The sequence below is a fragment of the Cydia amplana genome, chromosome 6 (assembly GCF_948474715.1).
Source record: "Cydia amplana chromosome 6, ilCydAmpl1.1, whole genome shotgun sequence".
Lineage (NCBI taxonomy): Eukaryota > Metazoa > Arthropoda > Insecta > Lepidoptera > Tortricidae > Cydia > Cydia amplana.
This window is the reverse complement of record NC_086074.1, coordinates 18,728,017-19,881,449: the sequence shown is the minus strand read 5'-3', so window position 1 is coordinate 19,881,449 and position 1,153,433 is coordinate 18,728,017. Positions and strand designations below refer to the sequence as shown.

Below are 1,153,433 nucleotides of genomic sequence, written 5' to 3'. Positions count from 1 at the left end.
ACCGAATACATTTTAGGTTAGGAGACTACCTGTACCTACCTGGCGGCATCCAGTACAGAGCACACGTTGCGCAGCGCTAACACCTGTCGCAAGTAGTCCGATATGGCTGCCTCTAGCTCCTGGAAGTCGAACTGGTGGGCCAGCCCTAACATGTCCAGGACTGTGTCTTCGCGGAGGTTTGAGAGCCCCATGTGGCCTGAAACAGATCGGTATATATTCTAATTCTAATTTATTAATTATCAACACCCGCTTGGGCAAAAAAATACTTATACTACATTTTTCTTATGTTAGTATTATAACCTCAAAAAGAGTAGAAGATTAGGATTTTTTATTTCATTTCATACGTTTATATTTATTTAATATGGACACCATCAATCCGCACATTCAGTTTGTAAAAGAACAAGCGAGTAGTGAGTGTGAAAGTCAACACCGACATTGGCAAATGATTTGTTCATACTGTGCAAAATTGCAGGGAGTAACAGCCAGGAAGTTTATAAAAAAAAGAAGTGACTATTTCACGTGTCAAAATGCTTGAAAGTTAATAATAATTAAGCATTATGATTCACAAACCTGAGTATACATAGCGAAGCAGTGCCTTGAAGGCCTGAAGTGGTGCTTGTAGCTCTACCTCAGCCTGAAAAATTAAATGAGGTAAGTTGGATGAAAGCATAGTGAGAGAGATGTCAGAGATGCCACCCTTAAAGATATTTTCAGGGTGCCGTATCCAAAGGGAAAAACGGGACCCTATTACTAAGACTCAACTGGCCCTCTGTATATCACCAGTCTGTATCTCATGAACCGTGATAGCTAGACAGTTGAAATTTTACTAATTTTATTAGTTTTTAAATTTTATTTTCAGATTATGTATTTCTATTGCCGCTATAACAACAAATACTAAAAAGTACAGAGCCCTTGGTGAGCGACTCCAACTCGCACTTGTCGGTTATTTCTTTTTTTTATGCAGGAGAATCATAAAACTTAAGGAGTTACCAGTTAATGCTGTTCATACAGATACAGTAAGCTTTACAGTAAGATACAGTAGAATTTCTTTTCACGGTGGGAGGGTGTTTTTAAAATCTTTATTATATTTTTAAGGGGTTTTGTCACACAGTGACTATATTAATTCATAATTGTATTAAACAGATACTCAAATGTTTAAGTATTGCTGGTTAGCACTGACTAGCATGTTATTCTGTTGCGGATTGGCAAAACAATATTTTTGTTTTACCCTAAAGCTTGTCTAGTCATAATCGTCATTACCTGGTTGGCCTCCCTCATGCCGCCGTACAGCAGCGCGCGGAAGTAGTCGCTGCTGGCAGCCAGGATGACCTTGTGGGCGGGGATCCTCTGACCTTCCACGATCAGGGTCACATCCGAGTATTCGGAGGAGAGGCATAGTGAGCCTATGTGTTCAGAGAGATGGCCTGAAAGTGGGAATGATTAATTTATTTGCTTAAAATTGATTACACTAAATAAACGTATATGTGCAAAGAGGAAAGTTGAAAAGAAATATCTGTCTGTGAGTACCTATAACTTGCTCTGTGTAGCTTTTTAAAATCTGCAATTTGTGGATTACGTGGGTAATACAAAATTTACATTTCATTGTTCAGATAATTTCGGCAGCATCCAAAAACCACATTAGTATGATAATTGATAACCATGCACTATTGCTCCCTCAACTGTATACCATACAGAAGCATAATTGAAAAATATGGTACTTGACAAAGAACATACTTAATAGAAAAATATGGTCCTTGACCAAGGTGACCAAATGTCCTGAATTTTTTTTTTTTTTTTTTTTTTAATCTAATTTTTATTGAGGCTTTGAACACTCTAGGTGAACATGTCAGCCTCATGGGTGCTTACATAGTTCCCTACTCAAGGGAGAGATCAATAAAGTGGTATACACTGATTGCTTTGTCAGATAAAGGCTCTGCCAACCAACAATTGATCTGTCCATTGTGCATGGAGCCCAAACTACCAAAAAATCTTTTTCTCAAGTCCGTGTTCCGGACGCACTCCAACAACACGTGATACACGTCATCAGTCTTCTGGCAGTCTAGACACAGTGGTGACGGTTTAACACCCATCGTACACAGAAACTTGTTTGCAGGAATGTGTCCGGACCGGACTCGGAAAGCCGAGACTAACACTTTTCTAGCAAGGTTGGCAGAATCAAACCAGGGTATCCACAAGGGCCTAGCTTGGATTGTTCTGTACCAGATTCCTACACCCCTTGATAAAGCTTTTTCTCCGAAATGGTATTCCCATTTTTGTAAACATCTTTTTTTAATTCTGGGAATTACTTCACTCGAATATGGTATAGAATCTACTACAGAGCCATCCATTACAGCGGTTTTGGCAAGCTTATCTACTGCCTCGTTTCCTGCCAACCCTACGTGGGAAGGAACCCACTGTATTTTGACAACCTTTTCATCACAAATAAACTCATGAATCAACTGGAGAGCTTCATATGCGACAGGCATGCCTCTTTGTCCATAAACACAACTATTAAGGTGTTGAAGTGCACTCTTTGAGTCAGATAATATTACAACTGGAGCATTATCAGCTAGATTCTTTGCATAACACAAAGCTTCTTTAATAGCTACAAGTTCAGCTCGCATAACGCACGCGTCATCATGCAGCTTCCACATGAGTGAAACATTGCACTGAGGATCAAACAGAGCTGCTCCAACACCTTGTACACTCTTCGAACCATCAGTGTATAATTTATAAAATTGGATATACTGCTCAGTAAGCACTCTCAATGTAGAATTTCTCAACGCCTCATTCTGTTGATGCCGCTTAGGGACATCAATATATTCAATGCTATCCAATATACATGACCTGGTGTCGACTGAGGACACCCAAGTGTTCAAAGAGTACATATCCAATTTGTCACAGTGATGCACAGGTAAATCTTTCCATTCATCATAAATGTTAGCTAACAAAGGAAATTTTTTATCAGAAAATAGATTACGCTTAGCCAAAATGCTCTGTAACGCAGAAACAATGGGGCTGTTTGATCTTGATCTTATTCTTAGTAAAAATCTACAACCCAACCAATAACGACGCACAACCAGAGGAGGAATGGAGAGTTCACTTTCCATAGCTATAACAGGAGTGCTGCGTATGAAGCCTCCGCACACACGCAGAGCTCTATTTTGTAAAATATCTAATTTCTTTAAATGAGAAATAGCACAACTTCCATAAATAAAACTACCATAGTCCAGGCGACTTCTTAAGAGAGATATATAGAAGCGCCTGAGATGTTTAGGATGAACTCCCCAAGACCTTCCCGCTAGAACCTTTAAAATATTAATATGTTTGTAATTTCTTTCACACAGCTCTTTTATATGGAGCCCCCATATCAAGGATGAATCCAACCATAATCCTAAATACTTAACTCTACGAACCACCTCGAGAGACTTGCCACTAACAACTATATTAACATTAACATCTTTTCGTGATCTTTTAAAAACACAAACTTTTGATTTATTCTCAGACAGATACAAGCCAACTCTCTCTAGACATCCAATCAAACAGTCAATAGAGAGTTGAAGATCACTAACTGTATCTGAAGTGCGCCCTCTTTCCACAGTTTTATACAACACGAAATCATCGGCATATTGTGAGATACAAATATTATTAATACTATTACCTATTTCCAAGGTTGCGATATTAAATAAAAGAGGAGAAATGGGATCTCCTTGGGCTAATCCTCGGTGTGTATGTCTAATTAAAGGGTTACCTCCACCATTCAGAATAATTCTACAACGCCTATTAGAAAGGAAATTCCATAGATATTTACATATCTTATTACCTATGCTTATGTTTTGTAAAATGTTGATTAATGAGCTAATATTTATGTTATTATATGCATTATCGATGTCAATAAAACAAGCCACAGTAGGTTGTTTTTTACCAAATCCTTGCTGAATATCAGATGTAAGTAAAGCTAAATTATCCAAACAAGACTGACAACGTCTGAAGCCAGTCGATGAGCTGGGAAGGAGACCCCGACTTTCCACAAACCATTCAATTCTCTTCATAAGAATCAAGTGTAGAATTTTACATGGACAAGACATCAAAGAAATCGGACGTAAAGAAGATGGTAAGCCGGGGTCCCTCCCCGGCTTAAGTATAGGAACTATTTGGACATCTCTCCACTGATCCGGAACAACCCCGGTCTGAATTATCAGATTAAATATTTTTAACAGCATTAATTTACCATTGTTTGAAAGATTAAAAATCATAGAGTAAGATATATTATCAACTCCTGGAGAAGTATCCTTCTTTTTTAAACAATTAAGTAATTCAGGGAGAGTAATTGGGATTTCTAACACAGAAGATTGTACACTAGAAAAGGACGGGTCCGGTTCAGCAACACTATCCGGGGTCAACGAGTGAAGCAGACTCCTGGCGTTGTCGGGATCAACTCCAGCACGCCCTCCCGAGGTTCCCTTCATCCATCTTATTTTCCTCCACATGATAGTAGCTGATGACTCATGGTCAATACTCGTACAGAAATCTTTCCACGCTTTCGAGCTAGCCCTTTTTATTAGTTCATTTGCTTTTGACACCCTGGTTTGCCAGCAAGAAAGGTTTGATGGAGTAGGATTACGTCGCACCTTTGCCAGGGCTAGACGTCTTTCTGCTACAGCTTTGGATATTTCTGAATTCCAATAATGTTTAGGTCGAAATTTTGATGCAGGGTCTTCACTTGTTTTGATCCAGGGGATGTGTTTATCAGCTAATGATTGGATGTTTTTCATAAATATATCATAACTAGTTTGAACGTCCACGTCATCACTCACTGAAACATCAAACACTGTATCTGCTTCTTTATTGTACTCTGCCCAGTTAGCCTCTTTATAATTCCTCTTCTTGGTAAACATTTTAGATCGAATATAACCACAGTTCATTTTCACTATCACATGGTCACTACCTAAATTTTCATTACAAGTCTGCCAGCTAACATTGGTAGCAATGTCCGTTGAAGCGAATGAGATGTCAGGTGAAGATGTCTGCAGGCTGCCATTAACCCATTTAATGCGTGTGTGTGAACCATCGTTTAGACACACGAAATCATTTTCAAACATAGCCTTGTACACCGCCTCTCCTCTCCGACCGGATTTACATGACCATAGGGCGTGATGAGCATTCATATCACCTAATATTAGACACTCTAATTTAACAGAACTGAAGATTGAGTCCCAATCATGCTGATTAGTGGTTACGGAGGGAGGGCAATATATCGATATAATATGTTTAAGGCCAGGAATATTAAATATTTCTATAATCATAACTTGCATTTGAGAATTAGTCACATTGTAAGGTCTATGTGAAAATTTTATTGATCTGTGTATGATGGCGCACAGGCCACCATAAGAATCGGACCTGTCTGCTCTTACTACGTTATATCCATTAAATTTAAGAGTAGTTTCAGTAGACAGCCAAGTCTCACTCACAAATGCCATATGGATTTTATCTTGTAGTAATAATAGTTCAAAGTCTCGAGCTTTAGGTTTTAAACTGTTTGCATTCCATTGGTAGATACTTATCAAATCCTTTTTTATTGTGTTACTGTCCATTATTGTAATTTCCAAATAGCTTTAACAACATCTCCATAGTAAAATATTTCTGAACAAAATTCTTAACCTCACTCCAGATAAATTCCATAAATACCTTAATTTTATTTTCAAGATCTCCCTCGCATGACATTGCTTCCTTTATCTTGTCTAAAAACCTATCTATTAAGGACTTTCTTTCTTGACGAGTTCTTCGAGATTGCTGAACGGGGACTACTTCAATTGGAGGACCTGGAGGACGGGTACTTTCTGTTTCGGATGATTCATCGGCACTCATATTATGTTTCTTTCTTCTCCTCGATTCTCGGCGCCTTTTGTCACTTTGCTTTTTATTTTTGCTTGCCATATTTTTAGTTTGAGGTTCACTTTCTTCTAATTCGCTTTCAGGATGCTGTTCTTGGGTATTAAAATTACTAACTGAAGCCCCAACACATATATCTCTATAAGCAGGCTTCGAGGTTTCCCCGGTTGACAATACTGGAGGATTCGGATTCAGTAGCAGAGTTTCTCTCGCCTGGAAGCCACTGCTTACATCAATATTCTGTTTTTTTTCGTCATTAATTTTCTTTAATGCTACTTTATATGTGCAATTATTTTGCCCCATGAATATGCGAATGGATCTCTCTTTTAGAAACGCGGGACATAAACTTTTCATCAAGGATAAATGGTTCCCTTTGCAGTTCACGCATTGGAATTTCTTTGTTTCACAATTTTCATGTTTTTCTCCGCATTTAGGACAGATTTGTACCTTGGATGGACAAAAATTACTGACATGGCCAAATCGCCAACATTTCGAACATTGCGTGACTGGGTACTTATACGATTCTACCGCCATACGACATCCATACGCCTTTACATAATTGGGCATGATTGACCCTCGAAAACAAATACGTACGGTTTCACACTTTACCCACTTACCCTGCTCATCTCTTTTGTTTAAACGTTTGACGGATAAAATCTCTGTATCTGTATCACACACAAAAATTTCTTTTAGGTCCTTTTCATCAACATCAAAATCTATATCTCTGACTACCCCGTAACAGAATGGCAACTCGTTAGTATTTCTACAAATCCACTCATATTTCTTCACAACTTCACTGTCCAAGAAACTGTTTGCGTTAGTATTGGTATTAAATCTGATCAGTAATTTGAAAGGACTCCTATATTTTACTCTTAAGACGCCCTGCACATTATGACTCAACAATATCTTTGCAAATCCCAATTGTTTTGGAAGAACGTTTTTGGAGCTAACTGAAACCTCATAGATAATTTCGTCAAAATCGTCAGACTTCGGTAGAGGACTAGTCGAAGGGGGGGAGGGACGTACATCTCTACGTTTATGCCTATTTACGACCGTAAACCCATCATCATCAACACCTTCCTCCCCCTCTAACCGTCGCTTATCGCCTCGTTGCTCGTCTAGCTCGGGCTCCGCGACGCGTTGTTTACCGACATTCATATCTCCGTCATCCCATTGCAAGTCCATTGCACCTTCTTCTTGAGGAGAGGAGCCCTCGGAGCCCATGATAACCTTCCTAATTGATTCTGGGGACATCTCGGGACCCGAGGCCGGCTGCGGGGCCGACTCCTCACCCGAATCACTCATAATCACAAATTGAGGGTAGATCGACAAAACCACTTATTTGTGTTTACTCGAAGAAACTAATAATTAACTTAGTTTTCCACGTATTATCACTACTAAAGTCATTATAATCAGTTTAAACACACTCCAAATTATAATCCTCTCAGCAAAACACAAAAAAATCGGTATTACAAAAATGTAAACAAAGGAACGCGTCTTAACGTAACCGTTGCGCATGCCAGACTGTCCTGAATTTTACAGGATATCAAAATTTTCAGGCACAAAATTTGACTATGTGTCAAAAATTGTGCATTCCAATTTGGGGCAGTACATGCATTTTTTTTTTATTATGACATTGCTTAAACAATTGAGAATTTGGATCTGGTAACCTTATATTTGACTTACTGATATGTTCAATGTCCCCAACCCGCGTGCTAGGCGTGTTGTTCACAGTCATGTACTGGTGCTGGCTACTCATCTTCTCTCTCTAACCGCCAACTGTTAGAGCTACAAACAAAATAAATTAGGGAATTATTTAGAACTACCAAAATACACCTGATTTTTCATCCTACACTTGGCAACACTCCTCATAGGGTTGCCAGATCAAAAGGCACTATTATCAGGAAAAAATATATTTTTTTCGGGATTTTGAGACTTAAGTCGGGAAAAAACAAAAATCAAATTAAAGTAATTGTATTAAAACAAACGATATTTTACATTATTGGCACTACGTCACCTGCTTTGCCCATAGACATTTTTATAACGCTGACGTGCTCGACACGGGTCGCTCGCTCGCTCGACGGCAGTTCGGAACTTGAAATTATTGTTTTATAACATGCTGTTTTTGGGGACAGTTTGCACTTTGTTGGGAATCGGGAACACATGCTAGAAATCGGGAGAATCCCGCCCAATCCCGACCATCTGGCAACCCTAACTCCTCATGAATATCCCTTTCTGAATGTTTTGGCTTTCAGATTCAGATTTTAGGTAATATGTTGTTCCTATAGTACAACCTTCATTTTATTAAAAATATCTTGTTGATATTATCAGGTTCTCTTATGAAGAACTTTCTTAAGTTAATAAATTACAATTTCTGCACAAATACCTTACATTTAACACCATATTATTATAGTAACATCCTACATGCATATAATGATAATGATGAATAAAATAAATATTATGTGAATTTATTTCTGATAAAAGTATGATTAATACAATACAAACTTTATTTATTTATATCTAAAACCTCTTAGGTTGGTATATATCAATAAGTGGTAAAAACTCAATTAACAATTATCTGATGCACATATTCAAGCAAAAAATACAACAAAAACATTAAGTAAGAAGATTGTATGAATTTGAATTATACATATCAAATGATAATTACCAATAGACCAATGCTATCACAATTCTAACATCAAATGTAGAATAGAAAATTGATAGTTTAGTCATTTACGAGGATATTGCAAAGGTAAGCTTGATAGATGAATAAGTATTAGTGTTTACTATGTAGAAATAGTATTGCACTCACAAATGATGTCACGGTATTCCTTGAAGCTGTTAGAAAGTTTTGCTCCTTTTAACAACAGATTTATTATATTTATGTTTTAACATGCACGGAACACATATATTTATTTCATTTAACTGTAACGAAAACTATTTTCCTCATTACAAAATAATATTGCAGAAAAACGCAAACAGCGCAGTTGACATTCCTGACATTACACAGCTGTTTAAGCAACTGATGGAGGACGATGTGGTTGATGCGGTGATGGCTTTCAACTCAAAGCGTTTTAAAACATTACTCAATCTGCTCTGTTTTTAAGAAAAAAATAATTTACAATAAAAATGTGTTAATAATTTGCATCAATTTATTAATCCGAGTATCAGAAATATAATATCCCAAATTAAGCTGAATAACAAAAACTTTTCATTCTTTTTTTTATTTTTATTTTCTTCTACTACAGCGGGAAAAGGAAAGGCATGGTGGAAATCGGATATCCGGTCATTGATGTACCAAATATTGTAATTTAGTTCTGAGGAATTTATATTTACTAAATAATTGTTGACAATAATTCTAACAATTAAAGTAAAGTTACACTTTAAACTTCAAAAGATCATTTTTCGATACTTCAAGTCTATAAATAGCATAGCAACAACATTGAAACGAACTTTCGGTTATATATTATTTTATTTATTTACAACAATTTATTTAGAACAATCGGGCGCGAAAGCTTCGTCACGGAAATGCCTTCTTGTTATTGGTCAGACATTTTGCAAATACCAACCTAACGAATTAAGTAATTTTGGCTATGTTGTCAGAAATATTACTTCTGAGTCCGGTTAATGCTCAACCCAGGAATGTACAGCCCAATAATTGGCGTCCACTTTTTTGGACGCGAATTATTGGGTTGTACATTATTGCCCTGTCCAAACAGTGGCTTCATATTATTGGCACGGACCAAGCTTGTACACCCTGATAACGCTCAACCCAATAATACACGACCCAATAATACGAATCCATTTAGTGAACGCCGAATATTGGTCGCATATTATTGGCCCGTACCGATAATGCTCGACCTGGGATTGCTCAACCCAGGAATGTACAGCCCAATAATTGGCGTCCACTTTTCGCTGCAAACCACAGACTATAAATATTTGACACATAGAGTGATATTCTAGGGATGGGACGACGGTTTTTAAGTTTACGATTCAATAATGTTGTCATGCGCAAAAAATAAAGCAAATACTGTACTGGTATTATGATGTATTATAGCTGGTCAACCAAGTGTTGTCAGTCAAAAAAGGCGCGAAATTCAAATTTTCTATGGGACGTACCTTCGTACGTAAAAGACCAGGAACTCATAACTAAAAGACCAGGAACTCATAACTCAAAACTTCTGTACAACTCAAAACATTCTGTACCTAGCGTTATTGTTTTTGCTACAAATTAACTTCTCTTCTCTTCTCTATTCTTGCTTTTCTCTTTTCTTACTCCTGTGAATTTCCTTTCCCTTTCGTCCTTGGTGGTGACGTGGCCCTTACGGCCACGTTACCAATCTTCTCCCAACAAGAGCAGTCGCTGGTCACAAGGTCGACCAAACTGCATACTAATTAAAAAAAAAAAAAAAACCTTCGTACGTATACCTTCGCGCCTACATTTTTCAAATTTGCCGCCTTTTTCTACTGTCAAGATCTGGTTGACCAAGTATATAAATTATAGTTTGTCAAAGGACTGTCTCATTTCAAACATAGACAGAGAGAATTATACTGTCTTTGTCTTACACTAGTACTAGCACCCAAAAGAAAAGGATGAGTATAGTTTATAGGATGAGTATTTTTTTGTGGTAACACACTATCGCACCGCCCGCGACCTTGGTGCGTGGCACCCATAAGTGAGAGCGAGAAAGAGATATCTGTCTCTCGCTCTTATTTATGGGTGCGACGCACCAAAGTCGCGTTGCGGTGCGATAGTGTGTTATCACTTTTATGTACTTACAATTTGGTTTGACCAACTATATATTCCTTTGTCATAAGCCCCCTCCACACTCATGCGCGAATCGAGGCGCGAAGCCGCGAACGCGAGTGCGGAGTCGATTTCGCAGAGTGTGGAGGGGGCTTAAGGTGGAAGTTGGTGGAAGGATATTATGGTCTTGTTACGGAGCTCCTGGATGTGGTGGTGCAATTTAGGAGGATGTCGTCGGCGTATTACATGATTGTGGTTCCCATTTTGGTTGTTTTAAGCCCCCTCCAGACTATGTGCGTGAATCGCGGCGGGAAAACGCGAACGCGAGTGTGGAGGGGGCTTTAGAGGCGGTCCAGGTTTTAAGGCCCCAGTACACAATGGGCCATCGCCGGCCACTCCAAGGGACGCAGCCATGCGGTAGAATGAGATAGCAATATCACTTGCTCCCTCTAACGCATAAATGCGTCCCTTGGAGTGGCCGGCGATGGCCCATTGTGTACTAGGGCCTTTACATTATTGGTCCCAGCACTGAGCCAAAGTCGTAACACACTACCGCACCGCACCGATTTTTGCGCGCCCATAAGTGAGACCGAGAAACATATATCTCTTTCTCGCTCTCACATATTGTTGCGGCGCAACGTGGCCTTGGTGCGGTGAGGTAGTGTGTTATGGCTATTATGTTTGCCGGCAAAGATTTCAAGGATAATTATGATAGCCTGGCCGCACAAGCACGGAATTTTCATTCGGTTTCGGTACGGAATATCAGGTGGGAACGGGACGTCCCTCTACAAATGCATAGCGCTGTCTCGCTTGCACATGTAAATTCCTAGGCAAATTAGACTCTCGCGCGAGCCACGAGACGAGCCGCGAGCCGCGCCACGAGACGCGAGTGTAAGCGGTGGGCTCGCGGCTCGTCTCGTGGCTCGCAAGCTCGTCGAGCTAATATAATTTAAACACTAACGGCACGGCATAAGGTTTATAACCGAATGACAAGCCGAACGCGAGTATAAGCGGTGGGCTCGCGTCTCGTGGCGCGGCTCGCGGCTCGTCTCGTGGCTCGCGCGAGAGTCTAATCCGCGTAGTAGGTGTGCGGCCAACCTATAGCCCCCTTCAGACTCCAGAGTATGGAGGTGGCTTAGCAAAGGAAGTAAGCCCCCATTCGCACGGCAGCTTTTTCAACGCGCGTTAAAAAAGCGTTTGAATGACAAAAATGGATACATGTGTATTTATTGACACGACAGCGGTGGCGCTTTTTATCAAGCGTTATTGGATTTTCGACTTTAAGCCTTGGTTGTTAAATCGAATTTAGAGTGCGGACAGATTCAACCGCTTTTTTAACGCGCGTTGAAAAAGCTGCTGTGCGAATGGGGACTAAGGCCATTGGTCTCACGAGCGCTTTTAAAACGCGCGTTAAAAAAGCGTTTTAATGACACAAATGGATACATGTGTATGAAGGATATGGTCTTGTTTCGGAGCTCCTGGATGTGGTGGTGCAATTTAGGAGGATGTCGTCGGCGTATGCATGAATGTGGTTCCCATTTTGCTTGTTTTAAGCCCCATCCAGACTTATGTGCGTGAATCGCGCTGCGAAGCCACGAACGCGAGTGTCGAGGGGGCTTTAGAGGCGTTCCATGATTAGGTACATTCAGATATAGCTGGTCAACCAAATCTTGTCAGTAAAAAAAGGCGCGAAATTCAAATTTTCTATGGGACGATATCCCTTCGCGCCTACATTTTTAAAATTTGCCGCCTTTTTCTACTGTCAAGATCTGGTTGACCAAGTATACATTACATTATTGGTCTCAGCTAGGGTTGCCAGATCAAAAGGCGCTATTATCGGGAAAACATATATTTTTTTCGGGATTTTGAGACTTAAGCCGGGAAAAAGAAAACATTCAAATTAAAGTACCTAATTGTATTAAAAACAACGATATTTTACATTATTGGCACTGCTCTGCCTATAGACGTTATTATAACGCTGACGCGCTCGACACGGGTCGCTCGCTCGCTCGACGAAAGTTTGGAACTTGAAATTATTGTTTTATAACGTGCAGCTGTTTTTCGGGACATTAATTTCCAGTTTGTCGGGAATCGGGAACACATGCTAAAAATCGGGAGAATCCCGCGAAATCCCGACCATGTGGCAACCATAGGCTCCACAGACCTTGCAATAAATCGTACGCGATTTTCAATCCTTTGACGACTGCATTCAATTGATATTTTTGGCGAACCGCGAGTTCTCAGTTCGGGGCGAACTACTAGTATAGCTGGTCAAGCAAATCTTGACAGTAAAAAAAAGCGCGAAATTCAAATTTTCTATGGGACGATATCCCTTCGCGCCTACATTTTTCAAATTTGTCGCCTTTTTCTACTGACAAGATCTGCTTGACCAGCTATAAATGTATTGCTGTATGTTTACTTTCAAGTTTTTTTTTTGTTCTGGTCAATTGCCATATACACTCGTACCGACGGTAAACGGCCTGATAGCTTGACTTTGGTACCATGGGAAAGGGGGCGGTGTTTGGTATGGGACGCTACGTGCGTCAGTACCTTCGCCGCCTCCCATGTCAGCCGTACCTCACGCGTGGCCGGAGCGGCAGCGGAAACAGAAGCGGATGTGAAGCGTCGAAAATATGATCCTCTCTCCCCTGGCTACATAATCGTCCCTTTCGCAGTTGAAACGGCGGGTAGCTGGGGAGCCGATGCGGAGCGCTTCACACGCGACTTAGGACGTCGACTCACACAGAAAGGGGAAGGCCCCCGCTCCGAGTCGTTCTCGTTCCTCGTGCAAAGGCTGTCCGTCCGTGGTAGGGTTGCCAGATGGTCGGGATTTGGCGGGATTCTCCCGATTTTTAGCATGAGTTCCCGATTCCCGACAAAGTGGAAATTAATGTCCCGAAAAACAGCTGCACGTTCTTCTTCTTCTACCTAGCGTTATCCCGGCCTTTGCCAGGGTCCGCTTCCCTACTTGCTTTCCTCCACTTTGCGCGATCCTGGGCGTCATCTCGTGTGAGCCAGTTCACGCTCATATCTGCTTTCACGACATCGAGCCATCACTTTTTTGGTCTGCCCTTGGGTCGGGGGCCGTCAAGGGCTAGTTTAAGGCATATGTTTCCTACGTAGTCAGCTGGCCTGCGACAAACGTGGCCGAACCACCGGAGGCGACATTCTTGGAGCTTCTCTGCTACGTCACGGACTGCGAGGCTGCCGCGGATGTACTCGTTACGGATGCGGTCAGCGCGCGCTGCGCAGCGCACGTTATAAAACAATAATTTCAAGTTCCGAACTGTCGTCGAGCGAGCGAGCGATCCGTGTCGAGCGCATCAGCGTTATAAAAACGTCTATGGGCAGAGCAGTTTACGTAGTGCCAATAATGTAAAATATCGTTGTTTTTAATACAATTTGGCACTTTAATTTGAATGTTTTCTTTTTCCCGAATTAAGTCTCAAAATCCCGAAAAATTTATATTTTTTCCCGATAATAGCGCCTTTCGATCTGGCAACCCTAGTCCGTGGTGATCCATCCAGCGTGGTAATGCTGCGAGCATCATGGGCACCTTTGCACCAGGAACGACTTGAAGCATTTTGTTTTTTTTTTTTTTAATTTATAATTTTTATTTGTAATTTTAGATCTTGCAACTAAAATTTGAACAACTTCCCAGTATCTGATTCAGTTGTAATTCTGGTGCCAATGTAATAATATGCTAGCAGGGTGGTGATCTGATGATGCAGTCCGTAGGCAGCCAAAAAGAAACTCCTCGATGGAAAACACAAACACAACGAGTTAGGCTCATTAGAAAGGTCTTAAGCAAGAAGTACTCGCTAGATAGACATCCAAATAAGAATAAGTACAGTCAGAAATAAAAGTGTGTCACAATTTTTGAAGTGAAAACTTCTTTAGCGGCGCTGGGCACTTTTTGAGGTGGCGAAAAAATGATAAACTCGAGACAGCGTAAGGCGATCACGTGACCGTAAGATTTAGATGGAAACATTTAGATGGCATTTAAATCAATAAAGAAAAACTCAATGACATTACATGGATACGAGGACAATACGAGGATCTCACAGTTACATTCTAACTTTATATCACTCAAATATAATTCAATAAAGCTAGGTACATCTCGATGAAATCGCTAATAAAATGAACTCTAGTACTGGTGAATAAAACTCAAAATATCATGACCAAATATATTTAGATGCGATGTCTGCAAGGTAACTTTACAATTTCTATTCAAATTTTAAACAATTAACGCTACAAATTTGAATTTCGAATTTTAAACAAGCTCACTGACCAGCAATTTCGGAACTAAAGGTTTTCAATAGAAATTATACATACCGTAAAATGGGGTGAGTAGGTTTCGCGGTGAGAGTTGGGTTATGAATGGGGAGAGAAGGTTTGAAAGGGGGGTGAGATGGTTTTTTAAGGCTACTGCCACAAAAACAATGCATTCCAATTTAAATTGGAGCTATAGTAATACTCATAATAAAAAAAAATCGATCCAACAATCTTCCAAAATCACCTTTGTATGAAAACCCAACTCACCCCAAATACGCGGGACTACGGGGTGAGGTGGGTTTTCCTGTTTATCGTCAAAGTTATGAAATGGAACTACCCAAAATAAAATAAAACGAAAATACAAACTTCCGGAACACTTATTATATACACCATTCAGTTTGCATATGTAAAAATAAAATGTTATCGAGGTTTGAATGTCAGTTTGGCACCTACTCACCCCATTTTACGGTAGTGCTGCAGACATTTTGGACTAGTCATTGAGTTTTCACTTCTGTCGGCACTCCCGGAGTGCAACCCGTTGTTGTTTTTTTTTGGCATAATTGTGTTAAAATCCGAAATTCTTTTTCGCCAGTATCTGATCCCAATTGATGATTCCTTCTATATCGAGTGGTTTGGAACAGGGATGTTGCGGATGCCAATTTTTTGACATCCGCGGATGCGGATGCGGATGCGGATTTTTAAAGGCTCACATCCGCGGATGCGGATGCGGATGCGGATGTCAAGATAGTACCATAAAAAACGTCAAATATTACATTTTAGTAATTTTTATTTCAAAAAACCGGCCAAGTGCGAGTCGGACTCGCGCAGTGGCGTAGCTAGAGGATATGGCGCCCGGGGCAGGCACCAAATTTGCGCCCCCCCCCCCCCCCAAACGAAATGAACTAACGAAAGGGTTACTTTTTACTTATTAAAGTTTACTTTTGATTTAGACAAATAAGTGTTTTTTTAGTCCATCGGTGGCTAACAAGCTTACGACTCACCTGATGGTAAGCGGTCACCGCATCCTATGGACGTCTACACTCCAGGGGCGGGTAATGCGCGTTGCCGACCATTTTAAAACTTATACACTTCTTTTTGGAGATCTCCTTAGACTTGAAGATTCAATATCGCTTGTAAGTTTGGGATCGTAGACTATTCATAGCGCGCCTTTGGACTGATTTGAAGGGACCAAGGTGGCATCTAGGTGCTCGTCCTGCCCAAAGGTGACAGCAGTACTCTTTATATGGGATCTGTCCATGGTCGTACGCAGCATTTTTTAAGGGGTGGGGCAGAAGTAGGGGAGGCTGGGGACGTTGTAACAGAGATTCTTAGCTTATGGTCAGAGACCAGGGTGGGACAACTGCCCCACCTTGCCCCACCGTGGGTACGCCTATGGATCTGTCTGCCCCAGAGTAAAGTATCGCCTCCCTTTATTGAGCACACCGAGTTTTTTGGATACGAGCGCAGCCTACCCAGCAAGGTGGCTACGAAATTATTGGACGTCACTGATGGAGATGTCAACACCGAGGCTCCCAATACTCCCTGACATGGGATGGGTTGTGCCTTGAAAAATGAGGTTTTCTTAGCGGTAAACGCGCAAAATTGAGCCTTGGTGGGATTGAATTGGACTAAATTCTCCCGATCCCACACCGAAACTCTGGATACCTCAATACCTGACACAGGTTTTTCACGGCATTCTAGTATCACAGAACGAGATGTTGGCACGGCATGTGTTATACAGGTTGGTCCAAACCTTGCCGTCCAAAATTTTTTTTTAGATTCCTCATGCTGTGGGCTATCAGAATATGTATGTTAGCCGACTTTTCGTAGTTTTCGAATTATGATTTTTATTGTTATTACTTTCAACTTTTGTTGAGAAAATCCGGGGTGAAGCAATTATTTATTAAAAAAAACTATTGAACTTTTTTGAATATTTCTTTTTGTAACATAATCCTTCACAAACGGCGCAGTTGCTAAATAAAAATCAGCATTACATCCTCACTTGGCTGAGTTGGGAAAAAAAGACAAACTTTTACGTTCAAGCATGTCAAGCTTAGATGTTGCCCTTACCTAAATAAATAATAAAAAATACAAGCGATTTCAAAGACTTTTGGTTATTTTAGAAACTGACCCTACGTTTTTTTAAAAGGTCAAAAAACTGATACTTAATAGTCATAATTTGTCAGAGTCGCCGGCCAAAGGAACTGAGGTGGAAAGCTTCCAAATTAGTAATTCATTACAAAAATCCTTTTTTGTTATTTCTACTATTATTTTATGGGGTCACTTCCCCATCGCTATTTCATGTTATCAGTGCAAATACCACGAACAATTATTAGAAGGCATAAAAGCAACGCAAAGCTTCACCCCGGAATTTCTTAACAAAAATTAAAAGTTAAACTCGAAAACTACTAAAAATCGGCTAACATACATGGGGTATATTCTGATAACCAACGACGAGCTAGGATTCTAAAAAAATTTTTTTCACGTCAAGGTTTGGACCACTCTGTATACAGAGTGGCTAAAAAATAACTGCATTTCCGTTGCCAGGGAGGTTTTGGGATTATACTGACCAATTTTTACTTTGAGACCAACCCCAAAGTCGCGAAAAAAAAAATATGACTGTTTCCTACATTTTGGCTGGTCCATTTTCTATGGGAGGTATTTGGCCCATTTTGGCGCCCCCCCTTGGACGGCGCCCGGGGCACGTGCCCCCCCCAGCACCCCCCTAGTTACGCCACTGGACTCGCGTTCCAAGGGTTCCGTACATTAAGTCCCACTCACGCTTGACTGCTCATTTCTAATAGGTTTTTTGGTTAATGACTAAATTACCTAGCAGTCTAGCACATACGCCGATGCTAAGACGTTCCTGTACCGACCTGTTCCACATCCGCATCCGCATTAAATCCGCATCGATTCTATGCGGATGCGGATGCGGATGCGGATGTTGAAAATAATGCGGAAGTTCCGCGGTTGCGGATGCGGATGCGGATATTCGCAACATCCCTGGTTTGGAAATCCAAGGAAAAATTGAACTTCCAAGGTTCACAAAATTTATGCACACCTCCTGAAATTGAGCAAACTCTGATTACACGCATTTATTTTAGGACCAAATGAAGGTATTAAAACGATTTCCAGCTTGCTGAGAATTAATTCCTCAAAATGCTGTTTTAGGTAGGAACACAAATAAACCGTATACTCAGGTATAAATCTATTTGTATTATCTAATATTTTAGTTTTTTTTTTCACTTGCGGAAGCGCCCCCCTGGGCAGCATGAACGCCCCCCAATCGCTTCCGCGACCCTTACCGCCCCCCTGAAACTCTTCAGAGCCCACTGGGGGGCGGTATTGACCACTTTGGGAAACTATGGACTAAGTCAATATTGAGGTAATCAATTTAACTTTAATAACTTTAATAGTTTGTAGCTTTCTAATAGACCCCGAAGGCTAATCCTATTGTCTATTGTTCAGTAAAACCGCACGTGCCTGCCTGCAAAAAAGGGTCCTAGTTATTCTATTTGGCACCTGAGCGCGGGCTAGTCCAACGCTCAAAAAACCAGTGTAGGTGCGCTCTCCGATAACGCGCCTTTGTTACGCATCTCGATGACACATTTTAGACTGGTTCTGTAGCTTTCGACTCGCCGGCACTCAGTAACCGAGGTACCGATTTTTTATGCAGGTGGTTGTGGCACGTGGCACGAGCGGTTTTTCTTAACAATAGACAATAGGATTAGCCTTCGGGGTCTATTAGAAAGCTACAAAATATTATATTATACATTATACATGTAATGTTTTTGATGAGCTCTCATCTCTTTTTGTAGGCAGTCCTTCTTTTCGGGTACTCATACCCATACTATTTATGTATACACTTCATAACTAAACACATCTTCATTCATACTCACATCGTACATCGTAGTTTACCTTTACTTTACCTACTATTTGTAGGAACTGCAACAGTAATTTTGTAATAGCATATATTTATATGGGATTACAAACTTACTTATGCAGTTCTTAGATCTTTAAAACGTGACTGATATAGCAATAGTTTTAGGTTTTCTATGGCTTGATAAGCTGAAAACTACTTTAACTACTTATGTTTAAAATGTGAAGCTTGTGGGTATGCTCGAAGTACCTTAGAATTATGATGATCGTGAGCGAGTGAATCAGTGTCGAAATTAAGGAACTTTGACATACAATAATTCTTAAACTACAAATTCAAATTGAATGTTTTTGAGAATATATCTTAAGCTTGTTAAGCCCTATAGATTACTGAAAATTCAGGGTTCTAGCTTCAGCCATTCAGCCAGCACAAAATTACAGGACGTCGAAAACGGCCTGAAATCCTGAATCGCTTCGAGAAAAGGATGGTACGGCCGTGGCTCTTTGTTTTGCTCGACTTGGCGAGATAACATTTAATTTGGAGAAAATTATTTTTTGTTAATATAAAATATTTTTTCACCTTTTCCAACTGTTAAACAGTATGCAATAATTATAGTAGAAACTTTTTATCGCTGGAATCCAATCTTTACAGTATTTAAAAAAAGGTTTAAATTATAATAGCACAACATAACAGAATAGGATTGTCTGCCTCCGGCTTGCCTTAGCCGGCTGTCCAGAGTGGAGTCGTGAAATCTACGTTCTCGAGGCTACCCTACATGTGAAAACATAAGTGGCAAGTTGGCTACAGGCTACAGGTATGTTTAAAGTCCAGTGACACCTCTCTAGTTCTCTACCCTCAGCCCTCGCACCGGGGCGTTTTTTTGTTGTTGTCCCAAACACTTTTTTTTCAAATTTGGGATTTTTTATGTTATTTCTACTCAGAATCACGAACTCTTTCTATCCTAATAGGAGAAAAAAAGTGTCCCAAAATTTCCATACATTTTTCGATCTTTCCATTACGCGACCACCATACAAAGTCTATGAAAAATGGTGACGGAATGGAAATAAAAACCTTAGGACACTTTTTTTCTCCTATTAGGATAGAAAGAGCTCGTGATTCTGAGTAGAAATAACATAAAAAATCCCAAATTTGAAAAAAAAGTGTTTGGGACAACAAAAAAAAAACGCCCACCCGGTGTTGCGCTTGAGTCAACTTATAGATGTAGCTTAATGTAGGGGCCCACCTTGTACGTGGGGGCGAGTCACCATCTGCCCGAAATAAAATTGTATTACCTATACCATCTTATTAGGCAGGCGTCTAGTTTACAATCCCATAGCATAGCGGTAGCCCAGTAGGCCCAGTAAGTCCATTGCTTTCACCCAATAGCCTAGCTTAGTCCATTTTAGATTCCATCAACTCTCAATAGTCTTTATTAGAGATGCCCCGAATAATGGTTTTGGCCGAATACCGAATATTCGGCCACTCTCTCGGCCGAATACCGAATATTCGGCGACCGAATATTCGGCATGAGATGCGAACATTGTGAGTCACAATATTATGAAAACTGTTCGCCAACAAAGCACAATAACGTTTGCTAAGATATACTTTTTGTAAAACAGGACTAATGAATGTAGGGCTAGAGTCAATGAAATCAGACCCATGATAAAAATAAAATATTTCATAATCAACAAATGCTTAAATAAAGGGTCTTCCTATTTAACAACTTTCCAATAATACTTTTTAAATAATAAATACTTATACCTAAATTTGGTATTTTTTTGTGTAATTTTTCTTTTTAGTTAAGAGGCAAGAGATATTCAGTATTCGGCCGAATAGTAGGCAACATTTGGCCGAATACCAAATATTCGGCAAAAAGGCCGAATACCGAATAGTTACCGAATATTCGTGGCATCTCAGTCTTTATACACCTTGGCGGGTGCTGCTTCCACGTGCGTCCCATGACGGGCAAGGGCAGCATCCACTCGGTGTAGCCCCTACAGTCATTAAAATGTCAAAAGGCAATATGTTGTCTTCGGCTCGGCAAACGCCTCCCACAGGTCCGGAACATCATTGTTTCGTGATAGGAAAGACATATTAATATTAATACTAGAGATGCCCCGAATAGTGGTTTTGGCCGAATACCGAATATTCGGCATGACACAAATGTTTTTTAATCAACAAATGCTCAAAAAAGGGTCTTCGTATTTAACAACTTTCCAAGAACACATTCTAAATATACCTTACCTACATAGTTTTTGGTTATTTTTATTGTGCAATTTTTCTTTTTAAGTAGGTGCAACAGATATTCGATATTCGGCCGAATAGTAGGCAACATTCGGTCGAATACCGAATATTCGGCAAAGTGGCCGAATAGGCCGAATGCCGAATAGTTGCCGAATATTCGTGGCATCAAACTTGCCACTTACCCATTTAACAACACAATACAGTAAATAACTAAGCTAACATAAGCTTTAAAGAATAGTGGCATACGACCACGGCTATCCTCTGAATATCTATAATTTAAAAGATAATAGGTACATAAATATAAAATATTTTCTAAATGCGATTTCAAGATGATTTTTTTTCTTGTTTCATACTTTAAGAGCGCAATTTTTCAGTAGTCGGGTTTTAGTTTCTAAACTTATTTTTGAAGTTTAAATGAAAACTTCTTTAGCGGCGCTGGGCACTTTTTGAGGTGGGGAAAAAATGATAAACTCGAGACAGCGTAAGGCGATTACGTGACCGTAAGGGGCGTAATTTATGGTCATATGGTGGCCACTCATAATTTAAATGGCATTTAAATCAATAAAGAAAAACTCAATGTTATTTGACATTTATGTTGCGGACTCCTTTTCAAGACTCTTTACCTATGTTCAAATAATTTGACGTTGTCATGGCAGTATGTAAATAAACATGTCAATAAAAAAGTGTGATCTTATTTGAGAATGATAATAATATATAATAAATAAATATAATACCTCCGCTAAACGTATGTATCGTGTTACCGGGCGTCGGTAACATAGTGAGGTGAGTTTTCACTTCTATCGGCACTCCCGGAGTGCAACCGTTGCTGCTTGTTTTTATTTAATTCATTTTGGGGTTATGCTTTCGTAAGTTACTATTTGAAGTCAGATTATATTCTTTTTGTGTGAGAACGTCTTGAGTCAGTGGCGGATTAACCTAACAGCAGAAAAAGCATATTCTACGGGCCCCGCGCCTAGAGGGGCCCCGCGTTCGACCCTGACCCCCTGACCAAGCGATTTTGAAATTGATTTGTATGAAAAACAAAAAAAATACACTAAATAACGAAGAGGCGCGTGACTAAATCAAAATCATCTATCGCCTTCAAAAACTTTCGCCATAATCGCGATTCGCTCCTATATTTTTAATGTGAAACTTTTATTCTATCGCCCCAAATTTTTGGACTGTCTATCAGCATGTCGCATTACATAATTACAGCATTAGTAAAATTCTACTTTATTTATCTAATACTTAGAGTTCATAGACTTTAAAATAAGCATAAGATTTTTTGTTTTCGAACATCACGGATACAATACAATACTTACAAATATCACGAAGGCTGATATTTGCTTGTAATATTATACAAAATTTTAAAGCAATTCTTGTATGTATACCTATTTAGTGATTTATATATATTTTTTGAGGATCTCGGAAACGGCTATAACGATTTAGATAAAATTTGCTATATGGGGGTTTTCTGTGGCGAAAAATCGATCTAGTGAGGTCTTATCTCTGGGAAAACGCGCATTTTTGAGTTTTTGTATGTTGTCTGAGCAAAACCCGGTCTCCCAGATATTTAAACTTAAACGGTAACAAACTTTCTTTATTTCTACGGTGAATGGTAAATAGTCATGTCATAATAGGAAGTTAATAGTCAAAAACGACCTTTTGTTTTCCAACGTCACGGTCAACGTCCCAACGGTTGGCTAAAAGAATTTAAAAAATCGGCCAAGAGCATGTCGGGCCATGCTCAGTGTAGGGTTTCGTAGTTACCATTCTGTCAGAATAGGCCAAACAGGAGCTATTAGTAAGTACATAACTACATATCATGTACATTACAAGATTTACAAGCATAAGGGAGTACCTTCGCAGCGCTTTTTGTACGTCTTTTTACTAAGAAGAGGAGATTTTTTACAATAGCTCAAAAACGGCTGGACCGATCATATTCGCTATAGTTTTAATTGACAGTATTTATTATGCTTTTGTTTAACGATTCTTCCATATTTTTTGGAGCCATGGTTCAAAAGTTTATAGGCATATATTTATTTCTTTAAAGGGGCATATATTTATTTCTTTCGGAGCGATTATTTCCGAAAATATTAACCTCATCAAAAAATGGTTTTTGGATACCCTTATTCATTTTGAAAGACCTATCCCACACTATACGATCGAAGCAAAAAAAAAAATTATGGAGGCACCGAAAAATTTTTTTTGTAGTTTTCTAGCACTAACGATCACGGAGCAAAGCCGTGGACAGACATACGGACATGGCGAAACTATAAGGGTTTCTAGGTGACTACGAAACCCTAAAAAAGAATTGAGGAACACAATGGGGCAAGTACGTCTGGATCATCTGTCTGATCTGTCGTTGATGAACATAGAATATGACCTCCTTGAAGAAATTGACACAGACCCCATAATACATCAATTTGCAAATATATAAAATCACGAAAAGTGAATGGCTGACAACCTAGTTTCTTTTATCCTCTTAACCTAAGAAACTAAATGAAACCATCAGGGGGCCCCGTGGACGAATGTGCTACGGGCCCCGCACCAGCTTAATCCGCCCCTGTCTTGAGTGCAGGATCGCAGGTGGGCACCCGGCATTAGAGCGCACCCCGTACCTACGTTGGGCTACGCCCGACTCTTTTAGTATGGATGGAGGCACCATCGGTGCCCGGCATTATAGCGTGCTTCGTACATCGGGCTATGTCCGACGCTTTTGGTACTTTGGGTACCTTCAGTATCCGCCAATGTAGAACAGCCCATACGTCAGGCTACGCCCGACGCATTTAGTATGAGGGCACCTGCATTGTAGTGTGCCACGTACGTCGGGCTGCGCCTGACGCATTTAGTATGAGGGCACCTTCGGTGCCGGGCATTGTAGTGCGCCACGTATGTCGGGCTGCGCCCGACGCATTTAGTATGAGGGTGCCCTGCCGGCAATGCCTTGTTGTGCGCCCGACGCATTTAGTATGAGGGCAACTTCGGTGCCCGGCATTGTAGTACGCCACGTACGTCGGGCTGCGCCCGACGCCTTTGGTATGATGCGGTGCCCGGCATTGTAGTGCGCCACGTACGTCGTTAACAAGCTTTTATTAGGTCGACCTGTATGTAACTAACTATGTAATGAAATCTTGCAAGTTAAATTTGATCCACTTCCCGGTTTCCGATTGAGCTGAAATTTTGCATACACATGTAAGTCGGGTGACAATGCAATATTATGGTACCATCGAGCTGATCTGATGATGGAGACAGGAGGTGGCCATAGGAACTCTGTGATGAAACAACGCAACCTAATTGTGTTAGGGGTTTTTAGAATTGTCTCGATGAGTATTAGTTGTCTGTCGTAAGAAAAGTACAGTCAGCGATAAAAGCTTGTACCAAAAATGAAATTTTTGCCAATAACTTATTTACTTTAGTATGAGGGCACCTTCGGTGCCCGGCATTGTAGTGCGCCACGGACGTTGGGCTGCGCCCGACGCATTTAGTATGAGAGCACCTTCGGTGCCCGGCATTGTAGTGCGCCACAAACGTGGGGCGACGCCCGACACATTTAGTATGAGGTCACCTTCGGTGCCCGGTATTGTAGTGCGCCACGTATGTCGAGCTACGCCCGCAGCATTTATAGAATCCTGAGCGCTAGCGGATCCGAAATTCGTTTTACCCGCAATATTACCTGTTATATCGGGTAGGTACATGCAAGCAAAGCCGGGAGCAAAAGCTTATAATATGTACATATTTGAAATGTGCTAATTACGCTCTTTCAAATGATATATGACACGGCATCATAACCTTAAGGAATACTATCTTTCCCTATCTTAGTTTTTATTTTTATAATAATTGACACTATTGTTTCTTTATTTAATATATATTATAGTTTTTATGTATGTATGTATGTCTAGATGTATGTTTATGGTTATATGTATTTAAGTATGTTTTTCTTTATTAATGTTTTGTGTTGTTTGGTTATATTCAATTCGACTTTTCATATTTTTTATTTGCGCCACCTACCGTATATTCTAATTCTTTTGTCTCCGATACCTTTAGGTTGTCTGGAAGAGATCGCTCTTAAGCGATAAGACCGCCTGTTGTTACCTCTATTGTCTTTGTTTATGTTATTGCACATTTATTGTAAACTACGTGTATGTGAGGTGTGCAATAAAGAGTATTGTATTGTACTTCATTTAATTTTTTTGTTCCTGACTTTATGACCTCTAGAGGGCGCCATGATCAATTTAATGTGACGTTATAAGCCTATAACCAGCGGACAATCAAGACAATTCGAATGACACATCATTTGTCAAGTTATAATGCGTACTTTTGAAGTTATGAGGGAACAGATGAACATACACACATACATACCCACATACATAACGGTCAAAATCATAACCCTCCTTTTGCTTTGCCGTAGTCGGGTAATAACATCATGAAAAAAAAACATGTATTCATAGCATAATTTTTATAAGTGAATAACAAGTAAATTAATAAGTGCATAACCTAATATGTAACAAGTAAATTAATAAGTGCATAGCCTAAAAACAAGTAAATTGATAAGTACATAGCCTAAAATAAAAACAAGTAAATTAATAAGTACATAGGCTAATAACAAGTAAATCCTAATAACAAGTATATTCTACAATATCGAGATACAATTCTATTGGCTATATTCTACAATATCATACAAATAAATTCTATTAGCTATAATATTCGATCTATGCCCATGTTTCCTGGGACGGCACATAGTTGAATATGGGGTAGCCATAGTGATAATTATAATACATTTCATTAATGCTAGTCTTACTAAAATCTACATATGTTTCTAAAAATGTATTATACTTATCGCCAATTAGCAAACACAACATTAAGTTTAGCTTATTAACTATCAGTGTATCCTTAATTTTTTCTAAATTTACTTCTAATCCTAATTGATTAGTTGTTAAGTGAGTAGTCGGTGATGTCAAGTCTGGTGAATAATCAATCATAGACTATGGCTCTTAATTCTAATAACCACTGTTCTAATAACTCACGATCATTGTCTTTGTTTTTCACTTCACTTTTTGTTATAATGTTTTTCAAGTGGTCTTCCCACATGTCATGATTGTTGTCTTTAGTAATGCAGAATCTCTGTGTGTAATGTTTTCTCATTGCTAAATCTACCCTGGCCAATTCTGCGACGTCATCTGCTGGTGCTGGTTGGGTGATCTGCATGTAGTGTAAGCGTTCTTCTATTTGTACCTTCAAATCCTGGAGGTCTGCGATGTACTTGGGCTCTAGTTGTGGCTCTTCTAACTTGCGTGTGATTGATGCGCCTTGAAGTTTTCTGAGTCTTTCTTCGTAGACACGGCGTATCAAGACTGCTCGGTCGTAGAAGTGGTACTGCCGACACGACAACTTGAGCAACTTGTAATGTTCTTCACAATATTTGAATTTCATTGACACATTTTTTACATGGTTTGTCCCAAGTATAGGCTGAACATATCAGTCCCACAAAATTCCCAAAGTTACCATCTTTTCAAATGCCAAAAACTACCTGCAAGTCGTATCAGGTAACAGTTGCAAAGGAAAATGAGTTCCCCTTTCATCCTGAAACTCAAATAACTACTGTACAGATGTGAAGAAATAGGTAACACTAGTCTGGGTTCCAAGTCACTGTGGGATTGATTGATGTTATCGAGGATGCCGACACGTGGCCTAAGGCCTAAGCAGGCCACACTTATGGATCAGAGACTCAGAACAGGGTTCTTGCATCTGTACTGATATGATTGAAGCTCGCCGTGGGTTACGTGATTCTTCCAGACGCCATTGGTTATTCTGATTTCGCTCAGCAAGTAAATGGGCCACGTCTACACTTAGCCGTCTTCGTTCGAGTCACGTCCGTACTTCTGTATTCCTCGATTTCCTCGCAAAAATACATGAAAAATAAAAATTGATACAGAAATTGTAAAGCAACTTAAGCAACAAGTGTCAATACTGTCAATGTCACTGATAGATGTCACTGGAAAAACCGATTATTTTTGAGCTGTCAAGAGCTCATGTCAGAACGTCACTACTAATTTTGACAGCTCCCTTAAAAAAAAGAATGTCTCTGGTTTTTGGCTTCCAATTATTGGGTCGTACATTATTGGGTCGGGCTTTCTCGACCTGTACCAATAATGTTCAGCCCAATAATTGAAAGCCAAGGGACTCAAATTAGTGGACGCGAATTATGGGGTCGTACATTATTGCCCTGTGAAAATAGTGGCTTCGTATTATCGCCCCGGACCAAACTTGCGCGGACCGAGAATGCTCAACCCAGGAATGTACAGCCCAATAATCCGCGTCCATCATGGACGCCAATTATTGGGCTGTACATTCTTGGGTTGAGCATTATTTGGTTGTGTATTAGTGGCTCCCTTACTTCTCACCAGTTGTGTGCCAGGCAGGTAAATATCGTCGCTGTTCTACATTATTTATTTATATTTAATTGTTTTCAATACGATAATGATGTTGTAATAGTTAGAATAATCCTAATAATTGTAGTCTTCACATTGCAAGATTTATTATTGAGTAACAAACTGTCGTTTCAATATTTGGTGAACTTTTCTGAGGAAGGTTGTGGATCTGCAAAAGTAGCAGCACAATTTGATATAGTGCGATACTCGCGAAAGGAAAATTCGTGTTTACGAATAAAGTGTAACAAGTTGTTGGTGTTTATTTATTTTATTGTGCATACTTATACTTTACCAATTTTCACAAATAACTTTGTCGTCACACGTTTTTAGCCTTCGAAGTCGGTGGAGCGTCGAGATGATTTTTCACCTAACAATATTTTATTTTTATGTATGTTGCAGGTCGTCAATAATGAATCGTAAAAGTTAGCCGAACGTCTGTAATGCGTTCGCAAACAATCTCGATGCCGAGAAATGGAGAGACAGCATTGTAATCCACTTCAAAACTTTGACGATTCTAAAAGTGAGATTTTGAAAAAAAGATTACTTAAATCGAGCAGCGCTCCCGCCTGTAACAATCTAGCTCCGACCGGTTCGCAGCACAATGTGCTGCTGAATACTTTGCGCGTGAGTATTGTTATTCTTGTCGAAAAGTGATAAAATAAATCAGTGATGACGTTTGTGACTTAGTGTTTTTATTTGTAGACGCCGATAGCGAGCAGCATGATCGTATCTTCGGTGGGTAGCGGGCAGGGCTCGCTGCCGCTGCAGCACGGGCTGATGACGCACTCGCTGGCGCCGGTGAAGCTGCACCCGAATCCCACGCCGTACCCCCTCCAGCTGTCCACGGTGCACGTCCCGGTACAGATCCCCGGCACGAGCGCCAACATCAACGTGCCCGTCCAGCTCTCTGGACCAAGCAGTAGTGTACCTTTACAAATAGCCCCCGTCAGTCTTCCAATACAAGTGTCCGGGACTACCAGTGTGCCAGTTCAGTTGCCAGCGGGAGACACTATCAATGTACCTCTGCAAATCCCTGGCGCTAGTCAGAACATACAACTTGGGGCTCCGGGTATGCAATCTATGCCAATTTTGCAAAGCTCTAGTCAGCCAATGAGTTCTATTATACATGTGCATATGGGGTCTAATCCTAGGTCTAACAGTATGGATAATGGTAGTGATATGACAGTGACAAGTTCTTCGCAGTTACAAGCTGTAACTTCAGGAGCTCAAGTGCAAATGGGGAACAATTCTACCGTTATGCAGATACCGAGTTCAGTTAATAACTCAATACAGTTAGCGCTTCCTAATTCGGTCGGTTCTGGAACTGTGCAGCTGAGAGGGGCCACGAGGAATGTGCCTCATGTGGTTTACATCCAGACTCCGCAAGGGCTGAAGCCAGTCACAAGCACTGATGTCATCAGCCAAGCCAGCACCAGTGGAAATCCTCCACAGATCATAGTCAGGAGACCTGTAAGTAATTTATTTAATTTTAACTTAACTGTATGGCTATCATACCAGTGTTTTATTCAAGGCAAAGAGAAGTATTATGAATTTATATGTATGCCATAAATAAAATGCCACTGTATTCTTAGAGTAAATATTATTCATGATATTTACCCCAAGAAACTTGATTCATGAAATTCATACCTTTTTCATGCTAGGTATTTGATACATACATAAAATAATTTATAATTAATTTCAAATAAAGCAAAAGTGAAGATAATAGCAGTGTAATTAGAATTAATTAGTTTTAATGAGATAATAAGAAAATTTGCATTTTAAGATACAGATTTTTTGCAAATACACCTATAAAGTTTTTTTTATTAACAAGTTGAAAGTATATTTGACAAATCAGTGACTCAATATATGATTAGATTTAATAATCACATAGGTAACACTTTAAAAAAGATCAGAAATAATAACGGCTAACTACCAATTACTAAATCAAGAACTAAATTAGTATTTTTTTTTGTACTGATAGCAAATTGAACTGACAACTGGTCAACTGCAAGATGGACCATAAAGTCTTTTCCAGGTGTTTTTTTTTAGCTCAATATCATGCATTTAAGTCTCATTCCTTCATTAAATACTGTTTCTTCCATTAGTACTCTGTGTAGCTGTGTGTGTAATCATTCAACTCAACTCTCCTGGCGATACTTATATGTGTAATTACATCCACATAATATGACTATTTTAATCTGATTGGTCCTTTATTTGTGCATTGACCTAAATTAGTCCTCATTATTTCAGGTCACCAGCAACTCCAACATACATTTAATATCAAATGTAAACAACAAACCAAATATTGCGCCAAAAATTGGTCAGGGCAAGACTGTTTTGGCCCCAGCGGCTAACCCACCAATAGTTATCCAGAAACCTAAAAGCAATGAGAAGATGATAGTCCCAGTCACCATTGCCCCCGGGAATGCGGGGAAGCAAGCCATAGCCTACCTCAGCTCAGTCAAGAAACCTAACACTAAAAACATGGCTGATAATCAGTCTATCCTAATCTCAAATAACCAGACAACTGTTAACTCTAACAACCAGAAGCTATTTCTAACTCCGATGACCATGCCAAAAATCCAAAACACAAAGTTTATCCTGCCAGTAACCCTCCCAGCCACTATGGCGTCCAAAGGACCTATCATTAATCTGCAAATAGCTAATGGACAAATACAGAATGATCCTCAAGGCAATATTACTGTCATGAGAGACAGTGCTGGCTTAGAATCAGCAGATATGCCACCGTTACAGCCTCTAGCAAAAATGGGTAATGTCAATGGGAATAGTAAAGAAGCTAATCCGGTTCCACAGAGTCCGAACAAATGTGAAACATACACAATATCCATTCCTGGGTCCCGAGCGGAGCCTACAGATGAACAAGGCACTTATACACTCTCAATACCAGAAACTAACGCTTCTATGAATGATGATATTTACACAGTTTCAATAGCTGATGATGAGGATCAGAGTCGGGAAAAGTCCTTCACTCTAGCCATACCGGAAAAAGGAAAGAGTTTGTTGAATAGGAACATGATAGAAAGGAATGAAGTTGGTTCCCATGTCACGATAGCGGCTCCTGCCATCTTGAGGCGCTCAAACTCCGATAACAGCGAAAGAAAAGCTTCCAACGCTAATTTAAAGAGGCGGATATCGCTCTGCAACGAAAATTTTACCAATAAAAACATGAAATTTACGCCACCGCTGCCAAAACCGGCGGAAAAATCCGAAGAACCTCCAGATTCTGACAATAACGACGATCATCGCGTGCCTTCTCTATTCTGCGACGAAAAGTTAGACAAGGACTTAGATTGCAAAGTCGTTCTCGGCGATTCCGACGAGGAATACAAGGAGAAGAAAGAACTAGAAGCCAAGAGCTTACTGTACTATCAAAAAGATATGAAGAACGAGAGAATGAAAAGGGAGAGCGTGGATAGCGCGTTAGAGGAAGACCCTCCTGGATTATTCTGGAACAACGGAATAGCGCAGCTGCACGGCAGCACGCTACAGTTCCAAACAAATGAATTCGGGCTTATAGATCTCATAGACGGTTCAGATCCTGAAGAATTACCTCTCCCTCCGAGCGCGAAATACCACACGCCTCTAAAACAGCGTTTGGAACGTCCACGTGAAAAGAAACCAACATCCCCCGAGGACCTCTACCGATGTGACGGCTGCGGCTGCCACGGGATGGCAGCAGAGTTCATAACCCCTAACTTCTGCAGTCTCACATGCCAAAGCGATGTACAAAAGGTGACACAAAAGAAGCGAGATCGCGAGCGCGCGGAACTAACTCGCCGGAGGAACAAAATGAAGAAACTCCTCATGAGGAAACAGCATGATGAACCGATGGATGAACCAGCCAAACCTGACGATGAAAAGCTATCCGATGATGTGATAGATGAGAAATATCCATGGATGTGCGGGAAGAACGGTTTTTCTTGGATGCGGTATCTGGACTTCTGTAAAGCGAAGGCGGCGCCGGTGAAGTTGTTTAAGGACCCGTTCCCGTACAACCGGAACGGGTTTAAGGTCGGCATGCGGATGGAGGCGATAGACCCGCAGCGCGCGTCCGTCTGGGCCGTGGTGTCTGTGGCTGAAGTGCAGGTAAGCTATAGTTTTGCGCGTCAATGTTTAAAAAGTAAGAAGCAAAAAAAAACGACGCCGTCGTCGAATAAAGGTCCTAGCAGGGTCTTTTTGTAGAGATGAACTTCTAAATGTCTCAACATAATAATATACTACAAATAACTAGAGTCTGTGCGGATAGAAAAGAGTGTATATGGGACCCAATTCATTCCACGACTCTTCTCTTTCTGAACAAACTCTACATGATTGATTATCCTTTATGGTCTACTCTAGAGCCCACCATCCAGTACGCGGCCTTAGATTGAATTTGTTGCGTTTTAAAATCAAACGAACCTAAACAAATTTTATCTCTATATCTATCAACTCTGTGGCTTTAAAATACCATGATTTTTAGGTTTCCGTACCTCAAAAGGATATAGGGTCACTCGTACGTCTGTCTGTACGACCATTCCCCCCCTTTATCTCAGAAACTACTGGGTCTAAAATTTTGAAAAAAAATTAAAAATAGTTCTTTACCTATAGATGATAGGAAAACCTATTATAAATGTGCAGTCAAGCGTGAGTCGGACTTAATGTACGGTGCCCTTTGAACGCGAGTCCGACTCGCACTTGGCCGGTTTTTTAACTGATTGTTTTCCTCCAGGGCTACCGGCTCCGCCTCCACTTCGACTCGTACCCCGACCTCCACGACTACTGGGTGAACGCGGACTGCGGCGACATGTTCCCGGCCGGCTGGTGCGAGCGCAACCAGCGCGCGCTGCGCCCGCCCGCCGCGCACCAGCCCGGCTTCAGCTGGCCCATGTACCTCAAGCAGCTGCGCGCCGTCGCGGCGCCCCGGCACCTGTTCCCGCACATCACCACCACGGTGAGATATAACGCATCAACTATAGTTTGTAGCTTTCTAGTAGAGCCCGAAGGCTTATCCTATTGTCTATTGTTCAGTAAAACCGCACGTGCTACTTACCTGCAAAAAAGGGTCCTAATTATTCTATTTGGCACCTGAGCGCGGGCTAGTCCAACGCTCAAAAAACCAGTGTAGGTGCGCTCACCGATAACGCGCCTTTGTTACGCATCTCGATGACACATTTTAGACTGGTTCTGTAGCGTTCGACTCGCCGGCACTCAGCAACCGAAGTACCGATTTTTTATGCAGGTGGTTGTGGCACGTGGCACGAGCGGTTTTACTTAACAATAGACAATAGGATTAGCCTTCGGGCTCTATTAGAAAGCTACAAACTATACCACCACACTCGATATCGGGTCAGCTAATTTTGCTTTTTCTGCTAATGTTATGTATTTATGTAGACGCTCACAAATCGCCATAACTTCTACTTGATTGTGGCCTCGATGTCCATTTCGATTTTGTTTACACTGTAAACTACCTACTCATTAAGTGAAATGTAACATTTCTTTTGAGTAAATGAAATCAAAAATCAACTCTAAAAAAACTTTGAGAACAATATTAGTTGTCAATTTTTTTTTCTCTAGCCTATTTTGGTAACAAATTTAGTTGGCAAATTTAGTCTCCTGAAAAAAGAACAGTTTTTCTGTCTTCGGAATTTTACAGTACTAAACTGAAAATCGTAATTAGATTCCAAAAAAAGTAAGACAATGTTGCCACTTTTTACTAGCGCGTTTTGTATTTATTTAAAAATAAGTAAATAAAAGTACTTTTTTTTAATCATAGTAGTAAAATTACCAATAAATAAATTATTTTAGCGTGTTTATTTATAAAAAGGAATTTACTATTTTACAAACAAATAATTGCAGTGGCAACATTGTCTTACTTTTTTTTGGAATTTAATTACGATTTTCAGTATAGCTTGAAACTCATTGCATACTGCATGAGTACATATACTCGTACCTTTGTGTCTGATGAGTGATGGCAGTGATGGCCTACCGCAGATCACTTATTTCGTCTATTTACCTGTCTATCCGCTCGAATATTCAGGAGCAATAGTGAGAGAGATAGCGAAATTTCTACCAACGAAATGTCTTTATGTACCATCGTTCACAATGTTCACTGTTAAATCTTAGACCTTATTGCAATGATATAAGATCTACTAGTGTCAATGCTCTGTACCCTTAAGTATATCTGTGTGACAGTTTCAACCCAAAAACTATTTATTTATATATTATATTTTGTCAACAGACTGTAAAACCCAACGCCTTCCGCATCGGCATGAAGCTCGAGGCCGAGGACCGCAAGAACGACATGGTGTGCGTCGCCACCGTCGCCGACATGCTCGACGCGCGGCTGCTGATCAACTTCGACTCGTGGGACGACATGTACGACGTGTGGCTGGATCCCACGTCGCCGTACATACATCCTGTCGGCTGGGCCGAGGAGAACGACATCTCGCTCACACCTCCTAATTGTGAGTAGGACATGTTAGAGTAGCCGACATGCTCGACGCGCGGCTGCTGATCAACTTCGACTCGTGGGACGACATGTACGACGTGTGGCTGGATCCCACGTCGCCGTACATACATCCTGTCGGCTGGGCCGAGGAGAACGACATCTCGCTCACACCTCCTAATTGTGAGTAGGACATGTTAGAGTAGCCGACATGCTCGACGCGCGGCTGCTGATCAACTTCGACTCGTGGGACGACATGTACGACGTGTGGCTGGATCCCACGTCGCCGTACATACATCCTGTCGGCTGGGCCGAGGAGAACGACATCTCGCTCACACCTCCTAATTGTGAGTAGGACATGTTAGAGTAGCCGACATGCTCGACGCGCGGCTGCTGATCAACTTCGACTCGTGGGACGACATGTACGACGTGTGGCTGGATCCCACGTCGCCGTACATACATCCTGTCGGCTGGGCCGAGGAGAACGACATCTCGCTCACACCTCCTAATTGTGAGTAGGACATGTTAGAGTAGCCGACATGCTCGACGCGCGGCTGCTGATCAACTTCGACTCGTGGGACGACATGTACGACGTGTGGCTGGATCCCACGTCGCCGTACATACATCCTGTCGGCTGGGCCGAGGAGAACGACATCTCGCTCACACCTCCTAATTGTGAGTAGGACATGTTAGAGTAGCCGACATGCTCGACGCGCGGCTGCTGATCAACTTCGACTCGTGGGACGACATGTACGACGTGTGGCTGGATCCCACGTCGCCGTACATACATCCTGTCGGCTGGGCCGAGGAGAACGACATCTCGCTCACACCTCCTAATTGTGAGTAGGACATGTTAGAGTAGCCGACATGCTCGACGCGCGGCTGCTGATCAACTTCGACTCGTGGGACGACATGTACGACGTGTGGCTGGATCCCACGTCGCCGTACATACATCCTGTCGGCTGGGCCGAGGAGAACGACATCTCGCTCACACCTCCTAATTGTGAGTAGGACATGTTAGAGTAGCCGACATGCTCGACGCGCGGCTGCTGATCAACTTCGACTCGTGGGACGACATGTACGACGTGTGGCTGGATCCCACGTCGCCGTACATACATCCTGTCGGCTGGGCCGAGGAGAACGACATCTCGCTCACACCTCCTAATTGTGAGTAGGACATGTTAGAGTAGCCGACATGCTCGACGCGCGGCTGCTGATCAACTTCGACTCGTGGGACGACATGTACGACGTGTGGCTGGATCCCACGTCGCCGTACATACATCCTGTCGGCTGGGCCGAGGAGAACGACATCTCGCTCACACCCCCTAATTGTGAGTATTAAAAAACCGGTTAAATGCTTAAATTAGATAAATAATAACAACACATAAGGTAAAAGTGCTGGTGGCCTAGGGGATATTCATAAATTACGTCATTTCAAATTAGGGGGGGGGGGGGTCTGGACATCGGATGATGGTGGCAAGACGTAGGAGGAAACGGGGTCATTCGAAGCATGATTTTTGGATAATTTTAGGGGGGGGGGTCAAAAATAGATGACGTAATTTATGAACAGTTGTACGAAGTACAAAAGTTGGGAGATTAGTTAAGTTACGTAAATTCTCGTGTCTGCTTCTTTTTGATAATTCAGGAATTTTACAATTATATTGGTTCATTTGGCCATCCCTACTTATTAATACTTTAAGAAATAATTCCTTAATAAAAATAATATTCCTTACTGATTTTGTAAGATTGTATATGGAAATCTACAAAGGTTAATTCCAAGTTTATAACGAATCTTTATTTTATATATGTTAATTGTGCGTTTTAAACTTAAAGTAATAAATAAAACTTGCACGTACATTATTTACTATTCTTACTTAGGAAATACTTTCACTCTTAGCTGGTTCCGCTTACATTGTTATAACGATGTTTAATTCATAACCGAGAATAATTGAATTATTATCCTTGCTCTGAATAACACTAATTATAAAATTACTTCTTTTCAAGTCCAATTGTTTTAACTTTAAATACAAAAAATTCGGGTAATTCCGAAAATAACCCATAATTCCATCAAATTATGATCCATTTCCGAATTATCCTAATACACCTTATGTTATATCTTGTACTACTATCGCTCAAGGTTTTTCTTATCTCTTCATATAAATGTCGCAATGTCATAAGAATCACGAAATATTCAAAGCGTCGGCCATATTCAATAATTTTCAACTTTAAATAGAATGAAAACAAGCACATTAACAATCCTTCGAGTCAATCGAGGACAAAGTCAAAGAAATATATTATCAGTGTTATATGTGAGAAGTCAGTCGGCGGCCGACCGTCGTGGGTGACGGACGCGTCGCGCCAGCCATGTTGTAACGATAAAATACTTGCGATATCGTTCACCGCTCGCTCATGTCATTAAGAAGAGGTAAACAGTGTAAACACACTTCAATACAATATTTAGTTTTGTGTTTTGGATGAAACCTGGATTGTGAATATCATGAGTAAAGTTGAAGCGAAAAATTTATTTGATATGTTAAGTTGATGTAAGAATTATATCTGTTTACAATAAACAGGTGTAATAATGAATTGGATATGTGTATTATAATATTCTTATGATATTACCTTTAATTAAAATGAACCAAAGAACTAGTTTGAAGCATTTATGCTAAAATAATGATTGTGTTGACTTCGTATTAGGACACTGCCAAAATATTATTGTAATGTCATACGGGTTTTACCATGCATTCATGTATGTGTAACTTGAGTCATCATTTACTGGGTAATAATTTCAAATTGTGTAAGACTAAAATTAACACTGCACTCAAATATTTCACTATTGGACTAAGTATGTCATCTTGAATAATAAATATTTTAATATTCAGAACATTTAAGTAATAAGTAGATCTTTTCATTTAGGTATCAAGTTACTAGACTATTTAATTTTGTACAAAAAAAGGAGTTCATAGTTATTTTATAAACTAGTCTCATACCGCAACTTTTGCGTAGAAGTTGTGATGCCGAGCTATCCCTTGTGTCACATGTTTTCCTTCCTCAATAAATGAGTAAACAATTGGTTATTGCAATATTTGGTACATGTAACCGATATGTTTTAAGTGGGATTGCTAGAATTAGACCAAGATAAGTCTGCAGCGATTTTGATAGCCCAGGGTGTGCTAGTCCTATTTTAAACGTCAAACTTAAAACTTTAAAATGTACGAGTATCTCTAATTGAAGACACATTTAAGTTAGCATTAGTCGTTTTATCTCGTTTACTAATGTGTATTTAACTGTCTTCGTGTATATCATAAACGAATAGGTAAATACTAAACCCTTTAAAACGGTGCAAAATATCGTAGCCGTTAGAGGATCACTCGTATATCTCCGAAACTACAGTCTAAAATTTTGAAAAAATATACATATAAAATAGTTCTTTCTTTTCTTTTCTAAAATGTGCAGTCAAGCGTGAGTCGGACTTAATTTAATTTGTTTTTGATCCGACCCCTACGGGTTTTTGAAGTGAAAACTTCTTTAGCGGCGCTGTGCACTTTTTGAGGTGGGAAAAAAATGTTAAACTCGAGACAGCGTAAGACGATCACGTGACCGTAAGATTTAGATGGCCACTCATTTAGATGGCATTTAAATCAACAAAGAAAAACTCAATGGCATTACATGAAAAACTGTTACATGTGATGTCATTGAGTTTTTCTTTATCGATTTAAATGCCATCTACTGAGTTTCGCTCTAACTGGTATTAGTATAACTCGAGTACTAACGGTGATGTGCTTAGGGGTTTCAAGTAATTAAGGCTAACGCTAGATGGCGTTAACCTCAATTATACATAGTGCATTTTGCACTAGTCATTGAGTTTTCACTTCTGTCGGCACTCCCTGAGTGCAGCCCGTTGTTTTTTTTAAGACATTTCATTCACGTTCCACATAAAAAAAATGTTAAAATTTGGGTAATGTACCGGAACCCTTGGAACGCGAGTCCGACTCGCACTTACCGGTTTTTGTATTGTTTCCAGTCTACAAGGACCCGGAGTCGTTCTCGTGGGAGAGCTACCTGGCGGAGACGGGGGCCGCGGCGGCGCCCCCGCGGGCCTTCAAGACGCGCCCGCCGCAGGGCTTCAAGCCCGGCATGAAGCTCGAGGTCGTCGACAAGAGGGTACCTGTGTTCAATTCAACTAACCATAACTCTGTAGCGGCAGAATCTAATAGGGTATTTGACTAGAAAGAAAGAAAATACATTTTTCTACTCCCCTACTTTTATTTGTCATTTAAAGGGTCGTGCACACACCTTTAAACCCCTATCTTATAGTTGTCAAGACAAGTCTTTAGTCTATTCCCCAAAAAAGTATTTGTACATACACGCAGTATCTTTTTGGCACTTTTAAGATACTTCGTGTAATCACCACATAAAAAATATTGTATGAAATACATTGTTGCCAACCTAATTTTAATTGTCATCTCTGACAGATGAGTGAACCATAGTCATGTTTTCTTTTATTTCATTCATTCATTTCCCGCCCGTACATTCTTTGCTACTTCTTGAATGAAAAATATTTGTTAAATTTACAATTTTATTTCAAAGTAAGTGCTTAGTCGTAGAAAAAGTATTGTATGCAACGTTATTTAACTGAGTCAAAAAAATACTCGTGGCGTCTTTATTAACAATTTTCGGCTTCGACTCAAATTGTTACTCACGCCACTCGCCTTTTTTGACCTCTCTTAAACAACGGTTGCATAAAATACTATTATTTAACGCCACAACATATTACATTATTGAAATGAAAACATACAGGCATAAAAAAACATTGGACGCTAAAATAGGACCCCCACTCAGCATAATGCCGCGGCAATCCGTGGCGCTGGTTTTCAGTGGGGACCTGACTTAAAACTATGAGACGGCACATACGCCAACGACACTCAAAAAATAGACATAAAAAGAGTAAGGTACACAGAAATTACTACTACTCAGAATCACTACTAGTCAGATCAGTTTCTTTTTTCGAACTGTCAAAACGATTTTTATACTATGGAATTTATATGAAACACTAGCATGTGACGTCACAATGAAATAACCTACTCTTTATAGTTTTATACGGATTTTAAAATATAAATTGTGTTTAAAAATAACTGCTGTCTACGTTTCTATATTAATCTTCTGGTGCTTTATTTCATGCATGGTGTAGAATAATTTATTTTAAATACTGTCAAATACCCAATTCAAGTGCAAGCCATCATGAGTTTAGCATCAGCACACGTGAGCCGCTGGCGCTGAGAGTGTTAATAAAAATGGCAGTGTGCCATTTATTAGCCTGTTAACATATTCATTGCCACCCAGTCAAACAAGACATCCGCACCAGGCCACAATAATTCCGTCATATAAAGCTGTAGTACCACGATCCCGCCTATCGGGTCGTCCGGCCTGGGAACGAAATCATAAAATACCCGATAGTCGGGTTTTCGGCAATGAATGTACAAACTAGGCGCAAATCATTGTACATTTGCGCCTATTTTGTAGGAAAGTCACCATTTACCATAAAGAAGGAGCTAATATATTTATATTTCAGCCTATATATGTCCCACTGCTGAGCTAATATTCTAGTTTAACCTATATTATGTTTATGTTCCTGCGTATCTTGACTTTTTATGTACATATTTGGTTTATTGTACAGTCGACGATATATACACAGATATATATATAGATATAGAGATATGTTTACACTTTAGCACCTTACTCCTTTGTAATAAGGCGAGAAATATAACATATCTTTGACGTCGACTGTACTATTTTTTTTAACAGGTCCCGTTCCTGATCCGCGTAGCCAGCGTAAGCGAAGTGAAGGGCCACCAGGTCCGCGTCTCGTTCGACGGCTGGCCGGACGAGCTCTCGTATTGGCTGGACGATGACTCGCCTGACATCCACCCGGTCGGCTGGTGCTTGAAGACCGGACACCCACTAGAACCACCACTGAGTAAGTATTGAGTATATGACGGGGCCACTCGCTACGTCGTTCGACCGGCCGGACGAGCTCTCCTATTGGCTGGACGATGACTCGCCTGACATCCACCCGGTCGGCTGGTGCTTGAAGACCGGACACCCACTAGAACCACCACTGAGTAAGTATTGAGTATATGACGGGGCCACTCGCTACGTCGTTCGACCGGCCGGACGAGCTCTCCTATTGGCTGGACGATGACTCGCCTGACATCCACCCGGTCGGCTGGTGCTTGAAGACCGGACACCCACTAGAACCACCACTGAGTAAGTATTGAGTATATGACGGGGCCACTCGCTACGTCGTTCGACCGGCCGGACGAGCTCTCCTATTGGCTGGACGATGACTCGCCTGACATCCACCCGGTCGGCTGGTGCTTGAAGACCGGACACCCACTAGAACCGCCACTGAGTAAGTATTGAGTATATGACGGGGCCACTCGCTACGTCGTTCGACCGGCCGGACGAGCTCTCCTATTGGCTGGACGATGACTCGCCTGACATCCACCCGGTCGGCTGGTGCTTGAAGACCGGACACCCACTAGAACCGCCACTGAGTAAGTATCGAGTATATGACGGGGCCACTCGCTACGTCGTTCGACCGGCCGGACGAGCTCTCCTATTGGCTGGACGATGACTCGCCTGACATCCACCCGGTCGGCTGGTGCTTGAAGACCGGACACCCACTAGAACCGCCACTGAGTAAGTATCGAGTATATGACGGGGCCACTCGCTACGTCGTTCGACCGGCCGGACGAGCTCTCCTATTGGCTGGACGATGACTCGCCTGACATCCACCCGGTCGGCTGGTGCTTGAAGACCGGACACCCACTAGAACCGCCACTGAGTAAGTATCGAGTATATGACGGGGCCACTCGCTACGTCGTTCGACCGGCCGGACGAGCTCTCCTATTGGCTGGACGATGACTCGCCTGACATCCACCCGGTCGGCTGGTGCTTGAAGACCGGACACCCACTAGAACCGCCACTGAGTAAGTATCGAGTATATGACGGGGCCACTCGCTACGTCGTTCGACCGGCCGGACGAGCTCTCCTATTGGCTGGACGATGACTCGCCTGACATCCACCCGGTCGGCTGGTGCTTGAAGACCGGACACCCACTAGAACCGCCACTGAGTAAGTATCGAGTATATGACGGGGCCACTCGCTACGTCGTTCGACCGGCCGGACGAGCTCTCCTATTGGCTGGACGATGACTCGCCTGACATCCACCCGGTCGGCTGGTGCTTGAAGACCGGACACCCACTAGAACCACCACTGAGTAAGTATCGAGTATATGACGGGGCCACTCGATCGTCTTTGATCGTCTGTCAAGTGCTCATGGTGCAACTGGCACTAAATTCCCGAAGCAAGTATTAACGATAGTATATGTTTGCAGCGGCGGAGGAGGCCGTGGTGCTGGGCCCCTGCGGCGTGGGCGGCTGCCGCGGGCTGGGCTCGCTGCGCGGCGGCGCGCACAAGCAGCACGTGGCGGCTTCCGCCTGCCCCTACCGCGCGCCCGCCTCGCCCGCGCCGCCCGACCGCCTCGCTGCTGAGCGACCCACGAGGTATGTATACTGCCGCGGGCTGGGCTCGCTGCGCGGCGGCGCGCACAAGCAGCACGTGGCGGCTTCCGCCTGCTCCTACCGCGCGCCCGCCTCGCCCGCGCCGCCCTACCGCCTCGCTGCTGAGCGACCCACGAGGTATGTATACTGCCGCGGGCTGGGCTCGCTGCGCGGCGGCGCGCACAAGCAGCACGTGGCGGCTTCCGCCTGCTCCTACCGCGCGCCCGCCTCGCCCGCGCCGCCCGACCGCCTCGCTGCTGAGCGACCCACGAGGTATGTATACTGCCGCGGGCTGGGCTCGCTGCGCGGCGGCGCGCACAAGCAGCACGTGGCGGCTTCCGCCTGCTCCTACCGCGCGCCCGCCTCGCCCGCGCCGCCCTACCGCCTCGCTGCTGAGCGACCCACGAGGTATGTATACTGCCGCGGGCTGGGCTCGCTGCGCGGCGGCGCGCACAAGCAGCACGTGGCGGCTTCCGCCTGCTCCTACCGCGCGCCCGCCTCGCCCGCGCCGCCCGACCGCCTCGCTGCTGAGCGACCCACGAGGTATGTATACTGCCGCGGGCTGGGCTCGCTGCGCGGCGGCGCGCACAAGCAGCACGTGGCGGCTTCCGCCTGCTCCTACCGCGCGCCCGCCTCGCCCGCGCCGCCCGACCGCCTCGCTGCTGAGCGACCCACGAGGTATGTATACTGCCGCGGGCTGGGCTCGCTGCGCGGCGGCGCGCACAAGCAGCACGTGGCGGCTTCCGCCTGCTCCTACCGCGCGCCCGCCTCGCCCGCGCCGCCCTACCGCCTCGCTGCTGAGCGACCCACGAGGTATGTATACTGCCGCGGGCTGGGCTCGCTGCGCGGCGGCGCGCACAAGCAGCACGTGGCGGCTTCCGCCTGCTCCTACCGCGCGCCCGCCTCGCCCGCGCCGCCCGACCGCCTCGCTGCTGAGCGACCCACGAGGTATGTATACTGCCGCGGGCTGGGCTCGCTGCGCGGCGGCGCGCACAAGCAGCACGTGGCGGCTTCCGCCTGCTCCTACCGCGCGCCCGCCTCGCCCGCGCCGCCCGACCGCCTCGCTGCTGAGCGACCCACGAGGTATGTATACTGCCGCGGGCTGGGCTCGCTGCGCGGCGGCGCGCACAAGCAGCACGTGGCGGCTTCCGCCTGCTCCTACCGCGCGCCCGCCTCGCCCGCGCCGCCCGACCGCCTCGCTGCTGAGCGACCCACGAGGTATGTATACTGCCGCGGGCTGGGCTCGCTGCGCGGCGGCGCGCACAAGCAGCACGTGGCGGCTTCCGCCTGCTCCTACCGCGCGCCCGCCTCGCCCGCGCCGCCCGACCGCCTCGCTGCTGAGCGACCCACGAGGTATGTATACTGCCGCGGGCTGGGCTCGCTGCGCGGCGGCGCGCACAAGCAGCACGTGGCGGCTTCCGCCTGCTCCTACCGCGCGCCCGCCTCGCCCGCGCCGCCCGACCGCCTCGCTGCTGAGCGACCCACGAGGTATGTATACTGCCGCGGGCTGGGCTCGCTGCGCGGCGGCGCGCACAAGCAGCACGTGGCGGCTTCCGCCTGCTCCTACCGCGCGCCCGCCTCGCCCGCGCCGCCCTACCGCCTCGCTGCTGAGCGACCCACGAGGTATGTATACTGCCGCGGGCTGGGCTCGCTGCGCGGCGGCGCGCACAAGCAGCACGTGGCGGCTTCCGCCTGCTCCTACCGCGCGCCCGCCTCGCCCGCGCCGCCCGACCGCCTCGCTGCTGAGCGACCCACGAGGTATGTATACTGCCGCGGGCTGGGCTCGCTGCGCGGCGGCGCGCACAAGCAGCACGTGGCGGCTTCCGCCTGCTCCTACCGCGCGCCCGCCTCGCCCGCGCCGCCCGACCGCCTCGCTGCTGAGCGACCCACGAGGTATGTATACTGCCGCGGGCTGGGCTCGCTGCGCGGCGGCGCGCACAAGCAGCACGTGGCGGCTTCCGCCTGCTCCTACCGCGCGCCCGCCTCGCCCGCGCCGCCCTACCGCCTCGCTGCTGAGCGACCCACGAGGTATGTATACTGCCGCGGGCTGGGCTCGCTGCGCGGCGGCGCGCACAAGCAGCACGTGGCGGCTTCCGCCTGCTCCTACCGCGCGCCCGCCTCGCCCGCGCCGCCCGACCGCCTCGCTGCTGAGCGACCCACGAGGTATGTATACTGCCGCGGGCTGGGCTCGCTGCGCGGCGGCGCGCACAAGCAGCACGTGGCGGCTTCCGCCTGCTCCTACCGCGCGCCCGCCTCGCCCGCGCCGCCCGACCGCCTCGCTGCTGAGCGACCCACGAGGTATGTATACTGCCGCGGGCTGGGCTCGCTGCGCGGCGGCGCGCACAAGCAGCACGTGGCGGCTTCCGCCTGCTCCTACCGCGCGCCCGCCTCGCCCGCGCCGCCCGACCGCCTCGCTGCTGAGCGACCCACGAGGTATGTATACTGCCGCGGGCTGGGCTCGCTGCGCGGCGGCGCGCACAAGCAGCACGTGGCGGCTTCCGCCTGCTCCTACCGCGCGCCCGCCTCGCCCGCGCCGCCCGACCGCCTCGCTGCTGAGCGACCCACGAGGTATGTATACTGCCGCGGGCTGGGCTCGCTGCGCGGCGGCGCGCACAAGCAGCACGTGGCGGCTTCCGCCTGCTCCTACCGCGCGCCCGCCTCGCCCGCGCCGCCCTACCGCCTCGCTGCTGAGCGACCCACTCTGTCACTTAAACCTAGGCATGTGTAATTGTTCATACTTCCAGCGGGGCTGGCGCACGATTGACGCGACCGTTTCTCGCCGCGAGATAGGCCCCCCGTCCCTCTTTTATTAATACGGTTAGAAAAAGACGGGTAGTCTATCTCGCGGCGATCTGTCGCGCCGATCGTGCGCTAGGCCTCCGGCTCGCCTATATTATTTAGACCTTGGGACTTTTACGGAAACTCAGTCCAAACTTAGGGTTCGGCGGCGATGTATGGCGCGCACATATTATGTGCAAAATCAAGGAATCTTATCCGAAACATCACGCGCCGCGCTCTACAACTCTAGTAATAGATGTAGGCCGAAAAACGTCCGACTTAAAGTGGGACGGGGTTGGCCATATCTGCCGCTTAATTTGCGGGCAAAAATTATTATTGCTAAATTACTACAAACAAATTAATAGAAACCGTTTTAAAACAGACCGACGTATCCATGTCAAGGTTATATCTCGAAACCATGTATTTTTAGGTTCACCTTCAAACGCAACATAATATGAATAATTGGTACTAATTATTGTTCCGTTGCAGGCCCCTCGGTCGGCCTCCGAAAACGGCTGAAACGCTGACTCCTACCAGCGACACGCACACACACAAGGAGAAGTATGTATCAAACAATATTTGTTTTATACCCACTTTAGTATAAGGCGCGATATTTTTTTTAATTTGCCGCCTTTTTCTACTGGCGGAAATGGCTTGCTAAACTATAATAGTAACCACTTTATTAATACCCCACTAATGGCCAATAAAGTGGCCATAAATTCCATTCCCAATGTGTCTATGCAATCTTAATTATTAATTATAGATCATACATTTTGCACATTGCAAATGCATACTGATATAATTTATGTTGGTATTGCGTCATAAAATATAAAAAAATACATAAATTAAACATTATTGTTTTATGAATTAAAGTGTATATTTGTTGCTTATTGATTTGTTTTTGTTTTAGACCCACAAGAGGAAGACCTCCAAAACATAAGAGGGTGGAAGAAGTCTCGAAAGCTGACCCAGTAAGTTTAACATTTTGAAGACATGTTTTAGAAGTTTAGGGTTCCGTACCTCAAAAGGAAAAGCGAAACTTATAGGATTTGTTGTCCGTCCGTCCTTTCATCTCGGGAACGCGTGGAGGTAACGAGTTGGAATTATAACCATATACTCAGGCCTACAGTCCCTAAAAGCTGTGAAAAATTTAAACTTCTAGCTTAACGTAAAAAAAGATACGGTCGTTTATGCCGCAAAAACATATACTTTGACACTCTCGAGGGAATCAAAATTTAGACGGTACTTCCCGTTGACCTAGAACAATGAAATTTGCCAAGTCGTATCATCTTACACTTCAAATACATGGAAAAATTTTAAAACTATAAATTTATAAAAAACAAAGAAATAAAAAAATTAAATTTGTACGGAACCCTCGGTGGGCGAGTCCGACACGCACTTGGTCGGTTTTTTATGTCTTACAATACTCAATTTAAAACCCAAGTGCCCTCAAGTGGGTACAATGAGCGCTAACGGGTTAAGTAACGTCGCAAGTTGTGTTTAAATATAAATATCAGGGGAGGGGACACATATCAACCTAGCCCCAAACTAAGGCTAGGCGACGATATACATATTTATATAGGTAAATACATACTTATATACATAGAAAACACCGATGACTCAGGAACAAATATCTGTGCTTATCACACAAATAAATGCCATTACCGGGATTCGAACCCGAGACCATCGGCTTCACAGGCAAGTTCACTACCCAGTACCCACTATAGTTCGTTTTTTTAGCATTAGAAATAAGGTAAACAATCTTGATGTGTCTTTTAATTGAAAAACACATTTTAAAAATAAGTTACGACAAATATGTAACAATTATGAATCTAATACGATCATTTATATTCTTCTGCTTTCATAAGTAATAGTTTTAGATTTTTAAAAAGCGTTTTTCAATTAAAAGACATGTCAAGATCGCTTACCTTCTTGCAAGTTCTTTCTAATGCTAAAAAAAACGAACTATAGGCCAGATCGGTCGTCATAATAAGGAAGTCGTCGTAAGGTTTTTGATGTTAAAATGTTCCATAAATTCGCAGGCGTCTGACGAGGAATCAATATCGAGCAGTAACGCGGCCAGCAGCCGGCGCTGGCGCGGCCGCCGCCTGCGCTCGCCGCGCGAGCCGCGGGAGCTGCGCGCCGACGTGCACAGGCACATCGCCGCGCTGCAGCTGCCGAGCCGGCCAGATATATGGACGCAGGTGATTATGACGGATCTCATTAGATATTGCCTTTCTTGGGGGTTTTCCACACAGCTGTTGCTAGTCGCATCGCACAGGACGTCTGTGGGATGGTCTAATTGCCGTCATTCTCGGGACGGTGGGGACTGGACGCAGATATGTGATCGTATCGGCGTCATATAATACAGCTCTTTTTGCGTCGGGGGTAAAAATGGGAATGGTCTCTAAAACAAAATATTTACTCTGTTTAATTCTGTTTCTAAAAATAGTCATTTGTAGTTTTTCGTGGGAAGGTACAACACTCCACTGTTTGGGGTCCCACACGCCTGGACTGATTTTTTTTTTAGTGCCTATTAGGGTTTGCAATCCGGATCCGAAATGTATGAAATTATCCAGATCTGGATCCGGATCCTTGGATCTTCCCATACATTTCGGATCCGTCGGGCAAACCCTAGTACCTATGTATTGAATGTTTTGTATTGTATTAATGAGATATTGTTGTGCAGGAGGAGGTGGGCATGCTGGTGTCCGTGGTGGGCGGCGCGGCGGCGGGCGCGGCGGCGCGGCAGGCGAGGCTCGCGGGCCGGGAGCTGCTCATGGCGTCCCGGGAGGAGCTGGTCGCCTGCCTGCACATCCGGCTCGGCCCGGCCGTCAAGGTAACATTACATCTCAAACTTTCAAGTTTTCAACTCGTACTTGTATTAATTAAAAAAAAACATACTTTGTAAATAATTCACCACACTAACTGTTAAAGGCTCTTTTGATTGTTGAAAAACGGATAGCGAAGTTGCATTTTATTCACATGCGAGGCAAAGTAATCGACGGATAGCAAAGTTGCATTTTATTCACATGCGAGGCAAAGTAGTCAAATGAAAAATTTGAATTGTTTTCTTATGTTTGGTGGTCTTCTTCTTCTTCTTGACTATAAATGATGATTTTGATTGATAAAAATTTCATAATATTCATTTGATTTTGTTTGATATCTTACAGTTAATATTTTCTTCAGGTTGGTGTGGTGAAAAATTTTGTGTTTCAGTCGGGAGCAAATTTTGTTTAACCCTCGTGCTTTGAAGTCCTCGCAACGCTCAAAATTCCATTATGTTTCGCTTGCTCGGTTATCAATATTAGCACGAGCAATTAAACAACAACTTGTAAAACAAATAACTATTATTTATTTATTATATCAAAAATAAATATTGACAATCGATTTCGAAATGTGTTTACAGGTGTACGGCGCCGTTCGGCAGTTACGACGCGCGATCACATGAGAAAGACCCTCCGCTTCCTTGCTAATATAAAATCGTCTAAAGTGTCATTCAATAGAACTTGCTAACTATGTAAACAAACCGCCATACTAAAATTGACACTGAATGTCAAATTACTAGTAACTTTTATTTACATAGTTAGCAAGTTCTATTGAATGACACTTTAGCCAAATCGACGCACGCCTGCGCCCTCACGGTAAATCTATTGAAGTGCCAAAATGGACGCTGTGCCGTGACATTTACGCGATACCACACTGATATCCGCACAACGCGCACTCACCCATGTGAATACCTCTTAACTCCTCAATTATCCAGAGATGAAACGTTCACGTGTCGCAGAGACGCCTTGCGAGACACACTCCACAAGGTGTAATTTTTGGTCATACTGAACGAAATTTACTAAAACCAAAGATACATTGATTGAGTAAGATCCGTAAACTCTAGCACAATTTCGTACTTCGAACTTGACAGGTAAACAGTGACCGCAAAACATATGGCTGTTTTATTTATTTGGAAAAAATAAACAAAACAGTTTTAGGGTTAATCGGGTGTTTTTCACCCCCAGGGGGTAACAGAGGGATGAAACTTTGTGCAGGGTATTACCTCTTCAAAAGGCATCGTTTGATTATAGTTTCGACCCAAAAACGCCGGGGGCAATTTTTCAAAGGCTATCCTGCTATACCCTTTACCATACTCAACTGAAACAGAATTGCATTTTTGTTTCGTTAAATTTTCAACCAAATAAAAATCAACTCTATTCCCTGCACTATAGGTTCAGATTTCAGTGGCAAATTTTGGGTTTTTCATTTGTATGGCTGGACCTTAGGAGGCTAAGGGGCAAGGCTTTTTTTTGCAACTTTAGGGACTGGAATAACCTATTTATAGTTTGTCAAAGGACTGTCTCATTTCAAACATAGACAGAGATAATCATACTATCTTTGTCTTACACTAGTACTAGCACCCAAAAGAAAAGGATGAGTATAGTTTTCTTTGTTCTTATATACTGTCTATTTGGTTTGACCAACTATATTTCATTTCATGGTGTATGGCCAAGAGTTGTGTTTGCCAAATGTGTGCATACCTCAAAATGGACTATTAACTGATGAAGTGCTAAGTTATTTGTACTCAAAGAAGTATAAAAGCTGATATTTTGCTTCGATGAAGTAAAATGAAATGTCTCGAAATACAATCTTGTTCTTTTCCAAAGTATTATAGAAAATTACAAAAAACGTGTTTGTTGCTGAACGGGTCTCTATTGTTTCCCATAAAGTTTAAAGTCAGAATGTATTGTTGGTCCGCGTTTTCGTTAGTCATAATTTGGTTTTTCTCAGAAACGCGTAATTTTTCAGGATTGTCATAAAACAAACCTAACCTATCTATAGGATAACCTTACGAAAATCCTGAGAAGTTAACGGTTTCAGAATTATGACTAATGAATATTATGTCAAACAATGGGGTCCGGTTGCTGAACACTTGGAAAATAACATGATTTATGAAACCTATCAAGGGACGATATTGTCTGATATTAATTGTACATACTATGTAAGTTATTAAGAAAGTTCACTTTTATTTTTGTATTTAATAATGGAATTCGAATGGGATAATATTGTTCGTAAAGCTTTGGTCTCCTCCGATAGCGGTGCCGTCATATAGCGGCCGTCTCCATACAAATACTACGACATCCATATTTAGTCGTATTATTTAGTATGGAGACGGCCGCTATATGACGGCACCGCTATCCTAGGAAAACCGATCTTAAGGGTGTTATTCCACCTGTCCAATTTCTTTGTCCAACGTATATTTGCGTCTCATTTTTCTTAGTGAGAGAGTGAGACGCAGTGCACATGACCAAGAAATTGTAAAGGTGGAATAGGTACCAACCTAAGCTTGTTATTGGTAGCGCAAATGGATTAATTGGCTTTAAAAATTAAGGTTGTGAGGTGTATAAGTCTTTACGAAGCATTTGTCTCGTTCTAGCATCTTAAGCTAGAACGGGAGGAATGCGAATAGCGATAACTGCAACCAGGTTAGGACTGCAGCGATCTTGCACTGTGGCCTATCGTTCGTAATAGTCTATATCTATCTCTTTCGCTTGCATTATTCAAACTTTGGAACGAAAGAGATGTAGATAAGTCACTACGAGTAAGTGTGGGTGGCCTTCACTTTGGGGCCTATTTACACATTGATTAGTGGTAAGTGCGAGTTCATACATTTGTCACCAAACGAAAGTAGCAATAAAAAATTAATCAATTTTTACAATTACCGGTCTCAATGTAAGGACCAGCCATACTTACCCGCCAGCCATAATAAACCCCACTAGCACCATCCCTCTAACCCGGGGTTAACCGGTTAAACCGTTAACGCAGTGTCAAATTGTACTGGTAACAATGTTAACTCCAGGTTTAACCGGTTAACTCGGGTTAGTGGGATGGTGCAAGTGGCCTAATCTGTTGGTCCTACTGGATTAAACGAAGTTAAAAACAAAAATGTTCTATAAAAGATGTAATCAACGATTGTTTTTATGAAATTATTAAGAAAATCCATGGGAAGGGAGAGCAAGTTTAATGTTTTAAATTATGAACTTATTATTTTTTATCCTTATACGAAATACTAATGTGCAATTTATGATTTAGGTACGTATGTTCTCAATAGAAATAATGTTTTAGTTGCTGATGGTTTTCTGTTTTAGACTTTCTCACCAGTCAACTGTAGGCTAAATAACGCATGATTTTAGTTATTTTAATAATTTATACTATAGAATATTTCTTAGGTTAAATTTCTGTAAGATGTATTATTTTTGAGCGTATACTATAATCACTGATTTATGTATTTTGTGTTCGTCTGTCTCATGTTTACGCAATATGCGCGTATTAGAAAGGGACGAGCGCTTTACATCGGCGAAAACCTAAACCCCTGATTTAAGACCCACACAAATCCGCCGCCAAAAAGCCGCCTTCATACATTCTGTATTGCGGGGGTTCTCTCTCTCGTATGACTCAGTTTTTTGTGGGATAAACTTTTAATAGTCTGCTCAAAAGTATTGCCTTTTTCTTATATTCAGCTTAATACAACATTCGTATAAGTACTAGTTTGCATACAATAGACAAATCTTAATATTTTATATATATATGAAAGGAGTATATATATTTTGTTCATACTTTCACAATCACAATTTTCCTTTTGGAAATGATGGAGATCGTTTTATATCAATGTAAATAAATTGTCATTAAGTGTAGTCCCTAATATATTCATCCTAAATATTTTTTGGTATTGTCCATTTTTTTATCGATGTCTCAAACCTGTATGTATTTTACACATGCAGTCAAATCTATACTGTATGATTGATGTTTAACAAATGATTGTTGACATTTTGTTAAAACTGTAAAAATTAAATTAGAGTTGCTATTGTACCGGTGGCCATGTACAAAGTTACATTAAATAGTGTAATGTTTTTACAGAAAACAGTGTAGTGTTAAGGAAGGTGCCATTTTCGGTGGCATACGCTATTCTAAACTGTTGTTCAACAATAAAATGTGAAAGAAAAGTGGTGTTTTATTGTATTCACAACTAAATCTAAGTATGCGCTCATTGATAGGTATTGGTAAAGATCGGTTTTCCTAGGATAGCGGTGCCGTCATATAGCGGCCGTCTCCATACTAAATAATACGGCTAAATATGGATGTCGTAGTATTTGTATGGAGACGGCCACTTAAGATCGGTTTTCCTAGGATAGCGGTGCCGTCATATAGCGGCCGTCTCCATACAAATACTACGACAACCATATTTAGCCGTATTATTTAGTATGGTAACGGCACCGCTATCCTAGGAAAACCGATCTTAAGTGGGATTTTCTCCCCGCTACGATATTTGACCGGTGACCACTTTTAGCAAAACAAAAACTTATCTACGTATTCATATATATTTTTGGACTGGCTAGGTTAGACACCAGTCGCTTCCGCTAAAACATTATACCCAAGGCGATATTTACTTTTATTTTAAGCTCAAAGTTGTATAAAATAATGTAATCGCTGACTGCGTCTATTTCAAGTCTAGTGCATGGTCTTTCAAGTTAGAGGTAAAGAACTACCACCAGTACCACCTATTAAGTTAAACGGAACTCCACTGAATAGGGTGAACCGATTCAAATACCTTGGGCATGTGGTAACCTCTGACTTGAAAGATGATGCTGACATTGAAAGGGAGCGGAGAGCGTTGTGTGTTAGAGCGAATATGGTGGCCCGCAGATTTGTTAGTTGCTCCACTGAGGTGAAAAAGACTCTTTTCAGAGCATTCTGTACTACCTTTTACACTGCAAATCTGTGGGCGTGCTATACGCAAAAGCAGTACAACGCACTTCGTATACAATATAACAACGCCTTCAGGGTGCTGATGGGACTACCTCGTTTTTGTAGTGCGTCGGGGATGTTCGCGGAGGCCAGGGTGGACTGTTTCTACACTACAATGAGGAAACGCTGTACATCCCTGGTGCGCAGAGTGCGGGCTAGTTCCAGCGGCATCTTGAGGGCGTTCGCGGAGAGGTTTGACTGCCAGTACCTGAATCACTGTCATATGATTCACGTACTGGTGTCCAAGCCACTCTAAAGCTTTGTGTTAGAATAGGTTATATAGGTAATATAATTGTTATATTTTAATTTATGTTAATGTAATTTAGTTTAGTTTATATTTAATTTTAATGTAATATTATAATGTAATATGATCCTACGTTGGTCGAAATAAATGAATTATTATTATTATTATTATTATTTCTAACAAATGCGGTTGTTAAGATCGGTTTTCCTAGGATAGCGGTGCCGTCATATAGCGGCCGTCTCCATACTAAATAATACGGCTAAATATGGATGTCGTAGTATTTGTATGGAGACGGCCGCTATATGACGGCACCGCTTTCGGAGGAAACCAAAGCTTTACTGTGTGATGGAATAAAGTGGAATCGGCGACCCAATTTTCACATTTGCTTCCACACCACACAATTATACTGAGAATTTAATCGGATTGTGTAACAAATTGTTCCGTCTGGACGGGTCATTAGAAAGAGAGGTAAACAGCGTTTCCAGATTCAGCTGTTTGTAAAACGCGATTTTGAATGTTAACTTGATGACTTTACCTAACGTACATAAACTTCGAAAATTGGCATTTTTGTGATCGCACTTGCTGATTTGATCGGGGAATCAAATTGGCGTTTGCGTCCGCACGGCCTGATTCGATCGGACAATTTCATCATATTGGCGAAAAATCTCGTCTAGACTCCACCACTCCACTCCTCGTCTCATATATATATATTATATAGCCTGACCAGTAATATATGATAATTGTCAAGAGGGCGCTGTTATTCTCATGTATAGGGTGACAATTCAGTGTAGTATGAAAAAATTAGTTCCAGTGAAATTCCGCAACATGGCGCACCCTCAATAGATCCTGGTTCACCTATACTACTCTTTGGACTCCACTTTTCGCCATTCTACCATTTCACACTATTTGAGCCAATTTTATAACTGCTGCTATTTATAAATAGCTAAGATAACCTTGACCTAAATTGCTATCTTGTCTGTGGTTCGACTACACGCTTTTTTTCGTTGTGCGTCAAGCTGTCAAATTTAGTGGGGTCTTCCAACCAGTGTTGCCAACTTGGCATAATGGACGCCAGATCTGGCACTTTTTCACACTCTTTGGCATCCAAATGATCCATTTAGCATCTGGCATAATTTTTAGCATAATTAGTGAATTAAATACAAATACAAATAATTTATTGAGAAAAGTATAGTACAGTGGTTGCTCTTAAAGACTAAGAATTTATAAAGACAAGTGATTTACAAGTGAATTGCGTCCCTAAGCCAAGTTTGAAACCTACTTGGCAGTGTAATTCATGGCACAACCGTCAAAGGAAATTGTATACATACGACGAACCTTAAACTTAACATAACAGACTAACGCACCGCAGTTATTTTTCACATGACATTTCTTCTAAGGTCAGTACGTCTGTAGAGGCCTATAGGAATTATGACGAGTTGGTGTTCGAATCTGTTTTGTGTTATCTTGGTATTTGGTATAGTCATAATTGTCATAAACTTAGTTTACAAACAAAATCTGTTACTTTTTTCACGACCGGTTTGTTATTATTTTTGTCGGTAATAAATACATATAAGTGGAAAAACAAAGACAATGCAATGGCGCCAACAAATTATAAGCAAATGTACCGCTCCGAGTGGGAACGATTGCCTGATTTTAAAGATTGGATACAAGCACAGACAAGACATCCTCTAGACTGAGCATAATAACGCTACCCCCTCTGCCACAAATATACGGTAGTTTTACTCCATCTTCGAGTCAAAGTGACTTTGTGTGACGTCCATGTCTTTGAACGGACCAACCACGGCACGGGACTCGCTCACTTCGTCCCCCGCACCCCAGTATTTTTGGCAGCATCGGTTTCATGAAATAATGGTCTTAACTCCGTCTAGAGGATTCCTAGTCTATGGCTTGACCAAGTATAGCTAACCAAGTCAGTGCAAAGTTAGCTTGGTTTGACTCCATAAAAAATTCAGAAACAGCATTGTTTGATTTATGTGGAAGACACTCATTTTTAGTTACCTATATATTGTTTAGCATTTTTTTAGCACTTTTCCAAATTATTTAGCATAATTCTGGCATAATCTAGACATAAGTCTGGCACTTTTTCAAATTCCGAGTTGGCAACACTGCTTCCAACTCTTCCAGGTTCTTGTTCTTTCATGAAATTAATCGAAGCGGAAGTGAAATAAGAAGTACATAAAAGTTCTACAATTATCGTGCCTTGGTTCTTCACGATCTTGTGTTTGTGTAGCCCAAAACGGAAATAAAATGGCGTTATACTGTGCAAGTAAGTGTTCTTGGCAACAGCGTACCGGGCGACGCTTATATTTTTCACTTCTCTCAAGCGAATTAGATACGTAATAAATGATAAATAATGACTGTTTTTTTACATTTTTTGCAAATTCGCCGCTTGCGCGTTGTATCAAGTATGAGTGTTTTGTGATGTTTGTTGGTTTATAACCTAACTTTCGTTCGTAGTATCGAATGAGGTGCCTGAGGTGCCGGTGGTGTCTCCGTCTTCGGGGTCCGTGTTCGAAAGGCGAATCATCGAGAAGTACATCATAGAAAATGGCGTCGATCCCATCAGTGGCAAGGAGCTGCGAGTTGAAGATCTTATTGAAATCAAAAGTAAACATTAACAATAATTTATAGACTATAGTATTCTCACTGACCTCTACTAAGGTCTAAATCTAAATAGACCATAATCTATCAAAGCACTTAGCTTCTTATAAATCTTCAGTATATTTTTTTAACTATCAAATAGGAGATAGTATGGAACACTCATTTGTTTCTTGCATAAAAAAATATAGCATAAGCATAGTACTTTATTGTAAAAAATCAGACAATACCTACTAAATAAATGTCATATACTAAGAAAAAGTGACCAAGGCCTCCAGTGCCCCAAGATGGAATATTTTCTGAAATAATTTAATTTGTTCTAATACAATACCTACTGTTTAATATCTGTTTAGTAAATGCCTTTTCCATACCTAGCATCCTATAAGAGCATTATAACATTCCTTCCTTCACCCTTCAGTATTAAAAACCTGTAAATTGACACATACTTACTTAAAAACTATGATTATGGTGCTAACAAACTGATGAATAAAAGGAGTATTTCAATCAAGAAGAATCATAGCATTCATTCCTATTACACGAACTAAATATTTATTATATTTAAAACATGAACTAAATATTTTTTTATTTATTTTTTGAGAGACAAACAGTCTTGGCATAAATGAGTGATATGGAACTTATTTCAACATTTAAAAAAACATGTGATTACTTCATAGCCCCTCCGATTGTCAAGCCAAAGCCTCCGAGCGCCACATCTATCCCGGCCACTCTGAAGAGTATGCAAGACGAGTGGGATGCCCTCATGCTGCATGCCTTCACGCAGCGCCAGCAGCTGCAGACCGCTAGACAGGTATGTTGTAATTGTATGTCTGTGACTGATAAGACATGAATGAGAACAGAAACTGTACAAGTAAATTTAAGGATATCTTAAAGTCTGTGTATTGGCAAATTTTGAACCTAATTATTAATACAAGGCTGCCTAAAAATACATTGACAAGGCTTGGAAAGACGCCCGTCATTTTGAAAACAAATCATTACAAAAAGGGTTTTTCCGAGCCTTGTACATTGACAAAGAATTCTTCTTAGGAATATTTTTAGCTCTTACAAATAATTTAAATTTTTTTAACTACAATATTTTTTTAACTAAAAGAAAATGTATTATCTCCAAAAATACTCTTTAGCTTGGATATACAAACGAAACATTTGTTAAACTACAATATTCTATAAGCAATTTTTTTCGGAGCTCAAAAGACGTAGAGTGAGCTCGTTGAAGTCTCCACAACACATGGTGCTCTTCACAACAAATAGCTTAAAAAATGATCTCTAACACATTAATATTTATAGGAGCTGTCTCACGCCCTGTACCAGCACGACGCGGCTTGTCGCGTGATAGCACGTCTTACCAAGGAGGTGACGGCGGCGCGAGAAGCCCTCGCTACGCTCAAGCCGCAGGCCGGCATCACGCAGCAACCTCAACACCCGGTATGTGTATTTTAGACCTTATCTCAACGGTATAAGGCTAAAAGTTGTCATTTTTAGTGATCGCAATTGAAAATGTCTGTATCATGTCATAGAACACTTGTTAGGCTGCTTTAGCCAATAGCATTGGTTCAGTTCTCTGCTCCAATGTCTCCGTTGCATGTCTCCACTTATCTCTGCTCATCTCAACCTCACTAGAAAGACAGCTTTAACCTTTTGACCGCCACGGTTGGCTGTGGCCGTCATCGGAAAGTCTGGCCCCAGACGCCTACAGCCGACAGCTTCGCCAATGCAATAGGGACTTCCGCGAGATTCCGTAAAGTTCAATTTCGCTTGAATAATCGCGATCGCCTGGCGTTCGGGGCACGGCATTCCTTCGCTGTCTGGCGTTCGAAAGATTAATGCTTAAATTCAGAATTGGATGATTTAAGAACTCTGGGAGGATCATTTTGTTATGCCGTTCACATATGTCGATTTGAACATGTAAATGTTTATTATTATTATTATTTATAAAGCAGGCAGGCAGTTGAAATAACTGATAATGCCTGTATCCAGAGTCATCAACAGAGTTTTCCGTGCTGAGTAGAATTTGCGTTGTGCTTATCTAATTTGTTCTTGAACTCATTGACACTTTGGGCCGATACTACGCCTTCTGGGAGTTTGTTCCAAGTTGTCCAAAATGTCAAGCACTTATTCCTTTTTGTCCCATACTTGGTTGACTAATGGCCTAAACGTTTTCAGACGGAGGCCGCAGCGGGCGGCGGCGGCGCCACGCCCTTGGGCATGTCGGCGGAGGTGGTGGCGCGGCTGCAGGAGCGCGCCACGGCGCTCACGCAGGAGCGCAAGCGGCGCGGCCGCACCGTGCCCGAGGGGCTCGTCGGCCCCGACCAGATCCGAGCCTTCCTCACCGTGGCCAGCCATCCTGTAAGTATAATCCTTCAACAAAGTGATTGTGAGCAACATAAAGACCCGTCTCCATATTGCGCGGCAAACTATCGAGCCAACGGCAAACTATCGAACATTGGCTCGATAGTTTGCCGCGCAATATGGAAACTCGATCAGATCGCGTTGGCTCGCGAGCCAACCCGGTATCCATTGCGCGCGGCTGCCTCGCGAGCCAATGTTCGATAGTTTGCCGCGCAATATGGAGACGGGCCTTAACACGCCTTCCAGCAGCGCCAGATAACGCGATGTTGATGTGCCGCGAAAAATGCTCTGCCAATTTAGTGTGTAAATACCGGTTCACACGGTATTTGTCTGTACACTGAACTATTACCTTTTTAGGGTTCCATACCCAAAGGGTAAAAATGGGACCCTATTACTAAGACTCAACTGTCCGTCTGTATGTCTGTCACCAGGCTGTATCTCATGAATCGTGTGATGAGTAAGTTGAAATTTTCACAGATGTTGTACCTATTTCTGTTGCCGCTATAACACATACAACCAAACATGTTTTTTTTTGCCGATTTTTGCGTAATGGTACGGAACCTTTTGTGCGCGAGTCCGACTCGCACTTGGCCGGTTTTTTTTAACATAACTTTTTGCACAGGGCCTCCACTCGGCCAGTGTCCCAGGTATCCTGGCCCTGGACATCAACCCGACGGACCACAGCCGCATCCTGACCGGAGGCAACGACCGCAACGCCACCGTCTTCAACAAGGACACCGAGCAAGTGGTCGCCATCCTCAAGGGACACACCAAGAAGGTGAGGCCTTAACGCTCATGCTGTTGTATTAGAACCTCTACTCCCGGAGGTCTAAAACGACAGGATTTAAACCTTTACCGCAGGGTTCGAAAGGATAATTATCAATGATAGTTATCTGTATAATAACCTAATAAAATTTATAAATAAATACAAAAAACGCCCCAATTATTTTTTACTCTCAAAGAATTCAAAGAAAATAAATATAGCACCATTCATACCTGGGATAATTATCCGATATTTATCGGATGATTATCGCGATAATTATCAAAGACTATAATTATCTGGATAATTTCGAACCCTGCTTTTACCGCATACAATGCTATATATGGCGGATATGATATTCAACTCTATTGAAAGCTATTAAAGTTCAAATTTAAACAAATATTTTTATTACATGCAGTAAGGGGTTAAATTTAGAATCTTTGCCATTTCGGACGCTCTATCGCGTCCGTAAAGTACACTTTTTTGTAGCCAAGGCCGAAACCTAACACCAAGAAGTTAGGCAGACACAAATTTCCACAACCAACCCAGAGAAGTGTGACTTTTTTCATTTCCTCATGATGTTTTTCTTGACCCCTTTAATAATCCATGGCCTTGCATGAGTTTCGAATATGATACTAAGTTGTTTTTTTTGTATGTTTCTCCAGGTCACTCGGGTCATCTACCATCCCGACGAAGACACCGTTATCACGGCCTCGCCTGATCACACCATCCGTGTATGGAATGTGCCGACGTAAGTACACTAGCCTTTTTTAGGGTTCCGTAGCCAAATGGCAAAAAACGGAACCCTTATAGATTCGTCATGTCTGTCTGTCTGTCTGTCTGTCTGTCTGTCTGTCTGTCTGTCTGTCTGTCCGTCTGTCCGTCTGTCTGTCCGTCCGTCCGTATGTCACAGCCACTTTTCTCCGAAACTATAAGAACTATACTGTTGAAACTTGGTAAGTAGATGTATTCTGTGAACCGCATTAAGATTTTCACACAAAAATAGAAAAAAAACAATAAATTTTTGGGGTTCCCCATACTTCGAACTGAAACTCAAAATTTTTTTTTTCATCAAACCCATACGTGTGGGGTATCTATGGATAGGTCTTCAAAAATGATATTGAGGTTTCTAATATCATTTTTTTCTAAACTGAATAGTTTGCGCGAGAGACACTTCCAAAGTGGTAAAATGTGTGTCCCCCCCCTGTAACTTCTAAAATAAGAGAATGATAAAACTAAAAAAAATATATGATGTACATTACCATGTAAACTTCCACCGAAAATTGGTTTGAACGAGATCTAGTAAGTAGTTTTTTTATACGTCATAAATCGCCTAAATACGGAACCCTTCATGGGCGAGTCCGACTCGCACTTGGCCGCTTTTTTTTGGGCTTCAACAGCAATAGAAAAAGTAACACATAGCACAATGAACAGAAAGAAAGCCTTTAAAAAGTCGCTGGATCTCTTGTTTAGCATCATGTGAGCATCAAGTGTGTAAATATTAAAAGCCTAGTGTTGTGACAAGCCTTATTTGAGTCTTAAAGATTAGACTCAAATGTAAAGCAACCACCAAAAGTTCTTAACTTTCCCATCGTCCACATGTATTAACTTTCCCCATCCTTTGCAAAATCAAACCCTTTGTACTAGTAAGATTTCCGCTGATTTCCGTTAGGCAAAGACTTTGCTCAGGGCTAACTCACAACCTAATCTATAAAATTGGTATTATGTGTAAATAGGCTGTCGTCTGTTTGGTTTGTGAAGGCGTTCCTCGCCCGAGACTATCGCACACGCAGCCGGGGTTATTCCCACTAGTTACCACTAAGTTGTTACCAATGGTAACTACTGGGAATTTTTTTCCCACCTTTTACCACTGGTAACTACTGGGAAAAATTATTCCCAGTAGTTACCACCAACTCGGTTTAGTGGTAACTACTGGGAATAACCACCAAAATTTTGTTAGAGTTAAATACTAATAAAATCAGTATAACGTAGTATAGTATAAATATAGAGTCATTTAATATACAATTATAAGTCGATTAGTGTTTTAGTAAACTGCCTTAAACGTGACCAAGAATATTGAAACAGGTTAACCGGTACTAGTACAAGAACTATAAAATATGTAAGATAAATTTAATAATCCATTTAGATTATTTTTCAAGTGATTTTATTAGGTAATTCATAATCACTATATATTTATACTATACTATTTTGATACTGTTTTTATTAGTATTTAACTCTAACAAAATTTTGGTGGTAACTACTGGGAATAAAAATTCCCAGTAGTTACCACTAAACTGAGTTGGTGGTAACTACTGGGAATAATTTTTCCCAGTAGTTACCAGTGGTAAAAGGTGGGAAAAAAATTCCCAGTAGTTACCACTGGTAACAACTTGGTGGTAACTAGTGGGAATAACCCCGCGGCCGCAATACCACGCTACTACCAATAGGCGAGGCATGTTTTTGGTGACATTAAAAAACTAAAATGTCTCATTACTTTTCCAGATCTCAAACAACGGTGATCCTGCGCTCCCACGACGGCCCCGTGACCGGCCTCTCCCTGCACCCCACCGGCGACTACGTGCTGTCCACCTCCACCGACCAGCACTGGGCCTTCTCCGACATACGCACCGGCGCGTTGCTCACCAAGGTACGTAGGCGTCAAAGGTCATATTTAAAGTATTTAATTACACAGACGGGTCTAACGCGATATAATTTCATTGTTTTTACCTTTAATTCCGACGTTTCAGCTGAGTTGCACCAGCTGTGGTCACGGAAAGACCCGCGTTAGACCCGTTTGTGTAATTAAATATGTGTACAAAACGCGAGAGTTTAAAGTGTTATATTTAAAGTATTCTTGTAGATTAAGGGTTCCCATACTGTGTGTTCCTGGGGAGTCGGGAAACGGTATGCTTACTTCGGCAGCTCTATAATATATGTAGAGCTACAACGTACATATCGTCATTTATGATGGGGTCATAAAAATTAAGTCTCAACTCAACACAAAAAAGTTTTGGTATCTCTGTTATGCACACGCAAAATAGAGCAAAAATACGAACTCGCGTGCGTCTATAAGATTACTTGATGTATAGTTTGTAGCTTTCTAGTAGAGCCCGAAGGCTTATCCTATTGTCTATTCATATTATGAAATAAATAAATCTAAAATCTAAATCTATTGTTCAGTAAAACCGCACGTGCTACTTACCTGCAAAAAAGGGTCTTTATTATTCTATTTGGCACCTGAGCGCGGGCTAGTCCAACGCTCAAAAAACCAGTGTAGGTGCGCTCTCCGGTAACGCGCCTTTGTTACGCATCTCGATGACACATTTTAGACTGGTTCTGTAGCGTTCGACTCGCCGGCACTCAGTAACCGAAGTCTGACCGCACACATCGTAACAAAATATTTATCCATAGTTCATTTTGAATCTTATTACAATTTCCATAGGAGTTGTAATTCAATTACCCGGGTAAAGTGAACGAGCGATTTTTTATGCAGGTGGTTATGGCACGTGGCACGAGCGGTTTTACTTAACAATAGACAATAGGATTAGCCATCGGGCTCTATTAGAAAGCTACAAACTATAAATGTAAGTCCTTTGTTGGTAGCACTGTTTATAATTGGTTTGTCGTCAAAATTCTTTATTTTAAGTAACATACAATGTTATGATGCAGGATATGGGGCCTCCCGGTAAGCAAAATAATTCCTGCGTTATGAGTATTATACAGGGTGGATTTTCTTTTTGGGTCAGTGAGGGCAGCTACCAGATCCCGTGCTGCTACGAGAAAACGGTCTAAGAAGACCTCCCCTCGATTTCAAATTAATGAAGATTGGCTTTTACAGATTTTGGAAAAAACATACAGGGTGCGAGAAAAAGGTCATTTTTGACAAACTTTTTTTTTGATGCCAATCGATCCCATTCCTATTAAGGATCAAAAGCTTGTATGGAACCAAAAAAAAATTTCCGGCTAGAAAAGCCACAAATCGAGGAAAACTTTTCCCATACAATTTGTATGAAAATGAAAACATTTATTTTTCACATGCTATTTTTGTATGCCAATCGATTCCATTCCTATCCAGTATCAATAGTTTCTTTGGGGTCAACTTACGGTAATGTACTAAAAAGCCACAAATTAAAGAAAACTTTTTCCATACATTTACTATGGAGAACATGTGAAATTTAATTCACATTTTTCTATCTGGCCAATCAGTCCTGTTACATTTAAGGACCATAATACTGTATGAAGACATTGCTGTAGGACTGATGGGCGAGATAGAAAATTGAGAATAACATTTCACATTTTCCCCATAGTAAATGTATGGAAAAAGTTTTTATTAATTTGTGGCTTTTTAGTACATTACCGTAAGTTGACCCCTAGGAAACTATTGATACTGGATAGGAATGGAATCGATTGGCATACAAAAACAGCATGTGAAAAATAAAAGTTTTCATTTTCATACAAATTGTATGGGAAAAGTTTTCCTCGATTAGTGGCTTTTCTAGCCGGAATTTTTTTTTTGGTTCCATACAAGCTTTTGATCCTTAATAGGAATGGGATCGATTGGCATCAAAAAAAAAGTTTGTCAAAAATGACCTTTTTCTCGCACCCTGTATGTTTTTTCCAAAATCTGTAAAAGCCAATCTTCATTAATTTGAAATCGAGGGAAGGTCTTCTTAGACCGTTTTCTCGTAGCAGCACGGGATCTGGTAGCTGCCCTCACTGACCCAAAAAGAAAATCCACCCTGTATAATGTACGCTTCCCCAGGTGGGCGACTCCTCGGGCGTCAGCCTGACCACAGCCCAGTTCCACCCCGACGGCCTGATCTTCGGCACCGGCACAGAGAACTCCCAGGTCAAGATCTGGGACCTGAAGGAGCAGAGCAACGTCGCCAACTTCCCCGGACACGTCGGCCCCGTCACATCCATCTCATTCTCCGAGAACGGTTACTACTTGGCCACCGCCGCTGAAGATGCCTGTGTGAAACTATGGGATCTGCGTAAGCTTAAGAACTTTAAGACTATACAGCTGGATGAAGGGTATGCTATTAAGGAGTTGTGCTTCGATCAGAGTGGAACTTATCTGGCGGTAGCCGGGTCGGATGTGCGCGTGTACTTGTGTAGGCAGTGGCAGGAGCTGAAGGTGTTCAATGAGCATACGGCGGCCGCGACCGGAGTCAGGTTCGGTCGACACGCGCAGTGCCTGGCGTCTACTAGTATGGATCGTACGCTTAAATTGTACGGTATTGAGTAAGTTTATTGTGGTAAAATTCTGTAGGGTGTTGTTTAGCATTGAAAATTATAGTTGGCGCCATTTTTAGGGTTCCGTACCTCAAAAGGAAAAAACGGAACCCTTATAGGATCATTCGTGCCGTCTGTCTGTCTGTCCGACCATTCCCCCCCTTTATCTCCGAAACTACCGAGTCTAACATTTTGAAAAAAAAAATACACATAATAGTTCATTACCTATAGATGACAGAAAACCTATTAGAAATGTGCAGTCAAGCGTGAGTCGGACTTAATTACTTAGTTTTTGATCCGATCCCTACGGGTTTTTTAAAGACATTTCATTCACGTTCTACATAAAAAAAGATTATTAAAAATTGGGTAATGTACGGAACCCTTGGAACGCGAGTGCGACTCGCACTTGACCGGGTTTTTTTATAGGATAGTCGCAAGGAATTATTGGAAATAGGTAAATTTACCCTGTTATGATATAGTTGCTTTCGTAAAATACAGCTCGATTGGGCAGTATACTACTCAGTCTATCAGATTATTTACTAAAAATGCGACTGCTCCGAGAATACTATATTTTTTTCTGTAATACGACAGCAAAAAGGTTAAATACACGTCTAGAGGACATACTTGCGATTTTCCTCTCCATACAAATTAAATGGTATTCGTTCCACGTAGAGAAGTAATGAGTGACTACTTAGAATAAGATTTATTTAGTTTATGGTTTATTTGCAAATCCATAACATTGATGTCATGAAAGCAAATTTTTGACCAGCCGGTATATTTGGTATAACTTTTATTTTTATATTGTTAGATTTAATATTATTGAGTCAAGCCACCTTCTTGAAATAAAATGCAAAATTGCAAGTTGACGTCGTATTATGAATGTATAAGTTATCCATTTTTGTAATTTCGACTAGGTAGTAAGATGATATAACATATTCTTGGGCACCATGGGATGTTTTGACTGTGGCAAATCTCATATATTATATAGCTAGCGATGAATAAAAGAAATTAAATTGATGTAGATAAAAATAATTTGTAACCTTACTTCGAGGACTTCCTTACTTAAAAAAAGGGGATGATTCTTAACCGCCACAACTATTTTACTCGCAATAGTAAACCTTATCGGAATGACTGTAAGGTCTATCTGTAAAAGTAATCAATTTCAAGTATTTAACTTGATTTTCGTGATTATCATGATAGCGTAAGTATGAAAGTATGACCAAAATGATAGTTGTGTATTTGAAATTAGGAATGCGTTGATCAATTTCTTAAATGTTATAAATATGAATGTAATGTTCACAGTGCATCTCTGTTAATTTCTTTACTCTGTCCTTGAAAATAAATATATTAATTTAAAATAACTGGTATTTTTATTGACAGCAGTTTTAAATGAAAAAGATTCCTTTCAGTGTTTAAGTATTTTTATTTTTATAAATTACATTAAACAATAAAATTTCCTTCCCTTCAAATCTTTAAAATATAATCATTATATACACTTAACATAAACAATATCTAACAAATACAAGTTTCGTGGTCTCTACGCAATTTGATATATATATTTACTTATAGTATCTGACACGTGTTTGATTAGGATACAGATAGTAACAAATATACAGGGTGTTTTTCAAGCCTTACCCGTGTTCTGTTGTGGATTTGTTAGTCTTACAACTCACTATGTAACTAATCATGAAATCAGGTAACAAATGAAGGTTTTTTACGTAAATAAAGCTGATAACATAGTATAAGTGTGAGCTACATCTCTACAACAGCAAAACATCAAATAAACGTAGGAGCGAAAATTACATAACAAAAGCAACTTATTGTCGAGTGAGTATGTGGTCGACTGTACATTTCTGACCACTTGAGGCAAACTATCAGAAAAACACCAACCGTTATTAACAGTTGCAAACATGCATATAAGCATAAAGATACCAAAAAGTTAGTTGAGACACAAAAAAAACTTTGTACAAACAATTTGAATATCAACATAGTGATTTGTATTTTGAATGTCAGTTGATTTGAAAATTCACAATTGCTTGTTACTCTAAACACTGGATATAATGATAAACCACTTATCTGCTATGGACCTAAAGCTAAATTGTTATGCCTTGGTCTCCCTTTGTCGCCATACGCTTCGTACAGCGTATAGAAATGTCCCATACAATGTGACGCTATAAGCAACGTATGGCGCCAATTGGGAACCAAAAGTTTGAAATGGAACTATACAAAGGCCACTGCGTATTTGCCAGTGAAACTGTGTCCCCACGAAATGATTTCTAACGTCTTTCTATATGATCAGGCCGCGTAGCCAACATGCCAATCGCTTACGCTCCGTAGCGATCGAAACGCAACTGTCACTGTCGCACTAATATGGAAGAGTGATAGAGAGACAAAGCGTTTCGATGTCGTAGCGATAGCGATTGTCACCTTGGCTAGGCCGGATGTTAACAAAAAGTTCTGAGGAGTTTTATGAAAATGGTCTGGGGCTAAAGTCTTTGAAAGCGCCCATTATAATTTCAGTCTTCTTCCATAGACCATAAGATCGATTTTTTAATACCAGATCCTCAGATCATTCCGCTCTTTCCAATAAAAAGACAATAACAACTCTACAGAGTGAGGAATGGTTAAATTCATAATTTGCATTGACGGACCCTACATAAAGCGCCATCCAAATGCGATTAAAATTATTTATATAAAAACTAGCATGAAATTAGTTAAACTTGCGTATTTTTACCCATGCGACTTATTTCGGAGAACCGCGTTTTGGGAACGCTGTCAATGCGAACCAGGCCAGGCCTATGGAACTCTCCGCGCGAGCTCGGATTTATACCTACGAATCTCTTCCCGTTCACGGTAGATAAGCAAGCCACTCAAGCCAATTGGTTGCCATACGCGCTCACGCACGCACGTCACCGCGCGCCGCACTGCCAATTTTTACGATAGTTACAAGCTACGTAGGTAGGTACTATTGAATTTCTTTAGACATGTAGTGTTTATTATGACACATTTATCGTCCGATATCGACATTGAAATAGGAAGCAAAGTTTTAAGTTCTTTTGGTAGGTAAAGTATATTTTAGCGACAGTACGTTCTTAACTTTACAGCGGAAAGTACCTACTCTTAGAGAAAGAAAAAAAAAACATGCATTACAATTTTATGTAAAACAATTGTACATAATTGTAGTTTTAGATTTTATGTTAATTCATTCCGCTGTATAAGTAGGTATTTTATTTATCATTTCTAAGCGTCGGCAACCCTAGCGTTGAGCCGGGTTGCGCGGTGCGGCGCGTTGAAGGTCACTCCATTGTATGTATTTGCGTTTTCTTTGAGAGATAAATATCTGTTCGTAAGAACTATTATATAATCTGAGGGCCTACCGCGAACCACGTTCGACGTGTTGCCTCCCTGTCACACTTACGTACGAATTCACAAGTGCGACAGAGAGACAAACACGTCAAACGTGGTTCCGGGTAGGCCCTCTGTGACCAGGCCCCGTAGACAACATGCCAATCGCTAACGCTACGTAGCGAACGAAACGCAACTGTCACTCTAATAATTTATATGGAAGAATGATAGAGAGACACAGCGATTCGATACCGAAGCGCAAGCGATCGTCACCTTGGCTAGGCCGGCAGTTGCGAACTTATAGCGCTTGAAAATGAAGACCTAGGGATCTTCGAAACATATCGCGCGATTGGCGAAAATACGTGATTTTAACTTTATAAATTATTTGTGACATTATCTATGAAAAGTGACCTTATTGTCGATGGCGCTTACGCCATTATTAACGATGCTCCGATATAAATACAATGCCGCGCGACGCTGTGCGACGTAAGCGCCATCGACAATAAGGTCCCTTTTCATAGATAATGCCCCATTTAATGTTAGTAACTCAGTTGAAATTCGATTAAAAACTGGCAGTTTACATAAAGATAAATATTCGTATAGAGATACAGCACAAGAAGTTAAAAAGTGCCCCTTGTGTGAGCACGTATACACAAGTTAACAATTCACATAAACAGCAATTTTTTTAAATGTATAGTGCGGACGATGGTAAACAAGGAACACTTCTTAAGTTGTATTTATTCAGCTTTCATCATGGCTACACGCGTGTGCCAGTTGTCAACTGAGTGCAATATTGGATTGTAAGTAAATTGTACTGAGATGATACCACCACCCGTAGCAAGCGGCGATAAAAATGGCCTTTCAGCATAGTTTTTTACAGTATGATAGGTCAAAGGTATAAACATTAACAATTCACAAGTTGAAACTGTTGAAAGTTTATAAAATAATCTTATTAATTGATTTTTTTACATCAAATCCTTATATACAAGTGAGCTTAAAATATCTGAACATCCAGCTCTAATGACATAGCCGTATTTGCCCAAATATTCAGAGCAAACACAAGTCACGCCGCTAGATAACAAATCAAGTACTGTGTTACTGACAAGGGTTAAACCTACAGAGTCGTGTATAGATATTTGTAAGCATCTTGTTCGCTCAGATGTAATTGGTGACTAATCTGTACAATATCGCTATATCGATATAGATTGTTGGGAGAAAATATAAAACTTGTAGGTCTACTGATTAACTCAGACGGTTGGCGTGAAAGTAAGGTTTGCTTGCGTGCGACTGTTTATAAATTAATATTAATTAAGCAAGTTAAAGTTGACTTCCAATTTTAGTTATGTTTATGCAATATCCATACTATCTCAGCAACCGTTTGAGTTAAGTGGCTTTCGTTGAATTGTCTAGTTCACACAAGCACCGAGGGTTTTCTAATAAATTTACAACTAAATATATAGTACATTAATGCGAATAAATATTTAAAAAAGTTTTCAAAGGTGTTTTTACAGCGTTTTTCTCATAAGCAATGCTATTCTACGAAACGCTTAGAAATTTAAATGTGTAAAAGTTTCCCTGTGACCCATTTACAGGATATTACATATTTATTTAAATTATGACATAAAATAAATCCTGACGAGGAATATATGATCACGCACCATGTTGCGGAATTTCACTGGAACCAATCTTTTCATACTATACTGAACTGTCACCCTATACATGAGAATAACAGCGCCCTCTTGAGAATGATCGTAATAATATATTACTGGTCAGGCTTTAACAGGTTTTTAATCCAACAGCTATACCTCTGTGTAAATTTGATAAACAATTAACAACCTTATTCATATACGCACTACTATGTTCAATTAGTTAATTTATGTTTAGTCTCTTTCTTACAAATACATAAGTTAAGACGAAACAGGAGCTGAGATTTAAATATTTTAGGTAAATATACCCGTCTCGCTAACGGAAGCGGTTCCTAAAACTAGTGCGATAAGGACAAGGCGAAAAATGCTGCGTAAAAATCTCAAAAAAAAACGAGGTTTCGTACTCGACTGTTTCCTCCTCCAAAACTTAACCAATTGTAACCAAATTTGGAAATCTAAATGATTATGAAATTATCTGTGTCGGACCGCTTTGCTTTTTTGGCTAATTGCTATCAGTTTTGAATACCACGCCTCTCATTGCGGCATAGTCAATTAGGCAATTTTGGCCATTTTTGAAGGGCTCTAGCGCCTTAAAAAACAAAAATATCAAAAAAAGCAAAACGGTCCGACATAGATATTGACAATATTAATCTTTGTTGAAAAAATCATTGCTCTAGCTTCAAAACCCACGGAGGAAACAGTCGAGTACGTTTGTATGGAGAAATGACCACTCCTGTTGGCTCTTAAAAAATATAAAATGACAGAAAGACAAACTGCTATTAGCTAATTGGGGCCTGTAGCGCGTTTACGAATAAGGGGGTAAATCTGCACATTCGCAATGTTTTGGGTAAGTGCGCCACGGGACAATTGTGTTTACCATACATAAGCATAAACAAAAGCTTGGATATGCTTCTATGGGCGCACTTACCTTATTTGCTTTTACCGATTTTATTTCGTGAGCATATATATTATTTCGTATGAATCTTATGCTTTTTATAAATTAAAGTTACTTTTATTACCGTGGTTTCAATCCTTCTTATCATATTTTTAAATTAATGGGTGAATCAAATCGTTCTTGGGTCATTCCTTTAAACCCGGATTTTATAAGTAAGTAAGCTCAATAAGGCTCGTGTTGAGTATCAACAAAGATTCTTGATAAAATGACAAATAAATGCCCTTGCCGGGATTCGAACCCAGGACCTCCAGTTTCATATAGGCAAGTTCAAAAACGACAAGGCTAAGAGCCGCCAAATTTTATGGTATTAACCAAACCTTAATAGATCGTGCTACAACCTTTCAACGCACACCTATCGTGTGCGGCGCGTCATTGTAAGCCTTGTTGTAATACACGAAGGTTGATATTGGACTGTAGGCGCCCGCGTCTATTGACGTCTTTGGTGGTCAAAGGGTGCAACTGTGCAACTATATAGTAATTATAGTACCTTGGTTGATGGGACAGAATAACAAGAAATTATTGATCCAGCAGGGTTCGAAATTATCTAGATAATTATAGTCTTTGATAATTATCCAATAAATATCGGATAATTATCCCAGGTATGGATTATTTTCTTTGAATTATTTGATAGTAAAAAATAATGATTTTTATATTTCAGTGTTCAAATTTTAGGTTATTATCAAATCGATAATTATCAGGCATAAAAATAACATTGATAATTATCATTCCGAACCCTGGATTGATCCACCCAAAAACCAATAGAAAAACAATCAAACTGCAATCAGTTTACCTTCGGGACACGAGTGTAACGCGGGTACGTAAGACCCGGACGGGGAGAGGCTCGGTCAGGCGAAGATGAGCCACAGCACGAATAAGATGGCCACCCACAGGAATATCTTCGAGAGGAACTGCTCCTCTTCGTACTGCGCCGTGCCGCGGGGGGCTGCAACACGAATGTTTATATGTCGTCTATTGATACCTTTTTATTAGTCTATAAAAGTGTCCCACTGCTGGGCAAAGGCCTCCCCCACAGAATAACTAATAGTACTACCGTACAGAAAATTCACTCCTTCACAAAAGTCAGATTTAGGTATAAAATTACACCTATATCGCCGCCTGCAAGCAAAATTTAAACTTAAAACCGCGCACGAACCGTGAATCTCCTTTGCGCGCCGCAGTTTTATGACCGAGCTGTGAGTGTCGGCACGGGGTTATCACTTGACAAGTTTTTATACCTAGTCTATATTCGGTAGACTAAAATTACATTTCATAGTATGAACATCATGTGTCATTTCATGATTTCATACTATGAAATGTCATTTTAGTCTACCGAATAAAAAAATAGACTTTATACCCACTGATTTATTATTTTTAAGATAAATATGTAGGAATTACAAACGTTGATTATGTAAACATACATTTTTTATCCGGAGATAGTATGTCTGATTCTCACGGAAGTAAGTTTCGAAGCCATTGTGTATTTTCAATTTTGCGCGAGCGCCACGTGACACGACTATCGTGCACGCCGAGCGGCAGCCCACTGCCATACGCCTGTCCGATGGGCGCGCCGGCCAAATGTACCTAAACTGCGGAGTGACACCCCCCTCTTTCCCGCCATTTATTGGTCCTATCCGATGCACACTTCCGACATTCTTTAGAAAATGTGTCAAGGTCGTCCCGCCATCCCCGTTTTGGTCTTTCTCTATATCTACCTATATCCTATATCTATGTACATACATATATACCTACTTTGAATAATTATGTTTAAACGTTACGTAAGTATTAAGTTTGTATGACGAGCATATGTTGTTACGTAGAGGGAGCTTATTTATTTTATGATTAAAACAGTAAATCTAAGTAGTAAATGTTGTGTTATGTTTAGTATGTAGGAAACTAACTATGAGCGGCGCATTGTATTCTCCAAATATGTACCGAGAAATAAACCTGAGCTCATTATATCAATACACGAATTCTCATATTTACATGGCGACCTTGCCAGGTGTAACACATGAATAAATGAATGAAAGAAGCCGATGCCCCACAAAGTTAGTGTACTACAACATATATACCAGCGTTATGCCTCGGGTCTCCGCAGTTGACATGAACACGCCGAAGGGGAAGGCGCCGATGCCGAAGGACATGTGAAAGGCCTAAAGGGTACTGTAACATACCAGCGCTAGGCCTCGGTTCGCCGAAGTTGAACGTGGACGTGAACACACCGAAGGGGAAGGCGCCGATGCCGAAGGACATGTGAAAGGCCTAAAGGGTACTGTAACATACCAGCGCTAGGCCTCGGTTCGCCGAAGTTGAACGTGGACGTGAACACACCGAAGGGGAAGGCGCCGATGCCGAAGGACATGTGAAAGACCTAAAGGGTACTGTAACATACCAGCGCTAGGCCTCGGGTCGCCGAAGTTGAACGTGGACGTGAACACACCGAAGGGGAAGGCGCCGATGCCGAAGGACATGTGAAAGGCCTAAAGGGTACTGTAACATACCAGCGCTAGGCCTCGGTTCGCCGAAGTTGAACGTGGACGTGAACACACCGAAGGGGAAGGCGCCGATGCCGAAGGACATGTGAAAGGCCTAAAGGGTACTGTAACATACCAGCGCTAGGCCTCGGGTCGCCGAAGTTGAACGTGGACGTGAACACACCGAAGGGGAAGGCGCCGATGCCGAAGGACATGTGAAAGGCCTAAAGGGTACTGTAACATACCAGCGCTAGGCCTCGGGTCGCCGAAGTTGAACGTGGACGTGAACACACCGAAGGGGAAGGCGCCGATGCCGAAGGACATGTGGAAGCCCTCGCCGAAGCCGAAGCCCGGGAAGCCGCTGTTGTTCTCGGGCTCCGTGCGCTGCCCCGCTGGCCGCGGTGGCACCTGGATGCCAAATTATATTTGTAAATTAAATGTGCTCTAAAGATCTGTAAATAAGGTTCATCGCGAGTGCACCGCGACAGTATCTGTTATATTCCTACCCGTCAAATAAAAAATCGTTATTTGTTTTCTTTTAGTACAAACGGTATTTCTTGTATTTGGATTTAGTTATTGTAGAATATTACCATATCAAATTAAAGTACGTTAGTAAATATAAACAATAAATAGGTATTAGTGATACAATACAATACAAATATTCTTTATTGCTCACCAATATGACAAAGAACATGATATACGAATTAAGCATAACTTAAACTATGGTAGACAACAGGCGGTCTTAGCGCTATAAAGGGCGATATCTTCCAGACAACCTTAGGGTAGTGGAGACACGGCAAAAAAAAAACGAGTAGGTAATGATTTTTGAACTAAAACATTATATTTGAACAAACGCGAGAACCTCAAAAAAAGGTCTGACTAGACGAAAACATATGCATCGCGGCTCGTAGTGCTAAGCCAACTGTAATCGTGCAAATGGTGTGGGATAATCATCTTCCTTGCGTTGTCCCGGCATTTTTGCCACGGCTCATGGGAGCCTGGGGTCCTCTTGGCAACTAATCCCAGTAATTGGCGTGGACACTAGTTTTTACGAAAGCGACTGCCATCTGACCTTCCAACCCAGAGGGTAAACTAGGCCCATATTGGGATTAGTCCAAGATTAGTCCGGTTTCCTCACTATGTTTTCCTTCACCGAAAAGCGACTAAGTAAATATCAAATGATATTTCGTACATAAGTTCCGAAAAACTCATTGGTACGAGACGGGGCGAACCACGAAATGGTGTGGGATAATATTATAATATTTTACAAGTAAAAGAGATCTTTGTGATGAAAAGTTGTCCAAGGTTGCTTTAGTCCTCCTCGGCACAAAAAATATAATATATGTTAAAGTCGTGTTTTATTGCTTCTAATCTTTTTTTTTATAATAAATGAATTAAACAGTGTTATCTTTGACTAATTTAAATATTTGTTACAGGTTTAGTAGCGAAACTAACAAGTTATATTTGTTTAGCATATTCAAGTACTTCAACACTTGTATCAACATTTATGTTGTAAGCTTACTCATTAAAAAGAGCAAAAGTTTGAAAGTAAATATGTAAGTATTTTAAAGTCAATTCGGCCATGATTGGAAGGTCTTTGGACAAGGTCTAATTTGCGTAAGGTTATTGCAAATGTCGCACTTATAATTTAGACGTAAACATTATCGGCGTTATTCATAAACGTCTGCTAAGTTAATTAGCTGATGATCAACGTTTGTCCCTCTCTATGGCATAATGATAGATAGGGACTAACGACGATCATCAACTGATTAAGTTAGCAGCCGTTTATGAATAACGCCATATGCATATAATATAATACATTGATTCAACAACAAATCGGCATAGTGCGAGATTGGCTTGCTCCCTAAGGACATGATACAATTTCTTTTTCAGGGTTTTAAAATCTTCCCCCTAAGCTAAAAATGCTTAATTTTTGCCTCCTTAGCCAATAAGCCCCTAGATTTAAGACCCTACAATGCTTACAGTACAGGGTGTGTTCGCGAACCGTACAAGTGTACAGGGCATAACCTGCCTATAGGACATAAGAAGACATAGAGAGTTATCTTTCTAAGTTTGTCATCTATGTTCATTGTTGTACCTTGTTCCTGGGGTCTTCCTGCTTGGTGTTCCCTCGGCCGTAGAGCGGGATGACCTTGTCTCTGCTGATAGCGGCCTTGCATACGGGGCACACTTGCCGGCTCGGCCGCGTTTCAAGCCATTGGTGAAGGCAGGGCCAGCTGCAAAGGCATATTGTTTGAGTACAGATGTGCAAGATACAGAAAGTTTACTAAAAGTTGGAATTGCTTTGGAAATTTGTCATTAAGAAATACAGGAATTTAATGAAAAGTTTGATTTCGTTATGCACATTATTTTTTCCCTGTAAAATAATTTGAAATACTTATTGGAAACTTTCAAACAGCATATCATAAAAGATGACCAACATTGACAGACCAAAAATGTAATAAAAGATATTCAATATACAGTTATATAGTTGGTGTAAATTGAGAAGTAAATTTTGACAGTAATTAATTGACCCTTATATATTTACTAAGCTAAAACCTACAGTTTAACTGATACCCTTAGTGCCATAATATATAAGGGATCAATTCATAACTATAAAAAATATTTCTTACCTTACTCCGACTATAGGTTTATGTATAGAAACAAGTAATGGGTTAATTACTTTAAGAAGTTTTTCTAGTTTTTAAAGTTACTTAATATTCAGTTAGTAAACTTGTCTTTACAAAAGATAATATCTATCAAATAACCTCCTGGTTTGGCCTCAAAGTGAAATAAATTTAACTAAATTTGGCAGAATTAATAATAGTATCAGAATGTAACATTAAATTTAATGTTGTTGTTTGTCTTAATACATTCCATAAATGTAATATAATCAAAACCTAAACCAGTTTATTTCTTTAAATAACCCTATTTATAACAAAAACCAGTTGTTTTTAACTTGCTTATTTAATTTTAGTACCTACTGCAAATGAATACTACTTCAGTTTCAGCAAGTAGTCTGTTCAAAAAGAGGAATCGTGGAATGTATTGGGCCCCATACCTTTTACGATTCTTCTCTTTCCGCACAGACTCTATACGATTACGGTGGTTAATGTTGTATAAACCAATGCATATTCATTAAAGTAAAACTAGACAAAATAACAACAATGCTCATTTGCATATTAGACATGACCTTGTTACAATATCTTTAAGTCTTTAATACGTGTCGAACGTGATCTCAAGACTACGGGGAAGGAAAGCTCACCAGAAGAGATGTCCACACATGGATACGACGGCATCCCGTGCTGTGTCCAGGCAAATGTTGCATTCCAGCATTCGCTCGTCTCGCTTCTCGTCATCTCCTCCCGCGTCGCCGCCCGGCGCCGATGCGCTCGCCTGCGCCTCGCTCGTCTCCGCCATCGCAACCCTCACACGACCGACCACTACACCATCAACCCCGACCTGACGCTTATCACGGACGTCGCTGCTCGTGACGTCCGACTATGATGTGACAATTCTTCTATTATAAAACATCCATATAACTTTCGATGTTCACTTCAGAGGGCTGTTGGCGATCAGCTTCTACTGTGAAATTTTAAGGATGGCCAGCGGAATTTCACAAAAAATTAGGAAAACAAATCACCTCATCCTAACCCGTGGTTCGATGACTTTTGATCTGTCAAAATTGGCTATAGACTATAGACTCGATAGAAAGAGTAATAGATCCACGTATGCATTGTAAAATAAAATATGGAATTAAATTAAACTTATTTGAAGAAATAATGAATTAAAACTGATAGTTTGAATAGTGAGGCTTCCAAATTAAAACAATGCATGTAACAATAATCCACAAAACGTTACAAAACAAATCAATCGATTTCACTTTCCGATTTTTTGACTTTGTTTATGCTGAACTATGATTGGTGAGTCGTTGTCCCTTTCTTATCTAGACCAATCAGAGATCGGCTCTTTTTGACAGTTAAGAGAAAACAAAAATAAAAAATACCTACTACAATGTCTACAATTTTCTTCATGTGAGCTACTCTGCCCCGTTCGATTTCTTGGATTATTAACGAAATTGATCGCGTTTTCTTCTAAAACAATTAATTCAGAGACTTCGTTCTATATATGGTGCATCGTAATCGTCAGATCGTGGTGAACGTGACATATTGGCGACGAATTATGTTGAAAAACAAGTGTGACGTCACAATTTTTATCAGCTGAGGAGTCGGGTAGTGCAAGGAAAGGTCGGAACAAAACAAACAATATGGGAGGCGCCGTGAGCTCGGGCAGGGATAACAGCGAGTTGATCGACAACCTAGTGAGCAGCAACTACATCCGATCACGGGATGTGGAGCGAGTGTTCAGGGCGCTGGACCGCGCGGATTACATGACGCGGGATGCACGGGACCAGGCCTACAAAGACCTGGCGTGGCGGCACGGCCCGCTGCACCTCTCCGCGCCCTGCATCTACAGGTACGCGCCCCTAACGACATCCTCACTAACAAAAGTCAATGTACACATTTGGCCTTTGATAATAATCGCCATTCATAATCACTTGTTTGTCATTTTACGTGAACTCTTTGAATCTTGACCCCTTTGTCCACTGTAGCATCAACAGTTGAAAAGTGGACCTTACGTGCATACAAAATACAGTAAATATTTCCATGTCTTTACACATCGAGATCCTATATTTTCATTTTGTTAAACATATTATAGGTGTTCTATACAAATGCTTGACGGGTGAACTCTTTGCCCGACAGTGAAGTGATGGAAGGCCTGGAGCTGTGCCCGGGGCTGTCGTTCCTGAATGTGGGCTCGGGTACAGGCTACCTCAGCACTCTGGTGGGGTTGATCTTGGGCTCCAGCGGCATCAGCCATGGGGTGGAAGTGCATCCCACGGTGGTTGAATATGCTAATAAAAGGCTCGGACAGTTTATAGAAAACTCTCCAGTACTGGATGAATTTGATTTTTGTGAACCTAAATATTATCAGGGTAAGTCAAATTTGAATTTGTAGTTCTGACTTTTCTTGTTGTAACTGTTAAAACTACCAGTATCCTCTAGCCACCCAGAGGCCTATAAAAAGGTCTCATGTTCCATTCCAATTTGAATCTTTATTTGACAAATCAAAATTGAAGATATGACATCCATATTGCAGCACAGGCAAGTACGTCTCGAAGATCTGATACAGTTTCTCTGAGAGCCGCTTCTGGTCTTCCATCTGAACAGCTAAAGCTTGCAGGTCCCTGTGGTACACTTTGATCATGGATGTGAGGAGGGACTCGCAGTTTTTGAGCACCTAGTCGGGAATGTTGCGGTCGCTGCCTATGGCCTAGGGAAAAAGTTTATATTAGACTAAACACAGATCATTATAGTTTGGTGGCTAGAAAGTATATTTATTGCCTAATTTGCAGAGGTATTTAGATATTTTACATAATATATATCCATTATTAAATATGTATAATAGATTTATTAACTTCAGCTGCCCACAAAACTGCTTACTACTAACTACACTTGCTAAATAAAGACAACACACAAATCGAATTTAAACAAAATTTAAAAAACAACACAAACAAACTTGCTGAGACAATTTGCTATACAATGGAAAAATAATTCTTTTTTATAGGTCTCTGGGAATATAAAAAATTTCTTGAAAATACACAATGTTAGTTGTTTTTTATCATCCAAGTAACTGTTACTTTTTCATGACTAAACTGCTTTGTGTATTTTGTATAGGCAATGGACTGTGCATAGCACCATTGGGAGCACCCTATGACCGTGTCTACTGTGGTGCCGGCTGCCCAGAGGAGTACGAGAATTACTTCAAACAACTCATCAAGGTATGTGAAATTGTGTTGTTGGAAATACTAAAATAAGATTTTGATTGGTCAATCTGCTATCCAACTGACATACATTTATTGCTACAAACCAGACAGATTGGGTAGTTTTTTTTATTATTAGTATCTCGACTGAAGTTTAAAAATTTGGTGCTCTCTAGGTCTCACACTTATAATTTCTAATATTTCATCATTCAAATTTGTCGCACAGTGTAATGGGCAGTTGTTATTGTGCAATAAAACTAGTCACAAGTCACAAACAAATACTTGTTTTTTATCAATAAATGTTTGATTAATTAAAACCTACAATCACGTCATTTAAGTTTACTTAGGATATTTAACTAATGTTGGGGGAATGCCTTGGCTTATGTATGTATTTATTATTGTGCAATAGGCGCAATAATAAGACGTCGAGTTGCGCAAACCAAGCCCGCGAGAACATATAACATATATATCGTGCGTGAGCATCATTAGGACTTGTTATGCTGGTAATGCGTTTATTAAGTGTGTTTGTAAACTATTTAATAACACTGAAACACTCACACACGTGGATATATTTAACTGTACAACTACTTTACTGAAAAAAGCATTCACATGATATAGGTGCATAAATAATACCTAATAAGCATGTATTATTTTTCTAATAATTAAGGTATATATCTTTGCCTGTTTATTTACTTTACATTTTGTAATTTACTTTTCTTTCTAGATGTTAATCACTTAAACTTCATGTAGACAAGCTCACAGCTATTTGTTGAAAGCATTGTAAAAAACATTTTGCATTTCACGAATTTTCTTGTTTTATTTAATCGTGCATTGGCTACGTATTTTTTTTTGATATGTTAATTAAGGAAACTATAGGTCTATTTACTTCTGCTCAATCTATTGATTAATGTTAATGAATGACTGTTTGTTTCTAAAAAAAAAAAAAAAAATTAGGTGTGTCCACATACAACGAGTCATCTCGCGAGGAAATTGCCGCGCGAACTATTATTTTTTTTTTATTATTATTTTTCTCTTAGTTTATTGTTGTATGCACAAATAGCTCTGTTTTACTCTGTAGAAAACAATTTGAATTAACATGATGTTAAAATATTTTCATTAAGGAAACTGTAAGTCTAGTTTTAAGAAAATTTCCAGTGTTATATATAACTATAAAAGACTGTTTGTTTCTTGAATAAATAAATAAATAAATAAACTAGCTCGGTATGTAGAGTCGTGCCTCGCCCGAGGCATAGCAGCCTCAATTTCCGTGTGGAGCCGCCTTTACCATTTGTAAAGTTTGTTAGGCTGCTAAATCAGAGTTTCCAAATATACTTATAATTGTGGCTGCTGGAAACAGTACTTATTAATTAAAATGTTCCAGGTGGGTGGTATCCTAGTGATGCCGCTGAACGACAACCTTGTCCAGGTGAAGAGGGTCGGCGAGTCCGAGTGGACATCGCGCAGCGTCCTCAACGTTTCGTTCGCGACGCTGCGCGTGCCCACCAAGGAGGAGGCGGGGGATCTTATTAGAATGGGTGAGTTATTTTACTCTTCCATAAGTTTACACGTCCATTAGTAAGCAGGTTCGTGTGTCTCTTGAGGCTGAGACGTTGATTTTAGGTGGTGCACGCTTTGTGCCTTAACACATTCAGTGCCGAAAACCCGACTATCGGGTATTTTATGATTTGGTTCCCAGGCCGGATGACCCGATAGTCGGGATCGTGGTACTACAGCTTTATTTGACGATATTTTTGTGGCCTGGCGCGGATGTCTTGTTTGGCTGGGTGGCAATTAATGTGTTAAAAGTTCGCTCTGTTCAGAGAATCTTTGTAGATTAGGTTGTATTCTGGCATGACACTCATATATATATTTTTTCGTAGAAGAACAGTGCCCAGCGCGTCTCCAAACCCTGTGCCGCGGCATGGTCCGCGCGGCGCTGCGCGGCGGCGTGTGGCGGCGCCACCCCGAGCTGCGCGCGCCGCCGCCGCGCCCGCCGCCCGCCAAGAAGCCGTGCCCGAGGCGGATCTGTATACCTATTGAGGATGAAAGTGATGTTGGTAAGTGTCAGCAGTGTTTTTATGTTGCAGAGACTGAAATGAGTTGATTAGATATTTTACTAGTCAAATTTCCAATACAATGACAGATCAGTCTTACAAACTGGGATAATCGAACGGGTATAAAAACCAATAGTCCAAGATTTGGTTCACTATTGAGTAAAGTTCGAAAAGTAATTGAGTAAAGCAGGCAAATATCGGTTTTATACACTAAGTTCAATATTCTAAAGAGTTTTCACAATTAAAACTTTATATTTAGCGATCTTTCACACTATAGACTTTTCTACAGAGGGCCTAAACGCACTACACGACCTGGACCGCAACGGCGGCGCGGGCGAGATGAACGCATTGCTGTCCCTAGTGCTGAGCATGGGCCCGTCCCGTGTGGCCGGTGCCTTACGGTTCGACGCGCCGTCCGACGACACGTCGGACGACAACCCTGATGACTCCACTGACCAAGTAATCTAAAATTGAAATGTATAATTGACAAAACGAAATCATTTGAATTATGTATTGTCACAGTGATTTTACCCCATACCATTGTGCCCTAGTCGCTTTTGGAGTCCACATAAGCGTGATTCTTAAATGTCGATAAATCATGTTACGCTGCGTTCAACGACAGTTGTCTGATGACGGGTGACCAGGACCCCATACTTCAGTGTCTTGTAGAGTACACTTAATTTGATGTATGCTGTTGTAGGAGCCAATAAATAGTCGATCTTGTATAATATTGTATTGTCATTTATCGTAATCAGGATAACTTTAGAATTTTAGTAGACGCATATCATCGAATAATATGTCATGGACGGGTTTCGATACTTGAAGTGGAATATTTGGCGACAAAGCGCCGTCTACTTTCAGGTGGTAAAACGCCTTCACGAATATTTCTCAACTGTGTGTATATTTACTATAGTTTTGTTTCTTTTCGACGGACGTAAGATTCGCAAATAAATAACCATGTAGCTTGCTAGCGTTTTACCCCATATTACAATGCCGTATTCAATAGTAGAGTGTACGTTTCCAGCGAGGGGACGACGCCAGCCCGCCCCGCTCCCCCCCCTCGCCGGGCGGGGGCGGGGGCGGCAGGGGGCGGGGCCGCCCCTGCCGCGGCATGCTCACCTTCGAGCTCCGGGACGAGGAGCGGCCGAGGGCTCCGGCTGATGACGCCGCCCCTGAACCGGGTAAGGTTTACTACCTGTACCGATAGGTTGATATCCTTTTACCGGATTCTACTCGTATATGTTATTGAAGTACTTAGTATAAAGGTACACCTTACTTCGTTGCTGTGCTGATTTTTGTGTTTTTGGGTATAAACATATTTTTTTATTATCATTTGACGTGACGTTACAACGGCGTGGGATCTGGTACCTTTTTGTTTAACAAATTTTACTTTTTTAGGTGACGAAATATTGGTAGGAAATTTTTAAACGAGGTAGGTGTGAATTGAGAAATTTGGGCTATTATCTTTAGTGTAATATGGCAATTAGCCGCTTTACGTGTTTAGCAGTAACGCTATGGATTACTGTGACATAAACGCATATTGCTTGTGTCAGCGCAACCTAACGTGTATATATAGGCAGGCATTTAGAGAATAAACGTTCTTAATGTTCTTACACTATCACATATAAGGTGTTTCACTACCTACTCCGTGCCCCTGCTCGAGACGATATATAATGAGACAAATCTTTTTATTTGATCAGTAAATATTTACCTTTTTACTTTCTACAGTAAAAAAAAATACATTTTACATACGCAGCCGGTGTGTTCTGACCTTTATACTAATTTAAATCCTTTTTTTTTTCTAGCTTCAGAACCAGTCCCATCAGCCAGCAGAACACAGCCCTCAGCAGACACAGCTGACAAAACACTCGACAAAGACAGCACGCCCGAACGCGACACGAGAAGCGATGGCGACACGGACAGGACGCGCGACACGAGAAGCGATGGCGACATGGACAGGACGCGCGACACGACAAGCGATGGCGACATAGACAGGACGCGCGACAGGAGCCAGACGCGCGACAGTAGGACTGAGAGGAGGGACAGGCGCAGGCGGCGCAGGGACGGACACAGCGAGGATGAGCAGGATGAAATGCCCGCTGAGGTCGAGATATACTTGGGAAAGGTGAGCGGAGAAAAACAAAAAGGTATTATATCATACTGCATTTAAAATAAATTATTTTACACCATGGACGAAATAAAGCACCAGATAATCATTAGAAAAACATAGATAGCAGTTATTTTTAAACACAAGTTCTATTTAATAAATCGGATAGAAATATAAAGAGTAGGCGAGTTGACCGTGACGTTTCATACAAATTCCTACCCGTTCCTCTTTTATTAACACAGTTAGAAAGAGAGAGAAGGTGCTGTTAATTAACTAAAATTGTTCAGAACCAATTTGTTTGATTGTTCTCTTTATTACCAGATGGGTGGTGGTGAAGCCACGACGTCCCGGGAGATGGACTGGGACGCGGACGAGGAGGAAGTCGAGGACGACGAACCGGAGGAGGACACCGAGACCGAGCAGGCGAGCCTCGAGGCCGACGGCGAGGCCGAGGCCGGCTCGTCGGCCAGCGCCGACAAGCCGCCGAGGCAGAAGCTAGACAGCGGTGAGTAGTGATACACACCGAGACCGAGCAAGCGAGCCTCGAGGCCGACGGCGAGGCCGAGGCCGGCTCGTCGGCCAGCGCCGACAAGCCGCCGAGGCAGAAGCTAGACAGCGGTGAGTAGTGATACACACCGAGACCGAGCAAGCGAGCCTCGAGGCCGACGGCGAGGCCGAGGCCGGCTCGTCGGCCAGCGCCGACAAGCCGCCGAGGCAGAAGCTAGACAGCGGTGAGTAGTGATACACACCGAGACCGAGCAAGCGAGCCTCGAGGCCGACGGCGAGGCCGAGGCCGGCTCGTCGGCCAGCGCCGACAAGCCGCCGAGGCAGAAGCTAGACAGCGGTGAGTAGTGATACACACCGAGACCGAGCAAGCGAGCCTCGAGGCCGACGGCGAGGCCGAGGCCGGCTCGTCGGCCAGCGCCGACAAGCCGCCGAGGCAGAAGCTAGACAGCGGTGAGTAGTGATACACACCGAGACCGAGCAAGCGAGCCTCGAGGCCGACGGCGAGGCCGAGGCCGGCTCGTCGGCCAGCGCCGACAAGCCGCCGAGGCAGAAGCTAGACAGCGGTGAGTAGTGATACACACCGAGACCGAGCAAGCGAGCCTCGAGGCCGACGGCGAGGCCGAGGCCGGCTCGTCGGCCAGCGCCGACAAGCCGCCGAGGCAGAAGCTAGACAGTGGTGAGTAGTGATACACACTGAGACGGAGCAAGCGAGCCTCGAGGCCGAGGCCGAGAAGCCGCCGAGGCAGAAGCTACACACCGGTGAGCGTTTGTAGTGATACACAAGTGAGACGTGAGGCCTAATAGTAGTGTATTTAATTATTTTTTATTTGCAGGTATAGGTGAAATGACGCCCTCAGCGGATTCCTCCCCGATCAGCACGGGCTACGAGGCCGGCAGCCCGCGCCGCTCCGGTCAGGACTCCGATACCGGCTCCAGGACCGGTGAGTCTATTCTCTAGTCTAACAAACTAAAGATGCGAAGTAAAGACGTCCAAAGAAGATCAATCTTTCGCGACAAAATATTTCACAGTTTACGTTTTTTTTTCTACTGACAACTTGGGTTTGCCAGACTATTTTTCATCTCCTTAGTTAACTTTTCAGGCGGCCTAGACAAGGTGACGATCGCTTGCGCTTCGCCATCGAATCGCTTTGTGTCTCTCTATCACTCTTCCATATTAGTGCGACAGTGACAGTTGCGTTTCGATCGCAACGGAGCGTAAGCGATTCGCACGTTGGCTACGCGGCCAGATGTAAATAACCGGGTAGATAATGGCTTATTAAACTCTAGAAAGTTTAGCTTTCGCATGTGTGTTTTTATCGTGAACTTTAACAACGAAAATTGGTTATTGGTATTGGTTGGTATTCAGCTTTTAATAATACATAGTATTGTTAAAAGCTGAATATTGATACTTAAATAATTTGTGATTGCATAAAGGCTTGGCCAGACACAGAGCGCGACGCAGCGCCGCGTCCGCGCCGCGCGACCGCGGCACATGCTAACAGGTTACCGACGTCAAACAGACTGCGCCCCGCCGGTATCACGCCCCGCTTCTGTCGCGCCCCGCGCCGCGCGGCCCCTTGCGTCCGCGCAGCGCTGCGCCGCGCGGACGCGGCGGGACGCGGCGGGCCGCCGCGTCGCGCTAGGTCACATCAGTCGGATCGGGCGTTAGGCAGCGAGCGGTGGCGCGCGGCCGCGCCGCGTTCGCGCGCGCGATGAGGGCGTGTTGAGAGCGCGGTCCGCGCGCGCCCTGTTTGAACAGTCATCGCGTCGGCATCACGCGGCGCGGACGCGGCGCTGCGTCGCGCTCTGTGTCTGGCCAAGCCTTAAATAATGATGGTCAATATTTGTGTCCTCAATATTTTAAATTAAATATACCTAGAAGCTCAGTCCTCGGCACTGAATGTTTTGATCACTTTCTTTCGTGTAGTTCTATTTCAGTTTATGACCAAAACGTTATTTCGCCAGCAGGCCGCCGCCGCCGCCAAAAGCGGCACTTCACCCGGCGCTCCTCGGGCTCCGGAGACTCCGGCACGTCGGACTCCTCCGCCGGCCGCCGCCACAAGCGCCGCGCCTCCGACGGAGGCGACGCCAGGCGAGTACGACTCTCTATACTCATGAAGAGGAGCGTCAAAGAGTTACCGCTGCCGTATGCGCTTAAAAAGTATGTCAATCTTGGGCGTTGCTTCGAATTTTAGGTCTATTTACTGGAAACATGCTAGGAAAGTTTTCAGCAGCTGTTTTGAGTTAAGTCACTACTAAATACCACATATAAAATACTAAATCAGAGCGATATAACTCGTAAAATTGTTAAGAGCGTATATAGCCTCGTGAAAGTCAGCTGTCGCTCCGGCGACTTTGGCAAAAACGACGCACCTCGGACGGCGGCGACGCGAGGCGCGTACGACTCTATAATTACTCATGAAGAGGAGCGTTAAGGAGTTACGGCTGATGTATGCGCTTAAGAAATATGTCAATCTTGGGCGTTGCTTCGAATTTTAGTTCTATTTACTGGAAACATGCTAGATGCTATGCTAGGAAAGTTTTCAGCAGCTGTTTTGAGTTAAGTCACTACTAAATACCACATACAAAGTACTAAATCAGAGCGATATAACTCGTAAAATTGTTAAGAGCGTATGTAACCTCGTGAAAGTCAACTGCCGCTCCGGCTAGTCCGTTAAGGACTCGTCGACGGGTCGTCGCCACAAACGACGCGTGTCGGGCGGAGGCGACGCGATGCGCGTACGATTCTCTATACTCATGAATAGATCGTTTAAAGAGCTGCGTTTACTCTACGCCCTTAAGAAGTACGTTAATCTTGGCCGTTGCTTCGAATTTTAGGTCTACTGAAAACATGCTCGCAAAGTTCACACCCTCTGTTACTCACTAAAAACAAGTCGCTACTAAAAGAATACCACTATCTTCAGGAAAAGTACTAAGTCAAGAGTTTTTCTCGGGCGATATAACTCGTAAAGTCGTTATGGTATAATGTAGCCTCGTGAAAGTCAGCTGCCGCTCAGGTAGATTATTTCACTCGATCCTGCAATTTTTCAACATCTAAGCAACGATTTATAAAAAATATATAATCGAGTAACTAAACTAGTGTTTAAACAGTAAAATTAACTCAGTAGAGTAATAGTTTTTCGTTAACGCGATCATGTCGCAACTCGAAATGCCTGTATAAAGTTACTGTACTGCTTATATTTCTATTGTGCCAGTACTGGCTGGTTTTTCCGGACGCTCCATACGACATGCGACTTTAAATCATTGTTACAAAGTTTAATTTTGCTTGTACGAAGCGTCTGAAGCTCAATGTTTCGCGGTTGTTACACTGGATGCGATTCGCGCGTCGCTCCATTGTTTGAGCGAGACAACGCTATGCGCGTATTATAGCGACATCCCGTTCGCACATCGGAGCGCAGCGACGTGTGATTTGCATCCAGTATGATACGTAACCGCCTTAGTGTAAGGCCTGAGTGGACGCTCGAGTTGGGCGTGTAGCAGGGCGGGGCGTGCGGCGTGCATGTTAAACAAATGCAAGCGTATAGGAGCGGCCTTAGTGCACGCCGCTCAAATTACTTGTGAGCCCGACGCCACGCTGCACGCCCCGCCGAACGCTCCGCTTCGAGCGTCCACTCAGGCCTTACACTAAGTAATTTATTTTTTGAATTAGCGCTGTATTAGGGCTCATTTAGACGGTGCGAGAACTCGCATGCGAGTTTCATTACATTGCGTCATTTGATCGGTCAGCTGAATTGTTGTAACCTCAATGGTCCCTAATGTAACTAAAATCGTATACGAGTCCGCGCGCCGTCTAAATGAGCCCTAAGTCGTATTAAATTGAACGTTATTTCATAGGGTACAAAGTCTGTTTTTCAAGGCTAACGAAGAAAAATGTTTTAATAATCAAGTAATTGAATTGTGGCCGTTGTAATTATAAGTTTGTATATTATTTATATATTTTGTTTTGTGTCAAATTTCAGTGTAGAGGGAATTGTTTAGTGTAAAGGTCTTTCGAAAGGTGACAAAATGGCAAATGCTAAATAACGTGTTTCAAGATCTGTTTATAGTATTTTCAAACAGCATGGGTACGGTGACATATGTCATCTCCATACAATTTATAATCATCAATCACAAAATCTCGTACAGTCGCTATCAGATATAATGGAGCGGCCAAGGCGCTCACAAATCATGTACTATGATCAAGGCTTTAGAGTGCGTGTTCAGATATTTTCGAGCACCTCGGCCGCTCCTTTATACCTGATGGTGACTGTACTGAGATTAGGCTTGTGCCTGCTCGTTCACTACAGAGAGCGCTCCGCTCTCGGTCAATCGGTCAAACGAACTATGTAGTTCGGTCTTTTAGTTCCTTTAGGCACTTTAGGGAATGAATAGGAATCGGTTTTACACTTGATTTTGTCCCAATCTTTGGTTACTAAATATAATTCAATTTGTACGTTATAATTAGGTCAATATTAAACATTAAAACACGTTAACACAATAAAAAATTAAAATATATATAAAATATTTGATTTTCTTTCAAACTTTTCGGGATTTGGCGTGTCACGTGATTCTTTCATCTCGTTCGCACTTGTGCCAGTGACATTGTGAACCATTTCGTTCCGACCGTTTTCTGTTTCACTCAGTCAAGCGCTCTCCAATCCCACTGAACTAAATGACCTAAAGACCGATTAACCCCTGGAGCGCCCCAGAATTACCGTAGTATGGAACTCCTATACTGGTTACTAGCACACGTGTCTTGTTAGGGCGCTCCACGGGTTAAGAGCGCGCAAAAAGATTTAGTTCCTTTCGGTCCTTCACAGGATTTCATTCTTAACAGTTCTTATAGTTTGTTTTTTTTAGCATTAGAAATAAGGTAAACAATCTTAAAAAGATGTAATCGTCTTTCGGTAGATGTCGCTATACGCCACCCCAAAGGCGTGTGCTTGAGGGAAGGAATGGAAAAATTCGCAAGATTCTGGTAGGCTTCCGTAGCTCAATTGGCAGAGCTAACGCACGGATTGCGGAGGTTGCGGGTTCAAGTCCTGCCGGAAGCGTAATTTTTCCATTTTTTCCTTTAATATAAAATCTTGATGTGTTTTTTAATTGAAAAACACATTTTAAAAATAAGTTACGGCAAATATGTAACAATTATGAATCTAATACGATCATTTATATTCTTCTGCTTTCATAAGTAATAGTTTTTGATTTTTAAAAAGCGTTTTTCAATTAAAAGACATGTCAAGATCGCTTACCTTATTGCAAGTTCTTTCTAATGCTAAAAAAAACGAACTATAGTTCGCGACCGACACAAGCCTGAGATGACATCTGTCGTTGTACCCGTGCTGTTTGGAAAATACGATACTTTTCGCAACGATACAGCATGGTGACGTATAGTTTACGCGCGGTAACTAGGTTGTCAAACGTTAATGTTACGCAGCGCCATCTAGTTCAGCAAATGTTTAAACGATGTTGAATCGCAAGTTTATGTATCAAAATAACTATCATGTGTGTATTGGTGCCATTCAGTACCCGTAGAAAGACCATAAGGCTAACTGTACATCAAATATGCGTGTTTACATAAGCCATAGATTTTCAGTCGTTAAACATATATGGTGTACAGTCCGCGTTCGCCCGCGCGGTGACTGTACATACTTAATATTGCTGTAAATATCAACTCTCAATACTGTCATGTCTCTTGCATGTAATTAAAGAGAATAGATTTTATAGAGAGTTACTGTCATGGTAAATTTGTAGCCACAGTAAATTTACCACCATCTTTTGACAGAAGACTGTTAAACGCCATTTGACTTCAATCCGTATTCTTTCACTGATATGTGTTAATTTGTAAATATTGAAATTAACGCCATCTAACCGAGCATAGGCCAAAGGTTATGGCGCCATCGTTCGAAAAGATTGCACAGTTCGAACAGTTTTAATCTTATGTCAAAAGATGGCGGTAAATTTACTGTGGCTACATATTTTACCGTGACAGTAACTCTCTATAAAATCTCTTTGATGTAATTAAAGGTGAATTGTGGGAAAGAAAACTCCTGTATTTGTGGTATTTTTCGCTGTGTTTAAGTTATCACTTGTAAAGCCTGGAAGTCAATATATCGTTGTGTTGTGTAGCAGGCTTTACAAGTACCTATATTACAGTTGCAAGCTATACTTCGCTCCAATCTCAACTGAGAAAAAAAACCTAATTGTCACCAACGGTAACAGATGGGAATAACTACAATATGACAGTTTTCTTTGCCCATATTTGATCATAATAATTATATCTTCCTGTTATCGCTTTAATTCGATATCACGTATGTAATGAATTGAACTATAGTTCGTTTATTTAGCATTAGAAAAAAGGTAAACAATCTTGACGTGTCTTTTTATTGAAAAACACTTTTGAAAAATAAGTCACGGCAAATATGTAACAATTATGAATCATATACTATTATTTACATTCTTCTGCTTTCATAAGTAATAGTTACTGATTTTTTTAAAGCGTTTTTCAATTAAAAGACACGACAAGATGGCTTATCTTCTTTCTAATGCAAAAAAAAAAACGAACTATATGTATGTATGTGTGTTATTGTTTATAAAGCTTTAATGTTTTCATTGTAAACTGTATCGAAATCGTTTGTGTTTATCTGTCACTTTGATAATTATGTTAGAATGAGACAACATATTTTACAACAACAACAACAGAGGCCTGTTGTTTTATTAATATGGGGTTTTATGTTGCTCTTAATTTAAATGCAGGATTTTGCAACGGAATTTCACAACTACATTGTATTTTTCGCGAAGATATTATTTATTAAGTAGCTATACTATTATTATTCTCATACACCTAAGGAGCTATCTTTTTGCTCTTCACATTATGCGCTCACACCTTAATCATATGTATTAGATAGAGATGCAAGATGATTTAACTTGAGTCACATATTGTATTTGTCACGGGCTAGGCGAAATCTGCTATCCTTTTCTGACCTAATGTACAGAAAGAGATCGAAATGCTTAACCTAAGACGAGGTAGCCAGGCGATTATTATTTGTTTTATATTAATGACATATTTCAAGAAATATTAGTATACCTAGGCCAAATATAGCTAATCAAAGGAATTTTTTGACGGATGTCATTAAATATTACGAATATTAATCGCTTTTCCAGGTCAAATTCAGCACGAATGAGATGCAGCTATATCATGGAATGAAATAGTAGTATTCATTTAATTGTATCAGATAGCTGCGCCTTTGTCTGGTGTGAAAAAGGCCTTTTTAGACTGAATGTGTTATATTATATCGAGGTTTTATACTTATGTCCAAAGAGTTGTTAATAGTAGAAGAGGTGTAAAATGTAAGATAAATTCTAACATCAAATTTGACAGCTGAAGTAGATGTCGCTAAAACTCACGGCAAGATATTGTTTTTAGATTTTACACTTCTTATACCGTCAATAACTTTTTTTATGTCAGCGCGGGAGCGTTAAAATGTTGACTTTATTTCTGTAATTGTAAGGTTTAATAAAAAATAAAAAGTTCCAATTTAATTCTTATCTTTATATTTACCGTATTATATTTTCCTATATATAAATACAAGGTACCTAAGTGAGTATTATCGCGGTGGGTGCCGTATATACTTATGTAAAATATACACTGTGCGAGTTATATCTAGCTTATTTCTAATTAAAACTATTGCAGTCATGTTCAAAGTATTGTCAGATATTTAAAGCGGGGTGGCCTATTTTTTTGTTGAAATGTTTTAGAACCTCTGAATGAGTTTTCCACTATGTCGTAACGACAGATAGTCGTCAGTTAATATACAAGCCATGACGAATACCTCCATAAATGTATAGGCCACGACGCACGACTATCTGTCGTTACGACAAAGTGGGAACGCGGTCTTACCGCTGTTATGTCCACCAAATGTCAAAAACAGGTTAACCATGTAACAGTTTTATGATCATCAACAGCCATCTGGAATAATACGTTGCAGATCGCTGCAACTCGAGCAAATAATATCATGTCAGATATATATTTTTGCGCGCTTTTTGTACAAGATGTTATTGCAAGTTACATTTGGTCCAGTCTTTAAACTTAGCTTTCTAACTGAATAAAATTAGCCTCATGGCATTGTGCATATTTTTTACAACAATCTATCAATCTAAATATAATAATTATCTTACGAACATAACGTTTCACGAATGTACATTTATAAATTAATTTTATACGAGTATGGAGTCCAGAATGAAGATGATGCCATACTAGTTAAAATAAGAATTATTTCTGATTTTTTCAAATATAATAAAAAATATCCAAAAACATATCTAGAAAGGTTTATCTCCTGGACACTTTATATCTATTAAATGTATAAAAATTCCTGACAAATGATGGTCCTACAAGAGCTAATAACATCATATCTGCTGGCCATTTGTACTCGAGAACGGACCGTTCCCGTTCTGCAGATGTTAGCACCACTTGCCAGGACTCATCGCGCTCATCGCCCGCAGCGGCGTATGCGGCTCAGGGTACAAATCATCTGCGGCCGGCGTCTCGCACGAGCTCAACCCCGCGTGTCTCCTGACAGGCCGCGGTGTCGCCCTGCCTCCGTCACTCCGTCTCTCGCGGCCCCATTTGTCACTGGCATGCGTTCTCTTCACTGGCTTCTTACAGTATTCCTCTCCGTTCATATCTGAGGGCGCTCTGCTCGGTGTTTCAGACTCGCTTCCATTCATCAGAGAATGCGCGCTCTTTGCTTTATGCAACGATAAACGTAATGGCTTCCGAGGCGGCGTTGGTCGGCTTTTCACCTCGCTTCTATCATCGTTCTTCTTGTAGTGACTCAACCTTGTGGAGCAGGTTTCAGAGCCGTAGTCGATCCGTGGCGAGCTGCTGTAGATATCACCGTTCGGGTAATCTGATTCCGACTCGAACTCTGAAGACTTAGCGCTCCGGGAATGCAGTTTTGACGTTCTTCTGCTAGATTTGTGCGCGTTCTCTAGAACTTTCCCGTCGATCCTGTGGTACATGTAGTGCCGCTCGGACTCTACATGAACATCTTCAGCGCTATCGTTTTTCTTCAACTTTCTTAACCGTTGCGAGCGCTTTAGCTGTTCAATAATGGATAGCGTCTTTCGCTCCGCCCAGTTGGTCTTTTTAATGCTCTCTTCTATCCTGTCGGCAGCCTTTTTGATCTCATAATGGCGATCAGGCGGCGCGCTCGCACGTGAATTCATCTCCAAATCACTGTCAGAGCGGAAGTGATCTTCTTTAGAACGGTGGAGTTTCTCCGCTTTGAGCCGCTGCTTCTCCATGTGTCTTTGGTTGCGCTCGATCATGCGTATAGCTGCGTCAGTTTCCGTGCTGTAATCAGCTGCGTGGATGCAGTGGTGGGAAAGGGAGTGTCTCATACGGGAGCGTGGTTCCATACTGTGGGCGGAATGCGCGCGGGACGCGGGGGGTGCGGGCGACGCGCGGGGGGAAATCGCAGCGCGACTGGACGCACCAGACGCATTAGACCTCGGTCGCATCAGCGGCAAACTCGCCTCTGCTCCATCAAGCCCTGGTAGTTTAGCAACAATCGCTGTGATGTCTGGACCCTTCTGGAAGACTTGGACTTCAGACTTGGGGCTCTTGGCGTGCGGCTCGGAGCAAATGCTGATGTTGGTAACGTTCTTCTTCGTTTTGTTAACCGTAATGCAGCTGTCGCTGCTGCTAACGGACTGGAGCTGAAAACAGACGTTCAAAGTGTTACAAGTGGAGCACAGACATAGGGCCCGTTTCTCTAAAGCTTGTAACTTCTATTACAAGTGGAAGTCCCTTTCTAACAAAAGCTGTCAAAAAGTGAAATCCGCTTGTATTACAAGTTACAAGCTTTTGAGAAACGGGCCCATTGTCGAACATTAGAACAAGAAACATGGCGGATTTGCATGGCAGTTAGAATTCTAGCCTTATGTCAGTTGGACATAGCAGTGATGGTGCCTCGTTCTGAACGGTATTTACCTGTGGATGCCTCGCCAACAGCTCGGCCACCTGTTCTTCAAGGTACGAGATGCGGTGCGTAAGGCGTGTGTTGTCAGCGCGAAGGCCCTCCTTGGCTTTCTGAGCTTGCTCGGCCGCTGACCGTAACGCGCCGAGCTCGGCACGTAATGATGCTGCTTCGTTCTGAAAAAGATAATTTACCAGATTTAAACAAATGTTGCTAAAGCTTTGGATTCCTCCGAAAACGGTGCCGTCATATGACGGCCGTCATATAGCGGCCGCAAAAGACGGCCTTCTTTACGGTGGCGACATGTGGAAAGTACCACGGCGTCATAACACACCGTCATCCACCAAGGTCAAAGCGGCAAATTTGAAAAATGTAGGCGCGATGGGATAACGTCCCATAGAAAATTTGAATTTCGCGCCTTTTCCAGTAGGAAGATTCAGTAGACAAGATTTGCTTGATCATCTATAATTTACTTGGAGGATGAAATATCATCAGAAGAGGAGAATAATCGTAGTACGGAATCATTTATTCAAATCTCGTGTCATTTATTCAAAATGGCGTCACCGCTATCTAATAAAACGTTCACGAAACTATCGACACCGTCATGACGGCCGTCATCTTACGTTACGTTGACAATCAACGTAACGTAACGCCGTCTAGGCAACCGCGCCATCTTGTTTACATAGACAACGTTCTAGTGACGTCAGTCAACGCTATATAGCGGCCGTAATATGACGGCACCGTTTTCGGAGGAATCCAAAGCTTAAGTAACTGGTTATCAAGAGATCTAGAAGTTGAGTTTCTTTAATGAAGAATACCATTAGCAAATGACTCGCGATAATATTGACATATCAGTATCATGATAATACTTAAATTATAGTCTAATCCGTGATGCCAATGTACGAAATTCAGTGCTTAGCGTTCTTGCTTTAGCTATATACTTAAGCAGTAAAGCAGATCCAACCCCCAGCTCGGAATATTTAAGAGCTTCTCGGGACACAACTTTGGGAACAAATCAAATTATTTTATTAAATATTTTGATTCCATCATGGCGGGGTGGCCAAGGGTTTCAAGGCGTTATAGCCCCGATTGCTAAAGACGCCTGTTCGAATCCGGCCTTCACCATTGGAGGGCTTCGTCACTTTTTCTTTAATGTACGACATCTATTTCAGTTTATAGCTTCTCGGGACTTATACCTGTGTGAAAGTATTGGGAGTAGTCGGAACTGGCGGCGGGCTAGTATTGTTGGTATTGGTATGGTTAGGGCTGACAGGCGGGGAACTGTGCGCGCGCAGCAGCACGAGCCGCGCCGGCGCCGCCGCGCTTGCTGCACGCTGCAGTTCTTCCACGCTGCGACATGACAGGACGTTGGTGCCGTTTACTTCCACCAATCTGTTGAACAAAAAGTATGTTTAGGGACTTTTGATAATTCCATGTATTAAGGAAAATAATAAAAAACCGGCCAAGTTTGAGTCGGACTCGCGCACGGAGGGTTCCGCACCATCAACAAAAAATAGAGCAAAACAGGCAAAAAAAAAACAAGCAAAAAAACGGTCACCCATCCAAGTACTGAACCCCGCCCGACGTTGCTTAACTTCGGTCAAAAATCACGTTTGTTGTATGGGAGCCCCACTTAAATCTTTATTTTATTCTGTTTTTAGTATTTTTTGTTATAGCGGCAACAGAAATACATCATTTGTGAAAATTTTAACTGTCTAGCTATCACGGTTCGTGAGATACAGCCTGGTGACAGACGGACGGACGGACGGACGGACGGACGGACAGCGGAGTCTTAGTAATAGGGTCCCGTTTCTACCCTTTGGTACGGAACCCTAAAAAAGTGCCTGATGGAGTCCGTCTAGCATTCAAAGACTTAGCAGCGACTATTCCAGCTCTAGTAATTATACCTAAACGTCAAAATGTCATAAAAGTTGTATGTGTAAGGTGGCGCTTCCACACTGTTGCTTGCCCAATTGATGCTGAGTTAGCTTAGGCTCTCATGTGATTTTGCCAGAAACACGCCATAAGTATTTTGCCAAAAAAATATTTGTGAAGAATTACCTACTATCCTTTCTTCTGAAATATTTTGGTCTGTGTACTAACTTCCTCTTACACACTTCTCTTTTTTCATACTTACTTTACTCTTTGGTACTATAACTAATAAAATGATAAATTAAAAGAGAAAAACAATAAGAACCTGGCAATCCTGGAAAAATATGAACAGTCACGAAATAACCTGGTATCCCTCGTATGTGTAACGACTTCCAGGCATACTTATAAAGTGTACAGCATACTCAGAGTCAAACAAAAACAATGCATCTTCATTACTGATGGCGTGCTCCCGGCGTTTTTGCCATGAGCGAAATTCTACCGACAACTCGCGTGCGTGTGAAAGAGAGCGTAATAACAACACTAACCATTCGTAGACCTTACATCTTTGGAATAAGACTTAACAACTATCAGGTAGTCAGCTACCATGTGCAGTTGATGCGTGCAAGCTATATGCACGCGTTTGAATTAAGAAACGTACTATCTCCTTATGAGCTGCATAGACGTATAAGACTTTTCTTTTGGCGTGAATGTCTTATCGTTTTATCTAAGTATATCAAGATTACAGACTCCTTTGTGAAAGTTCCTAATCCGGGTCGCATCTAACGCTTGCGTAATGAAGTTTAAATTATCTGCATAAAAATGTAAATTGAGGGTAATAAATACATGATACAGCTGACATAGACTTATGTGATAGTAGACACAGTGCAGAATGTTAAGCCAGTATTTTAACTCTATATATAACTTCATTTTATCATTATGTCCGGAGCAGGTGAGAGAGGGTAACTCTGAAAAACCAACTTGAAAAGTAGAAGGCCCAATGTAACTTATTAATAAAACAATTTTTATAAACGAAATAGATGTCATACACTAAATAAAAACTGACCAAGCCCTCCGGTGGCTGAGGCGCGCCAGAATCGAAATTAACGTCTTCAGCATTACCTATTTAATAAAACAATTTGATTTGTTCCCTAGTTGTATAAAAGACAGTTTTTGTATGGTTATTTAGGGTCCTAGAAATTGACAGTGACATCGTGATGCATCGTGCAGCAGTAACGCTTCTGCATGTCTGCAGTGTGGATGTATTTATCTATTTATGTAGGTATGATATCATCGCCTAGTACATATAGAATATGCTTTGTTTAGTTTGGGACTACCTATGTATGTATATCCTATCATTAGGCCTATCCTGCACTGCGCCGGCGTTGACAGATAGGCCAATTAATAGCGACACTTTTGTTGAGCAACCAACTTAGCATTTAATTGCTGGGAACTGCATGTAGTATGAATTAATCTGTGCTCCAGGGCAAAGGATGGTAATCATTGTTACGTACAGGACTAGGGATTAAGCATCTATCAAAGATGATATGTGTGATTAGTGTGATATAGATGAATGCGATTAAATGCATCAGTAATACGGCCTGTTCCCATTTATTCCTACAATAGATTTTTTAGTACTCTAAAGTGGGAAAATATGGGACAAAAATTCAGGAGTCATCCCCAAGCGTCGATCCTGATTGATTTCACTAACACGCACCTTCCTCCTCCCATTAAGGTGCGCGCGGTGCAAGCATTACCTAATTAATATTGCGAACCGTCAATGACCCGACATGTACTTAAAACAAACTTGCCCTTCCTCGCTACATCTTAGTCTGATCTGATAGCGTGTACAGCCTTATCTTATGCTAAATCAGCAGCTAAACATTTCCCGAACGATCTCACTACTGGAGTCCACTTATCCTATCATCCCACACGAACATTCAATACACCCGGCTCATTACTTGTCCGCAATCGCAATAATTTGTCCAGTAATAACTGACCGTGTGATTGGTCGTGTAGCGGGCGCTAGTTCTCGGGAATCTCGGGTAAACCAATGTAAGACGACCTTTGACCTTCGAAACCTCGGGATAGGTAGGTAACGGAATAGACAGAACTGTCGAAGAATACCGTGTGATTTGATTAACTTGACTAAACTAATTAATGGACAGCTAAACTGTGGAGTGAACTGTCGCCTGCGGTATTTCTGGACCGATATGATCAAACTTTCAAGTAAAATCGTAATGGCCGGAAACACACTTACAACCCCTCTTGTGTTGTGGGTGTCCAAGGGCAACGGTAATCGCTTACCAACGAATAGAATAAAACCTGTCAGGACAAATAGACCCTAGACAAGTAGACCATGCTCCGAGTTCCCTCGCGTCTTTGGTGAGCTTTACGGTAAAGTTTTTCAATCGCCCGTGCTCGTGAAGCGATTGTGATTGTCATGAGCGGCTGAAGGCGCCCGCACATTCAAATGAGACGGCGACAAATGGCACCCCGCCGGCCATCAACTCGTTTACATTGCGTTTACATAATTTACTTATACTGTAATGATATGAAAATTGTAAGGTCTCGTTTTGAATCGACAACTAGAAGTCTTCCTTCCTCCAATAGTTCCAAGATAACAGAATTAAGCACTGACGTGCAGACGGAAAGTTTAAAAATGGCGAAATTATCCACATAGAAAAAGATCACATGCTTCCAACATTTTTGAATGGAGAAGGACGTTTTCTATTTACAAAACTTCCTTTATTTCTTGTGAAATTTTCAAGATATTATATAGGTATACCTAACCTAACCTATCGAGAGATTTTCGAACTTATTAAATGAATGTACCTAGTGAAGAGGAGTAAAGTGACTCACTATCCATACCATACCCTGCACTGAAAGTTGGTGCTAGCGGTAAGTGGTACACGCTGGGGAGGTAATGAGCGAACATTTGATAAGGTCATATATGTATTCCTGATTCCTAATTTGGTGGGATCAAGTGAGTCGAGCTTTAGGGCCGTTCGGTTGAAGCAATGTAGGTACTACCTAACATGTTAGGTACGCACATTAATCGTTATAGACGTAATAGCATAGAGCATTTATACTGCTCTGAACCTTATTCTTTCAATTCAGAAAGACACCAGAAGGGCTATTGCGTGCTCATCTAAACGCAAATCCTGAAACTAAGTTTCTGAATAATTTCAGACAATGGTCAAGCAAAATTAATCAATTTCATTCTGTGACCAGTAAAAAAAGACCCATCAAAAACATAACATGTAAAAAGGTGCAAGTCTCGCAACGCTTCTACTACAAAAAAGTTTTGAGATGCAATGTGAAACCAAGTCGGTTATTTTAATCAGTGCCAGGGGGTGTTAAAACTGTATCAAATATATATCTTTAATTTGTAATACGTATAATGACTTGGCCATCGCACGGCTGCATAATGACATAAGGATAATAGTCAGCTATTAAAAATATTTCTAATTGAACATAACGCTAGCGCTAATTGCAGTTTGAGTATTACACATATGTATTTACGAGTTACGAGTACGGTACGTGTAAAGCATTATGTGCGATTGCCAAGTCATTATATGTATTACAAATTAAAGATATATATTTGATACAGTTTTAACACCCCCTGGCACTGATTAAAATAACCGACTTGGTTTCACATTACATCTCAAAACTTTTTTGTAGTAGAAGCGTTGCGAGACTTGCACCTTTTTACATGTAATGTTTTTGATGGGATCTCATCTCTTTTTGTAGGCAGTCCTTCTTTTCGGGTACTCATACCCATACTATGTATACACATATCATAACTAAACACATCTTCATTCATACTCACATCGTACATCGTAGTATACAGTCGACGTCAAAGATATATTTACAATTGAAAGTTACAAAAAAATCTTTACATTAAAATAAGTTGCCATGTAATGTGACAAGTACTTGTTTACGTGATATATTACAGTTTTATATTTTCACACAATGTGCCCAAAATATGTTTACACTATTTAATCCATGTAGTTTGGCCCTTTTTCTGACGTATGTTCATTTACATGACAAGTTACAGAATAATATTTACACCTAATGTGTCAAATGTGATACACGTCAAGAGCAACATTTCTGTTTTTACGTTTCATGATGCATAAAAACTTTTACGCATTCTGCTACAAAAACATATTTACACAATTCACCTGTTTATTTACTAATTTCTTTATAATTCACCTATTTCATTCTGGCCTACTTTTTATTTATGAAACCTCCTTGCTATAATTTTCTTTACCTTCTTACTTATTTTTATTAATTCATATTAAGAATATTCATATTAGCTTTTGCGTTTGACATGGCGCCGAAAAGGGTTAACTTATAATTCTTCAGTATCTATGCATTTACAAAATAACCGGCCAAGGGCGAGTCGGATTCGTCCATTAAGGGTTCTGTACAATTGGCAAAAAATCACGTTTGTTGTATGGGAGCTCCACTTAAATATTTATTTTATTCTGATTTTAGTATATGTTATTAAACTTAACGGCACAGAAATACATCGTCTGAAAGTTTTAACTATTTGTGAGATAGATGCAGTCTGGTGACAGACAGACAGACGAACGGACAGTAGAGGTTTAGTAATTGGGTCGGTTTTAACCTTTGGGTACGAAACCCTGAAAATCAAAAATACTGAAAATGGTTTAAATGTAAACATCGGAATTACATACTCGACATAGCATTGACGTCATCTAAACGAACGAGACAAACAGACCATTTGACAGTATGGTACTCTTTTCGACGATTGTCATTATTTGAAATTAGAATGCAGCTTTCAAATGTTTGTAAAGATATTTATTTAGCAGGAGGTATAAAACTGTTTATGTATGGTTGATTGTAAATATTACATTAGATCTTTACATGCAATTTAATTTGGTACATTAGGTGTAAATATTATTCTGTAACTTGTCATGTAAACGAACATACGTCATAAAAAGGGGCAAACTACACGGATTAAATAGTGTAAACATATTTTGGGCACATTGTGTGAAAATATAAAACTGTAATATATTACGTAAACAAGTACTTGTCACATTACATGGCAACTTATTTTAATGTAAAGATTTTTTTGTAACTTTCAATTGTAAATATATCTTTGACGTCGACTGTACCTTTACTTTACCTACTATTTGTAGGAACTGCAACAGTAACTTTGTAATAGCATATATTTATATGGGATTACAAACTTACTTATGTGGTTCTTAGATCTTTAAAACGTGACTGCTATTGCAATATTTTTAGGTTTTCTATGGCTGGATAAGCTGAAAACTACTTATGTTTAAAATTTAAAGCTTGTGGGTATACTAGAAGTACCTTAGAATTGTGATGATCGTAGGTGAGTGAGTGAGTGAGTGAGTGTGTCAGTGTCGAAAATAAGGAACTTTGACGTACAATAATTCTTAAACTACAAGTTCAAATTGAATGTTTTTGAGAATATATGTTACGCATGTTAAGCCCTATATATTATATTACTGAAAATTTAGGGTTCTAGCTTCAGCCAGGACAAAATTACAGGACGTCCAAAATGGCCTGAATCGCTTCGAGAAAAGGATGGTACGGCCGCGCCTCTTTGTTTTGCTCGACTTGGCGGGGGCACTACCGTGCCCCCAGAAAATATTGTATACAGAACCATGGATATTCAGACTGAATTCATGCCTGCGTTGGTCTCAAAGCTCGGTATGCGCAAATTGTGCGCATACGCCGAGGTCGATCCCACAATCAGCGCATCGTGATGGTATCGCACATGCTCGGCGCCACATGATTGGCCCGACACACTCAACTTTAAAATGCCACAAGCAATACAAAACCTAACCACTCTTACATCGTTTTAGAACCAGACTGCTCAAGTGCCTATTTTCAACCGATACAAGCTTCAGCGAATCGATAATAGACAGGTTTTTTCGATTGACGTAGGTACATAGTACCTACCTAAGTATGCGTGAAACATAAATTTATCCTGACTAGCTGCATAAGGAGATGGTATTTTCCGCGGTTTACACTTATCACTTGATTAGCATAACTAAATTCCATGAGATAATTGACGTGAATATATCCTTGTATCCGTATGAGTTATTTTCAGTCATGTCAAACTACATATAGCTTAATTTGCTGAACTAAATAAATTCTTTTTCTGATGAACATCTAGAAACAAACCAAAATCTGAAGATTTTAATAGGCATGCACCTACCTACTGCTGAGTGCCTATATACCCTAGTTAAGTAAGTTTGTCTCGTCAAATCATGGATGTTATGTGCAGACGAACAATATCAAACTTGAAAAAACGACTAACCTGTCTCCAACCCTCAGGGTATTATCACGCGACCAATCTATACACAGTCCCGTTCCACGAGGGGCGGCGCCCCAGGCCCCGTCCCTTGCTTCTGCTGCTACCAGCAAGGCGCTGCCGCCGCATTCCCGCAACGTGCTGTAACAAACAAAATATGATGTTAGCCACAAGAATTTTGTAAGTTTAGAATACTTAACATGTGGACGTATTTCTTAGAGAAGGACGCAGAGAAATATCGCTTAGTTAGTATACTGGTATGTCGTGGTTGTGTCTTTCACTGAAAACAAAGTCACCATAGCTTCTGAATATGCATTACTATATACGTGGAAAAGACATCACGGTATCTTAACTCTGACATATCGCACGTCCTAAGTACAGGATCACCTATCCCAGTAGCTGATGATCAGCCGATTCTATAAGTATTTTGCGTGACTTATATATATATATACTTGCTTGCCACGTTCTCAAACAAAAATCCGATGCAACCTTACATGGTACAGTATACATCCTTACATTGTATCTCTCACTTTGAAAATAAACCACATTCACGCGGCGCGTTGAAGGCAAAGTTCTGCCGATATGCAAAAAGAGGAGTCGAAATAATCCGCGTCGGGCACGCTTGGGTGCGCACGTTACCGCGGGGTGTACTACTAACCTATTATACCAATTGATAGGTATAAAACCATGTACCTTCGCCAGAAATAATATATTTAATTTACCATAAAACCACAAAAATACAGTCAAAACGTAAGGTCCAAAATTTACTTATTATACCTACATAATATCTTCGTTTAGCTGGGAGTATTATTTTAATGTAGTTTTCAGTAGTTCTATTCTATGGATAAATATTTTTATGAATGGAAGAAATCCATGGACCATATTTGTAGTACTGGACTATAGTTCGGTGGTTTTACGGTATGCAATCTGTAAAATGTGATATGATCCAATTCAGAAGCGAAAATTTGATAGAAAAACCGACAAATCTAATCCGTTTTTTGGATAGCAAGGATAACAAAACTTTGGTCCGTATTGTTTAAAACTAAGTTTGTTCCAGATGTACTTTACAGCATTTTAGCTTAGATATTATTTATAAAGAAGCCTTGGACATGAAAACAAAAATATTAAAATCAATACCAATCAAATGCTCGAAATTATAAGAGACGGCGCTACCACGTTTTATTGTCGACTGTCTGGCCGAATTGCCGTATCATTTTAGTATAGTAGGTATGTACAATGTACATACTTTTGTACATCTGTGCCAAGGTGTAGATATGTTTAAAGGTGTAGATATGTTTAAAGGTGCATGTATAGTAAGGTCCCTGCAGGCAGGAGTCACGGCTGAGGGCACGCGGAGCACTGACCGCAACTGCCTCCATCATTTCGGTGAATACCAAGGATAATAATAAGTAGGTATTAATGCCAAGACGTAGGCTGTAAAAGAGGGTGGATATAGACGGTTAGTGCATTATCCGTGCCGCACATTTTTGTAATGTCAGCAACTTGGCCGTATTTGCACAAATAGACTGTAGGTATATCTATACGTATAAAAAAAAACTTACGAAATAAGAACAATGAGAGTTCTTAAGCTCTTGTTTGTATATGATAAGAACCCTGACCAAAGTTTTAGTCATCTTTTTGCGTATTTTTCGACAACTTTTCTGCTCTATACTTACAGCACAACCATCAAGGTTTGAACCAACTACATATTTTCGACCACCACAGACGTATGAAGCGTTAAAGTTCCACGGAAAACTAATTCAGTTGTTTACCGTGTCCTCCCGCGACAAATTCCAAATTCAAGCTGATTATTCAATGGTTCTTAAGGCTGTTATGCTTAATGACAATACTGACGCTATGTAGGGCTTCCCATACTTAAAACCGGTCCTAGAGAGCGTTAAATTGCCAAATTTACTCGGAAACAGAAGCGAGGCAATTTCCTCCTCGTTACCATCTCCCGACTGTTAATGTCAATATAATCACCGCTCTCACTGTTACTTGCCTTGTTATGGCACATTGAAAAGGGACGGCCATTTGTGGCTGCAAGCCATTATTTTAACTTTTAGTCTCAGGTACTTTGTCTACTCGGTAGGGACTGATATGGGTACCGTCTTAAAAGTATGTAATTAATAAGTCATTTTTGGTACAAGCTTTTATAGCTGACTGTACTTTTCTTCATGAAGACAATTCTAAAAACCCCAAACACAATTAGGTTGAGTAGTTTTATCACAGAGTACCTATGGCCAACTCCTGTCTCCATTATCAAATTAGCTCGACTGTACCATCATATTGCATTGTCACCCGGTTTACATGTGCATGCAAAGTTTTAGGTTCATTGGAAACCGAGAAATGGGTCAAATTAACTTACATATTTACATACATGGTACAAAATGAATCTCAGTACAGTTTCAGTGAGAATAACAAGCGCATAACGATAAATTCTGCCTATAAATAGTAACCTTTGACAAATAAGCAAAGATCTGACCAAAAGCAATATTACTTGACTTTATTATTAATCTTTGAATCAGGCGATAAAAGTCCCGATAGCTCGCCATTTATTCTTCAAGCCGACATCAACAGTACCGACACGCTTGCTGTATGCTTACGAGAAACAGTCATACGTGAACAGACATATTGGTCACAATCCTCATCAGTCATGAGATGAAGCTATCCCTTCTCATCGCACAGGACAGTCTCCCTACAACGCCGAACACGAAGGTCCCGGCACCTCCGCCTTTGTTCCTCACGCCGCACCGACAGTACCGACACCTTGCATTATATGCTTGTGTGAGTAAATCAAATTATTTCTCTCGATATTATTCCCAACTTGTCCGTGGACACGAACTTAGTTTATTGTCTTTGATATGGTTGAAACTAAATCTTCTTTAAGTGGAGTCCAGACGAGACAATTTTTCGCCATTCTGATGAAATTGTCCGATCGAATCAGGCCGTGCGGACGCAAACGCCAATTTGATTCCCCGATCAAATAAGCAGGTGCGGACACAAAAAATGCCAATTTTCGAAGTTAGTATCTATGGAATGCAAATTGGTGATTAAATTGTATACGTGTAAACTCTAGATGAGATTGGCGCCAATTATTTTCCTGATCAAATCGGCCGATTTGCCCAGCTCCTCTGGATACGGCTTTAGCTTACATACATGGGGCATTTTATTAGTAATTAAATGTGTACCTATTCGGATAAAGTTAATTCGAAAACTTCGAAATGTCGAGTAATTCCAAAAATAACCAATAATTGTTACATAATGGTGTCTACATTTTTTGGAATTACCCGGCATCAGGAGGTTTTCTCTCCCTTTATGGGGTTCTTCAAAAAAAGAGTGTAGTACAGTTTTAAAGGGTTGGCCACACGCATGTGTCGCCCCTGGAGTTGCAGGCGTCCAATCAACGTCCAAACAAGCGGGCTGTAAGCTTGTTTGCCGTCGACGTCTTATAAAAAATTTGAAGTAGTACCTACTCGGAATTACCCAAGTACACCTTATAGTTCAGACGTTATAGGTACCTACACTTTTGCGGTTTATATAGTCTGTAGTATTGTAAGTGTACCTATGAGCACGGTAATCCCTCAGCACTTCCCTATAAGTAGGTTTCATACGCACCGGTGCACTCACGTCCCGTTTATGCGTGGGAATCAATAGCGCTGTGCAGGCAGAAAACTACGTACAATGGAAGTATTTCGAGTCATGGACACGTTTTTTGGGCATTTATATATTTGGTTTCTGGCCAATTCGCACTCGTCAAATATTAGTTAGGTATACTTTAATTCTATTTTAATATACCTAAATGTTTCAAAGCATCTCTTGATATCATCCTACAGCTGGGCACAAGCCTCTACTCGTTGTAAATACAAGAGGGTTTGGGTAAAGTTTCTCCTATAGTGCCTATTATGGATTGTGGGTTTGGGATAATTACCATTGTTACCATTACCTCTGCTGCTAACCGTACAGGCGTACATACTGTCTAAATTGCAAATCAACTGTATCTCTCTCTCTGTGATAAATGTAGGTCAAAAAAATCTAACAATATTCTCAGAGAAATAGCCTAATTAGGTACCTACTTACCACATTCTACCGTTAATAGTGTGTAAATGTACCCTAATGAGCAGATATCGTGCTGATATATCGGCGCGAGCAAAAACGGCAATAAACTCGTAAAGTCGTGTGAAAACTGCGGTTTCGCGTTACATACTTGTAGTCACTAACTATAAGTACCTATTAAAAGAAAAGGGGATATAAGAACAAAACAGCACCCCACATAGCTAAGTTTAATATATATTGCCACCTTATTAAGAACATTTTATCGTTTTGCAGAATCCATTTTAAAAAGGTACTTAAGATATCAATATTTATAATATAAGTAGGTATATCGAGATTAATTTATTATTGAATTGTTCCAACGCTTTTAAGAATTAAGCTGAATATAGGAATAAACATGATATCCGCTATCCCGCGAGCACGCGCAGCCATCTCGCTCACGCTTACACTCAGTGAGAGTGAGATAAAAACCTGAACCCACGGGGCCTTAAAATTAGTAAGTTTCTTCTTACAACTCAATGAGACAAAGCAATCAGAGACCAATCTCTCTTTTTGATCTAAACGTGCAAATCACAAAATTTTGTCCCAACCACCGCTTTGCCCCAACCTCCCCTAAATGTAACCTCAACAGTTGAATTTAAGGTTATGTTTATAATTAAACACTAACGCAACACACGAGCTTGGGAAACAGAAGCTCGTGATTAGTGTGCGAAGGGACCGCGCAAAAACCAACGAGCGCTCGTAACGGTTTCTAATTATCGACACAGTGCTTACGTGGCGCAGTGTAATGATGGCCATCAGTATATTAAATTACGAATAAACCAAAATTATATATTTACTTTATCATCGACATAGAAAGGAAATCTTTACTTACTTACTTCAGAGATGGACGGGCAAGATGGATTCAGGGGTTAATAGATTGAAGATGAAGATTGACGTCTGGTTGACGTAACTGGTGACCGAAGAGCTGGCGGCTACCTCGCACAACGTATCAGCATTGCGATACAGCGAGGAAATGTCGCCAGCATCCTTGGTACAATGCCTCAAGGGCCTATTTTAGATTTAAGCTAGTTTTTAATTTCTTTTAGTAATACACTGTATATATCTTGTTTGTAAATAAATGATTTTTCAACAGATTGAGATAAAAAGGCAAAATGGGATTTTTTTTTGTAAAATAAATAAGGCTTAGGTACATTAATATTTTAAACGCCACAAGTAAACTATTTAAATCTCGGATTTAAATATACTTACAATACAAATACTTAGAAATGTATAATTTCAATACTTATTCTAAATAGGTAACTACACTTTTTATCAAAAATTAATTGAGTAGGCATAGGCACATTCACTCGCCTTACGTGTGGCACAGAATAAGTAATATTATTATTATAGTACGCAGTTACGCACTAAAAAAAAGCGTGTTAATAAAAATTGTACTATACGTTTACGAGCGCCTTACATAGGTTACTGCAGAGTTGTATTATTTTTACTGTGCATAACCCAAGATAATAAACGGCATTTCTTTTTGAAAGCTGAGTCCCTGGCGGATTCATCGGATGCTTTAGCTTCTATACTAATCCGATACCTAGTACCTAATTACATAGAAACTTAGGAGACTCATTAATAGTACATCGTAGTAGAGCTTACTTCGATTTACTTCTAATTGATTGGATAATGGACTTATAAATTACTTTTTTCTAGACCACCCAGAACTGATTTTATAACAATCAAGTCTAGTCTAGTAGGTACTGTGGCCTGTGGGTGACAGAAAAAGTTTTCAATATTCGTTTTCGGTGTTTCTCAAAATGCAACCTAAAAAATTCTATGGATGGCTTATGATCAGACATATATTATTTATGATATATTATATTTTTTTAAATGTATTTCTATCTCGTATTTATTTTCACACTTTATCATAAATGAATACTAGATTGACGTATTATTATAATATATCTATATATATAAATGCAAGTGTCCTGACTGACTGACTGACTGACTGACTGACTGACTGATTCATCAACGCAGAGCCGAAACTACAAAAGCTAGAAAGTTGAAATTTGCACACTAGGTTGCATTTGTAAAGTGTACAAGAGATAAGAAGCGATTTTGAAAAATTCAACCCCTAAGGGGGTTAAAAAGGGGATGAAAGGTTGTATGGGGTTCAAGTTTTAGTTTAAGCTAGAAATTTGAAACTTTGTGAAAATGTATTATATTAAAAAACAAGAAAACTAATTTCAGCGTTTTCGAAAATTCATCCCCCAAGGTGGTGAAAAAGGGGTTGAAAGTTTGTTTGGATATCAAATATTTTTGTGAGTGTGTGACTTTAAACTTTGTATATGGGTATACTATTATAAGACAGGAAAAGTAATTTCAGCGTTTTTGAAAATTCATCCCCTAACAGGGTTAAAAAGGGGTTGAAAGTTTGAATCCATTACAAATGCTTTGAAACTTCTTAGAAAGGCATAATAGCCGATTACAAAAAAAAATAATTGCGACGTTTTAGGAAATTCAACCCCTAAGGGGGTAAAAAAGGGGATGAAACTTTGTCTTGGGGTGCAAATTTTATTTTAAGCTAGGACCTTGAAACTTTGCAAAAAGGTATTAAATTAAAAAACAAGAAAACTAATTTCAGCGTTTTTAAAATATCATCCCCCGAGGTGGTGAAAACGGGGTTGAAAGTTTGTACGGAGATCAAATATTATTGAGAGTGCGGGACTTGAGTCTTTGTATAAAGCCATATTATTAAAACTCAAGAAAATTAATTTCAGCGTTTTTAAAAATTCATTCCTTAAAAGGGTTAAAAAGGGGATGAAAGGTTGTATGGGGTTCAAGATTTATTTTAAGCTAGGAATTTGAAACTTTGTAAAAATGTATTATATTAAAAAATAAGAAAACTAATTTCAGCGTTTTCGAAAACTCATCCCCCAAGGTGGTGAAAAAGGGGTTGAAAGTTTGTATGGAGATCAAATATTTTTGTGAGTGTGGGACGTGAAACTTTGTATATGGGTATGTTATTATAAGACAGTAAAAGTAATTTCAGCGTTTTTGAAAATTCATCCCCTAACAGGGTTAAAAAGGGGTTAAAAGTTTGAATCCATTACAAATGCTTTGAAACTTTTTAGAAAGGCATAATAGCCGATTACAAAAAACAGTAATTGCGACGTTTTAGGAAATTCAACCCCTAAGGGGGTAAAAAAGGGGATGAAACTTTGTCTTGGGGTGCAAATTTTATTTTAAGCTAGGACCTTGAAACTTTGCAAAAAGGTATTAAATTAAAAAACGAGAAAACTAATTTCAGCGTTTTTAAAAATTCATCCCCCGAGGTGGTGAAAAAGGGGTTGAAAGTTTGTACGGAGATCAAATATTATTGAGAGTGCGGGACTTCAATCTTTGTATAAAGCCATATTAATAGATCTCAAGCAAAGTTATTTCAGCGTTTTTAAAAATTCATTCCTTAAAAGGGTTAAAAAGGGGATGAAAGGTTGTATGGGGTTCAAGATTTATTTTAAGCTAGGAATTTGAAACATTGTAAAAATGTATTAAATTAAATAATAAGGAAATTGAATTCAGCGTTTTCGAAAATTCATCCCCCAAGGTGGTGAAAAAAGGGTTGAAAGTTTGTATGGAGATTAAATATTTTTGTGAGTGTGGGACTTGAAACTTTGTATATGGGTATATTATTATAAGACAAGAAAAGTAATTTCAGCGTTTTTAAAAATTCATCCTCTAACAGGGTTAAAAAGAGGTTGAAAGTTTGAATCCATTACAAACGCTTTGAAACTTTTTAGAAAGGCATAATAGCCGATTGCAAAAAAAAGGAATTGCGACGTTTTAGGAAATTCAACTCCTAAGGGGGTAAAAAAGGTGATGAGACTTTGTCTTGGGGTGCAAATTTTATTTTAAGCTAGGACCTTGAAACTTCGCAAAAAGGTATAAAATTAAAAAACAAATAAAACTTATTTCAGTGTTTTTAAAAATTCATCCCCCGAGGTGGTGAAAAAGGGGTTGAAAGTTTGTACGGAGATCAAATATTTTTTAGAGTGCGGGACTTCAATCTTTGTATAAAGCCATATTATTAGATCTCAAGAAAAGTAATTTCAGCGTTTCCAAAAATTCATCCCTTAAAAGGGTTAAAAGGGGTTGAAAGATTGTATGGGGTTCAAGTTTTAGTTTAAGCTAGGAATTTTAAACTTTGTGAAAATGTATTACATTAAAAAACAAGAAAACTAATTTCAGCGTTTTTGAAAATTCATCCCCCAAGGTGGTGAAAAAGGGGTTGAAAGTTTGTATGGAGATCAAATATTTTTGTGAGTGTGGGACTTGAAACTTTGTATATGGGTATATTATTATAAGACAGGAAAAGTAATTTCAGCGTTTTTGAAAATTCATCCCGTAACAGGGTTAAAAAGGGGTTGAAAGTTTGAATCCATTACAAATGCTTTGAAACTTTTTAGAAAGGCATAATAGCCGATTGCAAAAAAAAGGAATTGCGATGTTTTAGGAAATTCAACCCCTAAGAGGGTAAAAAAGGGGATGAAACTTTGTCTTGGGGTGCAAATTTTATTTTAAGCTAGGACCTTGAAACTTCGCAAAAAGGTATGAAATTAAAAACCAACAAAAATAATTTCAGTGTTTTTAAAAATTCATCCCCCGAGGTGGTGAAAAAGGGGTTGAAAGTTTGTACGGAGATCAAATATTTTTTAGAGTGCGGGACTTGAATCTTTGTATAAAGCCATATTATTAGATCTCAAGAAAAGTAATTTCAGCATTTTCAAAAATTCATCCCTTAAAAGGGTTAAAAGAGGGTTGAAAGATTGTACGGGGTTCAAGTTTTAGTTTAAGCTAGGAATTTGTAACTTCGTAAAAAGTTATTTCATTAAAAGAGAAGTTTTTAAAAATTCATCCCCTATAAGGATCCAAAAGGGGTTGAAAGTCTGTATAGGGTTCAAATTTTATTTAAAGCTAGGAACTTGAAACTTAGTAAAAAGGTATTTTATTAAAAAACAAAAAACCCTATTCAGCGATTTTAAAAATTCATCCCCCGAGGAGGTGAAAAAGGGGTTGAAAGTTTGTATGGAGATCAAATATTTTTGATAGTGCGGGACTTAAATCTTTGTATAAAGCCATATTATTAGAACACAAGAAAACTAATTTCAGCGTTTTTAAAAATTCATCCCATAACAGGGTTAAAAAGGGGTAGAAAGATTGTATAGGTTATAATTTTATTTAAAGCTAGGAACTTGAAGCTTTGTAAAAAGGTAAAGGTAAAGAAAACGAATTTCAGAGTCTTTGATAATTCATCTCCCAAGGTGGTGAAGGGGGTCAAAAATTTGTATGGAACCCAAATATTTATTTGAGTGCGGGACTTGAATCGTTGTATAAAGGCATATTATTACAATACAAGAAAAGTAATTTCAGCGTTTTTATAAATTCATCCCCTAAAAGTTTAAACAGGGGTTGAGAGTTGGTAGAGGGTTCAAATTTTATTTAAAGCTAGGAACTTCAAACTTCGTAAATAGGTAGTTAGGTAGTAGGTTTTATTAAATAGTGGACTTGAAAATCTTCTGCGGGTTGAGAGAGATTATATCGAGAACAATTTTATTCAGTTAGGGGCTTGAAACTTCGTAGCCAGGTTGTGAAAGACAAATCTCATGTGTTGTATAATAATTAACAAATGATTAACCGTCCCTACTGCTATCTTTTGCTGCATAATGTTCTAAAGCTAAACTAATGTAGAATGTATAACCACCAATATACAAATCCACGCGTACGAAGTCGCGGGCAACAGCTAGTTTTTCCATAATGAAGGCTAATATGTAACTACAGTAGGTATGTATTAGTGCGTGATGTCTCGCCGTCGCTCAAATTTGCGTGTGCGCAGATGATATTCCAATAGCTTCATGAGCGCAGTGACTAGGGTCCTTAGCTGTAGTAGTGTACTTATGGTGTCCAAGGCACACTACTTTCAATTAAGAATAAGTGAGATAAAAGACCCCATATTCTTCGGATATACTGGCCCAAGAGAAATTCCAATGAAGGTCACCACACAGAAGGGATCTAGACCACATCCTCGCACTATCATGTATTTACGAGAAGTAAAGGTCCACTGATGACTGTTAGAAAGTAGTACCTATCAATCACTAGATCTAGTTTCAATTTAAGTTTTGAAGTGATGAAACGACGGATAACTACATTTTTATTTTTCGATTGGTGTTTGCCAATAAACGATTGGCCCAGGACTTCAAGTATATTATGCGTAGGTAGTAGGATAGCGTTTGAAACAACTCTCGCGTGCCATGCTGATTGCAGACTCCAAGATATTCATAACTGTACCATTATTATTATAACTATATACTTTTATTGGAAATTACGAGTATGACTGCCAATGATAATGACTTACTTATTCATATTATTACTGTCGTTTGAAGATAGGGAGAATGAGTTCTTTAAACGTTTTGTTTTCATTTATTACTAGGTACTAGAGTACTCTATACTACGATAAATCGTTACAACATAAGTACATACATATGTACATCATTTTACAGTAAGTAAGTATTCGTTATTGTGCATCATAAAGTTAAAAAAATTGTACACAGTACATTATTGATCGGTAAGTACAGACTACAGTTAATCTGTCAGAATATTGCTGAATTTATCTGATTAAATCTTATTTCTATTGCCAATATGAGCCTTGTAAATTTTTACGCGATTCACTGTGAAAATACAGCCTTATATGAAATATCCGCAATGTCCAGAACTACTTACTCCCATATCTAACTCGCCAGCAATGTAAAACGTCAAAATTTCAATTTTATCAAGCACAGAATCATATCTCAGCGCACCTTATCGGGTATCGGATACATCAATGATAGATAGGGTTGCTTCTCTGGCTTATAAGGAATTATACCGAAATTCTTCAGTAAGATCGCGGACAAGAAAATTCAAGGATCATGTATTCGTGTTCGCAATATTGATGGATTTTTTTTAGAAACTGTGGTACTAGGCCTAGCCTCCTATTCCAGCTAGAGTTGTAGTCCTTTTAGTCTACTTTTACAAAAGTTTAGTGCTTAAATAAAAACCTTCGATTCTTATGAGCTGGGTACTTTTTTGAGTCTTTTTGAAATAGTGAAGTCATGAAAAGTCATGTAGAATTGTAGACGGACTCTAGGCGGGTTTCGGGGGAAAAGTTTCTAAATAGCAAGTGCAGTGCACCTTCTCAAAATTCCTAAGAGAGGCAGTTCTCGATTCGGTTAAATTTTTCTTTCTTTTTTAATTCTAAATAAATCTGGCAGCCCTGCTGCCATCTGTCGCTGTAGATGTGCACGCGCATGTTTTATGCATCGCTCCGACTCGGGCCCCAAATGTATGCGCATCGATCGGCTATCGCACGCTAGCCCAATGCCTTTTATTTTATTTGATTTATTGCCGCAAAAACGTTGTTGACGACATAGAAGGTATACATCGCCTGAAACAGTAACTTGACTAAGGTAACGGTTTAGAGAGTCAAACTAGCGTTTCTCAGCGTCTGCGCCTAACTAGCGCTATGGAAAATAGTGTCGCTATCGCTACGCAGTTGCGCCAACATTGCGTCGAGCATCAGTAGCCATAGAGTTGACTAGACGCCGACGTTCCGGAGACGCTAGTGGGGGGTGGCCCTAAAAGAGGATGCCGAAGATCGTGGAGATAACGTTATAAAGCAGATACTGGGCCCTTAGTAGCAGCTGAGAACGCAACCGGTATAAGCGAGAGAGGGAATGAGAGAGCAGATAGATAACATAGAGATAATTCACTCCTAAGCCCTTACTAATAGACTTGCACTGACGTGATGTGACACATGGTCATCAACAAAGAATAAGGAGGTACGTCGTCATACATTCATAGGAATTTAAGGATTACGGTAGTACTTCCACATGCCCTCGCTTGAGTTCATCCAGCTAGGACTGACTCTATGCAGTTAGATTACTGACTTCGATTACACTGTTTCAACGGGAATACATCATGCGGCGGCGCTGTACTATCCCCAACACATTTAACTAACCGTTCTAAACCTTATCGCAACGAGTTAAGGACTAACGCTGGTCAGCTCATTGAGTTTCTTTTACTACTGTCTTAGGTACAAAAAGTTTTATTCTCTGTGTAAATCCTTGGCGCTTACGACCTTACGTAACTCGTTGGAAGGTTAGCGCTGGAAGCGCTCGCTGTAATTGCCGGATAAGTTACTGTGAATTGCTTTACGTGTGGAGTTTATATGCTTGTTTCATGATTGATTGCATTATGAACTTTAAAATCTGTGGATTAAGGTCGATTTTTAAGTAGATTAAAAAAAAATGGCCATATGAGACGTAGGATAGGTAGGCAGTTTTTATTCTAATCTTACGCGCGATCAATTCTTCAAACGCGGAAAGATTAGAATAAAAACTGCCGCTACCGGAAAAAGCGACATTGTTTATAAAATGTTTTCTATTTAATTTAAAACGGATAACTTCCAAACGCTTTGGTGAATAAGGCAATTCTTATCTGCTATGAAATCTCAACTGAACATGGGTTTGTAATCGACATTTCACAAGCCTCACAATTCCTATAAAGTTGTAACAATCAAAGCCTAATAATACGCAACGCTGGAAGCGGTTTCCATCTTTTGTCAGTTACCACGGACGCTATTGTTATACACTTTCACTACTTAGTGTAAAGCAAATTCTTACTCTTATTTCGTCCATTCATCTTCTGTCTCATTCCTATCGCTAACTAAGTATAGGTTAGTCGAAAGCTCAGGCAGGGCGCCAAGATGATAATTGTACATCGTACATCGAAAACAAAAACAAAAAATATCGGTAAGCTAAGTTAAGGTTCCTCCACCTGCGCAAGCATTGGGAACATACAGTGGTGAGATGAAATGAAGAGTGTTATGTCAGACTTGGTCATTGGGTGACAAAAACTGTTGATTGACATGATCGGAGTTTTTTTGGTTGTCAAGTGGAACGAGATAATTACCTACCGTGTCTGTTTTTATAAGCTCTTTTTGTTTGTTCATTAATTAAATGGCGACTTTACTTGGTAACTTAAACATTGATCTGATTTAACAAAGTCTATTAAGCACCACTATAAAGGGTGAATCACGCTAGGCCGGGCCGGAGCTTCCGGCACTTCGTTTTCTATGGAAAGCACCACGTGATCACCGATCAGCCGTCATAGAAAATGGTCATGTCGGACGCCTCGGCCCGGGCCCGGCCCGGTCTAGCGTGAGTCATCCTTAAACGTCGTTCATGGGAATTTGTACTATGTGGCTCTATTACGCTAATGTAATACACCACTGCCTTTTAAATGATAACTATCTTTAAGATGATCTATCTTTATAGCCAGGTACAACTTAATACAATGGCTTTTAATGTATACAAAAGTACACTTTTCACAGCGTTTTCACGCTTTTACAACAATTACTAAACATTCCGTAACTTATAATTGGATATCTTACGTATTTGACATCGTTTCTCTCAAAGTTACGTTATGACAGGGATTGATATGTTTACATTATTTATGTGTGAGATTAGTCGTAAAGTTAAATTTATTGTTCAAAAACGAGGAAACTATTTCTTTTCTCAAGAGCGCAATAAAAATACACCCACATAATTATACCTAACAGCCACTACCACATAAGTTTGTACCTAAGCTTTTCAGTCGAGTACCGTGTTTAGACAACGAAGCTTGCTGAGTTGTCTAAGTAAGGTACGAGATTGAAAAGCTTGATTATATCACTATTGTATACAATACTTTTTCTACGCGTCAACAAAAATAATACTTAAAACTATAGTAGAATCATATAGGTAAACAAACCAAAAGTATACAGCTAAGATATGCGAACAGCCGCGATACCTTCATACTCGTACCTCGTACGCGACCCGGCCCCCGCGCCCCGCGCCCCCCGGCCGGTTGGTCAACGACACCTTCTCGTAACTCATGAGGCCCTGGTACTTGCTCCGCGGTAAATTCAATTTTTAGACAGTTTTTTTCTCGGGTTTGGCCACCGTAGCATGAGTAGGTTCAGGTTCATACGGCAACGTCCTGCACATTTTTTCACGTAGGTATTCGATTATAAACGTACAAACAGTCGGGTGTTCACACGGTAGATTTTCATGTGTTTAAAAACCGTTTTCAAACCGAATAGCGACAGTTTACACGCAGTTGTCGCAGTGGGCAGACGTGAGATGGATCCACGCTTCATCGTACTTTTATATTGGTACCGATGGCGACAAAGGTTTAGCCGCCGACAAAACAGAAGGTTTTGGGTACATCCCATAAATAAAGAATCAGTGCGTAATAAAACGTTTGAAAATTTATACGCACAACTTAGGAACGATGAAACAAAGTTTTTCAATTACTTTCGGATGTCCATTGAAAGTTTTGACAATTTATTAAATCGACTGGAAAATTCATCATTACCATTTAAAAAATACGAATATGCGGAGTGCATCAGTACTAAAATGAAATTAGCCATCTGTTTAAGGTGAGTGCACAAATAAAAATACACAGACAGATAATAATTATTTAAGTTTTATTAACGGTTAAATGAGTTTTATTAAGCATAAAAACGTATTCGTATTGAAAATAATCATAATCAATATCGTTGTTGTTAGAATACGTGGATTCAACGGAAGCTTGTTGTATATTATTATTTTGGTATTACTGGGTATAATATCCTCTGCGAATCCCCCTGTAACTTCTAAAATAAGAGAATGATAAAACTAAAAAAAATATATAATGTACATCACCATGCAAACTTCCACCGAAAATTGGTTTGAACGAGATCTAGTTAGTAGTTTTTTTTAATACGTCATAAATCCGCTAAATACGGAACCCTTCATGGGCGAGTCCGACTCGAACTTGGCCGCTTTTTTTTATCAGCTTAGAATATCCGACTTCTGGGTTAAGGCCTGTAATCTCCACAACTCCTGATTGTTATCCTCGCGTTTTAAATGAACCACATTTACTATTGAATACCTACAGTAATGCAACAAGTCCTTACATGAGGATCAGTATTAAGTGTGCAATAAAGGGGGAATAATATAGTTAATTCCTTTTAACCTGATAAATGCGACTACGCCGGATGAAAGATGACTTCTAGTTTGTAATGATGCTACAGGAATACTTTATATGGTAATTTATATAAATACATGAAATATTTTACAAGCTGACACTAATAAACTGAGCAGGATTCAAACGTGCAACTTCCGTTAAAGGACGTGGGTTTGAAACCTTGTTCATACCTATCAATTAATTTGTATTTTGTTTACCCGTAATACTAATTAATTCAATGTAATTTAAACCATTTTCAATTGGATCAAAGTTTCATTTCTTTTGTTTCGTTCGATTTCAAAATGAAATAAAAACAATTATATATAGGTACTGAAGTCCTACACTATTAAACTTATTACTAACTTTAAATGGAAATTTTTATGTATGGTAAAGGAAATGTGAGGTAACATAAAAGTAAACAACGCCTTCACGACCCACAATAAAGTTGAAAATTGCTAAACATCCTGCATAAAACTTTCTACTACTAGACATGATACATGAACCCATAAAATTGCAATATCAATATCAGAAAAAAACAGCTCATTGCATTTTATCCGTTGTTCTCACCCTCTATAGTGACATTTGTGTTTTGTGTTTTGTACAATAAAGAGTTTATACATACATATACATACATACATACATCTTCTAGTGTCATACATAATGTACATATTAACGTTATCGTCTCTTGAATCGTTAATAAAACGACATGTTGACACGATCTGTCGTGTGAAACATGTCTAGCGTCATTTTTATACAAAATGGCATATGAATTATTGTTTTAAAGATACTTACGACCTTTTAGATAGCAAAATTGACCTAGTGGAAAAACTGTTGTTTTTAGATAATTTAGATGAAGATAGTGATTTGCTATGGTAATATTTAGCTCGTCATGTCAAGGCGTGAACCGTTAGGATGGGTTAGAGTTTAGAGTTAAGCTAGGTGTACACAAACATTATATTTGACAGTAGATACAGTACGTACTATATTATGTAGTATAACCCTGTAGTTAGTAGTCAGCGTTGTTAAAGTGACAAAGAAACAAATGGTGGTTTTATATAATAGTAATACATATATGTATATGCCTGTACTGTACCTATTCGCTCAAATGAATTACTGATATCCCAATTAACCAAATTGGTCAGCAAGATAGCCCTTTGTAACCCTTTGTAAGTACTTGCACCTACAAGATCATAAAATATTTACTATTACTAACGTACATCTATTCTGAGGTTGTGCAATAAAGAGGATTTGTATTGTATTGTATTAAATGTAAGTATTTAAATTATAATGTTATGTTTATAACTTCATACATATAATTAAAGTGACTAGTACTAAGCGTTTTTCACAAAGCTAATGTAAATCTAGCCTTAACAATCGAGTAGGTCTACCATTGTGCTTGTTTCTGGGAAGTCTAGTACGGTACTTACCTATGTATTATGAGTGCAGAACCTAGATCGTACGCTCTATAACCTGTGACATGCGCTTGACTACGACGATGTGCAGGAAATTAGATTAAATTTGACAGTCTGTTGCAGTTGTGTCTCTGTGAACATGAGGAAAAAATAGAGTCAAAAATCGCGTTGTTCATCCCTGAAGATACATATACAAGCATTTCTTTAAAAATGCATCCAGGAGGCGTATTCTGATCGGACCTTTATCAGGTTAAGAATTCGATCATATGATCTGTCTGCTGTGTTAAATTGACATTTATTTAACCAAAAACGTCACTATTGATTGACACTGACAGAAAATATCTAATTATACCTACCTATTAAATCTAGTACCTACAAGATAAGATAAGAAAAAGCCTTTTATACGGATCCTGTGACATTCCAGCAAGGCGCCCGCCGCAGATGCCGCGCCGTGGGAAACCGATACCGTCATAAATCAAGCAACAACCACACGTAATAGAGCAATCGAGTAATTGCGGCCGTATTTACGCGCCTTATGTGGCGACGGCTACGATTAGACATGCAAACGACACAACACCTAAATATAGAAAAATATTTAGCTATTTATCTCTAGCAAAAGCAGAAGAGGTACAAAGTCTAAGAAAAAATTGTGCCAGCTGGAGTAGATGACGCTGTGGAACAAAACGATTTTGCCTTCAATCAATAAATATTTTAAACATTCACAATTTTTACACATTATTGTATCCATATCCCGTGGTCTCGGATAAGACCAATTCGAGTCTACGGGGACAATGCCATCCTCGAAAGTTCGAAGATGATTTTAAAGCTTAATTATACGCGATGAAGTCCTGTTTTCTTGAATCATAATCAATTAATTCTTTGTCTCAACCTTAGAAAGGTCTCAAAGTTGATCATGAAGGGCTTAAACTTCTATTTGATTATTCTTATATGAACGGCACAGGTTCCTACGCACCTACATTTAATAATCCAATCCGATTGTGACGAGAAAATTATTAGACCCAATTGACGCACAAGTTTTTTTTAAATTTAGAAATATAGTATGGAACTCCTATACTAGTTACTAGCACACGTGTCTTGTTAGGGCGCTCCACGGGTTAAGTAGTAACGAAAATAATTAATGAGTGGTATTGATCAAAAGCATAATTTAGATATTTTTGAGATCTATGTATAAAGCACGATCAAAAAGAAACGCACAGCACATGTTTTCTTCCACAGAGTGCGATGTTACGCATAATATACCTTATAATCATCACCAGAAAGTAGGAACAAATTGCAAATCGCTGTGGGATCGACTTTCTCCAGTTTTATTGAGGACGTTCCCTAGACAATTCTACACAGAGAAAGACGTAAAAGGCGTGGTCTCTCGGTATATCGCATACATCAGTGCGAACACGAAAGAACAATAGCCGTGTCGTAATAATCGTAACGATTACACACTATTTGGCTATCACCGCATCTTCCTCACTGTAAGTATGGCCATTCAGGCCAGTCCAAAGCATAAGTGAACCAATGCCACTTGAGCTCTTGCTCTGTTTAATAAACCTTTGGAATTTGAATATATTTATACTCGGCATAAACGTTCAATTGGCTTAGTTCAGTAAGTGCGGAGTAACACATCTCGTCAGTTCTGCGGCACGATTTACACGACCCTGATTGTGTTAAGCTTGTGAGATCGTAAATCTAGCCGCTCACAGGGTGTCTAAAAATTGCTAGAACGTCTATGCTGATGCCTGGCAGCTATGGGCCACATTACATAAATAGTTACGGTCAGATGGGATAAGACAACCACTGGGGCAAGAGGTTACACCTGTAGGGCGTCTTCATACTCTTGCCCCGAGTAAAATAAACTATGTTTCTCTTACCCCACATGACCTTAGATCTAACCATGACTGTCAGACTAGTAAAATATTGGGCACACGCAATTTTTACTGTGGCATGAGGTCCTCCGTCGTGCACAGATACATTTACCTACATAAGTCACTGTACACATCATATTTTCAAACGAATTTGATATGAATTCATTTAAAGTGGTCGTAAGGTGGTGCTGAGTTAGCTTAGATGGCAGTGATGGACCTTTCGAACAAAGATGAAAATATTTTTAGCCCCATATTATTAATAAATTAGGTAACAATACAAACGAAAAACAAAACCCATTAGACAACTTTCGAAGTACCTACTCCTTTCTAACAATAAGCCTCACACATCTATTAAGTAAGACGTGTGCTATTTAGATGGATTTATCAATTCCAGAACACTCTGTTCAGCCGCTAACAATATAAATTACGACTATTTCCCAAGAGAACACGGAAACGCCACAATAGTTAATTCACGTTAAAGGAGACGACACAGGCGTAAACACGATAAGCAATCTAGAGTACAGTCACTAGCAGAAGTTTTAAATTTTTTCATCTTTTCTTGGCGACTGAATTAATGATGCTGATGTTACTCATACCTGTAGTAGGTGGCGTCGGCGCGCGCGGCGGCGTCGGCGTGGTCGATCAGCTGCGCCAGCGCGCGTGCTTGCTCGCTTAGCGTCAGTAGTTCTAGCTCTTCGCGCCCCAGTTTGTACTGCAGCTCTGCTTGCTGAATCCGTGTGTCGATGTTGCTGAAATGCATGTAAGTTTAGTAATTTACAAAAGAGACACATACATTTATTTAAAACATAGTTATATGTATATTTTATTAGGGTGCAATTTAACCAAAAGTAGGGAAACGGGTGTCTAATTACAAATATTTAAAGTGCCTTTAAAATACACTATTTATTTGTCATTTAAAACTTACTCAGTAACATGTGTTTTCTCAAGCCGCCGCCTCAACTCCTGTATGTTGGCCCGGCGCGCGTCCAGGTCGGCGCGCACGGCGGCGGCGCGCTCGTCTAACGCGCGCCGTTCCTCCGGCGATAACGCCGTTGGCGTTTCACGCCGACCGCCGGGCGAACCGGGCGCGAGCCGCGCCGCAGCTAGTGACGCGCTTAGCTGCTTCTTTAGACTGTAGAAGATATAATTTAGTATTAAACGTAAATGTAGACAACCTACATGGACATGGGGTATGTTGAGGTCACAGACTAATCGGTCTCATTATGTAGTATATAAAGCTATAACATTAGGTGAACTTTTCGGTTTGGGCTGGTGGAGTGAAAAAGTTCATATGACATTAGCTTGACTATATTAAGACGCTCAACACCACACATAGTTGCAATTTTACGTGTAATTGAAAACTACGTGAAAACTTTTAAACAAAGTGACAGATCTTGTATTTTTTATAATTTTATTATGTAGGTATATATATTTACTCCCATGTGATATTTAATTTACAAATTGCAACGAACATTATTCTCGGCATTTAAAAATCGTTACGTGAATTTCTACGTGCGGTTACCAACTCTTTAGGTGCTTGTTGTACAAATGATAATTCTGTAAAACTTTCTCTAAGGGTTTTATATAAATTATAAATATTATAATACAAGGCAACAATACTGTAGAAATCGTGCGGTATACGGAAAGCACGTTTCGGGCCAGATATGGCCATATTAGGCTGACACTAATTGACTTTTCTCGGGTCTACAGGTACTTAGTGGAAATCTAAGCAAGTCACAACAGAAGCAGGACATTTCGAGGCTTTAAGCATTTTTAGAATATGGTGCTTTCCTAGCTCTCTCCGTAAATTTTGGTAGGTACTTACCCCTCCTCTTGACGTTAAACGTAGAGAGTACCTAAGTGCTCGAATTGCTTGTGGGTTAATCCGTCTTTGGGCGAAATAGAAAAGACGATTGTTTATAGGTAGGTACCTAAATTCTTTTAGACGCCAGAAGGACGCCAAAAGACATCGTGATAAGTTGTATATAATACGGTGCAAAGAACGCTGAAGAAGATTTATGGCGCAAGTCAGCGATAGAAACTTATTTATATGAAAAGTAAACTTTGATACAGTTCTATATACTCACTCACTGTGGCTAATTTCGTCATAGAGGCTATTCCGTCTACAAGCGTTTTCTCGAACAACGAACAAAATTGATAATTTCATTGACAAAGCAGTGATTGCTTTTAGTTTCAGCAATCAAAAGCAGATGGTTTTTTTCCTACGATTGATAATCAAAGAAATATACGCTCGTGGACGGAATAGCCCCTATGACGGAATTAGCCTTAACCTTAGTTAGTTGGCTAAGGATTCATTAGGTTACCTGTTTATAAGCGCATCCTTATCGTTCAGCGCGGTGCGCAGCGCGTCAAGCTCACGGGAGTCGCGTCCGCCCGCGCTGCGCCGGCGACCAGCCAGCGACACTTCGATGCTGGCCATCTGCAACAACAAGACATTTATCTTTTGTCACCCATATTAGCGACAACTCCGTTTGTTATTTGAAGGGCGTTCATTTTACAAATAAATATCGTTGTCTCTTTGGTGTGTATTCTACCAATTCACTGCCTACACATCCTCCTATGCACTATATTAGCGACAAAGCTATCCTAAAGCTAATACAAGCAAAGCCTTCGACATCGGCAGATAAAGTCTTGCACATGATAAATGCCCGCACAGATAAAACATAAAGAGACATTGTGAAGCAGGCAATAGTATACTTTATTGCAATGATAGAAGGATATTACTGAACGCAATTTTATTTGGTGCGGTGTGCTTCGAAAACACCTACGCATTGACCACAATGCCCCATAACCCATAACGCATTGCTAGTACGTGAACACAGAGTATAGTACAGTCACCATCAGATATATCGGAGCAGCCAAGGCGCTCACAAATATCTGAACACGCCTCTATTGTCAGGGCGTTAGCTAGAGTATGACGCCATTTAGATCTTTCAGCTTTGTCTTGTAGCTTTTCTTAGCTTTTAATAGAGTAAAGCGAAATGAATGATGTGCTGTCCGGCACTGGGTAATTTATTTGCACTTATATTAAATGGCGACTCATTGCGGCAAGAATGCAATTAAAGTTTAATATGTTCATTCGGCTATTTATATTTTTTTTTGCTTATTTTAGTCTTGTTTATCACAGTTACAACGCAAAGATGTGTCAAATTTTGTGTTAGGTATTATGTTTAGGATTTGTGAAAACGTATTTCGCAGATTTGACGATGTTAGGAAAATCTCTAATAACTAAATATAAATAATCAACATAAACACTTAATAAGCCTAAGGAAAACCTTGTCGAGTGTAACTACGTATCAAAATTGAAATAGTAAATGCAAATACCCTACTTCGTTTTATGGATAATAATTTGATGAACGTGTTTATGGAGTTGAATTACTGATATAAACATTCTGTTCCGTGAAGCGAGCGCAGCGCTGCAAGACGCTCGTTACGCAAATGATGCGGCCATTTTCTTATTAACAATAACTACACCGTTTTTCCATACATCGAGAAGCAAACTACGAAATTATGGCACCCCTCAGTCTTTATTGCAATGATATAAAGTCGATTATACAGTGTCTACAGATTTACGTATTGGTACAATTTCGTATTTAACTACTTAGAACGCACGAAGTGTAAAAAGAATATGTTTCGTCAGATATAAAAATTTACTGATAGTAACGTTTGTAATGGTAGAAATTTTACATTTATGACATGTCCTCACTTTGTCATTAAAAGTGCCATGTAGCAACACGTTGGTACCTTAATCAATTAAAAGCCGATAAGTATGCTTTCACTTACATTTTGCTAAACATTTTCAATAAAAAACCCGATCGTTCTCAATAACATTAAGCCGGTAATCTGAAGGCATATTTCAACGTCTCAATTAACAGCACAAGCCGTTGTTGCCATCTTACTGCGGAAACACAATCATAGTCATTTTGCAGTACTTTGTTTCCAGGGACTATAAAATATTGCAAAATAAAGTAGCTTTAAATCATAATAGGAAAATATACAGGTTGAATGGTACAATGTTTGCCAAATGAAAATGGCATTTGTTATCTTATCATGCCTAGAAAAAAAAATAGCCTAAGTTTTTATTCACCTCTATACATGTTTTTCGTAAATTACTAATTATTACATTCGTAGAGGTGAAAAAAATACGTAATAAAAATTTTTTTGAAAATCGACGATAGCTAAACTAGAGGATCATTCGTGAAGAAATTTCTAGAGATTATTTTACGAGGTCGAGGGTTAAAAATTGAGCGCCATCAAATAAATTGGATGAATTCCTTCCTTATATTTTCGCATCGCTGCTTATATCTTAAACTTCGCCTTTATCTAACAGGCTTTCACGTGCAGGTCTTCATTGGCAAGAATTCAAAATACTGTTTATAATACTCGTATCTTCATTGTGCTGAAAACAGGCACACGCATTAGTATGCATTCCGCGGTCATAAATATATCATCCCGATGCAGTCCCGTGCGTTACCTTTATTGGGGCTGATTGGGAACCAGTTCTACAGCTATATTCCAATCGTTGACGAGAACCAGTGTAAGAGCTCTCGTTATTATGTGTAAAAATAATACACCCATCGGCAAGAAAAAAAAAAACTAACAAATAAACATGTTAGATTGTAATAACAACCTGGTACATTGTACCTTATGCACTTATAAAATATGGACTACTTTGTTGTGATAGACTACTCGTAGTTGTCATAGCGCTGGTTTTCAGTTCATCCCCATTTACAAAAATTGAAAAATAAGTAAACATAAAATATAAAACCAAGAGATTAAAAAAATATTACGACGGAGCAAGAGGTCATGCTTAAATTGGTTAAGTATCTGAAGAACTCAAATCCATGCACTCGATGTTAATTTCTCGGTCGCGCTACTCGAGCTTGAACAAGAAAATAAAAGCAACAGCTTTATTCAAAAAGTTTATGCAAACAATTTTTATGAGATTTTATTTTCAAAAGTCTTTTGCGAACGGTAAATATCGTATCGATATCGAGTTTGCTGTAAATTCATAAGAGAAGGGATTTATACATATAAATTCATAAGATTTTAGCAGTCTGATGGGTGTGTGTGTGTAGCGAAACACGAAACTTCCGAGTCGATTTTCATGAATTCAAAATAATTATCAATTGAATCGTTTGTATAGTGAGGATAACATATAACTTCTATTTTTGAAACAGGTTCAAGTCGGGAGGAGGTTATATATACAATGAAGAAGTTAGAGACCTCTGAAGTATCTGCGATTGTAGGTGTCACTTTACGTACGTTGTAGCTTACAGGTGCAAGTTTACCTTAACAGTGATATTAATAAGTAAGACACCATGCTTTTATTTCCTAATTAGGTTCCCATTTCCGAGTCAATGTAAGAATGTCAAGGTCTGCTTTGTATTGGAAACAATATGACACTAGTCAGCCCCTGGCAGGCGGTCTAAATAATGCTATTAGTAAATCACCGTGCATTAATCATGATCGCGCATGCGCCCACCAGTTCACCCGCCCACACGTATTTTGAATACGATTTGTAATTTTGTAGGTAACTTGAAAAACTATGTAACCTAAAGGCCGACTCAGATTTAACCATTTGTAATGAGTTTGAACTGGTTTTAATACGAAGACGATGAAGGTCGTGTCAAAACTAGATTAAAACTATCATAAATTGTTAAATCTGAATCGGAGACCTAGGTACATATGTGGATATATACAGCACTTCGCCCAATTAATTTATCTTTTAAATAGCTTAATGATAATAATAACTGAAAAGAAGGAAATAAATTCAGAGGGCCTACCGCGAACATCGACAATATGGTATTTTGCCTCTCTGCGCGGTAGATACGTGGGTTATTAGGCCTCGGTTTTAGTTTTTCCAATTTTGAGCCATGGGGGTCGCGAGGTCATTTTCATTTTCATTTACAGCTCTACAGCTCACAGCATTAGTTTTACTACAGTCTACATAAAACACAATAACAGTAGGTACTTATAGGATAGGCAGAGTTCGATGTTCCAAAGTTCCAACCGAGTAGCTAAGGCCGTCCCATTGTTCAACGTTCTGTTGTTTATGGCATTTCCTCTCTTCGTTAATTAGGCACTAATTAAGCTAAGCGTCCGATGCCCTCGGCACAGTTCATTCATGTACGAACGACGACATGAATGACAATTTTAGGCTTTGTTCCTTTGAAACAAGGTTCAAGAAGGGCCGTTAAGAGTCGCCAGTATATACATATACTACATATATATGTAGTCCTCTTCATCGTTTCACCTTTTCATACAAGCAACATACAGCCTCCGAATTCACCTTTTCATACAATCGAGATTACGCTCTCGAATTTCTCATTCTCATTTTGTAACGAAACGACATTCTGGAAAATAAATAAATGACCATATGTGACCACTTAACTCCTATTTAATTGCAGTCTAACTGTACCATTATTACCAGTATTTAGAGAAAGTGTACCAGAGATTAGTGTCGTGGTAAACGGAACATTCGTTTGTTTTAGATCATTCGTATGGTGGAGATTACAGGCTGCATTGTATGTGATCGGTAAATTGTAGTGCTGGCAGAATTGAGGCCGTGTTCATGACATTTTAATTACAGTTTGTAACGTCTTGATTACAACACAGGGGCTAGCCTAGCCTACAAGCATGGCAAGCATTGATCGAAAACGCAAATCGAAACTTGAATAATACATGGAAATAGTCCGGTGACTTTCCGTAGCATCCGTCATCTCGATGCATTTTTTTTTCCATTTGGCCTTTTATCGATATACGATTGTCCTAGCCAAGATTATTATTTTTTATTTTGGCATGTGAGACATTTTAAGTACATTTTGGGGAATTGTTTCCTAAAAATAAAGTATATCCATTTAATCGTTGTACGATTTTATATGTACGAAGTTCTACAGATCGCTTTATAACAAGCGCCGCGATATCGCAAGCTACAATTAAAATATCTGAACACGCCCCTTATCGGCAAATTGCAGGGTAAAACATAATACCACTTACGCATGTGTAATTGTTGAGTATTGTAATGGTTGAACTTGAATATCTAAAACATAGCGTATGTTTTAGATATTCAAGTACAGTCAGCATCAAAAGCAGCAGATCAAACTAGAATATCTACCATTCCCTAACATCTTAACAAAAATATATATGTCTCTACGTGTACATACATCTATTAGATTGAGACACATATAACTTTCGTGTTTTGAACACATTTTAAATCACAATTATAATCGGGTCTATCGCGAATTTATTTTGTTACCTTTGTTTACTGACGTTTCGACACAGGTTTCACTGGTTGTGGTTGAGACACTTGAGATACATCCCTACTTTTGAACGCCTATTGTAAAGATACTTATATGCGCCAATGGTTCCAAAAAAGTACACGGTCACTTTTCTGAGCTGATGTGTCGAAGGTTCAGATATTGCTGTGATGATTGCCAAACTGCGATAGCTGACGGCATCAGAAGAAGAAGTAAAGACATACTCGTATCTCTTTTTGTAAAAGTAAAGCCCTGGAGGCGGCGAATACTTTTGGCAGTAGGGAGACACTCCTGACTTCGGCCATTCTTGGCTCAGCATTGCTCCGAGCAATTATTAGGGTTGACATAACTTGACATCCTTTTGCGTGCACGACCATATATAAGATAATGACTAGAAATTTGACAACCCTAAATAGCCGAATGGGATAGTGCCATAAATTAGAAACGACCCTGAATCGCTGTCAAACTTCGGTTTTGTAGGAAGTGTAATTTTTGTACGGAGTACTACTACTTATTCTGTCCTGTTGGTACATTGTTTCATCTGCTACTATTGATGCTGACTATACCATCGTCCACTGTTAACTGATACACAAATTTGAAACCTTACTGCAACGACATAAGATCCACCAAAGGTCAGTTCAGAGTATTGCTGTCAGTATGTGCAACGTCTCGAACTGCAAAGGGGCGATTAAAGCCTGGGGCTTGAATTTAATAATAGCTGAATAGTATCGGTATTGGCAGAAGAGTTGAGGTGAATGTTTTACACATAGACGAATTGCAAAAACGGTAATAAGTGAATAAATGATTAAATGTGATTTACGCCGGTTGACTAAGGGGAGAGTCCTGTGCCGGTCAGCAGAATATTATCTGTTTAGGAATGTAGTATTACGATAACACCGGCTGTATATTAAGAACCAGTTAGTATGGAAAATAAAAGTTGAAGTTTACTAAATACATTCTAACAGTAGCGTTTTTAAGGGGCAGAGTAATATAGGTTAAAACCTAACCTATATTACTGTAACCTATATTAACTTAAGAAAATTGTTCAAAATTCTTGCCGATAGCTGCCTAGTATGCCTAGTTCAGACGCTGTTAGAGTATTTTCAGATCGTCTTTAAGCGCTATTAGAGTAGTACGAACAAATGCAGGCGCATTGCGTCGGCTGATCTCATGAATAGCGCGTTGAAGTCGTTCGTACGAATAAGTCGTCAAGATTACGTTTCGAACCCTTTATAGTGTTCGAATAGTGGTCAAATTGATATTTGGGGGATATATATTCTTAACTATTAGTACAAATACGACAAATGTCCGTGACCTCATCCCCGGTACCGACATCTATAAACATGACTTGTAAACATATCTGGGGCTCGTTTTTCAAAAGATTATATCTTGTAATACAAGTGGAAGTCCCTTTCTAACAAAAGCTGTCAAAATGTGACATCCGCTTGTAAAACAAGTTACAAGCTTTTGAGAAACGTGCGCCTGGTCCATCGTAAACGACGGAGCGTGCCGATGTCGACCAGATATGACGGGTCACGAATACAAGCGAAAACACGCAGTAACCAATATAAAATCTTATATCTTTATAATAAGGTACATAATCGGTTAGCTGTGGTACCGACCTTGGCCTCCAGGCTCTCGAGGTTGACGACCCCGCCCGCTTCGAGGGTTTGCTGAAACAAACAAACAATCCTTTATTAACTAACATATAGGTAAACATTTATAATTTCAGTTTGTCTATGGGCATTTTCACTTAAAAGTATACCATTTACTTTTTTTCGAAAATCCATCTACATTTGGGTTATTTTCTACTCAGAATCACGAGGACTATCGATTTAAAAAGAAAAAAAAACATGTCAGGCATTAACGCAATATGTCACACATTTTCACATACATTTTGTATGGACCGTTACAAAACTGACACCCAAAATTTGTATGAAAAACTGGGGACACTTTTTTTCTTTGTCTCATTCAATAGTACTCGTGATTCTGAGTCTAAATAACCCAAAATTTGATAGTTTTTCGAAAATAAGTAACTGGTACCATTTTTTTTTCAAAACCCCCCTATACTACAACGCTCGTTTAATATTATTGGCCATGATTTTGTTTGCATATTATCAAGTCTCTAATACTCAAACTGTGAAAGCTGCATTGCTTATATGTATATCTTATGATAATTAATATTGTTTATCTTTAATGTACACGCAATAAAAATAAATTATAGTATATAATTATAGTATATAAAGTATCAGCAATTTCTTGTATAATTTATAGTAATAAAGCGTGCTGGAATTTCCTGTATAGCTGGTCCTATTAACGGACGTGCTAACAGTGATAGTGCTCTTTTCCGTACGTATTAACCGTTAAGTAATTTATGTTACACGCAAAATTAATTGGCATAAATGTTTAATAGATTATTAAGAGTAATAGTTTATTTGAAAAATCAAAACTACCTAATGCTTAGCGTTTCATCATAGCCTTAAACTTATTTTTTTTTACGTTAAATCATACATATAAGAGGGTTTTTAAAATAAGTTATCGCGTTTAAAATCTCATAAATTTAAATTAACAGTTAAACAAATTAGCCAGTATTACTATAAGTATTTGCCTAATCGCCCTACTTTTGCGGTAAGAGGAACCGGATTCGTCCGGAAGAGAAGTCGTAGAGACTAACACGTGATACTCGGGAAGTCACGTCGTAGATACATCCGTGCACTTAAGAAAGCCATCCCATTTAATGTACACAGTTCTAGTTTCTCAAACGAATGTTGAAATCACAAACAGATTTTGTGTAATCGCTGCATCTATTGCAATCTATTGCAGCATTGCAGCAGCGGGAACGAGAAATGTTACTGTCATTGCTGTCTTCGGGACAGACACTCAAAAGGTCATTATTTACTTAAGTCACTGACTTAATATAAAAGAAATAGACACACAAAGCAGAACAAAAACGTCAAGAAATGTGGATCCCAATGACGTTTCGCACCATTTGCATTGATGATAAAAACGCTTACGTAAATTTTGAGTCAAGATAAATGTTTCGTACAGAAAAGAGCTTAATGTCGTAAGCATTAAGTGTCAAATTTGCAAACATAAGTACCAACACTGTTAAAAAATTTAGTCCGATGGCACTAAACGTAACGTATTTACGTCAAACAACGTCAAACGAGAATAATGAACGAATGGAGTCACTTTGATACACTTTAATATGTATTACTGTACAGGAAAACCAATTGAAGTAATAAATAAAACAAATTGAATTTAATCGGGAGCTCAAATAAAATTAATTCGTGGTTCAAATTCAAACAAATAATTTTTTTATTCGTAAGTATACGTCTTTAAATACTAATTTCCTTGAAATAAATTCTACTTATTAAATAACTGTGTATTTAAGATCTACATTTACTCATAGCACGGGTGCACGGGGACATTTAGGTACTGATTGGATTTTTTTTATAAAGTCTACCTATACTTTATAAAAAAAATCCTGTGGTTGTCACTGTGTTCAGACAGGTTTAGCATTTACAGTTAGTCGATATAAGCCCTTATTGGTGGTGTATATGTCGGAAACAGGGAAATCGGCCGAACACACAAGTGCCGTTTTGCCTTGTTTAAAACTTCATCACCCTTATCTCTTGCTATAATTAAATAGCAGTCCACTTTGCACGTCGCATAGGTTTTCTTGGAAATCTTGAATTTAAACATAATATTATTCCTTATGAATTCCATATAAAAATATAAAAAAATATTGACCTCACATCGACTCATTAGATTTTTGTTCCTTGACATCCCTTCTTTGGTACTAACAAATTAATTTATTCAAAACCATAAAATTACCACCAGATTACATAAATTATGTAATGCTATCCAAAGAACTAACCGAAAGAAATAGATTTCATCCTTTTTCCTTGTTTTATCATTGTAATTTTTACATATTTTAACGGCACATTTCGTAATTGTTGACAACTTCACATTTGAGCGTTTCAAACAAGACTAAACGAAAAAGTAATGCATGATCTGTTTTGACATTACTTTTGTGGGGCCATTTTTGGCGGCTGATTGGGTATCCAGTTCTTTATACTATATCAATGACTTAAGTACGTCGAACGGAAGCCATGGCATCTCCCTGACTAACGCGTCAACAATCAACGGCATTGTTTAGCAAATCGCGTGACCAGACGAGGTAACAATGGAGCATTTGTTGCAGGCGCGTGCGCGTGGTATACTGGACAGTTTGACACTTTCAGCACTAGCTCGATTATGGACATACAACAGCAGAACAGGATTGATGAAAGTGTGTATTTAGACTTTTAGACGAAAGGGGACGAAGTGACCAAGGGCCCGATTCCGATTTTGAACTAGATATCAATTAGACATCACCAAGATATGTCAGTGTCAAACAACTGTCAAAAGTGACGTGTTAGTTTGAAGAAACGTCACTATTGGCACAGACATATCCAATCCATATCGTTTCAATACATAGAAGGTAGGATCCTATAGAAGTGGTATACTCGTGCCTCCGTGAGGGACAAAACATAGGCAATGCGACACTATGATTGGTCGAATTTATTTGTTGCCCACCATACCTAACCATACTATATGCTTACTTCATATACCTAAGATGGACTAATTACCTACCTAACCCTTATATTATACCTAAGAACTGAGGTAAAAAGTAATGAAATAAATGCATTTGTATTTGTATAGTATGTATACATACAAAATTTACGGTGGGGAATAAAAAAAATTGTGAGACTGTGACAAGGACAAACAATAATAGCGCTTTCTCTGCTACTCCTAGTGAAAGATACATAAGACTATCCCGTTCTGTCAGTTAACCCCACCACTCATGTCCTATCCAGTTAAAATACTAGATTCATGTTTCAATATCTTAGTATTTGACGTATCTTAAAGTTCGAATATGGCTGCAATTCTTTATACAAACGTAGTCCCGGTTTTCCTCTCCGGATATTAACATATATTATACTTATAGAAAGCATTTTATCTAACGCCTTAGAAAATATTTTTTCACTTTGACCGATAACCTTTTGCAACGGAATTTATATTCAATCTACTTATTTAATTTTATTCGCATCAATTCTTATCTATTTAATTACCTGAAATAAGATTTCGGTACTTATTAGTTATTACTTATGCTTTTTATTCTCGAATTCATCCTATAAGTGAAACGATGATTGAAAGTTATTGCGGGAGCAGGTATAAGGGAAATTATACTAAGGGAAAGGTGGTACTTAGTTTTTTTACTGTCTTCATAACTAGATAGCCCATATACATAGGCCATAATTTCCTGATTCTAAAGCATCTTCTACTCTACTCTATTCTCGTGGAAATAATGCGGAAATAGCCGCATCCCGTTCGACATCCCACTACGGAGCATTGTGCAAGATCTCAGACGTCAATTAGAGAGAGGAACACAGCAGCATTATGGCGGCGTCTTGTCAAAGACGGTGTCGGGGTGCTCATGTGCCGTCGGAAAATTTCCGAAAGTGCAAAATTTTGGAAACTCCTCATATTTTTAATTATAGAGAGACGACTATAAGGACAGCATATGCGTTGTCAGCATTTCGTGCGCCAGATCCAACGCATGGCTCGTACGCTCCTTTAGTTGCTGCCGACGCCGGCGACTGGCATAATTTCGATATTATACTGATGTCACGATGTAAGTTTGAATTGGTCTCTTGGTGCTAATACTTTGTAAGTCTGAGGCTTCACTCCTAATGCCATGGAGGAAGCCTGCAGCGCGCACGATCATTAACGTGATAAATGGGTGTAGCCATTAAAGACCAGATTCTGTAGTAATTAGTGGAATGAAGACACAACGCTGCAGGGAGCCGGGCAGCCATCTTAGATCAAATGCTACGTAAGTACGGTACCAATTAAAAAAGGAGGATAACACGATGTTTTTGTATGTTTGTTACGCGATTACTCCGCCAATACTGAATAGGTATTGATTTACTTTTTTAAATTAAAAGAACACCATCATCTTTTTGTTGTCCAGGCTTCTTGACATGGGTCATGATAAAGATAAAGATAAAGATAAAAGATAGTTTATTCAAGTAGGCATAATTACAATGCGCTTATGAACGTCAAATAAAGCTAGGTAGACCGGCTCCAACCCTACACCTCTGCCCCGAGAAGATTTAAATCCCCCCTCAATTGGAGGAGGGTATCCCATTATGGGACCGGCAACAAACTCGGCGGGACACATCTTTTCAAAAATAATTACATCTTATAATTAACATGCATTACGAGAAAATAAGGAAAAAAAAAATACAATTTAAATTACTATATGAGAGCTTGAGGTCCTATTTATCGCTCTTGCATATATTCGAGTAATTTAGAGAAGCCAATAGACGAACGAACGAACGAAGTGGGTTGGGTTAGAACCTCAGATGTAGCCTGGCCTTAACTACCTATAGAAGCCACTTTTTACTTTCGGTTTGTACGTAAAGTGAGGTAGGATACCTATTATTTTATATGAGAATACAAACTATTCAGTTTTTACAATCTACAGTACACGTAAAACAGCGCGTTGCATGCGAGTCACGTAGCATTCGCGATCGTAAATGTAATCTGATCATCGCGGCTAATTGCTCGTGCCGATGCCGTCATGATAGCATGGAGCTATGCTGACTGATCTGCTGCGGTACTACTGAGATGAACATGTGGATCTAGCAACTTTATAATAATGATAATGATAAATAAAAGTAAGGTATATTTATATAGTATGCACAAACGAGGAGTGATCTGAGGAATTGTTTGGATTAATCCCTACCGCTTCTTTCCGGATGGTTGTCAGTCCTCACTGATGACTATTTATTATTTGCAAAGCTCGTACTCTTTCATGTAAGTACCCTATTTCAATTATTCAGGTATTGGTAGACACTCACCAGGGAAGCAGACCGCTGCTGCTTGGTGAGGTCGTGGTCGCGGCGGCGCCGATCCTCGCCCGCGTCCGACAGCTGCCCCGACTTGCGCCCGCTGCGTAACAAAACAAAAAAAAATTACAAAATATGTAGTTATTTGTTTTACAAAGAGGCATAGTTGTTCGCTCCCAAGTGAAATATAAAATGTTTCACCACACCAACGAGAGGAAAATACTAACTGTAAAACATTATACAAATCCAAACAGCTACCGAAGAAACAACTAAAAAATCGCAGCAGCGTTTGCCACTCCTGTGGACAAAAAGCAGCTTTTTCATCAGTTACTGACGAATAAAAAGAGCCTTTACAAGCTGATGGGGTAAATTACTTTTCATTTACAATTTGTACCTTCTAACTTAGGTACCTATTCCAATCTCTATTTAAACGGAATTAATATACAAGTCGACCATAACATTAATTTCAAGTATGTATACTCGCAACTAATTGCGCTATTTCGTAAAACTTGCTCAAATAGTAAGTTAAGGAGATACTATCTGCTGTCAATAGAAACTAAAGAATATAGAATTTTCACAACGTTAGCCTTGAGATGGTGCTCGAGTTTCGGCCACAATCCGGGTTTTGTGTTACATTTACTTTCGATCTCTGACAGATAATGTTGTTACATCACAATGTTTAGTTTAAAGTAGCTTAAAGAATTCGCTAAAAAACAATAAAATTTTGTTTATTGACTCATCATATTGGTTCGTGGGCTGTTATAAGACTCTGAGTTGTTATTTTTGCGATGGTGTTTAGTTAAATGAATCTATTGGTGGTCGCAACATCTTTAATAGTAGGTACCTCGTAAGTCTATGTAGTAATAATAGTACATATGGTTTACTGGTGTAGTAAACATATATAACGTTAAGAGATAAATCAGTCAAGGAAGCCTTGACTTTTAAATATTCATAATCAAAACTCTTTTTTATCAGCAAGGAACGTTTTAATTTTTAGAATAATCGTTTTTTCGTTTTCTATTTCCGTTTTTATACACAAAGGAACATTTTTTCATATAAATAGTTATTATAAAATTGACCTTAGCTATGATTCCGATGATATTTTTGTGTGTGTTTTAGCAACGCTGTTAGATCTTAATAATATTTTTAGTTGGGCTATGTTTTTTGATTAAATGCACCGCAAACCCCATAATCTAATCAACAAATTAAAAGTTTTTCATAAGACTCAGGAGCACAATAACTCTTAATCTCGCTGACATCATCATTAACAATTTACTATACTTTGATACCATCGACATTGAGTATCATAACAACGAACCTTGGATAGTTTACCCAGATACCACGATCTGATACGATGGGAACATGTTAACAGATAGATCGATAGCATTCTCTTGAACAAGGAACAATACTGCAATAAAATATTTACACTTATCGGATTGTATCTTTGGTCGGGCAAGTGGGAACATGGTCGTCGTAAAAACTTTGCAGATAGTTTTGTTTTCAAGTTGTTTTTATACTCATGTTATAAAAATGCTAGACAATCTTGACATAGGTACATGGCAAGTTAATAAGGTTGTTTCATAAACATAAATTGTTTGATAGCGGTCTTGAAATCTGAATTAGTTTGGGTTTAGGCAAGCTATTTAATATTTGAATAAGTAATATTCAATTATGTTTAGCAATACCGCTGCCGATAACCATCTTTTGAAGAAAATAAAGCACGTTCCATTTTAATTCCTTTGGTATATATTCAATTAAGCGCTGTGGAAACCCACCGGTGCGCAAGAGGACACTGTGTTAATCCCATGACTTTATCCATATCACCGCGGACCAGTATACACTGATCTTTAATTACGTATAGTTTATTAATTAATTATGTTATACATAGATTCGTTGATAGTGAGAATCTCGTGACACCCGAGAAGGACAAATCTATTTATGTACTTGAATAGACTTTGGCTTACGAGATAACTACCATGTGGGATGTTGACTTAACGATCATTGTCCCGATAGTCGATTCAGTGAATGGTCTCATAGAGAAACGAGTCTCTCTCTACCAACACCTAGAAGGACTCTAGGTGTTGAAGCTAGGTGGCTGGATCAAGGGTCAGATTAAATTTTCGGTTTTTGCGGTATGGTCTCAGGTTCTTTTGTTTGATCAGGGATGAAATCCCAACCGTGGGAGATACCGCAGCGTTTCTCAACGAACTAGTTTATTTTATTATAAGTGATAAACATAATTTTCCAATCATCTTGGTGATTTTACGATGATTATGAAACTCCATAATAAGAGATGATTAACACAGCGGGATAGCTAGTGAATGAAGAACGTGATATGCTCGGATTACATTGGTTTTTTGAAATGATGACAGAGTCTAATATTAAAATTAAATTGATATATGTACTCGTATGATACAGTAAATTGCTACAAACTATTATTAGCTCCATTTAAAATCTGTTCTCATGGGCATGTATTGTTTTCAATACAGTGTTTGTATTTCAATTTACCCAATTCCCACGTAAAAGAAATGGAATATATTATGAATAATATTATTATGTGCCATCAAATTATAGGGTAGTAAATGTTTTCGCTGTTATAGCATAGAGTTTTTCACACCGAGTACCTAATTACTGGTTAGAATTATTTTGTTTATGGTACCTACTACATAGAATATTATTTCCCATGCAGTGGCTCGTACTTCTGTTACTGAATATAACAGACATTAATAAGTCTACACGTCGTTCAAGTTCTTCGACTGATGATGCAGTAATAATGCTGAACTTGCTTGAGTTTGAGCCTTCATCTCCCAGAATTCATGTTTGCAAGCCAAAAAAGCCGCGTAGTTTAAAATTGAGTTTTTCATTTTGTTATAAATTCTTTGATGACTCATTTCTTATCCCCCTACGGCCCCTACTAGCGATAAGTAAGGGGACTTGGAGGTTGTTTTTATGGATACCTTACCTTGAGCTGGCCAGCTTGCGGTGCGCGCGGCGGCCGCCGCTGATCATGGACAGCGTGGACATCACCGCCGACATGGCGCCGTCTCATACGCCCTGCAACAAGATACCTCACATTAACAAAAGCTTTTTACTTTGCCGCCACTGGCAGTGGGCTAGAAATAAAATGTGTACGCTTTATTGTTCGATGCTTTTGCCCGATGTTGCCATCACAGGCGGTTTTTACACACAAGCACAACCACTAAGAACACACAGTTCAACCAGTTGAGATGTGGAGAGAGGTGATGGTCGAGGTGGGTGAGTATCCACAATACAAAGGCCACGTTTCTCAGAGAGGAGGGGGGTCCCATAATGGAACGTCCCTCAGACGTCAAGTTAAATACGACCAAGAAGAACACAACAGCTGAATTGGCCAACTTCATTGAGCCTTAGCTTGTCTTTTATTTTATTTATTTATTTAAACTTTATTGCACGATAAAATTTGTACAAATGGCGGACTTAATGCCTTAAGGCATTCTCTACCAGTCAACCAATGGGTCAAACAGAAAACTTATACTTAGTGCAGGATTGTAGACAAAGAGAAGAAATATGAAACACAAATCAAGTTAAGTATTCTAAACAATATTCTAATTATACACTTACACACATATATATATATATATATATATTCTATATATTCTAATATTACACATATACCTACAAACATGCATAAATACATATATAAATAAATATATTATATTATTATGTACCCAAGTATACAAGTAACATGCGGATCATTTATTTTTAAGCGAGTTAGTGAGGTGTTTACGTAATTTGATTTTAAAAGAAAATTTGCTCTGTGCTTGCCTTAAGGGAAGAGGGAGATCATTCCATAGACGAATAGCCTGAAGGACGAAAGAGTTGGAAATAAAGCCAGTGCGGTGATGGGGAATAGTCAGTTTAAGACTTCGAGATGTACGTAACTCGCAACCGGGACGCGGTGCTACAAAATTAAATTTAGATTTAAGGTAGTCGGGGGCGGCTGGATCAAATAATATAGAATAGAGGGTGCAAAGAATTCTTAGTGACCTACGTTCACGAATGGGAAGCCAGTTCAGTTTGCGGCGGAAGGCCGATACGTGATCGTATTTACGAAGCCCATATGTAAACCTAATACAACTATTCAGTAGCCTGTCTAGTTTGTTGAGTAACTCCTGGCTAATATTAGAGTAACACACATCCGCATAATCAATCACGGGCAACACCAATGCCTGAATAATAAGTGTTTTAGTGCTGACGGGGAGAAAGTGCTTGAACCTATAAAGAGATCTCAGCATGTTGGTAACTTTGCGACAAACGTCAGACACCTGGGAGGTCCAAGTCAAACCACTGTCAACAATAAGACCAAGGTTTTTCACGTCAGACTGAAACGGAACTACATTATTTTCGAATTTAATCGGATCTAAGCGCGTGATGTCAAGTAAGGACAGCAGACGTGGGCTACCCAGTATAATGGCCTGACACTTGTTGGGGTTGACAGAAATCCCAAAATTGCGAGACCATGCAGATATGCTTTCTAGGTCATCATTTATTTCCTGGATCGCTTTATCTAGGGTACCTGGGCTTGCTTGGGCATAAAGTTGCAGATCGTCAGCGTATAGGTGGTGTGAGCACTTAATTCGATCAGTGATTAGGTTTATAAATACAGAGAACAGAAGAGGAGACAAAATACCGCCCTGAGGAACGCCAGAAGAAAGCTCACACCAATCAGAGCTACTATCAGCTCGAATAGCCTGTTGACGATCTTGCAGATAAGAAGCGAACCAATCAGCCACTGATGACGAAATATTCAGATGTTTCAAGGTGGTAAGTAAGAGCTCGTGGTTTACGGCATTAAATGCGTTCGAAAAGTCCACCAGAACAAGCACAGTTAATTGGGAAGACTCCATACCCTGCCTCACATCCTCAATAACCTTCAGTAGTGCAGTAGTCGTGCTATGGCCACAGCGAAAACCGGATTGCACGGGTGAGAGAAGACTGTTATTGAAGATGTGCGAAGACAGTTTCTTATGCACAATCGCCTCTAAGACTTTTGACAGAAATGGCAGTATGGAGATAGGACGAAACTCATTCAGTGCGGTAGGATTAGAGATTTTCGGTAGTGGAATGACGTAAGCATTTCGCCACAAACCAGGAAAGACACCAGAACGCATGGACAAGTTGACAATATGCGTGACAATAGGTAAGATGCATTCCAAGATGTGGACAATCATCACTCTGCTAATTTTATCATTACCAACCGCGTTTGATTTTATTGACATGATTGCCTTACTAACCTCGTCTTCGGTGGCAGGAGAAAAATAAAATTGAAATTTGGATGGACAGGGCAGGGCATTAATGCAAGAAATGCTTTGAGTTTTTGTTGTGTGGTCCAGAGAAGAAGACTTAGCGAAGTGGGAATTGAGCTCATCCAACGAGACAGACGATAGAGAATTTGGTTTGTTGCAAGAATTCCCAATTCCCAGCGTTTTTAGATATTTCCAGGTGTTAGCCGGAGATGACGAGGCAATATTATCAAATACGTGTTTACGCTTGGAAGCTCTCACCATTTGATTACAGCGGTTCCTCGCAACTTTAAACGACGCCCAGTTCTCCTCACATCGGTCACGTTTAAATTTACGAAAAGCTCGATCCCGCCTGGTCATTGCCATCCTAACAGCGCTAGTTATCCACGGCATCTTTTCTGGATTAGTATTCTACTTCTCCAGCTACGAGGCCTACGAGTAATTCACAGCAACTCATTATGAAATAATACGATACGATGGTGTGCAACAGGTCCATAGAAAATAGAGACGCTCCCTGGAGGATTCAAATCAGCTACCTACGCAATCCATTATGACAAAACGTTTGCTCCACTTAGCTTTATTGAGTAATGCCCACTGGAGTCCACATGACATGTAAACAACATCCCAATAATTTTGCAGAGTGAAAATATACGGTGGAACAACCCGAACAACTCAACCAACTTTTGCTAGGTACATACTTAACTAGGGTAAAGCAACTTAATAGGTATGTACCTAGACTTTAGCGCACCCTAAGACACAGCTTACTAAAATGATCGTAAATGAATTGATTCAATACTTTAAAAGCTATAATTACAATTTCTCATATAATAAAGCCATTTCACACGAATGAGTTCGATTCGTGTTAAACTTTTCTCTTTCCATTCACGCGGTAATATATGCTAATGAGGAATGGTGGTGATTATTCAAGAGATATATGTACAACGAAATTATTATGTCAGTTTATTAATGTATGCAATTTTTTGTAATAAAAAAAAAGATCCGAGTTAATAATTATTGCTAAGCTCATAATCATCGGTCATTTGAATTGTATCTTAGAAGCGATTAGTTTTAGAATCACTATTTTATGGTTTTATGTTTTTAAATTGCCATTATAGTGGTTTCATCAGTTTGCTTTTTCAACTTTCTTTTTCCTCCAAATGGAGGAATAGGAATTATCTTAATAGTATGTGTACATGTTTATTTGTTTAATTACAATTTAAAATTGCATTCTTAATTATTCTTTAATTTAGGACCACTGTAACCTTTGTGGCGAAATTGAAATGTCTGCCTTCAAAATAAAAATTTAAGAATAAGTAAAAAATTGGAAATGTAGTATTTATTTTGTCTACCTTTAGAATTAACCAGATATTATCATTATTGACATGTTCTAAAAAAACGTCGTCTAATGACGGCCAAAAGTTCTGTGATAATTCTTTGTACACAAGCTACAATTGAGTAAAATTTACGAACAATAGATTGCCATTTCAGATAATAGGCTTAAATAGTAATTATGTAAGTTACTGTGTCCTTCTCCTTGGCCCACCGCAAAGGTTGTTTGTGGCGAGCCGAAGGGCGTTGCGAGCTCGCCAGGTGGTCTGTAACACCGATAGTAGTAAGGTCCGTAGCATAATGCTAGGTTTACACGAGCTAGGCATTTGTCATTAGTACCATTGTCGACATTGCTAACTGACCGAACATATTGCAACGAGATAAGATATGGCTTGCCAACGGCAACATGCTGAGTGCGTATTCTGTTAGACCAGCGGTTCTCAATCTTTTTTTTTGACGGAACCCTTTTGGAAAGCGAAATACTTGATGGAACCCTACAATAAAACAATAGTTTTTAGAAGTGTATTTTTTTTTATTAAATAAGCATAATTCTAAATTCTTGCGGAACCCCTGCAGGGGTGTCGCGGAACCCCAGGGTTCCGCGGAACACACTTTGAGAATGGCTGTGTTAGACATCTATGTTTTTTCATCTTTAATACCTGATTATTAATAATTTGTATAATAAATGAATTTGTTGTACATACTTACAGAATGTGACGTTTAATAAATAAGGTTTCCTAATAGTGTCTACTGTCTAATGGTCGGTTAAGATTGGTACTTATTATGGTGACACGTATGTTGGTGGTATGCGTCGTATGAGGAAATCAAAAGACTGGCACAAGAAAGAAATGATTGGCGATTACTCCACCGACAAGAGCAAAGCTCTTAAGTTATGATGATGATGATGATGTATGGTATGTTAATGTTATGACCCGATGCCTAACATACTTTAAGGGAGAAATAGCATGATTGTCTACAGTCAAACATCTGGTTTGCTAAACAATGCAACTTCTATACAAAGTAAGGATACTAAACATAAAACCACTAAGTTCGTATAAACCGCGCGTAATGTGTGGTATTGTTTATCACATAATATTATTGTGCGGTCGATGACGGCCATTACAGAGGTATGTCGAACATGTTTGTTAACGAGTTGTTTATGAGGAATTTATCTCAAAATCCTTTTAATGTAACATTACGTAACGTTAATTATAATTAGTGTCACAGTTATGTTTCAATAGTTCAATGAACCTAAAAGATTCATGATACTTACGATTTGACTAACATGGTCAAAAACCTGAACCATTCATCAAAGTTCATCAATGGCTTTAATTTTTACCGCGATGTAGAGTTTCATAATTTCTCAGATGAGAACGCGACGGATAAGACACCGCAGGAAAAAAAATGCAAACACTATCTATTATCGCGTTTTTAGCTAATATTACAGCTATTTCAAGTGGCTGATCATCTTTAAATCTGCAGTGGCCTATCAGATCGCTTGTCATGTTAGTGTGTAGAATGTGGCTACATTTTTGCTACTTCAAATGTTTTTCACTAAGATAAATAAATACGATAGCAATCTACACGCTAAAACAAGTCGTTAATCGCAGATGTCATACTTGAGTGTTGGGGTGATATTTCACGAGTAACCTGTCCACCATTCATGAATGTCTTAGTTTAAGTTAAGGAGTTAACCCTTTGACCGCCGTTAGCATGTATACAAGACAACTATAGAACGATACACTGGCGCCGCTGTCTTGTATACAAGACAAAAATTCAACCGCTCGGTAAATGTGGAAAAAATATCACTTTTTTTACACTCATGTTAATGTTTTAGGTACTTGTTTAAAAAAAAATGCATTTATTGCAGCTATAGAAATCCATTCTTTTATAATAAGGCTCTCAAAAAAATTGCTTCAAATTTCAACGTTTTTCTTGTTCCTCGTCGCCGTTGTCTTGTATACAAGACAGCTAGGGATGGGAATGTTAACTCGATATGAGAATATTCAAAATAAATATCAAATCGCAAATCTTGTTAATGCCAATTGGTGGTAACTAGTAACTAGAATACGTAAAACGAGACGAGAGAGACAGGCATTAACTATAGCTGAATTCAGGGAGCTTCTTCAGCTGTTGATAGTAGAGTCAGACAAGTAAATCTGTCCTTGTGGTTTATTTGCAGAACAAAAGATTCATTTTAAGATGATAATGTAGTGGGGAGTAATACCCTGCAGTGACCGCTTCGCACAAGAATGGTACAGGCGGACGCTAGGACTATATAGTCAGTGTCGCCTAACTATGAGAATGTTATATATTTGAAATTGGCGAAAAATTGTCATGGTAGGGAGGATGTGATACGGGAACTGAGAAGCTCATCTAAGGAACATGTCGAATGTGAAACATGCATTCCCGAACATTTCCGATCCCCACCCTTTTCCAATATCACTCATTGACAATTCAATTAACCCACGTGCATTTTTCCCCAATGCAGTTCCACCACATTTATATTATCGACACACGATGCGCGGATCTAACGTTATGCTTATAAAGTTTACGTACCGACAAGCGCTTACGCCGTTTACCTAGAGACTATTATTACTTAATCCGCGCGGAAACAGTCCTTGTCGGTCTACACTGCGGACAGTCCATGCGCGTCGTTGTCTTGTATAAACGACTTCTTGTACAGCCTAGTGCGGTGATATTACGTCATGAATCGATATTGTTTAGTGGTTGTTTTTAATGATAAAGACCTTTATTTTTAACATTGTCGTGTGTAAAAAATATGTTAATTTTTGACATTTTCGAAATAAAGTAAAGTTGGATAAGAACAAAGCCAAATTGAGAAGATTTTTACCATAAATTGTAAATATCGATATCACTATTTGCAATCCCTAAACTTTTTATTAGTTGTTTACTTAAAATTTGCTCTGGCGTGTGAGTGAGCGTCTTTGCGGACTAGGTCCGGCGGCCAAAAGGTTGCATCTATTCTAGCTTCGCTCGACGCCGTGTTTTACTTAAATAGCTACAAAAATCATACGAAATATTCCTTATATTATACCTACTTATATATTACATATTTGTAATATCTACAAACAAGCAAACAAATATTTCTTAGTTTATAGTTTAAAAACATTTTTATTTACTCGAAGACTCGTATAAATTGTGTGACGCAATCCGATCAGAATTCTGATAGCTTACACCAATTACTATTTTACAACCTTTTCCGAGTTTCGAAAAGTTCATTTCACTTTCACGCTCCCACGGGCTTTTTCGATTTGAATTGAATTAGTGTTCTAATTTAGAACTCTTACTTTATAACCGCGAAACAATTAACAAGTCATTTTTGGACGGGTGAACAATGAGCAATTTTTCTACAATTAAATTAAAGTTGTAAATAATTTGCTAACGAAGCTTAGCACTGTAGGTTGAAACGCGTGGGCAAGTGATAGAACAGAGAATAAATTAACGAATTAACCAATGGACTTTTACTGCGTGGGAATCGAAGGGCCATCCACACGAGAAATCGACGAAGCGCATCGACATTACACGTTGACGTTGACACTCAAAGTTGCGTTTTAAATCATATCAGTCAAACAATGTCCATTGCTGGACAAAGGTTTCCCCAAGGGATCATCACATCACATTGATCAGTCGAACGCATATATGCAGCTCTCTACTCAATCTTGACCAAATCATTGGTCCGAGATACCTTACCAAAGTCCATGCGTTACGACTTTTCATCTTATACATAACTAGCGACCCGCCCCGGCTTCGCACGGGTTAACAAATTATACATAAACCTTCCTCTTGAATCACTCTATCTATTAAAAAAAACCGCATCAAAATCCGTTGCGTTGTTTTAAAGATCTAAGCATACAGACAGACAGACAGACAGCGGGAAGCGACTTTGTTTTATATTATGTAGTGATGATATCTATCAGCATTTTTAAATGATCATTTCTTTGCATTAAGGTAAGGTCATTTACTTACCTACCGTTGACTATAGTGCGTGGTCACTAAGAAAAGAAAATACACTGTTTTACGAGTAAATCAAATAAAACTCCATATTTAATCAAATGGGGGGATGTGAAAACTAGCATTTAATTTTAAATACAACCAACCAACTTGTGACTGCATTCCGCGGCGCGTGCTACACTTGTCATTACAATCGTCATTACATATCATTACGCTCATTACACTACCGTTACGGCCCATTACATGACCGTATATCACCGGTTAAACCATAGGTCAAGGCATCATTATGGAGACCGCAGATCTTTACGGTTACAGTAGGTACCATGTTAATCTTAATTAGGTACCTAAGTAATGACGAAGCCTGATGCGGGATAGCTTTTGTTTGTGTGTATTGACGACGCCTGTTTCTGATTTTTGTCAAGAATAACTATGTACGATCTTATTGCCAATATATATGGTCATTGCGTTAGTTTTAGTCCACTTGACATATTAGCAAATAATTTATTTGATTTTAAGATTTCAATACCAAATTTGTACAGCAATGTAGGTTTATATTCAAATTTCGTCAAGTGGACAAAAACTAGAGCTAGACGAAAACTAACGCACCTACCCTAATATAAAGCAATATTCAATATTTAATAGGTAGCGTGTACATATTTGTGGCACACTAGCACTTTGTCCGTATCGATATATGCCTTGGTTTGAGTTTAATTATACCGTCGAGTCTTATAGCAAAGAACTCCTGATGACATGACTCGACGTAACAGTAGTAGGTACATGTGTAATTACACTAGCGTGATATCGTTGCGATGGTGAACCATCCGCCAATCGGCCATGTCACGAGCTGTTATTAGAGTGCCTCAAACAGAGCCTCAGTGCAAAATGCAAAGCCTCAGGCCGTCACGCGACAGGCTTCACTCTATGTAATAAAGCTGCAAGGTCTGCCATTATCTACGCACTTAATTTATATTGTCTACGGTTATGTAGATGAAAAGATAATAGCACACTGAAATGATCTTAATTATTTAGTCTCTTTTGATAGAATCACCTAGTCATTATTCTTGAGTAGACAATTCTACATGACATATTTAGTTCATGAAAATACCTATGTGAATAAAATGTCATTTCGATCAAACATTTAATTTCGCTGGTGTTTGAAAGTTTGAATGCCCACAATGTATCAAAGGCAAACAAGCATACGTGCCATCTTATAGCAAGCGGTTAACGATTTTGGAAGCTTGGAAGTGGAACATCAGACGAGCTGTCACATGCACGCTGCCACGCTGCTGATTCTACGTAGAGACGTAGAGTTTGCCCTGAAGAAACTTTTTCATTCAAAGTTTTATCTTTAGTTGTATACAATACTAAGAACCTTATGATTTTTATACTTTCCATTCAATGATTCAACTCACTCATTGACAGTTTTTTGCTGCAGTTTTTACTCTAATATCAAATCTACTCTGCTTTTTTACACTGACTCACTGACTTACACGATTTAACTGAATATAAAAAGCTTTAGGTATTCGAGTGCGATTCAAAAGATTGTTCCATAAAAAAATATCTAACTTTGAATCACAATTTTGAAGTATCACCGAGCTTATTGTATGATGTCTCATTTGTCAAATTTATATTTGAACAAACGAGTTTTGCAAAAGTATTATAAATCTACGTATAACCTAACTAACCTAATGGTTTCTACAGGCTTATTATAGAAAAACATGACAAAATGAATTGTCGCGTGAAAAATTAATTTATAACTTCAGTTTTTTTTCGTATCCAGTCACTCTGCGGTGGTCACACTACATTACGTTATCGGCATAAAGAATTTAAAACAAAATATGATCCTATTTTTAGAAATTCCGACGATATCAACTGAGATAATACGCTCTATTATGCACGAGCATGTTATGGGGCTAGGTTCCTTTTTTGGGCATTTCGCCGGCTACATGACTCCGTGCCATCACTGTGTTTACCGTTCGTCTCGCATTATCGCTCCGTGTCCATCACAGATCACTAGCCACCAATAGACGAGGCGTTTAATACGTCTCATGCAGCAACCACATATAACCCATACCACAACTCAAACATATACAACCCATAACGGGTTGTCATAATACAAAGTGAACTTGTTATTGAAATCGGCATGTATATTCGCATATTATGCGCACGCAGGTCGTAAGTTATGTGGATCTAACTAATAGAAGGTTTTGAGACTTCTGTTTCAATTTGTTTTGTGTTAAAATCGTCATGATATAAAATCAACTGCACTGAGAGGCATCATAATTGACTTCAAAAATCGGACAAGTGCGAGTTGGACTCGACCACCGAGGGTTCCGTACTTTTTAGTATTTGTTGTTATAGCGGCAACAGAAATAATACATCATCTGTGAAAATTTGAACTGTCAACAAAATTTCAAAATTACAGATGGACAGACGGACAGTGGAGTCTTAGTAATAGGGTCCCGTTTTTACCCTTTGGGTACGGAACGCTAAAAAGTAACATAAATAATATGAGCATGAAAGTATATCCGAGTGATTTATAGTGGGCGTACCATACAATGCAGATCGCTCCCGCCATCGTCATACATATTAACAACAACGTCATTGAAAATCTCATTCAATTGTTCACGGTGGCTCGCGAAAAACCCCAAATTCAAATGTGATTGTTGTTGAAGTGTTGTATCGTGTGTCTTAATTATTATAATGATAGTTTTGAATATTAAGTAGTTATATATCTCTCTGTATCTAAAATACTATGGTCTGAAATAAACGTTTATTTATGTATTTAATAATGCGGCATGTAACAGCAGAAAATCTATGGTATCCACTAATACGGTCCGCGCTGACCGGTTCATGTTAATCTGTGAACTCCAGTTTGTCCAACAGTTTAGCGGAGCGAGAAACATGCGGTTGTTTGGTGAGTCAATGTTTACTGGGGAACATCAACCAACTCCTCCTTTTTTTGGGAAAACGGGACCCTATTACCAAGACTCCATTGTCCGTCTGTCTGTTTATGTGTCACCAGGCTATATCTCATGAACCGTGATAGCTAGACAGTTGAAATTTTCACAGATGATGTATTTCTGTTGCCGCTATGACAACAAATACTGAAAAGTACGGAACCCTCGGTGGGCGAGTCTGATTCGCACTTGTCCGGTTCCTTTGAAGTAAGCAATTTTCTTGGATGGGTAGAACAATAGGTTAATCAGAGTCAGCCACTCTAATAGGCAAGACATTAAACAGCTTTGTACTGTGAGAAAGTGACCCCAGGAATGAATGCGTTACTTCCAGGAAGCCAGGAACTAACCATGATAAAGACTACCGGCACGGCGCATCAAAGAAAGCTTGAACTAAGGCGGTTTTCACATTGGACGCGGATCCGTACGCCGCACCGATGTGCAAACAAGACGTCGCTATATACGTGCATAACGCTGTCTTAGTCACACACCGGAGCGACGTGCGGATCCGCTGCACTGTGTTAATAAACATTTTATGTACGTTACGATCGTTAATCGTTTTCAATTAAGCAGCCGTCATTTTCACTTCTTGTCTGTTTCCACTTTCATATAATTAACTACGGAACCCTAATTATGTGGAAAAGACGAATAATGTATTCGTTACAAGGGTTTTCTGACAGAAGTTACTGTTAGTAGATGGCAGTTGCAATCCAGTTCCAAACATCCGGCTCGAAGGACCACTTTGCTTAAACAAGTTGCTACCTACTATATTCAGCTAGAATTAGAAAGAGCAAACTTTTTCATAGCACGTCGGTGGCAAACAAGCATACGGCTAACCTGATGGTAAGCAGTCACCGTAGCCAATTAGTATAACTAATAATTTAATTATGTGAACTATTAATAACTTCAGTTGCATTTTTTTAACTACTTATATATATAAATATAGCATGATTTGCTTGAAAAACAATATTTTTTTTACCTAACTATTGTTTATGTTTAATTTTTACCTACTTATAATAGAAGAAAGGCGACGGTAGTAATGATGTATAATCATGTAATTATTTTGCATATTGACTGTCACTGCAAAAAATACGTAATTAGTATAATGATTAATACATTCATATGTAATGAAATAACTATAAACTACACACAAATCGGAAATTATTTACGGGAAATTGCCCATAGACAATTACTAACGGTATGTCAAGCAACACTCTGATTTATCGCTTCCTATCTATAAGGTAGCTTTGTAACGTTCTCTTTGTTAGTATATAATGGCAGGTTTATGAAATATCGATAGTTTCTTTGTATAACTTTACATTTCGCGTCAAATGGTCCCACTCTATGACTGTTCCTTCAAGTCTCATTAATTTTGGCGAAGCTTAAAAATAGACGAAAACTAGAGACCCGCCCCGTCTTCGCACGGTATGGCACGGTTTAATAAATTATACATCTAAACCTTCCTCAAGAATCACTCTATTGATAGGTGAAAACCGCATGAAAATCCGTCCGGTAGTTTTTGAGTTTATCGCGAATATACAAACACAAACAGACAGACGCGGCGGGGGACTTTGTTTTATATAAGGTGTATTGAAAACTATCCGAAACAAGTCGCGCAATTGACTAAAAAGGTGAGTTAAACCAAAAATATATCTTATTTAAACCTAATGTTGTAGAACACAAAAAGAGCGTGTATAGGTAAATCATTTTGGAAACCGGACTCGCTTAGTAGCTTTTGCAGCTGATTGTACAATAATATATTAAAACATCGTAACCGACCAGTTTTAAATTATTTCTCGCCCGTATAGGGTATTTAATGTATTAATCACTTTCATTTCGATAAAAGTAACAAAGCGACAGCGCTTAAAATAATCGCGCGACATTCTACAACATTTATATCGAGACCAAAGGATAATTACGACATTTTAGTTACGATATTGTCAAATATATCTGTCTTACGAGACATTTTGAATAAATTAACGCTTTGCAATAGATAACGGCATCTCAGTTAAAAACACCTGACAGTCGGATAAATGTTACAACTTAAGAAACTTTAACCGGAGTCCATTAAACTTGCGTCATCAGTTCTTAGCCGCCAGATAATCCGAGTGATACATGGTGGTGTAGAAAACCATTTGGCAACGCGCCCATTAGCAGATGCCATCGCCGAATGTACGAAATAACTAAAACTGGAAGCCTATTTGAACTTTAAAAATCCTAACTTGATTTGATACGACACTGGCACGTCTCGCGGTGCAACTCGCGCGCACCGAGAAAATAATTTTATTTATAATTTTAAGAGTTTGCTGCTGCTGTCTTAGAAAAAATATTGTGTGCAAGGGTTTACATAAATAATTAGGCAGGTCTTAAAATTTCCGGGCCTGTCTTTACAAAACTCAACTCCATTTCGTTTTGTCACTTCGGCCCTTGAATTAGAACCCTTATGTACCAGTTGCACAAAATACTATTAAAAGTGGTATTTCAAAAATAATATGGGTCTTCATAGTTCTTTTGTTCATTTGTATTATTTTTATCTTTATTTGACATGTTAATGACATAACAGTTACAAATCATTTACGTTGATATCGACTTTAATGTTAACTTGGTTTATATTCAATTGTTTGGCATGTTTTTTCTTTGTACATGACGATCCTTATTGGGAGATACAATTAATCTTATTATTTTTTTATTTTGAATTTATAATGTATTTTTTGACGATCATGATGAGAAGATAAACATAATTTTGACGAATGTAGCATATTTATAGTGTAATTTTCATCTTGAAGTAAAGAAATCTAAATCTATGTAAAAAATCATAAAAAAAATCGATTTTGAAAGAAAGAAAGTATTATAAATTTATCTATGATTGTTCTAATTATAAAATGGTGGTGCCTCTTTAACTTTGCTCACCCGTTACCATCAAGATGTTCTCTCTTTGACTCCCCAATCCAAGTGAACGAGTCTGCACAACTGTCCGTTTAACTCCCACTTACCCCTACCACTTGCTAACTCAAGTGTTGCCAGGTAAGTCATTAAACATTACCCATTACCCTAATATTAAATTCAGGTATTTTCAGAAAGTTGCCAAGTAAAATTCATATTTGCTTACACTTTTTGATATAATTACCAAAAATCATGACATTCGGCCATCCTACTTCGTGCATGACTCCGGCGCACGAAACTCAATTTAAGGTTGAAAAGAAAATAGCTAAGAAAGCGCCTTTAGAAACACTTATAAAACATTTCTTATACACTGAAATAAATCGTACCTACTCCATGAAATTCCTCTGAGATCGAAATGCTTATTCAGCTTCTTATACCTAGTTGTAAACAATAACATTAAATGTGTAAACTTTGTTTTAAATCAATATGTTTGAGCTCGCGTCTATCATGACATTCGGCCTTCAGTTCTTTCCTTTCTTTATGTTTACTGTCAATTGCATATGTTTAGCTTTATGAGAATTTGACTTGTAGTTAATTATTTACTTGATGTTTACTACGTGTCTTACAAACGCTTAAAACATTTTTCATCATACAGCGATATAAGTTTATGCAATAAATAGATTTTATTCAATGAATTCGATAGTCTTCAAGTAAAATATGATATTGTACCTTTAAAAGTTTAAATTTTAATATTATGAACACAAACTATTTTTTTTATTGTATTTCTCTGAAACAGACCTGACAAATAAATCAGATTTTGGTACCTCTCTAGGAAGAAACTTGGCCTGTTACAATCCCCTTTATGCTTTATAGTATCAACGAGTATGTATGTACTAGGGTACTCTTGAGTGTAAATCCATATTGGTATGTTTATTTCCGAATAGGTACCCAAAAAAAAAACGGGATAAAAACAATTCTCAAACTTACAAAAGCGTAGCTGCTACATTTATAGTAAAAAAAATGTTTTCATTATTTATCGTTTATGATTTTTAACTGTAATACTATTTTCAGCTCGTACGTTACAGGTCTTTAGCTATTGGTGTTACTTAAGATATACATATTTTCTTTATTTTATTAGCATATAACCTTGCTAACCTGTTTCCGAATATTAAACTCAAAGTCGACAGAAACACTTGAGACAGGTTTCAGTAGCAAAACGCAGACTTTATCAATTTTATCATGCATAATTGTAGATTTTTATTTTTGCAAATAATATTAAATAATTGTATAATGTCCAATATTTTGATGCATTTTCTAAATTTCAAAGTCTATTTGACACCCAATATATCTAATAATTTACCAGTTTTTCTTGAAGATTTATTTTATTTCATCTATTGTAACAGAAATAAATCAACTGGTCGGACCAAACGGAAGATTTGCATTTTGTACACACCCTTTTGATATCATTCGTTACAGCAGTCTTCTAAAGATGGCAATTTATCTCTTTTTTTTTTTTAATCAAAGTAAGCTTTCCAAAAAAAAACATGTTTCTTCACACTCTTTCAATATTATTTCTCACAGCAATCATGCAAAGATAGCAGATTTTTCTAATCAATGCAAACATTTCTGACGAAACCAATCTTATTGGTGCAATTGGTTTCTTCTTTCATACTAACTTAATTGATTTTAAGTACCTATCTATAGTGCATATAAAGCCATTTATGGCAATTATAATATTCAACTGTATTGACAGTATTCAAATTCAATTTGAAGTAAACAATTTTATGTGACATACATTTTTTAAGCGTACCGACATATGTTAAGTACCTAATCAATAACCGTTTCAATATTATTTTATTACCTCTGTTAAGATGAACTTCAAAATGTAAGTGTTTCATTAATAAATAAATGAACAAACGACACAATGACACGAAATTAACTTTTTGAAAATAGAACGTAAATAATACAGAAACTAGATATTAAAAGCGGAAATGTGGAAAGTCATGTGATATACCAACTACAACTTATGAAAATTATGAATTTTGAATTACATTTTTTTTTTAATCCTGATCCTGATACGAATGAAACATCACAATCATAACTTTGAATACGAGAGAGATAGGATGGTTTTAATTTTGGATGTCTCGATCATTGATGTATATGTTACCCTATATAACCCTTTCTAGATATGCTAGAACAGTTATTAACAACTACTAATGCTATCCCATCATTTAGATAAACTATTCTTCTAGACACTGTTTTTTAAATCGATTAACAAATCAATAATAATCAAGCAGAGTATGTTTAGAGTTAGACACTGGCATAAATACGACTAATCTCACAATTCGCATAATTTAAAAGCAAATCAGTTACTGAAATCACGCATAGGCAATGAATGTTACCTATTTCATGTCTCTAACCAAAATCTAAGTCAAATACCTAATTCAAGTATTATTTTTTTAATTTACGACTATACATGTACTTTATTATTTCTATGCTTCAAACATATTATTACGTATCTAGAGGCTGTAGCTCTAAACTTCTTCACAAACTCAGCCATTTCTACAATTTCGCTTTTATAACGTGATTTGTAACTGTATATAACCCTAAATATTCTTCATATAGACGTACAGACAACTAAAAATAAAATACCTTTTGACATTGATATCTAATTTACTAGAGCTTTTTTTTCATTTGGATATTCTAAGTTTCAAAAATAAACTCGCATCAAACTTTCAATCATAGAGAAAGTACATTTTTATTTCAAAATATTTCGAGACCGCATGTAACGATACTTAAATACTATTTTGTAAGAGAGGAAATCAAGCCCAACCCCTACATGACACCAAACTCGATCGCACCTTATCGTCATCGAGATCACCACTAATACTTACATCAAGACCTCTGAGTCAATTGCATATAGGTAACTCTCTCAATTTAATAATCCTGCTAGCTATAAAGCTATAATCGTATCAAACTTCACAAAGATCAGAATAACGTTGTATGTATAGGTATTAGGTACCAAAGTTATTGCGGAACAGATACTAAAAAATGTTCCTTATGTTTCCATAGGTAACGCAACTTAAAGAAAAAAAAAAACAACTGCATACAGTATAAACGGGCTGCACCCAGGGAGCGCCAGCAGCGAAAACTCAATGACCAGTGCAAAATGACAATTGTCTCAATTGAGGCCAACGCCATCCAGCGTTATTACGTCTCATCACTTGAAACCTCCAAACACATCGCTGTCAGTACTCGAGCCATACCAGTACCAGCTAGAGGGAAAGTCACCAGATGGCATTCAATTCAAATCAACAAAGAAGAACTCAATGACATTGTAACAGTCCCTCGACCAGGCCACGTGCCCGTCCCACGTTTTACGAATCTTACGTCTTACGCTCTCGCGAGTTTAACATTTTTTTTTTTCATCACAAAAAATGCTCGGCGCCGCCAAAGAAGTTTTTACTTTAAAAATTACATTCATTATCACCACTAATTTTGAAACGACTATTTCGTAATGTTAAAAAAAAATGTTTACTTATAGTTAGTTTTTGAACATTTACTGCTTCATAGTTCATTAAAATGGGTTTGAAATATTTTAACTACCACTCACTTATGGCATGTACATATACTAATTTAATTTATACAATAAGTTATTGCCAATTGCGTTAGTGTGAAAAATTCTAAATCAAACAGTTTTCTGACATCAATCAGTCAACTATAGCTTCAAAAAGATCATTGTATTTAATATTCAACACAGATATTATTTTATTGAATTCATTTCATAGTCAAAATATATTCATTAGAAAAACCCGATGAGGTAAAAACCAACTACTCTTTTCAATCTTCCGCCAATGACAAGAGTTCTCTGGTATAAAAAAAATATTCTCTGACCTTTGTTATAAAGTTAGCACAAATGTGACATTTTAACTAACTCTGTAAATTTTCATTGACCCCATTTCACAATTCATTCAACAATTCTCAGTCACCTTGACCCCTCACTGCTATTTGAGCAGGTCAAAACCAATATCAACTTCCTTTGATGCTTTCAACGTTTCTCGTATCTCGTTTGTTCCACCTCGTACTCCAGCACATGATCATTTTAAAATAAACAAAATTCTTACACTTCCTTCTCAATACATTTAATATGACTTTGCAAAACACGTTAATGAAAACATAACTACATTTCCGTGCAAACAGATCACTCGCACAAGACAGGGATCAAAAAATCAACTCCGAACTCATCCTATTAGACTGACCAAGTCATATGGTTGGTAAAGTTTTACTTGTCATTAACTTCTGTCCTTTTTAAGAGAATTACTCCCATACTGTTCTTAATGTTATTTCAATTTGTTCATTATGTTGAAACTATTTGCAGTATCTCTCATTAACCACGTCGACATTTTAAAAGAGGAATAAGACATTAACATTTACTGCGCAACCCGATCGAAATAATACACGTACTTATCCGTGAAATATTTAAAATACTTGAAATGTAAGTACTCAAACCCTTTTCATGTCTTTACATTACAACCTTCCAGACTCAGTCTTACATAGATTCAAAATGCTTGTTATCACAAAAACACAACAAGAACTACCAGAATATTAATAAAAAAAATCTGTGGAGCTGTCGCTAGTACGACATAAATCCTCTGCACTCTCACGATATCTATGCCTACTTTTTTCCACTATAAACATTTTAACATGATCTGCAATAAATGATCAACATTAGCCTGTCAGATCCACATCAGTTTATTTTTTAACTTTAAATAACGTACACGCGCGCTATACTATGTATTTTACTTGTTCCAAACATCTCTAAATTTTCAAATTTAAATAAAAAGTCATCTTCATCAGACGCATACCCGCGTTACACAAAACGAAACTCCAATAACGCATGCTTAAGTAGTACAAATGACGCACTTTCGTGTCATATAGAACTTAACCTCAATGACGCCCCAACGTCAAAAATTCAGCTTCAATGACGTCTCCACGTCATACAAAACAACATCAATGACGCCACAACGTCACACAAATGACAATGCCATGTCATACAAGTGACGCTTCCACGTCACACAAATGACGCCTCCACGTCACACACAAATGACACCTCCATGTCATACAAATGACGCCTCCACGTCACACAAAAGACGCCTCCACGTCACACAAAAGACGCCTCCACGTCACACAAAAGACGCCTCCACGTCACACAAAAGACGCCTCCACGTCACACAAAAGACGCCTCCACGTCACACAAAAGACGCCTCCACGTCACACAAAAGACGCCTCCACGTCAAACACAAAAGACGCCTCCACGTCACACAAAAGACGCCTCCACGTCACACAAAAGACGCCTCCACGTCACACAAAAGACGCCTCCACGTCACACAAAAGACGCCTCCACGTCACACAAAAGACGCCTCCACGTCACACAAAAGACGCCTCCACGTCACACAAAAGACGCCTCCACGTCACACAAAAGACGCCTCCACGTCACACAAAAGACGCCTCCACGTCACACAAAAGACGCCTTCACGTCAAACACAAATGACACAAGCTGGCCTAGCCAAGGTTACATTCGCTATCGCTTCGACAACGAAACGCTTTGTGTCTCTCTATCACTCTTCCATATTAGTGCGACAGTGACAGTTGCGTTTCGATCGCTACGAAGCGTAAGCGATTGGCATTTTGGCTACGCGGCAAGCTCATATTAACGTCGATTTAAAGTATCAGGATCCCTGTGCTATTGTTATCTTACTAATGTCATATTTATTTCGTAAATGCACTGCATTGCACAATACTACTTATACGGTACTCATTTAAATTAATTGTAATGATTATATTGTATCATAAAATATTATTAGTTTGCATATGACAAAAAAAAATCAAACAGGCTTTAACCGAGAGGAACAAAGTACCGTTGTCACTAAAAATTGCTGGACAAAAACTATAGGTTATAGTTAATCAGTTCAGTTTCAATGAACAAGGCTTATTCCGTCCCAATTAACCGCGATATGCTACACATGTACTATATTTTATGAAATAAATAAGACATAATTCAATAGCACAAATTTCCGATCACTGATCACCAGCACAAGCCCACACATCAATCTGTAATCATAAAACACAAAAAGATCAAAATAATAGGCATTTCAAATATGTACTTATCTACTCATAAATGTATCAATTTTCTTACGACGTTGCAATTTGATGACAATAATTTTGATCATTTATAGTAGATAATAGGTACATATAAAACAATAATCTGTGCTAAATAGCCATTAAATCGACGGGTACATAACTATTAACTTATGAACTCATTCCAAAATCAAAAGTCTGCCGCTTTAATACTAATACAATAATTATAATTTCATTGTAGGTAGATGTCGTAATAGCAACCGACTAAAATAATTGTACCATTCAAATGATATCGAAAATTATGGTTATATTCCAAATACTTTTGCAAAGAACACGTACCTAGATCAGATACTCTAATTACTCATCCATCTAAGAGTATATAATTAAATATATAACTTTTTACCGTTAGCAAAATGTAGGTTACCTACCTTCATTAAAACAAACCAAACTAAACTCAATACTTTTACAATGAATTGACGTAAAATTTTACTTTGTCGCTGATTATACAACTACCACTCATGTATAATAAAACTACCTTATATATTTTTTTTTTAAATATCTTGATAATTTAAAACAACACTACAAAGCAACAATGTAAAGAAAGTCTAAGCTTCTTACAGCTACAAAACTGCATTCGAAACACATAAACTACTCGAGGTTCATAAAATCAATCCATTATGTAGGTACTTAGGTACCTACTATTGAAATAAAATAAAGACAACTTACGTTTTTATTCTACCGATCGAATCTAAAAATCTTATTGTGGGTTAGTGGTACGTTAACACTTCTGAAATATTATAAATTTATCTATGATTGTTCTAATTATAAAATGGTGGTGCCTCTTTAACTTTGCTCACCCGTTACCATCAAGATGTTCTCTCTTTGACTCCCCAATCCAAGTGAACGAGTCTGCACAACTGTCCGTTTAACTCCCACTTACCCCTACCACTTGCTAACTCAAGTGTTGCCAGGTAAGTCATTAAACATTACCCATTACCCTAATATTAAATTCAGGTATTTTCAGAAAGTTGCCAAGTAAAATTCATATTTGCTTACACTTTTTGATATAATTACCAAAAATCATGACAAAAGAAAGAATTTTAAAGACGGAACCAGGCGTGTCTCACTCCGCGATTTCGTCGCTTTGCTACAGGTAGCTAAAAGTACATCCGTTCGGCCCCAATTTTGGGGAAAGTCATAAGCCGCGCGTGGCGCTGTCGCCACCTAGCGGCCATATCTGTGCTGATCGTAACAGACGCGTTTTGTTAGAGAGTGAGTCTTCTGTACTTAGTACTATTATTTATTCTGTGACGGAACTTAGCACAATGTGACCTTTCTTTTAAATAGTTCTTGTTATACTGTGTACAGTAGGTTAGGTAATAAATTCCGTTATCGATGTTGCAATTCATTGAAAATTGGGGTTGGCAAAAGTAGATACACATATATATTATATTATGACCTATACATATTTAAAAAAAAATAGAACGGGGTTTGTTAGACGTTACACATCTAAAGCTATAAGGCTATACCTACGTAAGTAAAGTATTGCGTATGTCCAATTTTACTTTATTCAACCAACCAGTTTTAGTAGTGTCCGACCGAAACATGTTTTTTTGCCGAAACCGAAACCGAAAACGAAGGTTCGGCATTGGCTCTAGTTTCGGCCGAAACCGAAACCGAAACTTTTGCAGATTTATTAAAATCGTTGAATAAATTTATTAAAACGCTTTTATACACATATTAAGACTGCGTCGACCGTCCAGTGGCGCCATCATTAGGGGAATTGTGTTTTCTAATAAACCAATTAATTTCTGTATACATAAATATTGTTGTCCTACTTGTTCCCCAACTGTTGGTCTTTGTCACATAATTTAGTTTCATAGTACGAAATACTATTTCGTATTTTTCGGCCCGGCCGAAAGGTCCGGCCGTTTTTTGGCCGAAACCGAAACTACGGCCGAAACATGGGTTTTTAGCCGAAACTGGCCGAAACCGAAACCGAATCTTCGGTCGGACACTATTTCAAAGTGAATGTATACGTGAAGTATATTTGGTTATGTCCGTTTTATCCAAAAAACTTTCTCAACCACACAAACCAATCAATAACGATTACCTACTTACTTCGGGGACAAGATATTATACTCCATTTCGGCAAGAAAATATGAAAATATAATTATGAGGATATCGGCTATAATTTTGATGAAGTCCAGCCCTAGTAGCACGGTCGCATTTTTATCATTTATCACCATGCCTGTCACGTTCTAACAAGTATGTAAGTGCGAAACCTGCGAAAGTGACGGGCTTAGTGATAGTCGATAAAAATGGAACCGTGCTGAGCCCGCTGGCATGGATTTCGATATAAAAATTGTGTATATAAAGGACAGCGAAACTGGTTCTCAGATTTGTATCGGGTTATTTATAAAGGTATAAAAATAATTATGTACTTTGTATATACCTCTGCAATAACTCTAATAATAAAACTGTATAAGACTAGACAGAGAAAGAGAAACACTAGAAGGGAATTCTCATACTGTTTCTTTTGCTCCCAGCAAAATTAACTATGTTTCTCTTACCTAACATGACGTTACTGATTACCACAATATACATGTTTATAAATGTACCTAGTGTATGTATTTAGTTTTGATTTAAAAATAACATTATTTTATTTTATTATTTTTACCAAAAGATTAAAAATTAATCTTTCATTTTAACCAGTAACCTAGATTTTCACAGTAACACGCCATTGAACCGTAAATACGTTATTTGGTAAAATCAATAATGTTTTTTCTAATCAAAAGTGGACAGCATTTGGCTACGAAGCTCGCACACAAGCAGTCGACATAAACTGCTGTGTCACAAGCAAGATAGCTTTATAATAGTATCCCAAACTGCCGCGTCATGTGCGCGAGATTGATGATCCGACGGCACATGCCGCCTTTCCTCAAGATATTTAATAACAATAGACCTTAGTGCAACAGCGTTTAGAGCTTTTATCCCGTGGCAAACCGAGAAACCGCTACTTAAGTGGCAAAACCTTAATATAATAGCATTTGGAGCTATTATCGGCCAGCTGTTATTGGAAAAAGACGTGATTCTTATTGATTGCGTGAGTGCAAGTTGGTGGCCAACCATTGTAAAGGGGCTTCGAAATTCAAAGTTTATAATACTACAAACTAGGTATTACTAGGTACTAGGTGCTAATGTGGTCTATACAGGCCTATATAGGCCTCACGAACGCTGCTGGCCGCCATTATGAAAAATTTCCAAAAACTGAATAGACAAAAAATCTATATTAGTATCAAACCTCCTCACCAGATTTCATGAGAATCGGACAGCCAGACAGCATTTTTGACCGAGCTGAGTCGGAGACCTTCGCAGGAGCCCCCTTTGCTGGTTCCCCTAACGTCTGAACCACCCGTGCTCGTTAACAATTGGAATGATACATAGTTTTAAAAGGATTTGTGCAACCGTTACGAGAAGAAGCGTGAAGAATAGAGATAAATGTGTTAAGAAACGTTAAAGAAGACCGTTCCTTATCTCTTACGCTTGGCTGCCATGCCGCTAAGAAACGGAGATGGCAACTGTCATGGCCTGGGCCATAATGTTTAGCGGCTTACTGCCACTGATATTAGCGACATTGATAGTTTGAGAGTCGAGGGTTATCTTATTGAAGGATGATAAAATCGATAAATAAAGTTAGAGATATCATCTGTGGCACATTAAATAGAAGTAAAATATAAAATAGATTACGTTTACGACTTACGGTTCGTATGACGACTGGGTTGGCCTAGTGGGTAGTGACCCTGCCTGTGAAGCTGCGGTCCTGGGTTCAAATCCCAGTAAGGGCATTTATTTGTGTGATGAGCACAGATATATTTGTTCCTGTTTCTAAACCAACCGGAAAAGCGTTTTAATAGAGATGCGATTGCAAAATTTCCAATGTTTGTATCATGTTGTTTAGAAGTCCATTCAAGACACGGCAGTGTGGGAGTTCCTTAACAATAAATCCGCGAGAGTCGATCCACACTCTAAATGCAAATTCAAACGCGCCATAACTCGCGTGATGACAGAGCTTTATTAAAAGGGACCTTTAGTTGCTTATAGAAAGTGGGGACATATTCCATTTGTTTACCGACTGATGCGCGTAATCAGAGGAAGGCCTAGGGCTCGTTTATAGAACGATCATCCTCTTCCCAGTATTGTCCCAGCCTTTTGCTAGGGCTCATTCCCAAAAAAGTAAGTTTTAATATGATGTCAAAAGTTTGTAAAGGCTCTCTTTATTCTTCAAAAACTGATTAGAACGTTTAATTTTATCCACAAGAGTGACAAAGTAATTTAATACAATATTTGGGTTGTTTCCTAATGTTGGCTGACGAAATTGACTTTTAGTGATGATTTTGAATGATACCTAATAGCGTTCATTTGGTTTAGATTTATAGTGTTTTGCAGTTATTATTTTCCTCGTGTTGGTGCGGTGTTTGTATTTCGGCAGCAAAATATGTTTAACCCTCGCAACGATCAACATTCCACTTATCAAACCACTCGCTACGTTCGTGGTTCTAATTTGGAATCATTCAATTGCTCGGGTATCAATATTAGCACTAGGGGCTACTTAAACAACAACTTTGCCCCCTTGTAAAAAAATAACTAAATATTGTACATTTTGGTAACATACTCGTACCTATTATGTCATAATTCTAACGAAGTCTGGTTTACTCGTATGTGAGCAGAGTACTCTGTAAGCGAATAGATTAGTAACCCAGATGGACGCCGGAATTATAATAGATGTTGTGTTATGAATGTGAAAGTTCGTTTTATGCTGATGCGATACTAGGATCTTGCCCTGTCGATAGATGCCTTTAAAGGTGTCTTAAACTGTTTAACTGCATATTATACTCTGTCATCGGATCTATCATAGACTACAGGCGCGGCTGGCCTTAAGGAGCGCTTGTGCGGTGCACTCCCATAAATAATCAAAATGTAATTATACCACCTATTTAATATAGCTGGTCAACCAAATCTTGTCAGTAAAAAAAGGCGCGAAATTCAAATTTTCTATGGGACGGTATCCCTTCGCGCCTACATTTTTCAAATTTGCCGCCTTTTTCTACTGTCAAGATCTGGTTGACCAAGTATATATTACTATTTAAGATCTATCGTAAAAAACTCAATACCAATTAAATAATAACCTTTATTCATTATAAGTAAGTAGACAGCTCACCACTACCTACTCGGCGTAATTTCATAGAAATCAAAGGTAACGCGCGAAGCGGAGCGCTTTGGATTGCGCTCCTATGGAAAAAGATTTAGTACATTCGATCAATAGGAAATTCAATAAGAGCGAAAGAGAAGTTTCGACACAGGTCCGCGCGTGAAACAGAACATTTTCTATGAGGGAACAGGCAAAATCGGTGCGGCGCTCCGAGCCCGGTTGACCTTGCGCGCGCATTTCGCGCGCCATGTTGATGTTGTCACTTGTTTCTAAACAGACCTTAGTCAATTTTAAAGGCGGGAATGCAATTTTGGCTTTTTTTTCATTATAAATAATGAAACAAGAGTTTAAACAGCGAAAACACGTAATTTGTTTGTTGTGAGGTGTTTAAAAATTAATTAATTTAACGTGAGAATGTGAAAAAGTTTACAAAATCGACTCGAGTTCAATTATGGACGACCTTGAACTTTCGTAACAATGTTAGTCAAAAACAAAAACTTATATATTTACTATTCAGATAAATATGCAAAAACACCGTGGTTGTGTTGTGTGAATGTGATAAAAGTAACTAGCTTATTATGTTTTTCGTGTTACTTAAAGGTCTTAAAGTATATGTTTTGTGTTTGGCTCGGGCGCGGGCGACGTGCGGTGAGTTTGTTTGGAGCGAAATAAGTAAGTAGGTGTGTTAACAATTTAGTACATCTTTCCATAAAATTTAAATAAAAACATTACATCCATTTGTAAAATGAACTGCAGTTGGCGTCTATCGGTCGTCAAGATATTCGTAATACCGAAAATCTATGAGAGAGTTCAATGACCGGGTGGACGGAAACCGACATCTAGGTACTTTGCGACGGTTAATTGAATGTGTAGGTTTAGTTTTTGTTTTTTATTGTGAGTGAACACCCATAAACACATAGCTACCAGCCGCCGCTGATAGACTATAGTACCAAAAACTCATTTATTATATATGTAATAAGTGGTATAAAACTAAAACTAACTACAATTTAAAATAACTAAAACTAAAAATTCAAAATGCCTATCAAAATTTTGAGCCCTTGGTAGGGTGCCCATCACGCAGGCAGCGTTCCCGCGCTGAATTGCTATGGCCAATCTTTGTGCGAGAAAGCTGCCTGCGCGAGGGTCACCTGTAGCCTCCCTTAGACTATAGTTGGTCAAGCAAATCTTGTCAGTAGAAAAAGGCGGCAAATTTGAAAGAACGTGGGATTTCAACACTACGTTTGTATTGTTTGAAAATCGCGTGTCATTTATATTTTATCTGTGGAACTGTTTTGTTTACATTTCATCGTTGTTCGATGTACACTGCTGCTTGTTTTCGTTTCCTAGGGATACCATACTTTAGTTTGCTTTACATTGCTACTGACATATCCAGGTTAGTTAGTTTTTTTTTTTTAGTTTTAGTTATTTATTACACAAAAGTTACAACTTTTTTGTTAAGGACAAAGCTCCACAAAACTACATTTGTTTGACTGTGGAGTCGCATTATTCTATACTTAAATAAATTGATGTTATAAGTAATAGGCTTACATTCGGAGTTATAATACTAGGTAATGTCAAGAATACTCTATAGGGCAACACATTCCCCTATAGTGTATTCAAGAGATACATTTTAAGACTCTAAGTATATAAGAGGAAGCCTGAAAGTTGCACCCATAACAGAAAAAGTAAGGGCAAACCGCCTAGCCTGGTACGGACATGTGATGCGGAGGGATGAAAGTCATGTGACGAGAAAGGTATTACGAATGAATGTGGAGGGAAGTACAAGGAGAGGAAAACCGAGGAAAAGGTGGATGGACTGTGTGAGAGATGATATGAAACGAACGCAAGTGAATGATGAGATGACGGGTGACAGAGAGGTATGGAAGAGGAAGACATGCTGCGCCGACCCCAAGTAAATGGGACATGGGCAAGAGAATGATGACATTTTAAGACTCTTTTTTAATCTACTTTTTTTGGGTTCTTTTACTATGTCTGCGGGCAAAGTATTCAGTAAATAGGGTAACCGTTTCTTAAGTGTCCTATCGCCATAATAATTATACACCCTAGGTACTTCACATTTGCCCGCCGTTAATGCTCTGGTGTTATGACTATGTTTGACTAGATCCTGTGTTCCTAGGTTGACAGACTATATTAAATTAATAACTGTTTACAGTACCTAATAGGTAAGTAGGTTTATGCCAATCACGAAGTAAATTTTAAAAAATCGATGTAAAACCCGGCCAAGTGCGAGTCGGACTCGCGCACAGAGGGTTCCGCACCATCAACAAAAAATAGAGCAAAACAACCAAAAAAACGGTCACCCATCCAAGTACTGACCCCGCCCGACGTTGCTTAACTTCGGTCAAAAATCACGTTTGTTGTATGGGAGCCCCACTTAAATCTTTATTTTATTCTGTTTTTAGTATTTGTTGTTATATATACATCATCTGTGAAAATTTCAACTGTCTAGCTATCACGGTTCGTGAGATACAGCCTGGTGACAGACGGACGGACGGACGGACGGACAGCGGAGTCTTAGTAATAGGGTCCCGTTTTTACCCTTTGGCTACGGAACCCTAAAAATGGTATACATCATTTGATTTAGTATATATCATTTGATATTTACCAGTCGCTTTTCGGTGAAGGAAAACATCGTGAGGAAACCGGACTAATCCCAATACGGGCCTAGTTTACCCCCTGGGTTGGAAGGTCAGATGGCAGTCGCTTTCGTAAAAAACTAGTGCCCACGCCAATCACTGGGATTAGTTGCCAAGCGGACCCCAGGCTCCCATGAGCCGTGGCAAAATGCCGGGACAACGCGAGGAAGATGATGATTTAAAAAATGGTATACATACGTATAGTTACTCAAAATGTGTTTTATAATCAATTTCCCTCAAACGATTTCGTGCCTACCTTTGGCCGGTAGTCCTTCACGCGGTAGCGGTGCCGACGTGCCGTACGTAATCGATTATTGATTAGTTGCCCATTAATTTTATCAAACTCGTTTTATCGTTTTAGGTTTAAGATGTTATAAATTCGGCGTGAAACGGCGTCTGCCCACTAATATGCGTCGGCAAAGGCCGGCTTCTGTGGCCTGGAGGCTTATTCCTATTGTAATAACAGGAATAGTCTATGAAAATGATCTGGTTTTGTTGTAGATATGATCAGAGTCAAATGTGACGTTTCTGGCTGAAGAAATTTCACATTTGAGACCGACAGATCATAACCATATCAAATCAGGATCAAATTTACAATCTTTTCTTACAATCGGAATAAGCCTCAATCAGTATATATAGGCGACGTAGGCGTGCCATCTGAAGCAAACGCGCTGGAACTCAACCTTTAGCTTTTGATTACATCCAGAAGGAGCCTAGCTGGCAAATTAATCCCAAGGATGGACGAAAGGACCAACCTAGCGGAAACTAGACCTTATTAGAATAGGTATGTCTAGATTCCTGACAATGTCTACCTTCATATTTTTTTGATCTGGTTAAATAGGTACACTATTTTTTGGAAAAGCAGAAGAAGCACAACTGTACACTCATTTCTTTAAAAAATGCATGTACAGTTAATTGCTTTTAATTCAATACTTTATAAAGACCTGTATAACCAAATTAAGTAAGATTGCCTGAAAAACCTTTATTTTACGACCAATTACAGTTTAGTTCGTAATCATGTAATCTGAGAACATAAAGTTGGTCCACGAATACGAGAGGAATGAAAGAAATGGCTCCAAATTAAGAATAAGAATAAGAATAAGAATAATTTATTTATAATTGAGGCGAAACCGGTTCCCGGGCGCGGGCGGCGCAACAAAGTTATTTTTTAACTTTTTGTGTAGATTACCCTTGAACCTGCTGCGTTATAGCATAGTACGAATATGTATAACAGACAACGTATTCTGTTTGGCATGAACTTGGAGATTTGGCTGATATAAGAATGATATTGATTAAATATTCTATACCGGCTTCAAATAAGGAAGTAAACTGTACGTTGTATACTTCTGGTATAGTTAATCGATCAGGATGCGACCAGTTTGTTGCGCATGATTAGTTTCTCGGGCAGATAGCTGGCTAGAAGGAATCGACGTAAAACCGCTGATTATCGACCGTTCCGCACAATAACTGCCAATTTAGGTTTTAAAAACAGTGTGTTTACTAGGCGAGTATTCGCATTGGTAACGCGAACGATAATGTGACTTTTTAGCGAGTCAGTTCGAAGAGATCTACATAGTCGATACATTTTGGAAAAGTACTTTGGAATTACATTTATTAGGTAAGCCTATCTTTCCCTTTAGGTACCTACATTGGGAGCATTTGCAATCTTAAATTTGTCAACATAATTTATCACAATTTATGAAATTTGTCTCCACTTTCGTAACTTGAACTGCTAATGAATGGAATTCGCTCTCGTCTGTATCAGGGATGTTGCGAATATCCGCATCCGCATCCGCAACCGCGGAACCTCCGCATTATTTTCAACATCCGCATCCGCATCGATGCGGATTTAATGCGGATGCGGATGTGGAACAGTTCGGTACAGGAACGTCTTAGCATCGGCGTAAGTGCTAGACTGCTAGGTAATTTAGTCATTGGCCAAAAAAACCTATTAGAAATTAGCAGTCAAGCGTGAGTGGGACTTAATGTACGGAACCCTTGGAACGCCAGTCCGACTCGCACTTGGCCGGTTTTTTGTAATAAAAATTACTAAAATGTAATATTTGACGTTTTTTATGTACCTATCTTGACATCCGCATCCGCAACCGCATCCGCAACATCCCTGGTCTGTATTCCCTGATGAATGCCATTTAGGTCTCTTAAAAGCAAAAATGAGTTCGTAGTTACCTAAGTAGGTAGTTTCAATTTATAGAGCGCAGAGCGCCTTTTAAAATGGTCAGCCTGAAAAATCTCATCACGCGTGTTCGGTCAGTAGTTGGAACAATTTTACTTGACATATGCTTTAACAAGCACGCGAGGTTTTTGTTAGAATTAGAACTCGATAACATGACACTTGACGACACCTTTTCAATGTTGTTTGTAGAATGAATGTTCAGCTAATCTATGATGATGATAATTTGCAATTATTAGTCAAATTCGAAACAAACTAATCTAAATAAACACTTTAGATCGTTGAACCTATGCCGTAACGTAAGTAATCCAAATTATATTTATTAGTAAAACAGTTACGTTATAACTGGGTCAAAAATAATACTGTGTTCATGTCTTTCCTGTAGAAGTGTAGACATACAAAAGAGAAAAATGTACAGTTCGCGCGAACACACTAGTTTTCTCTCCTGTGGGCAATAGTTAACCGCTTGTGGGCATGTAAGTAATGATTTTATCATAGTTCTCTAAATAAAAGGAGAACCTTTTCACGTGGATAAGGATTAAATAAGAAAACTAACCTTTATAGCCCTTAACTCTTGTGTATGTCTACAGGAAAGACGTGAACACAGTATTATTTTTGACCCAACTCCTAGAAAACCAATTGCAAAATGTGTTGAAGGTAAAAGCTCGAATTTTGGAACATTTATTCTTTCAAATGACGCTAATTTCTACTAAGGGAGAAAGGATTTGAAATTCAAGAGGAGTAAAAATTAGATTGGAGGTTTTTAAGAACTTCTACTTGTTACGATACGATACTTGTTACGATATCCCTAAAAGAGCACATATAACACCCTATCTTACTGCCAAAAACACCCTAAATATGGAAAATAGAAGAAACCTGCATTTATCCTTTACACTACGTAAAATTATAGAATTTGAGAAGCCACCTTATCTTTATGAAAAACTTAAGTGGGTAAACGATGGAAACAAGTCAGTGAGAAGTCATAGAAAACATTCCTTGCTTATCCCTAAATATAGGACCAAGTTATTTTGGGGAGGTTTCAAATACGCAGCAACTAAAATTTGGAACGATCTCCCACCACCACTAAGGACTCCTATGCCGTTGCTAAAATTCAAGAAGCTGGCAGAAAGGAGATCCCCCTAACTAACTTACTATACTATTTACTACTTAATATAAATATAACTAATAAAACATATATATAATATATACATAGTACATATTTGGTTCATTAATCAGTCTAAGTCACTCATATACACACGCGCGCACACACACACACACACACACACACACACCAACAGCCGCGCCGTTCGCATATATTATTATTACAATGACCAGTGTAGGTACTGGGTGGGTGTTGTGCATCCTGTATGTAAAGACCGACCTGTCATAAAGGGACCTGTCTGAAAATCAGCGCTGGGTATATATCTAGACATATATCTGGCAAAAGCTGAGATTGGTACCCATTGCCTATACCGATATAAAAATTTTGTGCATGTTTTTGTATAATTGTGAAATGAAGATTGTTTTTCTCGTGTATTTTTTTTTTGTGGTACTTGTGGCAATAAAACATTTTTTATTTTTATTTTTTATTTTTACTTAAGGATGACTCACGCTAGACCAGGCCGGGGCCGGGCCGGAGCTTCCGGCGCTTCGTTTTCTATGGAAACCACCACGTGATCACCGATCAGCCGTCATAGAAAATGACATGTCGGACTCCTCGGCCCGAGAACGGCCCGGTCTAGCGTGAGTCATCCTTTACGCGCACAAAGTCGCAGGCGGAAGCTTATTTAGCCTCCATTCAATTGTAAAGGTTAAACAATAATACACGAGCAATTTAGTAGTGTAATCCTAAATACTAAACATCAGATAGCTGCCAATTAGTTCTTATTAAAGGCCTATCTAGTCCTCAATCAATTAAAGTCCCGCTCACCCTAGCTACCTTTAATTCAATATCGTTAATGAACCACTACGTATTTATACGATAATGATCAAATGTGTTAAACGGGCAGCGGTTTAATTATTTGAACCCAGGACCATATCTACTAACGAGGCTTCACTGGCAAAATTACCACTATTCGCTACCGACTACGACTTAAAAACATAAATCTTTTAATGAGAGAGAGAGAGAAAGATAGAAACGAGTGAAATGCGCAGGCGGGCAATAATATCAGTTTGACGTTAAGTTACAATTTTATAATTCGGCAACAAACGCTCTCTACATTTATTTAGTCAAGCGCGCGTCGAACACAGTTTCACACCCCTAAATGTAACTCGTTGCTTTATAATATGGGGTCCAGGTCAACACAAAATGTAAAAACGCTTAGGTACTGATAGCCATCTTATCGATTACAAAAACGATTCAAATACAAGTTCTAAAAGATGCAAGTAGAAATCGTTTTACGCCCCGCTGCGAAGTTGATCTGCTCTGTGCCGTTAGGTACCATCTTCCAAATTGTTCACTGACAACTTTTAAACCTTATTGCATATAAGGTCTATCGATGGTCAAAAGAGTGTTACTTGTTTAATAAGAAACGCACGGATCCAGGAAATTCTAAATTTACTTGTTTATTGAGGTTAATTCACCGTGTTATGGGCCCTTATATAAAACCATAGAGAAAAAAATACATAGAGTGCTCACTCCATACATCAGTTCAGACTATTAATTTCAGTGTCTACGTCTAGCATCGAGTAGCGGAACTATCAGTACTGCTACTTGACAATAGATGTAGCACCGACCGGAAAGTCTTATCTCAACAGCATAAGACTTTCCGGTCGGTGGCGACATCTATTGTCAAGTAGCAGTACTGATAATTCCGCTACTCGATGCTAGATGCTAATAGTCTTTTTGGTACTAAAACTGATGTATGGAGTGAGCACTCTATGTATTTTTTTCTCTATGATAAAACGTACGATTCTTAGACGCACGAGTAGTCAAGACGCACGAGCGAATGATAACAAAATGAAATCATTTAGATATCAAATTGTACAATGAATTGGCCTTCCACAATCACACAACAAATATAAATACTATGTTCATTACAAAAGATATACAGATAAATAGACCACTTGCTTGACATCAATAATAGTTATGCACTTAAAAATGCAAAGCGTATATTTTATTGACTCAGAGCGGCGGGATCTAAGGCAGCTAGCTGCTAGAGTTTATGAACAATTTAAGCTTTAATCGCCAGATATAAGTTCTACAATTTGCACAAATTATTAGACTTAGTCAAAGATTAAAGACGCCGCTCTTCCACACTACTATATTAACGCATAATATGGCAATGCAAACATCAAACATCAACATTTATTCAGCAAATAGGCCACAAGGGCACTTTTACACGTCAACATGGAATTTACATACAGCAAAAAAAAACACATCAACAATTATAAAATACAACTTTCTAAGCCGCAAATATAAAATCAAACTAAAGTATTACATAGAGATGTATAAAGTCTCTAAATGTCGAATTAAAAAAAAAACGCTATAACAATAGTATTGAAAAAAAAAGAACACAAAGATACAAAACTATAATCTAAAATTATTTAGAGATGTAAATGTCTCTAAGTGTCATCATAACTAAAAGATTACAATATAGAGTAGTTAATAAAATTATCCTTAGAGATGTATAGGGTCTCCAAGAGTCAAAATCCTGTATACCTAATTAAAACATTCATTAAGTAAGAAAATGACAATAAAAATAAAATAGCATACGAGAACCGAATGATGTGTGTCTGTGTCCATGTAATTATCCTCAAAAATAGAGTAACTAAATAGCTCGTGTTAGCTTAAATAGACCAGTCTCCACAAACAGCACCCGTTCACGAGTATGACGCGTATCTCAGCCATCGCCTCTCTCAACCTTCATTCGGGAAAGTGGCGACCCGATCAACAACGCCACCGTAAGCAAAGACTTTTAAGCGAGCATGACATATTCAAGCTGCCGGGCCATATTAATATTTAAATTGTAATAACGTATAACTGTGAGACACAACATTTTGTTCTTGTATGTTACATAAAAAAACGGTAAATCTTCACATAATTACCAAGCTAAATGCCCTATATTGACTTAGAGATGTATAGGTCTCCAAGTGTCGGAATCATTAAAAATATAAGTATGTACAAATAAAATAAAAATAAAATTAAAACTAAAACTTAGAGATGTATAAGGTCTCCAAGTGTCAAAAATTAAAATTAAATTAAGCAATATAAACAATATAATTAATCGAGAACATGATGGTCTCATGTGTCAATTCTACTGGACACTAGCATGATTAATTTACAATGAAAAGAAAAAAAAAGAAAAACAATACATATTTATTTAACTCTTATTATACTATCGAAATCAAGCTGCCTGCTTAAAGGCATCTCTATCATCTATAAAATCATTTACAGTGTAGTACGCCTTACTCAACAAGGAGCGCTTAATGTGTGACTTAAATTTGTTATGTGGTAAATTCGCTATATCAGTGGGAACTTTGTTATAAAACCGTGTACAGTTCCCGACGAAAGACGTACTAACCTTACGGAGGCGGTGGGCGGGCACAGCAAGTTTATGTTTGTTTCTAGTGTTATAGTTATGGATATCACTGTTAAGCTTGAATTCATGGACGTTTTTCCGAACATACATAATATTCTCAAGTATGTATTGAGATGCAAGGGTAAGAATGTTCACTTCTTTGAATTTCTCTCTCAGGGATGCTCGAGCGCCCAGTCCATAGATAGAACGTACAGCTCGTTTTTGCAGCACAAATATTGTCTGAATGTCTGCCGCTTTTCCCCACAACAGAATTCCATACGACATAACACTGTGGAAGTAGCTAAAGTATACCAGCCTGGCCGTCTCTACGTTTGTCAGCTGTCTGATTCGCCTCACTGCATAGGCAGCAGAACTAAGTTTGCCGGCTAGAGTGGCTATATGTGCATGCCACTGCAGTTTTGCGTCTAAAGTGACTCCAAGGAAAACCGTTCGATCTTCGAATTCCAGCGTATCACCTTTTATTTTAATATTGCTGTTGTTTACCTGCTTGACGTTCGGCAGCGTAAATTTGATGCACTTGGTTTTCTTGGCATTCAAAAGTAAGTTATTTGCCGTAAACCAGTCTACTATGGTGGATAGTGCATCGTTAATGTTATCGAAGCTGTTTTCCTTCCTGTCTACTTTAAATATAAGAGAAACACAAAACAACAAGCCCAGAATGATCTGCACAAGCCTAAGGGCCACTCGCACCATCCGACTAACCAGGGCTTGAGGTTAAACCGTTAGCCCAGTGTCAAATTGTAATAGTAACCATGGTAACTCCAGGTTTAACTGGTTAACTTGGGTTAGTGGAATGGTGCAAGTGGCCCTACTCTTAATGTTCACACGAATCTAGCCGCCGCTACACAAACGAAGATAACGCTCTTATTTAAAAACCGGCCAAGTGCGAGTCGGACTCGCGCACGGAGGGTTCCGCACCATCAACAAAAAATAGAGCAAAACAAGCAAAAAAACGGTCACCCATCCAAGTACTGACCCCGCCCGACGTTGCTTAACTTCGGTCAAAAATCACGTTTGTTGTATGGGAGCCCCACTTAAATCTTTATTTTATTCTGTTTTTAGTATTTGTTGTTATAGCGGCAACAGAAATACATCATCTGTGAAAATTTCAACCGTCTAGCTATCACGGTTCGTGAGATACAGCCTGGTGACAGACGGACGGACGGACGGACAGCGGAGTCTTAGTAATAGGGTCCCGTTTTTACCCTTTGGGTACGGAACCCTAAAAACGAAGACATTAGAGCGAGTTGATGTTTCAGATCCAAAACTTTTCTATTTTCTTTGTATAATAATATACAGTGTGAGGCAAGCGAGTTTTAGAAAATCTTTGAATGCAGTTTTCTTTCTTTTTAAAAATAAAGGAATGTCTCCTTTAAGTAAAATGAGCCAGCTTAAAGATTTAAGGTAGTTTCCCTCCAGGGCCCGTCTTACCACACTGTATAGTTGATATAATTATTACGAAACAAAATATATACAGCATCTGAAGACGTTTCTACAATGCTCAGGTTTCCGGTCGTTATCGGTCAAGTGTGAGCGGCCAAGCGTGGCGACAGGTGCGGGCAAGGGATGCTCCGTTTGCTACCATAAACCTTCGCAGTGTTATACCAAAACGTTATTTCTAGTAGAAGAAGTGTTAAGTCTAAGAGAAATTCAATAGCTGGAGTAGATGTCAATGTGCGGCCTCGTACAATATGTGGTAGCTCTGGTTGTCAGCATCGCGTACTTCCGTTGAAGGTCCCCAGTATGGAGCGAAACATGTCGAGCAATCTTCGACATAAAATACGTGAGTTACCCGATTGAATATGTGATAATTATGTAGGTATGTGTCTCGCGTTGCTGTTAGTAGAAACTACATAATAAAAGTAGCACCGGCAGCCTTACAGGTTATTCTTCGGTCCCAAGAGGAAGTGTCGATGTCGGTCTTCGGTGTCGTAGGGCGCAGGGCGCATTCGCGGCGGCGCGTGACGCACTGCCGCGCTCCCACGCGCAATGGAACTTGTACGAATGTAGCTAGTTAGTACAGTATGTTCAAGTCATTTCGATAGTAGGTACCTACCTTATACAAGGATATAAATAAATAATTATTATAGGACATTTTTACACAAATTGACTAAGCCCCACGGTAAGCTCAAGAAAGCTTGTGATGTGGGATATATATGACAACGTAAGATTGTGAACCCGTTAGTTTTTAATCTAACGTAGGTTAGGTTAGGTTAGATTATAATCTCCCTACCGTCAGTTTATAATGTAACTAGCGAGATTATAAAATGACGAGTGTTTACAATTTTACGGTGACATATATATATAGTTTTAGAAAACATGGGCGGCACAAACATCAATCTTCTTGTGCCATTTCTGACATAGATACTTACTCGCACCACATTTCGCTCGAGCGAGTCGTATACCTATTATTATAGTGTAAGCGAGAGGTGGCGAAAGTGATTGCCAAAATGCAGATCAAAATTCAAAATAACATGATTGAATGGTTTGGCAAGTAGGACATATTTCTACACACACAGTACCTATTTCCATAGATTGCCTGAAAGAAATAGCCTTTTTGCGACAAGATTGCCTGTCAATTTCTTCGTTACGTAAGTACATATTTAGATTTTACTTATTGATGCATTCAATAATATTTACTTACTATTATACTAACACAATAAAAACGAGGGTAATTGATGATTATTCACGTAAGACCATTAAACTTCCACCATAATACACTGCCCTTTCTCAGAACTTCAAGTAACGCTAAGTAACGAGTAGGACATACCGACGTGTTCTTTTTCCGCATTAGTGGGCGCTTGTCTCTAGAACTGAACTGCCAATAATTAGATAAATTCCAGAGTCGATCTCGACGCGTGCGGCTGGCAGAAAAGACATTTCCGTCACAGTACACACATTCACGCAGTTAATTAACTGCATCTTATACAGTTAGCTTTATGTTCGAAATAAAAAAATATCATTTCATTTCATTACATTAATAAAGTAAGGACGCTAAGCACGAAGAATTTCTTACATTCACCCGCCATTTTCTATCTCTATCGCACGCACGGAATTATATTGCTGGTGATGGCCATAATGACCAAATATATCGTAACACCCCTTTGACATTTGACATAAATAAGGATGTGTTCCGATATATTTGAACGTAACTATCTACCTACTAGTAAGGGCTCATTTAGATGGCGCGCGAACTCATATACGATTTTAGTTACATTGCGGACCATTTAAGTTACATCAATTCAGCCAACCGATCAAATGACGCAATGTAATGAAACTCGCATGCGAGTTCTCGCACCGTCTAAATGAGCCCTTAAGGCTTGTGAAAAATCTCAGGAAAATACCTACTAAGTACTGAAAATTTAAATGTACCTTTGAATTCTTCACTTTAGTGGACGATTAAATGAATAGGTACTAAAGTCTCCTGTTGTTACAGGCAGTGGCGGCCGGTAGCTATGTATTATGGGTGTTCACTCACAATAAAAAACAAAAACTAAACCTACACATTCAATTAACCGTCGCAAAGTACCTAGATGTCGGTTTCCGTCCACCCGGTCATTGAACTCTCTCATAGATTTTCGGTATTACGAATATCTTGACGACCGATAGACGCCAACTGCAGTTCATTTTACAAATGGATATAATGTTTTTATTTCAATTTTATGAAAAGATGTGCTAAATTGTTAATAACACACCTGTTTCGCTCCAAACAAACTCACCGCACAGCCGCAGCCGTCGCTCGCGCCCGCGCCAAACACAAAACATATACTTAGATAACACGAAAAACAAAATAAGCTAGTTACTTTTATGACATTCACACAACACAACCACGGTGTTTTTGCATATTGATCTGATTTAAAAAATATATAAGTTTTTGTTTTTGACTAACATTGCTACGAAAGTTCAAGGTCGTCCATAATTTAACTCGAGTCGATTTTGTAAACTTTTTCACATTCTCATGTTAAATTCATTAATTTTTAAACACCTCACAACAAACAGATTATGTGCTTTGACTGTTTAAACTCTTGTTTCATTATTTAGAATGAAAAAAAGCCAAAATTGCATTCCCGCACATAATTTAAAATTGACTAAGGTCTGTTTAGAAACACGTGACAACATCAACATGGCGCGCGGGATGCGCGCGCAAGGTCAACCGGGCTCGGCTCGGAGCGCCGCACCGATTTTGCCTCTTCCCTCATAGAAAATCTTCCGTTTCACGTGCGGACCCACAGTGAAACTTCTCTTTCGCTCTTATTGAATTTCCTATTGATCGAATGTACTAAATCTTTTTCCATAGGAGCGCAATCCAAAGCGCTCCGCTTCGCGCGTTACCTTTGATTTCTATGAAATTATAGGAGTACGCCGTGTAGGTAGTGGTGAGCTGTCTATAAACTTATAATGAATAAAGGTTATTATTTAATTGGTATTGAGTTTTTTACGATCGATCTTAAATAGTAATATATTAAATAGGTACCATAATTTCATTTTGATTATATATGGGAGTGCACCGCACAAGCGCACCTTAAGGCGGGCCGCGCCTGGTTACAGGGGCAGAGTAATTACGTTGATGTTGTTGAAGTACTGCTATAAATAATCTGTACTGCGTATCAATATCTGCCAATAATTAGATAAACCCCATTTAAGTCTCGCCACGGCGCGTGCGCATAAGAAAGGACACTTCCGTCAAGTGACATTTCATCACTGGTCAACACAAAAAGGTCCTAACAGCCCTAGAAATGTCAATAACCTAATACCTTCTTGTACAAGCAGTCCCTAAATGGTAGCAGTTCTAAACCAGAAGTTCTAAGTAAGCAATTCACGCTTTTACATAAATTACATTTTAAATTAATTAGCGATACAGGAAAGTGGTAACGTGTAACTGGTACAAATTGAATCCAGTTTTTACAGTAAGGCAAATGTCTAATGAAAACATGGACTTCTATTTACGTATTCCTGATGGAATACAGATTTGCATTTACTCCTAATGAACGGTATTTGCATACTTTGTGGTAGTAAATTACTAGATTATATAATAGCTTTTACATAACAGCTTAGCCATTTAGTATTTACATAATTAAGAATAGCAACTATATCATAATATCGACAGCTAAATCAATCGTAAAGTGTCATAGTTGTTTCTATTAGCAGTCACACACAGCTTTTGAAAAACAGTAACGGTTGCCTAGCTAAAGTAATTACACACATTACACATTATACCTACTTATATTCATCGCCTAAATAGTGTTATACTTTTAGGTTTACAAATTGTATAATATACCTATGTATGGTAGTCTATAAGGTGTTTGTAATATGGGCCTTGATCACTGAGTCAAAATTTGTAAATAACTAGTAGTTCGCCCCGAACTGAGAACTCGCAGTTCGCCAAAAATATCAATTAAATGCAGTCGTCAAAGGATCGAAAACCGCGTACGATTTATTGCAAGGTCTGTGGAGCCCTTAACTGATACTGTATCTGTGGTAAGCCGAAATATTTCCTGTCAAATGTCAAATGCCTATATTATGTTAATTTTATTTTATTTTTAGCTTGCTAATTATTTCAAAATGGTAAATTTAAAAACGATATTATAAAAGTGTAAGCCGAGCACTTTCATTTGATACCAAACGCGACCATACTTTCTTGCAAATAAAATGACCAGAATAGCAAGACACCTCACAAACAGCTTTTTGGCCTTCTAAGCTCTTCTAGCTCAATAACCCCTTGATCGAGCCTGCTCATAATTTAATGACTAAAATATAACGCCCTCGACTACACGTTTACCCAATTTCATTTAAATTAGAACTTTACTTAAGTTATTGTGTATCAAACTATCTTCTGACAGTTCAGCTTAAAAACATCGAAATGCCGGGACGTGCCGCTAGCCAGCCGCGTGTTCAAAGTTGAATGTAAGAACTTCGCTTCGCTTCGCTCGCTTGTTCGATAAGAACTTCGCTTCGCTTCGCTCGCTCGTTCGAATATAATTTATAGCTGGTCAACCAAATCTTGTCAGTAAAAAAAGGCGCGAAATTCAAATTTTCTATTCAAGTATATCCCTTCGCGCCTACATTTTTCAAATTTGACGCCTTTTTCTACTGTCAAGATCTGGTTGACCAAGTATATTAAGCCTCTTTTAAATGTTGTTTAAAAGTTGTGGTACTCTGTACCAGAAGTAAGAGCTCGTGGGCCGGATTTTGAGCAGGCCGTAATTTGGAGACCCTTGGGCTATGTATGAAAATACATAAGACGATTACGTCACTACATACCTACATAAAACGTATAAAATGTGTAAGTTCCAATAATAGCGGATTATTAATTTATGCATTAGATTCAGAACACTAAATAATTAGCACTACAAACCGTAGGGATTAGCAGCATCAAAATAAATTGAATAATTTTATAAACGTTAATAACCTTATTAAATCTAAACTCTTTATGAATTTAATTTATCTTTGTACTGTCGATGTCAAACAATTTTCAACTTTATCTTAATGCAATACTTAAGGCAAAAATTACAAATTGTATGAAGCATGAAGGAGCCGAATATAAATTAGCTCTTGCACCTGGTTGAACATTTCCATACAAATTGAATAAACCTCCGAGACGCTTACCGTCAACAATAATAAGATCCTGATTCATCAAGACGTTTAAAATGATTATTAAATTAAGAGCAATGAGCTCTATTTTGTCTTCTTTATTTTTTTTCTAGCTCTATTAATGTAAACGCCCGAGTGATCGTTAGTGCCACTGCCCCAGTGCATGACATTGTTACCTTTAATAGGGTGGCAGAAGGGTGTCATCTATTAGGCATTCGCATGTCGAGGAATGGGACGTTTACATTACACTTACAGCCCTTCTACTCGACTCATAATAAGCATACGGTTGGTGAGGTATCTAAATGAGCCAAAAAAAGATAGCCGTTTAATATACAAAATGTCTACTCGCTCTATTTTCTTTATATACCTACCAACCAATTATAAACAACGAAACTAGTACTAGACACAGATAATAGGTATACCTATGCTACGTAAAAGTTCATGTCAAATTTTATGAAATTTTAGCATTTCGTTTTAAAAGGAGAGCGTATGTTGGGAGCGTTGAATGGGAGCTATTTTTTGGCCGCGGGCCGGTGATCAATATAGTATTTATTTAAAAAAAACTTACAAAGTTTCACGTATATGTCGAATAACAGCAGTATTCTAAAAAACTCTATGAAACTCGATAATATTAAAAATACACGAGTATCCCGTTTAAAATAATTTTCAGTCAGAGTCAGCACGCGAGGGAAAATCGTTCGGGATTTTTTTTTGTTCGTATTATTATCCGCATTGTGTGTAACTGTCAATCTACCCTCCACCAAACATTTTATGTCATTTTGATTCGCTCGTCGTAATAAACATATCCGTGTCACGTTACATTCACTTCAAAACGCTGTATGTTACATGTATATTTAATGTAGATACGACGTTTTCGAGTTTCGATTGTCAGACAAAAGTCAACTGACAAAGCACCGGTGCGCCCCCGTGTGACAATGACATCAAATTGACGTTTACAGCTTCATATAAATAAAGCAGTGGCAGTGGCAGTAGAGTGTGTGTGCTGGCGCTGGCGAAAAGCGGAAGCGAAGTCAAAACAAAATGGAGGAATATAGGGACGGAAACTGACAATTTGATTGTCTATGGAATTGTCAAATTCCCAACAAAAATAATTAATATTGAGAGCGTCAGTTTTTACCGGCATCAGTTAATTGTAGGTACAATTTGAATCTGACATTAATTAAACATAAGTAATAAGTATTTAGAACCTATATTTAATTTAAGATTTATTTAGGCTTCTTAGATTTAAGTTTTATTTATTCATAACATAGGTAGGTATATTTATTTTATAAGTAATTTGTTTTTTTTTTGTTATTTTGTTAACACTATAAAATAATAAAAAACAGCGGCGTTTAATTAAATTAAATTTCAATAACAGGTTTCCCGCCGATTCTCTTCGCTTGTGCGCGCACAGTGGGATGCCGACCCGATTCCGTTGCTCGATCAACAGCAGAGCCATCTAGAGCACTCACAGCCGACCCCACGCCATTGCCACCCTAACACGACCGGCGCTTACGCCCTTATTGACACTAACCACATAAAAACAACGTATAAAACCAAACACTTGGGACGTAAGCGCAAATTATGTTAGACCTTTTTTACTGTAGCGGAAAATGAGCGCAACAGAACAATGGGAACTACCGGTTCCAAAGGTCTTCTTTAACAAAAGGGCAAACTTAAAGGGGGTTTGTAAAGATTTAAGTCCTTTGGGTTCTGTGTAAATATGATGTAATACCGGCTAACAAAAGATTAGGGGATGATTTTAATGCGAATGTGCAGTGGATTTCAATGGTGTGATGAGTTTATGAAAATAAACATGGCGTTATTGACCGGTGTTAGATAGGGTAGGTAGGGAACTGTTATTTTAATTGGATTTAAGGATTTTAGTTGCACGCAGAACAGATCGGTCTAATAAAATGTACCTAAGTATTCGAGCTAAGTATGTATTGCATTCAGTGAACGGAAATAAAACAATTGCATTGCAGTCAATTGAATTACTCACGTTAAAGACTCTATCGTTACTATTTTATTATGAACTTTTACCAAAAATACGCACTTGAATATCTCATTATCTTGCGACCATAATCTTAAGTCTATATTTACTTAAAAACTCGGTACTTTCCTCATATTAGTGGACAAAACACCGTGGGATTAAACTCCAAATATTTACCCATCTCGTCGGATTACGGTTGTTTTTATGCGGAATTTAAACAAACATAATTGAGTAACTTATTCCAACAACACATTTTAGAAGCCATTTATTCACGCGCTTATCTCACAAACTACCTGTTTTTAAACTAAATTACACCACCAACGGCTCATCTTGAATGCAAATTCGTCCAAAACTGTGACGTATCAAGATTTAGTTACTTTCTATTCAGAACCAGTTTAGTTCCCACAATGAAAGGAGCCATTTGTCTAAAGGGGACTGAACTCGGAAAGGGGTCACAAATACATATTTTGTACACTTATCATTCTAATTTCAAATACGGTTTTGTGTATCTATTAAATTTCAAAACGTTTTTTGCTTGGTCGAATAAGGATGGGCGCATGAACACAGTGTTGTTATGAATCGTTGTTATTTATCTATTTGATGTAACGGAAGACCTCGTTGTCGACACGGTTTTTGGATTTCGCAATTGTTGTTACGTAATTTATTTCAATATGTCAGTCTGGAAATAAATGTTAAAGGTGCTTGTAAAGTCGGATTGTGTTTTATATGACTTTCACACATGCGCTCACTTACCTACTCGTACATTTAAAAAGATGATTTCTTTGACATACGTATTTCAGATTTTTGATATTGCTCATCTTTGAATCTAACTATTATACGAGTATTCTAGATAAAAAGACAAACATTACGGTTGAGTTACAATATTGGTAAAAGAGCAGAATGTTTGGGTTTGGGTAGTAAATTAGCTAGTCGAACTGTTATTTCAGAATCTGAAAAAATATATCTGAAATTAATGGATAAAAAAATATAAAAACACTGACGATACCTACGATGCTACGATACATAAATTTATACGTCTCGAGTCTTTGAAATATTATCAAAACTTTAATTAACGTACTCGAGACTAATGAATAATCTTTAGAGGTATACAAAAAACGCCGTACATTTATGGACTTATTGTTCTTAACACTGAATAAACTGCATTTGTTTTGACGAAGCGGTCTCAAACACTCGGTAATCGGATCTGGACTATTGTGAGAGGTCCTCGAAATGAATGGTCACATGTCAAGAGAAATCTTTACGAAGATATGGCGTTCTTGTAACGAAGAGCTTACCGCGTTCGACGTGTCGCCTCCCTGTCACACTTACGTACGAATTTACAAGTGCGACAGAGATGCAACACGTCGAACGTGATTCAAGATAAGACCCTAGGGTATCGGGTGACCATTATGCAAAAAACAAGCTAATTTCATTTTAAAAAATGCGGCAATTTATAGGGTTCCGTACTAAAAGAAGAAACGCGGAACCGAATAGACTAAGAAGCCCTAACATTAAATTATCAGTTAAAAGGTAAACGGACTACCGCTTTTCCTACATTATGTAAAATATTTTTACACTATTTATTGTACGTATTCGTTTCACATTTTTCGATTTTATACATCAAATTGTGCTAAAAGAGAGGAAAATGAGGCGTTGTAACTTGTATGAAAACGCGATTTAGCGCCGCCGGTCGTCCACTTTCGTCTTAATAGTGTGAAAGATGGTATTATACAATAAAGTTTGAAGAATTCTAAAGATAGGATCTTTAATTTTATGTAAACCCTTATGGCGTTATTCATAAACGGCTGCTAACTTAATCAGTTGATGATCGTCGTTTGTCCCTATCTGTCGTTATGCCATAGAGAGGGACAAACGACAACCATCAGCTGATTATTTAGCAGACGTTTATGAATAAGGTGGTTAGTCTTTGGCATAGCATAGCATACCATCAATGGAACGTCCGCCTAACGCCGAAACTCGCGGTATTTCTCTCTTCCTTATAACACAAAGGATTCGGAATGCAACTTAATATCCAAGCCAATCTATACCCTCCTGTTTAACTAATTAAGTCCAGTTTCGAACAAAATACGTAATTTAATTATACCGGTTGTCTGACTCGATATAATCAAGTTTTTTGATAATTAGGACCCTTGGTGTCTAACGGCTTTTTTGACCCTTTCGTGAAAGGGCGTAAGATGATGGTGTTTGTTAGAGAAATATTCTTTTGTGAAGTGTTCGGTAGCTGAAGGGTTTTTATTTGGGATTAGGCGCTTTTAATGGTGTAATGAAATCATAGGGTTTTTGACTTGAGATTTATGGGTTAGTGTTAGGGCGAGTAGGATTTTTTCTAATTGTGCGCTTAGGTACGTTATATTACAGTGTTATTTTTAGTTTCAAATATCAAATTATCATAAACATAAATTTGATATTTGAAACTACATTTAAAATATAGTAGGCTGATTTAAAGCAATTTAAGTATTAATATTATTAACACATAAATTCGATTACCTTAATAAAATACAAACAAAAATTAGAATACAATTTAGTACTTAAAAAATATCTATCTGGGGCCCGTTTCTCAAAAGCTTGTAACTTGTAATACCAACGGATGTCACTTTTTGACAGCCTTTGTTAGAAAGGGACTAACTTGTATTACAAGCTTACAAGCTTTTGAGAAACGGGCCCCAGATAGTCCTTAACATTACTTATACTAACCTACAATATAATTATTAGGCTATATGTATTATATTTACATATGTATATTGTATTATTATTCTTCGTTTCACCTAAAACAAGAAATACGTATGTACTTATACTCTAGTCTATAGCTACGATAACGCTAATAGACTACGAACAAAACACATAAACGCATGCACTTGAATCAATATTATCAAACATTCTTCACCGAACCACGATCACCTACGCAAATAAATACTTAATAGAACATAAGTATCTTATGTACAAAATATAGGCAACAATTAACTTTACACTTTCAATTTACCTACTGCCGTATTCGAACTTCAAGTGTATTCACAAGAGACGACACGTACTAGATCCATTCTAGATACGTTATAGTTTAGATTTCAACTAGTTCTCTTTTGCAGCGCAATTCGGGCAACCAAGGTCACTTTTACGTTAGATAGAGTTAGATATCTATTAGATGTGGATTGGATCTCTAAGCCATATCTTGTGGAAATCGTTCAAGAGTATCTCCAGAGTCGCGCAAATGTCAAATTTGACAGGTTAGATCTTAAACATATTTCGCTTAAAAAAGATGCGTGTTCGAGACCACTCTCTATGTGAATGTGGTCTGGCGGAGGGTACTCTCGAACACGTATTTTGGGATTGTAATCGTCTCGTTACCCCCTTATATGACATCCTCCCCCCTAAAATTCCCCGTCCGGTTAACATTAATTTCCTCCTTACATTAGTTACCTCCCCTTTTGTGAACGTCTTAGCTAAACACATAAAAAACAATAACTTGTATTTGTAGTAGTTAGTTTTAATAATGTATGTTTGTTTTGTCCTGGTTGTAGGTAGATCTACATTTGATTCTCATCTGAGTGAACTGCGTCGTGGATATTCACCGGCCAATTGTCTTCATAAAGCACGTGCCTTCCTAAACCTTGACGTTGGCGGAATCATCGACAATATCGATGGAGCCATAACACCCAAAGATTGATTGAACATATATCGTTATCGTATTTTGGTGATGCCTAAAAGATATCTAATAGATGTCTATTTCAAAATCAGAATCGGGCCCCTAATAATTTTCATTGAATACTACTTAGTTTACATATTTACCTAACTCTATTTGAGTTAAGTTTGGGCATGTTAAGTCGATATCCTATGAAGTTAACGAAACAAATGATTTCAACAGTTTTTCACGGACAAAAACCAAACGAACCAGATGCGGAAACGTATTGTTTACAAACAATCACTCCAGGAAAGTGGTCGTTCAACCGACGAACAATGGCCGTCATAAGACCACTTATCTGTGAAATATTTCCGATCGCAACCACAATACGTCGTGTCAATGATACACACAATTAAATTATTATTGTGTACACAATAGAACTAATTTGGGATAAAAACGGAATATCTAAGTGAATGAGACTAACTTGGATGGCGTAATGATGTGGCATAATTATAACAATGTGGCATTTTTACAACAAGAGAAAAAACATTGAAGTAGAGAGAAATATTTATAAATGTACATCTTTTATCTCAATTTAAATTATTTTTAAAATTGTTTGTAGAATTGTACGCAATAACTGTGTTATAAACTAACTACATAATATATTAAGGTCGGTTGTACCAAACTGGCTATCATAATTGAAAGCTTCGCTCTAAATTTTATTGTATATTTCTCATACATCACTACTGAGGGACGTTGGTCAGTCCGTCAATTGTTACAATAAACAAAATTTTATTGAGTATATGTGGCTTTCCATCACCGAAGGGTCCTTACGTTTCAAGTGCAACAGGACCATTTTATCTGAAATTCCACCAGAAATTCTGATACACATGAAGCATAGGATACTCTTCTCTGATGAAAAGTAACATATATTTTCTTTTATGAAAAATAAACTGCGACAAAATAGTAAACTTATTAAGGTCTCAAATGTAACAGATACGTTTTTTACATTGTAATAAGTACAGTCACCTGAAATAATATGTTACTATTCGATCGCCGCAAAAATGTGACTCGCTCTTATGGCTCTACAAATAAGATAGTGTCAGATATTTTTGCGGTCTTCGTTGTGTAACATATTATTGCAGGTGACTGTACTCTCACAAATTAAACCAATTACTAAATATTCCAGAATGGACCTACTTTTGAGAAATTCTCATGTGTTGATAACTTGCGCGATCAGTGCAGAACGTATAACAAACCCGACACGGGTAAAACGAGCGCTGCACGCGATCCATTATGGCGCCCGACAAGTTTCAGGAAACATACTCTTTGTTTCCAAACCATTGCCTTGCTTGTTAGCTTTTTGCCGTCTGTCAAAACCAAGAAAGCTGGATCGAAATTACATCTACATATAATTTACTTGAAATGTGTTTGATAACATAGGTTGTTTTGAAGAAACAGTACTTGGGAAACGCATATTGTCTTGCTGAATATACAGTTAGGGCGATAATAGTAGCATGGTATTGTCACGATAATTTAGTGTGCATGAGTGTAAATTAATGTCAGCCACGAAGATTTTTACAAGTAAAGGCATACCAATCATTTTTATTTGTATATTTATCCTGATGTGCCAACTATAATATCTAAGTAGTGAAAATTTCCACAAACAAAAATCTATGAGATTAAAAAATCTCTAGGGAATTTTCTAAAATTAAAACTTCCTCGAATTCTTGTAAAACTTTTAAGGACTGCCGAATACTATTCTTACTTTTTGGAAACAAGATGCAACAATTTTTTGGACTATTGCATAACTGTCTAAGTATATATGTATGCAAGTACTGCGTATCAGATCGTGCGCTTGCGCACGCTATGCGCTTGCGTCGAACTTTTTGCTGCGCGTCATAAGCCCCTCCATCACGCAAGTCTCAAACGGCTCATCATCATATTATTCTGACAGTTACATATGGCCTTTTTCCTCTATGGTGCATAATATAAGGCACGGCGTGTTCCGTGTACGCTAGACTTTTTTGGCTGACACCGTGTGATCGCTCTAAAGTTGTTCTTAGATTAGTGCAAAGTGTGATTAATCTATATATATAAATGCAAGTGTCCTGACTGACTGACTGACTGACTGACTGACTGATTCATCAACGCAGAGCCGAAACTACAAAAGCTAGAAAGTTGAAATTTGCACACTAGGTTGCATTTATAAAGTGTACAAGAGATAAGAAGCGATTTTGAAAAATTCAACCCCTAAGGGGGTTAAAAAGGGGATGAAAGGTTGTATGGGGTACAAGTTTTATTTTAAGCTAGGAATTTAAAACTTTGTAAAAATGTATTATATTAAAAAACAAGAAAACTAATTTCAGCGTTTTTGAAAATTCATCCCCTAAGGTGGTGAAAAAGGGGTTGAAAGTTTGTATGGAGATCAAATATTTTTGTGAGTGTGGGACTTGAAACTTTGTATGTGGGGATATTATTATAAGTCAAGAAAAGTAATTTCAGCGTTTTTGAAAATTCATCCCCTAACAGGGTTAAAAAGGGGTTGAAAGATTGAATCTATTACAAATGCTTTGAAACTTCTTAGAAAGGCATAATAGCCGATTACAAAATAAAGTAATTGCGACGTTTTTGGAAATTCAACCCCTAAGGGGGTTAAAAAGGGGATGAAAGTTCGTCTTGGGGTGCAAATTTAATTTTAAGCTAGGAACTTGAAACTTTGCATATAGATATTAAATTTAAATACAAGAAAACTAATTTCAGCGTTTTTGAAAATTCATCCCCTAAGATGGTGAAAAAAGGGTTGAAAGTTTGTATGGATATCAAACATTTTTTCTAGCGCGGGACTTGAATCTTTGTATTTGGGGATATTATTAAAAGACAAGAAAAGTAATTTCAGCCTTTTGTAAAATTCATCCCCTAACAGGGTTAAAAAGAGGTTGAAAGTTTGTATGTGGTTCAAATTTTATTTTAAGCTAGGTACTTGAAAGTTCGTAAAAAGATATATTATTAAAATACAAGAAAACTAATTTCAGCGTTTTTGAAAATTCATCCCCTAAGGTGGTGAAAAAAGGGTTGAAAGTTTGTATGGATATCAAACATTTTTTCGAGCGCGGGACTGGAATCTTTGTATTTGGGGATATTATTAAAAGACAGGAAAAGTAATTTCAGCGTTTTGTAAAATTCATCCCCTAACAGGGTTAAAAAGAGGTTGAAAGTTTGTATGTGGTTGAAATTTTATTTTAAGCTAGGTACTTGAAAGTTCGTAAAAAGATATATTATTAAAATGCAAGAAAACTAATTTCAGCGTTTTTGAAAGTTCATCCCCTAAGGTGGTGAAAAAAGGGTTGAAAGTTTGTATGGATATCAAACGTTTTTTCGAGCGCGGGACTGGAATCTTTGTATTTGGGGATATTATGAAAAGACAGGAAAGTAATTTCAGCGTTTTGTAAAATTCATCCCCTAACAGGGTTAAAAAGAGGTTGAAAGTTTGTATGTGGTTCAAATTTTATTTTAAGCTAGGTACTTGACAGTTCGTAAAAAGATATATTATTAAAATACAAGAAAAGAAATTTCTGCGTTTTTGAAAATTCATTCCGTAAAGTGGTAAAAAAGGGGTTGAAAGTTTGTATGGATATCAAACATTTTTTCGAACGCGGGACTTGAATCTTTGTATTTGGGGATATTATTAAAAGACAGGAAAAGTAATTTCAGCGTTTTGTAAAATTCATCCCCTAACAGGGTTAAAAAGGGGTTAAAAGTTTGAATCCATAACAAATGCTTTGAAACTTCTTAGAAAGGCATAATAGCCGATTACAAAATAAAGTAATTGCAACGTTTTTGGAAGTTCAAACCCCTAAGGGATTTAAAAAGGGGATGAAAGTTCGTCTTGGGGTGCAAATTTTATTTTAAGGTAGGAACTTGAAAATTTGCAAATAGATATTAAATTTAAACACAAGAAAACTAATTTCAGTGTTTTTGAAAATTCATCCCCTAAGGTGACGAAAAAGGGGTTGAAAGTTTGTATGGATATCAAAAATTTTTTCGAGCGCGGGACTTGAATCTTTGTATTTGGGGATATTATTAGAAGATAATACAAGTAATTTCAGCGTTTTGTAAAATTCATCCCCTAACAGGTTTAAAAAGGGGTTGAAAGTTTGTACAGGGTACAAATTTTATTTTAAGCTAGGAACTTGAAACTTCGTAAAAAGGTATTATAATAAAAGAGAAGAAAACTAATTTCAGCGTTTTGGAAAATTCATCCCTCAAGGTGGTGAAAAAGGGGTTGAAAGTTTGTATGCACATCAAATATTTTTTTGAGTGCGGGACTTGAATCTTTGTACAAGGGCATAATATAAGAATACAAGAAAAGTAATTTCAGCGTTTTTAAAAATTCATCCCTTGAAAGGGTTAAATAGGGGTTGAAAGTTTGTATGGAGATCAAACATTTTTTTTGAGTGCGGGACTTGAATCTTTGTATAAAGGCATATTATTAGAATACAAGAAAAGTGATTTCAGCGTTTTTGAAAATTCATCCCCCAAGGTGGTGAAAAAGGGGTTGAAAGTTTGTATGCACATCAAATATTTTATTGAGTGCGGGATTTGAATCTTCGTATAAGGGCATATTATAAGAATACAAGTGATTTTAGAGTTTTTAAAAATTCATCCCTTAAAAGGTTTAAATAGGGGTTGAAAGTTTGTATGGAGATCAAACATTTTTGTGTGCGGGACTTGAATCTTTGTATAAAGACATATTATTAGAATACAAGAAAAGTAATTTCGGCATTTTTGAAAATTCTTCCCTCAAGTTGGTAAAAAAGGGGTTGAAAATTTGTATGGAGGTCAAACATTTTTTTGAGTGCGGGGCTTTAATCGTTGTATAAAAAAGGCATATTATTATAATACATAATAAGTAATTTCAGCTTTTTTAAAAATTCATCCCCTAAAAGGTTTAAGAAGGGGTTGAAAGTTGGTAGAGAGTTCAAATGTTATTTAAAGCTAGGAACTTCAAACTTCGTAAATAGGTAGTTAGGTAGTAGGTTTTACTAAATAGTGGACTTGAAAATATGCTGGGGGTTGAGAGGGATTATATAGAGAACAATTTTATTCAGTTAGGGGCTTGAAACTTCGTAGCCAGGTTGTGTATAATAATTAACAAATGATTAACTGCAGTCCCTACTGCTATCGTTTTCTGCATAATGTTCTAAGCTAATATAGAATATATAACCACCAATATACAAATCCACGCGTACGAAGTCGCGGGCAACAGCTAGTAGTGTATATTAGCTTAGACACTGACAAAGTATTTCCTACACCCCTAGATTACTACCGTGTCGTTCCATGTAGTGTATTACCTATGTAATCGTACGTTACCTACGTTATTTTCATATACGTTAATAGACTCCGCTGACAAAGTTGGTTCAATTAGCCTCATGCATGACTTCTTTTTATTTATTTATAAATGCATTTGTAAAATGACATAACGGTAACAAACATCCAAATAAAAAATATTTTGTTCAAATAATAAACTTCATGCACGAGGCCTATTCCCGGTAAGTCCATTTATTTGTTTGATGAGCGCGGATAATTCCTGAATTAAGTATGGATGTTTTGTATGTATGTAGGTATTTAAGTAGGTACATATTTATACTGTGAGACTGGATTGAATTGGCTATAAGTTATATTCAATTTTACACAAGATAATTAATGTTGGTAACAATTACATAGTGATTGTCAATCTAAATATTTAATTATGCGAGAAAATTACGAGTATGGAGCTTTTACGGTACCAATCTAATTTATTAGTTGCTACTTAATATAAGACTCACGAGTGCTACTTAAAAACCTTTAGGTACTTCGCATGAATACAACTTGCAAGACTCATAAAGTGCTAGTTTAAACAAAAGGCATATGCAATCGAGAGCTATATTTATGCAAATCTCACCTGCAAGAGGCCAGTCGGCCTGATATTTACGGCTTATGAGCTATCTTATCAGCGGCGATTAATTCCTCGCTACGCCAACTCCGATCTACGGTCTGCAATGAGACTTCCAATACAAAAAGAAGAGTTTTAACTAATGAATATATTCCATTTGTTAAAATAATTGTTTACGTGACAGTCAACATTAACAACATCCAGTAGAACAACGCGCCAAAAGTGTCGATCGCCCTCTAATAGTTATAAAATAAGAGTTTTTTTTATAGTTAAAGTTCATAAAAACTACCACTCTCCTTCAACTGATGCCAACTTTACTAAACCTACTCACTGATTAGTGATATTAAATTGGAATTACATTTAAATTTGATTAGAATAAAGCCCTTGGCCTCAGTCAAATTAAAGATGCGATACGCTTTAATGATAATAGCATGGGATCATTGGCATCGGAATGACTGCGGAGCGCTCAGAGTATAATAGTTAGTATAGTTTATTTTATACCAGCGATTTTTTTTATGGCGCCCTATAATAGTAACTTTAGGTATTTTACATAAAAAGACGTTACTCGCAAGATGGAAGCAAGGCAAATAATGTTATAGTTATAAAAATATAAAAAAAAACCTTTCGTTCATGGTTCACGTTTCTGACAACTTGGTTGAGGGTCGAGACGATACTTATTTATTTTATTAAAAATATCCAAATAATTTAGCAACTAAACAACTTCTAAGAAGTCACACACACACACACACACACACACACAATTACACATTGCTTAATGTATCTACCTAATACATTCATTACCTATTAGATTAGTCTTTAGTGTCTTTACATTATTAATTGTTAATAAGGTTTTTTCTTTTGAATAAATATTATTCTTATTCTTCTAAAAAAAGTACTTAAACCTTAATGTCATCTAACAATATATAAGTAGTCACATAAATAAAATACTGCAATTTATTGTTAATTATATATTTATGTAGGTACGTCTTGGTGATTTAAACCAAGAATGTAAATCAACCTTCTTTTCAAAGATATCAATCAAATCGTAGCGTGATCTAAATCTTGACAAAATAAAGTAACGGACAGTTAATTAAACAAACGACACGCAATGCGCACGCGCTTTCGCGCTCATTTAAATGTTTTATCGCCCATCAATCATGGAGACGAGATCACTATACATAGGTACATTATTTTACACAGGTATTGTTTTTTTGAAAAACTAGAATCGACTTTATTGGGTTTATTTCTACTCAGAACCACGAGGACTATATATTATACTATAAAATAAAAAAACTGAGTACCTCAAAAGGAAAAAAAAAACGGAACCCTTATAGGATCACTCGTACGTCTGTCGGTCTGTCTGTCCGACCATTATCTCCGAAACTACTGGGACTAAATTTTTGAAAAAAATACACAAAATGGTTCTTTGCCTATAGATGACAGAAAAATCTATTAGAAATGTGCATTCAAGCGTGAGTCGGACTTAATGTACGGAACCCTTGAAACGCGAGTGCGATTCGCACTTGGCCGGTTAAAAAAAATCTGAGTTGAAATAACAAAAACATTGTTATACTTTGAAAATCTTCCTCGTGAATCTGAGTTGAAATAACATAAAAATTGTTATATTTGGAAAGGGTTATTTATTGATTCGTGTGGCATTATGAGTTGTTCTACAATTTTATTAAATTAGGGTAGACAGGTACGTTACGGTGCGTCACTGCGATTCCGTGCAGTCACGGTTTTAAAGCAGCAGTGTGGTCGCAACTCGGAAAGTAAGTCTAAGTATCTATTTCCAATTTTAAGCACGACTCCTTTTCTTACTTTAAAATGCTTTCTTTATTTTTTTTAATTCATAGCAAATGAACCACTTGATGGGAAACGGTCGTTTATGGTATATGGAGTTATGTATTCAGAGTCAGAAGTTATTTAAATAATTACACCTATTTACAATCAAGTCAAGTTACAGAGGCTCGTTTTTTCATAGATAAGTACCTAACTTAAATAGGTATCAACGCTGGTACCAATTTAAATATTTACGAGTTTCTAATAATATTGACATATCTACATATAAACAAGGCTTAAATAACTAGTTACATTTACGTAAATGCCTACTTATGTGTTTAAGTTACTATTCTCAACTGATTCTCGTGAAATTTTGTGAGTAGGTTCAGTAGTTAAATATAATTTTTCTATCGTTTCGTTTTTTTGAAAAATGTTGAAAATGGTGGAAAATTTATTATTTTTAAATGGTTTAAGCTTAACGCGAGGTCCAGAACTCACAAAACCACTAGTATAATTATAATTCGAGAATCGTTCATTAAGCTCCTCAGCCCGCGGGTCGCTTGTACAGTCAGCAGCAGAAGTTGCTAAGCGTGCGAGGTGTTCAAAATTAACTTGGCACGCTCTTATTCTCTTAACAATAAAGTCGCGACAAGATCATTTTGAACACTTCCCCCGCTTAGTAACTTCTGCTGCTGAGTGTGCCAGAGAGAAAGTAGCAACTTGATGAATTATATAAAGTGACCGCAGGGTCTGAACCCGCGACCCGTGCGATAGGCCGCGCCGTGAGCGCATGGTTACTTGACCCTACAGACTACGTCGTGGAGACTCCGTTGTACGAATATACATCGCAAAATTCAAAACTTGGTACTAAAATGACAGTGGCCTATTTATTACCCAATTATCCTGCTTTAAATTATACACATTTTGTACTAAAAAGACAAGTATGTAGGTAGATTTTTAATTTTAAGTTTAACAAGCAGAAACGTCTGCGATCGATGCTATTAAGCTTAGAATAAATGTAGATGTGTTAGGGCATTGGCACTATAGTTTTAGTATCGTATCAACACAACAACATAACAACAACAACTGACAACTGGTCTGGCCTAGTGGGTAGTGACAGTGACCCTGCCTGTTAAGCCGCGGTCCTGGGTCCGAATCCTGGTAAGGGCATTTGTTTGTGTGATTAACACAGATATTTGTTCCTGAGTCTTGGGTGTTTTCTATGTATTTATGTATTTGTATATTATATATATCGTTGTCGGAGTACCCACAACACAAGCCTTCTTGAGCTTACTGTGGGACTTAGTCAATCTGTGTAAGCAAGTCCTATATAATATTTATTTATTTTTTTTATATGTGTGATCAGCACAGATATTTGTTCCTGAGTCATGGATGTTTTCTATGTATTTAAGTATTTGTATATAACATATATCATTGTCTGTGTATCGACAACACAGGCCTTCTTCTTGAGCTTATTGTGAGACCTAGACAATTTGTGCAAGAATGTCCCTATAATTTATTTATAACTGTACATTAAAAAGATTGCCTAATTTATAAGTATTTATATATTTTGTAGTCGGATTTTTTTACAAATATATGTAACTTTCAATTTGGATATTGAAACTTATGATCCCTATACTAAAATATGAGAAGTTTCCGAAATGTTCATTTGTGGACTTTTAGCAATTTTAGAAACATTCCGACAGCACATCAGTAGGTTTACTTACTGTACTGCCCTCCTAAGCCAAGTAGCGCTATCTCAAAAACAAATGATTTTGAAAATGGAATTCTCAGCTATAGAAACTAAAGTATAAGTTAGCAATGAATTTTCTTTTGAGATAGCGCTTTTCGGCTTAGCAGGGCAGTGTAAGTGGTCTGCGTTTGAACCGTAGTGGAACTATCAAGCTACAAGTGGTCTGGCTGGTTAGCTCGCCAAGATGCTTTCATGGACATTAGGGCTTCTCCGTTTCCAGTTAAATAAAAACGGGTCTTAACATAAATGTATATAAACAGCGACATATTTTAATAATAATAACCGTTAACAGCTCATCGCGATAATTAATTAACTCTGGTATTAACCGATTAAGATTAATTTAATTGTAGGTTTTTACTTTTTAGGTAGTTTTAGTTTAGTTTGTCTATTTCTTAGTTTAATCTATTTCTGTTAGTTTTTATTTGTTTTAAAATCTAATTTTAACTTATTTTTAAGGTAACATAAAAAAAATAGTTTCTTTTGCCAAAAAGTTTACAAGTTTTTTTAACCTACGACTGCCACACTAGCCTACGCCTGTCTTGTTGAGTCAGATCGAAAACTATACTAAATTGAGTTACATCCTACGCTGAAGTTTTAGTTTTCTAATAAGTACTTATCTAGTACTAATTAATGTATCTATAACGGCTATTGATGTAAGCTTAATATAACTATACTCGTATTTTATTTATACTTAAATACGTAATCTTATTATATTCATTTATTGTTGTAGGTTGTAGAGCTCAAGTCGCGCGGAACCAGTTTTTAGGGTTCCGTACCCAAAGGGTAAAAACGGGACCCTATTACTAAGACTCCGCTGTCCGTCCGTCCGTCCGTCCGTCTGTCACCAGGCTGTATCTCACGAACCGTGATAGCTAGACAGTTGAAAGTTTCACAGATGATATATTTCTGTTGCCGCTATAACAACAAATACAAAAAACAGAATAAAATAAAGATTTAAGTGGGGCTCCCATACAACAAACGTGATTTTTGACCGAAATTAAGCAACGTCGGGCGGGGTCAGTACTTGGATGGGTGACCGTTTTTTTGCTTGTTTTTTTTCCTTGTTTTGCTCTATTTTTTGTTGATGGTGCGGAACCCTCCGTGCGCGAGTCCGACTCGCACTTGGCCGGTTTTTTTTAAATAACAAACAACTAGTTCCGATTTAGATCACGACTGAGTGCTTTAGTACAAGAGTCAGGTAATGCTCTTAAATTATAGGATTACAGCTACGTAAATACGTAACTAGGTTTAAAAATATAATAAAACCAAGAACCAGTGAACTATAATTTGGAAACCCAAAGTATGGGTATAGTATACCTAACTGTATTTTGTTGTATTCCGGCATAGAGTCGTGACAAAAATGGGTATTTTATTCATAAAGGTAAATATTTCTTTATAAATATAATTAAGTACTTAAAGTAGTTCCTGTTGGTAGTCCCGAAAATTATGAAGATGATGTCAATATAATTAATGATTCCCGGATTAACCCGATACTCGGAAATGATTCAGAATTACTCGAATACATCTTAATCTTATGTATTTAAAGCTATAGCAGATAACAGCAAAGTTATATAAGTATAATGGGCGCAATTTATTGATATAAAGATGAAGGCTTTCTCTACCACTAATAAAAAAGATTTATAACATGTATTTATTTACATAGTTATCATATTGTTTTGATATTACTGATTAGCATCAACTCATCTATAATTTAGTTCCCCAGCTAAGAGCACTAATAACTTAGCATCCATTAAAGTTATCCAAGCCCTTGACTTGGGCCCTAGAACTTTACCTGTAAAGCAGTCTAGTCTAAACTTACTTGCAACACGGTTCAGACAGCCTAAAACAGAGATGGTGAACCCATGGCAATCGTGTCAAATAATTTTGTACCTGAGATCAATTTATTTCTGTCGTGCCTAAAACACCAAGTAGGTAGATATGTTTATCAGTGTTTGTGTAAAATAGAGAAAGTAAAAAATAAAACTCGACAACCGTGTGTTATCGTACTTATCGTATAAATCCAATACTTTTCATGTTTTAGGGATAATACCTACTTGCATGTAGGTACGTGTCTCCATACATTCTCAATCTTTTTACACAAATACGGCTAAACAAAAAAAAAATACCATTTCCTAAATGAAAGATTCCTTTGTTTCCTGTGAAAATTCCGTTAACTTTTCCAGCTTTTAAAAAACTTTCCCCAACTTGCCCAGTACTTGTAAAAAGGTTGGCTACCCCTGATCTAGACTAAAGTTCTCCTAACATGGTAGACCAACAGTCTACAACCACCTTCTCGTGTCGTACAGTGTAACAACACTACACTAACCCTTTAACGGTTTGTCTTTATAAACAGAATATTTAAATTGGAACTTTAATTCTTTCGGTATAGATAGATGCGTTTTTGCTTTACATTACAGGTGCCACTGGGTATACAGTGTGTATTTTTTGTAAGCATGATTTTTAACACGCAGACTGGAACGTAACAGTGATATTGATATTACTTTAACGAAATGCAACAGTAGAAAGAGGAAGAAGAAAAAAATTCCGTAACATGAGAAGAAAAGTTGTGTGTCACCCGAAACCAAAGTTCATCATCAATTCATCGATCAAGGCACATCATGCCTTTTGGACCTCTTGCTACACTCATGATTCTAAGATTTTTACGCTTGCTTTAAAATCTTTGTTCTTTATTTATACAAATACATAAATAACTATTTTGCGACTGTATGTATGTCTCTATGACGATACCCACTATTACCTTTACTCTGGATAGTTGCCAAAATACCTAAAAGTACTCAAGTAATAGGTACTGTTAGCAGAAACAAACGAGAAAATTTGCGATAAGTACAACCAGCAATTTTTTTAATTCCTTTTGTTGTTAGTGTTCTCGGGAGCTGAATGTACGTGGTAATTGCTTTATAAGAGTTATTAAGTACCTAAACAATAAAATTTAAAAACGTTTAAATGCCATATGTTAAAAATTTATAAGTACCCGCTATTATCCCAGCTTAAATTTTGTATCATATAAAATAAAATGTAGGTACTTACAAAAACTAAATAAAAAATATCCTCCTCAGTATCCTAAATATACACAAACATAAATCCACATTGTCACAATCACAACACAAATCCCACTAAAATAAAACTGTTAAGTCCAATTGGAAACCATACACGAGTTACGGAAAGTTTAAAACCATAAAAACGCAACGAGACGTACGTTCGTGCGCGGGTACGCGAGAGGACTGAAGTTTCGAGTCGGACTCGACCGTTGGGCCCATTGGTAGAGACGCGCTCTACCGTATTGGGCTTAAGGACGTAAGTCCGGGCGTACTGGTATAATTAATTGGTAATATAAGTAATTGGTAATATAATATAGGTCTACTACCATAACATTTCATATGTGTGTGGTGCTGTGGTGCAGGTGAGCAGAAAAAATGGTTCACGAAAAAATGCAAAAGATTACTAAATATTTGGTCAGGATCCTTATTATAACTGAAGCGGTTGGTAAGCAGTTATTATGGCCAGCTAAGGACTGGTTGAAGGCTTGGCTGCATGAATAATAGAATAGAATAGAAAGAGAGCGTTTATTCGTGACAAAAAAAAACAACAAGTAACACAACAACATAATAGTAACGAAATGGTCCCGACTCAGCATGATGCTAGCCTGGCTAGGCTAGCGCTGGTCTTCCGTCGGGGCCATGATCTTTGAATCATGAAGCTGATTTGTCTTATGTTATTTAAATAAAAACTCAAAATGTAACGTATATAAAGTAGTACTTTTTACTAGAAAATTAACGCGCAACTTCTTTAACAAAAGTCGGAGATAAGTGATAATAAATACGACTGTTAAACACTTGGGCTTCCATACGGGCCCTCGAGCGTTAAGTCTTAAAATTAAATTTTATTAACTGACTAATTATAGTTGAAGAAAACAGTTAGAATCCAGTATAAACTCGTTCTTACTTAATAGGCGGGTCAGCACAGTTCATAATGTATGAGAGCTCTACATGAATTCTCACACTAGAGATTTTTTGAGATGTGATAACCTATGTTGCAAATACTATATTTAAAAAAAAATCTCCACAAAATATGTCACATGGTTTTAATAAATCCAAACTATTATTAAAATAGAAAAAATATATCAAAACATGAATCCGACACTCGAGATTTTTTAATATGCAGTTCTCAAACATATACTCATTATGTATTTATATTTTCTCCCAGCTTGACACCAAAACCAGCTCCCAATAATTTTCTTTATTAAAAATATTTTTTTATATAAAAATAACAACTATGTGTACATAACAATTACATGTTAATTAAGCTCTGTATATTTACTATATCCTACAAAAAAATCTCTCACGTAAATTAATCCATTTAATTACTATTAACCATTTTTGTTTTGAAAATGTTTTCGTTGCTTCGAGAAAATGGACAGTGGGTTTGTTTTTCACTTTCTCAAATCTCTTTCTCATGTTAGTGTAACAACAAAAAATCTCCCACGTATATGTAATATTGTATGGAATAAAACCATTATTAAATCATCCAAGCTATTTAAATTACCCTAAATGGCGGGTACTGATTCACTGTAGAGAACGTTTTATCGACTTCCATATCTCCGTCTCACTTCAATGTTCGCGGCAGACGATTGTTCCGCTTCAACAGCCGAGAGTTCGCGATCCGGTCGACCGTTAATTCTCCCATGACTATCTTACCCAGTTTCATCGGTATGCGTTGCGCGCTTACTGAACACACCTCAGGCCAAGCTCCTATAAAACGCGCAATGCATGCATGCATTGCGGTATCTCCTATACGTCACATATGTCAGCTATGAGGCTATGACATGGCTATGACAGACTGTGGCAGTTAGTTCCAAAGAAGTATACAGACTTGTCTACCCACCATAAAGTTTAGCGTAAAGAGAATATATCACTCCTTAGTGAAAAACCATACGGTTTGTGCGAAGTTGAGCGTTATGTCAATGCTAATAAAGATGATGGTTTGACTTACGGAAATGAATAATATAATATCATTTTATTTTATATTTCCAATTCCCGTTTCATTTACACCCAATATTAAATCTTTTTCCGTAATAAAATGCGTATATAATTACTGTCATCATCTGTATTTATTTTATTTCTTTAACCCCCGTTATTCATAAACGCGCTACAAACCTCAATTAGCTAATAATAGTAATAATCGTTTGTCCTTATCTGTCACTTTAACTTATGTATTTGTAAGTAAGGGATAAACATAATTGAACTAAATCAGGCCCGTAAAGTTTATGAATAAAGTGGTTAATCTTTATTGCACAAAAGAAAAACCTTATAGTACAAGAGGCGGACTTAATGCCATAAGGCATTCTCTACCAGTTAACGATGGCTTGTCCTCCGGCCCATTTGATCGATGACCTCCTTTGATTATTTATTTTTAATGGACGCCAAAATCCAGACAGGAACTTCGATTTTGACATTTACCACAGTAATGCAGTCGGTAGCAATGTCGCGCTTCAAAATTGCTGCAGTCAACTGCATTGCTGTAGAAAACGTGAAAAAGGTCATTCAAAGGGTAATAGGGTTATATACACCGCGGGATTTAATAACCCGAAAGATTTAAACCAACGATTTTAGAGCCTAATTAGAGTATATAAAGTTATATAACACATAGTCCAAAAACCCTTAATTTAAGAGATATTAATTATTTAAAACAAATCACAAGTAAAAAAATCTCAATTCTAACACACCTTTATGCGTGACGTAGCCACCAACTAATTTTACACGCAGACGCACTAACTACATGGTTATTAGCCAGTTTCACTTAATTAAGTTTGATATCCTACAAAAGGTGTCACTACCGAAATTTTGTTCTGTTCTCAATCACGAGAGTACAAACTATTTACCTTTACGATAACTGGCCAGTTTGACGAAAATGACGAAATTGATGTCAATAAAATGACATATTTCATATGTCACACAAGATATGCGCAAGATAACATCTTTAAATTTGATTGACTGTAATAAATAAAATTCATTTAGCGGATATTCACTTTGTGTACGGATTTGGAAACCCGAAGAACTATGTGCTTCCGACACGACGGACCCACTTCAGCCTAGAAGTTCGTAAATTGGCTAGACGAACAATACCCTGAGAGGTGGATTGGCCGTGGAAGCAACGTCCTAACCTGGCCCGCCCGGTCACCCGACTTAACGCCATTGGTTTTTTTCTATGGGGAACTCTGAAAGATAAGGAAGGAATACTCAACACCAGTGAACTCTGGAGAAGAATTATTAATAAAAATTCGAACGGCTTCCGAAGAAATAAAGAACACTTTTGTAAACCTAAATAATGAAATCCGTTTAAAATTAAATCTTTGTGCTGAAAACGGTGGTACACACTTCGAAAACCTAATTCATTAAATTAATAAAAAAGCGTAATTGTTTAACATAGTTGTTTATTTTACTTTACTCAGTATAAATCAACACATCGAGAATTTAAAATACGTACTGATAAGCATGATCGATATTTTAACAAAAGGTCATTCAAGTAATCATCCCTTTCCAGCTGTAGTATGAGTTAAAACAATAAGAGGCATGATTTCTTTCGGATATAATCATGGTTAATGGCTTTGGTTACCTCACTCAAAGGAAAAGATTTTATTGCAAAGTTTCAACAATAATAACTGCACTATACCTACTGTTGTAGTAATTAATAAAGTTTTGATACAATTTGTGGTATTTTGAGGTGCCAATCAATTGAAATAATTTCAACGTAAACATGATCCTAGACATAACCTGACACTTCTTGTCATGGAACACATGTCACTGCATTCGCCGTGCATCGTATGATATCGGAGTGATTCATGAAATGTCATGCTCGCTCTCTGTTTCTCTACTTGAGATTAATTAAACTCGCTCACTCTCTGAATAAAGGTTTGTTCACAAAGAAGCGGTAAATTAATATGATTTAATTTGTACTGTAATAGTAGTTTAATTAAAATATATAATTGGACCCATGTTGATATAACATTATTTACTCGTACTGTCGTCAAAAATACGTGATTTAAATCTTTCGGGTTATTAAATCCCGCGGTGTATAAAATGAAATGATGCATTAATAAAACTTTAGTTAATTAACAATATTATATTAAATCATTAACAACTTTGACAGCACGATCTCTTCGCAGGTAGGTGCTCTACAAGGAGTTTATATTACAACATTATTTCCAAGAAATAATCTCTCATTGTTACGAAAATGTTGGTAGGGTGGCTTTAGGTTACTTTTCGTTCATATCGTCTTGGATATGGGTGAACATGGTGTTAATACACTCAGTATCAATCAACCTGTAAAGATATTGTAGCCTGGCCTTTTCTCGAAAAGTCTTCTAGAAAAAATTACGCTCATGTCGTCTCGGATATGAGTATATTTGGTATCAGTGCATTCAGTATAATATCCTGAACACAAATATATGAGATGACAAGCGCGAAAGTGGTGAGGGTAGTTGCTATGACGCAAAGTTTTTACCATTTTTCTTTTAAACATACCATGTGGGGTACCAAATGAAAGGGCCTTGTAAGTAGATCACAAATATATAACACACTGTAACACTTTTACTACTTAATCCAACAAATTATTTGAAAACGTTCAAAAATTTCACAATGAGTTGAATTCCAACTGCTCTAAATTGACTAAGATAACTTGATCCCAAGTTTCCTTGCAATTATACGTAATCGAGGGCCAGGCTCATACTAGTTCTCATGTCGCGATGCGCTAACGCTAACAAAAACTAAGCGTTACGAATTGCTGACATTTGCTTCTTTTAGTTTTACTCTACTCCTGCTCTACTCAAGCATCGGATGACAGGATCGTTGAAAAGGGACAAACATATCCTTTGACGTTACGTTACTCTTCTCGTGAATTGTCAAATTTTAAAATTCGAAATTAGCTTTGGAATTTGTCCGCGTGGCTATTCGAAGTATAACTTGGTGGACGGTACTTACTAACCAAATAAGCTTGAGATCCAGTATCATAGATAGTTGTAAGACTTCAAGGGTCTATTTATATCTGACTGTGCATCCTGTATTCTAAACGTTTTGTGAATAGATATAAAAATTGACACCTATCATTTTTCACATAAACACAGACACTTTATGCATTGAATTATTAAACCTTAACGCAATGCCATAAGTCATAAGGTATATTTTCCTAATATACCTTGATGCTAATTCGAACTTTGTTATAAAAGATGTCATTTTATATCATTCGCGCGTGCATTTCACTCGTACTAGATGAAATATGTATTGGTGCGAGCGAGACGGTTGGGCGAATGATAACAAAATGATATCTTTTTGACATCTTAAACAAAGTTTGACTTGGCCTCTGTGGAAGCCTGGAAATACAGCATACTTCATTGACTTTTTATGCTGGAAATTGATTTAATAATTGCGAGAAAAATAAGTATGTTATTCTTCAATAACTTGTACACTTACTGTCAAAAAACTAGAAGTGTCCATTAATTGTGTAGAACATTATTTGCTGTTTGTTTCCAATATCATGCTGCTATTCTGCGAATATAGCAGTTCCTCAGGCAGATAAAGTAAACATGATCGAAACAAACACTATTAACCACAATAGTAAACTTTTCTCTCAGTGTGGGATATTCTCGGTCATGAAAAACTTACAAAGTTATTGTTTTTTTCATTAAATCTATAATTAATATTATTGCCGGGAGAAATTCTGACCGTGTAGTCGTGTAAGCTTCATAGCCCATTCTTCAAAAAATCTCTAGTGTGAAATTACTGTTTAGGTAGTATAAAATATAAAATAAAATAAATGTTATTTCTCAAAAACGGGAACAGATATCAAGTTGTTAATTCGCAGCCGGGTATTCAATTTGATATATAATTCACCCGTGTAGAAACATTTGACTGTGCAATTAATGTAACTTTAACTTTATATTGACTCCACTATTAATAAGTTATTTAGCCATTAAGAGAAGCGTAGGAATGAATGCAGTGGGTGCTACCCCTACACAATTAATCAGTGTCTAACTAAAGACTACTTTATCAGCGAATCTCATAGTTTAAATATACTTACACCTCTTGTTTAACGTTAACAGTAATTAGATCAATTAAGTTATATCTAATCTTCCAAAGCTACGTAAACTATTAAAGTTGCAATTATGGTACAACATAATTAAAAGCTCAAGCTTGAAAAGAATTATTGACTATGACATTCTATTTTATTTATTTATGGTTTAAGAATCTATTTCTCCAAAAGAATATTACAATTCACTTACATAGATAAATACAAACAAACATTATATCCATTATTTACAGAGTCCACGAATAGCATAAAATATATTTTAAAACAAAACAATGTATGTATTTATTTTTGTAAGCAAATTTAGGGTTAAAAAAAGTTTAATACCAACGGATAATACATCTACACAATTACATAAGAACAACAGAAATTATAAATCTCATAATAGGAGTACCGACTCAGTTTGTCTGATAACCTTGCCTGTCAACTTATAAGCAGCATTTTCCGCTCGCTGACCATCGCACCTAGTACTTATAGGCACTTAAACATGCCAATAAAGTTATAAATGCTCAGGTTATTGTGCAATACCCAATCAAATCCAAACCCATGTTATATTTAAATGAATATCCCGATTAAACAATGTAATAACTCCTCGCATGTTTCAGTAACAACTACGCAATGTAATGACTAAGCCAATCAAATTCAGAAGGTAATAAATGCGTATAAATGTAATGGATATGTACGGCGTTATGGTTTTGACTATTACAATGCGTTACCGGTTATGATGATAATTACGCATAGAAATCGTGGTGTCAATCAAGAGGGATCGGAAACGGTACACCGCTTCGAACTCAATTAACGGTTCAATCGTTTCAAATTAACTACTTCATATACGTTTGCATTTCTCATTATTATTGGGGTTTACTTGGAATGTAAGATATTTAGTAGAGTCTGTTCGGTAAGAGTCGTGGAATGTATTGGGCCCCATACATTCCATGACTCTTCTCTTTCCGCACAGATTCTACACGGTGTCGCTTTCTATGCGGATTCAGATCAAACGCAGGCCAATAGGTATATACCTAATATTAGATAATATTTAGAGTCCCACAGACCTAGCTGCCGGCGCTGCCGCCGTACAATCGCAGTTCCGCTCTCGTAGATTTATAATATGGATTGTTTGTTTTCGCTACCCCAAGGTTAGCTGGAAGAGATCGCTCTATAGCGATAAGAGATACATTTTTTTACTTAGGATAATCAGTTAATCACTACATAGTATAAAACAAAGTCGCTTCCCGCTGTCTGTCCCTATGTATGCTTAAATCTTTAAAACTACGCAACGGATTTTGATGCGGTTTTTAATAAATAGAGTGATTCAAGAGGAAGGTTTATGTATAATTTGTTAACCTGTGCGAAGCCGGGGCGAGTCGCTAGTAGGTACAAAATAAATCAGCTTCATGCAGCCAAGCCTGCAACCAGTCCGTAGGTGATCATAATATCTTACCAACCTCAGTTAAACGGCAGAGCTATAGTATCGTCTAGATCCGAGCAATTATTGTCATAATTAGAGCCGTCACACTCCCATTGAGCGCCGCCGGCGGAGGCGCAGTTTTTACACCCTCTCACTACGCTTTCGAAGCATTTGGGTTTTAATTATCATTTAACTCGTTAATTTAAAATGATCTTGAGTTCCGGGCAGGGATTTAATATTTATTTATTTTTTGCTTCCGTAAAAACTACGTTGTTTAGGAAATCATTAATATTTTTATTACTGACCTCGTGACCAGTGGATAGGAAATTAGTTAACTTACCCATCAAGATAAAAACGTCTATTTTAAGAAGTGCCTTTTATAGTTGTGTTACATTATTTATAGTCAAAGAATTTGATTTCCGACCCATTTCGTACCTTGTCACAGTGACAATCAATATGAAAGTCGCTAGAGACCTCATACTGTTGCACTGTGAGAAGGTACAAAATCGGTCGAAAATTAAATTCTTTGACTGTACCTACTCGTGCTTCAAAATCTAAGTACCAAGTTATCGACCTTGTGACAACTTGTGTTATAGGTAGACAGACGTAAGGACCAGGGTGCGTAGCCAACATGCGAATCGCTTACGCTTCGTTGTTTAATTATGGCACGTATTTAACCGGTCAACTAATTAATCGAATTTGGGTAGTTCAAAAAAATAGAAATGGCTACTAAAATTAATAGTTTGGCAACAAAAACGGAGCCTTAAAATATATCAATATGAGTCGTATTTTAATGCCGTTACAGCTTTTGATTATTTTTAGGCAGGTACCAAGTATTTATTTGGCAACTGAATTAATATATTGGGGACCATTTATGAGAAGCACATTTTAAAAAGAAAACGGCTATCTATTAATTAAGAAATGAAGTTCTTTTAAAATATTTTGTTTGGTCATTACATGGTCAACCTAACACGCTCCTCCTCGCTTCGCTCGTCGTCGCACCTATCTGTTGACTCTAGCAGAACACAGTGGTAACTATTGAAATTAGTAATTAAAAATTTAAAGATCTAATGGTATAATGGCCATTAGGCGTTTCATGATTAGAAATTTCGAGTATAAGTATACTGACCATTGCGTATTGGTAAATTAATTTGAGGTGTTTTGTGTAAAAAGTGACCAATATTCATTAAATTTAACTGCTTTCGTGTTAAAATACTACCTAGCTGAAACGATATGCTCAGTTATGATTAGTTGATTACTTAGGTGTGAACAACTAGATGACAACTCAATTTTATGATCGCTTTATAATATTAGTTGCCAATTTATTATTTTAGATGCCAACCTATCACTTTAAGTTCCCTATAATTTTTTTAGGTGGCTTGATTTTGCTGCCGGTTTTTTTAATAATATGATGCTTATATTTGAGGCTAAAATATTTTTTGGCGCTAAAATATTAATGCACAGCCAAATTATATTATTATATGCCCAATGAAAGTTCCTGTTTAATATTTTAGTTGCCCGGTTAATAATAAGCCTTTAATTATGTATGGCATTAAAGTTACTGGATTTAATTTAAATATTATCCTAGAGATTGATGTTTGCACTTATTGTATGCAAAAGTTTCGATGTAAGTAGACTAACATAATATAGATGTAAAAGTCTGTAATAAACAAATTTTATTTTTTATTTTATTTTTAACGAGGGTCATTCCTTTCCTGAAAAATGTAGTGCACCCGTAAGTTTAATTTATGCCCAGAAAGAAAACTATATCATTAAACTACTAAGTTAATTGAAATGAAGAACTAAATGGAATAAAACGCTAGATTTTATTGAAATAGACTGGACGATAATTATCCATATGTACGTTACAAAGTATACCTAATCCGTGGACGTGATACGATGCATATCTGATCTACAAGATCTTGAATATTTGCATGTGCATGTCGATAATTTGTTTCTTGTCGAGTACCTAAGTGCTCAAGCCGATCGGATCAAAGCGTGTTCTTAATGAGTGCAAATCGAAATCCGGAAAGAACCAGTGTAATATGACCTGGAGATCTGCGTACAACCTAATCACAGCCACATAGCTCCAAGCGCCAATTTATCAATGAATAGCTGCTAGGTGTCCGGCTCCAGTAATAAAATAACATTAGTAGGTAAGGTAAGGCTCACTACTGCAAATTGTATTGTATACCTAGCTCTAAACCCAGTAGTTCTGGTTCTCTCAAACATCCGACTAACTCGCGTTTTTGAATAAAGTTGTACACGATGCAGTTTCTCCGCGCATTAGACAATTAACTACGGCCAATCGAGGCCATTTGCATGGGACCGTTTACTTTTTGCACGCGTCGGGATGGAGCGAATTGTAGCCATGAAATGAGAACATTATGCGCTGACTATATATTCTGGGTAAGCGCGAAGTGAACTTTGCAACTTAGTAAGTGCATGGACAGTTGGAATTAGTTAATGATCTTCTCACAGCTACACTACCTCTATATACTCTTCTTGTCTCTTTCAGTGACAAGGCAAAGTTATACTTAGTATTACGAGTACATAGTACCTTCAAGCGGTCCGATGTAGAACACTGTATTGTGGTGAAGTTCAGTCAGTATCGAAACACGGTAAGTAAAGTGGAGTCCAGACAAGACAATTATTCGACAATCTGATGAATTTTTCCGATCGAATCAGGCCGTGCCATAGAGAAAAAAATACATAGAGTGCTCACTCCATACATCACTTTTAGTACCAAAAAGACTATTAGCATCTAGCATGGAGTAGCGGAACTATCAGTACTGCTACTTGACAATAGATGTCGCCACCGACCGGAAAGTCTTATGCTGTTGAGATAAGACTTTCCGGTCGGTGCTACATCTATTGTCAAGTAGCAGTACTGATAGTTCCGCTACTCGATGCTAGATGTAGACACTGAAATTAATAGTCTGAACTGATGTATGGAGTGAGCACTCTATGTATTTTTTTCTCTATGGCCGTGCGGACGCAAGCGCCAATTTGATTCCCCGATCAAATCAGCAGGTGCGGACACAAAAATGCCGATTTTCGAAGTTAGTATCTATGGAATGCAAATTGGTGATTAAATTGTGTACATGTGGACGCTAGATGAGATTGGCGCCAATTCTTTTCCTAATCAAATCGGTCGATTTGCCCAGCTCGTCTGGACTCTACTTAAAGAACAGTTTGTAGTTGGTAATAAAACTAAATTTAAAATAAATCCGGAACGTCCGAACCCTTTAGATACAGCGTTTGTGGACAACGGGGTGGTGTTTCCCGTTTACATAAATAGTTTTATTTTATGAGTACCTAACTATTGCCGAAACAATATTATATTGCGGTAAATTGACCACAGCCGGGAAAGGAACAGGACCTACAACTTAGGCAACCACAGACGTTATTGTAACTACTCGAGCAAATAATCAGCCCCGATATGCAAACAACATAATTATCGAGTTACATTCTGGTCGGTAATGGCTCTATTTACTTATAATGTGAGCACGCATGTCGTGAAACGCAGCCTACCTATTGAGGTTTTTAATCAGAGCTCACAGCCGAAAGAAACTGGTTCACAAATTTACCAAATATATATGCTAGTTTTAAGGTATTTATGTATGGGCCACTAGTTGCCTGAAATAAACGATTTCATTCATTCAAAGCATGTAGGTACCATCTTACCTAATACTCCTAAAAGATCGATTGGTATTGGTACCTACCGTATAAGTCATACACAGAAAAAGTGGCACTTCAGTAGCCTCTGTCGGTACCTGAAAGTAAAAAAGCGTGTTAAAAAAGATAAGTAGGTACCTACTGAAGGCCTACCGCTTTCTGGCTCTATATCGCTACTAATCGGTAAGAGTTTTAATAGCTCCTTGTTCATGTTACGACTGAAAGTCAAATTAGTCAGTTTTATAGTTCAATTATTGTTAGGTTACGTTTAATTTAATCGTTTAATCGGAGATTTTTTAAACCTATTTAGTCATACGCGATAAAGTCCCTCTTCACTAACACCATGTAAAATTTTAATCACAGTTAAGTAGGCATAGTTTAATAACACGAATTATGTGTACCATTCGGTGGTGGAACGGTCACGGCGCGCGCGCGCACCCGTGGTTAGAGTATTATACAAATTATAAGAGGTTCGATGCACTCAATTTATTTAATACCTACCATTAAGCGAGGCGCTCTTGTCTACCATCAGATTACCAGTCCATATTGCCCGTATATTATATATCTAACGTTTCTTAGTAAGCCAAGGACAAAAATCGGATGATTGCATTGATAGATGCCATGTCATGGGCAAGTTAGTTTTACTGGGCATTTTCCGTAAGTCGACAACCAATGTGCCTATTTTGCGTGAAAAACGAGGTACGTCTACTCTATGCATGCCATGGGCAAAGTCACTCGAATCGTGGAGAGGTGAGCAGGCGAATCGCCTGGTATGCAAATACCGTCGCCCATGGACACCTGCAGCACCAAAGGGGTTACAAGTGCATTGCCAGCCTTTAGATGGGAGTACCTACGTTTTTTTCTTGAAGGTTTGAATGTCGTATCGGTTTGGAAATACCGTTGACGACAGTTCATTTCATTTCATTTGACATTTTACTACGCGTGCCAAGAAAATACGTGAAAAATACTAGAACCTACTAAAATTGGGTTATTCCCACTAGTTACCACCAAGTTGTTACCAGTGGTAACTACTGGGAATTTTTTTCCCACCTTTTACCACTGGTAACTACTGGGAAAAATTATTCCCACTAGTTACCACCAACTCGGTTTAGTGGTAACTACTGGGAATTTTTATTCCCAGTAGTTACCACCAAAATTTTGTTAGAGTTAAATACTAATAAAAACAGTATAAGCTGTTACCAGTGGTAAAAGGTGGGAAAAAAATTCCCAGTAGTTACCACTGGTAACAGCTTGGTGGTAACTAGTGGGAATAACCCCTAAAATTCATATTCTTACTCAAATACATATGTAAATAAATATAATGGTATTTGTGTTATAAGATTAAGGTACAAAATAAAATGCATTGAAATTATCTTAAACAATACAATTTATTCAGTCTTTCTCTTGCTTTATACGTTTTTTGGCAACATCATACTCTTGCTTATAATCGTAATACCTCTTATGTTTCTCTTCTCTATACTTTTCATGTGAATCATATTTATCTTTATATTTTCGTTCACTATTCCTCGATGGCTTGTAATCCTTGTAGTTTCTTTTTGAATCGCTATATTTATCGCTATTTCTATATTCACTTCCATCTCTGCTTCTGTCTTTAGAAGAGCTTGAATACCTATCTCTGTCATCTCTATGTCTCCTGTCATCTCTGTCTCTCTTGTAATCATCATATTTTTCCCTTTCTCTATACTTGTCTCTTCTTTCGGAATAACGTTCGTCTCTGTAGCTCTCATTAAAACGTGTTTCGTCTCTAGATTTCTCTCTGCGATGATTGTCTTTGGGTTTCTCTCTTGTTTCGTCTCTGAATTTGTCTCGATGGCGCTCGTATTCTCTTGAAGAAATTCGTCTTTTTTCCTTTTCCGTTGCATATGCTTGGTCTGATTCCAAAGGTTCCTTCTTAACCTGTATTTCTTTAAAATCTTTTGGCCTTTCCATGTTGCATTTGTTGATATCAGAGTTGTTTTTAGTGGCAGCACCGAGTGCTTCCGAGTAGTGTTCCATCTGAAATATAAACATTTATTTCGTGGACAGGTACTCATTAAGTATTTCACAAAAAAAAGGCAAATACAACTTTTCTTAACTGACCGTATTACCTATTTGAATAAAGAAAAAGTCAAAGAATTCGCTAGATCGTCTGACACCAGATTAGAATACCAGCCACCTTTACCAACTGAAAACGAAAAACGATCCCTTTATATAATACGCCGTTAGGGTCCACAAAGAGCGAGCAGCATCGCGAAACAAACGGTCCGCCCTCGCGCGGCAGCGTGTACAAGAAAATTTGCCTCGCGAGGAAAGTCCAAGCCAATTTGCTTTGCAAGAGGACGTCCCTCAGTCAGTTTACAGTTATTAGAACATTTGACGAACCATCTCAATCAAGTAGATTGTACCTGTGTGGCGATGACGCTGCGCAGTTCGTCGGAATAGTTGCGCGTTTTGACCGCTCCGCGATATTTGGCGCGCCGGCGCTTCATGTCGCGCAGCTCCGCTATGATCTCCGCACGAGACTTAGGTTTGGTGTTCTGAGTTTCACCGTCTCCACTGCAACAAATATATGAAATCGAAGTGAATTTATGAAGAAATGTGTTTGCTTATGAGGTTCTCAATTATTATCATAACCATTATCAACAATTATGTAGTTTTGTGCAAAAAGGTGATTATTTTTAACCCGTGGAGCGCCCTAACAAGACACGTGTGCTACTAAACTAGTATAGGAGTTCCATACTACGGTAATTCTGGGGCGCTCCACGGGTTAATTTGCACCACTATTAATTCTAAAAACTTCTCTCTAAAGTTATACAGTGTGTTTTAAATTAGCTCATTTGAGGGATTATACAAATTATACAATGTAAATTTTTACTTGACCTAATTAATATACATATTTTAAAGAGATACCAAGAGAGCTACCTAAGTAACGCCAGTTCACTAAGGTCATGGCAGGAGGGTGCTGCGCTGACCACGGCGTCGTGGATGGCGCGGCGCTCATCTGCGCTGTAGGTGTGCTGCAGGCGCTCTAGGGTTAGCGGCTCGCTGGGGTCCCTGCTGCCTCTGCCTTTATTATGTTAAGGAAACTGGGTAATTAGTACACTTAAAAAATAAAAATCACATGATTACCAAAAACATAAGTGAACGATCAGTAGTAAATCAAGAAAGCTTATTGTACTTGTTTGTGAAAAATTTGTCATAGTTAGTGGTTGAGCTCTACGAAACTTATATGAATCTGTTCATACTTAATAAATATATTAATTTGGCCGTATCCCTTGGGTAACTTTTAAAGCAATATGTACACTAATCCGTGTGAAGTAAACTATAAAAGTTGTGGAGTAACTTTAATTTTTAACAAGCAGAAACATCTGCGAGCAATGCTATTAAGCTTAGAATAAATTTAAAAGTGGAAAAATTACTGTCTCGGGTGAGACTACTCATGGCCTCTGGATCGATACTCCAGCGCTCCACTATCTGAGCCACCAAGACCTCATCCATAGCCAGCAAATCTTTCCACCATATAGGTCAAGAAGACCCGAGCGACATCTACCGAAAGAGCGGTACATTTCTTGAACGGCTACCAGAATAAGGCCCACACAAGATAGTCATTTTTTCACTTTTAAATTTATGAAGTAACTATTTAAAAAAGAAATTACAGATTCATAAGTCATTATAAAGGATACATTCAGCGTAAATTTCAGCACCAAATAATGTTTACTGCAAGATAACCATCAATCAGTAAATGTACAGAAAAATATACACTTCTAAAAGAATATTTTATGGTCCTGGTCAGTTTACCTTTTTTGAATGTTGGATCAACTTTAGCCGCATATTCAATAATATTTTGAACATCATTTTTACCTGAAAAATTAACAAACACTTTATAGAATATTAAAACTACCGATACTCATTAAGGATTTTAAAAATATGTCTTCTAATGGTGCAAAAGGTGCACAAACAACTTTTCTCAAGCGTAAATATTGGACCTTACCATGGTGGGCAAGAACTTCGCCTCTTTTTTGCCTTAATTATAAGAAATCAGTAACATGTCTGTGAAAAAAGTTAATGATCATACTTAGTGTAACCAAAGTTTTGGCATTGGCATCAAGTGGTTCAGGCAACAACAGGTCTTCCTTGGAGTAACCCAGGCTTCTTAAATAACATTCCTTCTCATGGGCTTCCATTTTATCTGGTGGTACTCTGTGATTTGTGTCATATTTGCACGAAATCAATGGCGCAGCCTGAAAGTAAAAATGTGGAAAATAAAGTCTGCCTTGTTAAGTTAGACTCATGCTGGAATTTTTAGACTTAAAAGGTAAATAATTATTCTAATTAAGCTGCGAATACCCCGATTAAGTGTTTACGATCCCATTGCAAACTTTGCAGTATCATAGTTACATCATTATCTACTGTTTGTATGTAGGAACTTAGTTCTAAAAGTTCGGTACGGCGTTTGCCGATGTCGATCACAGACAGGCCTGAATTGCACTGCATTTCTTGTCATTAAATTAATGTATTATTAAAACAATGAAAACCTATCCTATCAACAAAATTGGTTTAGTATTTTTAGGTTATGTTTACATTTTTTAAAGTTTTGACAACTAAGCATGACATAGCATCTAGGAGATTTTTGCCAATCCATTAAAGCTGTTCAAGTTATAAGTAAAAACGTGTGATGTGCCTATGAATGTGACAAACTTTCCAAGTTTCCATTCGCCATTCATCGATCACTTCACTTCGCATAAACGTCAATGTCATTGTCTGTCACTGGTCACTTCAGCTCAGTCCCGAGTCCGAGTTAGGGGAGCCACTAATACACAACCAAATAATGCTCAACCCAAGAATGTACAGCCCAATAATTGGCGTCCATGATGGACGCGGATTATTGGGCTGTACATTCCTGGGTTGAGCATTCTCGGTCCGCGCAAGTTTGGTCCGGGGCGATAATACGAAGCCACTATTTTCACAGGGCAATAATGTACGACCCCATAATTCGCGTCCACTAATTTGAGTCCCTTGGCTTTCAATTATTGGGCTGAACATTATTGGTACAGGTCGAGAAAGCCCGACCCAATAATGTACGACCCAATAATTGGAAGCCAAAAACCAGAGACATTCTTTTTTTTAAGGGAGCTGTCAAAATTAGTAGTGACGTACTGACATGAGCTCTTGACAGCTCAAAAATAATCGGTTTTTCCAGTGACATCTATCAGTGACATTGACAGTATTGACACTTGTTGCTTAAGTTGCTTTACAATTTCTGTATCAATTTTTATGTTTCATGTATTTTTGCGAGGAATACAGAAGTACGGACGTGACTCGAACGAAGACGGCTAAGTGTAGACGTGGCCCATTTACTTGCTGAGCGAAATCAGAATAACCAATGGCGTCTGGACTGGAAGAATCACATAACCCACGGCAAGCTTCAATCATATCAGTACAGATGCAAGAACCCTGTTCTGAGTCTCTGATCCATAAGTGTGGCCTGCTTAGGCCTTAGGCCACGTGTCGGCATCCTCGATAACATCAATCAATCCCACAGTGACTTGTTACCTGATACGACTTGCAGGTAGTTTTTGGCATTTGAAAAGATGGTAACTTTGGGAATTTTGTGGGACTGATATGTTCAGCCTATACTTGGGACAAACCATGTAAAAAATATGTGTCAATGAAATTCAAATATTGTGAAGAACATTACAAGTTGCTCAAGTTGTCGTGTCGGCAGTACCACTTCTACGACCGAGCAGTCTTGATACGCCGTGTCTACGAAGAAAGACTCAGAAAACTTCAAGACGCATCAATCACATGCAAGTTAGAAGAGCCACAATTAGAGCCCAAGTACATCGCAGACCTGCAGGATTTGAAGGCACAAATAGAAGAACGCTTACACTACATGCAGATCACCCAACCAGCACCAGCAGATGACGTCGCAGAATTGGCCAGGGTGGAGTTAGCAATGAGAAAACATTACACACAGAGATTCTGCATTACTAAAGACAACAATCATGACATGTGGGAAGACCACTTGAAAAACATTATAACAAAAAGTGAAGTGAAAAACAAAGACAAAGATCGTGAGTTATTAGAACAGTATGCTAAAGAACAGTGGTTATTAGAATTAAGAGCCATAGTCCATGATTATTCACCAGACTTGACATCACCGACTACTCACTTAACAACTAATCAAAATTAGGATTAGAAGTAAATTTAGAAAAAATTAAGGATACACCGATAGTTAATAAGCTAAACTTAATGTCGTGTTTGCCAATTGGCGATAAGTGTAATACATTTTTAGAAACGTATGTAGATTTTAGTAAGACTAGCATTAATGAAATGTATTATAATTATCACTATGGCTACCCCATATTCAACTATGTGCCGTCCCAGGAAACATGGGCATAGATCGAATATATATAGCCAATAGAATTTATTCGTATGATGTTGTAGAATATAGCCAATAGAATTGTATCTCGATATTGTAGAATATACTTGTTATTAGGATTTACTTGTTATTAGCCTATGTACTTATTAATTTATTTGTTTTTAGGCTATGCACTTATTAATTTACTTTTTAGGGTTCCGTAGCCAAATGGCAAAAAACGGAACCCTTATAGATTCGTCATGTCTGTCTGTCTGTCCGTCTGTCCGTCTGTCTGTCCGTCCGTATGTCACAGCCACTTTTCTCCGAAACTATAAGAACTATACTGTTGAAACTTGGTAAGTAGATGTATTCTGTAAACCGCATTAAGATTTTCACACAAAAATAGAAAAAAAACAATAAATTTTTGGGGTTCCCCATACTTCGAACTGAAACTCAAAAATTTTTTTTTCATCAAACCCATACGTGTGGGGTATCTATGGATAGGTCTTCAAAAATGATATTGAGGTTTCTAATATCATTTTTTTCTAAACTGAATAGTTTGCGCGAGAGACACTTCCAAAGTGGTAAAATGTGTGTCCCCCCCCCTGTAACTTCTAAAATAAGAGAATGATAAAACTAAAAAAAATATATGATGTACATTACCATGTAAACTTCCACCGAAAATTGGTTTGAATGAGATCTAGTAAGTAGTTTTTTTTTATACGTCATAAATCGCCTATATACGGAACCCTTCATGGGCGAGTCCGACTCGCACTTGGCCGCTTTTTACATATTAGGTTATGCACTTATTAATTTACTTGTTATTCACTTATAAACGGTGGTGGCCGAGTGGATATGACGCCCGAATTTCAATCCGGAGGTCGCGGGTTCAAATCCTGGCTCGTACCAATGAGTTTTTTGGAACTTATGTACGACATATCAATTTACCACTAGCTTTTCGGTGAAGGAAAACATGCAATACATCTGCGAAGAAATTCAAAGGTGTATGTGAAGTCCCCAATCCGCTTTGGGCTAGCGTGGGGACTATAGCCCGAGCCCTCTCGCGCATGAGAGGAGGCCTGTGCCCAACAGTGGGACGTATAAAGGCTGAATTATTATTTATTATTATCACTTATAAATAAAAATTATGCTATGAATACATGTTTTTTTTTTCATGATGTTATTACCCGACTACGGCAAAGCAAAAGGAGGATTATGATTTTGACCATTATGTATGTGGGTATGTATGTATGTATGTTCATCTGTTCCCTCATAACTTCAAAAGTACGCATTATAACTTGACAAATGATGTGTCATTCGAATTGTCCGCTGGTTATAGGCTTATAACGTCAGGAACAAAAAAATTAAATGAAGTACAATACAATACTCTTTATTGCACACCTCACATACACGTAGTTTACAATAAATGTACAATAACATAAACAAAGACAATAGAGGTAACAACAGGCGGTCTTATCGTTTAAGAGCGATCTCTTCCAGACAACCTTTGGATATCGGAGACAAAATAATTAGAATATACGGTAGGTGGCGCAAATAAAAAATATGAAAAGTCGAATTGAATATAACAAACAACACAAACAAAACATTAATAAAGATAAACATACTTAAATACCTACATACAACCATAAACATACATCTAGACATACATACATACATAAAAACTACAATATATACCTATTAAATAAAGAAACAACAGTGTCAATTATTATAAAAATAAAAACTAAGGTAGGGAAAGATAGTATTCCTTAAGGTTATGATGCCGTGTCATATATTATTTGAAAGAGCGTAATTAGCACATTTCAAATATGTACATATTATAAGCTTCGGGTTTTGGCGCCCTTCGTTGAAGTTTTCAAGCTTATTTTCCACCCCCCCCCCCCCCCCACGCTCGCGTCTTTTAAAACTTTTTTCTCATTTGCCATTTTTGCGCCCCCCTTGCCATCCGGCGCCTAGAGCGGAGCTACCTACCCGATGGTAAAACGAATTTCGGATCCGCTAGCGCTCAGGATTCTATAAATGCTGCGGGCGTAGCTCGACGTACGTGGCGCACTACAATGCCTACTATCTAAATGTGTCGGGCGTCGCCCCACGTTCGTGGCGCACTACAATGCCCTCAGTGGCGGATTTCCCATAAGGCACAGTAGGCACGAGCCTAGGGCGGCGAGATATTAGGGGCGGCAAATTGTGACAAAAAAATCGCTGATGATAACAAGAAATAACTTAAAATTAGGCCAGGCAACGAATTCTCAAGAAAAGGTATAGAGGGAAATGCTTGGAACACTATTTTTGACTTCGTAACTTTGTTTGAACTAGTTAGGAGGTGAACATAATTATTATTATCAAAAGTCCCCAAAAAGAAGAGGGAGGTTTGAAGGTCCTATTTTTCGGTTTTTCGCTTATAACTCGGAAACTATGCGTTCTAACGACTGATCATTGTACAAAATGAAAGCTGATTAAATTTGCTACAAGTTTTATTTAGTACAGTTTTTCGATATCTTGAGGGCCCTCCACAGTTGTGCGCGAATCGCGGCGCGAAGCCGCGAACGCGAGTGTGGCGTCGATTTCACAGATTGTTCACGCCTTCCCGCCTTGTTACCCGTTTTTTGTCGGTTTTTCGGCCAGCGTCAAAGGAGGCGCGAAGCGCGAACTTGCAAGACTCCACAATACAGACTATTTTGGCTCATCAGTTGCAAGATAAATATTAATTCTATTATATATAGCGGCTATATTTTACGGTTTTACAACAAAACAAAATGGAAAAATAGCTACAGCAAGTATGATGCCTTAGATAAATGACAGTTAAACTCGATCAGCTGATGCTTTTCAGCCATCTTGGCCCGAACTAAACTGCGAAATCACCGAGAAGTTTGCGAGTGTGCAGTCATACGTCAACGTTGCGATATGTTCGCTCGGCGAAGTCGCGCCGCGATTCACGCACAATAGTCTGGTCTGGAGGGGGGCTTGTATAGGGCCCTCCACACTCGTGCGCGAATCGCGGCGGGAAGCCGCGAACGCGAGTGTGGAGTCGATTTCGCAGATCTGCTACACTGTTAAAATCTTTCGGGTTCCTTTCCTCGTGAGCACCGTGAATATTATTGATGGAAATTTAATGCAAGACATTAAGACTATAAGACATTCAAGAGCGGCTATCTCAAAAACTAAACAAGATACCTATCGAAAAACTCGACTGTATAAAACTTGTATCAAATTTAATCAGCTTTCATTTTGTATAATGATCATGTCACAACGACGCATAGTATCTAAGATATTATAAGCGAAAGACCGAAAAATGGAACCTTCAAATCAAACCCCCCTACCCCCGCTCAAGGGCTACGGCCGGGGACTTTTGATATTTTCACCTCCTAACGAGAGTAACGAGTCCAAACAAAGTTACTAAGTTAAAAATGTGTCCCAAGCATTTCCCTCTGTACCTTTTCTTTGCCTGACCTAAATGTAGTCAATATGATGGGTGCTGATGCTGAAGGGGCGGCTACAGGGTCTGAGCCTAGGGCGGCAAAGACTGCAAATCCGCCACTGGGTGCCCTTCATACTAAATGCGTCGGGCGTAGTTCGACGTAGGTGGCGAACGACAATACCAGGCACCTCATACTAAATGCGTCGGGCATAGCCCGACGTACGTGTCGCACTACAATGCCGGGCACCGAAGGTGCCCTCATACTAAAATAAATAAGTTTTTGGCAAAAATTTCATTTTTGGTACAAGCTTTTATAGCTGACTGTACTTTTCTTACGACAGACAACTAATACTCATCGAGACAATTCTAATAACCCCTAACACAATTAGGTTGCGTTGTTTCATCACAGAGTTCCTATGGCCACCTCCTGTCTCCATCATCAGATCAGCTCGATGGTACCATAATATTGCATTGTCACCCGACTTACAATGTCAAATAACATTGAGTTTTTCTTTATTGATTTAAAAGCCATTTAAATTATGAGTGGCCACCATAAATTACGGGGCTTACGGTCACGTGATCGCCTTACGCCCCTTACGGTCACGTAATCGCCTTACGCTGTCTCGAGTTTATCATTTTTTTCCCCACCTCAAAAAGTGCCCAGCGCCGCTAAAGAAGTTTTCACTTCAAAAATAAGTTCAAAAACTAAAACCCGACTACTGAAAAATTGCGCTCTTAAAAGTATGAAACAAGAAAAAAATTCATCTCGAAATCGCATTTAGAAAATATTTTATATTTATTATCTTTAAATTATAGATATTCAGAGGATAGCCGTGGTCGTATGCCACTATTCTTTAAACTTTAAAGCTTATGTTACCTTAGTTATTTACTGCATTGTGTTGTTAAATGGGTAAGTGGCAAGTTTGATGCCACGAATATTCGGCAACTATTCGGCATTCGGCCTATTCGGCCACTTTGCCGAATATTCGGTATTCGACCGAATGTTGCCTACTATTCGCCCGAATACCGAATATCTGTTGCACCTACTTAAAAAGAAAAATTGCACAATAAAAATAATCAAAAACTATGTAGGTAAGGTATATTTAGAATGTGTTCTTGGAAAGTTGTTAAATACGAAGACCCTTTTTTGAGCATTTGTTGATTAAAAAATATTTGTGTCATGCCGAATATTCGGTATTCGGCCAAAACCACTATTCGGGGCATCTCTAGTATTAATATTAATATGTCTTTCCTATCACGAAACAATGATGTTCCGGACCTGTGGGAGGCGTTTGCCGAGCCGAAGACAATATATTGCCTTTTGACATTTTAATGCCTGTAGGGGCTACACCGAGTGGATGCTGCCCTTGCCTGTCATGGGACGCACGTGGAAGCAGCACCCGCCAAGGTGTATAAAGACTGAGATGCCACGAATATTCGGCAACTATTCGGTATTCGGCCTATTCGGCCTTTTTGCCGAATATTCGGTATTCGGCCAAATGTTGTCTACTATTCGACCGAATACCGAATATCTCTTGCCTCTAACTAAAAAGAAAAATTACACAAAAAAATACCAAATTTAGGTATAAGTATTTAATATTTAAAAAGTATTATTGGAAAGTTGTTAAATAGGAAGACCCTTTATTTAAGTATTTGTTGATTATGAAATATTTTATTTTTATCATGGGTCTGATTTCATTGACTCTAACCCTACATTCATTAGTCCTGTTTTACAAAAAATATATCTTAGAACGAAACGTTGTGCTTTGTTGGCGAACAGTTTTCATAATATTGTGACTCACAATGTTCGCATCTCATGCCGAATATTCGGTCGCCGAATATTCGGTATTCGGCCGAGAGAGTGGCCGAATATTCGGTATTCGGCCAAAACCATTATTCGGGGCATCTCTAATAAAGACTATTGAGAGTTGATGGAATCTAAAATGGACTAGGCTAGGCTATTGGGTCAAAGCCATGGACTTACTGGGCCTACTGGGCTACCGCTATGCTATGGCATTGTAAACCAGACGCCTGCCTAATAAAATGGTATAGGTAATACAATTTTATTTCGGGCAGATGGTGACTTGCCCCCACGTACAAGGTGAGCCCCCACATTAAGCTACATCTAAGTTGACTCAAGCGCAACACCGGTGCGAGGGCTGAGGGTAGAGAACTAGAGAGGTGTCACTGGACTTTAAACATACCTGTAGCCAACTTGCCACTTATGTTTTCACATCTACCCTCCCCTCGAGAACGTAGATTTCACGACTCCACTCTGGACAGCCGGCTAAGGCAAGCCGGAGGCAGACAATCCTATTCTGTTATGTTGTGCTATTATAATTTAACCCTTTTTTTAAATACTGTAAAGATTGGGGGTGTCATTCTGAATCCCTAACAACGTTTGTCCTAAAGTCACTTGCCCTAACTGGTTTGTCCTAATGGGCACATGCCATAACGATCAATTGTCATAACGATTATTTTCTATAATGTAAGGTTCTGAAAAATGCTTAGGTTTTAGAACTTGCTGCCACAAAAGTGGGTTAGGTTAGGGTTCAACTGCGACCCTCGCAAAAAAGAAAATATGCATAATAACATTAAGATAAGTAATCAATATTAGGATAACCAAAATTAGGGTTTATAGTGTTAGGACAACTGATCATTATGACAAACAATATTAGGGAATGCATCGATAGGAGAAAAGACTTTAGGGATTTAGATATAGATCCAAGATTGGATTCCAGCGATAAAAAGTTTCTACTATAACTATTGCATACTGTTTAACAGTTGGAAAAGGTGAAAAAATATTTTATATTAACAAAAAATAATTTTCTCCAAATTAAATGTTATCTGGGGGCACGGCAGTGACCCCGCCAAGTCGAGCAAAACAAAGAGGCACGGCCGTACCATCCTTCTCGAAGCGATTCAGGATTTCAGGCCATTTTCGACGTCCTGTAATTTTGTGCTGGCTGAATGGCTGAAGCTAGAACCCTAAATTTTCAGTAATCTATAGGGCTTAACATGCTTAAGATATATTCTCAAAAACATTCAATTTGAATTTGTAGTTTAAGAATTATTGTATGTGTCCCTTAATTTCGACACTGATTCACTCACTCACGATCATCATAATTCTAAGGTACTTCTAGCATACCCACAAGCTTCACATTTTAAACATAAGTAGTTTTCAGCTTATCAAGCCATAGAAAACCTAAAAATATTGCCATATCAGTCACGTTTTAAAGATCTAAGAGCTGCATAAGTAAGTTTGTAATCCCATATAAATATATGCTATTACAAAATTACTGTTGCAGTTCCTACAAATAGTAGGTAAAGTAAAGGTACACTACGATGTACGATGTGAGTATGAATGAAGATGTGTTTAGTTATGATATGTGTATACATAGTATGGGAATGAGTACCCGAAAAGAAGGACTGCCTACAAAAAGAGATGAGATCTCATCAAAAACATTACATGTAAAAAGGTGCAAGTCTCGCAACGCTTCTATACTACAAAAAAGTTTAAGATGTAAAATGTGAAACCAAGTCGGTTATTTTAATCAGTGCCAGGGGGTGTTAAAACCGTATCAATAAGATATCTTTAATTTGTAATACATAGAATGACTTGGCAATCGCACATAATGCTTTACTCGTACCGTATACTCACCGTACCGTACACTAAATATGTGTAATGCTCAAACTGCAATTAGCGCTAGCGTTATGTTCAATTAGAATTATTTTTAATAGGCGACGATGATCCTTATGTCATTATGCAGCCGTGCGATGGCCAAGTCATTATACGTATTACAAATTAAAGATATCTTATTGATACGGTTTTAACACCCCCTGGCACTGATTAAAATAACCGACTTGGTTTCACATTACATCTTAAACTTTTTTGTAGTAGAAGCGTTGCGAGACTTGCACCTTTTTACATGTAATGTTTTTGATGATTTGTTTGTTTGTAGGTAATTGTATTGTATTCGTTCACAAAATAATATATCATCAAAATGGAGGCCTGAAAGTTAAATTGATTACCTCAATATTGACTTAGTCCATAGTTTCCCAAAGTGGTCAATACCGCCCCCCAGTGGACGCTGAAGAGTTTCAGGGGGGCGGTAAGGGCCGCGGAAGCGATTGGGGGGCGTTCATGCTGCCCAGGGGGGCGCTTCCGCAAGTGAAAAAAAAAACTAAAATAATATTTAATACAAATAGATTTATACCTGAGTAGGTATACGGTTTATTTGTGTTCCTACCTAAAACAGCATTTTGAGGAATTCATTCTCAACAAGCTGGAAATCGTTTTAATACCTTCATTTGGTCCTAAAATAAATGCGTGTAATCAGAGTTTGCTCAATTCCAGGAGGTGTGCATAAATTTTGTGAACCTTGGAAGTTCAATTTTTCCTTGGATTTCCAAACCGCTCGATGTAGAAGGAATCATCAATTGGGATCAGATACTGGCGAAAAATTATTTCGGATTTTAACACAATTATGCCAAAAAAAACCCAACAACGGGTTGCACTCCGGGAGTGCCGACAGAAGTGAAAACTCAATGACTAGTCCAAAATGTCTGCAGCACTATGTATAATTGACCCATCCTGCATCCTCCTTTCTATTGAAAAACTTTAGTTCCGAAATTGCTGGTCAGTGAGCTTGTTTAAAATTCGAAATACAAATTTGTAGCGTTAATTGTTTAAAATTCGAATAGAAATTGTAAAGTTACCTTGCAGACTTCGCATCTAAATATATTTGGTCATGATATTTTGAGTTTTATTCACCAGTACTAGAGTTCATTTTATTAGCGATTTCATCGAGATGTACCTAGCTTTATTGATGTCGGGAACCCAGTGCACAAACCACGGGTCAAGCCTGATGACGTCACCTAATCTCAAGTGCTGCGCCAGCGCCGGCGCGCGGGCGGTGCCACGGGACAGTTCCTATCGACCCTTGACACGTGTAGACGCATTGATCTCCGATTATTAATTGTGATTACCTAATTAGTGATTCTGATTAGAGATTTGGCAATACAAGGATGTTGTATGTTGTTTATTGACTTTCGTGCAATTTATAGTGTGTCTCAGTTGAATCTAGACTGTTTTACTATCTCGAAGAACCCTAGGACTAATTAGTCATTAGGATGTCCACAAATAGACAATAATCTGATGATCCAGGCCATTCTGCGACATATTTGAGTGATATAAAGTTAGAATGTAACTGTGAGATACTCGTATTTCAGCCCGTACAAGATTAGAACCTTTTCCATGTAATGTCATTGAGTTTTTCTTTATTGATTTAAATGCCATCTAAATGTGGCCATCTAAATCTTACGGTCACGTGATCGCCTTACGCTGTCTCGAGTTTATCATTTTTTCCCCACCTCAAAAAGTGCCCAGCGCCGCTAAAGAAGTTTTCACTTCAAAAATTGTGACACACTTTTATTTCTGACTGTACTTATTCTTATTTGCATGTCTATCTAGCGAGTACTTCTTGCTTGAGACCTTTCTAATGAGCCTAACTCGTTGTGTTTGTGTTTTTCCATCGAGGAGTTCCTTTGGCTGCCTACGGACCAGGCATGTTGCGGATGTAGATTTTTTGACATCCGCGGATGCGGATGCGGATATTTAAAGGCTCACATCCGCGGATGCGGATGCGGATGCGGATGTCAAGATTAGGTACTTAGAAAACGTCAAATATTAAATTTTTAGTATTTTTTTATTTAAAAAAAAACGAAACGTTTAGTATTTGAGCAAGAATATAGGTGCGTTATATTTAATAAACAGTAACTTGGCCGACTTTTCTGGATCTAGACGATTTCGTTATAGGTAATGACGAAATTACCCAGCACTTACGCCGCCGCTAAGACGTTCCTGTACCAACTTGTTCGACATCCGCATCCGCATAAGCTCCGCATCGATTTTATGCGGATGCGGATGCAGATGCGGATGTCGAAAATAATGCGGAAGTTCCGCGGTTGCGGATGCGGATGCGGATGTTCGCAACATCCCTGCTACGGACTGCATCATCAGATCACCACCCTGCTAGCATATTATTGCATTGGCACCGGAATTACAATAGTACTCCAAATTTCAACTGAATCAGATACTGGGAAGTTGTTCAAATTTTAGTTACAACTGTTACAAGATCTAAAATTACAAATAAAAATAAAAATTATAAATTAAAAAAAAGACAAAACGCTTCAAGTCGTTCCTGGTGCAAAGGTGCCCATGATGCTCGCAGCATTACCACGCTGGATGGATCACCACGGACTAGGGTTACCAGATCGAAAGGCGCTATTATCGGGAAAAAATTAAAAAAAATCGGAATTTTGAGACTTAAGGCGGGAAAAAGAAAACATTCAAATTAAAGTACCTAATTGTATTAAAAACAACGATATATTACATTATTGGCACTACGTAAACTGCTCTGCCCATAGACGTTTTTATAACGCTGATGCGCTCGACACGGGTCGCTCGCTCGCTCGGCGACAGTTCGGAATTTGAAATTATTGTTTTATAACGTGCAGCTGTTTTTCGGGACATTAATTTCCACTTTGTCGGGAATCGGGAACACAGGCTAAAAATCGGGAGAATCCCGCCAAATCCCGACCATCTGGCAACCCTACCACGGACCTTTGCACGAGGAACGAGAACGACTCGGGGCCTTCCCCTTTCCGTCTGAGTCGATGTCCGAAGTCGCGTGTGAAGCGCTCCGCATCGGCTCCCCCAGCTACCCGCCGTTTCAACTGCGAAAGGGACGATTATGTAGGCAGGGGAGAGAGGATCATATTTTCGACGCTTCACATGCGCTTGTGTTTCCGCTGCCGCTCCGGCCACGCGTGAGGTACGGCTGACATGGGAGGCGGCGAAGGTACTGACGCACGTAGCGTCCCATACCAAACACCGCCCCCTTTCCCATGGTACCAAAGTCAGGCCATCAGGCCGTTTACCGTCAGTACGAGTGTAAAGTCCGTCAACCAAATCTTGTCAGTAGTAAAAGGCGGCAAATTTGAAAAATCGCGGGTTAGCAACACTGTGTTCAAATAATTCCAAAACGCGTGTCATCTGTGTTTTATCTGTGGAATGTGGATCGTGAATGACAGCCGTCACCTTATTTGTTTTCATTCTGAATCGTTTCTGTTTCAAGAGATATTTCTGCTGTCACCATTAAATACCAATACATTAAATAAGAATAAGCAAAGCTAAGGGGCCTACAATGTACAATCATGCTCGTTGATGGTAAACATTACTGAAACAAACAAACAAACAAATACTGGAAGAACTCTTTCGAACTTTTAAGGTTATGTTCAGTTTTTTTTGTTTTAGGGTTAAAAGGCATAAATAAAATTAAAACGTATGCCTAAATCTATCCAACAAGACCATAAATTGTGTCCTGGAAACCGTCTAATATTTTCAGCAATCAGTTGTGACTATTTACAAAGGTAAACCTTTTAAACAGTATTAAGAGCCTTGATTATATCGCCGTTCTTTCGCAATATCTACCTAATCCATACATGTTTGTTGCAGGATTAAATCTTGCCCAATATAAGGCGTTCGTAGTAGGTAGTATCTCTTCAGACAATACTTACCTATGGCGGTTTATGTACGTGTACAACGCAACCAAGTCGAAAAGTGACCCTTATCTTATTTACCTTTAAATTAAATAAACACCGAAATATCAGTTGTTTTATTTTTAATATGTATATTGTACAATATATACCAATCAAAAAATATACACAGGTATGTCATATTCATCCAGAACAGTACACTAATTTACATTAACAAGTGGCATATTATATTGTAAATAACAAATATATGCACTATCTAATTATCTGCATTTTGATATGATTTTATTTTAGTAAACTTAGAAGACATAGATAGGGAACAAAGAGAATATAAGCGCTACGATAGGTAGTTGTTTTTGATATCTTCAAATTTGTTCATCATTTTGATTAACATTGTTTTAACATCGCTTTTAAATTGTCCGTCCATCGTCCATGTTTCAATTTTTTTCAATAAACCGCGAGTGACAATTTGAATTGACGTACGCAGGGCGCGCTCAGCGGAAAAAAAAAATCTTTTGGTTCGATGTACATTGCTGCTTTTCTTAGCGCAATACTGCTCTTTGAGTGTTGCCCTACTTTAGTTTGCTTTACATTGCTACTGACAAGATTTGGTTGACGGACTATATATGGCAATTGTCCAGAATAAAAAAAAACTTGAAAATAAACATACAGCAATACATATATAGCTGGTCAAGCAGATCTTGTCAGTAGAAAAAGGCGACAATTTGAAAAATGTAGGCGCGAAGGGATATCGTCCCATAGAAAATTTGAATTTCGCGCTTTTTTTTTACTGTCAAGATTTGCTTGACCAGCTATACTACAAAACGTCAAAAAGAAAACAGATTATTATAATATTATACAAAGAAATTATATATATAAAGTTTGATTTTTAAACCAATGGTCGTACTTACTTCTTGTAACTTGTGTGCAAAATTATAATTTGATACTACCAATTGCTTTTCGGTGAAGTAAAATATCAGCCATGAGGAAGACGGAGTAGCCACAATGAGCAATTTTTTTCTCCTCTGGGTTAGATGCCAGTGAAACAGGGAGCGATAGTGAAGAATCTTCTTCAACCTAGCGTTTTCCCGGCCTAGCGCCAGGGTCCGCTTTCCTGCTTAGTCTTCTCCACTTTGCCCAGTGAAGAATGCGGCAAAATAAACATTTTTGTTAGTAGTTATTAATAGACTACTTTTTTATTTGACGCAACAGCAAGCTCATAGCCCCCTATGAGCAAATCTGTTAGGTGCAGGCTTAAGGGCTAATCCAGGGGGAAGCTGAGCGCAGGCGACTAGGTTGCATCTGCTTTTCAACCTATTCTCACTTTTACCTCAGGTCCTTTGATTCTCTTCTTCTTCCGGCCTTGTCCCATTTCTAATTGGGGTCGGCTCTCCTAATCCTCCTTCTCCAGAGATATCGTTTCTGGGTCGTCACTGGATCAAAATTGTTATTGGAGAGATCCTTTTTAATAACTGCATGACATCCATGTATTAGTAAGGAGTCTGCCACGTGGATTTGGTCCCGATATGAGGCCCGATAGGTCTTCTCATGACATGCCGTACCAGCGCAGGCGCGATTCTGTGACTGTCTTGTATTGGCCTGATCTTATAGCTTCCGCAGATGTAGACATTAGGCACTTTATCAAGCATTTCTGCCACATGCACTCTGTTCACCAGCTCAGGTCCTTTGATTAATAAAAATGTGACGTCCCACGGGTAAAGGTACCTTATGGCCGTTGGCGCTTACGCTATTATTAACGCCGCTCCGCCGCCGCGCGCTATTATTATTGCGGCGCTATGCGACGTAAGCGCCAGGTGCCATAAGGTACCTTTTGCCGTGGAACGTCACAAATAATAAATTACGGTAATATCGTAAGAACTAGTGCCTGTGCCATACGCTAAATTGGCCGCTATGCCTGCCTACTTAGTTGTTATTAATGTTGAATTTTTAATAGCATATAAGACATCAGCGGGCGGTGTATATTAAAATAATAATAATAATAATTGAGCCAATGAGCATCTGAGGAGGACTCTGGATGAGGCGATTACGCAGTATCGCTCCACTCCCAACACTAGGCCACGATTACCACGTTTGCCTATGAATAGACGCAATCTAGCGCTAATGGGAGCCCTAAATGCTTTACTAGAGCCATATCTACGGACTAGTAAAGATTTAGATGATACGCACGCGATCATGTATTGCGGAGCCATCGCGGCGTGCCGTGTTGCACGAGTCAAGTTTCCGGACTCTGAACATGCACCTAGGACCGCCGGAGGTGCCCCCGCATGGCAAATACGGATCGAGCGACGTATCAGCTCCTTTAGGACTCTTATCGCAAAGCTGATCTGCTTCAGGGGGGGCAACAATCGCCCCCGAGTAATGCGCTTTGTAAACCAGGCGTTCGCGGGGACGGATATCAGGCCCCGCGACTACATGGCCAACGTTATGGAGCGTATCGACTTTCTAAAGCAGAAAGTCTATGCATGGGCAAACCGTATTCGCCGCTACAGAGAGCGTGTGGATCGATTCCAGCAGAATCGTCTTTTCCAGAGTGACCAAAGGAAGGTGTACCGAAGGTGGGAGGAAACCAACCTTCGTGTGTCCGACATGCAGCCGCCGGATCCTACTGTCATGACTGACTTTTGGCGTAGCATCTGGTCGGTGCCTGTCGGACACACCGAGGGGAGTTGGATGAATGTTGTCGAGCGTGAGTGCGAGTCCATCGAACCTATGGGGGTAGTCACTATCACCCCCGATGACGTAAGTTGTGCCATCCGCACGTCCCAGAACTGGAAAAGTCCTGGGCCGGATGGATTGCACAACTTCTGGCTAAAATGGTTCCGATGCTCGCACTCGTGCTTGGCAGCACAATTTCAACAAGCCCTCGAGCTTGGTTCTCTCCCACCTTCCTTAACAACTGGTGTTACCTTCCTGCTCTATAAGTCCGGTAGTACCACGGAAGCGAAGAATTACAGACCCATCACGTGCTTACCTACACTCTATAAGCTCCTTACATCCATTTTGAGGACAAAAATCAACGCGCACATTGTCGCTAACAATATTTTGGCCCCCGCTCAAAATGGATGTAGGGTTGGGTCCCGTGGTACTAAAGAGCTCCTCCTCATAGACATGACCATTTGCCAACAAATCCGGCGGAACAAGGAGGCCCTCTCAGCCGCTTGGGTTGACTATAAGAAGGCCTATGATTCGGTGCCTCATTCATGGCTGGGGAGGGTCTTAGAGCTGTATAAAGTTGATGCAGCTTTGAGAGCCTTTCTAAGCGCGTGTATGAGGCAGTGGACCACAGTCCTTCGTCAACCAGGAAGCGGAGATGACCGCCCTGGCCCGCAGGATTTCATAAGGATTGAGCGAGGAATATTTCAGGGTGATAGTCTGAGTCCCCTATGGTTCTGCCTAGCTCTGAATCCCCTCAGCACCCTGCTGAAGGATTTGGGACTAGGTTGCCGGCTTCGGAGAGAGGGTGAAGTCATTTCTCACCTTCTGTACATGGATGACCTCAAATTATTTGCACCAAATAACCAAGACCTGAAGGAGCTACTGAAAACCACCGAAGTCTTCAGTAGTGCCATCAACATGGAGTTTGGTGTCGATAAATGTGCGGTTATGCATGTACAGCGGGGGAGGGTTGTAAATTCAACAAATTTACAACCTTCTGAGACAATGTCTTTCAGATCTATCTCTGAATCAGAAACCTATAAATACCTTGGTATGTCACAGTCGTTGGGTTTTGAGGACGAGGGTATTAGACGGTCGGTGAAGGAGCGTTTTTTCAGTCGGCTCACAAAAGTCCTTAACAGTCTTTTGTCAGGAGGCAACAAAGTGCGCGCCTTCAACGCCTGGGTAATGCCCCTACTCACATACTCCTTTGGCATACTAAGGTGGACTCAGACCGAGTTGGATGCCCTGGATCGGAGAGTCCGATCACTGCTCACCGCACATCGCATGCTACACCCACGCTCGTCAGTTATGAGATTGTACATTCCACGGAAATGTGGAGGCCGAGGCTTCCTAAACGCCAAGGATCTCCACAACCGCGAGGTGTAAAATCTCAGGAATTATTTCCTTAACAACGAGTGTGGGATGCATCGTGATGTGGTGGCAGTAGACAGGAACCTCACGCCGCTCTCCTTGGCAAACGAGAACTGGCGCAAACCTGTGGTACTAAGTACTGCGGATCGCAAGGCGGCATGGGAGAGTAAGGTGCTACACGGGCGGTTCTACAAGGCCCTCACGGGACCCGATGTGGACCTGCTCGCGTCGGTGAACTGGTTACGATTCGGGGACCTCTTCGGAGAAACCGAGGGTTTTGCCTGTGCAATTGCGGACGAAGTAATGATGACGAACAACTATCGGAAATATATCCTGAAGGACGGTACGGTCGACATTTGTCGGGCATGCCGCCGTCCCGGAGAGTCACTCAGGCATATCATTTCCGGTTGTTCTCATCTTGCTAACGGCGAGTACTTGCACAGACATAATCTCGTAGCCAGGATTATTCACCAGCAGCTTGCTCTCCTATACGGCCTTGTGGCCCGCGAAGTACCGTACTACAAGTATTCACCTGCGCCAGTTCTCGAGAATGGTCGTGCCACGCTCTATTGGGATCGATCTATCATCACTGACAGGACTATTGTAGCCAATAAGCCTGACATTGTGATAATAGATCGAGCGCAACGCCGGGCCGTGCTCGTTGACATCACCATCCCCCATGATGAGAATCTCGTGAAAGCCGAGAAGGACAAGTCCAGTAAGTACCTAGACTTGGCTCACGAGATAACCGCCATGTTGGATGTTGATTCGACGATCATTGTTCCGATAGTTGTTTCAGCGAACGGTCTAATAGCGAAGAGTCTCGACCAACATCTTGAGAGACTCTCGCTAGGTGGTTGGATCAAGGGCCAGATGCAGAAGGCGGTGATCTTGGACACGGCGCGGATAGTCCGCCGGTTCCTGTCTCTGCAGCCCTGACCACCGGTAGCTTGGGCCTTGCCCCGCTGCTGGCGGCACCCTAGGTTAGGTTTTTTATAATGTGTTTATATGTATTTTGTATTGTTTTTGTAAGTGTTTTTGTATTTTATTTTTATATCCATATTATAAAATAACCTAACCTAAGATCAGAAATACATAAAGTGAATAATAATTTCAGCCTATAAACGTCCCACTGCTGGGCACAGGCCTCCTCTCATACGCGAGAGGGCTTGGGCTGTAGGCCCCACGCTAGCCCCATGCGGATTGGGGACTTCACATACACCTTTGAATTTCTTCGCAGATGTATGCAGGTTTCTTCACACTAGGGTTGCCCGATGGTCGGGATTTGGCGGGATTCTCCCGATTTTTAGCATGTGTTCCCGATTCCCGACAAAGTGGAAATTAATGTCCCGAAAAATAGCTGCACGTTATAAAACAATAATTTCAAGTTCCGAACTGTCGTCGAGCGCGTCAGCGTTATAAAAACGTCTATGGGCAGAGCAGTTTACGTAGTGCCAATAATGTAAAATATCGTTGTTTTTAATACAATTAGGTACTTTAATTTGAATGTTTTCTTTTTCCCGGCTTAAGTCTCAAAATCCCGAAAAATTTATATTTTTTCCCGATAATAGCGCCTTTCGATCTGGCAACCCTAGCTGCACGCCTCTAAAGCCCCCTCGACACTCGCGTTCGTGGCTTCGCATCGCGATTCACGCACATAGTCTAGATGGGGCTTAAAACAACCAAAATGGGAACCACATTCATGCATACGCCGACGACATCCTCCTAAATTGCACCACCACATCCAGGAGCTCCGAAACAAGACCATATCCTTCATAGACATGTATCCATTTGTGTCATTAAAACGCTTTTTTAACGCGCGTTGTAAAAGCGCTCATGAGTATGGGGCCTTAGCCCCCATTCGCACGGCAGCTTTTTCAACGCGCGTTAAAAAAGCGCTTGAATCTGTCCGCACTCTAAATTCGATTTAACAACCAAGGCATAAAGTTTAAAATCCAATAACGCTAGATAAAAAGCGCCACCGCTGTCATGTCAATAAATACACATGTATCCATTTGTGTCATTCAAACGCTTTTTTAACGCGCGTTGAAAAAGCTGCCGTGCGAATAGGGGCTTACTTCTTTTGCTAAGCCACCTCCATACTCTGGAGTCTGGAGGGGGCTATAGCTTGGCCGCACACCCACGGAATTTACATGTGCAAGCGAGACAGCGCTATGCATTTGTAGAGGGACGTCCCGTTCCCACCTGATATTCCGTACGGAAACCGAATGAAAATTCCGTGCTTGTGCGGCCAGGCTATCATATCCTTGAAATCTTTGCCGGAAAACATAATAGCCATAACACACTACCGCACCGCACCAAGGCCACGTTGCGCCGCAACAATATGTGAGAGCGAGAAAGAGATATATGTTTCTCGGTCTCACTTATGGGCGCGCAAAAATCGGTGCGGTGCGGTAGTGTGTTACGACTTGGGCTCAGTGCTGGGACCAATAATGTAAAGGCCCCAGTCATGAATTTATAGCCTGACCAGTAATATATGATGATTGTCAAGAGGGCGCTGTTATTCTCATGTATAGGGTGACAATTCAGTGTAGTATGAAAAAATTAGTTCCAGTGAAATTCCGCAACATGGCGCACCCTCAATAGATCCTGGTTCACCTATAGTATTAAACAAGATTGGGCAAGAGTGGTAGGGATAACTGACAGAACGGGATAGTCTTATGTAACTTTCAGTAGGAGTAGCAGCGAAAGCGCTATTATTGTTTGTCCTTGTCACAGTCTCACATTTTTTTTATTCCCCACCATAATTTAGTTTGGATTATGGTAAGCAACGAATAAATTCGACCAATCATAGCGTCGCATTGCGTATGTTTTGTCCCTCACGGAGGCACGCGTAGACCACTTCTATAGGATGCTACCTGCTATGGCCCCAGTACACAATGGGCCATCGCCGGCCACTCCAAGGGACGCATTTATGCGTTAGAGGGAGCAAGTGATATTGCTATCTCATTCTACCGCATGGCTGCGTCCCTTGGAGTGGCCGGCGATGGCCCATTGTGTACTGGGGCCTTAAAATCTGGACCGCCTCTAAAGCCCCCTCCACACTCCCGTTCGCGTTTTCTCGCCGCGATTCACGCACATTGTCTGGAGGGGGCTTAAAACAACCAAAATGGCAACCACAATCATGCAATACGCCGACGACATCCTCCTAAATTGCACCACCACATCCAGGAGCTCCGTAACAAGACCATAATATCCTTCCACCAACTTCCACCTTAGGCCCCCTACACACTGCGAAATCGACTCCGCACTCGCGTTCGCGGCTTCGCGCCTCGATTCGCGCATGAGTGTGGAGGGGGCTTATGACAAAGAAATATATAGTTGGTCAAACCAAATTGTAAGTACATAAAAGTGATAACACACTATCGCACCGCACCGCAACGCGACGTTGGTGCGTCGCACCCATAAATAAGAGCGAGAGACAGATATCTCTTTCTCGCTCTCACTTATGGGTGCCACGCACCAAGGTCGGGGGCGGTGCGATAGTGTGTTACCACAAAAAAATACTCATCCTATAAACTATACTCATCCTTTTCTTTTGGGTGCTAGTACTAGTGTAGGACAAAGACAGTATGATTCTCTCTATGTTTGAAATGAGACAGTCCTTTGACAAACTATAATTTATATACTTGGTCAACCAGATCTTGACAGTAGAAAAAGGCGGCAAATTTGAAAAATGTAGGCGCGAAGGGATAACGTCCCATAGAAAATTTGAATTTCGCGCCTTTTTTTACTGACAAGATTTGGTTGACAAGCTATAATACATCATAATACCAGTACAGTATTTGCTTTATTTTTTGCGCATGACAACATTATTGAATCGTAAACTTAAAAATCGTCGTCCCAGCCCTAGAATATCACTCTATGTGTCAAATATTTATAGTCTGTGGTTTGCAGCGAAAAGTGGACGCCAATTATTGGGCTGTACATTCCTGGGTTGAGCAATCCCAGGTCGAGCATTATCGGTACGGGCCAATAATATGCGACCAATATTCGGCGTTCACTAAATGGATTCGTATTATTGGGTCGTGTATTATTGGGTTGAGCGTTATCAGGGTGTACAAGCTTGGTCCGTGCCAATAATATGAAGCCACTGTTTGGACAGGGCAATAATGTACAACCCAATAATTCGCGCCCATAAAAGTGGACGCCAATTATTGGGCTGTACATTCCTGGGTTGAGCATTAACCGGACTCCGAGTTAGTAGGTTGAGGGGCAACTCTTAGCTTGCTAGTGTTTAAAACTTATTTATCAGCCGTAATTTAACCGGTGTATATTTCTTCAACTGCAAAAGATACCCTGTCACAATGAAAACACTAGCAGTATTCTGTGCAGTACTCGCATTAGCATCTGCTTACGACCAATCGAACATCGTAGGGGCCAGGATAGAGGTAAACGCCTCCTAATATGTAGTTATTACATGATGCTGTGTATTTGGAGGGGTATTGATGGGTGTTTTTTGCAGACGTGTCGCGGATGCTCGTTGAACAGACTTCCTCAAGTGAAGCAGTTCGTGATGGAAGACGCGCCGCTGTATGAGCATGTAGAAGTGAAGTTCATCACTGGCGCGGCGCCTGAGGTGGTGCTACTTGGTAAGAACGACCACGAGCTGGAGAGGCTGCCACTCTCCCACTTGGATCGCAATGAGTGCAACCAGCTACTTGAGGAAAGAGGGTTCGTAAAGAATCAAAAGAAATCCGAGTTCTAGTTTGTGGTTAGGCCCACGTAGGTGTAAAATGATTGAAGGTCACATAAAAAATGGTTTCATAGTGGATTAATACCCAAATAAATAAAGAAAATAGCTAGATTGTAATATGTGCTGTAAGTTTTACTACATTCCATGTGTGAAAATGGTATATGAAGCAATATTTAATATTATGATGAAAATAGTCTTCTACAATTAGTACAAATGTGTGTTTAGTTTAAATAACTCTGTAAATAAGAGGAATCTTGTCTGCTATTACTACAATTCTTCATTGCCACTGACAAAGCTAGAGTTGTAAAATAATAAACAACTTATCACAAAATTTCAGAGTATTTAATTTATTTGAAAAAAGTATTACATGTTTTCAAAGGGTCAGCAAAGCACATGTAACACCTCTGAAGTTGCAGGTGTCCATAGGCTACAGTGACTGCTTACCATCAGGCGGGCCGTATGCTTTTTTGCCCCTGATGTGGTGTAAAAATAATTGTTTTGTGTAGCCTGCCAATATTCTGGTAATAAATTAGAATTGCTTGAATTGTTGTGGACAAATCTTATCTTATCATGTAACATGACACTATGAGTGTTATGGAGTGCATAGATAAGGCATACAAACAAATGTCCAGACATGTAATTGGAGATTTTTAAATAGTTGTCCTTTGTTTGCTTGAATTATGGTAATGTTACAAATCAACTACATGCATATATTTTTTTAATAGCCAATAGTAGGGACTATCAGATGTATTGATATTAGGGCATATTGCCATTATCAATTAATGATTACCCCCATTAATATATATTAACCATTAATTTATGTATGATTATATAAAGTGTATATTAGTAATCCAAATAAGCTGCCAACTTATGTTAACAACAATATTTTCCTTAAGGAAAACTTTATTTTTGGTACATTTTGCTTGTTTAGTCAATATTTTGGCATGGTTTGTTATAAAACAATTTTCAACCAAGTTTCTTTACAATTCACAATAATCAGTAGGGACTTTATTTTACACCTTTAATTACTAATAACTCTAACTCACAGCAACTTATTTGGGTCACACTAATCGGTATAGCAAGTTACCTTTTTATTGCCCATATAACAAAGTAGTGTATACATATTTTTGGCATTTTGTCCATATCAATATTATTAGACGTGACCATACAGATGTCTCGCTCACTTACCATAATAATTTGTTTTTATTTTAAGCCGTAAAACTATCAACGCAAGTAACGCAACCCTAAACATAAAATTAAGTAGGTACCTGTGTAAATAAATTGATAAGCAAAACCGTGTAAAGTTGTAGGTATGTATTAGAAAATATTCATTTGACGCCATATCTACATTTTTTTAATTTTTATTTGGTATGGGACTTGTCTACAGCCTGTGGGGTCTGCCTGTGACCAGCACCATGCCAGCACGAACGTAATATCACGTTCGAAACGTCAGGACAATTAAGTTCCGTCTCAGTTTAAATTTGTTAAATTGTTCGTTTAAATCAGTGCACTTAGTAAAAAATATATACCTAATTGCTATAAAATTTTCATATTTACCACTCAAATTATCGATGTTTAATACCTTCTCAAGACTTCGTCAACTGATTAATCGAATGGAGAATAATTAAATTGTAAGGTTCCTAGCTATTTGGAAACTATTTTTGACTAACAATACCTCCGGCACACTAAATTGATCATAACCAGCTATCAAGTCTATAAAGACATCTTGAATGTGGTTATTTTTAGTAACGAAGCTATTGTGTTTGTATAGTATCATATGGTGTAGTTAGCTGTAGTCACAGTCCGTGACCCTTATTGCCTACGCAATAGAGTTCAATGAAAAATGTATTGATTTCAGTCATAATGTAGCGTAGCGGATGTTGTGGGAGAGTCAAGGGTCAATCTACTTATACAGTTACTTACCAATCTGATTTAGTTAAACCCGCATCCTCTGCTTGCCCTTAGGTTGAAGTCCGGTACACAAGCAGTGACGGTGATCGGTGACTATATGTCACGTTTTTATCCAAAATGGTACAAAAAAAAACTAAAATGGTACTTATTGTCGGTTGTCAATAAGGCGCATTTTCCAACTTTCAATTTGTAATCCACCTTATCGACAACCGACGATGTTGACCTTTTAGTTGAAAACGTCACATATTACGTAGGTATACATTAACCAAATTGACAGATTCGTTTGTGAAATCTGAAATACACATCTAAAGAATTTACCATTCTCTAATAGCTTATTTAAAAGAGAATATCTGGGTGACCGAGCTTCGCTCGGGAAACCTATAAAAACTCGAAAATGAGCGTTTTCCCAGAGATAAGACCTAGCTAGATCGATTTTTCGCCCCCGAAAATCCCCGTATAGCAAATTTCATCAAAATCGTTAGAGCCGTTTCCGAGATCCCCGAAATATATATATATAAATAAATAAATAAACAAGAATTGCTCGTTTAAAGGTATTAGATAGATATAGGTACGTATGTAGAACAATCGACTGTAGTAGCAGTCGAGCTAGCACATGACTGACGCAACAGTATCTCGCGGCGAGATTAGACTACCGTCCCTCTTTTATTAACATAGAAAAAGACGGGTAGTCTATCCCGCCGCAAGATACTGTCGCGCCAATCATGTGCTAGGCCTACATATACTCTTGATTGCGATATGTAGAATTTGAAATAGTATTCTAAGATGGCAGTCATGGCAGATACAAATGTAGTGCATAATTGTTGTCCTTCCATCACGGACAGGCAGTAAAAAAAACCTATTTATTTCAGACCTTGGTCCATACACTGTTAGTTTTAAACTTAATTTCAGCACACTAAAAGGTTATGTTATTATTAAACACGCTAAAAAGTTATTCTATTATTGTTGTTGTTAGTAAAGGGTTAACAGGGAGTTAAATGAAAGTCCTCATGGTAGATACAGTATATTAGAGTATGACAGATACAGCGGTGCTCAGGTGAGCAGCGTGACGTCGAGATCTTCGTCCCGGCCGTCTTGCAGCGCGCGGCGCAGCACGCGGGCCACCACGTCGCTGAGCGCCTCGCGGGCGCCTTCCTCGAGGAGGGACAGACATTGCTGTAAAAAAACAATGTTTCAGTACATATATCTGAGATTTTAAGAATAACCGGGATAGTACTGTTACTTTTATGCTAATCATAAATGGCCCTTGTCACTCAGTACGATAGTCGATCATAGGGCATTAGATAAAACAGTTCGAAAGGGAGCATCAAACTAGAGAGCTCTGTCTCATTTACTCAAAAGTAGGGTCAAATGCCAATCAAAACGCAATGCAATCAGAGGATCTAATTACATAGAGAGTTTAGAGAGTAATTAGATCCTTGGAGAGGGCAGCACAGACAGACACCCCCTGTTTATTGGAGCAAAGTGTGGAGTTTTCGATGTAGGCCTCAATATGGTAGGTAGACCCTGTAGGTGACGCCAGTGGGGAGACACTCCTCCTTTCGGGCAAACTCGGCTCCATTCGGCTCAGCATTGCTCCTAGCAATTATTAGGGTTGGCACTACTTGACGTCCTTTTGTGTGCACGACCACAGATAAGACTTGAATTTTGACAACCCCAAAATGCCCGAAATGGATAGTGCCATACATTAGAAAGGGATAGCATGTCGTCCCCGAGTCGCTGTCAAACTTCGGTTTTGTATGACACTGTCGTTTCTGTACGGTAGTACTATTATTTATTAAATTATACAACGGGACTTAATCGCGTATCTAAGTTTTAAGATTTACCTCCGACGTTTCGAGGACGGCGTTGTCCCCGTGGTCTCGGAGAAGACTGGCTTAAGTTGACATCAGCATCGTCTAACCGCGCGAGTTTTTCGAACTACCCGCACTTGGTCTTGTTTATCCGCTTGAACGTTTTGCGCACTAGGGATGTCACTCTGTCGACACACAACACTAACGATATTCGATTTATCGACTGTCGATATTCGTTTACGCTTACATTTACTAATGACTGGATTCCATGTGGATGAGATCTTGAAACCCTCGTCCCGATTGAAATTACTATGTTTTTTTATTTATGTATTTTTATTTTAAGTCCCGTTGTATAATTTAATAATGTGTAAAAATCGTGAAAGTTTAAATCAGTACTATTATTTATTCTGTGATAACGTAGAACTTACCTAAGAACCTAGAGGTGTATAAGTAAACACACATACCTTGTGGAAGGTCTCGTCGTTCTGCAGACACAGCACGGCGCGCAGCGCGAGCTCAGCGTTCGCGCGGACATATGTGTTCTTTTCCTTGGTCCCGTTGACTAAGGCCGGCAGTAGCGGCCGCAGCACGTCGGGGCCCCTTGTGCCCCGCAGCGCGCCGGAGCGCCCGAGCATGGTGCTGGCGCGCGCCATCAGCTGCTTTACCTCGTTGTTGCTGTGGTTCATGCTCTGCGCAGACAGAAGAGATTGTTCAACTTAAAGCGGCAACTCAGGCCTATATAATTATTGACTTTATTTTTTATTTATTTTAAGAACTAAAATTGCATTTTATTGAGTCTTATTTAATTGTAGAATGTATCTTCAAATAACTGAAAAAGGTCATTTTTTATAGTTTTTATAGTTTTCGTAAAATGAATGAATTTTTCAACCACTGTATGTGTTACCAATGTTACCATACTCTGACTTCACCTTGACGATCGATACTATAAAACAGGCATCGGATACCGGTATTTTTTGTATGGGAACGGAAACGGTATTTTTTCGTTCTTTGCTAATTACTTCATTTCTAATTGGGCAATCTAATAATACGAAGTCGTAACCTAAAAACACAACCGAGTCCTACATTTCGAGTATAAAATAATTCGAAAAATATGGTTACTTCTAAGTTTTTGCAAAAAACCGGTTCCGATCCCTGCTATAAAATATATCTGGTATTTAGAAACGTTATAGATTTTGAAGGCTATCATAAACATAAGTAAATGCACCACCGAATGTGTTAATAAGACATCCAAAAGATACGATAGGCCATAAATTTGAAGAACACATACGTTTATCGTATAAATTATTATGTATGGACTGTGTTTATTTTAATTAAAGTTTCGATACAACCATGAATGGGTAACGATGTAAACCATAACTTCCTCTCATGTATCATAAATATCTTTCAAGACGTTTGTTGTCATAATAGTTCGCGTTTCCAATAACCTATTAAAAGGAAATACATATAGCTTTTAGTCACGTTAAATTACGAAAATTTTGGACATAAAAATTAAGTAATTATTTAAACTCGTATCAAACACTGAGATTCGCTTTGGGATGTCTCCCCATATGTGTTGGTTACAATAACTCTTGCAGATTCTGAGGACGATCACTGACCAAAAAAAAGTGAAAAATGAGTCAGGTGTTGCTTTGGTAACTTTATATTACTCGCATCAATAACAACTCGCACTTACCCTGACGAACTGTGTGAGTATGACTTGTGGTGGTGCGCGATCATGTTCCAGTAGATTCATCAGGTACCCCATGCGAAGACCGTTGCTATGATAACTTAATATTACTCGCATCAAAAACAACTCGCACTTACCCTGACGAACTGTGTGAGTATGACTTGTGGTGGTGCACGATCATGTTCCAGAAGGTGCTTCATAAGGTACCCCATGCCGCGGAGACCGTTGCATGCGATCGGTACTTTGTCGCTGGCTAGGTATCCTAGGAGGGCCTTTTCTATCTTCTCTTCGAACTGTTCCGTGTAAACTACCTGTGAATATAACGGTGCGTTAATATAGTCATCGATGAAGATGTTTTGATGTGATTGTGATTGTATGACGTTTTGTGAAATACCAGCCTGTGGAGTTGTATACTATGACAACTTCTCTAAGTTAACAAGAGTTATTGGAAAGAGGTAAATGGGCAAAGAGGAAATCGCTTCCTGTATACCTATTAGTTGTATTCCTTCCAGCTAACACATGATGAGATGTTAAACTGGCATAGGGGTCGTCCAGAAATCATGTGATCGTTTTTGGGGTAAGAAAAATATCACGAATGATCACGATGGGGGAGCGATCAGAGAAGATATCACGTGTATTTTTTTTTGCGTTGACCTCTGTCAAAAATAGGTCAAATATGATCACATGATTTCTGGACGACCCCATATAATGAAAAGTAAGACTACGAGTACTACGAACCTCAGGCGTCTCTTTTAATGCGACGAAAAGCGCACAAGACCTCCCATGAGCTAGCATCCAATCCGCTTCCGTGATCGTCGTGTTCCCTCCAGCCAACACATGATGTAGCAACGCCGCATCTCTATGTGTGGGAGGGAGACAGTGCAACAGCGCGCCGAGACAGCCGCCGACCGCGCCGCGGGGCGGGTCGTCAGGGTGGGCCAATAGGGCGGGGCTTGTTAGGGTTGCTAGCACGCTTAGCGCTAGTTGCTCGGACATCTTGTCGCCTCCACCTGAAAATGAATAATAATTTAGTGTTTGGTATAAATATAACTGTGAAAATCATAATCATTTATAAGTATAAAACAAGACGAAAGTGACATTCTCTTCTTTCGCAAAAATCACAATGTTCAGAGGGCCTACCGCGAACCAAGTTCGACGTGTTGGCTCTCTGTCGCACTTGTAAATTCGTACGTAAGTGTGAAAGGGAGGCAACACGTCGAACGTGGTTCGCGGTAGGCCCTCCGGTACGCTCTCACTGCGTTCGAGCGCCAAACCACCTCGACGGAAATGGGTGCCTTTCATCCCTTGGTTAACAATGTACTATAGACATGCATGAAAAATGATTCGCCGTATCAATCAATTTGCATCAAATTAATAAAACAAAGGTATCGGCTACTTTAAACACCTGTAATAATGCTCCTAAGAGCTTGATCCATCCGTTGTCCATCTTTACGAAGGGCGTAATCGTTGACAGCGCGAGGCAAGTTGTTTACCGGACGCGATTGAGTGCCTTTAAGAAGGTATTTAGATCACTCACCTGTAATTATGCTCCTTAGAGCCTGCAGCATAGTTTCTCTAATAGCGGGGTCGTCGGCGTTCTTGATGCCGTTATGCATCTCGACAAAGAGCGGATCGGCGCGTGTATGTATCCGTACTAGTTGTGCGAGCGCGAGGCCGGCCTTGATACGGACTGGGCGCGATTGGTCGTTCAGCGCCTTTAGGAAGGTCGTTTGGAGTTGTGGCAGGAACTGCTTCAGCATGACGCCAACCTAAAAATGGAATAACATTAACATACAAGACCTAATCTTTTTTTTGTTCGCGATGTGTCTAGTGCTTATTTTATGAGTTTTATGACATATAATGCCTGTGATAGTGATGCATGTGTGTGTGTTAGAGTGGGGTCCCATTGTTCCCCATAAAGTTTTAAGTCATATTTAATGTATTGTTTGTCATATTATCGTTAGTTATAAAACTGACTTTCAGGATTTTCGTTAGGTTAGGTTAGGTTTGTTTTATGGCAATCCTGAAAAGTGACGCGTTTCTGAACCAAATCAATTATGACTAACGAAAATGCGGGCAAAAAATACATACTTAAAACTTTTTGAGAAACAATTAGAGACCCGTTTAGAGTACATAATTGTAGGTGGTTTATAGTGAAATAGTGATAGCATACCTTTGAGAGTAACGAAGCCAGCGTCTCGAGTACAGCTGCCTTGACACTGGCATTGAACCTGTCACCCAGGATACGGATCAGGGGTCCAGTGATGTGTACGACGGAGGGCTGTATAGCGGCCGCTGAAGTTAACGTGATGACTTCTCCCAACATGAGCGCGGCAGCCTCCTTGTCCTCGGGTAGACCGTTGAGGATGGACTCGCGGAAGAGCGGCAGGATTGGCGCTATGCCCTGTAAAAAAGCGGGATGTTTTATGGTTTTTATTCGCATTATTCTTAAATTAGCGCCTTGGTAAGCGTTCGAGGCCTGAGGCCTATGTGTGTTGTACCATTAAAACGTTTAAATCTGTCTCATAAAGTGGTGTTTGATTCATAATGTTTTGAACGAAGCCAAACAGATCCACATGATATGAGCGTTCGCTCGCGCCGAATCCAACATTTTCGTAAGCGCTGTGAGCGCCTCCTAAGCCATTTCAAGCACATCTTTGTCTGTTTTAGAGAAGAGTAATATGAGGCTTCGACGTACTTGAGGTATACACAACTGCATAAGTGCACGCACTTTATGAATATAACTCATCCATAAAGTGTGTATGCACTTTTACGTAAGGTGAGAGGACCGCCTCTGAAAGCTTGCATTACTATCTCACTAGAATATTTACCCACCTTTTTTTTACCGGTCGGTTTCGGTGAAGAGTAGAATGAGGCGAGACCGCCTTTTAAGGCCTGCATGTATTATCAAATTAGAATATTTACCTTAGGCAAGCAGAAGCCAGGCAGCAGCTCTCCCTTCAGATCCGACGCGGCATATCTCACAGCCTGCCTTATATCCGCCACATGAGCTATCTGCCTCTCCGCGTCCAACGTCTTAGTTAGCGCCGTGAGCGCCTCCCAGGCCATTTGCAGGACGTCTCGATCAGTTTCAGCGAAGAGTAGGATGTCCTCGGAGTAGATGTACGTAAGGGTAGCGGACTGCCTTTTAAGGCCTGCATGTATTGTCAAACTAGAATATTTACCTTAGGCAAGCAGAAACCAGGCAGCAGCTCTCCCTTCAGATCCGACGCGGCATATCTCACAGCCTGCCTTATATCCGCCACATGAGCTATCTGCCTCTCCGCGTCCAACGTCTTAGTTAGCGCCGTGAGCGCCTCCCAGGCCATTTGCAGGACGTCTCGGTCGGTTTCGGCGAAGAGTAGGATGTCCTCGGAGTAGATGTACGTAAGGGTAGAGGACTGCCTTTTAAGGCCTACTCTACAGTCACACTTGAATATTTACCTTAGGCAAGCAGAAACCAGGCAGCAGCTCTCCCTTCAGATCCGACGCGGCATATCTCACAGCCTGCCTTATATCCGCCACATGAGCTATCTGCCTCTCCGCGTCCAACGTCTTAGTTAGCGCCGTGAGCGCCTCCCAGGCCATTTGCAGGACGTCTCGGTCGGTTTCGGCGAAGAGTAGGATGTCCTCGGAGTAGATGTACGTAAGGGTAGAGGACTGCCTTTTAAGGCCTACTCTACAGTCACACTTGAATATTTACCTTAGGCAAGCAGAAACCAGGCAGCAGCTCTCCCTTCAGATCCGACGCGGCATATCTCACAGCCTGCCTTATATCCGCCACATGAGCTATCTGCCTCTCCGCGTCCAACGTCTTAGTTAGCGCCGTGAGCGCCTCCCAGGCCATTTGCAGGACGTCTCGGTCGGTTTCGGCGAAGAGTAGGATGTCCTCGGAGTAGATGTACGTAAGGGTAGAGGACTGTCTTTTAAGGCCTGCTCTACAGTCACACTTGAATATTTACCTTAGGCAAGCAGAAGCCAGGCAGCAGCTCTCCCTTCAGATCCGACGCGGCATATCTCACAGCCTGCCTTATATCCGCCACATGAGCTATCTGCCTCTCCGCGTCCAACGTCTTAGTTAGCGCCGTGAGCGCCTCCCAGGCCATTTGCAGGACGTCTCGATCAGTTTCAGCGAAGAGTAGGATGAGTCCTCGGAGTAGATGTACGTAAGGGTAGCGGACCGCCTTTTAAGGCCTACTCTACAGTCACACTTGAATATTTACCTTAGGCAAGCAGAAGCCAGGCAGCAGCTCTCCCTTCAGATCCGACGCGGCATATCTCACAGCCTGCCTTATATCCGCCACATGAGCTATCTGCCTCTCCGCGTCCAACGTCTTAGTTAGCGCTGTGAGCGCCTCCCAGGCCATTTGCAGGACGTCTCGATCGATTTCAGCTAAGAGTAGAATGAATCCTGGGAGTAGATGTACGTAAGGCTAGCGGACCGCCTTTTAAAGCCTGCATGTATTGTCAAACTAGAATATTTACCTTGGGTAAGCAGAAACCAGGCAGCAGCTCTCCCTTCAGATCCGACGCGGCATATCTCACAGCCTGCCTTATATCCGCCACATGAGCTATCTGCCTCTCCGCGTCCAACGTCTTAGTTAGCGCCGTGAGCGCCTCCCAGGCCATTTGCAGGACGTCTCGGTCGGTTTCGGCGAAGAGTAGGATGTCCTCGGAGTAGATGTACGTAAGGGTAGAGGACTGCCTTTTAAGGCCTGCTCTACAGTCACACTTGAATATTTACCTTAGGCAAGCAGAAGCCAGGCAGCAGCTCTCCCTTCAGATCCGACGCGGCATATCTCACAGCCTGCCTTATATCCGCCACATGAGCTATCTGCCTCTCCGCGTCCAACGTCTTAGTTAGCGCCGTGAGCGCCTCCCAGGCCATTTGCAGGACGTCTCGGTCGGTTTCAGCGAAGAGTAGAATGAGTCCTCGGAGTAGTTGTACGTAAGGGTCTCCTCTCGGACTGCCTTTTAAAGCCTGCATGTATTGTCAAACTAGAATATTTACCTTGGGTAAGCAGAAACCAGGCAGCAGCTCTCCCTTCAGATCCGACGCGGCATATCTCACAGCCTGCCTTATATCCGCCACATGAGCTATCTGCCTCTCCGCGTCCAACGTCTTAGTTAGCGCCGTGAGCGCCTCCCAGGCCATTTGCAGGACGTCTCGGTCGGTTTCGGCGAAGAGTAGGATGTCCTCGGAGTAGATGTACGTAAGGGTAGAGGACTGCCTTTTAAGGCCTGCTCTACAGTCACACTTGAATATTTACCTTAGGCAAGCAGAAGCCAGGCAGCAGCTCTCCCTTCAGATCCGACGCGGCATATCTCACAGCCTGCCTTATATCCGCCACATGAGCTATCTGCCTCTCCGCGTCCAACGTCTTAGTTAGCGCCGTGAGCGCCTCCCAGGCCATTTGCAGGACGTCTCGGTCGGTTTCAGCGAAGAGTAGAATGAGTCCTCGGAGTAGTTGTACGTAAGGGTCTCCTCTCGGACTGCCTTTTAAAGCCTGCATGTATTGTCAAACTAGAATATTTACCTTGGGTAAGCAGAAACCAGGCAGCAGCTCTCCCTTCAGATCCGACGCGGCATATCTCACAGCCTGCCTTATATCCGCCACATGAGCTATCTGCCTCTCCGCGTCCAACGTCTTAGTTAGCGCCGTGAGCGCCTCCCAGGCCATTTGCAGGACGTCTCGGTCGGTTTCGGCGAAGAGTAGGATGTCCTCGGAGTAGATGTACGTAAGGGTAGAGGACTGCCTTTTAAGGCCTACTCTACAGTCACACTTGAATATTTACCTTCGGTAAGCAGAAACCAGGCAGCAGCTCTCCCTTCAGATCCGACGCGGCATATCTCACAGCCTGCCTTATATCCGCCACATGAGCTATCTGCCTCTCCGCGTCCAACGTCTTAGTTAGCGCCGTGAGCGCCTCCCAGGCCATTTGCAGGACGTCTCGGTCGGTTTCGGCGAAGAGTAGGATGTCCTCGGAGTAGATGTACGTAAGGGTAGAGGACTGCCTTTTAAGGCCTGCTCTACAGTCACACTTGAATATTTACCTTAGGCAAGCAGAAGCCAGGCAGCAGCTCTCCCTTCAGATCCGACGCGGCATATCTCACAGCCTGCCTTATATCCGCCACATGAGCTATCTGCCTCTCCGCGTCCAACGTCTTAGTTAGCGCCGTGAGCGCCTCCCAGGCCATTTGCAGGACGTCTCGGTCGGTTTCAGCTAAGAGTAGAATTAATCCTCGGAGTAGATGTACGTAAGGGTAGCGGACCGCCTTTTAAGGCCTGCATGTATTATCAAATTAGAATATTTACCTTCGGTAAGCAGAAACCAGGCAGCAGCTCTCCCTTCAGATCCGACGCGGCATATCTCACAGCCTGCCTTATATCCGCCACATGAGCTATCTGCCTCTCCGCGTCCAACGTCTTAGTTAGCGCCGTGAGCGCCTCCCAGGCCATTTGCAGGACGTCTCGGTCGGTTTCGGCGAAGAGTAGGATGTCCTCGGAGTAGATGTACGTAAGGGTAGAGGACTGCCTTTTAAGGCCTACTCTACAGTCACACTTGAATATTTACCTTAGGCAAGCAGAAGCCAGGCAGCAGCTCTCCCTTCAGATCCGACGCGGCATATCTCACAGCCTGCCTTATATCCGCCACATGAGCTATCTGCCTCTCCGCGTCCAACGTCTTAGTTAGCGCCGTGAGCGCCTCCCAGGCCATTTGCAGGACGTCTCGGTCGGTTTCGGCGAAGAGTAGGATGTCCTCGGAGTAGATGTACGTAAGGGTAGAGGACTGCCTTTTAAGGCCTGCTCTACAGTCACACTTGAATATTTACCTTAGGCAAGCAGAAGCCAGGCAGCAGCTCTCCCTTCAGATCCGACGCGGCATATCTCACAGCCTGCCTTATATCCGCCACATGAGCTATCTGCCTCTCCGCGTCCAACGTCTTAGTTAGCGCCGTGAGCGCCTCCCAGGCCATTTGCAGGACGTCTCGGTCGGTTTCAGCTAAGAGTAGAATTAATCCTCGGAGTAGATGTACGTAAGGGTAGCGGACCGCCTTTTAAGGCCTGCATGTATTATCAAATTAGAATATTTACCTTCGGTAAGCAGAAACCAGGCAGCAGCTCTCCCTTCAGATCCGACGCGGCATATCTCACAGCCTGCCTTATATCCGCCACATGAGCTATCTGCCTCTCCGCGTCCAACGTCTTAGTTAGCGCCGTGAGCGCCTCCCAGGCCATTTGCAGGACGTCTCGGTCGGTTTCGGCGAAGAGTAGGATGTCCTCGGAGTAGATGTACGTAAGGGTAGAGGACTGCCTTTTAAGGCCTGCTCTACAGTCACACTTGAATATTTACCTTAGGCAAGCAGAAGCCAGGCAGCAGCTCTCCCTTCAGATCCGACGCGGCATATCTCACAGCCTGCCTTATATCCGCCACATGAGCTATCTGCCTCTCCGCGTCCAACGTCTTAGTTAGCGCCGTGAGCGCCTCCCAGGCCATTTGCAGGACGTCTCGGTCGGTTTCAGCTAAGAGTAGAATTAATCCTCGGAGTAGATGTACGTAAGGGTAGCGGACCGCCTTTTAAGGCCTGCATGTATTATCAAATTAGAATATTTACCTTCGGTAAGCAGAAACCAGGCAGCAGCTCTCCCTTCAGATCCGACGCGGCATATCTCACAGCCTGCCTTATATCCGCCACATGAGCTATCTGCCTCTCCGCGTCCAACGTCTTAGTTAGCGCCGTGAGCGCCTCCCAGGCCATTTGCAGGACGTCTCGGTCGGTTTCGGCGAAGAGTAGGATGTCCTCGGAGTAGATGTACGTAAGGGTAGAGGACTGCCTTTTAAGGCCTACTCTACAGTCACACTTGAATATTTACCTTAGGCAAGCAGAAGCCAGGCAGCAGCTCTCCCTTCAGATCCGACGCGGCATATCTCACAGCCTGCCTTATATCCGCCACATGAGCTATCTGCCTCTCCGCGTCCAACGTCTTAGTTAGCGCCGTGAGCGCCTCCCAGGCCATTTGCAGGACGTCTCGGTCGGTTTCAGCTAAGAGTAGAATTAATCCTCGGAGTAGATGTACGTAAGGGTAGCGGACCGCCTTTTAAGGCCTGCATGTATTATCAAATTAGAATATTTACCTTCGGTAAGCAGAAACCAGGCAGCAGCTCTCCCTTCAGATCCGACGCGGCATATCTCACAGCCTGCCTTATATCCGCCACATGAGCTATCTGCCTCTCCGCGTCCAACGTCTTAGTTAGCGCCGTGAGCGCCTCCCAGGCCATTTGCAGGACGTCTCGGTCGGTTTCGGCGAAGAGTAGGATGTCCTCGGAGTAGATGTACGTAAGGGTAGAGGACTGCCTTTTAAGGCCTACTCTACAGTCACACTTGAATATTTACCTTAGGCAAGCAGAAGCCAGGCAGCAGCTCTCCCTTCAGATCCGACGCGGCATATCTCACAGCCTGCCTTATATCCGCCACATGAGCTATCTGCCTCTCCGCGTCCAACGTCTTAGTTAGCGCCGTGAGCGCCTCCCAGGCCATTTGCAGGACGTCTCGGTCGGTTTCGGCGAAGAGTAGGATGTCCTCGGAGTAGATGTACGTAAGGGTAGAGGACTGCCTTTTAAGGCCTACTCTACAGTCACACTTGAATATTTACCTTAGGCAAGCAGAAGCCAGGCAGCAGCTCTCCCTTCAGATCCGACGCGGCATATCTCACAGCCTGCCTTATATCCGCCACATGAGCTATCTGCCTCTCCGCGTCCAACGTCTTAGTTAGCGCCGTGAGCGCCTCCCAGGCCATTTGCAGGACGTCTCGGTCGGTTTCGGCGAAGAGTAGGATGTCCTCGGAGTAGATGTACGTAAGGGTAGAGGACTGCCTTTTAAGGCCTACTCTACAGTCACACTTGAATATTTACCTTAGGCAAGCAGAAGCCAGGCAGCAGCTCTCCCTTCAGATCCGACGCGGCATATCTCACAGCCTGCCTTATATCCGCCACATGAGCTATCTGCCTCTCCGCGTCCAACGTCTTAGTTAGCGCCGTGAGCGCCTCCCAGGCCATTTGCAGGACGTCTCGGTCGGTTTCGGCGAAGAGTAGGATGTCCTCGGAGTAGATGTACGTAAGGGTAGAGGACTGCCTTTTAAGGCCTACTCTACAGTCACACTTGAATATTTACCTTAGGCAAGCAGAAGCCAGGCAGCAGCTCTCCCTTCAGATCCGACGCGGCATATCTCACAGCCTGCCTTATATCCGCCACATGAGCTATCTGCCTCTCCGCGTCCAACGTCTTAGTTAGCGCCGTGAGCGCCTCCCAGGCCATTTGCAGGACGTCTCGGTCGGTTTCGGCGAAGAGTAGGATGTCCTCGGAGTAGATGTACGTAAGGGTAGAGGACTGCCTTTTAAGGCCTACTCTACAGTCACACTTGAATATTTACCTTAGGCAAGCAGAAGCCAGGCAGCAGCTCTCCCTTCAGATCCGACGCGGCATATCTCACAGCCTGCCTTATATCCGCCACATGAGCTATCTGCCTCTCCGCGTCCAACGTCTTAGTTAGCGCCGTGAGCGCCTCCCAGGCCATTTGCAGGACGTCTCGGTCGGTTTCGGCGAAGAGTAGGATGTCCTCGGAGTAGATGTACGTAAGGGTAGAGGACTGCCTTTTAAGGCCTACTCTACAGTCACACTTGAATATTTACCTTAGGCAAGCAGAAGCCAGGCAGCAGCTCTCCCTTCAGATCCGACGCGGCATATCTCACAGCCTGCCTTATATCCGCCACATGAGCTATCTGCCTCTCCGCGTCCAACGTCTTAGTTAGCGCCGTGAGCGCCTCCCAGGCCATTTGCAGGACGTCTCGGTCGGTTTCGGCGAAGAGTAGGATGTCCTCGGAGTAGATGTACGTAAGGGTAGAGGACTGCCTTTTAAGGCCTACTCTACAGTCACACTTGAATATTTACCTTAGGCAAGCAGAAGCCAGGCAGCAGCTCTCCCTTCAGATCCGACGCGGCATATCTCACAGCCTGCCTTATATCCGCCACATGAGCTATCTGCCTCTCCGCGTCCAACGTCTTAGTTAGCGCCGTGAGCGCCTCCCAGGCCATTTGCAGGACGTCTCGGTCGGTTTCGGCGAAGAGTAGGATGTCCTCGGAGTAGATGTACGTAAGGGTAGAGGACTGCCTTTTAAGGCCTACTCTACAGTCACACTTGAATATTTACCTTAGGCAAGCAGAAGCCAGGCAGCAGCTCTCCCTTCAGATCCGACGCGGCATATCTCACAGCCTGCCTTATATCCGCCACATGAGCTATCTGCCTCTCCGCGTCCAACGTCTTAGTTAGCGCCGTGAGCGCCTCCCAGGCCATTTGCAGGACGTCTCGGTCGGTTTCGGCGAAGAGTAGGATGAGGCCTCGGAGTAGTTGAGGTACGTATGGCGTGAGGTCGGCGCGCGTGTGCGTGACGTAGGCGCAGAGGAGCGAGGCGGCGGCGCGCCGCTTGTCGCCCTCGCTGGTGCGGATGGCTTCGAGCAGCATGTCGATTATGCTGCGGAGTGGTTTAGTGAGTTGTAGAAGAAATTTAAGCATCGTTTGAATACGGGCTGGTTGTGGAATAAATGCTTATATTCAGACGTAAATAGATGAGGTAGTATTATTGTTTTAAAGTCTAAAATTAATTTAGAGGAATTGTTTATTCAAATAGATATCTAAATCAAAATTTTGACACAACTTTGGGAACAAATCTAATTATATTATTAAATATATTGATTTGTGTTTTTTGAGTAGTTACACTACTATATATAAATTATGAATTGAAGTAGATGTCATATATTAAAAAAAAACAGATCAAAATTTTCAGTTTAATATGCTAATATTCGACTTAGATCTGAGTTTACGTGAATTGAAAATTTCAGTTATTTACGCAAACGTTAAAAAGTATCGGAGCACTCAGAATTTAAATGAGCAGGTAGTGTCTAAGCGGCTTAGGAAATAAAGATTTAGATTGGGTTTTGATCTTAATTGGAGATCGCTGTTGCTTTGTAGGTTGCGTTATATGAACAGATTAGGAAGACCAAATGTATAAAGTATCAATCTATGGAACTTGCTAACTATGTAAACAAACCACCATATTGAAATGTCTCTGAATGATGAACATACCTCGCAACCGAGCTAGCAAATCTGTAGCAGTTGTACGTCAGGGTTATCACTACTACGCATAAACTAAAGTACAAAAAATATATTTTCTTTGTTTTCAAACACACCAATATTATCAAGCAATAAAAATTCCATGTTAATATTTGAAATAAATGCGAAAAAAAAAACGTGATTTTATAAACAAAATAACAGATACATTGAGACGCATCTAATATTGACATTGACCTGTTAATTTATATTATTTGACAGTAAATTGAACCGGGTTATATCGGAAGAGGGTCAACAAGGTTCTCGATCAATTTTATTAATCTTACATACAATAAAGTTAAAGCAAAATGTTTCATCATAATCGCCAATCCTGACACAAAACTGTCATATGCTACGGTTTTGCTAGCTCCGTTGCGGGGTATGATGATGAATTTACTAGTTAGCAAGTTCTATAGAATGACACTACATTGTATACCGTACGCGGCACGAACAAGGTTATTTATAGCTTACCATCGGACGCCCTGCGCGTCGGTGACGGGCAGCAGCGCGTTCCTGCAGTGGTCGAGCTCTTTGGCCTCGGCGGCGGTGCCTCGCGCGGCGTGCAGCGCGGCCAGCAGCGCGGGCAGCACGCGCGGCAGGTGCCGCGCCAGCGCGCCGCCCGCCGCCGCCGCCAGCGCCGACAGCGCGCGCGTGTCCGCCGCGCCCGAGGTCAGCACGGGCACGAGGTACGGCAGCACGGCGCGGGATTTTATCGCCATCACCTGAACCATAGAGAAATATAGTAAGACAAGAGTGCTCACTCCATACATCGGTTCAGACTATTAATTTCAGTGTCTACATCTAGCATCGAGTAGCGGAACTATCAGTACTGCTACATGACAATAGATGTAGCACCGACCGGAAAGTCTTATCTCAACAGCATAAGACTTTCCGGTCGGTGCTACATCTATTGTCAAGTAGCAGTACTGATAGTTCCGCTACTCGATGCTGATAGTTCCGCTACTCGATGCTAGATGCTAATAGTCTTTTTGGTACTAAAACTAATGTATGGAGTGAGCACTCTATGTATTTTTTTCTCTATGCCTGAACACATGTTTTGTATGTATGTATGTATATACTTTATTGCACATAGAAATAAAAACACGAGAAACATAGTTACAGAGTAAATTAAATGCAACATAGGCGAACTTATCCCTGTATGGGATCTCTTCCAGTTAACCTTTGAGGAAACGAATAAAACAGAACAGAAGTGACGATGAATGACAAACAAAACAATAGTGTACAATCACTAAAGTTAATGAAATGCAAGTTTTGAATACACATTGTTACAAATAATATATATAAACATAAATAGAAATACTTAAATAAATAAAAATAAAGCGTACATATATAAATATAACCTAAATTAAAAATTAAAATGTTTTCATTGTTAACTCATATATTTAGGGTTCCGTACCTCAAAAGGAAAAAACGGAACCCTTTTAAGATCACTCGTGCGTCTGTCTGTCTGCGAAACTACTAGGTCTAAAATTTTGAAAAAATACACAAAATAGTTCTTGATCTTATAGATGACAGGAAAACCTATTAGAAATGTGCGGTCAAGCGTGAGTAGGACTTTATTATTTAGTTTTTGATCCGACCACTACGAGTTTTTAAAGACACTTAATTCACGTTCCACATAAAAAAGCGGCCAAGTGCGAGTCGGACTCGCCCATGAAGGGTTCCGTATTTAGGCGATTTATGACGTATTAAAAAAAAACTACTTGCTAGATCTCGTCCAAACCAATTTTCGGTGGAAGTTTACATGGTAATGTACATCATATATTTTTTTTAGTTTTATCATTCTCTTATTTTAGAAGTTACAGGGGGGGGGGGGGACACACATTTTACCACTTTGGAAGTGTCTCTCGCGCAAACTATTCAGTTTAGAAAAAAAAACCCTAAAAATGATATTAGAAACCTCAATATCATTTTTGAAGACCTATCCATAGATACCCCACACGTATAGGTTTGATGAAAAAAAAAATTTGAGTTTCAGTTCGAAGTATGGGGAACCCCAAAAATTTATTGTTTTTTTTTCTATTTTTGTGTGAAAATCTTAATGCGGTTCACAGAATACATCTACTTACCAAGTTTCAACAGTATAGTTCTTATAGTTTCGGAGAAAAGTGGCTGTGACATACGGACGGACAGACAGACGGACAGACAGACAGACATGACGAATCTATAAGGGTTCCGTTTTTTGCCATTTGGCTACGGAACCCTAAAAATCCATCCATCCATTGGCCTTTGCGTCTATTGCAGACGATTTATGGTGCAAATCGGAGAGACAATGACCTCTCCAGACTTAACACCGCCTGGGACGGAATTAAGGAAACGCAGGGATGCCCAGCACCTGCATTACCTTGGCATTACCCTCTCGGCTTCACTGCCTTAACCCACAGGAAAGACGAGCCAATACGTGTGGAGGCAGGTCGGCTGCAGGAATCTGCCGCTTATTTCAGGTTGGACCCTACTCGCGCCTTACGGTAACTCCATTCCGGGATATAATTTTGGAGTATACTTCTTCTTCTTCCTAGATGGATTGCAAGCCAATAATGTAATGTAATAATGTAATGTCATGTTTTTAATAATGTATAAAAAAATACATTATTAAAAATTGGGTAATGTACGGAACCCTTGGAACGCGTGTCCGACTCGCACTTGGCCTGTTTTTTTTAAATAACACATATTTGATTAAATATACAACGTTTTTTTAATCAATCATTTACGTTTGTCTTTCCGTTGTAGGGACAATCGTTGTTCGAATAATAAAAAAACGAAAATGATAAAAATAAAAACAATATGTACCTGCTTCAAACCGTCTAGGGTGGCCTCCGCGATCGCCGGGTCGGGGTCATTGAGCCCTTCCAACATCTGAGGCAAAATGTCATCTAGTGCCTTATTACCAATCGTCGCGTGTAAGCTAAAAAAAATACAAACAAAATTTAGTTAAACAAACAATTTACAGCGTCGATGCAAACATTTAAGCATATGCGGACGAGCGACAAGCAGGGGTCATTCTTTTTTCAAAACTAACCTGACATCAGTCCTAGCAGCCGCTAGTCGCACTTCTGGTACAGTGGCTTCTGCAGCATCACCGAAAACTATTAGGGCGTCACGTGATGAAGACGCTACAATCTCTCCCAAGCTGCTAAATGGGGGCGTGTATCAAGCAGGATGGCCGAATGTTATTACACTTTTTTTTTTACTAACCTGTCAAAAGTCCTGGCAGCAGCCAATCGCACTTCAGGCAGCGGATCCCTTAGAGCAGTTCTCACAGTAGGCACTAGTCCGTCGGCGAACGATAGTACAGCGTCTCTTGATGTGGAAGCCAAGATTTCTCCTAAGCCGATGCAGACGCCCTGGCGCTGGTCGGCGCGATCGGATTTTAGACCTCGTTCGAGGATGGGTACGATCTCGGGAAGGACGCGTTCACCCAGCTGCAAAAATTCTCATGTAAAATATAGGAGTATATTAATCACTACATAGTATAAAACAAAGTCGCTTCCCGCTGTTTATCTGTCCCTATAGATCTTTAAAACTACGCAACGGATTTTGATGCGTTTTTTATATAGATAGAGTGATTCAAGAGGAAGGTTTATGTATAATTTGTTAACCCGTGCGAAGCCGGGGCGGGTCGCTAGTACGATATAAACGCTATCTCCAGCGTACAATTCGGATGTGTGGAATACTGTGTGTGTAAGGAATGTTTACAAAAACAACATAACTGACTACACTGGTTGACACCTGAAACGATTAACAATGTTCTTAAAAAAGTGTCAACCGCTCTAAGCAGTTATGTTGTTTTTGTAAACATCCCTTCAATTGATGCCCCATCTGCGTCCAGATTTGGGCTTAAATCCTCATTTTAATATCCACACTGGTGTGACTCCCCTGAGTGCATGTGTGGTGATCCTGAGCAGACGACCATATTGTTCTGGAATGTCCTCTCACCAAATTCAAGGGACGGCTTGAAGACCTCGTAAACCTCAATGAAAGGGCCATTGAGTATCTGAAGAGTGCAAACCTCAATCGCTAGATTAATATTCAAATATAACAACTCAAAAATGCGCGTTTTCTCAGAGATAAGACCTAGCTAGATCGATTTTTCGCCCCCTAAAACCGCCATATATAGCAAATTTCATCGAAATCGTTAGAGAGAAGCATTACTGATAGCTTACCTTGCGCACTAGGTCTCCTAAAGTCCTGGCGGCGACCTGACGCTTGTCGTAGCTGGTGGAAGCGAGACAGCCCAGCAGTAACCCGAACAGGGTTGGGAGGACAAAGAAAGCATACCCCACAATCACATGGGGATAGGGGATAATTGCAAGAGAGAGAGAGAGAGAGAGAGAAGCATTACTGTTAGCTTACCTTGCGCACTAGGTCTCCTAAAGTCCTGGCGGCGACCTGACGCTTGTCATAGCTGGTGGAAGCGAGACAGCCCAGCAGTAACCCGAACAGGGTTGGGAGGATCTCACGCAGCGTCTTAGGTGTGTTGGTCACAACCACCTGCGAGAAGTAGAAGGTTAATTTGACAATACTTCTTAAACGTGCAGCAAAAGTGCCGAGTATCATTTTGCTGCCAAACAATATTGCGATACAATTTATTACATATTTGATATTGATTAATTTGTGAATGCGCCAAAGGAAAGTCATCCACATGAAAACATTTTGGAGAACTGTCACATTTTTGTACGGGAGGCGAAAATCTTTATACACCAATGGAGGCCTTTATACACATCTGTAGCTGACACTCCAATCACTAATCTGTCTGCAATGAAAATAACACATAACAGCTTGTTATTAAAGTTCATTTTCAAACTAACCTTCCACACATGCAGCGCCGCCTGCCGCACCATCAAAGCAACATCACTCCTGCCCATGTATAACCCAGCCAACACTCTATTCCTCCTCTCATTGCCCAGCGCCGACATAATCGCCTTATGCGACTGCTCCGTACCGAAGTTATCGTCTTCCGACGCAGTTTCCGTACTCATCTTACCACTAACACCCGATACACGGTATAACAAGTCTCCTAGTAGTTGTACTGAGCTGTATCTGATACGCCAATTGTCGTCGAACAGGCCTTTTTCTAGCTCGGGTAACAGTAAAGTTATAGCACTTTCGGCGTATAGGTTAACAATTCTTTGTCCAGCCTTCAAGGCGGTTTCTCGCACGTATTCGTTCTCGTCGGCTAATGCTTTGAGTATGGGGTTGATGATTTGGCCGATGTAGGGGGTGAATTCGTCGGTGAAGGCGCCGGGCATGTAGATGAACATCATGATGTAGCCGTCTTTCACGTGTGGGGCGATGTCGGTGCGCTCCGCTGTCGCGATTATGTCTGTGGAGGGAAATATAGTTTTAATTTATGGCCACAAATGTGAGCTTATGCACTCAAAATGACTCGTATATTGGATTGGTCATTTTTTGGCTTCAATATGAACACGGCTGTACGACTCGGTGTACGTATACAACATTGAAATAGCAGCGCCAATAAAAAAAAAACATATCACTGCGAAAGCTGCAATAGTGTCATAATACTAGACAAGACATATAAGGACGCTAAACCCCTGCCCGACACCTCTGCGTCCACTGAGCTGGTATCGTGGTTTATCAGCAGTTCCTCGAGGCTGGCATGATCTTGTGCAGGTAAAGTTAGGGCTTTAAAATTAACATGCAACCAATAGCTGGCCACAAGAAAGAAAAAAAAACCATACCACTGCGAAAGTCGCAACTTGTCCCTATAATAGTTTAGATTTGTGTCTGTCCACCAAGCTGGACTCTCAGGTCAGGGTGTGCATCACCCGGCAGCAGTTCCTCTAGCCTGTATACTGACCCGGCATGATCTTGTGCAGCTTGTGGACCCCCAGGCCGGCCACCACCTCGCTGAGCCCCTGCGCGGCGCCGCTGCGGTCCACCGAGCTGGACTCCGAGGTGAGGGTGTGCATCAGCCAAGGCAGGAGTTCCTCTAGCCTGTATACTGACCCGGCATGATCTTGTGCAGCTTGTGGACCCCCAGGCCGGCCACCACCTCGCTGAGCCCCTGCGCGGCGCCGCTGCGGTCCACCGAGCTGGACTCCGAGGTGAGGGTGTGCATCAGCCAAGGCAGGAGTTCCTCTAGCCTGTATACTGACCCGGCATGATCTTGTGCAGCTTGTGGACCCCCAGGCCGGCCACCACCTCGCTGAGCCCCTGCGCGGCGCCGCTGCGGTCCACCGAGCTGGACTCCGAGGTGAGGGTGTGCATCAGCCAAGGCAGGAGTTCCTCTAGCCTGTATACTGACCCGGCATGATCTTGTGCAGCTTGTGGACCCCCAGGCCGGCCACCACCTCGCTGAGCCCCTGCGCGGCGCCGCTGCGGTCCACCGAGCTGGACTCCGAGGTGAGGGTGTGCATCAGCCAAGGCAGGAGTTCCTCTAGCCTGTATACTGACCCGGCATGATCTTGTGCAGCTTGTGGACCCCCAGGCCGGCCACCACCTCGCTGAGCCCCTGCGCGGCGCCGCTGCGGTCCACCGAGCTGGACTCCGAGGTGAGGGTGTGCATCAGCCAAGGGAGGAGTTCCTCGAAACTGCTCTCGCCCATACCCTTCACCATGGCGCCTAGAGCGCGCGCGGATACGGAACGGACCTGAAACATATCGTAGTGTCATTCTATGGAACTTGCTAACTATGTAAACAAGTCACTAGTAAATTCATCATTCAGAGACAATTTCAATATGGCGATTTGTTTACATAGTTAGCAAGTTCCATAGAATGACACTTTGTGATTAGTATCGAAGCTGGATGACGCCCGAAGAGGATATTGCTTGGGATTATCCAGATAAAATATCCTATTTCCCATTTTATAAACATAACACAGCATATAACATTTATGTAAAAATATTTTCAGAGGCTTTCAAATTAAGACTATCAGGCTTTCAGACCAATCGAAAATTGTGCCGAGGACGCAACCTTGGATTTATAGTATAGCGAGAGATTCAAGATCAATATTTCATACAGTTCCTTTAAGCTCCCGCCATTTTTTCTTGCTTATGTGCGTCTATTTATGAAAGTCCGTTGGACGACATGATGAGAGAGCTAGAGCTTAAAACCTTGTTATTGACAATACTGACCTCAGGCACAGGATCCAACAGTGAACTCTTCAACCCAGGTATAATATTAGGCAGATACGGCATCAGATCCTTCTGGTCCGTCAACGAGTACATATTCCCAATGATTTGCGCCGCCATTTTCCTTGTCTCCGTGCTTCGGTCGAGGAACGCTCGTTGGACAACAGGCATGATCAGAGCGAGGGAGGGGGCGTCGATAAAGTGCACGAATTTGGTGTCGAGGAGCGTTTGGAGACAGGCGGAGGTCTTGTTTGAGGGGTCTTGGAGCGCTTGTAGGAGAACCGGTACGATTGCTGTAAGAAAAACGAACAGTAAAGCTTTGGATTCCTGCGAAAACGGTGCCGTAATATGACGGCCGTCATATAGCGGCCGCAAAAGACGGCCGTCTTTACGGTGACGACATGTGGAAAGTACCACGACGTCATAACACAACGTCAGCCACCAAGGTCAAAGCGGCAAATTTGAAAAATGTAGGCGCGAAGGGATAACGTCCCATAGAACATTTGAATTTCGCGCCTTTTTCTACTGACAAGATTTGCTTGACCATCTATAATTTACTTGGAGGATGAAATATCATCAGAAGAGAAAAATAAACGTAGTACGGAATCATTTATTCAAATCTCGTGTCATTTATTCAAAATGGCGTCACCGCTATCTAATAAAACGTTCACGAAACTATCGACACCGTCATGACGGCCGTCATCTTACGTTACGTTGACAATCAACGTAACGTAACGCCGTCTAGGAAACCGCGCCATCTTGTTTACATAGACAACGTTCTAGTGACGTCATTCAACGCTATATAGCGGCCGTCATATTACGGCACTGTTTTCGGAGGAATCCAAAGCTTTAGGGCCACTTGCACCAACCACAGTTAACAGACTGATCAACGTTACGTAGCAGAAATCTAAACTTCCCATACAATAAAATTTAACGGTGACAGACGGTTTGGTGCAACCGATCCTTAGTTGAGTGAGGTTGTTTTATTTTATGACTTGCCCATTCTACTCCCAGTAGGTACCTACTTCGAAAAGTCCCAGTTCCTCCCAGGCGTTTTCGATCGTAATAAAACGCGTGACGCGATATTTCGACTTTGGGAGGCGGAATTATTTTTATGCCGACGCGATGTCCTGGCTGACTACTTTATGCGCGACACCCGTTGTCATGAATAAGTAGCTCTCATAATTAGCTTAAGATGTTACGATTCAAAAGTGCTTGTTGCTAGGCCTACATGAATAAAGTATATTTTGACTTTGACTTTAAGAATAGCTTTGATCAGTCTTAAGAAAACTGCGAATAGACATGAGTTCCGGACTGTGGTAGCCGACATCCGTAGAGGATATATCACCTAAAGAAGAAGTCGTGAAATGATAGATGTAAGCATGATGACAGTTGTTCCGCGTTACCTTGGATCTCAGGGTTCCTGATGACGGACCCGATGACCTTGAGCGCCTCCGCGCCTGCGCCCTGCACTCTCATGTGCGAGTCTGATAACACCTCTATCAGTCTCGGCACGATGGACGGCAAGCATGAGGACAGCTGTTTCGGCGCGCAGTACGCCATAGCGCCGAGGAGTTCGATTGATCCTGCAAATTATAACACATTTAAACAAAAATCTCTGTATTTTATATTAAAGGAAAAAATGGAAAAATTACGCTTCCGGCAGGACTTGAACCCGCAACCTCCGCAATCCGCGCGTTAGCTCTGCCAATTGAGCTACGGAAGCCCACCAGAATCTTGCGAATTTTTCCATTCCTTCCCTCATGCCTACACGCCTTTGGGGTGGCGTATAGCGACATCTACCGAGAGACGATTACATTTTAACGGCACCGAAGTCTCAAGTATTTTTTTCCTTTAATATAAAATTTGGAATATCGCTCGCAGACGTAATCTGCATGTTTAAAAAAAATTAAAAATCTCTGTTTTGATATTTTACTGGAACATCAGTTAGCCGCGACGCGAGCACGACCAGTGAAACCTGTGTCGAAACGTCGGTAAATAAACGTAATAAAATAAATTTCGCGATAGACCCGTCTATAAGTGTGAGTTCATATGTTTTCAAAACGCGAAAGTTTTAAATATTAAATTAAAACAACTTTTAAGGCTGCTCTAATCGTTACACCTTATAAAACAAAGTCCCCCGCCGCGTTTGTCTGTTTGTGTGTATGTATGTTCGTCATAAACTCAATAACTACTGAACGGATTTTCATATAGTTTTCATCTATCAATAGAGTGATTCTTGAGGAAGGTTTAGGTGTATAATTTGTAAAGGTTTTGTGTAACCCGTGCGAAGCCGGGGCGGGACGCTAGAGTAGAGTTTGATAAAACACTACTTACCGGCTTTAGTCCTCCAGTTATCGTCATTCAGCGCTTGCAACAGCGACGGCAACACCAACTTGACACCATGAGCGCTCAGTTTGCTCATGATCAGTTTCGCTGTGTCGTATCGCGAACGTATTGCGAGCTACAGGTTGGGAAGCACATGGACTATGTAAGGCTCGAAGAGGCACCAGAGTTTGACAAAACACTACTTACCGGCTTTAGTCCTCCAGTTATCGTCGTTCAGAGCTTGCAACAGCGACGGTAACACCAACTTCACACCATGAGCGCTCAGTTTGCTCATGATCAGTTTCGCTGTGTCGTCGGCGGCGGCGCGCACATATTGCGAGCTATCGTCGAAGCAGAGCAACAGGTGGGGCAGCACGTGGACTATGTAAGGCTCATAATTACACCAGAGTTTGACAAAACACTACTTACCGGCTTTAGTCCTCCAGTTATCGTCATTCAGCGCTTGCAACAGCGACGGTAACACCAACTTGACACCATGAGCGCTCAGTTTGCTCATGATCAGTTTCGCTGTATCATCGGCGGCGGCACGCACATATTGCGAGCTATCGCCGAAGCAGAGTAACAGGTGGGGTAGTACATGGACTATGTAAGGCTCGAAGAGACGGCCAAGTTTGTAGCAGAGCATTTCGAAGCCGAACAGAGCGCCTGCGGACAAGTTCAAAGTCATTCATGGGTGTCGCAGTTACTGTAGTTAAGCTTAAATTAATACTAGGGCGCGTAAATATGCGATAACTAGTAATCGCGACTACGAAGTTGATTTTAATCCTTGGCGACAAAACATGTTTGTGTCAGGTCTGGAATCTCTTTGTGTGTATGGTGACTGTTTTATGTGTTTGATTGTTATCTTTTTCGATATAGGATGGTAAGTAATGGACATTTATTAATAACTCTTGATAAAGTACCGTAAAATGTGCCTACATTGCACCCCACTGGGTGCCCCAACACTTTTTATATATTAGAACGATATCAAAACCTCAAGTAAGTGTTACAACATGATATAACTACCGTCATATAATAATTTTAAAACTGAAATTGAATGACGAATTTTGGAGCAAATTTTGAAGCAATACTATAAATATGTACAATAGGGTATTTGACTACAGTCAAATCTGCTTCTTTTTTCGAACTGTCAAAACGATTTTGCTACTATGGAATATATATGAAAAACTAGCCTGTGACGCACGATCAAATCACCTACTCTTTATAGTTTTATACGGGTTTTAAAATATAAATTGTGTCTAAACATAACTGCTGTCTACGTTTCTCTATTAAATTAATCTTCTGGTGCTTTATTTCTTGCATGGTGTAAAATAATTTATTTTAAATACAGTCAAATAGTTCAAATACCCTATTATCGTCGCCTACTACTCATAGTACTATGCCTAGGGCCTAGGTCTATGTGTGTAAAATCGTCCCCAAACACTTCACTATTAAACTGTTGAGACGACAACGGTTTAAAGTTAGTTAGTAGTTTACCTAATATCGATGGCTTCATTATTATTTATTTGCACTTAATTCCTACCTTCCCTGTACTTATAATTTTTCTTCTCCTGAATGGCCTCGGTCAGTTTCCCCATCACATCGAGCTGCTTCAGCGAGAGGATGCCGAGACCTTTGATGATGCCGGCGATACCGTATGCTGCTCCCTGCACAAACAAAATAACGTTTTGGCAAACATTTAATTTTTAGGGTTCCGGACCTCAAAAGGGAAAAAACGGAACCTTTATAGGATAACTCGTGCGTCTGTCTGTCTGCCCGACCATTCCCTCCCACCCTTTATCTCCGAAACTATTGAATCTAAAATTTTGAAAAAAATAAAAATACACATACTGTGCTTTTCTTTCCACAAGCTCACATCTCATCAGGCTCAATACTCATCGGGACAACTCTAACAACACCAACTCAATTAGTTTGCTTTGTATTGTCACAGAGCTCCCATTGCCACCTCCTATCTTCATAGAGAACTCATGACTCTGAGTAAAAAATACATAAATATCCCACATAAAAAGTGGTTTAGTCAACTTTTAGTTCTGAAGAGAAAATACACATGAGGAATAGAGCCTGCTGCTTTGATTTGCCTAAAACAAAGCACCAGGCTCTATTCCTCATGGGTCCCATCCTCAGACGGTCTAGCATGAGTTGGAGTCGCGCGCGAGAACGCAACTCATGCTAGACTGCCAGGTCTAATTAATTTAAAATTATCCATTTACATGGTTCAAATTTTTGAAATAACCCAAGCTTACATATCAGGAACGTATTTCACATGTGTGTGTATAACGACAGGCGTTTGTAACAATATCATAAATAAAGTAAAACTTTTCTACGCCTGTCTACAGGCGTGGCTCACTCAGCGATTTAGTCGTGTCGCTACAAGTACATGCGGCCCACACCAATTTTGGTGTCTAGCCATATTAGTTGCCACGCACGGCTACGGAACGGACGCCTTCTCGCGCTTAAGCCACCTAGCGGTCATATCTGTCGTACCAGACGCGTTTTGTTAGAGAGTGAATCTTCTGTACCTAGTACTATTGCTTATTCTGTGCTGTCCATGGAACCCTATTACGAGTAAGTATCAAAGAATTCATCTCGGTACAAAAGCAAGTGGAACATACCTTCCTGTCTCCGTACTTCTCGGCTGTGAGTAGTTGCTTCATGAGTTTGTTCATGATGGCGGGTATCTCTCCCTCGAGTGCGGGCGAGCATACCAGGTGAGGGAGACAGTTGCTCACGGACTCTTGGACCTAAGAACATGGACAGGGGTACAATAATTTTTAATAATAGGTGACTAAACACTGTTTTATTTCAATGCCTTATTCGCTAAATCAAGTACAACATACATATTGTACTTCTTCAAAAACATGTTAAATACAAGATCAGCTACGCATATTGCGAGAGGTATCATGCCCTCTTTCTCTCTAGTTGCACTCCACACAAAATGAGATATTTGCAAATCAACCTACCCCTTTACTAAAGCATTCATCCAAGTGTGAAGTGATCTTTCTTAGCAATAAGTGGTCTCAAAGTACTAAAGTAAAGTAAGTAAATCCTTAACTACTGACTGGATGTAAATAGCGCAATGCACTTGATTTTGTAATACAATAACCACTTAATCATCAAATGAAGCATCATTCAAGCCCAACCAATTTCCACTCAACTTCAAACTCTCACCTCACATGGCGACCCTGCCGCCGCTTGCCTGCCGCTTTGCACCTAAGTTCGCGCTTAAGTTCAAAATCCTCACCTGCTGGCTTGGGGTAGACAGTGCGGCAATGAGCCTCAACGTGATGGGCTTGATTCGTGCATCATCAGGCTCGAGATGGCGCGCCAGCGAGCCGACCAGCAGCACCACACTTTGCCGCACCGCGTCGTAGCCGCCAGACTTTGGAGCCTTGTCCAAGAAGTTTTCGAACACGGGGAGTTGACTGCCGAGCGTTTCCTGTAGACAAACGACATATATCAATATTACTAGTCTTGTGATTTGGATGCGAGTAGTCTGCATTACTGAGTCTGCATTAAATCCTTTGTGTATCAGTATAGAACCCCCCTTAAGAATTTTCAGAAGAATATTTTTTTTCTTCCACTGCGTGATATCTGAGTGTAAGGCCTGAGTGGACGCTCGAGTTGGGCGTGTAGCGGGGCGGGGCGTGCGGCGTACATGTTAAACAAATGCAAGCGTATAGGAGCGGCCTTAGTACACGCTGCTCAAATTACTTGTGAGCCCGACGCCACGCTGCACGCCCTGCCGAACGCTCCGCCTCGAGCGTCCACTCACGCCCACTAAGTGGCTCATTATATTTTCAGTTTTACCCATGTATTGTCAGTCTGTCAATTGTGTCGACAAATGACTATAGTTTTATTTTGATAATGTACACGCTCTTCTCTTCTTTAGTGTAATTAAGGATCCTGACAGAAGCTTTACTCATCTTTTAGCATTTTTTCCGAGAAATATTTTTTTGGCGAAATTACAGCACAACCGAGGTCTGTACCCACGATTTTTGACTACCACACACATATGAAGGGTTCGTACTTTATCCTTTCGGCATGATAAAACCATCTACTTCTTGAGTCTTAGAAAAATGTATCGAAATCTTAACGATTTGTAATATCCACAGAAAATACTAACGTTTTTATCCACATGCTGAAATAGTTTGTTAAATATGTGAGTTTGTTTGTTATGCCTCGTTTTTTTAGCATTAGAAAAATGGTAAACAATCCTGGCGTCTTTTTATTATAGAATAATATTATCTGGTTAATTATTAGACAACTTGATAATTACATTAATTTCGGTATCATGCTCGTGACATCCGTGTCCTAAGATATGATACTGTCAATCAAAGATTTTTTATGTTTGATTATCAGAGAGCGTTATCAACCAATAATGTGAAAACTCATTACTAGAGATTAATTAAGTTCTAACGATTATTTCGGTCAGGGCAAATGGTGAAAAATAAACACAATTCTATGAAGGATTTCAGTTTAATAATAACAACACATATTACAATTAAATTACATAATTAGAAAATTAGTCGTACAGATGCTTTACCTACACCTAAATTATTTATCACATTAATCACAGTCAGAACTTGATATTCATCAATTCCGATCCAACAATAGTAGATTGTGTCACAAGGGAGCAAAATGACATAATTACGGTAAGGCAGTACATTGATCCCTGAGCGTAGTGAGGGATTCAAGTGTTTAACGGCCAAGGTGGAAATAAATTTGCTACCGTCCCGTACCGTACCGTTTTGTACCGTATGAGGTAATCTCCTCATAGGTGATGTGAAAGGTAGTATGTGTCATATAATCCGTTTCCATAGTTTTATTTCCTGAGTAACTATCGCGGTAACTGAAGACAATAAAATTAATGTTTAGTTTAGAATATCATATTCTGAATTCCGACAGCTCGTGGTAAGATCTTCAATGGCAGTCCATGTTTGGAGCGTTTCACCAACCGGTGAGGGTCAAACTCCACGTGCCTTCGTGTGAGCGCGCACGGCTCCACACGGTAACGCTGCAGCAGCTTCATGAGGCACACCTTTGACTGCACTTGCGCGAAACGCATGCCTGGAAACGTGTAGTTGGATTAGTAAGGAGTCGGGTTACTGTTGATGTGGTTTTTTGTTATAATGTTAGAATTTAATTGACAACCGATTTTATACATCAATACAAGCTTTTCTATCTAGTGGATGTATTTGAAGCGATATCGCTGATACTAGCAAATGAAGCTATGTTAGAATTCACAAGTCTAACGATATATAACACTTTAAACTCTCGCGTTTTGTACGCATATTTAATTACACAAACGGGTCTACTGCGATATAATTTAATTGTATTTACCTTAAGTTCAGACGTTTCACCTGAGTTGCACCAGCTGTGTTCACGGAACTTGGCTGAAACGTCGGAATTTAAGGTAAAAACAATGAAGTTACATCGCAGTAGACCCATTAGTGTAATCTAAGGAGATATATTATGATAACGGCTAATGCACCAGAAATGCAGAATCTTAAATAATTAATTATGATAAAAACTCACCTATGCAGTTTCTTGGTCCGAGCCCGAAGGGCAAGTAGGCGCACGGGTGCCTGTCCTTGGAATTTTCCGGTGAGAAACGATCAGGGTTGAACTCTGTGGGGTTGGGCCAATGCTTAGGATCATGGTGTATGCCGCTGACGGAAACTAGAACCCCCATACCCTTCTCAACGGTTACGCCTGTATCCGGGAGTTCCACAGCTCTCAATGCGAGTCGAGGGATGGGGTCGACCACAGGATACATCCGTAGCGTCTCGTTAAACACTTGTTCCAGATAAGTCATGTCTTTAATGCACTCGTAAGTGACTTCTCCGCTATGATTCTTTAGGACCTGGTCGATTTCAGCGACCACGCGGTCCTGTATCTCGGGATTCATGGCTAGTTCGTGTAATAGGAAGCCCATGGCTGTAGCGCTAGTTTCGTAACCAGCCGCGTAGAAGACGAAGGCCTGAGCAGCCATCACATCTTCCGTGATCTGGAGTGTTCTGTCCTTGCCGTCCTTGTATTTTTTCGCGCTGTGTATTTCACCAGCGTTCCTTAACTCTAAAAGTAAGTCCATGAAGTCTTTCCTATCGGAAGCGACTCCGTTGCGATCGCGCAGTATGTCCGTCACAAGTCCGTAAAAGAAATCCTTAATAACTTTCGGCCACAGACACATTCCGAACTTCTTCAAAATGCCGGGATACATCATCTCTAGTTCGATAGCGTAGTTCGTGGAGAAGATGATTCTGTCGAGATCATCGTAAACATTTTCGACGTTGTTTATGTCTATGTCTATGCCGAAGGCGCAGGCACCAATGTTGCTGATCGTGAATTTCTGGACAAGTGTGTGGACGTTCTGTTCAGGAGATTTTTCAACTAACGGGCCGAGATAATCTAGGAACTTGTCGGCGCGCCCTGTCATCAGATAGAGCATGTTTTTGAGTTTTCCTGTCGAGAACACAGGGGATAGCCGAGAGCGTAGTACTCGCCAGTCGTCGCTCTCGGCGTTGAAGAGATTGAAGCCGAGGCCTTTGTTGCTGAAGCTGAAGCCGCGGTCAGAAAAACTGTCGAACTCCCTGATCATGACATGCTTCAGTACATCCAGGTCCTTGACCAAGGCAGTTGGATTCCAGGCGCGGTAGATCCCGACAACTTTGCTGTCAGGATAAGAGTCGTAGAAGTGTTTATATTGTTCCATATAGCTAGTGCGTCTGAGCATCGAGTCTTTTAAGTTTCCGAAAAACGGCACCGGTTTAGGACCATCGACGCCTCGCTTCTCCCAGTAGGAGTAGTTGCGGGTCAGGAGCCCGTAGATGAGAAGAGCACAACCGGCAATTAGAAATGCAACGGCGGCTATGATTTCGAGAGCCATGTTGGCTTGCTTTAGCCGTCAATGAGAATAGATGCAAACAAAAAGCGGTCCTGTTTATGGACAGGCTATCATTAACAACAATTCATTTGAGAGATACTTATATTGCGATAAAAATATCGTATCACTAAAATGAAATGGATGGCACTGATAGCACATATCTTTATCTAACCTAACCTAGCAAAGTTATAGTCTAAAGATATACACATCATATTAAAAATATAATTAATATTTGCAATTATAATTTCTAGCAACGAAAACTAATACCAGACATAGATATGTATAGTTACATGACAAGTTTTATGTAATTTTAATTGACCCCGAAACTACAATTGTACGGCGGCGGATAGTCTATAGACGAAGCTACGAGGGGTGTTCAAAATATTCTCGGTATGAGAATGAAAACAAACAAGTACGAAAAGTTTGATATTTTTATTTTTCAATATACTCCCCCCCTATGTTCATACACTTAAAAGATCGATCAATTATTTTTTTTAATCCCTCGTAAAAATATTTTTTATCTTTCGTGTAAAAATGCTCCTCCACTGCCGCCTTCAATGCTTCATCGTCAGAAAATTTATTTCCACGCAGATCCTTTTTAAGATTGGGGAGCAAAAAGAAGTCGCTGGGGGCTAAGTCCGGACTATACGGTGGGTGAGTAACAGTTTTAAACCCACATTCAACAATAGCCGCCTTGGCAATATGAGCAGTATGGACGGGGGCGTTGTCATGCAGAAGCAGAATACCTTTGGTTAACTTTCCTCGCCTTTTTTCTTTAATTACATCCTTTAATTGACGTAGAATGTTAGCGTAGTACTGTCCTGTGATATTTACACCTTTTTCTTTATAATCGATTAGTAATACTCCTTCACAATCCCAAAATATCGTGGCCATGACCTTGCCAGCTGAAGGGATGACCTTGAACTTCTTGGGATGAGCTGAACCCTTAATGTGCCACTGCATGGACTCTTGTTTACTCTCTGGGTCATAATGATGAACCCAGGTTTCATCTCCAGTAACTATTCTTTGCAGCACCTCATCAGGATTTTCACCGCACAGGTCAATAAAATCGGAACAACAAGCTACACGCATGTCTTTTTGAAGCCGAGTCAGCATTCGCGGAACCCATCTTGCACTTACTTTTGACATATTAAGATGGTCATGTATAATATCATGTACGGTACCAATAGAGAGATTGGTTACTTGTGCTATAGATTTTACCTTCACTCGACCATCTTCCAATATAAGTTTTTCCACTTTATCAATATTTTCTTGTGAAGTAGCTACTACAGGCCGGCCAGGTCTAGGGTCATCTTCAATACTCTCCCTTCCGCGTTTAAACTCGCTTGACCACTTTTGAATGGTAGATAAAGAAGGAGCAGACTCACGGTAAACACAATCCATTTCCTCTTTTATGGTTTTTTGATTTTTACCCTGTTTTGTCAAGAATTTTATCACGCATCGATGTTCTAATTTAGTTAACATTGTCAATTTGCACATGATGTTCATGTTTGTTCAGCAATTGCAGAAAAACAAAAGACCATCTCGGTTCGAATTATACTTTTTTTTAATGTCAATGAATAAACCTTAGCGGCCAGTAACGAAAGAAATTTTAGAAGAGGTCGTAAGATATCAATACCGAGAATATTTTGAACGCCCCTCGTATTCTTAGGGCTCATTTAGACGGCGCGCGATCGTATACGATTTTAGTTACATTGCGGACCATTGAGGTTACATCAATTCGGCCGAGCGATCAAATGATGCAATGTAATGAAACTCGCATGCGATTTCTCGCACCGTCTAAATGAGCCCTTAAGAATAAATGTCTCTCGGTCGGTGGGAGGTACAAAAACGCAAGGTTTGATTTGGTTAGTAAATAAATAACCCATCCGGAAAAAGTATGTAAGTATATTCATGAGTATGTAAGTACATATATACTAACAATAAATTTATACATATATATTTAGGTACTCAGTCATAGATCTCATAATCAAATCAAGATAAAAATATAATAAACAAAATGTATAAATTTAGAAGACCCATCATCATCATCAGTAATATTCAGACCCAAATAAAAAATACTTATTTCTAAACAGAAGTCAACAACACAAATCCGCCTTTGTTTTATTTTCTCAGTCAGTATATCACAGAAAGAGATGCATTTCTATACATATTTTGTGTCAAAATTTTCGACGTAACCTTTATGTCAAATTCAAATATCACCGTTTAACGACCAGGGGCCCGTTTCTCAAAAGCTTGTAACTTGTAATACAAGTGGAAGTCCCTTTCTAACAAAAGCTGTCAAAAAGTGACATCTGCTTGTATTAAAAGTTACAAGCTTTTGAGAAACGGGCCCCAGATTAGCCGCATAATTTAGGTACGTGTATACTTATATATTGCTTTTCCACCCATGATGCCTGTCAATGTCACTGTGCGAGCGTGACAGCAATAGAGATGGCAAGAGGCGGGTCAATGTACGCGAAATCCTCGTGGAAAGCGTCTTTTCTTTAGCTATCACATTTGAAACACTATTTTTTTCTTAGACTACGCTTCATATAGGTACAGTACAGTCATCTGCAATAAAATGTTACTCTTCGAAGGCCGCAAAAATATGTGAAACGCTCTTATGACTCTTCAAATAAGATCGTGTCAGATATTTTTTGCGGCCTTCGTTGTATAACATATTATTGTAGGTGACTGACGGGCGAATGAACTTTTAGACTTTTAAACTTCAATCAAAAATTTCGCTTAAAAATAATCATCATCATTATATAATTTTATGTTACTCGTTAAGACAAGAGATTCGCACTCTGAAAGTCCTAAAATGTAGACCAATACAAAATTGGAAAGGTATCTTCTTGGTAACTCCAAATATATTCTGTTGGTCTAAAAGTTGATTCGCCAATCAATGAATCTTTTCGTATTGTAATAACATTTGTAACTAATTCCCTCTAAAAAGCGTTGCCTGATGCCGCGGCACAACTCTCAAAGGCAGCCCGTGTTTCGATCTCAAGACGAATCGATCGGGATCAAATTCTAGTCGCTTTCGTGTGAGCGCGCACGGCTCCACGCGGTAACGGCGCAGCAGCTTCACGAGGCACACCTTTGACTGCACTTGCGCGAAACGCATGCCTGGAAAGGTGTAGTTGGATTAGTAAGGAGTCGGGTTACTGTTGATGTGGTATTTTTGGGTTTATAGCCGCAATACTAATAAATTAGCTCTAAATACTTGTAGCGCTAGCGATATATTACAAGAATACTTATGGCAGTTAAGCTCAGTGGCGTCTCTATAAGTTCCTATACTATGTAAGGCCCTGTATTTTGCAATAATTGTCGATCCCTCCTGTGCTCACAGGTTTTCGAGTCAGGGATTTCTCTAAGAGTTGGTAATTTGCTCCTCTGCTAAACTATAGTTATGCCACTGGTTAGCCTGATTAGTGAGAAGATATAAGTTGAAAATGAATCTAAGCATCTTTTATACGGAGTTGAAATAAACTCAACTTGTTTTAAGATGGGTTATAAACATTTTATAGTATAGTTAACTCGTTCACATCTTTCCTGTAGACATAGCAAAGTTAAAGGAGAATCAAGGGCTATTTTTTACGCTGTACCCTTACAGGCGGGGTACATTTTTCAGTACTTGAGACTCAAATAAGAAAAACGTGATGTATACGTAATGTACCCGGGTCGTTAACTTCTGTTGTTTTGTCCACAGAAGGGTGCTTGACGCAAATCGATTAGCGTTAGATTCTATAAAGAGTGTTCAAATCTTTACGCAAATAGTAAAAAATAAAATAAAATGGTCTCACTCACCTATACAGTTTCTTGGCCCGAGTCCGAAAGGCAGGAATGCGCAAGGATGTCTATCTTTTGAGTTCTCCGGCAAAAATCGATCAGGGTTGAACTCTGTAGGATTGGGCCAGTGTTTAGGGTCATAGTGGATGCCACTCACGGATACCATGACACCCATGCCCTTCTCTACTATCACCCCAGTGTCAGGGAGTTCCACGCGACCCATCGCGAGCCGAGGGATCGGGTCCACTACTGGATACATCCGAAGTGTCTCATTGAACACCTGTTCCAAGTAGGTCATATCTTTGATGCAGTCGAATGTAACTTTTTCACCGTGCTTCTTGAGAACCTGGTTGACTTCCTCGACAACTCGGTCTTGTATTTCAGGATGCTTGGCTAGTTCGTGTAGTAGAAAGCCCATGGTGGTAGCGCTGGTTTCGTAACCGGCCGCGTAGAAAACAAATGCCTGCGCAGCCATAACGTCATCGGTTATCTGAAGTGTCCTATGCTTGTCATCCTCATGTCGCTTCACTCCATGAATCTCGCCCGCGTTTCTCAGCTCCAACATCAGGTCCATAAAATCTTTCCTGTTGGACGCCTGACCGTTGCGCTCGCGTAATATATCGTTCACAAGTCCGTAAAAGAAGTCCTTGATGGCTTTAGGCCAGAAGGACATGTCGAACTTCTTTAGAATGCCGGGATACATAGTTTCCAATTCGATAGTGTAGTTGGTAGTGAATATGAGATTGTCTAAAGTTTCGAAGACGTTGTCGACGTCGTTTATGTCGATGTCAATGCCGAACGCGCAAGCACCTATGTTGCCGATAGTGAATTTTTGTACTAGGGTGTGGACGTTCTGTTCGGGGGATTTCTCGACAACAGGGCCGAGGAAGTCCAGAAACTTGTCGGCGCGTTCAGTGATCAAGTAGAGCATGTTCCTGAGTTTTCCAGTAGTGAACATGGGGGACAGCCGAGTGCGTAGTACCCGCCAGTCGTCGCTCTCGGCGTTGAAGAGGTTGAAGCCGAGGCCCTTGTTGCTGAAGCTGAAACCGCGGTCTGAGAAGTTGTCGAACTCTCTGATCATCACGTGCTTGAGTACGTCCAAGTCCCTGACCACGATGGTAGGGTGCCAGGCGCGGTAGATCCCGACCACTTTGCTCTCAGGATAGGAGTCGTAAAAATGTTTAAATAGCTCATTGAAGGTAGTGCGTCTCAGTGTCGTGTCTTTTAAGTTACCGAAAACTGGCACCGGTTTAGGACCGGCTATGCCACGCTTCTTCCAATAAGAATAGTTTCGGGTCAAATATAAATAGACAAGTAGAACAAAACCGGCAATGCCGAGTGTAATGGCAGCCGCGATTTCAAGAGCCATGCTTTGCGTGGGGTCGTGAGAGAGGCAATAGATTCCGTCAAAAGCTGCGGATCTATATATTGATAGCGACAATCATTTAATTAGCACTATATTCAACAGATTAATCACGATACAGTCGTCTTTATCACGCGATCAGAAATATTGGTATACGAGTCGCATTTAAAGCCGCGTCTCCACCAAGCGCACGCGCCCGCGAGGCAGCCTCGCGAGCCAAATGCTCGGTCTATGTGGACGTGCCTCGAGGCTGTTCGGGCGCACGTTGGCTCGGCCGAGCGTGCCTCGGGGTCGAGCCGTCCGCTGTCGGTAAATGTGACATGCTCAAAGGTGCCTCAGTGTGCGCTGTTCGTTCGGTGTGGACTGGTGGTGGTTTTGGCTCGCGAGCGCAAATAGTTTTAAATAATCGGTGCTTGTAACATAACATGTTTTCCATCCATTATCACATGGGGTAAATTCCATTTATTCTCAAATTCTTCCGATATAGCTAGCGACTCTTCTTCTGTAGACGGAATGTAAAAAAAAAATACTAGGTATTATTTATTGCATTTATGTTTTTGCTTTGTCCTAACCCAACACATACCTAAGTTACGAAACGCGCGTTTTTTTGTGTAGAAAATGTAGTAAAAATGTGATTTTACTACATTGTGCACTTCACTAGAAATGGGTCCTAAACCAATTCCTTATCATTAAACTAGAAAAGGATGACATTAACAAATAAAGGGACACTGTTTGCTAGTTTCAACTATTCACACGTGAGATATTAACGAACAAAAGAAAAACCGTGGCAGAATAAAACAAAAGCACAAATAAATAACCAGGAAGGAACAACAAAACAATTTGCACAAGCCAGGTCAGTTACCCGGCTAGTAACAACAGATGCACGTGCCCCCATTGTTTCTCAGACAGACCCAATCAACCAGAAACGACTGAGCGACAAAATAGTAATTTTCTCTATAATTTGTGTCGCACTTTTTAACTTTCTCAGACAACAATGAGCACAAATTTTCAAAATCTTCCAGGGACATACGTGTAAAATTATGTACGGTTTCGTCATGTTTAAAATCTTGAAATAATTTATTCCCGTGTTTATTGCGACGGCATAAAGTTTTTTATCCACCAGCGTCTTCGTCTTTTCTTAAAACGTGAGTTTTTCCTCTTTTTTAAACAAGAAGCCACTAGAAAAATAGCACCAGCAGAAATAACCCAACTATCCATCGTGAATTGCCTCGGACTTCTGACGGCTCGGTCTGCCTCGCGAGGCTCGCCTCAGTGTCTCCGAGCGAAACCGCGAGGCTGCCTCGCGAGGCCAGGCTCGCGAGCCACACATCCGAGGCTGCCTCGCGAGCGCGTGCGCTTGGTGGAGACCCGGCTTAAGACGCATGAAGTAAATTATATACCTTGTGCACTCGCATTTGCTTTATTTGACACATGACACTGACAACAGCAATAGAACGTAAAATATCTAGCACATCGAAATTACAAAGGAAGACAATTGCACTGCGAACGTTTACGTTCTACGTCTGTTTTTTTTATGTAGGGTTGGCCGGACCCCACCGTTATGGATCGGTAGTCGTCTAAGTAAATCGATATAAATTTTTCATTTTAGGTCGCAACAATTCAATTCAATTAAATGTTTTATTCATAAAATATACATTTTACACGTCAAAGTTTTAAACATTATTAAATCTAGGTAAATTTTGTTATAAATCATTCATATTACAATAATTATTCCATATTTATAACAAAGCATTATTAGATTTATTATATCCTCTTATTATTATTTATTAACCATATAATTCTAGCTTTATTTAAATCTCAAAAAAATTCATTGAACGTCACAATTCGATACCTCAGTCACGGTGCCATCCAATCGGAATCGCTTGCTGTGACAATCGATTTGGGTTAGTTACATCTCTATATACGTCAGTCATAATGTGTCAAATAATGCAAATAAGAATAATTCCACTTATAGAGATACCTATGCAACACAAGTAGCTCAGTTGGTTAAGAGCGATTGAACGGTTTCCAAAGGTCGCAGGTTCAAGTCCTGACGGTAACGGTGAGCTTTCCATTTTTCCTTTGATATAAAATTTGTAGTATCACTCGCAGACATATTTGCTGGATAAAACAATTGGTTTTAAGGACAATGTGAAAAAATGTGCGATGGTACGGAACCCTCAGGGCTCGCATTAGGTCAGTTATATTTCGCTCAGTACACACGTACGAGTCCGAATCAAGTGCGCATGTATCGAATAATCAGGCATAAATCGATTGATAATAACATCAATAACAATAAGCATATCAGTAATCGCTGCACTTCTACAAACAAAACACGTCCAAACAAAAAACACAAGGACATTTAGTGTAAGGCCTGAGTGGACGCTCGAAGCGGAGCGTTCGGCGGGGCGTGCAGCGTGGCGTCGGGCTCACAAGTAATTTGAGCAGCGTGCACTAAGGCCGCTACTATACGCTTGCATTTGTTTAACATGCACGCCGCACGCCCCGCCCCGCTGCACGCCCAACTCGAGCGTCCACCACTCAGGCCTTACACTTAGGTATGATTTGAACCAAGGACGTTTCATGTAAACACCTACTGTAATGCAACTAATGCATAATGCATGGTGTGCAAAGCACGCAAAGCATGCAAAGCACCAGATAATAATTAGAAAAAAAACATAGATAGCATTTATTTTTAAACACAAGTTCTATAGCTGGTCAACCAAATCTTGTCAGTAAAAAAAGGCGCGATATTCAAATGTTCTATGGGACGATATCCCTTCGCGCCTAAATTTTTCAAATTTTCCGCCTTTTTCTACTGTCAAGATCTGGTTGACCAAGTATATTTAATAAATCGGATATAAATATAAAAAAACGGCCAAGTGCGAGTCGGACTCGCCCATGAAGGGTTCCGTATTTAGGGGATTTATGACATATTAAAAAAAAACTACTTACTAGATCTCGTTCAAACCAATTTTCGGTGGAAGTTTGCATGGTAATGTACATCATATATTTTTTTTAGTTTTATCATTCTCTTATTTTAGAAGTTACAGGGTGGGGGGGGGGGGGGACACACATTTTACCACTTTAGAAGTGTCTCTCGCGCAAACTATTCAGTAAAAAAAAAATATATATTAGAAACCTCAATATCATTTTTGAAGACCTATCCATAGATATCCCACACGTATAGGTTTGATGAAAAAAAAATTTTTGGGTTTCAGTTCTAACTTCTAAGTATGGGGAACCCCCACAATTTATTGTTTTTTTTTTCTATTTTTGTGTGAAAATCTTAATGCGGTTCACAGTATTACATCTACTTACCAAGTTTCAACAGTATAGTTCTTATAGTTTCGGAACAAAGTGGCTGTGACATACGGACGGACGGACGGACGGACGGACGGACAGACGGACAGACGGACAGACAGACAGACAGACAGACAGACGGACAGACATACATGTCGAATCCATAAGGGTTCCGTTTTTTGCCATTTGGCTACGGAACCCTAAAAAGTAGGTGAGTTGACTGTTGAATGTTTTATATAAATTCATTATCAACAAATCGGTTTGATAGGTCTAAAAAAGAAACTGATTTGACTACCCTACCCTACCCTAATACCCTATTATAGATTGGCAATGCAAAGGTTGAGGTTGGCAACAAATTTGGGTGATTTAAAGATAAGGCTTTTGATGGATATAGGTATCTATGACGTCATAACAGGCTTAAATGTTATGCTGCATCAAATTGATATATATCGGCTTTTACGTGATTAATTATGTGACAAAATTTTAGATTGTTTTCTAAGATAACGTAATAATTGTTAGTGTAGATACTCGTATACCGTAGATATTCTCCCATTAAATATAATGATTATGATTTAGTTTGAACCATTTATCTATTTCAAGTAGATTCTATACCAGTCATGCCATGAAACTGGCCTAATCCAGAAATTACAAGACTCCTTGTAAACTCCCAGTTTTAAAATCTATAGCTAGTAAGCCATTTCCGTCAGTAGAAAAGGCGGCAATTTAAAAAAAATTGGCGCGAAGGGTAATTGTCCCATAGAAAATTTGTGTTTCACGCCATTTTCTACTGACAAAGTTGTTTGACCGGCTATAGCACCGAATACAAGAGCTTATACCTAAAGATCAGAATTATACCTAAAGATTTTTATAGAAATAATGAGGGATTGCCAAACTTTCGGATTGATAACGTTGAAATTATATTGGCGCGTATGTGGCCGATAAATTTTACTATGCCTGGAAAAGGGGTTTAATTCTCAAAAAATAACTTATCACAAAGATGTTTAAGCGCTTAATAAACCGTTCGAAAGAGCAAAACTCGTGAAGCGCTTTTCAGCATTTGCATTGTAGGTATAGCTTACTCTTGCATATAACCACAGACAAGACATCCTCTAGACTGAGCATAGTAACGCTACCCCTTCTGCCACTTATATGGGCAGTTTTACTCCATCTTCGAGTCAATCCCGTGCCGTGATTGGTCCGTGTCTTTGAACGGACCAATCACGGCACGGGATTCGCTCACCTCGTCCCCCCGCACCCCCGTATTTTTGGCAGCATCGGTCTCATGAAATAATTGCTCTAAACTCAGTCTAGAGGATTCCTAGTCTATGCATATAACCCATAAAAACCATTCAAAATCATTTTCAATAAAAAGGGTACTTATTGACGGTTGTCAATAAGGCGCTATTTCCATATAGCTTCAATATGTAATCAACCTTATCGACAAGCGACAATGTGGAACCTTTTGATTAAAAATGTCACATATACTCTACCAATTCTGATCACTGCTTATTAAATCGTTGGCTAACTAGATAGATAACCTCGCAAGACCCAGGGCCATAGACTAGGAATCCTCTAGACGGAGTTTAGAGCAATTATTTCATGAAACCAATGCTGCCAAAAATACGGGGGTGCGGGGGGACGAGGTGAGCGTATCCCGTGCCGTGATTGGTCCGTTCAAATACACGGACCAACATAGACTAGGAATCCTCTAGACCAGTGGTTCCTAACCTTTTCAGTCCGATCACCCCTATGACTAATTAGGGAACCTGATTTCACCCCTCCTCCCAATGGTAATAAAAAATAAACGTGTACGTTTGTTGTGTTGTTAAATTAGGTTAGCTTATTACCCCCGTAAAATACCAGTTTTACCCCCAGGGGGGAAATTACCCCCAGGTTAGGAACCACTGCTCTAGACTGAGTTTAGAGCAATTATTTCATGAAACCGATGCTGCCAAAAATACGGAGGTGCGGGGGGACGAGGTGAGCGAATCCCGTGCCGTGATTGGTCCGTTTAAAGACACGGACCAATCACGGCACGGGATTGACTCGAAGATGGAGTAAAACTACCGTATAACTGGCAGAGGGGGTAGCGTTACTATGCTCAGTCTAGAGGATGTCTTGTCTGTGCCCAGGGCAATTTTGGCGCTTTTAAATTTTGAACCTTCTTTTATTTCTATATGTGTTTAAAATTCGTATCTAATTTGTACTTGTACAAGTACACGGGTACTTACGAGGGTATAGATATCGATAAGTAAAAAATAGCGTATATTATCGTAATGTTTAATCGAATCCGTGTTATTGTTTTGATTAGACTAATTTAGTAATGTTGATCAAGATAACAAGGCCAACTACGTGTGGTAGGTACTCAATGACAAATCGTTATTTTTTGTTTACCTATTGACTTAATTTCATAATCAATATTTGATTGATTTCAATCATCTCGACGATAGCAAACAAAATTATTTGTTTACTAGCTTTTGCCCGCAACTTCGTCTGCGTGGAATTAGTAATTTGGGTAGCTTATTTTTACCCAATCTGCTTTTTAACGATTCCCCATACAAACTTCCACCCCCCTTTTCACCCCCTTAAAAGGAGATTTTTGAGATAAAAACTACCCTATGTCCTTCCCCGGACTCAAACTATCTCAATACCAAATTTCAACTAAATCGGTTCAGCGGTTATTGATTGCCCATACAAATTTCCATCCCCCTTTTCACCTTCTTACGGGGTGAGTTCTGAGATAAAAAGTATCCTATGTCCTTCCCCGGGACTCAAACTATCTTCATACCAAATTTCAACTAAATCGGTTCAGCGGTTTAAGCGTGAAGAGGTAACATACAGACAGACACATTTATAATATTACTATGGATTTGTTCATATCATTTTATTGAAATCTTAGGTTCAAGCCTTGTTTGTGCCTAACACAGCGTACTACGCGGACACGAAGCGAAGCAATGCGGCGCGGGGTGAATCAGTCCTTTGATACCTATAGAAGTGTCCTACGTGGACGATCTCGTTGCGAACGTAGGTAACTAAAATCCGCAATGTAACTAAAATTGCATGCGAGTTCGCGCGTTCGTGAGAGCGAAAAAAATACAAAAAGTCGTTAAACAACTTTGTGAAAGGTGCCAGAAAAAGGTTTATTAATTGACTAAGCTTGCCATATAGTTCAACAAACGGTATAGCATTAATCTACTCTGCTCTCACTTAGCTCGATCAATCAAATCAAAATCAAATTTAAATTACACCTTATGTGTATAATTGCATGAATTCTATAGTAATTTAAATTGTATTTTTTTTAATGCATGTTAATTATAAGATGTAATTTTTTTTAAAGATGTGTCCCGCCGAGTTTGTTGCCGGTCCCATATTGGGATACCCTCCTCCAATTGAGGGGGGATTTAAATCTTCTCGGGGCAGAGGTGTAGGGTTGGAGCCGGTTAGCTTTATTTGACGTTCATAAGCGTATTGTAATTATGCCTACTTGAATAAACTATCTTTTTATCTTTATCTCGTCTCCGACCCCCGTTCTACAAAGAACTGCACAGCATCAGGAACATCATGCTCTTAAGTGTGCCCCGAATGTACCGTAACATCAGCAACGTCATGCGCGAGTAAATGTGGCCCTAATGTCAGCAACCGCAAAATCCGCAACCGAATCGCAACCGCAATAACGAAAACCGCATAAAGCGCGATTGGTGAAGAACTGCATAGCATCGGAAACATCATGTGCCCCGATTATAATCAATTGTTTAATGGGTCAATCAACTATTTTTGGTTGTTATTCCGTTCCATCAGAGAGGAGACAATAGTAGCATAGATTGTTAGAAGAACTGCTGTACCATGTTCTACTAACATGCTCAGTAGATGTCCCATTATGGAAAGGTCTTATAACTACCATAAAATGCAAGTTTGGTTCATTTAAATACGAAAAACCTAGAATTTTGAGAGTGACTCAGGAGACCGTGTGACTGGTCGTATGCCTATTACATTAACCTAATTTGTTCATTACAAAACACACAAACTAGAAAGAAATACCTTGAATACTAAAATCCCTTTCAGTCGCGTATTTCATGCATGATTCCAATGAATAATGTCACAATTACAACTTGAAGTGCACGTTTCGTATTTCATCACTTGTGGTTTCATTAAATATATAACCCACTATAAATTTTTTGCTATTTAGATTAATAACTTGCGTAAAATAACCATCACAAGTTGAAACTAACCCAAATATGTGAACTTTTGGCATTAGAATGACAGTGACATTGACAGCGTGACGTTCGGTCGTATTGTAGTCTGAACTCCTAGTACAGAGTTAATACAAACAGTCCAAAACGCCTAAGATTTTAAAACTTCCCGCTATGTTTTGAGTATGTTTGCTACTGGTGAACGTAAAATACTTCCACACAGGAGTGTTTTTCGGAAAGAGACTAAAAATATCCCAAAGTAAAATAATGCTTGCAGGTTCGTGCGTGTAGAGGGGCCATAAAGCGTTCCTTTTTATTATAATATAGTCTACTCAAACTGACTACCCGATTATTGCCTGTGAATGTGTGCGTAGACGTCATTGAGAATATCTCCGTCTTTCTCTAAGACGCAAGCGTGAAAGGGATAGATCTTGGTAGCATCGAACTTTACGACTTTTGACCTCTTCCTCGGTTATGGTAGCCTGGTACTTTTGGTAAACATTTGTCTTAATAAATCACTGGTCGTCGGTTGCATATCGCTAATAGGTACGGGGGCAAATGACCTCTTCCTCAGTCATGGTATCCTGGTACTTTCTGATTAATGTTTGTCTCATTATGTCGCCGTTATGTCGCCATTATGTCGCCGTTATGTCGCCATTGTGTCGCCGTTATGTCGCCAGTATGTCGCCATTATGTCGCCGTTATGTCGCCATTGTGTCGCCATTGTGTCGCCATTATGTCGCCAGTCGCCAGTATGTCGCCAGTATGTCGCCATTATGTCGCCAGTATGTCGCCGTTATGTCGCCATTATGTCGCCAGTATGTCGCCAGTCGCCATTATGTCGCCAGTATGTCGCCGTTATGTCGCCAGTATGTCGCCATTGTGTCGCCAGTATGTCGCCATTGTGTCGCCATTATGTCGCCGTTGTGTCGCCGATATGTCGCCATTATGTCGCCAGTATGTCGCCAGTATGTCGCCGTTATGTCGCCAGTATGTCGCCAGTATGTCGCCAGTATGTCGCCAGTATGTCGCCAGTATGTCGCTATTATGTCGCCGTTATGTCGCCATTATGTCGCCAGTATGTCGCCAGTCGCCATTATGTCGCCAGTATGTCGCAATTGTGTCGCCATTGTGTCGCCAGTATGTCGCTATTGTGTCGCCATTATGTCGCCGTTATGTCGCCGTTGTGTCGCCGTTATGTCGCCATTATGTCGCCATTATGTCGCCATTATGTCGCCAGTATGTCGCCATTATGTCGCCATTATGTCGCCAGTATGTCGCCGTTATGTCGCCATTATGTCGCCAGTATGTCGCCAGTCGCCATTATGTCGCCAGTATGTCGCAATTGTGTCGCCATTGTGTCGCCATTGTGTCGCCAGTATGTCGCTATTGTGTCGCCATTATGTCGCCGTTATGTCGCCGTTATGTCGCCGTTGTGTCGCCATTATGTCGCCATTATGTCGCCATTATGTCGCCATTATGTCGCCATTATGTCGCCAGTATGTCGCCATTATGTCGCCATTATGTCGCCGTTATGTCGCCAGTATGTCGCCATTGTGTCGCCGTTATGTCGCCATTATGTCGCCAGTATGTCGCCATTATGTCGCCGTTATGTCGCCAGTATGTCGCCATTATGTCGCCAGTATGTCGCCATTATGTCGCCATTATGTCGCCGTTATGTCGCCATTATGTCGCCGTTATGTCGCCATTATGTCGCCAGTATGTCGCCGTTATGTCGCCAGTATGTCGCCATTATGTCGCCAGTATGTCGCCAGTAAAAGAGTATAAAAGGCAGGAGCGGACCGCCGGTATTCATTCATTCTTCAACCATCGGCTAGCAGTGACTCTGGTTCTCGGGCGTTTAAATATTCGGTGAGCAAAGTTCCTCTACTACTGTTACTATGTTTGTTTTTGCCGGGAATTATCCTGGTGAATTTAAACGTGGAAATGGTGTCTGTGTTTGGTTTTACGGGGACAATATCGTCGTAAAGCTGATCTTAGACTTTTGTGGAGATTCTTTGTTACCGTGTACGGGATTTAAATATAGTGAAGTTTCCTACGCAGTGTTTTTCTAAGTGCCGCCACGTTATGCAGGGACAATATCGTTGCATAACAGGAACTTGGAAATTGTGTCTGTGTTTGGTTTTGCGGGGACAATATCGTCGTAAAACTGAACTTAGGCTATTGCGGGGATTCTTTGCTACTGTGTGGTGTTATAGTGAAGTTTTCTACACTGTGTTTTCTAAGTGCCGTCACGTTATGCAGGGACAATATCGTTGCATAACAGGAGCTTGGAAGGCGTGTCTGTGTTTGGTTTTATGGGGACAATATCGTCATAAAACTGAACTTAGATAACGGTGTCTAAGGGGATTTCACTTCTGTGTTTAGTTAGTTTAATTTTGTGTGGAGTTTGGTTCGTAAAATAGAACCTAGTTATTTTAGTGTTTTACTATGGGGTCTTTTGCTATATTTTTCAAAACCAGATCATTGTTTGGACTGACTGTTTGTCCGGCTGGGCAGCTCACCCCTTGCGGTGTTAAATGTGAGCTGTCTAGGAGTCTTTTTGCTCCAAGATGAGGGTTATCTTGGCACCTTCTCTTTACCAACATAGAAGGTGAAAAACGTCTCCCTCCTTAGCTCTCCAATGTCCAGCTGTTAGATGAATAATGGGGATGTCACGTGCGCATCATCCGGAGTAATCTGGGCCCATTTGAAATCTACAGTATTTGGAGGCTTCGTATATTAAATATATTTATTTATACCACTTATATACATAATAGGGCCCTGTCTTACCCATGTTGCCACCCTGCCTCTGTGCAACCCGCCATGGGGGGAGACAAGTCCACGAGCTGTTAGGTTGCATTCTCGGAATCGCTCGCCGAACTCTTACAGCTTCTTAGTAGGGATACACTTGCGTATATTCCAAAGTACCAGGTCGATGGTAAGTACTAACTGTGCTTTGGTTATACTAGAGTAGGGACAAGGGTAGGTTTAGGGTAAAATCACACACTAATTATTCGGAATTTAGGGTTCGTTTTAGTCTTGGTCTGTAAAACTGATATATTTCTTCTTTTTAAGGGACTTCAACTACGGTTTCACTATACTAAAATTGTGCGTAAATGGGTATAGGGTTTCAGTTGCTTAAATCTTCCAATATTTTAATTTATTTGGGGAAAATAATTAATGTAAAATCTTATCTCTATTTTTATTTATGAAGTTCTGGTTTTCTGGTGTAAAGACGAGGTACTGAGTATTACAATCATGTTTCTAAGGTATTTACACAATAAAATCATAAATATCAAGTTGGGATTAGGAACACAGTCTATTCGGAGATAGAAAATCGACGACTAGCTGTTTTAGGGAACCTTTGGCAGGCAAGAGTAATCCAAAGGATAATTTGAGTGAAATAATGCTCATCTTGATATTTCAGTCTCATAAAATTTAGTATATAGTTTAACAAATAAACTTAGTACTTCGTTCATACTTCTAAAAAACTAGAAATACAGTTTATATTTTAGTTCTGGGGAATGGAAATGGGATTCGCATCCCTAGCTTTTGAAATAAAAAAGAATAGTAATTTTGATGACTGATGGATACTTTGACACTTCTCTTCATAGTCATCTAGGCACGCATAGGTTCCGAAGTGTTGGTCATAGCCCGTCTGGCTAAAGAGGTAGGGTAGGAGTTCCAATTGACCTTGCTGATTGGACTAGGAGCCCCCAATCCTGCATCGAGCGTATGGGTAGCATATTTCGAATAGAAGCTGGTAGATAATAATATTAAATGCTAGGGTGTAAATGGGCTTACCCCAGGAGTGCTACTCATATGTTATCCCGGAGGCTTAATAGATTGTAGCAGGCTTTTACCAACCCCATTTTTAAACTCATTTTACCAAATATATTTCTTTTATATTCATATTATCATATATGCTGCATTTACCTAAATAACATTATTTGAAGTAAAATATAACAACATTTACATTACAATAATAAATTCTGGTAACTTTCAGTACTATTTCTGTATTTTAATAAATTATTCTAGTAAGTTACTCGTTAACATCATAATAAATGTGCTTCCAATTTCATAATATATTTTTCCCAAAGTCCAGGTAATTGTAAATAAAATCAGAGTCCAAAATTTAGCTGATACTCATTAAAGAACCTAGGGTACCGCGGTTCACTTCGAGGGGTCCTAACGCTAGACTAGACGATCATGACTAAATCACAAGGCCAAATTTCAGGGGTAAATCTAAAAGGGGTGTTTATATTATGGTTAGTTAAGTAAGTAAGTAAGTTAAGTAGGTAGTGGGAGGTGACAACCGTAACCATAGCAACGTGTGACAAGAAAAAGTTGATTAACCCTGATGCACTAACCTTGCCATGTAGTTCAACTACAGCCATAGCAGCATTCAGCATCTCCGCTCGAACCTTCTCGGCCCTGTCGCCGAGTCCGCGTTCGACGAAGTAGCGCATAGCGTCAGAAACATCATGTGCCCGGGCCCTATTGTCAGCAGGGCGAGCTGATTATATAATCAATTGTTTAATGCACTAACCTTGCCATGTAGTTCCACAATAGCCATAGCCGCGTTGAGCATCTCCGCTCGAACCTTCTCGGCCCTGTCGCCGAGTCCGCGTTCGACGAAGAAGCGCATAGCGTCAGAAACATCATGTGCCCGGGCCCTATTGTCAGCAGGGCAAGCTGATTATAATCAATTGTTTAATGCACTAACCTTGCCATGTAGTTCAACAATAGCCATAGCCGCGTTGAGCATCTCCGCTCGAACCTTCTCGGCCTTGTCACCGAGTCCGCGTTCGACGAAGTAGCGCATAGCGTCAGAAACATCATGTGCCCGGGCCCTATTGTCAGCAGGGCGAGCTGATTATATAATCAATTGTTTAATCTGTCAGCTCCCACGGCTCATATATGAGCCAGAACGCTTATGGTGACGTCATATCGTGGGATTTGACAGGTTAATGCACTAACCTTGCCATGTAGTTCAACAATAGCCATAGCCGCGTTGAGCATCTCCGCTCGAACCTTCTCGGCCCTGTCGCCGAGTCCGCGTTCGACGAAGAAGCGCATAGCGTCAGAAACATCATGTGCCCGGGCCCTATTGTCAGCAGGGCGAGCTGATTATAATCAATTGTTTAATGCACTAACCTTGCCATGTAGTTCAACAATAGCCATAGCCGCGTTGAGCATCTCCGCTCGAACCTTCTCGGCCCTGTCGCCGAGTCCGCGTTCGACGATGAAGCGCATGGCGTCAGAAACATCATGTGCCCGGGCCCTATTGTCAGCAGGGCGAGCTGATTATATAATCAATTGTTTAATCTGTCAGCTCCCACGGCTCATATATGAGCCAGAACGCTTATGGTGACGTCATATCGTGGGATTTGACAGGTTAATGCACTAACCTTGCCATGTAGTTCAACAATAGCCATAGCCGCGTTGAGCATCTCCGCTCGAACCTTCTCGGCCCTGTCGCCGAGTCCGCGTTCGACGAAGAAGCGCATAGCGTCAGAAACATCATGTGCCCGGGCCCTATTGTCAGCAGGGCGAGCTGATTATATAATCAATTGTTTAATGCACTAACCTTGCCATGTAGTTCAACAATAGCCATAGCCGCGTTGAGCATCTCCGCTCGAACCTTCTCGGCCCTGTCGCCGAGTCCGCGTTCGACGAAGTAGCGCATAGCGTCAGAAACATCATGTGCCCGGGCCCTATTGTCAGCAGGGCGAGCTGATTATAATCAATTGTTTAATGCACTAACCTTGCCATGTAGTTCAACAATAGCCATAGCCGCGTTGAGCATCTCCGCTCGAACCTTCTCGGCCCTGTCGCCGAGTCCGCGTTCGACGAAGTAGCGCATAGCGTCAGAAACATCATGTGCCCGGGCTTTATTGTCAGCAGGGCGAGCTGATTATAATCAATTGTTTAATGCACTAACCTTGCCATGTAGTTCAACAATAGCCATAGCCGCGTTGAGCATCTCCGCTCGAACCTTCTCGGCCCTGTCGCCGAGTCCGCGTTCGACGAAGAAGCGCATAGCGTCAGAAACATCATGTGCCCGGGCCCTATTGTCAGCAGGGCGAGCTGATTATAATCAATTGTTTAATGCACTAACCTTGCCATGTAGTTCAACAATAGCCATAGCCGCGTTGAGCATCTCCGCTCGAACCTTCTCGGCCCTGTCGCCGAGTCCGCGTTCGACGAAGTAGCGCATAGCGTCAGAAACATCATGTGCCCGGGCCCTATTGTCAGCAGGGCGAGCTGATTATATAATCAATTGTTTAATGCACTAACCTTGCCATGTAGTTCCACAATAGCCATAGCCGCGTTGAGCATCTCCGCTCGAACCTTCTCGGCCCTGTCGCCGAGTCCGCGTCCGACGAAGAAGCGCATAGCGTCAGAAACATCATGTGCCCGGGCCCTATTGTCAGCAGGGCGAGCTGATTATATAATCAATTGTTTAATGCACTAACCTTGCCATGTAGTTCAACAATAGCCATAGCCGCGTTGAGCATCTCCGCTCGAACCTTCTCGGCCCTGTCGCCGAGTCCGCGTTCGACGAAGAAGCGCATAGCGTCAGAAACATCATGTGCCCGGGCCCTATTGTCAGCAGGGCGAGCTGATTATATAATCAATTGTTTAATCTGTCAGCTCCCACGGCTCATATATGAGCCAGAACGCTTATGGTGACGTCATATCGTGGGATTTGACAGGTTAATGCACTAACCTTGCCATGTAGTTCAACAATAGCCATAGCAGCGTTGAGCATCTCCGCTCGAACCTTCTCGGCCCTGTCGCCGAGTCCGCGTTCGACGAAGAAGCGCATGGCGTCCGGGACGTCGTGCGCGCGCAGGTGCGGCGCCAGGGCGAGCAGCGCGAGGCCGACGCCGCGGCGGGCGCCCCACTCGTCCACCGCTTCCTCCACCACGTGACCGAACTGGTCCAGTTTGGCGGGGATCATCTGTCAACATCAATGGGGTTAGTTTAACCATAGAGAAAAAAATACATAGAGTGCTCACTCCATACATCAGTTCAGACTATTAATTTCAGTGTCTACATCTAGCATCGAGTAGCGGAACTATCAGTACTGCTACTTGACAATAGATGTAGCACCGACCGGAAAGTCTTATCTCAACAGCATAAGACTTTCCGGTCGGTGGCTACATCTATTGTCAAGTAGCAGTACTGATAGTTCCGCTACTCGATGCTAGATGCTAATAGTCTTTTTGGTACTAAAACTGATGTATGGAGTGAGCACTCTATGTATTTTTTTCTCTATGGTTTAACGAACACAACCGAAACATGTCGCGCGAGTGACTTAAAACAAGTGGGTCTAAACCGTAAAATTATTCAATGTTAGTATGTCTCACAACAGTTTAAATTCGATTGGGGTAAGTTTAAATTGAATTAAGCGGATTCAAAAAGGGGGAGAGGAAGGGATTTGTTGGAATTTTTGTTAGATTTTTTTTTATGCATGATACCCGTTTTCCCAACGTACTAGGCACAAGACTAAGGTTTGGGATGTGGACTTTACAATTTTTAATTAAGATCTAAAACCCATATAAACACTTTCTGGATTCGTTTCTCGGGTTAGGTTCCCTTTTGATGTTATGTTATTGTTCCCATCATGCTTGTTATCTGACGTGTAAAAGCAACTTTATCACATTCATATTTATAAGTTTCTTAAAAAACTTACCGGTAACTTCTCAGAGTAAATGTCCTGGAGCGCGCGCAACACCTCTGCTCGAGTCATGGGTTCCATCTGGTGTCCTACAACGGAAATGGGGAATTAGCTACATGCATACATTTTTTTGGAGATTTTATTCGATTCTACTTCACAACAGAAAAAAAAATACTAAACCTGCTATAAAAAATTGCGGATTTCACATTTTTGGAATACTTTCATCTGTTATTTATTTATTAACCCACTTATAGGTACCTACTAACAAATTTACCAAACATGTTACGATGGAAAATAAAGGTGGCAACATTTTTAACATTATTCCCCCTCATGGGCCACCAAATTATACCTTATTTATAGCTTTGGTCCTGCAGCAAAATTTTCCGATCTTATGCAAGTGTATGGTTCAGTACCTGTCTCTTTCTCTTTCTGCTCCGATGCTCCGTCCTCTTTTGACGCAGACACACTAACAAGATGAGCTAAGGCAGCGGCGGCGGCACGCTGAACGGGCTCGGCCGGATGTTGGACTTCAACTAATAATAGTGGAAACATTTCTCCTCGAGTGCTCCATTCTTGTGCTTCCGGGACGGCTGCCCATAGCTCTTGGGCTAGTTTCCTGTTAATATAATATCACTTGAATTATCAAAGTTCTAACTGTTCTATTTCCTTCCAATATCGACTCTATGTTCAATCTAACAAGATAGAAAATCTAATGCAAACATGTCAATCATATGCAAGAGCTATACTTCGTTTTTTTAGCATTAGAAAAAAGGTAAACAATGTTGACGTGTCTTTTTATTGAAAAACACTTTTGAAAAATAAGTATCGGCAAATATGTAACAATTATGAATCATATACGATTATTTACATTCTTTTGCATTTCATTCGATTTTCTATAAGTAATAGTTTCTGATTTTTTTTAAAGCGTCATTATTTTTAATTAAAAGACACATCAAGATCGCGTAGTCTTTTTCTAATGCTAAAAAAACGAACTAAAGCCAAGATGTAAGTTGTTTAACTTACTTATTGTCTTCAGCGATGTCAAAAGTGGCGACCAGCAGCCGTTTGCTAATTTCTAGAGCCTGATCCTTGTCCTCAAATAGTGGTGGTAAGCGAGTCGCTATGCGGAGGAGCGTTCTTAACGCTGCGTCACGGACAACCTGCGAAAAGGAATCTTATTAAGATGCTATAAAGCATAGTTTTAAATGTCAGATGTTAATATAAACCTTAGAGATTTTAAAAACGTAGTTGAATTTGAATGCTCACCTCAAGTGGGCTCTGTAAACCTGCCAGTAAACAAACGACATCGTCATGTGTGATCGGTGCTCGTGACGCCATGTCACCAGTTTCTAACAGAGCGACCGTGCACGCCGTTTGGACCCGTCCGCTTGTGCTTCCTGAAATGTATAAAAATTTAAATTTTGACAACAAGGCCATTCGTTAAATAGTGCAGTATCCAGTTATATAATATCGTGTTAAAATATAAGAATTATAGAATGACGTCACGCTCGGTCGGCTTCATTTTGCTAGTCTATCTAGCGCTGCCTTTTAACTAATTTTGATTTTAATAACAGTGTACATTATATGTGACATTTCATAATTACCTTATAAATGATGATGATGATAATGATGACCTTATAAATATGTAGTGCTTGGCGCTTACGCTATTATTAACAATGCTTGAACTAATGCGTGGAACTTTAAAACCGGAATAAAAAAAGTTTTTTTTTCACAGTTCTGGTACTACCATGACGATATTTCTTTCTGATTGTTGTTCTAAGCGTAGTAAATATTAATATAATTATCGATAGCTTACCAACAAGCTCCACTAGCGTCCTAAACATGTGGTCTGTGGGGAAAAGGGCGGGCTGCAGAAGCGGCGAGGCGCCGCGCAACGCCGCGTGCGTGGTCACTATCGCCAGCCCCGCTAGCATCGCTTTCTCATTGGCTCGGATTGCGTTTACTGACATTCCTGAAACAATTGCATAAGATTATAATACAAACAGCACGGTCTTCTTCTGTCGGAGCCATTTTGGGAGGAAAACCAATGAGCGACATTTATATTTTACCGCCTTTGTAATTCAATTAGCATAGAGAAATATAGAAAGGGTGTTAACTCCATACATCAGTTTTCTTACCAATGGTTATTTCGTAGTCGACATCTACCGTCGACTAATACTACTAAAACTATACTGATAAAACTCACCAATTTTGAGGAGCGGGAACACATAACAGAAGCCTGGAGCGTTGAGCGGCTTTCCGAGTTGTTCCTTGGTTCCCACGGTGATCTCGTGTATCAAGTTTATAGTTCGGATTGTCGCCTTGTCCAAGTCTTCGGCCTCCCACGCTGGGTCCAGGTCGCATTGAGGTTTGTGGAGTCTGGAAATGATTTTTTTTTTAAATATGTTACGGCAATGAAACGGCGTCAAAACAAAATAGCGCCAATGAATAAGTGATGGCAAGCCAATCCTGTAGATCACGTTTATAAATAGCTACAGATGATTACATTAAAGCTTTAGATACTTAAAGCGAAGAACTCGCGTAGCGGTGTGGCACCGCTGGGGAACCGACTATAGGAGTAATAATACTAATAATGGTTTGACGATGCCTGGTTTTCCTCATTAAAAGAAAAACGCACGAGGCGCCACGAGCAGACCTCCAACCCGGCGGGGGGGGGGGGGGCGGCACCTGGGGGAGCATACACCTGCCGCGTGTGTGGCCGAGGGATCCTCTCTCGTATAGGGCTTTACAGCCACGAACACAGGTGTCATAACCGGGATACTGCTTAAACATCTGACACAGACGGTAAAGGCATAAAACAGATACAGTACAGAAATCAATCTACATACAAAGTGCGCTCGAGCAACGCACACATAGACACTGCTCACAGACACGATATCTCGGACCGGTTGGGACCAGTCCGAGCGCGAGTGCCATCCGCTTGAGGTACGCGTCTGTGAACTTTTTTGTGCAATAATGGAGAAACAAAAATAAAGTTATTACAACTGTTCAGTGGACGGTTGTTTAAATTCAACATTAAACGGTGAATGGTCGTTTTTTAAGCTACCAGAGGGCCTACCGCGAACCACGTTCGACGTGTTACCTCCCTGTCACACTTACGTATGAATTTACAAGTGCGACGGAGAGGCAACACGTCTAACGTGGTTCGCGGTAGGCCCTCAGTGGTTTACGAGAGGTAAGTTGGTATCTGCTTGTATTTCGATGGTTCGTTTTAACGTTAAACAGACAGTTAGGTAGGTAGGTAAGCACCCCGCCCGGCCACTACTAGATACGAGTGCCACTACCACGATAGTTTTTTGTGCAAAAGTCATAGTTGACAACCCTAGAGCGACCGCCGAGCGTAGGTATGAAAAGTGAAGTACATACATGTGATTGACTTCTGTACTGTATCTGTTTTGTGGTAAAGGCCTACCGGTCGGGCCGGCGCGGCGCCCGTCGGGTATTCAAGGCGCCCAGGAGGGCGGGTATTATGTACACCCACGACGTCCTACCTGACAGTGAGCGCGTGCACTTGTTCCCTGAGCGCGCTCGGCAGCAGCGGCAGCGCGCGGTGCGCGCGCAGGGCCGGCGCGGCGCCCAGCGGCGAGCGCAGCGCGCCTAACAGAGCGGGCACCACGCGCCGCGCGTGCAGACAGATGGCGTGCACGGAACCGGAGCCTACGGCCTCCAGGAGACGGACGGCTATTTCCACTTGGCTGTTTAGCTAAAAAAATACAAGTTAATTTTTTTTTTAATTTATTGAATAATACAAGTTACATGCATGTTAATATTACAGGACCCATCGTGGGCAAAACCTTGAGTACATATTTTGCTCTAGCATCTTCTGGTAAATCATTTAATATTAAAAAAATAAATAATAAATAATAAATATTGGGGGACATCTTACACAGATCAACCTAGCCCCAAACTAAGCAAAGCTTGTACTATGGGTGCTAGGCGACGATATAGATACGTATATAGATAAATAAATACTTATATACATAGAAAACATCCATGAGTCCGGAACAAATATTAGTGTTCATCACACAAATAAATGCCCTTACCGGGATTCGAACCCAGGACCATCGGCTTAGCAGGCAGGGTCACTACCCACTAGGCCAGACCGGTCGCAATTACACGCCTAAGGCGCACTTGCACCATCCCACGAACCCGGGGTTGAGCGGTTAAATCGGTAACCGAGTGTCAAATTGTACTGGTAACCATGGTAACTCCAGGTTTAACCGATTAACCCCGGGTTATTGAAATGGTGCAAGTGGGCCTCAGATAATGCTCGCACAAAGTTTCGAGTATCAAATAGGTACGTGACTCAAATATTATTGTTTACTTAATAGACGTTTTGAAGTAAATCTGAAATACTTTTAGTCTACTTTATTAATAGTCTAGAATCTAGATGTACAGAACTTAAGGACTGGTTAAGAATGTAAGATTTTTTAAGTACTGTTTTTAAAAGATCTCTCATTTTGTACAGAATAAAAAAAAATTGGCACAATATAAAGAAGTGACACTAAATATTTACTTACAGAAGTTAATCTTTCACGTATAGCACTTTCCTTGGCCAGTTGTGCCTTTATAGCCTCCTTCTGTTTCGCCGATAGTGGGGCCTACAAAAGAAAAAGTTCATGAAAAAAAAAACCGGCCAAGTGCGAGTCGGACTCGCGCACGAAGGGTTCCGTACCATTACGTAAAAAACGGCAAAAAAATCACGTTTGTTGTATGGGAGCCTCACTTAAATGTTTGTTTTATTCTGTTTTTAGTATTTGTTGTTATAGCGGTTGCTATAACGGTTCATGAGATACAACCTGGTGAAAGACAGACAGACAGACGGACAGACATACGAACAGCGGAGTCCTAGTAATACACTAACAATACTCTATACTGAGCAAAAATATGTGAACCAGCGGTTAAAACTCTTTTACAAAACTGGACCTTATGTCTTTGCCCTAAGGTTGATATTACCTCTTTGAGCTTGCCTTCCTTCCTGCGTTTGTCCTCCAATTCACGCCGCAGCTGCAGTTCTTCGAGCTGCTCCTTATAGCTGTACGCTTTGCTTTCGCGCTTCAGGTTCATGGCGTTGTTGTCTTCGTTTCTGCAAATATATTACAATGAATACCAATACAATAAGAAAACACACACAAGCAAAGGTAAACAACAGGCGGTCTTATCGCTAAAAAGTGATATCTTCCAGACAATCATATACTATAATATAGGAGAATTCCACAGATTTTTCTACCGTGTCTAGCGAAATGCGACGGAGATTTTTCGTATACTAAATACATTTTTCGTATATTTTTCTCGTAGTAGTAAAATATACAAAAAAAAAACTTTCAGATCGGAAAGTCATCTGAGTTTAGCTACATTATACCGATCTTTCTGTTCACCTTAGCGATTATATAGCGAAAAATAATTGAATTGTGCAAAAGGGAAGCCATCACCGCCGTACCATTACGAAAGAGTCGCCTAACATCATTCCAATTTTCGTCCCGTAGGACTAAGATGGCCGGCTCTTTATCATTTGTCACCAGGGCTGTCACGTTCTAACAAATATGTAAGTGGGAAAGTGACGCATAGCATGACAGGTGATAAAAATGCGACCATGATAGCTGGTCTGCTTTTAGTTATAGTTCGTTTTTTAGCATTAGAAAAAAGGTAAACAATATTGACATGTCTTTTTATTTAAAACCACTTTTGAAAAATAAGTCACGGCAAATATGTAACAATTATGAATCATATACGATTACTAGCGACCCGCTCGGGCTTTGCACGGATTAACAAATTATACATAAACCTTCCTCTTGAATCACTCTATCTATTTAAAAAAAAACCGCATCAAAATCCGTTGCGTAGTTTTAAAGATCTAAGCATACAGACAGACAGACAGACAGCGGGAAGCGACTTTGTTTTATACTATGTAGTGATTTACATTCTTTTGCTTACTGATTTTTAAAAAGCGTTTTTCAATTAAAAGACACGTCAGGATCGCGTAGTCTTTTTCTAATGCAAAAAAAAACGAACTATAACAAGACATCTTAATATTGTCTTCGGTTACCGCGATAGTTACTCGTGAAATAAAACTATTAAAACGGATTATATCGCGTATATTGAATTTATTCTACATCCCGACGTAACGAACCCTTTACAGCGTTCGTGGTCAACGGGTGACTCCCCCGTGCGTGGGGGTGGATTTAGAATAAACGCGTTACGCGAATACGCGATATCATCCGTTTTAATAGTTTTATTTCACAAGAAATTTTGTTGATTCTATTTTTCCCGGGTACGCAGCTCTTGTCATACAGCTCGCCCCCCATGGTCAGATAAGTGAAGTTTTCGTCCTGCTTTTAGTTAACAAGAAACCTTGTTCATTCTATCTTACCCGGGTACGCAGCTCTTGTCATACAGCTCGCCCTCCATGATCAGATAGGTGAAGTTTTCGTCCTGCTTTTAGTTAACAAGAAATCTTGTTCATTCTATCTTACCCGGGTACGCAGCTCTTGTCATACAGCTCGCCCTCCATGGTCAGATAGGTGAAGTTTTCGTCGTGATTTTAGTTTTTCGTCCTGCTTTTAGTTAACAAGAAATGTTGTTCATTCTATCTTACCCGGGTACGCAGCTCTTGTCTTACAGCTCGCCCTCCATGGTCAGATAGGTGAAGTTTTCGTCCTGCTTTTAGTTTTTCGTCCTGCTTTTAGTTAACAAGAAATCTTGTTCATTCTATCTTACCCGGGTACGCAGCTCTTGTCATACAGCTCGCCCCCCATGGTCAGAGAAGTGAAGTTTTCGTCCTGCTTTTAGTTAACAAGAAACCTTGTTCATTCTATCTTACCCGGGTACGCAGCTCTTGTCATACAGCTCGCCCTCCATGGTCAGATAGGTGAAGTTTTCGTCCTGCTTTTAGTTAACAAGAAATCTTGTTCATTCTATCTTACCCGGGTACGCAGCTCTTGTCATACAGCTCGCCCTCCATGGTCAGATAGGTGAAGTTTTCGTCCTGCTTTTAGTTTTTCGTCCTGCTTTTAGTTAACAAGAAATGTTGTTCATTCTATCTTACCCGGGTACGCAGCTCTTGTCTTACAGCTCGCCCTCCATGGTCAGATAGGTGAAGTTTTCGTCCTGCTTTTAGTTTTTCGTCCTGCTTTTAGTTAACAAGAAATGTTGTTCATTCTATCTTACCCGGGTACGCAGCTCTTGTCATACAGCTCGCCCTCCATAGTCAGATAGGTGAAGTACTCGTGTCGGGTCACCCTCAGTAGTGCGGGATCCTGCAGGGCTCTGAGCGCTGTTGAAACCGCCGCGCCAGCCACGTCAGTGCTCCACGATGATAGGGTTGATACCACGTTGGAAAGAGTCTGGGAAGAATGTTGATGGTATAAATACGGCTGAATCCTTCCCAGCTGAGACAGGTGTGCTGCCGAAACCGGGCTGGCAGTATCCAATGAGGATAACCTCTCATTAATAAAAAAGCAAATTTCACGTTATAACAATAATAATAAAGTCGCAAAAATTTAATTTTTGGTACCAGGTTTTCTTTACACAGGCAACTAAGGGGCTATTCATAAATTACGCCATTTCAAATTAGGGAGGGGGGGGGGGGGGTCTGGACATCGGATGATGGTAGCAAGACGTAGGAAGAAACGGGGTCATTCGAAGCATGATTTTTGGGGGGGGTCAAAAATAGATGACGTAATTTATGGACAGCCCCTAATACAACTAAAACACAATTAGTTTGCGTCCTTTTATCACAGAGTTCCCATGGCACCTCTTGTCTTCATCATCAGATCAACTCCATGCTCCATCATAATATGTCATTGGTCATCCGATTTACATATGTACTGACAAACTAACGTATTTTTAGCAAAAAAAAGTTTAAAACACTAACCTCGCTCGGCGTGTATCCGCAAACGTAAGAATTCTTCAGATTATTAGCATAGAGTCCGACCAACGCCTTAGGGTCCAGTTTCAAATATCGAACAGTGCGAGCCCAGGCACGCTTGTTAACGGCCACCGCTAGAGGGTGGTGACTCGCGCGTAACGCGTCGATGGCGAGTAGTTGCGCGTCTTGCTCCGAGTAACCTGCGTGTAAAAGGGGTCAGAGAATAAATAATAGTACTAGGTACAGAAGATTTACTCTCTAACAAAACGCGTCTGTTACGACCGACGCAAGCGCGAGCAGGCGTCCGTTCCGTAGCCTGGACACCAAAATTGGCGTAGGCCGCATGTACTTGTAGCGACGCGACGAAATCGCGGAGTGAGCCACGCCTGACGGGCTACGGATTTAATTTATTTAAGGGTATTCCATCGGTCCAATATCTTGGTAGAATGTGTATTTGCGTCTCACGTTTTGCTTAATGAAAGTGAGACGCAATGCACATTTGACCAACATATTGGACAGATGGAATGTCATCCTAAGTTATAAAACTCTCAGCCAGCTTTGTCAGTAGATAAAGGCGGTAAAGGGTATAGCCGGGTAAGCATGGCCAAACTGCCCTTAGCGAAAAAAACAATTTCCTTTTACTGGATTATTAACCTATGTATATGTAGTGCTTTCACCAAATATTAAGCCTCAAATGCTTCAGATTAAAAAAAAAATGCAAAAAAAGAAAAATCATTTTTATTTTATTACAGCCAAAGTACTAATCCGATTTCTTTGTAATTTGGGTATGTTGTATATACAATTAAGGTCGCTTTCTGAAAAAAATAATATTGAATTATCTCTTAAAATAATAGTAAAAAATTTAGATGAAAATTTTCAGAAAAATAAAAAAAATACATGCGAGATAGCGACAGTTATCAAATTTACATATTTCATGTAGAATTTAATAATGTTTAACATATATTTTTTTCAAAAATTAAAATCTGGATTAATAGTGTTAAAAACTCGAATTTGTAACATCCCATAATACCTTCTCTTCATACAAAATAACTTGTACGTTATACTAGAAAGTTATATTCCCAACGCAATTTGAATTTAGAACGCGACTTATTTCGCTGAGCGCGGACCTTAAACTCCGTGGCTGTATGCGGCTAGGGCGAACGGCATTCAGAGATTTAAAAAGCGGCCAAGTGCGAGTCGGACTCGCCCATGAAGGGTTCCGTATTTAGGCGATTTATGACGTATAAAAAAAAACTACTTACTAGATCTCGTTCAAACCAATTTTCGGTGGAAGTTTACATGGTAATGTACATCATATATTTTTTTTAGTTTTATCATTCTCTTATTTTAGAAGTTACAGGGGGGGGGGGACACACATTTTACCACTTTGGAAGTGTCTCTCGCGCAAACTATTCAGTTTAGAAAAAAATGATATTAGAAACCTCAATATCATTTTTGAAGACCTATCTATAGATACTCCACACGTATGGGTTTGATGAAAAAAAAATTTTTGAGTTTCAGTTCGAACCCCAAAAATTTATTGTTTTTTTTTCTATTTTTGTGTGAAAATCTTAATGCGGTTCACAGAATACATCTACTTACCAAGTTTCAACAGTATAGTTCTTATAGTTTCGGAGAAAAGTGGCTGTGACATACGGACGGACAGACAGACGGACAGACAGACAGACATGACGAATCTATAAGGGTTCCGTTTTTTGCCATTTGGCTACGGAACCCTAAAAAAAGCGCGGGAACAGGAAAATAGGCACGAATTTTATACAGAGCGTTAACGATTGAAAAATGTCTGTTCCTTTGATGAATAAAATACGTCACATTCTAAATTCAAATTCGTAAAGACTGCGTTCACAATATACTTCATTCGTTTATGACTACTTAGCTTTGCTTGTATGAAGAGAGAGTATTATGGGATGTTACAAATTCGAGTTTTTCACACTGTTAATCCCGATTTTAATTTTTGAAAAAAATATATGTTAAACATTATTAAATTCTACATAAAATATGTAAATTTGGTAACTGTCGCTATTTCGCACGTATTTTTTTTATTTTTCTGAAAATTTTCATCTCAATTTTTTACTATTATTTTAAGAGATAATTCAATATTATTTTTTTCAGAAAGCGACCTTAATTGTATATACAACATACCCAAATTACAAAGAAATCGGATTAGTACTTTGGCTGTAATAAAATAAAAATGATTTTTCTTTTTTTGCATTTTTTTTTTAAATCTGAAGCATTTGAGGCTTAATATTTGGTGAAAGCACTACATATACATAGGTTAATAATCCAGTAAAAGGAAATTGTTTTTTACGCTAAGGGCAGTTTGGCCATGCTTACCCGGCTATACCCTTTGATAAATCTCTCTCCCATACCCTCGTGCCGCCCAATGTACATTAGGATGTACACTCAGTTTCGATGGAATGTCAACCTTCATTAATAACAAAGTAGATAGCATTTCATTTGTCTCGTAAAATTTTAGAACAAATTAAATTCAAGCCAATTGAAAATACAACAAGATTCAAACTTCCTTGGCTATAATTTGTGTACGGTGGGCGGCACGATGATACAAATCTTGCTAGTCATCATTTCAAGATTTTTAGAACTGTTATGGTATTGATAAAAGATATGACCGCATAGCAGTGTCACTAGCTCTACAAATTTCAATTTTAAGTTTTATACCATTAACAAAAAATAAACACTATGGTTCAATCTCGATTGCGGCTATATTTAATTAGATTACTGTAATTCACTAGATGCCACTCACCTCTAAACGAACAAAGCGCCTGCACCGCATCCAAAACCATCTTCCCCGTAACATCCGTCCCTTTCTCCTCGGGCGACTTCTCTTTCCCCCCAAACTTCTCCTCCAGCACTTCAGTTAATTTCAACACCAAGTACCTCGCCATTAGCGCCCTGTCTTCTTTAGCTAATAGACTTTTCACCTCTTCTAAAGCGAGTGTACGGACTGATTTAATGGGTGAGAGTAGCATTATGGTTAAGGCGCGGTAGATTGGGGAGTGCTGGTCGGTTGAGATAGTGGGGTAGTGCTCCAATACGGTCCTGCATAGCAGCACCACCTGCATTAGGACTATAAAGGGGTAAATGTTATAGCGGAATTATGTAGCACACTGTACGATTTAATAAAAAACCCTTTGAACGCCAAAGACGTCATCTGACGCGCGCAGCTTCATCCGAATATCAACCTTCGTGCATTCCGATAAGGTTCACGATGACGCGGCACGACAGGCGTGGCGTTCAAAGGGTTAAAAACAACACACAAGCTATCTAAACCTCGTTTCTATATCCGAGACACTAAAAGAACATTTATAAAGCATTTGTACGATCGAAGATTTTACTTGTCACAGTGGCAATCAATATGAAAGTCGTTAGAGACCTATGAGGTCTATTGTCACTGTGATAAGGTACAAAATGGGTCCGAAGATAAATATTTGACTGTACTTCTAAATAGATTGTAGAAAAGATTGCACAGCTTGTATGATGCTTGGAAAATGGCATATGTTGGTGAAAATAATATAATTTAGTTAGAATTTCTAAAATTTTGCAATCAAGTTTAAAAACGATTATTACTAAAAACACATAAGGGTTGTTTTTGAAAGATCTATGAAACTGTTTCACAGCACAGCAGTCTTACGTTTACGAAACTAGACTGAAAAAAGCGGCCAAGTGCGAGTCGGACTCGCCCATGAAGGGTTCCGTATTTAGGCGATTTATGACGTATAAAAAAAAACTACTTACTAGATCTCGTTCAAACCAATTTTCGGTGGAAGTTTACATGGTAATGTACATCATATATTTTTTTTAGTTTTATCATTCTCTTATTTTAGAAGTTACAGGGGGGGGACACACACATTTTACCACTTTGGAAGTGTCTCTCGCGCAAACTATTCAGTTTAGAAAAAAATGATATTAGAAACCTCAATATCATTTTTGAAGACCTATCCATAGATACCCCACACGTATGGGTTTGATGAAAAAAAAATTTTTGAGTTTCAGTTCGAAGTATGGGGAACCCCAAAAATTTATTGTTTTTTTTCTATTTTTGTGTGAAAATCTTAATGCGGTTCACAGAATACATCTACTTACCAAGTTTCAACAGTATAGTTCTTATAGTTTCGGAGAAAAGTGGCTGTGACATACGGACGGACAGACAGACGGACAGACAGACAGACAGACAGACATGACGAATCTATAAGGGTTCCGTTTTTTGCCATTTGGCTACGGAACCCTAAAAACAAGATCAATCTTGATTCAGTGCTTAATGTCAATTATTACCACGTTGGAAAATTAGGTCGATTCATTGTGAGGTCACAGAGTGCGTACTTACTTCGCAGTAACAAATATTTTTGATATTTCGTAAAGAGTAGTGATTTGTTAATTGCCTGGATAAATGTGATACACTCAAAACAAAGTCTGGAGCTTCCAAGTTTACCGTGGAGCTAGGTCTATTAGGGTCACTTGCAACATCCCACTAACGTGGGGTTAACCACTTAAACCTGGAGTTACCATGGTTACCAGTACAATTTGACACTGGGTAAACGGTTTAACCGGTTAACCCCGGATTAGTGGGATGGTGCCAGTGGCGCTTAGTGAAAGACTTTCCAATAACATTATTTAGTATCTTATGATTCTTATGAAGTAATTAAATGTGCTTACCGTCATCGGCGGCGGCGGCGAGCGCCCGATCATGCAGTAGAACGTGTTTGTCCGGGTGTGTGAGCGCTACCCACGATGGTTGTGAAGGCAGTTCACGCGCTGAATCCAGGAGAACTAGGGCCAGCATCGCGCATGCGCCCTCGTGGACTACCGGGTGCTGGAACAATTCATACATCTTGATCTCGGCAGGCGATCCGACGATCGACCACATTATATCACAAAAATTAATTATTCGGAACGAAGTATAGCCAAATAGAAAAAGCGGCCAAGTGCGAGTCGGACTCGCCCATGAAGGGTTCCGTATTTAGGCGATTTATGACGTATAAAAAAAACTACTTACTAGATCTCGTTCAAACCAATTTTCGGTGGAAGTTTACATGGTAATGTACATCATATATTTTTTTTAGTTTTATCATTCTCTTATTTTAGAAGTTATGGGGGGGGGACACACATTTTACCACTTTGGAAGTGTCTCTCGCGCAAACTATTCAGTTTAGAAAAAAATTATATTAGGAACCTCAATATCATTTTTGAAGACCTATCCATAGATACCCCACACGTATGGGTTTGATGAAAAAAAAAATTTTGAGTTTCAGTTCGAAGTATGGGGAACCCCAAAAATTTATGGTTTTTTTTCTATTTTTGTGTGAAAATCTTAATGCGGTTCACAGAATACATCTACTTACCAAGTTTCAACAGTATAGTTCTTATAGTTTCGGAGAAAAGTGGCTGTGACATACGGACGGACAGACAGACGGACAGACAGACGGACAGACAGACATGACGAATCTATAAGGGTTCCGTTTTTTTCCATTTGGCTACGGAACCCTAAAAATGATCTGTTGCGATAATCACTACATTTACTGTTTCATAGAAACTGTTTAGTGCCGTATAATTTAATTAGAGTACGATTTCGTTATCCATGTATGCGGCCGCGCGAGCCAACTGAAATATATACACATCCGTCCCAACTGCGCGCGAACATTCCTTTGCCGCGCGCCGAAACACCGACAATGAATGGTTCGTGGCGAGCCGCGTTCGAGCGAGCGAATGATCGAGTTGGCTCGCGAGCCAGCCCGGTATCGATTGCGCGCGGCTGCCTCGCGAGCCAATGTTCGATAGCTTGCCGCGCGATATGAGACGGGGCTTAAGGGTCTCCGCAAACTAGAGAGTAGAAATGTTGTTGTCTAGAGAGAGTAGAGATGTACTATCACTCTTGCATATTCGAGCGATAAAGAGGCAGATAGCTGAGTTTCGATTTCACGTTTCCCGGTAGGCCCTTTGTAAACAAACCGCCTTGATGTATCAATGTCATATTCAATTGTTTTTTTTTTTAACATGCAGATTACGTCTGCGAGCGATATTCCAAATTTTATATTAAAGGAAAAAATTGAGAAATTACGCTTCCGGCAGGACTTGAACCCGCAACCTCCCCAATCCGTGCGTTAGCTCTGCTAATTGAGCTACGGAAGCCTACCAGAATCTTGCGAATCTTTCCATTCCTTCCCTCATGCATACACACCTCAATTCTTTTTCAATTTTTTCCTTTAATATAAAATTTGGAATATCGCTCGCAGACGTAATCTGCATGTTTAAAAAAATTGATTTAGTACGGGTTAGCACATTGTTACTGGTGAATTCTCAATGCAACTTGAGACTCCAGTGCCGTTTAAAGATGTAGTCGTCTTACGGTAGATGTCGCTATACGCCACCCCAAAAAAAGGTGTGTATGCATGAGGGAAGGAATGGAAAGATTCGCAAGATTCTGGTAGGCTTCCGTAGCTCAATTGGCAGAGCTAACGCACGGATTGCGGAGGTTGCGGGTTCAAGTCCTGCCGGAGGCGTAATTTTTCAAATTTTTCCTTTAATATAAAATTTGCAATGTCATATTACTCATATTTGTCTGTGGAAACTTACTCGTCCGCCTACTGTCGCGTTCTGACCTCACTTTCTTTACCAACATTGAGATATTGTGTACCATTTCACACGTGGACGCTTCAAAAGTCAGGATAGCCGTGTCGGAGAATAGAGTGCATAAACGATTTAAAAAAAAATCTTGGTTTCATAATAAATGTGTGTCTAGGTACCGCATACGAAGCCATATATGGTGGATATGATATTCAACTCTATTGACAGCTATTAAAGTTCAAATTTCAGCAAATATTTTTTAGGGGTTAAAACCGTTTAACTATACCTGTAGCGGTTGTTGAGCGGCCTTAGCGACTGCCTGTACTAGTGGTGGTCGCAGAGCTTGCTCCTGCGCAGGCGAAGCCGCGGCGCAGCGCAGGGCGCGCGACAGTAGGCAGAGGCTGGCTACTCGCACGCCTACTGTCGCGTTCTTGGATGACTGGATTTTCTGAATACAAAAAGTACTGTGTGAAAATACGGTTTTTAGTTTATGATAAACAGAAATTAATAAATTTTACCACACTTAATGCTAATAAATATATTTAATTTAATAAATCAAAGAAGATATGTAAACACAATCAATACAGGTAGGTACCCAAATTTTTTCGGATGTTATCGGTATTGCGTATAAATCAATAGGCTTCTTGCAAATTTAATTTATTTTAAATATTGAAAAAATTAAATACACTAAATAGTTCTTTACCTATAGATGACAGGAATGCCTATTATAAATGAGCAGTCAAGCGTGAGTCGGACTTAATGTACGGAACCCATTGGAACGCGAGTCCGACTCGCACTTGGCTGGTTTTTCTTTATCCTCGCAAGACCCACCATATAAAGTTTTCAAATATTTAATTTGAACCTTATTCTATAAGTAAATTAGAACGAATTTCGTTTGTTTAAAAGGAAAACAATGAAACAAAAGAAATGCTACTTTATTTGGTTCATGTAAGGTTGAAATTAGATTGCACGAATATGTACATTATAATGTACATTTAGGGCCGGTTGCACCAAACTGTTCGTATCGTTAAAGAGTTCGCTAAATTTGTATGTATGAAAAGTTTCATAGTGAAGTGGCGCTGCGCGCCGGTGGACGTTGATCAGTCTGTCAAATGTGGTTGGTGCAACTGGCCTTAAAGCTTTGGTTTCCTCCGAAAGCGGTGCCGTCATATAGCGGCCGTCTCCATACAAATACTACGACATCCATATTTAGCCGTATAATTTAGTATGGAGACGGCCGCTATATGACGGCACCGCTATCCTAGGAAAACCGATCTTTAGTCTCAGGAGGTTAGGACAAGTAGGTACCGTATATAAGTCCAACAGTGGTACAGGCAGCGGCGGCTCGGCGCTCCGCGCCCAGGCCTGTGCGGCATCCAGAGCGGCGACGAGGGTTTTCTCATGGGATTCGCTTTCCAACACGCGCGCTAGACCGGCACATGCTGACTTCAGTAAGGTGCTACGAGTGGCAGCGGGCACGTTGAGTGCTGTTAGGGTAGACACGCCCTGAAAACATTAGGGTATATGACAATTTTTTATGAATGGTATCAGTCGATCAGGTTCGTTTTCAGGATCAAATGTCTGTATGGGACCTATTGTCTTAAAGCAATACAAAAGTCACAAATGATGGTCAAAGTCTGGCACCCGCACTTTACTGACGAAACGCTTCTAGCAAAATGGCAATACATCGTGACGTCACCATGTAACGTTAGAAACCGTTTCGATGTATGAAAAAACAAGGAAATTGCGATTTTGTCGGTGAAATACTGCGTTTATGTATAATATTGTTGCTATACAATAGTTTTTAAATAAAATGTAGGGAATCGAATGGTACCATTATTATTTTTCTATTTGGAAAAAAATATTGGTACCAAAAAATCTAGACACGAGACACGCGGTAGCGTGTCCAGCCAAGTTCAAAGAAAAAGGAACTGGCGACGCAGTAACCGTGTGTAATATTACACGAACCATTTCGAGCTACTTTTGACCCCTTCACAACTTGAAACCTACTTAACCTACACACATGAAATTTGGCACATGTTAAAAATTATACCGAAGTACAAAAAATTTTTTTTTTTAAACTCACGGTCTTGTAATTTTTATCATTCCCATATATTTTTAAAAATTTCAATGTATTGCGATAAATTGCTCATTATCTATCTATTAAACTAGATTTTGTCATAAAATTCAACACAACCCTATTTCGAAATAAGCCATGCAGTGGCATCGCTCTAACCCGTTCCCGTATAAACTACAAGCAAGCTTGAGCTAAGCAAGCGATATCTAACTTACATTGAGCACGGCTATCTTGTCCTCGCTAGAAGTCAGCTTGCCACTAGCCCCATGGTACTCGGCGAAGGCATGTTTGAGCAGGTCTTCAGCCGCTTTAGGGTCTGAACAGCGCTGTGCGAGACGCTCGAGCGCGCATAGGGCTTCGCCGCGCACCCACTCGTCCTTTGAGTGCACATTCACTGGGGAAAGAAAGTAAAAGATTTAATTTTGATATGGACAAATTAAATATATTTTAAGACCACACCACACCACATACTAACCACACGAAACATATGCTATACTGTTCCTGTATTAAGTACCCGTAAGGAAACTATTGTTACATACTAAAGTTTTGGTTTTTATTGTGAATTTCATAATTTAAAAAATATTTAATCTTAATACCATTCCAATTAGTTGACCAAGGGCGGGTTTAAATTCAGCAAGCTGTACCCGCACCTTTCATTACTTACACAATTTGTTGCACAATGTTTAGATAAATACTTACCTACTTACTTCATGTACCTAAGATGGAGTAATTACCTACCTAACCCTTATATTATACCTAAGAACTGATGTAAAAAGTAATGAAATAAATGCATTTGTATTTTTGTATTTGTATTTTAAGACTGTGTCTGAAGCTTCAAATCCCCATGCTTAACTCAATAGGTCGTACTTTTACAGAAAACCGGATCTATATCAGTCATAGCGTTTTGAAACCAGTTAGGTACTTAATCTGTGTAAGATGTCTCCTAATTTTTTTTTTATATGGGTGGATATATTTGAATGTGCACTTACCAATCAAATTCTTCCCAATATCAACTGCTATCCCATCCAAATTCACATTCAGATTAGCAAAGACCTCGCCCACAGCCTCTACGATGGTCTCCGGGCTTCGCAGCATGCCCTTATGAAGAGCTGGTAGCAGTGTTTCATAGATTTCAGAACGGTCTAGTAGGTGGAGCAGGTCGGTGCAGCCTGCGATGTAAGCGGCGTTGGGGCGGGCTTTTACGCTGATCAGGCTTTTGGTGAAGCTTTCTAGCATTTTTGCCTGCGGAAATTGTTTACATACATTTTTTCTAGTAGAATGGATCAGGATCATATAATAGTAAACATTTTTATTTAGGCTGTGGTGTAGCATAAGGGGAGCCTTAGCCGCATATGAAAGTGTCTCTACTATTCTAGAATAATCTGCCATACCTTATGTGGAGCGACAAGTGTGGTGTCCCCAGTAAGCGCGGCGTGGCGGCATAGCGCCGAGAAGGCCACAGTGATGTGTGGGCCGCTTTCCGGCGCTTGAGATAACAGGACCTCAGGCCACTTGGCTAGCTTACTACCAATAGCCAGCCAGGATGTATGCAGCTGTGGAAAGAAGTATTTGTTAAAATTTTGGCGCTTGTGAAAAACTGATTATTTGAACACATTACATTATTTTTTATCTTTGTACTACTAAGTGTAAAACTATAGTGAATGTTACTATAGTTTTAAAAGGTATATAATACATTTTTTTTTCACTGAGAGGTCTGAGACAGTTACCTTGGAGAAAGCCTTTTCATTCTGCCTTTTATCTCCGCCAGCAATGACAACCGCCAGCAGATTAGCCTGAGCCAGTACCAGGGAAGGGTAGTCCACTCCATCCTCTTCTGTGCCTTTCAGCGCCCCTTCCACCAGCACAGTGGACCAGCGCAGTGCGTACAGCCCACTCTGACATGTGCTTTTACTAAAAAATAAAAGGTTTGTGATAAGGTAATTTAAAATTAAACTCATGTTGATGTTTTTGATGATGATATCTGTTATTATTTTTTGTTAGTGTGTAAGGTATTTGTAATATGGGCCTTGTTGCATGATTTAAATTGTAAATAAATAAATGAACCTCCTGACAACTGGGTATCAAAACTTGCTAGTTCAAATGTAACTTTGTAAATTAACAGAAAATTAAAATTTGATTGGGGCCCATGTGTAGGACTCACAAGTATAACTTCCTTAGAGAAAATTATAAATATTCCTGCACTTCGCTATAACATCTTTACTATTTAACCTTGTATCTAACTATAAGCTCAAGGTATAATAAAAGTAGTAAAACTGCTTACTTCTTACAAAATATAATAATGTTATTACATATTTCTTTATTGTTGTAGGTCTTAAGGTCATATAACACAACTTACGATGAAGCAGTATTCCTCAGTTGCTCCGAGACCTCCAGGAGCACAGGCAGCAAGCTTCTCAGAGTCCATTCCCGGTGATTAGAAGCCAGGTAGGCCAGCAAACTCTTCACGTAGGACTGGGACGTGGAATCCCGGTACCGGTGCAGCGTGAGCATGAGCACTCGGCAGACATAGCGGACTGCTGGCTCTGTGATGCCTGATTACCAAGAAATAAGTTACTAATTAATGCATGTCTGTTCAATTGAATAATAATATTAAACACAACTGAACAAATAAACATGAATTGACATTAAAAATGATTCCAGCCACTTGTTGACTAGAGCATAACAACATCCGCGAGCTTAGTGCACGCAAGTTTTTTACATACACTGCGTTAAGTTGCAACTTACATGCTACAAAAATAGAATACTAGATCAATAAGCTCCAGGAACCACAACCTAAAACGTCAATACTTTATGATGTTTTTAAGAAAGTAATTTATGAATATGGTGTTTGAGGATGTTAAGAATGAGGTATGTTGTTTCCACAAACCTTCTGTTGATAAAACATCCTGAATTTCTTTCACTACTTCACGTCGACCCTTCAAACTTGCGGTCTGGATTTTAAAGGATATGTCCTTCAATTTCTTTTGAACCTGTTAACAAAATTATAGTTGAAGAACCGGTGTATTGTATTACTTGATTAATAAGCACATGTAAATTGCAATTACCTCGGAATCTGCCATTTTCTATGCACATTCAGTAAAATCCACACACGTCTTCATGCGGTGAAAATGGGTAGAACTGTCAAATGGTATGGTGTACCACAGACTAACCAAAAAAAAAATTTTAAGTAAAGGTTGTTACACACGGCTTCAATTAATATCGATTGATATCGATATACTTGGTCAAGCAGATCTTGTCAGTAGAAAAAGGCGGCAAATTTGTATCTTTCAGTAGGAGTAGCAGCGAAAGCGCTATTATTGTTTGTCCTTGTCACAGTCTCACTTTTTTTTTTATTCCCCACCATAAATTATACTTGGTCAACCATCTTGACAGTAGAAAAAGGCGGCAAATTTGAAAAATGTAGGCTCGAAGGAATATCGTCCCATAGAAAATTTGAATTTCGCGCCTTTTTTTACTAACAAGATTTGGCTGACCAGCTATATTTGACTAACTTTAATTTTTATTCTGTAATCATAGAAGGTAGGATCCTATAGAAGTGGTATACGCGTGCCTCCGTGAGGGACAAAACATAGGCAATGCGACACTATGATTGGTCGAATTTATTTGTTGCCCACCATAACCCATACTATAGCTATAGCAAGAGCTAGTGTGGCACTGCGGAGCTAGATATTGCTTCTGGCCTGAGAGTTGCCACGCCGAATACGGCGCTATATGTATCGCGCCTGCACGTTTCCGCCACGGCTGACGATGTGGTGGAATATGTTCGCAAGAAGATCCGGTACGAGCTGAAAGTGTTCCAGCTGCGATCGCGCCATTACGTGCACTTCACCTCGTTCGTGGTGCGTGTGCCGCGGCCGCTGCTGGGAACCATCGCGAGCGCGGCATTCTGGCCGCAGGGTGTGGTGTTTCGGCGGTTCCGTGGGAATCTGCAAAATCCTACACCGGAACAGGCGACACAACAGAAAACCATCGTGTCGCCGAAATAAAATATTTTTTAGCTTGAAAGTGGTATCCAGACGGGACTGATCACATCAGTTGATTTGATCAGGAAATTTGCATTCCATAGATGGCATAGATAATTACTATGAAAATTGACATATTTATGTGTCCGCACCTGCTGATTCGATCGGAGAATTTCATAATAATGCGCTTTAAACTTAAACAAACAATAACAGCGCTTTCGCTGCTACTCCTACTGAAAGATATATAAGACTATCCCGTTCGCTCATTTCCTCCACCCATCATGCCTTATCCAGTTAAAATACTAGATTCATGTCTGTAATAATTATACTTGGTCAACCAGATCTTGACAGTAGAAAAAGGCGGCAAATTTGAAAAATGTAGACGCGAAGGGATATCGTCCCATAGAAAATTTGAATTTCGCGCCTTTTTTTACAAGATTTGGTTGACCAGCTACATGAACCTATAGGATCCTACCTTCGATGACCAGAAATAAAATAAAAATAAAAATAAAATAAAATAGAAATTCAAATTTTCTATGGGACGATATTCCTTCGCGCCTACATTTTTCAAATTTGCCACCTTTTTCTACTGTCAAGATCTGGTTGACCAAGTATAGTTATCGTAAATTTCTCACGAAAGTGGAGATGTTATAATACATTACGGCACTAAAATCCATAACACACTACCGCTCCGCTCCAAGGTCACGTGTGGTGCGGTAGTGTGTTGTGGATTAGATTGATAGCGCTGGCAGTGGCAATGTAGAATTTATCAAGCGCCTTTACTTATGACTGGAACAGCCACTAGATTGCGCCTTTTACAAACGGCGTCGTCATTTTACAAACCATTTACAAACGTGAAACATTAGGTGAAACTTTATACAAATTGCCGAAGCCAAATTGTAAAAAGTCCGTATGTTGTAAAATATATGTAAAATACCTTATGTTTTTATGACATATGACAAAATTTTGATTATCAATGTGGAACAGGTACAAAAAGCTGCAGTTTGTCATGTAGATTATAGTGATTATATCAAGTTTCAAAATAAACACTACTTTTAGCCCTCTACCCAGCCGCTAAAGAAATTAATAAAGGTAAATTTTCATCAATTATTTAAATATACTATTTCATTAATATGTGTACATTTTATTGAAATTATATAATAGGTAGGTACTTAATAAGCGTATAATAAGTTATTACCAAAATTTTTGTGCCTTTTTCAATATTTATGAAATAATAAAATTTTGAAATTGCTATAATGAGGAAGGCAACTAATGTATTGTTTAAGGCATTGTCAAAATCCCTACAAAAGGCAGTAAGTACCATCGACGAGAGTGCCATCTACGCTTTTACCGGCCTTCTCCGATAGCAGCAGAGCGATGTTAGAGATCAACCATTTTTAAAATGCACTCCCCTCTTACGAGTAAGCACTTCATTCATTCAGAAATGAAATCAAGATAAAAACTGCAGTTTGGCTTGTTTTTCGGCTCCACTTTTTGGTCGTAGACATTGATTGTAGTCCACGATACCGATTCTTATTTAAGAATTAGTTTTGGTTTTGATCTTGTTTTGATACGACCTTGACGATAGTTCACAGTGATTGGCGTGGTAGTGATTGGCGTGGTGTTGGCGAAACGCACTGGGATCACTGGAAGTCGTGTCATTAGATGTCTAGCTGTCGCTTCTTGGTGCTCTTGAGTGTACTGTGAGTCGTGTTAATACAAGATCACGATAATATCCTAACCACAACAAATTGATACATCAGAATCAGCTACCATTTACTACGTATACTACGTATACATACATACGTATTTTTATTATCTTCTCCAATATTATCACGTTCAAAATAGTTTTCACGGTTCTTTAATAAGTTGTAAACTCCAATTTGTGCACAATATTCGGGTTAAAGGGCCTTTTCCATAAAACCCATACGTGGTTTTACCGTGTCATAAAAATATACGTTATAAACAAAAATAAGTACCTACCTATAGGAATCGAGTATATCTGTAACAAAAAGATGTTATTTAATGAATAAAACTTGTTATAAAAAAATAATCATAAATTAAATTTATTAAAAATATACATATATTTCTATATATATATATATATATATATATATATATAATTGAATAGTAGAGGGCTAAAAGTATACACCAATATTTTTTTTTCCTTAAAAAAATAGACGCCCTTTTAGAGGAGTTCCATTGCTATAGGTATTCAAGAATTTTGGATTTCGCTCCACCATAATTAGTAGCACCGTTTGCAATTTACTTCGGCATTTTGGTGGAATCAGTTCATTTATTTTTACAAGCCTCAACCGCTCGCCACGCTCGTTGTTCACGAAAAGGCTATTTGAAATCTTTCTATGTGTGGTTTCACGTCATCGGCACTAAAATTTCGCCCCTGATCATTAGGAAAAGCATCATTGTCTAAACTGGACAATTTGCTAGGAAATGCTGTTAAGTGAGGAAATTTGACGCGTCACGCCACGCGTGACCGTCACGTTATATAGTCCAGTCAGTGAGGATAATTTCGAGAGAGAGAGTTAGGTTTACTAGTAGGTAGACTATTATTTTCAATGTACGCTAAAAAATTAAAGAACAATAGTCACAAGTATATGTAATACTTAAAAGGAACGGTATGTAGTTGTTGGAAATTAAAGCCTAACAAGATTAACTATAAATGGCTTTCAATCGGAGAAGGTATGCTTCATCTGTAATAAGGACGTTTCTATTAGAATTTCTGTTGAAATTTCAGATGGAAACGTCCTTATTGAGCTTTAGCATAAGGACCATTATCTGTGTGGAAAGCCACATATTTGGCTTTGAGATAATACTTAGTGTCGACGTCGCTACACGCAGCGATTTCTAATGACAATAATGTGCGTGTATAGCAAAGAGTAAAGTAACTATAAAGTGTATAGTCAAATAAAATGTTAGTATCGGTTCATGTCAACGACTGTTTAATTCCAAATATTTAAATTCGAATTCTACGCAATCCTTCGCCCTTTCATTGCAGTAGCAGCTGCTCAACCTACACAATTTATGAACATTATTTAACTTTCGTTTGGCCCTCAGTGGGGTCATTTAAGTATATGTTCGAACACCTTTTTTTCCTCTATTCTAATTGACTGGAGTAACTTCAGATTACCATGAATCGCGTGCACAAAGGCATGCGCGTGCGACGACAGTTTACACAGTGGACGGAACTATTTACAGAAGCTATAGCGGTTATTACATCTATGCGGTCGCCGGGAACTTTTTGTAGGCAGGCCTTTCAACGGAAGCTACCACCAAGTTAGCATCCTAACAGCAGTTTTCTGTTATATTAAAGGAAAACTCAGCCCGACCTCAGACCAAAAATTATTCCATCACTATTTTCATAGACCTTATCTTTCTGTAGGTGTTGATCATTTACCTATTTGTATAAATTTACGAATTTTACCAATGGTAACTCGATACCGGTTAGTTTTGTGAAATTAGGTAGGTACCTAGAGGTTTAAGGTGGGATTATATAGGCATGAAGACCTTCTTGTATTACGTAAGCCGCTTTTAAATTAGTTTAAGCCAGGTAGGTTATTAAGCTAGAGATTTTTAAACGCGCATTCAACTCAATGGACTGTTTTCTAAATCTCCCTTTTGCGAAATCGGATTCAATTCGTTTTCTTGGTATCGAACTGGACCCATACTTAAGGTGGCATGACCACATAAATTATATTGTGAAACGTCTAGGAAGTGCATGTTATTCACTAAAATCGATGGCTAAACTTAGCGATAAGCAAACCCTGAGAACTATATATTATTCATATGTTGAAAGTATAATCAGGTATGGCATTGAAGTATGGGGCAATAGTTCAAGTGCAAATAAAATTCTACTGATGCAAAAAAAATGCATACGTTTGATTGAAGGTTACTTCCCTGAAACGCATAGGCATCTATTTATAAACAACAATATACTTACAGTAACTGCATTATATATATACCAAATCTGTCTATTTGTTTATAAAAATTTAAGCTCATACCAATTCAATAAAGAATGTGAGATATACCCGCTTCGGCGCAATTTAGATCTTGTGCTACCTGAATCACACTTTGCATACTATAAGAAGAGCATCAACCATATCGCAATCAAAATATATAATAGCCTTGACGTAAAAATTAAGGATTCCAGTAATGTTAAGGAGTTCAGTACAAATCTTAGGACATACTTAATAAGTAGACCATTCTATAACTTGGACGAATACTTTGGTAAGATATTTGATGATTAACATAGACCTTGAACACACTCCTTTACTTTAATTTTTAATTGTTTTAGACTGTTATTATTATTATTTGTAGAATTTTCTGATGTCTTGTATTAATCTGTATAACGTCATCAATTTTAATTTTAATTATGTGTTATTTATTATCCATATTTTTGACATGACAATGTTTAAATTGGTCTGATACTGTGTATCCACTACTGCATGGACTCTTCCTTATTTGCAATAAAGATATTGAGTATTGAGTATTGAGTATTGAGTCTGTTCGGAAAGATTTGGCCCCATACATTCCACGACTCTTCTCTTTCCGCACAGACTATTAAAGATCCGTTACTTTTGATGCCGGCTGTACCTACAACATATATCTACCTACCTAAAAACAACAAAGATGTCAGCGTGTGGTTATTGTCACACCGATAATTTTAGACGGTGACTTATCAAGTTATCAGTTTAGAAACTTCAAATATTTTTATCTCGGGATATATATCTGTGTATATACACATACATATGTGGGGTGAGTAGGTAAGGTAACTAACATAACTCCCATCACATACCTACTGTATTTACAAATGCGCTTATCAAGAGATGCTATTGCGAGTAGGTAGATTGCGGGTATATAGGTATTCTGCGATTTCCACGCAAGCGGCAAATAAGATAAATGTGACGATGCGGTGATGTGATAAGCATTTGGAGTAGTGAATCTAGGTCTTATTGCAATACCGTGGTACATATTATATTACCTAAGACAACTAGAATGTAGAGAACATTTTTACAACTAAAACGAAATCGTAATAAAATTAGACCAAGCTAAGTTGGCAGCGAGCAACGAAAACTAGTACCAGATTTGGATATTATATGTTCATGTCAAGATGTCAAGTTTCATTTAATTTAAAGTCGTTTTAAATTTAAAATGATAGCGTAACTTTGATTGCATGGGAGCGGCTTTTTACCGGCGGTTTCGTACTTTCGTGTGACTCAATAAGCGTTTTGTGTTCACTACACCAACACAAATATTTTCACATACGTTATGTTAACACGACATTAATAACAGCTTCTAATCAAACAAAACAATGCCTGTGTTAACAAATCAAGTAATCATACGCATTATTATTACACAACCTAGTGAAAACGTTCGCTATATTTTACAAACTTCTTGGCTGTATGTGCTACCGCTTTCGGCCGGCTTACGTTCCCGCGCAAAAAGTTAAATAGTTTGTGGTACGCGCTGTCTTGAGCGCACGTCGTCTATATTGCGCTTGGCGCGAAAATAATATAACGAATTTCGATATTTAAAAGTTTTCGCAAAGTGTAGCTGTGTTATACGGTGTTAAGTTTCTGGAATATTTTGTGTTTATGAATGGTTTAAAGAGTGTCCACATGTGTGCATGATTATTCGGCAGTGAAATTTACGGTAAGAAAACATTTAAACTGAAATAACTTTTTTGAATAGGTAAATTAAGAAGAGAAGTTAATTTATTTTTGATGATATTAGGTATTTTCAATATTAGGTACCTACATTCAGTAAAACAATTAAAGTTTCAGAATAGAAGTAGGTTAGTATATTGCATAAATTGTATATCAAAGTAGTACAGTGTATTGTACTATGTAGACTAGGGCTTGGAAATGCGGCATAATCTGGATTTCAAGATTTTCAAGCGTTAAAGCGTTTTCACGTTAAGTATCCTATTCGATATCGTATGTGTAGGGGAAACTGGGGAGGGTTGATCACCCCTTTTGTTTTTAGCATACATTTTCTTAACTATTTGTAGTATTGAAAAAATTTATAGACCATACGACTCAGAATTTATCTCTTCATTAATAGTTTGGATTAGAACAGATTTGTGCAATAAATTAGATCATTATTTAATGAAAGCCCATACTGTTGACTTTTACCATGTGTCCCCTATGTAAGGGAGACTTGTTTACCCCTGGTCGGGAGCCTTGATCCTAGGGGGATCAAGTGACCCTGGTTCTTGGGACACATGGTAAACATATTTTTACCATGTCTCCCCATACCAGATTCTCATTGATTATATAACTCGGATCGCTATTAGCAATGCATCTATAATTTGTAAAATACACAGCAAACATATATATATTGCATCTTCCATGCTTTGAAGTTGTATTTCCGGTAATCAGATGTCTAAGCCGAAGGGATCAAGTCTTCCAGATTTGGGGACACTTGGTAAAAAGATTTTAAGTGGTAATGTCATATTTCGAGGGTAGTATCTACATTAATTTATTCACTTTATCTACAGAAAATTAATATATGAAGATATCAAACACATATTAATCCATAATCTTATACTTTTAAAAAACAATGTAATCGTATTATCCATAAAACAACATAAAATAGGGAATCAATTTTTGTACCAAAAAAAAAAACAAAAATCTAAGTTATTAACATAAAATTTCTTGTAACAAGCTAATTTTTTTAAAGTTCTTATGAAGGTATTTTTAGCGTCAGATATCTACAGCAATTTAAATTTTTTTACCCATCACTGGTCGTTATTGTTTAGTATAATAAATAAGTTTAGAAATTTACTGCTCACGTTTCGAGGACGGTGTTTGAGCTGCATAATCCTAAAATCCTTTCTATGGACCGTCGGGGTTCTATAGTACATAAGGTCGGAAAGCCATTGAAATAGCATTTCATCCATAAAAACAAATATCTTCGGTTGAAAACCAAATATCGTTATAAGTGTTTTTTGTCTACTGAGTAACATCCCCTGTGTGTAAAACGTTTAACTTGATAAAAAAGACCAAGTACGGGTAGTTCGTAAAATGTTGATGTCAACTTTAGTCAGTCTTTTCAAAGGCCACAGGGATAATTCCGTTTTCGGAGTCGGTTGTATAATAAAAAATGAATTATACGCCATTAAATTCCGTTTTAATAAACAATAATGAGTCAAAAACCTTGAAAGTTTAAATCAGTGTTTCTCTGGTCGTACTTTCGCGGCATGATTTACTAAAGAAAAGAAAATATTTATGATAGTTCTATGAATCATTTTGTAAGTAAATTTATTACAATGTATACTTGATCGCTTTGGGGGTGACATGATCCCGGAATCATATCTCCCCTGAAGAAAAAGACAAAGTCTCCCCATACATAGTAAGATTATAAAACGTTCCGTACTCGAAACATGTGTTCGCGTATATCAATGTAATCCAAGTTAATCATCACTTCAATAAACAACAAATAAAATAAGCACACTCACTAACATAATTTCCATCTCATATTATAAAATAAATCCAGTTAAAGCTTATCGAAAATTGAATATAGTACGCAGAAAATCTTTCACCGTCCGTCATTTTTGAACCACGGACTTTTCCGATACAGTGCCATGACAGAACGTGAAGTTAGGAACGAATGAATGAGTGTTACCAGCGCAAAAAATTGTATCTCGTTTGGTTTGATTAAAAATGAAGTTTACCAAGTGTCCCCTAGGGATCGACCCTCCCCACCCTCACCTAATATATGACTGAAAATGTCATATTCATAATAATATCACACTAAAATGTGAAATGTATGGCATTCGTGGATTGGCATCATGTTGGCTAAACAGCTATCTATCTAAGCGCACACAGACTGTAGAAATAGAGAGTCTTAACCAGGAAAATGTATTATGTAAGTCTAGATCGCAATACAAAGAGATTAGAACTGGGGTACCTCAACGTAGCGTATTGGGTCCCCTTTTATTTTTGAAGAAGAAGTGGGGAAGACTAGATTCGAACCGGCGTCTTTAGCTAAATATCTGGGCTAACTGTTTGTTGTTCAAAAGATTACGAAGGCGTCAAAACAGAAAAAATGCCCGCAATTTGCGAACTTCGGTATTCGCGGTAGGCCCTCTAATACGGCTGTAGGTAATGCAGCTTACCTATTATTCACCGAGCAAAGTATGGCTAAAAGTTAAAACGTAGATAAACACCATGTATTGTTGATGTCTCCATAACCAATCCGAAGCTAATTTGTCTTTATTTTCCTTCTTGAGCCGTAAAGAAACACTTATCTAACTGTGAAATTAGGCAATACGGAGGAAACCTAGTTCTAAAGACCAGCCAGTGCTAAAATCAGACCAAGCTAACATTAATGACAAATTTAGAATAATTTTAAAAGTGGAAAAAATACTGTCGTGGGTGAGACTTTGCTGGCTATAGATGAGGTCTTGGTGGCTCAGATGGCAGAGCGCTGGAGTATCGATCCAGAGGCCATGAGTTAAAATCTCACCCAAGACAGTAATTTTTCCACTTTTAAAATTATTCTAAGCTTAATAGCATCGCGTTAAAAATTAAAATGTCAAATTTCTATGAAAACGTGACGTTTATAATGACACTTCCTCACTTGGTTCTGTTTAAGTTGGTGTAAAGTTAGTTTAGCTGGACCTACATCTACGTTCGCGATTGCCCACGTAGCCATGACGTGTCTGCAATAAACCTTATCGTTATCAAATTGTTATTTGGCTTGTTTGTTAACACTAGAGAGTTAATTAGAGGGGAATAATCTGAGCAAATCGTGGCGGAAAATATATGTCTGCGTCTATCATTGATTTCTAGCCTAACTCCGATATAGGGATCGGCTACCTATGTAATATTTTTCAAACAGCATGGGTACGGTGACATATGCCATCTCAATATACTATTTTGCGAGATTTTGCGTGTTAAGCACTCGTACCATGAGTCACTGACAGTGTCAAAACTGACATTCACGCTATCGAGAACGTAATTTACTTTCTATACATCTCGTTTGCACAAATATGCGAGTACGAGCGAGATGTATAGACAATAAATTATGTTCTCGACGGCGTTTATGTCAGTGCCAAACTGATGGTAGCCGTATTATGTAGGTCACAACTTATATGGCGATGACATCTGTCACCGTACCCATGCTCTTTGAAAAATACTATACATAGAATAGATGTTGGTACAATCAGCATCAACTAGTGACGGCAAAAGCGGCCAAATATATCGAAACAAAGGTTCCGATATATTTGGCTACTTCGGCCGTTACTATTTATTTGATACTGACTGTAGGTACTAACCCATAGGGTGTAACAGATGTAATCAAAATCGTTGTATCAGTTCTTCATGAACGTCGCCATCATATTCAGTACCGTACAGAGTACAGCGCTCACAGGGATGCTCTGGACGATCAGAGCTCTAGATAGTTTAGATCAGCGGTCGGCAACCTTGTAGCAGCCAAGGGCCACATAGTAGGTAGTTAACGAAGTTGACGCAGGCCGCACATTGTTAATATGTATGACTTTATCAGACATTGTCGTTTGTCAATATTACATACAAAATAGCCAGGAAGGCTTGCGGGCCGCAAGTGACAGGCTCACGGGCCGCAGGTTGCCGACCGCTGGTCTAGATGATAAAGCCGAAGGGCGCCTGATCAGTCGACTGTGTCTTTAAAAACAAAAAAAAACAAGTATTAACTCACATTTATAGACGGGTCTATCGCGTAATTTATTTACTTTTACTTTTAAATATTATAAAAAAAAAATATAAATAAATATATAGTAGTGTTAGTTTGTCAGATTGGTAAAGCCTTGTTTTTTTTATAATATAATAATAATAAATTAATTTATAATTTATTATTATTATATTATAAAAAACAAGGCTTTACAAAGCTGACAAACTAACACCACTATATTTATAAACTAGCGACCCGCCCCGGCTTCGCACGGGTAAATAAATTATACAAAAACCTTCCTCTTGAATCACTCTATCTATTAAAAAAACCGCATCAAAATCCGTTGCGTAGTTTTAAAGATCTAAGCATACAGACAGACAGACAGACAGCGGGAAGCGACTTTGTTTTATACTATGTAGTGATAACAGTATTTTGTTTATGATGCTCATTTGTTTGTGAGCTTCCGCGCTTAGTTCCCACAATTAGACGCATAAAAGTTCACAAGCCTGTTCCAAATAGAAAAAGACTTAAGTAACTCTGTTATCTAACTAAAACTTGTCCTTTTACTATAAATGTTTGAAGACGGAACCTGTGACCGTTAGAGCATGACCCGTAGCAGGTTTAATTGGCCCATTTGCCATTATAATTGTGAATTATTGTGTGAAAATGAAAACAAATTGGCTGGAATATAGATGAGCTCTATCATCCTGGGACGCGGCGTACAAAATTTTGTAGGTACATTCCACGATCTATTTTGAACTTGAATTGTTTGACTAATGGTTCCAGCCCCGAAAGCCAGCGCAGTGTATCTTACGAGTACTTTATTTATGTTTCTGTTGTACAATAATGTATGTTATTTACGCCAAATAAATATTTTCTATTTCTATTTTCTATAAAAACAAAACAATTGCTCCTGGGTCTCAGGAGGATATATTGCTAATTTGCTATTATGGAAATGTAAACATATAGAATATGTACTTTCCATCCATGGTGTATAATTAGTCCATAATTTGGGCTTATTCAGATATATAACTTAAGTAAGTCTTAATTTCTCAAATGTATCAAATCGAATGAAGAACTAAAATTAAATTTTCTGTGGTATTTAGAACCATATATAAATACATATGACTCGTATACGAGAGCAGTGCAATGGAGTTAACAAACATGTTTACAAGTCAACGTTCCAAAAACATATTAACACGCCTCTAAGACACTGACAATAAGATCGTGTAAATATATTTTTGGAACGTTGGCTCGTAAAGATGTTTGTGAACTTCACCGTACACGTGTACGAGTTAAACGTACCGTGCTAAAGACCACAGAATGTAATTTTAAAGAGGATTCATTAGATTTGGTAGTTTGTAATAAATCCAGTGGCCCTGAGCGCGCCCAGCCCATTACCAACACTCATTTGTTAAATGGCCAGTTTTGTTAAGGTTCCCGACGAAACAAAAAACCACATATTAAATATGTGGAGACAATTAAATAAATTTTTTGTATGTTGTATATATATTTGTTTTATTTTATATCATGTCGTGCTGAAATTCTGCTGCAGGCGACTGCATTACTGCAAGAAACGTCAAAGATCATATAAATTTCTCGATAAAATGACCTTTTTGACTGTGCCGTCGCTCTCTCAATGGAGGGACCAATACGCTTGTTTTACCACCTTCTATACTGCTACCGTCAGCCGTGAGGTTGATTTCACTGGGTAAAATATTATGACTACCCTGGCGATTCATACGGTGTGGGGTTAATTGTTTTATGCCTTAAATGCGTGTCGAATTGAGGCGAGAAGGGTTAGCACGCACCGAATTATAAACGATAGAGTGATAGTTAAGTATATACCATATAAAAAACTACACGATTTTAGAAGCACTGATGTGTTAATCTTTTGAACACAAAAACCTTTAAAGAAGTCTCATTTTCAAGTAAGTTTTTCCTAGTTTTTACGAATGATATTGGCAAATGCGCAAATTGTCGGATATTGAGAAAAAAACCATTAAAAAGAATAAATTGTATTAACGTTCAATGCTAAACAGTTCCAATGAGCCTATCGAACACGGCAGTAAATTTTACTGTTCGTACGTTACGTCCGTACGTACATTTGTTGATATTGCATGAAGCAGTTAATCTCAACGAAATCACTTTAATGTGTGATCGATATATCATTTTTTTGTAGGTATAATATAAGAGACCCATCCAAAAACTTTATAAACATCTATGTGAACAATGATCATCTTACTTTGTTTAAAACGGAGTATATTTTAGCTGTTGCGGTTAGTTAATCTCTGTAAAAAATCTTAATTTCCTCGCGTGGCCGTGAGGCTTGACAGTATGTACAGTTCAAATCAATAACTACGAAGACTTTAAAAAGTAGTAGTGCAGGTGTTGCCAAACTTTGAAGACGAAGAGCCAGAGTATTAATTACCAGTAAAAAGCCGCAAATGTTGATTTCAGTGGTCTAAAAATATTAAATGTAGGTAAATTTTTTGTATAGCTGGAAGAGCCACAGAGAGATGCATGTGGCTCGCGAGCCGCAATTTGCCGACCCCTGAGTTAGTGTATAATATTAAATTATACTTTAAAAACTTATTGCAGAAGTTATATAATTTATGTTTCTCTGATTGGTGTTAAATTGGATTTATGTTGCATCACAGATAAAAAGATAAAAAGCGCGTAAAAATAGCTACATTTTTATTTCTGAGGCAAAGTCTAATATGATGTACTTATATACACACAATATTATTATGTCCTATGTTTGTTTTACGGTCGCGCTTCAAAAAGTTTGTGTCTAATTCTCAGATATGCCGAGACACACTTTATGTAACTGTGTACAACTGTACTTAGTGGGATTTTGTTAGCGCGCGGAATTTTAGATGTGGGAAACAATTGCTAATTAATTGAATTTAGGAAGGAAGTAGGTAAATGCTATAACTGTGTCCTTTCTTGTTTTTATGGCACCGTTTATGTAAAATATAAAGATTCGTTTGGATAAGATTTTCCATTGTTGCGATGTATTTACGACTTTTGAATTTCGCAGGAGGTTCTCAATACGTCGGGGTCTACGAGTATGTATTTTAAAATATGATACGATAAAAATATATATACAGTTTATCTGCAGGAATCGTTGAAATTAAATAAACTAATATTATATGATATAGTTTAACATTAGGGCAGTTTATTTAATAAATATCTTTTTAAATATTCTTTAAAATTATGTGTCTATAGCCTTATGTTATGGAATGAAGTATAACTAAAGATGGATTATATTAGCATAAATAGACGCAACACTACGTCACACATTTATGCTGATAAATATATAGAACATGTTTATACGCTCTCTTATTATCAGTTTGTTATCAGAATTAATTTTACACTCTGCGTCACTAAGAAAACAATCCGTTTCCGGAGAAACCCAAATAATTATAATATTGTGTATTTAGCATGACACATGTTTAAAAAATTCATAAGCTTAAAAAAATCATAATAGGTGAAAAGAAAATAATTAATACTTACTGAATATTTTGTTAAATAGTAAAACATGTTTTAATTGGTGTTAAAATGGCAAAAATACTATTAAAAATGAAAAAGTGTAAACCTAAAGGATAATAGATAAAAATACATAACAAAATTAGTTCGAAATGCCATTAAAACTATGTATTTTACGAACATAGTGCATTTCATTAGGTACAATTTGTAAATAAAATGTAATGAATCAAATGGTTAAAAAATTACCATTATTTTAAGTTTGAAAGTTTGAGGTCTTGTTTTTTTTGTTATTTCCATATATTTTTTAAGTGTCAAATTTATTGTGAAATTTGTAAAGTTTCTATCTATTTAACTAGATTTTGTCATAAAATTCAACATATTGTGTCATCTTCCCTATTTAGTTGGTAACAACATCTATTTTAGTATCTTATTTTCCTTTACTGATTTCCTTCGCAGAGGGTGCGATCCACGTTCAGGCTCCTACTTAGTCCAACAGATATCGCTTGCCATCCAGCGCGGTAATGCCGCTAGTATCTTTGGCACTTTTGGGCTGGGTGGGGGTCGGAATGGGGGCGATAAGTAGGTTATTTTATAGTTTAGTGTGCTTTTTTATTTTTTATTTTAAGGTAGTTTTAGTGTTTTTGTTTGTGTTTTTTTTTAATTGTATTATTGTATTTATATTATTGAAATAAAATTAAATTTAGAATTTTACTGATTTTGATTAAGTAATCAACATACCTAGGTATGTTTAAGTTTCGTAACATATTTAATTAATTATTAATACTTTAAACTCGTTATGACATTGTTGTCTACAATTTAGGTATGTATTTCCCTCTATATATCATTTGTTTTCCTGAATCTCGGCTTTCCGACACTAAATATATATAATTAAAGTATTCATTGAATCCCAGTTCTTAGGTCACTCTTTATTTATATTATAATATTGATTTAAAATCCCGTTTATCCACGATTTGCATAAATTAAGTACCTAATAGATACTATCTATACTTAATAATAAACAATCTCCAAACCTAGATCCTCTCGTGTAATTTTTAAAGTCCTGCCTGAAAGTCTATCAAAAGTCCATATTTTGTAATATATCTTGGCATAACTCATTAATAAAATTCCTGCAAATGTTTCTAATAAGCCCTAATTTCGAATTAATTCCCGTGCTCTGTCTTTCTACTGAGAAATCTTCAGACATGTTTCCACCGAGTGGAATTTCGAGAAGATAGTTTGTGGGGTGATACAATATATCACGTATAATTACAACGCTCATAATGAGTGTCTCTTTAAGTATTGACGGAGCATACACTTTTTGCTTTTAAACCAGTCACGCGTGTACATAAATATGCATTTGCTTTTACTTTGTGTTAGGAATTCGTTGGAATTTCATTGTGGGAATTAATTAAGCATGTAAGAGGCTAATTTAAACTTACAGACTTACATTGTGACATCAAAATAATATCAAAATGATGTCAGTCGCGCGCATTTCATTCGTATTATCGATATCATATTAACATTATAAGTTTGTTTGGTATGAAGTCAAACGATTTTATTAAACTATACTTCGTTTTTTTAGCATTAGAAATAAGGTAAGTAAACAATCTTGACGTGACTTTTAATTGAAAAACATATTTTAAAAATAAGTTACGGTAAATATATAACAATTATGAATCTAATACGATCTTTTATAGTCTTCTGCTTTCATAAGTAATAGTTGTTGATTTTTAAAAAGTGTTTTTCAATTAAAAGACATGTCAAAATCGCTTAATACCATCTTTCAAGTTCTTTCTAATGCTAAAAAAAACGAACTTAATGTATGTATGTATGTGTAATGTATGTGTAATGTCTGTTGGTACAGTCGCCATCAGTTACAACAGAGCGGCCGAGGTGCTCAAAAATATCTGAACTGCATGCCTTGACAATATTAGGTGTGTTCAGATATTTGTGAGCGCTTAAGCCGCTCTGATATATCTGATGGCGACTGTAGAAACGCCTATTACGCCCAACGCCTGCAATCGAATGTGCTTCATGGATTTTTACATACCTATAATATGTATCTCTGTGTTTTTACATTTTCCTAAGATTTGAATGGTTAACAACTATTTGGATAGAAAGTAAGAGTACCTACCTACATTACATGCTTGAAAAGTTATACTTTTGGCACTACCCTATCAATATTTATTTACGTGTAGTTAAAGCGGAATACAAAACATCCGTCAGCCCCATTTTTAATCAAAGCTCCCTTCGAGTCTGGTTGTTGCTAAAATGTCAATAAAATCCCGCTGTCTTATCACCTTATTGGCGTGTTGCCCGCGCGTAACCGTTTGCTGTAAAAATTAAACACGCCATCGATTTTTTTGCGTGGCCCGTTTGGTATTTAATTGAAAATAAAATTATTTTCCTCGTGTAGATGTGGTGATTTTTGAAGTGAAAACTTCTTTAGCGGTGCTGTGCACTTTTTGAGGTGGGGAAAAAATGTTAAACTCGAGACAGCGTAAGACGATCACGTGACCGTAAGACGGATCACGTGACCTGATCGAAAAACTGTTACATGTAATGTCATTGAGTTTTTCTTTATTGATGTAAATGGCATCTAGTGAGTTTCCCTCTAACTGGTATTAATATAACTAGAGTACTAACAGTGATGTGCTTAGGGGTTTCAAGTAATTAACGCTAACGCTAGATGGCGTTAACCTCAATTATACATAGTGCATTTTGGACTAGTCATTGAGTTTTCACTTCTGCCAGCACTCCCTGAGTGCAACCCGTTGTTTTTTTCTGTTTCACCCGGTGGCAAAGTTTGTTTGACCCTCGTGCCTTGAAACAGTTGAAACCCTTGTAAGATAACTGTTGTTTACTAGTATTTTTATGTCTTACGGCATTGCCAATAGAACTTTGACACAATACATACCTACACTTATCGTAGATGTGTTGTGGCTTGAATAATAAACATATATGTATTATATCTTAGGTTTTCTGTGTACTTAGGACATAGGTAGAGTGTTGACTCAAATACGTTTCAAGCTTCCCCCCAAGACACAAGTTTGCGCCTTCACCGCTAAGAAAACCCCATTTACTGTGGTCCCACAGTTCCAAGGCACAGCCCTTACCATGTCAGGGAGTATTGGGATCCTTGGTGTCGACATCTCCAGTGACGTCCAATTCCGTAGCCACCTGGAAGGTAAGGCTAAGCTGGCATCGAAAAAACTCGGTGTGCTCAATAAAGCGAGGCGATACTTTACTCCGGGGCAAAGACTGCTGCTTTATAAATCGCAAGTCAGACCCCATATGGAGTACTGCTGTCACCTTTGGGCAGGAGCACCTGGATGCCAGCTTGGACCCTTCGTCTCAATCCAAAGGCGCGCTGTGCGAATCGTCGATGATCCCAAACTCACAAGCGGTATTGAACCTTTAAGTCTGAGGAGAGACCTTGCCTCCTTATGTGTGTTCTACCGCTTGTACAATGGGCTGTGCTCTGAAGAATTGTTTGACATGATGCCAACGGCAGCTTTCTATCACCGCACCGCTCGCCATCGGCAGGGTGTTCATCCACACACCCTAGAACCTAAATGGTCGCGTACTGTGCGGTTTAAGAGGAATTTCCTCCCGCGGACGCTCCGGCTGTGGAATGAGCTCCCTTCCGAGGTTTTCCCGAGGGTCTACGGTATGGGGTTCTTCAAAAAAGGTGTGTACAGGTTTTTAAAAAAAGGTCGGCAACGCGCATGTAACACCTCTGGAGTTGCAGGCGTCCATAGGGTACGGTGACTGCTTACCATCAGGCGGCCCGTATGCTTGTTTGCCACCTATGTGGTATAAAAAAAAAAGCTTTTTCGTAAAGCCGCGTGTGAGCGAATATCAATCAATTATGAATAATTATATAATACATACATCTTAACTCTATGTACCTACACATCGAAAAAAAAAAAAGAAAAGACATCGTTTATTTCGTTCGTACTTGTCCATAAGTAAGTACCTAAGTATTGGCGTGGGGGAGACGCAAGATAACTAAATGACATCATTCAGATATCATTTTGATGTCAGTGTAAGTTCGAATTGGCCTCTTTGTATCATTCAATCGGAGATTCACGCCAACATAAATAAAAGTCAGCGTTGGCGCCTATGATCTATTCTTATCACACGGCAATGCATATCGATAAACTAGTGTATTTTCTAATCAACACAAATATTTACGAGCAATAATTCAATTATATCCTATCATTAATTTTGCTAATATCACTACACCTTATAAAACAAACTCCCTCGCCGCGTCTGTCTGTTTGTGTGTACTCGTATGCATGTTGTGTGGATGCAATGGATTTTCATGCGGTTTTCACCTTCTTTTTTCTTTTTCTTAATTAGTGTTTTGTTTCTGGAAACGCGGTACTATCGGTATACACGTTGTTTCCGGGTGTGTAATTGTTCTAGTCGGGATATGGTGTTTGTGTTTTGTGATTGTGAAGTGTAGTATGTGTGTGTAGTGTGAAGTGATTTGAAAAGGAAGAGAATGAGAAATGAAGGAATAAACAGATGAGTGATTTCGTTTTAAGTGCCGTTGAACAATAGAGTGATTCTTTCGGAAGGTTTAAGTGTGTGATTTCTGATTTGTTAAGGTTTTGCGTAACCCTTGCGAAGCCGGGGCGGGTCGCTAGTGTATAAATAAAGTAATCCATTGGGAAACAGAAGTAGAGTTTTTTTTGCTTTTATTGATGCAATACAATGAAATACAAGTAGGTACAAATACAAAAACTTAATAAAAATACTTAAATTAAAAACTTACAAATTAAAAAATCTCCGAAAAGTCGTGGTTACTCGCTCCTTTTACTACACCTGCACAGATAAAAAAGATATCTTAATTCAAAACTCTCTTGCGCACGGTTGCTTAAAGAAAATAATAAATTGCTTAGTCCAATAAATATGTCTTGAGTTAATAACATCATGATTTTTTAAAGAAGAATAAAAAATATTTAGTTTTATGTTTACACATTTTTAAAGCTAATGGTAGTGATTTGAGTTAAGATATTAATTATTCGCCGCAATAAAAAAAAACGTCTGAGCAAAAGATATTGTACGCTCTTAAAAAACGGTTTTACCTTGAGTAACTCTTCATCAAACCAAAAATATTACCCAATTCCACAGAAGAAGCACATGTGCTTGCTTGTAAATTGTAACTTGTAGCTTTATAAAATAGGCCACTGATGATATGAAAACATTTCAGGAAGTAAGTTTTCATACACGAAGGTATCCAATCTGTGGCTAATATTGTCTATGTATTATATATCAACGAAGTTATGAGAAAACACAATAGTATTACTAACAGGAAGTATATTTCCTAATAAAATTAACGTGCGAACCAGCCTGGGAAACTCTTAAGTTTTATTTAAGTAACTACTATTAAAAACATGTTCACACCAAATTACTTTGCATTGTTGCCTCTATATTATTTGTTATCGCTTCAGGAAGTGAAAGCTCGGAAATACGATAGCACGCTATGAATCTTTCTGCAGTCTATGAATAAGTTTATTAGATATTTGACAATCTTATGTATAATGGTAACGGTTTTCGCACAATTGGAAGAAATTATATCAGTTTTTTCTTTTTTTAATTTATTTTTATTAACAGAATACAATACATAGGTACATTTTTAAACAAAGCATGCCAGCGAAGCTAAATATAAGCATAGGTATTATATCCTCGTAACACCCAGGGCAATTTTGGCGCTTTTGAATTTGGAACTTTCTTTTATTTATATATGAGTTCAAAAGTCGAATTTAATTTGTACTTGTACAAGTATATGGGGAAATACGAGGATATTAATGTTAATGTAGGTTCCGCCATTGACCAAAACGTAGGGACACGTAGGAGCGCCAAGTCGGTATCCAAAGATATTGTGTAAAACAGTGTAAAAAGGGCTCTTTGTAATAAAGGACCAGATTCCTATATCCGTGGGAACAATCCATCGCCAACATGAGTTCTTCGTAGGGCTAAGATGGTCGCCTTTTTATCATCTGTCACCATGCCTGTCACGCTGTCACGTTCTCAAGTATGAAAGTGACGCATGACATGACAGGTGATAAAAATGTGACCATGATATCCGTGCAGTTTCAAAATGACTGACTGACTTTCAAAAGAATTCATTCACAGACATACAATTAAAATAGTACAAAGTTCAATTGGTTGCAAATTGAAGTTTTTGCTTCCACGATTGACGGCAACCCATAATTATAAGTGGACAATGCCAGACACTGATTTCTTGCTTCATTGACAACGTGATTGTTACGAGGCGAAGCTAGGAATTCCGTGAATTCTGAGAAAGATCTAGACTTGATTATAAAGTAGGAACTAAACACTAGGAACCTATATTAAGACCCAACTGTTGTGCCACAGTTACATTTTAGTTGCTTTCGAAAGTAGCTCTTATAAAAAAAAACTTATAAATTCTTCACAATGTCAAATAATTAAAACAAATGCAAATTATGGAAAACAAAAAAAAAAAGCATAGGTACAGTTAAGAAACATAAAAGTAATTGATAATACAGTCGCCATTGGATATATCAGGGTGATCAAAAATATCTGAACATGCACTTTAACGCTTTGATAATATTGTTCAGTTCATTTTAATTGTGAACACCTTGGCCACTCCGATTTATCTGATGGCGACTGTACGAACATTCAGTAACGGTATAGTACGTAGTTAACCTTCTATCAATGAATTTACGAAGCGTAACCACATAAAAAGAACACAAGAAAAACCAATGTCGTTTAAACTATTAAATGTACTGTTCTGCGTTTTATCAACAAACCAGGTTTATACGAATCTAATGACGTATCGCGATTGGATTGTAAATATACCTATGGATTTTTTATTTGATATTAATTAGCGCATTACAATTGGAAGTAGAGTTTTGAGACGCAAATTACCCGCACATACGTATTAGCTGTAAAAAATAAAAGTACCAAAAATATGAGTATAGGTATATAAGGTACACGAATTTATTGTCCATTCATTAAGGTAGCCTGTACATAATTTTGGCATCTGTACGTGTTTGTCATTTGTTTTGAGGAGGCACTTTGTATTTTGTATAAGAATCTGTTCCTATTTCCAACGACTAAAATAGGTTTGTAAAGAAACAACATTTATGACAGAAAACTTATTAAAATTATTATCCTCCTACTAAATGAGACCAGCCTAAGACAATTGATAGCGTTGCGATATATATAACGAATTGCCTTGTTTATCGGCGTAAGTGTCTAGACATAATGCCAGTGATAACTTGATAAGTAAATAATAAAGACTGCTTATATCAATAAAATGTGTTTCTAGTCGTTAGTCTAAGTCGTTTAATTCTAACGCCAAACTATACTCACTATATTAACTAGGTACTTTTAATGAGATAAATATAACGTTTTGTTAGGTACATCTGGACTTTCTGAATTTACAATGGACAAGAAAGGCTAGTTTTTGACACTTGGACATAATATATGTCCCTAAAGGAAGAGCCCCTCGTACTGAATGTATTTATTTAAATACAACTTCAACTTCAACTTCAACATTTATTCAGCAAATAGGCTACAAGGACACTTTTACACGTCAACATTGAATTTACATACAAGCAAAAAAAAAAAAAATACATCAAAAATTATTAAATACAACTACAACTACCAAATCAAACTAACGTAATACAATTACTTAGAGATGTATAAGGTCTCTTAATGTCGAATTACATAAAAAAACTATAATAATAATATTAAAATAAAAACAAAACAGATACATGGAAAAAAAACTAAACTTATTTAGAGGTGTAAATGTCTCTAAGTGTCAGAACTAAAAAATAACATAGTTTATCAAATTATCCTTAGAGGTGTATAGGGTCTCCAAGAGTCAGAATCCTGTATGATTAACACATTACGAGAAAAAAAAACATACGAGAACCGAATGAGGCGTCTCACTGCAATTAAATTAAAAAATAAAGTTACTAAATATATTCGTGTTAGCTTAAACATACCCGTCTCCACAAACAGCACCCGTTCACGAGTACGACGCGTATCTCAGCCATCACACATTTATGCAACACATTTTATTTATATATTTATTTCGTCAAATTTTGAATTCGAACGGCACAATATGTGAAATATAAAACAAGTACAATCAGCAGCAGAAGTTGCTATAGGGCGAGGTGTTCAAAATAACCTTGACGCGTTCTTATTCTCTTAACAATAAAGTGCGTCAAGATTATTTTGAACACCTCGCCCGCATAGCACCTATTGCTGCTGACTGTACCTTACAATGAGGAAATGGTAAGTACACAGTCGAACTTATCGCTTTAAAGTATATCTTCCAGCAATATTGTTCCTCGCTAAGTACTTAGTTCTTAAATCTTATAGTGCTGTCTTCATGATTACTTGGTCTTTGCTAATATAATAACATGCCCATCATGTCTGTAGTATTGACTAGATATAGGTACATATAAATTACCTTCTCTGCAGTATTTGCACTTTACTTGTGGGTTTTCCCATTATATTTTATATATATATATTCCTTATGTTATTTATTTATATGCTGACTCATTTCAGTTATCGGCTTTAAAATATGTACCTATGAAATTTTGCGTTAGCCCGGTCCCTCTTGATGATTGATGACCGGTATCATCTTCCTCGCGTTGCCACGGCTCATGGGAGCCTGATAATTCATAATTCATAATTCATAATTTATTTATTGCATCCATGGTTGTTACATTGGTGTTACATAGTGAAAGTGAGTTTCACATGGACCCTGGTAGGGCACAGCAATAGTCTTAAATCTAAAATCTAAAATCTTAAATCTATGATGGGGTTCGCTTGGCAACTAATCCCAGGAATTGGCGTGGGCAACTAGTTTTTACGAGAGCGACTGCCAACTCACCTTCCTACCCATAAACTAGGCCTTATTGGGATTAGTCCGGTTTCGTCACGATGTTTTCCTTCACCGAGATGATGAGTGCCTTATTGATGACTGGTATAAGTATTAAGTCTAACAGTATGTTTGTTATTTCTAATTATCAAGTGACATTACTGGTTATCTTACGGCACTCACGATCACCTTGCACCAAACAAGGAGCAGCAAACAAGAAGCTGGAGCATTGTCCTATGGAATCTCTTCAACATCCTGTTTATTGTGATGGTTGTTAATGTGTGCGGTTATTCCGATTAATTCGTTAGGTACCTTTCGTTTTATGAATTACTTACATGATTGCTCTTGTTAATCTAATCGATATAATCAGACGTTACTTTGCGGAAATCCGTACATAATAATTAAAAAAGTAGGTAAAAATAAAAGATTGCTAATCCGCGAAATAATAACGTGCTAGTTAATCAGTGCTAATGCTAACCCGTGACCCCAATACCTACTTACTTGCGTTTGCTTAAATGCAGATTTTGTTAATGTAGCTTTGTGTATGTGTACCTTCCCACCGCGAGTAGTTTAATGGAGTCCTTAATCTCAAATTAACAGAAAAATCCGATTTATTAACCAATTATAGGGCCAATTTTCAATATTTATTTTTCATGCCCTTATAATTTTTAAATCACAAATACTAAAATGAACATTGCAGTTTCCAGTAGGTACATTTAAATAGATTCACGAAAGCTGACGCGGATTTTATATGAGATTTTAACAGTTCTGGGGGCCTAAGCCAAGATGACTTACTTTCTTTCTTTTGCAGAGAAACGAAATGAAACGCTATCTGTCTCTATCGCTAAATGGAAGGGTGATAGAGAGACAATAGCGTTTCGTTGCGTTTTTTGCGAAGGATTGTCATTTTGGCTAGACCCCCATACCCAAAATTATGAAAAAAATATTTCAACATTTTGAATGCCTAAAATGCTGTTGTGTACATGGCCTTCCCAGTTTTATACCTAAACACAGTGTGCATTGATAGCGTTCGATAACAGCATACAATGCGCTAACTAAGTCACAACAATGTTAAGTGCGGCTGAAAATGCACTTCCTATGTTTCAACACGGACACTTTGTGGTGAAGTTCTGATAATTGAACGGTCTTTGAAGCCGTTTTCGTGATTATTAGACGTTTACTTTAATAGGACAATTATTCAGCCAAGTGTACAGTCGGGTTCACAAACAACTTTACAGGCTAACGTTCCAAAAGCTTATTTACACGACCTTGTTGTCAGTGTCTTAGAGGCGTGTAAATATTTTTGGAACGTTGGCTTGTACAGATGTTTGTGAACTCGATTGTACAGTGAGCATTAAATAGTCAGGGATGGCCAGAGTTGCCAAATATATATATAGAAACACAATTTTGTTAGGTACCATAGAAATACGGATGATTATATTTCATGACATACAGTCGCCATCAGATATATCGGAGCGACCCAGGTGCTCACAAATATCTGAACACGCCTCTATTGTCAAGGCGTTAGAGTACGTGTTCAGATTTTTTGAACACCTTGGCCGCTCCTATATATCTGTTGGCAACTGTACATATATCATTAGCATTTTAGGGCCATTATCTAAGAGCAAAAATTGGACGTGCAGGCCAAAATCCTTAAGAAAATAAAAGAATAATGAATTCCTAATCAGAACTCACTTATCACTAGGAAACTAGCCACACACGCGATTGTACAACAAGAGATCAAAGTTTGATATTTCTTCGAGTGCTTATTTTGAGTCCTGTGCAAGCGAAAGATTCTATACTAGAATCACTCGCTACGCTCGGGAATTTAATTTAGAATCTTGAGCGTAGTAAGGGACTCAAAAGCGCACGAGATGTAAATAACTTTGATCTCGTGTAGTTCACAAAACTTTTCACCTCAGCAGTGAGAACATATTAGAGAACCCGAAAAATGTATTCCTTCTTCATCACTTACCTATTCACTCATGTTTTCTTAAGATATACTTACCAACAATTAAGTTTTCATCTCAGCAGCTCCAACAAGGGTACTTTGCTACTTAAAAACAGTGAAAAATCGCATTTTGCTCACTGAGTGAGCAAAATCGCATTTTGCTCATTTTGTCTCACTCAGTGAGCAAAATGCGATTTTGCTCACTGTTTTTAAGTAGCAAAGTACCTTTGTTCGAGCTGCTGAGGTGAAAATATAATTGTTGCTGAATAAAGCAATAATAGTGGTTCGAGCATGAAAACATAGCTAGAACTGCCTTATCAACCGTCGATCTCAAGCGATTTAAATAGTACTAGTATTGAATATATGTAAGATTAATAATAAAATTTAAGTTTTCTCAGAAGGAAAATATATATATATATATATATTATATATATAGAAAACATACCTTGCTTTTTACCGATAAGACTGGTCTGTTGTGCTTGCGTTGCTGTATTCATTGTATTGTGTTACTGTATTCAGGTGTGCAATAAAGAGAAATTGTATTGTAAAACAGAAATGAACACGTCCTAAATGCCTATTGTACAAAGACATGGTGTTATTTATTTTTATACATATAAGTAAGTTCTGTAATAGACGTCTAGATAAAGACATAATCTTAAAAAGGCTTAATACTACCTGTTTCCTACATGCTTCTTTAATAAAATATGAGCTATATCCTTTTTTAGTTGAATGCCTAGAGATGTTATTCCCATTTACGACCTTTATACATATTTACCTACGTACCCGACATATATAAATACTCGTCGAGTTTAATAAAGTCACCTTTATCATTGTCAAACTATTCAAATATGTACGCTATGAGTAATCCGAAACTGCCACCTACAATTACTTTGACCTCTATTGCTCAATGCACTCTACCTATGCCCACTGCCTGTAGTGAGATGAATATGTATGCGTATTACGGCCATATTCGAACTTTAAGATACGTCAAATACCTACTAGAGATTGAAACGATATGGAATGGATACGTCAGTGTCAAACAAGTGTCAAAAGTGACGTTTCTTCAAACAAACGCGTCACTTTTGACACTTGTTTGACACTGACATATCCAATCCATATCGTTTCAATCTCTAGTATTTGACGTATCTTAAAGTTCGAATATGGCTGTTAGTTATGCTAAATGCCCGTACGATGGCGTCAACTCATGTAGAAATAATACTGAGTATAGAGATAGAGGTAGTCCCTTTTAGATTCATCATCTTCCTCACATTGTCCCGGCTTTCTGCCACAGCTTATCGAAACCTGAAAGCGCAGCATGGTTCCATTTTTATCGCCTGGCACTATGCCCGTCACTTTCGCACTTATATACTTGTTAGAACGTGATAGGCATGGTGACATGCGATAAAAATGCGATCGTGCCGCCGCCGCTGGAGTCCGCTTAGTAAATAATCCCGAGATTTAGCGTAGGCACTAGTTTTTACCAAACCGAACGCCATGTGACCTACTAGAAGTAGTAACGGGTGAGCGAATAGCAGCGAGTACTTTAGTATAAAAGTTTAGTAATGTGCACGGTACATGACGGTACCCTAATCGTAATCAGTAAGCTATGGAAAAAAACTAGGTACTCACTACATCAAATTCCTTTTAACCCTCGGAGCGCCCTACTGTCACACGTGTGATGGTATTTAGCCTCCTAAGTCCCTGCGTACAAATTTTTGTACACATTCCAAAAAATATTTTGTCCTGGCATTGAGTAACTAAGGGTTCCAAATTCAAAAACAAAACAAATGCTTCTGGGTCTCAGGAGGTTAGTATAGGAGTTCCATACAACGGTAAAATACTGGGGCGCTCCTCGGCTTAAGAACTGCACAATAGTACCAAGAACTATCATTACATGTTGTCAACTATCTACAGAACGTGACTCCTTAGAGCAAACATGGGGTCGCCTGATAAACGCTGTGTTTACTCTGAATTAAGTACCTACCTATTTGATAAACAATTTCGCTACGGTATGAATCATCATAGCAAACAATGCAAACTTATGTAGGTATGCGAGTATAATTTCACTGTCAATTTGCTTAGAATGATAATAATAGTACCTATGTATCTATAATCTGGAATGTTGTCTTGAAAAATATTTAATTTAATTTAAAAAAAACAAGTATCATTTTCGATATTTAATTAACTGCATACTTTGGTTTTAAGTTGCTCAACTCTATGCTCGAAGCAAAATTTATTCTAGTTATGATAGGTAGGTACTTATGATATCTTAGGTATTTATCGGTGTTACGGTATAGTATGATCGGATGAGTTATGATAAAGTGTAAGGGAGTGTTAGAACTCATTTTCTAACTTAGAAAATGAGTTATTAATGGAAGCATCCTTACTTTTTTTTATATACCACGTTGGTGGCAAACAAGCATACTGCCCTGATGGTAAGCAGTTACGTAGCCTATGGACGCTTGGAACTCCAGAGGGGTATTATATTACCTAAACCCTCCTTTGGAAAAACCCCATACTTTAAGAAAACCTCAGCTTATTCCACAGCCGGAGCGTCCATGAAATTTCATTGATCGAAAGTGACTGTACGTTGGAGTAGACTGCGACAGATAGTGACGCTGCCGCATCACATAACCGTAAAACTGAGTAGATGGGTAAGTTAATTGGTGATGAGTTCGTCATTCGCTGCACCCAGCTGACGCGCCTAGGAGAAGGCAATGCCCCTGTAGATAACAGTCAATGATAAAATGAGTCTGAGACATGTATGCGGAGGTGTATTAAGTGTATATCTTTATACCATTAGTGTGTAGTTCTTGTTCTTGTAGTTCTTATACCATTGTCCTAATATGCATTAACCTTTTCGACGCCGTGTTAAACACAAAAGCTGTCACTCGGACGCCACGTCACAGAAGTGTCAAAACTGAAATTGAACTTTATGCATGTGCACGTAGGTTCCTCTGTGGTGTGTGACAGATTAATCCGTCTTTAGCGTTGGATCTGCGGTGCTGATATATCCGTCATTGGCGTCCAAAAGGTTAAATAACATTGCCTAATAATTGGCCGTCCTGTGCTCTTCCGCAAGGTAAATTTAAGGAATAATCCGATATTATTATAATAACCATAAATATAAAATGGTGAAGTGGTACTTAGTAACTGTAAAGTCAACTTTAACCTCACGCGGATGCTATTGACACAGTTGTGTAACTAAATAGTATTGCCGCACGAGCACGCGCGGCGACGAACAGGCCAACTCGAACGTGCACCTGACATCAAACCGATATTTGAATCATATTGGAATCATATCAGTTAGCTGTTATTCGCCCGGGCGTCTCGCTCGCACTAATACATGTACGGACAAGTCAGAGCGAAATGAACGCGCGAATGACGGCTAACTGACATGATAACTTAATACTTACTTACATAAGATGCGACATTTCGCGTTCAAAAAACTTATCGCGGTATTCGGAAAACAAGATCCGTTCTAGACTAGAGAACGATACGATATGTATTATCATGCCGCAATCAGAAAGGGATTAGAAATAACAGATTTCCATACACTTACGTCAAAATCAATATGGATTGACAGCTATCTCAATCCCTTTCTAATCGCGATTCAGTAATACTAGATACGTTGTAGTTTAGATTTCAACTAGTTCTCTTTTGCAGCTCAATTCGGCCAACAAATGTCACTTTTACGTTAAAATATCGTAATAATATCATGTGGAAATCGTTCAAGAGTATCTCCAGAATCGCACAAATGTCAAATTTGATAGGCAAGATCTTAAACATATCGTTGTCGTATCTTGGTGATGTCTAATAGACATCTAACAGATGTCTAGTTCAAAATCCGAATCGGGCCCTTATTCAGCAGCAACTCGCTCCCACCAATAAAAAATAAGTATACGAGCGTTATTAAATCTAGATCAGATTTTTTGATGATCAAGTTTATACAAAATAGAGCTCTCTAAGTGCGCGTGCGCTACAAGATTTTGTAGTTGGTGCTGTGTATACTCTACTATGTACAGATAATTAAATCATGAGATAAATAAATTTTCACAGCGAAAAACTATTACAGTATTTGTATTTCGACGCATTCCAGAGCATATTTATACAATTTAAAACTCTATTCCCTTGACATACGTTCCGTAATAGGAACATAATTAGACATACAGAACACATTTGTCACGATGTGAACGATCTCGGATCGTTTTTGTTCTCGGAACTTCTTGGAATGTGCTGGGAATGCAGTTGATGGTTGACGGATTAGCGATAGACACGCTATAATGTTGCGAAGTTGCGATGCGATGATCTTAACGTCCCACACAATCACATTGGGTTTCTAGCTGCGGTCTAAAAAGCTATCGATTGTGTGATCTGTAATTAGCAAAGGAATGAAATATATGTACGTAATATGTACTCCGATTTATAAGTATCTATCCTATGTCCTCCCTCGAAACTCAAACTATTTCCATACTATTTTAGTCCAAATAAATCGGTTGAGCGGTTTAAGCGTGAAGTGGTAACAGACAGAGCAACTCTCGCATATAGTATTAGGGATAATACGTAGTCTATATAGAATATCTAGAGCCCATGAACGTTGTTTTTATTTAGTGAGAAATCTTTAAGAACTTCGAACAGCAATCGTGAATCCCGAGGCGTGACATTTTTTCAACAATCTTTTGTTTGCTTATCGTCTGTGAGTCAACAGTCGATAAGATAGTGTCAGTTATTCTAATTTAATCATATCTCAATTGCTACTCTGAGAACAAAAAACGTTTATCTAAAATAAAATAAACTTCTTTAGAAACACATACATAGTTTTTTTTATATAAAAAAAATATTGCAATCGATTTCAAATTAGAAGTTTTAACTCTGGGAATCAAATTTTATTTCAACACCTGTTTTTCCATCGGAAACCAATTTAGATTGCAAGATGTCTATTTACAATATGTCTGGAGTTCCATATGTCATCAAAAGTTACAAAAAAACGAAACGACGACTTATGAATACAAGTGTTCTTGATAATACCTACGTTTTGTGTAGTCGACGTAACTTAATAGCTTTTACCTATAATTTTAATTGCTTTATAAGTGTAGGTAGCAACGATTGCTGCTGATTGTTACCTACAGATCGATTGCACTTGATCACGCCATCATTAATCGTTTCATCTGAACTTCTTTATTACCTACTGGGTTTATTTACCTTAATATGTAGGTAAAAACCAGCAGGATTCGAACCCGGGACCTCCTGCTCTATGAAACAGGATTAGTACAGTCACATGTTTTAATTTATGACCCATTTTCGTACCTTGTCACAGTGATAATCAATATGAAAGTCGCTAGAAACCTCATGCTATTGTCACTGTGACAAGGTACAAAAATGCAAAAATGGGTCATAATTTAAAACATGTGACTGTACCTACAGACTAGGCTAGGAGGCTGTTTTTGGACTTATATAGGTACATTCCATCTAGCAATGTTCAAGTTGCAGAATATTTACACAACTTATAAAAAATTCTGGAAAATTGAATGAGAAAATATTCATGCAAGATTCCACTTAGAAAGTTCCCGTTCAGATTAGGGATTATTACTCAATATACCTACTTAACTGTTAACGACTGTTTTATTTAACATTTAGGTACGTCACATTGGCGTCTATGTCAAGAGTCATAGAAATCGAAACTGTAGAAAGGTTTGGCAATAAACTCGCAGAAAAAATAACGAGAACATTACGTGGGAACTTTGCTATTTTTGAAAATTCTCTTCGGCACATTGCTAATTCCATCCTAATACCAAGAAGACTAAAATTAGACCATCTCTGCAGTTTCAAAGGCCCGCATTATCATTGACTAACTCTACTAGGTAGTGCTAATTGAATAACAAAAAGTTCTCTGTTTTTTACAATCTCAGTAGGTACGGAACACTTATACTTAGGTATACTTATAAACAAGTTTAGTACTCTCATCTTATGTCTTGGTTAGCAGACCCTGCACCTATTTTAATCTTTCTGGTTTAGCCCATTGGTTGAATGGTAGAGAATGCCATAAGGTATTAGGTCCGCCATTTGTACTGTGTACAAATAAATAGATGCATTATAATACATGAATATAGTAAGTACCCCTTATGTGTAGTCTTTCTGGATGCCCTTTAAAGGCCATAGTCGGTTTTCCACAGTACCTAAATCGCTCTTGCAATATCATACATGTACATACAGTACCTAACACAGTAAGTGCCCAAACTTACGTACTAAACCTCCATACTAGCTGTATAGAAAAGTGGATACATAAAAGTTATGCCTTTACACTCTTTAGTAGCACCACATTCTTTTCGCATTTCCTAATTGATTCCAATAATTTTTGTCAGTTACCTACGTCAACAAATACCAAGAACAGCTTAATAAAAACGTATATTTCCAATAACTGATGTATGATTGACAGCATTCCTCGGCTCCCGACTGCTTGTAAACAGCCGCTTTTATCCGTCTGTGTATCCGTCTGTCGCTCGTTTGGAGTATGCGCATCCTTTGTACGGTCAACACTAAAAATACCGAATATTCACGTTCCGTATATCTTAAAAATTCGTATTTGGCAAAATTTAATACATTTAGCTAAAAAGTACAAGAAGCGAAAGCCGTTTAAAAAAACTGAGCTTTGTACAATATAATATATAATATGCCATAAAAAATCAATTATACTTATGTAAGTAGTCAACTTCAAAGGCCATAGTCAAATTTCCATAGTAACGTAACGGTCAGAGCGGACTTGAACAGATCAAAGTGAAGGAGTGTCATAATAAAACGTCAAATTTTCATAGAAATTTGACATTAACCATAAAGATAAAGATAAAAGATAAAAAAAGATAAAAAAATTGTTTATTCAAGTAGGCATAATTACAATGCGCTTATGAACGTCAAATAAAGCTAACCGGCTCCAACCCTACACCTCTGCCCCGAGAAGATTTAAATCCTCCCTGAATTGCATGGAGGAGGGTATCTCAATATGGGACCGGCAACAAACTCGGCGGGACACATCTTTTAAAAAAATAATGACATCTTATAATTAATATGCATTACGAGAAAATAAGGAAAAAAAATACTATGATCCTAATCAACATCCTAATTGAGATAGTTTTAGACTTAAGTATATTTTTTAAAGTTTTTTTAATGTGTTGTTTTTCGTTGAAATGAAGCAATTTGCTTCAACTTTTGAAATAATGTACTTCATTTGGATTTGAGTCACTGCCATATGGACAAATACTGGTTATCATTAACAAGTTGCGAAGACTTGTTGTAAATAGGATCTCAATTACATTTGCAACACTTTTAATCAAAATGCCTTTTCCTTATCCGGCTTAAGCCTAACAATGTTTTCTTTTTTACAGGTCTAAACCCAAGGCTCGTCACACCCAGCTGAACTTCAGGCTCGACACACGCGATTATAAACTTTATGCCCACGGGGCAGAGTCGTAAATAGACATGGTCGCAGTCAAAGCGCTGAACTGGCGTTTCGTGCATTGTTTAGTAACGTGAACATGAAAAAGGTAAAGGTTTTGTGATCCTAATTGTTTTTTTAGATATTCGAAATTGGTTAATATTCTATCAGATAGAATCTATTCTAATTAGAAAAAAGTAGTGTCTGAGAAAATTTATAATACCTAGTCCCAATTGACTATACACATACACACACACACACACAAAAACATCACACACACCACAGTCACAGTTTTAGTCGTTTCTACAAGGGCTTGGGCAAGTCCGCAATTACAGAAAAAAAAAAACAATTAAACAATTACAAAAAACTGCACTACTGCCGGCATCTTTCTCTGTCACTCTAATTACGCCTTAATTGATGTCTAATAGAGAGATGCTTGCAATTTGTGAACTTTGATGTTCGCATTAGACCCTCTCTGGGCTCTAAAGTAGAGCATTGCCAATCACGTACTCCGAGTAAGGTCGGACTTTTTAGCACCCATTTTGACAATGGCTTGGGTCTAATTGGTTCACTCGGCCAGCTCCTCTATTAATACCGATAACACCATTATGTATATTACATTCAAATATCTTCTTTCCCGCTCATATAAAAAAGGTTTAGGTCCTGAACCAAGGAATAAAATAGTTTAAAGATCTTTTCGAATTTAAATATAAGTAAGGATCAAGGGCCAAGAACTACTTTCTTGTATCAAATAACAAACTATCCAAACAAAGTCAGTTTTGAATAAAAATGTAGGTATATACCAAAGTAGTAATTTTAGTAGGTAGTAAAATTAATCAGTTGAGACATATCTGGTTCTTGTATCAATTTTTTTTCTGTGCACGCGTAACTAACCAAGTTTATCTAAGAGAGGGACGTAAGTTAAAAATTCAAAAATATTCGATTTTAGCGCTTGCGGAAAGAATCTCAGTCGTGATCGAATATCGCGCGAATATAGTTAATGAATGAATTACGAGAATCACGCGAATTATGAATTCCACGAAATAAATCACGTTTCTGAATAGTGAATAGTAAAATGATGGTGACAACACGTATCGTCTCTCCTTTGTTAAGGTAAACGTACTGGTGCTCGACGCGGTCTCAGTACATGACATCTTGAAACTGAAGTCATTGTCAATAGAGGCGACAGCAGGGTGTCATCTAATGGACATTAGCATGTCGAGCACTAGTACGTTTACCTTACTTGTAGCGAATGAATACAATGTTTGTTTAAATATTGATTCAACTGAATTCTGTCTCGCAGTTAAGTAAGGGAATATTTATGGTAAAGGCATTAACTTTACATTTGAAAGATCATGAATGTTTTTTTTTAAATTACCCTCGAATAACTCATTAAAATAATCGACTTGGTTTCACATTAGATATTTGTATAAAGTCTAAAACATCTTCACGCCTGATTATAAGACACTGACATGAACATTCCTGATGTCGAAAATTTAAAGGGCCATATGTACTGTAAAATGTTGTAGAATACACGTGCGACTCGTGTCGATTTAAAACAATTTTTCGCCACTCGTTGCCTTGCGAATTTCCTACTTTTCGCACTTGTATCGTAATGTACCAACTAATTTTATACATAGAGCACAGCAACTTTCGGAAAATAAGGGTGCAATTAGCTACATGCTTGAATTTTTTGGAAGATTTCAATCCATTATACTCCCCGTGAGATTCAAAATTAAATGTTTCTAATAAACCGGACGATAGAAAAAAATAAGTAATTTTTTTTTACGTTTTTATACTCGAATGTTTACAAAATATTAAAAATAATTGCGGATTCGCATTTTTACATTAATTTCGTGTTGTTGATCATGTTTATTGAAAAAATATTATAAAATATTTTTCATGCATGTAGCTTTATTAGCCAAGTTTGACTCATGCCCGGGCCCGGCACTAGGGTTCCGATACTTCTTTTTTCTATGACGTGATACCTACTTTCTGTAGAAAACTGAGGTGTCGGAACTGAAGTGTGTTTGTAGCGTGAGTCATCCATTATACTGGGTTGCGCATCCTACTGTGATGGTCACTCTATAGGTTTGCTAGGCAACCAACATTATAACAACCTAAAAAGCTCGCAGCTTAATTGCGCCATAACAAACTTTCCGTTTTCCATAATCAAAACAAATTACTGGAATATGTTAAGTGCTTGATTGCAAATATCTGTGCTCGTTAATACGATTAGATAACGCGGGAACATCAAACATTCACCATTTTGTTGTTTCAGATGCCTCCGCCGCATCGGGTCACCGTTTTAGCCATATCCTTCTTAATATGCTTAAGCATAACCTTAGGAGAAGCGAAGAAAGTAACACATACACCCATCTGCACAATAGGTTTTGACTTGGCTTACACAGACTATGAAAAGCCAATCTGCTACCGACTGAAAAGCTCTGAAGCTTTCAAAGACATATTTGAAGACTGCGCGGGAAATCTCTACACATCAGAGCTATACCATAGTCTCAACATCACAAAACCTAACGTAGAACTATGGTCCGGGCACAAGTCCTTATACCCGGGAGGTCCTTTCATAGACTGGTCTTTCTCTCCGTCAATCGGAAAAGTTCTAACCAGTACTTATGACGTGAAGTATAATCCTTCTTTAGGTATAGACGAAGAGCTGTGTGTAGTGATAGATCCTGTCAGCAATTTTACAGCTGTTAGATGCACTGAGAAGCATTATAGATACTGCATGGTAGAACCTTATGAAGATACCTTATCAAAATGCGAAGAACTGACTGATTATTATAGGTTTTGGAGTCCAAAGGCTACTTGCCTGACTCCCGTTACAGTAAGAGGTGGAAAGGTTAGAGCAAGTTGGAGCCAAGCTCAAATATTATGTTCGAAGCGAGGAGGGTCGCTCCTACATCGAGGATGGCGGTATGCCAATAATCCTTTGCTCCATATTAACAAGACAGACTGGACTGATCCTTTGGGCGTAGAGGCGACGGCGGGGGATGAGTTGAGATGGGTTATCGATGAAGATGGTAATGATAAAGTAAGTGTTTTATTTATTTATATGAGCCTAGAGTGTCCCACTGCTGGGCAAAGGCCTCCCTCCTCCTCTTCCACGTATCCCGGTCTTGACCCGCCTCCCACCTCCCACCTCCCACGGGACCGTCGTGGTTGGCCGCGACCCCGGGACGGTCTTGTAGGACCCAATTGGTTGTTGTTTTAGCCCACAAGTCATCTGGTATACACATATTGATAAATAAATCTCTAAGAAACTGCCTCATCTAACTCCATTAGACTGATACCTAATGAAGTTATAATACTTGGGATTGGGCATAGCATATCCACTTTGGCCTAGTTAAAGTGAGGGAATGTACATTAGACATTGAAATTTACTCGAGATATCCTTATTTTATTTTGTGGATTGTGTATTGCCCATTATTATTTCATTGCCTTCATGTCATTTACTTGAATAATATTCATATTTTCAGGTAACAGACTCAGAAAGTCGGAGTTTAGAGGTGGATGAATATATGAGTAACAACTCACTGGTGGCGTTACGAGACAACGCCTGGCATCTAGTCAACAATACTTACACATTCATGGATGTCATCTGCGAGAGGTCAATACATCTGAGGAACGTCAGCTTAAACCTTACTGTTGAAGGGTAAGTTAAACATAACATCTAATACCAATTAGAGATGGGATGAATATTCGGTATTCGGCATATTCGGCAACTTTTCCAATGTCCGTATTTGACCGAATTATTCGGTTTAAGTACCGAATATTTGGCAACCATTTTTATTGTTTGTCTTGTTGCAACACTAAACTGTAAGCTCCTCCAGAACTTTTCAAGTATTTACGTACTCTCTTCCATCTGATCAGGTTACGTTTTCCCGTTGTCATTAAAACACATATGTAGAGTGTGTGCGGAAAGAGAAGAGTCGTGGAATATATTATGGGGCATAATACATTCCACGACTCTTCTCTGTCCGAACTGTTTTGATTAATTGAAAAGTGTAGAAAATTTATTTGGGAGTTCATTGCCTTTTTTGACCGTTTGTTTCTAGAGAATTGCCTGAGAAGCGATTCATCTTTAGCTGCTAATGTAATTGAAGCGTTATCAAATGGTTCATTAAAATGTTATAGATGAACGCCGAATATTAGGTTCGGTAAGATCTGAACCGAACATTCGGCCGAATATTCGTATTCGGTATTAAACTCCATATTCAGCCTATCTCTTATTAGAGAGAAACTGAAGTTAACAGTAAATTACATTTCAAGTAAAATTCGAGGGTATGACTCATTAAGAACACTAAACGATCATTGTTACTTTTCATAGAGGATCGATATTTAGTGAGATCTTTTGTTTGTTGTCAAATAGCTGGTTGGAACGAACCATGAAGGACATTACATAAAAAAATATAACACAACACTACAAATTAATCGTACAATTTCATAAGCCAGAAAAACATTAGAACAGTGATAGTAACAGCACTCCAGTGATACGTTAATCACAATGTCGTGTAGGGTTCAGATTACTTACAGATCGATCACCTGTTATCTCTTTATTACGCTTTCTCCCATGTTGGGGAAATCTGCATGGACATTTATAAATCGCTGTTTACCAGGGTAGCTTTTGTTCTAGTTACAAGAGTACTAGGTACCTACGAAGAATTTCGTACGATGGCACGTCATTTCACGGCAATTACCTATATTGCCGTCTCGCCGATGACGCAGTCGGTCAATGCACACAAGAGTGCTTACATCTTATCAATAGCTTGCCTGTGTGCTAAGAGTAGTAACGGAGCGTTTATATACCTACCACAAATTTTGAGTTCTTTATTATTATTATTTCAGAGACCATGTTGTCCTTTCCGTAAATGACTCAGTCGACGAGTCCAACATCCACTGCTACACCGACGCTATCTTATATTCTCCGACCACCATCAGCAAGATAGCCCTCGACGACAACAAGTACACACTCAAGACCATATCTGACGGCATGTACTGGTGTATTCACAGGGATTCCAGAAATTTCCGGGTGTCCCAGTCCAATAAGGTGATTGCTAAACTAATGATAACGATATACATCTCTAAGGATAATTTGATTAACTACTATATATTGTAATCACAGATATAGGAAGGAAGGAGATCGGGCATGCCCGGCGATTTGTATTGAATACGCCTGTCGCAAGTTCTCGAACACACACAAAGCGCCAGTAATTATAAAGACATCGCACGCACTCACCTAAAGTACGCACACTTGTAGATGGACGCTCCTATTGCACAATACACGCGCATCATTTCAATGTCTGTGTACATGCGAACGACCAGCGAGTCGTGTCATAACGCACGCACACAACGATAATTACGGGAACTGAGCCGGGACACCGTGATATCGATATTTGATCGACTGTCGGAAAAGACTGTGTGTCGATAACTTCATGAACACTATTCAAATATAAATATTCGGAATCATTGTTCTTAATTGCCTATTTATGGAATAAATTTCCTTGTTAAAACAAGACATTTGATTTAAGTAGATATTAGTAGTTTATCAAAAAATAAGGAATGTACAGTTACATAAACTTTACGTAACTGTAAATTATTATGCTTAAATTGCTTAATAATGTACAGTTGCATATATTACTTTATCTACACACATATTAAAAAATGTCATATGATGTGTTCAGAAAAAAGCCATTCGAAATTTGATTGCAATAATAACATCGAATTTTTGATTATTAATTTGTTATAGAGCAATAAAAAACAATAATGTTCTTATCTGTGTTTCTTAAATGCACGTATATTACGTTTAATATTTATAGTCAATTACTGCCCAGTAAAATGAACCCGAGACCTCGTGCACAGTAGGCAGACACTGTAGCAATCTGTGGCATCACTCAAGGAGAGGCTTAAAAAATTGTGGCTTTCCGATACATAAGTAATTCGGTTTTCCTCGATTAGTACTTCTTTAGTTTCCTTTACTTTTCTGGTTCGAGCTCATATCTATTTATTTATGATATATAGTCCGTCAACCAAATCTTGTCAGTAGCAATGTAAAGCAAACTAAAGTAGGGCAACACTCAAAGAGCAGTATTGCGCTAAGAAAAGCAGCAATGTACATCGAACCAACAGTTTTTTTTCCGCTGAGCGCGCCCTGCGTACGTCAATTCAAATTGTCACTCGCGGTTTATTGAAAAAAATTGAAACATGGACGGACAATTTAAAAGCGATGTTAAAACAATGTTAATCAAAATGATGAACAAATTTGAAGATATCAAAAACAACTGCTTATATTCTCTTTGTTCCCTATCTATGTCTTCTAAGTTTACTAAAATAAAATCATATCAAAATGCAGATAATTAGATAGTGCATATATTTGTTATTTACAATATAATATGCCACTTGTTAATGTAAATTAGTGTACTGTTCTGGATGAATATGACATACCTGTGTAATTTTTTTGATTGGTATATATTGTACAATATACATATTAAAAATAAAACAACTGATATTTGGGTGTTTATTTAATTTAAAGGTAAATAAGATAAGGGTCACTTTTCGACTTGGTTGCGTTGTACACGTACATAAACCGCCATAGGTAAGTATTGTCTGAAAAGATACTACCTACTACGAACGCCTTATATTGGGCAAGATTTAATCCTGCAACAAACATGTATGGATTAGGTAGATATTGCGAAAGAACGGCGATATAATCAAGGCTCTTAATACTGTTTAAAAGGTTTACCTTTGTAAATAGTCACAACTGATTGCTGAAAATATTAGACATGTGGGCCTATGGACGGTTTCCAGGACACAATTTATGGTCTTGTTGGATAGATTTAGGTATACGTTTTAATTTTATTTATGCCTTTTAACCCTAAAACAAAAAAACTGAACATAATCTTAAAAGTTCGAAAGAGTTCTTCCAATACTTGTCATAACCTCAATTTTTAGTAATGTTTACCATCAACGCCAACGAGCATGATTGTACATTGTAGGCCCCTTAGCTTTGCTTATTCTTATTTAATGTATTGGTATTTAATGGTGACAGCAGAAATATCTCTTGAAACAGAAACGATTCAGAATGAAAACCAAATGAAAACAAATAAGGTGACGGCTGTCGTTCACGATCCACATTCCACAGATAAAACACAGATGACACGCGTTTTGGAATTATTTGAACACAGTGTTGCTAACCCGCGATTTTTCAAATTTGCCGCCTTTTACTACTGACAAGATTTGGTTGACGGACTTTATATTGAGTATTTATTTATTTTATTTAGGTTATATTTATATGTACTTATACGCTTTATTTTATTTATTTAAGTATTTCTATTTATGTTTATATATATTATTTGTAGCAATGTGTATTCAAAACTTGCATTTCATTAATTTTAGTGATTGTACACTATTGTTTTTGTTTGTCATTCATCGTTACTTTTGTTTATTCGTTTCCTCAAAGGTTAACTGGAAGAGACCCCATACAGGGATAAGTTCGCCTTTGTTGTATTTAATTTACTCTGTAACTATGTTTCTCGTTTTTATTTCCATGTGCAATAAAGTATATACATACATACATACATACATACCATTAGGTAACCAATTACACAAAATTTATACTAAATAATATTATAATAATATATTATATTAAAGACAGTAACCTTGTAAAAGTAATATTGAAATTTTTAAATTATTTTTAGCGTCAACTAACCCTGGGCTGGTTTTATCGATACGTGTTATAGGTGCCGCACAGCACTATCCAAGCGGAGCACATCGCTGCTGCACTATGAGAAAATTTCTCATTGAGTGAATCGTTTTGTACCCAGTTCATTGCGGCGTAAACACTGTACTTTGCAATCATGTTACTTGTACAGCAGCAATGTATAATGAAACATATTAAATGACAAGCAAGTGTAAGCTTACATGGATACAAGTCGGAATATTACGTTGAATTCGTGGTTTTATTTGAAATAAGTAGTGAAACCTATGAAAAGTGATCCCATTGGTCTGGAAATTAATCAAATCACTGCGATGTTTACAAGTAATTATTGCACAACTCGGCATTTTGGTAAAAAACAGAAGTTTTTCGGTGAACAGCGCGCGTGCATACTCGGTAACAACGGACGGCGAACTGGCGGCACTGTATGCTCAATGAGCTAACAACTGCGACACGGCCGCCGGCGGCTTGTCCGCTCTCTAGTATTATATGCTCTGAGATTGTAATCTTTTAGTTATGATGACACTTAGAGACATTTACATCTCTAAATAATTTTAGATTATAGTTTTTGTATCTTTGTGTTTTTTTTTTTCAATACTATTGTTATTGCGTTTTTTGTAATTCGACATTTAGAGGCTTTATACATCTCTATGTTAGTTTGATTTGATATTTGCGGCTTAGTTGTATTTTTAAATTTGCTGTATGTAAATTCCATATTGACGTGTAAAAGTGCCCTTATGGCCTATTTGCTGAATAAATGTTGATATTTGATATTTGATATTTGAATGGTCGTTCGTATAGATATTGAAAAGTGCTGGTGCCAGTACACTACCCTGAGGAAGACCATTTTTAAGGGACCTTCTTTTTCTCCCTTGAAACGATACATATAACCTTTTGTTGCAGAGTAGTTCAGATATAACCTGCTTGAGTTTATAATCTTTTGTAGTTTGATAAAATATAGTTTGGTTACTAGTCTCCTATGTTTATGGCTAATAGGATAGTGTGGACGAACCCAATGTGGACGAACCCTATATCTACATAACAAGTACAACTATATCAAAATAAAGAGCTTTGAAGGAATTATAAGCATGCCATTTGTCACGCTTTTAAATAGGTCTTATTTTAGTGATGCAAGAATTACTAAGTTCATTGCAGCAGTTGTGGTATTAGTTATTAATTAGAAGGCTATAATATTGTATTAATTATTTCTTTGTTTCGTTGTCAGGTCCTCTTCGTCCGCGAGAAACACGTTGAGAACCTCTACGCTATCAAAATACGACTGCGAGGAAGATACAGATTCGAAAACATCGACAAGCAATACAGAATCTGGGAGAGAAAAGTCAAAGAATACATCTACTACAGAACCAAGTATGTCGAAAGATTCGGAGAGATCACCACCACTAATGGCCATGAGGCTGAGGGGCTTCTTCAGAACTACAAAAGATCTACTGGGGATGATTCTGGTGAAGGGTCTTTTAAAGAGACGGATGTTATATACATGGTGAAGATAAAGAGATTGTTTCTGGATGGAAGGACTGTATTGCTCCATGTGCAGTTGAACCCGACAATGAAGGTCGTGCCTCCAGGGTACTGGGAAGGTTTGGAGGTGATGTATATGAGACCGGCGTACTTTTGTTCTGGCGATGGGTTGCCAGGAATTAAACGAGTGGCTTTAGGTAAGATATCATTCTAATAGTAGTTTATGCAACAGTGATATAATAAGGGTTCTTAAAATTCAAGGGTCGAAGTTACAAAACGAGACGTAGTCGAGTTTTGTAAAAAAAGACCCGAGAATTTTAAGAACCAATTATGAGCTGTTGCATACATTACTTTTTCTATGACAGCTGCAGCAAAAAAAAAAAAAAAAAAAAAAAAAAAAAAAAAAAAAAAAAAAAAGTTATTATTAAAAAAAAGAGTTATTATTAAAAAAAAAGAGTTATTATTTAAAAAAAAATTGAGTTGTTATTTAAAAAAAAAAGAGTTATTATTTAAAAAAAAAAAGAGTTATTATTGTAAATGAAAACATACCTCTTTCAATCAAGATGATCGGAACTTGTATCTTTAAAAAAAATAAAGAAGTTGTATTATACTCATAAGATGACTGCTAGCAGTCATCTTATGAGCCTATAGACAAAGCATTCAAATGACATTGCTTTAGATATCACTGTCAGTCATTTAATTGACACATTTAAGTGCTGGAGTAGAAAAAGTAAATTATACAATCGTGATTTAATGACGAGCTTTCCAGTCGATTGCTTGGTTAAAAAAAAATTCACTGTTTAACTAACTGTTATCTCAAATCATATCGAACAATTTATCGGGTACTTCATAGTATGTTTTCTTAGTTCATCGGCTATAGATTAGATCGTCTTTCGATAGGGCTAGCTTTTAAATTGTACTAGATACTTAAACTATCTTTATATCTTGGAATTTACCTACTACGACATGACTAATATTTTTTTTCTACTCCAGCACTTAAATGTGTCAATTAAATGACTGACAGTGATATCTAAAGCAATGTCATTTGAATGCTTTGTCTATAGGCTCATAAGATGACTGCTAGCAGTCATCTTATGAGTATAATACAACTGCTTTATTTTTTTTAAAGATACAAGTTCCGATCATCTTGATTGAAAGAGGTATGTTTTCATTTACAATAATAACTATTTTTTTTTTAAATAATAACTCAATTTTTTTTAAATAATAACTCTTTTTTTTTAATAATAACTCTTTTTTTAATAATAACTCTTTTTTTTAATAATAACTCTTTCTTTTTAATAATAACTCTTTTTTTTTAATAATAACTTTTTTTTTTTTTTTTTTTTTTTTTTTTTTTTGCTGCAGCTGTCATAGAAAAAGTAATGTATGCAACAGCTCATAATTGGTTCTTAAAATTCTCGGGTCTTTTTTTACAAAACTCGACTACGTCTCGTTTTGTAACTTCGACCCTTGAATTTTAAGAACCCTTATTATATCACTGTTGCATAAACTACTATTAACACATCGCTAAAAGGCACGGCACGGTTTATTGGATTTTTCTATAATATGTATAGTCATTTTTACGAATCTATATGGCATTCACGCGGAACATTTGAAAGTTAGGTACATTGTTTATTAAGGGCGGTAAACAAGAATTTACGAAAGAGCTCGTAATTCCTGTACCGCTCGTGGCACACACAATATGTTTCATCACGAAAAAAGGGAAATAAATGAAACTTCCGCCTAATTTCGTACGTACATTACGGACCGTATCGCCTACCAAGTGTGATAAAAAATACATTACCTACCTACAGCACTAGGTCAAAATTTAGCATTTACGGACCGCATCGCCTAATTATGTAATAAATAACACCTTTTACGAGCAAGTGTGATAAAAAATAATATTTGTGTTGCAAACATGAAACTCATCCAATTATAATACTCGCAGCATGGACTTGGTAATTGCGCCAAATTATCTCATTGAGTTCCGAGTATCAAGTTCAGAGCACCAAGGGTCAGACTCGGAGCAAAATTATATTACCTACCTCTACGTAAGAGTGATAGTCTTAAGGTGCAGCAGGTTCAGCCAGCAGAGTTTTTGAAAAAACAGCGCTTTTTGGGTATAAATACGGATACGGTTGCAAAAAAAATTAGCAATCTTGATGATCCATATTTTTTGCCTTTCGCTCGATGGCTCATGAAATAGATCTAAAACTCACCTAACAAATTTGTTAACAATACAAGTATTTGCACAAAAGCTGAAAATAAAAATAAATATACGATTGGTATATTTTTTAATATCTTGGGATCGACCATAGTGGTGAATCGTAATGTGAACCTAAGTATTATGGATTTGCGTAATATAATATTATTAAAAAAAATTAACATATTATAATTGAGCCTAAAAGCAACTTATCATATACCTATACATTGAACCCATGTCGCACCATATTTGAATTAGTTAATTAGTTCGTCCAATACATATTGTGCAATAAAGTAGCTGACAAAGTGAAACATATATGCCACCTTAAGCGCACGTAATCGTGCTCATTCCTTGTTTTGTTTAGTCGTCAATTAAACGCTCTAGATCTTGATTACTATTTATTATACCTACGCCTTAAGTGTGGAGAGATCAGCGCTTAAATCTAATTTGTTTATTTTTAAGAGAGTTGTACAGTCGCCATCAGTAATATCGAAATGGCCAAGGTGTTCACAATATCTGAACACGCACTCTAACGCCCTGACAATAGAGGCATGTTCAGATATTTGTGAGCGCCTTCGCCGCTCCGATATATCTGATGGCGACTGTAGACACATTTGAAATTGGACAATCTAAATAGGGTCTACAGTTGCTACCCTGTACAAAGAAAGTTTTAATTTATGACCCATTTTGTTCCTTGGTATAGTGACAATAGTATGAGGTCTCTAGGGACTTTCATATCGATTGTCACTGTGACAATGACAAGGCACTAAATGGGTCATAAATTAATACTTTCGACCATACTTATTTACGCAATTAAACTTCATTATCTTTAACCCATATTCAGAAAACTGAATATAAGTACCGAAGATACCCTTCAGTTTCCCATATTAGGCCTAATGACTATAGGCACCATTCATATTCTTTTTACAACATTTTTTTGCTTATAACTAATTTTTCATTCTCGCTGTGTTTTAATTACCTTTAGGCAGGCACTTTTGTATTCCGCAGTCAGTTACTTACTACGCATATGATATGTGTATGATCTCATGAAAATATTGACTTTTAAATGAACCTGTGTATCATCATGGTTTACTTTTAAACCTTGGACTCATTTCAAGCCTTGTACTTATAAGTAAAGGACTACTCAAGTACTCAAGTGCGCCGTTGCTCAATCACATAAAGGATGATTCACGCTACAACGGTCCGGGGCGTCCGACACTTCTGTTTTCTATAGAAAGCATCACGTGATCAATCACCTGTCATAGAAAAAGAAATGTCAAAACCCTCGGCCTGGGCGCAGACCGTTCTAGCGTGAGTCATCCTTTATTGTTCATTGGCCGCTTACGATCATTTTGTATATAAAACTATCAGGATAAGAAAAAAACATCAACAATGATGAATGTCTTTTATTACTGTGCGAATATCTATGTATCTGACTGGCTATCATGTAATGTATTGTATAAACCATCGCTCATACGGGGAGTTTTTTCCCCTTCGGCCGTGTACGTAACCGACCTTTCGTAACTGGTAACGAAGGAAGAAAAAATGATCTTTGTACGATACTGGTTTCGAATAAAGATCATTTTTTTCTCGTACGTAATCAGTCACCATCTTTCGAAGGTGGTTCGTAACCAGTTACATAGTAAGAATTAATTTTCTTCATACGATCCTTCGCCTAGACTAAGTAAGGACTAGATTACATAACGAAACTGACTGACTGACTGACATATGAACGCACAGCCCAAACTGCTAGTTCTAGAGATTCCAAATTTGGCACGTAGGTTCCTTATAAGGTCTAGGGGTGCACTAAGAAAGGATGTTTCAAAATTCACCCCCTAAGGGGGTGAAATGGGGGTTCAAAGTTTGTTTGGGGAAAACCTCATTTTTTAGTAGTCTTAGTACGCCGGCGAAGCCGCGGGAAAAAACTAGTTAATTACAAAGAAAGGCTTAATAGATCTATATTATCATTTAATTATAATTTGGTGCACCTAGTACACTAGCAACTGTATAATGAATTAAAATAATTGCTTGGCGCATAATGTAATGATCCGTTTAAGGGCATAATTTAGTATCGTATTCCCGATTTAGGATCAACTCGTCACACCAAAATTTTGTTCTAACCGGTCATACTGCAGAAAGCAATAATATTTGTTTCAACCCGTCACAAGTAAATTTAGTTCTATTAAGTCACATAGGAATTTTGTAGCTATTGATGATTAAAACATTTTGACTCAGTTACGTATGAGGAATAGATAGTCTTTTTTCGTAATTTCAAATAGAAAATTTCTTCTCTCGTAACTATGGTTACGTACGAAGAAAAAATAATCTTTATTCGAAACCAGTATCGTACAAAGATCATTTTTTCTTCCTTCGTTACCAGTTACGAAAGGTCGGTTACGTACACGGCCGAAGGGGTTTTTTCAATCCTTGTGTTTATTATTATGAAGTAGACCAAATAAAAATGAATTCCTTGTTAAAATTTTGCGAGGTGAATCAGGTGTCTCTTTTACTATGGGACCAATCCCCAAAACGCGAAAAATGTTTGGGCTGACATCTGTTCAGACAAAATGTTTGAGGCCATAACTATTTCGTAATTTTGGGTTTTGTGAATTGAAAGATAAGATAAGATTCTTATTGTAAGATTAATTACTTAATTTTAGTCCCTCTGAATTTTCAAAGCACACAGATATTTAAATTCCCATACATCGTTTTCCAGGCCGTTCCGTGATCACCACCGGTTGCCGCAACCACACCTGCACAGGGGACTTCAACACCGGCGTCTCTTTCGTTATCACCGAAGCTGACAACTGCTCTATGCCGTCTGAGACCGTCACCAGCAGGGAGACTAATATTTCTGTCTACATGCCGACGGCTGAACCGAAAACTACTACAGTTGTGAGTATCATTCTAGACCAGTGCACTCGCAAACACATCTGGAAGATGTTGTTTGTCATCATCCAAGCTGATAACTGGTCTACGGCGTCAGAGACCGGCACCAGCAAGGAGACTAATATTACTATCTACATGCCGACGGCTGAGTCAAAAACTACTACACTGTGAGTATCATTCTAGAAAGTGCACTCGCAAACACACCTGCAGGCGTATTATGGCTGGATTTATCCACGTGATAAAACAGCCGTCAGTTCGGTTTAAAATAAAAATAAAACTGCCATAACAAATATTAATATTCGCTTATCAATATTGCTTTGCATGGCAAATTCACTGCCGAAGCATGACAATGCAAGATACATGCTGTTAACAAAATGCCTTTTCTCCTGGAGTGTTTTAGAAAGTTCATTACAAAACCACAAGCGCCGTAGATTTTTGATCAATTTCAAAAGTGGAAATATTCGCTGTTCTCGAGTGAGGTCTTGGTAGCTCAAGGCAATGGGCTATAATGAGCTATTGGATAGCCCCTACACAAAAAGTGTTTTACACATGTATTGCATCGGATTATATGTCTATAAAATATTGCTTCAATAAGATCTGTTATTTCTACAACACTCCTGTGTTATTTTAAGTCTACCATTATCCATCATGCCACTAACACTAACCAAAAAATTATAGCTTAGCGATGGCATGGAGAGAAATCAGGATGACAGTCTCGAATCCACCCAAAACACCCCCTGTACCGAAGAAATCACAACCACGGAACCCACACAACTAACCACGGTCAACACATCATATAGCAATGAAGTGACTACGGAAGAAGTGGCGACGACAGAAAACGTGTCTACGGCAAGGCCTGTTCTTCCAACGTTCTGGCCACGACCACCCCCCACTACAACTGAACCGCCGTCACCTGAACTGACTACTACTACTACTACTACTGCACAGCCTAGACCACCGGTAAGAGAAAAGAGATACATCTTTGCTGGGTGTACTGAAAAATGTTGGTCTAAAGATTCAACACATTAATACGGTACCGGTAAACTGGGTTACTTTGAAACGCAAGGAAAAAATATTGATCATCGATTTTTAAACTACCTATATTAAGGAATTGGTTTCTGAACTCTTTCATCATGTATTTCTGTTAAGGTACCTAGCAAAACAAATTATAAAAAAGCTTGCGTTAAAAACCCAAGTCCCTATTTTTCAAAAATTGATAATCAATATGTTTCCCCACCATTCAAAGAAAGTCCAGTTTACGGTAATGAATCTACAAAATAGCCTAGCTGGCAATACAAATATTTTTTTAAGAGAAGGCAATGAAATAAGTCCATCAATTACAATTTAATTATCCAGGCTAATTAACCTGCTCTGTTGTTTCCTACATTTCATTCATGTTTCCTATATTTCAACTATAATTTAGGATCAAGTATCATTGGAGGTTTTTTTTAATTTTTTTAACATGGGTTGTTTCATTTAATTTTGGTTATCATGTTCTTCATTCGGCTGTATTGCATGATAAAATTGCATGTGAAACATAACCATATCGCTCTGGAAAGCTCATTAAATGTTACTTTATCTCTGCTACCTAATTGATTAAAATGTCGTATCTACTTAAGAATATTTTGGTAAATACTCAGGTGAATAACGACATACTCGCAAAAACTCTTATTGCGAAATTACGTATGCACTAGACTTTCATTGTGCACGCCCTCCCTTTCGCTTTTAGAGAAGGGACTGGGAAAGAACAACGTGACAATTTGCTAACGATGTATTAAGCGTCCTATAAAAACGTTTTTTAAGCATAAATATTATATTTAATAAACGTAGTTTATCTACTGTAATTATTTTTCAATACTTATTTAAAAATAATTGGGGAATTTTTATTTCAATAATATAAAGGTACATACAAAACTTAAGAACTAAAACCCGTTCTGAGCCATGCCGGGTCCAAAGGTTCCCATCACACTTGCAGCGTTACCCCGCTGTATGGCGATGGAGACCTGTTGGACAAGCCATGACTCAGAACGGGGGTCATTCCATTTCATTATCTTTAATTGTAATTTGAATAAATAGGTTTCAAGTTGTGAAGGGGTTAAATGTAGCTCGAAATGGTTTGTGTAATATTACACACGGTTGCTGCGTCGCCATTCCTTTTTCTTTGAATTTGGCTGGACACGCTACCGCGTGTCTAGATAACATACAATCCGCATTTCTAATGCCAAAATGTTTTCTTTACAAATTTCAGGAGGAACAGCTACAGCAAGTGTTGGACGATTTGGAAGCAATGATCAATAATGACACCATTTCCATTATGATGGACACCGCTAGTGACGCTGTTGATCAGGTAATTTCAATTGTCTAGTACTGAAGCACAACTGAAGCTTATCTGTCCTTTGAAATTTGAGGTGCTGTCATTTATTAAAGAGTATATATATAGGAATATATGATATAGGGACCCTAAATAACGACAACAAAAAATAAAAACAATTAGTAAAAGACCAAAACAGTAAAACAAAAAATTAATAAAAAAGACAAAACAAACAAAACAACAAAATATAAATAAGTACCATGTGGGTCACAAAATAATATAGGTGGTTTAATTTTTGTGTCCGGATTTAAATTAAATAGGCATAAAACTCATATTTCTGATCTAAACATAATATTTTCGTTCTACATACTGATTTATACAGAGCCCTCCCCGGTAATAGATATTCACTGGAATTAAAACCGTTAGATATCCGAGCTTAAAACTTGAGTATATTTATATTTCAGGTGGATGCACTCCTGGATATGGAAGATGAATTAGTGATTCCCGGCCAACTACTTCACCTAGTCGATGAACTGGCCGCCAGAGTAGACCTGAATGGTTCTCACCATGCGCAGGCCATCGCCAACAACATCGCCATGCTTATGGCTGACTCGAGTCCGGAGAGTCCGGTGAAAGGACTCAGGATTGCTGCCCAGGGTACTGGGGCTGAGGTGTTCTCTGCTGATGCCTTTGAGATTATTTCCGGTAAGTTCTTTTTGACTCGTTGCCAACAACATCGTCATGCTGACGCGAGTCCGGAGAGTCCAGTGAAGATTGCTGCACAGAGTGGAATGAGGTGTTTAGTGCAGACGTGTTTGAGATTGTTTTAAGTGAGTTTATGCAGAAGCCATTAACTAAGCAAATAAAGCAAACACTCGTAGTCGTAGCAAATTTATTTCTGTCATTTTTGCCGCCAAAACAAAATGGTGGTAAAAAAAGTTGAATACTTCCAAGTTGCTCACACTGTATTAGAGTAATGCTATTTTCTGTTATTTGTCGATCTGTTAATCAAAATGAATGTAAATTTTATTAAATACCTATTGTACTTATGTCCTCAGTATTTGTACACAATATATGTGATTTACATGTTAGACCAAAAAATACTAAGCTATAAGCAGATTCTCTAGAATTGGAACTTGCCCAACTTTGTGTTTTTTCCAAATTACAGAAGAAGTGAACGCCACCCACCTATACGTCGATGAGAGTGAGGCAGTCGTTCACCTTCCAGAATCAGTCGCCAACACATCCCGTCGCATCAGCTTCGTCGTCTTCCGAAACGACCGCGCCTTCATGCCTAGCCATGGGCTCTATTCTGTCAACAGCAGAGTTCTTAGCATCAAGATTGAAGATCTCACCCAGTTTCCTGATGGGGAAGTAAGTTGTCTTGTCTTTATTATCTCTCTGTCTCTCTTCGATCTCTCGTTCTTTTTCCAACTTCGCTTTCTTTTTCTCTTTTTCTTCTCTCTGCTTTCTCTCTTCTTATGACTACACCGTCTTTCTTACTTCCTAAATTTATTTCTCTCCCGCTGTCTTGTTTTTATTTATTCTTATCTAAATACACTATTTTTTGCTCTGACACTTAAATATTCAATGTAAGAAATACATTTATTTTGTTTTCTAATTATTGCTCAATTGTTCATAGTCACTACAATACAAAAAACTTTATAGTTTCCAATTCTCATTTCAGGTAATAGATATCCATCTCCGACCAATAGCAGGCGACCTTGAACGGAACCAAACCCGCAGCTGCGCCTACTGGCACTTCCTCGACGACAACTCCGGCTACTGGTCACAAGATGGCTGCACTTTTATCCCGTCCTCCCAACCCGGCCAACTGGACACCTGCCGCTGCGACCACCTCACCCACTTCGCTGAGGTCCTGGTACCTAAGACTGTCTTCTCAGAGCGAAACGAGGCGGTTTTAGAAGTCCTTTCCATCGTAGGATGTGTTCTGTCTATCTTTGGGTTACTTTGCGTTGGTATAACAGCAGCTATATTTAGATCCTGGAGAAGAGACTTCAGTAACAAGATTTGGTTGCAACTCTGCATTGCAATCTTCATTCTAATAGTCTGTTTCTTAGTTGTAGTGTTCGCCCATTTCGATCATTACGACGTGACATGTTTGTTAGTCGGTGTCTTGTTGCATTATTCCGTTCTAGCATCGTTTTGCTGGATGCTTGTGGCAGCTGTTTTATCATACAGGAGACTGGTTTTAGTTTTTACTAGGGATGCGTCTCATAAGTTGTTGAGAGCTTCGGCATTTTCTTGGGGGACTCCATGCGCAATAGTAGGAATACTTCTTGCCGCTAGTCCACATGCCTATTCAGGTCAGTTTGAGGAGATGTCTCCAAGTTCAAGCTTCTGCTATCCATCCGGACTTGGACTTTGGTTGACGGTTTACGCGCCTATAGCTATCATGTTACTCGCAAACTGGACGCTATTTGTTCTAATAGTTCGTTCCGTGTTTGCTTCTAGAAGGATCCAGAGACACGGCGATTCTAATGAAGCCTTAAGATGCGCTTCGGTTAGCTGTCTCTTGGTCTTCCTGTTTGGTTTACCCTGGATTTTCGGTCTATTTGCTTCAAACATTGTCGCGGCGTATATTTTCACGTTGACTGCAACTTTCCAAGGTTTCGTTCTCTTTATTTTCTTCGTGTTGGGGAATAAAAAGACCAGAGATCTGTGGTTGAACAAGCTGAAAATTAAGCAGACCCAGAAGATACCAGTCACATCGTCGACTTATACCAATAATAAGAGCCAGAACTCTGCCTCGGAGTGGAGGAAAGGACGGTCTACTCCTGCCACTATTGAAGCTAACGCCTCCAAGCCCAGATCTCTCTCTTCTCCTGATGAATCCAGGTTTTCTTGACAGAAATGAGAAATCAAAAAGTTCACAGAAGTTATCTTCAGAGGTCCTTGCCAGTTCGTGTCCTATTTGCGTATCCAAAATTTTCTTTTGGTAACTTTTTTATTTGAAAGTTAACTATAAGATGTATCGTCTCGAAAATTAGCTCGATCGACTTGTATTCGTGTAAATTGTAGATTGTAAGTGACTTCAGTATTTAGTCTTATTTCTTTGACTTTAAGGAATTCGCCTTAAGGAAGTGCGATTGAAACCATTAGCCACTGAAATACAAGTTTGATTTTGTACTAAACAGGGCCATTAACGAAATCAGTTTTTGAATAATTAAGTTTGAGTCCGACCGCGGTGAATTTTTCCAAAGAGACTGCCAAGAGTGTTACTGGACAGGTTACGAGTTCTAATTTCGGCAACAGTTTTTTCTGATTTTCCTTTTAGAAATGATCATAAAATGTGACACGCGTGATTTCATTCACATACAACGACATAATGGATGTACTGTATCTAGTAGAGGTATATATAGAAGTTTTTATCTAGTCTGAAAATGGTTTTAGCTGTTTCATTTTTGTAACTTTCACTTGTTTTACATAAATTTCTTCATTATGCAGCAAAGTGTTACCAAATATTAAACTATAATAATTAGATTTCGTATTAGTTGTTAGGTATTAAGTAAATGCAATTACCTATTCAGTATTTTCATCAACACTAAGGGGAAAAGTTTCTTGTAAATACACATTTTTGTAAACATTAGTTTTAAACTTAAATGTAAGAGAAATGGATTGTACAGACAGAACAAACTATTAGAATATACAGAAATATTTATTGAAACTATAAAGTTAATAGTTAGGTGTAAGAATCGAGGCATTTAATGTTGTAATTGGAATAAAGTTATACCATTTACTTTAATAGTGTTTTATTTATTAAATTCTACCTAATTCTACCTAGTACCCTGCACTGTTGAAGTACTAATACAGATTTTACCGTGACGAATTTTCTCTAAGGGCTCATTTAGACGATGCATGCGAGTTTACCATGGTCCCACCGCACTGTGTTTATTTTCCAAAAACGTTTCCTTCCCAACTTAACTAGACGGAGCTCCACATAAAATACATAGGTTAGAAGTTACTCAAGAAAATAGCCAAAAAATTAACATTCCCCCCTTTTATCTCCGAAACTACTGGGTCTAAAATTTTGAAAAAATACACAATTTAGTTCTTTACCTCTAGCTGACAGGAAAACCTATCAGAAATTTGCAGTCAAGCGTGAGTCGGACTTAATGTATGGAACCCTTGGAACGCGAGTCCGACTCGCACTTGGCCGGTTTTTATACTGTTCCGTGGAATTTTAAGTGAACCCTAACGAGCACTGATTATGTCGACTACGAATGAGATAACACCAGATAACCGACAGTGTACGAAGGTGATAGCAACAAGTGGGTGTGCGAAGAACAAATGATTCATAGTAAGTATTAAGTTAATAACAGTTATTTAATCTGTTAATAGCATAATAATTACTTAAGCAATTTAAAGTAACTTACCGTGTGATGAACTTGTAGGTATTGCATCTTGTTTCGTAAATGTCATTCGAATTGTCGGTATTTGAAAGAGTTAGTGGGTCAGACTCAGTGTGAAAGATGAGTTAAGTAGCAAGTGAATTACCTAAAGTGTATGAAAGGATTTTACTATCAAGTTGTGTTTGGTGTTTGTGCACTTGTGTAGACTGTGTTATATAATAATTTAGGTTTATTTATAAGTATTTTTGAATTCTGTGTTGTATTTCTTGTAAAAAACTGTAAGTGTTACCTATTTGCTTTTAAATTAACTCCTATCAACTGGCGTAGAGTTTTTTAACCGACTGTGATAAAGCCAAAGTAGGCACATGATTTTATGATGTTGATGGATATGTGATTATCTTGTATTTATAGGGTTCCGTACCCAAAGGGTAAAAACGGGACCCTATTATTAAGACTCCGCTGTCCGTCCGTCCGTCCGTCCGTCTGTCACCAGGCTGTATCTCACGAACCGTGATAGCTAGACAGTTGAAATTTTCACAGATGATGTATTTATGTTGCCGCTATAACAACAAATACTAAAAACAGAATAAAATAAAGATTTAAGTGGGGCTCCCATACAACAAACGTGATTTTTGACCGAAGTTAAGCAACGTCGGGCGGGGTCAGTACTTGGATGGGTGACCGTTTTTTTGCTTGTTTGGCTCATTTTTTGTTGATGGTGCGGAACCCTCCGTGCGCGAGTCCGACTCGCACTTGGCCGGTTTTTTGTTTCTGTTGTTCCATTGAGTCTATTTTGATGAATTAGATATCTGTCGATTCGAGTGAAAAATCCTATTTTTAACCGACTTCCAAATCTCAAAGAAGGAGGTTATCAATTCGGTTGTATGTTTTTTTTTTATTTTTTTTATTTTTATTTTTTTTTTATGTTTGTTACTCCATATCTCCGTCATTACTGGACCGATTTTGAAAATTCTTTTTTTGATTGTATGTATATGCATACAGATTGGTCCCGTTTTGGTCAAAACCCAGTCAAATCTTAAAGGCATACATATAGTGATTTTTGTGTTTTTATCAACAAATCAAGCATATACATTCAGAAACGTGACATTTGATGAAGTGGAACTGCTGATGATGATCAGAACAGAACTCTTCAACGACGCATAGTTCACGTTTGGCGATTTGTCCTCTTCGTTATGTTTGTTAAGCAAGTTAAGTTTTTAAGCCACATTTTTGTCAAGCTCGAGTTCTGATGATGGGATCCATGAGGAATCGAGGGAACTCCTCAAATCTTAAAGGCGTGCGTATAGAGATTTTTGTATTTTCATCAGAAAATCAAGCATTTTTATTAAAAACTGTCGCATTTGATGAAATGGAACTGCTGATGATGATCAGAACAGAACTCTTCAACGACCCATAGTTCACGTTTGGCGATTTGTCCTCTTCGTTATGTTTGTTAAGCAAGTTTAGTTTTTAAGCCACATTTCTGTCAAGCTCGAGTTCTGATGATGAGATCCATAAGGAATCGAGGGAACTCCTCAAATCTTAAAGGCATACATATAGTGATTGTTGTGTTTTAATCAACAAATTAAGCATATACATTTAAAAAGTAACATTTGAGGAAGTGTAACTGCTGATGATGACCAGAACGAAACTCTTTAACGACGCATAGCTCGCGTTTGGCGATTTTTCCTTTTCGTTATGTTTGTTAAGCAAGTTAGGTTTTTAAGCCATATTTATGTCAAGCTCAAGTTCTGAACATAACATGGGATCCATGAGAAATCGAGGGAACTCCTCAAATCTTAAAGGCACACGTATAGAATTTTCTGTATTTTCATCATAAAATAAAGCATTAACATTAAAAACTGTCGCATTTGATGAACTGGAACTGCTGATGACATGTTTGGTGATTTCGAATTTCGACTTTGACTTGGACTGGGACCCGGACTCGGATCCAGATCCGGCCTCGTACCCGGATCCGGTTCGGACCCGGACCCGGACCTGGACTCGGACTCGGACCTGGACTAGACCCGGACTCGGACCCGGACTCGGACACAGACCTTGACCCGGAAAACCACTATGATACCTAAACTAAACAAACTACTATGATTACCTACCATAAAATGTAGGTATAAAGTATGATGAGGCCAAACCCCTCCCGCTCAAACCCCCGTACACCGCACCGCATGCGCCGTTAAGTGGGTTAGGTTAGGTTTGAACTGCTATCCTCACAGAACCGAACAAAAGTGGGTTAGGTTAGGTTAGAACTGCGAGCCTAACAGAAACGAAATGCTACAGAAAAGTGGGTGGTTTTACCTCCTTTTCTACATAGCGCACCATCTACAATAATCTTTCACCGGGCCGCATAGAAGTCGGTTTTTTTTTCTTAAAAATTATTTTACTTAATTTCAAAAAGGGAATGTTCAATGAAAACTAAATTAGTTTAAATTTTAAAACATTTTAACTCGTGAAGGTGATGACATAGATTCATCATTTCATTTCAAATAGGTACCTACATTAAAAAGTAGCATATTTTATCCCACTTTATTCTTCAATTAATTTGTGTGATTCAACATTACGCCATGACAATATTGACTATCCAACTCAGACGTTCATACTGGAATAATCGGTTTTCCCCCTTTCATTGGCTACAACAGGATGTACCTAATGTCATATTAGTAATGCATTTTACTACTCCAACAAATATTTAAGCGAGGAGATAACAAGAGAGGTACACTAATGGATCGAATTATCCACTTCAGTTGATCGGTCACTGATAAGTGATAATTAACATTCATCCTATCCATAATACTATAATAATAATATTGTTATAGGTATTGTACCAAATTAACTCTGCACAGACTTTGAAGTAGGTAACATAATGTGGATGTGTCACCATAAACATCATATTCTTAGAAAATAATGATGTTCATTGCAGACTTCAATTTGTTTTTTTCTTAATCAGTGCATACTTCTATAGTTAGTTTTGATGAACTTTTACATAGGTAGGTTTGAGTGTTGATAAATTTCGATAAAATTCAAATTAATTATTGATTTTTCCACGTTTTTTTATTTTCCGCACAGACTCTAGTGAAGTTTCTTGTATTAAATAAGTTTGACATACAAACATATTATTTTACAATTTCAGATACTGTCCAGGAAAATCAGATTCTATTCGGCCACAATGCACTACTCACATCAGCCAAAGAGAAACAAAATTTTCAAATTCCACCAACTTAACACTTTCATAGTTATCTTACATATCATAGTAGCTGTACTCAGTGTAGAAGCTGATGATGGATATCGACCTCACCGGCCACCATGGAAAGGACCACCGCCTTTTAAACCGCCACCACCGCCAGAACCTGTAAAGGGTGGTGACGTTTCTGATGATGCTGTCCATATAGTAGATATGCCTACAACTGAAGTTAATGGAGAGAATAGTTCAATAATTGATACGGAATATAATACAACGCCGAGGGATACAAAAGTGAGTTTCTTATCAGAGGATTTTCAGAAAGATGTGTAGGAATATTTTTTTTTTAAATCAAAACTATTGGGTTATTTCGACTCAGACGGACTCCATACTTGTTGGATCGACACTTTGGGATTATGCACACATTATAATAGCTTGATTTGTTATTGGGGTGTATAATTTACGTAGCAGGTAGCCTGTAAAAAGCAACTCACCCCTCTGTCATCCCTTCTCTCCCCATTTATAACCCAATTGCCCTCGTAATCCCTAGTCACCCCATTTTACGGTCACTTTTTTTTCTGAAAACGTTCATTATGTTTAGAGTTATTTTTCTGACAAATATTTGTAATTCCTTTACCTACTTAATCATATGATCAAATCTATATACTGAATAGTATTAAAATTGACACTATTACTGATAATGCTAGATTTGGTTTAGTAGCTGAAGTAACTATCATCAATTAGTGCAGGGCCAATTAAAAGTTAATTACAGTATTGCTCTTTACTTTGGTGATTTATAAGTAGACAAGGAATTAGTTAATTAACGGTATAATTTATTAAATATATATTTTTACATAAAGAGTTTAGAAAATACTCAATTATTTATTGTTTTTAGAGATAGTCAACCATCAACTTTTGATTAGTCTTTTTTAAGTAGGATGCAAATGGATCAGTCAACCTCCTTGGGGATAACTGCACTGACTGTGACGATGATATCACTGATGATGTGATAAATGAAGTAAACGATCGCGAGAAGGGAGGAAGCATTGATGAAGACTACTTGAATGATTCAGCGATTAAACTAACAGAAATACCTAGAACGGTAAGTGATAACAATATTTTTATTCATAATTAAAGTTTAGCAGGATCAATACATTCAGTATTAGTCAGTAAGAACCAAGAAAATTATACTCATCCCTTTCTTTTGGGTGCTAGTACTAGTGTAAGACAATAAGTAGTAAAGTGTGTAGTGTAAGTGTTTGAAATGAGACAGTCCTGGGCCAACCTATAGCTTTCTAAGTCAATTTTTCTTCTTTCGTATTTGTTTTTGTTTTGACTTCATATTTTTGGCAGAAGAAGCCTATAATCTGTATTTAATAGTGTTTGTATTATTTTACAGCCAGAAGAGAAATTGAGTGAAATGATCGAGGGCCTAGACAAATTATTGAGCAACGAGTCTGCCCTTGTGACCATGAAGGATGTCTCAGATGCTTTTGACCAGGTATTATACCTCGTAATAATAAATAATAATATTTTTTTTTATTTCAGGCCAGTTTGCCCATAGATTTTAGTTACATATTTACAGACTTACATTACTAGTGTTAGTAGATCTTAACCTAGGTCTCACAGTTTCAAAAAATCATCATTTGGGGTCTTGGTACACAGGACGATGAGCAGACGCCCAGTGACTATAAAACGGACAGTCCCATCTCTCAGCTATATCTACCAGCAAGCTGTTGGTGCTACCCCGCAGGCGATACATTTGAGAGGCGATTCTTTTCCTCATTATGACATGAAAATCGTCCAGTCGTGCTTGCGCAAACATGCCTGACGCACTGCAAAAGCGTGGTAGCCCCAACAGCATCCTGAAGCCGTTATTGAACTGGACACGCAGAGCACTGTAAACGCGCTTCGTATAATTGATCCACAGGCTGCACGTGTAGAATGATTGGCAATACGACATGAACAATGTTTTCTTGACCTCCACTGTACAACGCGCAAACCTGCGAATCAACATATTAGCCCTTACTGCCAGTGCCCTGCGTTCCCTTTCAATATCCGCATCGTCCTTTAGCGTCTCGGTAATTACATGTCCCAGGTATTTAAAACTGTTCAAGGCAACACCGCCGAGTGTCACCGGCTCAACTATTGGTAGGGTCTTATTACCAGCTCGAAAGATGAGTATCTCGCTTTTTTTAATATTATAGATGAGCCCGTGAGACTCCGCATACGTGTCACACACCTTCAACAATTTATTCATAGCACTGATCGACGGGCTCAACAGCACCATGTCGTCGGCGTAACTTATGTTGTTTATCATTTTGCCACCGATCGAACAGCCAACCATAGTGCTGCTGAGCTCGACAATCAGCTGATTAACATAAATGTTGAACAGTAGTGGAGATGTAAGTCCCCCTTGCCTGACTCCGCATTGAGCTCTATAACCTTCCGAGACCGACATCCCCCACCTCACAAAGTTATACTGATTGTTGTACCAATATTTTAACAGCCTTATCAGTTCTTGAGGAAGACCCGCCTTCTGCAACTTCTCCCATAGTTATTCATACGACACTAGGTCGAATGCTTTCGAAAGATCGAGAAAAGCAGCGCACACGGGGGTCTTCCTGTCAGTGTAGTACCTGACGGTGTGCTTCAGAACCAAAATAGCACTCTCAGTAGACAGACCCGCACGAAAACCAAATTGTCTATCATCTAACACTGCATGTCTACTGAGGTGACGTTCAAGCACACCGTCAAGAACCTTCGCTGCAATTGTGGCCAAAGAGATTGGCCTATAATTGTTAATGTCAGACACATCGCCGGTTCCATTTTTTATTATCGGTACAACAACCGTTTTCAAAAAACTCGTCTGGCAAGTAGGAGTGTCTCAAACCAAGGGTAAAAAGCATAGCCAACAGCCGATGGATGTGGTGGCCAGCGTGTTGCAGGTGCTCGACGCTTAACCCGTCGTGCCCTGGAGATTTTCCCCGATTCATTTTATTAATTACAGAGGCAACATCCTTAGCTGTAATAAGAACAGGGTGACTCGCAACATCGGCAGCAGCATCAAGTAATATACAGATAATTTTCCTGTTTTGAATGTTGTGTTTACAAATCAATTAAATATTTAAGTACGTAGAGTTTCTTTATCTAAATCAGCGCTTAGTCCTGACTTTTCGGTAGGTAAAAAATTGACTTACTTACGTTTTGGCCTGAAGTTAATCCTATAAATTGACTTTCCAGATGGACGATCTTCTAGCAACAAACGACACGTCTCTAGAATTCCCCTGCACCGTGCTAACCGCCCTCGACTCCCTCGGCGCACGCGCAGATCTCAACGGCTCGGCGGCCGTTGCGACGGCGCGCCATAACGTGGCTGTGGTTATGGCTGATTCTGCGCCTGAGCGGCCTGTTCGAGGGCTCAGGATAGCCGATGGTTTCACTGATGAAGCGTTTCATGTTCTACTGGGTACTGCATCTTACTATTATTACCTAGCCTAAAATCATTGCCTTGGTCTGCCCAGCGTCACATTGTATGGGAATAACATTATTAAAACCTGACGCTATAGATACGAGGAGACCAAGCTAAAAAAAATATTTAGCCTTCCGATCTATGAATTGGGTGGTTATGGGTTAGGTGAGTTAGGGTAAAAGAGTTGTAGATAGATAGAAGTTAGAACTTCATTAACAGGATCCAAAAACCGGACGTAACTTAAGCAAAAAAAGTACCCGTTTTCCATTCGTCGGGATCACTCACTAAGGAACCAGTCGACGTTTATACCGTAAAGTCAAAGGCATTCCTCCTTTATCCACATTAGTCATAGTATTTTGTCACAACTCACAAGAAAACTAACACCGCTTTTGCTAAAAAATAAATCCCCAATTTTTCAGACGAACTGGATCCGACTACTCTCACCGGCGACGATACCGAAGCAGCAGTAAACCTGCCAGCATCTCTGGCGGACTCCTTCCGTCGCGTCAGCTTCGTGGTATTCCGCTCAGATCGCGCGTTTATACGCCATGATCGCGAGCAATATGTCGTCAATAGTAAGATTATCAGTGTCAATGTGGAAAATTTCACGCAGATGGCAGATGGAGAGGTAAGAGCTATGAACACATTGTGTTATTTTAAGTTGCTTCAGTCACATATTATTGAAAAAGTAGTTATTTATAAGGACAAATAAAATAATTGTCAGACTTTATTTTTGTCTCCTTAAATGTTGGGTACAAAAAAGATAAATAAAAATGTAAACAATAAACCTGAGTAGGTATGACTTATTTTGTAATCATTACATCTCACCAAATTATGTTGAACGAAGCATAAATTATATATTAAATTTCATACACCAACATTAACACAAAATTTTAGTTAGTAATTATTAAAATTATTATTTTCAGGTGATAGACATCCATTTAAAACCATCAATATACAAACCGGCCCGGAACATGTCCCGCACCTGTGCCTACTGGCACTTCGCTGAGAACGACACTGGCTACTGGTCACAAGAGGGCTGCACCTTCATCAAGTCCCCAACCGGCTTGCTGGATACCTGTCGCTGTACACATCTCACCCACTTCGCTGAAGTCCTCATCCCGAAAGAAGTTTTTTCAGAAGAACATGAAACTACTTTAGAAATACTTTCCCTAATAGGTTGCTTCTTGTCACTCTTCGGACTGCTAATGATTGTTCTTACTGCTATTATGTTTCGATCGTGGAGAAGCGATTTTAATAACAAGATCTGGATACAATTAACTGTAGCCCTGTTGATAAACGTTATCAGTTTTCTTATTATTGTCTTCTCTAAATTTGAAGATTACAACTCGTTTTGTATGACAGTGGGAATTATTTTGCATTATGCTGTTTTAGCATCGTTTTGTTGGATGTTAGTAGCTGCTGTTATTTCTTATAGAAAATTAGTTTTGATATTCGCGACAGACCCTAGACGAAGATTGTTGAAAGCTTCAGCTTTCTCGTGGTTTTTCCCTTTAATTATAGTTCTTATACTTCTTATTGTAGCGCCACAGTCTTATACAAAAAGATTTGAAGACCATACACCCACAGGAGCATTTTGTTACCCATCAGGCTTAGCTCTGTGGTTGACAGTTTTCGCTCCAATCGCTATAGTAGTGATATCAAATTGGATCCTTTTTACTTTGATACTTCGCTCTGTATTTGGAACAAAAAAGATACAAAAACATGGTGATTCAAGTGAAATGTTTCGACGCGCATCTGTGAGTTGTTTACTAGTATTTCTTTTCGGATTACCTTGGATTTTCGGTTTGTTTGCCTACAATATTGTTGCTGCGTATCTTTTCACACTAACAACAAGTTATCAAGGATTTGTTTTGTTTATATTTTTCATAATAATTAATACTAAAACTCGAGGTATGTGGCTCAATAAGTTACGTATAAAGAAGAAGACTAAGGCACAAGTTAGCTCTTCGTTGATAACAAGTAGAAATGCCCATGTTAGTAATGAACCTGAACAGGCTCCATTTATAGAACCCAACTCATCACGGACTAACGTTACTTCTTTAGTGAGTGATTCAATTGATGGTAAAGCAGTAGGGTATAATGTGGCATCTGGTTCAGCAGTTATTGAAAATTCGCATTATAATAGTAAGGATAGCATAGATTCATTCATTACTGCAAAATCGCACGATAATTTTAGTGAAGATGAAATATTTAAGAGTGTTGAAGGCATATTTGATATGACAGAGAGAGATGATGAAGAAAATAATACAAAACAACAATTAATAACAAAAACTACTTCGAGAAACTCTCTGCATTCTAACAAATCGTTACTGAAATATGAAGAACTGCAAAGAAATGATGAAGATACCAGTAATAAAGATGGTTTAAGCGATAGCTCTAGTGAAAAAGTAGGAAATGACGCGGATTTTATCAGTCCAGAGATAACTGTATACAATGTATCAACGCAAAACGCGTCACTGATAAGCTGATAATTTAATAAACCTGTTAGTTTAAAATAAATGATTTAAAAAAGTAAGGAATGAATGTATTAATATTTCCTAAGTAGAATAAGTACCTACTAAGTATTACTGATTTTTGTCCATACAATTCCGACTCATATTGGAGCCACTGGGAACTAAGAGGTTAAGCATGAAGTTGTGATTTAGAGAATTGATGAAGTTATTATAAAAATATGTTTTACATTATTTATTTTTTTATTACAATATTTCAATAATTATTTTATTCTTTTGACACTACGATCATTCAATTATGAAGTAGGTAAGGCATGTTTACAAATGTATAAGTTGCGGAATGTTTTTCAAAAGTTGGAAAAGTTCTCGGGAATTCACAAGAAATTAAGGAAGTTTCAATTTTGGTAATGTAAAATTTCGTTCTCTATACAAAAATATAAGAATAAAATAATTAAGTAAATATTATATCTACACAGAAAACTTGGCACAGATCAATCAAGCCCCACAGTAAGTTCAATAAGGCTTGTGTGTACTAGACGATGATTTATAGTTCATAATTATAGTTTCCATGTAGAAACAGTTTATATAAATGGAAAACATGCATAGCTCAGGAACAAATGTATGTGATAAACACAAATAAATGCCATGTTTCGTAGCTAGGGCACTAAGTACTGACTAGCCTACGCAAAGAGCATATAATAATATATGTAGGTACCTATAGCCTACGAGGCCCTTAAAAAACAAGAAGAAGAAAAACGTTACAAGTTCCGAATTATTTATTTGGAAAATTATCTGGCAATTTGGAAACTTTTCATCGACACATCGTAAGCATATTGTATATTTTGGGCCTAGTATTGCTATTAAACAAATGTATTTGTATGACTTCCCTTAGAAAATATTAGAAAATGTTTATATATTTATACAATTTCTTGAAATTAGCAAATAACAATGTAAAGCATAATACGTTACAAAGGTGTAGGTAGTCATAATTAGGTACGTCGACCTTTATTTATTATTATAAATGTGTAATAAATATCACACTTACTTAGATAAATCAATAAACCTCATTAACTTCAAAGCTTATCTATTAATTAGTCGACTGCACTGGCCGCTACCCGAGCGGCAACGCGTATAAATAACCCGTTGCCACGACAACCCCCTCGAAACCAGACCAGCTATCATGGTCGCATTTTTATCACCTGTCATGCTATGTGTCACTTTCGCACTTACATATTTGTTAGAACGTGACAGCCATGGTGACAAATGATAAAGAGCCGGCCATCTTAGACCTCCTGCGCTCCGTCGCCTCTTGTTGTTTACGTCGCTATGACATTGACAATATTCCTTCATCAGCGATCAAAGCAACACGTTTGCAAAATTTCGAAAAATGTTCTGGGGACTCAGCCCAGCGCTCGATTTGCAAGAGGAATACTTGAACCATGGAGATAAAAGCGCTTACGAGCTAAATTTCTTAGTGATTGGAGGTTGCGATGCAAGACATCTGATCAAAACCATCGCTCAAGCTTACAGACATGAGCGACGCTACATGAACCTCTTTGTCGTCGACGGGTGCCCCGAGATAGTGGCCAGGCAGTTGCTACTGATGTCTCTAGGTTTGGAGAAAACTACAAGATGTGGTTTACTGGAAAAAACAAGACGGTTTCTCGAAGTGTACGGGAATATGCTGCTTCGCCCACCGACTTCAAGGTACATAATCGCTAAAGCACGTCAACTTGTTGGCATGGTCACCAACCCAGAATTTATGAACTGCATACTACCGTGCATTTCGATCGAGCAAATGAAATATCGTGAACGCGATTACATGGAAAACCTACTCAATTTTTGGACGACAGGCAATACAAACCAATTCAACGCTTGCGAGTTATGGGAGCACCGACTGAGGAATTCCTTGGGACTTAGATATGATAGTAGAGTGGGAGTGTACGATTGGGACTACCACATGCGTTTGAAAGAGATAGCTAGTCAAATCTGTTTCCAAGAGTACAAGCATTTTAGAGAGCACGGGATAGCATTTACATGGCTGGAGACTGAAGTGTGCAGACCAAATGTTACTTTGTCGGCTGGTGTTTATAAATGCGGGGACAGATATCTACATCGAGGATATCTCGGTGACATCGTGGCTTCGCCATACATAGCTTACGGCTTAGACTGTGAAGACAAGGACATGCTAAAATCCTCCCACGGAGTGAACTACAAACGTGCAACTGATGTATCGGAGCGTAACCTCATGCGCATGTTATATGAAGTGGAGAATCGAGAGAAATTCGACGCTAGTGTGATGAACCTGGATAGGCAGAAAGATTTAGGAATGGTGGTGTTAAGCGAGCTGGATGCGAAGATATCACAAGGTGGTCCTGAAGCACCTCTACTCCTCCGTGAAGATCGCGACACGTACATCAACGTGGATTACGCTAAAGTGCACTTTTTGTCTCTCTCCGCTTTGGACCATTACCCTCACAAGCCGCAGTTCCAAGGTCTGTTTCATGGTGTATTTTTAGGGCATAACATGCTGCCTCGGGTGAAGCCAAGTGTATGGTCTATGGCTAGAGACGACGCGGTGGTGATTATGGAGTCGAGGAAATACATGGTGGAGTTGAAACGAGACGACGTGAAGGCGTGCGTAGAGCAGGTGCAGCAGGCCGCCGCGGCGGCTCAGTGCGAAAAGCTCGGCTCTTTTGACCCTGAGAAGGATGCGTTCGCCAAATTTCGTATCAGACGATCTAGTGGCAGTTTTGATCTTGGTAATTAAAGACAGTTATTATAATTAGACTTATATTATTAAGGTAGACAAGATATGGTTTAACTACACATTTTATGTAACGAAATAAACCAATTTATGCTTTTCTTGGACCTTATGGGTGTAATAATAGCTAGTGAAAATTTAACTATCTTCAGTATCTCCACTGAATATCCATCGTGGGTGGGAGTGGCTGTCAAAGAAAGCTATGAAGGTCGATTGAATATGATTGTAAACTAATAACAGCAGTATCTGAACGTTTTTGCAACTATTTAGCTCGTAGCGTTATTATGATAATGTTCTTGTACTTTATCTGTTTCGAATAAAGGATTCAATAAAACAATCAGAAAAATTGTTGTTTCATCTATTTTTTCTTGTTAATAATATGTTACATTCATTTAGTAAATCATATAGCAAATATATTTACAAGGACAAAACCAAACAGAAAATGACGTTTCAACGTTTTTCGTTTAAAATTCGTATTTTTATATTACATAATATCACTTAAGTTTAACATACTAATTATTTAGTTAGGGCGCGGCCTCAGGCTACGCGAACCATTGCAATCGGTACACATTTTGAGCAATTACCTCCATTTTTTAATTTACAATTTATAGTGCAATACATTATACAATGTTAAACTTAATTATCTGTCGCACTGTTAGGGTGGCTATAAGGTGGCAATTTTCGCGACCAAATTTGTGCATTTACAATACGCAGCAGTGTGGATGAAACGATGCCATTTTTCAGAGCTCCTAACTATAACTCTATAAACACTGAAAAATAACATTTCATTTTTTACATAACACGCTCTTACATGCATCTAGCATAACTAGTCACAATTCAAGTATGCCGCGTTCTAAGACAGTTACGGATATGAGTGAGGCTTGGCGTTACTGGCAGCCTAGCCAAGGTGACGATCACTATCGCTTCGCCATCGAATCGCTTTGTGTCTCTCTATCACTCTTCCATATTAGTGTGACAGTGACAGTTGCGTTTCGTTCGCTACGGAGCGTTAGCGATTGGCATGTTGGCTACGGGGCCTGGTTCATTCCCGAGCCGTTGCAATGATTCGCGACGAGCAGAACACTGCCGTGAGCAATGGCGTATCTGGCGCGTCCGCAATTGACGATTAGGCCTACGCGTACAAACTAGTCTGTGCGATTTTCGACTCTATACCGATGTAGCAAGTGCCAAGAGGATCGCACAGACTGGCTTGCAGGTTTATGAACGCGCGCTCGGGACGCCTACTGGATCGCGCACTCGCTTGTACGCTTTGCTGACGTTGAAATATTAGGTAAAGACCGGATTGTAGCTGAAAAAAGATAGGATATTTAAAAAGGACTCCGTCTGGTTAGCGTACATTTCACGTGCGCGGCGCGATGTCAACGGACACGAACTAAGTGGCCATTAGTATTTCTCTGGACACAATAATTGAGCATTTTCTTGTATTTATGAGTAAATGACGTCGACTCACGCCGCGCGGGCGAGTGCAACACCCAGCTACAGAGTATTGCAATAACATCTACCCTGTACGTGTTCATAGTAACTATTTAGACTAACTTAAAGTACAACAAATATTCCGTAAAATATTGTAAATCCGGCGCGGGAAGCGGCGAGCCCAGGAATAAAGGCCGTTGACACGTGCTTAGGTGAAGAGTTGGCTTTCTGTTGTGCATTTGTAAAGCATATTTAAAACAGAGTCTCCAAAATGGCGCCCTGAGTTCGCCGCTCGAGCTCAGCCCGGCGTTCATCGCATCGGAATGATAATAGCCGACACTCCTCGTCTATTATTATAATACTTTACTTGTAGACTACGAGTTATGTCGTGGCCGGGCCACCTAACCTAGCGTAATCGCGAATGAAACGATAACTCTCTAAATTTGTTTACAATAAAATAAACGCGAAACTATAACACATTTTATCGTACATATCTTTCAGGTTAAACTGCATAAATTCGTTTATTTAATACAATAATAATAATAGATATTTCTGATAAAATGGGATAACTTTTATAATTCACATTAAGTTTTAGAATATGCGTACGTTTATTACGTCTAGAATATGTGCACGGTACGAGATCTCTGGTTGTGTTGTTTGTTTATCTAGAATTTTTGTTTAAAGATTCTTACTTTGACAACTTAGACTATGCAAGTTCGGTTGACATGGCTAACGCATGGCGCATAACTAATTTGAGATAAATCAGTAGGTAAACTGGTAATAATGATCCTTATATCTTTCGCGTGGAATGATAAACCCCATGACAGTTAATTTTTAGGTAAGTATACATATGGATTAGCTGTCATGTAAAATGCTAAAAGATTTTTTTTTTGAAGTTTAGCACAATAATTCATTAAGAAAAGTAACACTTAAGTAATAAAAAACGGTAAAAACACATTTATTATTTTATTTTTTAATTAACCAAAGGGAACTTTACTGGAACTGTCATAAGGATCATCATTCGACACGAGAGGTATAATATCTAATGTCACAAATAATAAAGTAGTACAATACATTATTAATGGTAGCATGGATAAGTTGTGGGTAATAAAATACGCATTCCTCATTTTTGTTATTCATCTGTTTTCCCCAATATTACGTATAGCTAACTAAATATATTATATATATTATTACATATTGTTCAAGCACACAATTAGGAAACCATTAAACTTACATTTGGATATTTTAAAATTTCGCGTTTAAGTTTTAGAACATAAAATATAAGTATATTTACGAATCAGCCATGTCAATTTCAACAATAGTGTATAAAAAAGGAATTTGAACTTTGATTTTGATATTGGTGTTATGTTGCTTAGTTTAAAATTCCTTAACCGCGATGTAACAAATGACACAGTGTGAAGTGGGGCGTGTTCGGAGAGGCGTCACACCGACCACGGCATCATGGCGACCCTGCCGTTGCAAGGACTATTTCTTGATACTTACTGGAATGCTGTATGCGCAGGGTTGATAAGAGAGTTTAAACAGTAATGACACCGTGGCGGTGTCACACCGGGTTGACTCCGGGACGGTTGCTCTTCGCCCACTTCGATACTCGACACACGCTGAGCAAGTCTGACAAGCACTCTTCACAACTTATTTAACTTAGACTAACCAAGAAACGCATCGCCATCGGCCAGACGTTGAGCTCGCCTTCTGCATCGAATATCGATATCCTTCAAACTAACACACGTTACATTAAAGCTTCGCTTAATAATAAGTGTTCAATTTGTTAATAGCCTATCTAAATCAAAGCTACTTGAGCTCCGACGGTCGGAAGATCGAACGCGAGCTCCACGTCTCGCGGGACCTCGACACCGCACAGCTCTTATACTACCATAAAACGACGAGCTTACTCTAACTTACGCTTAAGTCTAGCACTCGCGCCCCGCGCCCTAGCCCCGCTACAAACAGAGATAAGAGTTATAAAGCGTATCATATTAATAGAACAAATATAATTATTAAACATTTCAACGTAACAGTTACTCGTACTGCGACAAAAGAGCGCGGCGCGCTTCATTCAACTTACATTCAACAGTTTAATCTAATTTTCCTATAGTCAGTCAATCATAATAAATGTGCATTTAATACTTCATACTTCAGTATATGTACACGATTTTCTAACAATAACTACATACGTATTCACAGCGGAATGGCGCTGCGCTGCGCCTCCTACATTCATTCGCTATTCATTTATTTCATTAGCTACGTGTGAAATATTATTGTGTTCTAACGGTTAACTATTCGTAACGTGATTACCCTAACAGTGCAACATGTTACATCGAATTAGCCTAAGGCGTGCGCGGGGCCGCCGCGGGCGCCTTCGCCGCCCCGCGCCGTGGCGCCTGTGGGGCCCGAGCGCCAGGCGTCTTTGGCATCCGCGAAGTTGGATCCCAGCGCATCCAATATTAGCTACGCCCGGCGCCACGCCGCGGGGCTGGTACGAGAGGTGGCGATTTCTTGAAGATTAAAATAGACACACACGACTTATTCTAATCGGAGGACTGGCAATTCAACAGTTATCTATTTTTACTCCGATTTATTTTGACTATGTACAGCTAGAGCTAGTAATACCAGTGCCACACAAAAAATCTTATATTATAAAGTGAGCTTTCAGAAATTTAAAAACTGTATAGTGTCAATACAATAAGAACTTTTTTTAGAGTAATGCGTTTGTGTTCCTCGTGTGTGGAGCTGGCGAGCTGGCTTATTGACCACTTTTCATTGGTTACTTTATAAAATACGAAAATATAAAATTAATTAATTTTAATTACTTACACTCATACGCCAAATTTGGTGGGTAAGTCTTAAAATATGAATTCGGTGAATATTATTTTATAAACAATAAAAAAACTATACAAGGCTCAACTAAGCAGGAGTCCCATATCATGAACGCCCTTCATAAGTTAATATACTGAAATTTCATTATTGTGGAATTCTAATTGTCCATCAGACATTAGAACTAAAATACGGAATAACGATAGATTACTGGGTCATATTTGACACATACATTTTGCCATTTCACACATCAAATAAGTCTTACTTACTGGCAGTATTGGTTGTAGTAGTATTGCGCCTACTAAATTTCCGTAAAGCTAAACGATATATGCCTAAACTGTGTTTCACGAAACATTCATGAACTTGAACAAATTGTAGTGATTCAACATATCGTCTATTATCGAACTTTTAAAATCTGTACCACCGTTGGCAGTCTGAATACAAAATTCCTTGCGTATCTCGAATAGGTAATGTCGCTCTAACCTACACTCACATTTGGTCATTAATACGCGTCAAAAAGATAACCCTTACCATTTTCTCGAATTTAAATGTTCCGATCAGAGTTTCATATTTTGTTCTGTTCGGTCGATTTATGCTTGCTAGATTTAGTTAATATTATTATGGTAAAGGATAGCAAGCTTTTATCAAATGTGATTTCATAGATTCTGCCCTAATATTAACTCGGATGGAAGTACTTTTCTGAACATTTCAATTCAACAGGGTTATCTCGACGCTAAAACGCTGGGATCGAGCTTCGCGAAATCGCCAACGCTCGGCTCGGCGGGCGGGGCGCCGCGCAGGCGATTACCTCGTACCACTACGTCTAAAAGGTTTAGAATGCGTGCGCGCGGTCACAGCTCGGTGGCGCGGCAGCGGCAGCGCGCGGTCAGTGCTTGTACTCGGGGAAGGAGGACGACGCGGGTGCCGCGGACGGCGCCGCGCCCGGGGCGGCCGGCGGGCGCCGTGTAGTCGCGTCGCTGCTGGAACTGCCGGGGGGCGACGGGAAGTATTCTCTCTCCCTGTCTCGCGCCGCCGCCGGCACCGCGTCTTCACTCGCCCACCGGGCTAACTGTTGTTGAGCTTGAATAAATTCATCACTAGAAAATGATAGAGAAGAGGAACGGAGAGTCGAGGCGTGTGTTGGCTGTGGACGCGGGCTCCGAGGCTCTCGGGTTTTTTGAATTAATTTAAAATTTGAGAACAATGTCATGAAAATTTTGGTAATAGGTTTAACGTATTACTAATTGCATATTATGTAGACCCTGGAGCCCGCGTGATGTCGTGTTTATGATGTGTTAATATGGTGTGTACAATAAATTAGATTTGCAATAACTCTATTAATATCTACTTCATTCTGTAAACTGTATTCATATACATATAATTTAAATTTTAAGGCCAATCGACTCTATGAATTTACGGGGTAAAATTTGAACAATAAAATATTTGAAATGGAAAAAAATCCAAATGCAAAGCTTGAGCGTAGTGTATACGAGTGTAACTCAGTTGTTAAAACTTAGGTTTCCCATAGAATAGATTAGATACTTTATTGTGGTCAGTTTTACTGCTCAATTTTAAGAAAAGAATGTCACTGTGTTTTGGCCACATATTTTTCACTTTTTGAATCCTCTCACAGAGCTTACTAGGTAAAATAAATTCAGCTTCTAAAATGTTTTTACTAGGTTTGTACTTTCTTTACCTATGCTTTGTACTTTAGTCTGTCTTTAACACCTCTCAGGAAACTCCACTGTTATGTTTTAAAATCTATAACTATAAATAGCAGTAAATAGCACCCACCTATCGTATAACAATGATAAGGCATAGGTACCTAAACTTTATTTATGGGAAGCCTAAGTTATCCTAATATCCGATTTTTTATTTGTTGTCAATTTTTTCTGTTAATTTAAAATTGATATAAAATTGATATAAAATTGACATAAATATTAGTTATATTTAGATAAAGTTTAGTCGGTTTGAAGATCTCATTTTCGGCAGATTAAAAATGTTAGTAGGTACGAAATTATCATATATGATTTCATAACTCAGAGGAAAACATCGGCGGTGAAATTGCGATTTTATTGTGAGTGGGCGTGGACTATAATAAAATTCTGTAGAATATAAAACTATTAATAATTTCAGTGTATTGTATTTTTAATGATACAGTAGGCAAACGAGCAGACGAATAGCCTTACGATAAGCGTTTACCGTCGCCCATAGATACCCGCAACACAAGAAGGCTTGTAAATGTGTTGCTGGCTTTTAAGATCAGCACTTACATGCAAGGCAAAGTAGGACGGAATTCTTATATTTATAAAAATCGACAACAAGTAAACAACCGAGTGAAGCGGCAAAGCGCACTCACCTCTCGCTGTCGGGCGCGTCCCTCAGCCGCTCCGCGTCGGCCGTCTCGTAGAGCGCGTCGTCGTCAGGCGGCGCGCGCGCGTGCGGGCTGTGCGGGTGCATGTGGCCCGCGAACAGCGGCGCGTGGTGCCGCCCGCTGCCGCGGAAGCGCGGGTAGCCGAACCGGGACTCCTCCTCGCCGGGGATCCGGCCGCGGCAGCGGTTACTACGATGAGTGAGTACTGATTTACCTTCTTACGAAGTTTCAAATTTCTAGCTTGATATAAAACTTGCACCCCATACAACCTTTCATCCCCTTTAGGGGTTGAATTTTTCAAAATCGTTTCTTATCTCTTGTACACTTTGTAAATGAAACCTAGTGTGCAAATTTCAACTTTCTAGCATTTGTAGTTTCGGCTCTGCGTTGTTGAGTCAGTCGGTCAGTCAGTCGGAACACTTGCATTTATATAGCCCTGTAATGAGTTAAGACTCAAATATTATGTGTAACTTGAAAAGCAGCCAAGTTAAAGTGGGACTGGATTAGTCATGCTAAATGACTCGTGGGCCGAGATAACAATGAGTCAAACCAGGGATCCGGCAGACTTTGTTGGCCATGACGAGATAACTTTGACTCCTTTTTGAAAGACTAGCCACATAATATGTAGCTCAAAACAAAACTGGGATACGTGGAAGAATAGGAGGCTATTAGGGAGGATTGCCCAGTTGTGGGACGAGGCTTGTAAATAATAAATAAAAACTTATCTAAGAAGTGGGTCGTCGGTTTCGTAACGGATGTCTGTTTGAAATTGATTGATACGTATTTTTCTTTAGGTACATGCTAGCTTTTGCTGCACCGTTACCGCAGCAAAAAGTCAAAAAATGCGATGCAACGTATGTTGGCCAATTACCGCAGTGAGCGTGCTAAACTAACATAAATCTAGCTTTAAATAAAGATATTTGATATTTTATTTTTTAGGTATTTGGCGCAGCCGGTAGAATCCGAACGAAAGGGATACTTGTATTGAGTTCATGTGCGAAATATTGTTAGTATTTTAGTACTCTACTCATTAGAGTAGACAGTAAATATTAACGGCGAACAATTATTAATCTCGGCGTATTCGATTTAGTGGCGCCTAAAAAGGATTTTAATTTACAGTGTAATCTACTATAATCTATAGATATATATGTATATACTTTACAAAGTAACATATAGGTATACAATAACAAAAATCCTAAAAAAAAACTAAATAACTTCGCACGTAAAATTAAATGAAAAACTTACGCTGCCACTTCTCCAGGCTCGATCCTATAATGCCTATCAGCCTCAGTCTCCGACATCCTTATATCCTCAGAGCCCGACGGACTCATGTGCCTGCTCGAGTGGTGCTCCAGCTGCCTGATCAAATCTTCCAGATTCCTGATCCTAATGGGCCCACAAGATGGCGCATCGTCCTCCTCTTCTTCGCCGCCTCTCTGTCTTCTGAGTTCCGCTTCGTGGATCTTTTCCGCGCTGGATGCGCGTTCGCGCTTGTATTCATATTCTTGTAGCGCGCGCAGGTCGCCGGAGCCGACAGCGGAGCCACCGGCGCTGGCGCGTTGCGCCGCCGCAGTCTTTAGCGCCACGATGATGCCTTCGTGGTAGCCGTTTAAATCCTGGAAACATGCGTTGTTCATGAGTTTAAAAAAATTCGTATAAATAATCTTATGTTGATTTAATTTCTAAGCGATGCAGTACCGCATTAACTTTTTGCTGATTCCTTTTTTAACCAGCGACAACGGCAAGGCTTAAGGAAGATTAGGTATAATTTTGCTTATAGGTATGTACGTAAACTAGTATCATTCGTTCCTCTGTACCTTCAAAACTACCGAGACAATTTTATCCCACCAAAAACATTTTCGTGTAAAATGTTGCCAAGACGAAACCATAAGGCTCGCACTGACAAAAAGTTATCAGATATCTTGTAGAGCCAAGCTTCTAACTCTACAGGCCCTACCTTCACAGACTCTACACCTTAGTCAAAATATGTGGCTTGACCGCTTCGTCACATGGCTGTAAGGTGAAATATGTACCTATTCACTATTCATTATTTTTTATTATAAAATAGTTCTCGTAATAATGAAACGGCCAAGCCACATATTTTGACTAAGGTGTAGAGTCTGTGAAGGTAGGGCCTGTAGAGTTAGAAGCTTGGCTCTACAAGATATCTGATAACTTTTTGTCAGTGCGAGCCTTATGGTTTCGTCTTGGCAACATTTTACATGAAAATGTTTTTGGTGGGATTTCACATCTTTTTGTAAGTTGCTTATGACAATCTTCTGATTTAAAGGGTTGCGGGTGATTTACTATTAAAAATCCTGAAATATGTACTTGGGGGGCATCTTTTATATACAATCTGCTTTTTACTGATTTCCCATACAAACTTCAACCCCCTTTTTCCCCTAACGCCTTTTTCCACCCCTTTTCACCCTTACGGGGTGATTTTGGGGTTGAAACTATTTTCTATCCTTCCCCATAACAATAACTATCTACATACCAAATTTCAACGAAATCGGTTCCGCGGTTATCGATTTCCCATACAAAATTCCACCCCCCTTTTCACCCCCTTAGGGGCTAATAATTTCAAGTTTTTGAATTGTTTGGTTGTTTGTGGACTAATACTATCTCACATACCAAATTTCAGCTTCCTAGGACTTCAGGAAGTACCCTAGAGGTTTTGATGATCAACAGTGAGTGAATGAGTGAATGAGTCAGTGACGAAATCGGGGTTTTATAGACATTAATAAAATCCAAAGTATAAGAGCTATGCAATTAAATTTTTTTATGCTTAATAAGTCCACTATTGACATCATATCCCGAGAGTTTTGTTTATCTGGTATAATCCAAACCCAAGTTAAGAGGGTTCAAAAAAATGACGAAGCGCTTCGAGAAAAAGTAGGTAGTGCCCTTGCGCTTCGCTTTGCTCGTCTTGGCGGGGGCACTACCGTGCCCCCAGATTCAATGAGGTCTGGTAGGTATAGGTTTTGTGATCCAAGTAATATAAGCCTATATTATATAAAATAAATACACATTAAAGGGCTTATATTAAAACTCAGCAGCATTAGTTGCTAAGACTTTAAAGGTCGGGCGAGTGCCATGACCACAATCAATAAATATTCTCAGTTACCTTAAACTTATACTCCATATCGGCCACCGCCCCAGCCGGTTCCTGGCCATCGGACTGCGAGCCCGCCTCCAGGTGCTCGCTCTGGCTGTCATCCCCCCACTTATCCTTCCCGTCCACTGCCCCGTACGCGTGCTTCTTTAGTATCCCCTTCTCGGGCACCTTGGCCATCGAGTTGGTTTGCACGTCGATGAAAGCGATGTCCTCTTCGCCTGGAATGAGATGGAAAGGAATGAATTAGGTAAATCTAAAACGATGACTCAGTTACACTAGACCGGGTCAGAAGGCAGTTAACCTCCTCTAACTTTTAATCCCCGACCGTTTAATTTTGATGTTTCAAAGAACGTTGAATTCCCATGTCGGAGCAATACGGAACGAAATATTGAGGCATTTTCTGAAAAATAAACGGAAACTACTTTCCGCCTAGGAAACATCGTTGAGAATGCCATTTCGACAGTTGTCTCCCTTTATAAATTCCCCAGATTAAAAAATTATTAGATCTTATACATATTTATGACTTATACATTTGTTTTGAATTACCTGAATGCGTAGGCTCATCCTCACTACCCGAATGAACACGTTTCATTTGTTTATGATCTCTGTAACAGACAAAATATTGCAATGTAACCGACCATCGACAAGCAGAACATATTTCACCATAGCTAATTGCGCAGGGGTCTAAGGATTATGTTCACTCCGCCAAAACCTAGTACTATAGATAGCTATTAAATGAACTGTCATCAATAAAATGAAAGCATGCCCCGATGGTTTGGGCATGTACGATGATGGTGACTGAAGTCTACGCAAATAAAAGCAGGGATCATGATGAAATACTATTCACGCAGCCTAAGACCCATTTTTATTAATTCGCTTAGCGATATTTTGATTAAAAGAAATTAAGATCTTTAATAAGAGATGATGCACCAAAAATATATTAGAACAGAACTTTATCAATGACTGATATGTTGATGTAGTCATGATTATTGATTATGTTGAGATAATAAATGGAATCAATCATGCTAAGTAAAACCGTTTCTAAATTTCGCTGTAGTTTTATTTATTTGATTGGTAGTTTGGATTGGAAGTATTTTCATTATCTTTTAAAGTATTATACTATATTGATTTAACAGAAAACTTGTATACCTCAATTAAATCGATTTGTCAGACTGTCCCATAGATTTTGAGGAGTAGATACTTACGGATATCTACTAGTATTGCCAGGCCCCGACATGTGATTCCCGTGTCTGAAGATTACTCGCTGGGAGTCACCTCGGCTAAAGAGGGCAAAAATTACAGAACTCGTGAAATTGAAGTTTTAAATATTTATCTTAATTTTCAAATACCCCAAAAATGTTTCTCTAAATGTGCCAGAATTAAATTTACTCTTTCGATAGCGTGGGTCACACTCTAGTCTATTCAAAACTTTTTTCGGCACTTGACGACAAGCAGGCCAAGCGCTACATGGCAGTGATGTCTATTCATAATGTGCAAAACCAAACCTTAGGTGGACTAAAATCAAACAAGAATCCAAAATCTAGAGATTGTAAAACAAATTGATCTAAATAAGGATTGGAAAACAAAGCATGTCACTAAACGCCTCACTGTGTGATTGTGCTCTGTCACACTAGGAACACACGGAAAATCCATTACAGCGTTTTCGATCAGCTCTGCAGTTTTCACCAAAGCATTTTGGCACATAAGCGTCTATAATAAAAGCCATGTTTGTGCGCAAGAAAAACTTTGCAGAGCGGTGCGACGCTTTCAAGACTACCTCGCGTCAAGCTTTCGACGTACCTTAGGAGATTTCTGTTCGAGGCCAGACCCGATAAAAAGAGGAAACGAGATTAAAAAAACGGATACAAAATAATGATGATTCTACCAAAGTTTTCAAGAAGAAATCTCTGGTCAAATGGGATTATAATGAAAGTTTTCAACATAATCAGAAGAAACAAATAGAATATTCAACAGAATAAAAGAAGATTACCAAGGAGAAGGGATTACCTGAAGGTATTGTTAAAGGAGTGCATCTTCCCGCCTTCTAAAGAGATGTCTTCCTGTGAGTTGTTGCTGGTGGTGGAGCCGGCGCCGAAACTCTTCGCGATGGGTTTCTTCACGTAAGGCGGGTCGTACTTCGGCAAGCTGGTGCTCTTTTTCCTGATGCGGGCGCGGCGTGGAACGCACACTCAGATCAATCGATTACGTTTACAAGATACTAAGATACAATTACTGACCAAAAGCGAACGGGAGTGAATCTCCGAAGTTCAAATTTTGATTCGAATCGAATACAGGGAGGAACAGGAGTTGATCAGGTCGAAGGTTACGAATAACATCAGAATTGGTCGTATCGATTTTTGTTTGTTTGTGTGTGTATCATGTCCAGTTCCTCGCCGTGTGTCTTTTATTTCTGATATGCGCAAAACTGGTGCTTTTGGATATTTCAAATAACTGAGAATTTTTGAGTTGTATTCAATTAAATTTTTCGTTTCATTCCTCATGGGAATTGATGTTTCATGAAAACAGATATTCAAGAGATTGATCTTAGCTTAGATGTATAGGTTCCTTCCAGTAAAATTAAGACTGAATGAATGGATGAAATGCCTCATGCATGCAAACTTAGTTTTTGAATGTCTTCTTATGAGTTTAAAGATGTTTTGAAACATTTTTACCGGAAACAGCCTATCAGTTCCTTATAGTAACATTAGGCGTTTCTAACTAGATAGACAGCTGCTTGAAAGAAGAATCCGTGCATCGCACATTCGCTTCTCGTGCAAATAGTCATAGATTTTAGTGGTAGTGGTAGTGGTTGGTGACATTGGAGTCGAGCGTTCTATATCTTCACCAAATGTTCTACAGCCCAGCCCGTTTGTTAGTCACACAGACAACTCAATTTGTAGATGTGTTACGCCAAGGAGTAGCTTTGCTGTGATAACATTAGGTAATTAGATAGCGCAGATACGGTGCTGTATATTTTCTGGTTCTTTTACTGTCAAAGACTGCAGTTTGAACAGTATGTGGACCACAAAATATATTGTGCCGTGTAAGCGCCATCCAGTGCTGCCTATTGTCACTTAAGCATTCATTCCTTAACATAACAGGTCTAATTGATTATTTGTCTATGTTAGTGGTTACCGCATGGTACATACCTTGCGTGGCGGTACGATGGTTACCTGCCACGTACCATCCTTCGCAGGGACGTCACGCTTGTGACCAGTCTCTGTAACTGCGGTTGTTTAACACATGAGTGCTATAAATATACGGTTAATGCGGTACTAGGTGACGGTTCTGACATAGGAAGATATAGACGCGATCGCGACCAAGAAAGGAAACGAAAACGAGTCACAGTTCACATAAGCCAATGCATACATCCAAGAGCCCAGAATCTTAAGGGTTTGAGTCGAGAAGGTGTCGCTCGAGTACAACGAGGAAAGCCTTGTCGGCATGCAGCGAGGCGGCCGGACGGCGTGGCCTCGCTCGGCGATGCGTGTGTGTGTGTGTCGCGTGTGTGTGCGCGCGAGTCGGCGCGTGCGCGGGACGGACGCGGTCCGGCCGCCGGCGCGGACACAGAACCACAGATCAAATGCAGTTGTGGCGCGCCGACAGCGGCCGCGGCCGCGCCGCCTCGACGCGCCACCCGCCAACTCTAGCTCTACGACCACAACGTAAACGACATAAAAACTGTCCAAAAACAAAAAAAACCTTGCCGATGTAAAAATCAACAGAAACACCAACGCTAACTTCTAAAATAAACATACAGGTATACGAAGGTGACGATTTAAATTTCTTCTTAAAGACTACCTTTGGTCTGTTTTCTGCTCACTAACCTTAGGCACAGGGAGAAGTTTTTGTGTACTACGACTGACCTGTAGCAGAGAGCGCTCAGGGCAAATACTATGAATACCCCCCCTACCACAGACATTAGCACCGCCACGAGGAACACCGTGTTCGAGCCGTGGTAGTTCTCTGCGCCCAAAGAAAAGGGAGTCAGAACCCGTTCACACAGATACTGTTTACGAGAGCAGTTTTAGCGGACCCATTTTTACTTAGTGACATCAGTGTTACACGTCAGTATTACGGATCCGGCAAGCAATACTGATCCGAAAAAATGTCATAATAGGATAAAATAACTACTTTGTACTTGAAAAAGTTAAGGGTTCCAACAGTGTTACCTAATATCAAAGCTAGTACCAACGGCTCCGCTAAAACGCCCTCCGATCCGTGCGAACGGGCCGGGCCAACGCGTGCCGGGGCGGCGCCGGCGACAACACACGAAACGACACGACAGGACAGGCACGAGCGACAGACAGTGCGACAACACCGAGTTACCGGCCGTTACCTGAAGCAGTACGCCATCCACGCGAACCCCACGAACACTGAGAGCACGACCGCGAGCAACAATATCACCATGTTCATGGTGCTCATCTTATTAGCCGCGTGCTCACCTGGAAAAGGGGTCCCGCGCGTTAGGGCGCCGGCGCCGCCCGAGGCCCTCCGAGCAGTGCTCTCAATTCAACCACACGTTATAATTATTGTTTCGCTGATATTGCGATTTGCTGACAACTAATTGTAAAGCTAAGTAAGTATGTTAATATTTCGTTTCGTGTAGCAGCAGTGCTTGCTGACGTTTCTATTTTAACGCTATACTGGATTAGAAAACGAACAATTTCTATCAGGCTTTGAACATTTTTGTTCATTTTATTTAGACTCAGCAGGTATTCCAAATAGAATGGACAAAAACTTCATATTCGGCTTAAAATATCGTCATTTTTCTAACCCACGCACGCTAAAATCGTGTATTGCGGACACATTCATTTCTAAACGCTATAGTGTCATTTTGTTTGACGTCACGTGATAGCGTCACAACCCGGCTAATTTCCTCTGAGGATAGAACGTAAGTTATGTTTGAATTAACGTGATTTTGGATTTTGAAAGCAGTGCTCGGATTTGTGCGGCCAATTCAAGTTAACAATAAGTTAGTAGGGAGACTATTAACACAATACAAGACACCTGGAATCATAAAAGTTAGTAATACAAATTAAAGTTACTCATGAAATTGAAGATTTCTGTCTTGGAAACATGACTTAGTAATTTTGTAAACAAATGGAATTCAATTCGTAATATAATTGTAACTTGTTTTTGATTGTCATGTTATTTTATGTAGGTATTTGTAGGTTACCAAAACGCAAATATACATAGCATAATTTTCTAATTCTAACATTTTCTATTTATTTAGATAACACAAAAAACACAATATTGCCTGTTAGTAGCTACGAGTACCTTCCTAAACTGAAACAGATGTCATCATCATCACATGTATGAAAGAAAGAGTGACCAAGGCCTCCAGTGCCCTGCATTCGCGGCAGATGCCTAGAGACCCCTTGGCCACCCGGACCACGGCGGGCACGGGCAAATGTTTCTCAAGTACCTATGCAATACTTTAAGGGCTTACGGTACGGTGCCCTCTGCTCAAATCTAAGCTAGTAGGTACATCTATTTCAGCACAAATTAAAATATTTTCAAAAAATAATTTAGTTTGTTTTGTAACAGTACCTTCCTAATCCAATCTATCTTTCAGTATAGCATAGAGGAACGGTGCTATTTGATAGAATAGAGAAGCAACATCCATTAAGTACTCATTGCCCATTTCCTTATGTAATTTTACGTTTATCGTGGTGCTTCCACACTCTTTTTAAGCTCTGCTTTTTCATTCCATATTTTATTATCGCTGAACTGTTATTTTCTTTCAACAGGCAACTATTACTCATTGAGACAATTTTAGAAAACCCAAACACAATTAGGATGCGTTGTTTTATCACCGAGTTCATATGGGTACCTCCTGTCTCCATTAGATCAGCTCCATGTCAACATTAATATTGCCATCCGATTCACATATGTATGCAAAATTTCAGCTCAATCGGAAACCGGGAAGTGGGTTAAATTTAGCTTCCAAGATTGGACCCTCACTAACATACATACATAAGTACTAACAGGGCAAGTTAAATAAAAGCTTGTAAAAACAGAGATTAGACAGTCCGTTCCTCTAAGCTGCACTTCAAGATAGATTCTAACCAAATCCTGACCTAACTTCTGACGTATCTGTAACCGGCATCGACTCACCATACGGTGTTTCCTTCTTGGTCATGTTGTAGGCGGCCTTGGTGGCGTTGTCGGGCACCCAGGCGGTGGGGGTGGGGGGCAGGGCGTCCGGCTGCGAGCAGTCCGGGCCCGTCCAGCCGCGGGTGCAGACGCACTTGTTCGCGTTCGAGCAGATCTGGAATGGAGACGAGGAAGCGTTTAGATGGGGAGTGAAGTTGTTAAAAGATGTATCTTTTATTCTTGCCATTTTACGAGTAAGTGTTACAATTAATACAAAGTACACGTCAGTCAAGTATTTGAAGATCCAAGATCTAAACATAACGGCTGTTCGTCGTGTGTCAAAAAGAGCTAACCGTAAGATGACTAGATGATGAGCTAGACGTAGTGTCGTAATATTTTACGTTCTGTAAAACCATAGCGATCACTAGTTTTGATCAACGATCGGTCGGCCACATCATGAAAACTAACCTAACCATATCATGAAGTGATAAATTCTAAAATGGCATTTCATGAAATGATCAAAATCTATGATCTGGCCACGGCATCAGTACAAGTGTCGTTTTTGGTTTTGTCTGAGTATTTTCGTGAAGTAATACGTGACATAAAATATGATTTTTGAGTTGGTTTTGGACCATAGCTGGAACCAAACACATTTAAAAAATTTTGACAGTAAAATATTATCTTATCTTATCTTGTACGGGTGCAACGGACAATCGGACATGACTTTAAGATGCCTTGGTGGGAGCTTATGGATAGCGGGAGTACGCACTTTTCGTGACACTTTACGTATTATTTTCAAACACAGCTAATATTCCCCTTTATAATGGATAATATAAATCTCATGTTTAACCAAAGGGTATTTGTGTACGCTTTTCACTTCTTTATTAACAGCCAATTACGTTCAATCAGGTATGCTCCGTTCCCCTCGCGAATTAAAACGAAAGTTTTCGCTTAAGCAATTAATATCGGCCCCAATATCCATCATCCGTTCACTTAAATGCTGAACTTTAATCCGTACATGCTAAAGTAGAATTTGTATTGACAAGATTGAATTACATATGAGTTTAGAGAAGTGATCGATGTTTAATACATGAAAAGTTTTCGTATAGGTTGGATTTTCAATTTCCGGCAGCCTGTTTGTTATGTTTCGGGGACAAACAAAGCTGTGAAGAGAAAACATACGAAATATAATGTTAGGGTGCTTTTAGCTTTTATTTACATGCACGGAAACACAGAATTGTGAGCTGGTTTTTTAGGCATCATGATTTATTTTTGTATTCTATCATCTTTTTGTATTTTATTCTTTTGCAAAAACTTTAGGACTTTAAGGGCTTTTTGGTCTCATCGCCGGCTAGGCTAGACCGTTAAAGGATTAAATAAACATTCCGGGAAAACGCTTAGTACATAATATTACGATTAATCACAACTGCTAATTGGAAATAACAAAAGCAGCCAAAAATAAACATTGCTGGTCCGCCAACAGGCGTACCTTATAATAAACGGGCCCTTTCAATTAAACTTTGTTTGACCACTAAAGTTTGAAAGTCCATAGCGATCCGGGCGATAATCCGACAACGATATATTTTCGATCGTCCATTTGACCTATGGAAATTATATTGAAAACGCATTTTTGGAGCAGCGGTGTCCAACGGCGGGGTAAGTCGTACTTCTTCCAAAGTACTCCTTACCTCGGGGTAATGCCTGGGCTAAATCCGCGAAAATCGAAGTTCGCAAATTGCGGGCATTTTTCTCTGTCACTCTAGTTACGCCTTCATTGGAGTAAAAGAGAAAGATCCCCGCAATTCGCGAAAAACGGATTTCGCGGTAGCCCCTCTGCTTTCCACGGAGGCAACGGACTGAGCGGACCGGAGTAGAATGATGGCAAAAGCAGTCTTCTTTTCGCGCAGCAATACAATAGGTACAAATACTCTTTATTGCACACCTCAATAAAAGAAAACAATACAAAAGAAAAAGATAATCATATTCAATTGGTGTTGAATTCTTGTTTCTGAATGGACTGCGGTTATAGACATAATTTAAATGACCCTAGTGACTTTGTCTGTGTCGGGTTGGTATTGATTATCAATTTCGCCTGATCCGGGAGTAATTATAGGTTTTACAATACGCTTTTGTAATTTAGTATGAAGTTCCATCAGGCGGCGGAGCCAAGCTGACAATCGCTATCGCTTCGATAACGAAACTTTATCGATGTCTATTTTTGTATACGATTTTGAACAGTGCGCCAAGCGGGACGTTTTGGAAACTCAAAATCCCATACAAAATGACACTTAACGCAAACGCGTACGCCACGTCACACTATCGAATGAAATTTACACTAGGGGTAGGTGTATAGAACTAGCTACACCTTAACTTTTCTAACACAAAAAGTTAGAGGCTATAAATCCCATTTCGATTCGCAACTCAATTCAAGACCTAAGTTTTCCTAGCACGCCTAACTTAGCTTTTAATATCGAGAATAGAATCTAACTCTATGACATAGGAACTAATCCGCTGACTGAATCGAATCGCATCAGATTAAACTATTACAAATTGAACTAGCGACGCCACAGTGAATAGTTAAAAGACAGTAAGGCAAACAAATTATTGTTAATAGCTTTGAATGAACTCTATTCATAAAACAGTTTTGTTACACTACAAAATACATTAAAATTTAAGGTTACAAAATTAAGTGAAAATAATCTCCTACGACACTGTGATGGTACACTTGACATAGTGTTGTTTGAGTACATTTTTGAGCTGTTTAACCGCTCAGATAATATTGTAATACAAAAAGTATAAATACAAAACAGATTATAGCTGTGTCTCCTATTAAAACTGTATCCGTTTCCCTAACAATAGAGCTATCAAACGCTGTGGCGATGTGGCGAGTATAGGTATCAGACGGTCTAGCATGAGTTGCGTTCTCGCGCGCGACTCCATACATCAAGCGCGACTTTAAGTATGGAGTCGCGCGCGAGAACGCAACTCATGCTAGACCGCCAGGAGGGTTAGCCAAGATGACAATCGTTGATAGAAAACGCCAATAGAAACTCAAATAAGGTATGACCCTACCCCCGACCTCAGCTGAACTGGGAAATGGGCTGGACGAAGAAAGATAGCCCCCCGTACTCATCATCCTCCTAGCATTTGTCTCGTACTGTGACGGGGTCTGCTTTCCTACTTTTCTCCTTCCACTTCGTTCTATCCTGGACATCGGTTTCTGCTAACCCACAGGCCTGGTAAGGCGAAGCTATTAAGGGCTCTGATGCCTACGTTATAGCCCCCAGTACTGTTCTAACATAATTTACTGTGACATAGAATTATGCCGGGGAGAGTTAGGCAATTGATGGCGCGCAAGTTTAGCCAGCTCGTCAAACTATATTACTCAAACTCGAAAGGCCTTAACTATCATGTACGTCCATACAAAGTTCCGTCATTGTTCTATAAACGGGCCGGGAGAATGGTCCTCTCGCAAATGTAGTGGCAAACATGGAATATATTGATCAGGTATTCATATTTTAACAGGATTGGTTGGGACAGAGAGGTGGTCATTTTCAAATGGTTGAAAGCTTGTACAATGGGCTGTGCTCTGAAGAATTGTTTGACATGATGCCAACGGCCGCTTTCTATCACCGCACCGCTTTCCATCGGCAGGGTGTTCATCCACACACCCTAGAACCTAAATGGTCGCGTACTGTGCGGTTTAAGAGAAATTTCCTCCTGCGGACGCTCCGGCTGTGGAATGAGCTCCCTTCCGAGGTTTTCCCGAGGGTCTACAGTACCTATGGGGTTCTTCAAAAAAGAAGTGTACAGGTTTTTAAAAAGGTCGGCAACGCGCATGTAACACCTCTGCAGTTGCAGGCGTCCATAGGCTACGGTGACTGCTTACCATCAGGTGGCCCGTTGTTTGCCACCGATGTGGTATTAAAAAAAATGACACAGGTACTACATTGTCGGCTGTCCATAAGAAACAAAGTATAGAACGTAGAGCATGGTAAGACATAATAAAACACCCTGTACCTGACGGCCTAGCCTAGTCGGCAGTGACTTGCCTACAAAGAAGGAGGTCCCGGGTTCGAATCCTGGTAAGGGCATTTATTTATGAAGAAGAAGAAGAAGAAGAAATACATGTTATGTGTGTTTATTATTGAAACTTTCGCGTTTTGAACACATATCAACTCACATTTACAGACGGGTCTAACGCGAAATTTATTCAATTACCTTTATTTACCGACGTTTCGACACAGGTTTCACTGGTCGTGGTCGCGGCTAACTGACGTAAACGTCGGTAAATAAAGGTAATTGAATAAATTTCGCGTTAGACCCGTTTATAAATGTGAGTTGATATGTATTTATTATTGTGTACGATTTTAAAACTTTGACTGTCGTTTCTGAATTTTGTAGGTATTGCTTTAATGCAATGGGTTCCATATAGACATATGTATAATGATCATCAAAACAAACAGGATTGACTGATACTATTAAAAACTTTTCATCATGCCTATCATCACCACCATGAACTATTTCAGTCCACGTCCTATTAATACGTAATTACGTTTCTTAAATCAGCCTATAGTTCACCTAAGAATATGAAGTATATCTCGTGGTTATCTATATTTAGTTTCTTACATTGTATTAGTCTATTCTATATTATGATCAACACCAACATAATACAAATAAGTTTAAAATAATAAAATTATAAATACAATTGTTATAATAAAAGTTCATTGATAGAGAACTCTTTATTCCAACAACGAATAATATCCAAATATGGTAAATATTTTTTAAATAAAAATGCTCATTAGAATAACTTTACACTCATAAAAATAATACTATTACATTTAAATTTGTGTATTTCATTTTAAATGACGCAAACTTTTGCCCTAGTAGCACGGTCGCATTTTTATCATTTGTCACCATGCCTGTCACGTTCTAACAAGTATGTAAGTGCGAAAGTGACGGGCTTAGTGATAGTCGACAAAAATGGAACCGTGCTGAGCCCGCTGAACACTATTACCTTACTATTACGTGCATATCGCATTTCTGTGCTGATTGTAAAAGTACGTACTACTATATCAAAGGAAGGATGACCTAAAAAGAAATACGGCGCTGCGAATTAGGTCAAGTACTTTTGAAGTAAAACCACGGGATATACTTCTTAGGCTGATTTAAGAAACGTAATTACGTATTAATAGGACGTGGACTGAAATAGTTCATGGTGGTGATGATAGGCATGATGAAAAGTTTTTAATAGTATCAGTCGATCCTGTTTGTTTTGATGATCATTATACATATGTCTATATTATTGTGGAACCCATTGCATTAAAGCAATACCTACAAAATTCAGAAACGACAGTCAAAGTTTTAAAATTGTACACAACGCACAGAAAAACCTTTCACTAAACTATATGTGATCGTGACGTCACGATTACACCAATTCTACAACAATTTAATTCAGCATAAACTTTTTTAGAAATTCTTTATAATCAACCATTTCGAAAATAACATACCTAAGAGAATATGAGTTTTCTACGATATGAAACATTCCACAAAACGTTTGCCTACAAATAGAAGGAATCCTTTATCCATATGCAAATAGGGTCCCTGCAATGCTAAGCCGTACCTACTATGATTCCATCAGCGTAGGATCGTAACAGAATTTGAAGCTCGCAATCGAGTTTGCGACCGAGAGTTGCCCATGCCTGCACATGCTACACGGCTCGGCAAGTCAATTTCGCGCTCACTATTACAAAAAGGTTGACGATATATGCCACGGGAAAAGTTTGAGTTGTACCCTGTAATTTGTGCTTTGACGGAAACCGTTGGTAGCAAGTTGTTGAGAGTTAAAGTTTTAAGGGATGTAAAATGGGGCTTGGAATTCTCCATTTCACGATAGCTACAAAAAACCGGTCAAGTGCGAGTCGGACTCGCGTTCCAAGGGTTCCGTACATTAAACAATTTGTAACAATGTATTTTTTATGTGAAATGTGAGAGTAATGTCTATTAAAAACTCGGAGGGGTCGGATAAAAAACTAAGTAATAAGTCCGATTCACGCTTGACTGCACATTTCTAATAGATTTTCCTGTCATCTATAGCTAAATAACTATTCTGTGTATTTTTTTCATAATTTTAGACCCAGTAGTTTCGGAGATAAGGGGGGGGGGGATGGTAATTTTTTGCCTATTTTGTTAAATAACTTCTAAACTATTTATTTTAAAATTATGAATAAAATATATCTGAGATTCTCACAATGAGCTCTTTCATTTGATATATAACAAGATATAGTTTTCAAAACTTTATTTTTCTATTTCTCATTTACCCCTCCCCCAAATGTAACCCCTTTATTTAAATTTCTATTATTTACTTTATATGTATGTGTTTGGGTTATAGTTACATGTGTGAACCAAATTTCAACTTAATTGATCCAGTAGTTTCGGTGCAAATAGGCTGTGACAGACGGACAGCCAGACACACGAGTGATCCTGGGTTTCGTTTTTTCCTTTTGAGGTACGGAACCCTAAAAATGAATTTGCTTTTGAGTTTTATGTTACTAGCAGATATTTTGTATAATATATGGGTCTTAAGACACGATTTAATTAATGTACCTCTATAGAAAAATACTGATTCTTTTACATTTTAAAAATCATTATTTTTCTATGTTAAAGCTGATTTATTACACCATAAAACTAGTCGCTCTGTGAGCTGTAGATCTTGCGAACCCCCTTGGCTCCGAGCTCGTAAGATCTTTTATAAGATCAAAATAAATTATTGATTATCTTAAAAATTAAGCTAATAAAATTTGCGAAATTAACTTAATTTAAGCTCAGGAATACACCCTTCAAATGAACGGATTTAAAAAAATCACAGTTTATAAAATTATACGGAATTTATACCAAATTCCATTTTCATTAAAACAACGTTAATTAATGATTCATATTATGGTGGTATTTGTTAGGAATTCGGTGTGCGATGCTAATTATCAAACTGTAAGTCCGAGCGGAATTAGGAATTTCAAATTTCAAGTGACGAGAATGAGGCGAGTAACGATTTTTTTAAAGTTTTTTTCGTTAGATTCGGAAAAAAAACTCGTAGATTAGAAGAGCTCCTTATTGCCACAAAATTACGCATTTTTACATTCAATTTTCAAATAGCTTTTGTCCAAAACAATTTTTTCTCTCTATCGCATCAATACATCAATGCGAGCGAGATGGACTGCGATCGAGTCAACCCAGTCGCCAGCGTAAACGTCAAGTGTCAACTCATGGTAGCCCATAGATATACAATAATATAGAGATGAAATGCTCTAATGGAACTTTCAGTTAGGAGTAGCTGAGAAAGCGCTACCTATTATTATTTGTCCTTGTCCCAGTCTCTTTTTATTACTCACCGCAAAAGTATGGTGTATGGTGGGTAACAAATAACCCGACCAAATTACGTAGGTTCTTTTTGATATGTTGTCAGGAATATCAAAACGTGTTTTCAATTTTGTCGCATTGCGTATGTTCTGTCCCTCGTGGGCGCATGCGTATAGAGCATATCTATATACAATACTAGATCTATGTGGTAGCTGTACTGATCGCCTATATTGTCTATAGTCAATTAGTCATCCTAATTTCTCGTAATTTTGTCATTAGCACATCGCTTATGTCCCACGACGTACAAGGAAAAAGGAAGCCGAACTTATAATTAGTGACGTACGGACAGACGTCCCAATTATACACGGGGCGGCAGGCTGCTGGGCCCGGATTATTCCTGATTACGGGGAGGGAATAGTAACGAAGTGGACCTTGTTTACAAATGGGAACAAATCGGAGGGGCGGTACTGTCCGGGTTCGAATGCAAACATTAAACGGGTAAAAAAGGAGCTTTTTTAGGTAGGTTTAGATTTGTATTATAAGAATACAACATTTAGGTATTTTATAATAATTAAAACTTTCGCGTTTTGAACGCATCTAAAATTGTTCATAAACCATGTATGACTGTTTGTTTCTGAATAAATAAATAAAAATATAAAACTCACATTTGTCGACGGGTCTATCACGAATTTATTTTATTACCTTTATTTAAAGATAAAAGATTTTTATTCGTGACGTTCACAAAACATGTACCAACCAGACTTATTTACTTTAATAACCACCGGGAAATAGGGGTAATAAAATAAATTCACGATAAACCCATCTACAAAATGTGAGTTAATATTTTTTTTTACAGGCTAAGGGCTTCCTTATATTCTTCACGTGACTTATACCGTGACTTTTTACTTATTTTTAGCTTTCTTAACACTGTACAGAAACAAAAATACGTCTACGTGTATCAGTTTAATGGAAGTTGTAACATGTCGCATCAAATAATGGACATCAATCGCACGCAACTTCATTACGGAGACGTTTGAAGGCAAAAATTTAATAACACCGGCCTCCGCCGGCACTCAAACTATTAAAAAGCAGAAACTCGCTTTTTGTAACTAAAGTCTTTATAAACTGTAGTGGGGCGGAGGACACGGTAAAATGAGCTTTAGGTTAAAAGAATAAAGTATAAATTTGTCAAGGGGCACTTTTCTAAGAAAAAGGGCTTAATTTCCAGACCAATATATTTAGGACATGTCGAGTCGTGAGAATTGATCATAGCCTTGAAACACTTTATGCCTCCCTTCTCATTACGCTAATCTTGTTCATTATAATTTGAACATGCGTTTGACTTGCCTCTTCTGTATGAGTACATTTATTAGAAAATAAATCTGACGATGGATGTCAAAACTTGACGCTGACGAAATTGTAAATTTATTTATCTCAGTTAAAAAAATAATTAGTCGAGTTAAAGCCGCAATTAACGAAAACATTATTTTAAGAAGCAAAAGAAGACAGACATTTATTGTAAAAACCTTCTACAAACAGTGCCACTTCAGTTACAAAAAAGAGAGAAGAACTTACTCACTAAACACTTAATGGATACAGGGTAATTGTTAAAGTAGATGTTACACAAAAATAGGCAAGTCCACCAGCAAAGTAAAAAATAAAAGAAAAAGGAGTAAGATAACTACTAAAAATAAAATTTTGCGCCGCTATAGTGGTTACAAAAGGACACCACTCAGCATATGCTCTGATATAAATACCACAGCGCTGGTTTTCTGTGGAGCCCCAGGCCGGAGGGTAGCTTAGAACTATTACCTAACGGTAGTGGCAAACATACAATATTGCAAAAAGGAAGCAGAAAAATAAACATAATCATTTGAAAATAAATTTTCTCAACCGTATTCCACCATAGTTTTATTAATGCACCCTTCGCACCCGGTCATCCGACACCCGACGTTACCAGAAGCTTTTAATGAAAAATATTTCGAATCGTAAACAGGGAAATTTCACAATTAAATATTCCATACCATTCGGTATCCGAGAAACGAAAGCGTTAAACAGATTCAGAGGAGTGAAAATACTGGAAAGCCGATGCTGTTTTTATCAATTTGATACGACCTTGGGTCGTGTTATCAGCAGTGATCGTTAATTTTTCAGCAATTGATTAAAAGCATCTGTACGCCCTACTCTAGGTGGAATAGATAATTAGAGTTAATAACAGTAATATTAACCTTAACCAATCCTCTCCCTAGAAAAAATTTGAAGAAAATCCTTTATTTTTACTATGCTGCACCAAAATTGCTGGAAAATTAACGATCACTGGTTATCAGGTGTCTCACGCGCACCAATAAGTGCGAGTGAAAGGCAACTCCTGATTGCATTTCTTCAGCACCAATCAGGGTGAGCCGCTAACGCTGATTGCTGCTCACGATAGTCACGATCAAGGTCGTGTCAAAACAAAATGGGAGCCATATTAAATTGTTAAAACAGAACCATCCTCGGGGATGAGGAAGGTTATGAATGATTAAATCCATTGGCGTTCATATCCAGAACAAAGGCGCTTACGGAATATTCATTTGGGACAGGAATCAACTTAATTCATAAAGTTTTCTGATTCCACTTATTACCGAAAATTTTCGAAAGATTTTCTAAGTGTGGCCGTTAATAAACAAAACTACGTATAGATACCTACCTGCACCTATACATAATATATCATCAAGCAGCATTCGTTCGTTCGTTCAAAAGCAATATTTACCCTGGGTCCTGGGTTCGAAACTCGGTAAGGGCATTCATTTGTGTGATGAGCACAGATATTTTGTTCCTGAGTCTCGGGTGTTTTCTATGTATTTGTACATTATATATATCGTTGTCTAAGTACCTACAACACAAGCCTTCTTGAGCTTACTGTGGGACTTAGTCAGTGTTAAGAATGTCCTATAATATTTATTTATTCATTTTCTTGTGCTTTGAGCGAGGAAGCCACCAAATCACTTGTTCTTGGTGACATCGACCAGCCGTTTGCCTACTTTTCGGTATCTACAGTTTTTATAATAATAGACGATCATTCACTGTTATCATTCAGACGGTTATATATTGTCTTACCCCTTTCCTGGCGCATTCGTTGTTATTATGTCTGCTGGGGCACTTGGTACGTAAATTGTTCAATGTACGATCATTCACTGTTATTATTCAGACGGTCATATTTAGTAGTATCTGGTTGACGTAGACGCGGTTGTCGCCGCACTGGGTGCCGTGACCAGGATTAGTACAGATAGTTAGCTATGGTTGCTCTTTAAAATGAGACTTACCCCTTTCCCGGAGCATTCGTTGTTGTTATGCCCGCTGGGGCACTTGGTGTGGTCGATGTACGGGAAGATGGAGGTGCAAGTCTGGTTGACGCAGACGAGGTTGTCGCCGCACGGGGTGCCGTCGCTCACCAGACCCAGCGGGCTGATTTCAGGATGGTCGGGCAGGCCGGTCGTAGCTCTGAAAGTTTTGTTTAAGAGTTACATTGGTTGATATTGCTCGAACTTGAGTATTTAGGTAAATTATCTTTGGGATATTAATACATATCTTAATATAAGTATTTGGCATGTTACACATTTTTTATACAAACTGAAATACCTATTTTGTGATATAGCCCAACAAGATACCAAAATGCTTCAGCATGAGTCATGTCTTCTAAAGAATGACTTACGCTACAACGGTCCGGGCCAGGGCCAGGACGCCCGACACGTCCGTTTTTTATGAAAGCATCATAAGATCACCGATCACCTGTAATAGAAAAAGAAGTGCCCGAAGCCACGTTCCGGGCCTGGACTGTTGTAGCGTGAGTCATCCTTAAAGAGAGCATTTCGGTCAGAATGTAGGTATAATAGGTACTCACTTGCACTCATATTCAGTGCCCTTGATGGTAATAACAGTCCTTGTGTAGTACTCGTCCATGCCTTGCACCACCGGATACCGGTTGCCTAGTTGACACTGCAGTGAACCACATTTGACGTTCCTGTGTAGAAAAACGACAAGCCATTAGCCAATTGTTCAGTTTAGGTACAGGGGTATGAAGTTATTACAACTGTTTACATGAGAGAGTTATCATAATTAATGGCATAAGTCGTAACTGGTCTAACGCGATTAAATTTCATTATTGTCCCTTTTTTTAACATTTCAGCCAGGTTGCACTTACAAAACAACAAAACGCGAGAGTTTAAAGTATTATATGAAAAAGTTAAGTTTCGAGTCAATAAAAAATGGTTCCTATCCTTCTCTATTAAAAATTACATAATTTTAGACAAAACACCTCGACTTAGTCGCTAGTAACCCTGAGTAAGAAGGTGACGGTCCCATGTTCGAATCCCGGTAAGGGCATTTATTTGTGTGATGAGCACGAATATTTCCTGGCTACCTTACTCAATAAATTAAATATATCGTTGTCTAAGTAAGTACTGCTAACACACATCTTATTGAGCTTATCGTGGGGCTTAAGTCAATATGCGTAATAAGTAGAACGTCCTAAAATGTACCTAATACTTAATCATTTTAATTTATAATAGACTTTTCTGGCTGTAAAAGTGTTCTGCTACAATTGACTATAAAATGCAGAATCACCAATAAATAATCGATCAACTTACTCCATCTCACACTTGATGTATCCATTGCTGTCCTTCCCGCAGTGCCCCGTCACGGCGCCCTTGGAGTTGAACTGCTCGAAGCACTCCTTGTCGGCGCCCGTGGTGCCCGGGCCCCAGATGTTGGCGCATTGCGTTGAGAGGGTGGGGCAGGTGCCCGCGAAGCAGTAGCCCTTGCCTGGGTAAGATGTTGGGTTAGTTAAGTGAAAGAAGAACACAATTATTAGAATGTTAGAATTTAGAATACTTTCATCATCAACACTGTCAAGACAGTGAACAGCCATTTTGACATCAAAATGATATTTAAATGATGTAATTTTGTTCTCTTCACCGCAAAGGCACGCGCGAATAATAACTAAATTACATTTTGATGTCAAGTGTACTTTCGAATTAGCCTCAGTATTGAAAACAAATGTTTCCATATAATTACGAAGTCTGCATATAATTAAGTCAAATAAGCCGTTGACATGTTTTCGTTTAAAACAATGTTAATATGTTTGAGTCTCACGGGAGTTATATAGTTAAAATAATGTGTACCTTCTTCGCATAGTTCTCCATTCTTCCTGTACGCATCAGGGGGACATACACCAGTCAGGCCCGTGCACGTTTCTTCCAGGTCACACTCGTTGGCGGCATCACGGCAAGTCACGCCGCGTGGTTTCAACTGTCCAAAAAATGTAGAATTAATATTGAATAGCTAACGAATACTTGAGTCTGAATAAGTTACACCGTAAAATTAGCCTAATATTATGACTTACGGCGGTTTAAATTCGATTAAAACTCACTTGGCACTGTTCACAACACTCCCCCGAAGCGCACTGCGCTTCCTTGGTCAGCCTGCATGTGATGGGGTCGCAGCAGGGGTTAGTCTTTTGGCACTCGTCGATGGCCCCACAGTCGCACTCTTCACCCTCGTCCAGACGTCCGTTGCCGCATTGGCGGTGGACGATAAGCTGGTGAAAGAGAAAACAATTTGTTTTTGATAATTTGTCCCTCTCTTTCTTTTGAGAATCTCTGCCGGAAAAGAGGCTGCCGCCACGGATAATAACAGATAATTTATCTTGTTGTTAAAATCAGCTGCAGACCAGAAATCTCCCATTGTATTTGTTCATTGACGATAATATCAAGGCTGTTCCATAAATTGAAATCATATTTAGTTTCGAATTCAGAAATGTGGGTTTCGGTTTCATTTACACACCCTGGCAGAAAAAATGCTTAGTATAACGTTACTTTGTTTTACATTATCTTCACTTTTTTTTACAAATAAATAGTCCAATGGCAACCAACCTTGACCCGAAACGTTCCAATGGGAATGGAGAAAAATAAAGCCTCACCAACCGACACAATCATCTCTCGATAAATATGTAAACCTGCCAAATCGAAGCCTGAGTGGGGGCGAAGCATTATCATCGGGCGATATGTAAATTTATTCCAATAAACCACCCGGACGCGCGCTCCTGTTATTATATATTCGCAAACGAAGAGATAATTCTGTACGCCCAGTCTGTATTACCATAACTTTTATTAAAGGAGTGGGCCGCAAGGAGCGCTCAGCGACAAACAATGCCGGCGTACTGATTAATTTTCGTCGCGGAAATTCTGTTTTGCATTTGAACTATGCCGTAATGTTCGAATGGGAACATCGAACTTCGTTTCGTGCAGGTGACAAGCTGATTCTGAACGCGCCTGAACGGAATAAATAAAACAGACACGATTTCATTCGACGTCGAAGTCAATTTGGAAAGTAATTCAAGTCCTTTGATTACGTGTAAATACAAAGAATTTGTTGCGAAGTGTTCGATGACGAGATCTGAATTTCTTTTGATGGTGATAAATTGAACACTGATATTTTATTCGGTTGCGTTTTGGTTGGGTAATTTTTTTTACCGATACTTCTCATCCTTACTAGTCTTACTTATAAATATGCTAAATCAACCTCTCTGAACTTTTTGTCCCTTATTTGTGCTAGCTTAGTGGGCATAGGATACTTATTTATTTATGGAATACATTTCCTACCCTATCCAATAATAAACCCAGTCAAAAATACGAAGTGCGTTCAGTTTTCACCCTGATCTACGCGATATTCCGGATCCTAGATTGTCTGTGCCAAGATACGAGTACACCACGTTTCTCATTAGGCTTGTATAAGAAACACAGAGCCTGGCCTTATTCGGAGCTCATTGATGTAGTCATTCTTCGAGCAGTCTGCAAACTTCTAACACTTCACGTGATCCGACCCTAGATGATTTGAGCCATGATACACGTACCTCATTAGGTTTGTTTAGCAAACACAGCTCCTGGCCTATCCGTAGCTCAACGGTGTACCTAGTCATTCTTCAAGCAGTTGGTTCACGTGATCTTAGCCTTAGTGTAAGGCCTGAATGGACGCTCGAAGCGGAGCGTTCGGCGGGGCGTGCAGCGTGGCATTGGGCTCACTAGTAATTTGAGCAGCGTGCACTAAGGCCGCTCTATACGCTTGCATTTGTTTAACACGCACGCCGCACGCCCCGCCCCGCTGCACGCCCATCTCGAGCGTCCACTCGGGCCTCACACTTAGATGATTTGAGCCATGATGTACATACCTCATTAGGTTTGTTCAGCAGACACAGCCCCTGGCCTATCCGAAGCTCATTGATGTAGTCATTCTTCGAGCAGTCAGAGAACTTATAAGGCTGTACGTGGTCGAGGCCAACGATGGTCTGTGCCATGATGCAGCCGTGCCAGTCCCGGCAGAAGCACTGCTCGCGGCCGTCATCGTGACCCATTCCTGTGAAGGCAAGCGAATAATGACTGAGAGGTGATAAGATAAAAGATAGTTTATTCAAGTAGGCATATTACAATGCGCTTATGAACGTCAAATAAAGCTACACTGGCTACAACTTTACACTTCTGCCTCGAGAAGATTTAAATCGGCTCAATTGGCGGAGGGTATCCCAATATGGCACCGGTAACAAACTCGGCGGGACGCATTTATTCAAAACATTAGATCACATTACGTGGAAGGAAGGAATAATTGATCATCATTTTAATGGTAGTTTAATGTAGTTAAAAATAATAATTCTGCTTGAAATAGGCTCGATTACTGGATTTACTGATAACCGTATAACATAACTGATAACTGATAACCGTATTCCTTATAGTTAGTTGTTGCCGCAGAGGAATAATATATATAGGTACACGTATATCTTATCTTACCAAATGAGACAATATATAAGATACGTGTAAGATATACTCGTATCTTAGAATGGTAACTTTAAACATGGCTACCCCATACTTAGCAAATTAAAAGTCATAAAGGAGCCTTGGTAAAACCTAAATTAATAAACAATGTTAAGGCTTACAACATCTTATAAGTTTGTTACATATAAGGTTACATACATGTAATAGCAACGCGACTCGGGTACGAAGACACTTCACTTACCGATGTTATGTCCGATCATATGCGCCATCGTTCCGGCGAGCAGATGCGGCTCGTATGTGTTGGTGTCGACGGAGATGCCCACGGACTTGGGTGTGCACACCGTATCTGGTACAGAGATGCCGGACTCCCCACCGGGGAATGACAGGCCACTGGAAAAAGAAAAAGATATATCAGGAGACCTATTGACATATAAACGACGTACGTACCAATTTGAGCGTACACTGATCATAGAATGACGTATAAATGTCACCGTAAAATTGTAAACACTCGTCATATTATAATCTCGCTAGTTACATTATAAACTGACGGTAGGGAGATTATAATCTAACCTAACCTAACCTACGTTAGATTATAAACTAACGGGTTCACAATCTTACGGTGTCATAAATAAATAATAGGGGACATCTTACAGAGATCAACCTAGCCCCAAACTAAGCAAAGCTTAAATTGTACTATGGCTGTTAAGCGACTATATACCCACTTATATAGATAAATACATACGTATATACATAGAAAACACCCATGACTTAGGAAAAAATATTTCTGTTTATCACACAAATAAATGCCCTTACCGTATTCAAACCCAGGACGATTGGCTTCACAGGCAGGGTCACTACCAACTAGGCCAGACCGGTTGTCAACTGATATCATTCATTAAGTATCGTTCAATTACGCTCGTATTTGTCCGTACATGTTTTGGCGCGGGCGAGATGCACGTTAACTAAATATAGCGTCCTTAAGATATCATTCTGATGTCAATGTACGTTCGAATTGGCCTGTAGCTAATTTGCCATGGACATAAAATACATGGTGTCAAATTAGGCAGTCCCAAAAATGTTATATCATCCATATGTATGTATTATGTACCTACATCTATTTATTGTATTTTGTTAGCAAGTACCTATACCTACTAAAGTTAAAGATTGGTTATCGTCAATTTAAGGGATAATAACATGTTCAATTAAATTAAGGTATTAAATACAGATTCGGACTAAGAGCCAAAAATATGAATATCTCATCATCATCACCATATGTAACTTAAGAGCTTTGCTCTTGTCGGTGGAGTAATCGCCAATCATTTCATGAATACCTACACAACCTTAAATTTGTACTTATCGTACGAGCGAATGAGAATAAAATAGCATCATTTTGAATTATGATGTCAACTGTAACTTTAAATTGGCCTCGTTGTCTTTCATTAGACTCAACCAACGCATCCAGTCTATACAGAACAGGAGCCATTTGAGAACTGTAAACCCCCGGAGAAATCTTAGACGAGCAATCGAACTTACGACCGAGGTCCGGACTGAATTTATGCTAGGAGCAAACCTGACGAGAATATCTTGAATATCGAACAGGTAACAAGACTGGGGTAAAGTTGTATCTATAACCTATCTTTAGAATATAGATTCGATTGGTAAGTTAGAACATCAGGTCGTATTGTGTGTGGTCTTTGAATATAGAACAGGTAATAAGACTGGGGTAAATTTGTATCTATAATCTATCTTTATATTTAAAAATATTGTGGCCATTTACTACTTTAGTGTATATATAGGTGTACCTCTCGCGTCGAATGATGGTCCTTATGACAGGTAAATCATTTTGATATTTGGAGTAGTTGTCACGTAAAATGCTAATCATTTTTTGGAAGTTTAACTCACAAATTTAGGTATTTAGAAATGTAACATCTAAAGAAGTAAAACATATTTGTTCAACTATTTTTTATATTAAGCCCAACCAAAAGATACTTGCGGTATAGGTACTACAGATTTGACGTCAGAGGTATAGGTTAAGAGAAAAGTAGTGCAACTTTGAAGAGCCGATCGTAAGGGTACCGCACAGGTATCTTCCATTTCAAAACTCATTCAATTGTTATTTAGAATAGCCTTCCTGGATTTTATTTCACAATCTTTGACGATGCCTAATACGGTAGGTACCGCGAAATGTCTGATTCGATATCGTAGAAAGTTGAAACAGGTTCATCTCGTGTGGTGTGGTGTGAAAGCATGACGAATTGAGTCCTAGAACTTCGATTTGATAACCCATTGACGTTTCTGATAAACACGTGAATCTAATAATGATATTATCGAAAATCTGCTTCTTCGTATTTGCAAACACGGCCGTCCTTTTACTTTCAATTAATTAAGGTATATCAGCGTTTTAATGAAACAGAAAATGTACACGTGTAAAATCCCTGCCCAAAAGCCGGCTAGATTATCAACTCCATAGGCCCATTACTCCACCGTTAAGCTGTTTAGCCCACGTCCTTTTTAATAAGGTTCGGCAAATTAAATATGGCCTTTTAATTTTTGATGGAAGTACAGGCTGGCATGAGAGTGTTTTGTTTGGCCCGCGCGAGCCCCGAGGGTGTTATTAGATCCGTTTAGTGGATTCAATGGATGTTTAAAGACCGTATTTGCGCCCGTTTGTTGTCCCTAATTCTTGGAGTCACGGAAAAGATTTGCAGGATTTCTTTGCGAGGATTGGAGTGTCTTTTAATTGTCTGTACCTACGAAGTTCGTGGCAATTTCTGTAAAGAAAATGTTTGTGTAATATTGAGTAATGATTTTTTTTAATATGAATGCACACTATTTTATAGTTTGTCATAAACAACCAAGTGACTTTGAGTAGGAGTCTTACAACAAGCTGTTGGCAGTTGTCAGGCCACGTTGTCTTTAGAGGCAATACCTAATAAATGTCTACTTACAATTTACGTTTGTCTCCGACACAAACTGATGCTCTTGTATTTTACTTTTCACATTTTCACGTAGAAAGAAACTCATTTTAACTCACGAAACTATGCAAGTTATATGAATATTGCAACAATGTACCAGAAAACTACTGCCGAAACAAAGTAAAGATAGAAGTTCCTTACACTTGCCATACAACTCCGAACTTAATTAGCATACAAATACAGACTAAAACTAACAAAGTGCAGCGAACTCTACATGTGAGATCTAGGCATATCATTAGCTCCTGAACTTAAAATAATATAAGCTATATTGTAATGAAATTTGGAACTTAGGCATTTTGTGAGCCGCTACTTAGTATAAAATGTATTTTTATTGGGGCACTCCATACGAGAGAGAGTGTTTTTTCTTAGTCATAAATACATTTTTTATGTTTATCAAGCATCATCTACTTGGATGGAAATAATAACATATCAGTAATTTTATTCAGTATCACGCTATCGGTGCCGATACCTTTTTTAAATTGAACCTATTTACTTCATTTTAACTGCATTATCTTACATTATTTCGTGATGTGCATCTAACTAAGGTTGAGTATATTTCTTTTCTTTTTGTTGTCTGTACTTGTTCGTATATGTTTTGTGATTTTCACGAATAAATTGCCTTTTATCTTTTATCTTTATCTAATTTAACCATTATTTTAACCAAGTCGTTGATTTAACCGTAAGTTTTGTGTAGTATACAAATATTGTAATAATGTATGCTTGACGTTGTAATTGTAACATTTTTACGTTCAAGATGCAACCTCGCAGCGGATGCGGGTTGGGAAGTAAAATATATCTACCCAACATGTAAGCTAGTGCTTTATTACACGAAGCAGACAAGCTCACACACACTTAAATTACGCGATAACTTTAGACAGCGGAACGCAGAATTGACGGCAAATGAACTAACTGCGTACAGTCAGCAACAATAGTTTCTAAGCGGGCGATGTGTCATGATACTCATGATATACAGGAATGATCTTGACGCGACTTTATTGTTAAGAGAATAAGAGCGCGTCATGGTAATTTTGAACACGCCCGCTTAGCAACTTCTGCTACTGACTGTACAATACGATAACGAAGCAAACAATTTTGAACTTGCACAGCGCATGATTTGAGAACAGTATGACTTACGGCGCGATTCGGAAAATGAATAAGAGATTCACTAGATATGAAATAGTAAAGATATGTGACGTTCCACGGCAAAAGGTACCATTGCCCCGGCTGAATATTGGAGCGGCGTTAATAATAGCGTAAGCCGCAGCCGCCATAAGGTACCTTTTGCAGTGGAACGTCACATATTTTTACTACATATTTCATATCTAGTGAATCACTAATTCATTTCCCGAATCGCGCCGCTATACGAAAAGTTAAGAGGGAAGATTCATAGCTTTGCGATCCTAAATAACGGTACTTTTTCTATTAAGCTCCATTTCGGGAGAAAACGGTTTCCACTAACTAAATACTAACAAATCACTTTGGTTATGATGTCGATCGCTTCAGAATAATATAGATATCGCTTTAAAAAAAAAAAGCAAAACGTATAAACCTCCTTTTTAGAGGAGTGGCCAGACATAGCACTAGACAGAGATTTGTGGAGAAATTGGGGGGAGGCCTTTGCCCAGCAGTGGGACACGACAGGCTCCAAATAATAATAAACCTAGTTTTTCATTGTGTCAATAAAATACTTCGGTAAACAATTATGGAGAATGGAAAATCTTAGTCCACGTTCGTCTTAACCTTAACCCACCTATACCTCAGTTAAATTATTCTAATTATTTGGTAACATTTTACATTCCCTAGTTAACATACTGTTTCACAGCTGTTTACATAGACGCCAACTTCACGCGTTGCGATCGAGTATCTTGGTGGCACATATCACAGTCACAGTTATTTCGAATAACTGTCGTACAAAGCTGTGCCTCAGTTAATTAGATGAAAGTTCCAAATTAGAATTGGACAAAGCTAACTAGGTATGCATGGGATTTGCAAAGTGTGGAAATGTCAATATCTATGACAATATGTACGTATGACGTTTATAATGGTACATCCTCAACTTGTTGAAAGCACGGCTATAACCGGGAAAATCAAAGTTCGTCATATGCGTGCATTTTTCTCTGTCACTCTAATTATGTCTTAATGAGAGTAAAAGAGAAAGATCCAGTGCAGATTATTTAGCGCCTCTGTGAAAGTTGAAACTCCAATTAAGCGTTTGGCTTTACTCTCCCTACTTTCAAGGCCACCGGATGCAAGCACGCGTGTTACCCGGTTGTGACATAATAATATAACAACGTCACATCAAACAAAGCACACGCGAAATAAAGCAACAAAGGGGCGTGAGCTCATGAAGAATGGCCGAAGTTTACGACAAGTCATTGTTGTGACGTCACGGGCGGGACTGGGGCGGAAGCACTTGCTTAGCATGGGCAGAAATAGATACTGAAGTATAAATAAGTAAGAGGGTAACGTTTTTAAGAGGGAGCTGGCGCATAATTCTAGTTTTTTTATTGAATTGTTGCTCGTCATAATCAAAACCAAATGCCTCGAAAAAAAATGACACGATATATACAAAATATTTGATAGGGTAGAATCCATTCCTTCATCTAAGAGCACCGACTGTTCGAGCCTTTACTGTTCGAGCTTGATGTTGATCCTCGAAAATTGGATTAAAACATGTCTAGAGCTAATAAAACTAATACCTAAATAGCATAATTTAGATTTAAGGCTATTGCTGTGCCCTACCAGGGTCCATGTGAAACTTACTTTTACTATGTAATACCAAATGTAACAACCATGGATGCAATAATCAATTATGAATTAAACGACTTAACGAGTTATTCACGTATTGTTAATAGTTAATAAAAACAATTTTAAATCCAACTACTGGAACTAAGCAAAAATCGACTTGTACAATGTAGCTCATAGCCAAAAGGGTTATAAAACTTGAAAAACACATTATCGCGTATAAACCTTCAAATCCAGACAATACTACAAACAGCCATGCCGGTATCCATTTAGACAATATACCTCGCGCAGCCACGCCTGCTGCCAGCTCATCAGTTGGTAACTAAAGTCTCAACATTAACAAACTCCAACTAAATCACAACAGGGGTCTATTTAAAAGAGTCGAGGGAGAAGTTCCCTAACAAGTAGCGACAAACGGGCGGAATTATAACAAAGATACCGAGTTCCGAACTTGCTGTTTGATATAGTACCGGGAATTGCTGATTCAGGTGCCGGCGAAGTTGTCAACACTGTTTTGATAATTATTATAAAAGCGTTTTGAAATTGCGTACGATACCTACTTTAGATATCGATGTTTTTTGTCAGTTGCTAGTTTATAATCAGGATATTCATGGTAGTCAATGCAAGATGGAGGCACACCTACATGTTTATTTTGTAAGTTTTCATCCCTGATTTGCCATTTCTCGTTCAAGAATTATAAAGCTACAAAAACTTTTCTAATAGGAACATTGATATCAGTCCCGGTAACAGATCGCCATAAACTCTAACAAGAAAACTCCAAAAATCCCTTCCAATATACCCTCAGAGACCCCCAATATCTATAAAGCAATACAATACCACTATTTGAAAACGAATCCCAAAAACGCAACCTATAACTCTTCTAGAAGAGAAATGACTAAGCTTAAACATAGGATCACACGGTCCAACCGTCTCTCGATTTCTTCAGGTTGCAGAGCGCAAGATCCATCACAGCATTAACCTTAATGGCACCTGCATAAGGTTCAATTTACAACGTGAAACTTGTTGTCCTGAACACATACGTTGAGAAGGAAAAGGTTGTATGTGGATAAGTTTATCCATGTTTGTTGGTCGTTTATCTTCCGAAGTCTGAGAATCGTAAACGTAGAGTTCAGACGGGGGTTAATCAGATTTCGCCGTTTATTTGCAGACTACGCCGGATCGCAGCTCAGCTCTTGTTTGTATTTAGAGTTACACGTGTTTGAATACATCTCAATATTGCAGGCTGCATGCGGGGTTATGTTTGCAAGTCTAATTAAGCGGTTAACGAGACTGATACGGGATTTAATTTACACTAGATTCCGATTTTGTAGCTTTTCGGCGAAGGACACAACATTGATAAACTAATATCAACACGGTCTATAATCTACAAGCACTACTACTACAGCAACTCATACAACTAGGTCCTAAGCAGCAACATGAACCCTGGCCCTCCTTAGGATGTAGTAAATGGGAAAGTACTTAGTTATAATGTTTTTGAAATATAGGATTAGGATAATATTATGATAGGGCGCACAATCACAACCTTGATCTTTAAAACCGGTATTAAAGTCGGTCTGAAGAGTCTTATTGACTTGTTTTGTGTTGCAATGATGCGTAAAGGTCACGGATAGGTAACTGAAAATGTAATTAATATGTATACTTATACATTGTTTTGTTTTAAAGTGGGAGTTAAAACAGTCCGTAAAGTTACAGCTATAAAGACAGGGTATCTTAGTTTCCAACGTTGGCAACGTATTGTTATCTCAAACGTGACTTTATAAAGTCGCCAATTTAAAAGACAATCTCGAATTAACATGAGTTGTCATTTTACGAGATTCAACCCATAACTTTTCATGGCAGCAATCTAGTAGTTGGGACGTGAGACACTTTCGTAGAAAAACAGAAGAATTCATTGTCACATTTATATACGGATTTGTCACACAAAAAATGTCTCCGGATTACCCGATAAGTTTTGGTATCGACTCGTTCCGGGTCGCGAGATGGATGCGACCTGAGGGCCTACCGCGAACCACGTTCGACGTGTTACCTCCCTGTCACACTTACGTACGAATTTACAAGTGCAACAGAGACAGAGAGGCAACACGTCGAACGTGGTTCGCGGTAGGCGCTCTGAACACGCCCATCCAGACCCTCACAATACTACGACAGCGCATCTATCAGGGCAAAGCTATTATTACCAATCGCGTAATAAACTCATTGTTTAGAAGAACCAGTATAAGGACGATTCTTCACCTCGCAGTTTTATTATAGATCTGAATGCCAGACTTTCAATGGTTTCCTTAAGTTGATTCGCTCAGTGAGCAATAGGACTACTCGTAACAGCTCAGGGTAAGGTGCCTCAGCCCGGTATCGACTAAATCGTTCTAAATTATGACGCCACTTCCCCTCAGTGTCGGAAGCTTTTATCGACATCACATATCTAACTCCGAATTTGTGAAAATTAGTGCGATAAGCGTCCTGACAGCGCAGATACACGATAAATTTTCCCCGATTCCCTGCCTAAAGTTTCAAATCATCTAACATTGGAAAGTGGACCTTAATTTACAACTCCCTCAGTTCAAATTGCAGATGCGTCCGCTTCATAATTTGTGGAACTGGCAAAGCTCCTTTCATCTGGCAAGCAGATTCGTTTATCGCCCGAATTAAACTCTACTCGTTTCGTTTTCGAGATTAATTTCGAGCTGTTTAGCGCGAGCTTGGTTCTTGTCTATCTAGCAAATTCTTTGCCTCAAAGTGAAAAGGGTTTGGTAAGCAGATTCGGGGAATAAGGTGTTCGGCGTTAAATAAATTCACGGGCATAACGCAATTTGTTCAAAAGATTTTATCCGCCCGAATGGATAGTGGTTAGATCGACTCGCGTTTAAGGAGCGGATCAGAGGGCAAATTAAATAAAGCGAAGGAATGATATGTCAACGTCGATTATCGTCAGCGACTTTTCCCCCTGCCGTTGAGACAGATTGTGACAGCTGTCAAAACTTGTTTGGTGTTGAAAGACAGAGAGACTTTTTATCTGTCACGATTCATAAGATAAATAATGTAAGGATACTGTTTGGAAGGACTAGTATATACTTATTATCAAGTTTAAGCGCTGTTGCACTCGGTTCAGATGCCACTTGTATTTAAAAGAATATTCCAACCGACGAGTTGTGAAAGTTTGCGAATAACTTTATCAGCACAACGTCATTATCACAGGGAAAAGATTCTAAGTAAACTCGATAAGAATATTTCCTCGTAAGCGCGCCTTCTTCAAGTTCCCTTCAATAACCTCGACATGCGTATAAGTAGTAACCCAGTTGACGGAGTTTGAATAATTTCCAATAGGAATGAAATTGTTTGTTCTGAACTTGGAAGACGAATCAAACGTAATTAATTTTAGTTAGAAACAATTGAGGTAGGTACTCCTGTTAACAGGGAGTAATTTAATTAAAAGAGCCCATGACTCATCTAAAGTTATTTTCGGTGTGTTCTTAACGTAAACAAGTATACTCGTGACACGTGATATAGACACTTTTCTGTTTATTTAATTGTGTAATTTGTACTCGCGTAATAAGTTCTTGTTATCTATTGAGCGTGAGATAATAATATAGTCATTGAACTTGAGTATGGCGTGCGTGATGTGTCATTTGAGTTGCAATAACCAAATACTCCTAATAAAAGTATCATTTATTTCCAGGCTGAACATCTTTTAGACAAATGAAAAACTAAAAACATCATTTTGATGAAACAAATTTAGTTTTCTGCTGCGTCATTAGCTTAGGTGCAGGATTTCGGAAGTTTCCCACCGGAATACGAATTCGATCAGAAGTCCCTACTCGCGATGGTATCCTACAGGGGTCGCAACCCGCGCACCGCAAACTAGGTGAAATAGACATAGTGGCGCGTTCTGTCTTTTGTAGTATATAGACGAACGGTGCAAAGGTGAGTATGTAGTTCTTCTCAACCTTGAAGAGCTTCCACGACGTAAAGTCATAGTTAAGTAAGGCGTCCGTACTGCCCTGCTTAAGTTTTATGTCCTTTATTAAATACATCAACGATGGACTATCTATAGTAAACTTACGTGAGCAGCTGCGTGGTGTCCTTCTCAATCTTGAAGAGCTTTCTCGACGTGTAGTCGTTGAATTTGAGTATGGCGCGCGTGATGTCCTGCTTGCGCTCTATGTCGGCCTGGTCACCGCCCTGCCACGACTCGATGTAGACCAGGGACACCCGCGTGTTTAGGGTCCGGAAATACTGGGGAAGAAAAAATATACTATATTAGGATCTTCTTCCTCGCGCTGTCCCGGCATTTTGCCACGGCTCATAGAGCCTGGGGTCCGCTTGGCAACTAATCCCAGTAATTGGCGTGGGCACTAGTTTTTACGAAAGCGACTGCCATCTCACCTTCCAACCCAGAGGGTAAACTAGGCCCGTATTGGGATTAGTCCGGTTTCCTCACGATGTTTTACTTCACCGAAAAGCGACTGGTATCAAATGATATTTCGTACATAAGTTCCGAAAAACTCATTGGTAGGTACGAGCCGGGGTTCGAACCCGCGACCTCCGAATTGCAAGTCGCCCGCTCTTAACGCTAGGCCACCAGCGCTCTCTCTCTAAATATACTATATTAGGATGTGCTATCAAAATTCATCACCTGTATACCTACATATCAAGTGTGTGCTCGACCAACAACCGCATTTATAAAATACAGAATTGTGTTGTGCAATTAGGAAGTCTTCGTGCTCGAGGATTTTTTTAAATATTTCAACATTTCATTACATTTGCCACTAAACGTGAGTACCAAGTAGCAAATGTGTGTCAATCAAGGGCAGATACCCGTAGACCACACTATAAGTACTTGTATTGATCTTACATCCTAAAACCAGAATCAGAAAATATCCCTATTTATGAAAAATACATCTAAATATGAAAACATGTTTCTAAGGATTCTCGCGGGCTCTAGTTATTATATTACAATACTTATGAATCACAAAGAGAATGTGAAATGAAGTAAACGGTAGGTAGAAAAATTAAGAGAATTAGAACCAAACTATTTCTAATTAAGTGAATAATTAAAAAATAATTAATATTGTCCTTCGCTGCCTGAAACACAGGGAATCCTAGTTCAGGCATTTGTAAACCACTTGTCTCTATAAATTCTTAGTCTTTAAGAACAACCATTGTACTATACTTTTCTCAATAAATTATTTGTATTTCACGACGTTGTTTTCCTAATAAATTACCCGCACGGCCATTATAAAATATATTTTAAAGTTAAGAGTTCATTAAATTCAAGACCGAAATTGCCCTTGATTATTGCTTATCAAAATGATTTGTATCGCTGTCAACAATACCTATATTTAATTTCTTCAAGGAGCTCACTTATATTTTGTTGTCCACTTCTCCATTTCTTTGATCTCCCTACCTTTAATAATTCATTATTATACTCATATTACAATCCCTTTGATGTAGGGAATAATGTATATCTCAATTACCTATACATTTTAATGGCATTGGCACAAAACTTTCTCAGATAACGGGCGAAATTCTGACAGGCAACCCATAATCATACGGAGATAATGTAGAAACTTTAGCACATTTTCGGAACATCTCTAGTCAAATAAGTTGCAATGCGTGGCATTATAGTCTTTATTGTGATTGTAGAAGCAGCTATAAACGTGTATCATGGATGTTTGAAGATCTTTAATGCGGGATTGTGCTGTGGTAGCGGTGCCCGCATCAAATGTTTATGCAAGTTTTGGTATAGATATTATTATATAGCACCTTGTCTTCGAAGATCTGAGCATACGTTACTGTATTTGAAACATGTTCCAAATTTGAAAAAAAAAAAATTACTGTGTAAATGTGCATTGAGATTCTTGAAATTCAGAACAACATAGGTAAATGCTTAGTTCAAACATTAAATTAGGATATTATTTTGTAACAAAAAAATATCCAGTAATGTTAACTTTGGCGTTAAGAGAAAATATAAACAAGCTACATTTTATTCCTCTTTCTTTTACTTTTATTTCAAACATTGGAGAAAAACTAATTATGTACCTGTCATATTACGAAAATATGTCATACATATTAAAATAATAAGTTATACAAGTCACAGTTGTTTGGGTTCTACTGAATAACGTTTGGGTTTTACTCTTATATAAGAAACTAAATAGATTTTTTTCTGATAGAATTTTTATGAAGGACTTATTTTTTGCAAAAGTACCTAACGCTAAGACATTAATTTTAGTCTTAGAGATCCATAAATATAAGACTTCTTGTATTCAATTTTCTCAAAGTTAATTTAAGTTCGGGTTAGGTGCGAAAAACAAACATAATTATAACAATTTTTAAAAGCTCTTTACACTTATAATAAAATTAAATATCTGGAAGACCGAGCTTTGCTCGGAAAAAATAATCAGAGAGAACACCTAGGTAGATCGATTTTTCGCCCCCGAAGACCCCCATATAGCAAATTTCATCGAAATCGTTAGAGCCGTTTCTGAGATCCTCAAAATATATATAGGTACATGTAACTAAATAAATAAATATACAAGAATTGTTCGTTTAAAGGTATAAGATAAGATAAAACATCGGAAAAAATCAAACGAAGGAGCATAGGTAGTTATGGTTAACAATCAATTGTGTAAAAATAATTTTTGCTATATTAATCCAGAGAGGAAAACGAGTACTACGTTTGTATAGATAGATAAACGTACCTGCCCTTTCCCTTAAGGCTATAGTCCAGATAAACTACAGGGGTTTCAAAAAGTGCACAGAATTCGGGAAACGGAACACGCGAAGTCGCCATTAGTCGACAATTCAAGGTATAGACCAGAGACGGAAGGCCTTTGCAAAGATATCTTTATTTCCCTGAGGTCCCAAGGGACTGAGGATTGTGAATAGCCTCCTTTTTAGGGCAACTTCCTTCATCTATTATTACCGTCTACCCTCAACCGACATAATATTTTTTCGATGTGTTTGTCAACTTATGAAGTATATCTTATACCTTTAAACGAGCAATTCTTATATTTTTTTGTTGTATTTATTTTATTTATATATCTTATATATTGAGGATCTCGGAAACGGCTCTAACGATTTCGATTAAATTTTTTATATGGGGGTTTTTGAGGGCGAAAAGTCGATCTAGCTAGGTCTTATCTTTGGGAAAACTCGCATTTTTGAGTTTTATGTTTTCCGAGCAAAGGCCGGCTTCCCAGATATTTTATGTTATATGACATCTCAAGAACTATGTTACGTGCTAAAAGAGTACATATCAAAAGTAAATGTTTTAACTTTTTAACGGTCAATATGAAAAAAAAAACCCGATTCAAGCCTCATCACCTCCTTAAAAACCTTAAAATAAAGGATAAGAAATAAAGAATAAATAAAAAAAGATGTTATATTAAAAAAATAAATGAAGCGTGGCCTATAATAAAGGGTTAACTACGTTAATTCCCAAGGTTAATATCTACTTTCAAATAGAAAATTACTAATTACACAACTAAGTACATCCCTAACTGTAAAATTCACAGTCGAGAGACAGAATGACTGGCGAATTAGCATGCAATTAGCTTTTGCACCGGAGCTTCGGGTCTGATTAACCATGCGGTTTGAGACAGACACATGATTTCCTGGCCTGTCATAACATACGACTGATTCGAAATTCGAACTGTAGAAACAGTCCTATTTCACAGAGTTAGGGATACTTTTTCGTCCCGTTCTGTGATTTACCAACGTCGATATTATGATATTATCTATAAGGTGTATGTATTCGGTTAGTTCCGAAAGAAAAAACACTTTAAAATGTGGCGGACAGTTCCGAAAAGGGACGCTTATTAAAATAGAATATGAGTGATTTAAAATGATCTGCGGGATTACCCAATTTTCGGAATTACCCAAATACATCTTGCCTAATTCAAAAATGTATTAAAGAACAACATAAAGTTTCATCTAAGAACAACATTATTATCACAAAACCTGACCATCTGTGCCATTTTCCAATTAATATCGATGCGAATGAATTACTTCTGTTACATCTAAAATATGATTGTGTTTGTCCTTGACCGCTACTTTGACTTTTGTGTTTACTGAAAAAACGTTAAAAATAAGGGGGTAAAGTAAAACATTTTTAAAAGGGAAGGACCTGGCCCCGTAGACAACATGCCAATCCCTAACGCTCCGTAGCGACCGAAACGCAACTGTCACTGTCACACTAATATGGAAGAGTGATAGAGAGACACAAAGCGATTCGATGGCGAAGCGCAAGCGATCGTTACCTTGGCTAGGCCGCCAGGACCACATGTCCTACATTATGGCAACACTACATACTACACACTAATCTCACAAATCCCCATTTACCACCGTCTGCCTTCATCTAAATTTACATAAAACAATTCATCATGTGCTATTGTTTTAGGTGTGCAAACATCATCCTTACACGTCAAAATAAAATGGTCCTACGTAATGCCGAGCCGGATTAGAATACGTTGGTTTGTCACTGGTGATGTTTTGGATGAATGTACGTTTTAATCCCCTTTTTTAAGGTTTCTGCAGTACGTTTTATAAATAATCCACCATGGGAAAAATTGATTCGTAATAAGGGTTGGTAAAATAACGTATGCTAAAAATACAGCAAGCGAGTGTTAATTTTTACCGCAAGTGCTAATTTTGAGTAGGTATCGAGCAATTCGAGGAGGTAAAGGTCAAAAGATTTTCTCTGATGTTGAATTTTGAATTTAAATTGTGTTCCCAATTTTAAATCTTGAGCGTAAGCCATAGGCTTAAAACCCACGAAGCTTTCCTGCAGCATAAATCAACTTTCATGCCAGTAACAAGCAATAAATTATTTACGGTTAGAGTCTGTGCGGAAAGAGAAGAGTCGTGGATTGTATTGGGCCCCATACACTCCACGACTCTTCTCTTTCCGCACATACTTGCAATGTTTACATAGTAGGTACCTAACAAAGTCAGAAAGACGTAAGGGAAGTTAAATTATTAGGGTTGAAGAATACTTGTCAAAATTTTTAAGGTGGCCTAGCGGTAAGAGCATGCGACTTTCAATCCGGAGGTCGCGGGTTCGAACCCCGGCTCGTAGCAATGAGTTTTTCGGAACTTATGTACGTAATATTTGATATTTACCAGTTGCTTTTCGGTGAAGGAAAACATCGTGAGGAAACCGGACTAATCCCAATAAGGCCTAGTTTCCCCTCTGGGTTGGAAGGTCAGATGGCAGTCGCTTTCGTAAAAACTAGTGCCTACGTCAAATCATGGGATTAGTTGTCAAGCGGACCCCAGGCTCCCATGAGCCGTGGCAAAATGCCGGGATAACGCGAGGAAGAAGAAGACATTGTGACATTTAAAAATTATATCTAACTGATATCAGTCGCCCTTCTTGCTCGCGCCAATACGTGTACGGGCAAGTACAATGTAAGCTTGAATTGGCCTCTATGACTTGATATTAAAAAAATAGGTACAGCGAGTCACAATTTAGATTAAATCAAGATTCCACATGCCCCAAATCTGGCACGAAAAGAGCACTAGAAAAAGCCACTGTCACGGCACTCAAGTGCCAATAACAAGTCAATTGTTCGTGAACAAAGTCCACTCGAAGTCGCAAGGTCGTGGCGCCGCGCCAGCCATCGATCAAGTCTGTAACAACGGTATTAAAGCCTAGGTGACGGGGTTTTTGTGAGGTGGACGGGTATAATGAGGCGTTTGGGAGTTGTCAGTTTCCTCGAGACAGTTGGAGATTTACTGTGTATTTTTATGATATAGGAGGCAAACGAGCAGGAAAATCTTCTGATGGTAAGCAATTACCATCACCCATACTGTTCAGCGGAGGTCTAGTGGGCTGGTTCAGTAGATAGGCGAGGAACAGAAAGCCGAGCCGTCTTGATAGTCACATTTGTATATTTTAGTTTAAAAGCACACTATAAGCACAGAGGGGTTGTAAGTGCGATGCCGGTCTTAAAGATGAAGATATATGCTCTTTTCTTGAAGGTTTGAGGGTCGTGACGGTCCCGAAATACCGCAGGAAGGCAGGTGTATGATAATTTGGTCATTTTATTGCGGTAACATTAAGTAGTCTGAATTCTCGGGCGAGAGCGACGTACATTCGCCATCAGATATATCGGAGCGGCAGAGGTGCTCTAAATATCTGAACACGCACTCGCCTTGACAATAGAGGTGTGTGCAGATATATGTGAACACCTTGGCCGCTTCGATATATCTGATGACGACTGTCCGTGGGGTAGTTTTCAAACACATAAGGTAAACGTCCGAGTGCTTGTCATAATCCCAGTACGTAAATCACGTCTAAGGTTTAGGAGACAGCAGGGTTATCAATTGGGCATTGAATGTCGAGCACTAGCGGCCCGTTTAGAATTTTAAAGGTGACAGTCCATTTCCAACCGCAACTGCACTACTGTTCATTTTACTATGGAAAGTGACAGTAGCAGCGACGCGTTCATTACCAGTAGTGCAGCTGCGGTCAGAACTGGAATGTTACCCTAAGATAGGTACCTACGTCAAATATTACGTCTAGATGCGATATGGATTAGACGAAAAACGTACGTAGGACGTTAACCTTTTGATATTTACTTTTTGCCTTTAATATATTTAGAATAAGTATTTCAACTCAGACTGATTTCTGATGAGGGTCAGAAAGCGATGTTTTTGACACAAACTTTATTAAATTTAGTTCAAACCAGCACGTAAAATTAATTATTAATTTATGAATACTTTAGTAATGTGATCGAAAATTGTAAGAGTTTTTTTATACCACGTCGATGGCACTAAGTCAGTAGGTAGTATATTGGCGACTTGTAAGTATGGCGTCTCGATGTCTGTTGTTTATAGTTTCATATAATGCTCACCAAGTCAGCGATGTTGGCGATCTGTATGGCGTCATGCACCACTTCTGAGCGCGTGCTGCCGTTCCGTCGCTCGAACAACGCTCGGTCGATCACGACGAGCGCCGACTCGATGTACTTCGATGTCTTTCATACGTCGCTCCAACTATAGTTTATATAATACTCACCAAGTCCGCGATGTTGGCGACCTGTATCGCGTCATGCACGACTTCTGAGCGCGTGCTGCCGTTCCGTCGCTCGAACATCGCTCGGTCGATCACGAGCGCCGTCTCGATGTACTTTGTTGTCTCTCGCACGTCTCTTCTGCGTCGCTTCAGCTCCCGAAGACCGGCGTCTTTCCACCACCGCCAGTCGCCCTCCTTTGAGCGGGGCGTTCTTTCTCTGCAATAGAAAAAAAAATAGATTTATAATCTCAATCAGACCTTGGACCCCTATCGCAGCCCGCAGGGCCTACGATCATTGTACTGATTAAATAAGCTACGATTCAGTTACTAGTTCGGTAGTAGTTTTCATTGATTGTTTCATTCATAATAAACTTGAGTAATTTTGAGAGTGAAACCATCATAACCATGCAGAGTAAGCATCATACATTCCATTGTTAGGCATAGGTAGACCTCTTACATAAAAGTTTAGGGCAAAGTCTCCACGTTTAATGCGGATGACTATATTTCATCACAGGTTTTCTCAAAATGTTGTTTGCTATATTGCTAACAATTGCATTTGGTAAATTTATTTATAAATAATTATTGATTCATTGACAAAGTATTAAACAGCGGTTAATTTGAAACGCGCTCTATCCGTTCAGATCTTTTGACTACCCCATGTAGCTCAGCATATTGACATTACCTATTTGAACCTCCAAAACTCCAATGCACACGTTATTATGTATTAATTTTCACTACACTGCCACAGAAAGAGCTATATCTATTTAAAAGTTTATTGCACATATGACTATTTTCTATTGAACTATGGTGCAGGCAAGTTGGGATTGTTCTGTTATGTCAATTGCTTACCCGAACTAACTTTACCATTTTAAATTTGGTCTCCAACCGTTCACGGTAGTTATGTGACGCGAGGTCAGCTAATATTGGTTTGGTCGATAAGAGAGCGAGGATCGGGAATAATGCTAGGAACTATTTACCGACGAAACATCAGTGACTTATTAAAAAAGTTTCGCGTCCTGCCAAACAGTGGGTGTACTGTCGCGGTCATAAATATGTATAGGTACCTACCTACGCTTTTTCATTCGTCATTGGGTGAAAATGAGTATTTTCATAAATGTGTGCTTCCGACGATACATTGATTATGTTGCGTGTCAACATTGCTCTACGTTTTATTATTGTTTTTAGATTAAACAGCATAACCAATAGGTATAGCCGGAATTTTAATAAAAAAAACCCCCGTCCATTGGCCACTTTTAGAATGTTGGCTGTAATTTTATTACTTATTGAAAGGTCTTCAGTTATAAATTACAAAAAAAAAAACATAAAACTGTTAAGTAAATTGTATTCTCTAGCTCGAAAGCTGTCCTTTTAGATATCTATCAAAGAAAATGTATCAGAAAATAGCTTTCTCTGAGATGAAATTTCTATCAAACGATCCATTTTCTACTATATGTCTCGTAAAAGGAGAGTTTTATTTTAACCTTTAGAATATCTAGGTACCTAGAGTATATTCTTCGGGTATGGCGGTGCATTGAAGATGTGTGGTGGTTCGAGAAACGGCCCCCAGTTGAATTTTTTCTTTCTTTTCTAGTGATTATGCCAGAAAAAGTACAAGCTTTAAATTGTTAAATTTTCATTGGCTGGAGACCGAAGACAGTCCCAAATAAAATTTTCAATAATCGTCTTCTCCTTGAGTGCCCGAACAGCAGCGGATTAACTAAAATGTGTTTTTCCTCTGCCCGATGCCACGGCACATTTGTTTAGACAATCTCGTTCGGAAAAAGCAAACCGTCGGGTAATTTCTTCGGCAGATTTAATCCCTTTTGGGACTATTTTTGCCCGAGCGCTCCCGAGGAGCGACGGAGGTACCCGAATCGCGTGAATCGTGGGTATTTTTCAGGGTTGTTATTCCACGGAAGTTCACTGGTTTCTATCATAGATATTAGTGTGACATACATATGACGATACACGTTGAACAGGGAATGTTTTATTATTTCTTAAGTGTGACTGTTTTGATTGTTTGGTGTTAATTATTGCCTGTTATTTTTTGAAATAAATATCTGCCTTAAAACGGATTTAATTCCGAAATATTAAATTATGTGCGAAAACTCTAGCTGCCATGTGGATGACGTTACTTGATAATCAACAAACACATAAAAGACATTCAATTAAAGCAGGATACTGTTTGAAGTGTTAAGGGTTGGATGTTTTTAGTCACGTCATATATTATAATGGCCACGTTCCAAAAACCTTGATTCTAAATACTCTCATCTCCTCTTCCTCATGATCTATTTGAATTTCAATATTAATGCTTTAATTGCATTTATAAAATCATTTGATCTCGATAGACGCACGGAAAACATACGAGTTGTAATATTTTACCTAATCCCACCCGTAAAAACCATATATGATGTCGGATCACGCCTACCCGGGATTACCTGGGGCAAGTGAACGCAATCGACATAACATCCACAAAGTGACGGCAGCCAGAAACATATCCGCCTCTAGCGTTATTTACGTGTAATTGCTGCTTGTAAGTCACTGGGGCATGTACCCCATGGGGTATTTGGGGCTTCCTGTATAGGCTGTGTCTAAAACGCGCTCTGTGATTTTCAACCATTAAAAAGGAAAACGCGTTGTTTACCAAACTTTTAACCTAGAGTCAGACCGAGAAAAGTCTGCAGCGATTTTGATAGCCCACGCAGTGCAAGTGTCATTTTAAACGTCAAACTTCTATGAATTTATGACGTGTAAATAACACTTGCACTGTGTGGGCTATCAAAATCGCTGCAGACTTTTCTTGGTCCAACTCTAACTTCTTGATTTGTTCGATTCTGCGAAAGTTTATTAAATAATCACGTTACTGATTACGTTACTAATCAGTGACGTAGGTAGGTAACTAGAGAAAGGTCTCAAGATTGCTGTTCATATTTTTTAAACCTTGATCTTAAAAAGCGCTACGGGTTTTCAAAAACTCTGCTAGCTGCACGCACTGCACCTTAAAAGAAGAAAAAGGTTTGTAAAACGTTGTCGAAAAAAGTTAAAGCGAAAAAAAGTTGATAAGTGTGCATGGTAAAAATGACTTGCACAATAAAGTTGTTGCACATTTGTGAACGAAGTAAAACCTCATGGTCAAGTTGCAAACCTGTAATTGCAGATCCAAACAAGCAAGTCAAGCAGGATCGTGCGTACTAGTTTTAAAAATAATATAAGTCTATTTTCAAATTTATCCAAAATCAAAGAAAAGGAAACCCACACAATTATCTGTCTGCCGCAGTACATTGTTGAAGTCGAATCGTCACTATCAAGCCTGACTCTGATGGATAAAGAAACACAATATTATATTTCCTCCCCCGAGTTTGCTTTACAAACATGATTTGTGGATACGTTTTCCGCTTTCAAATTACATAACATTTTTTTGTGGCTTTGGGATTATCATTAAAGGGCCCAAGAAGTCTGTATATGTTTCAAAGGTTCAAGTCTAACCCTATATACCTTATTTACTAACATTTTGAATGAAGTAGGTATAGTACCTACTAGGACCCTCTGAGGTTGAAAATATGCATCTTATTCTACTCATCTTGAAAACACGTATTTCGAGGAACGCAAAAAAAAAGGTTTAATTACTGGATTACAGCACCTATTTAAAGTAGTTTCAAAATTAGTAATTAAACTTTTTTTTTGCGTTCCTCTAAATTTGTCCATGAGTAATGAGAATTAGTAATAAATACAATTTACCCGAAACTGTGACATTTTTGAGCGAATTAGTATCGCCATACAGCGAGGAAACGCGGCCAGCCTTCTGGGCACCCTGCCTGTTGACGGCGATTTAGGGCAATTTTTTTATCTGTAGCATAAGTAAGTTAGTGTAGTGTAGTAGGTTTAGTAAGTTTTAATATGTTGATTTTTTAGTTTTGTGTGTTAATAAACGATATCCTCTTTGAGGACAGAAAATAAGATAACGAAAATAATTTGGCCCAACTAAGTAGTAAACCTTTAATTTATATCCGTTTGAATTTTTTATCGTCCCCTCAGACTAAAAATATAACAGATTTGATCTGAATCTCGACCACAATCCGACCTTTCACTAAATATTTGCCAACGTGACCAGCCGGGAGCGAAAGGGCGTCTGATAATCTGTTCTAATTAAGTCTAATTTTAGACTATTTGCTTGTTGGGTGATTTCTGACCATTATTTAGCGGCGCTAAACGTAAAGCTAAATCAGGGATTCTATCTCATTGTTTGATATGGTATTTTGGCTTGTGATTTCAAGTGTTTTTATAAGATCTTGAAGCTGTATGGAAGCTAGATAGTCTTTAATTTTTTGGTTGCTTTGTGATTATAACAAAGATACTTAGTTTGTTGTCTAAAACTTCTTTACGTGAGACTAAACAGTAACGGCAGACTATTTGTAATACTGAATATTTCGACGAAGAATATCTTATGTTTCCTTTTTACAGTGAATAATAATATAATATATCAGAAGCTGGCTTGTATTTCGCTCAGTGCTTATGCATTGCTATCTAGAGGGGCAATGCGGCAAGCCTTCTGTTCTGGGCACCCTACCAAGCGAATATGACTAGCGACAATTTATTTATTTATAAGTTTGTATATGTCTTTACCCACTTGTGTTTCATAAATAAATAAAATAATATAATATATAATTTTAATATTTATAACCTCGAATTTTGCTAGAATGGCTAAAAGCAAGTCTCTCATTATTAAAGGGCACCACGACCTCTCCGATTATCTTTTTTAATGAACCCTACTAAATGACGGGTTCTCATTAACGTTCCGAAATCAAATCATTAGCTTAGAACGACAGTTTCTACGTCAAAGGCGTCATTGTAATGTCCCCAGGGGGCATCAAAGTGAAATGGGAAGGATAAAGCGCTTTCTTATCTAAACGGCTCACTCTCCGATCACCGTATATAATTTTCTCAAATTCCGAATTCGAACTTTATCCTGTTCTTGGAAAGGTTGCTTTTAGGATAATGTAATCATCTGATACGAGGTTGGGGAGTTAAGAGGCCGATCTGCCTGTTAGGCGATCGGTTCGTGGATTGGTTAAAAAGGAGGAATTTAACGTAATGCTGCTGAACTTTGGTTCAAGTTACGGATTGAGAGATGAGGGTTGGATGTTAGAAAAATTCAAGATAGAAATTTCTTCAATAATATTGTGTGGGTTGGTAAAATGGATGTAGATTGCACCTACCTTGAATGATGCGTCATGTTCGGAATTCAACCAATTCATATTATATTTTTATTTGTGACAATGTCAGGAAAATTAAAATCAAAACTCATTTTCGTTAATTATTTGTACCGAATGTGCAGCAAGTTCGAATATTTTTTACTTTTGAAAACAGCTCATTGCTCATTAATGAAACTAGGACCGAAAAGATAATTTTTCATATTCCTTCGGACGGATATAAGATAAAACAATATCGAATTCCGGAGTGTTGATTAAGATTCCAATAAGGGTTCTCTTCTATTACTTTAAGTTTACCAAGTACTATTTCCGTCTTCAAATTCCGCAAATAATTTATTCTTGTATGCCACAGGGTTTATGGACTGATTTACATTTTACTGAATGTTTAACACCTTAATCGTAATGTACATGATGTAACAGTATAATAAATTAAATTAAATATCGACCTCCAACCAGTTTAAATACCGTAAAGCTGGCGAACGAATAAAAAGAATTCAGTAAGTATATTGAAGGCCTTAGGCCCCTTAAGGCCTTTTCATCAGTTCGCGTCGACAAATTGGGTGCGACCGGATGATTTATGGCGAATAACAATTTATTCCTTTCAGGAATACTTATACCACTTATCCTTGCAACTGAAAATCACCTCTATTTCAAGGTAAGTAAGGCTGTTTTAGCTTAAATGGTTTGTAGAGATAGGAGGTTGTGTAAGTGTAGTAGAAAGTGTCGGATTGGCCCGAGCTCGGTCGTAATGACCTGCCGGTTGTATCGCGGATGTGGATTTCTTTTCCTTGACGTTTGATTGGTGATATGAATCGCTAGAATGATTTGTTTCATAAATGGCGCAAGTATTGATGATGATTGGACGATTTGATGGTCGGTGACGGGATACAGTTATTTGCAAGGGGGCAAAGTTGTTGTTTAACTCTTCGTGCTAATATTGATACCAAAAGATTCCAAATTAGAAAAACCGGCCAAGTGCGAGTCGGACTCGCGCACGGAGGGTTACGCACCATCAACAAAAAATAGAGCAAAACAAGCAAAAATACGGTCACCCATCCAAGTACTGACCCCGCCCGACGTTGCTTAACTTCGGTCAAAAATCACGTTTGTTGTATGGGAGCCCCACTTAAATCTTTATATTATTCTGTTTTTAGTATTTGTTGTTATATCGGCAACAGAAATACATCATCTGTGAAAATTTCAACTGTCTAGCTATCATGGTTCGTGAGATACAGCCTGGTGACAGACGGACGGACGGACGGACAGCGGAGTCTTAGTAATAGGGTCCCGTTTTTACCCTTTGGGTACGGAACCCTAAAAAAGGAATCTTGAAACGAGAGAGAGAGAGTCAAGAGCTAAACAAACTTTGCTACCGAGTGAACACAAAATTGTTCACCACACCAACGCAAGTCTGTTAAACATTACAAATCAAATCCAAATGGACGCTATATTTTTCAGGCTTCTAGTTATTATAGCTCGTTGCCCGTCGTCACAGAATCATCATCTTCCTCGCGTTGTCCCTGCATTTTGCCACGGCTTATGGGAGCCTGGGGTCCGCTTGGCAATTAATCCCAGTAATTGGCGTGGGCACTAGTTTTTACGAAAGCGACTGCCATCTGACCTTCCAACCCAGAGGGTAAACTAGGCCCGTATTGGGATTACTCCGGTTTCCTCACGATGTTTTCCTTCACCGAAAACCTACTGGTAAATATGAAATGATATTTCGTACATAAGTTCCGAAAAACTCATTGGTACGAGCCGGGGTTCGAACCCGCGACCTCCGGATTGCAAGTCGCACGCTCTTACCGCTAGGCCACCAGCGCTTCGCACAGATTCGCACAGAATAAATAATAGTATTACCGTCGTATCAAGCCGTGGTACTAAGTAAGGCCCACTTGCATTGCACCGTCCCACTAACCCGGGGTTAAGTGGTTAAACCGTTAACCTAGTGTCATATTATACTGGTAGCCATGGTAACTCTTGGTTTAACCGGTGATACCGAGTTGAACCATTATAGTCTAGTCTAGTGGTTTCAAAGTTGCTAGTTATTTTCTCATGTATTTTTAGGGTTCCGTACCCAAAGGGTAAAAACGGGACCCTATTACTAAGACTCCGCTGTCCGTCTGTCTCCAGGCTGTATCTCACGGACCGTGATAGCTAGACAGTTGAAATTTTCACAGATGATGTATTTCTGTTGCCGCTATACCAACAAATACTAAAAACAGAATAAAATAAAGATTTAAGTGGGGCTCCCATACAACAAACGTGATTTTTGACCGAAGTTAAGCAACGTAGGGCGGGGTCAGTACTTGGATGGGTGACCGTTTTTTTGCTTGTTTTGCTCTATTTTTTGTTGATGGTGCGGAACCCTCCGTGCGCGAGGCGACTCGCACTTGGCCGGTTTTTTTTTGTGTAAAACGTTTTCACTGTTCTGCTACTTACATCTTTTTAATGAAAATACCTATATTCATTTTTGTAGTGTTTATAACTGCCGAGTACGTTTCACAAAGGTACCTTAAACATAGCTATAGGTAAAATTAAATTTAGTTTTTTAAACACTACCCAATTTCAAGTTAAGACTTGAGCGAAATAAAGTTTCATAGAAATCTCGATAAGTTGAAACCAAGAATGAATACGCATAATCACCGTGTACACTGCACTTTTCCTGCAAACGTGAATACTGCACTTTATGTTACAACCCTCTTGCAGTAAAACATAGATTTCCTCCGATAGATCACACATTACTGAGCATTGTGTGCGCGGATGGCGTTTAAAGCAGGCTAGGAGGCAAATTCGGACGTTCACTTGACATCAAATCTATATCTATTCTAATAGATCTCAGTTACTCGTAGTTGAGCGTTTTCCAAAAAAAGTGTACATTTCATTCATGTCTTCAAAATATTGACTACTTGGGCTCATTTTACTCAGAATCACGCCTCATACATGAAAAAATGTGTCCCAAAATTTTGTATGAAAATTTTTTTTTCCAGTGCGTCATGTTCATACAAATAAAAAAAAAATCATACAAGAATGTGACGATCTGGAAAGGAATTTTTTGGACACATTTTTTTATGTATGAGGCGTGAATGTACAAATTATTCTGAGTAAAATGAGCCCAAGAAGTCAATATTTTGAAGACATGAATGAAATGTACACTTTTTTTGGAAAACGCTCAGTTGACATTTGCTTGCGAGCTGTACGTTTTATCTATGGACTGGGCGCTCGAGCATCCCTGAGAGAGAAATTCAAAGAAGTGAACATTCTTACCCTTGCATCTCAATACATACTTGAGAATATTATGTATGTTCGGAAAAACGTCCACGAATTCAAGCTTAACAGTGATATCCATAACCATAACACTAGAAACAAACATAAACTTTCTGTGCCCGCCCACCGCCTCCGTAAGGTTAGTAAGTCTTTCGTCGGGAACTGTACACGTTTTTATAACAAAGTTCCCACTGATATAGCGAATTTACCACTTAACAAATTTAAGTCACACATTAAGCGCTCCTTGTTGAGTAAGGCGTACTACACTGTAAATGATTTTATAGATGATAGAGATGCCTTTAAGCCGGCAGCTTGATTTCGATAGTATAATAAGAGTTAATATGTATTGTTTTTCTTTTCTTTTTTTTCTTTTCATTGCGAATTAATCATGCTAGTGTCCAGTAGAATTGACACATGAGACCATCATGTTCTCGATTAATTAGGTATATTGTTTATATTGCTTAATTTAATTTTAGTTTTTGACACTTGGAGACCTTATACATCTCTTAAGTTTTAATTTTATTTTTAATTTGTTTGTACATATTTATATTTTTAATGATTCTGACACTTGAGAGACCTATACATCTCTTAGTCAATATAGGGCATTTTGCTTAGTAATTATGTGAAGATATACCGTTTTTCATGTAACATACAAGAACAAAATGTTGTGTCTCACAGCTATACGTTATTACAATTTAAATATTAATATGGCCCGGCAGCTTGAATATGTCATGCTCGCTTAAAAGTCTTTGCTTACGGTGGCGTTGTTGATCGGGTCGCCACTTTCCCGAATGAAGGTTGAGAGAGGCGATATACTGAGATACGCGTCATACTCGTGAACGGGTGCTGTTTGTGGAGACTGGTCTATTTAAGCTAACACGAGCTATTATATTTAGTAACTTTATTTTTGAGTATAATTACATGGACACACCTCATTCGGTTCTCGTATGCTATTTTATTTTTACTATCATTTTCTTTAATTTAATGAATGTTTTAATTAGGTATACAGGATTTTGACTCTTGGAGACCCTATACATCTCTAAGGATAATTTGATTAACTACTATATATTGTAATCTTTTAGTTATGATGACACTTAGAGACATTTACATCTCTAAATAATTTTAGATTATAGTTTTTGTATCTTTGTGGTTTTTTTTTTCAATACTATTGTTATTGCGTTTTTTGTAATTCGACATTTAGAGGCTTTATACATCTCTATGTTAGTTTGATTTGATATTTACGGCTTAGTTGTATTTTATAATTATTGATGTGTTTTTTTTGCTGTATGTAAATTCCATATTGACGTGTAAAAGTGCCCTTGTGGCCTATTTGCTGAATAAATGTTGATATTTGATATTGATATTGATACTTGGAATTGTCCGTAGATGTATTAGCGCTAGCGAGACGCACTTGCGAATGATACCTAACCGACATCATAAGGGATACGTTCGCCTTTGTACTGCCTATCCAGTGCCATATATTTGTGTTTTGTATTTTGTACAATAATGAGTTTATTTATACATACATACTTACATTCAGGTATCGTTTTTATGTCAAGTGTACGTTCTAATTGGCCTCCGTAAAACCTTGTTATACATATGCTGTCGCGGGTGGCGTTTGAAGCAGACCGTAGCCTTATTATATGCTGCATCTAGTGGCATTGATCTATGCAGTAAACTTACAACGTTCACGGCATCTCTGAATAAAACCGGACTTTTTGCCTCAAACTTACACTGCATTATTCAAAAGTTGCTGGGACAAGTCCGTGATTTAATATCGTAACTAGTCGAGTTCCAGCGCCATTTTTACGTTTTTTCAAAAACTATTCTGATATAGTGTTTGTTTGCTGAAGTGGAAGCTTCGGATACAAGTTGGGAATTGCTAAATTGTATTAAAAGTTTACTTGCGGCGGACATGCATGATTATTTAATGGAATTTAAAATGAGCGGTTAAGATGCAGGTTTAGAGTATCGGGGGGACATGTTGTGTATATTTTAAAAGGTTGGGTGAAACTTTGTTTCCATACGGGTGTAGTATACTTTACTATTCTAAAGATACCTACCTACACAGTTGTTTATGAAAATATTGTTGTTTTCATATATACTGGGGCTACTTCAGAGTACCTGCTTACCTACAAAATCAAACACAACTACAAATATTGTCGTCATGGTTACATTATTGTCTGTTACGTTAGTGTTAAATTAATAACAGTTTTGTGAAGTCGGTTATTTTTTGTTAATAGTTATTATGTATACTTACACGACAGCTATAGGGTCATCAGCCATCGGCGTCTCGACGAACGAGACATGCTTGGTCCGGCGGCTCTTCGGGCGGTATTCGAGCTTGTTGGCACACCCCTTGTTCGCCTTCGTTCGCGCCTCAAAGATGACATGGGGGTGTTTCTGCTGAAACAAGGCGAAACATAGTGTTAACGGGCGGAAATGGACTCTAAATCTTAGAAGATAAGATTGTTTTTTGATTGTATAAAATAACAAGAAATCCCATTGCAGATGTCCGATTACAACGGACGCGTAGTTCCTGAGGTTCCTGAGAGAGAGACACGGTGGGGTGTTTAGGGTTCCGTACCTTAAATGGGTGAAACAAACAGACACTATGGACCCACGAAAGTGACCATAGGAACTCTGTAATAAAACAACGCGCCCTAATTGTGTTCGGGTTTGTTAGAACTATATCGATGAGTGTTTTGATACCTGTTTAGAAATCAGTCAGCGATAAAAGCTTGTATCAAAAATTAAATTTTCGTCAAAAAATCTTGTTGATTCGATTCTTGACAGAATTGTATGTCCATTTAGTAATGTATGTACCTTAAATCGGTCTAGGCATACTTCACCTTAAGAAACGGCTTCACTGATTTAATTAAACCAGAGACTTGCAACTTTGCAACATTAATGGATAGAGTTGCGCCGAAACTGCAGAACTTCACGCTCATTAATTTTAAAATCCCCCAAAACTATTAAACTGTTCAGAGTGAATAAATCTTTCTTGGATTTCTTTTAAAGTATCAATAACAAAATGAATCTTGTCGACTCTCGATAGAGCTCGGAATCGATTGCTAATTTGCATCTAAGTAAATGATGTCATTTTTTGTCCGTACATGTACTGGCGCGAGGGTGTCAGATCGTCCCCAAATATTTAATTTATTTATTTAAATACCTAATTTACTTTTTAGGGTTCCGTACCCAAAGGGTAAAACAGGACCCTATTATTAAGACTCCTCTGTCCGTCTGTCCATCTGTCTGTCTGTCACCAGGCTGTCTCTCATGGACCGTGATAGCTAGACGGTTGAAATTTTCACAGATAATGTATTTCTGTTGTGCCGCTATAACAACAAATACTAAAAAGTACGGAACCCTCGGTGAGCGAGTCCGACTCGCACTTGTCCGGTTTTTAATCTTGTTTATCCCTCTTATTAGTTAAGGTTTTAAGTAACAAAAATAGGTCGAACCTTTTTTTGCTTGATTAAAGCATGAAACTTGGCACAGTTGTTCCTTATATCAAAATAAGCCGATTAAGATCGGTAGCCCGAGGGACCCCCCGCTTAAGCCCGAGAGAGGGGGGGGTCAAGTAGCGCCCCGCCCGGCTTCATTCTAAAAATTCTAACAGGCCCCGTTTAGCTAATAGGTCATATTTGGTATCAATTACGGATAAATAAATAACGTAGAATTCATTATTGGTATAAAAAATTGCAATTTGTTGAAAATAAAATTAAAAAAACACAAAAAATCTAATTTTTCAAGTGTAATTTTCGTTTTTTATTTATTGTCAAAATTGAACTGCTTGGTTTTTCTACATACAAAAAATATGTCAATAAAGCCTATTTAATGCAGATTTTAAAAACATAACTTTTACTAACCTTTATGAAAAAGAAATTGCATTAAAAAAACATATATCGTCCCGCGCCGGTGAATATCTTGTTACCGACATAGGCATCGATATAGACAACATCCGAAGTACACACTCTGGAGACCGACTAAATGTGTTGTTTATTATTGTAGATCATATATTAAAGATAGAAAGGCGTACATAATATTTGATTAGAAAAAAAATGTGTCGTTCAGTGAAAAAAGGGACCTTGGAAAAATTTATCATAGAGCCTCTCTTTTGTATAGAAGCATAGTTAATTCCAACCACTCCATGGACTCCATGGTCCCTGTTCTCAATGAATAAGAAGTAAACTGTAAGTATTATTTAATCTACTTACTTATTACATTGTAGAATAATTTGCCAGTAACTGGCCGCTTTAATAACTAGCCGCTCTAAACTAAAAATGAATTCTATTCACCTATAAACAGAATTCATTTTAATATAAGGTTCCAAAAACTGGCCAGCTTTCAATAACTGGCCACTGGCTGGCCTAAAATGAATTTTTGGTTTTGGGTGGCCAGTTACTAAAAGTGGCCAGTTACTGGCGAATTACCCTACCACACTTTAATTTTGCGTCTTGTGTCGTAATACGGTTCCTTCCCCAGACACATAAATGCGTACATTTCATCATTCATGTAGTTGCATCGCGTTTTTTATTCCGGTTTGCATTTACTTCTGGTCAGTTTCAAACATATTCTGACCAAAGCAGGTGTCAGACCAGTGTCGAACCCATCGTCTGCTTCTTGCTTCCATTCCCAAGAAGTCTGACGGACTGAGCAAGTTTGACGACGAACTAACGTCTGAACCTAAACATCAACCCCTCGGTACACTGCGCGTAATAGGGCATTTATATGGCTCCCTTTTGTTAGAATTAGGTATACATTATGGAATTTAATAATAAAATAACTTAGCAGTGACTTAATCTCATAGAACAGGTATAACATTATACAACTCTTCATTTCAATATCCCGGTGTAACTTGCCTTCTTCAATATTGCACTTATTACCGATCATATAATAACATTTTAGTATTTTAGGGGAATGCTTTTAGCCACTGCTATTGCTCAATCTTGTAAGAGCTTGAATCCTTGTAGTGGTTTGGTTGAACTCTGAACAGATTCCATGCTTCGAATTCACTTTTTCTCCCCTTTCCACTGAATGCTCGAAACAGGGCTAAGACTTCCGCTCTTTTAGGGTAAATAAAAGATAGTTTACTTAGCTTATAGAATAGATAATTTTATTAGCTTAAAATATAATTCCTTGATCTGGATGCAATGGTGTGTCATGTGATATAATTGTGTTTTCCACTGTGTCAACGTGAGCCCACAATTCCTGTAGTTGGGGAAATATTCGTACGCATGAATCTAGTCTAGCTGCTATGACTACGTTCATGTCTACTGTGCGTATCAATACCTTGCAATGACTGTTTTACAGCATCTGCAACTAGGGCCATCATATTAAATGAATCGGACTTTTCATGGTTCTTGGAGTATTCGGAATCTCACGAGGAACATTACTTGTGACATATTTCTCTACACAATTTCGCGATGGCATAAATAAGGACTTTTAACTCTTCGAAGTTTTGTCAACACAGTGTCTCAAAATAATTTACCTAGTGGTAAAGAAATGAGTTTCACTAAAAGATCAGTGGTTATAAGTGAAGCTTACCGTCATGGTAAATTAAACTCTAATTTATTTCTATCGGGCCCTGAAAAACCAGGAGTCGTGCTCGTATTCCAAGCATTCTCTCGATCGACCTTGTAATACTGTAAGCTTAATAAGACTTGTGATGTGGGTACTACGTGATATATATCATATATATTTGATACATACACTCAAAACATCCATAGGTAATTCAGGAACAAGTATTCACGATAAACAAACAAATAAATGCCTTCTAGAATTTGAACCCGGGTTCCCCATTTAATATAAGGTGTATAAAAGTGAGATCTAAGCATGGACCCTTTTTAGCCTGGCCGATACAAGGATTCAAGCTCCTACAGGATGGAGCAATAGCAGTAAATAAATAGCATTCGCCAAAACTTTATTATACCTTTATATGATGATAGGTGAAATAACCTTGTAAAGCAAAGTACAGTGATACTTACAGATAAAGCCGTTGCTAAATAATTAAAAAATGCCCGAAATAATTCTTTACATGAATCGACTACTGAAATAGAAGCAGCCTTATCAGGATAGGATTATATGTTTGGGGTCAGACTTTAGTTCCTCTTTAAACTTGCTCAGTCCGTCTTCTTGGGAATGAAAGCAAGGAGCAGACGACTGTTTCCAAACTGTTCTGACAACCCTGCTGTGGCCAGAATATGGTTGAAACTGACATATATACGTGAATGACGAAATGTACCCATTCATGTGTCGGGGGAAGGAACTGTATTAATATACAAGACGCACAATTTAAATGTGGTATAATGTAATAAGCAAGTATATTAAAGAATACTTACAGTTTACTTCTTATTAATTGAGAACAGGGACCATGGAGTCCATGGAGTGGTTAACTGGTGATTAACTAAATACGAGTATGCTTCTATACAAACACGAGGCTGGCTGTGATAATTTTTTTAAGGTCCCTTTTTCACTGAACGACACATTAAAAAAAAATTTACGCTTTTCTATCTTTATAATAGAATCTACAACAATAAACAATACATTTAATCGGTCTCCAGAGTGTGCACTTCGGATGTTGTCTATATCAATACCGATGTCGGTAAAAAGATATTCACCGGCGCGAGACGATATAAGTTTTTTTTATGCAATTTCCTTTTAATAAAGGTTTGTAAAAGTTATGTTTTTAAAATCTGCATTAAATAGGCTTTATTGTCATATTTTTTGTATGTAGAAAAACTAAGCAGTTTAATTTTGACAATAAATATAAAACAAAAATTACACTTGAAAAATTAGATTTTTTGTGTTTTTTTATTTTTTTTTTCAACAAATTGCAATTTTTTATACCAGAAATGAATTCTACGTTATTTATTTATCCGAAATTGATACCAAATATGACCTATTAGCTAAGCGGGGCCTGTTAGAATTTTTAGAATGAAGCCGGGCGGGGCGCTACTTGACGCCCCCTCCTCTCGGGCTTAAGCGGGGGGTCCCTCGGGCTACCGATCTTAATCGGCTTATTTTGATATAAGGAACAACTGTGCCAAGTTTCATGCTTTAATCAAGCAAAAAAAGGTCATTTCACTTAACACCCTCACTATATAGCAACAACTATAGCGAACGATCCATAATTTAATCAATTATTACTAAAAAGCTTTATTAAGCGGTACAAAAGCCACATTAATAAGTACTGCTGTTAATCTGTTCGCATTACTTCCAGTCTACGAATCACACAAATTGACGTATTTATTCGCTTAGGTATATATATACAAACGTATAACGTGATAATAAGGTCACTAAGGGTGCCCTCTAGTGATCTAATATAATTGAAATGCCTATTGATAGTTTACTTAATCTTGATATTTAATTAATAGGGTATTTGACTTTTTTTATGAATGGTATCAGTCGATCAGGTTTGTTTTGAGGATTAAATGTCTGTATAGGACCCATTGTCTTAAAGCAATACAAAAGTCACAAATGATGGTCAAAGTCTGGCACCCGCACTTTACTGACAAAACGCTTCAAACAAAATGGCAATACATCGTGACGTCACCATGTAATGTTAGAAGCCGTTTCGAGGTATGAAAACAAGGAAATTGCGATTTTGTCGGTGAAATATTGCGTTTATGTTATATTATTGTTGATATAATATACTATTTTTTTAATAAAATGTAAGGAATCGAATGGTACCATTATTTTTTTCCTATTTGGATTTTTTAAATTTTTCGAAACTTTAGGTCTTGACTGAAAGGTCTTGAAGTTTTTTATTTATTCCCATACCTATATTTTTTAAGTTTCCAATTTATTGTAATATATATTGCTCATTTTCTATCTATTTAACTAGATTTACGGCGCGATTCGGGAAATGAATTAGAGATTCACTAGATATGAAATAGTAAAGATATGTGACGTTCCACGGAAAAAGGTACCTTATGGCGGCTGGCGCTTACGCTATTATTAACGCCGCTCCAATATTCAGCCGGGACAATGGTACCTTTTGCAGTGGAACGTCACATATCTTTACTATTTCATATCTAGTGAATCCCTAAATCATTTCCCGAATCGCGCCGAATTTATAACTAATAAAATTCAACATGTGTCAACAACTCTATTACTGCCAGCGCCTTACTAAAGTGGCTTCACGCCCACGTGTCTCACAATTCTTTAAGGTTGTAAGGACAACACGGCCAACACATTCGATTGGCTACATTGATGGACTGAGCGCGACATGTTCAGGCTTAATGATGCAATAAAATACGTCTTGAACGTGACTTGATAGCCAATGGGGTCCATTCAGCATGTTAGGTGTTACGCAATTCGTATTTTACAACCAGCCAATCTTGAGCTTCGATTTCGTATAGTTTTTTATGAGTGTAGGTGTCAAGTTATGCAGGGTTTTTGAATTGGTGTCCTGCTGTGTTACTTGAACGTGGATGTTAATAAATATCTGGGACAATCTTGTACAAATCGACTTTGTCCCAAACTAAGCTCTGAACTTTTATGGGTTAAGAAAGGATACACTATACGTATTTAGATATTTGGATGGAAGTTTACTGTAATAAGTAGGTTTCTGTTTGGCTCTATAGTTAACTGGTAGAGAATGTCATGAGGCATTAAGTCTGTCATGTGTACCTTTTTGGGTGTACAATAAAGTTTAATACATATTTGCTTATTTAAATTGTAATTATAGATAGTAAATAAGACTGTTTCATTGTTCGAATATTTAGATTTGAAGGTGAGACGTGTTTCATGAATAGATGTAACTTAAGTATAAATATACAGTTAAGTGTATGCTATAACTCAGCTGATTAATTGACATTTTTGTTACAGTATTTAAGTACACAAAAAACAGGCGTTGTTAAGTTACAAATAAGTACCTAATATTTGTTAACACTCTCTTCCGTCAAAACTAGCAAATTAATATGTGCATGCTATCGAAAATAATTACGGACACATTTAAACCTTTCTGACGGATACGGCTTGGATTTAATTCCATGTCGCATCGCACGGATTTTTTCTAAAAAAAACCGCTGCGGTGGCAGCACTGCGCAACATGGCGGGTCGTAATAAAAAATGGCGTCAATTTAGAGGGCAAACGCGGTAAATTGGATATTTTCTCACCGCTGCACCGTACGGGTCACGGTTTTCTGTTTGAGTGTTCAAAACAGGCGGTTGGAAGATATATTTGCTTTGACGTCATAAGAGGCTGTAACTAAACAATAAAGAACCAAAGAGTATTTGCTCATTATAGGTAAGTTAAATAAATATTTCAGTATTACTATATCGTGTCTCTATAATATAATATCATAAAGATGTTAAGGATATTGCTGATGGGGACATTTGAACGATAGTTTAAAATTATTAGGGTCGATAATACTCATAAAATGAGAGATACCGTAAAGAGTAGAGGTTAGATTATTTTACTGCTATCTCTTTCATTTATTAAACGAATTAGAGACCATACGGAACTACTAGTTATGTTCAAATAAAATAGTACAAACAATTACTATCGATTAGTTTCACTCGGCTAAACAAGTTGACTACAATTCGTAAGTACAACATCAATTTATTTAATCGTCCCATAAAAGACGTAGTATTTTAGTGCCTCTAGCAACAGGTAGCAGGTTAAAACAAAGCTATACTCGTACGGAATAAAAATTGAATAACGCTATAAAAGTTTCCGCGCTGTTTGTGCTCTCATTAATATCTGTGGCGCATGAAACGGGACAGTCCTGGCCGATCGATGGCCACCCTACTAGGATCCAACTAGAAGCACTATTCTGATTTTGAAATTTGTTTAACTTTTGTAGTTTTAAAACTTTTACATTTGAAACGACTCGCAGTGCTTTCCCATGCACCAATCTGGGTGAGCGATTGTTGAAGTCATATCATAAAAAAATCAAAGCTTTATTAAATTCTGTTTGACTTAGCTATGTGAGTATTATTATATCTGATCTCTGTATTGTTATGATTTCTGTTTTTAAAAAAATTGTATGTCTATGCATTTCTTTGTGTTTTTTATGTAGGTAAATAAATGATTGAATATGAATATGAAATGATGACATGTAAATACAGCTACAGTATTCTAATTTCTCAGTCGTTATATCGTTTTGACATTGATATTTTATGATTGTGCGCGCATATTTGTGCTTATAGCTTAAATATATGGATATATGGATATACGTTTCTGGTAGAAGAAATGTCACTTCTGACACTGACAGATCACATCCATACCAAATCTAGATCACGTTCATAACCTATTATTACAATCAGAATACACCTCTAGGAGTGTTAGTTGTATACGTTTAAGCTGAAGTTTCGCATTGCTCTCAGCAGTTTGGTTTGTGTGTTCTAGACAGAGCGGTTACCGCAACCGTGAACAGACAGATGTTAATTCGACTTAAGTACCCGTACCACGAGTCACTGACAATGTCAACACCAAATAACGTCTACGTTATTTACTTTCTATTAATCTCGCTCTTACTAAAATGCCAGTACGTGCGAGATACATAGAAAGTAAGCTACGTACACGGTAGCGTTTATGTCAGTGCCATACTGGTGGCAGCTGGCCATGAGGTATTCTCTATCAGTCAACCTTATAGGGCAAAGCAGAAAAGATTGTCCTTTTCATTTACTCGCCAACCTAATTACCCCGTCTTGACAGTGCAACGAGATTGCGGTGTATATCCATATCCATAAATACACCCTGTTATTTAGACAAGCGTCTTCACTTTGATTTTAATAGGCAACCGGGAATGGCAGCCATCTGACGTCATCTGAGATTGGCTGTCGAGACCAGGCGCGGTCAGGAGACTTGGGCCCGATTCGGATCTTGAAATAGACATCTATAAAATATCTTTTAGACATCACCAAGACACGATAACGATATTTTTAGGATCTAACCTGACACATTTGACATTTCCGCGATTCTGGAGATACTCCTAAACGATTTCCACAAGATATGACTTAGAGATCCAATTCACATCTAATAGATATCTAACTCTATCTAACGTAAAAGTGACATTGGCTGCCGAATTGCGCTGTAAAAGAGAACTAGTTGAAATCTAAACTATAACGTATCTATTATTAAATTGTACAACGGGACTTAATCGCGTATCTAAGTTTAATAATGTGTAAAAATCGTGAAAGTTTAAATCAGTGTTATAACGTATCTAGAATGGATCTAGTACATGTCGTCTCTTGTGAATATCTTGAAGTTCGAATACGGCAGTCAATCGATGTAGTTGTGATTATAATTATAGGGGTTACGAGGTTGAAAGTACAGCCAGCAGCGGTAGTCGTTTAGCGAGTGTTGTTCAAAATTATCTAGTTCTTATTCTGTTAACAATAAATTGCTTATAATTGTAGGGGTTACGAGGTTGAAAGTAAAGTCAGCAGCAGTTGTAGTTTAGCGAGTGCTGTTCAAAATTATCTAGTTCTTATTTCTTGAACAATAAAGTTGCGTTCATTTAGAATTTTAGTTAATTAAGCAGTGGTTTAACAAATATGTACTTCGTATTTTATAAAATGAAATATACGTCATATACTAAAGAAAAAGTGATCTCTCCAGTGGCCGGCCTCCCCACAAACCCCACAAATATTTCAATCATTTCTTCCCTAAGGTACGATGTACGATTCCTCTTGAAAGCAGATGACAATAACTTACCAAAAAATGTCGATAAAACCAAATTTGGGATTAGATTTTTTCCATCGTATTTTCACGGAAACGGACGAACGTGTCTTTGCTATTTCAGTTAGTCTCGGTACAAAAAGTACTGACGTTGACTGAAGTAGCATGACAAATACGAACTTTTCCGAGACAATACGATGGAAAACAATTACACCGGGCTTCTTTAGTATAATTTTGCTATGCTAAGATGAAGAGAAAAGGGAAAGAAGTGAAATATTTTAAATTGTATATTACTGAGCTTTTATCTCGCCTCTTATTAAAACACGAAAACACCCTGCAACACTGCAACTATTATTTATTTTATACGACCCATTCAACCGACGGCTATGATTCATATTTTTAATACAATGCCGGTTTAGTTTCATTGGCTCCCTAACGGCACTAACGTTAGCCATCCATGGACCCTAAGCGTATATGAATTTACTTTTATACCCTCTAACCTCGGCACGAATGCGGTGCACCTACGACGATTTATGAAGAAATATTATTCCCTTAATATTGTATTTCGTATAAAACGCCTCTGGTGGATGCTGCCAAAGATATATTTACGAGTCACCTGAGTCTTACTCCGTCCTGTTAGAGTTGACTTTAGGTTGATTCGGGCGTAGTGGAGGCGTGTGAAATACGTAGGATTTTCTGAGGCATTTGAAATTTGTGAGTTTCCCCGTCGCCCGAAACGTTTAAGATTTATTTCGCTGCTTATTGCTATGCTGATTGAAGAGTTATATAAAGTGCGTTGAGTGGACATTGCAGAGTTTTTCTCGTAATATTGGTATATATTTGAGAGCTACGGGGAAGTAATTTTGTTAAAGGTTTTTCTGGTTGTGTTTAAGGCGTTTTTCGTGTAGATAAACCAATTCTAACGACGCTTTTGCGACGACGAGTTGAAACGAAATAGAGCGGAATATCTGTAATAGGTAAATAATACAATCTGCAAGAAATATAAGTCATATTTTTTTTCTATAAATCATATAATTTAATTTTACTTTATGTTTGTGTTCAACTGCATTTAGCCCTATAAGCTGTATAAATCAACAACGCGTATTGACACGTAGTCACAAGCACTATAAAATCCTCTATAAATTAATTATAAATGAAAACAACAAGCGCTGGTGGCCTAGCGGTAAGAGCGTGCGACTTGCAATCCGGAGGTCGCGGGTTCGAACCCTGGATCGTACCAATGAGTTTTTCGGAACTTATGTACGAAATATCATTTGATATTTACCAGTCGCTTTTCGGTGAAGGAAAACATCGTGAGGAAACCGGACTAATCCCAATACGGGCCTAGTTTACCCTCTGGGTTGGAAGGTCAGATGGCAGTCGCTTTCGTAAAAACTAGTGCCCACGCCAATTCCTGGGATTAGTTGCCAAGCGGACCCCAGGCTCCCATGAGCCGTGGCAAAATGCCGGGACAACGCGAGGAAGATCGATCGAAAACAACGGCAGTAGTGGTTTGGATTAAGCGCAATAATAATGCTTGCCACAACAAAGCGTGCAAAAAAAGATGACACGCGAAGCCACGTGACCGCTTTTCAATACAAACGTAATGGTCATTTTCCTCTCTAGATAATAACATTATAGAAAATATTTATACGCATTTTGATGAAAATTAACCACACCTATGCCCCTTCGTTTGAATATGAATTTTTGTATTTTTTTAATTATTACTAGAGATAAGTAACTTTTTAAATGTATGGAATTTAGTTTTCGCTAATGGCTAATACAAAATAAGTTGTATAAAAATATTTTCCATAAAGTCAATGTTAGGGGAGGAATATGTGGGTACGTGTTTGACCACTATCGTCTTAAGTTTATGTCAGAGGGCCTACCGCGAACCACGTTGGACGTGTTATCTCCCTGTCACACTTACGTACGAATTTACAAGTGCAACAGAGAGGCAACACGTCGAACGTGGTTCGCGGTAGGCCCTCAGATGTTTTGCGCCCTTCTATGTGCAAGATATTATTGCAAGCGACTGTACTTGTTTTCATCTCGCTTTGGAGCAGCATCAGGCCAAATGAAACAAGTTGGGTAACAATGTAAGTTTCTGTGATTCCAGTTAACACGTAACGTGGCACAATATCTGCGGGGCAAGTTAGAGCGCCCTGAATACAGGTGCAAGTCTAATTGCCATTAGTTATCTAGTTGTAATTACCAGCTATATATAACTATTTATATAGAAATTAACTAATTTGAGAGTGAGTGCTTGACATACCTATAACACATTCTTTTATGGCGGTATTCATAAACGGCTGCTAACTTAATCAGTTGATGATCGTCGTTTGTCCCTATCTGTCGTTATGCCATAGAGGGACAAACGACGATCATCAGCTGATTAAATTAGCAGACGTTTATGAATAACGCCGATTTTTTTCCAAAAGCAACGTCACTTTATTTAGAACTTTTTATACTACTTACAAAAGGATTAGTTCTCATTGCGGATATTAGATAAATATGGCTAAATTTATTTATTTGAAAATGTTTTTTTTTATGTAAGTAATTTTAATAAAGCATTAAAGTTTTTTTTTATATAAAGTGATTTATAACAAGAATTGAAATTAAAGACATAACTCTGTAACTACGTTAGTTTGTTTACAGCCTGCTCAGGGCCGCATAGTGTAATTTTTTATCCTTATTTCCCAACTAGCGACTCGCCCCGGCTTCGCACGGATTAACAAATTATACATAAACCTTCCTCTTGAATCACTCTATCTACTGAAAACTGAAACCGCATCAAAATCCGTTGCGTAGTTTTAAAGATCTAAGCATACAGACAGACAGACAGACAGCGGGAAGCGACTTTGTTTTATACTATATAGTGATAAGATCTTTTAGTTGAATATGATAGTATCACAATAAGTAAACATTCATAATCTCTATTTCTGGGCTCGGAGATATACAGGGCTTGGAGATATAAGTACTACGAGACTTTTTCCAAACCAGGACAATCGCTTCCCTTAACAAGTTTTAATTGCAAAATTTGAATTTTCAGTCCATTCCTCTTGTTCGCGCGCCCGTGATCGTCCGTGCAACTTCGAATGCAATGTAAGCAAGTGCAGCGAATGAACACTGTGCAATTAACATAACCACTAGTTCGCGAACTAGCTCTGTATTCAAATCGTGTATGGACGTATCATGCGAAATGTGTGACGATTTGATTAATTTCGTCGCGCGAATTGAATCTTACACGAGGTGCTTTAACAAATAGGTATAAAGTCGAACTCAATCTTACATTGTGATATTAAAATGATATTTACATAATATCATTTTAATATCACATCGTGCCTTTCGCTCTATTGAATGATGAGTCCTAGCTATGAACTGGGTGCGTAGCCAACGTGCAATCGTTAACGCTCCGTAGCGAACGAAACGCAACTGTCACTGTCGCACTAGTGGGGAAGAGTGATAAAGAGAGATGACTACGATACGCTACGGAGTATTAACGATTGGAACGTTGGCTACGCGCCCTGGTATGGTATGATAATCGGACACCGTTGCCTATAGACGCTTGCAATGCCAGCTGTGTTGACAGTTGTATGAGTTGTATCATATGTTTCTGAACCAACGAATTTTATTTTTGAAGTCGGTTAAAGAGAGCATTAGATTTCAAACCCGGCCACACTTAGAATACCTACTCGTCAGTTCCAGCAGTTCGCTCCTAAATTACAGACTCGCGAAAATACGGAATTGCAGCATTTGCTGTTCCATGCTGACGGAAACTTGTCATTGCTGGCGAGCGCGAGCGAGTTGAATTCTCTAGAGAACTACTGCAAAGTAACCTCGATATCTTTGAGACAATAGTCGACGACCTTTTCTCCAATACAAAAGTAGTCCCTATTTTTCTCCCTGGATAATGACATAAAAGAAAATATTTTTATACCATTTATCGTAGACTTCGGATTTTAGAGGGCAAAAGTAATTGAGTTAATTCCTATATTGATAAACTCAATTATCGATACTTTTCGCACATAGTACCTTGTGATCGTTCCAAGTTTTGCGTTTTGTTTTGGTGTATACTTCGTAGTCCGTACCCGTCATATCATATATTTATAATATAATAATAATTCAGTCTATATACGTCCCACTGCTGAAAACTCGAACTCGGAACTTATGTATGAAATATCATTTGATATTTACCACTAGCTTTTCGGTGAAGGACTAACATTGTGAGGAAACCTACATAAGTATATCACTGCAGAAATTCAAAGGTGTATGTGAAGTCCCCAATCCGCTTTGTGCTAGCGTGGGGACTATAAATAAATAAAATAAATAAATAAAAATCATTTATTTCAGACTAAAGGTCCATACATGGTTAGTGAACGTTAAAATTAAAATCTTATTACTAGTGTTAGTATGACATAAAATGACTATAGCCCAATCCCTCTCGCGCATGAGGCCTGTGCGTCATATTACATATCATATAGCCGCGGTCCTGGGTTCGAATCCCAGTAAGGGCATTTATTTGTGTGATGAGCACAGAATATTTGTTCCTGAGTCATGGTTGTTTTCTATGTATTTAAGTAGGTATTTGTATATTATATCTATCGTTGTCTGAGTACCCACAACACAAGCCTTCTTGAGCTTACCGTGGGGCTTAGTCAATTTGTGTAAATATGTCCATTAATATTTATTTATTTATTTATTTATATAATTATATAAAATCCAATGTCTGGTGATAAACTTAACACTTAACCATAATAAACCAATAAAGTACATTTAAAACATTATTCATTTATACGAGAGCAGAGTTAAAAGAAGCGAATTCAATAAAAATTCAAGCCAGCCATACATAACGGTCGGTCGGAGTTTAACAAATCGAGTGCAGTTTCTTTAAAGTGCGGCAATTTATGTACTTCCAATGGGACGGTAAAAACAGAAGACAATACTGCAGTCGCTTGAACCGGGGAATCCAGAGAGCGGTTGAGAGTAGGTATATAATTCTTATCTACCTTCTATAGCCTCCTGAGACCCAGAAGCATTTGTTTTGTTTTTGAATTTGGAACCCTTAGTTACTGAATGAAAGTTCAAAATATTCTTTGGAACATGTACAATTTTTTTTACGTAGGGTCTTAGGAGGTTAAATTTATATACTTTTTCTACTCCCGTACCTTTATTTGTCATTTAAAAGGTCGTACACACACCTTTAAACCCCTATGTTATAGTTGTCAAGACAAGTCTTTAGTCTATTCCCCAAAAAAGTATTTGTGCATACACGCAGTATCTTTTTGGTACTTTTACGATACTTCGTGTAATCACCACTTAAAAAATATTGTATGAAATACATTATTGCCAACCTAATTTTAATTGTCATCTCTGACAGATGAGTACCAAGTACATTGCTGCCAATTTACAAAATATTCATTAGGTTCTATAGTAGAAACAATAAAATTGCTTCAGAAGTCAGAAACGCGCATGTGACACCCGTAATATAGCAAGATCCATAGACTACGAACACCGCTTAGCGTTGCTTGTTAGTCTCCATAGGCTACTGTGGCCAAAATCGAGAAAAAAAACTATCCAAAATTGTAATTTAACTAAGAGCAAGTACCAGGGCCTCATGAGTTACAAGAAAGTGTCGCTGACCAACCGGCCGTGGGGCGCGGTTGGCCAAAATCGAGAAAAAAAAACTATCCAAAATTGTAATTGAACTAAGAGCAAGTACCAGGGCCTCATGAGTTACAAGAAGGTGTCGCTGACCAACCAGCCGTCGGGCGCGGGGCGCGGTGGCCGGGTTTGGTTTGTTTACCTACATATATGTCCTATATGATTCCACTTGTTTAAAGTATTATTTTTGTTGAATGAAAAATATTTGTTTTTACAATTTTTTTTTCAAAGTCAGTGCTTGGTCGTAGAAAAAGTATTGTATGCAACGTTGTTTAACTGAGTCAAAAAATACTCGTGGCGTCTTTATTAACAATTTTCGGTTTCGCCTCAAATTGTTACTCACGCCACTCGCCTTTTTTGACCCCTCTTAAACAACGGTTGCATAAAATACTATTATTTTTAGTATTAGAAAAAGACTACACGATCCTGACGTGTTTCTTTATTGAAATGAAGTTTTTGAAAAATAAGTCACAGCAAATAATATGTAACAATTATATTGCACCAATGAACATATTCATTTACATTTTTTTGGTTTCACGAGTCTTCTTCTTCTTCCTAGCCTTATCCCATTTACTTAGGGTCGGCTCTCCTTATATGGCGTTGCCAGGAGCGTCTGTCCTGGGTCGTCTCTGGTGGTATTCTTTTTTCTTTAAGGTTCTTTTTTACAAGACCTATCCATGTTGTTTTGGGCCTCCCGCGACCCCTAGGCTTCTCACTCATCTCTAGCACCTTTCTCGTCATGTGGTCTGGTGGGCGCCTCATGACGTGGCCATACTATCGGAGTCGATTTTCGGTGAGTTTTTCTTCTTTTTGGTTTCACGAGTAATAGTAAAAAAAAAATTAAAGCGTTTTTCATTAAAAATACACATTAAGTCATTAAAAACTAGGTTATATAACAGAATACCATTTTATTTAAAGTTTACACTACATTTTTTATTTATTTAGGAATTGTTATGTGAGTTATGTCATTTCTACTCTGCTCAAACACATGAGTTTTTTTCGGTCCTAAATAGGAGAAAAACAGTCCCAAAATGTCCGTACTTTTTTAAATTCGTCTATTACTAAATGGAAATAAAAATCCTGGGATACTATTTTCTCCTAACTATTAGGATCGCATTGAAAGAGCTCGTGATTATAGAAATAACACAAAAATGTCCAAGTTAATAAAAAGCTTATGAAATAAGCTTTGTACAGTTTGTGTTTAAATTGAAATGTTAAGCAGTTAGAAGTTACGGCACAGTATAAGCATAACACATACTAGCTACTCATTGTACGCCAAAAGTTTGGTGGCTTAAGTCGAAAGTCCTTACACTCCTTATGCATTCTCCATGGGCGGGTCCGGGACTTGCGAGTCCCAAAACTTAATAAATATGTGTGGACACGTAAAATGGCTCTTGTTGTGACCCTTATGATATAGCTCCTGAAGTTACTCGTGTGTGCAAAGTTGAATCTTGTCAAAGTTGCCAATTTACTGCAAGTAAGTTAAGGAGCTCGGCGAATGAAATTACCATAAGTGCTGAAAAAGACAGGAAGTTATGTCTTTACTGTAATATTCCATGTCACCTCGTAGTAACATTTTTGAGGCAAACGAGTACATGAATCATCTAATTGATTTAATAAATAAAGTAAGTATAAAGTAGATAGGATAAGTAGGCATCCAAATAGTATTCTAGTAAAACTTTAACTCCAATAAAATATTTCTACAAACATGTTTTTACAAACGCTAGATTTCACCAATTGAAAATATTTCCAAAGTTTGCGTTCAGAAATTTCGCCAATTCTCATGATTTATCTCTGCAATCGTGAGATAGTAGATGTAATTTAGGGAACACCGGTCTTAGCTGGGCACCTGCGGTTTATTTACGAGTGCCAAATGCATTTTCCCAATGTGAACTACACGTGTGCTAGCTTAGCAACGGAGAGGAAAAGGGACGACTAGTACTCCATACTAACTTTGTCCCTATTTTCCTCTCTGGATAGATTTAAATTTCGGTAAATTGTGATTTTCAACCGTTTTGTGATCCAAAAAAGCGGTAATGATATTTCAAAAACTCCGCTCTCTGTACCTGCGGCACCTTAACTGACATCATAGCCTTCAATTTGTTAATGCATTTGTTTATTTGTCAGTTAACAATAAGAAAGTTGGTAGAAATGGAAATGGATGGGGAACAAAATTTTTAATTAAGAGTTCTCTAAAAGAGGTGAACCATGGAAGTAGACAGCAAAGTGTAGAATAATGCTTAAAAAAGTAAAAATATTGTTTGAAACGTCGTTGTACTGATTAAATGCACGGCTGTTTTGCCGTTTTTAAAATGTGGAATCAGCTTTTATGCAGTAGGTACCTACAGATGTTTTTACTTCGTAAGTTTAATGTTTTGTAAATGCATCATTCTTCTCCGAAAAACATAAAATGTACGTTTACGAATTAATATCTATGTCGTAGTCAGATCGTATAATCCGCCGTATTACATTACGGCTAGCCGTTTTACAAAACAGGGGCGTTTTGAAATACGGCGGTTCGACGATTAGCCGGATTGTCATTGCGATACGTTCTTCAATAAGGCGGCCTACGTTTAGCCGCATCGTATCTACTATTGATTGTAGAGTGACCAGTTCTTTCGGTCGCCTACGTAACCGGAGTTTGACAATGTTTGCAATTTAATTTATTTTTACCATGGTCCCACCGCACTACATGTGTTTCTTTTCCAAAACATTTCCTTCACAACTTAAATAGACGGAGCGGAGGAGGGTTTGCCCTTCGGGCATCTGAAGCTACCTAACGAACCTAACCTACTTACCTACCTACGCTTTCTTCCCCAAAGTGTAATGTTTTCACGGACGTCTCACTAAATCAATAGGTAGGTAGGTTAGGTTCGTTAGGTAGCTTCAGATGCCCGAAGGGCAAACCGCTCAGAAATAGGAGCCCCGCGAAGCGGGGCTCCGTCTAGTTAAGTTGCGAAGGAAATGTTTTTTGAAAAGAAACAGTCCGACGAACTCCAGATTTGATGGACACCCCAGCGTTTTTCATAGTTTGTTGTTGTTATGTCAGGCAGCGCCACGAGTGTTAAAAATGGGAACTAAAAACTGTCAAAACGGCGGCTAATGACTCGCTGTATTACATTACGGCTAGCCGTGTTGAAGAACGTATGGCGCCCAATACATTCCGGCGGATTTTCATTCAGCCGCATTCAATCCGGCTAATCGTCGAACCGCCGCATTTCAAAACGCCCCTGTTTTGTAAAACGGCTAGCCGTAATGTAATACGGCGGATTATACGATCCGACTGCGACATCTATACAATTAAAAGGCAAAAATTTACATATATTGATTGCCATGAATATTACATATTTATAACTATTTCAAGATATTTAATTTATACGTATATGAAATATTTTTATTCGTAAACACAAATGAGACAAATTACATGTAACAAAATTATAGAAATAATAAAATGCCACGAAATGGCTTCGTCTCAGCATGTTGCTGGCGACTTCCAGCGCTGATCTGTCGATGATATAGCTACTTGGCTTAAGGCCAATATGTACCTACCGATTGAAATTATGGACAAAACTTCAAAACCACGCACCATAAAACACCTACGTTCCTTTATCCAAAACCCAAACTCCTTAAATGCATCTCAAAACACCGTTCTCCTACATAAATCAGGCAACGACTCCCGAATATCTTTGACTATTCAAAATCACTTTCCTGCCATTGAAGGCTATATATCTCTGGCAAGGATTACGTTCGAATGTAGACTAAATCACCTTAAAATCTAGGTGGGAACCTTCGTCCGGGGCGAAATGAGGCCAATCCGTCATAGTGACAATGACAAAGCTCAGATCCGAGCAAGTTGGGTTCGGGCGGGATCGGTATCTAGATCGGGATTGGAATCGGAACTTGCGATTGCGATAAAGTTTGGGACTTTTATGGCGGTTAGCCTAAAGGGTGGATGTAGTGTTTAAAAGTGGATTGAGTAGTGGAATAAATTTTGGATATTTTTGTAGAAGCGTCAAATGAAGTAGCTAATATAAAACTAAGCCTGTTTCTTGTAGATCCTACGATAGGACTTTTTTTTTACTGTACATTGATCATAAAAGTAGTGTTTATCAAAAGAAGATAGCAACAATGACTGTATCTACTATTAACTTTGTAGGGATCAGACAATCTTTAAAATTTGTTAACAATTACTTTTTTTCTGAACTAATTGTGTAACAAGAGTATCTGCTTGTCACAAATCTGCGAGCGATACTCCAAATTTTTATTAAGGAAAAAATGGAAAACATTTACGCTTCCGGCAGGACTTGAACCCGCAATCCATACTTTATTTGGTTATTAAAATATTAACGTAAAAAGAAGGCATTCAAATTCTTCTAAGAACAAACAGCAATAAGAAATTTAAAAACTTCTATTAACATAATCCTAATCAAATTTAGCAATAATAAAGCAAAATCATTATTTTACCATTTACGGTTTCAAAGTTATAGTAAACGAAGAGATTTGGCTGAAGGCTGTTATCGAAAGTGTAAAGTACATAAACAAGTTAGCAGTCAGGTCATCCGTCGCCGGAGGCAAGCTATAATCGACCGGGCGCTTTTGGAGGGGTTAGTCGTTAAGCAAGCAACAGTGGTGCCAGGAAGTTGAAAAACCATTAGTTATTTTTAAGGTTTGCTTATAAATCAAACTCAAAACCCAACGTTCCGTAGGTATGAGTATCTTCTTGAAATGTATCAAAAAGGTATCAATAAGGTAGGTACTGCAGGTGTAGTCTTCAAAAGTAGTACTTAGGTAAATGTGAAAAAGGTTTTAGGAGTGGGTTAGGAATGAAGTTGTTCGATAGTACCTACCTATGGTCAGCGGATCAGACTACGTGTCAAGAGCATTGTCTAATAGCTCAACTAAAAGATGTATACAAGATGTGTAAAGATGTATGTAAGATGTGTGTGTGGATGTGTGATATTCGGTTACTATATTCAGACACTTTTGTGTGCGAACTAATGAGATGTACCTCTGTTTGTAAGAGTATAGATGCTGATCGCACGTGTATCCCGTACATAAGCTTAAAGCGAATCACATCTAATTTACCATGACTACGCATATTCACCTGTCATTAGTACTCTCTGTATTCCAGACTAGCGGTAAATCATAATAATTGATCGTGATTTTGGTCACGCACGGCGCGCGGTTTAACCCTATTTCCATAGTGGGTTTATTTCCATAGTACAGGTGCTAAGCCTGCTCTTAACCCCTCGAACGCCACTGTCAAAAATTTGCTACTGGATTAATAACTTTTCAACTTAATTACAGTCCAAATTGTCTGGGACGGATACGGGACAAGGCAGTTGAGGGGTTAATCCATGGGTTGAGCTGGATGCATTATGGGTGTGTTAATTTAATTTTATGGCTTTGGCTATGGTTTAAAAAATTGTGACGCGAAGAATAAGTTAGATATTTAGACAATTTTATTTCAACTATCTAATAATACCTCCGATTTGTGAAAAACAAGAATAATGGGCTTCAGAAGTGCCGACATACAAACTTTAAGTATTTGCAAAGTACCTACTGTGTTCATTTAAGAATAATGAGAACATATTATTATCTTTATTTATTTTTTGTCTCAAGTTAGGTTGTTTATAATATGAATATAAAAGTAAAATATAAAAACACTTACAATACAATAAAAAATACATATAAACACATTATAAAAAACCTAACCTAGGGTGCCGCCAGCAGCGGGGCAAGGCCCAAGCTACCGGTGGTCAGGGCCGCAGAGAGAGGAACCGGCAGACTATCCGCACCGTGTCCAAGATCACCGCCTTCTGCATCTGACCCTTGATCCAACCACCTAGCGAGAGTCTCAAGGTGTTGGTCGAGACTCTTCGCTATTAGACCGTTCACTGAAACGACTATCGGGACAATGATCGTTGAATCAACATCCCACAAGCGGTTATCTCGTGAGTCAAGTCTAGGTAGTTACTGGACTTGTCCTTCTCGGCCTTCACTAGATATGAGAACATTATTATTACATCCATGTAAATACCTGCTTATAACCTAAATATTGCAATGCAACTATAGATAATATTTAGACTAAGATAATGTCCTTCGACTGGCGTAAATGAGCGTTTTCCAAAAAAAGTGTACATTTCATTCATGTCTTCAAAATATTGACTTCTTGGGCTCATTTTACTCAGAATCATTTGTACATTCACGCCTCATACATGAAAAAATGTGTCCCAAAATTTTGTATGAAAAATTTTTTTCCCAGTGCGTCGCGTTCATACAAATAAAAAAAAAATTCATGCAAGAATGTGACAATCAGGAAAGGAAAATTTTTGACACATTTTTTTATGTATGAGGCGTGAATGTACAAATGATTCTGAGTAAAATGAGCCCAAGAAATCAATACTTTGAAGACATGAATGAAATGTACACTTTTTTTGGAAAACGCTCAAATCCAGTATGGTCTATATTTAAACCTACTACAAGGAGATGTCGATAATAGTTAGTCGAGGTTGGAAAAGTTTAATAATTTCAATTTACTTATGATTCCTTTAAAGGTAAATTAGTTTGTTAACACTATTTACTATACGTCTAGTCCAGACTATTTCTGCTCCAGGGTCGTCAACAGATTGCCCTGCTTTATGTACCCAGGGGAGGATGTTAATTACATCGCGTCCCCGGGGCACCGAATAGCCTTCAGATGGCCTTGCCCGCAGGCTACAAATAGCTGAATACCGTTATATCGAATGTAAGTTCAAATATTTCTAAGCGGCATAGGTAAGCAAAACTATTTTAAGGACAATTGTTCCTTTCTAGTTCCATAAAATTGGCTCCATTTTAAGGTAATTTTGAATATTTTTTAAACTGTTCCTTATTTAAGTATTCAGACAAATTGAATATGAAGAAGAACATTTCATATGACATATTTCATCGGTAAATCAACTTTATGAAATGTTGTTTTATATAAAACGAAGCTTTGAATACGGGGCACAATGTACTCATTGTTGGGGGTATTTTTGCTCCTATCTATAGTTCACTTAGAGGTGCAAAGTCACCCCATTGTGCGCCAACTTAAATAGACCCCGCCAACAAAAGAGATTAATTTTATGACTAAAGTAGCAATTCATAAAATATATACAATTTCGTTTATCTGAGTATATAAATAATAATATAAAAATATCATGCTTGGATATACATCATAAACTTTAAGTGATTTTTTTTAAATTGGAGCATAGTTACCCACCAAGGAGCAAAGTAGGACCATTTTCGGGTTTGAATTAAAATTGCATGACAAGTTATTTCTCAAGGTGTTTTTTTGACTTTTTGGTGAACTTCAGCTGATATTACATAACATTTCATTAATACTGTATTAGTATATAATCTTCGATTCCGAATACGCCCGGCCATGATAATTACATGGTGTCCCTTGGGCACCGAATGGCCGCAATAGTTACACCCGCGCCAATCGACACTGTTCGACCGGTGCCACGCTGGGATTTGAGGCAACTTGTTACATTCAAATGTCACATACCATTAAATACAACAATCAACATGTAATCACACTCTGGGAGGTGAAAGTGTATATCACACTGAACAACTTCCATTATAAAATCAACTCTACAATTGCGAAAAAAAAATTGCATGTCCCAAAGAAAACACTGAAAAAACTAACAATTTTTATCACAAGACTTATATCGACCGGGATATGAACCGTGATTACCTTTTGTATTGTTTTCGAGCTCCCGATCCCGGTCGATATAATAATAATAATAATGATGGGTGGGCGGTGATCTTGGACACGGCGCGGATAGTCCGCCGGTTCCTCTCTCTGCAGCCCTGACCACCGGCAGCTTGGGCCTTGCCCCGCTGCTGGCGGCACCCTAGGTTAGGTTTTTTATAATATGTTTATATGTATTTTGTAATGTTTTTGTAAGTGTTTTTGTATTTTATTTTTATATCCATATTATAAAATAACCTAGCCTAAGAGTTCAAATAAATAAAGAGAATATTAATAATAATTTGAGTCTATATACGTCCCACTGCTGGGCACAGGCCTCCTCTCATGCGCGAGAGGGCTCGGGCTATAGTCCCCACGCTAGCCCAATGCGGATTGGGGACTTCACATACACCTTTGAATTTCTTCGCAGATGTATGCAGGTTTCCTCACGATGTTTTCCTTCACCGAAAAGCTAGTGGTATATATCAAATGATATTTCGTACATAAGTTCCGAAAAACTCATTGGTACGAGCCAGGATTTGAACCCGCGACCTCCGGATTGAAAGTCGGGCGTCATGTCGATATAAGTCTAGTGAAACTAACCGTGAATCATTCAAAACTGATAATTTTTATCACAGTTTTGGGGTTTATAATATTGTATATTCACTTTGAAGAATATGGCTAGGGAGTTGAAAATAAGCCTTGTATATTTTCTGGTACTAGATTTATTTAAATAGCCTACAGTCTATTTCTGTTTTCTGTATTAAAATATCCTTTGGCCAGCCCTACAGACAGTCATAATTTAATCACTAGCATGTAGAAACAACTCGACTAACATAATAAAGTGCCGGTTTATTCACTAAAAGGATAATTAGATATATTAAACTATTTAAAATGTCAAGCCAGCGCGGACTCTAGGGGACTTAAATAGCAAGGTATTTACAAAACATTTTGTAACATCGTCGACACTGTCAACAGAACATTTGTAAACCTTAATGCAAGGGCATAAGGTTGCTTTTAGTACTTATGTAAACCTATTCCCCGATATAACATGACTCCGATATTCACAACTAACGTACGTAATCAGGGGTCAGGCTTAAAATGGTCAGATGTCGAAGTGGTTCGTGACCGTTTTTAGTAACGCGGAGTAAGTGTGTTACTTTAATTCAATTGATGTGAAGCAGACGTTTTGGATAATTTGCTTTAGTTATTAGGCACCGTATTCCACATGAAAGTCATGATGGTTTTTTTTTTATAATTAATGGGCTTACTCATGGCCACAGACTAGCTGAGGCGAAGACGTGGCCTACGATGGAGCGAGCCTGCCCAGAAGATGATGATGTGATGTACTTTAAAAAGGTTTTGTTAGTATGAATATTCTATTAAAAATAGTACATAGTATGTTAACACTAAGTTGTATTGTTGTGCTAACCGAACAACAAAGGTAAAAAGTAAAATAATCGAGTCTCTAAAGGCAACCAGAACATTATTAACAGTTATGAATGATTCACGGTTAGTTCCACTGGACTTATACCGACCGGGATATGAACCGTGTAACTGCGTCGAAATATCGGGAGCTCGAAAACAATACAAAACGTAATCACGGTTTACATCCTGGTCGATATAAGTCTAGCAGAACATTATTATGGTAAAAAGAGCTAAAAGGTACAAGGTAGGTAAGTATTAGGTATTCATAATTATGTACAAATTTAGTACAGTACGGTTACCATCAGTTTCTCACTGACATAAATGCCGTCGAGAACGTAATTTACTTTCTATACATCTCGCTCGCACTCGCATATTAGTGCAAACTGGGTGTATAGAAAGTAAATTACGTTCTCGACGGCGTTTATGTCAGTGACAAACTGATGGTAACCGGACTGGTCAATTTCAAATTTTACGTACTTACCTATGGCCCTAATATAGACAATATAGCCCAGCAAGTTTGACAAAGTATGTTATCAACTACATAAATTACATAATCAAATAACAAGCATCAATAAATTTTCAACTCTTTTCACTTATCATACAGTCCAAATTAACTAAACAACCAGTTGAATTTGTTATGAACCCCACTCACAACATCATAGGACCCCGATGGGTTGTTGTAGAAATATTTGAACGGACGAACATGCATGCAAATTATGTAGGACCGAGCTATGTTGGACCGTAAAATGTTATTGTGTTGGGCACCACTAGTATGTATACACCTAATTATGATTCTGAATTTATTTGAATTAATGTAAAATTTAGCATAATTTTAACAATAACAAATATGAGACCAAATGTCGGGAAAGAGGGAAGACCTTTACCCAGGAGTGTAACAGAACGCTATTTAAGGCAATATAAAAAAAATGAATGACCATTTTGACATTATAATACTTAATCACTGTAGGTAAATTAATAGTATCTTATTGTAAGCCTTAAATGGAATTTCAAATACAGAGTTTACCTATAAAAACGAACTCGCTAGCAATGAGATTGTATAAATATAAAATTCATTTATTATCACATTACCAACTGTACCTACTCCTATTAATACCTAAATAAAAAACCTGAATGAACATATTACATCATAAATAATATACCTATATATTACTACCATCTATCATCCCTCCCCCCTCAATTTACTGCACTTAAACATTGGAAAAATCTCTAACACAAGCGTTTTTGACGATTACCTACTTATATTGTTATGAAACAAGCCGCTAAACGAATTTTCGTAGTAGTTGGAAAAAGCCGAAAGCCTCGCAAATTTCTTTATTTTCTCTAATAAAAATCTATAAAGCTCACACAACGAGGTAACTAGCCCAAACTGACACATCCACACACACACAGTCAAGTCTGGCTCGCCGTTAACTAAGACCGGGAAACTATCCGTTTAACTGCACAAATAGTTCTTGCTTGCATTCCGGATTAGAGTTGCCAATGTACGGACACCTATAGTAATGATGTGGCGGGAACAGAGCGGACAGCGAAAGCGATAACGTATGGTACGTTACATACGTATGTACTATCGTTGACACTGAAGGTACACTGTCCATTCGTTAATCTTCTCACAACAATATACGGTCTAACTATGGGCAAATAGTTTCGCTGTTAGTATTCTCTTAACTTTAATCAAATGTGTATTGTAAAAATACGTGTCTACACGTTAAAATTAACAGATACACAATAAACTTTCTTCTTTCTTCGTTCTTGTCTAGTATGTTTAAGAACTAAGTGAGAATTTGATGTTTTAGACTAAATATTCTCATGTCACTTTTATTTTACCTCTCTCATCTCAATACATTAAGGTGAATGTTTTTGTATTTAAGAATTATTATGGCAACGACTGGGACAACGTCCGGCATTGGGGCATCTATTTAGGTATTTATTTATTTAAGCTATATTGCACAAAATATATACAGCAATGTACTAATGGCGGACATAATAAAGCATAGCCAATATGTTTAGATGCTTTTTTCAAGTTGTATCACCATTGCCATCAACACAGTCTCCGGGGGTAGAGGCGGATGCTGGGTCTCATGGCCAGGGGACAACTACCAAGTTTACGGCTCATGACGTTGAGAAAGCCATTAGTTCTATGACAAGGGGGAAGTCCCCGGGTTATGATGGCCTCAGTATTGAGCACCTCCAGCATGCTGGACCGCATCTACCAAGTGTACTGGCCATGCTGTACACTTTTTGCATAAGTCACGCGTTCCTGCCAGATGACCTGATGAGGACTGTGGTGGTGCCAATAGTAAAAAACAAAACCGGTGACATTAGCGACAAAAACAACTATAGGCCAATTTCGCTTGCGACCATAGTAGCCAAAGTGTTTGACAGTGTGCTTAATTCTCATATTGACAAGTATCTAAAGTTACACGACAATCAATTTGGCTTTAGATCGGGTTTGTCGACCGAAAGTGCAATTTTGGGTCTTAAGCATACTGTCAAATACTACACGGACCGACAGACCAATGTATACGCATGCTACCTTGATCTATCGAAAGCATTCGATATGGTTAATTATGACATTCTCTGGCAAAAACTAAAGGACATTAACATGCCACCAGACTTAAGCAAAGTCCTGAAGTACTGGTATCAAAACCAATCGAATGTAGTTAGATGGGCGGGAGCATGTTCGGATGCATACAGGTTGAAGTGTGGAGTAAGGCAGGGTGGATTGACCTCGCCTAAGCTCTTCAACCTGTATGTAAACGCATTGATAGAGGAGCTCAGCAGCACCCGCATCGGGTGCCATATTGATGGAGTATGCGTAAATAACATCAGCTACGCCGACGATATGGTGCTGCTGAGTGCCTCTCCCTGTGGGCTCACTAAGCTTATAGGTATATGTGAACGGTACGCGAATGGTCATGGTTTAAAATACAATGTTAAAAAGAGCGAATGTATGGTCTTTAAGGTTAGAAACAAATGCCCATGCGATATCCCACCTATACAACTATACGGGGAGGCACTCAATGTAGTATCACAATTTAAGTATCTCGGACATATTGTGACATCTGACCTTAAAGACGATACAGACATTGAACGGGAGCGAAGAGCATTGTCAATTAGAGCTAATATGATCGCCCGTAGGTTCGCTAAGTGCTCTAAACAGGTCAAGGTCACTCTATTCAGAGCGTACTGTACTTCTCTATATACTAGCGGCCTGTGGGCGAATTACACAGCAACGCGGTACAATGCTCTTCGGGTACAGTTCAATAACGCTTTCAGGGTGCTGATGGGGCTGCCGCGATTTTGTAGTGCATCAGGGATGTTTGCCGAGGCGCGGGTTGACTGCTTCTACGCGAGCATGCGCAAGCGATGTACATCCCTGGTGCGCCGGATCCGCGTCAGTACCAACAGCATTCTGAAAATGATCTCGGAACGTGTAGACTGTATTTATCTCAACCACGGATGTACTATACACCTAAACCAAAATGTCAGATATGTACACTGATACCTGAGAACTTGTGAGGCGAACTACCTAAGATAGCGCAGAAATTGAAATTAATCGAAGTGACATTATATCAATATTTTGACATTTTTATTTATTTTATTAATTAACATTATTAACTAATTTGTAATTTAATGCTCGAATTTTTATTATAATTTATGCAAGCCGTTATTATCTATTATATTTTGATTTAATTTCATTTCTTTTTAATTTCAATTAATTTATTTATATTTTGCTACAAAATGACATTGTATAGTTTATAGAGCATAATACTAACAATATTTTATAAGGCATAGTCGTAAGTACTAACAAAAAATGATCCCTGATGGTCCTGTAATAAATGAATTTATTATTTATTTATAATGCCACATGGCATTCTCTACCAGTCAACCATGTATATTATACGTTGCATTGTTTTGGGTGAACGTTGGGCGCCAAACTAAATAAACGTTTGCCGCCCATTCCAAAGCGTGCCCTTACCCGAGTCCGGCCTGGCCAAGTTTGACCTAACATTCATTATTAGCGGCTGACCCGGGAACTAAACTAATTAGCACTAAACGAACGCTGAAATAACTTTAGCTTACCGAGAAACTTGTTTTAAGTAACCTTTTAGTGGATGCTGCTGAGCATTCGAATTTAAAATTAAATTAAATAGCTGATACTTAAAATATGTAGTTCGGAACTTATTCTTTTTGCAGTTTAAATTACTGTAGGCATATAAAAAAAACATTTTGGAATGTGTTACATTAAAAAATATGATAGCTTCTAAAATCTACATAAGTGATTTGGCACATTGTTATACCATTTTAGATTGTAGATCAAATTTAAATAAATACCTCTAGCTCTCAGTTGTAAATATAATGATATCATTATAAATCATGTGACAGTAATTAAATTACAGGCAAATCATAATTTAAGAATCCTCTCAAAAGAATAAATAATGTTTAAAGCGAAACAGTTATGAATTTAGCTCATTTTAATCTTAATCACAAAAAGAGCACGAATCTTCCATTCCCACAGTTAATTCTCAAGATAACTGAAGAATCTTAAAACTTTAAACGAAATACTTTCTTTCAACTTTCTTTGAACTTTTAATATTCTGCGTTGTTTTATTATGAACCGGATGCTTGGTAAGTAAGACAAAAGATACACCACACTTTATTATATAACTATCTCATATGCCTTTATTTCACAAAAGATACATTTTATTGCAAATTTAATTTCACATTTTCAATTTACGGCTTTGTTTAGTGAAACTTTGTTGGTCTTTCAGTTCTAATTCCAACTAAGAAACATTGTTTTAACTCAAAAGGTAAACACATCGCAAATTTTATTTAATTTGCACTTATTAAATCATTTGTGATAATGTCGAGTATAAAACCGGGTAAATTGGTCATGTATTAAAAACAACCGATTTAAATTTAAACGACACAATCCAATTTCACATCCGTTGAACTACAATGGAAAAATTGTAAAAACGCGCGGTTGATTGCATAAAGTAAAACCAGCAATATCAATAGAGCCAAGCGTTGTTGCGCATTGCTGCGCTGATATTTTGTAGCAAAACCGCACAGCATTTTTCTATCTTTTCGATCTGCATTCCAAGCAAAATTATGTTTCATTGGCCCCACGTTGGGCGCCACAATTACGAGGGCGACGTAATCTAGTATACAAAAAGGATTCTACGAATTGTATTTTGCTCGCACTAATATATGTGTATGTACAGTTGCCATGTTGCCATCATATATAGAAGCGACCAAGGTGCTCACAAATATCAGACAAAACTGAACACGCCTGTATTATTCAGATATTTTTGAGCATGTTGGCCGCTCCGATATATGGGGCATTATCTACGAAAAGGGACCTTATTGTCGATGGCGCTTACGCCGCACAGCGTCGCACGGCTTTGTATTTATATCGGAGCATCGTTAATATGGCGTAACCGCCATCGACAATAAGGTCCCTTTTCATAGATAACGTCACATATCTGATGGCGACTGTACATGCAAGATGCACTACGTATTACGTCGTTACGATACCTATATTTGTATCAAAATATAGACTAAATATAAAATGACTGTGAGATGCATGTATTCCCTATCTATTTCGTAAAGTTAACCGATCTTTGGCCACACTAAAATATTAAAAAGTAGCTCGGAGACATTGTTGCGCAAATGTGAATGCTTGGCCAGTTCTTTTTACTGAATGCGGCACTGAATAACTTTTAGTTTCTCGTTGAATTCTGTAGTTACAAATAACTCGCCTAAATGGGATAAACTGCTTTCATTTCTGACAAACAAAACAAAAGGAGCTACTTTAAATGCTCGCTGAGCACGCTAAATAGCTAAATGGAACTTAAAATTTTACCAGAAGCGTTTCCAGAAACGTAAAATATAATAAATAATAATAATAATAACATTGCTGTGTCACTTTTTATAGGGGCCCATTTTGAGTGGTCGAGTCACCAACTGCCGGAAGTAAAATTGTATACCATTATTTTTGCAGGTATCCGGTTTTATACCTACTTATCCCATAGCCCAGTATTTAGTCCATCGCCCAATATCCTAGTTCATTCTAGATTCCATCAACTCTCAATTGAAAACTATTTTACTTACTGCAAGTCCGTTACATATTTGCTACCATCAAGTTACAGAATAATAAAAAATGGCGTAATAAACGCTGTAGTCATTTTCACTTCTCCCTCTAATTTACCGGCCTTTATCATCAGTTTTAAGGCCACATTTATCACAATATTTATGAGTTAGCCACGCTTCCTTAAACGTTAAGGGACTCCCGTAATAGACTGTTTTTTAAATTATTAATCTTTTTAAAAAGATAACCGCGAAGATATATGGGTTGGGGTGGGTGTTAGGAGAGGAAATATTGCCGCTTCTTAGACTCATTGAGTTTAGCGCGAGAACAAAAGGGTCTTATTACTTGTATTATTAGCTTGTCGTATGGTTCTCAACTTCTCATAGATGTTTTATAATACGATCAGACAAATCGGTTTGTATCAGTATTTTAAATTAGATTTTCCATCCAGCATCGGGATAAGTTTATTTACTTAATTGTTGTCACTAATTTGAAACCTCACCTTTTAAAATTATATAGGCCCCTACAATTTGTTATCCTATGCCAAAACTATGTCGAGGGAGGTTTTTGTTGATAGAAGTTCCAATCTTATATTAGGCTAGCTATAGTAGGCTATAACCGGTAAAATCGATAGGTAATTACAAAAAAAAGATCTTATATTAGACACATAAAATTATATATATAGGTATCTCTCAAAAAAATGTTTAAACTTAACATTAACACGAAATGTCAATGATTAAGTCAAGTCCATTAGACCTCATCGGTTTATTCAGCGTCGGAAGGGTTGAACACAAAGACCGCATTCACATCTTACGTGAGTCTCGTAATAAATCAGTGGCCGGGGGGTTAATATTTGATCCTCGCCCTCGGGTTAGCGGGTTATGTGGTATATTGAATACAATCCATTTACTATTATTCATATATGTGTGACAATAATAAATAAGGTAACAATGGCGTCGACAATGCATTCTGTTCAAAATGGTAACATGTGTGATTTTTACCACTAAATATTTAGTTATTTTTTGTAGGTATGTAATTCTAAACTAAATTAAGTGATACTTGGTTTAAACTAGTAATTATGGATTGTTTATGCAATAAAATAAATGTCAACAAGTGTATGTTACACACATTTGTAGATTTTCTGCAGCTACTGTTTTTTTTATAAACAAAGTATGTAGAGCTTAAAAGTATGTGTGCTTTAGCTCAAAACTTTTAGAAATATGGTGTCATTTAGTAGAATAAATGATACTTAGTATACATGTAGCGTTTACTAGTGCCATTTGGGGCATGAAATAGAAGGAAGAAAGGGTAAAAACTTATTTCCGCTTATTTTTTAACCAACTAAAATACCTACTCATACCATGCATGTCTATTCAATTGCTTGCTGAACCATATTTGAGGCTAAGAACTTTATCATATCGCTAGTGACATTGGTTGAGATATATAAAACGTGAATGTATTTCAATAAAATACTAGACCTTTTGCGAACCTAAAAGATCCATAAACTACTAATGTAAACTTATCAAGTCAACCCGATACCTGTTGCTAGTATTAATTCCGACCTCGCGATCGCTCGGCTTACGGCCCCAAATTATCACGAGGGAAGAGAAGCCGCACTCAACTGCCTGTAATGAGATATTTTGTTCCCAGTGCTGTAATATTTATTACCGAAGCGGTATTAGTTAAAATTGCCTTACAATTTATTTATTTACTACTAATAACTTACTAACTACTTACTTACTAGGCTGACACGATGACCCAAAATGAGTCTTGGCCTCCAACACAAGAGCACGCCATCGCCACTTTGCTCGGTCCAGAGCAAACTAATAAAATTAAATAACAAATGGAGATGGCGTGACGACTTAAACGCATTCAATCCGGATTGGTGGGAAAATACAAGCGACAGGGTTGAGTAGAGGAAACAAGGAGAGTCTTTGGCCTAGCAGTGGGTCTAAATTAGGCTGCAAAAAAAAAAAAAGATCAAAGAATCGGGCTACGAATAAAAATAAGCTATGTAGGTCTGCGTAACTGTAATGATTATGTGACCCAAGGGGGTTCGCGAGTTCTACAGTTCACAGAACCACTAATGATTAGGTACCTAGATAGTTCCACGTACCTATTCGTCCATCGCATTCTCAATAGTGTTTTTTTTAAACAGTACTTTGAATTCGCGATATATTTAATATCTTACAACTATAATCAAATACATCTTGATCGCAGCTGAACACAAACTTTGGCCATAAACTTCGTTGTCAAAGGGTTACCACCACCTTTCCCTGTTATAATGTATTTGATGGCGACTCTAAATTTAATGTCACAATTAAAGTACAAGTATGCCAATAAAATTAATACCGCTATCGTAATAAACGTTTAATGCATGTATAATAAAACACCAACGTTAAAACAAGGCAAAATCAGATAACATGCTTCAAAACATCCGTATTTTTCCAGTGCCCAAATGAATTCGGTTATCACGACGCCTGACAAATCGAAAATGCACGTGAAAATACGAGTACAGCCGCTAATCCGAACGTCAAATAAATTAGAAAGATATAGCGCGCGCTGCATACGCTGAATCCCATTATTTTGACGCTAAATCGCGATTGTACGAGAAACTTTGTTGTCAAATACCTGATTGAAACATAGACTAGGAATCCTCTAGACGGAGTTTAGAGTAATTATTTCATGAAACCCATGCTGCTTAAATACGGGGGTGCGGGGGGACGAGGTGAGCGAATCCCGTGCCGTGATTGGTCTGTTCAAAGACACGGACTAATCACGGCACGGGATTCTGACACTTTGACTCGAAGATGGAGTCAAACTACCGTATATGTATAATGGCAGAGGGGGTAGCGTTACTATGCTCAGTCTAGAGGATGTCTTGTCTGTGGATTGAAATCATTGCATCGGACATTGATGATATTAGAAGCATAATTTAAACAGAATTGAAGTCAAACTAGATGCCTATATAACACAAAGCAAATTAACTAAGGTATCGTCTACATAAGTATTATGCACCGTTGTATGAATAGGTCAAAAAATTCTCGTGGCGTATTCCTTTACAAATGTTCGACTACGCCTACGGCTCCGGGTCACATTGTAATCGTAATCCACGGCGCTCGCCTTTTTTGCCCCTTCTTATACAACGGTTGCATAAATAGGTACATAATTATGTTATTCCAAGTTGTTGATGTACCAGGTAAACCGTTAAAGTACCTATCGGCCATACTGGCGGAAGTATGATGGGTGCTGATAAGCATGCATAGTTTGTTGGTACGATTTGGAATCGATACACAATGCAGTAAGAATAAGTAGGTATTGTATAGTTGATATAAAGCCTATTTTTTTATTCGGTAGACTAAAATGACACTTCATAGTATGAACATCATTTGTGTCATTTCATACTATGACATGTCATTTTAGGCTACCGAATAAAAAAATAGACTTTAGGTAAGTATATTGTTCATATATTTTACTTCGAATTTTATGAACAGCGAAAAATTATACACTTTTTATCAGGAACGTACGAATATAAATTCAAACCAGAACTTTTCGTTCTAGAACTGCATTTTCAAAACATTATGTCCAGCTTTTCACGAAATAATACTGGTTGCTTAGAATTTATTTTTCTACTTTAAAAGGAGCCAGCGCACACATTTTATTTTCAAACTCCACATATTTTATATTGCTTCAAAGATTGGCACACGTTTAGCGGTCCTTTCACACCTGGCGCTGCATTAGAATCAAAATGCACTTTGCCAGCTTAAATATAAAGTCCCATTTCGTACGGGGCATTAAACGAAGAATCCTTTCATAATTTCTTGCATGCGATATTAAACCCTATTTTGGTGCTAGGAGAGTTTAATACGCTTTGAGTAAGATTCGCGTGAAGGGGTCCTAGTCGCTGTCAATGAAAATGGAATTTCTGTGTTGGGATTGCATTGTCAATTGTGTGGTTTACTTCAAAGATGTGTTTTCTATAAACAATAAACAACCCGTTATGGTATGGGTAACGATGTGTTTGCGCACAAAATGGAGTAGGTGCTTAGGTGAAATGTCTCAGTATTATTAGGAGATATATTAAGGTTGGGTTTGGGCAATATCGTACCTAATGTTGGTTGTTATAACGCAAGGTTTTATCTCATCTAGACGGGTGCTAAGGGTAACATTCCATTTCTGATCGCAGCTGCACTACTGGTACTGAACGCGTCGCTGTCACTGTCAATTTCCATAGTAAAATAAACAGTAGTGCAGCTGCGGTTGGAAATAGACTGTCACCTTAAGATAAAGGGACTAAAACGGTAATGTTCATAATTCGTCCAACAAAATAACTTTTGCTTTTTGCTCGAGCACTTTTCATCACTTTTTGCTTTATGGAGCATATAAGACATAAGCCGATTAAATACCTATACCAAAAGGAGTGTGAGCAGTATCTGTGCCACATAGAAAATCATCAATCAATTGTGTTTTTTTTACGGTTACATTGTTAGCGCGGCATTGATGGGTAATGCCGGCCGCTTGACAGCCTGAAATATTGTCGCCAGTGCGTTATTCTCATAGCATCGCTAGTCAAGCACACATGTCATGTACACATCGGTCGGGCACACGGAGCAAACCTCTTCCTTTCCGACTGTGTCTGAGTGACGTACGTATACGAGAAATACGAGAGTTCTTGCCTTATGACGGTCTTTCCTACCAAAAATGTTATATGCAGGCAAAAGGAATAGAGTGTATTCGCTAGGTGCACGACTGGTGCTGCCGTCATTTTGGCGGACTTTCTACGTTAAATCTTATGGAGTAAAATTAGTTCAAGCGGCTGCCGCTAGTACTAATGGCGGACATTCCATAAGATTACCTGTGTTTGTGACGATCAGCGCCACTTCCCCCTCCACCGACTTCGCACCTTGCCAATAGAGAGTTACTGTCATAAAAAAATAAGGGTCAAAGTAAAATGGCGTACTAATAGTTTTAATCTGCTGTCGAAAAATGACAGTAAATTTACTGTGGCTACATAATTTACTTTGACAATCTGCCTCTATTTCAAATTATCTTTGATGCCGGTCATTGACCTAAATCAAAATTGAAATATTTATGGGCGTTGCAACCCGCCTTATATAAATTCACTGAGACAAACGCTCTGCAGTCTTTAGTTACAGTTGACCCAGAGCAAGCACTCCCCATGCGGTTTTATTTGACTTGGCACTTTGTGCATCTTTGTCCGAGTTGGGAACTGCAGCCAAAATTAATGGCATCCTAGCGTGCTTCAGTTGTCAAATTCCGGGTGGTTTTGGGCGTTATATGCTCGTTGGGAGTTGTCGTTATTATCGTATTAAGAGGGAAGAATAGCTTTGCGATCCTAACGAAATAACGGTACTTTTTCTATGTAGTTCCATTTTGTGGCAAAACGGTTTCCACTAACTAAATCTTAACAAATCACTTTGATTTTGATGTCGATCGCTTCAGCATAATATAATTATAGGTAGGTAGTAACACGATTTATAGTTACTATGAACAAAGTCAAAGTAAAATGATAGTAAGCTGACAAAATGAATAAGTATGATTACTATTTTATAAAATAGATTATGAACTGGTTATAATAATCAGATTTGAATTATGTCTGATCGTCAGGCAGCAATTGTTTTTAGGGTTCCGTACCTCAAAAGGAAAAAAAACGGAACCCTTTTATAGGATCACTGGTGCGTCTGTTTGTATATCTGTCTGTCCGATCATTCCCCTCCCTTTAAACACAAAATAGTTCTTTACCTATAGATGACAGGAAAACCTATTAGAAATGTGCAGTCTAGCGTGAGTTGGACTTATTAACGTAGTTTTTGATCCGACCCCTACGGGTTTTTAGGGTTCCGTAGCCAAATGGCAAAAAACGGAACCCTTATAGATTCGTCATGTCTGTCTGTCTGTCTGTCTGTCCGTCTGTCCGTCTGTCTGTCCGTCCGTATGTCACAGCCACTTTTCTCCGAAACTATAAGAACTATACTGTTGAAACTTGGTAAGTAGATGTATTCTGTGAACCGCATTAAGATTTTCACACAAAAATGAAAAAAAAACAATAAATTTTTGGGGGTCCCCATACTTCGAACTGAAACTCAAAAATTTTTTTTTCATCAAACCCATACGTGTGGGGTATCTATGGATAGGTCTTCAAAAATGATATTGAGGTTTCTAATATCATTTTTTTCTAAACTGAATAGTTTGCGCGAGAGACACTTCCAAAGTGGTAAAATGTGTGTCCCCCCCCCTGTAACTTCTAAAATAAGAGAATGATAAAACTAAAAAAAATATATGATGTACATTACCATGTAAACTTCCACCGAAAATTGGTTTGAACGAGATCTAGTAAGTAGTTTTTTTTAATACGTCATAAATCGCCTAAATACGGAACCCTTCATGGGCGAGTCCGACTCGCACTTGGCCGCTTTTAATTTCATTCACGTTCCTCATAAAAAATACATTGATAAAAATGGGGTAATGCACGGAACACTTGGAACGCGAGTCCGACTCGCACCTGACCGGTTTTTTATCGGTTAGGTCAGCCTGGAGTAAAGTGGTGTTTATTTACTTTGCTACAGTATAATATATAATACAATATTCACATGTTTCGTACGTACAAAACCTGTCATGTGACCTGTCTCCGCTCAGCTGCACTGAGCGAATATAGGTAAATGGAGTGTTTCTATTGGTTCATGACAAACACATCCCTCGCTACGCACCCTCGCACAGATGTTGTGGAAACGCAGCCTAAGGCCTAATATATTTTATGTATTTAGATTAAGTCCGTTACTCAAGGAGGAGATAAAAACTTTTCTCCCAAAGAGCCGTAACCATTTTAACCCAGTATTTTTCAGTGACAAAAACGCAGCTGGGCACACTTAAAAAAAGGCATTAGATGCCAAAATCACTCTATAAATAACCCTAAATCTTCCATAAAGATATCCTAACAAGAATTATAATCCTTCCTGAACGGATCTTTTTACTGCAGCATTAGTGAAAAAAGGACTTATGTAACAAGATTTTCAAAACTGAATTTGGCATTGTTCCTTCAATAGCACATACGGGTTCAGTAGGTATTCGTGAAATGAAGCGGGTACATCCACTATTTATTGGGGCATACTTCAAGTAAATGGGGATTTTGCGTCTTGGTAAACAACGACTTATGTATCTTATTATCACCTTTAAGATACCTTTTCTAGCGGGTAGAGAGAGCGTTGGGTGAAACAGTTTGAATTGTTTATTTTTTACATGTGAAGGGACTAGGGGTTGTGTTTTGAGACTTCCCTGTTTCAAGACAAATGACACTCGATTTATGATCACGCCCGTTCGTTTTGTACTTATTTTTATTGTTTGTAAGGGTTGAGGCTTTTGGGTAGTTAGGGCACAAGTAATACGTATGTAGTTATGATGAATGAATGACGTTTATTGCTAGATCCGTCTAAGGATTTAGTAAAAAGTACACTCGGCAATAAAGGAGCTTGTATTAGGTAAAAGTTATTTTCGTATTAAACTGTCGTGAGTCATATTAACATTAAGCGAATTTTACGGTACCGTAAAACGAGGTGACTTTAGGAAATTTTGGGGATACTTTGATAGTTTTAAAACTACCACTAAATTATCATTATTCATTATTTTCTCGAACTGTTCGTGTAACAAGTTAGATTATTATACATACTTGTTTACCTACTACTAAAAAATCCGAATAAAAATATGTAACGGCTGAAAAACTGAAATATCGAAGTCGCCCCTGCATTTGAAAGTCACCCCGGTTTACGGTACCTATAGTGATCGCTAGTCATGCTGTTAGTGCTTGAAAATGGAAACCTAGGCTCTTCAGAATATTTCGCGCGAATGAATACAAATTATGTTAGCCCCAGTTGCACCAACCATATTTAGCAGACTGATCAACGTCACTCAGCAGTGAAGTATGAAACTTCCCAAGTACTTAATAAAATTTAGCGAACGCTTTATAAATGTGACAGACGGTTCACCAAAAACCGATCTTTTTTAACCCTTTTCTTTTAGTGTCGTTAAAAATGAGCTTGAGATCAATGTTTAATGGGTACCTACAACGTTTTAGAAACTATAAGTACAATTTTTATGACGAATTGTGTAACTAGGTATTAAATAATTCTTCCTTTTCCTAAACATTTCCGCGTCGACGTCGACAGTTTTGACAAATGGCCGCAAATAACTTATAACTTGGGTTGTTATTGTTATTGCAACGTTGACCACAAATCGTATATTTATAAGGTGAAAGCAAATAAAACAAAAGAAAAATTGTGTTTACTCGGCATTTGTCGAAGGAAAGCAATACAATTTGTTAGGTATAGATCTGCTTATTTATAAAACTTAGCAAACCTTTAGCATTAAAATTGTGTGTCTTTCTTGATAAAATATTGTTAACACGGTTGGAATATGATTGGTTTGATGAGCCCCTCATTCATGGGCAGGATTACGAAACTTGACCCGAAAAAAAAAATACATTGAGTTACTAAAATACCATACTTTTTCGTAACTCAAGCAAAGATATTTTTTTAGAAAATACGGTGTAGGTGTAGGTGGGAAAATGGCGCTTATGTTGTACATAATAGGGAACTCTATTTATCTACCAAATAAAATCGAAATCTAATGAAAAAAATCTATTCGATCACAAAATAATAATCGGCCAAAAGGCCATCTTGAGTTTTCTCAATTACATTCTGAAAATATATTCCTAACAATAGGTAATATTCTGGCAACACGAAAGCCACCAGGACACGTGGTCAGTATTTATAGCGTTATGATTGGATAACATTGTTCCAGAGACTTTGAGATGAATGGCTATTGTTTGTTCACACGTGTAAAAACACGAGTTTATCTGCTGTTGGTGAAATTAGTTTTGCTGGAGGGTAAACTCGCGACGTAAGTGTTATGACACTACTTATTAGGGTACCATAGATAGCAGTCCGAATTGAAAATACCCTAATAAAGTAGTATGATAATACCTTTTAACGAGCAATTCTTGTATATTTATTTATTTACTTATATGTATTTATATATATTTTGAGGATCTCGGAAACGGCTCTAACGATTTAGATGAAATTGGCTATATAGGGGTTTTCTGGGGCGAAAAGTCGATCTAGCTAGGTCTTATCTCCGGGGAAACGCGGATTTTTGAGTTTTTAAAGTTTTCTGAGCAAAGCTCGGTATTCCAGATATTTATGTTAATGGCAGCTGATATAGGAAAGCGATCAGTGCAGTCTAATAACTAGGCATCGGAGTTTTTGTCGCATGGTAAGACTAATAGCAAGCTTTGGAGTCGACATTTGCCATAAATGTAAACTCTTATTCATACTCATACTCATTTAATTTATCTTAAAATGCCTTTAGAGCGGTCAGTCGTGTATATTATCTTAGTCAAATTATATAAAAAAATATTTTTCTATTACATTATGAATTCATAACTTCAACTATTTTAACATACAACTATACAAACTACATCGCTGCGAAAGACCTAATGTCATGTAGGTACTGACCGCTGATAAAATTGATTCGACCAAATCACACATCTGATTAATCTTTCCAATTTCTCGTTTAAATAAGAATGAAAGTATAGACGGACACATGTTGAAACGTAAAATATCTTTCAAGTAAACAGCTAATCAATGACAGTAGTGATAGAATTCATTCATAACGTTTTTAATTGCGGAAGGTTATTTTCTTAGGTGACAGTTCCATTCACTTTCGGCTGTTTAAGAGGTTATGAGGTTTAATAAATTAAATTCATATACGTAGTAACTATTTAGTAATCCGTTCTCATGTTAAATAAAATTAATCATGAGTATGAGTATGAATAAGAGTTTACATTTATAGCAAATGTCGACTCCATAGCTTGCTATTAGTCTTACCATGCGACAAAAACTCCGATGCCTACTAATAACTATTAAATTAATAGGTAATTTAAAAAACCCTCCGCAATTTGCTAAAATAATCCATTTTATACCAAAAATATCTAACATCATTTTGAAATAGAGCTGATACTCTCCAAACTGCTAGATCGATTCTTATCAAACATAGCTAAGTACCACCGCAAGAAAACTCGCTTTTACGACAAAACACCACCAGAGCTACAATGCGACAGACAGACAGATAAACATACATATTTTAATCCCTCTTTTTTGCATCGGGGGTTAAAAATATACGTGTTATTACGAACGAACTCCCTGGCCTAGCGCTAATTTGTAAAGGTAAATTTTATTAATTAATTGCCTATTCTACAGCATATTAAAATTACGCGCAGACGTATATTGTTACAGTCAAATTTATTTGCAAACTTGCCCCTAGGGTCGGCTTTTGTTACCCTTCGCGATGTAAATCATTATCAAGGTTGTGGCATATGTTAGGTACGACCTTCAGGTAAATTCGAACGTACAGTGACATCAGAGCGCCTACCGCGAACCACGTTCGACGTGTTGCCTCTCTGTCGCACTTGTAAATTCGTACGTAAGTGTGACAGGGAGGTAACAAGTCCAACGTGGTTCGCGGTAGGCCCTCAGGCGCTCTAGCAGGAGTTGTGTTCTCGCGCGCGACTCCATACATCTTTAGCCTAAGCAAATTAGAAAAAACTGCGGAAATAATTCGTGTAGTTTTGAAAATTAGTACAGGTATACCTTGTGGCGTGCAGATAAACATACTAAAAGTCCTCGAGGGTAGGGGGTGTGCTGAGGGTGTAGGGGGGGACTGAAGATACCTTTTTTCATATTTTTGCTCATATCACGAATATTTGTACAAATAGCATTATAATTACTTCGGACAAAAGTTTTAACATAAAATTTCCTACAAATTTGATTATGTTTATTTTTACTCTACGATCAATACTTTAGGAGCTACAGGCTGTTAAAGTTAAATAAGAGATAAAAAATAGACGATTTAAGGATATGACGATTTTTCGTAATTGTTCATCATAAATAAAAAAAACATTTTAGAGTAAGCAAGCTAAGCGACCTGCTGATCAAATATAAAAAAAAAAATCGGCCAAGAGCATGTCGAGCCATGCTCAGTGTAGGGTTCCGTAGTTACCCGTCTGTCAAAATAGACTATTTGCAAAAACTCAAAAAAAGCTATACAGATTAGGTTCGCTATATTTTTCCTTGAAAGTCTTTATTAAGTTATGTTTTCACAATTTTTTCATATTTTTTGGACCCATGGTTCAAAAGTTAGGGGAACTAAAGTGGAAACCACAACTTTTTTCTTTGAGATCGATTATTCCCGAAAATGTTAAGTTGATTAAAAAATGGTTCTTGAAGACCCTTATTCGTTTTAAAAGATCTATCCAACGACATCCCACACTATAGGGTGGAAGCGAAAAAATTTTTTATCCCCACTTGGAATGTAGGGCAGCCACCATAAAAAAAATATTATTTCTAGTTTTTATTATTAAATTTGGCACAAATATATAAATCAGTTACGCTGACAAAGTCGTAAAATATAAACTAGAAAAAATATTTTTTTAGGGTGGCTCCCCTACATTAAAGTGGGGACGAATTTTTTTTTCGCTTTAACCCTAAAGTGTGGGGTGTCGTTGGATAGGTCTTTTAAAATGAATAAGGGTCTTTAAAGACCACTTTTTGATCAACTTAATATTTTCGGGAATAATCGATCTGAAAGAAAAAAGTTGTGGTTTCCACTTTAGTTCCCCTAACATTTGAACCATGGGTCCAAAAAATATGAAAAAAATCTTGAAAGTAAAACTTAGTAAAAACTTTTAAGGAAAAATATAACGAACCTAATCGGTCTAGCAGTTGTTGAGTTTTTGCAAATAGTCTATTTTGACGGACGGCTAACTACGGAACCCTACACTGAGCGTGGCCCGACATGCTCTTGGCCGGTTTTTTTATAATATATCAGCAGGTCACTTAGCTTGCTTATTCTAAACAATTTTTTTATTTATGATGAACAATTACGAAAAACGACGTTTTCTTAAACCGTTTAATTTTATCTCTTATTTAACTTTAACAGCCTGTATCTCCTAAAGTATTGGTCGTAGAGTAAAAATAAATATAATCAAATTTGTAGGAAATTTTATGTTAAAACTTTTGTCCGAAGTAATTATAATGCTATTCGTACAGATATTCGAGATATGGGCAAAAATATGAATAAAGGTACCTTCAACCCCCCCCCCCCCCCCCTACACCCTCAGCACACCCCCTACCCTCGAGGACTTTTAGTATATTTATCTGGACATCATAAGTTATACCTGTACCAATTTTCAAAACTACACGAATTTTTCCACAGATTGGCCAAATTCGGCTTAATTTTACTTGGCTACTTGCGCGACTTCAATTATGGAGTCGCGCGCGAGAACGTAACTCATGCTAGACCGTCTGAATGATATTTGAATCATGTTATTTAGTTAGCAGGAGATTATATTAATCAAAACTTTAGCATCAATGATATTCATCAATTCTTTAGCCACCTATTGCCTCAATTTGCCCCGTAAAAGATGACTCACTATAGACCGGGCCGTGCCCCGGCCGGAGCTTCGTTTTTTATGGACAGTACAACGTGATCACCGATCAGCCGTAATAGAAAATGACATGTCGAATGCCTCGGCCCGGGCACGGCCAGGTCTAGCGTGAGTCATCCTTAAACCGGGAAAATTTACGATGGTAAAACACATGTGTCCACATTTTAGCGATTGGGGATTTGTTTCTGATTTTACGAGGTTTTATCTCGCCCATCGCAGGCCTAGTTTATGTGGGTCCTGTCACTACGACGCGGTTCTAGTATTCTCTTCGTTTGCGCAAGCGCGGATGAGTCTTAAGTTTTTTTACACCAGTGTTATATGAGCTCGAGAACCGTAACAATTATGAATAATCGGAGAGCTCTATTTTAGTGGTTTGTCTGTATGTTTACCTCGCTTGTTGGCAAGTGAATATAATCCGATTCCGGGTATTTTACGATGACACTAGTCCAATCAATGGAGTTATTGACCCTTAAAATAATTCTTTTAACCGTATTTTCTGCGATGATTTCGAGATAAGGAAGTAGATTATAATTTAACAAGTTGTTAAATTAGAACTACCTGCTTCTTTATTTTGAATGTGCAAGTATCTATCTCCAATCACCTTGACATGCAGCGCCATCTACCGATATCTTCGAACTTGGGGACCTGCCGCGAACACCGAAGTTCGTAAATTTCGAGCATCTTTCTCTTTTACTCCAATCAAGGCGTTATTAGAGTGACAGAGATAGTTGCTCGAAATTTACGACATTCGATTTTCGCTGTTATAGCCATGTCTCGGCAACCGCTTTTACCGAAAATACTTGCATTTCTTCCGCTGAATTAACCGTATTTACGGCCATCCGGCTATTTACGTGGCAATGGCGCGTGCGAGATAAAATTTAACAACTAAACTTTTACGGAGGTTGCAACGTTGGCGCTTTGGAGCTGAGAATGAGTGCGTCTGCATCTTTGTGTATTGCTATGCCACCTTGTTAGTGTTATTTTGTTTTTAACACCCGAAGCAAAAAGGGGGGTGATATACGTTTGACGCCAATGTTTGTCTGTCTGTCTGTGGAATCGTAAGTAGTTCTCAAACGGATGGGATCGATTTCGATGCGGCAATTTATATTCAAGAAATCTTGAAATAATTTAGTATTTTTTTATTATATTGGCTGAGAAACTGTTGATCCCGAGATCTGATCTATCCACAACCAATGTTATTTGGATCCTATTAGTTACTGCTTTATAAAATGGAAGCAGCCATAAGATATTCTATATAACCAGGTTTCTAAAATCTATTTATAAGTTATATAGGCAATGAGTGATAAATAAAACAATATTTATTTCTCCAGCGACCATATTGGCGATTAATCTGCATGTTGCTGTTACATAACTTATACAGTCACCTGCAATAATATGTTACTCTTCGAAGGCCGCAAAATATGTGTTACGCTCATATGGCTCTACAAATATGATCTTGACAGATATTTTTGCAGCCTTCGTTGTGTAACATATTATTGCAGGTACACGGCAAAATCCAAACCCCGTACTTGATAGGCCTATTAATATCATCTGAAAACTCAGCAGGTAAATCATTGGTCGGATGTCTCAGGGCGTATGCATTAATTCAATCCGAGGAGATTTATTGAGGAAATGAGATCCCTGCTTCCGCGCAGGTATACCCTCGGTGTGAGAATGACTTAGTATCACTATTTAAATATGAGAGTTAAGACCTTTTTGACTGGGGTATAAAATATGCTCCAATTTATGAGTTGTTTTGGGACTTGCATATGTAAAGGTTTGGATTTTGCGTATATAACTTTTGGAAAGGGGACGAAATGGGGGAAGTTTATTTAACGTGATAGTGTTTTAAAAAAGTTGTAGCTGGATTTTCAAAACAGTTCATGAGTTTGATCTTGATGCAAAGAGTTTCTTATAAATTAGGTACCTATATACGTAGGTATCCTAAGGCTTTCGGTAAAGGAAAGTAAAAAGAAACCATCATCCAACAAAATTAAAAACAATTGTTTTTAATAAATATCTTTGAAGGTCTGATGCGATATCTCGCTTAGAATTTAAAAATTGGGCCTCATGCGCGCCTTCACGCTTATACTTCATTAGTTAGGGTCGACGGGGGATAAATTATCTGCTGGTAAAAAGGGCCTTATTTCGAAATCAGTCTCAATTTTAAAAGTTTACAATAGGACTTAGGCATTGTTACAAATATCTATATATACTTTTTAGCGCCACCACGTCTATCAATTGAATACCAAGACAATCTAAACGTTCAGTAAATCCTCCGCCTAAACAACAGAATACGTTCCCAAACTTTTCAAGAAAAAATACATCCCACTAACGACCAAGATAGGCCATATGTATTGAGAGGCCATTATGGCCAACCAGGCCATTTCAAGCCATCGCTACCCAAGTAATTGCCCGCTATCTAACTTGTTTTTCTTTTTTAAAAGATTTACGGCCGCAGATATGGTGGGATAGTGCGGTGGCTCGGAATTAAATGAATGGCGAGTAAACATGTAGTTAAAGTTCTGGAGGGCCTTGTTTCGGAGGTAGTTAAAGCTTTGTCTATACCCGTAGCGTCGAATGATGATCCATATGACAGTTCCTTCAAGTAAGGTCAGAGTGGCTAATTCCGTCATGGGGACTATTCCATACACGAGCGTATATTTCTTTGATTTTCAATCGTAGAAAAAAAACATCTGCTTTTGATTGCAGAAACTAAAAACAATCGCGGCTTTGTTGATTAAATTATCAATTTTGTTCGTTGCTCGAGAAAAACGCTAGTAGACGGAATATCCCCTATGACAGAATTAGCCACATTGAACTTATCTTATGTTTGAATAATGTAAGATATATGGTATTAAGAGAATCGTAAAATAAAGTGTGGTTCTCCGGCATAAAAGTTTGGGACCCCTGTTGTAGGAAATTCCCTACCAAGTTCCTATTCACATATTCTATTTATCCAACTCAAGTTACTATTTGTTAACATTCCCATTTGTTCCCAAACGGCAGTGGTAATTATCAAAACAGTATGATAATTTATCCGCATAAGTCGAAACAAGCAACTACGAGAACACTCCTAATCCGAACACTGGCCACGGCTAGTTGTGAAACTAATTTACATTAGCTATATTCGAAGTGTTAACTAGCAGTCAGATTTGAGACAGTACGACGTGCATATTTTAAAGTTAGCATCCTGATTAATAATAGAATAATAGATCGAGGAGTACTTCGTATTATGTTGTGAGCACTTTAATCAACTTAATTTTGTTATATAAACAAAAAATGTTTGTTATTCGGATCTGGCATATTAACTATTAACATCAGTTACCAATTACAATTACTTTACGAAATCTTGATGATTATGTAAGTATATGTCAATATTAAGTAAAATACAAAACTAACTACAAGAAAACCAATCTATATAAATAATATCTAATCTATATGCCCTTGTGATATATCACAAGGGCATAATGTCGTTGGTATATTAGTAACTTCACCTAAGCAAGTTTAAATTGGTCATAAAGGAGCGACTTTGATTTGTTTCATTCAATAAATAAATATGTAATACGGAGCATCACAACAGCTGAAAAGCGTCCATTGCTAGACGTAGGCCTCCCCCAAGTTACCCCTAACTTAGTTTAGTTATGTCATCCGGTTCGCGGTCGCCACACAAGAACCTGCCCAATCGGCCATCGCTATTACGTATACCTACTGTTCATTATCTACCCACTATGCATCCAGTAGGATATTTGAGACCCGTTGTTTGTATTGCTAAGTGGGTAGCAAAGAGCATGCTATGCCGAGCGATATAATGCGATTCAAGCAGGATTATGCTGCGAGCGACGAATTTTATGGATTCACTGCATGAGCTATTCCGCAGAACTGGTATCATAATGTTTTTATTGTGGAGTTAATATTTTGGTTATACGGATTATTGTACGAAATGTATTGTTAATTTTATTTTACGTAGTAGGTATTCTCCCAGGTTTTGCCTGAAAAACCTATTCAAACTTTACAAATTGAACTCCTTTTGAAAGAATTTTAACCCGCTAGACCCTAAAATTACAAAACTAAATAAATACGAATGTGAGTCAACAACAAGGCATTTGATACCACCTAATACATACGTCAATAGACAGAGTGTCCGTATCATTAGATGGCACGTATGCCTCTTTACAACCTCCTTTAGAAATACGTCATGTTTATTACGCAATTACTTACCGCATTATTAAAAATATCTGGGAGACTGAGCTTTGCTCGGAAAACATATAAATACTCGAAAATGCGCGTTTTTCCAGAGATAAAACCCTGCTAGATCGCCCCCGATAACCCCCATATAGCAAATTTCATCGAAATCGTTAGAACCGTTCCCGAGATCCCCAAAATATATATATATATGTCGGAGCGAGACACCAGAAGGACGTATTGCAGTGTTACAGTTCATACGAGGGGCGTTCAAAATATTCTCGGTATTGATATCTTACAACCTCTTCTAAAATTTCTTTCGTTACTGGCCGCTAAGGTTTATTCATTGACATTAAAAAAAAGTATAATTCGAACCGAGATGTTCTTTTGTTTTTCTGCAATTGCTGAACAAACATGAACATCATGTGGGAATTGACAATGTTAACTAAATTAGAACATCGATGCGTGATAAAATTCTTGACAAAACAGGGTAAAAATCAAAAAACCATAAAAGAGGAAATGGATTGTGTTTACCGTGAGTCTGCTCCTTCTTTATCTACCATTCAAAAGTGGTCAAGCGAGTTTAAACGTGGAAGGGAGAGTGTTGAAGACGACCCTAGACCTGGCCGGCCTGTAGTAGCTACTTCACAAGAAAATATTGATAAAGTGGAAAAACTTATATTGGAAGATGGTCGAGTGAAGGTAAAATCTATAGCACAAGTAACCAATCTGTCTATTGGTACCGTACATGATATTATCCATGACCATCTTAATATGTCAAAAGTAAGTGCAAGATGGGTTCCGCGAATGCTGACTCGGCTTCAAAAAGACATGCGTGTAGCTTGTTGTTCCGATTTTATTGACCTGTGCGGTGAAAATCCTGATGAGGTGCTGCAAAGAATAGTTACTGGAGATGAAACCTGGGTTCATCATTATGACCCAGAGAGTAAACAAGAGTCCATGCAGTGGCACATTAAGGGTTCAGCTCATCCCAAGAAGTTCAAGGTCATCCCTTCAGCTGGCAAGGTCATGGCCACGATATTTTGGGATTGTGAAGGAGTATTACTGATCGATTATAAAGAAAAAGGTGTAAATATCACAGGACAGTACTACGCTAACATTCTACGTCAATTAAAGGATGCAATCAAAGAAAAGAGGCGAGGAAAGTTAACCAAAGGTGTTATGCTTCTGCATGACAACGCCCCCGTCCATACTGCTCATATTGCCAAGGCAGCTATTGTTGAATGTGGGTTTGAAACTGTTACTCACCCACCGTATAGTCCGGACTTAGCCCCCAGCGACTTCTTTTTGTTCCCCAATCTTAAAAAGGATCTGCGTGGAAATAAATTTTCCGATGATGAAGCATTGAAGGCGGCAGTGGAGGAGCATTTTTACACCAAAGATAAAAAATATTTTTATGCAGGATTAAAAAAAATAATTGATCGATCTTTTAAGTGTATGAACATAGGGGGGGAGTATATTGAAAAATAAAAATATCAAACTTTTCGTACTTGTTTGTTTTCATTCTCATACCGAGAATATTTTGAATACCCCTCGTAGCTTTAAACGCCTGTATAAAGTCGATTAGCAATGTTTGGCTACTGGCTAAATAATGAAGTTGCGTAGTGAATAACGCCACCATCTATTGGCGTATTATTGAACTAAGATGACAGGTAGAAGGCTTTGGAACGTCAAGAGGTATATCTTGAGTGAACGTAGGCACGAGTGGGCATTTTTGTCGTTATGTTGGTAGACTGGTCAGGCAGGTTTACCAACTTGAATTCGAGGCGGGAGCGGTTGACTCCGCCGCTGGAACTGGCTTCCTTCTTCTTGATCGGACCGCGCTAGAGATCGGACGTTAGCCAAGCTCGTGCCTAATTCGCTACGTTCCTGAAGGCTTACACCTGAAGGATTATTCTGAAAGCTTATAGATTCTCACGTTGTTTAACCGTTTAGCTAAGTGTTTTATTTCAAGTGTTATTTTGATTTCTTATGTGCCATTAGAAGCTTACTTTTGTAAAATAAAGATTTGAACGATTTCATGTGATCTTTTTATTTTAAATTAAATAATTTTGGATCTAAATAGTGATTTTGATCGTTTTGATTATTTAGTACTGAAATATAGTAGGCACTAGTATGGTTAACGGGTCCGAATGTTTATTTCATGCGTTGGTAGCATACTTACTATATTGGCTGTGAAGTAATACATCTAGGTACTACCGCCACGCGCCCACCGCCATTAGGACCATCCTTCTCCGACATATATAAATAAATATACAAAAATTGCTCGTTTAAAAGTATTAGATATATAGATTAGATTAGATACACATTAACAATAAAGCAAACTCGACCAATAAAAACCCAAACGAGAATTACCCAAATGAAGTTGTAAATTACCCTAGGCCGGAAAACAATCAGTCCGGGGTAAAAATTTAAACGGCTCGTTAGCCGCCAACTTTCGGGGGCTTTTGGTGAGTTTCGGGTACGTTCGCCGGTCTATTTAAGTTGAAATCTCGACTTATACAGCCATATTAGAACTTTAAGAAACGTCAAATATAAGATATTGAAACGATATGGACCAGATGTGTCAGTGACAAACAAGTGTCAAAAGTCACGTTTCTTCAAAGAAAAACGTCACTTTTGACACTTGTTTGACAGTGGCATATCCGATCCATATCGTTTAAATATCTTATATTTGACGTATCTTAAAGTTCGAATATGGCTGTATGTACGATATTGGATGTAGGATAACTATATGTTGTCGTTTAGTCAGACCATTTTTTAGTTCACCCGTTTATGCAAAAATAATGTTTTAGTTCAAAATCACTAATGTTTGTCACTAACTTAGTAACTAATGCTAATACCAAAGAGAATAGAGTGTAAAGAGACTTACTGTCATGGTAAGTTATGTAGCCACATTACATTTACTGCCATCTTTCGACAAAAGATTGAAACTTTTGGAACGCCGTTTGACTATGATCCTTATTCTTTCACTGATATCTGTTAAATTAGTTAAATATCAAAAAGTAACGCTACCTACTTCACATTAGGCCAAAGGTATGGCGCCATCGTTCGACACAGTACTAACAGTTTTTATCCTCTGTCGAAAGATGGCAGTAAATTTACTGCGGCTACATTATATACTTTGACAATCCGCCTCTATTTCAAATTCTCTTTGCTAATACTATTGTAGTTTATTTTTACATAGAAATATTCCTTAACTAAATCCAAATACAAGACATTTGGCTGTTTCATAAATGCCATGCAGTTGATGTGATGCCGCCGATTTCTATGGGAAAGCCAAATTTTTCGCGATCTCGGTATTGGTCCCAAAATAAAGGTTGTTCAGTGTGCCCTATAAAGTCACTACTTAGAATAGAATAGAATGGATTTATTTGTATTAATTGTACATCGTCAAATTTAAACATTATTTACAATTAGAAGAAAAATAATTATTCAATTAATGATAAGTACATTTACGGTACCCCATCCCGCCCCACTCCACCCTACAGAAAAAAAAAAAGTCACAAATACAAGTTACGCCATCTGTAACAAATTGTGTGTAATTTTTGTAATGAATTAAATTAGGTTACAAATACAAATGTTAATACAAAATAATTCAAACGCACGTGTAAACGCCACAAAACTTTATCAAGGCGTTAATTACCCTAATCATTTCAACACAGAACCGAATCAACAAATCACACTCGGCGAAGTTAATTCAAATCAAATATTCGTACATTCGGCCCGATCTAATTTCCCGCTCGAATTAAATAGTTTCTCGATTCCGATCAGAGATTCGATTAACGTAACGGTAAACACGAGGTTTAGGTTTACCCCGTGTACGGTCAGCAAGCGAAGACCCTCCGTGAATTACAGGCCAATCGAATGTGCGCTGACATCAAATCGATATTAGAATGATAATATGAATCATATCAACGTGTGGCTACCACCGGTTTGGCACTGACATAAACGCCATCGAGAACGTAATGTAAATTATGTTCTCGATAGCGTATTATATCAGTTTCTACACTGTTATTGACTCATGGACGGATTCACGGTGCTTGGACAAGATGCCACAAAACACCGCAAACGTTTGGGTTTGTTAGAATTGTCTCGATGAGTAATGAGTTGCCTGTTGAAAGAAATATACAGTCAGCAATAAAATTTAGTAAATTTTTGATAAAAATCTTATTAATTTTCAAACGGCACTTAATCTTAATCATTTATGCTAACTTCACAAAGCACTGCATATTTTCTCTACAACCTTTCTACCGATTTACTCTGTAAGGGCATTTATTTGTGTGATGAGCACATATATATTTTGTTCCTGAGTCATGGTTGTTTTCTATGTAGGTATTTAAGTATTTGTATATTATATACATCGGTGTGTCTGAGTACCCACAACACAAGCCTTCTTGAGCGTACCGTGGGACTTAGCCAATTTGTGTAAAAATGTCCTATAATAATATTTATTTCCTTTATTTCTTTTCAACATTATAATAATATTTATTTATTATTTCCCTGCCGACGGTACTATCGCGATGTACGGAGTGTGGAGTTAAAATTTGTTTAGCAAAGTTGTTACGTATTCCGAAATACATCATTTAAATGTGTTTGAAGTTATACTTAATGTATCATACTATCGCCTCCAAATCTAGTAGTTTCGTGAAACTTGACGTACAAATCATGAGTGTTGATACAATTGCGTACGTATTTGCAATTTGAATTTATAGGTAATAAACTTTCCTTCGCTCGCGACTCCAATCGTGAATAAAATTATGAATAGTTTAATTATTATTTTGAATTTGATTATTTACTTTTATGTGAAATAGAAAGGATGTTTATACAACCATTATGAGGAGGCTAACGCAAAATATAAACGCGTTTATTTCATTACTTTTTACAGCTGTGTAAATTGTAACAACTATGTTTATATATTTAATAGTTTATTTATATATTTATTTTCACACAACGCCAACTGGGTTTTCAGGTACTGTACGAATATTGAACACAAGTAGGTACCTATGTCCATTGTTAAATGGCAGCATATATATTTCAGTATCCCATCGGATCTGTCAGCGCGTCATTACGTCGAGTGCAGGCTTAGCGGCCTACGGAACCAATTTATTTAATGTCCGCGCAGATAGGCGTACGCTGACGTACCTACCCGCGGCGGGTTATCTGGCTGGCGATGTGGCGGGATGGACAAAGACATATTGGCAGAAGAGCGGAGCTGGCGGTCGCGAGAAACGCCGTAAAACTGAAAGAGCGACTTGAGATACACAGGAGAAAGGGAGAAAGTTACCAGAGTTCTTCTACCAACCTGTGGTACGATTGTCGCCTGGCTGATGGCACAGAATAACAACAAGAAATACCTAATTGATAAACCCAAATACGTTATTTTAGGTTTTTGAAGAAAGAACGAGAAATTGTCGGAAAGTGGACCCCGAATTTCGGAGGAAATTCTTTTCCTCATCAGCACATCTATTTTCGGCTATATTTTTTTGTTCTTCTTTAAACAGCATTCTACCTTTTCCTATATCTTAAAGAAAAATTAGAACCTGTATGAATGTAGGTACCTATTCATGGCGTCAGAGGTAAATTCTAGGTTAGAATCAGCCTTAAGAGCCGTCGTTAGCAGCTCGCGCCGGCAACTTATAATTGCTCCGAGTCAGTCCCGGCTGTTGCATAACTATCGTAATGGATACCGGGGTAATATCTCTTAGGGTATTGTGTCATCTAATAAATTCCAATCTTAGGAACACCATTGGAACATCACATTCGATTTCATTTTGACATCATTTGTAGTTTTTAAACGTACTTATATTCATGCGTGAAATATGCGCTGTGAGTGTGATAAGGATGACTCACGCCATGGCGTCCGAAATGTCATTTTCTATGACGACTGATCCATGATGCTTTCCATAGAAAACGAAACGTCGGAAGCTTCGGCCCGGCTCCAGCCCGGTCTAGCATGAGTCATCCTATACCTATGATAAGACCAAGTTGAGGTGAAATATAAAGTACGGAAGCAGTTTTTTGAGTCTTCTTTCAGAATCAGTACAGTTTTCACTTCCACTTTATTTTACTGGCTAGTATTATAACTATTTGTATTTCAAAATTAAAATAAGATTACTTTCCCCATTAAACTAATTAAAAACCAAAATCCCGTAACTGTACAACCAATTCGTTCCAGATTTTTTCAGTCTGTAAAAGCCCCAGATCACATACTACTAGATCATTATGACACCTCATGGTAACTGTCCCATACGAATTTAGTAGATCACAACAGTTCATTTCAGCTGCGTTTACATTTGCCACCTGGAATGTTGTGTGAAAAGAAAAAAAACTTTAAAAATATGCGATGTGGCTTGCTTTTTGGTAGAAAAACGCCCAAGAGTGGAGATCGCGCCTCAAACTATACCTCTCGCGTCGAATGTCCCTATCACAGTCAACTTTTATATGGAGTATCTGTCACGTAAAATGTTTGAAAGTTAAGTCTCTTATTAATGAAATGTACAATTTAACTAATAAAAATACTAAACATACTGCAATCAGTTTCTAAATCAAGCCCAACCGAATGAAACTTAAAGGAACTGTCATAGAGAGCATCATTCTACGCGACAGGTATAAACATTTGATAATGCAGCTTCTAATAGGTAATCTGTGGCACAATCCACGTACATCGAAGAGGAAAACTCAACCGAACAAATTTGTGAAAATTGTTGCGGGACCGGGGGATTTACACGCGATGAGTTGCCATGTCTAAAAATAACTATACATTTAGAAACTTATGTCTGGGGAATAGAATTCAAATTTGTTTACATATTTTATATTTAGACTGGATCGTGCAAAGCTAGGTAGATAGCCTGATTCCGAATGTGCCAATATTGACAAAGTTTTATTACATACATTTTCAAATCAGACCGAATTTATTGATAGTACCTACTCTGTAGCTGTACTCTGATTTCGGATAGGTCCTGGATTCAAACCCCGGTTTGCGCTACATAAAAGCGTGAATACTATGGCTTGGCTTATTAATCATCTTATAGAATGAGAGGATATATTATGTGCTCAGTAAAGGGGCCCACTGATTAACAGTCCATCGGACGGTATCGGCCTGTCAGTTGTTCGGAACTGTCAACTTTTTGTTCTAACTGACAGGCCGATACCGTCCGGCGGACTGTTAATCAGTGGGCCCCTTAAGGCTAGCACAGGACTGACGCGACGTTATCTCGCCCGCAAGACAGAGTATCCGTCTTTTTCTAACTGTATTAATTAGGGTTTACTAATGAATGGGCCAAAAACGTTTCCCAAAGTATCACATCCCAAACTATGTTTCCCAAATTATCATTTCCCAAAAAAATGTTTGGCAAAACAACTTATTGCAATTTTTCACTTAGCAATAGTCTTTTTTGGCAAGTTATTGTTTAGCAAATAATTACTTGGTCAAGTTTCAGTTTACCAAGTATTATTTAGTCAAATGTATCATGAAGCATAACTTACATGTCCCAAAATATTACATGGCATACAATTTACATACCAATAGAGGCCGTAGAGGGCCTGCAGTATTTTTATTTTTGCTTTCATTTGAAATACTTTATCATTTTGGTTATGTTTTACGCAAACGGATGTAATTTGTTGAACCATGAACATATCTGCAATAATATTTTAGAATTATATAAGGACCTAAAATAAAAAAACCGGCCAAGTGCGAGTCGGACTCGCGCACGGAGGGTTCCGCACCATCAACAAAAAATAGAGCAAAACAAGCAAAAAAACGGTCACCCATCCAAGTACTGACCCCGCCCGACGTTGCTTAACTTCGGTCAAAAATCACGTTTGTTGTATGGGAGCCCCACTTAAATCTTTATTTTATTCTGTTTATAGTACTTGTTGTTACAGCGGCAACAGAAATACATCATCTGTGAAAATTTCAACTGTCTAGCTATCATGGTTCGTGAGATACAGCCTGGTGATAGACGGACGGACGGACGGGCGGATGAACGGACGGACGGACGGACGGACGGACGGACGGACGGACGGACGGACGGACGGACGGACGGACGGACGGACGGACGGACGGACGGACGGACAGCGGAGTCTTAGTAATAGGGTCCCGTTTTTACCCTTTGGGTACGGAACCCTAAAAATTAAGAAATTAAGATTCGGTAATCAATGGGATTGGCCGGTCAAAGTATTTAGCAGATGGCGCCAGCATAGATTGCTCTGTCAATCCCTAGAATTGTGTCAAATTCTTGTTTTTTATATAGAATTTTATGCCTTAGATGCCAGCCCTTTAAGCCAAATCTCATAGAACTCGACTAGAGAAGGGGCAAGCCCCAGCAAGCTATGATGATGCCATCTATGCAAACCATTGACAGTTGCCAATCCCATTCAGTGCAGTGTAACTGGTAAAGCGGTATCCAGACGGGATGATCAAATCGATCGATTTGATCAGAAATGAAATTGACTTGATTTTGACATTTTGATGATTAAAAATTTAATAAACATAGTAATTTTTTTGGTACTGCATTGTACCTACTATAACTTAATTTATGAAGATTACCCCCAATCTGCATTACACAGAACTGTGATTTTTTGTATTATTTCCAGTCAGAATCACGAGCTCTTTCGACCCTAATACGAGTAAAAAGTGGCCCCAAAATTTCGTACAAATGCACCAAAAACTTGTGGACATTTTTTCTCAGTAAGAATGGAGAAAGCTACTGATCCTGAGTAGAAATATTATATAAATTCAAAATTCTAACAGAACGAATTTAGGTTCAAATTTAAATAGAGATGCCTATTTGCCAAATTTGCGAAGTGACAATTTGAGCAAACATCTTTTTGGAATATAATATTAGCCAATAATAAACGTTTGCTAAATAAGTTTTTGTCCTAATAACATTTGACAAAGTAAAATCATGCCAAATGATAATTTGACCAAATAAGTTATATGCGAAGTGTAACTTTGCTAAAGGTTCCTTTGGGAAATGAAACTATTGCGATAAGTTTGTTGGGAAGTGAAATTTGGCGAAATGTATTTGGGCCAAACGGAAGTACACCATTAATTAGAGAGGTTACGAGTAGTCTATTTCGCGGGCGAGATACTGTCGTGCCACTCCTGTGCTAGCGCTACAGCAGTGGTACGTACATTAAGTAACCTAGAACATAAATTTCAGAAATCAAGACTTATAAAAGACACTAAGCAGAGACCTACAAATATTTACTTACAGGGCAAACCTTTGCATTTATACTTATGGTGAGATAAACTAGTTAAAAGTTTAATATCTTTTAAACTTTTTTTTATATAACCTAGAAAAAGGTCTTGTATTATACAGTCAGCGACCATTTGTACTTATTTTAATCTTTATTTTGATAAATCAAACTTGCAATTGTTTTGACAAGTTTTGATATAGACGATATAAATACAATCACGCGCAACAACAGAATTAATTAAATGAGTGACGTTCGCTGCCGCATTAGTGCCTTGATCGTGACGTTCATTCCATCACTCATTTTATCAAGGAAATTGACAGATACAGAGGCGTCAATAACAACACCCCAGCAGTAATGCAGTTGCAGTTGACATTCGAATTCCAACTTTAAAAAACCGGCCAAGTGCGAGTCGGACTCGCGTTCCAAGGGTTCCGTACATTAAGTCCGACTCACGCTTGACTGCACATTTCTAATAGGTTTTCCTATTATAAGTAAAGAACTATTTTGTGTATTTTTTTCAAAATTTTAGACCCAGTAGTTTCGGAGATAAGGGGGGGGGGGATGGTCATATTTATTGCCTATTTTCTTGAATAACTGCTAAACTATTTATCCTAAAATTATAAAAAAAAAATTTTGAGATTTTTACAATAAGCTCTTTCATTTGATATATAACACGATATAGTTTGGAAAGCTTTATTTTTAAATTTTATGATTTACCCCCCAAAAATGGCCTCCATATTTAAAAATTCATTTATTTACGTTATACGTCCATCTTTGGGCCACAAACTTACATATGTGTGCCAAATTTCAACTTAATTGGTTCAGTAGTTTCGGAGAAAATAGGATGTGACAGACAGACGAGTGATCCTATTAGGGTTCCGTTTTTTCCATTTGAGGTGCGGAACCCTAAAAAGCAAGATCTTCGCCCAGTTTTTTGTCCCAATTTCGTAACAGGTCATTTCAAAATTAAGTCAACCGAAATCGAGCTCCATTAATATCATATAACACAACGAAGGCAATTAACCGATGACAGAACGTCGTCGTTAAAAATATAACGAGTCTACAAATTAGGCATTTTTTCCTGTTAACGAGCCCCCAAAGCTTTTCAGTCACAATGGAAATCACGGATGGCAGCAAAGGGTGGATTGCAGGATTATCCTTTCGCGGCAATTCCGTTGTCAGCTTATTGGGAAGAGTTTTGCCACTTGTTAACTGTTGGTCATTGTTGGCAAGTTTTTTGCGAATTTTATATATTTTTGAGGTTATGGTACAATGTAATCTGAGGTGGTATCTTTGGGTTTAAAAAGCATGATGATTTGATTCGATTTAATATGGCGCGTATTTACTAGCGGTTAGCTAAAGCGGTCGTAGTAACTTTTTAATTTTTTTGAGTCTATTATAATTTAGTTTTCTTCGAACTTTAAAAGCTATGATGATTATATTGTTTGTCAAGAACTAATGTGTTACTTCTTTGGCTCAGATAATTGTGCGCACTTTTAACTCTTTTAAAATTCAACTAGAGTATTTCGTAAAACCTTCTGCTTTTTAAATTTTGAATGGAGAATGTTGCGGCAAGCAAGAAAGTTTATCCAATATCATGGTAGATGGCGCTGCGCTGCACACATCGCGCGTTTTGAGTTTCCTGCGACCTATATAAGCAGCGGCCATTGTCAAGCTTTTCATTTTTTTGTAATATTTTTTACCGAATTAACATGTGTTCGCTTCATTATAATAATATAATTAATTGTGTTGCAAATCGGCGTTTCAGTTCTTATTTTACATAATATGAGTTACTAGAGCATACAGTACGCAAATTGTTAACTTTTATAATATCCGGTCTTCCCGAAAGTTTTTGACCCTCCAGTCGCCATCCGAACGTCACTTTAATCTCATTTTGACAACACTCGCATATCAATTTTCTGACAGTAAGATAAAAGTAGGTACAAAGCTACGGTACATACAAGTGTGAGAAATAATCCGAGTAATGTGAGAACAAATTTAAGTATATTATGCCCCGTTCACATCTATTCTAGTAGTATTTCAAACAATTGTTTCGAGCCTCGAATGCTACTGGAACAGTCACGTACCTGGCATTATATGTAAAGTTCCAATGCTATTTCATTTGTCACCCAGCAGCAACTAGAACGCAGCCTAAAGCCCCGTTTATATAAGGGTTGGATCAAAAATCGATGTGTTATCGCACAAAAGGAGCGGCCGGCGTTATCAGCCACAAATCACGGAGACAATGGACGGTGGCTTATCGCGAAGAAGTCGGCTAGTGAGGGGACAATACGGATGGAAGTGTCGATAACTTTAGATATCTATCGATATCGGTTCCTTGGTCGTTTTTTTAAAGGATTTGTTATGGATATGATCTGTCAGTGTCAAAAGTGACATAATTTTTTTTGTTAACTGTTTATTATAAATGAAAATTATAAGATTCACGGACTGACTTAGCCTAATCTGCAATACATATAATAGATTGTTAGCTAAGTGAGAGGTTTTATTTCTAATTACATCAGGAAGGTAATTTCTTCAGGTACGTCACTTTAGACACTGACATATCATATCCATAACGAATCCAGATCAAATTCATGTTACTACAATCAGAATACGCCTCCCACTCCCAGAGATAAGGGGCCAAATCAATCTGTAGATTCATAAGATTGTATGTAAATTATCAATCGGAAAATATATAATATATCAAAAGAGAATCCTTGTATACTGTTGAACCTAATATTGAGTCGACAAAACACCACATCACTACAGTAACCATCATAGCTTGATCCCTCTCACAATCTGGTTTGCCCCCTCTTTCGCCTGTATTATACGGGAAGGGGGGAGGGGAAGAGTCCTGTAGCTTTGGATGCGCTATCGTTGAATCTAGATAATTGATTGATAAAGATCTAAAGGCGGACAGAGAACGGGTTGGCTGCGGTGTTGTATGTAGCTGGCGATGCTCATATTAGGGTAGCTATAAATAAGGAAAATTCATGCAATAATGTTTTTTTTATTTCAACTTTTTTGCAAATAATTCAATTTTAAAGACGGACTTAATAACACACGGCATTCTCTACCAGTCGACAAGTAAAAATGTCATGACGTTATTTGAATGATAAAATTTTATTCATTTAAAATATTGTTACGGAATGATCACTGCATCGATTACCTAATCCAAAGAACAATGAAAGAAATAATAATGTCATACTGACGACCGGTCTGGCCTAGTGGGTAGTGACCCTGCCTGTGAAGCCGCGGTCCTGGGTTCGAATCCCAGTAAGGGCATTTATTTGTGTGATGTGCACAGATATTTGTTCCTGAGTCATGGTAGTTTTCTATGTATTTAAGTATTTGTATATTATATATATCGTTGTCTGAGTACCCACAACACAAGCTTTCTTGAGCTTACCGTGGGGCTTAGTCAATTTGTGTAATAATGTCCTTTAATATTTATTTATTTATTATTTATTATACAATCAAAATTCAGCGAAGCCGGTCAAAAGTACACATTGTATTTGCTTCAACAATGAAATAACTTGCGACTTTCACTTAAATGTCAGAAAACTTATTAAAATAAATTTAATTACATTATTTTGTCAGCAAAACAAACAATAGAACGACGAAAACTGATACTGATTTGGAAGTTTAAATTGTTTTGTCCATTAATGTTCATTGTAGCTTGATTGAGCAGTGTCCGGTTTCAACAATATCAATCCAAAAGCTTGTTATTGAAATTTATTTGTAAATAGGGATAGTAGTTTGATAATTCACGGCCCAATTCGAACAATGCATATAAGAGATGACTGCGGTACGATACCGATCTGTCAGCATCAAGAGTGACGGTTTTGGTTGAAGAAATGACATTTTTGACACTGGGAGATGGCTATCGTACCGCAATGACCAAGAGATTCTAAGAAAAAGCATTGTTCGAATACGGCCGTCTGTCGTTTACACAAGTAAATAAATGTGACACTTGATGGCTTGAAGGCAAAACTTTTTTTTTGTTGTATTCGTCATTAGCGCCATCATAAAGGTCACTGCCAACTTTAATAGATACCACTTTTTTGCATAATCCCTTCGGTTATGAATCATCATGTATAAGTTTATATGTCATACGAAAATATTTTTTAATACATGATAAATCAGTCTGCCAGCAGCATACCACACCGCGCCCGCAAGCAGGATGAGTTGCCATTCCCAACTATCGATTCAGCCTGACACAGACACACTATTCATTACGCCACGGCTACGAGCCGCGTAGCGAGCTACGAGCTACGAAACTTCGTAGCCGATGTACTGTGGATGAGGAGCTACGAATTCAATATTATACTACCGCGGTATTCGGAAAACAAGATCCGTTCTAGAGAAGAGAACGAAACGATATATTATGTACTAGATACCAACTAGTTTAGATTTCAACTAGATATCTTTTGCAGCTCAATTCGGGCAACCAATGTCACTTTTACGTTAAATTATCGTTTTAAGATCATTTCAAAAACGTTTTGAGATCTAAAAATACGTAACGAGACGTTTTAGACATTGTGAAAATCGTTCAAGAGTATCTCCAGAATCGCGGAAATGTCAAATTTGACAGGCCAGATCTTAAAAATATCGAGGTCGTATCTTGGTAATGTCTAATGGATATCTAATAGATATCTAGTTCAAAATCCGAATAGGGCCCCTAATGTATGATTGAATTCAGATGTGATGTGATTTGCTTAAATAGGAGACGTGTTTTGACTTTAAAATAAGCAGGCATAATAATTAAAAATACTATACTGATTTGATATCAGTTTCATTGCAATTAACTTACAGTTTGTCAAAGGACTGTCTCATTTCAAACATAGACCGAGATAATCATACTATGTTTGTCTTACACTAGTACTAGCACCGAAAAGAAAAGGATGAGTATAGTTTTTTGTTTCTTATTTACTGACAAATGGGTTTGACCAACTATATCTTATAGCGCGTCTAGGCGCGTCTAGGGTCGTCGCGTATTAGGGCGTCTATTAGACTTAATATTACGTTTAAAATAATTTGTATATACGTTTTAATATATTCATTTCCATTGGATTAATCGCAATCTAAAGTAAAACCGGCGGCCATTTCCGTTAAAATTATTGTAGTCACGCGTCCACGGCCACGGATATACTTTACAATGAAAACGTCGTAAGTGTACGACGGTATAATCGTCTTATTATCTTTTACAAGTGAGAGGGTAATTGTAGGGTTGAGTCGCAGTTAGTTACGTAATTTGTCGTGAATGTTACGATATACGATCTACAAGTTCCTTTAGAATGTTGTTGTGCTATATACAGGGTCATTTTTGGACCGTTAGCCATAATATGCGAGGTGATTAGGTAGGTCATACTGAACAACTTTTTCTATGGGACCAACTCCGAAATCCAAAAAAAAATTGGCCTTCCCATAGAAAACGTCGACATCCACTCGACCAAAATGTACGAAACGGCCAACAAAATTTTTGTGATTTCGGAGTTGGTCCCATAGAAAAAGTTGTTCAGTATAGCCTACCTAATCACCTCGCACAATATGGCTAACGGTTCAAAAATGACCCTGTATGTTAGATTAAAATATACTGGTAATAATACAAGGTCAGATTCAGTATACTTATTACTTCACTTACGGCCTGATTAGAACTTTAAGGTACCTACGTCAAAAATTAGCTAAAGATACGATATGGATCAGATATGTCAGTGTCAAAAGTGACGTTTTTGTTTGAAGAAACCTACCTCTCCTGAAGTTCGAATCAGGCCGTTAATTTACTTAATTACTATTATTTATTACGACCTTATATTCAGTTTCTTAGAGGCGTGTTTATATATTTTCAGAACGTTGTCTTGTAAATATGTTTGAGAACTCGTCTTTACATATAAAATAAGAATTACAATGCATCAGAGAGATACGAGCTTGCGATACTTACCAATGTTAACAAAACGGGCGCGCTAACTAAATCCTCCACACACATGAACTTAAATGAACATGTAGGTAGCATGTATGTGTGCGTTCAAATACAGGGTGGCTTTACAAAATGATGAATTTCGTCAGTGTTACTGTTTTACTTTAATTTGTTTTGTTGACCACCATTGTTGGGCTTTTTTATCTAAAGTTGTACACAAAACTTTTAATAATTGTAAATGTTATGTTATTTGTTCTCAGAATCACGAGCTTTCGATTATACTGGAAAAAGAAGTGTCCTAAGCCTTTTATTTCCACGATATCAATAACGGCATGGAAGGAATGAAAAATGTTTTTCAGGAATTACTTAGGACAGTTTTTAATAGGAATTAAGATCGAAAGAGCTCGTGATTCTAAGTAGATACAAAAAAATGATAAGGATGTGTCGGGTCACATTTGTTATTATGAGTGAAAAAAAGTTAGAAATTGCTTGCTATCGATACCGATAAGACTTGAGGCAATATTTGATTAATCACTAGCATTGGTACCTTTTTGTTCCCAAAAAACTAGGCTGATTATCACCCCATTTTTATTTACTTTTATTAGTCGACTATGATGTTAGAAAACAAAAAGTCGTATGTGACTGTAAACTTTCTATTATGATATGACTATTTGCCATTCACCGTAGAATTTATCACCTGTATACTCAAAATCTTAGTCCACATAGAAGTGTGCATAATGTACATATCTCGTATCCGTATATATATTATACAGTGTTAGTATTTTGTCCACAAGCAGATTAAGTACTAAGAGGATCAGTCATGTGTCAGGGAATAAAATATTTGTGAAATTATTTAGTTCTCCTAGCTAGACTTACAGTAATTTGTTACTCGGTTTCTTTGTGGAATTTGCGAGGATTTTAAAATGCGGTGGATGTAGTTTTGAAACGAAAAGCGTTAAGTTTTGTGTCCGTTCAATATTAAAAATAATCTTTTTGTAGTGTTGAAAAGACTGAAGTTATATAACACTTTAAACTCACGCGTTTTGTATACATATTTAATTACACAAACGGGTCTACCGCGATATAATTTCATTGTTTTTACCTTTAATTCCGACGTTTCACCTGAGTTGTACCAGCTCTCACGGAAAGACTCTCCGGAAAGTCTTTCCGTGACCACAGCTGGTGCAACTCAGCTGAAACGTCGGAATTAAAGGTAAAAACAATGAAATTATATCGCGGTAGACTGAAGTTAGTAGGTACTTAATATAGATATAAAGTGAAAAATATTGGATTTTCACATTTTGGAAGATACATCATTATGTTTAGGTTTTCAATGAAAAAACTATTCTACTTTACTTTACTTTAGTTTTAGAGATCGGTCTCACAATACTCGTATAAAAATATTTGTACAAAAGAATAAAGGTAGGAATAAAGATATTATCTTTTACAATTTTTCCCCGATTTACCCCAACAAGGACCCGAACACTTGAGCGGATTGAGCCGAATAGTTGAAATAATCCGGCATACAATTCGATATGACACCTCTTACGTCAGTCGCGGCACTTAATCCAATCAGGGGTCTGTTGTTATCGCACGCATAGCGATGCTCTATGACAAACCAGTAATGTGTGAACCCTGCGCTTTTTAAACCTATGGGAAATTATATTTAAAGTATTACACTACACTTTGTGTGTCATAGTAGGATCGAAAAAGTTCGTGCTCCTGGCCCCGTAGACAACATGCCAATCGCTAACGCTCCGTAGCGAACGAAACGCAAAGACTGTCACTGTCACACTAATATGGAAGAGTGATAGAGAGACCCAAAGCGATTCGATGGCGAAGCGATAGCGATTGTCACATTGGCTAGGTCGTCCGAGTAGAAATAACATAAAAATTCCAAAATTGTACTGTAAAATCACGGACGTTGATTGTCGAGTCATTTAGAGTTTATTTTACATTGGACATTTCATACCGTTAGTATTGACAACCAAATTAGCTTGTGACCAACATGAAAGTCTGTGACCGTACAACTATAAATTAGAGGCAAGAATTAAATAAAGTGGCCCCAATACACACTTTCTTAGAACCGCATTCTATTGAGAGATAATATCACTCGCTCGCTCTCTTACAAACTTGACAACCCTACAAAGACGAAAAGGAACGTCCCGCTGACCACCATCGTGACCGTCGGCTGTTTATATCGATTTTGTTAGATAGTGTACCTACCTTCTGTACGAAATATCATGTAGGACATGAACCCTCTGACCCTGGGCTGGGTCTACAATAAATTAGTTTTATTTTAGGAAAAATATCAATAATTCTACCCCCCCCCCCTGACGTTAAAGCTGGGTCCGCCCTTGTATACCTACTTTGGGAACTAGGTCGAGTTTATTAATTGCACGTCATGTCAAGTTGTTTTCATATTAAATAAGTGGTATTGCAATTTTAAAATTGTATAACCTCCTGGTTTGAATGAGGCGATACGCATTATGCGTCGGAAATAATAGCCCTAGCCCTGTCGACTTGAATAGCGTTTGGAGAATTACTCAGATTCGAGAAATACTCGGGATGATGTCGATTGTTCTCGATATGCAAATCATCGTGGTTTTCATTCGATCCGCTTTACAGAGATTTGAAGGGTGAGATTTCCTTTACCTGCTCATATTCTGAGAGATTATGTAATGTAGAATGGAATAAATACAAGGTTACAGGAAAAGGGATGACCATGGGGTCACCGATTGTGTAAGCATTTTATTGCCAGATTTTGTATGTCAAGTAACATATACTGGAAAGCAATAAATAAAAACACTTTGTAAGAATTTTTCTAGAAGCTAGATAAACTAACCCGTTTTCATTACTCATCCTTGTTTATCAAAATTACAATATTCATTTGTTTACGCAAACAAACATACAAACAGCTTCTCACCCTAAACTCATATGCCGTTTTGATAAATGCAAACCATTAAAAAATGATCATAGGGGGTAGTTTTTACAAATAACACAGTGTTAAGTACATTTTTTTCAATCTCAAAAATAGTTGCAATGCTTTTTCAAAAAAAAGAAATTATACCTAAAAACTTCACGGAATAGAGCCCGTACCATGAGTCACTGACAGTGTCAAAACTGACATTTACGCTATCGAGAACGTAATTTACTTTCTATACATCTCGTTTGCACTAATATGCGAGTACGAGCGAGATGTATAGAAAGTAAATTACGTTCTCGATGGCGTTTAAGTCAGTGCCAAACTGATGGTAGCCGTAGGTACTGGTTTATGGATCTGTTTTCCTTTAATGTTTATATCTTCGTCTGGGTCCCAAAATACAAAGCCATATTGGTCTTACCATTCAACATATTAATTTTGTGTAATATTTATTTCATTACGTTGTTTTCCCATATAACCCAAACCTTCCCAAACCCATGATTAATGTTAGCAAACATGTTGGCACAGTAATTGTTCAACTCACGATTTTAGCGGGTGGCGCTAATGGCTTCGCACCGACAAAAAGACTTTCCTACTTCTTAGATCCTTTCAGCTCTAAAGCGGTAAATTGTTAAGCGAAAAACAAGCAGTGGAAGAAAATATCGTTAAAGCTCTCTAACTTCCTAAGTCCCTGCGTACAAATTTTTGTACATATTCCAAAAAATATTTTGAACTTTCATTGAGTAACTAAGGGTTCCAAATTCAAAAACAAAACAAATGCTTCTGGGTCTCAGGAGGCTAAATACTAGAATCGTAAAACAACGAGGGGATTGTCGGTCGATACGAGAGGTGTGTATGTGTGTGTGTGTGTGTGTGTGTATATGTATGTATGTATGTATGTATGTGTGTGTATTTAAATACCTAGTTAAAATTCATGTCAAATTGTGGTTTATGTGAATAATTTGAATTGTAATTACATGTACGTTTTAATGCTATTTGTGTTTATGTTGTTGAAACGAAATTATTGATGATATTTGCTAATTTTGGTTAGATAAATTGTAACCCTATAATTAGGTCAAGATTTGCTTTAAGTTTATTAGGAAAATATTTAATTTATTCTAAATTTTCACGAGCGGGGGAGTTTTCAGAAAAGAATGTTGGTACAATTTAAAAAAAAAAGTACAACTTCTGAGTTATTACTTATAAAAAAAACTTTCCCCATTTTTTCACACAATTATTTTTTGTGTCAGTTTAGTGACGCCAAAAAACATTTGCTTAAGGCTAGGATCTCTAAGAGTACAAAAAAGCGCCTAATTAAGATATACATCTGGAGCATCGCTTTGTATGGGTGTGAGACGTGGACTATGAGGCAGAAAGATAGGAAACGATTGGAGGCTTTTGAGATGTGGCTATGGAGAAGAATGGAGAGAATAAGTTGGACGGAGAAAAAAACGAACGAGGAAGTGCTGCGAATTGTTGGAGAGAAGAGAAACCTACTGAGGACCATAGAGAATAGACGAGGCAGAATGATAGGTCACTTGATAAGACACGACACTTTCTTTAAAACTATATTAGAAGGCAAAATCGAAGCTAGAAGAAGAAGAGGAAGACCACGAGCAAGCTACACACAACAATTAAAAACAAACGCAAATGTCGTGTCTTACAGGGACCTAAAGAACCTAGCCGAGGACCGCGAAAACTGGCGCATACTCCACCGACAAGAGCCACGCTCTTAAATTATGATGATGATGATGAGTGACAGTCCATACAAAATGAATGTGAATATGCATCACAAACTATCTGACATAACGTACTCGCGAAGAAATTAACAATTGGCCCATAAATTACTAGTACCTAAATGCATCATTTTGACAAGGGGCACATTATACGTGTGTGAGCAGGTTAGCCCTTAAGGCTTGGCTAGTGGTTAATACACTTAAGAGCTTTAAGACACTAACATTATTGGAAAGCGCAATTAACCTAGAGAGGCAGAGGCAGACGGACAAAAACACTAGTCATTATGGTTTCAATATTAATCAGCGTGCGAGTGACTGGCACTTTCAACTGCTTTTAGCCAAGTTGGTTCAGTTGGTACTAAGGTAACTCGATTGGCGTGATGGATCTCGATCGCTAATCACTTAACTTATAGTTTAATGTACTTATCACAGTCGCGAAGGTAATAAGTGGCGGAGGTTTGGTCACTTTTACTTTAGTATTTGATATCTATTTCAGTTTATAGTTGTGTGACGTACTGCATAAAAACAAATCAAAATATTTGTTTAAAAAAATTGATCTGTTCCCATAGTTATAGCAGTGAATGTGTAAATTGTCTGAAATAGATGTTTTTTTAATGTCAGTCATGACTACATGACACCTAGAACTTAGATTAACGACATTGTCAAAACACAAGTCATTTCAAGTGACAACTCTACACAAAATTGGTTTCTGGGTGGAATAAAATTCATTGTATCTATAAATTATTGTTTTGGGATTAAGTTTTCTAAAATCACGTATAATAAATGTTTAAAAATGGAATCTGTTTTTTTTTCTGTCTGAACAGCTGCCTATTGGCAAAAGCTCCCTCTATGAACTTCGCGCTACGGGTATATACATTATATCGACAAAATAATTCCCATAAACGGTATCGTCTTGGGTCGTCCCATTCGTTTTTCGTCAAGTTCTTAAATTAGTCCTATTCTGCTTTCGTCACCCATTCTACATTCGTCACAATCGTCGGTGGCTTTCAATGTAGAATGGGTGACGAAAGCAGAATAGGACTAATTTAAGAACTTGACGAAAAACGAATGGGACGACCCAAGACGATACCCCTTAAACTAGTCGGTGATCTAGAAACCTTAGTAGCATCCATGACGAGAAGTTGTAAGCACCCATATACAGCGGAATTTATCCGAACTCCGATGGGCGTTATCTTCAAGTTGGTAGCATTGGGCGTTATTACACAATCTTACATCGTGTCTTGAGAGGTCTCAGGTGCATAAGTATTGGTCTAGAGTTGCGTACATTTATTACGCAAATGTGGATCATTCTAAATTGGTTTGCCTAAAGTTAGTAAGCATTCAGAATGTATTTGAGAGCCTAAAATGTTTAATCTCGTCTTCAAATGTACTCTGATTGGGTTAAGTGAAAATTGAATTTGGAACTTTTTGTTGCGACTTTTTCAATTTCGGGGACTGGCCGTCTTTTGTTTTCGAAGAAAGAGTTTGAATTAGATGGAATTATTTATTTGAAATGTTTCGTGCAATAGGATTAAGAGGTTCGAAGCGAACATAATGGAAATTAAAGATAAGGAAAATAAATAACATAAGGTTTGTATTCCATTTTTAGGGTTCCGTACCCAAAGGGTAAAAACGGGACCCTATTACTAAGACTCCGCTGTCCGTCCGTCCGTCCGTCCGTCCGTCCGTCTGTCACCAGGCTGTATCTCACGAACCATGATAGCTAGACAGTTGAAATTTTCACAGATTATGTATTTCTGTTGCCGCTATAACAACAAATACTAAAAACAGAATAAAATAAAGATTTAAGTGGGGCTCCCATACAACAAACGTGATTTTTGACCGAATTTTTTTGCTTGTTTTGCTCTATTTTTTGTTAATGGTGCGGAACCCTCCGTGCGCGAGCCCGACTCGCACTTGGCCGGTTTTTATTTAATTACTAGCGACCCGCCCCGGCTTCGCGCGGGCTAACAACTTAATACATAAACCTTCCTCTTGTATCACTCTATATACCTACCTATTACAAACCGAATCAAAATCCGTTGCGTAGTTTTAAAGATCTAAGCATACATAAAGACAGACAGACAGACAGACAGCGGGAAGCGACTTTGTTTTATACTATGTAGTTATAATTTTCTTAATGGCAGTATTATTATTAGAAAAAAGTTAGATTGGTACTTAATAATCCAGATGAGAGTCGTTTTTTTAGGGTTCCGTAGCCAAATGGCAAAAAACGGAACCCTTATAGATTCGTCATGTCTGTCTGTCTGTCTGTCTGTCCGTCTGTCCGTCTGTCCGTCTGTCCGTCTGTCTGTCCGTCCGTATGTCACAGCCACTTTTCTCCGAAACTATAAGACCTATACTGTTGAAACTTGGTAAGTAGATGTATTCTGTGAACCGCATTAAGATTTTCACACAAAAATAGAAAAAAAACAATAAATTTTTGGGGTTCCCCATACTTAGAACTGAAACTCAAAAATTTTTTTTTCATCAAACCCATACGTGTGGGGTATCTATGGATAGGTCTTCAAAAATGATATTGAGGTTCCTAATATCATTTTTTTCTAAACTGAATAGTTTGCGCGAGAGACACTTCCAAAGTGGTAAAATGTGTGTCCCCCCCCCTGTAACTTCTAAAATAAGAGAATGATAAAACTAAAAAAAATATATGATGTTCATTACCATGTAAACTTCCACCGAAAATTTGGTTTGAACGAGATCTAGTAAGTAGTTTTTTTTTATACGTCATAAATCGCCTAAATACGGAACCCTTCATGGGCGAGTCCGACTCGCACTTGGCCGCTTTTTATTAAGTTCCGTTTAGAAAAAAAAAACGAATAGCACTATAGATACCAATCAGTACAAATCACATCGCATGAAAAGTTTGAAAGTTTTTTTTATAGAATTACAGGTGCTGCCACTATGTTTAACGTTGATCAGCTCGTTGAATTTGCATGTTTCAAGTCACCCTAAATGTAAGTTAATAATAAACATATCAATCTACCAAAATCGGTAAAGTTGCTAACTACTTTCGGATTGAACAAAGCGCCATCTATCTTCGAGGAAATATTTACTACACGACAAACAATTAATATATCATAAGCACGTGACATGCTATAAATCTTAGCAACGCTTACTCATACTTTATGTACGGGAAAACGTTAGGTTTTGGGCGCCAACGACTAATATAAATGGAAAGAAAATGTTTAAAAATATACCTACTCAAGTGAATGGAAATGGATACAATACAATATTTAAAACGTTCTTGCTTTGAACATAATAAAATCTAACGGGTATTCTTATCTAGTCGAATCCGTATAAGCTAACTTTGAATAATGAATAACTGCAACTGCATGCAATACATTTGAAATTCAATTTAAATTTTAAAATTATTATATTAAACTAGTAGTAGTAGTATGATATGATATATTATATCGATTTACAGTAGACCATCACTTAGAAATAAATTAATAGTGGAAAAGTTTCACTGTCTTGGGCTAGCGATCCGGTGGTCGTGGGTTCAAGTCCCACCCAAGACAGTAATATTCAACTTTTAATTTGTTTCTAAGCTTAATAGCATCGTTCGCAGACGTTTCTGCTTGAAACGAGTACAAAATTCATGAAGACCATCATTACTATCATATTAAATGAGGTGGTGATATAGTTTCCATATATGTTGGAGCACAATAACCGAGTGGAGAGAAAAATAAGCACATTTTACATAAATAAATGCAAGACGAATGATGCTGCAAGTTGTACGTATTTATTTGCCTATAAATCTCACAATGGCTTCTTGCTCGCAAAATTTCACATACATTTATTTACATTTCCGTGTCATAAATTGGCATTAAGCCGACGAATTACAGCGATTACACTGAATTACAGTTAATTACAGCGTGGCACGAATTGTAATTTCGTTACGCTTCGGTGTAAGCAGGGACTACCTCCATTAGATAGGTATCATTAGCTTTGACACACATTAAATATACTAAAGAAACCGCAAGCTTCAGTTGCAACTACATACATTGTTTTACTAGAAAAACGTCATAAACTGAAACAGATGTCGTAAGTATCACTACATAGTATAAAACAAAGTCGCTTCCCGCTGTCTGTCTGTCCCTATGTATGCTTAGATCTCTACGCAACGAACTTTTGATTTGTTGAACTTTGTCAAACAGGTATTTAGATTTGTTTACCATGAACGTAGTAAAAAAAAACGAAACTTAACCCTCTGCCCCCAGTTACTCCGCATGAAGGCACCCCATGCGTGGTGAGAGTCCTAAATGCTCTATCTAAAGAGTAATTACCGCGTGATCTGTTGTTAGGGACCATGGCAAGTCATTATGGTAATTTAACGTCATATACTTCATTAGAATCCTTGATGGTGTTATCTATATATATAGCCGTCAAAATGTTATTTATGTTTGTTTGGTTGCAATCTATTGGTGAACTAAGTAATACATAAGTATATATTCTGGTATTGATATATGTATGTATGTATGTATGTAAACACTTTATTGTACATAAGACAGGTTAAGATACAATTAAAAGAAAGTATACAACCTAACCGAAATATTAGTGATGATAACCTAATTCGAAAGTTTTTCGATGGCTTAGTCCAAAAAAGAAAAATATTCACGACCTTCAGCCGCATTCATTAAAAAAACTAGTTTAAACCAATATACAACACAAGACATCGTCAAATTTGTTCTTATGTTCAAATTAGTTCTAAAATGCTGGATTCAACTTTCATATTAGTCAAAATACTGTGTGTGTGTTAGTGCTTGAGAAAGGAGACCTAGGCTCTCCGAAACATGTCGGGCGAGTGACTTAAAACAAGTGAGTCTAAACCGTAAAATTATTCAATGTTAGTATATCTCACAACAGTTTAAATTCGATTAGTCAAAATAGTTTTTTTTTAATAAATGCGGCTTAAGAGCGCTCCAACAAGAAAAGTCAAAATAATGCAAAATTGATGATATTCCTCGATGACATTCAGTACTTTAGGGTCATTATTAGAAACAATGAGTACTTATTACGGTAAAAGCGTCTTCTTATCTTTAGGAATTACTTTTTAAATATTAGAAAAAGGATTTATTAAATTAGTAATGATTTTTTTTCTGATGGTCGTTTCCGAAAAACCACGTCTAGTGCTGAATTGTGAGCTCGTATTTGTAAATGTTGAGAAGTTTACTCTGGTAAAGCTGGCTATTTTGTATTACTAATACCCTGTACATTAGGAATTACTTTTGACATTTTTCCTAAATACCTTTGAGAAAGAGAAAATCGAAGAAAAACAAACTCAATTTTCTCTCCGAAACAAGTGTCAATTCCTACGAAATTCTACTTAATATCGAAGTCATTTTCATACTCAAGCAATCTACAGCGTTTGCTTATACTGATGGTATACATTAGTGTTTATGAAATTCTACTATAATTTTTTGGCAATTTTTTGAAAACGACTCTAATATTACCGATGACGCGCGGTCGTGAGCTCAGTGCCGCGGCAGAGCTTGTAGAGGTAGGACGTGTGTCGGTCGGCTCCGCACGTTTTCAACGGCGACGACGAGGTTTTTTATCATTGTGTGCGGCAGGCGCCGTGTAAAATGCTATACTGTGTGCGTGACAGTGCGTGTATACGGCGACTGAGAAACTTTGATCCTAGTACTGTGTATTTGGTTTTATAGTATAGTATGTAACTACCGGACAGCATTAAAGATATTTGAAATGATCTGATATTTTATAGGTACTAAATTAAAAAATGGCTGAATACAAATGCTTTTGATGACATGTCAGAATCAGAATATATAGGTCTGATAATGGAGCTGGGAGGTGGTCACCGGTACCAATCAACCATGCAACTAAACCACTTCGTGTTTCGGCTCGTTTGATTCGTCTCAACAAGATCTTTGACACAAGATAGGATTCAGGGTCTGATGATGGAGCTGGAAGGTGGTCACCGGTACCAGTCAACCACGCAACTAAACCACTTCGTGTTTGGGCTCGTTTGATTCCTCTCAACGAGATCTTTGACACAAGATAGAACTCAGGGTCTGATGATGAAGCTGGAAGGTGGTCAACGGTACCAGTCAACCATGCAACTAAACCACTTCGTGTTTCGGCTCGTTTGATTCGTCTCAACAAGATCTTTGACACAAGATATTACTGAGGGTCTGATGATGGAGCTGGAAGGTTGGCACCGGTACCAGTCAACCACGCAACTAAACCACTTCGTGTTTGGGCTCGTTTTATTCCTCTCAACGAGATCTTTGACACAAGATAGAACTCATGGTCTGACGATGAAGCTGGAACGTGGTCAACGGTACCAGTCAACCATGCACCTAAACCACTTCGTGTTTGGGCTCGTTTGATTCGTCTTAACAAGATCTTTGACACAAGATAGTACTGAGGGTCTGATGATGGAGCTGGAAGGTGGTCACCAGTACCAGTCAACCATGCAACTAAACCACTTCGTGTTTGGGCTCGTTTGATTCCTCTCAACGAGATCTTTGACACAAGATAGAACTCAGGGTCTGATGATGAAGCTGGAAGGTGGTCACCAGTACCAGTCAACCATGCAACTAATCCACTTCGTGTTTGGGCTCGTTTGATTCCTCTCAACGAGATCTTTGACACAAGATAGAACTCAGGGTCTGATAATGAAGCTGGAAGGTGGACAACGGTACCAGTCAACCATGCCACTAAACCACTTCGTGTTTCGGCTCGTTTGATTCGTCTCAACAAGATCTTTGACACAAGATAGGACTCAGGGTCTGATGATGGAGCTGGAAGGTGGTCACCGGTACCAGTCAACCACGCAACTAAACCACTTCGTGTTTGGGCTCGTTTGATTCCTCTCAACGAGATCTTTGACACAAGATAGAACTCAGGGTCTGATGATGAAGCTGGAAGGTGGTCAACGGTACCAGTCAACCATGCAACTAAACCACTTCGTGTTTCGGCTCGTTTGATTCGTCTCAACAAGATCTTTGACACAAGATAGTACTGAGGGTCTGATGATGGAGCTGGAAGGTTGGCACCGGTACCAGTCAACCACGCAACTAAACCACTTCGTGTTTGGGCTCGTTTTATTCCTCTCAACGAGATCTTTGACACAAGATAGAACTCAGGGTCTTACGATGAAGCTGGAACGTGGTCAACGGTACCAGTCAACCATGCACCTAAACCACTTCGTGTTTTGGCTCGTTTGATTCCTCTCAACGAGATCTTTGACACAAGATAGTACTGAGGGTCTGATGATGGAGCTGGAAGGTGGTCACTGGTACCAGTCAATCATGCAACTAAACCACTTCGTGTTTGGGCTCATTTGATTTGTCTCAACAAGATCTTTGACACAACATAGTACTCACAGGGTCTGATGTGCAGCTGGAAGGTTGTCATCCCAGACACGAAGTGGTTTAGTTGCATGGTTGACTGGTACCGGTGACCACCATTCAGCTCCATCATCAGACCCTGAGTATCACCTAGTGTCCAAGATCTTGTTGAGACGAATCAAACGAGCATAAACACGAAGTGGTTTAGTTGCATGGTTGACTGGTACCGGTGACCACCTTCCAGCTCCATCATCAGACCCTGAGTATCACCTAGTGTCAAAGATCTTGTTGAGACGAATCAAACGAGCTCAAACACGAAGTGGTTTAGTTGCATGGTTGACTGGTACCGGTGACCACCTTCCAGCTTCATCATCAGACCCTGAGTCCTATCTTGTGTCAAAGATCTTGTTGAAATGAATAAAACGAGCCCAAACACGAAGTGGTTTAGTTTCATAGTTTACTGGTACCGGTGACCATCTTCCAGCTCCATCATCAGACCCTGAATATCACCTAGTGTCCAAGATCTTGTTGAAACGAATCAAACGAGCTCAAACACGAAGTGGCTTAGTTGCATGGTTGACTGGTACCGGTGACCACCTTCCAGCTCCATCATCAGACCCTGAGTATCACCTAGTGCCAAAGATCTTGTTGAGACGAATCAAACGAGCTCAAACACGAAGTGGTTTAATTGCATAGTTGACTGGTACCAGTGGCCACCTTCCAGCTCCATTATCAGACCCTGAGTGTCACCTAGTGCCAAAGATCTTGTTGAGACGAATCAAACGAGCCTAATCATGTTATTACATGGTTGATTGGTATCCGTGACCACCTTCATCATCATCATCAGGCTTCATCATCAGATGCTTAGTATCAGCTCGTTTCTAAACTTAAGATATAAATTAAAGGTTTTATTATATAGCTAAAATAGTTTCACTATACAACCTATACCATATGCAATGACGAAAAATGAAAATAAGCGAGTACCTAAGTATGTATAATTTGTTTCTAGTAATAATGACCTACATAAGTATGTATATTTGCACTGGATTTAGTATTTTCGTACCAAATAACATTTTTAGGACTTTGATATTAAAGTACAGTTAGTGTTGTTATGATTGATTTCAATATGCTTCACGATCGGATCAAGAATGTTTAATCCATCATTGTAGTGCGACCGAGGGAAAATGCGGTGGAAGGGTTCGGCGACCTGAGATCGCGGGGCCTGCCGCAGCGCGTAAAATACCTAAACTCGCTCATCCCCGAAATGTAATAGCACTCTTAAGGTCGTTTAGGTCCACTTGCGCGCAGGGTTAGCCAACTAACTCGGAGTTACCCGTTTATACAGGGATAAACTGTACTGTTAACCCCGAATTTAAACGGTGCAAGTGGCCCTTAGTGTGCTTGATAACTTGATATGGAATAAGTTCAGCCTTAACGTTTTAGATATTTAATCCACAGAGACAAAATCTCGCGAGGCAGTACCTAAGCAAACCCTTGTTACAAAATCTACAGTCACATGCCTTTTCTCTGACATAATTTGAGCTCGCGCAGGAGGTAAAGATTAGGTTACAATGTGAATTGTTATGATTAAGTTATTTATAGGTAAGTTAACTTTTAGTGTTAATTTTAATTTGTTTGTAGTTGTAGTTAGTATTCGTTTGCTGACTATCACATAAAAAAGGTTTATTTAAATAACTTTATATTTAAGTTAATTTACGCTCTTTTGTGTATTTGTTTTATTATAAGTAGTCTGTATTTATATTATAGTTCGTTTTTTTTAGCATTAGAAAAAGGGTAAACAATCTTGATGTGTCTTTTAATTGAAAAACATGTTTTTCTCCAATATGCTCGGAAATGTTCACCTTATTGTAGCAAAAATAGTACCGGAAGTACTTCTTTATTGTCAAACTCTAATTTAAAAAAATAAAACTATCGCTGTCCTGTTCTAGCGGACGGGAAGTAAAAAAACACTACAGTAATAACTTATTACTGTAGTGTTTTTTACTTTTAAAAAATAAAAAACGCAAACAGCCAATTATTATAGCCGCGGGCCGCGTCTACACGACCCGATCAGCTATCATTTCAAGCTATAGGATAGAGTGAGATAGTAATATAAACGACCTTACATGTCTCGTTCTTACAAGACCGTTGTGTTCGTGTATGATCGTGCGAATACTGCTTAATAAAATCAAAGATTATTTATATTTTTTTTTAAGGATCTCATCCGTGTTCATAAAGCTTATATTGCACAATTATAGTTTGACATAGACAGAGAGAATCATACTATCTTTGTCTTACACCAGTACTAGAACCCAAAAGAAAAGGATGAGTATAGTTATTTTTTTTCTTATTTACTGACAATTTGCTTTGACCAACTATATTTTCAATGAACGAATATTGAATTGTACTGAATTGAATGGCAGAATAAGTTTGTGCCTTTAACTTTTAAAAATAACGAGGGAAATTGTTTTTGACGTTTTTGATGTGAAGTTTCGATTTGAGTGATGCTCGATGCTTAAATAATTATTATTTTACTTTATTTCCTCGCATGTTTTGGAGAAAAGCACTATATATGCCTCGGCAGGAATAGCAATTCGTGGATTCGTCTTCTTTGTCTGACTCCGCTACGCGTCGTCCGGCAAAATCGAAACTCATCCACGAATTGCCCTTTCCCGGCCTCTGCAATAATGTACTATTAAAAATAAGTCACGGCAAATACATATGTAACAATTATGAATCTAATACGATCATTTATATTCTTCTGCTTTCATAAGTATAAGTTACTGATTTTTAAAAAGCGTTTTTCAATTAAAAGACATGTTAAGATCACTTACCTTCTTTCTAATGCTAAAAAAAACGAACTATAGATATCAACGCGTAGTAATTACCTAGGTCTCAGGGTTACCTTACTTTTTAAAATATTTAGTGTTGTGGAAAACTGTGACAAAAAAAAGTGCCAGTACACAAACAATTTCAAAAATATATGTACTCGTCCAAACTGTTTAGTTTTGTTACTAAAAAAATCATACTTAGTATCATTAACAAGACAGTTTTTCAAACACTTTCGTTTTGTAAACACGAAGAAATCATTGAGTTGCATAACCATAATTATACAATTGAATGATTGGCCCAAACGTGGTGTATCTAATTTTGATCTAGGTATGTCGGTATTAAAAAAAACATATTTTTTTTGTTTTGATTACATTACAATGGCAAATCGTACTTATCAAAGTAATGAAAAGCTAAAAAGTTATGTAAACGTCAGTTGTTTACATTTAATTTCTCCAGTGTGAGTGCAGCCCAAGGGTAAGCCTAGGATTATCTCGTCGTGACAAATGTCTTTACCCGTAGACGGACGGACAGACGTCGTGTTTGCTCGTTATATGCATGTATCAAGTATATATGTATATGTACATGTTTGGTATCCCTACGGGCATGATGTGTACCTATGTAGGTAAGTATAAAATGATCTTAATAGTACGAGTACGTTGTTATACTTCAGTTTTTCAAAAAACTTAGGGAAGTTTTAAAATTGCCCGGATTCATATTTTTACAGTTAGACATACTTGAAAGGCTGTTTCATGGAACGAAAATATGGCACCAGATGGCGCTGTTATGATAGGACTTAGGAGTTTTTAATTTAAATTTCGAGTTTTTATATAATAGACCCCGGCCGCGATATTGTGCTCGCTGTATGTGAGGAATTCGTTAAAAGTTAAAACCCAATTTGAACTTAGCATGAATAAAAAAAAACTAATGGAGCTTAATAAAATGAAAGTATCAAATTTCAAGGTCCTACACTGAAATGGCTAGTTGTATGTCAGTTATAAACCAGTAAACAGTTAACCAATTCTGTGTTATACTATTTGAAACCTTATCACAATGACGATAAATACGAAAACCATGAATCCACACCAGAGACCGAGTAAAATCCCCATTCAAACTAAAACAAATTATCATTTCCACAGATAATTCACATTTTTAATCCAACCGTCTTAGTCGTAATATGGACATGGGCCCTCAAACAATAGTCCTTATCTATCCTATGGGCCCCGCAAACAAAAGGAACCATGTATTCCTAACACAAGCAAGTCGACTGCTCAAACTCACCACTGTATTGTGATCTCGAGATACGTGAGAACTATTCACAATTGGAGCTCATTCTCATGATGTTCTAGCGCTTAGTAAGTGTCGGCAATAACAATCCTGGATGTCGGGTAAGATTAATAGCCAATTGTCACCATTGTCTTCTCTATTTTGCCGCCGATTTGAGCGAATTTGAACCATAAGCCCGTACTTATAAGTATTTTGCGGATGAATATGAGGATATGTTAATGTGTACTTAATTCATAACGAATCATTTGATTGTGAGCCTTAATAGGAGTGCTTTAAGATTGAAGAGGATTGATAGGTGTTAGTAAGAGAATTGAGGGTAAATAGGGTAATGTTATATTATTGTATTCAGTTGCTCAAGACAATTTTTGGTACCGTCATTGCTTCCTTTCCAAACTGCTAAAAGCAATGCAAAACAATTAAAATTCCTGCCGCTTCTTTCCGTCATTCACTCTACGCGACAACATTTGCAACTTACTTGAAATAACCCAAATAAAATATTCTCAAAATAAATTGTTTTATTGTTTATCTAAAAAAATGTGCGTAACCTATCATTACATAGTATAAAACAAAGTCGCTTCTCGCTGTCTGTCTGTTCCTATGTATGCTTAGATCTTTAAAATTACGCAACAGATTTTGTTTTGGTTAATAGATAGAGTGATTCAAGGAGAAGGTTTATGTATAATTTGTTAACCCGTGCAAAGCTGGGGCGGGTCGCTAGTATAAAATATTTTTCATCAGTTCTTCAAACGCCAAAATAGCAAAAACCACAGGCTTAATTATTTTCAGCTAGCTCCATAATTATAGTTACTCGTCAGTACCCTTAATCACATAATAATATGCAATTTCAGTACAACACTTAAATTATCATCTGTTGCACTCAATTTAGTACCTAAATGTTATTAACAAACCCGCAGAGGTAATTATAATAACGATTATGTAGTTCAGAACCAGAAGGGTGAAAGTCTGTTTAGGTTTAAACAAGAATATACTCTAATGGCTAGAAACACAGAGATTTCAATGCCATAAGTAAGTTTTGTTAGTATATTGTTTCTATTTCCGAGTCGTCAAAACAAGTAAATTAATTATATGCGGTAATTTTATACGTAACTAGATTATTTTCATCTTTATAAGACTAAATAGAATTATGACCAGTAAGTAGGAAAAATAATTAGGTGGATCAGATGTTTAAAATGATCCGAATTTGGCTGAAAATAAAAGAACTTGCTTCTTCTAAAGATCACTTGAAATACCTGGGGGCCTATCCACTATGACAATCCTACATCGACAAACACTAAACAAAAAGTAATAAAACCGGCCAAGTGCGAGTCGGACTCGCGCACGGAGGGTTCCGCACCATCAACAAAAAATAGAGCAAAAAAAATCGTGTTTGTTGTATGGGAGCCCCCCTTAAATATTTATTTTATTTTATTTTTAGTATTTGTTGTTATAGTGGCAACAGAGATACATCATTTGTGAAAATTTCAACTGTCTAGCTATCACGGTTCATGAGATACAGCCTGGTGACAGACGGACGGACGGACGAACGGACGGACGGACAGCGAAATCTTAGTAAAGGTCCCGTTTTTTACCCTTTGGGTACGGAACCCAAAAAATGTATCGGGATGACAGCTGCAACGAAAAGTCACGTGACTATTTCCATACATTATTTAAGTTGCGATTGGCGTTCTCTATCAACGAGTGTCATCTTGGCTAGGCTTTTTGACCGCTCTGGCTATCTTAGCTATTTCTGCAGCTTAAAACAGCCAGCGGCAAAATACTTTAAGCGAGAAAAGAAATCAAAATTATCACAAGAAAATTTTACTAATACTAGGTAATAAAAGACAGTTTTGATCATATCCACTGAATAACTTTCGGTCCCGACTGTACGCACGTATTTTACTGGCTAACTTAATTAACCCAAAGGCCCATGATATACGGGTTACAGGCGGAAAAATACATTTATAACCCTTTGATTTATAACAGGCCAAGTTAATTAGTTGATATCGGCTTATTCCGGGATTTTAGGCATTTTGGTGGATAGGTAATTAACGAATGGGCACTGCGTTTTGGGAAGACAGTAACGGATGGTAGGCTTTGGTTTAAACTTCAATTTGTTTTTATTCTAGGTTTAATTGATTTATAAAACCTCCATTTAGGGTTTGACTTGCACTTCTGATGAAGTCATATTTATTGTAGATTTTTAAGTATTTCATCAATAATTCTTTGATAAAGAGCATGTTTTTAAAGGTTAAATGGAACGTTAAAAATAGTAGACTCCAAGATTTATTATTTATTGGTATTAAAACACGAAAAATAAAAGAACGGCAAAAACCTTTCGTTCCCTATGTGTTTGACGACGGAGATGCCAGGTCACGAGTAAACTTCTTTGTTGTGAAGTTTCCAAGCTTAATTATTGCGTCGCCCCGATGTAATTAAGCTCGAAGAATAAAACGACAATCTGTCAATCTAAAGCTCTTATTACTGCGGCACTGACCGACAGATCTCCTCTGTAGAACGGATGTATACCTAACGAAAAGTCTCATTCCCGATGTGTATGACGCCAGAAACGCCATTTCAAGTGTAAAACCCTTCAACTATGGAGTTTTACGACATTTTGAAATCCGACTACTAAACGCATTAATTCTAATCTGTGCCGATGTGATTAAGTTCAAAGGAATATCGCTAGTAATTGTAATTATAATAAAGCTCTTATTGCTACGGAACTGACCGAGAGATCTCCTCCGTAGAATGGATGTATAACGAAAGTCTCGTTCCCGATGTGTATGACGCCAGACACGCCGTTGCAAGTGTGGAACGCCGCCGACGCGCCCGGGTAGTCTTTCACTGTGCCGTGGTAGTAGCAGTGCTCGATCTCCTGTGAACAACGAATTTTGTTTTGTGTGAGTGTATGTGTGTTTAGATAAGAAGATTCGTAGAAAAATAGAAGATAATATTTAGACTAGCGGCTGTATTCGAACTTTAAGATACGTCAAATACTAGAGATTGAAACGATATGGATTGGATATGTCAGTGTCAAACAAGTGTCAAAAGTGACGCGTTTGTTTGAAGAAACGTCACTTTTGACACTTGTTTGACACTGACATATCCATTCCATATCGTTTCAATCTCTAGTATTTGACGTATCTTAAAGTTCGAATGTGGCCGAAGGTAACGGATATATCTTTTTGTGGAAAAGAACACTTTACGGTTCGCAACTTATAAATTTGTTCCTTTCATTTTCATACAAAAGTGCGAATGAGAGGGCGCTTTGCTAACTCTTTAAGTTGAATGAGGTATAGATACCTACATCTGGGTGCGTAGACAAGATATATGCCAACCATAAACTATTAGATATTAACCATTGGAATCTTGTCTACGCAGCCTGATCTTGTCAAAATTGAACATTAATGACGTATGTATTGGGCAATCGTTAGGATGATTAAATTCTATCGCACGCGCATAATTATATTGCTGTCCCGTTTGCACAATGCACAATGTCATTAACCGTAAGCATCATCGGCGATGGTACAAAATTTTTCGTGCTTAGCGACCTAACTTCAGGCAGGTCCCAAATGGTTTTTTTTAAAGTGAACTGGATTGACTACTTAATAACAATACGTAATTGAAAATGTTTACTCTTTATTGATAATAAAGACCACAGTACACGCATTTTTATCTGAAAATACTACACTGAAACGAGTCGCGAGCTGCTGTTAACAAAACAGTTCGAGATTGCCTCCAACAGCTCATTAATAAAAAACATCTCACGAATAAACCGAACGATATTACCTCAAAAATATTATCCCTGCAGAATAAAATTCCGATCTGTTTTGTATCTGCTTAATACAAAATCGTCCCTTTATCATTAAACCAGGAGACAAAGCCTCGAATACTCTATATAATAAGACCCTAGATCCATTCATTGGTAATGAAACGGGACAGGGCTACGTTAAAAAATTACGAAATTCAATAAAATATTCTGAGGGCGCAATTTTGCGCTCGGCAAGGTCTAATTTGTCATTCACAAGTATCGTCATTTTACGGAGACGTAATGGCGGGCCAAAGAAAGAGCGGAAAAACAGAATTGAAAGTAAACAAAGTAGTAGCGACGAGTAATATAGCGACTTAAGACGATACGGGAGCTGAGATTTAAATATTTTAGGTAAATATACCCGTCTCGCTAACGGAAGCGGCTCCTAAAACTAGTGCGATAAGGACAAGGCGAAAAACCCTGCATAAAAATCTCAAAAATCGAGGTTTCGTACTCGACTGTTTCCTCCTCCAAAACTTAACCAATCGTAACCAAATTTAGAAATCTAAATGATTATGAAATTATCTGTGTCGGACCGTTTTTTGCTTTTTTGGCTAATTGATATCAGTTTTGAATACCACGCTTCTCATTGCGGCATAGTCAATTAGGCCATTTTGGCCATTTTTGAAGGGCTCTAGCGCCTTAAGAAACAAAAATATCAAAAAAAGCAAAACGGTCCGACACAGATATTGACAATATTAATCTGTGTTGAAAAAACCTTACTCTAGCTTCATAAACCACGGAGGAAACAGTCGAGTACGTTTGTATGGAGAAATTACCACTCCTGTTGCCTCTTAAAATGAAAAGGATGACGGCGACAACGCGAGGGCTTTTTGATGTAAATGTAAGATAATAAGGTTTTATAGTACCTATTGATATAAAACCATCGCTCGAGCTGATTGGTCCACGTGAAATGCACTGTGAGCCGGTCCTTCCCTTTTATTCGGTCGGTCGGTCTCCTTTGCACTTAATGATACTGACACGATGCTGTACTATTAGAATGAGATAAATTTTAAACAATCGTACAGTCAAAATACCACGATTTGCGTATCGACCACGGTCGTGGCATATAGTCGTAATAATTTATTACAATTTATTATTTCCCCTTTTGTGTTCTAAAAATATTTTAGTTATTGTTTTTGAAGAATTGCAAATATTATTGAATTATAAAGAAACTGAGTTTTTTAAACTCATTTGATGACGAAATTTGGCACAATTTAGGCCTGTTATGTACATAATTATATTTTTCATGCTTTGATTCTAGTTTAGTTTCTTTCCGCTGGGTACTTCTGACACTTTTCTAAACCGCCCATTTCCTGGCCTTAGCCTAAAAGCCCGGCTCGCAATTAGGTTGCGTTCTTTTTTTTTCGTTCTGCGGCACCGCCAATTATGGGGAGTGAGCGAATGGCACGAATGAACGAATGAAAGACTAGCCATCGGGCTCGCAAGAAATTGTAAAGGTTTTTCCATTCGTTCCGCTGTAAAGATGAAAAGGATACGGAAAATCGTCAATGATATTTCGGCCATATTTCGGGTTTCTTTGGATTAGGTATCCGTGGTCGTTTTTGTTATCGTATTATTTGGTGATTATCCTTGTTTGAATTTCTAATTAGTATCTATTGTCTAACGTAGCGCACTCCTGTTTTGATAATGATGGTATAAACATCTAAACATACTGTTATTTGTTTTCTTCGCTTGGAAATAGGTTTTTACAAAAGCGCCTTCAGTAACTCAGAAAAAATACTTGAAACTTGTTTGTTCATAATTTTTTTGCATCCAACAATACCAACATTCCTAAGTCGTACGTTTATGTGGAGATTATTGAGACTACTTCTTCCGTAGCTACTTTTCTGTTTACCGCACCTACCTAACATGTAGGTACCCAGTATTTATGTTAATAATATTATTTCAATTTAATACTTTGCTAACCATAGAAAAGGGAATACGAATACCAGTATGTATATACAACAAAATAATGTAGCTAGAGTTTAGAATAATGATGTACGGCATTACACTAACATAACCGATTCATATCGTATCTTTAGCAAATTTTTGACGCATATTAAAGTTCGAACCAGGCCGGTAGCTATATGCACCGCCATATGTTTTATGGTACATAACTGGACTGTCAAATGTTAGCACCTGACAATCAAAAGTTAACGCATATATACTATGTTACAATATTATACAAATAATGGCTTTACCAGTTACAATCGCACGTCCCTCAAAGTACTATAAATATAGCAGAATATTTCTCAAGGCGGTTCGTTTCATATTTTCTCCAGAAAGCTGTGACCAGATAACACGGTAACCATCCACATGGGAACGGACGCGATCACGTGTGAACTGTACGGACGATAACTGGTGTTGTTTTAGATATCAAGCTAAGGGATAACAATTGGGATGATGACTTATGATGCATGTTGAATTTTATAACAAATTCTAGTTAAATAAATAGAATAATACTCGAGTTCAATTTAAACGCAAAGTCAGCTCGCTACTATAACTCTAATTTTAAGTTTCTAATAATATATGTTGTGTACCCTTGTTTCTATTGTATCTCTTATAGTGTCTACTAGCTGTAATTTATATTTACGATAAACCTATGCATGTGCTCAATGTCGCTTTGGAAGTGTCAAAAGTCGCATTGTTAAATCTTAGTGTAAGTTTGTATAGTATAAGTCTGTTTATTTAGTTCCGATCACAATGCTATCCTAAAACTATTGTCACACCTCCTAGTGGGAATTGTCTTAGGATGTAGGCTATATCTACCATTTTGTAATTCTACCTGTAAATATTATTGGCATGTATCTGTTTTTTTCCCCAATAATGAAAATAATAAATAATAGAAAAATAAACAATATATCGAATAATAATTTCTTTCTCGATCTGAAACGGTGTTGATAACAGTTTTAGATCAAGACATTAAAAAACTCAGAATCTGGCTCAAAGGTTTTTAGGTCCTACCAAAAAGATTACCAGTCAGATATTTTTGCGCCCTTCCTTGTGCAAGAATTATTGTAGGTGACTGCACACTTCAGCATCATCATCAATAAACTTGCTATTTTCCATTGAGTAGGTACTAGAAAAAAAAAACTATTCACGTAACTAATTCACACACGCATTCACTTGCGCTGCACGGCTAGCACATGATTACCCGCGGGATAGCTCGCGCCGCGAGAGACGGCAGTCGCCCGTCACAAATTTCTATCTCTATCTGTCAATTCCTCGATTTTGGCAGCATGAGTTCGCACATCGAGAAAAGAGTTCCACGAGAGAGAGCCATCCCGCGCGCGACTTAGCCAATGTGGCCATTTATACATGGAACAAACTTTTCATTCGTGGCAACACTGAATCGGTAAAATAATAATCGGATAAGTAATGAATAGTCAGCCTTAGAAACGGAGCGTCCCTAGTCACGATAACTTTGTCTCTTTCTCGCAGTATGAAGAATAAGAAATAGCAAATATTATTTTTAAGTCGAAAATGTCAGTGTCAATACTGTCAATCAAAATTTGATTCGCTTTGTCGTTACAAGTTGGAATATATTATTATAATTATCTAAAGATTACCTACCTAATCATTAAAATACAACTCCTTACGAATAATTGGCGTTTTGTTAAAAGTTTTGGCTAACAAAATACCATCTTTACGAAGAAGTCAAGTTGTAAGTACTTACGTACACAATTCAATCTTCATAAAGCTCTTTTCCGTTGTCTTTTGCAAAAAAATTACATTCCTTTTAAATCTTATTTACAGACTAAATATCTTATGCTAATCCCCGACATATCTCCCTTATGGCTGGCTAGCCGCTGCATTGCTGGCTTCGAAGATAGATTGAATGACAATCATGCACAAGCCTATCATCAAACACGGAGGTATTCTCTACACCTAAGCATGCTGCTGCTAACCGCAGCCCTCCTGCCATCACGGAGGACATAGAAGGGCTCAAGTTGGGAACCTACTCCGTGCAAGGACAGTCGAGTGTTGATAACACTTCTCAAATAATGTGACTTTTAAATAAATACTACCAAAAACTTTAAATGATTTTATTAGATAGATCTCTCTTTTTGAGATAGGTCTCTCTTTAGCCCTTTTCTACCCTTCGGGTGTAGGCCTCCTTCATTCTTCTCCATTCGTCACGGTTCTGTGCAACCTGGAGCCATCTCATCCCCGCAGCCCTTTTGATGTCGTCTTCCCAACGCATATTGGGTCTACTTGGAGGACGTTCTTCTCCCCATGGTCGCCACTCGAGTATTCTTTTACTCCACGAGTCGGTCTTTCGTGCCATATGACCAGCCCATTCCCACTTCAAACTGGCTACGCGTTTTACAACATCCGTGACCTTGCTCTGCTGTCTCAGCCACTCATTCGTTTTACGGTCTCTCAATGTGATCCCCACCAGTTTTCTCTCTAGCGCCCGCTGGACAACGCTTAGTTTACGTAATATGCCTTTGGTGAAAACCCAGGTTTCAGCTCCATAAGTGAGAACAGGCAGGATACATTGATCAAATATGCGTGCTTTTTGTTCGGCCTTAAGTTTCATTTTGAAGGCAAACTCGAGATTGGAATAGGCTGCCCAGGCTAGCCGTACGCGTCTGTTGATTTCATTGGTTTGGTTATTCTTTCCAGTCACTATCTCTTGTCCCAAATACACGTATTTATCGACCGTTTCGATGGCAGTATGGCAGATAGGTACTCAGATTTAAGTACGATTCGTCGGAGTCGGAGCGCATTTCACATTTTGTATGCCCAAAGCCGGTCGGCTGCTTGCGGATCGGATGGCTCCGGACGGATTCTATCGCTTCTGCCACACATTATGTAAATAGGTACACTGAAAAAGCATTCCGGCGCGGCCCAACTCCAGCCGGTCGGTGGGAATCGTAACTTAAGGATTAGGCTAGTACCAACTCGTACACTACAAAGTAAGTATTACGGCTGTGGTCTTCTGTGAGGTGGAGTTTGAGTTGAGCTGCCAGATTCATTATTTGCATTCTTTGTGGAATGTTGTTTCACAAAATTTCGTCTAAATCGGTTCGGCGGATTAAGCGTCAAGAGGTAACATATAGTCAGCAGCAATAGTTGCTAAGCGGGCGTGGTGTTCAAAATTACCTTGACGCGCTCTTATTCTCTTAACAATAAAGTCGCGTCAAGATCATTTTGAACACCTCGCCCGCTTAGCAACTATTGCTGCTGACTGTACATAGGTACAGATTTACTTTTGCATTTACTTATTATAAGTGAGGTTGATCGCAATATTCAGGTCGGGATTGTGTTGTTTATATCCCACAATGAATGGAAACACCTAAGGAGCGACATAATACAGGTTGTCAACAATAATTGCATGTAAAAATACGCGTGTAAATATAACGGGTTAGCACTGATTGATAGCACGTAATTGTTTCCCGGATTAGCAATGTAATATTTTTGTATCAATTATTTATGTTTCTATTAATTATCCCCCAGTCAATTCGCCACCAAAGGTTTGCTTTGTTGATGTGGTCGTGATCGTACAATCTTAGGCTTAGATTTTTTTCTGTCGGATTTTCGTTTAACTTAAGAGAAGAAACAAGTCATTGTGAAAAAATATAATAATTTTGATATTAATGGCATGATCATGAAACTCAAGATTCAAATTATACTTAAAAAGCGGCCAAGTGCGAGTCGGACTCGCCCATGAAGGGTTCCGTATTTAGGCGATTTATGACGTATAAAAAAAAAACTACTTACCAGATCTCGTTCAAACCAATTTTCGGTGGAAGTTTACATGGTAATGTACATCATATATTTTTTTTAGTTTTATCATTCTCTTATTTTAGAAGTTACAGGGGGGGGGACACACATTTTACCACTTTGGAAGTGTCTCTCGCGCAAACTATTCAGTTTAGAAAAAAATGATATTAGAAACCTCAATATCATTTTTGAAGACCTATCCATAGATACCCCACACGTATGGGTTTGATGAAAAAAAAAATTTTGAGTTTCAGTTCGAAGTATGGGGAACCCCAAAAATTTATTGTTTTTTTTCTATTTTTGTGTGAAAATCTTAATGCGGTTCACAGAATACATCTACTTACCAAGTTTCAACAGTATAGTTCTTATAGTTTCGGAGAAAAGTGGCTGTGACATACGGACGGACAGACAGACGGACAGACGGACAGACGGACAGACAGACAGACAGACAGACAGACAGACGGACAGACGGACAGACAGACAGACAGACAGACAGACAGACAGACAGACAGACATGACGAATATATAAGGGTTCCGTTTTTTGCCATTTGGCTACGGAACCCTAAAAAAAGTGTTGTAGTATGAAATAAATATAAAATATGGAAAATTATCTTTCTTTTAGAACAAAAGTCAACAAAACTTCGACCAAATGCGCTTGTCGCCAAACTCAGTACCGGGAGCAAACCCTAGTCGCGACCCTCTAGCCTCGAAGACAATTTCTCTCATTTTGACGTTCAAACGCGGGACATTTTGTCTCCCATAGTACACTCGTGCTACGATTTTCGAGAGTATCCCGCGTGGAACTGTCAAACGACAAAATTATGTCGCTTTGACATTTGTCCGCGAGACAGCGGGTTGTCGCGCGGCTCTTATGCTACCGATTCGCGAGAGAGCTCTATGTCGCGGCATTTTCTCGCCTGTCGACTGTCGCGCCCATCATGTGCTAGCCGTGCTGGTGACATTAATAAGTGGTTTCCTCCATAGCTTTTAATAGTCGTTTAAAAACTTTAACCATTTTAACGAGACAGGACATAATGATGTTACAGAAGAACACATTCGGGTGATTAATGAGCGCCGAATTGTTGCGACGTAAATTTATAACGTAGAATTTTTCGAGGAATAATGTTATTGCCGGGGACGTTGATTAGTCTGTCGTGGGGAATACTTTTTCGAGAGACTTATAAAAACCTCTCGAAAATTTATAACCTATACGACGAAGAGAAGAGAAATGAAACTTAATTTATTTTTAAAGTGAAATTTTTATTCTATCGCTCCAAATTTTTTGGTCTGCCTATTAGCATGTCGCATTACATAATTACAGCATTAGTAAAATTCTACTTTATTTCTAGTACTTAGAGTTTATAGTCTTTAAAATAAGCATCAATCGGACCAAAACCGTTTATGAACCGTTTAGAAACACCATCATCAGAACTAAATTTATGTCTCACATTGCAATAACACTTCCTCAAAATTCGACCTCACAACTGAGGGAAGGTTGGATTTCCTAGTTCTTTAATATGATACTATTTGTACTCCTTTGATAGGTTTTTCATCTAAATATTGAGGGGTTGTTCACCGGTGCGCGAATGTCGCTTCACTGAATTTCGTTAATATTATATGTACGTATTGGGTTCGGAGAGTGAATAGTTGCTTTGTTACTGTCCAGATACATACTACACTAAAATTGGCGACATTCCCCCAATTACCAATCTGTGTCACATCAAGCGTGCAAAATTAATAAATGTCCGGGAAAAAGTGAAATTACTTTTCATCACTAAGCATTGCCGGGTTTAAAAAAATAAAATAAGCAGTGATATATGAAACTCTGATGTTGTTCTAATCCCTTCACGGGAAATAGGCGACTCAAATGTTTAGGTAGCCGTACAATATATAAAATAGGAAAGATGGGCTTTAATTAAAACTAAAGTAAGTCTGTACTCTCACTCAACTTGCGCGACATATAAGGCCACGGACTGAGCGCACGCGATCGGCGGCGCGACGAGCGGCAAATCAAGGTCATTCGTACAATGCGCTCGGCCAAATGGGACACTATGCTCCAAATAGTAATACAAATAAAGTTTTTTGGAATTTAGAGGATTTTAAGAACTTATAGAGGGAAGTTCTGAATAGCGTCCTGCAGCGGTATCACGGTCGCGTTTTTATCATGGCATACGTCACTTTCGCACTCACATACTTGTTAGAACGTGACAGGCATGGTGACAAATGATAAAGAGCCGGCCATCTTAGCCCTTCTTGAAAGAGAAAGGGACCAATGAAGAATCATACTCCTACTTTACCAAGAGTTGAAAGAACTTACACTGTGAGCAAAAGGAAATAGCTGCAGTGACAAGAGATAATTCTTTTAAATGAAAATAATCTGGTGCTTGTACTTAATACTGGTTCCCCTCAGCGTACGACTCTGCGCCCGTAATACTGTAGGAATATATACGCAGTCATCTCGGTAAGACGACAGTGAGGGTATAATTAGGAACGGACGCTTCAGATGAAAAATGGAGAAGGCTTACAATCTTATAAAAGTAAAGAATCATTCTTTAAACTAATGAAAAATATCACGAGCTTGGATAACATTTAAGCGGTGGACGGTTTATTATGGCAATAAGAGTTAAATCGTAAATTATAATTTTTATGTGCCAGCTTAGTCCGAATTGAAATTTAGGAAATGAGGCAATACTTAAACAATTGTATTATTCTCATTGGCTATTACGACTATCTACCTAAAATGATAAAATGTCTCAGACAATATATCGGTTTATACACTTTACCATTTATCGGATTTTTCATGATGGTCCAATAACTTGTGTTGTTATTTTTACATTAAAAGCAACTTAAAATTATATATTTTTTTAATAAAATGCATGAAAGCTCCGAATTCTATAAAAATAAACGCTTTGGGGGCACTTAATGCGACCTAAAATGTGTATGAAAATTTTGAATAAATTGCATTAAGTATGTATCTATGTTAGTTTATTGTACATAAGTAAACAAGTTTACACAAAACAGAAACAACAGAGTAAACGATGTAAGTATATGTAAAAAGGCGAACTTATCCCTAATACCTAACCTCTCCCAGCTAACTCTCACAGCTCTCTCTCTTCCAGCTAACTTTTGAAAAAATTCTACGCAATCTATCGTCAATGTTTTTATTTTTATTATTTACACAAATTAAACGACTGTTACGTTTTTACGTGCCTTGTGCAAGTTATTACGAGTATTATACTCCATGTTTAATACAAATAAATACATTCATTCACAAAGCCATGTTTCCTCTCGTAGGAATAAGCGAGCCACGCTTGTAATTAAGCTCCGTCCATCTGTTTGTCCGGCAATGCTTAATGTCTGATGCGGGAATAAAGGATGGTCGCTTTACACGATAGAGTTAAACAAATACAACAGTAGAATTAAGCTCTATTTAGACTGTTCAAGAATTTGCATGTAATATTCGATACATACGTGAAATTGATTGAGATATTGAGATTGAGTTATTATCGATAAAATCATAAATAATTTTACACGTCACAAAGCTATAAGCGTACTAGGAGTAAGAATAAGTAGTAAGTATAATGAATTCAGTCGTTCGACTACCTACCACAATGTACTTAACGAAAATTGCATGCAAATTCTTGGACCAGTTAAATGGGATTTATTAATAAGACATGTAAAGTAAAGATGAAGGATTATATAGGATTATGGAGGATTATATCGATTGTCTGTAGATCGCGATTAACTGAGGTCTCTTTGATGGCATAAACAATATTTTTATAATTGTTATGAAGTATAATAAGTGCGATACTAGTTTATATACTTGGGTCATACACTTACTCGTACCTACTTTTTATTGCGACGTCGGTTTTCTATACAATTATGTCTTTATCTACATTGCAAAATAATTATAATTACTTTTCTAAATAATTTCGTTAAATTTTGCTATAAGTAAAAGCGAATGAAATGGATATTTTGTTCACAATTTCTATACAAAACGTACTCATTGTCTGCGTATACATGATATTACCCAAATAAACACGTACATAGCTGAAATCCATGTAAGGTCTTATGTATTTACAGGACAAAAGGAACGTGTTTCGTAAGGCTTTTATACCGATATCAAAAAGGCTGGGAGTCTCGTCTTTTGATGTCATAATTAAAACGTATTGTAGGCGGCACTTAGCCGGCCCTAGAGCTTTGTAATTACATCATGTAGTGGCTGTATAATGACTCTCAATCTGGCTTGACTTGACACAAGCGAATGTAATAAATCACGTATTTTATTTCTTTTCTTAGGAATGATTTTTTTGCCGAAAATATCTGAGATCTTCCAATATGAAGTCTTAACATTCATATAGCCAAGTATATAATTAGAATATTGTTAAGAATAACCTGATTTGTGAATCCTGCACTAAGTAAAATTTTTAGAGAGAGAGAGAGGTAGAGAATGGCTTAAGGCATTAAGTCCGCCATTTGTAAAATGTTTATCGTGCAATAAAGTTAAAAAAAAAAGAAAATTGCCAGCTCAAAAAATATATATTTTAAAGTCTGGTTTAAAAGTCTGAAGCACCCGTAAATGTGGGACAAAATGACTACTAACTGGGCTTCAAGGAAAACAACAAACTGTCACCAATGTAAAGGTACTTAAAAGAAGATGATGGGTGGCCCAGCAGTGGGAAACTAAAATAGACTAACAAAAAAGTGGTTTACCTAATAGTAACAGATTTTAAAGGGCCTTTTTTCAATATTTTGGTTAGTTTTCCCTGGATCAGTTTTATTATTATGCGTATTTAACATATCATACTAACATAAAGATCAAATATGGCTTACTTAATAGGTCAACTAATAAGCAGGTGAGCAGGCTATGCCACCATCAAATAGACAAGCATTCAGACAGACCAGACAACATTTCTGTTAAATATAACCCAGAAGCGTCTATTCCAACAACCATCACAGGGTTATATTTGAAATATCTACAAATCAAACTGTGTAGAGTAAGTATTCCTCAAAGCAGCGTAGGATTGCACATAATTTCGAAATAGGAATAACACGACCACTATCCACCAACAAGCCAGAAGCTACACGTTACATACATTCATTTACGCCGCCATTTTAGAATAGATTCAACAACTGCCTTACTATCAGAGTCACTATAAGTACGCATCGCAAGCTATCCAGTCTAAGCAAGACCTTTACCTTTTTTTATCAACTAGGCGTCATTATAAACAACACATTGGTTGCAGAAATGATGCGCTGGAAAGTGATAGATAACAGCTCAAGACATAGGACTCTTGATACCAAAATATCGTATCTGTCGCGACTCTCAAGTGGCATACTGCTTTTTAGTACACGGTCGGAGTGAATATTCTGACCTAGAATCTTTGTCCTGAACGGAAATTTGAGCCGAAATTTCGTCGATGTTTTAATGTTTTAATGTTTATTTGGGCACAAACGGTACATGTTTCTTATAACTAATGTCTATACATAATTCATAAACCAATACAGTTGCCACCACTTACTAGCTCATTCAAGAATAACAAAATTCGGGATAACTAGATTTTAAAAATTAACAACAACAGTCAAATAAGGACAAGGGCTTAAATTAATGAGATATAACTATTTTTATACATTAAATACGCAATTAAAGTGTAGTTACAGTGTCTTTAATTCGTTTGTTAATTTAAAATCAAAAGTACTTGATGTTTAAATTTAGTCAAGGAGTCATTAAATATATAAATTTTTGAAAAAATATCATTGTTGAATCTACAAGCTCTTATCAGAAAGGAGTTTCATTTGTATTTCTTTTTAGTAAAGGGAATATGGAATAATTTATCACGACGTCGTGTGTTCAAGCGGGGAGTTTTAAAGCAAAGTCTACTTAACAAATAAGGGGAGTCGATGTAAAAACTTCGATTTCTGATTTTTTCTCCTCCAAAATATAAACCAAATGCTTTACGTGGATAGAATAATAAAGAAACACTGTATGTATATACTCCACAAACGAAGCAAGAAGGTATTTCGTTACAGGGGAGATGGTCGTCCTCTTAGCATTGGTTTGCAATCCATCTAGGAGAAGGATACTCCAAAATAAAACCCGGAATGGAGTTTCCGTAAGGCGCGAGTAGGGTCCAACCTGAAATAAGCGGCAGATTCCTGCAGCTGACCTGTCTCCACACGTATTGGCTCTCCTTTCCTGTGGGATAAGACAGTGAAGTCGAGAAGGTAATGCAGGTGCTGGGCATCCCTGCGTTTCCTTAATTTCATCCCAGGCGGTGTATTAGGACATTTCTCCAGTTTTACGCCATAATTCGTCTGCATTAGACGCTAAGGCTAATGATGATGTACATACTCATTATAGAAATCCCAAAATCAAAAAGGTTATGGTGAATTTAGTGACTAAATTCTAAGTGAATTAAGATACAATTTTAATACTTGCTATGAAACTTTAGAGTTTTAGAGTCTCTTTTATAAGCCACTTAGTGTCTCCCTACTATGAGGCCTTTGTTCTCACCTTGACCCCATTGATTAAATTTTTGACCACTCTTTACAGTATGTACCTACTCAAGTCGCTTAGCCATCCCTTTTTAAGGTTCCGTACTACAAAAGAAAAAACTTAACTTATCTTATCACTCGTGCGTCTGTTCGACCTTCCCCCCCTTATCTCCCAAACTACTGGGTCTAAAATTTTGAAAAATGTTTCCCCCGGTAGCTATCTTGTGAAATCCAGGCAGTAGCCATTTTTGGTCATATTTCCGGACGCACGAGGACACACAGACAGCACAGACATATTCAGCTCAGATGTAAACTCTTATTAGAATTTGTGTCAAAAAGTTGTTTGCCCTGCCATAAATCAGATCACAATTTAAGTGGCTCAAAAGAAATTCCAAGGAAACCTCCGTACAAGAGCCGTGCATCAGCCCTTACTAAATTAAACAAGGTGGCGAGAAAATTCAATCCAATCTAAACTTCCTTCAATCCAATTTGAATTTCCTCACCTCTCCCCCGCCCGTGGTTCGGTACGCGGCAATTTATTTCAGACCCTCCCTCGGAAGCGAATACGTCGATTTGTATACTCGGCTCCGATATCAGTGTTGGCAGTTGTTTTTCGGCCCATGAAAAGCACTCCATCTAGTCCATGCAAAGCAGAGAAATTGATGAGAGTCCATTTTTTCTAAATGATCTAATGTTCTCAGTTCTCTTTCTCTTTCAGTAAACAGGTTGACTTTAACCCCTATTTAATTATTTATTTATTGAAATAAAGCATTTACAGCCTTACAGCCAATGCGCTGTAAAATTAAGTACCTAATTAAGTAATAATAGAACTATAGGTAATCAAATTATAAAATAAATTATGAATATTGTATTCGGTTACAGCGATAGCTATTCCAATAAAACTCTCAACTCAGATGACCAAGAGCGCTGTAAAGGGATTGAAAGTCGGGGAGCCGGGATGTAACGATGTAAGAATATTTAAAATTCATTATACGCGATATATTTAATACAAAATCAAGTCTTTGTTTCGTTAACCTTTCCCTGGACTGTTAAGATTTTATGCGAAGCATCTGTTAATATTGTTTAGGGGTGATGTGGCCGTGGGATAAATTTTTTAAAGGTATGTAATGTCCTCTTCATAATACACTTTCGGTTCTACCCTAAAACGGCCCAAGGGACAGTAATCTAATCGGCCCCAATGAAACCTGCAAATACCTTCCAACTTACGGAAAAAACTAGCCTCTTTTTTTTGATATACGAGTATATGAGGCCAAAGAGTAGACGATTTGCCAAAAAAAAAAACACGAATAGTCCGCTCTGTTGAAATAATTCCGGTTTAGCAAATATGAAATGCGACAGTCTACATTAAACCTTTGACGGTCCAGATAAAAACTAAACAAGGTTTAAGCCTCGCAGCCTCTTTAAAGTCCTAAAAATTCTGTATTACGAAAAAATACAAAAATAAGATGTTTGGTGGTCATTTTTGATATGCACTTAAAGGGTTATGTTATAAAAATGTTTTGCTAGATTTTATTTTTTACTAAGGATAATTTTTGTTACTGTATGCTATTTTTGTTACTGGTCTGGTATCAAATTGAACAATTTTAAATAAAAAATATTCGTGAAAAGCACCACTTTGGAAGTGTCTCTCGCGCAAACTATTTAGTTTAGAAAAAAATGATATTAGAAACCTCAATATCATTTTTGAAGACCTATCCATAGATATCCCACACGTATGGGTTTGATGAAAAAAAAAATTTGAGTTTCAGTTCTAAGTATGGAGACCCCCAAAATTTATTGTTTTTTTTCTATTTTTGTGGGAAAATCTTAATGCGGTTCACAGAATACATCTACTTACCAAGTTTCAACAGTATAGTTCTTATAGTTTCGGAAAAAAGTGGCTGTGACATACGGACGGACAGACAGACGGACAGACGGACAGACAGACAGACAGACAGATATGACGAATCCATAAGGGTTCCGTTTTTTGCCATTTGGCTACGGAACCCTAATAAAAACGAGTGCAAGTTATACTAACATACTGAGAAGTTTTCTAAGAAACATTTAGAAACATAACAAATCCAAATGTATTTTATTATAAAGCGTTATAATATAAGTAACACTAAAATAAGACAAAACTCTGTAAAAAAAATGTACAGATATCATAAATAGAAAGACACAAATAATATAATATAATAAATATTATAATGCCACAGAACACAAAAGGGCCACTTTCAATGCAGTACATTTTAATTTATAGGTAAACAATATTTTGAAATCGAGGAAATCACGTCAAACAACAAAATACCCATAATTTAAATTAGACCAAACTCACAACGAAACGCCTTCACCCGACACAATTGCATATTGTTTTTCCAAACGTTTTTATTCTGTATGTTTTCTAAATTGAAAATATTTCTCATTTCATCGTCCAGGATTAAATGGCGATTGGCTTACGCGATTGCACAGATCCCATTTCCCTATCGCAGTACGGGAACCTCAATTTAACACGACGCCGGATCAAATCGGCGAATACGCCGATTCTAAACGCCCTAAAAGCACCCTTATGTTCGACGATATAAGGTAGAAATGGGCTGATAGGATCGCTGTCGCGGAAATGTTACTGATGATGAAAAATTGCAAGGACATTGGTTAATGTCTTAATTTCTTTTGGGAGTTTTTTGCAGGAAATTTCAGGTTTTTGAGTGTCGGGATTAGTCAAGTCAAGACATAAATTATACTGTCACATTAATTATCAATGTAGACACAATATTTTTTCGTAGATATTGCTTTTAATGATGGGGTCGTATGTATAATAAATAAATAAATAAATAAATATTATAGGACATTCTTACACAGATTGACTAAGTCCCACAGTAAGCTCAAGAAGGCTTGTGTTGTGGGTACTCAGACAACGAAATATATAATATACAAATACATAAATACATATAAAACACCCAAGACTCAGGAACAAATATCTGCGTTAATCACACAAATAAATGCCCTTACCAGGATTCGAACCCAGGACCGCGGCTTTTCGTAGAATTATAGCGTAAAGTTCCAATCTCGGGATTCGCAGAACCTTAAAGACACCGGACAAAAAAATGGACAACCGCTGCTGCTGCCGCACTGCAGTTACTTTGAGAATAAAACTTTTAATCTGGACCATCATTTTGTTTGCAAAAAGACTGTGGGCTTGCAATTAAAACCGGCAGACTTAGCCGGTTTAATTAAAGTTGTTGCAATCGATCTGCTCTAAAAGCAGGTAGGGTAAGGTTTAACTTATAGTAGGTGACTTAAGGTAGGTAGCTAGTACAATCAGTAGCAATAGTTGCTAAGCGGGCGAGGTGTTCAAAATGATCTTGACGCGACTTTATTGTTAAGAGAATAAGAGCGCGTCAAGGTAATTTTGAATAGAAAATCTCGGATCTATATCTAAATCCCTAAAGTCTTTTCTCCTATCGATGCATTCCCTAATATTGTTTGTCATAATGATCAGTTGTCCTAACACTAAAAACCCTAATTTTGGTTATCCTAATGTTGATTACTTATCCTAAAGTTATTATGCATATTTTCTTTTTTGCGAGGGTCGCAGTTGAACCCTAACCTAACCCACTTTTGTGGCAGCAAGTTCTAAAACCTAACTATTTTTCAGAACCTTACATTATGGAAAATAGTCGTTATGACAATTGATCGTTATGGCATGTGCTCATTAGGACAAACCAGTTAGGGCAAGTGACTTTAGGACAAACGTTGTTAGGGATTCAGAATGACACCCAAAATCTCGCCCGCTTACCAACTTCTGCTGCTGACTGTACCACTTTTGTTTCGAGTATGTTGTAGCACTTTAGTAAAGGCCATGGCAGGATAAGCTAAGTGAATCTGCCCCCAGCGCGTTTTGGCTTGTAGTTTTTTTCGATGATGTGGCTTTGTATTTGGTAACAAGACTAACAAGTATGCAAAATTTCAGCCCCAAAAGTCTATAGTTTAAAAAAAACGAAATATGATCTTCTTGCAAATTTTTTTTTCTAGCCGGCCGATTTTGACGTGCGTCACGTATAATGTGCATATAGTAAAGACAATGATATGACAGTAATTCTAGGATATATTTCCATACAAAAAAAAATACAATTACTTCAAAAAAAATTTGTTATTACTGTTCACCAAAGCTAGCCTCTTTAATAAGTTACAAAATAAATGCATTTACTTAATTTTATCTGTGGGAGAACAAGGTGTTTTTTTAATTAAATACATCACTACACATTTTCTATAGGTACCCGCTCGTCAAAACTACTCGATTATAAAATCTTTATAGAAACGTGCATACTTATATTGCTTATAATGATGAACACTGGTAACTTATAAAATAAAATTTTTAAAAAATGTCCCTCTGTGCCGGTTATTCACATGAACTTCGAATATTTATTAGATATAAACATTAATTAATAATGGATTACAGGAAAGCAATCCAATTTGTCCAATTATTTAAAAAAAATATATATTTGTTTATAAGTGGTATCAAATTTGGAGGTATCGCTGACGTGACAGTAATATTTTTTTTTGAAAAAAGTTATTGTATTTTTTTTTTCTTTTTTGTATGGCAATATATCCTATAATTAATGTCATATAATTGTCTTTACCTATCTCACTCGTCAATATGGGAGGCATTAAAAGAACAACAAGTAGAGCTCCAGTACATTGATATCTTAAAACAACTCTACAAACATACCACGAGTAGAGTCCAACTGGAAACAATCGGCCCGCCAATACAAATTGAACGTGGCGTAAGGCAAGGCGATCCCATATCACCCAAGATATTCATTGCAGTGCTAGAGTCGATAATTAGCAAGCTGAATTGGTCTGGCCGTGGACTGCCTATAAACGGTAGCTACCTACATCACCTAAGATTCGCAGACGACATCGTCTTGCTTTCAGAACGCTTTTCAGACCTAAAATACATGATACTCACCCTGCAGACTGCCAGTAGAGTGACAGGGCTAGAAATAAATTTCAGCAAATCAAAAATAATGACTACACAACAACCAATGCATATTGGAGATACCGTAATGGAGTACGTTAAAAACTATATATACCTTGGGAAGCAAATCTCATTTGATATGAGAAATAGCGAACATGAAGTTGATAGGAGAATCAAGATCACGTGGAACAAATTCTGGAGCCAAAAAGAAATATTGAAGAGCACAATTCCTATTAAATTTAAAAAGAAAATTATGGACTCATGTTTACTACAATCGCTCACGTACGCCGCGCAAAAACAAAATAATTACATGCCAAAGAAGTATGGAAAGAAGTATGACAAATATTAGAAAAATCCAGTAAATTAAGCACAGCATTATTAGATCCAAAACTAACGTGATTGACGCGCTCAAATACGCAAAAAAACAAAAATGGAGATGGGCAGGACATGTCGCCAGGATGAAGTCCAATAGATGGGCAAAACAAGTAACGACATGGCTAGGACCACCAGGAAAGCGTAACAGCGGCAAACCATACACGCGATGGTCAGACGAGATAGTAAAGGTTGCAGGGACCAACTGGATACAAAAAGCACAGGATAGATCCGACTGGCTTACTCTGGAGGAGGCCTTTACCTGAGAAGGGGTTCTTGCTAAATTCACCTAGTAAAAAAAAAAACAAAATATGTACATAAGTGACCAAACAGTACTAAAAACTGACTATTAGAAAATTAAATAAATTTGTATTGTAGATTTTTTATGTTTGACATTGTAATATGCAAGAAATAAAAGGCTTTTTTATTTTATTTTATTTATTATTTATAATTGTCTTTACTATATGCACATTATACGTAACGCACGTCAAAATCGGCTGCCTAGAAAAAAAATATTGCAAAAAGATCATATTTCGTTTTTTTTTAACTATAAACTTTTGGGGGCTCAAATTTTGCATACTTGTTACCAATACAAAGCCACATCATCGAAAAAAATTACAAGCCAAAACTCGCTGGGGGCAGATTCACTTAGCTTATCCTGCCATGGCCTTTCAATCACTCTCTAGTTCTCTTGGAGGATGAATTTGGGAATAAAATGTTCAATATGGAAATAATTCACTGAATAAAGATCATGTAAAAAGTTGTGCGAGGTCATGCAAAAAGTTAAACGAAAAGTAGATACATCAGCTTAAAAAGTTCCGTTTACTTTCTTTGGCGAAAGATTAGATCTTTCGGTTGCACTCTCTGGAGGCTGGGCGTTTCTTCGGCAACCTAATTAACTGGTTTCGACCCAATCGCGTATATAATCAAATGCAGATTCTCCAAATCTTATCTCAAGCAAACCGAAAAGACCAGCCACAGCGAACCAAAAAGACAATCAACCTAATGAAACTCGCATCTCGATCGTCCCAAACTTGGCTGTAATAATCCCAGTCAAAGCCCATAATCGCGGAGTTATTGAAAAACAATCAGACCAGCGCATCGGCCGTCTTAATCGGGGAGTTCTTAAGCCAAGTTCTGATACGAAAATTTCCACGAAACTCAATTAGGACCTTCTCAACACTTTAATTGTGTTGCTGATGAATTGGCCAAGTTCCATCGACGTCCGGAATGATTGGCCGGAGGACAGGACGACAGGTCTTCAATGAGCGATGGATAAACTTTTAATTATTGGATACGTTTTAGGTTCGGGTGAAGGTTTATGAAAAATTGAATTAAGGTTTGAGTATCAGGTGCCGTTTTAAGTGAAATCTGTTTAAGTTTGGTTTGATCGAGTCAGTTTAAGACATTCATAAAGTTTAAGCAGCCTAAATTGTAAGTTAACCTGCTTTTTTTTAGTGATGATTTATTTCGACGTAAACAATACATGGACAGACAGACAGTAGGAGTTATATAAAAAGTTTATATATATAAGTTAACCTGCTTCCTCAGTCCACGTTTTTAGGCTTTACGTTAATATCCATAATAAAACTCAATCTTAAGACAAGCAAGTATTATATAATCGGTAACTAGTTTGCGAAAGAATAAGGGCACTTTTGACTTGAAGAGTGTACTGCACTATCACGAAATCTTTTACACATTCCAGATTGCAGAACTTCATACAATTTTACAATCAATAATCATAAATTATCGTTGGTACTTTTTCCTAATCTAGGTGTTTTTTTAATGATATAAGGTACTAGGACATTGCGACATAAAAAATCCTTTAAAATATACAAAGTTAGAGTAAGATACTACGCTTGCAAACACAACATCCCGCACTGGAATTGATCTGAAATGTAACCCCATTTTCTGTGACAGTCGGGGGCGAGATTAGCCGATTCTGATCCACACACGGGTTATCTATAAAACTTCAAAGATGCGGGAAGGAGGCAATCTCTTCGGTCCTGTGGCTCGATTTACTGGTTATTGCTTTGATATTTTATATTCGAAGTAACTTATGTTTATTGTGCTTATGTTGTAGAATCGTGTTCAATGTAATTAATAATATATTGACCAAGCGGAGAGGTCTCACTATCAGCATAAATACTTTCGTATGTATGTCCAGATGTTTTCGGATTCAAGTCCTGCCGGATGCGTAACTTTTTCCATTTTTTCCTTTCATATAAAATTCAGATTTTTTTTGATTACCAGGGCGAGGTCTACAGCACTAGTCTATAATATGTTAATTAAGTAATTTATATTTCGCTGACATAGTCTATATTACTCTTTATTTACGTACTTATCTTTTTTTTTTTTTATAAACTGATCGGCGACTGGCTCTAGTCACACCTGATGGAAAGTGAAGACAGAGCCTTAGATGGAGCTCACCGGTTCAGTAATAGCCTATTCACTCTAGCTTTAAAGAGACCGAGGTCATATTTCTCAGGGAATACAGATGACGGGAGCGCATTCCATTCCTTAGCCGTCCTTACCAAAAAAGACGAGGCAAATCGTTTTGTGCGGACAAATGGGATATTAACCACGAACGGGTGCATTCGCTTCCCGTGCCTGGACGTCCGATGATGGAAAGGGGAAGGTGGGATCAGGTCATGCAGCTCTTGTGCGCACTCTCCAGAATGTATCCTATAGAACACCGATAGACATGCGACTCGCCGGCGATGATCGAGGCTCTGTAACTTTGATTTGACAGCTATTATTTTTTCTCCACTCCTTCTATAATAGACTTCTATGATTAGTGTTAAATAGTGTTAGTGTTAAATGATTAGAGGTCACAAATTTGCTTCTTATGTTTAATGGCAAACGTGTGCACTTGTACTAAACACTAATGAATGTGAAAAATACCTTAAAGTAAGTAATTACTTAAATTAACAAAAACTACAAACAAAAGTATGAAACTCTGATATCATTATTAATGGGTTAAGCAATATTTGATATATTCGTCGAACAGAGAAAGCAATGTTTCGATCAAAAGCAACATAGATTACCGATAACTTTTATGGATCTATAGATATTCATCGGTGAAATAATTGATGCAATTATACTTTAACTACAGAATGCCACACTAGTTTCCATAAACAAAACTATCGACGTACAGTAATTGCATAAAAGCTGTCCTAAATGAAAAAAAAAAACATTAAGAGAATACTTGTTTTTATTTTTAGCTACTATTTTTTTCAACCATCGTTCACGTAAAGCTAAAATTGTATAAGTAACCGTCCATTTTCATCGAAAAATATTCAAGTAGCTACTTCATATACAGGGTGATTCAGGAGACGTGAGCAGGATCAAGCCTACGGATACAGTAGGTTATAAACAACTGTTTCGTACCAGTATTTGTGAGATTAACTTTAATTAATTTTATACTGTTTAAAAAAAAATTAATTTACGACAGTCATGGTCACCCTCTTTGTTTTATCCATAACAAGTGCCAAATTGAATGTCATCGGAGTCTGGTTACTTTTGAAAAATCGTATCTCACTCAAGTGTGACATTTTATTTTCTTCATACTCAAAGTACTGTCATAACGGTTAAAAAGGTTTTATCTTTGTTAATAAATATTGTATGGTATCCATGATTGTAGATATTTCAATTTGTCCTTACCAAAAAGTATAACAACAGAAAAAAAAGCGTGATTGTTTTACTTAAATATTGTGGTGAACGATTCTTCTACATGTACTGATTGTGTAGCCTTAGTCATACTGCCGTATTCGAACTTCAAGATATTCACAAGAGACGACACGTACTAGATCCATTCTAGATACGTTATAGTTTAGATTTCAACTAGTTCTCTATTGCAGCGCAATTCGGGCAACCAATGTCACTTTTACGATAGATCGTGTTAGATATCTATTAGATGTGAATTAGATCTCTAAGTAATATCTTGTGGAAATCGTTCAAGAGTATCTCCAGAATCGCGGAAATGTCAAATTTGACAGGTTAGATCTTAAACATATCGTTATCGTATCTTGGCGATGTCTAAAAGATATCTAATAGATGTCTATTACAAAATCCGAATTGGGCCCCTACTCACGTCTAATGAATCATCCTGTATAATATTATAACTAAGAAAATGTGCACTGAATAAAACGATCCAAGTTCGCAGCACGACGGCGAAAACATCCGCCACACTAGAGACTTCACAATACAATGTTGCGAGAAATAAATGTTTTGAAAACGGAGATGAGGACACTTGACTGTAACCGTTTTAACTGAAGCACACTTAACAAGACTGTTAAGTGAACTGGTGGAGATTTCTATTCGAAATAAGTAAAAAATTACATCATTTTTTTTTCGTATCTCGCTACCTATTTTTCCGAGCAGATTTTTTATCTAGTCGCAATACCAGAGACATTTCGCAAAACAATATACCGTAAAATGGGGTGAGTAAGTGCAAAACTGACATTCAAACCTCGATAACATTTTATTTTTACATATGCAAACTGAATGGTGTATATAATAAGTGTTCCGGACGTTTGTATTTTAGTTTTTATTTTATTTTGGGTAGTTCCATTTCATAACTTTGACGATAAACAGGAAATCCCACCTCACACCGTAGTCCCTCGTATTTGGGGTGAGTTGGGTTTTCATACAAAGGTGATTTTGGAAGATTGTTGGATCGATTTTTTTATTATGAGTATTACTATAGATCCATTTTAAATTGGAATACCTACATTGGAATTTGTAGCAGTAGCCTAAAAACACATCTCACCCCCTTTCATCCCTTCTCTCCCCATTCATAACCCAACTCTCCCCGCGAACCCTACTCACCCCATTTTACTGTACGTATATAAATAACGAATTAACTTTTTAGCGTTTCTTATTAGGGTTTAAAGTAGGTATTTAATCTTGCAAACCAATTTGTCAATAGAAAAAGGTGCGAAATTTATAATTTTACTACATATGTAAGTTGGATGGGAAATAATCTTGACGAATGTATATACGGATGTAGAAAAGTGTTTTTGTAGACTTTGATTTCAATTGTTTAGGCATAAAAAAACTTACAATCAATACGAGTACCTATATTGAAATTGGAGTTTAAATTTCAAAAAAGACGATCAGAAACATTTCTATAAAACTCGACGTTAGCACTGCAAATTTCTAATTAAAAGTAGGGATAAATATTTGGAATTTTAACGTATTTGAGTACAAAATAATTATATACTGTCTAATGGAAAATGTATACAAGTAATAACGAGAAGGGTCCTCGTTTAATTTCAATTACTTTACGCTTTTGAACGGTCTCCGTATTAACCGGTATTTTTATTACCTTGTAAATATTAATAAGGGCGTAATTATAATTAATAATGGCAGGCGCGCAGAAAGGTAGGATAAGATGCGAAAATGCTGATCTGAAATAAATGTCAAATACCAAAGGGGTGACAATTCCCCCTTTCAAAGGGGTAAGGCAGGCTCGGGGCAAGAGGAACCGTATGAGAAAAATCCTTCTACGTAAGCATTTTTATTAAGTTTATTATATTAATGCATTAATTTAATTTTTAGTATTACTTATTTAAGTATCTCTAACTGTTCATTTTCCCTACATTTATTTTTGGTCCGTAAAGATTATTGTGTATTCTGTCTATTTTATATTGAATTACATAAATAATATTGTCATCGTTTCGTCACTCTGATTTAGAAAGTTAATTTTAATTTCAATGCAATCACTACACTATTATTCTTACTAACAGTGTCAAGTCCGCCTATGTTCAGTCAATATTTCTTCATTACTCCGATATTGCGAGTTATGCGAACGGAATAGACTACCCTCCTATAAATCCCGCATTATGAAACCTATACGAACACTTGACTAATAAAGTCCTCTACCACCGAACCTCTCTGTTGCATCTAAAATTGTAGGTATTATTTTTTGTAGTAAGTTTAATTTACACATGGACATGCAACTGAACTGAACATATACGCTTAATTTCGACACGAGAGGTATTAAGTTAATACCTCTCGTGTCGAATGATGACCCCTTTGACAATTCATTTATATGAAGTAGCTGCCATGCCAAATATTTGTAGACATTTTTTGTAAATTTAGTAATGTATAATTTAAGTAATAAAAACACGGTAAAAACAGATTTCTTCAATTATTTTTAAAATAAAATTAATCCTAGGGACCATCAAGGAACCAACAAGGAACTATCATAGGGACTATCATTCGACGCGAGCGGTATACAAGCACGACTCTTCTTAATAAATGCTCTATCTACTGGGGAAGTAAGTGATCAACGAATCATTTTGAATTTTATTGCAAACAGCTAGTTCCCTACACGAGTAAATATGCTATGTTATGTTTGAGCTCAGCTAGTTCTTTGTGCAATTTTCTTTACCCCGCCGTGCTGTGCGTATTTACATTTTGCATGAATAATGTTCCACCTTCAAGCACTTACCTGTGCGAATTTCAATATTCTAGATTTCTTTATTCCGATATAACTTCAGAACTTTATATGTAAATTGTTATCTTGTTCTAAAGGGAAGCTTGTGTGGAACACCTACAGTTTTAAAAGAGCAATTTGCAGTATTTTTGAAGGAACAAATTAGGTAAGTCCAGTGGAAGTGCCGAAAAACTTTTATATACTAGGTGGTACTGATTTAAGTAAACGTTCACTATTTTTACACATTATTAAATTGTACCACGGAACTTCAAGCTTCGGTTAGTGTCGTGTGTTGACAGAGTAACATCCCTAGTGGGTATAACGTTCGAGCTGATTTAAACAAGGCCAAGGTAAAGTGCGGATAGTTCGAAAAACTGGCACGGCTAGATGTTGATGTCAAATTTAGCGAGTCTTCTCCGGGACCACGGGGACAACGCCGTCCTCGAAACGTCGGAGGTAAACTTAAATACGCGATTAAGTCCCGTTGTACAATTCTATACAAGGTTCATGCAAAGTTCAGTATTCTTGTAATTCTTGTAAAGTAGCGAAGTGAGGTTATAAAATCTGTACAACCCCACTAACGGCTAGAGGTTTACGCAGACGCTCATAGTATTTTATCTAAACTGCAGTTTTCTTTCCACTTTGCCGGGAAGCAATCTATTTACAGCACTTAATCTCGGTGCAAGAGTTTTGTTGCCCACGATTAAAAGTTTCTGCATAAATCGCACTAGATGGCGCTTTACGATACTGCTATGTGGAGATTCACTCTTGTAAGTATCTCGTGTGGAAGGTAAAAGGTGAAATTGTTCTGAATACTTGCGCATTTACTGTTAGAGTTTAAACTGAATGAAGTTTTGTATAAAAAGTATAATGCAAGTAAAAGGTGGTAGCAAGCACTGAGGAATTTATTAATAGTATTTTATGCAACCGTTGTTTAAGAGAGGTCAAAAAAGGCGAGTGGCGTGAGTAACAATTTGAGGCGAAGCCGAAAATTGTTAATAAAGACGCCACGAGTATTTTTTGACTTAGTTAAACAACGTTGCATACAATACTTTTTCTACGACCAATCACTTACTTTGAAATAAAATTGTAAATTTAACAAATATTTTTCATTCAAGAAGTAGAAAAAATGGAGGGTACGGGCGGGAAAAGAATGAATGTATGAATGAAATTAAAAAAAAAAAACATGTCTATGGTTCACTTATTTGTCAGAGATGACATTTAAAATAAGGTTGGCAACACTGTATTTCATTTAATATTTTTTAAGTGGTCATTACACGAAGTATCGTAAAATCGTAAATTCTTTTTTGGGGAATAGACTAAAGACTTGTCTTGACAACTATAAGGTAGGGTTTTAAAGGTGTGTGCACGGCCCTTTAAATGACAAATAAAAGTACGGGAGTAGAAAACATATATAAAAGACTGATAAGAAGGCATGCTATGTCAAATGTGACAGGGCAATAGAGATAAGTAAAAATATGAAAGATGTGAATACAAATTTATATGGTCTTTTCATGTGTTCACATTTGCAAACCTAAACGAAATTAATAAGTTTTTTTTTTCTTTTGCCCATATGGTTTTCCCATATGTATCCGCCCCACCCCACGTGACGTGACCGCCGCCATACATCCGGGGGAACAAATGGGAATACACCAAAAAGAGCCCTCATTAATTTAGCAAGTGTACACAGAACTTAATATTATGTACTAATATTTACATGAAACTATTCAATAAGGAATCATACATTTTTGTAGGGTCTTGTTATTTATATTAACATGATTAGTTAATAGACTTACTTGTCTTATTTCAGTTTCGACGCCGTTGGACAGGAAGTGTGTTTGTTTCAGGTTTGGTGCTAGCAGTTGCCTGTGGACAAAATAAAAAAAGTTAGTGTTTGAATATATACAGGGTGATTCAGGAGACGTGAGCAGGATCAAGCCCACGCATACAGTAAGTTATAAACAACTGGTTCGTACTAGCATTTGTGAGAACTTTAATTTATTTTACACTGTTTAAAAAAAAGTTGAAAATTTATTTACGACATTTATGGTCACCCTCTTTGTTTTATCCATAACAAGTGCCAAATTGAATGTCATCGGAGTCTGGTTACTTTTTAAAAATCGTATGTCACTCAAGTGTGACATTTTTATTTTCTTCATAGGTACTCAAAGTGCTGTCATAACGGTTAAAAAGGTTTTATCTTTGTTAATTAAATGTTGTAGGGTATCCCTGATTGTAGATAATTAAATTTGTCCTTACCAAAAAATATAACAATGTAGGGTAGGTAGGAGATTTACTCAAACGCCAATGTCAACGATACGTTTATTGACTTATATATAGGTGCATACATTTATCGGGTACATACAAACTGGTTACTTCCTAACTATTTAAATTAAATCGAATAGCAGACGCCAAGGTTGAGCACGCCCACTATCGATGCAAAGAGCCAAGGGACAGTCGGGACCTATCGCCAAGGCACTAGCTAAACCTAGGGAGGTCAGGGAGAAGACTGCAAGTAGCTATCGAACTCCCGACCCATAGAAACTAGCCAAAGGACAGAGGTGTACCTATCGCTAAGGCAGTCGCTAGCTGAAAGTCTGATGCGGCGCGGACTGCGCCTTTTATTCGGTCCAATCGGCGATCGTCGTGCACGCTCGGTGCTCCTCGGTGGCTGGCCGGTGTGACGCAGTACTGTGCGAGCGAGAAAGTATTCGAGCCCGCGCACCGTGAGAATTTGTATTGTTACATTCTCCCCCTCTGGTACTCGATAACGTCCCGTGAGAGTACCAGGATCAGTATTATTACATTCTCCCCCTCTGGTGCTCGATGACGTCCCGTGAGAGTACCAGGATCAGTATTGCTGCATTCTCTCCCTCTGGTGCTCGGTGACGTCCCGTGAGAGTACCAGGAATACCAGGACTTGTGTAGAACGATGTCTCCTTCAGTTTCGCCAAGTCGACTAGTTGGCACTATCGAACAGTACCGCTTGAGAGGGTGTTCGCCAGAACCCTCCCCCTGGAGTGAAGCTGCTCTGATAGCATGCATCAACTGGATTGGTGTTACTGTGGATTCTTCTGATGCTACTTTGACTTCAAATTGTGTTATTACTACCTTCTTTGTGCATGATTCGTCGTTTACCTCCTTATTCATTTTGTACAGCCCCATTTTACACGTAGGGTACTTTAGAAAAATAATGTCGGGTAGGTTTAACTTCTACGTAAAGTATTTACTTGTGGTGAACGATTCTTTTACATTTACTGATTGTGTAGGCTGAGTCCTGCTCACGTCTCATGAATCACCCTGTATATATTATTTTTTTCGCCTATCTCCTGTCACTATGCCCGTCACTTTACACTTACATGTTAGAACGTGATAGGCATGGTGACAAGCGATAAAATGCGACCGTGCTATCGCCGCAGGATTAATCTTTCGAGGATCAAATGTATATATGGGACCCATTGCATTAAAACAATACAAAAGTCAGAAATTATAGTCAGTCTGGCAATTATCTCTAATCTTGAAACACTCCTAACAAAAGGGGGAGTGATCGTGACGTCACTATCACTGACAAGCCGTCTTGAAGTATGGATCTTGACGGTAAAATATTACGTTTTTGTTAGTGTTCGGAAGAAATATCAATTCAAATATATATATTTATTTTTTGTTTATTTCATTAGTCATATATGCCATGAATATAATTCATAGTCGCTTTACAATGTTACAAATGAATATCTAGGAAAAATATATTATATGATATTTTTCTAAAGATCCTAATAAAGCTCAAATCGCAAAAAAAATATATATTAACATTTTACAAAACGTCGGTCGTTTGTAAAATTAAATTTTGGCGAGAGATCCGAAATCCGCTATTACTTAAATTGTGCCAACAAACAGTTTCGTTATAATTTGTTGCCTGCGGAAAGTTTGGGCTTTAGAGCAATTTTCAGCCATTTATCAGCCCTTGAGGCGTATTCAGATGTTTGAAATGTGATATGGATTTGATATTTGATCTGAATTGCACCCATAAGTAAGCGAGATGCACTGAGGTTTCTCTTCTTCTTTGATGTGGCTTCTATATGGTCGTCATATAGAACTAAGTGGCCTGCTATTGTGAAGAGAATCTTCGTGTGCATTTGTGTAAAGGTTTTTTTACAAATAATTGTGGGTTAAATTCCTTGTCAAGGTTTTCCCGACGAACTATAGAATAGGGTTCTTAAAAAAAATTATACGATTCTAACTGGTCGGCAACGTGAAGTTGAAGGCGTCCATATACTATTACCCTTACATGGTCGACAGTAATCTGGTTTGCCATCGACTTGGTATACAAATAAACCACTACCTACTCGACGATCAGTTAACACCTCGGGCGGCAATGAGGTTCATTTCGGAAAATTCGGAATATTCGTCCACCTTAATATTAGACACTATGGATTCGCATCTCTGTAACATGTCTAGAAAGTGAGGATACGCCTTTGTACGCTAACTAAGCTTGATATCTCTATTTGGAGGCAAGCTTTTGAAAATTTATTAGAAAGGGAGATAATTGTATAATGAAATGAATATCAAAATAAAATCATATTCTAAATTCAGAATGCGCTCCTCTGTTCGTTATCCGTGCCACGTCAGTAATATGCTAAAAGGTTTCTAAATCGATCATGCCTTTTCGGTGCTTTCACTATTATTGTTTTATGGGAAGCTAAACCTAGCCTTAGGACAAAAAACGGTTTTTTCAAAGACGTTAAATTGAAAATTTGATTAAAAATTTCTGATTTTTGTTACTCTTGAAGATCAGGATGTTTTGAAAATTAAAACTTTCAACACAATTTTTACAGCCGTTTTGCTTACATTTCAATAAATTGCTTTAGCTATAGGAATTGTTTAAAAATGTATTTAACGAAATATAGTACATAAAGTCGGTATTATAGTGCTTACGATATTTCTCTTGTCAAAACCAGTTTTATCTAAAATTAATAATGGATAACTAGTGAAAACTTACTATGCGAAAACTAGTTTTGACAAGGGTTTTCAGCGAGGCCTTACGGAAAACTAGTTTTAACTAATGAAAACGCTAAAAACGGGTTTGTACGGTAAAATATTATATATTGTCTTTCAGCTGATAAATATGGCATTAGATCGATTTAATCAGTTGCTCAATATTTTAAATTTAGTTGTTTATTTACCACGACTCATTTAGCATCACTAAAGTATTCAATAGACTTGAATTAATACAGCGTTGAATGGCGTCCTCTCACAATGATTCAGTCCTATTACCGCAGATGCAGAGGTTATTATGGAGAATGGGGCCCGAACTAACGCTGTTCTGAAAACAATGGGGTTTAGTAATCATATTCGACAAGCAACCAGCGGTTTTCGGTGGTTCAAGTTGAAGGATTAACGCGGGAAAGTAGGTAGTAACAATTTTACTGCTCGGCTATGACATTGAGCGACTGGCGACGGCGGCAGCGACAACTATAGGTGGGAACGAAAGGTCCGATCGCTGTCTCGCTCTAACCTATGTTTATCGCTGCCGCCGTCGCAAGTCGCTCAATGTCGTGGACGAGCCGTTATAGCCTTTTTTCAACAGTCGATTTCAGTTCAAGATTTGAGTGAGTTAAAGGCGTATTCTGATTTTAATAATAGGACTTGAATTGGATCTGTTGGCGTCAGGGGTGACGTCGTTTGAAGAAATTTCACTTTTGACACTAACAGATCAGATCCATTAATAATCCAGATCTAATTCGGGGTCTGTTATGCAGCAGAATAAGACTAAAAGGCAAACTTCGGTCTTCAATGGCAGGTACTTGGTTGGTATTGGGTCATATTCATCTGACGACATTTAAGGATAACGTTTCATACAAATATTTATTGTTTTATGCCGTGAAGTCAAAAGTGACACTTACACAAAATGTAATGAAATAAGTGGTCTTAAAATTGAAATGGCGTGTAATAATAGGTGGCATATATGTCAACACCATGACGTCTGAGATGCAGTTAATCGATTAATTAATATTATTGGGAAGAAATTATAAAAATGTTAATAGTACCTCTGAAAGTTGTTAACATTTTACGTGTTAAACACGTAATCGTAATCAAAACTAAACAATGTGGCATAATCGCTACCGCACCCGCTTCAGCTTCTGCCTCAAATCAAATAGCTTTAGCTCATTTATAGTGCTTTTAGCGCCCTCTGGCGTGTTCATGAATACATTATGCGTACAAGCCGCTGTAAAACGATCCGTATTAATTACCAGTTAGGGTTGTTATTCGGCTGTGTCTGGATTTGTAAACTTGACGGCTCTCATTGTCTAATGTTGCATGGACGTCATAGTGCGGATCTGTATTTGTGTGATCCTGTTTCAATAGTTATGAGGTTTTTACTGATGTGTGTTCTGAACGTAATGAATACTCATAGCCTGTTTAGTCTACACTTATGTCTGTTTAGTGTATATATGTTACCGTAAAAACCCGTTTTTAGTTTTAACTAGTGAAAATGCGTTTTTCCTAATCAAAACTAGTTTTGACTGAAATTAATTTTGAATAGGTAGTTAGCAAAAAGGCGTTTCCAACAAGGCGGTACGAAAAACTAGTTTTAACTAGGGAAAACGATTTTTACATTCAGCGTAACATAGATTGAATAATCAGTTAATCGTTATCAATACAAAGAAGATAAAAATAAACACTCTTTCGCAAATTCTACATGGAACAATAAACTTGTACTTATAGGTACTTATTGTTACTTAGTGTTATATTCATCTAATCTGCATAAATTGAATGTACAAAAGTTATTACATCTATTTTTCTTTCCATGAAACAATATTTACTAATTATTTAAGACTTTTTCATATTAACATACCGTCCCAAAAACATCCGTCAAACTTATAGCCTCTTATTGGGGCTTAACGAACGTCACATAAGGACTTTGAACAGAAGTAATTCTAATCGCTAACACAAACGAAGGCGCAGATGTTCTAATAATGCATGGTCTTCGATCACAAATAGTTGTTACAGATCCCTAGGGCACCTTTAAATGGTTAAGTCGAGAACTCAAGCCGCCCGGGCTCGCGACAGCAATGGGAACACAAGGAAAGCTTACAAGTTTAAAAGCTACGAACATCCCAATAACTCGCACGTGTGAAACGCCCTAATACTTGTTCGGTTGTTGTTCGTATGTGCTGGCTCTTATAATATATGGAATTTAAATTTTATGAACACAGAACGGAGATTATGTTGTGGAACGTGAATATGGAAGTTGGAGAGATATAGCTTGTGCTGCTAAGCATATGGAACGCTTGTATATATCACGATTTATTAGTATCTTTCTGGGTGAAGTTATGGGTAAAATGAGTGACGAAATAAACATCTTTCGCGGCAGCAATGCGGCGGCAAACGTCACACATTTTATCAGGGAAATCAACAGATGAAGCGGCGGCAGCAACGATGCTGCCACAGTCATGCAGGTGCGGTTGACATCCGAATGTCACCTTTAGGGCACTCTATCCAACAATAGATCACATAGCCTGCCCTCAATCAACGGTCGCCTGCAATTTTGTTCGTCCGTCCACCATATTGAGAAGCTACCTTGCGAGCCGATTGTGTGAGATGCTCAAATGCATCACAATGTAAAGGACAAGGGTTCTATCCACTTTAGATCGATCAAGAGGGTTATTGGCTGTATGTATCGTTTTAGCAAAAGGGACTTCAATATTTCATAAAATAAGGTAGGCTTTCCAATGGAACGCTGTTTTTAATTGCATGTTGCCATGACGTCATTTAACTCGATCAAAGCAGACAATTTTACGCTTCAAGATTGGATGCTCAAAGTGTTTCGGGCAACACAGTCACAGTATAGTAACTAAGTCCAGTTTGACATGACATTAAGAGGATTGTGGACGGCCGCTTCCATACAAACGGAGTCCTCATTTTCCTCATTGGATATTGGAAACATCAAACGAAGGGGCATAGTTCCTTTTCGTCTTAAGAGGATAAGCGAAGGCGATGACCGTTTCGGCTTAAAATGTAGTTTTCCGATTCCTCTCTTTACACAATACAGTAAATATAGTTTTTACAGACGTGATTTTAAGTATCTTATTTTTAGTAGGTTCCTTTTAATTTCGTAAGGCCAACCATACAAATTTGAACTCCGTGTACATTCTATTGCACATAATACGCCATCAAACAGTTGTCAGGGTATTAAAAAGCCCTAAATATTTTCTCTAAGCTTTTACAAACGTTTGTATATTAATTAATCAGTACTGCACATAATCTGTAAACTAGATTAGCCTAATTTCTCACCGTCGCGTATACCATTACGCACGGCCCTCAGATTATTTTCGTAAGAGACTACCTGCTCGGGAATCCATGTTAATTCCACTGCCAGGTCACCACCTAATATGATAATCAACCTATTTCCAATTCAAATACGGAGCTTATAATGAGAGTGTGGAAGGCGTCTGAATAACATTGCTAGGGATGCGCAAAGTGCTGTTTTGTGCTTTAGTGGGTTAATATTGATTGCTTTGGGAAGGAAAGAAAGGCTTTTAGGGCTTATTGGAACTTATTGATTGTTATGACGGTAGTCATTAATATTGACTACGTAATATTTTTATGGCACATGTCCACGTAACATATGTAAGAGCCATCACCGACATATTAGAAAATCGTTTTGAAATTGGAATTGTGTCACTTGAATACGGTAAACAATAGGCTAGAAAACAAGTTTTGTTTATGGTACCTACAGTCAATTAGGCTTGTGTTGAGGATCGAATGTCTATATGACACCTTGACACCAATTGTATTAAGCAGTATAAGTCAGAAACCCCAGTCAAAATCTGAAAATCGTACTTTACACGCGAAACGCCCCTTACTAAACGGTATCGTGACATCACGATCAAGTTATCATTATCATATCAAAGTCGTCTTGAAGTGAGGAAAACAAGAAAATAGCGATTACAATATACAATCTTTTTTTTAATGTAAATAATCGAATGGTACAATTTTTCGGCGGAAAAAGTTCACAATTAATATTTTAGATATTTGGATAATAATACAAAATTCTTGGAATTGTATATTAATTTAGGTACACTTGAGAACAAAATAAGAATTCAGATTGCTAAAGCTTGTGAATTCACCTCGTACATTTAAAATATTAGTCATATTTGGTTTATTATACATTTACGCAATTGATCTCCTTTGATCAATAATACAGCAAAATGAACCAAGTCATTATTTATATTATGTACCTACATATAAATTTATGATGCGAGTAATTTATCATTGCAGGAAGATGATAAATTATCGACACACGAACATCATCACATTCATCACTAAGTGGCTTTTTAATAATAATTGACCGGAAGTTTTTTTCGTTATTTACAAAATAACATCCGATTTCGTAGTAATTATGTACTATCCTTTGTACACCATCACCATGTTTACCGCAATAAAATATTTTAGTTCACTTCAATAATTTAGACTCATACTCGTACACCTTCCCAAAGTGAGCTCCAAAACCCAGCAAGGCCGAAGATCCGAATCATCCTATACATATATGCGCTAGCACGTGAGGCCGAAGGCCTAGGCTAGCTAGCTGCGGAAGTGCAGTGCTAAGCAGAAGTACAACTGCATTACCTTCACCAAATAGAAAGTCACTTCCACCAGTCAGTCACCAAGTGAAAGTTACTGTCATGATAAATTATGTAGCCACAGTACATTTACTGCCATCTCTCGACAGAAGATCAAATCTGTTAGAACGCCATTTGACTTTGATCCTTATTCTTTCACTGATCTAAGTACTCGACATTAGGCCAAAGCATCGAGAAAAAAATACATAGATTGCTCACTCCGTATATCAGTTTTAGTACCAAAAAGACTATTAGCATCTAGCATCGAGTAGCGGAACTATCAGTATTGCTACATCTATTGTCAAGTAGCAGTACTGATAGTTCCGCTACTCGATGCTAGATGTAGACACTGAAATTAATAGTCTAACTGATGTATGGAGTGAGCACTCTTGTCTCTAATATTTCTCTATGGCCAAAGGTATATATGATGGCGCCATCGCTCGAAAAGACTGCCACTATACCTTCGGCCTAGTAGTATTTCAAATTCTCTTTGCCTTTAACCTTTGGAAATAATTTGGCATTTACAGGCTGCATCTTTTTAACATTTCCACGACAAAGTAACATAATTATACCACTTTTCTCTACACGTAGGTTGTAAACAAGAGTGCAGTCTAGAAGCTCGCCACGGGCTTTTAAATGCCACAGTTCTCAGCTGTCATTCTACGCGCTTATACCGAGGCACACTCAAGCACAGAATAATAGACTCGTGCCGACCACAAAATTCTAGCTCATCATCATCTTCCTCACGTTGTCCCGGCATTTCGTCACGGCTCATGGGAGCCTGGGGTCCGCATGGCAACTAATCCCAGGAATTGGCGTAGGCACTAGTTTATACGAAAGCGACTGCCATCTGACCTTCCAACCCAGAGGGTAAACTAGGCCTTATTGATGGCAGGTCAAAGTTAAAGTTTGCATGCTCGTCGAATTACGTTACGGACACATAACGCAATTAAAATTGCATATATTTTATAATTTTTGAGATCCCAAGGTCTCAAATACACTGGTTACTGCAGTGTCGAACTCGCTTACCCTTGGCAAGTGTTGAAAACAGGGTCAGAGCGGAGCGACCCGTATAGTTGGAGTTCAGGCTGACCCAATAATTTAAAAGGATTGTTTTGAACTGAAAAGCCATTAGGCGATAGGCTTTTGTTTGTTAGACTAAAGAGCGTAATCGACTTGAAGTAAAATGCAATGAAGAGCTTTTATTTTCTTTTTCTACTCCAGCACTTAAATGTGTCAATTAAATGACTGACAGTGATATCTAAAGCAATGTCATTTGAATGATTTGTCTATAGGCTCATAAGATGACTGCTAGCAGTCATCTTATGAGTATAATACAACTGCTTTATTTTTTTTAAAGATACAATTTCCGATCATCTTGATTGAAAGAGGTATGTTTTCATTTACAATAATAACTCTTTTTTTTTTAAATAATAACTCAATTTTTTTTTAAATAAGAACTCTTTTTTTTTATAATAACTCTTTTTTTTTAATAATAACTCTTTTTTTTTTTTTAATAATAACTCTTGCTGCAGCTGTCATAGAAAAAGTAATGTATGCAACAGCTCATAATTGGTTCTTAAAATTCTCGGGTCTTTTTTTACAAAACTCGACTACGTCTCGTTTTGTAACTTCGACCCTTGAATTTTAAGAACCCTTATTATATCACTGTTGCATAAACTACTATTAATTAATTTCAAATTGATCGTTTTATTTCTAACACTTAAGCCGTAGTGTTTTGTTTTTCTAGTCTAGAATGGTAAACATCTAAATAAATAAATTACGCAATATGGCCACTGTGTTATTATTATTAAGCTCACCAAATTACACCAAAAAACCTGTCAACTACATATTTCAATAATTTCATAGCCGCGGGCAAAAACTTTCATTATATTTCGCAGTTTTAGAACCCGGGTAAATGGAACCTTGAAAATATCGGCCACTCATTGGCATTCCGGATACGACATCATAGAGATTCCTGGAGTTTCCGGAGACAATGCAAGTTAATTAAATTGTCAATAAAGCTTGCCAGTTGGGTTATTCTATAGAAATACTGCTACTGAGGTGCTGTGGGTTGTCGGGGTAAAGAAAGAAGCAATTTAATTATCATTTTAAGAGACTTGAATTATTCAGGTAGTCACCAGCAATAATAATAAAGGCTTCGTCACACAGGCGCGTTTTCCGGGCGGGGCTTGAGCGGGGCGCGCCGCTTTTACATATAAAACGCTCACGCCCGCTCATGCCCCGCTCACGCCCCGCCCGGAAAACGCGCCTGTGTGACGGAACTTTTATGTTACACTTCGAAGACCTCAAAAATATGTTACGCGCTCTTATTGCGCTACAAATAAGATCGTGTCAGATATTTTTGCGGCCTTCGTTGTGAAACGTATGATTGCTGTCTGTACCAGTTTTTTTTTGAAAAGCGTAAATAGCCTCGCTAGGCTATTAGGCGGTAAGGCGCGCGATATTTAACCGCCAACGCAAAAATAGAGGTGTATTCGTCTCTGTGGCCTCGTAGCTCTCAAACGGATGGACCGATTTCGATGCGGTTTCCGTGAATGCGATTCAAGTTTCCTTGAGTTAAGAATACTTAATACATAGAAAACACCCATGACTCAGGAACTCTGTGATATACACACCAATAAATGCCCTTACCAGGATTCGAAACCGGGACCTCTTGCGTTGTAGGTAAGGGTCACCACCTTTTCACTAATATGTTATAAAATTCGACAATTTGCAACTAAGTTATTCCTTGCTCCACCATTTCTATTCACTCATTGTTAGGTACCTACCCTATTCATAAAACTTTACAGGCCTTATTTAGTTAAATTATATTTTATCCCTTTCTTAAAAATACATAAGTCAAAATGACAGATAAGGACAAACAATTATTAGCTAATTGAGGTTTGTAGCGCTTTTATGAATAATGGGGTTATACTTTTACGATCTAGGTATAAAAGCCAACCGCACCAGTAGGTACCATACAAAGGTGATTTTGGAAGATTGTTGGATCGATTTCCTTTTATTATGCGTGTTACTATTATAGCTCCATTTTAAATTGGAATACATTATTTTTGTAGCAGTAGCCTTAAAATCCCTTCTCACCCCCCTCTCAAACCTTCTCTCCCCATTCATAACCCACCTCTCCCCGCGAAACCTACTCACCCCGTTTTACGGTACCCTACAGACACGCATCAAAGACGAGCCGGTGACGCGTCAAAATGACGCGCCGACGCGTGACGCCCGCTTATAGGTAACGCAGTGACGCAAAACGACGAATTACGCGTTTGATGTTGTAAAATTTGAGTTAGGGACGGATATGTAGGCATTACCGGAGTGTTGGTGGGAATAAACGGCATTGTTTCTTTTTACGCACGTGCTACTGTAAATAATTACTTGCTGAGCTTATATAACGGCGTTGGCTTAGTCTGTAGTGACCTTGATACGAAGCAGGAGGTCTCGGGTTCGAATCCTGGCAAGGACATTTATTTGGTAAGCCATTTGCGATAAATACATTTAGCTTTTAAGTTCCAAAATTAGGTGAATTGTAAAGGTAGTAGGTAAAGTGACCCTCGTTCCAGGTCATTCCTGATGCAGAGGCTGTCTATCGCGATATTCGCGATTCAGCGTGAGCGTGGTGGGCACCTTTGCGTCAAGTTGTTTGACTAAGTTGTGGCCTTGTTAAGTTTAGTTTTAATTTAGTTTATAGTAAATTTTAGTGTATCTTTAATGCAATATTTGTATGATTTCTATTTATTTGTACTCGTATTGTAATTGTAGTCACTTCTATTAAATAATTAATTGGTAAAGTTAGAATGGGTTCATTTGGGGAAACCCGTTTCAATCCCAGGATTTAACCTCAAGACCTCTCCGGATCGGTAGCCACACGCTTCACCGATTGGCTACTGCTTCAATCAATACAATAGGGGGTATTGCTGCAATGTTCAGCCACTACAGTTCAGTAACGTTAGGCCCGATTCGGATTTTGTAATAGACATCTATTATCTTTTAGACATCGCCAATATACGATAATGATATGTTTAAGATCTAATCTAACCTGTCAAATTTGACATTTCCGCGATTCTGGACATACTCTTGAGCGATTTCCACAAGATATTACTTAGAGATCTAATTCACATCTAATAGATATCTAACACGATCTATCATAAAAGTGACATTGGTTGCCCGAATTGCGCTGCAAAAGAGAACTAGTTGAAATCTAAACTATAACGTATCTAGAATGGATCTACATAGTACGTGTATACGAAGTTCGAATACGGCAGTTATACATACTGTTTTAACAAGTTTTTAAAGACAATAAAATCATCAAGACAATAAAATATGTCATTGATGCATCATTAAGGCGGTTTGTTTACAAAGGGTCTACACGAAAATCGAAATTTATCTATCTGCCTCTTTATCGCTTGAATATGCAAGAGTGATATTTTGATTTTCTTGTTTCGCGGTAAGTACACCCTCAGATTGTAATGGTAATGGCGCCCCCTACGCAGGTTCGCATAATACTCCTTATTATTATACACTGTATTACCAATGAATTAATTAAATTTCAATTCCGGACTGAATTTAACGATTGCGGTTTAGTGTTCGAATGATCATTGAACAGTTTAATTTAATAGAAGGTGGTTATGAAAGGTTAATTGTTGTAATCATATTTCCAATTAACTTTTACGAAACACTCTCCACAAGGTATTTTACAAATCTGGGGGCACGGTAGTGCCCCCGCCAAGTCGAGCGCGAAGCAAACACTGCCGTACCATCCTTTACTGGTACCATTTCGCCGCATTTTCAGGCCCCTATTTGAGAACCTCTGGATAAGACCAGAACGCAGAAATTTTCGTCATCCAGTAAGCTATAATCACATACTTAAAATCCAAAATTTCAAGTCTGTAGGTCATTTAGTTCCGAAGTTAAAAGTTTCGCATTTATGACACTCATTCACTCATGATCATCAGACCATTCTGATGAACTAGTACTTCCCATAAACTCAGAGAGCTGAAATTTGGTACAGAGTTAGGGTTTAATGGCCACATAAAGGGAAAACCTAAAAATATTGCAATATCAGTCACGTTTTAAAGATCTAAGAACTGCATAAGTAAGTTTGTAATCCCATATAAATATATGATATTACAAAGTTACTGTTGCAGTTCCTACAAATAGTAGGTAAAGTAAAGGTGACAGTCCATTTCCAACCGCAGCTGCACTACTGTCAATTTTACTATGGAAATTGACAGTAACAGCGGCGCGTTCAGTACCAGTAGTGCAGCTGCGGTCAGAAATGGAATGTTACCCTAAACGTACACTACGATGTACGATGTGAGTATGAATGAAGATATATTTAGTTATAATATGTGTATACATAGTATGGGTATGAGTACCCGAAAAGAAGGACTGCCTACAAAAAGAGATGAGATTCCATCAAAAACATTACATGTAATAAAAAGGCGCAAGTCTCGCTACGCTTTTACTACAAAAAAGTTTTGAGATGTAATGTGAAAGTCGGTTATTTTAATCAGTGCCAGGGGGTGTTAAAATCGTATCAATAAGATATCTTTAATTTGTAATACATATAATGACTTGGCAATCGCACATAATGCTTTACTCGTACCGTACTCGTAAATATGTGTAATGCTCATACTGCAATTAGCGCTAGCGTTATGTTCAATTATAATTATTTATAATAGGTGACGATGATCCTTTTGTCATTATGCAGCCGTGCGATGGCTAAGTCATTATACGTATTACAAATTAAAGATATCTTATTGATACGATTTTAACACCCCCTGGCACTGATTAAAATAACCGACTTGGTTTCACATTACATCTCAAAACTTTTTTGTAGAAAAAGCGTTGCGAGACTTACGCCTTTTTACATGTAATGTTTTTGATGGGATCATTTATTTACATAATAGATATATACAAGGGGTATTACAGTAACTGTACAAATACTAAACTAAATTAATAACTAATCTAAGTCTAAAATAGACCCTTGACGCATTACCAAAGACGCTGGCGGCATTTCCTTGTTGTATCGCAATGCTTATACGTTGTGTGAGAAAGCTGCCAGCTCTTCGGTCACCAATTACGACTACATCAACCAGACGCATTGCAATTTCTGCATATATCGTTGTTTGTGATTATAGTTTGTCAAAGGACTGTCTCATTTCAAACATAGATAGAGAGAATCATACATCCAGAATATGCAAAGCATTTTTAATAAGCTACCGGACCTTGAAGCCTACCTGGAAACAAATCGTAACCAATATCATGCAATAGGCGTATCGGAAACATGGTTGACACAAAAAAAATTGGAATTAGTGCATATAGATAAGTACGTCCTCGCGGCATCATACAGCCGTACTAACTACGCAGGCGGCGGCGTTTGCATATTGTTACGGGAAGAATTGGAATACATGCAACGAACGGATATTATGGACATGTCAATTGAATATGTGATAGAAATAGCTGCAGTAGAATTATATAAGTTAAATGTAATAATAATAGTAATTTACTGGAACACCAGAGAGACCGATATATTTTATAGACAAATAAAACTGCTTTTAGAACTTTTAGTAAAAAAATATAATAAACAAAAAATCATTATCGGGGGCGACTTTAATGTAAACATACTAGAAAATAACAAACACTCGACAACACTCAATAACTTAATGCTACAATATAACTTTTCACAACAAATAAGTGAACCTACTCGTATAACCCAGACTAGTTCAACCTGCCTAGACCTCATTTTTACGATTTTTTCGACAGAAAATGTAAAAACAAATGTACAAAATTTAGGATTCTCGGACCACAAAGCAACTAGTATATGTATACTAGAACCACAAAATTATTACACCACATGGACGATAAACAAAAGGCTATATAATACAGAGAATATAAGATCATTTAAATTAGCACTTCAAAAAATTGACTGGGAAAAAATTATATTAAAAAAACAAACTCTTAATTATAACTATAACATGTTTAATGAAACATTAAAACGTATTTTAGACAGCTGTATACCAATAAAAAAAGTTAAAATATCAAACAAACCGCGAAAAAAATGGCTCACAAAAGGCATCAAAATATCGTGTAAAAATAAAAGGCTACTCCGGATTCTCGCAACATACACCAAAAATCCTATACTTACAAAACATTATAAAGACTACGAAAAAATATTAAAAATAGTAGTTGCCAAGTCTAAAAAACATCAATATATAAATGAAATAAAACAATCTGAAAACGTAACGAAATCTATGTGGCGAATTATTAGAGAACGCACAAACAAAAATGAAAAAAGATACAATCATAATATCGAGTTGTCGATCCGTAATAAACTTACGTCGGATTCGAAACAGGTTGCAAATGCTTTCAACAGTTATTACGTATCGGTGGGGATGGGGACGGCTGGCGGGGATACAGGCACGGCCCCTCCGCGCGGCCGGCCTGTGCTCAACTCAACCACCAATACCATGTATCTGCGCCCGGTGGAGTTAAAAGAAGTAAATTACATAATAAAATCTCTAAAAAATAAACATAGCTTTGGAATCGACGAACTATCACCTGCTTTGATAAAAAAATGTGCCGACGAACTTACTATCCCTTACTATATGCTCATTAACCAATCGTTCGCTGAGGGGACATTCCCGGACCTTTTAAAGACCGCCCTAATAAAACCAATATACAAAAAGAAAGGAGACCGAACTAACCCCAGTAACTATCGACCCATTTCACTACTCCCAACATCATCAAAGATATTCGAAAGAGCCATCTGCAAGCGCCTTTATTCTTTTTGTGAAAAATATCTGATTTTCGATGACAACCAAAATGGATTCCGGAAAAACCGTTCGACCACCTTAGCCGTCTATACATATATGCAGAAAGTACTAGATATACTTAATAGTAAACATTATGCCATTGGAATTCTATTAGACATGTCCAAAGCCTATGACAAAGTTCAATATCAAATACTTCTACAAAAATTATACGGGATCGGCGTGAGAGGAATAACCCATAAATGGTTTACCTCTTATCTAGAAAATCGAATACAATACGTGGAACTACAAAGTATCGATTACAAAACCGGTAGTATAAATTACGTCAAATCTGATGTGCAACACGTACAGAATTCCATCCCTCAAGGAAGTGTCGTCGGATGTTTGCTATTTTTAATTTATATAAACGACCTCCCAAAAATAATAAATCAAAATTGCGTACTATTCGCTGACGATATTTCCGTGCTCACATCATGCCTAAATGACCAAAATCTTAACGAAAATCTAAAAAACATATTGACAAATATAACTCACTGGATGAACGATCATAACTTAGAAATAAATTTTTCAAAGACTAAGTTAATGCAATTTAGGCCCTACCAAAAAACCCCGTTACAAATAGACTTCTCATATAATAACATAAAACTAGAATGCGTTGATAGCTTTACACTTCTTGGCTTGGATATCGACTCCAATATAAATTGGAAAGCGCACGTAAAAAAGATTGCAAATAAAATGTCTAAATTCACCTATGCATTAAGAGAACTAAAAAAAACCACTGACCTAAAATCTGCCCTTGCAGCTTACTACGCGTACGCCTATTCATGGTTAAAATATTCTATCATCCTATGGGGGAATAGCACAGATGCAAACGAGTTGTTTATTCTCCAAAAAACATGCGTAAGAATATTAGCAAATATCTATTGCCCTGACAGTTGCCAACCCTACTTCATAAAATTTAAACTCTTAACCTTAACTTCAATTTATATCTTTGAAATTTGCAAATTTGTACGTAAATACCCCGCTCTATTTAAAAAAATTGCTGACCAACCTAGACGATACGAATCGAGATATAAAAATAACCTTATACAGACAACAAACTCAAATCTGAAACTACATAGCACAAGCCCACAAAATATGGCCATAAAAATTTATAACAATTTACCTAACGAAATAAAAGACATCGAATTGGAAAAAATATTTAATAAAACTTTAAAACAATACTTAATCAAAAAATGTCATTACAGCTTACAGGAGTATTTTAATGAAAATGAGTAAACAGCAAATAAATATTAGGTACGCTGGTCTAACTTCTAAATACCTACTTGCGAGTAAATATAGCTGATCCATTTTACATAATCGTACTTGTTGTGTACCACGGTCTCGGTGCGAAAGAAAAATTTACATACCTACTTATTTGTATAATTCTAGAATATTTACTATTCAACCACCCTGCAATTGATGAAATTATGCTCGAAACGACTAGTATTGTTTACATATCTACCTGATTGCTGCGCCCATCAGGGTTTCATGTGTCATTTGTGTACCTACCTATACTCTTAAGTACTTGGAAAACCTGTAATGTACATGTGAATTGCAATAAATAAATACAAATACAAATACAAATACTATCTTTGTCTTACACTAGTACTAGCACCCAAAAGAAAATGAGTATAGTTTTCCTGGTTCTTACTGACTGACAAATTGGTTTGACCAACTACATATACTAATATTTGACTTTTCGGTTCAATTTCTAGTTATAATAATTCATGAATCTCTCCTGCACCAACATTTATGTCTCTGTTTGACCCAATGGTTGACTGGTAGAGAATGCCTTTTGGCATTAAGTCCGCCATTTGTACATTTTTCTTTCTTTGTGCCAAAAAGTTTAAATGAATAAATAAATATTATAAAAAAAGTGAGTCTACTCTGGCAAACCCAGTTTATAAGTAGAAAAAGGCGCGATATTCATATTTTCTAATGTAACGGAAAAGGTCAGAAATATGTAACCATGGTAACAAGGTTCAAGAAACATTTTGACTGACCCACTACTTGCTCCACTCAACCCAATTAGCTTCTCAATACACATGTAATCACGAACCAACCACAAACACAATTATACAGGGTGTTTGTCGTTGGAGCTAATCTCTGAAACCGACGCCTTGGCTAACCACCCTAAACATAAACTGGGAGCAAATAGCACATGATACTGACATTACTGACCCCGGAGTCTAAGACTCGTAAACATGTGGACCTTATGTGGGTGGAACAAGGTTCAAATTGTATGTTTCTTAGAACAGAATTAATGTTATAAGGTACATCTATAGTTTTGGTACTAGGACACGTTTGAGAGTTTACTTGATGTTGGTACAGAGTAACTTGCATAATAATATTATTGAGCACTGTTCATATTCACTGTTATTTATTATAGACTAGTCCAACGCGTGATATAACGTGGTATAATAAAACATTATATGTATAGGTTACATGCATGCTATGTACTCGTATGTCGAACGCTGTGTCATCGTGTGATAATAGTAGTGTAGTATCCCATACAGGGATAAGTTGTTTGAAGTCTTCGATCGTAGAGAAAAAACCGGCCAAGTGCGAGTCGGACTCGCGCACGGAGGGTTCCGCACCATCAACAAAAAATAGAGTAAAAAAATCGTGTTTGTTGTATGTGAGCCCCCTTAAATATTTATTTTATTTTATTTTTAGTATTTGTTGTTATAGCGGCAACAGAGGTACATCATTTGTGAAAATTTCAACTAACTAGCTATCGCGGTTCATGAGATACAGCCTGGTGACAGACGGACGGACGGACGGACGGACGGACGGACGGACGGACGGACGGACGGACGGACGGACGGACGGACGGACGGACAGCGAAGTCTTAGTAATAGGGTCCCGTTTTTTACCCTTTGGGTACGGAACCCTAAAAACCAACCGACTGGTGTACCTAAAACAAATTATATTCCTTTCTTTGATACGCGCTTCCGCGGTCTTCGATTGGGAAGCTGTTCAGCAAGCTAGAAAGTGTCCGGATGTAAGAACTCCTTCTGGACCACTTGCACCATTCACTAATCCGGGGTTAACCGGTTAAACCTAGAGTTACCAGTACAGTTTGACACTGTGTTAACGGTTTAACTGGTTAACCCCGGGTTAATGCAAGTAGCGCTTAGAATTATACCTTTGAATTTATGTGTAATCATCGTCATAGATATACCTATAGTTTTAACCGCAATCACATTCAGTCGTATGGTTCAGTGAACTGTGTTACTTCCGCGCTGACTGACGTCCCTCTTGACTAGCCCACTTTAAAGTCAAACCAACTGTTATTATCAAATTATCTTTGACTATCTGCTTCCAGATCAAACAAGTATTCTATCAGGTAACTATATAGTACATTATTGCAGAGGCCGGGAAAGGGCAACTCGTGGATGAGTTTCGATTTTGTCGGACGACGCGTAGCGGAGTCCGACAAAGAAGACGAATCCACGAATTGCTATTCCTGCCGAGGCATATATAGTGCTTTTCTCCAAAACATGCGAGGAAATAAAGTAAAATAATAATTATTTAAGCATCGAGCATCACTCAAATCGAAACTTCACATCAAAAACGTCAAAAACAATTTCCCTCGTTATTTTTAAAAGTTAAAGGTACAAACTTATTCTGCCATTCAATTCAGTACCATTCAATATTCGTTCATTGAAAATATAGTTGGTCAAACCAAATTGTCAGTAAATAAGAACAAAAATAACTATACTCATCCTTTTCTTTTGGGTTCTAGTACTGGTGTAAGACAAAGATAGTATGATTCTCTCTGTCTATGTCAAACTATAATTGTGCAATATAAGCTTTATGAACACGGATGAGATCCTTAAAAAAATATATAAATAATCTTTGATTTTATTAAGCAGTATTCGCACGATCATACACGAGCACAACGGTCTTGTAAGAACGAGACATGTAAGGTCGTTTATATTACTATCTCACTCTATCCTATAGCTTGAAATGATAGCTGATCGGGTCGTGTAGACGCGGCCCGCGGCTATAATAATTGGCTGTTTGCGTTTTTTAGTTTTAAAAAGTAAAAAACACTACAGTAATAAGTTATTACTGTAGTGTTTTTTTACTTCCCGTCCGCTAGAACAGGACAGCGATAGTTTTATTTTTTTAAATTAGAGTTTGACAATAAAGAAGTACTTCCGGTACTATTTTTGCTACAATAAGGTGAACATTTCCGAGCATATTGGAGAAAAATTACATTAATTAACGAAATTTCGCTACATACGTTTGCCAGGCTAGATTTACAGGCAAAAGATAATTATGTCAAACAGAACTCCTGGTTACTGACCAGTCAGTAAGAACCAGGAAAACTATACTCATCCTTTTCTTTTGGGTTCGAGTACTAGTGTAAGACAAAGATAGTATGATTATCTCTGTCTGTCTTTGAAATGAGACAGTCCTTTGACAAACGATATACCTATTATTAATATCTGTTACCCAGAACTGAAATGGAAGTGGAAATAAAATTAAACATTAGTAATGTAATGCCAGTTCAGACTTATTTTAATTTAAAACCACCTCATCATTAGCAAAACCGTAACAAACTACCTCAACGGCATCTGCCCGCGTACAATGGAACGCTCCCAGCGCACAAACAAGGTACTACACACGTAGTATCCGAGCGAAATCATAAACTCGCTGCACAAAACACGAATAATAACAGAGTACTCTACAGCGGAAAACGGAACGTACCGAGCACAGACTCAGCAAAAGAACCCAATATTACGTTCCTGCTTTTAATAATGTTAACCATACGCAAACGAGGCAAAAGTAAAAAAAGTGCCATGGACAAAACGAGAAGTTTGAAATTGGAACAGACCGTGTTTTAATTTCGTATGCAATCGTTTGTAGTATAAAACGGTTCGTTAGGGTGTAATCTATTTTTAATTTTGTTGAAGTGTGACATGTTGTTATGCTAATAAGGATTCGGTGAATTTGGGTATTCCTCTTTTCTGCTAATCCACATCCATGTATATTATAATAAGGGAAGCAAACTGTCGTGTAATAATTTCCATAATGAATGGTGAAGTATTTTCGGCGTTGCAGCGTGAAATAGGTCAAACGTTAAAAAATTTGAGGCTTGAAATTATTTTAAAAGCCGCAGCGCTAGTCAGTTTCTATGGGAATGACGTTTTCATATAATTTGCTAGGTATGTATTGCAAGTTAGCTGCCGGGTCGTTAATCACGACAACTTTAGCGGGGCGTGTTCACCACCGACCTAAACAAGACTCAGCCTAATTAATGCAGGGAATTATTATGTTCTACTATGTTTAGAAGCTTCCAGCACGTAAGTTAGAGCTGTTTGTGACGAGGCAATTTCGCTTTTTGTGACGTCACAACCGTCGTAAACAAAAATGGCTTTGTTCGCAAAAAGCTTGTTAATTTTACAGCATCACACGCTTATGATCGTAATCAGCCAATAGGAGTGTTAGAACGTGACGTTGTGTTTTCGCGACCAATCAGAGCTCAGAGATTGTTGGGTATAAAATAAGAGTTCCGCAGAATTTTCTGGGACGGATGGAATGAATGATGCGGACCGCTGACATGTTGAACACGGAATGACCATTAACAATAATGTATGAAATAAAATTAATGGGTGCTCAGGTGAGGTTTTGTGTTGCGTTATGGAACCATACCGCCTTTATTGTGTAACAAGGGCATGTAGGAGTAGTGTGTTGATTTTCCGAACGGCTTTTAATTGCATTAAATTCAATAAATTGCATTATAATGGGCATGCCTGGGAGTCATTTGAGGTTTATGTGGCGCAGTTTGGAGATTAAATTAAAATGCGGGTATTAAATATTTTTCCATCACACAAGCTCGTACCAGCTTCTCTTGATTGTTCAAAAACTGATGAGAAAGTTGCATTTTATCCACAAGAGTTGCAAAGTAATTTGATGTAAATAGCAACTGAATCTGAACGTTGTAGCTTTATTGAAGGGAACAGTTAACCCGTTGCATGTGCAATGCAGAGTATGCCATTTGGTTCAGCAGCCAAAGGCACGCCGTTGACGCATGGCTTCCCTCCATCGGCATCCAGCTAGTTAGAATATCTGCGTTGCAATTGTATTGGTTTAGTAAAGAAACGACGTAAGTAGCAATGAAATTTTCAACTTTAACTCAACAATGTCGTTTTGATGGCCTCCTAGCCTAATCGTGAATCGAGACGAGGGCATTTTGTTTATTTCTGAGATATGGATGTTTTCTATGTAAGTATGTATGTATGTATGTATGTAGGGTCAGTTGTCGAACATTGAAACAGTAGTACACAGTGAAACTTTGCGATATTTCGGAAACTAGGTGTTACCAGCTAGTGCCATCTGTCAAGCAAGGACAGGCTCAGGGTCCCCCAGCACCTCCCCAATACGCGAGCGCGCCTCGGAGAAGGAGCACGTTGCTACGAGCGTTATTGTGAATTCTTACGACAAAAGTAATTTTTTTCATTTATGTTTCGCAATTTTTTACCAAGATATAGAATCGAGTTTCGTGTTATTTAATTTTTTCTTATGTTCTATGTGTATTAAAGTTTATTTGGAGCTAAATATTTTTAAATTTCTTTCACTCTTTGGTGCAGTTTTTTTTAATTATCTATTTATTTATGCTTAAATACTTAGCTTATTTATATATAAATAAGCTAAGTATTTGTGTATAACTATAGTTTGCCAAAGGACTGTCTCATTTCAAACATAGACAGAGAGAATCATACTATCTTTGTCTTACACTAGTACTACCACCCAAAAAAAGATGAGTAGGTATAGTGTTTTTTTGTTTTGTTGAACTATATGTCGTCATCTAGTAGCCACAACACAAGCTTTACTGAGCTTACTAAAGATACAAGAGCCCGTACCATGAGTCACTGACAGTGTCAAAACTGACATATACGCTATCGAGAACGTAATTTCCTTTGTATGCATCTCGCTCGTACTCGCATATTAGTGCGAGCGTTTATGTCAGTGCGAAACTGGTGGTAGCTGCACAGAAGTAGTCATCTGCTAAATGAAGAACTCGTCTGATGTCCATCATCCCATATATGTATTAGTATATTTATTTATATAACATATATGTATGTTTATGTAAGTATATATGTATATTATACAATGTTTGCCTTTGTAATGTATTTGTCAATTGTCTTTACTGGATTGTTCGTTTCTCCTTGCACCATCTTTTAGTGTTTCTGTTTGGCCCTATAGTTGACTGGAAGAGAACGCCTTTTCGCATTAAGTCCGCCATTTGTACATAATTGTATATATTTGTGCAATAAAGTTTAAATAAATAAATAAAAAGGCGTACTTAAGTGTATAGGTTGTTTTAAATACGTTAGGAGAAAATACAGACATCGACCCTTTTACCTAAGCAGCAGAAAATCCATTAAAGCTTTCAGTTTACTCAATAAGTAATTTAAACTTTTGACTATGATTGACAACACAATTACGAGAACCAATTCTTTTCCCGCCATTGTAAAAGCTTTTACCTCACGCGTCTCCAAGTTCACGTCAAGTAAACTGATTGTTACGGTTAACCGTCAAACTAAAATGATTAGCCGAGATGTCAAGTTTGGCATGTCACCCAGGCACCTTAACAACTTAATTTATGTTGAGACTGAGTAAATGTTCGCGCGTTGTTTGTCTTTGTAGTCGATTTATTATGTAGCGCGGTACACCGCCATAATGTGAAGTTAGGTTTAGGTAATTGTCTTTAGACTTGTACTCGTCTCTTGGGGATACGTTTAGATTAAACTGTAATATGTGCCGTATGATTACTCTTAAATTTTTGTTTATTAAGTTACTAAGTAAACTGTGATTCTTCAAATAATTTGCTAAGACTAAATTTTGCTTGGCGCTTCGGTGAAGCCATCCCACCATCCTCAATATTGTTTAAAAATTATATTATATGTACTTATTTTATACTCATACTCATACTCATTCATTATTGGTAATAGGTGATTGCATGTCAACTTACATAGTACAAATAACATAATAAAAACAAAAATTATAAAGTATTCTAAATATTAAAGTTGATTCGCTACTTGCGTAGTTTTATATTTTCATAGAAGTAAGAATCCGAACCTACAACTTTTACAAGCAACTCAACAACGTCAAAACAGGTCAACCACACACAAAGTCTCTTTTAGAACCTCGTATCATTGGTTACTGTTGTTTGATTTTCAATCTTGATTATAATCGGTAAGGTTCAAGTTTGACTGAACACAAATCCTAATACGAACAAGATTTCCTTTCCATATTTCGCAGCCAAGCAACACGGCTGAGTGCTTCAGTCAAAGGTCAAAAGAGTCCTGTAGGGAAAAATGAGAATTTCTATATTAGGTATTTGCAATATGTCGCTTTCTATATAATTTGATTTCACCCAAAATAATTATTGAATCGGACTCACAAAGTAAGTAGAGCAAAAAGTTGCAAAAACCTATTATTATAAAACAGAAACACTTTAAACTAGATACGATCTTCAGCATTAAACATGTCGTCTATTAAGAATTATATGACATAATATGTAATGCTTTGTAAAAATGGCAGCTTTGATTGAATAAGTACTATTAAGTATACAGGGGAGCCCAAAAATACGTTGGCAATGAATTTTTATAAATATATTTCTTAATTACATGTTACTTACGAATGAATGTAACAAAACGTATTATCTTCAAAATATCCTCCTTTAGCTTTGATACAAAAACGCAAACGTTTGTTAAAATGATAAACAACATGCCACAGTAAAAAAATGTCTACTTTATTTAAGCCAATCTGTAGTTGCTTATGCTCTATAAGCATAAAACATATTCATTATCATAGAATTCTATCAACAAACACTGAAACTCATTAACTGAAACAAGGTCTGAAAATGACGTGTTGGTACGTGTACGAGTTGGTTTATCATCCCATCTTATGGCTAAAGCCATTAGCCCATTAATTTCGCAACCGCGACGCCTAAAATGCTTAGACGCAGTTAAGGGTTAATGCTATTATCAAGGTGTTCTGAGAAATTCAAGAACTATAATCTTATTAAATCCACTTGGGTGACTTTCAAAATGAAGATATCACTTAAATACCAGTATAATACCTTCTTAAATTGAACATAGTACTTAAATTAATGTGTCGAGAAGATTTTGCTTGAAGCTAACTTGAATATAAAAAATTAAGGGAGTGTCATTAGAAACGTAATATTTTCATATAAATTTGACTTCAATAATGACATTTCCACACTTAGTCATTGCAAATATCCAAGATTTACCCATTTCATCGCGTTTAGGTCCTTTTTTAGGGTTCCGTACCCAAAGGGTAAAAACGGGACCCTATTACTAAGACTCCGCTGTCCGTCTGTCCGTCCGTCCGTCCGTCCGTCCGTCCGTCCGTCTGTCACCAGGCTGTATCTCACGAACCGTGATAGCTAGACAGTTGAAATTTTCACAGATGATGTATTTCTGTTGCCGCTATAACAACAAATACTAAAAACAGAACAAAATAAAGATTTAAGTGGGGCTCCCATACAACAAACGTGATTTTTGACCGAAGTTAAGCAACGTCGGGCGGGGTCAGTACTTGGATAGGTGACCGTTTTTTTGCTTGTTTTTTTGTTGATGGTGCGGAACCCTCCGTGCGCGAGTCCGACTCGCACTTGGCCGTTTTTTTTTACGAATAAGCGATTCAAGATAATTAAGGTCTAAATAAAATAATATCGAATACTTCCCAGATTTTCCCACCCCCAAAGGATTATTCATCTCGTTTATCGCTGTGCTTATAACATCTGTCACGTTCAGATAAGTGCCTATATATTAAGTAGCACCTTTACCCACTGGGCACTGTGAATTCTTTATTATAACCCACAAACTTAATGTAACATCGGAATAAAAGAAATCGCCTACACGTGTGCGCTAACATCGCTCTGTATTCCCTCAAATTTAACCACATAAACTGGTGATCTATGTTTACATATAGTAGTAACGGTTGTGTAGGTCAAGCTTGTGCTAGTTTTCCTAAAGCGAGTGCTTAGTGAGTGATGGGTACCTACGGGAGGCCAGGTATAATGCCCGCTCGCGGCGGTATTAAATCATGAAAGACAAGACTCTTAGCGCAACGAGCGGCGTATATCACACGCGGCGTGGCGTGACGGTCGGTTGCGTCTGTTCCGTGTGTCGGTTCCACTAACAGTGGATAGGTTTGGTAATGTAAACGGAAAGAAACCGAAAGACGATGAGATGGTTTTAGGAGGCGACAAAAGATATGGCGTGCCTCATGAAACCTGCGACGGAAGAAAATGCCACCGCGCGGGATCTCAATTACTCTGAAGAAATACTACCGTTAAAAATTTTGCATTATCAGATTCCTCGGCAATATCATTAGATTTATACATGATTTTTTCCTATCAAGCCAATCTTTATCCTTTTAAGGTTTTAGTTAGAGCCTGCCCTTGAATATACTTAATCTTTATCCTTTTAAGGTTTTAGTTAGAGCCTGCCCTTGAATATACTTAGTCTAGTTTCGGTCTAGGTGTTATTTGAGTGCCTAACGTTTATTTTACAATCGTCAGCAGTCTGCATATTTTAATGTAATTTAAACTAAGTACTCACAGAGCCTTGGTATCTTGTCTAGTTAAACTCTAAATCTAAACAAACGGTAGGTATACTGTTTCCATCCATCTACTGTGGTTTGTCTAGAAATGTTGCTTGTACTCAGTATAAAATCGAGCCATTAATATCGTTGTGAACTCGCACGCTCGTTCAAGTTGCCAACTCGCTCCCGAGGGAATACTTACTGGAACGTGTTCCAACTTGATAGTTTCGAAAATTGCAAAACGTCACTATCGATAAACTGTTACAATTTGCGGCCCGATTCGAACAATCCTTATAAGATATCACAGCGATACAATACAGTGCCAGTGTCAGTGTCAAAATTGACATTTCTTTAACCAAAAACTTTTGATACTTACTTATCGGTATCGTATCGCCGTGATATCTTTTAAATATTGTTCGAATCGGACCGAAACTGTTACAATGTTTAGCGTCTTCATTTGAGAATAAGTAGTTGTAGAAACTAGTTTTATCTTTTACATCGTCTATTAGCGTTGTTTTCTATTTCCATTCGTTTACACTTTCAGCATTATCAGATTAGAACAAGGCATATAAATGCGAATTTATTTTCAAAGGTGCGTTTTGTTTTAAAGGAATATCGAGAAAATTTATATCTTGCTTGATCATTTCATTGAGAGATATTTTATACTTTCATTATCACATACACAATGAAATGTTTAATATGTATACAGATACAGTAGGTATATTATTTATATAAGTCATATTCGATTCTCACTACCCGTAAAGGCCGTAAAAGTAGCATATTCCCCTTAAACCTCACCGTCCAGGCGCACATCCTATCAAAAAACCTTCCTACACTAATGATTTTACTTTCTCGCTTCCACTACACTTTTGAAAAGTAAAAAAATGTGAAAAAACCTCGTCTCTGGTGGAGCGGCGATGCGTGAAATCGACGAGGGACCCAAAAAGACGCCCGAGGTACCGGATTATTGTAACAATGTTTGAGGACCCACTGCGAGCTCGCTGATTGCGAACTGATGGGATTTGTTGCTATTTTACCGGAATTATGGATCTTAAGACCAACCTTCGGTCGTAATAAGGCCCTTGGATGATTAATGGATGAAACATAAATATGTATAGAAATATAAGAACATGTACAGGAACATGATATAAAAATATCGTATCTTAATCTAAAAACATCAAAACAGGTAGGTACAACAGATATGATACGATTTTTAGAAAATGTATACTAAAAAGTCAGTATTAGGTACTTACATCCAAAATTTTACTGTGAAAAAAAAATTCGTTACGCTCCATGGAGTAAATTGCTTTAAAGAACAATGTTATTAAGTATTACAAGTTTAAACGAATGAACGTGTCTAGAAGAAAACTACCAATCACTAACTTTATTAGCAGACTAAAAATCTAACCTAAGCTCAGAGTTATCGATATAGGCTCACGCTCGTATATCTTACGGAAGTAAATCGAATCTTCTAATCTGAAGAGATCCGATCCTTTCACCTAATGATATTTGGCGCCCAACGTGGGGCCGATACTGCGAAGATTCAAATCGAAATTTCCATCGTGCTATTTCTATCGCTTAGTTCTTTTATAACATGCGTGGGAAAAAGAAAGGGCGAATAATACGAGATTACGTAGTGACCTCCTTTTTTTTGGTATAGTATTTGCTAACGTTGCAAATATCATTTTGTTTTGTACAATATCGGAAAACTTCGTAAAAGCAGTTTTGCGGATAATAAAAAAAGAAAAGCACACAAGCAAGGAACGAGGTTTATTTTCCTGTATTTATTATTCCAAACCTGCACCTTAATGACGTAACGGTTAATTTACGAGAGTCAAATACCTACAATAATAATACGAAGAAGCCAAAATGAATTCATCAAGGACTGGAGATATAGATAACGAATGAAAACGAAAATAAAAGGCACCCAATAAATTTAAAAAAGCAATTATTTTTTTATGATATTACATTATTAGGTAATCATCAGCAATCGCTTTAAAAATAACTTAATTATAAAAAACAACAGGCGGGTACTGGGTTTGAAATACGAAGGAATCGATTGAAAGGTTTCCATTATTCAATGCCAGTGACGGGCGACTGAGCGCTTCCCGCTGCCAATATCACTAAGGCGGCCATCTTGAATAAAAAAAAACTTAATTATAAGGTTGCGTAAATAAATAAAAGGAAAAGCTTGAGGCGAATAATTTTTGCAATATTATTCATGAAAAAACAAGTGCATTTAAAATTGTATTTGTTGATTATGTTACAAAAAAATAACACAATAGGTAGGTACATGTGCTTGAAAAAGTGAGAGAATAAATGTCATTTATCATTTTTGGTAACATGCAATTATTGATCGTAAAAATAACAATAAGTACGTGTAATTATTTCTAACCATCGTGCTTTCATCGATTATGGATTTTTAAGAAAAGTGGTTCTAAAGTTAAGTAATTATAATACCTAGTTATTCAGTACAAATTGTTTATTACATTCCTTTACAAACTCGATTAGTACGAAACTTCATTAATTAAAAGTTGAGATAGATAACAGCCAGGTATCTCTAAACATTTCTCGCCCAGCTATGAAAATATGAACGTAATATTATGTATAATTATGTGGCAGATAGTTTTTAACAATTTACCTACATGTTAAGGAACCGGAAAGACAGTTAGATATTTCCTAGAATGAATTTTAATGTTAAACCAATAAGCTTCACCTATACCGCTGGTGGCGCCACGGCTTGTCCTGAGGCAATCATTTTAATCTAAATTCTAAAGAACATCATTGCCTCGTCTTAATTTTGTGAAAATATTAAAACGTTTATCGTTCAACGAAAAACAAGCTTCATATATGAACCAGCTTGGTCCAGAAACGTTGAAAATAAAGCGAAACTAGTTCGTATCTCGAAGTTTTAGAGGCCGCTAAAAGAAAACGGTCAGGAACTTTTTCCATCGCTTCCACTAGCTGGAGCTTACTACCGATTTTGTTTTTTTTTAGCTTCCAGCTATTTAATCCTAATACAAATTTAAATGAAGCTTTAGCACGGACTCATTAATTACTTAATGTGCTTGCAGCTTCGTGTTCCAGTGGGACGTAAGTGTGCTTATGTTTTGCTTTCTTTCTTTTAGTATGTATAAATCAGTGAAAGCATATAACTGGAAACCGCCTTTGGGAACATTACCGTTCAAATTCTCGGGCCAAATTAGCACACATACACAATTACGCCTACATTTAAATAAGACGATACGTTTACAGAGCCTGTCTCTATTACACTAACGTACACAGCTAAGTGTAGATGAAATGCATATAATGTCAATAACTACCAATCAGCGACATTAATCCGCTAATAACCTTCTTGCTGTACGTACTGGCCGCTGAGAGTTCGCGGTTCATATTTGATTAGAATATGACTTGGACAGGGATAGGTTTATGCCATACATTGAAGAACCAGTCAAATAATTCACGTATAATAATTTAATGCAGATTAAAACATAACTAGTTAAAATGTTGTTATGAAATTAAATGACAGACTAACTCAACATAATTAAATATTCATTGTTGTATAAATGTATTCCGCTATAATAAGTATTTTGTATATTTTATTATCAATCTGTATGGCAGTGTGAAGTCACGTTCAGAGCCCGTACCATGAGTCACTGACAGAGTCAAAACTGACATTTACGCTATCGAGAACGTAATTTACTTTCTATACATCTCGTTTGCACTAATATGCGAGTACGAGCGAGATGTATAGAAAGTAAATTACGTTCTCGACGGCGTTTATGTCAGTGCTAAACTGATGGTAGCCGTACTGGTATAGTCTGTCTGTTTTTCTAAGATCAAGTACGCCATAGTAAATGTATGGCGAACTTGATCTTAGAAATCGGACAGGCTATACAGCCTGCAAAATTTACATGGGTACACGAATCGGGTCAAAAACATTTGAACAGGCGGAGTCACAATAAATCCCCACTTTCAGTTCCAATGGAAATATTTTATTATGTACATAGCCGGTCAAGCAAGTTTGTCAGTAGAAAAAGGCGCAAAATTTTGTATGGGACCATAACCGTTCGCGCGCTTACATTTTCTAAATTTGCCGCTCTTTTCTACTGACGGAAATGGCTTGAGAGAGAACCTACATATATGTGACAGTAGAGAGTGGATTCAAATGATCAACATTTTCAGATAATGTGTGTATTTGTTATATTAATTCAGTGAAAGCGTGATAGAAAAAAATGTATCTACATATAGGAGACCGGGTATGATTATCTCACGGGTTATCTCATGAATAGAACATAATATTCTAGATATCTTGCCAGGCATCCACTCAATTTCATGTCTCTCTAATTGGACAGCTTTTTTCCATAGTTCTCTGCGAATAGCATCTTGTGGGAATCTGAATGGAAAGTAATGTAAAATGACAATACCAAATTTGATTATTAATTTGAAATAACTAGGTAGTTTTTTTATAGTTCCATCTCATGAAATAAAAAAGAAAAATACAAATCTGTAAGAAGGAATTTATTACTACATTTATAATTATATAGAAAACACCTAAACCAAACATAAGTTAATAAAATAGTCTACTTCATTTGGCATAAAACCATCCCTATTATCCTCGCAATTTAAAAAGTCGTATGTTGTTATGAAAGTCGTATGCAGTTATTACGTTTTAGCTTAGCACGATAGTATTGAAAAAATGTCGTCATGTTTATTCCAAATTTTACTGAAGTTATCTGTTTACTACAAGTGAAAAGTGATTCCACTGTCCTTGATATGAACTAAAATAACTTCTGCACCACTTCACGACACATGAAGACATTTACAATTACAAAAAAACGTAGTTTTTATAAACTAATTTAGCCATCCGTCACTGACTGTCATCTCGGACGAACTGAAGTTGCCAATCGAACACTCTGTAAGCACCGCCTACAATCGAATACTTTACGTTGGGTCATAATTGAGCGGACAGAATACTTCCATGGTTTATATGCGTTCACTGGTATAAATAAACAACGAGACCCGCTGATGTGTTGAAAATATGTTCTAAAGTCAGACTGCCGGAATAATGAAGGTACCAGGTAATATTGCGACAGGCAGCGCTTTGGGAATACGTATGAAATCAATGTTGGCGAATTGGCAAGAAACGTAAGCAACCATATTGCTTATTACATATAGGTAGGTATTATAATAATGTAGCTTACAATAATAAAATATGACTGATATTCAGTTAGCAAAGTTTAAACGCGGTGAAAGTATCCTGAAATAGTATAAAATTGTTACCTATCTAATGTTAACTGATTTTGTTTCTGACCTAAAAATTCTAAACAAATCTTTACCTACTTACATTAAGTATTCGAATACGATTCTACGACATAATTTTGTATGTGAAAAAAAAAACAATCAATCTAAGTATATATACATACGTACTTATAATAAAGACGTATTTATTAAGAATATTTTTAACCGGATATGCACGGTTTCCAGGATATTAAAGCCGATTTAATTAATTTAATGTAATAAGGCCCTTAATTAGGCATTTTTATAAAAGTTTGATAATAAACATTTATAAAATCCGAAGAAAAAATCCGCTAACCGAAACTGACAATAATATTTCGCGCATTCAACGAAAATGTCTCACAATTCAATTCTTTCGCGTTGAGTGCTTCATTCTTTTGCATTGAGCACTGGTTCTTTTCAAGCTGACCCTTCGGTGGCAATGCCAATGTTAAGCGATAACTGTGACTGTTATCGATATGCTTTTGCGCTATTGTGTTCAAAATATCGCCGCTGACTGACTTGACTTTATTATTCTTTATTTTTTGGGGTAAACGATGTTTAAGTTAGAATTTATAGATAGATAGCGTTTTTAACTTAATACAGTATATAGATATTAGTAGGCAGAATAATATTATGATCATATTTTTATCTTAATTGGTAACAAGTCTAAATAGGCTAAACGAAATACTTCATTGCTGAATAAAACACCGAAAACATTATGGTCCATTTGATCATTACATCATCATCAGTGCGACGTATTATGCGTAATTGCTGAAGAGTATGTAGGTATTATTGATTAATTAGTTAGTGTTACAAAGAAGTTTTTAATCGCATATTTTCATGACAGAAATCGCATACATACACACTCTAGAAATCATTGAAGCTCGTCAATAAACTTTTTATCAAACGCATCAGTGTTGAGTGACATGGAACAGACAATTTGACAAACATTCGCTGAAGGATTCCATTGGCAGCACAAATGTCGATGATTCCTTTCCACTTGCAGGTGTGGCTGATCGCAATCGGACGTTGGAACCGGGATTAAAGTCTGCGGTTAGCGTGTGGCACAATTGAGCAGTTTGCTACGGTTACCTATATTAGTTACTACATCTAAATAACACCTGACTGGGACATAACCTGGAAATGAAATCATCGAATCATCATTTCAGAGGTTAGAAATAGGACTGAACACAAGAGTCAGTAAGAAAATTTAACTTCAGATCACAATTGCTAATAGTAAAAAGTAAATAAAATATATTTGAAAAGTAAAATTCAATGAAGTCGAAACGTATCACGCTCAACCCGCTTCATAGATAAACAATGAGCCACTTTTAAAGCATGAGAATGGACAAATAATAAGGTTATTAAAACACAGAGCCGTCGATAGCTTTTGACTGGATATGGATCCTAAAACGTTATAGATATTATGTTTAGCTTTAAGTATTATCGAAACCTAGCAACATAAAGCATCTTTTAGTGTAAAAGATGCAACTGGAACATAAGTTACAAAAAAGCGTCTGACATTGTATACGTACTACATAGGGTTTGCACGACGGATCCGAAATGTATGGGAAGATCCGCGGATCCGGATCCAGATCCGGATAATTTCATACATTCCGGATTCGGATTGCAAACCCTAGTACTACACCTTAATACTTTCGGAGTGCCACAAGGTAGTGTTCTAGGCCACACTCTGTAAACCTAGTTTTGTTGTTTGCAAGTTAAACTTGAATATGTGCATTAAACTGAATTTGCACAGCACTTGCGCCACACGAAACACGGTTAACGGTGGCTCCGGATTCAGCGTACCGCTCGGTACAGATAGCGTTGTGGCCTCCATTTGCGGTCTATACAACATTTGAGCGGATTAATAGTTTGACGACCAGGTATAGTTTCCATGTTGATGATTTGTACAACTTATGCTTATTGAATCTAGGTTCTCCACTCCATCAAATATTACCTCTAAATTACCTATATCAAACCATTTGGCCAAATGTACAATTTTAACTATTTTTCCTTATTAAAATCCCGTAACGCTGTTTCCGATTCAATGAACTAAAATAATATTTCACGTAACATTTCATCAGTTTGAGATCCCATATAAATAATTGAAAACAATACATTGGCATCAAACGAAGCGGAGACGAACTAAAGTAATCCCAGATCACGGAATTGAAATTAGCAAAAAGATCGAATGCCTATAACGCGGCAATTATGTTAATTCTGGCGATAAAACGCGATTTTATCTTCTGTCGCGCGATTGAAACGTCAGATTTTATCGCTGCAAAAGTGGAAAATTAAATAAATGACCGCATTTGCATTTAAAGGGGTAGTAATTTCTGTACGCTTACACGATACAATAACCAGAGTTTACTTTTTATTAATATCGGTATCATCGGTTCGGTTGTTTTAATTTCGCTACTTCCTCTTTTATTGTTCATTACTTTCAATGAATACGACAAAAGTTACAACAGAAAAGCTTTCAAAGGCGCTTTCCAGCTTTTTTTGGCAATAAGTATATTCATTTTAAGGAAAGTTTCGTTTGCCTAACAACTTCTACACACATTAAGCTCTAAAACCTGACGAGTAAAATATACCTTTAAATTTTAAATCAGTGATAAACAAAGTAGTTTGATACGTATTGACAAATGAATTTCTAATAGGTACCTAATATAGTATAGTACTTAGTATTAGGTAGTCAGGTAACTACATATTAACAATTACCTATTTTTAATATGTAGTCTGTAAGATTTATCATATTTCGTAAAAATATCCTCTAAGAAAATCAATAGAAGCCTCTAACAAAACGTACACAATTAATTCGTGTTGTTTTGTGAATCCGATATTTATTTATCAAAACATTCCTCTCGGGCGCAAATACAATTTGTTCCGTACGAAACCCGATATCATTAGGTAAACTTTATTAATAAATAACTTAACTACAATTCCTGTTCGATGGAAAATAATGTAGTTCCAAATTTGAAATATGTTCCGTTTCAAAACTAATGAAATACTCTTTGGCTCACGTTTCGTTGCAGATTTCGTTTTAATATTTTAATGAGGATTATATCCATGCAGTTATATTGCTCATATCGCTTGCAGAGTTATATGAAAACAAAGTTATTTCATACCTAGTAGTTTTAAACGATAATTGTATTCAGTTTCAGACGCGAGGTTTACCGTTTTATTTATATAATTGAATATTACATATCGTAAATATTTACTTTCAATAGGTAGGTACTTATTTAATATTATGAAATCAAGTCAGAGTTAGAAATAAGTATTAAAATGCATACAAATATCAACTCCCTAGCAGTTCGTCGCAAACTTTACAAACCCCATAATATTTTAGAATTGAATCCAACCCGACACAAATTTTAGGTTTTTGTACCTACATACTAAGGTTTTTTTTTTCATATGTACTAGTATGAGTAGGGATTATATTTGTGCATTATTATTGTCTATCATCTATTACAATAAAATAATTATGGTCCATTCTATGACTAAGTAAATTAATTGTATAATAATTCAATACATAGGTTTATTATTTAATATATTACCATCTGGAAACATAACGTCTCACCTGTCTACATACTTCGTTCATTCACTCATCCATCATTTTGACGGGGTTTTGTGAAAATACTGAACAAAATGATTGAATGCATTTAATTATTTCGGTCATTAATAAATATTTGCACTAACGAACGCGAGATGATTCAGGATATTTAATACTACATTTGTTTCATTTAATTGTTAATAATATAATATGAATTATGAAGCGAAAAAATATATTTACTACGTTGTGCAACCATCTGAAAAACGTGATTAATTATCTTCATGAAAATGTAAAAATAATTATGTTATTACAATTTTGTTCATTGTAATGGATGAAAAAAGTTACATGTTCAAGTTATTAAGATTGTGATATTAACAAGTAAACTCAATAAAACAAATTTATATGTCTGTTTATGAATATATTATGTAGATACGCAATGGACTGACGGACTGTCAAGGACTGGACTGTAAGCTCAGAAACTTAAATAAAAATTAAAAAGTTCCTTCATAAAAAGGCGAGTGCATTAAACCAACCAACAAAGCAACATTATTCCAAACACAAAATTAAAATAAAATACAAAAAACTGGAGCCTTTGCACAAAAACAAAACAACGCGTAGAGGAAGTTTTGCATAAAAAACACTTAACCCTCAAGCGAGTCATCGATTTCGCGCGCAAACCGCACCGCCACCATTTTGTTTATGCCAGTGACGTCACAGCCCAGGGGACCAGCCCATTGAAAAACAATACAGCTCGATAAACCCTCCCATCCATGTTAATAATCCTACAACGATGTCCTTGGTTTTTTGAGATTCAGAACATTTTCTTTCTTTGAAACTGGCCTTGTGTGTTATGTTTACTTTTTTGTGTGTTATGTTTAAAATGGAGGTTACTGCTCGCAAGTATATTAAGCCAGCTAAGGGTGTGAGGGCCATGCATAGTGGAAAGTTCTGTAGCTTAATACGATATAAAAAGCATACTAACAAAGAGCGTACCTTCCCTGCACTTACGTCATTTTAATAAAAACGGTTATTTAAAGATATGGTTGTCTGTAAAGTCGGTTTACGGACGATAATTATGCGTGGTAACGTCATAAGAAAACATTGATGAAAAATTGCATACTAGAGTCTGTGCGGAAAGAGAAGGGTCGTAGAATGTATTGGATCCCATACATTTCACGACTCTTCTATTTCCGCACAGACTCTACCAATTAATTGCGCACTAGTGACGTTATCTTGGAGATCTGTTCACAACGTTACGATGGAGATATGTCCACAACGTTACCATGGAGATCTATCCACAACGTGACACTTTTTCGTGCATGCTACCGGTGTTCATCGATTTATAAGACGTTATCAAGTAAAAACAAAACTCATTGATAATAATGTCAACCGATCATGTTCAAATCATTTTGTTAAGCATTTTTTATGTCATATTTTAAACACCCGGTTCAAAAGTTTAAACCATTATTAGTCCCGTAATGTTGAAAATATGGTTTGGCGTCAAACAATTACAGCACTGTCAAATATATTATGAATAAAGACTACATAATTTCGAATTACCCATTACGGCCGACCGCTTGCGCCATCACGCCACCGCACAGACGTTTGTCATCCTATAATTTTCCCCCTTGAGCATTCCTTACCAACTTGCCCTTGCGGGCCAAGAATGGCAGGATATCATATAATTCTCGGGGCCTGAAGGAGTAGGTACGCAGGTAATTTACGGTCTTCCTCGGCGGTAATGCCCCAGAACCTACGGGGACGTTGAGGAAATAATAAATAAAGTGGCGTGAAATATTATCACCGGTTTGTGATTTTTTTGGCAGAGAAACTTCACAATGCGTAGTGAGAGCCGTTTGGGGTGATAAAGTGTTATGTTTTTATTCAATTTTAGACACATGGATTTTCTTTTTCCGAAATTTGAATTTCTTTAACTATCTCTGTATACAAATATGTGTATTTGTAAAGGATATTTGAATTAGGCGTAAACGAATCTTTGGAATAAAGCTATTAAAACGGATTGTATCGCGTATATTGAATTTATACTACATCCCGACGTTTGAACCCTTTACAGCGTTCGTGCTTGTGGTCAACTTCTTCAATATACGCGATATAATCCGTTTATAGTTTTATTTCATGAGTAACTATCGCGGTAACCAAAGACAATATTATGTATCTTTGGTTTTAAAATTATTAATATTTCAAGTGTTCAGAAGATCTTAATAATCAGGAAATAAAAAGGAATCAAACGATGCTTAAAGCCTGAAGTTACACTACGTGTCCATTACTCCACATGCAACGGTAACCGGTACAAGTATACGTTAACCGTTTAAAAAATATCTAGAACTTCTTGAATTATGGCTTGGTAGGTAATTAAACTGTCTAATCGTTTCCAATGTTATTATATATTTGTGAATTTTAGCTGCAGCATTTATATTTTCGCTGAGAACCTCTCATTAGCCAAAATCTAAAACATTTAAATTCCCCTCACGCTCTCAACGTTTAAACATACTGTATTATACCTTAACACGTTCGACTACTCTCGACGCAAATCAATTCGGCACTCATTCGATTGTGTCGTACACGACAAAAGCGCCTATTTCCCCCGGCCACGATTTTCCGAGTCGCAGCTCAAATTCTAAGCTGTTCCCAACTCGAGGAATGCAGCTTGAGCGAGAATTGTGTCAATTATTTTTGAGATGGTTGTCTGCTTACAACTGCTCTGTTGAAGGAATATGTACCTACTTATGTAGAAATCATTGTTATTTCATTTTAGATTACTTTTTATACTTAACATTGGCAAACAAGAATGTAGTAAGTCATATGATGCACGCAATCCCCTTAGGTAATTCATGACCATTTAAAAACCTGTGCACGAGACGCACGGGCGACTGACATTTGCGGCGGGCGATTTAAATCTCATTCTGATGTCACAATATAAGTGTGAATTGGCCTGTAAGTAAAAAAACCTGCTTATTTATTTTCAGTTGTGCACCCGTCGTCACGTTTCCCCCGACACTCGCTCCGGAGCGCGACAGGCGGCAACTACATTAAACTGGTGCACAAAGTCACGGCGTATGTGCTGTAAACAAGCTGTGCTTTGTATGCCAATCAAATATTTAGAGTTCCTTCGATGGATTCTTTGATAAATATGGAATTCTAGCTTTTGCTCGCGACTTGGTCTGTGTGGAATTAGTAGTTTGGGCCGCTTATCTTTTATCCAATCTGCTTTTTATTGGATCACCATTAAAAGTTAGATAGAAGATAACTATGACGGCTAGATAAAGTGAAATATCAATAATTCAATTTGAGCCCATGCTTGCATCAATTATCAGGCGATGCACCAATTACCTCACTCCCACACTGCTTACTAAATTACGATTTGACTATCATTAATCATTATATTAGAGTCGTTTTACGATACATTATAGTAAGTACGACTAACCTTACGGTATCTAAAATATTTCAGTACATTGACTAATACGGAACCTGTACAAGCAACGTAGCGCTCTCTAAAACAGAAATTTTATGCTTCTTTTAAAGCCTCGTATGTTTTTCTGCTCTCAGATTCTGTTGCCAGAGAATTTCAACGCTCCGGGGAGCGTCCAATCCGAACGGAAACCACAAAATCTATTACTCTTGAAATATACCTTGTAAGCTTGACAGAGGGTACAATTTTGAACAACAAATTTTTGAGGCCATTGGTTCATGGTTTTTGTGAACAATTCATATTGTGCGGAAGCAAAGCAAGGTTAGGTCGTGTGTACGTATTTGTGGAAATTTGGTAACTATGATTGTTTTTCAAACGTTATTATTACGTACCTACCTACTATGTATAAAGTTAGACACAGTAGGGTGCTTCTTCGACGTTACTGTACCAACCCCGAAATCTCCTCAAATATATAAAGCTGTTCTATCGAAAACGTCGATAGTAGCTCAGGAAAAATGTATAACAAGAACAAACTATTTGGCGATTTTAAGATGGGTCCATAACGTTGTTATGAATGAATGAATGAATGAAATCTTTATTTCAGGCAACTAGTGGCCCATACATAAATACCTAATCATATGAGTATGACCTACTTGTACCTATATTGTTCACACAGAGTAAATATGGCTGGCTACCTTAACATTGTAAAACACTGTTTCATAACAAAGATCCTTTTGACACTTTCAGTGCCAAGCGCCCCATTTCCAATACAAAATTAACCCACCTAGCGGGTTCTTAAAATTAGATATAATTCCCTATTTGAAATTTTTATGTTTAAACTAATGTCTAACGAAACATAATCGAGACAACGCCCCTCAAAACACCACTTTTAACTTAGAGTTATACCAAGACAAGTCTGCAACGATTTTGATAGCACACGCAGTGCAAGTGTTATTTATACGTCATAATTTTAAAGAAGTTTGACGTTTAAAATAACACTTGCACTGGGTGTGCTATCAAAATCGTTACAGACTTTTCTTGGTGTAACTCTAATTATCTGCCTCGCATGTCACTGTCAAATTAGTTGATACCTTTGTGACAGTTAAATACGAAACTTTATTACAAGTGTCTAGAGAAATTAATATTTGAAGGTCCTTCGCAATATAATTTACGTCGATTCATCTCGCAAACGAAAAGACGGATTGGTCCAAATTATAACTCCCGCAACGAAAGCTTTGAAGATGAAACGACGAACAAGTGATGTCCCTTAGATTATTTAACGGTTGAAAACACAACCATGGTAGGTATAAAATCATTCTATTTATTTAAATAGGTACGCTTTGAAAGCAAAATGTTTTGGCAATATGAATAAAATTATATAAGAAAAATAAAAAAGTTAGGTACTCATTTTTTTCAGTCATATATTGAGATAAGGAAATGAATGAGCGTGTGATATTTTTGATAAACAATTTCCTTGTGTTTAGTTCATTTTGAACACCCCTGCCGCTAAACAACATCTGCTGTTCACTGACTGGTCGTGACTAAATGCGCGTAGAAGGCACAAACTGATCATTTATTAAGTAAGTAATTAACATTAAGTACAGCAACATAATTCAAATAGGATTACAAGTACGTACCTAAGAGTGATTCTCAAAATAGTGGCATCTTAACCTGTCATCGAGTTTTTGAATTGAATGTATCTTTATTTGCCCTTTTCCACATGAAACAAAAATGTATCTAGATAAACTAAAACAATGTTTATCGAGGCCAAGTCATTATTTTTATTTAAATTTAATACTTATATTTATAAAAAATAAAGAGTAGCACTTTTCACTGTAACCTGTCTTGTCCAAAAGCATCGCTCTTCCAGTTTTAGTTCTTTAGATTTTATAAGCATTAATTTATGTAAATAAAATATCATGCTATATAATAACATAAACAATACCTTTTAAAATGTACTTTGCACATGCCTTATATAAATTTTTTACAACAATATTCACGCACGAAGTTTGTCCAAGGATATTTTCACAGTTAATCTGTACCAACCTGTACATGCGCGGTATTGCATCTGACTCATACACAGAAAATTTTATTTAGATCATAACTATGGCAAAATATTAGGTAAGCATCAAGCTAACCACCGTAGGGTACCATCATGACCCATGTGTCGTAGTTTCGTAGAGACAAGTGGTTAAAGACAGACATCTGGGGTTTTGTAACGGAATGTTAACTTTAACTTGTCTCGATTATTTTAAGAATTTGGTATGGGGCCTAATGTAATAATATCATTTTAATATTGTATGAACGTTTATTCAACTATGCTAAAAGTGAGACATTCGTATTATTATCCGTTCAAGGGAAAAAATAAAAATGATGTATTTTTCACTGTAACCTGCTTAACTTTAACCTGTGTTTAATGTATAGGTTATTGTAAGTTTTGAAAATAACTTCTTTATTTTTCGTTCCCTTTTAAAAATTCGGGGTACTTGAAGTAGTAAAACATATTTTTTATTCTTAAAAGTAAAATAAAATACAAAATATTTTTTTTCATTAACTTTAACCGGTCGGTGCCACTTTCTTGAGAATCACTCCTAAGTAAAACACAAAAAAACTGCTTTACTTACTACAAATAACTAAATTGTAAATAGATCATTAGGGCCGTCAAAGACAATCTACTCAAAGGTTAACTGGAAAAAATCCCTTAAAGGGATAAGTTCGCCTTTGTACTGCCTATCCTGTGCCATAAATGTATGTTTTGGATTTTGTACAATAAAGAGTTTATACATACATACATACATACATACATACATACATACAATCTGATTGAAAGCAAAAAATAAAATGCAAATATGTCTATTTTTCCTCAATAACTAATAGAAGATGAAGATGACATCATACGGTAAGATGAAACTTGTGAACCGAATAAAAATATCTTGCGCAGATTTAATAAATACCAAGAGGCAATAAATATCGTGTTCCTTGACGAAAAAACAGAGAGCGTTGAGTTACGAGGTTTTTGAACGAATCCATAACACATGTCTCGATATCGATACAGTAAAGCAATTATATCAGTAGGATGTATACAAGTGGTACCTATTTTTTTTTATCCTTTCAAGTGGCGTTCAACCCTGGGTCGGATCGAGAAGCAGTAGAATGGCGGAAATCCAGCATGCTGTATCCGCACCTTTTTCATGAGCATTACACAATCTAGCCCTTATTTAAACCTAAGAACAAACTCTCCTGTAAAAAGTAATGAAATAAACGCATTTGTATTTGTATAAGGGTAAATTTTTGAAGAGGGTGTTTTTTCGACATTTGTATGGCATTTTTTTTGTTTTTGGAAAATTTGATTTATAATCATCGATTTAGGAAGGATTCTTAACAACAAAAAATATACTGTACGAGGCACCACTCTACTTTTTATAGTTTGCTAGATATGGATGTCTGAAAATCGACATTTGTATGGCACTATTTAGCAATTTTTAAGGCGCTTTAGACATGTATATGGCATTTTTTCGACATTGTACGGCAGTATCAAAATGATTATGTCACTATTTATTAATTTTGTGGCATTTGTAAGACCCTGACGACATTTGTATGACACCTTTTCGACATTTGTATGGCACTATGTCGACATTTGTATGCCACAATCGACATCTGTATGGTCAAAATAGCCGTACAAATGTCGCCATACAAATGTCGCCAATAATATTTTTTGGTGAAATTTCTTACACCATATAACCGATTCACTTATTTATTTTACTATATTTGCAACTATTATTATGAAATACACATTTTTATTTCGACTGTGTACCAACATATGAAGCGTCCATACAAATGTCATTGTAGTCGTAGCAAAATATATCGAAAGAGATTATTAGATAAATAAAACTGTTTCCGCGTGCATACTTAATGGTGGAAGATGCCCAACTAACCGCACTATTGCGTCGTAAAGTTAATTTAATCGTTATTCAATAGACAAAGAAGATTTTGGGGGGTATCTTTAAGTCATAACAAAACAAGTGCCGCGCGGGACAACGATAAAAAGGCTTCTCTTGTTTTATTAAATAACGCATTAAATTATCGAAATGACTAAATAAATCCTCTAGAAAATGCTCTTTATAAAAATATAAAGCTATTCATAATACGTTGCCTACATCAAATTTTATGATTTTTTAAATTGGGCAATGCTGCCACTGGGACACGCGAAAAACGGCAAATTTCGCTGTTTTTGGACCTTCAAATGCGATTTTGTCAGAAACAAATAATATTGAAGGTACAGTTGTACATTATTTTTAAAGTTTATAATACACTGAATGAAAATATATACATATCTAGTTGTTTTTAGTCCTATGGACTTCGAGTTTTAGCCGTGGGACAGCAAAAAATGCCTATTTGAAAATTGACCCATAAGAAGTTAAATTATTAGGTAAATGTTTCCCGGCATTTTTTTTTAATGTTTCTAACAGGACATAATTATATTTATATGCATTTTGCAATTTATTTAATTACTGAAAGTATTTACACGCAACACGGTTTGATATTTTTAATTATAAATACCGCGAAGGAATGTCGTAGGCCGTTTAAAAAATATTACAAATCCTAAAAATCCTGCGGCAGAAGATTTTTTATACTGAATATGCTTGTGCCGCATAGTGCCGCACACTGGCGGAATCCCGCCTTTAACCTACTTATTTATTCGTACTGTTTACGCACTGTGTGCTACCATGCACTGTCGAATATTGCGTTCCTGGGGATCATAATATCCCTCCCCAATAACACGGCGTGCATACGGCCTGGAGAGTAATTCTCCGAAGACATCTACAAGGGAAAAACGTCTCAACGACATATCAACTCCATACGCCTTAATTTCATTTTTCCCTGGACGATGTAATAATCTATGGGCTTTTGGCCGATATTTCTATATGTGATAATACATTGTTTTCAGTCGTTTCAGCGGTTTCTGATATATGAAAATGCTGCGAGCACGAGTATGGCCTTCGTCTGGTAGAATTGCAAATAATAGTTTTCCTGTTGTGATACTTTTTTATTTCTTGTAATATTCAAATAAAACATAATATGTGAAGATAGACCTAGAAGTCTTCTAGAAGTCTCTAGAAGTTTATCATTATCACCTACCACCAGTAAATGTCATACGCCTGCTGAGCTGAGTACAAGATTTAATTTGTATTTCTTCAGTTTAACCGCAATGACATTTAGTTCGCAAAAACTGAAAACCCATTTTTAACATTTAAAACTTCCGCGTTTTGAACACATAGGTAATAAAACATATTTTGCTGGGTCTATCATGAATTTAGGTTAGGTATTAGCAAAATGTCATAACAGAAATTTGTGTAGCCATCCGACGAAAAGTGTATGAAAAAAATTGAGGTACACATCACAATTTAAAACCATCCACCACACATCAATAGACCGGCACGCTGAAAATAAAGGTACCTAACAAAATAAATTCGCGATTGACCCTGAATAAATATTTAAAAATGGAAATCTCCTAGGATTTAAAATTGTACTCACGTGTTAAGCTCGAGGTCTAATCTGAACTTGTGGTTGAAAGCTTTGATGAGGAGGGAGGTCCGGTGGAAGTGTTTGCCAGTCTGTAACAAAATAAAAACATCGTTAGTTTCTTCATTAAGGTGCCGTAGGTTCAGAGAGCAAAATATCTCGTGGCCGCTCTCCAACACGATGAACAGACTAAGGGTCGGTTGCACCAAACTGATGCCATCGTTAAAGAGTTCGCAAAATTTTATTGTATGGAAAGTTTCATAGTAAACCGCCGTGGCGCGCCGGCTGACGTTGATCAGTCTGTCAAGTGCGTATAGTGTAACTGGCACTAAGTCCATCACAGGAAATACAGTCAACGATTGCTCCCACTCCACCAAAAAAGGAGCCACATCGCGATGGATCACAAGAGCTGCGCTAGCGCAGAAATCGACCGTGACATGACCACGACCACGTCAATATAGTGCATGACTAAGAAGACCAACCAACATGACCTACAAGCCGTGATGGTCAACCAAATCCTTCGAGGAGCACAAAGGAGAAAAAACACCAACTATACATTGATTGATTAGCAATCTTGAAGTTTTATTCTAACGACTTAATCGATTCGAATTCCGATTTTTCTTTACTTTTGCTCGATAAATAAAATCACAAACATAGGTCTAGAATTTGTATCAACTTATGCACAAAAGTCTAAAGAAAATTGCTTCTTAAAATGTGCATATTTGTTTTTTAGAGAGCAATCGATACATCCATGGAGGTGTACCCAAGTGGGTACAATGGGCGCTAATGGATTAATACAAAATTAACTTGGAGGGCTATTGAAACTTTATACTCTGGTTACGATTTGATAGATTTGATTTGAAGAGTTATGAAACAGTTTAATACACAGATTATAAAGTTTAAATCGGCCCCCATGACTACCGATTGAAACTTATATTACCTATATAAATAATATCGAATTTTATTGATGTATGTAAAAACTTTTTAATTCTGTTGTGGTTTATATATGCATGCTACGTGAAAAAAATAATTTATACAAAATAAACTGAAATAGATTATTTATAATAAAAATAATTTGATTTATTGCCAAGTTATACCAATGAGTAGGTAATAGATTTTTCAAATCAAAATACCGCTCGTCGCGTGCACTGGTAAACAATTATCAGCCATATTTGAACTTTAAGATACGTCAGATACTAGAGATTGAAACGATATGAATTGGATATATCAGTGTCAAACAAGTGTCAAAAGTGACGAGTTTGTTTGAAGAAACGTCACTTTTGGCACTTGTTTGACACTGACATATCCATATTCCATATCGTTTCAATCTCTAGTATTTGACGTATCTTAAAGTTCGAATATGGGCGTTAGTCACAATAATCGCCAGAAAATAATATGAAAGTTTTCATTAGATATTCTTGTACTATACATAAGGGAATAATTTATAACGTATAGTCGCAAATAACAAGAATGTTCAAGGAAAACATTTACCACCGTGCATTTAAAAATGCACGCTCCACCCGCAGGTAAATACGTTAATGAGAGTATACTTAAAACCGTTGTGTGTAGAGGCTTTTATTTGTTTAGTGCACCTCTTTAAGAGTCTAGCTAGGAATACTTAAAGTATACCGTATTAATTAATGTATATGTGGATTAAGTTAATTCCAATGTTTTAAGTACTGTGGCTGGATAAAAATTCAATATGTGGCTAGGGAACGTTTTTGCAATCTAAAAATAATATAATTTTTGACGTATCATAACGTCCAAATCAGGCCGTAAGTCACATAAAATGTAAGATTAATTCTCAATTTTCTGAAAATTACGAATTAATTTGGTTCTTACGTACCAAAATACCCACTTTGTTGCCCCTAATTATGATTACTTCAAACCAATATTTCTATATAGTTACGACTTTATTTTTATTTTATTTTATTTCATTTTGTTATTGTAAGATTTGTTATTAAGACAAGGTTATGATTTTTGATTGTATTAATGCTTGACATCTCATGCGTTGTGAGAGTAGGTACCTACATAGGAAATATTTGTCTGTACTTACACCTGTAAAGGTAGAGTCTTGGTGAGTCCGTGATACATTGTTTCAATAGTAATTACTGGCAATGTAACCATTTTCTCACAAACAATAAAGATTATGATTATTATATTACAGTATTATTATCATTCCTCACTTTTTTGAGGACCCTACTTGGACTAGGACCAAATGCTTAAAAGCTTGAAATATCGCTTCCTCGAATTGAATTGAAGAGATGTTTACAAAAACAACATAACTGACTACACTGGTTGACACCTGAAACGATTAACAATGTTCTTAAAAAAGTATCAACCGCTCTGTTGTTTTTGTAAACATCCCTTCAATTAGTATTACACGCATGAAACGAAGCATTCACCCATCCAAACATAACCATTTCGTGTCACTTTATAAATTGACACTTCACATTTGTGTACCCAGTGGAGCAAAGTAACATACCGTACTGATAACGGTCAAACAAGCCGAATTTGTTTCCAAAAAGGGTCCTACCGCATATTTGCAAAGGACCAAGAAAATAGGTCACTTTATACTCGCCTTTGGGGGTGCGTTCGAGTGAAAATTTTATTTCATTTGACTTACATTTAGGAGCGAGCAAACATAATTACGGCAGTTGACATTGAGGATTGATTTTTGCCGCTTCACTTAGCCCCGTGTTGCGCGGCTGAGCATTTCTGAGGCGCGTTCCGATCGCTAACTCAACACAGGCGAGTAACACTCAGGCTAACCAGTATAGCTGCACTCTTACTTACGTATAGTTTTTACCGCATCACCGATCGCACTATAGTGGTTTTCTTAGGTTGAATCACCCACGATAGCTTTTAGAATACACGCTTGAGTTCAGCCACTGACGGCGCTAAGCGACTTCGAAACGGGAGTTCGTTAAGCATTTTAATTTCCTTTTAAAGATGACAATGTGTTAGGAAAGATTGAGTTTGGAAGTCAAAATAGAAAATGCCATTCATTTGCACAGAGTCAGAATTTATTGAAAATCGCTGCCATGTTATTGAACTACTTATTTGTTTCATACCTGATTGCTACAGAGAAATAGAAAAGGAGTCATATGATTTTTAAGTCTGTGTGTAACATCAAAACTACTGACCAATTTTGGTCAATGAGGTGTCATTTGAATGTGTTTTGTGATTAAGTTAACGTAGGCATTCAACACAACTTAAATAAAAACCGTGTCGGACTCGCCCACCGAGGGTTCCACACGTTTTTAGTATTTGTTGTAATAGCGGCAACAGAAATATATCATCAGTGAAAATTTCAACTGTCTAGCTTTCACTGTTCATGAGATACAGCCTGGTGATAGACAGACAGACATACGGAACAGTGGAGTCGTATTAATAGCTAAAGCTTACTTATTTCTTTATGACATGAGGTTGACTGTATGTCACTTAACTTTTTTTAAACAACTATAGAATCCGCCTCAACACTTCCCTAATTACTTGTACAAAATACGTTATCATATTTCGCCGTACCTATTCCCTCAAAATTAAGCTATAACGACGTCAAAGAAAATAATTTCTTTGATTTATAAATAAGCACATAAATACGGTCCCAGGTTATAACCCCGACGTAATGAGGTAATCCTACACTTACCGGAGACCTTACCTTCTTTGAACGGATCAAAGTAAAAACTCAAAGAAACAAAGGGATGTCGAACTTATTATCAAATGTATGAAAGAACAAGGAAATCGGCAATGTTTAAGCAAAAATGCGCCTTTGAACGCTTGGAATACGGCCTAAAATATATATTCTCTAACAAAATTATGTGAAAATGTTACGAGTGTGACGTTTTTAGAGTGGTTCCGATTGGTTGGATTATTATTATTCTAATGGCTTGAGATTATGAGAAGCGGAATGAACTTTACAAGACCTTTTAGAGAAGTTAAGTGACGCTTTCTGAAGCCGGTTCCAGTGTTACGTTTTTTTTTGTTATTTTGTAACCAATATCACTATATTTGCCGCAGCACCAAGTGGCAAGTCGGGTACCTAATAAAAGTCAGGTACCGAGTACCGACCGTACCTTTTATGCGTCACTACCTGCATTTATTATTTATTTATTAAGAGGCTATCTGGATTGACATTTCTTGCATCAGGTGTAATAATAATAATAGGCCTTGAATTTGTTGCCATATTCGGCGCGATTCGTGAAATGAATTAGAGATTCACTAGATATGAAATAGTAAAGATATGTGACGTTCCACGGCAAAAGGTACCTTATGGCGGCTGGCGCTTACGCTATTATTAATAACGCCGCTCCAATATTCATATTTTTCCGTGGAACGTCACATATCTTTACTATTTCATATCTAGCGAATCTCTAAATCATTTCCCGAATTGCGCCGATTGTCTGTGTTTGAGCGAAGTATTCGACACTGTATGCTGCTTACGTGATTTTTTGTGATTGTATTAAAAAAATTCAGCACCAAATATAATTTAAAATATTAACGTCGAACGAAATCATGTACGTATTATTTGCGATATTCCGTTAAAACGTCTCACGTGATGACACGTAATGCAATCACGAATACCCCCCATTCAGTATGGTGGCGGGTATTCGGTGTCGGATTATGGTACGGCGTTGCAATTTAATAATGCGCCGCCCGAGGCGAGGACGATGCAAATTGTCGATTAAAATGTGTTCCCGGATTTTGTCGTTAAAAGATGAAAGGGAATTATTGAACAACTTTGTAGAACGCTGATTGGCAGACTTGTTGAGTATTCGTCGAATTTTGAGTTTAGAAACGAGACTTCAGTAATAATACCTACTGATAATATGTACATAGTCGCGCCGGGCATATGTGAGCGAATTTAGTATGCAATGTAAAAGCACGGCGTTCAATGTGTTAATCACACATAGTATAAAACAAAGTCGCTTCCCGCTGTCTGTCTGTCTCTATGTATGCTTAGCTCTTTAAAACTACGCAACGGATTTTGATGCGTTTTTTAATAGATAGAGTGATTCAAGAGGAAGGTTTATGTATAATTTGTTAACCCGTGTGTTACCTATATAATATGATCTATATACCTAGTTTTAGTTATTAAGTTGTTTACCTTTCCCAATAGCTTTGTACTTTTATTTACCTTTCCCAATAGCTTTGTACTTTGAAATCCTAATTAGTTTGTTAGTTACTTTATTTACACTTCCCATCTATAATTGTAAACATCATCATGTCTTAATGTGTTATTTATAATTAGTGTTAAGTTATCTTAAATGGTCCTGAGACCAAAATGTATTTACTGTTCTCATGTTTACCCTAATATCCTAATGAGATTTACCTCCCTTATAAGCAGTACTACGTCCCGAATTAAATCAGTCTAGTTTGAAACGTCAAACTGTGTTTTACTCCACGCCACATAACAATTTTGCGAAACCGGGGCGAATCGCTATTTGTCTAATAAAACTTAAGCCAGCGTTTACTAAAAAAACAGCAGTTTATGTCAAAAATACAATGGTAATTTTTTTTTTTTTAAATATCAGTTGTTTTATTTTTAATATGTATATTGTACAATATATACCAATCAAAAAAATTACACAGGTATGTCATATTCATCCAGAACAATACACTAATTTACATTAACAAGTGGCATATTATATTGTAAATAACAAGTGGTAAATTACAAGTGGCTATAACCTCTTACAGGCCAATTCGAACGTACGTACACTGACATCACGATAACTAATGATCCAAGTATCGTTATGATGATGAGGATCATTAGTTATCGTGTGTCTCGCCCTCGCAATAAGTACATGTATGGACAAGAACCAGCGAAATGCACGATAAATAAATAACATGATTCAATAAATTATAATTCTGATGTCATTGTACGTCCGAATTGGCCCGTTAGTCGTCTTAGATAACTGTTTGTTGTTAAAATGGTAATTTCAATGATGAAATTCAGATATGGCAGTCGTGTCTTCATAACAAAATAATAGATAGAACAAAAAACAACAATTTATTTAAAAAAACATCCTCCCTTCGTCAGGCAACTTAAAATTTCACCAAAGATGTCCCAAAACGCTTGTAAAATCATGAACACCGCACTAATTTAGACCTGCGACGATGGTTATTGAATTAGAGACCCTCGTCCCCTGACCCCTAAACGTGTATTGACAGCAACCCTCCTCAGCACCCATAATTATACTGGGCTTCATATTATAGTTCATATCACTACGTATGTCCAGACGTGCCGTTCAAAATTATGACCTTATAGTACTATAAATATGATTTAAATTTAAACAATTAGCTTCTCATATGACTTCTTGGGCTCATTTTACTCAGAATCATTTGTACATTCACGCCTCATTACATGAAAAAATGTGTCCCAAAATCTTGTATGAAAAAATATTTTTCCAGTGCGTCGCGTCACAGATTAATAAATGTCACGTTCACACAAATAAAAAATGATTCATACAAAAATGTGACGATCTGGAAAGGAAATCTTGGAACACATTATTTCATGTATGAGGCGTGAATGTACAAATGATTCTGAGTAAAATGAGCCCAAGAAGTCAATATTTTGAAGACATGAATGAAATGTACATTTTTCTACTCGTCGACTGCAATGCTTGAATTATTTTGGAAAACGCTCAAATACTAATTAATTAATTTCTCAGTAGAACTATTGCCGAAGCACAAAGTCTTTTGTTTCACTGCACGAAGGACTAACAAGACGATATCTCCAAGAAACTCTTTACAAATTGTCCCGATAGTTTCGCTTCAACGCAAAAGGACTAATCTTGGTAAGCAATAGCGGCACTTATGTCGTTTGTGTTATAGGTAGTTTTGTCTCGCTATGTTACTTTGAATTGCTGAAGACGGCGATTGACTAGCTAGTATTTTGAATCGGAGAATTGACTATTTATTAGTACTCGTGCTAGTTATTGTTATCAAGTACATAATATTAGATGTACTTTTGTCGTCTCTTGTGTCATACGTTGCTCTCGCACGTAAATACCTACTATTGGCGTTATTCATAAACGGCTGCTAACTTAATCAGTTGATGATCGTCGTTTGTGCCTCTCGTTATGCCATAGAGAGGGAAAAACGACGATCATCAGCTGATTAACTTAGCAGACGTTTATGAATAACGCCGTAAATTTGTAAAAAAAATACGGCTACGATTACATTTGTATAATAAACACATGGCAATTTCTGGGCTGTGGGCTGATTTATCAATATTACCTACCCATGACACGTTCATTGATTGAAAAAAAGTGTTGCTTAACTAATTAACAACTAAGTTTATTTTACCAACAGTCTAAACATAAGATCTTTGTAAAAAAGCCACGTCGGCACACCAAAACAAAATGAAACAAGTATGTTATATTTCATTTCGTCATTATCTATACCCAAATGCCTCGAATAGAGCGCCCGGAAAATTCCCCCCAAAATTGCCAAATAAACGAAATAAAATTAAGCCCTATAGCGGTTCTCTTTACCAATTTAAGTAATACTATCCAGGGCCGAAATTATTCCTGCGATTGGATTGAGCACATGAAAGGAAAATTATATATATTGGTTCCATTTACTTTCTGAAAGGTTTCACATGCAAAAGTGGGTTTTTGTCCTTATTGTATTAGGGCATTACATTTGGAAATCATGAGGTATATTAGAAATAAACTAGGTAATAACAAGATCGATGGCTAAACGAGAGTTCTGCAAGTCGTCATTTTGTCTCTTTTTATCAATGGGATCATTTTAAATGCTTTTCAGAGATAGTCTAACAGGTCAATTCGAAAGTACACTGACATCAGAATGATATTTGAATCATGTGTGTTATCGTGCATTTCGTTCGTACTTGTCCGTACATGTATAGGCGCGGACGAGATGCACGATATACTTAACTAAATAACATGATTCAATTATAATTCCGATGTCAGTGTAGGTTCGAATTCGCCTATGATAGTCTAAGGCGTCATCTTTTTAAAATATATGATCCGGTTACAGGGTTAATCCATTATATTTCGTGGGTCTTCATTGAAATAGGTATGGGATGAGATTATATTAATTTCACGACCGTACCAAAAAGCACCCGTAAAACAATAACTTAGCTTTCGGCTCCCGGAAAGGATAAAGCGACAATAGAGTCTGTGCGGAAAGAGAAGAGACGTGGAATGTATGGGGCCCAATACAATTCACGACTCTTCTCTTTCCGCACATACTCTAACAAGGCATATATTTCATACAGACATTAGAATTTCCCTCTGTTCGCGACCATTAGTTTTAAAGCTTGTTTTTATTCCATTAAATAAAGTTATGTTCCCGGACAGGCCGAAAAATTGTAACCAGAAAAAAATACAGTATTAAATATAATGATGTTAGATGTAATTTAATGGCTTGATAGACTGCCGTATTCGAACTTCAAGATATTCACAAGAGACGACACGTACTAGATCCATTCTAGAAACGTTATAGTTTAGATTTCAACTAGTTCTCTTTTGCAGCGCAATTCGGGCAACCAATGTCACTTTTACGATAGATCGTGTTAGATATCTATTAGATGTGAATTAGGTCTCTAAGTAATATCTTGTGGAAATCGTTCAAGAGTGTCTTCAGAATCGCGGAAATGTCAAATTTGACAGGTTAGATCTTAAACATATCGTTATCGCATCTTGGCGATGTCTAATAGATGTCTATTACAAAATCCGAATCGGGCCCAGATACACCTTCAATTAAATACCTAATGACGGCTAACGATGTACCTACTTATAAACGTATTAAATTCAAAGTAGAATTAAGATCATGACAAAAAAAAATAGACATTGAAATAGAAAACAAAAATTGTTTCTCTGACATTTTTGAAACTGCTTAAAGATCTAAAAGAAAATAAACTTTTCGTATTCGATTGTACTTCAAGTTATAACTTTTATAGCAGTTGTCTCATTTATCATAGCAACTAAACTTGCTTCGGTTATTAATTTTCTTTTCCACCGTTCACCGGTCCACGAGCTCATTTTCCTATTATCATCCATCAAACTCGCGACATCGTCTGAACAACATACCTCCACACACTTGCCAAACTATTTACTTTCCGCGCAAGGCTGAAAAAAATTACCAGACACTAACCATGTTTCGAAAAGACACATCGCCGGAAAGCGGACACAAATCTCCGCTCAGATTAACACGATGTGTATTTTACACGTAAACAATATAGGTATATTGTCGGGGCCGGGACGGGAGCACACTATTTTATGCGGCAGACGGTGGTTGTTCATTTGTTTTTTGTTTGAACAATTTGAATATGGAACGGTATTCAATCTAAATAGGAATAGGAATAGAATAAAGGCAGGTTTTGTAATAACTAATAACGAGAGAAGGATTCACGGTGTATGTGGTATGTACAGCGTTTATTTTTATGTTCCAATGTTTTCTTTAAAAAGCCGTGCAATGTATTTTAGGGATAAGTGGGCCATTTATTTTTATTCTGTTTTGTGTATATTTTATATAAACCTGTTTATGTGCAATAAAGCGACATACATACATAAGTACATCTTTTTTATGTCTTTTTCTTGCACGTATCCCTATCCTGTGAGGTATCCCGTCAGTGTTTGACAAAGGCGTCAAGCTCGTCCCGCTATCTCTGATTTTAAATAGTCCTATCCTTTAGCATCCTGATACCTATTAAGAGGCCTTCCATTCCACTGTATTTTGCATCTTTATTTTGGTCTTGGCAAGTTTTTATTCGTGGGCGGCTAAAGGTATTGCAATTATGAGGCCCTACCTATTAGAATGTTATACTCAAAATAATACATACACCTGCAAATATAATGGCCATTTTTTCACATTTATCATCTTGACCCTTGATACGTCTGTCGCTAAGTACAAAAATATAAGCGCGAAACTATTTTTGAACAAGGAAACAATCCCCAAAGTGCTCTGTTAGTACAGTTAACGTGACCTCTTACCCACTTCCCCGGAGTACATGCATTAGAACAAGAGCAATTTATTACGTCTAAGTGTACCGGATGTTGCCGACTGTACAATTTAGATTCTATTGTCTCGGAACGAACTCCCGAAGAATTCCTTTCGAGGGAAGGAACTTAGTAAGTTGTTTGTGCTGTCGCGTCGTCGGAAACAAAAAAGAATCGGGTCGATGGGAGAGTCTTTTGTTTTGGACTGTATTGAGAAGTAGGTAAGATTGAGACTTGAATGAGGCGTTTTTGTAGTGCGCTTTAGGGTGAAATTTGTGTACACATTAATAATCTGTGCGCTTCTGAATTGATAACCTAAATATTATTTAGTAAGGCAAAGCATGGGGGAGTGTCTTAGGGTAATGCATCTCTAAATATACTTTTAACCTCCTTGATTCGATAGGAAGTTCCACATTCAATAAAAAATATAGAGAACATGATCAGTTAAGCTGTTTTTTGAGTTACCCATCGCAAAAAGTCTTCCTTTCATAGTAAAAAGACGTACAAAGCGTTGTGAAGGTACTCTCTTTTGCTTGTTATGTAGAGTCTGTGCGGAAAGAGCAGAATTGTGGAATGTGGTAGTATGTAGTAGTAGTAGTAGTAGTAGTAAACTCTTTATTGTACAAAAAGACATATTAAAAATAACATACAAGTAGTGAGAAGTACAAAGGCGAACCTATCCCTATGAGGGATCTCTTCCAGTTAACCTTTGAGTAGATGAGAGGAGAAAGTGAAAAGAGGGTGACGAATGCAGCAAAATATACAACAAGTTACCAAAAAGATAAAGGGTATAAATACATACACAATTTATAGGAAAAACATACATATATTACACAAAAAGGAATGGGGAAAATACACTAAAAATGGAGTATGGGAGCCCTTACATTCTACGACTCTTACTGCCGTATTCCAACTTCAAGGTATTCACAAGAGACGACACGTACTAGATCTATTCTATAGATACGTTATAGTTTAGATTTCAACTAGTTCTCTTTTGCAGCGCAATTCGAGCAACCAATGTCACTTTTACGTTAGATAGAGTTAGATATCTATTAGATGTGAATTGGATCTCTAAGCCATATCGTGTGGAAATCGTTCAAGAGTATCTCCAGAATCGCGCAAATGTCAAATTTGACAGGTTAGATCTTAAACATAACGTTATCGTATCTTGGCGGTGTCTAACAGATGTCTGTTTCAAAATCAGAATCGGGCCGTTAATCTCTTTCCGAACAGACTCTAATAACACCCGTTCAAGGGTTCCGACGTCACGTTCAAATTAACTCCTCCTTCTACATAGTTATAATTAAACATATATATATTTATACAGTCAGCAACCCTATTGGACTTATGTGCTTATTGTGTCTTTTTTCTTTTTCCTTGTTTGTTTTATTTTGTTACTGTGTTTTGCGACAATAAATGACTTTTTTTTTTTTTTTTTCAAGGTCTATTGTGACGGACAGGTACCTGACGGAACCCTGAGTGATCCTTCCGGCCGATTTCGGCCATGGCGACCACTACGACTCCTAGTTTGCTCGGCGCTCGTGCGCCCGAAGATGGCTGACGTAGCCGATCTTCGAGGTGAACTCCCGCGCACATTGAGGGCACGTGAGGACACCAGCCACGTAGTGGTAGTTAATGGGAGCAGGCTGGCGCGTTTTCAGCTCGTCGCGCTTAGCGTCGAGGTCAACTTTACGTTGCTCCTCGAAATCGCGCACTTTGTCCTGCACCAGCCTGCGCCACTCAGGACGCTGTGCTGCCAAACCTTCCCACTGAGAGGGTCCGATGTTGCACCTTTTCATGTGTCGCTTCTGAACATCTTTGTATCGGAGGAGTTGTCCGCCAAGTTTCCGCTTACCCTCCTCTAGTTCAGAATAAAAGATGCGCTTCGCCACTCTCTCTTCCGCCATACGTGATACGTGACCGCACCACCGAAGCTGCCGACGCATTAGGTAAGCCTCTATTCCACCGACCTGGGCTCGTCGCAGAACTTCGGTATTTCGCACTCGGTCAGACCATCTGATGTTCATGATCTTACGCAAGCATTTGAGGTGGAACCGGTCTAAAGTACGAATGTGATGACGGTACACGCACCACGTCTCGGAAGAGTATAAGAGGTTTGGCAGCACGATCGCCATGTAAACAGAAATTTTGGTGGCCAGTTTTAGGTCATGCGGGCAGAAAACCTTGGAACACAGTTTCCCAAACGCTGCAGCTGCAGCACCGATCCTGCTGTTGATCTCAGCGTCAAGGTCACACTTCGAAGTTATAGTGCTCCCCAGATACCGGAATTTGTCGACCTGCTTTATCACGTCCTCACCAAGCTGTACGGCCAGTGTCTCGTGACCATATGAGTCCAAAGACATCACCTCGGTCTTTTTGACACTTATTTTGAGGCCGAACTTGCAGCAGGCTTGGTGAAAAATAGACATCAGCTGTTGCAGGCCATCTGGGGATTCTGCAAGAAAGCATAGGTCGTCAGCATACATGATCTCTGTGATCAATGCATGTGAAACTTTCGTTCGCGCCCTAAATCTGGCCAAGTTAAAAATACTGCCATCGGTACGGAAGCGTATGCGGACACCTTCGGCTACTGTTTGTAAGACTTCCTTGACTACAACTGCAAAGTATAGGGCGAACAGTGTAGGGGCTAGGACACACCCTTGTTTCACCCCACAGGTAACGGAGAAGAAATTTGACTGTTCACCGTCTACGGCGACGCAGCACTGCATGTCGTCATGCAGGAGTCTCAGAAGTCTAACAAACTTCTCCGTGCATCCCGCTTCATGAGTACCAACCAAAGGGCTTCGCGAGGCACACTGTCAAATGCCTTCTCCAGGTCAACAAAACAGAGGTACAACTTACGGCCTTGTTCCCTGCTTTTTTCTTGAAGTTGACGCACGCTGAAGACAGCTTCGCAAGTGCCTCGGTCAGGTCGGAAGCCAAATTGGGTTTCAGGCAGGATTTTTTCTGACAAATCCGTTAAGCGATTTAGCAGTGTTCTGGCAAAGACCTTTCCAGATGCTGTCAAAAGTGAAATACCGCGGTAAGAGTTGCAATCCGATCGGTCACCTTTGTTTTTATAGAGGGCCTGTATGCGAGACACTTTAAAATTATCTGGGACTCGCTCTTCCTCCCACATACGAACAAACAGCTCCCAAATAAATGAATGCAACTCCTCACCACCGTATTTCAACAGCTCACCCGGTATAAGGTCTATGCCGACTGCCCGCTTGTTTTTCTGCTGTCTGATGGCTGTGACAACCTCATCACGCGTCAGGGTCATATATCTTAATCTACCTTCTTAATATACCTAATATCTTCGTCTCGTCTCGTCTTAATCTCTCTCTCTTAATAATCTCGTCTTAATATACCTTAGACGATTACCTGGAATCTAATTGGAACGTACATATTGGCATCAAAATGATATCTAAGTGATCTTCTCACACTTATTCGTACTAGAGCGCGAGCGAGCTCGTTTTGATGTCAAAACAAAATGACATTTTAAAATAATTTTGATGTCAAAATGTAAATATGAATTGGCCTGCTTAATACATAATACGGCTCAGAATAAAACGCCCAACCTATTTTTATGCCAGAACCTCGCTCTCGGCGAGTCAACAATGGCGCGGCCTTGCGTGGTGCCTCTTCTACTAATTAAAAAGATCGCAGTTTCGACCCGTGCACGCCCGGGCAGGGTGGGGAGTGCGTTGGGGTTATTTGGGGAAATTTTAAAATATCTCCCAAAATACTTGCATTCTTTGTCTGTGTAAATGTTAACGTAAAATTGTAAACACTCGTCAGTTTATAATCTCGCTAGTTAAATTATAAACTGACGGTAGGGAGATTATAAACTAACCTAACCTACGTAGATCGTAAACTAATGGGTTCACAATATTACGGTGTTATATATAAATATTTATAGGTATCTAATAACTATTTATATCGTCGTATAGTACCCACAAAACAAGCCTTATTGAGCTTAATGTGGCACTAGGTCGATTGGGGTAAAACTGTTCTATAATATATATTTTTATTAATTTATTTTCAAGGGCGTCATAAGTCCTAAGGAAATTGCATATACTTGGAAAAATCCGACCCATGTCGCCGTGGCCTGGGTGGCCGAGCCGCTAAGGCCCCTGCCGCGATAGCAGAACATACAGGTTCGACAGCCCTGGGCACTGGAGGCCTATTGGTCACTTTTTCTTCGTATATGGTTTTTAAAGGGTCCTCAACGACCATGACACATCTCTAGAGTTGCAGGCGTCCATAGGCTACGGTGACCGCTTACCTTCAGGCGGACCGTATGACTGTTTGCCACCGACGTGGTATAAAAAGATGTGTCATTTATTTCGGTTTATTCATAACTTGTGACGGTCGGAATTACCCTAAAGCACCTTTTCCCTGCACATGGGTTTAGGGACTCACTTAAATCAGGTCCCTGAATTGATTTAAACCTTATTCGGCTAATGTTTTCGGGTAAACTCTTGGGTCTGTTTGAATAGTTTTTTTATGCTTTTTGAAAGGGTTCTAGTAGTGTTTACGTAAATATGTCCTTTAGTATTTATTTTATATGACGTATCCTTCAATACACATTTTGGAACTTGTAAAGTAGCTAAATAATAACATAAGAAATGTATGCTTGTTTGCCAACCTTTTGACCTATAACATACAGTCAGCAGCAGAAATTGCTAAGCGGGCGAGGTGTTCAAAATTACCTTGACGCGCTCTTATTCTCTTAACAATAAAGTCGCGTCACCTAGCTCGCCCGCTTAGCAACTATTGCTGCTGACTGTACATATCAAATTATACAATCTATCAAATATAAAGCTTGCCTGAAAATATTATGGAAACTTTGACAATATCGAGTGCTGTTGGCGCTATAAACACGACAAGTTACGGCTTCTGTTAAGGTTCATAGCGTTCAAATAGTGTCAACAACAAGTCTTAATATTCTGCTCTCCCTCCACGCCTCCGATTTCGCAATTGTTTTATGTACTGTACTAAAAAGTACACTGGCTGCCGTATTCGAACTTCAAGATATTCACAAGAGACGACACGTACTAGATCCTTCTAGATACGTTATAGTTTAGATTTCAACTAGTTCTCTTTTGCAGCGCAATTCGGGCAACCAATGTCACTTTTACGATATATCGAGTTAGATATCTATAAGATGTGAATTAGATCTCTAAGTAATATCTTGTGTAAATCGTTCAAGAGTATCTGCAGAATCGCGGTAATGTCAAATTTGACAGGTTAGATCTTAAAGATATCGTTATCGTAACTTGGCGATGTCTAATAGATATCTATTACAAAATCCGAATCGGGCCCTGGGAGTAATCTCATATCAATATAAAATTAAGAAAACATTTGTGAAGTTTGAATGCCTGTTTATCACTAAGAATTCAATATAAACCGCTACGGGCTACGACGTAGCACATTATTTTTTTTGGATTGAACGAGTTACAGGCGTATTCTCATTTTAATAACAGGATATGAATGAGATCTGGATTAGATATGGATCTAATTCATATCCTATTGTTAAAATTAGAATACGCCGGATAATCTAATAGAGTCGGACCAACCTAACTCTGCATGGCATTCGCAATGAAAAAGTGTTCCAATTGTCACGATTATTGTCAAATTTCTATGAAAATATGACGTTAATTATAACACTCCCTCACTTTTGTCTGTTCAAGTATTCTAAAACTGCTTACTGTACGAGTAAGTATCGTGATACTTACAACACCTAATCCACACAAATGTAGTATTAACGACAGCCACCGCCTCGGCGGTGAAAGCATCCATGAAACCCGTAAAAGAAAAGACGGAAAAATGTTATTTACGACAAGGCTACCTACCAAATCGAATTTTAGTTAAGACAAATACTAATCACTTTTGTGACTAACTTTTATTCGGACGATCGGCGGCTCAACGGAACGAGTATAAAACTTCTAGCGTTCTGCAGTCACACTACGCTTTACGCGGTAAGTCTTAAAGTCGTATTTCGTCTGATTTGGCAGCATTAGCGGGTCTAGTTAAGCAGAACGTTATTCGAGGCGCGTTCGAATTGGGAACAATCGGCGTGAACATTCGATTTCTAGTCGTGTTCGATTCGGCGCTATTCGTTATCGGATTCGATATCTGTCTCTCGAGCGGTTAGTGGGACACGTGCATCGGATCGGAAAATGTTTGCACCAGCATTTTGAGTATTTTGGGGTGGTCTTTAACTGTAGGTAATTAGTTAGGTATTAAAATAAGTATCAACGGTGAGAGCTATGTGAAGGAAATAGTAATATTCTTAGGCTACTATTTTTTTTTTCTAGAGCTCGACTACGATTTGGCACTCTTGTTAGTGACACATTGAACGGCTGCGCGATACTTCACGTAGAAATTGTTAGAGGATTATATTTTCCATTTTGGTGATGACGACAAAACCGAGGACCTAGCCAAGATGATAATCGTTAGTAGAAAACTCCAATCGAAACTTAAATACTGTAGGTATGGAACGTATTTCATAGTTCATACATACGTAGGTATGGTGACGTGACTTTTAGTAGCATCTGACATCTCATACATTTTGTATATTGGTGTTTATGGACGTTCGATTGTCATCGACAGAAAGGAGTCACATAATGTACGTAACTACTTACGTATATAAAGGAAGTCGTAGCTAGTAATTTTTCATTATTATTTAAAAAATATTTGGGCGATATTGTGTGCATTTATGTATGTAGGTAAGTAGCTAATACCTCCGCCAATCGATATTTTTTCAATGGTTATAATCAAAAATCATATCATATTATGATATGATATGTCATATGGTAATGTAAGTCCTATAAACCTATATTATACTTATCGAAACATCGGTTTTCCCTTAAATAATTTTCGAAAGCAATGTAAGTATACCTATGCAAAGAAAGAAGAAAGAGAGCAAACCAACAAATCAAACACAAGTATAACTACTTGGAGCATATTTATAAACAAGTGACAAACGGACCGTTCAAACTGATTTATTATTATTTGTACACCGTACGATGAATTTCGACTCGAACGAGCACGGATCGATAGCCCCGTCCCTATTTCTCTATATTTTTCCAATAAGAACAGAATCATTCGAGCGGACATCGAAGAGAGAATGCTCGAATGCGTTCCCGTGTTTCAACACACCTGCCTCGCTTTCCATTCTGCCCTTTTAAACACCTATGTTCCCGATCTCTTTACTTTACTTGGTAACATGGCTCTTTTCGGTGCCCTTGGCATACACGACGACTGCCATTTAACAAAGAGACTTAAGTAGTTGACGCGTGAGTTGGTTTTTGATTGATTCACGATTTAGATTCCAAATTTTATCGGTCGGAAGATTGTCATGTTCCGCGAGTTTTTCGACGATAATAATATTATTTTTTCTGATTTGAAAGACTAAGTCGGAAAGTAATTTTTTTAAGAGTAGAAAGGGTGTATTTAACCCGTGAAGCGCCCCAGAATTACCGTAGTATGGAACTCCTATACTATGTAGTTACCAGCACACGTGTCTTGGTAGGGCGCTCCACGGGTTAAATGTATAAAGCTGATTTTAATGCGGTTAATTTATTGTAAGCCTACACATTAGGAAGAATTATTTAAAAACATTGAGGTATCTTTTGGCTGTTTTTTTATTATTATTTAATATTTATTGTACTACACGTGATAGTACACAATGGCCGACTTAACGCCATAAGGCATACTCTACCAGTCAACCAATGGGCTAAATCAGAAAGGTTGGTATTTTTTGTGTTTTTATTAAGAAGCACAATTTAAAGATTTTTTTTTAATGAATCGTTTTTTTTTCCACATTAATTGTAATAAACGAGGACTTTTTTGTATCCTTTAGGGACAGCGGTGGAGTGAGTCATAAGATTTCTTTGGCGGGTAAACTTTGATCAAGTTAGGTTTTAAGAAACATTTTTTGTCAAGGTCCAGTTCTGATGATGACGTTCATGAGGAACGGAGGGAACTCTTCAAACCTATCAGTTGCTAGCGGATATGCAATTAGGATATTATTTTATTAGGCTGTCCATCTCAATACAACGCGGCAACGCAGCGAGCGTGATGGGCACCTTTGCGTCAGGGACAGCCCGGGCCGGGTTTTAGTAAGTAGTTATTTTTTATATTTTTAGTTTGTATTTATATTTAAGTTTTTGCAATAAATTTTATTCCTTCCTTTGAAATCGATTTTTATTTTTTTAGTAGGCTACTTTGGCAAAAATTTAGATTGTTTCGTACAGGATTAAAAGGTGGGTTCACTATTCTACACTAAATACTTACTGCTTGCTGAGCACAGGTCTTCCCTCATTTTAAATAGGTACCTACAAGGGAAGCCTTCACGCACTATAAACTAACTAACACAAGAATAAACTATGCAATAAATCTTGTAGAAACTAACAGAACGTGAAATAACGTCGAGTATATTTGTACATGTAAATACGGAAACCTCGTCAGGCGTCGCCAGTCCGTACCCAGCGTAGCTTTATTTAGGTACATTTGCTCTTAAAAATACTGAAGCGTGTATGGTAATGCGATGTAGTACACGAGCGCAGTAAATGCTGTGTGAACAGCAATGCAATATCAGTGTATTTTTTTTAATATGGGATATACAAAGTCGTCTTAGCTAGTTTCCTTTAAGACTTACCTCATATTTAATTTCTAATTATAACTCAATCACTTAACTATTTTATGTCTATTGTTTCAAATTCCATCTACGCGTCTATAAAACAAGCAACAACGGTTGCACTCCGGGAGTGCCGACAGAAGTGAAAACTCACCTCACTATGTTACCGACGCCCGGTAACACGATACATACGTTTAGCGGAGGTATTCTATTTATTTATTATATATTATTATCATTCTCAAATAAGATCACACTTTTTCATTGCCATGTTTATTTATATACTGCCATGACAACGTCAAATTATTTGAACATAGGTAAAGAGTCTTGAAAAGGAGTCTGCAACATAAATGTCAAATAACATTGAGTTTTTCTTTAATGATTTAAATGCCATTTGTAGCGCAGACCTTAGTTCCCACACAGACGTGTAGACACACCTTCATACACACGTCTGTGAACCCTTTAATCTCCATACACTCACCATTCATCACATTCACTCTAACCAATCACTCAATCACCTCGCGTGCGCTATATTGGCAGTCCGATTCCGTTTGCCCTTTCGAGAAGCAACGCACGCGACCTTACGATATTTCCGTGAGTGTTCCCTTCCCATAGTTATTTTGTGTAAATCACAGGACCCTATTGACCATCCCTGGTTATACGTGGCGCCCCACGTTGGGCGTCGCGTGCGTTGCACATTTAAATTATGAGTGGCCACCTTACGGGGCTTACGGTCACGTGATCGCCTTACGCCCCTTACGGTCACGTAATTGCCTTACGCTGTCTCGAGTTTAGCATTTTTCCCCACCTCAAAATGTGCCCAGCAGCATTTGTCATGCAGTCTACAGCATTTTGACCGACACATTGCTGCAAGAAATTTCAACTTCAATGACCACGTCCTGAATTTTTTATTTCCTGCAGCAATGCAAACTGATTGCCCATTGTAATTATGTATCCATATAAGTAAATGTGAAACTACACTAAAATTAAGCAAACCGTCCAGGTTACATGGAACATGCCACCAGAACGGAAACTTGTAACTAAAATTTAGGGTCCGACCTTTATCAATCAACAAATTTGTCTAGCAATTTAGGGTTGGCTTGGGATTTTAATCATTTTTGGGGTTTAGATCTCGCTTCTTCATAAGTCTTTGTACTAAATAAAAGTATTAGTAGACAATTTCTGTAGTGAAATCTAAAACGACGTTTCATAAAAAAAGTTTTTTTGAACTGTATACATATATACCTCCATTTTTAGGGTTCCGTAGCCAAATGGCAAAAAACGGAACCCTTATAGATTCGTCATGTCTGTCTGTCTGTCTGTCCGTCCGTCTGTCCGTCTGTCTGTCCGTCCGTATGTCACAGCCACTTTTTTCCGAAACTATAAGAACTATACTGTTGAAACTTGGTAAGTAGATGTATTATGTGAACCGCATTAAGATTTTCACACAAAAATAGAAAAAAAAACAATAAATTTTGGGGGTTCCCCATACTTAGAACTGAAACTCAAAACTTTTTTCATCAAACTCATACGTGTGGGGTATCTATGGATAGGTCTTCAAAAATGATATTGTGGTTTCTAATATCATTTTTTTCTAAACTGAATAGTTTGCGCGAGAGACACTTCCAAAGTGGTAAAATGTGTGTTCCCCCCCCCCCCCCTGTAACTTCTATTATACTATATTTAAGAGAATGATAAAACTAAGAAAAATATATGATGTACATTACCATGCAAACTTCCACCGAAAATTGGTTTGAACGAGATCTAGTAAGTAGTTTTTTTTTAATTCGTCATAAATTCCCTGAATACGGAACCCTTCATGGGCGAGTCCGACTCGCACTTGGCCGCTTTTTTTAATATTTAAATGCAGATGCCGATTCTTGGTAATTTTGACGCAATAATTCTGCCGAGCGAACTTTATGAAATATCTACTCAGGTATTAATTATTTTTCCAAGAAGGAACAGCGAAAATAAATACAATATTTATGAGACATGAGGACAGGACAAACAGGCACTTAGCCTCTCATCATAAGATTATTCCAGCAATATAGGCCACACGTCGTACTGATGTGAATCTAGGTAATACAAGGGGGGGTTCAAGGCGTAAAGTGGGGGTCGTGGGCAAAACACTGCAAATAATGGGTAGGAATTTGCGAGAATCTTTCCGTTCCTATTGCCGCGTTGAGCACACATAAATATAACTTAGGCTGAGTGAAGGGAGTGCTTCAGCAAGATTACTAGGTACCTACGTGTGCTGTTTTCAATGCGTATATAAGAGCGTCTTTTACGAGATTTAGGCTGTATGTAATGTCGGTTTATTTAAATATGGTGCGTAAGAGCAGAGATGAGAAGATTACCAGTTGGAAATATATTATTTTGTTATATAACACTTTTAGTACGTTACAAATTTACTAATTTAGTACGTTAAGTCTTCTGTGACCACAGCTAGTGCAATCTGGCTGAAACGTCGAAAAAAAGGTAAAAATATTAAATTTAAGTAATCGCGTTATACCCGTTAATGACGTTAATTATATTATTTTGTTTATTTGCTGGGATAATTTTAGTAGCCAACTATATATGACGTAAATAAAAACTTTATTATTTGAACGAAATTTATAATTCAAATGCCATACTGATGTATGTTTTTTGATTTTTGTTCTTTAACCACGATACGATTTAACAATATAAAAATACTAGCTTCTGCTTGCGAATTAGACTACTGATGAATATTGATGATGATGATGATTGAGAAGAACTATGTATTTTATATCCCATCACCCAAAAGAAAACAATAAAAAAGATATAAGTACCTAAAATTGTAACCTACATCATCAGAATTGCCACACAATCGCTACAAAATGGCAATACAAATTCGATTCTATATTGTCGATCTACCATTGTTATGCATTCGACAAAGCTCATTTCCCGTCAAATAACTACAAAATAACACGGGTAATTGTTTCCAACGGCAAAATTGTTTTTTGATTTTCATTAAAGTGTATTTATCCAGTGCTTTGGAGTGGCCGCGGCCGCAATTTAATGAGCGTTAATTTTAAATTCATTAACCATCCCCCGCGGCGGTTAACGGGGAATTAACAGGATATTGGTGTCATGTGTGTTTCACATAGTCTATTCTAGCTCATATATATTAGATGCTTATGTTTTACTTATCACCAGGGGCCCGTTTCTCAAAAGCTTGTAACTTGTAAGAATATGCTGTTCCGTGAATAAATGTTTTTTTTTTTTGTAATACAAGCGGATCTCACTTTTTGTTAGAAAGGACCTGTATTACAAGTTTAAGAAACGGGCCCCAGATATCGTAAAATATATCGTTAGAAAAACACTTTTTACTGCCAAAAATAGTAAACGATCACCAAAATTAAAACTCCATTTGAATGTGAAATTGCAGTGCAGTCGTTACTAAAACAGCTAGAACTATTGTACCATGGCCCACACTGTTAGTGCAGACAGTTCGTAAACCTTATTACAAAAGGCATAATGTCCACCGATGGAAAGTTAAGTTAAGAGTGTCTGTTTGTAATTTTTGACTTAATTTTTGAAGTGAAAACTTTTTTAGCGGCGCTGGGCACTTTTTGAGGTGGGGAAAAAACTATAAACTCGAGACAGCGTAAGGCGATCACGTGATCGTAAGGGGCGTAAGGCGATCACGTGACCGTAAGCCCCGTAAGGTGGCCACTCATAATTTAAATGGCATTTAAATCAATAAAGAAAAACTCAATGTTATTTGACATTTATGTTGCGGACTCCTTTTCAAGACTCTTTACCTATGTTCAAATAATTTGATGTTGTCATGGCAGTATGTAAATAAACATGTCAATGAAAAAGAGTGATCTGATTTGAGAATGATAATAACATATAATAAATAAATAGAATACCTCCGCTAAAAGTATGTATCGTGTTACCGGGCGTCGGTAACATAGTGAGGTGAGTTTTCACTTCTATCGGCACTCCCGAAGTGCAACCGTTGTTGCTTGTTTTTTGGTGTTTAGTATAATTTTTTTTTGGTAAGAGAGCTTAGAGTATCAAAGTATTTTTGATGGTCATAATATTTAACGCCTATTATTAAATTTGTCTAAATCAGTAGGTATGCTTTTCAAGCGATTTTGTTCAAAGTTCTTTGGTGTACGTCGTACACTGCTTACAGCGTCGGGTTGGTCTTCCCCAATATAAATATAAATACAAAATATTAATTTTGCTTTCTCTATTTTCTAAATCCAACGCATTTTACAGTAATTTAAGAGAGACATTTTCATCCATTTTTATTTATGAGTTCGAGTTCATTTAACCTAGCACTGTCGGCAAAGCGGTTTCAATAAAATATAAACAAAAATCGCGAACCACTATTTTTCAAACAAGTTTAAAAACATGTCAATAAACAAATAATAAATCATTATTTAGGACACTATTAAAGGACGCAACCACTGCCGTCTGGCTGGTAATGAAAAGTAGTCTTTATCTTAAAGTTGTTGGGGGTGAATTTGGCTTGAGCTGCAGTTAAGGGTGAGTCGGATAGTTGGACCGAGCTGTCAGCGTGATTTAGCGATGGCGGGGCGAGTGAAAAATGAGCCTCGTAGCGCACAAATCATCGACGCGCCTGCTCCGGTGTCATTCCGATAACTTTGTGTTCACGACCGAATTGTTTTCCTAGGCGAACCACAGTAATCTCTAGTACATTTTAACTTCACCCAAAATGAGACTTGGCCTCCGACACAAGACAGCTTTTCTCGGTCCTGTGCACAGACAAGACATCCTCTAGACTGAGCGTAGTAGCGCTGCCCCCTCTGCCACAAATATACGATAGTATTACTCCATCTTCGAGTCAAAGTGTGTTTGTGTGATGTCCGTATCTTTGAACGGACCAATCACGGCACGAGACTCGCTCACCTCGTCCTCCGCACCTCAGTATTTTTGGCAGCATCGGTTTCATGAAATAATTGCTCTAAACTCCGTCTAGAGGATTCCTAGTCTATGGTCTTGTGCCCAATGCCTGCCTATGCAATGCTATGCTATGTGTGTGCAATGTGTGCCTGTGCTGTGTGTGTGTGTGTAGTCTATGGTCAATTGTTGACTCGAAATTCGCGCAGATCCGCCTCTACCATGTCGCACCAGCGATACCGATGCCCGAGCGATAACCCTACACCGATGCCCGAGAAGTTTTAAATCCCGCCTAAACTGGAGGAGGGTATCCCAATATGGGACCGGCAGGAAACTCGACGGGACATGACAAAACAACACTTAAAAAAATACAATTTACGTAACTTTGCTGAACAGAGTTGTAGGTAACTCTGTTCATATACATATTGTAATATAGTTTCCTAGACATAATACAATGATTTAATCATCGGTTTTGTTACAGTTTCTTGTTTGGACCATGCATGTTTATCTGTCAGGTAGTCTCTGTAATCAGCCTATATAAGTTGGCTGTTGGTTGGTCCTGCGCGGTCGCATTTTTATCTCTTGTCACCATGCCTGTCACGTTCTAATAAGTGCGAAAGTGAGGGGCATAGTGACAGGCGATAAAAATGGAACCGTTCTGCGCCCGCTGGTCCCCCATTCGCCGCCATCATCGCATATCCAATAGGAATACAGAGCCTGGACAGTGACAAACGGAAGGTTATTTAGTGCTAACCGATACAGTTGTAGGTTGTCAGCGGCCATAATTGGTTGCCTTTGGTACCAGTGTGCAACTGTGCAGTGAAGTGCACTTTTGCAGTTCCAAATGGAACAGTGTTTAAAACCACAATTATGACTATAAAATGTGCATACAGTAAAACGCATGTGTTGATTTACGATTGATAGAAATATAAGTTACTTAGATCCGCTTCGTCATATTAAAAAAAGAAGTTGCTAAGTATATTTACAGTGGAATTTTAATTTAACTTATTACAAAAAAACAACCTACATGTATGTTACTCTAAATAGGGTCACTGTGCTCTGTTATTCTTACTAAATATAAACAGCGCTCCATGTCTGCGTTAGTAAATAGAATAAGGAATCGCGACTATGAAGGTTTGCCACGTTACAAGTTTTTTTGGTTTATTTATGCCAATGATTGGTAGGATATAATTAAAAAGCAAGGGACTCGATCCGTCGTCGTAGGCATAGAGAAGAAATAAATTACTAGTGAAGTATTTTAGGATGCACTAGCTATCCAGGCGGTCTAGCATGAGATGCGTTCTCGCGCGCGACTCCATACATCTGGCGTGACTTCAAGTATGGCGTCGCGCGCGAGAACGCAACTCATGCTAGACCGCCAGGAGCTTCTAGAAGGGAGAGAAAGTACAAGACGCGTCCACATACATTAATCTGTCGCCGAGATTTGGTTCTACCCTCTTACATAATTATATGTACTCATATATTACAACTAGAATCAAGGTTTTTACATTAAATACGACCTACTACCGCCCACGGAAGAGTAGGTAAATGCAAAGAAGATATTTAATGAATGTAACTCAGTAAATGAGTTATTCAATCCTTTCCAATACTTTGCCTGAGTTTACATTCCTACGCATTTGTTAAACGTCTTTATTTAGTCTTACAAAAACGATGCAAAATTTCTTCGTCGTTTCTACGACGAATAATATAATAGTAGAAAATATTATATTATTAGATACAAATGAAATTACTTTCTGAACAGGCAGCGCCATAAGCTCTCAATAAAATTTAATATACTCGTACTTGATAAATTCGCTGTGACCCCGGTGGCCGAGAGGCTTAGGCACCTGCCGCGATAGCAGAGGGACGCTGGTTCGATTCCAGCCATGGGCACTCGAGGCCTTGGTCACATTTTCTTCGTACATTACATTTATTTCAGTTTGTAAAATTTATTATGACATATTTTGATAAATATATTTCAAGTAAATAAATCGTTTTATATGACAACATTTTTTTTTTGTTAATTATAATTTATTTATTCAAATTAAACAATGTAAACTAACAAAAATAAATTAAACTAAGAACTAAACAATATAAACTGAAACTACCTAGGTACCTAAAAAGAAAAAGCCTTCAAATAAAAAATTGGCCCCAGGTCTGTGCCGTCCGGTAGTATTAAGTATTAAGTACTCAAGTGCTAATTAGATTAAATGTACACCTTCTACCTACGTAAATACCTACCTACTACCTACCGTATGTGCGGTGAGCTGCAAAAATGTATGGACACATTATGAATGAAATACATTTTATAAAGTGGCCATGCAAGTTTGTAGCTCGGTATACATGCACAATAAAAAAAAACTGAAATTGCTAACCCTACTCAACTCAGACATAATAAACAGTAATACAGTTACCAGAATGCGAATAATCACAATTGTGATTATGAAGCATCTATAAATGTCGTCGTGCCCCTCTAACGGCCTTCAGCTGCCATTAGGCTGACAGAGATGTATGCCAAGTGACATTTGCTTGGAATAGCATTACAGCGGTTTAGGTTAACAAACGTGGCTTTTTGGGTAGGGTTGCCAAAAAAAATTGCCGATATTTTTTTTGTAATGTAAGTATTATGGAACATGTTTCTACACAAATCGTTGTATATTAGCAACGTATATTAGCTATAGCTATGCCCCTTTGTTTGACAAAAAACTAATTCACCGAAATTTAAAAAACATCCTAACTCTTTCAATATTTTTTTATAATGTTAATATCCAGACAGGAAAATGGGGATTACGTTTGTGTTGAGAAGTGCATTTTCACTAAAACTTACACTAAAATTTACAATTAAAAAAACGAGCATAAACATAAATCTACCTCCATTTAATGTTTTGCAATATAATGTTTCAATATAATAAATTATTTACTTCGTAGAAATCACTGCCATAATAATAAATACAGAACATTTTGTCAACATACAGTAGGCGGCCTAGTCAAAATATATGACGACGAGTTTATATTATTTATTTGCTGTCCGTACGCAATTCATCACGAGGGTCAATCGAGGACATCTTTATTTCCAGGAAAATAATATTTTCTTACCGTAATGTTGTCATTTGGTATAGGTACTTGGTTATATTTGTGTGTGATTGTGTACTATGAATGATAATAATATAACAAAAAAATAATGTATTTATGTCAGAATGTGGTGTGTGTAAAAAAGTGGGTGACTTGACCGTGACATTACTTGTTCTGTTTTTATACAAATTCCACAGTGGCCAATAGTTTTGACGGTTTAAAAAAGTATTTGGCAAAATTTTCATTTTTGGTTCAAGCTTTTCATCAAACATCAAACATCAACATTTATTCAGCAAATAGGCCACAAGGGCACTTTTACACGTCAACATGGAATTTACATACAGCAAAAAAAAAAACACGTCATCAATTATAAAATACAACTAAGCCGCAAATATCAAATCAAAGTATTACATAGAGATGTATAGTCTCTAAATGTCGAATTCCAAAAAAATCTATTATAATAGTATTGAAAAAAAAAACAAAGATACAAAAACTATCATCTAAAATTATTTAGAGGTGTAAATGTCTCTAAGTGTCATAACTAAAAGATTACAATAATAATAATAAAATTATCCTTAGAGATGTATAGGGTGTCCAAGAGTCAAAAATTCTGTATACATAATTAAAACATTAATTAAGAGAAAAAATGATAATAAAAATAAATAGCATACGAGAACCGAATGAGGTGTGTCCATGTAATTATCCTCAAAAATTAAAGTTACTAAATATAATAACTCGTGTTAGCTTAAATAGACCAGTCTCCACAAACAGATTTTATCGCTGACTGTACTTTTTTTTTCACAGACAACTAATACTCATCGAGACAATTCTAAAACCCCAAACACAATTAGGTTCCGTTGTTTTATCACAGAGTTCCTATGACTACCTCCTGTCTCCATCATCAGATCAGCTCCATAGTACCATAATATTGCATTGTCACCCGACTTATACACACGTATGCAAATTTTCAGCTTCATTGGAAACCGGGAAGTGGGTCAAATTTAACTTGCAAGATTTGATTACAGACCCACAACGGGACAGGTGAAACTAAATAATAAAAGCTTGTAAAAAAGAAATTGTTTTGACGAGTAGGCATAAGTACCCTGTTCTCGATCTGTGGGTGGGTTTAGTCTCGAGGTCCAACATCCAACATAAACATTTTCTTTTGAGACAACTCGCTTGCGGCTCAGCAAGCGATAGGAAATAACACTTCATCCACGTACCGTACCTACCCCGCTAATTAGAAGACGCCTTTGAGCTCCGACATCGAAGGGTTTTGAGTGACATTCAATCTATTTTAGGGACAAAAATGTAACCATCATTGAGGCGCTGTGTCAATCAATCAATCAATTTCAATCAATCAATTTATTTTGCTATAATAAGGGTTGGTTTACAGGTGTTATTACAATGTTATGTACATTCCTTAATTAGCCATAGCCATATGTACAAATTCAATTGAAACTTAACTAAAAAACTAAATAATAGTTATTATATACCTAAATAATATATATAATATATTACAATATTTATAATTTACATTAATTTAGCAAAAATTTATTCAATTTATGGAATCTGCGTTCTAAAAGCCACTCCCGTTTTTTTTTTATTAAATTGGCTATCGGGCACTTCTTTGAGCTGTCGATAACATGTTTTTTTTTTTAATTTAGCTTTGCGTTTTATTTTTTGTTAGTAGTATAGCAGTTGCACCGCCCACAATCTCTCTGCTTTGCCTTAAGGTTGACTGGTAGAGAATGCTTTGGGCGTTAAGTCCGCCTTTTGTACGATAAGTTTTTCTTTTGTGCAATAAAGTTTAAATAAATAAATATACTTGGGAGCTGTGAAAATGGATTGAGGTGCAATTCTAACTTTTTTCGTTCGTTATAATTATGTGTCAAAATAAGTACTTCTAACTATTGCAGGACAGAAACCTGCCCCATTTAATTTTTAACAAGCAGAAACGTCTGCGAACGATGCTATCAAGCATATATAATACATATATTTCAAAGTGAACAATTAGTGTCTTGGGTGAGAACTGAAGTCACGGCCTCTGGTAGGCAGATGTCGCTAGGGTCCCCTTGACCCATATCGTGGAAAGATTTTCTGGCTATGGATGAGGACTTGGTGGTTCAGATCGCTGGAGTATCGATGAGTTCAAGTCTCATCCAAGACAGTATTTTTTCCACTTTTAAATTTATTCCTGCCCTATTTCTTCAACAACTGGACAGATGCCTACCATCGCCCACACAGTTAACTGTTTGTACAACCAACGATTCTTTGTGATCTTGACCGAGTCGCGTTTTCTAATGTGTGAGAGCGTCGGAAGCCCTTAAGAAGCCCTACCTGCCTTAAAATGATAATGGATGACCGATTCTCCATACAAATTAACATTACAGAAATATTTTTTCACAGTGTTTTGAAAAGTTTTTAACTCTTAATTATAATAATTAAAAAAAACGAAGAGACATATCTTCTTCTGTAATATCCAAAGAGAAAAATTGAGACTAGGTTTTTATGGAGAAGTCACGTGACCTTGTTCTATTCCCATTTCGTCCTAGGGTCATTCTCGCATTTCGTGCAAATCGGTGTTTTCGGACATTTACCAAAAATGTGGTGGCGTTTACGAATATCTGTTAATGCAAGGTTGTAACATAGGGCCTAAAGTATATGTCTCTCCAATGAACAATTCTAAAAAGGTATGTATTTTCTTTATATGTACAATTAACACCCAATTTTTTCATTCATCTCTACATGTAACGCGTGAAGATATAACTTTGACCTACATTTTAACCTTAAGATACTACAAATAGAAAATTCGTTGTTTGTTCAATAAATGACTTATTTAGTTATGTTTTAAATCGTATAATATTAGAAGCTAGAAATAAATAATAAAAACAATACAGCCTTAATAAGTGTATGGTTCAAGTAATTTCTTCATTACCGACGCGAGAAATAGGTAAGCTATATTTTGCTATATAGCGAGGGTATATAGCGCCTACCGCCGATGCAACACATTGTTCGTCAGTCAGTTGGCCGCGTGATCTCGTAGCGGACGCCGGTATGCCGCTGTTAGCGAAAATATATACGATCTCTCGGGTCGGGAAGGAGTGTGGTTCTCGTTAGTCTTCATCGCCATCGCGTGATTTATACATTAAGTAGCAAGTGTACATTATTATAATTATACGTAATGAAGTGTTTTAGTGTCGCCTTTCAGATGGTTTATTCTGCAAAATTAAGGTCTGATGCCAACTGATGTAGGCGACCAAAACTTCATTCATATCGGTTTCATTCACTTCTTTTCCTTCCAATTTTACTGGGGAAGGTAATGAATGACTTAAGAAGGTAATGATAAGATATTCGAGGCAGTGCATTTAATGGAAAGAGGCTTAGTTATTATAAATATTACGTTGTTATAAACATTTAAAACTGTATATGATAATAGGGGAGCCCAACTGGGGAGCCTTTGTAGTCTAAGATGGTCGACCTTCACCGATATGTCTGACGGATGAAACTTACATATTATGAAAGAAAATATGTTCCTGAACATAAATAAATAGGGTTGCTTAAAGAAATATGGTCAAGACTACTTTTAATTATTTTTTGAAAAAAAAAAATTTTTTCTTCAAATTTTACCGATCTGTCTGACAAACGAAATAAGTTCCAATGGAAAGTATACAACTTGTACAATATAAATCAACTAGGTTGCCTATCTTTTTCCGGTCACTATTATGTGGTTATAGGGTTGCTTGTGAAAATTTGGTCACAAATAAGGGTTGCCAGGCTTTTAAATAAAATAAGAAGGGAAGACTTTTAGCGATAACTCATAAACGGCTTAACTTATCAAGTTTGCTTTAATTTTGTTTGAATGAGTTAATAAGTACTATTTTTATGATTTTTTTCATATTTTTTGGATCGATTTTTCAAAAGTTAGAAGGAATAACTGTTTTATGTTCTTTCTAAATTATTATTTCCGAAATGATTCACTTTATCAAATGTTGTTTGCATACCTCTATTTATTTTTAAAGACCTATCCAACGACACCCCACAATATAGGGTTAAAACGATAACAAAATTTACATAGGTACAAAACGCGAATGATTTAAATATATTTTGTTTATGCTAATTTTTGAAAATTTGAAAACTATGTTTTATGTGATATGGTGCGCAGATGATCAAACCGACTTAACAAACACTTGGGGTTGACAATCTCGACTCATAATGATGATAAGTAAATGGTAAATGTACCATCTAGCTTGAACATTATAAGTTGAGATTGTCAACCCCAAGTGTATGTCAAGTCGGTTTGATCATCTCCGCAGTGCTTAAGACACATGTTTTTAATATTGTTGATTTTAATTGGTGTTAATTTTCTTGAAATACAGTTTTTTTATGTTCGATTTCATAAGTTTGTTTCATTACCGTCCACTGATAAAATTACCATCTCGGCCGATTTCATTACCAGCGCGTAGTTCATTACCAGTAGCCTTATTAAATGAAAAGTAATAACGTTACAAAGGTGCCTTTAGCAGAAAAATGTTAATAAATGAATCCACAAATTGACGAAACCCAAAAGTTTACCATTTAAAAGAAAAAATACAAATCGAGAGAATCTCACCGATTTGCACGAAATGAGAGAATGACCCCAGGAATGAAAACGTCTAAAAATCTCTTCTCAAAACGAAGATTCCACATCAACCTCGTTATATCCCACCTTTATCCCACCAAAGCACGGTACTTCAATTTGGTACTGTACAAACACACAGTCCAAACAGGAAACGCAATTTTATTTTCCATTACAATCAATTATGGCGGGCTTTGGGGCCCCCCGCCTTGAAAAACGACGCCACGGGGGCCCAACGCAATTTGGTCGCCTAATTGCTGGGGCTTGCAACCTGGGCATTTGGCAATTATAAGCGGGATTGCCAATCGGCACATGAAGGGTTGCGGGATAGTGCACCTCCTAAGTCCCACAGTCGTTTCTGCTGTTTTTAATTTGGAACTTTCCTTTATCACATTGTAGTTCAAAATTCGATTTGATTCTGTCCTTTTAAAAGGACATTGGGGTTAAGAAGGGTACAAGTTAATTAAATAGATAAGTAATCTGTTTATTGACACGATAAATAGTTTAGCAGCGATACTGCGCGTAAAAAGTGCAGAGTACTAAAATTGAGCCTCGCGAGGCCTGGCGTACAACATTTGGTACATTATAATGAATATGTATGTTGAACTTCTATTAAATAATAGGTTACTATTAGAAGTATTAGAAGGGTCTTAGGAGGCTAGCTTCCTAATATTGTGTAATGGCTCCTCTACACGATGGGCCAGCGCCGGCCACTACAAGGGACGCATTTATGCGTTAGAGGGAGCAAGTGATATTGTTATCTCATTCTACCGCATGCCTGCGTCAGAGGAGACATAATATTGGGCATTGCCAATAGAGGCGCGAGGCGTGTTCAGATATTTGTAAGCACCTGGGCCGCGCCGATATTTTTCATGGTGAATGTAACATATGTCATTGCCTACAAGTATAACACCCACCCTTGACTAAGTCGCACAAAAACAATGTCATCTCGCAAATGTCAAAGAAGCTAAATCAAATACATTTATTTGTACGTCTGTTTACTGAACATCGAATGGAAGTAGGTAGCACTGGTATCTGGCGTCTGATTTCCATCTGGATTGTGCATAGACTACTTCCAATAGAGTCCGCATATTAGAGCGATCCCCAAAATTTTCATTCTACATATTCTTGACTGGAACGCTCAGGTGGCATGAGCTTCCTCTGCTAAAAATGTGGGAGGTGCCGCTCACGCATCGGCCTCCACAGTCATGAAACCCGATGTCTAAACACAAATGCATAAATCGTCTGCAATAGACGCAAAGGTCTGTGATGATGATGGGAAGTTTCATAGTTCTTTGCTGAATGACGTTCAGTCCGTCAATTATGGTTGGTGCAACTATCGCGTGACATGACAAGTGGGGTTGCGCCAGTTACGGCAAAACTATGGTTGACTGGTAGAGAATGCCTTTTGGCATGAATTCCACCATTTGTACATAATTGTATATCTTCGTGCAATAAAGTTTAAACAAAGAAATAAATAAACTAAACTGTTGGATATACTGTCTAGCTATCACGGTTCATGAGATTCAGCCTGGTGACAGACAGACGGACAGTGGAGTAATGGGGTCCCGTTTTTACCCTTTGGGTACGGAACCCTAAAAAGGTGTGCTAATGCTATGTCTAGTATAAGTGATCTATATTAGCGTCTGATTTCCATCTGGACCGTGCCCTCGTTGAACCTACGACCTTGTCTACGAAGACTGAATCTTTCTAGTGATGCAGACTGAGAGATTGTTTATTTGGATAAACTATTATTGAAGCTTTTTCCAATAATTCAGAGTAAAAGAAGCTCTGTTCCTTTTATTTGTGAAGATAGAAAGATAAGTACTGGTACCTATTTTTTTAGTACACGCGCGTTTAAAGAGCGAAACCGCGCGCCAACTAAATCTAGAATCATAAGGCCTATTTAGAGTAATTTCTTGTTATCATATCCAAAAAAAAATTACAACAAGAGATTACTGAATAGGATTGTATGTCAGCGGCCGATTGTAAAGTCCCTGAGTAATTTAAATTGTATTTTTTCCTTATTTATTCGTAATGCATGTTAATTATAAGATGTAATTTTTTGAAAAGATGTGTCCCGCCGAGTTTGTTGCCGGTCCCATATTGGGATACCCTCCTCCAATTGAGGGGGAATTTAAATTTTCTCGGGGCAGAGGTGTAGGGGTTGGAGCCGGTGCTGCTTTATTTGACGTTCATAAGCGCATTGTAATAATATGACTTGAATAAACTAGATTGTATCTTTATCTTTATCTTTATATTATAATGTTTTATTTTTATTTTTATTTATTTATTGTTCAGAACACATACAGTCATGAATAACAAATATAGATAAGATTACAAAATATGTAAAAAAAAAGACCTGGAGGTTCATAATGTAAACATGTAAACATCAACTGATACAAAAGCGTTTTTGCGAAAAGAAACTAAGTAAAACATAGCTAATAATACTAACTAATATACTGATAATTTATGTTATTAACAACAGTTTGGATCTCGTATGTTCTTTTAAAACAGGAAGAGAGTGCATAAATGGATCGATATCACAGAAATAATCATTATAGTTTTTTGATACTCGTTTGAAAAAAGTATGCCTATGATAGTTAGTACGTGCGAAACTCACATTAAACAAATTACGAGGACGTAAGGAGCGATGCGGTACATTAAACATAATATTTTGTAGCAAATTTGGGCAATTGATTTCATTTTTTAAGATTTTGAAGAAGAAAATTGTATCTAAAAAGAGTCTTCTATTACAAAGCGAAATCATATTGAAATGTTTGGCTGACTTGGCTGAGGATTCCAGAGGAGTACCGGTCCTGTAACAAAGTACTCTCAAGAAAACATTTTGTATCCTTTCTAAGCGATTAATATGGACATGGTATTGAGGAGACCAGATCACAGAACCGAACTCAAGAATACTTCTCACGTAAGAAAAAAATAGTATTTTAAGAGTGCAGGGGCGTCTAAAGGGTTTACCCATCCGTAGTATCATACCTAGATTTTTATAGGCTCGGTTACAAATGTTGTCTATATGATTATTGAAATTAAGTTTCGAGTCCAAGGTAATACCTAGGTCTCTAATAGAATTAACACGAGTTATCTGCTTTCCAGCTATAGAATAGGTAAAGTTAATTACATTTTGTTTACGGGAATAAGTTATCACGAAACATTTGTCTAAATTTAAGTACAAATAATTATCGGAACAATATCCATAAAAACTGTCAAGGTCATGTTGTAGGCTATGACAATCTGCTTCAGAAGATATAGCTTTAAAAATCTTTGTATCATCTGCGTAAACAAGGTGTTCGGAGTTTCTGAAGCAGGTTGCCATGTCATTTACATATAAAATGAAAAGGAGAGGGCCAAGGTGGGAGCCTTGTGGCACCCCTGACGGCACCGGAAGAAAACGGGAAGTGTAACCCTTCAGCGCCACAGCCTGGCTCCGATTACTTAGATAGGACTTTATCCATCTCAGGAGGTCGCCGTGAATACCGAGCTTCTCGAGCTTCGTGATTAATTTGGAATGGTTAATTTTATCGAAACATTTAGAGAAGTCGGTATACACGGCGTCCACCTGCCAGCCGGAAGAAATTTTATTTAGAATAAAGTCAGAAAAGTTGAGAAGGTTTGTGTCAACACTGCGACCACGGCAAAAATGTTTTGACGATAGTCACATTAAATCAATAGATTGATTGAATATCAGGACCTAGACAACGATTTTTCACGTTTCAACGTACGAGACAAGGAATTTCACGATCTGCCTGATTTTACGATCGGCCACCGACGTATACAAGTCAGCGCATCCAGCGATCCGTCAACGTCGTCAGGGTTTCTAGGGCATTACACTTGGGGACAATAAAATGGTCCGCGTAACGGTCGCCTCGCGCTCGGTTACATAATGTAATAGACGTATTAGCACGGGTTCCTGTCACGGCTGTTTGCCGCAGGCTTTGGGTTTTAAGCGCAAATACGGGTTTAGGTAAACTTTTACATACCAAAATTCGGAGAGATTGAGATCTATTGAGTGTATTTATTAGAATAAAATAGAATATAATTTATTCGTAAGCACAAACAAACGAGACAATACATAATATAAAAGAAAACAGAAAATAAGATTAAAAGTGCCACTAAATGGCCTCATCTCAGCATGTTTATAAGGGTTAGTCACGTTTTTCGACAATAGATCGACATAATTATAGGGGAGGTAAGGGACCATTGGGCAGTCGGGAGGCTCGGGCACACCCTTGAACTGTCATAGGATCCATCATTCGACGCCATTATTGACAGAGGTGTAATTACCACACTGCAAACTGCAACAATACAAACAACCCACGGATCCACAGAACGTTTCCATTTAAACGTTCCCTTGCCGTTCTAAATCTAAACGAGAATCCGTTCCCGGTACGTTGATACGCCGTTAAAATATTTTCTCTAAACAAACTTTAGAAATACGAGATGGAAGCGGAGAATTACCCGCAAACCGGCATAAAACGTCGAGCGATTTATACATACATATAGTCCACCACAGCGTACTTAGTAGGAATATTTAGAATGTTTTTGGCAATAAATTCATTTTTGGTACAAGCTTTTATCGCTGACTGTATTTTTCTTACCACAGACAACTTAATACTCATCGAGACAATTCTAAAAACCCTAAACACAATTCTGTTGCGTTGTTTTATCACAGAGTTCCTATGGCCACCTCCTGTCACCATCGTCAGATCAGCTCCATGGCACCATAATCTTGCATTGTCACCCGACTTACACATGTATGCACATTTTCAGTTTCATTAGAAACCGGGAAGTGGGTCAAATTTAACCTGCAAGATTTGACCCTACAAATGCAAGTTAAGTAAAAGCTTGTAAAATTAATACCATAATTTTGAATAGAAGCGCTAGTGGATAAAAGATAGAATATATCTCTCTTTTAATGATTAATGATGTCACAAATTGACAAAGGCCCAATTAGGTGCCACCGCAATTTTACAAATAAACATTTCATCCAGCACACCAGGGGTTTCCACAAATCAACAACATTCATCCGCCCAACGCAGGAACGGCAGATAATTTTGTACCATTCATATCGCGATATCGAATGATCGATCCTTATTATTTTATTAGTTATTCCATTACATACAAATCGAGTGAATGGCTTATGTTAGAGCCCTCGAAACGTCATCGTGATACGCGTCATACAGGCCCTATGATTGAATTCCCCCTTTTTAGGGGTCCATCGGTATCATGTAACTAGAATCTCTGGGTCTCTATTGTTTCCTATAAAGTTTTAAGTCATAATGTCTTGTTTGTCAGCATTTTCGTTAGTCATAATTTGGTTTTTCTCAGAAACGCGTAACTTTTCAGGATTGCCATAAAACTAACCAAACCTAACCTATTTATAGGCGAACCTTACGAAAATCCTGAAAAGTTAACGGTTTTAGAATTATGACTAACTAGCGACCCGTCCCGGCTTCACACGAGTTAACAAATTATACATAAACCTACCTCTTAAATCACTCTATCTACTAAAACAATCCGAATCAAAATCCGTTGCGTAGTTTTAAAGATCTAAGCATACATAAGGACAGACAGCGGGAAGCCGCGGGATCCGTCTCTTTATTCTCTTTGTAATTGAAGAATTTGATCTAGGAGTATTTTGTGCATACATTGTTATCATGTCATGTTTGAATTAGCCTGTTACAAAACAATATAAAAGATTGATGACACCCGAACTCCTCAAAAACGCCAAAGTAAGATCTTCAAAACATCAAGTGTCAAAACTTCCCAACTCCTTGTCATCACTACGGAATCCTCCGTTTTTTCCGAAGAGGAAAACGCAGAGGCTGAAATAATTACGGTAAGGTTCGACCTCGATCACGTATAGGGTGTAATTAAGCGGGGGTGGCGGAGGGCACCGGGGCCTTTGTGCGTATGTGTGATGACTTAGTAGTTGGAGGAATCTGTGATAATAATCATTTTTAAAGGATTATTTCTTTATTCATTTAATTTCTTAGATTAGGTTATTTATAATATGAATATAAAAGTAAAATATAAAAATACTTACAAAACAATAAAAATACATATAAACACATTATAAAAAACCTAACCTAGGGTGCCGCCGCCAGCGGGGCAAGGCCCAAGCTGCCGGTGGTCAGGGCCACAGAGAGAGGAACCGGCGGACTATCCGCGCCGTGTCCAAGATGACCGCCTTCTGCATCTGGCCCTTGAGAGTCTCACAAGATGTTGCTCGAGATTCTTCGCTATTAGACCGTTCACTGAAACGACTATCGGGACAATGATCGTCGAATCAACATCCCACATGGCGGTTATCTCGTGAGCCAAGTCTAGGTACTTACTGGACTTGTCCTTCTCGGCCTTCACGAGATTCTCATCATGGGGGATGATGATGTCAACGAGTTGCGATCGATCTATTATCACAATGTCAGGCTTATTGGCTACACTGTGTTCACGCCCAAGACGAAATAATTTTGATACCGTGTGACGTGTGACACATACTGCTTTTCACATCAACTATGAGGAAAATAAAAAAAATATTAGTGTTGACACAATCTGATGCTTAAACAGATTATTTAAGCTAAAACAATAATGTGCAAAAAAAATTAAAAATAGTGTGCTAGAACAGAAAAGTGTTACTTTGATCCCTCCTAGCAGGGAGGAAAAGTGCCACTTTGTCCCTCCTAGCAGGGAAGAAAAAGCTCTTTTCCGAATAGGTGGTGTGAAAAACTAATTTTGACCAAGCTAGGAATTGCTGTGATATTTAAGTAGCTGAAAATCTTTCGAAATGCCGCCCAAGCGAACTTAAATTAGATCCTAAATATATTTAGAGAAGTCTTGCTTTTTGTGAGTATGAGTAGTATACGTAGTTCATAATAAAAAAAGTGTTAAAAATAAGTGTTCATGTAAATAAAAGCTCTTCAATTTCCAAGTGAGAAAACTTTGCAACTTTTCTCACGTTAATGAACTCGCGTAAAACAAGATGAGCGGTTTGTTTAATAAACCTCTACAACGAGTTGTGTTGCTATATTTCTCTTTTAAAATATTCCACCTCCCGAGTAACATCGTAAACGTTCGCTATTTAATAAAGTTGGATCACGTATCTTCGCCTTACATCGACTCTATATTGTCTAATCATGCCCTGTATACACAGCACAAATTTGCATATAACTTTGGTCTATACAGTGTCCCAGAAATTGCTTGCTACGGGGCTTGAGGCGACAGCTTAAACAGCCAGTGTGCGTTCGAATACTAAGCGAATGCCATATTGCTCCCTACAACCCGGCCAAATTCAATAACCGAGCCTGCATCCGCACCACCAACGTATTAGACGACATCGCAAAACGGTCGCGATCTAACGAAATGTGTTTGCTTCTTTGGAGACACATTAATTCGAGCGTATAACTAGTCTCTCCTTATGCGAATATTAAACGGGTGGGCCCGCACGAACAATACTAAGTACTATTCTCTGGGTGTTAAAGTGGAATTTGGTTTGTGATTAGTTGGGAGCAGCTGGGGCGTATGAGGCCAGATGAAGTATGTAGGGTGGCGTATATGTTTGGACGTTGCCAGGTGGGATTTACAACTCGGACGGGTTTTGAATAAAATCTGCGTCATAATTTGATACGAGGTCGTTAAAAGCTTTAAGACCAGTTGTAGTGTTTTGGCAAAGACGTTAATTAGGTACAATAATTACTTACAGTAAGATTTGTACCTACCCTAATGTTAACTGGGACATCAGTTAAAAACGACCGAGCATGTTTATATGCCACTTAAGAGATTTAGTGTTAAGAATACGCATTTGAAGTAAGAGTTTTAAGTAGGTAAGTAAAGTCGTCCGCATATTGTAAATTAAGTAATGTGGATACTTGGCTTAGCTGTGCTTTTGAAACCGAGAAATTTTAACACCACATTTTAATAGGACCAACTGTAAATTTGAATAAAGCGTGTCGGTTTTTGTCGGTTTGTTTTATTGAATGTCTCTCGCGCCTTAAAAATGTCGCAATTTCACAAGAAAAACGCAACACCTGTATTTGGACACGTACCGAGTTTGGTACAGTCGACGTCAAATATAGGTACGTTAACATTTTTGGCCTTATTATAAAGGAGGAAGGTACAGTGCAACATATCTTGACGTCGACTGTACACGGACAAAAACAAAGAGCAATTTTCCCCGACACAGGGGCGCATGTAACCGTTTTACATAGCAAATTGAGATTGCTGGCAACATCGCCTTAATTAAGGGGGATGATTAAAGGGTGGCTATTTACGGCTTTAAATAGGCTACTTCAGTTAAGTAGACTAACTATATTGTATTTTGTCGTTAGTTTAGATAGTGTATGGGTAACACCTCGACCACGAAACCACACAGCAAAAACCTGCTAGCGAAACTGCTAAAAAAGTCAATTATGTCACCAAAATGACTAAGTTTGTAGGATTATAATTATTGCATGTATGTTAGTATGTAAGGTAAACAGATACACACCTCTGGTAAAGGTATGACATGCGTTCCGTAGCCTTCGGGTAAGTATAATTAGTGTAAAACTTACCCTAGCACGTGACCGAGTGCCCTGTTGGTAGTCTGAACCATAGCCGCGTCCCTGAAAGGAAAACAGAAATTAGTTAAAACCGAGGAAGAAAAGAAAAAGTAGATTTAAGTCATTGTAACTAACATTTGTTCAAGCTTATTCATGGAGAAAGCACTTAAAAATATTATACATGTCGTGGCCAAATCATAGATTTTGATCATTTCATGAAATACCATTTTATAATTGATGATTTAATTATAATACTTAGTTATTGGTTACTACATAATAATTGACCACTACAAACAAATCAGAAATAAACAAGCCAATTTGAAGCCTTATTGTTAAGAGTTCCCAATTAAGTTACCGTATGTATAGTGGCCAATAACTAATTAATGCAGTCACCCTATGGTTAGGTTAGATTTGACCTTTTCATAATAACCGTTTGTCTACATTTCAATTTTCGAAAACTTATCTCGAAACGAAACGATTTCCATTCGACAATAAGAGGGTTACATCCGCAATCGTACGTAACCAATAAAAACCAAATCACGGAACACTGCCAACGTAGCTCGAGAACGCCATCAAAACTCAGCTCCCAATAATAATAACCACGAACTTTCTAGAACCGAGCAGTTGAAAATAGTACTATTCTAATCTTAAGCCGATTTACACGGTAAAGTTTTACCACTGAAACTTGGGTTACAAGGAGATGACTGGAGACACAGATTGTATAATTTATAGCAGAGGCGCCACTGAAAAAAAAAGTGGAAATCATCTATCAGTTCGCATTAAGTGTACTCTTTTTACCAGTTTGTACCCTGCAAGCTACAGTGTTAATAAAGAAATAAAACTATAACTTGTAATTAGTTAACCCACCACACTGTGTACTCAAAACAAAATGCCCATGAATAAAATTGGTAATTGGTGAGGCGCTATTAGCGAAGGTTTATTTATTTATTATTTTATTAGTCAAATAAGTAACACAGCATTACAGTAAAACCAAGGCACTGTGAAACTACAAAATAAAATACAAAACAAAGAAACAATACATGGAAACAATACATGAGAATAAAATACAAGTTTTAAACATAGTGACGCGAGACGCGACTGACCCTCTGAAGATCTTCTTATCAGCTTGGTCAAATTGTTTTCGTATGTCCGGATGTTCTCCTCTGCAGGTCGCAATTCTCAACCGATTCCCGTGAAATTTTGAGACCGGGTTCGGCAGTTAGGTAGAATTTTTCTGACGTTTCATTTTTTGGAAACCTTAAGTGCTATGGCACTTAAGACCTTTGTGAGTTCGCTGTGATAATGATTCAACGAAATAAGTCTTTTTAAGGTCGACTACAGCAGCTCACAGAGCCACTAGTATATAAGGGCCACCCCACATCTAGCATCTTTCGAGCGTCGGCGTCTACCGGCGTCTGGTCAGCGCTATGGAAAAAGACGTCGCTGCGCAGTTGCGTCGACGCAACGTCGACGTTGCGTCGAGCAGCGGCCATAGAGTTGTAGACGCCGACGCTCGAAAGACGCTAGATGTGGGGTGGCCCTAAAGTAACATATCTGTAAGTATTCTTTAATCTAAGCCCAAGACGACTTAAAGTTGGGTAACCACATAAACGCTCTGGTAAGCGCCGGTCGTTTCAATTACGGATTAGTGAATTAACTTACCCTCGTCTCATTGCAAGAGTTGGTTACCGTAGCCTAGTTTCTGCATTGGTAAATTTTAGCAAAATTTACTAAGCAGTTAGTCGCGTTAAGGAGTAAAATACTACCTATTTTATAATGAACGCTACATTTAAATTTAATTAACTCTTATACAAATGTTTCTGGCGTTTTAGAAAAAAACATCGCTGATAATAGTATTTTATGCAACCGTTGTTTAAGAGAGGTCAAAAAAGGCGAGTGGCGTGAGTAACAATTTGAGGCGAAGCCGAAAATTGTTAATAAAGTAGCCACGAGTATTTTTTGACTCAGTTAAACAACGTTGCATAAGTACAATACTTTTTCTACGACCAAGCACTTATTTTGAAATAAAATTGTAAATTTAACAAATATTTTTAATTCAATATGTAGCAAAAATGCAGGGTACGGGCGGGAAAAGAATGAATGAATGAATGAAATTAAAAAAAACAGGTCTATGGTTCACTTATTTGTCAGAGATGACATTTAAAATATGGCTGGCAACACTGTATTTCATTCAATATTTTTTAAGTGGTCATTACACGAAGTATCGTAAAATCGCCAAAAAGATACTGCGTGTATGCACAAATTCCTTTTTGGGGAATAGACTAAAGACTTGACTTGACAACTATAAGGTAGGGTTTTAAAGGTGTGTGCACGACCCTTTAAATTATGACAAATAAAAGTACGGGAGTAGAAAAAAACTATAACTTAGTTGTATTATTCGTAGCGGTGCGGTGTATTAAGGGTAACGACAAAAAAAAATATATATTTATACATGTATTCGTGTTTTTCTTTTTATTAAGCAAACTTAAATTTTTTAAGGTTTTTTTTTTTGACTCTGCACTTGCAAATGTAAATTTAGCTTACGTAGTCTAATTTCCGCGTGAATTTTCTCATTTAATTTGCTCTTGATTAAAACGTGTAAAAAATCGATAGAAAACTCCAATTTTGCGTTAGCCCTTCTTAATTGCGTGACGGGTCGCTCTTTTCCGGAACATAAGTTATATAGTTGGTCAAACCAATTAGTGAGTACCTAAATAGGAACAAAAAAATCTATACTCATCGTTTTCTTTTGGTTGCTAGTACTAGTACTGTAATTTATTTCGATTCCTGCAAGCGTTTGACCGCAGCTACATTATTCGAAAAATAGCTTATACAAATACTTTTCGCATGATATACATGACTTGTGTATACACGCTAATTCCGCTGTACAACAAACAATTTTTAGGTTTGAGGATTTTTATAAACTGTAAACTCTAAACCTTTAATTACTTTAGCGTTGGAGTTAGCACAAAAAACATAAACCATTTCTCATATTCATTCTAATGAAATACGCTCTTACTTGTTATATCACGCGTATTATGCAAAATAACTGTTTATGTGAGCAACTTATTTTTTTTTATAGCTCGGTCCCTGCAAGTTGTCTAACGTTGGTGCCATACATTAAAATAATACTATGATTAAGAGCTTTAAAACCACATATGTTTCAACAGTATACATCCATGAGACACTCCCCATACAAAATTGCCCATTCTCCTTTAATTAACTCTTATACAAATGTTTCTGGCATTTAAAAAAAAAAACATCGCTGATAGAAACTATAACTTAGTTGTATTATTCATAGCGGTGTATTAATTAAGGGTCGGGTCGCTCTTTTCCGGAACATACCTACGTTATATAGTTGGTCAAACCAATTAGTGTGTAAATAGGAACAAAAAAAATCTATACTCATCCTTTTCTTTTGGTTGCTAGTATACTAGTGTAAGACAAAGATAGTATGATTCTCTCTGTCTATGTTTGAAATGAGACAGTCCTTTGATTCAGTCAGATTCAGTTTAGATCTTTATTCTAACCCGCCATACTGTTTATTCCGATCATCAAACATCTTGTAAACCTAATAGCGCTTGACATCAGCTTATAACGAAATGCCTCACATACGCCTTTCCGCTCTAAAGCTATGCAAATAATTGGATCATTCTGTGTAGCAGCATGTGTTTCGAGTAGCAATTACTAGCTGCGTACGGTTGGGAACACCCTGCTTATGGTAGACCGCGCACGTTGCTGCTATTAGTTGTGGTACTTCGATTGAAGCTGGGATAGGAATCCTATACGGGACATGGCTATGAATGGCTGCTAACCTTACTAAAGCTAACTAAACCATGATAATGTTGGTAGAGATTACTATTTTAGGAGCGGGTCTCTATTGTTTCCCAAATAGTTTTAAGCCATAATGTATTGTTTGCCCACATTTTCGTTAGTCATAATTGATTTGGTTCAGAAACGCGTCACTTTTCAGGATTGCCATAAAACAAACCTAACATAACCTAACCTATCTACAGGATAACCTAACGAAAATCCTGAAATGTTAACGGTTTCAGTTTTATGACTAATGATAATATGACAAACAATACAGTATGACTTAAAACTTTATGGGAAACAACGGGACCCCCTTAGGGAGCATACGTGTGCTAACTCGGGGCCCGAATACTAGAGTGATGTTTATTCTTAAAGTTTATTATTGTATATATATTTGCTCATTGAATATCCGCTATTACTGTACATAAAGTAGTTCAATGTCTTATAGGTATCGAGCTCCTAAGCTAATAAACTTAGTAAATAAACGTCACTTTAGTTAGTGTGCGTGCCCCGACCTAGCACACGTATGCTTAAATGAATTTGGTTCACAGACTCACCTGTAACCTGTAATGGCGGTATTCATAAACGGCTGCTAACTTAATCAGTTGATAATCGTCGTTTGTCCCTATCTGTCGTTATGCCATAGGGAGGGACAAACGACGATCATCAGCTGATTAACTTAGCACTCGTAACGCCGTAAGGTTCCACACAGTCAAGTTTTTTTTAGGGTTCCGTACCCAAAGGGTAAAAACGGGACCCTATTACTAAGACTCCGCTGTCCGTCCGTCCGTCCGTCCGTCCGTCTGTCACCAGGCTGTATCTCACGAACCGTGATAGCTAGACAGTTGAAATTTTCACAGATGATGTATTTCTGTTGCCGCTATAACAACAAATACTAAAAACAGAATAAAATAAAGATTTAAGTGGGGTTCCCATACAACAAACGTGATTTTTGACCGAAGTTAAGCAACGTCGGGCGGGGTCAGTACTTGGATGGGTGACCGTTTTTTTGCTTGTTTTGCTCTATTTTTTGTTAATGGTGCGGAACCCTACGTGCGCGAGTCCGACTCGCACTTGGCCGGTTTTTTTTATACTAAACAGAATGCTATCCCAAACTTGCGTGTGCTACAAATACATTACGATCAAATCTGACTGCTCCAAAAGTATTTGAGAATTCCTATAAATCTTGATTGGTTTCTGTTACACAGTGAATCGAAGTGAAGTCACGAAGCCGATATATAGAAAGATAAGGAAAGCTCTAAACTGTTTAGAGCTGTGGCAGTTTTGTCGACTGTACTATGCAACTTTTTAGTGTCACTACATTGAAATCGCACGACTTCTTACATTGTGTCAATATATTCTAATGTCGTTCATAAATCCACTACAAGCACCAATTACCTATTAAACTGTCATTTTGTCTTTTGTATTTGAATTTTTTGTTATAAAAAATACATTAGGTACAATTTTATTACATATTTCACATCTTAATGTAAACAGTTAAGAAGTGGAAATTGAACGAAAATAATCATTTTATTTTCCCAAAAGTTATCTCATTTCAAAATATGTAGGTACCATTACCGAAAATCAATCGCAATTTTATTCGCAACGACTTCCAAAATCTAATTAAATTTCAAATTTGACTCTCTTTTTCCTTGTTGCGTGTAATACAAGCGGATGTCACTTTTCGACAGCTTTTGTTAGAAAGGGACTTCCGCTTATATTACAAGTTACAAGCTTTTGAGAAACGGGCCCCTGATGTCCCACACGTAGATATAAACAGCAATATTGCATCATGTACCTAAACCACAGAATAAGTAATAGTATTATCATACAGAACGGACACGCAACGCCCCGCCCCGATTCGGATTACCTCGTCCGCGACAGGCCGCGACATGAATGTGTGCGTAAGTCGCTCTACTGAGAGCATGTCAGGATTCCGTCAGAAACTCAATGACGCGTGTACAGACGTGCCGCGCACACATTTAAACGCAAATCATTTTTGATGTATGGCGTGTCCGCCCTGTGCCTAAATACATTTAGATTCATAATCTAGTATAGTCTGTTTGACCACGCCTGGCGTCGCGTTGATTGCGTCACCGAAACAGATCATCCCCAGAGACAGGAGCCGCCATGTTTTTTTTAGTAAACGTTCAATTTGTTACGAACACAATTTATTTTATTTGGTTATGTCGAATGTACCAAATTGCAATACAATTTAAAAATACTCACAATAGGTACCATTGAAGGTTTTGATTTTTATTTCAAACATTTTTGCTAATCGACGGGGTGTAAAACAAAAAAGGTTAGCTTTGCAACCTGCTTGTTATAATTTACCCGGTACAAATGTCTTTATTTATGTTTTAAAAAGATGTGTGCCGATACCATATTTGGATACCCTCCTCCAATTGAGGGGGGATTTAAATCTTCTCGAGGCAGTGGTGTAGCTGTAGGGTCGGAGCCGGTGTAGCTTTATTTGACGTTCATAAGCGCATTGTAATATGTAATATGCCTATATAAAACAATATAAAACACTATCTTTATATTTATGCTTAGAAAAACTACAAGTATACTTCGTAACCAAAATTATATTTCGACAACAGGAAAACACCAGTCGTTTTTCCTAGTCAAACACACAATTACAGTAACCGTTTCCTTGACAAAGCAATACAATCTTACATCGACGTCCAAACGGTTACATTTCCTCTAAACCTTAGATGTTATTTGAACATTTCCCAATATCACAAACAGATAATCCATAGCGCAATAACTGTAGGTACCCTACTGTTAAGACAAGTGTACATCGGTGGAACGTATGCCTTTGTAATAAGGTCCATCGATGTACAGTTAGGAGTGTTGTTTGTACCTACCGCTAGAAAAACGAAATTTCCCCAACATCAAAAGGAAACGATTTTCATGTAATATCCCGGTGACGCCTTTGTTTTAGACGACGAGCCCCCCTCTCCCCGTGTCAAGAACACACCCAGCAATCTGGCGTAACCAATTAAGGCTTATATTATTGTAGTAATAGAGTTGATTATCGATTGATCCGATGCTGACGTGTTTGCACAAAGAAATTGGCTTTCGTAGGCTTAAACCATTTTTGATTAGGCTGTCTGAAAGTCTATCTCAGATTCCATTTTGATTTTAAACTCGGGATCATATTGGAAGGTTATATAAAATAATAAACCGGCCAAGTTCAATTGTCTAGCTATCGCGGTTCATGAGATACAGCCTAGTGACAGACGGACGGACGGCGAAGTCTTAGTAATAGGGTCCCGTTTTTTACCCTTTGGGTACGGAACCCTAAAAACGAACTGGGCAATCTAGATCTAGTCTTCGATTGGGTTTTTATTTAGGGGTCCTTCATAAAAAAAATTGTTTACTCAGCTATTAAATCTAAAAAAATGTACTAGGTATCTAAACCTTATATAAATTAATTTATTTATAAAGTGACCATGATTTTTACGGTTACTATGCGTCGTTGTTTCTCAGATTGTTAAAGTTACAATTAAGCATCGAATATTATGTGTTCAGAATTTCACTACATAGTATAAAACAAAGTCGCTTCCCGCTGTCTGTCTGTCTGTATGTATGCTTAGATCTTTAAAACTACGCAACGGATTTTGATGCGATTTTTTAAATACATAGAGTTATTCAAGAGGAAGGTGTATGAATAATTTGTTAACCCGTGCGAAGCTGGCGGGTCGCTAGTATTATAGTAATCTTAAAATCTCTAAAGAATTATACCAAAGATGCCGGCAGAAATTCCTCGCTGTTGTTAGGCTAATATACATTCTTTAAATCCACCGACCCCATTGATTTATTTATAAGCACGAATACCAAGCACTCCCAAAACTTTTTAAAACCAAATCAATGCTAATCCGAAGAGAATCCATTCAAAGGGCGTAATTACTTCGATACCTGGGACGATCGAACTTCCAACCAAGTTTAATTGGCTTCTGGATGTTTTGAGAGGAATGCGGGTAGCTCTCACACCACAAGAGGATGGTAAGATTGGTAAGTACGAGTACGTAATGGAGAAACGAGTATGAATGTATTAATAAACCTATAGTACTTAGGGAACAAATAAAATATGGCAGCATGGATAGCCACCAATTATTTTATTAGTGTATTTTTAAAACATTGACTTTGACTTTTCCGTATACATATTTTCGTACAACTAATTTCAGGACTGCTAATTCTTATTGTAAGTATTCTCATGAAGATAGTTGTAATTGTAAATGAAAAGTAGCTCTATGAATTTTTGACATATTTAGAAAGGATCACGTATGATTTTTAAGTGTTAAACGTTTTTAAACGCACTTAAGAATTTGCAAAGCAATTTACTACTACATATTTTACTTATTTTACTAAATTCGCAAACTACACAATAAAACATTAAACAATGCCTACCACGCTACAAGTTTACGAAAACAATACAGTACGGCAATATATAACATGTCACATATAACACTTGGCTAAAACGACTTAACTTTATATAATCTCACCGGTATTTACGCCTTTTAACTATTTTTATGTTAGTAACACGTCACTTGTCCCCTGAGAACTTTGTGCTATTAATCATAGGTAACGTTTTCTTTTTGTTTCGCAGCATTCCGTAAATTACCTCTATTATTATTGTCTGTTAGAGCGATACGAAAATTGTTCTTTTAGGGCCACCCCATATCTAGCGGCTTTCGAGCGTCGGCGTCTCGTCGGCGTCTACAACTCTATGGCCCTGCTCGACGCAACGTCGACGCAACGTCGACGCAACGTCGACGCAACGTCGACGCAACGTCGACGCAACTGCGCAGCGACGTCATTTTCCATAGCGCTGACCGACGCCGACGCCCAAAAGACGCCAGATGTGGGGTGGCCCTTAAAGTACACTGTTTGTAAGATGGGCATTATTATTTTTGGACATTTTGGACATATGTAACGTTTTAAAAATATCTACATTTATATTGTAGCGAACTTTGGAACAGTGCGACATGCAAAACATTATTTTTTATCTAAAGACTATTACCACCGGTCCGTAAATCACAAAAAGGCTTTTGAACAATAATAAGAATACTTTAATTATAAACTACATCAGGTGTATTATCATGGATTGATGACATTACAAACTAATAGTTCCTATTTTATACGTAAAACTAGCACGGGTTAACAAATTATACATAAACCTTCCTCTTGAATTATTCTCATCAAAAAAACCGCATCATAATCCGTTGCGTAGTTTTAAAGATCTAAGCATACATAGGGACAACAGACAGCGGGAAGCAAAAGAATTAAGTAAATTAATTATTAATTAAGCAAGGAGAGAACAGTCTATGCTTTTCCCTTGTCTCTGGCAGGAAGCGATTTTTTTATACTATGTTTTTTATACTTGCAGTTCACAATCAAGCTTATAAAAAGCGGCCAAGTGCGAGTCAGACTCGCCCATGAAGGGTTCCGTATTTAGGGGATTTATGACGTATTAAAAAAAAAACTACTTACTAGATCTCGTTCAAACCAATTTTCGGTGGAAGTTTGCATGGTAATGTACATCATATATTTTTTTTAGTTTTATCATTCTCTTATTTTAGAAGTTACAGGGGGGTGGGGGAGGGGGGGACACACATATTACCACTTTGGAAGTGTCTCTCGCGCAAACTATTCAGTTTAGAAAAAAAATGATATTAGAAACCTCAATATCATTTTTGAAGACCTAACCCTAAAAACGTCACACAAAAACAATTTTGATACAACCTTCCATCACGTACGAGCGTCAAAAACAAAGTTCTCCCTTACGAGCCGTGCGTTGTCCCGCGCTCCCGAGTGGTACATTAATCATTAAACATCGCGTCGGTACCATAGAGAAATATAGTAAGAATAGAGTGCTCACTCCATACATCAGTTTTGGTACCCAAAAAACTATTATTTTCGTAGTCGACATCTAGCATCGAATAGCGGAATTATCAGTACCGCTACTTTATACTAGATGTCTGAGTGAGTCGCGACACACGAAAATTGTATTCAACAACTATTTACAGCTAATATTAAAGCAGAAGGTGTTGCAAGTAAGAGTTCGAGCTAATCCGGTTAGATTATTAGCTGAAAACTGTTGGGCATTGGACTTTTGGGTCGGTGCAACATTTGTAAAGTAGCAGTACTGATAATTCCGCTACTCGATGCTAGATGTCGACTATGAAAGTTTGGTAACAAAGCTGATGTAGGGAGTGAGCACTCTATGTATTTTAATCTCTATGTCGCTACGAACACTTTTACCGAAACTGGTGCCATTACTTTCTAGCCAGAGAACATTACGAGTTTCGCGAACCCGGGACTCGTAGGGAATAAGATAGGTTTATGGTGTTGGTATTGAAATTGCATGCAGAAATTTAAATAACTAAATCTAAAGGAGTATAATATTTAAAACCTTCGCGTTTTGAACACATATTAACTCACATTTATAGACGGGTCTAACGCGAAATTTATTCAATTATCTTTATTTACCGACGTTTCGACACATGTTTCACTGGTCATGGTCGCGGTAATTGAATAAATTTCGCGTTAGACCCGTCTATAAATGTGAGTTAATAAATCTAAGGAGCATTAAGGAACTGAGGATTGAAGATCATGTGCTATAAATCATAGAGTTTTAGGCTAAAACTTTTAGAGTAACCTATAGATATTAGTTTTTCATGCAGGGACGGGGCAATTATACAGCTTTATTGTTATCCATCTCTGACCTAAAGTTTAGTTTATATGCTACGAATAAATGTTTTCTGCTAGAGTTTCTGTTTTGTTTACATATTTATACTACGTGTTAAGCTGCTTAAAGCGTGAGACCTAATAAAGAGATTCAAATTGTATTGTATCAAGACGAAATCACAATACTGAAAGTAAGCATAATAAAATAAATATTTTTTTAACAATACTAATGGCGACAAAAATAAATATATACAAACCAAAATGTTATTTACAACAAAATACAATAACAAAACCTATATTTGCGAGCTATTATGGCAATTTTACATCGACAAAAGCCGAGCAAAAAGAAAAAATGTATCCGGATGATAGACGCTACGGAAAATCATGTGACTATTTTCATGCATTTAAGTTTCGATTAGCGTTTTCTATTTATCAACGATGGTCATCTTGGCGCGACCTTTTGTATGTAATCTCTACAAAGATAAAACACCTATCGCTTTTAACGACGATTTTAGTTTAGAGATACCGATGACAAAAAAAAGAATAAGATTTTCGTCTCGACGTTATACATCGATTCTTACACGTGCCACTCGTTCGTGTTTTTTATTGATTATTTCTTATCTTCATTTCTTATGTAACTTCTTTTTTTCTTCTAAGCGAGAGTTTCTGTGAAGACGATACACGCGTCACTGTCATCCGCGTTGTAAAAGTAAACTCAAGTAATACTTAAAATAACAAGTACCGCACGTAAAAGCGATTAGTTCTGGGGTCTATACTATATCTATACTAGTATATAGTCTATACTAGTCTCGTATGCGTGAAATTACCTTCGATTGAGTATGGTATCAAATGGCTAAGGGCCCGATTCGGATTTTGAACTAGATATCTATTAGACATCACCAAGATACGACAACGATATTTTTAAGATCTATCCTGTCAAATTTGACATTTCCGCGAATCTGGAGATACTCTTGAACGATTTCCACAATGTCTAAAACGTCGCGTTATGTATTTTTAGATCTCAAAACGATTTTAAAACGATCTTACTTCGATAATTTAACGTAAAAGTGTCATTGGTTGCCCGAATTGAGCTGCAAAAGATATCTAATTGCAATATAAACTACCAGGTATCTAGTACATCGTATCGTTCTCTTCTCTAGAACGTATCTAGTTTTCCGAATACCGCGGTCATAATAACCTCCTAAGACCCGTAGTACTTATTAACTTTCTTATTCAGACCCAGCTCCTACAACAATAATTGTGTAGTCATAGCGTACCACGGTCCTACCAGTACCTAGGACTTAATAGAAAACCCATCATTTTGTTTTAAAATTTTGCGCTTATCGAAATTGGCGTGTACGAACTTCTAAAGGACTGTTTTGTTTTGTCTGTGAGGCCTTTAACAAGTTCGTAAAAAAAATCAAAGTGCTGTACAAGGTGCTGTATAAGTACAATAACATTAAAAAAAGTATTTTAAGTACTTGGGTCTGAATGAGTATAAAACAATAGTACTACTGGTAGGACTACGGGCCGTACTGACTACATACTCAATTTTGCGTTGGGCCTTAGGAGGATAAGATAAATCTCACCTTCTGCGCGTTGACCTCTCGCGTGGAAATGCCCATCTTCTCGTGGTGACGCAGCTGAACCGGGTAGATGATCTGGTAGTAGTGGGCACCGATGTTCCGCACTAGCTCCTGGTTCTGTCGGTACTCGCGTAGCAGCCGCTCGACTTCACCTGTGGACAACAAATATGTATTAGGATGAAAACAGTTCTGAATGATTCACGGTTAGTTTCACTAGACTTATATAGACCGGGATATAAACCGTGATTACCTTTAGTATTGTTTTCGAGCTCCCGATATTTCGACGCAGTTTCATGCATCTTGTTCACGGGGTACTGAAGATAGCGGGTGGGTGTCAAACAATACTAAAGGTAACCACGGTTCATATCCCGGTCTATATAAGTCTTTATGTTTTAGGATGATTAAAACCCACAGATTACCTAATGTTTCGAGCTGTATTTGAATGAAACAAGTTTGTAGTCCATTCTTTATGTTTCTTTGAATAACTATTTTTATAATCGTGGCTACTTTGAATGAAACTCGTATCTTGTTCTGCCAATAAAAATAAAAATATGTATATTGCATACAGAGTTACTGCGTTTGAGTAGCAGTGCGAAATACGATATTTTTTTCAAAGTAGTGAACGATATACCTGACGCCATGATTTTTTTATAGATAACAGCGTTGTCTGGAGAAGCGGTCGCCCCCTTTTCTCTTAAAAACAAATTTAGCGTCGAAAAACGCGGTGGTATCTTTAATGGTTAAATTTCTCTTTGTGACGATGATATTACAACCGGTGAATAGGTAAATTGGACGTTACTGTGAATTAATGCGTGAAACATCATAAATAATCCCAATAAAATGTATTTTCTTATTCAGCTGAAAAACAAACGCATAAACCTTTTTCAACTAAGCGTTATCTCAAAAACAATTTCTTGCAACTCCGCATTTCTTAGAAATAAGTTGGCAAGGTCGGAATTATTTAAGACGAAACTTTAAATGAACCACCGATACCTAAACTGAGTCCGAAACATAATTTGTTTGTTTATTGATCTTAACTTCGGAATTATCATAATATTATTCTATTTAGATTTGAGCAGTTTCTCTGATAGTTTTAAGACGTACAGGATTTGTTGGAAGCCCTCGGGCAATATTCAATAGTTGTAATTTAAGCAATATAATATAAACCAGTCAGGAAAACGGAAAAGAACTAGTCTTACTCGTCCTGCCAACACACACACCCATACCCATGTACACATGTACACTTAAACCTTCCTCAAAACTTTCTATTAATACGTGAAAACCGCATGAAAATCCGTTCAGTAGTTTAAGAGTTTATCGCGAACATAGAAACACACAAACAGACTGACGCGGCGGGGGACTTTGTTTTATAAAGTGTAGTGATAACTGAATACTTTCATTGACATTTGACATCACTTTCGCCGCACTTTTGATATTTGACATGCATGCCAATCTGTGTCCGACTATTATCATATCCGTACAGGTGGGCGTGATAAAATCGTTGGGAGTCGTCGAAACTCACGAGTGTGCTCGCATCTGACGGCGATATGTTTCAATCGGCTTAGCGCGTTCAACGCAGCTTATGGTGGCCTGTTGCGGGTGGATAATGCAATTTTTTGATGCGATTGAGGCTAGTAAATACTTTTGACACGTTTCTGACGAAAGTCTTCCCTTTAACAATAAAAACAGTATGCGAAACTGGAGTTTACTTATTAGTAATAACATGACAGTAGTAGACTGTATACAAATAGACGTTTTGAGGTTACTTAGAGCTTTAGGAATGTCACACGAACAATTTATATATATTTCGTCTTTGGAAATCTATAGGTAACATTTTTCTTCTTCTCTAAAACTGTCGCTGTACTAAACAAAATCTCAACAGAGACTTAATTATACCCATTTTTAGGGCTAAGTAAACTTGCAAAACGTATTTATTCTTTAAAAGCTTTTAGGAAAAGTTGTAAAATTACCTACAGTTTAATGAACGTGTTGACATTATTATTTCTAGAAATAAATACCTAATAAATAATAAATAAATATAAGGGGACATCTTACATACATCAACCTAGCCCCAAACTAAGCAAAGCTTGTACTATGGGTGCTAGGCGACGATATACATACTTATAAATATACATAGAGAACACCCATTCTGAAGCACAAATTCATCTTAATATTACTAAGCTACTAAAATTTTTCTTTTAAATTTGTATCACAGAATCACTTACTCAACTTTTGATTTATTTCATATTCAAAGTCGCACTTTTCGACTTCGTTTTCTCTGAATTTGCATTCACAATAAACGTCACCATTAATATCGCGAGTCGTGAACGTGCCACTGTGGAGTAATAAACTTCTTTGTTACAATTGTAGCTTCGACTGTATACTTGAAAATATTTCCAGTATAATATTAAGTTTGGTAAATAAAATTTTATTTTTATTGTTTGTGTTAAGTATTTGATATTTGCGGTTTCTACATTTGTTTGTTTTGATCATCAAATTTTTAGATGTTTGTTGACGAGATGTACCTACTTAATCTGACACGCAATTTTTTTGCGCCAGATTAGTGGTGTGAATTGTCGGTTTCCTAATTATATTTCACCTATACTTAGTTTCAAAATTTCAGCAAAATTTGGCGTATGATAATTAATAGCCATTGTTATAACATTTTTTTTTACATTTAGCCACGGTAATCATACCATACCTCGCAACCGAGCTAGCAAATCTGTAGCAGTTGTACGTCAGGGTTATCACTACTACGTATAAACTAAAGTACAAAAAATATTTTTTCTTTGTTTTCAAACACACCAATATTTTCAAGCAATGATAATTCCATGTTAATATTTGAAAGAAATGCGGAAAAAAATTAATTTTATAAACAAAATAACAGATACATTGAAACGCATCTAATATTGACATTGACCTGTTAATTTATTTTATTTGACAGTAAATTAAACCGGGTTATATCGGAAGAGGGTCAACAAACTTCTCGATCAATTTTACTAATCTTGCATACAATAAAGTTAAAGCAAAATGGTTCATCATAATCGCCAACCCTGACACAAAACTGTCATATGCTACGGTTTTGTTAGCTCCGTTGCGGGGTATGATCGTTACTGATATAAAAGTTAAACAGTGCCATAAACGAGTTCTTCTTATTGCGAAAATATGTCATAAGATCCACTGATGGCCACTTAAGTGTAAGGCCTGAGTGGATGCTCGAAGCGGAGCGTTCGGCGGGGCGTGCAGCGTGGCGTCGGGCTCACAAGGGATTTGAGCAGCGTGCATTAAGGCCGCTCTTATACGCTTGCATTTGTTTAACATTCACGCTGCACGCCCCGCCCCGCTGCACGCCCAACTCGAGCGTCCACTCAGGCCTTACACTAAGAGTGATGCTATTAGTAAGATGGAATCACGGATAACTAGACTGGGCAAATGCCAGTAGTAGACAAATGAAAGAAACAAAATTCCCCGTGACCCCATTCACGTCAAAAACATTCGACAAACGAACGCCGAGCTTAATTAAAAAAGAAATACATCTCAGCCTCGTCAACGCTTGCAGCGAAACACGCGCCGGCCAAAAATCACAAACCCGGCAAATACAAATAGAAGTAGACCTGGTAACAGCGTGCGTCTTGGGAATCTGAATTTGGAAAAAAACCGGCCAAGTGCGAGTCGGACTCGCGCACGGAGGGTTCCGCACCATCAACAAAAATAGAGCAAAACAAGCAAAAAAAACACGGTCACCCATCCAAGTACTGACCCCGCCCGACGTTGCACTTCGGTCAAAAATCACGTTTGTTGTATGGGAGCCCCACTTAAATCTTTATTTTATTCTGTTTTTAGTATTTGTTGTCATAGCGGCAACATAAATACATCATCTGTGAAAATCTCAACTGTCTAGCTATCACGGTTCGTGAGATACAGCCTGGTGATAGACGGACGGACGGATGGACGGACGGACGGACAGCGGAGTCTTAGTAATAGGGTCCCGTTTTTACCCTTTGGGTACGGAACCCTAAAAACGGTTTTTGGTACGGGTCTTCGATTGAAAAATTGTGCCTAGAATTCTTAGTAATTTGGGTTATATTTTGAGTCTTTCTGGAATATTTTTAAGGTGAATTCAAACGTACACTGACATCAGAATGATAATATACCTATGTAGTATTGTTTTCGGTTACCGCGATAGTTACGTAATCATGAAATAAATATTAAAACTGATATATTAAATTTATACTAGGTACATCTCGACGTTTCAAAACCTTTACAGCGTTCGTGGAATCAGTGTAACGGTTTGCTATAAAACCTCGTTTGCGCTCGGCGCTTTGTGCTGGCCGGTTGCAAAAAAACATTACATTTTAAAATTTCCTTCAGGAATCTTGTGAATCTGTCACATGAAAAATATGGTGTAGATTCATTGATTGCTCACATATTTTCGCTAATAATCTTGGATATTTAATGTAGAATTAATACTAACCTTGATTTAAAATAGATCGCAAACTGCCGTTAGTTTTTATTATGCTGTGTACATTTCCCCGGATCGGGTAAGTGTTGTGAATCTCTAATCTAAGTTTCTTATGGGAATAATGTTACGTTGTATTCTTTTATACTGTTAACTAATCTGTTCTTTCCTGACTGCTTCATCCGTGAACACTAAATAAATGCTAAAAGGTTAACTTTCCTGATATTTCTTTCCTTGCGGGCCGGATGACGCAGTCACCGTTGTGTGCATATTCTAATAAGACCAATATTGCTAGGGATCAAGTCTGGGGTTGACTCTGAAAGCCCACTAGCCTGCACTACCCCGGGTTGCGCTATGCGCATGCTCCACAATCTGGAAGGTTTCCATTCCGAGCTGAGGATCCTGGACCACAGTGCGGAGCCTTCTTAGAATACTCTGGACCTGCGACTGCGATGCTTGCTTTGTTCAGCGGAGCCATCTACAACTGCCCGCCTGCGAAGTAGAGTTCCAGGAAAGTGCCTCCCATTAAAGACTTGTTTCATTATTTCATTCTTGCCGGCTCAGTTATAAGGACTCACGGCCCTAGCTAACTTATTGTAATTCTAAATACCTAATATTAATTAACTTTTCTAAATCCAACTTTCATTTCCTTCCTACCTCTTTCCAACTCTAAATGCGACGCTAAACGTCACATCAGAATGATATTTGAATGATGAAAATATTCCTTTTTTTCACTCTTTGAATTGAAGCTCCATAATATATACAAAGAATGTAGGTATATACGTGGTCAAGCTAAATAAAATCGTTTAAAAACTCACACTAACTACAAACAATATCTCCAGTACACCTAATTAAAATGTTTATATTACACGCCACTTGTAATTTTCTCGCCACTCGATATATTTGCGACAGTTCCTGCTACATCAATATTGGGTGTCTCTGAGCAAAATTAATTTAGCATCACTTTGCTCTCGCAATTAATTTTGATTGGCAGGACGAAGAGCCTTTTCATTGAGTTTGCCGGGATATTGGTGTATCATCAAGCGTTGTTGGGTGTAATTGTTTATTCTAATTGTTATTCCTTTGGGAAATAAAAGATATTTTCTTACTTCTTCTTGCGCCATCACGCGGGCAGCGTACAAGCAGGTACCAAGGGCTCAAAATGTGGATTGGCATTTTTAATTTTTAGTTTTAGTTATTTTAATTGTAGTTTTATACCACTAATTATATAATAAATGATTTTATTTACTTTTCTTACTGATAAAACAGATAAGGTGAACCCTTATACCTATAATTTTGACGACCAGTCTAGCCTAGTGGGTTAGTGACCCTGCCTGTGAACCCGATGGCCCTGGGTTCCCCGGTAAGGGCATTTATTTGTGTGATGAACACAAATATTTATACAACAAACGTGTTTCTTGCCATTTTTTGTGTAATGGTACGGAACCATTCGTGCGCGAGTCCGACTCGCACCTGTTAAAATCTGAATGTGCCTGTAGGCCGGTGTGAAATCGGTTAAACAGGGTCGGAAAATGCACGTTTCATAAATGGATTAAAATTCCTTTGTAAACACGACGGGTCCGGGTCGTGCGCCGTGCGGCCGTGACACTTGGAAATGTTGTTCGTTTCCAACGAAATGTGAAGCTATTTTGAGGATGCAGATTCCATTATGTTTAGTGAAAGTTGCTGTTTGAATGATTATATTTCTTGTTTTGTTTATGTAACTAGGTACTACCTAAATAACATAAATATGTTCTATAAGTGACCTACTTTTGTTTTCCTCCAGGTCATTATGTCATAAAACACCTTTTGATGTTAAATTATTTTACTCAAACGATATATGTATTGTTTGTTTCTCTTATGACTACATACGGCGTTTGTAGACCTTAAGTTTATATCCTTTAGTTTTAAAACTCTTAATTCTAATATAAAAGTAACGCGGCTTTTATTTATTGTATTTTTTTATTTATTAGGAATCTTACTAGTCCAGTAAGATTCCAATACCTATATTCCTCAACATAATTTGATTTTAATTGCCTAGATTAGGCTTATAAAATTGAAACTAACAAGACCTAAAAAAAAGAGCTTTTCCTTTCTTAGTGATCACAATAATCTATCCAAATGTCTCACATTCACAGAAAATATTCCAAGCGAAATCAACTAAGGACAGACGCTCATTGTGTTCAGAGGGTCTACCGCGAACTACGTTCAACGTGTTGCCTCCCTGTCACACTTACGTACGAATTTACAAGGGTGACAGAGAGGCAACACGTCGAAAGTGGTTCGCGGTAAGTAGCTTAGCTCGGCTTACAAAAGATGATGCCATGAATACGTTTAAACTAAGAATTAGTCTAATTGGAGATGACCAACGCAACTGTATTAGGCATGCAAATCAAATTAAGGTAAATTTATTTAGAAGTGTTTGTTGCTGTTCGTAATGCTGCGTGTGTGTTGTTGCTGTGGCACTTTACTCTTATTTTGTGTTTTCTTTCATATTATGTATTGTCTGTGCTTACGAATAAATTATATTCTATTCTATCCTATTCTATTCTAATGTGCGTTGGACATTTGGCGTCCAAATTGATAGTCGTATGTTCAAACTTCTACTGATATACCTACGTATTATAGTTTGTAGCTTTCTAATAGAGCCCGACGGCTAATCCTATTGTCTATTGTTAAGTAAAACCGCTCGTGCCACGTGCCACAACCACCTGGATAAAAAATCGTTCGTTCACTTTACCCAGGTAATTGAATTACAACTCCTATGGAAATTGCAATAAGATTCAAAATGGACTAATGGATAATTATTTTGTTAGGATTTGTGTGGTCCGTTCAGCTCAGTAACCGAAATACTGAGTGCCGGCGAGTTGAACGCTACAGAACCAGTCTAAAATGTGTCATCGAGATGTGTAACAAAGGCGCGTTATTGGAGAGCGCACCTACACTGGTTTTTTGAGCGTTGGACTAGCCCGCGCTCAGGTGCCAAATAGAATAATTTAGACCCTTTTTTGCAGGTAAATAGCACGTGCGGTTTTACTTAACAATAAACAATAGGATTAGCCGTCGGGCGCTACTAGAAAGCTACAAACTATACACATAATTACTTTGCTACTCCGAGAAATAATAACGTGTTAGTCAATTAGTCCTCTTTATTGTTTGGACAACCATCTCCATTAAGGATGACTCACATTAGACTGGGCCGACCGGGCCGTGTCCGGGCCAGAGCTTCCTGCGCTTACTTTTCTATGACAGGTGATCACGTGATGCTTTCCATAGAAAACGAAGCGCTGAAAGCTCCCGCCCGGACACGGCCCGGTCTAACGTGAGTCATCCTTTACAAGGGGGTGTCCCCGAACTGAATTTGTCTGCGAGCCTGACTAATCCTATCGTTTGAGTTTCTGTCACAGATCGCGGATTACTAGATGGAGTAAACAAATGACTTGAGGTACTGTGGGTAGACTGCTACCTATGCATGTAAGTAAAATAAATATTCATTCATTCTCACTGCGATCGCGCTTAACTAGCTCGGCAGAAATGAGTGCCTTTCATCCCTTGGTTAACAACCAATTTTCTATTATTGCACCACATACAAAATAAATTCAAAACAGATTTACAATGTAAGTAAATGTAGCAACAGGTGGTTTTAGCATTATTATTTTACAGTGATCTCACCCAGGCCAATGTGAAAGTTACACATCAGAATGATATATTGTTATTTAGTTATCCTGCATCTCACCCCCGCCATACATATACGGACAAGTACGAGCAAAATGCACGATAAAACTAAATAACATTGAACTAGGGAACAAATCTAATTATTTTTTACGAAAATATTTTGATTTGTGTTTTTAAGTACCTACTCACACTACTATACTCGTATATCACTACTATATGTCTAGGTATCTATTTCAGTTTGAATAACATAATTTAAATATCATTCTGGCGTCAGTGTACGTTCGAATTGGCCTAAGCGCTGTCTACGGGCGGTAGTCAATGGTTTCAGCACAAGATTAGGACTTGATCTGACGAACTTTGCAGAACCAACTCAGGGTCTTGAGTGCTTGAAATTGAATATTAAGTCATAGAACATCATCATTTCGGTAAACAGTGACAGCGTCCGCTAGCTGACACGGTTGCCTGAACAGGCCGCGTAGCCAACATACCAATCGCTTACGCTCCGTAGCGATCGAAACACAAATGTCACTGTCGCACTAATTTGGAAGAGTGATAAAGAGACACAAAGCGTTTCCCAAATATAATCCAGTTTCCGTGTGATTTTATATGGCATTTTACTTTGAAAAAACATGTAACAATTCATTATAAAAAATTCAATTACTTATTCGTTAACTTTTACCGGCACAGCTGAAGACAGATGCTTCAGTACAAACCAAGATGAGGTTTTCTAAATAGTCCACGGGAGTCAGTAGCGGCTGCTACGCGCTCCAGTTACGGTCACAATGACTGCGGTATTACCTACACAGCCGATAACGGCAGATGCTTCAGTATCGGTTCTGACGATATTGACGATGTTTTTATATAACAAGTAGTATTTTTCTAGACGTTCGTTTTGGAAAAGTAGTCGTAGTCAACCATTAATTTTCCATTTTGACTTAAGTTTCATAAAAATAGTAATATTTAAGAATTTCGGAGAAGGTGCACATGGCTGACATGGTTAGTAGTTGATATTTTGCTGACCGGCACCAGGTACAAATTAACAAAACAGGACTTTTATCTGGTAACTAATTTGTTTTCCTATGAGTATATCCATCGAACTAAACTAATTTTGTATTGAGCAAAATGAAACCTACCACAATGCTAAAAAAATAAAAGAAAAGTAGAAAAACTCACTGTCTCAGTCATTGTCAGGCCAATTAGACCGTACACTGACGTCAGAACGATACCTATTTCAATCATATTATTTAGTTATCATGCGTCTCATCCGCGCCAATACATGTACGTTATCCGTACAAGCGAAATGCACGATATTTGAATGACATCAGTTAGATGTCACTCTGATATCAATGTACGTTAGAATTGGCCTGTGTGTTTATCAAACTAGTTCATCTGTTTCCATCTGTGTCTGGATTGCGCGCTGCGTTACTCACGCTCTGTTTCTCGTCAGAATCGCGACTCGCTCCGAGCGAGAACGCCTAGTGCCGCACCCGTCGAATGATGCATTGTTCCATTAAACGTAAACGAGACTCCAGGCGGTGTTACCATCGATATACGAGTGCGGGAGAATCGAGTTCTTAAAACTACCAATGAAGTAAGACCTCGAGTTCCATAAGAATTTCTTAATCGCAGGAAGCGCTTATACTGGTCGAGCTTTTAAGTTAAGTGTTTGTGTGTTCGGAATGCGACTCGGGCTTATTTCGAGGTATTCGCTTACTTTAATGGTATTTTTCGTCTTTGTTTACCGTCATGTATAATTTGGGATTGATTTCCATTAATGTTACAGGAACAAACAATAAGCATTGGGAATTTTGGCGCCAAACATAGTCTGTTAAGTGTTAAAGATATCTGATATTCATTCTGAGCTGATAAACGTATGCTTCGTTATGTCTTTGATTACCGCAAAAATTAACTTAAGAAATAAAACAATTTTAACGGGCAATGGCGTTGCTGTGTTAGTTCATTAACCTACCTAACTACTATGTTTATAAAAAAATATCTCCTTGAAATACATATTGAAATAGAGACAATGATTTCATAAAACAAAGAATATATATATATAATATATTTTACGAAATAAGACCAAATACTCAACTGGATGCTAGATACGCAAAGTAAAGAATCATTTTGAATGCTACTAGTGCTACTATTATACACCATTCCAAGAACAAAAATAAATAAAATAATAGCCAACACATAAATTTCCCAGTACAATTTGAACATTCAAAGTGCTTGCAAGTACTATAAAAGACTCTACAAGATACTTCAAGTACCTAAATCTTAGGTTATTCAAGACTTCAGAACTTCAAGGTAGCAAGTAACAACTCTTTGAAAGTGCTCGGATGCCTCAACTGTCAACTTGAGCAATTTAAAATTTCAACTACTAACAATCTGGGAGTGAAGTCAGACGTATCTGTGTCAGAGTTACCGTTTTGAGTGTACTTGTTATTTAGGGTAACAAGCACAATTTGTTAGAATATAATTTGTTTAAAGAATATGAATCCTTCATAAAAAGAACATCCCTTAAGCTCCGTGAAAAATGGTCCAAACCATACTCACAAATTATCAACTGGATCAAAGTCAAAATACAAATATCAATCATCAGAGCGGTCTCTCTAAGAATTAGAGGAACGAGAAGAAGGATAGAAAGATTTGGATCTGAAGACGGCTGTGGAATACCCATTATTGAAGATTAGATTTCTCTTCTTTCTACCGTACAACGGTTTTTAAATACATTTAAAATTGTATTATTTAATGTAATAAATGCGATAAATACATTTGTTTAAAGTGTTTTTTCTAGTGATATTAAAATTAATTAAAATGTCTGTCATGTTTTGTTGGTCAATACTCAATAGTAATTCGGCACATATCGTGTAAACCATTAGTGGATCTTCTTTATGGATATGAAACGCTGTTTACACGAAACAGAGGGGCTACCGCGAAAACCGAATTTCGCGAATTGCGGCATTTTTTTCTCTGTCACTCTAATTACGCCTTCATTGGAGTAGAAGAGAAAGATCCCCGCAGTTTGCGAAATTCGATTTTCGCGGTAGCCCCTCAGAGCTGACGTAGATTTGACGTAGTAACATTAAGGCGTTAGAAGCATTGACTCTCTAATCTAAAGACGGGCCGGCCTTACGGACACTAAGAGTGGTGCTAGTTAAGCGGTGTCACTCACGAATTCGAGCCAATCGTGCAGTCTAACACAACTAGTTGCGACCAATCGCGCGCGTGGTGCGAACTCATCAACCAATCGCGCTGTGGGGCGTTAGACTGCACGATTGGCTCGAATTCGTGTGCCTGACACCACTGTACTATCCCCATTCTTATTGCCCGTCTTTAGATATATATCAATGGTTAGAAGCCTATGATGATATAAATTCAACAATCATTATACATCAATCTGGTGTTAGATTTTAGCAAAGAAATTTAGGAGTTTACGAATGAAAATGGATCTCTGCTGTGATACTTAGTCTAATATTCCTGTTATATTGTATTACGAGTATATGCAGTGTGACCTCACACTAAATACAAAGCAGTGTTAAAATGAGATGAAAAATGAACTGTTAAACCGTTCAGCCCGTAACGAGAGTTGGCGCGGGCGGCGATTGGGCCCAGCGATGGAGCCTGAATTCGTAATGCCGGTTGCACTTTATGAAAAAGGTTTATTTCATTTTATTATTCAATATCGGATCAAAGGGACTGAAAATATCACTTTCAAGCAGAAGATGTGACATATTTTTACAGTATAAAAAGTGTTGCTCATTTTATTTTGGTTCATAAGTCGGAGTTATTGTTAAATAAATGTTTATTATAAGTACCCAAAATAATCCTGGACTGATGTGCTAAATCTTAAAACCCAAGTTGAACACACTGTATGTTGACATCTAACTTTATAATTATAATAATTATTATAATTATAAAGTTCACTGTATGTACTAAGTACCTATATTTGCAAATAAAACATTTTGAATTTGAATTTGAATTTATGTTGTAATTTTTAAATTTTTGATGAAATATTGCCTATATATTATTTTTCTTATTGTGCCATACGACTAAATAAATATAATCTTATAAATATTTATATGCATAAAATACTAAGTAGTATAAAGTGATACTAGTTGTTGTCTTAATTTTTACAAGTTGGCACTAATTTTATCACTACCTAAAAGTAAGACTTGAATAGCCTTCAGGCATCAAGTGTAATAGGTGCCTACTAATTTTTGTGGAATTTAGGAATATTTTTTCGGAAGAACTAGTTTTTATTTAGTATCCACTTCAACGAACGCTTCTGCTATTAGAAACTTTCATTACAATTATTTTAAATTTCTGTGGAGTGGTATAAAAAGTTAATTTTCCTGCTATAAAACAAAACATTATAAATATGTCACTTGACACGAATCAACCGAATCTCTCAACACATCACAGAACGCAAACATCATGATTAAAGTTAACCCCGAAACGCTTCGCTGCTGCACGAAGATATGCAAATAGATATTACCGGTACCACATCGGTAGCAGTATGAATAACACGGTACCGGTATCGCATGCACCCAGGTTAAATGCAGGCTGATGCATAATTCAGTTGTCATCCGCGCGGCGCGAGCGCGTGGAGGGTTGAGTTATGAAAATATGTAGCTAGTGTAATACCGTTGATAAAATCAGAAAATTGAAGAAATTTTTCATCATTAAACAATTTAAATGAAATGTATAGCGTATTCCCGTTTGTATGTGCAACGAGGGGGGTAATTGAAATATTGCAAACGAGAGTCTATAGATTCACAAAAGCCGCAAGTTGGAGCGAATTAGGGACTCGAGTCTGCAATATCCTACCCCCGGAGTTACACACAATGTTTTTCATCACATTTGCGAAGCAAAAAACCTAAATTTTAAGCGAAATTATTCTTAAGTACGGGGACATTTCAGACATTCGTCCGTCACATTGTCATTTTTTGACAGGTTAAGCATCGAAGGCACAGAACCCATCCGGGATTCAGCCATGATTGAAAATTGTGTAAAAATATTTCCGTTAGGCCACCATTCCGTTAACATTTTGGCCCACCTGCCATCCTATGCCTAGCAATAATAATATGACCCGCCCAACTACATTTTGGTTTGGTACTTAATGACGTAACCCACGCCTTGAACCTTAGTGAGGCGTCAAATCTTGACCCTTTATGCCGCTCCAAAAATCCACTTTAGCCACTGGGCGAAATCTCACGCGCCACATGCTTTCACTATGACAAGTGAGAATTGTATTTAAAAGAAAAAAAAAGAAATGCTCTCACTATGACAAGTGAGAATTGTATTTAAAAGAAGAAAAAATGAATTAACGTAGGTAACTTAATTTATTTAATAATGTATATGTAGCTATTTTAATTGTTTAATATAATATATGTGATATTTGAATTAATAATTATTAAAGTTTTTATGTTAGTTTATTATGTTTGTGTTTTTGTAAATTTATTTGTGTTGTATGTAATATGGATACCCTGTCCGAAATAAAAGCATTTTATTTTTTTTTTATAGTTACCTATACAAAATCGTAACACAGGGTAAAAGTTCACGCTTGTAACGCTCCGCAACTCCGTTCTGTTTGTCAAAGACGGAAATTCAAACAAATCCTTTCAAATCATGACACGAGCTCACTCCGCTCCAAATAGTTTTACGCCAAGTTTAGATTAAAGTGTTTCCGAACTGGGAGCTAAGATTTTCTTAATAAACACTTTAGACAACAGCTTGCCTGTCGTCCGCGGTTTTAACTTTTAAATAGAGTGAGTTAAACTAAGTCTTCGCTTTACAAGTTTTACAAGTTTTCCTTTGAAGGTTTGCCGAGTGAAACTTGTGTGTATGGTTTATGGTTTTAGATTGCAAAATGAAGTGGGGAAGCTAAATTTCAAAATTTCAATTTGTATACCTATAAGTATAAGTATTGCGGAAAAGATACTATTAGTACTCACATTTATAGACGGGTCTAACGCGAAATTTATTCACATACCTTTATTTACCGACGTTTCGACACAGGTTTCACTGGTCATGGTCGCGGCTAACTGATGTCCCAGTTAGCCTGGCAGGCAGGCAGTTAGCCGCGACCATGACCAGTGAAATCTGTGTCTAAACGTCGGTAAATAAAGGTATTTGAATAAATTTCGCGTTAGACCCGTCTATAAATGTGAGTTAATATGTGTTCAAAACGCGAATGTTGAAATATTATACTATTCGACCTATGCCGCTGTGGCCCAGGGGCCGTATGGCACTGGTTCGATTCCAGCCTGGGGCACTGGAGGCCTTGGTCACTTTTTCTTAGTATATAACATTTATTTAAAGTTTATAATTATACTATTAGTACTAATGACATTGCTGTAGCCCAGTAGGTATTTATATTAATTCCATCGCTTTCACCCAATAACCTAGTTCATTTTAGGTTCCATCAACTCAATAATCAAGTCCTTATATTTGAATTGAAATGAATTGAATAAATAAAATAAAATAAATAAAAATAATATACAGTTTAAAAATCATGTAGATAGTAACAACGTTTTTAAGTAGCCAGTTAAATTTTCATATTAAGGGGACGGTATATGACGTTTTCGATTTAGAGCTCACTTTGTGCAATCAATTTGTTCAAGAAATGTTTAATAACTGCATTAAATTATACGTAAATTTGTTCACGAAGAAGCCGTGTACCGGCTCTTCACGGCATAATATTTTTTATTTGCTGTAATTCTCTACAAATCGACACTAAAAGTATCCAAAAATCAAAATATGGAGTTCCGTTTGAGCAACACGCATTACAGTTTTGCCTTTAACAGTAATTGAGTTGTTGTGTGATTTTGAAAGCTAGATAACTAAACTAACAAATTATTATCTACTTATATTTTTACTCACAAATACAACACAGAAATTCAATCCCAAATGTAAACTTTCGTACAATTTCCATACATTGACGACATCACTCAAAATTCTTCTTCGAGTCAGATGGCCGCTGGCCTTGGATCGAAGCAGACGTGTACTTCGTCGTAGCTCGTTTTTGACATTATTTAGACATTTCATCATATACGCATACGAAAATGTATACCAGTAGATAAATTGTATTTCAAAAAATAGGGTAAATTAATTTATTTAAAATTTGATTTGTTGTTATTTACAGGTCGTAACGATCGAAAACAGCAGTAAACTATCCTAAAACAATACGATTACAATTGAATTTAAGTAACTTGTTCCTTCAAAACCCGCTTAAAATGAAAAAAGTTTAAAGACTCGTTTTACTGATTGGGATTGATTTTCATTATGCTGGTATCAATTTTGCGTCATTAAAAAAAAGTATATGACTTCTGTACGTCAATGACATTTGATGTCAATTGTAATCTTGTATTTACGTTAGAGAATATTATATATTCATTTAAATATTACTTACCTATTAATACGAAGTGTAATTCGTTTAATACCTGAAAGTCTTAGTGTCTACACCTACTTTGTTGCCGTTCGTTCCGTCTATATGTGTGCGATTACGTGCTGTTCTCAATAATCAAGAAACAAGCCATAATCTTCAAGAATACTCGTAAAATAACAGCAAGACCAGCATTTAGTACTAACTAGTTTTTGCGGATTTGGAGACAAGAGATGAAGCTTACAGGCTAATACCGCTGCGGTCTGGTTATTGTTATGTGTATATATCGAGTATTATATAAATTTACTATAAAATAACAATGTTTTATTTCAATGACATTATGTGCGTAGGTATGTATGTTTCGGTGATTATAAGAATTTTGTCCACACAATAATTGTGCAAAGCAGAGACTGCATCATGCTTTCTTTACGGTATAAGCGGTATGGTACCGTTATTATTTATCAATACCGGTTCGTTTTGAAGGTAAAACTATACCGGTTGAAATACAAAGTACGGTACCGGTATAAAATTACAGCAGGGACAACCATTTTTATAGGTGTACAGTCAGCTGCAGAGAAAAGGTACGACCAGATAGATAATTGTATGCAGGGGTGGTACCTTTTCTCTGCAGCTAGCTCTACCTAAACTATCATTGACCGAGCGTTGGCGAAGGTCTCCGTTTCAACTTGGGCAAAAATGCTTTCGTATGTCCGAATTCTTCTCCTTTGCATATCACATTTCTCAACTGATTCTCGTGAAAATTCGGTAGTCCGATATAATTATTCGGTTTCTTTTTTTTTTGAACAATTTAAAATAGGCAGAAATTGTCATAAAGGACTTAAGCGCCAGTAGGGTCTGTGACACTTAAGACCACTGCGATTATTAGATACTTACTGGCCCCTATTTCACCACGACCACGGTGACAGGTGCGACAGTTGTCGACATCACTGTTGCTGACGTCACAGGCCTCCATAGGCTACGGTAACCGCTTACCATCGGACGGGCGATGTGCTTGTTTGCCACCAACATTTTAATAAATAAATAAACTCCATTATATTGCCACTAAAAAATTCTTATTTTGCGAAGCTAATGACAATTGTCACAAGAAACACGGCAACTGTATCGAAAGTGCGACACAGAACTCATTTCCTGTCAAGACTTACCGAAAATTCTTTGAAAAATCTTGTGATAATTGTCACAAGATTTTTTTGCGAGAGAAATGTCTGTTTTATCCGATATAATAAAGTTTTTTTTAATAATAGGTACAATGACGGTGGCAAACACGAATACGGCCCGCCCGATGGTAAGCGGTAACTGTATTATTAAATTGTACAACGGGACTTAATCGCGTATCTAAGTTTTAAGATTTACCTCCGACGTTTCGAGGACGGCGTTGTCCCCGTGGTCTCGGAGAAGACTGGCTTAAGTTGACATCAGCATCTTCTAACCGCGCGAGTTTTTCGAACTACCCGCACTTGGTCTTGTTTATCCGCTTGAACGTTTTGCGGTTCCGTTGTACAATTTAATAATGTGTAAAAATCGTGAAAGTTTAAATCAGTGTTAGCGGTAACTGTAGTCCATGGATGCCTATGGCGTCAATAACAGTGATGTTTTTGTCGTACCTGTCACCGTGGTGAAATAGGGGCCAGATTACGCCGCGCCGCGTGGAACGTGAGGTGCATTGGCGTAAATGCATACCATTCACTCAAGGAAAATAATCTCCCTTATAAGATCACTCGTGTGTCTGCCATTTTGTTAAAGCCAATTTTCACCGTAACTACTGGACTAGTTCAATTGAAATTTAGTACACATATGTCAAGTAAGGAAGTAGTAAGTCGGTGATCCGAAGATGAGTGACGTAAATAAATGAACTTTTAACTTTGCGGCGATTTTTGGTATCATGTGACATATCAGATATAATACATAATTATAAGTAGGTGAGCAAGAATGTACCATAACCTAACTCAGAATTGTATTATATAAATACATATACAAAAAATAGTTCAACGCCAAAAGATTAATGGAAGACCTATGTCCTATAATAGGTGAGTTGGTCTTAAACAAAAAATATGCAATAAAAATGTGTAACTATGGAACCCATAGTGAATCCTACTCGTACATGATCGGTTTTTATATTATGTACCTATAAGATATTTTCTACTTTATACTTTATAAGTGTACCTACATAATATTTACTTATAAGCAGTTGTCACGTAAAATATTTGTAGATTTTTTGGAAGTATGTGTCACATCATCATCATCTTCCTCGCGTTGTCCCGGCATTTTGACACGGCTCATGGAAGCCTGGGGTCCGCTTGGCAATTAATCCCATAAATTGGCGTGGGCACTAATTTTTATGAAAGCGACTGCCATCTGACCTTCCAACCCATAGGGGGTAAACTAGGCTCTTATTGGGATTAGTCCGGTTTTCTCACGATGTTTTCCTTCACCGAAAAGCGACTGGTAAATATCAAATGATATTTCGTACATAAGTTCCGAAAAACTCATTGGTACGAGCCGGAATTGCAATTCGCACGCTCTTACCGCTAGGCCTCTAGCGATTTTTTTGAAGTATGTATAGCACAAAAAATATTTAGAAATGTAACATTTAAGGTAGGTAATTAAAATACGGTATAAACATTATTGGAGAAGACTTGGAGGAAGTGTCATAGGGATCTACATTCGATGCGTGGAAAACAAGTTCTTTTGTCTAATTATAATCCATCGGCAATCACGCGAGCGCATAAAACGAAAATCATTTTTTTTTCACTCCCTAAAACTCCCTTAACCTAATAACAGTAAAACAAAAAATAAAATATAGAGGGTTACCAACCAGCCAAAGAATTATAAGTAGATATATGCACTTATCCCAACGCACCTCACGTTCTACTCTGCACGGGGTTCATTGCCGCTCCTACCGCCGTAAGTAACTATCAACACCTACATTATCAAGGCTACGATCGAAGATAATCGCTTCAGCACTGAAATAATACCGGTGAAATACCGGTATAATATTTTTTATTTTAATTGTATTAATTTAATAGTGAAACAAAAGGCGAATATACCACATAAAAGTCAATCGGTAAAGATATTAGGGGTACATTAGCCAACACTGTTTCCATATATTTTCAAATTTTATTTTGTCCGCCTTAATTAAATTTTGCACCCTGCCGGAACTTTATTTATTTAAATTCTCATTTAATTGATTTTGAGCCTTATGAAAAGTCGTATAGAGTAGTAAATAAAATTTTTCTCAAAAATGGACGGCAAAGTCGACGTTGCCGGTTAACAAATAGGTCGCGAAGTGCGTAGTTTATGGTCATTCAAAAAATTAAAAAGTTAAAAACATTGCAGTCTCGATTTCGGGACTGCAATGTCGCATACAAATTCCATTATTTAACGAGTTCCAAACTTTTTAAAACTTCAAATGGCCATATCAAATGAATGCATCGGTCCCTTAAACAGCCAAACAGATGATCAGCACTTATTATTATAAAGCCTCTAACAGACTATCGCACCGCACCGCGACCTTGGAGCGTCGCACCCATAAGTGAGAGCGAGAAAGAGATATCTGTTTCTCGCTCTCACTTATGGGTGCGACGCTCCAAGGTCGCGGTGCGGTGCGATAGTCTGTTACAGGCTTAATGTTGGTACCGCGACTATTTAGGTGTCTCAAATAGGTTGGCGTATTTTCACTTCTTTTTTTTTTTAAAGGCGGCAAGCAAATTTTTTTAATGGTTGTATTTTTTTCTGTGAAAATTAATGGAAAATTAGAACGTTGCTTCTGTAAGTTCTGTAAAATATTTCTATTTCTTGCACCATTTTTGAGAAAAGCACTATATATGACTCTGCTGGAAGGCTACTTGCTGGCTTCGGATTCAATTAAACGGACTCCCAAGGTCGTCCGTTTAAAACGAATCCTCAGCCTGCAAGTAGCTACTTCCGAACCTCGACAATAATGTACTATTACATCTGACTTAATAACATCTGGTTTTATTCGGTTTAACTTTAGAAAACGCGTATCTCGACAAAGCCATAATGTAGAAAATTGTCAACAACCAAATGAATTATTAGAATTTAAATACGTCACGTGTGACATGAACAGACAAGGAAAGCAAGATTAAATGTATTGTTTCTCTTTCTTCTTTCAATGGAACGCTTTTCCTAAAAGGAGGCCACTAAACTCAAAACGCTATCTTAAAAAAAAACTTGATGGGTCAGTGACCTGTCCCAGTAAAGTGAGGTAGTGTGCGTGAAGTGCGCTTGTGTGTGAAATGGGGTAAATTGACAGAATCTGAAAATTTACCCACCTCTACCGTCACCTTAAACTCAAGAACCACTAGCTTATGCAACGATTATTTGATTAGGTATGTAATTGTAATTTATTTGCACAAATCCAAAAAGAAGTGAATTTCTGTTGTAAATGTTTCGCCGCAGTATTCGTTTTGTATGAAAACCAAAAAAAATCGCGATCATTCCATACATTTTTAAGTTTTTCTAAATGGCTTTGTTTTTGTTATAAAGCAAATTACGCCTTAAAGCAGCAGCAGCACATTTTGCACGAAACATTATCAACACGCGTCCCTTTTAAATATCTAGAATTTTAAAAAACTTTGCCAATTTGAACGATGTTATCCTAATAACTCTTTTGTCTCCTGTCACATATGCTCTTTTAATTATACACTGTCAGTCAATTAAATTGAACAGGTAATTTGCGAGTTCACGGGTGTACACGTCCGGACAAAGGTGTCAGTGAGCTGTGCATATCGGCACATTATACCATGCCTCGTGTGTTAATATGAAATAACTATAGGCAGTTTTGATGGCACTTCTTGTAATTTAATACTTTATTTGTATGTTTTTTGGTCATGCACTATAGAGCAGATAATTTGTAGGAGTTATAGTGAGAAATTAATATTAAATTTAAAAAAACAAGTCTTTCAAAATGGAAGCTTTTTTTACTCAACGCGTGAGTCTCACAATTCAGTGAGCAAATACTACTTACATCTTTAATACCATTACGCAGACGCCATTATAAGATTAATTAAATTCTAAAATGTTTGCATTTTCTTTAGAGCTTTGTTTTATTATATTCATTAAGATGTAAGAGTCTAACATGTAACATAGCCACAATTACATTCCAAAGGAGATATTTAATAGAAAGAAGATATATTATCTATTGTCAACTTTGTAATTCAACATAGCATCTTCGGTTACTCCTCACACTGAAAAAACTAATTAACCGAAGTCATTCAGTAATTAACAAAAATAAACAATAAAATTTTCTCAATATCCTAAAACCGATTTGGTAACCAGCATTCCTAAGTCACATTTTTTTGTGGAAGTAGTAACAAAATACTTTGTTAAGTACTGTTGTGCAAACATTTCCCTCAGTGCAACATAATTTCTAAGAAGACAAAACCATCATACTATTCCACTAAGAGACAAGACCTAATTTAAGTCCTCATACGTGTATGTACAACACGGCCGACCAACTCTAATGCCGTGAATGTGAAAGAGTATTTAAGAACGAGTTTGGGCTGGCCAGCAACATAACAGCTCATAAGAGGAACCCTTGATCGCGGAGGATGCCTTGATCGAAATCGATGTGGAGGGCTACATTTATATACTATTTCACTAAAACTGACAACCATAGCACACTACGATGAGTTCGTCACTTTCCACCATCCACATTAAACCCCAATACAATAGGTTTTGTTGTTGAATTTTGATGAACGCCATTATTAATGATATCACGCGGGATAAAGGACAACGGGAATTAATTAACGAGCTTAGTCTTAAAACAAAACAGACTATCTACATAGGATTAACATGTTAGTTGATACCTTCTTCTTCTAGGCTTTAAACTAAAAAGCCTGACGCCATAAGAAACGCATGGCTATAATACCGTATTGTTCAAAACTAAGTTTAAATAAAAGTGTAAATGCATGTGAAATGTAAGGCTGTTACTTCTTTTTGATTTTGTAAAGAGTTTTAGCGAAGGTCTAGGTATTAATTACGTTGCTAAATGGAGTATCGGACGCAAGGTGTTGGACTTGCAAAAGTTGTGTTAGCGGTTAAGTTTTATTATACTTAAAAATTGCTAAACAATACTTAGAATGTTGAAATTAAATTAAATTAATTAAGTTAAATTAGGGTGTTGAAAAATTAATTTTTTTAAATTAATATGTACCTAATACAAAGCTAAACCTACCTGTAAGTATAATAACAAACAAGAAACTACAACTCAATAAGTGCACCTACGTCTTATTAAAATAATATGTATTCAAACATATGTCATTTTATTTTATTACTGGACACTACTGTACCGTTATTTTCGCCCCTCAAGCTTCGCTTATTTATAATACATCCACAACGCGGCACAAACTATTTCCAACATCGTTACATAAAAGTATTAAAATATACGTGACAGGAACACACGCGCGACATGAAAAACCGTCGTCGTGTCCCGCCCGGACGTGACACGACCCGGCCGTGTAGCGATGTATGCATGCACTGGAAGATCAGTGCTGTTGGTGGAAACTGGCCTTAAATGTTAAAGGATAAATAGTGGAAGTTTTTAAGTCATATTAAGTACCTAACTTTTACTATAGGACCAACTACAAATTGGCCAAAAAAAAGTTGGCTGTATTATTTTTGGATGATCAGATATTTAAAAAATTCTTAAACAGTAGGTACACATTTATATAAGATGTCTGGTGGACACCAAAACCAGAATGAGTAGGATGTATTTTATTTCGATGTTTTCTATGGAACATCAAACATTGTATCCGCGATTTTGATTGGTCATGTAGGTAGTGAAAGAGTTGAAAAAACATGATGTGATGTAATTGACTAAAATTTATGAAAACGTTGACATTCCTTATGGTCAGCGATTATCAAAAACACAGTTAAGAATTGATAAGTTTTACAGAATTGTTCAAATAGTGATATCCTGATAGGTTAACATAACCGTCATAAACGAGACAATTGGTTAAGAAAATCTGAACCTAATGTAGTATGTACCTACAATAGTAGTTTATGCAACAGTGATATAATAAGGGTTCTTAAAATTCAAGGGTCGAAGTTACAAAACGAGACGTAGTCGAGTTTTGTAAAAAAAGACCCGAGAATTTTAAGAACCAATTATGAGCTGTTGCATACATTACTTTTTCTATGACAGCTGCAGCAAAAAAAAAAAAAAAAAGAGTTATCATTAAAAAAAAAGAGTTATTATTAAAAAAAAAGAAAAAAAAAAGAGTTATTATTAAAAAAAAAGAGTTATTATTAAAAAAAAAGAGTTATTATTTAAAAAAAATTGAGTTATTATTTAAAAAAAAAAAGAGTTATTATTGTAAATGAAAACATACCTCTTTCAATCAAGATGATCGGAACTTGTATCTTTAAAAAAAATAAAGCAGTTGTATTATACTCATAAGATGACTGCTAGCAGTCATCTTATGAGCCTATAGACAAATCATTCAAATGACATTGCTTTAGATATCACTGTCAGTCATTTAATTGACACATTTAAGTGCTGGAGTAGAAAAAAGATTTAATATTATATTTTACCAACATTTTAAACCAAAAAAAATTTACTTAGTAACCAACCTCACTCATTAAATTACTTCTGTAATTAATAACCCGAAACAAAAGCGAGATTTACGCCGAAACTTTGACACCGCAATACAAAACTCAAATTCAGCGTAAAGTCGGCGTAAAAACCGTTAATCCTGCCGAGTTGAAAAGTAAACAGCCTTGTTCTAGCCAGCAATAAAGAATGCTCATCGTAAAATACTCGGGTTATTAGCTCATTACTTGAGAACGCAATAAAATTGTGCGTTAAAAGTGTTGCTGGAAAAACTTGAGTTTAAGATGGAGATCAAAGTGTTTTAGTGGAACTAAATTGTACTTCTTTGTCTTTTTTCTGCGGCTGTGGTTTTACGAGCGCTAAAGCGAAGTTTTACTCATTGAGATGGGTTCCATAGTCCTTCCATAAGACTGTAATAATTTTATTTTATGATGAAGAAAATATTAAATGAACATTTTTTTCATAGATCGCGTACCCATAGTTATACCTCGTAGAACACATTGTTGATTTTATGAATTAAATTTTCGTAACCACAAATATTTCAAAAAGTTTTAAAGGCAGACAAAGCCCACCGAAATTATTGTAGAATATGTACTTACATGAATTTTTAACTTTATTAATAAAATTAGTTTTTCTTTAAACTATTAAGTAATTTACAAAACACAACACCGGAAAAAAGTCAATACGGATAATTCCTGACGAATAAAAAGGCGCTTTTTGACGAAGACGATCATTGATTTATATATTTAACACCTGATTTTTAATTCTCTTACTATTTATGTACAGTCAGCAAAACGATTAGCTCAGCACCCCTGCATACAAATTTGTATGCCAACTAAAAGGCAGCAAAATGTAAGCCAAAGATTCCACGATGCACCCTTCCTTTGTTAACTATAATGGATCCAATGCACATCAAAGACTTAAAAATAATACGTGCATTAAAATCTTAACTACAGCGGTATTATTCTGAATAACTACTAAGCAAATTTGAGTTAGGGTCGAGCAAGTCGGGACACTAATCGTTTTTTTTTTTACAATTATGGCCTGGTTGTCCTTTAAATATTACCCACCGGTTAAATATTACGGGGTTTTTGCTGTTTGTGTCTTGTATGTTTCGTATCGAAACTAATAAACCGATTTGTGTAAATTAGATGATTCGTTTATATGCAAACATTTAGAAAATGTCCAGCCAGGCCGCGTAACCAACATGCCAATCGCTTACGCTCCGTAGCGATCGAAACGCAACTGTCACTGTCGCACTAATATGGGAGAGTGATAGATAGACACAAAGCATTCCGTTGTCGTAGCGATAGCCACCTTGGCTAGGCCGGCAGCTCTATGATGTGACCGTGACGTTCTACTTCTATCACATAATCAAAAGCCACGTATGTTACTCAAAATAAAAAGCGAAACCATCATATCCCTACAGTACCCTACTTAAGTACAGTATAGTAACCAGGAAGGGGTCGCATTCAGCCCTTTCACGTGAAACAAAGTGAATGGTCAAGGGCCAGGCGCTCTACAGCCCCTTTGTGCGCCCTCGTGATATATGCCGCTGCGCACTAATAAAAGGGCAGGTTCTGCTAGGGCTATCAAATTCATGGCGTTATGCTTTGCGTGAAATTCTCGGAAAAATAAGTTGTGTATTTATTTAAGTTTGCATATTGAATATACCTTTAAGGTTCAGCAGGTGACTATAAACTTTAGATGAGAGCCCTTATAGATTCGCCATGTCCGTTTGTATATGTGGCCCGTTTGTATGTATAATATTTATTTATTTTCAGATCGGATCGAGCTACCAGATCTCCTTGGCAAATTTCTGAACTATGGATTAGCTAATACTTGTTTCTACTTTTATTTTTGTTTTATAAATCTGGAATTTTATATTCCAAAAAAATCAAAGAAAATGAAATATCTCTTAACGTAAAATACACTGGAACGTCATCGCATTCTTCTGCACTTTACATTTTGTACAAACGGCCATTCGGACAGCGCTTTAAAACGAATCACCTATAACTGCAGAACTCGTTTCCTGAGTGCCTTATGACAATAATATTTCACCTTCCACCACCACGAAGAGCCATATTGGCAAATTTATTTCCCCAGGCTACGTGTGGGCGCAAGGCTTCCACGATAATCGTAAGCCGAAATCGTTTATTAATCCCATAAATTTGAGGCATAAAATTTTACGCCGTTATGTCGTGGCTTATCTGCGGATTGTGAGCTGATAGTACAATTATATGCATGTGCGTTAGTGTAAGGCCGGAGTGGACGCTCGAGTTGGGCGTGCAGCGGGGCGGGGCGTGCGGCGTGCATGTTAAACAAATGCAAACGTATAGTAGCGGCCTTAGTGCACGCTGCTCAAATCCCTTGGGAGCTCGACGCCACGCTGCACGCCCCGCCGAACGCTCCGCTTCGAGCGTCCACTCAGCCCTAGTAGCACGATCGCATTTTTATCGTTTATCACCATGCTTGTCACGTTCTAACAAGTATGTAAGTGCGAAAGTGACGGGCATAGTGATAGTCGATAAAAATGGAACCGTGCTGAGCCTGCTGGCCTTACACTTACCTAGAAGTTACCTAAGATATCGCAGAATAGAAAATAAATCTTTAATCGAAATTAAACTTTCGTGAGACATATTTTAAACTATTTAGACGACAACGGTTTCACTCACTTAGATTTTTTTTTTGTCGCTATTGTCGACATGTTTCGCGCCATTCGGGGGTCCTTCCTCAGGCTTCTTCAGGGCTCAAAACATGTCACCAATAGCGGCTAAAAAAATCTAAGTGAGTGAAACCGTTGTTGTCTAAACAGTTTAAAAAATCTTTAGTTTAAAAAAATTGAATTAAATAGCGCTTTTGTTCGGAAATATACCCGAGCTGAACATATAATACCTATTTGGTAGCGGAAAAAAATCCGTAACAGTATTTTTAAGATACATGAAGGTACTTATATTTCCCATGCCGGTTTTATATCACTAAAAATATCAAAAGCAAACTTTCTGTGTTCTCCGGGTAAAAAATTCAAACCAGCGTTTTCAATTTATAAGTTTTAGAGTAAGTAATTGAGGACTTTTGATTATAAAAAAGTATCATAATCTTTCTTTAATTATCGTATAAATTAAAATAACTTAGTAAGTACATCCGGACTTTTTTAACAGTTTACCAATTATTCTATACTTCCGACATTTTGAATGTAAATTGCGTACCTATTCCCGTTTCATGAATTCCAATATTTTGTTTTGAAACCAGTATTGAGAGTGAATCCATTTAAATTCCAAATGTGTATAAAAAATTATTACTTATACTATATTGGTGTTCAAGCTTGGATGTCTTGAGTATTAAATAAAAATCGCAGATACTTAAAAAGCTTCTAATTCTGGTTCCACAGAGGTACTTAAGATTACATTGTATGAAAATATATTTTGCGAGTGTGACGCGCACATGAGCGTGTATCTCAGAGCCTAATGGTTCGCTAGGCGTCTATAGAGACGGCGGGGGGCGCGGCTGATGGGCCAACTGGTTTAGTGGCGTACGGTCCCCGCTTCCCCTTCGTTGGTAGGAGCCGCAACATCCTGGGGGCCCTTGGAGGCGTCAGCCTTCAAGGCTTCATGAGTGTCGTCCAGCAGTGGGCAGAGGTACTTCACACCTCGTTTATAAGTGCCCGTTACTGTGGCAACTTCGGCCACTCGCGAAATCCCGTCGGCGCCAGGAAACAATTTGGCGATTCGTCCAAGCCGCCAGTGTAGGGGAGCAGTATTCTCTTCCTTGATGAGGACCAGGTCACCCAGTTGAAGATCTCGTCCTGGAACACGCCACTTCGTCCGTTGTTGGAGCTCGCAGACGTATTCCAATTGCCATCGCCACCAGAAGTGCTGTCTTAATGCCTCGAGCCTCTGAAACCTATCTAAACGGTTTGGGTTTATATCCGCGAGGTGGGGCGACGGCAACGAAGTGAGCGCGCGGCCGATGATGAAGTGACCTGGGGTTAAGGGTTGGAAATCGTTTGGTGAGGACGACAAAGGACATAAAGGACGACTGTTAAGGATAGATTCTACCTGACTAAAGAGAGTTGCCAATTCTTCATAGGTTAAATGAGCGTTACCTAATATACGATTGAGGTGAAATTTTGCCGATTTGACTCCTGCTTCCCACAAACCACCAAAGTGAGGAGCATATGCCGGTTGGAATTTAAATTGTATTCCCTCATTTGCTGCAAAATTGCAAACCGTGTCTGAGTTTGAAGTAAGGTAATCGCTAATTTCCTTGGCCGCTCCTACAAAATTACGTCCATTATCGCAGAATATTTCGCGAGGTCGCCCTCTACGAGAGATAAAACGTCGCAGTGAAAGTATGAACGAATCCGTCGACAGCGTGCTTACTGCCTCTAAATGCAAACATTTGTACCGGAAACAAACAAATATAGCTAAATAGCACTTTGTTATTTTGCAACCTCTGCCATGCCTGTCCGTAATCATAAAGGGCCCAGCGAAGTCTACGCCGACACTAATGAAAGGGAAATCAGGCGTTACGCGCTGAGAAGGCAGAGCGCCCATCAAAGGAGCAGAAGTGTTGCCAGCTGCACGGCGACAGGTCACGCATTGCTGCGATACGGTACGCGCAAGCGTGCGCCCCGATACGGGCCATACCGTCTCGCGAACGGCGGCTAGAAGCAGCTGAGGAGGAGCGTGCAGGAGACGGATGTGTTCCTGTTGAAACAGCAATCTAGTCAATCTATGTTTAGAGTGTAACAGCATTGGGTGGCGTTTGTCAAATGGATAAAACGACGAGGACAGACGTACACCAACTCTGAGAAGCTTGTCGTCTTCATCGTAAAATGGGTTCAATGATAAAATAGGGCTTTTAGGGCCTAGAGGTTGCTTGTCACGCAACAAATTCAATTCAAGGGGGAAACTAGCCTGTTGTGACAAAGCGACCAGTTTTTTAAACGAAACCTCGAGCTCCTCAGGTTGTAGCACACCCGTAGTTTTATTGGATGAAGGGCGGCAGTTATGCGCAAACCTAAGCATATAAGCTACCGCACGTTGTAAATGTGTAAGTTTCGAATATCGATCGAAATCAATAACATTGGTTTTTTGCGAGTCGTCAGTAATCGCGACGTTAACCTTTAGCTCGGGTAAATCGAGTTCCGAGTTTGCGGAAAACTGAGGCCAGTTATTTTGTGGCTCGTATAAGAAAGATGGCCCGGTCCACCACATGTGCAAATCAGGTAAGCGACGCGCTTCGACCCCTCTAGATGGGTAGTCAGCCGGATTTAACGCGGTTGGAACGTGACGAAACTCACTGCCATCGGTGAGTTCTAAAATATGAGCCACGCGATTGGCAACAAACGTTTTTAATTTGGTTTGATTAGTTTTAAGCCATGCGATTACAATTGACGAGTCAGTCCAATAAAATTTCTGCGCAATCTGGCAGCGCAACGTCTTAGAAACAGCTGACGCGAGCTGCGCGCCTAGAAGGCAAGCGCATAATTCCAATCGCGGAATAGTCGTAGCCTGGACCGGCGCGACCTTGGCCTTGGCGCACAGCAACCTGACTACAACATCGCCCTTCTCATTAGTGGACTTTAAATAAATACAGGCCGCGTATGCAACTGAGCTTGCATCACAAAAGACGTGCATCTCGATATGCGTCGGCGAGTCGCAAAGTACATTACGAGGTATTTGGAGCGAAGTTAAAGACGCTAACCCGTTAACAAAGTCCTGCCAAGACTCGTTTATGTAACTCGGCACGGGAACATCCCAGTCGATTTTTTCAATCCATAATTTTTGAATTAAAACCTTAGGTATAATCGTCAGCAAACACAAGAGGCCTAGGGGATCAAATATTTTACACGAGTCCGATAAAATTGAACGTTTCGTAGGGTGGCCGTCCTTGGCAGAGTATTGAGTAGGAAAATGAATGACATCTGCCTCAGAGTCCCAGCCCACTCCTAGCGTGTGCGACGACGAGCTAATGATCAAGCTGCCTTTATTTTCACCTACACTATCGTTTTGTGAGTCATGCAAAATTGACGGTAAATTTGTGCGATATTTGCGCAAGGGAAAACAACCAGCTGCCAGCGCACGCTCAACCGACTCTTTAATATAACGCAATTTCTCCTCTGTGTCTGATCCCGTTAATAAATCGTCAACTAAAAAATCATTTTGAATGATGGTCTTAATTTTTTCATCTGCACATTCCTCGCCCAACTGCCACAAACAGCGTGTACTCAAAAAACTAGCACTTGAAAATCCGTAAGTGACCGTGTTAAGCCTTAAAGTTTTTAAAGGCTCGTTCTCATTGGAGCGCCAGAGGATTAATTGTAAATCGCGGTCGCATTCCTGAACCAGGACCTGCCGATACATCTTAGCGACATCCCCAGTTAAAACATATTTGTAAGTACGAAACCTCAGAAGAATGTTAAACAACGAATCTTGGATCGTCGGCCCAACCATCTGTAGGTCGTTTATAGAATAGCCAGACGTAGTGGGGGCACTGCCATTGAAAACGACCCTTAATTTTGTAGATTCGCTGGAGGGCTTTTGCACAGAATGATGTGACACAAAAAAAGAAGGATCCGGAATGTCAGAATCGGACACAGAGAGATGGCCTAATTCGGCATATTCATTTATAAATTGCTGGTAAGCTGTTTTCAAATCAGGGTTGCGTTTGAATCGTTTCTCTAATGCAAAGAACCGTTTTTTAGCATATCGATACGAATCCCCTAAACAATCGGGTTCCGTAACTAATGGCAAACGCACGTGAAACCTACCGTTATCGTCACGATAAGTGTGAGTGACAAAGTGTTGCTCACATTCCGCCTCTAAATCGGTAAACGGTTGACTAGGTTGGGGCACCTGCTCCAGCTGCCAGAATTTGGTAAGCGAGTCGTCGAGATTATCACTGGTGTACAAGTGATTGCATTGTAAAGAGGAATTGAACGACTTATCGTTCAACATTGAAAATGCATTGTACTTACTGACCACTAACCAACCTAGTTTCGATTTGCGCAAAACAAGCGAATCGTGCCCTATATCAATTTGCTGGCCTTCAACCAGACTCCAAAAAACGTCACCGCCAAGTAAAATATCTACAGGTCCGGGCTGATTAAAATTAGGATCAGCGAGCGTTTTATTACGTGGCCACTGGACGCTCGACACATCGACATACTCTAGTGGCAAAGTGCTATTAATTACAGGCAGCGCTAAACATGCGATATCGAATTTAGATTTTTTATCATGTTTAGACCGAATTTGCACAAAGCAGCGCTCCGGATTACTAGATATAGGAACGTCGGACAATCCGAAAAGCTTGGAATTACTGGGCAGCGGTGCGAGTTGCAATTTCTGTTTAAAACTGCTTGTAACAATAGAAGGCATGCTTCCGCAATCTAAAAACGCGCGCGCTGTTACATAATCATTAATAGCCGGGCTATATATGTCTATGTACGCGGTAGGCAAGAGTATTTGATTTGAGCGCGACACGGTCACATTCGACGACAGCCCGAGCTCGGGCTCCGAACGCGGCGGAGGCGCATCTACGGGCGCAGCGGCAACCTGAGGAGTCTCCCTATGCAACAAAGTATTATGGCGCTTCTTACAAGTGTGACACGGAGCTACTCTGCAGCGATGAGAAGTGTGCCCCTTCCGCAAACAGTTGAGACAAAGGCGTAACCTTGACGCTCCGGAGATCCGGTCTTCAACTGGCAGGGACAGGAATGACGAGCAATCGTAAATCCGGTGCTCGCCGCTGCAGAACACACAGGCAGGAGGAGAGGTCGAGGCCGAAGCAGCAGGAGTGGCTGAAACCGCAAAACATTTGGTGCTAGACTTCTCGCGTTTATTATGAGGCGAGGCAATAGGTTCGCGTTTATTATTATTATTAGTGATAGGCTTATCAGATTTATTACGCTGAACCGATTCCAAAACATCCGCACGTCCCTTTAAAAAGCGATTAAAATCGGCCAATGACGGCATATCATCATTTGAAAATGAATTACTTTTAAATTCCTCCCATTTTAAACTCATATTACTATCAAGTTTATTCGCGACCATATGTATAAGAAGCGTGTCCCACTTATCAGTGGGCTGGCCCAACGTATTTAAAGCCCGTAGGTTTTTGGACACATGATCCACTAAATAGCGCAAGGACTTTGCCGATTCGCGACCAATCTGTTGTAAGTTAAACAATGAGTTTAAATGGTTGCTAATCAGCTGTTTTTTGTTGTCATATCTCTCGCAGAGTAGACGCCATGCCTCAGCGTAATTATTGTCCGACACTTCTAAATTACTTATCACCTGAGCCGCTTCACCGTCCAAATAAGAATTTAGATAGTGAAATTTGTGAATCGGCTTGATGTGGTCGGAACTGTGAATGAGTGAATCAAATGTGTCTCTAAATTCGAGCCACTTAAAATACGAACCATCGAAACTAGCGATTTTAATCACAGGCAAACGAAAATTTAAACCGTTGCATACATTGTCATGACCACAGTTACTTTGAACTTCAGACTTTACGCTGGCGAAATCAGATCTTTCGGCTATCTTATCAATAATTTTCTGCGCCGTTGCAATAAGAGAAATAAAATCATTTTCCATCTCTTCTCTTATGTCAATTTCGGACTGCATATCAGATGTAGTCGCAATTTCTATTTGAGTTTGGATCTGGTCGAATTGTGTGAACATATTACGAAAACGATCCAACTTCAACGAAAGTTCGTCTACATCTTTCGAGGAAATATTTTCCTGAGCATTCAATTCCACAATGTAATTTTTAAATTTAGTAATACGCCCCTTAATGGACGTTCTAGTAGGAATCAACGTAGCCATTATATGAAAAAGATCCGATTTCAATTAAAAAACAGCGAATGAGGAAATGAGAAATCAAAAATAAAATATTGGAATAAATACGTAAATTTTTCCGGCCTATGTTCACAGTCACAGTGGTTGGCTCGGTCGGCAACAGTGCTATGCGGAATGCAGGAGTCAGCGGAAAACGCACCGCAGCTGCAGCTGAGTAGTGGCTGTTGCCGGGAGCGATGCGACCGGTTCTTATCTGTAACACGGTGAACACTTGTGTTACTATGGAATGCAATGGAATTTTTTGCGTTGAGATTTAACTGTGCGTAATTAGTAAAATCGCTAGACAGTATTCTATATAGCACAAAGTGGGAGTATGCTTTATGAAATAACGGAATGTTTAAATTAAGTTGAAGAAATTAACTAATAAGAATGTCACTCAAATAAGCGTTCTGTTCTTTAATAGTTTTAAGTTCTTAAATTGTCGTGAAAGACTATAGGTTTTAAGTTTGGCTATAAAGCAGCGATCAGATTATTTCACTGACACTAGCTATTAAATGAGGATACGTGCTAAAAAATGTTTACGTCACTAGTGCAATAAAATGGCATACAATTAAACTTAAGCACGGCAAAGGGTGAAGACGGCAAAGCTAAATAGTCAAGTAGGTGGAGGATAGTACGAGCAGAAAAATAGGAAATATGAAGGAATGGTGCACTTCCCTTGCTAAACCTTGGCTGCGGCGGCGTAGTTCTGACCGGCGGCGGGCTTGAAGTAAGGGTGTCTGCAGCTTCCAAAATGGCGTCGTAAATCTCCGAATATATCTCTGTACAGTGCAACTGGCGTCGTGGATAGGTACACTCCGATAGGCGTCGTAAGTTCAGAATGCTGCGTTGACGCCGGGATGTCCAATTTCTGCCACGTTGTAGCTGTCGTGACCTTTGCTCTCTTCACACGTAGAAATTCCGTTCGACTCGGGCAGAAGCAATCGTTGCGTATTAATCACGTCGGGGTCACCATGTTCAAGCTTGGATGTCTTGAGTATTAAATAAAAATCGCAGATACTTAAAAAGCTTCTAATTCTGGTTCCACAGAGGTACTTAAGATTACATTGTATGAAAATATATTTTGCGAGTGTGACGCGCACATGAGCGTGTATCTCAGAGCCTAATGGTTCGCTAGGCGTCTATAGAGACGGCGGGGGGCGCGGCTGATGGGCCAACTGGTTTAGTGGCGTACGGTCCCCGCTTCCCCTTCGTTGGTAGGAGCCGCAACATTGGCATTATTCTATAGAACCAGTGGTAAAATGGTATAAAACTAAAAGTATTAAGAAATCTTTCGAATACCTATTTCAAGTCTGATTGGCTAGACGATCGTAAACGGTAAAACTAATAAGTTCGCGAGTGAATTGGAGTTTCTAAGTCTTCCCAACCTTAGAAACAGAATGACCTAAGTCCACGTGAATGTTTACGTCATTGTTATTGTACAGTCGCCATCAAATATATCGGAGCGGCCAAGATGTTCACAATATCTGAACACGCACTCTAACGCCCTGACAATAGAGGTGTGTTCAGATATTTGTGAGCGCCTTAGCCGCTCCGATATGTCTGACGGCGACTGTAGATGGGTACTAAAATTTAATACTAGTTTAACCGAGATTATTGTTCATTGATTGTTAAGTCCGGTTTTAGTGCTAGTTTGTTTTGTTCGGTATTTTATGTCGCTGATATGAAGCGAAAAGTAAGAAACTAACAAATTTTGTAAAAACGTGTGTACCTCTGTCTGTTTTACCTACTCTTAAGTGCACTTGTAAGAAATTTTGTGTAGGTACCTAAGCTGCTAGAATCAATTTTTTTTTATAGTATTTTGTGCAACAGGTACTTATGTACATAATAAGGGGTCTTCAAATTTTAAACAGGACGTAGTTTTGTGTGTGAAAACAGGTCCGAAAATTTTAAGAACTAGTTATGTACCGAATGTACCGATCCTTATTCTTATTCCACGAAAACGGTAACTTTTTCATCTAGTTTTTAACAAAATTCTTTATTTATGCAATGTCTACGTGTAAGACAAAGTATTGGCGTATTTTGCATGCGATTCGCTTACAAAATATAGATAGATAGATAGAATACTCTTTATTGGCACACCTCAGTAAAAAGATACAAAAGAAAAGAACAATTGATTAAATGTATATAGGCAGACAACAGGCGGTCTAGGCGGTCTAGGAATATTTGCTTTAATTCCGAATTACTTTGTCGACTAGCGTATTATAGTAAAAATAAATTATACAGTTTATTAAGAAAACAAGCAGCTTTAAGATTATACCCATATTACAGTATAAAAAGGTAAGCCAAAAAATAACGATCTCGGAAAGTCGAAAAAATTGTTCCGAATGTCCCTTACGTGGAATTTTTGTGAAATTATGGAATGCTCCTTAAATACACAATATTTTTATACGCGGTGAATCTACATCATCTCAGCATGAGTGTTCTTGATCTACAAATGAACTCGTATCATGAAATTACATACACTCCGCGTACTTGACTTAAACCCCTCAACCACCCATAACGAGAATTAATCCGTCACTCAAATAAATTCATTCCACCGTAATCGTCTATTCAATCGTCATACGTCCTTATTCCGGCGCCGAATCGATTCGAAATCGATTTGCAGACGAGTCACGTCCCTCGGGCGCGTGGTCGCGTGTATGAATGTAAGAATTTACATGCATTGGTATGTAAATGCCGGAGGCGAGTCGAACTGCCGTGTTTCGATTGTGATAACGCGGAATACGACTGTTTATTTTGTTCGCGTAATATCTTAATAGTATCGAAGTGCTAGTAAGTAAGCGGTAAGGCGGCTTTCAAATCGGAGGATGTTGGTCCAAACTCCGGCTCGTATCAAGGAATTTCTGAGGACTGATGTACGACTTTGTTATCACTTGATATTTATTAGTCGTTAATTAGTGAATAACCAATAATGGAAGGAAATCTATATACAGGTGCAAATATATTCAAACGTAGGTGTATGTAGTCCCCAATCCTAAAATAAGAGAAGGCTAAACCCAGCTGTGGATCCTATCCTATACCTTTACAGAGGTAGGTTTGTAATGCTGACGCACATATTTTAAGTCGAAAAACACTACGGAGGTACACAGGTACGGAGTGAAAGATTTTGAGTGTTTTTCGTGACATTTTGAGTGACACGTTTTTAATAGGTATTTACCTACTTACTTATATTTAATGTCTGTGACACTCACGGAAGTTTTGTTATTAAATTTTTTACGAGCCTACGTTGCTTATCACGAACTTTGACTGGGACGTTTGAGTAAACAATTAGATATTTACTTAGATACTTTACTTACCATGCCACAATTTTGGGGAAAAGCGGATCAATACTCGCTGTCACGTCAAAGGCCGTATTTAATCTACAACTTGTACCAGCAACTTGTTTGCGTACGTGTCATGTATATACTAGTACACGACTACACGTCGCATGCAAACGACATCGCTCACCTCGCGATTTATGCCAAATACTATCGTAAAAACGATTGAGCTGCGGAAGATGGAAGCGAAGCGAATTCGTTTTTCAAAATGGCGTATATCGCCAAATGTGCCGCGGCGCTTGGGACTGTTTGTGCGGATTCTCAGTTAACGCTTTTGCCAGGTCATTTTGTGTATTCAATTTAGGATTACATGTTTGAGAATTACATTTTCGGTACGGCATATTAAATGAACTAATATAGCACTGAAAGTACTATGTAAATAGGTATTGGATTAAGAACGTGCATTTATCTATAAATGATTTGCGTTTATATTTAGTTGAAAAAAATTGCGAAAAGAATATCAAGTGTACGAGTATGAGGGCATTCTTACACACGGTTACGTAGTTTCACTGTCTTGAAAAATGCAGCCACATAATAGTCTGGCCTTATTAATTATTATAAAGGTCTTGTGAAGAAGTTGATAGATGTGGAATGTTAAAACAAGCAATAAAATTGAGCTTCAAATATACTGATAACATGTTTCATTTTAAATTGTTACAGCGACGCAAGCTTGGCAAAAAATAGAGAAAAAAAAAACATATTTTGTCACAAAACCCACAGATTAGAAGTTGTTTAAATATTTTAATTATAAACATGAACCAGTGATTTCCAACAGCAGCCGCTTTAGATCTAACATCAGCAGTAAACAACCAGCTGACTGACACAGTGGCAAAAGTATCAACCCCACTCACACACACGACACAGCATGGCACAGTCAGGGGTCGCGAACGCAACATTTTAGCGTACGTGACATTCTCTGATATGGTAACATTTTGTGAACGTGATAAACGCTGAGGGCTGTTCATAAAATATAAATATAACTAAACATAAGCGTGCGATGATAAACAAAATAATATACTCTTCTAGTTTTTGTAAACATACGTTTGACTGTTACAAAATTAAGTAGTAGGACGGTGAAAGATTAATTTTGCTTGAAAAATATTTATATATGCAAAGTATTTTTGTAAACACTTTATTGTACATAAGACAGGTTAAGATACAATTAAACAGAAAGTATACAATGTACAAAGGCGAACATATCCCTATAATATACATATCCCTTCCAAAGTCTTTATAAGTAAGTACCTACCTATATAGTCTTCGTAATGAAGGTGCTTGCATATTTCTTAAATATGGCGGGCACGAACGCCTTAATTCGTATCTCTAGTAAGTACCTAATGTTAATGTTGTTATATAAGCTTATGAAATTATACCTGAATAATAAAAATGTACCTGACACATTTTCATGACACGTCTCTCGCGCTATTTCATTAGCGGGTTTGAAGAATTACTTTTGTTAGCCGTGTATTTCGAGATAAAACGTGTTCCACGTGCAGAACTTCTCGAATCATCGTAAAAAGCATTCCTTTTCATTATAATTCTGAACTCGTATGAATCTAAATTCCTTGCGCCCACATCAAGGGCGCGAAACTAGTTTTCTCCTAACCTGCACGGGTTTCTAACTTTTATCAACTACAGGCGAACATTTGAATCAAGTGAATCAAAACGTGTGTGGTCTCAGATTACACGGCTTTGTTAACAATGTTGAGATCACTGTTGCCGGAATCAAACTCCGGCCTGTACTTACTCTGCAAGTTTTTGGAATACAGTCCCCGTTTGAAGCGGTTTTGATGGGCTACTGACTATTTGTTGAATTCGTTCGGCGTTGGTATATTCAGAGCAGCTCTGTTTTGTATTGAAATTGTTTATTAGAAAATATATTACTTATTTAACTAGATTTTAATCTATAACTGTTATTTCTACCATGCAGGTCATGTTAGAATTCAGAAATCTATACTATATTTGTAAAAAACAATTTATTGGCGTAGGTATTTCATGAAATATAGGTATGTTCAGATTGAAGCAACTGTAAACCTTAATCTTATTTTAATAAGATCGTTTATTAGACGTCTTCTCTTAAGTTAGTCTCCAAATCACCTGGCAACTACATTACCAATATTTTTCTCCTATTTTTCCTTGACGATATATACTTACGTCGATACCTAGTCTAATAACTATTAGTACATTATTAACATCATATTGCGTAAAATGTTCATTAAGTACTATCAAGCTCAGTGAAGCTTAAGCTATGCGAGATATTAAAAAATATCAACAACGACAGACGACTAAGCCTTCGAAACGGTTATAGCGTACTTTCCTCCCTCCCTGAGGAACGGTGTCTGGCTCGTTATTTTCCTTACCATCCAAGTCATACCTTCACAAGAACCAGTGTAAAGTAAGACCTCTCATCGTGCATAGTTGGTATAAATCTCAAGGCCACACTTAAGCTAGTTTGAATCACAGACGGTGTCTGCAAATTTCGCATTTTAGATGATTTTGTGTAACGACGAGTCAGTGAATTTTTCAAGAATCACATTAAACGCACGAGATATCGCCCAGATGGCAGCTGGTTCCTTAATTTTGTGATATTAGGTCTAATTTCAGAATATTGGGTATTTGGATAAGTCATAATGTAGACTTTTAGCGCTGAACTAGGTACCCCTATTACTTTTCGGGCGACATTATATCATTAAGTTACCTATTTAAAAAAGTACCAAGTTCATTTTTGTAGAATTTTCTTAATGTTATCATATATCTTCATCATGACCGAATGGATCGGACGCTTGTCTTTCAATCCGGAGGTTGCAGGTTCAAATTATGGCTCTTACCAATGAGTTCATTCGAAGGAAAATATCGTAAGGAAACCTGCATAAATAAAATATATCAGGCGAATAAATTCAAAGGTGTATCAGGTGTATGTGACGTCACCATTCCGCATTGGGCCAGTTTGGGGACTATAGCTCAAACCCTCTCGCGCATGAGACGTTTAAAGGCTGGTTTTTTTATTTATTTTTAACTTAATTTAAGGCAAAGTCTGAATTTGCACTTTAACGTCTTGGTAATAGAGGCTTTGTTCATTTGTATTTTACAGTAAGCACTTACCGACTGGGCTTTCTTCATTCCAAAATGAATCGTCCAGTGTGTAATCAGCTTCTGTAACAAGCAAACGAAACTAATTAATAATTGAACTTTTCTTAGTACAGTCATCATCGTATAGTTCGTTCGCGCTAAGAATGCAGTAAAATCATGATTTTCCACCGGCTGACAATGATGATTTTACTGCATTAATTCTTAACGTGAACGAACTACGTATATACTAGCGTATCCAACTATTATGCGTGAAAAGTACATATCTATTATTCTTAAATACGTCCAGTGTTGCTGTTTGTACATAATTTTGAACGCGAACTAAAGACACATCTATTTGGAAAAGTATTTGAGGGTGGCAGATACTTTTGGCGCGTTGTTTCATCGGCTAATACTATTAGTAGAGTAATTCTATGTAATCAATGTATGGGAAAATGAAACAAATTAATAAAGTTTTCAAATCTGTGTGACGTGATACATCGAGGTGTACTGTTTTAACGAGGTGTAGGTACTGAGTAAAATACAAGCAAACTAAAAAGCGTAAGTATTTCGTTTCATTGTTTATTTATCAGAATGGGTTACAACTGACAGCTGATAGACTTATGTGACTAATAAATATACCTACTTTCTTTTTCTTTGGTAACTATTGTCAGACCTTGTTGTGATAAATTGTAAAGATATAAAAAAATATAATTTGAACTATTATCACCATAATTTAGAATCAAACCCAAGTCATCCAAACCTCTCAGTGAAGTAATAAGCTCTTAAAAGTAAATCTTTCATATCTAAGTAAATCTTGCCTATCAAGTAGGTACTTTGCCGAAGTAAGTTTACTTAACAAATACAAGCATCAGAAAATTAAAGCATGACTTTAAGAATCGCGCGGCCGCAAAAAAGATCATTACCAACGCAAAAAACCCGTAACGGAAAATAATTACCAGCGTCCAAATTACACAATAAGGGTTGTACTGATGACGTCACATTCATCGGTGTGCCATTGTTGTTATGATTGCCTCGTTAGCATTGCCAGACAAATGTGCGGAGACTTCATTTTGTTTTAATAGTGTTTTTTTATGTAGTTTTTTTGGTGTTTGAGCTTCTGGTGCGGCGTTTTATTTTGTACCGTACTTTGCTTCAAAATTCTATATTGAATTTATATTATACTGTACTAGCGACCCGCCCCGACTTCGCATGGGTAAACAAATTATACATAAACTTTCCTCTTAAATCACTCTATCTATTTAAAAAAACCGTATCACAATCCGTTGCGTAGTTTTAAAGATCTAAGCATACATACAGATAGACAGACAGCGGGAAGCGACTTTGTTTTATACTATGTAGTGATATGTGGTAGTAGTGTCGATACGGAACTCTAACTTATGGTCATTTTTTATTATTAATAATATCACTTAATTAAAGTAATAAAATTAAGAACGTTCGGCAACGTACTTGACGTCCCTTTCATTTCCTATTATCATATATGAGACATAATAATAATAATGTTATTACTACCGACTTTGCCCTTTAAACAATAATGATACCGGAACGGCATCATAACCTTTTATGGCACAATAGGAGCTTTTTGTCTTGCTGACTTTACAAATACTTGTACGAGCTCGTACCGTGAGCGACAAAAGTAGCGCAGCAATATCACATGCTTAAAGTGCGTATATACAAGCTTTATGCGCTTGACAAAAGAGTCTTACGAAGGTCAATCTGGGTGTTTTGTTTAGAGTACTATATTTGTTGCTCACTGTACGTGCCTGGTAAGGGGGACGCGGTAAAGTTTCAAGTAACTTATTAATTTTGGAGGGGGTTTATCTTTGAGTAAATTTTTGCCAAAATACTGTGAGAAGGTATATTTTATTTCATTTGCTAACATTGTAAAGCAATAATGTGTATCCATAAATATATAAATATTAACAGTGACGAAAAATGTTGCTTTTGTTTTAAAACATACAATATCCTTTTTCTAAAATAAAGAGGTATAAATACAGTGTATAAATCTAATACGGGCAATAAATTAAACCAGATATATAATTTAAATTGGCGTAGGCACTAGTTTTTTACGAAAGTGACTGCCATCTGAACTTCCAACTTCCAACCTAGAAAGTCCGGTTTCCTTACTATGTTTTCCTTATATCAAGTAACCTAAGTAACCGCGGTATTCGGAAAACAAGATCCGTTCTAGAGAACAGAACGATACGATATGTACTTATCAACTAGTTTAGATTTCAGCTAGATATCTTTTGTAGCTCAATTCGGGCAACCAATGTCACTTTTACGTTAAATTATCGTTTTAACCCTCTGCGACTGATGTGCGGTCTATCAGACACCGCCAAATATTTTTTTTGTTGCTATGTCGGCGTACGGCGCGATATAGTTCTGTCTCGCTCATTACCTTCCTCAAACGACTCGCGGCATCGGACAGTGATGCCCGAGCAGCAATGTGGTGCATGCATCGAGAGATTTGAGCTGCGGGTGTCCCACAGACGTGAGCACAGCAATAAGTCCTGGGTCTGACAGACCTCACCTCATAAAAATATGTACTTGTTCATAGTAATTATGGGGTCTATCAGACGTCACCTCACAAAAATAGTAATGTTTCTATAGTGTCTGAGAGACCTCACCACATAAATAATTATATTTTACATAGTTGATCGACGAAAATCCTTTAAAATAAGTACCAACTTCAGGACTGATTAGTGCCTTATTCTGTCTTTAGATTTTCTCTATTTTTTTGAAGTATAGATATAATGTTCAAAAGAAGGAAAATTAATGAAGTTACTTGAAGTTGCTGATTTTTTTTTAATTTTTTTGTTAGCCTAAGTACAAATTGTAAGAAACTGTGATCTCATTAAAATTTATTATATATTTATTATGTATTTTATTTTAAACGTATTTTACAATTGAATTTATTAAATTATAAATGGATTGATTGTTATATAAAGCAACAGTTACCATTTTGCCATTAGTTTATTTTTAATGAATTATCGAAAATGAGGTCTGATAGACACCACATCAGTAAAATCTCTCTAAAAAAGTTACCACAGTTGCAGAGGGTTAAGATCGTTTCAAAATCGTTTTGAGATCTAAAAATGTATGTTTAGATAATTGTTATGTATAACGAGACGTTTTAGACATTGTGAAAATCGTTCAAGAGTATCTCCAGAATCGCGGAAATGTCAAATTTGACAGGCTAGATCTTAAAAATATCGTTGTCGTATCTTGGTGATGTCTAATAGATATCTAGTTCAAAATCCGAATCGGGCCCTAAGTACCTACATAAGTTCCGAATAACGCATCTGCCGAATTGAAATTTGCACGTTCTTACCGCTAGGCTACCAGTGTTCTTCAAATGACAATATCACCAGCAAGCTTTCAATCTGACAAGCCGTATATCCAACGCAAACCCTTACAAAATCATTGATCCAACCAGGATGGACTGGGCACACTCCAAACTATCGAACGGAAATTGATGGCAAAAACGGGCACTCGAACCCCACCTTGCCATTTGAACGTCCTTGTTAATTTCGTTAGCTCGTAGTTGAAGGTACAGAGCTTTCGAGCGCAATTTCAGTTGTTGAATTGTTTAATTTGGATTCAATTTTTAGATTAGATTGCTATAGAATAGAGAATGATAGAAATCTCTCCGGTACTGTATTATAAAGTGGAAAATTATCGTATCAAAGACAAGGTACAAAAGACAAAAAGGTTAAATCATAATTTGCATCAATTGGGTTACGGTAACAAGATATTATGTTGACATTGTATAGCAATCCCTGACACGACATATCTCTTTTTTTGTTTTTTTTTTTTAATACAGCAAGTTTTTCTCTCTTTTTGTACGACCTAATTTCATTATACACTGAACAACAATAAATCAATATAAAATTCCAAGGTATAGGAACTATGGAACGGGAACTAGGAAATATTTTTAACCAACTCACCAAATTCTTAACAAACTCCCAACACTTATTAAAACTATGGAGCGTGACACATTAACAGCGACAGGGAGCTATCGCGGCCGCGGCGCCGGCCAATTACGATGAGATTCCCGATAAGATGGCACTTTGTCAAACTAGACAAATTTATGCTCCTAGCCAAATTGAACTGCTCTATGAAATACTGCTACTTTCCCGCACTAGTGCGTAAATAAGCACTTTTCGTTGCTATGTCAAATATTTAAAGGGGCATATGTAGTGTAAAACGTTGTACGATACACGTGCGAATAGGGAATTCGCAACTCGTTTCGAATTTTCTCTTTTCCGCACTTGTATCGTAAATAACTATTTTATGTAGCTTTTTTATTCGAGATTATACCTACCTATGTTTAAATGTATGTACATGTATCATAGAAAAAAGATGACAAAGAAATATTAGGTAGCATTTTTGTGAATCGTATCTCTATTTTATTGTGCGTTTAGTAATGTCTACCTTAAAAATGTTAATTCGTTTTATTTATTTTAAATAAAACGAATGCTGAGTACCCACAACACAAGCCTTCTTGAGCTTACTGTGGGACTTAGTCAATCTGTGTAAGAATGTCCTATAATATTTATTTATTATTATTTATTTTAAATGGATGAAATACATTAAGTTATATTCTCTAATTTGGCCTGAAATTCAAGCCATTGTGGAAAACAAAATTATAGTGTGTTGAATTTTGGTGACCTACTGTAGGACCAAGACCTACCCTTACAAACATGTCTATCCAATTACTTCAAAGGAATTAACCTCTTTCTGCTATTAAAATATCCGAAATACTTTTCCTCAAACGTTAAAAATAAATTAGCTAATTACACGCGATCTCAATCCACTGCATCTTCATTTAATACACTAATATTCCGACGGTGTCTCCAAATTAACTCCTAAACGGGAATGCAATTAATTTTAATTAGGACCACTCGGAAGGCAAAAAAAAAACAATTTCAAGAAACTGTCCCTCCGTGACCCCGTGCCCCAAACAATGGGGACTTTGTATCCCCACAGTTTCTAGAATGTTGATTTTTCCCCCCTCCGAGGAAAAGTTCACTGAAACCGAATGTATAATGGGACATTTACAACGTTGTTTGCGTTGATTAATTTTATTTAAAGTTTTCTAACTACCTGAGTACTTTCCTTTGTTTAGACGGTTGGTGTATAATTGTTTCTGAGGCACCAGTTTCTTTTACGTCAAAAATGTCAATTAGAAGGGCTTTTTGCATTTTACTTATACAGATAACATCTAGGTCAACGACGCTTTTCTCAAATAGTCCTAAAGTTAAAATTGGGAATGTCTACTGTTGATGAAAATTACAGCACCTTTATTTCACATTTATAAGTAAATACATAAAGCCATCGTAATTGTTTTTTAATGTTTTCTACAAATATATCTATTCCTTTTTCATTAAAAACAATGTTTTTAATTACTATTGATATGATACGTAAAAATGTTCCTGGATTCACAAAACTAATTTGTATCGACAGTTTTAGATCCGAGTTGGGCGTGACTTACACGTTACCAAATTTCAATACTCGAGTTTGTTCCAAACTGTTATACAAGTACATGTATAATATAAGTAAACATTAATTATCTTCGACGTACCCGTGACACGTGCACTGGCTTGGAGCGCCCTAGTATCACACGTGTGATAGTAACTAAATTTGGGTCGTAGCGACTCAGTATAGGACGTGTGTCGTGTGTTACTGTTACTACAGATTACAAATCAATATGGGTCAAATTGCCTTGCATCAATTTGTTGTATGGAGGGCGCTCAGCGGGTTAACGAAACAACAACTAGAACAAAGTAATCTAACTACAAATTACTTTGAATAACTTACCTATAAATTGACTTGGCGTACGGCGTGGTTAGTAAAATTATGAGAACGCGCTCCATTGACATAATAATATGTTTAGTTAAAATTTAATTAAGTTTGATTAAGTATATACATAAACTCAAACATTATCAACCACCACACTCATTACTTGAGTTAATAAGGTTAATAAGTAATAAACTAAATACATTTCTTGTAATTTAATTTTCATGCTTAGGTACGCAAGTACCTAGTTTACTTCTCATATTACTTGCGTAATTGAAAAGAATCAGGTTGTCATAATTATAATGCTTCACTTTAAAATAATAGTTTTTGAATAAAAATTGCCCAACTTCAACAAAAATACTTACATAGGTAACCTTATTATTATATACATTGCTATATGAATATGTTCAATGTTCATACTCGTGAAGAAAAGGCAAGCATCACTTGTCAAGAAAAATCTCGAGACAATTATTCCACTCGTTAAAATATGAGTTTGTGAGTATATGATTTAAATTATTTTATTTTTATGTTCGATCCATGCCTTTCTATGCCTAAAGGGTCCTTATAAACATGGAGCATAAGGAGTCTTAAAATATGGAACGCCACATATTATCAGTTTTCTTATTAATTTACTAATATCCAAGAGCGCACAATGCTAGCCGCACGTTTGGACGCCATGCCCATGCTTATTCTAAATAGTTAATTTTAAAATATCATTGAATGAACTTGAATTTTAAATCACCAGCTCACTATTTTAATTTATACTGAAGCATTATAATATTTAGAAAAAAATATCAGTCTTCAGTTAATTAATCAGCCTGCATCCCCGAGCGCATGCTGGCCCCACGTTTGGGCGCCACTCTACCCGTTCTAAATCACTTCCCGTGTCCTGCAGTAATGGGACTTCCTGCTCGACCTGCCCTGGCAATTGCCTCGGGAATAATCCACCCGAACGATTTACTGAGCACTAAGCACCATATAACCTTGTTGTAATTATTTGAAATCAGCGTTAAGATCTTTTGAACTCACTCAAGCCTGAAGAACCGTTTTAAGAATCTTGGCATAGCTTAGTTTTGCGCTGCATTTTGAATTTCCAAAGTTTCCAGAGCTACAGTTATCTCGGTGAGATATTTTAGTATTCATCTAGCTTCTCTTGTACAGGATTTAAGTTGACGTGGATGATTTTTAATGCAATCTTGGAGGTAGATAATTTAGTTACTACAATATTTAGTCATTTATCTTCTAGAACTACTTAATGGTTTATAGTTACTGAATAAAAAACGTTTAGCTTAATTTAAACACCATGTTATACAGCAGTTTATAAATGTATTACCCTAACTAGTTAGTAGTTTACAGTGAGTAAGTTATTACACGTGTGACGTGACGTTCACATTAGGTTTTGCAATTACGCGAACATGCAAAACTGACATTTTGTATTCAGTTCGCATTATGCTAAAACCATACATTTCCCCTGCAGCGTTGTTAACATTTTTAAGTATTTGTTAAACTATTCATGTTAAAGTCGCAGTTTTGTTTTCAAAAAGCATTTGTCATTTAAAATTGCAGTTTGTTTATTTTTGCAAGTTTTTTTAAATAGAAATATTACGAGTTGCTATTTATTTTGGCAATGGTACCAAGCATGATGAAAGATAGTTTATGAGCTAGATCCGGATACTTCATAAACATAAAGTCTCTTAAGTCTTAGAATAAAGTCTCTTAAGTCTTAGTCGTAATATAAAATCATAACCTAACAGCTAAGTTCCCAAAAATACACATTACTATAAAATTCGCAATAAATGAAAACTGAATCATGGAAAAATATATTTACCTTTAACAACATACTAATTATGCGTATAACCTTCATACCAACTTACCCTTGATTTCTTTTACGTATTATTTCTTTGAACAGATCTTACTAAAGCTCATTATATTTAATTGAACAAAAACATTTACAATCCTAAATGACATCAGGCGTTTAAAGCACCAGTATGCAAAAAAATATCTCTTACATAATACGGCAACAATCAGAGTAATGGTGCCGGATTTCTTCCGCTCTCCCGCGCTTGAGTCATATTTTATGAATTTTGACGGGTCGTTCCCGAAATGGGATTTTTTTAAAGTGTTGCTCGTTTTGCGTAAAAGTTGGCCGAGAAATAAATTTAACGTTTGGGTAAATTAAAAAAAAAGTGAGATGTATTAGTGCACATTTGGTGTCATTCTCTCGCTAATCCCACTGCATTGATTGTTGCTTGGAACTTCCAAGTTGGAAGGATAACCCTTGCCAGTAATATTTCGGAGTAACTTACATAGTGATCTAAACACGGCCAAAGATTAATGTTAATTAAATAAAAAGTTTATATAGTTCACCACTACAAATGACAAAAAAGTTCTTGAACACAAGACGACTCACGGTGCGACATAAAATAGTAGAAATTAAATGAGGGCGCCACTCTCTACGTAGCTGTCACAAGCTGTTCCATTTGATTTTATTTATACTATTTTTTGTCGCACTATAAGGCCATACATTATTGCCTCTTAGTCTATACACCTGCCACATTTCTGTAAACGACTATTAGTTCCCCGCCACGCCTACACAAGGCACCACATGTTTAATCCTACATACTACATAAATATAGAACCGAACAAAGCATCGTTCTTTTTACGACGAGGAACAAAAATCATCCAATATTGACACGTTGTCGCTCGCACGGCGATAACGTACGTTATGCGTTAAGAGGGAACGTGATATCGGAAAGGTTCTGCAGGTCCACAATGGCGGCATTTACAGCAAAAGACATATTATAGCACTCGTTCGGATCGATAATTATGTTTACGTATGCATGTGCGCAGATTAAATTAGATCTAGGTAAGAAATCTAGACAAAGACTCGATAATTGTAAAATAAGTAAGTGACAATTAAGAGTATGAAGAAAAGTATCGATATTTCAAGGACAAGAACAGACATTTTATTACATGAGCGATAAAAAAAAGTAACGTTGAGAGATGGACAAAGAGCCGTTTATATTTTTATTGGAGTGGCAAATGCCCTACACGCGCATCTTTCTTGTAAACGAAATTAATTCAGCGGTCTTGCAGAAAATAAACTTTTTGTACATATCAACTGAACCCTAAAACCCGAGTAAACCCGTAGATTCCATCACATCGCGTCACCCGATACGTCTTTTGTCATTTCATATCCGGGGCCTATCGGTTGTTGACATAATTACGACCGTAGCCATCCGGACATTATGATTTTTTGTACTTCCATACATTTTACCTATATGTATCGAGTCCGGAGTTGATTTTTATTGTTAGCAAAGTAAACAGTATATAATATAACCAGAGCCCGGAATTCTCGTAGCATTTTTAAGCGGTCAGGGCTTCTCGTTTATCGACTTCCGATTATACATATGTATATCGATAAACACAGAATACAATATGTAAAATATGATTACGAGTAGAAGTAAACAACTTGCAGTTTTATCGCGAATGAGCGATCTCTTCGAGATAACCTTTGGATACCAACTTAAATTATAATTTCCTAAAAGTTGGTATCCAAAGGTTATCTCGAAGACATCGCTCATTCGCGATAAGACGGCATGTTGTTTACTTCTAATCGTAATCATATTTTACATATTGTATTCTGTATTTATCGATATACATACCTATGTATAATCGGAAGTCGATAAACGAGAAGTCCCTATGACAGCTCAAAATGCTTGAATGCTTGTCGGCTTCCAAAGGCTTAGACATTTTATGCTTAAACTGATATAGCTTTTGGGATAACATTGCCAAAAAAAAAACCCTTTATACTTTCGTCTGGTGACTGATTAGTTTAATACATACCTATTTGCTTTTTTTGTACTACCACAATATATATTTTTTCTTGGCAAACGCAAATAGTATTTTTCTACTCCAGCACTTAAATGTGTCAATTAAATGACTGACAGTGATATCTAAAGCAATGTCATTTGAATGATTTGTCTATAGGCTCATCTTATGAGTATAATACAACTGCTTTATTTTTTTTAAAGATACAAGTTCCGATCATCTTGATTGAAAGAGGTATGTTTTCATTTACAATAATAACTCTTTTTTTTTTTAAATAATAACTCAATTTTTTTTAAATAATAACTCTTTTTTTTAATAATAACTCTTTTTTTTTTTTCTTTTTTTTTTTTTTTTGCTGCAGCTGTCATAGAAAAAGTAATGTATGCAACAGCTCATAATTGGTTCTTAAAATTCTCGGGTCTTTTTTTACAAAACTCGACTACGTCTCGTTTTGTAACTTCGACCCTTGAATTTTAAGAACCCTTATTATATCACTGTTGCATAAACTACTATTATAAGGCGGAGGAAATCAGTCGGACATTTTAAATTAAATAGTTGTATTATGTACTTATTTTAGGTGTTCCTTCAATGTAAGATTGAATAGTCTGTTACTGAATCAGTGATTTCCTCTTAGACCCTATTACATACCATTACATACCATCAACAAAAAAACGAATTCATAGAACTTTGTTTAAATTTAGATCATTTCCAGTTCAAAATATTTTCTATGTTTACCTAAATTGATGAGACCGTAACTCGCGTTTAAGCAAACGCATAACATAATACTGAGAGTGACAGCTGCCTTTTTGTTCGCGGTCGCATTTCCGTGAACGTCGCTTTATTAATTATGCGCAAATTTAAAAAAATGGCGCCCAACGTGGGGCCATGTGTACGCATATGGAATTTAAAAGCCTTTGAATTGCATTAATTTAACCCGCAAATAACGCATTTGCGAGCATCGCAATTTATTGTTCTTTTCGCGTTAATGCAATATTTTCCGTTAATCCAAATAATGGATTTGTCTGTTAATTTCGCCGCACGTACGCGTCGACAGTTTGCGGTCACACGATCTGCTTGTAATTTAATTGTCAGTTGCGATGAAATGACACGTTCCATGACTCCACGTAGTTTCAAAGTAAAAATTAATTAAGCTATAAGAAACCAACCATAAGTACAACGTACAATAGGTCAGTACACCAGAAAAGTCTGATATTGTAATACAAACATTAAATATTAATTTACAACAATAAAGTTTTGACTGTCGCAAACAATGAACGAAGACATCTGAACACAACACCTACTTTGAGAGCCAGGTACCAATATTATGTTATGTTAAGATTATTTAATTTAATTTTTACAATTATAATTATTTTACAAACAGCAACAAAAATAAGACCTAGTACGGCTTTAAAAAATATAGAAAGTGATTCCGTACAAAATAAATAAATAAGTAGTCAGGGCAAATGGACCCGTTCTTTAAAGTTTGTTGGAAAAAAGTTTAAATTTGGTGAAAAATGCATGTGAAATATTTATGACATACCCTGATTAGAATTCCATACCTTAACCAGGGCACAAAATACCCCAAAATATAATATATATACCCCTAATTAAATTGGACAACGTGATACACCTCGGATATGGGCTCGATGGGGAAAATTTCCCAATAGGGTAAGGGATGATTTGTTACCTGCTCGGCAGAAAATTCAGGCGGTCAGTGGGAACACGCACGCTGTTTTCCAATAAAAAATGTAATTAGTTTTTACCTTCTTTATGCAATAAAAATTGAATTATAGTATTTTCCATATAGCTTGGGTACGACGATAGCCGTTATTTCTATATAATTTATAACCTTAAAACACAAAGAATGTATTCAGATGACAGCTGTTACCGTTCCCAAGCTATATGAAAAATACTATTGTTGTATGTATCTCTTTTTTGTATTAGTTGTGTAAACTGTGTGTAATTTTATTTTTCAGCTTATTTTATGTTTCTTTTTTTGTCTGTTACCGTCCGTGATTATTTCTCACTTGATGGTTTCATCGGAAGATCAGCGCTGGAAGTTGCCAGCAACATGATGAGATGGGGCCATTTCGTGACATTTTATTTTTCACTATGTTATTTCTATGTATGTCTTTTGTCTGTGTGTTTACGAATAAAAAACTATTCTATTCTATTCTACTATACTTACCAGTAAGAGGAAATATCAAATTAGTGTCGATCTTTTATACAATACGTATACTTAATCCAGCAGTTCGTTTTAAACTCCTCTCTTTGCGCAGTAGAACTCGTTTTTACCCACGTCATGTGCACCGGAATCAAATCAGAATTTGCGTCAGCATCGCTCACGTCGGCCGCGTTAAAATTATTAATTAAATTTAACTACGTGACTTCAGCGCGGGTTACTGGAGAGTGGAGCTGATGGAGCTCGAATGCCGACAGTTATAGGATACTCATTTATGTTAGTGGGGAGTTTAGTGGTTTTATATTGAAAACCAGATGATTGTTTTGAATTAATTAATGACGAATTTTTGTTTAAATATATAAATCCTAGCATAAATTATAGAAAATATATTAAGTAGATGATACAAAATACCGGTCTGTTATTCATAATGTTCATCAGTATATTTCTTATGTATAGGTATGTAGATTTCTGAAGAGACCTTGTCCCAGATAACCAGTCTTGATAACTTAGTAATACTTTCGGGCTCTCTAGACTCTAGATCATCTCATTGAGAAAAGTAAGAATAGTAATTATCTTGAATCACATTCAAAACGAAACCGGTTAAAATGTTAAAACGGCATTCATAGTGCTATAATAGTATAAGGTACCTAGTATAGGGTTTCATATCACCTCTCAATTCGAGATTAGTTTGATATGGTACGAGCAGAATTTTTTACAACATCATATTCAATTTGTAAATTATTAAACGCTATGAATCTTAATCAAAGTCTGCCTTCATCTATCGAATCACTAAAAATAAATCACTTTGCCACTAATTCCCACATGACCGTAACAGTAACAGTAGGAACATTGAATTCTGTGCAGCCATTAGAATCGACCTTTCCGCCGAAGATCCGGTCGAAGAAGTATCGTCGCGAAATGAAATTACTTCCCTTCCTCTGCCTCCATACAGTTGTCGTTTCAAATTCTCTCAACCGTATTACGAGCACCATAAAGCCTATTTTGAAAGGATCAGAATTGCTTAGGTTATGTAGGGTTCGTTGTTGTAACAATTGTATCAATATTGGACAACGTAACTTGATTTTCGAACTGAGTGCGCGTCTGTCAAGTTGAGGTCGGCTGAATGATAGACATTCTTGCTTTGTATTTTTTGTAGTTTCACTCGAGAAGCAGAAATCTAGATCGTACAGCCTAACGTTTGTTAGTAGGTCGTGTTACCAGATTGCTTTATAGTGATTTGATTTTTGTAGCCTCCAACCAAACACTTCCTGAAAACTGCTGCGTAAGTCGTATATTTTTGTGAAAAGGCAAGGTTGACCGCAATTTATAAAACTTTACTAATCAGATAAGCGATTTCAGCAATTTAGAGTGTCTGGAAAATGTATTTAAAGCATCGTGTTTTTGTCTGAAGAAGATATTATTAGGTAATATTAAAGTTTTTAATAACATTCACGTCTGACACAACAGTTTAGGTAGTTAATATGTACTTATTTTCAATTGGGACACAAAATTGAAAAGGTTTAATGTTTTATTCTAACAGAGATTATAAAAAAAGAGATTTCATGTTTAATTCTATCATAAATTACGTAAATTTCATCCTCAATTCATACCTACTCCAATAACGTACGAACAAAGACTTGAGCTAGATCTGATGCAAGTATTCATCAATTTACGGATTCCTAATAAAAACCTTATTAAAAACCAATCAAGGTTTAATTTTTCAATTCCTTCCAACGTAAAAAGTCAATACACCGAACGATAGGACGTAAACGCCTGAATTTTATTGTGGAGATAAGCTCTTTTCTCTGAACACAGCGAAACAGACGATACTCATTAAACAGAAAGCTATCTGCGAGTGATCTAAGAAAGTGAAGTATTTTTTTAATTTGATCAGATGTAATTAGTGCCTATCGGTTTAATTAGAAAAAGGTCGTTATGTCGTCCCTAATGAGACTGTTTCAAACTTTTTATACACGACCTACGTTCGTGGGGCATGGGCGTGTTTTACATTTTATTGTCTAATGGATATTGGAAAATGGAAATATGAATTTAAATAAGTACCTATTTATTGTAGAAACTAAAATGGAAATTAGTTAGACCAGGATTAGAGCGCAAAGAGGCACACTTGAAATACTTACATTGTGAAATATTGGAAAGAATCACATCCATCAACTGAACTAAAAATATTTTTACTTCGTTGGCTAGATGAAGAGTTTTATGTTTTTTTTTTTGTTAATGATCATGTGGAAAATGATTTAGAACTTCATACCTATCTACTGTAGTGTTTCAATGTTTTTTCCTTTCTGTTGAGCACATACTGTTAGAGCTTTATGGCGCCATCCTTATGCTTAAGTCACTATTAGTCAGATAACTAAAAAAAACATATATACATATAATGTACCGTTTCAGTAATATTTGATTAAATCAACTAACCATACTTAACTTAACTTAGATAAAACTCAAACAATTGCAGCCCGAATTCATTTGAAAATAGAATATGGTATCATCGAGCCATTGAATCGGCGATGGCTGCTAATCAAATAGTCGGCCACGCGATTGCGTGAGCGCGCGGGCTAACAAGACGATGGCACGCTTTGGCTGGAGTGTGTGGCCAGTAAAACAGCAGAATCGTTCTAACAACAAAATACTCAGAGAATTTGAGCAATATCGAAGCATAATAATAGAGGTAGGGCTCATTTAGACGCGGCGAGAACTCACACGAGAGTTTCATTCTTTATCATTGACATAGATATCTAGGCACTGGCTTTACGGGCAATAATAATGAGGCATGACAGGGGCCAGTACAGCGGTGTGAAATCGCCACAACGCGATTGGTTGATGAGTTCGCATCACGCGCGCGATTGGTTGACCAGTTCGCATTACGCGCGCTATTGGTCGCAACTAGTTGCGTTAGACTGCACGATTGGCTGGAATTCGTGAGTAGCACCGCTGAACTAGTACGATTTTTAGTGCCCCATTAGCCCGTCCCTAGATATTATACGTCAATGTTCTTTATTAAAACGTTCTTTATTAAGTTTACACCAACCTATGCCAAGACACTTATACTGTTCGTACGTAGTCAGTATCATAAACGTACATTGTATAACGTATATTAATATTACATTGCGTTATTTGATCGGTCGGATCGGATTCAGTCGGCTGAATTGATGTTACTTCACTGGTCCGCAATGTAACTAAAATATTATATATTCGCGCGCCGTCTAAATGAGCCCTTAGTAACTACAATATCATGCAATATATGTATACGAATTAAAATCATCATTCAAGACGTCATCATCTTTATTTTTACTTTTAGTATTTCATCGTATAACTGTATTTCAGTAGACGTCATCAACACATCGTTTAATGGCTATTGTCTGTTTCTTTAAACTGGTCGGATCATTGACACAATTATATTTATTATTCCGCAGTTGTAGCTCAACTTTATTTGCTATATTTTGATACATAATCACTACATAGTATAAAACAAAATCGCTTCCCGTTATCTGTCTGTCCCTATGTATACTCAGATCTTTAAAACTACGCAACGGATTTTGAAGTAATTTTTTTTAATAGATAGAGTGATTCAAGAGGAAGGTTTATGTATAATTTGTTAACCCGTGCGAAGCCGGGGCGGGTTGCTAGTGTGAAAATAAATGCTAGTAAACAAAATATACTAAATCGTCTAGCCCGTTCAATTGAAGAGCTTCTTTAGAGAATAACACAAACGGGCACGTCATTTGTTAAAGTGCCCGCTTGCATAATTTTACAAGATAGATTGCATCCACCGGCTCCTATAGCGAACTAAGAGGTTTACGATTTCCGATAATTGACTGTAACACAGTGGGATTTAGTGGGAACGTGATTCATGGAATATGTCAATTTCATTTAAGAATAAGAATAAGAATAAGAATAAGAATAAGAATAATTTATTTATAATAAAATAGGTAGGCAATCACAAAGGTGTCCGGTAAGCACCAAACTAGGCTGAGCCTGTATCTTGGGGCTTACAAAAGAGTAGGTAACATACGGTAACTAAACCTAATTAAAATGATGTGTGAAAGAGGGTGATAAGGTGTAAGCTTTTAGGGTGTGTATGTGTGTGTGTGTGTGTGTGTGTGTGTGTGTGTGTGTGTGTGTGAAAGGTGTAGGAGAGCGAGTAAGGACTAGATGATGACAGACCTAAACATAAGAACGTATTATATTTTCCGTATCATTGTAGGATAGGGTCACAAACCATTTTTTGAGTTTAGATTTAACATTTGATAAAGTACACGTTTTTAGATCGATAATTTTGCAAACAGAGTTATATATAAATGGGTGCATATGGGAAGCAAACCTCTTGGCGTGAGATGTATGGACAGCAGGTACCGGGACTCTATATATACGTCTGCTCAAAATGAGGTCTCTTACCGGTAAATTTGTAATACTTTTATGAACTCTACACACTGCGCTGAAAATAAATAATTGTCTGACTCTGAGGATCCCCGTTTCATTATACAGCAAGTCGGTAGGAAATCTAAAAGGTTTTCTTAGCATGACTTTGATGACAGCACGTTGCGCACGCTCTAGTTCTAGGAGTGCCGTCTTACCTGCGCTGCCCCAGACTGCAATACAATATTTTAAAACAGATTGGCACAGGGCATGGTAGACAACGCGAAGGACACTTAGAGGTGAACAGTCCCGCAGCCGTTTCACTAAATAAATCAGTTTTCTCACTTTTTTGGATAGACTAGTCAAGTGTTGTTTAAAAGAAAGGTGTTCATCAACGATAAGGCCCAGATACTTGACGGTGTAGCATCTACTTATGGACCCACATGAGCAGTTTAAGTTATTTGTGTCGCAGGAATGTAACTTTAAGTGGTATGTGAGCGGAGCAGAGGAGACTGATGTCTTTGAGAATGGGATGTGATAGCTTTTGTTCATATTTAGAGTGAGAAGATTGTGATCCAACCATTTCGATACTAATGATAGTCCTGCCTCAGCTGACAAGTATGTTTCCTCCCAAGTATTACCACTAAAAAGAGCTACGGTGTCATCAGCATAGCAGATGAATTCTGAGTTTGGGATAGTGGTTTGAAGAAGGTCATTAATGTATGTAATAAAAAGCGAGGGACCGAGGATACTGCCCTGTGGGACGCCGAAGTAGATGTGAGATCTGCAGCTTGTTGAATCTCCGATCTTAACCGATTGCTGTCTATTTGTTAGGTAGCTGGAAAACCAGTCGTGTGCAGAGCCTCGAATTCCGAGAGCTTCTAGTTTCTTGAGAAGAATGGGAATTGAGACGGTGTCAAAGGCCTTCGCCAGGTCAAGGAATACCCCTATACAGCATTTACCGGCATCTAGATGACCAGAGATCATGTTTGTGAGAGTAAGCACGGCATCTTCAGTCGATTTGCCGCGTCTGAAACCAAACTGATGTTCTGACAACAGTGAGTGTTTCTCTAAATAGTTCACGAGACGAATATTTACAATTTTTTCTAAGATTTTAGAGAAAACGCATAAGAGAGAGATGGGTCTATAGTTAGTGGGCAGATCTTTTGGGCCGGATTTGTGAATCGGGGAGACAATAGCTAATTTCCAACAGTCAGGGAAGTATCCTTTTTCTAGACTAAGGTTGCAGAGACAGACAAAAGGCTCAAGGATTACCTCTTTTATTTCCTTGATTAGTAAAGGTTTAATGCCATCGTATCCAGGAGCTTTGTCAGACTTGAGTTGCCTAATAAGGATCTCTACCTCAAAAGTATCGGTTGGCTGCATGAAAAATGAGTGTGGGGTGGTATGTGAGGGAACAAACTTGTCAGCTAGAGTATGTTGAGATTCCGCGAGTTTGGAAAGTATCTGATCAGCTAAATTACTACCTACCGTAGTAAAGTGAGTGTTACAACTATCAAGGGATTCTTGAGCGGAGTTTCCAGATTTGGTTAGGTGGGCGGCATCGTTTATATTGTTTGAGAATTGGCATATAGTCTTAATTGTTTTCCATAGTTTCTTAGGTTTATCTTTATTTTCTTGTATTTGCTTGTTATGAAATTCAGTCTTTAAATTGTATAATAAGTTGTTACAGAAGTTTCTGTAGCGGGTGTATATTATATGTGTGATCGGATTGTTGAACATAACATTGAAGTTTGTCTAGTTTGTGAAAGTAGGTAGATACCTACTAGTGAATTGTTTGTATATACTTACAAGAGTATTTATATCAAAAAAGTATTAAATTTTTGATTTGAATTCTTTACTATAGTTTTATATATCTACTTAGTCATCTGAATTCATATGAGTTTAACTATAAATAGTTTTCTATGCGTTTACATATAAAAGAGAAAGGGCTAAAATTGCATCTCCGTCGATTTTTAATAATGAGTTATTGATACAATCCGTAGAATACATGCCGATTAATTTGCTCTAGTAAATGGATGTTGCATTTAAGATAAGCATTAAGCTATAACAGTATTTAAAAGCTACATAAATTCATTAAGGCTTCAAAAATATTACGCTGTGTAATAAGAATGTTTCTGCTACAATTTAAAATATATCAACAGCGAATTTAAAAATAAACATATTGCATTCCAGAACAGTGCGATTTTTTCTTTAAAAATAATTGATGTTGCTGTAAGCTGTCGACGTAAACGTCACGTTAAAATTATAACATACATCAAAATTATATCTAATTTATGGGCATTTTCACTTAACTGTGTACCATTAACGGCCGGTTAGCGCAATCGTCACAATACTGACGGTCAATGTCAAATCTCATACATTTTACCAGGAATGTGATAGTTAGACGTTACTGAAACACAACTTAATAGCAATCGCCCGTTCTTCTTCCTCACGCCAATCCATGTCGTACGGATAAGTACGAGCGAAATGCACGCTCGTCTGAAATTATTTAGATATAATTTGGATGTCATAATCAGAGATCGGACAGATTGGCGTCATGCTCGCAATAATGTGGACATGACTCCAAATTTGATTAAATAATTAATCATTTAATTACTTAATTTTTTACCTGAGATTTAATTTTGTTCCCTAGTCAATAAATAGGACTTAAATATATTTTTGATATAAAAAATGAGTAGCTACAGAAAATTTGGAAAACATACTAATTATTTTCTTTAATAAATTTACATTCTCAGAAATCTTTGCGTTATTTATTGATTAGGAATCAAAATTAAACCTCAGGTAAGAAATTAATTAAATGATTAATTAATTAATCAATTTTGAAGTCATGTCTATATTATTGCGAGCAATGACGCCAATTTGTCCGATCTCTGGTCATAATGTAAGTTTGAATTGGCCCCCAGTCCGTTTTCACCTGCACTTTTCGTGGCTACACAATTCGCCCCAAAATTTCGCCATGAAATTTATAACGCGAACGAACGAATGAATGAATGTAGTCGTTCGCACACCTAATAGTTCGCCAAGTGTTTTTTATGGAGCAATTCTCGCCAGTTCACGTCGGATTATTGTTTGTTATTTTTCCTTAACACGCGTTGGTTTGTTTGTTAAAATACCTTTGGGGGGAATAAAATAGGGGTGTGAAATATTTTAGACGTTGCGTTGTCATTGGACAGTTTTGTGAGCTCGTTCACAATTGATCATCGTAATTGATGTAGCCCTGAGGAATAAATACAGCCATGCCTTTATCATATATAAGTTGCCGAGAATAGAAAAATATTACCTTACATAGCGATATTGAAATATACTCATTTACTTTATTGGATTCATGTTTAGTTCCTAAAAAGAATATTATTGAAAAGATACCATTGATTTTTTTTCGAATTTTAAGTGTTGTGAGATATACTGTCATTCTAATTCTAGCCACTTCAATTATTACATTTATTACTGTTAGTAGAAAGGAAACTGTCACTAATAATAAGGTGAAGAGACTAAAATAACCGATCAGCATGTTAAAATTTAATATTGAAAAAATGCTTGCAAGATTTCACTTAGCGTAATATGACGGAAATCCATATAAAAAATTAGCATTTTTAATAATTTCCATTCAACCGTTGAGCACTGCGAATTTCATTTTCCGATCGCTTAACTCAATAATTAAAAAAGTGCTCTCAAAGTGACGGGCGTACGTTAAAAAACCGGTTAAAAACCGGATGAAGTTACCCAAAGCGCACCCGGTCGCCAGCGGTAATCCGGGTCGTATTAAACCTCGCGTGAAATGACCGGAACCGGTTTTTCTTGGGACACCGTAATGAGAGGCTCGCGGTTTTAGACCTAACTTTCGACCTTTTTTTTCGGGTCGGTAATTAATTACGTGCCTCGGGAGTGTCTTTTAAATTACTTGTGGACAACAGATTTGCATCGTCACGTTGGTGGAGTGTGTTTGGGTCGTTTAGGATTCGGTGGGCAGCCTCAAGGTACTTTCGAATCAATTAATAATTATATTTTATTAAACTCTAGCTCAGCGGTTCTCAATCTTTTTTTTTTACGGAACCCTTTTGGAAAGCGAAATACTTGATGGAACCCTACAATACGGTGGCGGAATAGTAAAAATTTTCAAGGCGACTAAAGCATAGTGTTCTAAATTCTTGCGGAACCCCTGCAGGGGTGTCGCGGAACCCTAGGGTTCCGCGGAACACACTTAGAGTATGGCTGCTCTAGCTGATTCTTATTTAGCTGTGGGCTACAGCAAACAGCCTGTAGCTGTAGTAGCACGTTTGTATTTTTAACAAGGGCATTTTTATCATAGAGTTTTTAGTTAAAGCTTAACGCGTATAAGTACTTTTACAGCTTCTATTTTTCTTCAACTAATTGCAGTTGGTATTTGGTAAAAAAAAGATGCATAGGTCTACGTTTCGGTCTTTGCTGTTTTATAAAAACGGATATTAGTGCAGTCATGTGCAACTACAAATAACAATGACTGAATTGAATCTCACGATTGTTGCATCACAATATATATATTATCGTGCCTAATTATATTCTCAAACGGAGTGAATACTTCCTTATGTATCTGCCAAACAAGTGCCAGCCGGTCATAACTTGGTCCTTGGTTGTACGATCCCTAAACCGGATATCCTAGTTGGAAGTCGGACCAATCTGTCGCTGTGTTTATGTAAATCAAAAGGGACCTTTCCGATTCGGAAATCGTCAAACGCTCGCGGGAAAAACTCGCGACATTCGCAACATGAAAATGGGGATTTTTTTATCGCTCAAGTGCATTTGAATCGATCTGCGCTTGACACCCAATTCAGAGCCGTGTTTTCCGTGGGAATCGACTTTTTGGTTGATATGGCTTGCTTGTTTTATTTTTGCAGGTGATATTGACACCTTGCAGTTTAACACGGTTTGATTTTGTTGAAAATAGCTGTGATTTTAGGGATTTGAAAACAACGGGAACTTACGCTCACTTTATGTACTTGTACAAAACATATTTTAGGAATAGGAAATAGAAATTTTACGAAATGTCGTTGTTTTGTCAAGGATAATACTCGTGTCGCGAGGAGATTTGTATAAGTCTGAAAATAATTATGTAAAGACCGACTTGAGTGGGGTATAAAACTGTAAACATTATTACACATTACTACACACACATTATTACACATTATTATTAACATTATTGTATTTGACGTATAAACAAATGAAATCTAGGATGTAAAACATATTTTATCATGCTTGACATAGGCACTATATTTTATTCGCACACGAATATCCCAAGTCGTTCCGTAATAATTCATCCTGTAAACTGGAATAATAGGAAAAGTAAGAGTTCTAAAATATGCGTTGGGCGGAGGCAGTTTTTCATGAATTTTTCATTCAAATCTCAGTCCAGGAACAGTGAGGGGTAAAGGTAATAAAAGGTATTTCCAACCGTTAGTTTCTCATTCCATTTCTTTGGCTGCGATTCAAAATGGCGCTGTTTTTTTAGCATTAAAACCGGACAAGTGCGAGTCGAACTCGCCCATCGAGGGTTCCGTACTTTTTAGTATTTATACTTATAGCTACAACAGAAATACATCATCTGTGAAAATTTCAACTGTCCAGCAATCACGTTCATGAGATACATGAGCCTGGTGACAGACAGACAGACGGATAAACAGACGGACAGACAGCGGACAGATAGACGGACAGAAGAGTCTTAGTGATAGGGTCCCGTTTTTACCCTTTGGGTACGGAACCTTCAAAAACGGATTACTGTTTTTACAAAAAGGCAAGATAACGATTTGATGCGACTGATGTGCGTTTGATGTTTGGTGTTTGGCAGCAAGTTTATGATAATTAGCATATTTCAAGTCGGAGTAATTATTGAAGCCAGTGATGTGCTTTTGCCGCATATTAACGTAGCTGTTACTTTCTAACAAGGAAGTGAAGGAAGTTAGTATCTAAGTGCGATAGTAATGCATGATACGATAGACGATAAAAGTGAGTCATATTTTACAGGCGCTTAAAATCTAATCGCTTAGCTCATGAAGCCTGGCTAATCGAGGAAGAAGTACGCCTCAAAAGAAAAACTCAACGAAATCACGTAACTTTCCAACTGTTTTAATGATAGACCCCCGACACGTTTAAAAGTTGGATTTGTTGGAAGCCCAACAGAAGTTCGTGGTGCCGCGGCCAAGTTTAATGAAGACAGGAATTTTATGAGGGCGCCGATTCTTAAACTTGAAGTTCGTGGCGAGGACGTGAGGCCTCAACTTTGAGTTTTCAATTCGCGAGCGGCTTTTTTTAATCATATAGAAATACGGTTTGCGTAGGTGTGCGTGAGCAGTATTTGTTAAAACATGTTATTTATTTTATTTTATTTAGTAGGTATTCAACACTTTTTCGCTTTTCCCAACGATTAACGATTTTATTGATATGCACTTTTGAGTGGAATGATCACAGAGTCCAAAACTAGTTGAAAAAAATTCAACGATATATTGGCATTTCACAAAACAAGTAAAAAATTAATATTAATAAAAACACAGTTGAATTGATAACCTTCTCTTTTTTTAAGTCTGTCAAAAAGTAGAAATCAAAACACAAACTAAAAAAAGCAAATATTTTTTTTTTTTTTCGAAAAGAAAAGTATAAAAATCATAATTTGTTATGGTTTTTATTTATTTATTGGAGTGAATCTAGGATGAAGTAGGAATATTCTATCCATACATCCATTAATATTAAAACTGGAACATAACACAATTCTCAACAACGTCGATGCAAAAAAATAAAATAAATGAAGTGAGTCGGGACTAGCAAACAGACTAAAAACAAACGTTTTCAGCCATAATCCAGTGAGGACTCCATTAACCGATTATCATAAGCGTAATGTTAATAAAAGAGTGCCGTCCAAAAAGGCTGTGTACATAAAACATTTGAGAAAAAAGCAAATACGCAAACCGTTTCCACGCCATTACTCCTGCGACCATTAACTAAACAATAACCGACTGAACCGATCGTCTACATATTTATGAGAGGGAAATTCACTCTGGTCAGCTGGCTGGTTGAATTTAACGCTTACGGCTCAGCAATAAGGCGCAAGCAAGCAAGATTGTAAACAATACCGATGCCTAAGAAGGATTCCTTTGTTTGGACGGTGACCGATTGTTTTCTGTCATTTATACAATGCACTGGGGATCCCACAGCCTTCTGAAGCAAAATATACTTAGATGAACCTCAGTTGAAACTGTTTCCTTAAGAGATTTGTTTTTAGAGTCGCATTGTGGACTCTATCGGGAGAATTCAGCGCCATTGAAAAATATTTGCAATGTTACAGTGCTGGGAATTCAGCGTGGCGCAGAAAACGGAAAAGATGTATATTTTTTTCTTTGCTGTACTCTTTATTGTACGTTTGTTTGCGATTTTGTTAAGCAAAGAGAAACGTGCAGTCTCTTTGAGTGTGTGCTATTTTTTATGAGCGCTAATTTAGTGCTTTTTCTCTTTCGCTCAAAAGCAGTGTGTGAAACACTATTTAGTTAGCAGGTTTTTGTGGAATTTTTGTGCAGGATTTCTGTTTATGATTCAGTATTTACATTATTTCTTGTAAATTCCTTCTACATGTGTAAAGCTTGGATATACTTATGTAGGACGCGGGTTGTCAGGAGAATATACATACAATTAAATTTTTATAAATAACCGTAGAAGTTCCGGACACATCTAAGGACAAAATGCAATAAATTTATCTACCACAGAAGAATTTAAAGTTCCAGAGATTAAAGAGCAATAGACATTAACAAGAACTCTTTTAAACCAACTCAAGCAAAAGATCGCTTTCTAGAAAAAATACATCACTATACCGTATACAAGACCCAATCGTAAAACACAATAGTTCTTCCGACCTAAAAGGCGAAACTGAGGACGAAAATAGATAGTAAGTAGAGGAAAGAGACATGGAGTGAAATCTGCCCAATGTGCAGTGTTCTATTGTTTGACTTGTAAGATGTAGGTTCTTTATTGTACCTACTGGTAATGAGACATTCCTCCCACATACCTACTAACTACTAACAGTGAGGAATGCCGAACGAGCTTGGTGAAGATGAAAATTGTTTTGATAATGCCGTTTATGAACTCGTGAGATTAACTTAAAGCTCTATTAATGATTATGAAATAATATAATAGGTGTTAAAGTATGAAATTGTCGATATGAAACTATAATAAGTTTTCTCATTAGCTCTTAGTTTTCGAATATTTTGATTGTATTATTTTATGAATCCTGTTCAAAAATATTCACCAAGTTTTGATTGCATTAACTTGAATGTACTAATATTTACTTATAACATCATTAGCTGTCATCCTATTCGCGGCACGTCTTGAGTAAAATAGATTATAAGTGATATTTGTAGACAAATTATTGTTCAATTCAGATCGTATACAAGACAAATATGGACGATAAAAAATGACGTTATTTGTGACAAGAAGCATTTTTCTTTCGTACCGTAATGAAGAAACTGATGGGATGGCCCACAAACCACCATTCACCAGCCTACTTGGATCCGCGGTGCTTCCCGAAATGATTTATGAACACATATCTCCTAGCGCATGGGGAAGGCCTCAACATTCTGGTCAACGTGTACAATACGAATGGTACAATAGGAGAATATAATATAAGTACATATACCTTGGCAGCTGGGTCGCTCGGCATTTTTTTATCATTCGCTGGAAAAATGCCAGTATTATTAATTCGAATGAGATATGATACGAAGATACATCCAGTTTTTACCTCCCTAATGTGCTTTGTTGGTTATTTTTATTGCTTAGCCTAGAATGATTAGGCAAATTCGTAAATAAACCGTTTCGCAGAGTTGGAAGATTTGTTCGAAACTGTTTGTTCATCGAATATTGAATGAAACAATTTAAACACTGACATCTATTTGAAAATTGGAGTTGTGAAACTTTAGCAAGAATATTTTAAAGCATTTGTTTATGAAGAATTTGAAGAAGTTACTAAGAATGTATTAATTACAGTCGTTACTCGTCTGTTTATTTATTTAATGTTATAGAAGTTGTATACTGTTGACCGAGTAACCTAACTGCGTTACGAATTTATGTTTTAACATTTTCTGTTTAGAATCATAAACTGTATGGCGTCCATTTTAACCTATAGCTAACCCGGCTTGCGAAGATGTTAATTTATTATCTACTGTGTAAATTGTAGGTACTAAAAGCAACACACGTGGCAGACCAGTTATTATTACTTAGAATGAAGGATTCCTAGTTTTAGTTATATAATTTATATATTTTATTGCATATATTTAAATTGTTAGGTATATGTATTTATATTATATGTATCGTGTATATTATGTGTGTAAATTTTTTTAAATTAGCTTTGCGGTTTATATTAAATTTTGTTAGTAGTAGTAGCAGTTGCACCGCCCACAATCTCTCTGCTTTGCCTTAAGGTTGACTGGTAGAGAATGCTTTTGGCATTAAGTCCGCCTTTTGTACGATAAGTTTTTCTTTTGTGCAATAAAGTTTAAATAAATAATAAATAAATAAATTAAATTCATTATACGCGACATAATCCTCCGAGTCTCTAGAAACTTCCTGCCTCGCACTGCTAAACTGTGGAATGAACTGTCGTCCGCGGTATTTCCGGACCGTTACGACCTTCAACGAAAGAGCGTACTCCAATCTTAAAGGCCGGTAATACAAATACAGTTTTTTTTTATTGTTAGGTAACAAATGATCCATTTTGCAATGCACTTACAACCCCTGTGGTGTTGCGGGCGTCCATGGCGACGGTAATTGATTACCATCAGGCAATATTTCTGCTTATTTGCGTCCTATATCATTAAAAAAAACCGGCCAAGTGCGAGTTGGACTCGCGCACGGAGGGTTCCGCACCATCAACAAAAAATAGAGCAAAACAAGCAAAAAAACGGTCACCCATCCAAGTACTGACCCCGCCCGACGTTGCTTAACTTCGGTCAAAAATCACGTTTGTTGTATGGGAGCCCCACTTATATCTTTATTTTATTCTGTTTTTAGTATTTGTTGTTATAGCGGCAACAGAAATACATTATCTGTGAAAATTTCAACTGTCTAGCTATCACGGTTCGTGAGATACAGCCTGGTGACAGACGGACGGACGGACAGCGGAGTCTTAGTAATAGGATCCCGTTTTTACCCTTTGGGTACGGAATCCTAAAAATTAGGTAACATCGAATAAAGGCCTGCGCAAACCGGCGGAGCGCAGCGCAGATCACTTTAAAATTATCAATGTATTTTCTTCCCTATTTCAATTATCTTCTCAGGCATAAATTTAAATGCTTTGAGACCGAACTCGGAGCATCACGGAGGATTGTTACTCCGCGGCATCAAGGAGCACGCTAGAGGATACCGCGGCGGTAGGCGCCGGCATGCCGCGGCTCCCCCGGCATGCGCCGAGGCCTCCCGAGTGCGCCGGAGTAGCGCCGGGACGACGGAGAACTCATACACACTATGTCACTAACAATGCCGGGGCATGCCGCGGCATGCCCCGGCCTGCGCCGAAGTGCTCCCTGGTGCGCTGGCCGCCAGCGCCAGGGCTGGCGGGCGCTCGCGGTATCGCGAGGGATTTTACCTCGCCGGTGTACGCTGCGCGGCGTAAATCCTCCTCGGTGATCTGCGCTGCGCTCCGCCGGTTTGCGCAGGCCTTATTACTAATGCCAAATTGGAGCGAAAAAGCATTGTAGTTACAGTTCAGTTCTTAAAATAACTCCGCCAACTATACAGGCATTGTCACACTAATATGGAAAAGTGGTAGAGAGACACAAAGCGATCCGAGGCGAAGTGTAAGCGATTGTCACCTTGGCTAGGCCGCCTTATTACACATTACCTAATTCGACAAGCCATCTTTCGAGGCCTCGAATACGGCCCGGACTATTCAATATGGCATTAATCGTGAACAATATTGCGTTTCATCAGATTCCAGATTCCAGTCGCACGGATACCGTGTATTCCTTGGCGTTATTGTATTTGCGTGCGCGCTCGTGCGTAAAAGTTGTTATATTGAAATTAATTGAAAAAGGAATTCCCAGGTTTGGAGCGTGATATTTTTGAGAGTCGATGGACTAAATTCTTGAAATATTGTACCTATAAAAACAGTAATAAATTACATTTTAAAATGATAGAGAAAGCCTCGTTTCATTTAGGTAATAATTATTGCCCCAAACTACATAGGCAGGGCCGGATCTAAGGTAGAGCGAGTGGAGCGGCCGCTCTAGGCGCCAAGTGGTAGGGGGGCGCCAAAATGGCAAATACTGTGAAAACAAACATCTTGGAAAGACGGACGGGTAACTATGGAACCTAATACTGAGCATGGAGCGCCAAAACTTAATCTCGCTCTACCCTGATCGAGTACTCGGGCCGGCGCTGTACATAGGTACTAATATTTAGTTCAGAAAATTAAGATAAGTAATAAAAAATAAAAGCGTGCAGTGGAAACATATTTAGGTACCTAATATCTAATTACTTTTTCATATAGTACTTTGTGTTTCACGTGAGCTAAACAACTTTATTTTAGCATTAGCAAGGTATAACAGAAACATATTATTTATTCAAGCAGCATCAGGATTTTATATAACCTTATTAAGATATGGGTAAAGTTGGTTCAACGATTTAGATATTTCATTAGAATCATTAGTCATTTTATTATCCTCAAATATTTAGCTAACTTAAGAATTCCTTTGACAAATATATTAGTTAGCTAAGATGCCGTCTCACCAAGATAAGCGCGCTTAATAAAGGGGCATTACCATATCGCTTCGCTGAAAATACATTTAAATTAATCCCCAAATTAAGCGATGCCAAGAGCTGCTAACTAATTAGTTTAGCAACATCCAAAAGACCCGAAATGCGCTTGTTAAGAGAAAACTAATTTATCATAAGACTTGTGGAAAATACAGCCTTAAATGCAGATCTGGATTCCTGCCAGTTCACACTAGCGAAGCTGGGGGAGTTATTCTGGGACTTTGATTTTAGCACAAGATAAAATGTGAAGGTATAATTTAAGTTACTGGATTAATGGATTTACTACGTGAAATGTCAAGTTTAGTATGAGATAATAAGTTATTTTATAAACTACTGTCAGTGGGGAGACACTCCTGACTTCGGGCAAACTCGGCTCCGTTCGGCTCAGCATTGCTCCGAGCTATTATTAGGGTTGACACAACTTGGCGTCCCTTCGCGTGCACGACCACAGATAAGATCGGCTTGAATTCTGACAACCCTAAATAGCCGAAAGGGATAGTGCCATAAGTTAGAAAGGGATATCATGATTCGACCCTGAATCGCTGTCAAACTTCGGTTTTGTAGGAAGTGTCCTTTCTGTACGGTAGTACTGTTACTTATTCTGTGCTACTGTTACTTAATAATTTTAGAAGGCTTAGCAATCATTTCCCAAAAAATATAGCCCCTTGTTAATTTAATTTATTTTCGAACCCAGTAAGCAATTTTAATAAATATGACTAAGTACATCCCATTAACTTTTAAATCAACCTGTCGCTACTTCTAAAATCATTTATCATCAGAAATCAAATTGTATCCAGAGTACAGTTTCAGAATATACTGTAAAACATTTGCAACACCCAGCGCCAGAATCCTAAATAAGTTGTGTAAAATGTCGACGTGTACGTGGATGGTTAGCCTTTGAGGCCAATTCGAACGTATAATAACACAGAATGATATCAATTAGTTATCGTGCGTCTCGCTTACGCCAGTACATGTACGGACTGGACTTGATCTAACTCTTGACACACTTTTGCTACAACGAAGTAATATCTAATTAAGTAACAGATACTTTTTCTATATTATTAATAATGTTATGTACTACTTACTTATGTATCTCTTTCTGAGGCCAACACTATCTTAAAATGCTGTGAGTAAATTAAGTCAATAGCAATACCTACTCATTTTTACACTGAACATATAAAAACAAAAATATTTTATAGTATAGTAGGTATGTCGGTTCCTCACTCTGCGGCTCTGACCACCGGCAGCTTGGGCCTTGCCCCGCTGTCGGCGGCACCCTAGGTTAGGTTTTTTATTTATAATGTACTTTTATACTCACATTGTAAAACCCTAACTTAAGACCCAAGTAAAATAAAGGAAATAACAATTTCATTATACGTAGGTAGAATAATTAAGTATTTTAGGATACTGTAAAAGAAAGTTTAAATATCTAGTCGTGTAAGCGAAAACCTTATTCAAATTCTTTCTATCGTGTAAGCAAGTATTATAGTCTCCTAGGAACGCACGAGCTGCACACCACTACCGCAAGAAGGTTTCTGCTCTAAAAAACAAACTCGAATTGACAGCCTTGGCTGTATGCCAGCGCTCGTCTCGGAGTGCGCTTTCCAGCCTGGCCGCAAAATGCTTAGCCGACGAAACCTTGAGGCCTCTTTACCGGCTTCTGGAATGTTCTGGGTAATCTGGAGATTATGCTGTGTGTAAATATTAATGCTAGATAACATAATAACAAAATGGCATAGGAGTTCTGAATGCGTCGAACACGCATGATGATTATTATTTGAATTACACGTGTCTCTTGAAAAGTTCCAAATAAAGTGAAGAGGACTCTGTGTTTCTTAAAATATATTTAAAATGTTTCCGATTCATTCGCTGCCAGGAACACGTTAGGTATGGTCATTCTGCATTAGAAAAGTGGCGTTTGGCACTGTAAGTATTATTTTCGTATTTCATGATGCCAGCCCTAAAACACAGGAAATCTTATCGCAAACAGTGATATTTCTAGAATTGAGATTATCTTTGACAGATCTTTAGACAGCGGAAAAAACGAAAAGTAGGTTTGCTCCAAAGCTTACGCCAAATTTCCCCTATCATTAAAGAATGAAAGACACGAACAAAGATGTCATCTGAATAATTTACGCACATAGCCCCCTCTGTCATTCAACTGTCGTGATGAGCTGACGTACAAGTAATATCAGGGGTCATGTGGGGGGTCGCAGGGTAAATCAATTTCACATTACGCTCGCTCCATTGACGGCACACATAGGGGTATTTCACTAGAAAAGCTGGCCAAAATGATTTATGTACATTTGTATCAGGAGTTCTATTGTGTGAATCCAAATATGCTATTTTAATTTATTTTATACAACTTTTATACATTTGCCGGTTGGTGTAGTGTTGTATCGTTTATATACCGGTCAATAGCAGAATAAAACATTCTTCAAGTTTTAATTATTTGATAAACAGCTACTATCTGATCAATCAGACGACCCTTCATCACTTTCACCTGTTGAATCTGATGATAAGTCATCTGACATCGCGTTTGCGTCTATGTTTGGGCCAAGCATCATGTCCCTAGCAGCAAGACTAAATGGTTTCGCTGATTTTAGAGGCTTAGGCCTAATGCTGCTCAAAAACGGATCTGACGTAAGTAGCAGCCGATTTAAGACGTCCAAATTGCACTGCTCTCTCGAGAACTTCCTTGAAAAGCTCTTCCTAAATTCTCGGAAGTGCTTATTTCTGGCCTCGGCTGCCTCTTCGGACAAATTTCCTATAGGGAGAAGGGCATGTTTCATTACAACAGGACCATGCAGTAAAATTTTGTGCACGGTTGGGGTCATTGGCTTCCAAGGATACAATTGGACATAGAGCTAGGCCGTGTCGTCGCAATATGTCTCAAATTTATTTAAATCTATTTTTTGGCCACTCGATATTACTTCGAGAATTGTAGCAAACTTCTGTATCAAGTTTAAATCGATCTCCGTGATGTTGGAAGAAATCTCTGCATTTGAAAAAAATCGTCTGCTGGTGTTCCCGTCGTTGCTGGTTCCAAAGCCCTGTTTAGGAATATCAACTACGAGTCCCAATTGTTCTCTAAATTCTTTCTGTATTTTTAGTTTCCTGGTATTCTTAATATCTTTTTCTGCTTTTGTTAACGGCGTCATGAGTTTGTCGCAGGTGCTCCGTTTTGCGACGCTTACTACGTTCCGACAAATTTTCAATTTTTTTTTCTGGACGACCAGCAACAGTGTTACGAGCGACCGGTATTTCCAATGTTCCACTTAACCATTCTTTATTCTTCATTAAGAATCTATTTTCTTCTCTTTTAGACCTTTGCCACCTAGTCTTAAACTCCCACTTCACATTCGCAAACTTGAGGAGAAACTTATCTTTCTGGTCTTGTGGGAATGTGGCAGAACTAGTAATTTTATTCATGACTGCATCAAGTTTTTGTAGAAATTGGGGTTCGTTACAGTTTTTCATCATACGAAAAATGTATTCTCTGGTCACTACTCTCACGCCAGAAGGACCTGCCATGATAAATCAGAAAATTATTTTTCCCGACCGCAAAAAGAAACTTTGTTTGGTAATATCCCTCAGTGTAAAAATTCTCGTAATTCGTTAATGGGCACTTCTGGGCACCCCAATTTTAAACAAAATTGCTAGAGAATTAAATGTCCTGTCGAATAGAACTACAAATTTAGCCCAATATAGCCCAATAGAACAACTTTCGGCCTTTTGAGTTCAAGTCAAATTCGTAAATTCATAGTGCAAGAGAGTACTTACTGAAATTTGATATTAAATGTATTTAACCCTTAATAAGAAAATAATAATAAACAAATTAAATTAAGCATACCTGGTGAATCCATTTCCCGAACAGACATTTTAAAATATCACCTTATTTGTTGTCTAAACAACGCATAACAATTGTAATATTTATTATCGAATTTCCGCTTTCGTAGATGTGTTTTAGTAAGAGCGGTTAAATGACACCGATTTGATAAATACCCACCACACGCAGCGAAAAATAAATATTGTTCTAGTATCTATGAATTATATGACTAAGGAGTTCGGCTACCCTTTTCCCGGGATTCTACGTTTTGATACATTCTACTAATGGCCAGCTTTTTTAGTGAAATACCCCTATGTGCGGCATCTAATGGATATTATATTTTGTCGAGTTCGTTTGGCACATGAGATATGTGAGGAAGTGGGTGAAGCATCCTGTAATATTAATAAGTTACTACTGTTTTATCAAATGTCTTTTGTTTGTCATCATCGAATAATAACTTATCGAATATACTCGAGCCATATAAGCCAAAACCAACCAAATAAAACAAAATAGAATAGAACGTAAGGCCTTTAACAAGTTTTCAGACAGGTGGTCATGGTCATCACCTGGTTTTGTACAATTTTTTTTTAATCTAAAATCAAAAGGACGAAGCTCTGATGTATATAGAAAGAATTGAATGCTACTGAAATGTTAAAATATAAAAGTGAGTTTGCTTACTACTTTTTCCAAAGTGTCTGGATAACAATTGGTATCCAACATTCTGTTACGTTATATTACCCAAAATGTTATGCTCGCTTTACATTTTTATAAAACCATATTGTGTAACTCACGCTCTTACACAAAATTGTGAGTTATCCCTCTATTTCAGGGTTCATTTTTGAACTGCTAAAATACTCAATGCGCCGCCTTTCCCTTTTTATGTATTCATTCATTAGGTATGGATATGACAGGCCCAAATGAAACTCTTTTGACGTAAAGTGCCGATAATTTTCGCATGATTTTACAACCCTTGTGAGTCAAGGGCTGTGTTTTGCCCTGGGACCCATTGAGGGAAATTTTACGACCGGTATCGAAAAAGATAACAAAACATCTTGTAAAAACAAGCTGATCTTTTACAACGATGTCGCCGGAACGTTTGATAAAGGTTTGGTATTTTAAAGGACAATTAATTTAGTTTGTTATTTGAGGCGGCACAAAATTTGCTTCTTGTTAAACGTTTAGATGGGAAGCGTTCTCAAAGACAGAAAACGGAAAGAGTCTGGAATTTGTGCTACTCAAATAACAAATCTATTTTTTCTTCAAGCATGACCTTGGTCGAATCTGAATATATGCTACCTATATAACAAAGTATAAGATGCATGGCTATCAAGAAAAAAAATGGGTGGACACCCTTATCTTATTTTAATTACATTTAGAAATTAGTTCTTAATTGTGCAAGAAAAGTAACCAAAGGGTATTATTTCCAGTTCAAGCCAAAAACACAAAGATGGAAAAACAGAAATATAAAGTTAAATACTTATTCCGCTTTTCTTAGCATATGATATGCGTATAACTGCTGTAATATTTCATTGTTGAACATATGCCTCTTAGGGGGATTCCAACTGCCTTATGAGTAGACCATAAAAATTAGACGATACTTTCTTATTCACCTTTTCCCGGTAAATTTTCTTAAATGTATTCACTTTTAAAGTACTTTAACTACATAAAACATAACGTAATCCAAATAAGAACGTTACTGTTATATTATTAAGGCAACGCATATTCTTCACCCGCTAATACCGAAAGATATATTACCCAAGATGCGGAATGGATCCATATAACTTATATTGGAAAACGGCGCGCTTATAAATTTACTGGCATCCCATAAGTCATAAATCGCCAACAAAATATTTTAAAGCCAATAAATGAGGGTAGTTTCAAACATCAGGCGAAGATAGCCACTATGATCGTAAATTATATGGACCGCAAATATTTTATTTAAGTTTTACTTAGTAGGTATTAGATATGCAAATACAAACATTTTTTTGGGGACTATCATTATACAAATTATGTACTAGTACTTCACTCACACAGTAAGTAGTTCACTTTTTTCTGAAAATTACTATATAGGGTGACTGCTATAGTTATATAGGCTCCTCCATATTACCTACATTAACTCCATCTTAACCAATCAGAAAGAAAAGGCAACAGAAGTCTTATCGTTACAAGTGGCTAATTATTATGGCGTGGCCAATAAAGTAGTGACTCTAGGAGGCAAACAGTTACCGTCCCGTAACTACAATTTTATGAAAATATTTTTAACTGAATGAAAGTAAGATAAATGAAACAATGTAAATGTGATTTTTGGTATATCTTACATTGACTGATTAGAATAACAATATAATTTATTCAAAGTAGAGTCAATGGCCTCTATTCAGTAACTTGCCAACGACAGTAATTATCGAGACGAAATAGGATGTCTGTAGTTATAATAGCGGCCCGACAAGACATCCGGGTACCCGTCACACCCAGGACTCGGGACAATACAGGAAATCACATCCCTAATTGACCTGATTGCCAATAGAATGCGGAAACTTTAACACAATAAGCGGGGTCACATATGTAGGCATTTTGAGGTCAAAACAATAAATGTATGTATGTGCTAAATTAGACTTCGAACCGGATTTTTAATACCAATAAGCTAGATTGCTGTTGCAACTAGTTTAGAACATTGATGTTAATAACGGATATTATACTGGACAAACAGACATGATGTAGATTATAATTATACTAGCAACCCGCCCCGGCTTCGCACGGGTTAACAAATATACATAAACCTTCCTCTTGAATCACCCTATCTATCTACATAAAAAAAACACATCTAAATCCGTAAGCATACATAGGGACAGACAGCGGGAAGCGACTTTGTTTTATACTATATAGTGATGATTTTAAACGACCGTAGGTACCTACTTCAAGTACTGTAAAATTTCAAAGTACGTTATTCAGCAACTAAAAATATATAAGTACAGGTACTTAAGTACCTATTAAGTTTCGCCACAGTTTGAGGTCCTAATGACGCTTGAACGACCACTGACCAAAGGGTTCAGTGGTGCCCCTAAGGATTAAGGCCGCCTTTATCTATTAACGTTCGGAACCGAACTTAATGCTTCAAAGACACTTTCATAAGTTTTTTTAAGTTAATTTTAAATAATAAGGTTTGACCATCTCGAATCGTATAAAGGCTAGCAAGATTAGAAAATTGAAACATTGGCGTCTGGATGTGATAATAACAGAGGCCAATTCGAATGACACTTTGACATCAGAATGTTATCTTAATTATGCCATTTAGTTATCATTCGCGTGTGCATTTCACTCGAACTTATCCGTACATATTCGAGCGAGACGCACGAGCGAATGAGAACAAAAAGACATCATTTAAATATTATTTTGAGGTCAGAATGTTAGTTTGAATTGGAAGTGAAAATCAGGACCATGCAAGTCATATTAAAAAAGTTTTTTTATGTCAACTAGGAATTCTCAAATTTGTTGAAGTGATTAAAGTTATCGAAAAATAATTCTAATTGTATTTGGTTTGCATGGTAAGCAAAAAATTCCCTTCTAACAGTGTTGGTACCAGGTGATCATAAGAGGTGAGAAGAGTAACCGTATTATTTGGGTCATAGTCAGAATGATGTTCACACACAATGAGGGTGAACTCTTCTGTTGTTCTGACCTGCCTATTGTTGCCGTGCTCGATAACCCTCCATCATCCCAATGATATGATAAGATCTAATCTCAGGACAGACGGGTAATAACCATTTTGTAGAATATAAACATGAAAGAATTTTGGTGACATATTTTCAAATGGGTTTACCATCCCGGGCACAAATAATTTCATCTACCCTTGTATTTTCAACAACGAAATTTGGAACTTTTTGTTTACATATTTCGATACCGCTCCTGGGCGCGTAGCCAACATGCCTATCGCTTACGCACCGTAGCGATCGAAACGCAACTGTCACTGTCGCACTAATATGGAAGAGTAATAGAGAGACACAAAGCGTTTCGCTGTCGTAGCAATAGCCATTGTCAACTTGGCTAGGCCGGCTGTTTAAATAAAAACAATGTTCAAGTACGTTCAGGTCTTAACACCTAACAAAAAAAATTTTTTTTTTGACCTAACACAAAGCACAATTGAGCATACAGTCTGGACTCGCAATCAGAAACAAAGTGCACAAAGAGACGCCAGCCAAGTCCCAAAAAAACTGTCACCTGCTCAATCACATCCCGCACATCCTCATCAAAGCATACAACCTACATTTTAACTCGGTTCCGCTGATTGCCGGGCGGGACAAAAGGCGCGCTCTCAGAACTTGGCGGAGCTCCAACTTCACTGCTTTTGTCAACGTAGATTGAAATTTTCTGCGGCACCAAGTAACGCTGATGTTATTGAAATGTTTACTTGATACGGATAGTGGTGGGTTGGTTGTTGGTGATTGGGGTGTGTCTTGGACGAGTTTTTATACAAAAAAAGGTTTCTTATGTTTTTTTTTTTGTAATTCTTTCCGACTTTGATAGGCTTGTTGGTGACTATAACGGTAGTAGTTTTGCGCTTTAGTCTTGATAAACAACATTTATTGTTTTGTCTTTGAAATATTTGATATGATTACGTATTTCGCTACGTAAAGCATAAGTAAAACGGAAATTCTACCACTGAGTTCACGCAGCTAATGTTACAGAAAAAGTCCATAAAGATAATTAAATATTATACAACTTTGCAAGCGGCCTAAATTAAAATGCAAAAACAAAACTTCATCCTGACCCCGTGATCCATAAACAGCTATAAACCAAAACAAAAACATTGCCAAAAAAACCATTTTAATAACAACTTCAAACTTCCTAACGTCAAAATAATTAAAACAGCATCTAAACTCCATGAGTAGATTATGGCCAGTGTCAACAACTCTTAGGCAAGGGAATTTCGAGTATATTCCTTTACCATAAGGTTAATATTTCCCCGGGTTTTCGGATATGCTGAGTGTCCTGCCAAGTTGGATCAGAAGATCGTAAGAAGCGTTATCATATGAACGAGTGATTGAAAGAGGATTGGCAGCTGGCCAGAAGCCAATCTAATTTAAAAGAGGGTAAGTATGACGGATACAAGGACGCTTAGGCTGTTTTAGATATGTGCAACATGTAACATGTTACATAGACAAGATTTGAGACAGATATCGACGAGGATGATGCTGCGAAGGCTTCATAATCAGCTTAACATCGTGTCTTGTTTTAGTTTGATCGTTTTTCTTTATCGGAATACAATATTATTTTTGACAACGTAAGTAAATAGGTATATAGTATTTTCTGAAGGCTTGAGCCGATTCAATGTAAACAAACGTGGATAGTGATACCAAAACTTCTTATGTAAAACTTTTATTTACGGCTGTTGTTGTCCTAAATATCAATAAAAAAAACTAGATAAGTATAAAAAAACTGACAAAATATTGTATAACTCCTCGTGTTGAGCTAAAAGCGAATAACAAAATCTCTCATCCTCAAGTGACTACCAAAACTTCTCGCCAACAAAATTCTGGTTTCAAAATTTTTCTCTGAAAATAAACTTTCATACAGTGCGCGCATTTATATACTCAACGGAACTAGTAAAAACGCTGCACGTTTCACCCATAAAGCCCGTTTAAAGTTTCTATAGCACTACATTTATTAAGACCTTACATACACGAGTGCGCCCCAGTCGCAACGACATCAAAATAGAGAATAACAGAGTCGTAAACAGACGGTTAATGCGACTAAACGAGCGATGCACAAAAACTGCACCCTCTGAAGTCGAAAGGCTTTATGTCTCTATGTTACTCGTGCGCAAAACGCTCAGAAACCTTTGCCAGTAAAGCAAGTACTGAGTGTTTGAAGCTTGAGAGCAGAGCTCAAGATACGCAATGGAATTTGTACTACGTGTGAAGAGGATTTCACTCTTTGTCGGGGCTTCTAATCTCCGTGGTGGCCTGACATAGACCGACTAACTGACTGTCTGACTGACATAGATAATATTTGGAACGACCGAAACTTTAAATTTAAATTCGCCATGACAATACAATACACAAATGACTTCAGTTTACGACAGAGAGCGAAAAGACGACGATGACAGACCGTTCAGGTTCACTCTTCTATTTCCTAGGAATATAGTAAAAAAAGAGTTTTTTGAGACCCATAATATAAGTACATATTATTTAATATTTTAACCAAGGAATAAACCTACAACATTTGCGAATAAATTCTAAGTTGTGTGTAATATATAAAACTCTATTGCATTAACGTGGCCGCATTCCAAAGCTTCTTATACAATAAGAGGAGGCTTGCCCAGTAATTATATATATCTATAGACGTTGGTGATGATAATGATATTGGGTTAAAAATCCAACAAGACCTCCAGTTTGAAATTCTCACACTTGTACCTCTCAGCAATGTCAATCCCTTTTGTTCCCCATTTCAACATTAAGTGAAACCTAATTTTACTAAGCCGATTTACCCAAATCATAGTACGCATTCAAGTTCCAATTAAAAGCTTTTAATCCATAAGACCGCTCATTTGTGAAGTGAAGTAAGATAATTTCGCTTCACCTGATTCGCCGGATTACCACGACGGGGATCCCTTTGAATTCAAACTTCTGCTTGAACGATGAAACAAAGTTGTGTCTAAGGGTTGAAATATTATTAAATGTTATATCCTAAAGATGTCTCTTACAGGAGCATAAAGCATAAATAAACGACCGCGGAAAGAGATCGCTCTTAAGCGATAAGACCGCCTGTTGTTACCTCTATTGTCTTTGTATATGTTACTGTACATTTATTGTAAACTACGAGTTTGGTGAGGTGTGCAATAAAGAGTATTGTATTGTAAACGAGAGGTACTCACTGAAAGAGACTAAATTAATAAAATAAACGACGGATGATGAGCTTACGTCTAATTCCTTCATATTCAGATTTGAAAATAAATAAATATTATTTAATTTCACCTGCTTTGCACATTTATTTTAATTATTACATATTTATCAGCAGATATTGTGTCTGATTCTTCAAAACAACCATTTGAAGTTTGTAGGTATTTACGGGACTATGCTATTATTGGGGTATGCACATCACACCTTCATATTTTATAATGTCGTTTTCGCCAATGCTGGATAGAAATAATTGGGAACATTCCTAAATTTTATTGGTAAATCGATAATCTACCTAAGATAGACACACCAACCACTATCATTAAATGAACCTAACCTTAGGTGTTAATGCCGTACCGGTATTATGGTATTACCGATATACTATCGCTTTACGGCATTCGATTATGGGGTAACGCGCGATTGCTTTAGATAAAGCGGCCCGCGGGAGCAGCAGGTAATAGACGTTTTACGGCCACGTGCGTTATTGCCTGCACGTCTAATGGCGTGAGATAAATAAATAATGCCCGGCTTATTGGTAAGTTGCAGTTTTCTGTCCAGGTGAGGATATTCAAAATTGGCTATGAAGTGGGAGCTTTTAAAACACTTCGAGTTTACCGGCCATTGGGAGATAATGGACATTTTACGGCCATATATTTTATGACTATTTGATGCTTATAGCAAAATATAAATAATGACTAGTTTATTGGGATGCTACAGTTTTCGTCCGGTCCAGACAGACAAATCAAAATGACTGTACGGGTATTGTACTTAGTACCAGTAGCATTAAGCTTTTGCATTTTTGTCTCATGATTAAACGTGATTAACTTATTAATAAACCAATTTTCATTGGAATCATCAATTAACATTAGGAAATTAATGTGAAAACTGGAAAACTGACACAATTAACTACGCAGAACGAAAATTATATCAAATTAATGTAACTTTGCCTGAATTTTATCTTATTAAGCATATGGCAGCAACACTAAAAACATCAAAACAGGCAAAAATACCATCGAATTGTTCAAAACTAGTATTATCAGAGCCCCAATTTCCTCAACAGAGAAAAATAAAACTGTCACTTAAGATTTACTACATACCCGCGAATACGTCACATGTATTCAGTAACAAGACACGATCCACCATTGTCGTAAATATAACACGGATCAAAACAGCCCCGTATATCAGACCCGGGGATACGATTTTTTTATTTATATCTCACGAAGCGTAATTTATTTTGGGAATTGTAATAAAGTGACACGCTTTGCGAAGGTATGGTATAAAAATTATATTAGCAGGGGCCCGCGGCCCTATTTAGAGGGTTTGTTAAATTAAATATTGAGCTTTAATAACTGAATTTTTTCGTTCATTTTCTATGCTCATTATTATTTTCGTGGAATATTTTTTGTGTAACAATTAGCGACTGTAAAAAAAAGAGATCAATAAAAAAACAGTTATTGGACTGAAATAATACAACGGTTAAATGTTACATAACAGTATTGCAAATAAATACAAATAATGTTGAATGAGTCATAGAATTATATGGACTACCTACTGGTAGTTCGTACATGTATACGGGAGAGGATCCTAAAAGCGAAAATGGTTTTTGGGGTATCTTTTTTTGATTAATAATTATGAGGTACAAAATAACACAATCTTTTTGACTCATATTAAAGTTCGATAACTTTTCTGTCGAATGGAATTAAATTCGTTAGTAAAATAAAAAAAAAACTATAACTTAGGCCTTTTCTGTTAGCTTATTCGCTTTAGGCCTCCTTCCCCTACACTATCCATAATTATTAATTATTATATTATAAATCACTAAAAATGCCGGGACGTGGACGGGACAGGCCCAAACTCAGGAGATAGCGGGATGACCTGCACAGCTTCCTGAATAACTGGCAGGAGGAAACACCAAATCGGGTCGTGGTAATCAAGGGGAGAGGACTTTGCCCAGAGCAGTGGAACGTGTGGAACACTCAAACGCAAGAAAAAAAGTTACAAATGTATGTAACTTTTGTATTGAATTAAATGTGTATACACACGTACCTACTGTTATTTTGTAAAAAAAAATATTTACTTAATACCTTGTTGAAGAACTTTCATTCAGTTCGCATGTAAGGTGAAACTCTATTTTATGAGTAGGTAAGTATACAATAAATTCCAAGACAGTTAACTGCGATATGGTATAAAACTCGAGGTCTAGTCGAATGTGGTGAATAAAATAAATTGATGTGTTAATAAATAAGTAGTAAAGGCTAATAAGCCCACAAAGACAAAGAACGAGACCAACAGCTATAAAAATGTAAAAAAACCCACTCGTTTGTAACATTTTGTATCCATCGAGAAAAACATTCCTTCACAAAGTAAACGGCAATAAACTTTATTGTCCTAGATTTAATGTCTCTTTTGGACTTTATGGGGGCAGAGCAGGACAGTGATAACGGTGGATTACGAGTCTTGTGTTTTTATTTGGAATTAATCCATTTGACATCGGTTTGAGTATAACAAGGAAATTTTAATATCGTTTTGCAAATCGCTCGTCTCTTTTAATTATTTTTTATGACTTATGACTCTTTGTTAGAATGAAATTGGTAGAAATAAAACAAAATTAGTTTGGAAATGGTATCGCAAAATAATTAAAATATTGTTTAAGTATTTCTGTGGCACCTATCTTTTTTTAACACTAATCATATTATTTTCACTTCTCATGCTCAAAAAGTGCACCTTTATGTCGTGCGTAGATGACATACAATCGCATTTAATGCTCTAGAGCATAAAAGTAAAATTTTCTTCTAAGACTAAGGTAATCGGTCTCAACAGCCAAACAGTTAAAACATATTGCACAATTTTACTGAGCAATAAAATTGTGTAGATGACAAAACTTGTTATATTATTTTATTTTTGCTACAAATTATTAGAAATCCGTATTTTCTGTCATTAAATTTAATAAATCACATAAAATAGGAGTCGATTATCGTTCAAAAATGCTCCGAAATGTTTGACATGGCAGAAAACCAAGCGTCTGAAACTCTGATCACATGTTGAAAAAAAAAAAAGTTATTTGGCGGGAATTGGTTACGTATTATGTTCTTTCGCTTTACGACAAATATCTGGGAGACCGAGCTTTGCTCGGAAAACATAAAATCTAAAAAATTAGCGTTTTCCCAGAGATAAGACCTAGCTAGATCGATTTTTCGCCCTCGAAAGCCCCCATATACCAAATTTCATCGAAATCGTTAGAGCCGTTTCCGAGATCCCCGAAATATATATATATATATTATATATATATATATAAATAAATAAATAACTAAATAAATAAATATGCAAGAATTGCTCGTTTAAAGGTATTAGATTTCGTGGTGTAAATTTCCGTGAAAATGTGTTTTATTTTCCTCGCAATCGAAGTGAAAAGCAGAGTGTACAACAAGGGCATAAAGTGACCCATTTTTACCCGAGGCAATTTTTTGGTCTGAGCGAGTGTTGTACAATCTACTATTTTTGTTGAGGACAATAGTTTAATAAGCGAAATATCTTTACATAATATATTATAAACGTAATAAACGTATATGTCTATCAAAAATATCTAATACCTTTAAACGAGCAATTCTTGTTTATTTATATATATATATATATATATATATATATATGTCGGCGACGGATGGTCCTGGCGGCGGTGGGCGCGTGGGGGTAGTACCTAGATGTATTACTTCACAGCCAAAATAGTAGGTATGCTACCAACGCATGAAATAAATATTCGGACTCATTAACCATACTAGTGCCTACTATTATTTGAGTACTAAATAATAAAAATAACTAATCACTATTCCAAAATTATTTGAATCAAAATAAAAGATCACGTGAAACCGTTCAAATCTTTATTTTACAAAAGTAAGCTTCTAATGGCACATAAGAAATCAAAATAACACTTGGAATAAAACACTTAGCTAAACGGTTAAACAACGTGAGAATCTATAAGCTTTCAGAATAATCCTTCAGGTGTAAGCCTTCAGGAACGTAGCGAATTAGGCACGAGCTTGGCTAACGTCCGATCTCTAGCGCGGTCCGATCAAGAAGACTGAAGCCAGTTCCAGCGGCGGAGCCAACGGCTCCCGCCTCCAATTCAAGTTGGTAAACCTGCCTGACCAGTCTACCAACATAACGACAAAAATGCCTGCTCGTGCCTACCTTCACTCAAGATACACATCTTGACGTTCCAAAGCCTTCTACCTGTCATTTTAGTTCAATAATACGCCAATAGATGGTGGCGTTACTCACTACGCAGCTTCATTATTTCGTTACAAGCAAATAATACATAGTCAAACATTGCTAATCGACTTTTACAGGCGTCTAACTATGAACTGTAATGCTGCAATACGTCTTTCTGGTGTCTCGCTCCGACACGGCCGTCCTGCGTTACACACGTCCTCGTGTGTGGGTGTATGCATTTGATTCTGTAACAAAATACTCAGCACAGTATCTCATCGCTCGGTCATTCCTGACCAACAATTTGGGTCTCACTCAAATTACTATTAAAATCAAACTTTGTTATCAATCAAACCAGAAAAAATAATTGTTCAAAATTACTTTAACAATCCTCAATTCTCTAGTCAAAAATAGTCCATCGAGCAACGACTAAATAAAAGTAATCATCAGTAATCATCGCCGCTATCTAACGGATACACTCCAATAATCATCGCCTCCCATCTGGCGGATACTCTCAAATTTATGTAAAAACAGAACAATCCCAAACATCAAAAACACAAATCACAACAGCTCTAATTCATTGCTCGACAGTATCACTACTATTGTCATCAATATCAATTTACGGGGAAGTAATCTGGCATTAAAAAAAAAATTGGTCATATGTGATCAAAATTTTTGTAAGACATCTTAAAATAAATAACATTCTGAATTGATAGTTCAAATTTTACTCATATGAACACAGTACAAAACGGGAATTCATTTTTAACAAAACAACACCAGTCCTTCGGTGCATTGCCAGTCCTTCGGCAGATACCAGACCCTCGTCAGAAGTAACCATCTCAGCCGCGTAAGTGCTACTCCTCGCAAAGAGCATTCTGCACATAAAAAGCAGACCACGTGCACCTCTTACATGCTCCGGCACTTCTGATGCGGTCACTAAACAATACCCGTCCATCGGGCATACTTTCAGTCCATCGAAAGCAAAACAGTATTGCCCAGTCCATCGGGCGTGCCTTCAGTCCATCGAAAGCATGACAGTATTGCCCAGTCCATCGGGCGTGCCTTCAGTCTATCGAAAGCAAAACAGTAGTGCCCAGTCCATCGGGCGTAATTTCAGTCCTACGAAAGTACAAGCTTTCAGTCCGTCGAAAGCAAAACAATGTTAACAGTGAATTCCAAAAAAAAAAAGAATTTAAAAACGGGTCTTTAAATCATGTTACTCAGAACCATTGGTACGATCAGCGTCAACTGATCAACTGAAACTGAACATTACTGATCAAAATCAAACTCGCTCAAGACTTCTATGCAGAAGTAAAACATCTCAAAATAATCCCAACGAAATGGGAACTGCTCACCAGCTTAATAAAGTATGATGCACGCGACCAAGTCAAAGGTGGTGGTGGTGAGGTCCAACCCAAGCACGGAGGCTGATTCTTTCCGCTTGCCGTTGCCGTTGCTGCGGCAGATTGCGAGAGACACGATGTGGTTCAACATAGCTGGCTGTTACTGAAATCATCATTTGCACGGTATCAGGTTTATCATGAATGCAGGCTACACTCAAAAGGTTTATGAAATGCAAGGTAGCAGACACAAAAAAAACATGTTTCCAATGTATACGGGACTTCAAAAATCTCAGAATAAAATTTAAACTTCAATGAGTGCGTTTTATTTAATTCCATGAACAAACAAACACGTGTTCCAAAAATAAGTAACACGGTAAATGGGCCAATACGAAAAGTGACAGCTTATTAGTTACGTTCGACTGTTATGCTTCGCCATTACACTCAAAATAAAATTCACTAATAAACAATTAGAACGAAACCTGTCCTTTTATTTCCAAATCTCCAGCACAGAAGATACTGCACAGCCGCCTCTGTATCACGGGCGCAATGGCGTCCGCAAGCTCGCTCGGCTCCGGCTGCAGGACACTGTAACATTAATTTTCATATGCGTAGCTCATGTTTCCATAGTATACACGATTTGTGATCTATCACGGCATTACGAGCAATAATTTGTCGCAATTTTATTAATTACTAAACATTACAGGGTAAAGATTACATAATGCTTGCACTGGCAAATCAGCAGGATCAATTTCTAACGGTGCATTGTATTTTTATGAAAAAAAAATATTTTTTGAGGGTAGATGCACAAGTGAGCGATGAAATAATATCACGTCGCGACAGCCAATATTTGATTTTAATTAACAATATGGATTTCACATCAAAATAACTTAAGATCACTTAGATTTCAACGGATTTTAAAAATTAATTGTATTTTCAAATCAATTATTGGGGGTAGATTCACAAGTGAGCGATGAAATAATATCACGTCGCGACAGCCAATATTTGATTTTAATTAACAATATGGATTTCACATCAAAATAACTTAAGATCACTTAGATTTCAACGGATTTTAAAAATTAATTGTATTTTCAAATCAATTATTGAGGGTAGATTCACAAGTGAGCGATGAAATAATATCACGTCGTGATAGCTAATACTTGGTTTTAATTAACAGTATGGATTTCAAATCAAAATAACTCGAAATCGCCTCGATCTAAATGGATTACAAAAATTAATTGTAAAGAAACGCGGCGATACCAGAGATGACGTCACGTAACGACCGCTATGCTCGACTGCCTCAATCATAATTCACAATTTCACAATAATTCTCACCAAATAACAATGAATTACACTCACCATTCAATCAAGGTTAGACACGTGAGCTTACCATTACAAAGTGTCCAGATTATGGAATGTAGGTCACCAGAAATACACCACGCTCCCAGGTGGCTGTGTAAGCAATACATGTAACTCCGCATCTATCCCACTTGCTGATGTCGGCGACGGATGGTCCTGGCGGCGGTGGGCGCGTGGGGGTAGTACCTAGATGTATTACTTCACAGCCAAAATAGTAGGTATGCTACCAACGCATGAAATAAATATTCGGACTCATTAACCATACTAGTGCCTACTATTATTTGAGTACTAAATAATAAAAATAACTAATCACTATTCCAAAATTATTTGAATCAAAATAAAAGATCACGTGAAACCGTTCAAATCTTTATTTTACAAAAGTAAGCTTCTAATGGCACATAAGAAATCAAAATAACACTTGGAATAAAACACTTAGCTAAACGGTTAAACAACGTGAGAATCTATAAGCTTTCAGAATAATCCTTCAGGTGTAAGCCTTCAGGAACGTAGCGAATTAGGCACGAGCTTGGCTAACGTCCGATCTCTAGCGCGGTCCGATCAAGAAGACTGAAGCCAGTTCCAGCGGCGGAGCCAACGGCTCCCGCCTCCAATTCAAGTTGGTAAACCTGCCTGACCAGTCTACCAACATAACGACAAAAATGCCTGCTCGTGCCTACCTTCACTCAAGATACACATCTTGACGTTCCAAAGCCTTCTACCTGTCATTTTAGTTCAATAATACGCCAATAGATGGTGGCGTTACTCACTACGCAGCTTCATTATTTCGTTACAAGCAAATAATACATAGTCAAACATTGCTAATCGACTTTTACAGGCGTCTAACTATGAACTGTAATGCTGCAATACGTCTTTCTGGTGTCTCGCTCCGACATATATATATATGTATATATATATATTTCGGGGATCTCGGAAACGGCTCTAACGATTTCGATGAAATTTGGTATGTAGGGGTTTTCGGGGGCGAAAAATCGATCTAGCTAGGTCTTATCTCTAGGAAAACGCGCATTTCCGAGTTATTATATGTTTTCCGAGCGAAGCTCGGTCACCCTAATATTATGTATTTAAGGTACAATAGACACAAAGTTGCTATGAATATAGCTGTAATTCCGACATAAGAGCAATTAAGTTTTCACTTAGGACCCTCTAAAGTAGGGATATAAAATTGTGGAAGATCTTACACATTATAGCAACATTGTTATGTTTATTTACTTGATATTGCGTGTCATAATTGAATAATTGGAAGATTAAAAATAGGAAAAGAGATAAAGCAATTAACGAGGTAAGACAGTAAAATGTACAATTATGAAATTACAAAAAAAATACCAACAATACTCACGAAAAAAAAATTATTAAAAAATTACGTAAATTCGAAATGGTTTGAATCAATCGTACATATATAGAATGAAAAACATATAGAAAATATCTTTGGCGACAACGAATCTGCCTTTGATATACCACGTGTCCCCAAATTCAACGATAAGCTGGCACCAGAAGATGGACCTACTCATGACTACTCGAGGGAAAAAAAAGAAAAAATAATATCACAATTTATTATGGAATTACAAAAAAATGAAAATCGACACCCCTAGTGGTATTTTTAACGACCATGTCTACAATTTTTCAATTATTTCTTTTTAATTTTTTTTTCCTCGAGTAGTCATGAGCAGGTCCATCTTCTGGTGCCAGCTTATCGTTGAATTTTGGGACACGTTGTATATTATAAATTTCACTATCACAGTTCACATTAATCATTGAGTTTACAACAAAGCTACCATTCATACTACGTTACGACACTGAAATAAAATCCAGCAAAATAAATCACTACCTTGAAAAATATCGCAATTGGTAGTTGTCCGCGCGGATATCCCGTGATCCCCCAATCACAGGGGATTATAGAGGGCCGCACAACAATGGTACTAGATACGGCAAAAATACTTCAGGACGCCAATGGATGCCCTACACATTTTACCGATACATACGACCAAATGTTACGAGCGTTGTTGTAGCCCAGAATCTATATGACGGGCTGTCTTCTGATTTGGTGCGGTTTATATACCCGATGGCATTCAGATGAAACTATCTGACTCAGAATTTTTGATAAATTCTGTACATGTCCAACGAATTCATAGTGACTAGTGAGAATGTAGCAGCTAATATAAAGTATATTCGGATTTATGGTACAGAAATATAATGATCGTTTGTCGGAAATGATACGTTTCGGGAATACAATGCGATACCAATATCGACATTCGGATTTGTATTGTTCCTAGTTTTATTACGTAAAAGGGTTTTAAATTCAGCGGGTGATGGTCAATTCGTGATATCCAGCGTTTTGTGAAATGAAAACTGTGCCGTAACGAAATTGTAATATATTTTAAACCATTTCACAGATTATCGTATCGATATATAATTTGCTAATGTAGTCAGCTTTGCATTAAGTATTAATAAAAAATAGATAATTTAATAAAGTCAAAATAAGATAGTAAAGTCTAAAATTGTAAGACTATTATGCAAGAAGAGAATGGGAATAAAAGAGTTGAAACAAAACATTTCAAACTAAACTATGTCTTTTTACTTTGCAATTCAGTTCGTCGACTTCATAAATCATTTGATGCGCGTTAATTTGCGCTAAAAGAGATCGTAAAGTTGGAGTTTATGCTCTTGCACAGCTCCTCGCAATCACGGGCAGAAAAGCAATATAGTTGCATAAGTTTATGTAAACTATCGTAAGTCATGCTGAAATTGAAATAAAAATAGAACAGTAACTTATATTTATAAAAATAATAATGTGAGCTATATGCGTCCCACTGCTGGGCACAGGCCTCCTCTCATGCGCGAGAGGGCTTGGGCTATAGTCCCCACGCTAGCCCAAACCGGATTGGGGACTTCACATACACCTTTGAATTTCTTCGCAGATGTATGCAGGTTTCCTCACGATGTTTTCCTTCACCGAAAAGCTAGTGGTGAATATCAAATGATATTTCGTACATATGTTCCGAAAAACTCATTGGTACTAGCCAGGATTTGAACCCGCGACCTCCAGATTGAAAGTCGAATGTCACTTGTCGGACGTCGTTTTGACACTTAGAGATCTTATACATCTCTAAGTTTTAGTTTTAATTTTATTTTTATTTTATTTGTACATACTTATATTTTTAATGATTCCGACACTTAGAGACCTATACATCTCTAAGTCAATATAGGGCATTTAGCTTGGTAATTATGTGAAGATATACCGTTTTTTTATGTAACATACAAGAACAAAATGTTGTGTCTCACAGTTATATGTTATTACAATTTAAATATTAATATGGCCCGGCAGCTTGAATATGTCATGCTCGCTTAAAAGTCTTTGCTTACGGTGGCGTTGTTGATCGGGTCGCCACTTTCCCGAATGAAGGTTGAGAGAGGCGATGGCTGAAATACGCGTCATACTCGTGAACGGGTGCTGTTTGTGGAGAGTGGTCTATTTAAGCTAACACGAGCTATTATATTTAGTTACTCTATTTTTGAGGATAATTACATGGACACAGACACACATCATTCGGTTCTCGTATGCTATTTTATTTTTATTGTCATTTTCTTACTTAATGAATGTTTTAATTACAGGATTTTGACTCTTGGAGACCCTATACATCTCTAAGGATAATTTGATTAACTACTATATATTGTAATCTTTTAGTTATGATGACACTTAGAGACATTTACATCTCTAAATAATTTTAGATTATAGTTTTGTATCTTTGTGTTCTTTTTTTCAATACTATTGTTATAGCGTTTTTTTTTCTAATTCAACATTTAGAGACTTTATACATCTCTATGTAATGATTTTATATTTGCGGCTTAGAAAGTTGTATTTTATAATTGTAGATGTGTTTTTTTTTTGCTGTATGTAAATTCCATGTTGACGTGTAAAAGTGCCCTTGTGGCCTATTTGCTGAATAAATGTTGATGTTTGATGTTTGATCATATCCACTCGGCCATCACCGCTTCAACTTATATTTATATTCGTAATTACAATTGGAATTCATCGGGCATCCATCTTCAGGGGATTCGAGTGTTTTCTTCGTGCGGTGATCAAAAGTCTTTTCAGTGTTCATGTCGTAAAGAATTGATGAATCCTGTATGAAAATGAAATAACTGCCGTTGCGCGAACGCAAAATAGTTTATTTATAATAGTGATATTGCAACCATTTTATTTGGTTCATCGTTTAGTAGCTCGTTCGAAAAGCAAATGTGAACAGCTAATGCATTTAAATCGTAGTTACCAGACATTTTTATCTTGAGAGTGATTTAGCCGCGCTTAAGCATCTCGTTTGAATAAAGAAACGTTTAAAGAGAATTGTGGCACTAGATAATTTTACCGATATGTGGACTAAACTAGACCGTTTCTATCTACACTTTGAGCTCATAAATGGGAATCTAAAAATCTAAACACATCTAAAACAAACATATTCATACAAAACTATTCAACTAGACATGTGTCGTTCGCGAGTGAGTGATTTAAATGAGAATCATTTGATTCAACTCGCTCACTCTTCAACTCTCTGATGATTTAACTCGCTCAGTAACTCAGTCGCTCAGTGCTCCTTGCGCGCTCTTTCCTACTCATGAATCGAATGAGTCGGCCGAGCGCGAGGAGCGAGTGAGACTGCGAATAGGTTTCGGAGCGGTTCGGAAGAATTCGGAGGGTTTCGGAAAAACATGGCGGGATCGTATCGCGTGATTCGCTATCTTGGTCGCGCTGTATGTATCTGATTGATTGACTTCTCTCTCTACTCACTCGGGAACAATATAGTCTACAGATCCACTGAGCGAAATGAGTGATATAATATATCACCGCGAGCGAAAGATATGAATCACCCTTTTCAACTCAGAGAACGGTTTTGCGCATGTCTACATTCAACATTTTGACATGCAGGGGTTTTAGAACTTTGTTTAGATATTTTATCTGACACTTGTTTAACTTGAATCAAAAGATGTTTATACTTGTCACCTATTATAAATCAATCTTTGCAATAATTAGTACAATGAAACGGTGTAGACCGCGAGCCAGGAACAGATTTCCATGACCATTATGACCAATCACCTCCCGAGAGCTAAACATGTAAGTATAATGAAATTAATGAATATGAATGAATGTCATTCGACGCAAGAGATACCTAATATAACTTCATTGATGCAATTATCCTTAATAGCTTTATTTGTAAACAGAAAACTGGAAAATACTTCAAGAATACATAAAATGGTTGTTTTCCACAAAACTTATGATTCGTCTAACTTGGATACATAAAATTAGGCATCGTTAAAACTTTTCTCATTCTCTCACTCTATTTAAATAGCAGTAAACATAATAAAATAAGTAACTTGACAGGCCTATGAATGAAACTGTAATATTTATAGACTCGATATCGATTTTATAATTATTTAATAAAGGAAAAACTTGTTTACGGAATCTGTAGGTATTCAGTAATTAGTCTATACCTCTGCAAATCACTACATATATAGTAAGACCGCAAACAGCAAGTCACTTTTACCAATTATAAATTATACAAGTGTAGTTAAATAAGCAACTAAGAGCAACAGTATAAGCAACTAAGTGCTATAAAGAACTCTTGTCAAATCGTACATGTAATAATCTTGCAACTTTGTCAACAAAAACAATCTGGTGTAGGTAATACAAGCAGAAAGCATTTAAACTTTAATATCTATGTAGAAATGTAGATTTGATATTGATTTGACACTAGGTAGGTACTCAATACTTATTGTGTATCTTTGGCGTAAGTAAGTAACCTCCTGAGTTCCGTAAGCAATTGTTTTGCATTTGAAATTGTAACTTAATGTAACATTAAAGTGGTTCAATAAAACATTTATAATTTCGTTTTTAATTGGTTTTCCTATGAAATCGAATCGCCGTGGCTCAATTTTCATGAGGAATGCCAAATTGTCTGTTTTTTTCGTCGCTGGGTATCGGATAGAACTTCTTTTACGACCTTTATAAAGTTTTGGGAGTAGTAAACGCAACGTTGAGTGCAACTACAGGAGAAGCAATATATTAGTTTGAATGTCTTTTGTCAATACATCGTAACAATATTATTACATGTAGGTTCTTAGGTACAGTAAAGTTGCCATCAAATTTAATTGAGAAATTTTCTGAATACGGCTTTCTATTAATTCTTCAATATTATTTAGCGTCTAGTAGTGTTATTTTATTTTTCAAATATTGTTGATATCACCAGTCAATAGGTAAACATATTTTGATTGCGTTGACTTTTTACTCGTCACGAAGAAAAGCCAAATATTAAAATTTAATTAGGTATTCGTATTTTTTATGGAACTTAATTTTATTTGATTTTTCACAATGATAAATGTACTTATTTAATAATGTTTTATTTTTATTTTATATTAATTACATATACAAAGTATAATCCCTATTCGAAAATGCTATAGACAATCAAATTGACACTAACCTTTCATTGCAACAAGTACTCCTAAACATAAGTATCGACTGAAGGTAGTGAAGGTAGCCAGTAATAAAACCGTATTACAGAGTTAGTGCCCATAAGGCCTATTTTCTTTTTTTCAAATTGATATTGTTTTGATCTTATTTTGATACGACCTTGACTCGTGTCGTCAGGCATCTCACGCGCAACAAAAGTATTTGACGTTCAAAGATTAATTTATAATTGTTTAAGTTTACCTGTCACCAGTAACATAAAGATCTTAGACCGTTGTAAATTGATTCTTTTGACTCATATTGTAACTAGACAATGCTCTCGTTTGAATATCGACCCTATGATATTCAAACGAGAGCATTGTCTAGTTACAATCTCAATCTTAAACAGGAAAATAGAATAGATAATAAACGTAATATTAGTATAAGCAAACGCGGATTGGACCGCGCGATCTCGCCAACTATTACATAAACACTCGAGGTTTTCAATAGTGGATTATGGAATAATAACATCAATAAATTGCTCTGATAATTAGCTTAAGATAATATATATGTTACGATTCATAAGTGCTTGGGGCTCGGCCTACATGAATAAAGTATATTTTGACTTTGACTTTAACTTTGTGGCATGTTTGTAAAACTTTGTACAAATATTTAAAGTGACAAATAAATTAAAAAAAGTGGGAACGCCCTATTTATGAGATGATTGCTGATTGCATTTCGTCAGCACCAATCAGTTTGAGCCACTAACGCTAGTTAGTTGGTTCAAAGTCGTGTCAAAACGAAATGAAAATTATATCAAATGGTTGAGTCAGAATCGGCCTCCAGAGTTCCTGCCCGTTTAACAATCGGTCCCGCTGTAAATGCTGCAATTGAGTAAATTTGGCGCATTCAAATGCATTTAAATTTAAACTTCATTGCCGGCGCTACTTAGTTGTTTATTCAATGGAGACAATACGGTGGAATTGAAGATTTAATAGGATTGTAAACATGAATTGCTAAAAGTTTGACACCAGCAGTGTTTATACGAAAATAAACATAATATTTTACTGACCTACATACATTAAATTGTCGTGCAATAGGTATTACGCACAAAACACATCACTCATGGGAGCCGTGGCAAAATGCCGGGACAACGCCAACTAATCCCAGTAATTGGCGTGGGCACTAGTTTTTACGAAAGCGACTGCCATCTGACCTTCCAACCCGGGTAAACTAGGCCCGTATTGATTAGTCCGGTTTCCTCATGATGTTTTCCTTCACCGAAAAACGACTGGTAAATATCAAATGATATTTCGTACATAAGTTTCGAAAAACTCATTGGTACGAGCCAGGGTTTGAACCCGCGACCTCCGGATTACAAGTCGCACGCTCTTACCGCTACGCCACCAGCGCCTTTATAATATTTTACTGACCTACATACATTTAATTATCCTGCAGTAGGTACACACAAAACATATATTAGTACATATTTTGTCCTAGTTTGATCTGTCTGCTGATTCAAAAAAGTCAATCATTCTAAAAACGTTTTCTAAAACCATAGGCAGCGTAAATTCACAATACGTCCTAAAATGTTCAACAACTTAAAATTAAAGCAATATCTTCTACTCACGAATTAGCATTTCACCTCAATTTTGTCGTAGCATCGTAGATTCGTAGCACCGTAGCACCATAGAGGCGTAGACCCGTAGCCGCCGCATGTCGTAGCAATGGCAGTTGTTTCGTTTTAGAATCCAAACGCTTTGCCCAATAACTTGGCAACGGTAAAGCGTAGGAATTCTAAAATGAAAAGAACAGCACTAGAGCCTCCATTTCTTCATTTCAGCAGGATCATAATTGAAGAAATACTTCATCTATTATGCCTTCAGTGTAGGTATAATGCATAGCATTCATAATGTGAAAGAAAAAAATATTGATATATTCACACAGATTTCCGCTTATTCCACTAGAGCTTGATTAGTCTTACCTGTAAACAAAAGAAAAATAAATTTAATTTCAGAAACACAATCGAAGTTTCTTTTTTCACATTTATGAATAATATCTGGGAGACTGAGCAAAGCTCGGAAAACATATAAAACTCGAAAATGCGCGTTTTCCTCGAGATAAGACCAAGCTAGATCGATTTTTCGCCCCCGAAAACCCCCAATATAGCAAATTTCATCAAGTCGTAATCGTTAGAGCCGTTTCCGAGATCCCCGAAATATATATTTATTTACTTATTTATTTATATGAGCCTAGAGTGTCCCACTGCTGGGCAAAGGCCTCCCTCCTCCCTTTCCACGTATCCCGGTCTTGACCCGTCTCCCACCAGTTCCTGTCAAAGGCGTCGAGGTCATCCCGCCAACGCCGTCGAGGTTTGCCGCGACCTCGAGTTCGATTTTACGGGGCATATAAATAAATAAATATACAAGAATTGCTCGTTTAAAGGTATAAGAATATCTGGGAGACCGAGCTTTGCTCGGTAAACATATAAGAACTCAAAAATGCGCGTTTTTCCAGAGATAAGACCTAGCTAGATCGATTTTTCGGCCCGAAAACCCCCATATAGCAAATTTCATCGAAATCGTTAGAGCCGTTTTCAAGATCACCAAAATATATATATATAAATAAATAAACAAGAGTTGCTCGTTTAAAGGTATTAGATTAGATAGATAGATACATGTATATTTGTAATAATTCTTTACGTTCAGATTGACGTTCAGATAGCAATTTCTTGTTATGAAACAATTAAGGGACAGATTTCCATGACCAAATAAATATATGACTCGCATATTGGTTAAGGGAAATGTATAATGAAGCCTTGTGAACGTCAGCTGCCGTTTTGTTGATGGGTTGAGAAACGGCAGCCACCCAAACACGCAAATCTCGTTCCTAGGAACACATACGATAAAAATGAAGCCTTTATCTTCTGGCTTTACAAAACTCCTTTTTGAACTATACTTTGTTTGAAAGTTAAGGTAGATGCGCTCTTGCGGGACGTGCAACTTCACAAGGTCACATGCCGCCTCTGATAAAAGCGGCGACACAGTAACCACATATTGTGTACATAATATTTCCACATGACAGACGCAACTAGCACGCTCTCAACCACTGCAAAAACTCCGCAACATCCCCTCCAGTACCATCGGTCCACTTTCCCAATCTGTCTACTTTACCAAAGGGTCCATTTTCGCGATCTCTGTACTTTACCAAACGGTCCACTTTCGCGATGTGTCCTCTTTACCATCGGTCCACTTTTCCGGTCTGTCTACTTTGCCAAACGGTCCACTTTCCCGATTTGTCTACTTGAGCACGTTGTCTACTTTCGCCATTGGTTCACGCAAACCACCAGTTTCTCAGAATACCAAAACCGCTTAGTGCCAGCATAATTCCAAGTCAATATGTGTCAACCACAGAGGACCGACATATCAGTATTGTAACAGGTGCGAGTGAGACACCGTCATTGTTCTGACAGTATTTAATCAAATATAACTGATTGCGTTCCAGCAAATTACCGTTTTGTGACTACAACGAACAAAATGTCTGGGATCATTCCAGTAAACAATATTCCATGAAAAACATTTCATGTAAAATGTTGCCAAGACGAAACCACAAGGCTCGGATTGTCAAAAAGTTATCAGATATCTTGTAGAGCCAAGCTTCTAACTCTGCAAGCCCTAACATGACAAACTCTACATCTTAGTCAACATATGTGGCTTGGCCGTTTCGCTACCGTCACATGGGCGGAAGGTGAAATCTATTCATTATTTTTTATTATACAATAATTTTTGTAGTAACAAAACGGCCAAGCCACGTATTTTGACTAAGGTGTAGAGTTTGTGATGTTAGGGCTTGTAGAGTTAGAAGCTTGGCTCTACAAGATATCTGATAACTTTTTGACAGTCCGAGCCTTGTGGTTTCGTCTTGACAACATTTTACATGAAATGTTTTTCATGGGATCGGAAAAGCGAACCATTTGGTCAAGTAGACCAATGAAGAAAGTGGACCGATCGGTAATTAGACGGATCGGGAAAGTGGACCGATAGGTAATTAGACGGATTGAGAAAAGCAATTAGGCAGATCGGGAAAGTAGACCGTTTGGTAAAGTAGACAGATTGGGAAAATGGACCGATGGTACTGGAGGGGCAACATCTAACACCCACATGAAAATCCAGATCCCGACATTTTGAAGGAAACCACTGAGTTACTTTAAAACTTTGCATATTTTTCGCATCGCTCGAGATTTAGACGTGAAATAGGGGCAAGAGTCTCGGAATTAAGGCTGTTACTCTGATCCGAGCGCTCTTCTGTTGAACCACTATAAATATGACTTAATTGCATATAATTAAGGTTTAAAATCATCTTGGTAAAGTTGACATCAATACTTATCTTCTAGTTGCGCGAATTTCTCAATGTACTTATATAAAAACGATTTTCCCGTCTAAATCTATTTTTCTTATTAACCAACGAATTTAAATGAAAAGTATAAACGTTTTGAAATAGACAACAAATTGGTTTTTCGCACGTATTAAATGTTACAAAGAAAATAATATGCTACATCCGCAAGAATAACGTTTTTGTTAAGCAGGTAATAATTCCATTGAGCATTTTATACAGCAGCTTGCTTATTTCACGAACAATTGTTTCGCAAAAGTCGTACAAAGACAACAACAGTCGTATTAATAAGCCCAGAAACATGGAGTACCTCCCACGTACTCCGAATCATAAAACGTTTAGTGCTACTAATACTGTATCGTAAAGATGACATTACCACACATGTGTGCTAGTAATACTATGATGCAAGCCTTACTCAGTTGCGGTCTACACCATTTTATAACAAATATTTAAATTGTGACATCAAAATGATATCTAAGTGATGTCAGTCGCTCAAACATCTCGCTCGCGCCTATACATGTACGGACAAGTACGAGCGAAATGCGCGTGCGACTGACATCATTTAGATGTTACAACGTAAGTTACAATAAACTTCACTGCCCGATTCGAACTTTAAGATACGTCAATTAATAGATCTAGAAACGATATAATATGGATTAGATGTGTCAGCGTCAAAAGTGACGTTTATGTTTGAAGAAACGTCACATTTGCTATTGACATATCTAATCCATTTCTTTTGTAGATCTATTAATTGACATTTATAAGTTCGAATTGAGCCGTCAGTCATATAGTCTTAACAAGTATATAATGCACACGAGCTCCAAAGAATGGTAACGTAGCCCTGCGTGACTTCTTATTTCTTACACTAAATTGTAAGGAACTTGTGGGTGCACTGTAAAGTGATCTGTACCCGCAACACATTTAGTAGGTACAATAAGGCCATTATTTTAGAATCAGAATTTAGAATTTAGAATTATTTAGAATCAGATAAAAAAGGTCGCACAATTACGGGTCACATTTGAATAAAATTATAATTCCCGTACTGACTTTATTTATTTCGGAGGAGATACGATCTTGGGCGGGTTGCTACTAAATGCCGGCACGTTCATTGTTACGGGTTTTTATGTAGAGGATATAATTATACAATTATGCGCTTTTTATTGTTTTGCAAAATGTTTTATTCGGTCGTGGGGCACACCGTTGGACTTGTACTAAGAGAGAGTTCGTAGGTAGCTTATGTTCTGAGGGAATTTACACTTATTTGCTACCATTTTAAAATGAAAGAAGTAACGTGATGCTATATGAACAAACGAAAACTTAACAATAATTGAAAAAAAAAGGCTGAAGAAGGAAATTATAGTTAAATATTAATTGGACTAGCAACAGGCGCTCTATTAAGTTTTTAATAGCTACAAAACGTTTCGGTTTTATTAAAGTAGGTATACGGTGAGTCTAGCCTGTTCAAAGGCTGTTGAGCTTACTTTTTACTAAGCCTTTATTTAACTTGCTATGTATAGTATAGGTATATACATATATTGTATATTCGGGTCAAGTATTGCAAGCTAAATTGGACTTACTTCTTATTATTTGATTGAGATTGACACATCACATACATGTAAGTTGGGTGACTATACTGACTATATGAATTACGATGGACACAGGAGGTGGCCATAGGAACTCTGTGATAAAACAACGCAACCTAATTGTATTTCGGTTTGTTAAAATTGGCTAGATGAGTACCTTTAAGTTGACTGTTGAAAGAAAAGTACAGTTAGCGATAAAAGTTTTATCAAAAAGCGGCCAAGTGCGAGTCGGACTCGCCCATGAAGGGGATTTATGACGTATTAAAAAAAACTACTTACTAGATCTCGTTCAAACCAATTTTCGGTGGAAGTTTGTATGGTAATGTACATAATATATTTTTTTTTAGGTTTATTATTCTCTTATTTTAGAAGTTACAGGGGTGGGGGGGACACACATTTTAACACTTTGGAAGTGTCTCTCGCGCAAACTATTCAGTTTAAAAAAAAATATGTTAGAAACCTCAATATCATTTTTGAAGACCTATCCATAGATACCCCACACGTATGGGTTTGATGAAAATTTTTTTTTTGTGTTTCAGTTCTAAGTATGGGGAACCCCCAAAATGTATTGTTTTTTTTTTGAAAATCTTAATGCGGTTCACAGAATACATCTACTTACCAAGTTTCAACAGTATAGTTCTTATAGTTTCGGAAAAAAGTGGCTGTGACATACGGACGGACAGACAGACGGACAGACGGACAGACAGACAGACAGACAGACAGACAGACAGACAGATGACAGACCCAGATGACAGACAGACAGACAGACATGACGAATCCATAAGGGCTCCGTTTTTTGCCATTTGGCTACGGACCCCTAAAAATGTAATGTTTGGCAAAAAAGTTTCTGTATTTAGTGCTACAAATAAATATTTTTCAAATGGCTACCCAGTGGAAATTTACCTACTATTTACGCCTGACTGTACAAACACAAATACTCATGTATCTCAGAAACGTACCCGTCGCCTCAATCCATCCGAACTGTCCTTATTCTTCCCTCCCCCTTTCCCCCTCCACATCCCTTTGTAAGACATTCCCAACAGAGCATAATAGTCTAGAGCCTCTCGAGATATTACAATTATGTTGGGAACAATTCCTCGGATATCACTAGAGTATAACTAAATATTGTTAATAAGGCACTAGTTTTAATAGTGTTGAGTGGAGTTAATTATTATTACACAATATATTGGTATAATAATATATTGTGGGGATAGAATATATCCTTGACAGCATAAACGTGTCATTCTGTTTCGAATTTTCATATAATTACTCAAGAATATGCAGATTTTTAAAGGGTCATGTCATTAAATAGTACATGTAAGTTTTTTTTAAACGACCTATTTAATGACAATAATGACAATAAAAAAATATTAGAGAACTGTTTCACCAGATTTATGTGAATTGGACACTTAATTATGATGGTATATATATTTATGTTGTCCAAAAATTAGAACCCCACAAAATGATTACAAGTAGGTATTTGCTTATTTATTTAAACGTTGTTGCACATAGTACAAAAATAATGTACAAATGGCAGATTTCATGCTTAATGGCATTCTCTACCAGTCAACAATCGGGCCAACAAAGACATAAAAAAAGGTCCAAGGAGAAAAATAAAAAGGTATTTATTAAAACCATTTAGTATTCGTTACAAAGATAAAAAATCATAAAAAGATTTTCCTTTTCGTAAACGATAACAGCAATATATAAACGTGAGGTTATATTTTTCACTTTTATAAAAAATACTATGACAGATAATACTTTGTCATTCCACTCATAGTACTCTACTCACTTGATTGATCGCCCAAACTCCAGATAGGCGTGCATTAAAAACGCGCTTACTAATCTAAAGACCTATCTTCTATGAAACTTAGGGCAACATAGGACTTTGTAGTAATAAGGGTTTGGAGTAAAAATATTCCCTAGGATTTGCTGTACGAGCAATATATGTCCTGGATTCTTTGGCTTTATTGACGTCGTAAAAGATGCTGTCTAGTCATATGCTGATAAGCATATTGACTGATAGAATGGTATCACTTGGATGATCAGGAACAATTGTTTTGGAATATTTGGAGAATACCAATCATAGTGGTTATCATAAGCCATATGGGAGTGTTATCGTTCGAACAGATATGTAAAATAAATATTGTTGTCGACTAGTCTGGCCTAGTCGGTAGTGATCTTGCCTATGAAGTATCGTCCTGATCTTATGATAGTCCCTGGTTCGAATCTCAGTAAGGTAAGATAATTATCTGTGTGATGAGCACAGATATCTGTTCCTGAGTCATAGGTGTTTTCTATGTATTTAAGTATTTATATACCTATATATATCGTTGGCTGAATACCCACAACACAAGCCTTCTTAGGCTGTGTATGAATGTCCTATAATATTTAAGTACCTATTTATTTATTTTTATTCCCTAAACTTAAAAATATTACTGAATGTTAGGTTACGCTGTAAAAAACGAAATAAAACGAATTTTGTTTTTATCGCTCGTATGACAATGATATAGAGTTTTTGAAGTGAAAACTTCTTTAGCGGCGCTGGGCACTTTTTGAGGTGGGGAAAAAATGATAAACTCGAGACAGCGTAAGGCGATCACGTGACCGTAAGGGGTGTAAGGCGATCACGTGACCGTAAGGGGCGTAAGGTTTAGATGGCCACTCATAATTTAGATGGCATTTAAATCAATAATGAAAAACTCAATGTTATTTGACATTTATGTTGCGGACTCCTTTTCAAGACTCTTTACCTATGTTCAAATAATTTGACGTTGTCATGGCAGTATGTAAATAAACATGTCAATGAAAAAGTGTGATCTTATTTGAGAATGATAATAATATATAATAAATAAATAGAATACCTCCGCTAAACGTATGTATCGTGTTACCAGGCGTCGGTAACATAGTGAGGTGAGTTTTCACTTCTATCGGCACTCCCGGAGTGCAACCGTTGTTGCTTGTTTTAACCAGCATAGACCTAATCGGCCTCGATAACTACACAGTGAAAGAATAGTTTAGTTAATCGAAGATTATGCCGGAGGGACACATAATATGGTCCACAAATTTGACGACCCTAGAGATCTATTTAAGTGTCAATGTCCAAAATTTTTTTAATACTTGTTATGTTTGTTTGTGCTACTTTTCCTGGCCACTTATGTGTCGAGCAATTTTCGACTTAAATAAGTAAGTCGGGTCGCACTCATGATTTTAGGAAAAATATATTATTTGATGTCTGAATTACATTGCAATAAACGTATATAGACACAAACAAATAAAGGCCACTCAAAAGTTTGCGCTGAACAGCGAAATTACTCCCGTATCCACTCGGGCGCACTCGGCCGCGTTCGGCCGCCATCGGCTTTAATCTCACCCAAATTGCTTCGGTTCGGCGAAACGTCTAATATACTACCCTCTAAAAGACGGAACTGACGTTAAATGTGGTACTACTACGGCTTTTTTGGAATCAAGATAGCTCAGTACAAGATAGGACTTGAGAAAAGGCCTTAGTCTAAATTGTGAGATTTAAAGCAGCTATTATTTTATTCGGAAGTCGAATGCCGTTCGGATTTTATTGCGGGCCTCAAAGCTGAGAGGCTTTTAGTGCTATATTTTTGCATGTTTTGATCGTAGGTATTATGGATTTAATGTAATCCAGTTAGAATATAATTAAGTAGCAGTAAGTCAGGTTTTTGAGTAGCGACCAATGGCGTTATACATAAACGCTTGGGCTTGGGAAGTCTAATAATCCCTTGATAATCGTTTGTATTTGTTAGATAGGGAAAATTTATAACAAAAGTTTACTAATGTATGGAAATAGTCACGTGACTTTTCCTGGCATGTACCTATAGACGAAACAGTGCGTACGAAAGGACACACTCCAACTCAGGACCAGGGCCGTACCCTGTTCTGAACTGATACAATACAGTCTAACATATAATCCGGCTAACTTCAAAAGACATTCAGTAAGTAACACGTGAGTACGTATTTCCGTTGCCCATTTTATTTTGGCCGAGTAGCAAAGGTCCGAATGGACGTGATCGCAATGGATAAGGGAGTAAGGATATGAAGTGACAATACACTCTATTACCGATTAAGCTGAATTTGTGGGGTGAATATAGTGTTGTAATTATTTCCTGTTTCTGTAAGGAATGACGGACAAGGGCACCATAATCATGTATTGAATGAGGTTGTATAGAAATATTACTGCCGTATTCGAACTTCAAGATATTCACAAGAGACGACACGTACTAGATCCAGTAGCAGTAAGTCAGGTTTTTGAGTAGCGACCAATGGCGTTATACATAAACGCTTGGGCTTGGGAAGTCTAATAATCCCTTGATAATCGTTTGTATTTGTTAGATAGGGAAAATTTATAACAAAAGTTTACTAATGTATGGAAATAGTCACGTGACTTTTCCTGGCATGTACCTATAGACGAAACAGTGCGTACGAAAGGACACACTCCAACTCAGGACCAGGGCCGTACCCTGTTCTGAACTGATACAATACAGTCTAACATATAATCCGGCTAACTTCAAAAGACATTCAGTAAGTAACACGTGAGTACGTATTTCCGTTGCCCATTTTATTTTGGCCGAGTAGCAAAGGTCCGAATGGACGTGATCGCAATGGATAAGGGAGTAAGGATATGAAGTGACAATACACTCTATTACCGATTAAGCTGAATTTGTGGGGTGAATATAGTGTTGTAATTATTTCCTGTTTCTGTAAGGAATGACGGACAAGGGCACCATAATCATGTATTGAATGAGGTTGTATAGAAATATTACTGCCGTATTCGAACTTCAAGATATTCACAAGAGACGACACGTACTAGATCCATTCTAGATACGTTATAGTTTAGATTTCAACTAGTTCTCTTTTGCAGCGCAATTCGGGCAACCAATGTCACTTTTACGATAGATCGTGTTAGATATCTATTAGATGTGAATTAGATCTCTAAGTAATATCTTATGGAAATCGTTCAAAAATATCTCCAGAATCGCGGAAATGTCAAATTTGACAGGTTAGATCTTAAACATATCGTTATCGTATCTTGGCGATGTCTAATAGATATCTATTACAAAATCCGAATCGGGCCCTTAGTCTCGTGTGTTAAACAGGTATTTTTGTGTGAGGTGTAAAAACGTTATACATCTGATCGTGAGAGCGACGATTAAGCTAAAGAATAGAAATCGTTCCTATAATTTGTATTTATGAAAAAAAACTACCTTTTTAAGTTCTTTTCAAGGCTAGACAGAGTCAGCACCAATCACAATCGAAGGACTCATCAAAGTAACTCAAAAGGGAACTATAAAAATTCCCATGTACAATAAACATACAGTTTTAAAGTTTTAACGATGACACACTGTTTAATGAAACCTCTACATTAAAGCGTTCGAAAAACAATTTCAAGGGGCTTAGCCAAGGTAACACCAAACGAATAGAAAAAATGTATCGGGATGACAGATGCTAAGAAATGTCACTTACATTATTAAAGTTTCGATTAACGTTTTCTATCAACGAATTTCATCTTGGCTAGGCCTCCAGGTCCTCTTAGTGTACATATGTGTGTAGCGATTATACCCAGGGCGCCCAGGGTTATATTATTTGTAACAGATACTTACGCCTCGCAAGTTACAAAATCCAAGAGTGGTTTTAGTAAAGTACAGGGAATGCTGAGCCACTTGCCACCACATGATACCACTGCTATACAAATCGCCATGAAACTTTGGCCCGTGTCGAACAGACGTACGGGCCAAAGTTTCATGGCGGCTCCGCTAACCCGTTATCTCAAACCACACAAAACGCAGGCAAAACGCCGCCATTAGCATCGGCTGAGCCGCTTACGGCGAGCCTCGTTACCATACATTTGTGACGCCGCGTAATTTCATTCATTATGCTATCCATTCACAACGCTCACTACAATCGTTCTCAACCAACCAGTTTAACCTGTAACATCTTCCGTAACAACCATGTGTATTCCGAGCTCATGTGTAAACTGGTTGACCTTGGACAGACGCTTGGTTGTGGTTTGGTGGTGATGAGAATAACTCTGGATAGGAATAGCTGACGTCTCTGTTTTGTGATGGCTATCAGCTTCTCCTTTTTATAGTGTTCAGTGCATCAACTTTACTCTGGACATATTAATAAAAGATCAGTTGGGTTACCACTTATTAACCTCTTGAATTAAACAATATGACATTGTCCATTTTTCATTCAGATTAACAAATTGACGTTGTTTTGTTTAACTGTTGTTTTTCACAGCTATATGTAGTACACAACTATTCAGCTATGTATGTAGTTTATAGGTACAACTGTATAAAACGTTTGTTATCATTGACTGGTTGTTTTTTTTATATTGTACAACTGACCGGCGATTGACCCTAGAGACACCGTTTGTGCCCAAATAAACATTAAAACATTCTATGTGCAAAACGACGTCATTTTCACGTCATCCGCACTAAAAATTGGAGCCCTGTGGTTATGTCACAACATCAACTTCTCAAAATCTCGTAGCTCCGGCAAACTCGCCATTTCTCAAGTCCCTGATTTAAAAGCATATCCGCGGGTTTGTTCGTTTCGATGAGTTACTGCCATTACGCGAGTAAATATTTGCGGACCCGGGCCTGGATTGACGGGGCCTGTTTATACGTCCTGTTTATATACGCCCTGTGTTTATTGTTAGGTTTAATAGAACTGAGACAACTTGTTGAGCGAAAAAATATTATACCTTAGAGGCTACTTCGATCGCCTCGCATCGCTAGCATCATGTACTAAATTATTTAGTAACACTATAACTGGCAATTTAAAAATAGGGTTTACGAACAGGGTTGTTGACACATGTTGAATTTAATAACTAAATCTAGTTAAATAGATATAAAATAAGCAATTTTTCATTATCAATACAAACTTAAAAAATATATGGGAATAATAAAAAAAAATACAAGACCTTAAAGTAAAAAAAAAAATGTTTAACTTCCAAATAGGAAAAAAATAAAGGTACCATTCGATTTGTTACATTTTATACAAAAAATAATTGTATCGCAACAATATACATAAACGAAATATTTCACCGATAAAATCGCAATTTCCTTGTTTGCCATACAACGAAACGCTTCTAACATTACATGGTGACGTCACGATGTATTTCGTCTGTTTTGTTTGAAGCGTTTCGTCAGTAAAATGCGGGTGCCAGACTCTGACCATCATTTATGACCTTTGTATTGCTTTGTCACAATGGGTCCCATACAGACATTTGATCCTGAAAACAAACCTGATCGACTGATACCATTAACAAAAAAAGGTCAAATACCCTATTGTTACTCAAGAGGAAAGGGAAGGATCACTTCTAATATCTATACATACTAACGTAGTCCTCATTTTTCTCTCTGGACATTGACATTATGGAAAATATTTTCACACAATTTGTAACATTAATGGCAAAGCCCCTAAACCTTATTCTAAAGATATTCCAGAAATATTTTCATAAATCTCTACTCCATCTAAAACCAAAATGTCCTCGATCCATAACCGAATAATTACAAATATATCATCCAACTTTCTCTCGGCCAACCCCCGGACGCAAATCTGAGGTTTTCCAAATTCCCTTCAAATTATCATAAATTACGGTCCCCATTTGACTATTTCCGCCACACACTCTAAACTGACAATGTTCGAGTCTCTAACCTTAAATTGCCCAGAAAGTTGGCAAACCGGGCCTTAAAAAAACTAAAACTTTCCGTTGGTTGGGCGCGGCTTAACTCCAAATTACCGGTAAATGAAAACGGACTCTGTGAAATGATAATAAAGTGCGATTTGCGTTGTTACATTCATGTGCTGAAGGTGCATTATCCTGGAGGTTGAGTTCTTTGAGAGTCGTCTCACGTCTTTCGCCGGGTAGATCACGTTCTCGGCTGCCCTAGCGTTTATTATGCAATAGCTAAATGTAATAGACATGTTCGGGCAGACTGGGAATGGACAAAGTGCGCCATTTCTCAGGTCCAAGCGGTGCAATAGTTGGCTCAGCAAAATGAAAGTTTCATTTCTTAAACCGCTACACTAACCAAGTAACAGGATCGACGAATATAACCTTCTGATATTGCGGGGGGGGGGGGGGGGGAGTAGATTGGAGTCATCGCATATGGTGAATTTTGCCGCGATGCATATGGGAGAGGCTTCCAATAGGTACAGTCGACGTTAAAGATAATAATATATGTTTACACATTTTGCATCTTACTCGATTGTGATAAGGCAAAAAATGTAAACATATCTTTGCCGTCGACTGTACTAGTTCTGTCTGTACAAAGCTAACGATTCCCCGGAAATATTAATATAAAATTAGAATACACCATTAAGGTATTTGTCTGTGTTCCTAAAACGCGCTAATGTATTGAAGAAAGTACACAGAAGCTAAATATAATTCAAATAACATCAGACAAAGTAAATACAGGCAATGCTATTAGCGACTGTATAAAAACAGTACTCATCATCATCTTCCTCGCGTTGTCCCGGCGTTTCGCGAAGGCACTAGCTTTTACGAAAGCGACTGCCATCTGACCTTCCAACCCAGCCTTATTGGGATTAGTCCGGTTTCCTCACGATGTTTTCCTCCACCGAAAAGCGCCTGGTAAATATCAAATGATATTTCGTACGGGGTTTGAACCCGCGACCTCCGGAGTGCAAGTCGCACGCTCATACCGCTAGGCCACCAGCGCTCAAAAACAGCTGTAAGTATAAAAATTCGCTTTAAAATAAATTGTAAACAACGGCTTTGCGCTAATTCTTCAGAAAACGTAAGGCCGCATAAGCCTACAAAACAAATGCAACCACCAAGCCCTGACGGATGGACCAATCCACACGAGCGACAACTTGATCTGACGATTCTGCTGCTAATCTCTATTTCTCTCCGTCAATATTAAGGGATTCTAAGACCGGTATAATCACAGGGAGGGATTCCTCAATTTACCCTCTCATCCCCTGAGGCACGAAATAATCTAAGAAAATTGGGTAACACTTTTTCGTGATAAATATTGCACGGAAAATGGGTATTTTTGACGGTTACGAGAGCGGGCTTAGCCCAGGGTTTGTTGGATTATCGCAGTACTTTTTATGTTTTTAGTAGAAATAAAAATGAAATAAGAATATAATTTGGAACTGAGCATTGAATTAGGTAAAAGTACTTTGAGCCAGGTCGGGAATCAAATTAGAATTATTATACCCATCCCTATAGGAACATTTTTACAAGTTTCTATCCTCCTGTCAGTTTTCTGCCCAATAATAAGGTACATCTACTTAATATTGCAATGGTTATCATTACCTACCGGATCCGCTGTCATTTGTACCTAAATTCGTTAGTTGTTCATGACTATCATATTTGATATTATTGGTTTCCTACTAAGGTAATGGCTATGGGGAGGTTTACCATGAAAATTATATGCCTTTCCTTACCGTCAAACGGGATAACTGGGGAGAGAGGGGTAACTTTAGCCAATATGTTTTGTCATGATAGTTTAAATTTGAAGTTTGCAAATATTTACAGCAACAAACGCAAGGAAGCATTCGATGAGGGCAGCACGTGAGCATACCTACGTTCAGTAGACGTTTTTGGATTGATATATATTATGATGATGACATTGATGACAATACATATTTCACCCCAAGCCAATATAAAACAAAGATAAACATCTTTGCAGACTGAAGCGCAAAAATAAAAGACGTCCTAATCTCTAACTTTATGTTAATGCTATATTACTTTAACGATAATAAGCGCGACGCAGCATACATGGCTGGTTCATTCCCTGATTTCCCCCGAGCGCTAGTGATCACGCGGAGTGTACAACATCCAATTTTTATCATCCACTTATGTATCAGGTACTCTCCTAAATTGGGAGGTTGCGTGTTGATGTACGAGCGCACCTTGGAGGGTTAGCATGTATCATGTTAACCACAATGACATATTATTATGAGTATATTTAGTGGTCTTTATTTAACGTTTGAGTTTATCATAGTATCACATAGCTAACCTGTTGTTAATATATTTTGACCGACAGGCCAATTCGAACGTACACTGACATCAAAATGATATTATATAATGTCATGTAGTTAGCATGCATTTCGATCGTACTTGTCCGTACATTTATTTGCGCGAGCGATATTTATAGTAACAATTAAGAATATATATGCACACTGCAGAGTGTATATATATTCTTAAAGAAAATTATAAATATAACGATGCATTTTACTTCATATATCCAGTTGCGTCGATATATCCCTCTCGAGCTTATCACGGCAAGACGTGCTAGCCATTCTGTACTTGTACTGTAGCCATTAATATGATAAAATGAGAACTCTGAATGAGAGAGAGCATTTCACAAGAATGACAAAAAGAAATAGTACTTTAAACACGCCGCATTCATTCCAGTCCCTGAATTTTTAATGAACTAATTATTTGTATATATAAATTACTGTCGTACTGTCTTTTTACTTGATGAAGTTTTGTCATAAGCAATGTCAAACTTGCTATTTTAACATGTCTCGACTTTGCTTGTTACCAGACTAATGTTACATCTTGGTATTAGTCTTTCGAAGTAAACTTTAGCTGCTTATCTGCATAAAGCTAATATAAATTAGACAAAGCAAGTAGCTGTGTCCAAATAGCTACCTATTAGATAACAGTGTTAGTAGGTACTAGGTTTGTCGCAACCATGCAAGAGCAACGACGGGATCGCGGTTATAATTAATGGTTAATGAATTGTTATTTTGGTTATTTATCATTGATGTTACTTAATAAAGGCCTCAAGATTGCTATGTCAATTTCATTGGCAGACGTCAATTATGATATCAAAAAGCGCTACATTTTTTCAATTACTTTGCCGTCTGAACCCATTGCACCTTAACTTTTATTCCATTTGCAAATTTGCTTCGTGAATTAGACGGCGCCAACTCATTGCTACTATGTCGCAGCATCTTCGCTGCCATGTCCCAATGATTTCCCAAAGCGATCATCTACTTGCAACTTCAACAGAAATTTTGAATTCGTTGAAAAAACTCAAACAAGTCTTGCTTACAACTTTTTTAATCAAATCTTAGGGCGCGGCGACTTTTTACTAGCTTAGGTTTAATTGTCAAAGAAAAATAAAAGCTATTCATAAATTATAACACTTTAAACTCTCGCGTTTTTACACATATTTAATTACACACACGACACGGGTCTACCGCGATATAATTTCATTGTTTTTACCTTTAATTCTGACGTTTCAGCTGAGTTGCACCAGCTGTGTCAGTCTTTCTGTGACCACAACTGGTGCAACTCAGCTGAAACGTCGGAATTAAAGGTAAAAACAATGAAATTATATCGCGGTAGACCCGTTTATGTAATTAAATATGTATTCATAACTTACTTTGGTATTTTAATAAGTTATGGAGGGAAAATCTATACTATAGTTGTGAAACATTTTGTAAATCTAGATTTGGTTCAAAACTTTATAGGGCACAGTTGTCAAATTTAGGTATCGTTATTGGTTCTCTTGAAGATCTCCTCATTTCTTATTAGAATCGGATCATACTTTTTCACTCCTATTTAGAAGCTTGGCAGGACTTTTCTCCATTTACGTAACTTCCACGACGCACGACATTAGTCCATCGTGTTCCATGTTGCTCCTTTCCTTACTTAGTCAAGCATAATATTTTCCCGCTTCGGCTTCCGAGGTTTTCGAGACTACAATAAACTATACTAACTCTGCACAAATATGCTGGCGTTAACAACATTATTACCGCGGTATATGCTCTGGCGCTGCGCCAGCGGCAACCTAGTGAGCAGGCTTCCAATTATCGGCCTCTGGGCTTAAAGAGCGTTTTATCTGCGTATATAAGCTAACTTTTATAAGCGCATCTAAGTAGGCTTTATTCAAATGTATGTATACAAAATAAAGATAACTTTGACAGAATATATTAAATCCTCAGTGAACATACGTAATAATTTTTAATTTTTACCTCCTTTTTTTTTATAACGGCTACCACCAGTTTGACATTGACATAAACGCTAGCGTGTGCGTAACTTACTTTCTCTGCATGTCGCTCGTACTCGCACATTAGTGCGAGCGAGATGTATAGAAAGTAGGTTACGTAGACGTTAGCGAATATGTCAATATGACACTGCTAAGGCAGTCGTGGTAAGGCTACTGTTAAGAGCCAACAGGAGTGGTCATTTCTCCATACAAACGTACTCGACTGTTTCCTCCGTGGGTTTTGAAGCTAGAGCAATGGTTTTTTCAACACAGATTAATATTGTCAATATCTGTGTCGGACCGTTTTGCTTTTTTTGATATTTTTGTTTTTTAAGGCGCTTGAGCCCTTCAAAAATGGCCAAAATGGCCTAATTGACTATGCCGCAATGAGAGGCGTAGTATTCAAAACTGATATCAATTAGCCAAAAAAGCAAAACGGTCCGACACAGATAATTTCATAATCATTTAGATTTCCAAATTTGGTTACTATTGGTTAAGTTTTGGAGGAGGAAACAGTCGAGTACGGAACCTCGATTTTTGAGATTTTTACGCAGGATTTTCGCCTTGTCCTTATCGCACTAGTTTTAGGAGCCGCTTTCGTTAGCGAGACGGGTATATTTACCTAAAATATTTAAATCTCAGCTCCTGTTTCGTCTTAATCAACGGTAACTATTGTTAAAGGACAAATAAAAAAGCCTTTTTAAAAACTAATTTTACGTCAGTGTTTATTATACATAATTATTACATTATTTTTAATATGCTTTCAATATTATTACAGTCTACTTCGTCGCTGCCTTTATCACATGAAGCGTAAAACATTGTACCATCGCCAAAATACGTCCGTGCCCTGAATAGCTATCGTCCCCTTTATTACTGAACGGCATAGAAACTAAGTACTACCTATATGTAGGGCTAAGTCCACAGTAAGATCCTACCTTTGTGCTAAGGGGGGTAAGCCAACACGCTAGATTGTCCGCCCCAGGCGTTTCCTGGCTTTCTATGATCCCACCTAGTTTGAGGACAGTTGGACGGTTCTATTAGAAACGTGATACGTATGGCTAAGCTAGGTGTGCTTCAATTTTGTGCTCAACCTAATTTGGGATAAGATCCATTATTACACGAGCGGGATTATAAATGAGTTGACAAAGCTTACATATAGATGTATAAGGCAGTATGTCGTTAATAAGGACTAAGGACACTATTGTCAGGTTGCCATTGGGGAAACCATTTATAACTTATTAAATAGACCATGGACAACAGGAAAATAAATAATACGTATACTTAATACATATTAAGCTTCCAAGTACAGTTTAGTTGACGATTGCTTATATTTTCTATTTTATACATGGTGTCTCTGACCACGGGGCTTTAAATCCAGGGCTTGATTTTACTCGCTAAACTGAGCTACTTTTACTATGGGACCAACCCTAAAATCGGGGAATTTTTTTGGCTTTTCCATAGAAAACGTCGACATCTGATCAGCCAAAATGTATGAAAAAGTAAAAAAAATGGGATTTCGGGGTTGGTGCCATAATAAAAGTAGCTCCGTTTAGCAAGTAGAATCGAGCCCTGGATTTAAGGGCCCATGGTCAGAGACACCCTGTATTATATTACTATTATTACTAGAAATAATATCCAGGGAGGAAGATAAGTCCTTATCTTTCGTTTGTAAAGAAGGGGTCGTCCAGAGGGGCTACCGCGAAATCCGTTTTTCGCAAATTGCTGGGATCTTTCTCTTTTACTCCAATGAAGGGGTAATTAGAGTGACAGAGAAAAATGCCCGCAATTTACGAACTTTGCCACCTTTGTTTCCTTAATTGACACGTTATCCTCAGTCACAGCCATTACTCATACAACCAACAAATTAATGTTTACGAAACCAAGACGAGTTAGATTAACTTCCAGTTTACACTACACTCACAAAATTATCCCGTGGCCAAAACAACTTTTGCCACTCGGCAAAATAATTAAAGCATACAAATGAGTTCCAAATTAATTTCTGAGTCGTTCAATCCGTACTCGTGGTGCAAATTGTTTCTCTTTGTTAGCGGCAGAATGACGGGTTGCGTTTCAAACGTTACGAAATAATGGATTTCCTTGTTTCTAATAATTCCTTTTCGTTTGAGCACGTTTCTTGTTTATGTCGTTGAGTTTTTCCTTTCATCTGTGCTGTCGCGTGTCGTGATGGGAGTGTAAAAAAGGTTGTGGGAGTGAAATAAGGGTTAACATTGTTCAATGTTGTGCTTGCCGTGGGACTTAGTCAATTTTTGTAAGAATGTAATAATATTTATTTATTTATTCATTCAAAACCCTTTTATATATTATAGGAATTATAAAAATGACACACAACGATTTGTAAAGTATAATTTATTCAACGATTTATTCGTGTCATCTTGTTAAGTTTCAACAGATTCGTAAAGTATGTATAATTTTACGGTACCTCAAAACGGTAACGATCAAAACACGAGTGACATATTATATCAGGTACATAAACATTTATATAATTTGTAATATCCCCATAAAATTCGATTACATACCTATCAAAAAATGGACATATATGGACATATCACCGGCCTAAATTAAATACTTTCTTAATAATATTTCTGAATTTTCCAACAAAACATTGACAATATATGTGCATAAAAATAACATCACCTAAATCCCCATTCATGTTTAAGCTCTTTTAAGACGTAATCCTATAGCAATTAGCCTTATAATCGCGTGTGAAATGAAATACATTAGGTCCCTTCTCGCCCCATAAGCCCCAATACAAAAACGTGTACCGGCCACCCGCTTACACCAAATTGGTATCGTTTTGGAGTTCATTTCCTGTAGCCGATTCCGGTTGCAAAATCGATCCGAAATTTCTCGTTCCATCCTTTTCTGTTTTGTGTACGTGTGACAGAGTTAGTGAATATTGCAAAATTGAACAAATTGAACGTTCTGGAAGTTTGGTTCAATTGGACCTTTAACTAAGTGATGTCCGACGAGCACTTAAATGTTTTTATATGTACATATATATTATGTATTTGTTTGATGATGGAAGTGAGTAAATATACTTGTAGCGACGGGACGAAATCGCAGAGTGAGCTACGCCTGGCTATACTCAATGGCTATACCTATAGGTAATTAAAAAAAATATATTTGTACAATAATCCAATATTATTATGGAATAATAACATCAATAAATTTCTCTGATAATTAGCTTAAGATAATATATATGTTACGATTCATAAGTGCTTGTTGCTAGGCCTACATAAATAAAGTATATTTCGAGTTTGAGTTTATACACGTAATTCGTGTAAGAACTGTACAATTTTACTGTTACTACACTACTGCGCTACTAAGGATGATTCAAATATCATTCTGATTTCAGTGTACCTACTTTCGAATTGGCCTAACTGTCCCTAAACCTTAGGCCGCTTGATGTGGGAATATTTCCGGTCCCTGCCACCGGAAGCTGCGGTGGTGATAAGCTATCACTTCCGGTTTTCCTAAGACGGACCTAAATATCTTACACATCATCACTTATAGTTCAGTTGATGTGAATACTTACACAAAATGGCCGTTATAACAAGTGAGTTTACGTACCTGAAACAAGAATGAGAATTATTAGTATTTGTAACTATTATTTCAGGCCAATTTGGACGTGCACTGACGTCAAAGGGACATTAGAATTATATTTGAATCATATCAGTTAGTTGTCATTCGCGCGTTCATTTCTCTGACTGGTCCGTAGTACATGTATTAGTGCGAACGAGATGCCCGCGCGAATGACAGCTAACTGGTATAGGTATATATTTCAAATATCGGTTTGATGTCAGGTGCACGTTCGAATTGACTCTGTGAATGATTTCATTTTGACTTAGGAAATCTCGATTTTCGGGTCTGAAAGGGTTATAAATAAGTTTTTGGCAAAAAATGAATTTTTGGTACAAGCTTTTATCGCTGACTGTACTTTTCTTTCAACAGGCAACTATCGAGACAATTCTAAAAACTTCAAACACACTTAAAGTCTATTTTTTTATTCGGTAGACTGAAATGACATTTCATAGTATGAACATAAAATGTCATTTCATACTATGAAATGTCATTTTAGTCTACCGAATAAAAAAATAGACTTTAGGTTGCGTTGTTTTATCACAGAGTTATATTGGCCACCTTCATGTTTCTATCATCAGATCAGTTCGATGGTATACCATAATATTACATTGTCACCAGACTTAGATATCGACGGTGGAAATTTCAAATGTCGTAAAGGACATACGGCAAAATGTGCGATATGTACGCAAAATTTCTACTTCATTGGAAGTCAGGAAGTCACATTTAACTTGACCCACTTCCCGACTTTTTGACCCCTAAGATTTGACCCGTACAAACATACATAGTTAGGTACATTGAAAGTTAAATAAAAGCTTGTAAAATATTTTGAGCTATCAAGGAACCAATGTAAAATTGCACCCAACAAAATACTGCAAACGACTCGTGATAAAACAAGTGCATTACGGCCATCTTTCCGCGGCAAAGAGCCGAGCCGTATAAAGGCCGCCATTCATTTCGGAAATGCCTATAAAATATTAACAGACACGGGAGAGGCTGCGGAATGATTCCACTTATAGGCGCATTAAGACCAACTGCCGGATAAAACCGGGCCGCAGCTTAGTGCGGCGCAGTCACTATTTGTGAAAATATAAGTAACGAAATAATTTTGCGTTGCGAAAAAACTTAGAGATCGGTGGTAAAAGTAAGCGGTGTTAATTTTGTCACCAATTTAGATTTCTGTCAGCACAAAATCAATAAAAAACAACACTTTATCGCATAGAAAGAGGAAAAAATATCGAGAATATAGCAACTGATGTAGAGGTTATGCCCGTTATTTTCATTAAGGTAATATGTATAATTATCGAAAAAAAAGTTATTATATTTGTAACATTTAAAATGGAATTACCTACAGCGGCAGCTCAATTTAATGTGGCCCTGTTTGCTGGCATGCTTTATTTAAAATTGTAGATGAAAATCCTTAGAACGTACCTATTTCAATATCTTATGTTATGTAATTAAAAAATATAATTATACATTTGTATCTACTGACTTATATTATAGCAATTCATTTTACCTACTACAATAATACTGCTTATTTTAGTTACAAGTGTATAATTGTATATTTGCCCTACGACCCATAATTCTGAATCGTTGTAATAGTATAGGAATCGTATATCGGCAGTGCCCACGCTAACAGCCATATTCGAACTTTATGGATCGGATATGTCAGTGTCAAACAAGTGTCAAAAGTGACGTTTTTGTTTGAAGTACCGTCACTTTTGACACTTGATTGACACTGACATATCCGATCCATATTGTTTCGATATCTAATATTTGACGTATCTTAAAGTTCGAATATGGCTGTTTGTCAAGCAACACTATTTAATTTTTATAAATAAGTGAACTAACTGTCGTAAGCTATGACGCGCGCAGTAAGTTGTCATCGTAATCTTTACGATGGCCATCAAGAGTTAAGAATGGCCGTAAAGCGAGTGATGTAAACTTTGTGCAGGTATTGTCTCGTTAACTTGTATATTGGTTTAGCTGGGTGGGTTTAGTGGTCTGTGAGAATATAGTACTTAGGGCCATCCCACTCTAGCGTCTTTTGAGCGTCGCGTCTAGTCAGCGCTATGAAAAATGATGTCGCTGCGCAGTTGCGCCAACGTTGTGTCGAGCAGCAGCCATAGATTTGGCTAGACGCTGACGCTCGTGAGACCACCTGTTAGTACCTGTATCCAATTGCCTTTGTTTATATTTCTGTGTATGTATTGTAAACTGAGGGAAGTGTGCCATAAACAGTATTGTATTTTATTACTTAATAATGTCAACAAAATGTTAGTTATTACTACTGCACTACGTATAAACTCACAATATTCATGCATTAAACTTTATTTATTCTCTGTCTACATTGTATCTTTAAAAATATCACAGTAACAATACCTATAATTTAAAAAACAACTTTACAGTTGTTAGTACATATGGTGCTACTTTCCCGAACTAGTGCGGGAAATAGCACTTTCCGTGCGTATGTCGAAAGTTTAAAGTGCCATATGTACTGTCAAACGCTGCACGATACACGTGCGAATAGGTAATTCGCAACTCGTGTCGATTTAAAACACTCCCTTCGGTCGTGTTTTAATTTATCGCCACTCTTTTCCGCACTTGTATCGTAAATAACTATTACCACCATCCCCCACTTCAATATAAATCTTTTATTCACACCACTCTCCGAAGCCAAAAAACCGTGACATTTTTAATGAAAGCTATGAGAATTGATTTGATTCCATAATGCAGGTGCTGGCGACGCGCCAACGACAATTAACGACACTCGTTATCTAGTCGAGACCAATCTGCATTGCTATTGTTAACGTCGTTTTTTTAGTTTTAAGTGCATTCGCTGGATATTTTTTCTATGCAAATTGGATTTTTAATGGTCTAGTGGCTTTGGGCTAGCGTAGAGTTGTAAGATGTTATATGCTAATTTTGTATTGGAAAAAATGAGAGGAAAAATATGAATGACTTCCTTGTAAAAAATGTATACAATGAAGACGGTATTGTTGAATACAATATTTATATACATAGGTTACACATAGGTAGTCTTGTAAAATATGGATACCGCGGTAACATATCTGGATAAATGTTTTGGACGGATTTTCATATTATTCCTAAATTTGCTGCTGTCACGTACACGTATTGAGCAAAATGTACGCGCTAAAATCAATACAATATGTACGTTCGTGTACTGTCATGGTGATTATTGTATTAATTAAGTGTGCTGGCTGCTGGCTCCTCGCCAAATCTGGCTTATGTGATCACTAGCTTTTGCCCGCAGCTTCGCACGCGCAGGAGAGTTTTTTAAATTTCACCCCTTTAGGAGATGAATTTTGAAAAATCCTTTCTTAGTGGACCCCTAGACCTTATAAGGAACCTACTTGCCAATTTTGGACTTTCTAGTCCCAGCGGTTTGGGCTGCGCGTTGATTTAAGTCAGTCAGTCAGGTCTTTCACATTTATATATATATATAGAATAGTTGCGCGGGGGCAAGTTCTCGAGTCCAGGGTAATATCACCAGTATTAAATATGCATATCGAAAAGCGTTTTTAGGGTTCCGTACCCAAATGGTAAAAACGGGACCCTATTACTAAGATTTCACTGTCCGTCTCTCTGGGCCAGATTCGGATTTTGAAATAGACATCTGTTAGATATCTTTTAGACATCGCCAAGATACGATAACGATATGTTTAAGATCTAACCTGTCAAATTTGACATTTGCGCGATTCTGGAGATACTCTTGAACGATTTACACAAGATATGGCTTAGAGATCCAATTCACATCAAATAGATATCTAACTTTATCTAACGTAAAAGTGACATTGGTTGCCCGAAATGCACGAATGGTGCTGCAAAAGAGAACTAGTTGAAATCTAAACTATAACGTATCTAAAATGGATCTAGTACGTGTCGTCTCTTGTGAATATCTTGAAGTTCGAATACGGCAGTCTGTCACCAGACTGTATCTCATGAAGCGTGATAGCTAGACAGTTGAAAATTTCACAGATGATGTATTTCTGTTGACGCTATAACAACCACATTAAGTAAATAAAAACAGAATAAAATAAATGTTTAAGTGGGGCTCCCATACAACAACCGTGATTTTTTTGCCGCTTTTCGCGTAATGGTACGGAACCCTTCGTGCGCGAGTCCGACTCGCACTTGGCCTGTTTTTTTTAAGTTTATTTAACGGTATGGGTTTCTCGCCTTATATGAAGCATTAACTCTATGCAAACGAAATTGCGGGCAGAAGCTAGTTCATCATCACTACATATAGTATAAAACAAAGGCTTCCCGCTGTCTGTTGTCTGTTTGTATGCTTATACCTTTAAAACTACGCAACGGACTTTGATGCGGTTTTTTTTTAATAGATAGAGTGATTCAAGAGGAAGGTTTATTTATAATTTGTTAACCCGTGCCAAGCCTGGGTGGGTCGCTAATCTAATACAAATGAATGATCCATTGATTCTAAGGGTCTTTAAAATGAGATGCCAGGAATGGACTGGTATCTGCATTTGATGGTCGCTAGGTTAAAAGATCGTTTATCAACGTTGAATGCCGGAAACGGGAATCGGATGAAAGGCGTTTTATTTAATTGGGATGTGATTTTTAGAAGACTCTAACTGCCGTATTCGAACTTCAAGATATTCACAAGAGACGACAAGTACTAGATCCATTCTAGATACGTCATAGTTTAGATTTCAACTAGTTCTCTTTTGCAACGCAATTCGGGCAACCAATGTCACTTTTACTATAGATCGTGTTAGATATCTATTAGATGTGAATTAGATCTCTAAGTAATTATCTTGTGGAAATCGTTCAAGAGTATCTCCAGAATCGCGGAAATGTAAAATTTGACAGGTTAGATCTTAAACATATCGTTATCGTATCTTGGCGATGTCTCAAAGATATCTAATAGATGTCTTTTACAAAATCCGAATCGGGCCCTAAAACGTAAACAAGTTTTAGTGGAGACTTTTGTTTCTTGTGGGAGTTTGGTGTTTTTCGTACAGTCGCCATCAGATATATCGGAGCGGCTAAGGCGCTCAAAAATATCTAAACACGCCTTTATTGTCAGGGCGTTAGAGTGTGTGTTCAGATATTTTTGAGCATGTCTGCCGCTCCGATATATCTGATGGTGACTGTACAAGGTGACTTTAGGAAATTTTGAGGTTACTTTGATACTCGTATGCATTATTTTCTGGACCGTTCGTGTGATAAGTTAGATTAATTAAATTCTTGTTTACCTTGTACCAAAAATCCCTTACAAAAATATATTTTGACATGAAACTGTAATTTCACACTTAATATTGACATATCCGATCCATATCGTATCTTTAGCATATTTTTGACGTATCTTAAAGCGCGAATCAGGCCGATAATAAATAATTCTGTACCTATGAATGATTTCTGAAACTAGCTCCTTTCCGAAATAAGCTCCGTCGAAGCCTTCTGTTATTTGCCCGCGAAATAATTTCAAGTATAAACCCCTCACTTCAAAAAAACGCAATAAAGAACAATGGAGGGAATTTATCCGTCTTGAGGGCACGAGTAAGCCCCTGCCGTGTATTACCTCCGATAGACTGTGCAGTATAGTGACATTATGAAGATTTAGCCGTTATACGCAATTTAAGTCTCCCCTGAAAGTCAAAAATGGTTGGTCCCATTCAATATCAACTTTCAGGGGGGTGATCAGAAGTTAAAAAAAAACATCGCAGAACGTAACAAAAAATGTTTTTGTAGCAATCTCATTTTGTCGTTAAACCTCCTTTATCAGAAAAAACATAGCTGCTTTAAATACCATCTTGTAAACTAGGGAGGTACTAAACCGTAAGCCACCGACCGTATTTTAAAGTTATAATCAGGCCGTCGGTTGGATACCACATCAAATATATAGATAAATAGATAGAATACTCTTTATTGAATTGACACACCTCAGTAAAATAAAACAATTACATTATACAACCGCCAATATTTCGTCAGGTGACAAGCAAAAGTCACTAACGGCCATATTCGAACTTTTAGATACGTCAAATACTTACTAGAGATTGAAATGGTATGGAATGGATATGTCAGTGTCAAACAAGTGTCAAAAGTGACGTTTCTTCAAACAAACGCGTCACTTTTGACACTTGTTTGACACTGACATATCCAATCCATATCGTTTCAATCTCTAGTATTTGACGTACATATCTTAAAGTTCGAATACAGCCGTAGGTACCACCACAAGTTCATAGCCATAGTGAACCATATTAGTACGAAAAGAACGTTGATTTTTGTTTAAATATTTTATAGTACTTAGTGACTTTTGCTTGTCACCTGACGATTTATCTCTAACTCGAATATAAGTAATTAACCTACTTTTAATTTTCGGTCGCAAACTTTAACAAATTATACATAAACCTTCCTCTTAAATTACTCTATCTATTAAAAAAAACCCCATCAAAATCCGTTGCGTAGTTTTAAAGACCTAAGCATACATACAGACAGACATACAGGGAAGCGACTTTGTTTTATACTATGTAGTATTAGTACGGAACGCCATCGCCACCGCAACGTACGTGCGGTTAATAATGTGAGTCGTCTCAATCCCCTATCATAATAAGATCAAAACTTTGACAAATTGTAAAATCCTCCATCGTTCCAAAATACTCCATCTAGTGTAGATAATCTACGTCTCTCCTCACCACGAAAATATATTATAAGGTCGTGTTTGCATAATGCCCGGTTAATATCCGGCTGTGCTTGTTTGTGAAGTTCTTTAAGTTGCTCTTAAGCTACCACTAACAAGTTGACTAAGGGCCCGATTCGGATTTTGAAATAGACATCTGTTAGATATCTTTTAGACATCACCAAGATACGATAACGATAAGTTTAAGGTCTAACCTGTCAAATTTGACATTTGCGCGATTCTGGAGATACTCTTGAACGATTTCCACAAGATATAGCTTAGAGATCCAATTCACATCTAATAGATATCTAACTCTATCTAACGTAAAAGTGACATTTGTTACCCGAATTGCGCTGTAAAAGAGAACTAGTTGAAATCTAAACTATAACGTATCTAGAATCGATCTAGTACGTGTCGTCTCTTGTGAATATCTTGAAGTTCGAATACGGCAGTAAGTGTGCATTTGGCCTTTCGTAGGGCTAAGATGGCCGGCTCTTTATCATTTGTCACCATGGCTGTCACGTTCTAACAAATATGTAAGTGCGAAAGTGACACATGGCATGAGAGGTGATAAAAATGCGATAGGTCAGGTTTTGAATATGAAAATTGTGTAAGTTGGGCAAGTAAGTGTTATGTTGACACAACTTTCTTTCCCCTTAAGTGTACATTACAGAATTGGTACAAACGTGCACCCATGAGGGATAAAACTTAGGTACCTACACATAAAACTGACTTACTGCCGTATTCGAACTTCAAGATATTCACAAGAGACAACACGTACTAGATCCATTCCAGATACGTTATAGTTTAGATTTTTAGATTTCAACTACTTAGTTCTCTTTTGCAGCGCAATTCGGGCAACCAATGTCACTTTTACGATAGATCGTGTTAGATATCTATTAGATGTGAATTAGATCTCTAAGTAATATCTTGTGGAAATCGTTCAAGAGTATATCCAGAATCGCGGAAATGTCAAATTTGACAGGTTAGATCTTAACATATCGTTATCGTATCTTGGCGATGTCTAAAAAATATCTAATAGATGTCTATTACAAAATTCGAATCGGGCCCTCACTTAGGATCACTGGGGGCCTAGCTAAAGGTTCCGTCACACAGGCGCGTTTTCCGGGCGGGGCGTGAGCGGTGCGCGCCGCTTTTACATATAAAACGCTCACGCCTCGCCCGGAAAACTCGTCTGTGTGACGGAACCCTAAGATGACAACCATAGATAAGTAAAACACGCAAGCTGAAACTTCAATAATATATGTAATAGTCACGTGACTTTTCGTACCATCTATCATCCCGTTTTTTTGCCATTTTTCGATATACCTAATATGATTGTTATCTTGGATACGCCCCCTGGACACCCAATACCTACTACTACGAACTGCGACTGCGCTAAATACGAAGGTAACTGTTTTAAAAACACAAATTACTTTTGCGCGAATGACAGCTAAAGTTGACGAAATATAAAGTGAGCCGACCTTGTTCAAACTTGTTCTAGAAATCGGCTCACTTTATATATTGGGCCCGATTCGGATTTTGTAATAGACATCTATTAGATATCTTTTAGACATCGCCAAGATACGATAACGATATGTTTAAGATCTAACCTGTCAAATTTGACTTTTCCGCAATTCTGGAGATACTCTTGAACGATTTCCACAAGATATTACTTAGAGATCTAATTCACATTTAAAGATATCTAACACGATCTATCGTAAAAGTGACATTCGTTGCCAGAATTGCGCTGCAAAAGAGAACTAGTTGAAATCTAAACTATAACCTATCTAGAATGGATCTAGTACGTGTCGTCTCTTGTGAATATCTTGAAATTCGAATATGGCAGATTATCAACTTTAACTGATGATTCCAATATGATTCAAATATCGGTTTGATATCAGGTGCAATTTCGAACTGACCTGATACTCGTAGTTAACCTTAATTGAAATTGTGTAGCCGTATTGATAAAATGACTTTGAGCTGGACGGCGCACTAAGCTCGCAGTAAAATTTACCGGGCTCTACGACTTTGAAACTACCTTTCAAGCACTTGTTGCTCTTACACTACTTCATATAGAAGAAGGACTTAAACGACAATATATTTTTTTGTGACAACCAGTAAGTAATAAAAATAGTATTGAAAACCAATTTGGCAGAAAAAAGGCGCCAAGTTTAAAATTAGTTTTTCAGATTTGCCACATTTTTCTACTGACAAATTTAGTATTCCAAACTATAGTAAGCTAATAAACTACCTTGAAAGATATGATTTTTAGTATGAATTCTTGTAAGTACCCCCTACACCTCCACAGTCAAACTAGTTACATAAATAGGTACAGTTACAGCCACATTTACAACAATATTACCTATATATTTTTTTTATTCTGGAGTGCCATAAAATTTTCTGTAGGTACTGTTTGTTCCTTCAAAATTTAACCTATATTGTTTCGTTTTTTACTGGGTAGATATAGTTTCTTAAGTGTGTATGTTGGACGCCTATTAATGCGTATAAATACCCCAGGTCTATGCAATTAGAATTACATATAGTGGAACAGGATTAAATACGTTAATTTAAAACAGTGGTCAGCCCATCCGAGAGTAATAATAATCAATGAAGCTAGTCTTCAAGCTAATTGAACTTTATCCGTCCGGTGTACGGTAATATCAATTTTCAGCTAAATTGTTCAGAACAAGTAAAACATGAAAAAGTATTTATGAAAACAAAACTGATGAAAACAATAAATTCGTTGCTAATCGAGAACCATCACGTTTCCGTAGGTATAATAATGAAACAATAATTATAAATACGCTTCCATGCTTTATTGGCATTATGTTAAGTATAATATACCTACCTAATATTTGTTTTTACTGAGATACGAATGATGCTGAAAAATATGGGAATGACTGGAACTTAATTGTATTTAAGAGCCTGTAGTTTGTGCTTTGTGCTACTGTTGGATTCGACGGGGTAAAAAGAACACATAAAAATTCCCAAATGCGAAAAAATAGGTGTACCTATGTACCTACAACTTTGAATAAAATTGCCGAAATCAGAAATATTATGTAGGACTGATCACTCATTCAAAATACTGTCTCAACAGTAATCTCGAGAAAAACAAATACATACCTACAATAACGAGTATATTTACTTACTTGGCTGGCGCGATGATCCAAAATGAGTCATGGCTTCCAACACAATTACGAGTATATAGCATAAATTATTCGCTACAAGTTTCCAAAACTCCCACTTGTCTGTAAAAACAAGCATATTTTCAACAGCGCCCCTAGTCCCGTAGCCAACACCAACTAATTCGCATTATCGCCGAACGAAAACGCCATTCGTCTTCATTACCCCCATTAGTCGGAGGACTTAATTCGCTACGTTATTGCGCTCAATGCGTAATGAACACTGTTTTAATATATGTGCCGTGCTCAATCGTGCGCGCCTTTCCTGTTTTTGCAATGAAAAGGTACCTTTATTTTTGGTTGTTTTTGTAATGTATACTTTTATTTTTGGCTAAAGCTGTGTAATTGTGTGCGCGTGTGTCACATGGACACTACATACAAAACTTACTAAATCTGATTACAATTAAGCAGCAAAATATCCCGGCAAAAACGGCTTAGCCCCGTCAATCGTGACGCAGGTCCGAACCGTGGCGCGAGCCCGGGAAAAAGTGACGCCGGCTAACATGACGCATGACCGCGGGAAAAACCCCGGGATTTGCTGCCCTCCGTCATTCCGGGATGTAGTGCGGCGTCGAGATTCGAGGTGGATCTGAGACGCGTGATTGAAAAACGTGATGTGATTGGGTAAGGGGCGAGCTAATGAGGCACGTCGTCTAATACCATGGCACTAATCCATGGACAGTATTTAGGTTACCACTAATTCAATTGGAACAGTCTGATTCATGAACAGGGGCACGGAATGTCTTATTTACAAAGAGAGCTTGAAGATTTTTTTTATTATCTTTCTATGTTGTCGAAAATAAGATGGTAGCTCAAAGAATATTTATATTTTTTGTATCGCCGACAAGATTTTGATGCAATATAAATTGGGAAGTGGTCATACTGTGTTTCAGCTTAAATTAGAAGTAAAGTTTAAATGATTATAATTTGATAATTACATATATTCAGTGGATAATTAAAGTTTCCAGCAAACATATATTAAGTCCATTACTGAAGTACATCGATTAATTAACTCTTGTAATCATTAAATCAATTAACGTCACTCCATTACCGTAACAATCAACCGGCGAAATGAAATCATTACACCGTCAACCGCGAGCGTTAAATCGAGAATTATTACAACATTAATTCCACCGAATATCCGAAACCATATATTTGTTAGGCATTTATTCTAACATAGGACGGCGAAGCCCTCCCGAAACGCTAAGCCACGAAATATGAATTTATGGCTATGCCCAATATGGAGTTGAGAAACAAATTATTAAGCTCGTATTTTATTTAAGCCGTTTATGAGCTAGTGTTTTATTTTTTTGAGACAAGCCACACACGATCCAAAATGAACTTTACAGCTTTATGTACCTATAGAGTAGAATTCGCATACAAGCTGAACCTCCGTCTAGCATTTACAGCGGTTTTGTAATAAGCGCTCTTATCAACCTAGGAGTGTATTTAAGCAAATTTGAAGACATTTGAATCTTATCGGGCTCAAATTAGCCTCGTCCTCTGAATAATTCGAAAGCCCTTCACGTAACTGAAAATGCCAATAAAATTTGTAAATGCTCAATCAAATTCTAGATTGAGAAATTCGATTTAGGCGCGAGCGAATCTAGAGAACAAGCTTAGGACAAATCGGATTCCCGGGTATTGTTTGCGACTCATTATTTTTGAAATTGGAACATCAAAGAGGTGGCCCGGAGGAGCGCCAACTTCTGGCGACAGTGGCGACCATAACTACAAGGCCCCAACACACTTAAGGCGGCAACAAATTTCCTCCAATTAAATCCGTGTAGAGGGTCCGTGGAGGGTTCCATTAATTAAACCGGCTCTTGAGCCCCCTCGGTCCTGAGAGCCACCTCTTCTGCAGGCTCCACTCGACATAATCGCGGACCAAAATTATGCCCTTTGATTATCTATGGAATCGCGCCGCCTTAATTGTGCTTGCCTAATCCGCGGTCTAGTTGTACGTAAAAGTTAGTGGGGCTGACGGGGCGGAAGGTTGGCATTGAAAATAAAACGATTTGCAAGCCCTACTCAATTTGTCTGCGTTGCCTTAAGCTTGACTGGTAGCAATTGCTAATGATGTTAAGCCGAACTCTATGTTTTAAATAAATTCAAGTTTAAATAGGCAGTTAAATGTCTATTTAGAACGTTCATCAATAGTTAAATTAGTTTAGAAATACGCAAATTTACTGCTTTAAGCCAGATTTAGATTAGGAAGACCTGATCATTAGTTGTAATAAAGTACTTAGGTATCAGGTTTATTCATTATCGAAGAATTTATATCCCAAAAATGAAATATGTACTCTTTTCTCAGTGGAATGTATGTTATGTACACGCTTACCATTATCCACACAGGACTAACGAAACATTAACGCTAAAATAGCGACTTCAAAATACTAAAAAAACCAGACGAGTGTGTAAAACGTGGACGTGGACGTGGAGGACGTGGTTTCTAAACGGCACGTGTGTCACTTTATCACGTAATAAACGACGTGACAAACGGATCGCTGCCAATCCAGACAACAACGCCCCGGACAGATGAACCAGAAGACCAATTCGAACGAACATTTTGATGTCAATATGATGTCTTTTTATTATCATTCGCCCGTGCATCTGGCTCGCGCTAATTAATACATGTACGGGCAAGTATTACGAGCGAAATGCAAGCGTGAATGATATGATAACATCACTTTAACAAAACAGATCAGCCGCAGGCTTCGTCACCTGCTAACAAATGATGTAACCCGCAACAGGCTTTGTCAATCTTAACCACTAAATTAATCACACGCTTAAGGACGTGGCGCGTGGGGAACAGAGGGCCTACCGCGAACCACGTTCGACGTGTTGCCTCTCTGTCGCACTTGTAAATTCGTACGTAAGTGTGACAGGGAGGCAACACGTCGAACGTGGTTCGCGGTAGGCCCTCAGTAGGTACTGTCGAACCAGTCAACCAAAACCCATACAGCAGATGGCCCAGGTCACAGATTAATCCGAATAATTAATTCAGACACGTGTCGGCTCGTCAGTAAGACGTCATTTCATTAACGCGCCGATCGGATGTCATTAGCAGTTCCATTAGTGTCTGCAGTTGTCAATTTATCTCCGACGATGCATCGAGACATAGGCCAATTCGAACGTACACTGATATCAGAATGACATCTATGTAACTGATGTCATTTAGTTATCGTGCATTTCGCTTTGTCCGTACAGTCAAAGAATTTAATTTCCGACCCATTTTGTACCTTGTCACAGTGACAATAGTATGAGGTCTCAAGCAACTTTCATATTGATCGTCACTGTGACATATGGTACGAAATGGATCGGAAATTAAATTCTTTGACTGTTCATGATACACGATATGTAAATAACAAGATTCAAATATAATTCCGAGGTCTTAAGTAAACGTCAAAGATATGTTCACATGTTTCGTCTTATTATAATGGATTAAGGTGCAAAAGAGCAAACATATCTTTGACATCGACTGTACGTTCGAATTGGGCTGACAGTTGAGGTACGCTAGGTTTGGTTATCATTATCATCTCATGATAGTTTTGAAGGTTTATTTCACAACTCACCTCGTTCTCCCCTAAGTATAAAAAGGCTCGCAAATAAATGGCAAGCACGAGTAGCGCGCAGAGCAGATAAAGGTAGCGGAAGCTCGAGCGCCCCGCGCGACAGCCGCCGCGTCCGTTTCCGACGCCACAGTCGGGTCGCGGCGTGTGAATAAGAAATATTGAAATTCGAATGCGAGCCTGTTTACCGTTAGGCTTTTGTTTTTAACCGACACGCTTTTTACGTAAGTAACTAAATAGAATTGGCACGGCGCCATTAGTCGGGGCGTTTGTGTTCGATAAACAATCACTTTGTCAGCTTCGGTTTAAGACGTTGTGTCAATAAATGTAGGTTTGTAAATAACAATGTAAAAGGCACTTTAAGTTGTTTTGATGAAAATTTCAATAAAGTATATTTGAATTATAGATATATATTCTCTCTTCATCTTCACTCTTCAGTATAATTTTCATTAGAGGATTCCTGCACCGTATATTAAGTATACTTGAATTATTATACTCATACTGCAAAAATAAAGAAAACTTCAGAAATATTATATCCCTTCGAGTGACAGCCAGCTGAACGTGTGTTTATACCTCTCACGTTGACTGGTGGTCCATGACAGTTCCTTCAAGTCTCTTTTGGTTAGGCTTAATAAAAAAATTTGAAGAAATGTTTTTACCGTTTTTTATTACTTATGTTTCTGAGGTATCTAGTAAAACAACCGTTCGGACCAATGACTGGTTTATTCCTGAAGCATAGGTACAGCGTCAATACATATCACTCCTCCCACATTATTCTGGGAACCTGACAACAAAACAGACAATATTTTAGGTATAAGTAATACAATAAACTTATTATACTAATAATCATTTATAGTTAACCCTTTTAGTTCTAGGCCTTAAATTACATCGGCGGGGAACCGGATCCGACTGGTTTTCAGTCTGCTCGTTCTGAGCCAGCTGCTGCTGCTGCGCTCGCGGGCGCAGCCGATGCGAGTCCGCGGGGGACGCGGGCGGTACAGGGCTCGCGGGAGCCGACGCGGGCGCGGGGCCCGGGGGCACAGAGCTTAGCGTTTCAGATTCTAGTACCGGTCGATCCGTTTCCTCTCCCTCTACATTATTATCATCACACTCATAAAAGTCGTTGTCGGATGCAATGTCTAATGGCTCGTTTATATCTTGATCAATATCTTCAATTGCGTCCGGCCTCGACAATGACATAGGTAAGTACGGGGATGAAGGTTGCAACGCCTGTGCCGTCGGCGCCGGAGCCGGAGCGGGCGAAAAGGTCAAAGGGCGCGGGGAAGGCGCGGAAGCGGGCGCGGGCGGCGGCGGCGACTGGTTTGCTTGCACAGCGCTATCTGTCTTATCAGCAACTAACCCACATGAATATCGCAACAGCTGATCGACGTGACGTATACATTTACCGATCTCTCTAACGTCTACAGTAAACATCCTATTTCCGACTTTATTTATTATTGTTCCCACTCGCCATACAGGCTTTTGGGCAACAAAACATCGAACTAAAACAACTTGGCCTACGTCAAATTTACGAGCACCTGCTAAACCAACCTGCTCGTTGTTACTATCGGGTTCTTTGCTAGGTAAAATTAAATCGAGTTTACTGCGTAAATCCCTACCGAACATGAGTTTTGCAGGTGTTTCGTTAGTGCTACAATGGACACTGTTGCGATATTCAAATAAAAAACTCAACAATCGCTCATTAATAGCCTCGGTTGACATTTTATTATCGCAACTTTGAATACATTTTATCATTTTCTTAGAAATCTTAGCACAAATTTCGGCCTGGCCATTACTGCAGGGGTGGTAAATCGGTGAGTTTAAATATTTTATCCCATTAACTGCACAAAAATTTCTAAATAAGTCACTATTTATTTTTGGGTCATTATCTGACACTATGGTTTTGGGCAAGCCGAATGTTGAAAATAGGTATTTTAATTTTACAATTAGGGATCTTGACGAGACATCTTTACTCATATGTAAACACTCCAGCCATTTGCTGAATGCATCTACCACGACCAAGTACATCCTTTGCCCAACTTGCACGTAGTCAATATGAAGACGTTCCCAGCATGCGCGCGCGCGAGGCCACGGGAGGGGCGAGCGGGGTGGGGCGGTCCGCAGTTTACTGCATACGGTGCAATTCTGCACAATGCGTTCTATATCGGAGTCCAAACCTGGCCACCAAAGCTTACCGCGCGCAATACTCTTAGTTTTTACGATTCCTAAGTGCCCCCTATGCAATTCCTCTAACATGCGTGCCCTATGAGCCGGAGGGACAACTATTCGATGACCGCGTAAAATACAACCCTTTTCGACTTCTAAATCGGTTTTACATCTGAAATATGGTTGAATATTCTTGCATTTAATTTTACGCGGCCACCCGTTTTTAATGTACTTCATAACAATTTTCATTGTCTTGTCTAAGGCCGTCGCCTCCCTAATATCTTCAAACGATATTGGCAAGGTATTCTCGTCTAAAAAGTTTAAGTATGAACTACCCTCGTCAATGTTTAACTCAGACGGATTCACTACTTTCGGCGGTGCCCTAGAGAAATAGTCAGCCACAACATTTTTTTCACTAGTAATGTAACTAATGACGTAGTTGTAGGCTGATAGGTAAATAGCGTACCGTTGCAAACGCGAGGCAGCCATAACAGATATGCCATTTTTCTTGCCAAATATGGCAAGTAGGGGTCGATGGTCAGTTTTGAGTACAAATGGTTCACTTCGCCCGTATAGGTACTGGTGGAAATGTTTCACTCCGTATACGATGGCTGCGGCTTCTTTGTGGACCTGGCTGTAATTTTTCTCGCTGGGCGTAAGTGCCCGGGAGGCGAAAGCCAGGGGTCGCTCGTGACCTTCCGGCCCAAGCGATATCACGGCACCCAGACCGGCGGGTCCAGCGTCAACACTCAAAACGAGTCGCGCTTCCGGGTCAAAATGAGTAAGGACTCGCCCTGAAGCCATTTCCCGTTTAATAGCGGTGAATGCCTCCTCCTGCTCGGGGCCCCATCTCCATACAGCATCGACCTTAAGTAATTCGTGCAAGGGATTAAGTACACTTGAGGCGCGCGGTATAAACTTCCGATAATAATTTATAAACCCTAAAAACCGCTTTACATCTAAAACATTATTCGGACGCGGGGCATTAACTATTGCATCAATCTTTCTCGGGCATGTTCGAAGGCCGTTTTTGTCAATAACGTAACCTAAATATGTGACGCTCGATTTAAAGAACTCGCACTTATCTTTTTGTAATTTTAAACCGGCATCCTTAATTCGAAACAGAACTTCCCGCAACCTTTCCAAATGAGTCGCCTTATCCGGCCCTGTGATGCACACATCATCCAGCCAGATGCTCACTCCGTCTATTCCTACCAGCAGGGTCTCCATTGTTCTCTGAAATATAGCCGGCGCATTGGCCAGACCATATACGAGCCTGGTATATTGAAATAACCCCCGCGTGGTGCTGATGGTAGTGAGCTCCCGGGACTCGTCACTCAATACGAATTGGTTATACGCATTGCTCAAATCCAGCTTTGTATAACGTTCGCCGCCCCCCAATTTCGCAAATACTTCTTCTATGCGCGGCATAGGATATTTGTCAATAATCAAATCTCTGTTTAGTGTTACCGAATAATCGCCTGCAATTTTAATTTTCCCGTTCTCCTTCAAAACCGGAACAATTGGAGTCGCGTACTTCGAAAAGTTCACTGGTACCAGTATACCTAAACCAACAAGACGTTCGAGTTCCTCATCAACTTTATGCTTAAGGGCAAAAGGGACTGGTCGGGGTTTAAAAAAACCTGGTACAACATTTTCCTTAAGGCGAAGTGATATTTTAAATTTATTAAATTTCCCCAACCCCTCGCTAAACAAATCGGCATAAGAATTTAATAACTGTCGAACCTCCCCGGCGTAATGGTCAATGGCTATACTATTATTATTATAATATTCCTCAGTAGTAAATTTAATGCCGAATTTAGCCATAAAATCACGGCCAATTAAGGGCGGACCTCCTTTAGGTATCACATATATCTTAAGAACGTCTTTAATTGAATTGTACTCAGCATTTACTAACAATACACCCATTGGCGTCATTTTATGCCCGTTATAAACACATAATTTAATGTTGCACTCGTGTAACTGAATATGAGAAAAATATTGTTTATAACATTTATCGGAAATCACACTTATTCCAGACCCTGAGTCTAGTTCCATATAAAATTTGTCACCGTTGATTAATACAGTTAAAATAATGGGATCGTAATGTTCATACCTTAAATTGTATAGCGCGCACTCCTCACAGTCCTCGCAAGAAGTTTCCGATTCTCCTCCCTGTGCTTGGATATTGTGAAATCTTAGTTTGCATACTTTCTTTAGGTGTCCCTTAACACCACACTTGCCGCACTTATAACCTTTGTAACGACACGTTTCCGCACTGTGGTTTTTCATGCCGCAAATATTACACCTATTGAAGTCATCGCGTTGATGCCATTTGGAACCCGATGCGACATCCGTAGCACGACCGGCGCCAGCTCCGCCACCGCGGCTGGCGCGGCCACGGGCGCCGCCGCGCCCAGGGCTCGCCGCGCTCGCCGCACGGAACACCGGCTCCTCCTTTATCGGCACGTTGCCGATACTGCCAGTTTCGCCTACCATCGCCTGGGCTTGCCTAGCACTAGCCGCTTGCTCTGCGACCTCCAACGCCTTGGAGAACGTAAGGGTCGCCGCGTCTTGTTCAAACAGCTTGTCGCGCTCGGGACCGGAACCCAGACCGAGAACGAAACGGTCCGTCAGCACCGTCTCCAGAGCGGTGCCCAGGTCGCAAAAACTTGCCAACCCGCGTAGCCGCGCCGCCCAGTCTCCTAAAGACTCGTCTGGCTTTTTCGTCGCACTGTAGAACTTCGCCTTATTAGCAAATGAACACTTTTTAATTTTAAAATGTTTATCTAAAACAGCAATAAGTTCGTCATACGTTTTCGCTTCTAAATCACTAGGGTACACGAGATTACGTGCCAAGCGATACGAATCGTCCGAAAGATGCGTTATTAACACTGCACATTTTTTATCGGCTGTAATACTAGTAGCATTTACTTTAAAAAACTGAGTTAATTTCCCCTTAAAAATAGACCACTCTCCGGATTTGTAATCGAAATTAGGCAAAGAACCGAGATAAGACTGCGCCATTTTGTTTTAAATACGTGGGTACTCTCGCGTCGTCGCCAGTGAGGTATCTAGTAAAACAACCGTTCGGACCAATGACTGGTTTATTCCTGAAGCATAGGTACAGCGTCAATACATATCAGTTTCATTCCTAAATAAATCAATATGCTGAACTTCCAAAAATATACAGGTAGGTAGTTAGACAGATAGGTACTCAATATAAAAATGAACTGTCATAGGGATCATCATTCGACGCTGAAGTCAAAAAATCAAACATGACTTTATTATATAAGCTTTTATTATTATAAAAGTAATTTTCGTTTAAACTTCTTGTCAAATTATAATGACAATCTCTATTATTAGTAATAGTCTATTAGTAAATTGAACTGGAAAAACTGTCAACATTAAAGATTGCACGAAGAATCAACTTTATCGACCCGCTACGCACTACCTTACTGAACAAAAGCCTTATTTCCAATTTAGCCATCTCACCAACAAGTACTAACAACAGGGTCTGACGTCACTCCCAGACTTCAGTCGTGAGCAAACTTCGTTTTTGCAGAGCTGTCTCCGAACCTAATTCGGTAATTTGACATAAAATAGGGCTTACTCCCCTTAAATCCCGTATGAGATTGATTTAGTCGGCAAATCTTATTAATCCGAATCTGATTCAGGTATGTTTTTGGGCATTCATACACTTAATTAGGATGAGGTGGTTAAGGTGAACCGTATAAGGCCGCTGGAGCGTACGTGGAATACGAAATAAACTGAATTATATGAATAAAAGCAGGTGTTTCTATTTACGTTTTTGTTCTGCTGAAGTGTGTAATATGGTACAGTACAGCGTAGCAAAATTATTTTTGTTAAGTTAGTTTAAAAGTGTTGTTAGTCTAGAATATGTTTAAGACATTTGTAACAGTAAATGAATTTTTTTCGTATTTTTTTTATCGCCGCAAAGTTTTACTGAATGGAAAGTTTCATAGTAAACCGTTGCGGCGCGCCGGGTGACGTTGATCAGTCTGTTAAGTGTGGATGATGCAAACTGGCAAGGTATTTGAATTTATACATTAATATTTACTTACATTAAGTCTTAAATCATTAAAAAAAAATGAAAATGAGCAAAATTTTGTGAGCGGGCTTCACGAATATATGACAACTAGTGACGACCCGCCCCGGCTTCGCACGGGTTAACAATTAATCAAATTACACATAAACCTTCCTCTTGAATCACTATCTAATTAAAAAAAACGCATCAAAATCCGTTGCGTAGTTTTAAAGATCTAAGCATACATAGGGACAGACAGACAGCGGGAAGCGACTTTCTTTTATACGATGTAGTGATAAACAAACGCATTATCCTGAAAAACATCACTGAATTTTACAGGGGTCAAATCGAACGCTGATAATTATTATTCACTTGCATTATTGAACACTTCGTAGAACACTCCGTTACACTTTATTACAACGTTGACCTCTTAGACTATCAAATCATCTGCATAATATATTATTATCGATGCTCCAGCGAGCGACTAATGGACCTTTGTGTCCATATTAACCGCCCGGGGGAGCGATTTCGCTCGCTCTGTGCATTTGACTGCTGATATGCATGGTATCTCTGTAAATTGAGCAAGTCAAAGTCAATCTCTGTAAATTGGGCAAGGGTATAAGTATGATTACACTTTACAGTTGAAGAAAAGAAGGACAAGCGAAGAAAAACATACATTGAACAAGTAAACTAAAAGTAACTTAAAATACTTTAGGTTGTGCTTTTTGCATCAGTATCTAAATAACACGACAGTTTTATATATTTAGTTAAGATTATTTTCGCAAGCTTGCACATTATGCGCACGATTTTATGTATGGACTTATTATTAGAAACAAATACATATCTTTAAATTAAACGGCATACATTTTGATGAGGATTTTATTACATGAAACTTTCCAGTACGAACCATTTTTTATATTATAAATGCAAAAGTAACTATATGTACTTAAATCGGTGTCTCTTCTTACTGTTATGAGTAAGTAAATATTATTTTTCTACTCCAGCACTTAAATGTGTCAATTAAATGACTGACAGTGATATCTAAAGCAATGTCATTTGAATGATTTGCCTATAGGCTCATAAGATGACTGCTAGCAGTCATCTTATGAGTATAATACAACTGCTTTATTTTTTTTAAAGATACAAGTTCCGATCATCTTGATTGAAAGAGGTATGTTTTCATTTACAATAATAACTCTTTTTTTTTTTAAATAATAACTCAAATTTTTTTAAATAATAACTCTTTTTTTTAATAATAACTCTTTTTTTTTGCTGCAGCTGTCATAGAAAAAGTAATGTATGCAACAGCTCATAATTGGTTCTTAAAATTCTCGGGTCTTTTTTTACAAAACTCGACTACGTCTCGTTTTGTAACTTCGACCCTTGAATTTTAAGAACCCTTATTATATCACTGTTGCATAAACTACTATTATTGTGCACCACAAAATGAAGAGTGTAGGTACAGGAAAAAAACAACATATAGGTACAGATATTGTAGTACCTACCTAGGTAACCGCAGTCGGTCATATCGCTTAAAAGGGCAGACAACTTTTGGGTAAAGCTTAACTTTGAGGTATACATTTAAAACTTATTTTAATCAAATTTGGCATACGTAGGTATTAATAGCAACACTCTTAACTGTCCATCAGTGGACCTTATGCCTTTTGTAATAAAGTTTACGAACTGTCAGTTAACTGTGTGGGCGATGGTAGCTGAAACTACAGACTAAGTCTATTTTTGGAAATCCAACCCGTCCCATCGCCCACACTGTTAACTGTTTACTGTACATCAGTGGACCTTATGTCTTTTGTAATAAGGTCCACCGATGTACAATTAGGACTGTTGCTGTTTGTACGAAGAGGAAAAGGAAATGACAGGCCAAATCCCATGCGAGTGAAACCGCAAAACAGCTAATACATGTACCGTACATATAGGTATCTACACAAGTATTCGTATCTTAGACGAGGATGCTTGAACCGAAAATCGCTTCTCAAGCGGTTAATATTACCATGAAGGCTCATTAGGTGCTCGATGAGGCTTCAATATTATACAAACTTCAACAGCAATATAGCCTCACGTTTACAAACGTGTTATAGATAAAAAGCTTAAAAAATCCCGTCACATATTCTAAATTCTGCATCTGCGAAAATATAAGCCCTTGTACTTAAGAAAAAGGTCTAATCATAAGGTAAACACGACACGCAATGCTCAATGGTCAAAAATTGAGTTCAGTTTTGAAACGGACTAGAAACGGTCTAGCGTGAGCCCTAATGTGGCTGGCCAGGCCGAACTTGGTCTTAAATGGCCATCTTTATTGTCAGGCGTGCAATAGAGTATTTCTCATCATCATCTGCATTGACCGCAGTGTTGGCCGAAACGTTAATGCAATTGAAAATGTTGGCCATTTGCCATTATAAATTGAACCATAAACTGTAATCGTCTGTTACGGTTTAAGGTTCAATTTATAATGGTTAATGGCCAACATTTTCAATTGCATTAACGTTTCGGCCACAAAACAAAGAAGTAATAGAAGCGAAACGTACGTGTATAGCGTGTGGCATCATTAGGATTAGCTGCACTAAACTTCATCGCAGGCTACTGTCAGTCGTTGTCAGTTCAGTATGGCGCTTATGAGATGTCAGATGTGAAAACGATTCCAGTTAAAATTACAAATAATTACAAATATGCCGTGCTGCTCCATTTTGGAGTGTAAAAACACTAGCGGGACAAAAAATATTAGACATGGAGGCATTTCATATCATCGGCAAGTATTATTTCATGTAATATTTCAATCTTTTTTACATTTTCGGTTTCCGCAAGGATTTTTGGATTGTTAAGTACAAAAATCAAATTTATGTAAATGAGATAAGGTTGATATCTACTTAGCGTAAAAGTCATGTACGGGTGCGCTATTCGGCCACAGTGCGAGGACCATATCAAAAAAGTTATCGATGTCGATGTTTGTATAAATACACAGTTCGTTTTGTTTATGTTGATACATGTTCTTAATATTTTATTTTTATTTTTGTGGAAGGCGTATTTTCTATATTTATCGAGGCGTACCTATTTTCATTACGTAGCGTTAGAAGTCTAGCGGTAAGAGTAAGAGTACGAGTTCGGAAGTCATGGGTTCAAATCCCGCCTCGTACGAGTTTTTCGGAAGTTGTTTATACGACAACGGTTTCACCCACTTGAATTTTTAGTCGCTATTGGCGACATTTTTCGGGCCTTTTTTTTCGGAAGTTATGTATGGTGAAGAGAAACATCGTGAGGAAACCGAACTATTTCCAATAAGGCTTACATTCGTATTCGCACAATGTGATGCGCCAAATATAGATATTAAAACGATATGGATCGGATCTGTCAGCGTCAAAAGTGACGTATTTGTTTGAAGAAACGTCACCGACACTTGTTTGACCCATATCGTTTCAATATTTAGTATTTGACGTATCTCATTGTTCGAATAGGGCTTTAGTGTAAAGTCTCCTCTCGAAGTTGGAAGGTCAGATGACAGTCTCTTTCTTAAAAATGAGTGCCTACGCCAATTCTTGTGATAAGTTTCCAAGCAGACCCCAGGCTCCGTAACGCAGGTCGGCTCACGGGCCGTGGCAAATAGCCGGAACAACGCTAGGAAGAAGGAAGATGATGGTTGAGCGACGTGTAGCACGTAACTGAGGACGCGGACATCACGCGGGGTGTGCTGAGGCACAGTATAAGTAATAGTATTATCATACAGAACAGCCACGCACCGCCCCGCCCCGACTCGCATTACCTCGCCCCGCGACTGGCCTAGACATGAATCTGGCGGATTTCTGGCGTCCTCTCAGTAAAGCGACTTACCCACACATGCACATTGACTCGTGTACAGACGTGCCGCGCACACATATAACCGCAAATCATTTTTGATGTATGGCGTGTCCGCCCTGTGACTAGGGTTCACATTCGTAGTTGGTGGCTTGATTACTTTTTAAGCATTTTTTTATTAAAAAGTAAGTAGGTAACCTAATCTTCGCCAGAAAATATAGTATACATATGTATAAAAAACGGAGTAGTTTACGTGTACTTACACTAATTATTAATAAGCGTTTATCGATATCACACCGAATCATGCACATCCCTATCGCATATGTCAACGTCATAGTCGAATATTTTATCCTATCGCATTCACTCTTGGAAAAGCCATGCAAGTGTAAAAGGGATAGAGCATAAATGACTATTTACAATAAATAAAAATCGTAGTGCAATTTCGACATAATTTTCTTTACTGTAAGGTTCAAATTATTGTGATGGGTGAGGGTTCATAATCCCTTTCGAAATAAGAAAATATGGCCAATTTTTGTGACAGCGTGTTGGCGACATAGGTTCCCATACTAATCCAGGCACATGCCGTTTCCCCTTAGAGCGCGGCGCGCTCTTTCTTTCTTCCGTGGTTTCGGCCAACACTGATTGACCGTCTACACGTAGGAGCGCTTAGGACTCTCTTTTCGTAACCGCCTCACAAGCTTAGACATAAACGGCAGAGCGCCTACCGCGAACCACGTACGACGTGTTGCCTCTCTGTCGCACTTGTAAATTCGTACGTAAGTGTGACAGGGAGGTAACACGTCGAACGTGGTTCACGATAGGCCCTCAGTTACGAAAAGAGAACAAACAATACAACGCAAAAGTATGTCAAAAATACAATATGTGATTATTACCTAATTTATGTAATTTTATTAATATTAAAAATTGCTTAATTTTTATTATAACAGCCTATTTTAAATAACGCCCGCAACTTTGAAACTTAACACCCAAGCGTATTTTTAACAACTTAGGGCACACGTGCAGTAGAACGTAACAAGACTAGGCTTAATTCGAAAATTATGAGCCTTCCTAATTAGCTCGCAACAAGAGCTTACAGATGTTCTTAGTTTAATGTTAGCTTTTGTTCGTACCTAAAACAGTTAGATTAATTAAAATTAGTGCGTTTAGATTGTGGATAATAAAAGGATGTGTTTAATTTTTCACTTCCATTGTAACGCCTTATTCCTACCTCGCACCTTAGATGTTGCAGGTGTCCATGAGCGATGGTAATTACTTACCATCAGACAATTCGGCAGTTCGTCTGCCTCCTATAAGCTTAAGATATTGGCTATCAAAGGTACTCGTACCTACTGGCTGAAAATCATTCCACGTATAATGGCTCCTCTTCACGATGGGCCAGCGCCGGCTATTTACTCCAAGGGACGCATTTATGCGTTAGAGGGAGCAAGTGATATTGCTATCTCATTCTACCGCATGGCTGCGTCCCTTGGAGTGGCCGGCGTTGGCTCATCGTGTAGAGGAGCCATAAAGTATTGATATCTTAGTTATAAGGGTATTTGAGGATAACTAAATTAGGTACATATTCTACCATGTTGTAAGTCAAAGTTAACAACGTCGTGCTCTACGAGCATTTGGTATTTCTACCTCTAACCGTGGCTGGCTAGAGCCCTAGAGGCCATAATTTTATAGTTTTATATACCGTACAGTGGCTGAAGTTTATTTATTATACAAATAATATTAATTCGATCCCACGTGGGATCCACTTCGACGTTGGCGAAATCATCGACAGTATCGATGGAGCCATTTTACCCAAAGATTGATTGATTGAACATGGTTCTTAACTTAAAAGAATGAGTATAAATACAAAACATTAAAACAACAAATTAATATTATTTGTATAATAAATAAACTTCAGCCAGTGTACGGTATATAAAACTATAAAATTATGGCCTCTAGGGCTCTAGCCAGCCACGGTTAGAGGTAGAAATACCATATGCTCGTAGAGCACGACGTTGTTCGGTTGTATTATATTATTAGCTCTTGTAAGGCGATAGCTGGACTTTACAAGGGCCACGTGGGGCTACCTGGCGTTGACGCCAGAATGGCGATTAAACTCGTATCAAAATTAATTCTTCATTATCCGCACACTTCCATATTAGTTTACTGTATAATATAATAATAGCTATCAGTATTACACTTTAAACAACATTAATGGGCAAAAACAAAGAAATTAATCACGACCCGATGTGACCAAGATGGCAGTCGACAAGAAGCCCCAAAAGAACCATGTTCACAATTATGCCAAACATCATCGATCCCTTTCCAACGAAGCAAGCCAAACGAGACAGAAGCACTTTATAACCAACTAGCGCTACCTGTCATATCCTCTCAAACAACCAATTTATACCAAATCACATTTCCTATATGATATAAGGAGATTTAATTTCGAGGGGCAAAGCATGTAGAAATGTAAAAGAAACCTTCAGAGGGCCCTTTCCATAATAACATTGGAGAGGTCCTAGTTATTCAGGGCCCGGGAGCGGATATCCGGCGACTTTTATCGAAAGCCCCTTCCTGTTCAGGCTTGGCAAGTTTGTTGCCCAATTATATAAACTTTGTAAAGGACACGAATGGAATTCTGTACACTAATTCACTTTTGAAGTAAGAAGCTTCCGTGATCTTTTTATTAACTTTTACAAACTGATCAGTGATTGATCCGATCTAATCTGATGAGGAGTGATGACAGGGCTTAAAAATAGGAAACACTGGTTTAGTCCATTACCATACTTTGTTATGTATCTTCAACGAAATCGAAATTAGGTAGGTACAATTAATTCTGAAGGAACATGGAGAGGTGACTTTGGTAGCTAGTGTGCTTGTAACTAACGTGTGGATTTTTTAAAACTGTACTAGAACAGTAAAGACTGTAAGTTGGACGTCGTCTTTTATTAAATATCCTCATTACACTAACATACGGTCCAATTCAAACACCTTATAAGCTGTTATAGCGACACGATACCGATCTGTCAGTGTCAAAAGTGACGTTTTTAGTTGAAGAAATCTCCAATTCTACGTTAATATATATGAACTTATATTATGATCGTCAATAAATCGTATATTATTTGGCATATATACAATCAATTAGGGCGTCCACTATAGCTGGCGCGGTTGCACAGAGCGGGTAAAATAGTATGAGCAACGCTAACCGCGTGCGGTGCGACGGATTTTACCTACAGTGGCACCCGCGTGCGTGCGCCCGTCCGTCGTGCACCCGCGCCAGCTATCGGACGCCTAAAATATAACATCAAAAATAATAATGTAGAAAATACAAATTACAAAAATTAAACTAGACAATTAATAAGCGTGGCAGCGCATTTCACTCTTTAGCAGACTCAATTTACTCTCTTGGGTTTGAAATTATTTCGCTTAAACACTATGCTTTTTGGTTTAATGTGGGGAAGTTTTTGTTTTTAATTAATGTGTCCAGTGTTTTTGCGGTGTGTAAAAATGCACAGAGCAAATATTCTAGAACGTTTTTTATTATGTTTTCCTTTTACCAGTATCCCTGTGAGCTACTGACATTTTTTTAATTCGTCAGATATATATATGTAAAACTTGTTTTGTGTTCAAAATTAGATACTCAACGTAGGGACCTATGTAACGTTTTTTTATGTCAGAAACCTAATCACGATATAGACTTTGTTATCTACTTTATTAAAATTTTCTTTTTATATTTTACCTTATTTTGTTACTTTACACTTAGTAAAGTTATTAGTTTTAACACTTTTAACACTTTCCGGACTTTTAAACCTCCACAGACTATTGCAGTTACAGCGCAAAGTACGAATTTCTTAATGAGAAGTCGGCGAGTTACTTCAAGTTTTAAACACCGATTAGGCAGGCATTAAGGTTTATCTTTTAAGGAACTAAGTGAAAATAAATTTGCGCTTTTATTATATGCCGATATACTAGTTACAATATATACACAGGATTGATTGCTTGTGCTTGTGATCCAGATAAAACTCATAACAGTCATAACCTGTTATTACAATCATCGAATTTAAACACCTAACATAACCTGTTATTACAATCTCAGGCTGGCTGGACGCCGTCCTGTTGGTCATCCTAAATATCGTTGGGCGGACAGAGTGCAGTGGAGGCAGATCTCCGGGAGCTCGGCTCGCTCTGAACCGCAATGGCGTGGTCTTGGGTTGGAGGCCAAGACTTATTTTGCCAAGTAAGTAAGTGTAATTACAATCAGAATACGCCTCCATAACGTACTCCTCTGAAAGTCAAATGACCGTAATTGTATAGGCGTGAGTACAAGTCAAGCATGACGATTATTACCGAACCTTCGAAATTAGGTTTCGAATTAATTACTAAAGGCCTCAAGGTTGCTATTCATATTTTTTGGCGCCGTTATTTACTTATTTATTTAAACTTTATTGCACAGAATACAAAAATAATGTACAAATGGCGGACTAATGGCCTAATCGCATTCTCTACCAGTCAACCATCGGGCCAAATAGAAACATGTAATTATGATCTACAAAAGCGCGATTTTTCATCAACTCTGCTGGCTGAACCTACCGCACCTTAAATGATTTTAATACCAACCCAGTTCTCCGTTCGACCGCTAGTTGGCCTGTTATTTTTGGCGGGAACTGAATTTTCTCAGCTAAATTAGAGGCACATGTGGCAGACAAAGTTCTGGCAGCAGTAAATTATGCAGGCATAATATTCAGATTTATTAAACTTCAAGCCGGCGGCGGTTTTCTGTAGCTTTATGAACGATACAATTGGGAAGTTTAACTGACGTTTCATAATTTCTCTTTAATACAAATTGTTTTAAAATTTAACTTTTTTCCATTATCAGTTTTCTCCAAGTAACATTTTTTGACTGTATGATGGATTAAAATTTCGTAATTCACCTAAAATCCGTCCACCCGCGTTCTTTGAATTAAGAATTATAATTTTCATAATCGTATTCCAATCAATGCAAAAACATTCAACAGTAATTAGCTTGTATAAAAATGTTCGTGCCGAATCGAATTAATTAAGAATCGAAATACATCTCTAATCTGAGTCAAGCGCAGACTGCAACCAATCAAAACGTAATTTGAGTCTTTGCCATTCGACCCGCCAACTCTTTCATCTCAATTTGTTACTTTAAAAATAATACCCCCCTAAAAAGGGGATTGTTCTTTCTATTTGAGCCTTTTATAATCCAATTTTGTTTTTTCCTAAGGCCAAATGGCGGAGAGTAAACGTTTGAGTTTTCGCCTGCGAAGGGTTGACTGGCATTTTCTGCTAGCAATATTGTTGAGTTATCGGATTTTTTTACATCATTTATCAGTAAATGAAGTCAAGCACCCCGTTTAATATTAATTTTGTGATGTAATTTAGCTACCTCATTCCTTTGGAAGTCTGGTAGAGTTGGTTTGTTTACTCGTGACGTCATATCTGTAATTAACTTTATTAACTTCGTATGGAGTAAGACATGTTGTGTTTGCGCGATTTCGACGGTGGTCCCACAGTAAAAGCTGCTCTGTATGACCTAATATATACATTAACGGTTTGAGTAATTACTTTACGTTCAGTTACATAAGTACTGTATCACTGTCACTACATAGTATAAAAAAACAACGGTTTGCACTCCGGGAGTGCCGACAAAAGTGAAAACTCAATGACTAGTCCAAAATGTCTGCAGCACTATGTATAATTGACCCATCCTCCTTTCTATTGAAAAACTTTATTTCCGAAATTGCTGGTCAGTGAGCTTGTTTAAAATTCGAATAGAAATTGTAAAGTTACCTTGCAGACCTCGCATCTAAATATATTTGGTCATGATATTTTGAGTTTTATTCACCAGTACTAGAGTTCACTTTTATTAGCGATTTTATCAAGATGTAGCTTTATTGAATTATGTCATTGAGTTTTTCTTTATTGATTTAAATGCCATCTAATGAGTGGCCATCTCAACCTTACGGTCACGTGATCGCCTTACGCTGTCTCGAGTTTATCATTCTTTCCCCACCTCAAAAAGTGCCCAGCGCCGCTAAAGAAGTTTTCACTTCAACAAAGTCGCTTCCCTCTGTCTGTCTGTCTGTATGTATTATCTCTAAAACAACGTAACGGATTTTGATGCGGTTTTTTTTTAATAGATAGAGTGATTTAAGAGGAAGGTTTGAACCCAGAAGCATTTGTTTTGTTTTTGAATTTGGAACCCTTAGTTACTCAATGAAAGTTCAAAATATTTTTTTGGAATATGTACAAAAATTTGTACGCAGGGACTTAGGAGGTTAAGTATAATTTGTTAACCCGTGCGAAGCCGAGGCGGGTCGCTAGTTATCAATAAAATATGAGTATGAGTATGCACTTCCAACTCGACCCAAAAACGGTGTCCTCAAACTGACAGAGTGTTGAGGGGCTATCCTGGTGTTTGGATGCTGAATATGAACTCCAATGCAGTTACTATGAGTTTTAATTATAAAAAATAATATACAAAAATGTAATGGAGCCGAGTCATTGCCGCGGTGGCTAGTAGGTAAGTCACGTGATCACTTGGCTGCCTCCCGCTCGAACCTCACCCCGCGGTCGCCATGTTGGAGTGGTACGCGACACAGAGTAAGACTCGCTAAACGGTCTGGATGGCGCATTAGCGGTCTCGCCAGAAGGGTAACCGAGTTACACGGACTGACACTTCGTGCAAATTGATTAGAGCCCGTGGTGAATTTATTTTGGCCTACATTTTATGTGGTTGAAACCGCTTTATGATTATAATTTTGTACCTATCCTAAATTACATACATGCTGAGTAGATAATACTTGTTCGTCTGATTCATGAATAATTATTAGACATAACGGATTGGTATTTAAAAAACCCATTTAGACGATGCGATAACTCGCATGCGAGTTTCATTACGTTGCGGGTTTTGATCGGTCGGTTTTATTGGACGTAACCAACAGTCCGCAATGTAACTAAAATCGCATGCGAGTTCTCGCGTCGTCTAAATCAGCCCTTACGCGTTGGCCACGACATTGCGAGACTGGCTTCGGTTAAGGCAAAAACCATAGGTGGGAACGAAAGGTCCGATCGCTGTCTCGCTCCAACCTATGGTTGTCGCTTTAGCCGAAACTAGTCACGCAATGTCGTGGCCAAGCCGTCATACTTACAACAACGCCTATTTTCTCCAACAACGCTTGATAAAAAGCGCCACCGCCATCGTGTCAATAAATACGCATGTATCCATTTGTGTCATTCAAACGCTTTTTTAACGCGCGTTGTAAAAGCGCTCGTGTCAATGAGGTCTGTTATTACACTGAACCATCGTACCTCTACCTACCCGAATTAAATAGATCAAATAAGCTTCTTTTTGCCACCATCGGAGTATAAAAAAAAACCCTCTCTGGATTGGACCTAAATTCAATTTTTAGCCGTTTTATAATATTCAATCAAAATATATTTTTATTTAATCAAAGGTAAGTAGGTCCTGCTTTTATTTTTGCGTAAAAAATAACGTAAACAAAGCAAAATGGCGGCTGTGACGAAAACGTGACCGGACTCCTAATGAATTTAAATAATACACATTTTTTATTCGTATTTGTTAAATAATACGATAAGAAGGAAAATGTCCAGGCCTGTCATTCCCGCTGTTTAAAGAGCGTAAACGAGCGGTCCAATCATTAATAATTTTCTTTAATAGGGTTAAAGATATTTATTGTACATTTTTATGGTGAAATGACAGCAATAAAAGGGGATGATACCAAGAACCAAAATTTGCGAATTGACGAAGCAATTTTCCACAGCCAGTAAATGGTATCATTAGAGCAAAATAGTCTTAATAATGTTTTTTTTTTTTTTTTTTAATTTTACTATATAAATATAAATCTATGAATATCCCAACGCAGTATGTATAGTTTCATATAGACTGTGTATTTGGAGTAGGTAAATATTGTAGGGAAAATTTACTTTTTAGCCAACTATTTTTCATTACAAAATACTTACTTAAGGAAAGTTAAAACGTTCGTTTCATACATTGCATTTCAAGCATTGATAATATTTTATCATACCTACTGATTTTTTGACTGACCTAAAGTCTACTCTTTACTAAGTACTTAGTAAGAACATTATCAAGTAAATAAGTTTATTTACATCTGATTTCGTTAAAATTTGGTGGATAGATAGAGTTCCCTATTCTATACAATATAAGCCCAATTTAAAAGTATGTCCTGATAAATCTTCCACTTATTTACAAACAAGTATGGTATTCTTGCAACTGAAAGGGCTATTACATATTTTTTACGGGACCAGTTGTGATTTCGAATTCATTCCGCCCAAAGAGAAGCTCAGGATTGAATCCAGCCAAATGTTATCCAAAACTAAGGAAAAAAAATACTACGCGTGATCAAATATATCAAGATTACTAGTTAGCTGAGGCAAATAGTCTCCTATAAATCACAGGTGTATTGAGAATAATCTACCGTGGACAATCCAGCTTCCCCAAATACAAAAGGACCTAACTGACATTCAAATATACGTGCTAAGTGCAAGTCATTTTTCCATAACATGAAATTCAACAAAGCTCAGTCTAAAATAATACTATTATGCGAATAATATTTCCCGAATCTTTTCTGAGCGTGCCTTGAATTTGGTAACGTTGAGTAATATAATTGGAATTTTTCAGAACCAGCTTTTAATAACCTTTCAAATTAAATTCTTAATTCTGAGTGAACCATCCCAATTTCCACAACATTCTTTGTTACTTTACCTACTATGTATTATCAATAGTATGTTTAACAGATATTTTGAATGTGACTGTAACATCAGTTATACTGTTGAACAATTAAAAACTACTATTTAATATTACGTGTAATTTTAAGCGTGATTTCTTACCGGCTTAAAGCAAATAAGTTTTCAAAACATTTAAGATACTTTTGATACACAAAACTGAAAATCGTTTAGTTTACATATGCCATTTGTATTTGTACCTTTTGTTCAGCATTAAATAAACCATAATTGAAACTAAAAATATGTGGATCTCGATATACCTAAATTGTAGCGAGAGATCGAATTTCAAACAAGAATATTCGAACGATTCAAACCTAGGACCTCCTGAGGTTCTACCGCGAAAGCCGAAATTCGTAAATTGCGGGGAATTTTTTGTTTTACTCTAATGACGGCGTAATTAGAGCGACAGAGAAAGGTGCCCGCAATTCGCGAACTTTGATTTTCGCGGCTATAGCCCATTAGTAGACAGGGTCACTACCGACTAGGTTAGGAAGCCGTCAATATAATATTATAATTAATATATCATCGCCACGTCACAACGGATATATAACGAGCTGTTATTACCCAGAATACCTTTATCATATCAAACCTGGTTCCCTAAGGTCCACACTTGTGCGGACCGCTCTAACGACATAGCAATGAAGCCCTAACGACGCCATCTTTACGGCCTTTATTAACTGCTCATAATATTTATTTGTGAGACGTGGCTACGTTAAGAATTCCTGCGTAATTAGTTAAGGTATACAAGTATTTTTGTATAGCTTGTCTGTTACAGAATCATTCCATTTTTAAGTTGATAGGACAAGAGCAATAGACTTACAGGCCAATTATTAGAATGTACACTGACCTCAGAATGATATTTGAATTATAGGTATTATTTAAGCTAGGAACACACTTTGCCTACGCACTCAACGTATGCAGTGCATTATGAAATCTAAACCCTGAAAGTACGAGTATGCTTAGAAATATTCTTGTCAACGCATGACATGTATGTTTCTAAGCATACAAATTTCAGGGTTCGTGGGATAAGTGTGTCCCTGCCTTAAGTTATCGTGCATTTTACTCGTAACGTGCGTTGTTTTCCAGAAAAATCTATTCACTTACCTATTAACTACTAGTTTTCTCGTGGAAATGAATTGAGTTATGCTTTAAATAAATATAAATTATATTATTCATTTCGTATAATTAGATTTACCGCAGTAACTATTTAAAATCTGCTAATATTTTTAATACCAGCGTTACTCACAAAGTTATTTTTTCTGCATAATAATTCAATACTACTTATTATGAATTATGAATTATATTTACATCATTAAATTGCTCTGAAAATTAGCTTAAGATAATATAATTATATGTAATAAGTAGCTACTATTCATAAGTGTTTATTGCTAGGCCTACATGAATAAAGTATATGTGATTGCATGATTGATTGATTATTGATGTTTCTTGCTTGTGTTATTGTTATGTTGTTTTAATAAGCTACCTAACTGTTTATACATAAAAATAGCTACTTAAAATATACCAATTTTAACTTTAACATTTCGAATGCAGCGCGGCAGCGTCCTCATAATATTTAAGCTTATTACGCCTCGTTTAAATATTTACATTAGTTACGCCACCTTTGTCTAACTGTTAGGAAACAAGGCTAGTTAAAAATTTAGTGATTAAGGTCAATTAAAGGTATTTGGATTAAGGGATTAGTCTCTTGAAAACGAATTATTAATTAAAGCATTGAAAACTGATCATTTTAATAGTAGATGTACAGAGTAATTATTACTATTGAATATGTAAGTCACCAACTTTTACAGACTATGGAACCAACCCGGACCACGCCAAAAAAATCCGAAAACCGAAATTCGCAAATTGCGGGGATCTTTTACTCCAATGACGGCGTAATTAGAGTGACAGAGAAAGAGGCCCGCAATTTGCGAACCTCGATTTTCGCGGTTATAGCCCTGATGTCTAATACATTTCGGCGAATTACATGTTAACGTTTTCTATGGAACAGCAAATGTTTTAGAGGCGTGTAAATATATTTATGGAATGTTGGCTTGTATAGATGTTTATGAATTCGCCTGTACAACAACCCAGCATCGCAAACTTTGTCATAATATTTGATCCCATTACTCGCAGTTTTAATATTTAAACAGTTATGTCACTTTAATGCCTCGAACGAGTTTAACCACCGGTTAACCTCGTAAATAAGAGCTATGAAAATTTCAGTTTACAGCCTCTTAATTTTAAATCCGAGGTTCAGTTTAAACGAGTAATTAATTACTACATTATTAAGTGGAGTTTGCAGTGAGTTTGTTTTATAGTGTGTTAAAATCTGGATTACTTTGGAATTATGAACAAAGATGGTGTAACAACTTCGGAGCAAATCACATTTATATTTCAGTTTGTTAGTCATACTACTCAAAATATAAGTCCAGCCTCGGTCACTGGAGTTTGCTTAGACAGAGCGTTGACTAACTTAACTTAATTAGACTTGAAAATAGATTCTACTATTTGAATTTCGAGTTTAATATGTAGCTAAATGGTCTACATTTTAAAGCTAAGCTAAGACACTTTGCTCTCTTTACTTATAAAGTCGAGTACTGTACATTTTGAACGATTCTCTCGGTCCCCTACTTTGGCTGCTGCAGTTACTATGAGATAAACATTCCGCAATAAAATCCAAATTCTAAACTAAAAGAACGAACAAAATCCACATTTTGTGATTTAGTGCCCCGCACTACTCCTATTGCTAACCACTCGACTGTCACCAATCGCTGTATCTCTTACAGACTTCGCTATTTAGAACGAGATAGATGTAGACGTAAAGACGGGATTGTTGTCGAAAGAGTCTAAATCGCAATAACGTGTTTCGATCGCCTGCCGATCGCTGCCTCGTCGATAGTTAAGGCTAACCAGTATAAGAACGTTTTTTATCACGTATAGTTGATAAAGAACTATGGGTCACAGTTAAAATGGTTTAGTTGACATTCTACTCTCGTGCTTATACTAAGCGATGGTTACACAGCCAGGGTTGGCACACAGTTTAGATTGATTTTAAATTTATTGGGAAGCAGGCTGCCAGTGGAAGATTTAGCGGCTTTCATCGAAGATGGACGATTTATCTCGTGTCGTTCTTGCGAATATAAATTTTTCTTCGATTTGTGAATACATTGCAATCGTACGTCTCATTTTACATACTTCTATTACTTGGAATGTTTACCTATATATATTTATAATGCATTACACCAAGGGAATGTCTGTTATAATATCAGTTTCCATTACAATAATTTTAAAGTTGAGTTGAGTTGTACTTACTTTTGAGAGTCGATAGCTTGCTAAAAAACTTACCCTTTTCAAAAAGCTTTAATTTAATAGAACATACCTGTAACAAAAAAGCCAATATTAATATGTGCACGATCTTCTTGTTTCTAATATCTGAAATATTAAAATATCTTAGAACTGTAGGTAAAGGGATTTTCAATTATTTTGTTCGTACTCATTTAACGTCATTAATTATTCCTTCGTTGCATTCACTTCTTCTTAAAATACAGAACCTTAATAGGTACCTAAATATTTCTTACGAGGCTATTTAAGCAAAGTAGACATAAGTAAACTACGTATCTTTTCCCACTTAAGTATTTAATTATACTAATCAAATAGTAGTTTATGCTACTGATACATAATGAGAGGCATCAAAACACGAGTGGGGTTTTATGAAACGAGCGCTAGCGAGTTTCATAATAGGATCACACGAGTGTTTTAATGCCTAATTATGTACAGTTGCATACACTACTTTATCTACACACATATCATAAGTACTCTAAGATGGGTTCAGAAGCCGTAGGGAAATGACCTGCATTGCTTTGTACGTACCTGTAAAATATCTATAGACTATAGATATTAATATAATGCAATAAAAAATAAATTTTAACAAATACAGAAACGAATTATTTATTGTAATAATTGTAATTGACATTTACATTGGAACAATGGGATATATTTAATGGTCCTGGTTGTATTGCAATCGGAGGATCTTGGTTTGAAGTTGAAGAGCTTGATGGCATGTTTATATTTATGATTTCTTTATTCTGAATTGAATTTAGTATCTGGTTTGATACGTTTACCTTATTTTTCATTGAATCATCTATATACCTTTCGACAACTGCAGTGGACCTCCAGCCCCCGTGGCGTTTTAAAGTTGTTATATCACCGCCTGCATCTACCAGCAAAGTGGCCGATGTCCTGCGGAAGCAGTGGCTTGTGTACATATGAGGATCTGGGAGATTCAAATAATTTGCTATGGTTTTTCCCAACGCTCCAAACTTATTGATGTCAATCTTTTGGTTAGTGCATTTTCCAGCCGAGTAATTTATGTAAATTGAATGTTGAGCAAGTTTTCGGACGCAATTCTATGTATTTTTTACACAGGTCACAGTAATTTCCCGTTACCTACTGTGAAAGTACGGTCCGTTTTTGTTTTTGTATTGCGGACAGTTACTAAAATGGTTTTATCAAAAATTTGGACATCACTAAACTGTAGATTATAAAGTTCTTGTCGGCGGCAAGCACCCATAACTCCAAATATTAGTGCCACCTGAAACAATATCAAAGTGTCATTAGATCTCAATGTGCTAAGATATAATTATGTACCTATATAGGAAACTTCGAACATACATGAAATCAAATTGTTTAAATTCCATTTTATACTTAAAACAAATTACGTAAGTTACCTTTGACTGCAGATATAATTGTTCTGGTGCCTCATTTAAAAACTTATTTATATCTTCGGGTGAAAATGTTTTTGTTTTTTTCGGTTTATATCCCTCCGATTTCCGCTTAAGAAAAGTAGTCAATTTAAAATATTTGGAAATATCCACTTGGTGCTTGATGTTTAGCGTACTTTTGACCATTGAATAAATGGTCCACAGGCTGGCAGAACTGAATTTCTTTGATAAATCTTCAAAGTACGCTAATAATACTTTCTCGGACATTGAAGTCGTGCGTTTGTTTATACGCCAATCTAAAAAATCTTTGTACGCCTTCTCGTATTTGGCTCGTGATTTATCTGGCAAAAAATTGTTTATTGCAATTGTTGCCGCACTAACGATGTCCGGCGGAGTGTTTATATAGTCCGTCAACCAAATCTTGTCAGTAGCAATGTAAAGCAAACTGAAGTAGGGCAACACTCAAAGAGCAGTATTGCGCTAAGAAAAGCAGCAATGTACATCGAACCAAAATATTTTTTTTTCCGCTGAGCGCGCCCTGCGTACGTCAATTCAAATTGTCACTCGCGGTTTATTGAAAAAAATTGAAACATGGACGGACAATTTAAAAGCGATGTTAAAACAATGTTAATCAAAATGATGAACAAATTTGAAGATATCAAAAACAACTCGCTATCGTAGTGCTTATATTCTCTTTGTTCCCTATCTATATCTTCTAAGTTTACTAAAATAAAATCATATCAAAATGCAGATAATTAGATAGTGCATATATTTGTTATTTACAATATAATATGCCACTTGATAATGTAAATTAGTGTACTGTTCTGGATGAATATGACATACCTGTGTATTTTTTTTTATTGGTATACATTGTACAATATACATATTAAAAATAAAACAACTGATATTTGGGTGTTTATTTAATTTAAAGGTAAATAAGATAAGGGTCACTTTTCGACTTGGTTGCGTTGTACACGTACATAAACCGCCATAGGTAAGTATTGTCTGAAGAGATACTACCTACTACGAACGCCTTATATTGGGCAAGATTTAATCCTGCAACAAACATGTATGGATTAGGTAGATATTGCGAAAGAACGGCGATATAATCAAGGCTCTTAATACTGTTTAAAAGGTTTACCTTTGTAAATAGTCACAACTGATTGCTGAAAATATTAAACATGTGGGCCTATGGACGGTTTCCAGGACACAATTTATGGTCTTGTTGGATAGATTTAGGCATACGTTTTAATTTTATTTATGCCTTTTAACCCTAAAACAAAAAAACTGAACATAATCTTAAAAGTTCGAAAGAGTTCTTCCAGTACTTGTTAGGCAAACTTTATTTATCAAATAATAGTACTTGTTTGTTTGTTTCAGTAATGTTTACCATCAACGAGCATGATTGTACATTGTAGGCCCCTTAGCTTTGCTTATTCTTATTTAATGTATTGGTATTTAATGGTGACAGCAGAAATATCTCTTGAAACAGAAGGCCTACCGCGAACCACATTCGACGTATTGCCTCTCTGTCGCACTTGTAAATTCGTACGTAAGTGTGACAGGGAGACATCACGTCGAACGTGGTTCGCGGTAGGCCCTCAGAAACGATTCAGAATGAAAACAAATAAGGTGACGGCTGTCATTCACGATCCACATTCCACAGATAAAACACAGATGACACGCGTTTTGGAATTATTTGAACACAGTGTTGCTAACCCGCGATTTTTCAAATTTGCCGCCTTTTACTACTGACAAGATTTGGTTGACGGACTTTATTATCATTTTCCGAGTCGCTACTACTAATTTTTTCCATTAAAATAGAAATCACAAACAACTTTTTGCAATGTCTACTTCCGAACAGCAAAACACCAACAGACAAATGACAACAGTAATGGCGGCAATTCGAATTTCGATCGTCCGTCAAGACGCATGTTTTTTTTTAAATCATAGAGAAACAAATGAAGTCCCTATTCTCATGTCATTCGAGATCAAATGTCGTGCGGTTTATATAAAAAATATATACTGAATTGACGTTTCGTATTGATAAATGTTTAAATATCTAAGGATACTAGAATAGAGACCCACTTGAGTTTTGAGCGCTGTTCCAAATTTAAACTCATAACCTTACAAAAATCTGTAACGTTATGTACATTAAAGTACAAATTTACCTACTACCACAGATAAGAAAGTTCTCATAGTAAAATTGGTTGTCATAAAGCTGGTCATTTCCTACGGTTTTTGAACGCATTTTAGAGCACTAATGATATGAGCGTAGATAAAAGTATACAAAAGCTTTCGGTAAAAATAAAAATAAAAAAAACTCATCACAAAAGCAAAATAAGCGGCAAGCGCGCATCCAATTCGCCTTAAGCCTTAATTCAAGTAAATGTAATTTGCTTCGGATTTCGTCTGGCTGCCGTTTTTGCATCACCTCCATTATAGTTATTGGGAATAATCCGATTTTACTTGATACAAGTTCGGTTCGTTCGAGTACAGAGTTCAGAGTATATTTTGATTTATTTTGACTTTGGAGATAAAATAAAGCCTGTTTTGCAAAAAACCATCAACAAGTATTCATAACGAGCATGTGTGCTATATTTCAATATCTCTCAGATTATGCTATGGACCCAATGCTGTGGCCCAATGCTATGGACCTCTAAGTGTAATTATCCTATAGTAAAATGCCGATACGGCACATTTTTTAAAAATATGTTTTTTCTAAAACCGATTAGTGTTAATCATAGCATATTTTTTGTTATTTAGGAATAGTTAAAAAATTATTTAAAATAGATATGGCACAAACGTATTCTCAGCCGAGGTAATGATGAATGTGGGATGAGAATTACCCGTCAAATGCCTTCTTTAGTTCATTCTTTAGTTTACATTCCGTAGCGAACGAAACGCAACTGTCACTGTCGTACTAATATGGAAAAGTGATAAAGAAAAGCGTTTCGTTATCGTAGCGCAAACGATTGTCACCTTGGCTTGGCACCCAGGTAATATTAATCCGTGATGTCCTGTAATAAGTAAAACAAAAAAAATTGTACCGAATTTCAAGTTACCCATAGACTTTCCTGTGAACTTATAGCGACTTAAAGTAAGTATCAATACTTACGTTATTCAGGGACCTTCGTCAAACTGCCCCGGTATCGGTTCGGCATTAATTTGTCAAACATCTGTTCCTTACCAACTTATAAAGACTGTTTCAGGGAAATTTTCGAGGATTATTAACAGAATTCTTTTGAAATTTCCTCTTGGATTATTTATAACTGGCAATTTGGGCCAATTAACGAAGCTTTTATCAATAATTTTATATTAAATAGTCTGTGTGACTACAGAAATTTGCTAGACTTAGATATTTTTTATGAAACTTAATTTAAAAGGTTAAATTGTTATTGAAAATTTGTCAACGTGAGAGTACCTACCTATTGGCTTTTCATCAAATCAGAAGTGTTCTTTTTAATGTAATACATAGCAATGTATATATTTTATGTAGTCGGTAAACTGACACCTATCTTCTAAGGTCAGTTCCAAAGTGATTTCCATCTTTGCCATTATTCCTCATTTAACATTATATTCTGTTAAAAAATAAACAAAACTTCATAACAATTTTTGGTGCATGACAGAAAATCTACACTTGAAGCAATCTACGTCGGGGCATCTGTCTCTCTCTTCCTAGCTACCTATCAATCCCACTCGAGGGAGGGGTCAGATTTCCTTCATAACCTCTTCCACTTCGCCCTGTCCGCGACATCGTCCTCCGATAACTGGCACTCAATCATGTCCTTTTGCACTTCATCCTGCCATATTGTTCATGGTCTGCCTGATTCCGCGGCCTGAGATGGAAAGTTGTAGAGACAAATTTCGTGCGTAGTCGGAAGTCTTTCTTCTTACGTTGGTCATCATTATAATTACAAATTTGGGCCGCCATTTTGATTGGTCTTTGATTGGTCTTATCTTATTCATAGCGCCATGTCACAGGTAATTTTTCAAAGTAACGTTCTGAACTTTTTTTCTGTATAATCTTGTTTTGTGTAAGATTTAGGGCAGATTGTACACATTTCAAACACATTAATCTCTCTTTTCATTATTTCATTATAATATTTTTACATTTCTCTCAAAAAACAATACCTTTCTAACATCTGACTTCGTATTGTAAGACATAATAATATTCAAAATCTCCAACCCAAAATATTATTACGTATGTGAACAAAAATATTCTTGCAATAAAACGTATCGAAAATGTGATTTCCTGCATCAATGGGTTTCTCTGTGCTCACATTGTGGAATCTAAAGATATTCCGTAACGGAGGTATGCTGTTGCAAGCTAAGAGGTGGAAATTTGAAACCGACGTAAAATATTTGAGGCTGCACTCGATACGGCACAGGGCAGCCGGCCGTTGAGATGTTTTGAAATATTTTATAAGCGTGAAAGTTACACAAAACAAAAGTGATGTTAAAATCCTTTTATGTTATTTTTTTACTTTTTCTTTAAAATGATTGGTTCTGATGGTAAACAATATCCAGGATTATCTTGATTATGTTTGCGTATAAAAAAGTTTATATTTAAAAACGCACGCGAGGAAACGCCAAAAACCTAGAGAGGACTATTTGAAATTTATAATTTTGTCCTGAACTGGGCCTTATTGCATAATAAAATACAAACCACAAAAACGTGAAACGAAATCAAAATCAATCCTAAGAAACCATCGACATATTATGGCTTGACCAAATGTATAATTTAAACAATCATTTTATTTAATAAAAATATTCACCGCTCTGAGTATGTTCAGGAATAAGTATCAAAATCGACCTGCATACTATGGGCGTGCAAGTCAACATCATTTTTAGGATTCCGTACCCAAAGGGTAAAAACGGGAACCTATTACTAAGACTCCGCTGTCCGTCCGTCCGTCCGTCCGTCTGTCACCAGGCTGTATCTCACGAACCGTGATAGCTAGACAGTTGAAATTTTCACAGATGATGTATTTCTGTTGCCGCTATAACAACAAATACTAAAAACAGAATAAAATAAAGATTTAAGTGGGGCTCCCATACAATAAACGTGATTTTAGACCGAAGTTAAGCAACGTCGGGCGGGGTCAGTACTTGGATGGGTGACCGTGTTTTTGCTTGTTTTGCTCTATTTTTTGTTGATGGTGCGGAACCCTCCGTGCGCGATTCCGACTCGCACTTGGCCGGTTTTTTTAAACCGACATACGCCGGCGTCTATCACAACGTAAACACACAAAACGGAAGGTGTGTGTACATTACTGCCAGCTAAGCCGCCGCCAATGGCGCTCGTTCAATAGACGAGCTGAAAGGCGTTTGCCAATATTATTGTGGGTATTTGCTAAAAACTGGGCTAGTGGGCGAGGAATAAGGGAGGAAACTCTCCGGTGGCTCAGCTGTAATATATTTTAGCTGTATTCAAACTATTTAACCGAAAAAAAATACGATTTTAGCTGTAAAATAAATAAAAAGTTGAAAAATAAACTGTCTCGGGCGAGAGTGAATTATCCCACTTTTCATTTATTTCTAAGCTTTTTTATATCGTTTGCAGACGTTTTTACTTACACAATTAATTTATGTTTTAGATGTATTAAAATGTAAGAATGCACGTTTTTCTTTCTGGCGTTAGTTTTAAAAAATTACCAATTAAAACTAACATAGGAAAAGAAAAAGTGGCAATTGAATTATAAAAACACATCCACAGAGAAAACCTTTTACACTGAATCGCTCGTCGATCCGCTGATTGCTGTCGTCCAAGCAGCGGCCTTATTTAGTGTTTTAGACAAAATCACACAAAATAAACTGGGCGCCACATTCTCTAAACGACGCGCAGAATCAGCAAATATCTCTGCAAGTGCATGTTTGCAAAGCTTTCTTATTCTTTAAAATTGTTATTGGATTTGCCGAGAATTTCGATATCTTTTCAGCCCAAATAATTGCAAAGTCGTTAAGACAACATTAAAAACCGGCCAAGTGCGAGTCGGACTCGCGCACGGAGGGTTCCGCACCATCAACAAAAAATCAAAAAATAGAGCAAAACAAGCAAAAACACGGTCACCCATCCAAGTACTGACCCCGCCCGACGTTGCTTAACCTCGGTCAAAAATCACGTTTGTTGTATGGGAGCCCCACTTAAATCTTTATTTTATTCTGTTTTTAGTATTTGTTGTTATAGCGGCAACAGAAATACATCATCTGTGAAAATTTCAACTGTCTAGCTATCACGGTTCGTGAGATACAGCCTGGTGACAGACGGACAGCGGAGTCTTAGTAATAGGGTCCCGTTTTTACCCTTTGGGTACGGAACCCTAATAAAAAACGTCATCGTGCCAAAGTAATAAACAACCGGCCAAGTGCGAGTCGGAGTCGCGCACGGAGGGTTCCGCACCATCAACAAAAAATAGAGCAAAACAAGTAAAAAAACGGTCACCCATCCAAGTACTGACCCCGCTCGACGTTGCTTAACTTTTCGGTCAAAAATCACTTTTGTTGTATGGGAGCCCCACTTAAATCTTTATTTTATTCTGTTTTTAGTATTTGTTGTTATAGCGGCAACAGAAATACATCATCTGTGAAAATTTCAACTGTCTAGCTATCACGGTTCGTGAGATACAGCCTAGTGACAGACGGACGGACGGACGGACGGACGGACAGCGGAGTCTTAGTAATAGGGTCCCGTTTTTACCCTTTGGGTACGGAACCCTAAAAACGATGTAAGACTGAACAGACAGAGTAAATCTGTCTGTTCAGTCCGGTGAAAACAAAAAAATCTTTAATCCTACCCAAATTCAAAAAATAGATTGTTACAAAGGTTTCCGTAACTCTTATGCTACCTGGGCTAAATAATTCTCATAATATTTTGTTATCTGGCTCGTCTTGTATTTTTTTTCTTTCGTTTTGCCTAATCAGAAATCCAACAAGGTTCAGACGATACGATTGAATTACATCTCAGAACTCTGCCTGAAGTTTAACAAAGCAACCGAGACATTCATCGAATTATCTGGACCAGGATAATGCTCCTTCACTTCCAAGGAATCAAATATTTAAGAGTCCCCAGCAAGTTCGGCCGAATCTCATCTTCCTATACAAACGGAGTTTCGTTCTCATTATAAAACTAGGTATAGTCACTTGCAATATCAAGTTACACGACGGAGGCCGCAAAAATATCCGACACGATCTTATTTGTAGAGCCCTAAGTGTAAGGCCTGAGTGGACGCTGGGAGCGGAGCGTTCGGCGGGGCGTGCAGCGTGGCGTCGGGCTCACGAGTGATTTGAGCAGCGTGCACTAAGGCCGTTCCTATGCGTTTGCATTTGTTTAACATGTACGCCGCACGCTCCGCCCCGCTGCACGCCCAACTCGAGCGTCCACTCAGGCCTTACACTAAGAGCGTGTCACATATTTTTGCGGCCTTCGAAGAGTAAAATATTATTGCAGGTGTACTGTACGTGTTGGATGAAACTTTGCACATACAATGACATGAGGTATATCTGGTCCTGTAATTCGTTTATAAAACAAACTAAATAGAGCAAAAACAAGTTTTGTATGATAAACTTATATTCGCTGTATTTTTTTTACTATGGTATCTGAAGCTAGGTACATAAACTAATTACACCTACCTTATCCTATTGTAATTACAAAAGTTTTAGAGCAATCTAGATTTAGAGGTTGTATAGAGAACCGAGTTTGCTTAGAGGACTTGAATATTGGCAGGTTTGAAACGGAATACCTAAACGATGCCAATTGAAAATATAAATTGGGCGTAAAAGATTACCGCGCCTGAGTGACAACTTAATGCGTCAAATTCAAATATGCCCTTAATAATTCAGAGAGTAATTTCGCGTATCGCTTTGAGCGGTTGTGGAAATCTGCCTGGAAATTCAGGATTTTTGTTTCCTGTGATGGATGTGTGTATTATGACGCTGAGGCTATAGGCTGAGTTTCCACCAGAGATGTGCTAGGATGCGTTCAATTTATATTTGTTATCCTCGCTCAGCGTGCAGTGATTCTATTGGTTATAAACACATCCCTCGCAATATCCAGACCAGATATCCTCGCACATATCTGGTTGGAACGCAGCCTATAGACTATATCATATATTACACACATAGAAACAGAAATCTCGAATTTCCAGGCAGATTTCCACAAACGCTCCGCAACCGCTCTATTTTCGATAATGAAACAGAAGATGCTACTCCAGATCCATGTAAAATTATATAAAATCAAGTTAATGGGTGGTACCTCTTCTTTCTTACTGTCTACTCATAGCCTTAACACCTTAAACGTAAGAAAGACCTCGAAAGAAACTAAGCATTCTTCAAATAACAAAATCACAGGTAAACTAACAGGTAATAAAACAAATTTTAAAGTAGGTACCTATACATTAACCCTATTTTAAAAGCGGAATATATGTGTGAAGTATTTTTTATTTGGTCTGCATATATGTTAGTATAGGTAACTGTACTAACAAATATATTTCACACACCGCGCAGTTTTCCATTTTCGAAGTCTAACAATGCAATTCAAGCTGCGGGGAACTACGCATTTTTACTTCTGTGCTTTGGTGAACGAATATAGTTTGGAATATTTTAGCTTCCGAATTCAATTTTATAGCTAGGAACCTGTATGGATTCTTTTGAACTTTATTTTTGTAACAAAACATTTGTTCATCATCATCATAATTTCAACCCTATATTGCCCACTGTTGAGTATAGGCCTCTCTTCTAGTACGCCACTTGTCCCGGTCCTGAGCTAATCTCATCCAGAAATGACCCGGAATCTTTCGGATGTCATCCACCCAACGAGCCATGAACGAGAATTTGTTAAAGAGCCATAACTGAACAATGTTTAATAATCAGTGGCCGAGTACCTGTTACACTAATTAACATTACCTATATTTTTCGCTATTCATTTATTCAAGCATGCACGTACTAAGTATTCGTCCCTAGAGTTCCTACTGGTCTAAGACGCCTAGTCTATCAAGATCACATACAGGGTGCTTCCTGTAACAGGAGCAATAAATTAAACTAAAGACTGTACTCCTCAAACTGACCAACATTTGTTCAGCAACTTTTAAAAATTATGAATCCTTTAGACTTCCTCTTTTTCATACAAAATAAATATTGCCTTCAATGTACGCTGACATCAGTGTGTTTGACGTTGCTTGTCAGCTTGTCACGCTTTAAACATAACAAAATTTGCAATACATTGCGTCTTAGAATAAACTTTAAAGTGTAATGAAAATCAAAACATGAGTTATTTTCAAAAGTTGCTGAACAAATGTTGGTCAGTTTGAGGAGTACAGCCTACAGTTTAATTTATTGCTCCTGTTACAGGAAGCACCCTGTATATTATAGGAACTTGTGAAATTGGGACGGCTGACGCCATGACCGAGTGGCGCGATAGCTAGTCACCAGCTTCATCTTTCCCCTGGAGTGCATTTAACTTACCTAACTCTTATTCTAAATCCACTAATACCATTTAATTACAAAAATGTCCAAGTTAAGCGTGCAGCAATATTCATTTTCCGCACAACGTCAGACACAGAAGCCGCAGCGGAGGGCCAATTTTCCGGGCGTATTCCAATTGTTGCGCGAGCGTCGGTGAGCCAAGTTCTTACATTAAATTCCTGGTTTGTTACAAGGCTAATTTTACATATATTTCCTCAATATATCAAAGTAAGGTGACGCACCGAGGCAACGCATCAACAAACCATGGCTTATAAACCAATGTAACGTAAACCAAAATCCTTTACCAATATAAACTCGAATCTGCTTCGGTTTTCTGATTATTTGATTAGTATGACCATTTGTGCCGCTATAACTTTCAGTCGCTAGTTGTGTTGGCACCATTTGTTACTAGACTTTGTGCGGAAAAAAAAGAGACGTGGAATGTATGGGGCCCAATACATTCCACGACTCTTCTCTTTCCAAACAGACTATCGCATGGTTCTCAGGCGTGTAACCTGTAACGCCAGTAATATCCTCTTTCCAACAAATACTCCTATGGCTGTTATCAAAAAACTTATACAGTTCACAGGTGTTTATAAAACGGCCCCTTAAAACGTGTCTGAGTTGAGCTGTGTGTGGTCTGTAAGCTACTGTAATTCGACCTCTGGACGCCAGTCATGAGTTCGCTCATTTCAGTCCCGTTCCTCTCATTTCGGCGCTATCTATAATTTAGCTGCACTGCCTCAAATAAATTACTTCCGAGATAAGTGATTGGGAATGTTATGGAAACTCAGTGAAAGCTCAACGTCATTTTGTAGACGAAAATCTATTTAATGTCATTTCTGTCGATATTGGTGTCGATTTACTTTAAATAGATGGGTTCTGATATTGCAACAATTACTAAATGTAGGCTGTTAATCCATCTTGCTTATTTGATGTAATTTATTTATTGAAGATGAAAGACCCAATCAAAGTTATCAAAAATTCTATCCTGTCTTTACGAAAATTCTGTCAAAAAGCACAACCATTAGGTATGTCTCTACTCAGCTATCTGCGTAATTCTAACCTTTAAATTATATGCTCGTTTTTTACATGTTCATGTAATTGTACATGTCTTTATTTTTTAATATAATGTCACATATTAGCTAAAACCTAACGAGCTAAACAAAATTCCTCAGTGAAAGTTACACCCAAATTCACAGCGCACAGCAAAATGGGGAGCCATTATTGAAACCTGTCGGTAATTATCGTCGATCCCACTAATCGCACCGCATTACCGAATATTACCGAGCAATATTACCCGGCAATATTACCAATATGGTACGGTGTGTAATAATAATTGTAGCAATGTAATTATTCGGTGCACCAATTTCAATGGCTGCCAGTGGAAATTGAAGGCGGTTTTAAGCCCGTTTTGTGTTGAGTAAATAATGATTTACTTAATTGTTTAATTGCTTTGGAGCGCTGCAATTTTGTGATGCAAGATACGATCAGTACGATGTTGAAGAAGTCTACTGCGGTGCAAAAAAATAGACAAACGTGCTTTATTTTCACAACAGTGTTAATCATGTTTTGAGACTAATCTCTTTTTGACTCGAGACAGGAGGGCGCAACTATTTCAAGATAGGGATTATGCAGTAACGGATATTGGGGTTTTTCAATCAATATTGGCGGAACCCCTGTCTAAAACTGCGAAATTCGTGTACAGTTTTTTTGATGTCGTTGTTTAGTAACACTCGTTGAAATTTTGTAATATAGAGGCCCAACAGAGCCGACATGTCTTATTGATAAAGGCTTCTTTTAAATATGTATGTAGATAAAAAAAGAGACTAACCGAAATTTAAGCATTATAAGAATCGCGTCGTTCTAATAAACATACGTTGACGTTACATAAATATCCACCAAATTTAATATCCCCGAAAACAAAAAATACAATTTCCTATTCGCTTATTGAGAAATCTTCATTTATTTTTAGAATCTCATCAAAATATTTCCGAGAAATATCATGGTTCAAGTACACGGCACATGATCCGTCTGAGGGTTGTTTACGACCTTGCGTTTGTTTACGTATTTTCGTCCATTTCAGTCTCGAGCGGGGGTCAGCCCCGCGGCGGTGGGAGTAATTGTGAACTGGAGATGGCTATCGGAGTTTCAGGGCTGAATAATGATACTCGTACAAAAGAAAGAATAGGCTATTTTTTATGTATAAGAGGCAAAAGAGAACGAGACGCGTGGAAGAAAGAAAGGAAGGCCTTTGCCCAGCAGTGGGACACAACAGGCTAACAAATAAATAATAATAAGATGCGAACGATCAGGTGCATCACCTGATCGTAAGCGATTGCCGTCGCTTACGTGTTCGTGTGTATGTACCTATATGTTCGCGATAAACTTAGTAACGAATTAATTTGTTGACATTTCATATTCATTTTTAATTATTTTTATTCTGTTTCTTTGCACGGGTTAACAAATTATACATAGACCTTCCTCCTGAATCACTCTATCTATTTAAAAAACGCATCAAAATCCGTTGCGTAGTTTTAAAGATCTAAGCATACATACAGGCATAACAGCAAAACTTTGAAATGACCATTGGAAACCTTTTGCGATTCCAAAAAGATTTTTAAATTTTCAGCTAACATTATGCACGGTTGTACTGAAAGTCTGCTAACGAAAAATGTTTAAATTAATTTTCACTCTCGAACTGAGTTATTTTAGCTTCGCTAATGAATAATGTAAGGCGACCGGCGTGACAGTTGACGGGCTTAATTTATAATTCATAGAGGTCATAGCATAAACCTTTTTTATAGAACTATCAGAATTATTTTGAGTCCGATCAAATTTGACCTGAGATACAATTATATCATACTTATATTATTAGTACAGTCAAAGAATTTAATTTCCATAAGTACCATTTCGCTAAGTCGCTAGGGACCTCATATGTAACTGTGAAAAGGCACTAAGTGGTGCTGGCATTTAATTCCTTGAAAGTACTTACAAAGGGTTTATGAAAAAACTTCACCGATATAATAAATATTTGCTACGGAACTAGGTTAAACCATCGCTACAGAGAGCGTTGCATTTAAAAAATCACCACTTGACCCTGATTTAGAAAGCTCTTAAGAAATCAGAGCCCCACGTTGGGCGCCAAAAATACAGTACTGTTAAAAAAACTGCAACCCAATTAAAAAAACATTTGGCTGAAAAATTGTCTAGTCTTCCGCACGGGCACGGGGAGTAATCTAAAATTGGCACTCACCTCATCGATGTGGCAATTTAACGCCTGTAAAACTTATAGCCAACGTAAAGGAAAAAAGCATGTTTAAAGGGGCCTCGGGAGTCCGAAGGGTACTCCAGCAAAGGGTTATCTTACGAGATCTGGAGTGTTCTCGATGCCAGAGTAACAGGGCGCCATTTTGTAAAATCTAGTTCGATGGCGAATTACGAGTTTAAAATAAGATGGGGTTATAAAATTAGATGATACTGAGAAGCTTGGTTAATTGATGTAGTTTACTCGAAATGATTGTACAAGTAGCCGCCGTGCAGGTCAGGAGCTCGACGACTCAAATAAAAAGCTTCCATTCTTAGTGAACTGATATAATTTTCCAAAGTAGGTACTGGTTTACAAAGGGTTTTTGCCAAAACGGTTAAATGTAGAAGTGGTATAGTTATTGTATGAAGGCTGATGAGAGAGTGATTTGCAATATTTGATCAGTACAAAAGGTGGTTTAAATTTAGGTGCCTCTAATTGGCCGTCATACAAAGTATGTGGAGCGCCCCTACTGGTGCTTAAGAAAAAGCTTCCGAATACTAGCCGAGCCCGACGGCCGCGTTTAGCTACTGCATTAGGAATATAGGTATTGAGATTTTATACAAATATAAAGGTTGCGTTCGCAACACACCTGTATTTCTTTTTTGTCTTGCTGATCGCTTGGATTTAATAAATTAAATATTATAAAAGTCTCTCGACAATATTATTAAGAGGAAAGTAGACGGTAGTTGTAAAGTGGACGGTATAATCCATGAAAAAAAAATCTTCTTTTAAAAGATTTTTTTTTTCAAACTTTAATACCAATATCGATTTTAATTATTACCTACCATCTTAAAGACTCCCAATCAATACCGTCAAGTGGGGTAATTGGGAACAGGTGGGGTAACATTAGATAAAGGAAATTTTACTCCGCAATTACATGGCTGACAGCAGCAGTTTTTACAATCTTCGAGTCAGGAATCAATCTTCGAATCACCAATCTTAGGATCAATTTTTCAAGAAGCTAAATTAGTTTATATCAGGTACCTGGGAAAAAATCGAACGTTACCCTTTTGTCCCCAGTTATTACATTTGACGATACTATTCCGAAACGCTATCAATTTAAAATAAAATCCCGCAACTTCAACACGCGAACCTCGCATTCAACATTAAAAGCACTGAATCCCACAAGTGGCGTGTACTGAATATAAATTTAAAAGAAAACCAGGTCTTAGGGTAAATCCTAGACGCAGACAGCGAGTCGACACTTTTGAGAATAGGAGATGAGGGAGGGAAATGGAGCTGGAGATATGAGATCTAACCACTCACATGATTCCAGCAACTAGAGTTTCAAGATTGCGCACCTCTAACATGATCGTCGCAACTCGAGTTGCAAAAGGAGTGTATGCGGTTTTTTATTTATTATCTGTGAAGGGCTGCACAGATACGGTATAAACAATTTTTAAAACACAGACTACCAACGTGACAATATTTAAAAAATGTTTCAACCATATAGACACAACCACAGTATTACTTATCTATTTTACTTTGCAAGTTGTTCAGGAAGTGCGATGTGTAAAAAGTTGCTGCGTGTTTTAAAATGCCTCAAGTATTCAAATTTAGATATTTCTATTAGTAATGTATATTAAACTACTCCGCGTTTATTGGTCTATTAGTTTAAAACTATATTTTAGACCTACTTAATATTGATGACCAAATAATATCACTTCAAAACAATAGTTCTGTAGATTCTTGACGTGTTTCTTATTTGAATGCCCTACATTTCTAAGATTACTAAATATATCTTGAGCAACTAATAGACATTAACTAGTTCGATTATTAAGTTACATTAATAAACCATAGAATGTATTAAATCACTGTGTATTACACAGGATTAGCGATCAAAACATGTGACGGTAAATTGTAAGTACAAACCCGGCAACTGTGGTTGCTTAAAGCATTTCTGCATATCGTAAGGCATGTGGTGTACTAGACGCGTTGCATACGCGTTTTGGGATTTTTTTTACTACTTACTTATAATTTGTATTTACTAATATTTCTTTGCTATTTACATTGAATAAACTAAATAATTATACGATTAAATAAATAATTAATTAGGTATTACAATTTTAAAGTTCCTATTTCTGTTGAACATCTGCACCGCGCGCTGTTGTGTCTCCACCCTAAATGGGTAGCCATCTTTATTTTTGAGATGGAAGAAGTCAGTTTACCGGCTTATTTACGTTTGTAATCAGTATAATTTTATGTGTTAATAGTTATTATTGGTTTATTGTGCTTAATATGTTGTGAAGTGTGTGTTATGGTGGATGTATTAAACGTATTAGTGTAGTTATAAGTTAGTTCGGTTGTTGGTGATCGGCAATTATAAAAACACCAAAATTTAGTAGGTACGTAGATACTCTTTTGTTATTTTAAGTTATATAGCTACTATCATCGTTATCATTGCATAAGTTATGCATTTTATTTCAAGATTATTAGTGTCTTAAACTGTTTTTTACTATATTTTAGTACTTCAGTGTCTAAATTAGCCACAAAAAAATCATGAACATAATATATAGTTTCACAGCAGATTGAGCAATTCGAAAGTTTCTTATCGGAATTTGAATTAGTTTTACTCGGCAATTTCATAGGTGAGCTATCAAGATGTTTAGTACCAATTAAAAGCTTATTAAGTCTTCTTTAAATTGAATACAAAAAAAAGATACGTTATCGATTTAGATTTTTAATTAAAAATAGTTTTCTACTATAACGCGGACATTATTTCATTGGGTCAACTTTGTGAATTTTTAATAATTATTTTTATTATAACAGCACAATGCTATACTAGTAAAATAAATTCTTTGTTTCTTTATCATTAAAAAACCAAAATAATCGTTGCAAATGCTTTAGCAGAAGTAAAGTTATCGATTTTTGAAAATATCATGACACTGTGCCGTCGTATCTGCGAAATGGCAGAGCAGTTCAGGGCACCTTTTGTTAAAATCGGAATCATGTGAGTGGCTAATAAAGGATGGCCCTGGGCAAGATCCTTTTGTCGTTATCTAAATTAAATAGGCATTTGGGTATTTAGATAACGGCATATAAATAAGCATTTGGAATTAAATTTGTCGATATTAAATAATGTACCTCTAATGTAGGTAAGTAGTAAATATAAGGTACCTGCGCCAAAGAAGGCCCGGATCTTAAGCGTTCTAAATTTCATACTTTCATAAGTGTGAATAGGTTCCAATTTAGCGTCCATGTTCACTAGTACTATAGACTAAATTGCAAGTTCATAATACACATAAGGGAAAAAAACGATGGGCCTCTTTTGGTGCAGGAACTTTATATTATTTAACGCCTATGCCTTTAGGTATTGAGTCCGCCATTTGTACTTTATTTTTATATTGTGATATGATGTTTATTATATTACTATATTATAAATATTCCGGGTGTCTGAACATGGTGAGGTCGCTAGTTAAGATTTTATATATTAATTACATAAAATTCATCAAAAAAGTATTACGCGCGTATTATTGGGAGTTGTAGTAACGTTGTATATAATAGTTCTCTTGCACCAATCGCGTTAACCCTGAAGTCCATAGCGGCAACATACTTGCCATTATATTTAAACAAAAGCGCATCTCTACAATAAGAATTACGGTTCAAAATCGAATGACTAGAAATGACTGTTAAATGGTTGAAGGGTTAACGAGTTAACAATATTTTTGGAGGTTATTACAATAGAGACAGATTTAATACTGTATTTATGTGATGAAAATACACATTTCCATCAGTAAAATTATACTTTTGATAGAATATGACTAGAACCAGACCAACTGGCATCAAAACTTTACGTTACCCACCGGTAGCCAGCGTTCCTCAAAGTCAAAACTAGCAGGTACGCTCGCCGGGCCAAGATACTCAAACTTACGAGCACGTACTTCAACTATCCGAGCAGTTCGAGAATCGGTCGTAATCAACGGACCAGATACCTTCACCATTCTACCTTATCGGTATATTTATTGAGTTTGCGATTTGGAGCGGAATTTGCTTGGATTTTGTCTGCCGAAACGCTGAATAAAGGATTGCCCTTGTAATATGTCCGAGACCCGCAGACTTTTCTTTATGTAAAAAGGATATTCGATTGAAATAGGGCGTTTGGGGTAAAATATATGTGTTTATATCATACATATAAATTCTGAGGCTAATTTGATCTCATTTTGTCTTCACTTTCCAGTGCATTTTTATAGTGTCAAAACTAAGTAAATACTAATCATTGGCCCTAAGTGTCTATTGCAGACGATTTATGGTGTAAAACATTACACCGCCTGAGACGGAATTAAGGAAACGCAGGGATGCCCAGCACCTGCATTACCCTCTCAGCTTCACTGTCTTATCCCACAGGTAGGGCGAGCCAATACATGTGGAGGCAAGTCGGCTGCAGGAATCAGCTACTTACTTTCAGGTTGGACCCTACTCGCTCGCTTGGCAAATAAAACCCGGACTGGACTTTCCGTAAGTAAATACTAGCAATATAGTTTATGAAACTGTTGCTAAATACCTACATAAAGAGCATGTTACAAAATAAAACATCTGAAAAACTACGCTTCAAAAACTCCCCAGCCATATTATTTTTACTTAAAACTCCGAAACGGATTTTCCCTTTTTTTGGTGCAAAAAAAGTCAACATTGACGCAGGCGCTGCAAAAAAGCTGCAGCCAAACCGCAATAATGCAGAGCTTACGTCGAAATGAATCTCCATATCGCCTGCTGCACAATGTCCAGTGGTTACGGCAGATGGGCTTAGGGGTAATTGTAGTCCAGTCAATTAGGGCGTTGACCCGGCCATAATCCTTTGCGGGAAATTTTACCGTATCGGTAAAATGCAGCGTGAGCTGATTAATACGAATTGCTTTCACTTAGACGGTTTTTATTTTTGAGATTTCCTACATTACATTTTTAAATACGTGAGACTCAAAAATTTATGTCATATATTACAATTCACTTATTTACATTTGCGAGTGTTTGTATTTAGCCAACGCAAACGGTTCCTGATACTTAGTGATTAAAACTTCTCTTTTCAAGGCGAGACATGTCGTCCATTTTTTGACATAAAAACCGCTAGGGATTCGTTTTATTATATAGGATACTATATATTTATCTATAGGTGAGTCACAAGAGCAAGTGCCGAATACCTTGAAAATAATATACGATAGCTTGACGGCTAATCAGATCTGATCCGGCAGATATTTGACAAAGACTTATCTGTCTTCATAAATTTTTTTAATGATGTTGATGGACGAAAAGTAAGTAATTTTTGATACCTTGCATTCATCTTACAGCTTGGCAAAAAAGAGTAGAAATTAAAAGTGGCAACATTGTAGTGTCGTCCCTTTCAAACCAATTTATATAAGAAAACGGGATGACACTACTACAGTGTTGTCACTTTTTAATTTCTATTCTTTTTTAACAAGCTGTACCTTGAAGTAATTATTAGTTATGTTTTCTTATTGATACCAATGTTGTCTGCTCATTAGTCTTTAAATTAGCAGAAAAGTGAAAACCACGAACCTCATTGGTCGGGTTATTAAGGAGCCTTGTAGGCACCATATTGACTCTGCGAGGCATAGCTTATTAGGGCTCCGTAATAAGCCAGATTTTCAGGCCGTATGTTACCGCTTCACGCTATACAGGCTTGCAGTTCTTCGTACAGTCGGCGCCAAAGTCATGTAAACAATTTATAGTTTAATTATAAGGGAATAGGGTACAAATTTGTAAACATGTTTACAGCTTTGCATGAATCTAAAGAGTTTTATGGCACAAATGGAATTGAATGGGTAAACTATACAGAGAAGAGTAAATCATTAGAGCAAATATCCATTTGTGAATTATAGATTGTAATAGTCTGCAAAGGAAACTGAGGTGTAAATCTTACCGTCTCGTATCGATAGTTTAAAAAAGGTATGCTGTTATTTATTTATTATTATTTATTTAATTAATAAAGTACAGTGATATTCTTAACTATAATCATAGCCCCGCAAAACTCAACAATGAGTTTGACTGTGGGGTCATCAGTCTCTGGTTAATATGTAACTTAATGTAACTTAAAGTAGGTAAATTAATTACTACAATGTGTCATGGTAATGTTTTTTTAACATGGTTTGTTTGGCTGTGGTTTTTAGGGTCTAATTGCCACATCTCTTTTCATACATTTTGTATGGGTCGCACAGCAATTACATTTTTTGAGATGGCAAAATCACCCTCATTATGTATTTTACACGTGCTTTTCAAAACATGTTTCAATATACATCTAGGCGGCCTCTGGATTTGAATTAAAGACTATATTTATGACTACCAGTGAAATATAACATTTTCATTTTGTAATAGTCTCAGTAATAATTAATAAATAATAATCACATTTTGCTCAAAAACAAACCAATTATTTTTTTCTCTACCGTCTCCAACTTAAAGTTACCAACTCAGGTCTCAGTAAAACAAAAGCCGTAACAAAATAAAATCTTGCCTCTTGTTCTGCAGACTACCTAACCATTAAAGAAACCGTGAACAACAACTTGTTATTGGAAATTATTCACTCATGGAACAAAGTGCGAGCCGAGATGTATTGACGCATTTGAAATTCAGATGCAAGAGAAGCGTAGAAAAACGCTGAGCGAACGCGGGTAAGGTTTAAAAAATGTTTTAGATTTAAAGGTAAATATTTTAGGTCTGGCTATTCTTCAGGTCTAACGTGACAAAAAATGACAATATGGCAGACGAATGTTTGAAATGTCACCGTATTTAAGAATTATTTCGCTTAAATTTTAGTTTTTTCTTGCAAATGTTATGAAAAGCATAGTGTGTGCCACGGGTGGTAGGTACAGGAATTACAAGCGAGTGTGAATTGAAACCCAAAGCCAAAGGCGAGGGCTTATTTAACACGAATTCGTAAATTTACTATACCGACTATACCGTGGTCTATCTATTCTATATTTCACTTCTTTTAATCAACTCTCATGTACCTAAATAACTAGCATAAACACAGAATACAAAACAGACCTGAAAACATAAAGTGCATCCCTTAACCCGTGCATTCTTTCCAAAGAACTGTGGCCGTTATTTAATAACCCGAAAAACTCCAGTGACTTGCCCCAAAACGTAAAGTAGGAACAAAGAAAGTTATTAATGTTTGCGCCCATTGTCTTGTGCCTGAGAAAAACCAGGCTACCTTGACCCCCCGGTGTTCAAGGCCCACAAATAGAACCCTCATATACGCGGGGGTCGACTCCACTGGTCCTTCTTGTCTGTTAAAATTATAACAGCTTCATTGTGCCTTGGAAGGATATTCTTTTAGTTTTTGTTTATTATCTTTTTTGAATGATTGTTTAGGTCGGAGACAGTTGTAACTAATGACGTTCACCTACTTTTACATTGAAAACTATTAAGGATTTCCTTTTTTTATGATATGGGAGGCACACAAGCAGTAAACAATTTTCTTTTCTTTATATAGTTTCTTGTTCCAATCTACACTTTTTTTAATCTGTATGATTAAAGCCTTAGTAGAATGTACGCAAATCGCTTTTGACTATCCATCGAGTGTCACTTGTTTTTCAAAAAAAAATTGACCCAATTAGGCTATAATTACGTAAATGGCTCTTTCTCGTTCAGTTATAATATTTGACTGCTTGTATTCGTATAATTTTATAAAAATATGAAAACGTAAGTTATCCGCCAAATTTTTAAAACTTCGTACTAAACCAAAGTGTGCACTGTGATCGAAGAAATAGCCATCCCTACCACATTAAAAACAAACCGGCCAAGTGCGAGTCGGACTCGTGTTCCAAGGGTTCCGTACATTAAGTCCGACTCATGCTTGACTGCACATTTCTAACAGGTTTTCCTGTCATCTACGAGTATAGTAAAGAACTATTTTGTGTATTTTTTTCAAAATTTTAGACCTAGTAGTTTCGGAGATAAAGGGGGGGAACGGTCGGACATATAGACAGACAGACGCACGAGTGATCCTATAAGGGTTCCTTTTTTTCCGTTTGAGGTACGGATCCCTAAAAATGTTATTATTTACCAATATCACGTTATTAAAATTATATTAAGCCAAAGATATTCCCTTACTGATATAATTGAAATTGGATACACAGCTACTCAAACGGAGCCCGATATTACTCCCCCTTGATAATTCCTAAGCGTTTGACCTAGAAACTCAAAATCCACTTGTTAGTGAGCCTGAATAAGCCTTCAATGGAAATTACTTTAGGCATTCTGTGATTAAAACTTTCTGAGTTATGAAAGATAGCTGGAGTACCTACTTACAAAGTTAGATTTGGTTATGTGAATCTGGTTATTTGGATAATTTATATCGTTACGCCATTTCAAGAGGGTAAAAACCCTGTGGTAATTCAGACTGGTCATAATGAAATGAAATGCGATGAAAAGAATTTATTTCACACAACAATCTTAAGACTAATTGTTCTCCCAATGACCTTTCATCAAAGGAAATAGAATAAATATTGCATGGAAAAGATATTGGTCCTTAAAAGAAATCATAAAGAACCCCCGAGTGCCATTGAAAGCTAAAAAAAGAGTTTGATTCGTGTATCCTGCCAAGCATGACGTACGGGTGTCAGACATGGAGTTTAACAAAAGAGCAAATACACAAATTAGAAGTCTGCCAGCACAACATGGAACGTAGTATACTCAACGTCAAATTAAGAGACAGAATAAAACTTAAATGGATGCGTAAACAAACAAAAATGGTCGACGTAACGCACTGCATTAAAAAACTTAAATGGAGATGGACTGGTCATATGGTACGAAATAAAAAGGACAAGTGGACTATTGACGTAACAGAGTGGTGCCCAAGATACCGCAAAAGACGGAAAGGCACGCAACGTCGCAGATGGGAAGATGATATTAAAGAAGTAGCAGAGATTACATGGATGAGAAAAGCACGTGATCGTGAATTGTGGAAATCTTTAGGGGAGGCCTATGCTGAGAAGCAAGACCATTAAACAATAAAGTTTGCTAGTTTTTAAATTTTACGCAGTGTTAAATATAATAGTTCAGTTAGTTAATCGTAGATTTATAAGATGCAATGTAACAAACTTACAAGATGGTTAAATAAAGGCTTATTATTATTATCCCTTTATTTATTTTTCCTCTTACGTTAGGTTATTTATAATATGAATATAAAAGTAAAATAAAAAACACTTATTATTATAATTGTTGTCTCAAAGACGATACCACTCACCGTGTGTCAGAGCACTTAGTGCAAAGACGCTGATTTTCAGTAGATTTACGGTTTGTTGCATAATCACATAATGCCGCATCGGCATATAGCATAATGACCGGTTTGTCAGTTGACGTGTTGGAATGAGTCGGTAAAAAGATGCAAATATCATTATTGAATTATAGTAAGGTCATTAGGGGAGAGAAACATAGTTTTTTTGAAGTGAAAACTTCTTTAGCGGCGCTGGGCACTTTTTGAGGTGGGGAAAAGATGATAAACTCGAGACAGCGTAAGGCGATCACGTGACCGTAAGGGGCGTAAGGCGATCACGTGACCGTAAGCCCCGTAAAGTGGCCACTCATAATTTAAATGGCATTTAAATCAATAAAGAAAAACTCAATGTTATTTGACATTTTTATTACCTATGTTCCTGTTACCTATGTTCAAATAATTTGACGTTGTCATGGTAGTATGTAAATAAACATGTCAATGAAAAAGTGTGATCTTATTTGAGAAAGATAATGATATACAATAAATAAATAGAATACCTCCGCTAAACGTACATACGTTTCATATCGTGTTACCGGGCGTCGGTAACATAGTGAGGTGAGTTTTCACTTCCATCGGCACTCCCGGAGTGCAACCGTTGTTGCTTGTTTCTCAGAATAAACAGTATGAAGATTTCTTACAAGTGTTTCTCTTGCCCATTAGGGTGTGTTGTGTAGGGTGGGGTGGGTTGTGTTGGTAGCAAATGTCATTTGTAATAAAGATGTAAGTACTTAAATTAGTATTTCATTCTTCTAAGAAAACTTTTAACATGGTATAACTTTCTTAGTGAAACATGTATTAAATAGTTGAGATAATTCAGATAATAGACTAGCAAATGTAAGTAAAATTAAAGAGGTTAGCTAACAGAATATTCCTTTCAGAAAAAAACAATATCTTTTTAATAAATTTACGAAATTGGATGAATTTTAGGTGTTTGTAAATTAATAAACCGTTTCGTTGCGTGTTCCATTTTCGAAAACTTTTGGCTGTGGCGGCGAACAATTATTTCATGACACAACAGACGTGCCTTACGCCATAGAATATGATGGCACGCCTATCGTGTCATACGCCACACGTTAAAAACATTGATGATACGCCTGTCGTGCCATCCGCACCGAATCGGTTAAAAATCGGCATATCGGCTGAAGCTGCTGAACATAGCCTTTAATTTGCATGTTTATATTCCTTTTCAATTTCTGCCTGTGTGTCTAAGATGTAGGTACGAGTAGGTAACTAATATCATGTTTGAATACATACATCACCAACTCCACAGCCACTTCAGAACGTTTAATTAGCATAGTTGATGTTAATATTGTTAATGCAACACGTTACGCTTATCACATTAATTCTAGTTAAATTTAGTGTCACATTTGATATAACAGTCATAATAATACTACCCCAGCGACGTGTCGTGACATCAGAATACAAAACTCTATATTAGCGTAAATCACGGACAGCCCTAGAATATCAGCGTATCTCATGTCCCACTATAACAATACACAACCCTAACTAGCCAAAGAGCTTCTTTCATTACGAGTACACCCATGACATAATGTCCAGAGATGTGCGTAAGCCAACATAAACCTTGTTTAATGGGTGTTATGACACTATTCACTTTGCTCCGTCTGGTTTCCTTGAGTGGGACGCCGAGTTAAAAGAGAATGTTGCTTAGATGTGTATTTTACTAGCGAGGGTTATTTTTAGCTTGTGAATGTAGGCAAACTAAATTAAAGGAATACGTGGCTTTTGAAGCAGACCTGGTTTACAGTTGTAATTTTTGCACATTAAAAATGTGCTCAGGGTACGTTTTTGAATAACATACTCATGTATGTGCAAGCGCAGTGTAGTTTGTTGTAACACTGTCGTTACATAGCAATCGAAGTTCAATAAGACGATAGTCGTGGTCGTAGATCGTCCCCTTTCTTCTTTTAATGTCTTCTTAAAAGTTCCAGTAGATCTACGAGTAGGTTAATAAGTTGCGACTAAAAACACACACTACACGATTTGTGAAAAAATATACAAAATAAAAGACAATAGGACGACCTGAAAGCCTTTCAAAAACTTGCCAAAAGTTGATCTAAACCGACTTTGTCTACCCGCAACATAAGTATAACGAGAACGCACGCAAAGTCAACAAACATCCCGCACCCCAGCATTACAAAGCATCCTTCAAAGAAACGGGAGCATCCATCATTCGCTGTAAACTGCCTCGTCAGAACACGAAACTGACGGCAGACCACTCAAGGAGCGAGCAATGTAATGCTCACAATGAGGGATCCACTGTAATGAAGACATTAATGACTTTTGTGTTACGAGGAGAATTCCTTTTTCTAAGCTAAAAATAATTTTGTTTATGCATCAGGTTGTGCTTGTTTTTTTTACTCAATTTTTTATGGATCTTACTGAAATCTTTTTACAAAATATTTAAAACGTACAAAACATGAAAATAATAGGAAACATACAAAAACATACATTATTGTATGTATTAACCTGGCGGAGTATATTGCAAAACACCCTCATATTTACAGCCCCGAGGCAGTAATTTATTTTAATAATTATTTAAATTTTATTGCACAAAATAATACAACAACGTACAATTAATGCCAAACGGCATTCTCTACACAAACCTATCTAAGGTAGGTATTCTCTAGTGTTCTGTGTAACATGTGCGTTTAATTCTAACATTAAATAATAAACAAAATATTCTGCACCCAGTTCCCCTAATTTAAATTATAATTTCAATCAGTATCTCATTTTTTTTAATTTAAGTAAAACAACTCATGAAATATGAAATTGCTCGGAGGCAAGACCTAGAAAGATCTGCCTTGAATTTGTCATTAGCCTAGCGATTGCGTCCTGAATTAACTTCTTAATCCAGGCCTAGAGCAAACGAGAAAATGATTACAACCCAACCATTTGTACTTTGAGACCAGTTTTAAATTTAACTTTTAAACTTTTCGCGATTTGAACACATATTTAGTTATTAAAACATATTTAAACTCGGTCTATCGCGAAATTATATTGTTAAGTATATTATGAATCACGATATATATTAGAAATTACTATATTATCCTTGGACAAAATCTATACCCTGGGGTTCCTATAATAAAACAGCTACAAACTATACCACAGCTAAAGAAACTCTCAAAATGTTAATTTATGAATCTATTGCCAAAATAATAAGATTTGTGCAGATTAATTTCGAATATATTCTTCCGTGAAGCAAATTTACGAATACTAAAGACATACATACGTACAGGTGAGCGCCAATCATTATAATAAATAGGTACTAAGCTCTTTGGGCGTCCCAATAAAAAATGACAATTCATGATCGTATGATTCTACATTTTCCATGATATTTCCTTGCAAGATGCTTTATGGCTGCTCTAAAGACAACTGTATAGTTATGTTTTATTTTGGCAACGCAGACCTCCAGTGAAACACTAGTTGCCAGCAGTTTATACTCCGCATTACCGAGCCCATAAAGGATAATACTCGGTTCGTAACGAGCGAGCGTAAACGGTGTCGTTTCGTGTGTGGGACGCCTTGCGTTTCTGGAGAGTGGAGACAGTCTAGGTAAAATAAATTATAAAATCAAGTGGAAATATTTGCTGGCTATGGATGAGGTCTTGGTGGCTCAGATGGCAGAGCGCTGGAGTATCGATCCAGAGGCCGTGAGTTCAAGTCTCACCCGACACAGTAATTATTCTACTTTTAAATTTATTCTAAGCTTAATAGCATCGTTCGCAGACGTTTCTGCTTGTTCAAAATTAAAATTAGTACTATAAATTGTATACGAATATACGAAAGGTGACCAAAGCCTTCAGTGTCTGGGGCTAGAAACAAACCAGCGTCTTAATCTTTCTTGGTTTCCTTAATATATTTAACACTCAAATAAATATTAAATATTTTATTTATCAATGAGACAACACACCTTGGCTACATATTTAAATAAAGACGTTTCCCTATAAAGTATCTTACTGCGAACACAAAACAGGGACCATTATATGCAGAACAAGTGCACAGGTACAGGCGTTAGTTTAAATCAATATACCATTACAGAAGTTAAATACATTCTTATATCAAGAGTGGTTACTACCAACAGCACCTACCTATTTTATGTACTGCTTTTAAATAAGTAGCTAGAATTAAAAACCCGACTGGTTGCATAATTACACAGAGACATATTACACATTAAAATTCTTATCTGTATATCCTGTAGGGCTTTCAAAGGGAAATTAAGCACTTTCATTTATTCATAAAACACTACCCACGTTTTCTTGTCTTGTTTCCTGGGCAACAGAAACTTTCCATCACATTTAAATTTATTTAAAAAGGAGGTACTTACCTCGCAAAGTAAGGAAAATTGTTAGGATAGTTAATAACTATCCTTTAGTTATATCGCCGCTAGTTAACTTATTTGATCATTCATAGCCGAGGTAAAAATACGATTTAGCTAGTATCAACCAGGGTTAAGGTCAACTAGCTGTATTAGAACATAGTAAAAAACGAATAATTGTCTATAGTTACCCCATCTATCCTTAGTTCTCCCACTAGATGGTACTAGAAACTGTCTCTAAGAAAATACCTATATGGACACTGTCTCAGAAAACTAGCAAAGTTGTGGTTACCATAGTCGATCTCGCGTCGATTATTCGTCCATTTTTCGGCCACTCGCATTTATGATACACTAAAGTTTTCTTCTCTAACCGCTTCATTCAAAAATCAACCCTAACCTAGTGTAAATAGAGCTGAATATTTATGTACCTACATAGTTCAAATGGTAAGCTTAAGGACCACTTTGTTTTTGTAAGGTAAAGCATAACATTTCACGTAAAGGATTATTCCTACTGGGTTAAATTGTAGGCAAGATAGTTTGTACGTTTAAGGTTAAGGGAACGCCACTTTTATGGTTAGAATCAATGTATGAGTCGCGTTCAAAAGCGGATAACGTTCGAGCCCCCTTTTTAACGCTCTAGGGAAATGTTTTAACACACGCCACCTAAAACAGCGTTCACATTATAAAAATCTGTTATGGATTTGTTATTTGTTGCAATGCATCTCGCTCATACTTGTATATTGAGGCGAGCGAAATGCACGAATGATATTAAGAAAAGATCAAAATAACATACATCCTAAAGATAAATCGCCAGCCTGGTCGTAAAACTGTGACAGATAGATAGATGGATATACATTTTTATTTGTATTAATTTTACATCTTCATATTGATAAATGACTTACAGTTAGTTTTTTCGTCTAAAATATATCTACAAAATTTAAAATTATTATTAACAATCGCACTAGCTTTTGGATTATACAAACAATGCATTTATTTAACTCCGCTTGGTATAAAACAGGAATTCCTACCCATTTTTAGTAAATACAATTTTAAAAGGCATCAATCATTGATAAAAACAATCTAGATACCAGAATATTTCATCAATACATTTAGCTTTAACGTCAAAGAACCAATAAATATGGAAAACACGATACGAACAGGTTTCTTCTGGATAAATCGAAACGAATTTATAATAGAACAGAGATACTAACCTCTGAATACCTTACGTATATGAAAGCACCACCTATTTAACATTAAAAAAAACTTTATAACTGAGGTAATTTCTCCTCCGAAAATCCTTTATTTCTGTACAAAAAAACACAATCACAATCAAACAAACACAAGGTTTTGTGTAACCCGTGCGAAGCCGGACGAAACACATATGTAATTACTAATTACATACAGTATATATATTTTCTCAATAAACTAGTGGCTTTGTGAGCTATATTGATAGACATTTGAAACACTTCCAAAAACTGAATCGATAAAAAAACGACATAATTATCACAATTCCTCACACCGTTCACAAAACCTATTTAAAATACCAAGGAAAAATGAAAGAACTCTGCTAATAAAATCGAAATCAGTATACTCCCAAGAGTCTACTAAGCAAGCAGCTATAATATTATTATTATACGAAAGCACTTCCATTTTCGACTAATAAATTATTACTTAACTTTACAACCCTTGTTTGTGAGGTATATTGCATTTCCTTCATCATACCTAATCATAAGAATTTGGTATATTCCAAAGCTATATTCTGTATATTGCGTCAATTGCGCAGTTGACTCAATTCCGTTCTTAGAAACTAACTTATACCCGCGACATCGTTAGTTAAGATTGTTATATCTTGCAATCCCATTATAGTCATTCTCACCCTTTCAGGGGGTAAAATTTTCAAACATCCTTTCTTACTGGAACTCTGAAAACGTTTATATGTTGCTTTCAAGTTCTTACTATCAATGGTTTAAATTTTATACTGTGAGTTGTTTGTCTGTACCTAACTATATGACGCCAATGTTTTATAAATTGTTTGTATAAACTTTTGAACTCTTTATTTCAAGTGAGGCAATGCTTGGAATAGTACATAGGCAAAAAAAATTGGCCGAGAAAAGTGGCGCTGTCTTGTGTCGGAGGCCAAGTCTCATTTTGGGTCACTGAGCTAGCCGAGTAAGTTAGTAGCCGAGTAAAATACTTAATTTTATCACAACACAACTTAAAATTCAGAAAATTTGTCAGTTTAAATTCCAAATAAATATTTCCCCCCATTCTTTGTAAGACCCTCATCAACTCCATAAAGTTCCGTGGATAATTTTATGATTCCCCTGGAATAGTTATCAGTGGACGGCATTGTGCAACGGGGAAAGTTTTAATAACATCCCGGAGTTTGTGCAAACTTTTCAATTTGAACAATCTGAGTGGGAGCGATCGACCTTAAGGTACAATAGGTTCAGCCAGCAGAGGTTTTGAAAAATCGTAGCGCTTTTTAGAATAATACGCATAATATAACTGTTGCCAAAAACGTGAATAGCAATATTTTTTTAGTAACTTCATCGATTTGAAACCTGTAGGGCTAAGATGGCCGGCTCTTTATCATTTGTCATGGCTGTCACGTTCTAACAAATATGTAAGTGCGAAAGTGACGCATGGCATGACAGGTGATAAAAATGCGACCATGATAGCGGGTCTGATTAAACAAATTTCGCTCGAAAGCTAAAAATCACGAACATAGTTCAGCAAACGTTTTAGGAATGTCCTGAAGTACCTGAAGGCAGGGATCGGAACCGGTTTTTTGCAAAAACTTAGAAATAACCATATTTTTCGAATTATTTTATACTCGAAATGTAGGACTCAGTTGTGTTTTTAGGTTACGACTTCGTATTATTAGATTGCTCAATTAGAAATGAAGTGATTAGCAAAGAACGAAAAAATACTGTTTCCGTTCCCATACAAAAAATACCGAAATCCGATCCCTGCCTGAAGGGTGAGCGGTTGTGTTTCCTGTATGAAATATTACTTAATATTTATCCGTTAAATTATTACTTTCCCATATCAATTAGTTTACAAACAACTATTATATTAAAACTAAATTATTTAAATACTGAAAGCAACACACGCAAACATATTTAATGTTTCAAAATGGACAGTCAGGGTAGACTTGAACTACTCGTTCTACATAGTTCAACACGTGTAACTCGCTCGATACTTCGCCAACCTCTACTCAAGCAACCAACGTCATCCCATTAACGCAGACACGGACGCGCTGCCAACGTGTTAATTATGAAATAATTGAAATTTCAAGTGAAAAATTATGCAAATGGGATAACGGCAACGGATCGGCAGCCATTTTAAAGTAGTAAAGGTGTTCCCGTAATAAACTATTGACTGCAAATTGAAATTAAAAGGGAAGTGGAGTACAATGGGAGTTGGGGGAATTTTAGGAGTCAATCGTGGCTTAGTGCAAAGAGGTATTTTGGGGAGACAGTAGATTATTTTGTGTGCCGTTCAGCGAAATATCATCAGCGGACTTTAGGGGCCGCTGCAAAGATACATTTGGTGTGGTATTAATTCGTGCTCATAAACACGCTGACATGTAACACTACAATCCTAATTTACGGCGATACAACATGTATCTTAACTGGATCAGGTGCGCTAACTCCTGCCTCGTTATCGTCACGTGCTGATAATATTTTGCTGACAGCCACCGGACATGCGATTTACATATTGTACTTACGTCAAAAAAGACCTTAAGTTTGAAATTTTAATCAAATAAAAGCAGCGAGTTTCGAAATGTTACAAACAGATTTTATACTAGATTTTGAGCTTTTATTTTACAAACCTTATCATGTGCAATTGTATTTATTTGTTCGTCCTGACTGTTCAAACATAGCGCACATAAATAACCAGGCCCTTTATGTGTTTCCGAACCCAAACATAAATACGGATAACGCTCTAAATTTTGGCGAAACGCAACCCCTAATCGCATAACCGACGATCGGCTGCCGGGTTATCGCCGCCCGGCTACGGCACCGGCCACTTTGGGCGGCAAAGTAAGAGCAAAATATTACCCGACTAGCGACCCGCCCCGGCTTCGCACGGGTTAGCAAATTATGCATAAACCTTCCTTTTGAATCACTCTATCTATTTAAAATAAACCACATCAAAATCCGTTACGTAGTTTTAAAAATCTAAGCATACATAGGAACAGACAGACAGCGGCAAGCGACTTTGTTTTATACTATGTAGTGAAGACTAAAATCATAGATGATATACCCGACGTCACTCTTATTCTCGGAGTAGCGAATATTCGCGAGCGAGTGAATTCTTTGCGGGTTTTGTCTTACCAAAAGTTCGTACCGGTAGCCAGCGATTGACGATTAACTTATTTATTTATTAATTTATGCCATGTTATAACGGTCCACAAAATTGTTAGTACATATTACAAGTACTTACATTAAGGAGTTAGTGCCTACATGCTAAACATACATTAAAATATTTTCATAGTACATAAGCTCAATATAAGACAATTTTTTCGTAAATCTTTCGTGTTACCCTGTCTGTGAGGCATAGTCTATGGCTGAAATGGACGTGCAAAATTCTAGCATGGAAATTTTCCAACTCTACACGATAATTAAGCAAGCATTGAATTTGGGAAGGAGGCAAATTTTGCTTGTACGAAAATTTCTAACTGCCAGTACTACAAAGATTGGGCAGCCAATTGTTAGTAGCACAAAAGTCAGGATAGAATTTTACTAAAATACCCGTTAAAAGAACCGTATTATTTTGTAAATTTTCAACGAATCATTTTCTTTTTTCACAACGTTTCAATGGCATTATAAATGCGAACAATTGGTACTAACCCAACAAAAAAAGCATATTTTTGAAACGTTAAATGCGCCTCCAGTACGAATGAGTTCAAATCGTATATTGTATCCTAAAACACTTTCTTCGTGCCGTCTTATTATACTTGTTGGAAAGTATAGGCCACGACAACATACAATAAAAGTGCTACCATCTTAGACTCCCAGCCGGACTAGCACATGACAGCGCGACAGTATCTCGCGGCGAGATATACAACTTGTCCCTCTTTAATTAACATAGAAACAGACGGGTAGTCTATCTCGCCGCGAGATACTGTCGCGGCAATCAAGTGCTCAGCCTACAGCTTGATGTAATACAAATCAAATGTATTGGCACAACATCTGTGTGTGCATTGAAATGTTTGGCACCCATCTCTGACTTGTTATGCCGGTATAGTTTGTAGCTTTCTAATAGAGCCCGACGGCTAATCCTATTGTCTATTGTTAAGTAAAACCGCTCGTGCCACGTGCCACAACCACCTGCATAAAAAATCGCTCGTTCACTTTACCCAGGTAATTGAATTACAACTCCTATGGAAATTGCAATAAGATTCAAAATGAACTAATGGAGAAATATTTTGTTACGATGTGTGTGGTCAGTACTTCGGTTACTGAGTGCCGGCGAGTCGAACGCTACAGAACCAGTCTAAAATGTGTCATCGAGATGCGTAACAAAGGCGCGTTATCGGAGAGCGCACCTACACTGGTTTTTTGAGCGTTGGACTAGCCCGCGCTCAGGTGCCAAATAGAATAATTAAGACCCTTTTTTGCAGGTAAGTAGCACGTGCGGTTTTACTGAACAATAGACAATAGGATAAGCCTTCGGGCTCTACTAGAAAGCTACAAACTATAATTGAAACGCTTTTAGTTGAGTTATTTCACTTTAAGTAAACTAGGGATAATATACATTTTAGAGATACAGACGCAATTTATAAATATATAATTACTAGGTAACTATTAACCAGGACTTGCGTAGGATGATGAATTCCGTGAGAAGACTTAGATGGCAAAAATTATCATCCTATAGCATCATCTTTTAATACTGAAACATGAGTAAATTGCTCTGATAATTAGCTTAAGATGATATATTTGTATACGTTTGTTGTTGTACTTGAATAAAGAATATTTTTAATCTTTGAATCTTCTAGTATTTTTTTCTTATGCGACGAGGCTGAGGCCTGAATCGTAATTATTTTTAATCTGTTCCGTTAAAGGGCACATAGTTAGCGAAGATTAATTTCGGATTATCTATAAACCCCTCCAGCAAAGTCACCCTATTTTATTACATCCCTATCACCACCAAATTCCACATAAATCATCAGGCCAGCAATGCTTCAGACACCCAAAGATAGAAATTGATAAATGTTCCGCGGCACCACGGAAGCCTCCCGAGCGCGCACCTGCGATGCAATAAAGTAATGGACGCACTCCATTGCGGCCTACATCGACTCACTTGATTAATGGATCGGGAGAGAACAAGCGATCGATAGCGTAATTGGCGATCGGCTCGAAAAAGCGGGATGGAATGGAATAAAAAGCCTTTCAGATCGTGTTATATGGATGATGTTCATAATACTCATGTTTTAAAATTGTAGACTATGTTTAGCGTAATTGTTTTACATTATACCTACTGTTTCGGTTGGTAGTTATAATTTAGTTTTCCGCTATTTAATAGTTCACGAAAACCATTTTTTATTGTTATTTTTTATTTTAAATGGCAGTGTGCCAACCCTAATAGTGTAAACCTTATGCATGTGTCGTAGTCAGATCGTATAATCCTCCGTATTACATTACGGCTAGCCGTTTTACAAAACAGGGGCGTTTTGAAATGCGGCGGTTCGACGATTAGCCGGATTGTCATTGCGATACGTTCTTCAATAAGGCGGCCTACGTTTAGCCGCATCGTATCTACTATTTAGATTGTAGAGTGACCAGTTCTTTCGGTCGCCTACGTAACCGGAGTTTGACAATGTTTGTAATTTAATTTATTTTTACCATGGTCCCACCGCACTACATGTGTTTCTTTTCCAAAACATTTCCTTCACAACTTAAATAGACGGAGCCCCGCAAGCGGTGCTCCTATTTCTGGGCGGTTTGCTCTTCGGGCATCTGAAGCTACCTAACGAACCTAACCTACTTACCTACCTACGCTTTTTTCCCCAAAGTGTAATGTTTTCACGGACGTCTCACTAAATCAATAGGTAGGTTCGTTAGGTAGCTTCAGATGCCCGAAGAGCAAACCGCTCAGAAATAGGAGCCCCGCGAAGTGGGGCTCCGTCTAGTTAAGCTGCGAAGGAAATGTTTTTTGAAAAGAAACAGTCCGACAAACTCCAGATGATGGACACCCCAGCGTTTTTCATAGTTTGTTGTTGTTATGTCAGGCAGCGCCACGAGTGTTAAAAATGGGAACTAAAAACTGTCAAAGCGGCGGCTAAAGACTCGCTGTATTACATTACGGCTAGCCGTATTGAAGAACGTATGGCGCCGAATACATTCCGGCGGATTTTCATTCAGCCGCATTCAATCCGGCTAATCGTCGAACAGCCGCATTTCAAAACGCCCCTGTTTTGTAAAACGGCTAGCCGTAATGTAATACGGCGGATTATACGATCCGACTGCGATACATGTACAGCGAGCTGCAAAAAAAGCATACCTACTTTATGAATATTTAAATAAATTCTAAATAAATAGTGGTGGGCGTTACAACATACAACGCGGTGTGTGTCTCATCTGATTTGTTTTTTTTTATAAGTACATACTGGCCAAACAAAAATGCAACACTTAGGCAACCGTGCACACACGCACACACACACCAATCACATAGACATTTACATACATACACACAAACATACAGATGACTTATAGGCTAATTTCTAATTTGATTTGATTGTTAATGTTTAATTTTAGTTTTACTTAAGTTTTCCCTTATTTTTGTACATTGTGTCCATTACTGAATGCCACCTAGTCCATCCACTGGGCCTTACTGAAAATCAGCGTCGCGGAGTGTGCCATGTGGCTCATACCGTGACACCTAGCTGAGTGAGGACCATTTAGCGCAACCTCTCATTTTGTGTTCTCTTTTGTTAGTTTTTAAGTTTGTTATTGTGCTAATAAATGCTTTTTCTTTCTTTCTTTCTTTCTATAATTGTTAGCAAAAGTCGATAAGTAGTCGAAGACGCCACACTGCTTGCATGACGTATATAATATGAGCATTAGGTACGACCTTAACTATATTACCTATTATTAGGGCCCGTTCTCAAAAGCTTGTAACTTGTAATGCAAGCGGATGTCACTTTTTGACAGCTTTTGTTAGAAAGGGACATCCAGAATAGGTCAGTAGATGTTGACAGCATTTTCCCAACACCATTGCCAAATAATGGACTCAACAATTATGCATACCCTCGGGCTATTACCATTCTGATGAAGCCGCATTATGCGTGCCCAATAGCCGATGTAAATAACTAACGACGGATAGCCCAAGCCGCTGATGGTACTTGGCTTCATGAAGATGGATGTGAGAGCTACTCGTATGTTACGTTTATGTTTTCGATCCCTGGCTATTGTAGCGCCATAACCAATGTGCAGGTGAGCCATACAAACAATTTAATAATGCTGTGAGTTCCGTCTTTAGAGTGTGAACGAGACGTTCTGAATTATTTAAAACTCTTTTTGTTAATTTTGCCACTTTATTAGGGTCGAGAACATAACATTTACTTATAAGACTGTTAAATATTCACGAAAATTAAGCAAAAAAATTCACCGTCAACTTACGACATTTTAAATAACAGCAAATAACAGCTTTCCAGTACTAAGGGTCTCTGAGGTAAGTTCTGGGCGACAGACAAACAGTCATGGAGAAATTAAGTATACTATACCCAAGCGTTTCCCGTTGACCACGGAAACATAAAAGGTGAACCTTGATTAGCAACATAATGGAACCTTATGAAAAAACACCAAATATTTCTGTTTATTGGTAATATTTTGGAAATACACAACTTTGGGAACCAATCAAATTATTTTATTAAATATTTTTATTTGTGTTTTTAAGTACCTACCTAGTCACACTACTACATATAAATTATAAACTGAAATAAATGTCATATATTAAATGGCTCCTCTACACGATGGGCCAGCGCCGGCCACTCCAAGGGACGCATTTATGTGTTAGAGGGAGCAAGTGATATTGCTATCTCATTCTACCGCATGGCTGGAGCCAAAAGAAAAAGTGACGAAGCCCTCCAGTGGTGAAGGCGAGAAATTGGGACGGGTTCCACCGTGGCGGGGTGACCAAGGGGTTCAAGTCGTTAGCCTGGATTGCTATTTTGGAAATAACGATTATATTTCTTCTCTTGTTAAATCAAGTAGTCATTGTTTTTAAAGTAAGTAATAAGCACTTTATTGTACCAAAAAACAAATAGGTTAGAGCAGATATTATATAATTGAAAGTACCAAGTTTATATTCCTTCTTCTTCTTCCTCGCGTTGTCCCGGCATTTTGCCACGGTTCATGGGAGCCTGGGGTCCGCTTGGCAACTAATCCCAGTAATCGGCGTGGGCACTAGTTTTTACGAAAGCGACTGCCATCTGACCTTCCAACCCAGAGGGTAAACTAGGCCCGTATTGGGATTAGTCCGGTTTCCTCACGATGTTTTCCTTTACCGAAAAGCGACTGGTAAATATCAAATGATATATCGTACATAAGTTCCGAAAAACTCATTGGTACGAGCCGGGGTTCGAACCCGCGACCTCCGGATTGCAAGTCGCACGCTCTTACCGCTAGGCCATACCAAGTTTATATTCCAATAGATTTATATTCATACAGCCTTAAAAGCACACTTTACCAAGGTAATTCATTTACACCGACGTACCATCGATCCCTGGGACTATGAATTGCCCATTAGCCCGACGTATCGAAGCACTATCCCTCCCATTTGCATATCGGGCCACTAAAAATATACACAATTAATTTATATGCCCCGAAAACCCTGAATAAATAGGTATCCTGCATCTAGTTTTACTCCATTAAGCGAGGGCTGGGGCTAATTATTTTAATTAGGTTTAGGATCTAGGCTCCGTATTAGAGTGAATTATGTGGCTTTATGGTTATTAAGCTAGATTTATGTAATAATTAATGTACGAAAGCAAATCACTGGTAGTATAATACAACCAATTCAAATATGATACACAATAATGTAAAGTCGGGTTTTAATAGATTATATATTGATTAATACTTCATTTCACAAAAGAGAAACTGAAAGTACAAAAAGCGAACTTAATGCCATGAGGCATTCTCCAGCCAACATTAGGGAAAAGCAGAAACGATTGTAGGCGGTACATTTAAAACCAAATATAATAAGGTAGTATTAAAAAGAGATTAAACCATAGTTATTGCCTTGTTCCACAAAAAATACTCCACCATATCGTAGCTCTCTCCCGGTTACCTTGACAAAGTAGAATACATGTCCGCTTTGGCGTTATAATTTAAAGAGTTTGGTGCAGGGACTATTTTTTGCTAAAGCGAATACCATCTATCCTCCTGGGTTTAGTCTGATATTATCGTGATATTACCCAAACGAAATATTGCGTGCTTACCTACCTACCTACAGAATAAATAGACGCTTCGTAAGTCAACAGGTTCTCCAAACATAAAATTTAAAGAATTTCAGAGTTAAAGCATGTTCCCAGAAATGAACTCGCTTAAGGCATTAAGGCAACTTGTTTATATTAAGTGCCTTCCAACAAATAGGTCGTAAAGTCGTCGCTAAAGTTATTAAAACATTTTAACGTTTTCACTTACATTGCAAATTTCGTTGTGTTCCATTTTGGCACGCCCCCACTCTCGCCTGGCAGACGTCCAAACACGTCTTGGATTGAAATTTTGGGAAAAGGAATGACTACTGTGTTAGATAGATACATTGGGGGTTTTATTCACATAATTTCACTTAAAATACTAAGTTTCTGGCAAAAATTACATTTTTGGTAATTAGAAGTTTTTATCGCTGACTGTCCTTTTGTTTTCACATACAACTAATAGTCATCGAGACAATTCTAATAACCCCAAACACAATTAGTTTGCGTTATTTTGTCACAGAGTTCCCGTGGCCAACTCCCGTCTTCATAATCAGATCAGCTCCATGTCATCATAATATTGCATTATTACCCGATTTACATAGTATGCAAAATTTCAAAATTTAGGGAAGTGGGTAAAATTTAGCTTCCAAGATTGTGGGTCAAATCTTGGAAGCAAAATTTTACCCACTTCCCCAAATTTTGAATTTTTTTTACTAACTAACAGGGCAAACTTGTAATAAAACCGACTAGAATAGTGTTGCCTGGCTTAAAACTACATAATTAGGTATACATTACATTATAATATTTCTTCAATAAAACCAATTGCGATAAACCTCGTTTTTGAGTCTTAAATCTATAAAATAAGTTAATAAAATAAAGGCAAAGTTTTCCAAACTTCTCCATAATTCCTAAATTTTCGTATATAAATTACTTTTACTGACCAATATTTTCCTCGAACTCTCGCGTAAAAAACGTTATTTTGGCCTTTTCTAAAATAAATCCGAGGGTATAATTTCCTGAGCTAATTTACATACTTTTCTTCATAATTTTTTCATTTTCTTTTAATTAACTCCCTTGAATTTAGAAGGTGCCTGGACGATCGCTTCGAATACAAAAGTTCGTTAGGATAAATTGCTGTTTGCTACGTACAATTGTATTAAATTATGTCGCACACTTTGAGAAGCAAAAGACGTATTTTCTTTCAACTTTTCTTTCTTTATTTTACTTAACAATTTTTTTACGAAAGCATGTCCAATAATTTGTTATTTGCGTTATGATTGGTTGATATATATGGGGATTACCATAAAACTGCCTGCTGATTTCAGAAATTGGAACAAATCTGAGTGGAAAATGTTTATTGGAAATTATCGAATACCTACTTTTTAAGTAAAACTAAGATTTGCTTCACGATAAGGTAAATTCAAGTAAGAGTAAGTATGTAGGTATCGTAATAAATACAAATTGATAGCTATTGGTTTTTGTCATCGTTCAATGTTAGAATTTTTTTTATTTTTCTATCTGTATCGCCTTAACAAACCGTGTTGCAGGGATCTGATACCGGTATTTTTTGTATACGAACGAAACCGGTATTTTTTCGTTCATTGCTAATTATTTCATGTCTAATTAGGCAATCTAATAATACGAAGTCGTTACCTAAAAACACAACTCCTACATCTTGAGTATCTATAATTTTTTTTTTCAAAAACTACGAAATAACCATAAATTTTCAAATGCTTATTTCGAATTGTTTGCAAAAAACCGGTTCCGATGCCTGCCGTGTTGGGCATTTCACGGCCTAACTCTGTTTTATACTCCTGCAGTGATGTTTTATGATCTAGGTAGGCTCCAGTACAAACTGAGCGCGCTGACGTCATCCAAATCCGTCAGCTCACCCAAAGAGAATTTGAAATAGAGGCGTATTGTCAAAGTAAATTATGTTGCCACGGTAAATTAACTGCCATATTTTGACAAAAGATTAAAACCGTTAGAACGCCATTTGACTTTGACCCTTATTCTTTCACTGATATGTGTTAATTTGTTAAATATTGAAATTAACGCCATTTACACGACTGTAGGCCAAAGGTTTTGGTGCCATCGCTCGAAAAGATTGCACCATAGCTTTGGCCTACTGTCGTGTAAATGGCGTTAATTTCAATATTTAATTTGTTAAATATTGAAATTAACGCTATTTACACGACAGACAGATGGCGTTCTAACAGTTTTAATCTTTTGTCAAAAGATGGCAGTAAATGTACTGGGGCTAAATAATTTACCAGGACAGTAACTCTCTCTACACTCTATTCTCTTTGGCCATTTGACTCACCTAAGCTTAAACCGCTGACATGCTACGGCGCGAACGTCGGGCCCATTTGTCGTCGTCCGCAACGCATTTATACCGCGATAACGCCGTCTCATATATCAGTTGCTTGTTAAGCGTCAGTAAGGATCAACCAGTATAGGTTCTCTTTGATTGTGCATAGTCATTACACTCATTACAGATCTTATTATGCTGGCTTGCCCATCTTAATTCGACTAGCAGGCGTAACTTATAGCAATATTCAAATTAATCAGTCGCATTTTTCGCTTCTGAATCAAGTACCACTAGGGAAATATTCACTTCGTAAATTCGATCAGAGTATCTGATATGCATTTCAGAATGGATTTACTCCCTTTTGGTTTGAGAAAACTGAGAGTGGAGGAATCATTAACTACTAGAGAAGCATTTATCACATTCGGTTTCTTAGGAATAATGGGTTTTTTTCGATAGCGGTTCAAGTTATTCAAAGGTTCTATTTACTTATATGTCGTGGTGAATGGAAGTGGGATTTTGATAAAAGCATGAAAGTAATTATACCACCTTGTATTATAGCTTATACGTAAAGGTATAGGTACTTACAGCATATTATTTAGAAGTCAATTTTGGTAAAATCATTGAATCAGACTGATCAAATGATCCACGGGCATACGATCGTAGACCCACTTTTTAACACCGTGCGATTAAAAGAGAAAGATTATTATCATTTTTGTCAGCCTCCTAGCCGAAAAAGGAGAGGTCCTGGGTTCGAATTCTGGTAAGGGCATTTATTTTTGTGGTTATAACATAACAAATATACTTGTTCCTGAGTATGGATGTTTTCAATGTATGTATGTGGTTTTATATGACTATCTGTTATAATATAGTCGTCTAGTACCCACAAGCCTTATTGAGCTCACATACTTTGGGACTAAGTCGATCTGCGTATAATTGACTGAAGCGTTAGCGAAGGTCTCCGTTTCGACTCGGGCAATCTGCTATGTCCGGATGTTCTCTCCAGCCAGCCTATTATGGATAGCTTTATCCATCTTTATCCACGTGATAAAATAACTGTCACTGTTTAACACCGTGGGAAAGAAAGTGACGGACACCGTTTTATCACGCTGTCACGTAGACAAGAACGACCATCATATCCGTACAGGTCGCAATTCTATCCATCCATAATACTTTGGCCAAATGACAAGTACGTTTGTAAAACTTAGTGATTATTAAATGAATAAGCTATTATTATAAATCCCTCGATTGTACTAGTAGTAGATACTCGAAGATGCAATGCAACCTCCGAAAGCCTGACAGAGATAATCCCACAGTTCACAAAGCATTATATTAATTGAAGGCGACTTGTCCGGATTACGTCGAGGCATACATCACTGAGGCTTCGAGACGTTCGAAGCCAGTTAAAGGTCTAGTTAACATGTTGAATGCACTTTGGGACAGTCTCTTAGACATCCATGCAATTAGAATCTGATCCGTAGAGATTTGAGAGTGGAAATAGTGGTGTTACCGATGCAAAGCGCAAGGCACGTCGATTTGACCTAGTTACGAGTGTTTCATCAAAATACGCTCCCGTCTCGTATAGGGCGACAAAACTCGTGTACTACCTAGTACACGAGTTTTGTCGCCCTACGTAATATTCCTATATTAAACGATCATAACTTTTAAATAAGAATAACGTGCACACAGAAGATATTAAACAGTATTAATATACTTATATCGACCGGGATATGTGATTACCTTTTGTATTGTTTTCGAGCTCCCGATATTTCGACGATTGAATTGTCAAAACTGTTATTAATTAATATACCTAAATCTATTTATCGTCTTAATTTTTTTGTGCTTTAGTTTTGTTCAGTAAGGTAAGGCAATGTTTTGATATTTAATGACACTCGAACTACGATGAAGGCTGCGCAAAACTCATGGTGAGGGTAGACCCAAGGGTTGATCTGCTAAATCATTCGTATTTCAGTAGGGATACTGAATCAGAATAGCTAGACTTACGCTGCGTCTTACGTAAGCGAACAACTCGCGAACGCGAAGCGAAGCGGCGCGGCGGGCCCACGGCCTTCGCGTTCGCAACGAGATCGCCCACGTAGGACACTTCTATAAGTATGAAAGGATTGATTCAACCCGCGCCGCATCGCTTCGCTTCGCATTCGCGTGTTGTTCGCCTACGTAGTACGCCGCGTTAGGGCGATTCAATCGGCCATTAAACGGTGTGCTTATCTCTTTTATTTTAAACACATTATCTATTATGTGTAAATGCTGCTTTTATAATCCACTTACCTCCGGAGGCGGCGAGCAGGCCGTGCGCGCGCAGCAGCGCCAGCAGCAGCAGCGGCAGCAGCGGGCGCCGCCGCATGCCGCGCGACCCCGCCCCGCACGCGCCGCGCCGCCGCCCACACCCGCCGTACCCCTCACCTGGTGGACAAACATTTCTTATTAATAACTAGCGACCCGCCCCGACTTTGCACAGGTTAATAAATTATACATAAACCTTCTTCTTGTATCACTCTATCTATTAAAAGAAACCGCATCAAAATCCGTTGCGTAATAGTTTTAAAGATCTAAGCATACATAGCGGTGCGAAAAGCGGTGGTGGCCGAGTGGATATGACGTCCGACTTTCAATCCGGAGGTCGCGGGTTCAAATCCTGACTCGTACCAATGAGTTTTTCGGAACTTATGAACGAAAAATCATTTGATATTTACCACTAGCTTTTCGGTGAAGGAAAATATCGTGAGGAAACCTGCATACATCTGCGAAGAAATTCAAATGTGTATGTGAAGTCCCCAATCCGCATTGGGCTAGCGTGGGGACTCTAGCCCAAGCCCTCTCGCGCATGAGAGGAGGCCTTGTGCCCAGCAGTGGGACGCATATAGGCTCAAATTATTATAAATAAGCATACATAGGGACAGACAGACAGCGGGAAGCGACTTTGTTTTATACTATGTAGTGAAGTAAAAAAGCATTCTTAAAACAAAATTAATTGTAGAATTCTTATAATAAATATTAAAGTACCCTCCTTATTTCACTCCTAATGTCTTTTGTAATACAAGATAAAATTTCAAGAGAAAAATGTTAAAATTGCAAAATATTAAGAATCATTTAGATCCCAATCAGCGGTTGCGATTGTTCGGCGTCACTGAAGCGGCAGGCGCCATTATTGTACCACTGAGTACTTTTCAAGATAAATCTACGCCGTTATTCTTTACAAAATAAGAAAGAAGTGACAATCACGGTTTACTATAAATAATACAATATATTTACGAAAGCTATTAGGAGCTGGTTGTTTTCTCACGTTATACTCAAATATGTAACTAAGAGCATAGATTAATGATAATATTTAGGTTTTTTCAAGAATTGTAAGTATCTCTTTTATTTCCAATACAGAAAGAAAAGTATTTTATTTGCGAACACGCAAAAACAATTAAGTACATACAATAAATTAACTTAAGTGTGCCAGCAAAACACCCAAGCTCAGCATTGTGCTACAGCACAGAGGCTGTTATATCGTTTCTAACCAACATAAAATGTTTAAATGGAAAGTTCCCGATTCGTCGGAATCTTGGATTATTTATATATGCCACCCGATATTTTTTTACAGAGCAAAGATGGACACATTGTCATCAGGTCAGGACCCAATTAATAAGATCCTGGATAAACCGAGATAACTATTTATTTAAATATGCATCATGGGTATGTGCATTTAATGTGCATTTGCTGACGACGAGAATATCTTTTTAATATTATTATTAAATATAAAAACTTTAACAAAAATTACAACAGTGTACCTTCATTTAATGTTTCGCCAAACTGTGAAGCAGATGGTTGGGGGTGCGCTCTAAAAAACAAAACTTAAATAGGTACAGCACCCTTTTGCGTATAAAAATGTGTGCAGGGGTAGGTACTAAGCTAAGTTTTGCTACTGTATTTACAATAAAAGTCAAGCAACAAGTAGCATTAGTAACATACATTATATTCATGCATCTGTATCTTAAATCTATTTTGTGATATTAACAGCATCACATTCAAATGACCATGAGTAGATCTTACTCGTATCTCGTTGAAATAAAGTCTAGAACTGTGGTTCCTAACCTGGGGATAATTACCCCCGTGGGGGTAAAACTGGTATTTTACGGGGGTAAATAAGCTAACCTAATATAACAATACAACAAACGTACACGTTTTATTTTTTATTACCATTGGGAGCAGGGGTAAAATCAGGTTCCCTAGTTAGTCATAGGGGTGACCGGAGTGAAAAGGTTAGGAACCACTGGTCTAGAACATGTAGAAGGCGAAGTCATCATGGATTCATATCCCTGTCGTATTTTATACAAATTCACACCGAGGCCGTTGCGACCATTTGCAGATTAAACTTTCGAACTGTGTTTACTTTTCAAAAAAGCGCTGGTGGTCTAGCGGTAAGAGCGTGCGACTTGCAATCCGGAGGTCGCGGGTTCAAACCCCGGCTCGTACCAATGAGTTTTTCGGAACTTACGTACGAAATATCATTTGATATTTACCAGTTGCTTTTCGGTGAAGGAAAACATCGTGAGGAAACCGGACTAATCCCAGTAAGGGCCTAGTTTACCCTCTGGGTTGGAAGGTCAGATGGCAGTCGCTTTCGTAAAAACTAGTGCCCACGCCAATTCCTGGGATTAGTTGCCATGCGGACCCCAGGCTCCCATGAGCCGTGGCAAAATGCTGGAACAACGCGAGGAAGATGATGAAACAAGAACAGCGCACAATATTCCAAACGGATATATACGGATATTTGTCTTTTTCCCGCAAAAAAACTCCTATTTAATAAAATCTAATTCGTTGGAGACATTTCATTTTGAATTTTAATATCGTACCTCGATTTATTACGACTCGGATGAGCAATGTTTTTGACGAGTATGAATTTTTATGGCACTTGTATTTCATTTCTGTGTCTGATATTGGTCTATACTTTTAAAAGCGAAAGTATGGTGTTTAAGATAAAAACTCAGTTATAAATCACGGCAACAAATAGCTGGAGTTATCACATTTTCAATGTACCTACATATATGTTACTCATATACCGTAAAAACCCGATTTAGTCAAAACGCGTTGTCCTTAGTTAAAACTAGTTTTCAGTAAGGCTCCGGTGAAAACTAGTTTTAACTGGAATTTTTCAATCAAAACTGGTTTTTGGAATTAATCAGATGACAATCAGACGCCTACAAAAATATTAGAATAACACATACAACTAAGTACACTTTTATAATCATACAACGCCATTCCAAAAGTTTTGACGATATATTTCAAATCAAAACCTCATACTAATATCATCAAAGAATTTCGTCTAATACTTTCAATTACGTGTATACTCTCAACGTATTTTTTTCTAAACATGTTATTAAAGGGAAAATCTGAAAATACCACAGTATAATAATAGCATCAGTAAATCAATTGTAATGTCGGAACTTGGGGTGGGTCCCTCCACGTCCCGTACCTTACGTTATTTGTAATTGAATTGTCAGTTTATAGGACCCGCGTGGACAGTACCCGATCCCTGGCGGTGGCTTAAAGAAAAACTTGAAGCGGGTTTTCACAACCAGAGGCCCTACTGCGAAAAAGGAAAATGGAAGTTTCTTTATCCGCCTCTCGGTTGATCGAATATGCAAGAGCGATCGTTATATGATTTGTATTTTCGTTTTTCGCGGTAGGCCCTCAGACGCACCACTGAGATTTACGTATGTACTCGTACCTACAGAAGGGGATGTTACGTTTGTCAACAAAATAATGTGCACAATATTATGCGTGTAATGTTTCAAGCAAAAGGTCAATAATAATTAAATTGTCAATAATAAGTTACTGCTTCAAAGATATAATCAATATTATAAAATGTGTTACCTTTCCTGAGAAGACGACATATTAGTACCTATGTATTGATATAGTAATTTTGCGTCCTTACATAAATAGATGGGAAATACAACCTACCCGTTGATGGCGTTAATGTTCCTTTCACGCATCTGAATTTTTAAACGCAAAATGCAGTTTAAATGCTTATTCACCATCAATGTGAAATAAAATCTAGAACTACATTCACTGTAGATATATAAAAAATATTTCAAAGTACACATTTTATTACGCATAAGTCTAGGTACTATACAATTTAAAATGTTCTTTGTTTTGAAAATTATTACTTAGTGCCTACTAGTACAGAACAACCAATCCTATGAAACCTTTTACTTATCACTTGCACCACAATCGAAAATGGCCCCAACGAAAATCACCTCCACGTAAAAAGGAAAAGATTCTCAAACTGCCCCGACTTAATTCCGTAAGATTTGCCCGAGATTTTTTATAGCAAAAGTTCCGCCCTTATCTGCGCCTGAGTGTACCCCAAATGTACTCGGATTAAGCTGACGTTTTATACGAATGTACTTTGAAATGTTTTCAAGATATTTTAACAGGGCTGTTTCTGAATAAGATAAAGATAAGATAAAAGATAGTTTATTCAAGTAGGCATAATTACAATGCGCTTATGAACGTCAAATAAAGCTAGGTAGACCGGCTCCAACCCTACACCTCTGCCCCGAGAAGATTTAAATCCCCCCTCAATTGGAGGAGGGTATCCCAATATGGGACCGGCAACAAACTCGGCGGGACACATCTTTTCAAAAATAATTACATCTTATAATTAACATGCATTACGAGAAAATAAGGGAAAAAATACAATTTAAATTACTATAGAATTCATGCAATTATACACATAAGGTGTAATAGAAATTTGATTTAGAAAATATACATATGTACATGGAATCATACAAAATCGTAGCTCTTTCAGAAAACATATCAAATTCTTACAAAAGGAAAAGAAAATAAAGTTATTAAAAGAAATGGGAAAACATATTATATAAATCTGATTGATTATTATTAATTACCAACATATAATATTTGATGTGCTTTCCTGCTTACCTGAGCTGTGTCACCTATAACTCTATACATAATACAATGTTTTTAATTGCTACTACTTTTTATTAGTTAGTTTCTGGTTTGGACCATGCATGTTTGTCTGTCAAGTAGTCCTCGACTCTGTAATAAGCTTTTAACATCAATGACTTTTTTAAGTAATTCTTAAGAGCTGGAAAGGGTAATCTTAAAGCATTCTCAGGTAACTTGTTATAAAAATGAATGCATTGCCCAACGAATGACTTTTGTACTTTACGGACACGAAACTTTCTGATAGCAAGCTTATTTCTATTTCTAGTGTTAAAGTTATGGACATCAGAATTCTTAGTGAAGGAGTCTAGATTCTTAATAACATAAATAATACTATCATATATGTATTGGGAAGCTACAGTTAAAATATTAATTTCTTTGAAAAGTTCTCTTAATGATTCACGCGCTCTTAAGTTATATATAGAACGAATGGCTCTCTTTTGTAAGACAAATATAGTCTGTATGTCAGCTGCTTTGCCCCAAACCAGAATACCATATGACATTACACTATGAAAATAACTATAATAAACAAGGCGAGCTGTTTCAACATTAGTCAGTTGTCTAATTCTCCTCACGGCGTAAGCGGCCGAACTTAATTTGTTAGCTAGTGTTCCGATATGAGGACTCCATTGTAGATTTTTGTCCAATGTTAAACCAAGAAACAGAGCTTTATCTACCATCTCTAAGCATTCATTATTCAAAAGTATTTTAGTATCGACTGGTTTAACATTCGGCAAAGAAAATCTAATACATTTGGTTTTCTTAGCATTAAGAAGCAAATTGTTCATAGTAAACCAGTTAAGTACATTAACGAGTGTGCTGTTAATTACACTATAATCGGTAGATTTCCGATCAACCTTAAAAAGTAATGATGTGTCATCAGCAAAAAGAACTATTTCACAAAGATTTTCTACTATACATGGCAAATCATTTATATAAACCAAAAACAGGAATGGACCCAAAATAGAACCTTGCGGCACTCCTAATTGGACTACAGCTCCGCTAGACTGGGTTTTGTTTACAACAACTGTTTGTGTTCTATTGCTAAGGTAAGAAGACATAAAGTTTAGGGCATTTTCTGACAGACCATAGTGTTCTAATTTCAAAATGAGCGTTCCATGATCCACACAATCAAATGCTTTAGAAAGATCACAAAATATGCCAATTGCATCACAAGAATTTTCCCAAATATTATAAATATGTTTAATGAGTACCGAAGCAGCATCGGTCGTGGAACGGCCCTTTGTGAAACCAAACTGATTGCTTGTAAGTAAAGTATGTCTGTTGAAGTGACCCAGTAGATCATTTAACATTAATTTTTCAAAAACTTTACTTAGTACAGGAAGTATTGATATTGGTCGGAAATTAGCCATATTACTCGAGTCACCAGATTTAAAAAGAGGAATGACTTTACTATATTTCATAAGATCTGGAAAGACGCCTTGTGAAATTGAAATATTATAAATTACGGCTAAGTAAGGCGCTATTACGTCTATGACATGACTAATGACTCGAACTGATGTTCCCCATAAATCTTCCGTTTTCTTTAAATTGAGTGACTTGAATGTTTTAACAATATTTGCTGAATCTACTTGACTAAACTCAAAGTTAATATTACATTTCTTAACATTAGCGCAAAGTAAGGAATGAGCTCGAGACGAAGATGAATGTAGACATTTCGTGGTATTAATAGCTATTTTAGAAAAATAATCTTCGAATGCCGAGGCAACATCGTTGTTTGACATGGTAAGTTGTTTATCCGAGACAATGTTGACTTGACAATCGCGTGATTTACATTTACCAGCTTCCCTATTTATAATATTCCATGTTGTCTTCACTTTGTTGTCCGACACTTTCAGTTTAGAACTTGTATAGTTTGTCTTGGCTGTTACACACACTCTCTTGAAGATTTTTGAGTAGTTCCTTACATAGTCCAGGAAATCAGAATTTTTGTTCAGCTCTCTCTCACCATAAAGTTCATAAAGCCTTTTTCTACTTTTATAAATGCCTGCAGTAGCCCATTCACTAAACTTTGTTCTAGTTTTTGTTTTTGACCCACTAATAGTTTTCTCCTTGAAATTTTGATTAAAATGATAAAGAATTACACTAAAAACATCTTCATACAGACTATTACAGTTATAATATGAAAATGGTAACATACAGAGATTTTTTTGAATTTCATTTTTGAATGATTCCAAGCGACTACTAGTAATGGGTCTGTATGTTATTGTTTGTGGAGTATCATGAATATCGCTTAAGAAAACAGCCCTTTGACCGCTATGATCAGAATGAAAACAGTTAAATATTTGCTTATCTATACATTCACAATTACAAAATATATTATCCAGACATGTTGCACTAGTTACCCCTACCCGGGTAGGTTCAAGAAACAAGTTAAATAAATTGAATGATTTAAACAAACACAGCATTTTAAGAGTATTACTAGAGGACTCGAGCAAGTTAACATTAAAATCTCCACAGACTATAACATGTTTTTGGCCCTTACATACTAACTTCAGCACACTTTCCATTGTAGTTTCAAATGTGCTGAAGTCAGCTGATGGTGGTCTATAAACACAAACAATAATATATTTTTCTAATTCTACACAGGAAATTTCTATAACTCTTTCTATGGAATAATTTACAATATCTTTACGCTCTTTAGATTTCATGCAATTTTTAACAATTATCAGGGAACCACCATGAACAGCAGACTTTCTAGCAAAAAAACTGACTAATTTAAAGTTAACAAAATCAAATAAAAACTGTCCATGTTTCAGCCAATGTTCAGTAATACACATAACTTCAACATTATTATTATCTAAAAATAAACCTATTTCTAATTCTTTGCTGGAAAAACCCTGAATATTCTGGTGAATAATGTTCATACTCAGGCGTTTTTCCGCTGTCTTACAACCTAGTTTAAATGTGGCACGGGGTCCTTGACTTTGTCAGCTGACTGAGAATTAGCTATAACACTACTAAATTTATTTGGCTCAATATTAAAGGCCAATAAATCCACTAGGTATACAAAATATTTCTTTGGCAAAAATACCTTCCTTGGAGCTAGCATGAAGCGTTCAATGAATTTATTTAAGTCAAAGAAATGGTACATTTTATTGACAGATATGGCATGGTACATCAAAGAATTGTAGTGTGCTATTTTACTATTATAGTCATAAGACATATTCTCTGCATAAGGCAGTGCACATAGAATGATTTTGCCCACACCAGATTTTTCAATAATATTTAAAGTAGACATCAACTTATCTATGCTAAGCTTATCTACATTAAGACTATTTCCTAATAAAATTACTAGTGTAGTACTGCTATCATAACATCCCTTTGAAATAAGGTCACATAAGTGAGACAAAGTAATGTTTTGATAACAGTAATTTGAGACTTTTTGCTGTAATCTGTAGCTTAATAATGGGCCCATTCCTAACCCAATCTGATCTGAAAAAATAACAGTCTTACTGACTGCTCTAGGGGGCTGTGTGACTACTGGTACAGCTGGCCCAGAAGTGTTGAGGGCCACATCGGCTTGAATAACCTTTGCCGGTGGCATTTGTCCACAATTACAAATATTTCCATTAAGTAATGACTTGCATCGCTCCTCTAAATTTTGGTTTTCCTGCAACAATTTATTGAAAGCCTTGATGTGCTCCTCAACTTGTTTTTTTGTGGTTTCATACATGGTGGTTATTACCAGAAGCTCATCTTTTAACCTATTTATATCGGCATGTAACTTCTGGAAATTTGATTCCTTAATTTCAAGCTCCAAATGACAATTTTGAACCCTATTTTTCACAACTGATAATGCATGTTTTAATTTACTATATTTTTTAATGCATGCCTGGCCTTTGATAAGCTTCTGGGTTCTCCTAATATACCTATTAATCTTAATATATTTTTTTAACTTATTGCTACTATTAAAAAAGACTAAATTTCTAGAGTCCGGACTAATTTGATTTTTGCCGCTTGCCAACTCTTGGTACACATTTTGTAGTTCCGAAGCATCATAGTGCTCCCGCTCTCTCCTAAACAAATTAAGTTCATCGTTAGCCGCACCCAGTTCCTCTTCCAGATGTGTGATGCGGGTTAAAGCCACTTCATGTGTAGAAGCGCACTGATTGAATGAGTCTACTGCCTCTTGCAAACGGTCCACTTCACCGCGGGTATCAATCAACTGCACATCATTGTCTGCCAGGTCCCTTCTTAACTCTGAATTTGTGTCGACCAGTTTCTTGAACTGCAGTTCGCTTTCCTCCCTATCCTGCAGCAACTGCTTGGACAAGGCCCTCGACTCCTGTAGATCTTGTGTAGCAGTCTTCAGTTGCATCTCTAGTTGACGCGCAGTTGCCTTGCGAGTGTTGGCAGCGCCTTTGGTGGTCATTGTCACTTGTCACGATTTCTGAAAGGTGTAAATAATAAAGGATGAGTACTTATCTCAATAAAATTGAGAGTGAAATGTTTGCCAAGAAGACAAGAGAGATGAAAGAAGGTATGAATGACGTATGCAGTGTGTCAGTAGTGGGCAGTGTCTGTGGCGAATGTGCCTTGTCTCAACTTTTACTTCCACTAGTTCGTCAAGCAAAGAGAAACTGCACTGAGCCAATGTATGTGTGGTTTGACGTTGCTCACGGTTGTACAATGAGCTTTGTGTAAATATAATACTAAGTAATATATGGTATAATATTATAATAGCAGTGTAGTAACAGAAAAATAGAACAAAATACTCTCCCGGTTTCAAACACGAAAATCCAACGGCTCACTCTTTTCACGGATCACTCTTTGACAGTTAGGTAGCTCCGCCTCAAAGTCCAGTAAATACTCGATGTATCGTTGTCACTTGCACATACAATTATATCACCGATGTTTCTTTACTACTTAAATCTATTAAAGTTCACTATAAATCTAATTTAAAACTAGAAATATAATTAATTTTCAATATTTTAAATCAGCTGGTCTCATTGTCAACCTGACAGCTCGGCGACCGTTCGGAAGCTAGAAGAATACAATAACGTAGGTACTTACTGCAAAAAGTTCATTGTATTTGGAAATAAGTAAGATCTTTTGTAGAGTGTACTGATATAATATATAATCGATTCCATGTATCACTACCCGTAGAAATATATGGAAAAATATTCCACATATCCCCACTGGAGGAGATATGCTGCATCCATAGACTAGGAATCCTCTAGACTGAGTTTAGAGCAATTATTTCATGAAACCGATGCTGCCAAAAATACGGGGTGCGGGAGGACGAGGTGAGCGAATCCCGTGCCGAGATTGGTCCGTTCAAAGACACGGACCAATCACGGCACGGGATTGACTCGAAGATGGAGTAAAACTACCGTATAGGTAAGTGGCAGAGGGGGTAGCGTTACTATGCTCAGTCTAGAGGATTCCTAGTCTATGGCTGCATCATTCATTAATGAAAGTGAATATGTTGCACATGTTTTTTTTTTGTATCGCGACAAAAATCTGCTGTTTTATAGAAAACATTGACATATAACTCGCCGAAATTCGCAAGTGGCTGAAGGAGAAGAGAAGATTTATGTAACTTTTCGCTGAGATACAGTACAGCATATTGTGTTAAATTAAATGCCAGGCAGATAATTTTACTATTTCAACCGATTTCCAACAATCACATGGCGAGATCATTTTGAACTTAACAGAATAATATTGGATTGAAATAGGCTTAGAGCGCAAATGTGTATTTCTTTAATAAAAAAATATGGTCCAAAACTCGACGTTCAATTTTTTTTTTGTTTCCCACATCGTGGGCTATCAGAATATACCCCATGTATGTTAGCCGATTTTATTTATTTTTCTTGTACATTTACTGTTAACTGAGCTCTCTTAACTTCAGTTTAGAATATTCGTCTTCAAGCTCCAATTCTAAGTAAAGTAGGAAGTCCCCCAGTAGCGCACACCTAAGTATATCTCGACGTCCTTAAATCACGGTTTACTCCGCATAAGTTTGATTGAAGTGTTCAGTTGCAATTACATTAGCGAGCAAGACTAACGGGTAACGGGGCGGCTGTTTGCTTGGGGACAAGTTACTGAATCGGTTCCGAGCGTTTGATAACTTGGAGTTGATAGTGAACTTTGAAAGATATATTTGTTTAAACTGTTTTGAGTTAATTCATTTTAATTTAAGGGTTATCATACGTGTGTGTGTGTGTGTGTGTGTGTGTGTGTGTGTGTGTGTGTGTGTGTGTGTGTAGAGTTAGACCAAGACAAGTATGCAATGATTTTGATAGCACGTCATAATTGTTGTTTATACGTCTTAATTTCATAGAAGTTTGACGATAAAATAACACTTGCACTGCGTGTGCTATCAAAATCGTTGCAGACTTATCTTGGTCTGACTCTATCAATTCACAATTTAAGTAAAATGTCAACTTAAAACCCAATTTAGGCATCAGATATTAAATAAGATACACTTTATCGAAAATACATCATAAACCGCCACACCATTGTCATCCAACGTGGCCCCAATTGTAAGCCAACCCTTCCTAACTTACTAAGCATTATCACTAACAATATTCGGGCACAATTCGGCAGCCATTTAAATATCGTCCCCATTTCCATACAAAGCACAATTGCGGCTCGAACCATCAATTATGCTCCCCGTCTCAATATCGCAGGTTCGTTTTATCAAAATAAACCGTCTTTGCAAAGAGACCGGCGGAGACTGGCCACAGGACACTGGGTGACAGTATGACAAGGAACCGACATGTCGACATGATCGCGAGTAAAATTTAATGAATTAACAATTCTAGTAATTTTATTAGTGCTTCTGTCACTTTTACTTAATAAAAAACCTTACGATACCACAAATGTTAAAATTACTGAGGCCTTTTAGGCTACTAGAGGTGTCGAAGAAATAATTAGTACCAACGCACATAATATGTGCCTACAGTTAACTGAACTTTTTCTTACTAAGTATAAAGTTTGTACATATATTGTACAAGTTAAGAAAGACACCCAACTGCAATGAAATCGTGGGCAGCAGCTAGGCATACAATCATAAATGAATAATATATTCAGAATATCTCGATGGAATTCGCAAAATCTATGTTAATTATCCTGCAACGTAAACGCCTCGGAAAATAACAGCTTAAATCCCACTTTCAAATTTAATTTTATTTAATAATGAAATAATTTAACTACATACACACTTCACTATCATTTAAATTGGCGATATCATAATAACTTGCCGCGCCTTGCCCCGACGAACGTTACTCTACTGCGTTTTAGCGTGATTGCGAGCGCTGCCATTCATTAGGTGACAAAAGGAGCCTGCAAAGCCTCGCGGATAAAGCGCTGGTTATCGCGGTGTCTTCGCCTATGAATTGTTGAACGAAGGAGGCATTTTTGGTGATATTCCTGACTTTATTTAGTGCTAGTTGCACCATCCCCACTTGACAGACTGATCAACGTCACCCGGCGCGCCGCGGCGATTTACTATGAAATTTTCCATAATTAGCGAAGTCTTTTCGATGACAAACAGTTTGGTGCAACCGACCCTTAATGTTTAAAACGGACACTAAAGTTTATCACAGTATACAAGTATGTGTTTAGATATGGACAATTATAAACTGAAGCCAGATATCGCAATGCGAATACCTACAATGTTTCATAGAATCAAAAGAGTTTTTCTACTGTCTTGCTTTGACTGATTTAACTGACGGAAATTGAACGGAAGTCCTATAATTAGAAAAATGAAGTTTTATAAAGTTAAGAACACGTGTTCTTCAAAGCAGGTTTGTTGTCGAAAAGGGATCGCAGTTAGATTATCTTCCTATAATTGTTTTCAATTAATATAATTGTGTTGGCGTTGTAAAGGGCATGTCAGATCCACTTTTTCCATCCGATCCAATTTCACGTCGGCCAAAGCCAGCCAGCCTATTATGGATAGCTTTATCCATCTTTATCCACGTGATAAAATAACTGTCACTGTTTAACACCGTGGGAAAGAAAGTGACGGACACCGTTTTATCACGCTGTCACGTAGACAAGAACGACCATCATATCCGTACTGGAGCTGCCAAATCCAAATAAACGTCATTTTGTCGTGGCTCGTTAATGTCCATTTTTATCAAGATCCCGTACAAGCTAATATTATTTGGTTTTGTTCTTTGCTTTTGATGTAATAATTATGGTTTACCTAAAATTATTACGAGTAAAATAGTTAAGAAGCATAAATATTGTCAGTGTCAGGTATAATTTTGAAAGATAACAAAGTTGAAATATTCAACTGTAACAAATACTTACCTGCAAGTTAAGTTTATAAATTACCACCACAATTGCCCATTAAATATAAACGTTAAATAAAGAATGAGTTCACAGAATAATATAATAGCGCTCTTTAGACAATTTTGTATCTCATCTGAATCATAAGTAGGTAAGTTATACTCATTAATTACTAGAACGAAATTTGGTAGGTAACTTAGCACATAAAATCTAAACAAAAGACGAGATAAATTCATAATCAGTAAAATGACACGTTAAATGCGTCAATTATGATATTTTCTACTCCCGTACTTTTATTTGTCATTTAAAGGGTCATGCACACACCTTTAAAACCCTACCTTATAGTTGTCAAGACAAGTCTTTAGTCTCAAAAAAGAATTTGTGCATACACGCAGTATCTTTTTGGCGATTTTACGATACTTCGTGTAATGACCACTTAAAAAATATTGAATGAAATACAGTGTTGCCAACCTTATTTTAAATGTCATCTCTGACAAATAAGTGAACCATAGACATGGTTTTCTTTTTTAATTTCATTCATTCATTCATTATTTTCCCGCCCGTACCCTCAATTTTTGCTACTTCTTGAATTAAAAATATTTGTTAAATTTACAAGCTCAAAAGAATGGAGAAAGAATGGAGAGTTTTCAATCTCGTACCTTTACTTAGGCAACTCAGCAAGTTTCGTTGCCTAAACACGGTACTCGACTGAAAAGCTCTCCATTATATCACGATTGTATAAAATACTATTTAAAGTAAGTGCTTGGTCTTAGAAAAAGTATTGTATGCAACGTTGTTTAACTCAGTCAAAAAATACACGTGGCGTCTTTATTAAAAATTTTCGGCTTCGCCTCAAATTGTTACTCACGCCACTCGCCTTTTTTGACCTCTCTTAAACAACGGTTGCATAAAATACTATTTAAACCATTCAAACTACTATTTTTCCGCTCTTTAAATCGATTTACCTGACAACATTCGTAACATCTTAACTGGAAAACAATACCGTTCCCCGAATCGATATATCCGCGACCCAAAAACCCGATTCTCCTAATTCATATTCAGTTAACGTGAAACTTCCTTCGGTGTCGGTAAAAACAAAAGTGAGAGACAATTCGGCCATTGGGAAAGTTTCAAAAACCATCGAGATAAGCGACTAGGGCCTTCAGGAAAGTTGGGGGCTCCTATCTGGTAGATAGCGTGGGACAGATTATTGAATTATCTTTTTCTACTGATTAAATTATCTTTGGGTAAAGATTAAAAGTCCTATTTGTCTTAATCAGATGAAAATGTAATTGATTTGATTAATACGTTTGAATTAATACAAATAGTAGTTAAAGTATTTGTGAGTGAGTGATCGAAGCAAAAACAAACAAAAAACTTATACCTATCCCTATTTTAAGAACTTTGTGGAATGTTTTTTTTTTTGATAAGTTACTTCTATCATTTCATTAGATCAAGGGTATATCTTGACTGGCCTATAAGTAGTAGATATAGCGCTTAGTCAAAGCAAAATGTAAATAGGTATGCTTGGATAAAAAAATACAAACAATAGTCTATAAATTTGTCTTTGAGTATATGTTAATATTAATATATCGGATTTTTTGTAGCACTCAAGTTATTTTTTATTACATTATATCAAGTCTCCACTTGTACTACAAGTTGAACAAATATAACTTTATTGGTTTTATGTAAAGAATTTTCGAGATCTATGAAATAGAAAATAACGCAAAGTGCTGTAATATCATCACAATTTCAATTTATTATGTCAGTCTTCTCAAAGATTTTGAGAATTTTGCTATTGCGAAGAAATAAAACCTTCGTGGAATGTGTCTAAGATAAATAGTTTATTAAAACAGATATTGGTTGAGTTTACTTTAAGTTCAGTCAGTAAACGGGGTAAAAACTAAATTTATCATTTACTACAATTTGCAACTTCGATCTTTTATAAAACCTAGTGACATTCAAATCATACTCTTGGTACTATGAAATTAAATCACTACATAGTATAAAACAAAGTCGCTTCCCGCTGTCTGTCCATGACTCGCCGTGTGCCTGCTATACGGCCACAATTCAAAAATTTTAATTTTCCGGATTATTGCAGATTCGTATTCAAAATTGTTCAATTTACGACCTTATTTCGAGAGCCATAGCAAAAAAGGTCTTTAAGAGCCTTTTTCTCACAAGTGGCCTTATGGATTTGACCATAAATTGTCAGACGATTCCCTGCAATACAGCCACTTGCCAGTCTGCCGTCTGGCGTTCGCACGTGAACTGACGGCCCTTTTGAGTTGTGGCTATATAGCACACGTTTTAAATGAAGCTTTTGAGTTGCGTCCTAGAAAATAATAATCTCGTAGTTGAGTGATAATTACGATGAATCACTATAAATATATAAGAAACAAACGGCAATTGGTTGTGTCACAGCAGTAAGTATTACACTTATTATTACAAAATTACCAGCTCGCCACCGAAACTACCACAACGCAACAAAATGATTAAGCAAATCTCAACTTTGTTTTCTTACAAGTGCGGTTCAATATGGCTCATCAGTGAGGGTCGTGAGCCTAATACATATTTTTACCCGTCTGAAGAAAGATAAGTATTGAGCATGTTTTCGAAGATTGTGTATGTATTTAACTAACATTTTATTGTATATAATATTGTGTATCTAATTCTATAGCACGCTTTACTGCCAATATATGCAACGGATTTTATTCTGTGAGGTAAATTACTAACTGTGTTCGGGATGGTTGTATTCGGGATGGTGTCATAATATTGGAATTTTGTTAAATATTATAATATTTAACTGCTTTTATTTTGGGGACTTTGGCGCCAAAAATTAAATCACGTGGAAAGTCGTTACTTTGATATATTTACATTTACTTATTTGATAATGGTAAAGGCATTTTCGTGGTAATGACTGTGTTTAATGTTTTTTTCGGTGTGTGTCCTAGCTATTCAATTTATTTCCATTAAAATGCTTTTATGAAGAATGATAGAAACTATAGCTATGTTTTATATGCTTGCTTGTTTTAGATCTAAAATTTCGAGGACTACGAGTAGATCTGCTAACACACGTAATGCCACCTCGGACAGTCTCTCTCGTGTGACACCTTTGTCAAAAGCGAAGGATTCACCAGAAAACAGAATTACCTATGATAAGTTTAGTGTCCAGTAGTTACGTGTTATTGATGTGTATTGTGTAAGTACTAAATATTGGCCTTTTAAATGAAAATATACAGCAATTTACTACCTTTGTATTTTGTAAGTCTACTTAAAGAAGACTGATTATTACATACGTTGATTCTACTAAAGTAACGAAAACAAAATATTTTGTATATCAACGCTTTTTTTATTAGTGCTAAGTTGAAATACATTGTGATATTCGTTATTTCTTGTACTGATTACTTATAAGAAGTTACCTACTTGTAAGAATTAACTTACTGAATACATTATAATAAATAAATTGCCTGCAATTTTCTTAAAGATGTTGATTTCACAAATTAGCAAGGAACAGTATTGTGTTTTGATTTCTTATTTTATAATACATATAGTAGGTATTCTAAATACTTTTTATTATTTTGAATGTTTTAAAAAAGAAGTTTCAAAGTTTTATTTGTTCAAATTTTACAAAGAACCTTTTAAACAATTAATATTATTTGGTAATGACATGGTATAATGTTGCTATAATGCATGGTATAAGCTAGTTACACATAATATCGCGTACAGTGATCTTGTTCCTATCAAAGTTGATAAAATAAAGGGATTTTAACTATTTTGGTGTTTTTATTTATATTTGCATGGTTCCTTAATTATCCAATAATTTTGTTTAAATTTGGCCGCATCTCAAAATCTTTAAAAAACGTTTCTGCAATACGGCCACAACTCTAAATACCTGTCTTTCGGGACTTGTGTCTTAAAAAATATACATTTCTTTTAAAAAGTGGCGTGGTCATAAGGAGGGTTATATCATTCCGAGTAAAAAAAGCTAAATTTTAAATTCATAGACCTAAAACTAAAGGAGTAAGATCCTATTAAACACCCTGAACTATACTCTCACAACTTTGAGACGCGATTTCTCGAAAAAACGGTTTTTTGAGATGTGGCAGTGTAGCAGGCACACGGCGAATTGTATGCTTAGATCGTTAAAACTACGCAACGGATTTTGATGCGGTTTTTTTTAAATTGATAAGAGTGATTCAAGAGGAAGGTTTAGGTATGTGTAATTTGTTAACCCGTGCAAAGCCGGGGCGGGTCGTTAGTATATTATAAACGGATCAATCTTGGTACTGTTTAGAATTACTAAATATTTTTTTCACCGGTCTGATAATTTAATCCTTCTGCCCTGTCATTTATACTTAGTGTACCGTTAACGCCGCCATTTTTCCTACACCGTACTTATTATACAAATTAGACGCTTACGTAAAACGTGGGCGCTGCACAAAGCGCTAGTTTCCTACATTATTCAACAGATGGCTCTGCGACCATTAGCGGATTGCCGCGTTTGGCACCTCATTTAAGTTGTAAGCACTGTTAACTATGCTATATGCTGTCATTGTATTGCGTCAACACATTGTTAATTTAGTATTAGGCCTTTAAGCTAGATACATATGCAACACTAAAAATTTGATATTGAAAGCATACTATATTATTACTTTTTAGGATAAGTCAACTAAAAAGAAACCGACAAAGTGGTAATATAGAAACTAGGATAAAAAATAGGGTTCCTCCCCTACATGTAAACTGGGAATGACATTCTTTTTTTGTGGGGTGTCATTGGATATGTCTTTCAAAACGAATACGAGTATTTAAAAATATTTTTTTGATAATGTGAATATTTTTGGAAATAGTCACTCCGAAAGAAAAAAATGTAGGGGACACATATTCCGCCTCTCCCTGTAACCTTGGGTCCATTCACGACGGTGAAAGATTGGTAGTGATAAAGTTGAGAAGAGTTCAAATATGGCTCAAGGCGATGATATCTTTTACTCCATCAAGAAAATCCATTAAGTATTACCTGACCGTCTAGCATGAGTTGCGTTCTCGCGCGCGAGTCCATACTTGAAGTCGCGCAAGATGTATGGAATCGCGCTCGAGAACACAACCCATGCTAGCAGGTCAGATGTTATTAAGGCTGTGGTCTTACTGAAGTTTTAACAACGTCATCACAGATCAAATGCTCATGCACATGCACACTAACCAACTTGAAAAGCGTTTCGCTGTACTTTCACGTTAACGAGTTAACTAATTAATTTAATATGCGCCTCCTTTGTTCCCGACAATTTATTCAAAACTACGTTCTTAGTTACTATTTGCGTGCTATTAAAAACTTCTTACGTACTTATAAAAGAGGTGCAGTTTGTATTAAATACGAACGCGGTTTGGTTTTAGTTTTATTATGCAAATTGAGTCGAAAATGTTAGTTTGAAACCAAAAAATCGTTGTCTTAATCGTTGCGAGAAGTATATTTCCAGTATTGACAAAGAATTGTCATTTATTAAAACTATTCATAATAACAGTTTTGAATGATTCACGGTTAGTTTCACCCGCTATGTTCAGTTACCCGTGAACAAGATGCATGTAACTGCGTCGAAATATCGGGAGCTCAAAAAAAAATACAAAAGGTAATCACGGTTCATACCCCGGTCGATATAAAACTAATAAAAATAAAATCACATATAAACCAAGTGTTTCTACACTGATATTTTATTCGCATAAAATTTACTACTCAAGAAAGACGAGATGGGAAGTAAAACCACGCATTCCTGGGCATAGCGAACGAGCGTCTGACATTCTCAGCGCCTGACACCGTTTTTATTTTCTTTTCTATAATAATGTTGACTGAAACCTAGTGCACTACTTGTGGGCAAATGTTCAATAGTACAAAAAAATAAAATATTGTTTTATCTTTTATTTCATCACTTTAATTATACCATTCGTCTTTTTACCATTTTACTCTCTAGTTTCTAGGTTATTTTCTTACTAGCCTGTTATTATGCCCCACCTTTATTTTTACTCAGTCCTGTCGCTTGTTGTTGTGTCGCTGTTGTTGTGTTGGCTTGTTGTGCCCTGTGTCTGTTGTAGTTGTTGTTGATTTTTACCACCATTCCGTGAATAATGTGTCCAAAGCGTCCCTCCATCGCCTGTTTGATCCGCATTTACCCCAATAAAGTTTTATGTACTTAGTTGAGTAATTTATTTACGATTACTTGCAGGAATAACATTAATTATTTCTACTAAGGTGCTACCAAGTAATTATGTAAACAAACACGTAGTTAAATAAAACAACGATCTTATATAACTCAGATCTTATTAAAACAAATACGTTTGTTAACCAAAATACTTCGTGTCACCGCAAAGTATAATTTAACAACATTGTTTCAACGTCGCCAAGTTTTTCGGGGTCTCGTCTCGTTTGTACACGCGTCGTTCTGCGAAACTTGTAATTTTGTTTACAATTTGAGCCAGAAGGTGTTTGCATGGTGTCAACCCGGGAACTTTTCTATTAAATTACGCAAATTCCATGAGCGATGAGAGTAGGATGTCTCTGGATGTTCGAGTGAAAGTGAGACCTGATTGGGTGTTTCTTTTCAACACGGCATTTTGATTGGCCCGCTTTGAAAGAAGTTTGTCTATGATACTGGATAATTAGTACAGATGACCTGTTTTGCATGTTAGATAATATTGAGTAGAAGTTAGATAGGTATTTAGTTAAGTTTAGTTTAAGTGTACATTTGCATGCTAAACTAGCAAAATATGTTTAAGCACAGATATATGTTATCCTTACCAACTCATTGTACCATATTTTAAGCAAATAAAGAATATTATTATATAATTTTTTGAGTTAACATTGCATCTTAGGCCTGTATTATATTCCATTTGAGTGTATACTGTAGTTTCCTAAATGGCAGTTAATACCATTCTCATTTTTTTCCACTTTTTATTTTTCTCGTAAGCTTCATTATCAATAGCAATTATAATCATTCTCATATTTACCCATTCTATGTATTTATTAGTAGCTTATTTTCTCGATATGTTTTTGAACCGTTTTCATATTTACCCATTCTATGTATTTATTAGTAGCTTATTTTCTGCCTGACATAACAACAACAAACTATGAAAAACGCTCGGACTGTTTCTTTTCAAAAAACATTTCCTTTGCAACTTAACTAGACGGAGCCCCGCTTCGCGGGGCTCCTATTTCTGAGCGGTTTGCCCTTCGGGCATCTGAAGCTACCTAACGAACCTAACCTACCTAGCTATTGATTTAGTGAGACGTCCGTGAAAACATTACACTTTGGGGAAAAAAGCGTAGGTAGGTAAGTAGGTTAGGTTCGTTAGGTAGCTTCAGATGCCCGAAGGGCAAACCGCCCAGAAATAGGAGCCCCGCGAAGCGGGGCTCCGTCTATTTAAGATGTGAAGGAAATGTAATACGGCGGATTATACAATCTGACTACGACATATATAATAAGTGTTCCGGACGTTTGTATGGAAAATAATGCGAATGGTTACAAAACATACCGGGAAAATAAGTTTTTCAAAAAAAAATAGAATGGAAAAATATGCGAATGACTAAAGTTGCTATAGGGAAAGGAAGATTACGAGAAAAATATAAAGTGAGAAATAATGCGAATGGTATTAACTGCAATTAGGAAATAACGATTTTCGGAACATACAGTATACACTCGCTGAAACTAAAAGCAATCGCAAAGGCAAAGAAGCTTTTGTCGACGAAGTTAACAATCGTGTACGTATACTATTATTTAAAAAAACCGCTGTACGGACTTTCCCACAGGCGGATTTTACCGCATTGACTAAACAAAACGGTCATTCGAAATACACCCGATTGGCGCAGTCAGTAAAACCCAGTCACCGCTCCAACAATGGTCATTTATTCCACGGCTCAATGCCAGAGATACATCCCTGGATATCTCTCACTAAAGAGATCGTTCGCCGGTTTGCCTCAATAATAATTTACACGTACTAAAGCCCTGACTTTCGCAGCTTTGTACGACTCTGTAGAGATTTGGGCATTTGAATAAAAGGATCTGGGGGTGTCGGTGGCTCCGCGAGGGCTGGTCAACGTTTACTTGTAAAGTGTAACTATTATAAAAACCTTTTGTGATTTCAGTCGTTTTATGTAATTTAGGTATTTAAATAGTTCTAAGAAAATTTGTACTTATTTAAGTATACGTCGACTTTATATAACTAGGTATATTTTGTGTCATATGTTTATTTTAAATTAAAATACTATTTTCCTAAACTAGGTTTTTAGTTAATAATCATTCGCAACAAGCGTTGAGTTTCATTGAGACAAATAAAACAGCATAAAAGCTAATCGTTTAGATATATTTCTATCCAGTAAATATGTATAATTCCCTTGATCTCTGTACTCACTTAAGCCCAAAAAAGCAGGAACTGCTTAATTATGCAACACGGAAAGCATGATAAAATCAGGCAATAGAACGGAATAAACGGCCATAATACTAACAGTTAGCAAGGCCGATTTCTGATTTTGATTCTGATTTTTCACCTTATTTTGATACGACATTCAGTCGTGGTAATCAGCCAGCCTAGCCTAGGTGACAATCGCTATCGCTTCGCCATGGAATCGCTTTGTGTAGCTCTATCACTCTTCCATATTAGAGTGACAGTGACAGTAGCGTTTTGTCTACGGGGCCAGGCATCTCACGCACGCCAACGCAAGCGAAATAGAGACGACTCCTTATTGCATTTCGTTAGTACCAATCAGCGTGACCCACTAAAGCTGATTGTTGCTCACGGCCAAAGTCGTGTCAAAATAAAATGAAAACCATATCAAAATGTTAAATCAGAAGCAGCCTCAGTCTGCAACTCGGAGAGGCTTTTGGTGAATAAATAAAATTAGTCCGGCATTAGGGCGGTGACGCACGAAATAATGTTTAATTCCAATCCACTTGCGTCTTATTTATCTTAATAATCCGATTAAAATATTCCATTCCGTTGCGGAATTGAGCTGTGGCCACGAAATGTTCATTTGTTTTTCTTAAAATCACCTTTTGTTTTGAAATAAAGATTTGTTTTTATTATTAATCTACCGAAAGCGGTATCGAGTTTCAGGTAAATTGTATTTTGAAGCTCTGATATGAATATGTATTTCCCGTATCTTCAAGTTAACGCTTACTTGATTAACTACGGTAAAGCCAAAGGAAGCAGTATGACTTTTGACATGTGCTTGTGTATATTAAGTTTTCCACCATGGTGACTTAGTAACTATTGAGGAAATGTTTATAAGGTGTCGATAGATTTATGACCCAGTGAAAATATGATACACTTTTATCAGACGTCCGAAAAAGTGTTTTTTTTTTAGGTTTCCGTCTTTTATTTATTAATCACATGTTGTAAATCTTGTTCAAAATGTATATACATAGGTACTTATATTACAACCATAAATTAAAAAATTCTAACAGTAAAGAAGGTTTTCCACAGACGCATCCAAAACACACATTTTACACGCAACCATAAAAGCAAGGCGACTGCCAATGTAACAAAGTACAATAATTATAAACATTAAATAATTCACCCGTAGACCGCTCGTTGAGTGCCCCCACAATCTGTAAGCTTATTAAAGATGTCGCGAGCAAAGATCGCCTGAATTCCGCAAACGACGTCCCCCGCCTTAATAAATAAGTTTTTTAACTGGTCTGCCCCTTTCATAATGTTGTACGGTTAAATTAAATGGTAAAGGTATGGTAGTAACTGAAAACGTTTGGCAGTGAATTTATTTCCAAGCTTTATCTTGCAGGTTAATTAGCTTAGGTACATAATATTGTTGTTTATTTTTTAAGTATAATTTCTTTATATCTAGGCTTAAAATGTTCAATGACAGCTGAATTTCTAGAATTCAATAATCTTGAACACATCGATTGGTATCAATAATAATGTATTTTTGTTTCAATTCCTAAGCGAACCGCTTCATATAAAACTTTCAAATAATCAGACCACTTGGTTTTATATATATTTATTTATTTATTTTATGTGATAGTCAGCAAACGAGCAGACGGGCCGCCTGATGGGAAGCGGTCATCGACGCCCATGGACATAAGCAACATCACAGGAGCCACTTAAGTGTTGCCGACCCTTAAGGATTTATAGTAATATTTAAAACATCTGTAATACACCAAGCTACCGCACTCAGAATCATCTTCAGCCTGTCATCATATATTCCTTCCGCCATAAACAAAAACTCTTCACTCAAATTAAGATATATATCAAAATTGTAGACACAGCAAAACTCTTGCACAGCTATTTACATAAAAGCACGAGCAAGCATTTCCGTCAACGCTAAGAACATTCCTTGCTCAATGAAACAACTAATATATCATGGCGTCACGTAAGATGCGCTGAAATTCGCGCGTATTTAGAGAAATGAATGGGGTAGCGCACTTAGTGGGGTTGTGAGGGTTTTGGAACAACGGACGATCTGCTTTTTACGAAGTTACAGTCGTTATGGTTCCAAAAGAATGTTTCGGTTATTTGTGTCATCATCATCATTGGCCTTTACATCCTTTTCAGATGTTTATTACAGCTGCTGTGTATTCCGAGAGTCGCATCTTTGTGTAATGTGCAGATAATTTGGTACGGTTTTTGGAGGCTTTATACATTAAAAGATATATTAAAAGATAAAGATAAAAATAAAGATTTTACATATTACTTAAGGTAAACGGCAATAAGATAAATTACTAGAAGCAACTATGTATAAGTTAAATTTTACCGTGTTTTAATCTTTATCCTTATTTTTATTTCTTTTGTTTTAGGGACTTTTGTCTGAATTAAAGTGATTTTTTAATAAGCCTCCCAATTTTTTTAGTGGTAGCCGTAATTAAATTCAGCGACCACATTATTATTGTACATATAGTTATTATTTTGAAACACGATCTCATACTAGTAAGTATAACCCATTAAGCTCTGTTTTAACTAACTGAATCCACAACTCAGATTTCGTCCAAAGTGCACAAAAGGCATCCGTAACAAACTTCGTCCAAAACAGTTCGGTCGAATTAGACGAATTAATGGTTAACTTGGCTTACTTCGAAACGCTATTACCACACTATGCATCCTCTCCCTTACACCGGTGATGAATCCCGTGCATTGTGCAGCCACGGGAATTCGGCTACCTACTTAATTAGAATGTAGTTTTCTCGTTAAGAATAACTGGCGTGGAAATATGTTTGCTGTACGCGAGGGAACGGTGTTGAATTTCCCAGGAATATACTGCGCTGATGTACCTAATAGGATGTGATGTTGTTTCTAGATTTAGGAATCGTTCCTGTTTAAGATTGTTGTCCATTAAAAATAAGATAGGTAGGTAGATAACAACGTTACTTTATACGTGAAACGTCTTTAATAACTCCTAGGGTCGAATCAAAAACCAGATGAAAGGGAAATTATTATGGCGCGATAGCTTATATCTCTGCAACTATAACATGCTTATATACCTAATATAAAAATAGCAATCCCTTTTCAATCCTTCACTTTAGATCACAACATTGCAATATATTATTACATAGACGTTTATACATATAACCGTTTTATTTTATCAAGAACACGGCTTAAACCAGACGCGCATACATATATTCCCTAACAAGACTTTAATAATGAAATATACGAATAAACCAACACCACTCGGTTGCAAGATAAACAATAACATAAGAAAAACAATAATTTATAGTAAAAACCAAGCAGATATTACAGGCGTAATTAAGACAACATCTTAAGTTTGCTGGATGAAACTTGGGCCATAACAATAAGGAATAATTTGCTTGTTCACCGTTTATGTGTGACTTTTGAAAGCGTCTTACTCTAATTACTGTAAATATGGTTCAAATATGCTAATCAAATTATAGGCTTATCGGATGAATGTATTAGCGAACGCTTCGGCTATATAATATTCTACATGACTTAATTATCATTAATCCTAGTATCTGTGTTAATGATCGGGATTTAGTATCTTTGATCCAGTTAAAAATATACGTATTTCTATTGTGTGTAATGTCTATAAGTAGATTATACTCAAAGAAAGATTAAGCAGAGTTTTATTCGTTTATATGTAAAGAATAAGTATATTATCTTGTTGATATTTACTATCTTGTATAACACCACTGCTAGACTAAGTTATATTCTGATATATTTTTTTTAGAAAATATAAGTCATAGATACAATATCCTATCACGACATCACGACCTGAACCTATTACTCCCTATTACTCCCTATTACTCCCCGTTAATTAGCAGCTTAATTAAACAATTCTCTAATGCACGCTATCCGTGTAAACAAACCACTCGAGTTGTCTGCAAAAACAATTCCGACGGAGCTAGATTGATAGAGAGGTATTTGTTCGGAGGCGCGCGGGCGCCACCTGCGCGCAATTAACGCGGACGTTAACTGATAGCCGTTGAATTGGATAACACCCGCAGTATAGGGTTTAAAATTTTATAACATTCGATAATCCTGGTCACGGCACCAATTTGTAACATCACACCGATTGCGAATTTCACGAAAATAACTGAATTTGATAGACTCGCATCCTCATAAAGTTCAAATTTCATGGATTATATTTAGCAAGTAACAGTTACATCACCAATATGTAACGGTTACCGTAAAAATATATCTAACACTATAAGAACCTCCATAGCATAAAAAATTGTCCAGGTATAATTCTAACTAGATATCTGAAATTTTTGCATGTTGCTACAAATTGGTACTGTGAATAGAATTACCAAAGGCTGATATAAAAATTTACCATCTTTTATGTGACACACAAGTTCAAAAACTAAGTATTATATAAGGCACTTGAAGGAAATATTCTGAAAAGATAAAGGTACCTATTATTCACTTTCCTTCGGTTTTCTTCATAAATATCCGTCAGTTTATTCAGTGCACGTACATTACTTTTTCAGACATGTTTACGGCCTCTGGTAAGACAGGTTTTATTTTTTAATTCTACTGGCTATTTTTCCAAATACTCATCTTTGGACGTCTAAATGTATACGTGAACGAAGACTAAAAGTGAAACACAGCGGCCGTACGAATACATACGATTTATTACTAATTACCTACTAAAAAAATTAAAACAATAATCATTAAATTTTAACATAGTACTAGTAGTTCGCCCCGAACTGAGAACTCGCGGTTAACCAAAAATTATATAGCGATTGACTTTGTTGCACCTACTTACTTAGGTACTCGTATAGTGCGACATAAAATAATAGAAAATAAATGAGGGCGCCACTTTCTACGTAACTGTCACATTTTTGACGTAAAATGCTTACACATGGCAACAATTTAGTATGGACATTTTTGAGTTCCATTTTATTTAATTTCTACTATTTTATGTCGCGGCAATGGATTAAAGATCGCGTGGATTTATTGCAAGGTCTGTGGAGCCCTTAACTGATTGATTTAAGCAAAGAGTAGTATGTATAATATAGTTGGCCAAGCAGATCTTGTCAGTAGAAAAAATGTAGGCGCGAAGGGATATGGTCTCATAGAAAATTTGAGTTTCGCGCCTTTTTCTACTGACAAGATTTGCTTTTTTGCATCAATTTTGAAGCGCCATTTACAAGTTTAGCGTTAAGTTATATAGATGGCGCTATTTTTTCGAATAAAGGAATTCGTATACGGCTGTCCCTCCCCTGGATTTAAGTCACCACCATAGAGATTAAAATAAACTGTATCTGTGCTAAGCCGAAATATTTCCTCTCAAATGTCAAATACATATATTATGTTTATTCTATTTTATTTTTATCTTGCTAATTATTTCAAAATGGTAAATTTAAAAAGGATATTATAAAAGTGTAAGTCGAGCACTTTCATTTGATACTAAACTCGACCATGTTTTTTGCAAAAAAATGACCAGAATAGCAAGACCTCTCACAAACAGCTTTTTGGCCTTCTAAGCTCTTCTAGCTCAATAACCTCTTGATCGGGCCTGCTCATAATTTAATGACTAAAATATAATGCCCTCGACTACACGTTTACCCAATTTCATTTAAATTAGAACAAATTTACTTAAGTTATTGAGTATCAAACTATCTTCTGACAGTTCAGCTTAAAAACATCGAAATGCCGAGACGTGCCGCTAGCCAGCCGCGTGTTCAAAGTCGAATGTAAGAACTTCGCTTCGCTTCGCTCGCTCGTTCGAAAAAATTAAAACAATAATCATTAAATTTTAACATAGTAAAAATTTAAATGAAAAGCATAATTTTACAGTACACGTATGTGACTGCGAACTAGCTACATCTATCAATTAATTACTTTTATAAACTTTTTCGATGAGCTCTTTTGTATTATAGCTTTCTTTGCCAAATTTTAGCTCAACCAGGCGCCATGAAGTGTTTTATATTTAGCATATAATAATTGAAAGTGAAGATAAACATCTTAAAAATACTCAAAGTAATGTAAATTCCATTAAACTCATTACGTGGCGGTTAACTTTAATTTCACAAAGCTTGTGGTTATTAATAAAGTATCTTCAAAATGTTCTCTCATTTTTAAGGGCTCCGGAAAACCTAGAGAAAATTCTCCACCTAATTAAATAAGGAATTTACAAAGCTAGCGAAAATTCCCGTTTCTGAAACCGATACTGGATTCTTCGCTTTACTAACGCCTTCAGCTCATGAGGTGTCTTCATTAGAAGCACATCAAAGCAAGCCGCGGCGAGAATATGAGATTTCGCGTGGTGTTATGCTTTGGGATGTGGTGTTTGTGACAGCGAGATTGAGGTTGTACTTAAAATGTGATTCTGTTGTTTTAAATTTTGTTTTATACCTGATTAAAGGAGGGAAAGTTAAGTCATTCGTGTGTGTGTTCTCGAATATGTTTTTAAATATTTTCATGATGCATAATCTTTTTAGCACAACCTATGCAATTATTTCAAAATAATATATATAATTCGTTTCAAATAATTTCTTTGACTTTCCAAATAGTAATAATATATCATATTACTAATATGTGAAGGTCACCTACTTGAATCGTTCTATCAAAATTGTAATCAATCGTGTAGTTTCTCTTTTTTTCTTTTCTAAATCTTAAGGTACCTATTACTACTATTTTCTCGATCTCAATATTTATTTTACATCATCCAGCGATGTATTTGTATCAAAACTGTTAACAAAGTATATTATTTCAATTTTTTATACGAACTTATTTTTTCAGTCATAATCTTAATGCGTGTACCGCTTTATTATTAGCCACAGCCTTATTCCAGATCGGCGGTTGCGTTCTGTCGCGGAAACATAACGCAATTTACAGTAACATTCGTGTTACCAGCCACTAATCTCACGCGAGTAACGCGACTCCAGACATAATTATGCACGATTGGCTGAGTGGCATTACCATAGCATAGTGCTTATTTAACAGGCATTCAAAAAAGTTGGCAGCCGCATTATATGTTTAAGATTTCGACATTTAAATTTGGAATAAAGGATGAACTATGGCATAATTTGCTACATTATCGCATTGGGTGCAACCTGTAATGATAATTGTATGTGTGTAAAAAAAAAAAATAAAAAAAAAAAAAAAAAAAAATAATGAAGGTTTACGAAATGTGAATTCAATACCACGTCTTAAACTGTCTTTGCCACGACCCCAACTTCGCCTTAATATTGAAGTTTATTCCAAATCCTAAACGTAAAAAACGCCCATGAATCCCACGATACAATTTGTAGTTGAATTATGATTTGACAGCATTGACGCGGGCGATGTAACTGTCAATTTCCTTGATACATTGCGTTTCGTTGCCGCATTTTTGTCGCGATCAGACTGCTTAACCCAGCACTCATTTTTTATAGGCTCCATCTTACGTTTAAGGTGATCCGTGAATACTCAGTAAACATACAGCACAAGAATCCTAAAATTAATTAAGCTGTAATGTTCTAACCGAAAAATTCTAAAATTTTAAAAAACGATCGAATATTGTAACCTCTTTCGCAGGCAAACGGATAAATACCTGTCGGAATACGGGGCACCGGCGACAGACAACATAATCTGCGTGGAGCGTGCCGCGCGCGACCTGCCCAAGGCTTAGCCACAGTGTGTACTGCGTACAGCGGATTTGGATGTACAATTTAGTAAATGGTGGGGAGAGGATACACTATTGGGCAGTGACATCTGATTTTATAAATGATATTTGAGGCAAAGTAGCAGACGAATCGCCTAATGGTAATCAATTACACAAAAACAACTGGTGAATATCAAATGATATTTAGCACATATCCAAAAAACTTATTATTACCTACGGCCCTGATTTCGATCGAACTAACAATATTTACCAGTCGCTTTTCGGCGAATGAAAACCGGACTAATCCCAATAAGGGCCTAGTTTACTCTCTGGGTTGGAAGGTCAGATGGCAGTCGCTTTCGTAAAAACTAGTGCCCAGGCCAATTCCAGGGATTAGTTGCCAAGAGGACCCCAGGCTCCCTTGAGCCCTGGCAAGAATGCCGGGACAACGCGAGGAGGATAAATGATAGATCTCCGGGTTGAAAGTCACGCAATTTACCGCTAGTGCAACAATATCAAAAGTATTTTCAAATGACCATTCGTTAACACTTCTGCCTACTGCAGTTGTCTCTACTAGTATAACCCTCGTCAGTGAAGGGTTAAGGCAGGTACAAAAACCGGCCCGCATCCGATATACACGTTTAATTGTGCGCATAGATTAATTATTCCTTACAACCTCTTGACTGCGTTGATTTTATCTACCAATACCCGTAAGCGCTTTCAACAAGTTTGTAAAACTTTACCAAGGGTAGAAAACTTTTAAGACATTCGTTGACAATTTTACCATTTAACCCTTAAAACGTTTATGTCACTTTTTTAGTACAGGTACTAAATGCGGCGCCAAGTTTAAACACTATGTGCGAGCTAGAAAAGGAAGTACGTTGAAGAAAGTGCAAGAATTGTACTTTTTTTTCTAGCTTATGGCAATATCAGGCAACATTCGGTTTATGCGCAAGCGCCAATTGAAATATGAAATTTGCTGAATTTGCGACGGAGTGTGTTCCTGAAGTCGTAGAATATAAAGTAACAGGCTAAAGTGCTTTCATTGTGTTGATATTATTACTAGGTGAGTTAAAGATTGTTACTATATATAAAGTTCATTAAATCATAGATTAATTATAAGTCAAAAACTGTGAAATAAATCTTGTCCCATTTTTGTGACATTGTCGATAGTACTGGTCACCAAGTACCATGCATGCACGTCCTAAAAAACGGACCGTGCCGCCTTGTGCGCAGACACGATTGTGACAGAAAACGGACAATGCCATACTTTGGTTATATATATATTTTTTAATTTATTGTCATTTTATAGGCTGACGTTGCGTTGGGATTGTGTGATATATAACTATATGTATACATTTTATTGTATTTTAGTTTCAGGTGGTTCCACCATCTGACTCAGAGGAGTGAGATAATAAAAAAACGACGATGACGAAATTTTACTACTAGAGACAGCTTGTACGTACCTTGCCCCAATCCGACTCTCTTTCAGCCAAGTCAGTTTCTCCGGAGAGGTCAGATATGATGGACAAATATAGATCGGTTCATTTACGAAGACACGTACTATTATTCTTATTGCCATGCTATTAAAGTTTAGTGCACCACATCGTGAATCTGTACTTATAGATGATTTCGAAGTCAAACGTCCTTGTGTGAAAAACGTTTAATAATATAATGACTCGACCTGAACATGACCTGTCCCCTAGTACTCTATCTACAAAACTTAATTCCACGTCAGCAAACGCATAATTCGCTTCAGTATCCAAATGATTGGCACGTCTTGAAATGTGCTACGGTTAAAACCTTTTTCAAGTCGATGAAGAAGATGTTACAATTCCCGAGGCCTGTAAAATGTAATCCCTTCAAAATTCAGGAGAGTAAATACCTAAATTTGAATCGAGTTGTATGTGGGGCAGACGTAGTAAAGGATGGGAAGGAGATGAAAGCATTTCTACTTGGGTACAGGAACATATATATAGTTGTTGTCAAGGACCGCCAACCAAAGTCTGCAGCCTGGGAGAATGATGTGCATAAACCTCTGATTCTTGCCAAGGAGGAGCGATATAATCCCAGAATTGTTCAAGATGCCATTGGGACTGAAAAACATCTAAAATTTTAACAGGAACGACAGCTTTTCTCTACCACCAGCTTAGATTTCAGATAGTCCGTGTGATAAGGAAACAAGCAAGACAGAACTGTGAGATCATAGTATTAATGGTTTGGTCATTTTAGTATAGCAAAATGTTACTTATAATAATTGTAATGTGTAACTAGCTTTATGAGCCTATTTTGCATGTATAAGTAGCCTTGAAATTTATAGTTTTTGTTTAATATTTCGGTATGTGAGTCATTCTATACATTAACACTGGAAGTAAATATAGTATTATTGTTTCACATAAGTTTTTTCTATTTGATATTGTAATTAAACGTTTTTCAAAACATTTACTAGTGTTTTATTTAAAGAATTTACAGTTTTCTTGCCCTGTAATACTTTATTCATTTTCATTTTTTGAAACGGTATGACAGCGTTGTCCGTTTTTTAGGACACCCTTGGGAGCAATCAATCTATAAGGTTCATGGCAATGTCCGTTTTAACGGACATCCTAAAAACCCTACTTTCAGAATTTTTTAATTTTTTTTTCGCAAGTTATAGTACTTTTTAACTCATTACTATCCCTAAAAACATTCCATGAGATAGGTGGATACATTATTTCATGTCTTGCCGTGTTAAGGGTTAAGCCTAATTCAAATAGAACCCAGAATAGAGATAGGTGGTGATCATAACGTATTAAAAAACAAGCAACAACGGTTGCACTCCGGGAGTGCCGATAGAAGTGAAAACTCACCTCACTATGTTACCGACGCCTGGTAACACGATACATAAGTTTAGCGGAGGTATTCTATTTATTTATTAATATCTGGATGACCGAGCTTCGCTCAGCAAACATAAAAAAACTCGAAAATGCGCGTTTTCCCAGAGATAAGACCTAGCTAGATCGATTTTTCGCCCCCAAAAACCCCCATATAGCAAATTTCATCGAAATCGTTAGAGCCGTTTCCGAGATCCCCGAAATATATATATATATATAAACAAGAATTGCTCGTTTAAAGGTATTAGATAGATATATTATTATCTTTCTCAAATAAGATCACACTTTTTCATTGACATGTTTATTTACATGCTGCCATGACAACGTCAAATTATTTGAACATAGGTAAAGAGTCTTGAAAAGGAGTCCGCAATATATATGTCAAATAACATTGAGTTTTTCTTTATTGATTTAAATGCCATCTAAATTATGAGTGGCCACCTTACGGAGCTCACGGTCACGTGATCGCCTTACGCCCCTTACGGTCACGTGATCGCCTTACGCTGTCTCAAGTTTATCATTTTTTCCCCACCTCAAAAAGTGCCCAGCGCCGCTAAAGAAGTTTTCACTTCAATTACAATATCACGATCGTTTTAGGCAAGCGTAAAGTCAATGGAGTAAAATAATTATCGCAGAAAAATACATCCTTGGGAGCTCTGGCAATGTGAACAACAGGAAGTCAACATATTGCCAATAGTATGATTGCATGTTAGCGATCATGTATTTACATATTAATATAAGATTTATCTAAGGAGGATTATATGTATGTGCGATTATCAAATGCAATAAATAACTATTTTTTTCTTATACCACGTTGCCACAGTTAGGTCAAAGTATTTTCAACTAGCTGCCCTAAAGACGCAGTCATAAAATGTTCATATATTTTATGTGATAGGTTCTCATTTGCACGCTTCAGTTATCTTTAAGCGTAGGCATTCTAAATCTGTGGTCCACCCACTGTCTTCGTTGCCAAGCCAAGTTCGAGTTAGTAGCTCTTCTGCAATACCATAACATTTTACACCCCAAACATTACTAAGGGTAGCCAAATACAAATACAAACAAATAAAGCGGGAAAAGCAGCCACTTTTGTCTGTTTGACCCCAAACATTCTAACGTCGCATTGATTGGCACATTCCCTCTAGCCCGAACCAGCTTTATTCCAAATGCTTACCGATCACAGTTTCAAGCAATTAGAAGCCAATTCGAACTTACATTTTGATATTATAATGATCTCATTTTGTTATAATTCATGCTAGCATTTCGCTCGTACATTAGATATATTTTTACTGTTCATTTGACGTTAGCATCTACTACAGTTGTCATCTTAGCTGAGCCCCCAGGTGCACGTTCGAATTGGCTTATATTATCATGTTAACCTGGCGGTCTAGTATGAGTTGCGTTCTCGCGCGTGACTCCACACTTGAAGTCTGGTTTATAGTCTGGAGTTAAATTAAACACAAGTCGTCTCCTTCACGATTTTCGTAGACATCTCTTCTAAATACCTAAAACTGGTATGGATGTGTTCCTCGTGGTCTCTAGAATACGAATTGACCGGTTTTAGTTTATGGAGAGGGGGACGTGTCGATAAAAAGGGGGGGAATGTGGGCGGCCGACCAGCATTGATATTTGTTCACATCTTGAGTCCTATGGGACCGATCGGTTCGTTTCAGGTGTCGTTTGAAAGAGTATTAAACGTGCTATTATTGCTTCATAATAACTGTAGTCATAACTGTAGTCGTTTAGAAAATATTTTAAAATATATGAATTTTTACCGTGCATGGATGGCATAAGTACTGACAAAACATGCGTCTAACTCAATAAATTATAACTTTACCGCAATTAATGTTATTACAAAATATACGAGAAATTTCATTAGCTTTCTAAAAACATAAGGTTTATTGGTGTATGGTATTATATAACCATGTAATGATGAATTTTGTTCAGCATGGGTCACTACGCACCGTCACGTAAATGGCGGGCGACCGACCTCAACTGTTCATTGTTTCTCGGGTTCTATTTTACTGATCAATTGGTGATGGATACCATTAGAAAGAATGTTAAATGTACAATAATTGGTTTCTAATAACCGTAGTCATAACTGTAGTCATTTACAAAATAATTGAAAATATATGATTTTTACCGTGCATGGACATAAGTACTGGTAAAACATGCTTCTAACTCAATAGATTATATAATATTTTCAAAATATACGGGAAATTTTATGAGCTATCCAAAAATATAAGTTTTATTGCTTTATAATGTTGTATAACTAAGTAATCATGAATTTTGTTCAGCATGGGTACTGTGCACCGTCACGTAAATGGAGCCCGGCCATCGTTGAGTTTTCATTATATTTCAGGTTCTATTTTTCTGATACATGGTGGATACCATTTGCAAGCATATTAAATTTTCTGTGAATACTCGATTGTTTGAAATCTGAGGCCCAAAATAACCATTTTAAAAATATTAAAGAAAATGTTTAATTTTTACCTTAGAGGTTTGCTTAGTGACTGAAATAATTTGAGAAAGAGATAATGTAGTAAATATAGCGTGAAATTTTTAGAGTAAAATCAGCAAACTATTTATTAACTTTCCAAAAATATTGTTTAGTTACCGTACAACTATATAGGTATGCCAGGACCAATTTCGCCAAGCAAGCAAACACACGGCGCGGCGAGCGCCTGGTAGACCAGCAGCATTCGATTATTGTTTGACAGTACATTTTATAATGTAGGTATCCAAAATGATAAAATATCGATATAAATGATGGTTTGTTTGTTTTGTTTTTTTATCACAGGAAACTTAAGTATATTTTGACTCTTTTGACAAAAGCCCAGTTCTAGGTTCATAACATCGTTAAGTTCGTAGCTTTCATGATTGCAAAACCACTGCATATGAAGTACTTAATATCTGTGTTGTTATTTGACTCACGCGTCTACACGTAAAACGTTTTCAAACCCACTCCGTAGTTAATAATTTAAAATCACCTTTTTAGTGAGATCTGAGGCTTGTGGCGTTAAAGAGATATTTGTCGCCGCACGCTTCAGGATGCAAAATAAGTGACTACTATTTGAGTAGCAGCGTATGTCCACATAATAACTATCCGTGAAGTCCGGTTTTAAGTATAGTAATAGTAAGATAAGGTCAATATTGAGTAAACTATCTATATTATATTTATTTACTATTTTATTTTACGGTCTAATTTATAGTTTTTGCTTACCTATTGATTCATTGGCGTTTGGCATTGTAGTTTTAGCTTGTAAGTATGACTCTATTGACAGTTATAAGATGTACTACGGTATTTAAATAACGCTCGTCTGTAACTACATGATCTTAGATCTATAATAGCGACTCATAACTTCTCTGTTCGACTGTAAGTCATACAAGAGAGTTAAGTAGCGATTGCGATATAAAAAGCTATAAGTAGAAGGCTATATCACACGTTTAGAACCTTAAGTGCAAATTGCAGATTATTACTCATATAGATGTTAAGGTTGTTCAATTCACTTTGAGCTATAAGCTATAATACTAGCAGCTTAACATGCAATATAGCGCCCAAAACAGCTACTGTAGATCTTAAATCTTTAGATGAACCTTTTAAACACTTTTATCTCACCAGAGCCTGTAAACTGTAAACTAAGACTATAGATGTAGCTATTCTAGAGCCAGGCTGTCTTTAGGTAAGAAAATAGGTGCTAAGTGTCGCCTAATTGTTTGTTGGGATTTATATGACGGTGCGCAGTGACCCATGCTGAAGAAAATTCATTATTACTTGGTTATATAATATCTTACACCAATAAATCTTATGTTTTTGGAAAGCTAATGAAATGTCTCGTATATTTTGTAAATACATTAATTGCGATAAAGTTATAATTTATTAAGTTAGAACCATGTTTTAGCAGTACTTATGTGCATGCACGGTAAAAAATCATGTTTTCAATTATTTTGAAAATGACTACAGTTATTGAAAACCAATTATAGTACGTTTAATATTCTTTCAAATGCTATCTATCACGAACTGATCAATAAAATAAAACCCGAGAAATAATGAAAAGTTGACGCCGATCGCCTGCCATTTACGTGACGGCGCTTAGTGACCCATGCTGAACAAAATTCGTAATTACTTGGTTATATAATATCATACACCAATAAAACTTATATTTTTGGAAAGCTAATGAAATTTCACGTACATTTGGTAAGAATATTATTGGAGTAAAGTTATAATTTATTGAGTTAGACGCATATTTTATCAGTACTTATGCCATCCATGCACGGTAAAAAAATCAAATATTTTAAAATATTTTGTAAATTACTAAAGTTATGACTACGGCTATTAGAAACCATTTATTGTACGTTTAATAACCTTTCAAATGGTACCTATCAGCAATTGATCAATAAAATAGAACCCGAGAAATAATGAAAAGTTTACGTCGGTCGCCCGCCATTTACGTGACGGTGCGTAGTGACCCATGCTGAACAAAATTCGTTATTAATTGGTTATATAATATCATACGCCAATAAAACTTATGTTTTTGGTAAGCTAATGAAATGTCTCGTATATTTTGTAATAAAATAATTGCGGTATTGTTGTAATTTATTGAGTTAGGCGCATATTTAATCAGTACTTATGCCATCCATGCACGGTATAAAATCAAATATTTTAAAATATTTTGTAAACGACTACAGTTATGACTACGGTTATTATGAAACAATAATAGCACGTTTAATACTCTTTCAAACGACACCTCACACGAACCGATCGGTCCCATAGGACTCAAGATGTGAACAAATATCAATAATGGTCGGCCGCCATCTTTGCCCCCCTTTTTTTCGACCCGTCCCCCACTCCATAAACTAAAACCGGTCATTTCGTATTCTAGAGATCACGAGGAACACATCCATACCAGTTTTAGGTATTTAGAAGAGATGTCGACGACTTTTCTCGAAACAGGCCGATTTCCACCTGTCTATTACCCCAAATCTTGACTCACCATTCAATCTCACATCCAGTTTCAACAGGGTTAAACCGCCCTAATGGACGCAACTATTTGCCGTTAACAAAGGCCCGATATTTGGTAAATATTCTAGGTAGCCCGGGTGCGTATTCAAGCGCACAGGTTGCGGGTTCGGTTCACGGGCTAATGTTTGGTGTTCGTGTCTATGGGCACGTTCGTAAATTAAATTGTCGTGTTTACAGTTCATGATAATTAGCGAGGGACATAAACTAGGAATCTTCCTAGTCTATGGCGAGGGAGTACGTCGCATTCAAACTCGCAGCTCAATTCACTTGCACTATACCTCTCGCGTAAAATGGTGGTCCCCATGACAGTTCCTTCAAGTTTCTTTTGGTTGGGCTTAAATTGAAATATAATTGGAGAAATATGTTTTTATCGTATTTTATTAATTCAATTTCTAAATATATTAATTCATTAAGGTCACGTGACAATCTAAATTTCTTACCTAATTTTACAGTTACTCAATTATTTTTCGCCATGTTTCGGAGAGCCTAGGTCCGTTATCAAGCACTAACATCGCATGGTAGCGGTCACGATCTATAGCCGCGCGCACATTCCTAATGAATGACACTTTAAATTCAACCAAAATCACATTTCTCGGGATCAAACTTCCCAAGCACTACACACCTTGAACCGCAATTTGTCGTGAAAAACAGTGACCTCAAGCAATTCTGCACGGTACATAATAATCCGGGCAGAGCACGTGCCGCGCCATAATCACGAGGCTCTCGAGCGGGTCGAGTGGCGACGGTAGCGGGGGGACAAGCGGAGCGGACAGCGGATTAGATATTACTAGTAGTAGTAGTAGTAAATCACTACAAAAATAGACTCACACTACACTAAACGAAACTACACTAAACTAAAAATACACTACACTAAAAATAGGTTCACATGAAATTGACAAAAGTTTTGATACAAAGGCGAACTTACTATTAAGATACACTACTATTAATATAGATAAAAACTGTTTGCAAGAACAATAATATTTTATACTACTGGGCTCCTAAGTTAGAGTCATGCTAGCGTCGAGCCCTTTTAAACCGGAGTTTTGTGGTTTCAAAACCAAAATCTCACCAATGGGATTTCAAAGCTTAAATGTCCAATGTCTGGTGACAAATAAAACTCACTAAATAATATCAAAAAATCAGAACCATAGTGTGTACTAGTAACAAAAGAAGGTTGATTTTTGCTTAATTTATTTATTTGGGTTGTCACCCACAACGGTATACTCCAGTCGCTTCTTGGTGAAACATCGTGGGTTGAGACACAGTATGCTTAGTTTTCTCTCTGGGTTGGAAGTTAAAATGGCATTCGCTTTCTTTTTTCTCATCTTTCTTCGCATCCTGTACATCGCTGGGTCGTAAAGTAACGAAACGAAGGTGCATAGCGTCAATTGTTTGACGAGTAATGTACAGAAATTTTTCAATGTCACTCGAAATATGTCAGCGTGGTGAAACAGGGGTCTGGTAACCTAGCATTATTTTTTCGCCTAGCATTAGCATAGTCTATAAAAACGGATTTCCAATTTTTGGTAAAAAAATCCGGGCAACGGTACGACATGTATGACGTTCTTAAATTTGACTTGAGAGACTGTCAGCTTGTGTCTCGCGCCGCGCACACCCTCAGGCCGCCATCTCAATTCCGTAGCTCCGCCCTCGGAATCGGCCTTAATACTTCGTGTGTACAGATTACGAGTATTACCAGAACACTACAATAGTAGAATTATGCCTTGAGCTGTGGTAATCCAAATATGTGCGACCAATTTGCACTGAAATTGAGTGAATTTGAATAGGAGCCCGATCTAGATGGTAATCTAAGTATAAATATGTCTCCGGAGAATTCTTGAATTCTTTGGACTCATAGCCAGTAAGAATGGAGACAACCTGGAAAAGCTTTTGTTTATTTGTTTGTTTATTTTATTTACAATTAGTACTAACAGTTAAACCTTACGTACTAATCGGTGTTGAGTTACTTAAGTCTAACATGCAGACAGGTACTCAATTAAGATGGATTAAATTACAATATATTACATGGGGGATAAAACTAATTACAATTGCAATAAAAATTAATTACCATAAATTACTATAAATTAAATAAAAAACAGGTCCAGGAGCAAAATGTCAGAAATTAATGTTAATTCTATTAGACTATGGAGCTTTTCGCCACTATTGACTCAAGGTAGCGGTTGGATACTGTCAGAAATTGGTTTTCAGAGGTGTAAAATATGTCAAGTTGGCTATCGCTGTTCAAGATGCAATTTAATTGCGTCATCGCTTGATGTAGTGGGGAGAAAGAGAGAGCACGCGTCCTGGCCGGCGGGACGGCAAAGAAGCCGCGGCTGCGAGCGCGTAATAGCTTGGTGGAGGCCTGAGGCACCCTAATTGCTACCAGGGAGAGTAGGGCAGGATTAGTTAGTGTTCCCCGTATAAGCCGAAGGAAATATTTAATTAGGTAGATATTCCTCCGAGCCTCCAGCGATGTGTAGTCCACCATTCCAAGTATAAAAAGAGTTGGATATAAGTATGGGTAGTAACCATATAGCTTTTTGTATAGGAAACGTGCATATTGTTTTTGTATCCGTTCAAGAAGAAGAATATACTGCTGCTCATGGGGATTCCAGATTAAAGCGTTAGTTTCCAGCTTACTACGCACGAACGCGTTGTACAAAATACTGATAGCGTGCCTGTTTGTAAACATTTTTGCCTGCCGTATAACGAATCCCAGACATCTCCTAGCATCATTACAGACCTTTACAATATGTTGGTTAAAAGTGAGCTGAGGATCAAACCATTTTGCAAACCAGCTTTTGGTCACTGGTTCGGTGGACGGAAAGAGAAGGGGCCGCAGTCCAACGCGATGGTTCCACCAGGCCACGTAGCCAACATGCCAATCGCTTAAACTTCGTAGCGATCGAAACGCAACTGTCATTGTTGCACTAATAGAGTAGAGTGATAGAGAAACACAAAGCGTTTCGTTGTCGTAGCGATTGTCACCTTGGCTAGGCCGGCAGATCCATGAAGATCCATGATGCCTTAGATGTCGCAAGAGATCGAGAGGCTATTTACCATCCGGTATTGTGTGGTTCACATAGGAGTTCTAAATAAAAAAATACGTGAGTGACAGTCAGAGTCTAAACCATATTTTTTATTTATGTTTAATTGTGTCTATTTATTAATATTTACGCTAGTCAAAATAAACATATTTACAAACTGTGAGGCATCCGAATAACGCGTTATTAAGGCCGATATCGAAGTACTACTTTTCCTGGCTATAACTCCCGTTCTCAATAAGCATTACAGATTACCTTGTAATTCCAAAACCCGCCGGAGTAGAGTGACGAATGCCCGACGTTAAGTGCGGTTAATGGGGTGGTTCGGCGGTTTAATAGTGAACGATCTACAATTGTATAACGCCTGTATAGAAGAAGATAAGTCTATTGTTATCGGGTTTTAGTTGTGCAAAATTACACGGAGTCAAATACTTAATGCAAGCTGTCACTTTAAATAGGAATGTGAATTTGCTAACTATATCATATAAATAACGCTAAATAAAAGAGAGACTTGAAGAGCCGGTGATAAAAAATAGGTCTTGCGATCAATTTCCGAGCTAATATACACTAATAGTACCTACCTATTATACCGTGAGCGTTGCACTTGCAACAGTACTGAATTAAATGGAACACAATATAGTATAACGAAAAACAAGCAACAACGGTTGCACTCCGGGAGTGCCGATAGAAGTGAAAACTCACCTCACTATGTTACCGACGCCCGGTAACACGATACATATACGTTTAGCGGAGATATTCCATTTATTTATTATATATTATTATCATTCTCAAATAAGATTACACTTTTTCATTGACATGTTTATTCACATACTGCCATGACAACGTCAAATTATTTGAACATAGCTAAAGAGTCTTGAAAAGGAGTCCGCAACATAAATGTCAAATAACATTGAGTTTTTCTTTATTGATTTAAATGCCATTTAAATTATGAGTGGCCACCTTACGGGGCTTACGGTCACATGATCGCCTTACGCCCCTTACGGTCACGTGATCGCCTTACGCTGTCTCGAGTTTATCATTTTTTCCCCACCTCAAAAAGTGCCCAGCGCCGCTAAAGAAGTTTTCACTTCAAAAATCCATTGTAAATATCGTGTAATAAACCAGAGTATACGGCTTACATGACACAAAATTGAAATATTTATAAAGCAAACGTGCTCAGATAACGGCGCGCAGATTAAATATACGGGAGCAAAACTCAAATAACACGCAATATGAAGACACCAATACCCCTTCTATAAATAGAGCATGTTCAGCTCTTTGAACGATATACTCCAAGTACTATATCAACGCAATATTCCCGCGGCTCCAGCCCTGCAGTCGCTTCTCGGCGTTTGTTATTCATCGATGCCTTGCTGTTAATCAAAGGAATCAATCAGAGAACTAGAACAGCGTTGGACTGTGCGCACAGCTTAACAAACGTCCTGATTTCGCTCGGGGCGAAATCGTAATCAAGCTTGTTTGTATTTCTGCTCGGATGAATGGTTAGACTTAGAAACCTCTAAGGGCCTTTATCTGAGATGAATGTGTTTCACCTTTGCGTGTTAGATTAAGTTTTAATTAACTTTATTATTCGGTAAGATCCTTTGGAATAGACGTAGGCCGGAAGCAAAATAGTGGAATGGTTTCAGGCTGTCAGTGGAAATTAGCCTAATCGATAATTATCGAACACACAAAAAAGGGATGGCAGTTTAAATTAATAAATAAAAATTGAGTAAACTCAGCACTTAAATCTCACATGTGTAAAATATCACAACCTTACCACCTCACAATTTCCTCTGATAAACGCTCAGTAATCCCTATCTGGTTGCCACAGAAGAGCAATTTAAACTAGAAGATAAGAAACGAGCATACGAAACGATCCCGATTCAGCACATCGCGAGAAACAGCTGCTAATCCCAAGCAGTCCACAATAAGACCAATCTAACTTGACCCAGGTATTCTTTACACCAACTTGCAGTCAGAGATGTCACTTATATTGGATAGACAAACGTAGCGAAGCGATGGCGATTGCAGGCCAGTTTGCACGTCGCAAAGACATCGTCATTTCAAACTGATTGTGGTGCCAACGAACTCTCCATGCATCAAGACCACACTCGTTGTCTTACAACGATTCTAGAATGGCTTGCACATGGCTTTATTAAAATGACTTGCAGTTCGTGAGCTGTTACAATGTGTGGTTATATTACTTTTTAAACCCATGGGATACTTCTTTATCGCGAATTGTGTTTTGCACTCAAGAACTTCCACAGATATATTATTTACATGAGCAAGTGTGAGCGCGACGCAGTAGGTACGTACTCTGAATGCGCCTCAAGTCACCGATTGTATCAGAAATGTCGGTGGCAAGACGCATACATTCTGCCAACCGGCATACAGTATAGTAGGTATCCTGGATTTATTAAAAATCTATTTTTTCTGTAAGTAGGCCTCAAGGGTTCTTTCACAAGTACAGTGAAACCTGGATAATTGCAATCTCAAGGGACCGGCAATTTTTTGTCAATTAACTAGGTTTTTCAATTAAGCAGGTCGTGCCAATTAACGAGGTTCAAAAAATCGTTGTGTCAATTATAGAGGTTCTCATTAATAGAGGTTGCGTTCTGACAAATTGCTTTTATGGAGGTGCAAATAACAATTGAAAGAAGATTTACAAGCTTACATTCTGGGTTTCTGGTCTATATATTATGTAACTTGCACTTTTACACTACATTAATCACTACTTTATTTTCTTATAGTCATTTGAGCTTTAAAAAAAATCCCTTGAATTGTAGAAGAAAGTTTAATTGGAATGTAAAGTAAAAAGCATACTATGTTATTGATTTAATCAAAACTATTTCACCTATTACACTCTGTGATAGATAGCCAATAAATAAATTAACTTCCGGATGAAGATTAAAAATAAAATTATCATTGCTATTAAAATATTGTTTCTGCTCTCTACAAGTCTACATTCTTTCAATGACAGAGGTAATAAGTAAGACTTGTTTTAATAATAGAGGTAATGAGAAGAGCTAAAATAATGTTTTTTTTTAGCACAGTGTCAATTATAGAGGTCTTAGTTGCAATGTGGTCAATTACAGAGGCAAAATTCCGAAGAGCAATTAAATCTAAATTGCAATTATAGAGGTTCCAAAATTTCAATTATAGAGGCATTTTGCTCTCAAGGGACCGGGACCGGACCTTTGGTTGCAATTATTGAGGTTTTGCATTTATCCAGGTGTCAATTAACCAGGTTTCACTGTAAATACAAAATTTACATTCTTGCAACTCCTTTGGTGTTGCAGGTGTCCATGGGTGACGGTAATTGTTTACTATCAGGCGATTCGTCTGCTTATGTCCCTCCTATATCATAAAAAAATATAACTCATTGATTATCACAGGATATAACTTATCCCTCGCGACTTTCCCTAATTGCCACAACTCGAGCGATATGCGCATCTGACCAACTCGTGTGATTGTTAATGACAGATTGCCTTAATTAAAGGCCAGCTTTCATACCTCAAAGGATAATTAGATTTGCCATTTGATTATTGTAGCACACTAGTGAAGTATACGTATATGTATAAAGTGATATCTTGATATCTCTAGAGATTAACGTTTGTGTTGTGAGCAGTTAACTGAGAGATTTATTTATATACCAAATTGATTTTAAACTCAAAGCATTGCGTTTGTAACTTATTTCGGCGAGTAGGTATAGAGTTAAATAGTGTAATGAGAACAGGGGCATACTTTTTTGAGAGAACTCCCATAATTATACTTATAAAATAACCCAAATTTTTTTAAATCTTGTAGAATGGCAGTTACAGTCCTCAAGTTAAAGTTAAAAGTTACAGGGGGGGGGGGACACACTTCAACTTCAACTTCAACATTTATTCAGCAAATAGGCCACAAGGGCACTTTTACACGTCAACATTGAATTTTACAACTTTGGAAGTGTCTCTCGCGCAAACTATTCAGTTTAGAAAAAAATGATATTAGAAACCTCAATATCATTTTTGAAGACATATCCATAGATACCCCACACGTATGGGTTTGATGAAAAAAAAAATTGAGTTTCAGTTCGAAGTATGGGGAACCCCAAAAATTTATTGTTTTTTTTCTATTTTTGTGAGAAAATCTTAATGCGGTTCACAGATTACATCTACTTACCAAGTTTCAACAGTATAGTTCTTATAGTTTCGGAGAAAAGTGGCTGTGACATACGGACGGACAGACAGACGGACAGACGGACAGACGGACAGACAGACAGACAGACAGACAGACAGACATGACGAATCTATAAGGGTTCCGTTTTTTGCCATTTGGCTACGGAACCCTAAAAATCATTCATAAAAAGACGTAAAACCCGAAACAGGCCCCGTAGACAACATGCCAATTGCTAACGCTCCGTAGCGAACGAAACGCAACTGTCACTGTCACACTAATATGGAATAGGATAGAGAGACACAAAGCGACTCGATGACGAAGCGCACCTTGGCTAGGCCGCCAGTCTTACTAATTGAAAATCTGCCTTTTATAGAAACCTGAGGAAACAGCGATTTCGTGTATTTTTTTTTGTGTGTAATGAGTCATCAAATACTCAAACAGCCGCTGCGGCCTATTCGATGTGAACCTTGCATAAAGCAAAATACTCGTATTCATAGCCCACAGTACTTACAATCTATGAAATGTTGCTGTCAAATCACAAACTGAATACACCCGTTGTAGCCTCATCCCACGATTGCAGCTCTCTAAGCTCCCATCATTCGCAATCCGCTCTTAAACGTAAACAACTTTTTTTCTATTGTATCAAAGCGGTCCTTTGTGTAAGAAATAATAGACTTTGTATTTCCATGTAGATACGGTTTGCTATTCATCCGGCAAGATCTGGTTATAAGCGGAATGGATTCGAATTTAAATATCCCCTTTGTACGTAAGACGGTGTTTGGCGTCGTCTAGATTAAATTTTGCGGGATGGTGGTGGGTTTTGTTGCTGAAAAATGCATAAGGAATAGTTGAGAATCTTGGTAAATGTGGGTATGAATAAGGAAAGAAGATAACAGTAAGTTTAAGCTATGTAAATGTTGTATTTTTATTGCCTTTTCTTTAATGGCTAAAGAAGTTTTAGGGCGTCAGCGAATATATCCGGGTCCTGTACCTATATATGTCGTATTATTCAATACCTTTATGAAATATTTATATTAAAGCCAGTGAGATAATACCGTAAATTCAACTAATTATAGTCCAGTACTACAACTATGGTCCACAACTTCAAGACGTATAATAACGAGACGTATAAGTAACATTTCTAATATTTGCATCAGTGGGTGGTTTGGCGATAAATATGTAAATTGTATGCAAAAAACAACTATTAAATTGTATTAATATCTAAGTCCTACTTGTACAATTTGTTAGGATAAAACTATTCAAAAGGTATTAAAGGTAAAGGTTCTTTTTGTTCTCATAACAAATGCTTTGTCGATTTCTATCTGTACCAGTATATAGGACAAATAACATATTCCCAGCTTGTCAACAGTTAGCTCTATATTTACGATTACGGAAACATACAATATGTCACGCCATCCCACTCCCACTTAGTCTTAAGTGCCCCCTCCACCACCATAACTAGACCCACGCATCGACTTAACTTTATCAGACCGTTCGGTTACGTAGGTAGCGGAAAAGGTGCGGGAGATCAAATCAAACTGGCTGGATGGAATGACACTTGGACTGGATCCAAAGTGTCCGAAACGGCTACTTACTGTGATATAACAGTTTCGGTAACGCGCGACACGAAAAATGCCTTCTAGGGGCTTGTAAACAGCGTGTGTTAGATTTTTAAAGGTTTGCTTTTCTAGGGAAACTTTTGGACCAAACTTGAACATCGTTTCAGCCGTAAAGACTACTGATTGACATATACAGGGTGTTACCTGTAACAGGAGCAATAAATTAAACTGTAGGCTGTACTCCTCAAACTGACCAACATTTGTTCAGTACCTTTTGAAAATAACTCATGTTTTGATTTTTATTACACTTTTTTCTAAGACGCAATGTATTGCAAATTTTGTTCAAGCAACGTCAAACACACTGATATATGGCAGCGCACTCGTACATTGAAGGCAATATTTATTTTGTATGAAAAAGAGGAAGTCTAAAGGATTCATATTTTTTAAAAGTTCTGAAACAAATGTTGGTCAGTTTAAGGAGTACAGCCTTTAGTTTAATTTATTGCTCCTGTTACCGGAAGCACCCTGTAGATCTACCCCCATCGACCAGCCGTAGGTTACCCTTATCCAAACAGTCTGCAATTTTGACGAGATCAAAGGCCCACCTTGTTCGTCACTTTCTTTTGCTCGCGAAGCGCGCGCTGTCATTCGCAGTCTCAAAAGAAACACAAGAAGGAGAAATTGTAATACGAATAAAGCGAGGAAACGTTTTATATACCAAACTTCTACTCGATCTATTTTCTTTATAATACAAATTTAAGCAACAGTAACTAATAGCAGTTATTTATAAACAAATACACACACAGGTGTTTATGTAACATACAGGAGGTTTGGACCACCCTGTATGTTACATAAATGTTCATGCCAACAACGGGAGCGGCTTTTTGAGAGATTCTTAAGATAATTAATAGAATCAGGCAATTTGTTCTTTTGGTGGTGGTTTATTAGATTCTTAAGAGTTTTTTCGATGCTGAGTCGGTAAAGAGTAAAAACGGTTTAAATTACGTACATTAAGTCACTCGCGCAATATATTTCATGTAATAGAGTGAGAGTACAAGGAGTAGGGATTTCAAAAGTACTCAGTTTGTACAAGATTAATACAAAATTATGATCTACACATATGTACTTACTAATATCGAATGTGTACATATAACTACATAAAATAAAGCCCACAAATTCCCTCACAAACACGCCCGTCTCTCAGCCCTCACATGTCAACACGCCATGTCAAAGACAATCGCAATCACCGCACGTTAAGGGCCGGGACTCAAGGAACAAAGGGCGTGTCAGGTAATTCGTTGACCGCCGTAATTGCTTACCTAGCGGAGGTGATGGAAGGTGTGGACCAACGTAATTGTGACCTATATACTCTCACCATGAGTTATACGCGGCCTTAAACGCTAGCATAGAGGAAAAAATACATAGAGTGCTCACTCCATACATCAGTTTTAGTACCAAAAAGACTATTAGCATCTAGCATCGAGTAGCGGAACTATCAGTACTGCTACTTGACAATAGATGTAGCACCGACCGGAAAGTCTTATGCTGTTGAGATAAGACTTTCCGGTCGGTGCTACATCTATTGTCAAGTAGCAGTACTGATACTACCGCTACTCGATGCTAGATGTAGACACTGAAATTAATAGTTTGAACTGATGTATGGAGTGAGCACTCTTGTCTTACTATTTATTTATTTATTTTATAGATAAACATGTTTACATGACTTTACAGCTAAACCAATGCGTCACGAAACTTAGACTAACAGCAATAATACTTATAACAACAACAATTATACCAACAATAATAGCACATTACACTAGTGTAGACAAATTACATTGGAACAGTTGAGCACCTAGCATCCATCGCCTCACAGAATCTCAAGCATTCAGTATACACTTGCGTCCATCTCCACGCAAATAGGTCGCACTCAGGTGTCAGTGCCAGGAGCGCATTGAGCAGTGAAAGGGCACGGGGAAGCGACGAGTTTCTGCGCGATACGGTGCGCGCCGGCGGCACGGCCAGTAGGTCGCGTTGTCGCGGTCTGAGGGCCATTCTCGGGACATCCGGAACAAACAGACGCACGAGACCAGAGACAACTTCGGGACAGTCCGACTCACCACGCAAGGCTCGGCATGCCGTGACTAGGAGTTGGTAATTCCGCCTGACCTCCAAGGAATTGTACCCGAGGGATCCGAGAAGATACTTTGTCGGGTACAGATAAGGATAGAATCCGAATATTTTTTTATAAAGGAACCTTAAAAACGCTTTCTGAACCTTCTCAAGTAGTAAAGCGTACGTCGATTCGTAGGGGTTCCATATAATCGACGAAGTTTCCAGCTTACTCCTTACTAAGCCATTGTAAACCATTTTTATGGCCCCCGGGTCATGAAAATCGCGAAGGTTTCGGATAACAAAGCCCAGCCTTTGAAAGGAACTCTTGGCAAGAGAAAAAATATGTTCGTGGAAAGTTAGCCGCGCATCGAACACTACGCCAAGGTCCTTGACAGAAAAGACACGATTTATCGGCTCTAATCCCAGTATATAATTCTCATATATAGGGGAACGAGAGCGACCAAAAGTACACACACAACATTTGACTGGGTTAAAATGAAGTTTGTTCTGAATACTCCACCGAAACACCAAGTCGATGTCCTCTTGTAACGTCTCACAGTCAGTTCTTTGCTCTATCCTGTATACCAGCTTCAGATCATCAGCATACAAGAGACATTGAGCCGCCCGAAGAACCGATTTGAGATCGTTAATCATAATGCCGAAAAGCAAGGGCCCCAAGATGGAGCCTTGACTGACGCCAGACCGGGTGTGGTAAGGAGTCGAGACAAAACAACCATGTCGGACGAATTGCTGCCGATCGCGCAGATAGTTGGCAAAAAAGATTAGTAACTTGGGAGAGAAACCAATTTCATCAAGTTTCCTAAGCAGCACATCGTTATCCACGCGATCGAAAGCCTTCGAGAAATCGAAATAGATGACATCTACTTGAGTACTCACGTCAAGATGCTGAGCAAGGTTGTCAGTTAGTATCAACAGATTCGTGTTTACCGAACGACTAGGCCGAAAGCCATGCTGCGCGTCACACAAAAAGGGCCGAACCTGTGAGGATAGAATCCGGTGAATGATGGACTCAAACAGCTTGCCAAGGGTGGGAAGGACGGCTATGGGTCTGTAATTCTCAACGACGGAAGTGTCACTCGCCTTCGGGATCGGCCTCACTCTAGACACCTTCCAGATTCGAGGGTATGACCCAGAAGAGAGCGCCAGGTTAAAAATATATTGTATCGGAATCTTTAGGAACTCCACGCAACCCTTTACAATATACGCCGGTAAGTTATCAGGTCCAACGGAGCTATTGGCCTTTAGGCGTTTTATCCCAGCTTCAACTTCCTGCAACGTTATTGATTTGATATCAATGCAGTAGGCGTTAGGTTTCCGATCGGCATTTTCTAATAAGTTCGGATCGAGGATCGGAATGTCAGGTAGAAAAACGTCTGAGAAATATTTAGCAAACGCGTTCGCCACCTCCTTACCAACAAATTCTTCATCTTTACACTTGACTCGGGAAACAAAACCACCATTTGTCTTGAGACTGCCTACGTGCTGCCAAAAAGCGCGAGGATTGACTTTAAGAGTATTTTGGATACGCCCAATGTAGCTATCATAAGCAGTGGCTAGCAGCTCTTTTACCCTTGACTATATATCTCTATGACGCTAGCGACTGCGTCAACTCAAATGTCATGTGCCATGTCAGTACGAGGTGTCACTTATTAATTAGTTAGTTTGAGATATAAGCATGATGTAAAGTATTATGATATTACGTAGATTTGAAGTTTAGACTCTTTGGGACCGAGGTATTTTGAGAAAAAAATAGGCATTCCGGGTTTCAGGCATTTTGACACTATTATATTTTGAGATCGTAGAAATTAATCTTAGAAATAAGGGAATAAGGGACGATCGAACCAAACCGCTTTTCAAATGATAGGTATTTAATATTTTGTTATGTTGTAATTTTTTTTTTTTTTCATATTTTATTCATATAAACATTTACAACGTTACATTTATATGCAATAAATGCGCCAAACTGGAGTAACCAGTTTGTTGGCGCGCCGCACTCAACTCTTACTTAATATTAAGGTACTTAAATGTTTACAATCATGACTTATATACTATTGTTATTAGAAAAGAAAGCATGCATTTATTTATTTATATTGCAATGATTTTATAATACGTACATGTTTATTTGGACTTATTACTTTTTAGGTAAATATGTTTCCAACATTTCTAGTTTTAACTTTCTCTTAAACGCTGCTTTTGTAATATTTTCATTTACAGACAGAAATCTTATGTTATTATAAAGCCGAGGAGTATAGGAGTATAGTGTAGTGTTCTTTCCCCATAATAATTACAACTTTGTGGTTCGAGATATTGTGCACGCCTGTCAGCTCTTAATGACCTATCGTTTAGCCGTCTAGGTATTTTATGGTCGTTGCACCCATATTGGTACACGGCCACAAGATACCTAAACTTTTCTTGAACAGGGAGGGAGGGAATTTCATATTCTATTTCAATTGAAAGTTTTCTCGATCATACACAGCTTCTCAAACGAAATAAATTACTTCGGTTGAAAATGGCACCGTAGAAAGTCAGCTGCCATTTTTAATAAAATCTACATTATTACAGAACGAAGTGTATTAAAATTTATGTTGACTTGAGTTGAGTGTACCTATATGTACATTTTAGTATGCTTTGCACAACTTTATGGATGGAATTCGTTCATACAGTGTGTATGGTCTTCTGCAGCTGGTTGTGCCCTAAAACTTTTTAAACATTTAACCATTTTTAATTTCCAAACATTCTATACTAATTTCTTCATTGAGTAGATTATTGCGACTGAAGGATATAAAGTATCTAGTTATATAAACTTAGTAAGCTCAAACGAATAATATAAACAATCTATTTAGATTCCAAATCAGAATCACCTTTCACTATACTACAAGAAAGCTAATAAAACAAGCAATAACGGTTGCACTCCGAGAGTGCCGATAGAAGTGAAAACTCACCTCACTATGTTACCGACGCCCGGTAACACGATACATACGTTTAGCGGAGGTACTCTGTTTATTTATTATATATTATTATCATTCTCAAATAAGATCACACTTTTTCATTGACATGTTTATTTACATACTGCCATGACAACGTCAAATTATTTGAACATAGGTAAAGAGTCTTGAAAAGGAGTCCGCAACATAAATGTCAAATAACATTGAGTTATTCTTTATTGATTTAAATGCCATTTAAATTATGAGTGGCCACCTTAAAGGGCTTACGGTCACGTGATCGCCTTACGCTATCTCGAGTTTATCATTTTTTCCCCACCTCAAAAAGTGCCCAGCGCCGCTAAAGAAGTTTTCACTTCAAAAATCACCGCCTTCCTCTAAACTACAAGAAAGCACCTAATAAAATACTGATGACAAAATAAATGTACCATTAAACTGCCCACAAAGGTACCGGTACCAAAATACCGGTACTAGAATACCGGTACCACGATAAAAGTACACATTGCGCACACGCGATAACCAGCCCTAGTAGCACGGTCGCATTTTTATCATTTATCACCATGCCTGTCACGTTCTAACAAGTATGTAAGTGCGAAAGTGACGGGCTTAGTGATAGTGGATAAAAATGGAACCGTGCTGAGCCCGCAAGTTTAGGCATCTAATGATTCTAATGACGGTACTCGATCTCATTTGCAGTAAATCATTTAGATAGTAGGCCCATTACTGCGTAAACAGAAGTATAGTCTTCCACACAGAGGCGTATTCTGAAAGTAATAACAGGTTATGAATTTGATCTCGATTTGTTATCTGTCAGTTTCAAAAGTGATATTTCTTCAACCAGAAACGTCACTTTCGACGCTGACTGGTCATATTAATAAATAACAAATCCGGGTCAAATTCATAACCTGTTATTCAAATCAGAATACGCATTACGACTTACGACTAAGTAATGATTTATAGACGTAGAAAGATATAAGGTACAGATGTTGAGTGTCGCTGTTAGTATTTCAACCTTGTAAAGCCCAGTGTGCATTACAATGTACACTCCGTTTCAATCTAAATAGGAAAATATACGTGATTATTTCATCAGACATTGAAGTTTCGATCGGCGTTTACTATAAACGATTATCATTTCGTGAGGGCCCTCAAACTAGGGTTTGCACGACGGATCCGAAATATATGGGAATATACGCGGATCCGGATCCGGATAATTTCATACATTTCGGATCCGGATTGCTAACCCTACCACAAACTGTGATCGATACAGGGTGTAGCGTGTTGCACGTCAAAATTATGACAGTCGTGACATTTATTAAGCGTTAATTGCTACCGCAAGTTATCTACTTGTGAATATAATTATACTGAAATGTCTAATCATCGAACCTATATTACAGTACATTTCCCATTTTATACAGTTACAAGAAAACTCAGTCAATAATTCGTCAAATCTTATAAGCTGCAAGCTACCGAAATGATTCAGTCCACTAGATCTCGCAAACTTTTAATAACAATAAGAGATAAAAACATAAGGTACGGCAATAAAAGGAGTCGTAAAACCTTCAGGGCTCCATCGGGCAGATATTGGATCAAGTCTACATACGACCCAATAATTGAAAATATCGTTCGTGATATTTTCGAAGTACCTCCAATATTATTGAAGGAGCCATTCAAACTTACATTGTGACATCAAAATGATATCTAAATGATGTCAGTCGCGCGTACATTTTGCTAGTACTTGTCAGTCATCGATGGCGATCACATTAGGTAGCACTAACATAATTCTCAGTATTCTTTTTATCATACCTAATTTTTAAGTTGAAATTAAATCCATACTAATATTATAAATGCGAAATTGTGTCTGTTTGTCTGTCTGTTACCTATTCACGCTTAAACCACTGAACCGATTTAGTTAAAATTTGGTATGGAGATAGTTTGAGTCCCGGGGAAGGACATAGGATAGTTTTTATGTCGGAAATCATCGCTGAAGAGAGTGCATAGGGGGGTAGAATTGAAAGAGTTAATGAATTTCCTAATAATTGAAGTAAGCAATGCGCAAATCGAATGATTGCTATTAGCATTATACAGGCGCTATACTTACTTTAGCTGCTGCCACTAATTCCACGCAGACGAAGTCGCGGGCAAAAGCTAGTTTAATATAAATGTATTGTCACCCACCAATGGTTTAGTCTAAACTAAAGAGTTTAAAAACCTCTTTCCAAAGTAACAGCCACAAAAGAAACTTAATGATATAAATAAAAATAGGCTGTCCATGTATCCAGTATTTATTAATTTTAACAATATAAATAATTCACTCTAATTAATTAAATGGTGAAGTAAATTGCATGAGATCTCGCGTATTTAATTTTATTTATAGGTTGGTAATTAATATTTTTCAACTCCTGATCACCGATTAAATTTCATCGTGTATAGAATATATTATGTACTTCTAATGAAATATAATCGTGGTCGGATAATAGCGCTTAAAAATATGTTCATGGAATAAGTAATCAACTCGCATATTCAGACAAAGATATAATAATATTATTTATAAACCTTTTTTGTTTATTCATTCAACGATTACATACATTTACGTACAAATGAATAAATAATACCTATTTGGTTTTATTAAATTATATTTAGAACTCATGGGCTGCCTACTCACAAATTCAAACTTTTTGTATTAAAGATTTTCAGCCCGGCGTTTCATTTGGTTACCAACGATTATTTTCATGAATTGTACATAGTTAAGGACCTGTAATTAGTCTAAATTTACGACAATCGACAATTAAGCCATTATTGTGTTACGACAATTAAGCCATTTCTATTTGACTTATATGCATGAAAGTCTTTTTGCATGCTATAGTTTTATATGTGTATGAATTAAGTACAATAAATACAATACAATACACTTTATATGGTTAATTTTCGTAACACAAATGAAGACTAATCACACCTTCTTAATTACGTAATTTTTTTTACAGTACATATCCGCACTAGTGCGTAAAATAGCACTTTTCATGCGTATGTCGAAACTGCCATATGTACTGTAATAGTTATTTTCGATACAAGTGCGAAAAAGAGGAAATTCGAAACGAGTGGCGATAAATTAAAACACGACCGAAGGGAGTGTTTTAAATCGACACGAGTTGCGAATTACCTATTCGCACGTGTATCGAACAACGTTTTACAGTACATATGGCACTTTAAAGTTTCGACATACGCACGAAAAGTGCTATTTTACGCACTAGTGCGGAAAAGTAGCCCCATATGTACTGTAAAACGTTGTTCGATACACGTGCGAATAGGTAATTCGCAACTCGTGTCGATTTAAAACACTCCCTTCGGTCGTGTTTTAATTTATCGCCACTCGTTTCGAATTTCCTCTTTTTCGCACTTGTATCGATAATAACTATTTTGCAATTATCTCAATAACTTTTCTGTAAGGTAAACGTCCTAGTGCTCAACATGCAAGTGCCCAATAGATGACACCCTGCTGTCAGTTATACAAAGTTTAAGTTTTAAGATGACATGTATTGGGACAGTGTCAAGCACTCGCGCGGCCGCCTATTTAATGTTTGATGTTTGTAAAAATCATACTTTAGCAACACTTCGTTACTGTAACGCGTCAAAGAATATTGACTATGTACTGTTACTACAGAAAAAAGTGCTTCTAGTTTTTTTTTAAATTTGCATTTTCGAATTATCCCAATGCAACTAAAAACTTAATTCCCGAATAGGCCACTTTTTACTTTATTGTAGATTTTATTTCGTCAGAAGTTGACAAAATTTGGTCTATCCGGTGGCGAATGCACTAGTCCCAAAACGCACTATTAGTCAATACACTCTAATTTCGAAAGCCCCTCTTCTCATAAGAAACTAGGCCCAAAATACCATATTTCCAAAAAGGCTCATTCTCGATTTACACGAGAACCATTGAGAACTAGTCCCAAAATACACCTTTCCCAAAATACCCCAAATTGTGTTCACCTGTGCGTGGCGTAATACTTTATTCTCATAATGCGTAGGTCTCAAAACACTCTAGTTCCAAAATACCCTATTTTTTTGGAATGTCTCTTTGTGACTGCTTTCAGCCGTAATCATTACCCGTTTGATGCCTAAAATATTTTTTTCAAAAATAGGATTTACGTATTTAATTATTATTTTGAGCTATACAGGGTGTAATCGTTAAGTGTTGCTCGGCGATAGTTCCGTAAATATTGCAGATATCAGAAAATTTCAAATTGATATCGAAAGTGCATATAGTGAAAGTGAAGGGCAATATACACACGAGTGTTTTAATGCCTGTGTTGATAAAGCAGTGTATGGAACTATCATAATTAGGTGGGCGAGAAACTACCCTCATTTATGGCATTATTTAATTATTTAATGCCATAAATGAGGGTAGTTTCTCGCCCACCTAATTATGATAGTTCCATACACTGCTTTATCAACACAGGCATTAAAACACTCGTGTGTATATTGCCCTTCACTTTCACTATATGCACTTTCGATATCAATTTGAAATTTTCTGATATCTGCTATATTTACGGAACTATCGCCGAGCAACACTTAACGATTACACCCTGTATAGCTCAAAATAATAATTAAATAAATCCTATTTTTGAAAAAAAAATTTTAGGCATCAAACGGGTAATGATTACGGCTGAAAGCAGTCACAAAGAGACATTCCAAAAAAATAGGGTATTTTGGAACTAGAGTGTTTTGAGACCTACGCATTATGAGAATAAAGTATTACGCCACGCACAGGTGAACACAATTTGGGGTATTTTGGGAAAGGTGTATTTTGGGACTAGTTCTCAATGGTTCTCGTGTAAATCGAGAATGAGCCTTTTTGGAAATATGGTATTTTGGGCCTAGTTTCTTATGAGAAGAGGGGCTTTCGAAATTAGAGTGTATTGACTAATAGTGCGTTTTGGGACTAGTGCATTCGCCACCGGATAGAATTTGGTGAGTTTGAAGAGGTCCTCATTTTAAGCGAAATAAATATGAAATCCCAATTCGGAACAAAAAAAATATCTAATTTTCCATGAAGTTACGAAAATACCATACGCTTTCCTAATTCATATTTATGTTATATTTTGTATAGGACATAAAGTCAAATTGCGATCAAATTGTACACAATAGGGAACTCTATATCCACCAATGTTATCGAATTCTGACGAAAAAAAACTATATAAAAAGCGGCCAAGTGCGAGTCGGACTCGCCCATGAAGGGTTCCGTATTTAGGCGATTTAAGACGTATAAAAAAAAACTACTTACTAGATCTCGTTCAAACCAATTTTCGGTGGAAGTTTACATGGTAATGTACATCATATATTTTTTTTAGTTTTATCATTCTCTTATTTTAGAAGTTACAGGGGGGGGGACACACATTTTACCACTTTGGAAGTGTCTCTCGCGCAAACTATTCAGTTTAGAAAAAAATGATATTAGAAACCTCAATATCATTTTTGAAGACCTATCCATAGATACCCCACACGTATGGGTTTGATGAAAAAAAAATTTTTGAGTTTCAGTTCGAAGTATGGGGAACCCCAAAAATTTATTGTTTTTTTTTCTATTTTTGTATGAAAATCTTAATGCGGTTCACAGAATACATCTACTTACCAAGTTTCAACAGTATAGTTCTTATAGTTTCGGAGAAAAGTGGCTGTGACATACGGACGGACAGACAGACGGACAGACGGACAGACGGACAGACGGACAGACAGACAGACATGACGAATCTATAAGGGTTCCGTTTTTTGCCATTTGGCTACGGAACCCTAAAAATCGGCCCATATGCGATGAGCCGCCTATAGCCACACTCGGGGCCCGATTCGGATTTTGTAATAGACATCTATTAGATATCTTTTAGACATCGCCAAGATACGATAACGATATGTTTATAGTACGGCCCTTCTGAGGTGAACTTTTCGCTTCAAACCTTAATCTTTCAAACAAAGGCCATTGTCTCTATTATCGCAAAACCGCTAGCTCCAGACTTAGCACGTGCCAGTACAACATTCATATTGAAAAACAACCGGTATCGTCATAGTATTAAGGTTCAAATTTAATGTCACTGATATTCTAGATATTACGTTTTGGTAGTGTAGGACGATAGACCGCCCCGAAGCGATACGGCACTCATATTATTTTGATACTTAGTGTGGTGTTAAAAATGAAACACGGTTATTTATGATAAAGCGTTGTATATTTGTTATATAACAAAATCTAAGGTAACAATGTAAATTTAACATTAATAAGTTTAACATAGGTATAATCAACATTTTTCCGTGTAGGTATATAAACAGTTATACGTACTACTAGATAAAATCGTGTCATAAAAAATCAGATATAATCAATTTCTTTCTTATAATTATAAACCTTCAATAATCAAAAATAATATATTACAAGTGAAAATGATTTTTGTTGCAAATAAAGTTGGGATAGCAAGAAAAAGACAGCTAAATTAGTCGTTATTCAACTCTCTCAGTCGCACAAAAATCCAAACAGTATGCAATCATAATCCAGGGTCACGTAAGCAGGTCGTCAAGTTTTTAACAATATCGGGCAGAGTACTTATATAAATAACACGAAGCACACGGTTACGATATTAGAAACCGACTAAAGCCTGATTTAGGGTCGCTAAATGATAAAATAATGTGCCCCACTTCTCATGCACACGGATCTTGCACACCGCTCTTCTCATAAACCTATTGTATTTAAGTATGCAAAACAATAGTGGTCAGGTCGCAAATCCTTATCAGTGTTTTTATTGTCACTATGCGTCGGCATCATATCAGAGGTGCTAATTTAAAAGGCTAATTTAAAGATAGGAAAAAATAACAATGCTTGCAGCTGCATCTTTGTAAATTATTACATTTACCACCGCAAGCTAATAATTTAAATAAAACAATATAATAAATAACCACGTTTCATTTTTAACACCACACTAAGTATCAAAATAATATGAGTGCCGTATCGCTTCGGGGCGGTCTATCGTCCTACACTATCAAAACGTAATATCTAGAATATCAGTGACATTAAATTTGAACCTTAATACTATGACGATATCGGTTGTTTTTCAATATGAATGTTGTACTGGCACGTGCTAAGTCTGGAGCTAGCGGTTTTGCGATAATAGAGACAATGGCCTTTGTTTGAAAGATTAAGGTTTGAAGCGAAAAGTTCACCTCAGAAGGGCCGTACTATAACATCTAACCTTTCAAATTTGACATTTGCGCGATTCTGGAGATACTCTTGAACGATTTCCACAAGATATTACTTAGAGATCTAATTCACATCTAATAGATATCTAACACGATCTATCGTAAAAGTGACATTGGTTGCCCAAATTGCGCTGCAAAAGAGAACTAGTTGAAATCTAAACTATAACGTATCTAGAATGGATCTAATACGTGTCGTCTCTTGTGAATATCTTGAAGTACGAATACGGCAGTCGTACACTCCACGACAATTTACGAGCGGCCGTATTAGCGCCCCTTCATCTTTTATTACGTCGCGAGATCGTTATGAAAACGACGAACAGTATGGGATGTGATTTATTGGCACGCTTAGGTTTTGTGGGAATCTAGTGTGGCACAGATTTGTTGGGTTTCTCGGATCACTTTTTTATTGATGTTTTTTGTAGGTTCCTTTCCTGGGCAGAATATTAAGAGCTATGATAGTTTTTTTTTTTAATTTTTTATACATTTAATTTTTTTTTACGTTTTTTTGTGTACCTAACACAATATAATAATTTGATTCTAAACGAGATAAACATAAACATTTACTTAAAGTCTGCAGATTTTAATTTTAAAGTTAATTTTATTTATTTTAAGATTTCCATATTCTCGCTATTCAAAAAGATTCAAAGTGTGGATATTTCAAGTTAATTATGTACATCTCGCTTAGAATCAATAAATATTGTGTTCTTATTTATATATATAATTTTAAAAATTAAACTAAGTTTCGAATTTTAAAGCGTATTTCCATCTCACCGTAACTTATTGTTAGACGAGACACGTTGGTTATTGGATTACTCGCTGGCTGGTAATTGATTATGAAATAATTAATTTAATAGAATATGGAGAATAATTAAGCTTTTCAAAGGATAATGTTCAAAGCGGAATTTGTTTAAAATAGGTACGAGAAATGTCAAGTAACTAAGGATATAGGTACATAAAGTAAGCCTAAATAGTATGATAACGTTGTCTAGTACAAATCTAATTATACATAAGTCTTTATGTCAAAGCATGTTTATATTTCAGAAATTAATTACCGTAAAACCAAAATCAGGAAAAACATAACATATATTCTACTTACATTTTATAATTCCTTCTACAACTTTAATGAATTTAGGCTTTTTTTTAATTGGGATTTTTTATGTTATTTCTACTCAGAATCATGAGCTCTTTTGATCCTAATAGGAGAAAAAAAGTGTCCCAAGATTTCCATACATTTTTCGATCTTTCCATTCCGAAACCGCCATACAAAGTCTGAAAAAATTGTAACGGAATGGGAAAAAACCTTGGGACACTTTTTTTCTCCTATTAGGAAAGAAAGAGCTCGTAATTCTGAGTAGAAATAACATATAAATTCACAAATAAAAAAAAAAGTCTAAGGGACAACTTTTTTATAAAATGGCCCTTACACAGGGTTGTACTGTATTTATATAAACTGTTGAGTCCGAGTTAGTTGGCTAACCCTGGAACGCGCAAGTGCCCTTAAAACGTTTTTACTGTACCTCAACCAAATAATTTATTGCACTTACGTACAAGATAATTCGTAGTGCAATAAACTAAACAATAGTCATTCTAAAAGCAATATATTTTAGTACACACGGTAATCTAGGAGATATTTAGCGCTCGTGAACGTTTAGCTGCTGATGCTAACGGCATTGTTAAGCGTTCAAGGCGTTACCGTTCTAGTTCTGAATGTGTTTTATTGCTCAAATTATTGCACTATGAATTAGCGTGTTCGTAATTAACTTGTAATTATACTGTATTTAGTTGTCATTGTTAGTTATTAAGTAATTATACATTATGTTTTTTATCAAAGACAATAAACTAGTTCATGTGTTAAGGAATAATTATACCGGGTGGTTCATGAGACGTGAGCAGGACTAAGCCTACACAATCAGTAAATGTAAAAGAATCGTTCACCACAATATTTAAGTAAAACAATAACGTTTTTTTTCTGTTGTTATACTTTTAGGCAAGGACAAATTTAATTATCTACAATCATGGACACCCTACAACATTTAACGAAACCAAAATCATCCGATAAAAAAGACCTACACATCTTCTTACAGACTAAATAAAAACGGCGTCCCACAGTGAAGCATTCTTGGCCCGCTCCTTTTCCTATTGTATATCAACGATTTACCCAATGTTTCCAATGATAAGTACATATTGTTTGCTGATGATACGACAATAATCATTGAGGCCGAGGACATGGTATCTTTAAGAAATAAAATTGAAATGTCATTAACGGATATACATCAATGGTTGTCAAATAATTGTCTTAAGATAAACGTAATCAAGACTAAAATTTTACAATTTAGAACGTACAAAACTAATTCAACTCCACTAAATGTTATCTTTGAAAATAATAAAATCGAGGAAGCCGATACAATCACATTTTTAGGTATAAGAATGGATATTTATTTAAATTGGAAATCTCACATTAGTTATGTATGCGATAAGATAGATCGTTTCGTATTTGCCCTAAGACGATTGAGACAAGTTATTTCCCAAAAAGCAGCTATTACTGCCTATTATGGATACATTCAATCCATTCTCAGCTATGGACTGATTATATGGGGCAATTCAGTTGACATTTATGATATTTTTAAGGCACAGATAAAATGCATTAGAGCAATTTACGGGGTACCCTACCGGGAAAGCTGCAAACCACTATTTTACTCGCTAAAGATATTACCACTAGCATGTATGTATATAAAAGAGATTTGTTTGTTTGTAAGACATAATCCACTACTGTTTAGATTGCAGACAGAGATCTCACAACGGCCCACCAGATACAAATACAAACTTTTCTCCCCATTATTTCGCTTAGATTGTTGTAAGAGAAATGTGTTTTACATATGTATAGTTATATATAATAAGTTGCCGACTCGGTTTAAGGAAATGCCTTTGTCAAAATTTAAAAGAAAATTAACCGATTGGCTCCTGGAGAAATGTTTTTATAAAGTACATGAATTTTTAGATTGTAATGAAGTCTGACATTCATTAATTTGGAATTTTGCGTAGTAATTTTCCATTTTATTGTTGATACGTCTTATTGAATAATGTACATTTTGTTATTGCTTGTTAATGTTATGGTAATAAAGTATTTGTAGTTAATGTATTGCATCACCTATTTATTGATATATTTCTACGCCAGTGATGGCAGAATATGCTGTTCTACACCAAATAACAACGACACCAAAATTGTACATACCATATTTTATGAAATAAATTTATGATTATGATTATGATGATTAATAAACAAAGATAAAACCTTTTTAACCGTTATGACAGCACTTTGACTATAAAGAAAATAAAATGTCACACTTGAGTGAGATACGATTTTTTTAAAGTAACCAGACTCCGATGACATTCAATTTGGCACTTATTATGGATAAAACAAAGAGGGTGATCATAAATGTCGTAAATAAATTAAAACTTTTTTTTAAACAGTATATAATAAATTAAAGTTAATCTCACAAATACTGGTACGAAACAGTTATTTATAACTTACTGTATGTGTAGGCTTGATCCTGTTCATGTCTCCTGAATCACCCTGTATATTGTCATAGTTTTCAATCTTTATTATTAAGTTCATCATGTGTTAAGGAATTATAAATATGAATAACAAATATTTCTTGTACTATCCCGATTTTTGTTAGGGTCCGCTTTTCTGCTTCATTTTTTCAAAGAGAAGTCAATAAATTGAGAAACAACACGAATGTTTATTATTAATTATTTTATTTTATTTTATTTAAGGTTAGACTTACAATAAGTTTTTGCTACGTTGCTAGTTTCATAGAAAATGTATTAAGTGTTTAATATAAGTTCTTAAACAATGGCAAGAATGAATATGTAAAAATAGATGTCTATAAATGTATCATGAACGGTTAAAAAATACTTGTATATTCTCCATTACATATGCAACTGAAAAAAATGTAAATGTGTGATAGTATTAGACTAAGTATTTGGAGCATTTTTTTCTCATTAGCAAATATCTGTTTGGCCCAGTGGTTGACTAGTAGAGTATGCCTTAAGGAATTAAGTCCGTATAATGTACTTTTTACTTCTTTTTGTGCAATAAAGTTTTAAAATAAAGAAATAATGGAAATTTTATTTTCTAACAGATATATTTCTTTGTCCCCAAGTGTAACGTCATCCAACTAAAACTAACAGCGGCTAACGTAATCGTTAGTGACATTTAGAAGCGCCATAAAATCGTATGTAATTAAGGCTCGTAGCGATTACCGCGCTACGCCGTAGAGGGCGCTACGCTCGTAGCACTAATCGCTACGGAGATTAGTCCGGGATTGTTTTGTTGAATAATGAGGTTTTGTTGAGGTTTGTTTTTTCAAGTTTTTGTTTTAAGGATGTTTTTTTTTTTCTTCCGATTATTTAGCGTGCTTGACTTTTTATCAATGTTTTTTAAATACGTTGACATACATATAATTTGACATAAAATGTGAGAGAATTTCCTACCTCATTGTCACTGCCGTATTCGAACTTCAAGATATTCACGAGAGACGACACGTACTAGATCCATTCTAGATACGTTATAGTTTAGATTTCAACTAGTTCTCTTTTGCAGCGCAATTCGGGCAACCAATGTCACTTTTACGTTAGATAGAATTAAATATCTATTAGATGTGAATTGGATTTCTAAGTCATATATTGTGGAAATCGTTCAAGAGTATCACCAGAATCGCGGAAATGTCAAATTTGACAGGTTAGATCTTAAACATATCGTTATCGTATCTTGGCGATGTCTAAAAGATATCTAACAGATGTCTATTTCAAAATCCGAATCGGGCCCTCAGTCTTTATATTCACATATTCAGGATTCTGCCTGGTCTGGATGTCGACTTATAATAAGTTATTTCAGTTATAATTGCCTACAATGTTACGCCATACGCTTAAATAAATAATTTCTGCTTGTGGTAATATTTTAATTTTTTCGCATATGTTTAATTATTCATAATTATTAAAATACGAAAATATCCTGTTTAATTAATAATTTAATAACATATATTTCAATTTTTTTTAACATTAACTGTTTTCCAATTCAATTTTCAAAATTAATAACCCTGAAACCTACACAACACTTAAATTGAAAAAGACCAAAAAAAACATAATTCGTTGCCAACTTCAAAAGTAAAATAAAGTAAAGTAAATTGAAACTAAACTAAAAATTAAAATTAAATCTAAGCGTCCCATTTTTCCTTCGCCGTCTAAACGGCCATAATTATGTAACCCTGCTGCTCGCGTAGCACTAATTGCAACGCGTAGACCCGCTACGGCAAAGAGCGTAGGTTAATTGCTACGCTTTCTGCGGTCCTAGTACTCTCAGCTTAGCTTGACGGAAACTCGCTTGCCTTTTTAGTTTTTTAATATTTTTTTAAATTATAGATTTTAACAAAGTATAATTATAAAAGTTTTTTTTTTACATACCTATAGAATTTTACTTTTTTTGATTAAAAATTAATCGTACTTACCGCGCACTTAACTATAACTAATTTAAAAATCACTACTCACCGATGATCACTATAAAACCATAAATCGAACATTATATATCATTATCCTCACTAAAGTTATATGTCCGATTCAAGCACTCACTGTGAAGCGATCCATCGCGAGTGATTCGTCCGTCATAAGGGAGGCATGACGCACAGGCACGCGCGCCGCGGCCAACCGCCGACTGCTTTGAGCGGTGAGTGTTGCTAGTCGTCGAAAATTTCTACCATTTTCTACTATTACAAAAAAATATCGAAAACCATAGTAGTTCATAGTAGTTTTTTGTAAGGATTTTAAATATGTTAAAAACATATTTTTCTGTTTATGTATAGATAATAATAGTCGATATTTTTGTAAAAAAAAGTCAAGAAAAAGTAAAATTTTATTTTATAAATTTTACTTTTATCAATTTGTAGATGAAGGCTTAAATTTTTTTTTATAATTGATTGCATATTAAATCCCAGAAATACCGGAATTTTTTCCCCCCACAACAGGGAACCTTCGTACGCATGCGCGCGGCCCCACCCTTCCCGGGCGAGCCTAGACCTATTTGATATTTTTAAACTTTCACGGACAAGTGTAGTACAAATAAAATTCGAAACACACGTTGATTTCACAAAGCGACGCAATATAGTAAGATATAAGTGAATTTTGTGAAAAAGTTGAGCGCAATTCAATTGCGCTCGTTGCACGCGAGTGGTAAGATTCGACTTTGTATTTTAAATTAAGTGAACATGACGCGCTGTATACTGAAAGTAGGAGGTAACATTCCAAGCAATATGTCGTTTGTTTATACGGTTTCCATATTTTGCATACACATGTAAGTCGGGTGACAATGCAATATTATGGTACCATCGAGCTGATTTTGATGATGGACACAGGAGGTGGCCATAGGAACTCTGTGATGAAACAACGCAACCTAATTGTGTTAGGGGTTTTTAGAATTGTCTCGATGAGTATTAGGTTGTCTGTCGTAAGAAAAGTACAGTCAGCGATAAAATCTTGTACCAAAAATGAAATTTTTGCCAAAAACTTATTTTTAAACAACATAGTGGTCGTTTTGTGACGTTTTTGGGATTTCGTATCCTAATTACGGTCTGTCGTCAATAACGTGCAGGCCAATTCGAACGTACACTGATATCAGAATGACAGATATATCGTGTAATTCTGTTCAGTATCATATAGATTTATTATGTGTTATGTTAAATGCTCTTGTGGGGTGGGTTGGGCAATGTAGTTTACATTGCCCATTGCTTTAATATTAGGTTGTAGGGTATTTTGTTTAAGTTTTCATATTTTTAATTAAAAAAACGTATTAAATGCATTACAATAAAAATATACTAATACCTAATCTTTATAAAAAAAGTGTTTATACACACGTTGCCTTATTATTACATTTTAGTGAGCTGTCATAATTTTATTTTAAATAGTAATAGCTAATTAGCTATTTTATTTGTAATAAAGATTCAGATTTTAAGGATATAAAATTTATTTTAGGCTCTATGTTTCGAAGCCACAAACTTATTGTAGGTTAGTGGTAGTAGTATAGCCACGTGTGTCACGTGGACGGCTTACCTAATACGGCGAACACAAAATCAAACCGGGAATATTAATTAGTACTTATCGACCACTTTAGCATACAAACACAGGTTTATTCATTAGTGGAAATTATGCTTTTCACATGGAGGTAATGCCCATTATTTTCTACCTAAACATATAAGTTCAAACAAACATTATTCACATGAACCGACGACAAAATAACGAATGTGTATGATTATCATGTTCTTTTAGGAAATAAAATGCGGTACAAAAACAGGCGGAAATACATTCCCTCCTCCAGTCGCACGATGAACCGTCATAAATAATGCTTTTTACCGGCTACCTGCGTTTCGGCACAGTAGTACAAGAACAGTAGTGAATCTTCATAGAAATGTGCCGCTGCCGGCTTGAATGAGTGCGTGCGTGCCGGGCGCCGTGTATAGTTTGTAGCTTTCTAGTAGAGCCCGAAGGCTTATCCTATTGTCTATTGTTCAGTAAAACCGCACGTGCTACTTACCTGCAAAAAAGGGTCTTAATTATTCTATTTGGCACCTGAGCGCGGGCTAGTCCAACGCTCAAAAAACCAGTGTAGGTGCGCTCTCCGATAACGCGCCTTTGTTACGCATCTCGATGACACATTTTAGACTGGTTCTGTAGCGTTCGACTCGCCGGTACTCAGTAACCGAAGTACTGACCACACACATCGTAACAAAATATTTATCCATTAGTTCATTTTGAATCTTATTGCAATTTCCATAGGAGTTGTAATTCAATTACCTGGGTAAAGTGAACGAGCGATTTTTTATGCAGGTGGTTGTGGCACGTGGCACGAGCGGTTTTACTTAACAATAGACAATAGGATTAGCCGTCGGGCTCTATTAGAAAGCTACAAACTATACGCACGCGCTGCCACGCACACATTCACATAATATATGGGGGAATACGGTGGTGGCAGTGTGGGCCGTACCGCGACTGTGATCGCGCGCATTCGAGTACGCTCGCATTTGCCTGCTCTTACCGGCCTTAATTTACACCTCATTTATGGATTGATAGAACATTTCATTTTTTTTTTTTTACGAATATTTGAAAACTTATCATAGTCTTTATTGTATTATACAAAAGGTTAATGGTATATAAAAAATCATACAAGAATAACTTAAATAAATCTAAATATTAAAATATTTTAATCAAAAAGACCTCTGCGAGTTGTACCGGGTGCAAAGGTGCCCATGACACTTGCCGCGTTGCCACGTTGGATAGCGATGGCCAGCCTTTGCACCAGGTACGAACCCGCGCGAGCATCAGAGGTCCTCTCCCTAATTCTACGTCCCACCTCCCTTATAAAAGTTATGGCGTCAGACACGATAACGCGCCTTTGTTACGCATCTCGATGACACATTTTAGACTGGTTCTGGTTCATTCGTTAACATTTCATTATATTATATAAATAGAAACCTAGTGCTACCCATAATACGCAAATAATATTTAACTAAAAATAAAAGTGACAACCCTAAGCGCCAACGCAAGAGTAGGTAAATAACTTGCCGAGCGGCCTTATATTCACTACTGTTCTTAGTGTACTGTGGTTTCGGTATAGGCTGGATAAATCAGACCGGTATAAAAAGGTATGCGGTCTTACGGGCAGCTATGCTTTGATATAAAAGCTGGAAATTTAAGGGTGAACTTGACCTTAAGTGGTACCTTAAAATGTACCCACTTTACTCCAAAATTCGGACTTTCATTTTAATTTTGAAATTATTATAAGTATGTTGATTTAAAGTAGATCATCACTACATTCACTACCATCATGTTGTTACACTTAACTGAGGCCGGGATATAATCTTCATTTATAATAACTTTTGGAGTACAGTCGCCGTCATATATATCGAAGCGGCTAAGGGTCTCACAAATATCTGAACACGCCTCTATTGTCAGGGCGTTAGAGTGCGTGTTCAGATATTATGAACAGCTTGGCCGCTCCGATATATCTGTTGGCGACTGTACAATTACCCAGTGGGAAGCAATATTAGGCATAAGTATTTTACGGCAGGCAAGTATTATAATATTTTACGGCCTCGTTGATATGGACTCCGCTTACTTAAGGGCTTGATTTTGAATCCCGGTAAGGCCATCAATTTGTGAATTTATCACGAATACTTTGTTCCTAAGTTACGGATGTTTTCTATGTAATTATCTATTCACGTACACTATGTATGTACTAATGAAAACTTCCTATGCTCTCATAGAGATCCAATTCACATCTAATAGATATCTAACTCTATCTAACGTAAAAGTGATATTGGTTGCCCGAATTGAGCTGCAAAAGAGAACTAGTTGAAATCTAAACTATAACGTATCTAGAATGGATCTAGTACGTGTCGTCTCTTAATTGTGAATATCTTGAAGTTCGAATACGGCAGTAGGCACGAATTTGAGTGCTGGATATCCAATCATTTCCCACTTCTCGCCATGCATTGAAGCTTTCAGTCTCTGAAGGGTACATTTGTGCGCGTGTAAGCTAACAGCATGTCACAAGGCTGTGACGTCTGACAAGCCCTTCCCGACCCTGACCTACTGTCAGCAGCTCGGTTTGTGGTCAACTGCCTCTGTCACGTTTTACATTTGTGTTAACTTTAAGGGCGCTTTAGGTCATAATTGCAAATAAATTTATACTTTAATTTTTTTGAACAATATACACCGTGTTTTTTTGATTTCCGTTAATTTCGAGGGTGCGTTCCTGAGCTTAAATCAAGTAACTTTCTCAAAGACACCGATATTCTAATTAACTCCATTTCAGAAATAATCCATAATTTATTTTTTTCCTATAAGGCCTCTACAAGCGTTTACACTTGCCTTAGGGCCGGTTTACATATTGATTAGTGTTTAGAATGAGTTCATACATTTGCTACTAAACTTAAGTACAATCTCGGTCGATCGATGTTCGAAATGACATTGATATGTCACAGATTTCAATTGTTTGGTTGAGTTAAATGTAAAGCCCGTGTTACAACAACGCTTTATGCTACATTTAATTAGTTTTTAATTTTTTTTTTTGTAAAAAAAACAAAAAAAAAATTTTTTAATTAACAATGCCATTTAGTTCTCTTAAACGTACTTAACCATACCCCGAAGTTAACGGAATTCAATAAAAACACGGTGTATATGTCGCAGGGAAATGATCAAAACAGAGATTTGAACAAATCTCTAAGGGATATGATCAAATCACGCAGGATGTTAAAATGGCGAATCCATATCATCATTTCCCTAGAAAAATTCAGTCATTTGACCAAATCACTGACTCTGTTTAGTGAAAAGACAAAATCGGCCAATAAACGCGAAACGCTTTTTCATTTCACTAGATTTGTTTAGGGATTTGACAAAATCCCTAACCACGACAGTAAGTTGACGAAACGAACTCAAAAAGTCAACTAGTTTTATCATTTCGCTAAACAGGTTTAGTGAAATGATAAAGTCTCAACTGGAAGATGGTATATGGTGATTTGATTAAATCTCTGAACGGTTTAGTGAAATGACGAAAGCAAGTACAGAATACAACAGTTTACTCTCTACAGTTAAGCGATTTGATCAAATCTCTCGTTTTGACAGTTCTAAAAATGTAGCTGATTTGACTATGTAGTATGAAAGTAGTCAATTATTTGTTACAACGTGTAGATTAGTGGCATCTTGAGTTACACATATGACATTATTTTTACAGGCACATCTATTTCGTCGGGTGACAAGTAAAAGTCACTAAGTACTATCAAAAAATTAAAGTAACAATGCACTTTACGAGTATTACACTTGTGACAGTTGTAACGCGGTTTATTGTCCAATAATTTCAATGATGTTAGTTAGTGACTTTTACTTGTCACCCGACGATTTGTTTTGCATTGTACTTTGGACTTTTCACAGGAACACTTCTTGAACCGCTGACCTCCAAATACAGATAACTTAGCTGCAATTTCACGTAGACTGTACTTCGTAGAGGGAACTGCTGCACTGCAGTGAATGACGTTGTGGTTGGCTGAAGTGCGTTTCTAGGCAGCCAGTCTTTTATGATGCCAACAGATTTACCGATTTGGTACAGATTATTTTTAATATTTAAAACAATCCCCGGTACATTACTTCCATCTAATGGACCTATGTCTACCTAGGGACGTCCACCAACACGCTTGATTTGATTAGCAACTCTTTGAATTTGTGCAGAGAAGTCTCTTTCATTTTTTCAGCCGATATTAAAAAAAAATCACTTAATAATCGCTTAACTGTAGAGAGTAAACTGTTGTATTCTGTACTTGCTTTCGTCATTTCACTAACCCGTTCAGATATTTAATCAAATCACCATATGTACCATCTTCCAGTTGAGACTTTATCATTTCACTAAACCTGTTTAGCGAAATGATAAAACTAGTTGACTTGTTAAGCTCGTTTCGTCAACTTACTGTCGTTGTTAGGGATTTTGTCAAATTCCTAAACAAATCTAGTGAAATGAAAAAGCGTTTCGCGTTTATTGGCCGATTTTGTCTTTTCACTAAACAGAGTCAGTGATTTGGTCAAATGACTGAATTTTTCTAGGGAAATGATGATATGGATTCGCCATTTTAACATCCTGCGTGATTTGATCATATCCCTTAGAGATTTGTTCAAATCTCTGTTTTGATCATTTCCCTGCGACATATACAATGGAGAGGAATGAAAAGTTTTGTTTTCAAATTAAAAGGATATTTTTATTTATCTGTAAGTAGGATCTGCAATAAACTAGGTAATATCGAGGGGTACTTCAAAAAAAGGAGTGCATATACCTACAGGTTTTTATAGGGTCGGCAACGTACATGTAACACTCAATTCATGAAATTGCAGGCGTCCATAGAATAGGCTAGATGACAAATTTTCATTTATGGTATCAATCAATCAGGTTTGTTTTTAGGATCAAATGTCTATATGGGACCTATTGCATTAAAGCAATACAAAAGTCAGAAATGATAGTCAAAGTCCGACAGTCGTACTTCACTCGCGTCCCAAACAAATCGCTATGTGAACGTGACGTCAAGGTCACTGAGATCGCGTCTTGAAGTATGAACAAAACAAGAAAATTGCATTTTTGTCGGTAAAATATTGCGTTTATGTATATAGTTGCTATACAATCTTTTTTTGGATAAAATGTGAGGAATCGAATGGTATCCTTACTTATTACGTTTTTGAAAGTAAAAAATAAAACTTAAATTTTGAAACTTTCAGATGCTGTATTTTTGTATTATTTCCATATATTTTTTTAATATCCACAATATTGTGATAAATTGCTCATTTGCTATCTATTTTACTAGATTTTGTTATAAATTTCAACATGTGTCAAGCCATGTGTGTGCGTTTTGTGTGTGTGTGATCCCTATACGGTGATCGCTTTCCATCAGGCGGGCCCTATGTTTGTATGTCTTGTCACCGACGTGGTATTAATGTGACATTTAACATTATAAAATGAAGTGGAATAATAAATTCGAATCAGCTGCTTGTTATGACATTATCAAATAAAACATGTAGATCATTATTTAAAACCTAATAACAACCAAATTACCCGCTTCCAATCCAAATTACTCCAATATTGCATCACAAACAAATTAAATCGGCTATGTGCAATAAAATTTCAATTAGCTATTCAAAGCGCGTTTCCAAACTGTATGTTGTAGCAATATGTGCCTGTTTTACGTAATACCTGTTCATCATGTGATTACATACTGTATATATCACAACATATGTGGCAACATATCGTCGCTATAGTTACTCAACCTCATATCTGCAGCAATCATTTGATGGAAATGTCGCTTTTCTTTCATTCGGAATACGGGTGTTTTTGTCATCAAATGAGTGTTGCAGATACGAGGTTGAGTAAGTATAGCGGCGATATGCAACATTATACTCCTAGTATTAGGTAAATGTCCAAAAGTTATTACGAACGTTTCAATATTATCACTGCACCAAAGTTATTGAACACGAGAGTATATTGGACATTAAGCTAGATTCACACTGGCAATAAACATACATTATTGCTAAACTGTGAAATTGTCTCATATGAAAACTAAATAGACTGATAAAATTAAATTTTAATTAAATCAAACAGTTGCTAAATGCAGGGCTTAGGCATTTTTATGAATAAGGGTGTTTATCGATATTCTGCATAACTAGATTAGAAAATAGTATTAATGTAAAAAAATGCATTGTAAAGAATATTTACCAACATTGACATTTCTTGTTATTTTTTTCTATATAAATCTCAGTATTCATTCATCTCTAATGTAAAATAAACCCAGAAATGTCAGCTCCATAATGAAACAGACACAAACCAATAATACTCGACCGAACGAATAAATTAACAATACCCATAAAAGAGCCGTTCCATATATCGAGTTAATAAATCCAAAAAACGCTCAAAGAGCACCACAATGGCGTAAAAGTGCGCGTTAAATCAATTCAGCGATGTAAAACGATGTGTAACATGGAACATGGAGTTGTCTCCCTCTACCCCCTACCACTGCCTCGAGAGGGAGGGAGCCAGGGGGATACGCTCACGTCCATGCATGAAGCTGTTATGCCAATTGTTTTAATTGTTATAGCTTTATGATCTCCTGGTATCGTCCAGTTGAAAATATATGTTTGTATGTCTAATTACAGTTTTATTTGATGAGCCGATTTTTAATTTTCTTGGCGGATTTTTTTTCGTCTGGTTTCGATAAAATTTTGTGAATGAATTTGGTTCTTATTTTGTACAATATAAGCTCATATTCAATAAAAAAATCCTCTGCGTCAAGAAAACATGATATATTCGTTACTCAACGGAAAATTACATACATATTCTTAGGAACAGTTTTTGATTTAGTTTTTAGTTATTCCGCCCAGAATGACAAGCTTGTTCATAATAACCAATTTTTTTCTAAATCTAACGATGCGTTTTTTTTTTCTAACTAACGCAGTCCTAATACAAAAATTATTTAAATTTACAAAACAATACAAAATACTGTAAATTTTAGCTGTCAAAATAACGGTTAAAGTCCGATGAAAGATAAACAAACTGAACCCTAAGAGAAACGTCAATATTAGTGATATAATAGTGCCTCTGGCAACAATGAACCCCGCGAACTCTGGCTTCGGAGTCAAACAATTCGACTACCTACTAAATATGTACCTAGGTCAAGGGGCCAAAACAATCTTAAGCAAATGAACCACATAGAAAGCTCACTAAGGCTTGTGTTGAGGGTAATATACGACAATACTTATATATAAAACACGCCGCCCAAAATATAATGATTGTATTATTGACTTTATAATTATAGAAACAAAATTCAGAAAATCACATGTATTAAAATAATATGTTCATCGCAAAGGAACGTGGTACACGCATTGACTACAAACAACAATATTTTTAAGACCCTGCGTACAATTTTTGGTACATTTTCTACAATCTACCTATCATGAATTCCAACTTCAAAATTTACAATTTCTTCCTAAGATATCAAAAAGAAATAGAATTTGGCTTCTAAGTATGTGGTCTGGCCGATATTTAGTATATTTTAATGCCAGCCATTCGGCGATTTGTGGCAGAATTTTAAATTCTCGTTTACCTGACGTGATCATAAAGAGGTTTACGATGTTTGGTCCGAGTATTATAGTTTACTTCAAGTTTCAGGTGGGGAAAAATGGTTAAAGGAACGTCACTACAGAAATATTGGTTCTCCGATAATTTAGATCGAAATAAAAATAACCGTTACCTATTTAATGTCAATACTGGTAAGTGGTGCATAGGGATAAGGATGACTGGTCTTCACAATGCATGTTTACTCATTGATAAGTGTTTATTCAATGAGTTATAAACCCGAGCTCATTAGCAAACCCCATTAACAATGTTACAAATAATTGAAAATCATGCAGTGTTGGCAAAACTATCTACCGTAGGGAACCACCATTGGCCCAACTTCGCTTAAGTAAAATATTATTATAATTATTATTAAATAGATATTATCCATTGAATGCACAATAAAAACAGCTCCGTAAAAATAGTTTTAATGAAAAAAAAGTTATCTAAAATTTTCCGGAAACAAAGAACATAGAAAATTATAAAGGTTTTTGAAAAATATCTTTTTGCGTGATATTGGGCATTCATATAAATTTTTACTGTATTTTCGATTCATTACCTTGTATGATTTTTAATTTAATTTAATTATGTAGTAAAATTGTATTCTACATTTTGAAAAATTATTTCGGGAGTAAAAGTTTCATTTCATTTTCATTAAATCCCTAAAATACTCTTGTGTGATGATGCAATGAACGTGAATATTTATATACGTACAGAAGCTAAATACTACAAAATAAATGCAAAATTTGTTTACGGAATGCAGCCCTGCGTAACGTACTGAAAATTCCCAATAACTCTTATTCATAAATAAATCGATAGCTATATTAAAATTCAGGCGCTCCGGGTCGTTCGCAAACGGACCCTTTGTTTTCAGTTATCATTTTTCGCGCTCGTAATTTTTCATTTAACTTTCAAATTTCTCGATTGATTCGGGGAAATAATGTTTTTCGGAGAAATAAAACGGGGGCAGGTGTTTCGAGATGTTTACGCTTTTAAGTTTTCGTTTACAATATGAGGAAAATGGCGGTTTATAAATTGTACAATAGAATTGTGGTGACGATGAAATGATTTCGAAAAAGGATTGAGCAATGTATTTTTACTATAAAAGTATAAAATGACAAGTAAATTTGATACATACAATATATTTAGTTTATAAAATATAGTGTTTACCACGAAATGTTCCCGCCTGCTGAGGCGGCGAATAACTGCTGTTCTTCCGGCGAGAGCCGATATAAAGCTTTATCAATATTTTACTTGAACAAAATGTTGCGTTTTGCTACAAATAACTATGTAAATCTCTAAACAGCGCCCCTATAAAAGCTGATTATCCATCGTTTCCAGTGCATTGAGCAAGTCAACGGTCGAGTCCAGTCACTGCGTCGAGTCACTGCCCTTAGCGCAATTAACTCGACACGTTCAACATAAAATTTACCAAGTTATATCTTACGGGTCAATTTTCAAATAGGCATTTTTTGCTGTCCCACGGCTAAAACTCGAAGTCCATAGGACTTAAAGACTAGATATGTATATATTTTCATTCAATGTATTATAAACTTTAAAAATAATGTACAACTGTACCTTAAATATGATTTGTTTCTGAGAAAATCGCATTTGAAGGTCCAAAAACGGCGAAATTTGCCGTTTTTCGCGTGTCCCAGTAGCGGCATAGCCCAATAAAAAAAATCATAACTTTGGATGTAGGCAACGTATTATTAATAACTATATATATTTATAAAGAGCATTTTATAGAGAATTTATTTAATCATTTCGATAATTTAATGCTTTATTTAATAAAACAAGGGAAGCCTTTTTATCGTTGTCCCGCGCGGCACTTGTTTTGTTATGACTTAAAGATACCCCCCAAAATCTTCTTTGTCTATTGAATAACGATTAGATTAACTTTACGACGCAATAGTGCGGTTAGTTGGGCGTCTATCACCATTAAGTTTGCACGCGGAAACAGTTTTATTTATGTAAAAACAGGTAATAATCTCTTTCGATATATTTTGGTACGACTACAATGACATTTGTATGGACGCTTCATATGTCGGTACACAGTCCAAATAAAAATGTGTATTTCATAATAATAGTTGCAAATATAGTGTTAAAATATATAGTAAAATAAATAAGTGAATCGGTTATATGGTGTAAGAAATTTCGCCAAAAAATATTGTTGGCGACATTTGTATGGCGACATTTGTACGGCTATTTTGACCATACAGATGTCGATTGTGGAATACAAATGTCGACATAGTGCCATACAAATGTCGAAAAGGCGTCATACAAATGTCGTCAGGGTCTTACAAATGCCACAAAATTAATAAATAGTGACATAAACATTTTGATACTGCCAGACAATGTCGAAAAAATGCCATATACATGTCAAAAGCGCTCTAAAAATTGCTAAATAGTGCCATACAAATGTCGATCTTTAGACGTCCATATCTAGCTAACTATAAAATGTAGAGTGGTGCCTCGTACAGTATATTTTTTGTTGTTAAGAATCCTTCCTAAATCGAAGATAATAAATCTAATTTTACAAAAATAAAAAATTGCCATACAAATGTCGAAAAAACACCCTCTTCAAAAATTTACCCATACTGTAATATTACACTGATTCACTTACCCGGGGTTAACCAGTTAAACCTAGAGTTGCTATGGTTACCAGTACAATTTGACACTGGATTAACGGTTTAACCGGTTAACCTCGGGTTAGTGGGATGGTGCAAGTGGCGCTGAAAAATATAACGTAGTTATAAATTGTACTCTATACATCTGTTACATTAAATATTTATACATTATTTGGAAATTTGGCACGTTAATTTATTTAGAAATGTAACAGTTAAGTAATAACAATACGGTAAAAACATATTTCTCAATTATTTTTAAAAATATGCCCAACCACAAGATGCTTGAAGGAACTGTCATAGGGACCATCATTCGAAGCGAGAAGTATCAGTGTGACAGAACCCGACGTACCATGAGTCACTGACAGTATCAAAACTGACATATACGCTATCGAAAACGTAATTTACTTTCTATAGATCTCGTTCGCACTAATATGCGAGTACGAGGGAGATGTATAGAAATAAAGTAACTCATGGTAGCCGTACTGGTGTAACAGTTTTGAATGATTCACGGTTAGTTTCACTAGACTTATTAATGAAATGAGATTACCTTACATCACAACACAAATTAAAAGTTAATGACGGTTCATATCCCGGTCGAAATCAAGTATAGTGTAGTTTCAAAAACAAGTCTTTATTTTAAAGTTTTTATTTTTAAGTAATGGGTATCAATGCATCAGCGGCATGATATACGGGCCCTGCTCATCATGAAAATGTACCGTAAATGAGTACCTACCCGCTCAATAATTACTTACTGCACAATCGATAGAGCCGGGGGCACGGCAGCGGAAATCGAATCGAACACCCGTCCCGAGTTCCCGAGCCGAGGGATTGGAAAACGTGCCACGGTCAGGTATAGTGCGGTCATTTCAAATGCTGGGGAAAATTTACCAAACATTTCGTAAACATTGATAACGGTACTTAATTGGCTACTTGACAATTTTTAGGGTTCCGTACCCAAAAAGTAAAAACGGGACCCTATTACTAAGACTTCGCTGTCCGTCTGACTGTCACCAGGCTGTATCTCATGAATCGTGATAGACAGTTGAAATTTTTACACATGATGTATTTTTGTTGCCGCTATAATAACAAACACTAAAAACAGAGTAAAATAACTATTTAAGTAGGGCTCCCATACAACAAACAACTACCTACACAGGCCCCTGCCTAGGGTTGCCAGATGGTCGGGATTTGACGGGATTCTCCCGATTTTTAGCATGTGCTCCCGATTCCCGACAAAGTGGAAATTGTCCCGAAAAACAGCTGCACGTTATAAAACAATAATTTCAAGTTCCGAACTGTCGTCAAGCGAGCGAGCGACCCGTGTCTAGCGCGTCAGCGTTATAAAAACGTCTATGTGCAGAGCAGCTGACGTAGTGCCAATAATGTAAAATATCGTTGTTTTTAATACAATTACTTTAATTTGAATGTTTTTTTTTTCCGACTTAAGTCTCAAAATCCCGAAAATATTATATTTTTTCCCGATAATAGCGCTTTTCGATCTGGCAACCCTACCCCTGCCAGTAGTTTTAAAATTAATTTTAAATCGTTCATTCAACCTTAATTTTCTCTAAGAATATTTACATAATTTAATAGTTTGTAATACCTATTGTTGGCAGTATTTTAGAATAAAGCAGATAATTTGCAGATGGTGTGCGAAAAGAGAATTAACATTATTTTGTCTTGAACTAAGTAATCTTCTTAGATATTAAACCGTTTTATCATAAGTTATGTTTTCATTAAACGAAAAAAAAATACCTTTTCAGAAACTAAACTTCGTCTGCGTAACCCTTGTTAATAAATAATAACATTCCCGCATTAAAAAAACTCACCATTTCACTTACCAAGGGAATATCATATATATCTAACTGTCTAACGTCTGTCTGTTACATCTTAATACTTAAACTGCTGAATAGATTTAGATGAAGTTTGGTACGGAAATAGTTTGAGGCCCGGGGACATAGGATAGTTGTTATCGATCATTGATTATTATCATGCCGCGATCAGAAAGGGAATAGAAATAACAGATTTCCATATCCGTCTAAATCAATATGGATTGACAGCTATCTCAATCCCTTTTTAATTGCGGTTCAGTAATACCATTCCACGCAGACACGAAAAAAACAATTGATGCAAATGTCAAAATTGATGTTGCTGCCTGGATTTTTGGCATTTGCGGCAGCAATGCAGACGGCAGTAATGTCGCACTGCAGTGCTACTGCAATAATGCTGGTGTATTCTGAATCCGAACCTTAACATCAAGAACAAGGTCAATTTCATAGATATAGTCACAGTTTATGAGTTGAAATATACGAGGGGCGTTCAAAATATTCTCGGTATTGATATCTTACAACCTCTTCTAATAGTAGTTTATGCAACAGTGATATAATAAGGGTTCTTAAAATTCAAGGGTCGAAGTTACAAAACGAGACGTAGTCGAGTTTTGTAAAAAAAGACCCGAGAATTTTAAGAACCAATTATGAGCTGTTGCATACATTACTTTTTCTATGACAGCTGCAGCAAAAAAAAAAAAAAAAAAAAAAAAAAAAAAAGAGTTATTATTAAAAAAAAAGAGATTATTAAAAAAAAGAGTTGTTATTTAAAAAAATTGAGTTATTATTTAAAATAAAAAAGAGTTATTATTTAAAAAAAAAAAGAGTTATTATTGTAAATGAAAACATACCTCTTTCAATCAAGATGATCGGAACTTGTATCTTTAAAAAAAATAAAGCAGTTGTATTATACTCATAAGATGACTGCTAGCAGTCATCTTATGAGCCTATAAACAAAGCATTCAAATGACATTGCTTTAGATATCACTGTCAGTCATTTAATTGACACATTTGAGTGCTGGAGTAGAAAAAATTTCTTTCGTTACTGGCCGCTAAGGTTTATTCATTGACATTAAAAAAAAGTATAATTCGAAGCGAGATGTTCTTTTGTTTTTCTGCAATTGCTGAACAAACATGAACATCATGTGGGAATTGACAATGTTAACTAAATTAGAACATCGATGCGTGATAAAATTCTTGACAAAACAGGGTAAAAATCAAAAAACCATAAAAGAGGAAATGGATTGTGTTTACCGTGAGTCTGCTCCTTCTTTATCTACCATTCAAAAGTGGTCAAGCGAGTTTAAACGTGGAAGGGAGAGTGTTGAAGACGACCCTAGACCTGGCCGGCCTGTAGTAGCTACTTCACAAGAAAATATTGATAAAGTGGAAAAACTTATATTGGAAGATGGTCGAGTGAAGGTAAAATCTATAGCACAAGTAACCAATCTCTCTATTGGTACCATACATGATATTATCCATGACCATCTTAATATGTCAAAAGTAAGTGCAAGATGGGTTCCGCGAATGCTGACTCGGCTTCAAAAAGGCATGCGTGTAGCTTGTTGTTCCGATTTTATTGACCTGTGCGGTGAAAATCCTGATGAGGTGCTGCAAAGAATAGTTACTGGAGATGAAACCTGGGTTCATCATTATGACCCAGAGAGTAAACAAGAGTCCATGCAGTGGCACATTAAGGGTTCAGCTCATCCCAAGAAGTTCAAGGTCATCCCTTCAGCTGGCAAGGTCATGGCCACGATATTTTGGGATTGTGAAGGAGTATTACAGATCGATTATAAAGAAAAAGGTGTAAATATCACAGGACAGTACTACGCTAACATTCTACGTCAATTAAAGGATGCAATCAAAGAAAAGAGGCGAGGAAAGTTAACCAAAGGTGTTATGCTTCTGCATGACAACGCCCCCGTCCATACTGCTCATATTGCCAAGGCAGCTATTGTTGAATGTGGGTTTGAAACTGTTACTCACCCACCGTATAGTCCGGACTTAGCCCCCAGCGACTTCTTTTTGTTCCCCAATCTTAAAAAGGATCTGCGTGGAAATAAATTTTCCGATGATGAAGCATTGAAGGCGGCAGTGGAGGAGCATTTTTACACCAAAGATAAAAAATATTTTTATGCAGGATTAATAAAAATAATTGATCGATCTTTTAAGTGTATGAACATAGGGGGGGAGTATATTGAAAAATAAAAATATCAAACTTTTCGTACTTGTTTGTTTTCATTCTCATACCGAGAATATTTTGAATACCCCTCGTAGGTAGAACACAAGGGATCCGATTCGGATTTTGAACTAGATATCTATTAGACAATTTAGACATCACCAAGATATGTCAGTGTCAAAAGTGACGTTTTTGTTTGAATAAACGTCACTTTTTAGACACTTGTTAGACACGGACATATCTTGGTGATGTCTAATAGATATCTAATATTTGACGTATCTTAAAGTTTGAATATGGCTGTACGTTACTTTTTGTCTAAGAATTCATCCCCTAAGGAAGTCAAATGGGATTTGAAAACACATATAATACCTGTTTCACTGCAAATTTCATCAAGTATTTTTCTGTGTCCACTTCCCGAAATACATTTCGAACCGGGTAGGGCACCCAGCAACTCTCGCAACGGAAGTTGCGTACGACGCATCGCGATTGCTTCCAGCCGGGCCGTGACGTGACCCGTGCCCATGCCGCGAATATCCGATCATGTGATTTTAATGACGATTTTTTCAAACATTTTTATCCGTGACATAAATTACAAGGTGGCCCAAAAATGCAACCTTATTTGGATTACTGTATATTTAGCAAAACCATATCAGCTACTATGTTTGTTAAACTCTGCCGTAGTTTTTTTTCCATTAGATACAATACAATCACTATACAGGTAAAAAAGCCACCCACACATCAAAACTTGCCGAGAAAAATGCAACTTTGATTTGTTAAAATAAAGATTCAAAATACTTACAATGAAACGGGAGGACTTTTGATATGCCTCTGGGCGGTTACAGATATCTAAACATGTACTCTATCGCATTGATAATACAGTCACGTTTAGATATCTGTTCTTATGGCAACTGTACCAGTATTATTTTATATTATTAAAATACATTTTCCAAACTATCTGCACTGCACAAGCATTCATCATCACAAACGAGACCGCAATGAAATTACAAAAACTCAAACGATAGCAATTTTCACGCGCAACAAAACCTAGACTGCAAAAACACTATCTGTGCATAGCCAGGGTCACGCCAATACCTCGTTTGCGCTAATTTGCTTTTTATCCCGACCGGCCAATTCGAACGAACATTGACATCTAACTGATGTGATGATGTCATTCAGTTTTAGTGCATTTCACTTATACTAGTCTGTGTCTGTACCATCGCCGAAACTGTTAATTGACAGTTCGTAAACCTTATTACAAAAGGCATAAGGTCCACCGATGGACAGTTAAGATTATTGCTGTTTGTACATGTAAATATTGGCGCGGCGCGGGCGAAACGTACGATAACTAAATGGGCCATTTTATTTAAAGTTGTCCACTACACTTTTTTTTTAATTTGTGAATTTCTATGTTATTCCTACTCAGAATCACGAGCTCTTTCTGTCCTAATAGGAGAAAAAAAGGTTTTTTTCCCATTCCGTTAACATTTTTCATAGACTTTGTATGGCGGTTCTGGAATGGAAAGATCGAAAAATATATGGAAATCTTGGGACACTTTTTTTCTCCTATTAGGATCAAAAGAGCTCATGATTTTGAGTAGAAATAACATAAAAAATCCCAATTTTGAAAAAAAAGTGTAAGAGACAACTTTAAATAAAATGGCCCAAATAAAGTGATTCGAATATCATTCTGATGTCAATGTACGTTCGAATTGGCCTGTGAGCTGGGTCAACGTCCGAAGGCTTGGGATTTTCCGTAGCTCTGAGACTCAAATTCTTGCATTAGAGGAATTTATTAAAAAAAATTAAAAGTATTTCGAAGTTTTAATGATTTTATTTTACTCAATCTCAAGTTGTTAATTTCACTTTTAATTTGACTATCACGACATATCCACTTTTGTCCTCAGAAAAGAGTTCTTTATATCGATATAAAATAAAATCAAGTTTTTTAGAGCCTAACTTCGTTACGGCTTTTTCCAAACTCTTGATATATAGAAGCAAATAATATCGACGTAATTTAGATTGACGACCAGTGTGGACTTTATGTTTATGAGTCAGTGTACGCGAATCAATCCGAGCGCTCCGTGCACTATTGTCCAATCAGTGAGGCTGTCACTGGGACTGGATTGAACTGCAAAACTAATACCTACCGCACATACATAGCGCAATCGGCTCAAAATTTACAGTCATCATCATCTTCCTCGCGTTGTCCCGGCATTTTGCCACGGCTCATGGGAGCCTGGGGTCCGCTTGGCAACTAATCCCAGGAATTGGAGTAGGCACTAGTTTTTACGAAAGCGACTGCCATCTGACCTTCCAATCCAGAGGGTAAACTAGGAATTGTTGGGATTAGTCCGGTTTTCTCACGATGTTTTCCTTCAAAAGCGAATGGTGAATATTTATCAAATGATATTTCGTACATAAGTTCCGAAAAACTCATTGGTACGAGCCGGGGTTCGAACCCGTGACCTCCGGATTAAAAGTCGCACGCTCTTACTTTATTAGGCCACCAGCGCTGCAAAATTTACAGTATGTTTATATTTACCCAACTAGTGAGGAAAGTGGGTAATGATATCCGGTTAATTAAAATGCCTGCATATAAGTAGGTACATCTTAGCCAGTCTAGATTATTTTTCCAGTTATGTACCTATTTTAAAGAAAGTACAAGTACATTGCGGCATTTCCTCTTCCTTATTGAAAATATAATTTCTCTCTTAGCTTTTACTGCGCTAAAATATACGTAAAGTGTCATTCTATGGAACTTGCTAACTTGTAAACAAAAGTCACTAGTAAATTCTTATTTTTTGACATTTTCAATATGGCGGTTTGTTTACATAGTTAGCAAGTTCCATAGAATGACACTTTAGGTATAGGTATTAAATATGAGTGCGGACAAAGAAAATACTATGAACTCATAGTTCCAGTCTCAAAATACCCCCGAAACACTTTCTCCCGAAGTTTAATCTACAGTAAAACTATACGGGTATTATTAATTTAAATTCATTTACGATATCAGAACCGTCTATTTATGTACAGTCAGCAGATACAGCAAGGCGCCAAAAGCATCCGATCGAAAGTTGATTTTATTATAAGTGTAAAGTGATATTTAATGATATTATATTTAATTTAACTGCCAAACTCAGAGCACGATTTTTTTCTTAGCTTTGTTCTACATAATATACTCGTAGTTATATTATATAAAACAAAAGTATGTACGTAATATTAATGGGCTAGCATTGATAGACGTTATTACTTCGCAAATTAGAAAATAAATATTTTTGTTTGAATCAATAAAGATTTCCGCAAATTAACGCCGGTTTTACCTATATTATTTGTATATTTTTGTACATCTATTAGATAATAGTAGTATCACTCACTACTGTTGAGTCTGACTGTACAATACGTTTACTGTAAAAGCTCATTTCCAAAGCGTAACTTAGTGCACGTAGTTCCAAAGTAATTAAAAAGAAATTAACAATATTCAAATACACTATCCGCCGGCCAGAGCAAACTCACCTCTGCTGCAAAGGCTTGCATTATGGTGAAAGTTACAGTGCTATAAAAGTTAGTTTTCATCCCTGTTGTTTTGTTTATCAGATGTCCTTCTGTTTTAACATAAATTTAGAAACGGTTTCACGATTGCGAAACAATATAATCGTGTTTCAGAATAGTTTATGGAAAAGTTATGTTATGTTTAATATATTAACTCGTTATGTTTACACACACAGTCACGGCCCGATTCGAACAATGTTTATAAAAAGTCACAGCGATACGATACCGATCTGTCAGTGTAAAAAAAGACATTTCAACCAAAAGGGTCATTTTCACTTTGCCACACATGTGGATACAAATTTAATCGTTTGTATGATTTCATAAAATGGTTAATATCACGGGTCACGACAGTATATTATCAACAAGAGCCGTGCTGTGACATAAACTTTATGAAGCGCTTTACGGCCAAGGGATTTAATTTAAACTTTTCAATGGAAAATGACCAGCTAGCGCCACACTTGAGGATTAATTGAAAAATATTAATAACACTTATATAACCACGTACAGTTGACATGTACAGTTGCCATCAGATATATCGGAGCGGCCAAGGTGTTCACAATATCTGAACGTGAACACGCACTCTAACGCCCCGACAATAGAGGCGTACCTGATGGCAACTGTACTTGTAGTAGTTTATGTGACTGCTACATAATGAAGGGCATTAAAATACGAGTGTGGGTTTATGAAAGTTTCGTAAAAACATCTCTCAACGTTGCTGATATACAACTTTTCGTTAACCCGCTCCGTGCACCCGCCCACGCTAGCGGACGCCCTTATTTCAACCACCTTTCACAAACCCCTCGCAAAATCATAGCGTAACGTATTTAAAAAGCACTCGACTCACATCCTGGCGAGGTGCTCGATTCGAGAGGCTAGACAATGGCTTTGGCCGCTTTTATTAGATCGCGCATCCACGGAGAGGCTGAAAGAGTTGCTTCCGCGCCCTTTGAGGTGGCCGCTATTCGACATGCGTTGAAGACTTATAGCAAAGAGAATAGATAGTATAGAGGGGCCCTGTCATAGTAAATTTTGTAGTCACCGTAAATTTACTGCCATCTATCGACACACGATTAAAACTCAAAATTAAAATGTATAAATCTATCAAGAAATGTATTGTAGGGATAAATGATTTTATTATTTTTATATCATTTTAACCCATGTTCTTCATCTGAGCATAGGCCAAAGGTGTGTGCGCCATCTATCCGAGAATGACTTTTTCTTGATTTCCGAGGCACGTTTTTTCTTTAGACTTTATTCATCTTATAAGGAGTTACATATTATGTCTTTGCTTAGATCATGGAAATAAAGTTAGAGATTACACGGATTACTGAATAGACCAGACTAGTTTTACAAAATATATTGTGCAATGGATCAGAAGAGAAGGACATATTTACAAAATGTGACGTCTGTCTTGGAAAACTTATTATTTAGACAGCCGTAGTTCATGCCAGTATATATAGGAACTATATGTTCCAATAATGATATAACTTACATGCCAACATCATTGTTGCAAGCTAGTTTCAACAAATACAGCATGAAACTGGCTTTTCTTGAGCTTGTAAGCTATTTTTAAAAGATTGTTCTAACGCATGTTACCTTGAGTCCAAATAAAAATTATCTTCCATTTCTTGCTAAGCGGATTAAGCTGTTTATTTTTAATGTTTTGTTTCAACATTAAAAAAATATATTAACGTTTTTGATGCGGAATTAAAAAGTTATTTATGTTTGTCGCAGCCAGTCCACTCGCGTAATGTATGTTATGGCTCATCTACAGTCTACACGATGGGCCAACGCCGGCCACTCCAAGGGACGCATTTATGCGTTAGAGGTAGCAAGTGATATTGCTATCTCATTCTACCGCATGGCTGCGTCCCTTGGAGTGGGCGGCGTTGGCCCATCGTGTAGAGGAGCCATTACACCATAAAGATCCATAAAGAACATTATTGTATTTATGACGTCATTTGCTCATAAGTATATGAGCAGTTTTAATAAATAATATTCCAGCTCTAAACACAAACATAATGTACCTGTCTGTGGGTAGATAACAATGTCGAGAGAATCCCTTGCGATATTATTTATGTTGTAAGTATTATGGCCACTCCACACTAAACGTATGTTTTAAACCGCTATGCATAATCGACGAACTGACCAACGTTAAGGTGACAGTCCATTTCCAACGACAGCTGCACTACTGTTCATTTTACTATGGAAATTGACAGTAACAGCGACGCGTTCAGTACCAGTAGCTGCGGTCAGAAATGGAATGTTATCCTAAGTGTAAGCCCTGAGTGGACGCTCATGTAGAGCGTGCAGCGGGGCGGGGCGTGCGGCGTGCATGTAAAACAAATTCAAGCGTATATGAGCGGCCTTAGTGCACGCTGCTCAAATCACTTGTGAGCCCGACGCCACGCTGCACGCCCCGCCGAACGCTCCGCTCCGAGCGTCCACTCAGGCCTTACACTAAGGTGACATTCGGGTGTCAACTGCAGCTGCAATACTGTTGCGGCGTTGTTGTTGCCATCCTTTACTTATAACCGATTCCCGGAAATTGACATCAATGCATTAGTACCGAAACATTCTTAGAGACATAAAGAACGACATTGAATAACGCCACTAGACGTCCCATGGCAGGTTTGGCTCACTCCGCGATTACGTCGCGTCGCTACAAGTACATATGGCCCACACCAATTTTGGTGTCTAGCCATAGTAGTTGCCGCGCACCGCGCACCGCTACGGCACGGACATCGGTCATATCTGTCGTATTAGACGCGTTTTGTTAGAGAGTGAACCTTCTGTACCTAGTACTATTATTTATTATGTTCCCATGGCCCCAAAAGCTACGAATTTGCCATCAAATCTCAGTCTACCAAGAAGCTGATGGATTGTTAAATGTTCGAGCAGCGCTGCCGTGACCTACTCGATTTCCGGGCCCGGCGACGCTTCCGGCGCGACGTTCGGGCGTGTGAGGCCTGCTCGTAGATTACTTCACACTGGAAGGCACGTTCGGTATTTTGAAATATGGTCATATCATCATAACGAGCGAGCGCAAAGCTCAAGCGAAACTTTTCCGTTTCTACTTGGGCAAAAATGCTTCCGGGTGTTCTCCTCTACAGTTAAGTTCACGTTTGACACGCATGCACCTGCTATTCCAAAGTAGTCACATACAAATATTACTTAAGAACACGCATTTAGGCACCATAAAACATAATAATGCGCGCAGGATGCACTCATACATGTATGAATGTATATACTTTATTGTACATATACAGAGTAAAATATATACAACAAAGGCGAACTTATCCATGTATGGGGTCTCTTCCAGTTGACCTTTGAGGAAATGAGTGAGAACATTAACGATGAAAGATAAACAAAATTATATAAATCTAGTTAATATTCTAGGTCATCAAACATTACCATGTTGTAACATAAAATATTGACAGATGCAACTAAACGATAGCATACTTGTGTTTCTTACAATTCCGTATGCACCTAAGTTTTTTTTTAATGATGCGTCTAGCGGTAAGTGGTGATCTGTGGGCGTAGTTTACTGTCTGCTCAAATGTGTTCGAGCAAGCGTTTTAGACGTTCCATTTAAAAGTACGTATGGTATGTTCGACATATTTTGTTAAATACGCCGTTTTGGATAAAGTCAATGGGGTCCAGCAGCAAATTACCGATATAAAAATTTTATTAAAAAAAACTAAGATATATAATCGAAAACGATTTAGGTACTTTTATGAAACGAAGATGAATGCTGATTTCATTTTTTTAAATACATTTTAATGCTAACTTTTAGTAACGAATACAAAGCAAATATAATTTCCATTTTAAAAAACACTCATTTATCGCCGACTGTACTTTCGGACCTGAGGGATTCGGAATCAAGGGTATACTAGTAGCCACCGAAAATTTCCACAACCATCACTAATTGTTCATCAATGCATGTTCAACTTTTCTACTTCTTAAAATCTGTAGGATTTAAGACTTGATTGAAATCACCAAGCTGAGTGGAAACCTTTTCAGTGACGTTTACAACCGTTTTTGTGACATGTTTTTGTACCTATTATTTTTTTTTGTACAACGCTGCGGCTACGTACGAACAACTCGTGAACGCGGCGTGGCGCGGCACGGAGACCCACGGCGTTCGCGTTCGCAACGAGATCGCCCACGTAGGACACTTCTATATGTATCAAAGGATTGATTCACCCCGCGCCGCATCGCGTCGCTTCGCGTTCGCGTGCTGTTCGCCTACGTAGTACGCTGCGTAACGCTACGGCTTACGTAGGCGGACAACGCGCGAACACGGCGCGGCGCGGCGCGGCGAGGATGAAACAAACCGTTGATACGTATAAGTATGTCCTACTCGTACGTGAGCGATTTAGACGCGAAGCGGCGCGGCGGCCGCGCGGCGTTCGCGCGTTGTTCGCCTACGTAAGACGTAGCGTAAGCGTCCTGAATACATTTTATTCTATGCTATAAACTGAAAGCAGCTTAAGAATGTTAAGAGGTTATACTTGAAACTTAAAGCATAAAATTTATCTTTCTAACTTTTTGGGAACAGAAGGGTCAAAAATGTTCCGGAATCGGTCGTCATTCCTGTGAACAATGTTACTTAACGGATTAGGTACGTTTTACCAAGCAATTGCATTGGTAAAATTTAAAACGTTGCCTAAAGGATGACTCACGTTACACCGGGCCGTGTCCGGGCCGGAGCTTCCGGCGCTTACTTTTCTATGACAGATGACAGGCGATCACGTGATGCTTTCCATAGAAAACGAAGCTCTGGGAGCTCCGGCCCGGACACGGACCAGTCTAACAAAGTCATCCTTATTGCTTTAAGTTTCCAAAACCTCATGACAGTCTTAAGCTGCTCCCAATTTCAATTAGGCCTGCGCAAAACTTGCGGGTATTAAATGTTCCTATGCTATTAGCCATTAACTATCAGAGACAAATGGGGACCTTTACCTGCAATAGAGAAGCTAGCACAGCTGTGACTAACATTCCGCCCACCATAAAATACAAAACTAATGCGGCATTCGAGTTTTACAAAATTTGAATTTGATATCATTTTGTCATAACACCCTCACTCGTACAATAGGTAGGTACATTGGTGGGATACGTGTTATCTAGGTAATAAAAGAAGATCTAACTGAAAACCCAGTTCTTTTAAAGCCTAGCCGTCATGCATAACGTTCTTCAATTGCTTACTTAAAATTGTATTTAATATTATGTTATCTTATCTTAATGTTATGTTATTTGCTACCTACTTAATAGTGCGACTTGGAAAGTAGCTATGAAACTTTAAATCAATGGATAAAAATTAACATGCCAAGTCACACTATCGAGTAGCAAATAATCTACCTATTCCACTCAATTGTAAATTGTAACCAACAATCTAGCCTAGTTATAGTAGTGATATGTATATATACTTTGTGACATGTATAATTATTTAGGTATAATTTTAAAATAAAAATCGGAATAATATTGGGATTCATTTTGTAAAGTCCGAATGCCGCGTCTGGTCTCATCTCAGCACTAAGACTGTATCCACAATGCGACTTACAAATCCTCGCCTAAGACAATTACCGAACTTCCCAAAATCGATTAACCGCCGCATAATATATTCATCGACATCCATCATCTGAGGATATCTGTCCCCCGGGGCGGACTTACCGCCGACAGCGATTTGAGTGGAATTAGCTGAAATATTGATTAGGTGTTAGTGCCACATTTAAGAATATTTTGGACATACCTTGATGGTTACCATGACTTTATTACTTTAACCGTAACTATATTTTGATGAGTTTGGGATGCTGTATGCTCGGACAGAACTTAATATAATTACTAAATTGAATAATATCGTTTTTTTCATTTACTTGTTCGGCCACCGCGCCGCGAAATTTAAAGGATGTGAAATATGAATTTATGTTAACATATCACCATAATCTTACTAGTTACGAGTAGGTCGAGTAGGTGTATCTTTGTTTTTTGTCACGGCTCATTAAGGCAACCTAACATATATAACTATATATAAGAGTTCAATACATGAAGACTCCACATTAAAGTTAATTATATAATTATATTTAATATTTCGCTTTGCTTTAAAAAAATAGCAAAATCATCAGGGAAAACGCTAATTGCATTAGAAACCACTGATCCGACGTGTTTACTTAAAACATGGTGATGCAGCTTAAAATAACGTTCAAAAAATCCGCCCGAGCCAAGTAAACAAGTAATGAGGACTAAAATATTTGCCTGTTCACGGGTGAACGCGCGCGCCTCGAGCCTCGAGCTCCAAATTTCGTCTTTGATTGGCACACAGGTGAGTTTTGAACTGAGTTGGAGTTTAGCCTCTTATTCATAAGACTTTACGGGCCTGATTTAGTAAAATTATGTTTTATCCCTATCTTACAAATACATAATTCAAAATGACAGATAAGGACAAACCATTATTAGCTAATTGAGGTTTGTAGCGCGTTTAGAATAAGGGGGTTAGTTATTGCGAACTTCATCGGGTTGCGTGAATGTTTTTAACCGATTCCGCGATGTTTTTAACGTGTGGTTATTAACACGATAGGCGTACTATCATATTCTGTGGCGTAAGGCACGCCTGTCGTGTCATGCAATAATTGTTCGCCGCCACAGCCAAAAGTTTTCGAAAATGGAACACGGCACGAAACGGTTAGATAATTTGGAAAAAAATATTCTAGCAGTTTTGTAACTGTGTCTGTCAAATCAGTTTAACCCTAGAGTACTTGCGCTATGAAACTTTGCCGCCCGTGATGAATAAACTGTGATTATACCGGGTGCTGCCTATAACACGAGCAAATAATTAAAACATATATTATACTCCTCAAACTATAAAACTTTAGTTAAACAACTTTTAAAAATTATGAATCCTTTAGACTTCCTCTTTTTCATACAAAATAACTATTGCCTTCAATGTACGCTGACATCAGTGTGTTTGGCAATACTATTACTTATTCTGTGGTTTGGTGTTACATGTCAGGCTTTATACATAAGAAAATTTGCAATACATTGCGTCTTAGAATAAACTTTAAAGTGTAATACAAATCAAAACATACATTATTTTTAAAAGTTGCTGAATAAATGTTGATCAGTTTGAGGAGTACAGCCTACAGTTTAATTTATTGCTCATGTTACAGGAAGCACCCTGTAACATGAGCAAATCACGGCATCATTATCACCGTCATTTTTACGTTTTCGTTGTTTTATTAAGTGTAAAACTATAATAAACGTTACTTTTACTAATAGTTTTTATTGTATCCCATTAAAATTATTACTAACTGATTCATTATTTATTTAAAACAAAAAAAAAACATGGTAAGTATGGGCGTCGAAATACTGCCCATGAAATGAGTACCAGACTGCCAGTGCCAGTACTACTCTAGGGTTAAGCGGCCTGATTAGAACATTAAAGGGGCCCACTGATTAACAGTCCGCCGGACGGTATCGGCCTGTAAGTTAGAACAAAAAGTTGATAGTTCCGAACAACTGACAGGCCGATACCGTCCGGCTAACTGTTAATCAGTGCCCCTTAAGATACGTCAAAAATTTGTTTCTTCAAACAAAAACGTCAGTTCAGTCAGTGACGTATCTTAGTACGAACCCGGCCGAAGGACGGCAATTCAAAGTCTGACGAATCAATACAATATGCGACTGCAATAGTCAGCTTTTTTACAAATATCCTCATGATTTCTTTTGTTCATGACCTTGAACTTTAACAAACATAAAAAACCTCTAACAATGGAGTCTGTAACATACATGGGATGTTTCCTAACAAATGGATTACGACTTCCGATGTTCATAAGAAATATCGCTACTGCGAATTCGTTTATTCCAGTACCAATATCCGAGTGTCGTAAGTACTAAATATATGAAAACAGAGCTCAAACTATACTGGTCCGTATGTATAATGGTATGTAGGTATAATGGATATTGTAGTAAATGTCTTCACTTCAATTACTTGCTGAAATATGGACTGTGTTGTGTAAAGGAAGTGACAAATTTATTACGAAGTATGTGCAGGATACAAAATACTAATCATGCTGAAACAGTGTTCAGATCATCTGCGTTTACTTTTACTGTAAAAAGGACTTAACCTATTCTGGATCCATGTACTGTAAACTTCTAATGAATGCATTGATATGAAATATATAGTTGGTCAAACCATTTGTCAGTCAGTAAAAACCAGGAAAATTATACTCATCCTTTTCTTTTGGATGCTAGTACTAGTGTAAGACAAAGATAGTGTGATTCTCTCTGTCTATGTTTGAAATGAGGCAGTCCTTTGACAAACTATACAAACATATTTTTTGATTCGATTCATTCCCAAATTATTAATAAGAAATTGTAATTTGTAACATTATTTTTTTATGAATTTACAACACGAAAACTATTATACGAAAACCTTAATTCTCTAGCGCTTTTCAGAAAATCGACAAGATAGTTTCAACGCCCTCTATGAGCACTTTCAAACACTACCACAATTATTATTTCATTCATCCGTCACACGTTCTAATCAAGCTAACGATTATGAGATAGCGTCTAACGGTTATGACATCGTAATGAGGTCCCAAGGCAGACAGTATTCTCAACTTAAAAACATCGTATGTCCATATGAGTATCTACGGCGCTTACGACCTTTCTTATAAAAGAAATTTGAGGTGACCTACTTCGGAAGTGAATTTGTCGTTTGTTAATTATGAACGTCACTAGTGTCTTGTAGTGGTGCGGGTTGCGATGAAAAGGGAAGTTTCTTTGTTCAAACTTCAAAAGAGGAAGGTCCTTAATTCCTATTGTTCAGCCGACTTTCAAATGAAAGTTCAAAGTTTGAATTTCCTTGACATATTTATGTATAAATAATAATAAATAAAATAAATAAATAGTAATGGACATTTTTACACAAATTGACTAAGCCCCACGGTAAGCTCAAGAAGGCTTGTGTTGTGGGTACTCAGACAAAGATAGATATAATATACAAATATGTACTTAAATACATAGAAAACAACCATGACTCAGGAACAAATATCAGTGCTCATCACACAAAGAAATGCCCTTACTGGGATTCGAACCCAGGACCGCGGATTCACAGTCAGGGTCACTACCCACTAGGCCAGACCGGGCGATGCACACTCAAGAAAACGATCTACATCGAGTAATTTTTGTGAAAGTATAAGATAAGTGGTATCTACCCAATGCATTATAAACCTAGACCCTAGACTAGACCTGAGGTCACTAGCACTAATAAAGCTGCTAATAGACTTGCTGAACTGTAATGAAGCGAATTATCGCGTCTCGGAATTAACTTCGTCACAAAGTAATTCTAACTCAAAACTTGGAACATGTTTTAGAGTTTTCGTTGTGAGTTACAGCTGGATTTTTAATTTACTAAATATTAAACTTTAATTAAAACACCTACCTATTTCTTTTCTGCGGCTAACTATTGTCTATTTAGCACGATTGTGGCTACCATCCTGTACCCCTAGTGTAAATTTCATTCGATAGCATGACGTGACGTACGCGTTTGCGTTAAGTCTTATTTTGTATGGGATTTTGAGTTTCAAAACGTCCCGCTTGGCGCGCTGTGGGCTACAAGCTACAATATACATATGTCAAAGAAACATTCCTTAATAGTCTAACTAACTATTACGGCTCAGCGACCCAAAGAGGATCTTGGCCTCCGAAACGAGAGCACACCACTTTTCCCGATCCTGCGCCATTACCTGCCAATTATCGGCTTGAAGCTGACGCAGATCCGCTTCCACACTGTCTCCCCAGCGGTATCTGGGCTATAACCGCGAAAATCGAAGTTGGCAAATTGCGGTCATCTGTCCTTGTCTCTCTAATTACACCTTCATTGGAGTAATAGAGAAAGATCCCCGCAATTTGCGAATTTCGGTTTTCGCGGTAGCCCCTCTGGGCCGACCTACCGGGCGGCCACCAGTCGGTCTTCCCAGGTACTCTGACAGTTTACTTAAAATCAATTACATAATATAAATAAGTTACAATATTATCGCGCTGTTTTAGCACACTAGTATTTCTTTAGTTTAAATATTGGTCGTTTCTATTTAAATAAAATAATATGTTATAATATATAACTCACGTAAAGTTAGCATAGCGTTGGAAATCAGCGCATGACATGAATCTGAAACAAGTGAAATGGTATCATTAGTGTCATAGTCACATTAGGTACCTACACTTAAAGATTTTCAAATTTAACTAAATTTTTATGTGCACAATTTTTATAGTGGCCGCAGTGAACCACCAGTGAGTGAGAGAGCTGACAATTAGAAGCATTAAGGATGGCTCACGTTAGACCAGGCCGGGTCCGGGCCAGAGCTTCCGGCGCTTACTTTTCTATGACAGATTACCGGTGATCACGTGATCCTTTCCATAGAAAACGAAGCTCCGGCCCGGCCCTGGCCCGGTCTAGCAGGAGTCATCCTTAAATTGGCCTCGTTGCAAGCTGAGAAAAATTGTGCCGATCAGCTAATAGCAGGCACTTTCTGGGCAGACTCGCTCCATCGTAGGCCACGTCTTCGCCTCGGCTAGTCTGTGGCCATGAGTAAGCCCATTTTTAATAAAATAAAAAAGGGAACGATTTAATTTAGGAGCATGTAATAAACGATGACAGTCAACTTTTTACCGCACACAGCAGGAAAACAATCCATCAGCACCCCTCAACTCAAACGGTTCCATTGACACAATACAGTTTACAGTATTATGACTCCGTATAAGTACCTCGAGGCTAACGGTGATAACGAAGTATCGCTAATTGTACTTACTTTGTTTTTATTTTTAGCGTTCCGTACCCAAAGGGACCCTATTACTAAGACTTCGCTGTCCGTCCGTCCGTCCATCCGTCCGTCCGTCCGTCTGTCACCAGGCTGTATCTCAAGAACCGCGATAGCTAAACAGTTGAAATTTTCATAAATGATGTATCTTTGTTGCCGCTATAACAACAAATACTAAATATAAAATAAAATAAATATTTAAGAGGGGCTCCCATACAACAAACACGATTTTTTTGCTCTATTTTTTGTTGATGGTGCGGAACCCTCCGTGCGCGAGTCCGACTCGCAATTGGCCGGTTTTTTCAAGTCCCCAAGAGTACTAAATTTTGCTTAGGCACATTTTTCAGTAGTCCCTGGTGCATACTTAATTATACGGCAAATGATGATGATGGAATTTCCTTTTGCAGAGTTGCTCCTTTTGACTCACAGATTGATTTAGGAAGGGGAGCCGATCGAATGTTTGATGCAAAAGGACTCATTATGCTAAAAGGTATCTCATCATCATCAAACGCCGTAATTCTAATAGCTGTAACACACATCGTTGTATACTATTCGGTGAGCTGGTGGTCGAAAGTGGGTCTACATTTTATTTTTTTTCTTCACATTTTTTAGAAATAAATATTCCATGTGTATACTTTTTATAACGAGGAATAGTAGGGCTATTTCATGAAATTTTTATTTTTTGTGTATATATTAAAATAAGGAAAACTTTGGCATTTATTCCGAAAAAAATAAAATAGCAAATTTTTATTTTACATTTTTATCAAATTATTTATATGAAACTATATAAATTAAATATCAGAAATGAATTGTGCATCCTTGAGTTACACGAAAATGATACCAAACTTGACCAAATAGCAAAACTTTATTTTTTACAAACTTCGGGGGGCACCCCCCTTGAATTCAAAATTTTGCATCAAAAATTCGATTGGCTCCCCTTCCCAAATCAATCTGTGAGTCAAAAGGAGCAACTCTGCAAAAGGAAATTTCATCATCATCATTTGCCGTAAATCGCACTTTATTGTCGTGTGCGCCAGGGACTACAGTAAAGTTGTGGGAAAATTGCAACTGGTATAGTAAGCAATTTTCAGCATTATTTTACAAACAACACGGCTAAGTTTGTTGGACAATATGTATTTGTACTGAAAGTTTAATAAACTGTTATGTACTTCCTAAGTAACATTTTAGTCCTATAATTTTAGTTTTTATCGCTAAAAGCTTGTATAGACGTCGTATTAAGGTTTCAGAGGTGACCACCTGTTGTATAAAAGCGTTTGACAACACTTTTTTGCTCTATAGGCTTATACAGCTAATATATTTTATAAGAAATTGATGTAAAGGTTTACTTCACCATTTTATAGAGCCGTTATAGGCGTGTACTATAGTAGGTTCAAATATAGCCACTATAGAGCAATATTACTGTATAATAGTATTTGGAATCACTTTTATGCAACTATTCTATAAGCAACTGATGTAAAGGTTTACATCATCATTTTATAGAGCCGTTATAGGCATGTACTATAGTAGGTTCAAATATAGCTACTATAGAGCAATATTACTGTATAGTGGTACTTAGAATTACTTTTATGCAACTAATTTGCGCTATTAAGGTTCCCTGCAAGCCGCTATAATTTTGTGTATTAACAGTGACAAAAAACCCAACTATACAACAATTTTAGGATATAGTGGCTTTAGAGATCACTGCTATAGTACATAATACTTTAGTAGTGATACGAACACTATTATAGAACTGTTTTGCTCTATAGTAGCGTTTTTGGGACATATTTATAGCATTAAAAAGCGCTATAGTAGTTTTTAAATCCCTATTATATCTCATCGCTATAAACGTCACAATGACTCTTTTATATCACAAAACCGTTGTATAGTGGTTTTGGTTTTTCTTTTAAAAGATAACAGCGTTATAGCTGAGTTTTTATGTCTTTTATAAACCCATTTAGATACATAAAGGTAGAAAACGACTACTTTTAAATGATAAACTTGACCTGTAATGGCTACTTATATCTTGCTTATATCAGTTCAGGCCTAAGCCACATAATGTGGTTCCGTACAAAATATTTTTTATATAAATGAATTGATAAAAAAGTTCCCAGTGATATTAGTCATTATAGTTTAGATTTATCAAGCAATGACAAATCACAAATACAACAATACAACAACACAAACAACACAAAACGACGATACAAGCAGAAAATCGTGACAGTTTAGATATTTATCGACATCCACTATTAGCACATTTTTTTACCAATGACACTGAAAAAGAAAACAACAGTAATGACTACATCTAAATTAAATAAATATCCTATGTCTTTCTAAAGAATTTGTAGGTGTAGCTGGGTCACGGCAAAATTCTTTTGGAACCTATTTGGAATTTTATTCATGATGGCGGTGAATACTTCGTCGTAAGTTCTATAGTTAGCCTATAAGAGTGTATGTTTTACTTATTGGCTTCATAATTGTAACTATGGTGCCATTCATTTTATTTTATTAAATTATATTTAATTATTTTATTAAAATCATATATAAATCCAGGGCGCATTTAAAATACTTCATTAATCTAATACTATTCTAACGGTAAAACTTCCGTCCCATACACATTTTTGCAGTAAAGATGAATTTAATCGACATCTAAATAATGCATATTATAAACTCTTTACTTACCACTTATTATACAATTCCAAGTTTCCTTGTGTTGAACCGTTTTTGTTTATCTTTACTGACGAATTGCTGCGTTGTAAAGGAACTATAAATTCTATTATAGCATAAAAAGGTGATATAATGGAATCACAAATGCTACTATAGTATAAATTAACACTATAATGGCGTTACTGACAACAAATTAGCACAAGAGTCATTATTACATCACTTTTATAGACCTAAAACGTCACGACTGACACTGCTACAGGTCTGCTATGTCACTGAATGGCACATAAGATGCGCCATTTCGGCTTTATAGGGCCTTCTTAGGTCTTTTATAGGGCCAGTAGGTGGTATTGAAAACGTTCTCTTGACTACTATAGTACCACAAATTGTTACTTGGGTTGTTATCTCTGTGTTATGTACTTGATTTGTGCAATAAAGTGTTTAGTACTGCCACTATTATAATAAAATGTAATTACTAATGGCATTACACAACATGTCTTTAATACTATTTAAAAATTATATCGAAATGGGCATAACATATGTCCATTACGGTTAAGATCAAGTCAAAATACAACAAACAAATCGTACAATAAAAATTACATTATACCATATAACGTTACACCAAGTTTAGTGGCATTGTGACAAGTAAACTATAGTTTTCTTTTACATTAAACATTACACACCATAAAACACCATTTAATTATTCTTACAGAAGATAGAAACAGGCTAAATAACTTAATTTTAAAAATGTATGAAGTTATGGTACTGATCTCATCACCGCCGGCTGTATTGTACTATAACCACAGATTTACATCAGTGTGCCGCTTACTGTTGTGTATCACACACACAACAACACACAATGCACACGAGCTTTGCGCTGCACTCATTCACAAAGGTAAGTACACCACGCAGTCATTTGAATGTGTGTTGTAAGCCTGGGGGTACACGAAGAACGTCGTCAAGAAAAAATATAATATTTTATACTATCCCAATATTTTTACAAATGGCGGAATTTATTTTTAAATATCGAAATAAGTCAAACGAAGCGGCATTACTATGGTCGATATACAATACATCGATTTGTAAAAACATATTATTACTTTCTTATTTATTTAATCTTTATTCCTCAAAAGAAAACACATAGTACAAAAGGCAAACCTTATGCCATAATGTATTCTCTACCAGTCGTCAACCGTTAGGAAAAGCAGATAATGTTAACATCCAGAAAGAAAAATGGAGACTACGTTTATATGGAGAAGCGTTAGTCCCCTTTCCTCTTAGATAGATAGATACAACGTTTATTTGGATTTGCACATCTAAGCCCCACTTGCGCCATACTACTAACCCGGGGTTAACCGTTTAAACCTGGAGTTACCATGGTTACCAGTACAATTTGACACAGGGTTACGGTTTAACCGCTTAACTCCGGGTTAGTGGGATGGTGCAAGTGGGCCTTAAAGATTAAAATTGAATGTGCCCGTGCACCCGCAGCCTAACAGCGCTCCCTCACCTCTCACTTGACCCACATCCCGCGCGGGAAAAACTTGCAAATTATCGAATGTGACAAACTTGCCCGCACTTTAATAATGCACGTACGTTAACAGTGATTTATTTACCTGCGATTCTAAACTCGGAATAGAGTTTGAGAACTCTTGGAGTTTCCGATGGTGTTTAAACTAACGATTAAATGCAGAGTTGCTGTTGTGACTTGCTTATAAGTATATATTAAGCAATGACTTACGATTGAAGTACCTAAGTAATTTTTTACAGATGCGGAAGTCGATGTTCACAAATAAATTTCCTTTTAGGCGGAGTAGCCCGAGTAGGTCGCTTCCTTAGGAGGTTACTTTCAAGCTTAAGTACAATCTCGGTCCATCGATGTTCGAAAATTGTTTGGTTGAGTTATATGTAATGCCCGTGTTACAACAACGCTAATATATGCTACATTTAATTACTTTTTAAACTTTTTTTTATAGACATCTGTATATCTTTTAGACATCGCCAAGATACGATAACGATATGTTTAAGATCTAACCTGTCAAATTTGACATTTGCGCGATTCTGGAGATACTCTTGAACGATTTACACAAGATATGGCTTAGAGATCCAATTCACATCTAATAGATATCTAACTCTATCTAACTTAGAAGTGACATTGGTTGCTCGAATTGCGCTGCAAAAGAGAAAACTAGGTGAAATCTAAACTATAACGTATCTAGAATGGATCTAGTACGTGTCGTCTCTTGTGAATATCTTGAAGTTCGGATACGGCAGATTATCTTTATTAGATCGTAGTTCCGTACACGCTCATGAATATTGCCTCAAAAAGATTAAAGACATTCAAGTATACATTTGGCGCTAGAGTCCCGCACAAAGCGGCACACATAATTTATCAATTTCCATTTGAAATAATATTCACAATTCCGGCGACGTTATTCCGGATTAGGTACTCCGCTAACTTTCTTTCTGTTTAATAAGAATTCAGGTGGGCCATGGGCGTCTTATGCGTTTCTGATTAAAAGTTGCCGTTTTACGAGTCGCTCGCTTGGTTCGCTCGCGGTTTTTGTTTCACAAATAGTCTCGGGTAGTGTTGAGAAATCGAGTCTTGCGAGTCTAAATTATATTGTAGTAGCCAAGTGTACCTGGATCGGTCACACTCTTAGAAGGGATCCCGACCACGTACCTAGGCAAGCAGAGGATCAGGCCGTCCCAAACAATCCTGGCGGCGTTCATTGGCATTCGAGTTGACGGCAATCGGGCTATCATGGCCGAGGCGAAGCAAAAGCAAGCCTCTGCCCCACCTGGGGGACATCGGACTTTAAGTCAAGTCAGGTAAGTCAACCGGGTTGGTCACTACACGTAAGCATTTTGTGTGTGAAGCAACGCGATAGCAGAGAAGCGATAAATTAACAAAAAACAACGGGTTGCACTCCGGAAGTGCCGACAGAAGTGAAAACTCAATGACATCTTACGTCTTACGGTCACGTGATCGTCTTACGCTGTCTCGAGTTTAACATTTTTTCCCCACCTCAAAAAGTGCACAGCGCCGCTAAAGAAGTTTTCACTTCAAAAAAACTTAGACGTAGGCATATTCTGTTCAGTGTCACAGTAACATACGAGGGCTGTTTGATAAGTACCCGTTTATGAAAAAAATTATCAGTTGTTTTTGTTTATATGCATTTATTTTTCTTCATAGTCTCCTTTTAACTCTATACACTTGTTCCACCTATATTCAAGCTTCAATAAACCATCCAAAAAGTATGATTTCGGAAAGTCATTAAAATAGGCCTCTGTGGCGGCAATGACTTCGTCATTTGATCCAAATCGCTTACCACCGAGCCATTTTTTCAGGTTGGGAAACAAAAATAAATCGCATGGGGTCAAATCTGGAGAATACGGGGGGTGAGGCAATAGGGCGTAGCGTAATTGTGTTAATTTAGCCATCACAACTCTAGACGAATGAGCTGGTGCGTTGTCGTGATGAAACAGTACTTTTTTATTTTTTAAATGGGGTCGTTTGTCCTTCAACACAGCGTCAAATTCATCTAATAAATTGGCATAGTACTGCCCTGTTATCGTTTTCCCCTTTTCTAAGAACTCAATATGTATAATACCCTGCGAATCCCAAAAAACGGTCGCCATGACCTTTCCAGCCGATGGAACGATTTTTGCTATCTTTCACGCAGGTTCACCCGGTAAAATCCACTGCTTCGACTGCCCTTTCATTTCCGGAGGGTAGTGGTGACCCACGTTTCGTTTACGGTCACGAAACGACGCAGAAACTCCTTCGGGTTACGTTTGAACACGGCCAAACACTGCTCCGAAGTAGTCAGTCGGTTCCGTTTTTGCTCCTCCGTGAGTAAACGCGGCACCCACCTCGCCGATACTGTCTTCATACCCAATTTATCTTCTAATATGTTTTGTACCCGCTCGATTGGAACATTTACAGCATCAACGATTTCTCAAAGTTCAATTCGGCGGTCGGCTAAAACGATATTTTCAATTTTCTTAACCATATCGTCTGTAGTCACCTCAATTGGGCGGCCTGAGCGATCCTCATCAAAGACGGTTGTTCTCCCCCGCTTAAACTCGTTAAACCAATATCTGACGGTTGTCATAGAAGGAGCACATTCATGGTAAACCGCTTGCATTCTTACTTTTATTTCATCACATGTTTTTCCTTCCAAAAACAAGAATCTAATTACAGACCGATACTGCTCTTTCTCCATTTTCACAATTTTAAGTTCACGCTTTCACTAAATCGCTGTCAAATGAGAAAAAAACAAAAGAATGCTGTTTTTTAAAAAATTTCCCACCTCTGAAAAATGGCTTAAAACGATTGTATACATATTTTCGGCCCGTGATATTAATACATTTGGAAAACGGGTACTTATCAAACAGCCCTCGTATTATGTGTTTCATAGATTTTCAAAGGTAAAGATCCTGCACTAACTACATGTTTCTGGCGGTCTAGCATGAGTTGCGTTCTCGCGCGCGACTCCATACATCCAGCGCGACTTCAAGTATGGACTCGCGCGCGAAAACGCAAGTCTTGCTAGACCGTCTCTTTACCCCAATGGTTGACTGGTATAGAATGCTTAAAGGCATTAAGTCCGCCTTTTGTAAAATTTTATATCCTGCAATAAAGTTTTAATTAATTAATTACCTAATTAAGATCCTTTAAAAGGATTTGCTTAATCAAAATCCTATAAAAACATCAATAATATATGTAGTTCCTAGTACTCGTGATAATGATAAGGGTCAACAATGCTATTCAACACTATTATTGCTATTCAATTTTTAAATCTGACACAGTAGACTCACCGCGGTATTCAGAAAACAAGATCCCATCAAAAACATTACATGTAAAAAGGTGCAAGTCTCGCAACGCTTTTACTACAAAAAAGTTTTGAGATGTAATGTGAAACCAAGTCGGTTATTTTAATCAGTGCCAGGGGGTGTTAAAACCGTATCAATAAGATATCTTTAATTTGTAATACGTATAATGACTTTTAAACTAAGTAGAGTCTGAGTTTAGCAATTGTAAGACTCGATTTTGACCATCACTAGTCCCGCGGGCGTTTTTATATTCTCGAGACTAGAGCTTTAGTCGAGGTTTAGCGGTGAACGCTGAATTTGTAATATAAGTTAAACAATTTTAAAGTAATTTGGTAGGCAAACGACCTTCAAAAAGTTAAAGTAAATAAAAAAATAAAAAATAAATAAATAATCGTTTATTCAGATTAAATAAACCCTAACATACATATTTTTTTCTTCTGCCAAACTGCAGGACAGTTTGTTGGCAGAGGGAACTCCCTTAAAACATAGATGGGTAAACTTAGCTACTTAGGCAATTGCTTAATTAATTGTTAACAGTAGGTACATCTTATTGCTTATGATGGTAACTTTAATTTAATTTTGTCTAATAGAAACATTTTCATTTTAAATTTAAACATCCTAAATGATTTACATTCCCTTATATCATACGGTATTTCGTTATACAATTTTGGGATCAAGTACTTCCTACATCTTTTTCCATAATAATTTTTACCACAAGAAGTAGTCGTTGGACATAATCGTAAGCTCTGTTATTTAATCTGGTGGACAAGACGAAGGTCAGAAACAAAAAAAAGTACGCTCAGCCTACTGCTAAAAAAACAAAAAAAATACAGCAGGAATAAATTAAAGACACACGTCAAATTCGCATGCGGTTCTGGTGTGCGAACGGTGGGACGTCACTATAAACCTGCGTAGCGCTGTCTCGCTCAAACACTAGAGCGGCGTGTGGATACGTAAGGATGTGTTTCTTAATAACCAATAGAGTTAATAAATTTACCTATCCTCGCTCAGGGCGCGTAGCCACCGTGCCAATCGTTAACGCTCAGTAGCGTATCGTTAGTTCTCTCTCTTTCTCTCTATCACTCTTCCACATTAGTGCGACAGTGACAGTTGCGTTTCGTTCGCTACGGAGCGTTAACGATTGCACGTTGGCTACGCACCCAGAGCAGCTCTAATGGACAATATTCTATTGGATCTAAAACACATCCCTCGCACATCTCTGGTGGAAACGCTGCCATAACCGCGTAAAGTGTCACACTGTTCACAGCAATGGGGTTGGCCGGTCGAAGTATTTAGCAGATGGCGCCATCATAGCTTGCCCTGTCAATCCCTAGAATTATGTAATTTTTTTAACCCTTTAAGCCAAATCTCATAGAAAACGGGGCAAGCTATGATGGCGCCATCTATGCAAACCTTTGACAGTTGCCAACCCCATTGCCAAAAGTATGGCGCAACACAACGCATAAGACGCGTAGATGTTATGAGCACTGGTGCGCTCAATCCTCAATCCTTTCGCCGTGTCGCCATCATTCATTACATTTCTTTTATCCGGTATCTCTTGAGTGTACACTAAAACAGCAGAATCACGGCCATTTATTATTCGAGCGGCACTCGGCGCCAATTCCATTTTTCCGTTCCCCACATCAGCTGTAACCGGTCCAAGAACCGGTACGATGTTATAACCGGATACCGGTAATAGGCGATTTAAATGCATGCGGCCAGGTGGCCGGTGCACCGTCTAAATAGCATCGTGGTATTGTACATGCAAGTCAATAGGGTCAAGTATTGGCGGTAACTACTCCTTGCAGCTTGCAAAAGTCGTCAGTGTAGCCATTTAATTTTATTTATTTATTTAAAATTTAAATCGGGCAACACGGCCATATTAGAAATACCATATAGGCTAACTTACGAGTACATATGACATTTTATGATTCCAAGATGGCGATTGTGTGCATTCGTGAAAATTGTAGTGCTAGTTCTGTTGTTAGAGGTAGGGTAAAGGCTCTAGTACTCGCCTTTTTGTATATGTTTGGCTGTACATAGTAAATTTTTCATAATTTTCATGTCACAAGTAGAAAATATCTTATACCTATTGGCAAAATATTGATGACAAATAGGCAGGATTATGGGTCTATGGGTCTTTACCTTATTTCACAAAAGTTGTACATTTTGTATTCCAAGATGGCGGACACAGGTACATGTCCACTCGTTCCAGATTTTCAGGAGAGTCAGGTGTCGATGCAGTGTGTAAATAATTTAGTATGCGAGACAGTGGCTAAATAAGTAAGAAGAGAATGTATTACTAATTTTATTTGTTAGGATGTATATGGAAAGATTACTGCGGAAGGTGTGACGTTTCACATTAAGTACATTATACTGTATCAAAATATGTATATCTTACGCCCCAATGGATAGATGACATCTGCCCACCACAAGTATACAGACTAAAATAGAACTCCAGGGGGCTTAGTCATGTTTACAATTATACATCGGCTTTATTTAAGTAACGATTGGCGTTTTCTATCAAATGGACCTCCTGATCTATTTCAGAAGTCCGGACATTTGTGACCTTACTCACAAACACGGCACCATTAAAACATCTCCGATCGTCGCTCACATAAAGTACGTCAGACACACAGAGTTAAAATTATAGGCAGAGGTACAATCGCTGCGACGAAACTGTGATGCCATAACATGCCGATTTACCTACAAATATCTGGGAGACCGAGCTTTGCTCGGAAAACATATAAAATCTCAAAAATTAGCGTTTTCCCAGAGATAAGACCTAGCTAGATAGATTTTTCGCGACCGAAAACCCCCATATACCAAAATTTCATCGAAATCGTTAGAGCCGTTTCCGAGATCCCCGAAATATATAATATATAAATAAATAAATATACAAGAATTGCTTGTTTAAAGGTATTAGATAGATATGTGCACTTTCCAATAAGTTGGAAAAGTTGTCGGAAATTTCAGAAAAAAATCTACTTGGGAAATATAATAAATATCCGAATTTCAATGTAGGAATCTCGCAATGTTTGCAAACCATCCAACGGCACTCAAGCAATCTCTACATTTAAACATAGTTATACACGTTATTATGTTGTTGTCATGTTGGTGTTGTTATATTTTAGCAGACTATACGAGTATGTGTGCACTTGTGCAAAACGCAACATCTGCTTAAAGCAAATTTTCAGAAGCCACAAAGGCGGTTTCCATTTTGTAAATATAAGAAGTTTCCGAATTGCATATGGAAATCGTACAATTTTTACAAACCTTCCAACGGTACATGTGTACTAAAGCAATCTCTACATTAAAACATAATTAATTAACTATACATGTTATTATGTTGTTCTCATATTTTAATAGTTATGCGTGCAGAACGCTAAATTTTTAAATGTGCAAAAGCTTAACCTCTGTCCATCTTTCAGCTCTGTGGCCCGAGATATTTTTTTCGATTCAGTCACACGCCACGTTCGCGCAGTTTGTCGCAACTGCCGACAAACGCGTTATAAGTATACACGTTATGGACTAAGCCGACGCTTAGTGTTCTTTGAACGCTGTTGTGGCTAATGGATATTTGACGTGCGTTTTGGAAACGTATTTTAAGATGACTAGATACGTATTTATTTAGAAAAGTCATTCATAATCATCTGCCTCGCGTTGTCCAGGCTTATTGCCACGGCTCATGGGAGCCTGGGGCCCGCTTGCATGGCAATTAATCTCAAGAATTGGTGTAGGCACAAGTTTTTACGAAAGCGACTTCCAACTTCCTTTAAACCCAGACGGGAAACTAGGCTTTATTGCGATTAGACCAGTTTCTTCATGATGTTTTCCGTCACCGAAAAGCGACTGGTAAATATCAAATGATATATTGTAAATCAAATACATTTTTTTACTGAAATAACACATTACACCGCAATTTCAAATCAAGGGTGAACAGGCCCTTCTGGGCAGGCTCGCTCCATCGTAGGCCACGTCTTCGCCTCGGCTAGTCTGTGGCCATGAGTACCTAAGCCCATGTATAATATATAAAAAAAATTGCATTCTAGGTAATTACAACATGTTTTTTCACTACAATACAATACAATACAAGACTCTTTATTGCAAACCTCATATAGTATGACTACCTATATTTTGAAAGTTACATTAGAGTCATGAACGATATAAAACAACCATTATTTGCTTAAAATCACTCGTATCTAATACAGTGAGTCCTCATAAAAAAATTGTGTTTATGGCTAAAATAAATATTAAGAAGGATCAGCCTATACGAGGATTGCGAATGTTTGAAAATACACTCGGTGGCAAAAAATGGGAGCGTACGTATGTTGTAAAAGGATAAAATGGTCAATCTTGAATAAGTAATGTGAAGCTTTGACATTCAAAACGTGGGACATTCAAAAAATGGTCGGACAGACAGACAGACGCACGAGTTATCCTATAAGGGCTCCGTTTTTTCCTTTTGAGGTACCTACGGAACCCTAAAAATTATACATACTTCCGTAGCCGTGGAATATATGTTGTACTTGAGTCATAAATAAGTAATTTATAATATTGCTAGGTTCTGCCCGCGACTTCGCCTGCGTGGAATGATGATTATAATTAATAACATAGGTAATAAAATAATACTGATTATAATTAATAAAATAATAATTAAAAGTAATACAAGAATACCAGAATTATAAAAAAAAATTATCCTTTGTCCTTCCAGGGCTTCCAGCTAAACCCATACCAAACTTCATCTAAATCGGTTCAGCGGTTTAAGCGTGAAGAGGTAACTAACAGAGTTTATAATGTTAGCAGAACTTTGGCATTTATAATGTTAGTAGGGATGGAGCTACCTTTATTTTGTCCCCGAGTGTAAGTCGTACATCAATCTAAGATGTGTTTCCGCGGATCACATTTGTATAATAATGCGTTGGCCGGGACCCACGAGGATGCATACGGAATGAGTTTGTTTACAAAACATCGATGGATCATTAGGTAATTCGATGATCATTAATGATCATTAGAGGTTTATATGGTACGTAATACGTAGGTTCTTTTTGCACCTAAATACTTCTTATTTATTCCATAATCAAACGTGAAAACCAGTAAAACTATTTTTATTATACACCGACCAGTACCGCTACCATCAGTTTGGCACTGACATAAACGCCGTCAAGAACGTAATTTACTTATTTTTATACATCTCGCTCGTACTCGCATATTTGTGCAAACGAGATGTATAGAAAGTAATATACGTTCTCGATAGCGTAAATGTCAGTTTTGACACTGTCAGTGACTCATGGGCTCAGGCGGTCTAGCATGAGTTGCGTTCTCGCGCGCGACTCCATACATCTTGCGCGACTTCAAGTATGAACGACGACTCTCTTACCAGTGTCAAACTGACATATTCGCTAATAGTTAGATATGCGTAATGTGATCATTTATTTAAAAAATGGGCGAAGATGTGCAATGTGCATGCTTCTAGCACTAACGATCACGGAGCAACTGCGGAAGAACAGACAAACATGGCGAAACTATATGGAGTCAGTTGACTACGGAACCCTAAAAAAGTATTAAAAATATAAAGTCAAGGACCTAACCTTTACATCGATACCAAATGTTTCCACCGAATAATTTGCCTAGTACAGTACAAGTAGGCCCTTTGAACGCTGCGGCAATTCAACCGAGAAATTGAACCGGAGTTTACTTTGATATCTTAATATGTAAATATGGTACTAGTATGTTTATGTTACGAGAGCGTTTAGGCTAAGTGTAGTCTGAGTGCTGTGACCTTGCTTTTAATATTACTTGTAAACGTTTTTGGCAAAAATTAAATTTTTGGTACAAGCTTTTATCGCTGACTTTTTCTTTCCACAGACAACTAATAAGTACTCATCAAGACAATTCTAAAAACCCCAACCAATTTGGTTGCGTTGTTTTATCACAGAGTTCCTATGCCACCTCCTGTCTCCATCATCAGATCAGCTCCAGATACCATAATATTGCATTGTCACCCGACTTACACGCGTATGCAAATTTTCAGCTTCATCGGAAACCGGAAAGTGGGTCAAATTTAACTTGCAAGATTTCACCCCTACAAACATACATATACCACGGTATTCGGAAAACAATATCCGTTCTAGAGAAGAGAACGATACGATATGTACTAGATACCTGGTAGTTTAGATTTCAACTATATCTAGTTGAAATCTTTTACAGCTCAATTCGGGCAACCAATGTCACTTTTACGTTAAATTATCGTATTAAGATCGTTTCAAAATCGTTTAGTGATCTAAAGATACATAACGAGACGTTTTAGACATTGTGGAAATCGTTCAAGAGTATCTCCAGAATCGCGGAAATGTCAAAATCTTAAAAAAATCGTTGTCGTATATTGGTGATGTCTAATAGATATCTAGTTCAATTCAAAATCCGAATCGGGCCTACAGTTACATAGACCTTGTACATACAATGCAAGTAAAAGCTTGTAAAAATAAGTGAAAGCAACCGATTCTTGAAAACGCCAATAACATAATTAGGGTGAAGCCAGACGTCAGACGAGCGTAATTATTTGAGTTGTGAAATTTCATTTACTAAATTTCTGCTGCATTCATACAACACCTGTTTGATTCTTACAGCGACGCAAAATGAGTTGTCTACCGACATAGGTATATTAGAATTTCTGCAGCTGAAATTACGCTTTTACACATAAAAAAACATTTCTGAATCCTATTTTACCGTTTTTAAATTCATAGTTTCAATTGCCACAACATTTTTCACTAACCTTGGAAATAGCTGAACATTTGAAAAGGTATTTTTTATATAATTTTAAATCTGGATCGGGTTTGCCAACGTCAGTGTCGAAACTATTTCAGGGAAAAGTTTTTGTATTGAAAATAGTAATTTGAAATTTTAAAAACTAATAGACAATGTATATATATTATACATACATTTATTGAATTTCACAAACAGATCTACCCGGGATATAATTTCATTGTTTTTACCTTAAATTCCGACGTTTCAGCTGAGTTGCACCAGCTGTGGTCACGGAAAGACTGACAACCCAGCAAATGTCAACGGAGATATTAATAAAACACCACTAAACTACCCGAAATTAGTTTATAAAAATGTTCGAAAATGTTGTGAAATTAAATATGTGTACAAAACGCGAGAGTTTAAAGTGTTATACAAACATTTAGTTTTTAAATGCCGGGATAACGCAAGGAAGATGATGATTATACATTTATAGAATCTAAGTAATAAAATTCTTGTCACAAGACATTCAATCTTGAATTTTGTGAACCTTACATCCTTGAACGGTTAATGAGATTATCTTAGTCCAAGTCCATCTGTATCTCAAGATATATCAGTTGAAACATATCCGGTTCTTGTTTAATTTTTTTTCTGTGAACATTTAAAGTATTCGACGATATAAACAGCATGACCTGAAAACAAACTAGAACTCTACAAAGTACTATAAAAGTTGCTGAGACAATCGCGAATTGGCCTGTCTCTGCGCGATTGATTGCTACAGTTAACTAAAAACGAACGTTTTTAGTTAACTGTAGTAATCAACTGTCTAATCGGTCGCAGGTGCATGGCTTAATGTTGATTAGAAAAAGGTTATTGTAATTAAGGAAATCTACTGGCTTTAGGTTAAAATTATCTAGATGTCATGCGATTGGTATTTCTAGCGTCCGATTTAAAATTCACAAAATACTGTCTTCGGTTTGTGCAATAGTTACTAATTATGAAATAAAACAATTTGAACCATATCCAGATCCATTGGCCAGATTTTAAAATTAATCGATACTAAAATTGAATTAAATGATAATAAAATAAAATTTCATGAACTAAATAAAATGTATGATCTAGCCACGACATATCTATTTGAGTCTAAATTAAACTACATATCATGTGACGATTAAAATTATTAGTTATTTATACCGAATTAATTGATCGCATGCACTATGGGTTTTCACTATTCAGGTTCACGCACTTTATCTATTATGCATCGATCCGACCCGATGAACTTTTATATTCTATCTCATCGGTACATTTCAATGATCTGCGCCGGGCGCACTTCATCTGCCGAGCGTCGCCCATATAAAACTTGTTAACAAGCTTCTTTGACAACTTGACTCTCAACTCGACTACTCTTCCTTCTCGGATTTTGTTTGCATACCGTGGATTTCTAAGAAGTGCTATTTAATTGCGTGTTAGTTGCTGTTGATTTGCCCTATTTTATTAGATATTTTGTATGAAGCATTTTATAAGTCTACTAAAAGTTTAATTTAACGACATACAAGTCAGCGAGACAGCCAAAATTGTTGTATTTTTACCGGGTGGCCACAATCTGTGGACCACCCGGTCACGGCACCTGTCCCAATGTCTTGAGTGAGGTTAAGTTTGTTTCATAACAATCCTTAATTATTTACTGTTCGAACGCGATGAGTCAAAAGTAGCTAGCTTAACACCAAAGTTTCAATAGTTTATTTGATCAAACAAGGGTAACCCATACAACTCCGTAAACTACATGAAACGGAGAATACGTCCTTATTAACAAGGAGGTATACCGATCGAAAACGAACTCCAAACGAGCTACCGTAGTTGTAGAATTGAAACTTCCTTTAAACATCCAACCCTTGGCTTGTTAGAAGCTTAATTACAACTACACAGAGCCAAAAAGCCCAAAACTTTGCAATCGCGGAGGCTCTCAAAGATATTGTCAACGGAAGTTTTGGAGCCGGGCTTTCCGAAAGTTTTTTGCAGGAGTAATGAAACGGGCGTGCTTTGGGATGCAGTAATTGATACTGCTGATATATCTGGGTATGCACAGGAATATTATGAAATTGAAGATTGGCATGACATGAGAGGACCAGATGAGCACATGACAAAAAGTGCGTTAAGCCTCATATCGGGACCAAATCCACGTGCCAGACCCCTTACTACATGGATGTCGGTTATTAAAAAGATCTCTCCAATAACAATTTAGATCCAGCGACGACCCAGAAACGATATCTCTGGAGAAGGAGGATTAGGAGAGCCGACCCCAATTAGAAATGGGACAAGGCCGGAAGAAGAAGAAGATAATGAAATTGAAGGTTAATAAAAGAGGAAAGTAAGAGGTAAAGTTAAAATAGATCCGGAAGATTGCGGGTCACTTCTGGATAAGATTAGCTCAGGACCGCGACAAGTGGCGTGCTACCAGAGAGGCCTATACTCAGCAGTGGACGATAAAGGGCTGATGTGATGATGATGATATATAAAAAAACTAAAAAATATTGAAATAAAACTATGTTAATTGTCTCCCTCCTCCCAGTGTGTATTAAACAGAATTTAATTAAACAGTTAATTAATAGTATCTGAACTTGAAAACCTATCGAGTGCGCCAGTACTTTAAGGACGAAAAGAAAGAGGTAGTTAATTAAATTTTTACAACAATTCTAATAATATTAAATTACTTCAAACTCACAAGACTGTTTTAGTGTATATTTTGATTGCTAGGTACAATTATTATAATGAATATTTGAAACGTATTTTACGCCAAAGCTACAAAACAGAACCTGTGTTTTTACTAATTAGAAAGTTAATTTAATCTTAGTACCTGAATAAATTTAATTTTACATTCTAATGTTAGTCACATAAAAATATTTAAGTAATTCAGAACTTATCTCTCATATAGTACAGTTAACAAAAATCAAACACATACCTTATGACTTATCTTAAAACAAAAATGTAGTTTGCGGCACACCGCACTTTAGCAGAGATATAGTACTCTGATCATCGATAGCCCTTATCCCGTTGCAGTAAGGTCTAAGTTTGGTCAGTCTGTGTCGATGGAGATAGTAAAATCAAAGTTACAGTACCGCAAGTAATGAATAGTAGATGAAGTGTGCTTCGGCGCCTTGTAGCGCAGTCTTTGTACAGTTAATGTGTTTTATATGGTTTTAACCCTTTGGTCGCCAAGCACGCCTAATGTCGTTGCGAGTATTCGTGCCCTCAGCGTCAAGAACGCACAACGAATGATAAGGTAATTTTTAGTGATGCCACGAATATTCGGAAACTATTCGGCATTCGGCCTATTCGACCATTTTGCCGAATATTCGGTATTCGGCCGAATGTTGTCTACTATTCGGCCGAATACCGAATATTTGTTGCACCTACCTTATTTGGCGCTTCGGCCGAGAGAGGGTCCGAATATTCGGTATTCAGCCAAAACACTATTCGGGGCATCTCTAGTAATTTTTTCAAGGCATTGATATTAAATTTTCATTTGACTCGCTAAAATGGGGCGACTACGAAATTTTTGGGTTACTTTGATAGTTTTAAAACGGCTGCTATATTAGCATTATGCATTATTTTCTCTAACTGTTCGTGAAACAAGTTAAAGCCTGACCAGGAATATAATTATGATCACGCGCCATGTTGCGGAATTTTCCTAGAACGATTTTTTTCATACTATGCTGAACTGTCACCCTATACATGAGAATAACAGCGCCCTCTTGATAATGATCATATATTACCGGTCAGGCTTTAGATTATTATGAATTCTTGTTTACCTAATAGGAGGAGATCCTCTATTTCTGGTTTCAAAGGACAATAAGGCCGATTCCAACTTACATTGTGCGTAATAATACATGTACGGACAAGTACCTACGAGCGAAACGCATGCACAACGGACATCATTTAGATATTATTTTATTCAACTTCAACTTCAACATTTATTCAGCAAATAAGCCACAAGGGCGCTTTTACACCCCAACATTGAATTACAATACCCATAAAAAACCGGCCAAGTGCGAGTCGGACTCGCGCACGGAGGGTTCCGCACCATCAACAAAAAATAGAGCAAAACAAGCAAAAAAACGGTCACCCATCCAAGTACTGACCCCGCCCGACGTTGCTTAACTTCGGTCAAAAATCACGTTTGTTGTATGGGAGCCCCACTTAAATCTTTATATTATTCTGTTTTTAGTATTTGTTGTTATAGCGGCAACAGAAATACATCATCTGTGAAAATTTCAACTGTCTAGCTACCACCGTTCGTGAGATACAGCCTGGTGACAAACGGACGGACGGACGGACGGACGGACGGACAGCGGAGTCTTAGTAATAGGGTCCCGTTTTTACCCTTTGGGTACGGAACCCTAACAAGCAAAAATCAATAAATAATACATCAACAGTTATAAAATACAACTAACTGCAACTACCAAATCAAAATAACGTATTTATTGCGATGTATAAGGTCTCTTAATGTCGAATTACATAAAAAAAACTATATATTAATATTTAAAAAAAAAACAGATACATAGATGGAAAAAATCTAAACTTATTTCGAGGTGTAAATGTCATAATGTAAGTTTGAAAATTGGTCTCGATAGCGTTTCAAGTAATGAATAGTTGATGCAGCAGACTTGCCAACTCCGAGGCTAATGAACGTTAATGCGAGGTTTTAAAAATGGCCGCGACGAGTGCTTAATGCCTCCCAAAGCTGCATATTAATGTAATTTCACACTGTAGGTTTTGTAAAGTCACCGACTTATAATGTATTATTGTATTTTTATACTCCAGCACTTTTATTTGTCGATTAAATGACTGCCAGTGATATCGAAATCAACTGCGTTTCGTTTCGCGGCCCTTGAATTTTAAGAACCCTTATTATATACCAGTTGCACAAAATACTATAATATAGGATGTGGGCTTTGTAGAATGGACCAATACACAATTTTAGGTTTTCTATAAAAATATTCCCAGGAGCCTTCTTGACTTTACTATTGGGTTTAGTCAATTTGCGCAAAAAAAATCCAATAAAAAATTATATTATATTACTATCTTCCCAAGTGTGCTCTCGCCTTTAAAATCCAAATGCGGTACTCCTGTTCTGTCCCACTGGATAGTGGATTGGACGTTGTAATGAATAATGAATTGTACAGGAGCCGCAGTGTGGCAGTGTGCACCTTGCTCGTACGGGAATTTTTCATATCGGATACGTACAACGTCTATTTTACCTACTGAACGGATTTTCATGCGGTTTTCACCTTTAAATAAAAAGATTCTTGAGGAAGGTTTTAGTGTATAATTTGTTAAGGTTTTGCGTAACCCGTGCAAAACCGGGGCGGGTCGCTAGTACCCTTATACAGTCATTTTACGAACTGGAAGTATGGCGAATTGGAAATAATTAAAAAGTATCCGTTTCAGTCTAACTATTCTACATAGAGAAATATATGTCTTTTTAATAAGCAGTATGAGAATCATCAAAAGTAACGGAACAGACTACACCAAGAGACAGTAATTCACATTTCCGAATACATCGCCATCGTATTCCGGCGAATACAAACACTGAAAAACAAATGAACACACCTACATACATAAATACAATAGGAACCAATAAAGCCACGCAGAACGGAAGCGAGGTACGCTTCCTGGGTACCACTTTATTGTTTGTATACTGATTCGTATGTAGGGGAAGCTGTTTTACCTCGGACAGTTTTTTCTTTTAAGAATTTTAGAAAAAAAACTAATGGTTGTAGAATTATTGTTTATCCGAATCTTATAAGATACATTAATAAACTATCTATTACGATATAAAATTTAAAGATCAGTTTATTTATTTTAATGGAATACGTTGACGAAAAAAAAAAGGGAAAAGTGTCCAAGGAACAACACCCCTGATGTACCATGGTCATTTCCCGTTGTACCTCGGACATGATAATTTTAATTAATAAATTTATAATTTAATCATAGAAAAAACATTTATATATGAAATCACAGATATTTTTAGCATATTTACGCCATTGAATAGATTTTTCTAGTACAATTACCTACGAAAAATATACTTAGCAATGGTATTTTTTTTTATTTTTGCCTAAAACATTTTATGCATTGTTTCTAAATTTTATTACTTGGTAACTTATAACGCATATAACTAATAATTATAACTACGGCAAATATGAAACCTTAAGTTAAAAAAATATATTTTCAGTAAGTTAGCAAGTACGGGCCAAGGTACAACCTATTTTCGTTGTACAAAGCAACTTTTTGGACAAGTAAGCTTGGTAATTAGCACTTCCAATTGAGATTAGGCTGAAATGGTCCTACCATCGAGTACCTAATTAACTTAAGTTTAACTTATTATATTAATTTTTACTATCTATTAGCAAAACATGAAATAATCATCCTTGATGTAAAGTTCGAAATACTGACTTTTCATAACACAATTTATATTTTAATTTTTTTCTTGAGTTACCAGCCGCTCTCAAGTTTCGTTGATAGCTTGTTTTTTATACTTAATAATAAAGTTTCAAATAATATAAATGAAATATTTCAATAACCGTGGCAATGTGGAAATATTGCCTTTTGTCCGAGGTAAAACCAAGTCCAAGGTACAACAGTTTCCCCTACCTGCGCGATGGATTACTTACAATTGACTCGCAGTCACCACACATAGGCGGTTATTTTCAATTTAAAAAATATATAATGCCCAATCGCGTCTTTTCGTAGTTTTTACTTATGCAGATTTTTTTGGACTTTAAGGAGGTGATGAAGCTTGCATCGTTTTTTTATTTCGCCATTAAACCCTGACTTGATGACAATGGGACCAACTAAAAATCCTGCATAAATCGATCTAATAAAAGATTCAGACGGGCTGAGAGCCTCCTCCTTTTTTTGAAGTAGGTTAAAATGCATTGTAATCTGTAATTGATATAAACACGATAAGGATGGCCGATGGAGCTGTAAGGTTCGAATAAAGCTCGATGTTTGCTTTTAAAACTCAAGTTTGTTTTCATTTATTTTGTAAATTTACCGCGTACCTACCTAGTATTAAAGATGCATTGATTGAGTATAAGATGCGTGAAATCTGAGACAATTCTGTGCTTCGAATTTGACAGGTAAACGAGATGGCGCTGTACAGCAGTGCACATTTACGAGTATTTATGTATGTGTATATGTCGGCGGCCGATCGCAAGATCAGGCAGATCGTAATGTTCCTGTGTAATGTTTTGACGATAGTGACATTAAACCAATATATAGGTAGGATAGGTTCGTTAGGTTGCTTTAGATGCCCGAAGGGCAAACTGCCCAGAAATAATCCGTCGACTCAGGGAACGGGTCAAAGATTTTCACGTTTCACGATATGCCTAGGAATTTCACGATATGCCTGATCTTACGATCGGCCGCCGACATATACATTGCAAGCTCCATATATTGTGCGGTATAACTCTGATTGTCAAAAGTTGACGTTTGACGTCACTAACGACTAGGCTAGGAGGCCGTTGCCGTGAAATACGCGGTTTGCAACTCTCACTTTACTTATTCTAATCCTAGATACGATAATATAAGCCCCAACCGATCACTTCATGGTTTTCCATTTTCACGACAATACCCCCTAAGTCCTGAAATTGATTTCTCAAGGCTCACAAAGCACCGTAAACAACTCGATGGGTTCCGCGGAATGCCCTCGTTAATTTTACGAGCTCATAAAGGTCATTTTGAGGGTGGCCATGCTTTTTTCCAAGCGCAGATTTTATGCCCATGGTGTATGGCAGTTACCTGTGTTGAGAGGTGAATTATAGAGTAATTCAACCACGGTTATTATTTTGGTTTTCTGGCTTTAAACGTTCTAACTCTGAGTCGTTATATCTCAGTATGTTAATAGTACAATACAAGTGCGAAAAGTAGGAAATGCGCAACGAGTGGCGCTAAATTGAAACACGACTGAAGGGACTGTTTTAAATCGATACAAGTTGCGAATTACCTTTTCGCACGTGTATTGTACAACGTTTTACAGTACATATGGCCCTTGAAATTGGCGGTAAAGTAGCACCATATCTATCTAATCTATGTAATAACTTTAAACGAGAAATTATTGTTTATTTATATATATATATTTCGGGGATCTCGGAAACGGCTCTAATGATTTCGATGAAAATTGCTGTATGGGGGTTTTCGGGGGCGAAAAATGCTCTGGGAAAATGCTCATTTTGTTTTTACACAGTATGTAACTGAACGAAAAGCAATTGCTCAAACCCGTAAATGTTTAGGACATACTGAGCAACTTTTACTATGGGACCAACCCCGAAAGCGCGGAAAAAATTTGGAAGTTTCATACATTTACTGGTCTGATGTTGAAATTTCCTATGTGAGAGTCAATTTTTTTTTTCGCGATTTCGGGGTTGGTCCCATGGTAAAAGTTACTTAGTATGACCTAAACATTAACGGGTTTGAGTAATAGCTTTTCGTTCAGTTACATACTGTATGTTTTCCGAGCAAAGCTCGGTCTCGCAGATATTGTACTGTAAAAGAATTAAGAAGAATTCAAAGAAGAAGAAATAAGTAATTATAAACATTTTCGGCAGTTCGCGAATGGTTTGATAGTACAGTGGTGATAGCAAACAACAATGTAACAAACAACATAAAGTTTTTGACTCAATATCTGACGAACGCGACATATGTTGAAGATTTACAACAATTCTTTAATATTTATTAAATTTTTATGTAGTCAGTTTTTTTTTATTTTGCTAAGCTTTTAAGTAGTTCTATACGCTAATTTAGTTATTATCTAGTTATTCCTGTTCCGTATTATGTGTTCAATAAAAGCACTTTTTACCCCCACTTTAGTCTACATAATTATGTTGCATAACATGACAACTATATTTTTTAGAAAGAGAAATCTTTTATAAAACGTGAACCTAAAGTCTCTAAAAGCATTTTATATTTTTGTGTACTTAAAATAATACTAAAAGATAAAAAAACAGAGCTTCTTCGCTGAATACCATGAAATACAAATTGAATAGGAGCTGCGGTACAATCCGACTCGAATACCGACGGAAAAATATTTGCTGGACAATGTTTACAGGAATTGCTTTCTGACATCACAACCTCAACGGAGCTTTCAACTGAAAACTTTTTACAAAGATGAATAATAGATAAGTGACATTTATCTATTATTCATCTTTGTAAATTTACACATTATTTACCACGAGAAACGCAAAATTCACGATTTTTTTTTTCAAATGATACCTACTATGCTTGTCCGAGACAAATTTACAAGTGTAGTAACGCTATCGTACAGCGCCTTAGTCACTATTTCAAAGCTAAAAAAAATACCGTTTTGACAGATCTGTGGTAAGTCATTTAGTTTAAAGTTATTCGGGCGTTTTCTAAAATAAATATCGAAAACCTGATTCTTTCAAATCTGGACATTCTTGGGCTCATTCTACTCAGAATCGACAGCACTCGCCACCCTTCCATTAAAAAAAGATGTCCCAAAATGTCCATTCCATTACGTCACGTTTTATTATGAGAAAATGTTTCACTTGTATGGACGTGACGTAGTGGAAATAGTGGAATGTACAATTTTCATACAAATTTTTGGGACATTTTTTTTATCATCAGGATTGAATATGCTAGTGATTCTGAGTTGAAAGAACCCAAAAACACCAGGATCCGTGAGAATCGGGTTTTCAATATTTATTTTAGAAAACGCCCATTCATGAACAACCAATAGGCTTCATGACTAATTTTCATTTATGGTATCAATCGATCGGGTTTGTTTTTAGGATCAAATGTCTATATGGGACCCATTGCATTAAAGCAACACAAAAGTCAGAAATTATAGTCAAAGTCCGACAGTCGCACTTCACTCGCGAAACGCCGCTCATAAAAGGATAAGTGAACGTGACGTCAAAGTCACTAAGATCCCATCTTGTAGTATGGACAAAACAAGAAAATTGCGTTTTTTTGGATAAAATGTAAGGAATCGAATGGTACCCTTGCTTTTATATTTTTGGAAGGAAAAACTTAAATTTTGTAACTTTCAGGTCCTGTATTTTTGTAACATTTCCGTATTTTAATTTAATATCCACATTATTGTGATAAATTGCCCATTTGCTATCTATTTTACTAGATTTTGTTATAAAATTCAACATGTGTCATCATCCCTATTCTATTTTTGTATTTAACGAGTCAAAAAGTGGACTGTCCTCACAATCAAACGTGGTGAACTGGTGACACTACTCCATCACTATAAAGCTTCATTGTTTCTAAAGTTGTCCGTTGAAATGTAACAGTTATTTTTAACAGCTTCGGAATACTTTCCAGTTGCAGTTATGTTTTCGACACGTTTTAGTCAGAGTAGGCCAATAAGACACGTTATAAAACCAACTGTAATTCTTCCGTTCGGCTCCTGGCCTAGCTGGCGCGAACCTTTAATAACTGGGGAGCGATAAACACAGCGTATTTACATAAATCAATAAATACAGCGCAGGTAATGCCGGGCGACGTGTTTACGCAAAAATGCGAAACAATCTACTTGAGTGCTACTACTGGTTCTCGATTGTAAACTCGAATGAAAACTTTTTCTTTAAAAGCTGGCGCCGAATGTTATCAAAGTTACTATCATCTCTAGTCCAATACCTACTATGAACATAGGTCGTTTGCTTAAGCGGAAAAGGGACGGCCGTTTTTCCATACAAATGTAGTCCCCTATTTCCTCTCTTTCTTTTCCCGCACTAGTGCGTAAAATAGCACTTTTCGTGCGATGTCAAAAGTTCAAAGGGTTCAAAGTTATGTAGTGTAAAACGTTGTACGATACACGTGCGAACAGGTAATTCGCACAATAGTAGTTTGTGTTACAAGGGATCAAAATGATATATTTCTGTCAAGGGCGTACATTGAATCCTGAATGAAACGATGGATTCTAAAGCAGAATCCTAACGGAATGAGGGATTCAAGTGTTAAGAAGCCGGTATCGATTTTAGGCGCAAAAATGTAAAATTGATAGATTTAGTCGATGAAATTGTACACCTTCTGTTACGTAATAGAAATAACAAGTACTGGTATCTATTAGCACGTCTTCTTATCTTGCATTTGTACAGATCATTTTTTTGAAAACTGACTCACTAAATTAGTAATGATTTTTTTTTTTTTTGAGGAGAAGAATGTGGTAGAACAGAAAAGTGTTACTTTGATCCCTCCTAGCAGGGAGGAAAAGTGCCACTTTGATCCCTCCTAGCAGGGAAGAAAAAGCTCTTTTCCGAATAGGTGGTGTGAACACTACTATTGCACGACTTCCAGATAACCTAATAACTTAAGATTTGTCTAACAATTCAAAACTGTATTGCAAAGGTATGAGGCCAATTCAGACTTAAATTGTGACATCAAAATGATATCTATGTCAGTCGCCCGTGTTCATTAAGGCCCCTTGGATTCAGATTCTTCTCTCACTCTCACTGAGCGTAAGCGTGAGCGAGATGGCTGCGGATTTTTTTTCTCTATAGCGAAAGTCAAAAAATCATGTTTCGATGAAGTTACTAGAGAAACTCCTCAAGATTGCTAATTAAAGTTTTGACAACGGTATTGAGATCAGTGGCGGATTTGCCCTAAGGCCGAGTAGGCCCGGGCCTAGAGCAGCCAGATATATGGAACGGCAGCCTATGAAGGGTGCTGAGAAATACAGGGCCTGGGGCCTAAGGCGGCAAAGACTGTAAATCCGCCACTGATCGTGAATATTGTAATCTAAAGAAGGGCGACATTTATTTTTTTAACTCTACTGACTGAACCTACTGCACCTTAAGTAGAAGCTAATTAAAGTGTGCTTGTTTTGGCAACTCTTTGCATAAAAATTGACTCTGGTGGACATCGAAGCGTTTGCAACGGTTACCACAAAACAGCCTCGACAACAATGGAAAAATAAATTGGCCCGGCAAATCTCCCCAGATTGCGTCTGGTGGCACCTCAAATTGCAATCTAACAATTAATCTCTTTGAGCTCCACCGGCGAGAGCTGATTGGGCACCTTGCTCCGATTTCTAGCTTAGGAGGTGACTTGGTTAAAAATAAAAACAAAAAAGTTATCAGAGAAATAGCAGTTCTACTTTAGCCGAAAGAGTATAATTATCGATTAGGTAATAACATAACAAACATTTATTTTTGATTATTGTGGGTTCAAATAGTTGAATCAACTTTGTAGCTTGGTTGCAGTCATGTTATAATTTTGTATTTTTGAAGTGAAAACTTCTTTAGTGGCGCTGGGCACTTTTTGAGGTGGGGAAAAATAGATAAACTCAAGACAGCGTAAGGCGATCACGTGACCGTAAGGTTTAGAAAGATGGCCACTCATTCAGATGGCATTTAAATCAATAACGAACAAGCAACAACGGTTGCACTCCGGGAGTACCGATAGAAATGAAAACTCACCTCACTATGTTATCGACGCCCGGTAACACGATACATACGTTTAGCGGAGGTATTTTATTTATTTATATATTATTATCATTTTCAAATAAGATCACACTTTTTCTTTTCATTGACATGTTTATTTACATACTGCCATGACAACGTCAAATTATTTAAACATAAGTCTTGAAAAGGAGTCCGCAACATAAACGTCAAATAACATTGAGTTTTTCTTTATTGATTTAAATGCCATTTAAATTATGAGTGGCCACCTTACGGGGCTTACGGTCACGTGATCGCCTTACGCCCCTTACGGTCACGTGATCGCCTTACGCTGTCTTAAGTTTATCATATTTTCCCCACTTCAAAAAGTGCCCAGTGCCGCTAAAGAAGTTTTCACTTCAAAAACTCAATGACATTACATGAAAAAGGTTCTAATCTTGTACGGGCTGAAATACGAGGATCTCACAGTTATAGCTGGTCAACCAAATCTTGTCAGTAAAAAAAGGCGCTACTGTCAAGATCTGGTTGACCAAGTATACATTCTAACTTTATATCACTCAAATATAATTCAATAAAACTACATCTTGATGAAATCGCTAATAAAAGTGAACTCTTGTACTGGTGAATAAAACTCAAAATATCATTACCAAATATATTTAGATGCGAGGTCTGCAAGGTAACTTTACAATTTATATTCGAATTTTAAACAATTAACGCTACAAGTTTGAATTTCGAATTTTAGACAACCTCACTGGCCAGCAATTTCGGAACTAAAGTTTTTCAATAGAAAGGAGAATGGATGATAGTGCTGCAGACATTTTGGACTAGTCACTGAGTTTTCACTTCTGTCGGCACTCCCGGAGTGCAACCCGTTGTTTTTATTAGATATCAGGGCTAAAATATATTATAAAGGTTTAGAAAAAATTATTTAGTTAGAAGATAAACACTAGAATTCTGCTTACTGTAGGTACCAAGCTTAAAATAAAAAATTATGTCGGTAGGAAAAATACTCGTGTTGTGGGTTACGAATTTTATTGTGTCCGTTTTAGAACCTGTCTATAAAGTAAGCATACTTTTGCATTTTTTTAGAATAATTAAAGAAGGAATAATAACGTCTTTGCGCATACCTTGATGAAATGTATACAATATAAGATGAACAACGATGATAATTATCGTTATCTGTACAACATCTAAAATGAGAGCAAATGACTAATGCATAATACCTACACATTTATTAACTAAAAAGTAAAACTCTTGACGTATAATAGTATAATTATTTTCTAACTCCACCTTTTTTTAAGGTCAACGGTAAAACACAATTTAGTACATTTAATGAAGGTAAATTGAGGCACCGGCTTCGGTTTATTGTTTCAGGTTTATTCACATCTTATCATAGACGAGGAAACGTGGCTCGAATATTTACTTTAGTACCATCGGTCTATCGCAACACTGAAATGTATAAATTGGGATCATCTCGGAATATCACGCGCGAAGCTATTTCGCCGCAAACTGCAAAATTTCTGCGGCCAAATCCGATAACTAGGAATATAGATATAACACTGGTTTAACCGTTCTCCGTTCAAACTGATGTCACTTCAACATAAGGGTCGCAGTTCCACTCTATGACTGAGTAATTGCTCCATACGAAATTGCCTTTTATTGATAGAGGCGCTTCTAGTGCTAGATATAAAATTGCCTTGGCACCGTCTTGGAAAACTTTGCTTGGTTTTCGTTCGTCTTTACTGTTGAGACTGCCAGGATTGACACAGTTGATTACGATTCCTTTGCTGCTCCATTCTCTATGCTGCAAGAAGGTGACGGCATTGAGAGCTACCTTACTTACAGCTTGCACGCTTAGACCCCAGCCTTCAGTTTTCTCAATGCCTCTTATACACGCCTCTTCATACTCTTGAATGACAGCTACTAACTCATCTTCCGTCAGATTTGTATCACTAATCCTTTTTCTAATCGCTTCATTCTCGATCGTCGCTAACAGACCAGCTGGCCCAGACACATTGACTACTTTAGCATTTTCAACTAGCAAAGGATATATCAGCTTCCCGAAATTGATGTATCCATAAAAATTTACACATAGAGTTCTTCTTACTTTCTCAGCATGTGACAATTTCTTCTCAGTTTGTACATAATCCGCGTTATTGATCAGCAAGTCTATCCGTTCGTCTTGATCTTGTATGTAGTGTCTGAAGTTGATAATACTTTTCGTATAAGTTATGTCCATACGATAGTAGTGTAGATTCTTTGCATTTTTCTCTAATGTGCGAAGTATATTGTAGCCGATAGATTCGTCTTCTGTGGTGAAGTATATTTTTCCTTTGTATGTTTTTGTTAGTTTTTTGAGGACTTGGTAACCGAGGTTGCTATCAGCGGCGACCACGACAGCTACGGTGGTCATAGTGGTAACACACTGAATGTTATCGAGTTATCGGCGCCGATGCGTTATCTCGACTGACATGGCCGTATTGTGCGAACATGATAAGACTTTTTTAGTATCTGATAAGAGATAACATGAAAGTGATGCTGGGAAAAATTCTGCGAGTAAAATATTATAGGTATATTATACATGTTAGGGAAGTACAATGCTTATATTAGATGTCACAGCGGCAAGTGACGTTTTTTGATTGAAGAAATGTCACTTTTGACACTGAGAGATCGGTACCTATCGTACCGCTGTGACTTCTTAAGCATTGTTCGAATCGGGCCGTATAATTGATGAGCCCTTTACGATTCAAGCTAATTTGAATTAAAATATTTCACATATTTGTTGCATGGTTTCTAATATCATTACAAAAATTTTGGTATTTGGTCAAAACAAGCAAATCCCTTTTCTCAAATCTTATATAATAACCTTGGCGCTAAACAACACATTCTTTAGAGATTAACCTATTAAAATACTTATTCTTCCCAAACCACAAATCTCTCTATCCCCACTACATCTAAATGTGAACTCTATAGTCTTTCAAACTGGGTCACTTTTTACATTACACAATTAACCAACATACGAGCTACTGAAAGATAATCCATACATTTTATCGGAGTCAATGAGCATGTTCAAATCACTACATACGTAATACGATTACTGATTTGAAAATTAGTATATTATTTAAATGAAACTTTATTACTTATAACGTAGTGTTGACATTAGAATGAACATTATTCGATTTGAGACTTTTTTAAATTAAAGCATGATTTTTATCGGTTCGGATGGCAGTAGATTAGTTAATTATATTTGGTAGTAGTATCGGTCATTATCAAGATTCCGAGCAAGTTGATTACTTGAATTACGCCTATTTAAAGAACTTTTTTAATCAATTTCTTATTTTCTATAAAATTATTGTTATTAACAGTTCATTGCATAGGTACTAATTCACGTCTTGTTGTATAGGTATACTTGCAAAGTTTTAATTTGATTGGGCTACTCGTATAATCGCCATCAGATATATCGGGGCGGCCAAGGTGTTCACAATATCCGAACAAGCACTTGCCTTGACAATAGAGGCGTGCTCAGATATTTGTGAGCACCTTGGCCGCTGCGATATATCTGATGGTGACTGTACAAGAAGTAGGTTAAATCTATTTTTTTATTCGATTAGTTTAGTTACAAGACTTACAAGCTATGTTGATATGACAGCTACTCCATATAAAAATGTTAGCCAATTATGAATAAGCTAAAATTAACGGTTATAAATTATCTACTTTGCTATTTCAAATTCGGTCATACCTACTCATTTTTGCACCCCGCACAAATGTATCGGCACAGAATAAATAATAGTACTAAGTACAGAAGACTCACTCTCTAACAAAACGCGTCTGTTACGATCAGCACAGATATGGCCGCTAGGTGGCGACAGCGCAACGCGCGGCTTATGGCTTTCCCCAAAATTGGGGCCGGAACGGATGTACTTTTAGCTACCTATTGCTTTGCTACAAGCAACGAAATTGCGGAGTGAACCGCGCCTGGTATCGGTTTATATTTTTTAGCAAAAGTCAGATATCTACACTGTATATATTTTTTTCTGTAGCAATACTAGAACGCCCGCTCAAAGGACTCTGTATAAATATTTATTACTTATTTCGATTTTGTGCTGAGGCGTATTTTTCAATCTATTTTAATGCGTAAAAGCAAGACAAGATGCTCCATCTTGATCTTGATAGCTCCTATCATGTGAGAATCATCATGGGCCTTCTCTTTATAATTTTACATTACTTTCACTTGTAATAACGCGTGCGTCGGGAGTTATTTAAAATCCAAGTACACAGAAATCGGTTTTTCTCAAATATCAAGGTTTGTATGGTATAGCTCCGATGATGATGAATGATTTACATCTAGGTAAAAAATGTAGAGCATCGACTTTTTGTATTTTATAGAGTTAACAGAAAAAAAGCTTTTTTGTGTTAAAAGTGTTACAACCACAAACTGACTCGAGTCATAGCCATAGTCATATATTTATTCAATAAAACAATACAGGTATTGTGTTTGAAATACATGCCTTAAAACTGAAATTATTAAAAACTTAATAAAATGTAGGTAATATTAGGTAGGCTATAATTTTCCTAAATCTTAAAGATTATCAAACATTTCATCTACGGTGTAAAAGCCTTCTTTAAAATCGAGGAACCGAAAGACTCGTATCTACGAACACTATTTCCTCCACGTTCCGTATATTAGCCGCACTTACATAGCGGATAGGCAAACCAGTTTACGAATGATCTCTTATTACTTTAAGTTATTACCGACCTAGAGCTCAAGATACTCTAGCGATTCACAGAAGATGAAAATGTTTCGCGAATCAGTTAACAGAGGGCGATGCCTAAGTTCTAAATAGAAAAACTTGTGTCATTAAGTGGGCGCGGTTCATACTTTATGGAGTTTAAGGCGTTTGAGAAAAAAGGTTAATGTCTTGCGGGGATAAAACATTGTTAGAATAAATTGGGATCTTGTGGCAACGATAAGACCTTGAAGATCGCTCGTGCTGATTGTTGCATGTGAAATGAAGTAAAAGTCGTGCGTGAGATGCGCTAATAAGGCTTGTGTAATGGCGTGACTCACTCCGCGATTTCGTCGCGTCGCTACAAGTACCTACAAGTACATGCGTCCCACACCAATTTTGGTGTCAAATTTAGCCATAGTAGTTGCCGCGCTATGCTAGGGAACGGACGCCTCCTCGCGCTTGCGCCACCTAGCGGTCATATCTGTTGTAACAGACGCGTTTTGTTAGAGAGTGAAATTCTGTACCTAGAACTAAAATTTATTTTGTGGTAATGGGTACTAGACGACAATATACATAATATATAGTTAATATTAAACATCTAAAACTCAGGAGAAAAATATTAGTGGTAAACACACAAATAAATCCTGGCGAGAGATTCGAACCCGGGACCTTTTTCGTCGTAGGCAGACTACCAACTAGTCTAGGAGATCGTCAGCACTAGGTATATGTATAATGACATACTTAAATACAATTTTATAGAAAGTGATTCGGATGAGCTTTAACATCAAAGTGTACGGTTGACTGAGCTAAAGACCCCATAAATAGAGAGGCTTGTGACTCGGAACCGTGGAGCATAAAATGCATCCTGGTTCTATTCTCATCGCTATTGGGCATATTGGCTCCCATAAAATTAAATTATAAATAAATCGTTTATTTCAAGTATCTGTGCGACTCATGTTAGCTCATTTATTAATAATTTATACGTGATGAATATATATTTAATTTATTACGTGCATGTCACTTGATTATCCCTCGGCAAGCCAAGAAGTCATTAGTACAGTTGTTATTTGACTACATCCGTCCAGCGCCCTCTAGAAGTAGTTTCAACGGTTGCCGAGTGATAATAAAAGGGGCAGAACCAGTCAGCGGCTCATTGCCTTGACAGTAGTTGAACAGTGCAGACGTATAGAGTTAAGTGCCGATTGTAAAGTGAATTATTGTAACAAGAAGTTAATACAATTTTTATCCAGTACCCTGTGAAGTTTATTTTTCTTAGGAAATACTCCAATACTCATAAGTATGTCGGAGAAGGATGATCCTAACGGCGGTGGGCGCGTGGGGGTAGTACCTAGATGTATTACTTCACAGCCAAAATAGTAGGTATGCTACCAACGCATGAAATAAACATTCGGACTCATTAACCATACTAGTGCCTACTATTATTTCAGTACTAAATAATCAAAATAACTAAACGATCTTACGATGGAATCGGATTCAATAAAAATAGAAAGATCACATGAAATCGTTCAAATCTTTATTTAAGTCAAACTACACCGGCTCCAACCCTACACCTCTGACCCGAGAAGATTTAACCCGGCAACAAACTCGGCGGGACACATCTTTTCAAAACAACACATAGTTTCTTTATTTTACAAAAGTAAGCTTCTAATGGCACATAAGAAATCAAAATAACACTTGGAATAAAACACTTAGCTAAACGGTTAAACAACGTGAGAATCTATAAGCTTTCAGAATAATCCTTCAGGTGTAAGCCTTCAGGAACGTAGCGAATTAGGCACGAGCTTGGCTAACGTCCGATCTCTAGCACGGTCCGATCAAGAAGAAGGAAGCCAGTCCCAGCGGCGGAGCCAACCGCTCCCGCCTCCAATTCAAGTTGGTAAACCTGCCTGACCAGTCTACCAACATAACGACAAAAATGCCTGCTCGTGCCTACGTTCACTCAAGATACTCCTCTTGACGTTCCAAAGCCTTCTACCTGTCATTTTAGTTCATCAATACGCCAATAGATGGTGGCGTTATTCACTACGCAGCTTTATTATTTCGTTACAAGCAAATAATACGTAGCCAAACATTGCTAATCGTTTTTATACGGGCGTCTAACTATGAACTGTAATGCTGCAATACGTCTTTCTGGTGTCTCGCTCCGACAAGTATATAATTTAAGTAAACAAACACAACATTAAACATTTTGTGTACATTAAAATTTACAACATTGGAGCAACCGTTGTAAAAGCACATTGACAACCATCATCTATTTCTCAATGTGTTTACCACAGTGCTGTCGGGTGTATGAAGTCCGCAACAAAAGGTGATATAAGGACAAAAGATAAAGTAAGTCAAAAGGAATCCAAAATGCTACCCGAGCTCATCTCCATCATCCGCCACATGGAGATGGTCGAAAAAGCTCTTGAGTAGTTGACAGGTCTTTCCTAATTGCACTAAAGCAATTGCAATGGCCCCCGAAAATCATAAAATAAAGATAAGATAAAGATGTAAGATAGTTTATTCAAGTAGGCATAATTACAATGCGCTTATGAACGTCAAATAAAGCTAGGTAGGATAAGATTAGTTCCGATTTTGTTGTTGTTGTGTATATTGTATTTATCTGTTATTTCTTTTCACTCTGTGAGGGTGAAACCATTAATTGCATATAAAAATAAGCAAGTAAGTATAACGTGTTAGCACTGGCTGACTAGCACGTTATTATTTCCCGGATTAGCAAAGTAATATTGGTTCCAATCATAGACTAGGAATCCTCTAGACGGAGTTTAGAGCGATTATTTCATGAAACCGATGCTGCCAAAACTACTGGGGTGCGGGGGACGAGGTGAGCGAGTCCCGTGCCGCGATTGGTCCGTTCAAAGACACGGACGTCACACAAAGACACTTTGACTCGAAAATGGAGTAAAACTACCGTATATTTGTGGCAGAGGGGGTTGCGCTACTATGCTCAGTCTGGAGGATGTCTTGTCTGTGGTTCCAATAAAGAATTTAGATTGCCTGGCTATCATAAAGGTACTTTGGTTCAACGCCCGCACCGGTGAACGACCTAAAGTAACTGCACCCTTAGATGAAGCGTGTAACGAGACGTTAATAATTGTAAGTAATTATAGATACTTTTATAAGTTTTCATGAGGCAAACGCTCGCCTGAGCTTGTCAAGGTGGGATCATGAGGGTCGAGTTCATGAGTTCATGACCCTGGGCTCTGGGCTGGATCTAGGACAACAGTAGATATTTATATTTTGACCCTAGGCCCTAGGCTTGATCTAGGACAGCAGTAGATATTTAGATTTTGGCTCGAGCTCGCTAAACGAAGGGAACAGCCATGGATGCGATCTATAATTCCCGATTTCCCGCCATAATAAGATTAAAGAAGCTTCACTGACACAAAGGTCATAATTTCCGTGGTGTTCCAACTATAAAATAACCATTTCGTAAAACACTATATAATAACGTGTATTCGGGTAATTGCGAGAAGTTGAAAATGTCCGGTATTTCCAAAATTGACTCTATTATTATGGAGCTACAATGCCTTTTTAAACCGTACCTATACGAGACCTCCGGTGACGTGTGAAAAGAGCAAACGGCAAGGATGAAATTTAATAAAAATCAAAGGATTAGAATTCTGATTTCAGTAAAAACGGTAATACAAGTCCGTAGTTGAACTGACAGCAACTAGGAATACTAGATGAAAAAATTGGACAGAGCTTTATAGCCACTAAAATACCTGCCTAAAATCACAACACAATGGTAACGCTCAAAATCAAAACACGTCAAACGCACCTTCCACTTCCATCGGTAATATTCCGTTGTGAACATCAAAGAGAAATCAAAAGTGGACGGCAATTTGTGCTCTTATTTCCAAGCGGGAAATCTGAACTTTTCTGGCCTGGCGGGCCTGTCAAAATTGCCGGCCTGTCAGAATTGTGCTGGTAACTGGCATAATTCGTCTGGGAGCCGGCAGAGGGCGCCTGTCACACCGGACGTGCCAGTCATTTTAGAGGGGAGATTGATTCCTTTATTTTCGGGAAGGTTCTATTGGAAAATATTTGATTTGTGAGATAAGAGTTGCTAATTCAAAGGCTAGGCTAGAGGTAATAATATCCTTCACCCTCTTGTATAATGAGAGGGATAAGGATGAGCATTAAGCATTCTCTAATAGCTAACCTACATGTACAAAATATAGACAGCTACTTTTGAACGCGAACTATCTTAGATTATCATAATGTCCAAGAAGCCAAATCTAGCTTCATTTTGAAACACTTGCCGTGCTAGGAAATCTGTTCGTTTGATAATCCGACATTTAACCTTCAATAGCATAGTATTTCCGTATAAATTTCAATTGATCAAGTTTCTACAATAAATATTTGTTAACATCGATCAACTATTATATAAGACACAATACCATTAACAGGCAGGTGAAAGCAGACTCCGCAAAATACATTTTTCGGCCACGAATACCCACAAAACGGCTTGCAATATTCAGCACAAAAAATTATCAATTCCTTTTGCACATAGGACATTTTCTACGTGCCCAAATATACCTCGCACTTAAGTGTTGCTCTCCCTGCTACCGTGTCAGTAGCGCCCAAATGCACAGCTGCATAAACCCTGCGCAAGAGCAGAAAGGCGTATCGACCTATATAACTCCTTCCTGGTTACTTAGGTAGGGTAATGGTGGTTAAGCTCTTTCGGTTGGTCGTGCAAGACACGTGCATTCGGAATAAAAGTTGTTTACGGCAGTGCGCCCAGGTGTGCTCAATAATGCACGAATGCATTGTATTTACGTGCACGACACGTGTTAATATCGCGCAAGAGGTTTTAGGAGATGGACGCTCTGTTTGTGTTCTTGCGAAATTTTGTAGAGAGCGCATTTCCATTTTTGAGCATGTTGTCCTACTCCTATGTAACAAGAGTGATTGAGACGGAGGATACAGAAACTTCAAAATCCGAAGATCGCAATAATGTCTCTGATAGCATAAAGAGCCATTAGATTTGGCAACGTTAAAAAGTTTAACAACGCTTAGACCATTTTTCCGTGGCCTTCGAAATTCGTTTGTAAAATCTGCTAGCCTCTAGTACTTGTCTTCCATTCATCAGTTTAGTTGGCCACTGAAAAAAAAATTCTCTGTGCGAAGAGGTTCAACATCTAACCTACATATTTTCAACCATTCAAAGTCCTGCACTTGCTAGGATGAAATACTACCGACGTAGGTAACGTCCAAAATTACCTTAAACATGTGATCCAAAGCACAAGAGTCCAAACCCAAACGTACTTATTTTCTGGCACAAATTCTTACCTGGAAAAGAGAAAAGGCATAATTTTATACAAAACTTTTAGGAACACTCTATCTTCATTGTAAAACTAAAAATAGATGGTACTTAGTAATAATAAAAAGAAAATTTGTCTCAAATAAGATGACAGCTACTTGAACATGAATAGAATTCATAAGACTACTAAGGTTTTCAATTTGTATTATTGCCTGTCATATATTTATTCAGTTATAAGTAATAATACACGCGCCCGAAGCCAAATAGGAACCAAGGCTGCAGGTTTATTTCATTACCTCAAATGTCTGAGGGGCTACCGCGAAAACCGACTTTCGCACATTGCCGGGATCTTTCTCTTTTACTCCAATGAAGGCGTAATTAGAGTAACAGAGAAAAATGCCCGCAATTTGCGAAATTCGGTTTTTGCGGTAGCCGCTCTGGCGTAGGCAGTCGGTGATTTGTCAGAAGTGTCAGAACCACCAACATCAGAAAGTCAAGAACAGTAACGCCAAACAAAAACCGGCCAAGTGCGAGTCGGACTCGCGCACGGAGGGTTCCGCACCATCAACAAATAATAGAGCAAAACAAGCAAAAAAACAAGCAAAAAAAACGGTCACCCATCCAAGTACTGACCCCGCCCGACGTTGCTTAACTTCGGTCAAAAATCACGTTTGTTGTATGGGAGCCCCACTTAAATCTTTATTATATTCTGTTTTTAGTATTTGTTGTTATAGCGGCAACAGAAATACATCATCTGTGAAAATTTCAACTGTCTAGCTATCACGGTTCGTGAGATACAGCCTGGTGACAGACGGACGGACGGACGGACGGACAGCGGAGTCTTAGTAATAGGGTCCCGTTTTTACCCTTTGGGTACGGAACCCTAAAAATGACCTTCAGGCCAATTCAAAGTTTCATTGCGACATCAAAATGATAGGGTAAATAATCTCACTCGCGCCAATACATTTACGGACAAGTACAAACGATATGCACGCGCGACTGACATCATAACACATCAAAATCTGCATTTTATTATTCAATATTCTCAAGACAGGATATTTAGATATCATTTTGATTTCACAATGTAACAGGCCAACGAAGTACACTGACAATCAGACATCATTATGATATTTGAATCATGTTACAGCTGAGTAAATCATTTTAGCGTTAGGACACAAATTCCGTGTTGAAAAAGGTCAACGAATTTTAATAGAAAAATATGTCGATGCCACCAAAAAGGCTTCAAAAAAGGAATTATACATAGCTCGTAAATCTACTCTGCGTTATTGTAGGTATGATTTATTCGCTTTTTCGTGCTGTTTCTGAGTAATCCCTTGATGAATCTGCTTTGGAAATGTTTTAGTCTCGAAAGCCCTAATGTATAAGAAATGTAGGGTTTGCCAATTTACGAATCCCTTTTAATGCCATGTCTTTACAAAAGTTACATTCGCAAATATATGTTTAACTAATATTTGTAGTTAGTACGATGAATATTACTGAACTCATTACTTATATAACAGCTAAAACTTAAGGTGACGGTAGAGGTGGGTAAATTTTCAGATTCTGTCAATTTACCCCATTTCACACACAAGCGCACTTCACGCACACTACCTCACTTTACTGGGACAGGTCACTGACCCATCAAGTTTTTTTTTAAGATAGCGTTTTGAGTTTAGTGGCCTCCTTTTAGGAAAAGCGTTCCATTGAAAGAAGAAAGAGAAACAATACATTTAATCTTGCTTTCCTTGTCTGTTCATGTCACACGTGACGTATTTAAATTTTAATAATTCATTTGGTTGTTGACAATTTTCTACATTATGGCTTTGTCGAGATACGCGTTTTCTAAAGTTAAACCGAATAAAACCAGATGTCATTAAGTCAGATGTAAAATTTTATTTACTACTCTATACGACTTTTCATAAGGCTCAAAATCAATTAAATGAGAATTTAAATAAATAAAGTTCCGGCAGGGTGCAAAATTTAATTAAGGCGGACAAAATAAAATTTGAAAATATATGGAAACAGTGTTGGCTAATGTACCCCTAATATCTTACACTACTTACTATTAAATTAATACAATTAAAATAAAAAATATTATACCGGTATTCCACCGGTATTATTTCAGTGCTGAAGCGATTATCTTCGATCGTAGCCTTGATAATGTAGGTGTTGATAGTTACTTACGGCGGTAGGAGCGGCAATGAACCCCGTGCAGAGTAGAACGTGAGGTGCGTTGGGATAAGTGCATATATCTACTTATAATTCTTTGGCTGGTTGGTAACCCTCTATATTTTATTTTTTGTTTTACTGTTATTAGGTTAAGGGAGTTTTAGGGAGTGAAAAAAAAATGATTTTCGTTTTATGCGCTCGCGTGATTGCCGATGGATTATAATTAGACAAAAGAACTTGTTTTCCACGCATCGAATGTAGATCCCTATGACACTTCCTCCAAGTCTTCTCCAATAATGTTTATACCGTATTTTAATTACCTACCTTAAATGTTACATTTCTAAATATTTTTTTTGTGCTATACATACTTCAAAAAAATCGCTGGAGGCCTAGCGGTAAGAGCGTGCGAATTGCAATTCCGGCTCGTACCAATGAGTTTTTCGGAACTTATGTACGAAATATCATTTGATATTTACCAGTTGCTTTTCGGTGAAGGAAAACATCGTGAGAAAACCGGACTAAACCCAATAAGAGCCTAGTTTACCCCCTATGGGTTGGAAGGTCAGATGGCAGTCGCTTTCATAAAAATTAGTGCCCACGCCAATTTATGGGATTAATTGCCAAGCGGACCCCAGGCTCCCATGAGCCGTGTCAAAATGCCGGGACAACGCGAGGAAGATGATGATGATGTGACACATACTTCCAAAAAAATCTACAAATATTTTACGTGACAACTGCGCTTGCTTATAAGTAAATATTATGTAGGTACACTTATAAAGTATAAAGTAGAAAATATCTTATAGGTACATAATATAAAAACCGATCATGTACGAGTAGGATTCACCATGGGTTCCACAGTTACACATTTTTATTGCATATTTTTTGTTTAAGACCAACTCACCTATACATACATAGGTCTTCCATTAATCTTTTGGCGTTGAACTATTTTTTGTATATGTATTTATGTAATACAATTCTGAGTTAGGTTATGGTACATTTTTGCTCACCTACTTATAGTTATGTATTATATCTGATATGTGAGATACCAAACCTGATACCAAAAATCGCCGCAAAGTTAAAAGTTCATTTATTTACGTTACTCATCTTCGGATCACCGACTTACTACTTCCTTACTTGACATATGTGTACTAAATTTCAAATGAACTAGTCCAGTAGTTACGGTGAAAATTGGCTTTAACAAAATGGCAGACACACGAGTGATCTTATAAGGGAGATTATTTTCCTTGAGTGAATGGTATGCATTTACCCCAATGCACCTCACGTTCCACGCGGCGCGGCGTAATCTGGCCCCTATTTCACCACGGTGACAGGTACGACAAAAACATCACTGTTATTGACGCCATAGGCATCCATGGACTACAGTTACCGCTAACACTGATTTAAACTTTCACGATTTTTACACATTATTAAATTGTACAACGGAACCGCAAAACGTTCAAGCGGATAAACAAGACCAAGTGCGGGTAGTTCGAAAAACTCGCGCGGTTAGAAGATGCTGATATCAACTTAAGCCAGTCTTCTCCGAGACCACGGGGACAACGCCGTCCTCGAAACGTCGGAGGTAAATCTTAAAACTTAGATACGCGATTAAGTCCCGTTGTACAATTTAATAATACAGTTACCGCTTACCATCGGGCGGGCCGTATTCGTGTTTGCCACCGTCATTGTACCTATTATTAAAAAAAAACTTTATTATATCGGATAAAACAGACATTTCTCTCGCGAAAAAATCTTGTGACAATTGTCACAAGATTTTTCAAAGAATTTTCGGTAAGTCTTGACAGGAAATGAGTTCTGTGTCGCAATTTCGATACAGTTGCTGTGTTTCTTGTGACAATTGTCATTAGCTTCGCAAAATAAGAATTTTTTAGTGGCAATATAATGGAGTTTATTTATTTATTAAAATGTTGGTGGCAAACAAGCACATCGCCCGTCCGATGGTAAGCGGTTACCGTAGCCTATGGAGGCCTGTGACGTCAGCAACAGTGATGTCGACAACTGTCGCACCTGTCACCGTGGTCGTAGTGAAATAGGGGCCAGTAAGTACCTAATAATCGCAGTGGTCTTAAGTGTCACAGACCCTACTGGCGCTTAAGTCCTTTATGACAATTTCTGCCTATTTAAAATTGTTCAAAAAAAAAAGAAACCGAATAATTATATCGGACTACCGAATTTTCACGAGAATCAGTTGAGAAATGTGATATGCAAAGGAGAAGAATTCGGACATACGAAAGCATTTTTGCCCAATTTGAAACGGAGACCTTCGCCAACGCTCGGTCAATGATGGTTTAGGTACAGCTAGCTGCAGAGAAAAGGTACCACCCCTGCATACAATTATCTATCTGGTCGTACCTTTTCTCTGCAGCTGACTGTACAGTGTACACCTATAAAAATGGTTGTCCCTGCTCTAATTTTATACCGGTACCGTACTTTGTATTTCAACCGGTATAGTTTTACCTTCAAAACGAACCGGTATTGATAAATAATAACGGTACCATACCGCTTATACCGTAAAGAAAGCATGATGCAGTCTCTGCTTTGCACAATGATTGTGTGGACAAAATTATTATAATCACCGAAACATACATACCTACGCACATAATGTCATTGAAATAAAACATTGTTATTTTATAGTAAATTTATATAATACTCGATATATACACATAACAATAACCAGACCGCAGCGGTATTAGCCTGTAAGCTTCATCTCTTGTCTCCAAATCCGCAAAAACTAGTTAGTACTAAATGCTGGTCTTGCTGTTATTTTATTCTTGAAGATTATGGCTTGTTTCTTGATTATTGAGAACAGCACGTAATCGCACACATATAGACGGAACGAACGGCAACAAAGTAGGTGTAGACACTAAGACTTTCAGGTATTAAACGAATTACGCTTCGTATTAATAGGTAAGTAATATTTAAATGAATATATAATATTCTCTAACGTAAATACAAGATTACAATTGACATCAAATGTCATTGACGTACAGAAGTCATACACTTTTTTTTAATGACGCAAAATTGATACCAGCATAATGAAAATCAATCCCAATCAGTAAAAAGAGTCTTTAAACTTTTTTCATTTTAAGCGGGTTTTGAAGGAACAAGTTACTTAAATTCAATTGTAATCGTATTGTTTTAGGATAGTTTACTGCTGTTTTCGATCGTTACGACCTGTAAATAACAACAAATCAAATTTTAAATAAATTTATTTACCCTGTTTTTTGAAATACAATTTATCTACTGGTATACATTTTCGTATGCGTATATGATGAAATGTCTAAATAATGTCAAAAACGAGCTACGACGAAGTACACGTCTGCTTCGATCCAAGGCCAGCGGCCATCTGACTCGAAGAAGAATTTTGAGTGATGTCGTCAATGTATGGAAATTGTACGAAAGTTTACATTTGGGATTGAATTTCTGTGTTGTATTTGTGAGTAAAAATATAAGTAGATGATAATTTGCTAGTTTAGTTATCTAGCTTTCAAAATCACACAACAACTCAATTACTGTTAAAGGCAAAACTGTAATGCGTGTTGCTCAAACGGAACTCCATATTTTGATTTTTGGATACTTTTAGTGTCGATTTGTAGAGAATTACAGCAAATAAAAAATATTATGCCGTGAAGAGCCGGTACACGGCTTCTTCGTGAACAAATTTACGTATAATTTAATGCAGTTATTAAACATTTCTTGAACAAATTGATTGCACAAAGTGAGCTCTAAATCGAAAACGTCATATACCGTCCCCTTAATACGGTGTACTCAATAGCTATTTTAAAATCCAAAAATGACTTAAGTATGCCTGTTTCATATCATCTACTATTTTTGGTGTCTAAGGTTGATGATTGTTTAAAATCAAGTAGGTGGGCCTAGCAACAAGCACTTTCGAATAGACAATCGAGTCAATTTCTTACAAATATATCGTCTTAAGCTAATTATCCGAGCGATTAATTGATCTTTTCCCATCACGGAAAAATGGTGATCCAGACATTTGGGAGGCGTGCGCGGACCTGAAGGCAACACGTCAGTTTAATTATTATTAATCTTGAATTGTTATACATATGTCAAATTTAATAATAAGAACTTCACTATAAGTTCGTCAAATATAAAATAAATGTTATAAAAAATAATAGTCTAAAATGTCCCCGGAATAAAATCTAAATGTGAAAAGTTGGGTGTCTTGTGGACACATTTAAATATCTCAATCAATAATCGTAATCAGTATCATTAAAATAATATTTAATAAGAGCTACTATAATTCACAAACAATGATAAGATTCAAATGATAATTCTGAGATAGTGATCTTATCAAATACATATCTAAAATATATATCTACGTGTAACGTTTACTGGCCACGTTACCAGTAATGTTCATTAAACTAATGACTTTAAGATGATATTTTTGTTAAATAAGCCTGAACCAAACACTAGGCGACACACAGATATTTATCATCCAAAACTTTCCAACATCTTTATCATCTAGATGCAACTTTTGAAACGGTTAAAACTTCAATAGTTCATATTTCCTTCAACGAATCCGTAGCTGACGGGTAAACATGTTTACTCTTTGCTACAAAGCCTTTATAAAACGCATTAACAGTGTTCTTACCCTACGGCGCTTAGACCTTTTTATCGATCAAAGGTTTTATTTGGCTTCAATTGCTAAAAATCATAACAGACATGATTTTTAAAGCAGGTTTGTGAGTTTTAAGGTTATCTCCAATCGCATACTGATCACGGTAAAGACACAACAAACCAGTATAAGAAAGATGTCCGCTTTTGCATAATTTATACGGATATCAAAGGTCCCTTTAGATTGGTTCATTATGGAGCTCTAAATATCCACGTCCACATATCCACTTCAGGAGATGCAATTCTTCAGTACGTTGAGCACTATTGTTACAGTTTTCGACGGTTAATGGTCCGATTAACTAAATAATCCTCGGTGTCATGGCTTGCTGAATGAGAAAGAGTGGAGAGATGTGTAAAGGCAGTTAGGATATCAGGGTGTCACTTACATATAAGTAGGTCACATAAAAATACTTACATATAAGTAAGTAGGTTCGTTTAATTTTGATAATCCTATATTGAAATCGAAAATCTTCGGCTGAACACACTGCTGTAGATAATAAGACTACACCATTTGAATAGGTATGCTAAATTCAGCCATGTCTAAATCGGCCTTTCGGGACGTTTCAGCTTCCATGAGGAGGTTTATATTAGCGTTGTCAATTATAGACCTAAATTGAGTCTTAAAAGCTCGATGTCATTCAAGACCCGCTTTTGTGTATTATTTAGTACATATTTCAAGACGTTGGCATGATGATTGACGCACAAGACTTTAGTCTTTACGCCTCGAGGCTTTAAGACTAGCGAGGCTCTAAGATAGGCGTTTTTCTTAACGTTACGGTTGGCCACACGGATCTGCGGGGCATCCATCACTGCACAAACGATTGCAAGCGATAAGTACCTACTCAATTCCCATAGCTGAAGAGCCAATGTGAGTGTAATTAATTGACTGAACGCTGTGCGAAACGTGAGGGATTTAGCGGTGATGTTTGTGACAAATTCTCGTTTGTTCAGCAAAATTGACTACCGGCCCGATTCGAATTTTAAGATACGTCTAAAATTTTCTAAGGATACGATATGGATCGGATATGTCTGTCAAAATTTACGTTTTTGTTTGAAGAAACGTCACTTTTGACATATCAAATAAAGCCGTACGTCTTTATTAAACGACTCGAGTCCTTTTAAAACCTGGCTCTTAAAAACAACAGTCACGACAAAAACAACAACAACATAGTTACAACAGTTTTCAGTTATATTTTAATGATGAAGCCTAGCTGTACGACGGTTTACATTTAAAATTTCAAATTTAAGTACCAATCGTAATAGTATAGAATATTATATACTTAGAACCCGTTGCAGTGTCGCCGCGGATCGGTGTCACATTAATCACCGCACAAAGCCTCGGCGATATTGTTGAAAAGCTCCTGCGCGATAGCTTTCATTCCATTCGGGACACACGTTTAAACGTCTTAAAGATGAAGAACACTTTTAGCTGGTTATTCCGAGCGAGTGCGAATTTCAACTGCGAATAACAAGCGTGCGATAGATATATATATATAATATCTGACCGATTTTCCCTTATTTTGAATCCGACAAGTAGCACACCGAAAACAAACCTTAAAGTAATAAACATTTTAATTCAATGCCCCCAAATTCTAAAAACAAATGAAATTCGTAATTGCCGCGCCAAACCGTGGTCACGGAGCAATTGTTCCGAATTTAAAAACAAGTTAACTTTCAAGAGCATCTTATAACGCTCCTTCGATCGTCCTTAATTTGGACCTTAATCGGCCGCAATACGGCTGACAATTGTTTTGATATAAAAAGTTAGATACGAGCTACTGAAAGTCACTGACGATACGCGGGCCGCTAAGTTGGGCTCGCCGCCCAAACGAGGTGCTAAACGCTGGCTGGACATCGACTGTCTAACTGACCGGCGTTCCAATGGCTCTTAAATTTGAGCCGTATTAGCGACAGATTAAAGTTGTTTTTTGAGCGCAATCCGTACGCAAGGTTCTAAAAGTTACGTTCCAAAATTCATAAAATTATCCAAGTTCGCTAATGTTTGAATTAAATTCGCAAAACTGGGGTCGGTTGGTCCAATAACTTTCTTCAAACCAACGCTCGAAACCGGTTACAATATACGTGCAAGTAAATACCGAGGAATTTTGGTTTTGTTTCTTGAGAACGGCAACGTTTGGCGAATGGTTAAGGCGCTAGACGCCGTTTTTGGCCGAAAACTCTAACATTCTAGAGTCTATATCTTCTTAACGGTTCAACAAAAAAATATGAAAAAAATATATATGATTTTACGTTTTATGTACAACATTTCCAACGTTTGACTTGTTCCCTATGACTTATAGTTTTTCCAAAAAAGGAACATTACGACAGGCCGTTTTGCGACTAACTTTGCCTATTTCTAGTAAACGGTTTATTCGATTAAAGTTATTTTTAAACTAGAATAATTGTTTTAACAGATACTACAAATGCAACGTAGAATAATGTTAATAAATAATTTTTTTTTAAGAAATCGAATATTTTTCAACATTTTGTGCGTATGTAGCTCGAAAAAGGCGTGGCCGGCAGTCGTGTGCTAGCTTTGAGACGAGGAGGCTGTGTCGCTCGTCGCTCCGTGCCTTCCTTGTATTCTGCATGCTTGTTCTGAGCCGAGGTGCAATAAAATTGGAGTTATTGTGACCAAAGATTAAATAACTGCAGAATGTTGATTTGGTTGTGACGCGCTTTAGCGCGCGCAACACGGTGTTTCGCAGCCTATTATTACGAACGTAATGATAATATTTCCACTTATGTTTGAGAAAGCTTCATTTGAAATATATAAAAAATGTTTTCGAACATGCGCCGACATATTGCCATTAAAATTTAACGTTATTAATAAAGTTCAATTTCTAAAAAAAATTGATCAACATTGGCAATTTATGTTGTAGGTATATACTATATAGTTTGATTCAGAAACCATTACATTTTTAGGATTGTTACCCATTAAAATGATGTTAGTTTATTAAGTAAATCTGGGGGCACGGCAGTGCCCCCGCCAAGTCGAGCAAAAAAAGAGGCCGTACCATCCTTTTCTCGAAGCGATTCAGGCCATTTTCGACGTCCTGTAATTTTGTGCTGGCTGAAGCTAAAACCCTGAATTTTCAGTAATATATAGGGCTAAACATGCTTAAGATATATTCTTAAAAAACATTCAATTTGAACTAGTAGTTTAAGAATTATTGTACGTCAAAGTTCCTTATTTTCGACACTGACACACTCACTCACTCACTCACTCACCTACGATCATCATAATTCTAAGGTACTTCTAGTATATCCACAAGCTTCAAATTTTAAATATAAGTAGTTTTTAAATTTAATTTTAAAACCTAAAAATATTGCAATATCAGTCACGTTTTAAAGATCTAAGAACTGCATAAGTAAGTTTGTAATCCCATATAAATATTTGCTATTACAAGTTACTGTTGCAGTTCCTACAAATAGTAGGTAGTAAAGTAAAGGTACACTACGATGTACGATGTGAGTATGAATGAAGATGTGTTTCTTTATGATATGTGTATACATAGTATGAGTACCCGAAAAGAAGGATTGTCTACAAAAAGAGATGAGATCCCATCAAAAACATTACATGTAAAAAGGTGCAAGTCTCGCAACGCTTCTACTACAAAAAAGTTTTGAGATGTAATGTGAAACCAAGTCGGTTATTTTAATCAGTGCCAGGGGGTGTTAAAACTGTATCAAATATATATCTTTAATTTGTAATACATATAATGACTTGGCAATCGCACGGCTGCAAACAAAAGGTATACGAGTATAGCGCCAACTGCACGCCTCTGGGCTGTATCTTATTCTTTGAACCTCGTGGCGGTGCAGCGATACAAAATTCACGTACGATCGCAGCGAGCGGGGTAAGCGGGTGGTGCGGGTACAGAGCGCTTAGCTCCGCCCTGACGCTCAAGGGCATTGGGCCTTCCAATCGTCTTAAATAAAAGCATTGTAACATGTCACCGACGACGTTTCGGTCATACACATTTTGTAGTAGGTATGTTTAACTCGTTCGCATCTTCGTGTAGACATCGCAAAGTTGAGGGAATCTCAAGCTAATTTTGACGCTGCACCCTTACTACAGGTTGGATACATTTAAGACTTGAGACTCAAATAAGAAACACAGGATAGCAATAAAAATATTGAGCCTACAATCGAACCCTGCGGGACTCCCTTATGTATGTTATCAATAAGTTTTAGATTTGTGGGAGTTGATATAATTATTTTCCGTCAATTGTATTTGAACAAATGGTTTCCTATTTAATAAATACGAACGAAAAAGTGTCAGTGATTTCCCTCCGGAGCACTACGGCTCAAATTTTCCTAGCAATATGTCGTGGTTAACCATATCAAATGCAGAACTAAGTTTTATCAAAATTGTGACAAATCTTCCCAACAAACCGGACTCTAAATTAAAAATTCAGCGTGCTAATAAAACGCCACCGCAGACAGACCGTGACGTCATCAATCACCGAGTAATGACGTCATCCATTATCAATTATTGACAGCGTGGCGGAGACGTTCGTCAAACGTATTCTGTGTTGTGAGGCTGTAGTGCCTATTATAACCTGGCCTACAGATATAACAATGAATGATAGAAAGCATAAGATAAACAATTAAAAGGTTTAAGATGTATTCAATAACATACATTTTAAGCTAACAGGCAGTGTAATATTATTGTGGCCGCAAAATTGACTGCTAAAGTAGATGGCGCCGTACAGTCCCGAACGTTATATGAGAACTATCAAGAGCACCAGCTTGTAATCAGTTTGCATTGTAAAATGCATTTTTTTTTTGTTAATTAAAACTCTGTACCTATTAAGTTTAATCACAGAGGTTTCAACACTACATTAGCCAGCTAGGCAATTTATCGATTTACATAAGTAATTAAACGTTGTCAGAGTAAAATAACAAGCGAAACTAGTTTTTTTTATAGTTCACCTCCTAAAATTGCCGTTGGACTTCGTCCGTAGAGTCTGTGCGGAAAGAGAAGAGTCGTGGAATATATGGGGCCCAATACATTCCACGACTCTTCTCTTTCCGAACAGATTCTATAAAGATTTAAAAAGGCTCATTCTTATACTGGGCAGTAAAACGAGCGCTCGGCAATAGTCGCGAACAAGACAAGATTTTCCAAGTTTTCTGCCCACATTGATCATTTTAGTTTATACCTATTAGGGGGGCTACTCAGACCATCAATCTCATGATAATGCATGTGGGAAAAGAATTGACAGCGCTTTTGGAGTTTCGGTTCACTGTTAGAGTGGTAACACACTACCGCACCGCACCGCGACCTTGCAGCGTCGCACCCATAAGTGAGAGCGGAATGAGATATCTGTTTCTCGCTCTCACTTATGGGTGCGACGCACCAAGGTTGCGGTGCGGTGCGATAGTGTTTTACCACTCTTAGTTGAGCAGGGTGCGTAGCCAACATGCCAGTCGTTTACGCGCCGTAGCGAACGAAACCCAACTGTCGCACTAATATTGAAGAGTGATAGAGAGAGAGAGAGAGAGAGAGAACTACGCTACGCTACGGAGCGTTAAGGCCACGGACGGTACAAATAAATATGTATACGCAGTGATAGTGAAACTAAATAAAAGTATGTATTTACTTATAAAAAGTCAGAAGTCCGAGGTAATCTGTATTGCGGCTGTCATATCTGTATTACATGTTTATTACTTTACGAATGGCCGGATTATAGCTATGAGGGGGGATTAGTACGTGGACGCTTTGTCTGCTGGCCCGTTATTCTTGAAACTTGCAAAGCTTTAGGGAACCAGTATAGGTAATAGTTACGAGTAAAGGGGATAACCGCTAGGCCCCATTTTTCTCTCTGATTTACATTATGGAAAATATTTTAACATAATCCACCAACGTCTTCTTAGTTTACCTAACTATCATACTAATTATGGCAGGAATTCAGTATAATATAGAATTTCAAAAACGTACAACAATCAGTTTTGCGATATCGATCCATTTGTGCACAATAATAAAAAATCGTTTAAAGCTGCGATTGCGATAAAAATTAATAACAATCAAGTAGAGGAGTGAACACACACACTCGCACTCACACACACACACACACACACACACACACACACACACACACACACACACACACAATTGTGTAATACCTACTATAACCTTGTACCTAAGCAAATCCGTAATATTTTCAATTGTATCTGTTAGGGAGACCTGTTATTGGCTTCATGATTGTATCCTAGTTATAAGTCTATATAGTTTGTTAAAGCTGTTGGTCTTCTAATAAAATAAAATAAAATAATTTGATGTAAATTAACCAACCTACCGCTTCGTTTTTTTTTTCGATTTTTTTATTATTAAAAATGAAAATGCAATATTTCACTAATCCTAACTCTTATAATCATAACAAAATCGAAAAAAAAACAAACGAAAGAGCATAGCCGTGTTTGATATGCATCAAACTGTGTAAAATAGTAGTTTATGCAACAGTGATATAATAAGGGTTCTTAAAATTCAAGGGTCGAAGTTACAAAACGAGACGTAGTCGAGTTTTGTAAAAAAAGACCCGAGAATTTTAAGAACCAATTATGAGCTGTTGCATACATTACTTTTTCTATGACAGCTGCAGCAAAAAAAAAAAAAAAAAAAGTCGAGTTTTGTAAAAAAGACCCGAGAATTTTAAGAACCAATTATGAGCTGTTGTATACATTACTTTTTCTATGACAGCTGCAGCAAAAAAAAAAAAAAAAAAAAAAAAAAAAAAAAAAAAAAAAAAAAAAAAGAGAGAGTTATTATTAAAAAAAGAGTTATTATTAAAAAAAAGAGTTATTATTAAAAAAAAAGAGTTATTATTAAAAAAAAAGAGTTATTATTTAAAAAAAATTGAGTTATTATTTCAAAAAAAAAAAAGAGTTATTATTGTAAATGAAAACATACCTCTTTCAATCAAGATGATCGGAACTTGTATCTTTAAAAAAAATAAAGCAGTTGTATTATACTCATAAGATGACTGCTAGCAGTCATCTTATGAGCCTATAGACAAAGCATTCAAATGACATTGCTTTAGATATCACTGTCAGTCATTTAATTGACACATTTAAGTGCTGGAGTAGAAAAAATATTTATAGATAGAGTGGAGGCAGATCTCCGGGAGCTCGGCGTCAGTGAAAACGCGTGAATCCACGGAGGACTACATTTGTACAGGCCCTAAGCCTTAAGATATCTTTTCGGTCGGTGATCTAATATAAAAGTCGAAAACTTAAAAGGTGTCAGTATTACCACGAACCGGCTCTCCACATTTTATTACAAATATATCCAAGGACTACCCAATTAAATATTATCCCTCCTTACCCGGGGTAAGTTAGCCTACACAGGTAATTAAAAGCCGGAGGGACAATTAATCATCCAAGCTTTTAAAGCGTCTCGCAAAATCAAATTTCACCTCAGCTTTTATGATCGCGACAGACTTTGAGTGCTGCGTTTGACAGGCTCGTGATGTTTTGGTGTGGTCGGGCTTTATTTGCGTTTTCAATGTTTATGGGCTTGAAGACAACTTTGACTATGGCTATGGAACAATAACTAAACAAAAATAATTGCCTAAAGTTAGAACTAAGAAAGAACTGCTAGCCAATAGGCTATGTAGGGCCTCTACTCGTAAATATTTGTCCCTTAAGAGGAAACATTAGTAGTAATTTTTCCATTCATTTTCATTTTAGCCTTTTATCAATATTTTTTTATACGATTCAATATCACCCTTACCTATGTCTGTACGTTTTGCTTTTTATGATTTTCTGGTTTTTATAAGAACTAGAGCCCGAACCATGAGTCACTGACAGTGTCAAAACTGACATTTAAGCTATCGAGAACGTAATTTACTTTCTATACATCTCGTTTGCACTAATATGCGAGTACGAGCGAGATGTATAGAAAGTAAATTACGTTCTCGACGGCGTTTATGTCAGTGCCAAACTGATGGTAGCCGTATAGGTTACCACAAATATGTTTTCGCAAAGATCGCTTAAAATGTATAATCCAATCCACCAAGCACTACTTTTAGAGCAAATCTCATTTACCAGCCGAGGACCTTATCACTTAGCAATAAGGTTCAAGTTCATTTAACAGTGAGGATGGAACATGTACAAAACTGGTCCACATTCGAATTGTAAATAAACAATGATCAGTACCAAGACGTGGTCGTTTGCAGCCATACAGACGTTAACGCTTTGAATCCAAAACGTCACATGTATGTAGGTTTCCATACAGATATGGTACGTTTTGGAACTAGATTCATATTTCTGTATAGGTTGATATATGGAATATTGCATGGGCTGCCAAATGGTAGGATCTACGTGTCTTCAATGATGCAATGCTGACTTCCAGCCGTATTCGAACAATAAGATACGTCAAATATTAGATATTGAAACGATATGGATCGGATAACGTGAAAGCGCTGGTGGCCTAGCGGTAAGAGCGTGCGACTTGCAATCCGGAGGTCGCGGGTTCGAACCCCGGCTCGTACCAATGAGTTTTTCGGAACTTATGTACGAAATATAATTTGATATTTACCAGTCGCTTTTCGGTGAAGGAAAACATCGTGAGGAAACCGGACTAATCCCAATACGGGCCTAGTTTACCCTCTGGGTTGGAAGGTCAGATGGCAGTCGCTTTCGTAAAAACTAGTGCCCACGCCAATTACTGGGATTAGTTGCCAAGCGGACCCCAGGCTCCCATGAGCCGTGGCAAAATGCCGGGACAACGCGAGGAAGAATGAATGGATCGGATAATCTCAGTGTCAAAAGTGACATTTTTGTTTGAAGAAACGTTCTACATAAGCATATGGACACATAAGCAATAAAGATATGGCTGCAAAATGTTTTTATTGATATTTTTGTATTAAGCAGTTTGTAAAAATAAAATAAACTATAATCTCTAAACGCTAGTATAAAATTCATTTTAGCCGTTCTACAAAAATAGAAACCAGTTAATTTTCAGGCTACTATGCATTTGTTTTATTAAAAAAAGAAACGGCAATGTATCTGACAGCCAGTTTGCACTGTGGAATAGTAAAATTAAATAGTGGAAATAGTAATCACTTACCGGCTTTAGTTTTGCCTAAGCTAGACTCCATTGGAATGCCGCATTATTGTAAAAAAATCCTGAAACAAAACAAAAACACGTTATTTATTTTCACAGTTGACGAAGTACATAGACGATCGAGATCTCCACACATAAGCGCTCCTGTCAGTGTAAAGACGCGATTGGTCGATGAGTTCGCATCACGCACGCGATTGATCGCAACTAGTTGCGTTAGACTGCACGATTGGCTCGAATTCGTGAGTGACACCACTGAACTAGCACCATTCTTAGTGCCCGTAAGGTCCGTCTTAATATAAATGTCAATGGCTCCTGTTCAATATGGGAACACGATCGCTTATTTACAAAAATAAGCTTTAGATGATGTAATTTAGTTGTCATTCGCGCATCATTTTGATAGCAAAATGTAAATTAGAATTGGCCTCTTGGTTTATAACGCGAACATCATACAAACCCGTACATTTTACGTTCTAAGTCAAAATGGTGCCATTATGACTTAAAGTCTCATCGGTTTACGTTTCAACCCCGTTGTAAAAGCAAACATGCCCATAAATTTACGTCGTCATAAAACACTAATCCATAAACAAAATGTCGTAACCGACATATGTTTAGTATCGGTGAATGTCTTTAAGGTATTAGGTAGAAGCATAGTGCATGTTTATTGTCGTTGATGCGAGGTTTATAACTACAGTTTTAGTTTGGTAAGACATTCCACAAAGGACGGAAGGAAGGAAGTGACCTTGAGGCCTATTCGAACCTACACTTTGACATCAAAATGATATTTATGCATTTCGCTCTTACTTTTCCGTACATGTATCGGGGCGAGTGAGAATAAATTGACATCATTTAATTATCATGTTATTTAATTATCATAAAAGCGTATCTCGTGTTCGAATGGAAACAAAAGGACCAGAAATAAGGATCTGTAGAGGAGTCAGGCAGGGCGATCCACTCTCGCCTCGAATTTTCGTCACTGTCCTAGAAAATGTTATGAAAAATCTAAACTGGACCAGGAAAGGAATACATATAAAAGGTGACTTTCTAAATAATCTTCGTTTCGCCGACGATTTGATACTTTTTTCGGAATCTGCAGCACAGCTAGAAAAAATGATTTGCGAGCTTGATACAGTAAGCAAAAATATTGGTTTGGAATTGAATACAGCTAAAACGAAAGTCATGACTAACGCTTCAAAAACACCCATATATGTAAATAATACTCAGCTAGAATATGTAGAAAAATACGTCTATTTAGGTAAACAAATAGCTTTCAATAAATCCAGACACATAGATGAAATAAACAGAAGAATAAATTTAACATGGAACAAATTCTGGAGTTATAAAGAAATACTTAAGTCAGACCTCCCAGTCAAGCTCAGGAAAAAGGTTCTAGATTCCTGTATACTTCCATGCCTCTCATACGGCAGCCAAACATGGATTTACAGTAACTACACAACAAATAAGATACAGACATGTCAAAGAGCCATGGAACGAAGTATATTGAATATAAACAGGAGGGACAAGCAACGTAATGCAGACATAAGAAGGACAACAAACGTAATAGACGCCTTACAATACTGTAAAAAACTAAAATGGAAGTGGGCAGGCCATGTGGCACGTATGAGCAAGGACAAATGGGCAAATAAAGTAACTACTTGGCCAGGACCACTCGGTAAACGTACTAAGGCAAAACCGAAAGAGAGGTGGTCAGACGAGATAGATAGAGCAGCTGGAAAGGACTGGATTACAAAGGCAATGGATAGAGAGACTTGGAAGGATATGGAGGAGGCCTTTACTCGTAGAGAGGTCCTTATATAAACATTTAAATAAATAAATTATGTATAATTTATTAATCTACATATGTTTTTCGATATAAAAATAAATAAATAATAATAATAAGAAAATAAATTATACTGTAAACTTGCAATATTATAATGTGTAATTGTAAAGTATAGTACCTAATGCATGAAATGAAATATTAATTTAATTAAGAAATGATATGTTTGTTTATTAAGGAATAAAGAGGCTATATTATATATTATTATTATAATTATCATGTTGATAGGCTCAGGGTCACTACCGAATAGGCCAGGCAGATCGTCGGACATATCTCTGAAAACCTTTTTATATATCAAACACCAAGTAGGGGCCCGATTCGGATTTTGAACTAGACATCTATTAGACATCACCAAGATATGTCAGTGTCAAACAAGTGTCAAAAGTGACGTTTTCGTTTAAAGAAACGTCACTTTTGACACTTGTTTGACACTGACATATCCAATCCATCCATTTCTTTAAACAAAAACGTCACTTTTGACACTTGTTTGACAAGACAAGATTGCTAATGACAGAACCATTGTCTCTATACTATACATATCCGGCCAATGCAAATTAATTTTGCATTGTTCACAGTAAAGCCGTGACCATGAAACATTGTTAATTCTAATACTCAACTTAAAACCCGAGTACCGTATTTAGAAGTTAGCGAGATAAATACGGTCCGCTCCATAAAAATCTGGCGAAAGTTTATCAATTAACGCGCAAGATACAGAACTTTCCGATTTTATTGTTCAGAGTTCTTGACTGATTGTGGGGTGGGATGATGTATAGGGAGCAGACATGAACTGTAGGGGGCAGCACAGGAGCCCCTTGTTTATTGGCGCAAAGTGTAAATGTCAATTTTATGTTTCCAATTTAGGCCACAACATGGCAGAACCTACAGCGCGCAAGGGAGCGTACGTACACTGTAGGGGGCAGCACTTGGTTTGGCGTGAAGTGTAAAGTAAATGTCAAATGTATGTTTCCGATTTAGGTCACAAGATGGCAGGGCCTCCAACGCGCACGGTTCCTATAGCACGGACACCTTTGATGTTGAACACATAATATCAAAATATGTATAAGTAGATAGATTAGTTCATACTAAAAACCCTCGTATAGGTACATATGTAGTAGTACTTAGAAGTTATTTTTATTTGAAGAATAAATCTACTGTGATGACAATGATTGAATGATTAAAAATTTACTTTAATGAGTGAGTGAATGAAACATCGTCTCGTTTTATTTAATGTGTGAAAATGCACCTTATAATATTACACAATATTAGATTGGAATTATATTTTTTGACTCAGAAACCAGTCTTGGCATTTAGTCTCAGAACATATTCTTTTTTATAGTATTACTCATTCAAATTGTAAGTAGAAAAGTTTGGAGTTTGAGCAAAAGAATTTTCTGGAATCTTTAAAACTGAGTTAGTTTAAGTAGTTTGCTGCGCTAGTAAAGTTCTCAACGATTTAATTAAGAATTAAGGTTCTTTTCACCTTACAAAATCTATGAGCATTTTAAGAGATAAGTATATATATTACTTTCATTTGTTCAATCCCGTAATAAATATTGACACGGAGTGGTGTTTGATACAAAAACAAGTATTTTGTCAAAAATTTCATTGTTGATACAAGCTTTTATCGCTGACTGTACTTTTCTTGGCAACTAATACTCGTCAAGACAAATTCTAACAAACCCTAATACAATAAGGTTGCATTGTTTTAAAACAGAGTTCCTATGGCCACCTCCTGTGTTCATCATCAGATCAGCGCGATGATACTAAATATTGCATTGTCACCCAACTTACATAATATGTAACCGAGAGATACATATATTATATGTAATTATGTGAAGTTTCAGCTCCGAGGAATAATGGAAAGTGGGTCTATTTAGCGTGCAAGATTTGACCCGAAAATACATATATACAAACACTACAAGTTAAATAAAACCTTGTTATAAACAAGCACGTAAACTTTGAATGATCACCAAAATTATCGCAGAGATGTCACACAATATGAAAAACAACTCGAATAGCACTACTTTTACCCCCAAGGATACAAAGAGCACAACGTAAAAATGAATTTTTACGTTCACAAAACGGCAATGTCATAAATTTTATTGCAGAACAATCCGGCGCTAGTTTTAACCGCGCTTTAAATATGTCTAAGTCGTCAGCAGTAAAGTGCAATGTGGAATATAGAATTTTTGTTTTATGTCTTGAGACGGCTAAGTGTAAGGCCTGAGTGGACGCTCTAGTTGGGCGTGCAGCGGGGCGGGGCGTGCGGCGTGCATGTCAAACAAATGCAAACGTATAGTAGCGGCCTTAGTGCACGCTGCTTAAATCACTAGTGAGCCCGACGCCACGCTGCACGCCCCGCCGAACGCTCCGCTTCGAGCGTCCACTCAGGCCTTACGCTAATGGCGACGTGTTCTCGTCAACTTATTTCGGCGTTGTTGCCGATGCTGTATCTATCTGTCAATTTCCTTGGTAATATAAGTGACAGAATGCGGCGGCAACGTCATAATTGCGACAGTAATTATTATTGTTAAGGGGCCCACTGATAAACAGTCCGCCGGACGGTATTTTGTTCTAACTGACAGGCCGATACCGTTCGGCGGACTGTTAATCAGTGGGCCTCTTTAGTAATGCGGCGGCGGCGGCGTGGATAAGTCATAGTTTTCAAGTGTTTGGTGGATTTAAATATGATGGTCGTGTTATAAGTTATAACAACGCTATTATAAACAGTATTTTTTAGAAAAAAAATGGCATTGTATTATGTTTTAAAGTATTGACCATATTCCACATCACTACATAGTATAAAACAAAGTCGCTTCCCGCTGTTTGTCCCTATGTATGCTTAGATCTTTAAAACTACGCAACGGATTTTGATGCGGTTTTTTTAATTGATAGAATGATTCAAGAGAAAGGTTTATGTATAATTTGTTAACCCGTGCGAAGCCGGGGCGGGTCGCTAGTTGTATATATATGTATACATGTGTATGCTTATCAGATATAAATCTCTGAGCAGTATTGAAAAATACTTTATCATATGCATCAGATAGAAACAGGAAGTAGATAAAGTAGTGGAACGCCAAGTTAGCTTTTAATTAACTAGATTGAACCCACACACCGGGTAACTGACAGCGTCGGTGCTGAATACTAATGCATACGGGTAGTGTCTCAAGGGCAAGGTACCGTGGTGTTTCTTACTGATGAAACCCTTATAAAAGAATCGAATTGATAATCAGAATAATACAAGTGGGCAATACTATAAATACTACTAAGTAACTGTCCGATTCGAACTTTAAGATATGTCCAATGTTTCTAGAAACGATATGGATTAGATATGTCAGTGTTTTTGTTTAAAGAAACGTCACATTTGACGTATCTTAAAGTTCGAATCGGGCTGTAATTATCTAATTCTATTAAAACATTAATACAATCAGCTAATTCAATCAAACCCCGAGTTCAACGTACTGCGCAAATTAAATATGTAACATAGCTACATTAGCACAGTGCAGTGCAGTGCAACATTGGCGTAAAAAGTAAAAAGCGAACGGGCGTACTGCAAAAAAAAAAAAGGTTACGGCGACTAGAAGGGTTCCTGAGCTACTGGTTTTATTTTCAGCAAAATTGCTTAATTCAAGTCAATGGAAATGGCTTTAAATGACAAAGCGATTTCATTTTGCTCCATTATGTACGGTTAAATCTTCAAGACTCCGTAAAAACTAGGAGTTCAAAGATCTGGGGGCCTAGCCAAGATGCGTCGTTTGCGCTACGACAACGAAACGCTATCTGTGTCTCTATAAAATAGAATAGAATAGAAATCATTTATTCAGACAACACATCAATACAAACAACACATATTGCAAATACAAGGCAAAGATAAACAGATCAGTGGAAATAGAGATGTGAAGCCGAAATGGTCTCCACTCAGCAATGCTGCTGGCACGACTAGCGTGGCCAACGGCGCTGGTTTTCTGTGGAGCCAGCGGAGTGTGCGGGACAGCATGCAGTGCAGGACACGTTGTGGACGACGGTAACAAATAATATTGAATACTATTATAAATAAATATATATCAAATCTCTGGGGTTAGAGAGCGATGGCCGCTAGAGTAGAGTCTTTTGAGTATACATTTGAAGGACGACTCGTTTTTATGAAACTCAGGACTTAAAAAACTTCTGAGTCTTTTACCTTGTATTTCTTGAGTGTAGCACAAAAGCAATCGAATCTTTAACTAAAAACCGTCAACAAAAAATTTATAGGTTTTATCTAAATGATGATATCCCTTATCATAATAGTAAAGAAAATAGGCGTTGTTGTAAGTATGACGGCTCGGCCATGACATTGAGCGACTTGCGACGGCGACAGGGATAACCATAGGTTGGAGCGAGACACAGCGATCGGACCTTTCGTTCCCACCTATGGTTGTCGCTGCCGCCGTCGTAAGTCGCTCAATGTCGTGGCCGTGCCGTGATTCGTGTACGTAACCGTATTTAATACTTCTCATAAGCTGCATATATTCACGGAATCCTAATAAAAAGCAAATGAGAGAATTCAATTCTCCCGCTTTTGCACAGTCGACGTCAAAGATATGTTTACAGTTTTACACCTTATGCCTTTGTAATAAGGCGAAACATGTAAACGTATTTTTGACGTCGACTGCACCGTAGGCGTTGAAGCGAAAAGGCCGAAAACCTGTTTGTTTGTAAAGTTCATCTCCGAGTCAAAATAACCCATGTCCAATGTGTATAACAGACGAAAACACCTACTAATTAGTAGGAATATAAAGTTTAAAATGGCTTGCACATTTAGGTGACCTAATGAGATTTAGCTGCGGGTCAGTTTTCGTCTTTTTAGCGTTTAGAACAGAAGTTCCGTAAATTTAATACCATTACAGATTTTTGTGAGGACCAGAAAAACACATATTTAATTACACAAACGGGTCTATCGCGAGTTTCATTGTTTTTACCTTAAATTCCGACGTTTCAGCCGAGTCGCACCAGCTGTGGTCACGGAAAGACTGACGTCCCAGCAAATGTCAACGGAGATATAAATAAAACAACACTGAACTACCCGAAATTAGTTTATAAAAATGTTCGGGGTAGACAAAGAAATTGAATTGAAATTGCAAAGAATATGTGTACAAAACGCGAGAGTTTAAAGTGTAATACTAGAAAAACATTCGGGTAAATAACCAGAGTAAGGGCGTCCGCTAGCTGGCGTGGGATTTTCATTTTGTGGCTGAACTTGACATTAGATGAAAATCCCACGCAGGGTTCTAATCGCGATAATCCGTTCCTTTACTAACTTTTATACTTGACTTTTATAACTTTTATACTTTAGGTACCTACTTCTATCAAAGAGAATTTGAAATAGAGGCGGATTGTCAAAGTAAATTATGTAGCCACAGTAAATTAACTGCCATCTTTTGACAAAATATTAAAACTGTTAGAACGCCATTTGACTTTGACCCTCATTCTTTCACTGATATGTGTTAATTTGTTAAATATTGAAATTAACGCCATCTACCCGAGAGTAGGCCAAAGGTATGGTGCAATCTTTTCGAGCGATGGCGCCATAACCTTTGGCCTACACTCTTGGTACTGGGGCTACCTAATTTACCATGACAGTTACTCTCTATTCACTCTATTCTCTTTGCTTCTATAACAACTAGCTCAGGACCGGGATACATACATAAGTTGCGTGTAAGGGCAAAGTCGAAATTTAGGTCAAACCAGTTTAAGTTTCTTTCTAAGATTATTTTTAGTTTTATAATGTATGTCGAACCATAATATTTTATTCGATATGGAATAACACCGCTAGAGTAATAAGGATAGAATACAGCCATATTCGAACTTTAAAATACGTCAAATACTAGAGATTGAAACGATATGGAATGGATATGTCAGTGTCAAACAAGTGTCAAAAGTGACGTTTCTTCAAACAAACGCGTCACTTTTGACACTGACATATCCAATCCATATCGTTTCAATCTCTAGTATTTGACGTATCTTAAAGTTCGAATATGGCTGATAGGTAAGATAGGTACTGATTTATTTATTATTCCCTTTATTTATTTTTCTTCTTAGGTTAGGATTTTTACATTATGCATATAAAATTTATATATAAAACACTTACAAAACAATATAAAAATTATATAAACACATTATAAAAAACCTAACCTAGGGTCCCGCCAGCAGCGAGGCAAGGCTCAAGCTGCCGGTGGTCAGGGCCGCAGAGTGAGGAACCGACGTACTATACGCGCCGTGTCTATAATTACTAATTACCTCCTTCTGCATCTGACCCTTGATCCAACCACCCAGCGGGAGTCTCTCCAGGCCGCGTAGCCAACGTGCCAATCGCTTTCGCTTCGTAGCGATCGAAACGCAACTGTCACTGTCGCACTAATATGAAAGAGTGATAGAGAGACACAAAGCGTTTCGTTATCGAAGCGATAGCGAGAGAGATAGTCGAGACTCTCTATTATTATTATTTTAATACTATAGTAAGAGTGAGATAGCATCCTTCGAATAAATCAAACTTCCAATATGTCCTTGTTTCAATAATCAGTAACCTTGTAAGTGAAGCTTGTGCTCAGCAGTGGGTGACAGGTTAAGATGATGATGATGATGAAGCCAGTCCCAGGACGGCGTAACTGCCCGATTCGAACTTTGAGATACGTCAATTAATAGATCTAGAAACGATATGGATTAGATATGTCAGTGTCAAATGTGACGTTTCTTCAAACATAAATTTACTTACACCTTTTTAACTTACTGAGACTTTAGTTAGGATAAATAATAGATAATATTTTATTTACCTAAAATGTAATTGCTTTGATGTTTATAGCGGCAATATCATTATTCGGTATTTCTCTAAGATTCCCACGATACAAGCTGTGCCTAGTGTGGGGATCACTGTACGCTTATTGATACTTCTGTATTTCCTGAAATAAATACGAGTATATTTTGTTTTTGAAGTGAAAACTTCTTTAGCGGCGCTGGGCACTTTTTGAGGTGGGGAAAAAATGATAAACTCGAGACAGCGTAAGGCGATCACGTGACCGTAAGGGACGTAAGGCGATCACGTGACCGTAAGCCCCGTAAGGTGGCCACTCATAATTTAAATGGCATATAAATCAATAAAGAAAAACTCATAAATGTTGTCATGTCAAATTTTATTTGACATTTATGTTGCGGACTCCTTTTCAAGACTATGTATAATTTGACGTTGTCATGGCAGTATGCAAATAAACATGTCAATGAAAAAGTGTGATCTTATTTGAGAATGATAATAATATATAATAAATAAATAGAATACCTCCGCTAAACGTATATATCGTGTTACCGGGCGTCGGTATACATAGTGAGGTGAGTTTTCACTTCTATCGGCACTCCCGGAGTGCAAACGTTGTTGCTTGTCTTTTAATCCATATCGTTTCTAAATCTATTAAAATTGACGTATCTCAAAGTTCGAATCGGGCAGTAAGTGTGAGGTGATGACGCACATAAGGAGATAAGACCGCGAGCCTTTCACATTAGATATGTTCCCGCAAATCGATCGGCCCAGCGATTGTGCCTTGTCGGCGCCTGTTGGCACACCGGCACCGAAGCTATCCGTCTATGGATATGCCATTTAAGGTGCAAGGGCATTTTCACAAAAAAAATTTTTTTATTTTTTTATATATCTGGGGGCACGGCAGTGCCCCCGCTAAGTCGACCGCGATTCATATTTACAACTTACTTACTAAACATTTATATTCTCGCCAAACTGCTACGTTTGATGGCGAGTTGCGCTCAGTTTTTATACAATTTTTATGACATAAACTAACAGTTTCGCTTAACTGTGTACCATTAACGGACGGTTAGCAATCGTCACAAAACTGACGGTCAATGTCAAATCCCATACATTTTGTCAGGAATGTGACGGTTAGACAGTACTGAAACGACAGAAGTCGCGAGTACAAGTTAAAATGAAAATGCCCGCAATTACGTTTAGCCAGCATAAGTTTTTGAAAAGTCGTAGCTCTTTTTTAGATCATAATACGGTTGCCAAAAAATATGAATAGCGATCTTGAAGCCTTTCTCTAGTAACTTCATTGATTCGAAACCACTTTCGGTCGACTGAAAGAAAAATCACGAACATAGATATAAAACGCACTTTTTTTTGTTAAAACTAAAATGTACAATTCAATAACAATTATTTCATCGATCCCAGGCACGCAGGGCCATCCGCTCAGCGCTCAACGAGCTGCGTTCGAAGAAGGACCTGGGTGCCTAGCCAACGTGCCAATCGTTAACGCTTCGAAGCGTAGCGTAGTCATCTCTCTCTATCCCTTTTCCATATTAGTGCGACAGAGCCAGTTGCGTTTCGTTCGCTACGAAGCGTAAACGATTGGCACGTTGGCTGCATAGCGCAGGCTGAACTCACGGCACCTTACACTCAGTGCCAGCGCGAGCTACGCGCTACGAGCGTAGCCATTAACATGGGAAAAACCGTATGTAGCGAAAAGCGCCTACGAACAGAGAACCTATCGGGTTACTGGCAGAGAACGTGTTTAGATTTTAACACATTCATTGCCACCCAGCCAAACAAGACATCCGCGCCAGGCCACAAAAATTTCTTCATATAAATGTGTAGTACATACTACTATCCCGACTAGGGTTTGCAATCCGGATCCGAAATGTATGAAAATATCCGAATCCGCGGATATTCCCATACATTTCGGATCCGTCGTGCAAACCCTAATCCCGACTATCGGGTCGTCCGGTCTGGGAACGCATTCATAAATTACCCGATAGTCGGGTTTTCGGCGCTGAATGTGTTAACCAGAATACCGACTCTAGATGCCGCATCCATTAAGCCGGGCTCCTGGCCGCGTGCCACGGAAACAATCAATCAGCCTCCAGTCGGCGCTGAAAACAATATACTGCCGTACATTACCGCGCTATAATGTACGACTATGGGCCCGATTCGGATTTTGAAATAGACATCTACTAGATCTTTTTTAGACATCACCAAGATACGATAACGATATTTTTAAGATCTAACCTGTCAAATTTGACATTTCCGTGATTCTGGAGATACTCTTGAACGATTTCCATAAGATATGGTCATAGAGATCCAATTCACATCTAATAGATATCTAACTCTATCTAACGTAAAAGTGACATTAGTTGCCCGAATTGCGCTGCAAAAGAGAACTAGTTGAAATCTAAACTATAACGTATCTAGAATTGATCTAGTACGTGTCGTCTCTTGTGAATATCTTAAAGTTCGAATACGGCAGTATGGGCCCGATTCGGGTTTTGAACTAGATATCTATTAGACATCACCAAGATATGTCAGTGTCAAACAAATGTCAAAAGTGACGTTTTTGTTTGAAGAAACGTTACTTTTGACACTTGTTTGACACTGACATATCCAATCCATATCGTTTGGATATCTAATATCTGACGTATCTTAAAGTTCGAATATGGCTGTAAAGCTGTTGATTTAATTTTACTGCTTGTTACTAACAACTATGAAGTCTGTTCTTCGAAATAAAGATATTTTTTTATTTTTTTTATAGCTAATGTTGTCGGATAGAGGCTTATGGCCGGTTTAGATATGGCTTAATTTTACATTTAAGAGGAAAGAGGGACGCCTGGTTCTCCATACAAACTCCATTTTCCTGCCTGGATATTAACATTGTAGGAAAAAATATCTCCCATCCGGCCTTCACCACTGGTGGACATATATAGATACTAGTGTCAACTAGTGTGAAGTTTGAATAAGAAATAATTTGGTTTATTTCCAAAAATGTAAGTTCGTAACTTTGAGATCTTGTATTTTTTTACACAATAAACTCGGGTCTCGAACAAAGTTGAAATGAACTCGAGTTTCGACTTAATATTTTAATTAATTATAGTATTTAAAACTTTCGCGTTTTGAGCACATATTAACTCACATTTATAGACGGGTAAAAGGCGAAATTTATTAAATTACCTTGAACCACGACCACGACCAGTGAAACCTGTGTCGAAACATCGGTAAATAAAGGTCGGTAATTAATTATAAGAGTCTGAAAATCTGTGTCGAGTCTTAAAGCCGAAGACTCAGACTCGATTCTTAACCAACACTAATCGTACCTTATTTCGAACCGGCTCGGCTCAGGGCTAACCTCATTACATAGACTAGGAATCCTGTAGACGGAGTTTAGAGCAATTATTTCATGAAACCGATGCTGCTAAAAATACTGGGGTGCGGGGGACGAGGTGAGCGAGTCCCGTGCCGTGATTGGTCCTTTCAAAGACACGGACGTCACACAAAGACACTTTGACTCGAAAATGGAGTAAAACTACCGTATATTTGTGGCAGAGGGGGTAGCGCTACTATGCTCAGTCTGGAAGATGTCTCGTCTGTGCCTCATTACCAAGTCTGAATACAGTGGACTAGCTGCAATTATCAGCTCTGTAGCGCAAAGAGAATTACCCGTATTTTGTATTCGGAGCAGTAAAGTAATAGGATTTAAGTCCGAGTTGGCTAAGACCGTCTTTTATACTACGTAGATAGCAGACAAGCATACGGCCCGCCTGATGGTAAGCAGTCTCCGTAGCCTATGGACGCCTGCAACTCCAGAGGTGTTACATGCGCGGTACCGACCCTAACACGCCGCACCCTGTACTAGACTGTACATAGTACTAAGCTTTTTTCTGTGGTACAGGTCAGGCGGACGCCACAGTCACGTACCCAATAGATTGACTAGTACGTTGCACGCTCGTTTTTCATGGGAAAAACCAAAAAAAAACAGTTTCACATCCTTAAAAATGACTCGCAGAATTTCGACGGAAACCGTCCGTCGATCTCGACACGGAGGCCGATATTAATTTAATAATTCGATTTATTATTTCTTGTTTTGATACGACCTTAACTGTGAGCGCCAATCAGCTTTAGCGGTTAGCGCTGATTGGTGCTGACGAAATGCAATCGTCTCATTAGGCATCTCGCTCCCACTTATTGGATGCGCACCGATCCTGATTCAAATTTCCAAGTGACAATTGTTGATATAAGCGCAAATTGAAAGTGAAGTAATGTTTGGAAATAGTCTCGTCAATTTTCGTAACATCTGTCATCCCGATACATTTCTATTTTCGATCAGCGTTTGTCGATGTACGATTGTCATCTCGGCCAGGCTTCTGGTCCAGTAATGTCACAATACTCGTAGATATGTTTCAATTTCACTTTTGACACATGTCATTTCAAATCCTTATGGATTACAGTTATCTGTTTCAGAACAAAAAAAACTGTCCTGATGACACGACTCAAGGTCGTACAAAATAATCAAAACCATATCAAATGGTTAAATCAGGATCAGCCCCACGCCTGCGTTTCCAAAGTGCTTACGTTCCGGCCCTCCACGGATACAATTTCGTACGAAAAATTGATTCAATTTGCGTATCTGCGAAACGATTTTAGTTTCTCCGGTCTCCGATATTGTCGATATATTTTACTTCATAGGTTTCGCGAATATTTACGGGAACGATAAGAAGTTTTGTAGACGGATAAAGTTGCCAATTCGATGTGGGATAATGCTGGTTTCTGTGATTTGTCTTTGACTTACGTCCAAAAGGCTATAAACACCAATACAAACAATACAAACAGCAAAACTCTGAACTCCATCCGGGGATCTTATGTCTTTTGTAATAAGATCCACAGATGTACAGTTAAGAGTTTTGCTGTTTGTAGAAAGTTTCTGATGATGCCGGCGGTCAATGTCACTGTGCTAGCGAGTGGAACAGCAATATAATTGGCCCTGGCTTTATTACTTATCAATTCAAAAGCAAACCAAGTATTCGGAAAACAAGATCCGTTCAAGAGAAGAGAACGATACGATATGTACTAGATACCTGGTAGTTTATTTGACAGGCTAGATTTAAAAAATATCGTTGTATCTTGGCGATGTCTATTAGATATCTAGTTCAAAATCCGAATCGGGCCCCAAGCAAAAAATACACGATTTAAGTCTCAAAAGAAAAAGAGACAAGCTTATGTTCAACAACAAGTGTAACAAAGATGAATGTTATGAAAATTAATCAACTAAAACAGATTTTTTTGTAGATATGGAAGTTTTTTCTGTGATCCTTATGTATGAGTTCTACAGTATAACCTATCTACATATAGTTATACAAAACCACTATATCACCGCGCGTGTAAAGTAACGCAAGGAAGGTAATGTGGTCTCCAGGGGCCTGGTTTTTGCTCCTGCCAGACAAGTTGACTCGCGGATTGATGGATAAGGGGTAAAAATAGAAATGCGAATCTACCGATATGTGTCATGCGAATACACAATGAGCTTGGGAAGTACTTTGGTTTTGAAGAAACAGTAGTGCGTCAAGGAAATCTTGTCAGTAGCAATGTACTGCAAATTAAAGTAGGGTAACACCATGTAACACTCAAAGAGCAGAATTGCGCTAAGAAAAGCAGCAATGTACATCGAACCAAAACGTTTATTTTTCCGCCCTTCATACGTCAGTTAGAGTGAATTATCATAACCTCAAATTTTAGTAATGTTTACCGTCAACGAGCATGATTGTACATTGTAGGCACCTTAGCTTTGCTTGAGGTCATGCATAATCTTGGTATTTAATGGTGACAGCAGAAATTTCTCTTGAAATAGAAACGATTCAGAATGTAAACAATAAGATGATGGATGTCATTCACGATCCACATTCCACAGATAACACACAGATGAGTCAGATGACACGCGATTTTGGAATTATTCGAACACAGTGTTGCTAACCCGCGATTTTTCAAATTTGCCGCCTTTTACTACTGACAAGATTTGGTTGATCCAGTATACCTACCTACTGACTTAAATTTCAAAGTTATGATCACTATGATCAGGGATTTTTTTTTTTATACATTTTTGTACAGACGCCATTAGATATATCTGAACACGTCTCTGTTGTCAGGGTGTTAGAGTGCGTGTTCAGATATTGTGAACACCTTGGCCGCTCCGATATATCTGATGGCGACAGGTTTATATGCGTTCACTGGATGGCGACTGTACGTTTGTCACAGTAACAATAATAGGCGATTCTAGTCGGAATTATCTCAGATGATTTCTTGAGCTGAAACCCCTAAACCATCATCAGAACTGGATTAGATAAAAATGGGACCAACTTGGAACTAGAGTGCGACTGAGTTTTGAGGTAACAAAAATACAAAAAAAAACGAATTGAAAACCTCCTCCTTTTTCAAGTCGGATAAAAATAGACGTAACATCTAATACCTTTAAACGAGCAATTCTTGTTTGTTTATTTATTTATTTATATATATATATTTCGGGGATCTCGGAAACGGCTCTAACGATTTCGATGAAATTTGCTATACGGGGGTTTTCGTGGGCGAAAAATCGATCTAGCTAGGTCTTATCTCTGGGAAAACTCGCATTTTCGAGTTTTTATATGTTTTCCGAGCGAAGCTCGGTCACCCAGATATTATAACATATTACAGAACGCTATATACATATCAATATTAATTCAACTCCAGTGTGCTCGGTTTCCCTGTAATTTAATAAGCTCATGTACATATCAGATGACTTATGCAGTAAAACACCGTTATTTTAAATTAACACGAAATGTTAAATGCACCGTATTTCAAGTAAAAATGTTCGGTTCCCGAGAAACGTGCTGAAAACCGAAAATATTAAATATAAAGGCGCCATTTATATTTTCTGCTTGTATATGTCACCGTAAACACTCGTCAGATTATAATCTCGCTAGTTAAATTATAAACTGACGGTAGGGAGATTATAAACTAACCTAACCTAACCTACGTCAGATTGTAAACTAACGGGTTCACAATCTTACGGTGTCATATATAAAGAAGTCCATTTAGTATTCCGACGCTAACTCGAGGTTAATACTCTGTGATCTCGCGTTATGATCCTTAACCCACAGATCACTTATCTTGTACTAGATAGAGCATACCAGGTGTCTCCTGTACCACGAATAAATAGTAGAATCATATTGTGATTTTTGTTTTAACATTTTCGCCGCCATATGTCCATAAAGTGTCACCAACGCCAAGCAACAAATCACAAGTAAACAAAGTGTAAGTGTAAGGCCTGAGTGGACGCTCGAATTGGGCGTGCAGCGGGGCGGGGTGTGCGGCGTGCATATTAAACAAATACAAGCGTATAGGAACGGCCTTAGTGCACGCTGCTCACATCACTTGTCAGCCCGACGCCACGATGCACGCCCCGCTGAACGCTCCGTTCCGAGCGTCCACTCAGGCCTTGCACTTACACTTACACAAACCTGGCCAAAACCTCGACTTGATATGAAGTCGAGGCGTGTGGGGCACGAAATGTACTGACTGTGTATCAAGTCAATGGCGGCGAAAAGATTAACAACTTTAAAAAAAAAGTATAAAAGACTTCATATTTTTCATATAATTTTAATATTATCTTCAATGTACACTATTATAATTGACATTGCTTGCCAAGCTTTATACATAACAAAATTTGCAATACATTGCGTCTTAGAATAAAATTACTGCAGTGTTCTGCCGCCAGAGTGCAGGACTAGCGCCTATCGTAACCATAGAGTAACTTATGCATACTATCTGTGCCTTAAACTGTTTTTTGACAAGTTTTCACATATAATAAAATATGACATTGGTGCATCAAGACGGTTTGTTTACAAAGGGTCTACCGGGAAACGCGAAAAAATAAATTTAGTTATCTGCGTCTTTATCACTCGAATATGCAAGAGTGATAGGGAGGTTATATAACGAAATTTCGATTTTCTTTTGTTTCGCGATAGACCCTCAGATTGTGATGGATTGTGGTGTTAGCGCCCCATGCCCATTTCAATTCAATTCATTAGTTATCAAGCACCAGTGAACGCATATAAACCATGGAAGTATTCTGTCCGCTCAATTATGACCCAACGTAAACTATTCGATTGTAGGCGGTGCTTACAGACTGTTCGATTGGCAACTTCAGTTCGGCCGAGATGACAGTCAGTGACGGATGGCTAAATTGGTTTATAAAAACTACGTTTTTTTGTAATTAAAAATGTCTTCATGTGTCGTGAAGTGGTGCAGAAGTTATTTTAGTTAATATCAAGGACAGTGGAATCACTTTTAACTTGTAGTAAACAGATAACTTTAGTAAAATTTGGAATAAACATGACAATATTTTTTCAATACTACCATGCTAAGCTAAAACGTAACAACTGCATACGACTTTCATAACAACATACGACTTTTTAAAATTGCGAGGATAATAGGGATGGTTTTATGCCAAATGAAGTAGACTATTTTATTAACTTAGGTTTAGGTATTTTCTATATAATTATAAATGTAAAAATAAATTCCTTCTTACAGATTTGTATTTTCCTTTTTTATTATTTCATGAGATGGAGCTATAAAAAAACTGCCTAGTTATTTCAAATGAATAATTAAATGTATGTAGTAATAAATTCCTTCGTACAGATTTGTATTTTCCTTTTTTATTTCGTAGATGGAGCTATAAAAAAACTACCTAGTTATTTCAAATTAATAATCAAATTTGGTATTGTCATTTTACATTACTTTCCATTCAGATTCCCACAAGATGCTATTCGCAGAGAACTATGGAAAAAAGCTGTCCAATTAGAGAAACATGAAATTGAGTGGATGCCTGGCAAAATATCTAGAATATGTTCTATTCATGAGATAACCAAATATTTTTGACCCGATTCGTGTACCCATGTAAATTTTGCAGGCTGTATAGCCAGTCCGATTTCTAAGATCAAGTTCGCCATACATGTACTATGGCGTACTTGATCTTAGAAAAACGGACAGACTATACCAGTACGGCTACCATCAGTTTGGCACTGACATAAACGCCGTCGAGAACGTAATTTACTTTCTATACATCTCGCTCGTACTCGCATATTAGTGCAAACGAGATGTATAGAAAGTAAATTACGTTCTCGATAGCGTAAATGTCAGTTTTAACACTGTCAGTGACTCATGGCTCTGCTCTGGCTCTGAACGTGACCGCACTGCCATATAGATTGGTAATAAAATATACAAAATACTTATTATAGCAGAATACATTTATACAACAATGAATATTTACTTATGTTGAGTTAGTCTGTCATTTCATAACAACATTTTATAGCCTGACCAGTAATATATGATAATTGTCAAGAGGGCGCTGTTATTCTCATGTATAGGGTGACAATTCAGTGTAGTATGAAAAAAATAGTTCCAGTGAAATTCCGCAACATGGCGCACCCTCAATAGATCCTGGTTCACCTATAACTAGTTATCTTTTAATCTGCATTAAATACGTGAATTATTTGACTGGTTCTTCAATGTATGGCATAAACCTATCCCTGTCCAAGTCATATTCTAATCAAATATGAACCGCGAACTCTCAGCGGCCAGTACGTACAGCAAGAAGGTTATTAGCGAATTAATGTCGCTGATTGGTAGTTATTGACAGTATATGCATTTCATCTACACTTAGCTGTGTACGTTAGTGTAATAGAGATGACTATTATTTCGTTTACCAGCTTTGATTACAGGCTCTGTAAACGTATCGTCTTTTTAAATGTAGACGTAATTGTGTATGTGTGCTAATTTGGCCCGAGAATTTGAACGGTAATTATGACGGTAATGTTCCCAAAGGCGGTTTCCATGGTTTATATGCGTTCACTGTCAAGCACTATCTCTAAACAATTAATAAACAATTATTTACCGGCCTACTTCCCAACTGCTTTTCCGATATAAATCAACCGATAGAATTAATTCGCCGGAATTTATTCGATTCGATTCATCGTCATTTGTCCGATATTCGATTTGAAAGTTCGATGAACTTTTCGCCACCGATTAGGAGTTCGATATAACTATTGCTAAGTCGTATCTTCGTTATGTTGCAATTTCAGCTTTATTCTCCTTAGGCACAGTTCATTTTCGTTTGAACGAGAGCAGATACTGTTGAGGTTATCAAATGTTGGTGGAGTTGTAATAGATTTTAGTTATTGCTTTGTACTATCGGCTCAGTAGTATTGACCATTTGGAATCTTATTATAAAGACGATTAAAATTATATTATAGACGTACTTCAAGGTAGTATTCTTTTGGTTACCTATCAATAAGTAGATACACCTTAATCAGTATTTGTATTAAGACTAATTACCATCAAACATCAAGAATTCATATCAGTTCAAGTCATATACAGGGTGGTCCAAACCTTGACGTCCAAAAATTTTTTTTAGATTCCTCACGTCGTGGGATATCAGAATATACCCCATGTATGTTAGCCGATTTTTCGTAGTTTTCGAGTTATGATTTTTTAAACTTTTAACTTTTCTTATGAAATTCCGGGGTTCCCATACAGACTGGCTAAAAAATAACTGCATTCCCGTTGCCAGGGAGGTTTTGGGATTATACTGAGCAAATTTTACTATGGGACCAATGGGACCAACCGCGAAATCTCGAAAAAAAAATTTGGCTTTCATACATTTTGGCTGTGGTCCATTTTCTATGGAAGGGTAAATTTTTTTTCGCGATTTCGGGGTTGGCGCATAGTAAAATTTGCTCAGTATAATCCCAAAACCTCCTTAGCAACGGGAATGCAGTTGTTTTTTAGCCACCCTGTATGGGAACCCCGGAATTTCATAACAAAAGTTAAAAGTTTAAAAAATCATAACTAGAAATCTACGAAAAATCGATTAACACACATGGGGTATATTCTGATAGCCCACGACGTGAGGAATCTAAAAAAATTTTTGGACGTCAAGGTTTGGACCCTGTATGCGATTCGTCTTATGGTCCTTCGAACATGATTTGTCTAGTTTTTATACCTGTTCCGTACTCTGCGGCAGGTCGGAATCTGCCCCAATATTGATGACTTTAAGGTCACAAACCTGCATATAATATTTATAATACTATATTAATATCACATAATAATTACCTACTACATTTATAATACTTTTAATACTAGCTAGTATTTATACCTGTTCCATACCAGGTTATTAAGCCGGTATGTAACAGCCTCCTATCATTCTTTGTATTAATGTCACATAATAATTACCTAGTACATTTACAATACTTTTAATACTACCTAGTATTTACAGGTAGCAGGCATCTGCTCTGCTAATAATGTTTTATAGATGTATATTAGAGGTGTAGCTTGCATATCATTTACTTTTAATCCTTTAGAGTTTAGGTATTGGCAATACTCTTAATACTACCTAGTATTTAATTTATACCTGTTCCATACCAGGTAATTAACCCGGCAGGTAGCAGGCATCTGCTCCGCTAATATTGTTTATATTAAGATTTATCGCCGCCCGTCTGCTTCGCTACAATCAAATACTTGGTACCTCACGGCCGAGTATTTTGTAAATGTGTTTCGGAAATTATCTGAGCTAAATTGAATTTGCGTTTGCGTTTTGATTGAATTGGGAAGTTTTTGAAGTGTAAACTTCTTTAGCGGCGCTGGGCACTTTTTGATGTGGGGAAAAAATGATGAACTCGAGCAGCGTAAGGCGATCACGTGACCGTAAGCCCCGTAAGGTAGCCACTCATAATTTAAATGGCATTTAAATCAATAAAGAAAAACTCAATGTTATTTGACATTTATGTTGCGGACTCCATTTCAGGACTCTTTACCTATCTTAAAAAAAGTTGACGTTGTCATGGCAGTATGTAAATAAACATGTCAATGAAAAAGTGTGATCTTATTTGAGAATGATAATAATATATAATAAATAAATAGAATACCTCCGCTAAACGTATGTATCGTGTTACCGGGCGTCGGTAACATAGTGAGGTGAGTTTTCACTTCTATCGGCACTCCCGGAGTGCAACCGTTATTGCTTGTTTTGTTTAAATTTGGGTTCAGGATGCAGGCGAGTATAGACGGGAGTTTTCGTAAAAAAATGTACCGTTTACTTTTTTTCTAAAATAATAAAAAAAAATTGAGGGTCATATTATGACGATTCATACAAAATGTATGTGAAAATGTGTCACAAAACTAACAATTTATTTTGGACCTTTTAAAAAAAAGTTTCTGAGAATGCTTAGTAATGTAGATATTAGCAATATTATTCAGTTAATAACCACGTACATATAAAGAAAGTCATCTAACTGATTATGTTTTGTTCGAATGTATACCAGACTGATATCGTTCGAATTGGCCTAAGAGTCGGTTTAAAAATATAAATCTTTACAGAGCTGAAAAAACTTCACACCAAGCAATCAGACAAGACAAAAACACACCAAAGGTTGCCAAAAAGTAAATGAAAAAACAGCCAATTCTGCCGTCGACACAAAAACTGCGAAACGCCCGACATTCCTTGCGTGTGTGAATCAGCTACGGTATTCGTAGCGCGCTACGAGCGGCGCGCGAATGCTGCTACGAATGCTACGCTCGCTATGTCATTTAGATTTGTGATGATGGTACGGAGCCAAATGTTAGTAGTATTTGTATTTACATATTAATAGTATTTGATTACAATAGTCGAAGAGTCTCGACCAACATCTTGAGAGACTCTCGCTAGGTGGTTGGATCAAGGGCCAGATGCAGAAGACGGTGATCTTGGACACGGCGCGGATAGTCCGCCGGTTCCTCTCTCTGCGGCTCTGACCACCGGCAGCTTGGGCCTTGCCCCGCTGCCGGCGGCATCCTAGGTTAGGTTTTTTATAATGTGTTTATATGTATTTTTTATTGTTTTATAAGTGTTTTTATATTTTACTTTTATATTCATATTATAAAAACCCTAGCCCAAGAAGGATGATCAATAAAGGAACATTATTAATATTAATAAATAAATACCTAAATAAAATAAATTTATTTCGAAGATAGGTAAATCCATAGAACAGTAGAATCCATAATTATACTACTATACTCGTACAGTTGTAATTTTCTGAGGTGGTTTTTTTTTTGAGTCAAAAAAATAAACTAATGGAAAATTAAAATATGGAAAAATATGTGAATGGTTAAATATGCTTTCGGAAAAGGAAGCCATCGAGAAAAAAATAAAATGGGGAAAATTGCGAATGGCAAAAATAGCAATCTGAAAAAAAAAAATTTTCGGAAGAGACACTCGTTTTTTCGGCTCAAACCTTACGGCCATATTCGAACTTTAAGATACGTCAAATACTAGAGATTGAAACGATATGGAATGGATATGTCAGTGTCAAACAAGTGTCAAAAGTGACGTTTCTTCAAACAAACGCGTCACTTTTGACACTTGTTCGACACTGACATATCCATTCCACATCGTTTCAATCTCTAGTATGCGCGAAGGGATATCGTCCCATAGAAAATTTGAATTTCGCGCCTTTTTTTACTGACAAGATCTGCTTGACCAGCATATAGGTACGTATATGGTTGAAATTCATATAACTCTGTGATAGAACAACGCAACCTAATTGTATTTGAGTTTGTTAGAATTGTATCGATGAGTTGCCTGTTGAAAGAAAAGTACAGTAAGCGATAAAACTTATATCAAAAATATTTTTTTGGAAAAAATCTTACTTTCTTCAAACAAAAACTTCACTTTTGACACGGACATATATAATCCATGTATGTATCTGGATTCTAGACGTAATATTTGACGTATATTATAGTTCGAATCGGGCCGTGATTTTACTAGCGAGTTTTTTAGCTAGCGAGACGCACGGGCGAACGAGGACAGCAAAATCACATCATTTAGATATCATTTTGATGTCAAATGTAAGTTTGAATCGGCCTCCAAGCTTTTTCTTCCGCTTCCACAATCAATAACTCTACCTTAACGGTCATTACTTCCTTAGACTCGAGTCTCAAATGAAGACACATCTCCGAAGGTACCGAGTTTTATGAGCCTCTAAATTGCCGCGGGTTGAGCGCCCATAATTTACTTACCAATAAATTAGCGTCTATACATCATACGGGTCATTTAGCTAATTACATCACCGGACTGTTTATATAGTTTAGCAAGCCATAACCGTCAGTAGAAAAAGGCGGGAAATTTAAAAATTTAGACGAGAGATGTCTCCCCATAGAAAATTACAATTTCGCGTCTTTTTAACAAACTTTTATATGTAATGGAATCTAAGGTAACTAATTTAACCATCTTCCAAGGATCGTAGCGTCATGAAAATTGGCAGATGTATGTAGTTCTGATGACAATACAATAATATGGTACTGTCGAACTGACCTGATGATGGAGACAGGAGGTGGCCATAGGAACTCTGTGATGAAACAACGCAACCTAATTGTGTTAGGGGTTTTTAGAATTGTCTCGATGCGTATTAGTTGTCTGTCGTAAGAAAAGTACAGTCAGCGATAAAAGTTTGTACCAAAAATTAAATTTTTGCCAAAAACTTATTCTACTGAACACTGTCACAATTATACTCTAGCAAACCCACTCTGGGTTTGCTAGAGTATAATTGTGACAGTTTGTATGATTGGATGTTTCAATATTCTCAATGCGAAACTCTGTCTGTCTGTTACCTCTGCACGCTTAAACCGCTGAACCGATTTCTATGAAATTAGGTATGGAGATAGTTTGAGGCCCAGGGAAGGACATAGGATAGCTTTTATCAATCATCACCATAATTCCTAGTAACTTATACAAAAGGGAAAAACTACAGTCCTGAGCCGTTTTGTGGTATCCCCGAAAGCCTAACGCGGCTCACCCTAAAGACCTACTGTCAATACACAACAATTCAACTCTGGAGGGAAACAACAGGTTTGAACCATTCCAAAGCGCTTATCAAGGCCTTCAGCAAAAAGGCGTCCTCGAACGCCTTAGCGCTGTCTAGGAACCAACTGCGCAACTTGGTAAGGGTGCTTATTGGGCACTGCTGCCTAAATAAGCACATGCACACCATGGGGAAACGTGACATGGGGCGGTGCAGACTCTGTATGGAGGCAGAGGAGACGCCCTTGCACATCCTCACAGAGTGCCCTTGCCTAATGCGTACTCGTGACTTAATCCTGGGCGGACACATATTGCGCCCGGAGGAGGTAAAGTCTCTCGAGATCAAAAAGATCCTGCAGCTGTTTGAAGTTGCAGGTTTGGATCGAGAGTTGTAGTAGGTGGCGATCACAATAGATCAGCGATGGTCGCAGTGATACATAGGCTTTGGAGCCTTATATAGCCCCTAACAAGAAGAAGAAGAAGAACTTATACAAGAATAAGACACGGCCCGATTCACACTATAAGATACGTCAAATAGTATGTCTAGATACTATATGGATTAGATATGCCAGTGTCAAAAGTGAGGTTTGAAGGAACTTTTTTTGTATGAAGAAACGTCATTTTTGACACTGACATATCCGATCCATATCGTATCTTTAGAATTTTTTTTCGTATCTTAAAGTTTGAATCAGGCCGGTCTTCACTGTTAAACGTAGGTTAGTTTAGTTAAATGGCCCGCATTATGTATGTGACATTAATGATTGTGAAATCATGTCAGAGGGGCTACCGCGAAAACCGAATTTCGCAAATTGCGGGGATCTTTCTCTTCTACCCCAATGAAGGCGTAAGTAGAGTGACAGAGAAAAATGCCCGCAATTTGTGAAATTCGGTTTTCGAGGTAGCCCTTCAGACGACCGTGCGTCTCACTCGCACCTATACATGTACGAACAAGTACGTGCGAAATGCACGCGCGACTGATATAATTTAGATATCATTTTGATGTAGTTGACTAAAGATGTTGTATAAACAGCAAGTTCACTCACCACAAACAAACTCCGATATAACACAAACGTAATTTCAAAAGCTATAAAGCACCAAAGTCGCATCATATTCCCCGGACAGCTTATGAAACGCAAGTCTGATTACTGTGTCTAGACGACAACAGCTGTGTATAACGGCTTTAAATCCTGCTCGTAATGCTGACAGGCGTATTCTGATTTCAATAACAGGTTATGAATTAAATCCAATCCATAGTTGTGGATTCGATCTGTCAGTGTCAAAAGTGACAGTTCTTCAACCAAAAACGTCACTTTAGACCTTAGTCTATCCATAAATCCATAATTAATCCAGATCTAATTTATAACCTGTCATGAAAATCAGAATACGCCTGTGAAGAACTATGTGTAAAACAAACGAAGATAGAGTAGGACCAAGGTAACTCCGCATGGCATTTGCAAAGTGTGGTAATGTCATTTTTACCTAATGTAAATGACACTCCTAGAACACAATCGATGAAACAAACAATCAGGCTATAGATCTATCTACCTATACCTTATGCACTGTACCTATCATATACCAATCTATGTAGCTTATATAGTCATTACATTAGCTATACGGCGCGATTCGAGAAATGAACTCGAGATTCACTAGATATGAAATAGTAAAGATATGTGACGTTCCACGACAAAAGGTACCTTATGGCGGCTGGCGCTTATGCTATTATTAACGCCGCTCCAATATTCAGCCGGGGCAATGGTACCTTTTGCCGTGGAACGTCATATATCATTACTATTTCATATCTAGTGAATCTCTAAAACATTTCCCGAATCGCGCCGATAGTCATTTTGGCATTAAATTTGTGTTTGTTAAAAAGTCTATAGACTTGACCTTAAATAAAGGGTTAAACTCATCTAATACAATCAATGAAACTTCGCCATGCAAACGGCAGGTGACCGTTGCAGCTCAATCAGGCGATGACGTCACGGCACGCACACACCCGCCGCGCCCCAGTTCCGCTGTGACGTCGGCGTGACGTCAGAGGTGCAGCGAGGGCCGGGCTTGTATCTTCATGGCTACCCCACTGATTTATGTAACGTACTTTATGTTTTTTGTCTATTTCTGATAGCTTTGGTCGCTGACTGTACTATTCTTTCTACAGTCAACTACCTAATACTTGTTGAGACAGTTCTAACAAACCCCAACACAATATGTCAACAGTTTATCGTTGTTAGTAGTCTACCTCCCTAATCCCAAGGCAAGTATCGGATTTTCAATATATTTTTAGTAGTTCAAGTAAGCCTATAATCTTCAAACAAAAACGTCACTTTTGACACTGACATATCCAATCAATATCGTACGTAAAAGTAATATTTGTCGTATCTTAAAGTTCGAATCGGGCCTAAACTTTTAATAATATTTGCTCTCTTAATAAAATTTATATGGCGTCACTTAAATTTGCAAAATAAACTTCGAAGTATATTTTACATAATCATCTCAAGTGCTAACCGTTGATTGAATTTGCAAAAACTTTCCCAGAACACACTTATTAGTTTTACCAAAGAGAATTGTAGTATAGAGGCTTATTGCCATAGTAAATTTTGTAGTCATAGTAAATTTACTGCCATCTTTCGACACAAGATTAAAACTTTTAGAACGCCATATGACTTTGACCCAGTTTTTACACTGATATGTTTTAAAATTGTTAAATATCAAACTGTGTGGCCATCTACACGAGTATAGGCCAATGGTATGGAGCCATCCCTTCGAGCATTTTTTTTTTATTTACTGAGGCACGTTGTTTCCTTAGACTTTATTTATCTTATACACTTCATAGATCTTTGGTTTAACAAAAACTAAGAGAATTCGAAGGAAAATAAATTAAATAAACTTTGAACAGTTTAATTGGAGCTTCGGCATAATTTCGGTTTTATATTCAAATTGCCGAGTCGGTACTTTATCTAGGTATTTTAGAGGAGACAAATGTTTATTTTACTTTGTAGTAATGGTAGTATAGTAATAGAGACTAGAGTATAATCGTCTCGTCTCGATATTGCCATTTGAGTTTTGTCGCAGTCTTTTATCTTAGATTGTATTTTAAGGGAAAAAGTGCAGGTTGTTAAGGTTTCGGCAACGGATATGTAACACCTTTGGAGTTGCAAGCGTCGGCTACGATAGCCGCTTACCATCAGCCGGGCTTTACACTTATTTGCTACCAAATACTACCAATATGATATCATAAAAAGCGTTACTGTAAAAATTAGATCCAGATTGGTAATTCTAATTACGAACTCTAGTGATTAGATGTATATTTTAAGTTTTTCTAACTTCACCAGTTCGTCATTAGTTTGGGCGAATCGTATTTGTTAATACGAGTACGTGTTATATTTAAGGGTGAGCGTGACCCCTTGAGAATGAAATCAAATTAAAACCATATTTAAAACGTCTGAATAAGTATGTCTTTAAACATTGGAATGCCGCTAGGTATTCTTTTAATGTAATTTCCAAATTGGGACGTATTGGTATTGGGAAAGGGCAAGCCGGCGTAAAATCTCTAACAAATAACAGAATACCCGTAAATCTTCATATTTTATATCATTATTAAAAAATCAATTTCATAACACTTGACGCAAAAAAGTTGAGGACACCTGCTTTAATAACTAACGTTTAAGCCAAGAATATTAACGTTCATCTAAAACTTATCACAGATCAACATCAATTTCCACACACCAACCTATTTTTAACTTCACTTCGCTAAAATTCACTCTCAGTGAAATTCGCCCTCCCAATTTGCATCGAATGTCCCCAGTTCGTTGGCTTATAGCAGGCCATAGTGGCTTACACTTGGCCTTAAAGCCCGCCAATCATAATTGGACTTTCTTGGGAAGCCTTAAGGCTCAAATTTGAGTGGGGTTTAAGTGCGGTCACGGCCGCCTTACGGACACTTGGATTTAGATCGCGAAGCTTATTTTAGCGGGATTTGTAGGCGTCGTGGGGTAGATTTCCTTACGTAGAATTTGCATTGTGAAACGTACATGCAAAATCTCGTATGTAGCGAAAAGCGACTATAAACAGAGCGCCCGCCTGGCGGGTTGCTGGCAGTGGTAGTGACGAGTTAAATAGGTATCTCATGGCTGGTGCCGTTACTATGAAAAAATTCATAGTTGGGTTAAAGTTTTTAAACTTTTTACTCATTTCTCTATTCCGGACCTACACACAAGGTACAGTCAGCAGCAATAGTTGCTAAGCGGGCAAGGTATTCAAATTGATCTTGACGCGACTTTATAACGGCTCGGCCACGACATAGAGCGACTTGCGACGGCGGCAGCAATAACCATAGGTTGGAACAAGACACGGACCTTACGTGCCCACCTATGGCTGTCGCTGACGCCGTCGCCAGTCGCGTAATGTCGTGGCAGAGCTGTAAGGTAATTTTGAACGCCTCGCCCGCATAGCAACTTCTGCTGCTGACTGCTAAACTACGAAAAAACAAATTTCGGCACCAAGTCAAACAGCGGGATACAAAAATGATAGTTTTATTTGAACAAAACATTGAAATGAATGCTTCCCGTGCACAAGGATATTGGATTTCTAAATTATACACAATATTGGGACTGCAAACAGCAACCATTCATATTCACTTATCGTTGCGTCACTGTCACATACTCTTTTAACCCCCGACGCAAAAAAGGGGTTTAAATGTTTCACGCCGATGACCTTTGGTTTATCTGTCTGTGGCATCGTAGCTCTCAAACGGAGGGACCGATTTCGATGGCGTTTTTATGTGAAAGCGAGTTGCGGTGGTTCTTGGCTATATTTTATAAGAATCGATCCAGCGCCAGCGTTTGAAGAGTATCAGCTCTTTTCCATTTTGGCACAAAATGGTTTAAAATCTTGTAATTAGCGTAGGGGTTTATATTTATTTAATTTAATCGTTTTGGTAGGTTATTACATTATTATATTACCGTACAGTAAATACATAATAATATCAATTGAGTTTACAATAAAATTAACTGAGATACTTCAATATAATTTTAAATATTAATTTTATTATTTAATCAATCACTAGCACTAGCGTGAAACTGGGGTATCGTATCGGTAGTCATGTCTCGAGTCAAACCAAGTCGAATGGAGCTCCGGCCGGTTTCCATAGTTAAAACATTTTTACATAAACCTATTTTATTCCACTATAACGCCACCTGACTGCCTCATAACCTGTAAAGGCGAAGAATGATTAAAATTGACGAAACGGCCGCGGCGGAACCGTCCAACTCGTAAAATAAAAATAAACTAAGAGTTAGCGTCGAAAAAACATCCATTTGTAAAGAAACGAAACCGATCCAATTTCCTATTACTATCCTTATTGCATGAAGAATGAATGAATGATTATGGTAATTCAGGTTGGAGTAGCAGGTACAAATTATTACAAAATAGTTCAATTACAGGTGTACACGCTTATATTCAATTTAATTCAATTCAATTGTTTTTATTTATACATTGCGTCCATATCGTGTAACAGGCCAATTTGAACGTGCACCTGACATAAAAATAATATTTAAATCACATCAGTTAGCTAGTCATTCGCGTGTTCATTTCGCTTGGACTTGACCGTACATGTATTGGTGCGAGCGAGACGCCCGCACGAATGACAACTAACTGATATGACTCAAATATCGTTTTGAAATCAGCTGCACGTTCGAAATGGCCTGTCAGTTACTAACAAATCAGGACGTGTAGCGGTCAAGACGTTACCCGCTCAAGACACCGGTTCGATACCGGCCTCGACCATCGGAGGGCTTGCAGCCCGATTCGAACAATGAACAATGCTTCTAAGAAGACAACCAAAAACCGACATTTTCGTCACTGACAGATCGGTATCGTATCGCTGTGTCTTCTTAGAAGCAGTTTGAATTGGGCCGTTTTGGTCACTTTCTCTTTATCATATGACAGCTATTCCAGTTTATAAACTAGAGGGGGTTTGCTATACAAATTTATACAATAATAATATTATATTTTATACATATTGTGTACCATTTCCCGGGCCTATCTCTCGGCCTATATCAAGCACTCCCGCAGGTCGCGTGCTGAAAGGACATAACCCGCTATCTCCCGTTTTAGTGAATGTTGGTATTTTATTATTACACATAGCTTCTCGGGTGTAGGTTATGGTACATTTAGGGGCAGTTTGCGTCCGGCGTGTTCCGTGTTAGGATCAATTTCGAGGTCATAATTGAACGTAATTTAGCGAAAAGGATCTTCAAAACTTTGTCATTCAAATGAATGACTTTTCTTTTTGACAGAAAGTTCAAATTTTATAGACAGACTAGCGACCCGCCCCGGCTTCGCACGGGTTACACAAAACTTAACAAATTATTCACTTCAACCATCCTCAAGAATCACTTTATTGATAGGTGAAAACGTTCATTAATTTTTGAGCTTATCACGAACATACAGACAAACAGATGCGGCGGGGGGATTTGTTTTATAAGGTGTAGTGATTTTTGTGGGTGGGATCCTTTTCCCTAAAGTACGTCCAATAATTTAGTTTAAAGCTAAAACTTATTAATTGACCGAGCGAGTGCTAAATGCAAGCGAAGCGCTTCTGTTTCCGCTTCGGCCAAAATGCTGGGGTATTTCTGTAGGCTATTATGTATTCTACAGATCACATTTGTCAATTTTTTCGTAAAATTTACTCGTAAAAAGTCCAGAGGTCAGTTACGTGCTATTAGTAAAATGCTCGTACAAAAGAGTTACATTAACATTTGTAGGGGCGTGGCTAACTGCGCAAAGCTCTTAGGGCCCTAATATACTATACCTGTTGTCTAATGCTTCATTAAACTGCAGAGAAAGTAGCCTGTTTATCTGAAATGTTTTGCTAATGTAGCCTTTATTTTGTAGCCGTTTTACTCAATCGTAACATTTTTGTTTTAAGAGCCAACAGGAGTGGTCATTTCTCCATACAAACGTACTCGACTGTTTCCTCCGTGGAATTTGAAGCTAGAGAAATGATTTTTTCAACACAGATTAATATTGTCAATATCTGTGTCGGACCCTTTTGCTTTTTTTGATATTTTTGTTTTTTAAGGCGCTAGAGCCCTTCAAAAATGGCCAAAATGGCCTAATTGAGTATGCCGCAATGAGAGGCGTGGTATTTAAAACTGATATCAATTAGCCAAAAAAGCAAAACGGTTCGACAAAGATAATTTCATTACCATTTAGATCTCAAAATTTCGTCACATTTGGTTAAGTTTTGGGGGAGGAAACAGTCAAGTACGAAACCTCGTTCTTTGAGATTTTTATGCAAGGTTTTTCACCTTGTCCTTATCGCACTAGTTTTAGGAGCCGCTTCCATTAGCGAGACGGGTATGTTTACCTAAAATATTTAAATCTCAGCTCCCGTATCCTCTTAAGGTGAATTGTGGACCGTCTATTTACAAGCTCTTTCGTCGTTATTAACTTTTGCGTGTGTACATAGAGCAACACTCCTAACTGTCCATCAGTGGACCGTATGCCTTTTGTAATATTTTTTTCAAAAATATCCGTGCAATTCACAACTAAAGCACATTTGGGCCATTTTATTTAAAGTCCCCTACACTTTTTTCTCAAAATTGGGTTTTTTGTCATTTCTACTCAAAACCATGAGCTCTTTTGATCCTAATAGGAGAAAAAAAGTGTCCCAAAATTTCCATACATTTTTCGATCTTTCCATTCCGTGACCGCCATACAAAGTCTATGAAAAATGGTAACGGAATGGTAAAAAAACCTTGGGACACTTTTTTCTCCTATTAGGATAGAAAGAGCTCGTGATTCTGAGTAGAAATAACATAGAAATTCACAAATTAAAAAAAAGTGTAGGGGACAACTTTAAATTAAAATGGCCCATTTGAGCAAAAGGTATAGTAGGTAGATATAAGCCACGCGTATTAATATAAGCGTATTATGGTGCGAGCGTTTCTAGAAATCATGTTGTAGACATGCTTTTAAAATGTCCTTTGTATTATATTATAACCGACAAAATCCATTTAAGAGTTAAATCCTTCAATTGCAAATCTTGAAATATCTAACCTCATAGTCATAAGTAAAGCCAAAGTATTAAACTAATGTTTGTTTGATTGAACAGTACAAACTAACAAACAAATACAATTTTAATGACTGATGATTTTTTTACAATTTGGCGTGGTCTTAAATAGGTATGATTTTAACTAAATCAAGCATTTCCTAAATTGAATACCAAAACATCTTAGAGATAAGGACTTTACCATTAATACATTCCAGCGGACATCTCAAAGCCGTTTATGAATCTCGGGGCGTCCCGAGATCCAAACGTTTCTCATCTTCGCATGCAGACGTCAGTCAGCGCGTTAAAACGTCTCCCTTAGCTGCACGTAAATCGTGGGGCGATAAAATTGAGACAGCTTTAGTGGTTTTAAAAGAGAAGAGTGTAGTTTACAATAACACAACTACTTCGTGACAACTAGTGGCTTCTAGGCCCTAGGTGATTAAACAAAAAACAAATTAAGCAGTTTTTTTAGGACACCACGTCTAAGACTAAAACCTAGTTTTAGGAATAAATCGATTGAGGATTGCCTAAACCACCATAGTAGCAGATGCCCATGAAGTAGAAATGTTTAAAGAATCAAAAATATGTCAATTAGCGTATGATAAACAATGTTATCCAGGTGATAAAGCAATCTAATATTTAAAACTTTCGCGTTTTGAACACTATTAACTCACCACCACCAGCCGCGAACACGACCAATGAAACTTGTGTCGAAACGTCGGTAAATAAAGGTAATTAAATTAATTTCGCGATAGACCCGTCTATAAATGTGAGTTGATAAAGCAATCGTTACATTTTAACACCGCGCGATTGAAACTAGACAAGACGCTTTAAGTAATCATCACGCAGTCACAAAGATAACGGCGATTACCAAACCAATTTCCATTGCTTCCGCGAATTTTTCGCCTTTCCAGTGATGGAAACGGTTGCACTCGTAAATCGTGACGCGATAAATGTCAGGCAGGTTTACAAGTTTCAACTTAACGGGGCTTTATACAGTTGAGAATACAACTAGCAACTATGCACTTTGTGAGTTTTATGAGATAAGCCAACGAATGATTTTAATGTGTTTTTTTAAATTGAATATTTAGCCAATTTTATTTCGTTTCGGTTCACTCTGTAGTGATTTTGCCCCACAACTCGTTCGAAACTCAAACCCATCTGGTAGACCCCGCAGGCGATGACGGGCTGAACTAGATTCCTTGAAGGCGTGGCCAGATACAGAACTGGGTAGAGATCAGTGAAGTGGCCTTCCTTGAAGAAGCCTTTGCCCAGCAGTGAGACACGACAGGTTCCAAATAATAAATAACAATAATAAGATTTCGGTAAATAAACAACAGAAGTCTTTAAAGATGCATGCAGGCATAATGACCTACACAAACCGTTTTTGTGTCATAAATTAATGTAACATTGTAAGGATACTGCCAAAGAAATTTAAAGAAGTGCCTGTGTGAAGTTACATTATAGTCTATTCCATTACATCCCTGGGTATAGGTATATGAGGGTATCTACATATGTAAACAAACCATAGCATAATTGTATTTCACCTTAAGGGCTAAATTCTAATTAATGTAATTAGCACTAATTAAATAGATATCAAGATTGGACATACGAAGCATAATAATATTATAATTGGTAGCATAATTACGAGGCACACTAAACTTGTATAATATAATCAATGATTCAACTATATGTTGTAATACTTGTAATATAAAGTATCTATCTTATACCTTTAAACGAGCAATTCTTGCATATTTATTTATATGTTTATTTATTTATATGTATAAATATTTCGGGGATCTCGGGAACGGCTCTAACGATTTCGATGAAATTTGCTATATGGGGGTGAAAATACGATCTAGCTAGGTTTTATCTCTGGGAAAACGCGCATTTTCGAGTTTTTATGTTTTCCGAGCAAAGCTCGGTCTCCCAGATATTCATAATTAATCACACAAAGTTATATACATAATTATTACAAAAATCACAAAAGATTTCCACATAACTAACCAGTTTGGAAAATCGCGCCCCAATTATTATTGAAAACGCCATAAGACCGATTTATTTTACGTCCCACACTTTTTATAAAAGGGATAAAAAATAAACTGCACGCGGCGAAAAGGGAAACTTTATGACACTTGGTGATACTCGTGTTATCTCGTCGTGTGGCGCCATCTATGGCGGAGCGGCGGAACTAAACAGGCCATTAATAAAAGTCGGCCGCTCTGCCATTTGAAAAGGAATCAATAAAGGACGATTAATCGTGTGTTTGAGATGTTTCCGATAATGCGTATTTTTTTAACGTAAAGTCATTGGCGTTTGAGTTGTATTTATGAAGTATTTTAAGCTAAATGCGGGCGCTGTATTACATTACATTAGGTATCTAATACACTTTCAAGCCCTCTCTACGCCTAGCTTTCGTGTGTGTGTGTGTGTGTGATATACAATTTAGAACAATTATGTATGTAGTCCAAACAAAAATATTCCATTTACATATTATGCATTAACAAGAAAAATATAGGCTTAAAAAAACCTGCTCAAAAAGGAAACAACAACACGGTGTTCCTAGATTTTTCTTAAACACAGGAGGTTTATATTTCTGTAAAGATATAGTGAAAAAAAATGTCAAGTATTTCCGATACCTACTCATTATAAATAAGGTTTAACTTTTTCACTACACCTGAACGAACATTTCTATTTTCCGGAAATAAACTTTAAAACTTAGAAAACAAACCAAGCAGGGAGTTTTAAAAATGTAAACAAATCATAACGAATACGAAATAAGGTCTATTTTGGCATATTCATTAGTCAATTATTCTTAACCTTTTTTGCGTGAAATCCTTCTTGACGGCAAATATACATTATACACTGCAAATGATGTTAAAAATTGAAATGAGTTTAAGAGAAAAAGGGACGACCGTTTCTTCATTATAATTATATAATATAACTACGAAATTATTTTTATTTAGATTTATTTTATATTTTGAATAATGTTGATATCCAAAGAGGAAAACGAGGACTACGTTTGTCAACTTCTTTTTAATAAAGTGTTTAGGAGCGTTTTCCAAAAAAAGTGTACATGTCATTCATGTCTTCAAAATATTGACTTCTTGGGCTCATTTTACTCAGAATCATTTGTACATTCACGCCTCATACATGAAAAAATGTGTCCCAAAATTTTATATGAAAAATTTTTTTTCCAGTGCGTCACGTTCATACAAATAAAACAAATTTTCATACAAGAATGTGACGATCAGGAAAGGAAATTTTTGGACACATTTTTTTATGTATGAGGCGTGAATGTACAAATGATTCTGAGTAAAATGAGCCCAAGAAGTCAATATTTTGAAGACATGAATGAAATGTACACTTTTTTTGGAAAACGCTCTTAGATCATTTCGGACACCTGGGCCGCTTAAGCTTTTTTGCGACCTGTAACAACGAAATCCACGTCTTAACACTTGTATGTATAATTTAGACGCCCAGCGAAATGTATAGTACAGAGGCACTTTCCTTAGTTGCAATTTATAGATTTGTTTCAATTTCGAATCTCGAACGGGGCAATTTAGGAAATGAAGTTAAATAAAGTTCTTTGACTTCCGGGTGAACTTTGTTTTTGTTTTATTCGGCTCTAGGTATTGTAGAGATATTTTTATTACCTATGTAATAAGGTCAGGTGAAGTAAAAGAAGCGCAGTTCACGTTCTAAAGTGTCTTTCATACATGCCAATTCGAACATGAACCTCTAGTACAAAAATATGTAAGGTCAATGTGGCTATTCCGTCCACTAGCGTTTTTTCTCGAACAACGAACAAAATTGATAATTTCATCGAGAAAGCAGCGATTGCTTTTAGTTTCAGCAATCAAAAGCAGATGGGTTTTTTCCTGCGATTGAAAATCAAAGAAATATACGCTCGTAGACAGAATAGTCCCTATGACGGAATTAGCCACATTGGCCTTAATTCCCTGTATATAGAACATTTGACGTACAGGCCAATTTGAACATGGCACTACATCAAACCGATATTTGAATCTTATTGGAATCATATCATCAGTTAGCTGTCATTCGCGCGTTCATTTTGCTCTGACTCTCTGTACATGTATTAGTGCGAGCGAGACGCCTCAGACGCCCACGCGAATGACAGCTAACTGATATGATTCCAATATGATTCAAATATCGGTTTGATGCCTGGTGCACGTTCGAATTGGCCCGTACGTCTAGTTGTTCTACTTACAGGGAATTACATATTTTTGTGAAGCTATCAGAGAATGATACTTTTAATGCTTAGTCTGATCCTGATCCCTCATTTTTGATGATTACTGTACTTATACGTGTAGGTACCATACGTTATTATGTCGAACGCAATCTGAAAGCTATGTAATCAAATCATGTAGAGTGCCACATGCGACGTTCCTAGCATGCCGATTTAGTACTTACTGTGCCATTAGTAGTTACGTAGATACTAAAAGCTTTAAAGCATGTTCCAAATCTGTTGGTACGTACATGTACAGCATCAAAACGGATGAAACAACGCGTCAAAAATATCTGCCACCATCGAATACTTGTCCAAATAGCGGTTTGAGTCCAAAAATATTTACCACAATATTTTTTTTCTACATAAAGAGACGTATCTCTTTTTTTGTTAAGATATTACCGCCTTATTCATAAAACTTTACGGGCCTTGTGGGGTGGTTTAGTTAAATTATGTTTAATCCCTTACAAATACATAAGTCAAAATGATAGATAAAGACAAACTAATCATAACTAATTCAGGCCAATCACGCGTTTATGAATAACGCCATTAGAGAATGGTAGGTAATTTTGACGTTGACTGTACCTCGTTGAGAAATCCCCGTGAGCCTAACCTCTTTCATAAAACCTCTGATAAATGTTGTCTCTCTCTAACAAACAAATGACAGGGACAAACGATTAAGTATCAACGACTCGTTGGATTTGACAGACGATTATGAATACGCCGCCCATAAAACAGTATAGGTACAGTGTCTTCCAATGTCTCGAGTCTCGACATACTTTAACCACGTGATCTACCTATTCCTGTCGCATTATGAGTATACCTGAACAGTTTAGTAGCAAAATATTGTATTCATATAATACATATTTCCCTCTCTAGATCTTGACATTATGGAAAATATTTATACATAATTTATTGCATATTGTTCATAGCTATGCCTCTTCGTTTGACTTTTTTCGATGTTTTTATTATTATAAGAGTTAGGAGCAAAAAACAAATTACATTTTAAATGGGGAGTACGTTTGCATGGAGCAGCGAACACGTGACTTCATCCCTTTTCCTCTTAAGACTGCTAAAACCGTCTCTTTCACGCTTGGACAACTGTCAAATCTATCACACTGGTTCATCCCAATCAGCTGACACTCAAACCCCACAAAATAATGCCATACACTTCCACGAAACACACCAGAGGTTAGTCTAAACAAATAAGGTTCTACGAACGGAATTTATTATGTATCTCCGGGAAACCGTTTCATCAAATAGTCATTTCTCATTTAGGTTGTATGTAATGGATTCTTGATTAGCCGTGTGTTGTATATATAATCTATAACTGAAGCTATATTGATCATATATATGAAATACTACGTTGATGCGAAAGTGATGTGTATGAAAGTAACCCTGATTCGAAAGAGGTTATGTATCTTTTTATCACCCTTAAGGAAGTCTTCACTTAAAAAGGTTATGCGAAGTATCTCCTCAACCTGCCGTTTTCAGGCTGACATCTCGTCAGCACCCGAGCGCATGACAATAACACCCATGCTTACCACGTACCTATGAAAGCAGCATTCGCATTACAACCGGTACAGGTTCCCCAAGGCACATGATGAGTTGACCCTGTTACACACACATGTCACTGACCTCTGGTCTCTTCACAGCGCGGAAGCGCGTGCAGGCAGCATGGCCAGGCGATATCGACCGTGCGCCGGCTACCGCCGCCCAGCGACTGACGCGAGAACGGTGCGCGCGCAGGCTCCGGCGCTGCCCCTCCCCGCGCCCCCCCCCTCGCCCCTCTCCCGCCCTACGCGGGGACGCCCGCCTCGCCGCACGGTGCTGAAAATTGTCCAAGTTTGCACCTCAGCGATTACCGTGTATTGGGGTTGGTAAACTTTCTTTTGGGGCTGAACATAACTAATTGGAATAATTGCAACTACAAATTTTTTTTTAATAAAAGTAAGAAAACATTTTTTTAGCAAAATAAAGATGTATACAACATCTTCCTCGCGTTGTCCCGGCATTTTGCCACGGCTCATGGGAGCCTGGGGTCCGCTTGGCAACTAATCCCAGTAATTGGCGTGGGCACTAGTTTTTACGAAAATAAAGATGTATGACTGTGATAAATAAGCATTCCTTTTATTAGTAGCTTAAGACATAAATATGACGCATGGTACTTCGAACCGGATTATTGGTTAAGATACTGTTACTTAGTTGTAGGTACCTAAATAATATCTATCTAAGGACATAGAACCTCTTTTTCATTTCATACGCTCACCGAGCATGCTTCACGAAAACAGTCCATTTAAGCAAGCTCCCCTATCAGCCGGCGAGCCTCCGCTCCTGTGTTTGTTTTCGGCCGCGGCCGCGGCGCTCTCGGCACCGCGTGCCCGCCCGTCGCCATGACAACGCGCCCCAGACGCCGGCGAACTCGCCCGATCATCTCCGAACTCCCCCGAACGCACTCGGCCGGCCGGCGACCGACGTGGACCTGGATTTTGAAAATGGAACCTGGATAACGCTTACCGTTTGTTTTATTGGCGCGCTGCGCCGCTCTGATTGGATGGAATGGTTGTAAGCGCGCTGTGATTGGTTGAAACTTGAGTTGAACAGGTTTAGACTTCGATAAAATGGGATCAAACTCAAGTGGAATTAACATTTTAGAAATAGTTTCTAGGCAGAAAACTCAAGTTAATGTTATGAAAGAAAGCTGAAACTGCCAACATATTTTAATTTAGTGTGGTTACAAAATATTTTTCTTAAATCTAGTAGCTAATAGTCCTACTTCATATTTTATTTTATAGGTTTTCAGAAAAAACTGACCATTTACTTTTTATAACTATTTTTTTTAAATAATCTATGCTGGGCCTTACTTGTCTGATAATAAATGGCTTTAGAATTAGATTTGATAACAAAATCAAAACCTAAACAAAATTGTTAAATCGGAATCGGCCTAATTGCATAATCTGCGTGTTATTGGCTACGCTCGTAGGGGCTGTTCATAAATTACGTCATCTATTTTTGACGATTTTTGACCCCCCCCCCCCTCCCTAAAATCATCCAAAAATCATGCTTCGAATGACCCCGTTTCCTCCTACATCATCCGATGTCCAGACCCCCCCCCCTAATTTGTAATGACGTAATTTATGAATAGCCCCGTAGCCACAATCAATGCGCGCTATCAATGGTTACGCCGTAGCAACCGTAGCCCGTCTACGCGTCTTAGCGCGCGTAGGCACGCCATAAGTGACCGAGGACAATATTTTTTTTATGACTGGTAAGGCTACTAGAGTCTGTTCGGAAAGAGAAGAGACGTGGAATGTATTGGGCCCCATACATTTCACAACTGTTCTCTTTCCGCACAGATTCTAACAGGTTTGAAGTCACACTACACTTGTTTTTTAACCGACGAAAAAAACGGAGGAGGTTCTCAAGTCGACGCGTATATTTTTATTTTATTTTTTATATATGACCACGCATAACTTTTTACAGAGTAGTTCGATTTTGATAATTATTTTTTCACCTCAGCAGCTCGAACAAGGGTACTTTGGTTCTTAAAAACAGTGAGCAAAATGCGATTTTGCTCACTGAGTGAGACAAAATGACATTTAAGTGACCTTTATAGTCAAATGTCATTTCAACATGCGGGGTCTAATAAAAGTTCGAAATACTTGGGTTCTATTATCTCTGTCCCTTTCACACTGTTAGCAAAAAGAAACAGACAAAAAAAAGTTAAAACGACATTCAACAGTATATTCACGGTTTATAATAGACCCCCGAAAAACTTCAGACCGCATCGTTCCAAACCACGTACGAGTATGAATTCTTAATAATTAATAAATAAAAATAAAGTTTAAGATTTGATAAAAACTGATAAAATACTATATTTTAGGTATTTTATTGTACAATTAAAATAACGAACTCAAAAAATACACAGATCATCACGCAAAATTAATTATTTTACTTTTAAGAATTTCTACCATAGTTGACAAATAGTACGTATCCGCAATTCGGACCGTATCTTACAAAGATTTTTTTTACAAAAAAAGTTGTCGATTGAAGTGTACAGTTAATGTTTGTTATTTCTATATTATTTTAATGGAATTTATTATTACGTTTTGTTTTTGTGTTCCATTGCGGTAATTAAACTTAATTGTTTGTATATCTTAAGAAAACATGAGTGTAGGTATTAAGTGATGAACAAGGATTACATTTTTCAAGTTGTCTAATAGGTATGTTCTCACTGCGCTGAGGTGAAAAATGTTGTGTACTACACGAGATCAAAGTTATTTACATCTCGTGTGCTTTTGAGTCCCTTACTACGCTCAAGATTCTAAATTAGATTCACTCGCTACGCTCGTGAATCTATTATAGAATCTTTCGCTTGCACGGGACTCAAAATAAGCACTCGAAGAAATATCAAACTTTGATCACTTGTTGTACAAATAACTATTTTATTGGAAAGGGTATACCCCGAAGTTGGTCCCATATAAATTTGGAAAAAAAAATCCAACCTTAAGGGTAGGAAAATAGGGGATGATTGATTTTTCACTCACCGATTGAAACTAAAAATGGAAAAATAAAAACTTTTTACAAAAACATAAAACCGACTTCAAAAAGGATGAAATAAAATATTATCCTTTTTGAAGTCTACCAACTGATATGTTTGAAGTCGGTGCCAAGCCAAGTAGTATCAATACCAGTCAAAAATAATCAGCTTTATGGCTATAAATCCCATTTTTGACTCGTATTGTTACTACTTGGCTTGGCACCGACTTCAAACATATCAGTTGGTAGACTTCAAAAAGGATAATATTTTATTTCATCCTTTTCGAAGTCGGTTTTATTTTTTTGTAAAGTTTTTTTTTAAGAATTAAACTTGCCCGCGCTCGCGTAGCGACAGTAATTTAAGGGGAGGACCACTAGCCCCCGATAACGAGGTTAGAGCTCACTTCGCGACCAAAAGTGGGCTCGAATTATGTACTAACTTGTGGGGCTGCGGATTGTCCGTTGAAACAGAACATATCATATTTTTAACTAGCGACCCGCCCCCGCTTCACACGCTTCACGCTACATAAACCTTCCTCTTGAATCACTCTATCTATTAAAAAAACCGCATCAAAATCCGTTGCGTAGTTTTAAAGATCTAATCATACAGACAGACAGACAGGGAAGCGACTTTATTTAATACTATGTAGTGATAGTGATAACTAGCGGGTAAGTTTTTTGACAAATATTTCATTTTGATACAAATTTTCATCACTGACTGTAAGTACTTCTCTTTCAATAGCATTTCACCCATAATTCACCAGACAACTAATACTGAAATATAATGTATATATACGTATGTAACTGTAAATAATCTACATACCTTAGTTTCGTTGTCCATAGCTCGCAGTTAATCGACTGCGGGCGTAACAGTAATTTTTAAATTTAAAGTAATATTTATGTGCTTTTTATTTTTATTTCTTTCTGTATCAAAGAGTATAATAAATATAATAATATATATATTATACTACTCTTTGCCGTAATATGACTTTGTCAGCAGCATAGATTATATAAGATAAATATAATAATTTATCTGTGATTGGCATAGGTTTTATTTTGAGGTTTTGTTTTATATACCTAACAAACTTTTTAACCATGACCAACCATACTTTATTGACGGAAAGAGGGAGAGAGCCCGCGAGCTCCATTTTAAATGTTTTATTTCATGTTTAGGTTCTTACAGTTCAAAATTAAGGTACCGCGAAAATCAAACTCGAAATTTTGCGTTAGATCCTCAGGTCCGATAAAAAAAAATGTCTACCTGTTTCGTCTGTCAGCGGGCTTTATCAAAAAAACATCATCATAAGATTCACAAGTAGGTCTCATCTAAAGCTGCGTCTTTGTCCCTTTTTAGGGTTCCGTAGCCAAATGGCAAAAAACGGAACCCTTATAGATTCGTCATGTCTGTCTGTCTGTCTGTCTGTCTGTCTGTCCGTCTGTCCGTCTGTCCGTCCGTATGTCACAGCCACTTTTCTCCGAAACTATAAGAACTATACTGTTGAAACTTAGTAAGTAGATGTATTCTGTGAACCGCATTAAGATTTTCACACAAAAATAGAAAAAAAAACAATAAATTTTTGGGGTTCCCCATACTTAGAACTGAAACTCAAAATTTATTTTTTCATCAAACCCATACGTGTGGGGTATCTATGGATAGGACTTCAAAAATGATATTGAGGTTTCTAATATCATTTTTTTCTAAACTGAATAGTTTGCGCGAGAGACACTTCCAAAGTGGTAAAATGTGTGTCCCCCCCCCTGTAACTTCTAAAATAAGAGAATTATAAAACTAAAAAAAATATATGATGTACATTACCATGTAAACTTCCACCGAAAATTGGTTTGAACGAGATCTAGTAAGTAGTTTTTTTTATACGTCATAAATCGCCTAAATACGGAACCCTTCATGGGCGAGTCCGACTCGCACTTAGCCGCTTTTTTTTTATTAGAAAGTCTATGCAACGCAACCAATTTTTAATCCATATCTTTTTCAACAATAAAACTCGTCGCAATACACTCAGCCCATAAACGCCGCAGCAATTGATACGCGTTTCATAAACCTAGGCTTCTGGGCCACTTAGCGTAGTGGCGTCTGTATTAATTTAATCTAGGCGCCATTGTAAGCCCGTGAAGCACTCCGGCTAAATTAACGGATCAAAACGGGATCAAAATGGAAGACAAAAACAATCGCTGTTCATGTATCAAATTTCATTTTTAGGGTTCCGTACCTCCGTAAGTCCATACCTTATAGGATCACTCGTGCGTCTGTCTGTCCGTCTGTGACAGCCTATTTTCTCGGAAACTCTAGTAGTTTCCGAGAAAATAGACTGAAGTTGCCCAATGAAGTTGTCATCATCTTCCTCGCGTTGTCCCGGCATTTTGCCACGGCTCATGGGGCTTGGCACTAGTTTTTATAGCCGGTTTAAACTCTCGCACGAGCCACGAGACGAGCCGCGAGCCGCGCCACGAGACGAGAGTGTAAGCGGTGGGCTCGCGGCTCGTCTCGTGGCTCGCAAGCTCGTCGAGCTAATATAATTTAAACACTAACGGCAGGGCATAAGGTTTATAACCGAATGACAAGCCGAACGCGAGTGTAAACGGTGGACTCGCGTCTCGTGGGGATGGGGGCCACTTTTGGGGGGTAAATGAGGAAGTTAAAAAATAAAGTTTTTCCAACTATATCGTGATTCGTGCTACTTATCAAATAAAGTTTTTAATTTCTTTTAACTTAATACACTGTATACATATATCTTGTTTGTTCATACTATGAAATGTCATTTTAGTCTACCGAATAAAAAAATAGACTTTAAATAAATGATTATTATATTAAAAAATAAAAATAAATGAAAGAGCACAATTTGAAAATTTCAAATATATAGGTATATTAATAATAATAACCGCCATGTGGGATGTTGATTCGACGATCATTGTCCCGATAGTCGTTTCAGCGAACGGTCTAATAGCGAAGAGTCTCGACCAACATCTTGAGAGACTCTCGCTAGGTGGTTGGATCAAGGGCCAGATGCAGAAGGCGGTGATCTTGGACACGGCGCGGATAGTCCGCCGGTTCCTCTCTCTGCGGCCCTAACCACCGGTAGCTTGGGCCCTGCCCCGCTGCCGGCGGCATCCTAGGTTAGGTATTTTATAATGTGTTTATACGAGTATGTATTTTTTATTGTTTTGTAAGTGTTTTTATATTTTACTTTTATATTCATATTATAAATCACCTAGCCTAAGAGTTCAAAATCTGTCAGCTCCCAGCGGCTCATATTTGAGCCAGAACGCTTATGGGTGACGTCATATCGTGGGATTCGACATGTTAAATAAAGAGTATAATAATAAAATGCTTTATTGCACACTACAAAAGAAATGGTACAAAAGTATGAACAGGTACAAAAATGTAGGTAACAACAGGCGGACTTATCGCTAAATAGCGATCTCTTCCAGACAACCTTCAGGTAGTGAGTGAGTTTTGTAATTTGAAAATAAATAAGGTAGGGTATTTAAGAAAATAGCCAAAAAATTACCATTCTAGGTCTAAAACTGGGTCTGGGTGAAAAAAATACACAAAATAGTTCTTTACCTAAAGATGACAGGAAAACCCGTACGGAACCCTTGGAACGCGAGTCCGACTCGCACTTGGCCGGTTCTTTTTAACTTTATCTCACTTTATCTTCAAACGTGACCGATATTCGCATGCGATTTGCAATACATAGCATTGCGGCATTGGATTGTTTGAATTTTTGCATCTCAGTATTCTTAGTAGGCGGCAATCTATCGAAAACCGCATGCAGTATTGAGCTTAAAACCCCGTTCGCGGCTTCGCGCCGTAACGCGCATAAGATCGTCTCAGTTATAAATGATTAATATCTGGGAGACCGAGCTTTGCTCCGCGCATAAGATCGTCTCAGTTATAAAATTAATATATGGGAGACCGAGCTTTGCTCGGAAAACATATAAAAACTCGAAAATGCGCGTTTTCCCAGAGATAAAACCTAGCTAGATCGATTTTTCGCCCCCAAAAACCCCCATATAGCAAATTTCATTGAAATCGTTAGAGCCGTTCCCGAGATCCCCGAAATATATATACATATAAATAAATAAATGTATAAATAAATAAATATGCAAGAATTGCTCGTTTAAAGGTATTAGATAGATAGATATAGGTAGCTGGTCAAGCAAATCTTGTCAGTAAAAAAAGGCGCGAAATTCAAATTTTCTATGGCACGATATCCGTTCGCGCCCTATTCGCGCCTACATTTTTCAAATTTGCCGCCTTTTTCTACTGACAAGATCTGCTTGACCAGCTATACTATCTTATGAGATTCTCCAAGCTGTGCATGATCTTTCTTAATTTTATCATTAATATATTGATCCAGTGTCATAAATTAATTAATCTCAGTATTCTCTTCGCTTTTTATAGCTGGTCAACCAAATCTTGTCGATATCCCTTCGCGCCTACATTTTTTAAATTTGCCGCCTTTTTCTACTGACAAGTGTTGAGTTTCAAATTTGATATTTTTATTTAAGGTAGTTTTTTCCTATTATTTTAAATGTAGGTACTTGTGAAACGTTCTATACCCTTCCAAGCTACCTATCCTTTGCCAACGCGCACAAAGCCGTATTACCGTCTCGCTTCACGGCAGTTTCTATGAGACGCCATCTTGGCGAATCAGTTCCTGAATCGATGCGGACCTAAACGCATCTTCTAATTGAAATAAATCAAAATGTAATGTGAAATTAGCAAAAACTGTTACAAACGGAGTGAAAGTGGCACAGGTGTACTGACGCTGAAGTTTGGGAAAGGTTTTATAAAGTGCTGGCCAGCTGAAGAATCCTACAACGAGATCACCAGGTATGTGCGCAGGCATTTCTCCTAATCCTTAAATCTGGGCGTCAAACAAGTACTTTCTTATTTTAATTTCCTAACATACAGTCCACTTAAAATCCCTTCTGGTGTCTTGAGGGCTCCCATACATATTTCCCCGTGTATTTTTATTTCCGCATAAATATTGGTTTAAAGGCACTACCATAAATTTTTGGTCCATTCGTACCGGATTTTTAACCATTTGTCATAAATATCCCGCTAGCTATATGGTCATTGTGCTTTGTAACTGAAATATTCTGTCAAATTATCCTATTTTATCTCCCGCATCGGCAGTTATTTCATTTTGTTTCCGCTCCGCGTTGCGAAGTACGATAGATCGTAGGTTATTACCTATTTTATTTTATTTTTATGACAAACATACTTATACACGTGTTCCACTTTTCCTTTGTTCACGTTTCATAATTGTTAGCCATCTTGGAAATAGGCAAATACTTATTTCAAGTCATTCGTGATAGTTCGGATTTGTTCGGCTACGTTCATTCATTCCGCTCGTTTCGCTTCTATACGATTGCACGGCACAGTATAACGCCACACCGCTCGCTCAAATATTTCGGGTAGAAAAATATTCCGTTCGCTATATAACGGCGTTGACCGCAGCTAAGTATTCGTTAGGTATACCTATTTTCAACAGGAACTCATTTATTTAAATCGCATATATTTTATTCCATCCATATAAATACTATAAATACGTTTAGTCGAATTGCTAAACTAAATAGTACACTACACCTTCATACAAATAACTCGTAGGTACATTATTTATTTACGACGGTTTAATTTTAGTTTTATTGCAAAACTTATTCATACCTACTCAATAAAAATGACAAAGAATTCAAAGAATAGAAAAGGCAGCGAAGGCTTTTCTAGCGATGATTACAATACAAACAAAAATCAGCTAGCCCTCTATACAGTTCGGCGCGACGTTATATACAAGCGCGTAGAAAACATCTTGGAACTTGCTTACAAGGCGGAAACCGATCCTACACAATATAGGGCATTTCACACGAGTGCATTAAATTTAGACAAGATGCGTGAAGACTACCAAGCCGTCTTAGAGTCATATAATTTATTGCAATTGCAACTGCACCCTGACTCTGAAATAGATTACGAGTCATGGACGACCTTTGAAGAAATGTTTTGTTATATTAAGCAAGTTCTGATAGATAACGAATCCAAGATTCCCTCTGAACCGGCAAATTCTCCGAAACCAAAATGCCGCCTGCCTAAATTGGAGTTAGTTTCTTTTGACGGAGATGTCAAAAACTGGCCTTTGTTTTACCAACAGTTTAAAAGTATTATTCACGAAAACGCATCGCTGACTGACAGCGAAAAGGTGTACTATTTGGTTGGCAAATTAATTGGCAACGCAGCAAATGTTTGCTCCGGCTTGCCCACGACCGCTGAAAATTATCCAATTATTTGGAACGCATTAATACAAAAATACGATGATCCACGTTCGTTAGCGTCAGCGTATTTTAATCAGCTGCTAACATTTAAACAATTAACCGCAACCAACGCCGCCAGCTTGGATTCATTCATAAATAAATTTAACTCGTCTGTCGAAGCCCTTAAGCAGTTGAATCTGAGTGACTTAACCGACTTCATGTTGTTACATTTAGCGCTGCAAAAGTTGGATTCCGATACAATTAAATTGTTCGAAATTACATACCGCAAAGAGAAGATTCCTTCTTATCAAAATTTAATTGAGTTTATCAAAGAACAAAACAAAGTTTTATCCCGTTCTCCAAATGCGACAATTAGTAAACCGGTTGATAATTCCGCTAAACAACGCTTGTTGCAAAAAACTAAATCGTTTGTAAACACAGATGCGGCCAACGGCACAAGCGCTAGCGATAAATGTTCACTGTGTAAAAATAAACAACATGAGCATTTATATTCATGTCAATCTTTTAATAAAATGACACCGCACGACAGGTTTAATTTTATAAAATCAAACGCTTATTGTAACAACTGCTTAAGTGTGAAACATAAGACGAATGCTTGCACTTCCAAGCGCCATTGTTCTCATTGTTCGTTGAGACATCATTCGATGTTACATTTCAATACGAAAGAGAAATCGCACTGCAACGTTAGTGCAGTGGTATCCGCACCCGCTTCTAATAATTGTTTTCCCGCGACAACAAATAATGTTGTCACTCCCGCACCCGCTACCGCTTATGACTCGACCCCCGCCTGTTCAGGTGTACGGGCCGATAACCCCGCTCAAGCTAATGTAGACTCTGCGATTGCCGCAGTTAAGGTCGAAAATAGCTTGCCGCCTCCTCATGAGGTAAATTCCGCATCCATCCGCACTATGGCATGTAAGGACAATAGTGGTCCATGCCTAACCACCGCTTTACTCGCAACCGCTAAAATTAAGGTTATTGATTCCTTAAACCGCACGCATATCCTTCGCGCGTTAATTGATCCGGGATCAATGTCGGACTATATTACTGTCGCTTGTTGCAAACGTCTTTCGCTTGCTATGAATAAACCGCTACATATTACTGAAGCCTCTGGCTTGGGAGAAATAACTCTCAAGACAAAGGGCAATACCGCGCTCACCTTTTCATCTTTATTAGATGATTCTTATAAATATTCGATCCGCCCGCTGATAGTAGATCGCATAACTTCACAGTTACCCGACTCGCGTGTAAATAAGGAGGTTGTGGATTTTGCTCGTGACTTAACGCTCGCCGATGATGGTTTTTCGGAACCTGGACCTATAGATATACTCTTGGGGGTTAATGTTTATTGCAAAATATTGCTCTCTAAGAAAATCGAGAGTTCGGATCCTACCATACCTACCGCTTTAGAAACGACCTTAGGGTACGTCATAATGGGTGACGCCGCTATAGTTAACCCGCCTACCGCTTCTCGCACTCTTTGCGCGTTTACTAGCGATCCTCTTCATAGGCTCGTTGAGAACTTTTGGGCAGTAGAAGAAATACCTTCGCGTATTTTTTTAAGTCCAGAAGATCAAAAATGTGAGAATATTTACGCTTCAACCACTGTCCGTAATACTGACGGCAGTTATACCGTGGACCTTCCGTTTAAAGACGATCCTCAAACATTGGGCGATTCCTTTAACACCGCAAAAAGGCGTTTTTTACTTTTGGAAAAGAAATTCGCTAAAAATCCTGAACTTAAATATGGATACGACGAAGTTATTCGCGACTATCTTGATAAAGGTATACTCACCCGCGCGTCAACTGATGACGAATCTAACACTCCTGGATTTTATCTACCGCACCACCCTGTATTACGTAGCGATAAAATAAGTACAAAAGTGAGACCGGTCCTGGACGGAAGTTCAAAGACAGATACAGGTTTATCTTTAAATGATATTTTGTATTCTGGATGTAACCTACAGGCGAATATTTTTCACATTTTATTAAATGTGCGAATTTATAAAACAGCATTTTTCGCTGATGTAAAACAAATGTACTTATGCATTTATGTGAACTCTTCGCACCGCAAATATCAACGGATTTTATATCGGTTTTTTGATACCGACCCGCTCGAAGTGTTAACGTTCACGCGTGTGACGTTTGGACTTCGACCTTCAGCTTTTTTGGCAATTCGGACTTTACGTCAGTTAGCTGCCGATGAGCGGCACAAATGGCCGAAGGCAGCCTCTGTGCTCGAAAGAGATGTCTATATGGACGACCTCGCTTCTTCTGCTTCTTCACCCGAGGAAGCCGTTAAGATAGCAGATGAGTTGATCGCCCTTTTCAAGGCAGGTGGATTCGATTTACTTAAGTGGTCGTCGAATTCACGCGAATTGCTCGAACATATACCTGAGTCGCACCGACAATCTAAATCTATTTCCTTCGATGACGGAAGTACTTTTAAGGTTTTAGGTTTGAAATGGTTACCTGCACGAGACAGCTTTGTTTTTGACATTTCGAGTCCTCCGTCCGTTTGTACCAAGCGCGCCATTCTTTCGGCTACCGCACGCCTGTACGATGTCTTAGGACTCGTCGGCCCAGTTATTTTGTATGCCAAATTGATTATTAAGCAGCTTTGGCTTCTTTCTATCGATTGGGACGAAGAGCTCCCCTCGCACATTGTTAAGCAGTGGCAACAATATTTAGCCGAGCTACCGCAAATATCTCAGCTTAATTTTCCTCGTCATTTAGGCATTGAAATGAGGTCTCAAGTTTCGTTGGTTGGTTTTTCCGACGCCAGCGAATCCGCATACGGCTGTGTTATATATTCACACGTCGTGAATAGCGACGAGCCGCCCGTGGTTACGTTGCTTTGCTCAAAGTCTAGAGTCGCTTCCGCTAAACCCAAAGTCACTCTTGCTCGTTTGGAACTTTGCGGAATATTACTTCTTTCTAAACTTCTTAAGGAAGTTTACGGGACTATGTCGAATAGGCATAAAATAAATAATATTTATGCATTTTCAGACTCAGAGGTCGCCTTATGTTGGTCGGTCGCCTCTCCACATAGATTTGACACTTACGTCGCTAATCGCATTTCGCAAATTCAAACAAATATTTCACCTGACAACTTATATCACGTTGCAGGTTCGCAAAACCCTGGTGACTGCGTGTCACGTGGTCTTACTCCTTCGCAATTGCTTCAGCATGAGCTTTGGTTTAAAGGTCCCGCTTGGTTATCACAACCCGTAGAGTGTTGGCCTATGCAAAGGTTCGTTCCAAATCGGTCGCACCTGCCCGAAGAGAAAACTTTGTCCCACGTGACCACGGAGGTCACTAAAATTGATCACCCTCTTTTGACGCTCGCCCTTCGCTGTTCTACTTGGAACAAACTTCTTCGAATTTCTGTTTATGTGCTTCGGTTTCTAAAGAAGTTACCGCGAAATGATGTAATTACCGCTAATGACCTAAATACCGCTGAACTTGAAATTATAAGAGCGGTACAAGATGCACACTTCTCAGCTGACATGAAATCCATTTCAAAAGGACGCAAATGCTCGTTAAAGTTACAGAAACTGTTTCCTTTCCTTTCTGATGGAATTTTACGCGTTGGAGGTCGCTTATCGAACTCATCGCTCAATTACGCATCTAAGCACCCTATAATTTTACCTAAAAAAGGTCATATCGTAGATTTAATAATTGATTTTTATCACCGCAATAACCTGCACGCAGGGCCTCAACATTTAGTTGCAATATTAAAAACTAAATTTTGGATTATATCCGCGCGTCGCGTTGTTCGGCAACGCACACAAAAATGCAACCGCTGTTTTAGGTTAAATCCTAGACCTACTTTTCCTCTTATGTCAGACTTGCCGAAATGTCGCTTAGAGCAATGTAAGGCCTTTATGCATACGGGTATAGACTTTGCTGGACCTCTGTATGTTACTCCTTACAGAAAACGTGGCGTACGCAGCGTTAAGGCTTATATATGCCTTTTTATTTGCCTCGTTACGAAAGCCGTTCACATAGAACTGGCCTCAAATCTAACCTCTGCTTGTTTCATAGACGCTTTCAAGCGCTTTTTATCGCGACGAGGTCCCTGTAGCTTTGTTTACTCGGATAACGGGACAAATTTTGTATCCGCAAAGGCTTATTTTAAAGAGCTTCACGATCTTTTACAATCGGACGATTACTATAAAACTTTCAGCGACGAGCTCGCGAAACATCGCATTACTTGGAAAATGAATCCTCCTACCGCTAGCCATTTCGGAGGTATATGGGAAGCTAACATAAAAAGCACCAAGACCTTACTGTTCAGAGTAATAGGAAAGCAGATCCTAACCTTTCAGGAGATGGAAACAGTCCTTACTCAGGTAGAAGCTTTACTTAACAGCCGTCCTTTGTATGCTTTAAGCTCTGATCCTTCCGAACCGCTCGCGCTTACTCCTTCTCATTTTTTGACCACGTCTCCGTTGGAATTTTTACCCGCGGCTGATTTATCTGATGAACGCCCCGATTTGCTGTCACGGTTTTCATTAATGGACCCACTAGTGCAGTCGTATTGGAAGCGATTCAAAACGGAGTATTTACATAATTTGCAACAACGTGAAAAGTGGAATACTCCTTCAAATCCAATTAAAATTGGTACCGTAGTAATATTAAGCGTTGATAACGCTCCGCCTTTACAATGGCCAATAGGAATTATAACCAACGTCTATCCTAATAGCCAAGACGGAGTCATACGCGTGGCGGAAGTAAAGACGAAGACTGGAACGTATAAACGTCCAGTCATACGGTTATGTCCGTTACCGACTCAATAGGAGTCTTATTTTAGTTAAGAATCTTAGGTTTAGCTCGCGTCTAATATAGACCAATTAAATATAATACTTAAGTTAGCTTAGCTTATATGTACGTTGTACTTCTTAGTTTATTGGCACGATTGTTGTGCATTATTATTTTTTAACCTTTTTTTTTTTTTCTTTGGTTGAGGTGTTAGGTTAATTTATTGTTTTGTACTTTTACTACGAACTTAGCAAGTAACTTGGCACAATGACCATATGCCGCGATTATATTTTTTATAGTTTGAGCACTTTGGCTCTTTACATCCTTTTCTTTGAAGGGTTCCTTCAAGGCCGGGGGGATGTTGAGTTTCAAATTTGATATTTTTATTTAAGGTAGTTTTTTCCTATTATTTTAAATGTAGGTACTTGTGAAACGTTCTATACCCTTCCAAGCTACCTATCCTTTGCCAACGCGCACAAAGCCGTATTACCGTCTCGCTTCACGGCAGTTTCTATGAGACGCCATCTTGGCGAATCAGTTCCTGAATCGATGCGGACCTAAACGCATCTTCTAATTGAAATAAATCAAAATGTAATGTGAAATTAGCAAAAACTGTTACAAACGGAGTGAAAGTGGCACAGGTGTACTGACGCTGAAGTTTGGGAAAGGTTTTATAAAGTGCTGGCCAGCTGAAGAATCCTACAACGAGATCACCAGGTATGTGCGCAGGCATTTCTCCTAATCCTTAAATCTGGGCGTCAAACAAGTACTTTCTTATTTTAATTTCCTAACATACAGTCCACTTAAAATCCCTTCTGGTGTCTTGAGGGCTCCCATACATATTTCCCCGTGTATTTTTATTTCCGCATAAATATTGGTTTAAAGGCACTACCAACAAGATTTGGTTGACCCAGTATATAGTGTGTCAAAGGTCTGTTTGAATTCAAACATAGACAGAGAGAATCATACTATCTTTGTCTTACACTAGTACTAGCACCCAAAAGAAAAGGATGAGTATAGTTTTTTTTGTTCCTATTTACTGACAAGATTTGGTTGACCCATATATTAGTGAGTAATACCAATCGAACCAAATATACTTGTCATATTTCTGAACGAAGCCCCATGGTATAATAATTAGACCATGCGAAGCCCTAAAAATGTCAAGTGTCAAACGCTAATGCTATTTTAGGTTATGTTTTGCTGAAAATGTTCCTTCTTTAAAACATTAAATTGACCTGATTCACAAGGCTTTATTAAAAATATGGCTATGATTAGAGCAGGTTTGCAGAAACTTGCAACTGCTTTTACTGGCAGCCAAGGTAATGTATCCTTTTTATCACCACGATATTATCATATATCGTCGTAACTGTGTATCGAAGTTTAAAAGTACTTTTTGTTTCAGGAGGCATTTTATCAAGATTCGTGAGTAATTTAATACCCCGAGAGAACACCGCTGACACGCAGAAAGATGTCATAGCAACATGTAACAAACTTATAGAGCAGAAAGCCTCAAGGAACTTCGCTGTTGTTCATCTGCTGGGCAAACAGTGGCGTGTCACTGACGGGGACTTGCTCGTTGTCGAGGGTTACTGGCCACCGAATATCGGGGATAAGATAAAACTAGACAAAGTGTTACTTGCAGCTACTAAGGATTTCTCACTAATTGGGAGACCACTAGTACAGCCCGGCTTGGTCAATGTCACTGCTACAGTGATTTCTAAAGGCCTGTCGCACACTCGCGTGCATTTCAAGAAGAAAAGAAGGAAGCAGTACATGAGAATTAACTTCCAGCGGGCTGAACAGACAATGTTGAGGATCAACTCGGTTGAGATAGCTAATAAGATCAATGAATCCCCGAAGAATGTTTTTTAAATTAGTAGAGTTTAGTTCTTAGTTTAATGTAATATAGAAATATTGTAAACTAAAAAGTTGTATTTTTCTCTAATCCTATTGTGAATTGACTGTAGATAGAACAAAGAAATCCTTCGGGCTCAGCACGGTTCCATTTTTATCCACTATCACTATGCCCGTCACTTTCGCACTTACATACTTGTTAGAACGTGACAGGCATGGTGATAAATGATAAAAATGCGACCGTGCTACTAGGGCTAGTATTAATATAGGTTTACTGTTTAACTGAGGTGGTTGGTAAGAAGTGATTATGGCTAGCTATAGACTGGTTGGATATTTAGTAATAAGTTAAGTAAATCAAAATGTTGTTTTAGTCTCAAAACTTCTACTAGAAATTCACCATGCATCTTTACCAACAACCTGAGATCTGAGATATATTAGGTGGTAGACCTGATTAGATAGACAGATTTATCTAAGTAGTACAGATTCAATGCAACTTAGCACTATTATTGACTTTAATCCTAGGTGGAAAAAGCTCTTGAGTAGTTGACGGATCTTCTCTAGGGGGTAATTGCACAAAAGATCCCTATGGGTCAAAGTGTATCCGCAAGGGCCCCCGAAAACAATAAGATAAGACTTTAATCCTACACTGGCTGGCTTTCAGTCTGATTCGAGGGCGAAAATTCGACCTACCTAGGTCATATCTCTGAAAGCATTTTTGAGTTTTTATATGTCTCCCAGATATTATTAATAAAATAAGTAGACAAACATAGTTAAAATAATTTATTAAATTAAAAGTCAATTTGATAAATTCTCTAATTTCACATTATCACAATATTCCTGGAAACTACCTTTATGTTCCTCTTTTAAAAATCTCTTCATGCCTTTAAATAAATAAAACATTTTCCTATTCTCTAACAAACTAATTAAAACTGTTAAAAACTTGCTATAAATCCCTTCTTTCTTGTAGTTTGATATTGACGTCTGAAACTGCTTGTACTGGTCAGCTTGTAAAAGGGTTTTTATTTCTTTTACAAAGTCTATAAGGGATGTAGGTGGTTCTTTATCAACAAGGGCTACTTCACTACTACCCATTAAGTTCTCATCGAAACCGAATGGTTTAATTTTGAGTTTCTTTTTCTTAGGCGGTAAAATTGTTGCCTCCTGACTTTCAACATTCCTTTTATGAATAGTCACTAAAGGCTCTGCTTTAGTGCATGACTGATTGCTACTATCAATTGCACTGAAAAGATCCTTGGTCTGTTTAGGTTTGAACTCATTGACATAGGCAGATGATTGTGCGTTTTTGTAAAAATCCATCGCAAAGTCTGCATACACTTCATTTGAATTTGGGTATTGGCTGACTGACTTTTTAGGAGCTTTACTTACTATTCTAGTTTGAGTAGTTGGGAAAGAAACTCCAGTTACATTTCCTTGGTTAGCTCTGAAAGTATTCACTTCAGTAGGAACTAAAGGTTTCAATTTAGGAGAAGGCAAAGTTGACTCGGCAGTTTTAAAAAATCTGCAGATTTCACTTACAGTCTCTCCAAATTTATTGGAAACAGTTATGTGATTTCTAAGCCATGCTGACAACTGCCCTTTTAGCTTAGGGCTGTTAAATCTGCTGTCACAAAGTAAGATAGCACCATAATCATTTTGGTGGCGAATGACTCTGCCGATAGCTTGATTGACTGCTCTAGTGGCCTCCAAGGAGTACCATTCATCTCCAGACAAGAAGTCTTTATCAGTGGCCCTCAATTCTTCCAAATACTTTTTCTTTAAGACTATTCTTGGATCCTTAAGAGGAGGAAAAGGCAAACCAGTTATGATAACAGCTCTACCGTTCATGTCTGCAAAATCTAAGCCTTCAGACACCTTTCCTCGGCAAACAGCCATGAAACATGCCCCTCTAGTGCTAGGATCGCTAATTTTGCTATAAAAATCACTCATTATAGCATTAAAGGTGTCTTTCCTCTGTGGCTCCACATAGATTGGTTTTATGTTATTTATACCTGACCATATGCCTTCGGACTGCCACATTTCTTGACATTTGTTCATGATGGGGTAGGAAGGAAAGAACACCAAGAGACCATCAGGCACTACTCTGGTAAAGCTTAAAATCGTCCGCCCAAGGGAAGAAATATATTTTGGGTTGTCTCTGTTCTGATAATTTGAGTTTAGCTGTGTGGAGTCGGGCCCTTGTGGGATAATCTTGACACAGATCTGATTTGCTTTGATTATATGGGGATTCTCTAATTGTGTTCCAATTGGAATCCCAAGCTCTGATATTAAAGGTTTAAGTGGGGCCAAGGTGCCACTAGTTAGGATGATGCTTCTTACATTCTGCTCAAGTAACTGCTTCATACCAAAACCTGGGCTGAAACACCAGTAGCTTAGAACTCTTTCTGAGGATTTAGCTTTAGCTGTCTTCAAAGCTCCCCAGCTGTCTGTCTTTTTGTTGTTTTTCTTATCTTCAACTTGAACATGCACCTTGTAACACATCTTCACCCTTTCTTTGTGAGCGTGAGTTGTGCCACTGAAGACAACATTCAAAAGATCTGCTATCTTCTGAAGCCCAACCCCTTTCCGTTGAAAAGGAGATGCGCTCGCAGTTGATAGGTACTGTATTAGATTTTCAAGCAATGTTATGACTGCCATTTGATTGTGGTCTTTTATTTCAGCTTTTTCTAGTAGTTCAAATATAAACCCACCAGGATAAGTGGAACCCTCGTTGCCTACAGTGATTTCATCCATCGCTTTTTCAAAAGCTAGCATCATTTCTTTCATAACACAAAGATCATCACAAGTAAAGTCTTTAGGTTGATTGTTGTCCATGGTCGCATCGAGTTGTTCATCATTGGTATCACCAAATGACCTCATGACATAAGTAATCTCCTCAATACACAGGGCTATGTCAGTCGATCTAATCTGCAGTGAGGCAGACTCTTCACACATTTTCTCTACATTATGAGCTTCATCTAAAATAATTATATTGTTTGTCAGTTCGACACCATTCGCTTTCCTAGATTTTGGGTCTAACAAATAGTTATATGGCATGAATATAATATCAGCATCTTGCTTTAACTCTTTCGCTAAATAGTAGGGGCAGGCTTTTAATTTCTTTCCCACAGTAACCAAGTCTTCAATATCCAAAATATCATCCTTTACAGCTCTATCTTCTTTCTTTGTCTCAACATTGTTGTAGAAATGGCAAGTCCGAGATTTGACTCTCAACTGACACATATGAACTTTGTTCATGTTATTTGTTTCTTTAGAAACTTCCGGGTGGATACACATTTGATCTCTTGACCCTAAAACCGCCGCTTTAACATGTTTGTAACTAGATCTTTTTAATTCCTGCATTGCTTGCGTTAATTGTGAATGTGTGCGTGATGAGTATATAATTTTCGGCATACCCCAAGTCATATTATCTTTCTTCCCTGCTCCTTGTTTCAGCGAGTCTCGTAATGCTTCGTTGTGTTCAGAGAAGTTCCCAAGTTGTGCGTTCATTTGTAATTGGGCTTTCTTCACTAACAACCAAGCTAATGAGGAGCATAGTAAGCTCAACGTCTTACCAGTACCCGTTGGAGACTCCAAGAGTGCATTGGAGTTGTTTTGCAAGCTTTCAATAACTCTTTCCATGTAGGCCTTTTGCACATCGTAAGGCTCAAAAGGGAAACTCACTGGTATACCACATATCATTACGTCCGGCATAGTGATATATTTTCTAATTATTTAGTTAAAATAACGCTCATTTAACACATATAATACAAACATTAAATAATAAAACAACAGCAGACAAGGATGAGCGACTAAGGAGTAAGGATGTCTGACATTGACGTTGTCAATTTTTCGCGCCATAACAATTTCTTTTTTTTTTTATTTGTCCTTCTAGACAGGCTAAGACCATAGGCCGTACTGCAAAGAGTAGTATAATATATACTTGGTCAAGCAGATCTTGTCAGTAGAAAAAGGCGGCAAATTTGAAAAATGTAGGCGCGAAGGGATATCGTCCCATAGAAAATTTGAATTTCGCGCCTTTTTTTACTGACAAGATTTGGTTGACCAGCTATATATCTGAGACTGCCGTACTGACTCGTCTTCGGTAAGATTAAATTTCTTAAGTCGGTTTTAGAATACTTAAACCAAAAAAATAAAAACATCTTTTTAATTTAATAATTTATTATAAAATTAAACAACTGTACCAATATTCGGAACCTAAAGTAATATATTGAGAGTGGCAACACTGTAGTTAGTCGTATTGTCCTTTTCTAGCATATACGTCCATCTCTCTCCCACACCCCCACCACTTCAGGCAGTTGCGTTTGACAATTTTGACAGAAACAAACGCAAATTACCTCATTGGCTTGCTGTTTTTCCATCTGGAAGGTCGTGAAGCTAAACTGCTGGTGAGTTTTTGAATTTGTACCCCAGTTTAGCTGACTATATTGAAAAACAGTTTCTAACGGCTTTTGCCGTTCGAAATAAATATTTAAATTTAGTTGTCCGTTAAACTATCTAGCAAATAAAAATGATCCGGAATAGTGATGTGCAAGTGTTTTCAAAGGCTGCCTGCGCGCACCGTGGCTATGCCAATGAAAATACTAAAACACATGGTAGAAAACACATCGAGCTGGTAAAGCGTGCACGTGTCACCATTATAATTTAATTTTATTAAGTCTCTTCCGAGTCTTGTTAGTTTAAATTTTTGTGTGTGTATAATAACGGTTGAAATTATATAATACTTAAATGGTGATGTGTGGAGGTATACCCTTTCAAGTGATTTGTGTTTTCGAATACGAATGGATCGGATAGTTAATACGTGTTACGTAGAACCTACGTATTAAGGTAGAAGCTTATAGACGTGTAGGTTTTTTATCTGTCCAAGTATCTATCAGCAATTTATCTTTTTATCCCGTTCCGGGTTAATATAATATTGCAAAATTAATTTTTTGGTAATAAACTTGCTGATAAATAACGTGTACCCGAATAGGAGTCGACGATATTTCCGCTCTAAGGGACACAAGGTAACGAACAAACCTACATCGCAAACATTGCATTTATTTTTGTGGAAAGTGAGTACTTCGGCAGTACATAAACTTAAATCTGACTAGACATAGAGAGAGATTAGCATGGCTCTGCGCAAGAATGACATGCGAATTCGTGAAGTATTTCACTCTGTATCTATCAACTTATATCTCTCCAACTAGATCTTTGATTTATGTAGGTAGGTACCTACTTAAATATATAACTTAGCAGGTACTTACAGCTTTAAAGGTTAAGGAAAAGAACTCTTGCATGTAGGTGCTATATGTGCTTGTGTTATTTTGAATTTGAATAACTTGATTATTAATTCTATACGTAACTACATACAAGAGGGTCAATTCTTAAGCCTACTTACCTACCTACATAAATAGTACACTTAAATTAAACGTTTCAAATAAAATCGGAAGCCTGTGACATGGAAGGGCATTAACGATACGGGAATCTTTAGATTGATTCATTGACGAAGACGCATGGTTTGGTTCATATTGTCAAATTATATTAGTTAACTGTAGAGTTAAAGTTTAGTTTTGGCAAATCTGCGCGTCACCGTGAATGACACTTTCTAAAAGTGCCTGTTAAAGCCGGCGTAAAGCCTTTCACCTTGTCGAGCAAGGAACCCGTAACTTAGGGAATATTACCCATAAACTCAGGGTATTTGATTTGAATGATACTTATTCTTAAACTTACGTTTGTTATGGTTCCACCTGCTAAGGTGCGCCTAAGAGAATCTTTTATTCGTTCACAAACTAACGTCAAGTTATTTGTGATGAAACCAATATATTATGTACCTATCTAAACCTGCGCAAGGCTGCCATGTTTACACCTGCGTAAGGTGTGCCAAAAGAATCTTTGATTCGTTCACAAACTAACGTCAAGTTATTTGTGATGAAACCAATATATTATGTACCTATCTAAACCTGCGCAAGGCTGCCATGTTTACACCTGCGTAAGGTGTGCCAAAAGAATCTTTGATTCGTTCACAAACTGACGTCAAGTTATTGATGATGATATTATAACCTATGTAAGCCTGCGCAAGGCACGTCAGACATATTCACAGAAATATAAATGATATGGTCATAACACAGGCGTGCGAGTAGACCACAATCACAAAAATATTACAAAGATTAAGTTGTAAATATCTCTTTTTAGAGAAAGTAAAAATGGTTTAAAATAATGTTTTGGGTAAAAATCAGTCGAAATAGGCAAGGCTTCGTTTTTAGAGTTTTCATTTTTGTTTACCAATCTATTTCAAGGGTCCCGAACACCCTATTGGCTAAACCCGAAATTGGGCTAATTAACTGTGGTAAAAGTGAAAACTGCTTTCCATTTACATAACATTTCTAAAATTATAATAGGTAAAATAAAAACCTAAGATTCCAGGCCTATCTCGACTCATTTTTATTTTAAAGATGAAAAAATCTTTGCACCCTAATATAAAATTGTGGTCTGGAGACGCTAAGCCTCATAACTTGGGTGGCATAGATAATACTAAGAGATTTAGTCACCTAATTTCGACTATAAGCCCAGGCAGAATATTGATAATTAGAATAAGGAGTGGTCAATCCTCCAAGGTCCATACAATCTGTGGACTCTAATTAAATCAGGCTCGGTAAGCTCACGACACGACAGAGCTTACGATTCCATTCTGAAATAAGCTATGTTTACAATATATATTACCCATGGTGTGAAACAAACAGCCTGCTCAAGGTGTACAAAGGGTCCGTTTAACGGCCCTATAAACATCTACAAACCTTTGAAGTCTAGGCCTGCTACAATATGACAGACTAGAAATAAATACATATGATCCCAATGTAAGAGCAGCTCACAGTTGCATAAATTATATTTGGCTGGAGAGCACTTGTCTTTCAGTTAACATGTTTACGAGTACCTACCTATGTACACGACATGACCAAGGTTACCTACCTTTTTACATAATTATTATATCCCTGACTGCCATGGTATATTAGGAAAATTATCATGTGCTGGCGGTGCTGCACAAGCATGTTTGAAATAAAATATACAAAACTGGCCTAACGGGCGTTTATGAATTATGTACTTTACACCCTTGTGTCTGTATTGTGACCCTGGAAGTTTTAAACCACCTGTATCGTAAGTGCTCCTATGCACGGATTAAGTTTATAATAAACTACCCATGCCCTAACCTCAAGGGCAAGTGCTTCTATGCACGGACCAGATACTGTTATCACTTATTTCACTTATCATGACTTGTTTGATACTACACGTTTAATAAATTTAAGACCGTGGAATGTACCCACTACAAAAGGTTTTTAAAAATAGTGACTGAATGGTTTGCACGAATGGTTCTAGCACAGTTTCTGGGCGGTCACGTCTAGGGCATGACCCTCTAGTTCTCAATTTATACAAAATTATAGCATTGTGATACTGTTCGCTTTGCACAATAAAATAGGGGAACAGGAGCACGCCTTGCGAAAAGGCGAAGCTATTTTGAAACGCAAACCTTTCAAAAATAGATTGAAATATATAAATAATTATGTTTTTGTTGTGGAACATGTAATTGTACACCCAAACAAATGCAATCATTTATTATATGTTAGCAAAACTCTGCCAAAGTGTTAGTCTGTCTCTACAGTGTAACCTGAAGGCATGAATGCACATGAATCTCTTGAAACATGGTGGATTAACTAATTTACACCCCGTCTGTGTCTTGCTCCTACCAAATCCACAAGTTGAGGACCTCAACCTATCTAGGCACCCTTCTTGCTCGAGACCTGAAAAAATAATCTCATGCAGTCAAGTGTCGGAAAACCAGGTCCACACTCTTAGCACTACCGTGAATATATCTAAGAAGTCTGTATACTGCCTTCCAGGAGGCGGGATGTTAATAGACTAGCCTATATAGTAGGCCAGAGATATAGTATACAAAAGCACACTGGCCCAAATCCAGTAATATTATATGCACTTCAGAATACAAAATAATTGACTATTCTGCATATATTTGATATCAAAAAGTTACAATTACCTACCCTTAGGTCATAAGGAGGATAAATATACATAAATATCAAATATATTCGACAAAGTGTTGACCCTAGCATTGGATAAAATAGAGGTTCCTCTTAAACGGCATCTGCGCTGTTGGCTTTGGGCCCACGGGTGCCCGGCAAAAGGTCGGGGACCCCATGGTTCCGCACAGTTATTGCAAATAATGTAAAATCACAAAATAAACACAAATTTTCATTTTGGTTAAAAACACATATGCGATGAGCTAAGGTTTCGAATTAAGTACCTTATTCTTAATCTGGAAAGAGAAGACTGAATATTCAGAATTAAGCTATGTCTATGAATGGTTTACATAAATTAAGCCACTTTAGCGTTCAGAAACAATCAAGTTTATGTCTACTAGTAGGCACCAGATAAGGTAAACTACTCATACTGCATATATAGACAATAATAAGTACAATTAAGGTCACTTGATGATAGCTAAACATGAATATAAGCAGAATGAGCTGCACCTATACAAATATCATTGATAAAGCTCGGTGGCAATTCTACATTTACCATTTGAACGCCAAGAGCACCAAAAAGCGTCGTAACTAGTGCCCACATGAGTATTATGATATGGCTTAAGCTCTCAAAGTAACCTTCACAATTTTAAGTAAGGGTTGTTTAGGTCCATTAGCTCGCGTTCGCGTTAGTAAAGCGTACAAACGATTAAATGCATTTTATAGCTATAACCAAATAAATAGCTCACACTGGCTCACAGTCATTAAAAGAATTCAGTAAAATCATTAAAAGTATTCCCTATGACATTTTATTAAGTACCTACCCAATATTAACTTTGTGGGTAGTGATAGTGATATAACGAATATTTAAAATATTCGTCTACTTAATCCTGAGGGATTCTGGAAATAAGAAAGGTCTTGTCCTTGTTATATCCTGCAACTGCTTACCTTACTAGATAATTATTATCAAACTTGTCAATAATTGGGAGTTATAAATAAAAACTACTCGAGTACTTTATGATTTTTATCTTTTCATATTTTAATTACATCACTCCATATCACAGATGTTGTATGCTCCCTGAAGAGTAGACTGACTTATCTTCTTTTACATAGTCTCACATACATATAATTAAGTACTATAGCACCCTTGTGGTGACTCACTTATTTTCGTTGAAAATTTATAAGTACCTACATTAAATACGTATATAAAATGGAAAGTTAGTATCATAATATAATGGTATATAAAATTGTATGCTTTACTAAATACCTCTCTCCTCACATGTATTAAAATAAAGGGTGTACTACATAATTAATTAATTAATTAAACACTCCTAATATAATAATATTACATATACATAATATGTAAGTACATGTATAATCACATTGGCTTGGCGTCTTCCCACCACCAGGCGATAACAAACACGTCTCAATATATTACTTTAGGTTCCGAATATCGGTACAGTTGTTTAATGACAGCGTTTTACACAAAAATAAAACGCTAATTAAATAACTTACCATATTCGGAACCTAAAGTTTTAATCCTGCCTGGTGTAAATATGTATAATTTTGAGACAATGAGGTAATTTGCGTTTGTTTCTGTCAAAATTGTCAAACGCAACTGCCTGAAGTGGTGGGGGTGTGGGAGAGAGATGGACGTATATGCTAGAAAAGGACAATACGACTAACTACAGTGTTGCCACTCTCAATATATTACTTTAGGTTCCGAATATGGTAAGTTATTTAATTAGCGTTTTATTTTTGTGTAAAACGCTGTCATTAAGAAATATGTATACAATGCTCTATGAAAATATTTTCATAATTTTCTAATAAAAGTTACAACGGTTATATACTTGGTCAACCAGATCTTGACAGTAGAAAAAGGCGGCAAATTTGAAAATAGCAGGCGCGAAGGGATATCGTCCCATAGAAAATTTGAATTTCGCGCCTTTTTTTACTGACAAGATTTGGTTGACCAGCTATATATTATATCCTACGAGTATATTGGCATTTTATAAAACATTGTATAAAACAAGGTAACCGCAATAGTTTTTACGAAAGTGCCACCTGACCTTCCGGCATAATAGCAATAACAGACTACCGCATCGCACCAAGGTCACGGTGCAATGCGGTAGTCTGTTATGGATTTAAAGGCACAAACTAGGCCTTATTGGGATTAGACCGATTTCCTCAGAATGTTTTCCTTCACCGAAAAGCGACTGGTAAATTAAATAATAATATCATTTTACCTCCCAGCTCCGGTTTTGGAATGCCTTAATGCTAAAATTATGTTAGAATACTCATCGACTTTTATAAAATACAGTCAGATTAGATTACGTCCAAAATTACATTAAATAATTCAAATATTACATCCAAAATTACATTAAATAATTCAAATATTACGTCCAAAATTACATTTTCCAATTCATTTATATGATTTTTTTAAATTTAGTATCACATTTTAAAATTCATTGTCATTATTTAAAATAATATAAGTACAAAAATACGTGAGCAATGCAACAAATAGCTATTTGTTTCATAATAATATTAGGAATACAACACAACAATGATTTTAACACTTAGAGCGACTAGTATCACAGGACTAGTGTGTTATACAACGAAGGAACACAACACACACAGCCTTCACGATTAAGGCGGAATATAACGTTATTTTGAATGCTTAACTGAGGTAGTGTCAATTGTTGTTTTGTGTTATATCCTTATATCTATCTCCTTTGATATAAGATATACATATTTAACGGGTTGTGTTAAGAATATTTTCAACAGGTGACCCAGGTCAGAATTCTTTTCGTTGTCTCGTTTTTGTCCCCAAAAAATGTTACGGAGTGGAGCTTTTTGTGTGGGGTGAAATTTAGTATTAAAATTTTCTCACGTGAATTATAACCTACAGCTAGAAAAGCATGATGCAATAGCACTCGACTTTATTTTTATTTGATAAAAGACAAAAATACAAGCGTGACAGTGGTCAGAAACAAGACAACGAAAATACTTTTTCCCCACCCAACCGTAGGACGGTTGGCTTTTTTTTTGGACATGACATGAGTATTATGAAATTACTTCTTTGGTAAAGTTAGCCCAAATCGTTTTACAAACTTTAAATATGTAGTTTCAGTTACTTTAGCTAAGCAAGGCTAATCAGTCAGGTATTTTATTTAGTATATTTTTCTAACTTTACCATAATAATAATACCATAATATTTTTTATACTTCAGATACTAAAATTGCTTTGCTCGGAAAGCAATATCATTACGCGCGTGAGTTACAGACAGAGAAGAAGAGGCGAGTAATGTACGAAATTCTTCGTGCTTACAGTCCTTGCTTTATTGATGCTGACTGTAGTACGAAAGCAACATGACTGTGAAAGTATCTGAGATACAAAAAGTACTTTGGACAGCTTACCAACTAAATTCATTATCATGTATTTCTTAATACAAATGAGGTTTTCTTACATTAATAGCACAAAACTGGTCTTTAGAACTCTACTGCATGGATTTATGGTTCCCATTCGCCGGGATGCAGGTAAAGATGATTGTTGAAGCCCCAGCTCTCGACGATGGCGGCGTGGCAACGTCGCTCGAGAAGACTGGCCTTTTGAACTCTACTACACGGTTTTAGGGTTGCCATTCGCGTGTTCAACCAAGCCAGGATGCAGGTAAAGATGCTTGTTGAAGCCCCAGCTCTCGACGGTGGCGGCGTGGCAACGTCGCTTGAGAAGACCGGTCTTTTGAACTCTACTACAGGGTTTTAGGGTTGCCATTCGCGTCTTCAACCAAGCCAGGATGCAGGTAAAGATGCTTGTTGAAGCCCCAGCTCTCGACGGTGGTTGTGGTGGCGTGGCAACGTCGCTTGAGCGCCTCGTCGACCAGCTGGAAGAGCTCGACCACGTGGTGGTCGTGCGCGTGCGCGGCGAACACGGAGCATAGCGCTTGCTTGTACCAGGAGCCTTTGTTGGCACCCTCGTTGCGGGGTGAGACGAAACCTGAAATTTACCCAGTTTAGGGTTTTGAATTGAAATATTGAAAATGAAAAAAAAAAAATTATTGTATAAATTTAAACATACAGTAAATCACGACACTGTGTCCTGAGCTAGGAAACCCTGTGTTACAGGACCCAGTTTTAACTTTAAACCATTAATTCCATTATGAAAAAATGAAAAATGTTTGTTGGTTTTCGTACAAGTATTGTTACATTATGGAGTTACGTACGCATGTGAATCGTTATTCGAACTCGTTGTATTTTTGTTTGTGTTAACACATTCATTGCCACCCAGCCAAGTAAAACATCCGCACCAGGGTACAAAAATTTCGTCATATAAAGCTGTAGTAGGTACCACGACCCCGACTATCGGGTCGTCCGGCCTGGGAACGAAATTATAATATACCCGATAGTCGGGTTTTCGGCACTGAATGTGTTAATTGACCGAGCGTTAGCGAAAAGCGCTTTCGTATGTCCGGATGTTCTCCTTTGCATGTCGCATTTCTCAACCGATTCTAGAGAAATTTCGTGAGCAGATTCGATAGAACAGTTAGATCAAAATTTTGTGTGATATAATATTTGGACGACGCCTAAAGGGTTAAGCACTGTGACTCTTCATACTTACTCTTATGAAATTCTGGACCAAATTATAATTGTTTTGACATCTCTCTTTATTTATACAACTAATTCTAATTTATTTGTTAACTGTTGGTACTGTGTTATTTCTAAAGTCCGTCAACCAAATCTTGTCAGTAGTAAAAGGCGGCAAATTTGAAAAATCGCGGGTTAGCAACACTGTGTTCGAATAATTCCAAAATGCGTGTCATCTGTGTTTTATCTGTGGAATGTGGATCGTGAACGACAGCCGTCACCTTATTTGTTTTCATTTGGTTTTCATTCTGAATCGTTTCTGTTTCAAGAGATATTTCTGCTGTCACCATTAAATACCAATACATTAAATAAGAATAAGCAAAGCTAAGGGGCCTACAATGTACAATCATGCTCGTTGATGGTAAACATTACTAAAAATTGAGGTTATGACAAGTACATACTGGAAGAACTCTTTCGAACTTTTAAGATTATGTTAAGTTTTTTTGTTTTAGGGTTAAAAGGCATAAATAAAATTAAAACGTATGCCTAAATCTATCCAACAAGACCATAAATTGTGTCCTGGAAACCGTCCATAGGCCCACATGTCTAATATTTTCAGCAATCAGTTGTGACTATTTACAAAGATGCAATAATACCAAAGAATAATACTACAGAGTATTATGCTTGGTTGAAGTGACCCGGTAACATTGGTAACTTCATTATATTTTTTCAATTAATGACCTGAATTATAGTGTAAGCTAAAGTGACCCTTATCTTATTTACCTTTAAATTAAATAAACACCCAAATATCAGTTGTTTTATTTTTAATATGTAATCCTATTGTACAATATATACCAATCAAAAAAATTACACAGGTATGTCATATTCATCCAGAAGAGTACACTAATTTACATTAACAAGTGGCATATTATATTGTAAATAACAAATATATGCACTATCTAATTATCTGCATTTTGATATGATTTTATTTTAGTAAACATAGAAGACATACTTAGATAGGGAACAAAGAGAATATAAGCACTACGATAGGCAGTTGTTTTTGATATCTTCAAATTTGTTCATCATTTTGATTAACATTGTTTTAACATCGCTTTTAAATTGTCCGTCCATGTTTAAAAATTTTTCAATAAACCGCGAGTGACAATATGAATGAACGTACGCAGGGCGCGCTCAGCGGAAAAAAAAAATCTTTTGGTTCGATGTACATTGCTGCTATTCTTAGCGCAATACTGCTCTTTGAGTGTTGCCCTACTTTAGTTTGCTTTACATTACTACTGACAAGATTTGGTTGACGGACTATAGATTTCTTCTTTGTTTGTTTGTGGCACATCAATACTGGCTGCCCACAACCCGTCTACGTCAACGTGACACAACTAAACATCATAAACATGAATTAAACTGGATTGGGCATGAGTGGTGGGGATAACTGACAGAACGGGTAGACTTATGTATCTTTCAGTAGGAGTAGCAGCGAAAGCGCTATTATTGTTTGTCCTTGTCAGTCTCACATTTTGTTTTTATTCCCCACCATAAATTAGAATGGTGATTGGTCGAATTTATTTGTTGCCCACCATAACAAATAAATTCGATATGTTTTGTCCCTCACGGAGGCACGCGTAGACCACTTCTATAGGATGCTGCCTTCTATGCAACTAAACGACCCCGCAGCAAACATAAGGAAAAAGTGGTTTCAGTTAAATCTCACGGAAGCCTAAATCCTTATTTATTAATCCTATTGTAATAATATTTATATTATATTCGTTATAAATAATCTTTCATTATAAATACTCATCTCTTACTCCGTGTGTGTGGGCACTAAATGTTTTTTTCACCTCAGCAGCTCGAACAAGGGTACTTTGCTACTTAAAAACAGTGAGCAAAATCGCATTTTGCTCACTGAGTGAGACAAAATGAGCAAAATGCGATTTTGCTCACTGTTTTTAAGTAGCAAAGTACCCTTGTTCGAGCTGCTGAGGTGAAAACTTAATTGTTGGTATATCTTAAGAAAACATGAGTGAATAGGTAAGTGATGAAGAAGGAATACATTTAATAATAATTACATTTAATAATTGCAATAAATAATTACATTTTTCGGGTTCTCTAATATGTTCTCACTGCTGAGGTGAAAAGTTTTGTGAACTACACGAGATCAAAGTTATTTACATCTCGTGCGCTTTTGAGTCTCTTACTACGCTCAAGATTCTAAATTAGATTCACTCGCTACGCTATGTGAATCTAGTATACTTAGAATCTTTCGCTTACACGGGACTCAAAAGAAGCACTCGAAGAAATATCAAACTTTGATCTCTTGTTGTACAAATAACTACTGTTACTGTTTTTATTGTTGACTTTGTGGAATGATTAGAAATTTATATGATATTTTATTATTGTATTTGCATGGCTTTTGTCTATATTAGCAAATAAAGAACTGAATACTGAATACCTGGCAGCGTGGAGTGTGCGATGAGTATATCGGAGTAGTTGCGCGCGCGGCGGCGGGAGGCACGTGCCTCGGTGTCCTCGTCAAAATTGGAGACGTCTGTTATCACTCCCTCTAGCTCAGGCGGCAACTTCTTACCGCTGACAACAACGAAATAGTTATTTACCATACAAGTACGGAAAAGAGGAAATTCGAAAAGAGTGGCGATAAATTAAAACACGACCGAAGGGTGTTTTAAATCGACACGAGTTGCGAATTACCTATTCGCACGTGTATTGTACAACGTTTTACAGTACATATGGCCCTTTAAACTTTTGACATCGCACGAAAAGTGTTATTTTACGCACTAGTGCGGGAAAATAGGACCATATGTACCTACTGTAAATCTATTTTTCTACTCCAGCACTTAAATGTGTCAATTAAATGACTGACAGTGATATCTAAAGCAATGTCATTTGAATGCTTTGTCTATAGGCTCATAAGATGACTGCTAGCAGTCATCTTATGAGTATAATACAACTGCTTTATTTTTTTTAAAGATACAAGTTCCGATCATCTTGATTGAAAGAGGTATGTTTTCATTTACAATAATAACTCTTTTTTTTTTAAATAATAACTCAATTTTTTTTAAATAATAACTCTTTTTTTTAATAATAACTCTTTTTTTTAATAATAACTCTTTTTTTTTTTTTTTTTTTTTTTTTTTTTTTTTTTTTTTTTTTTTTTTTTTTTTTGCTGCAGCTGTCATAGAAAAAGTAATGTATGCAACAGCTCATAATTGGTTCTTAAAATTCTCGGGTCTTTTTTTACAAAACTCGACTACGTCTCGTTTTGTAACTTCGACCCTTGAATTTTAAGAACCCTTATTATATCACTGTTGCATAAACTACTATTGTAAACTGTGTAGGTTTACTGGTAATCATTTTGTGGTTTGCAGTGATATTATACGCAATCACAAACCACAAAATAATTACCAGTAAACCTACACAGTTTACAAATAGATTTACAGTAGGTACATATGGTCCTACGTGGAGTTACGAGTAGGTACGTAACTCTAGATTGGTTTTTATAGGTGTTCCAAAATTGACACGCTTAATTTGTACAAATTGTACGCGAGAAATGTGCACGTGCTAACGAACTCCCGCACACCGAAAGAGAAAAAGACAAGCTTATGGTCGAGTCTAAGAAAGATGAATGCGAAAATTAATCAACAAAACAGATTCATCGTATGTAATGAAATAAATATAGAAGTATTTATATTTATACATTCACTTATCAGTATGTTTTGTAAGAAAAAGATTGCACCCACCGGCACGCCTGAAATATGAACACCTTAGGTACCCCGTCCAGCGTCGGCTGGTTCTCACTGTTGAAAAGGTCGACGACCTCATGGGAAGAGACCAGCCCGCCGTCCGTGCAGCGGATCTCGGTGTCCCACATCCCGTCCCGGCCGTACCCGTGCGACGAAACCACGAAGAAAACACACTCGGAGCCTTCTAGCTTGAGGCCCTTTATTAAGTCCAATGTTTCCTGCGAAACAGTTCTTGATTGTAAAAGAAAACTTCGTGTTTCGAATTCGACAATTCAAGTGGGGTAATTGGGGACAGGAGGGATTAGGTACATTACAACATTAGACAAGGGAAATATTCCTTAATTATATTCGTATTTAGTCCTGGATAATTTAACAGTATAGTATATCTCGCTCGCCTGACCAAATCTACGCGAATTTAGAGCCGCCACTTAAAAGAAAAAATCACCAACTGTCACGAAGACACTTCATATTACATTATCGCGCCTTCACGCTCTTAATACTATAATCAGATTGGTTCAGGGAAATATATATGACGTTTCCAGAATGATAGGGCCATTGCCCTACCATCCCTTAAATATCCAGCACATCAGCTGTTTTAAGACCCCCGACATAGTCCGGTTTCACTAATGGGATCACTGACCATCAGTGGCTCTAGAATTTCTAAATATTAAATAGTTTCGTATGCATCATATTAAAGCCTGACCAGTAATATATGATCATTGCCAAGAGGGCGCTGTTATTCTCATCTCGTTGTCCCTAGCAATGTCTCTGAAGTTCCCCGGTCGGAAGCGTAGGGAGGAGGTAAAACATTGGTTAAATGGTAGTTACGCCTTACTTGTTTAGTCTTGTTTTCGTGTTGCGCGACCATGTTGAAGCCGATCTGCCTGAACAGATCCGTCACCATCTCGTTGTCGCCAGTTTGTCGCTAGCAATGTCTCTGAAGTTCCCCGGTCGGGAGCGTAGGGAGGAGGTAAAACATTGGTTAAATGGTAGTTACGCCTTACCTGTTTAGTCTTGTTTTCGTGTTACGCGACCATGTTGAAGCCGATCTGCCTGAACAGATCCGTCACCATCTCGTTGTCGCTAGCAATGCCTCTGAAGTTCCCCGGTCGGAAGCGTAGGGAGGAGGTAAAACATTGGTTAAATGGTAGTTACGCCTTACCTGTTTAGTCTTGTTTTCGTGTTGCGCGACCATGTTGAAGCCGATCTGCCTGAACAGATCCGTCACCATCTCGTTGTCGCTAGTAATGTCTCTGAAGTTCTCCCCGGTCGAGAACTCGGAGTAGCTGAACAAAACGAGCGCTCCTCGCTTCATGCCGCGAGTGCGGTACAGCTTTATAGCTGCAACAAAACAAATAAAATTTAATTAAAAAAAATGCAAGTAGGGCTCTTTTACAAGTCCAGAAATTCAAATGAAACTTTTACGTCTGTGTTTGGCCCTATGGTTGACTGCCCATTGGCAAAAACGGAACCCTTAAAATTTCGTCACGTCCATCTGTCTGTCCGTATGTCACAGCCATTTTACTCGGAAACTAGAAGATATTTGGAACGTAGGTGTATTTTGTGAGCCGCTACTTAGTTTAGATTTTAGTGTGATTTTAATGTAAATATATGTAGATGGTCAAACAAATCTTGTCAGTAGAAAAAGGCGCGAAATTCAAATTTTCTATGGGACGATATCGTCGATATCCCTTCGCGCATACATTTTTCAAATTTGCCGCCTTTTTCTAATGACAAGATCTGCTTGACCACCTTTTCAAAATTGCTTTATTAAGGTTAGATATGAGGATATTAGGTATAATTTGAGGTATATTTTACAAAAAATGTTGAACGGTTAACGGTATTGTATCTGGAGAGGCCGAAACTTGGTATGTTTTGAAAATTATTCTTATTATAATTTTAAAATAGATGACTGAAATGTAATGATGTGATTATTTTTAGAATCGTCTCAGAAAGCCCTTTCGTTGAATACCACACACGATAGGTTTCTAAACATTTTTTTTTATTCCATACAAAAAAAGGATATTTGTTATTTATTTATTGAAATAAACTTTACAGCGTTACAGCTAAGGGGCGCCAATGCGCTGTAAAATTAAGTAAGTAATAAATAATAATAGATAATAAAATTAATAAGATGACGATGACGTCATAACTCCTCTTTCTTTTTGTTGGTGCTTCGGGTCAAATTGATTCAAATGTCCTAAAGATCAATCGTACCGATTAACATACCTTTAACACCATTTGCAGCGTTTTTTGGCGAACCGCAGCGCTATTGTATGGCTTTTTGTATTGTATGAAGGTACGGATCCCTCCATTATGCGTAGCCCGACACACCGGCTGCGTGTGCGTGACGTGAACGTGCGCGCTAAAATGTTGGGAGCTGTACACGTCACGCAAGCGGTGTGATTTGTATATGTATATGTGTATGTGTAAATTGCTTGTTAAATTTTAATTTTATTTTATTTAAATTTAAAAATATGGACTGTTAATTGTCTGAATTTTTTTTTATTTGTATACTACAACGCGCACGTGCACGGCTACGCACACGCATCCGGTGTGCATATGCCTTAAACCTGCACGTTTATATTTTCTAGTATATCCTGATAGACATACCTTTTCCTAAATCATCCATGAACCTGGTGCTTTTAATGACCTGCAGGTTTCCAGGGGTTGCCAGTGGTGCAACAACCAACGGTGGGGGTGAAGCTACAAAAAATAAATATAATGATTAAATTATGTATACAAAAATAAATACATATAATGAAAAAAGGACCATGGGCAACTTTGTATGGAGCCTGGACCCAACGTCAACAGAAATGAGCGTAAGGTAATAGATAAGTATTTCTATGTACTTCATTTTTTTCTATGGGCACCAATCGGAATTCCATTGTAGAACTGAGATATTGGTATTTTAGCCAAAATGACGTCACCCTTATTACCTAGGCAATAAAGTCCAAGTAAGTAAATTAATTGCTGCAGGGTAGATGTTCGCGCACCGCCGGGCGAGCACACCGAATGATTTGCCGCGCTCGCCCGGCGGTGGACTCTATTGCCTAGGTAATAAGGGTGACGACATTTTGACTAAAATATCAAATTCTCAGTTCTGCATTGGAATTCCGCTTGGTGCCCATAGAACGAAATGAAGTACATAAAAATACCTATCTAATGACCTAACTCTCAACTTTGTTGGCTTTGGGGCAATTTTGACGCATAGTCCTTTGTAGCGCGACCGCTTCTTTCAGTTCTGGGCACAATGACGATCAGCACACATGTGTATTAAAAATATTAAAATAATTACAAAATGTAACCTTTTAAGGCACAATGTGTTGCAAATATTGCGAATTTTATGTGTTCAAACAACATCAATTACAATGATAATGGCGTACATTGAAGATATTTAATTTGTATAAAAATAGGAACTCAAGAAGACCTCATAATTGTTTAAAGTTATTGAACAAAAGTGTCACCGTTTGAGGAGTTTGCCATGTCCGGTATACCAATTTCAATAACTTACCTCCTTCTACATTATTATTATTTATAGACTCTTCATTTCTGTCGAGGACATCATTGTTATTGCCACCTAAAAAAATGCCAAAATATTATTTAGCTGACTTATGATTACATACTACAATATTTATTTTAACCAGTAAACAAACAAAATACTAACAAAGACTAAGGAGGCCACAAATGATCCCTGGCAGGCCAAGAAGCCCCTGCCCATATACCAACTCTCCAGGTGCAATCTCCCTTTGCACCAGCAGGCTTCGGTGTTCACTTACATCCTAATAACATAAATCAGCACAAGTTATATAATCATACTTGTTTATTCTAACACAAAAAATACTACTAAACAAGTTACTGTGAATTTGTACTTTCCTACATTTGCATGTCTGTAAAGTACAGTCAGCTGCCGAGATAACTGACCCCCCCCCCCCCTGCGTATAAATTTGTTTGCTCATCTCAAGACCACTGTATTATCAATATTATCACATCAGCTCCATGTTAGCATATTATTGCACCATCATCAGAATCATAAAAGTACACCAAATTTCATTTCGATCAGACATCAGGAAGTGGTTCACATTTCAAGTTACAATAATTATATTAATCAAACATATACATTTTACAAAAAAACAGACTGAAGCCAAGTAAAAGTGCGTAAAAACCAAAGAGAAATAAGTAAAAAATATGGTATCAACAGAACTCTGTAGAAGTAGTAGTGAAGTGAAAACAAAGCACTCACTTTATTAGGTTCCACGGCACTATCTTCCTTCTGACTCCTATTCTGGTTCACCTGCTCTTCTATTGAGCTTAAACATTCTTGTATTGCTGCTGCATTATATGCTCCATTCTCATACTCCATATCTGCAATTAAACTATACTAAAGGCAATCCAATTTGACGTAGAAATAATCTTCAAGGTTACATTTTCATATCAGTAAGTAAGTAACAAAACAAAAGTTGTCACTGCTGTGGACGGTACTTACAGCCTGTGTACATATAAGTAATGATTGTAATATACAGGTTAATGGAAAAGTAGTATATTTTAAAGCAGTTACTTAATAAAAAGTTCAATCAGAAAAATGGTCTTTATAGGCCTTAACTTTGTGTATGTCCATTTGAGATGAGAGACATGAATGTAATGCTGTGTATGACCCAGTTACCTACTCAAAATGAAGCTTGAATCTCAGTATCCATTTATTAGTACTTCAAAGAATGCAGCTGGTAACTAGCAATTTTTAAAAGTTAGTTGACCTAATTACTATAATTACATAGATTACAACTTATTGATACTGCTCAATGGTACTTCTACTATCACTATATGAAGGATTGAATAATATAATGTTTTTTAATATGAAGAACTAACAATGCTTCCAGGCTACTAATCCAGGCGCAGGCGCACCGCACATGACGCTAAACAAGTTTCGTGACGTCATTATGTTGGTATAATTATTAGTTTGTAGCTCTCTACATCATGATTATCCCATGCTTCTCACAATACTAAAGAAAAGTAATGCATGCCTATTAGGATCAAAAGCTTTTCGAGATCGGCTTCAAGAATCGAAAGCGAAGCAGAGAAACAGATGAATGATTTCATTATTAAGATAATCGCATTAACACTTATAACAGGCGTGTTCATAGGAAGATTCAACGCTAAAATGTTTTCTTAGCAGTGAGCTTAAAGATTTGAGTAATTTTTGTGTAAAAAAGAAATTCTAACTTTACTGATAAAGAAAATAAAGTTACGTACCTAGGTTAAGTGATTCGGCCATATTATGTGTAATATCAGTAATATGCACGATAGTTCACCCTTTTGAACTAAGAGGAATCGTCTAAAAAAGCGAACAACGGTATCCAAGGCACTCCCGCACCGATTCTTATAACGTGCACTGTTTCAGTAAATTTTAAATCTATTGTGTTACGGCCTGCGTATGCGCGCGCTTCCGCAACCAACCAGCTCAACCAGCTGATATTACTGACAATGACAATTCAGCTGAGAGTTGACAGCTGACCAATGTTGCTAGGATAATAATCTAGTTGACACTTTTTATTTTATCAACTGGAAACACTAGAGTAATATAAAAATACTGGCACAGCCACTTTTGTCTTGCCAATAGGAAAATTTGGCGCGAAATGTGCGCCTTTTTATGCGGGGCCCGAAACGCACTTGACCGGTTCTTTTACAATGTACGTTAGATAGTTAGAGGTAGATAAGAAAATAAAAACTTTTTCTAAAAATAACAATTTATTTCGACAGCATTATCAAAATACGCAAAATTTATTTATATTAAGTTAATATAAGTATAATACAACTTGATTTCGTGTAAATGCATTTGCAGATCAATAAGATACAAGACAGTTTTAATTTTAAGATAATTAAAGTATTAAAATTATAATTATTAGCACATTAGTACTCACAGACATGTCATTGTCATCGCTGACGCGTTAGTACTCGTATTCGCGTGTTTCTAACAACTGAGTAAGGTAAACGTACTAGTGCTCGACATACTAATGCCCAATACATGGCACCCTGCTGTCACCTCTATTGACAGTGACTTAAGGGTGAAAATCACATCTGTCAGCATCGAGCCGCATTTTATATATGAGAAATCGCTCGTTAGTATGAAGATGCGTACGCATGGGAAAACTGAAAGCATGCGTATTGCGTACGCATCTTCATACTAACGAGCAATTTCTCATATATAAAATGCGGCTCGATGCTAACAGATGTGATTCCACCCTAAGGCTTCGTCACACAGGCGCGTTTTCCGGGCGGCGCGTGAGCGGGGCGCGCCGCTTTTACATACAAAACGCTCACGCCCCGCCCGGAAAATTGTTCGCTAAAGATAGAGATATGAATTGACGGATCAATATACGAAATTTTTCGTAATTTTACTTTGCCAGCAAACGTCGAAATTTCGTTATTTCCCTCTCCATCGCACTACATTATTTGAGCGAAAGAGACGGTAATAACGAAATTTGGATTTTCGATGTTAACGGTTGGCCCGCACACACGTACACCCGACAGTTGGACATAAATTGATTATAAAGATATGAACGCAAGGCACATTAATAAAAAACCGAACTTAAATAAAATTACGTGGCAATAAACACAAGCTTTGAAACTTGCAAGTTACCATGAAATTTCGTGTTCAAGCTTAAATTAAAACAATATTAGTCATAATATACAATTGACTAAACAACATGTTTTCTTCACATGTTGATCAAAACTCAATCTATCCTTTAAAAAATCTCTAGCACCATATGTACTGTAAAGTGAAGTGATTTTCTGTGCGCTTAGTGGTGTTGGGGGTAAAAAAGCGATAACAGCGCACGCAGAGTCAAACAAGAGTACCCTAGGGGCACTAAATTACATAATTTTCAGGCGTCAAAGTTATGCACATAGCCAATGTGTTAAGATTCACTTACACCAATGCGCCAATAAAGCACGACCAGCGAGTCGCGACACAAGCTATTTTCTTATGACCACTTTTTTACGTATCACATAATCTGTCAGTTTATGGCTCCTCTACACGATGGGTCAACGCCGGCCACTCCAAGGGACGCATGCGGTAGAATGAGATAGCAATATCACTTGCTCCCTCTAACGCATAAATGCGTCCCTTGGAGTGGCCGGCGTTGGCCCATCGTGTAGAGGAGCCATTAAAGCTATCAGTTTATTTCATAATATAATTTTATTGCCAGGTGAAGGTTACTGGAAAAAAAAACATTTTGTGACCCGACTTCCTGGCCAGAGTTAACCTAGTTGAGATACATCAGAGTTAAAAATTGTACCTATTACAACATTTAAAAAGTTATAAAAATCATTAATATCTATGGAACGCAACAGTCGATGGTAACTAAACTTATACCGACTATTACTAACTACTATCACAGGTAAAAGATATTACGAAACATGGCCAAGAACATAAAATAATTATTTTGTCTCAGTTGGCAATGTTTCGTTCTTTACATTATACTTAATAAAATATTACAAATTTATACAATTTGAAAGAATAAAGAAACATTTCCTAATATAATTCATTTGTTCTAATCACTTACAAATAAAGTCTAAAAAAAAATAGATTTAAATTTCGATTTAAAAGTTCATTAACTATTAACTAAAAAATATGAATCGTCCTCAGAAACTCTGTCCAAAGAAAGAGACTTCCTCAGAAAATAACCTACCTCGAAAGTAACGTCCTCAGAACGTGACCTAGCTCGAAATTTACCTATCTTGAAATGCTTCCGGAGCCGGTCTACCTAAAGTAGCCGTCATTAGAACTTGCAAACTATGTAAACAAACCGTCATATTGAAATTGTCTTTGAATGATGAATTTACTAGTGATGGGCAAGACTCTTACTTACTACTTTACTAATGTCAAACCATATCGAATAATAAAATACCAAAATGAAATAAAAAACAAGTAAAGTGTGGACATGAAAAAATCTGGTCGGTTTGAATGCAGTCTGTCGGCGTTCATTTGTTTTAAAAACAAAAAAAATTATGTCAAACCTTATTGTCAATACTCGATTCTATCAATCTGTTTCGGTATTTTTATAATATATGATGTAATTAAAAGAATGCCGTCCAAAGAACTTGCAATACGAAAAAAAATCGTGAACATGTTTCAAGAAAATCTAGGCATTTCACAAAACGACATTGCTAAGTGTCTGAAAATCAATAAATCGACGGTACAATCGGTACTTTCTAAGTTCAAAAAGGACTTGACTGTGGAACGGAAGCAAGGAAGCGGTAGAAAAAGTGGACCTGTGGACAAAAAAAAGGCAAAGAAGGTAGTCGAGTGTTTTACGAGAAATCCGGGCATATCTATCCGAGATGTTGCAAAAAAGTTGAAAGTGTCCAAATCGTATGTGCAGAAAATTAAACGTTACGAAGGTTTAAAGACTTATAAAGCTGTAGTCAGACCTAATAGGTCAGAAAAACAAGAAAATTCTGTCAAATCACGCTGTAGAAAATTGTACGACCAGTTTCTGACAAAATATGATTGCCTAGTCATGGATGACGAAACATACGTCAAGGCTGATTTTAATCAGTTACCTGGGCAACAGTTTTATGTGGCAAAAAATAAGGCAACTATTCCTGATGAATATAAAAAAATTAAATTATCAAAATTCCCAAAACGTCACATGATTTGGCAAGCGATATGCTCCTGCGGTAAGAGGAGCAAAGCTTTCGTGGCTTCTGGGACAATCAATGGAGAAGTTTACAAGAAGGAGTGTCTGCAAAAGAGATTGCTGCCTTTCATCCAACAACATACGGGTTCTGTACTGTTTTGGCCGGATTTGGCGACATGCCATTACAGTGCGGTTGTCATGGAGTGGTACAGAAATAATAACGTAACCGTAGTACCAAAACAAGCAAATCCCCCCAATTGCCCAGAACTGAGGCCCATTGAGAAATATTGGGCCATAGTGAAAAAAAATCTAAAAAAGTATAAAACGGTTTGTAAAGACGTTAAAACTTTTAAGGCGAAGTGGCAAAAAGCTAGTAAAGAAGTTTCTGATTATGTTGTTCAGCGAATGATGACGAAGGTGAAGTCTAAAGTACGTAATGTCATACACACGCATAAACTTGAGTAACTTTTGTATTGCATTTTTATAGCCTCTGACATGTATTATTAGTAAAAAAAAGTTAAAACATAAAATTTCGTTTTATTGAGGAAATTACAAAAAAATATGTACGACCATATTTTTTCGTGTCCACACTTTAGTTACTTATTTTTAATTTGTTTAATCACGATCAGAAGACGAAATTGGTACTTAAGAATGATGTATTGATGTATTTTACAACCGCGGCGGTAGGTATAGAGCGTGAGTTGGGTAGTGTGTAGCGGGTTTATATCACAAACTTTAGTCACAACACTACCCATCATAGACAATTGTAGAATTTAAAAGAAACAAAAACGTCATTCCATCAGGTCCTAATAACCTAACTTATGAAACCATTTTAAACTTTTAATTAAATATCCAAGATACAGTTATATATTTATGTATTTTACGGAACAGACCGTTTCAATAGTGTATATGTGTATAGTTTGAATTGTGTTTGATGGGGTAGTGTGAAAATTCAAGGAGAAACAGTCACAAAACAAAGTTACATTGTTTGTTTACATTGTTCGCAAGTTCTATTGACGGCAACTTTAGCTTTATTTGACGTTCATAAGCGCATTGTAATTAATAATTATGCCTACTTGAATAAACTATCTTTTATCTTATCTTTATCTTAACGCCATTGCAGACATAAAGGTATCATTGAAGGATGGTTTGCCAGTTAAGATTTGCAACAAATAGAAGTTCTTGTCACCGGACCCCATCAATGACTAGGACATAGTCATATCCAACACTGTGATCAGGTCCCGTAGACAACATGCCAATCGCTAACGCTCCGTAGCCAACGATATGCAACTTTCACTGTCACACTAATATCGAAGAGTGATAGAGAGACACAAAGGGATTCGATGGCGAAGCGATAGCGATTGTCACCTTGGCTTGGCCGCCAGGAAAGTTGAACCGGGCTCCGAGGAACCTAAAAAGGAAACCTCGGAGGATGTCGACCTGATGTTGACCAAGACAAAATCGAACAATTATGATGGAGAATACCTGGATGATTGTGCCACCCAAAGTTGTCTGATATCAAAGTTTTTCAAGGAAAAGAAAAAGACTATTGTTAGAAAACTGAAAGTAACAGCTTTGAAATCCTGAGCTCAATGGCAAAGGCAAAACAGCAACAACAATTCTCGACGGCCAACGTTTGAACATGAAGTCCCATCTGTGTTCTGTTCACGATCTTGAACATCGTCACTCGTGGGAATTATTCTTCTAAAAGTCCCGGATGCAGGTATAAATTTGTAGTTGAACCCCAAGTCCAGGGTTCGAAATTATCCAGATAATTATAGTCTTTTTGATAATTATCCTGACGATAATTATCAGGCATAAAAGTCACGATACTTATCGCGATAATTATCAATATAACTATCATTGATAATTATCCTTTCGAACCTGCCCAAGCAAGCAAGTTCGAACAAACCTCGTCCACAACTTTGAACACAAGCGCCGTTACATATGATACTAGTCCTCAAAAAGTCCCGGATGCAAGTACAGCTTGCAGTTGAACCTCAATTCTCGACATTATGTTTGAACAAACCTCGTTCACAACTTTGAACACAAGCGCCGTTACATATGATAGTAGTCCTCAAAAAGTCCCGGATGCAAGTACAGCTTGCAGTTGAACCTCAATTCTCGACATTATGTTTGAACAAACCTCGTTCACAACTTTGAACACAAGCGCCGTTACATATGATACTAGTCCTCAAAAAGTCCCGGATGCAAGTACAGCTTGCAGTTGAACCTCAATTCTCGACATTATGTTTGAACAAACCTCGTTCACAACTTTGAACACAAGCGCCGTCACATACGATACTAGTCCTCAAAAAGTCCCGGATGCAACTACAGCTTGCAGTTGAACCTCAATTCTCGACAACATAAGTTTGAACAAACCTCGTCCACAACTTTGAACACATTCGCCGTCCCAAATGATACTAGTCCTCAAAAAGTCCCGGATGCAAGTACAGCTTGCAGTTGAACCCCCAGTTCTCGACGACCGACGTCTGAACGCGGAAGCGCTCCTGCAGCGCCTTGTCGACGAGCGTGAACAGCGTGACCACGTGACACTCGTGCGCGTTCGCCGCGAACACCTCGCACAGCGCCTGGATGAACCACGAGCCCTTGTCCATGTCGCGGTGGGACACGAACCCGGGGAGAGTGGAGTGGGCGATGAGTATGTCGGAGTAGACGCGGTGGCGGCGGCGGCGGGCGGGGGAGCTGCGCGGCGCGGCGCCCGAGCCGTAGGGCGCGCCGTCCGTGGCCGCGCCTCCCCCCGCCCCCGCCGCCGCGCCCTGCTCCGCCAGCGCCAGCTCCAAGTACCGGTTCTCGCCCCTGAAATTAGCATTAGCTTCGATCAACACGGAAGGGATGCGGCATTCGCACTATTTCCCCTCTGCCTAGGTACAAGATCAACTGATCTAGCGCGGGTAATAAAACTAGTTGCGCTCGGATTTTTAACTAGACCGAGTCCAGACGCGCGAGTGAACACAGCAGCAGAAAAAATGCCTAATTGCTCAGTTTTTTATTGTAAAAAGAGGTCGGGGACATCAAATTTACAAAAAGAAGGTGTAACATTTCACATGTAATATTTTTTTTACATGTCATACGTTTAATTACATTTAAACACAATTATTATATTTTAGTCTCATGTAATTGCTGGATTTATCGATTTTGCTCGCCCAGTACAAATAGCGGATCGGTCGAGCGACAAATCCGACTTCTCATCTCTCAGAAGACAATAAAATTCTTTGACAAAAATGTGTTAGTGTGCGTGTTGTGACACTTGTGATTCGTCCGTACACAAAAACAGATCGAGCGAGGTGTGCAAGATTTGTCTGTGTAGGGTGTCATTTTCTATGTATTTGTGTCGTCATTACAGATTGGATTTTGTATGGAAGTGTGTGAGAAGTGCGACTGTGTGCACGTTCCCCCCCCCCCCCCCCGCGAAAAATGGCAGAATGATTTGAATGTCAAGATATCGCTTGGGCCTATCCCTTCCGACCTGTCGGAAGCCCGTGTTGATCGAAGAACATTAGGGCTCATTTAGACGGTGTGAGAACTCGCATGCGAGTTTTATTACATTGCGTTATTTGATCGGTCGGCTGAAATGATGTAACCTCAATGGTCCGCGATGTAACTAAAATCGTATACGAGTTCGCGCGCCGTCTAAATGAGCCCTAAGTTTATCATAAGTTTTCCTAGCTTAATGCCAATGAGCTCGGCGAGAAATTTAATCAGTTCTGATGTTGGTATCAAAACTTTTAAAATAGGTAGTGTGCTCTCTGTCCCACATCCTACGTCGGGCGGCGTCTTGTCTCTTTTTTACTAGCTAGATATTGTATATTAGAAGACACTTACCGGCACATTTGAAATATGAACACCTTCGGTATTCCAATAAGCACGGGACAGTTCTGGTTATTGAAGTGGTCGACCACAGCGTGCGCGGATATCAACCCGCCGTCCGAGCATCGGATATCCGTGTCCCAGGAACCGTCGCGTCCGTATCCGTGGGACGAGATCACTATGAACACGCATTCGGCGCCTTTTAGGGGGAGGTTTTTCATGTAGGTGAGGGTTTCCTGAAACAAATAGATTAGTTTTAGTATCTGCGACGATAAGCGTGACGAGCTAAAGGCCAGACCACCTGTGGCCATCACATACGCGGTGGTTAAAAAATAACTGCATTCCTGTTGCCAGGGAGGTTTCGGGAATTTACCCTCCCATAGAAAATGGACCAGCCGAAATGTATGAAACAGCCAATTTTTTTTTTTCGCTATTTCGGGGTTGGTCCCATAGTAAAAGTTGCTCAGTATAATCCTAAAACCTCCCTGGCAACGGGAATGCCAATGATTTTTAGCCACCCTTATGTCGGAAGGGTGCTGACCTGGAGCTAGTGTGGCCGCACATTTGCTGCAAAGATTGGCTATGTCAGTCACCTGAGAGCACACCAGACAACTCTCAGCGGTAGAAAGCAGTCGCTGTGTCCGAAAAACGGCTAGATGATGATGATCTGTGCTAGTGTGTGTGTGTGTGTATATATGAGCAAAATGAAATGAGTTGGTATTGGTAGTCTAGTAGCAAAGAAAATAGAGTGTTTCAGGAGTTACTGTCATTATGTAGCCACAGTACATTTAATGCCATCGCTCGAAAAGATTGCACCATACCTTTGGCCTAGTCTCGAGTAGATGGCGCAAAATTTTGAAATTTAACAAATTGACACATCAGTGAAAGAATAAGGATCAAAGTTAAATGGCGTTCTAACAGTTTTATTTACATATTTTAGTATAATTTACTTTGACAATCCGCCTCTATTCTATTTCAAATTCCCTTTAGTAAGGTGTTTGACTTTTATGCTGGCAATAGTAACTCACATCTCTGGTAAGGTTCTGGAAGGAGATGACCTCGAAGCCGATCTCGGAGAAGAGGTTCTTCAGCATCTGACAGTCCACGTCGACTCCTCGCCGGTACGTCTCCAGCTGAGCACGGAACTCGATGTAGCTGAACACTACCAGCACGCCGCGCCGCCGGCCGCGGGTCGGGTACAGCTTTATGTCTGAAAACACATGCGGGAGCCATTTTGTTTAAAGCAGGGTTCGAAATTATCCGATAAATATCGGATAATTATCCCAGGTATGGATGGTACTGTATTTATTTTCTTTGAATTCTTTTGACAGTAAAAAATAATTGGGGCGTATTTAGCAATTTTTTTTAAATTTTATTAGGTTATTATCAAATCGATAATTATCAAGATACCTATCATGTATAATTATCCTTTAGAACCCTGATTTAAAGTTTGTCCGTTTTATCTAAGTAAATATTTTAGTTGTAGTTTATAATCGTTGGTACAAAAGATTTACCCCCCTATTCATAAACGCGCTACAAACCTCAATTAGCTAATAATCGTTTGTCCTTATCTGTCCATTTGGACTTATGTACCTATTTGTAAGAAAGGGATAAAACATAATTTAACTAAATCAGGCCCGTAAAATTTATGAATAACAAATATGCAAGAGTGAAAGAGGCAAATAGACGAAAACTTGTTCATTTATCCAGACTTACCTTTTCCATTGTCGTCCATAAACTTAGTGCTCTTTATAACATTGATTTTGGGAAAATCTGGGGTCTCATACGGCGGCGTAGGCAACTCTGGCGGGGGCTGTATCGGAGGCTCTGTGGAAATACAAAATGGAAAAATATAATCTATCTTTAATGCTTGACACGCTTGGCAAGTCCCGACAAGCAACTACAATCACAAGCGATCGAGCAAAATTTTTTATGAAATTTGGTGAACAAATTGCATAAACAATAGGGTATTTGGCTACTAGTCAAATTGTCGCTATATATACTTACTCAACCTCATATCTGCAACAATCATTTGATGGAAATGTCGCTTTTCTTTCATTCGGAATACAGGTGTTTTTGTCATCAAATGAGTGTTGCAGATACGAGGTTTAGTAAGTATAGCGGCGAAATCCGTTTCTTTTTTCGAACTGTCAAAACGATTTTGCTACTACGGAATTTATATGAACCACTATCATGTGACGTCACAACTCTTTATAGTTTTATACGGGTTATAAAATAGAAATTGTGTCTAAATATAACTGCTGTCTATGTTTCTCTATTAATCTGGTGCTTTCTTTCTTGCATGGTGTAAAATTATTTATTTTAAATACAGAATTTGAAGTTATACCCAGGTACGGCAGGTACTGATTGGTAGATAGGTGTGTATGGTATGTCTAATTATTGGGGAAGAATTATCAGGCTCCTCAGAGCTCCTCAAAAAAAAAGTTATAGAAAAAAAATGTCTACAAGAACGAGTATCTCCATCTAGTGTACATTGTTGACAGTTAGATTGATTTTAACAGTGACTTACTTGTTTCAGTATTTGTGTTAGTTCCTCCTGATCCCATTTTTTTTGCTTTACTTAAACTGACAAACTCGCTGTCATTTGATTTGGGGCCTAAAACAGAACATGTATTCTATTAAAACAGAACAAGGTAAACATTTAAATTATTTATGGGATAATCGTACAAATCGACCTAATCCCATATTAAGCTCACCAAGGCTTGTTGCGGGTACTAAATGACAATAATAGATTTACATAATAGACAGATGTATATAGACTTTTTAGGGTTCCGTACCCAAAGGGTAAAAACGGGACCCTATTACTAAGACTCCGCTGTCCGTCCGTCCGTCCGTCCGTCCGTCCGTCTGTCACCAGGCTGTATCTCACGAACCGTGATAGCCAGACAGTTGAAATTTTCACAGATGATGTATTTCTTTTGCCGCTATAACAACAAATACTAAAAACAGAATAAAATAAAGATTTAAGTGGGGCTCCCATACAACAAACGTGATTTTTGACCGAAGTTAAGCAACGTCGGGCGGGGTCAGTACTTGGATGGGTGACAGTTTTTTTGCTTGTTTTGCTCTATTTTTTGTTGATGGTGCGGAACCCTCCGTGCGCGAGTCCGACTCGCACTTGGCCGGTTTTTTACATAAACTAAGGTACCTCGAAGTATGCATACGAAGAAGGCCCATTGTTATTTTTATTTTTTATTTCTCTTATGTTTAATATGAATTTGCAGTTTTGTCTATGGTCCTAAATCCTAACAAACGTGGACGCAAAATTTGAACCCATTCGCACTTATAAAAGTATGACATTTTAAAAGTAGGCAAGGTTAAGAACCGGGCGCATGCAAAATTGCTTATTTTATTAATTTGCTTATTAAGGTTTTTACCACAAAAAACAAGACTGCACTAACGTGGGTTGTTGGGAGCCAGCCGCTCAGGTCTGCGCATTGGTAGGGACTCCGGATCCAGTTCGCGGGCCACGATCCAAGCACCCGTCTCCATTAGCGCGTCCACCAGGTGCCTGAAGGCATTAGGTCCTCGGCGCATCACGTCCATGTAGAGCTGGCGTTTGCGCAGTCTAGGCTCCCTGCTTATGTCCTAAAATATTTTTTCGTTTTCAGAAACAAGACAGCATTTTTTAATTACTTGTTATTCTTTTGTTAAAAAGAATGTTTCTTTTTGAGTATCTGTTACCTCTTCACACTTAAATCAGTTTAAATTTAAACCGCTAAACCGATTTAGACGAAATTTGGTTTGGACATAGTTTGAGGCCTAAGAAAGGAAATAGGATAGTTTATATCTACTATCATCATCATTATCGTCCGCGTAACGAAGTTGCGGGCAGAAGCTAGTAGAAAATAGTATGTAATTGTTTTTTTTATGATATAGGAGGCACATGTTTTTACACAGCTACTTAAAGTGCTGCATGGTTATGCCCAAAAGGTGCTTCAAACAGTCTGATGATGATGTCAGTGTCACATACCAACTTAATGACTCACCTACACTCACTTATTCTACTCAGAAAACTATGAAGAATATCTTATCGTAGTCACAAAATCCCACTCACTTTATACGGCTCGATCATGGCTTCGGAGAACACTCCTTTTTCATAGAGAGCAGACACCATTGTTTCCAAGTCGGTCTGTTCCACCAAGGAGGTGAAACATTTTTGTATCGCAGCTCGGTGCTCGTCCTGCATATTTGCTTTAAATATGACGACAAAACTATAAGAATAACCTAATTCACTATGTTTATATAGAAGTAAATACACGCATTTGTAAAAAGTGTATAAAAGTTGAGCAATGCAAGACGCAATAACAACAACAAACGCGAGGGACGAATCAGACGAATGAGTGTCATGAGTGTGAGTTCACGAACAACTCGAACAAGTGTCTTGCAAGTGTCAGAAATGAATGAATGAATGAATGAAAGTGACCGGTATGACCATATCATCTTGAAAGCCGTAACATACTACCGCACCGCACCGCGATCTTGGTGCGGTCAAAATATCTCTTTCTCGCTCTAACTTGTCGCTGCGTCCTTATCGCACGTACGGCAACTACCTTACCGGCAAAAAGCGTAGTTCGGAAATTTCAATCAATCAATCAAATATTTATTGTTGGTCATGAGTTACAGAGATGTTATTCTAAAGCCCTTGCTACACGGTCGCCGACGAGCCTTCTAACCGTCTGTCCTTGGTCTGACCTTGGTCAGTTTTGGTCAAATTTTGTTGGAAACAACTGTCTAAAGTCTGTTTTTTTATTCCGTAGACTGAAATGACAGTTAATAGTATGAACATGAAATGTCATTTCATACTATTAACTGTCATTTCAGTCTACCGAATAAAAAAATAGATTTTACACGGTCCGTCCAGACCAAGGCCACGCGGCCTGAGGGGCTTGTCGGCGACCGTGTAGCAAGGGCTTAATGTACAACGGTCTTCATGTCCTGCCTCAGAAAGGCGTACAATATGGGAACTTAATTCTAAAGGAGATTAATTATGTAAATATATTAATTTACGCTACACATTACAAAATTAATTAACATAATCTAGTATTATTCTGTTAAAAAATCGGAGATGCTGTAAAAACATTTCTCCACAAGCCAGTGAAAAAGTTTTCTTTTAAATTCCATCGGCATCGCATTCGGGCATCTATCTCTTTTACTCCAATGAAGGCGTCATTAGAGTGACAGAGGTAGGTGCTTGAAATTTACTACGATTTTTTCGGTTGCTCATCTGCGCCTACAATTGGAGACCCTAGCGAATTGGTATGAAATTTTATTCTTGGAGGATATAATCAAACGGAGACGCCATGTCTGTAATTTTCTGTACAAAACAGTCTGCCGATTTTTGCGGGGGAGGGGAACGTCAAATGTATGCGTAACGTAAAAATAGCCATGTCAGATAAACGTCAGTCCATACATTGTGTATGACCGTTGGCCGCCTATTTTCGACAGAGGGGAAAGCCTGTTAATGGCTACTCCATTTAGTTGTATGAGTTGTATCCTCCAAGATTTTATTGGTCAACGTCGAGATTGGTTGGTCAACGTTGCTCTATTCTATATTTCTATAATTCTATAATCTATGACATCATGGTTGCTGTCATTTGACAGAATTCATCCTGCATTCGATTGGTCGTCAATCGTCATTGAATCGTGCTACAATATAATTTTTCAACCATTTATGATATTGATACAAAAGAACAATCGTAATCCTCAAGTAATCGGTTTTCTAAATCAAATTCTTCGTGGTTTTCATTCGTAATGTGTATGTAAGTGATTTGAAAGATATGGTAAATAGTTAACATTGACTGTCAAGCAAGAAAAATAATAGCGGTGGCCTCCAAACTTGTAATGGAATCTTATTTCATAGCGACTTTCAAACGAAAGAAATCGGCTCTGGAGGGCTACAAGTGAGTTATGTTGTTGTTAAACTAGTTTGTGGACACGTCGGTTGATCGGTGAACGCTGGTCGACGTTTTATATGCGCGTAACGGTGACATGAGCACGAATAAGAGGCGCGGAGGAGCTAGCAGTTGTGCCGTGCCCGGGGTGCCCGCGCTGGCCGTGTCCACCGTGCCCACCGCCATGTCGGCCGACCTCGCGTCGCTGTTTGAATGCCCCGTGTGCTTCGACTATGTTCTCCCGCCGATCCTGCAGTGCCAGAGCGGGCACTTGGTGTGCTCGAGCTGCCGACCCAAGCTGTCGTGCTGCCCGACGTGCCGCGGGCCCCTCGGCAACATTCGCAACCTCGCCATGGAGAAAGTTGCTAGCAATGTAATGTTCCCCTGCAAACACTCCAACACCGGCTGTACTGTGACCCTGGTGCACACCGAGAAGGCCGAGCATGAGGAGGCCTGCGAGTTCAGACCCTACTCCTGCCCCTGTCCCGGGGCCTCCTGCAAATGGCAGGGTGGCCTCGATCAAGTGATGCCTCACCTTATGATGTCACACAAAAGCATCACAACCCTACAAGGCGAAGACATAGTTTTTCTGGCTACCGACATAAACCTTCCCGGAGCAGTAGACTGGGTGATGATGCAGTCTTGCTTTAATCATCACTTTATGTTAGTTCTGGAAAAGCAGGAGAAGTTTGATGGGCATCAGCAATTCTTTGCTATAGTGCAGCTTATAGGTTCTAGGAAGGAGGCGGAGAACTTTGCGTACAGGTTAGAGCTGAACGGCCACCGTCGTAGGCTGACCTGGGAAGCGATGCCACGCTCCATACATGAAGGTGTCTCCTCCGCTATCATGAACTCTGACTGCCTCGTCTTTGACACATCACTGGCCCAGCTTTTTGCTGACAATGGAAACCTTGGCATAAATGTCACAATATCTATTGCCTAAAATTAATATTGCCACATTAGAAGTAGAAAGCTGCCAGAAAAACTTATTAAATTGGCTATAAAAAATAATCTAATTATATTTAAAATGTCAGTGAAATAGAAGCATATAGATCTCTTATGAATTATGTATAGACAGTGCAGTGTTTGAAAATTTTGAATTTATCAAACTGGATTTAATACTTTGTTACAATTCGCATTGTTTACAGTTCCCTGACTTTGACATGTTTATATTTGATAGGACATCATAAGCCAAATGTTTTTTATTTCATTATCATTTTGTATATGTGTGTTCACTTTAGTGTTAAGTAGTGGAAAGTTTAATCGGAGCAAAATGCTTCTGAAACGCCTTGTAAACATAGATTATAAATTATAACAAATTATGACCCCTCATAAGTGAGGGAAAGTGATTACTTTATTCCAAAATATGAACAAATATTATTTGTGTTGTTAACATTTAATCATTTGTATATAGTGTAATGTTAAGAGGTTTGAGCAATTTCTATGCAATTATAACTGTGTGGTTGCTTTTGTATCAAAAGGGGCTGATAGAATTGAGCATTTACCAGCGTTTGTCGAACAATTTGCCGAATCTACTTAAGGTACTACCTGTGGTTTTCATCGATATTTGACAAGTTTTGAATCATATCTCCTATATTTGCACTAAACATATAAATTTAAATTATAAATCTAAGACGAACGGCTATCGGTTCTTTAATCTTTTATCTTAATTTGTGTTTACCAGATTTTGAATCAAATGAATACTTATTTATTTATTTATGTTTTTTTTAATCTTGTTAAAAACCACTTTTTTCGTAACTAGATTGCTGTGAAGGATCTTAGTTATACGAAATCTACATATTTGGGTTCGTCTTTGACGTCTCGAAAAACGTGTAGTATTTTAATTTTAAACTAATTGACACAAAAGTTACGGCCAGAAAACCAGTTTTTTGGCGTTAAGTTGATCAACTTTAATGCCAAATATCTCGAAGTCATTGACGTGGGGGAGACCCTTAAAAACTGTGAATGCTCGATGTTCTGATTGAGTGAATGCTCAAGTCTATCAGCACCTTAATTAAGTGTGCTGGCATTGACTGAGCTCAGGTCACATGGACGGATAACCAAACCCAGATCATTTTGTTAATCAACTATTTCTAATTATATAATCCAATTATTATTATTGTGTCTTGGCTAACCAGACAGAATAACAACAAGAAATAGTTGATCCACCCTTATATGACACTGATTTACCCCCTTACCCTTATATGAATGGAATATAATAAAAATGAAGTCTTGCTTATATTGTATAATCTAGTACTCACTAACAGGAAAGTGACTGGGCTGATAGCAGTATGCAGTAGCAGATTTAGGGGGGTGGCTAAGGGGCTCAAGCCCCCCATAAAAGCAGTCAAATCTCTAACGACCTAGAGTAGAGTAGACCTACTCTCATTGGGTTCAAGCCCTGCCCAAAGCTTGCCGCTCCTTTCGGCCAATGCAACAAAATGTCCATCTTCACCACTTATATGGTTGGCAGTCCTCAACTGTGCGTTTCTCCAGAAACATCCTTACAGGTAAACTGTGGAATTAACTGTCGCCCCTGATATTTAAAATGCGTACTCCCATCTTAAAGGTTGGCAACGCACTTGCAATCCCTCTGGTGTTGCAGGTGTCCATGGGCCACGGTAATTGCTTCCTCTGCTTGTTTTCCTCCTATTATAAAAAAAATACCTGAAGCGTCCCCTCCCAAACCAAAATCATCAGCTACTGTCAATTAATCAATCAATCAATCAAACTTTTATTGATCAAATAGAAGTATTTTACATGTCAACACATTATTTCTATTGCAACACATTATTATTTTAGGTCAAATTATTTCAACTTACATATCACACTGTGAGCCTGTACTAGGTTTTATTTAGACTTGTTAGCCAGGAGACAAATATAACGGGCTAAATTCTTACATTTATCACAAAAATGCGTGATTGGTTATATAACCTCTAGCTCTAGCATCACACGTCTTATTTCTAGTACAAATTACCTGCAATGAAATAAAATATTAATCATTAAATGAAATAAAGTTGCTTTTGCTTCATGTCTTTCGATTTTAAAACAAAGCAAATTCAATTTTCTAATACCATTGATGTACCATTGATTCAAATTTGCTTGCCAGTTTTTCTTGTATGGTGATCTTGTCTTCAGGTAAAATCATGATTAAAAGTATGACCCTGGAGACAAGTAGTCTACACGGTCCCCAAGTGATAAGAAATAGTTGATTGACTCACATGTTAAATCTTTATATGTAAATTTCTTGACAGCATTGACGTATAGCTCAGGACGGGCCTTACGGGCACTAAAAATGGTACTAGTTCAGCGGTGTCACTCACGAATTCGAGCCAATCGTGGAGTCTAACCCAACTAATTGCGACCAATCGTGCGCGTTGCGAACTCATCAACCAATCGCGTTGTAGCGGTGTCACACCGCTGTACTGGCCCCATTCATATTGCCCGTAAGGCCAGTCCTGAGATATACGTCAATCTTGGCAGTTACCTTCTAGATTTAGCACACCCAGAACAATATCGAAATATCCTTAACTTATTTCATTGTGAGAAAGTCCATCTGAGTCTTAAACAAGTGCTTATGGCTAAGGCTACTATGGATAGCTTGATCCTTGAACCTTGGTTGAACCCTAACTCACAAAACTTCCTTACCTATCCCTGTTGCATTACAATTTTTAACTTCGTCGTTGCGCTTACCAAATCTGATATGTGTGCGATTTTAATCAAATGAATTAATACCTTATGTGTTGTGTTGCTAGGTAACTATTTGTCAATCAAAAATCGAGCACATATCAGCTTTGGAAAGCGCAAACTTGTAATATTAGCAGAACTACCTAAATAATAATAATAATTCAGCCTTTATACGTCGCACTGCTGGGCACAGGCCTCCTCTCATGCGCGAGAGGGCTCGGGCTATAGTCCCCACGCTAGCCCAATGCGGATTGATACACCTTTGAATTTCTTCGCAGATGTATGCAGGTTTCCTCACGATGCAACTACCACTAGCAGAACCTAACTAACTAGCAGAACTACCTATTTGGCTCATTCTAAATTTCTAAGTTAAGAGGTAATCGCTTATATAGAAAACGTGCCACGACAAATGTTAAAATCTTGATCTAATTATACAATATTTTTATTGAATCAACTCTTTTATGCATATTTGCAATTTGCAAGGTGATCAGTCTTTTTTTTTATCATTTTGGAAGAGAGGGGAGAGACCGTATACTTTTTCTATGTAATACAGAGAGAAGGGTCTCTGACCAAATTATAGTAAATATACAAATAAATTTAAGTATTTAAATAATTTTGCAATAAAACTGACCAGGGGAGATACCACTTTCATGAAACAACATTGTCAAGTCAAGATGTCAATGAGCAAAATGACTGACAATCTGAACCAAAAGATGACCGTTGCTGGTTTGGTTGTTAGTGTTGAAGCAAATGCATTGCTATTAGGATTAAAATCGCAATAATTAAAATCATAAACACTATATTTTCACAGTTACATAATGGCCAGGGTACTGGGTAGGAGACACAGAATGTGGCGGACAAAATTTGTCATAATTATTATTTTTTTAATTATTAATAATATTTTTTTTTTTTTAATTTAAAGGATTATATTCATTACATTACAATCAATATTTATTTTAATTTATGAAGTGTACCAAATTTAATGGAGTCAAGGGAATTACATGTGGATAAAATTACTGATTTATCGTAAAACCTGGAAAGGGACAGGCCAGGGGAGAGACGTTTTGCATGTTTGAGGTGCAATTGAAATTGACTGTCTATAAAGGAAAAGCAATCTTTTAAAAGAAATTACCATAATTTATTTAAATTGATTGAGAAAAGTATGGATATGTATCATGGACATCGTTAATACCTCTTAACTTAGAATTACCCATTTTGGGGATGCGGAAAAACTTACATGCACTGGTTCTGCGTTTTCCTCCTTATAGAGTCTCCAGTCTCCACTGATTCGGCGGCACTTTATTTTGTTGTATGTATACTTAATTATAGGGATCCCTTTGGTTTCATTTTCTTCAACACACAATATATCGAATCGAGTTTTATTTTACATGTATTGATGTGACATGTGACATTTTTTTCTCTTTTTTTTATCGCCTTGCCGTCTATATTGAAAACCCGACAAGGAGGTCAGAATTCATAGGTTAAGTATTTAATACGTGGCGCAAACATTCCCCCGGCCTTGAAAGGAATAGCTTTCAAAAAGTTATTTAAAATAAATCATTTACTACATAATAGCATCCTTATTGCTCAGAGAAAACTAAATTGACATAAACATATGAAGCCTCCATAACTTGAGAGAGATAACTAAATACTAATAGAAATATGAAATTATATTATTGAGAAGGCAAAGGACATAATTTGACCAAAGGTCTTTTAAGTGTGCCTGATTTTGTTTTAACCAAAGCAACTCTGGCAATACCGTCCTTGCCTGGAAAGAGTTGAGTTATAAGACCTAACGGCCAATGTAGAGGCATAACATTATCTTGAAGGATGACTACAACAGTTCCTTCCTTAATAGGCTGAGAAGGAGTATTCCATTTTTGTCTGGTTTGCAACGTGTGCAAATACTCATCGCGCCACCTCTTCCAAAATGATTGCGTTAAGCGATCTAATAATTGATATCTTTGCAAAAGATGATCAGATGTTACCTCCGCAACAGACGCAGCTGGAAGATATTTCAATGGAGTAACATTAAGAAAATGAGCTGGCGTCAATGCGGAAGGTTCAGCTGGATCAGAGCTTAACACGGATAGCGGTCTAGAATTTAATAAAGCCTCAATTTCACATAGAATTGTCATTAATTCCTGAAATGACAAGATTTGTTTACCTATCGTACGAAACAAATGTGATTTGACGCATTTAACGTTACTTTCCCAACATCCTCCAAAATGTGGAGCACTGGGGGGAATAAATCGCCAAATTATTTTATTGGCTGATAGTTCAGTTTCCCAAGCGTCTCGATACTCATTCGCAAGGAAATTATGAAGTTCTTGCAAATATGTATTGGCTCCCTGGAAGTTGGTTCCGTTATCGCTGTACATATATTTTACAGGACCACGTCTGGATAAAAACCGCTTAAATGCTGACATAAAGCTTGCTGTACTTAAGTCAGTTGCAAGTTCTAAATGAATTGCTCGCGTTGTGAGACATGTGAATAAGCACAAATAAACCTTTTGACTCTTCACGCCTCTTCGTCGAACAGGTGTACAATACAACGGACCAGCGTAATCACAGCCAGTATGTATAAAGGCTTTCTCAACTTGATTTACCCTGCATGCTGGTAAATCTGCCATCATTGGGGAGTTAGCCTTTGGCTTGGTCCGGAAGCAGTAATTGCATAAATGAATGCGATGACGAATAATACATCGAGCTGCTATGATCCAGAATCGATGTCGCATAATAGATATAAGAGTTTCAGGTCCTGCATGTAAATGGTGTCGATGATAATAATCGACCAGTAGGTTAATGATGTGATCACGACGTGGCAATAACAAAGGATGTTTATAATCGTAATCTTCATCAGAATTACTGAGACGTCCTCCGACGCGAAGGATTCCATCTTGAATAAATGGCTTCAGGCTTGCTAAAGCCTTTGTAAACCCTTTTTTCAGGGTCATATCTAAAATATGTTGACTGAAATAAACTCTTTGTAGAGCTCGTACGATTTCTAATTCGGCTGCTGTTAAGTCATCAGCACTAATAGGGCCTTTAGGTAATCGTTTTATAAATTTTAAGATATAGGCAACTGTGCGTACATATTTAACCCATGACGAGAACCGTTTAGACAAATCATAAATTAAGTTGTCGTTCGAATTGTCACAAGTCACTAAAGAAACCGTTTTTTCTTCAGGAACGTTGACTTCGTCTGGTATAAACGCCTGAATCGGCCATTCGTTTTTCGGGAGTTTCATCCATGGAGGGCCTGATAGCCATAGAGGATGGATCACCAGTTGAGCTGGAGTTAAGCCTCTAGACAGGCAGTCGCTTGGATTTTCTGTTCCCTTAATATGATAAAAATGATCGCTTGATAAGTTATCTTGGATCTTGGTAATTCGATTGGCCACAAAAGTTTGCCATCGATGAGGCGACGAATGAATCCAACAAAGTGTCACTGTTGAATCGGAGAAGGCCAACACAGAGTCGATTGGGTATCTGGTTGAGTAGGTATCAACCACCCTTTTTATAAGTTGTGACAATAGCAATGCTGCGCATAATTCCAGTCTTGCTAGGCTGACAACCTTCACGGGCGCTATCTTAGATTTAGCGCAAATTAAATTAATGACACCTCGGTCATCATTAGGAAAAGTGACGTAGGCATAAACCACTCCACCATAAGCTCTTTCACTAGCATCTGAAAAGCCGACTATAGTTAATGAACAGTTTTCAATGACACCAATATGTCTGGGAATGCTAATGTTAGATAGTAGCGGTAGTTCACCTTGGAACTGTTGCCATTGGCGTACAATATGATCAGGCGGCAATTCGTCCCAATCAATTTTCAAAAGCCATAACTCCTTTATTAGAAGCTTAGCGAACACAATTACAGGGGCAACTAGGCCCAGAACATCGAATAGTCGAGCTACCGATGAAAGAATGTTTCTTTTACTACACGGTCGATCGTCGGGACTAACCTGGAACTTGAATACATCTTCACCAGGATACCAACGCAGACCTAAAATCTTCAACGTTGTATCATCGTCGAAGGTGACACTTTGGGATAAATGTAGTCCTTTCGGTATTTCTTTCAGAACAGCTGCAGAATTTGACGACCACTTTGCCAGTTGGAATCCACCTTTCAAGAACAAATCCAGCAGTTGTTTAGTCGCTTGCATAGCTTGGTCTTCATCAATAACGGAACTGGCTACATCATCCATATAAATATCACGAGATGCAATTTCCTTTGCGAGTGGGTATTTATCACCTTCATCAGCTACTAACTGTTTAACAGTTCGCAGTGCCAGAAAAGGACTGCTACGTAGACCGAAGGCTACCCTATTATACTGAAATACCTTTATAGTTTCTTCAGGATTAAACCTATAAAGTATACGCTGATAAGGACGATCCTCCCCCCGTACGTCAATACACAGATACATTTGACGTACATCAGACGTGATAGCAATACCAAACAATCGTAAGTTTAGGAGAATGCAGAACAAGTCAGCTTGAAGACTTGGTCCTGCGTGAAGTATGTCATTTAACGATAAACCGCTTGTGGTCTGTGCACTAGCGTCCAGCACAATTCTAACCTTTGTGGTTATTCTGTCAATTTTGACAATTGCGTGGTGGGGTATGTGATAAGCATCATTTGACTTATCATTTGGAACCTCAGATAAATATTTTTTATCAATATGTTCACGGATAACTTCATCATAAGCTGGTTTTAATTCAGGTTGCTTGACGAATTTTCTTTCAAGCGCTAAAAATCTGCGTTCAGCAGTCTTGTAAGAATCGCCTAAATTGCTTGGGTCCAATTTAAACGGAAGTGCTACTTCATAACGTCCGTCTTCCAAACGATTGATTGTATTCTTGAAAATATCTTCAGCTTTTTTCTCGTCTGGACTATGAATCACTCCTCCATCCAAATCTTCAATTTCCCAGAATTTTTGCATTAAATTTCCGACATCAACCGAAGTAAAATACCCAGCTGCTGAGTAGGAAGCGTTAACTGCGGGAGCATCGCCTAGTATGATGTACCCCAGTGTAGTTTCTAAAGCGTCAGGCAAACCAGGCTCGTTTTCAATTTTATCTGACATTAACAATTTGGTGAATAACTTAACACCAAGAAGTACGTCAATTTCACCTGGAATCGCCCAAGAGTCATCTGCTAGATGTAAATTATCAAACAGATCAGTTGCAGATTGATCAATATGACAGGTCGGTAAATCAGGCGTGATCTCATCTAAAACAAGCGCTTCGATAGTATATTGATGTTTAGGATCATATCTTGACCTAAATGTTAAGTTGACATTTCCTCGGATGGGTTGTGTTATCGTTGTTCCACCTAATCCATTTATTGACGTCACTGGGCTGCTGTGTACAGGAAGACCTAAATTCTTGCAGCACTTCAATGTAACGTAATGTTTCTGTGATCCTGGATCCAGCAGACATCTCAAAACCTTGTCCTTGCCGTTACGCCCACTAGCGAGTACCTGAGCAGTGGCGAGAATTTCCGTCAAGGGTGATGTAGTCTGTCCCGATGCCGAATGAGTACATACAGAGGCACCGTTGTCCTTTACGGATGAACTTGTGCTAGCTTCACTATCATCCTTAGATGAAGACTTGGACTCGTTGTTATTCATTGCAGGTTTTGAGTTTTCGAAGTGTAACGTTGTATGATGTTTGCCTTTACATTTACGACAAGTTTTCTTCGAGGAACATTTCGATGCAGTATGATGCGTGTTCAGACAATTAGTGCACGCGTGAGTTTCCTTAACGAAATTAAATTTTTCGTTAGGCGTGAGTTTCATGAAATTATTGCAATTATAAAGTTGCGAGTGATCATTACTCTTGCACATAGCACATGAACTTCCGTTGTCATGCCCTTGCGTGCTAACATACGCTTGGGGCGTGCGAGGGAGGGGAGCTCGCACGCTGCTAGTGTTGGCAGCGGAGCCGCTTTCAGCCTTAGTTGGCGTTCGTTGCGATGTCCGATATAAAATCTTCACTTGTTCCCTAACGAAACAAATGAATTCGTCATATGTAGGCATTGTAGAAGAGTTCCGAATAGACATCTCGAAATTCTTTGTGGTATCTGAATCTAATAACTTAAGACCCAGGTGAATGAAAATAAAGTCACTTAAGTTTTCGAGCTTGAGTTGTCTTATTGCTGAAATAGTAGCAGCAAACGAATCAATTATTTTTTCTAAATTAGATGCCGAAGGACCGTTGATGTTGACAGGTTTCATCGAAAACAGCTGGTTTAAATATGACGTAGCTAATGCGCGTTTATCATCATATTTCGCGATCAATGCTTCCCAAACTGTGTTGTAATTTTCTGCGGCAGGTATAACTCCCGCACAGATCGACTTTGCCTTTCCTGTCAAATGACTAAACAAATAATGAACACGCTCAGAATCCGTAAGTTTTTTATTCTCATGTATGACACGCTTAAATGTTTCATAGAAGAATGGGAAGTTTTGAATATCTCCATCGAAAGAAGGAAGTTCAATCCGAGGGATTTTAATGGAGTCGTCCTTACATGAATGGCTCGAATCCCTGGATGTCGAAGGGCTCGGAGCAGGTGCATCAATTTTTGAAATTTGACATTTGATTACGCAGTAGAGATCTTCAAACGCATTCATTGCGTTGTAGTTGACGATGTACTCCGGGTCCAGCTCCAAGTTCAGAAGATTGACTTCATCCATCAACTCTATAAATTCTTTTCTCAGTTGATCGACCAATCGAGCTTGCGCGATGAACTGCGAGAAAGCCTTCTTGTCACTGCTTAACTTTGGAATCATGTCATAAATATTTTGTAAACGCATGAAACATTGAGCACGTTTTGCTTCCGCGAGCTTAAGTCGCGTTGCCATGGTTACCTAGTTATTACTATGACAGCACGAAAAAATATGAACAATTTGTGCTAAGATGCACAAATAATTATAAATTATATTCAACTTGTATAATACCTTAATGCAAGTCGAAGGAAAATGAAGTAAATACGAACGTTCCGCTTGTATAATACCTTAATACAAGTGTAACCTTCGCAATAGGCTAATTACAGTTTATGAAAAACTGAGGCTTTTAGGAATAATTTACCCGTAGCTTTCAGTTTAGTTGAGTGTATTTAGTAACTTAAAATACACTGAAATTATATAACGAAAATGGCATGCAGAAAATGTTCCGTGAAAATTATGTCACAATATGACAGTTATAAAATACGAAATTTATTTGTAACGCATTTATAAGGTAGCGTGATGAATAATCCCACACGCTACGCGTAAATGAAATATGAAATAAAAATAACAGACAATAAAAATAAATTAGTTTACTGACCGTACTTTGAAATAGAATTATGACGGGAACATTTTTTTGAAAATTAAGAAACCGAAAGGAAATCCGAAATTATATTTTGTACCTACGCGATTCAGTGAGCAACAAGGTTATTATGTAATATTTTTAAAGGTAAATTTGGAAACCGGTTCAAAGGCCAAAAAATGGGGATGCGGAAAAACTTACATGCACTGGTTCTGCGTTTTCCTCCTTATAGAGTCTCCAGTCTCCACTGATTCGGCGGCACTTTATTTTGTTGTATGTATACTTAATTATAGGGATCCCTTTGGTTTCATTTTCTTCAACACACAATATATCGAATCGAGTTTTATTTTACATGTATTGATGTGACATGTGACATTTTTTTCTCTTTTTTTTATCGCCTTGCCGTCTATATTGAAAACCCGACAAGGAGGTCAGAATTCATAGGTTAAGTATTTAATACGTGGCGCAAACACATTTATTAAAATATTTTTTCTAATTTTACACAACAAACTGCTATTAAATAGATATCTGAATAACATGAATTTGATTTATTATACCACTTATGTAATCTAATACGATTTTAGAAAAGACCTTATGTTTGTGCACAATGGTAAAATTACAACAAAATGTTCGCCGTAATGAACTGGCCAACTTCGTAGTGCCCGTAAGGCTCGTCTTTAAGAAGTAATACATTAGTCAATGGATATAAATTAAATAATTATCCTGACATGACTTTTCTGATTTCATGAAAAAAATGTATTATTTATTTATTTAAACTTTTTTGCACAAAATATATACAACAATGTACAAATGGCGGACTTAATGCCAAATGGCATCAAATCATATTTCAAATCAATAGTTATTTGTACAACAAGAGATCAAATTTTGATATTTCTTCGAGTGCTTATTTTGAGTCCCGTGCAAGCGAAAGTTTCTATACTACTCGCTACGCTCGTGAATCTAATTTAGAATCTTGAGCGTAGTAAGGTACTCAAAAGCGCACGAGATGTAAATAACTTTGATCTTGTGTAGTTCATAAAACTTTTCACCTCAGCAGTGAGAACATATTAGAGAACCCGAAAAATGTATTCCTTCTTCATCACTTACCTATTCACTCATGTTTTCTTAAGATATACCAACAATTAAGTTTTCACCTCAGCAGCTCGAACAAGGGTACTTTGCTACTTAAAAACAGTGAGCAAAATCGCATTTTGCTCACCAAGTGAGCAAAATCGCACTTTGCTCATTTTGTCTCACTCACTCACTGTTTTTAAGTAGCAAAGTATAGGTGAACCAGGATCTATTGAGGTTGCGCCATGTTGCGGAATTTCACTGGCACTAATTTTTTCATACTACACTGAATTGTCACCCTATACATGAGAATAACAGCGCCCTCTTGACAATTATCATATATTACTGGTCAGGCTATACCCTTGTTCGAGCTGCTGAGGTGAAAATTATATTTTCACCTCAGCAGCTCGAACAAGGGTACTTTGCTACTTAAAAACAGTGAGCAAAATCGCATTTTGCTCACTGAGTGAGACAAAATGAGCAAAATGCTATTTTGCTCACTCAGTGAGCAAAATGCGATTTTGCTCACTGTTTTTAAATAGCAAAGTACCCTTGTTCGAGCTGCTGAGGTGAAAATTTAATTGTTGGTATATCTTAAGAAAACATGAGTGAATAGAGGTAAGTGATGAAGAAGGAATACATTTTTCGGGTTCTCTAATATGTTCTCACTGCTGAGGTGAAAAATGTTTTTTAGAGTCGAAAAAAATGTATGTGTTTTCTAGCTCAAATTAGATTTTTGTGGATACTTATCGTGACCTGAAGTCGCAAAGCTCAGTGAATTCAATGACTAACTAACCCGCTATCTTATTAGTAAACCATAAAATAAGTAAATGAAATAAACCTGGTTATCTCGTCTCGAATACTGGCACTTTCAAACTCGGAATGTAGCCATTTCTGGGCATTGGTCGGTTCTGATCAATTGTTTTAGATTTATCCTTTATTTATACAAAGACCATGTTACTTAATCAATAATAATAGTTATTGACGTAAGTATATCTCAGGACTGGCCTTACCGATAATAAGAATGGGGCACGCATCACGCGCGCGATTGGTCGCAACTAGCTGCGGACTGCACGATTGGCTCTAATTGGTGAGTGACACCGCTGAACTAGTACCATTTTTAGTGCTCGTAAGGCCCGTCCTGAGATATACTTCAATGATCATAGTGTAATTGTCAAAGGTGCATTTGGATCCATTGTCTTGTAGGACGTCCGCTAGGTGGCGCGGTGGCACGGAGCGGGTTAACGAAAAATAGTATGAGCAACGCGTTACTCATACCTTTTTTCGCGCGTCAGCGTTGCGATGAATTTTACCTACATTGGCACCCGCGCCAGTTAGCGGACTATCCGAAATGCACATTGCACTCCTAATTTCTGGGCTATAACCGCAAAAATCGAATCGATTCGATCGATTGCTGACATTTTTCTCTGTCACTCTAATTACGCCTTTATAACAGTAAATAGTTATTTACGATACAAGTGCGAAAAAGAGGAAATTCGACACGAGTTGCGAATTACCTATTCGCACGTGTATCGTACAACGTTTTACAGTACATATGGCCCTTTAAACTTTTGACATCGCACGAAAAGTGCTATTTTACGCACTAGTGCGGCAAAATAGGACCATATGTACTGTAAAACTGTTTTCGCGGTAGCCCCTCTGATTACCCTTCCATAAGTTTTTCCAACGTATGCCGCCATGACGGTAGCGTACATTATATTATTTAATCTTTCTTCTATCTCTTAGGGTATACCTGGTAAAAAATACGAAAGATTCTAGTTTAAATAAACATTTTGTAACATAATTTGTGGTTTTCATTTTAATTTTTAAATCAAACTACATGTTAGTGTACTTATACCAATTTATTATGAATAGTTTACCATAACAGCTTTCTTAACATGTAAATTTTTGTAGATAATAATGCAGAATGTGTTTAAGGCTGGTTTTAGTGTCACGCGGACCGTCCGTGCGGATCGCTCCGCACCGTCAAATTGTATGAGAAAGCTGTCTGCGCGGACGGTCGTTCGCGCGGACCACTAAAACGCTGCCTGAACTTAATACATATTGGTCCGGTGCGGAGCGATCCGCACGGACGGTCCGCGTGACACTAAAACCAGCCTTAAGTTTAAGTAACTAAGGTTCTTATTGGAACAGCAGTTTTTAAGGCTCAATTCAAAATAGTAAAAAAGGTACTGTTTGGCATTTATTTTGACGATCCTTATGTTAATTTTTTTTATTTAAGGAAATAAATTTAGTGTCATTTTATCGGCTAAATTAATGATATTGCACAAAACTTTGCAATAAAGTTATTTACAGTACATACTACTACTACTACTCCGCTACTTTTCCGCACTAGTGCGTAAAATAGCACTTTTCGTGCGTATGTCGAAACTTTAAAGTGCCATATGTACTGTAAAACGTTGTTCGATACACGTGGGAATAGGTAGTTCGCAACTCGTGTCGATTTATCGCCACTCGTTTCGAATTTCCTCTTTTTCGCACTTGTATCAAAAATAACTATTATTTCATTATTTCGATTTGTTATAACAGTAATATAAACTAAAAATAAATAACGATTTATAATTTTAAACACAATAATCACAGTGTGCAAGATTCTAAAAATGTTGGAAAATGCTCTATGTTGGAGCACCAAAAAATAATTTGTACTAATAATAATATATAATATTTAAAAAAAATATATTTTATAAAATCCACCAATTATCTAATTTCCATACTAGGTAGGTAATAAAGTAGCCAAGAACAGCCACAACGACATATGTCGAATTGGCCATTGTGGTTTCTCATTTTTATTTTTTTATTATAAATAGGCTTACTCATGGCCACAGACTAGCCGAGGCGAAGGCGTGGCCTACGAACAATTAAATGATTAAAAGTTTCCAGAAATAACCTTATATCATATTTATGATTTCTTTCCACTACTTTGGGGTAACAACGGCGATGGCAAAAGGCAAGCTGCCGTTGGGGAGTGACCGTCATCTAAAATAGAAGCGTTGTGCTCAGGGCTAAAAGGATCCTGAGTTTGAGAACTGACCCCAGGGCTAAATGGATCCTTAGTTTGAGAACTGACCCCAGGGCTAAATGGATCCTTAGTTTGAGAACTGACACCAGGGCTAAATGGATCCTTAGCAGCACTAACTAAGGGGCTAAAAGGATCTTTAGTCACAGATGTACTAACTACAGGAGTGAAAGGATCTTTACCTGCACTGAAATGATCTTTAGTAACCGTACTGACCATGGGACTAAACGGATCTTTTGCAGTACTGACAGGGGCAAATGGATCCTTTTTAGAAATAATTTCAAATGGGTCAGACGGTTTATTCTTTGAGTCCAAAAGAGTGAACTGATCAAACATTTCTTGTACTGGGCTAAATGGATCTCTCGCTGCAAATGGATCAAAAGCGTCTTTCTTCATCTCTGGGCTGAAAGGGTCTTTCTCTTTAGGATCGTCCGCTATACTATTGTCTCCGCTGAAGTCTGACAAATCTATATCATAGTTGATATTGCTCAAGCCTGGAGCCAAGTGTTCGGAACCGAATTCATCTGGAGTCATCAATTCATCTATAGACCTTGAATCAAATGGTGTAAATCCCAGTGGTGAAGGAGTAAGTAGTTCCATAGAGCTAGTCTGCTTTAAGTCCCAGGGATCTAAATGAGGGGACTTAGGAGGAGAGTTGAGCTCTTCGAAGCCTAATATGTTAAGTTTCTCTCTCGGTTCAGGTTCCGAGTTTGCTTGTTCTGTCTGTATCAAAGGTTGTACCATTTCCTGTTTCAGTTCTGATGTTCCATCCAAGACATCTTTGGTATCTTGTTTCAAATCTTCAGTTTCTATTTTTGTTTCTTCAGTTATATTATCTTGTGGCGGTGATGGTATCTCCAAGTCGACAAGTGGCTCAGAGTTGAGTGTCTTAAACTTCCCGAATTTTGGGAGGGTCCGACGCGGTTTTATCTCTAGGGGTGTCTTCGCGAGGACATCTTGCACTTTCTTCGCTATCTCTTTCTGTAAAGAAACAATATTAAATTATACCAACCCATAAATCGAAATGCAGTAGTCATATCATATTCAACACACATACATTTACGCGAAGAAGCGCTTTGAAAAAATTGCGTAAATGAATACCTAAACAGGGAAACAATCACAGTTATTTAGTAAAAAAACACGTATATTAGTTGTTGTTTTGGCAGATAGTTGGGTTAGGTCGAGGGTCTACAGCTTTCATTCATTATATTTTACAGTTAACTCGATCTCAGGCCTTGGTTCAAGCTCGGCCTCTTCCAGTTCCTCTGAGTACCTACGCCGAGGCCTAAAGTCGTAGTGACCCTGCCTACGAAGCTGCAGGTCCCGGGTTCGAATCCCTGTATACTTGTGTGTTTATCATATAACATCATATAATATATTATTTTATTGATTTATGGATGTTTTGTATGTCGATAAATATTTATATAACGTCGTCTAGACACTCGCCTTGCTGAGCTTACTGTGGACTAGGTCGATTTGAAGATTGTTATGTAACTAAAAAAGTACCCTAGGCCTTACCTCGAAGGTTTCAGCGTTGGCTGCAAGCTCATCAGCACCGCGCTCAATTTCCTGCGCCTGCGCGAGCAACTTCTTCGCTAGTGTCATGTGTTCTTCGGCCTCGCGAAGTTCAGCTGACAGTGAGAGCGCCGCGGCCTGCCGACAAAAACAACCAATTTAGGCCTGGGTAATTATGCCCTCCTCATTAGTTGTATATAACATAGCCACCTTTTAATTGAGCACCTGGGGGCCTAGCCAAGATAACAATCGCGCATCGACAAACTACAAACGAAAAAAATAAATAAATGACAGATGCTACGAAGTCACGTGACCATTTCCATTTTCCATACATTATTTAAGTTTCTATTAACGTTTTCTGTAACAAACGTACATTGAAAAAGACTTCTGCGTGTATGATAGTTAAAAGCGTCTTTGAAATAGCCTCCAGGAATAGGTACATTTTGTAAATCAACAACTTATAACTTTTAGCGGGTCACACTGTTTGACGCCTTTTTCTATTCGAAAATGGCGTCAAACAGGGTGCTAAAAAAAAAACTAAAGTAGCCGACGCCGACGTAGCCCTGACAGCCGCTAAGCTTAAATGGGCCTGGGCCGGACATATCTGCCGTATGCCAAACTAGTTGTGGGCCAAGAAAACTACCGAGTGGACACCGAACATAGTGCGGCGTAACGGCAGACCTCGAAGGAGATGGCGGCACGATCTTGACGTCTTTCGGGAAGATTGGCCTAATATTGCCATAGAACGAGACGCGTGGAAGAAAGAGAGGGAGGCCTTTGCCCAGCAGTGGGACACAACAGGCTAACAAATAAAAATAAAATAAAAGGAGAATGGGCAGATTTGTATGGACACTGGCCTATGAACCAATAAGAATAAGCGACACACCATTGGAAAGGTTTTTAATATACTCCATTTTTTTGTATGACGAGACTTGTCAAATCTCTGTTTAAAAAAAATGACACAAAAAAACATAAGAAAACGAATAAAAAACTAAAATATCGTGACACCAAATCATCCACAATAACAAAACCTTAATGATCTGCGACACAGGAACTTAGTATCGAAAAAAACTATACAGTCATGTTTAAACTCGCACTACTTTTTGCGGTGATAACTTTTTTCACACAAAGATTTGGGACTATCTGCCATAGTAAAAGTTCTAATACTTTTAGAATAAGCTATCCAGTGACATATTGCTTATCCTTATTGGTCATTAGGCCAATTTGCCCACCCTCCTTTAACTTTTATAAGTACCCATGAGCTGCCCCCGATGGAGGCCGGCATGGCCATGTACCCGTCGAACTCCTTCTTGTCCATGTTGAGGGACTCCGCTGTCAGGTTCTCGATGAACGACACCGCGCAGCACTAGACGGAAAAGTATTGTATTATAATATTTAAAACCTTCGCGTTTTGAACACATATTAACTCACATTTATAGACGGGTCTAACGCGAAATTTATTCAATTACCTTTATATACCGACGTTTCGACACAGGTTTCACTGGTCATGGTCGCGGCCAACTAAAGTCTCAGCAAAATGTCAAAACAGAGATTTGTGCAACTACCCGACGAAAAGTGTATGAAAAAGTTTGGGGTAGACATCACATTTTCAAACCACCCACTACACATAATGTTAATTATTGTCAATAGTCCGACAGTGAAACCTGTGTCGAAACGTCGGTATATAAAGGTAATTGAATAAATTTCGCGTTAGACCCGTCTATAAATGTGAGTTAATAAGTATTGTATTATTTAACACATTCATTGCCACCCAGCCACGATTTCGTCACATAAGTAAAGCTGTAGTACCACGATCCCGACTATCGGGTCGTCCGGCCTGGGAACGAAATCATAAAATACCCGATAGCCGGATTTTCGGCACTGAATGTGTTAAGGCCCCGTGGTTTCAGGTGCTTCTCTCACTGAGCGTAAGCTTGAGCGAGATGGCTGCGCGTGCCCGGGATCGCGGATATCATGTTTTCGAATTTAAATTTTCTGTAAGTAAAAAAAAAGAAAAGTACTCGATGAGTGAGTTCGATCAAAAATAAAATTGCGCATTTTTAGAAGCCATATTTTTGGATTTTGAGCAAAAAAATTACAATTGTTTGAGGTGCGATTTTAGACCTATGTTCGTTATTTTTTATATAGTGCGAGAGTCATGAAATCAGGTTTCGAATCGATGAAGTTATTAGAGAAAGTCCCCAAGATTGCTAATTTTTTTTTGCAAACGTATTGAGACAAAAAAAAATCCACAACTTTGGGAACAACACAAATTATTTTATTAAATATTCAGTTTATAATGAAAAAAAATCGCTACGATTTTCTAAAAACTGCTGTCTGAAACTACTGCACCTTAACATTGTAGAATTCACACTAAAAACACAGCGTAAGTAGTGGGGCGTTAACCTTTTATGCGAACAGAAGCACTACCATGAGTTTCGTAAATGACAGTCGATAGTGAGAACGTTAAGGAAAATGTATGGAGTATTTGTACAGTGCCTCTACCGGTCACTTAAGGAACTAAAAATTTCAATTGGTACCACAGAGTCACGGGGAGAGGTAGTAAATACTTGCCAGATTGGTGAAATAGTAGCCGCCCTCGCCTGTCATGAGTCGTTGCGCGTTGCAGAACCGAGTCACGAAGTTGATGTTGCTGACGAGACGAGGTGGGTTCGCCTTTAATACCTGCTCACGTACACGAATTAGAATGTACACTATTTTAAAACACTGAGGCCCGTTTTATGGAAGCTTGTAATACTAGACGTACCTTTAATACAGGCTTCTATACTTCTTATACAAGTTACAAGCCATTAACATACAGGTAGACGTGGCAAATTAGAAAGCCTGGTACAATCACCACTCACCACATGGTGGTTGTTCCATACTTACGCTATGGAATGTCCAACTTAGCTAAAACCCTAAATGGCGTAACAATCACGGAGCGTGACTGTACGTGTACATGGTAAGAGCGGTTTCGCACTACGGCACTACGTCCGATCCGAATCCGATCCGAACCCGTGAAAATATGGTCCGAAGTAGCCGTAGAACTATTTCTATGGTAATTTACGCACTAGATCCGATCTCCGTCATCCGATTTCGGAAAGAAATCAGACGGATCTAGTGCGTAAATTACGTGCGGTGCGTATTGATAACAAAGAAGGCAGGCAGCTTAGAAAAAAAAATAGTTTTAGTAATTTATACTCGTAAAAGTATGCAAACTTACTACTGTACAGCGATTTGTAGCTTCAATCTATTAATTGACCGAAGCGTTAGCGAAGGTCTTCATTTTGACTTGAGCAAAATGATTTCGTACCTATGTCTGGATGTTCTCCTCTACAGGTCGCAATTCTGAACCGATTTCCGTTTTTCGTGACATTTTGTGAGCAGGTGCGGAAGTTAGATTCAATCTTTGTCGTTTCGTTTTTTAATCGAGAAATTTCAAAATGGCGGAATTGGCATAAATAGCTTAAGCGCCAGCCAAGTCTATCTATCTAATACCTTTAAACGAGCAATTCTTGTTTATTAATATATTTATTTATTTATTTATATATATATTTCGGGGATCTCGGAAACGGCTCTAACGATTTCGATGAAATTTGCTATATGGGGGTTTTCGGGGGCGAAAAATCGATCTAGCTAAGTCTTATCTCTGGGAAAACGCGCATTTTCGAGTTTTTATATGTTTTCCGAGCGAAGCTCGGTCACCCAGATATTGGTACTTAAATTCCCTGAGAAAATAAATCAATGGCGACGTCTCACAAGGCTAGTATACGTTATAGAAAACTTTAATTCGAGGTAAATAAATGGGAACAGCAAATCTGAATCTGACGACATTGTTTCTCCATTCTTTGCTTCTATAAAAGCTATAACCTTGCCAAGTTTTATGCTTTGTGCCAGGTAAAGCTATGAACTCCGCTGTTTTAACGCTTCAGTGCTATAGGCATACATACAGTGAATATAAGGGCGGGCAGCAGATCATCAGCGGAGGCCGGGGCTCCACATAGCGCCAGCACGTGGCGGCAGCAGCGGCGGACTCGAGCCAGCTTACCACCGGGAGATGGCGCGCTATCCATACCCAGCAATTCTAAAAAAAAAAATTGGCCAAGTGCGAGTCGGACTCGCGCACGGAGGGTTCCGCACCATCAACAAAATAGAGCAAAACAAGCAAAAAACGGTCACTCATCCAAGTACTGACCCCGCCCGACGTTGCTTAACTTCGGTCAAAAATCACGTTTGTTGTATGGGAGCCTCACTTAAATCTTTATTTTATTCTGTTTTTAGTATTTGTTGTTATAGCGGCAACAAAAATACATCATTTGTGAAAATTTCAACTGTCTAGCTATCACGGTTCGTGAGATACAGCCTGGTGACAGACGGACGGACGGACGGACAGCGGAGCCTTAGTAATAGGGTCCCGTTTTTACCCTTTGGGTACGGAACCCTAAAAATATATAAACTCTTTACGCTATGACAACTAATAATTTATTTATTTAAACTTTTATGCACAAAGAAAGAAAAATGTACAAATGGCGGACTTAAAGCCAAGACGCATTCTCTACTAGTCAACCATTGGGTCAAACAGAGACATAAATGTTGGTGCAGGAGTTTCATAAATTATTACTAGAAATGGAACCGATAAGTCAAATATTATATACTAGCGACCCGCCCCGGCTTCGCACGGGTAAACAAATTATAAAATAAAAAAATAAATAAAATAAAAATCATTTATTTCGGACCACAAAAAATCCATAATATGTTAGTTGAACATGTACATGCAGGAGCTTGTAAATTAGACTATGTTAGTACTTAAAATTAACTTATTACCCTATCTACCTACTACATTTCATAGGGAGCTAAGGATTGGTGCAGGTTCGACCAGTGCTGCATACAGCTACTATCGAGCCTACCCGCTATCACACTCAGGATACTGTTGCTACTGTCCAGCACTCTGCGACGCGTCGCGGCGGCACGCTTTCTTATTGTAGCAGAGAAACTGTCTACCTGCGCGTCCGCGAGCATGCCTGACGCGCTGCAGAAGCGTGGCAGACGCAACAGCACCCTGAAGGCGTTGTTATACTGAACCCGTAGGGCGCTGATCGATCTTTGCGAATAATTAGCCCACAGGCTGCAGCTATAAAGAGAGGTACAGTAGTACAGGATTATACATAATCCTTCTTGAATAACTCTATCTATTTAAAAAACCGCATCAAAATCCGTTGCGTAGTTTAAAAGATCTAAGCAAACATAGGGACAGACAGACAGCGGGAAGCGACTTTGTTTTATACTATGTAGTGATAGTGATGGTGTGGCGTTAAATAAATGTGTTTTATTTTTTTTATCTTTCTTTCAGATAGACTAACCGTTTATAGCACGATAGAGAAGCTGACGGCATTTTGCTGGTTCCGCCAAGCGACATTCCAGTTGTTTCTCTCCCACCCAACTTAATTGCTGGATCCTTTAGACAGTGCTTGGTTCTAACACCATACGGAAGAAAGATAAAGACTCACCGTTTAGAGAGAGAGAGAGAGAGATAGACTAACCGTTTATAGCACGATAGAGAAGCTGACGGCATTTTGCTAGTTCCGCCAAGCGACATTCCAGTTGTTTCTCTCCAACCCAACTCTGTTGTTGGATTTAGACAGTGCTCGTTTCTAACACCATAGGGAAGAAAGAGAAAGACTCGTCGTTTAGAGAGAGATAGACTAACCGTTTATAGCACGATAGAGAAGCTGACGGCATTTTGCTGGTTCCGCCAAGCGACATTCCAGTTGTTTCTCTCCAACCCAACTTAATTGCTGGATCCTTTCTGACAGTGCTCTGTCTAGGCGCTCGTCGTCTGTGCCGAGGGGCGAGAATACTATTGATGGAAGACTGAAAACAAATACAATAAGGTTGTTGACACATGTTCAATTTTATAACTAAATCTAGTTAAATAGATAGAAAATGAGCAATTTATCACAATCTACATTGAAAACTTATACAATACCTTAAATATAAAAAATATATATTTAATTGTACAACGGGACTTAATCGCGTATCTAAGTTTAAGAATCTTAAAACACAGATACGCGATTAAGTCCCGTTGTACAATTTAATAATGTGTAAATATCGTGAAAGTTTAAATCAGTGAAATATATTTAAAGCTTGTAAATAGGAAAAAACTAATGGTACCATTCGATTCCTTACATTTTATTTAAAAAAATATTGTATAGCAAAAATATTCATACACGCAATATTTCAGCGGCAAAATCGCAATTTCCTTGTTTTCCATACATCGAAACGGCTTGTAACGTTACATGGTGACGGCATATAATCCAATAAGATAATATGCAAATGGGAAAATGCTAATTTGAGTTGAATCACTAGAATCCCTTAAGACTGGAAGAGATCCCTTAAAGGGATAAGTTCGTCTTTGTACTAATAACGAATGTTATTTTTCCTGTTTTGTTCTGATTTTTGTACAATAAAGTGTTTTTACTACTACTAGAATCTGAAGCATGTTAATACTCACTCGTGCAAGTATGTCATGGCGTGCTTCTCTACAAAGTCCATGAGCACCTCCTTCGTTTCGGAGTCCACGTTCGTGTAGTGAGTCTCCATGTGCTTCATGTAGCGCTGCGGACAAAACAAGCTTTTAATACACTTATATCGACCGGGATATGAACCGTGATTACCTTTTGTATTGTTTTCGAGCTCCCGATATTTCGACATAAGTCTAGTGAAACTATACATGAATCAATAGTCGTACCACAAAATAATAATAATAATATATTCTTTATTGTGCACCACATAATGAAAAAGAATACAGAAAAAGAACAGACATTACATTAGGTAACAACAGCCGGTCTTATCGCTCAAAAGCGATCTCTTCCAGACAACCTTTGGGTAGCAGGAAACCAATAACTTACAACAATGAACGGGTAGTGCTGATACGAGATTACGTAGAATACTAATAGAATAGCCTCACATATCAAGAATAAATATAAAAGATATATTGAAGAATATATAGATATATTGAAAAAGTATATAGTACAGAATATATATATAGTACAGAAGGTTCACTCTCTAACAAAACGCGTCTGTTACGAGAGACACAAGCGCGCCGTAGCCGTGCAACTACTATGGCTAGACACCAAAATTGGTGTGGGCCGCATGTACTTGTAGCGACGCGACGAAATCGCGAAGTGAATGGAACAGAATGGACAAATTTTGTAAATTTCTAATTTTAACAACATCGATAAATTGACACCTGGCTAAAAGCGGTTTTAGACTACGCTATTTCTAGAAGCCTATTTATCGTGTAGGTACCCTGCGGTACCTACCGTCCCTGCCGTACCGTGTATGCTTGTACCTGCCTGTACTATTCTGTACTCTATCCTAGAAACAGGGTCCAAATTAATTTTCAGCAACTAACCTGGTAAAGTGATGACGTCATGCACCAGCTTGTCCACTATAGCCGCTTGTATCTGCTACAGTCGCTATGTGCATGTAAGACAAGGACAGATAACCTGGTAAAGTCACTGCACTCTCTCGGACAGCTCATCGACGGACAGGAACCCGCAGCACTTGATGACGTCAGGCACCAGCTTGTCCACCATTGCCGCTTGTCACTGCTACAGTCGCTATGTACATGTAAGACAAGGACAGCTAACCTGGTAAAGTCGCTGCACTCTCTCGGACAGCTCATCGACGGACAGGAACCCGCAGCACTTGATGACGTCATGCACCAGCCTGTCCACCATTGCCGCTTGTCACTGTTACAGTCGCTATGTGCATGTAAGACAAGGACAGCTAACCTGGTAAAGTCGCTGCACTCTCTCGGACAGCTCATCGACGGACAGGAACCCGGAGCACTTGATGACGTCAGGCACCAGCTTGTCCACCATTGCCGCTTGGCACTGCTACAGTTGCTATGTACATGTAAGACAAGGACAGCTAACCTGGTAAAGTCGCTGCACTCTCTCGGACAGCTCATCGACGGACAGGAACCCGGAGCACTTGATGACGTCAGGCACCAGCTTGTCCACCATTGCCGCTTGGCACTGCTACAGTTGCTATGTACATGTAAGACAAGGACAGCTAACCTGGTAAAGTCGCTGCACTCTCTCGGACAGCTCATCGACGGACAGGAACCCGCAGCACTTGATGACGTCAGGCACCAGCCTGTCCACCATTGCCGCTTGTCACTGCTACAGTCGCTATGTGCATGTAAGACAAGGACAGCTAACCTGGTAAAGTCGCTGCACTCTCTCGGACAGGACCCCGGAGCACTTGATGACGTCAGGCACCAGCTTGTCCACCATTGCCGCTTGTCACTGCTACAGTCGCTATGTACATGTAAGACAAGGACAGCTAACCTGGTAAAGTCGCTGCACTCTCTCGGACAGCTCATCGACGGACAGGAACCCGCAGCACTTGATGACGTCATGCACCAGCTTGTCCACTATTGCCGCTTGTCACTGCTACAGTCGCTATGTACATGTAAGACAAGGACAGCTAACCTGGTAAAGTCGCTGCACTCTCTCTGACAGCTCATCGACGGACAGGAACCCGGAGCACTTGATGACGTCATGCACCAGCCTGTCCACTACTGAGCGTGCGTCGCGCTCTATGTTCGGCGCCTGCGCGTACAGCTCGGGGAATCGCTGGCGGAAATCTCGCTTCATGTTCTCGAAGACGGAGTTTGGCACTTTGAACTCTACACGCTTTTCCGATGCGTCGTGGTCGTCTGAAAAAAGGCAATTTTTTTCTTAATCGACTTCAAAAAAGATTGCATTATTCGTCAGTACATTTTATAAGTAGGTACCTATGTTATGTTTTCGATTTTAAGACAATTCTTTCTATTTAGCAATCCAGTTTGTCACATTGTAATCAGGTTTGGACTTGAGGAAGACGCCTTGTCTGTAATTTTCTGTACAAGTCTGCCGATTTTTGCGGGGGAGGGGCACGTCAAATATATACGTAACGTAAAAATAGCCATGTCAGATAAACGTCAGTCCATACATTTTGTATGACCGTTGGCCGCCTAGTCTCGACAGAGGGGAACGCCTGTTAATTGCTATACGCCATTTGGTTTGGATCTGATTAATGGGAACCTAGAATAGAAACTCGAGATAATTCAAATATTTAGAGGCGCGCGTATAGTAGGTAGAGTTGTCATCCTTTTCTTTTGGGTGCTAGTACTAGTGGAAGACAAAGATAGTATGATTCGCTCTGTCTTTGTTTGAAAGGAGACAGTCCTTTGACAAACAATATATTATCTCCTAGAGTTCCTACCACCACTAGCTTAGTCACAGCTTGTTCTAGACTGCACAATCGTTAAGAACATCAGGGCTTATAACCGCGAAAATCGAAGTTCGCAAATTGCAGGCATCTTCATCTGTCACTCTTATTGCACCTTCATTGGAGTAAAATAGAAATATCCCCGCAATTTCGCGGTAGAAATGGTACTTAAACTAACCTGTGCTGCTCTTCTTGAACACGCTAAACTTCAGCAGATTAGCCTTCTTGAGCGTCTCGCTCTGCCGCAGCCGCTTCTCCTCGAACTTGGAGAAGGAGGAGTGAGGGGCGAGGCGACCCCGCTCCCGCTCGGGCGTTCGGTGCTCGGGGCGGGGCAGCGTGGACGCTTGGGCCTTTTCTTTCTCTGAAAGAATTATGGTGTTAGCAGGGGTAGGAAACCGGTATTTGGTCCATACAAAAATACCGGTAATAATACCGGTATTTTCGTTCTTTGTTTTATTATTTCATTTTTAATGGGACAATCTAATAATACAAAGTTGTTAGTGTTACATAAATACATGATTCAGTTCTACGTAAAGAGCATAAAATAATTCAAAATATTGGGCTATTTCGAGGTTTTTTAAATATACCGGTTCCGAGCGCTGGGTGTTAGAATGGAGCATAGTGAGTTTTTTTGATAGGAAGCACTTTTGGAGGAGGTGAAACATTTTTAAACCCCTTTTACCTTCTTTGGAGCAGATTTTATCTCCGGTCCGGTCACCTTATTAGGGCCACTTGCGCCATCCCACTAACCCGGGGTTAAGCGGTTAAACTGTTATCCCAGTGTCAAATTGTACTGGTAACCATGGTCAGTGCCGGCCCGAGCCCTTGATCAGGGTAGAGCGAAATCGAGTTTTGGCGCTTTTCGTTGAAGCTGCCGCCAAAAGCCACTCCCATGCAATCGAAGGCCATGCTTAACACATTAAGAGCCAACAGGAGTGGTCATTTCTCCATACAAACGTACTCGACTGTTTCCTCCGTGGGTTTTGAAGCTAGAGCAATGATTTTTTCAACACAGATTAATATTGTCAATATCTGTGTCGGACCGTTTTGCTTTTTTTGATATTTTTGTTTTTTAAGGCGCTAGAGCCCTTCAAAAATGGCCAAAATGGCCTAATTGACTATGCCGCAATGAGAGGCGTGGTATTCAAAACTGATATCAATTAGCCAAAAAAGCAAAACGGTCCGACACAGATAATTTTATAATCATTTAGATTTCCAAATTGGTTACGATTGGTTAAGTTTTGGAGGAGGAAACAGTCGAGTACGAAACCTCGATTTTTGAGATTTTTACGCAGGATTTTTCGCCTTGTCCTTATCGCACTAGTTTCAGGAGCCGCTTCTGTTAGCGAGACGGGTATATTTACCTAAAATATTTAAATCTCAGCTCCTGTTGGCTCTTAAGTGCCGAAAACCCGACTATCGGGTATTTTATGATTTCGTTCCCAGGCCGGACGACCCGATAGTCGGGATCGTGATACTACTGCTTTATATGGCGATTTTTTTGTGGCCTGGCGCGGATGTCTTGTTTGGCTGGGTGGCAGTGAATGTGTTAAATTACGCGAAACTTGGCAATCTTGGCATGAACATTTACGTAGGTAACATAGGTAAGTACAAAATATCTTATCTATGTCTTGTAATAGGTTTCTTTGATTATTTGTAAAACTATTCGCTCTAATTTCTTCTATCACAACACAATTTATAGGAACGAAAGCTAGTATCAGACATAGATGTTACTGTTATCAAATTTCATGTTATTCCAAAATTTCGTTTTAAAATGAGAGCGTTAGATTGTATGGCGGCGCCTAGGTTTCTGTGACTCATATTTTAAAACCCCTTTTACCTTCTGTAATGTGGCAAATGTCCACTTTCCGTGTTTAGCAGTAACGCTTTGGTTTACTGCGACATAAACGCATATTGCTTGTGTCAGCGCAACCTAACGTGTATAAAACAATAGGCATTTAGAGAATAAAGGTTCAGAATGTTCTTATACTATCACACATAAGGTGTTTAACTTCCACTAACTCCTCACCCGACTCTACTCGTCAATATAGCTACCACAGAAGAAACCTATAGTATTTGATGGCGACCCAGACCAGTGAACCAACAAGGAACTAACACTCAAGAAAGAAGGAAAAATCAAGCAAGAAAAAAAAAAGAAGAACCACTTTTTCAACACCAATCCACGAAGTCAGAACCAACCAGCTTATCAAGAATCAAGAACCAACCAACATCAAAAAGCGGAAACCGCGTTAAGAAAATAAATTAAGAAGAACGAAGAGCGCTGTCCAGGGTATCCCGGCTCGCAAATCAAGAGGTGTCCAGGGTTATCCCGGCCCATTTCAAGAGGAGTCCAGGGTTATCCCGGCCCACTAACATCATCGTAAGCAGAGCCAGCCATACGAAGCGTCAAGCGAGCGCCACATGGAGGTGCCAGCTCGCCAGGCCACGCCAGCAGCAGCAAGAATGCCAGTCGCGAACTTACACCGAACAAGGACGAAGGCGAAGACGTTCAGCCACGCAGCACTAGGATGTAATCTCTAACCCACCATGTAATTAATTTTTTTTAATTTTTTTTTTTCTCTAAAAGCCAGCATTTTCCAAAACAGTAATATTTAAATCATTCATAATTATTAAAGGTTGTCGCTAAACTCAATTTCGTTTCGAGCATAAAAATTTTTCATAAGAAGTCATAATATAATATTAAATATAAAAGTGTCGAATAGTGTCCTCAATCATGTATGTTGCAATTTGCAGCGCGTGCCACGCGTTGTGCGCACGTCGACAGAAAACTTAACTAGGCCGCGAGACTTTGCCGCGAGTTAGAATATTTTAATAAGCGATGAATGAAATTTGATACATCGCATAACGATTAAATAATTAACAACTCAATTCAATAAAATTATTTTATTGTTTCTTGGTAATGATTGATACTTTAGCTAATACGTGTCGGACTGATCACCTGATATACAGCGAAAGTTTGATTTATTACATCGTTTTTTTTTTAATTTTGGAAGTTAAATAATAATGTTTATTTTATAGAAATCTTACAGTACGGTACAAGTTTGAAAAGTTTTAAGGAGTTTAGGCACATTTATTTATAAAATGTGACCTTATAGCTAGAGCACTAGTCCTTCGTACTTGATCATAGTGTGATATACAGTATCCTCCGTGAAAGTTGTAGGAGACTTATTGTCTTAATGTATTTGTGTCTCTAGGTACAGGCAGAGCCGTACAGCCTGGCCTGATATGCCATTTTATAGAGTTGATAAAGGGTGACCATGCCCTAGGTGTTTATTGAAGAATTGCTATGGATAGCATTGATAGGTGAAGGGTGCGCACAGAGGCGCAACCCAGTTATGTCCTTGATCATAGTCGACCTTATAAGTGTCCGTGAAAGGCTTAACATTTAATACGGCATTAGTTTATTTTATTATCAGAATTATGGGAGATACCGTAACTATAAACAGCGAGAGTGAATATTTTAAAGTTGAATACCAATTGTTTCTAAATGTTTTAAAGTTGAATAGTAAATGTTTTAAAGATGAAGAGTAGGTAAATGTTTTAAAGAAGGAGATTTATATTTTATGAGAAAAGGAAGTAAATTAATATTTTAACGTTTGAGAGATAATAACATTTTAAGTGAAGATAATATTTTCTTATTAACGATATTTTTTTACAAGGACTACGACATTAATACGACACATAAAATCAAGTTAAGTAAAGATTGTTTCCATTATACCTATACAATTTATTAACATTTTTTTTAATTGATTTCAGAAAAAATTGTAAACAAGTAACATGCGTTTAAATTTTTTCTTCTGCCACCCCGGCGGTGAGAGGAACTTTCGGGGGAGGTGTAATGTGGCAAATGTCCACTTTCCGTGTTTAGCAGTAACGCTTTGGTTTACTGCGACATAAACGCATATTGCTTGTGTCAGCGCAACCTAACGTGTATAAAACAATAGGCATTTAGAGAATAAAGGTTCAGAATGTTCTTATACTATCACACATAAGGTGTTTAACTTCCACTAACTCCTCACCCGACTCTACTCGTCAATATACATAACATAGAAGAAACTTATAGTATTTGACTTCGTTGGAGTAGCTTTTATCTTCAACTATACTAACACCTTATGTTACGGCAAATTTACGTTAGTTACCTACGTGCCAAAGTTTTTACGGAATTAGTATAAGTATGTATTTTGGTCGAGGATTTCCACGCCGCGTGTTTCACAACTATTAAAACTAGTCGTTGCATAACTAAAGCGTCGCATAATTATCTAAATTTAATAGTCAAGGGCTCAAGGGGGGCCATTCATTAATTCCTATTATATATCCGTAATCAGCATTAACTATAGGTAGGTAGGTATAGTTATTAATTAAAAGTGGTCTTAATTACGTATCGACGTCATTAACTAGAGTATCATAAGCTTTTAAAATTCTTATCAATTTATTTAAATGAGCAGCGGGCGAGATTAAATTATCATCGGATTAACATAATTGTACTTAAAATACTACAAATTATAAAGCCCTAAAAATAGGGAATTTCCGGCAGTACAGTAACAAAAGGCTTGGCAAAATATAATCAGTAAAAAAATCGCAATAATCCATTATTATCGCACATATTATGTCAAAAATGTCGCGTAATACTTAACTGTAGATATGAGTAAGGTGAAGTTCATCTAATCTTGATATAAATCTAACAGGAACAGTTAATTTTATCTATAACAATTACGCAAGGTAGCCAAGGCTGAAAAACAGACTGATTTATATTGTTTTGGTGGCAGGCGTGTCTCACTCCGCGATTTCGTCGCTTTGCTACAGGTAGCTAAAAGTACATACATCCGTTCCGCACCAATTTTGGTGGCTAGCCATAAGCCGCGCGTGGCGCTGTCGCCACCTAGCGGCCATATCTGTGCTGATCGTAACAGACGCGTTTTGTTAGAGAGTGAGTCTTCTGTACCTAGTAGTCCTAGTACTATTATTTATTCTGTGGTGGTAGTTCTGGGTATAAGCTCATGTACATAAGATGTATGTAAGGAGCATGCATAGCCTGAGTAACGGATATTTTGAGTAATTTAGGTATTTATTTATCTATTATTTAGTCACATGAGAAAGAAAATTATTTAAATTGTTTAAAAATTCGTATTTTCGTTCGGACTATACATTTTTCGTCATCCATTTTAATATTCAAATTAACGTGCGTCTTCTAAGACTGACGGTATTAGACTGGCAAGAGCGAGCAATAAATAGGCAACGCGTTTATAACGGGCTTAGAACGATCAGTGATCACCATACGCGGTTATAACCCGTATGCTCACCGTTTCGCAAACTAAATCAAACAATCATTATGTAACTACACTCAGGAATCAGAAATATTTATTGAGTAAACTGTGTAGGTACAACAACTATATCTAAGTACATTTTTTGATGAGTATCAACAGTTTTACCCTTTTCGGGCATACAATTTATTTTATCTTAAACTAAGTTTTTATATTACACTAATAAAAGATTTATATTTAAATATTACTCTGTTACTTATTAATGTATTTTGATTTTGATTAATTATAATTAGAAATTTATTGTTATTTTAAACTAACAGCATTGTGTTGATAATAAGTATAAAACTTTTTATATAAATAAAACAATGAATACCTAAAGAATTGAATAAACGGCTTCATACATATAAGTAACTTTGTAGAGGAATAATCAGATTGAATATTTTTTTATGGCAATAAGTAAATTATTTAGCCTCCAAACAACATCCAATGTTTGCCAGTACAATTATGAACTTATATTGCAGAAAATATAATTAATTTTAGTTTGAAAATTTTACTATACAACACAAATGCAACTCTATTCCGATTTAAAATGACTTAATTTTAACTGAACTTAATGTTGTAGTACAGTACTATAGGTAGTGCCTTGGGTCTTGGTTGTACCTAAAGTCTATTCTTTTATTCGGTAAGACTGAAATGACAGTTAATAGTATGAACATGAAATGTCAGTTCATACTATTAACTGTCATTTCAGTCTACCGAATAAAAAAATAGACTTTAAATACATAACCTCCTATGAAGAAATAAAAGTCGAAAGTTTTAATTTATGACCCTTTTGTACCTTGTCACATTGACAATAGTATGTTTGGGATTTTGACAATAGGCACCAATGTTATGGGAACAAGTACAGGTAAAAAATAATTAAAATAATAGTTAAAATTCAATTTAAAGTTGTTTCCTTTAGGTAAACCTAAAAATTTATGGTAATATGACTTCAATTGTTTTAAAATCAACAAAGCCACATCAAAAGGAGGTAGAGTTGTTGTAACCAGAAAACAGAATATTCACACCCTAACATCATAGTAACAAATTGTTTTGATGTTTCATATAGAGTCTGTGCGGGAAGAGTTGTGGATTGTATTGGGCCCCATACATTCCACGACTCTTCTCTTTCCGCACAGACTCTAGAGTAGCTGATTTGGCTGGTTATCTCCCTGTTTACTACAAAAAAGAAAGTGATATTATTTACCTGCTCTCCGGTGCTTAGCCTTCTGCTCCCGATGACACTCAGAGCAGTAGCCCTGCCACTGCGGGTTCCCGTAGTAGTCACACCCATTCTTACACTTCAGCTCGCTCTGGTCGATACGCAGCGAAGGCATCTGGGCCAGCGTTAGGTACTTGTAAGATCTCTGCAGATTAGGAGCAAACCACATATTTCAAATTAATTCCAAGCTAATTTTAAATAATTTCCAACTAATTTTAGAGAATTTCAAACTAGTTTCAAAGCTCTATTCTCGTAAACCCTCCCAAAACTTGCACTACGACGAACTTCAGCCCATTTTAGCGAAAAATTTAAGTCGCGACTGTAGTTTTCTTTGTGAACGAAAGCATTCATCGCAATATGTGTCGTTAACGGTGGCCGTTCAACGGACAGCTCCGTTATATAGGCTTCGCTTATCAAGAATTGTACTTGAGGCTATCTGTGATAAGTAAACGAATCAACATATTTATTGTAACGAAAAAAGATCTGGATGAACGGCTATAACACAATACAGTTATTAAGAAACGTACGATCATATAGTTCTAACACTGGACTTACCTTTGAAATATGTTCTTCACTCTTGAGTATTATACAATTACATAAATTACAATTTATTTGTGATCAGTTTGTGAATCGTAGGGCTTTCGCTGTCTGTGACTCAATGGATCAAAACAAAGATTGACATTGACAATATTGACATGACTGCCGGGTTTTTTATTGACGTTTGATATCGTTTGGCCCATGGAATTACCTCATTCAGCCAATGATTTTAATAAGTTTTATCTTATTGTAAATCAAAGAATTTTTATACTTGGTCAAGCAGATCTTGTCAGTAGAAAAAGGCGGCAAATTTGAAAAATGTAGGCGCGAATGGATATCGTCTCATAGAAAATTTGAATTGCGCGCCTTTTTTTACTGACAAGATTTGCTTGACCAGCTATAGTTCATTTATAAATTGTCTGATTTAACAATAGATAATTTAAGTAAATACTTAAAAATATTTTACTGGTCTAAAACAATTAAGTCAAGTAAAAGGTCTATAAATGATACAAAAATATAAAATAAGTTAAGATTTTTATTTCATTCGCATTTTGCGAAATGTTAAGTTAATTCTAACGCCTAGCAACTTTTTTCTTGTTGGTAAAGAATGGTACCAAATGTTGTTCGTAGGCGGATTCATGAATAATATACTCCCATGTTCCAGGTCAATTTTAACTGCAATAAAGAAATTTTCAATTTAATATATGTCATTAATGCAATAAAAAAAACCGGCAAGCGTTTAGAATAACACCATTATGACAAATAAATTGAATCATGGACATGTTACCAAAGAGATGCCAAAGAGAGCCAAAGAGCATAATAATCACTACGTTACCATAGTAACCCATGGTATACACAACTGAAACACAAGATTTTGTAACTACTGAGCCTAATCTGCGTAATTTGAGCAAACTATCATATTAAAATATGGATTACTTGCAAATCAAAGACGGACAGTATACTAAAACAATATATACCATGGTAAGTCCATTTAAAACATATTCTATAGATAATCAAGAGATAATCTATTTTGCTGTTCATGAGTCGTGATCGTGACGCCGAACCTACGGCCATGTACTTGGTTGCAACCATATGTACATGCCGATGATTAACTACTTACGCTGAGCAATAAACACAATACATTGGAATAATATCATCCCAGAGTCTTAAAAATGTATATTTAATAAAGGTTTAGTTTCGTTACGCTTTCAATCAACGCTACTGTTAGCGAGCGCATTTACATTGTATTGTATTTGATTTGTCTTGATGTAAATAAATATACATGCATTTTCAACGGCGCACCTTATCTTCTACGTCTTCTACATAGACAGGCATTGTTACGAATCCACTCGTTATCGCTTCTTTTTATGAAATTTAGCATTTTATCAAACTGAAATGAGCACACGGAAATAACGATAGTACTGACTTCGTTAAATTTGCGATAGCGATAAATGATCTATCAGGCCATTCTGCCATAGGTACATGCAGGTGTCGTTAATGTTGTAGATTAGATTAACGACACGTATGTACCTAGCAGTTTTAGGGATTACTTTTACATTGCATAAGACATTATCCTACTCGGTTACTCAACTGCTAAACCATATAATTTTACGAAAAGCTAGGGTACAATTCAACCATATCACATAATAAATAATAGTACTAAGTACAGAAGACTCACTCTCTAACAAAACGCGTCTGTTACGATCAGCACAGATATGACCGCTAGGTGGCGACAGCGCCACGCGCGGCTTATTGCTTTCCCCAAAATTGGGGTCGAACGGATGTACTTTTAGCTACCTGTAGCAAAGCGACGAAATCGCGGAGTGAGCCACGCCTGACCATATGCAATAACAATAAGCTATGGTAGTTAAAGTACTTGTTGTACCTGGTTAGTACGAATTTGGTCATGTATCTGCTGGACGTCTGCTTACTGCTTATGAATATTTCCGGTCCTATAATCAAATGATCTACATATTCTATTCTGATACTTTCAAACGGTGGCCTTGGGGTATCTGTAAACTAAAACAATCAGCTTCGCTAGAACGTGTTTGCAATTAATGCCAGCAAATAAGTTTTATCTATAATTAAGTACTTCTTAAGTAGTTTCCCTTAGTACTTTATTTGTTTGTTTCTTATTGTTGTGCAAAAGGTTTAGAAATGGATTTGAAATTAATGCGCAATTATGAGCAATAGTAATTGGTATTTGAGCATGATATTCCAAGTTTTTATGTTATCGACTTGTTTTGATCATTAAAAAATAGACAATCATAACAGATCTTAATCTACGTAAATAGCCGGATCGTACTTGAGCTTGATTCAAATCAAGATAATCGACTAGTACTTCTTTCGAAGGTTTTACAAAGGGATGTAGATCTTGTAGATAATATAACAAAACATTCGAAATAGTAACGTGTAACAATAAAGCGCGCGCGTGTAAGCGTGTGTGTAAAGGCATTTATAAATGCAATTTTACTGAACTATCACGAACATTATTCTGTCCGTTCTTCAAACTAGGATAGCAAACACTCAACCTATTTCTAACCTAAAGGACACACACATGTTACACTTATCTGAATGCAATTATGAGTATCATGCAGTTATCAGAGGGTGCATTCACTCAATACATGCGCCAGACAATTCTTTACTTAATAGTACTAAAGTAAATCAATAATTGCGCAAGACACTTCATAGTAGACAGATAACATCTTGATTTAACGCCTTTGATGTTACAGATAAAGGAAGCAAGGTACGAGGACGCCATAAAGGCACTCAATGATGCTATCAATTTTAACCCTAACAGGGCTGGACTGTCCTTACTCGGTTACTGTTACTACAGGACTCAAGCGTTTGTCGAAGCAGCGAACTGCTACGAGCAACTGTCCGCCATGCATCCAGACGTGCCAGAGTACAAGCTCTACTTCGCACAAGCATTGTATGAGGCGTCAATGTTCGATGAAGCTTATAAAGTCACCATGCAAATTACAGCTCCAGAGTTAGAGCGAACAGTTATCAAACTACAATCAGCAATAAAATATGGAGAAGAAGATACCAGTGCTGCGAAAAGCCTGGTTGACTCGTATATTCAAGATGATGTGGACAAAGATATTAATCTCGGATGCCTGTTGTACAAAGATAGCCAATACGAAGATGCACTACAAAAGTTTTCACGCAGTCTAAGTGTACTCGGTTTTAACGCACATCTTCATTACAATGTAGCACTTTGCTACTTTAAACTGAAAGAATATCCTCAAGCATTGAAACATATCACCCTTGTTATTGAAAGAGGTATTCGTGATCACCCTGAGTTAGCCGTCGGCATGCAAGCCGAGACTTCCGAAGTCAAGTCAGTAGGAAACACACTAACACTTCACGAGACAGCACTGACTGAAGTATTTAATCTTAAAGCAGCTATTGAGTACCAATTGAAAAATGTTGAAGCCGCGAGAGAGGCTCTCAACGACATGCCGCCCAGACAAGAGCATGAACTAGATGCCGTGACTCTACACAATGTTGCTCTAACTTCTATTGATATAAAACCCACTGATGGTTTCGAGAAACTGCATTTTCTTTTGCAACAAGACCCATTCCCTCCAGAAACTTTCGCAAATTTATTACTCCTTTATTGTAAGTTTGAGTATTATGATCTGGCTGCTGACGTCTTAGCTGAAAACGCGCAGTTTACATACAAATATTTAACCCCTTACTTATATGATTTTTTGGATGCAATCATAACAAGCCAAACATCACCCGAGGAAGCTTTTCAGAAATACGAAGACATTGCATCCAAACACGCTGAACAACTGAGGAAGCTAACTAAAGTTGTTCAAGAAAGCAGGTCACAAGGAGACAATGATCAGGTCAAGAAAGCTGTTGTGGAGTATGAAGAAGCCTTGGAAAGATACATACCAGTTGTGATGGCTCAAGCAAAAATTTACTGGGACATGGAAAACTACGGGCAAGTCGAGAAAATATTTCGGAAATCTGTTGAATTTTGCAACGAGTCAGACGTGTGGCGCCTGAATGTAGCCCACGTTCTGTTCATGCAGGAGAACAAGTACAAAGAAGCCGCTAGCTTCTACGAGCCTATCGTCAAGAAACAATACGACAACATTCTGGATATAAGTGCAGTGGTTTTAGCAAATTTGTGCGTCTCTTATATCATGACATCCCAGAACGAGGAGGCTGAGGATATAATGCGAAAGATAGAAAAGGAGGAAGAACAGCAAATTTTCGAAGATCCACATAAGAAGTTCTATCATTTATGCATCGTTAACCTAGTCATCGGAACGTTATATTGCGCTAAAGGGAACTATGAGTTTGGGATCTCCAGAGTTATCAAATCGCTGGAGCCGTTTAACAAACGTCTCGGCACGGACACTTGGTTCTATGCAAAGCGTTGCTTCTTGTCTTTTCTAGAAAATCTTTCTAAGCACTTGATTGTGGTTAAGGACAATACCATCAAAGATTGTCTGCAGTTTCTTGAAGGTTGTGAGACTTACGGTCGGCGAGTCAGTACTGTTATTGAGAATCCTTTTCAGGAAGAAGATGCGAATACAAAAGCTAAACAGACGGTGACCTATGAAGCCCGATTACTGCGATACATGTTCAATAAGTTAAGAAATATCGATGACTCTGTAACTATTAATAAGTATGAAGATTTAAAGTAAAGTAGATTGTATTTACCTGGAGCTATCTGTTTTTTATCTGGGCCTGGTTTTCTCGCATCTTTGTGTTTTAGAACAAAAGGTCGCTCTTGGCCAAACGATATAGAAGCGATGGGGTACGTAGGGTCTAATTCAGGTTCATTGTCTCTATGTTCGCCCATGTGGTCGTTGCCATTCCTATACCTGAAAGTATTAAATCATTTATTTTAAATTCAAGTCCCTAAAAAAAAGTTTGACTAATAGATTCTGATACTTACTTGTTTACTAGGACGAAGTCGTATTTAATTCCTTTTATACTTTCGAGGAAATTTCGCAATGCTAAAACGGGTGCGGGCCACGGCAAAGCTGGTATAGTTTTTCCAGAATATTTGTAAGTTATTCCTGGATCACCATATGCTACTTGCTGGCGTGGAAGAGGATACTCTTTGCCAAAAACCCTGGTTTAACAATATGAAATTAATATTTTATCTATATTCTTAATTAACTTTCGCTCACGAGATTCAGAACTTTTATAGGTTTTTTACAAGATTTATCGTCACGACACAACATGGGTACATTGGGTACCAAAAAGTATGAGATTGTATGCAGACGCTTTTAAACTATCGTCTACGATTTAACGTTACCGTCCACGACAGTATAAAAGCAACTATGGAACAGATGTAAAGGTGAACCAGGATCTATTGAGGGTGCGCCATGTTGCGGAATTTCACTGGAACTATTTTTTTCATACTACACTGAATTGTCACCCTATACATGAGAATAACAGCGCCCTCTTGACAATTATCATATATTACTGGTCAGGCATATGTTGCTTCTCTTAGCAGCCGAATAGCGGAAAGTATCTCGCGAAAGGATAGATGTTATAAACGCTTTATAAGCCTGGATATGGAATAATTACTTACGTAATTTTTGCCAGATCTCCCTTAAAATATTCCAATGTTTTTTCCAGTTCCTTTAAGATGATGTTAGCAATGCTCCTAGGTATGGCTACAGCGTAATCTAAATCCAGCCCTTCTTTGCGTATTGTTTTCCATTTAATCGAAGTAGTGTCAATTTCGGGTAACGAATTCATTAATGTCCTCTGTAAGTAATATAGGATTTTTACAATTGAGGTATGGCAACATTTCAGACGTCAAATGTTGACGTTTGTTTTGAAGGTTCATTTGTTCATTTAAGTTATGGCTCCTCTACACGATGGGCCAACGCCGGCCACTCCAAGGGACGCAGCCATGCGGTAGAATGAGATAGCAATATCACTTGCTCCCTCTAACGCATAAATGCGTCCCTTGGAGTGGCCGGCGTTGGCCCATCGTGTAGAGCAGCCATTATATCGATGTACACACTCGTTGAGTCGGCAAAAAATTAAATAAACCACAATCAAACTACACACTCGTTCACGGCACGGCCTTTCTCTGGCCTTTCTCGATTTCTCGAGGTCTCTCGACGAATGTGTATGTGTAGGTACCTGTACCTACAGCTGGCATAACGCAAATCCTTGTATAATTATTAAATATGCAGATGCTTACCTTGATTTTATTTGCAAATGTTGCAATCCCTTAATTTCAATAATTTAAATCAATGTTAATCAATTTATTTCAGATCAAATTCAATATTTTTGACTTGGCATCGACTCGACTGTCATTGACACTCAACCATAGAGAAATAAGTAAGACAAGAGTGCTCACTCCATACATCAGTTCAGACTATTAATTTCAGTGTCTACATCTAGCATCGAGTAGCGGAACTATCAGTACTGCTACTTGACAATAGATGTAGCACCGACCGGAAAGTCTTATGCTATTGAGATAAGACTTTCCGGTCGGTGCTACATCTATTGTCAAGTAGCAGTACTGATAGTTCCGCTACTCGATGCTAGATGCTAATAGTCTTTTTGGTACTAAAACTGATGTATGGAGTGAGCACTCTATGTATTTTTTTCTCTATGACTCAACAGTGTCAACGGTGGTCAACGGCCTTCTATCAACGTCAGAGATAATGTTACCAGAACCAATGATTTAATTTCCCTAATTGTATTATTTTTTAAGTAATTCTAAAAATAAAATTATGACAATCTTCCCAACCCAATACAAATGAATTTATTTTTAAACAAACATAACTACGTTCGTTACAAGGATAAATTCATCTACAAATCACAAGTACTCATAGCATAGGGCAACGGAGGTGTTTCAGCGCAGGACGGCAGTTGTACAGGAATATTTTTGAGCAGGATTTTTGTCAGGAACCCTTGGCTTGAGAAGGATTTAATATCGAGCCTTAACCTTGTAGCGCTCGCGCTTAAGCTTGGGAAAGTTGGGATGTTAGCGGCCAAACTGAAAGAAAGATATATTATATATTAAAGAGATATTAAATACCTACAATGCGTTAAGGGCCAACAATTATAGCTTCGTACCTCTATCAAGCTAACATCGACATAAACGTATCATTCTTGTATGTAGGGTAGGTGTATCAGATTACGTCCTATTATAGGAGATGCAAACTTTGAAATATGTATTATATAATCAATATTTATATATTTCGGGGATCTCAGAAACGACTAACGATTTCGATGAAATTTGCAATATGGGGATTTTTGGGGGCGAAAATCGTTCTAGCTACGTCTTATCTCCGGGAAAATGCACATATTTGAGTTTTTATGTTTTCCGAGCAAAGCTCGGTCTCCCAGATATTGTTACTTGTAAAAGGTGATTCAATCATCCCTTCCTAGCAAGTTCTCATTAAATCAGGGGGTTTAAAATCCCACGCCAGTTACACTCAACTTACCTCATCTGATCCAAAAGACTATCTTTATCATGATATACAGAATATTCTCTTATCCTTCGTATGGTGTCACCATCATCCGAATGAGTTCTACAATCATATTCGTATAACTTCTCAATAATGCCGTCTTTATTTTTGGCAGTCCAGACAACTTCGCCTGGCAGTCCACGTAGTTTGGGTCCACTGGAGCTAAAACTTGAGAAATTGTCATCATCTTCAAAAATTTCAGTTACCTGAGGGGTTAAAAGATCACCGTTGTTGGAAATAAGCGGTTTTTGGTCAATGACAGTTATTAAAGGTTTCGATTTTTGCAAAAACTTGTTTATTTCTGCGGCGACGTCCGAATTTAGTAAGTTTTTCTTCGTATGCACAATAAAGCGGGTGCAATAGGCCTTTAGATCGTTATTTCTCGACCTATAAACGATATTAATCAACTCTAACAGTTTTTTCTCTGCTTCAGCTTTTTCGTTCTGCAGTTTCTTGATGGTGGATTTCAGGTAATAGTTTTCTTTTGCTGTCGTCATGTAAAGTTGTTGAAAATCGACGTAGCGTGATTTGTTCTCCTTCATTATTTTTTGTGTATCTTGGACGTAACGTAAAAGCCGATTTTTGGCGTTGATCTCTAACTGACATTGTCGCCTGATATTTTTGTTTTCTTCAATGGCTGCCATTAGAATCTGGCCTAGAGCTTTACGATCACGCACAAGATCTTTCAACCTTTTAAGTAATGATAAATTAGTGTTCTGTCCATTTTCATCTTGTTTAATTTTGAAAGCATAATATAGCAGCTTTTCCTTTAAAAATCTCCAATATTGAAGCATGGCAACACTTGCATAGTCGGCGGTTATTTTAAAACTTATTTGATTCTCGAGCAATTTAAGTGGTATATTAATCTTACTTCTGCAGTATGTAACCAACGAAGTTTTCTTCTTGTACATGAACACAGCAATGGCGCCGGCCAAAAATGTTACATAATGTAGGTAGGCAGGCCGTTGATGCTTATGTTTTCTTCTTAGATGCCAGTTTTGGGTTAAATTTTCCATTTTTACATCTTTTAAAAGAGACTCATTGGTATATTTGTAAATCTTATAAGGGGCGACAGCAGTACCTGTTGAAATAGATAGCATTATATAACATCCTCCTACTCCTAGCCTAGCCAGTAGTGACCCTGCTTACGTAGAAAGATGTTCCGGGGTTAAAATCCCGGTAAAGGCATTTATTTGTGTGTTTACCATTATTGGTCCCACAGTTATGGATGTTATATAGGGTATATAGTATGTGATGTTATGTAAGCTATATGTATCTAAGTATGTAATATTAATACTAGATTTTGCCCTGTGCGCGGGGCCTGAGGGCCCCGCGGTGTGCGTGTTGTTTGTTGTATTGTTGTTGTTGTTGTGTTGTTGTTGGTGTTGTTGTTTGTGCTGTAGTTTCGTTTTCCAAAGGGAAAAAGAAATAAAGTCGTACTTTTGCTAGAAAGAAAAGGTCCGCATGCGAGCACTTCATTCCCGCAGCTCGGCCTTCGGCCTCGCGTGCTTAGGGATTCGTAAGGGACGCTCCGGGCCTTCGGCCCTACGCGGAGCTCGGCCTTCGGCCTTCGCTGGGTCTCGAAGCTCAGCGTCGGGCCTTCGGCCCGCCGCTTCGCTTATTTAAAACACTTGGGAGGGTTGGTTTTGCTTTGGAGCGTAAGCGGGAAGTTGGAGCTTAAACACGACCCAATAGTAAAAATGTCTTGACAAGCTCACGTCGGGCCTACGGCCTTCGGCCTTCGGCCCGCCGTTTCGCTTGTCTAAGCCACTTTTACTATTGGGTCGTGTTTAAGCTCCAACTTCCCCCTCTCGTGTGACGCTTCGGGCCTTCGGCCCTACGCGGAGCTCGGCCTTCGGCCTTCGCGAGCCTCGACGCTTCGCCGCCGGGCCTTCGGCCCGACGGCTCGCTTATCAAGACAGTTGACTTGGTAGAACGCTTGGAAGCACTGCATTCACGCAGCTCGGCCTTCGGCCTCGCTTTAAATTACTGGGGGTTGCACGCTTGGGAGTCGGGATGAAGGCTCCGGGCCTTCGGCCCTCCGCCGGGGTCGGCCTTCGGCCTCCCGGCCTGAAGCTCGCCCTACGGGCTCGCTTAACACACTTTTTGTATAGGATTTTGCTTGGTTCGTCATTCCCGCAGCTCGGCCTTCGGCCTCGCCCAAAATTACTGGGGGTGAGGCACGCTTGGACGTTCGGGGTGAAGCTCCGGGCCTGACGGCCCTCCGCGGGGTCGGCCTTCGGCCTCCCAGGCTGAAGCTCGCCCTTCGGGCTCGCTTAACCTACTTGGAAATTTGACTTTTGCCCCTGTCCGCGCCGTTTTGGACTTTTTCCAAAAAAATTTTTTTACATAGTAATCTTGGGGCCCCAGACTCACCGCATGCCAAATCTCAGCGCGCTCGGACCAACTTGAAAAAAAAAACAAAAAAAAGTCGGCCATTTTGATTTTTTTTAAATGCAGTTTATTTTGTCTCGGGGCCCTCTATGACATTTGGTCGAGCACCCCCTACCCATCTCGCACCGTTTAAGAGCTGCCATACAAAATAAAAATTGCCGTTTTCTCCGCCATCTTGGGATTTTTCCAAAAATTTTTTTTTTCATAAGAATCTAGAGGCCTCTATCTCCCGCCGTGCCAAATCTCGGCGCGCTCGGACCAACTTGAAAAAATAAAAAAAAAAAAGTCGGCCATTTTGAATTTTTTTAAATGCAGTTTTATTTCCCTCGAGGCCCTCTATGACATTTGGTCGAGCACCCCCCACCTATCTGGCACCGTTTAAAAGTTGCCATACAAAATAAAAGTGGCCAGATTTTCCACAATTGAAACATTTTTCAAAAATTTTTTTCTTCATAGGAATCTAGGGGACCCCGAGTTTCCGGGAGCAAAATTTCAGCGCGCTAGGACAAACTTGAAAAAATTAAAAAAAAAAAGTCGGCCCGTTTGGAAAAAAAATGGCGACTTCGAAAACTGCGAGGGTCCCTCTATGACATTTGGTCGAGCACCCCCCACCTAGGTCTGACCGTTTGGCCAGGCCGTCAAACATTTTTCTGACCGAGAGCGGTAGACCAAATGTCAGATTTTTCTGGAGGTCACCGAGCCGCCCTCTATACGACCGTACCATAGTAAAATACCCCCCGAACCCCCTTCCGGGAGATCAATTGATCATCAGTCAGTCGTGTTGCAGCTTTATATATATATCATACATACTTCGAGCTTCGCCTAGTAGGTACCCATAGTACAAGCTTTGCTTAGTTTGAGGCTAGGTTGATCACTGTTGTAATACTTACTTAGATATATGTTAGTCTTATACTGGGCCAAATACATATCAAGACAGCACAGTCCCAGCCACATGGCAAAACTCAATGCCGATAGCCATCTGAATGCAACATACATTATTTAAAAAACTTTCTCCTAACAAAATATATTTTCACTACTTTTACATAATGAGTACTTTGCTCCACTGTAATCAATTTAAGCACTTAATTTTGTTTTGTTATTATAATGAATCAAAAACATATTTTTACAAATAGGTAGCTAAATATTTGTCACAACCTGACATATGTACCAGATTTTTAAAACGTCACTTGAGTAAGTATAAGGTCATTGTCAACCAGTACTTTTAAGAGACTTCCAAATCTCAAAAGGAGGAGGTTCTCAATTTGGTTGTAACTTGTATGTTGCGAGGTATGTTGATTTTAATATTTTAATTCTTTTTTAGGGTTCCGTACCCAAAGGGTAAAAACGGGACCCTATTACTAAGACTTCGCTGTCCGTCCGTCTGTCACCAGGCTGTATCTCACGAACCGTGATAGCTAGACATTTGAAAGTTTCAGAGATGATGTATTTCTGTTGCCGCTATAACAACAAATACTAAAAACAGAATAAAATAAAAAATTTAGTGGGGTTCCCATACAACAAACATGATTTTTGACCGAAGTTAAGCAACGTCGGGCGGGGTCAGTACTTGGATGGGTGACCGTTTTTTTGCTTGTTTTGCTCTAGTTTTTGTTGATGGTGCGGAACCCTCCGTGCGCAAGTCCGACTCGCACTTGGCCGGTTTTTTAAATATTGTAATAAATTGATGGTGCCACAGACAACTAAAGAGTTTATTTAACCCAAAGGCCATATCTATTGATCTCAGGTTCTGTTAGTCTGTGTGGAAAGAGAAGAGTTGTGAAATGTATGAGACCCAATACATTCTACAACTCCTCTCTTTCCGCACAGACTCTAAGTAATCAGTTTTATTCAAAAAGTAAATAAAAATACATGTAACTACTTATTGCTTTTTAATCTTAATAATCTTCTAAGTTTCACTTGTATGGCTAAGCCTAGCAAAGTAACATTTTTCTTGTACCACTCTATGTTATAACTAATGTGCGTTTTCCAGTTCTTGTCCAGGAAGGCTTTGTAGAAGACGCTCATTTCATCAGCTGTCAAGTTTTGTTTTCCTTCAGGTAGGTTCTTTTCGAGATAATCTTCTCTTTCCTGAAATTAAGAAGAATTTTAAGAAAACCTGTAACAATAGGTATTTTATGCTGAATAAGTAAAACACAAATGTGATCAATAAGAAAAAGAACATGTTAGGTTATATGTTTAAATCAGAGAATGTTAGGGTTGGACTGTAGCAAAGGGGGGGCTGGGACTTAGAATTTTTTTGACAAAGTGGTGTCATTATGACACTATTTTTAAATGATTGTAATGTGTAGATCACGTCAAAATAAGCATCTTTTATTGGAAAAACTTTTCTCTAAAATAAAAAATGGCCGATTTAGACGCCTCCAAAGATTGATGTTTTTAAAGGGAGCTGGGACTTGGAAAATTTTCATTGAGAGTGGTGTCATTATGACATATATTTTAAATGATTGTAATGTATAGAACACATCGAAATAAGCAACTTTTACTTGGAAAACTTTTTACTAAAACTGAAAATGGCGGAGATAGAGCTCAAGACAGTCCAGGCTTTTAAGGCAGGTCGGTGTAGGTACGACGACGAGCGAAGCGAGGAGGAGTGTTAGGTAGAACTGCGACCTTACAGCGCGCGAGCCGAGCGAGCGAAGCGAGCGTGCCGCGGCAGCGGCCGGCGAAGCGCCAGAACCGACTTTTTTATAATAATAAAATTTTACAAGTCCCAGCTCCCTTTAAAAACATCAATCTTTGGTCGCGTCTAACTCGGCCATTTTTTATTTTAGAGAAAAGTTTTTCCAATAAAAGATGATTATTTTGACGTGATCTATACATTACAATCATTTAAAAACTTAAGTTAAAAACAAGTTAAGACTGCTGAAAGAGACTAGCAGATTGGAAAGACTATTTTTAATACTGGTAGTTACAAAGATATTTTTAAAACTTATAATGATCATGATCAACCTTCATGTACATACCTGAAAAAATCTTGAATTGTGTTGTGTCCAAAAGTTGTGGTTCCATTTCTGTATATCCATCCGGAGCTCCCTGTATCTCTTTTCTAAATTCGTCTCATTCGCAGGCTGTTTGTAAATAACCTTTCGTAAATTCGACACAGGATCAGGGGGTCCGACCATGTCACTGTTGATTTTGGTAGGATTCGGTATTTGTATGGATTTTGCGTCATTTGTAGTACTTGTGTTCCTGGTTATTAACAAATGGCACGGTTTATGCCGGTATAATCTACTACACAGCATCTTAAAGCATAGTGTGTGCTCTATTATGTAAAATCCTAATCTCCAAACCAAATCGAATTCAAAAGACAATCAAACATGACATCTCAATGTCAATGTCACATGAAAGATATTGCAGATTCGTATTCCAGACTTTGTTCAAACAGCGAGTTTAAGATTTTATTATTTTGGGTTGTATTTAATTCATTAATTTAAGTAATGTTATTATACTTTTTTAAGCAATAAATTGATGATTATTATTTAATTAAAATTAAATGCACTAAGATTAAGTATTTAATGTCATTTGAACGGCTTAATAGCTACCCTGAATAGTTTTTAATCTGTTCAAGGTATTGGATAAAACGACATGGAATAGAACACCATATTTATATTACGAAGATTTAGCTTTTTAAACATTGCTTGAAATGGTATGGCCGTCTAATCAAGTGTCAAATTAATGACGTTCTGTCATGTGAAATTTTATTCTTCACTGCCGAATTGCATTATGTAAAAGAGTATGAGATCCCTTTTTATCTGAATTTGCATTAACAGACACAAATTCCGTGCATTTTCGAGCTCTTTTACATTTTTGTGCAATAAAGAACAAGCTGTAAATATGGCTAAAGGCAAGGAATCTGTCGACGAGTTCTCAGCGAAGTTGGACATGTGTCTCACGGACGGAGTTATTAAAACCGGTAAGTAAATTAAGTAACTGAGGTTTTGGTAAACATTATAATCCTTGTATCTTGTAGTCTGTTACATAATAAACACGCTCCTTAATACAGAACTTATTCAGAGTGCAATTCTTTTTATACATATTTTTAAATGCCTGTTTTTGGATGTGATCCATATGCCATACACCAGGTATTCACTCATTTGATAATCAACAGTTAAGTTACAAGTGTAGACATAATGTAAAGTGTCATGACTATAGTATATTATATTAGTTTGTAATTTGTTACCGTTATTTATTAGTTAGTTTAAAAATATAACCTGATTATGTCTGAATTTTAGGAGGTGGCTTGGTGTTAGGATCCCTGGCATCCCTGCTATTCCTGGGCAGGCGGAAATGGCCCATCCTCACTGGTATAGGCATGGGCATGGGTATTGCGTATGCCAACTGTGAATTTCAATTAAATCCCAAGAAGTCTTCTTCATAGAATATCAGTCTATAGTTAACAGGTAAATTTACTTATGTTGTTTTATATGGATATGCCAATGTGATGAAACAAAGCTACTGATGTCCATGATAACCAAGGCTCGAAAAAACCATAATTTTGAAAACACTACCCTGTTCCGAACAACACAGACTTCTATATACCAATGTCAACCATAAAATATGCCCCAAGACATCCCTAGACCATAAATGAACATTTGCGACTCATAAATGGATCCTACATTATGATTTGTTTTCAAAATGACGGGTGTTTTTCCGATCCTTGATTGCCTGCTAATTTAAGTATTTTAATTACATACTTACACCGTGGCATTGAAACCGTTCTTTTCAACTTTGTCAACACATTGCCTTTCCGTGGGATCCAAATGAATTGGAATGTTGGCTTTGCATGTATGTCATTTAAATAAAAAAAATTGCCAAAACTTAACTAAATTGCCAATATTGAACTGGACTTAAAAGATATTTTGTCCTTATTCAAAAGTTGGCCATTACATTATTTTGAATGCATAAATACTATCTTTTGAATAAATGAAAGAAACAAAATTGTTGTGCCCGCAATCAGATACATGGACTACAGGATAACTCCATTTTGCATGAATGCCACACTTATTATACATATATAACGCGCCAGCATAAACCTTATTGGAATACATACTAAGTTAATATGAAACTGTAACCATACTAGTTTGTGGCCGTTTTTGGCAAAGGGTTAAGAAGTAAATTTGCACTCTGTGTAAGGTCTAAAGACCATAGTTTATGGATCAATTGATTGTTTCAGATAAGGGATTTAAGTTCAAACCAATATACATACACAAATGGAGCCAGGCAGCCTCCTACAGTTCAGTAGACACTTATTTAGACAATATTGTAATTTTGTGTTGTTATATTATTATGTAATTATTTAATTATGGAATAAATGCATTTTGTTTATGCTTCTTCATTTAATTTTTTTTAGTTTGCTAGTAAATATATTATTTTATAAATATAGTGCAAGTTCTTCTAAGAGTCGGTGGTACCATTCCCAACTCCATTGTGTATGGGAAACGAGCGAGATTGTTTCTTATGTTCTCGAGAATGGGACAACTCTACCCTTTCCAGGCATAGTCATATATATATGTAATAACTACTTACTATTCATAAGTGCTTGTTGCTAGTGCTAGGCCTACATGAATAAAGTATTATTTTGAGTTTGAGTACGATCGAACACATCATACGCGCCAATAGAATTTCAACCTTAGCAGTCGGATTTAAGGTTCAAATAAGATTTGACTTGCGGGAAAAATAGCGATAAAGTTTAGCTTAGTAATTTATGCTACAATATGTCTGATACTTTAGTAAATTATAAAAAAGTTGCATAGTAGGTAGGTAGGTGCAATATAAAATAAAACAGAAGTTTAAAGAACAATAAATTTATTGTACAAATCGATACTGGAATTAATTAAAGGATAGATTTAGTGTCATTTAAAAGTCCGTATACGACACGGTCCGTTTCACTCAACTCTATTAATGAATGTATATTGTTATCCGAATGTCATCCCCATATGGAGTAATTAAAAATGAATAAGCCTTTTTAATAGTATTTCATTTAAGATAAACATGTTGTAATATCAAACAAGTATGAAAAAAAATTGAACACTCTGTGAAACATGAATGGTAGATACATTTCCAAATCGTATACGGACTCTTAACAATAAAATAATTAAATACGATAATTATATTTAGTAAGAATACATGAAAGCTTCCAACAACCCATATACAGACACCCAATATGGTGGTAATTTAATACAATACAAATACAAAACAGTACAACATATATTATATTTATACCAATTTAAATTGTACGCCGAACGAATTGTACCATCGCCCACACTGTTAACTGTACATTGGTGGACCTTATGACTCTTGTAATAAGGTTCACCAATATACAGTTAGGAGTGTTCTTGTTTGTAGCTTGTACTCCCTACCGTTTTTTTTTACAATTATGTAAAACCTCTCTCCTTCACAATATTATTATCTCATCTATACCTCTCGCGTCGAATTATGGTTCTTATGACAGTCCATTCAAGTCTTGGAGGAGCATCATTGCGTCAGCGTCGGTGCACCAACGCGTGCTCCCTGTGATGCTCCGCGGTACGGAGTGAAATATGTCGAGCAATTTTCGACTTAACATACGTGAGTGACCCGTTTTAATATATTTAAGTAATATGTCTGTGTCTCACGGAGGTTTCGTAATGGAAAATAAAATGAACTGTCATAAGCATAGGGACTACCATTCGACGCGGGAGGTTAGTGTTCAGATATTTGTGAGAGCCATGTCCGCTTGTATACAATCCGTTCGCGCGAGCGTATCAAAATGCAATGTGAAAACGATACACCACATAAACAATTGTCTTTTTGTCGAACAAGGACCACCAAACGCATTGTCGATAGCTTTGCACAAGTGCTTGGAAATAAACTAGTGTACAGATGTAGTGCATAATTGTTTTCCATCGTATTTTCGCGGAAACGTTCGTATTTGTCATGCTACTTCAGTCAACGTCAGTACTTTTTGTACTGAGACTGGCTGAAATAGCAAGACACCTTTGGTACGTTTCCGAGAAAATATACGATGGTAAATAATTTTTCACCTCAGCAGCTCGAACAAGGGTACTTTGCTACTTAAAAACAGTGAGCAAAATCGCATTTTGCTCACTGAGTGACACAAAATGATCAAAATGCGATTTTGCTCACTGTTTTTAAGTAGCAAAGTACCCTTGTTCGAGCTGCTGAGGTGAAAAATTAATTGTTGGTATATCTTCAGAAAACATGAGTGAATAGAGGTAAGTGATGAAGAAGGAATACATTTTTCGGGTTCTCTAATATGTTCTCACTGCTGAGGTGAAAAGTTTTGTGAACTACACGAGATCAAAGTTATTTACATCTCGTGCGCTTTTGAGTCCCTTACTACGCTCAAGATTCTAAATTAGATTCAGTATAGAATCTTTCGCTTGCACGGGACTCAAAATAAGCACTCGAAGAAATATCAAACTTTGATCTCTTGTTGTACAAATAACTAATGCCTTACAAATTAACTAACTTAACATGCCTACTGGTAGCTGCCGCGGGCGAATACAACTCATAGATACACAGTCTACGGTAACATTATAGCAGGGTTTAATATCATCGAGCGGGTTGACAACCGAAACACCCAAGATTGGTACTGTCTCTCTAATCTGCTATCTTCCTTTTGTCGGATTCTTTCTGATAAGAACAGAAAATAAAATAAAGAAAATGTCCGACGAAAATGTAGATGTACAGTCAGCCAGTCAGTCAGAAAATGTAGATATGTTTACACTTTTGCACTTTACTCCTTTGTAATATGTAAACATCTTTGACCTCGACTGTACCTAATAAGCCCTTCAGCCATCAATTTTAAAATTCGAGGTCTTATGTATGTATGTATAAACTATTTATTGTGCAAAACACAGAACACAAATATATGGTACAGGATAGGCTTTTGAACTTAAGTTTTTTTACATAGTTTTGGTTGTCAACTGGTCCAATCTTCAATATGTGCATTATCCAGGGCGATAACCGCGAAACACTTCGTTCTATTTGCCTCTATAGCTCAAATATGCAAGAGTGACAGAGATGCAAATAGACGAAACTTAGATTTTCGATGTGCGCAGTAGGCCCCCACAATTTTAGATATAAAAACACTGCCATGTTAACATACTTAGGTACACATTCTTGGGTATAATATAAACAGTAGTTAATTATAATAGATGAAAGGGCATTTAAATAATATATCAACAATTTATAATTCATTACTTAACAATACATTGAAAGGAAGTTAAATCTATTAGAAATACACAATAATCATAATATTCTAAATAATATTTTGCTAATATAAATAACAATTTAGCTAGCACAACGGGCAGCGTTTATCGCGCGATAAATATCCTAATTACCTAGAGTGCGAAATAAACAGGTGGTGCGTGACATTTTTGACAGTTATGCTAGCCCTTTTGACATAAACTATAATTTCAAACTTATGTATATAATAAAGGAAGAGAGAAGTAGCTTAGATACACAATTAAATAGAATAGACACTAAAGTAAACCTTATTGGCATTACCTGTGGTCGATTTGGACGTGCGTCTAATAATTAGATCTAGATTAGCTAGGCAGACTCGAAATACAATCAGTCCCATTAATATTATGTAGGTAAGAATGTACCATCGCCCACTGTTAGTTAACTGTCCATTGGTAGATCTTATTACAAAAGGCATAAGGTCCACCGATGAACAGTAAAGTTAAAAGAGTCTTGCTGTTTGTTAATGTGTTCTCACTGTGTTCTCGAAGCGCGCGCGATACAGAAGACCAAGTAAAATTCAACTTCACGGTAGTGCGTTTCCATTGTCCGATACGATGTCGGATGATCCTCGGATAAAAGTAGCTGTTAGAGAGACATCAACTTTTTGGTCTAAGGTTATGTTTTGAGCAATGACAAAGCTTAAATACCTACACTTTAAATGGAGCTTTTTAAATTCTTACTTCTTTGTGGTCGTATCCGACATCCGATATCGAATCGGCAGGGTTCAAAATGATCCAGATAATTATAGTCTTTAATAATTATCCCAGGTATGGATGATGCTATGTTTATTATCTTTGATAGTAAACAATAAATGGGGCGTTTATTGCTATTTTTTTATACATTTTATTAGATTATCAAATCGATAATTATCAGGCATAAAAATCACGATAATTATCAAGATAACTATCATTGATAATTATCCATTCGAACCCTGACAATATGAAAACGCTCTGAGGTATAGCGAGCTTAAAATCATACCCACTTTATACATGAATTCCATGTATAAAGTGGATGTGCGCATTTAAGACCGCAATCGTTCTGTGCGACTAGTTTTCAGTCTGCCTAGCTTCACAACTATTACAACACTTTTTATCTGCTAATAAATAATATTTGGTAAATTTTGACTAGCATGGTACACCCGTGATTACAAATACCGGTACAGGCAAGAATAGAGAGCTTAATACTTTTGAATACTAATCGACGAAAATATTCTCTAAGCAATAGCTATGAGATAAAAAAAAACTTATGTATATTACTTTTTAAGAAGAAAAAGTATGTCTTAACTGAAAATTTACTAGACGTACATTCGTACTCAGATTATCCTTTCATAGGACTCAAAAACAGATTCAAAATACCAAGCATAATTTCAGTTAAAGATGATTACTATTTATATCAAAACAACTTAAATTCATTTTTAATCAATAATCAACTCTAAGCTCTAATCTTGAAAGACGAAAATTGGGAAGGCTGTGACAATTAATCAGATTACATTATTTTAATCTCAACTTGATAATCATTGGTGTTTGGTCGTTCGATATTATGGTCCGGTCTACCCGTTACAACAAATGTAGGGTAAAACAACCTGTTATCAGAAACTTATTTATTTTAATAGGTTGTCAATTTCACCCCGTGATGAGGAAGTTAAATCTTATTAAGGAGTACTTCTTATTTTCAGAAGGTCCATGTAGAGAAGGTAAAACGTAAATATATGACATGTAACATGTGCTTATCGTGCCCCCAGATAACATTTTTTTGTTACCATCGGTGTGTAACCAAATTATTGACCAAGGCACCCGTTATGGCGGCACCATAATATCGTTTTGACAGGACTATACAAATTTGATATCCGTTTCTAAATTACCTTATCAATATAAATTAACCGCATAATCTATAATTAAGCTAGTTATTCAAAATTGCAAAACCGGTGCCTTCCAAATGTAAGACTAGCACCAAATACGATTTTACAGGGAACGTGAATTTCTAAAATATGGTTTTACGTGAACCTAACGCACAGTCGCCAAGAGTGTAGCTTAGGAGGCGAGCGTGCAGCGGAGCGGTAAATGTAACGAGTCAGGCCGCTCCAATGTGTTTACATATGTTTAATATGAGCGCCGCACGCCTAGCTTGTGTCCACTCAAATAATACACTTAGATGTGTCAGAGCGAATAAGGTCATAAATATCTGAGCACGAAACTACTGTCAAGGCGTTTTAATTCGTGTTCAAGTATTTTAATGATCCTTTACAGTACAAATATCATTGAAGACGACTGTACTGAACCATAATGTTACGTGTTTTATGTAGAGTTAAAAAATCTTACAAACCTGATCTAACTTACTTTATCTACGAATCTACATCTTTTGCTATTTACTTACGTAGAAAATTTATATACAGTAGGTACTTAACTCGAAGTGCAGTGTATATCAACTATATGGCATACATTTTGTATGATTGTGACCGTATGATAATCAAGCGTGTTTTTAAGGCATAAGATAAAACACGGTAAAAAAAGTGATACCATAAAAAGTACCCAATAACCAGTTACTGACACTACAATAAAATTATGTTTTTGGCTCCAAAATCCCACTTACTTAAGTATTATCTTCAAATACTAATGTCAATTTTTGGAGATGCATTTACCCTACCTAATACTTATCACCAGTGCTAAACGCGAGTAAGTGACGCGATTTACTACCTCGCAATATTTAGATTAAAAAAAAAACAAATGAAACTTGTAAAATTTTTATTTTTATTTCACATGAGAATGTTAGCAAATACTTCCCTGTTTAAAAATGACTAGATTTTTTGTCTTCTACTTAAGAGATTTTTTGTCATCATTGATCTTTATTTTTTTGTATTAAATTCCGTTTTACGTGTACGTAAGAGTTCTAGTATGGAGTTTACTTTTGATTATAATTTTAAAATTATAATAATGTCTGGTGAAGCTGTTACTTTTTCCTCTGATCAGTTATAACCAGTGTTAAACAAAATAGTTATTCACAATTTAACCATTACATATAACTTATATGAACATATTACCTTAAATTTTAAACGAAATAATGGTACTTAGTTTTTACGTGCGGTACTTATTTTCTCGCGGTCTTATTTTCATTGGTATAATTTATGAAATGAATGATACTTCGACTATATTGTACTTAAGACGCTAGTTATTGTGGGACAAAATAGCTAAAATACAGCTAATTTTATAAAAGTGCGAATCAAGAGACGTCAGGACAATACATATGTACTATACTTCAGAATTGCATGATACTACAAGTCCATGTATACGCAAAGTACGTACAGTAGCCATCAGATATATCGATGCGTCCGAGGTGCTCAAACATATGTGAACATGCACTCTAATGCCTTGACAATAGAGGTGTGTTCAGATATTTGTGAGCGCCTTGGTCGATGGCAACTGTACACGACGCATGTATGAAAACAGTTTAATATTAGTTCGCCGACGATACAATACAATGGAATATGCGAGCATGCTGACTTATTGTAAACCTTATTGCAAATAAGTAAAGTCTATTAACGGTAATTAAATAATCATAATCCAGGTCACGGCACCAAATTGTAACGAGCATCCCATCAAATAAGTATTAACCGACCTTTATAGATGTGAACTTCATTATTTAATACGAAGAGCATCCGGCTTAACCTCTTGGCTGTGTATGATATGATCCTGACAGAATTTTTTGCCATCTTTTTGCATTTCATTCGAGAACGATTTTTTTCTGTTTTATTCTCAAGCCGCCCACGAATCAAATAATGACAAAACAAATGCAATTTTGATTTGTCAAAATAAATATTCAAGATAAAATTAGAATGGATTGGGGCCTTTTTATGGGTCTCCAGTAGGCTCCAGATTATACACCACAACCGTGGTTTGAACGCACGATTTTTGACCACTTATAAAGGTTAAGGTTCAAGTGCTTGTAGATTTACCTGTTAATTGTTACAGATATTGTGCCTATGGACTTGTAGTATGACACTACTTAAAGACCGTGTTATTAATAAATTTAAATGAGAATACTTAGCGTAAATGGCAGCCATCTTACTTGACTTATTACTATCATTTGCCATTATAACTTCCAGTTTAGTCTTCTTAGTGAATAATTTTCTATATCACGCTATAATTCGCCTATAAAACGTTCGATAATACTAGATTATTTTAAATGTCATTCCATAATGCACTCTATACATAAACTGCTCCCAAACGTCAGATCCGATTGTATCAGGGAACTAATTAACCTAATGGCCTTCGCACTTTGGTTGGATAGTGTGAAGGGGTCAAAGGGAAAAGTTACACTGAAAATCTGTCACGTTTCTTACAGGTTTTTAAACATATTCGTATTCTACAAATTTTGGTAAAATGTCGATGTTACCAGCATGCGTGAAATTTAAACCATAAAATAACTTATCAAAAACGAATAAGCCCCCCTAAAGTGTTAGTACACATTTTACCACAAGCCTATTCTGAAGTAAGGCAAAAGAGCGTTCTCAGTGTAACTTTGGCCTTCGCTAAGCTTAAACACGACAGTCAGTAAGATTAACATAATACAGATAAATATAGATTCCCACTAGTTTCATGAAGCTGAGCTTATGTTTGAATTCTATTCTAAGAATTCTACAGTTCCATGTAAAAAGTGATACATACCCAAAAACATAACGTATTTTTTCGTATGAACGTGTAGCATTTAAGTATTGAGTATAGGTTAACATTTTTTATATTTGTGACATTCTTTTTTTTCTGATTTTTCATCTTATTACCCTCAAGTGGAATATCTGGGGACAGATGTGATAATATTAGCTAAAGGAAATATTCCCCAATTATATGAACGTGGCTGACAGCAGTTTACTTTTTACAATCTTTGAATCGGGATTTACCAGTCGTAGGGTAAATTTTTCAACTATCTTGATTAGTCAAAAACAATTGTCTAAAATAAAGTCCGTCAACCAAATCTTGTCAGTAGTAAAAGGCGGCAAATTTGAAAAATCGCGGGTTAGCAACACTGTGTTCAAATAATTCCAAAACGCGTGTCATCTGTGTTTTATCTGTGGAATGTGGATCGTGAATGACAGCCGTCACCTTATTTGTTTTCATTTGGTTTTCATTCTGAATCGTTTCTGTTTCAAGAGATATTTCTGCTGTCACCATTAAATACCAATACATTAAATAAGAATAAGCAAAGCTAAGGGGCCTACAATGTACAATCATGCTCGTTGATGGTAAACATTACTAAAAATTGAGGTTATGACAAGTATTGGAAGAACTCTTTCGAACTTTTAAGATTATGTTCAGTTTTTTTGTTTTAGGGTTAAAAGGCATAAATAAAATTAAAACGTATGCCTAAATCTATCCAACAAGACCATAAATTGTGTCCTGGAAACCGTCTTTAGGCCCACATGTCTAATATTTTCAGCAATCAGTTGTGACTATTTACAAAGGTAAACCTTTTAAACACTATTAAGAGCCTTGATTATATCGCCGTTCTTTCGCAATATCTACCTAATCCATACATGTTTGTTGCAGGATTAAATCTTGCCCAATATAAGGCGTTCGTAGTACGTAGTATCTTTTCAGACAATACTTACCTATGGCGGTTTATGTACGTGTACAACGCAACCAAGTCGAAAAGTGACCCTTATCTTATTTACCTTTAAATTAAATAAACACCCAAATATCAGTTGTTTTATTTTTAATATGTATATTGTACAATATATACCAATCAAAAAAATTACACAGGTATGTCATATTCATCCAGAACAGTACACTAATTTACATTAACAAGTGGCATATTATATTGTAAATAACAAATATATGCACTATCTAATTATCTGCATTTTGATATGATTTTATTTTAGTAAACTTAGAAGACATAGATAGGGAACAAAGCGAATATAAGCAGTTGTTTTTGATATCTTCAAATTTGTTCATCATTTTGATTAACATTGTTTTAACATCGCTTTTAAATTGTCCGTCCATGTTTCAATTTTTTTCAATAAACCGCGCGTGACAATTTGAATTGACGTACGCAGGGCGCGCTCAGCGGAAAAAAAAATCTTTTGGTTCGATGTACATTGCTGCTTTTCTTAGCGCAATACTGCTCTTTGAGTGTTGCCCTACTTTAGTTTGCTTTACATTGCTACTGACAAGATTTGGTTGACGGACTATAAACTAAAGTTACCTCACCCGTCCCCATTTAGGTACCCTACTTGAAGGTAACTTAAGAAAAGGTTAAAAAATGTAAGCATATAGATGTGGTCTATACACCCAATTAAAAAAAAGTTACTTTACTTGAAAATCTGCGTTCAAGCATAGCTGTTCCCTTGAATGTCCAGTACTTGCAGAGCTACGTTCAGACGGACTTCACTTGGAGGTCATGTCGGGCCAGTAGTTGATGTAGTAGCGGTGGGTGCTGCCTTCGAACAGTCGGTCCAGCCAGTTCTCCAGCCCGTCTAGTAGGTTTTCTGTTAAAATAATGTTGGTGAGAATTAATGTGGGGGTGCCAAAACATTTATAGTTTAAAGTGTTTAAACAAACCGTAATTCCAAAACTAGTTTCTCCTGTAGGCTAGTAAGATAGTTTAAGACAGTTGACAGTCGATTCAACATTTCGCCATAAAAAAAAAAGGTTTGGACTCAAAATGGCGGAATCATGGTGGTTTGCAACAGGTATCTGATACCGGTATTTCCTGTATGGGAACGAAAATGATATTTTTTCGTTCTTTTCATTTCTAATTGGGCAATCTTATAATTCTTATAAAACAAAGTCGTTACCTATAAACACAACTGAGTCCTACATTTCAAGTATTTTAAAAAAGTCGAAAATTTGGTTATTTCGCAGTTTTTGCCAAAAACCGGTTCCGATCCCTGGCAAGATCAACAGCTCATAGAGCCAATGCAAGTACCTTGCAACAATGGCGACGGCGGCGCCTCATCGGAGCTGGAGTCGCGCTCAGTGAAGCCGATGAACGCGCCCGCCTCGGGGTCCGCTGACGCGCCCAGCGATCGCGTCATTCGGGACATCCTCTATAATCAAATATGATGTCAAATTATTTTTAGATTAACCCTTCAAGTGGCAGGCCGTTGGCTCGTGGTCGATTAAGTCATTTAAATTTAAAATTAGATTAATTGAAATTAATTAAATATTCCAACTACTCAAAAATGTATACCACTTGAAGGGTTAGTCACATATCGAATCTCTTTGTTTTAGTAAGTATCGAATGCGTATACATTACTATACAGAGTGTGTTTGGACCTTGTGTGGTTTCGTCATGAATTGAGGTCTAACACAGTAACATACAGTTTTAACATCCTTAACATAATTGAAATATAATCTAATTTACCTCTTCTTATTTAGATTCTTATCTTTTTATTTATTTATTTATTTATTTCTCAGGATACTTAACATCTTTCTTTAAACGAGCAATTCTTGTATATTTATATGTATATATATTTTGACGATCTCGGAAACGGCTCTAACGAGTTTTCGGGGGCTAAAAGTCGATCTAGCTAGGTCTTATCTCTGGGAAAACGCAGATTTTTGTATAGGCACATTAAAATGCGCACCGGCGCGGCGCGGCCCGACTCCAGCTGATCGGTGGGAAACGTACATAAGACGCAGTAATCGAGCATAATATCACCGTCGTTTTAGAGTTTTGGGCCTTATCAACATTGAAATAGAGTCAAAATTACCTTGTGCGGCTTGGCTTAGCTGTAGCGACGGAGCCGGTCAATGTTACGGGAGTTAAGGACCTTATTCACGTTGGAATAGAGTGCACATTACCTTGTGCGGCTTGGCGCCCTCGGGATGCTTGGCGTGGTATATGCAGAAGTAGTTGCGGTGCGGGTTAAGCGCCAGCACTGTGCCCACGCAGTTCCTGGCGTTGACTCGCAACTCGCGCCCTCCTAGAGACAGCTGTAGCCACGGAGCCGGTCGATATTACGAGAGGCTTGGACCTTATTCACTTTGGAATAGAGTGCACATTACCTTGTGCGGCTTGGCGCCCTCGGGATGCTTGGCGTGGTATATGCAGAAGTAGTTGCGGTGCGGGTTAAGGGCCAGCACTGTGCCCACGCAGTTCCTGGCGTTGACTCGCAACTGTTGCACTCCTAGAGACAGCTGTAGCGACGGAGCCGGTCGATGTTACGGGAGTTTTGGACCATATTCACGTTGGAATAGAGTGCACATTACCTTGTGCGGCTTGGCGCCCTCGGGATGCTTGGCGTGGTATATGCAGAAGTAGTTGCGGTGCGGGTTAAGGGCCAGCACTGTGCCCACGCAGTTCCTAGCGTTGACTCGCAACTCTTGCCCACCAAGGGATAGTTGTAACACGCGACGGAACCAGTCGATGTTCCTTTCAACTTGGAGATACGCGAAGAGGAGGGTTTTGTTTCTGTAAATGGGAAATGGCAAGTTAAATTAGGCCTGCTTGAAGTTCAAGTCTCAGTTATGAGTACAGGTAAAATGCTTAGATAAAGCTTAAAGCCTCTAAGCTTAAAGTATATTAACGTGTAAACATGGTGTTCAGGTAGACGTTTCATATTTGAAATTTGTAATATGACGTAAGGTTTGAAGATTCGATACTTAATTTGCTAAGAAATTACTAAAGGGGGCCACTGATTACCAGTCCGCCGGACGGAACGATATCGGCCTGTCAGTTAGAACAAAAAGTTGACAGTTCCGAAAAACTGACAGGCCGATATCGTCCGGCGGACTGATAATCAGTGGACCCCTTAATCCTGTCGTCTTATTGGCAAGTTGCACATGTAATCTTATGGAATGTTCCACATTATTGGTAGCGGCAGCCGTTGGAACTATTACTACTCCATAAGATTTAACGTAGAAAAGCCCACTAAAAGAGGGCAGCACCCGTCGTGCACGTAGCAAATAATAGTATTTTATGCAACCGTTGTTTAAGAGAGGTCAAGAAAGGCGAGTGGCGTGAGTAACAATTTGAGACGAAGCCGAAAATTGTTAATAAAGACGCCACGAGTATTTTTTGACTCAGTTAAACAACGTTGCATACAATACTTTTTCTACGACCAAGCACTTACTTTGAAATAGAATTGTAAATTTAACAAATATTTTTAACTCAAGAAGTAGCAAAAATGGAGGGTACGGGCGGGAAAAGAATGAATGAATGAATGAAATTAAAAAAAAACATGTCTATGGTTCACTTATTTGTCAGAGATGACATTTAAATTAAGGTTGGCAACACTGTATTTCATTCAATATTTTTTAAGTGGTCATTACACGAAGTATCGTAAAATCGCCAAAAAGATACTGCGTGTATGCACAAATTCTTTTTTGGGGAATAGACTAAAGACTTGTCTTGACAACTATAAGGTAGGGTTTTAAAGGTGTGTGCACGACCCTTTAAATGACTAATAAAAGTAAGGGAGTAGAAAAATGATTTTTCACAAATAGGAACTTAATAGTACAATACAGCAAAGTAGTAGAACTAAGTCATTGAATGTAGTAATATAGTCTTTAAGGGTCTTTAGATAATTATGTTTGTTTCCTTTAAAGTAACTAATAAATAATAATGAATCAACCACCTTGCATCATATTACAAATGCGAAAATTTAAAGTAAGAGAGGCAATAGCTAAGGTTTTTATTAACGATACAGTACTATCAGCAACATTTAATTAACCATGAATAGATCTTATCTCGTTGCAATAAGCTTTACCAAAGACATATGCAACTCCGTATAAGATGAATAAAGTTTCAGGAAAAAACGTGCCTCGGAAATCAAGAAAAAGTCATTCACGGATAGATGGCGCACACACCTTTGGCCTATGCTCGGCTAGATGGCGTTGACGACACTGTTTGATATTTAACAATTTTAACACATAAGTAGGTATCAGTGAAAGAACATGGGTCGAAATGATATAAAAAATAATAAAATCATTTATCCATATATATTTTTTTGATAGTTTTATACATTTTCATTTTAAGTTTTAATCTTGTGTTGATAGATGGTAGTAAATTTACCGTGACAACAAAATGTACTATGACAGGACCCCTCTATAGTCTATAGTTTTCTCTTGGGCTTTACGAACAGTCAGTTAACTTTGTCCTTTTTTTAACCGACGAAAAAAACGGAGGAGGTTCTCAAGTCGACGCGTATATATATATATTTTTCACCTCAGCAGCTCGAACAAGGGTACTTTGATTCTTAAAAACAGTGAGTAAAATGCGATTTTGCTCACTGAGTGAGACAAAATGACATTCAAGTGACCTTTATAGTCAAATGTCATTTCAACATGCGGGGTCTAATAAAAGTTCGAAATACTTGGGTTCTATTATCTCTGTCCCTTTCACACTGTTAGCAAAAAGAAACAGACAAAAAAAGTTAAAACGACATTCAACAGTATATTCACGGTTTATAATAGACCCCCGAAAAACTTCAGACCGCATCGTTCCAAACCACGTACGAGTATGAATTCTTAATAATTAATAAATAAAAATAAAGTTTAAGATTTCATAAAAACTGATAAAATACTATATTTTAGGTATTTTATTGTACAATTAAAATAACGAACTCAAAAAATACACAGATCATCACGCAAAATTAATTATCTTACTTTTAAGAATTTCTACCATAGTTGACAAATAGTACGTATCCGCAATTCGGACCGTATCTTACAAAGATTTTTTTTGTTGTCAAAGTTGGCGATTGAAGTGTCAGTTAATGTTTGTTATTTCTATATTATTTTACTGGAATTTATTTATTTATTAACTTAATTGTTTGTATATCTTAAGAAAACATGAGTGCAGGTATTAAGTGATGAAGAAGGATTACATTTTTCAAGTTGTCTAATAGGTATGTTCTCACTGCGCTGAGGTGAAAAATGTTGTGTACTACACGAGATCAAAGTTATTTACATCTCGTGCGCTTTTGAGTCCCTTACTACGCTCAAGATTCTAAATTAGATTCACTCGCTACGCTCGTGAATCTATTATAGAATCTTTCGCTTGCACGGGACTCAAAATAAGCACTCGAAGAAATATCAAACTTTGATCACTTGTTGTACAAATAACTATTTTTATGTATGACCACGCATAACTTTTTACAGAGTAGTTCAATTTTGATAATTATTTTTTTATTGGAAAGGGTATACCTCGAAGTTGGTCCCATATAAATTTGGAAAAAAAATCCAACCTTAAGGGTAAGAAAATTGGAAACTAAAAATGGAAAAATAAAAACTTTTTACAAAAAAAATAAAACCGACTTCAAAAAGGATGAAATAAAATATTATTGAAGTCTATGCGTTACTAACTGATATGTTTGAAGTCGGTGCCAAGCCAAGTAGTATCAATTCCAGTCAAAAATAATCAGCTTTATGGCTATAAATCCCATTTTTGACTGCTATTGTTACTACTTGGCTTGGCACCGACTTCAAACATATCAGTTAGTAACGCATAGACTTCAATAATATTTTATTTCATCCTTTTTGAAGTCGGTTTTTTTTTGTAAAAAGTTTTTACTGTACCTACTTTGTTTCGTTAGAGCACATAGACAAGAATATATTATCTCGCGAACGTTACGACACGCACGAGGAATGTTTTTCCAATAAACGTTGTGCTGTTGCCAGTTATTGACGTTATTGTCCATTGTTCAGTAATTACTAGTCAAATAATGGACAATTGTTCCTTGACCTCAAACTATCTATCAATGAGGGGGCATTTCAATATGTCGGCTCGCAGATATATTGGTAGCGGACGCAACTGTGACTTTTTATATGCAATTGAGTCTAGTTTATGGTAATTTGCATTTATTACATTCTATACTTATTAAACGGCGTTGCGGTAATATAAAACACCTGTTGAAATCTACACACAAATTCAACATTCGGAAAACTTTAACCCGAATGCAGTTTTTTTTTCGTATAGAACCTCCTACTTTTTAAAAGTCAGTTTAAATGTAGCCTGTGTCACCCTGGCTACAAAAACAAATTGATTTTCTTCCTTCCAGCTGGAAATCCTCAATTTCGGCCCGCTGGCCAAACAAAGTTGCCGCTTTCCGGTTCCGTCGAGCAGAAATAAGAAAGTCTCAGATCACATGTTTGTCGACCACGGCTGACAATTATATGTGATCTGAGATATTTCTTACTTAACTGCCGTATGTAATATACCATTACAAATCATTCATCAAATTTCTGTGGTTTACACGCTAGAACCCACAAAGAACGTTACTAATCCTGCTAAAATTTTGATGACCTTTGGCATAGTCGCGTAAAAATACACAACTTTAGAATAGAATATATTTTCCGCCTTTATAGAATTCTATAATATCTCATTCACAGGGTTCCGAAACTGACGCCTATTTGAGGGTTTAGAGCACTTACTTGCGGTACGGCCACACGATCTTGTGAAACTTGGACAGCAACTGCACTCGGCTCTGCATGTCCACGAGGAGCACTATGGTGCGGCATCCAGGTTTCAGCAGTCTGTGGAATATTACAACGTTAGATTCTAGTTTGCTTAAAAGTCACGTAACCAGGACATAAAATTTTACTTTATTAGATAAGTACACTAAACAGTTATCGTACAATATCATGAGAAACATACAATTGCACATAATGGCTTAAAGACTTGCACAAGATCCAAAACAAGTGTAAGGTAAACGTACTAGTGCTCGACATGCTAATGCCCTATAGATGACACAAAAAATTAAAACCTCACCTCTATCGACAATGACTTAAGTTTCAAGATGATGGTATCGCGTCGAGCACTAGTACGTTTACCTTACACAGCATGTTTTACAGTTATGCGGAAATGTTACAAATTATTTAACTATAAAAAAACAGATCCTAGTGGACAAAGTTTACCGCAGGGTTGGAAGCAGAGCAAAGGAGAGTAGAGTAGAACGAAGGTTTTCATTTGTTTAACCCTTTGAGTCCGACGGACGCCATATTCCGTCCGAAATGACAATCAAAATTCAATTCTAAATTTAAAACCTCAAGGTCGCTTTTTGATTGTCAAATTTAGATCCCTTTAACTTTGAAATGCCGAAGATTTTTATAAAGTATATTTACTATTAAAATTCTTTCACTGGCATTATTCCAGTTGTAGCCCGACTTCTACGCAAGCGAATTCGTGGGCCGATGCTAGTATCAATTGTTTTCATGATTTTCTTGATTAGGTATCATAAATTGATAACCTAAACCTTTTATCCGATACAACACACCCACAATGAAGTGGCTGTTAGCCAACACTTTCACATATGCACACGTGGTAAACTAAACGCCATCAGATATATCGGAGCGGCCAAGGTGCTCACAAATATCTGAGAGTAACGCACATACGGTCCTATATTTGTGGGTAGTAGAGATAAGAAATATAGCAAAGGTTTAGGACTTCATAAACTGTATGTGTTGAGAAGTTCCGTTTTTTAACCCTTCCTTTTAACACAGTTTCTACAGTTCCAACATCCTGTATAAAAAGAATCGCTTTAAAATATACCGCACCATACAAAAATAGTATGACATGCAATTTTGTACCATGGTTCATTGACATAAAGGTACGAGTAAAGTGTCTTTTACTCGTATTGTATGTATCTGATTTAAAAAGTACTATAAACAACATTTTAAGTGGTAAGTTTGATAAGAGAGTGGCATTGTTTATTTAACTCTTTGTATTTTAGATAACATCTCGTAATCGTTACCAGTAGTTAACATGACATCAAAGTAATCACCTAATGATAAGTCAATGGTCTATAAATAATGGATCATTATAGATTCTTCGCACTTGCCAATTTCTTACGCGCGTGTCAGTCACCATTAGATCATTCATAGCGTTAAAACATACCCTTTTTTATTGTATCTAGTTTAATTAAAGGTCGGTAATTTTTGGGTCTAGTGCGCGTAACTAAACAACCTTGACTATCTATTAGTAAAGATAACATCATAAAGGCAGCACACATCGCTAGTGACTTTTTAAGGTACGCGCGCTACACGCGGCCTCAGTACGTTGTCGAACATTGACAAGTGTTGCGTTTTTTAAAATGGCTCCCTCGAGAGACAACGAGATCAAATCTTCAGCGTTGGAACTGATCGGGAACACACCTATAGTAGCTTTGGATCGTCTATATCCCGGCCCTGGACGTATCTTAGCGAAATGCGAATTTATGAACCCTGGAGGTTCTATCAAATGCCGATCCGCGTTGTACATGATACAGAATGCTAGGAAGAATGGTGATTTGAAGCCTGGGAGCCCAGTTGTTGAAGTCACATCGGGGAATCAAGGAACTGGTCTAGCTGTTGTATGTTCAGTGCTTGGACATCCTTTGACTCTGACTATGTCTAAAGGGAACAGCGTGCAACGAGCTATACATATGGAGGCGCTTGGTGCGAAATGCGTTCGAGTTCCTCAAGTTGAAGGTAGTTACGGAAAAGTCACTTTAGCTGATGTGGAAGCGGCTGAGAGAGAAGGGTTAAGGTTAGTTGAAGAAACCGGAGCATTCCTCGTTAATCAGTTCCATAATGATGCCAATGTTAATTCGCATTACGACTCTACAGGCCCTGAGATTTGGAGGCAGACAGGAGGGCATGTGGACGCTTTTGTAGCCACCGTTGGTACGGCTGGAACGTTCACAGGTGTTTCTAAGTTTTTGAAGGAGAAGAACCCAGAAGTAGTGACTTATGTGGTGGAGCCAGAAGGTGCTGAGCCGATAGCCGGAAAGACTATCACGAAGCCGTGTCATCTGTTACAAGGATCAGGGTATGGGGCTGTTCCCGGGTTATTCAAGTTTGAGTACATGGATGGGACTTTGAGTGTGTCTGATGAGGAGGCTACGCATTATAAGAAGCTACTTGGAGAGAAGGAAGGTTTATACGTTGGTTACACTAGTGGGGCAAATGTGGCCGCCGCGGTGAAGTTGCTCAGCTCGGGGAAACTGCCGAAGGATGCGTGGGTGGTCACCATGCTGAATGACACGGGGTTGAAATACACTCCGGTGCCGGAGGAGTTGACAAAGTGAATGTGAATTAACTCACATTTATAGACGGGTCTAACGCGAAATTTATTCAATTACCTTTATTGACGACACAGGTTTCACTGGTCATGGTCGCGGCCAACTGATGTCCCAGCAAAATGTCAAAACAGAGATTTGTACAACTACCCGACGAAAAGTGTATGAAAAAGTTTGGGGTAGGCATCACATTTTCAAACCACCCACTACACATAATGTTAATTATTGTCAATAGTCCGACACGCAACACTCACAATATCCACGCACACGTCCGAAGATAGATCCTTTGGCATTTTGGCTTTGGATGGCTTTGGCATGACCAGTGAAACCTGTGTCGAAACGTCGGTATATAAAGGTAATTGAATAAATTTCGCGTTAGACCCGTCTATAAATGTGAGTTAATATGTGTTCAAAACGCGAAGGTTTTCAATATTATAAAGTGAATGTGCTTGTGAAAACATGGTTAGCTGGGACTTTAACATAAATACAGTTGTACAAAATAAAATTTCCAACTATCTTAACGATCTTGTAAAATGGCATAACCTAAAGATTCACAATTATAAACCTACGCGATTAAATTCATGTATAGACCACGTCATTAGCAATATTGAGGGAGCAGAGGGTCAACTTCTCCCGTTAGGTCTTTCGGATCATGAGACAGCTCAGATCCTTTATATCCCAGTTACGAAAAAACACTTAAGTCCAAGTATTAAACACATAATGCGCAGAGATTATAGCCCAAGTAATGTACGTAAATACCGCGAATGCCTAAAAGCTTTAACTTTTACTGAGACATTTCTTGAGCCCGATATGAATGAGGCTTTCAAGTCTTTCCACGATTTAATTTGTTTATTTTATGAACTATGTTTTCCATTCATAAGGTGTAGAGTCTCAACTAATCGTAAACAGAAATGGATTACAAAGGGTCTAAAACTAAGCTGTAAAAATAAACGGGCCCTACGTTTTAGACACTATAAAGAGAAAACTTCAGAAAGTGGATGTGCATACAAAGTCTATTCAAAAATGTTACTTAATTGCATAAATACTTCCCAAAGGCTACATAATTACAGATTTATACAGAATTCTACTAGTAAAAGTAAAGCATGTTGGGATATTATCAAAGACGATCCAGATCAGCGCCTCACGAACGAACATTATATTACTGAAATCAACAAGGATGGTACTATGATCGAAAAACCCATTCAAATAGCACATGAATTTAATAGCTACTTAATTCAACGTACAAGCATTAATACAAGCTCAATTTTAAAAAACACAAATTCTAAATTGATCAACAACACCATATTTGTCACTCCTGTAAGCCACAACGAAGTCAAAAACATTATACGATCATTGAAAAACACAAATTCCACGGGTTATGACGGATTATCAACTAAGATTTTGAAATTATGTGTTGACGAGCTAGTACCAGTTTTAACTCATCTACTTAATTTATCTTTCGAGGTAGGATGCTTTCCAGATGCTTTGAAATTGTCAATAGTCACACCAATATTTAAAAAAGGAGACAAATCCTTAATGTGTAACTATCGGCCCATAACGCTTATACCGGTTATATCTAAGATATTCGAAAAAGCTATGCATAAAAGGATCATGTCATTTTTAGAAAAATATCAGATATTAAAAAGAGAACAAAACGGATTCCAGAAAAATAAAAGTACGACACTTGCGACTTTTAACCTTGTTAACAGTGTTATTCGGAATATTGACAATAAGAAACCGGCAGTTGTAGTGTTCTTCGACATGTCAATGGCATTTGATTTCGTGTCACATGACCTACTAATTAAAAAGCTTCAAAATCTTGGTATAAGAGGGCCAGCTCTGCAATGGCTCAAGTCATATTTAAGTAACCGGCAGCAATGTGTTGAGATAAGAAGCTCTGTAAACTCTACTACAGTTAATCATAGGTCTTCGTACATGGAAATTAGCCAAGGAGTGCCGCAGGGTAGTGTACTGGGACCACTCCTTTTTCTGCTATATATCAATGACCTACCAGATATAACTACACATCAATGTACGCTTTTTGCAGATGACATATCAATTCTAGTGACATGCAATGATGAAATGCAATACAATAATGACATTAATAATACTATACAATCTATAATCGAATGGCTTGAATTCAATAATTTATCTATTAATCTTAATAAAACTCAATTTATCCAATTCCGTAGTGTAAGAAACAATGGAAAGTTATTGGATGTCCGATACAATAATATACAAATTAAGGAAGTTGATACTATAAAATTCTTAGGAATCACCTTAGACATTAATTGTAGTTGGAAAAACCATATAGACGCAGTGTGTGACAAGCTCTTAAAATTTGCATATGTTCTGAAACGACTTCGCAACATATCTGGTTGGAACACACTACTGATGGCATATCACGGATATGTTGCGTCTCAGTTAAGATATGGACTTCTTGTATGGGGCAATTCCAGTGACGCGGCTAGGGCTTTCATAGCACAAAAGAAATGTTTAAGGGCAATGTGTGGGATGCCCCAACGGGAATCATGTAGGCCATTATTTACAAAGCATGAAATTTTGACATTACCATGTATGTATATTTTTGAAGCAGCTGTTTTTGTAAAAAAATACCCACATCTGTTCAAAAAAGCTAAAGATGTATATCATAGAAACACAAGGAACCCAAACAGACTTGTAATTGATTTTGTTCCAAATACTTCCCTTTTCATGAAAAGTAGTTATTATATGTGTATACGAATATTTAATGCTCTTCCTGATAATGTTAAGGATCTCCCTCTTAATTCATTTAAAGCACAACTTTATCGTTGGCTAAAAACTAAGATGTTTTACACTACAGATGACCTGTTTTGCATGTTAGATAATATTGAGTAGAAGTTAGATAGTTATTTAGTTAAGTTTAGTTTAAGTGTACATTTGCATGCTAAACTAGCAAAATATGTTTAAGCACAGATATATGTTATCCTTACCAACTCATTGTACCATATTTTAAGCAAATAAAGAATATTATTATTATTATTATTTGTATGTCTTTACCATATCTCGGGACCATGGGGTCCCGGACCTTTGGGAGGCATGCGTGGGACCGAAGCCAACAGCGCAGAGGCCCTTTAAGACAAGTTTGATGTCATGTAGAACGCCTGCTGGAACCCATTCACGGGTACATCAATAAATACCCGTGAACCGGTCTCAGCAGGCATTGGGGCTATTGTAAGAAAAAAAGAAAGAATTCAGGGCTATGGATGAAGTTTGGCTGGAGCTTAAGATTGGTCTATTGTAAAGAGGTCGGACACCTGCCATAACATTGTGTTATACAGTGTTATCGAGGCAGGCGGTGACTCGCCACTCGCTAGATGGGCACCTGATGCGCCATCGTAAAGACGGCCAGGCGCAACACCGGCATGAGCGGCTCAGGGGTGTCGAGAGGTGTGCTGCGCTTTCTCCGAAGTTACTCGCGGCGTTATGCCCTTTAACACTTCCACCCCTGGAGCATATAGCTCTAACGACTCCTCTCTGGACGGCCAATTAAGGCAAGCCAGAGCCGAGAGTCCTGCGGGTCCCCTTGGGGTCCACTCCGACCGACGAAGACACGCCGGAGACGGAGACCCTGACCGACTCTCTGGAGCACTCGGGTCCGTGGGGTCGTTACTCCCCAACAGCTCGCCACAAGCTGCCCTGCGGGCTCACAAGCTGCCCTGCGGGCGTTTATTATTATTATTATTAAGATTTTGGGGACATTTTGCGGGAGGATATGTATGCAGTTTAAATAAAGTGATACTGATAATTTGAGTACTGTGTAAATGTTTCGTTTTGAAACCAAACCCTTAATAGTATCTTTTGTTATATTCATATCAATTATGATATTTTACGAGAACGCCCCTGTAAATCCGACAGTTAATACGTTCAATGGCATATCTTTCGTAACAAAAAAGTAAAGATAAGTTTTAATTGCTAGAGCAATACGTAGGTTGGCATTGACATTCACTTACATGGCTATAAATAATTAATATTAATTAGTTCTTGACCCTAAAATATTGCAGGCGTTCAAAACTCGTTTATGTATTAGAGAAAACCGGCCAAATACGAGTTGGACGGTTGTGTAAGTTGCTAAGGGTTCCGTACTGTTTTTATTACTAGTTGTTATGAAGTAAAATATTCCCCATTATCACACCGAGATTGAGGTTTGTATAATACAGACATATACAAAGCTCAAACTCGGGCATTTTTGGGCAAAATTAAAACCTTACAAACTAGGTATATTGTGTGATATATCAAATAAAAGTGCTTGTTATAAGGACTCCAAATTATTATTTTTTCGAGTTTAAATGTTTTAATTTTTGAAGTTAGAGTTCGACCAAGATAAGTCTGCAATGATTTTGATAGCACACGCTGTGCAAGTGTTATTCATCATAATTTCATAGAAGTTTAACGTTTAAAATAACACTTGCACTGCGTGTGCTGTCAATATCGTTGCAGACTTCTCTTGGTCTAACTCGAAGGAAATAGGACCTTTTTTGGAGTTCCGTACGCAGAGGGTAAAAACGGGACTCTATTACTAAGACTCCACTGTCTGTCTGTCACCAGGCTGTATATATCTCATGAACCGTGATAGCTAGACAGTTGAGATTTTCACAGATGATGTATTTTTGTTGCCGCTATAACAAATACTAAAAATTAAATTTGTGCGGAACCCTCGGTGGGCGAGTCCGACTCGCACTTGTCCGTCCGGTTTTTATATCTTTTATTTATTGATATATATTAGCGGTCAACCGTAACCAATAATCAGTTATCAGTAAAAGTCGCTAGACGTTTATCATAGCATGTTTTGATTTTTATGCGTATTAATTTAATGATAAGACTGATAAGAAAATAATAGACATACAAGGTTATTACTTTAAAGAGGAAATTCGAAACGAGTGGCGATAAATTAAAACACGACCGAAGGGAGGCAATTTAAACTTTCGACATACGCACGGAAAGTGTTATTTCCCGCACTAGTTCGGGAAAGTAGCACCATATGTACTGTAATAATACATTAAACACTCACCGCACGAGTCCGTTGTATTTCTCCGCCCTAAGCTCGTGCAGCCTCAACTCCGACTGCGGTTCGTTCTTGTTTTTCTTGGCGGTGCCGTTTCACCGACGCCTCTAGAGACCCGTCAGTATGCTTGTTTGCCACCTTGTGACATAACTAATACATTAAACACTCACCGCACACATGTACACATGTACAATACATTAAACACTCACCGCACGAGTCCGTTGTATTTCTCCGCCCTAAGCTCGTGCAGTCTCAACTCCGACTGCGGTTCGTTGTTGTTTTTCTTGGCGGTGCCGTTTCACCGACGCCTCTAGAGACCCGTCAGTATGCTTGTTTGCCACCTTGTGACATAACTAATACATTAAACACTCACCGCACACATGTACACATGTACAATACATTAAACACTCACCGCACGAGTCCGTTGTATTTCTCCGCCCTAAGCTCGTGCAGTCTCAACTCCGACTGCGGTTCGTTGTTGTTTTTCTTGGCGGTGCCGTTCTGTCGACCCCTCTAGAGACCCGTCAGTATGCTTGTTTGCCACCTTGTTACATATACAATACATTAAACACTCACCGCACGAGTCCGTTGTATTTCTCCGCCCTAAGCTCGTGCAGTCTCAACTCCGACTGCGGTTCGTTGTTGTTTTTCTTGGCGGTGCCGTTTCGCCGCCGCCTCTAGAGACCCGTCAGTATGCTTGTTTGCCACCTTGTGACATAACTAATACATTAAACACTCACCGCACACATGTACACATGTACAATACATTAAACACTCACCGCACGAGTCCGTTGTATTTCTCCGCCCTAAGCTCGTGCAGTCTCAACTCCGACTGCGGTTCGTTGTTGTTTTTCTTGGCGGTGCCGTTCTGTCGACCCCTCTAGAGACCCGTCAGTATGCTTGTTTGCCACCTTGTTACATATACAATACATTAAACACTCACCGCACGAGTCCGTTGTATTTCTCCGCCCTAAGCTCGTGCAGTCTCAACTCTGACTGCGGTTCGTTGTTGTTTTTCTTGGCGGTGCCGTTCTGTCGACCCCTCTAGAGACCCGTCAGTATGCTTGTTTGCCACCTTGTTACATATACAATACATTAAACACTCACCGCACGAGTCCGTTGTATTTCTCCGCCCTAAGCTCGTGCAGTCTCAACTCCGACTGCGGTTCGTTGTTGTTTTTCTTGGCAGTGCCGTTTCACCGACGCCTCTAGAGACCCGTCAGTGTGCTTGTTTGCCACCTTGTGACATAACTAATACATTAAACACTCACCGCACGAGTCCGTTGTATTTCTCCGCCCTAAGCTCGTGCAGTCTCAACTCCGACTGCGGTTCGTTGTTGTTTTTCTTGGCGGTGCCGTTTTGCCGCCGCCGCTCGCTGCGCTGCTGTTGCACGGACTCTTCTTCTACGCGACTGTAACAAATAGCTCAATTAGCATTTTTTTTTACTAGCCTATTATGGTGTCCCATTGCTGGGCAAAGGCTTGTCTTCCACGACTCCCGATATAGTGCCTCCTCCGGCCAGTTGTTGAGAAAGGTGTCTACGTCGTCCCGCCATCTCCGTCTGGGCCTGCCGCGTCCGCACTCTTTTTCTCGCATTTTGGTTATTATATCAAAAATTGATATTAGAAGTTATACAGGGAGCTTTTAGGGGTAGAATAAAATGATTGTAGCCAGTAGTTAGTAATGTTACGAAACTAAGGCCCACTTGCACCATTCTACTAACCCGGAGTTAACCGATTACACCTGGAGTTACCATGGTTATCACTACAATTTGACACTAGGTTAACGATTTAACCGCTTAACCCCGGGTTAGTGGGATGGTGCAAGTGGGCCTGACAGGAAATAAAGTGGTTTCATTATAAATTTTGTGGTTATATGTACCTACTTGTTATAGATTTGTGAAGTCGATTTCCGCAACTCAACGTCTTAAATTGCGCCTATTTCGTGTAATACTCTTGCTAACCCAACTTTACTAGCAGAAGCAGAGCCTTAGTGTAAGGCCCGAGTGGACGCTCGAGTTGGGCGTGCAGCGGGGCGGGGCGTGCGGCGTGCATGTTAAACAAATGCAAGCGTATAGGAGCGGCCTTAGTGCACGCTGCCACATCACGCGTGAGCCCGACGCCACGCTGCACGCCCCGCCGAACGCTCCGCTTCGAGCGTCCACTCAGGCCTTACACTTAAGCTTTTATAAGGCAGAGGGAATATATTTCCCACCCGATTTTAACTTCGTTTCAAAGTGATAGGGTTCAATTTTGTATAACTTCTGACTCCCTTATGGCTTGTAAAGGGTTGGTGCCTCATAGATGCTTTGTGTGGGATGACTCGGGTCTCTATTGTTTCCCAAAAAGTTTTAAGTGTATTGTTTGCCCGCATTTTCGTTAGTCATAATTCATTTGGTTCAGAAACGCGTCACTTTTCAGGATTGTCATAAAACAAACCTAACCTAACCTAGCCTTACTATAGCATAACCTTACGAAAATACTGAAAAGTTAACGGTTTCAGTTTTATGACTAATGTTAGTACGACGAACAATACATTATGACCATACCCCGCAACGGAGCTAGCAAAACCGTAGCATATGACAGTTTTGTGTCAGGGTTGGCGATTATGATGAAACATTTTGCTTTAACTTTATTGTATGTAAGATTAATAAAATTGATCGAGAACCTTGTTGACCCTCTTCCGATATAACCCGGTTCAATTTACTGTCAAATAATATAAATTAACAGGTCAATGTCAATATTAGATGCGTCTCAATGTATCTGTTATTTTGTTTATAAAATCACGTTTTTTTTTTGCATTTATTTCAAATATTAACATGGAATTTTTATTGCTTGATAATATTGGTGTGTTTGAAAAGAAAGAAAATATATTTTTTGTACTTTAGTTTATGCGTAGTAGTGATAACCCTGACGTAGAACTGCTACAGATTTGCTAGCTCGGTTGCGAGGTATGATTATGACTTAAAACTGTATGGGAAACAAAGGGAGCCCGGGATGACTCACATCATGTACGCCATGAGGTACCCGGCCGCCAGCACGACGGCCACGGTGCCGAGCACGGAGGCGAGCGACACGGCCTTCTGCGTGCGCAGCGCCAGCGCCGCGCGCTCCGCCCACTCGCGCACCAGCAGCACGCAGCGCCACCACGGACCGACGGCCGCCTCGTCCAATAACTCCTATACGAAACATGCGTTCAGATCTCAGAGAAAGTCTCACTTCAACACATGTATATTAAACTACGATTAAATAAATAAAAAAAACCGGCCAAGTGCGAGTCGGACTCGCGCACGGAGGGCTCCGCACCATCAACAAAAAATAGAGCAAAACAAGCAAAAAAACGGTCACCCATCCAAGTACTGACCTCGCCCGACGTTGCTTAACTTCGGTCAAAAATCACGTTTGTTGTATGGGAGCCCCACTTAAATCTTTATTTTATTGTTTTTAGTATTTGTTGTTATAGCGGCAACAGAAATACATCATCTGTGAAATTTTCAACTGTCTAGCTATCACGGTTCGTGAGATACAGCCCGGTGACAGACGGACGGACGGACGGACGGACAGCGGAGTCTTAGTAATAGGGTCCCGTTTTTACCCTTTGGGTACGGAACCCTAAAAATGGTGAGTGTTGTGGAACACTCGGTTGAAAGTAAAAAATGATAGTAACGTGTTCATGTTCATTTATGTTAAGTTCTGTTACTGATGTTATGTTCATTAATTTTGTATTAAGCAGAAACGTTTGCGAACGATGCTATTAAGCTTCGAAATAAATTAAAAGTGAAAAAATTCACTGTCTTGGGTGGGACTTGAACCCACGACCACTGGATCACTAGTACAGTGCTCTTCCATCTGAGCTACCAAGACCGTACCCAATTCAGTGAATATTTCCATTATTGTTATGTTCATTTCTTTCTTTCTCAATCGTATGGCTTGTAACGGCAAAATCATACACTTTTTTTCGCCCCATCCACCATCCGTCCGATAAGGAACTTTGTTATTACTACTATACCTTATCTCGTTACACTAAGGTTCAGTTTAGAACGTTAATACTAACCTGTACATGCGCCTCATAAGCCATAACTTCCGTTGGCTTCAACAGTCTTTTGACCAACTGTTCCAACGCTCGTTTCGTATCATTCAGCCTCGCCTGATACACCACGTTGGTCGGTTCGCTGAAGTCGTCACAATGCCCGTTGGAACACACGGGCCAGGTCTCGTTAAGCCATTCGTATTGAATGCGTGTGGTTTCGCGTCGCCATAGGATGACTACTCGATGCTCCATTTGGGATGTGTCGCTGCCTGAAATATGAACTAATATTAGTACATTTGTGACGTTATCTATGAAAAGGGACCTTATTGTCGATGGCGCTTACGGCGTTATTAACGATGCTCCGATATAAATATAATGCCGCGTGACGCTGTGCGGCGTAAGCGCCATAGACAATAAGGTCCCTTTTCATAGATAATGCCCCATTTGTTTATTTATATACATATTTTTTCCCGATTTGTGTTAATAATCGTGAGCTTTCTCGAGTCTTTTAAGAAAAAAAGAGTGTGTTTATATTCCAATATTTTTCTAGCCATCCATTACGTCACAATTATATAATGTATAAAGGACATAACAAGAAAATAACCTTTGCTATGTTTTTTTGTTTGAATTCTAGGTAAAGCGAGCTGCAATTCCATTCATAAAGTGGGCATGCACTTTTGCAACATATCAAAAATGTTCTAGTAGGGTTGTTACAACTTGGTGCCGTGACCAGGATTATCATCGATTTAATTCCTTTATTTTTCTAATTTAGCTTTAAAATTTTAGTAAATCCTTACCTGACCCATTAGCCAGCGCCTGCACGAAGTTAGGCTGCGCGTGCATATAGATATATGCGTAGTGTAGCCTCTCAGGCGCCGTTCTCGCCAACCGCCTTAACTCTGAGCGCGCCGCGTCGGCCGCCGCGCCGGCTGAGCACAGCAGCACGCAGCACAGGCGGCGGCGGTTGGGCCGCCATTCCACGGGGCATACGTGCTCTAGGACCGCCTGGAAAACAATATTATTTTAGAAAAGCATCAGAGAGATATTTTAAATACAGTGTTGTTGAGGCCCGATTGCACTCGATAATAGGCTACATGACTATTTTTTTTTATGGTATCAATCGATCGGGTTTGTTTTTAGGATCAAATGTCTATATGGGACCCATTGCATTAAAATAACACAAAAGTCAGAAATTGTAGTCAAAGTCCGACAGTCGCACTTCACTCGCGAAACGCCCTATACAAAGCGGCCAGAGGCCGTGACGTCATTGCCCATCTTGTAGTATGGACAAAACAAGAAAATTGCGTTTTTGTCGGTGAAATATTGCGTTTATGTATATAGTTGCTATACAATATTTTTTTGGATGAAATGTAAGGAATCGAATGGTACCCTTACTTTTATCGTTTTTGGAAGTTAAAAAACAACTTAAATTTTGAAACTTTCAGGTCCTGTAATTTTGTAATTTTTCAATATTTTATTTTAAAATCCACATTATTGTGATAAATTGCTCGTTTGCTATCTATTTTACTAGATTTTGTTATAAAATTCAACATGTGTCATCATCCCTATTGTCATTTGACTCATTTGCCACTCACTCAGACAAGCAACGTTATGCTTTATTGTTAGTATCGGCATCGATAAAAAATAGCTCATGAAACTATTAACCTATTACCTAGGTACTTTTATTAAATACACACATATTTAAGGCATCTTCTACTAGTCAAACATTATAGTATGCCGGTTCGGTGCCGTGACCAGGATTACTTTTACATCGTATTTTATTTATTTATTCAAGATATTTCTACATGTTTATCTCGTATTGCTTATTGCTCGTCGTCACAATTTTGTCAAGTATTCAAAAATTAGGTACCTGCGACGATAATCTCGGTAGTGTCAGCAGCTGATTAGCTTCTATCAGTTCTCGCAGCGTCTTCGTCGGTATTTCTGTGGTGCTGACTGTAGCCGCCGGTTCTGGGCTGTCCTCTTTTAAAAGCACCATGGTGTCGATGTGCCGCTGGACTTTGTAGCGGGCGGTTACGTTGGTGGAGTCACGCGCTGTCATTGCGACGAAACTGGAAAAAAATACAATAATATTACTTTGGTATGGTATCACTGCAGTGCTTGTTTTTTTTTAATGTATAAAAGGGGTATGAATGCCCGTATTTGTAGAAAAACGATTGTATACAACGTCACAAAACTAGGTCTTCATTTTCTGGTTGGTTAGAGAAGAGTTGGCAAACACTCTTAAGTGATTATCGGTGGACCTTATATCTTAGCAATAAGGTTTATTGCCAGTTAACCCTACGTATGTCTAAGCACTGATCAGTGCGCGCGAATTTAAATACATTGTTGAATACAATAGGTTTAAATTCGTTCGCACTGATCAGTGCTTGTACATACGAAGGGTTAACAGACCGAACAATGGTACATACCCGAAAGAAACCCGGTCCCTATAATGGAATGCAGTCAGTAGATATCTTAGGCGCATGGTGGGCTGTTCCTCGAAGATCAGGGCCTTGACCTTGTTATCTTCAAAGTCTCCAAGCCAGCTGGTCAGGGAGGAGTCAGTCACTCGGGGAACAAGCTTGTAGGGAAACTTCCAGCGGATCCATTCTGTAACAATGATTTTAGAATGATTTATGAAATATGATGAATTAATGATGATTATGATTTAAAACAAACGAATGAATGATAATGATCAAATGAATGATGAACGAATTATAGTGGACAAATAAAAGACTGATTTCATTACTAGGTGGAATTTAAATAAACACTCACCCAATATCTTTGGCATGGAGCTGAGGCTTTCCTTATAAATGTAGACATGTTGTTGAAGAACCAGCGTAAGGCACGGCACCCCGTGCACGCCTATTCTCCTAACCAAGCTCGACTCATGCCCGGCGTGCACTGTGGCCGCTGTCACACCGAGAGGCTGTAACGCTTCGACTAGTCTCCTCCAGAAGGCCGCCGCTCGCACGCAGTCGAAACACCAGTCGGTGTAAAAGAGGACTAGGGCTGGAGTGTGGACTGATTTCTCCATTATGTTGTTTTCGAAATGCCTGCAAATAAAACATGAGATTCATCATATCAGGATACAAAACATTTAAACAACAACGCCAGACTCCAGCCAAACTAAAACAAAATTAAATTATAAATAAATGAAAGACTTACTTAGCAGTGACTGAAAGCTTATGAAATAATGTGATGTCTTGGTCTTGAGTTCTGAAGTGGTTTCCGAAGAACTCTTCAAATGGGTCAGTGCTGCAACAATGATATTTTTAGTTTTATTTATGCACCAGAGGCTATTCCAGCACACTCTTAGCCTGTTTTGCACAATGAAACAATGTCTGACAAGCCATATCATTGGAGACTCTAGTTTAGTTCAATCCTTATAGCTTATATCCAAACCTAGAGCTTGCTAATTTAGAATATTTACTTACTTATATCAAAATGCATTTGATAACTTCAAATTGGTTTAATGGACTAAGTACTACTTTTTGTGTCTCATAAGAACTAAGCCCATGTAAATTATGTTTTTCACATTTTTGTTTTGTGTGGAACTAATTATTTACAAAAAGCGGACTTAATGCCATAAGACATAATTATTACGGCAAACTCCATTGTAAAAACACCAAAGATCTGCATCATATTGAATTAGATTTTAAAATGACTCATCAGTTGAATGTTTCAGAAGCGATCCAGTCTGAGAGGAATGTTTGTTTACCAAGCATTTAATATCCGTGAATCAAAGTGGCGAAGGAAGTAAATATTTGGAAGAGAGTCAATTTAAACTCTAATGAACTATTAACCTGAATCACTAAAAATATATTACTTTATAAAGAGACTTGCTTGTTTTTTAGGATTCCGTAGCCAAATGGCAAAAAACGGAACCCTTATAGATTTGTCATGTCTGTCTGTCTGTCTGTCCGTCCGTATGTCACAGCCACTTTTCTCCGAAACTATAAGAACTATACTGTTGAAACTTGGTAAGTAGATGTATTCTGTGAACCTCATAAAGATTTTCATACAAAAATAGAAAAAAAAAACAATAAATTTTGGGGGTTCCCCATACTTAGAACTGAAACTCAAAAATTTTTTTTTCATCAAACCCATACGTGTGGGGTATCTATGGATACTTTGGGCTGAATGGACGCGACACGCGATCGACAGCCCGCCTGCATCCGGCCGGGCGTCCCTACACTACATCTACATGGATACGTCTTCAAAAATGATGTTGAGGTTTCTAATATCATTTTTTTCTAAACTGAATAGTTTGCGCGAGAGACACTTCCAAAGTGGTAAAGTGTGAAATGATAAAACTAAAAAAAATATATGATGTACATTACCATGTAAACTTCCACCGAAAATTGGTTTGAACGAGATCTAGTAAGTAGTTTTTTTTTATACGTCATAAATCGCCTAAATACGGAACGCTTCATGGGCGAGTCCGACTCGCACTTGGCCGCTTTTTCATCATTAGAAAGAAGGTTAGCAATATTGATGTGGATTTTTATTGAAAAACACTTCTGAAAAATAGGTAACGCCAAATACAATAAGAACTTAAGTGAGAACTTAATATGGAAGTTCTTCCAGTTTTCCTTATAAAAGGTACTCTGGATATATAATACTTTTTTTAACGGGTAGGAAGCCAATTTTTGTCCTGGGCTAAAAAACTAAACCAAAACTTGGGTTTCTAGCATTCTGAAAAACTAAAAGCAACACTCTTGTGGAATGCTCCATTTCCCCTTTCCACTTTTAGCAATTACATATATATCTAAATTTAAAAGTGGAAAAATTACTGTCTTGGGTGAGACTTGAACTCACGGCCTCCGGACACACGGATTCAAGTCTCACCCAAGACAATAATTTTCCACTTTTAAATTTATTCTAAGCTCAATAGCATCGTTCACAGACGTATGTGCTAGTTAAAGATTAAAATTACATATATCTAGCCAAATTGTTTACAAATACTAACCTGAACCGAGCATATGTACTGTAATCATGTCTCTGCTTGTAGAGGTGTTCGTCTTCATTTGTAATGCCATACTGGTCATAGGCTTGCCGTCGCTCTGTGTCCGAGAGCAGCTCATACGCCTGCTTGATTTCCACAAAGCGAGACTCCGCGTTTGGGTGAAGATTTTTGTCAGGATGCCTGAAAAAAATATTAATATAATCTAAATAATTTAGTTCCTTCTCCTCATAATAGCATGAAGAACTAGTAGTCTAGTTTTAAGCATCCATTTGGCATTCCAACCCAGAAGAGAAATAGCTCCTTATTAACATTAGTCAGAATTTAACGTTTTCCTTCAGTGAAAATCAACTGGTAAATTTATTAAACTGTCAAAAGTCAAAGTCAAAATATACTTTATTCATGTAGGCCTAGCAACAAGCATTTATGAATCGTAACATACTTATAAATTATCTTAAGCTAATTATCAGAGCAATTTATTGATGTTATTATTCCATAAGAATATTGGATTATTATACAAATCAAATTAAACACAAATTAAATTAAATTAAGAATTTCACAAAAGGATCGTCAAACATGAAAAAAAAAATTGTATAAAAAATACTAGTCTAGAAGAAAAAACCTTATGTTAGTAAGTATTTTGTATAAAATTATGTGTGATATCACATCCATGGGTCTTACAGGTAACTTTCCAACATAATATCACATCCAGGGGTTAAGTGATCAATTATTCATTATTCATTGCCTTTCATAAACACAATGTTGGTAATATTATTAGAAATAAAGGTTTTTAATTCTTACTTTTAATAATACTTATAAGTACAGAGTATTTAAAATTTTGTAAAATACATTTGGTGCGTTTTTATTGCCCCTATATTTAACTTCTTGACAACAGTATCAAGCATAACAAATATGGGTCAAGCTCATGCCACAACAGATGGATCTAATTTAAATGTTAACTGTCAGAGCACATAATACATTATTTTATTTATCATAAACAGTATGGTAACTATATACCACAAGATATCATACAAACAATGAATAGGTATCAATAATTACGGATTCGTCGCGCCATTTGTTTATTCATAACTTATTGATCCAATCACAAAACAAAACCAGGTCAGTCTCGTTCACAATAAGGTAGACGCTGTACGATAATACTAGCAACGTAAACTCACCATTCCTTAGCTTTTTGCCTGTACGCTTTGCGAATTTCCACCAGTGTCGCTCGGCGGGAGATCCCAAGGATCTCGTACGGGTCACCGATCTTCTGGGCTAAGACCAGCGGGCACAACGCTGCCACTAACAGCACCCACAGCCATCGCCTCTTCCACCCCTTGTATATCCATTGCATATTACCAAACTGTCCCAACCACAACCCTCAGGAAGCTACCTCCACACTATTCATAGAACTCTCATACCGACGATTTACACACGCTGACTATACACATGACACACCAGAAAATAACAGAGGAATTCATGAAACTCTTATCAGTCATTAGTCTTAAAATAGAACACAGATGGCTGCAAATTTGTAGAATTGGGAAAATCTCGCGAAAATTATAAAATGTCAATCGGGGTTGACCATAGACAAGATCGTTTAGTTTCTTAAATTTCCTGCAGAGTGCAATGACTGCAATGCGATTGGAACGATCGACCAATGAACGAATGAATTTAAAAGCCATAACAGACGATCGCACCTGACCGCGACCTTGGTGCGTTGCGGCGCATTTATGGATAGTGTTGAAGCTTCCACCGCACATAATTATTATTAATAGCGGTGCGGTGGGCATGCACTTCGCACCAACTGACAGGTAATAATAATACTGGTGCGTTCCGCACCAATCAATCAATTTTTGTGTATTATGGCTCCATCAGGGCTTGATGATTCCGCCAGTGTCGAGGTTGGATAACACACGGCCAGTATGATAAAGATCGTCGGTGATGTATAGACGGTGTTCGGTAGAGTATCCATCCACCCTACAAACAAACACAAGCACTTCAACCTACGGACAACACAACTACTTCCAATTGTTAAAGACGTCACAAACCAGACAACGTTTATTGTATATATATATATATTATTAAGGTTATTATAATGTTTACTAGACCCATCACCTGTCAGAATGCTCATAATTCACAGTTTGAACTCATTCTTAGTTAGGAATTTATTTAAAATACCACCAAATGTGGTATAAACTAGGGTTAGCAGGAAGTTAATATTTATAGGACGGCTTATCTCACGTGGGAGAAAATCATATATTGGATAACGTATTAAGGGGCATTCCAGAAGTATATGGTTAGTGGTACCTTCGTCCAGTCCACACTCACAGATAGAGCTATCCCTTATTCGGCTCTTGGCCAGGCGCACTGGCGAACAAATATGTCCAAGTCGTAATCTGATAATATTCGAGGTAACAACCTTAGAGTAGCCTTTGTGCTTGAAGAACCAGGGTTTAGGAGGGATATTTGGCTGTATGTTACCGTAATGTTGACCCTTGGCTCTACGTGAGAGCTGCCATAATTTATTCCATTTTTCAAATAGAAGACATCTTATCGAAGATCTTATGTCGCGAGTAAAGCATTTTTGGTCAGAAGCGAAGCTCTGGTGTATGGCAGCTTTAGCACATTGGTCCACGACCTCGTTGCCCGTTATGCCTGAATGGCTAGGGATCCATGCCAACACTACTTGCAAATTGGCATCATGGCATTCTCTAAGTTTATCTTTTATTTTTAAGGTTAGGTAGAAGTTATCCTTGGAGTGAAATGGTAGTCTCTTCAGATCCTGTAGGCAGCTCAGAGAATCAGTCAAGATTATACTTTTGTCTTGATTGTGCGATTTAATGTAGGTGATAGCTTCATATAGAGCGACTGCTTCGCCAGTAAATATTGAGGCTTGTGGAGGGCTTTTATTATTGAGTACTATTTTATATTTTGGGATCCATACCGCTGATCCTACGGATTCTCTTGGGTTTATTTTAGAGGCATCTGTGTAGACCTGTAGCCATCCCTTAAATTGTCTGTCCATAATTTGGTTAAATACAGTGTTTGCATTGGGTGTTTTTTTAGAAATTCCCAAGTCTAGGACGACTGTGGGTTGAAAAACTAAAGTGTCGTAATTAAAGCAGAATATTTGATTCTTGTCAAATTGGTAATAATTTATATTGGAATACTTTTTGTAAGCTTTAATTAATGGGGGGAGTTCTTTATTTTTCCAGTACTTAGAGACAGGAGATATATCCAGTAGGGCTTTACATTTTGCTAACAGTGGATGATTCTCATATTGTGTTATATTTATGAAAAATCTGTCGGCCAAATACTGTCTGCGCAATATAAGAGGGGGATCTAGACATTCCACTTGCAGAGCATTTGTTGGAGATGACCTCATTGCACCAGTCACAATTCTCAGGCACTTAGCCTGGATTCTATCCAGTTTGCCCAGTGCTTTCATATTACAGGGTTCCAAAATGAAACTAGCATAGTCAAAGTGGCTTCGAACTATAGCATTATATAGAATTTTCTGGGTGTACGGATGAGCCCCCCAGCGTACGCCAGACAGTGAGCGCATAGCATTAACACTTATTTCGCATTTTTTTGCAATATAGTCCAGATGGGGTTTACCAGTCATTTTAGAATCGAGCAGAACTCCCAGAAATTTAACCGAGTTAACAATTTCAATTTCTTGCCCCTCCAAGGAGAGTTCTATAGGTGGAATGTTTTTTTTGCGAGTGAATACTACAGCTTTACATTTGGGGACAGATAGGGTAAGTCCATGAGCTTCAAGGTAATCTCTTAGGTAGAACAGGGCCGAGGCCAGTCGGGACGAGCAGTCTGCAAAAGATGAGGAGTTCTTGTATAGGACTATATCGTCCGCATATTGTAAAATATTGCAGAAGGAGTCTACCGTGGGTTCCAGATCATAAGTATAGAGACTATATAGGATGGGGCTGAGGACAGACCCTTGGGGGAGGCCCTGCCATACTGGCCTGGGAGGAAGTACATTGCCATTTGATCGGACACATATGTATCTGGCCATAAACAAATTGCTAATTACATTTGTCAGTCTTGGAGGGATATTTAACCGTTCCATTTTTTGTTTAAGTAGTGAGAGGTTGACGTTATCATATGCAGCTGCAATGTCCAGGAAGTTCCGCACCAATTTCCCTAGTGTGTAAGCTGCATAGCACCGTTTGACAGCTGTTATTTTCAAATTATGACAGTGGACGGCAATATAGCTATAGTCCGTCAACCAAATCTTGTCAGTAGCAATGTAAAGCAAACTAAAGTAGGGCAACACTCAAAGAGCAGTATTGCGCTAAGAAAAGCAGCAATGTACATCGAACCAACTGATTTTTTTTCCGCTGAGCGCGCCCTGCGTACGTCAATTCAAATTGTCACTCGCGGTTTATTGAAAAAAATTGAAACATGGACGGACAATTTAAAAGCGATGTTAAAACAATGTTAATCAAAATGATGAACAAATTTGAAGATATCAAAAACAACTCCCTATCGTAGTGCTTATATTCTCTTTGTTCCCTAAGTCCCTTGTCTTCTAAGTTTACTAAAATAAAATCATATCAAAATGCAGATAATTAGATAGTGCATATATTTGTTATTTACAATATAATATGCCACTTGTTAATGTAAATTAGTGTACTGTTCAGGATAAATATGACATACCTGTGTAATTTTTTTGATTGGTATATATTGTACAATATACATATTAAAAATAAAACAACTGATATTTGGGTGTTTATTTAATTTAAAGGTAAATAAGATAAGGGTCACTTTTCGACTTGGTTGCGTTGTACACGTACATAAACCGCCATAGGTAAGTATTGTCTGAAAAGATACTACCTACTACGAACGCCTTATATTGGGCAAGATTTAATCCTGCAACAAACATGTATGGATTAGGTAGATATTGCGAAAGAACGGCGATATAATCAAGGCTCTTAATACTGTTTTTCTACTCCAGCACTTAAATGTGTCAATTAAATGACTGACAGTGATATCTAAAGCAATGTCATTTGAATACTTTGTCTATAGGCTCATAAGATGACTGCTAGCAGTCATCTTATGAGTATAATACAACTGCTTTATTTTTTTTAAAGATACAAGTTCCGATCATCTTGATTGAAAGAGGTATGTTTTCATTTACAATATTTTTTTAAATAATAACTCAATTTTTTTTAAATAATAACCTTTTTTTTTTAATAATAACTCTTTTTTTTTTTATAATAACTTTTTTTTTTTTCTTTTTTTTTTTGCTGCAGCTGTCATAGAAAAAGTAATGTATGCAACAGCTCATAATTGGTTCTTAAAATTCTCGGGTCTTTTTTTACAAAACTCGACTACGTCTCGTTTTGTAACTTCGACCCTTGAATTTTAAGAACCCTTATTATATCACTGTTGCATAAACTACTATTAAAAGGTTTACCTTTGTAAATAGTCACAACTGATTGCTGAAAATATTAGACATGTGGGCCTATGGACGGTTTCCAGGACACAATTTATGGTCTTGTTAGATAGATTTAGGCATACGTTTTAATTTTATTTATGCCTTTTAACCCTAAAACAAAAAAACTGAACATAATCTTAAAAGTTCGAAAGAGTTCTTCCAGTACTTGTCATAACCGCAATTTTTAGTAATGTTTACCATCAACGAGCATGATTGTACATTGTAGGCCCCTTAGCTTTGCTTATTCTTATTTAATGTATTGGTATTTAATGGTGACAGCAGAAATATCTCTTGAAACAGAAACGATTCAGAATGAAAACAAATAAGGTGACGGCTGTCATTCACGATTCCACATTCCACAGATAAAACACAGATGACACGCGTTTTGGAATTATTTGAACACAGTGTTGCTAACCCGCGATTTTTCAAATTTGCCGCCTTTTACTACTGACAAGATTTGGTTGACGGACTTTAGTTGATGAAATAACAAAAATGCGGAAGCAGTGCTTTAAGAAGACGCAGATATTTAAAAAAAATCATGGAATAAGGTGCATTATATTACCTCAGGCCGTTCATCTACCTCTAAAAAAGCGGAGCCACATTAATTTAAATTAAATCTTAAAGGATTCCATTGTAAAAATTCGTTGAAAAACACGGAAATATGGGACACTTGGCAAAACTGGCGCACGTGTGCGGCAGTCTGTAGGCTAGGATCGCACCATTTTGACGGTTCGGTGCGATAGTGTGGAAGCCCACGCCAGAACGTGCTATTGTGGTGTGCTATTCCTAGAACTGCTCCAAGGTCGCGGTGCGGTGCGATAGTCTGTTATGGCTTTAAAAATCAAAGTCCATAAACAACAACAGAACGGAATGGAATGAATGGTTCGGCCACGTGTCTTTGACGTTTTCCAGCTGGCTGTCAGATTCGGCTGTCACTACTGTCATTATGTCATAATGTGATAATGTCATGTCACTTTCTCACGTCACTTTTGTCGTGTGGTTGTGTCGGTGTAATAGCCTAGTATTTTTTTTAATTTTTATTTAATTTGTATTGTTATAGCTTTAGCAGTCGGTGCTGCAGCTAAATCTTGGTTTTTAACAGTTAAACGCAGTGTATATAAAATCATTTAATTGAAATCTGTGCTGTTAACCAGGAGTTTTATAGCGTAAGTATATTTTGCAGTTTGATATGAGATATGAATGAAATGTGGTGTAATAAAATACCTACATTCAAAATACATAGTAAATAAATGTATAGGACCTGTAGATATATGAGTTATTGGCATTATTTTTATCCACTGTTTTTATCTCTTCTCTCTCTCTCTCTCTTACTGTTAACATACCTTATCAAGTGTCAAATTACTCAAGTTACTGAGTACTTAGTGTGGAAGTGTAGCTTTTTGCTAATCCTAGGTACAATGTATTTTTTGCCATGTCACTATTGCTAGTCATGACTCGTGTTTTATTATCTTGTAGGTATAATTACACAATTATTACCGTTGTTAGATGTTGCTCGGTTTCATACATAAAAAATGTGCAATATAATTTACATAAGAACATTTGCATTGCCTGACTTGTGTATAGCACATAGCACTGTTAATTCTATTGTCTTTCTGTTGTATGAGTTCAATAGTATCAAGATGACCTTGAAATTATCTCATGATAACTTCATAAATAGATAATAATTAAATTAAATAGATAAACCCCGCATACTCAAGTTCAGATTAAATTTGTGATGTAGGTATTACAATTTCCAAATACAAAAGCACAAATTTAATATTACCCTAGATCTTATGAGAATAAATAAACATAACATTTAGTTACTGATGAGTGTTACCATAGTAACTTTTCTAAGTAACCACCTAAGTATTTTAATCTTGGGATTATATACCTTTTCTTGAAAACAGAGGAGGTTCCCTCGATTTTAAATTAATGAAGATTGACTTTTACAGATTTTGGAAAAAACATACAGGGTGCGAGATAAAGGACATTTTTGACAAACTTTTTTTTGGATGCCAATCGATCCCATTCCTATTGAGGATCAAAAGCTTGTATGGAACCAAAAAAAATTTTCCGGCTAGAAAAGCCACAAATCGAGGAAAACTTTTCCCATACAATCTGTATGAAAATGAAAACTTTTATTTTTCACATGCTATTTTTGTATGCCAATCCACTCCATTCCTATACATAATCAATAGTTTCTTTGGTGTCAACTTACGGTAATGTACTAAAAAGCCACAAATTAAAGAAAACTTTTTCCATACATTTACTATGGAAAACACGTGAAATTTAATTCACATTTTTCTATCTGGCCAATCAGTCCTGTCCTGTTACATTTAAGGACCATAATATTCTGACTGTTTGTCTTGTCTTGTGTTGTCTGAACTGTTTTCCTCGATTTGTGGCTTTTCTAGCCGGAATTTTTTGTTGGTTCCATACAAGCTTTTGATCCTCAATAGGAATGGGATCGATTGGCATAAAAAAAAAAGTTTGTCAAAAATGACCTTTTTCTCGCATCCTGTATGTTTTTTCCAAAATTTGTAAACGCCAATCTTCATTAATTTGAAATCTAGGGAAGGTCTTCTAAGACCGTTTTCTCGTAGCAGCACGGGAACTGGTAGCTGCCCTCACTGACCCAAAAAGAAAATCCATCCTGTATATATATTTTTTTTTATGTATGACCATGCATAACTTTTTACAGAGTAGTCCGATTTTGATAATTTTTTTCAAAGAAGTTTGATTTTTTATAGTAAATTATTGTTTTTCAATTGTTATTTATAAATGACTATTAATTATAATAATTTTATGATCAATATAAAAATTAATGATGGTTGACTGATAGAGAATGCTATGAGGCATTAAGTCCGCCCTTTTTACTTTTTTTATGTGCAAATTGTGCAATAAAGTTTAAAATAAACTATGCAATTAATAAGTTATTGTGAGCCAACCAACACAGGTATGTTATTCTAATCAAGTTGTAATAAAACCATAGTTTTTATTCTATGAATATTGAATAAATTTGATTACTGATTGATAATTAGTAATCAAGAAAACAAATCATAATTTAGGATCCGGACCCGGATGTCATGGGGGCATATTAAATCGTTGACATTGGTATAAAGAAGTCTAGTTTTGTACGAAACAGAGTAGTGTTTTCAATTTTTTTTTTTTTAACCGTTATGGCTAGTGTTTTCAAAATGACGGGCGTTTTTCCGAGCCTTGATCGTTAGCTAAAAGGAGGGTGGTGACACTGCATAGGTGGGTGACACATTCAACCACAAGTTTAAATACTTAAAAATACCCTTTGGCAGGCAGTAAATACCTAAGTTCATCATCATTAAAAATCCAGTGGTTCTTAAACTTTTTTGTGATGGATCCATTATAGGATCGTTAAGCGGCTGCCAACGTAACGATAGTCTCGCATCAAAGTAGGAGTATTGCGAGCCTTCTATTTTCAAGTATGTACAATACTAACAGCAATAATCTTAAATGACCATTAGTGATGTCCCCTATTCCTTTGCAATAAGGTGTACGAATTGTCAGTTAACAGTGTTGACGATGGTACCACAGTAACACCAAGAGCTGCTGCAGATTGCCCTCCCTTTACGACCTCTAAACGACCTTCTCAATCACCTGCACGTTTCCGAACTGTGACGTCACTCGTGGGTGTGTGAGTGACGCACAAGTGTCAATTTCAATTTGTTACTCGTTTATACTCATTTGTAGGGAGTACAGCGCAGATTGAGGGCAGTATCTACATAAAAACATGTCGGTCTATTTACAAACTGGTATGTTACGTTATACGCAAAGCGGCAAAGCTCTAATTTAAAAAAACCATTTACTCGACTTATCGTATTTGACCTCTCTCTTTTTACTGTGGCAAGGCAAGGATGTGATTGTTTTCAATCTTGAAACAATAACTCCACTCTGAAAAGAAGCCTTTTGACAGTTGCAATACGTTATAATTTTGCTTTGTGCCATTTTGTGCCATTACAATCGCTTACATAGCTCGCGAGATTCGAAGGCTCGGGCAGTTTGTTACAATTAAGTATGGCGCCATCTATTTTAGCCTATTTAGTTAATAGCGTTCAGACAGTCTACAAATAGCATTGACGTGACATTTGTCACACACACGAAACTAATAATATTTAGTCAACGATAATTAATACGTAAGTACCTACTTGTATTTAAAAAAATATCATTATACAGAAACTAATTTTCTTCTTCAGAATTCAAGATGGAGGCTCTCTCGAACGTCCTGCAGCCGTACAAGGAGATCGTCGGCACGATCGCGGCCGTGGTCACCATGGGGCAGATGTTCTCGGGCTCATTCATGTGCTGGGACATCTATAAGCAGGGGGACACTAAGGGCGTGCCGCTTATGCCCTTCTCGGGTGGTCTAGTCATGTAAGTTTTATAAAGCGCAGACTCCTTTAGTTGCACCGACTGGGCTACTAATAAGAGGTATTGACAATGTGTAGAGGCGACATATACTTGTCGGGTAGCTTGTCGGAGACGTAGTAAACGGAATAGTGTGGTCGTAGGGCAGAGGTTCATTGGCTCATATGCTGGGACATCTACAAGCAGGGGTACACTAGGGGCGATCCGCTTATGCCCTTAGCAGGCGGTCTAGTCATGTAAGTACAGTACTATAATACTAGTGGTGCTCAGAGGAATTGTTCGGATTAACCCCTGCCGCTTCTTTCTGCCATCGCTCGACGCGACAACACTTCCATCTTCACTACTTAGATGGTTGGCAGTCCTGAACTGTGCGTTTCTCCAGAAACTTCCTGCCACACAGCTAAACTGTGAAATGAGCTCACGCCCGCGGTATTTGTGAACAACCTACAACCTTCAAACCTCTAAGAAAAGAGCGTACTCCAATCATAAATACCGGCAACGCACTTATTACCCCTCTGGTGCGAGAGGCCTCCAATTTCCGTGTGATTTTTTTATGGCACTTGCCCTTGATAAAAATTAAAAATTTAACATTAAAACTGTAATTTTGCATTAGGCCCGTGTTAAAAATGATCGTATTAGCGGTTTCTGTTGTATATTAATGTTATATAATAAATATCTAGTCGAAAGGTGTGTAAATAACCGGAAGCTCGACCTTATCGTACATAATAATGTCTATAAATGTATTTGTCGGCCAAGGCCGTAGCCAATCAGGCGATACAAAATGATTTATAGCCCGTCTGTAACGTATATGGGCTGGGGCGATATCGCCAACATCGCCATTCTTAAATCCCATACTTCTTGGGCCAGAAGAGTCGTAGAATGTATTGGTTCCCATATATTCCACGACTCTTCTCTTTCGCACAGGCTATAGTTATTTACCAGTCTTTTCTATCCTATATAAAGCCCGGCCATACAATGGACAAGACGGTCTTTCCCAACTGACCTGACCTTAATGGAAATACTCACCTGACCTTAATGGAAATATTCACCGCAATTGGTATTTAACAGGCCACTGTCAAACGTTTGAATAGATGGCGCCATCATAGCTTGCCCCTTTTTTTATGAAATTTGGCTTAAAGGGCTGGCATCCAGCTAGGGTTGCCAGATCGAAAGGCGCTATTATCGGGAAAAAAAATCAATTTTTCGGGATTTTGGGCCTTAAGTCGGGAAAAAAAAAACCATTCAAATTAAATTAATTGTATTAAAAACAACGATATTTTTACATTATTGGCACTACGTCAGCTGCTCTGCCCAATCTCGCCACGCGCGCCCCGCGCGCGCGCGCTGACGGGCTAGACGCGGCTCGCTTGCTCGCTCGACGACAGTTCGGAACTTGAAATTATTGTTTTATAACGTGAAGCTGTTTTTCGGGACAATTTTCACTTTGTAGGGAATCGGGAACACATGCTAAAAATCGGGAGAATCCCGCCGAATCCCGACCATCTGGCAACCCTACATCCAGCGCATTAAAACATTTTGTACACAATTCTAGCTCTAATAATTAATCAAGGTGACCGTAGAATTTTCCTTAACAGGGGAGTACTGAACTTGCAGTACGGCTTCATTCTGCGCGACGATACGATGATCCGAGTCAACTTCTTCGGTATAGCGCTGAGCATCGTCTACTTGTCCATCTACTTCTGCTACACGAAAGAGAAGGTATGTGAGACAGACAGATGACCATCTTATGTCTGCTGATGATTTTATAATTTACTTTAAGAAAAAAAAAGAAAAACTGTTGAACTATATAGCTATTAAGCTCCCCGGTAGTGGGTTAGCGTAGGCCATGGCATAAATGTAAAAATTGATAGTCAATGTCAAATTTTGACAATGCAATGAAATATACAGCCTCCTAAGGCCCAAGGTAGGACCTATAGTACCTACCTATTCTGTTCGATGTAATTTAAACCATGTTCAATTGGAACAGAGTCGCATTTGCTTTGTTTCGTTCAATTTTCAAACAACGTAAAATCAACTCTATTTCCTACAAGTTAGGTTTAAATTTCAGTGGCAAATTTTGGAAGTTTCCTTTGTATGGCTGGGCCTTGGAGGATAGAGTCTGTTCGGAAAGAGAAGAATCGTGGAATGTATTGGGCCCCATACATTCCACGACTCTTCCCTTTCCGCACGGACTCTAGTCTGTACAATCCGTCATATTGCTGAAATGATAAGTTTAGAATTATATCAGGCTTATAATAATTATAGGTACATATATACTGAATATACTGATTTACATTAACCTGTTTTTTGTTATAGGTTAAAGCGTGGTTCGAGCTCGGTCTATGGGGCGCGTTCACCGCTGGAGTGGTCAGCTACGCTCAAATGGCAGATCCAGCCGTTGTCGAGAACCGACTCGGGACAATCCTGACTGCTTTCATGTTCTACCTGATTGCGTCACCGCTTTTCGGGCTGGTAAGTGTTGTTTTGCAGGTTAAAACATAGTTGGATTTAAATCCATAGGGATATCACCGCTGGCGTAGTCAGCTGCGCTCAAATGGTATATTTCTTCAATATGAATAAGTACATTTATGACCATGATTTAATACATTCCAGAAGAAGATTTTCTGTTAATATAAAACTTATTTTAATGTAATGCGAATATAATCCTGTTGGAAATATCACAAAACCGTTGACATGCAAAAACTATTCAAAATTTACTCTGTATCAAAAAATAAACTATAGTTTATCAAAGGACTGTCTCATTTCAAACATAGACAGAGATAATCATACTATCTTTGTTTTACACTAGTACTAGCACCCAAAAGAAGTTTTTATGGTTCTTATTTACTGCCAAATTGGTTTGACCAACTATAGTACTAAAATTAAACTTTAATCAAATCAATGTTATCCATTGCAGAAAGACATCATCGCCAGGCAGAGCACTGAGGGTCTACCTTTCCCCATGATCCTCTCTGGTACCGTTGTCACCTTCATGTGGTTGTTATACGGCATCATTCTTAAGAACAACTTCCTCGTCGTAAGTATACAACTATACACTTTACGTCTCTTATCAGAAAGTTCAATATGCATTGCCAAGAGCACAGTGGATCTACCTTTCATTAACCTCCTGAGACTAAATGTACATTATAATGTACATATTCGTGCAATCTAATTTGAACCTTTCATGAACCAAGTAAAGTAGCATTTCTTTTGATCATTGCTTTTTAAAACAAACGAAATTCGTTCTAATTTACTTATAGAATAGAGTTCAAATAAAAAATCTGAAAACTTTATGGTGGGTCTTACGAGGTTAAATATCAAATAGTTATTATAATTTATATTTTATCCCTTTCTTACAAATACATAAGTCTAAATGACAGATTAAGACAAACGATTAGTAGCTGATTGAGACTTGTAGCGCGTTCATGAGTAAGGGGCTCTTAGATACAGTCAGCAGCAAATTGGTTAAAAACGGGCGACGTGTCCAAAATGTTGTCTATAGTGTGTCAAAGGGCTGTCTCATTTCAAACAGAACGAAAGAATCATACTATCCTAGTCTTATACTAGTACTAGCACCCAAAAGAAAAGGATGAGTATAGTTTTTTTGTACCTATTTACTGACAAATTGGTTTGACCAACTGTGTGTCGTGTTTAGATCATTATGAACATCTTGCGCGTTTAGCCACTTCTAGTGCGTTTGTTTCAGCTCCAAAACTCAGTCGCGTTGGTGCTGTGCTCGGCACAGCTGGCCCTCTTCGCGATCTACCCGGCGAAGCCCAAAGCGGCCGCCAAGGCCAAGGCGAAGAAAGCCGACTAAAACTAGTCAATTGTATTAGGTACGTTAAGCAAATATACACCTTATTTCTATAGCGGCTTAGTTGAAAGTGCAATGCTGTGCGTTTAGAAAGGAAACATAAATAGAAGGTTAAAGCAACTAAAATAGAACGTGTCAAGCAAGTAGTGAAAGTGCAACAATTGGTGTGAGTTTAAACTAAGAGAATTAAAATATAACATGTCAAGCCAAAATACACCTTACATCCATAGCTTCTTAGTTAAAAATGCAACAATCGGTTTGAATGTGGATTAAGGAAACTAGATACCGCATTAGTCATGGCTAATTTTACCATGTTAAATACAAAAGTCATAGTAATTGGACAGCTTATTTAACGTTAACATGCTATATTAGCCATGTCGATCTTCTAAAGAAAGCCTTATATGTAGATCTTTAAGAGTATAACTATGTGTTAGGCAGCATTTTTAAATCTATTTTAAATGATCTAGTTTTATGAGAATATTTCATGCTGTATATAATGCATTTTTCTATGTTAACATAAAACAAATGTAGAGAGTTTATATAGTTTTGGAAGAATGTTACAATTAAAAATATTTTTTTATTTTTTTTCCATAGAGTTTTGTATATGTACAGTCGCATGTTTTAATTTATGACCCATTTTTGTACCTTGTCACAGTGACAATAGCATGAGGTCTCTAGCGACTTTCACTGTGTCAAGGTACAAAAATGGGTCATAAATTAAAACATGCGACTGTACAGTCACGCTCCGCGATTGTTGAGCCATTTAGGGTTCTAGCTAAACTGGACATTTATAGCGCAAGTATTGAACAACCAATTTACCTAGAACCCTAAATGGCAAACCAATTGCGGAGCGCGTGACATGATAAAATCTATTGAAATTACAATTTTTATCTGAATTCTTTACATTTAATACATTAATCAAATCATTATTTTTATCTTTGTTATAGGAAAATGTGTCTAGATATAAAGTAAACAATATATCCGGACTTCATTTACGATATTTTACAAAATATCTTTTTAATTTTTATTTATTTCACAATGTGTTCTGATTGTATTGTTTGTTTTTACAATACACTTCAATTTCCTTTCAACTCTGTCTTTATTTATTTATTAGCCTATTGTGTCCCAGTGCTGGGCAAAGGATTCTCATTCTTCCACACATCCCGGTCTATGGCAATATTAGGCCAATCTTTCCGAAAGACGTCAAGGTTTGTCGTGATCAGCGCTAATAAATCATGATATCTAATGAGAAGAATACCAGTTTGAAACTAAATGTAATCCTGTCACACTAGGAACCTTCCCGAAATATCTTTGGCATAACAAAGAACTTGTATTTAAATTATAATGCCTATTAAGAATTCCTCCCATTGAGAATTTCGTTTCATCCGCCATTTCGCGAGCTACCTATTTCTACAAGCAGAAAACCACGGCTTTTGCTGCTTTATTTTTTGTACTAACAATAACTAGTTTGTCCATTCGTAGATCTTGTTAACTTCCAATAAGGTGTATCTACAATTGAATAATTTTTTTCGTTAATGTACAGAAGAAATTATTACCATGTTGAAATATTGTATGAGTTCTTCCTTTCGTAAATTAAGTATTGTTGTACTTGTATGGTAACAGTGAACGGAAATAAAACATATGGTAAGGATTCCTCTATGAGAGTATATTTTCAGAGAACATTAGGTTTGCTGGTATGGTTGTGAATGAAATATGTAACAGAATAGATATAATAATAAATAAAAAGCCTTATTTGAGGTGGCTAAATTTAGCTTGCTAAATGAAAAAGACACAAAGGCATTTAGCATGTACCTATAGTCATGACATACATATTTATAGACGGTAAGACTGTCTAATTTTAGCATACTAAATTTAGCCACGTTTAAAGCTCACTTTACTATTTTGTAAGTAGCTTGTAAGCAAACATTCCGTTATATATTTTGTAAGAACAAATCAGATTTGTTAAATATTTTAAACGCATTTGACTACATGGTTAGTTTTAGCGTTGAATTAGAATTTTACTTCATATTTTCCTAGTGACATATTAAAAGATTATTGTATATTCCTAATGTATTTTACTTAACCTTTTTTAAATCCCGTTTGTGATCTGTGATTTGTTTCCTTAATATCGTATACCCATTGCTGTGAAAAATTGTACAATTTTTTGTGTTATATGTACATGTCGATTGAATCAATAAATTATTAGTTTTAATATAAATGTTTGTCTTATTAGTAGGTACAAGAATTGCTCGTTTAAAGGTATTACATTACTAGTCATTGAACACTTGTGCTTTTATACGGACGTTTCGCACTGTATGGCCTGAGGGCCTACCTACCGCCAACATCGAAAAATTAATTATTCTACTTTCTATAGCTCGTATATGCAAGAGCGATTGAGAGACAGATAACGATTCCGACATCACGAACTGAATGAACTCAAAAAGCTTGAGCGAGGCGTGCAGGGGGCGGGGCATTTGCTCTCGATTAAAA

At 37.9% G+C, this 1,153,433-nt stretch overlaps 29 protein-coding genes, 1 long non-coding RNA gene and 2 other non-coding genes across 45 annotated transcripts in view; 13 read left to right on the top strand and 19 right to left on the bottom strand.

The window, feature by feature from the left end:
* LOC134649175 (BTB/POZ domain-containing protein 9) overlaps positions 1-8,887 on the bottom strand; it is a 21,436-nt gene extending 12,549 nt beyond the window's left edge. The window contains exons 1-5 of the mRNA XM_063503890.1: positions 8,705-8,887; positions 7,579-7,680; positions 1,261-1,424; positions 571-634; positions 40-196 (exon numbers count right to left, since the gene is read on the bottom strand). Coding sequence (XP_063359960.1) covers positions 40-196; positions 571-634; positions 1,261-1,424; positions 7,579-7,651 — 458 coding nt within the window. The 5' untranslated portion in view covers positions 7,652-7,680; positions 8,705-8,887. The remainder of the gene's footprint in view (positions 1-39; positions 197-570; positions 635-1,260; positions 1,425-7,578; positions 7,681-8,704) is intronic.
* An 18,585-nt stretch (positions 8,888-27,472) lies between these two features.
* Positions 27,473-47,705, top strand: LOC134649174 (uncharacterized). The gene is made up of 13 exons (XM_063503889.1): positions 27,473-28,090; positions 28,169-28,936; positions 29,717-31,573; positions 32,196-32,417; positions 33,705-33,930; positions 37,936-38,075; positions 39,717-39,888; positions 41,311-41,479; positions 44,744-44,815; positions 45,165-45,225; positions 46,297-46,458; positions 46,944-47,093; positions 47,664-47,705. Exons 1-13 carry the CDS (start codon positions 27,938-27,940, stop codon positions 47,703-47,705), a joined length of 4,194 nt encoding a protein of 1,397 aa, XP_063359959.1. The 5' UTR covers positions 27,473-27,937.
* A 6,807-nt stretch (positions 47,706-54,512) lies between these two features.
* On the top strand, positions 54,513-63,329 carry LOC134649039 (pre-mRNA-processing factor 19). Its single transcript, XM_063503740.1, has 9 exons — positions 54,513-54,579; positions 54,771-54,920; positions 55,586-55,719; positions 56,214-56,351; positions 57,090-57,272; positions 57,898-58,053; positions 58,701-58,786; positions 60,538-60,682; positions 62,798-63,329. The coding sequence occupies exons 1-9, from the start codon at positions 54,561-54,563 to the stop codon at positions 63,281-63,283; spliced, it is 1,497 nt and encodes a 498-aa protein (XP_063359810.1). The 5' UTR covers positions 54,513-54,560; the 3' UTR covers positions 63,284-63,329.
* A 6,656-nt stretch (positions 63,330-69,985) lies between these two features.
* Positions 69,986-75,379, bottom strand: LOC134649290 (E3 ubiquitin-protein ligase RNF185-like). 2 transcript variants are annotated; one of them, XM_063504017.1, is made up of 4 exons: positions 74,953-75,379; positions 73,786-73,924; positions 71,933-72,095; positions 69,986-70,159 (listed from the first exon to the last, which is right to left on the bottom strand). In XM_063504017.1, the coding sequence occupies exons 1-4, from the start codon at positions 75,105-75,107 to the stop codon at positions 70,062-70,064; spliced, it is 555 nt and encodes a 184-aa protein (XP_063360087.1). In that variant the 5' UTR covers positions 75,108-75,379; the 3' UTR covers positions 69,986-70,061. The 2 variants fall into 2 exon arrangements, 1 of the variants encoding a protein (XP_063360087.1); XR_010096946.1 differs by lacking the exons at positions 71,933-72,095; positions 73,786-73,924; positions 74,953-75,379 and adding an exon at positions 71,606-71,696 and having other exon boundaries at positions 70,026-70,159.
* Positions 75,380-75,457: 78 nt separating this feature from the next.
* LOC134649173 (uncharacterized) lies at positions 75,458-84,392 on the top strand. The gene is made up of 14 exons (XM_063503888.1): positions 75,458-76,163; positions 76,451-76,683; positions 77,426-77,529; positions 78,893-79,046; positions 79,392-79,568; positions 79,855-80,024; positions 80,590-80,746; positions 81,371-81,690; positions 81,994-82,177; positions 82,299-82,403; positions 82,525-82,629; positions 82,751-82,855; positions 83,013-83,120; positions 84,145-84,392. The coding sequence occupies exons 1-14, from the start codon at positions 75,955-75,957 to the stop codon at positions 84,372-84,374; spliced, it is 2,361 nt and encodes a 786-aa protein (XP_063359958.1). The 5' UTR covers positions 75,458-75,954; the 3' UTR covers positions 84,375-84,392.
* Positions 84,393-90,590: 6,198 nt separating this feature from the next.
* LOC134649049 (uncharacterized) lies at positions 90,591-194,990 on the bottom strand. The gene is made up of 11 exons (XM_063503760.1): positions 194,840-194,990; positions 135,898-135,989; positions 132,948-133,038; positions 127,659-127,709; positions 121,081-121,196; positions 119,682-119,888; positions 119,353-119,505; positions 100,351-100,485; positions 93,356-93,551; positions 92,174-92,335; positions 90,591-91,899 (listed from the first exon to the last, which is right to left on the bottom strand). Exons 2-11 carry the CDS (start codon positions 135,969-135,971, stop codon positions 90,640-90,642), a joined length of 2,445 nt encoding a protein of 814 aa, XP_063359830.1. The 5' UTR covers positions 135,972-135,989; positions 194,840-194,990; the 3' UTR covers positions 90,591-90,639.
* A 12,356-nt stretch (positions 194,991-207,346) lies between these two features.
* Positions 207,347-210,484, bottom strand: LOC134649289 (RNA-binding protein 25-like). The gene is made up of 6 exons (XM_063504016.1): positions 210,324-210,484; positions 210,052-210,217; positions 209,775-209,837; positions 208,899-209,043; positions 208,382-208,532; positions 207,347-207,992 (listed from the first exon to the last, which is right to left on the bottom strand). Exons 1-6 carry the CDS (start codon positions 210,468-210,470, stop codon positions 207,369-207,371), a joined length of 1,296 nt encoding a protein of 431 aa, XP_063360086.1. The 5' UTR covers positions 210,471-210,484; the 3' UTR covers positions 207,347-207,368.
* Positions 210,485-231,628: 21,144 nt separating this feature from the next.
* LOC134649288 (selenoprotein M-like) lies at positions 231,629-232,112 on the top strand. The gene is made up of 2 exons (XM_063504014.1): positions 231,629-231,792; positions 231,867-232,112. The coding sequence occupies exons 1-2, from the start codon at positions 231,709-231,711 to the stop codon at positions 232,107-232,109; spliced, it is 327 nt and encodes a 108-aa protein (XP_063360084.1). The 5' UTR covers positions 231,629-231,708; the 3' UTR covers positions 232,110-232,112.
* A 2,904-nt stretch (positions 232,113-235,016) lies between these two features.
* On the bottom strand, positions 235,017-305,074 carry LOC134649055 (stalled ribosome sensor GCN1). The gene is made up of 42 exons (XM_063503770.1): positions 304,990-305,074; positions 304,812-304,914; positions 304,281-304,476; positions 303,652-303,835; positions 303,316-303,477; positions 302,914-303,166; positions 302,140-302,318; positions 301,156-301,353; positions 300,134-300,295; positions 297,940-298,096; positions 296,030-296,353; positions 293,254-293,447; positions 292,548-292,723; positions 290,337-290,466; positions 289,901-289,981; positions 288,872-289,083; positions 287,566-287,738; positions 287,176-287,331; positions 286,626-286,756; positions 286,383-286,519; positions 285,773-285,975; positions 285,375-285,448; positions 284,406-284,639; positions 261,377-261,571; positions 260,748-260,876; positions 259,658-259,781; positions 258,544-258,780; positions 257,193-257,372; positions 255,790-256,079; positions 255,110-255,305; positions 253,504-254,018; positions 253,049-253,186; positions 251,891-252,117; positions 251,486-251,600; positions 249,146-249,396; positions 247,718-248,039; positions 239,680-239,910; positions 239,044-239,275; positions 238,245-238,516; positions 237,644-237,817; positions 236,284-236,508; positions 235,017-235,181 (listed from the first exon to the last, which is right to left on the bottom strand). The coding sequence occupies exons 1-42, from the start codon at positions 305,002-305,004 to the stop codon at positions 235,059-235,061; spliced, it is 8,010 nt and encodes a 2,669-aa protein (XP_063359840.1). The 5' UTR covers positions 305,005-305,074; the 3' UTR covers positions 235,017-235,058.
* A 6,347-nt stretch (positions 305,075-311,421) lies between these two features.
* On the top strand, positions 311,422-357,083 carry LOC134649045 (uncharacterized). Its single transcript, XM_063503756.1, has 11 exons — positions 311,422-311,577; positions 337,295-337,453; positions 339,626-340,396; positions 340,842-341,017; positions 342,211-342,412; positions 346,302-346,752; positions 351,475-351,653; positions 353,896-353,994; positions 354,423-354,663; positions 355,127-355,332; positions 355,646-357,083. The coding sequence occupies exons 2-11, from the start codon at positions 337,445-337,447 to the stop codon at positions 356,825-356,827; spliced, it is 3,516 nt and encodes a 1,171-aa protein (XP_063359826.1). The 5' UTR covers positions 311,422-311,577; positions 337,295-337,444; the 3' UTR covers positions 356,828-357,083.
* A 5,418-nt stretch (positions 357,084-362,501) lies between these two features.
* On the top strand, positions 362,502-367,500 carry LOC134649038 (adhesion G-protein coupled receptor G2-like). Its single transcript, XM_063503738.1, has 5 exons — positions 362,502-362,626; positions 362,924-363,025; positions 364,768-364,993; positions 365,416-365,624; positions 365,923-367,500. The coding sequence occupies exons 2-5, from the start codon at positions 362,945-362,947 to the stop codon at positions 367,486-367,488; spliced, it is 2,082 nt and encodes a 693-aa protein (XP_063359808.1). The 5' UTR covers positions 362,502-362,626; positions 362,924-362,944; the 3' UTR covers positions 367,489-367,500.
* Positions 367,501-368,767: 1,267 nt separating this feature from the next.
* LOC134649037 (dynein axonemal assembly factor 3 homolog) lies at positions 368,768-370,241 on the top strand. The gene has a single exon (XM_063503737.1). It carries the CDS (start codon positions 368,858-368,860, stop codon positions 370,238-370,240), a length of 1,383 nt encoding a protein of 460 aa, XP_063359807.1. The 5' UTR covers positions 368,768-368,857; the 3' UTR covers position 370,241.
* Positions 370,242-375,130: 4,889 nt separating this feature from the next.
* Positions 375,131-1,006,715, bottom strand: LOC134649042 (disintegrin and metalloproteinase domain-containing protein 11). 12 transcript variants are annotated; one of them, XM_063503746.1, is made up of 30 exons: positions 1,006,454-1,006,715; positions 969,102-969,160; positions 915,812-915,853; positions 822,849-822,983; positions 670,905-670,955; positions 632,510-632,658; positions 620,427-620,477; positions 580,677-580,756; positions 536,627-536,696; positions 509,728-509,874; positions 428,748-428,890; positions 418,014-418,227; positions 411,054-411,226; positions 401,497-401,645; positions 400,658-400,842; positions 398,861-399,028; positions 398,613-398,739; positions 398,079-398,253; positions 397,334-397,453; positions 396,756-396,933; positions 386,116-386,269; positions 384,335-384,440; positions 382,003-382,155; positions 381,796-381,807; positions 381,201-381,275; positions 380,542-380,600; positions 380,005-380,213; positions 378,123-378,493; positions 376,863-377,066; positions 375,131-375,600 (listed from the first exon to the last, which is right to left on the bottom strand). In XM_063503746.1, the coding sequence occupies exons 2-30, from the start codon at positions 969,130-969,132 to the stop codon at positions 375,390-375,392; spliced, it is 3,942 nt and encodes a 1,313-aa protein (XP_063359816.1). In that variant the 5' UTR covers positions 969,133-969,160; positions 1,006,454-1,006,715; the 3' UTR covers positions 375,131-375,389. The 12 variants fall into 12 exon arrangements, with proteins under 12 accessions (XP_063359816.1, XP_063359814.1, XP_063359813.1 ...); XM_063503744.1 differs by lacking the exon at positions 384,335-384,440 and adding an exon at positions 383,819-383,961 and having other exon boundaries at positions 382,003-382,148; XM_063503743.1 differs by lacking the exon at positions 384,335-384,440 and adding an exon at positions 383,823-383,961.
* LOC134649287 (uncharacterized) lies at positions 515,160-515,491 on the bottom strand. Its single transcript, XR_010096945.1, has 2 exons — positions 515,254-515,491; positions 515,160-515,221 (listed from the first exon to the last, which is right to left on the bottom strand). It is a non-coding gene; the product is annotated as an uncharacterized LOC134649287 (long non-coding RNA).
* On the bottom strand, positions 659,111-662,315 carry LOC134649047 (uncharacterized). Its single transcript, XM_063503758.1, has one exon. It carries the CDS (start codon positions 662,074-662,076, stop codon positions 659,143-659,145), a length of 2,934 nt encoding a protein of 977 aa, XP_063359828.1. The 5' UTR covers positions 662,077-662,315; the 3' UTR covers positions 659,111-659,142.
* On the bottom strand, positions 669,587-1,090,049 carry LOC134649048 (rab5 GDP/GTP exchange factor). The gene is made up of 11 exons (XM_063503759.1): positions 1,089,553-1,090,049; positions 1,083,203-1,083,385; positions 1,082,244-1,082,470; positions 1,080,254-1,080,357; positions 1,079,450-1,079,613; positions 1,077,693-1,077,826; positions 1,076,317-1,076,427; positions 1,074,998-1,075,108; positions 1,073,746-1,073,880; positions 1,072,099-1,073,208; positions 669,587-669,597 (listed from the first exon to the last, which is right to left on the bottom strand). The coding sequence occupies exons 1-10, from the start codon at positions 1,089,734-1,089,736 to the stop codon at positions 1,072,111-1,072,113; spliced, it is 2,451 nt and encodes an 816-aa protein (XP_063359829.1). The 5' UTR covers positions 1,089,737-1,090,049; the 3' UTR covers positions 669,587-669,597; positions 1,072,099-1,072,110.
* On the bottom strand, positions 758,676-763,210 carry LOC134649100 (uncharacterized). Its single transcript, XM_063503816.1, has 4 exons — positions 762,236-763,210; positions 760,683-760,969; positions 758,841-759,308; positions 758,676-758,737 (listed from the first exon to the last, which is right to left on the bottom strand). Exons 1-4 carry the CDS (start codon positions 763,144-763,146, stop codon positions 758,676-758,678), a joined length of 1,728 nt encoding a protein of 575 aa, XP_063359886.1. The 5' UTR covers positions 763,147-763,210.
* Positions 944,506-945,753, bottom strand: LOC134649286 (uncharacterized). Its single transcript, XM_063504013.1, has one exon. The coding sequence runs from the start codon at positions 945,585-945,587 to the stop codon at positions 944,754-944,756; it is 834 nt and encodes a 277-aa protein (XP_063360083.1). The 5' UTR covers positions 945,588-945,753; the 3' UTR covers positions 944,506-944,753.
* Positions 1,021,657-1,022,424, top strand: LOC134649285 (large ribosomal subunit protein bL21m). The gene is made up of 2 exons (XM_063504012.1): positions 1,021,657-1,021,815; positions 1,021,899-1,022,424. The coding sequence occupies exons 1-2, from the start codon at positions 1,021,758-1,021,760 to the stop codon at positions 1,022,366-1,022,368; spliced, it is 528 nt and encodes a 175-aa protein (XP_063360082.1). The 5' UTR covers positions 1,021,657-1,021,757; the 3' UTR covers positions 1,022,369-1,022,424.
* On the bottom strand, positions 1,023,118-1,026,106 carry LOC134649036 (regulator of telomere elongation helicase 1 homolog). The gene has a single exon (XM_063503736.1). It carries the CDS (start codon positions 1,026,059-1,026,061, stop codon positions 1,023,146-1,023,148), a length of 2,916 nt encoding a protein of 971 aa, XP_063359806.1. The 5' UTR covers positions 1,026,062-1,026,106; the 3' UTR covers positions 1,023,118-1,023,145.
* LOC134649303 (U6 spliceosomal RNA) lies at positions 1,027,427-1,027,530 on the top strand. Its single transcript, XR_010096952.1, has one exon. It is a non-coding gene; the product is annotated as a U6 spliceosomal RNA (small nuclear RNA).
* LOC134649171 (caspase-7-like) lies at positions 1,034,083-1,043,093 on the bottom strand. The gene is made up of 8 exons (XM_063503887.1): positions 1,042,974-1,043,093; positions 1,042,398-1,042,512; positions 1,042,245-1,042,310; positions 1,041,344-1,041,436; positions 1,039,893-1,040,071; positions 1,038,728-1,038,948; positions 1,037,422-1,037,558; positions 1,034,083-1,034,370 (listed from the first exon to the last, which is right to left on the bottom strand). The coding sequence occupies exons 1-8, from the start codon at positions 1,043,091-1,043,093 to the stop codon at positions 1,034,126-1,034,128; spliced, it is 1,176 nt and encodes a 391-aa protein (XP_063359957.1). The 3' UTR covers positions 1,034,083-1,034,125.
* On the bottom strand, positions 1,049,758-1,053,840 carry LOC134649052 (caspase Dronc-like). Its single transcript, XM_063503767.1, has 5 exons — positions 1,053,731-1,053,840; positions 1,052,917-1,053,027; positions 1,052,229-1,052,410; positions 1,051,216-1,051,436; positions 1,049,758-1,050,189 (listed from the first exon to the last, which is right to left on the bottom strand). Exons 1-5 carry the CDS (start codon positions 1,053,765-1,053,767, stop codon positions 1,049,793-1,049,795), a joined length of 948 nt encoding a protein of 315 aa, XP_063359837.1. The 5' UTR covers positions 1,053,768-1,053,840; the 3' UTR covers positions 1,049,758-1,049,792.
* LOC134649034 (E3 ubiquitin-protein ligase SIAH1A-like) lies at positions 1,056,861-1,058,576 on the top strand. The gene has a single exon (XM_063503735.1). It carries the CDS (start codon positions 1,057,213-1,057,215, stop codon positions 1,058,056-1,058,058), a length of 846 nt encoding a protein of 281 aa, XP_063359805.1. The 5' UTR covers positions 1,056,861-1,057,212; the 3' UTR covers positions 1,058,059-1,058,576.
* Positions 1,090,050-1,090,624: 575 nt separating the features above from the next.
* On the bottom strand, positions 1,090,625-1,095,885 carry LOC134649053 (DNA oxidative demethylase ALKBH2-like). The gene is made up of 4 exons (XM_063503768.1): positions 1,095,671-1,095,885; positions 1,095,026-1,095,205; positions 1,094,788-1,094,951; positions 1,090,625-1,090,779 (listed from the first exon to the last, which is right to left on the bottom strand). Exons 1-4 carry the CDS (start codon positions 1,095,838-1,095,840, stop codon positions 1,090,640-1,090,642), a joined length of 654 nt encoding a protein of 217 aa, XP_063359838.1. The 5' UTR covers positions 1,095,841-1,095,885; the 3' UTR covers positions 1,090,625-1,090,639.
* LOC134649050 (intraflagellar transport protein 70A) lies at positions 1,090,964-1,094,792 on the top strand. Its single transcript, XM_063503761.1, has 2 exons — positions 1,090,964-1,091,085; positions 1,092,837-1,094,792. Exons 1-2 carry the CDS (start codon positions 1,091,032-1,091,034, stop codon positions 1,094,769-1,094,771), a joined length of 1,989 nt encoding a protein of 662 aa, XP_063359831.1. The 5' UTR covers positions 1,090,964-1,091,031; the 3' UTR covers positions 1,094,772-1,094,792.
* A 1,026-nt stretch (positions 1,095,886-1,096,911) lies between the features above and the next one.
* On the bottom strand, positions 1,096,912-1,101,101 carry LOC134649170 (uncharacterized). Its single transcript, XM_063503886.1, has 3 exons — positions 1,100,858-1,101,101; positions 1,097,550-1,098,654; positions 1,096,912-1,097,098 (listed from the first exon to the last, which is right to left on the bottom strand). The coding sequence occupies exons 1-3, from the start codon at positions 1,100,961-1,100,963 to the stop codon at positions 1,096,912-1,096,914; spliced, it is 1,398 nt and encodes a 465-aa protein (XP_063359956.1). The 5' UTR covers positions 1,100,964-1,101,101.
* Positions 1,101,102-1,101,839: 738 nt separating this feature from the next.
* Positions 1,101,840-1,103,285, bottom strand: LOC134649284 (COA8 family protein CG14806, mitochondrial). Its single transcript, XM_063504011.1, has 2 exons — positions 1,102,952-1,103,285; positions 1,101,840-1,102,055 (listed from the first exon to the last, which is right to left on the bottom strand). Exons 1-2 carry the CDS (start codon positions 1,103,228-1,103,230, stop codon positions 1,101,843-1,101,845), a joined length of 492 nt encoding a protein of 163 aa, XP_063360081.1. The 5' UTR covers positions 1,103,231-1,103,285; the 3' UTR covers positions 1,101,840-1,101,842.
* Positions 1,103,286-1,114,540: 11,255 nt separating this feature from the next.
* Positions 1,114,541-1,138,913, bottom strand: LOC134649033 (dnaJ homolog subfamily C member 16). Its single transcript, XM_063503734.1, has 14 exons — positions 1,138,446-1,138,913; positions 1,137,274-1,137,450; positions 1,135,470-1,135,559; positions 1,135,077-1,135,357; positions 1,134,731-1,134,911; positions 1,134,169-1,134,370; positions 1,133,096-1,133,303; positions 1,132,323-1,132,567; positions 1,131,275-1,131,447; positions 1,129,540-1,129,680; positions 1,120,601-1,120,702; positions 1,116,440-1,116,641; positions 1,115,154-1,115,274; positions 1,114,541-1,114,713 (listed from the first exon to the last, which is right to left on the bottom strand). The coding sequence occupies exons 1-14, from the start codon at positions 1,138,619-1,138,621 to the stop codon at positions 1,114,613-1,114,615; spliced, it is 2,400 nt and encodes a 799-aa protein (XP_063359804.1). The 5' UTR covers positions 1,138,622-1,138,913; the 3' UTR covers positions 1,114,541-1,114,612.
* LOC134649032 (cysteine synthase-like) lies at positions 1,121,995-1,123,233 on the top strand. Its single transcript, XM_063503733.1, has one exon. The coding sequence runs from the start codon at positions 1,122,259-1,122,261 to the stop codon at positions 1,123,231-1,123,233; it is 975 nt and encodes a 324-aa protein (XP_063359803.1). The 5' UTR covers positions 1,121,995-1,122,258.
* On the bottom strand, positions 1,132,060-1,132,132 carry Trnat-agu (transfer RNA threonine (anticodon AGU)). The gene has a single exon. It is a non-coding gene; the product is annotated as a tRNA-Thr (tRNA).
* Positions 1,138,914-1,143,760: 4,847 nt separating the features above from the next.
* LOC134649283 (sugar transporter SWEET1) lies at positions 1,143,761-1,151,019 on the top strand. Of its 2 annotated transcripts, XM_063504010.1 has the most exons (7): positions 1,143,761-1,143,894; positions 1,146,958-1,147,122; positions 1,147,353-1,147,365; positions 1,148,725-1,148,848; positions 1,149,446-1,149,601; positions 1,150,047-1,150,166; positions 1,150,836-1,151,017. In XM_063504010.1, the coding sequence occupies exons 2-7, from the start codon at positions 1,146,966-1,146,968 to the stop codon at positions 1,150,944-1,150,946; spliced, it is 681 nt and encodes a 226-aa protein (XP_063360080.1). In that variant the 5' UTR covers positions 1,143,761-1,143,894; positions 1,146,958-1,146,965; the 3' UTR covers positions 1,150,947-1,151,017. The 2 variants fall into 2 exon arrangements, with proteins under 2 accessions (XP_063360080.1, XP_063360079.1); XM_063504009.1 differs by lacking the exon at positions 1,147,353-1,147,365 and having other exon boundaries at positions 1,146,958-1,147,135; positions 1,150,836-1,151,019.
* Positions 1,151,020-1,153,433: the final 2,414 nt, after the last annotated feature.

Coding starts and splice junctions, on each gene's coding strand:
- LOC134649047 (XM_063503758.1), bottom strand. CDS start 662,076: ATGGTTGGGCCGACGATCCAAGATTCGTTGTTTAACATTCTTCTGAGG.
- LOC134649050 (XM_063503761.1), top strand. CDS start 1,091,032: ATGGATTACTTGCAAATCAAAGACGGACAGTATACTAAAACAATATAT. Junction 1,091,086..1,092,836: donor CTAAAACAATATATACCATG/GTAAGTCCATTT, acceptor TTGATGTTACAG/ATAAAGGAAGCAAGGTACGA.
- LOC134649036 (XM_063503736.1), bottom strand. CDS start 1,026,061: ATGCCGGACGTAATGATATGTGGTATACCAGTGAGTTTCCCTTTTGAG.
- LOC134649288 (XM_063504014.1), top strand. CDS start 231,709: ATGAAAACACTAGCAGTATTCTGTGCAGTACTCGCATTAGCATCTGCT. Junction 231,793..231,866: donor TCGTAGGGGCCAGGATAGAG/GTAAACGCCTCC, acceptor TGTTTTTTGCAG/ACGTGTCGCGGATGCTCGTT.
- LOC134649283 (XM_063504009.1), top strand. CDS start 1,146,966: ATGGAGGCTCTCTCGAACGTCCTGCAGCCGTACAAGGAGATCGTCGGC. Junction 1,148,849..1,149,445: donor TCTGCTACACGAAAGAGAAG/GTATGTGAGACA, acceptor TTTTTGTTATAG/GTTAAAGCGTGGTTCGAGCT. Junction 1,150,167..1,150,835: donor TTAAGAACAACTTCCTCGTC/GTAAGTATACAA, acceptor CGTTTGTTTCAG/CTCCAAAACTCAGTCGCGTT.
- LOC134649171 (XM_063503887.1), bottom strand. CDS start 1,043,093: ATGGAGTATGAGAATGGAGCATATAATGCAGCAGCAATACAAGAATGT. Junction 1,042,311..1,042,397: donor TTGTGGCCTCCTTAGTCTTT/GTTAGTATTTTG, acceptor GCATTTTTTTAG/GTGGCAATAACAATGATGTC. Junction 1,038,949..1,039,892: donor ACGAAAACAAGACTAAACAG/GTAAGGCGTAAC, acceptor ACTGTTTCGCAG/GAAACATTGGACTTAATAAA.
- LOC134649052 (XM_063503767.1), bottom strand. CDS start 1,053,767: ATGGGATCAGGAGGAACTAACACAAATACTGAAACAA. Junction 1,053,028..1,053,730: donor TAACACAAATACTGAAACAA/GTAAGTCACTGT, acceptor GTATTTCCACAG/AGCCTCCGATACAGCCCCCG. Junction 1,052,411..1,052,916: donor TATGGACGACAATGGAAAAG/GTAAGTCTGGAT, acceptor ATGTGTTTTCAG/ACATAAAGCTGTACCCGACC.
- LOC134649032 (XM_063503733.1), top strand. CDS start 1,122,259: ATGGCTCCCTCGAGAGACAACGAGATCAAATCTTCAGCGTTGGAACTG.
- LOC134649285 (XM_063504012.1), top strand. CDS start 1,021,758: ATGGCTATGATTAGAGCAGGTTTGCAGAAACTTGCAACTGCTTTTACT. Junction 1,021,816..1,021,898: donor TGCTTTTACTGGCAGCCAAG/GTAATGTATCCT, acceptor TTTTTGTTTCAG/GAGGCATTTTATCAAGATTC.
- LOC134649038 (XM_063503738.1), top strand. CDS start 362,945: ATGATCGAGGGCCTAGACAAATTATTGAGCAACGAGTCTGCCCTTGTG. Junction 364,994..365,415: donor AGCGTTTCATGTTCTACTGG/GTACTGCATCTT, acceptor CCAATTTTTCAG/ACGAACTGGATCCGACTACT. Junction 365,625..365,922: donor CGCAGATGGCAGATGGAGAG/GTAAGAGCTATG, acceptor TATTATTTTCAG/GTGATAGACATCCATTTAAA.
- LOC134649284 (XM_063504011.1), bottom strand. CDS start 1,103,230: ATGCTGTGTAGTAGATTATACCGGCATAAACCGTGCCATTTGTTAATA. Junction 1,102,056..1,102,951: donor ACAATTCAAGATTTTTTCAG/GTATGTACATGA, acceptor TCTTAATTTCAG/GAAAGAGAAGATTATCTCGA.
- LOC134649045 (XM_063503756.1), top strand. Junction 346,753..351,474: donor AATTAAACGAGTGGCTTTAG/GTAAGATATCAT, acceptor ATCGTTTTCCAG/GCCGTTCCGTGATCACCACC. Junction 355,333..355,645: donor CCCAGTTTCCTGATGGGGAA/GTAAGTTGTCTT, acceptor TTCTCATTTCAG/GTAATAGATATCCATCTCCG.
- LOC134649174 (XM_063503889.1), top strand. CDS start 27,938: ATGGAGAGACAGCATTGTAATCCACTTCAAAACTTTGACGATTCTAAA. Junction 31,574..32,195: donor TGTCTGTGGCTGAAGTGCAG/GTAAGCTATAGT, acceptor GTTTTCCTCCAG/GGCTACCGGCTCCGCCTCCA. Junction 45,226..46,296: donor AAGTCTCGAAAGCTGACCCA/GTAAGTTTAACA, acceptor ATAAATTCGCAG/GCGTCTGACGAGGAATCAAT.
- LOC134649048 (XM_063503759.1), bottom strand. CDS start 1,089,736: ATGTGGTTTGCTCCTAATCTGCAGAGATCTTACAAGTACCTAACGCTG. Junction 1,077,827..1,079,449: donor TCTCTATCGTGCTATAAACG/GTTAGTCTATCT, acceptor TTTTTTTTTTAG/AATTGCTGGGTATGGATAGC. Junction 1,073,881..1,074,997: donor CCATCGGGGGCAGCTCATGG/GTACTTATAAAA, acceptor TTTTGTCGGCAG/GCCGCGGCGCTCTCACTGTC.
- LOC134649290 (XM_063504017.1), bottom strand. CDS start 75,107: ATGGCGGAGACGAGCGAGGCGCAGGCGAGCGCATCGGCGCCGGGCGGC. Junction 73,925..74,952: donor ATGTGTGGACATCTCTTCTG/GTGAGCTTTCCT, acceptor ATGCCTTTGCAG/CTGGCCCTGCCTTCACCAAT. Junction 72,096..73,785: donor AGGAAGACCCCAGGAACAAG/GTACAACAATGA, acceptor TTTGGCATCCAG/GTGCCACCGCGGCCAGCGGG.
- LOC134649289 (XM_063504016.1), bottom strand. CDS start 210,470: ATGCAGTGCAATTCAGGCCTGTCTGTGATCGACATCGGCAAACGCCGT. Junction 210,218..210,323: donor ATCGTAAACACTTAATCGGG/GTATTCGCAGCT, acceptor TTTTACTTTCAG/GCTGCGCCATTGATTTCGTG. Junction 208,533..208,898: donor AGTGAACTGGCGTTACTTAG/GTAGCTCTCTTG, acceptor TATTTGTTGCAG/TGGAGACGGTGAAACTCAGA.
- LOC134649042 (XM_063503743.1), bottom strand. CDS start 969,132: ATGGAGTCTAGCTTAGGCAAAACTAAAGCCG. Junction 509,875..536,626: donor TCGAAACTGAAATAAGACAA/GTAAGTCTATTA, acceptor CGTTGTTCACAG/GAGATCGAGCACTGCTACTA. Junction 380,214..380,541: donor GGATGAGCCTACGCATTCAG/GTAATTCAAAAC, acceptor ATCTCATTCCAG/GCGAAGAGGACATCGCTTTC.
- LOC134649049 (XM_063503760.1), bottom strand. CDS start 135,971: ATGTCGGCGGTGATGTCCACGCTGTCCATGATCAGCGGCGGCCGCCGC. Junction 121,197..127,658: donor TCGAGAGCCTGGAGGCCAAG/GTCGGTACCACA, acceptor TTGTTGTTGCAG/ATGGCCAGCATCGAAGTGTC. Junction 100,486..119,352: donor GCCGACGCCACCTACTACAG/GTATGAGTAACA, acceptor TGTTTGTTACAG/CACGTTGCGGGAATGCGGCG.
- LOC134649286 (XM_063504013.1), bottom strand. CDS start 945,587: ATGACCACCGTAGCTGTCGTGGTCGCCGCTGATAGCAACCTCGGTTAC.
- LOC134649173 (XM_063503888.1), top strand. CDS start 75,955: ATGGGAGGCGCCGTGAGCTCGGGCAGGGATAACAGCGAGTTGATCGAC. Junction 79,047..79,391: donor GGGGGATCTTATTAGAATGG/GTGAGTTATTTT, acceptor ATTTTTTCGTAG/AAGAACAGTGCCCAGCGCGT. Junction 81,691..81,993: donor TCGAGATATACTTGGGAAAG/GTGAGCGGAGAA, acceptor CTTTATTACCAG/ATGGGTGGTGGTGAAGCCAC.
- LOC134649039 (XM_063503740.1), top strand. Junction 55,720..56,213: donor AGCTGCAGACCGCTAGACAG/GTATGTTGTAAT, acceptor TAATATTTATAG/GAGCTGTCTCACGCCCTGTA. Junction 60,683..62,797: donor CCGGCGCGTTGCTCACCAAG/GTACGTAGGCGT, acceptor ACGCTTCCCCAG/GTGGGCGACTCCTCGGGCGT.
- LOC134649053 (XM_063503768.1), bottom strand. CDS start 1,095,840: ATGAATTCGTTACCCGAAATTGACACTACTTCGATTAAATGGAAAACA. Junction 1,094,952..1,095,025: donor GACTTCGTCCTAGTAAACAA/GTAAGTATCAGA, acceptor TAATACTTTCAG/GTATAGGAATGGCAACGACC. Junction 1,090,780..1,094,787: donor TAAAAAACAGATAGCTCCAG/GTAAATACAATC, acceptor TCTTTATTGCAG/TTAAAATTGACCTGGAACAT.
- LOC134649034 (XM_063503735.1), top strand. CDS start 1,057,213: ATGAGCACGAATAAGAGGCGCGGAGGAGCTAGCAGTTGTGCCGTGCCC.
- LOC134649100 (XM_063503816.1), bottom strand. CDS start 763,146: ATGGCGCAGTCTTATCTCGGTTCTTTGCCTAATTTCGATTACAAATCC. Junction 759,309..760,682: donor CCAGTACCTATACGGGCGAA/GTGAACCATTTG, acceptor CATGTGGGTTAG/TTGCTGATAAGACAGATAGC. Junction 758,738..758,840: donor GGATCCGGTTCCCCGCCGAT/GTAATTTAAGGC, acceptor TTTTGTTGTCAG/GTTCCCAGAATAATGTGGGA.
- LOC134649033 (XM_063503734.1), bottom strand. CDS start 1,138,621: ATGCAATGGATATACAAGGGGTGGAAGAGGCGATGGCTGTGGGTGCTG. Junction 1,137,451..1,138,445: donor AGGCAAAAAGCTAAGGAATG/GTGAGTTTACGT, acceptor TATTTTTTTCAG/GCATCCTGACAAAAATCTTC. Junction 1,134,912..1,135,076: donor CTCCATGCCAAAGATATTGG/GTGAGTGTTTAT, acceptor TCATTGTTACAG/AATGGATCCGCTGGAAGTTT.
- LOC134649055 (XM_063503770.1), bottom strand. Junction 303,167..303,315: donor CACTTGTCGCTCCACATAAG/GTATGGCAGATT, acceptor CAATTTCCGCAG/GCAAAAATGCTAGAAAGCTT. Junction 287,332..287,565: donor GTTCCCGCTCCTCAAAATTG/GTGAGTTTTATC, acceptor CAATTGTTTCAG/GAATGTCAGTAAACGCAATC.
- LOC134649037 (XM_063503737.1), top strand. CDS start 368,858: ATGTTCTGGGGACTCAGCCCAGCGCTCGATTTGCAAGAGGAATACTTG.
- LOC134649170 (XM_063503886.1), bottom strand. CDS start 1,100,963: ATGTATGTTGCATTCAGATGGCTATCGGCATTGAGTTTTGCCATGTGG. Junction 1,098,655..1,100,857: donor TAAGACTAACATATATCTAA/GTAAGTATTACA, acceptor CTATTTCAACAG/GTACTGCTGTCGCCCCTTAT. Junction 1,097,099..1,097,549: donor AGTCTTTTGGATCAGATGAG/GTAAGTTGAGTG, acceptor TCTTTCTTTCAG/TTTGGCCGCTAACATCCCAA.